A 1,022,438-nucleotide genomic window follows, 5' to 3' on the forward strand; every position below is an offset into this window, starting at 1 on the left:
ACTGAAAACATGATTCTTCGTGGAAGGATTGTAAGTGAAAATATGTGTTGTTCATTGGGAATTATTATATGACAAATGTAATTTTCGAAATACAAATGACAAATCGTATTGTATGTTCCTGTTTTCTTGTTAATTTTATAATCTCTCGCTACGAACAAGTAATGTTATTTAGAAAAATAATTTCAACGAAACTACTGATATAAACATTCCATGAAATAAAATAAAATAACACATTCTAAATTAAATACGAATTCATTTTAATAACTGGTAGTGGTTTACATTGTAGTATAATTAATACTGTTATATCGTAATATATAAGACAAGATAAAGAGGGATGATAGCTAATTCTTGACTCATTTACAATTTAAATGTCGTTCATTTTTATTGAAAAAGTTATAGCAGAATTATAGGAATATTTAGACAACACTTCGCATCTTGTAAAACACATCGTTCGATGTAATCAGAAGTAACATATACGTATCACTATCAATAATTCAGACAAGTAACTTTAACATTAAAGTATATTTGCTATATTTAGCCGATTACATAAAACTTCATATCCAAACATGTGTACTGTTTCGACACGCAGTGAAATCGCTTTAGTAAACAAGCCTCCAATTATCTGAAGAATGTATTCGAATCTCATTTCGCCAAAAGTCCGGTATTTTAGTGCCTGAAATCAACTGCTTTCTTTCGTGACACCCTGTGTGCACACATATCCGTGCATAAAGATTTTACGGGCGGCGTGGTCAGGACGAGGCTTACCGGAAAGAAAAGGGCCTTCTGCAGTATCCCAAGGAACGAAAATAACGAACGAGCGTAATCGTACACCGCGCGTGTTTCCTTAAATTGATTTTAAAAAACGAGCAAAGGAAGGACGGGGGAGCATACGGAGCTGAAGTAGCAGAATAAAAAAATCAGGACGAGAACGAAAATAAAGAGGAGGAAAGAATAAATACGAGAAAAAAGGACGGAAATCCCATATTCCCGGATTCGGAGACAAAAACGTGATCGTACGGGCCCGGGATAGAATTTATGGCGCGACATTAATCAGCCAAAGGTACGAACGATTCGCGCGAGCTGCGTTAATCGGAGAATAATTTCGCGTGCAATTTCGCCGAATTAGTAATTTATTTTACAGCCGTTCGGGGAGATACGCAGAGGCCTCGTAAAGCGGCTGCAATAAAAATCGAACGCGAGCCCGCACGAAAACAAGCGCAGCCTCGCGAAAGAAGCCCAACAGAGATGCCCACCTAATCGTTGTTTCCACGTAACGTTCGATCGTTTAAACGACCAATCGTTGCACCTTCAACGATCCACGTTCAACGTTCGTCAATGTTTCGACTAGACCATCTCAAATTTACAATAATTTCTTTTTAATACTGTTTTTAAGTGTCGTTGGAATTTTAAAAGATTCTTCTTTGTTATCTGTCGCCACTTTTATGTGCTGACGCGATTTAAGGAAATTAAAGTAAAGCTAAGGTACTTGGGTGAACATTGTTTTCTTTTTTAATTTTATCGTGTTCTTGGTTCTTATATTTTTATGCTTTTGATGTAAAATAGAAAACAACATAATAAAAAAATAATAAAGTAGAAATACAAGCTGATGAAGTGCTTATTGGCTGTGTACATCTTCGACAATAGTACGGATGGATTGCGAAAGATAGCCTTTGCCCAAAATGTTTTCTGAAGTAATTCGCCATTGTTCTTACCCTAAAACTCTCTGTACTTCAGAAGTCAAACTGACTCCTGAAGATTCCATTTTCTACAAATTTCCAAACTTTAGCATTATCATATTATTTAAAAAATCAAATATGATTTATTCCGATGTATGTAATCAGCCGTGCTTCCATATGATCCAATTAGCAACGGAATCAATATTTTACGCTATTATTTAACATCTCGATATGACTCGAAATATCCAAATCCGCCTCATAAAACCTGAAATAAATCCATTAGAAAGAAACAAAAAAAAAAAAAAGAAGAAAGATAAAATAGCGATAAAATACGGTATGGAAACAGACGAGAAAAATTTCTTCCGCGATCTAAAGCGAATTCAAACCGAAAGGGCAGTTTATCGGCGGTGAAGAATAGAAAAAGAAAGCGACGAATAACCGCGCGGCCATAAACGCGTCCGTGGTCTGGCAACGGGTGGCTCGTATTTAAGGAACTTTAAGGAAGCAGCTACGTTTCGACGATTTTTCGTTGCTGTCTCGGGGACTTGGTGCGTTTAATTAAGCCGTAAATCGATGCGGCCCAGGTCCCACGTTTATTGCGGCCCTAAACTATATCAGCTACGCTGAAAAAGATAAAAAGCACGGCCTGAAATTTCGAAGCCTCTCTCCACAGCTCGATTCCGTTCCCATTCGCGAACTCGTTCCTCGTTACGATTTTTGCTTCACTCCCCACTAGTCCATCTATCTCTCTCTATCGTCCTCCGTTTCGACCTTCTTTATCCCTTTCTTTTCCCTTCCTTTCCTTTCCAGTGAAACGACCCGTTTTTATCTCGACAGCCACCCTCGCGATCCTCCTTCAGCCCTCTTCTCCCTCCTCTGAAACGTCGCCACGCTTGTTAATGACCGAAGAAGCTCGTAAACAGGGTCGTGATCACGGTGGTCCTCAGAGATCACTCGTTCGTGGTCCTTCTTTCCGCTTGGCCCGGTGTCAGCCGTGTTTAAACTTTAACGTCCCCCGTTTCATTGGCCTTTATCCTCACGTGAGGCCGTCGTTAATGTGACGATCAAAAGCGCGCTTTGTATCGCGGACCTTCGCCTTGTTTTTCGGCTTATCGACGGAACACACGCGCAAATAGTAGCTTTTAGCTGGTAGAGTTTATTGGTTCGAAGCTCCGTGTTAATTACGTGTCGTACGTGCGCGGCGAGATTTAACGTTTCTCGACTTTTAGCATTTTTGAGATTAAAAGAATTCTTGGTAGGCAGATGGAGATGGTTCTTACGAATAATATAGAAAATAGGAAGAAAATAAGTGGTTAGGTGTTTTGTACGATTATTTAAAAGCTAACGTTGCTGTTCATCTATTGCTATGCATATCTGCCAGATAGTAAGAAACTGTAAATTAATGTAGGGAATATACGTGCAGGATTTTACAATTGGCGTATCTATATTCGAATTAATCTTTCATAATGAAGAGATTTAGTTCCTGCGTTAGTGTAAAGTGAATAAGGAAATAGGTGTATTTAGTAAAATTGGGACAAACTTGAAAAGAACGAGAAATGCGTCATGATTCTGTAGCAAAGAATGTTTCCAGCATTTCACTTTCCATGTATTAATAATTTAAATCTCTCGGTAACTATGCTTGCTCTATCCCAATAAATAACAATCATTAAACGAACATCTCCTATTCTGAACTAATTTGAAATCAATTACTCGGTTAATCGGAAGATTTGCAGCATTTTTGACAATTGGTAAGTTCTATCAAAACTTTTGGAAAGGATTAGCTTCTTAAGAATATGTATTAACGAATCCTCAACCTTTAAGTTAAGTTTGAATAAATTCTGCTTCCGCTGAAAAGAAACGATACGTAATTTACTTTAAAAAATATAAATTCTACAAAAATATGCTTTCTTCAAATCCTACTGAAATTTCTCTATAAACTTTCCAAACGTAATATTTCCATGCAACGCCTAATCAACGTCCGTAAAAAACTCCACATTCGATTTCTCTCCGCAAGCAGAAGCACTTCTTCCACTTTGAAAACGCTTTTCCCATCTCTCCGGCACGAGGAAGAGGAAGGCGAACAGAAGCGACTGAAAACAGAGAAAAGATAGTAGGTGGGGATAGAAGCAGAAAAAGCGAGTCGGAGATGCAGGTCGCATCCGGCGCAGCTCGTCGCCTTCCACTCCCATTTGAATAAAAGCAACGATAAGCACATCCTTAGAGTCACTCGCAGTTCTGAATTGTTTCCGCTTCTTAAATCCCCGACAAATTTATTATAATAACTACCCTTAGCCGGCGGATCCCGTTTTTCCGTCTCTGTCCTTTCCGCCGCCTTCGTCCCTCGTTCCGTTCCTCTTTGTTCCGTTTCCACGCCAGAGATACGCTTCCCTCCTCGTTCAACCAATAGCATCGCCTACATCACCGTAATCCTCTCTTGGCCGTTTTTCCTCGCGTCGCGTCTTCTTCTAGCTGGTTTTTCGCCGCGAGAGAACTCGGCCCTTTTCTTCGTGGCCGCGAGGCGAAAGGAAGGATCGTTTCCGCGAATAATGCGTTCGTTCTCCGCCACGCGGTAGAGAAACTTGGGATAAGGTATGGATACGGGGGTGGCCGGGGGCATCGGCTGCAATATTCCCGATGAAAACATTACGGCAACGAGTTTCAGACTTCCTACACGTGGCCATTTTTACGCACGCCTTGATCCTTCTTCTTTATGGATTACGTAAGATTACGTATGAAATTGCATTTTATCGTGGTTGTATGCACGTTGATGGTTGGACAGGTTTGTATAATAATAAAAACTGAGGTTTCACACTTAGGAAGAACGATAGAATTGTAATATCATTTTTGAAAGTATTTCGAGCTTTTCAATAACGCTATTCGTACTTGATATTATTCTTACATTTAGGAAATAAGGAACGAAGGAGAAATAAAGATATAATTCCAAAATTTGATTAACCTATCTATTCGCTTTAAATCGATGGCAGTTCTTGAAAATTACTTGTATTTCTGTATTATTTGATTTTTGTTAAAACTTGTTGTTCTTAATATTCCATTTTGTAATTCTCTTTTCGTCTGAAAATTTTGATTCTTTAAATCTTAAACAGAGGATGAAATTTGGATGTTAATCTCAATGATCACGCGAGGATATCGATGGCAGTTCTTGAAAATTACTTGTATTTCTGTACTATTTGATTTTTGTTAAAACTTGTTGTTCTTAATATTCCATATTGTAATTCTCTTTTCGTCTGAAAATTTTGATTCTTTAAATCTTAAACAGAGGATGAAATTTGGATGTTAATCTCAATGATCACGCGAGGATATCGATGGCAGTTCTTGAAAATTGTATTTCTGTACTATTTGATTTTTGTTAAAACTTGTTGTTCTTAATATTCCACTTTGTAATTCTCTTTTCGTTTGAAAATTTCGATCGGACAATTGACGGCTGGTGTATTACCTCCTACACATTTATCGTGGTCGTTTTATTTCGTGTAAATACTATACCGCGGAAATAATTCAGTTATATCTATGCGAAGAATCGAAGAATCGAATTTTTGTAAAGGTCCAAGAATAGATGAAAGTAATTGATCTGAGTAAGTATGCAGCTGCGTTTATGGACAGATAGAAAACAAAGCGTAAATCTCAAAGCAATCAAGGTCTTGGTGAATGAAATATGCTTCGTGGAAACGTTAACTGTTATTACGAATAGCTTATGCAGTTGTTTAGATTGCAATTGTTCACAGTTTACCGTAGAGTAATAGCTTCTCCTGGTACTACTTGCAGTGGCATGATGCAACACACATATGGTACGCATTTACAGAAATAAACGTTTCTCCTAGAAATTCTGACATCGTTGCACGATTTGAAAAAATAACCCTAATATTACTTTTATATACAATTGTAAAATCATAACTGTGTAAAAACTGATATATCTAATAAATTGTTTAAAATAACATTAAAATACCACTTGAAATTTCACACTATTTACATATAACCGAGGCTTAAGGAAGATACGACACTTAACACTGTCAAAGCTATTAAATAATTCAATCCTATCTATAAAATTAACTATTCCTGCGAAAAAATTTGTTCCAAGCTTTAGAAACTTTCTAACTTTGTTTTCTTATCCATAAATAAATATTAATAAATAGTCGCAAAAATTTATCTAAATAGTTCACAAATATATTTGACAGGATAGCAAAAATGTATATTCTAAGTCTGTATTTTATACTAGAAGTTATGTAAAATTTATGTTTTAACATTTTCGTTCAACGTACGATATAGTAGCTTTTTTCTCACTTCGACTACAGTGTATCATGTCATTAATTGCTTCGGTAACACACTTTCACAAAATCATTTTACGTCACGCGAGCGTTAAGAGTTTTTGTAAAAGCGACGCGAGAGACAGCAGGGAAATGATAAAAAGCGTTAAAACGGTCATAACGATGAGCAACTACGAGAAACTGGCGCAACGAAAGGGTTCTTTATTGTTTGTTTCTCCAGCCGGATCCTCGTTTTAAACGACACGGCGGCAAAACACGAGAACACAACATCTCAGCTGTTAAAATACCTTGCTTCTTCGGCCATGCAACACGCAGCATCGTTAAATGATATTGGACTTTTTTGTTGAAGAGCAGAATTTTCCAAGTTTTACGTCGGTTTTTAACCAGAGAGACTTTTACAGGATAATCAACCTTGGTAATATACAGATTACACAGTACTTTTAGCCGACGAGCGATATCTTTTTTCAATTATGTTTACGAATCGTTTTGCTTTAATGAAAGAGCAAAATTTTATAATCTTTAACTATGTATCTTTCTGAAGTAAAATATTTTTTTACGATTAGACGGTTACCTATTAAAGGAATATCGTTGATCTTTGAAATTTGCAGCCATAGAATTTTTAATTTACAAGAAATTATGAAAACTTTGTGCTGTTTGATTATAATTTGGAAAATCACACAATATATCAAAATGCTTCTATGTTAAAATTATATGTCGGAGATGAAAGAATACTGGAACCTTCCCTTCGGAACTTTGGGAAGACCCCTAGTGTTGTAATTTAGATTTCACCATAGCCGAATTAAGAAACTGTTGTCATTCGATTCGACTGTACTTATTTGAGATTTATGATAGTGAGCTCGGGCTCGAGGCGACAACCAGTCGCCGAACGTAGTCGCGGTCAAGGGATGAACGTTTTGTCTAACGAAGGCATGAAGTAACTCTATAGCTCTCCTTAAAAGAAATACTTAGGACGGGGCACGACGGTAAGCATTTCAACGATTTCTGTCCCGTGGCTCGCCACACGCAGACTCTATTCTTTGAGTAAGATGGTTACCAGATGTCGACGCGTCTCCACAGTACATGTTCAGCTAGCCCGAGGACCTGCTATAAATCTTAAGATCTGTTTAACTAAAGTCCTTCAAACCGACAAACAGTCCTCGTCCCAACTACAAGAAAATAGGAGAAATCTATTTTCCTCACCAACGACGCTTCCTCTTCTCGAACTTTCTCTTAAGGGCGGCTAGCACCCTTCCCTAACCACCAACATGGAAATTGACCAATTAACAGTAACGCCAATTTCCCTCACTTTCCGAATGAAGGCTTCTCTCCACGAATCCGATGATTTCGTGCCCTTGGGCACACCCGTCATAGTTTTCCTCGACAGCGTTACCGTGATGGAGAACCACTCTCCGGTACGATCTCAAAGATGATTCAAGTAACTCTCAGATACGTAGTGATTGCCTCGTGCATTAACATTGAGTACAACTTAGACGCTGAAGAAAAGTAGAGTTCGTCATCCCCTTGACCGCGGATTCGTTAGTGAGCCTAGAATCATTGTCATTAGCTTCTCGAGTATCTAATTATCGCGATTACTTGTCCAATTCCATCATAGTCATATTTGCACTAGTAAGTATCTCCTCTATTGCATAATGATCACGTCTAGCGCCAATAGGGATTCGTTTCACGCCCTCAACCCTAACTCAAATCTTAACGTCAACCCGACATCAGAAGTGGGATCAGTGCCGATTATAACAGTGCTAGAACTTACGATCATCGTGCGCAAGTCGCAAGTCGCGCGCAATTCAGTCGCTAGTGCGAATCGAGTGTGAAACCTAACAATTATCGCTACCACGTTTTAACTCTTAAAATCGCGTGCTCCGACTCCGCTGCATGGGGCGCAGCTGCCAACCTGATTATGGAAGGAAACTATAATTTCAATAACGGGTGGCGAGTCGACTTCTACGTACTGGAAGCACCAACGGATAGATCAAGTCATCTGGGTGAGTCGTTTCCATTTTACTCCGATTCGGGAGCCGAGCGTTCACTAATTAAAGAGTCCGCGGCCTCGAGATTTTCTGGCAAAGGAATGACTGACATATTAGTAATGCGAGGAGTAGGGAATACCTGTATTAAACATACGCCTCCCATTTGTTCATCGTGTGTATTAATGATTTTTACATCGAAGATAATTTCTCATGTCCTTGCTGATAGTTATTTGAAATATGATGTCGCGATTAGTTGCGGAACTCTAAGTCTGGTTTTCGACGTAACATTAAACAAAATAGCCTCGCTATGTGTAAAACAAAAATGATTGATGGCTGTAATGAAACCACTGCAAACGAGATCGTCGTTAATGAAGTTGACGCTGATGTACATGGTAATAATAAAAGTCGATCAATTTCTCTTCTCGACAAATTCAAAGATTCATTCGTTACGGGTTTCCTACGTATTCGCGTAAATGTAGGCCGGTTAGAAATACGATTAATTGATCCTAACACCACCGTAGGAGGAAGTCCTTATAGACTTAGCGAGGAGGAGCGGAGAGCGGTACGTGAGAAAACAAGCGTTCTAATTAAAGCAAAGATTATAAGGCCTAGTAATTCGCCATTAGCGAGCCGTAACTCGTGAAGAAAAAAAAACGGCTCAGATAGATTACGAGTGGATCCCCGAGATCTAAATCAAAGTATCGTCGCGGATCGGTACCCTTTACTCCTTATTGCGGATCAAGTCGCGAGATTGCAAGAGGCGAGATATTTTATTAGCCTGGATATGGCCAGCGGGTTTCACCAAATTTTTATTTATCCTAATCCAACGGAGTTTACAGCGTTCGTTATCCCGACAGACAATACGAGTAGATAACGATGCCGTTTGGACTGAAAAAATGCGCCGTCCGTCTTTTGGAGGGTCATTCGCAAGGCCTTAGGTGATCTCGCTCATTCGTACGTTGTTATTTATTTCAATGACGTCCTAATTATTGCCAACTCGATAGATCAAGCTTTAGAAAGATTGAACACCGTATTAGATACCCTCGTAAAAGCCGGATTCTCTTTTAATTTTGCGAAACGTTCTTTTTTTAAAGACATCGGTGCTCTATTTGCGATATGTAATTCATAACGGAGAAGTTCGTCCTAACCCGGGTAAAATACACACCTTAAGTTCTTCACCTGTGCCAATGACCGTTACACAGTTCAAGCAGTTCATAAGGTTAGCTCCGTACTTCCGAAAATTCATCCCTAAATTCTCACAGACGATGAAATCCCTGTATGCGCTCGTCTCAGATAACAGAAATATAACTTGGACAGATAGACACGAGAAAATAAGACAACAGGTAGTTTCCGCCCTGACCGACGCGCCGGTACTAACGATATTCAACCCCAATTACCCGATAGAACTACATACTGACGCTAGCTCGGAGAGTTACGGGGTGATTCTGACGCATCAAGCCGAAGGTAAGACCAAGGTAATAGAGTATTACAGTAAAAGAACCAGCTCCGCGGAATCCAGATATCACTCCTATGAACTCAATACATTAGCTATCGTAAACGCCGTAAAACATTTCTGTCACTATCTATAGGGACGGGAATTCCTTATCGTCACGGATTGCAACTCGTCGAACGCATCGAGTGATAAAGTACATTTAAATGACAGGGACTATAGGTGATGGGCTTACTTGCAGACTTTTATTTTTGACATTATGTATCGGGAAAGTAAACGGGCGGCTCACAAATTTCTTGTCGCGAAACCCCACAGGCGTTGACCCTATTAAATTCGACAAAATCAAAGAGAAAATAGCTGACTGGCCGAAGTTTCGGAAGATTGACTATTAGCGGGACAACGTCGTGATTCTCAAACCTTGGAAATCGTCAAGGGATTGCAAAACGATGGACTCGCGGAAGACATCGCGAATACATACGAATTACGGTTCGGTACTCTGCACCGTAGGATACAAAGAAAAGGCAGGATTCTCTGTGTACCTATAGACCCAAGATGTTTTAGATAGTCTGTTATTAACCATGTGCACCAGTCAATTATGCACTTAGGGTGGGAGAAAACGCTGGAGAAACTATACGAGTATTACTGGTTCGAAGGGATGGCGAAGTACGTTCGCCGATTCATTGAGAACTGTCATGCTTGTCAAGTTTCGAAAGCCAGTTTAGGTAAGATACAAGCCGAACTGCATCCTATACCTAAGACCAGCATACCCTGGCATACGGTCCACATGGACATAACAGGCAAGTTGAGTGGTAAAAGCAATTCAAAGGAGTACGTCATTGTTTTGATCGACGTCTTCACTAAATTCGTATACCTGCATCATACTCGTAAGATAGATTCCCTTAACACCATTAAAGCGCTTAAATCCGCTATATTTTTATTCGGAAGCCCCTGCCGGATAATAGCAGATCGGGGGAAAATGTTTTAAGGGTAAAAGAATTTCGAGAATTCTGCGAAAGCAAACGAATTAAAGTTCACTTGATAGCGATCGGTGCTAGTAGAGCCAATGGACAGGTAGAGCGTGTTATGGGTACATTGGAAAATATGTTCACGGTAGTAGAGACGACCGGGCGGCCGTGGCAAGACGCGATTGGGGAAATACAGTTGGCTTTGAATTGCACCACCAACCGCGTGACAAACTCGAGCTCATTAGAACTACTAATAGGTAGAACGGCAAGACTTCACGATCTGTTGTTACCCGATAACATCAAAAGTATCGGTATCTCCAATATAAGACGACAGGCAATAAAGTGGATGGAAACTAGTGCTAGGTATGATGAGGATGGATTTGACAAAGCTAAAGCTTAAGCGGTTAGGTTTAATCTCGGTGATTTCGTATTACGCAAGAATGAGGAAAGGAATCAAACCAAACTAGATCCAAAATTTAGAGGTCCACTTGTAATAGCAGAAGTCTTGGAAGGGGACAGGTATATCCTAAAGACATTAGACGGTAAGCGATCGTACAAATACAGTCACGACAGGTTGAGGAAAATGCCAGATGGTCGCATCCCTGCTGAGTTGGATGTCTGTAGTGAAGGCAATAACAGTGACCATGACGATATGTGCACTTCGATCTCGGAAGATCAGTAGCACTATGCCATTAACACCCGGCAGAGCGAGTTCGCACGTGTTTCGGGGTGACAGTGTGATGAGGCTCAGTGAGAACATGCGATGTGATTCGCATGCATTTCGGGGCGACAGTATGATAAGGCTCAGTGAGAACATGCGATGTGATTCGCATGCATTTCGGGGCGACAGTATGATAAGGCTCAGTGAGAACATGCGATGTGATTCGCATGCATTTCGGGGCGACAGTATGATAAGGCTCAGTGAGAACATGCGATGTGATTCGCATGCATTTCGGGGCGACAGTATGATAAGGCTCAGTGAGAACATGCGATGTGATTCGCATGCATTTCGGGGCGACAGTATGATAAGGCTCAGTGAGAACATGCGGTGTGGTTCGCATGCATTTCGGGGCAACAATATGGTAAAACTCGGTGAAACCGTGGAACAAGGCTCTATGTGCTCACACGATCTAGAAGACCGAGATCCTTTGGAGTGCGAAATCGAAAATGGTCCATCATGCCGTTACGATCCGACTAATAACCTGCAGGATGCAACTATCACCTTGAATACAAACTATAACGCTACTAATTTTCATTATCTTTTATTTCTTTGCTGCCAAACCCCCGAACAGGATTTGTTGCTACACTGGACCCTTGCCTTATTCGAACATCTAGTTAAATTGTGAATAATGTCAATTGTATCGAGTCTAATATTAGGAAACTCAATATTTTAGTTACACACGAGGACGTGTGATAGTCAGAATGGCCGTGTCGGAGATGAAAGAATACTGGAACCTTCCCTTCGGAACTTTGGGAAGACCCCTAGTGTTGTAATTTAGATTTCACCATAGCCGAATTAAGAAACTGTTGTCATTCGATTCGACTGTACTTATTTGAGATTTATGATAGTGAGCTCGGGCTCGAGGCGACAACCAGTCGCCGAACGTAGTCGCGGTCAAGGGATGAACGTTTTGTCTAACGAAGGCATGAAGTAACTCTATAGCTCTCCTTAAAAGAAATACTTAGGACGGGGCACGACGGTAAGCATTTCAACGATTTCTGTCCCGTGGCTCGCCACACGCAGACTCTATTCTTTGAGTAAGATGGTTACCAGATGTCGACGCGTCTCCACAGTACATGTTCAGCTAGCCCGAGGACCTGCTATAAATCTTAAGATCTGTTTAACTAAAGTCCTTCAAACCGACAAACAGTCCTCGTCCCAACTACAAGAAAATAGGAGAAATCTATTTTCCTCACCAACGACGCTTCCTCTTCTCGAACTTTCTCTTAAGGGCGGCTAGCACCCTTCCCTAACCACCAACATGGAAATTGACCAATTAACAGTAACGCCAATTTCCCTCACTTTCCGAATGAAGGCTTCTCTCCACGAATCCGATGATTTCGTGCCCTTGGGCACACCCGTCATAGTTTTCCTCGACAGCGTTACCGTGATGGAGAACCACTCTCCGGTACGATCTCAAAGATGATTCAAGTAACTCTCAGATACGTAGTGATTGCCTCGTGCATTAACATTGAGTACAACTTAGACGCTGAAGAAAAGTAGAGTTCGTCATCCCCTTGACCGCGGATTCGTTAGTGAGCCTAGAATCATTGTCATTAGCTTCTCGAGTATCTAATTATCGCGATTACTTGTCCAATTCCATCATAGTCATATTTGCACTAGTAAGTATCTCCTCTATTGCATAATGATCACGTCTAGCGCCAATAGGGATTCGTTTCACGCCCTCAACCCTAACTCAAATCTTAACGTCAACCCGACATATAAATAAGAAATTCTTCATACAATTCTTATATTCCTTCCTAAATAAATGCAGTTTTCCAATATCTTTCAATATCTAAACTTCGGTCTAACTTCCATACTCGTAATCTATTTTTTTTTTTTTTTTTTGTAAACGAATTTTAAAGTTCGATTCGGAGAAATTAAAAAATCCTACGCTATTAAAGTAAATCGAATTGAAATTACGTGAAATTACACTCTGAAGTATTGTTCTGCAAAACTGTTAATTTCATTAAAAAAATGTTATGCTCGAAGATTTCAAAATTGAATAGATGAAAGCCAAATTTTACGAATAATGAAATTAAATCTAAATTAAATTAAATTAGAATTACAAGGAATTATACTCTCAAAAATTAGTATTTGAGAACTTCTTTCACTAAAACGGCTTCCATGGACAAAACGCCGAGCGAAACCACATTCTTTTTATTTGTACACGATATCTCGAATATACACAAAACCTCGAGACCGCAAGTAAAATTATTCGGTGGTCGAGTTTCGAAACGTTTAATTCACTTTCCCCGGACTGTTAAAAAGATAACATCCTCTCACTTGGGCGCGGTTCGACGACGTTACGACAAACAAGGGGATCTCAATTTTTTCCACGGTATATGTCCGCGTGCATGCCGTTTCCGTAAACGAAACCGGAAACAGTCTGTATACTCATTTCAGCCAAATAATGGGCGTTTCAACTTGGCCGCCTTTGGTCTTTTGAAACGGCCCCTTTCACTCGGTTAAATGCATGCACGTAGGAATCTCTTTCGCTTCCTTTTTACAGGAATTTTTGGAGAACCTTGAGAAAAAACGGGGGTTGCGAAACATTGCCAAGAATACTCGAATAACGAGTACACATACAAAATTCTTAGAAACGATGCTTTCAACAACTGAGTGTTCTTCCTCTTATCTTTCCTCTAACGATGATTCTAACAAAAATGAAATTACTAATGAAAGTTGCAATATTTTTTCTAAGGATAATAAATTGTCACGATTTCTTAAAATTATGAAATTTCTCGATTATTATTATTGACGCTTTATCTTAATATTGCTGCAAATATCATTTATCTAATTTGGTCAATTCCCTGTAAAAGTAACAGTTTCAAGATTTGTATTCCTTCTATAGGAGTCATTAATTAATTATATATAGAGGAATAATTGTTAAACAATATAGTTAAATAATAAATTTATATAATATTCCTGTTCATATAAAAAAAAGAGAACAAAGTACAGAAACAAATCTAATAATTTGTAAAGTAAAGAGTTTTAAAATACAAAACTAAATCTAATAATTATAAGTTTCTGCAGATTCATAAAATCATACTTCAACCGCAATCGTTCCCTTATGTCAAATTTTTCCGTTGGAACCACCTGCAACACCTGTCACATACACTCCTATTTCTACCTCAATCATACTAGAGGAACCTGTCAATTTTACGCAACACTCGTAGCAATTATCCTGACATGAAATCATACTTCAGTACTTCGTGCATACTTCACGTACTATACAGTTCGCACGAGATGTTGTAATTCTACCCTGTTGGTTTCGTTCTACCCACTTCCATCAAAAACGCGTTTTATACGGCGAAAATGTTTTCTGAAACGCAGTTACGAAAGGCGTGCCTGTTTCAGTTGGATATGACGACGTTTTCGTGACAAATAGGGAAGCCAGCCCTTTCTCCTTTAGTCGCGCAGTTTGAAAAATCGGGCAAAACGGAAACAGAAAGCTAAATAGAAACGAGAAATAATCAAAGATGGAATAAGATAAAGAGACAGGAATTTATTTTTAATATTTATGTAATATTATTATATCTGTCGTCTTCTTCCTTCCCTTTCGTCTTTTCCAATGTATAACAACACGTCTAACAGGTTAATAGCCATCGCGCGGGTGAAGTGTTTCGTAGCACGTGAGAAGCTTTAGAAAAACCGATATTTGGAATTTCTAGTGAAAGCGGTAAAAAATCGATTGTCTGATCAGTGTACAAGATATTATTCCAAGACAAATCGAGCAATTCGATATCAGAAGCCTTTATATCATCGCACCAAGTCGAACTTACAAAAACCTCTTTATCGTTGAAACTCTCTTTTTCGTCTATTACTTCGAAACTCCTCGCGATAAACATCGAAATCACCAAGTCCGTAACTCCGGTAGCCGAAAAGATAAAGCGTCAAACAGGCGAAACGCGTTCAGTTGATTAGTCCGAGTAAAAAATATGCTTAGAAAGAAGTAACGTATCGAATCAATTGTAGAGCGGATCGCGTAGGGAGGAAGGAAGGTTAGATTGAGGCGCGAAGAAAACAAAAGGGGAACGGGATTACGCGAGAAGAAGCACAAGAAGGTGGCGCCTGGTAGAAGGGGCGGTCGGCGAGTAGAGGCCAGAGGGTTCGGGGACCTCCGACGTGGTATTTACGACGTCATTTCCTCGCTGACTGTCAATAATTTCCCTGGGGGATGTGGAAGATACCGTGGCGGCTCTCGTGTGCGGTTTGCCTTCTTTCTTGCCCGCCTTCTCTCTTGGCCCATCTCCTCTCCAACCGGAGGACGCTTCCTTGTTCGCGGCCTCCTTTTTTCTCCACAGGGGCAAATTGAAAAGCCAGCGACGCGACGCCGAGACGTCCTCGAGATACTGTTTCGCGGCGACCGAAAAGTAATATCGCGCAGATAGAATGAGATTGCATCGGACCCGGCCGCCGAGTATTTTTGATAATTTGCTCGTATCGTTTTGGCGGAGGAATGCAAATACCACGGAGAGGATTGAACAACTGTAATCTCGGTAATTAGCGACAAGTGTATGGAAATATGTGTGCGACGTATTCTTGGGAATGTTACTGCGTTATCTTCTGCAATACCAAGGTAAATGTAAAAATGCACCTGTCAACGTGTTAGTCTGAGAAGACGAATTAAATCGTTACTGGTTAACTTCCAGCGATGCTTATAATTAGACGAAAGTTAATCTACAGCTTCTTTCAATCTAACTTTCCCAACATTACCCATTTTTTAATCTCATTTAGAATCTTTATGATCTGTTAATCGGAGAAAATCAATTAACTGGTCATTGTCAAACTTAATTATTACTCTTGTCCGATACGTAAAGTAGTAAAAAAATGAGTGTAAAGTATTAAGAAGAATGATCGAGTAAATCTGAAAATGTCACAAACTTTTGTATATGAATCTTTTGGGCGTGTAATTTCCATTTAATAATCATCGGTCTAAAATACTGAGACTTTTATTTTTGCGCGTGGAGAAATCCTCATGGACACTCCGCTGCTGCTAATAATCGGTAGCAGCAGAGCAGTGTCGGACTCTTACCGACTAAAACTCCACGCTGACCATCCTACGCGTATGACAAGAGTGTTCCAGGAACCTCCTATGAATTATCTTCTGTTAAAATACTGAGACTGCATTTAAACTAACCTCTATTGCGAATACAACCTTGTTTCACCGAAAATCGAAACTATAATTTTTAACACAAGGGCGACTCGAAAAATCTCGTAAGAAAAGGAAAATGCATAAGAATTAAAAACAGCCTCAGTATATATACAGTATATATACAGCCTCGTTAATCTTCAGCAAAACCTCAGAAGAAAGTAAATCGTACGAAACCAAGTACGTAATTCTCGATCAATCCATCATCCCCTCGATACTTCCAGAATATTCCATTCTGTTGTCGGTTAAAATCTAAGAATCAGCTGATTCTAATGAAGCATCTCCTTTAACTAATTTACAATCAGCGCCCTCGTGGCGGTTCTCGCGAGGGGCGAAGCAATAGAGAAAGCCAGGACCAGAGTGGAGGAGGGGCGTGAGTACCTAAGTTTCCGCACTTTCTCTCTGTCCCGAGGGTTGTCGCCTTCATGACCCAGAACTCTTTAATTCCTCCAACCCCGATACCATGGTATCCCCTTTAACTCATTAGACTCAATCAATTATACGGGCGTACGGTTACAGTCTCTTTTCCCTTTCTCTTGGCTACTACCCTGCCTTTATCTCGCTTTCACTCTCAGTCTCTCGCGTTCTAGCTTGTTCGCGCCGATTCCACCGGCCCTCTGTCGTCTCACCGAACAACCCTGTCTTAATCCCTCGACCGAGACCCCGAGTGGTATGCCGAGATATCAGGGTTTACCAAGGTAAACCTCTTAGCTAGCAAGCCAAGGTCACAAGGCTGACAAGGATCAGACGAGCCAAGGGAACTTCGTGAGATCGGCGAACTCAATGGATGGCCTGGTTCTGGTCAATCGAAGAGTCTTACCTGGAACAGAAAAAATTCAAGCTTTCCTTTAGTAGGAGAATTTAATATATTTGATTTGAGTTCTAAGATTTGAAAGGTACGTGTCGAGTTGATAATAAAAAAAGAGTAACTATTTGACATGGTGCGATAGGCGAGGTAGAATGGATAGAATGACGATAGGGAAGATCTCTCGTGATATACGTGTTTGTTCGGTTATTTCATAGCTTGGAACGATATAGATAAGCTGATAGTGATTATTTGGGAATAAAGTATATGTATCTTTTGTATAATTTAAATATGTGATAAGACCAGTGAAATATAGAAAATATCTTCAAGATTCGTTCGATGAGTCTCTCTATTAATAAATTTTCCTATTATTTTGTGATTCTGTTAATCGCCGTCAAATTAAAATCTGATACGGTATCACGATAACTTCATTATACGATAAATCGAAATAAATCGATCTTACATGGACTGTCCAGAAGCCATATTAATCAGTTCCGTGAATTAACAAGTACGGAAAAGTGATTCGTGTGATCCGTTTGCCTTAAATAATTCTACAAAAATAAATCAATTATTTTTTAAAGAAATTGAGCTTGAAACTTTACCGAGTAACAACCGAATAAAAATCTGTTCCCCGATGTTAATTAATCGAATCACATCTATCAATCTAGACAGTAAAATTAAAGATTATGTAAAACTGAAACTGATCTATTTCCAAATCAAGTAACAAACTCGATCCAAAACGAAACTCTATCCTCTAATATCACCAGTCCATCCAACTAAATCACAAGGTAACTAAAACACACAAAGAACGAACTACGCTATTTGGGGGGGTTGAAGAACCTGTGACGACCTGCTGGAACCTCGCAACGTTGCCTTCGTTATCCTAATCTACAACAGGTACTCACACAGATACACACGTGTACGTATATCCACACAACCTGAAAGGAACGCATTATGGCAGGGTGGGCCATTCGTTTTCTCCACGTCCAGGTCCGTAATGTCGACCGATAAGGCCCCGATAATCCACGGTCGCGTAGTGTGTTAGTCGGCAGTTAAAACGTTATCGTCCTGAATCTCTTGTTATTCGTCAGGCCGTGACGAGTGGGTGGAATTTTACGCCCGGACGTCTCCTCGTCCGCTACGTCCCCCGTCTACCGCGTCCACGTTGGAAATAAGCTCGATAATACGAGCATAATGTTGGATATCCGTCTGTCGTCGATCACCATTACGATCGACTTAATGAATCGAACGCGAGTCCCGCTTTCCCGGCCATCTAATTATACGTCCGACGCGGACAAATTAATTTGCCCAGCTTGCTGATTATGATTCGCGATAGTGGAGAACGCGATACCACGGTATAAGAGTATCACTGTTATGTAGGCTTGTGTTTGCGATGAAAAATGTACGGATGCATAAACGGAATGTGTTTATTCAGTCTGAGCAGCGCAGTTCATCGAATTTGACCGTTTTACGGATGGTTGTAAAAAGATATCGTATGGTATGAAAGTTAAAGGTTATAAAGGCCTTTTTGTGTGAAATATCTCCTCTTTGAAATCTTGTTTAGTATTCGTGTCGTTCACCGTGTTTTATTAAGTCTTATGTTGCAAGATACGTACGCAAACTGGAGATCTGTTAATCGCGGTAGCAATAAAATGGTGGAGAAGCTTTTACTGCGGAAATATTGTAATTATCTTTAGCATTGATATATTTAATAAACAATAGGAGAAATATGAGAAACTATTTAAGAAATTGAAAATCGAAAAACTAGTTGAACTAGTTGAATAATTAGAGATAAGCGAGTTATCCAGGTCATTGCTTTCGATTGTTATTTTAGAACACTCCTCCGATACTACTTACTAACTTATATTATTTAACAAGTTTTATACGCGAAGTGCGTAACAGTTGTTCTGATACTATTTTTATCGGTTAATATATGAAGATAATGTATCTGTACCAGATATAGCACTCTCCATGATATATTGTACATATGATTCCAATGCTTCTTCAACGTCTTCTCAACACAAACATATATTCCCCTATAGGGGAAGAACACGATAAATCACATTTTCCATTTTTTATATTGCAGCAGATTTAAAGTTCTGTATCTTGTTGTTAATTAATTGCCAATTAATCTTACGTTACTAAAATTATCTTTCTATTTGATTAAAAAGACATTGCTCGCTATAACAATAAAGTAGGTAAGACATTAAAATATATTAATCGCATTAACGATTTATATCTGTAGTTAACTTTAACAAGATTTTTCCATTTTTAGATATTTTACACAAAAATATTCAGTTTCGGTTAGAAAGTATTGTTAAAAGCAACTAATCAATGAAAATGTAATTATACTCTTTCCAGTGACCGTATTATTTCGCCGTAAAATTTCTAGTATTTCTCTCAACATCATTTCACCGATATAAAGTAATTAGCTTGCCACCATCTTATCCAACATATAATGTTAACTTGTTATTAAGTTATATCCTTTAACCAGCTATTACTTTTCAAACAGAACGTACACACGAAATAGTAAGCTTCCTTCCGAAATAAGAACGACGGTATTCAAACGGCTAGAAACTATTCAATTTCACCGCGGAATATCTTAATCTCGGAACGCGGCGACTGCACGAAATCGTATTTCTTTCCCGTAGTAAAAAATTACGGGGCCGCGTTATCGGCTTGTTAATTCCGATAAGCGTTTCTCTTCTTTATCGTCCGCCATTATGGCGAACGATAGCGTAGCGGGGAGGGTTCGGTGGCGGGAAACGGAGCGCCGGGGGTGAGAGATTAACGAAATAAATATGACATCGTCTTGAGTCGGCCGTGCAGCACGCGGCAGTGCGCGCGTTGTTTCACGCTCGACGCGATAACAAAGCGTTTGCCATTAATTACCGCGCTCTGAAATTATTTAACGACCTTCCTTCAGCCAACGTCGGCACGCAAACCACCGACACCACCGCCAACTGATCGAGTTAATTCCCCGACGATGTATCAGTTTATGAAATTTCCGTGTGTTTTAACAGTCTCAAATAAATATTCCTCTGGATGTTTCCCTTTGCACGAAAATTCCAACAGTTTGAGGCGTGTTGAAATATTTTTGTTCAACTGTGATAGCTGGCAGGCGTATAACTCACTGAAATGTAATTGTAAACATGTTCCGATAATCTTGCGTCTTCAATTTTATTTAGAGAACGAAGTTGGTCGTCATTTTCAAGTGTAAGATAATTATTTCTTTAACCATACTGTCCGCTAACTCATTCTTTTCAATATCGATATGGGCGGAATATTTTCTTTATAAATTTTAGCCGAGAGTCGTGTGTCACAATTAGTTTTGGGTGATTGTTAATATTACGTTAACGTAGAAAACAATGTGTTTCAAAAGCTGTTACAGTATTATCTGTTAGTTTCATAAAAAAATATAGACACTTTTTTTAATATTTCCATTACTACGAGCGTATAATATGATTATTTTGTTATCGTACGATAGCTCAAAAATATAATATTTATCATCAGTGATTAAAACTCGTCTAACTACATCTATCGTATTATACACACAATAATAATATATTGCGATATACTAATCTTATGTAAGCTCTATAATGTCATAATCCATTAACAATCTCGTTAACATTCTAACGTAATTTTGGTACACAATTTCGTTATTTTGTTCAAAAGAATGTTCCTGTGTAGAAACTATCTTCCACAAAACAAGCCTAAAATAAGCTTCCATAAACTACAAAAAATGAAATATTTATATTTCCATTTCATACTGTTAAAAATAGAGAATACGTGCATTTACAAGAACCAGGATTCCGAAACAGTAATTTGTGTGGAAGAAAGCGTAAGAAGGAGGACTGGAGAAGAAGTCAGAGGGACTGTCAAGACTGCAGGGACGCAGCTGGTGATATTATGCAGGATACGAAGGCAGGAAACGGTGTAACGTTGCCTGTAGAGCCTGTATACGAGGGTGGAATATGCTTAACGTTAATTTGTACGATAAAGGAATTATTGATTTTTACTTAGGCGGCTCAGTGAAGGGTGAGAGAGGTCGGAGGGGTGATGAAACGTCGCTTTAAAGTGGAGGTACTAATGAGATGCCCTCAACACGACGTTCAGTTCCTTCATTTATCCACCTTGCTCCCAGTAATTCTTTAAAGCGTCAGGGTCATTTACGCTAAACGTTCGATTTCATGATTATCACGACGAGCAAACATTTTATTTCACCAAAGTAATAATTGACATTTTTTACACCGTTTTAGAATTATTACTTTTAGAGATGATATTTCTTATACGCGTAAGTTAAACTTATAAATTGTTGAATAAAGTCGTAGGATATCCAGCAATTAGTAAAGAATAATGAAAACTATATCGGTTTAATGGAATTTAGAAATTGATAAGAAATCGATTTTGGCCAGTAAATGTAATGAAGTATTTTAATTGATACTCTTGTTTATAGTTGTAAATTGATTTGCAAGTTCTTAAATAGAGGTGTAAGGCACTAAAATTTGTATAATATTATTTTAGAGAAATCTAAAAAAAAAAATCTTAATTTTAGCTGTTTTAAGTTTTGCATGAGTGAAACTCGTACAGGTTAAACAAGAGACTGACTGCGCACAAAGGTTTCTTCAACCTGGTAATATGTTTCAGGAAGTTTTTACCTAACTCTTTGGAAGTTTAAATTGATTCAAGTTTGATAAGCCTCGCTGGCATTTCTTTTAATAAAGAATTCCGCATGAAATGTACCAATGAATAGTTTCGATCCAAAGCTATATAACTTTCCTCGTGCTAGAAACAATAAGGTTCAACGTTTTCTCGAACAAAAATTTGTATCTGCCATTTCAGAATCAAATACAATTTCGTGAATATTTTGCACAATTTCCAAAGTGTGACTCGAAGAAAATGATAACTCCAGTCCTAAAACACACAACAGGAACAAAAATATTACCGCGCAACTATAATCAAATAAAATTGTAAATTAAGAACTTTGTAATAAGATAGTATATAATTTCCAACATAAATATGGACGTGAAAAAGGCAAATCTGAAAATGATCAAATCTTTCATTAATATCAACATACACAAAAATATTCAATTACATCCAATAAACAATTATAGTACAAAAATTCTCACACGAAAGCTAAAGAGACAAAATTGAAAACTACGAAATTCCCTTTCCTTTCAACATACGTAATGATTTCTAAACGAGCAATTACTTCCAACAAGCACCGAACCAACTATGCGATAAAAATTCTAAATAAAAGTTTCTAATACGCGTAAAAATCAAAGATACGGGATAAAAAAATCCCCAAACTTTTCATTCATTAAAAAAAGAAATTTTCGAGTATCCTATGCACCTACTTTTGTATACTTAAATATCCTCAAAAAACAAACCCCAACGTTCGGTTGCTGAAGCAACGAAAAACCAATCCCACGACGATACACCAATTAGGCATTTACAAAACAGATCGATCATTTCCCCGCGAAGAATTTTGCAGTCTGGCTGCGGTACATTCCCGCGGCCGCGTATTTCTAATAAATTCAATCTCTTCGCCATCGGCGTAGGCGTTCGTCGATGAAAAGAAATTTCCTTCGCGATACGACCGGCTGGCAGCTCGGTAAACCACTCTCGTAACACGGCCTGGCGAACTTTTAGCCACACGCACAGAGCCAACTCGCGTTTCACAACAGTCTACGTGTATATATGAGTGTACGTGTGTGTATGTGGTACGCGCGTTCGCCAAGCTTTGCCGCGGCTGGAAATTCGGAGTAATAGGAAAACTCCTGAGCGGAAAAGAAGTTCAATCTAGCCGGCCGAGGGAGAAGCCTGGAAAAGCTCTTTTGACTCCTTTGATTCCGACTCAGCCATCCCCAACCCACTCCTCCTCTACGGCACCTCACCACCACCTTCTAAATCTTTCCCAACCCTCTTCGTCGGCGTCGCCAGCGACATCGAGTCCCGTTTTACTCCGGAGAACGTTTCTCAACCCAACGATGCCAAGAGGATTCCAAAAGTTGCTTCGCCAATCTACCCCGCAGCCCTGTTTCAGACTACTTGGGCCAGTCCCGAAAAATTTTACCACCCTTGAAAGACCGACTCTGTTTTAACCACCGCAGAGGGTTCGTCAGCGGAGGCAACGTCTTCCGCTTGTGGTTTTAGACAGGGTCGAAAATCGTGGAGGATCTTTGCTGAGGTTTTAGGGGTGAAGTAATGGTAAAAGGGGAACGGAGTTTTGATTTGGTGGAGTGAATTTGCTTGAGAAAAAGGGTAGCGTTGCGATCTTGATGATAGTATCGTGATTATTTCTTAAAGCGAGTCTGCTATGTTGAAATAGCGTCGAAAGGGAAATATGAATTTATTTCTCCTGTATATTTCAATTTCGATGGGAAATTGTTTGCATTGTAAAGGGAGATTACGTTTTAAGTGACCATGGAACGACGATACTTGGAGCTATTCTAAAATTTCTAGATCTCTGAACTACATGACTATGCAATTTATTTCAGAACATTCAGATCCAAGATCGAAGATACAAAGTTGGTTATTTTCCATCGGTATCTCTCAACGATTATATATTCGAACATTAATTGCACCAAGTAATTGCGATTTATTTCACATCCACTTGTACAGATATAAATATCAAAGACGCAAATTTGCAAATCTTCCTTCTCTTCCCTTCCAACTTCGACTGCTAAACGACAAAGTTTCACAAATTTCCTTCACAAAGCTGTACTACATTCCCAACATCAGCGACCAACAAGCCAGCCTCAAGTCGAAATAAAAATACCCTCTTTCATAAAGAACAACCAATACACCGATCATCGAGCTCGATGCAAGAACAACAAAGCTTCAGCTCTCAAAACTGTACCCTTTATCGAGCCTGTTTCCTTTCAAGTGTCTCTCAATCTGCATCAAAGAGAAAACACAACATCCCTAGGTTTTCTTCGCCCAACCTCAATCCCAGCAATCATTTCATAAAAGCGCATCTATCCTCGTTCTCGAATACAGAGTAGCATTTGCCTCGTTATTCTCTTCCTGCTCGTCTGATACGGCCCGTTGCCAGTAGGTCAACGAAATACTAACCAACTTGCCCGTTGTTCTCGAAAGGTCAGAAAGGGATACGAAAAAGGGGATGGGCGCGATCGCCACGACGAAAGAGTGGAACGACGAATAGGAGGCGGAGATGGAAGTCGTGGCGCGAGCAAAGAAATAATGAAACTCCGTGCCAGGAAAGTGCTCGCTTTATTGACAAGAGGGCCCAGGAGAACGGCCAGGAGGTGCGACGAGGGAAAATATAGTGCTTCCATATCCGTGCGCGGCTGTCTATCGATTCTCGACGAGTATAAAGTACTGCGATTCCGCCCGACGCCGTCGCCTACTCGACGGAATAAATTTGCGATCGCCCGGGTAAAACGGGGTGAGAGTCGCGAGCGAGACCGCGGAAAGGGAAAAAGAAGAGGAACGAACCGGAGGAAATGGAAGAGGCGACGCGGAAGACGTCGACGATGGAATTTTTGAAATTCATTCGCCTTCTTCTTCGCTGTTTCCGCTCTTGTATAATTTTGTTGTTTAAGTACGTACTGTAAGCAGCTTTCAACGACGTAATAGGATTTTTCGTTAAGAATTATTGGTTTGTTAATTCGACGGAGTATAAGCGCAGCATATATTATTGTTAATTGAGCACCATTTGTCTAAGCGGCTTATATTCTACTGTCGTATAGTTTTGTATGAGAATCTTGGATTTGTTAGTTTCCATGGAGTGAAATTCGGAGAATGACACCTATCGGTTAGAAAATGTGAAACTTAAAATGCGTTTTACAGAAACGTAGGATGTCTCCAATCATCAGAATTTCGCCATTTAGTTAATGTATTTTATTGTTTGTTAAAGTATAAAATGTCTAATGATAAATTATGAACTGAATCCTGTTACGTTGTACGGGACACCTTCCGATTATATCGGTAAAAAAAATCCTCGAGTTTGAAGAAAATATCAAAGAATCCTTGGGCCATATTTCGAAACAACTTCTCGTGTCAAGTTTTTGTCAAAATATATTAAAAGTCTTTTTGTTTATTGAAACAAGGATCATATTAGGATATGAAAATAGCAGAATAACATTCTATGACAAGCATAATATTTTGAAGATTTTCCTATCCTAAAACAACGATTACATGTCACTAAAACGAAGTGGAAATTCTAGAAATCCCAGAATCAAGTATCCTTCGATAAAACCGATTTCTGGAGCTCGATCGAAATTAACGTAAGAAACGATCATCGAGAGCAAAAATTTCAGGAATACGTTCGACGTAAAATCTTTTCTTGATGAAAGAAAAAAGAGAGCGGTAAAACTCAAACGTCGGTAGCCGAGGAACGTGATTTTCTACGCGCGGAACGAAAAGACGGCGAAAAAACCCTTTCCCTCCGTTTTATTCCCTGCAGATCGTTCCGAGACGAGCAGGGAAAAGGATCTCTTCTTTGACGGTCGAGGATCATTACGGCGGCTGATTGGCGGGAATCTTGTTAGAGGTTTCGTTTGAATAATCGCCGCTCGAACCGGCGATTTTCATGACTCGATCATCGCGTAATGTCGCGTGGAAATTCGGCCCTCCGCCCTCCACTTTCTTTCCATTCCGCGAACAATAATTTCGAGGGTCGATTTCTCGTAAGCACCGCCGCCCTCGTGTTCTTCTTCTCCTCCTCGTTACAAACGAATTCAATTCCGCGTTAAATATCCCGAACGCGGATCGTCGTTGCCCTTCGACTCGATTAACGATCCCTTCTGGTTCATAAAATATTAGGTAACTCATTTTGACTTTACATATTCTGCGAATCAATGTGGTATAAATATTGCAATTTTATAGATGGAGAAAAATCATGTACACGAAATTTTACGTAATGTGGATCTACCTATTTTTAATGTTAGTTTAGTTGACATAATGCAGCGGTTTGTCTAAACAGTTCCCCAAATGAGACAAACGAAGATTGCAAGTTAAATAAGAATTTGAGGTATATTTTTGACAAAGTGTAGATTGTATATATTCATAGCATGATATAGTGGAAAACACATTAAAGATTTGAAAAACAAAATTATCTAAGAAGTACTTGTAGATTATTCATTATAAGAAATTGTAGTTTATTAAGAATGTCACTCCACCAAACAATAGCTTATTATCTATATGTTTCAGCATTTATATTTATCCATATTTCGCGTATCACTTTTACCCCATAGCTTGAATAAAATTACCACATATTATCCGTTAAATACTTTTCAGTGACAAATGACATTCAAACATTTCATGGAATACTCGTTCGAAAGCCATTGACATAACCAATATCCAACAATTATAGGTAAATAAAAACGCTTTCCAAAAATGGAAATAATATAATTAAGTTTCATTATCAAGTTCCCCCTACTTTATTATTCTTTCCAACCATCCATTACCAAAGAAAATACCAGCCACGCAAACCTCAAAAACCGTCGAAAAAGGAGACTGAAAAATACATGTTTCCATTTGAAACAACCCACAGGTGTAGCGCTTTACACGATTATCCAGCGCCCTTTTTCCAAGAAGCGTCTACCCTTCATCCGTTTTCCCCGCTCCGTGGAAAACGGAGCGTAGCTTCGCAGGGAAAGGTGTAGGTGGTGGAGGGGAAAATAGCAGGAGGAACGAATAAAACGCGTATCGGCGAGGTACGCGGCCAGGCAGATCAATCTTCGCTTCTTTCCCCGTTGCGTTCCTCCGTTGTGTGCGTGCGTTCGCGCGGCCAGCTCCACCCCCGCCTCCCCCTTCCAACCATCCAGCTTCTTCTTCTAGCCACGTAAACGCGTCCTGGCACACGTACGAAACACGCACGCGTGCACGTCGTCCGTAGGAAAATATATCCGGCCGAGGTCCCTCCTACGGGACGCTCGCGAGTAGCAGCCACGTTTCCGGATTTATCGAGCGTGGCCCGTGCCATTATTTCAGGGATTACCGGCGGTGGGGCAACGGCGAATTTTTCACCGGCTCGTACATCGTTCTTCGACGCTGCTGTTAGCAAGGAAAAATGCGCGAAGGAATGATAGAGGATTCCGGGAGAAAGGCCGAGGGCGAGGCGAAATTTCGAGTCCGCCATAGGATCATAATCGGCTTTACTTTTCCGAGTCAGTCCCTTTTTTGCTTCGTTCTAGATTCTTCCTCGTCTTCCTCGTCTTCTTCGTTTTTCATTAGGGTTCGGTTAAGAAGGGACTTTTTTACCGGATGGCCTCTCGAGCGTGAGCATACGAAATTCTGGAGAGACTTCTTAACGAGCCGCGTGGACCGTGTCGATAAGATTGTTTGCTGAACGGACGTTTATTCCGGCGCGCGAACACCGGATTTCCTAATTATTCGCTGCAGGCGAACTCTTATCGCCGCCCACGCGCCGCTACGTGCCCGATACGCAGGGTAAACGTAATAGTTCTCGCGCTGGGTCTGGGTCAGGACATTGGCTTCCAGAAGGATGGAAAGGGGTGAGGTCGATGGCTACTCTTCCTGTTACTCAGAGGAGCTTTTTCAATTACATTTTGTGGAATTCGTGTTAATTGGAGTCTCAAAATCGATGTTTTATACTAAAAACGATCGTTCGAATAGAACTACTCAATGTAATTTTTAGATGAATAGTAGAGAACTGTAAAACTAAGACGGATACAGAAACGTATTCGGTTATAACGCAGCACGTTATTTTCAAACGATATTCTGCACGAAACAGTGACAAATAAAATAAAATTTATTCGAATAATTATTTTTAGAAATTGATATATACTATAATAATATTATCGATTTGTAAATCTTGGTGACTTTAGACTAACTTCCATTTAACGAGCGTAACATTCCATACTTTTATTCCTACACCATCGCAAGCTTCGTACACAATATCTTCTCGATAAAAATTCTTGCCAACCCATCCAACCAACGACCCTCATCAACAAATTCTAAAACTCTTCTCTCAAATTTCATTGAAATCGCACCTCTGCTTATCTCACCTTTCTGCACGCAAAATCATCTCACGAAAAGGCAACGGCAGGCGTGGTCGCGAAATCTGGAATATTTCAGGGGCGCCGAATGGAGGCAGAGAAAAGAGCAGGAACAGGAAAAAAAGAGGCTGCCGTAGAAAACGGAGGAACCTGGGCAAAGCAAGCAAGCAAGCCGGCAGGCGAGGCAGGCGAACGAAGGAAGGAAGAAAGAAAGAAAGAAAGAAAACACGTGAAATCGAGGGACAGAGAGCGATAGACAGGAGCGTAGAAGGGGTGGTTCGGTGTTCCCGGGGGCGAAAGTGGCGCGGCGTCCTAATGCGATTCCGATATCGGCCCGGACATCTCGTGAGCCGACTACAGCTCCTGTTTCCCCGCCTCTCGCCCCGTTACCCCGTCGTCCCATGGAACGAGTGGAACTCACCCCATCGCGCGGCTCGATGGACGAGAGAGAGCGGATCGGTCCGTGGGTGGCGGAAAGGGGGTGGGCCGTGAAAGCGAACAGGGCTCCCCCGTAAGGGCGGGGTGGCTGCTAGAATGGGCCGATATGTATGCCGTGGGCGCACCGCTGCCACTCCGCCGCCATCTTGGAATCGATGTCGATCAAGCGGAAGGAAGGAACTTCTGCGCAGCTCGGGGGCGCCCGGGGTGCACCCGACCCACCCCCTTTCTACGTGTGTGCGCGTCTCCACGCATATATTCCACCTCCTCGTCGGCGTCCTACGAGCGAGACCTCCTCCTTCGTCTCGCCACCCTCGCAGCTACCACCCCATCGCCACGTAAGCAGCAGCCGCGTGCGTGAGAGCACGTACGCCGCTTCTGCGTACGGATTTCTTCTTCTTTCACCTCGAAAAAATGGCGTCTTCGCGGAGACGGTTCGATGTTCTATCAGATAGGCTTTCTGTTTCGGTCGGTGGATGATTGTAATGGGAAAGATGGGAACAAGGTAGATAGATTTGCAAGCTTGATGGAAGCTTCTAAAGAAACTTAGTTTGATGTGATTCGAGGAATTTGATATTTTGGATCTAGGTGTAATATTTTGTAGGAGATTTTGTCTGACGTGAGTGTAATCGTCTTAGAGGTATGTAGAAAAATATACAAGGTACTGATGTATGATTTTGTGTTGCTGATATTATTAATATTGATAGTCACAAGGTGCATATCAATTAAACTAGACAGAAGCTGCAACTTCTTTTTATCGGTTGAATAATTCGATTAAATATTTCCTAGCTCTGAGCATCTTTTAGCTCTATTTATTTAATCATAGAGAATGATCATTAATTGCTTCAATTGAATATTTTCCAAACTTTCCGCTTTTCGATTAATTGGTCCAGTGAAATATCTTGTGCGAATAAATTCTCCCTTACTAATCCGCATCCATATCAACGTTTAAAACCCAGAATCCTGTAATCTACACTAACCCTCCGCTAAGAATACCAAGTTGAAGAACCTGCAAAGAGAACGAAGAGGAAAGAGCCTTCTCCTTTAACAAGAATACCCAGCGAAATCGGATCGTCTTAAATAGATCCAGCGGCGAAAACAATACCGACGAATAAATTACCCTCTCGGGTGGCGTGTCCGTTTCGAGCTTTCCCTAAAAAGGTTTCCGGCGCTCTCGAACCTAAGAAATATCGCTGTCTACGGCGTTATTTCTGTAAAATGGCACGAGAACGAACACAAAAAGGGGCGGAGGGAGAAAGAGAGACAGGGAAAAGAAAAAGGAAAGGAGGAGGAACACCAGGATAACTGGCGCTAGATATAGACTGGCCGGATCGTACGCGAAGAATCGACAGGGTTACGAAGGCGGATGGGAGAAGGAGAAAGAGGGCGGCTGATTTATGGGATTGCAGGTTGCCGGTATAAGCGAAAATGGCGTCTCTGCAAATCGATCGTAAAAAGGATGTCGCGCGGCCGTACAATGGCTAGCATCTCGTTCGTTAGCTCGACTAGCGAATAAATAAAAACTTGGGGATCGCGAGAGACGTTCACGGGGTTGCGCTGGTTATCGGTTCGCCAGGCGAGGCAAGGGGAAAAGCGTTTCTCCTCTATAACCTATAAAGGATCGAGGCCTACGGTGATTTATAGATTATGACGGCTGTGCACGCGATCCTTCGTCACAATGGTGAAAAAGAGACGAATGATATACGAGAAACGTCTTTTCGTCGTCGCAGTCGTTTCCAATTTTATCAGAGGAGGAAGTTACGTATGAAACTCGTTCCAGGCTCTTCGATCGATCGGTAGATGTTGCTTTTTGTTTGGGTTAGCGTAGGATGAAGAAGGTGAAAGGCGGTCGGAAAGGGAAGACAATTTCATGAATGAGTGGAAAGTGAAACATATGAGATTTCAGCTGGAATTTATTGAATGATAATTGGAAAACGCGTGTGAATCGAAATTGGTTATGTTTCCGGAATCATGAGCTGTGAGAAAGACATTCTAGGAAGAGAGGAGCGTTGAATTTTTGGCACGATAATGTTTAGATAGTTTAAGTAGTTTAGATAGCTTCCATAAATGAAACGAAAGGGAGGTTATCAATTGAAAGGAATGAACATGGATTAGGTGTGTGTTTGTTGAACATGGTTTGTTCATTAATAGTTGAAAAATCTTGTACTTATGATAAATGTGATTGATTAGTATGTAGTTAAATTGAGAACTATACATATAATCAGATTAGGTTTAAGACATAATATACAAAACTAATATTAAACGAGGAAGAAAGATATAGTTTTCTAAATTGTAAATATATTATCAAAAGCGAAAAACTTGCGAAAAATAGATTCATCTCGGCGAAAGACTCTAACAAAACTGAAAAATAAAGAAATCATATAACAAAAGAATTAAACTTTTAAAATGAAAAGACTTAATAACTATTTGCACGATTTAACAAAAAATATCTTATAAGTAACAATTTAAAAAAAAAGCAAGCATAAAATTCCACGAAACGGTTAAATGATTTTTCATAAAAAATGTTACGTGATTAGAAAGGAAAAAAGAAAGCTAAAAATAACGCTGCTAAAAATGATATCACATTACTACTGTTCAGAAAGGCACGTTTTATAGAATGAAGCGGAGCGTTACAGAAACAGGGTCGTGTTACGAAGGAGCGCGATAATAAACCAGCGAGAAATAATCGAAACTCGGAAGCGGGGCTTAAGGGTAAATTCGGTCAGTGTGCCCCGTGGGCTGAGGAATACGGAGAGTTGAATGGCTCGTGACCTTGGCCCCGAGGCTGCTAGCCTGGGGTTGGCAAGGTAATTAAATGCCATGGATGGGGTTGGTCGCTATAACCGGCAGGATAGAACGAAGGGTATCCAGAGGGATGAGGCTAATTGCCGATGCAAGGAAAACCATCCCCCTCCGTGCCACGGCGGGATCTTTCAAGGTGCTCATCCTTCGGATTATACCGTCACCTTATTAACGATCCTCTTGCAACACTATTCCTGTCGACAAGAAACAGTTCTCTCCCTCGTCAAGAAGTAATTTCCGTCGCGTAAAATCGCGTTGACGACATTCTACTAAATCTATGGCTTGATATTAGTTTCCAAGTTCGAAAGATTGCATTGTTGGAAAAAAAAAAAAATAAAAAAAAATAAAAAAATAAAAAAATAAAAAATTGAACGTGTACATGTAAGGCGTGCCAAATATGTAATTGGACATTATAAAGGTGTTTGCTTCTTTCTTTAGGCGATGGTGTGTACTTTTTGTGGAATTTTTGTGAATAAAAAGTGGGAGACATAATGAAGAAATTATGATTAAAACGCTGGGAAAAAAGCTGATGGAATAACATGGCGATATCTTTAAACAAAGAAACATTCCATACTGTTCAATATTTAATGTATAATTTTATATTAATACTCAGTATATAAAATACTTTTTACTATTTGAAACAAATGTATGTAGTTATAACTCTTTTAATTTATAAGGGTTGAAAAGAGGCAAACTACGACTATTGTACGATTACAATATTACATTTTTACGACAACCTTTCAACTATCTTATGCAAACTGTTATTTTCTCTAAAGTCGATCGAGCTTCCTTAAACGTTCAATACAAAAGCTTTCAAAAGAGAACGATTACCGCCAAAACAAAAACTTTGCCAATTCTTCGTCGAAACAAGTATCATCGGTGGAAAGCCGAAGTTGAAATCCAAGTCCAAGTGTAAGTCCAAGTGGTTGGTAGTTTCCGAGCGACGGCCAGATAAAGTTTCGCGTGACGGGGAACCACTGTCCCGGAAGTAGCCCAGTTACAAATTAGCATCCAAGGATTGCCCTTGGCGTTGCTCTCTACCTTCTCCCTCTCTCTTCCTCTCAAACCATTCAACGCCCTTCCCCTCTCACTCTCTCGTACCGTCAGATCTTCTTGTTTCTATCCTTCCTCGTCGCTCGGAACGGACCCGGAGAGTTCGTTCTCTTTCCTTCTGGGTTATTAAAGAAAGCCGCCTTCGGGGTCAGGTCGGGTTAGGTCAGGGCGGTAGGGAATAATGAGCGGGGAAAAGTTAAACGAGAGTATTTTTTACCGAGAGGAAAATTACGTCCCTTCTGCCCCCTCGAACCGCTTGGGCGCGTAGTAAAAGCGGCAAGACGAAGGAGCCCGGATCGCGACCACGTGGTCACGACGAAGACGGAAACCGGGAAAGGGAAGCGGAAGAGCGACGAGGAACCTCCGATGGAGATACGTTGAGTTGAAACGAGAGAAGAAGAAAGAGAAACTGACGGAGAAATCCAGGGGTTGGTGGTCTCCGAGGTGGCACAAGGGGGAGGCGGTGTCCTCCATTCATTACCGCCGGTTACCCCTTAATGGAATCTTCGTGTCCTCATCTTTCCACTGTCCTTCCTTGCCGCCATTTCTGTTTTGCCGAACAACAAGAAGTCGTTTGTACCCCCGGTCGTCATTCAGCTACACCGCCGACGACTTGTACCCACCTTGTCCTTAATTTGCCCCATTTCCCTCCTTCTCGGTAATTTCTCTCTTTAACCTGATACTTGATAGTTCGAGTGAGAGTGGACTACGGAGAGGATTTTTTCTTTGTTGCATGGGTTGGAAGTTTTTCTAAAGTAGATAAGTTTATGGAACAGGTATTAGGATACTAAGGTTGTGTCGTATATGTAGGTCGTGAGTGTTGGTGGAATTTTATATTTCCGTGAATGTAAGTAAGGGGATGATAGCCAAATTGGAGATTTATATCATCTATTAAACGTTGCAGTGGAGCTTGAATATTTTAGATGTCTTTGCATATTTGTGCACCGTGTGGCTTTTCGCACATTCCAACATTTCCCGCAAATGCATAAATGTTAATGATTCAAATATAATACCGCGATTTATCAGTCGGATAAACAAGATCTTTATTAGTTTTTGCAGAAACTGGACGAAGAAGAATGATTCAAATATTAAAGTTAATATGAAAGTCTGTCGCGTTTGTTATGTCGCGAAATTTTTGCCAATAAATCGTATATGAATATAGTTAGCAAAACAAATGACAGTTGAAACGAGTAAAAAGCAGATTGTAAAAATCAATCCCCTGAGACATATTTAGTAAGAATGTCAAACCTAAGAATGAACGATCCTATACTTCTTAACCGACGCAAATAAAAATTACTATTCTCTTTAGAAGAAAAAAGTAAAATTCGACATATGACGGATATAGCCAGCCTATAACAAGTACATCCATCATTAAATTTATTCTCAACCTACTTATTATAATAAATCATCAAGACGATGCTATTCGAAACTATAAAAGCTAGTAATAATTACCAAAAAATTATAATGGTAACATAATCATACAGTAATCTACGAAGGAATAACTGTCATTTTGTCGCGCGGTCGATTTCAAAACGGAAGGAACAGGAAAGATATTCAACGGTGGTAGGACAAAAACGAAAGAACAAAACATGGGTGGAGAAGCGGCGTTATACCTACTCTTTGAAGCACAGGATATCAAATTATTCTGCATAAAGGATGACACAGGTCGATGGTAATAAACTGACTCGGGAAATAATGGCATAACGAGCATAAAGTGGGGTCCGCTCGTGCAGCCGGCAGAGCAAAGAGGCGGAAAAGGGGTTGAAGAGGACCAGGTAGGCCCATTATCCTCGATGTGTGTCCGTGTACACAACAGGGTGTCTATAAATGTTTCAGGGACTCTTGATTCTCGGCGGCGGTAATTTATTCGGAAAGTCACTCGCCACCTGAGTAACGTGAGAACGATCGAGATGCATCTGCATGCAGATGTCGCGCCCAGTTGGCACGCTACTGCCGTCGATTTCGTTCTAAATTTTTTATCGTATATTTCTCTGCTTTTCTTTTCTTTTTTTTTGTGTGTCTTTTTTCTTCCACCGATGAATGTACGTTGCATTGTATACTGTGACTGGGTTATACGGTCTTGGAGACGTTTGGTTTGTGACGGATGATTGCGTCGATGAAGGAAAAGAGTAGAGTTAGCACATTGTAGAAAGTTTTAAGTTAACTATGTATCGATCTTTTGATAAATGTTAAGATTAAAAGTTTATCTCTGATAAAAGAATTTTTTAAAAAGATATTTATTTACGATTTTATAAATGTTTTCATAGCTCATTTAAGTCGCTGATTATAAGTTTTATTAATGGATCGATATAAAATGTAAAACCATAAATACACGTCACAGTCAGTTCGCAATGAACAAATACGTTTGTTACATGTAAGAATTCTGTGAAAAGAAAGCATGACAAACTTCGCGTGAGATTAAGAATTCCCAAGGTATAATATTTAATTAGAAATCAACCCCTAAACAGCCCTACAACTTTCCTACGTATATTCATTCTAAAAATCGCGGTTTTACCTTGTCCTTCATTTTCCTTCCTTAATTCAACTATTTGAAATCAAGATTTAATAGCACGAAATAGCGACGAACGATATCGTAAGCTAAAATTCCGACAGAATGTCAACGTGTCGCGTGTAACTTTCGAATGTAAACCATGAAGGATTTGAATATCGCGTGACTAACGTTCTCCTCTGGAATTTCCCGTGTACAGGGTGAAGAGATTAGGTTTCTTCGGATGGATAGGCCGCCTGGTGTCCGCGAGATAGGGACATGGGAAAGCACTCCTCCTTTTCGTATGTAGATTTTATGGAATGCCCGAGGGACGCGAGGGATCTCGAAAGCAAAGGGAGCGAAAGGGTTGAGCCAGAGAGGTTCGATACGGATAAGGGTTAAGATATACGCGTGGGAAGACAGTCGTCTAGAATTTTCGAGTCATGCCACGTGTACCGTTCCTTCGATATACCGGATTAATCTGAAATGACTCTTCCTTTCTTTTCTCCGTCTCTCTATTTTCATTTATGTTCGTGTCTTTTATTATTCTAGCTTCGAAAATTAAATTTCTACTTTGAGAGATATATATATACAGGTATGTGTTAAATTTTTATATAAGAATAGATATTGCAATGGTCGATACCAAAACAGACTATGGCAGAACAATGAAAGCACAGAGGAATGATAAATTCTGTGATAAACTTGTAGAAAATATTGCTTTTATCTAAAATTAAATTTAGAATTCTAAATTATTAAATAACAGTTTACTGTTTTAGTATGACTGAAGTATTTAAATAACGTTTGCAAAATTTAAGAAATTATTCTTTTAACAATATATCAGTTTGTAGATATAATTTCAAGATTCTTGCTCCTGTAATTACGACAAACGTATACGATAATATATTAAATATTTTTAATGGAATATTTATAATTATTATCAGAAAGAAATTACTTGTACTTGACGTGCCTTCTGATGATCCGAAACTCCATAAAATTTATAATTCGATAGCAGCCGAAACGTAAAAGAACAAACACAGTGTTTGGCCATCGTACAACAGTTTCGTGCCTGGCTGCGACTGTTTGACGGTCGTGTTTGCTGAAGGTCCGTTTACACGCGAGCTAACGTCGTTAGAAAATGTGACAAGGTATATACACACGTGCCCGATGCGAGTCCTTCCTCTTCCAGGGCAAATTTACACGGGTACTTAAAACTTCGAGCCAAACACGAAATAAAATCGAGGAAAGCACCAGGCTATGATATAGCTGCGGCTCGTGTCTTTCCAGGTGTCAAGCATTCCGGTTCTCTAAATATTCTCGTATCTTTGCTCAAAATTCGATGGTTAAAGCGTCATTTAAAAGAAATTATTAATGTGTACTAATTACATAGATTTAAAGTATAATTTTTATTACTTCGTCGAATTTCCACCGTCTCCAATCTGTTGAATGTTTTATTCAACATTTGAATATTATTTTTTCTTATAATTTTCATTATCCCTGCATGTGAAATACATTTGCAAATAATGCCATTGAGATTCCATTTTTACTAGATTTATTTTAGATTCCTCAATTGTACATTTCGATTCTTTTTCATTTCTCAGAAACATCTGCTTCTAATCGATTTCACACTTAAATAAAATTTTAATTTCCATCATGAAATAATATCGCTAGCCTATGCGCACTCTACTTTAAATGAATTTTAACTTCTCTTAATCAAATTTCATGAAAGATATCGAAAACGCGATTGGTCCTTGACCTTGAAAAATGGTTGTCGAAACAGTTTGCCAGAGTAGAACACGATCTCGACCGGTATAGGCAGGATACGCGGGAATTAAACTTGATGACTCAATATAGTTCAAATGGGAATTAACCCACTCGTGTTCTCGGTCGGTGGAAATTAGGCTTAACCCTTCGCGGTCAAAGGTCGGGACATTCACAGCTGAGTACTTTTACCGTTTAGACCGTATGCCAGGAAATATTCAGCTCGGTCAATTTGTTTAATTCAGATACCGACATGCATGCTACCCTTTATTTACTCGTATCGTTCTCCATTATCTCGCGCCTTCATGAAATGAAATTTATTTTTTCCAGGCACAATTTCTAATTTAATAATCCATTGATCAACTTCTTTATTAGAAAATCAGGCTGTTCGATGTTTAATATTTTTCATTAGATGAGAACAATTAAAAAATAACTGTATGGATATGGAATTATTGTTAAGCTTAATACATAGAATTATTCGTAGTCCATTTCCAAATAAAACTGCATCGAGTTTTACGTTAAATATTTCTACAAAATATCAGTACAAGAATATACGTAGAAACTTTCTATCCAAATCGGATTTTTATCCAATTCCAAGTTCTCCAAGTCCTCGATTCACATGAACAAAATTTATAAGTATACAATTAGTTGCAATAATATCTGATATTTTCTACTTTGATTCCAAACTAATCTAAAATAATAAATATTTACCAAAAATAAATAAATAATCTTTTACACTCTCCTCTTTATTTTTCCATAATTTTACACAAATGATCAAATACTTTTATGGTCATCCGTAATTCTAGAAATACAGCTGAGGAACAAATACTATCCAAATCCTCGATTCTGAATCAGTAAAATCCGACAACTTTTTCTTCGTAAATCCAATATGCCCACCGTTTGGGAATTATTAAAATATTCATAACGCGCCCCCAAACGTTGTTTCTCCGACAAAACTCAAAAGAACGAAAACAGCGCGGTGTATCATAACGATCGACAAATCTTTCCTCCCTTTGCCATTTAATCTCGTACGAAAGAACGTTTGAAAATGATCGCGAATCGTAAAACGATCCTTCGAGGCGATGTTTCGCCGGCAGTTTGCAAATTGCGAGCAGCCACCGCGCGATCATTGGATTTCCTATGGGGAATAGTTTCCCATAAGCACGGCCGCTTGCAGGTCACAGTTTGCGGTGGCTTCAGCGCGCCCGTGCCAGAATTCAAGCACGAACAAATTGCCACGAGTAGAGGCCAGCCATTACGATCAAGTATTGTCGGCAATTATAGGATTTAGGATCGGATTCCAATAATACACGCACTCGAAGGCACTCGAGAACACTCGTCCACTCGGGGACAGACGATTTGATACGATTGTGTTTCGAGATACATATATACCATACACTCTATACCTAATTCTCTCGTTGTAGAATAGTTCGTTTAAGAAACTTTAATGGATATAGTGTAATTAGAAGACTGGATGTTTATAAATCATGATCAAAGAAGGCGAAAATTGTATAAAGATACATAATAGGATCGAATTGAACATTTACTTTGAAGATTTTATAGATTTTTATATATTATACTTGTATATAATTGTACATATATAATACATAGTATATAATATACAATATACGAGTATAATTTTTACATCCTCAAACTTGTCGAAAATATACATACGTATGGAGATTCGTAGTCTAATAATTAGTCTATACATTTCTCAAATCTTTTAATTATTAATATGACATTGCTTGATTTTGAAGATGCGACCCATGTTAAGGTATTTGGGGAAACATTACGCATCTCAAAAATTTGGTTTATTGATAGGAAAGAAATAATACGACAAACAGAAAACATGAGATTGTAATTAGCGTGGAATATTTCATTTATATTCGATAGCTGGTTCAAAGATAGCAGAAGTTATATTTTATATATTTAATGCGATCGTATAATATGATTGAGAGGACAGCTGGAAACAAAGATCATATAAAAATGATATTTACGTATCTGTATAAAAAAGAAATCTTCTTAGCAGCTTATATCGTATAATGTGATTGTATTGAATTTAATGGTATTCATACGAGGGACTAAAATACCCCTAAAAAAGAAGAGAGTAAGAATACCATCATTTTCGAATTACCAAACATAATAAAAAGCCTTTGGAATACTCGATATTCAGGAGTGTAGATCATGTTGACCAATTATTACAACAAAAATTATACATTTTAGCATACAATTCTTATTATTATACGATCGTAATATACATTTATTTATAGATCAATATAATCAGAGAACGTCGACTTATTTTCGAAACAACTATATCTAGTCTGAAAATAACTTGCAGTTTGATATATGTCATGCAATATTGTAGAAACGTTACACCGCTGTTGATGAGATTTACTATGATCATTTACATCGACATTCCATGTAATAGATAAACGGGAAGCAATTTCTTGTACAAGCTACCTAAAGAAACGTAAGATTCCTCACGAACGCCTATTTATTACTACAACCTTATAATCCTTATCCTCGAGAGGTATCTATGTATTACGTTAGACGAATACGATATTTAACGTCTCATTTTTTTTTAAATTCCACAGATTTTTCTCTAACATTCTCAATTTCCCAAGAGTTGGAGCATCGTTACTTCGGAATTTTCCAAACTTTTTCAATTTTTATCTCACGTACCATAACGTAGCAAGAAATAAAGAGAAGAAAATAGAACGAAAGATAGGTTCGCAAAATATAAAATAAAAGAAGAAGAGAAACAGATATCGACGATAGGGAAAAAAGCAATATATAAATATCTCCAATTTCCATTTCAACTACAATATGAAGAAAGAATAAAACAAAAAAGAAAGAAATATTTTCAATTGTCACCTGACGCACAATGCCACGTCGAAAGAAACTAAAATAGAAAATATCTCCGAAGCACATCCCATCCGTAACATCGAACAAAAGAACATGTTTATTTAAATGTACATTTTAAGTTTACATTTACGGGAACATTAACAACAAGGACACTTTTATTTTTTTCGCAATATTAAACCAAGAAAGGTAAAGAGGTAAACAGAAAACACGTCGAATACAATAAAAATTTTCTTTACAATATAGAAACAAGAAAAGTAAGAAAGGACAGAAAAAATACATTGTCGAGTACAATAAGAAATATCGACGTGATTCGCACGTGCGTGAAACGTCCAGACGACGTGGGTGGAAAGCTGAAAACTGGTTCTCCTATCGTCAACAGGAAACGAACATTAAAAAACCATCAGGCATTGTATCCTCAACGAACTGGACCGACCGCGAACGGAAAGATCAGACGGCAGATTTCGATCTGATAAATTTTCAGCTCCTTTCTTGTCTCGAGGCGGGATCGAGATAAGCCATTATCCCTTAAGGAGCTTGCTCCTGACCCTGTCTTCATTCAAGTTCGATAAATCCGTGATGTAAGGTAATAGCGAGAGATTACTGAACTGCTCCCCATCCCATTCTCAACCCCCTCTGGTTCGCGTCACGGAGGTCAGTCTTTAGCAATCGCTATTTCTCTCGGTCACTTGACCCCTGAATATTGAAGTTGTTGCAATCTTCCGTCTACAAAGCCTTATTGAGGCTCTGTGTGCAGCCCTTGGGAACGACTGAATGGAGGATGGCCGCGTAAACAGAGAACAGAGCGCAAAGCAGGGGAGAAGGAGAATCGTTGTTTGCGAAGATTAAAGTGGAATGGCGCGAACGAGAGAGGCAAGTTTCGTGGAAAATTAATGAGTTGGAGTTTCGGGTTTTCGAAGAAAATACGCGTTGACGGTAACTCGGAGCAAATGCTTTCGTTTATACGTGCACTGTATGTGTTTAAAGCGCAGTTTTGGCAGTAATATAGAAAGTTATTCTTTTTAGTACAATATAACAAATATTAATATACGATCTCATCTTTATTCTAGACTTTTAGCTATGTATGTGTGTTTTAAGATAAAGTTTCGAATAATGTAAAAATTGACATTTTTACAACATTGAAAATTAATACGACAATTTTTTTATCGCAAACGTGTCCTATTTCTTTTATATTCTCAACGAGTTTTGAAACACATCGATTTACATTCCAAGTGTATCATTTTGCATTCTCCATATATCTTTAATAGATTGACATTCTTTTTTAATTAGCTTTTTATTCTTTCTCGCTTCTCGGCGACTCGTTTCTTTAGATCACAAGCTCCAATATCCCTCTGACTCACAGAAAAGTACAACGTAACTTTCAATAAACTTCTCCATTTCATATACCAAAGTCGTCCAACACATCTCCACTAACCGTAATACATTACACTCAATCGATCTACCTCTTCATTGCGCTCTGTCTCCTGCGAATAACTGCAGGAACACGCAACGCTAAAGCTCAGATAGAAATCGGCGCAGATCAAAATCGACGCAAGAAAGAGAAATTCAGCAGGCAAGTCGGTTGAAACGTGCGAAAGAGATAGGTTTCATCGTTTGATCGGCGAATACGAATTATAGAGCCCCGCCGAAAACGGTGTATTTCAGCGTTATCACGATCTTGCGGACTTGACTTCTCGGCATCAACGATATCACGAAGATGTACGAAGACACCTGAAACTTACGACGAGAGACAACACACGTTAATGAGCACCGTCGAACGGTTTATCGTCAGTTTGATGCTCGTTAGCCTTATCGCCAAGGCCTAATCGTGGAACGAGGAGAAAAGTCCCCAAGGAATCCGCGCGGGCCTGTCTCGATCGTCCAACTTCGATACGGAAATGTTGCCGAACCATAGACGATTCTGACGTGACACCGTGTCGTAGGTTAAGCAACAATGTCAGTGGAAGCTGCGTTGGTTAAGTTTCACGACCAAATAAGTACTCTTTTGTATTGATTGCTAGTTAGAGGATAGCTTAGTTAGCTAGTTAGGGAACTTTCGTGTATGTTGGATATATTTATGTTGAAAAGTTAGGTCGAGGTGATTTATCGTACGTAATTGAGGTGAAACGAACGTTTGGTGTATTTTATGGAAATTGGAATTCTTCCATTCGTTAGAGGATATAACTAAGAATTTCTTTTCCGGGCACGTCACGAAGTAAGTTAATTAAGATTACGATGATTTTGAGGATTCTGTTGATCAAAAAGATAACGATGTTAAGTGGTAGTTTGATATACGTGAGAAGTTTAAAAGTATTTTACGTTTATAGTGAAAGTTTGATATCCAAAAGGGTTGTAAAGTCTAGTTACATTTCATTAGAAACAATATGTGTTTGTGGGTGTGAATGTTGAATTACATCGTATCCAAATTAATCTGCTCTTTAAACTTTTGCTCTGAAATATTGAAACTATTGCAATAATATATTTTCCTCGCATTTCATGATGTAACTAATCAGGTAGCTAGTAGTAATATTCCTTAATCACTTCCAAAGGGAAGGGAGTAAGCTTTTGTAAACTAAAGATAAATATAAATAAACCAAAGGGTAGTACTTATAAAAATTCGAAACATCTTCGACGATTATTTCGAACCGATAAAATAAATTAGTCGTAACGAACTAAGCTACTTATTATTTTCCCAAATTCTAAAATAGACACGTGAACAAAACGATTGCACGAAACATCTACGTTCAGGAACGAGCTGAAAAAGTTATAAAGGCGACGTGTATAAGCCTTCGACAATGCTCTTTCAGAAAGAGACGGAAGAAGAATTAGATAGAAAGAGAAGGGGCGATCCACCTACACCTGTAGCAACACTGGGTATTAAAGCGAAACTTCAGACACTGGTTTTCAAGTTCAGTGATCAATTTCAGACAGGCTAACGGAGCAGTCTGAGCGGGAGAAATTATGGCCACGGGCTGATAAAGGATCGTTAAGTTAATTCCGAAACGTTGTTCGAGCCTCGAGTTCCGCGAGGAAAAGCTAGAAAGAGAGATTCAAAGCATCCGAGGACTCGTTGCCTCTTCAACTTCTTCTTCCGAGATACTTCTATCTAACCCCTAGTACCCTTGCAATTAGCATGTCGAATATAAACCAAACTATCAAGTCCATTCGACCATCGCAAGAAAGATACTCTCTAATTATACGTCACTATGTTGAAAAGCAAATCGTGGCTCGTCAGTACCTTTCGCAATCAACTTCTCGATGAAAGAACAAAAACTAGGTTTTCTTGGAGGCAAGAACGAGACAGCTCTTCGTGATTCCTGTTCAAATGCAACCGAAGAGCGAGAACAGGATCAAGAAGAAGAAGACGAAGGATAAGACAGCAAGATAGCAAGATAGCAGGAAGAAACAAAGCAAAGCAGTGACAAGGACAAAAATAGCGTAGATTCATAAAGAAGAGACAAAGACGGATAGGGAGGCGCCCTTGAGAGGAGTCTCGGGGTCGGTTCTGTATGCGGGCCAAGCGTGAAAGAAGAAAGAAGCCAGTGTAGAGAAGAGGGCATGATGAAAAGAGCGATGGGAGATTGTAGTGGAGAGAAGCTGGTGGCTGGCTGGCTGGCTCCGGTTGGCTTGGCTGGTTCAGTTCTCTCTTTCTCTCTCTTTATCTATCTATCTCTATCTCTGGGTTGTACGTGGCGCTCCGAAGGTAGTAGTATAACGCGACACTGGTGGTAGTAGCTTACAGAGGGAAAAAGAAGAGGGAAAAGAAGTGGAGGTTATGGAAGCAAGGGTGGTGGTGAAGGAGAGAAGGGGGTGGCGGAGGAGAGACTGTACTAAGAAAAGCCGACACACGGGGCGGCTGGGAGCAGTGCAGATCAATGCCAGCCAGCCAGCCAGCCAGCCAACCAACCGACCCAACCCTTCCGAGTCTACTGCTCTTCAGTTCCCTAACCCTTTACCCCCTTTTTTCCACCCCGACTTCGGCGGACTCACCCGGAGATAAAACACGAACGGCTCCACGAGCCACCCCCGCCTATCCTTTCCTCTTGCAGGCCCCTCTCAGCCTCCCTACGCCTCGTTCGTCTTGCCTCTCTTTCTCTCGTTGTTCTTTCCTCTTCCCTATATCAGCCTCCTTCCCTTCGTTTCGTCCCCTTTGCTCGCCCGGTACTTTTTCTCGTTCGTCCTTCCTCTTCCTCTTTCGTTCGTTTCGTCGTATCTACGTTAATATACGTACAGAAGGGACCAGGTACCAACACCGATGAAAAATAATAGCTGCGGCTGTTGTAGCCAAGGCGAAGAGAAGGAGAGAAAAAACGAAACCGAGGGAGATAGGACGCATCGGCGTAAACGCACTCGAGACGGAATTGCTGTGCACCAGCCTCTGCCTTCCCTTTGACGCTTCGAATGCCGTGCATTTCAACGAGTTGCCTTCCTCCCGATTTGTTCCAACGAAACGATTTTTTTCGGGGCAACGACGCCCCGCTTGTATACACGCCGTCCTATCGGCACACGATCCTTTGACTTGGATGATACTCTTCGAAATCGAGGTAGAAGCCTTTCTACCTTGGGACGGTAGAAATGGAAAATGCAAAAGCTGATTTCTGCTTAAAGTTGGTGCTTTGCATTTGTGGGACGAGGTGTCTGAATGAATTAAGCTTGGTACTACTGATTTCAGTTATTATTATTTCCACGTAAGTACTGCGAAGGTAACGGTATCTTCTAGTAGTTGCAAGAATTCTATCAGAATTCTTCATGAAAAATAAATGCTAATGCTTCTTATGACTATTCTACTTGGACACTGAATATTTTCATTCGTTTAACGAAAATTTTCTCTCCCTCGACTCTTTGCCTTACAATACAAAGTCACGCTCACGAAGCAGATTATTTACAATGGCAGGCAGTATGTCGAACTCCATTTTTGACAAATTACGATACTCTAAATTCATGAATATAAATTATATATAATATTTCCGTGTTATTCGATATTATTATTCTTTGGAATAATATTTTATATATATTTTTACGCATTATACATATTCTGTATATTTCTGTAACTTGTAAATTATTAAAGAAAAATCCAAAAAATCTATCTGGTTCACTCAACTTCGTCTTAAAAAGCACCCAAAAGTTCAGCAACAATCGTAGTGGCGAAGCGGACAGTAGAGCGCGTGAATTTCAGAGTTCTACGTCCCGAGATGCGGTGATCTTTCCGTAGAAAGGATGAACACCGTGACGAAGAGGGGCGGCAAAAGCTGACGAGGGGTAAGGGATGGAACGGCGGGATGAAACGCCTCTCGCAATCTGCCAGGAGTTACTTTCATGTTTCTACAGAGTGGCGGTGGCGCGGTCGCATATAAAACAAATTAATCTTGTTAGGGGGAGCGTCTACCTTCGACCTCCTGCCTTTCAGAAGCTTCCCTATCCCGTTCCACCAGACGACGAACCCGTCGACTATTTGACGGCGAATCCTCCGACTTTGCTCCTCTTTTATCTTAATTCGTCGTCTAAATGAGAACGAAGTCGCGGTTATCGCGGTTCCAGAGGGAAACGGGCCAACTCCTTGAATCGGGACGACTCGAGAAATCCTGTTCACTGGCCAACTCGCCAGTCTCGTTTCACTTTTCTCCGTCACCCCTACCACCTTCCTTTCTTCTTCTTCAGGCTGCAAGATCTTTTCGTTTAAGTCGCGTGTCTTTTAGCTGAAGTGGGCGCACGTGAAATGTTTAAGATGAAATTGTATAGTGATAGATAAGCACGAGTTGAGAGGGAGAGATATTTTTCTGTTTTAAAAGCTAGAATAGATAGCAAGGATTTCGAAGGCTGTGATATAAATTAGAAGGGTGATTATGTTATTATTTTCGTGATTTATGTATAGTATCCTCGTTGGTTTAGCTTATTGTTAGTCGAAATCGATAATGTTAAGTACGTATGTGTTCCATGATATTTATACTGCCAGTATTTAACCGCTTGCTTTATAATTTCTTAATAGTTCCTTGAACAACGATTCACTATTGTAATTTATAACATCTTGCTTGATATAAAATATCTCAGTATTGTGTACTTACAATTTGTACTTATTATTATTTAATCTAAAAAATTGGAAGTAAAATTAGAATCTTGTAACTAAACTGTCAACTTGTACATTCACCTAGAAACTATCGTCTTCAAATTGAAATCATAATTTATACGTATCATAAGTGTCATCATACAAAGAAATAAAGCAATACAGAGACATGTAAAATTCACATCTGAAATTGTTTTAACTTAAGGTGAAAACCTAAGTAGTCCATACACAACGTCTCCAGATTTCAAAATGTATCGACTCTCGAGGATCAACTAATTAACAAATTTCGAATAAAAAGGAAATAAAATTCATCCCCCATTTCCATTTCATTAAATGTCAAAGGTGCCATACTATGCCGAAAAGAAGAGAACCCAACAGCTATTACGATAGCAAGACATTTGAAAAAATGTATGCAGAATCGCCATCGTGGCAACGTAAACCAAAGCGAAGAACGAAAATTTCCTTGCGCGAAACCTCGTTGTCAGCTTCAGCCAGGCTGACAGAACGGAAAGCGGCGGGCATGAAATGAAAAACTTGGAAAAGCATCGGTGGGCGGGGTGATGTCCGCGCCGCGGAAAGAAAACTGCGAGGAACAGAGAGCACACGCGACGAGGTAGCTCGCGTGTGCGAGCGGATCGTGTGTGTGGGTTCGCGAGGGTGCTCGTAAGGGTGGCTAAGGGGCGCATGCGCGTATGTGGGCGTCAATACGAGCCGCACACGCTACCCTTTCTCTGTCCTTTGTCACACGCACAGGCGCGATCACGAGCGTTTCCTATCTGCTACCAGGTCCACGTGCACGCATACACAGATAGAATTTTAAAAGGTGTGTGGGTGCGCGCACGTGTTCACCGACGAAAAGAAAATACGTGCCGGGCTTTTACGGGCGCAACGAGCAAGGCGAGCGGTTTTACTGCTCGAATAAATAGCGGTTCGATGCTTGCGCGAGGCAACAGCATGGAAATTCGTAAGCGGGCCGCGCCGAGCGTACCTCGAAGCCGGTTGATAATTAATTAAACGTTACTCAGCTAGCAGAGAGCACGGCGCGTGTTACAACTACGTGTCTCGCGGTGATTTTCTAATTAAATTGTTTGATCGCGACCGTTTGCTTGGGTCGGAGAGGAACACCACGGCCACGCAATTAAGATGAATATCGCGACGTGCACTCGTTAATGCGCGCCGCGATCGTTTCTCGTGATAATTAATGACACTCCGTTTTAATATTATGTTTCACGGAGGTATACCGCGGTAACACGGACCCGCGCAGGTGAGAATACTCGCGTTACGGTGACGCGTTAGAGTTCACCTTTGAGTAATGGCCGTATTGTAGAATGTCCCGACGCTGGGCAAAACGCAAGTATTTTGCTGCATCGATTGGTACGGTCGCGGAACGGTAAGAATCGATTAAGAAGAATTATTAAAAGCGCGATATGAGAAGAGTTTGAGATTGTTCGAAATTCAATAATTATTAGTATCTTTAAAATTTTCTTTTGTACATAGTGGTAATATGTTGAAGTACTAGTTAATTCATTTTAATGAATAGAGAATCGTTTTAATTAAGCTTTAAATGGCATACAAATGACTGTGAATAACATTTATATAACTTTAAAATAAGTAGAACATGAAAACGAATGATCTGTAAATGAATTTGGTTGTTTGGCTACCAATTTAAATTGATTTACGATCGATATTCCCCAACACATTATTTAGGCGAACAAAGTAATGCACCGTCATTTATAATTCATCTATATCCGTACGATTCGTACTTAGTAGTATGCTGATCGGATTTTCATCGTCCATGGTATATATTAAGAAATAATTTTTATACAAAATCTGTTTCTATGTGATAAAATTTTACGTATATATATATGCTCGACGTGAATTATCATCGAAGTCATTTGAAATTTCGGAATTTTCATTTTGCGTCCCACATACGAATTGGTAAGATTAGTTGCATGCAGGTATATGTTGCGACATGTCGATTCAAATCCGAGATGTACGCAGTGAACATGTTGAACTGTACGTTTTCAACCGAGTTGTAAATCAAGTTCTTCAATTGTCATTCTTTCACGAATACCAAAGCCAAAATTTGAAATTTTATAATTTTATACTTTGAAGGAGAATAATTCTTTAACATTGTCACTGTTGCTAAAACTTGATTTTCTCTCTCTGGAATTACGAAATTATGAAATGGATATCGCATGGACATAATAACGAGAATTATAAAATACATAGAATTCTTTCAGCAGAAATACATTTACACCAAGCTTCGTTATTAATCATTACTTAAATAAATAAATGTCAAAACTCGATGAATGACAATGTATAATTACAGCTGCGATACAATATCCTTTTTTTAAGCGCATATAAATCATACGATGAAACAACAGCAATTCGATGAAAACAAAGTCGCGACAGTCGCAGCAAAAATATCACTAAGTATAAAATATTCAATAAAATATTAACACAAAATTTAAGGGTCTCTTAAACGTTTCCTTAATCGAAACAATTCAACACCCAGATATATTTAAATCAATCCTAAACCCACTCTAATTCCTTAACTTAACCAATACCAAATAACTCGAAAATTCCCTATCGCATCGAATCACCTTAAACCACGATCGTTCCTTAATCAAACGTAACTGAGGCTTGTCCTGCGGGAACACGAGCCATAACCATGCAATCTAGCGGTCGTAGCCGCGCCTTAAATATAAATGGACGACGCACATCCACGAGTCGGCCCACTTTCGTATTCATGCGAAAGTTTGCCTCGTTAACTTTACACGAGGACCGCGGATTCGGCTCTGCTGTCACCAACGCTCTCTCGGGGGCTCGAGTTGTTCAACCAGCTAAGGTCATTTACCAGCGGTCCAACTTGCCAGGTAATTCGAGCCATTCCGTGGAACGGAGTAACGAGTCTTTGGCTCGGTGAATTGGTCGGTTCCCGGTTCATTTCTTCATGGCCAAGGTCGAGTGGATCGAAGAAATTTGGCTCCGAATAACGTACGAGGGACGCTGCGGCTCTTGCTTCGCACTTGTTTGCTTCGATAGCATATTTCATCTGGCATGAGACTCGTTGAACAGATTTTTAACCGCCTTGTAACCATTGCCGAGATGTACCCTCGGCACGATATCGTTACGATGGCACAGACGAGATACGTCGCGCGTTTGTTTATTAGAGTTGTAATTACGGAGAAACAGACTCGCAGCTACTCGCGGGATACGTTGTCTGTAGCTTCGTACGAACGCCGTATTGCGTGATTTCATCAAGTAAGAAAAGTTCGTGTACACAAAATTGTTAATAACTTCATCAGCTTTTCTTCGGAAATATTAATTCTTGAATTAAGTCTCTTAATTCGTAGTCTCTCGTTTCCTCAGCTGAAAGTATAAACTCAAAATATCGATATTAAAAAATAAATCCACAATGTGCCACCGTTGGAAGATGAAATAATATTGAAAAGTAACATAACGAAAAACTATAACGATAAGTAGTAATATCGTGTTAATTGAGTCATTCTTTAACCAAAAACTTCTATAAGGAATTAAAAGTCAAAGAAGAGAAATTAGATCCTATAAACTCGGTTTTAATCCTTGCAAATTTTACGCATAAAAACGCAGTAGATCCAAAGAAAGAGAAAGAGAGAAATTATTATGTGCAATAGATTACTAACGCAAATGATGGACAAAAAAGAGCAAGCTCCCATATAACACCCTTTAAACGACTACCATTTCAGCCATGCAGTTGACAGAAAATGAATTCATGAACTAAACCATAGAGAAGAAGCTCTGAAAGCGTAAAAGTAACGAATATTCCGAAGAATTAATTGGTAGGCCGTACTAATTGTTTTCTGGAGCAATTATCGCGCTCGACCGTTCGAAACGCGTCTTTTTCTTGTTGTCGCCTCGTTAAAGGGTCGCCGTGCGTCCGGTTCTGCTCGCATGCGCGCACGCGGACCTGTTTTCACGCTCGCCGAGCATATGTCACGCGGATCCAACGAGAAAGGTTCCGATTCATCGAGCACCAGAGAGCGGTTTCCTCATGCTGATCGCTTAACCGTTTAGGGTCGGACACAAATCGTCCGGAGGGGGTTGAGGTTAAGCGATGAAGCGTGCATTTAAAATGGCCACGAAATGAAAGGCTGCGCACCCGGACGAAGAACGTAACCGCTCGTCCTGATGCGACGCGACATCATTACTATTTAACGATACGTTAATTCGTGACTTATCGCGCGATGCCGTTTCGTACAATCGCGATGCCTCGCGTTTAATGACACTGAAAATGCGTATTAAATTATGGCCACGCCGGCGTTTCGCCGGAGAATAGTAGCCACATACCGCTGTAATTATGTTTCTGCTCTTTTAGTCTTCCGTCATTTCTTCTTTCTTCTTCGGCTTATGCACTTAATATAGACCGGGTTGAACGTGGAATTAACAGAGGATTCCAACAACGAATTCTCAGAGATTTCTTTTGTGAACTGTGAATGGTAACGTTTGAACTTCTTTTTGCTGGATATGAACTCCTGACGGGATTTCCCGAATTCTTTCATGCGGAGTATAACAATCGTATTTTGTGAAATACTTTGTTCTGTGGCGAATGTAGCGAATATGAAGTTGGTCGATCTGGCGATAAGAAACTGACAATGCTTACAGTGTTGAGTGAAAATGTTGTTATTTTAAGTATGGTGAAATATAAAAAGGTATACGTATGTTAATAACTAAACTTATATCAATATCATGTTTGATATTTATTTTCTTTGACCGAAGATCGAACAAATTGAATTCATGTTAATTGTAATTAGGTTAAATTTATTTATTCCTTTCGTTTCCCAATCATGATCGACCAAATTCTGGGACAAAACAAAGGGAATTAGCTGTTATTAAGATAGCAAAGAATTGTGAGATAAAATAATTTTTATTTCGTATAATAACAATGTACAATGCGATTTATATTTTTATTGTTTCGTTATAATAATAAAAATACACGCTTATGGACCGATTTAATACTTTTATATAATAACTTTGGGAAGTATCACAGCCCACTTTTAGTCACTAAAATTCACTATTTTTCTAAATTAAGAGAAATAAAACAGTTTATACAATAAAATCATATTACCTCGTGCATATTCTTATTATCTTCGCGCACTGAAATTAGAATTGAAAGAACAACATTGAGCGAGAGGAACTCGTTAAATGTTAATTTCTCTAAGAATTCATACACCTCTCTTCATTATCTTGATACATTAATCGAAAAAAGAATCAAGATAAATGAATTATATTAGAAACTTGAACGATACATTTGAATGGATTAAGAACGAATGACTTAATTAATTTAAAACGGCGTCGAACAATTTCACCGTAATAGAAACGAAAGGAACCGGCGGCAACTTTCACTCTCTTCCTTATTCTTTGGTTTACCTTTGTGCTTAGCACGCGCGAATAAATCCCAGCAAGCATGGAACAATAGCTGGGTAGGTGTATTTTTACTCGAGTATTACCATAAGTCGATCGCGTCCTTCCTTCTCAATGGAAAACACGTGGTACGATGAAAAAGGAGAAAGAGGAAGAAGGCGATGATCAGAAATTGCCCACTCATTATCACAAACCAGACATAAGACTTCTGTACCTCGTCTCTGCTATTATTCGAAATTAAAACGTGGTCTCAGAGAGAAAAATTTCTCTCTGTATACACTTCACCGTTATGAAACTTTAAATAACTTTATGAAAATTTACTATTAACTTACAAACTCTTTTTTAAGAGCTGAATTGTTTTAATGATTTTTAAGAAATTGAGAATTTTTTAAAAGATTCTTAAATCAATGCTCTTCGTATAGAATCAGATGTACTTACAAAACATTTTTAAGGAATAATTAACCGAGTAGTGAAAAATTTGAAGTTTATTCTAAATATTAGATACCAGTTGTTTCACGTTTTTGACAAAATTAGCAATTTGTAAAATATTTTTTTACGATTAGTAATTTTGAAATTAATACGAATTGTTTAAAAGTCTATCGAAGATGAACATCATGGTCACCAAGGCTGAAATTTCGTACGATTTAATTTCGACCAGATAAAATTTCACCTCTGGCGGATTAAAAATTTAATGGGAATTGTGATTAACCAAATTGCACAAATTTAACTGTACAAATTTAGAAGTGATCGGAAACTTTTCATTGTTTGATATATTTTACACTGATAACTATTATAATGCGAAGCATGAAATAATATTTTTCTCTTATCTCAAACTGCGATTTCATTTAAAAGAGAAAAAAATATGAAATCATGAAGAGAAAGTGAAAGGAGGGAACGATAGGATAGAAAAAAAAAGTAGGAGAAAGAGAGACAAGAGAACGAGTGATAGAGTAAGACGAAGAACGGCGGTAGGCCAGGAACTTTTTAAGCAAATTAATCAATATCAACGAGAACGAAAGTTTACGCAGGCTATGGCGGAAAAAAATTCCACCGAGGGAACATCCGAGCGGACCTCGCTAATTTCTTTAAAGTAGTTTGGCAATTTATTATTTTCCAATTTTCCGCGAACTTCCGACCCGTGCACGCTGTCTTCGTGCCCGGCGTCCTTATTCTATTTCGCTCTTCTATTTTCTTGTCCGACGACGATAGAAAATCTGTTCTGAATTTTCGAACAAACGAAATCCTCGAATCTATTTTCCAATCCTGTTAAGAAGGTAATAAATGTCGGTTTTCACATTATTTATGGCATAACTACCTTTATTTTTTTATTTTTATCTTTTTTTTTCACTACACTGAAACGAGTTTACATCTCTTGATAGCTTCACTTTAGAAGAACCGTTATGTTTTTAAAATAAGTTAGTTGTTTAAACCAATTACCTTTTTCTTATGATAGTTATTTAATCATTAGAATGTTTTTTTTTGCATAATATGTATCTAATATGCATTTTATAAATTTTAATTTTCTGCGTGATTATCGCGCATGAAACCTTTCATGCTTGCGTACATATCTCAAAAAAATTATTAATTCGTGAGTTTTATCCCTCGGTTTTATTATCTTTATATCCAACAACTTTTATTCAATAGAAATATGTGTAACAATGTGGATTATTCATATACAAGAATGTATAGCATTTTTCCTTTACACGCAAAGTGATATTCAACTAATTCGCCAAGTCACCCCTTCATTCCTATCGACACAAAATCTTCCGAAGCTTCCTCACACCCCTATCATATCTCAACCAATATTTATGAATATATTCATATAGCCTGTTGTGCCACTCCAATATTTTAACTAAGCTACTTAAAGAATTCTTAAATATATACTCAAAAGCTGAAACCCTTCAAGCCTTCAAAACACAGATTGCAACACCGCTGTATTATAAATTAATCTCTTAAGAACGAATCCCAAGATAACCCGATTTCGAATGTATATAAAAATCGGTTTTCGAAGAGCCAAGGAAAGTACATAAATCAATGAACGAAAAATGTGCAATCGCAGCTAAACTAATCTCGATCGAAGTTGCCGCGAGACAAAAGGAAGCATTCCATAACAAAATCCGCCAAAATTTAACCCGTCTCACTCGGACACGGACTGCTCGAGGAACTTCTATTCCCGGCGAGTTTTTCCCTGCTAACGACCGGCGATGTTTGAGCGCGGTAAAAGCCAGGAGCGCGGGATCGCGCAGACGAGGCAAGTTTCGGCTAACAAGGGGCTCCCTGAAAGAGTAGGCAGCACCACGCCTAGGTATGTAAATCTCGTTTCACCGAGGTCGCGCCGCCTCAACCTCTTCCGACTCTTTTCGTTTCTCTCTTTTCGTCCCTTTTCTCTCTCATTCTCCCTCTTTAAACTGCCTCCAGCCGAGCCAGTCCACCCCTGAGTCAGGTTCTTTCGCGGCAGGGGTGGATTTTAACCCTTTTTCCAGCTATCGATTTTCAGCTCGAGACGGATGAGAGGAGGGCCAGGGCCTGTGTGCCTTCGGCCACTCTGCTTCTACACTCGACGCCACTCGACCGCTTCAACGGCGAGACTCTACCTGGCCACTTGTACCCTCGCTTTCTTCTTTTCTTTTTTCTTTATTTTCTTTTTTTTCTTTGCCCTCCTTCTCGCCTCCATCTCGCTGGAGCCGTGGCTCGAGTGGTTCGCCCCCAGGTGAGACGGCGACTTTGTACCCCCTGCGAAAACGACCATCTTCGATTGGCCCACTCGAGGAAACGCTTGCTCAAGCGGATCTCGCGAGCCTAAATTCTGTTGCGTCCGAAGGATGCCTCGGATGAGATTTCATAAAGGATCGAGGATCTTGACACTCGGTTATAATTCTTCTCAGTTTCGACTGAATTATTCTTCTGAGACGGCGGTTCAATGGGGAAACGAAATCTGTTTAATTCCGGAATATTGATGTAGTTGGTTTAGTAGAAGAGTGATTCAACTGGGAAAAGTAAATCTTTTAAGAAATTCGACTTGAGATGGAGGATTATTAATAACTCGACCATTTAGCATCCAGCAATTTTTGTTTGTTTTAAAACTTAGACAATGGTCTCTGCGTTTTTACGGATTAAATATCGTTTATATCTATTACTTACTATGCAAGAAGATTTGCAACAGCTTTGAAATAGCGACATTACTCTATAATCTTATCAGTTAGAATAACGACACTCTCATAATGTATCTCTGGCCATTGGATATGCAATCTGAAAACATACTGTCATTATAATGACTGGGAAATCACATATTAGAAAGAAAGTCAATAAACTTCTGTTACATAAATTATTATTCATCGTCCAAGGGAACTTACATTATAATATTAATGTTTAACTATTCTCCAATCAACCAACCCCCAAACTACTACAAATCAAAATCCTAACAACTATTCTCAACCAATCTACCGTACATCTCGTACCTAAAAGTTCTCCGAAAGAAAAAGAAGAAAGAAATTCAGCAAGATCCGCAGAACTCGCAAGATCGGATAATCAATCAGATTCGAATTTCTTTCTTCCATCATAGTGCCACCCACCAGAGTTTCCTCCGTCGAGGGTTTATCTTTCGGCGATGGAACGTCGCCTCGGTTGGCTGTGCCGTAGACGGTGCGCGGGGCACAGGGTGTATTTGATTGATTGCCAGGGTGGAGTCTAACACACTAGGGTGGCTGACTTGCGCAGATTACACACGTACGACTTCCCTTGGCCACGTACGAAGATTCCGCGAAGAAAAGGAGGTCGTAGTTGGCCGGCTTCGCGGAATGGTTTTCCCCGCCATGAGAGAAGAAACAACCGCGAAGAAGAGGCAAAGACATCGTTTGCCGTACGTTATTTGGAAATGCATCTGCACATATATGTTCACGTGGCTATATGTATATACGTTGGTAGCTTAGCTACCGGGAATTCCGTGCAAAAGCAAGTCACGGAGAGAAATCGTACAAGTTTTATAGCACACACGTATCGCTTGACGGGGGTAAGATCGTGTGTGTGTATGTGTGTGCAGCCACACGCGTGCACACAGTGTATCGAGGGGTGTTTGAGGGGGTGGGTGGGCAGAGACCAATCGGAAGCAAGCATTCTTTATCCGAGCTAGTATCTTGAACGCATGCCTCACGTACGAGGCGTGGTTTGGGGGCTACCCTTACTCGAACGGTCGCAGTTTTCTTTTTTCACGGGCGTTGCATTTTGCGTCCCCACCGCCATACTAATCTGCCTCGAATTCGCGTTCCACGTCGCGACGTGCCTCCTCATCGACGTGGATACGTGTTGCCGAAAGGTGTCGAGCAAGTTCCCTTTTTACCTTTCTATCGCAACTTGAGATAGACATCTCAGAAGCAAGAATACTTTCTTGCATGCCTTTCTCGATGCCATTCTGCACTGGTTTTTGGGTAAATTGATTTTTTTAGATTTCTCCTTTTTACTTAACTTAAGTTCGTGCGTCTTTTTCTTCTAAGATATTTTTATGTTACTTCTTCGGTAGATCGATAGAGTTATTTGATTTGTTTTTTTTTTTTTTTAGTCGTAGTAAGAAAGTTGCAATAGTCGATGATTTTATAAGTACGAAATAGTACAGGAAGTAAGATTTTCACGTATCAGCCTGCTCGCGGTTATGACACTTTGCCGCGCACTTCACACTATTACGCGCTGTTTGCACAGGTGTTCGAGCGGTGCAACAAGCGCTCTTTCTAGCAGGCTCTTGCCTTCGGATGGTTTACGAGCCTTAGAATGTGCGCTATTAATTATACACTACGTTTCGAACGCTTTAAAATTGCTTCAAGTTTTTTAAACACCTTTATAGTTGCATATATGACAAGTAACAAAACTACATATTTTATTCGAATAGTATTAAGTTTCCCATAATACAAAAAACATACATTTCCTCTCGATTAATAATTATGTGTCAAATGCAGGCAATTATCTTCTTCGTTTTAATAATAAGTTCTTTAATCCTTTATGCCTTGTATTACTTCACCCCTTTTTCTCTACCAGCTTTATTTTAGATATTCCAAAATTCTTTATACAGCACAATATACTATTATATATATTCTATATAGTATAATATAGTACATTACAGTTTAGTATAATATATATACTACAAATAGATAAATATTTTGTACCGAAGGTGATATTTTAAAGTATTTCCAGGACGCTAAAATTTAAAAAGTGATTGAACAATTAATTTGAAATGAAGATATAGACTTTGAATCTGTATTTATCTAAAAACCATTATTTAAAAGAATTGTAATAGTATCCCTAAATTTGTAAAAGAATCTTACAAGTAGCAACCAACCAAACAGTCTTTAGTATCCTGCATCCTGTCTCACCCTTTACTCCTAATCTATTCATTCATCCAAACATAAAACATCCTAAATAACCTACACTCCCTATATCTTTCTCCTCTTTTCTCGTTTTACGAATCTTAAAACGTCTTATTTCACAGCAACGCAGCGAGTAGAATAATAAACTTGATCGCTTTATGAAAATCTCATGGCGGCAGCTCGAACGTCTTTCCATCTACCAAGCGAAGATCCAAGGATCCGTCGATGGTGTTGGTTCGTTAGCTCACGTGCAAAGGCTAACGACGATTTTCTCGGAGTTTTAATTGCGACCGGTAGGAAGGAAACGCGATCGTAACGCGAACGGTTGAATTACTGTTAGAGCCATATACGGTGATGCGTGTGCACATGCTGCGGCCAAATTGCCGGCCGTTCCTTTTTGCCCGGCTGGAAAAATTGGCAAAGGCAGTCGGTACGCCTCCTCCTGCAATATGTAAAATAATGACGGCCGCCTGAAAGGAATGCATAATGAGAGATATCTCTCGACTCGTGCACCGGCTCCGAGGCGCCTCCACCCATCGCCCCTCCAACCCACCCACGTGTCTATCAGCATACGAGCATGCATTATCGTTATGCCGCGCCGTGAACACGCGCCCGCGCGCGCGTCAGCTACCGTCGAGAAATTCCATGGAAATTTCGTAATCGGCCTCGCCTCGTCCATCTTACAACCACCTTCTTCTTTATTCACCCGAAATCATTTCTTTTCGTTGCCTTCACTTTTATGCCACGTATTCTTTATTGGCGTGGCAGTGAGCTAATACAGGTAATTTGCTTCATAGCGGTAAAATTCTTCTTTTCTTGCTTTCGTTTAGCGTACGTTGGTTCAATGCTTAATTACTTTAAGATGGTTATTAAGCAGAGGAATGATTTTATAAAATTTTGAAATGTTTTGTCTTATGTTTATGAGCCTCTCCGAGATTAAACTGATTCACTACACTCTTCGCGAATTGTTGTATTTCATTATACAAGTGTATAATTATTATCCAATATCTCAGAAAACAAAGAAAGTATTTTCATTTTCTTTCTGACAAGCAGATAGTGGGTATAAATAATCAGAAATTCCAAGACAGATTGAAGATAATAATAATAACGAATATAAGAACCACTTAGAAACGGAATCGTTCAACTCAATTTTCTTCTCTTGATCCTAATACGATTAATACTTAATCCTTCAACGATTAATCTTGTTGCAGTCGATCGGTTTAATTGGCTTCTGTAAGAAATGTATAGTTACGTTCTTGGCCATTGGCTCTTAAGGATATTTCCAGCAATTTTGTATTCATTTCAATGTTAACATACTCGCTGGACTCATCCATTTCATTTTGTTAAAATTCTTTCTTGTGATCAACGGTTTTAATGCATATTTACTGCTATCTTCGTTAAACATAATGCAGCAGTGCTAGACCATATTATACAACTGTTAATTTACATACGAAATATCCACTAAAGTGTAATTGCTTTTTAAGTGGGCATAGCAATCTACATATACATACCTAATTATTATTTTGTAATAATACCACTGTTCGTTTCGATGTTCTTTAAATTATCGAGCCTAACTGAAGCTTTGCTTTCCAAAGCATCCAACAAAGGGATCTACCCATAAATCATGAATGAACCCTCCAACTGAAGTAATTAACCTTTATCTTTAAAAGTTACCATTAATAATAAATAATATATATATGTCAACGAGTTTTCTAGAAAACCCTTCTACAGCTTCCCACAAAAGCAATTTAATTACACCAAAATCATAAATTAGCACAATATTTTCAAAGTTCCTGTCATTTATTTCACTTCCAGCATCCCTTTACACAACGATTTGCCAATTAGAAATATTAGTAACTCGATCAGTTGCAATTTACAGTATTTTATACTCCCTTTATGACGTTATAATTTCTCATCGAATAAAATAACCACACAACTTACAATTTGTAAAATTTAGTTACAAAATTCAATTCATTTTATTATATAAAAATGGTTATTGCTATGTAAAGATACTGTATTTAAAACATATCTATATTTATAATATTTACGTTAGTACGTATTAATATTTGTATAACTTGTAAAATATCATTAATAATATAAATTTAATTGTACAGGAGATTCCCAATTCCAATTTCATCGAATTCTTTCGACATTACTTTTTCTTCTTTAATTTAATTAATCATTCTATCTCTTACAACATATTTTATTTATGATTACATATACGATTAATGTAGGTCCTGATGAATTCGCAAACTTCTGATCTATCGTCACGAAAATAAAAGACTTAGCCTTGTTTCCACCATGACAGCGCGATTTCGTACAGGGCATGCGACAACGCTTCCGTGGAGAACGCTCCGTGTCGGACACCTTGATTGATAATTAACCGGCAGACGAGGCAAATGATAGGATGTCGAAGAAACGACAAGATCGTTAAGTTGTCCGAATATCGGACGGCAAACGACCCGAGAATTATGGTCGCGTCGTTATTGTAGTTTGTGCCACGCCACGTGTAATTATTTCCACCGTTTGCTTGGCTTATATTCATTGTTTTTAATTACCTCGAAACGAGAAGGTGATCCGGGCAGATAGGCGTGCACCTTGTTAGACGGTAGCCGTTCCATTTTCCTCTTTTCTTCGAGTTCTTCAAGCGTAGGCCTTCGTTCGCGTTCGTACATTGGCGATCGCGTATTTTTTCCTTGTCTTTTTGATATCACAGAGATTAAAAACTAATAGCTCTGTTAATATCGAATCTGTAATTTGATCTTTTTATTCCTTTAATATTTAAATTCACTTTTGTTCGTTGCTTCTTGTCGTATATTTTATCGACAATATACTCGAATATTGTTATTACTCCTGTACTTCATACTCATCGGTGCGGAGTATTTAAGAATTCCTAGACGTTTGAGTAAAATAAAAAATCTATTATTCGTAATATAGAACACTTTGAATATTTTACATCGTAAATAAATGAAGAATTTCTTTAAATATCTCAAGTAAAAATCTACATCCTCGAAACTTACGAAGACAAAAGAGATAACTGTTTCACAACCCCAAAGGAGGAAGCTTCCAACGAAACTTATTATCCGTGCTAATAATTTCAGTAAGCAGAGCCCACTCCCAAACTTTTCAACCCTTTCCCTGCCACGGAACAAGCACTCAACAAGCTCCAAACAAAACCTTTACTACCGAATAATCTCAAAAACTTGTGCTCGTAAAATCAGCTTAAAATTCCGTGCATATTCTACGTTAAGATTCCGCTTGCGGCAGAACAAGATGCGCCGCAAAAAGAGTTGAAAGAGGAAGAAGAGACAGAAGAAGAAGAAGAGGAGGAGGAAGAAGAAAAGTGTCGCGAATTGCTCGCGTTCGTAACGCAATCGCGGCCACGAAAGCTTTCCAGCATCGTCTGGTAACGATTTGCCGATAGCTGGTCCGCTGGAGGCTTCCTCGGAACGCGCATCGATTATTCCAAAAGGGCGAGCTTCTGTTCTTCCTTCCTTCTTTCAGCAATCGTTGGAAGAACGAAGCCACCTGTACGTGCACGTAAGCCAGATAAATCTCGGGGCGAATCTCGATGCAGGAAGAAGGGAGGGTTGTAACAGAGGCCGTCCTATATGTATGGTAATATCGACAGGGAGGTCCCGGCGATCCAATAGCTCGCTATCGCGCGCGTATTATGCGGTGGTGCCGAAAAAAACGATCGGCGGAACGGAAGCGGAGGAAGAAGGGTGGTTCTGGTTGCGTCGCAGACGGTGGAACTGGAAGACACGATAGGTAGGAAGAGAGAGGGGAGGAGGACGTAGAGGAACAGGGAGAAGGAGAAGAAGAGGACGAAGAAGAAGGAGAGGAAGAAGAATAAGAGGGAATGCAAAAGCAAAAGACACGAGTATAAAGTACGTAAAGGAAAGAAAGAGAACACAGTATCACGTAAGTCCTATGCTGCGATTCGTTTCTTTTCTAGCTTCGATCTTCTCCGACGTGGTCGAACTCGACGGCAGGTTATGGCACGACACAGAGAGGTCCTCGACGTAGAAGGAAGACGAACAATCGAGAGGAAGAACGGACTAGAAGAAGCGGGACCGGTGGTAGTAAGAGGAGCAGCGGCTGCAGTAGAAATGGAAACGAAGAGTATAAAGAGAGCGAAGGAGAAACAGATAGGAGAACGAGAAGAGAGGGAGAGAGAGAGAGAGAGAGAGAGTCGTGCGAACGGCGTGGTCGAACGAAAAAGAAAGAGGGTAAAGAGTAGAACGACGACTAAGGGGAATGGGGAGGGAAAGAACATCTCTCGGTTCTCTCTGGAAAGCATAGAGGAGAGTAGTGAGTCGGCGTCGCCCGGGCAACGGCTCTGCCACCTTATTGGATATGTTGAGCAATTTATTTTATTTTTCCCCACTACCCACCCCTCCCCCTTCGCGGTGGTAGCGGAGGGTGGAAAAGAGAGCGGGACGCCGAGTCGCGGATAGCAGAAAGAGAGAAAGAACGGGAAGAACGTCAGGGAGGAGGGGGTGAAACCACCCTCCACCTACTCTCTCTCTTTACCGCGTACCCTCCGCGCGCACACATCGACGCCATTTTCCAATATCGCGTCAAGCGTTCGCCTGCTCGCTCGACTCGACTCAACTCCACTCGCTTCTCCTTCTCTACGCGGCTTGTGCCTCCGCTTTTTCCTCTCGCTCCTTCGCTCTTTTCTCCCAGGGAGAAAGAGGGAATGTGCACGGCACAGAGGCACGAAACGAGAAAAAGGGGGTGCAAAAGGAGAGAAGAGGACTGGGGGGTGATGCTGGCCGGGATCTGCGATGGGACTAGAGGAGAAAACGAGAGAGAAAGAGAGAGAACATGGCAAGCATAGTAGCGGAGGAACGGAGGAACGGAGCGAGGTTAGGTGAGAACCGTACGTTCCTCCACCCGTAAATTGGCAATATTCATGCCGGGCCGCGTACACGGCTTCGGGGGGTGGGCTGACTCGGAGGAGGGGGTGGTTGGGCTGCACAACCGATTCCCATAGCCCCGGGCCGCACCCGCGAAAGCGCTCACCTAGACAGTTCGTTCGTTATTTTTACGCCCCTGCCGGAATGAGGATAAAGCCACGGTAACCGCGCTTCCTCCCTCCACCATGCCACCCACCCCGTTCACCATCTCGACGGTACCTTCTTCATCTAAACGCGGCTGTTGCTCGGGCACTGCCGATGGAAATTCTTTTCTTCTGTTTTTCTTTTCCCTCTGTCTTTTTCCCCGTTTCTTGTTTCTCTTTTTACTCGCGACGACGATTGGTTTTTTTTCGTTTTCTTTTTTTCTTCATTGGTCGCGGTGTCGGTCTGGCTTCTTTTAGACACTCTCGAGGCTGCTGGTGCGCCTTTGTTGTGCAGTTAGCTGAGCGTTTGTCTCACTGAGAGGTGATGATGGAGAACAGCGGTATTTGTTGGGCTGGTGCCTGAGTAGGGGTAGGGGGTGAAAACGAAGGCTGGATAATTTGAGTGTCTTTAGCGGTGGAGTTCGCTCGATGCGAAGTTCCTGGGAGATTTCGAGGTTATGGGGTAAGTTCTGTTATGGATGATTGTGCGAAGAATCTGGATTTTAATTCCAAACAATTTAACTATCGAACAAGTATTTAATATGTAATATAGATTATTCTTAATAAGTTCCATTTAATATCGTCATGTCTCATTTCATCGCAATGATATGCACGTGATAAATTGTAATATAATTGGTACCTATTGTTAAGAGCTTATTTCGTTATTGACAAATAATTAAATTCGTTAATCGTAAATTTCAACACAACGTTTAATTATTTCGCAAGAAACGTCAAAGAGTATGTTAATATTAATTGACTTAAAAAATTCATTTTATACGTCCTAACCACTCAGGTTATCAAAAAACGTCTTGCAACATTGGAAAACATCGTTTCCGATGTCTGAGTCGACCTTAACCGCAGTCTTTTTAAACCACTTACTTAAAACTGTGCCACATCTTCGAGACTCCGACATGGCCTTCCCAAAATCCCGATTTCTCGTATATAAAATTAATAGAACGATCATAACGAAGCTAATCGCAGCACGAGAATCGAGAAAGGGTCGTTCAGGTTTCGGTAAGCCTTCAATTAATCCGAACTTCTTTCGGTAAAAATCGTTTTAAAATTACTTGGCACCATCGTGCTGGAGCCGTGGCCACCCCTTGCCGCGACCTCGTCGCCATGTGCCACCCTTCGCTGAGCCCCGGGAAGCGAGGAAGCCGAGGGCGGCTTTAGAAGTTCGAGCGGTATTCCAACTTTTAAAATATGTCAAATTATTTTCCTTTCAGAGGAGCTGTCGTCTAAATACATTTCCATCTTTCCCGATGTATTTAAATACACGGGGCTCGAACCACGTCGCCGTGAATACGAGCCTGCACACCCTACCCGCGTAAACCTACCACACTGTCGAAGTGAAATTATTATATTTTGCGACTGACATACCATCGTGAATATCGGAAAAATACCTACGGATCATCGATTTCCCTTCCGTTTCCAGGAAAAACTTCTTTTAATAGATGAGAGTATCTATCGTAGTTCTCTTTTGTTAATGGAAAATAACCGACTTTTGATACTTGAAGCTTTGAGCTTCAAGTGAGTTTAAGCTTTATTAATGTGTTGTTGACTGTGGCTAAAAAGATATTTGCACATCGTTATATTTATTATACGCTATATATATTACATGCTGATTAATTAAAAAGAATTTTTTTAAAATATCATTTTGTATTATCTTATTATATTATTATTTGTGGTATCTTAGTATGACTACAGAAATTTGACGCTGTAAAGATGAAATAACGTATAAAGACTGATAAGAAGTACTTTGGAAAATAAAGTTCTATGTAGGTTCTTGCAATCATTATAGATTTTTGTCTTTTATATTGAGTTGTGAGTTGAGTTTTTCATAAAAGTGGTAGTATGTACAGAATAGTTTCGAATAGTTCCAGTATATGTACATTTTACCGTCAATTTGTCTTCAAATTAATCATAAATAGACAATTGCAAAATAATACGTTTTAGAAGAAGCAGCACCCCGTATAATCAGTAAACTTCCGATCGTGTTAAATCCATGACATTTTTCTTAATACAAGCTTTTCTAAAAATTTCGGTATAACCACGTTTTCTCTCTCGATTCGATCAAACATCAAATTACATTCCTTAACACTACGTTTAATTTTATTCCAATCTCGAAGCTGCGCTTTGCTTCTACTAAAATTTACCAACACGATACCAAAATGAATAAACAAACCTCAAAACCATCACTTCCCGAGTAAGTAGCTTCAAAAGCGATTTTCAACCGCGTCTAAACAGCAATTTTCGTTCGACCATCGTCGAAAAGTCGAAAAATCCAACGGCGCAGCTAGCGCAAATTAGACGCGCAAAGACAAAACGGCTCATAGGCTCGCGTGCAAGCGCCTCTGTGGAAGCGTCAATTTGAATGACGCGGTGCGACGCTGCAAAAGAGGAAGAACAGCAAGGTAAAGGGAAAAAGGGAGGGAAAGTCAACGACTTCCATCTCAATTACAGCAAAAATTCTGTCGAACAAAATTCCCTGAAGCGCCGGTACCGATTTCAAGCGACGCTCAAGAAACTCATTTCATAGCGTCGCGCTCTGCCCGGCAAAAGAGGAGGAGGAAGAAGAAGAAGAAGACTCTGGTCCGGAGCGACAATCACTTTAAACGGTCCCGCGTTTCCTCGAGCGGCGGCCGATTAAAACGTTTCCCGATGCTCGCGCGCGGAATTTTCAACCGAGCACTTTCATTTAAAAGCTCGACGACGATAACGACACCTCTCTACCCGGCCAGTCTTATTCGTTGTCCGGTCGACAAAGGGACACGTGGACCGGCGAAACGCCGTCTCGTTCCTCTCTGTGACTCCAATTCAATGGCACACTCTGTCTGGAATTTTCTTTCGTCCGAAACGTCGTAAGACACGCTGCTTTCCCTGCAATTCTGCGAAAAGTTGCGTGAAGATTCTCTCTCCTCTACGTGTACCTCCTCCGACGAGAAAAGCGGTTGATTATAAAAGGGTTGGAAGATAACAGGGGTTGTAAATGTTCTGCGTAGGTTTATAGGTACATTGGTTGGCTTATTTCTTTCACGATGATGGTATGGTATAGGGTAATGGTCATATTGCGTTGTATCTCTTTATTTATAATTTATTTGAACAGAAGCAGACAATAAAATGTATGTTCGAAACGATTTCTGTGTAACTATTTATTCGTACGTGGTAATATTGGTCGAAATAGATAGGAAGTGCTGTATTGCTGTATTCGTATGGTGATAATTGAAAATTCAGAATTTTGAATAAAATAACGGAAATCAGTCGTGCGATACCTTATGGGAATATTCATATTATTGGTAACAAATGTTGTTAATTCCAATAATACGTATATAAAAATTCGTTCATTAAAGTCCTCCAGTTTCTTAAAGACCAAAATACACTTGGAAGGTATTGATAGAAAATGAAGGATTTTTAGCGAAATGAATATAAATCAATACCTTGAAAATACCTATACATTATTTATAACAAATACTATGAGCTGTAAGAATACACAAACCAACATCTAAAACAAAACGGCTAAATCGTTCAATCGTTGCGCATTGTGAAATATTGCTTGTTAATTTGTTAATATAAATTGTTGATTCGTAAGGCATTGAAGAGAATTGCTTGTTTGTTTATTCAATTTAATTTATATCTGCGCAACAAAAAATAGCAATATTAAATAATATCTATAATTATACATATAATAAAACCACCCAATGCCTAATCGTTGCCAAACATATAAAACAATCAATTACACTAATGAGAAATTAATAGGGAGAAAAAAATGAAAGAGAAATGATCTAAAAAATGATTCGATACTTAGAAAACCAACTCTGTCAATTTCCCATTCTCCCCTATTTACAGCCACTCCATCCACCCTTTTCTTCCAGATACAAGAAAGCTAACCTATCCATGCAATTATATTACGCACGGAGCGACAATTCTTTGTGCCAAGCTGGATATCAAAGCACGACACGCACACTTCGTCGTCCTTGCTCCTCTTTTTCGTTCTTATATGACGAAGCAATAGAGTCCTTGCCTTTCCGCCACTCTATATCCGCCACTGTTCGCGACGCGGTTCTTCCGCTGCCTGAAAGTAGCCTCCTCCTCCTCTCCCGCATCCCTATCCTACCCTTCGTTCTCTGGTATCCTTTCTTCCTATCTCTTGCTTCGACCGGATGCTTCCGCCGTGCTCTCGCTTCGTAGAAAGAGGACGGCACAGGAGAAGAGACAATTTCTCGCGGCGCCGTTCCTCGCCCTCCTTCGATCCGTCGTTTTATGCGACAGACAACGTGTAGCCTGCGTACACGGCAATAAATTGCTCGCGAACTAACCGTCCTTTGTGACGCGAGTATAAGTTTTTACGCTGGAGAACGACGCCACGTTTCTTCAGAGGGGAATATGGAGCTGGAATTTGGATGGAAATGAGACACACGTAAATAGTAAGACTTGCCTTACTATCGTTTCGTTTGGTCAAGCTTCGACATAGTAAAATTCAATCTTGAACTTTGCACGGAATGATCGAACATGTTGTACAGTATTACGAGACACCATTAGCTTTTTTTCTTTTCATACAGTGACGAAAAAACGTGTATCTTAGGTCTGGAAAAATATCGCGAAGAAAATGTATTGAACGATTTTATCGGGTTATTTGAGTCAGCGAGGGGCTATTATTAAGTTGGCAACTAATAAAATACACATGGAATTAACATTCAGAAATACAGCAATATATACACACTATTGATCTCCCATTGTTGCGACTGAGAATATTAATATCGAACGAATTTATTTCCTATTAATAGATAAAAATTATATTCCCGTGAAAAACTACGAAGGAAACGTAGAACTCTCTATGATCATACGCACGATATATTTCTCCATTTACCACGCCATCAATAACCATTTAAATAGTCTGCTTTCAAACGTAGATCGTTTAAAAATTGTTCATAACCGGATTTGGCAGATTCCAAGGCAAATTACTCAGCTTGATTCAAATATCCTCCTAGCACAAATAATCCTACCTTAACTTAGGTACGAATTTGCAGTAATATAGAGGCAGCAGCTCCAATGTTTAAATTACAATTATTTGAAGAGAAAGAAAGTTGTAGGTTTCATAACGAGCACACGCGAAGAACACGAGAAGTCCATTTTTATTAATTTCTTAATTTCCACGTAACTCGAACAACGTATTAAATTCACGAATATTAGGTTTCTAGAGATAGCTAGTAATTTATAACAATTTTATAAACAATCGAGAGAAGAATCATTTTTGGAATGTTTAACAAATTCCACAATGAAATAAAAAGTTTTCAGTGACATGGGATTGATTATTGAATTTTAAGATTACTTATCATGTATTTTGCCCATGATCTTCATATTCAAAACTCCGAAAGCTTATCACTGCGAAAATTAGTTGACTGGGTGAGTTTTCAGCACGTTTGAAAATGTGATTTGATTTTCATGGGAACTGAGTTGGTTTGTTCAAATTACTGAAAAATGGAGCTGTCTCTTTATTACAGCAGCATCTATAATTGTTGATTTTTAACTTTTTGAGTAATCAATAGAATCTTTTCTAACGCCTCGAAAATGTGTCTTTTGTTTTTTCTTTGTTCGTATAAATTGATCCAGCTCAATCCTGTTGAAAATTTCCAATCGACGGAAGTAAAAGAATCCCTTCCCTCCTCTTCGTTCGTTCTTTTCTTCACTCTCTTCCTTCCTTGTTTTTCTCTTCGGAGACATCTTCTTCAGAAGATAATGAGAATACAGCACAAAAGATGAAATACAAATATTCTTGGATTATTTGAAATTGAAATAAGAAGAGGAACTGGAAGAAGATTTTCTTAATCCGTTCTCTGAGAGTAAAAAATAGTAGGCGAAAGATACGAAGGATCGTGAAACCGCTTTTCACGAAGTCCCAGAGCTACCTCAAGTGCAATATAACTTATGAAAAATAGACAAAAGACTGTTTTAACCTCTGTTTTGATTAATAAGAAGTTGAAATTGAAAGATAGAAGAATTGCCACATACAACGATACACGAATTCATCAAACCACACTGAAATCCAATAAATCCTCCGAAATAAAGTGTTAGGTTAGCGATTAAGGTTAGCGTTAGAGTTCCCAATAAATCCTCTCACGATTCTTCCGTTCGACTCCAGAAAATATTAATAACCACAATTAAATTTCTCAACTCGTCAGCTTCTCGAATCACCCATAGCCAACTTAACGACAAACTTTAAACAAATCTTCACGACCTACGCGTTCAAAAATTCTTCTAATACTAAAATAGATAATTAAGAGAAACCTTAAACCTATAAAACGCTAAAGTAAAAATCGAATCATATCGCAAGCTTCGTTAAAATAGACAAAAATCCCAAACTACTGGAGACGGTTGAAGAAGAAGGAGGAGATGATCAGCGTGCCGTAACATCGACGATTACCTACACGTATTCCTTGTTCGCGCGAGAAAAGCAGTTAGCTTTATTACAGTGAGCGAGCGAGCGAAGCTAGAACGCGCGCGCGGCAGTTTTTAATATCGCTTTGGCGCGGCCGCGTCTGCCAACTGACAAAAGGAGGAAAAAAGGAAGAAGAGGCGTTAATGGAGAACGTTTTCGCTCTAACGAGCATGGAGAAAGGGGGATAGAAGAGGGACGGGAGTGAAACGGGCCAAGACTGCACCGGTTGGGGCTGCGGAAAGGGGTGGACCCTGGCGCCTACTCGCTGCCCACCAGACATGCTCGCCAGACCGTATGGTTTTTGTGCGACGAGAAGCGGAAGAAGGAGGTACAATAAGAATGCACGGAGTTTCCTCGTCCGGAGAAGTTTGGTAGAGAGCTAGGACACGGCCGTTTATCGTTGTTTCGTGGCAGAAGAATGTCGTGAGTCACGATGCTACCGTTGGCCAGCCTGGCTTTTGCGAGATCTAACTTCCTACGGATCACTGAGCAATGCTCTTGTCCCGTATCTTCGTCGTTTCGATGCTTAGAAAATGATAATAATGGGCGGCAGTGAATTTAATTTTGGGATTTCACAATTAGCGAATTATCAGATTATTTTACTTTCTTATAGCTCATCAGTGTTTTAGTGCAGTTGCTGGTTACGTCGATAAGCAAGAACTTTATAAATCCAAATTGATAGGACCTATGCATTTTGATTTAAATTTACAACATCGTTTCACACTTCATTTTGATTTAGTCATATTGAATCAATAGAGTAGACGAGTGTTTTCTCTCTCCTTTTTTTGTGATTTTTGGAGTCAATAGAATAAATCAAAGTGTTTCGTTTTTTGATGATTTTAGTTAGAAGAGAGGAGGCGAGAGAAGAATTCATATCGTAAGACAACCAGTCAGTTCACATGGAAATCTTTGTTATCCCAAATTGGTGCTGCGATGTCTCATTAACACTTTTTATAGCTCGAATACGATAATTATACGTTGTCTTTATTTATAACAGAAGTGTTAGATATTTTCTGCATCTTGGCCGTAAGAAATCTCTTATCTGCCACCTGGCTGCACCTTCGTTCCTTCCTTAATCACTCCATTACTTGCCACATTTAAACTTGAGCTAATCAATCTTGAAACCTGTTTCCCATACTCGAGAACGAGTAACTATCAATCATCGCGAAGCCGGAGAGTTACGAAAAATATGAATTCCACGGATTTTGCGGAGCGAGGCCAAAAATAAGCAAGAAACGTAAAATGAATAGAGCATAAAGCGGCCAGATTAATTAAAACGACTCCTTACGAGAATTTCTAGTGAGTGACTTTATTTGAAACTTAATTTAATGAATGTAGCATTTTAAAATGTAGTATACATAATTAAAAATAAATTGGAGGCTGTAGAATAGTTGCAACAGCGTTTGTATAGTTGAACTAAAATACTTCGTCCAAGAAAGATATTATTTCTTTTCTTTTATATTTATAATTCTTGTCTTTTAAAGTAACTTAATTGAAAGTCAAAAGTTAATGAGACCAGCAAATATATTTTTTCCTAAGTAATCGTACGAATAATTGAACTTTTTAAAAATATTTTCTAGCAAAAGTTACATATATTTTCTAATTTAAAAATAAAAATATGAGATGTGAATTTTCATATCTGAAAAGTATGAATTTACAATTAGAAATATAAAGGAAATAAAATTTATATTTTATACTCTAATATATCATAAAAGTATGAATGTGACCACGCAAAATAAAGCTAGAGCCAATATAATAACAACATAGAAAATGTTTCATTTTCCATAGAAAACGCATAGTAGGTATTAAACAAAAGAACGAGCTTGAAAATTAAATTAAAAATCAGTATAATCCCTATATCCAACACTCGCAGCAATATTTATCGATACGTGACTGTTACATCTTATATTTTTCAGATGCAACAGTTAAAACCTTAAACCGTACGCGCAGATCTGTAATTAAAATTATGGACTCTATGATTGAATGGTTGAAGCAACCCGCAATTATGTTTGAAATAACCATTAAGCTGATAGATCTTAATAGCATCTTTTAAAAATGATATAATAACAGGGAAACATTAAAATATACTTGTCCTGTGGTTTTTGCGCCGTGAACTTATATCAGATTTCACCTGTGAGCCGCAATTATATTGGCATTGTGAATAAAGACTAGCTAACATCAGGATGCTTATCGCGGTAAAAATGAAGAGGAAAAATATTTAAGTATATGTATACATAAATTGTTGCGTAGCCTATCTATCTTCTCGATGAACTAAAAAGACGTTGAAACGCAGGTGAATCGTATCGGTATATCCGTTGATTATCGTCTTATGATATTTATTATTTTAAATGTGCAAAAAGACAGTCACAAAGAATGAGAAAGTCTTAGAAGCGAAGTAAAGCTTGGTAGGTTTAATGGAATTATTCAAGTTTCTATTGATGTAGAAGAAAGCGAAGTAAAATTTAATATTCATGTTCGTGTGCAGGGAAGGATATTGCGAATTATTGGAATATTCTAAACGTGGTTATGAACTTTTTACTACTCGCTTTGAGCATATACGTTATTGAAAAAATTAGGTCACTTCTTGTCGAATAGCAATCGCTGCAACAAATGTGTTTCTTTAACAAGTACGCGTAACTACAAATTATTTCCCTATGGAGTCGATGATTTTCAGATAATTTTGATAATCTTGAATAACAATAATACCATCTCTTTGTCTTGCAGTGACACGATCCTGATGACCCTTCGACAATCTCTCAACGATCCTTAATTCCTTAGATCCTTAATTAACGAGTATTTTTAAAAAAGTTAGGAACGTTGGGAGTAACTGAATAATGAGACTATCGATCATCGTACGTAATTCAGAGACGAGAAGAGATAAAAAATATTTTAATAAAATAGATCTAATAATAATAACCATCCATTAACCTTTCAATAGGTTCTCGATAAAAGTTATTGTTCTAGGGTAAAACCGTCCCTTGTCATCCGGGTTATTTCAAAATAAACGGGAAAAATGAAAACAAAAAGAACTGTGGAGTCTCGTAATTAAAAGTTGCCCAGGAATCTTTTACATTATCGAAAATACATTTAAATTCCTCGCGTATCATCCCCCTCTCCAATACCCGCGGCTAATATCGCTTTAATAATGTAACTTTCGGCTTTGTGCAGCGAAGGACAGGCACGAAGGTCTTGTAAACACGTCCTTAAATGTGGTACACAGCACCGTTACTAATATTGACGGATAAAGAGAGGCCGAGGGCTAAGACCTTCCCCTTTCCCTCTTTCTTTCTTTCTTTCTCGTTTCCTCTAAAGGCCGAAGAAAGTCGAAGTAATAAGAGCGACCTAAACTCCGTGAATCCTTTTATTAATCCGCGTGGCGGGATTGGATTTAAAGCTTCCACCGAACCCCCGTTTCAGCCCTCGTTCCCATTCCTCCGAGCTCAAAGAATCTAGGAGATTCGACGAGCTGGGACTCACCAACTCCTCGGTTCATATCACTTATTTCTCTTGGTTTCTCGTTCTCTTTTTCATTCTTCGTTGGTCTTGTTTGGTTTTAGTTGCTTTTAGGTAAGACAGCTTAAATATAGAAATATAATATCTAGCGTTTTGATTAATTTTTGTATAAATTACGAAGCTTGAAATATGATTTCGTATTTTATTAATAACAAGCAGAATGGGTAAGGGCAAAAATTTTACTTAATTCTTGAACTGATAAAATTGGTTTTAAAAATGAATTAAATAACTATTGTTAATAGACTGCGACTAAGCAAATTTAGGAAAGTAGAATTCCACAAAATACATAATTCGTTCGAAAATGTATATACCTGGTACTGATATCGAACACTGATTCCCATCGAAACATAAATTTTAATATTTTACAAATTACTTTCAATGTAAATTCAGTCCTATGCAATTCCAAAGACACGCTTCGCTGACGTGTAAAATTTCAACTTACACACGATATATGAATATCTGTAATTAATTTCGAGCATTACCTAAAACCAAAGTCATCGATCGATATATTTATATACGTTCGAATGAAACGTAAAAGCACGATATTAAATCGTATTATTTTATCGAAGATCAAAGGGTACGCGAACATCCCTCAGCACATATCTCGCTCGAACGCACGGTCTTTCCCGAGAAGATCCAGACGATAATACAAGAAATTTCTCGTTCAAAGGACCGAAGAGAACAGAACCTATTTATCATTTCTTTGATCTCGCGATGCAATGACTTACGATGATAAAGGTACACGACCTTCCTATGCCCCTCGCAGCTTCTGCTAGATGCGACGAAATTTGCTATTAAATAGTCCTTCGAGTATTATCGCCGAAAAAATATAATGTTCAGTATTGTTTATATATTTCTGTAATTCACTGTTGCCGGTTTCTTGAACTGTTACAGAAAGCAATATACTTTTAGCAAAAGAAAAAGGACAAATATATTTTTTATTAATATCCTAGATAGAAAAAGACCTCTTTCCTTTAATAGTGCAGTACGTATGTATATTTCTATTGATTTTTCTTTTTCCTTTTTCGACAGACATTTGTAAAGTAAACGTTAAATATATTTCTTTGTTAGAGAGTATTAAAATTTCATTTATCCATAATTTGCTGTACCTTAGAAACAATCACCGAGGAAAAATCTATTATTATTTTAAACATACAGAAAAACACCTATGTCCTTTTAAAAATTTGAAATTTGCAAATAATTGTACTCTACTATTAGTAATCCTGTTAATTATTACTCTACAATTATACAAATCTGCGATAATTTCGTAATAGATATAGAAATAATCCAATCGATATTTCTATATTAGTTTCTTTAAAATATACCTATTCGAGTTCCTATTTTCGATTTCTACAGTCAGAAAATTACGATACGACGAAAGTTCTTTCTTGGTAGAAACAATTAAATTCCACATTTCCGGCGAAAAGAATCAGATTGGATATAGGAGCGCGGTATTACAGCCGGCGAAATCAATTAAATCCAATTTAGCATCAGTTCGAAAATGGAGCGAAAAGACGCGCGGACAATGAACAACTCGCGATCGAGAGCGCGATTCCTTCGAATCGATTAAACGTTCGGTGCACCGTGAAGGGAATACTTGCTAGCAATTAGCCGGAGCGCTAAATGCCTTCTAGTTAATTCAGAGGCCGCAAGAAATCGACGTCTGGAACGGCGACGTTGTCGAGGAAGTAGGAAAAGAACGCGGAGCCTCTTGTTAATGGCTTTCGTCTTGTCACTACCTGTATCCAAGGGAATAAAATTCGTTCCTTGTACGCGTTGCATTCTCACGATCGCGTTTCAGAGGCACCCTCCCCCTCCCCCCCCCCTTATAAAAATTCCGCCACGATCGATCGATTCGGTGCAAAATTTAATTCGTTCGTGGGAATTGTTTTTAACTTCTTGCAAACCTTTTTATACCGTTAATACCGATATTTATACATTTTTGCAAAACTTGAAGGCACAAAAATGTACACAATAATTATAATACACAGGAATACATAAAATATATAAAATATCGAAAAAAATGGTATTTATTATAATGTTTGGTATATGAAACTATTTAAACTTCGTTTCTTTATATATGTTCATAAGAATATAGAAATGCATAAAAATTCGTGGTCTACAGATTATTTCGTAGCTTAATGGCCGTTTAGAAGAGCGAAGGAATATTTCTTTAAGGCAAGTTTATAATAAGTGAGTTGAATATTTTGCGAATGTAGAGATTTGTAATTCTTGTAAGAAGCGTTATGAAACTTCTGTGAAAATGAATCAACTTCGCTGTGCAACTTTAACGAGCAATTTTAGTTGCGTTGCTCTTAGTAACATTCTTGATGTTTGCATATAAAGTTTATCGGCTGTTACGTTGAGTTACGCGAGTGGTGTATTCTGTAGAATATTTTTAGAATATAGTTGTATTTCTTGAACATTTCTATGAGCAATGGAAAATTGAAAATCTGTTATTACCTGTTAGCTATTATATAAATAATTATTATTAAGAAAATTACTATCTGAACTATAAATACATAGAAGAAATAAAAATTGATAAAGAAATAATCCTCGTTATACGAACAGTTAACCATCAATCCTATAACATTATCATCCATAAACAAAACAATTTTGTCACATGAGAATAGCAAATTTGTGATTTTTCATAAAAATTTCATAAGACCTGCAACAGTACATTCTTGAAGATTCGAGTGATTTCTTGCATTTCTTTTTCTTCTCGCACTTATCGCACTTCCTGCACATGATTCTTCCCACATCTTTCATTCTACTCTTTTTTGCACAATCCAAAGATTGTTCCTTTTATTCTTTACAAGTCGACGATTCTAACGTTGAACTACAGCACTGATCTTACTGCAACTACTTACGCGCTATTAAACATACCTCTACAAAATCTTCCCAAAACACTTACCTATGCTAAACTCCTGATCGTGGATCAAACCTAGCAGTTATCGAACGTTATCGAGACAAGTCACCGGCGACCACGTTAACGAAATTTCATTAACGACACGCGATACGAGAACAGCGAGAAAGATAGATCTAGAACCAGAGGTAACCAGAAATTCGTTGCACTCAGAATCAGCTTATTCAGCGTGCAGAGTCTACCCGACGCTCTCTAAACACGTAGCCGAACCGTGATTTTCGCCTTAGTAATTCGCCCAGGCCAGATTTACCTCGTATCTTCCGCCTTACTCTTCGTTTACATCTCGTTATACGTGCCTGAGAATATTTATTTACCGACTGCTTCTCTGCCTCATCGTTGCCTGTCTCTCCGGTTCCGTTGTCCGCCATCGTTTCTCGGAAAGCCCGCTACAATCGACACGAAGAAGCCTCCAACTGCCTCCTTACCACCTTCATTACAGCGATCCACCGGTAAGACCGCAGAAAACACCGAACCAACTTTCCGCGGCCTTCTTTGCACGAAACACAGCTGAAACACAATACCATCCCTGACCTTTCCCACACCGACTCTGTGGGCTATCCCCCCAGACTTTTCGACGATTCTTCGGAGAACACCGTAATGCGTTGCTGGAAATGACGAGTTCTCGGAATTGGTGACGCGAAAGATCCACCTTGTAGCAATTGTAGACGATGGTTCTAATTGGATGATATTTGAAGTGGATATTTAGGGGATTTTGATGAATTGGAAGCTTTTCAGGATTTTACTCGATTTAGGAATTCAGAGGTATTACTCGATTTGAAGGTTCGATCAATTGGACACTGATGGTTAAGAACGAAGATTTCGATATTTAGGATGAACTGAATGAAATGAATAATCTGGAGATATTTGAGAATTTTGATCAATCTGGAGGTTTCGGAGGCTTCGGATATTGCGTTCTTGGATGGTTTTGATCAGTTTGGAGATTTTTGAGAATTTTAATGGACTTGGAGATTCCGACGATCGAATACCGGCGATAAGACTGCTAACTAGTCTTATGGATTGAAACGTTTCCCTTCGACACCGAAATCATCGACTTTCGGTTCATCGATTCGCGAACGATTCCCTGCGCGTTTACTGTGCGCGCGATAAACGAGATTACGCTACGAGACACGGCCCCGGTAATTGACAACTGGTAATTATTAAGACCTGAAGGACAGCGAGGGCGTGCAGAAACGAGCACGAGAAGGAAACATTAATCTGCATCGTTGGTTTCACAAGACTGCCAGGCATTAAACGACACAAAACCAGTTCGTCGATCATTAGAATTTCTACATCGTTACTGATGAAAATAATTGACAGTGAGATAATTACGGTCTCTGTCGCGGCGTAATGCGTACAAACAAAAGAGCGGGGACAATTTATTGCACACTTATCGCTCGTGTATCGACCGTCCACTGGTTTATATTATACATACATATGCATGTGAACACAAATATGCATACTTGCGACGAGAACGAAAGAAGAAAGGAAAAAAGATTAGAAAAAAGAAGGATAACGTTCGCTTGTTGTGCAAACTGTCCGCGAGTGAATATGATTTACGGTGTCGGTGCGTCGATATAAAACGGTTATCCCGCCTGAATGGCAACCTTACCAAGATCAATTTAGATCGAGAAACAGCGCGCGATTACACGGGAATTAATGGATCGTAGCGTCGACTCGACAAACCAATTCCGACTTAATATAGCAATTTCGATGGTGAATTATGAATGAAGGTAACACGTTGCGAGCGTCGAACGTTCAGACCTTCGTGTAATCGTTTCATTTATATTGCTGCGTTATGTCGCTTACAAATGTATCGATGTACATTCGAATTGATTAAAGACGCTTGGTTGTTTCGATTCGTGATAATTGCTATTCGAATCGAGATCCTTGCTCCTTTGAATTTACATCTTCTAAGTAACTCGTGTGGTTGTATGACCTTTTATGTGGTTGAGATTTTTATGAAATGGAATTGTAAGTTTGTTGCAATTATGATAGCATAAAGTCATGTGACGGATGCACTGATAAAGCCAGTCGTAGTAATAGTTGTCAACCAATTACGTAATAGGCAAATTCGCAAATGTACCTGTCCATGTATCGTTTTATGTTGTATGTCACGTCGTTCAGAATTTACGATCTTTAATAACTTTATATTACTACATTCAAGATGTACACGTTGATTCTGTAGATACTACAAAAGATTAAATAGAACACAGTATTTGAATATTATTCCCAATAAAGCTAAAAATGTTGAAAGTTTCGTTCAAAATTAAATCCGGGACTTGTGTCTGGCAACAATTTGATTTTCCAAGGAGCGTCCACTTGCAAGTTATACAACACGAAGTAAATAATTGGTCGAATATTGATCAACTCAACGATCACCGCAAACAATTCAGCAAACGTAACAATTTCCTTCCATTGCGAAAAAAGGAAAGGGGAAAGAAAAAAGAAACGAAAAGAAAACGAAGGAAGAAGAAGCGGCGAAATAATAGGAAAGAAAGTCACGAAAGAGCGTGTTTCAACGCGTTCAGAGCGTGCATTTCCGGAAGCAACGTCTCGCGGACCGAGATTTACGCCGGCGCGTTCGCCTAAACGCTGAAACGAAGGGAACATTATTCCCGCGGCAGAAACTTCCTTTTAGCGGGGGCCCTGGTAGAAAGTAAAACGATTCCGCAACTTCTTGGCGGAGGAAATAGTCGAGGCAGCCGTTACGACGAAAAGCATTCGCGACCCTGTGGATACGTTGCCATGGCGGGGAACAGGACAGTACCATAGGCGACCATAGGATAAAAAGAGACCAAGCGAGGGCCATTTGTATTCATATGAAAATATTATCTCGCCGCGCGTCCTGCCTCTTCAGGATCGCTATTGGGTTTGCATAGATACTTATGCATGAAGGTAACATTGCCCGGCATTGTTATGCAACCCGCTGTAGATCCTCAATATAGATCCTCGACGCGCGAGCCGCGCTTCCATTCGGATTTCAAGAGCTTCGTCCTCGCCTTCAGAGGATTCATCGTTCCGGGACCAACTTCTAAATCGAAACTCTTGCTCCGTACCACGCTGCAGATTTACATTTTTTTCTGTCCTCCTTTTCTTTCTTTTTTTTTCAGGACATCGTGGAAGGAGAAGGAGAAAGAGTTTGGTAAGAGCGTGGCAAGTGTGTAGTTTTGGAAATTTGTTTGACGAAGCATAGGATGAATTCTTCGAAAGAGAAGATTTGTGTCTTATGTACTTTTAATGAAATTGGAAAAATAGGTACCTGTGTGGTAATTATTGTTCACGAAATGTAAATAAACGAAACGTTTCTGTAGCATGATGTTTTGAAGATTTGAAGATAACACTTCCTCCTTTCCTTTCTTTTTTTCAGGACATCGTGGAAGGAGAAGGAGAAAGAGTTTGGTAAGAGCGTGGCAAGTGTGTAGTTTTGGAAATTTGTTTGACGAAGCATAGGACGAATTCTTCGAAAGAGAAGATTTGTGTCTTATGTACTTTTAATGAAATTGGAAAAATAGGTACCTGTGTGGTAATTGTTGTGCACGAAATATAAACAAACGAAATGTTTCTATAGCATGATATTTTGAAGATTTGAAGATAACATTTGTATTAAAATAATATTATAATACATACCGCATTGACCTAATCTTCGGTGCACTTTCGTAACTAGATTATAATACAAGATGTTTGCATGAAAAGCGCAGATCTTTAATTTCCATTTAATAGTCTTTAATTGCTTCTTGTAGAGGCGTTTATACTCTAAAAGAACAGGATGTATTGCATAATGTAAGAAAATATAATCATTAATGCACCAATTATGAAAATATCGCGATGTAAATGATCGTTACATTGAATGCATTACGTAAATAGAATTAACGTTAATAACGAATAATATCCTCATTTTATAATAATCGTGTGATTTTTTAAATTATTTATAGATATCTTACAACTGCAAAAAATTACGCCTGAAAACAATCGAAAAACCACTTCATCGCTACCTAGTAAATAATACTTGTCATAAATATACATTTTCATATTTTTATGAACATAACTAAACAAATGGAATGTAAATTTGTTTCACGCACCAAATACTGTAATAAGTACTCTATTTTCAATATTTTATACATATATCCTTACATACTATATGCATTGTATGCACTTTTGCACCTTCAAATTGCCCATAAATATCCGCAGTCCGGTCATTAAAAAAAAAAAAAAAAAAAAAAAAAAATGGCTATCCGATCTTTACATTTTTCATTCTCAAGAATAATACAACAGCGTGACCGCTAATCCGCCATTAGCCACGCACCGCCTGAAAATAAATATTCCAACCCCTGAGCTGGCGTTAATTAAATACCAAAGCACTGTTTCTGCTGGCCAGTGCATTGCTATAGACAGGTCAATAAATCTCACGGAAATTACAACGTACAACGAAATTTCAATTCAACTTTCACATATGAACCGGTATTAAGATTTCGATCTTGGAGGGAACGCGGGCACGCGGCTGTTCCTTTTGCGTTCGTTCTTGTTCCGCACGTTTCCGCGATAACGCGATCGCGTTATGCGAGTTTAATGATTTTAGATAAAACTTAATCGCTCGGGAAGATCCTATCGGCACACAGGTGTAGACCCAGGCTCGCGGTACTTGTCGCACGACAAAATTCTAACTTTGTGACGAAGATGAAGTGCACGTTTCATCTGCATAAAACAACGTCACTTCCACCTCTTCGTCGTATACAATTTGTACAAGTCTCGAAGATGATACAGTTACGCGCTAAAAATTGCCGTTTCATCGTGCTGTGTCTCTGTTTTTCTCTCTCTCCTTCTCGTCAACCATTCAACTTTTCTTCGTCTTCGAATATAATCGCAATTTCGCGTCGCTTATTGAATCGATTAATGCAAACGGCATTAAATTTGATGGAAACGTTAATCGTTTAGTTAAAATACCGACGCGCGGAAGTTGAGCTTTTTGCAATTATTACAGCTCATGCGGAGTACGTATTGTTACTCATCGAATAGGATTAATTGGTAACAACACCTTAAGGGTGATTCTTATCATTAATGTTTGATGAATGCTAATGCAAATTAATGTGTAAGCTTTTTATATGAAGAAACAACTACAAAACGTAAAGTAATAGCTTCTCCTTTGATGTTTTTAATCAAAAATTATCATTTACTGTATTTATTGTACTCGATAGCTGAATCAACAAAATTAAACAAAATTTCTAATTTTTAACACGTTCTTTAATCAAGTTACATATTGCGACTAATACTATGGATAATCTACAGCGAATATGGTTCAGTTAAAACATAGTCAAACATAGTCAACATTAAATAACTTACTTCTTTATTTTTCTTTTCCTTCAGTTAGATCTTCGGACGTAACCGGTTGTTTTCATTTTCAATCGTGTTATATTAGAATAAAATAATAACATATCATATTTTTCTTCCGTAAAACATTCTGATGCTGAGTTACGAGAGTTCAGATACAGCACACCCTAACGCAATATAAAATCCAAGCGAATCTTCATTTTATTTTTTCACCATTAATTACACCGATCTCGTGAAAGAACATTTTTCGCAAAAAGATGCGGTAAAAGTTGAGAAAGATAGGCAGGAACGAGAACCATTGAAACTTCCGATCGAGATCAGGACCGGTTTAGCAAACGCGGAAAACTTAGTCGTCGCGAATAAAACGATTCGCGAGCTACGCAAACATAAGGCAAGCATTAACCCGCGCACAACCGTTCATCGTATCTCATCGACTCGCATCATCGTGCAACCTTGCGTAAATTCTTAATATAGAGTGGGGTGCAACGGCCAAGTCCTTTGCCCCTCGCCAAGAGTGACTCGAGAGGAACACGTAGTCGTCTTTGAAGAATCCGTTCACCAGTAGCATGTCCAGCGAACCGTTCGTCTACCCTCTTCCCCTTCTCTTATTCGACTTCTTAACAACCAACGTTGCTTTCCTTCTTCTCGTACGCAACACGGTAAGGTGTGATCGGATTTCCAGTTGTCGGAACGCAGAATTCCACTCTGATACTTTAACGTGACGTCGCGTTGACTTAATCGCGTGCACGAATCCGGTTGGGTTCCTGATGGAAACGCGCCCTATTCATTTACATTCCAACGGTGAGCTGTGTGTTGTGTACATGATTTTCATTCAGTTTTGGGGTTTTGCTTCGTTTATTCGTTTCTTTCTTTTTTAAGCTTCTCCTTGGATAGTGGGATGATTCAGATGCTTCGCAAATGATAATTTAATTTTCTATCAAACCAAACACCGTGACATTTATATGAAAAATCTCCATTAAATTTGAAGTAACAGCCAAAGTTGAAAAATATGTACGAGTTATAAGGTCTCGTTATTTTATTGCTCCCTTTAATCCTTTCTTTTTTTATACTACGTCTATGTCAATGAATATATAGCATGTGTGCGTGTATGTTCATTTGATTCAATTACTGCGATTGGTGGAATATTAAGCTTTATTATATACTCTAAAATGATTTACACTTACTCGTGAAATTAACAGCTAGAAAAATAAAAACATATAATAATAGATATCAGCATGAACAATTTTCACTGTCATATTATGATTTTATATAGATAAAGGTCTCCTGGAAAATAAAAAAGCAAAATAATAATCTCAATGACTAATCTAAAATCTCTTTCTTTAATCCAATTAACGCAATAGGTCTCACAGTGATAATAAATAGAATTAAACACACTCAACCCGACAACTAATCTCATTCAAATATAATTAATTCGACCAAAAGAATGTTCCAAATTTGCCAACATTTATAAAAGATTACACCTGCAGAATTTTTCTTCTTTCGCGGCTTTTGCTCTTTACTTCCTCCATCCTCCCGTTTCATCGAACGTATATTCCATCGCAAGGGTTCACCGCGGCCAATCAACCCCGGATAACAGCCAGCTTCGTTTCTACGTCCGTTATACAATAGACGTGCACACGGTGTACATGTGCGCGCACGACTGCGTCGGGATGAGCTTCCATACCAATGTATTCCACGTATATACGTGCACGTGCACGTGCATGTGCCTACGAGAGACGGCAACATTTATTGAACCCCCGTATGCCACTATGCAATCAATAATTACGCGGAGCTGGATTAATGTACAGGCTCCGACGAAAGCACTTGTCGGTGTTTGCAATATGAATACGGTATGATTTAGTTTGCTCTTCTCGACGTTTCCATATCATTCGAATCGAGAAAAATGGACATTTCTATGCGCCGCACAGCCAATAATTAGAAATATATCCGAAGATTTTACGCTTTTGTCTTTTTTATAAACGATTTCATTTACACGGTATTATTTTCTGAGGGTTGTAATGGAATAAAAAGGGACCCATTTTTCTTTGGAGAACATTTTACACAGTTACTTGGATGGTTATTTTTAAAACGAAGAGGTGGATTAAGAATAGTTCGATTGAAAACGAGAATATTAAGTCGATGAGTTTGATTAAGAGTGGAGGTATAAAATTGAAAATTTTGTTTGAAAGCAAAAATATTATTTACTATATTTAATAATGTATAATACCACATTAATTATGATATAGGAATAATTTTTCGAAGATGATCGGAGCTACTGAAAATTTAGGTGAATAGCTCTTTTATTTGCGAATATTACTTTTTCTCTTCCAATATTAATCGCTACTACTAACGAAAGTTTTCCAAGGAATTTCTATGACTACCGCCTATTCAGCATTAGCACTACCAACAACAGCAGTAATAAAACTTAGTGTTAACAAAGATATTTAACAAAGATATTGGAATAAAAGATAAACAATGCAAAATAAATAAGTCAAGAACAAAAGCAAGTGTGTATCCATATACTTTATCTAAAACAATTATTCGAATTCCCAAAACTGCAACGTTGTAAATCTATAAAATTTCTCTGTAAAATGATGAATTAGTCATTTACTATAGTTAGTTCTGACGATAATAATTCCATACGTAGCTGTAAAGCAATACCAAATATACATAGGCTTACAACAAAATGTCAACCTTACAGAATTTAGACAAACCAATTTAAAAATTTTTCCATGTACCTGTACACATACAGAGCAAAATATGGTACAATAAAAAATTCGATTAGAAGCGTAATTCCTTGTGACCGTGTTCTTATTCTCTGCTGACAGAGAAAAGGAAGAACGTAATGAAAGGAGGCAAAGCATGAAGGCGAACGAATATAGAGCAAGGATGGTCCGAGGGAGGAAGAAGAAGCGAGAAGGATTCGACCGAAGTATGAGATTACATTACATCCGTGTGGTCTGCGAAAGAAATTCAAGACGGCAATTTCGATTAAATTTAATCTTACGCAGGTTTCGAATCAAACGCAGTGGCGCAATGAAACCGGAGGGGCGGCCGGTTGCCTCTCTCCCATGTAAGTCAGCCATCGGGCCTCGTGGGTCTGAGCTGAGGTTACCTACGATCGTCTTAAAAGGGCGGCCCTTCTCCGGAATCTACGGTTTCATGTGGAATTTCCGATTAAAATTCAGCGCGTCCTTTCGGCGATGTCATTCCGATTTCTCTTAAGAGCTGCCGTACCAGGCCGTTCCACTTCCGGCCACTGCATATAGTAGACTGATAATGTTGCTATAATTGAACTTGGAACGCTATCTTTTAGATAAATATTTTTATCGTTTATTGGGAAGTTGATGGTTTTGTTACTTAGATCATAGATCTCTGCACAGATTGGTAATATCGATATAATTGAACCTAAAACACTATCTTTTAGATGAGTTGTTTTATCTTTATGAAAGTGGGAAGTTGATGCCATCGATGATATTTTTAATTGGATTACAGGTTTTTATACAGTTTGTACTATTTCGTTTTGTATAGAATAATTCATTATTTTTATTTAGACCTTGCGAGGTAAACGAGGTTATTTATATTCGAACATAATATTTTTACTGTTCGAAGCATTAAGAAAGCTGAACAAACTTTCGAATACTGATTAATACTTGAGCCATACAACCACTCGTTGTATCAAATGTTTGAAATTTTTCTCTACAATATCTACAAATCTACAAAATTACATAGATGAGAAGAATATCATTTATCAGCGAACAAAAGAATTTATACACAAATAAGGAACAAATAGAAAACACTGAAACTTACAGAAGCTTTCGCAATCAACCCCGTCATTTTGACTTCACTAATAATAAAAAGTTTCCAAATCTTTACCACAGAACTTGCCAAATTCTCCAACAGCTACCAAACCTTTCGCAGCCTTGTCACAGGTTAACCACAAAATCTTAATTTTCTTTATAAGCATCATCTAGACGTAAAATCATCATATTAATCAAACAGCCTATCGAAACTACAACTCGCAAAGACACATTAATCATACGACAGACCATCCAAAAGGGACTTTATACTCAAAGGATAAAGAAGCCAGTCAAGGATACAGAAGCGGTAAAGAAGGTTCGACCATGCGATGCGCGATGGATGCGATCGATCGTAGCTCGCAACGCATCGATTCAAGACAATGCCAATAAATTTCCAGCTAAACAGCAGCAAGATACGTGATCACGGGTGCAAATGAATCGCCTGCGAGAAAAATAACCTGCCAGATCAAAATAAAAGATCGTAAATGGGGGAAAAAAAGAAGAGAGCGAACTATGGAAGGTAGAAAGGTGAGAGGAGGATGAATCCGCGGTGCAGGCTGCGCAGCGCTATTCATTAACCGTCTGCGCGCTGGTAAATCCATAATGACAGGATAAACTAGCTGTTTACAGGTGATTACGCCAATTATCGACGATACTGGGAGAGCGTACGAGACTTGTTTACATTTGACGCAATCCTATGCGGTTCGCGCGCGCACATGCACGCATAATGGCGACGTATGCTCGGCTGCATCCTGGTTGCAGGCCTGGCTTGACCAACCGACAGCTTGTTCGAGGCAATTTATTGCTCGCACGGCACGCTAATCGGCAGACAGAGGAGGGAAGATAGCTTTGACAGCGGAGAGACCAAAGACACGACCGGATGCGCCATAGGGGCCCGCTTCGGTCGTCCATCTGAAGTCGCGCTTCGAAGGTCACTGAACAGACGGTAATGAAATACTAACTGGCCACCAATCTCGTTGGAACGCGTGAAACGAAGCTATAGGGACAGCTTCATCGTAAATCGTCTATGGCAATACCCATGGTGTAACTTTGATTTGCATTTGCCGTTGCTAATATTACTTTCTACCGTGTTATTATCATATATTTGGTGCTTTCACTAGGAATGTTAGCGAAACGTTTGTGGATTTATTGGTATCGTATTATGTCTTTTCGTATTATCAGGTGTTAATTCTGGGATAAAAATTATTCATTGTAAATTTAGCATCCCGAGTTTCGAGAACTTCACGTTATAAGCATTTTACGAATTGCTCGTGTGTAGGATTTATAACAAGGAAAGAAGAAAATTACAAGGGAGATTAAAGAATTTGTACGCAGTTTTTCATCGGTTCATAATCTAACAAGTTATTCATAATTTGTGTTGTAACAAAGGATATATATAATGAACTGCAAGATAACATATCCAGGGAGATTAGAAAAAGAAATGAAATTACTAGTAAATTTGAGACTGTATAAAATCTACTATGTGGGTTTTAATTAAACGAGATTTTAGTTAATTTAACTATATACCACGTATTTTAATATATAAGTATATACCATTTGTTAAATGTTACATAAACGTGGTAAAGAAAGGAGCTGAAACACTATGGATGATAACGTTAAATCCTGCAAGAGCTTCGATCAGTACTTGTTTCTAGCAATTTATCTTTAGTTCGTAACATATAACAAGTAAAACTTTTCGAGCTACCCTGTGGGGCAGCTTAGTCACTAATCTCGCGAGATTAAGTTGCTGCGTGGCTATAAATTATTGCAAACCTGTGCAACAGATGAGACCATTGGGATGCAATAATTAACATTCTACTGCTAATTTAACTATGTTCTATCCGATGTCCAGCTAATTAATGGTCTAATATGATTCTCTGAGCAACATAACAACCGCAATTATAACGAGCAGTTGAATCCAGTAGATTGTGGTAAACAGCTCACTGTCATCTCTTGAAATAGCTTTGTGTCCCTAGTTGGTGCTTTCAGTGAATATTTTCGTCAACATATTAAATAACACTTGCTCCTTTACTTAACCATTTTATGATTAAATAGTTCATTACATATAACAAAATGTCAATTTAAACATAATAAATAATAAATAGTACAATAGTTTATTGCTATGAAATATGTAAACACATAAGTATTATGTTACAATTCATAGAATGTTAATGAGGTGTAATTGTCGGAACATAAAATAATAAATCTATATTGAATTATTTTTGTTTATGAATCTTTACACTATGACAGTGTTGTTATTATAATAAATGATACGAAAAGATATATACATACGGAATGATACAAATAGTAATGCAGACCTTGATAGAAAACCCAAACTCCAATCAATGTATATAATAAAGTCAATAAAAATTAAATCTTTTTTAATTAAATAAAATAATCTAAGAATTAAACGAATATTAGGTTTCGTTAATACGCACGGAATCTTAATTAACGAACCTTCAATAAATCAACAAAATATAAGTAGAAAATTCTGTTACGCAGACATACTTATTCTACTTATTCTACTATTACTACTCATTCAGAAGTCCAACTCTCGACAATTTAATGAGAATAGAAAATAGTCAACGATATTGAAGTAAACGATAAAAGCAAAATCCAAATTTAAACCAGCCGTGCTTTACTTTAATACGTGGAAACTATCTCCACTCGGTGTCAATTAAAATGCCATGGCGAGAAGATCCCGGAAGTAGAGATCGTGGAAGAAGAGCAAACGGTCCAGCAATGTTCACTCACGTCTCACAGGTGAATTATAATACACCAATTATTATATTTCACAACGTGACGTTATTAAAACTAGATACAGTAAAAGACGTGGCGTTGCTTCAAATTATACTCGATCTCCTTGCTACCAAGAAAAACGAACGAGGACGGGCCACCCTCGTGTTCTATGAACCTTGCGGATGCGGTCATTAAGAACCTTGCAGACGTGTACCATTAATTAAACAGATCTACAAATTCCTTCCATGTTTAATTACCGTAGACGATGTTACGTGCAGCGATGGACATCGATTAGCCCCGTGAGTATTTTTTAAATATTTCGTTCTACTTCGATCCTTTTTATTTACTCGTATAAACAGTTGATTCGATACGAGAAAATTATAGTACTCGAATGGTCTCGAGAAACAATGTCTTAGTTAACTGATACGCGAGTAAATTGCGCTCGTTTTATATCCGCGGGTGTTATAATCTGTTCTCGAAAGCGGAACAGATTCTAAGAACGAAATTGGATAATTGAAGCTGGAAGTCAGATTAAGAACATGATATAGTTATAAATTAGCTGTGATTTCGCTTTACAGCGAATTGAATTGGTAATCGAGGCTGCAAATTTCTTGTCAACGATCCCCGTGAAGCATTAATTGCTCGAGCCGATTACTGAAATGAAAGTCGTTGAACGTTGTCAAGACACGGGGTACAGGAACGCTATTACCGTTAAAACAAACTGATAATTATTATTGAAGATAATGAAGCGAGTGAAGTATGAGGAAATACGATAAACACAAATTGCTCCGCTTTATAGCCAAGTTTCTTGTTTCTTGCTCAAGGTTAGTAAAATTAAATATTAAATTAAGATAATAAATTGGAAGCTCATATCACAGATATCAGATAACGAGAAATTAAATTATATATTAATTACACAGACAGACGAGTTATGGTACCAAGCGATAAATGGAGAGATTTTGAAAATTATATGATAATTATACTCCATCAAATTCATGTGTCTTTAGAATATGATACTAAGAACATAAAAATTATAAATAGAGTTATAAAATAATCGAGAAATCGGTGAAATTAAGTTTACGATATTGGAACACATTTTTGTCCGAGCAGGGACGGACCGATATCACTTGAGATTTCACTGCTGAATCAAGAATATGTCATTCGATTTATACCACAAATTTGTACAATAAAAGAAAACTGTTTCTACCACGGTTTAGTATTCTAGTAAATCTCACACACAAATACGCTTTAAAAAAGTCGATGTTTCTAAACAATCTCTACGCAAATGAATCAGTAATCTTTAGCAATAAATCTTAAATATCGCTAAGCTATCGAAAATTCGTACAATATTATATTTTTCGCGAAAAATGCAAGCGTTCAACAAACAATCGTTTAATGCAAAGCACAAATTTTTCAAATAAAAATCTATTATTTTTTCCAAAATTGACCACCATGATTAATTCGAAATATTCTCAACTATTACGAATATAACTGTTACGCATATTATATTTTTCAAGTAGAAAAAAATCAATATGCCTAAGTAACGCACGCGTCTACCAAACAATCGTTACGAAACGCGTGTACAAAGGTCTTTGCTCCTCCGGTCAGTACACAGGCTCGCGAGCAGCGAGATAGGCCAGACAGTTTCATGGCAAAATAAGAGGACGCGCCTTCATTGGCTTTAATGGGATGGCAAATAGGCGGGCAGGAAATTTGCGCTTTTGAAGGCACCTTCGTGCGCACGAGATAGCACCGCGCAAGAGGGCACGCAGGAAATTCTAAGCAAGATGGCCGCGACGAGATTCCACTGATTCAATAGAAACTATTTGCACTGCCATTAGACGGTCCGTTGGTGTTGGTTGGGCGCCGTGGCCTGTAAACACGGCCACACAAGAATCGAAACGAACTTCGCGCCAGAGAGAGATAAGGAGACAGGCAAAATATTGTCGAACCTTGGTAAGTAGAATTTAAAAATCTTCGAGTTACGGAGGTTCTATCTTATCAAGCTTCTCTGATAATACAAAATTTCAACGTTTCGGAAGTCAAAATGATCAACTTCACTGTTTATTAGTTCCTTACTCTCCTCGTATGGACGTAAGTGTACCATATTCAATGTTAGAGAAATAAATGATTTGCTTCCATAAGGGTATTCATCGAAGATAGAGTTAGAGCGTTGTACAAACTTTAACATGCAGAGATAAATCGCGGCTCGCGGAGATTCGATTTTTCTTTTTAAGTTCGAATTAAACAGGTAAAATAACATATCTAATCACGTAGCAAATTATTCAATGTAAAGTAACTTTATATTTCGATTTATAGAAGTTTTCACAGCGGGATGAAAGAGAACGAAGAAACTTGCAGAGGTTTTCGAGTTACCGAGGTTCGACTATACAGCAAACAGGACAAGAGAGAGAGAAAGAGAGAGAGAGAGAGAGAGGAGTAAAAAAAAGAAGAAAAAGAAAAAAAGGAACGAGTGGCGTACTTAATGGCTTACACTGTTGCAAGAAGAACTCTAAATTATCGTTGCAACAGGCGTTTCATTACAATTGCTAATAAATGGCACGCGGCGATGGTCGTGCGGGTTTATGCGCTTATGTGCTCATAAGCGCATGCATGCCCCGCTGAAAAGACACCGGCGATGTCTTTATTTCATTTAAAGGCCACGCGAGCTTCCGAGTTTATGAGAATAAATTATGCACACCTTCGGAGGGCCGTTGCTTGCCACCGCCAGGCGAGGCCTTTTGTCTCTCTTTCGCGTCGCGAGAAAAAAAAAACCACATTCCGCGCGTGTCGCGACGCCACGCCGCGAGAATAAAGGCCCTCGCTGTTTAACAGTTCGTCACATTCGTAGCCGTGACTTAATGTCGGACGCGGAGATGCTTCGAACAGGATTCGCCCTTTCAGGCGAGAAACTTTCTTCGTGCTTCGTTAAGAACATCGCGATAATGATGAAACATCACTCGGTGTTTGGCTTGGATTGCTTCGTCGACGTATCCGGGTAAGTTTCGAGGCGCTGTTTAAACGTTCCGCTATTTAGTTTAGAATATCGACAGTGGTTACTATCTTTCAGTACCAAATCTAGAAGAAACTTCGAGAAAGTCAAGTATATAATTTGTATCGAATTTTGATACATTTGTTGTCCCCTTTTGTGGATGATAATATACTAAAATACAAGATAAGAGATACGCTTGAAAATTTTTATTGGCAATGACATTTTGATAACTCGATAATCTAATTTAAAATATTGTCAATAGCACTGTGTTGGATAGCTGTACGATCTAGGAAGTACATTAATGAATAGATTTTGAAAAAATTCATACTTTTCATTGGTAGTAACTATATGTATACTGAGATACCAGGTGAATTTTACAAACTTTAGTTGGAAATGAAATCTTGCCAATACTTATCGTGTTTTGGTATAAGATCAAGGAAGTAGAGGTTCCTTTGATAGAGAAATTTTAAGAAGTTTGAGTCATTTGAACTGGAATTTTTACATATTTTGTTGTTCCAGGGTAATAAATATTCGTTTAAGTATAAAATAAAATTTATTTTTAAAATCTTTCATTAGGAATAAAATTTTAATTTCTGGAAAATCTCGATTTGTATGATTCTCATGATTTGCATGATCATTAATAAGACCTTTCAACTGTATTGAATACTATACAAGTTTTTAATTATTCATATTTTTAAAATAATTTTTATGCGAAGTTCGAGAGAACAATAATTATAAGTGATTTTGATAAATGACTGTATCATTAGTTATTTGGACGTCTAGAATCTAGACACTAGTTAATCAAGTCCTAAGATCAATAGACGTTGACGTAATCAAAAATTTCTATCCTAATGATAGAAGTATGGTGGAACAGACATACTATTACTAATTTATCGAATGAAGTTATTTCCCTCAGTTATTCGCATAATCAGCACCTTGTGGCAAGAAAGCTAACGTTACGAGTAACTACCAGCTTCACTGACATTTACGTATTTAGTCTCTTTCCTTTCGATCCTTTTAAAAATTCGATTGGATTAACTTATCATATCGTAAAGGAAAAGTGATTCGACCTCAAATATTTGATCTATCGATAATCTAACAAATGATAAATAAATATTAATTATGTTTATAAGAAAGAAATTAACAGTACACTTACAAAATTTCTAACGCTTTAAAAAGATTTCATTTAAAGATTTTTAGGCTTCAAGATCCCAAATATCAATTATCGATAAGTTATTGGAGAATTAACTTAGATCAAATGGATATCTTCAACATATAATAATTTCTAAGATATTTTTCTCATCTTTTATAGAGAAACACAAGATGGAAGATCATCGAAATTCTTTTAAACCTACGTAGGTATACGTACTATTTCTATTTATTTTTTTTAAACAATCCTCATTCGTTCCTCTACACTACCTTTACCGTACACAATTCCTATTCATTTTTATTTAATTTCTTTTCTCAAATCCTAGCCCTAATTCTCTAATCCAAAAAGAACCACAATTGAACCAAGCTGCTACTTAAATTTCTAAAAGCACAACGGATCGCGTACCGATCATATACAATGGATCCGTTCAATTTCCGGCTTCCTCCTTGGTGGTGGCCGAAATTGCATTTCTCTCGAAGACGTCCCCGAACGTGTCTGCGTACGCCATCTCTGTCACGCTGGGAGGCACAATTTCCGCTCCACTTCCGGAAATGGACCTATTGTCCGATGTAATCGGAAGACAACAATATCGTGGACGAGCGTATCTCTCCCTTCTCTATCTACAGTCTACATGCAGCCGTGAATCCGCAGGCTTATTCGCACACACACGCACCAGACTAAGCCTCGTATGCATAGAAAATGACACTCGGTACCGCAATACAGAGGGTGGAAGCCATCGATGAATAATTTCCACGCGACTTGCACGCTCCGGGCAAATTGTTGATGAATTAAGAAAGGAATGTATGAATGCTCGATGCCTTAGGTTTTCTGCTCGAGAAACGTCAAAGAAGATTCCGAGAGAATGTTGCTTCAATGATTGCTATTGTTTGATTAATAGACTGTGGATTATTAGGAGTTTGTGATAAATTTAATGAAATTGCAAAAATCCAGAGTGCATATAACGTAGAAAAGTATATAAAGTATACGTGTTATACTGTGTGTATACGTGAATTCCGCTATCTAAATAATAATACTCTTAAAGAAAAACTTTTTGTAAAAAATTATATGGAAGTAAAGAATACTCTGTCATTGATATCTGCAACGCAGTTGTTGAGGACAGAATTCGACACATTTTCTCTTCTTTACTGATAACATAATTTTACATATGATGCACATGGAATAGCTACAATGGACTGATATCCTTACGATCAATTTTACGTTTGTACGAACTGAACACTTTATTCTTACAACAACGTTACTTTTGTAGCAAAGGGATGTTTCAACATTCTAAGTAAAATAAATTCGATCTTTATACCAATATGTAAATTATTCTAGAATGTTGTCGAGTAGCATTACTTCCTATCTACCAAGATGTTATCGATCTATAATCTGTATAATTACGATCTATTTTGGTATATCGATGTAACTAAAAGAAGCACGTCGGTTACAATGAAGAAAAAGAAGCTTCGCGATCACGATGTACGAAGAAAGAAAGAGAACCGGTTAAAATGCAAAAGGAACATTCATCGAAACCACTTTCATCCGACGACGATCATCGGTTGACGATCCCGATAATCTCAACGTGATGGTACTTCGATCATATGGACAAGGCGACGTTGTTAAAGCTCGTAAATTCTGAGACATCGATTATCATCCTCTACGAACTAGACACGCGATGTATCTTTTACGATCTACGATAACTATGTATACTCGCATGATGCAAATACAAGCGAGATATTAAAGTGACAGAAAGATGCTCGTGACGAAGATACCACCCAGTAGAGCAGACCAATAGAAACGCACACGATCGCGTTCAAGAGGATCGAAATTATCCTTCTGGCGATCCGCGTACTCTGAACATGCACGTATTATGCGAATATCCTGTATATAGGGTGGATCGATAAGAGATTACAACGATTCAAATAGCAATTTCTTTTATCAAAGAATAATGAAAATAGGATAGCATATGCATTTTTTAATCGCGTCTCGTCCTTTCGTTTATATTTTCGTCTCAATTATATTTTTCTAACATTAAGAAATACCTTTAATTCCAACAAAATGGATAAATTATTATTGCGCCATGCACATTTTCGTTTCAATTTTATGTCAAACGTCTTTCTAAAGCATCACAGATACTTTTTATTCGTTAACATGAAAATTGAAATATAAAAGTTCAAGGTTCGTAGCGAAAATTAAGATAGAGAATGGAAAAATTTACAACGATACGTTGTCCTCGTCTTAATACTCGTTTTCGTTATTTTTTAACTAATTTCGCGAATTAAGTCATTCACGCGGTTTTTACTCTCTATTACAGGAATCGTTTCAGTTACTCTCCTCACATTACCTACTCGTCTTATATCGTATTTCTTATTTAAATACTCTATCTTATACTAGTAGCGATAGTAGAATTAAAAACTTATGGCAGTGCCTTATAATAACCTACGAAAAGACAAGTTCTAATAATAAAAAATACAAATGAAATTACGACAACGTAAGTTTAAAGCGACGGTGAAACAGATTATTTTATATTCATAAAGTCCCTAAATGTTGAAAAAGAAAAGGGACAGAAAACGATTATTTGTATCGTTAGAAAGGACAAAGAATAAATTCTCCTCTCACATAATTGTTATTCAATATTATATTACCGCAAACTTTATCTTTAAATATTATCGAACGACGAAGTTTTGAAATCACAGAATCTCGATTTCAGATTAAAATCACCGTAGATCGAATAAACGTAACGAAGATATATAGGTGTTCTGTTCCTGTTGAATTACCCTGTACATGTATACGTGCATAATGCACACGTATTGCCGCGTATTGTATTCATACAGTGTACGAACGGGATACAAGGCCTCGTACGTGTTGGTACAAGCGCATGGTGTACGGTTTGATGCATGCGAATGCGTATCCGGATCATGGGTAAATTAGTGCGAGAATTAGTGTGAGAATTAGTGCGGTACGCGCACCGACGTATACGCGTAGAGAGATACGAACGGAGAGAGACAAGGAAAAAGAGAGAGAGAGAGAGAGAGAGATCGGCTGGGTCGTTGCATAACGTTAACCCCGCGTGTCGTGACTTGTAAATGCGGTGTAAAGACTGACGTGAATATACGCACTAATGGAGGCGTTGCGGGAGTTCGTAATGGCCGCGTGGTGCGGTGCGGCGAGCGGGTTAATGAATTAAAGAAGATAAGGGACGCGTGTTTCCGCGAGCAACGCCGCGCATAAATCCACCGGGAACGATTCAGTTCGAGATGTCCTCCAGGTGGAAGGTGGACGAACCCCTTTCGAATCGAATCGATCGCCTCTCTCGTCGGCGAAATTCATGGATATCGCTTTGGACACACCTTTAACTTCGAACTGTCTGGTTGGTATTTGCGGAAATATATACTAATTTCGTAACATTATAACGATCCGCCTATATTTTATATTTAAGTATGTTATACATAGAGTTTTATCTGCTTATGGTTTCTGTTCGTTTGTTGCATTTTTACGATTTTAGGAGACGTCAAGATTTCCCTTGCGGCTTAGAATTGACTGACTGGTGTGAGATCGGTACACCAGACAGTAAGTAGTATGACAAAAATTATGATAATGATAAAATATGTACTGGCTCAAGAAAGTATTCGTAGTTGGAAAATTTGTATGTTCGTATTGTATATGTTGTAGAAAGTATTTTGAAATTTCATTAGTAATGTAATGAGACACGACTGTTGTGATTATGTTGACAACATTTGAAACCAATTTGGAAATGTATATGAAGATTAAAAAATATTTATTGCAAATATACGCTTGGTACAAAGATAAATATACAATAGCTGTGTTAAGTATATATTAATAAGCGTTAAATATGGTCCCACTGAATATTGAGGATTATTAATTTAATGGATAGTTGACTGCTTAGATACTTTTCTATATTTTCAGATCGGTTTCAAATTTTACCAATATGGTTATGATAGTCGTATCGTATAATGAAATTTTAAAATGTTTCGTATAATACACATACGTATCCATAAAAGGTGTTCGAATACTTTCGTCGTATTTAGGGTTAAATTAACAAGCTAGTGTATATGTATAAAATTACTTTCGATTTTTGTTTTTTTTTTTTTTTTACTATATAATTTGACTTTTATCTGGAGGAAACCATTAAAGTTCTTGACCAGGCAGGAAGAGTTAACTCGTCATCTAGCTCAATATCAATGAATCCCATTAATGTTTTATTCACTGATACTCTGTACTCTATGCATCATTACTATCTATTAGACATACATTATATTGCATGTAAATTTGCAAGAATAATAATTGATTGGACTAAAATTAATTCACCGTGTACCGATTGTTAATCTAAATGATCTGATTAATTCGTAATAATGTAGTGCATCACGGGGCTCTACATTCAGAGGATAAATTAATGTTAGATAATCATATGGCTATCTAAATGAGTAAATAGCTGTTTCATTAGATTTCGGTAGAATTAACTAAGCCTAAACGATATAACAAGAAATAAAAGACTGAGAATAAAAAAGATATCGAAAATTTAAATTGAAAGTACAGATACCACTTTTATGGCACTTTCAACAACTTACAACCAATACGCATAAAAATCTAGGAGTACAATAGATACGGAAGTACAGTACTAGAAGTATAATGGATACAAAACTGAAGAAGTATAATAGATACGAAAAAAGACAAGGAAAACGATAAGACTATTATATAAAACAAGCGCGTAATTTCTGGACTTAAAACCCCAACTCAAAACTAATTAATTATAATAGCACTTGACTTTTCATCAACATATATAACAAGATTCAACCAGGTGTTAATAGCATCCAGTAATAGATGAGACCATAACGTGATACTATAATTAAGAGACATAAAATCCCACAAGTCCAAAAGAAACACCAAAGCGTCCATAAGCAACTAAGTAATTTAAATTTTAATTAATAAAAATATTTGATTTTTGCATATATTAATAATTCCATTTTCCACTTTTTTCCATATTTTTACATCATGCCCTATTAGGCAACCAACAAATCTTACCATTTAATAAGATCCTTAGCACACAAGAACAGGTTTCAATAGCTTGGCATATTGTCATATTTTCTCATACATTGATAAGTATGCATGAACGATATCTTAATATTCGACGTGCGCCATGATTTCGTTAAGCACAAATTTTTCTATAGCTTGCAATATCGTTCCTCTTATTCTGATAATTTAATCACATGATTTCTATTAGCCGCGGCATTAATTCTCGATAAAATCACTACGATTCTAATAAATCATCCGTACTCGATACTCGCAGCTCAGATTATGTAGCCGGCTGTCTTAACATATTTAATAGCCCACTTGTTTAATATGTAAAGCAACGCGAAAATATATGGAACGAGGCCAAAATGAAAGGAAAAACGTTGCACGCCGTGCGGGGGAGTGACCATAATACGATACTCGCTATGCTGGATATGCAGATGGATGCATCCACTATCACACGCGTATACGCGTACGCATACTAACCCGTACCTGCGCGTCATGCATAAATGATATATGCATACCATTGTGAATAAGTCTAGCCGCTGCAACCACCGAACGAAGATGTTCAATCCGTCTGACAACATCCCTCTTTATACGTTTCTGGCCCTCTGTTTCGCGTCATTCTTTACGCGTGCACGAGTTATACCGAGCTGTTTTTGCGCGTCTGTCTGTGTACATGTAATTAATAATTTATGTTGCGGAGTATCATTTGGGTCTCCGGGGGATGGGCGAGTATTAATTTCGCCGTGTAACCACGTGAATGTCTAAACTGCTTAAATGAAGTCCGTTATTAATCGGTCTCGTGAATTATTCCCAGGTTTATTAGGAAATGTTGGAGAAACGAATCGAATAGTTTCGGGTATTTATGACGAGAGAACGAATTCATGAATTTTATGCTAAAGAGTATCGTGTGCGAACTCTAAGCGTTTCGTGTATAAGTTTAATAATAAATAGTTATGAACCATTTTACATTCGTGATAGATTATGGAACATGAAGGAACGAATATCGTCTTTCGAACAAAGTTTGGAATCATTAAGCGCATGTTCTATAGAGTTAAAAAATTTCAGGGACATATCGAGTCACGATTAAAATTGATATAGGCGAAGGAGATTTCAAACTTTTAGTCGATAACGTAGGCTAACGTATTATCTGTAGAAGAGTTTTAGATAAAAAAATGAAAATGAACGTATATTCACCGTCGGTGAAAAATGTAGAATCGTTAGACACGTGTCTCATAGAATTTCAAGAATTTTGGAAAAAGGCAGCTTGAAATCCTAACATCTCTCGATAATTCCTTGATACATTAACAAAGAGATAAAATAAAAGAGAGACGAAATACTGGTACACTTATCTCTTAAAGTATAAACTATTTTAATGCTAGTTGGAAATATGCAAGATTACTGTATTTAGATGCCACTTATTTTCCGTGAGAATAAATAAAAGTCAAACGTTATACATGGTACCTCATGCGGAAATACTCTGTCTATTGATGGTACAGTTAGATTCGAACGTAAAATGATAACGTACGAACGCCTGAGCATTTAGGTCAATAAATAGTTTCGTATAACTGTTCGCTAATTGTTGAATTAAACGTGTATAACTGGTGATGAAAATATTTTCGGAACGAGCACCTATTACCTGATGCACGCAGTAAGGCGCCGTTCCACTAAATTCTGCCAACGAAACCGTGGAAAATCGTTCTGAATCAATGCGCGGCTCCTTTGCGCAAGATACTAATTGCTTCTCTGCATTTCAGTCACTTAACTGTGCCTTATGTAATTTCAAGCGAACCACTCCGGTTTACTGGGTGAACAGAAATTGAATAAACACTGTACAGTTAGAACTCGATTGAGCAAAAGAGTACCGGTTATGTAAATAAAAGATAATGGAAATAAGAATACTTCTGTACTAAATGATAGATCTAACATATAAAAGATTCATTTTGTAATTTACATTATGTATTATATTTCATTATGATGCGAGATAAATGACGTGTGACCAAATGAATAAACATCACGGCGTACCTTAATTAAACGATTAAACATTACGTATAATGATTATGTGTATAAATATTTCAAAAGAAACGTACACGAAGGCATTTACATTCTGTAGCATGGAACATAAAGTCCATTTCCATTACACGAGTCCCGTCGAATCGGAAGAATCCAGTTTAATTACATTCCGTAGTCTTACCTGAAACCAAATAAAAGAGATTGTCATTAGATCATTTGCAATTTGATTAAAAATACGATATACAATTAGATGTATAATTCGCAATAGAATATTAAAAAGTACGAGGTGGATTAATTAAACAGATTAATTCCTTAAATTTCCTGCAAATTAATCGTTGTATTATTCGCAATTGGTGAATTATCTAATTGAAAATATGATATACAATACACAATAAAGGATTTAATCGAAACAAATTTCCTCCTCGCATTTCCTACGCTAATATAAATGACGCTACTACTTAAGTTATTTTAAACACATATGCATACGCAACATCAAATCTACCAGACAGCTTCCCTACAATCTACATCCTGTCCCAGTTCTCGGTAAAGTTCCACAATCGCACGTTTAAACCCATACTTCGCAAAGCACCCCTTTCATAAACACAATTACACAGCCCACGTTTCTCTGAAACGAGACTTCCGAAAATACTCAATTATACATTCCAAACCATATTTCTCACGATCCGCCCTCTCAAAAATTCACAATTACGCAGGCAAAGCCGTATTACACAGAATTCAGCCAACCACGATACACGTAGGCTAAGCCACCCCGTACATTACATCGTACCGTTCGCATACATGGCCCCGGTATGTACACACGTATCGCAACGTTGTCTTGTCGTTACAAGCAGCGGATGGCGAGTTAGACGAGCTTAGAGCACGTGCGATGTTATAGTACAAGTGTACACCCCCGTTCATAAGTACATATTAACAGACATCCTGACTTGATACAAGATATTATAATTAGAGGGCTCATAACAATGATGGTCGTTTACCACGTTTTTTTTAGAATTTTCAATATCCGTTTAATACATTTCATTCTCCTTAAACAAGATATTTATCATATTTATACAATTGTTGTGAGTTTGCCAGTAATTATATCGCAAAGGAATTGTATCGAATTAAATTGTAAAGTTGCGTCATAATAAAGGAGAAACGATTAATTTTAAATAGAATATGTCTAGATATTTTTTATAATATCTATTTCAATACGTTTTTAATTTATTAGGTCATCCCATAAGCAACCTGGTACTTCTAACAGCTACGTTTAAAACAAAGAGAATTGTTACCATACGAGTTCCATAAAACTGGCATAGAAAACTTAATAAAAAGATACACAAAATTAGAAAAAAGAATATTACATTGTACGAGCCATTCAGAAATTACACTGATCAACTTCGTCAGTTGAAAAGCACAGAAAAGCGACGATGTTACGAGCACTGTTTTTTTCTTTTTCTTTCTTTAATTTTCCTTAGAATCTAATTATACCATCTTCCGATGGAGTACGATGTAACCTGATAGATATGCAATGAATTTAAGAACTGAACAAACAGTAGAATTGGCCAAGTTGATTTCTAAGAGTCGTGTTAGAACGATACCATAGTACATATGCACCCTGCGCGTTGCTGTATCTATACGTTTCCCATGAATACATAAAACTCCGCATAATATCGACTAATAATATTTAAAGCTGATGATATACGGCAAATATGATAATACTTATGAACGGGGGTGTACGCAGGGCCACATAGAGATACGCGCAAGCGTAATTACACGTACATGAACGTAGGGGAGAAGGCAAGTCACGGTCGCACCTGCTCCTTACGCTGACATCGGCCATCCCCATTCGAGGACGCAACCGGTCAACGAGGCGAACAGACGGACGGTACATCGGTTATTGTCCTGTCCCCGTTCAGGACAGGCATTGCCCTATTGACTTCGTTAACACTCGATATCTATCGAAAGGTGTTTCCTGCGCAGGCTCGATCACTGTCACGGGCCCCGTCCGTATCCTCATGCCCGGCTGTCATCGTTAAGTCGAACGAGCAAAGGTTAATAGCGTTTAAATTAGAGTTCCACGATAACGACGACATTGTCGGCGGGACGTCTAGCAATTTATCGGCCACGCTCGTTTACGATCGCGCCAACCATGGTAATATATCGATCGTGCGGATTCTTGCCTAGTTAAGGCGTGCGAGAATATGAGAGGAATAAAATTTTGGCGCGAAGAGGTTGGAGAAGAAGTTTTGATACAATGAAAGTGATTGCTAGGCGAGAAGTTGTTCCGGGGTGACGGGTTAATGGATACTTTAACGACTTTACATCCTTTTGTGGAGGTTTTCGAAAAGTTTACGACGAACAGATAGGATACTTCATTCGTGTAATGATTGTTTTATCTTCTTTATTATGTAAGAAGTATGTATGAAGCATGTTATTTTAACGCAAAGAATTATGAAACAAACGATTGGTACTTAATTAAGTAGCAAGAATATACAAGATATTTTTAATAAATATTTATGTTCACCTTTATCGAGATTGAAATATAATTATATATAGTTATCTGTTTTTATCATAACAGTTTAATTATAATTATGAATGCAGGATACGTAATATTCTCATTTTTCAATGAAGCGTTGTTTTATCAGATTCTAACATTTCATTTTCATAGTACCACATTTTTTTGTATGGAAGTAAATTTAATATACTTCCACCTAATTAACTGATACGTAAACACCAGCTATAGTAAATACGACGATATATTTTCACTATATATTTTCTATCTATAAAGACAGAAAACGTTGAAAGACGAGCGTTCAAGTGATAAACGATATAAACGTCCAAATTGAAAATCTTCGCCTCTGGCACCTACGTTATTTATTATTTCAACTTCTGAATAATTTCAAACGAATTACAGTACCACTAACAAAATATTAAAAGTTCCTTCGATTCCGACAAAACCACCGAAACTCACCGACGTATCAAAACTCAACCATTCAACTATGCCAAACAAATTGCAATACAACCTTACCACATTGAAAATACCTCGGACTGCAGCCAAGCCGAAATAATCGCGTACCGACCCGACGTATCAAAATTCAAAATTGAACATCCAAGTAACGCGTCCCTTTGACAACAATTTATAATTCCCGGCTGAACATCGGAATGGTATTACCGGTAATCCATTCGGTTCGTGAGTACCATTGTAAATCCCGACGCATGATTCGCGCGCGAGATGGCGGCGACATTAGTGGCGCGTAACCACCAGATGGAAATTTATAATAGGGAAACGAGACAGAATTAATTGAATGGAATCGTCATCAATATTATCGGCTCGTGTTTGGCGAAGGACGTACCAAACGACGTTAATGAATATCGTTGCCGGACAAACTGTTCCTTCTTTGTCGTTGAGACGCGGACGGGACGGAAAACAAATTGGTTCGGCAGTCGTAAAGTGTCGTTTCCACGATGCAGAAATAGAGGGGCGCGAACGAACGTAGAGGCGAAACTTCGTTGCAGATTTATGCGAGGTTGTAAATGCGAGCGCCAGAGAACGGGTTGCAAACGATCGACATAGGCGTACCTGTGCCGTCTTCGTCTTCTTATTGGAAATGCGACAGGATAGGAGGAACGATGCCGGTGCACCGTGTTATTTGAGCACACCGATCCTCGCCTTAATTCACCATTTAATCGATAGCATGGCCACTTGTACGCTGTACTTTTAATGACGCTATTAGAAAATTGTTCCGATATCTTCCGTCCTTTTTTCCTTCTCCTTTTTCCTTTTCTTCTTTTGGCGCTTCGATTTATCTTTTTGGTCCTTGAATTCATACGTAATTTTCGTATAACACGGCGGAGGTAGGTTGATTTCTTTGAAATATTGCGCAGCTTACAAACGAAAAAAAGAAATGCGTTACAAATTGGTACGATAATATACGGATTTACGTTTATTATCAGAAGAGGCATTGTATTCACCAAAAATAGCAATAGGTAGATATCGTGTCTTCTGCTCTCCTCTCCCTCTCTTTCTCTCTGGTCGATTTAAAATATTTATGGGTCACGTGTGGTGAATTTAAACTTCTGTCGATCGTGTATAACGCAACGTAATTATAAATGTCAGTGATTTTTGTACGCTCTGCTATGGCGTTGGGCAAATTTAATAGCGGGCAAAACGAGTACTGCATTTTATATCGTCTTTTGTATGTTTTTTACGGAGTAATAAAAACGTTTTATGTATTATTAGGCACCATAGACGTCACATAATGTGTAGGTCCTCGTTTAATATTCTTTGAGTTTCTCAACCGTATTATCACAGAATTATGCTGTGGAGAAAATTATGTTACACGAAGGTTGACGTTATTGTTATTGCATATATAAATCATGTCTTCGTAGAAAAAAAATAAACATTCCATTGAATGATTAATTATTTCACGTACGTTTATCGTAAGATAATTATCATAAACTAATTATCGTTATCATTTTTGTATAGTAGGTATATTAGATCTTTTGCAAATAATAAACAAAAGATTAGAAATTGTCAAATAGTACGATATAAATAATCTGTATCATTAAGATACACACGCGTCTCTCTTGTGCATACAAAAAATGCATAAAAGTTTCAATCAAAGTCCTCCTTACCGTATAATATATTTCAAATATTAATACATTGTACAAAGTAAAAATGATACTTAGGATGGCTTTTACGACAACAGCAGCAATTTTTGTTCATAACTTCCCGATTGCTGATAGCTATTGCTGCTCATTTTTACAGAGATTTGCATCTGGCTTAATCGTTTCTACGTGGGTCGAACCAGAACATATTTCATCGAACACCGAACTGTATAGCTATCGAAGGAAATATGTACAATCAAGTCGCAACCTTAATAAAGAACGCTCGAAAGGACATAAACTGAGCGTAATATTTTAGGTGTACTGCACTTCATACCCTTTAATTACGTGCAAACTAACAATTTTATGACTAACAATTTATTGTTATACATCGGCTGAACCGCGGTTGAAGTACAAAATGTAAAAGGGGGCGCGGTTCCACAGTAATCATGTTCCAGAAGATGTGACTTCGAATTAAACAAGTTCTGCAATGAGATCATACGTTACAAGCACTCTTTAATGCAACCAAAGTACCGGTGTCGATGAATAAGTTTTATAGAATCATGGAAATGGTTCGAGGAAACGATACTCGCCATTTTTATTTATATTTTTTAGCTTCAGCCTGTACACGAACGGAATAATTTAGTATATGTCATATTACCGAGAGTCGGTCTCATTTTTGTTGTTAATTGAGCAATTTATATTAAAGAACTTGTGATACTCATAAATTTCTGTAAGTGATATATTGATCAGATAAAACATACATAAATTACCGGTTCATTATAAAGAAATGTATTGATCAAGATCCTGAGTTTCGTAAAGGGAAAAATATCCATGTCTGTTGCCAATAAATTCTTTTGAAGTGCGAATAATATAAATATACCATAAATGAAAGGAATGCTCTATCTTCATCGACAACATCATTCTTTCATCTTCTTTATTTCTTCAAACTATCATCATCCTGTCAACGGTAGCCAAACAAATTAAGGAATAAATCAAATTCTTACATATCCTTTACGTTTCCCATGATCTTCTGCTTTCACATATCGCACAACCTTTTTGTAGATTACCTAACAATAGCGAAACCTATAAAACAAACTCAAATTCTTTTACATTCGCTGCTTGCACTTGCGTAAACTAGCAACACCTAATCTCCATAGTTTACACAAAATAAAAGTTATCCAAAAAACAAATTTGTACCTGTGAATCATTCGGTATTGCAAAGTTGCTTCAATCGAGCAATATTCCTTTCCAGAAAAGAGTACAGTAGATTTAAAAGGTGAAAATGAATATATGAAAATACGAAAAAGAAATTCAACTTGTATAGTTTTTCATTGAGGAAGCTCTTCAGTTCTTTGTTCACCAAAAATAGAACATGGCAGCTTGTAGCTGAATCGATATCGTAGCGTTACTCACTAAACGTATTCGAAAAAGTGAATAACGTTTCTGAGTATTTTTGCACCTTTAAGTTTCTTATAAATGCATAAGCATCCGCAATCAACTAATCATTACGACGTTTCGCGATTTCTCAAAGCCCATGACGCAGGGAACAGTTGCAGAGCATTCGTGTCTTTCCGACGTTAATTACGAAGGAAGTGAAAAAACGAGGGAAAACCGGTTAGTCATGGTACGTTATCGGTCAGTTCCATCACTTTGAAAAACCGGAGAGACACACGAAAATTGTTCGGTAACGCGAACACGAGCGCGTGCAGCCGTAAAGGCGGATCCATCGTGAGTGGGATAGTTCGTCAAGGAGACCGGAAGCGGCCTACTTCCGAAACGGCGTATAATTTTTTATGCAAAGCCGGGGCCCGATCGTTCCAGCTCGAAAACTGTAATTTGTGGCGGTCGTTGGTAGCCGCGCGTAAGGATACGTCCGCGCGGACCCGCTCGCGCGCGCGTGCAGCGATCGCAAGCTGCCCCCGGAGACGGCCCGATAATTACCTCGTCAGAAGCCTCCTTTTCTTCCACGCTCCACCGCTGCGATTCTGGACACCGAATCGTTAACGAGTCCGGCCCCTTATCTGGTTGGGGAAATCAGGGAAAGGTTCCGAGGTAGGAACTGGGACATGATTCTGGACGAGTTCGGTTTTTAAGCACTTTTTCCCTTATTTTTAATATATATGTTAGAGTAGTTCAAATTTTTGTGAAGAGATTTTTCGCAATTGAAAGTTAAGACTACGGTAGGCTGATTAAAATTCCTAATGAGGAATTATAATGGCAATTTGAATCATTCAAAAGGTAAGCTATATAATAAATCGAGATTAATTGTTTAAGAAAAATGGAAGGTTAATTTTGGTGTCAAAATTGCTAAATTCTTAGGAAATTTTCGTTTAATGTTACATATTTGTTAGTACGTAACAAGGAATTTTGACTACCAAGTATTAATTATTAATTAAATATTATATGGAGTATAAAAAAAATATATAAGAAATAACTTTCGCAGCTGTTTAGTCAACATACTATTTGTACTGATCTTGCTTTTATGTCAATAAGTAGGAAATAAGTGACACAGAAGACATACATAAAAAATATCTGTTTTTCACATAAAATTAAAGTAAGGAAAGATAAGTTCTTCTTATATCGTGATGCCAAAGATAAACATTCATCTTAGTTGAAATAAGAAACACGGAAAAATGATGTACTTTGTAACTTGACAACAAGTATCACATGTATTAAGTATCAGTTTATTTCTGCACATATGAAATATTTCTCAAAGGACTGTCTGCAGTGAAACTGACAATTCGAATTCGTAAAATCTACGAACATCTTCGATGTGACAAACGTTTCAGTTTCACAGTACTTCCGTCATTAAGCACAGGCGACAGCCAGTCTACCGCAATGTAATAAATATAGATGAATGAGGGCGAATATCGTGCGTGCATCTGCGACGTGAACTCGTTCAAGATGCTTTGATCTATTTCTGGTCCAAACGTGCCACTTTGTCCACCTGCGAGATTTACGAAACCACGTCCGGTTCTCCGTATGTTAGATTTTAGATGATCGTGAATCATCGTTTTCTATCCTGACGCGCCGGATGAAAGGAATCGTAAACGACTATATCCATCCACTTGAGCCAAGACGAACCGGGACGTTAAACACTAAGTTGAGGATACAAGTGTGATTTAGGATTGTCGAGCTCGAAATATAATTGCGTAAGTAAATCCTAGGTACATAAAAGTCCGACTAATCCATTTAGGAGCTATGCGACGGTTGCTTAACGTCATTTGGAACTTTATTTATTCATTTTTCGTTATTATTGCATCTTTTATCTAAATCCTACAATTTATTTGTTTATTTTTTATCTTCTATGATGTTTGTGGAAATTTAAGCATTTATGAGAAAATGATATTTTTTACATCACGAATATCTTTTTGTATATATCTGATTTATATAACGCGCTTCTGCAACGTATCTATTATATCAATACGTTTCTTGCATTGCACCTTGATAAAACAATATGTAAATTATTTTATTTATATTTCTTAATAACATCGTATTTATGCAATTTTTACACGTTATTTTATCGTGTGTTACTTAACGTATTAATTGCACTGTAATTAATTCAACGAAACGAAGCAAACTCGAATATCCTTTCAATTCGAATCACACGAGTATTTTAATTACTCGGGTATACCTAACAGCGAATGTAAAAAGAGTGTTAATTTTCAAAACGTTTCATATCATACTATCAATATTATTAATATAATAATATTTCATACTATCAATATTCTTTCATGTCGTGCTTCTACAATGATAATAAAGATACGAAAAATGGTTATTCACTACATAAATGAGTATTGATATCAAAGAATAATGATTAGACAACGGTCATTAATCATTATTACCACTTACAGCACATAAAAAAAACACGATGTAAACAAACTGAATTCGATCGATCGCGTGTAGAAAAATCGAGACGCAGTCGCTTGATATCGGTGCATACAAATTTTTCCGCGCGAGCAAAACAACTGATCCGGCGAAAAATTCAATTAATCACCATGCCGTCGATATTTCATCTCTGCGAGATGGACAGGTGCAATTTGTACGTATCACAAGCAATATATTATCAACCAATATCCGGAACCTATTCACGACTGCGTAGACTTTGTTCTTACAGTCGCGAATTCATAGGTGAACGAACGCTCGAAACGAGTTTCTGACCAGTGAGAATTCGTCGCGATCTCGCCTCGATAAAATCGCGTATGCGAGCCAGAAAACGGTGCTTTATCGCTAGCCGGAAGAATGTCCTGGTCGTTTAACCTGCAACGTTTCACCGTCTCAAAAGACGACAGGTGGAGAGTTGAAGGTGAAAAGCAGCATTTAAAAACGACTAAGAAAAAGAAACGATGAAAAGAGAGGAAAGAAATGAGAAAGAGCAGTTATCCGACGATACAAGTCACACGGAAGGGAATATACGAGGTTACGAAAATATTCGAACGCTCGTAGACGTCCTTTATTAATATATTATGTGTATTGCGTGAAAAGTTTTACAATTTTATTAGCCTTGTTGCAAGACTATCACGATCATGTTGATCAAGTTTGAAAGAAATCTGAAAATACGTATAGTAATTAAAAAATATTTAGTACAGATATACATTTTGCAGAGGTCATACAAGCATTTGAACAGTCAATAACAAATTTGAATATTCAATGGGTCATATTTAATATTTATTATATGCCAAATATATGCCTGCAACAAATATTCTGTAATTTCTATGTACATTTTCAGATTCGTTTCGAATTTTATCGATATAATCGCGTCCCGTTACAGCCCTAATGAAACTTCCAAATGTTTTGTATAATACGTTCAATACGAACATAAAAGTTGCCTATGGTAAGACACGTTGACGAACCAGTGTAAATGAGACGGTTCTCGTGGCCCGGAGAAAACTATTTTCGCCGAGTACAGGTCGACGATCTATTTTAAATTTCCAAGGATAATAAATTCAGGAATTTCCGCCCGCTTAATCCTTTCCTCGATTCGACCCCGATTATATTCACCCCGACCACCCACCATCAACCTTTTTCTTCGCAGCTTTTAGAAAGATGCGATCAAGACGCGGGCAAATTCATATTTTATTCCGCGTCGTGTTTCGGTCGGTTCGCGGTGTTTTACAAATGGCGCACGAAAAGCTTCGGGAATAAATTCAACGTGCTGGGTCACGATTATTTACGAGTCGAGGCCGCGTCGACTTAATTAATTTTATGTAAAAATATGTCACAGAGAAGCCGCGAGTCCGACAATGTGACGGCGCGGTTCGTTTCGTTGCTGTACGACGCGTGTATATGGCCGTACGGGCGGGCTAGAGAAAAACGTGTTTGATAAAGCGTTACCCGGTGATCACGCACCTGCCGCCGCGTGATACTTTGCACGCGTCTCGGAGCGCGCATACTTTTATGCCGCGTTTCGTATTTTTCAGCCGTGCACAAGCGTGAATTAATGGCGCGCCACTGTTCGCGTGGACGCACGGTGACGCGACTCGCACGCTCACACAATCTACGTTTCGGACGATATGTGTCGACGAAATTTGAATCGAGTGATTTATCGTGGCTACGGTATATTAGTGTTACCGAGTTGGTAAGAAGTCACGCGTGTGTATAATCAAGACATTATTTCGATCGAGGGTTGTTACAAAACTACAGAGACAACAAGATACGGGTATACTAATTGAAAAGAAATGTTCGCAGCTGAGAAGCTGACTACTAACGCGTGGAATATTCGCTTCGTGTGTATTAATTGAAACTTGCATGGAAATGGTATAATAAAATTAGTCCTAAGTGTATGTAAATCTGTGACGTAATCAGAAATCCAGACAAAGATACATGGAAGAACTGTATTCGCATGATCATCGCGATAAAAGCATCCCCGAGCGATAGAATTCCATTGGGTAGGCAGTAAACGCGAAACGTGATCGTCGCGTTGCAACATTCTGCTACAAGGCGAGCCCGTTTAGACGGCAGGTCACGCGATCCGTGGCATTCTTGAAGAAGGAAGAAGAAACGGCTGAACAAGAGCGGAAAGGCAAAGCAGTCGCGACCGGGGTGGATTTGGAAATCGAGATTCCGCCTTGATGGATGCGACTTCCAAGGGGGTGGGTCTGGGTGTGGCAAGAGGGTGCGCTGAAATCGCGTCTAACAGGCCGCCGTGCAGAGTGAATCTCTTCGCCGAATTGAAAGCCGTTCCACGTATCCACACGTACGGAAAAAGTTTTACGTGAGATCCCTTTTTCTTCTCGACCAACCCCTATTCGCTCTTGCACTGACATGCGTGCCACGCATATTATGCGCACGCATCCTTTATATCGGCTTTGGTTTGTCTTTTTTTTTTCGTTTCTTCATGGGTTCTAATTTGCTTTTCATTGTCTTATTAAGTTTACCTTGTCTTTAATTCTTCAATTTTAGGGAATTCGTAGAAAATAATTACATACCAAGTACGATGTTATATGTTCTTTAGAACATGACTAGAAATGCTCATTTGCACTTATTTTATAATTGTAGAGTAATTTTATTATTAAATAATCAGATGATATTTTTAATATTTAGAAAAGAATATTTTTAATACAGCGGTTACAGTTAATATCAGTAGTAAAGATGATAACATTTAATTTCGGTAAAATTAAATCATAAAACATTGATAATCTTTCTTTCACTTGTATATTCATATACTAATTATTTATATACTTCATATTAGTTTTGAAATACCCCATTATGTATAAATTCTCGTAAATATTGAAGAGAATTAAAAACAAAGATAAAGTGACAATTATAATTCTCTCAACTTTTGTGAATATCATAAAAAGGAAAATGAATTTTTTCCACTCGTATATTGTTGCATATTCTAGAAACTTCCTTGTCCATGAATTTCTTCTAAATGAACAAACATTCGCAGTCTATCCACAACATTTCAATCAATTATCTGATTGCATTGGAAATCGTCTAAATCCCATGGAATAGCAATTACATTAACCAACTTGGTAAAACAAGCATCACTAGCTACATTCTCTGTGAAATCTTCAATCTCTGAACGTCGTTGTAGAAGCATGACGTCGTTCTATGTTCTCGTAGAAAGTTCCGGAATAAGACGACGCTCGAGTTCACCCTGGGGCGAGTAAATCGAGGCGTACGCTAAAATGGAACTGTACAAAGTACCATTTCATAAATCTTGGCCGGAAAAGCGCGCGCCGCTGCGGAAGGGGCGGAGGGAAAAGAAAACTGTTGATAGATGAGGAAGACGAGGAGAGCAGGTCACAGCGCCGGGAGCACGAGCTGCTGGAAGCATTATTTCGGAGACGGTGTATGATATTATAAACCGAGAGAGGATACGTCTGAGGAGTCTCCCTCTTCGTCGTTGTGTAGGTAGACTCTCCGGGAAGAAACTGTGTCTTTGATGAAGATACTTGTGGTAAACTGTATATATACGTGGACGTGGAACTGACAAAACACGTGTTTGTTAGCTAAATATGAAGAGGCATGAACGTTCTTATATCTATTACATAATATTACATATATATAATACGTTATATATTATATTGCAGAGCATTTATATGAAAATTAGAGAAAAAAGGCAATATAACAGAGACGTTTTATAACAGAATTTCTAAGAAATATTTTAAAAATACTAGTGTTAAAATTAGCTTATAAGACATAGAGATTTGTTGGATTGTCGATAAATAATTGATTAGATTAATAGCTTTTTACGCGAAGATGATATATGTGACAATCTTGTTAGATACTAACGTATATTTTACACACACATTTTAGTTAACGAAGATTAAATAAAATATCTTTAAAGAACCAATGTTTTAACATCGCCTATGGTTATAAGATATGATTCTTAGAAATGTTTTCTTCAACGTCATTTTGTCACCATCAATTATGTTCATAGGTATGGGCTCGGTGATGTATAAGGAATTACAAAAGTAAGAAAAGTTCTTTAAACAAATAGGAACAGATAAATGGCTCTTAAAATGATACCATTGATAAAATATTATAATTATTCTTCGTTTCGTGTTACTATTAAATATCTCGCTAAATCACTGCAATTAATATTACCAATATATTGAAACAATTATATTGGCACATAGACATATGATTGGATTAGAACATCTTTACGTCCAGAGACGACCATATTTCAATTTCATCAAAGAGAAACTTTTTTCCACAGGTGTGAACAGAGTAGATAGCGCACAGAGTGGAGCGCGCGTGCTCCTCGAAGCTGTCGTTCTACACGCTGGACGTATAATGTAACGAATGGAGGATAGAAAAGAATAAAAGAAGGAAAAGAGAGTATGAGCGAGCAATATATCAAGCAGGGGTTGGCAGGAAGACGGAACCTCCTCCGAGGAACTACCGACTCGCCTCCTCCTCGTCTCTTTTTACCCTACAGTCAAGAAAAATCCCGAATAATCCGGTTGCAAGGATTATCCTGTCTCTCGCCGAACTTCCCTTGTTTTATATAACTCGTCGAATACCGTGGCTCTTGCACGACGGGATCGTCGTTCGATTTAATTTAACCCTCTTGGCGAGGAAATTTTAGGATTTTTAAGCAATATCATTCAGGCAAAATTGCACAATTTTATCATATCTATTTATCACAGTCATATTTCTTCAGATACGTCATCAGTTACAAATTATAGTATTATTAAATATATAGATAGTGCCATTTCTTTGATCAAAGTATATTCCCTAATATTTGAATTTTTATATACATTTGGAATATACTAGTGTCGGTAGATACTTCCATAAGAACATTGTATAAATAGATTACATACTTAATAATATTGAAATTATGACTTTTTACTGCTGTTAGTATCGTTTCATTCATTTTTATGTTATAAGAATTGATTAAATTTTACTACTGTGCTCTGATCGATGAAATATAGCAAAGCAACTTGTAATTTATAATAACTATAAGAGGAAATATGTTACCTCGTACATGTTTCAAAATAGGCAATTGAAATTAACAAATTCCCATATTGCGTCAGGTATCGAGCAATGTAAATTGGAGGGTTGAATCGTTACGATAATCAATATAAAACGTCTCCGACAATTTCCCACAATTGTACAGTAACGCTTCCTTATTTTCTAAACCTCTGCGAATTTCATAACTCGCAAGAAAAAAGCGCTTAACTGACTCGTACCACTGAAACATTGTCTATGGCCGAAACCATAAGCAACATTCACTTCTAAGAATGCGAAAGTGCAGAACGCATGGTAACATCGTGACGGCGTTACATAAAAGGTTTCGAGGCGGTATACTCTGGGAAACTGCGTCGGAACGAACAGATTTATGCGTGGAAAGCGGTTGACCGGTTTTATAGTACAATAAATTTATTTAAAAGACATTAATGAATAGCGGGACCGCTTAATGGTCGAAGGATCCTATGATGATGTAACCGTAATCATGGCGGTGATCGCGTCGGAACAGCTATGAAAATTACACGCGGTATTCGCCGAGATCGAGGGAAAGATTGCGTTAAAGACGAACTGAGTACCTAATCGTTGGTCTCGCAATAACGTCCTCGCAACAAAGTTTAGTTTGGCCATCGCGTCGTGCAATCATATTCACGGCGAATAAAAGCGACGAGAAAACGCAATAAACCGCGCGAGCCGCTGTAAAACGCGTGGAATGCTTCCCTCGTAGAAACGTTGCGAAAGCAAGGAATCCGGATTGTAAAACCTAAGTATGAAACGGAGACAAACAAAGGCTCGTGTGATTTTATACTCGAATATGTTTCAGCCGCGAGACAGACAGGGATAGTTGGTTTGATTAACTCGGGGGATAAGCTTTCTTATTCCTACCTTATTTACTTGAGATGTTGGACAATAACCTACTAAAGGATTAAGAAATAGTTTGTCGTAATGTTACAAATTCTTCAACTTCTCTAAATTTCATTAAAAAATTATGGGGTTTATATAAAAGAAATAGCGACGAAGGGAATATCGAGCGAATCGTTGGCATTCTCTTTTATAGCTACGGTGTTAAAATGCAGATTTCGATAATATAAATTGATCGAGAGAAATTGCATATGATACGCATTAATTAATGATAAACGCAACTGTGGTCCTTAATGGTTTGCGATATCGATCGTAAATGGATTTTTCTTTAATTAAAAGAAAGGAAGAAGTTTTTCTGGTAGAAGAATGACATATGTAATTAGTAACTTTAAATTGTATTATTCTAAGTAATTTCATGCTATCAAATTTGTAGTAAAATACGTCGGTATGTAATGAGAAGTTGCAATATTTTATTAGATCTTATCCAAGAAATGAATTTTATCGCAGCTTATTACGATATGAATTAAAAGTTCGCATTTATAATCCGACTTCTTGAGCGACAGAAATAAACAAATACTTATCCAACGATACTTAACTCTAAACTTAACTTTCTAACATCAAGATAGAAAATCCTGCGTAATTTTCACTTCCTAACATCGTTCCAACTATTCCGGCAAGTACAATGAAATTCCAATTTTAAAATAGATAATTTCCTAATAAAGAGTCTGAAACTTCTACCAAAAACTTCTTCATCCGCGAGGAAACAAAGTTGCCTAAACTCAAGCCGCCCCAATCTCGTACTTCTTCGCATGCCAATTACGAATAAACGCAGTATGCATCTCCACAAATCTCTCAACGAATCCTACATTCCCAATCCTACAACCTAATCACCTAAGCCAAAACAGGCCGTGGAATCGGAGAAATGCGACCAATTAAACGCAAACTTCGACAGATAAAGTTTCAGGTTGATCAATTGTTTGCTAGTCACCGGCAAATTTCTTACGTCACGTTTAGCCGCTTAAGGTGCTCGTTTAGGGTAAGGGCCACCCTTGTGTTCCTTCTGCCCCATTCTCATGCCGACACTCCCTTTATCGATCCCACTCTCAGCCCTCTTTCTCGCTCCATCCTCCCTCGCGCTCTCTTTCCTCCTTTTCTTTCTGCCTCTCCCTTTTTCGCCCTCTTTCGCCAGGTTCCCGTCGTCTCTGTCCATCTCGTTCCCTCCTCGTCACTATCTGCGTCCCTCTTCACCACCTAGTTACCCCGGGGAAAAGCTAGAACCGGTTCCATCCTCCGTCACCCTCCTCCTTCGCAGACGCCACCACCATCGCAGCAGCCACTGCTGCCACTCGCCTCTATAAACCCGACCAACCAGGAAGCACGTATCTGCCCTTTCGAATTATCCGGCTGGCTTGCCGCCCTTTGTTGCACGCGGAATTTCGTTTAATTAAAATGAGACTGTAGGGCCGACTGGCTTTCTCCTGAGAGGCCGCCTCGCTCCGCTCGCTTCTTCTTCGATTCTGTCAGCTCGAGAGGAACAAAGTGCTGGTCCGAGACGTTTGAACGTCTGAAAGAATACGCGTTTCTCCGGGCGTTTCGTGATTTCGTTCGCTGCCATGGAAAAATCGCCAGTTTCCTTCGCCACGATGGCTCAGGTCATATGCTTTCTAGTGAGTTCGCGATGGTTCAAGGTGGGTCGAGATGGTGTGGTAGGACGTGGATCGGTTTAATCGACGTGGTTTGATGAAGATCAATATTGGAAGATGATGCAGAGGAGTTTGGAGATACGAAGTGGCGAGAGGAGATCGAGAAGGGAAGATATTTGTTTGAGAAAGTGAAAGATTCTGAATGAAATGTGGGTTGAAAGGTGGAATAGGAAGCAAAGGGGCAGAGAGTTTTATACGTGATCGATTAAACAATTTCTTGATTAAGAGAAGATTGGAAAAAGTAGGTCTTCAGTGAACATTTTTATGAATTATAGAGCTATACTGCTAGGTCTCTAAATATCGAGTCGTGTCATTAATATTTCTGTAATACCGAATTAATATCTCATTTGGGCAAAGTTTCTCTAAAAATGCAGCTCTTTTATAGATATTGCATTAAGCAGATCACGAGTAAACTTAACCACGTCTATACCTATCAGACTATCGATGAATTATAATTACAGGAATGCGGAGTTTTATATTTTTACAGAGGGAAAAGATCGAATGGAAATAAAAAAAATACACAACAAGAGATTTGCTAATAGAGAAAGAAGAAAAAACCTTTCCCTCGAAAGAGAAAGACATAAGTTTACATAACTTGAAATAAATAAATGTAAACAGGGCCCTTATATTATTAGGGCTAGTTAGAATGCATCAGCAAGTATCAGATGGGAAAAGTAAGTCGCGCATGGATATGCAAATTAAAAAAGGATAACAATGTTGCGACGAGAGAATACCAATGATAGAATAACAATGTTGCGACGAACGGATAACATTGAAAGAATAATCGTACGATCATCGTTGTTCTTTATTCCTCTTCCTCTCTCTCCTTTGTTGGACGCAGTGAGAATTTTCGTGTGACCACGCGGAAATTAGCTTCGATTACGATCTTGGGAGGTGTAAACTGGCAAAATGGCGGTGCTCGAAGAAGGAAATACATTGTACGGGGCGGGGCTAAGCCACTGGAAAGGGCAGACGGGTGTTAATCACGCTATCGAAGCAAGGGATCGACTAATTAACAGCGAGTTAATCGGTCGCCTTGCTGGCCCGAACCAGCCGCACGCGTTCTTTGCCATTCTGCACGCGTTTCACGAATTTTTCAAGATGAAGAAAGGTCACTGGTTACGTCTCCGAATATTAAAGTAAATTAAAAAGCGCGTTGATAATTTATGACGATATCTTTTGCTTCGAAATATTTTTAAAATGTATGCCCTTCAAGAATATCTTTTAAATCCTAGAAATTCCACAAAGCTATTAATATTTCTTAAAATACTAGAACAGTCTAGTATTTTTCGTACTAAAAGGCGTAAGAATCTGTTGGTTTTCTTATTTTGACAGCACGTGCCAGTCACGTATGTTTGTTGAACGATAAAATACACACAACCAGCAACTGATAATCCTCGACCATACTTGAAACAGTATCGGACATAAACGATAATTCTTACGATTAAATAACGATTCGCAAAACTCGCTGACAAAAGACAACGATCCATTCGAAGAACGTGTCACGGCAACAAAGAAACGATCGTTTCCACCCAAACGCCGAAGATTCACAAAACGCCATCTCCACGAGCCAGAAGCTCGTTTGCAAAAAGCCGAGTCAGCCTCCTCTTGCACACCCAATCTAACTGGTAGCGAAACCAACGAAAAACCAAGAAACGCCAAAACCCATCGGCATCCGTCACTGTCACGGTATCACCGTTCCGTGTCAAGCTTAAAGCTACGTTCACACTTCACCGTGTCCCCGTGAAACTCTTCCCCCGCCTATGCGATTGATCTATTATGGCCCGTGCACACTGTACGCTCTCACTACGGTGTTCACGCGTCCCATCCTACTTCCATGTTCCAGCATTCCAGGGGCAAAACGATCGCATCGTGACGACATCACCGTGTGACGATGATCCGATGGTAATCAGCAGCGGCACGTTGCGAAACAACGAATCGAAGATTCCTGTTGTGCGCCACGAGACGACGATGACGACGACGACGGGGTGAGACACAGGGAGAGAGAGGATTGCAAGGCGTCGCGGCGCTGGTCGGTACTAGACTTGGCGTCGGTTCGTTCGTTAGCTGGACCCTCTTGCTCGCCCGTATTAATTTGCTTCCTCCTCCTCTACCCCGTCGACACCGCCCGCCCCCTCCCCCTGCGCCTACCCTCCCCCCTTTCGTCGCGGCCCGTTTCCTCGGTCATCCCCCCCAAAACGAAAAGGGGGCTTCGGGTCGCCCGTGGTCTTAGCTGCTGGCTGCTGCCGCCACCAGCGCGCATGCGGACCACGCTAATCACCCTTCGTCCTCTACCCCCTCGGACCACCCCCTCGTTGCCCCGCTCGCAGCCCACGATGTGCTTTCTACGCGCGACGCCGCCGGCTCCATGAAGGTGAGCCGGCAGAAAATTAACTGGAACTACCGACACTGTCTCTGTCTACCGTGTACTCGATGAACGGTGGATGGAGAGCGGAGCTGAATGGTCTCTGTCGCAACAACGAGCGTGCTCCAGACCTACTTCGAGCTAGTTACTCGCGACCGTGACCTTCCGGTTCGATGAAACCAGGAGACTCACGGGGAAATTAAAGCTGGGAGTTTGGTGAAGGTTGCTGGCACGAGTGTATTTGGTTTTGACGCTGTTTAGAGTCTACGGTTTTTGGCGAAAGGGTGGTTGGGAATTATTAGAGCGTCAACCATATTTTAAATTTTATTGTAGATATAGGAATGTCGAAGTCCTTATTTCTTTCTTTCGTTAATTTTTTATTCGTTTTCTTTGGTGACTATTTTTGTACAGAGGCTTCGAGAAAGAGTAATTAACTAGATAGGATTTGAGATATAAATATGTCCATCAAATATAATTGCTTCAATAAGTACAAGATAATAGATTTCTGTAATTTATAAAATCTTCTTCCTGCATTTCTAATTTTCGTAACAGACTCCCACGTAGTATCTATCATTCCGATACATTTTTTCATCTCGATAAGCTATTTTATTTGCATATTTTTATTTGCATTTTTCTATAGATTAAAAACATCTCATCTTCGTACGTAGCGCGTCACTTGCTTAAAATTACGTTTACAAAGACTACAACCAACCTAAGCGAAATTGATTCGTTTCTCTTAATTTTTCATTTCATAATTATAAAAATCTCTACTTGCGACGACCCCGTTAGGAATTCTTCGATTTCTTCAAATAATTTTCTAATTTTAAACCATCAGCCAAAAATACACGAAGAAAACATTTTGCTCGACCTGATGCTATATACATAGAGTCAGCATAGTGTGGTCGATCGAAGGGTCGATGACGTGATGAGACTTTCGAACAGACCCAGACCGAAACGCGCGCGCCAGGAGGGTGGCGGCCCGATAGTAAACGAGTTATTGGAAAATCGTGTGAGGGGTGCGCCGAGGGAGAGGAGGTCAGCAATTTTTCGCCTCATTGGCTGTAAAAAGGAGACGCTTTATCGTTCGCAACGGCGGCAGTGGCGACGTAACCGAACGACGAGGTTCGAACGGGAAGTTCGAAGGTGGGCCGGGGGCATTAACACCGGCTCGTTGTAGATGTTGATCAGGCGGCGCATTTTTACCGAGGCCAATTTGCCGGGGATGAAGCTCGCGTGACGTTCTCCCGCTGCTCCATCCACGTAACCGCAGATAAAATATCACCTGCCCCGCCGAAAGCTATGGAAATTACGCTGGAATTTCGTTGGCAGCGCGCTCGCGTTCCAGTACGGTGTGTGGATCGTGGAGAACGAGCGATATGTCCTCCGAGGCGAAACGTAATTTCGAGAGGCGAACGTCTCTCCAACTTCTTGACGCGAGCTTCATGACCCTGTTTTCCACGAATTTCAACCGTTTAACCCTTCAGCGGTGAACGATGTAGCCATGTAACAACAAGTATGATTTCTTCACGTATCGCTGTCTGATGTAAGCACATCCTTATCGAAAGTTTTAGCGGATGCTGACAAAGTTTTCAAGAAAGTTGTAGATGCTTCGGATAGAGCATGAATTTTGAACTGTATTTAGCTTTCAGGAAAATTGATAGTGTATTTCATAAACGCGTGTCTATTTCTTTCTCGTAGAAGATAACTCCATTCTCTATAGAATAGAAATAGAAAGTGCTTATCAAACGAAATAATATTTCGTCGTATCTTTTACACACTAGACTTTGAGCAATTTTCCTAACATTTGTATACACTATATAGAAAGAAAATAGCAAGTATTTAATGAAATAATATTTTTTGATGCTTTTCAAGAACCAGAGTTTGAACAGAGAACAGATAACGTTCATAGATGTGTACGTATAAGGTAGAGCATTTAATCGAGGCCGATTATAGCTTTTCTCTAGTTATAAGTAGGAGAAGTGTCGGAGGAAAAACGAATTTTACTAAAGCCAATAAAATGCAAGTACAACTTGGTATTGTCCATTTAAATATGTTTGCAACATTGAAAGTATGCACATAGGTAACACTTGAAAAGGACAAGGAAGCAAAAGTTTCATTTCAAAGAACATGAAATAAACATTACTTACAATTACCTACAAATAATTGAACATACGTTACAACGCGATGCTTCCATAAGATTTATCATTTAGAAATGGATAACACTTAACTACCCTATCGCCGATTGATTCCAACTTAATCAACCTAAAATTAAGACAACATACAAAAATTCTACGTTAATCGTACAAGTCTCTTTGACAATTTTCCTACTATTAAACGACTCGAGCAACAAGCAAACAATCAGCCACAGATCCATTAAAATTCCGCAACGCCGGAGAACCGCGATGCACAATAAGCTCTCCACTTCTCTCGATTAGAATCTTTCGGATCGTTGACTCTTCTCACGGGCCAATTCGTGCCATAAATAATGTAAACGGCGTGAAAAAAAATCAAACGCCTCTTCTTTACTCGCTTTACACATCCTACGGTGTCCCAAGTTTAATTAATCGGCCACGTTTCCATATACAAACTTCAAACAACGATTTAAACATCAAACTCGACGCTGGAATATCATGGAAAAGCGACGTTGAAAAGGGCGTATCGACGCCATTGACTTCGCTACGAAAAGAAGAAGCTGCAAAAGACTAGGAGATGACTCGATAAAGGCAGCGCACGATGAATCGAGTTCAAAGAGCTCGAAGATTCCGAGAGTGCGGCATATTCGCGGGTATAAAACAGCGAAACGCTTAGCATAGTAACATCGCGGGAACGGGGGCGTCATTACCGTATTGATCGCGGGGGTGGTTCCACTCACCCCTTCGCTCTACCGGTTCCCTCTTCCTCTTTTCCGCCCTCTATCTCTGTCCATTTCTCTCTCCCATCCCCTTATGATACTCTGTTGTCGAGGATCAGCAGGGTAAGGGCCAGACCAGAAGAGATTCACAGGCGAAGAGAGGGTTGAAAGTAGGACAACGAACTTGCCGGCATAACGAGTCTCGGATCAAAGGACCAGTCTGCACGTGGAACGATCCGATAATTTGGAATTGCGCGCCATCATGCCGCTATCGATCGCCTCCGTGATGATTGTGGACGAAACATGCGCCCTCCATGATGACGCGCCCACCCTGCTGTACGCATGGGATGATTTTCGAATTATCCTTGGAATTACTCGGTCTGCGTGGTAGCCGAGAATGGTTGGCTGGAAATTTTGATTTATGTAGGTTGAAATAGGATTTGTATTATGTTAGTGGATGCGGCGGTTCTTGTAATACGTTTGTGAGGATAAATAACGAGAAGTAAAATGGAAGTTGAAATGTTATTTGGGAATGCGTTATATGTGGGTCAATCTCAGCTTTTGAACGTTTAAATTAAATAAAGGATGAGAATTAACGTGGAATGACGTTTCCCTGGTACGTTTAGACAGACGACCACGGTGAAATAAGGTGGAATTTCGTGTACAATTTGAAAGTAAATCGTGCTCTGTCTTTGAAAGTCGAGAAACATTCGGATTATAAACTATTATGTTCATTATTCGAAGATCAGATATTCATCATCGAATGTAAGAATTATATTCCAAATATTTCGGACACATATTGTCTTACCTGCACTACCGATATTGTTGGAAAATACGACCTACGATTAATTGTAAAACAATCTGAAGCCACAATAAAAACATTATGATCACACGTAGAAATTTGAATTCATTAAATACTTTGTGATAAACTAACACGCACTAAGTACCTTAAAATGATCTAAAAAGGAAGTAATCTTAATTAATAAAATTTCCAATAATATTTTGATTATTGTAGTATACTACTGATCGAGTATTGTTACCTTCAAAGACTTCAAATGAAGAAACACCTCTACTACGTAGTATTAAAAAGAAAATGATATTTTATTTTAAAAGATTTGAATGGAAAAGTAATCTTTTTGTACGGGACGATGACGAAATGCACCCGGTTCTGATTCAGTCAGGTGATATTGACCTCCATGACGTCAAACGAAGTTCGAAGATACTTATTTTCTTTTCTTGCCGTAACCCACTCCTTTACATCCTCGCCGATGGATCCAGGACCCGTTGCAAGACCGGTTTGGTAAGAATCAACTGATCACGGAGGCAAGAAACAACTGAATCACTGTGGCTTCGACCCTTCAACTCAAGGATCAAGGTACGGATTGCTTCGTCAGAATGTCGAATATTTAAAGAATCGAGAACGAACAGTAAATTTCAAACAATGCCACAATATCCTGATTATTGTGTAATTAACAATGGTCAAGACAGTTGTATAGGAAAATGGAGCGTGCAGAAAGAAACTAACTTTTCACTTAGTAATATCGATTCAAACATATTATAATACATCAAACTTTTATAGCGAATGAAAATAACGAAGATTCTAGTTTCTGTGATTTTAATGCTAAATATGTAATATTATCTTATAAATTTCCAAATTTAAGATAGATTTGCTAATATTTATGACATCATATAAAAAATATTCTTTGTCAATTTGAATCTATTGCCTTCGTATGGAATAAGTAAATAAAAAAGAATTTCTGAATCGTATAATTCATGCGACGTCTTCATTAGGTGGGCTTTTTCATACTCTTCGATAAAATATTACAATAATTGTAGCATCTAACGACGATAACAACAAGCAAAGTGAAATAAAATCATCGCTAGAGTACCTCTCCTACCTTTTCATATCATTAAGTCACTGTAGCCTGCCTATATTCTCACCGATCATCACCAATATATACACAATCAGCCAAAAATGTGAAGATACTTTTCCAGTTGTCTCTATCTTGAATCACTTATGATGTAATACTACAAATACCAATACAAATATCTTTCACTTCGATCCAATTTCTCGTCAATGTGTTTCCTCAGATAAAATTCTAATTTAATTCCTTTTTTTTTTTTTTTAATTCTTTTCAATTTTAATCGAATGCAACACGTAACGATACCAAACTTCTGGTCGATAATGTATGACGAAAACGCATTCTTACAGTCACACACAACTTCCGTTTTCCCAGAACATTCTACAAAAGGAATACAGAAACCTGTCTGTCAGAAAGACAACCTCTCGTTATTCCACGTTTCCACCCTCCAACTTTTTCACCCAAAACACCTGCCACTAAAAAATTCCATGCCATGGTAAAAACTGAAGAGACGATAACGTCGAGAGGTAGAACGCACGAATGGAAGAAACCGAAAGAAGAGAAAGAAGAGATATTCGAAGCGAATCGATCGGTTGGTCGCTCGTGTGCCGGCCGACGAAAAAATAAAAATGAACTTGCTTCTCTCTTCGTGTGTGGCGTGGTTGTGTGGCGCGACGATAAGTTTACCGGGGCACAATGAGCACGAGAGGATGCGGGACCTGTACCAAACAGGTTACAAAATAGTGGGTTACGTGAATCACGCTCGTGTCGCGTGCAATGTAACCGGGTCGTCGATTGTTCGCGCGAGCACGCGCAGGATCTTTATCGAAGGAGCACGATCAAATCAACTATAAGGGATATTCGAAAAATATTCGATTGTAAGACGCACTGCAAGTTATCGAGTTGTCGTAGAATTATTTCAGACAGCTAAACCTTAACGTATTAAAATTCTGCCTTAGACTACGCACAGAATAATACAATTTGTTGCATTTACATTACGCGACACGGATTAGATTTTAATATAACGACGAAAAAATGAGAAAATATTGCATACTTTAGGCTTAGTAAGAAAAAATATCACCAATGTCAGAAAAATAAATGAATTTGTTGTAGCGTCTTAGTCTACGTGTTTGAAGTTATGGTTCTAGTGTTTGTTTGGATTTTATGTTGTTAAAAAACGTTATCTAAAAAATTAGTTATTAGTATTATGTTAAAAGATATAGAGAAGGAAATTTAAAGGGTTGTATTTAACAATTTGTAACAATTTCATATTCAATTATATTTACTTAAAACTCAAATGGTAAGTTTTTGAATTGAATTTATTGGAACCAATCGGAGTTAATCAATTGACATAAAGATAGAAACTGGATAGAATAACGTAATATAAGAGAAAGTGGTACAAGTGTATCTTTTTCAAAGAATAAGTTAATAATGGAACCATCGTATCTGTAAAGATGAGCTCTACGGTTTCGAAATCTGCTTCTTGCGGTTGAAGCGTATCTTGAAATTTCAAACGGAATACGTAAATACTTTGGTTTCTGTGTTACAACTTGAAAAAGCAATTGATTTATCATAAACAATAATATCTTCCTTCGAACGATAAGAGAGAATATCGTATAAATATTAATATGGTCTGTCGTATCTTTTTAACATATTCAAGACAAAGCTGTTATACGGAAGAGAATATTCCTTTTATTGGATATAATACATTTCAATAAAGCCTGCAAAAAATATCAAAAATAGACATTGTACGCGAGATACGAATACATCAAGAATAAAATAAAATAAAATAAAATTTAGCCGCACGAATTGCAGGAAAAACTGAGACTTTATGTCTTCATGTTTCTTACAACATAATCTCATAATAATGCTGCAAGAATGCAAAAGACAATATGAAACCAAATTTCAAAATTCGTTTTCCAAATCAAAGCCAAATTGCTTCTAATGCACAGAAATTGCATACAAATTGCTTCTAATCCATACAATGACGGCAATAAACGTCGCGAAATTGTCTTTCGATTACCACATCATAGTAACAGGAAGAGATAATGCATTCTCAAAGCCTACGCAATCATGATCGCTCGTCAGTCGAAATTTTAGGCTTGCTCGACATGGGAACGGGGGAAAGAATTGGCCGTGATCGTTAACATAATAGTGCAACAAGTAGGACTGGAATGATTTAATGTAGCACGTGATTACACAGGAAATTCGCAATTTCCATACGGTCTTGCCACCGCAACGTTCAACGACACACCGACTCACAAAAGAAAGCAAATTGCCATAAAACGTGCCTTCGTGTGCTTGCTTTTTCATTAAAATTACAAGAACCTACGTAGCACTGCGCGAAGAAAAAAAAATGGTTAGGTCGATCGAGACCTGTTAACCCTTCGAGTCCTAAATTTCTAGAATAAACGACAATATACAATTTTCGTAAGGAATGAGAAACGAATGAGAAAGAAGAAGCAACAACGATAACAGAAATGGCGAGGAAACGTCGCGTTGCGTTATGACGAATGCGAATGGAAGTGATCGTTTCCCGTTATTATACGAGAACTCTGTAATAATCGGTGTAATTCTCGTTTCTCGTTCAACTGTAAGAAATTATATAGACGTGTATAAATCAACAGGCATGCAGACCATACGGAGGGAAACAAATACGAATGCGCGTAATTATTGTCTTTGCAGATGGAAACAATAAGCTGAAACCGAGCGTACAGAATGTTGCTTCGTACGTCTGCAGACTGATCTTTCCTCAAACGAGAAATTGTATTATCTTTTTAAATTAATTCGTGTTTTACAATGTAAAGATTGCGTAGAATTAGTTTGTGAAGTCGGAAAAATTAATTTGCGAGGCTTCAGAATTAATCTCATTGAGACGTAAATTTAAATAAAATGAAATTAGTAAATTCGAAAGAGATGAATCTTGAATTAAAGAATTGTTAAATTGAGAACGTAAGAATTAAGTATTAAGAACTTACAAATTAAAAATCGAGGAAAGTATTGCAAGATTCAAATACGTGTTTAATAGAATGTGACAGCAGCGGAAATGAGTCTGTTTCCGCAATAAGAACGTATAATCGATAGAAATAGCTTATCTTATGGTATCTATTCATAACAAGTCACGATCTCAAACCTGATTGTAAACCGATTTAATGATTTACAATAACGCTATTAAAAAATGATTGACTCTGAAAATGAGTTTCTGTCGCTAAACGTATACTAAATACATTGTGAGTATACACTGTATATTTCACGAACGATAAATTAATTAATTTGTCAAATAATTTACAACATTGCAACGAAAGATATAAGGGAAAACATTGTTAAAAATTAATATATCAGAAAATTAACAAACTGAAAAGTAAATATTGCCAACAGCTACAATAAACTAATATCGATGTCGAATAAATAACAGTAAATACAATTAATTATCACATATACGTAATTTAAAATTAAACAACGACGATCTCTTGAAACTGATATATTGATACATGGAATTTTTGAAATAAATAAATTTAAGGAAATACACGTTGGCTTCTAAAAAAGTGATACTAAATGATCGTGGGCGAACCACTTTACAGTAGCTATTTTGTAAAATTGTGCCGATAACTCGTCTAGGAACTAGGTTCTCCGGTTCTCTACAAAGAATTTCAACCGGTTTCAAAACGGTAGCCAGTGAACTCGATTCCTATGATTTAACAAAATTACAATTTACCCACTACTTTTTCTTCCTCTTCACCCATCATCCGCATCTCCCTGTTTTTGTTCGATCTGAAACTCCATTTCATCGAGTCCGGTTTCAATAAACAGCGGTTAAACACCTTGGCATACGTATACTTGATGGTAATATTTTAAAGCTGAAGAATGTTATTTTGCGTTCACGATATTTTTATAACAGTTTAAAACACAATTGTAATTTTCGGACAGTAATTCAGAGTAATTTTATATTATTTTCTCTAATTTTCCTCGGTACTTTTACTCTTCTGTTGCTTTTGTACTACGGGGATCATCATATTACGATTTAACATAATACTTTCAAGGATATTTTTATTCAGAATTTCAACCATTTTCTGTTTCGTCTATTTGCATCGATAACCATACCAATAATTACAATTACATGCCCGAAGAATTATTAATATGCCAGAATGAAAATTTCAACGAATCGATATCTAAACAATTTGTAATTCGCCTAAAGCATATTCATGAATTACAATAACGACCATTGGTATCCATTTCATCATCAGCCATAATTGTTAACAAACAGCGACATCAAATTCCAAGCCCAACTCGACAATCCAACGTTATCAAATTCTCTGTAAAATTGGAAAAACAAAAAATTTCCGTACTTGGAGCGCACAGAATCAATAATCATAAACGCGACTGCACAATACAGCGACTATCCATGGAGGAGAGGGATCGACCGACAGACAAACGGGAGAAACGAGAATGGCCAACGCGTGCAACGATCCAAACAATGACGCGGTAGTCGACGAACCCGTTCCTCGAAATATCAGCGATATTTCCTGGAATGGCTGTCTTAAATGGACCAAACGCAGTCCCGATATCTTGCAACGGGAAAATAAAAACAAAAGAAAACAGAGGAGAGCGAAAGAAACGAGAGAAGGAAAAAGAAGAGAAAGAAGAAAGTTCAAATCCTTCGAGATGCTTTCTTTCTTCGCCATGCAACGATTTACGGTCAACGACTCGTCGATCCTCTCCCGTTTGAGCTTTTAAGATTACCCTCTGTCAATGCCACGAGAAATTACCATTCCCGCCACTGTCGGCCGTTATTATCGAGATTACGGATCATTATCGTTCTGTGCGGCGAGTCGAGCAAAAAAAGTTCATTTATCGTGGATCAAGACGTTGGACCGCGAGAGACGAGCATGAATTATTCAGCGAGATCGATTCGTTTGGTAAATCGTGGCCACGATTACGCGTCATACGCATCTTCGCCATTCGCTCTCCCTTTCTCTTTCTCTGTCTGTCCACGGATAAATTAGACCGAATAAGCGGGTTCCACGGATCGTCGCGTTGCGAACGTTCGAGGATCGTGGCAACAAGGTTGCGATTGATATGTTGTGCAACTGCAGAAAATTGGACGAGAACGGATCTGTTCGCAGAAACATTCGATAAACGCAAAGGACACATCAGATAGACGTTATGGCACGCTAAATAGATGCTGTCAACCGCTTTTTTGCCACATGGTTTTACGAAGAATTCCGTAGTTTGTCGGGAATATATGATAATCGGTTTTGCTTTGCTCCGATGAAATTGGTATCATCGGTGAATAATTACAAATTATTAGAGTGCGTTGAAATTAAAGTAGTCGTAAAAGTATACTTGAGCTACAGTGGAAGGAAGATCTCCTTTTCCAAGAGATAATTCGCATTCTTTAGTACGCGCATAGTTTTATTATTAGAAAATGTTTTATCCGTCAATTGCATTCTAATGGTGGTTGTAAGAAGTAACTTTTGCGTCTAGACGTAAATTATTCAGCGATGCTAATAACGTTTATGTATGTAACTATTAATGGAAAACTTCTAAGTATGCAAAGTCTATGCTTCACAACTAGGAAATTGTTATTAAAATATATCCATATCGCGTATTTTCATAGAAAAGATAATTACGAGGAATTGATCAGTAAAAAAAGAACTAACATATTAATTTATAGTTTCTAATAACACGCTAAATAGTACACACTATTACAACGAAAAATAAATTTGCTACCCTCCACTACACAGTTGACGATAAATAATTTTCAATTCTTGCGCTTCATCGTCAAGATCTTATTCCATAATACCGTTAGACACGGTGAGTTTTATCCTCAAGTTTCACGTTATTAATTTTCCTGCCTTTTTCGAATCGTTTTTTGAAATTTTCTTACACGTGCAAACTTATATTCGAAGAACTCGTAAGTACTTGGACGACTTTAATAGATTAACATATCGTAGTTCGCAGTGAGATCGTCTCGGAATAAGCTACTTACTTGAAAAGTTACTTGAAAATTTCACAGGCTCGTGAATAAATTAATATGAGATACCCTGTATTAACTCGTTTAACTTTCAGGGTATAATAGAATTATACATATCTGAACTCTTCCAATTGTAACAAAATTTCAGTTAACTTTTGATTACACGAACTCCTGCTCTTGGCATCTGCTCATTTGAACTTTAATTATATTTATCTCCTGATGAGCTTAAATGAATGAAATTCTGTTTTAAGATTGCAGCACAAAATTCTCTCAAATATCCAACCAAGCGCCCAACTGCAATTATAAAGTAAGCTACAAAAACTATCGGTACAGCCTTATATTTCTTCTAAGATTTACATATTAATTAATTAGCCTCGAGTACAAGCGTATTAAAGTGATCGGAAAAATTGAATCCCATGAAAATGAAACGTTTCGTAGCCACTGTACAACAACACACGTTTCTAAAACGTAACGAGATCTTCGAACCACCAACCTCGTCAACGCTAAAGCACCGATAACGCGAAGCCGCAAGAACGCGTCTCATTGTTCTCGAAAGACGAAAAGAAGCTGCTATCGAAGCAAAGAGTATCATTACGGAAGACGTTCGATAAACGAATCGCAAGAAACGTCCGTATCGTTGGACGTGCTTCTGCTCGGCGATCCGTACTCCTCCTCGTTCTCGTAGCTAGAATCAAATCGTTAGACATTCCTCCGCGTGGTCCTCGTGAACGAACGATTGAGACGTTCAGCACGGCGACTCGTGTGGCGCATACAAGGGGAGTCCTTGTTACCGAGTCGCCAGTCGCGAGTTGCATGCTTGGTAATCTTTCTCGAGCACGGCTGCAAAAAGCAGCGGCCATTTAACGAAGCTTAAAAACAAATCTCCGCGTTGTACCCGGTACACTTTGCTTCTCTCTCTGTTGGCCGACGTCTCTCTATCTGTATGTGTCTCACCGTTCCTCTCGACGAACCGGCGGACACGCGAGAGAACGTATCACAATGCCTAACGAGTACCCTCGTGCTTGATGCGTCTCGCGCCGGACTACGTACTGCCATGTTTCTAAAGACACACCGAGTGCTTGTTCTGCTAAGCGCTTCCCTATTTTACTGTTTCGCTTGTTACCTTCGTTCTTTTTTTTTCGGATTCTCGAGAACTTTTTCTCGTTATGTCCTTTTGGTCGTTTCTTCGAGGGATTACGCTTTAACGATCGTACGTGGGAACTGCGAGATGAAACGTTGCAATGGGCAGTGGAAGATTTCGGTGAAATAATATTTTGTTCGTTGTGTTAATTTGTTGGAGCGTCGAGAATTTGTTCAGTCACTTTGGAAAGAAAACACCGCTGCGTTGTTGATAGCTGCATTTTACTCGTTACGATATATTTTCGCAGAACGCGGACAATTTCTTCGGTCATTTTGTTCGTAATTACGACAGTTACGTCTGTAATGGAATGGTAACAATATACGAGAGTGGAGATTCGTGTGCAGCGATTGAAAATTTTAATATCGTATTTTATATTCGTTATGATTTTTTTCTAGACTTTTCATGCCGTATAACGAATGAGAAGTAATACGCGACGATCGAAGACTTTGAAAGGTTTTACAAAGCAATTGTGTAAACCTTTGTGTGGTTTCATAGAGGGAACATATGGCTCTGTAAAAATTGAAAAACTGTGAATCGATTGTTTAAACACGATCTAATCTTCGTTCCATAAATTCTAAATAAAACAAAATTGCTATACCGAAGGTGTTTTGTATTAATAGCGTTTCATAATCTGTGAACTACGAAAAGTAGTCCATAAAATGAAGATACTATCTAAATATATTTACAATGAAAATTAAAAGGAATTTTAATTAGGCAGACTTTTTAACATTTTGACACCATTTTACATCTATATAATTTGGACAATAAATTAAAGGAAATCTTTATGTCTATCCTCGTGCAGTTAATTACATTTATATCGTATTAATAACTATTAAAAATGTGATTTGTATCGTTTTTCTATTTCGCTAGTGTTATTGGATATATTTTCATTCGAAGCAAACGGCGGAATTAATGTTGAACGATAAAGCAGGTAACTAATTCAGGTGAATCTAAAGCGTACTCCCTACAATTGAATACTCTGTAATATTATTCAAGAGTGACCTTAAAGCTTGTTTATGCTGTAAGAGACAATAGTTCATTCGGACCGTATAATCAAGGTCTGAACTGTGGCTCATAAATCATTTAAACAATTCAGGTCGTTGACAAATTCTTTGCTCTTAAATATTATACGGTAAACTGGTTGTCGCCCACGCATTCACCAAGTAGCTATCGAGTTTTGTGTACAATGTAGCTGAAACGTGCACGAGACATTCATTCTTGATTCAAGCACGAGGTTGCCACTTTGTACCGTAGTAAAATAGGAACGTGTTAATTTCTCTAACCTTTCGTTTATTGCATTCTCAATTTCGTCGACTACCTTATAGTACTCTAAATGATTCTTTCTATGGCATTCGTTTCACAAATGACCGACAAATATGCATTCAGGCATCGTAAATTATTGGATAAGTAGTATAAAAAGCAAATCACGATTATAATAATTGGTAATAATTAAATTGGTTAAACTTCGTTCTAGAGCATTCAACATTTGTTACTTATTTTCATATTTTGTGGTATCGTTCGAGGAAAATATGAAAAAATACACCTTTGAGGTTAAAATTAGACGTTTCTTGGAAATCAAGAAATTCAGTGGTATTTTACTCTGCTTATAGAAATCGAATAGAATAGAATCGTGAAAGAAATATATGGCTTTCGTTTTCAAAGTAATTTCACCTCTGTCTACAGCTCAATACCAATAGTATGAATAATGTAACTTCACGAGTTCTCTCGTTGCATTTCTTCTCTGCACATTCATCCTTTCGATTATCTTAAATTCTAAATCTAAATTCCTGTGAATCAACGTTCTTACTAATAACTTTCTTGATGAACGTAATCTCGCAATAAGAATAAGACAAACTGCCATATCTAGAAAGCAATACTGTAACATAGAAAAAATTCATAAAGCAACTGTTTCTCGCTTCAAGTAAGAAGTTTTAATTCTCAAGTACAACGTATTTTCGCATTAACAAAGCAACTTTCTCGAAGCAGCGTGGCAATGCAAAATTCCCGGTATCTCTCGGAAAACTAACTCATCGGAGCGTACAGCGGCGAGGAAGCACGGTTGAAATGATATTTCTCGTTGCGCCTCTCCTACGGGATCCTCGTGGCGAAACATGGCGTCTTCGCGTACAGACGAACGGCCACCATAAAGGTACCTAAGATTTCCATGAAACGGAATTCTCCTCGTTATCTCGTCGACGATGCTGCCTCGGGCCATCTCTCGATCTCGCGTGATAAATTGCACGCGAACGCACGTGCGTGTACCAACGGGCACATTCCACGTGTGCCCATACGCTTAATTTTGAGAAAAAGGGAACAAATTCCGAATCGAAAGTACTGCACTGATTATAAGGATAAAGTGAATCAGATAATAATTAAGTAACGAAATCATTACGCGTTGCGTATTGGATGATGGTCGATGGGTTTATCAAAGTTTGTTCGAATTTCTTTTTCCTTTCCCTTGAATGGATAACAAGAGATGAAATAAATGTTTTATGGAATAAGTGAGAGGATTTTGAATTTGTAGAGTTGAGTACTTTTGTGTTGGATATAAGTTTTGGATATAAATTGGACGTAGATAATCGCTATTAAAAGTATAATACATATGACGTTATGTCGTATAATACGATTTAGTCAAACTTCGAAATTTACTTACGTTTAGATAGTTAAGATGGTTGTGTAGATTTGGGAGTTATTTGTTTACGAATTATAAAATTTGATAGCCAGTAATAATTTTAATACAAATAGTTTTCCTTTTTAGGTTCAAAACGAAGGACGAGCGTGGCATTTATGTGGTCTAAGGGTTTCGATTGACGTTTAAAATCTCGTTGATTCTATAAATTAATAACGCGTCGGCAATTATAAATATGCAACAAAATTTGATCAAAAGCAATCGAAATTGTAGTAAAAGAACAGACCACAGTACTATATAGATATATACGCAGAGTTTATGGTTATAAATTAGTATTGATGCGCCACCGATGGAAATGAAATTTCATGAAAGGCTAAAGAAAATGTAAAATATGCAACAGCGCTGTATTGTTTAATGAAATTAAACTGAGAAGATATATCTATCTACCATTACATTATAAAATACATATTCATCAAATTCTTCGCTAAAATGGACATGTGCATTTCTTTTTAATAAATTTACTGTCGAATAACTATGTAAAATGTGTTTATGCTACGTTAGCAACAACAATAATTTTGCAATATGGACGTGAGATATTTGTATTTTTTGGAAAATGCGTTGAATGTGTATTGAATGAATTAAAACATGCATTTTAACAATATCTGCAATTAAAATTTTTTTCAATACGAACACGAGGTACCATCGGGGAATAATTAATGCGGACGCTTTCAGGAAATAATTAATATTGACATTAATAAAAACCATATTTTAGAGGAAAAGTATCAGACGAAAACACGGAAGCTTTATTTTCTCCGTCAATTAAAATGTTACACAAAAGAGCTGTCGCATTCAAATAATAAAAAGCTATTCGTTCCAAATTGATTTCGTACACATATCTACATACTTTTCATTTGGATTTTCACGACGAATTCTAGAGAATACTTTAATTATTCGTTCAATTGGAAGAACATTTTCATATGTATCAAAATAAATTTGCTCGCTAAATGAATATATTTTCATCTTCTTGTCGCCAAAAATATATCAAACAGGCCACAAACGACCAATATTGAAATTATTACGTATCGTATCTCGGTGGCAAATAAGTATCGATTTCATACGTATGAACTTTGCTGCCTGTATCCAATCACATTAAAAACATTTTCCATTAAATAACAGCAGCAATAAATTTCGAAAATTGGTAGAACATTCGTTTAAAACGTTAAATTTCATTATTGGAATAAAAATATACGATTATATATGTGTGTGTGTATATATATATATATCTGGTATACTAAATATTAAATTTTTTAACATTAATTTCAAAAAGTACGTTCTGTATCAACCTAAATATCCCCAAATATCTTTTTACGATATTCACCAAATAATTTAACACTCTGTATCATATTTAAATTATACATATTAATTCAATCTTCGTATTACACGCCTCTATTCATTTATTATTTCGACTGTCTACTTAGGAAATAGTGTTAAAATATGAAAAACGTTGTTAAAAATTGCGAAAAAGATACAAAAATGCCCTTACAAACCCTATGATAACAAATGTGTCTGAATTAACCTTCAAACCTTCTTTATATTCAGCAGAGAGTACAAGACCTTTTGAAAAACAGGAATGCAGACGAAGAATATGTACATCCAAAGTCTCGTCCTTTCTTTTAAAAGATGTATACTAAATTAATGTCAAAAATCTCCATTGGATCGACTTTCATAAGAGATGGTTGTTGTGCAAGAACGAAGCAGTTTCGCGATTTACTTCTATGGAGAATGTAGCAACAAATCGCACGGCGGGATCAAATTGCAAACTTACGCCCACGCGCGCATTTTGCGGCACGCTTTGCCGTCACATGTGTAAAAGGTTGAAAGCTCGTTCGCTCGAGTTGACACGTACGAGCATACGTAGGCAGCGGTTCAAGATTGAAAACTATAGCTCGATATACAGGCCAAAAGGCACGGGGAATAAAGCGAAATTCGCACTTTTCGAGCGGCCTAGCTCCGTTACGACGTGCGTGGGTTGCGTCACGATGGATTACGAAGACCGCGAGATTGCATTCAATGATCCGTATTGTGCATTATAATGTAGAATCTTGATGCGAACAAATGGAGCGGTATAACTACATTTCTGAGAAAAATTCACACAAAATTAGGTTACGTTTCTTAGGTTCAATTGTGTATAAATTTAGAAGATTAAGAGAGGATTTATTTCTGATAAAATCCTGTAATGTAATAATTAATTTTCTACGATTAAGAGAATCCTGATTACGTGAGAAATTAATGGCTTTGTTTATTAGCTAATGCCAAGACAAAATAATCCTTATAGAAACTAAGTAATCATAAAAATATACCAAAACATTGTGAAAGTTGACAAATTATATTGTAAAAAATTCCAACGAATCAGTTTGCTCCTCGTTCATTGTTAAACATATTCTATGTACTGTTACGATGAAGTAACATTACTCTATTAAACTTGTGTTTTAAGGATCTTTGGATACTAATCGTTCGCCACTTATTTTCGAACATGTACACATGAAGCATTCAAAGAAAATTAAATCACGTGTTAATTCACCGAATCTACAACACGATAGAAGAAGAAAATCTAGCATTCTCAATGTAACATTTAAAAATATACACAAAATTAAATTGAAATTTTTTGCTTAAAATAATAACTCGATATATTCTTTCGTTTTTGCTCCAACTGATATTAATAATTCATTTCTTTGAACAACTTTAAATTCAACGTATCTTTTTTCTACTCGCAACCCACGTACAATCCCGCTCGCATCAACTGCAAAGCACGATTCTTTAACATTTGCCACTTTGTTTCTCCTATTCAGGAACTGACTGCACAAAGTAGCTAACACGTACTTGGTGTACGTGCCTTGCATTTAGCTACAGGTTACTGTCAATAACCTAACAAAGCATGCATAAACGCCTGTCGTCCATGATATCCAACCTCGTTCACAAACGAAACATTCCGCTCTTTTGCAAGCATCCTTGCGAGCCTAAAGTCTTGCCATCTCACAAGCAACTCATAGCTTTCATCTCATCAATCATTCGCTAATTATGCAACCAGTTGTACCACAGCTTCTATACACTCACCGCTTCGCGGACAGTTCAGAAGGTTCTTGCTGTATTTTTCGAAAACTTTGCTCTACCGGAGTCTGTGCGAGCTTTCACAGGATGAGAATACGTAAAGAAATCACGTGTATCATTATCTACCGCTTCTCCACCCCTGCTAAGGCGAAGTTTCTTCTTTCTTTCTGCTCGGCTCCACCTCGCGTCTTCATAATTCATACGTCCCGCCTAATGGAGATTTAATTTTGCCCAGTTACCACGGTCCCCACGGTCCGTTTTCATGGCTTTCTTCGAATCCCTCTTTTTCCACTTTTCTATCGTCGCCTTCCCTTTCTCCGGAGATTTTAATGTGTTTTCGTGCTCGTCGTTCGATTCGTTTAATCGTTTGATTCCTTGGATCGGATTTCGTGAGATAAGAAGTCGGGATTCTTTATGGGTTTATCTTGTCAGTGGTTAGCTTGTTTATGTACTTGATAAATTCGTCAGATTTGGTAAATTCGTGAATCTGTTAATTTTAATTTAGTGGAATTGTGGGTTACTTTGAGCTGAATCATTTTTGAACTAATATTCTGTGTATTTTATAGCATGACTTTAGTTTCTAAAGGCAAGTGACAAAAAATTCATCTAGATTTAATAAAAATTCGTTTTTATTTGGCTCTTAGTTTCATTTACAAAGGTTAATTTTGGATACTAAATACAGAAAGTTGTTTGTTTCGTTGATAGAGTGAAAGTGTTCTCAAATTTCCACTTTTCTGTATTTTATCTTGTACTCTATGCTCATAGACAGATAGTTTGCATAAGATGTGTAGTACAAATTAGAATTAAATACCCTGAAATTAACCCCAGCACACAAACATTCGTAACTTTAACTTTAATCTTTTTAAGGATTCTCATATAGGATTTATTTAGATAGAAAACAAAAATCTGGCAAACGATGTAAATATCACGAATATTTGTACTAGAAAAATATTATACAACGTTTCTGTTTTACAGTATGTATAATCTAACTGAAACCCAATCTAGTTTGCTCTAATCGCTTACGCTCTACGCTATCGATTAATAAATCATCATAAAATCACAAGATTAAAATCCTGGAAATATCGTTAAACTAGTGTCTTCTCAATTATAGTAATCGTATTTCACAATAAAAGAAATACAAAACAGACACGAATCCACGTTTCGTTTTCGTCTTATGCAAAACCAGTTCACGATTTACTATGAGATGACCGCTGCCTCTTCCGCGTTTCGAGAACGAAGGAAGGTCGTTCTTATTCCTTGTCTAAGGTTCGCCATGCCCGACCAGGTTGATCCTGGCGTTCAGTTAGTAACTCAATCCTCACCGAGTAAGGCTTTTCCCGGTGCTGACCGGCAGTGTCGGTTTATTTGCTTAGGAGCTCGTTAAGGCTAATCCACGTCTATTTACGCCGATCGATAAGCGATCGAACGGTAAGTACCGGTGTCGGCGATACCTCGAACACCTTCTACGAACGCGAACAGAAATCACGGAACGGATTGAATGGGAATTCAATTCTTTTTCTCCGATTCGACTGAATTCCATCGACGTCTCTGTAACTGGTAACGTTGAAACTTGAATCGAGTTTTAGTTTCTTCTATATTCTTCCTATTGTTTTTCTTTGTATTTTGCGACAATATTTTTTCCTTGCCATAAGATAAATCTTGTTTTGCTTTATGTTACAGCGTTGAAGAATTAGGTAGGAGTTTTTTTAAAATTCGTTTTTAAATTGTGTGTCATATCTTGCACATTTTGAAGCTTTCTAGTACGCATATTTTGATTTCCACGCACTTTACAAAGACACGCACTATCACTAATTAAAGAAGTGCAAAATGATAAAGTTGTTAAACGGATGAAGCTTATATCGGATTGTTCGAAGTTAAAATTATGAAGATTCACAGAAAAACGATTTATAAGAAAAAGAGTGGGAAAAAGAGTTTCGTAGTTGGAGAAACATTGGCTAAAATCCAAACACACACTGATGATTTATTAGTCTCGAACATTAAAAATCACCCGAACACTTTGATTTTATCAAATAATAATTCACGCAATATCTGTACCATTGACATTTCCACAGTATAATACGAAATTATAAATTGTATCTTATCCCTCGTATCCTATTATACGTAATATAATTATTAAAAATCTATTACTTATAACTTTAAGTTATCTTTTGTATTTAGTGTCACAATAAAACAAACGAGTATTTCTTAAACTGATCTTCTCATAGTTCGAGCTCTACCATTCTAAATATATTACACTGTGACGAGATTAGAAAATATAAAATAATCGTATAAAGTGAATAAAACTCGCGAAAGACGAAAGGCAAGGAGATTCGCGGCAGACCGGCAGAAAACTGATCGAGTGGCCGATCTTCGACTGTGCCTTCCACCTGGACAACCTGAGAAGGGGTTGCAAGGAACCCGCCTTTGGGGTTTAACGTGCCCCACAGCTCGTACACGCCAGTGTAGAACCTGCGTCGGTTCCCCTCTTTCTAAATCGAAACGACGTCGATATCCCATTCAGTATGTCCCAATGCTCTCGATCGTCGTGATCTATTGATCCCCACTCGACCTTTGCGTGGTAATCGTATATTTCATTGGGCGAATTGAAAGCACCAGGCTCGTTTCTATGTTTGCTCGAAGGGCCGATTGTTGTGTCGCGAGTCTCATTGTCGGACAACGACTTTACACTGAGAGGAACGGGGCAGATTTCTCAGAAGTTAACGTGTTCTCAAAAAGTCTGTGGCTGATAGTTGCGGAAACGAACAGGTACGTAATAGAAGATAATAAGATAATAGAAATGAAGTATCGTAAAATAGGTATCTTTTTCAAGTAATTGGTATTTCCTAGCAACAAAGTGTGGAAGATAGAGATGAGTTTATTAAAGTCGATCTTGCGATTTTTCTTTCTGTTTTTTCTTCTTTTTGTAATTTTAAATGATTGTGAAAATACAATTTGTAAGAATGGTTGTATATTAAAATATCCAGCTTAATGAACGTTACTTGGTAATTATAGCGTGGCAATTTTTAGAACATACCCACAGATACACATTTACTTAGATACGGAGCAATAACTTCGCAGACTTTTACGTATAAGATAGAAATTCAAAAAAATGTACACTTTGCATGTCATTAAGTAAATTAAAAGCTCCAGGAGCAAACGAATTAAACACTGTATCGTTTAATTCTTAAAATTCATTTCTTCAATATTCATTTCTCGTCATGGGGTTAAAGTATTCGCAAGAAAACGTATTAGAAAAGAAGATTTAAAGTATCTCGATCTGGCTAATCAGAATTTGAACGAGAAGATAAAATCGACATTCAGCAAACGTTGCTCGTACGTAATCTTCGAATAAGCGTACCTTGGACGAACAAAGGAAAAAATGCCAATTTATTTAAAGTACCAGATTCATCGAACAGAAGATTGATTATTTCTCGTTTTCTTACATAATTTTTCCCCCTTATCTTTTCGTCGTTTTTATAAAAACGCGCCTCCTGCATCGCACCTTCTCAAGTACCTAAGGTATATGCATTGAAGAACGGATTTGTAGGCTCGGTCGCGATCGACGGGGCGCGATCTAATGATCCATGATCGATTGCCAGGCATCGATCGCGGTAATAGGTATAATGAGAGAGCGATATTACGATGCAACGATAGTAATCGGCGATCACGAGGGATGTCTTTAAAATTCTCTTTGCAAACGGTGAATGCGCGGTTTCTGGTGACGTAATCGCTGCATGGGATCTGCTCTGACACAGGATAGAGGCCGGGATTCGACTCTTACATATCCATATATCGTGGCTCTCGTTTTGGTCGTTTGATTCTTTCACGTGGAAGACAGTATTATTTGATCGATAGATTGCGTGATTGAAATGATTGATCGGGCGAAGTAATTGGGAGATACATTACATTCGATGGAATGATGTTTTCTTTTTTTTTTTTTTTTTTCTTACCCAAACACGTCCAACACGTTTCTCTTTCTTCATACTCCGTATGAAGAATAGTTTCGCTTCTACTTCGATTCTAGTCGTAACATTTAGTCGTATACGCAGTAGCTGTAATAACAAAGCATATCTGCATGTATATTGCGTGTATTAATTTCTACATTTCATTTTCTCGATATAAATCTCTTGCTAACTCGTGGTAAAGTATGTACCTTCGGACGATGGAAGGTTTAACAAGTGCGGATTCGTATGATTGATACATGTGTATACATATTAGCGTTCAAAAATATGCAGGCATTTGTTCAATTTCAGACTCGATTTAATTTCATTGCAAGATCACAGATAAATCATAGAATGTCACGATACGATAAAATTAATTCCCGAAAGCTATTGTGTGCTAAGATATAAATGTCAAATTCAATGAACTGTTTTGATCTTTATACACTGCATTATATTCAGATTGTTTTATTCCTAAGTTATAGATCAGGTATATAAGATACGTTTCTAGAACCGATATCATACGGTATGATTAATTCCAGCTTACCTAATATCAGCAGACAGATAAATCAATGATCAGGCTGTTGATTTCAAGGTACGTCAATTCATACATAATATCAATCATAATTTGTAATTGTCCACGAAAATGACAAATACCGCGTTTGGTCGTTTATTTGCCATTAATTTACATATTTTAGTAACATCCATGTGTACTGTTACTGCAGATCATCTGCAATATCCTGCAAAACAACGGTATTTGTCTACCGTTTCAGAGTACCTATTTTATATCAGCGCTTGATACTTCCATTATAACATACTGTATAAAATACAATATACAGAATATGATGTATAACGCAAAAAAGTATAACACATCGCGCCGTGTCTTCAAAACTTGAACACAGTCAAGCAAAGAAACGGACCATTGCTGTAATCCCACCGTTACAAAAACATAATACACCAGGTTCCATTAGCCTTACGACCTCTGCAACCGTGCTTCCAACTGCTCGTCTCACAAATCACAATTATTCAGCATATTCGTAAATCTCGAAACAAGTCCTGCCTTCCTCTTTCCGTCTCACTCTCCGCCATAGAAAAATTAAAACCGACCTCGCGTATCTTTTACCCTGATCGTGTCTCCTAACCTAACCGCTTGGAAAAGAGCCCCGAGAAGAAGAGCCTGAGAAAGTTTCTAACCAAAAAATATGCCTCTACCACCGGGCATATTTTTTTCTCTCGACATGCAAATTAGGAAAGAAAGGGTGAGGGAAACACGGGGTTTCTCCTTTAGAACCAACGATTCGTCCCATCGAGAGGGAAAGAGAGAAACGATCAACCCCCGAGGTGGAACGCCATCGAGTTTCGTCGACCGTTTTCCAGCACGGTGCATAAAAAGCCGGCGCTAATTATGCGAGGACACATACCTGGCTCCGGTGAGACATTAATGCTAAAGTTGCGGTATTATACGCGTGACAAGCCGCGTATACGCTCATTGGGGACACAACGTGGTTCAGGGTGGTGCATGCGCGCCAGTGTTATAGAGTATATACCTGAAGCGCGGGAATGTCACAGACAATGCGGCACGTTAGGATACACGCAGAAAATTCTGTTTCCGCCTGTCAGCCATCAACGTCGTTACGGTTCGTTAGTTGCTACATTTATATTAATCACGAGCCGCCGTGGATGCTCGCTGTTCCTCGGTTTCTCGGTTGCGCTTCTCTTTCAACGGCTGACCCCAAACACTTCCGGACTGACTCGCCGATTTAAGAGAAGTTGAAACTAGCGACCAGAGTATATTACCAGCCAGTTGGAATCTAATTACAAGCTTCGAACGTTTTATACGGCACATTGACGAGAGAAAATTCTACTGCCAAATTGATTTGGACCTAAATGAGGTAGCATCGAACCGTTTATACGGTAGAAGGTCGTTTATCTGGAACAAAATTTTACTTAGCGCTGGATTAACTCAACTTCTGCCGATCGAATCCACTTGTCGGAACGAGATAATGTCTGGCTGTGCGAACGAAAAATAACGAGTAGAGGGGAAAATGAGCGAACTCCAATTGTGCAAACTGTTTGTCCCTCGACAAGTTAAGGTAAATGCAGTTCTACAGAGAAATACAAGTATGTGAGTGTGTGAGTGGTTACCCTTTCAGAAACCCAATTATCTGGCTAAACAATAATAACGCAACAATAGTTGAACTGAATCAAAATATGAATGAATGTTTGCTTAGTTGGTAAAAAGAATGGTACGACGTTCCAGCCAAGCTTTCTTTCTAGAAATTTAATTTCCTTAATCGTCGCAATGACGGCAGCTTATTAAAGCAGGAATTATACTCGCGAGTTTGCATTATACGTACAGTACATATTATGGCTACCTTCTTGGATTTAATGAGATGCTACATATAATTACGCTCTCCGCGCGTACGAGTACGTAACATTCGAATAATGAAGTCATGGCATCCACATGTCATTCACATTTCATACCAGTCGTTTCAGTCAGTTTCAACCTTTCACGGTGCTTTGCAAATCAACATGCGACACTCTCGATTATCACCCAGTTCGAGCTGCAAAGAGAGAAGAGGAAACCGGTTTCCAGATGCTCGTTTCGTTTTATTTCTACCTTCAAAGTTTTTCCTCCGTTTCCTCTTTAACCGTTTGCCAGGGTTAATATTCCTTGAAAGACATTGACGTTATACGTCTTTTTACGAACAAACCAATATAACGTTTAAAATAATTCGAATTTTAAGACCAAATGTTCGGTATACTGCTTCCGTAAGTTCCCTCGTCTAATTATTAATAGCGTGTCTGCTAAAGCAATAGATGTGACACGTTATTCTTTTACCATTCAAAAGGGAAATGTTAAGAAAATCAAATGGCAGGAAAGAGTCGAAACCCATTAGTATCTTTTCGTCGTAAATAAAATGAACGATTTGAAACGGATGACAATAAACAATGCGATGTTGCTGCAATTCTGTGCTGATAAAATATACGAATAATACAAAGGTGGGAAAATAAAATAAAATTAAAAGGGTGTATCGTACGAACGCCAACTCAAATAAATATTAGATAACAAATACGAAGTGAAAATCTAACTGATATAGATATCGAATGAATGTTATTCGCATGGATAACGTAAAAGAAACGTTTCTTATTTTGAAACGAAGAAAATTTTAATGACTAACGCCTCCAGTTAAACTTAAATTCCTCGCACAGTTCTCGAACCATTGACGATCCCAGCAGTGACCTAATAGAAGCGAAAGTTCCACGTAATTCTAACCAAAGAATTCTCGAGCACCTTTTGGCAAGAGGCTCTCTTTCTCTTTGGCCCTTTCCGAAACGAGCACGCCCCTTTTCTCATGCTAACTTCTCTTCGAGCGGAGGCACGAAAAGGAGAACTTTTCAGATTTAAATCGGGACGCGGATGCGTACGTAGGCCAGTCAGCATTTGCATGACACTGTGAGTTAAAAACTACGACGTTCACAGCGGCACGCACGAATACAACTTGCAGGAATAAATGTGAAGTACGCTGCTCATTGTCGGTTAAAAGGGGTTACTACCTGTGCGAGATTAGCGGTGGAAACTCAACGCAGAAAAAGCAAATACAAAAAATTGCAACGATAGTCGGAGAAATATTAAGTTACTAGGATTGACACGTGTGTAAATCTTGATTCAGAGAATTCAGTACTACGAGCCATCGATATTATATTTACTCGTTATACTATTTCTACTTTTTTTATTTTATTTTATTTCTTCCACTTTGTTCTGCCTGTAAAATAACTTCTTTCCTTCTGTTTTCCGTATACCGAGACAACAACATTGTTACGTTACTTGCTTATAACGTCGTTGTTTTATTTATTCAATATTATATCACGTACTTTATATTTATATATCACAAGATTTTATTTTGGAAAATTCAGTGCTTTATCTCGGACGAAGAAACATACGATACTTTTATAAATTTGACGAAAGGATTTTAAATTAACCACATACGCTGACAATGAATAGAACATTATAAATCCAACAGTGCTACAGCGGCTAATTAAATACTGTTAACAAACACGGTTTAGCGCGTGAAATCTCGAAAGCTACATTATCACAGAAAAATGTAGCTCCCCAAATCCCTTAATTTTAGTTCGAGGAAAAAGTGGAAATCAAGCACGCTGATAAAAATGATCAACGCAACGAACAGAAAGGTTTTTACGAAAACACCTCGCGGCCAGTTAATTATCGATCCGGACGATAAATGTTCGCTTACATCGCGATTGCGTTTAATGAATTTTCACTGTAAAACGCCTCTCTGTTGGCCGACTGCAAAGGTAAAAAAAAAAAAAAGAAAAAAAAAAGAAAGAAAAAATAGAAAAGAGAAGATAAAACGGTAATGAAGAGTAATTATAATGACGCTCCCTTATAATGCTCGACGATGGTAATACCACCACGTTACATATCCACACGCATACTCGCGAACACACGGTAATTACGTTTCTTTCCGTGCATTAATTCGCGATTCGCTCGCGCGTGTGACTGAAATTTCATTTAAAAAGCTCATTGTTTGCGGCGCGTACGGATTCACTAGCGCGCAGTAACGCTGGCAATAATGATCATGGACGGTTTCCAATTAACGGGCCAATACTTTGACGCGTGCGTTTCGCGTTTTCCTGCGTCCTGATCATTGACAATCTTTTATTATTCCACAGATTACTTTTTTTTTTATTTTACTTTCTTCGGTTTATTGTACGTAAGTATATTTAATGATTAATACCAAATTGACGAGGAGATTGTAGATGTTTATGCAAATTCATACTGAAACTACAGGGTAGAAACACGAGAAATTACACTTTCTCCTTTACAGGAGTGCAATTTTAATACATACTCACGTAATACATACTAAACTACGGTTATTTTTTTTTATTATTATTATTTAGGAATTAAGTATTTTACGTTCTTGCTGTCTATCTATCCATTTATTCAATATTTAAGAAATAATGTTATTTCTTTTGACGATTTTTTACAGAAAATCTTTGATTTACTGCCTAGTTTTAAAAGGCAACACATTTTCGCACATAGCAAATCGTTATTTTTTTCAACTAATTGCAAATCATATTAAAATACTTTCTTTTCTTCGCGTCTAAGTGATATAGAAACCAGAAAATCGACAAGTATAGACTTATCATGTTTTCCTGTGTGGTCTTCGTATTTTTATGACTAGAGAAATGAAATTTTCACAGATTTCTTTCGTTTGCTAAATATTATAACGACTAGATACTGTATTTTCGATATTTTACGTAACGTTTAGTATTACGTGGCTCCTGTGCATTTCTGCACCTTTGACTTTTCTAGAAATGCATAAACATTTGCAATTACCTGTTGATGAGACGCGTTGAACAAGTAAATAGATGGAACATTTTTTTAGATACGTGAAGCTATAAAAATAGTTAATTAAGCCTTTCATAGCGCAAGAGAAAATGACGAATATTACAAAATGATCGGTTTTCACCGTTAAAATGTCGATCGCCATAGCAGCTATAGCGTGACAAAAGATGCGTGACTTCAGCTGTTTATATCTGATAAATTTGAATAATTATATTGTATATCGAACAATTTGAGACCGAAACTTGCAATATCACGTTTCACAGTGTTTTTTTATACTACACGGTGAAGGAATTAAGGATTCGTTAAGAGGTTCGTGATGAACTTTATTCAGGTTCATAAAAGATGACTGTCATCATTATCGATTATTATTCAACATAATTTTCAGAAGGTTTAAATTATAACAGGTGCAGAGAGCGAAGATGAGCTTTAAGAGCGTATTCAGATTACCTTAAAAACGCCAAGAATGATCGAAAAAGTTGGTCTGTCGTTATTTTCACGAATGAAAGCTTGTATTATTATAGAAGGAGGAACTTTTGGACACCTGTTGCGACCTAAATATCACAAACTCATGCAAATTGGAAGTGACAATGATGATAGTCATTTACTCATCAATCATCGATAGGCACGATTTTGCTTCGACTCAGATGTTTGCAACGTGCCTATCATTCTTATTAACGATTGTTAAGATAATTTTATTTTGCCATTATTTTGACATTTCTCACTCTGATTCTCGCGACTACAAAAATTATATTTAGAAAAATTACACTATTCTTGGAAGATATACAAAATTTCAGGTGTATCGAGGTTCACCAGACAACGAATACTTAGTTTTTTAAAAATTGTTTACCAAAATACTTTTGTTCGCAAATTCGTAAAAATTGTCCTCATTCGTATGATTTTTCCTCCTTATACAAGGAATAATTTATTAAGTAATAACATCAGCGAATTGACTTTTGCGCAAATAGTTTCTGAAATTTTATAATTTCACGTCGAACAGGACGATCAGCTGGTTCGTACTTTCTAATTCCCTTGTTAAATTTTCCTTATTTTATTATCAAACTGTTACACTAGGGAGTTTATCGTATCGGTGCTGACCCCAGCATTAAATTGTAACTTGCAAAATTTTGCTAGTAATATCTATCAATTCAATTGCGCAACAAAGCATTGAACGCGTGTCGTACCAATTCCATACGAATTTTTCTGCACATCTTTTTTCCTCGCTGTTTGTTTTTCTTCTTTTCCTGTTTGGCTCTTATCCGTTCCTTTTCTTCTCTCGTTTCTTTTTCTTCTTTCTGTCCTGGTGGACTTAATTACATTGTTCGAACGAAGCGTTACTTACAATGCAATCAGTTTTGTTTGCGTGCGGCATACGTATTAATTTCCGTACACACCCAACGAAGTGGGGACACCTGCTCTCGAGATAATTTGTCTCTGTATAGGCATGGAAGTGCAGGTGACGTCGAATTATAGAAATTCGTTTCGAAGATTCCCAGACTAAACGCCGCGCAGATGCGACTGCCATTGAACGTATCTCCTCGTTCGACGAAATCATCTAGCCGAAAGGTTTCTTTTGCCCAACGATTCTAATCTTACGTTTCTAAATCCTCGTACGATTGCCGAATAGTTCGATTAAATCTGCATAAAATTAATCATGATAAGAGTAACCAATATCGTTGTTGATACATTTATGGCCCCTGATTTAGGTGATTTTATATTCGTTATAGGTCCGCTTTTTTTTCATAGTTAAAGCATGATTAATCGAAGAGTCAAAATAGCCAACGATCCAACTTCCAAGAAAGAAAAAAAAAAAATAAAGAAAAATCTCATAGGAAATGCGATGGAGGAAGGGTAGAATAATTTATTTTATTTTATATTAATTCATTTTATTTTGTACTAGATGGATCATAGGAAAGTAAAGATTCAGACAGACTGTTAGAAATCCTTGATGGTTCATTAGATACTCGCCATAATTATACTTATTATTACTGGTGCGATGGTTAATGCAGTTTGACGGTCAAAGTTAAAAGGATTTCTTTGATGGAATATGTCAGGATTTTTAAGGATTTTCTGATTTTTCTGATTAGCGGATATATCGAAATTCAGATGATACGTACGAAACGGTAAATCAGGATCGATGAGATGAAGAGTCGATCATGAAGATATTTAAAGAAACCTCCGAAAAATAATTTTTCACAATGTCCACGTTTTACTTCAATTTTCTTGCAACATTCGTGTTTGTCAGATATCTCGATTGAACATCGACGTAATTACAATATCGCCTGGTGAATTTCCTCTGCTAAATATGTACTTATTTTCCATTAAAGTTTCACGCTTCCATACATACGCTGTCGTTCAAAAATATTCAAGCACATGCTCATTATTGACAAGATGAATTTTAATTGCGAAATTATGCATACATCAAACCGCAGTAATTTTCTTCTCTTTCCGATATATTAAGGTGTAATAAAATATTACCTATGACAGGGTTAAATTAATTTTCTAAAGTCAATAATCAGTAATAAAACTGGTATTTGTAATTCTTAAAATTGTTTCTATGATCTTGTGTCATATACTCTACAACAGGTTTGATCAAAAGTATAGCAAAAGTATATCAAAGAATTCAAAGAAAATTTTCCTTTGCAATTCCGTTAGCTGAGAAAATTCTTCGACAGAAAATCTACCAAAGTAAAGACAAGTACCTATCTACCACTAATATTTGTTATACCAATATCAATAGCGAAATTAGCATTAATAAGAAGTGAACAAAATTAACAAGAAATTCAGTACAGATACGACTAAAGCGGTAATTCCAAACTTTCAGGCTGCTTCCATATAAATTGGTAATTTCAAAATATTTTATCAAATCCCAAAAATCATATTCAAGGCTTAATGCTTCTTATAAATTGCTTCGTACAAAATTAGCAACGTTCAGATACTATTAGTATAAGTTGACGAAAGTATTAACAGTTTGACGATAGCGTACGCATATTGAACGAACTGATCTAGATGCGTACACGATCTATCCCGGAACCCGGTTCTCGTGTTGCCGATCGTTACAGAGAGGTAACGCACAATCGACATCTTAATCAGGCATCGGCCTAATTACAATGCCATCTTGCACGGCAACGACGGGCGTAATTTTCCGTCCGTCGATTGATAAGCGTTACTCGCGTCCTCCCTGTGAAAATGCAAATGTTTAACATTACACCTAGCAGTTACAGAAGGGGCTCCTCTAAAGTTGGCTCGTCCGGTGGCTTCTCTAAAGATAGCGCGGCTCGATTAAATTGCCATTGTAACCGTAATCGATATCTCGATCGGAAATCGTAATTATAGTGCCACCCTGCTGGCTACTTGCGCCTCGTTAAACGACGCGTATACACGCGTTACACGATCCGTCGAACCTGCAAATCATCAACGTCGTCCGTTCGTGATCGTTCATCCAAACTTGTGTTTAGTAAAAATGCGAAAAAATTGAAACATACGGTGCTCTTTTATATCTTTTTGCTTTTTCTCCTTTCTGAGGAGTTCTGTTAACTCTTCGCGATTACTTATCGAAATTAATATGTGAGAAAATATGACGCGGTTGTGATATGTTCTTTTTTTCCTTGCTAAAATACTTTGTTAACAACAATGACTACGGATGTTTATGCAAGTTTATATTTTCGTGAACACCATTGAAGAAATAGCAATATTTGATATATTTTCGTGTAAATTTTTGTATTTTCACATTTCTTACAGATGCATAAACCGGTAATAACGAATTTGCAATTTAACAATCATTCATTTGATATGCACTCATCTTGATTCACCCAATAGCTTACTTAATATTAATTTTGCATACTAATTAGTCACGTACAATATTCAAACGAATGCTAAATTCTTCTTTGATGTGTATCATCAATTAAAACTGTTCTATGTGTCAACAAATTTACGTAATCAGCGAATACATCAAACATTCTCCGAATTAAAAAAATCATAAAAATCAATATATATACGACTATGATATATATGACCGGTCTCTGTCCATGTTCACAGATTTATACTCGAATCATTTATCTTTTTCGAAGTCGCCGATGAAATCGGTGGACAAAGGAATGGTGCAGTTGGAAACGGAGCTAATTACAATTCGGACTATCGAGAAGCGCGTAATTGGAACGCGCAACAGCAGCGTGACAATGCAACTGCAGCTTCATCCAAAAATCAATCGAATCGCGAAGCGTCTATCTTCTCTCTTGGTCCCTTTGTTACGCAACCGTGTACAATGCACGTTTCCAGCTGCTCCATGCAAGTCATTCGTATCGCGAGCCTCGATTATCCTTCTCCGAATCGGACAAAGATGGTTGGATCGCCGGCCATTGCTACATCGTCCTTCCGGCTACTTGTGTGGGAACGTGTGCAATCATAGAAACGCGTATTAATTTTTACTTCCTGACGCTTTTATGACCGATCGACGAATATAATTTAATTATTTGATGATGCGATGAAAAGACAACTGCGGTTTCCACTGATTTGTCCACAAACTTAATACAAACAAACTCGGAAATCGTCAAAATCGGATCAATTCTTCGAACGTGCTATGAATTTGTAGCTGATTGATACTTGTGGCATAAACTTTTGCAACGTTGAATATAGAACTTTTGAATATGATATCTTTCAATAAATAGAATTATGTATTATATGTTCAATTAAAAAAGAGGAGCTATCTTTTTATTGTTGCAAACTCTTCGATTTCTTTCCATCGACCAAATGTTTGTAAACAATAATAACGTTTTACGCAGTTCTTTAGATTACACGCGTTAAACTGTCGTGAATTCTTGGACCGGACTCTATGGCACACGCAATAATAGCGAGACTTAAATGGCCTTTGACAAAATAGCCTTTGTGCCACTATCCATACCGCGATTTGTGACTCGATATAATGAGCCACAGGATTCACACGTACGATGTTAAAAAGAAGACTACTCTACCTCTAAAATTCCATATTGTTCTCGTCAAAAATATCTTTATTCCAACCAACAATATTCGTTCTAACTATACTATTCATTGCCTTCCAATGTTGCCTACAGATTCCTACAGATTGCGGATTCTAAATTATACGCATCCTTCAATACATTTGTGTAGGAATGTTATATTATTAGTTTGTAGGTAACAGTATGATTCATACAATATCGTTTGCACTCACACGAAATCGAATATAATACCCCGTTTCACGTATTCGTTACTCACTACTTCTACGACACAACAACACAAGGATCTTCACTCGACAACGATAAATTCGACTTTGTCTCTCTCAACTCTCGTTACAACGTTTTCCACGCTCACTTTTTCTCTAACATCCCTTGGTAACGCTCGCAACATTCTTTGACAACGTTAACATATCTTGACAACGCTAATAAACAATCACCCCTCACGCCGCCACGTCCTTCCCTGATGTCACACTATCCCATTTGTTCATCTTGTACATTCGCTACATAATTGTTTCTCCAACGCTTCCAATCGAAAATGCTAAGATCCCTATTAAATGCACCCTGGTATGTTACCAACGAAACAATCCACCGTGACCTCATGATACTTACAGTCAAAGATGAAATACACAAGTCCAGAAGCAGATATAACACAAGAGTCAACAACCACCACAACCCACTAGTCACCCAACTACTGGACACGACGGACCAGATCCGCAGACTAAAAAGAAAATACCCTCTAGATTAAATCCTTAGTTTCTACTAGAACCAACAATATAAAACTATTATAATCCATGTCATTGTATCACGCCAAACTAAGTTACTGAAAATTCTCAACGAGAATTGATTGTAAATATTCTAATAAATAAAAAAAAAAAAAAAAATAATAATTGTTTCGCCGTATAGGACATCAAGTTGAATAATATTTCTTTCATCGCTTATGTGCTTGTTGTTGGCGTTTCTCGGCGTTGAAGAAAATACAGCACCTGTCCTAATACCACCCTCTTGTTAAAAAAAAAATATATATATATATATATATACATGTGCTTGCGCATTTTTATTTTATTCGTGTTTGACTTTCGCCATCGCTGGCAACCTCTGAGAAGCTTTGCACCGCGTACATCTCCAGTGAAGATCTTCGCCCAATTCGATCTCCCAAACATTTTTCTCCAAATAGGTCGAATAAAGCATCGAGAGATTGGAAACGGGAGATCGAGGGACGGACAAGCGGCTGCGACAACAACAACAGCAGCAGCAACGATCGAAGAAAAAGAAGAAGCATCGTCGTGAGGAGTGCCGAACTAAATTACCCGGACGTGGCCGCGCAGATAAGGCTCCCTGTGTACGCGCATAATGCGCTACGTAATGTGCAGTCCACAAGCAACCACCCTCGGCCCCTCCCAACCCCTTCCTCCTTCACCAGCATCGCTATCACGCCCGGAGGAAGAGGTAGGAACCTATGTACCTACGTATGCAGTCTGTGTACACAGAGGCTGGGCACATATTGACCGATACGTACAGCTGGTAGCAAGATAAACAGTCCTCTCTGCGTCTGTTATCCCCTTTCTTCCTATTCTCCTCTCTGTTTCTCTTTTCACTCTGTTTTTACTCCCCTCGCCCCTGCTCGTAGATTGTTACGGCCGCGCTCCTCAACTTCTTTTTAACGATGCCCTTTCGTATTTTCGGATTTTTGGTCGTACACGAGCTTCGTTTCTGGTTTTACTTTGATTTAGGAGGATTTTTGGATGCTAGAGTTGGGGTGGTTTTTTATTTTTATAGGAATTTATTTGCAGGACAGGGAATCGTAACGATGCAAGCGAAACCTATGGCTAATTTTAAAAGAGAGTTCTCTGTTTATTATAGTGATCGATTAGTTAACTAATTACATAATTGGTTAATTTGAAAGCCGAAGAGGAAACACCCGATTAAATTCGGCATCTTAACCCGCATCGTTGTGATTTTTAGTTCGACATACAGAGGCTTCGGCTGAGTTTTAAAGTCGAGTTTTGATGTAGAATCGTTTTGCACAGATTTTCGAAGGTACGATGGTAACTGACTGACGAGGCAAGCAGTTGTCTAAGGTTTTTTATGTAAATAGATCGTAGATTGTATTCTTCGTTGCTTTGATAAATAGTCGATTAGTATCTTGACGTTATAATGTATAATTCGTGATTTGAACGACCATGAATCTACATTTAGAATTACGCAACAGACGTCTACATCTTGGACAAAAGATCCAAGTTCGTGTTAATTTTATCTGACGAATATAAGAAAATGTATCATAAAAATATTAAATTTCTCTGCAAAATTAGAAACCAGATCACCGACAGAAACACCCAAAATTAAGAAAGATTCCTTAGATTAAGATCAATCGATCAAATTAGAAAGGATAAACATAGACGTATTACCTAAAAGAATATTCTCACAGAAGCTTCCCACTACCAAGTACAAACAGCTCGTTATACGCAACAGAAGACCAGTCTCGCTAATCACAAGCGAAGAATCAACAATTCCGATCTCCATAAGAAAGACTCTTTCAAAAGCGTGACCATTATATACGAACATTAACGCTCGCATTTCTCATGAAGAATATGCCTCTAGAACAAAAAGGAACGCGATCCCACAGGGTTAGGAGGCAACACAGGATACTAGTGTTTCATGCACGGTAATTCTAAACTAAACTAAAACATGGATTCCCTGTGCCGCGACTAGATCCCTCCAGCAAACGACAAAAAAGGAAAACGTAGCTTTGAAAGCAGGAGGAAGGAGGGAAAAAAGGAGAAGAAGAAGAAAAAGATACGAAACCACCGTGAAGGATCACATAAATTGACAATGGCGGGGTCTGTGTGAATCGGATTTTTTCGTCGAATCGACGGTGGCAATTGAACGTCGGAGGGCGATCGTTAGGCGGAAGCAGCCCTAGGGCCAGTGTTTCAGTATCCGCTTAAGTGGCGGCTCCGTGTTCGCTCGCCTTCGGTTACGAGCGGCGAGTTTATTCGCGTGTCGTGCCGAGTTTATGTCGAAGCTCGCACTTAAAGCCAAAAGGGATAAGTTTCTTCCATTGAAATTACCCGTTTTTTCGAGGGTAGCGGACCGTGATTCGGTGTCACTGAACCACCGGCGCTACCTATTGTCCCCCTTCGATGGATCGATCGCAACCGACAATTTCAGAAACGAAAGGTCGGCCGAAAATTGTGATTTCTCGAGAACACGATTCCTGGATATCGTTGAGAGTTGATTTCCGAGTGACGTGGATGCGTTCAGCTGAATTATAGTAGCGCTCCGTTTAGGGGAACAACATTTTATTCATTAAAGCGAACTCGCGAATTTACGAATCGAAAGATGATAGGTAAACGAGGACAATTGGTGAATTGTCGTTTGTCCGATAACAACGAACGTGTAATGATCTTTGTCCCCGAAGAAATGAAAATTCTGTCGCGTAATGATACGGTGTAAGAGAAAGTCAATGCGAGTTCGTAGAAGCTGCATTTTTATATTATACGCTGGCTAAATAGAAGAACGTTTATACGATACAGTTATAACATACAAGATTATAAGATACGATTTTGTGGCAAACTTTTATTCGATTTAAATAACGATGAATGAAAAATATTAACGAACACGATAGTTAATAATTACGCGACAACTTAGACAAAGAACATATCTTTTGATCTACGTCAAAAACTTAAACAGTTTTACAGTTTTCACGTAGATTAATTATTTATAAGTTTATTTATAAGTTGTAAAAATTTCCAATAATACAAGTAGGTATACTAAGTTATTCAACGGACTAAGATTGCAAAAGTTAACACGACCGAAAAACAAACGAAAAATATCTAGGCATTTTTATTACGTTATTACATTCGTTCTACTCTAGTTAATTAAGTAGTCGAATTAATTCTTGCACGTGTAAACTTGGACGTTTGATAATTACGAAAAATATACAAAGGCGAGGAAAAACGGAAAACGATGTAAATCTAAATGAAACTGAAAAATATACAAGGTTATTCCGTATTCCATGGACTGGCTCATACGTGTACGTGAACGTACGAACATACGAGCGCACGAGCGGAAACGCATGATAAGCATATGCGCGTTAATGGTTCCGCAGCCGCAGTTTGCGTTGCGAAGACAATGATAACGACACGCTTGGTCGCATGAAACGCGCACAGACGAAAGGCAGACGCGTGTATGCTAATCTCCAGCAGCGTAATTTAGTCGCTTTGGTATTTATGATTCTTAAAATATTCACCACGTAAGCAACGCTTTTGCATAAATAGATTATCACATTACAGAAACAAATGACATCTATTCTGCTTTGCTTTCGATAAAAAAACCACAAACTGTTCTTTTAATAATTATCATGATCCACGCGTTATTACGATCCATGTATTATTTACAGAATGATGCTTTGAACGTTATTTGAAAGATAGAAGTCCTTTTACGTATATAGAATATAAGTTTCGTATTACAATAAATTAAAATTGAGAAATTTGATTAAAAGACGAATACTTGGGTAACATAAAAATTAAAACTTCGTTAAACGTTTCTATTGGAATTTTGCAATGTTCGTACGAACTGTGTCTTTCGAATTGATCGATATATCGATACGAAAATTTTAGGATACATCCATGAAGCTCCGAACATTGTTTCTACGTTACTTTTTTAATATTCAATTATTATATAACTCGCTGTTATTCGTTAAACTCACAAAACCACATCACAAAAACAGATGTAAACCAATCGCGTATTTCAATAGAATACCGACTACGTTAGCGAATATTTCACATTTTTAACATTTCATTGCTCTTCCCCCGTCATCCCACGAACCACTCCATACATATGCAACTGGAACTAACAGATATCGACTGTAGGACGGTTAATCGAAGAACTCTTTTTCCCCTCCCCGGTCAGAAAATGACTGGATTGATGCTTGAAAATCAGACAGGAAAGGCGAAAGAGAAGCGAAGAGGGAGAAAGAGAGAGCAAGGTAGACTGGGAAAAGAGGAGGGAAAGAGCGGGAGAAGCAAAGAGGTCGGAGAGGAAAGGCGCGGGCCTGCAAATTACATTGTGAAGTGCCATTAATGGCGATGTAATAGCCACAATAGCTGGCACATAACGATACGTGAACCGTTGTCGCGTGTACGAGCGTGTGTGCACACGCGCAACCGACGTCCACCAAATGTTGCTGGCCGACTAGAACAAAAAGAAGAAGAAAAAAGAAAAGGAGAGAAAGCACAACGAGCAACCCTGGTCCCGTTCATTGTAACCAATAATTACCCTGTCTACGCGCTCCGTACGCTGGCGTATTGTAATTAAACAAAGGAAGCTTGTGCGTATGCGTATACCGAGTGCAACCGTTGCAGCTCTGCGGTTAGCCTCTTTCAAGTGCCTTTTCGCGTTAGAACCACTAGATGTATCCTGGCGGAATATACTGTCAGGATGTCGATTAACGAATCGTGAAGAAAGAGTATCGGAAAGGGTGGTATTTCGATTTTTGCGTTCGAACACCTGTCGTATTTGCCTAATGCGTTGCAGGATGCTATTTTTCAACCCTTCTTTAACGTAGGTCTTAGCAGCTCCGCTGGAAAATTCTGTTCGTCTTCTGATAAATGAATGGAAAACTATTCCACTTTTTTCTACGTGATATATAGAATGATAATTTTAGCAATTTCATAATTAGCAGTGAGAACAGTGGAAACGAGTCCGTGGAGAAAATACATCCACGGCTTTGTATGTTTTACAACAAATAAAAGAACAACGCGATTGTAGCCGCTTAGAAATTGCAGCGTGTGTTCCATGAGAATCTATTTAAATTCTATTAGGTTGTTCGTCTTTTACAACAACGCATCTTTATACAAACACGAAACCTAATCTGTCGAACGTTGTGATCTTCAGTTTGATAGAAGAAAATGGATCATACGTAATTCGATAAAAGAAGAAGAAGAAACTTTTCGGACGACCTAATACAAAACTTGAGCTGTAACTGGTATGATAATCATTTTATCATATAGGAGGAAGAATTTAGGTATTGCGGGTTGTACATACACTAATGGTCATTAAGTAACAGTGCAGCATCCCACAACACGTACTTCTCGAATTACCAGCGTTACATAGTTCATGGTTGAATTCCAGCTTGTCCTTTTTCTTTTCTATTTATTCATCCTTTGTTAGAAGCTAGTGAATTTAAAGGATGAAGACAAAGGAGAAAATCAGTGCTGTGGAGAATTCTTTCGATTCTGAAATGAATTAACAGCCAACAGGACAGGGATCCTGATGGAAAAGAAGATTTCTTTTTTGGATATCCTTCGAGCAAGGATCGTTAATTTTCAAAATAATTCTTTCTACTTCAATTTCTATTTTATGGTTGAACTGCCGGACATTTGTCTTAGTTTATCGTTCCATTGTTTCACGAGTATAGTATTATTTTAATTTAAACAAAAATCGATCGTACTTAAGGGAAGAAGGGATAAAAGGATATTCCAGGATACGCAGCCAGGACCAACGCAAGTACGATATTTTGCCGCAGAGGGAACCACCTGCTAAGCGATGTGCAACGAGCTCAGCGCCAAATAAGAAGGGAGGGAAACAGTGAAAGCTCGAATTCCTTCCCTTTTCGTCCTCTGACGATAAGGTAGTAGTTTCCGTGATAAGCCTGATACGCGATCATCGCGACCATCTTACACTTGCCATGTGTGGAAGGTTCCTGTCCTTCCTTGGGTTTCGAATCGACTGCCTTTTTTCAATGTCACTCGATCGTTGAACAAGGATTTTAAACTGCAAATTGTTGGCTATATTTCTATAAAAAAACTCGACGGCAAAAAATAGCGTCGTATTATTTTATAATAAAACGCCACTCCAGCTATGCGTGTCTCTGGTATATTAAATTGTGAAGATTCTAGATAAAACAAGATTCTTTAAATAAAAAAGGAATAATTTTGAAAAACTATTCAGATCAGTCAAGATATAAATTCCCTTATATAAGATATAAAAATATTGACGATTTATTTCTTCATTTTTCTATCGATCAGTTAAAAATCAAACTACTTAAACGAGTTATCATTCTTCATAAATGCAATATTATTTTTTCATATTCCAATAGCAACAGATCAAATGATATCTGATAGACTATGAAATAGAATTCTACAGATTGGTGCAACCAACCAATTACTAAGAATAATTCAACCAATAGCAATCGATGGTAAAGCAATAATTACAAAAAGATTAAAAGCTAAAGTTAACGGCACAGGCTTCCTATAATTTAGAGGAGTTCGCGTTACTTTCTGTAATTACGAGTGCAGCACAACGAGTCCCAATTTCGAGACACGCCGCATATTATTCTGCCTTCGAATATATTCAAATGTTTAAATCGACCGGGGCAAAAGGTACGAGTATAAATGCGCCCGTTTAAAAGTTTACGAGCGAGCATATTATACCAGGTGATTCGTCGGCTTGAAAACCATGCTGAGGACGAAAGAAGCGGCCCGCGAGAGTTAAAAATCACTACAATTTATACGTCCGTGCGTTCGACAAAGAGCCACGCTATATTTGAATATTTGATAATCATCCGTAACGCATGGAATTTGCTCGGACGTTAAATATTTTTACGTTTTCTTTTTATTCGGAAAGAAGAGGAAAAAGCAACTATCAAAGTCAAATTATAATAACAGCATAATTATGATAATAGCTAGACTGGTATTTATTAAAATAATATTAAATAATATTAATCAAAATAAGACTTTCTCAGGGTACTTTTGATAAGAAGATGAAATAAGAATATTGGGAAAATTTTAAGACAAAAGTACTCTTTCGTTCGTAACAATATAAAAATTGGTTAAAACACGTATTGATAAAATTGAAACAATGTCTAACGTTAGATTATTAGAAAGCACCTTGTTTTTAATGTAAATTGTTAAGGATCCGCGTTGAGGAATTTATTTTAGTCAACAGGTTATCAAAAATTCCTGCTTACACCAATTTGAGATTATTCTACTTAATGAACATCATTTCAATACGAGCTTCCAATAAAACTAACGTAAGTCATCATGCTACCGTTATACTAAATTATACGTTACGTTACTACGTTCTATCCTTTATTACAAATCCATATAAATCAATCACGCTATTTAATTTTCCCCTCAAAGTTATCTCTTTATCTTTACCGCTTTCCACTTTCCACTTACTAACAACAATTCATCCTCCTTCGCTTGAGAACCGTTCGAAACAACCTACCCTTCCGTGAAACGTTAAAAAAAACAATGATCCATTCTTCATAGTCCTCGCTGATAAACTAGACAATTTAATTTTCCTTGGAAGATTATCGCTGTATCTCTATCACTTTTCAGTTTACATTTACCAACAAAAATCCATCTCCTTCGCTTGAAAATTCGCCGGCGGTGAACTGTATGAAACAACGTAACCTGCCGTGAAACACCAAAAACAATGATCTATTTTTCATAGCCGTCTCCGTAACAACGTTACGGAAATCACGACAACCTCGAACAGCCTGAAAATTTCACGGGCAATTTAATCGCGCCGCTTGCAGAAGCCTGGAGGCGTAGCGAGTTTTCAGGCGACGAGACGCAGCGCGTAAGAATGATCCGTGATCAAAATTAGGATCGTAAAGGCGGCAAGAACACCGCGGCTCGTTCGGTTTTACGGCGCGTAAAGCGTTCAGCAAACGCAACGAAATGCAGCGGCCAAGCCTCGCGGGAGAAGCCAATGGGAAGAACGTAATTAGAAGCCGCCCTGGTGTAACTGACAAGAACGCGTCAATTAACCCGGGCGATACGCGAAGCTTCGTTGTTCATGGACAGTGAGAACGAAGCCGTAACAACGCCACGCCGCCCTGTTTCTTCCCTTTCTGCTTTTCATTTAATTCTTCGTTCTTTACCCGTTACGGTTCATTCATCGTGTACTTTAGATTTCTTTCGTAACGTTATTTTGATGGTACGGATAACAAATTATTAACCCTTTCGTCGTTTAATATGTATGTACACATGACATATAAATGGATAAAAAATTAAATATTCAAAGGGGAATTAAATGTCAGTTTCATGGATTCAGCGTTTAGGAGGAAAATTTCGTAGAAATTAATCGTATAATCGTATAAGCAAATCGTAAAAGGAACAAGATATTAATATTCAGACTATGTCGTACACTTAAGTATTTTTCATCTAGAAATGCGTCATATAAGAGTCAATTATAAATGTTCTTAGAAAAGATAAGAAAAGTCATGTGAGAAATGTATGCACGCGAACAGCTATGTATATTGTATATTGAAATTCATGTCATAAATACATCTCTCTTCTATCACGTTTTGTTATCTTAGCGATTATTCAAATGGTCGAAGGACAGATACGAAGATTACAAAGACAGAACATATTTACGATCTTTTTATTATTGGCCTTCGCGAATAATCAGAATGCCTTCGCATCATTTTCTTAGATGAGTTCATTATTATTAGACATGGACAAAATAATGGACGTATAAATTTAGTATCTCGCGGAGATTCTGAATATTTCCCCTTCCAGCCGAAGAATTTTTTTGATATACAAATCATCTGCGAAGAAACCCTGCGATAACTCCGTTCCAGAAATTTTTGTATTCTACAACATTTCGTTTTTAATTTATATTTTAATGTTAGAAGCGCGCTTTAGATGTAACATTAGAATAGCTAATATTGAAGTAAACGAAGATCAACGCTATAACGTTGGATTAATTCTATCTACGCTTCTAGCCTTAGTCTCAACACATAAAATCAAAGTTTCTTGAGCACAGGCTATATCTATGTACGTAACGTTTCAATATTCGTCTCTTGCTACAGTATGCAATAACTAAGTTTAACGTAAACGATCAAATAGCAAACAGATATCAGCACCATGGTTGCTTGCCGTTATTCATTCTAATTCTAATCCTGACCTGAATCTCAACGTATAAAACCAAAATTTATTGAGTACGGGTCATACGAGTATAAGGTTTCGATATGTTATGTACTTCGTTTGGGAAATGCAATTTACTAACAAGTAATAGCTATCTTCAATCTAAAGAATTAGATAACATAAATATCAATAAAGTCGTTCTACGCCGATATAAATTTTAATTTCCATCTTGACTTTAATCCTAATGCATGAAATCAAAGGCTCCTGAGTATAGATCGCGTGTAATACTCTGATACTAGTTACGATATTCCAACGAGCAGTAACTAAATTCAATGTAAGGAGTTAAATATTGAACAAATAGCAATACTGTCATTATGTGTCTTTATCGCTATAAATCCCAATCCTGACCTTAATCCTAACGCATAAAGTAAAGTACTTCGAGAAGAAATGGATAGTTTCAATATAAACAAAATTTACAATTAAATGCGTAATGTTACTATTTGGCAATATAACGATATTCCTTTTAACTAATAAGATATATGACGCGTATAACGTATTTAAATGTATTACTGCATAATGTATCTCAATATAACAGCACTATCAACATACCAACGATAAGTATCGATATAAACGAATAAGACAGAATGACGAATAGCTACCTATTATATAATAAATTATTTCTTATTTCATGACTTTTATATGCTATAATTCAAATGCTTCAATATTATTCCTCAGTTCTCTTTTGTACATTAAATTATTTTTCTGTGGTCACGTAGAAAGTAAAACTCGACAATTTCAAAATTTTTTGTTATATTAGACGTAGAAAGAAATTCCATAGATGTTTAACGCATTCTTCAGCGTCGAAATTTAATTTCTAAGGATGTTGCATCTATCGTTTCATTTTCAATATAATTCAGAGAACGATCGCGAATACAACAAACGAATACAAGTGGGTATCTGACGATTAAAAATTACATGTGTCTCTATTTTGTAGAAATAAAAATACGTTGTTTATATGAAAGTGTACAGTTTCTTTTCTTTATTTAATATTTGAAAAATATCATATACTTAATTGTCAAATAATAATAACGTAATTATCAAGATCTTCGTTACACGTGTACCTACCCTAACCCGGAAGCTTTAGATTCTAAACTTTGGAAACATCTCGAAAAGTTAGCTACACGCAGAGCAATCGACTTCGCCTTAAGTAGAACGTCCATCGCAACAATGAGGACTTGTTTACACACACGGGTGTAAAGTTCGCACCACAATGATTTATCCAACGATTGCAACGAATTTACAGCCGATACCATGTATAATCGATTCCTGGCACGCAATCGAGCTTTGCTATCCGTGGCTCCCAATTCAAGCCTCGTTTGTCACAGCCCACGCGCTCGCTTTTACAGGTACCGACGATTTCGCGCGTTGGTCGTGCACGTGCACGTGCACAGGAACTCTGCTCCTTTCAAAATGATCTTACGCTATGAATTGTCTCGAATCGAATGTATACGAAGTAGTATAAATTTGTTTTTTTATTAACTCCTCCTTTGTTACAGGTAAATTTATGTAGATTTTTAATATCTACTATGAAATTGTTCTAGTATTGTAAGTATAAAGTCGATGATTCTTGGGAATTTAAACGTCCCAGAAAATGTAATATTTCTCGTTTTGTATATATTTTAATAGCAATTGAACAAACTAAATTAAATAAAATCTTAATCAGCGGACTAAAATGAGTTAAACAGACCGGCTGTAGTGGAATTAAGCGTTGTATCCGAATAGATTGTTGTTTTGTAAATGCATGGGCAGATTAATTGTCGATTTGTCTAAAATATGAAAAATGTTCATTCCTGTAAGAGCACATAACGTTTCTCGTTTTCTTGGCATATGTTCATTAACTTGAAACGAATTTCTAGAAGAAAATGCAATGCAAGATAAGAAAAAAAAAAGATCGGAACAAAGTATAGTAATATAGGAAAGGAAATAAACGAGGAGTAATTTCGAACAATCACGCAACATCGATAAATAACAGAACAGATCTTTAACCGTTAATAACTTTCTCGTGAATCAAAGATAGAAATATCAAAAGGTAATACGAGCATGAAGCTGTATTACGCACGATTTCTTGATATTAACAGGGCGAGAGCGTGAACACGCGTACGCATATGCAATTTAGAAAATATTGCACCGACGATTATGATCCGGGGTAATAGCGCGTCAGTTTACCGTGGCGTAAATGTATTATGGTTTCGAAGCAGCAGCGTATTAGCAAGTCAAATCGCGAGACAGTCATTGTTAGCGAGTGGATTTCAGCCTTGCTATTCGTAAATGCACGTAAATATTTTCAAACAGTTTCTGAAACGGCTCGCCTTCGAATAAATATAAAGTGTAGCGTGTAACGCGGACGATTCGTAAACGTGAGTTATAAAACGTAACGCACCCTTAATAGACCGTGACGAGATGCGAGGTAAAAGACCTGCATTACTTCGCAACTTTGATTATCTTAAACTTCTTCAACTGGAACTAGTTTTCAATTTATTTAAAATTCGAGTCACAAACAATTTTAAACTTTATTTCGGCGGCTAAATAATCGATAAACAATGACCATTACGACCAATCAACGTTACAACATGCATTGCTATAAAGCAACATATACCCAACGTATACCTCTAACTTATCCGACCATAATTCTCCACGAATTACATTCAATGCAATCTCACTATGCACGAAGTCTCCATCAATTAATTCCTTCGAACAGTCTATAACTTTTTCTTGAAAATGAAGCAACGATAAACGGACTCCGTTTTATGACATTTTTCTCAAATGACAATTGACACCAATTTCCAGAGATATCCACCTTTTTCGATTACGCTATCCTAATCAAACTGTCACCGTTATTTCTCCCCCACGACGTAGGCTCGTGTTTAGCGTTGCACGATTGCAAAATGCCAATTAACTTCGTTCGCAATTTCTTTTTTCCCTAGGTAGGACAACAATGTGTTTTTTCGTATTATGCTAATACCGTGCCTCCAAGTTAATGTCGTCATGTTGTATCGAGCTATAAACTACACGCTGGAATCCTAGTTTACATCATTCCTGCGTGACGAACAAACACTGGAATCTATCGACTCTCGCGTGTTACGAGACGTTTATTATGCTCGAACCTTAAGCACCAGCCTAACACAGTGACATCTTCTTTCATCTCGATGCAAGAGAACCACCTGCGGCAAGATCCTGCAGATCGCTCCGCAAGGACGATGTCGTGTGTGTGGAAGATTGTGAAAGGTATGCTTAACCCTGATACGATCCTCGAATTTTTAAACCTCGACCATGATCTCATTTTGGCAAGCAAAAATTCCTGATGTCGTAAGAAAATATTTAAGGCCGTAGGTGTTAGAAACTAATTAAATCGAATCGACGAGCCGTGAATATCGATAAGATATTTTTCAGATTTCGTTCAAACTGTGCGTGAAGATGCTCTTTAACGTTAGAAAAATATAATTGGATCGAAAATGGCGGAAAGAATGTCATAAGGTTAACGATGATTTTCAAGGAAAATAGAATTGAATTTGGGAATGTAGAAATTGATTTGGATGCGTCTTCGTGATTTACTATTTTATAAAAAGGGTAATTTAGAGGTAGGTTATTACGATTTTATGCTATTGCTTTTAGACAAAATTTTGGACACTATATAAATTAGAAAATTTACATTTGGGACAAAATGTTCAATGTTAAGAACTCATTTGAAAATACTATTCTCTTAAAGATACTTTCAGCGATATTTTATACTAAATTAGCTGTCAATGATACGAATCGTACTTCATTATCACTTATCACATGTGAAATGTATAACTAGATGAAACTAGAATAAGAACAATAAATCATTAATATTATATATAGATATACTATTATTTACTTACTATTTTTCTTCCTATCAGAACACTTATATAATTTAATATTTAATTTAAGCACACGGTTTTAAAGATTCTCTTTAGAGATAAATTCTACCTTTACACATACCATCAAGATAAAAAATCCGATTAGCATTACACTACTCTTTTACTTCTATAAAACCTTCATAGCGATATATCCATGATTTTCATAATCTGCACAATTCCTCCTACTAATATTCTTACGTCACTGTATTGCAAAATTATTAATATACAGAATATGAATAGATTACATCCTCGATGGTGTCCGTATCTGTTCACGGTTCGCCTTCTTCCATCCACCACGATGTCCCTCGATTCCTCGTCGTGTCACTTCCGCTTGTCAGTTTCTACCCGCTACCGGGTGAGAATTAAGAATTTGTAATCACTGATCGTGATAGCGATTGATGAAACGTTCCCTTCTACTTCAGTTCGTTCCACGAACGTGAATAACATTGGATTTTAATGCATCGCGATATTTATTACATTGTTCCGTAGGTTATTCTACGATTTCGTATTATTACACGGCGTGTCGAGTCGTTAAACGCTTTAATCAGTGGCGTAACTGTACTAAATCGAGGCTTTATAAGACGATAACAGGATTTAAAATACTTCTCTTTATATCGAAGAGTAAGGTAAACGACATATTTGATATCATAGCATTCACCACATTTGGACAAATATTGAACGATAACGTGCTACTTAGTGTACCATTAATCTTCAATGACGAATTAATTGCTAAATGAATTTTTAAAATTAGAATGGGTTTATTAAAATTATCGACGTCCTGGTTTTATGTAGGTTACAAAATAATGCATAGATAAAATACATATTTTTAATTTAAATGCAGATTATTTACACACGAATATTCATTTAAACTTGCAATGGGAAGAATTGTTTTACATCTTTTTAAAGTGGAAGAGAATCTCGGTTGAAGTATCTATGAATCTCAGTGAAGCGTATAAAATGATCGATAAATGTACCGTAATATGTTATATATACCTTGCGTTTTATAGTCGGGAAAACCACTACCTATAACTAACAAAACACTAACTCTTCTTAAATTGCGTATAAAACAATAATATCTCTTAAATTCATATTTGTTATAAAGTAGATATATGTTATAGAATTTACAAATCAAATGACAATTTGATTTACAAACATTGAAAGCCTATCTGGAAAGCCTATCATTGATTTATACCGCAATGAAAATCTTCCAAGAGATAGAGATAATAATGTCATCATTATAAAAGTTAAATTAATTTATAGCGTGAAACAAGACACGAATTATTGGGAAATTACAGGGAAGAAAGAAAGTGTGTTTCAGATGGCCAGTAAAGAGAAGCTCTTATGTATAAAGCACGATAGAGAGAAGTAAAATGAGAATACAACTAGCGTGTGTTCGCCGAGTGGTCATGCGAAACAAGTGGCCGCGCTACGGAATGACCTTAATGGAGTTTGATAACGTAGAAACTTCGCGAGAAGGTGATAACCTTCTCTGTCCACTTTCGTCTACTCTTTTCTTTATTACAGAGCGTTTTATCCGTCGACTTTCAGCGACGATTCTACGCGGATCTTTCCTCGGAATGATCGACGATCGAAAGGTTACATTCACAAAGGAAGAATGTGTACGATGCTCGCAACCGTCGGGAAAGGTTAGATTTAATGAAGAGCAATAAAGACAAGAAGTATAGATCCGTCTCTTGAGTGAACGTGAACTCTATGTTTCATGAAATTTAATGACGTTTGTTTCTTTTGGATATTAATTATTGAAATTTATATCGTGCAATGGAATTTTATTAATTCGACCTTATTACGCTCTTAGATAGAAGAAGTGAGTGGAACAAAGCAACGATCATTGTAGGAGGGGAGAGATTTCGAAGATTTTCTGTTTCTATATCTAATTTGTATTTTAATATGATACTTTAATAATTGTAGTAAGCGTTTTGCATTATTTTTTACCTAATCTTCTTTTCGTAACGTTAAAAAATATTGTCAATTTGAGAGAAATATGAAAGAATCTTTCACGTATGTAATTTCTCGCTGTCACTTGGTCCAAAGACATACTCGAAGTATTAAAACTTTTCTTAATATTCGAACTTAATAATTTTTTTAATATTCGACAACGTGTATAAAAACATCTACTGAAAACTTTTATCTATGAAATTTCAGCTGCAAATTGTATGCATGAATATGCTTCTATACGCGTATATACACGTATGTATAAATATTATAAACCTCTAACGACATCAGATGTTTCGTAATAAATTATTTTCACTTGCCAATTATTCGACGAAGCAAATTCATATTTCGCAATTTGTACTTTCCAAATTTCCTACTATACGACAAATTACGCCAAGACCACTTACATCATCAAATTTACAGGAACACAAATAATGGACAAAAATAAGATGACACAGTGTTTCATTTTCTCCTCTTTCTGGGAATATCTGTTATCCAGAAACGGGCAATTCGTAGAATATCCTCGGCAGTTTCTCCGTAAGAATAGAGGAAAAAAACAACAATGTATGGCCGACGATTAAAGCATCTACACCGTTCGACCAAGGTACAGAGAGAAGAGAAGAATGATCGAAGGAGGTGTGTGCGCGTGATAATCCGCTATGTGGTTAAGGGTTTCTTGGCAAAGGTAAAGATTTCTGCATTCCGAGGATACGTTCCAGCGAACAATTTACTCCGACCTCCTTATATTTTATTTACAGTTTCCCTGATCCTCTGTTTCTTCTTCGTTAACGCAATTCCGCGCATTCTCTGGCCCCTCTCGATGCTCCCCCGTGTCTAATGAACGTTAATTGCGCGCACGCATAATACGCGCAACTATTCGTTTAATGAAAGACCTTAACACCGTATAAAACGCTCACGATCCTGTTTCTCTTCTTCTTAATCCCGCTCCTGATGGCTTTTTTTTCTCATTTCGTTCTCTTCGTTTCTTTTGGAGGGAGAGAGGAGGGTCGTTTAGCTGAGACTGGCTTAATGAGGCTCGTTACACGAGTCAACACGTTGTGGTCGAGGCGACGAAAAATGTGGTAAATTATTATGAATTATCTTATCGATTATGGAATCGCGCAACGAGTGTCCCGGATATTATTGGGAAACAAGGTGTTAAGTACCTGGAACAAGGATTACATAGTTTAAGGGGAGTTTTATGACTTTTATGGCTATATAGAATTTCATAGAAAGATAGGCGTACTAAAATAGTAGGTGATTAAATTACTATGCAATCGGTTTTATCGTTTTGTTTATCTACTCTGTTAATGATACATTGCTTTTTTGAAATTTCATACGTAAAATTGCCTACTTTCAAATGGTAGATAATTGCATATTACTCGTATGTAATACACATACACACAACTGGGAAACAACGAACCTGCAATATAGCGTAGAATATTTTGGAGAAAGCTACGATTGGAAGATTCATGCTGTAGAAAGATTCAGCAAATAATGATAAAGATAATGAAACATTCATGTTTTAATGTAATTTGTATTTTCATTTTTTGATTTCTTCTTCGTCAAAGGTCTCTGACAATGTGACTCTGATTCCTGAATTTATTAAAATTAAAACAACCTATCTGACCAATGTATTATTTCTTCAACGTCTTACAATCCATTGTTCCTTTAAAATGACAAAATATTCTAGTCGAGGTTTCTCGAATATCGAACGTGTAATCGATTAATTAACTGCTTAATTCTTCGATAAACTTACTAACAGGAGGTTTCTCATTTTCACAAATTTGTTCACCTTACACGAATAAGCAACAATCTTTATACACTTAACAGAAAGCTGAACAAATTGTTTGAACAATCTCCAACAACCTTACCGTTCTCGCATTTCTTCAACGTGTTACTATTCCATTAAAATCTGCCGCTATTGTAACGCAATATTTTTTTTACGTTTCTTTTTTAATTATTATTTATTTATTTTTAATTATTAACTATCGAATTCCATTTTTCAACATTGCGGCTATGAAACAAAATTCCAATACTTCTTCTTCCATTTAGATCGTACAATTTTACGAAGCTTAAAAATCTCGAAATATTCATAGCAATACAACGAATCATACAAAATATAATAACTCGAATATTACATACTTTTATGAAATCTTACAAATTTTGTACCTTACGTGATATATCGAACTTCTATAAAGTATTTTCTAACGCTCTTTCCGTATTTTAACGAGGCTACATAATATACAATAAGTTTCTTTATTCGCACTTTCCAACATTTTCTCATCCGCCACTGTGATCCTCAGTGGTTCAGTTCGAGCATCACGCGAAACCTCCTCAGAGTCCGCGTGTCTATCGAATCAAACGGACTCTCCAACCCCCCCGCCCCCCGCCCCAGGAGAAAAAGCAAAGGAGCGGTAGAGTGGTTTTTACGGGGGCGCGAACGCGCGACTAGCGGGACGTTAAGCTATCTGAAAGGTGATCTAAGAGCGGTTGAGCACGCGGTAGAAACCGTTCAACGGGCATCGAGCACGGACTAATTTATTCCGCGAGTCCCTGCGGCCATCGTGATAGCTCATTAAACGCGCAAACAAGAAACGATTCGCGAGCAGTTTCGTTGCGGCGTCTCTCGCCGCTCCCATGGATCGGCGGCGCGACGCCCTTTTCTTGGAACCGGAGGCACGCAATGGGAAAGAAAATATGGAAATGGACGTGGCAAGACAACGAGCTTAATTGCGCGAGATACGCATAGAGGCGACCGGGAAGAAGAACCACTAACAGACCGACCAACGACTTGCAAACGGTTACAAAGAGATACAGTACCGACTATTGTCCTGGTAATTGCGAGAATTTGCGCTCTATTCCGTGCAACAGAACTGATTAATGGACGCCTACGATTATAGCAAAAACATTAATTTTGCTAATGTTAACTGATTTTAGTCACTGATTTTTATGCCAAAACGATTAGGAATATTTCGTAGTTGTTGTCCTTTGAAAGGAAACAAGTCAATCGTTTTGATCTTCGATACGATATTTCTGTTACTTGTCACTTTTCTTACATTTACGTAGCAGTTGAGAGGCTATGTAGGAAACTTTTTAATAGATGAAATGTTCCATACTTGAAATCAGACTGTAGGCACTGGAATCTGTGACAGAATAAACGAATTGAGAGGTTTGTAATAAAAACGATCTTTATCCAAACGAAAAGAACACTATGCATTATACGTACTATATTTTATTTCAATCTTTTTTAACAGAATATTCATCGTATCATATAATCGCGCTAAGTTTGTCTGAGATTATATTACAGAAGATGTGTATCTGAAGATTTGAATCACGAAGTTATGGAACCATGACAAAAGTCATGTTTCTCGTGTAATTCTACTTGTCTCTACGGTCTGATTTAAGGAATTTAATACGTCTCTTGTTCAATTTTACACGTATCTACGGTTACTTAAAAAGAGATATAATTTGATATCTTCATGGAGGTCTTGCCATTTTATATACGTGTATCGTGATACTGGATTTGTAATTATAATGAATCGTACATCACACGAAGAAGTGGCTTATAGCTTCTATTCAATCTGCGCATAGTATATTGTCTAAATTTATCTAAATTTGTCTAGATTCAGGAATTAATTTCCTAATCTTGATCTGGTTCATACTTTATTAGACACTTGTTAGCATCAAACGAATCGGCTGACTGAATTTTAATTGCGATACAATTGACGTTGATAACATCTCCGAGACACGGCGTAGTTCGTATTTCCACCCTGGCGTGAGTAACTAATTCCACTTCATTTCGTAATTTATATAAATCCATTGTTATCCCAGATTTCCATTAATTATCACAATTTGAAAAGTATAATTCCGGGTAGAAAAGGAAAATGCAAAATAAAGAAATAATATATATAATTACATTCTTACAGAATAGAAATACATAATTAAAAGCGTAGTGCAAGGAGATTTTATCATAAATGCAAATGCAACGTGATAATAAGCATATCCATAATTAGGCGAGGATCTGAGAAACAATTTAAATCATTTAAATTTTAGATTAAACTGTTTTAAGTTGTAAATTATAATTAAAACAAAAGAAGATGCATCGAATAATGGTTAAAGAATCTCCACTTATAATAAGCATGAAATATTAGGCGAAAGAAATTGAACTCGAGTCGAGGCGAAGGCGTAGCAGCATATCGGTCACGAAAGAGTTAATGAGCGTTTAGGGACGCGTAGATACGCGAGGAATTACTTAAGAACGCGCCGCGCGTAGCCAAGCCGAAAGCCAGGATCGCGCTGAATTATAAAGCAGACCTTTATTCTACGGTCTTCTTGACCATTATCGGCAGACGTATCTTGAAATAGTAATAGAGGCGTGAAACAATTTGTAACGCGGGGGCAATCAACGCGGGAAAAAACGAACAACAATAGGAGAATGATCGCGAACCAAGAAACTATTTCCTTTTCTTTTTGGCCATCTGTCACTAAAAACTGACGATTTTGCCCAAATTCGACGAGACATTTCAAGTTTGTGTTCGAGGAGAAGTTTAACGAGAGTCTTTCTTTTAAATTTATGTACTTACTTTTATCTTTTACCTCCTATCTTCTTAAGAAGCTTCGTGAAGAAGGTGTCTCCAGGTGTCACAGAAGTATTTAACATATTTAACATAGAATACTTAACATAGAACACTATCACGTTCATATGATTGTGTTATATAAAACATTTTGAAATTTCACTAACGTCGCAACGAGACACGACTGGTTAAATTTGTAATATGCATGTTTCTGAATCTGCATGTACAAATGACGATGTATTTATTGCAAAGATGCCTATATTTAGTACAAAATTGGCGTAGCCATGTTCAATAAACGCAAGCTCATTGAATATTAAGGTTTATTAATATAATAAATAATGATTGTTCAACTGATCTATTAATGTTTTATAATCTACGCGAAATATATAGACTTGTATTAAATATTTTGTAATTTATTCGTATAACTTTTAATTAAAATAAAAATTGAGTACTTTATTATCTTCCCGGGAATAGAATAAATTCTATTCTTCCTCGTTAACATATTTAGGTATTTTATTCAATTACAGTACCTATAATATTATTTCCTAGCAACCTGTTCGTATAGCAACCACTCGAAGAATAATTACGTCGGTGTTAATAAGCGACCAAGCAAAAACGAAACAGTTACGTACAACTCTTTGAGCATAGTTTTGCATTCACCTGTTATTAGAAATCCTCCAGCGCAACTAAGAAATTATTTATAGAGATAGAAATCGGTAAATCTCTATTACTCCAACTATCTTCCCTCCTGCGCGGTACACGCAGTTAGGAATCCGAATAAACGACTATCTATCCGCTATAAATATGAAAGTATAAAAAAGAGCGAAACGTAAAGATGGTTGTATCGTACACACCAGGGTGCACCATAAGGGTTAATGGTCATTACCTTCCGCGGAGACCGAAATGCACGAGAGCAACGAATTTATCAGTGACGGTAATTAAACGCGCGGCGCCGCGTGCACCTAAATATACACTTGGTTGCAGCTATTTAACATGTCGCGTGGATCGCAACAGGTTTAACGAGACGAAAAATCGTCGCGTTTCGCGTTTGCGTAGCGAGCAATTAAAAGCCAGTAACAACGTTTTACGCCGATGCGTCTCCGTTAGAATGAAAGAAGAAAATAGCGACGCGGATTCAGGGTAATTAACTCGAACGTTCAGTCTCATTCTTTGACCGCTTCGCAATCGCGGACGAGATATCTCGCGAAACAATATTGTACGATGCCACGGACGAGCTATCCCGTTCTAACAAATAAATACACGGGATATCTTAATACGTTGCGAGATATCTCGTCTGTGATAGCAGGGCGGTTAAACGATAGATAAAATGAACGAAATATCTACGTTTTTCGTTTCTATTAAACATCTGCATTTTGGACATTTACGACGAATAGAAAGATAGGAAATTTGTAAGATAAGGCAAGACGAGTTTACGGATCAGAAGTGGAATACGCGCGTTGTCTCGATCGTGATTATCTTCGCGGTAGTCATCGATCTCGTAGCAAGAAGCAATTTTAGTTTACGTGTTTCAATGCTGCTGATTCTTTCAATCAATACACGTTGATATTTTACGTCTGTTCGAAATAAATCATTTAATGCTTCTGATTCAGATACCTAGTTCGAACGTACAATAAATTTGCAACTTGTAAGATGCTAAATACCAGTCAATAAATATTAGTCTACATTCTGTCCTTAACTAGCTACTGCTGTCCTAACACTTGCAAGCACACAGTGTACTTCCAAAATAAATCAGATCTTTTCACTGACTTGCTCAACATCGAATAAATGGAAATACGAACAATTGCGTCGAACGCACAAAGTCTGCAATTAACTCCAACATTAAGCTGCCCTTTCCACCACTTCGTTTCGTAGCATTCGACAAGATTCAACTAAACGATAAAACTACCTGCTATCTGCCCCTAGAAAATACCACCACCCTATCAATCTCGATCAGCAGCCTATCTAATTCGGCCATTTGCAGGTTCGCACGTTTGAGCCCAAAATGGCGGACACGCGGCAATCTGCGAGGCAACGAAGTCGGAACTCGCTTGTTTTCGGTAGATGCTTTGTCTGGTGTACGTCGACCATGAAGCTCGTGACGCGCGAACGAGCATCGATTGTCACGAGAATTACCAGCGGGTCGTCGCTCCTCTCTTATTCGCGTTTCGACAACCGTGTCACGCGTCACGGACGGGTTTTGTCGAAAAAAACAATAAACACTGCCGCTCGTTTCCTCGCCTTTCTAATTACCTTTTCTCTCATCGACACCTCTCCCTGTACATCAGGCTCACTTTGTCCCCATTCCCCATCCTCGTACCCTGTACTTCATACAAACTGCTTCCTCCGGATTGGCTCGTTCACCCCTTCGCTTTCTTCGTTTCTCCCTCTCTACGTTCCCCTTTTTCTATGCGTCTACCACTCTCTCTCTCTCTCTGTCTCTCTCTTTTTCTCTCTTTCATTTTCTTTCATTCTCATTTCTGTCCTTGTCTTTTTCGCAGATAGAAAAACAGAGATAGAAAAACGCAATACGTAATCCTTTCGATGGCACGAAGCGAGAATATGTACGTTCATTCGGTTCCACCCTTGGTGCCTAGCCTGGCCAACTACCAGCGACTCTTGTAACTCACTCAGCGAAATTGTAATCACGGTAATGCGTATCCAGACAACGATGGTCGTTCAACACAGTCGAACGCATCCGGCCGATTAAACATCGTCGACGAAGAAACGACACCTTCGATAGGATCGAGGCGGATGAATTTATGGAAATTATGGAAGGATTCGTGTAGAACACGGTAACTTGCGCGAGACAAATTACGTTAGCAGGGTTATTGTTTCCGTTCTACTGTGCACGTTGAATGGTTTATAATTATTGCACGAGGTTAACTTTTGTCACGATTTCACCACAACACGAACAATCATCTCCTTTCTCGTCCGAAACGCGCTGTATTCTCACTGACTGCCATTGTCCAGGTATAATTACGGCGCCGAAAGGTGTTCCGCGGGTAAATTTAAGTTGCAGAGGTTAAATTAACAGACGTTTCGCGATTACGAACGACGCAAAGGGTTTTCTCGGGACCGTGGCTACTTGAATATTTAATTAATTGTTTAATACGTTAAACAGACAAAAATGGTCGCTTGGCTTTTCAATCGATTCGATGTAATAATTTCTTTATTTATGCGTCCCTTATTTCTTAATACGTCGTTTCATTTTTAACGAAAACAAGTCAGATCACTATCTATAATTATATTCGGAAGAATTGAAATCGACTGAATGTGAAATGTATATGCCCTTAATAGCTTGTAGCTGTCATTTATTCAATAGGTTTCATGATTACAGAAACTTCGGATTAGGTAATGACAGGGGAAGATAATAACGTTATTCTTCATTCTTCTAAGGAAAATATCGTACTTGTATATAACCATTAACATTAAGAATAATTAATCATAATAAAATATCGTACCTGCATTGAAAAATATTTACTCGGGACAATTATTCAAATGATTTATAAATTAAAAGAAAGATCGAATGTACATCTACCAGGTAAGTGGTAGTATTTCTCAAGAAATTGAGAAATTGCGGTGAAATGGATGTTCATGTTGAAAGATGAATCAGTTATCTCACGTTGGCTGCCGCGTTTGAAATTATTTTTATGATACGTTTATGTCAGTATTATTGAGTAATTGTAAGGTAGATGCGCACATTTTCTATATGGTAATTGATTCGAATGGACAGAGGTATAATCGGTATACACTTCGTATATGGTAATTGATTCAAATAGGTAGAGGTTAACGGGTAAAAGAAAAAGTGGCGAGTAAAAAAGTTGAAAAGTCGTGTAACGATAGTGTATAGAAGGTAGTACGCAGTATTGTAAGCAATAGAGCAATTTATCAACAATAGAGTACTATTATCTAGATAACCTAAAACAATGGGCTATTGATACGGACTCTGAAAAGAATACAACTGTAATTTGCTAAGAGAGTACATACTGATATTCCTTTCGTCGTAGTTCGTGCACTAGCCTTCTGGCGGTGTAAAATATTCTATATACACGCAATAGCCCCAGTTGTTTCGAACTATTCAATAAATACAATCTCACTGTGATCTATCTCTAATTTAAGCTTTCATAAATTCTACATAAATTTCAACTTTTTCTCCGAAATTTTTATTCGATCTTATCGTATTCAATATATTTGAATGACGACTTCTAGCTAATAGAGCGATCAACGATATTTAGAATTAAAAATACACCGAATTTAAAGCAACGAGAATGAAGAATAACGAGAACGAAGTAACAAGTTATTGATACATACAATTAAAAAAGCTTCGAAGATGCTCAGAGCAATGTTTAGATATCAACAAATTACGATTACCAAAACCGAGATATCTGTAATTAACAATTTCCCGTATATACCTAAGTATACCAATCAAATTTCTAAAATTCGAGATACACAGAATTAGAATCACAAATTTTTCGTTTTAACCGAATCTGAGAATATCCAAAAACAGAAATATCTACCAAGGAAACGAAGACAATTCCCTAAACCTGGCAACAAAACCTGACTTAACAATCTCTCCTTTTGTCTTACGCTAGTACTGTTATTCTACTGATCCTATTCTGCTTGACCTATTCTACTTATCCTACTCTACTTATTTTATTCAACTTACTCTATTCTTCTTCACCCACGAACTGTCGTGTAATCAACGAACTGAAAAAAAAAAAACGTAACAAAGCAACGACGAGTATCGTCGTGGAAGCAGAATCAACGATCGGCATATCCACAGAACAACGAACGCGTGTTCTCAGTGCGTAACGAGACTCGCGGTAGGTTACACACGGAGAAATAATAGCGGCGAAGCCGTGGTCGACGTCGTCATCGTCGTCGTCGTTCTCATTATCGTTATCATTCTTGTGGCCACTTATCATGGGACGAACTCGAAGAAAGCCACAGCTACTATGAAGAGGCGAGCGCGAATGAAGTCATCTTCTCTGATGCATCGATGCTTATCCCAAGCGCAGTTTCTTAAGCTCGACTCAACCCATTTACGACATTACCTGCCGCACCCACATGGCGAGGATATGGAGACTAGAAGACGAACAGCAGCGAAAGAAAGAGAGGGGGAGAAGAGAGAGAAATACGCGAGCCAGCGTTGCATTGTGAGCTCACGCTCTTCAAGGCCCCTCTTTTACAAAATGGCGTAATATGTCGCGCCATTATTTGCACCCATCCAAGGACTTCTCCTTCTTCTGATTGCTTTCGCTACAAGAGACACTCTAAACGAACCGTAACTACCTTTTCGGCCGCAATCTTTTCCTAATTGCTATTTAGGGCTGCAGTGGTTATACAGGCGAATGAAACGAAATTGAAGTTACTTTGGTGAATATCGGATGAATGTAAGGGGAGAAGAAAGAAGATGCATTTGCTCGTTTATTTTCTTATTTGGCAATGTAAATATTTAATTTCTACGTAGAATTGTGTATCTTCGTTCTTTGTCCATCTAGTGATGTTTTCCTTCATTAAAGTTGTTCAATTGGTTGATTGAAATCAATAACTTTAATAAATCAGATCCTATGATCTGTGTCAAAGGATACGATAATGTGCTGGATATTCAGTGGAAGGTATTCCGTATTTGCATAAATAAACGTCTATGGAATGACGATTAATCAATTTTCTAGGAGCTATTTCATTAGTTATATCGCAAGGATATTCATGAAAAAGAGATTCAAGAAAGAGGGATTCTCTAATTAAACCAACAGACATACGATCATCAAAATACTGTAGGTGATTTCATAAAATAAATTCCAATCATATGTACCTGTATATGTAACTATCATCATCTATATTCCAACATGTCTATAAATCTACTAAAAATATTTCGCTACAAATAAAATACTTTGACGCTTCTAAAACCAAGTAGCCATTAACATCTACCGTGTCTTCAATTAAACCAACAAATTTACAACCGCTGAGATAATTTACAATTACTATCGTTACGATCCCTGCCCTACCCATACTCCACGCTAATATACCCATAAATTTACTAAAAATGTGTATAGGTGATTCTTCTTAAACCTCGTTTAACTGTGATTAATTCATCGTAAAACCAGACGCTATTGACAACGTGGTCACGAGTCCCGTGGCACAATGTCGGGGGAATCGAAAGGTGACGCGTCGAAACCGTCATTTTTACCGGGCTCGACGCTGATACACGATCATTTTTGTTTCTTCCGGCTAGTTATGGCATTGGCGTATAATAGTGGCTTTAACTGCGTTCGCAAAGTGGCGTAATTTATTGCGCCATTATGCTCGGCTAAGGAGCTGCTTGTTGCGAACGACGACGAGACCCGGTGAGTCGCGTGCATGCGGACGTGATTTAAGTTAAGGAGGATGACTACCGTGTCGCTATTACGAGGGCCGCGAGTTCGACCAAACCGGGACTTTCCGTCGACGTTACTCGGACTATAAATGCCTCGTTTACTCCTTTAACACCCTGTTCGAGGGAAACGCCAGATTCATCAAATATCGGTCGAACAGTCGCTGGTTTTTATAGACGTTTTCCGCGGATAAATTTTCCACGATTACTGTTAAATACGGTCATTCGAGGATTACGATAGAACACACTCGAAACTGGCGAGAAGTTTCATCTGTCTTTGGCAAACATAAAGCGTATTGCGTGATCAACGAGCTGAAGGTTTGACGATGAAGTATTTAAAGGCTGTTTAGACTCAAAACTTGTGAGAGAACGCGTGAGATCTTCGGTGGAAAAGTTTGTAACACGATCACGAAGGAAGGCTGTTTTCAAGTAGAGATTTGTCGAGTAGAGTATCGACGGCAGAAATAATCAGTTTTCTCAAAATGTATTCTTTCATGCTCGCGTTCTTTAAATAATTAAATAATGTCAAAACGATACGAACGATGGTCACGAATACTCGTGCTTAGAAAATAATATATTCGCCACTAATTCACATGCATCGTGAATAAACAAAGGGAAGCGCGAGCAATCTGAGCTCGACCGAAGATAGATTCGTTTCGACGCTCGAACACATCAGATTATTTCTTCACTCGCACAATCTAAAATTCAATCTAAAACGAAAGTAGGCACGCGAATCAACTCTCAACGTTCTCCGACTTATTATCCTGATTCCCATTGCTTCTAGCCTAAAACAGGAAACCACACCACTCCTTCGCTAATCCTAACTAACCTTTTAATATCTTCTAATCGAACGGGTCTATCACTGTCTCCAACCACTCGAATCTAATACATCAGACAGAAGGTAGGCGAATCGAACGTTCTCCAGCCCATCGTCCAAACCTGATTCCCGTTATCCCCAACCTAAAACAGAAAACCATATCTACCACTCCTTCGCTAATTCACAATTTCCACAAACAAGCTGACTAGTTTAATCATATTAACGATCTTCGAGTGAAATGTCCGCGAGATTTAGTACCAGCGTACGACCGCTCCCAACTCCCAACAGCTTCTAACAAACGAAAATGGTCCCGCGCGATACGATCGACCCGTAGACGGAAAAAGACGGCGAAATCCACGCGCGGTGTACGACAAGAGGAGGGCAAGGTTGAATCGTTTGTAAAAGCGAAGGAAAATCGTGGGAAGTGGTGAGAGACTAGCGAAGCGTGCCTCCTATTTGCTCGTCCGCGGATCATTAGAGGCACACGTTTGCCTATCGAGTTAATAAGCGTTTGGCTTTACGACGGGATACGCAAATGAAACACGCAGAGGAAACGCGTGTTCGCTCTACTCCCACGCTTCACCTGGACTCGAGAAACGACGAAACGAATAAGCCGTGTACCTATCGACTAGGACTATTGCAAACGTCTACGGGCGTTTGGAAATGAAATTATTTTTATTATCGTAAGTACCGTACATCGAGGCGCGTTTCAAATGTAATTATTTGTTCCGCAGTATGGAAGTATACATAATTTTCATTATGTACGTAACTACGTTTTGTTTCGTGAATATTAAGATATTTATAATAAGTGGGATAAGCCCGAAAAATCATTAGGAATTTACTAGAATCTTCGTTATTATTATCTTTTGTGGAACCATGGATTATGAATAGAATACGGATGTTTATGCAGTTTTATGAATTATGCGACTAAAGAAACGCGATCTACATGGTTCGTTTCATCTGCTAAACATTATGATACTCAACTTTGAATATCTACCATTTTTTTTCTTTTTTTCTTACTATTACATATATTCTGCAGACTTATACACCCTCAGACCTTTTTCAATTTTCTCGATATATTTTTCTCCATAAAAATTATTAGATTTTCCATTATGTTTGTTAGTCTCTCGTTTGATGTATTCTATGTGATATAAATGATTTCAGCAACCAGATTCAGAATTTTAGAAGCTTCGCTAATTTTCCAATTAATTTGTCAAAAAATTGTACGCGTCAATATATAATACTTAATTCGTTAATTCTTGCAAATTCCAATCCCACTACTAACTAATTTGTAACAGAAAAAGAAACTTTGTCTAAAATGATTAATAATGACAAATAATGATTTCCAGTTAGAACTTCCTATTTCAGACCAACTTCCTACAAAATTTAATCTTGTCAGTCGTATCATCTTTTTGGAAAACTAACGATGTATACCAATTGCATTCTGCCACTATGTTGAGTTATAGAGACAAATATATACATATTTATTTATTTATTTATTTATTTATTTAAAGCTATGAATCTTACAGTATCAATATTAGTCAGGAATATTCAGGTTTGTTTCCATTTGCATGACTAGAGAATACATGATTTATAGTCGGCTACACCTCGACAAGTACGAATTAAGTCTACACTTTCAACGAGATGATTCGTCGTGCGCTAACTGCACGTCCTCCAGTTATGATAATTTCACGATATCGTTCGCAAAGTCGATACAACTGAAAGATGATTACCGAGAACGAACTGTATGACGTATTATTCCGGATCGTTTTGCGTCTTCGCATATTTCCTTTCCCATGCATTTTGTTGATTAGTCCAGATGAAGTACGCGTATGTATATACAGTAATATAAATTAGTACGATCGATTAGATTTGTATTTCAGACATTTGGATATGAAGATACTTGGACGAAGAAAATCTTTGAAAAATGTTTGAAGAAAATTCAGTACGAGACACTGAAAATACTAAATAGAGGCTGGTGTTTGTAAAGAATATCATATTCCAAAAAATGCGAATGATAAATTCACGAAAAATAAGCTATGAAACAATCAACTTTCGTGTTTGAAAATTATTATCGAAGAGGCAAGTCCATTTCTTTCAACCAACCAATTTGTCGTTTATTAAAATTTATTATTTCAAACATCTAACATACACAAAGAAGATAAAAACCAAGGAAAAGTCTACTAGAGGAATTCTAAAGAATCAAATTATCATCTGTCATATTATAGAAACCTGTTAACGTCAAATCATAAAACCACGACGATCTACCCTTGTTAGACCACATAACTTGCCACCAAACTCTCAACAAACCTCGTTCAACTTAATCACCAAACGTCTAATGTTTCTAAAATGACTCGTTAATTAATAAAGCGAGGAACTGAGAGTAAAGTTTCACTCATCCTACTATGGACATCTATTAGATCATCAAGGATCCTCCGACGTTCTCCACGTTGAATGAAGATAGCAGATTACACGGCACTCTGGTCCGTATTTTTCGCGATACTCGAATGAAACTTATATGCATTGCCCGATGGTATCTCCAAGTTTCGCAGGATTGACTCGGGTTTCATCGCTCGTATGTGGCAACGAGACTCGAAGAAATGAAACTTCAGCACGGTACGTTATTTCCGCTAATTTATCAACAGCGACGATCTTGTGGTCAAACGTACGCAAACTAAGACAGTATTAATCATAAACCGCGATCAGATATATTCGCCTGCTGCTCCACGAAGTGTTGACGTGCGATCGTTGCATATCGTCTAACCGTTTCAACGTATGAACCTGTCACGAAAAGCGTAGATATTATCTGTGTAAATTTAATGGGACCTTTAAAAATCGACCAACCCGGGATATAAAAGTGATTAATCTTTTGACACGTCTCGCATTCGTGTTTAGACCGATTCGTTTCTTGTTTCGAGAAATCCGATTCGTTTCGTTGTACGGGATTTCTGTAAGGGAAAAAAGTTGACGTACGTAGACAGAATGATATAGTGGTTAAAAGCGTGAAATAATCTTTGATAAATTACATGGAAATTAGATCCGTTTTTATGACGCATGTAGTGTAATACGTGATGAAATTATTCTACACTCGGAAAGAGAAAATATACAATAGAAATGCGTATAATATTATTAATTATACAAATTGTAGCTTGTAATTTGTAAATAATATTTAATACAGCGTATTTGATCGTAATCGTTGATTATGAAAAAGAAGCCATTCAGAGTGAGATAAATACAAATTTTTCGATAATCGTATGTTCATAAATAGAAATAGTCCAAGAGCTTCGCTCTATATGAATAATATCGCGATATTATCGCACGTTCCGAATAAGAGAAAAATATGAGCTTGTTAAGATTCAAATAGCTGGAAATAACATGTCTACAACATCTGTCAATGCAAACTTCAAATACCCCAACTATGAATGTACGAATGAGAACGATACTCAGAAAACTATTCATCATCGTTCAGAACGTAATAGCTACATGTTTCGCTTTCTTAATTATAATGTCCTGTTCTATGAAGAATCGATATCGATATCGATACCATTTACCATATCGAAAAGCTCAAAGTAACAAATATCCCGATCCGCATTACGAATCGGAAAAAGAGAGATTAATTGCTGTTTTGACGAATCAGACGCAATAGTAGCTGGCTGCATCGAAGGGAGTAAAAAGTAGCGTACCTACATAACGTAATCTTGTCAGACGTAGCTCGGGATAATGAGAATCGCAATCAGGCCGGAGACTGGATATTTCAGGTGATGATCACGATCGCCCTGGGCCTTAGTTTCGATTGCAAACGATTTATCTTTCGTGCTGACCACGGCAGCGACCGACTATAATCAAGGAAACATCACTCTGGTGGACAGACTTTGGTGCCAGTTACACAAGAGAAAAATACGCCAGATAAAACGTAATGCTCGGTCACCGGAAATGACGGGTTCATCGTCACGCCCTTCTGCGAAGTCCTTCTAGAACGACGTTTAAGAAAAGGACATTGCACCATGGTCTATAAATGAAATTTAACAGTTCAATGGTCTGAAGATGGTAGAATCTAAATTTTAGAAAGAAAATGATTTGGAATTTTATATATAGGTTCCTTAACGTTATCTTTGAAGGAATTTCGTTGATTTAAGTGGCAACGTACCACTGTTCTGGAAATTAGATATTCCTGATTATTATTTTTTGTTATTACGTTACGTTATATTAGGTTTCTAAAGACAATCTTAAAATTCAATTCGATGTTAATCAATTTTATACACTTTTACCAGTGTTTATTTTCATACAATATTACCAGTTTCGTTCTTTTTACTTTAGTCTATAACGACTTAGTCTATAACGTTATGCTATTATTAATTTGTTACAAAATTTCGTAGATATATCAGCTATCTTGGAAAAGCTTGTATCTTTATATTTAATAAATCCCCTCATGTAGCATCAAAGTCATAAAATTAAAACAAATAAATGAACACATATCATACCTTCTTTCCTGTGCTCTTTACTTCATTTATTATATTTTGATTTATTTCTAACATATTAAAATTCGCTGCTGGTCTGGTACTGCTTGTACGCATCGTAGACAAATTGCGAGACTCAAATTCCATCAACATGCGAAGAGAAAAAGACACGTCCGATTAAGAATAATTACGCAATTAAGGTTTCGTGCGGGCCAACCTATGAAATATTAAAAGTATAACGTTCACGAGCCAAACGACCCATTCTTTGAATTATGATGTTAAGATTGTTAACCGTGGGTGGCGCAATTCCGTTGAATTATATATTCCGCGTGCAACGTTGAATACAGACCGTAATTTCGACGTTTAAACGGAGGATTAACAATTTAATAGTCGACCCCTAACCTCAACGAGGAAGGTTTCGGTCGACGAATTCTGGAAGCCCCGACCTGTTTCCTCCGGCACAAAAAAAACACGCGGATAGTAATTATCGCAACGACCGACTGTGAATTTTAAGCCTGCACCGTTTTTGGCCAGCCTCAAGTCTGATTGGCTAATGACTTCATTCGTGAAAGACGAATATGGCCTGCGAATATATTTTTGCTTTAAAAGGGGATACTCTTTTTACGAGTTCCTGGTTTAATTGCGGCCCAGATGGATGTTCGTTCAGAGCATGTTTGGTAAGAACTTTTCTACGTAATGAATTATGTTCTCTGACTGGAAATTTGTATAATTAGTAGCTATATAGTTTGGTATCCTTGTGTTTTTGTGGATAAGATTGAATATCCGTAACTATACATAGTAATAACAATAATAATAATAATTTACTTTGCTTCGACTTTGCTACCAGAAAATTATACTTGCGTACAATTTTGTTTAGTCATACATTTCCTTATCCGATCTTCTGATTTATCCTTTCACAATTTATTCTTACGCTACCATTAACATCGTTCGTACGTATTAATAGCCTACGTTAGAAGTTATTCCTATTTTAAAACTATCATTTCCGCCAGCCAACCGTTTGCTTATTGCACCTTTTAATCTTTGATATTTCTTCCAACATCTTTTTCTTCTTCTTTTTCTGTTTCTTCCTACCGCTCTTTCCTCTTTCCTTCTTCAACCATTCCTCCATCGTTTCGATCTTTTATCCCCTAAATTATTTTATTTTATCCTCTAATTATATATATAGCTCACGATGAATTTATATTTCACAAGGAGTGTTGGTGGAAAATATAAAGTTTCAGAAGAGAAGAACAAAAGCTTGAACTTGACGATAGCTTGAGAAAGAAAGATTCGTATATGAACTTATTCGCACAAAATATTACATCGTATATTAATTAGAAGATTAATCTAAAGTATCTCGTTAAACCGTGAAACTGTATAAAATAAGAATTCTTCAAACAAATTGAAACAAGAATCGTTTACTCTACGCTTCTCGTGCCGCGTCAAAATTTCGCATCGAAATGAAACACAGCAGAAAAATCATGAACGATTCGTAAAACGAACACGATAGAAAGATCGCGGTATAAAAATTCGATATAAAAGTTCATGAAAAGAGAATACCAATTCCTACCCTGCGTCTGACAAACAAGTCGAGAAAGAGCTTCGAATACCTGCTGCAAAGAAACTGTCGATCGATTCGTTTCGAATAATTCGACACACCCCTATAAACACACAACGATCAAAGAAGAATTCATAAAACAGTTTCATGATAATTCCTATGTATTTCGAGATCGCGACATGAATAAATACGACGTCTTGAATTTCCGTGCGAGAACCAATAATAATAAGGATTCACCAGACGAAATGAAAGAAACGTCGAAACGATCTCGTTAAGTTTGCCTCGGCTACCAGGTGCATCGTGTATTGACACTGAAAATTTACGGCGTGTCGCGAGGACCACTCATTATGGGGGCACCTGAGGCCGGTCGTGTATTCCCGCGCGATTATTTCTCCGCCAACGAAATGTTTTTTCTCGAAAACCGTGACTACCCGTGATCGAGCGAACGCGAACACTGTCATTATCCTCCTTCCTGTTCGCGAGCCGCTTCGTGTCAACGCGCACGCATATTTCAAACACGTTTGCATATGTATTATGCATACAGGGTGATTCCGAACCAATGTAGCCTGCATATTAAATCTACAAATGAGAAAAAAATGATAATAAATACGTATCGATTAACTTTTTGCCATGCAAGTAAAAGAATATTAATTTCTTTCTTTGGCTGGAAAGCGTGGAAGGTTCGGCGAGCAGTTTTTATAAGACGAGTGGCTGAACGGCAAAATATGATTTTTTTTAATTTCGTGATGCCATGTGACGATCAAATACGCGTTTTATCGATTAACAATGATCATGGAGCCGCGAGGATAACATTTCATTAAAACATCCCTATAAATTCTGATCCTACGATGTTCGAAGTAACGCTTTATACTACAGATTAGTGGAAGGAAGGGCAAAAAATAATATTTATACAGGTTTATATTTTTACGAACGTAGAAACGCAGCCTAAACGGAGAATCGTTTCAGCCTTTAAATATTACAATACGAATATTTTATTAATTTAGGGATTTTATTAATTGATTTAGGTATTAACCCAGCAGTCGTCTAATTAAAAATTTCTGTCGACTATTGCTCCGATATTATTACGTTTGCGAGTCTTTTAACTCGAAGAAAAAATATACAATTGAACACTAATTTACGCAATATTCGATCGTTAACTTGAACCTGCCCGATATCGTGAATTTCATAACATCCATTTAGCATTATGCTGTACATGTGTCAAGTTAATCTCGATGCGAGGATCTGACAGTGGACTAAACCGAACCATCTTGATTGCAATATTTAATCATTGTCGCTGTGTAAGTTACCGTGTACCCTGTCAACGCGGTTCCTTCCGTCCGATCGCAAACAGAAACATCTGCGAGAAACCGATGGGCGTGGAAACGACGTTTTTTTTTAAATAGAAATCATCCGTTTTTGATCGTAGATCGATGTCGCCGCTGTCGACACCAGTTTGCTAATGTGACCCGCTCGATCAGCTTTGCCTTTTGCCACGTCAAATTACCGGCCACGTTTCCACCCAACCTTCGCTTCCAAGATCTCGATCGTGGACATTCGATGTCCGATATCGAGGCGATTACTTTAATCGGCACGATCGATTAAAGTCGTCGCGCTAGCAATTTCCGTGCTGGTGTCGAGCGGAAATGATTCTTTAATTATAGTCTAAGAAAATCGATGCCGAAGATTCGAGGGCAATCCAGATGCACAGAGGTGCAATTGAAAGCTGACAACCGCGAAGAAAAACGGAATCGGTCGAGGGTTTCATGGATCATCTGCAACGATCGCTGCTCAATCGGCCGTAAAAAAGGTGAGCCTGGTTCATTTCCTAGACGGTACCTTCTTCAGGTGGACTATTTTTCGAATCTTCGATCAGTTTTTTCTTCTGAATCGTTCTGAATGATTGCTTGGAATATTCCCTGCTTCCGCCTTCTGTTTTTATCCTCTGTTTAGAGATTCCAACGTTTCTCGCGATTGGACTGCGGATTTTGACGTATCTATAGGAAACTTGAAGAGATATATAGGATTACGCGACTCGAAGAGATATATAGGATTTTCAAAGTATAGTGTTCTTTACTATATTTGGTAGGTAAAACAATTTGCTAATTATATTTCCAAAAATATGAATACTTTCGTAAAATTACTCGTAACAGATATTAAGCGACCGCAAAAGTACCTTATTCTTTCCCTAAGATTTTTTCAGTCGGATTCGTTTGATTTATTGTAACGTGTACGATGAAATAGAAATTTTAAGTAACTCGCTTTATACACGCGTTAAAAAGAAGTAAATTAAATTTAAAAAAAGTAAATTCGTTAAATCAATGAAACGGTCAATAAGATATAAATCTTAAGAAATAACAATTGTTATTTAATTCATATTACCTCTGTCTTTGTTAGACTTGAGTCATCGTCTTCTTTGCTCGTAGCAAAGACAAATGTATTACGAAATACTCCACTATTTTTGGATACAGTAAAATTTAAAACGTACTAAGGGATAAGCAATATCAGTGAATCTCGCCCATACGCTATCAATCAGCATAATTAAAGAAGCTATTTCACGAATCTTCCAATGAACCCAATTAAAATGTTCAAAATCCCTTTACCATGCCGCCGTACGCCATTACGAAACAAGTCGTTCGAAACGGATTCTTCCACTTGAGCCTTTTCCATCGACACAAGAGACAGAAACCAGCACTGCCAGCAGCGAGCACCACCATGAACAAGCAATTCGTTCTCCAAATAGGAATCGGTGGCGAGGCGCTCGTTAAGTCTCGGTCTTTCGGTACGCATCGACGAGCAAAAGGACCGAGAACCGAGCGTTAGTGTTAATTGGGTCGTCGCCGTTTATCCAATAATTACGAAACATTGCTTCAATACAGAATAAATAACTTTATAGAGGATCAGAGTTGATAGGCGAATTTTACGAGATTTGATTTCTATTTCCAGTAAGTTAATTAGCATATTATTTTGAACTGCTTCCATCTCGGTAAAAGTATTATTAAAGTCTCATTTAATATTTAAATTAATAATTTATTTTTCTTCTGTACAATCTATAAATTAATGATTTACTTCAATCGGATGAAACAACATTAACCGAGCTTTTTGTCAATTCGCCACACAGCCCCAAATTTAATTACGATTCCAGAATTGTCCAACCATAACGTCTAAGTACTCCTACCTGACTCAACCAGTGTTATGAACGAAATTTCACAAGTCGTAAGTTACAAACTGTCAGCACCTACTGACAAATTTCCATACAATGGATAACTTTCTAAAGGGAAAAATTATCGCGCAAGAGAGTCCCGGTAACCCTATCCATCACGGAACACTAAACGTATAATTCGATCTGTAGATGTGACATTTCCAGACAATAACCAAACTTCACGTACACTATCTTCTGACTCTATCTTATTCTATCTTAATATTTATTTTTACGATTGCCTAAAAAATAGTAGACCCATCGATTAGTAAACGTTCTTCTTCAGAAATACGACATAAATCAATTCTCATAGCCACAAGCTCTAAACCTCTCTCAATCTCTAAACAAAAATATCAGTACTTTGCTACAAACCTTCTAAGACGCAGTCAACCCAAAGCAAACCTGTCCTCAGGTAAGCGTTTTAAGCGTCGTACTGAATCCTATCATTCGGAATCCAGCACATAATACCGTAATTTTGTGACCAGCTTACACAACATTCAGTTTCATAATTATTCTTACACTCGCAGCTCCATATCGAGAAGGACACGCACCTGTGGCGATTCATCAGAAAGACCGATCACCGTACGATACGAAAAGCCCGAACGTTGGGCGCCAACGCGGCTGTGAGAATTTGTTGCTTTAATTACGTCGAAACCGACGATACCTATCGTATTCGATTCACGGAGGAGACTTTCGACCTTCCGTGTGTCTCTCCTCCATACGTGGCGCGAGATAAAAAAGACCCTGGCCCTCGTATAAGGGCCAGCCAACTATAAATATTTGATCGCCGGCTGTGTGAACGAAGATCTTGAGCCGAGATACGCCGATTGTTCGTATGGTTCGCTTGATACGCGGCCGTTATTAAGCGATTCTAGTCGCCGGATGAGTAGCCCGTGTCAACCAGTCGCCCGGAAGTTGGAATAGTTCGGTAGTATCGATGCCCGTGAATGGACAATGTAGGTAGAATTTTGGTCGTGCAGGTGTCGCGCAGCATCGATCGAGATTGGGATCTCCGGCGTAGCCGTGTTCGACTTCGGTGTCGTTTGATAGGGTGGGCAGAGATGATTATGATAGGCGAGTCTTGGACTTTTTCGTATATTCTTACGAGTCTGGTGTTATATTATAAGGTGTGACAGTTGTTCAGGTAGTTTTACGAGTGAAATTTTTTGCGTCGCAGTTCCGTAACATGCGCACGTTGTTCGACCACCATGTGCGCGTTGGAATTTTTATTTCAATTTTGCTCCACTTCTTTGATATTTTAATTTGTATTATCTTTCTTATATAATATTTACACGTATATCATATGTATATTTTATAATGACTATATTTCATGGACGAGAAAGTTTCGGACGACTGGCACATTTTATAAAAATTATATCTTGCTACCAGTGATATATTGATACGCATTACGTATGTAAAATAATGCAGTGTCCTTTTGAAGAAAATTAAAATTTCATATAAGGATCGCGAAAAATATTACATTTGCCATTAAAACGATCTTTGTTACTCATTTAACAAGTTTTAAGTATGTAAATTTACTATTTTGTATCTTTTAATAATCTGAAAATTTTATGGATTTAAAACCTTTAGATTCTTTTCTTTGGTGACATACAACGATCAAACTTTTTAATTTAAGGTGAAAACAATGGCTAAATTTATTCTTAAAAGACTTTATATTGCTTATTTTCTCAGATTAAGCCACGTAATCTGTTCATTTCGCAGAATGACCTCGCATACACGTACTTCCGATCATTCCGTTCCGTATCAATCCGTTCCTTCTCTTCCTAACGCGAGTCTATGGAATTGCAGATAACAATGCCGAAGCATCCTACAAATATCGAGCGATCGAAAGGCGCGTACACTCATTTGGCGCAAGTAAATTAATCAATAACTTTGTAACGCTTAAGCGGAGCAAGGAATTACACTGGTGCGATTCGTGCATGAAATACTAACTCGGGCCAGATAAAGTTGTTAACGAAATGAATAATTGAGGGGTAACGATAATAGTGGCCGTCTACCTGGACATTTCCAACTGCTCCATATTTGTCTTCCACTTTCCATCGACGCTTATTCGGCGGCGCATTAACGGAGAAACTGCACCTGGAGGATGCAGGAGTCACTCGTATATGTAACACGACGTGAATTAGCATTCGATATTACCGGGCGATAACGTTGAAAAACCGTTCCCGCAGTCGTTGTACGTAACCGAGTCTTCTGGTTGCTTGATTTCGCGTTAACGCGCGAAAAAGGGCTGGCTCTTATGGGAGAAAAAAAAAGGAGGAAGAAGAGAGAGAAAAAAGAGCGAAGGAGAGAAAAAGTGTCCCTTTATCGTCGTAAAATGCTGTCGCAGCTGCCGTGGACGACGATCCGCATTCCACGCTTCTACACGGTAGCACGTCGTAGGTTAACCCCTTAACGAGGCGCCACGTGCACCCCATACCGAACCTCTCGAATCGTGGAAAAAATGAGAGACACGTTCTCTCCAGGCATCGTCTCGTTACGCGGCCCCGAGTGTCTTGGGATTTTTATACGCTTTTAATAGGACCGATGTATACATCGTTCCTTTTTTTATATCAGCTCGCTTTTATCTAAGACGGGACATCGGACCTCGCTGTATAATATTTATGAAACTTTGGTCGCCTTTGAGCAACGTGCACCCGCTGAGTAACTTCGCTGTTATTCGGGAATTTCAACGTTTACTCCGTTTTTTCGTTTATTGCTGTGCAGAATTGTTTCCATGGAGATAAATACCGAGAAGATTTTTTTCAATCTTGTTACTGATAGATCTCGATATTTGCTATATTTCTTGTTTATCGTCTCGATTGTTTTTGATTGTTTTTGAACGTAACTATTGAGATTCTCTTATTGCTTATGAGAATTTTCTATGGATTTTTAAAGGTATGGATAATATATAACCTCGAAGTTAGGAATTCTTAATATTAGTTTATTTATAATGCATCGTCCTAATCGTTTTGACGAAAGCAACTGTTAGAAAGATCGTTTTATATTCGATAATTTAATGTGCGTTTTAAAGACGGTTTGTAAATAAATTGCGTAAATAGATAAATTATTAAACGACGTTAAGAAGGAACTGAGAAATAATCTAGGAAGGAAGAAATTATTAAATAATTATACGTTTTATCGATTGAAGCCAGTATTGCTTGTAGTATTAATTCCTGTTAGTCATGGAACAACTGTGTTGGTGTATAAATTATCGGCCAATGCTGCGATCATGTTCTTGTTTAATTTCAACTAATTACGTTGAATAATTTCTCTCATGAAATAAAATGAAGTACCTTGTAAGTATAAGAAGAAATACAAGGAGGAGTACAAGAAGGAGATGAAGAAGACGACGAAGAAGAAGTCAAAGAAGGAGAAGAAAAAATTTACACAAGCCATTAATAAATGTTTTCTTCCATGCTTCTTAAGCTTAATCAGCAGCCATTAAACCGCTATCCAACGTATAAAATTCCGCCTCTCTACAATGTTACAACACTTAAAATCTAATACGGCACTAAATTCACAAAAACATTACTGTCAAGCGAAACCGAACATAAACATTAAATAAACATCCTATAAACGTCCTGTAACACGTTCTAAACGTCTTTCACGCGAATTTCTTGAAACTTTAATTCTACGATCAGATTTAAAGAACATCTATGTTCTTAACGAACCGCAAAAAGTATCGACAAAACATAACGAAGAAAAAGGCAGAAGAAGAAGAAGAAGAAGAAGAAGACATACAGAAAGGAAGAAAAAAAACGTAGAAACAAAAATTCGTCGAACAAATCGTTCCAATACCAGTGCGTCGTTCGCCCAGGTATCCCAGGATTTCCAATCGCCGTGGACCATCGATTTACACGATCGATCTTCGGCCGAATTGGCAGAGGCGATCGATTAACAACTTTCGCACCGATCGATGCGCCCATCGATGCATCCATCCATTCATGTGCGACAAATTTAAAATTCCAGCATCGATGTTGCCGCAGGCGCATGCTTTGTCTTATCGTTTCTCACCGATGACCCTGCGGCCATGTCCATTCTTCCTCTTTCGTACACACACACACACACACACACACACACACACACACACACACTTTTTCTCTCTCTCTCTCTCTCTCTCCTTACTCTTCGTATTCCCTTGTACTTGCTCAGCCTCTAGTTCCACGTAACCACTGTCCCCGGCCAGTGTTAGAATAGAATGCATACGGAATGTTATCTGGCTTTATGGCGGTTTTCAATAATAAAACAGGCGAGTTCCGCCGGCGGGCCAACATGACGAAGCCCTCTATTACAGAAAATTTTATTAACGAGCCAATCCCGGAAGACAAAGCTGTTGTACCGTGTGCTGCAGTGCGTAAATCAACCGCGGTGCCTCGGATCATTAAGGTTGCTTCTCAAGTGAATCCAACGATATCGCGCTCTTTCTCTTTGCGTACACGGCATGTGAAGGTGACACGCGATCGCTTTTAGCGGTTGGCTACGTATAAAGTTTCGAAGAACGATGCCTCAAAGGGAAAGAGCTCAATAATTTCACCGCCGCTTCTAATTTCTCTGTTTCATTATTCTGTTTTCGTTTCTTTCTCGCTGGAAAATCGCCCTGTTGCGTGGCAGTGCAGCTGCCATCCTGGCACGATCCTCGCGTGAAACGTTCCCATTATGTACATGTGTATATCCTTCAAATTGACGTTTCTTGTTGACAGGTAGGATTATGGAAAATTGGTTGAAATGTCGAGAGCACATAGGGTGTCTCTAAGATACTGGTCGAAATTAACAGATATAACGCGAGGTAACATTTGATCGATCTTCAACTACGTTCAATCGTATAATTGTAATCTATGTAAGTTGAGATTGCCAAGAAATTAATGTATTTCCATTTCGCTGTTACGCTTAAGTCGCTGTGAACTAATCAATCTTAATATCGTGATCGAAAAATAGAGAAATTTAAAGTATTTTCTAAACGTGATTGTCTTTCCAACGTACTTCCCTCTTGTCATATAGATCCGATAGTAGTTGGAAATAGTCGATAAAGGTACAACCACGTCGCTTTAAAAACAAGTAGCCTTCAATGTCTAAGAAAGAGCCGAAGTGCCACAAATTTATAGCCGCTATTTCTCTCCACTTGAACACGATTCGCTGGAAACTAAAATTCCACTAAAACGTTTCCTCTTCCTTGAAACCAAAACACGTCTCGTACATCTACCATTATCCCTTTCTTTATATATAAACTCTTATTTTTGACGTACACACCATTCCTCTGGGTACTCTGTAAGCGCCTTAAGAGCTTCTCGTGAGAAACAGTCGATACTTTGGTCGAAGAAGAACCGCTTTCGAAGCGATCGCGTCGAAGTGCAATTGAAACACGTGGAATAGCACAAAATAAGGAAGACAAGCGAGACGCGATAATAGGCTGGAAATGAGGCAAGCCTCGTTCCTGTCGTTGTCCAGCAGCTACGAAGATGAACACTTTTAAAGCAAAGCAACGGTAGAGAGCAGAAGCCAAGAATGGCGACCGGCAAAGCGAACAAATACCGATCGCTCCTCGCAATTTGCAGCGATTTCTCATCGCCTGCTGTCCGCGGTATCTCTGCCAGTGCCAGCCGCTCGACACACACTAAACATCCATTTAAGATCCTTCCATTCGTCACCCTTAATTATCTCCTCGCTAGAATTCTCGCGTTTCTCTCGCTGCCTCCCATTGAATCCGCTCCTCGTGTCTCTCAAGCAAAAAGAGCATAATAATTCAATAGACTCTACGTCGGTAACAACAGTCTGACCGTCAGATCGAGATCATTTCGGTAGCCAGTTTCTTCTCCTTTCACCTGGACGTTGGCTTCTCTCTCTCTTTTTTTTAAGACTCATCTTTCTTCTTTATCTTTCGATGTTTTTTCGTCTTTGATAGCGATCCTTGCAACGATAATTACGTGCAATTAACCGAACGACGTATTCTACCTGCGGTGATACCTGGTTTCACGTGTAGTCATTATGCCTCGCATAATCCTATAGCTACGACTATATTTCTTGCGCACTGTCAGTACCAGGACTGCCCATCGCGTCGATTTGGATCGGATACAGGACCCGCGTATGTTAAACAGCTTAAAGATTTTTTGTTTCAGAGAAATAATACATTTTTTTGCTGATATTTGCATTGCCGATTCGAATTGGCGTGCAGAGCTTTGTGGATTTTTTGAGACGCTGCAGTGTCACTTTTTTTCGCCGATATGCAGATTTTAATCGTTTCAGATCGTGTTATTTAGTTTGTGTGTGTGTTTTTGATGATTATGGTTTGGCGAACGCATTATTCCCAGTGAACAACTTATATCGGTTGCATCGCTATGCATTTACGAGGAATCACGACTCGTATTTCTTCCGTGTCATTAAATGGCGAATCGTTTATTTTAAACGTATTAACAACTTCGAGAAAGATGATTCCAATAAAAAAAACTATTGCTCGGATCATACGGCAGATCACTGGAGACTATGATTATTTGGAACGTAACCAATGCTTCCGTTAAATTAGTAAGGAAATCAGAAAGTGCCTTTATCTTCGGAGACTTCTCCGTAAATTAGGAAATTTAAGAGTAACATTTTGCACATGTGTAATATAGTATTAAGTAAAGCAAGATACTTCTTTTAATTCCTGGGGATAGTAGTTTAAAAACACTAAGAATTCAACGATATCCACCAATTTTTCTTCAAACAATCCCTGCGTTCTAATATGATATTCAAAAGTTTTGCCAAAATACTGCCACAAATTTTAATTTCTTCGCAGCAAGGATCGTACTAATAGCTACTTAACCCATTTAAGCGATAGTTTGTCACAAAGTTAGAAATATTTCAATTTCTGTAAATTTCATAAAATTGTGAAATCCAGATGGAAGAAATAGTGACGAAACAAATATTGAACTAATCCTTAAGATTCCATTTTAAGAGCAGAATGCGAGGAAACGGTAATATAAATTGATGGAATGGAATTGCAAATAATAGGTCGCGGTGAGGCAACGTCGATCCTCGATCAATCGTTCGCTATTGAAATCGATACACCAGACACGTATTTCTAAGAAACTCGGAGACTACTCCATTAATTAAATAAATTTCTCCATTGGAGGCTCGCAATCCTATAACAAAGATCGTAAGCTATAAGTGTGTACACATCGTTCGATGCTGCTTTACACGCATTTCATAAGAGAATCTTGCATTCTTGTTAGATGTCGCCAGAGAATTGTAAAAGTTATCGCTGCTAATAAAACTGCGATCGAATGTGTGTACCGCGTGGTGTGACCAGCGGGGACAAGACATTCCAATCAAATATCCGGGGAAACTTTTGTTCTCTCGTCGGTCATAAATTTCTGTCCGCGTTTACAATTGCAAGCATGGTCGTGAAAATAACTTATTACTTGTCGCCTATTGGCTCACAATGGCCTACACGTATAACATCGATATGAAGATTTATGCCGCCGCTAGATCTTTCTTGCCTTCGAACGTGAAGTAACGTTTCCGATGAAATTACACGCAACAGATACCGCGAGAATTATTTCTCCCTGTCGTGGAAAAATATTTATCCACTACTGTTTCTTTGGCTAACTTTTCCCTGGTGTAACGTCAAAGTATAAATTATTAGATTCGAGTACGAGCCTTTCTAGCTATTCGTTTACAAGGCGCGTAAAATGATATAGCATAAGTACGTAATACGTACGTATACTTTTCAATTTTTAGCAATTAATTGAATCTTTGATTTTTTGGTCGTTTCGAAAGATAAACGAATAGATTTGTATTTGCAATGACTTCGACGCAATCTCGTTACTATCGTTTTCCATTGTTTGGAAGATACTTTAACGTTCAGCGTTTCGCCAGTGTCTAGAAACGATTAAATTTATTTAATTCGCGAAATTGTAGTAATCTAATAATTAGAAAAATAATATTTTGTCATATTAATGAGAGGACGAGTCGAACCGCATTTTCTCTCTTGTTTCTTCCTTCTCCTTTCTTCCTGTACTCAAGAAAAAATCTTCATATACAAACTTTATTACACAAAGTATAATAGCAACAGTGACTTTACGATTATATAAAGGTAAAAAATAATATTTGTATAGCTACCGGAACGTTCTACGAAAAGAAAGTAAATAACACACTAATTCCACATAAGAAACTAACAGAGGAATTAATCGAAATCGTCGATAAAGTACGAAGACATTCGCGCAAGAATTCCACTAAATTCAACCAAATGAATCCTCATACGCGTTATATTTATCAATTTGTACACAAAAAGAAAAAGCTGAACACGATAGCGCGGTTTCCCACGGGTGAAAGTTGACCCGATCGATACAAATGCCGAGATATAACGAAAATAAATTCATCGACCGACGTGTACGAATTGCGTCTCGATGGCCCGTTCCCCGTCGATATAATAATTTCATCGGGATCGCGACATCGCTTGAACTCCAATTACCCTCGATTCTCACCTCGCAGCCGTATTTCTCGAAACACGTACGCGTACATAATTAATTAAGGAGGCGAATCGACCCGGTGAAATCGCTGGCAAGTTCGACACCGATCCGCGTGTAGTACACATCCAGGTGAAAACGATTTTCGGTGCAGCAAAATAACATCGATGAACGATCGTTCGCGATTCGTCGTACGAGTATCGAAAAACGAGGATAACGAGTTTGTTTCATGCGATTCTGTCAATACGGAATTTATCCGCTTATTACGGATATAATCTCGAATCGATCACCAAATTCACCTGTAAGTTACACGGGGGGAATTAAAATGAAATGATTAAGATTTTCGAGGTAGCGAAGCTGAGGAGAAGGAAGTTAATTTTTTATTGGACGCGAGATCGTAAAAATTAACATACTTATTAATGACAAGCCTCGGATAACTGGATTCTGGCGTTGTTTTCCATTAATCAGAGTGTAAGTAGGTTGTGCAGAAAATAACGTAATTGACGGTATTACGAAGACGGGGACGGAGATGAGGAATTTCTTCTTCTTCTTCTGGGGGTTTGTAAGCGTTCGATTCAAAGAAAAACGATTTGCAAGTTCGTAATGCGTGGATGCAATTAATAAAGCATATTCAGTGGATCTCCATGGGAATCTTTATGATAATTTTCTGACGCAATTAATATTGTATTACTTCTTTTAGAAGTTGCAATATATTTCGTACAGTTGGATACCTTCATGGATTTAATATCTTATATTCGTTTCGCGTTACGTTTGCGTTATAAATGATTCGGTTAAACTCCCGAGTTTAAATCCACACGTTTCCTTTTATATTCATATTGCAATTATAGAGAAGACGAGGCGTTTTTTCTATATTTCGATTCAACGAAGACTAGTTTACATACAATAGAATCTATTATCGTGCTATGACAATGATCGCTTTCTTCTTTCAATTATTTTAAGATGATGATAAAATCTATTCTAAATATTTGCAGCATGGAATAATAAAATATTAATTAATTTAGAACCTGAAAGTCTGCCACAAGAAAGTACGCACTCGCAATCTCGCGTCTTACTAATAATAATATCGTCATATTTAAATATGATTTATGACATAAAATAAATGAACGCTGACCAACTATCATAAAATAAGATATCAATATCCGTCACTAACAGCCGCTCCAACGGAAAACGCGCATAACAAATCATCTACCATGATATACCGTCATCTGTGTGTATAAAACGTAGAGACACCATTTATGAAATAATGAAAAATCCTGTAAACACGATAAATAAATAAATCCAAGCAGCAAATAGCGGAACGCAAAACCAGCCAACTCCTAGAATCTGTAACTCATTCCATAAATAACACGTATTTCCGTACTCAACGTAATACGAAATCCATGAGCTATCATTGAGAATCCTCGATATCAGTCGCAGTCAAGCGAACGCTATATCTTTCATCGGACGCTCGTGGCTACGAGCATCTCTCATCCCGCTAGAGATATTATTTACCGTGCACCATACGCGTATTTATATTGACGAAAATATATATGAAGACCCGCGGACATCCCCACCCTAACGAGAAAGTCAATTTATACGGAGGAAGTGAGTTTATCCAAGCGAGAAGTTACTCGACACCATCCACGGATTTGCTATTTTTGCGTATCCTCGCAAATCTCAGACTGAAACTTCTTTCCAACAACTACGTGTACGAGTTACGTTCGATCGTTTTTCATACGATGGTCAAATATTTTTACGAAATCCTAACCGACTAGACGAGAACGCGTTTCGAAAACGCGAATATCATCTTTCCGACGTTTGGCCTTTCGCGGTTGTGACTTATTCGAGAGATATCGACGTTCAGGTAGGTTCCGCGAGCTGGAGAGAGCAAATAAGAATTTAATCCTCTCCTTCGAATGAGGTTAGCGTGGAAAATAAAATGTTTTTAATGTAGGAAGGTCAGAATGATTTTCCATAGAAATTTTATAGCCTAGTAATCTGGATTTTGTGGATTTGAGTGATATTCCGTGAAACGTGTCTCTTCGTACATCTTTCCTTTTGATTTGTTTGATACAAATTGTACTGCAGTCGTTGATGGTTCTGTACCGTAATAGTGCTTTGTACAAGCTAGTTTAATATTTAAAATATGCACAAACAAATGGTCATTCGTTGGAAAAAAAAATGAATATTAAAGAAGTGAAAGATCGTTGACGTGAAGATTAAGAAAGAATATCGAATGAATCTGTTTTGTACAACTGTCCCTTTTAGAAAATTTACGAAAGAGCACAGATGAAATGAAGTGCTGTTAATAAAATCTCATGTGTTCTACATATCATAGATATTCTATAGAAGATTCATTCTACATATATTTCAATCTATTTCACAATTAATTTGAAAAATTTGTCTTATATATTTTGTCCGTTATTAGCTATACAAAAGAACCACTCCCTTTTATTATGTACAATCCACATACTTATATTCGATTCCCTATACACTCTACCTATAAAAAGAAAGGATTCACTGTCATAAATATAGCGTTCCTACAAACTCGTCGCAAGATTCTGACTCACAATCGATATCTCAGCCAAATAACTACGTGAAATAAACCTTCAGCTACGTATCTACTCTTGCGACAAATAAATAAATCTTTAGCTACACATAAAGTACCACGCACAATCGTCATCTTGGAAACAATAGACCGTTCACATATCCGTCCGTAAAACCTCTCATCTTATTCCACTTACTCCTCCATGAATCCATCAAAGAGGCCATCCATTAACGTCGAAAACGTCATAAAACGGATAAAAAGTCAACGAGAATGGTTACTCGACCGTTACATTCTCCGAGTAGGTACGTTCTCTATGCGAGTTCTAGGGAATTCAGAAAGTGGGAGGACCGAGGGAGCGGTAAATCACGGTTACGTACAAGATACGCAAATTCGAGACCGAAAGAGCGCGAGAAACGGTCGGACATTTAGCGGATTTAAGGGCGAACGTATAAAGACTGTTCCTCCGCTTCTTCGACCGGTGAACCAGACTTCTAAATCTTCCAGCCAGCTGTCTAATACGTTTATTTTCCAGAGTACGGCAGACCGTCTGAAAATCTAACGGTAATTACGCATTTTATTATTTATATTGCACGTCTGTAATCCGGTCGCAGCGTGAGCTCGTTGAAAATGAAATCCGACGGTTGTTCCTTGCGAGTTATTTCAAAATATCTCTTCTATCTCAAATGAAAATTACGTATATGTCAGAGAGTTACGAGATTTGGCGCGTTCCTAACGTTTTCGTCCATACTTATCGAAGCATAGGCGCGTGAAAGTAAAGAACACTTGTAAATACCTTCTTTGAATGTGTTATTTGAATATTACGTGTGTTGTGTCAGACATTTAGAAATTTTCTTAGCACTTTTACGAAACTCGTCCATCACGATTGTATTGGTAATATTTGAAACAAATCTGGAGATCTATATATAGAAGTTACATGACATTTGATATAAGTATATTTAATGTAAGTATATTTTACACAGGCCATATTTTAACGCTTGTTATTGGTAGGTTTCAGATGGCTATTCATAGCGTATACTAATCTTCCACTGCTATTTTTGGGACTTCATGCTTTGCAACTTCTATGCTGTACATTTTCATAGGATGTGATGTGTTTCTTCGAACAAGTAATATTTTATATCCTATATAGCGTTTTTATGTGGAGTAATTTTTGTCAAAAATAAACATTTTATAAATACCAAATATTTTGATTAATATTTATGATATGGCTATGTGCAGTTATCTCATTCGTTATACTTTCCATAAAAGTGTTCTGAAAATTAATCTGCAGATACCAACTGCGAAATTAGCAGCGCTGATGTTTTACGATATTAAAATTGGATTGAATTCCGCGTAGAAAATCTCATATGGAATGCAACTCTTTAATTTACATATGGAAATTTCAATTTATATTTCAAACCCATATATGTAAATCTCGATTGAATGTTTTAAATTTATGTATTTAAATTAAAGAATCGCGAAGGATGGCAAAATTTGTGTTATTGGCACGAACGGAATCACACATCGTTTAAGTAGAATGGAAAAATCTCTTCTTACTGCTACCTCGGATAACTTGATTCTTATTACAATCTGTATTAAAATATCACTCGTTATTATTCGTTGTATTAAGATAATTTGAATTATACTCCGAGTTAAATCCTGTATTCCTTAAAGGAAAATCAATATTAAATTCCACACTATTTTTTCCTACCAGTTATTTTTATTACTTTATTCTATTTTATTCCGCAAGGTGTTAACAGGTTTCTGAAACAACATACGCAACGCACAATTAAGAACTAACAATTTACACCGATCTTTCGCTCCTACAATCCAAAGTAACATCAACGCAGCACCTACAGAGATCCAAGAAACGTGGCAAATAAAAGAACAAGACCGAAATCTCCTATCCTGCAACCAATCAATCTCACCAAACTACGTCTCACAATTTTCTCCGACAAAAACTGAAACGGAGAAGCAATTGGGATTCAACGCTGATACGTGCAGTTACGCGCGTAACACTGTACGCTCCGGAGACAGGTAGTAGTAAAGATAAATAACTGCGACGTAAATAGACGAACGAAAGTACCGGCATGTGTACAAAGAGACGAGGGCGCGCGGTTTTCAAGCAGTTCGATGATTTTTACGCTCGTTAACCAACCTTTCCGTTCCTAATTCGACTATTCGTATCTCGGTTCACGAATAAGTTTTTCTCCTGCGTACGCCGCTGTTAAAGAGCAGACACCATCACAATTTAATGGCGAAATATAATACGGAAACAACGGATTCCGTATTCGTAGCGCGACCCGGTTGTCTCGTCTCTATAGCTGGACGGATTCCAGCGAGCGCAGACTCGGGTTAAAGGCGGTGTTTCCGATGTCCCAATGCTTGTAACAGGCTGGCGGAATGCGCGGCAGCCTCTGATACCGATCTCGCGTTATCCCGTTTGCTGATCTTCCCTCGAGTTACGCGCGCGCGTAGGAGAGATGGAAATGTTGCAACGCGGTCCGTTTCGCGAGAATCTCTAACGATCGAATAAAGATAACGATCGCGTATAAAGGTAAGAAGAAAGAGAGTATGGAAGAGGCTCGATATTGAGAGACGAAATGGGGTAGGAAAAGTAAGTATCGAGGAAAATTGATTTAGGTTCGGGCGAGTGCGATTGAATGAGAATCTTTCCGCGATACGCAGATTTATGAATTTACGCGAATGTGTTTTACGAATGTGGCTAACGAAACGAAATCTAAACAGGAATTTGTTTGGCTTATTAAGTTTTCACATCCTTCGAATTTTCATAAATAGACAAAAATCCATCCAAATGCAAAAGGATTAGAAAAGTTAGGACAAAGTCGTTGGATTCTTGATCAGTCTTAGAATATTTCAGTAACTTTTGTTTATTTCGCGATGTGTTTTAGTTATTCCAGGAGGAAAAGCAAAGAAAATGAAACACGTTTTAGGATCGGAAAAATGAGAGCACCAGAAGAAAACTTAGGAGAAGGAGAACTTCACGGAATAACAATTTCGTAGATAGAAACTTACCGAATTAAACTACAACGTGGAACGTTGATTTATCCCGAGCTATCCTGTTAAATCGTGAATTTTTGGCACAGAAATTGTTGTATCGTTTAAAGAAACACGAATATCTGAAACCTCGTGAAAGTGGCTACGACGTGAATTTTTTTCGACCAACTGGAAACACAGAACGTGATTTATGAGTGTTTGTACGTTGCATCGTTTAAGAGTCATTTAAATCCAGGCCGTAGGGTTAATGAAACGCGAGACTTATGAAAATTTATAAAATATTGCCGCACCATGCAAATTGCCCCCAGAGTTGAGAAATGAAATTAACCGCAAAGGGTACGACTGCATCGATTTTTCATACCAGTGTTCGCTCGCAATGTACGACGCGACTTATAAAAACGTACATAATTATCTACCGGTGGAAGTTGGTTATTTATAAGTATGCGTTACAGCAATCTTCCTGTCCATTACGAATACCTGTATTATTCGTTGCGTATTTTCATTAATAAAATTGCCACGTTTTCTCCTTTAACTTATCCATCACCTATCAGTAACACCTTACCTTCAATTTTCATATTTAGACACTTTCAGAAAATCATAAAATACACTTCGCAAGGCCCCTAACTTTCGACTTCTTCTTCGACGATATTTTATAGAATTTATAATAGTCATCGTAATATAATAGGGAAATAAAAAATTCTGTAAACATCACACGGAAGATATTGTAGTTGAGTCATCGTCAAAAAGGAAGGGAGACCGCTACCAAGGACTTACAGCAGTAACCGGACAAAAAAAAGAACTGTCAAAAAAAAATTTGTTGAAAAATTAATCGGTATTGCGCGTCTCGTAATAATCTTGATATCGAAAAACGTGATTAAACAATCTTGAAAAAATGACGAAGAAATTTATTCCGATGGAGTAATAAAAAAAAAACGATCCTTCCATAATTAAATTATTAGCGAGGCCTTGCGCTAAATAATTAATACGGCTCATCTGTATTAATTGAGAATAAATGGTAGGACCACCATAAAAACATGGCCGATATTTATCGCCACGGTTCAATTACCAACATCGAACCAAAGACGTATCGATAAATCATACGCGTGAATAATAATCCTGTGGATAGGTCCTGTTAGAATTCCATAAGCTGCCGATGAATTGTGCAACGGACGTTACAAAGGAAACTAATTTAATATGGGACATTTGAACCGAGTTATTCAAAGCGCTTTCTATTCGCGACACGGCTATAGTTACGTTAATGGAACAATAAATGGTGCGTGGTGTCAAAGGTGGGCGCCATAACTTTGCGCTTAATTTATCACTCTTCCCGATCATCGAGGATTAACTTCACGGCTGACCCACATATTTCCAAACGCTTGATGGATAGTCATTGAGGTAGCCGCATGGCAGTCACCTGCTACCAGTAATGGACAATCCCATAAATGGCCTTCCACGGAATTGTCGTCCCCTCCGCTAAGAAGCGACTTTGTACTGTGCGTAGTTTCACCTTGCGCTTACCTGAAACAAAAAAGGAACAAAACAGTTGGATTGAGAAAGCACAGCGTGCACACATGTATCGTAAATCAATAGACCGTCGTACGACTTCTAACGTTTGATGTTATATACGACATCGTATCATCCGAAAATAATAAAGAAAATATATGAACAAATGAACAAGAGAGCCTTGTCCGACGATTGACGTCACTTTCTACTGGCGAACGATCCCCGGTAAAGTTTCAAGGAATCGAAGATGCAAAAATGATTTGGAATTTTTAGTCAGACGTACGCTTGTTTGGTCATTTGCTCGTTTTGGGCAAAATGATCGTTAGAACGTAGATACGATATTCTGGATTGATTGTATCGTTTACTGGTAAGTTACTCGGTCGAATTAAAATGTGCAGCACGATTTTATACTACGAAATAAACTATAATATATTACGAAATAATCTACATTATGAAATAAAGTCAGCATTTGCGTCGAATATTAAAATTACATAACGTCGAAACTACGTTAAAAGTATCACCGGAATGATGTTTATGACGCTCGAAAGCGATTTGTGCTGATGAAATAAGAAGATGAAAATTATCGTGCAAGGGATTAGACGATAGATCGTTTTAGAATTCCACGTAGCTCAGATAATGAATTTTTATCCGATGGAAATAAGAATGTAAATTATATTGACAAAGGATATCTTTTCTATAGAATTTCAAACTGTAAATTTCAAATAAAGAATGCTCAGTATTGGTTTGAAATTTCAAATGCGAAGATTTATGAAGTTCCACTAACGAAGAAGAGCTACCTACCATCTCAGTAACTTCGCATAGTCACTTCGATACTCAATTACCAATGAGTATTCAATTACAGCTCGAATAACTTGCTAGCAAACTTCAAAAATCTCCGGTCAAACTATAAACTTTCTCGAGTGTACACAGATCACAAACGCGGGATATATGTATTAATTAAAATATCATATCGTTTATCGCCGTCCACCCCGAGCAACATTCACAACGCTTATTACTTCAACTTAATTTGCAGATACCTGAACGTTATTAAGTAGAAGTAAAGAGATACGATCGTGAGCGATCGTTAAAATTCTGGCTTCTTATGTACAAGTGAAATAAGATATTTCCCGGATTTTATGCGAACTTTTCTGGCTGTCAACGGAAGAGGGACGATCGATTTCTCTCGCCTGGACGAAGGCTCGTTCACGCCATAATTCTTGGCGTGTTAAGGGAACCGAGCTGTTCACCGAAATGGATATCCCGCTGCGACACAAAATAACAACGTGTTCGCGCACAAATTAATCACCGGTAGATAATTAATTAATTTCCCTGGAGCCGACAAGCGTCATAAGCCGGCTAACGAGAAAAATCGATGACTCGATGCAACGCGAGTTAGCAAGAAGTAACCGCCGTGTATACCGTGTGTGGTTCACGGCCACGACTCGTCAGCTATTTAATACGGCAACGAGTTAGGTCGCGCGATTCGCGCGAGTAAATCATCCGCGTGGTTTTTTTTCTTTCGTGAACATCGATCGAGGGGATTAATAATAATCGTACGAAGTAATCGTACGAAATTGCGGTGATTAAATCCGAAGAAACAGATATCCGTGTCCAGAATAAAGGTCAGTAAACGAATTTCAATTCTCGCCAGAGGTCAAGTATGGACTATGCTAATTAATTCGAAGAACGTCTCTCTTTTTCGTGCTTCTTTCTTCCTATTTCCCTTTGGTTTTTCTTTTTCGTCGTTTCTAGAGGAAATCGGTTTCTGTGATGAATCGACTGTACGAAGTAGTCGCTAATGATCACGAAGTACATATGTTGTTTGCCATTATTGTGACACTTGTTTCCGGTGCTCGTTTATTAGCGGGCATGTGTTTTTTCCTATGTTTAATCGACACGAGCAACTTGCTTCTGGCGAACCAGAAATCCTTCTCGTTATCGGCATTGGTTCGTTCGATTATTTTTAAGATCTCGCCGCTCGTGATTAGTTATGTAAATCGGACCGGCGGGGAAAAAGCGAACGCGCGGCGTAAATTTGTTTTAACGATCGATCAAGTTTTCGCTCTTTCTTTTTCTTGCTTTTTAAGTTCCAAATATATACGAATAAATTACCGGTTATGGAAAAGAATTTTTTAGTAAAACGGATAACATGAATGATATCGCTACTCAATTAATTTTTCGTATCTCGCATCTAAAATACTGTGATGACTGTTTTCTATATTAACTGTGCATGTTAAATGTCAAGAAAATCTAGTAGAATTTTTTCCGATATAGTATTCGGTATTTCTTTTAATTGATTTTTGATAAGATATTTTATAGAACTAATGCTCGGTATAATTTTGAAATAAATAACATACGTTCTACAGTTACTTTTACAGTTACAATTTTAATTATCTTCGATTACAGTTATCAAATTTTGCAGTGTTTTTATAACGTTGAATATAAACGAAATTGTGTAATAGAATAATTAATAACTAGAAGGATTATCTTCTGGATTTTGGAAAATTACCAATATGCATCGAAAACTTGGATCATTTTGCTTGAAAAATCTATAAAATCCCACTAAAATAAATCTGTAATAAAATAATCAATAACTTAATAATTTATCTGAGAAAACTAATGACCCGTAGATACCTAGATCTGCTCTTGTCTTCGAACATACAAATAATACCTTTAAAATAACCCTAAAATGAGACTACCAACGATCGAGCAGTTTACTAGTTCAGTTTCAGAAACTTAACGAAGTGCTGAAAAAGATTCTGCCTTTTTCCTTGAAAATTCCAAATAATCTCTTTAGAACAGCTCTACGATGAGATTACCAACAATCAAGAAATTTATCAGTTAGATGGTACAAAATCATCGACACGTATCACGAACTTCTGATTTTTTTCCCTTCGCAAATCGCGGACGGTACACTAAAAATAACTCTGCAATGAAATTACCAACAGCTAGGAACTTTATAATTCAGATCTGGGAAAACTAGCGACGTGTATCGATAAGAATTCAGATTTTTCCCTTAAGAATCACAAATAATACGTTTAAAATAACTCCGCAATCTTTAATAGCTCGATCTTGGAAAATTAACGATCCGTATCAAAAGATTCTAATTTTTCCCTCGAAGATCCTAAATTATTCCTTTACAAGTAACTGCAATATCACGAATTCAACACATTACGGAACGTGTTTCCATTTCTTCGGATAAATTCCTTCTAAATATAATACCTGCCCGCCTGCCTGTATCCGTAATTGCGGACTTACGGAAATAAGAAAAGAAGAAAAGAGAGAAAAAAGAGAAGATAAAAGCGAGTTATCCTTGCGGGTTAGGTTCGAACGCGAGCGTGTAACAAGCGTGAAACGCAACGAGATTCCGGGTCTCGTAACTCATTAGCGGATCGACTATTTCGGTAGTATAATCCGCACGTCAGGGCGTCGAACCAGTTTAATATGCGCGATAACCGTATAGGCGGACTGGCGCAATTTCAACTCGTAAACGTAAAATATAAACGCCAGTTAAGTTTTTACGATCGGGGCCGGGGATTTTGCGCGAGGGTAAGGCGCGAGTAAATGGCCAGGCACCTGTGTGGACACTGTGTGCACGAATTACGTAATCGTTAGGTCTATTTCTATATGGGTGCGCATACGGGTTTATCTGTTTCACCCTGCGGCTATTCAACATCTTATTGTTCCATAGGAAAACCTGGTCGATCCCATCGACGTGTTCCGTTTAAACTAGTTAACTACTACTTGGATCGATAAACACGAAATGAGATTTCTCATCGTGGGATGTTTGAGTTCGTTGTACGTTCGGAGAATGCCGTTCGACTTGTTTTATTGGATAATAACTGGCGAATTTGCTGAACGCTCGAGTATATTAATTTTCGAATATTAAACTGGATTCCATGTGGAAGAATTAGCTGACTCGACTTAGTTGCTCGACTCGAATTAGCTGGTAATTTGTTAATTTCCTGCAGTAGTCGGTTATAATGAATTTTCAAAAAAACCTATGTGCTAATAGTTCGTACGATTGGTGATTTTAAATTATCGAATGAAATCATTAGGACGTGAAAGTTTCTTAAGGAGAACGACTAATTTGTTAGTAAAAAGATAGAGTAATTTAATTTTACTGTACTCTTTCTAAATGGAAGTCCATTTAGCGAATTGCAGGAATTAATAGCTTTTACTCTGTGTACGAAGACCTGGTTACGGAGCATTTATTTCTCATCAACTCCATTAAAGTGGAACAAATTAAATTCAATCTGCTTTCTATACTATTGTCTCGCAAATGTACTACTCAATATACGTATCTATGTAATTATACCTCTACAACATCCAGTTGATTTGAAGGAAGCACGCCTGTATATTCAGAATTTTTGTTTCTCTTTTGCTAGTTAATAATACTGTACCGCTAACAAGTATTTTACTTATAGTAACGATAGATCGGATCTGTTACTTTTCAAAATTAAGAATTATAATTGATGTATCTCGCACCGAAGAAAGAAATTTATCTACGAGCATCGATTATTAACATGTTATTTAAAATGTAGTATTAGTAAGTATTTAAAATGAAACTCAAAGCAGAGATCTACGTTCTTATATTCATTTCTTAAATATGTTAGATTGAGTCAAAAACTAAATACAACGTATAATTCCCTGTAATTAAATACCTTAACATAGATAATATATAGATGAAACTTCTGCCAAACTAAAGTGAATTAAATTCGCCTTTACGTTTAGAATTAAATATAAATATTACAAAATAACATAATTTCCACCAAATCAATTAATCGTAATATCTAGTCAATTTTCTAATCGAACCAATGAACCGAATCCAAGTTCACAGAATGCCACTTTTATCTCGTTTCACGTAATTCGATCTTCGATTAATTTCAACATTGTGACCACTTTATGTCCAATCTGGGATTTAAAATAGACAGAACGATAATCTCGCAATAGCAGCCGCGTTTCTCCATAAACGAGATCATGGGTTTGATATCTAAATCGAACAGGACGTCGTATCAGACCCAATAAAATGATTAATAAAATGACTAACCAAGATATTTATTCTACGCTAACGAACGATATTCCTAGCGTAAATACCAGAAATTTGCATTTCTCTCGTTTAGAAACATGTCAATTATTGTACGAACTTTTTCTAATAAGGACAAACCGGATCGGTATCCATTCGTTTAGCCGTGGAAAACGGCCGAGCGTAAGTACAGGTGCCGACCAGTGTCATAACACGACGATGACGAAAATCCGCGCACAGGGTGGCAAAATGATCGTGGCGAGTTTTTCGAGATATAATGGCACGCACGTTATATCACCTGGCCTGAAACGAATGGCCACTTATCGCAGATATATCTTCGGAACGACCGCCGTTTTCCAAACTATTTCGAGCCACCGTCAACTAGAACGAAATCGATATTTTATTATACAACGAAAAAGTATAAATGACATTATCTGCTGGTCAATCCGAGCGGACGAACGTTCGCGTCCACGTTCATGCAAAGATAAAAATGGAGCATTGGAAATTTATTGACAAGAATTATTGGATCGGTAGTTGGAGACTGTATTTATTGAAGTTATCGTTAACAGATCAGAGAGTTTGTTAGTATGTTTCCTTTTTATAAACGTGATTTATCGTTTTGATATCAAAGATATCGTTATAATTATACGTACATTACGTATGCGAGAAGTATATATACACGAATAAGGTGCAACATGTACGCCAAGCTATTATTACTATATAAAAATGAATGTTTTTTAAAGAATGGGAAGTTTCCGAGGATAATAATCGAACAATTTCTTTAATGAATCTTTTTATTCACAAAATTTGTATATCTCACGATCGTAAGTTTTTGTACTCAACATTTTATCGAAAAGCTTGTATTTTTAAAGTTCAGCTGTTGAAAGATAAATCGTGTTGAGGTTGACTAATGGAATAACGAGTGGATGAATTTGTAATAGAAAAATATATTGAAATAAATAAAGGTATAAGTATAAGTATAAGTATAGTGTATGCTGATTCAGACCTTCACTCTTATAGTGTTACGATACAATAGAAGAAGCTATGATGGGGAGCACGTTCATATATTTATAGCAAAGGACATTACCAAAACGTTAACCTTGTAGCTCTAGCTGAAGGCTAGAAGAAACAGCAATAGAAATTTATTTATAGCTCTTTTGCTTCTAGACCTTGTGGCCCAAAACATAATTTATATTCACGGGCACAATAATACGAACCTCTCCTTATTTCGCATTTTTTGTTTCTCTAAATTTCCAGATTTTCAGGATATACAAAAGTAAAGATGTAGAGTTTTTCTTGAAGTAATTATTTCAACAAATCGAAATCATATATTATATATTTACGAACTAGAAAACTTTTTCTACATCGTATCCTGCCATTTGATCAAAATTTCTTTTATCACGAACGATACCATACGAATTAAACTATTTCGCTTATAACATTAACATTCCCTTACATTTCGTTTCATAAGGTTTTGTTTTATATTATTTCTATTTCTATTATTATGTTCGTGCATAATTCAATAAACTAATGTAAAACAAAAAACATCGTGCGTCTATTATTTCTTTATAAAACGAAAGAAACTTTTCGGACAACCTAATACATTTACTTTCACAGGTTTTCGATCTTTCTTTAACAATGTATCGTATAATTTTTAAACCTACGATAGACGAAAAATTTGCCTCTAAATTAGAGCAAATCTAACACCAACAATAAAAAGATCTTTTATTTCCTCCGCAAGATCGTTACTGCACAACACGAATAAAATATTGTCAAATTTGTTTAGTTTGTTTTGTTATATGTTGCGTTTAGAATGCAAGTAAATCACTTTGCACCTGGTTAACTAATGGATTCTCCAGCTCCTTAAATTCCGTATATCACCGCTACTTCCCCTACAGTTTGCAGATTATCCATTTAACGTTCACAGTACGCACGTGAATTATCCCTCTGCATATACACACCTAATCAACCATTGCTTTTTATTACCGTGAACGATCGTAAGACAAGATCGCAAGCAATAGAAGCAATTCGAAAGATAAGCCTCGAAGCAACCTCTAACCTTTCGTCACGCAATAATGGATGCATATTTCCCTATAGGGGTCGTGGCTCTACGATCCACCATACGATCCACGAACCTAACTGCAATCTAGCTTCTCAATCTCTCGTCGAATTTAATAAGACCGAATCATCGTACCGTATTCGTGATTTTCATTCGCGCATCATTAGGCAGACGAGAAATGAAATTGCCCCTTGAAATTTTGCTTCGTAAAATTTCCTGCTACAAAACGGCAAATGAACGATAATATAAAACGAGTAAAATAACGGAGAGGGTAAAAAAAAAAAGAAATTTTGCTTTATGAATGTTCCCAATGCAGTACGCTAAACGAACGATAAAAAGAATGAAAAAAGAGAAGGGAAATTTCTCGCCGCAAGATCTTTCGGGTGAAGAACGTTACGCGGTTGATAAAAGAAGAAAACTAAGCAAAAAATTAGAATAAAGTAAACTTTGCTTCGTGAGATACCGCATTGCAGAACGTTAAATGGTCGAAGATGAAAAAGAAAGAGAAAAGAAGAGGAATATAACGAAGAATGGAAAAAGAACGTTTGCTTCGTGAGATCTCCGGTGCAGAACGCTAACTGGAGGATAAAAATGAAAAATAATATGAAATAAAATGAAGACTGCAGAAGAGTAGAATAAAATGTTGTATTCTGGAGAGGTAGGATCATGGGATCGTTGACTACATTTGCACACGCGAAATTCCATGGGCGGTTGCTCGTTTTACGCGGAACATTCACGCGGACGTCGACGATATTAAGATGGCCATTAACTGGTCCCGAGATATTGCTAAATAATGAAATCCCGAGGTTGTAAAATAATTTGTTTATTGTTCGATTGCGCCGCTAGTACGTTTTATCCAAGGTCCACGCCTTTTTCTCACCTTGTCTCGACGAAGGTAGCGAGCTTTCAACGGGAATCGTACGCTCCGAGATCTCGAGGAACACGCGAGGACGTCGTAAATTTTATTTCTCGTCTTAACGTTTCCGAAATCCGGACGTTTCTTATAGAGAAATATATTTTGCGAGGTAGCCCGGCGAGATTTATCGTGCCATTAAAGCAGGGAATTAAGTTTTGAGAATTTTTGTACGTATCGCTGCCGGTTAAGTATCGTTGCGTGTGTTTTACAGGTTTGAAATTACAGGGTATAAAGCGTTTGAAAACAGAAGCACGGGGGTCTGAAATTGAGCAAAAAATGTAACTTGTAAATAGGTTTTTGGTGATTGAGGATACCGGTGGAAAAATGCACCATGTTTGATTTTTATTAAGTATTAATTTTTTTTAGTCGCATTTATATCAACAAGTAAACGTCCTTCTGCTTGGAAACAATTTCAAGCTGCTTGAAATATTATTACGAATCGTGATGAACATCGCTAAAAAAGCCTTTCAAGATTTCTATACAATTTTTAATTCAAGAAATCAGGAATCGATCGATTCGAATTGATCCAGTAAGAAAATAATCCTCCCCGGGACGATAACTACAAGAATTCTTCTCGAAAACTAATCTCGACTTCTTGGAAAAATTTGTTAATTTTGTATTTGAAAAATTGTGGCACGAGGAGCAGTAAATAAAATCAACACTTTTAATATAATATATTATGTTATAATATATTATAACATATCTAAAATAAAATACTAATTCACATCAGCTGGTCTATTGTTCAATTCCTAATCCTGTATACAGAACTTAACATCCGATTGCGCTAATAAAAAAATAACCTTGTCCATTTACAAAAAAAATTCTCGATCTTCTCCTCTCCGACAGAAATTCGAAAAACTCTGCTCGAAAAAAAGAGAAAGAGTCACCTAGACTGCTGAACAGGCAATAAAACGAATCTAAGTAAATCCAGCGCTCGTCTCGCAAGAAGAATCGCGCTTGAAGAAAGAAGTTGCCAGGAATTTCAACATATCGCGTTCTCGTGTGCGCACGGCTGGGCCGGTTTGAATGGACGCAACCTGAAAAGCCAGTGTTTCTAATTCATGGCGGGTAAATGGCAAGCAGCCGGGGCTATTTACTGTTTGTACCACTGCCGGAGGAAATTGAAGTTAACGATTGTAACGCGGCTCCGCCGCTCGTCGAAAGTTCTGACGCGGATACGTATCGAGAGAGACCAAGGTAGAACGCGATTTCACGACCGCGTTCGTTTCGTATTATTCGGTTTCGTGTCCGCGTGTAATTTATCGATTCCACGTTGATACCGCGTTTTGCGTTTATGTCACTGTCGAACCGCCGCGCTGGTAATTGCCACGTTTAACTTAAAGCGCCTCGATCCAGTAATTTTTTTTTTTTTCTACCTCTTTTCTCTTTTCTTTTATTTTCTTTTTCCTTCTTCCCCTTCCTCTTATCACTTCGAACCAGATCATTTTTCCAAAGGAACGTTCCCGTAATTGTAGCGGAGAGAAACCCGCGTGGCGGATTTATGGCCGTCGTTTCGTGCACAAAGTACGATTACCGGCGGGCTTAGGAGGAGTTCGATTGCAAATCGTAATGAAATCGCGAGTAATTGAAAGCGGGCAGGTCTCATGCGTGGATGTTGTTGCGTGAGATATGTGCGCCGTTGATATGCTTGATTGTGAGAAATAGCGAGTGAGATATTGGCGAGAGGGTTTAAACGTGCCAATGAATATGTATTCGCAATGAATCACCCGGTACTGGAATTTTATTACACGCTTTCGACGCATTATTTCAACGTAACAGGAGTTTTTCTGCTCTATAGCACGTACACGGTATGTAGCGATTATTTTTCCCTATATTGATCTATTTGTTCGCATGAACGGAGTGATTAAGTTCCATGGGAAAATGTTAACGTAACGGATCTTGCGTGAACATTTTCGCAAACGGTGTACAAATTGAATACGATACAGGATTAAACGTGGCAGACACTTGTAATTATTGCATGCTCGTATCGTAAAATTGAAGCAAGTTTATGAGACAGATATATATGTATCGTAACAAATTGTTACAACGTAAGAAACTTTATCCTAAATTAAATTTCCTTCGCTCCTTTGCAACTAAGATACGTATGCTATACAATTTCCAGATGTCACCAACGAACAAATATATTCTTACATGATTTACTATGTATGAATGGGCAATACAAGTCGAATGTGAAATTGAAAAGTAAGCAAGTTCTTCTTCCGAGACGCGTGTGCATCATTTAAATAGTTCTAACGTTAATTACTCGAAACAGCGAGATTAGAACTGTAATTGATTGTCCGTCATACGTGTAATAAGAGAATGCACTGTAAATATTCATCTTGAAATACCTTGATCCTCCTTATGAAATTCGTAAAGCATAGTGTTACCGATGATCTTGATCCAATCTGCGAATCGCTATTTTCTTACCACTTCGTTCATCTCCATAAAGTTTATATCTATCAATTATTGAAACTTAATTAAGGAAATAAACTGAAACACGGCGTAGACGTGATTGAATGGGAAACAATGCTTCGTTGAAAAATATAGAACTTACGAAACGATCGATCGACATCTAATGATACCTACTCATCTTACTGGCAGCAATTTTCAACGATCGATCGAAATCGAGCAATCCGTTATCGACGCCGAGATATATGTATCACGTGCCGTCGAATACAACTTTCTCCCTTCGTATCCACGCATAAAATTATGATGAATCGTTCTCATTATCCCGTCCATTGAAATTCACCTCTCGACACGTAAGTAGACAAAAGAGGGATTCGCTTCTCCTTCTCGCGGATTTCCATATAGCGAGAGCACACGCGCTCGTTTATGATTTACCAGTGATTTATCGACCAGCCGTTGCCTACAATCCTTCAAAAGCGTATTTACATAATCCATTCTCCGCGAGGAGAAATGACACACAATGGCAAACGCGAACATTGTAAGTTGGATGCGCGGCCGGCGAAAGATTCGCAATAAAAGCGGCGAGATATCCCTACCTGCCGTAAATTATCTTTCATTCGGCGATATTACAGACGTGTATTTCACAAACATGCATTTACCGTTTTGTACCGTTACGCATGCTGCATTGTACGTGGTAGGGACGAGCCGATGATCGGCAAGTTTGAAACGTTGTATAGTGCGAGGAATCGCCAGCACGGTCGAAGGAAAATCATTTTGGTCACCGTCGGAATTTTCTTCATTTTTGTAGCAAATTATTGAGGAAGATTTAAGTTGGATTTTGAACGTATGAATGATCGAACTTGAAATAAAATATATAAGTTACATATACATATAATAAGAGTAAAATATATCAGTACCATGCCCAATAATAGTTCAACGATAATTAAGCGCAATAATAATTGTATCAAAATTCTAAAGCGTCCACATTTTTGAATTGCTTGGTTGAGGCGTCAAGCACAAGAATAAAATGTAAAAAAATAAAATTTAACAGGTCTCATTAGAAAAAAGAGTCGTTCGAGCAACGAAATCCCGCACAAAATATTATTAGCTTCAATGAAAATTTAGAGCTGAACAAAAAATTGTCGAATAATTAACATAATTCAATAATATTAAAAAGTTGATATTTACGCATTTTTATTTCACACGATTAACCCCTTAACCTACGATTTACGTTCGAGAATTTTGGGCCGAAAAGGATTATCTACTACGGGCTATGCCCGTAATATTTACGTTTGGCCTGATCATCTAGTTGTAGGTTAACTTTTTTTCAGTTTCCTTCGACTTTCTTTTCCTCCCTTTCAATTTAAAAGATTCTTATTAACATATCCAATTTCTCATATCACAATTGCCTTGAATTCTTAATATTGCAATACTCATAAAAAACTAAGCATCCAATAAACTGCTTTATTTAAAATTCATTATTATAAAATATTCCGTAAAATATCCAATAACTCGATAGCAGGGAATCGTACGGATCAGGCAAGTGTAATATCCCGAACGGCATTAATTTCAGACCACCTTGGTCGAAACGATGATTAATTACGGTGAACATAGGCGACGCGAACACGGCGTTTCGTAGTTTACGACTCTATCGCGATTTTTACCGCGTTTACCTTCGAATCGTTTCCCTGTCGCAATTTACCTCGTCCGCTCGCCGGGCACACCGGGACCGAGGCAATAGCGGAAACATGAATTACCTGAAATCCATTTTATTTGCTTGGCCGGAGTTTCCTCTGTGAAAGGCTCGTTTCCCGTTTTACGAACATTATCGATCGCCCTCCGGTGAACGGGACGAAAAAGATCTGCGCAAGTTTGCGAAAGAGAAAGAGCGCGCAAAGGGTCGAAAAACCGGAGCGACATTAAGAACAGACCGACTTTCAAGGATATACGTGGTTGTCCATGATCGTTCGAGTGTATTTACACTCGGTGCACAAGGTGCGGCGATGACGATGATCATGGAATAAGCATTTATACGGTGTGTGGGTAAAGATCAATGAAAAGTGACGGACGATACGAAATTTTTTAACGGACACATCGAACATAACGCAGATTTCGGATATTGTTTGTTGACTATTGATCTTAATTTGTAGTTTGATAACGATAGATAACGAAAAATTCTTCGTCATTGACGAATTAAAGTTAAATTTCCACCCTTTGAATTTTGACGTATAAATTAGGTTACGTCAAATCGTTTTTCCGTTGGATGAAGAAATAAATTTTGATTGGCTCGTTGATTCATTTATGCAGAGAAATAGTACGGTTTCTGGATATTAAAAATTTGTATCTTTTTCGTTTTAAGCTTTTCCTTGATAGAGAGAAGTGGAAAATAAGTCCAATTACAAGACATTCGTTTCAAGAAAAATTTCTTAAATGTTACCTTCATTTTTTCTTTTATCCATGGGTTATAGATTTTATTTGCGTAACAACACTCGCAGATACTCGTATATCCTTAGAATTTAAAAATAATATCGCTTATCACTTTTTTTTGCATGAATAAACGCTTAATCATGAATTATGGATCTTCTGGACGCATAAAAAATAATGTACTTTCACAATTTAAAAATAGCACTTTATACCATTTTTCGCTTAGGTGAATGAATCTTTGATCATAGATTACGAGCCTTATATATAGAAACAGCACCGACATTAAGAAGGAATAAATGAATAAAGTATTCAAGATTTATTATGCTTTGCAGAACTTTATTATCGACATTTACAAATTCGCAAACGAGTAGGCATATTAATCTACAAAAAAATCGAATCTTAATCAAATGCGCGCATATCAAACGGATGGAAATGTTCGACAAATTTATAACAGTGAATGGACGAAGAAAATTTCTCATCGTTAACGGTACTTCATTTCATAACAACGTGCAAAGAATAGCAACGGATATAAATCACTATCAACTCTCCAACTAATTGCGATATATTCAAACAAGTTTCCCATAAATTTCGTATTTTATCGATATTAATTATACGTTCGTAAACACGCTTTCTTTAAATTCTATATATTATGTGACTAAAAATATGCATCTACCGACTCCGAAATACTATTTTCTCGCTTATTTATGCTGTAAAATCGTCGTTGCTCTTAAAAGAAGCTGGAAAAGATACTCGTTAATACTGCGTTTTTATATACTTATCCTGTATATTTTTATTTATATCTTTTGATCTTCTAACCGAACCATCTGTTTTATACTATATCGATCCTCTAAAGTTAATAAGTTACGATTGAATTGTCAAAGAAAAATGTCCGATAACATATCTGTTCGAAACAAGTTCAATTACTCGAATAATTAAAACATGAAATTAATTTATCATTTGATTCCTGGAACAATCAAATACTACTTAAATAACAACATATTAACAAAATAATTTCACTATCACGAATATTCTCGATCCGAATTACCAGTTGTAATTCGCTCGTCACTCGGTTAATCATTTTAAAATTTATACCTAACACATACATATTAAATCTAAATTAAAAAATTAGACAAATAAAAAACGAAACATTTTTGACAAATAGCAAACGACGTTTCATTGGATATCGATAACGAGAGGACGATGTAACGGAATAAAATGAAAACTTAGCGATGATAATCGAACGCCTAACTCTATAAACGGTGTCCATAGAATCGAAATTCCACCAAATCGAAAATCATGGAGCCAAGCTTGCGGTACTGGTTTGTCTAACGCGCTGACAAGAGGCGTACACGTAGGCAGGTAATCATGCATTGCACGCGCTGTTTTATTCGCTACCTACGAACAACCGTGTATGTACCAGCTGCCTACTCAATAACCAGACAGCATCGATTAATAAAATAACAATAAAACACGGCCTGCCTACCTGAATCGCATATGGTTAAAGGATTGGCCACCGCGTGATTCCGGTTCTCTCGTCGTTTGGCCCCGGGCTTTATCGCTCTCTAAACACCTTTTACGACCGTTTAAGAACCGCAATTATGCTCTGGAATGCTTATGATTCGATATAGCAACGACTAGCAAAGGACATTCGCGCGACTTCACACGCTATAAATTGAGCCGTTTAATACAAAAGTGCTGTAAGTCAATTTTTTCTCTATTTATATTAACGCAACGTTTCGAAAACGTAACCATCGTCCTGTTTTCTATAGGAGTGCCGTCTTCTTTATTTTCTTGGTAGATAAGAGAGAATAAACGAGAATCGCCTAACCCGATCACTTACAGAGATGTTACCCGCTCAATTAATTCTCGCGTGCTGGCCGGGAAAATGCTCTGATCGGCAGAAGATAATCGTTGAACTCGAACTATTTCCCAATGGGCCGTATGCATAGAGGCAAGAAAATGCTTTTAAAACTTAAGTATTTACTTCACGAATCATTGGATGAAGCTGTCATTTGTCTTCATGCTTTCGGTCCAATGATAATTGTTATATGTAGCGAAGAGTTGGTGTTTTCTTGAACGAATCGCATTTTTATTTATACGACAAGTTTTCAAACTATCAGAAGGCATGGTCTTTGACACTGTTAGAAGAAAGTTCTTTCCTCTTCTTCTTAAAGTGGTTAATTTAGAAAGAGATTTATCGTTTTATTTATTGCTTGAAGAAATTTTAAGGTTTTATGGTATATTCATACATAGACGTAATATTATACTACCCAACATAAACTGCATATTCAACTTGTCACTCTTATCGCAATTATTAAGATATGTTAAACCGGATGGAAGTCTTCTTATATTTTCTACAGCCAATGGAAATGACTTTCTTCTTCCTGAATTTCCCTTCGTCGAAATTTACAAAGCATCGCAAAAGGGTTTAATCCAAATTACACCGTTGCACATTGGGAAAATAACGCTCTGCAATCGACTAACGACTTCTTTGTGCACAGCTATATTATGATTGAACTGGCCACAATGCAACGCATCGTAATTACAGGCGTTAAGGTGTACGACGTAAAAGTTAAACGAACACACGCGTTTCACCTACGATCCATTAGGATAAATGAAGTAAATCAACACTGCTCGCAAAGATCGGGTTTGATGATTCGAAGCGCGAGGCTTTTGCCTCATTAGAACGCAGCCAATTTTCTAGCTCGGCTTATACGATACGGCGAGATATATAATTTACTGGTAATTGGTAAATCGATGAAACGCGTCGATCTTCCCCCTACATGTGAGAAGCAGGGGCTGTGAGAAAGGGAAACAACGGAGAAAACGCGCATTAAATTCGCCACGGCGTTGCACCTAATAATTCTACGGTCATTAACGAGGCCGAGGAACATTTTAATAGCTAACTAATTCCATGATTAATCATCTTGCTACAAAGGGTAATGAAACGTTATTAACTCATGGCACACATAAACACGCTGGCGTTAGATGGCGAAGATAGCGTGTAACTTTTGCATTATTCTAACGAGAGACGATGATGAGTAGCAGAAATCCAGAGTCATCGACTCCGATGTTAAGGAACTGTTGATAGAATACAACATCCTGATGGTTTGTGTTTCGCTCGTAACTGTCGATACTTCGTTTACGCTCCATTGTGAATATTCAAAATTATTTTCTTTAATTATCGTTAAAGTGTCGTTGGTAGAACGTTTGTGGAACGAATGCTAACGCAAAGTTGAACTTAGAATTCCTGTTAATTAAATTCGTTGCATTAGATACTTAGGTAGTTGAGATAGGTACGTGGATGTAAGATTTCAAATATCTGCCTTTAAATTCTATTTCGTGAATATTAATCCAGAGAGTAGGAAATTTTCAAATAATCTTGTACCTTTAAGTATCGAATACAGTCGTATAATAACTGTATAAGGCCCATTGTCCACGATGCGTTGCTTCGTAGAAACGCAAGCACAGTCTATTAGATGCGACGATACGTTTACACCGGTGTACATAGTCTACGACGAAGCGTACGGTGAAGGATACATTTTCTCTCATTATTAAAACGCCGGGCGATGATGTTTCGCTACAGTCGTTTATGGCTGCAACGTACGCCTCGCTAATGGCAACGTTAGCGCCAGTCGTCATGACGAGAACGCATAGCGACGAAAACGACTCGTTGCTGTATCGTGGGCAGGTGCACATTATTTCACAATAACCGCTGCGTGGAAACGTAGTTACTGTTAGCACCAAAGCGTCTAATAAGCGTCTATGAAACGGCGCTTCGTGGACAGTGGGCCTAAATATAGCAAAAGAAGTACTTACTTTTGCGCAATATTCTACAATCGTATAAATATTTCATATTCTTCGATTCAATAAGCACCTGACACTCATAAACGCATGAGTCCTATGACATCATGAAAATATGAAAATAAAAGAACAATTTATTACACGCCATCCATATAATCAGAAACACGTCGAACGTATCGACGTATGTGAATAGCCCATAAACGATTTATCTGATGCTAAAATGCTGATCGTTTAGAACCCAGATTCTCAAGCTCTCAGTTGCGACCACAAGAAGGTCGTAAAATATTTTCGACGGGTTCGTCGCAATTATTTTTACTTATAATCATTTTTATATAAGATTTTTCTTGTAAAGAGAAAATTATGTCTAGTGGTTGTTTATTTCAAGATATGCTTCATAATATTCTACTGGGTGATAATTGAAAAGAGGTGACTCGAGATCTACCACGGCTGATGCTTGAAAAATACTAGAGGCCCGCCGTGTTCGTGCATACGCGGTTCTTTATTACTAAATTAATTAAATGTTAAATTAAATCTATTCTGAAAGTATCTATTTTTAATATTAAAAATACCAAGCTCGTCGAAACGACGAATTTTAGATGCTTCGTTCCTATAGTTATTGAAAACATGTAGATGCTCATGGTAAAATTAATCTTGACTTTTAGCAAGATAAAAATATATTACAATAACAATATATATTTATTTACCGCGCTGTTATAATCATATTATTTATGTACAGTGTACTTATAGTAGTAGATTGCAAATCTATAATTCTAACGAAAGTGTGTTTCCTTTGCGCCATTAGAGATACCTTTCATGTTAATACGAGAGGAAATCACAGATCGTTCGACCATTAGAAAAGAAGATAGCGCCTGCGGAAAGGTTGGAAAACGCTGGTTTACGACATACAGGACTACGGTTAGCAATCGTGTTATTAAGAGCTCACTATTCTTTATTACATCAACTCCTGGTGAGATTTGTATTTTTCTTCCGTGCCACTATCAGATACGTTGCGCCAAGTGAAAATTATTCCATTCTTCGCAGCTTTCAGTAGAGCAATTAACAGATAATGAAATTTCTGATACAGCCCTGAAACTCGATACCTCGCAGCGAAACGCAATCTTCGAAGTATCTCGTGATCCTGTTCTTATCCATTGCGATAAAACGGTGTCGAGTTGACATACCGAGTGTAAAAGTGGCAGTGTTAGCGAAGCGAGAGCGGGATAATTAGAAGCTATGCTGCACGTAGGTTACACCTTAATTGCTTGTCGTGACGCGAATTATCCGGAAGGCTGAAAGCCTTCCATTGTCAGCCGAAGGAAGTGGAAGTGTTTCTAACTATGTATCTGGCCAACGACTGAAAAAACCAACTGCTCACCATGGGAAACTTTTTGTCTTCGCGGCCACTTAACGCGCTACATTTTAGCGAGTACGTTCCATTATCGTTAATTATACCAGCATAATTGTAACTTCGAATCGTTAGATGTCTAGGTTTAGCCGATAGCAAGAAACGGATATCGGTGAATATATTGATATTTGACTTTTACGTAAATCGTACCTTTGCCTATCAATAAAGAGCATACGGTAATGGATAAAAGAAAGTTTAGAACGGCAAGACGCTATAATTTTATGAAATGGAATTATACCTGATAAGAGGAGCTTGATAAGTGAATATAATATATACCTCGGAGTAGATGATTGTTATCAACGTAAAGAATGAGCTAGTTACCGACATAAAGAGCGCTGGTACCGATTTAAAATTTTCTTCCGATTACCATTTTATGCGGATTTTCTAAATATATGATCGGTATTGTAAGGAAACGATACGATAGTGAAATATAGAGAATGAGGAGAATTCACCTAAGAATAGAACAGAGTACGAAGAAGCGCGTAACGATTATTAATATTATTTCTATAAATTGCTTATCACTTTTACTCGCGGTGGACTTACAAATAATCCAAAATGCAATTGTAATTGTAGTTCGACGATGTAAACTTTGCAACTGACAAAAATAAGAATATAGAGAATTATTTCCAAGAAAGAAAACTACAATTGTCCCTTACGATAACAATTTTCTCTTTTCAAATCCTTTGTAAGAGTGAGACTGAGAAAATGTCGATTGCCAAATTATCTCAAGAGACCCTGAAACATTCTACTCTAAAAATTCTGCGAAAGAAATCGTTGCAATTTTTATAAATTATAAATATATATCGACCGAAAAGATAATATACCGAGTTGCGACGAAGTTGCAGTAAAACGATCTGGCCAATCGTCTACTAAATCTAACTTTTCCTAGAAATAATAACATTATTCACTGTCTGTAGCATATACTAAAAAGTTAAACTTAGTACACGGTTGACCAGGTTGTTCCAGGGCAACTTCGTCGCATCTCGGTTGCTTACACGATAACCTAACCTGCGGACCTATTCAGCCGATACAAACGACGAAGTACAGCGGATAAGAAGGATTAAATTACAGAACTTGCTACAGCTTTCCTGAAACACTCCTTCGCAGTTGCAATTTTTATAACACGCGATCCACAGAAATTTGAGAGCATACGATGTAAGTAGAAGCACGTATTGCTCCGATGCACTGTAAATAGTTGTCGTGATAAGGGTACTTTATACTCGAACGATTTCAGAAAAATCGACGAAAGGAAAACGTGGGTGGCGTTAAATATATATATACATATATAGAGACGCATTCATTACGCATAATATCAGATGATTTTGCCCAATGATACTGTACTAAATGATAAATTGAAGTAGTTGGCCACTTCATTTATGGTAATTATGTTTGTTCGTGTTATTATTTTTCATTTTACGATCAGAGTTTCTTCGTTTGACATGATATAGGAGGTTGAAATTATTATATTAATTGCAATTAGGGTTATAAACTGCGTTTTTTATAAACTGCGTTTTCCACGATACAGCATAAATTTAACGAATACACACGATTGTAAATTTTATCGTATTTTATACTGTATGTACTAAGAAACGGTTGCTTAAATATGTTCATAACGATAAATATATGTAAAAAAAAATGATTACACGTATTTCAAATATATGGTTGTGATTAAAGAAAAATTTTCTATCGTGCTTCATATCGGTATATATGATATATGATATATAGATTAAATTAACTTATTAAGTATCGAGATAAAAAGCTTCAGATAAATCATAACACTTTAATTAAAGAACAGTCTCTGCGGTGATTATTAATAACAGAAATCAAACTTCACTGAACAATTTTCCGAAATATTCCAATTAAAAAGATGAAGATCGCTGATTAATTATTATTTACTAATCGTTAATCACTATCAGATTTTTTAATTATCATTAAAAAAGTTTCATAAATGAATCAAATAAACATCACATTGTTGCGCACTAGTCTATTTTCCTTTATAATTTATACAATCATTTATAAGTCGTGAGCAACAAAATAATTGAAGTTTAATACACGGTTACTTGTGAAAAATAATGCCTCAACCTGTCGACTACAAAACAAGTTAACAGAGAATTATCTATAATGTGTTAACGAGTTAATTATAATGTGTTAATGATTAAGTGTAATTTGTTAACGAGTTAGCTCCTTATCTACGATACCAATATCTTAGACACAATAATTACTCTAGGTTCTCTACTTTGTTCTTTTCCTGACGATTCATTATCTTGTAATTAAAAACACATTATAGCATTCACGTCGTTCTATGACAGTCAAAAGAAATTGATTTAGCTTCATTACGCTCTAATCCTATAATTAAAACAAGATTTTGATTAGGAAGCAATTCAGATAACAAATTAATTATTTGATATTTCCAATCATCGATACAATACGACCATAGATGACCAAAATTAAAATTCTATAATGAGAATAAATCGAAGTTGATAGATAACGCACATAATCCATTTTCTGTCTCAATGAAAATGAACGTTAGCATCTTTTTGCATATTTCTAGTAATTGCAACAGCAACAAAATTTGATATCCTTTCTGTCTTTTTTATATTAATCTTGAAAGATATCTTTGAAGTGTAATAACCAACAAAATAACAAATATCAGCATTATCACTTCGCGTAAGGCGTTAGAATTGAAGATTAAACGAAACCATATTCACGACATGGCTTCATGCTTCGTCACGCGTATCGGCTAAACAGGCTACGCTCGCGTTATTACATCGAAGGAACCGTAACTAACTTTAATCCGCAATACTTGATAATACCACGGATTGATCGATCAACCACCACGTTTAGATATCAAACGCACGGTCCCTTTCTTGAGCATAGTTTTGGAGGAAATTGATTTACAACGAAAATCCGCAATTAGAACCGAGTAATGTGATTCGGACGAGAAAGTCATTTTTGTAACTGCTAAGCATACTAGTAAAATAATTCCATAATATACTTTAGTATACTTTATCAAAGAAATTGAAAAGCTATCTGAAAGAAAAGTCAATGAAAATATGAGTCTCTCAGAATCCAAATTCATCAAACTGCACTTTTTGTTAATTTCTTAATTTCATTAAGCAATTTTATTAATTTCTATTTATAATTTTCAAGAAATAAATAACTTACTTCTGTAAGCCGTTTATTGGAAGACTATAAGCTTAAAAAATAATGTACTTCTTCATTTGTAAAGTCAATAACATGGCTTTCGGACTTTTCATTACTATTGGTCCCAAGTATACTTGCTATAGTCACATAGTTGACATTACTCGTATTTATTTTGTAAATACAAAAAGTGCAAAATTCTTTAATTATATCATTGTAATTGTCGATTGAAACGTAGCTACTCCCAGAAAAATTGGAATTAAAACATTCAACATTATCTTCTTTCAGAAAATTCTTTGATTATGAAACATAAAAATCAGGAAACATAGAACCCGTGTCCGAGTTCAAATTGCATCAACTCGGTAATAAGATTTAATAAAGAATTTAAAAGATAAAGAGAAAAGAATTTTCACGTACGTTGATTTATACGCATAACAAAGAAATGAAATCTCGAAATAGCCGAATAATTTAGAACAAAAAGAATATTCATAATTTGCTCGTATACAAAATAAAGAGATTAAGATTTATGTTTGCTGGTTGGCTCGATAGAGCCAGTTGTAAATGTAATACAGATGTTTAAAAAAAGAGAGAGAAGATTTATAATAGCTAAGCAATTTAGAAAAAGAAAAATTTCATAATTTATAATGAAGAAATATACTAAGAATAAATACATGTATTGAATTAATCATCACTCGTCTGCATCGTATGTTGAACAAAACTCATGAACATTTCCACGAAGTGAAAGAGGGATACCTACACTGAAACAGGTTGCAATCGACTATATTACATTCCTATCTGCGGCTCCTCCCTTACAAAGTAGTATCCATGTGATAAACGCTTCGTCGCCCATAATGGCAGGGCAGTTTATCTTCTCGAACGTGCCGCGAAAACCAGCAGCGTCAAGATCATCAGGATGACCGGTGCACCGGTGGTGATGCACGTGTGCTGGCCTGTGCCTCTTGGTCCGCTGATGGTCTCAGTTATTAATTTTTATGACGTCCATGAGCGCCAGGGGCGATGAAGAAACGCCGGATTTAATTGCACTGCTCTGAAATCTTCAACGTAACGTACGTGACAATGTTTGATCTTCTTTCTTGATTGTCGAACTTCTTGTACGAAGGTGATACAATGGAAAATTTGTTCGGCATATAGTTTGCTCCCTTCGTGGAAGCGCTATTTGTTGTTTGACGCGACCAGGTAATTGATAATGGTGTTGTTAAATTTTATGAGATCGTGCGGTTTTAAGGTTGTGTTTTTGCGATGAAGCGATCGTGTCGAGTAATTTCTGCACACGGCAACTGCTAAAGTTCCAAAAAGCTAAGACGGATTTTCTGACCTACCGTTTACTGTAATTGTCGTAATTAATAACTTGAATATCAACACGAAATACCGCTTTAAGAAAGGAAGATAAAATTTGTCAAATTAGATGTAACATTAATTATCGTTGAAACAAGAGTTTTCAGTGCTCTATGTTTGAAATTTAAAAAGTATACGTGTAACGTTTAACGATACTTTAAACAACGATATACTGTAATAAAATGGAAATTGCTAATTGATAAGAGAATGAAATATATAAATTGTTAAATCCGTTTAAATGTCACGTCTTAAAGCGACAAAACGAGTACCGCCGATTCTCTCCTACTTATTGAAACTTATAATATTCCATCTGACACAGTGCTCCCCTTGTGTGTAAGATCGAATTAATTGATCGTCCGTTTTCGATACGGTATAGGATTTCGTTAAATAGAAGCACGCGGTTTAAGTATTCCGCGAGCTGAGGTTAATTCACCATGATATTTCCATTACAAATCAACGAACGGATATTATTAACTCGATATCAATTAAGAATTATAAAATATAATCGAATTAACCGAGGAATGCGTGGCTATTTATAAACAAACGTATTTACATTTTATATTTCACTTGGCTTAAGACTGTTCGAAAAAATATAATTAACATCGCGTACATGTAGAAATATATATGTATATGTAGCTCTTCGCCTTAATTGATTCGAATTACGTTTCTCCTTTTTTAATTATAATCTCAGGATCTCGCACCGATCGTGCCCGTCTCCCTCGATATTATCTGATCGGGCAATTGAATTAAGGCCATTCAAAAACACGCAAAAGAATTTCACTTTTCTTTTACACCCAATTTTCGTTGCATCGTCGCCCACCATTTAATTTTCGGCGAATATATTAACAAACTCTGTTTATTCATCTTCGTTGTTCCAAGCAGTTTCCTCGCCGGTAGCTGATCGAATAATTAGATCAAGGCTAGCCAAAACGAGCAAACAAATTCCATTTCATCTTTATTCTACTTCTCAAATTAATGTTCGTTACATCACTAGTCAAAGTTTAATCGTCAACGAATCGTCGTCGACAAACTTCTTTCAAACTTTTTGCAAAGAAATCTTATGTAAAGTTTTCCATATGTCGAAGCAATTATTCAAACAATAATTAAACTTTCGATCTCTTTTTCACAACCTCCCAATATTTATTTCCAAACAAACGTCAACGTATTTTATATACAACGAAGACGAAAAATATTCGCGTATCATTTATTAAATTAATTTACATTTACTTATGTATTTATATTTATATATTATATTCAGTTACATTTATTCATTCAAGTGTACTCTCATGTGACTATAAATATTAAAAAATGAGAAATAAAAGAAGGAATTAAAAAAGGAAAATATGCAGAATACTTTTCGAGTGTATCGTAATAAGTTACTCGAAGAAATTAATTTGCGCTTAGAGGAAACTTGTCCCCAATTTTCTACGATTTAAAAATATACAATATTCGTTGAAACAAACAAATATTTATAATAAACGTTGATTTTTAATAACCATTTGTTTCTACATCGTTAAATTTCAAAAATTACGTTACAGTAGCGACCGTGTTTCTCTCTTGGAAAGAAAACTGTTTTGCAATCTCACTCACCCTAAGCTCTTTCTCAAGTAAAAACCAATAAGACAATAGGCGAGGTCAAGGAGAACGATAGCAGCGAGTTCACGCCGTTCTCGTACCGTCTATAACGCCGATGTTTCGGTTATTAATTTTTACGAGCACTCGTGAGCACTGTACCGACGAAACGCTATCTTACCCATCTACCGCTTATGCACACGATTTTGCAGAAAAGAAGAAGGAAAGAAGTTCACTTCCAAGAAAATTTACTTTTGTCCCTAAGGTTTTATACATTTCATGCGTAATACGTGCAATTATCTCAGGTATAACGTACGTTTCCGGAAACGCGCGCGTCCGCCTTTTTTTTAAATAAAAAACTAAATGCTATTTAGTTTGGAGCGAGTTGCGATCACCAAATAAATAAATATCATGTGTAACGAGACGCGTTCACCGTAACGGAATGAAGTTCACGTTTTATCGAAGGAACATCGTGAACAGAATCGTAGAACGAAGGCGGATAAAGGAAGATAGAAAGGTAAAGAGCGGAACTCTACGATGTAATCAGTGCAACGGGTTGCACAGTCAGACGATAAACCCGCTGATCCAATTACTATTACATATAGTCATCTCATTTTCAGTGGCGATGTTACAAATGCGTTTCAAATTGCACACAATTGTGCAACAACGCCTTTGGTCACTGTGTGCTTATATAAAAAGAAAGAAGAAAAAAGAGGAGGAAATAACAGCTTGTAGCATTTCCCTAATTAAGGGTTGTAAGAAATTTATCTGATGGTGCTACTTGGCGCAAAATCGCATCACGTTTTTCTTTGCTATACTAAACTGATTTATCTAACATATTTCAGCGATTGCCTGCAGCACCACATTCGACGAGATCGGCAAAACGATAGAAACAAAAAAATTTCTGTCTTATCGATGATTTAAATTGCGGACATTATTTCAGAGGAATTGTTGCGTCTGACTGTGTTACTGAATTAACAATCAGTCGTGATTATGCACAATGCTGAAAGAAGGCCATAAAAAAATTTTATAGAGATATTTATCGTAATGGAGATTTATTTATTGATCGTAAATCGTAGCAAGTGTATCGTAATAAGTTGTTCAAAGAAATTAATTTGCGCTTAGAGGAAACTTTTTCGCCAATTTTCTATGATTTGAAAATATACGATATTCGTTGAAACAAGCAAATATTTACGATAAATGTTGATTTTTAATAACCATTTGTTTGTACATTGCTAAATTTCAAAAATTTCTATATCTGCCACTTTGTTCCCTACAATCTACGTGATCTTCTCCCTACGATCTTATGATTGTATGTACTTCATTTTCTTTAATAGGTATCTACCTGTAGGATAAGAAAAGTTTCTTTCTTTCAACGAGCATTATCACCATTTTCAAACAGTTTACAGACTACGGTGAATATTGTTACACGGTTTCTGCACCGTTGAGCAATTAAAAAGACGAGAGATGCAAATATAGAATAAGATAATAACTATGAACATCGAGATGCACGTGTCCGCTTAAAAATACCGAGTGTAAATAAAACTAACACGCGATGAACGTTGATAATCATGATTCTTTTTACGTATTACCATTTTGTTCCTCCCTGTATGCAGATGCTCATTTATTACATTTAATTACCATAGTTACGAGTATTAAGTTGTCGTAGGGCATGTGGAAAATATTTTCAGAAACAACGCTCTTCTGTCACGCGGTAAGCCAATTTTAACAAGGTTATCGACGAATAAAACGTCGAAAAATCTTAATGCCAATCTTCTAAATGATTGCACGAAAACAGCAAAACACAGTTTCGAAACAAACAAAATTAATCATAAATAATAAAAAGACGAAGTTTCTAAGTTCCTTCGTATACTATCGCGTAGTCGTTCGAACAAATGCAACAATATATCGATATATTCGTGACGAACAGAGTTGTCGACAGTATACCGTAGCATAGTTGGAGACTCATTTGAGATCAACTTCGTTGGAAGTTTTACAGTCGCGCGTAAATGCACTGGTGGTAATAGAAAAAGTGATTGATTTATAGGAATACGGTACAACTGGAGAGCGACGATTTCATTGAATGGAAATCGCACGAAGGTCGTGAATTTATGTGCAGGAAATGTTTCGCAGCGTAGATTCGAGGCGAATCTATTGTTCGCCGTTTCGAAAAATCGGTTCGTATCAAGATTCACCAGGCGACGATTTTCGATATCGTCTGACGACAATGACAGAATCCATTCGACGACCATCCATCTTAAAGTCGAATAGCTACGTCCATATAATAGAACTGACTCGTAACTCTACGCGGGATTACCAGTGACACGATCTACATGTGACTTTGATGCTCGTGTTAGCATTCGTGACCTCTTATTGAACCACGTTCTCGTGAAACTTCTTTACTTGAATTCTGTCTCGTTATTCTCTTGCCACACGATCGCAGTTTTTTACAGAATCACGTACAGTTCTGTTCACAAGTTTAGCTCCCGGTTTTCTCAGATCAACGAAGATTTTCAACAGAATGAAAGTTTTACAGTATCGCGTGTTATTGCAATTAATTACAAGAGATGTCATTTAAAATTAGGTAGAATTTTGTGATTGGGGTCAACTCTTTGTACCCCGAAGACTTTTTTGTGTCAGGACCGGCCAACAGCTGCAATATAATTTTATAATGAACCTTGACTTGGCTATGGTAAATTATAAGCATTTTTGAACTGGTTGATAAAGAATCGTCACTATCTTGAAATAATTTGGAATTGACATGTTTCAAGAATTTAAGGTCGTAGGTTTCATTCGTTAAAAAGTTGAGAAGTCTGATATGTTAGTTTGGCATAATACAAATGTATGAAAGAAATAGTATTTTCAATAAGATAACTCGCAAATTTCTAACTATTTATCTATTCGCTATAATAAAAATAAGAGATAGACAAGAGTTAATATACGAGGAATGAAGAGAGTGCATGGAATTAAATGCTACCGTAATCCAGATCAATGATAGAGTCCAAATTTACATTACAATGTTCCCATAAATCATTAGATATACATAAACAATATATCATACGAACAAGAATATTTCATGTACTACAATGAATTCAAAATATCGTGGCATACAGTGAATTTATGCGTCTCTCATTTCTTACCTAATGAAATGAACACTACTAAAACTTAGCTACTCGCATATACCTCTTTACGCTACAACAATGAAATGACAGTACGAAAAGAAAATACATAAAAGCAGAGAAAGAAAATACGAAAAACTTTATGATCGCTTTATGCTACAGCATTACGCTTTTGAATGGTGCTGTATTAATAACGTTTTAACAAACATTCCTAACGTTCTGTGACACGAAGGAAGGAGAAAAATCGTTCGTTTTTATCAGAAACGGTCATTTCCGCGTGGAATTCCTTCTCTCTGAATAACGAATTCCACAGGAAACATTGGCGCCATTCCGCTCGCATTTCTTCGCTCGCTCGTAAATTATTTTTCCCCTCCTGACACGATTTGAATTCGTCAGTTTACTTTGTCATTGAAACGTATATATGAAATACTTGGCGTCCGGGGGCACTCGACAATTTATTATGCACCACGCACCTGCCTGATTTAAGTGGCCCTAGATGTACGCGGGCGCTTATGGCAATAAGTCGTGGCTCGAAAACGAAGACGAAGATGTACTGCGAACATGGTATCGCTGTACTGTTGGGAAAGTGCATGTATATGTCGCTTGTTGAAAGCAAACGGAGTTTCTTAACATTTACAGGTGCGTGAACGTTACGAAGAACGGACAGAAATTACGTGAATTGAATACGCTCGCGGGTAAACGCGGCTATAGTTTCACGGACAGTCGTTAAGTTTCAAAACGTGAACATACGCTCTGGCATTTCTACGATTTTCGTGTTTTAGTTCTACTATTGCGAAGGATAGAGAATTATGATTGGTAATAAGAGTCAAGTTGTTTGGATATTTTTATGAAATTAAGAATCAAATTTCACGTCCACGCTTATAGTCTTTCCTTTCGTTCAAGCACGAATACTGTAATTAGATAGTAGTTAGTGCTATGTTATTTGAACATTATCGTGACGAGAATTGAATACAAAATTCACATTTAATTACCTAGGTATATTACTGATGCGTTCGTATAGTAGAATAATGAGTACTTGCTTTCGAATCTGTGCATGTAAACCGAGTTTTATTTTCAATACTAACTGTTATTAGTAATTAAGCAACCAGTACTGTAGCTAGTAAGTATCTTTCAAATTATTATATAAATTTCACTCGTTAAAATTCCCAATGGAATATGAGCAACTCGGAAGCCGAACTGACCAAGTTCATTTTCTACAAATTGTATGTGTTTTGCGCTAATACAAATGATCGAAAATCAAACTACTAGAATCGTTTGAATTAGTCTTCTGTGTGCTCCTGTGTACTCAATTTCACTGGTTTCGTAAGTTAATATATATCTGGAGTTTTCTATTAAAAAATCGTGTGTGCCATGACTTGATCCTCGGAATGGTTTCGTTCCCGTTTGATTTGCGAGAGCGAACGAAATAGAATGAGTCACGTTGCTATGCAAAATATCGGAGAAACGATGCGTAACTGCGAAATAAGGATCAAAAGTCGTTCGTGGATGAAAGGATGGCGAAGTAACGATCGTAGGCTGACACGAGTAATCCGTCGACGAACATTCTATTCAGGCAACATCAAAAGCACATTGGAGCACGAAAACCCACGCGAGCAACGTATTCTTACGTCCACGCGGCTGTACTTTATACGTGTACATTCAAACACTTGTTTATTGTTCAACCATGCTAAGTAATTCCGACAACATTGTGCTACCGTGCAAAGATACCTTGTTAGCAATACAAATCAACAGAAATTTATGATTCGAAACAAAGAGTGAAAATTCGGTACGCTCGTGTTGGATTTTTACGTTTAAACGATTCCATTTAAATTGAATTTGTATACAAGTTACATTTAAACGATGGTTCGCATTCAATTTAACGTACAAAAATATTGTACGTTGAAAAATGTAAAGTTTCTATTTTAATTTCGAATTTGAATTAAATTTCATTGAAATTTCTCTTCTTTATTTTCTACACCATTCGTCTGTTCTTTAAATTTTCGTACCTTTAGCTATTCTTTAAGGCAACGGTTTTTCAATACTTCCAGGGATACGAAGAATTAAATTCGTTGCAAAATTTCATCACACACGACGATTACTCGTTATAGGTACACTTTTAATGACTTATACCGACATTAAGATAATTATGAACTGAAAAAGAACAAGAACACAAAAGAAAACACTATTCGATGGATAACAATTTTTGAAATTTCGTTAATATTGTAACGAGACACGATGTTGTGATTATAATGGCTTAATTTTAAAACGATGTGAAAATGTATATAAAAATTGCAAGATGTTTGTAACATTAAAAAATTAGTGTATGTACGGTATAAGTAACCATCTTAAGCATATGAGTGTTAAATATGACCCCACTGAATACTAACGTTTCTCAATATGGATAATTGCTAATTTTCGCTCTCTGAAAAACATGTATATATTCGTACATACTAAATATTAGGTCATCCCATAAGTTCATGCCAACTTTTGTGTATACATCTCATATTTTAAAGAAAAACAAGAGAACTTTTATCGAGACGGAATAATGGCCCAACCACAAAAAATGGGAAAAAGTTGTACAACGAGAGGGGGATTACATTTTTTCATGAAACTGAAAGGTGTGTAAACGATCTTAACATATATAACCGCTCGAAAAACGGCACGAACTTATGGGATGACCATGATATCTTGCAATTTCCAAACGTACCTTCGTATTGCTTTCAAGCTTTATCGATACAATCGCGATTGTCGAGCCTCGTTACGGTGCCAATGAAATTTGAAAATGTTTCGTACAACGTACACGATAGAACGATAAAGACAACAAGAAATTCGAAGAGATCGAAAAAGGTAGAAAAGTATTACAAGGATATTAACCGCGCAAACAATCGAAGAAAAGCTAAATCAAGAGATTTCATCTGGTCTGTTAACAAGGAACAAACAACCACCGACATTGTTCGAGCCGTGAGATCACGTCGATTCGAATCTGGTCGCAACCGTTCGCCGCTGATTGCCGCCGCTAGCATCGCCGGTGTCCATTGAACGTTCGCCAAAGAAAATATAAATTCCGTAGGTCACGGCGATCGCAGCGTGCACACGCTGCAGGCGTTTTGGCATACGGCCTGCATACCGGTGTATGCGTTATCGGAATTCCTAAGTTCCTTCGTAACATACAACACCAATTCGATCGCCGGTATCGAACGAACAGTCGGCCAATCGAAAACCCGTTAATTGTGAGTTCCTCCTCCATCCGCTGCAACCTACGTTTTCCTTATTTCTCTACGGCCTCTCCTTTCTTTCTGTCGGGCGATTTATTCCACCTTATCGTTATCGCGTGCCCGGTGTACAACATTCTGGCTTCCCTTGCGAACAAGGGCTGTACCATTTACTTCCTTTGATCGTTTCGCCTGCATTTACACACACACGAGCCAGACTTCCTCCTCTCTTACTGGTTTCTATGGATTCAGACACGTTTTCAGCCAGCGGTTTTTATACGTGAATCGAATGTTAGATGGAGATAATATAGGCTATCGTTTGTAAAATCGTTATATGGGCGTGTGACGGTTGGCGTATGTAGCTTTTAGTAAGAACGCGCGTCCTTACATACTCGTACATGCTCCTACATACCTTTGAGCAACGAATCGAACAATTTTTATTATGTTATTCGTAACGATATCTAGTTTTTGTATTTTGTTTGAAGAGATTTTGTTGAGTTTCACTTTTAAATTTCACGTTACCGATTTCTACTTGCGTAGCAATTTCTAATTGCTAAATGACCAGCTTATTTAGTGGAGAATATATTGAAAGGTATTTATCGTCTCGGTACTTTGAACTTAAGCGACGATATTTTTAATAACATCATTTTATCATATGACAGCGTTCGTAAATCGCGTGAATGAATTTCAGTGTTTGATACTTGTAAGTGCGTACTACCGACAAGGATATAAAGATCTCGATAAAAAAATATATTATTGGGCATTATGAAAATATATAACTTATAAAATATGTCAAAAAATTATACTAATTGAATAAACGAATATAGAAAATCTGCAAAGATATTCGAAGAGAAAAACACATATTGTATGCCATACTTTCCGCGCGACGATCTATCCGTGTACCAAAACTACTCGTTACAACACGTACCACGATAATAAATTATCTCGTATCAAATAAGATTCTTAAATTACTATCGTTTCTTTATCTCTGCGATAATATGTAGCAAAGTTATTGCCTGTGTCGTATCGGGGCAACATACTACATTAAAATACAATGATATTTTCGATTCGAAATAATATCTGCTCCAAAAAGACAATCATCTCGTAACGCGTATATAACATCAATGCACATAAACATCGATTACTATTGTTCTTTCTCCTCTACAATAGCATTCACTGAAATTGCCCAGCGTACCATACGTACCGGAATAAAAGGTTTCGAGCAAACTGATGTTCGAAATGAAATATATACGCGCGCGTTGGCTGTACAAAGAGCGTTCGACTTGTGACACAAATAATATCGATACGCGTGTAACATCGTCAATTATCGTCGTTTTTTTCTTTCTGATGTCGCGATCTATCGTCGATCGTATCTGACATGCCGCGAAATTGCTATCTGGAACCTGGTCGCAGTGAAAATTACACGCGAGGCCGCGCGAGTACCGGTGCGAAGTAATCGCGTGGCTCGATCGGGGCGCGTGCGTTTCGCGTGCGCACGAGGAACAGAAGCCCTTAACGATTCGGGTCATCTATCTCATAAACGATCGCCGATAGGGCCCCTTACGATTTCATCGATCCCATAGCGGTATTGTCCGACCGATCGATCGCCTTATCGAACTAACTATCTCCACTCGGTCACTCCCACACCTGGCTCCTCGTGAAAACGAGAACACGCCATCAGCCTGCAACCAACCAACGCAAGAGCATCTCGATCTTACACTTTGTTGCTGTCTTTTTGTTTTTAATCTCGGATTTTATTATTTTCCTTTCTCGTGCGTATCTTTCAGAAAAAAAAATTGGTGAAAAATTTGGGATTACTTTTCCGATAGTATAGACGCTGAATGATTTGTTAATTGTATTGTCAGTTCGAATGCTACGAGTATCGATAATAATATTCTTCGGTTCGATAGAATTTTTCGTGAAAGCGTCTTTTTGATATAGCAGAATTTTAAACCGACTTTTTTTTAGATTTTTGATAGAGGTTCGAAACCTTTGGCTGATAGCGCCTGTGCGTTCGCGCGGAATAGATCGAATGGGACAGGTTCAATCGAGGGTGAATTTATCAGGCGATCGTATTTCATGTATGAATATGAAAGCCGACTATACTCGATATGGTTACAAAGAGAAACTTGTAATTGCTTTAATAAAGGTTTGCAGTGAAAATAACGAATGCTCGTATAAAGTCGTCATATTGAAGACTGAAAAGCTTGTAAAAGATAAATCTAGCAAATAAGTACTTTCTCAAGATCGATCACTTCGACTAGACACGTTGAACGTCTAAAAGTATTAGATTGTCGGAAAAATGTCTTTCTTTCGCAAACGTGTTTTTTACAATAATGCACCTTCGTATAAACGTGAAACCATATCTGTGAGACGTCGCGGTGTTTATCTCAACAGAACAAAATGCATCGTACGTAATTCGACAAAATAATTATTTCTTCATAAAACGAAAGAAACTTTTCGGACAACCTAATAAATACACGAAAGTATGTATTCTTCTTATACCTTTAACATTTCTAATTCATCCAACGATTCATCTTCCCTCGACTCTTTTAATTTATTTAAAAGCAAACACTATCTAAGTTGAAAAAAAGATGGGAATTTATACGAAAAAAAACACTACGCTGAAACTACGTTGAAGCAACAAACAATAATAAAACGTAGGTAAGTAAAAGCTACGATAAAGTAAAATGTGTCCTATGTGACTAGTTTCTAATACAGAAACTCTACCGTTCAGACTACAACGTGCACTATCTGGATTTTATCATCGATTAATCCAGGAAGTTTCATTCGGACGTTTAGACAGAATTTATCAGAGAATTAATTGTAAAGTAGCCTTCGTCTCTCTATAGCCGGATGCGATTCGATAAGGACATCGTATCGACAAATCCTCGTCAGAGAGTCGAACAAATCCTCGAGATGCAGTGGCGATTTTCACGTCGACCGTGTCCGCCGTTCGCGAACCGCCACTATCGCGACAACAATCGAGATCGACGAAACCACTTACACGCTTGCACCTTACGAAACAGTAAATAATGGACGTTCCGTACGATGTTCGCCGTGTAGATCATCGAGCGGCCGTATCTCGGGATTATGCAAAGGTTGAGCAACAACGGGATAGGATACGAAACTGGAAAAATTCTGCATCCCGATGGTTGTGGTGAAACGCGAATGAAATGGGAAAAGCGTAAGAAACGAATAGAATTTGCATGGAAATGCTTGGTGATTTTTAGAAATCACAGCAAAAGTTGATATCGTTTTGCTTATGCATGTGGTGGAATTTATATATAAAGAATACTGGAAAATCGATCATAGATAAAGTATCGATATCTGACAAAATGTACTGCAACACGATTCAATGTTTTTTGTAAAATACAATTCTATTTCTAATATACATTCTAAAATACAATTTTTTATATTTTATTTTATACGATATTTTAACGATTTACCATAATATTTCGAAACATAACTTTTTAACGCGCTCTATCTTAAAGAATGTTCCACGAGGTAATTTATCATTTTCTATGATATTTTGAAATACAATCTTTTACTGGCGCTCTAAGGACTCTAAGGACGTCTTTAAAATAAATATTTTCCCATTGCTGAAGAATTCGAAAAAGTATTCCGTAAAACGTTGCAACACAGCTGTACGATAATAAAAGAATTATTCTCTGGAATTATCGTTTAAAAACACCGCTGATATAATATTTGTACTAGAAATCACTCAGAAACGATTCAAAAAGCTCAGAAAAATATTGCCTGTAAAATGTTTAGAACGTGATCGTAGAGCAAGACGTAGAGCAAAGTGAAAACGTTTAGTCATCGTTGGATACGAATGGACAGTTTCAACAACAACACGATGGTCTTGTTTTTTCTTTTAATTAGAAAGACGTCTTGGCACGGAGCGCTGTCAACCAGACGCATTATCCATCACTGTCCACGGAGAATTTTGTTATTCAAGCTGATGCATTCCTAGCCGTCATCTCTAACTCGATCTCGACAGTCTTCGATACTCAACGCGTTCCGATTAGCGCTACTATGTTTATTCAGTCGAAGCGTCACAAACCGTCAGATCGAATCTGACAGACTACTTTAACGAGCGACTGGCCACGATTGAATTCTTGCTGCGAGCTTACTACTAGCCGATTCCAAACGTGTCAATGTGACTTTTATCGGAGATCGATGAATTCGAAACGGCAAATACCGTTACTTGTTAAAACCGATCAAACGAATTCTATCGTTATTGTTCGTGGGCTTATTTTGAATCAATTGTGCGACAAGATAATCAGGTGTTGATGTATCAAGAAATAAATTCAAGCGGAAGAAGATAGATATTCTTTGCCCGGTTTGTCAGTATCTCGTCGTTTTGCTTAACGCTTTATCCACCGCAAGCTTATTAACAGACTTTTCTATGCCAACGCTTATCGACCGGAAAGCCTTCGTATTTTATTACTTACTTTTATTATTTACTTACAAAAGTCTCGCAATTTTCATCGTTTACGATGGATCAAGATAGCGGAGAAAGAGAGAGTTTTGTTCAGACAATTTGCCAGATTGCAGCAGTTATTCGAAAGTATTATACAAATATCGATTTATAAGCAGCTGTATTACGTAAAATAAATACAACAGTGGTATTCTGACAATCGTAAACGACAATAGAATTACACTGTTTTGCAAGGGAAAAAAATCTGGCCGATATAACGGGTAATCCCTCGCATCTTGGTTTTGAAGTTATAAAGATTAATTATAGTACAGATGGGTACATATTAGGTCGTCCGAAAAGTTTCTTTCGTTTTATAAGGAAATTAGCGGATGCACGTTTTCCGTTTTATATCATTTTATCCAATTACGTGCGATCCATTTTGTTCTATCAAAATAAAGATCACAACGTTCGATTGATTAGGTTTCACGTTTTTATAAAGATGCATCGTTGTAAAAGACGGATCTGTACAATAAAGACACTTTTCGGACAACTTAACACATTTCCTGGCGAAAGTGAAAACCGAGACGGTACTTCTTTAGTGGCTGGTAATCTTAGTCATGAGCGGTAGATAAAGCGTTAAGAAAATTATGTGACAAGATAGTTAGATATCGATTCATCGAACAAATAAAGTACAAATATTATATTGACATGCAAATCAAATGACTTCCTGTTAACAAGTGGTTCCGAAGTATAAAAGGATAAATATCGTTTATCTTGTTGGTGATCATTTTTATAACACTTGGTGACCATTTTCAAGTAAGTAGTCGTAGTGATAAAAAGGTTAAGTTAAATCTTAAATGGAAATCCCGTTTACCCTTATCTAATATATAAATTATACTTGAAACACGTTTCATTTTCTCAAGTAAATACGATCTTTCTGAATGAGAGCTTCCCTACCAAAGATATCAATCGATATTAATTACAAAAGCGATAAAATCTAATACACAAAGGAATAAAATAAAACATTTCGTCCCAGTTAATATTATGTTTAATCGAAGGAACTATAAGGTGCTCCCATTTAATTCTAACGACACATAAAATATACGATAGTTAGAAGGAACGTTGTCGTAGTTAAATAAAGCAACAAACTAAGCAAATTAATCCTCTTACGAAGCTACGTCCTTATTTTTCCTGCAGTGTTCCTATCACTCTATGCTAAAATCATCGATTTTACACGCAAGAATAGATGTTCGATACCGAATTCCTCGGTATCTCGAAAGAAACTACCGTTGATTGCTCTGGCGCAGATATACAGATGGCAATTCCGATTGCGGAAGCCATAAACCGGAATAAATCAATGTCGGCTACGGGAATCGAATTAATTAGCGCAGATCGTCGACATAATTGAGTATACGAGAACAGGGACAGAAATGGATATTTGTTAAAATTAAAAAATGAAATAAAATTGCAGGAGGTACGTAAAAAAATTTCTTTCCCGTGGGAAATTATAATCAACGAATGTCTTGTTAACAAATTGTAAGAAATTCGCAAATATAAATTTTACAACAGCATACGACGATTGAAATTTCTATGTAGCCGTTTCGTTACACAAGTTAATCATTATAATCGTTTTTCTACAAACATTTCTTGAACATAGTATTCCTATAAAAATTACTATCTCTTTAATCGTTCCGACTCTTTATAAATATCTTCGTATCCCAGCGTACCCGTGAAAATGTATTTTTGATCGTGATCTTACAACAGAGATCTCCATTTATTCCGTAAATTCTTGATTCTATAGGAAATTCCGCGTAACTATAAGTTTATATAAATATTCGTCAAAATTTCCATTCATCCTGTGTATATTCGTCGCCCTATGAGAGACTCTACGTAATTGGAATTTCTTGCACTGGTAGAAGTTTCCGGATAACCACGATTTCCTAAAATATTTCACAAAAATTCGCCCGTAACAGTATCGCCACTGAAATTCTCAAAATCCCGTTACTTTGTTATCCGGAGACCGTTTCGCCGAGCACCAAAGTCGTGCACCCGGGTTAAATCATAATCACGGAGCATCGGACCGTTGTTGAGAAATCTCGATGGATCGTAAAATGCTCGTGAAGAACGAGGAGGCAGGTAAGAAGCGAGAGAGTTAAAACGATATAACTCAGAAGAGCGTTTAGACGGCAAGTACTTAGATGAAGGAGCGAATATTGCCACAGAGCCACGCGGTGGCCCGTTGGATCGATAGAAATACCGAAAGATTCTAATCATCGGAGCCTTCTCCGGCAAACAGAAGTCGTGACTTGCACGTCGTCTGTCGCTACCCCTTTCCAGCTGTAAAACGATCTCGCTCTCTCTTTTCTTCTCGTTTGTGTGCGCATCACGTGTTGTTCGGCTTTCTATCGATGATCTTCGAAAGGAACACGCGAGAAAAGAAGAAGTAGAAAGGAAAAATCGAAGGAGAAAGAAGAAGAAGAAGGGGAAGAAGAAAAGACGGATACTCGGACTTTGCATTGACGCGGATCAAGCATCGGTCGCGGTTTCGCATCGTCACGATTTTCTACTTGCTATCGATCGCGGCGATCTATCGAAAAGCATGCGAACGGCATACCTCACGACTTTCCACGACTGCTAGATTCTTGTAGATCCCCCGCGAATTTGAAATACGAACCGACCGTGGAATCTCGTTGATCGAGGAAGCAACTTGTCCCGCTTTCTTCGGCGATTATGACAAATGCGTGTGCCACGGCGCCATGCTGCGTTTCTGAAAAATCACCGTCTTGCTCCTCTCTCTCTCTCTCTCTCTGTTTCTCGAATCGTTTTCAGAATCGACGTTTTTTCGTATCGACTTACACGGACGAAGATTAACAAGAACTACATTCTCCGTCACCGTGTGCGTTTCGTTTTTCCTTTCTTTCTTGATGTTTTTCGACAGAAGAATTTCATCGGTAGCTCGAGAGATCGGTTATCGCGAGTTGTCATGTTTCTTTGAAAAAGACTCGGTTTCTTGACGTGTAGTTTGCTTCGTTGCAAAAAGATCCAACCGTAAATGCTTAATGTCTAAAGAAAGAGATTAATCGAGTCAGAAGTGTACGAGGAGAACGTATCTTACGTGATTAATTGCGTGTACGCAAGTTTACGAACAGATCAAAACGAGATCTTTATTATGATTTACAAGACGTATTGGGGTAAGTATGTATGCTTTTCTTCGAGCTACTACTCTTACTTTATCCACGTACTCTGATCTTCCGCTATATTCTTCTGCTATCGTCGTTGTTTTATTTACACGTTAAATTTTCACGTCGTAATTTTTAACATTATACGCAATTCTATGCAATGTAGGAACGTTTGCGTCTTGAAATTTCCCATAAACGCAGAACAATTCACGATCTATTAGTTAAGCCATGAATGAATTGGTAAGCGTTCGAATACGAACGTATCGTTCGCTGTTTAGCCGAAAAAGAACGTAGATCTTCCTTCTGAAGAAAGAAAAAAAAAAAAATGGAGAAAAGGAAAAAAAACAAAAGAAGAAGAAATAATCAAAGACAAACGATATATAGCAATACCAATACAACAAGTTCGATAAATCAATATAGTTATTATACTTATTAGTAGCGTGTTAATCTCGTACAATACTTTTTCGTCATCAATCACGCTCGTGAGTAGTCGATAAGCCTTCAAAGAAAACAAAACCGTTTCAAATCGCAATTAGCCCCGTAGCCATAACACGATAGTCCAGTTTTTAAGCTAACATGACAATTTGCAGGCTACCAGCTCATTCGGTAAGAGAAGAAAACGAAACGAAAATGCATAGACTCTTCAGAAGTCTTCCACCAGTCATTCTCCAAGAGATGATTTACGTCGCAATTAGGAGAGGAGGAACGAGCATATCTCATCCAGTTATTGAACGCGTCAGCAAAGACCGATTGATGGAGTATCGATGCACCAAGAAAGAGGAGGAGAGATGAAAATCCTTGACGCGTTTAAAATGCGTAATCCAATTTAGGTGACGGCTGTAATCAAGAAAGAGATCAAACTAGCCTCGGGGAAAGGGGCAAAGAAATCGAATCTCTAGCAATCGAAGCGAGACTCTTGATTACCATTCCTAATTGCGTCCATTAAGTAATTACGTGCGTCGTTACAGTCATTCCTCGATCGAAGCGAATATACGTTAGACCATGAGGATGAAATCGATCGGGGAACCGATCATCCCGTCGCGTACAGACGTAACTTGATTGGTTGGAACCGATGCGACGGGCCGGCTGAACCCGTTCTATTATCCTGGCGAAAAAATTATCCGGAATGTCTGATGCGTGGTTCGTAGATTGCCGATAGTTTAATAAGAACGTTAGCGATAATTAATATCTCTGGGTGCATTCGATCAAGAGCAAAACGAATCGCCAGGATAACGTTGAACCAATAATTAGGATGCATTAAACAACGGAAATGGAGAATGTAATTATGTTATCAGTCGGAAAAATCCGATGAGATACATTTGGGTGGATGGAAAATTTCGTGCTGCATCTTAATTGGCTTTTGATTAGCGCAGGACCGTTTATTTTACTGAGATACAGCGATATGGATGGACATGTGCGAAATGTTTCGAGAGATCGTTTAGATAAATGCAGTTTGTAATGCAAGAACGTGTTAATATTTTACGACATTGTGATTAGAGAGTATATTGAATTCTCTTCTGGCTGCAGTGATAGAATCAAAATGATAGTAATTACGGGTATCGATAAAGATATCAAATTATGAATTTTGCGTAAAATGGCACATATCTTAGACGAAGAAAATAGTTCCTCGTTATAGAAATACCAAGTGCAGGAGAATATCTACGCTTTTTCAATCTCGGATAAAATTTTCCAGCAATCGCACCTTCTTTGTGACTGAATGATTTCATCTAAGGTATTTGTCTCTGTTCTGAAACACCGAGGACGTCCCTCGTCAGGACATCCCTCGTACGAGGACAAATATATCTACCACAGGCAAATTCTTGCAAGCATATTGCCAATAATTTGTAAATTAGTTGCAATAATTTGTTATCTTTTTAGTAGTACCGTATACTAGATATTATTTAATAAAACAAGATACATTACAGATCAGTTACAAAGTAATTTAATGAATTTAAAAACACGATATTTTTTACACCATAAAATTATAATCGTTTTTCTTCTTCGGACAAGATCGAGCTATATGTAAACGCTCTTCGTACAAAGAAAAAATTCACCGAACGTCTAAAATGTTCGCCTTAACGAGCGCACTATACCGCCATCAACTATCATTTTAACTCGAGAGACAGACATTCTCATTCCACTTACTTAGCTCGATTCTCAAGCTACTTCCTCCGCAAAAATCACCAACATCTGCATCCCTTTTACTGATAAACCGGTGAAACAATTTTCGCTTCCTTCTATTCCTCTCTTTTTTACATATGTATGTCCCTGCACGCGTGTGTGTGCGTTCTTCTTTTTGTTATTTCTTTCTTTTCGCAAGAAACTCGCCCACCGTGACAGGAACTTGAGTTAGAAAGGGAGAATGGCAGAGCCGTAAGAGCACAAATGCGAAACGAACGAGCGTTTGAGTCCAGGAAACCGTTTGCGAAGCACGAGTGGCAGCCGAGCAATACGTGCCCGTTCATTGTCCGTCCTTCCGTCCGTCCTCGCAGTCTTTCACGTGATTATTTTTGCCGGTTCGCGGGCACAATGAGCGATTTCTAGCCGGCCCTATTGTTCCCCCTTGAGACGCGCCGCGTTTTGTACCGATGCCCGGCCCTAGCGCCCACTTGCATGGACAAGTTAGCAGGAATTTATTTCCTGACAGTCTTCTCAGCTACGCGTTCACGGTGAATCGTTAAAGCTGTACTTTTTTTTCTTCTTCTTCTTCTTCGTCTTTCGTTCCACGCTTCTCGATCGAGGGATTCGACGATTTGCAACGGAGTTTCAAAAGAGCTATCGATAATATCTCGAGCACTTTATGGGAATTTCTAACGTTTTACGCGATGTATAACGAGACGAATGACAATTTGGAACGTCGGTGATTTGTGGGGTACACGTTTTAGTACATTTCTGTTGGGACGCGTATTCAAATTAGAACGTTATATATCGTCGAATATCGTGGAATATCTTGAAAGTGGAACGATTATTTATCATATTTATATGTATGTACGTATGTATACAACGTATTATTCAAATATGTACTAAACATCTGTCAATCTAAATAATTCGAAGAATATTCAGCTACCAAACAAATAAATTCACGCGAATGTATAACAGGCACTCGATATAAAAATTTTATTCGATGAAACTTGCCAGTTGTCGACCATCTCCGCTTAACTCGAACGTTGATACAAGTTTTACGAACAGGGCGGGCGACCTCTGGTCTTAAGAAAAATCAAAAGAAAATCGATAATGCCAGCCCGGAATGCTGAATTTACAGCGCATATAAAATCGTTATCGAGGAGTTTCATCACTGTGTGGCTTTCGACGGACAACCATAATTTCACCGAACTATTCCGCTACGTATAAACGTTATTATAGATGATAAAACGAGATGTTACGTCAGTAGAAACAGAGAATCGTGGCAGCAGTTAGACAGCCAACAAAGTAAGTAAAATGCACGCGTACGCGACGAACGAGCTTTTATTATACTATAAAATCACACAAAATATTTAACCGTATATACTCGACTATGAGAAAACGAAATATACGTGGAATAACCCTCATGGACGTGGATACACATATATATTTAAGGATAACGATCGTTATAAATAAAATTATACAGAGAATAAGATAATACAAAAAGTGTCTTGCAAATATGATAAAAAAATACCTTACGAAAACAGCGTCGAACACGTGTACGTTTAATTAAGCAAATTTTATACAAAATTTCTTAACCCTATATCATATCTGCCATCTTTAATTGCATGCAAAGTCCAAATCGATGCAAATATAATCGGCACACCGCATTTGTGTGTGCGTATATGTTACAATAAATGTATAATATTTATACTTACAGCTACGATAGAATTTCACGATTCTCCTTGATTCTGTAATTATCAATTTTCTAATTGCTAAGTTACTAATTGCTCGGTGACATCTGAAACGAGGCCCTCGATGCCAGTTTCTCGAATAATCAGTTTCTACGTACATACGTGTTTTCGATAGTACACCGACGGAACATTTTTCATTGGCATTATTTCTTTTAAAAGAAATATTACTTTGCTCGAGGACACCAAATGACCACATGTTCCGTTTTAATATCAACAGTTACTATTTTTACGAACCACATATCAGACGCATAAAATCTAACGAGGTAAAATATCCTGCAATAATATCGTTGGACCGTTGAATATTAATTACAGGATGTTATTTAATAATCGCACATAAGATACCGTCCATTAAAACGCTGCTGACTTTACGACACCTGTATGTCACTGAACGTGAATAAATAAAGTAAGATAAAATATGTCCGACTACCTATGTTGGCGTACTTTGAAATACTCGACATTCGATGTCACGAGTCAGCCTCGGGAATAACTCCTTCTTACGAACAAGAATGCTCGACGAATCACCACCACTTTGACCTTACTATTCTTCTTCGTCTTCGAGGTTTCCTTGAACCAATAGCACTTTTATTTGTAGTTTGCATTTTTATAAAAAAAGGATCGATCTTCTTCGCATCGATAGTAATTTCGACGTAAATATTTCTGTAAACAGGGCCGGTGCAAAACAGGTTCAACGCGTTCGCCGGAACCCGGACCCGCGTTTTGAGAAGCCCAGCGGTCTACGAAAATTGCTCAATTAAAAATACCAATTTCGATTAACTTTTTACAGAATGATGATACCATTAACAGACGCAAGACATGTTTTTAGTAGCGATGATTCAGTTTAAAGGGGTGACAAAAATAGTCAAAGTTCAGTGTAACTGCATAAAGTCCTTATATCCTGGAAACTACTTTAGATAAAAGGATCCAGGCGCTTTCAGAGAAATGTACTTTTTAGAGAAATTAAGCTACATCGATAGCTTTTTGCAAAAGTCACGCGTGATTATAGATTTTCTACTTTCATTGAATTTTTGGCCCCTTGAAAGCGAAATATGGATGCGAAAAAATATTACTTGGATTTGTAAATAAATAATTCCTCGTTGTACAATTTAAGTATAGGATTTCAATGTGTATTGAGGCCCCGCAAAATTTTTCAACCCAGCCCCTGTCTGTAAAAAGTGGGAAATTTGGAAAAAGAAAGAAAAGAAAATACATTAGGGTTGTAACAGGATTAAGCAGTGCAATAGTAGATACGATGATACGATTTGTCATTCGTGATTATATAGGGATTATCCTTTGCATTTCAGAGGAAATTAGAATTTTTGCAAAGTATATTTATAATAATAAAATGATTAGGATTTGTTTAACATCGAAATACCAATGAAATAAAAGCGATGGTCCAATGTAACCTGTGTTGCGTTAAAAGCACTAATTTCAAATGATTCTGAGAATACTCGCTTCGTTTGTACCAAAGAATTATTTCAACCGCGACATTTTCAGAGAAACTTACGTTTAGGACCGTAAATTAAGTTGAAAAGTTGTTACAGCGGAATCGCATATTCTCGGTTAACGGTCTTCGAGCGAACTTTGAAGAGATTTTACTCCATCCTGTATTTATACGACGCAGAAACGTCGAGGAAGTTGTTCATCTTTGGAGACAGGTTTGTTGAACAATTAGACGACACTTATTTCGAGTTAAAATTTATTAAAACGAATACAAATGAACGTTCGATCCTACGCAGACTCAAATAGTTGGTTCATTCTTTAAGAAATTCATAAACAGTACTTTTAATATAGAACACATTGACCATTTCTTCTGACGTTTAATTCCACAAAATTGCAATGAAAAAGATGATAAAAAGTTTTCTTATCAATTTTTATGTTCCAATAAAAAATCAAATAATATTCGATGCCAAGCAGAGAACTTAGTTAAATTGCTTGAATTAAAAATTATGTAAATGCGGTTTCTCCGTTTCGAAATACTTCACATTCGTTAATTTCTACCTGACTAAGGGAAACTACTGCTTGCAGTACGCGATACGAGATTACGACGTTAATCAGAAATTTTACGATGTTAAATTGATTGCGACATAAACACGATACCGTATTCATATCTTTAATTACCTACTGGTTTTTAATCGAATTTCCTATCTTTCAAGTATACGATATCTTCATTTAGGAGGCCTTGTTTCTTCGCGCATCGATGAATTTCTATTAAAAATGGATTACGTTGTGTTTACATCTGCGAGAATTAAAATCAAGCAAGTTGAAATTCATTCGTCCTTGTTAAACTTTCAACTCCGTGGCTACAGATGTTCCTGATTAAGAAACAACTCGGTTAACAGGTTAAAGAAGCGAGAGAACTCGAGTAAATAAATTATCACGTCGGCAAAAAATACCGGCGATCCGGGTGACGAGGCAATTCATCTTCTTCGGTTAATGGGTTGGTTAAACGAATTAAATGGACAAATTCGCGGCGAGATCAGACCGAGCACGAGACTCGATGAAAAACGTTCGATTTCCATTCCGCAAAGGAACGTCCAGCGTGACTTCGTTAAAGTAATTGACAGAAGCCGTTGACATTGTGGAAAGATGCGGCGAATGCAAATGGCCGCTTTGAAGCGCGGCGTTTTATAATGCATGCCGGCTCGGTGCGACTTTTTCCATAGGATCGTCCACTCAAAGATGAAAGTAAAAAGTGCACGGCAACGAGACGATTTCTCGCATCCGCGCGTCCACTTCACGGCTCGCAGTCGAGGACTGTTATCGGATCTCTTAGAGCTCGTTTATACCGGTTCAAAGACCTATTTAGCATTTTCTTGCGAGACTTTAACGACGCTCCGCCACTCGAACCACGCTCCAAGAATAATTTCCTCCTCTCTGAGCTGCGATTCAGAAAGCCAGTTAACATCGCGCCGAAAGAAAGCCGCTTCGACCGCCACCGTGAACGATGTATATACAACAACGAATCACGATCAACTAGACGATTATCGATCGCAATAATCGTGTCTATCAAGCAGCCTGGCTTGCCAATCTACTCGCGAAACGATCTCGTTCCAAAAGGCAAGGACACAAGGTTTACTCATCCTTTCACTTTGTTCTCGTCTCTGCCATCTACTAACAGATTCAACATGCTGCATCGTGGAAATAACGTAGGTTCGGCATTTGCAAATCAACCGTGTGATAAAAACAAGTTTTTCTTACCATTGAAACTACCACGTTCTAAGAACACGAGAAGTTTTGGGAAAATGTTGAAGTGGGATAGAAGATCGCAATGAAATGTTTCGCACTGTATCGAAACGATAAATAAAAGAATCGCCTAGCAATCTTTTATCGACTTATTCTTAGATTGTCATTTAACCGATCAGTCAACATCAAACATTTCCAATCAGCGTCATATTTCAGAGAAAGCAGTCATTTATGAACTCTAAAGTATCTTATAAAGTATTTCTATTCTTTGCAGTTTGCAAACTGCGTATCGTCTGATGAGATAAATGAATGCACGAAGCATCTATGAAAACATTCGACCTATGGATATTTAAAAATCGATAAACCATCGATGAACACGAACCATTCTTACAAACCTACATTTAAATAGATATTTTCCACTATATACGATATACTAAATGCAATCTCTAAATAAACAGTCGGATTAAAACACTAAAATCCGTTGTGACAGTAAACCGAAATCCTTTACAACGTACGGCTACCTATACAAACTTCTCTTATTATCGCTTGTCCTCGAAAATCTTATTTTATGAAGCAGTTTTAAAGCAGCAAACGAGCAAATAGAACACCATTAATATACGTCCTTAATCTTTTCTAAACTGGCTCAAATAAATGCCATTTCCATACGTCTGTTCGCGTCAATAAGGACCGACCGATACGAACGATACTGGAATCGAAATCGAAAGCTGCTGGCCTTTTCACGATTAGGCAACACGAATTCCATCCTAGTCGACCAGAAATTGACGAACGGTGCGCGCTTATTAATTCGTTTACATTGCCGACCGATCGCAAAGAATGCTTCCGCCTGTCGCGTCGGTTAAAAATAAAATCCCATAAAATGGAACAGCAACGACAAGTTATTAAGCCACGTTCACGCCAGAAAATAGCGGATGTTGATTCGTTACGCAAGAAATTTACAGAACGCTCCTATAAACATCGACTCAACTACACAACAACATTACGACGCGATAAAATTGCAGACACGCCAAACTGGTTAATTAAAAAACATGACAATTTATTACAATAATTAATCATAATAATTTATTGGGTTAACCCAAGGCATGAACATACTACACATGTATCGTATGCCTCGCGACTTTTTCAACGAGCCTTTCGCTTAACGAGTATCCGACACCTGCAAACCGATTTCTGTTATTTAGAGAAAAAGTTAGAAAATGAGCGCAGCCGAAGCCTAGCTGCAGCGTAGTTAATAGATGCATAATAAACAGCTGTTAACATTTGCTCATAAATAATTGGAAAAATGCCTAAAACCTACCAGTAACGATATTAATAAAATATACAGTGTAGACGTATTAAACATGACGAACGTAATGCGAGCAATTGAGAAGTCGCAACACGCAATAATTTTCTATATTTCAAAATGTGCGTAATTCTATTTTATCACAGCGTTGGTATAGCGAAAATTCAGATTAAGGTATTGCGGTGTTAGAAAAATTTAATTCTTACGAAAGTCGATCCTACTGCTACGTAAAAATACGAAAAAAATAACATGGAAAGATAATTAAGTCAGTAACATGGAAATATAATTGAAATAGTGTAACATGGAAAGCCGATCATTGCCTGGTATTTTAAAATAAATTCACAAAACAATATCTCGAGTAATATGTCTAATATATTAAAGATTAATCGAAGAAGTTAATTTACAAGACAATTACGCGATCGAAGCTAAAAAAGGCTAGAAAATGTTTCGATTTACAGCGACTATTTCAAAGTTGCACATTTTTAAGCTGAACGGTCCAACGTCTGAATCGTAAACGTTCTTACCAATAAAATAACCAAGAGCACGGTAATAAGACGACAATTAAACACTGGCATAGCGATAGCGTAGGTTTTTAAGAGACCGTTATGCGAACGTTTCAGTAGCGCCGTAATAACAGTGGAACAAGCGAGATCGGGTTTATCAATTCGTTTACAGGTTTGCTAAAGTATTTTCCGAGTTCAGTGCGTGGAACTGTCAACCACGTGGCACTCGTGAAATAAACGCTTTTTATTGCCACTGCTTTCACACTTGCACAGCTTATACGAGAAGTCAACAAATCGTAAACAGAGGCGTAAATTAAAAGGAAAATTAATTTGGTTTAGGTTGATCGAAAATGGCTAGTAAAAGGATTGGATTGTCCGTAACATTGCTGTGCTGGAATGTAAGATAAGTCGAAGACGATTCTTTCAGGAAACGTAAGTTGAGAAGATGAGATAAAATTTATTTGGAAAATCTCCTGAACGGGTTATAGAGAGATATGAATTTATCTATTAGTTGAATACGATGTCGTGGATTTCTTATTAGATATTGAATTTCAAAAATGAATACCCAAGTTTAATTTGTCATAAGAAGAAATAATATAGCTTAGTAATAAAAATTCGATAATAATACCACAATTATCGAAGTGGAACAAAAGCAAGTAGCGTATAATCTCACGACTCTCTAGGGCAAGGATTTGCTTACAAGAACGTTTTTTAACAATTCGCTCGACAATACGAATATAGTAAATTAAAACCACTAACAAGTAAATTATCAATACTTGTCGCGATATTAACACCAAGAAATGCTCACAATTTCGATGTACGTTCGAATTTGATTTTTTCACAAACGGAACCTTGCTTTATTGGAACAAATATTAGTCTACACTTTCTTGTCGTTCATTTTTACATGAGAAAATTTGGTCGCTTGGGACAAAATTCGCAGAGAGAAAACTTTGATATCAAATTTGAAAGTAACTGTAGGAAATAATTCGTGGAACAACTACGAACATCGTGAATAATATTCCAAAGAGAGCGAAACGTACCTTGCAGTTGGCCACAATTTTCGATATACTGTGAATTAAAAAAGGGAATAACAAAAAAGGAAATAGCCGGTGAACTCGAATTAGATCGAGTTCGAAGGTCGAGTTGGACGGTCATGACATATAAAGGCGACAGAGACGCGGAGAAGGGCGAATAGAGAAATGATACCCGAACTTTCGAAGCACAGTGGCAATTGTACCATCGGACGAGGCCGAGGACACAATGATCGGCAAACAATGGACGCTCGTTACGCGAATGAATCGGGCCGAACCGTTTGCATAATAGGTATTAATGAATAGACGACTGGCCTCGACGCTCTTTTCAATTCGTAGCCAGCTTCAAAATTAATTATGATAATGCGTCGCAACGTAGCCCCAGACTCGACGGATTTGGTCGCATCGATGTCGATTTTATTTTATCCAATTTCGTTTCATTCAGGCAACGGTCCGGTCGTGGTCAGTTTTGCCTCCGAATATTCTCGTCGATTTTATCCTCGATCTTCAAAGTCGTGTAATTAACGTCGACAAGCTGTTGGATTTGGCGGACTACGGACTAGCGCTATTCGTTTTCAATCACAGTGGTCACACCTGCTTGTTGTTAATATTCCTACGTTCGTACGTGAAGATAAAAATGACAGAAGCATGGAACGAAGCACGAATCAGATGCGCAGCTTTACGATAAACTCGACGGTTTCTTTATTTATTATTAATAAATTTAAATACCTACATTTCCTCTTCAAATTTAGTAATTTCTTATCTCGAAATGTCCAATGGTATAAAAGCGCGAATTTATCAATGTACGAACCAATTACTTTCCGCCATCCATTTAAAACGAAACGACTCGAATCATTAGGATTCGTTTAATCAACGTACAATTACACGCGACTGCAACTCCTACGAAACCGGCAAAATCGAAAATAGGAAATAGAGAATGAGAGAAAAATAAAGAAAAAGAGAATAGCGCGCGATTAAGAGAAAAACGAACGGCCACTGGCCGTCGCGTCGCCACGAAAGTAGGTAAATCAGCCGAAACGTTTACGAGCGGAAATTAGCAGCAACAAAGAAAATTCCTGGTTCGATCACCTGCGATCAAAAATATTATTAACACGATTATAATCGCCCCCTTAGGTTTCGTAAAAGATGAAACGAACGTAGCTGCGTCCACGAGGTACGTTTCCTACGTTACATCCAGGTCGTGTTAGGAACAACGGGGACGAGAAAACTGGAACCAAGGAAACGGAACGTCCGCGGTCTCGATATCTTTATTATCCGTGGAGAAAAGTAGAACGTTGCTCGGTGTAACACAGACCGCTGGCGAATATTTTACAATGCGGTTTCTGTCGCTGTACAATGCGGATATACAATGCAGATTGCGTCGTAGCCAGGGCCCCTGATATATGGGCGCATTGGTAATAGTGATAAGTTAGCCATGCCACGGTCCATAAATTGGAAATAGTAGATACTAATTTTGTGGTCGACCGTGCAGTGTGTTTTATTGGTACCTACGTTTACAGCCACCAAGGTGGCTATCCTGAATATCGTTAATATGATAAGATATCTATCTACTTTGCAGGCTTGTCGAACCAGTTGCTACTAAGTTCACGTTGCTTATTATTCTTGATAACTATCTGGATAATTTCAAAAATCCATGCATATTGTTCGGATAATTTTAATTTAACGCGAGAATGATTGAAGGAGGGCTGGAGGTAAAATGATAAACGTGTTTAAGCTGAAAAAATTGCGAACGAGAGATAAACCTTAATAGCAGTATCTACAGATAACTTTCTAAATATTAAAATATATTGCTATACATAGTCGCAAAGATTTGGGAATTCGTTAAAAAATAAAATCAAATAAAGAACATCACTGGATAAATACGATGTCGCGTGTCGTAACTTTTTCCATATTTTCTATATTTATTCTCATTTTTGGGGAAAAAAGTATATTTGCGTGTATTACCTTTCCACACTGAACTTCTCATTTCTAATTAAGTTGGAATTAAAACAACGTTAATCGTTGCAATAAAATTCTACATATCTTCTATGACAAATACCAGGCTAAAGCGAATCCCAGTAAATAATTATAATAAGTAAAAATGTTTAACCATATTTCGCTATATATACATCCAATTTTTAGATCAACAAAATTTCAATCTATTCTGTTTTGCTATGTATTGGAAATAAGTCTTTGTCAAATGTAAATGGAACGATCTAAATTTTCTGCGTATTCTAATGAGCCTTTTACAATCATCTGATATCAATCAAACACGTGGCAGTTATCATCGTAATGGTCGTATAGATATAAGTTGGTACGATGACAAGAAATTAATCGTAGACAGGAGAAATTTCGCCGGTTGTAATCGAGTTTTCTATACACCGACTGATTTATGAGAAACAATTATGGTAGCGGAGAAATGATTGATATTTGAGTAGCTTGATCCGATTTAAAATACGAACAACTGTTTAGTTGAACTAGAATCTAAGAACTTTTTTCTGATATACATAAGAGGAAAGTTGCTAATTGAGGAACGTTACAGCTTCACGGGGATTTTACATGCGTTCATTAAAGTGTTTTATCGATGATTTAAAACGTAAGTTCGATTAGAAATATCATTCTTTAAACGTCCAAACCTTTATTCAAGATTAAGACGCTAAAGTCAAACTGTGCGATTTATCCATTTTCGCGCAACGATATTACAAATAGATCGTCACAAAAAGCGTAAGTATACATTTTTACTTTTGATAACGTTTCTTACGAAATTAGATGACGTACATTGCGATGATTTGTTACGACCCGTTAATGAGCGGAATATTTTGCCGCAGCAAAAGAAAGATATCGTTGCAATTTTCAAGTATAATACTATTCTCTGCCAGCGATCAATGAAGATATAGATTCGCTTGTTAATGAACTTATGTTTCAGAATTCCACGGTTCTCTCCCATTTGCCAGATTCTGTTAAAGTTATCTTCTATCCGACAGCAAAATAAAATTTCTCTTCGTAAAATAACGCGTAATAAAGTGTGCAGTTCAGGTGAAATAATTAACCTAAATCATATCTAGACAGAATCTAAGAAACTCAATAAGCAACGTGGAATTTCCCGGTTTCCTTCCAATTTACAGATTGGCAAATTTCTCTATATCTTCCAACGACATTCCCACTTTTACCATGTGCGCGTGCATTTAAATTCCCCAACTTTTCTCTTACACGCCGAATGTATCGCGGTAAAGTGACATTCTAAGGATATCGTAGCTAGTCGATCTTCGACCAAACACTGAAAAATCTTCCCTTATCTGCCTTCGCAGCCGAGCTATCGTTAGTCGAAGAAACATTCGCGATGCTGGTCGTACGAAGCTTTGCTCGGCCGAAGCGTAAAGTCTCGTCGTAAAGGAACCGTAAGAACCGAGGCGGGTTTACAGCCAATAGTAATTTTCTCAGTCAATGTGGACTAATATCATAAACAGCCGCGGCGTTTTCGCGTTTTACGATAATTCGCGATCCGAGGCGGCCGCCATTACGGAACGTCGTTGGCATACGTTTCGCCACGCGAACCAACCTTCGAATACCTACGCTCAACTAACCGCGCTCGTGTGTCTTTTTGCGGAATTTCCGCGATTCCAGCGACGTGCATTCGTACGATTCGACGAAAGTTGCGACCGACCATGGAAATATCTTGCGAGACGTAACGCGTATCGCGTCTCTGTGCCAACAATAACACGGATATCGTTTTCGAGCATGGACAATCGAGTGCTTAGGCAAGTTATCTAATGGAGTCCGCTGTAACTGTTTCCCCCCGCGAAAAATGATCGTTAACGCATCGAAGAGATGGTGTACGTCGTTTGTGCACAAGTTATTTTTTATGATTTTCTACGTAACGTAAGTTTACCATAAAATGGTAACCAGTTTGTTCGTCCGTGTTGCTAGAGGATGCGGGATCTGACTGCTAGGAATAGCGGATGCGTGGCAGTAAATATAATATTTTGAAGAGAATTTTGCAAGCATGTTACGAGAATAACGGAAATTACAACGCTGCTGTAGGTTCGATGTTGTAATGTGGGCGATTTTATCTTCGAAGGATGAACACGTTGAATTATTCCACTAGGCAATTTCTATTTCATTCCTAAACGAATCGCAATACGCTATTTATTTATCGAGGCACGATCGAAATTTATACAAAAAGTAACAATATTATCTCTCTCGAAAGTTTTATTATCGATCTGCGATTTAGAATCAGGGATTTCACTGTAGCCATCGTTCTACTGTATATACTTGAATTTTCGAATGGAACTCGTAACAAAGATGGATTAACGACGACTAATGCTAATTTAAAGTATTAACACACTTTGAAATTTTAACCATATGTCAAGAGAAAATCTTGCAAACGCTTTTTCTTTCGAGTTATTTTCCTACATAACTTACTATTCATCTACGTCACGTCTAATGAAGTATAATATTTTCCCGAAGCGTAACTTTTATGGTATTTCTCTTGCAGAATCTTTACCTGTATACGATGCTTCTAAAGGTGAAGCTCCTCCATCATTAAGGGATTAAACTCGACCTTTAAATCTACCAGGCTTCGATTCGAATAAAAATCATCGACCAACACCGGATAGACCTTTAAATCTAGCAGACCTCGATTCAAATCAAACTCATTGAAGAACACAATGGCTCTATCAATGAGCACAAAGCTACCAAAAACCATCGCGTCTGTTCCCAACGTCGGCCAACTTTATCCTACAGTATATAAATTATTGTTGCGATCGTGCTTTCACGCGAGAAACGCACGGATATTCCACCGGTGTGTCGGTGGCCAATTCCAACTTACGATCTAAACAGCAAAGCAGCATTAATCTTGAGGCACGCGGTGCGTCGACGATAAAGCCAATGGCGTGTTTCGTCCGGTTGATAGGTCGTGCATCGCCGTCTTAAGCTTTTCATACTCTCAACTGATTAAGCTAACGAATCTTATTTCTCTCGCGACTCGTCTTCGTGTCTTCTGTTTTCTTTTCGCGCCAAGATCACGCTTCTTTCATAGAGCGGAGAAGTTTATGGGTTTTGGAACTTGCTCGAGGTACAAATGGGCTTTTTGAGGTGTATTATTATACGCGTTGGTTTATTAAAGAGACGAGTGATAAAATTTTAATAGTCAGTGTATACTAAAATCGCGTTAAATATAAGTACAGAGATAGCGTATGCCGGTCGTAATCGTCGCTCGCTCAATGTTACTGTTCAACTCTACGCTCGCTATTCGACTGTGTGACTCGCTATAATGATTCGTCCTAGAGAGTACGTTCGTTCATTTGCGTTGACCGATGGTATTGTAAAAAGTTCAAATGTAACTGCGGTTGACGATTACTTTGATGAGTTCGTTTGCCTTTGAATCTAGCAAACCAAAACAACGTTGGCACTCCAAGGCACAATAATATGATTAAATTATTGCTAAAATATTGAGAAATATAATAACGTAATAAAATAAAATTACGAGACGTTCGATCTAAGGTACGTCGAGTAAAGAAAATTTTTTTTTAAGATAAAAATTCGTTAGATGTGAAAATGTTAAAGACGAAGACCACTTGCGTTTCACGTGAAACAATCACTCACAGACTGTAAGTTTCATAGCGTGAGTTACAGTATTCCAAATTGTAAAAAGATATGCGAAATAGAACAACGTCTAAATTACCTGTAAAATCACCTTCGACGATTATCTCGAATATAATTATAGTTCTTTGAAAGACCATAAGTAGAAATGTGCATTTCTATCTCTATCGTAACTGCAGAAAGATAACTATTAAGATATATATGTAATTCGTAGATGTTTCCTATCGATATATTATTGCTACTATATGCTACAAGATGATGGTATACCTGTAGGAATCTATAGAATAGAGTACTATACACATTAAAAAGATAAAGATCGGCGGGGGATACCGCTATAAATTCTAAACGAAACCGATAACTTAATAACTTAATATCGAATGAAACTACAAAATAGCGACGATCAAAAAGATCCACCCCCGACATAAAAGTATGACAATTTATGGCTAATTATCCCTCCTCGTGGATGAAAATTCGCGGTAATGGCGCGATTTACGACGACGATCCGTCATCGCGACACCGATCGCCAGCCATAAATCGAAGAAACACCAGCAATGAAGCCATCGCGTCCTGGCAATTAATTAACAATAATAAAACAGCCAATAAGGGGCATGGGCTGTCCCTAACAAATTGATCGTGTACGACCTCGCGACCCTGATTCAGGAATCCAATTAATGAGAATGTACTTACACATCGTAGTAACGTGACTTGCCCATATTATTAGCTGGGCCGTCGGGAAAAGGTAAACGCCACCCTATGCTTGCGAACATATTGTGATATCGATGATTTACGAAACTTTAGTCGAACGATCGTTCGAACAATCGTAATTCCCAATTAACCGAGAGAATATCTTCACCGCTACCAAAATTTATCGTATCTCCGTTCGTTATTTACGACGTTATCTACGCGTCTTACGTCTATCCTATGCGAAGCAACGTCTTGAATTATAGAAGGGAAATGCATGATTCTAAATACGTTGTATCGTAAGTATTGCTAGCGTTTAATACTATTCAATAAGCGTCAAATAGTGAAGCCACGTGCTAATTAAGTTATCGGGGAATCGCTGTAAACGTGAATGTTTTTGCGTTTTCTCGATATACCTTATGGTCGATGTAACCATTAAGATAAAATACGATTGAAATAAAACGTTGCGAAACTTTGAGGAGCGAATAGGTACGCGGGTAGAAACCGACGACAGGAAAAAGATTTGGAATTACCGTTGGATGTTTTTTCTTTTTATTTTTATTTTTCTCGGTCGTTCTTTAGTATCGTTGGATATGGTTGATTAGATGTTCGACTGTTATCGGTCAGAAGAATCGCACTCGTCGGCGAATACTTGTTAGGCAGTAATTAATCGCGACAAACGCTTAAGCAAACAGCAAGAAGAAGGAAGAGTCGCGATCGCAATCTTTCGTTCGTGACCACGAAACGTTTGATTAAGCCGATTAAAGGGAGCTGATTTTTTAATGTTGACTGGCGCAGACAAATGTCGCAGTATGAGTGATAAAATTGAAATATCTTCTATGCTATGGTACTCTTTCCGTTTACGTGCTGATACAAAGGAATAACGTGTTACGAGCATATTACAAGCGACAACTGAATGAGAGATAAATGACGTTTTACTTTTTATACCGATAAAAGGATTAAAATATATCGTACGGTTAAATTCGAAATCTTCTGGGAAATATTATATATAAAAGTTTAGTGCATATATAAAATAATCTGTATTTTAAGCGAGAGTTAAGAATAATAAAGTAGTTGTAAGGAAATATAGAATAAAGATGTAACACGTTAGAAAATAGAAAATGAAACTAACATCCATAAAAGCAAGGAAAACAAGTGAGCATCGGTCAGACGTAAAATTGATTTAACCAAAAGAAAAATATAACAATCTCAGATCACTGCGAGGATTATCCTTGGGATGCGTATGTAAAGAAACTACACAGAGTGGAGGAAACTTATGTTATATTTACAATTGGAACTTTCATAAAACCCTTTTTTACCTCTGTATCGAGTCGATTACTGACTGAAGGAAAAATAAAACGTATAGAGTTGCAACAGAGTAAAATAAAACGATACGAGGTCGTTGTTAACTTTAATGGTCGCTGCCACGCGTGAATCTCGATTAAGCTCGCGAGTATAAATTGATCGGGCGTTTCGTACCGAACTCGATTTCGCATAAACGAGATACGAAACAGCGATCAACGTGGCGACTGCCTCGGAATATGATATAATAACGTGGCATGCCTAAAAGTCATTACAGAAACTTGCGATAATCTCGATCGATCACCCTCTTAGGACTGCAAAAAGATAGAAAAAGGACCTGAAAAGTCGGTCTCTTTACGAATATTAAAATTAAAAAGGCGATGTTTGCGAGTTACTCGTAATAATTAAAACTTTAACGCGGCATTCGATAAAGACGGTGTATAAAATGTAATAAAAGTATTCGAACGATCGTTGGAATTTTCCACGAATATGTTATGCGTGTTCTACGAAACATTTTGAAACTTCATTGACACAAGACTCGACCGTGGCGATTTTAGTGGTAAAGTTTGAAATAAATATGAAAATTTAGATATATTTAGATAGAAACGGCCAACTACTATAATTTTTTACTGAACATATATGGCGATAGATGTTTCGTAATTTCTGCGTAGACTCTCAGATTGGTTATAAATTTGACCAATGTAATCACAACAGTCGTGTCTCATTGCGATAGTAATAAGATTTCAAAATGTTTCGTATAACGCGTAAAATACGAATATGCAAATTTTCTATCGTATGTACACAAACTTTCGCGGGACAATGTCAGAATTACTTTTTCGCGAATGAGAAGATCACAGGCGTTTGATCGATTGTACGAGAGTACCGTAAAAGCCTAGCGTGTCTCGCAGCTGTTAGACCCGAGTATCTTCATAATTTTCCTTTAAAAGTAAACAGACTGAAGAATCGCTCGAAGCTATGAACAGCGTATTCCGCTGCTAATTAAATATTAATAACTAAGCGCGTCAATTAAACGTACGTATTTTTCTCGTAATTCCTATAACGATGCGGAGCACGGTTGTAAGAACACAACGATTTGCATAATATATTAGCCACGACATTTCCCCGTTCGAACAATCTCTCGTAAATCCAAACTGCCGCGTTCCACGCGAATCGATCCACCTTGAACCTCGACAAAACACTCGACAACGTAGAAATAGAGGATTCGCGGGATGGATCATCGGCAAATCGATTCGTATATGGAGCGGGACGCACATAGCAAATCCATTTCGTGCGTTAATTTCGCTCTAATTTCCCGAGAATCGATGATCGAGCCTCTGAAGTTCGCCGTTTCTCTCGTTCCTCTCTTCGCAACTCGTTAACAGGCCCATTTCGCCTGGAAAAAAAATCAATCTCTCTGAAGCCGGTCTCTCGGGAGCTGGTTGATGGCGATGGCCTCGGTAGAAGAAGGAAGAAGCAGCATGTGATCAATATCTGAACGATGATCTTCATGTTTCAGCGCTCGCTGTGGAATTCCAGCCTGGTCTGGCTATTTCATTATCTCGTTGCACTTGTAAACGAACAGTGAAGGATGCGACTAGGTGCGGATAACGCGGATACGAGGAAGGTCGTGGAACGCGTGCCCTCTGCGACACGAGGAGGCAAGTCCACGTGTTCGACGAGTCCGCCTTAATTAAAGGTTCTCTGTAGGGACTTCATTTATTGGTGAACACCGTCTCTTTCTATCTTTCGCTCGTCGAGCTGCCACGTTGCATACATACACACCAGCCGGCATTATGGTCGAGAGCAAGGGGAGGGAGAGACCCGAGGAATAGAGAAACCGCTCGGTGAACAGGGAGGAGAAGGGGATGGAGAGAACGAGAATCACGGTTCTCAATAGACGCAGAGAGCAGAGGGAAGAGGTTGCACAAGGTGGACGAGAGTTATAATCATTGGGGTCGAGGTCCGCCTGCCAGCCACCTTTGAACGAGCCCACGAAAGGTTGGTCACTTCAGGAAGTGAGGAATCATAAGGATCGCCGGCAGACGGTCTGATCCGTTCGTAGACCCTCTCGTTTATTTGAATTACTGCTAAGCCTTTAACTGTCCAGCCGGCCTAACTGTACAACTCGTCCACTTGTCCGTACGGGAACACCATAATTCCGTGCCTCTTGAACGGGCGAGGCTGTCTAATTCTTCGCCGATTGATATTTTCAGCGACGAGTCGCTTGAAGAGATCGAGGCTCTTCATATTTCGCCAAGGGATATAAGAGTGCGAAAGAGGGATCAAGGTGTTGCGACGAGGATGCATTTAATGGCTGGGCGAAACGATCTTTTGGTAGCAGTTGGCTTGGTTTTATTCAAGACGGAGGCAAGTTTCTGCTATTCTTAATCGAAGCGATAAATTATCACATAGAAAGTAAGAACTTCGAAGAAGACGCAACGAGAAGATGGATTTATGGCTTTGAGAAACGATGGAAGAAGAAACGCAATCGAAATATTCTTGGAATATTAATACTTTGTCCGATTTTTCCAATCGATCATTTAAGCGCTCGTTCAACAACAACAAATTTATTTCGATAATTCTCGAAAATAATACAATCGTCTCCATAAATATTATTCTTACCATCAACTTCGTCGACGTTGGAAAAATCTTCCTTTCGCGTTATATTAAAATAAATCAGCTCGAGAAACGCGTAGCTTTGATTTTATCCACGACTACGTAGAAACACCTACTACTTCAACGAATCTTTATCAGCGATCAAACAATATAGTAAATCGAATCTAAAGGAAACCAAAATATTCATAAATTCTACAAAGATTACAGGACCCAACCTGCCAGGGCGTTCCACGAGGCAAAGCGAGTCTTACTTCCCGTAAGATAATTCGCCATAAATCGAACCGCGAGCGCGGCGGCCTAAGCGAGAATAGTAAACGCTCAGCGAGCCGCGACTTTTCTCGCTCTTATCTTAATCGCCAACGAACCAAAAGCAGAATGGACGTTTCTCCACATTCTCGCGAAATTTACGATCGAAAAAGGAAAATTCTTCAAGGACGAACGATATCGAACGATACCACGCTATAGACAACAATTATTAGCCGTGCCAAATATTCAGGTCTGCTACAACGTATCCGCATACCTCTCGTGCCAATCGATACGAGACAGATACTGTGCCCGTATATTGGTAACGTAATATATAAGCCACGACAAAAGCGACGACGTGACGGCGCAACCGCAAAGGCGGTTGTCTTTTAGATCGCGTTCGGATAAAATAATAATCGATTGATTAGCATTTGTTTCGTTGCTTTGATATTAGTCGTCGTCAAGGTAACTGTCACGAGGGGTCTGTCGTACAACGGCTGTAAAGGAGATCGGGACACCATCGTCTTTATTATGCAATTAACTAGGTCCAGGTATAGTAAATTTCAAATTTGGTATTTTCATGGGATCAGCGAGATTGCCATTTATCAGCGAGATTTAACCCTTTGCACTCCTATGTCGAGTGTGACTCAACGTCAGTGTTTGTCTCAGGAGCTCCTTTGTCGAGACTCACCCGATATTCCTTTGTGTCCACCTATTTCTGTGAAACGTGCGAAAGAAAATCAGGATCGCATCCTGGAAATTGTTTCAAGATATATCATACACTTAAAAATTACAAAATAAAATAAATAAAGCTGGTATTTAAGTGAATTTGTTTCTTCCTTTATTTATTTAAATTGTCTTATTTTTTAGTTGAAGTAAATTTCGAATAAAACGCTTAAAAGCATTGGGAGCTGCTGGTAACGAAATTGAAATAAAATTCGGAGTGCAAAGGGTTAAGAAATAAATTTATACAGCGATACATTTTGCAACCATTGTGAATAAACTGCTAATATCGTCGTTTTCGCTAAATACGTTATACGAACCTCACAGAAGCTAAACCGGTTAATTCTGTTTTTCCGAATTTTTCGATTTCTCGTCCCAGAAATATAACTACTATTGAACTTTTAAAAAAATCTATACATCTGGCGTAAATAATCGCGAATTTCAACGTGAGAATGCTTGTATCGTCGTTACTTTCTTTTCTTCTTAATTTACGACTCATAACTGATCATTGTCGTCTCTGAGTCTATCGATTTGCTTTCACGAAAGTTGTTAAATTCTTTGATACTTCGATGTCGTTTATATTCGCGTTGTAAAACGCAGAATCATTTCCGTTCGTACAAGAAGTCGACAATTACATGAAATCTGTTAGATTTATCTATTTGATTAACGTAATAGGCAGCTAAAAAGTTATGGTATTCCGAATATTTAAATTTTAATCTTGTGTTCGACGATCCATTCCATATCTTCGATTTATTTAGAATTGAGAAACCGACTCATTAGCTTAATCGAAGGAACGAAATTTACCATACTCGGGCTATAAACTATATTCCAGAGAAAGTTTGTAATATCTTAACTTTATACATATAATTTAACGGATTAAAATAGAATAAAAGAAAAATGATACTTGTAATCATAAGTAGATATTTCTACACAATCTACGTTAACGGAAACGTACAAGCACGAAAATATGCACACAGCTATAGGCCACGTCCTAATAAGTAAGTAATTTTATTTTTTTCAATCATAAATATGCTTTGGCGATAACGATCTGCCTGTCATATATCTCGTCAAACATCCACCTTTGCATTCAGAACCATTCATAGCAGAAACCTTGTTATTTATCCAATTTAAACGTTCGGTTCAAAAAAGATAGTATCCAGTTGAATATGCGTCCTAAACACCTGCCATTTTTCTCTTAATTGTTTTCAATCAGCATACATTTATCTGCTGGCAGGCTTTGCCTGTAGTTTCAGCCGTTGTTTCAGTTATACGTCCACTTGTCTGGTCCATTAAACGTCGATACGATTGCAAAACGTGGCCGAACAGGAAACCAAGCAGCCAATAGGAACGATTAAATTTTAATGAGAAAATTACCGATATTAAAAGGAACGCTGGAGCTGTCGCAGGCATTCGACATCTAATAACAAGTTGCACCCGGGGAATGCGCGTAAAGATCGGCGTCAGTGCGGGCGCGATAAGATCGAACGGCAGAAAATCGATTTGTTGAAAAAGAAAGATCTCTCTCTCCGTTAGGGGAGCAACGCTATCATCGATCAAGCCGTGGCGACGTTTAACACGGCCAACGCCACGAGCGAGCAACGTATATGCCCGTGGAACACGCGCGTGCACCGAAGCAACTCTCGATTTACATTTTAATTGAACAAACGAACCCAAATGATTTATTCCGTGCAGAACGTACATTCTTGTACCGACCGTCCAGATGATGCGCAGTCCTTGGAAATTGAATCAAACGAAACGAATTGGCACTCGCGACCATCCAATGTACGTGATAAAGATTCCCGGTCGTATAAGCTCTAATTGCATTGTTAATTCGCGAATATGTATCTGCTACACAGATACGCGTTCCTCGTTTCTTATAATTGTATTATACGTACTATAATACTAAAGCTGGCGATGCAATGGAAATGGCGATTGCGTGTAGAAAGAGATCAAATAAATAGTCCGTATGATAAATATCCAGAACAATGGTTTTTAGTTGCAAAGATTTGTTTTTGAGAAATAAAATTTTACGATGAATTCTATTAATATAGACGTTTCTGGATTGGATCGAGAGAATTTTACTATTTCTATAGGCTATCGCTGTAGATTAGGTGTTACGATTTGTAAATTAATTAAATAAATTAATTCAAACGCCAAGATTTCGTGTTGCAGCGTACTTGATCTATAAGGTTGTCCGAAAGTTTCTTTCCTTTCATAAGGTGATGATAAATGAACAATTTCTGTTTTACATTGTTTTATTAAATTAAGCACGATCCATTTCGCTCTATTTCTATTATTATGTTCGTGCATAATTCGATAAAGTAATATAAAACAAAAAACATTGCGCGTGTATTATTTCCTTATAAAACGAAAGAAACTTTTCGGACAACCTGATGTATCTAAACGATAGAATATAATATACATGAACAGATAATTCAGACAAAAGTATAATTAAATACACGTATCTATAAACGTTAACACAACGTAACTAATTAATCTTGACTCCATTCTATTCCCTGTGAATTCGTATTTTTATTAATTAGTATTTAAAACTCTTGGTTGAATATACGAGTAGCCAATGTTCCAACGTTGAAAATATCAATATCTCAAAAATATTTGAAGACTGCACAATTTTGCCATAATAATGCCCATAAGAAATATTATCATTAGGAAGAATCTCATCCAAATCAGTTTTCCAAAGACGTATGAATCGCTCGTTAAGGGCCAAGGCTCGTTCTTTCTCGTTGGCCGGATAATTGGACAAGCGTGTATGCTGATCAAAGCAGAAAATAATCGAACGGAAGTTGCCTGTTGCGACTAATTGCAGAACAAGAATCAAACGAGACTTATTGCGATTCGCGGAATGAGAAAGGGATTTTTGCATAGCCGGCTACTACAGGTTTCTGATTAAGCTTCGTACCTTGTCTATTCCCTTCTCTTTCTTCCCGGTCTCTTCTCGCTTCGTGCCCCACGGAAATTCGTTATCCAAAGCGCGCGCTTTGCGAAAGAAATATTGTGTCACGCATGCTGATTAATTGGCCGCGTGACGGTAATTAATTTATTTGCTCTCGCGTCGGAAAGTGAACGGAAGCGAAGGTCTTCCAAATACAAAATCGTATCGAACGATCTGACGTGCCACGCAGCTTATTGGAAAGACAAATCGGACCGTGATATGCAATTGCGCGATTGCACAATTATAGATAATCGCGAAATATTTCACTTATCTGTATCTATTTTCCCTTTTTCTGTGCAAGGTTCTGCTGCACACACCAAATTGATCAAATTTGCCTACGTGAGTGACGGAGACGCCACGTTGCTCGATTAAAACTTTAACACTTCATTTGTTTCGAAGAAAATAAAGATATTCATCGATCGTATCCTCTCTCTGGTTTCACCGAGCCATCGTTGACTACGTTAATTAAGATCAAAACAAATCAGATAAATCAGGACTAAATTAGTATACATTTCATTACAAAATGACCACTCTATGTATGCCTACCACACTTGCATAGTAAGGTTTTATTACACCAAGCTTTTAACGCTTCTCGAGCCAGGAATAATCAGTTTGCATACGTAATCCTGACTACGATCGCGGTCTTACGCTGCATCGAACATTTCCTGTTCCCATAGTTATTTCCATTATTTCAAATTTTACTACCTGTGTCTATAACTTGCAATAAGAAATTCAACGCCGACCTTAAGTCTATTAAAAAAATTCTACTCCTAGAGATTTCGATAGCAAATTCTGCATTATCAAATTATGTATTGTCCGTAGTATCGTAAGTAACGTCGATTAACCGAGTTTACCATCGCGTAATTTAATATCCCGTAAGAATAGAAACGGCATTAGGATAGCTCGCGTAATTGGAGAAAAGGCATGCAAATATTCGAATATGATGAAAGTTTTAAAAGCGATGCCGGAATCCACGGGCTGCGATCGGCGGAAAATTCAGTAAGACGCAACGCGCTTCACGTTCCGCTGCGTTCCATTTACAGGCACGATGTTTCGCATTCCCGTTTCGATCTCGACGGCTCGATTACTCGCGACCAGCGTTAATTAAAATTTAATTTACGCCGGATCGTTGGATGGTCTCGGGCCCCTGAGTCGCGATACACAAGTCGATCCATTGCACGAACGAGAACACTCGTTCAACTCGACGACTGCGTGCTCGAATACACAGACAGCGATGCTTATATACTCAGCGTATGCATGTATGTGTATACGTATGTACGTACGTACGTATGTATGTATCCGTGGAACGCACCAAAGCACTGTGGTACGCGTAAAACTTTTTTTCCCCGTGTACGCATGAAAGGGAACTGCATGGACAGACAGCCATGGGGCAAGGGGAACATGGTAGAAAAGGGAGGAGGGATAGAGGGTGCATTAATTAATTACGAATTCGTTAATTGCTACGAAAATGGCCGACTGGGCGTGCCCGATCGATCGGGCACCACCTCGAAAAACCCTGCTGCCTCACCGCTTTTTCTGCGCCCTTCGTTTCGATTTTGTGCCAAGGGGTAGGTCTTTCTATTCGTGCGCCCAATGTTGGGGAGGCGGGATGTGCAAAAGGGAGAGGGTGCAAAAGAGGGAGAGAAAAATAGAAGCAACAGAGAGAGAGAGAAAAGAAAGGGGGAAAAAGTAGAAAGGGGAGAGGGTACGACTGTGTTACTTAATTTAATAATTATATGCTCTCGGTTTTTACGACTTAATTACCGGCCACGAGGAATTGCCGCGAAGTAGAGTTGAATGCAACTTTCATGCACAATGCCGTTCTAGAATTATGCGACGGGAAAGCAATATTTCTTGAAAGGCTGACCGCGTCGCGCAAGAAAGAAGGGAAGGAAAAAAGGGAAAGAGAGAAAAGGGAGAAACGCGAAGAATAACGTCGACGAGAATGTTGAAACGGAATAGGAGAGAGACGCGCGTGCTCGCCGCGAAAGCGTAAAGAAACGATTCCCCATCGTTTAAGAAAAGGACGGTTGCCCCCGTGAATTTTATAAGTTATACCAACAAGAAGAACTAGCCTTCGTTATTGCCAATAACAGCAGAACCTGGCAGAAATTACTGCTATTAAAGTTTCTCGCGGCCACGCCGGTGTTATACTTCGTGTAAACACGAGCCTTCGCTCTCTCGCGTGTTTCAACTTTGCCGCGCGCTTTTTCCACACACACGAATCGTACAGCATTTCGAATCGAGCTTCCATACCGTAGGATAAGATCGTCTAACTAGTAATACAGGGTGTCTCGCAAAATACGATACTAAACGGTAGGATGTAATTGTTGGTGAAAAAATTCAGCCGAAAATGGCAAGTAAAGTTATTTCATGCAATGGTATACTTGACTGATAAAGGATAAATTTGTAGACACACGTGGTGATAATTGGTCGTAGACAAAAAAAGATATCCACTTGTTAAAACTAAGCGAAGATGAGGTATAGATGAAACTAATTTCGTATCATTTTTCCATATTCTATAATATTCTTCGCGTAAACGCGATTGCAATGCAATGGCGATATGTAAAGCAGCCTCTAGATTATTTTCCTAATCGTATCGAATATTCTGAAATAATTTCTCCATCTTATACCTACAACGAGTAATTTAACGATACTTTGGATTATAAAAGGAAGTTCTAAGAATCCTAGAACGAGCTAAATATAATTATATATATTTAAATGTGTAACATTTCTAGTACCATACGTATATGGGTTTAGAAAAATATTCGGTGAAACGAAATTTATTGATATCAAATAAACCAGACGCTTAGGAACAAAGATTCGCATTGACAACTCAATTATATATTTTTAACTGTAGAAAAAAAAGCGGTCGAGAAGAAAGTATGTTAATAGCAGAATACCAACTGAAAATGAATGCGCAATATCACCGGCTTATTACGAGGAATTCTGTTCTTTGATCTTTCTTAAGCGTCCCGAAACAAATGCGAGCGAGAACGTTTCCTCCGAGATCGTGGAATTCATTTATGACTAAAAACATGCGCTTCAATGGAAGAAAAGGATCTTCCACTCGTGGCAAAATACAATATAGACGAGGAAATATGATAATAGTGACCTAGTGAGAAAATTAATACACTGGTTTAATGATTTTCTCAACGGAATATTGCCTCGCATTCAATACTTTAATCATATATTATGGTGAGAATAAAAATAGAACAGAGAGAGAGAGAGAGAGAGAGAGATTCTCATTCAATTAAAAGTAAAAAATCTAATATCGCCAATAAACGTTGATATACCGACAGAAATACCATAGTAACGCATTATCTTCAGTACGATATTAACATACGCCTACTACGATGTTTATTGTAATTCCAGCTCTCAACAGGCCATAGAACGAACTTGCTTTACAATATTCCTTAATGACGCGCATTCCTCCATACAATACCCGTATCGTCTTCTGATTAGTATTACACGCGGTATTCTCTTTGGTCCTCCTAATGTTAACATCCACGTAGAATTACAAAGTATAACGAGGAATGAAAAACGCGCCAGAAAACACAAGGTTCGTCAGGCACCCGCATGCATCCATATACACATACCGAAGTTTGAAAAACGTCTGCCAATAAATATACCGCTAACTACGATTAAATTAAAATTACAGTTAAGAGACTAAAGCTGAAGCTGCACTAACACGAATATAGATATAAATATAATAACGACGAGGCAGGAAGATACATAACATACGTAACGTATTATCTTTCGTCTTAACGAAACACTGAAAATGTCAAAAATACGATTGGCTCTCTTAATTGACTGGAATATTACAGTACATTCGCAACTTAACGATACCTATGTTCGTTCGACACGAAGATACTTCTTCGAAATACATTGGCTCACGAGAATATCTGAACACTTGGCATAGAAAATTTTTACGTTCATACGGTATATAAGACATTTTGAGGTTCTATTAGCATCGTAATGAGACTGTTACGATTATATCGGTAAAATTTGTGATCTGGAAACGTATATGGAAATTACAGGATATTTATCGCAAGCGTTGTATTTAGTAGAAAAAGACAGTAAGTATAGAGCATAAATAACCATCTTAAGCACGTAATAAGCGTTAAGTATCTCACTGAGTGTCGAGGTTTATTACCTAATATAATGGAGAATTAACAGTTTAAACGGTTCCGCGAAATATATACTTCTACTAAATATTTTATTTCTCGGATTGGTATCAAACTTCAGCAACACGATCGTGATAGCGGAGCGTCATAAAAAATTCCAAAATATTTCGTGCAACACGCGCGATAAGTATATTCATAAAAGGTTTTTACGAGTGTCGGAATACTTTCGCGAATCTGTGCGCTCTATAGCCATCGTCCGGCACAAAAATACGTAAAATTCATGCGCTACGTTATCATGCACGCGGTATCCAGGAAAATGCCCGACGATTCTTAGCAATTCTACGAAATTATCCCGCATGACCGATTCCAAAGAGAGGAAACACCTCGAACCGAGCTTTAATCTCCGTTGATCTTTGGTTCGGTGGACCGCCATTCCATCCGCAAGCGCTCAACCGCGTTACCGAGCGCGCACCGATCGTAATCGTTATTATCTTGATAGATGCGACTCTCTTGTTAGCGCTAGTCCGATGTATTCGCGGTTGGAACTTTACGAGCTGTAAAATAATTTAGCGGCGTATATACGTATGGCGGTCGGTGCACGTGCAGCGTGTTGCGTGCTGGCGCAACGTACCGTTAGAATTCGAGATACGGCGCGTATCCCTGGTGTCTCGGCATAGAGAAAGGATATTTACCGCGTGCCGCGGTAAGAAGACGAAGAAATTCCGTGAAATTTACCGCGCCGAGAGGAAACAACGAGGATCGAGCGAACGACGCTCCTTTGGCCCGACACTTATCGGTGGGAGACAGGAAGAGGCACCTTTTCCACAGCTCCAAGACGCGACCAGCATTGACACTTAAGCCGATCGTAAGTCATCGTTAAGTTCGACTTCGCTTGGATCGTGCGCGCCGCTGGAATATTCCGGTAATCTGACATCTCTCGCTCCGCGAGTGATACCGTTAGGGTGCGTTTACAATGTTCCATGGTTTTCGTCTAAATTCCTTTAGAATATTCGCTACGTGTTCTTTGTACGATCGAAATGTTTTTTCCAAGAAGAATTCAAATATTCGTTATTGATTTTGATAACGAGAGTTGGCTATGCTTGCTGATACGATATGTACGTACGTATTAGGTTGTCCGAAAAGTTTCTTTCGTTTTATGAGGAAATAATAGACGCTGTTTGTTTTATATTATTTTGTCGAATTACGTACGATTCATTTTATCGAGATAAACACCGCGACATTTTGCAGACTCGGTTTCGCGTTTGTACGAAGGTGCACTGTTGTAAAAAACACGTTTGCGAAAGAAAAATACTTTTCGGACAACCCAATACATATGCGTATTTATAGGGTGCGAGGTTTTTCGCGAAAAATTTGTTTAGAATACGCGATACGAATTATCGATCGTGATATTATCGTTAAGCCATGCATTTACATTTTTTGGAGATAAAATTCCATTGTAATCTTTTATGGTGACTTTACGTACCATTGTACTATTTTCAGGCCGATTAAATATTATTTTGCACACATCGATGTTAGATTAATATGGAAAGGTTGGTAAAATTCGTCGCTCCCTGTACGAGTAAAGTCAACTTGAAATCTTCCGCGCAAGATCGTTGTACTTTCTTCTTAAAATCTGAACGCAGCAGTGCAGACACACCATAACGTGCACGAGAGTCATGAATTATTTCACGGAATCTTTCCACGACAATTCGCATTCTAAGCTCGCAACGATCTTCGAATCTAACGCGCGGTTCACATATACCCGATAATAAGGAAAACAATACGACGAATAAAATGCGAGGTAACGTGTCTATAGAAATAAGATACGGGTAAACCATGGTTCAAGAATTTACAGCGCGTAGTCTTTGTTCGCTGAGAAAGGGGCGGATAACTGGCAAATACAGCTACGATTTACATCAAAAGGGTATTAACTAGCTCGTAGTTTTTACACTTTAAAAGAGCAATTAACCATTTAGCATATTTTAGACCAAACCGATTCAACGTGGAATACGTTAACGAAGATCGTGCAATTATAATAATCCAGCAAAGATAGATTATACTGAGAAATGTGTCGTTCGAATAAAATCGTATCCGGGCAACCGACTTAGAAACATTCTGTACGCAGCTTTTGGAACATACCGTGGCGTAATATACGAAACGATTACGTTACAGGTAAAGTAATCGAATTATAGCACCAGGCAGCATGACAACGCATAAATTTGAATCGAAAGTTGCTAACATTCAACGAACCGCGAGTTCCATGTACGGTAAACCGTTGCCGGGAACAGAAGAATGGTATCAATCGCGAGAAGAAGAACGGTACGAATCCCGACGCCGGAGGCCAGGCGCGTTCGAGCACACCCATACCTCGTCCCTATAAAAGACGCACATTTGCGTCGAGCAGTTACACGCTAATGCACTTATACGAAACCTATGATTAAACCTGCCGAATGAGCGCGGCCTGTAGGAAGGAAAACGCGATGCACCGCGTGCACGCACGGTGTATGCGCGGTATACACCCGGCAACAAAGGAGACAGCATCGCGACTCGGTGCGCTGCTGCGAGTATAACGCACATGGAAAAGTTGGGGTTCGTCGGTACGCGAAGAGTTTCAAATATAACCACATGGAAACAGTCGCGTCCTCGTCGGTGTGCATGCGTGGCCGACATCGTCATCGATCATCCGGCGTCACGGTAGGGTGCGTACGACCGTAGGTATATCAACAGGGGATCGCATCTTTCTTCCTCATTTTTTGCCAGTCGACCATGCTACCTCCCTTTTCTCTCCCTCTCCTCGCCTCCTCGCTCCTCTGCTCTCCTCTCGTCCCACAGCCTGGTCGTTTCTTCTTTCGGCTCCCGCTGCCACCGCGCACGGTTTCCGGTTAAAACGACTTCCGGTTGGCGGCTGAACAGCACCGCCTCGTACCTCTTCGCTTCCGGTCGGTCGGGGTAGAACGAGGTTGTCATGGTGACTGGCCTACTGGCTACACCCCCGGGCACACCCTTCGCAACATGGCCGTCATCTCCTCGTCTTACCCTTCTTCCGACGCTGTCACCACCACCTCTCCCCGCTATCCATCCTGACCCGTGTCATCCACTCCCCCGCTATACCAGCGTCGTTTCCTACAAGCCCGTGTCAAGGATCCTAGGGGCTGCTTTTGCCGAGGGCGGAGGCGAGAATATCCACAGTGGCCAGAAACCCCATGGGGCATGGCGTATACCGTGCAAGAACCCTCGACCCTACGAGCGCCACTCGTGTTCCACCGTGTTGGCCATCTATACGTATACGTCTATGCGTACTTCGTAAGGTTAGCAAGTGTGCGAGCGTATCGCGAGTGTGTTTTAGGTGCACGCGGGACTCTAGAGGATCCTTGGTGATCGGGATGACGGCTGGTGATCTCGTAACACCGGTGGGACGCGTCGATCTTTCGGCGAACGGTCTGAACGAACGTCCGAGGGACGAACGAGAGAAGGAGACCGGAATGCGTGTATTTAGCATGGTAACTCGACTTCGCCTACGTAATATCTACGTATACGTATAGCTACACGCGTCCGATTCGATGGAGCTCGTGCGCGCGGCGAACCAACGAATTCGTATCGTGCCCCACTGTTTCGTGCGATTTACGTTGTTCGACCTCGGCCGTAAACGGATCTATGGCTTCGAAACGCGCGCGAAGCCGAAAAGGTTCACGGCGCAACCGGCTACGATGAACGACTGAAGCGGAACGAATTAATTAAATTTATACGCCGGTAGATCGTAAGTTAGTTGGCGAACGAGGAGAGGAAACCGCTCGAGAAACTTTGTTGTATGCGGGGTAGAACCGAAACGTAACCCGCGAATTTTCGAAACGCGCCTCGCTGTAAATCATCTACACTACGTGGGCGTCGGTAGTTTCAATTACGAGTAGCCGGCATTCCGGCCAGATTCTCGCTACGATAACTCGCGATAAAGTGTATAATTATCCTTTGCGTCGTGTTAACGCAACTCCTGCTAGCCTCCTTTTTCTTTTTTTTTTTTTAATACCGTGCTTTCTCCATGTTCTTTTTGCACGTTTTGCTTTTACAAATCCCTCTTTTTGGGGAACGTTTCACGGACACTCGTTGCGTGGTTACGGGGGCAGACGGGTCCACCACTCGTCTGAATCGGTCTGCGCACGTACAAGCACAGGAAAGCTCATATCGATCCGTTCAAATCCCCATAGAAATTAACTCGAGAACACTCGGCTGCCCCTTTCGCCAAGCCACCCGTTCCAGACACGAGCACTCGTTAGAACATTCATTAATTAGCCGTAATCGAAGCCGGTTTTACTGACGCGGAATAGAAATTCGCCGGTACCGCCGGGATTTCCCTCCAGAAATTAAAAAAAAAAAAAAAAGAAAGAAGAGGTAGAAAGAGAGAAACTTAGTCATTCTTCTGTAAAACCATTCTTCCAACTGGCGCGTTTCGAGACCCTAACGCTCTTAATTATCTCTGTGGACTCAGCCGGAAAGTCTCGACTTCGATTCTCATTGCATTTTCGTGCGAGTAGAACAAACCAGACGAAAATTTGTATGTCCCTGATAATAATCCATCTGTCGCATTTTTTTTATAAATATACTAGCATCTCGTTCGATGAGTGATTTCGCGCGGTAATTGGAGAACCGTGTAAGTACCTTTTGTCGTTGTCGAACGGAGTGGATAGGTGATGAAATACCTCATAAAGATTTCTAGAGAAAATTGACCTTTCCATCGAGTGGTTTCGTAATCAAGAAGCCCTTCGTGGCTCGAAATTAAAAATTAACTCATTCTAGTCCTTGTAAATGAACGAATACGATAGGTACGCTTTGAACATGCAGCGGCTCGAGTGACAAATTAATTGTCCTTAATCTTTCCGAGATATACTTTTTCCAACAGCAACCACGATAATACAATAACGCCAAAGAATTAAGAAATAATTTTTAAAACGAAATACGTAGTTGCATTTATCGTGGGATGATACATTCCGATGGATCTCGCTGGTATTAAAAAAGTTATAACGATTTAGCGATCCTTCTAAAAGCTACCTTGTACGTGTGCTGCGTTAATCTCGATAAGATTAAATCATAGATACCGATTATTCAAATATATTGGAAAACTCTCGTTCGATGAAACCCACTACATCTTCCATTAGCATATTATTTACCACGCCCGATTCATCTTTCCAACAGCTCGGCAAGAAACGAGAAACAAGAGCAAGAAGAAAGAAGCGTCTCTAAATACATTCAGCGATCGCTGAGATCGCCGAGTCTCTCGCGCCGTCCCCATCGATAACAGAACGACAAGTTTTCCTCGACGGGGCTCGGTATTTCGTCGCGGCTGCTTAAGATTCATCTTGAATTACGATCTTGGCGCCGTCGGAAGATCAGCCGAGCAGCTGGAACCCTTGAAATCCCGGCCGCGGACACGGGGTTTCAGGCGTCGCGTCGCCAACGCCGACGCCGTCGACGACGAGTTGGCACGGCGTCGACAGTGACGTCGCCGTGCCAACCATCCGTAACGACAAAAGAGAGGCGAAAAACCGGCGACAAAAGGTCGTCGCTAGGCGCACTCGACGAAGGAACAGAGAATGGGGGTTCATGGGGTGAGCAGAGAGAGAGAAGGGGAGGGAAGGGGGGAAGGGGCCTTGAAAACAACGAAGGGGAAGAGGTAGAGATCCTCTCGTGCACGGGGGGAAAAAATTCGGGCGTCGCGCCGCTCTCAAGTGGACGGGCGACCGAGAAAAATCCATACCGGGACACGAGGGGCGGAGTCAGGTACGCGCTGGAGAGGGTGCGACTCCCTTTTTGGGGTGCATGGAGGCGAAAATGATAATTCGTCGGCATGGCAACGCCCGTCCTACCTCGTTTCGATTCTAAACGAGTATTCTTCCACCCTACCTTCGACCCCTGTAGCCACCGGCGACGACGACGACCCATCCCTGCCTGCTACCCCTCATCCCTGTAGCGGCAGACGAAGCTCCCACAGACTCTCTCTTTGTCTCTTTCTCACTGCCTCGTCTTTCTCCACCACCTAGCGTTTCGGAGCCGAACGAATGGCGCTCGTGAAATCGCGTTTTCTTCCTTTTGAAGATCTTCCGACGGGCGCACTTGCCACCCTCGATCCCTCCATTAGGAAGGAACGCAGGGGTGAAACACGAAAGAGAAGACGATGAGAGAACGAAAGGGCGGAAGAAGGACGGAGAACGTGGGGGAGCACGGTGAGTGGGAAAAGCTGGTCTGGTTGGCATGGCAACTACTGCCTGGAAACCCTCTGCCAGAGAGGAGGACACTCGGCTGCTTCTTCGACTGGGATGGGGAAGAAGGCAGCTGGATAACCTTGAAAAGCACCTCCTTTAAGGCCGCCGCATCGAGGGTGTAGAGGAGCAAGGGTGGATTATGCAGAGGGTACAGTATCGACGTGCGGGCACACTTGACTGAGCTCGTTGCCGCGCACGAATCCCTCTCTCTCTCTCTCTCTCTCTCTCTCTCTCTCGCTCTTTCTCTCTTGCAGGACTTCTCGTTGGAATTTTTATTCCTTTCTCGGAAGCTCGGCCGAACTGAGATGTTTCGAGCTTTTTTTCCAATTAAGATGCACGTCGTTGAAGTTCGCTGTCTTCGGAGGTTCTTTCTATAATATAAAAGGTAGGATGGCGAAAGATTTTCACGGAGAAAGGAATATCGTCCTTTTGGAGAACCCGGAACGGGCGAAATATGCAAATACCCGGCCGTTGAACGACCAAGTCGAGAACGCCGGTGGAAGATGTTTGACATCGGCACGCGACTTTTATGCCGCCTTGGCGCGCGTATAAAATTTAATGAACATTCTTTCTTGAATTGAATTTCTCGGTACACGCCCGAGGAATCTGGCAAAGAGAGAGAGAGAGAGAGAGAGAGGGAGGGAGGGATGGAGAGAGGAGAGTCAAAGAGAAAAAGAAGAGTAGAAGGAATTGTAAGGAGATCCTCAAGACAACTCTTCGCTTCCTTTTAAGCACGACACCTTTGAATCGCGGTAGGTAAAGAGGGAACGGAGAAAGAAGGACGAAGAGCACAAAGAAAGGAACGCCCGTCCAGGGAGAAAAAAGCAGAAGTTTCTTTGGTGACGCACGTTTTGAGCAGCATAACGAGCCGTCTACGTAATAATAATACTGGCCTGAATAATGGAAACCGTAGACAGCCCGTGAATGTCGCGATCTACGGACACTCGATTCGTCGGTAGATCGCGTAGCCCGGTTAAAATTCAAATTTCCGTAGCTGCCGGTGCCTTTTACGATCTTCCGGCTGATCGGAGCAATTTGTATGCGAGAAATATCACCGTTATACATCTACTTGCAAATATCCGAACAAAACACATTCCTTCCGCTGATGAAATATTTGACACGAATTTAATTAGCATGTGACATCTTGTCGAAACGAGTCGTTCGTACACATCCTCGACGACGTCCTGCGGAAACGGTCCTGTATCGAGATACTTCGAAACATAGCAGACATTTTACGCGCTCCCGTTCGAAAACGTTGGTCGAAGAATTTTCCGGTAATATCTGCTAGAAGAGTACGTCGAGCGAAAGAATGTACCGTGACAAATATACGCTGCTATTATTGCACAGGTAGTAGATCTACTCGCGTTAAAGGTCGCTATAGTAGTTTGTTCGACAGAACCGTAAAAGACGTTTACCGATTGCTAGATCGCGGATGTTTACGCGAATTCGTATTTTCATAGACAGTGAAAAAGCGAAAATTTCAATAACGATATCCCCTACATGTCATAACGTATATTTTTCAATTTCTACTCGTCCCTCTTTATTTTCGAGCGATTATACTTCACGTAAAGATAAAATGAACATGCACAAACTAAAAACCGTGCAGCATATTTGTACAAAGTTCTTGAAAACTTGTACCATTCCCACCATACCCTTCACATTTTAATTTTCCACGCCGCATTAACATAAATTAGCAATGTATTGTTGAAAATAGAGAGAAAAAAAGAACGGCAACTATGCTCTAGAGAACGTAAACCGTTCTCGGATCCAGCCGCAGATGTAATTAAAAAGTAACTCATTAGCATGCAAATAGTCTCTCATGCATATGCAGACGCGCATAAAAACTTCCATTTCACAATTGCTCATTTCTAACTTGTAAATACGAACGCGTGCAACGCGGCGTGTCGTGCGACATCGTTATGCGTCTCTTTGCTCCTGGCTTTTACAACGACAAAAATAACCAAGCACACGTGAACCACTTACGAAGCTAATTACAACAATGAAACAGCGAATAGAGATAAAAAGTTCATGGATATTCGCTGCAGACTCTCGTACAATCGAACTGATATTATCCGACAAATTTTACAAGTCTCAACATGCAATTTGTCAGTATTAATAAATATCTCTATTTTAGAACACGCTTTATATATTTAGTATAAACAAAATGTTCTTTGTTCGTTTCAATTCTTTGGTTTTTTTTTAAATTAAAAATCGTTATCTCATTCGATCGTTATAACATGCGATATTAAAGAAAATAGAATTTAGAAGATTCCAATAAAAGTAGCAATTAAGTATGTGTCTATTTATGGCCAACGACGTACATAGCGTTTCGATTAATCGTATACCAGACTAATTGATCCATCCAGAATATAGAAACGAAACAACATCGAAACTTTACTTTTAGTTGACAACGAGGAGGAAAACGACGACAACGATGACGACTCTTGAGTAGGCGTGTCATTAACCGATGCACGCGACTCAAAACTTAATTGTCAATTAAGATAAGCGAGAGGCACGGTCAGCTCCAGCACACCTGTCCATCTGTATTTCATTTCTTCCAATATGAATATCCATGTTTTATTCATGAGCCAAGCGATAAGCCAAGCGTCGACTGCCGGTTTATCGAACGAAAATCTTCGTGTATTAGAAACGAAATCAACAATTAGTAGCATTGTTCTCGAGAAACGTAAAAGATAGAATACCAAAATTATTTCAATACCACTTTTTTCCTGGTTAATGGAAAATCTTCGAATATTAATAATTAGCAAACTTTTCGTACGAAATATCAAACGTATGTTTTCGGAAGGCAGTTAATTTTTAACGATGTATACAGTGCACTCTGTTTCTTAATAATAAAATTAAATTGCCAGTTATTACGAGGCGAAGAACGACCATCGGTGAAAATCCACAAAAGGGGGCGATAAAAGCGGGGAAAATAAGCAAGAACGAGTAAACCTGCTCTACCTGCCGAAGTTATTAGTACCTGTCGCGAGCTTGATACTTTTTATCTGAAAACTCCGGCATTTATGCTCACGTGACTTCTATCGGTACAAAAACACAGGTAAGACGCAGGTTAATTAGCGTGTCGGTACTTCCAAAGGACGATAAATCATAAAAGAGCCCTGGCAAAAAGGACTTCGGGATCAGCATACTATGCGGTAGCAAAGATATATGACCTACTTTATGGCACCTACAAGTGCGGTGTGTGCGGGAAGGCGATAAATTCGCGTACGTACGACGTCGCAGTTACCTTTTGACACGCGAAAAGGTCTTTTTGTTCGAAAAGAAGCCGATTACGGCCGGCCAAGGATGCATATTGTTACACCGTAGTCACACAGTTAATTACTTTAGATATTTTCAAACAAATAACATACGTATCTGCAGAATCTTTTTACATCGAGGATAAAATAATCGAAACAAACGGAATTACTTTATAACTTTTTCTTCGCGCAATATTTGTTCGTGTTAACCCGAATAGTTTGCGAAACTAGATTCGACAAGACGCGAGATTTATATATTGTATCTGTACTCTTTGGATGTTACAAATGTGAGAAAAACGAGACCGAAGTTGGATTCAAATTTTCTGGAGATGTTGCTCTACGTTACAAAAGCATTTGTGCAGTTAATCGATCAAACTCTGAGCTCTGATCGAAACGAATGTAAAATTTCGACATAGTTCTTCGTTATAATCAATAATAAACTATATAATTGATTTAATAACGAAACACCTGTATGTATAGATAATTCTAGAATGTATTTAAGAAAAAAAAAGGGGGGGGGGGAAAAATATGAATTAATGGTTTCAAACGGCTGGAAAAAAATAATCTTCACACCTGACTTGCTTCGTGAAAGCAGTCAGCTTTTAAGATAATTAGATGTTCTGTTCTTCATTTATCAAGCAGCGCATAGAATCGTACCGTTAACTGGTCTCTATAAGTTCTCTCGGTATGATATATGAATGTAATTCCGCGAAATAACGCGGTAATGCGTAGCAAGGCTTATGCACAATTACGCTCATAATAGCGCCTTGTAAGCATTATCTTATGAACATTAAACAATCTTATTAAAAGTAATAACGCGATATTGCGGCTTAAATTACCTGTAACAGTGGTAATAAGGGATACAGGTTCTAAATGTAAATTCCTCAACAAACTCCACGTCTTCGATTTTTCTATCTCGGACGAATAAACTTTCAGCGTGACGCGAAATAAAAATCTTTTCACAGATATATGAAACTAAGAGATGTTGCATCTGTGTCTTATTCTAAAAATGTTATTCGTATAGCAACAACGATATAAAGACGGTATTCGTTAAATATTCGACGAGATCGATAATAAAGCGTCAACGGTGTGTCGTTATTTTAATTTTAAAATGGAAAGCTACATGCTGATTATCGTTGCAACGATATCACTGTGGCTTGTACGTATAAGAAAAACATACGAGTCGATAACGATCTTCCCGAGTTAACAAATTAACGAAGGTCATTACGTTTCTTATTCCTGCGAGGCTACTCTGAAAATATATTACAGGCATATTAGATAGTATCCACGTGTGAACACAACTCCTTTCCGATAAATTCATCGAATCGTAAACGCTTAAACAACTACGAAAGCAAAGTAACTATTCCGTTACTATCAATGACTTATTCGGTATCTACAATTACCTGTTCTAGACGGAAGTGAGGCGACGCTAGAAGACGGAAATGAGGCGAATATTCACGTATGCAAAGGTGTACAGACATGCTGTTTAAATTGACTTCCACAATGCCCTCTCAAAGCTCCCATAAAACGCACCAACTGTAACTACAATGCGTACCGATATATTAAATCGCGAATGATTTGTTTCAGGTGCAACCAACTACGTTTTTATAAATATTTACACGCACGATCGCACGTGCATATTAGATTGTTGCAAAAGTTTCTAGCGTAATTTCACGATCGATGTTAAATTTTATCACCTGTCTGGCTAAATTGTAAGAATAAATAACGAAACACTGAATTAAGTACTATTCCTAGTTAACCGTCAAACTCAACGAAACCAAAGAGAAAATCCAAGATTATTCACCAAACAAAACGTCATTTTTCAAGGAAATAGCGTTCGATTTCGTGTATAATAACATTCAACCCTGTTCGTTACATCGTTCCCGACGATCGTTTATCCCGAACTTTATAAAACTTTAATAGCAAGACGCTAAAGGTTTGCGATAATTACTTTGAAATAACTCACCATCGAAAATAAATGGAAAGTTTTTCGACAAACGATCGCGAAGCTGCTTCATCAATGGCAAATAATGGTGATTTGTCCGGTGCCGCGAAATCATAGATCCGACGGAAAAGAAATACTATAGCTAAATTGCTATGTTCGACCCTAAAACGCAGTCTATCATTATTACTGTAATGTAATATGTAATATCGAAATTCACAACTGTTACAATGCTACGTAATACGATGTTGATATCGATTTATGAATATATGAGACGCGCAATAATAACGAAATCACAAAGATACCGCACGATGAGAAACTATAGCGTTAGTAATTATCGATCGTACAATTTGCACGTTATTTAGTAAAACGATTTGCTTAAATTCGCTTAAAATTCCGCTTGAAACCGAGCAACCCAATATAACGTAATATTCGTCCCGGTGCAATCGTCGGGAGGCCACGTGTACCACGGACCGGTTTTAACGAACCGAACGGCAACGTACAAGTTTGTTACGGTAATGAAAAAGTATGCAACAGCAGGGATCTTTTCTGTGAAATAATATCGTCCACAAGCCGAGATCGAATAGGTGGTACACGCCACTCCCAACGGATTACGTAAGCGAAGCCCGAGCACATGTATTTCGACCGGTTGATGTATTACGTGTACCTGCACACGGTACACCTACATGGAAGGGAGCCAGGAGACCAGTCAAGCCGGTCTCCGTTGCCTGGTCGGTTCCTGGTTCCTGGTTCCCGGTTCCTGTACCCCCGCATGCAAAACTCTCAAGGCAATCCTCTTCCGAGGCAGCTCGCTACCTCGGCTACGATCCAGCTACGGCGAACGATTTCGCGTGACAACAACCTCCTTGTGTGTAGTAAGGAAGAGGAAATTCACGTGGAGCGAGCTAACGCGAGATAAACACGGCTCTCGCCTGAAATTTGCTCTCGGCCGCTACCGCTTTATTGCTTTATCTAGCCGTGGATACCCGGCATCTCTCACGATCGGCGTGCACCGGGAACCTTTAGCAACCGGCGCGGTGATGTGCCAACCGTGGAATTATCGAAGAGCCGAGAAAACCGAGGATAAACCGAGGAACCATTAAACGGGACACGTTCGTTTAAACGCCAGAGGTACACACGCAGGATTCAACGAAACGAACATAGAACATAGTACTCGTTTGGTCGTACCTGGCCAGACCTATGTAACTCGAAATTATACAGACACACCGCGAAGGTCGTAAAAATATACGAGTACGCTCGATAATTCTACGATGGAATCGCGTGTTCCGTTCGTTTCGTAATCGTGAAACCTTCCGGGTATAACAAGACAGCGCGCAACAGAAGAACCTGCTGCTCTCGTCTATACGTCGGCAACAACGAGAAACCGAGGCTCTTGATGTCGTTATGAAACGGAAATGAGACGATTTGAAAATGGTCGAAGCGGGATGCACGAAATGGGTACCATTCGATACCAGAGAGACGGCAACAAGAGGGAAGGAAATAAGAGAGAAGGACCCGCGCGTACGCCAGGGCAACCGATGATTGCATGCATCTGCATGAGATGATGGATTGCGCGAGGCTGCAAGACCGATCGCAAGAAAAGGAGGCGAAGAGAGTTCCCGTCGTTTGATTCCTAGATCTAGATGGTCGCATCGACCACCTACGGCTCTTGTAATGATATCGATAACGACGCCGGCTACGTACCTACTAAAAACCGCCAGACTGCCGCTATAGGTACGACTATACCGAGACCGAGAGATGGAACAGCTGCTGATTGCATTCATCGTGATGGATTGGCTCTCTCGTTGAGTTATACGCCAAATGGAAGTAGCCACGGCCGTGCTTTCCGTTGGCCCACCTACCGCTTCGAGTAATGATACCAATGGTGAGTCGGTAGGAACGTACCTGAACAAACATAAGCCACGGTGTGTACAAGCCACCTGAACGATCCCGACCGGGCTTCTTCAATGAGTCGCGTGCACGCATCGATCGCTCTGCTCGCGAGACCGAATCAATTGCGACAACATGGTGTTGTGTCTTGAATTTGATCTGGCAATTTGTCAGCTCCGTTCTCTCTTCCAGATAGGTACTAACAACTGAATCGGTTTATCCTGGTATTCGCTGTGACGCAGTGTTGCTTCTTTCAGACTTGTACAATTGGTAAACGTAATATGAACGATGTTATTAATTAATGTACGTACAAAAGTCGTAGAATCGAACGAATAGAAATCGGGACACTGTACATTCATTGTATCGAACTTTTGATCTTTGCGTATCTTGCAGTAGAAAGTTAATCGTATACGTCTGAGTTTTAGAATTTTAGGATAATAGCTATCGTTTCTTAGAAATGTAGGAAACATTCATCGATATAATCGTCGAGATACGCAGCAATGTTACTTTATTTTTAATGCGTACGTAGAAGTAGACGTTGTTGATGTATTAGCAATTTTATTTAGAAGTAAATATAGCATAGAGTTGGTGATCTAAATAATAGAATTTTATCAAAAAGCAATTGCTTGTTGACGAATTAGAATTTTCAACGGAGGTGTATATCAAATTTCATTTTCAAATTATATATAACATAAAATTGTTTAAATATGTACATTCTTTATTGCTGCGACATTTTTATCATAAAGCCGAGCCAGAGTTTAATTGGTATTATCTCTAATCTGTACGATAAAGTAAGTATACGTTGAAACAAAACGTGAAACGAAATAATCGAAAATGATTCACGAATGCTTAACTATACATATAACGCATAAGGATGAAAATAAAGGACGATATGGCGGAAATAAAAGAGAAGAACGTAGACCAGGGATAATATTATCGAATAAAAGATCGATATCGCGATAATGACACGAAATTGCACATCGTGACGCGTCATGCAGCTTTAAGTAACATCTCAACTCTTCGTAAGTCTATCAAATCTTTTGTTTCGCGAAATAATAATCGTGATATAAATCTTTGAATGAATTCCCGAACCCCTGTTGATTTTACAACCTCTGTATATTCCTTTCGCAAACTATAATGGAAATAATACGAGTTATAAAATACCCTACACTTGACATTCGCTATGCCAAATTCTCGGAGAATCCATGAAATTTAACTTAGACGACAGAACCATTTAACTGCGACGCTATCGTCAAGGTATTAATAGAGACGTAAAAACTTTCAAATCACGTGAAAACCGCTGTTAATTAATATCATGTTTATACGAGCGTATTTCATTGCGTGATTGTCATATTCGAATATCAACATCAAAGCATAAAGCAAGCAATTTTATTAGTTAGAAATTCGTATAAATAGCCTGAAAGGCGCAACTGTTGGTAAATTACGAATAATACCGGCTGATTTATTGCAGTTTGGTTTATTCACCGATAAATAAATAAAGTTTATCTACCAAAGAAATTGGTTATTTTTGTCTCCAATACCGTACCGCCTTAGTTTCGTCGTAAATGCATTATGAACACCATCTTGCGCGGGAAGAATCTCGTCGGTACGGTCATAAACGACATGTACATAATCTTTATTTATCGTTCATGCGTTTCATAAAACACGAAATATCGCCGAATCGTTGCCTCGTCGCTGGAAAACGCAACAACGTGGCGTAAAGTCTTGTTACTTCACTTCCGATTAACCGATCTAACATTTTTAGGAGGCACTTTGTGTTCGTTCGCTTTTTTACGATGCCCTTGCAAAAATTATTTTTGCAACATATTTTCTTTATTATACCTACGCAAATTGAACAACTATAGTATACGAAATATATAAATATATTATAACTATGGTGTACAGAAATATTTAAAGTTATATTATCGTAGTAATATTTCAAGATTAACGAATCGATGGAGGAATCTTAAAGTTCGTAGAAAAATGTTAGGCAATAAAAAAGATTGTGAAATTACTATACGGAATTTTTCTGAATATTATCGTTAAAAATAACGTTTTAAAGGCACATGATAGGCTCCCGAATGATTACCGACGGCCGTGAAATTTAGGCCTAAAGGACACGCACGCGATGACCATCGTTTACGCATTAAACACGATTGAATAACAGAATTTCGAAATAATTAAATTAGCGTTTAAATATCGCTAGAAACTCGAATTAATGATCATCAAATACGTTATCACCGACTCATCGAACGCTGTTTTATATTTTTACGACAGAAAATCAAATCACATCGTGCAATCAAATTACATTTTTAAATTTACATTCAAAAATTATACCTCACAATTTACGATAAATTCACTGACTTTCCTTCTACATAGCTCGCAACTTTCCTGACTGGACGTTATACGGCCAAGACACGAATTATCCATGATCGAGCGCCACGAGACACTTAATCGCTAGCCGAACACTTTCATTCAATCGTCGATTCTCAAACAGAATATTCATAGATAGCAATTTACCGCCATAAACGCCTAGAAAATATCGGAATTCCATTTGAACCGAGATTCGTATCGCGCGCATAACGCGAAGTATACACGTGGTCGATCAACATGCGATGAAAATATCGATTGATTAAAATACAAACAGCCCCTAAATACATTATCGCCTGGTACAGTGAACAAAAATTCGATTGACGCAAATACGAGTATCCTATTCGCTGCTGGCTGTCTGGAAATGCAACGATAATCGCAATCGCGCATAAATTCACACGGATAAAAGATTTTCCGATCGAGAAGGATTGATCCGGCATAACTGCTTCCACCATCGAGGAAAAAGTTCGTCTCGGTTGAAAGACTGATAGGATCTTTGCTATTGTAGTAGCCAGCGTTTTAGAAACGATAAGTCTACTAGGCTTCTCTTCTATCTTTCTTTTTCTCTCTCCCTCTCTCCTTCTTTCTATCTCTGTTTAGTTTGTTAAGATAAGCGAGACGATAGTAATAAACGGCACGCAGTTACGCTACTATAAGAGGAAGGCAAAATTATTGCAGCCTGCTCCGCGTTATCATTTTGTATCGCTTTACCTATTACGCTATTGTGGCGGCGTTGCTCGGATGGCAGGTCCTTTTGCTAAATCGACCTATTATCCAATACAGGAATTATTATCCCGGCCGTTGTGTGGTCCGCAACTAGAGAAACTCTACCGACGGAATGTAGGAAGTCCTCGCGAATGCGAGAAATTGTGAAAACGATAACGTTTCTCCGTTTCGATGAAAGCGGACGTGTGCCACCACGACACCGATTTGCATTTAAAGCAAGAGAAAAGGTGAATATATTATCGAATAGTGGGCGCGTTGGTCGGTAAATGACATAGACGCTAGACATAGCCGAAGAAAATTGCTTCAAGAATTCCAAGCTTCAGGGACGAGGAAAATTTCCCTCGTGATTGAAATGTTCAAGCGTTCGACAAATTGTCTCTCTCTAGACTTAATATAGACACCGAATTTTAAACTACGAATTTTAAAATATCTTGGGAACGAGAAGCAAATGATTGAAGAGTAACTTCCAAAGCACCGTCTATTTTCGGATGCTGTAACGCGATATTAAATCAACCAACCGGACAGAAGGACAAGTACGATTAATTAGAACGGGCTATCATTAAATTACACGTTGCGTTGGCTTATTGCTGGTCGCGACGTATCTCCATATCTGAAAATGGTCCGATAGGCTATCGAGAGGAACGGTACCACGACACCTATCGACGTCTAAAGTGCGCCCTCTCATTATAAGGTAGCCCCACTTATCTCGATGACGCAGCTCTCTTTTTTAATCGAGCACTAACCGATCGATCAGCCCGCGCAAATCATGCTCGAACACCTTGCGACTAGAAGGTAGCCGGTCATCGACGCCTCGCGCCTCGCAGCAATTTGTTTAATCAGCGCCCGTAGATTAATGACTTCGGCAGGTCAGTGCTTTCTTCCCGGACGAAATTACTGATTTACGATTACATTTATTACGGTAATTTTTTACGCGTAATGGTCGATTCGCCAAGATATAACGAGCTCGTGGAATTTTTATGACGCGAAATTCCGCGGTCAACAAAAATTGGATACTTGGCGGATATTCGTTAAACTGTAACCAAATGAAGTTTTTAAAACACCCTTTCACTCTCGACGAGCTTGCGTAAGCAAACGCTTGTAGATGTTGCGTCGTACCGATGTTTCGTTCGTCTAACCGAGTGCATCGATTCGACGAGATACGTAGGTAATTAGAATCCGTTTTCGAAAGCGATATCTCCTTGGCCTCGTGGCCGCAAACTTGGAAAAATTCAATTAGCTTCGTTCGGAGAAATATCTGCAACTACTTTCGAATGAAATATCGCCATTGCTAATAGCAATCTCAGGGCTTCTCGCGATATATCCATCATACGCTATAAAACTGTTAATTCGAGTAGAGATTAATTCATCAAGAAGAAAAACACTGGAATGAATGCAATTCCTCGAACGCAACCAATCGGTTAATTCGTTACCTCCGCGTTGCAACGAACGAGATAACATCTATGCAACAATAAAATTTCCCCTGTCCAAACATACACGGCTTCGTACGGTACACGCCTATAATAATTATGATTAAACGGCGAGTCGCGTTCTGCCAAGTGTATTCGATAGCGTGCTTATCGAGCATACGAATATTACGCGGATAATGTTTTCTGCGATCGATAACAAGATAATTTCGAATATTTCGCGGCGTTTAAGAGAAAGAAGAGGCGGCAAGCAGAGAAGAAGGATCAGAATCGCGAAGGATCGGTGGATTTCGCGGCGCGCCATCTAACCGGCGTATCTGCTCGTGCCACGGTCGAGAATTCTTCTACTCCGAACTTCTTTTTTCCTCCGGCTGACCCGATAAAATCACGAACACGTACCGATTTCTCTCCGCGGACGGATATATTCTTCGACGAAGAGTTCGAGGAGCCGCGGATTCGGCGAAAGACTCGACGAAAGAATGTAACAATGTTGGCCGGATGGTTTGCACGTGACAGCAGGCCAGCAATCCGGGAAAGGAAGTTTCTTAACGGCACGTACGTGCCAACATACGCTCACGTACGTGCCGATGAGTACCTGGGTACTTACGTGCTCGGTATCCGAGGTCCCCGATGCACTCTGCCTCCTTATCGATGCGGTAAGAAAGAAAGTTTCGAGCTTAATGGAACATGTCGCGGATAAAAAAGGAAATAATACCTTTATTGGATACGCTTAGGAGAAGGGAAGGAAACGGTTAGACCGAGTATTGTACACCGTCGACCACTCGATTCGCTGGATCGCCGTTCAATTTCGATATTTCTTTGTCACACCGGATGATTCCTCTTTGCGGTTTTCCTACAGGTTTTCTTATCCATCGTCTTTTCCTGCTCCTTCCAATGATCCACAGTCACGATTCTTCCTTGACGAACTAAGAAATCAATGGAAAAACATAGAAACTACGGGAGAAACGATTCGTCGATATATAACTATGTACGAAGACTGCCGGGGAGAGACAGGATAAGTCACGTTCCCTATCTTTCGCAAGCGAGTAGATTCAGAAGACTCGGTACATTGTCAATTATACGCCAAAATTATTTTTTCCCTTAATCTTGAAACTGTATACGTGTTTTCGTCAACGTGTTGAACATTTAAAGTATATCGACAACATCGGTCATACGATCTAATCGAATTGAATTAACGCAAGGGATAAAGAAATGTTACTAAGCTCGTATCTTTGAACTTACCAGATTGTTCTCTTCTTCGACTACGCCGTATCAAAATATCTTTCAGCCGCCAAATGACACAAAAATCGGATAATCGACAGAGACGAACTTGTGTTTTTCTCGTATCTATGGTATTCTTATCTCCATTTGTAACCATCGTACGTTTATTTTTCAATAATTTCGACGATTTTGAAGCAAGATGGGATATTACTGGATTAAATTGACTCGAAAGTTAAGAGTCTTTGGAATCGTTGTTAGGAAGAATAATAGCTGTTACGATCTTTGTATTAAAACGCGAAGATGGAAACGCGAGATACCATAATGTAGATTGACTGTGGATTGATTAGCTTAATAACGTCGAGGTAACCACGATGGACAATGAATTAACGCATACATCGACGAAGGGAGTACGGACGTCGATAGTCAGACGTTAACCGCGGGGAAACGTACGCGCGGAAAACGGCAAGCTACACGATGTGCTTATAACAAAAAAATTCTTGTTAACACAGAGAGTAACAAGCAAGAGTACAACAGCGGTTCGAGAAAATTAAGGACCCATTTACAATTACGATGAGAAGTTGATGGAGTAACAGTACGCAAAGCTCATTAAGGGGATACGGCAACTGTGCGCCCGTGATTATGAACGTTGATTGCGTATGTGTAACTCAGTCGCCGGCAACCGACCTTAAGAAGCACGGTTAATTGTAAATGAAGCACGCTGTAATTTACCATGTTTAATTGAAACCACGCGCAACAAGCGCCGTTGATTGGTTTCTTTGAGGGACGCGAATGATTAATGTGTCTATTCCGATCAATACACGGTGGCGTGGCGAGGCAAGAAACTGCATAGGGAAAAATGCCCCGGAATACATATCTCTGTGGTTCATCAAAATGCCAAGTGAGAATTACGGTACCCAGCGCCGGTAACCGTGTGTTGTGCGTGAATAAACGTATTAAGCTTTTTTCCCCTCCCCCCGTTCAATGCATAATACCACTATTCCGGCTAATTGGCCGTTAGGAAGGACGAAAGTGTTGATTGGTGCACACACGGAATGCTTATTCCTTTCGAATCGAATCAAAGGACTGCGGATTCTACACTTACAGTTTACAGATAACATTATCTTCTTTTACAAATTTTCTTATCGCGCACAGATTTTCATTCGGATACTCGGATACGTATCGAAGTTCCACCCGATAATCGAACTTTTCAGGAGACAAATTGAACGACACCATCGAGTTGTGTATTTCTCTACTATATATATATATAAATAATATTCATCAGCGTTGAAAAAAGTAAATTGGGTATTTTCATAAAACTGTCGGTCGCAGCGAGATAACAGAAATAATCGTGAATTCCGAAGGTAAATGTTAAAAAACAATATTTGGCATCGTCATTTTGGCTTCACAGAGCCTCGATTATCGAGCGTTACTCCGCGAAAACACACAGCCGTTACACCGTTTCTTTCGCCAATTCTTTCCTCGCGTGTCCATTATGCAGCGGAAAGAAAGAGATAAAGAGAGGACAGAAAGACTCACTTATAGAACCACTTCGAGCAACTTCATTTTTATTTCATTTATTTTATTCATCCGGAACTCGCACTTTAAACATCGGCTACCGTAAATTCCTCAATCGATTCAGCACGAGCAAACGAGACGTAAAACCGCATTTTTCCGCCGGAACAAGGACAACTGGAATCGATTCGTTGGACCATCGATTTCCCGACGATCGACGAAGGAACGAGAGAAATCGAATGGAATGACAGAGAAGTAAAGCTATTCGCCGTTTCTCAGAGGATGCTTTTGACGGATCGATAATTGGATGGGGGCAGACACGGCTGAATATTAGGAGACTCTAAGAAGATCGAGCGTCAGAGGCAGAGAAACTGGTTTCGCGAGCGGATCCGCGAACAGCGATCGCCGAATCGAGCGTTTCCTCGCGTTTCTTCGGACGCGAAAGGAGCAAACTGGTAGGAAACATGCGGATGGTACGCGTGTACATACACGCGAACAACACGACACGTCTGCAACTTGTATGCAACGTGGCCGAAATGAACGCCAGGATGTTCTTTCGTCGCGTCGCGGATAACGCGCACTCTCGACATACGGGCTGCATTGAGAATCAACAGAGACTTCGAGGAAATGACTATGGAGGTAATCGTTCAACGACTTTACGTCTCTTACGGTGTATGATGTACTGAGAATTTACAGGCCTCCTAAGTACATACGTATTCTTCTACAATTTAAAAGCAATTACGGAAGACTAATCCGCTATTGGCTTAAACGTGAAAACATTCGGAATTTATTAAAGCGGAGATATGGTGAAATATTAGCAGTGATATTCGCAGAAGTAACGACGTAGAAATGAATGAAATATGTAAACAATTGAAAGCAGAAACTCGAGACTCCGAGCTGACATGCGTTTAAGCGCTACTTCGGACTGTTCTTTCTGAAGTATACGTATGTGCATAAGCTTCTTTGTTCTGGACTATATTTCTCGCAAAAATGGAAACAACGTCGACAAGATCGCAACGAGATAATTGCATCGCTGCTTACTAAAAACAGGCAGATTAATTACCTCCGGTGAGTACAGGTGGTTCACTGTCGTCGTATTACTCGTCGTTGTTTTAGCGTCCGAACGGAGGCGGAATTCGCACGGAGGGGAAAAGATGCGAAAATTAAATACGAACATAATAAATTTTCCGCTGGAATTACAAAGACGAAAAACTGTTGAACGTAGCTAACTGGCTGCGGTGTGGTTCGTTAGGCCATACCTCTTCGCGAGATATAAGGTACGACGTCGGTGGCTGTTGACGGAAACATCATTTAATGCCAGAAACGCGTCTTTGTTGCCGCTTTGCACGGCAATTTCTCTTTTCTTCCGCGATAATATCCGGCGAAGAATTTCTGAAATAACAGTATCATCGTTCGCGATGCCAGATAAGAATGGAAAAGAAACGGCGAAACAGGAAGTAGCCTGTACCGGAGAGAACGTCGATGGAAAGGTACGCGGAGACGAAGAGAAGCGAGACGATAAAAGCGATTATCCTTTGAACAGAGGAAGGAAAGAAGGAAAGAAAACGCAAAGCGCGCGCTGAAGATTCCGCAAATGGTAAATGGGAAGCTTGTTAAATTTTATTGACATTGCTGAGCCAGCACATTCGGAACAAGAAGCATCCGATTCCATTAGGAGGAGGGCAGAAGTGTCCCTTTTCGCCGATGCTGACTGAACCAATGAGACAAAGAACCAGCAGGATCCAGAAAAAGCATAGAAAGAGGCTCGGGAAAGGGTGCATTCCCTAATTGTACCGATCCAATTATTCCCAACTTCCAACGGGATATTCTTCCAGTTACGCGAAGAATACTGCGGCAGAAACGCAGCGGAACTGCGATTTCGTAAAAAGATCAAAGGGAAGGACGAAACGAACGACTTACACGATTATGCGTCGTAAATCTTCTTTCTAAGAATTACACGGAATTATTTGATAAGCAATCGAACCTTGATAAAGCAGAAATTTCAACTTTCTGCTTTCTCAAACATCGCAATTCTGTGCTTTTTATCCGCCGTAAGAAGAGAAGTCGAACGTCCAAGCTTAAATTTATTCAAACCCTTGATACAGTGTAGCGATTCGTATACGAAAAAGTCGTCCGAGACTTTGATTACAAGGAGCGTAATTAAAAATCCCGATATCATCTGCATTTACGCCCACGAAAAAAGGAGGAAAGCAGACCGACGAAAGAAAACCGCGCGTCTAACACGCGAACCAACACACGCGCGAGACGTTTAGATCCGATTCGTGGGATCATGGTCGAGACGATCGTCTGTCGAGCAATCTCATCGTAGTTTGTTTCTCTTCTCGCGAAGCGAAAAATCGTGTAAGACGTTTTCAGGAAACTTTACGGCCGGATAAGAGGGATCGTTGCACGACAACTAGGACGATTCGTCGCCGTCACGTTGGTGTCGTGCTTCTCTGTATGATTCATGTATTAACAGTCAGCAGGAAGCAATATGTCGTAAACCGAAGGTTGGCGCCAACTCATGTTGATATCATCTCGACCCTCGGCACGTCTGGATTTCGCGTTCGTATGTACATCTTGAACATGTCTTGCGCGCCAACTCGCTTGCCAGGACCTTATATGCAACGAACGTGTAAAAATAGTCGCCATTGCTGCGAGACTATGTTTTGCAGTATGTAAAGCGGTGAACTACACTGCTCTTGATCCTTAATACTTCAACTTTGTTTCAGAGTGGAATCGTGGATGGAAAAGGGGCGAAGATTGGTCTGTTTTTATTTTCAAAATAGTATTTCCGATCGCGCGTATTGAGAAATAGCCGATAGATTCGTTATAACTCTTACGCGATTTCACGAATATTAATACGAATTTCAAGTTTTGGAAAGATCGAGGTTGAAAGATCTATAGGTAGATTAATTAAAATCGATTTATTTAGAAAAGAATAGCACGCAGAAAAATGTTCAGTTTGGTCGAGATTTAAATGCACGTCTATCGTGAAAATGTTCAAGTCCATCTTTTTTCCAAAGCGTAGTCACGTATGAACAAATTTTCTGTATCTCCGGTTAGTTAGAAAATGATTCCTATAGACTCCTTTTAAATCTTTGTACGCGTATCAATGCGAGTACGTAGGTGTATGAAGAAGCCGTTTGAAGATCAAAAGAAACCGAGTTTCTTCTGGTGTGAATAAACGAACATTTACAAGGCGTGCACGTCGGAAACAGTTCGCCACGCTAATTGTTGACCATTGAAAACTATGCAGTGATTTCTTTTTCACGGATATTTACCTTTGCCATGGAGCACTTTCGAATGGTACTTTTCTCTTTATTTCTTCCTTTGAACGCGCGTCGATATCTGGTCAAGCTCCTTTGAATATCCGCTACGTATAAAGGGATCGTTACCTCTGAAACCTCTTGTTTATAAAGAGCTTCGAATGCTCGAGATCTCTTGAAATCTTGAATAGTGCATCTGTCGTACGCCTTGGAGCTCGCATTTCATAGACTACCACTATTATTCGCGTGCTTGTAAATTCACAGTTAGCCATTAAACGAGTAACAGAAGTTCGATGCTTTGCGATACAAAGAGGCCTTTGTTCGGCCAGGATCCTTTGACTCGATTATGTATATCGAATTCTCGCGGAAAACTTGAAACTCGTGCCACAGAAGAAAATTTCTTTCTTCTTCTCCTTTTTCTAGACTCGAACGTGTCGTTTGTGATTCTGACATGGAAGCGATCGATGACGAACGACGGAAGAGAAACGATGCAAGTTCTGGTCGAATACCTCGCTCAACATTCTAGAGATCAGCCATCTATGCCTCTGCCTCTCGTCTTTTCACACGCAAATCACACGTATTCATCGACGCGTCCACGCGAGACCTCCGACGTAACACAAAGAACGTAACGAGTTTTCTGCTTCTCGCATTCACCGCGCGTTAATTAATTTTCGTGGTAGGCCGAAAGCTCTGGTAATTGGTGGCGTAATGACGTTTTCTCTAATTATGCAACACCGATGGAAACACACGAGGAGAGCCGTGCGTAGTCGGTCTCTCGTTCGGCATCTTACTCTTCCCTATTTTTCCTCCTCCTTTCTTTTCTCTTCTCTATTCCTCCTCCTTCTCTCTCCTTCTCCTCTTTTCTCCGCTCTTAATCTCGCGAGTCCATTATCGTTATTAACGTTAACGCGAGCGTTTAACAACCGCGGATACGTTTTTGTGAAACGCACGGAGAAGTCGCGCCGCGGTTTTAATGCCGGGAAAGCTCGACAAAAGCAGAAAGAGAAAAGGGAAAGGGGAGAAAAAGTGTATACACCGGTCCCCGAAACGCGCCACGTTGCGATTCCAAGAGTCGCGCGGTTAAAAAGAGAACGAACGGAAAAAAGGAACGAAAGGTGAAAGAAAAAAAAAAGCAGAAAGAAAGACGGGGATTGAAAAAGAGAAAAAAGGAAGAGAGGGGGCAGAGAGAGAAAGAGAAAGAGAAAGATGCAGGCTTTGAGCCGCTCGGAGAAAAGTGCTAAAAGCGTCGGCATTTATTCGACAAACGCCTCCGCGCAGCGCGAGCTTTCACCACTTTCTTCTTCCTTTACCTTTTACAGTCTCGTGCACGGTGTATAACCATCCTCGAAACCGCGCCACGCTCGGCAACTACCACGGAACCGTAGCCATTACCGGAACAGCAATTTTGTTTGTACACGCTCGTTAAGAACGAGTCGGACACAATCTGGACATCTTTCTCAGGGTGGGATGGGGCGAGCCGGTTGCAGAAAAAATGGATGAAACGTTTCTCCCTTAAAGGGGGCCACGGCGCGTTGCGTTCTGCTGAATTTTTTACGAAATCACCGAGATGAAAAGAACTACTTCGGGATGTCTTTCTTTCAATAGTCTACCATAGTATACATTTGTCCTTATTTCCATTCCAAGAATTAGTATTTTTGGAAAGCTTGTCTGATACGGAAGAAATGGAAAATATTTCACAGGTACACGGTGCTCGCAAAAAGTATTTGCACATTGTCGTACTTATTACAACTTATACTGATTAATTTTTCGTATCGTTTAATAATATTTTTATACGATCACAGGAATTTGATGACGACGAGAAGCTTGTTTGAAAACGAAACGCAGAGGTCGATGAAGAAATACTTTATTGAAAAATAAGGATACGTAGATATCCTCTATAGACACCCTAGTTGGAATTTTAGAGACGTTTGAACGATTCGAGTAAAGAAATGTTTTCACATTTTGAGATTAAGCGGAACTTGGAATATTTGAAAAGTAATTATTCGTCGAACAGAATTTGCATAACACATTACAGGCAGGGTAGAAGAGATACATCTTGAATATACGTAGATAATATATTGGAGGTTTTGTTTTCAAAGTATATTTTTCAAAGTATCTTCACCTAGTTGGAAAAAGAAATATTCCTGCAAAAATAGATTAGGAACGCCCAGGTGTGGAGGCGAGCGTTAGTGGCCTATAGCACCTTTTTTCTTCGACTTTGCGCTCTCACACGTTGACTGTTAAGGGAGGTTAGTTATACCGGTTGTCGGTGCGAGTTCACGAACAAACAGAGACCGGTTCCTTTCCATTGAATCGATCTGTTCAGCGACCGGACTCCGACCAAGTTACGTATCGTAAAAAAAAGAGGTAAAGATCGAGAAAAAAGATTCTCTCGAACCATGCTAACGGAGCAAGCACGTAAAGTCGAATTTCAAACCGAATTCTTCCTTTCCTGTTCTTCATAACGTTCGACTAAAACAAACCGCCACAAAAACGTCCTTAAATTTTTCAATGTATTGTTAAATAAAAAAAAAAAATAAGGATGAAAGTAAAATTATCTTCGAATTAACTTCACCACGACGAGAACACAAAATCGTAAAGAAGACCACTGAGAGAATACAACGAACATCCTATTTCACTTGCCAATCTCGTGGTCACCATCACGCGTAGCAAGCAATAAAATCATCCAAGAAACCTCTCACGAAAATGAGAACGGCATTAGATGCGACGATTCCTTCCTAACAAAATCTGCGACGTGTGTTATACGAGTGCCGTGGTCGGCCGCAAACGTGAACGCAGATCGGTATGGCGACTAGGTCGCCGGTAGAAGCACAGAGAAATACAACAACAGGAGCATAATGGCACCAATGGCGAACACCTGGTATCGTATCAAATATCACGGTCACGTATACGCGAAGAGACGAAGTTTTCGGCTGTTTGCCGTATGATCGCGGAACTTACGATTATCGTCGTGGAATACTGGAGGAATCAGGCGTAGCAGCCACTAATGGCGGTGTTTCGACACTGAATCTGGTCCAAAGACCGGCACGACCCACGCCGGTTGCTCGGCGAGCTCGTAAATTCAATTAGTCGGCGAATATCTCCCGGACCAAGGCAGGCACCAGCCTTCTTCTTCTTCTTTTTCTTCTTCTTCTTCTTCTTCTTCTTCTTCGTCTTCTGCTTCTCCTTATTCTCTCGTCCACCTACCAGATCCTCCTCTTTATCTCGAGCGAGCGGGAATTCGCCCACTTTTGTTCTTTGTTCCATACCACTTCCTTTTGCTCGCGCTACCCTCTACGCTTCCTCCTTTATTCCGTGACGCTGCCACGTCCACTTCTTATTCTTTGTGCTACCTATTCTTCGTCACCGCTACGAAAAGAGTTCCAGGGATAATGTTCCGCGCGAGTCGTGCGTAGGAGTCTTACGCATTGAGGATTTGCACCGGACCTCGCTCGACCAGCTTTCAGAGGCATCACCTGTTTCACCGAGCTGGAACGTTTTCCAAGACCGATACGGGCCATTAGGAAAACCGATAGCATTGATTCGTGAGACAACCGTACCGATTAAGATTATCTGGATCGAGCGAGTCAATATCGTTGTACGTTTGTTGGCGTTTTCGGTGGCTATGTAATGTTTGAACGAAAAATTGCTGATTTACTAATACAATTATAGATAGACAAAATATCTATTTCCTAGTTTAATACTATAACAGTGTGATAAAATGACGAGGAATTCAAAACGAACGATTTAGAAAGTAGGTAATTTTATCGTCGAGATTTCTTGTATTTCTGGTATCCGATAAGAAAAATACATAAATTTACCTTTTAATGGAAAACACATATCGATAATTGCGTTACATACGATACGTATAAAATTTATAGTGTTGTATGTAACCGTAGCCTTCTCTTTGACTGTGTTAATAAAAGGTTAATGAAAGCTTGCTGACCTAATTAAGATTAGTGGTAGATATATAAGAAAAGCAACAAGACAAACATACGTTGCAATAGCAATTTATGCTTAATGTAAATTAGTTTCTATGAAACCAATCGCGTTATATAAATATGCAAACGATATTTTGTTTGTCTTTGTCTGTCTTATGAAAACAAACATGTTCGAGTCAATAAGAGAAGAGAGTGCTATACACTTTAGAATAATTGTACTACAGTTCGTTTTATTCCGACTATAATCATCAACGTTCGCTTCATAGTATTGTGTCATACCAGGTTTCGCGAGGTATGAAATTGTCAGTATCTGATTGCAGTAAAACATTCACTAGCAATTTCGATAATATAAACCTGGCAGGACTAAAGTACTGTGATTTCTGGGGCAAGAACTTGTGTATGCCTGGCAGGTAAAAGAATGAGGAGGTTAAAGTGCCGAAGGAACACGATACCGTAGCAAATAGCTAATTCGTACTCTGTGTGCGCACGATCTCGTCTTGCCACACAAGTAGAATTCATAGAAGACTGTTTCGACATCGAGAAATTCGTATCGGTCTTACTCTGCATGAAAAAAATTCATCGAAGATTGTCATTTTGTCTGATACTTGATCACGCGTAATCGTATGATCGTCATATCGATCGGGGATCGTAGAATTTTCTACTCGACCGTTAAAACGAAAATAAACTCTTCTTTTGGAACAGATACACACGCATAATCGTAACCTAATCGAATAATTTCGTTCTTCGCTAAGAGAGACGGACTTTTCCTTTGCACAACAAATTTTTTCTTCCAAACTTCTCGACAATTATTTATAAAAAAAAAAAAACACATAATCATAATCGAACGATTTCGTTGTTGCATCGCGACTCAAAAAAAATTCTTCCTTAGGGTGGAAAAATTATTATCGAAGAACCGCTCGTGATCGTAATCTGATCGAAAAACTTCGTTCTCTAGTTAGCTCTTCAAAAATGGAAAAAAACCCTCTTATTTTACATGAAACTTGGAAATATCAAAAATCTTGTCAGACGAGAAACGTTCATGCTAAGAAGAGCCTAAGTATACACGTACGAAGATGCGAAAGACGAAGCTCGTAAAACTCGCTGGGAAGATCATCGGTAAGTGATATTTCACGAAAAATATTGACGAGCATGCGATGAAGCTCGTAAAAAAACTTGGACAAGCCATTACGTACGCGGCACGGCCGAGGTAACTTCAACGTGAAACATTCTTTATAGCATTTTACGTAAAAGTTACTGGTACTGATCAAGATAAATGAACTACCCTGTACTCTGTGTACCGGTGGCGTGGTGTATGTGGCAACTATAGGTGTGCCCATCTCGAGGCGAGTTTGCAAATCAATGTTCTACATTGGCTACCGGCAGGCTGCAATAAAACGTGACGAGCGACCGATAGCAACCCATCCTGATGGATACGGTGATGCATTCACGGATACCCGGCATCGGTGGTATACAATGAAAAACTTTCGCATGGAAAGCGCACGTCAGCGGAATCATGGAAGAGAGCACGAGGGCGTTCTTTCATTGCGTGGGCGGCTTTATCGATCATTGCGCTGCCCCAAGCTGGAAGGTTCGAATGATTTCGCCGCCTATAGTATCGATTATTGATTATGTATCCACGGGATGATTACACGATCGAGAAAGAACTGGCAGGCGAGCGGGAGTACCTACGCTTTCATAAAAAATTGATCGGCAAGCTCGGCATGTAATCCCCCAACTTATTTTGCCTCTGCCTTTTACTTAATGAAACCATAATCTATACACACTGTGGTTTTCGACCATATCGGCTAACTTGAAATTAGCTACTAAATTCAACGTAAGCATGCCTCCCAGTGCCGTGTAACGAACTACGGCTATATTACAGCGCGGACATGCAAGTAATTATTCTGGAAGTAAGTCTATCTACCCGTTTGACGCGGCACATCCTGAATTTGAATGACGAGAACCTGATCGACGGGAGACGATCTTCTTACCTGCGGGCGAAACTTTGGAATAATTTCCAGGAAAACTGTTTTACGATGTTGCTTCATTTCAGAAGGTATACCGCTTCGATGTTCCATCATGTACGACGAAAATCAACCCATAAAGATTCCATCTTTACATTTTCATATATCTGGCTAAACTCTCGGCTAAGTCTTCTTCTTGTATTATTTATAATAAATGATATTTCGTTCTTAGCGTGCAAATATACCTTGTAATATACGATAGCACCTGATCGAGATTTCGAAACGAATGAAAGGTAGATTTGCTCGTAGGGAATCACGTCGAATTTCGTACAACATAGACAACAGAAGCGATAATAGATGAAATTCCTTTGGAATTATTAGAAACTTGTAATAAATTGTTAGCACTTTAACACTAGAACTACCACACCAGTCAAATTGGCTAGTTTTACAATTTTATTTTAAAATTCCTACTTCGTGTTATATTTTTTCTCCGCAATGATGTAATGACTTTTGCAACTAAAGGATAATAACTAAACGGATAATATAATGAATTTTATTTTATTTTTTATGTATACAAACTCAAAATAATTTTAGATTATGCTACTTATACCAATAACAGTGAAAATGACTAATACTTGTCAAAGTGTAAAAGGATCCTGCAATCTGTTTATCGAACCCCAATTAACCAATTTCCTCGTTTTGTACAATTTCCCACACGTTCTTACAATTTTTACCGCGTATCATTCAATATGATGATATCAGTTATCAGGAAAATTCCGGACCGATCGCAAGATCGCTAGATGCCACAACTAAAAATACCACAGCAATCAAAATGACTGGTTCTACAATTTTATAAATGTGTCAACCCTCATTTAGGGATCCCAGATGGTTAATAATACCAAAGATCTACTACATAACATGGAATTCTTTCTGTAAGAAAGTAATAAATAAATAAATATAAAAATATTCTATTATTACGTATTCTTTAAAGACCAGTCATTTTGACTGGTTTTGGTAAAAATAGCTTCGTGTTAACTATTGGTAGTTCTAGTATTAATTGTTTCGACCACGTATGAACAACTATGTATCACCTATTTCAAAACGTACATCCTATTAAGAGTATATGTTAATCGATAGGTAAATAAATAGATATAAAATACACGTAAAACAATTTTGTTCAAATGTTTCGGGGCAATTATTCCAGCAGATGATTATTTTCAATTCAAAATTTCGGTTTATTCTGTTTAGAAAAATCTACATCACGAAAGTTACTCATCCGTATTCGATATCACGATATTACTTCTCCTAGAGATTTTTAATCAACGCATGGCTTCACACAGTCATTCGATTGCGGTCTATCGAAAGTCAACCTGCATCGTCGTATCGTCTATATATGGTCAGCTGTTTTGATAATGGAATGGCATTACCACTAACCGTGCAGGAAGGTGAAAAAATCGTCGCTTGTGCAACAAAGTTTCTTACATCAAGCCCACTTACAGCTCTCGTGAAGCGAGTTATCTCGATAATAAAACGAGCGCAACGTTTATCTGCCTACGCTATTAGTTTTCGCGAGCTTATGGCCACCATTTAGGAAAACGCTGTTTCATACGACTTCCTGTTATTTCCGCTGTCGTTACGTCTTTGTTACGCCCTTCCTTACCGCACGAGTATCGTCGAATCGTTCACCGTCAATGAAGATCTCCGTCTACCGACGAATGGAACTGGATCAAAGGCCGTTTATTGTGACATTTCCACTCAGCAGGTAGACTCGTCGTAACGTTCAATTGATTTTCACAGGTGAGGTACGCATCGAGTATTCGAAATACGAAACTCGGAATGTTTATTCATTCGAGAAGAGTAAAACTTCGTTTACATGAATTCTATTTGTTCGAAGCAAATTGTAATCAATGCTCGATTAAATAAACTTTCTCTCTGATTAAATTTACGTATTTGAGCGTGATTATACGAACGAAAATCGTAGACAATAGAAAGAATTAATGAACTTTTATTACGTACGTACCAATTACATAAACTATTTGTCCACCGACAAGTAAGTTTCTGTAAGACGAAGAATAATCGTGTTTCATGATGTGGACGTTGAAGAATAATAAGAACGCTATGGCGTCTCATATGGAGTTTGAATGGTTCTTCCGACGTTGTCATTAGAAGCATTAAATCACGGAAAAATGTCGTAATGTTAGGATCAACGACATCACGATTCTAAGAAACGTTTTGAAAAGATGAATGTACTGGAGAAAAACACGTGGAATGCGATATCGTAGGTGTAAAAGCTACGCAGGAAGGCATTAGACGAAAGTAGAATATAAAAATGTAATCTCGTTTGCTTTTATGATCTGCATACGCAAATCACGACCTCTCTGATGGATACCATTTCTTCCTTAATTTCGTTGCAGTTAAAACTAACAAACCATGAAGATAAGTTTCCCAATGGACTTTGGTATAGAGTTCGATACAAATTAATCGGAAGGAAAGAGAACACCTGTTACGACTTTCTAAATGCACTCCTAAACATTTCTGAATTTCTAAACTATAGTGATGATGCTATCGATACATTCAGCTAATATTAATACCAGAATCAGTCAGGATGGGTACAGTGACCAATTCTAAAGGTCTTTCAAAACCTCCATCTCCATTAGATGATCGTACAAGTTGTCCCTAATTGTCCAGAGCATAAACGCTAAAATCAACAGAGTCAACGACATTGCGGCGCTAATAGTACACGAATAATACAGAATGGCATCGCCCACGTAGCTGGCATTGCCAAGCGAATGGCAGATTGATGTTAACGCTGAAAAATAAGGACCGTGGGCGAGAGGAGAAGCGAGGGGCATATTATTTCGTACGAGGGCCGCGTTGCGACGTTTTGTACGATCTGGTAAAACCGTGTCTCGTAAGTAAGAAACGAAACTGCCCCGTTTCTGCTCGTTCCGCGATCACGATACGGATCTGCCATTTTCTCGTCAAGCGTAGAAAACATCTCGATGCAACTCCACCCACAAATCCCACAAATACGAGCGTAGTACGAATTGCGAAATTTGCCCGAGCATTTGCGTAACACGCGCGGCTCCGCGTTCCCGCTATTGTTCTAAGACCGATGGTCGGCCGGTATCTCGCCAGAAAGCATATTGCTCGGACAGGTAAATGAAGAGGCTTGATATTTATTAGACGTGGCCGTAATGTATTGCCCACGCGTATTCATAAATTCATTTCGCGCCGCTTGTGAAACCGGAAGAATATGGAATCCTAAAATTTACGATCAACGGAGACCGCGATAAAGCTGTATTTAAATAAGCTGTTACCATTTTCTTCTCGTTCTTCATAATTCTCGGGTGTTATGTTGTACGCATTCAATAGCCTGCTTCCCCGGCTAACTACGTTTTCGAACGTTCGCGTTGAACGATAATTGGCAACATAAGACTACATTGCCCTTTCTCTGGCAGAGACAGTTACGTGATTACACGTGCTCCTACACGAGCAAAAGGGACCTCGTTCTCTCGTGTTGGTTCGTTCGCTTTGGTTCAGCGTTGTACGAGTAGTGAGAGTTAACATTAGAATCTTGTATATCGGTGTTTCAAGATAAAAGGTACATAAATGTGTCTTGTATCAAGATGAAAATTTTTTATTATCATCCCTAGGATGTAACCTTTTATTCGGTACTTTTGTCGTGTCGCAGCAAAATTTATAGAAACACATATATTCTCGAAAGAAAATGTTTCGATAAGAAAATTATCGATCCAGTAAAGAATATAGTAACGAGTTAAAGTAAGTCGTTCGTACACGAACGAAAATAATTCTAAATGTTATCATTTAAAACGACTAAGACGAAATCTCGTTGAAAACCAATGTTTGTTACTCGACAATATCTATAAGACGTGGTTCTTCAAAAATAAAAAGACAAAACATAATTTAATTATCCTCGTCAGAAGTTACAGTACGCTTATCCGATTTGCAAGAATAATATTTTATACCTAGAACTTTCCTCGGAACACTTTACATGTATCTGAAGATTACATGATAGAACTACGAAACTAACGATCTGCTAAAAGTCTCTAAATCCTTTCGAAACGACCGACAACCAATAGCCGGCTGTTTGTTCAAATCACAAGCCACGGATTAACAAAACTCAGAGGTTCGAAGAATATACATCGAGTTACCCAGCTCCGAGGCATAATTGTAAGTAACGTTTCAGCAAGAAAATGGTTACAATCTGTCCATCATCGGAGTCCATTTGCGAGCCGAGCATTGGACATCCATCGCATGGTCCTCGCCACGCAAATCATCCCCCGAAGTATCTACAGAAGCCGATACTCTTCTCGTTTTCCACCAGCTGCCGCTACTACCATCTACGAGCAACTCTTCTGTTTCGGCCGCAAGCTAAACGGTGCAAGTTGCAAAGCGAGACAGAGAGAACCGGTCGAGTGCAATAAAGTTCGCGTTTTAATTCCGAGCCGCGGCGCGGTGTAAGTGAATTTAAAAGTCGCGCCTTATACCTGCATTTACTGCGCAGTAAAACGGTACGTCGGGCCTCTAATAGTACGCATCCGCCGACTTTCAGTTCCGAGGGCCGTGGCTGCGGCTACGGCATTTAGGGTTGTGCTAGCAACCGTGAAGTACCCTAATCAGCCGATAGGATATCTATTAAGGTATATTAGAGCCACCAGCTCTTCTCGATAAATTGCTGTTTCTTCCAACGTCCTCCCTACCCCTCTTCTTATCATCTACCTTGCCTCGATCTATGAAGATCGATACTTGCGCGGGGCCCTCGTAAATGCTTCGTCTTATTCCGCTCTCGTGTTTTCTTCGCAGATCCCTGATAACTTTAATCTATCTATCTAACGAGGTTTCGTGTATATGGTACGACGTTTTGCTTGTTGAAAATCTTTCTTGCCTCGGAAATATCGTAGAACTCCGTTTGCTTGAACTCGTTCAATGACACTTTACAAATGGATTATAACAGATCGCGTTATAAGAGCACAACAGTTTTCACTGTTACGTGCATGTTGTTATTTTTCGTTCGCGTAACAGGAGTTTGTATAGAATTGAATAAGCGGAATCAATCGAACGTTAAAATAAAATTTCGTTCGACAAATGAAGAGGAGGCAAAGTGGAATTTTGTTGGAAACTTCATTCCTATTTTCCTATATATCTTATTTTCATCGTCTATAAATATTGAAGTAATTATTTGAAGAAAAACTCTACATCTTTATTTATGTACATCCGTGACCTGCAGACGCTATTACGTAGAAATATTATAAACAAGGAGAGGTCCATATTATTGTGCCTTTGAATATAAATTGTTTTGGGTTACAAGGTTTAGGAATAAAGGAATTAATAAATGGATTTCTATTTATATTCCTTGTAACCTTTAGCTAGAGCTATAAGGTTAACTTTTTTGACAATCTCCTTTTATTAAATAATATGTGAACGTGCTCCCTATCGATTCTATTGTATCGTATACTTATACTTGTACCTTTATTTATTTCAATATATTTTTCCATTATAAATTCATTCACTCGTTCTTCTATCAGTCAACCTCAACATTAAATAATAATATACTATATTGTATATTATTAAATATACCAATAATGTAATATATATATATAATAATATACAACAGCAAAAAATAAATAATAACATACTTATACCTTTATTTATTTCAATATATTTTCCTATTACAAATTCATCCACTCGTTCGTCTATCAGTCAACCTCAACAATAAATAAATAAGAATTCTCAGTCCATAATCCTTTCAGGCAGGCAAATACGTTGAACTCCATTCGGTAATTTTACGTTAATGATTGCTCTAATCCAACAGCGTTTGAGGAAGATACGTGTCGTATGAAATTTTACAGGCTATCTCAGTGTCGTATCTAAGACCCGTGGAAAGATTGACTCTCGTAATATACCTACAATTTTCTAAAAATGTTATAAGAAATCTCTTTAGACACGCCTGATTAAGCATAACCGTTGAAAATCGATTGAAGCGCGAATTGTAAAATTCTTTTTTTTATCATTATGTAACGCGTATAGAATTAAATACAATACAAGCTTAATTGAAATCGCTAGTTTCTACAATTACCTGCGATGTATACCGTAGACAGGAGAGTGGCAAAAAAGGCAACAGAGCATGGATGTAAGAATATGAAAAGATCAAGGAACGATGGACGTATGAACAGACTGTTGGAAAGCTTAATCCGCGTAAAATGATGTCGAGAATGATACATAGAATGTAGGAACAAACGAGTAAATTGCAAGAATATACCATGTCAGTGGTAGAACTAACAAGTTGGTTTATATTGTTAATTCAGTCGTCGGACGAGTAAAGATGAGAAATAATAAAAATTACACTCGGTCTTAAGGCCAAAAAAGATATAAAACTCGTACCATTGAAATAATCTTTTTTAGATTCAGTGCGCAATAAATTCACAATGCTAGAAACTTCGAAAGTATGAACTGGCATTCGTAACTTTTATCTCTAGCTAACGCTAACCATAATTCTGTTTAAAATTCATAGTGGGGAACTAAAGCGATTCACAGCTAAGCTTCTTCTAATTCTAAATTCTAAGGAATTCGCGTAATTCCTACTAATGTTATTCAATCTCGTTTTCTCCTATTAAAAGTAAAATCTGACGCTTTTCAAGCTCGTTTAGCTCAATTAGCGCAAGAAGTTCACAACAAGATAGATTCGTCATGAAAATGGAAAAGATCGATCGGAAAGATCAAGTTCCGGAATTAATATCGGAAAATTCAATTAAATTTAGTAAATTCCACGTTTGACCCGTTTTCTTCGATTCTCCTTAGTCGTATCAATAATTGCAAACTCACAAAGAAATATACTCAATCGGAACAAAATATGCAAGCCCTATACAAGGAGCCTTATCTGAAACAGAAACTGTTGTCAAATATTAACGACTTTCATTTCTGCTTGAGATCGTATCAACAAAATATTATTCGACTATCTACAACTTCCATCTACCACACACGCCTTCGTTCGATATATTAACAATTAATTAGTGGTATTGTACCAAGTCAATCTGATATCGCGGAATAAGATCCTAAAAGGCAGGTGTACCAGCCGAAAGACATCTTCAACCTGGATCATAAATAGAATAGCGCCATCTCAAAATGAAAGGAAATACTCTAAATTTTATAATCTAACATAAATAGAATAACATAAATTACTAGAATCATTTGTAATTCGACGACGCCAGTCGAGGGTTAATTGCCATAACTTATCATAAATGTTATTCTTGCAAATAATTTTAACTAATTTTCGCCATGTACAACAATCGGTCGAAATTTAGAAACGGATCGAAAATGAAAAAAAATTTTGATCGAGTAATTGTTTCCTTGATACTTTAGATCAATTGATATATTTCATATAAAACCAGCAGGTGTTCTAGTACTTATGAACGGAAGTGTACGATCATATTCGTCCGATTCGATATCTCCGCGGTGGTTCGCACAAACGATAAATAGGACGCGACAAGGATGTCCAGCGTTTCGTGAACAAAAGGCAAAAAAACTATCGCTGCAATTAATCTCGTATTTTATAGGCCGTAATGAATTCAGATAGCTATCGTGTACAGAGGATTGTTCGGAGATTCTCTTATGAAAGTAAAAAAACAACAGAAGACGCAATTAAGATCGTGTATAACGAAACATGCATAAGTATTTGAATACTATCGTCTATAAATATTTGGACACTTAAATGACTGCAAATATAGAAAAGTACTTGGAACGAAACTCTTTAATTTAATTTTCGTCCCAGGCTTTATCTCGGGCAGCTATATATAATTAGTAGATATTGATAAAAACAAAATACTTGACGTTAAGTATTATAAATAAAAAGAGCAATATAACTGGAAATGGCTGAAAATTGGTTTTGCGGAGACACTTGATTTAAGTGATGTTAAATGTGTCTATTCTCTGTTGAGATCTTAGAACGATCTAACTATAATATATATGTCCGCTCACATTCTAAAAGTTTCTATGAATTTTGTGAAATATCAGCCAGTTTTTACAGATAACGATACAACTAGAACAATACATTAGGTCGTCCGAAAAGTTTCTTTCGTTTTATAAGGAAATATTGGATGTGCAATATTTTCTGTTTTATATTATTTTATGGAATTACGTACGATCCATCTTGTTCTATCAAAATAAAGATCACAACGCTCGACAGATTAGCTTTCAGATTAGGTTTGTATAAAGATGTGTCGTTGTAAAAAACGTGTCTGTAAAAGAAAGACACTTTTCGGACAAACTAATAGATATATTCCTGATTTAGGATTAAATTTAGCATTGATCACAGTTATGAGAAGAGCCAAGAATTTAACGTTAAAGATACGACAAAGTAGCGAGTTACTGTAAAAAGCTAGGAAGAAGCAAAATCAGAAAAATCTGTGTCGTAACCTTCAAAAGAAACCTCCGAATGGAAAAACTCGGCAGGACGAGAAAGGTTAGCAACATCATCCTCTCGGATTCTCGCAGTGTACATGAAAGTTTTCAAAGCCCGATAACCAACGTAACGACTAATTCCTATATTCTTGAAATCATAACTAGCTATTTAGAATTCTAAGTATTAGTTTCTGCTAGATCCCTTTCCGTTCCTTTGCCAAACTCGCGCGAAACGTTTAAGAAAACCGTGACTATAACAGTTCCAAGAGTACAGTTATCGAAGTAGATTTTAAAAAAGGGAAGAACTTCTTTCAAAATTTCTATAGTAATCAGTCAGAATCTTAGTTTTTAAATAAAAAGCTCCTTCGCGAATCGATCGTTACGATGATTCGCTGCAGAGCCGATCGTTACAGTCTTGCTGCGTCTCTCGCTCGAGTTCGCATAATTACCGGCCCGAAATGCTCATGTACACGTAGCTATCAAAACACCGACTTAAAGAAAGAGAGTAATTTTACAACTTCTGAAACTCAAGTTACAACTACCCCCGAGTATGACCGTTTTACTCGTCGAACGAAATGTACTTGCGTGCAATTGTGTCTCGTCGTTTCTCAAAGACTGTAACAGCAAAGCATAAGTTTAAATGTTTATCTATATTTATAACGTATAGCGAATAAAACCGTAAAAGATTTGAAAGCTTAAATAAAGAAAGAAAAAGAAAACAAAAGAGATTGGTCGACTATGTATTAAATTATAATATCATAAAAAGAACGATAAAAGCGATCGAGCACGCATTACCGAGGCAAATGAGATACAACTAGAACGATAAGATCATTCAGAAAAAAGAAACGAAGATATTTAGGAAGGAAGCCATAACTCTGACGTGTAACGAAGTCTGCTAGTCGATACGACGTTTATGCTTTGTCTGGCGTGTCCGGTGTAATAAAAGAATGCAAATCTCAATGTCGGCGCGGGGATTTATCTGGACGCTGCCTCCGACACCGGATCCACGGTATATCCGGTCGCCCAGTGCCATCGTTTATCGTTTAATTAGGGACCAGAACGTTTAGGCGTGCGAAATTCTCGTTTTTCGCTTTGCACGACTTGTCATGCGCTTTGTCTTTCCTCTCGGAGAGGTTGAACGACCTACGCGGTAATCGCGATGACGGGCTCTGCTTCACCAAAAATATCGTTTCCTCGCTACCTCCGCCCTCTTTTTGTTCGCCAGAAGAAACAGATGCAGGTGATAGAAGGCAGAAGAAGAAAAGGATCCTCCCAGGATGAGATTCGTTCGATGATAATGGTTATCCGGTTCATAAAAATTCGTAGATAGAGACGGTATTCGAGAAAGAATCAGTGACATTGAATTCAGACGTATAGGTAAACCAATGCAACTTAAATATCTAAATTATACAAAGATACAATTTTATGTCGCTTATAATTTTATTCGTTTCTAGCTTTTCATTTATTCAATCTCCTCGGCAGACTAAAAATTAACGAGGATAATCTTGTGTACATTAGAGGATCCTACGTATTTTAATTCAAAGCCTTTTGATAAATTCAACTTAAGAACGTGTATTTAAACTTTGTAATTAATAAAAAGTATTAGTCGAGGAAGACAAGTTACATAAGTCGATACTTCACTTTTCAAATATGGAGTTTCCTTATTTGTGAATCCTCTATACTTGAAGTTACGTTTCTGTTAAAAACAGAATTCTACTGTTATTAAAGATTCTATCGTTATTTGTATTTAAAAGGATCGATCGAATCAACCTATCCGAAGTTGATTCGTCTCTCTTAACTTTTAATTTTACGACCATGGAAAATTCTGGTTAAGGAATAACTCTAAACGAATCTATTAAACTTTTTCTAACGAATAACTCGAATCTTTCGCCTCGGCTTTTAAGAATAAATGTTGGAAAAAATATGTAATGGAAGTGGCGAATTTACAAAAGACAAGCAGCCACATAAAATATCTGAAATGCACAACCATCACGTAGGAAACACGAAAGCGTTTAGCGGCAGAATGCGAAAGACTCAGCTGCTTTCCCGCACCTAAAGCAAATTGACCACCAACCCTTGCAATTAAGGCGGAACTCGTCCCGAAAAGAGCGAATATAACGATTAGCAGGCGTGTTTTATGAACACGGGGTTGGTCGAATCGTGTACCTTCGGTGATGTAATTGCAGGTAGGATAAATTTATCTGATAGTTATAACGCGCCTGGTAAATATCGCCAGATATAACATTGACATTCTAGCTGTGTAAGTACATATCGTATAAATGTACCTAGAATAAAATATCACTAACACATTACTCGCCTTTCCCATTTATCTGAAACTCTTACTGAGACATCTTCACAGAATTTCAATCTACGTATTTTCAACGGTTAATTGCACGCAGAAATTTTCCCTAGCGTTTGTAATTTTATGATAATTCTCAGCAAAACTACATTTTTCAAATATCTATAACGGGAGAACCGTAATTGACAGCAATGATTAAAAAGTTGAATTCTTCGACTAACGAGATATAAATATTTCTACAGATTATTATCGCAAGTATAAAATTTACATTCCTTTATACACACTATCGCTCAAAAACATTTACTACTTAAGTATCGCTGTTTTCATTAACATTCGAAGTTTTTCTATCAGTTTCGAAGACCTTGCTTAATTTGATTTCAGAGAATAAAGAATCGAAGGATACGGAGTTTAGTAGGTAACGAGATATCGATTTTATTATCTCAAATTGACTCTAGCAAATCAATTATACATTCGTACAGAAATAAAAATCATACCGGTTGGTTTTATCGATAATTAAAATATATCTTGCGAAAAATAATCAACTTTATCACCTTCAACAGATAGCGTAATTTACCTGTAATTCCCAATTCGATGTAGTGAAGATATCAATGTCGCGGCGAACGAGAATTCAAACGAAAACGATGAAGATACCAAGTATCGAGCATCCTTCCCTCTGCACGATGCTTGAGCTATTCGTTACTTATTCGTTGAATCAGAAATGACCTAATTCCAATGATAGGGTTAACAGGCGCAATATTCCTCGAGTGAATCACAAAGATAATTGGCAGGCGAAAGCGTCCAATTAAGACACCTTAATTACAGGGTTCCTGCGGACGGTCGTCTTATTCACTTTTTCCCCCGCGTATTTTTTTTTGTCACGACCAAACCTTTTCTTCATTTCTACACTCGGTGGCGACGGTCCTCGATCTTAATTACTTTCGCAGTCGGTTAATTGCGATTAAGGAACGTGCCCGGCAGGAGCCGGATTCTTAAAAACGAGGTAGTTGAAACATTCGCTTTCATTACTGTTAATTGTGAGCACCTTAATTAATTTGCGGACCCAGCTCGGTTCCAGTTTTGCGACCATCGTTCCTTTGAAGGCAATTTTTTTCACCACCCTTCTGAAGTATTAAGCCGATAACCAGTCAATCTTCCGCATCCGATTTGACGATTCGTTAATTAATTTCACCCCTCCGACGTCGGTGAAAATTCTGCGAATACGCATTTACGACCTACTTCCATGCAGGAAGTAATAATTGCAGCGCAAACTTGTTACTTGGTTCGGCTGGTTAGATTAAAAACGATACATAGTCGAGTCTTTATTCACCGTCAGCGAGAAACATCGATAAGAACACCGGGCAAAGTTTAAATGCGAATTTTCTGAGAGTTGAATCTTTTCAATTTCACTGATGCTTTTTGGGAATATACAGCAACTTTTAGTAACAGTGCTATTGTTCGCTTTACCCTAACGATATTATCGTTATGTCTTTTTCATCGTCGTTTTATAAATAACGCATATAACATACTTTTATTTACATTTATTCAGTCGTAATCTTGTCACCTTCGTTCCTTCTTTAAAATCGGAAAGTACTGCAAAGGGTGCAAGAAGATAAACGCGTTTCAAGCTTCCGCGTTCAATTGGCAAAAAATTATAAAGAAAACGTTCGAACAACATCTTCTCATTCTTAACATCAGCAAATTCGTTAATATGCATTCTGATTTTATGACAGACTCGGTACACTGTACGTATTACCCGAAATCGATTATATATTTGCATGAATTAAAATAATCTGTGTAAAATGAGAGTACCTTAAACCAGGACATTAATTTTTATACCTCGAAACATAAAAGTTTACAATCTGGAACGCGTTGAAATTCATTACCAATTGATCATATCAAAGATACGGAATAATATGAATGTCAAGACGAAGCAATATTCATTTCTGGTAAGAAACTGTCTCGTTAAAGGGAGAAAGATAAGCAGCTGCGGATGACGCTGAAGCCGCGGCGCGAAACGAGGATCAACTTAATAAATTATGCATCGTTCGCCCTTCTGACATTAAACCGACTTCAGGCATTGTCTTCGACGGCCATTGGAAGCGCGCACTTACAACCATTGTCGGCCCGCGAGCGTAACCTTTGTCTCCCATAATAAATGGCCGTCTCGTGCTGGGAACTAGTACCGAGTCGGCCGGTATCCAGAGTTAAACCAAGAAAAAAAGAGGTCTGCTTGTGATTTTGAATAATGTAGATCGTGAAAATCCGTGTTAACACACGAGGAGCCGCAAATGAACACGTTCGCCTGAACTTTCGTTCTATCGACTCAATCACGATCACGCTGACGCGAACACTTTCGTAGATCAAAGATCGCAGCTCCGACATACATTTTTGCATGATCGTTCAATTACTCGATGGAAAGGAGAGTCAACCTATCAGATTGTTGTACAAATTGGAATTTTAGTTCGCGTCTTTTGTTCCACGGCTAATTATTCTACAAATTGAGTACTCGAGCTATCGAGGATCTTGAGATACCTGAAAATTACTATACTATACTACTTAGAGTATTATTGGATTAATAGGTTATTTGTCAAGCAATTGTGTGACCAATTAAGCTTCTCACGTATTAGATTCCTGCGTTTCTTGTTCGTAGTACTATAATAATTACCTCTATAGGGTAAAATAATCTTATTGGTAGAAATTTATAAATATGTAACTATTTATTTGTAAACGAACTTATGAATATTAAGTTTTCTTTGTTGTTCTTCTTACAGAACAAATTAACCAAATATCTACTATATGATAATGACCCAAACAAATTTTGAAGCTATGATTAATCAATTAATCGAACCAAAGATATTTATATAAAAATATTAATTTTCTCCAACCGTAAACGTTTGAAACTCAAAATTCATCTTCCGTAAAGAGGAAAATTTGCTTGCTCAACTTTTACGATAATATCCTACCATTTGATCAAACCTTTCGAAAAAGAAGTTACACCAAAGATAACCATCACAGAATCGAATCGACTTCTCATTCCACATAACATCAATACGATGTGATATCTTCATATATGCAAGATAATTTCTTCACCATAGGTCACAGGTGAGGAAGAAGAAGGAATGACTTTTTCCTTTAACGGCCACACGATTTGTAGATAATCGTAAACTGTGTATATATATATTCTTCCTATTTTTGCAAGTTACCGATTGTGAAAGGGACATACGAGCGACAACGAGCGGCAACCTTAGGCGGCAACGAGCCCAGGAACGAGTTTGCATTTGTTTTACAAATGGACTGAGTACAGCGAGGGCAAGACGCGCCGCAATAAATGCCAACGTGATTTTATGGCACGATCAACTGATTTTTCGTTGCTGCGAACAACACCGCGAAACAATGAGCTCCGTTCGGAAAACAACACGCGCGCATTGGTTCGTACCGCATTGGCAATTTCTCTTTGCGCCCTTTGACGAAGTCGTTGGAAAAAAACGACAGGTGACGAGTCCACTCTATCGATTTTTTATTCTCCTTTCGATAATAGTGTTACTTGCGTTATATCGGCGCTTTTAAACGTTTACCGATATTACACGGATAGTAAGAAGAAGTATGTTTAATAATTGTTATGGATATTTTCAGAATTTTTGTAACGAAAGAAAATTCAGGTTTGTCGTATCTAAGAAAAACGGTGTGATACCGATAGTATCTTGTGTAAAAGATTGTCTTGCGCTTTTTTATCATTTTAATATATTGCGACATTATCAAACATACGTGGAGGATATTCAAATTAACAGAGATTAGTTAATAATTAAAAGCGCTAATAATAAGGTTACTTAAATTATCATCGTGTGGATAATATAAGAATAATTATCATTCAACACTGGCGTAAGAAAATTTTCTTAACCCTAGAATACGAATGTTGGTAATTTGTATGAATAATAAGACCTTCGTTTGTCGAAAATAATATGTTTGATTAAAAGAGATTTAAAGCTTTCACGGGAAGATTAAATGTGCGATATTGTAGCTGTAAAATTAAAATTTTCAAGAAAATTCGCATAAAGTATTTGTATCCTAAGGTTAACAAGTAGATGGTAGGTCACAAATTCCCCTTCTTCGATAAAAAGAAAAGAAGTAAAGCATTTAAAAGATAACTTTGAACACGTTATTTATTTATTCGTTAAATCCATCCGGAGATTACAGTAAACGATAAAACATAAACTCGATGACCCAAAAATTTTTAATTGTCTCCACGTTGAAGTATGATAAGCATGACATCAAGATCGATCTTGGAAAGAATGTGATTTACATTAATTGTATGTTTACGTTACAAGCACGCTCGTATACGGTAAGAGGCAGTTGACAAAACTCGCTCGTTCGAACCGTTAACGATCTTGAGGACGATCGCCGATGCTATACACGTGTGACCTGTTTTACCCCAAAGATACCGCGATCGATAACAATCGTGACAACCGTTACTCACGCTCGAATTCGAACGGTTCGCCAGCCGATACCCTCTGCTATTTAATTATATCTAATTAACGTCATCTGCTATATAGATACGAAATGACAAACAGCCGACAGCCAAAGTTTCTATTCTATTCTATTTCTTTTTCCTTTACTAAAGCAAAATTGCAATTTGCGTGAAATAAAAACCGCAAGTTTCTATATTCTCCGATTATTTCAGGCGAAATCGAATCACATTTAAAGCGGAAAACGAGTCAGGTGTACTTAAAAAGGAAGAAGATACCTAAATACAGGAAATGCTACGTAACAACCGTATCTATTTGGAGAATTTATTTTTATAAAAATGAACGCGCGTCGAATGTCTTTTAATATTCAAAAACTTTACACGCGTGTAATATGTAAACGTAATATATAAAAATTTTCCACGGTTAGCGTAAACCATATTTTCGTAAAACAGCGTAGCCTTTGGGTGACATAAAAGATACTTGTTTTAAAAGCCAAGAAGTCAACGAAATCGGGCTTACCGTATTTCTCTTATATGAACTCTCCGATACGAATATCGTAACGCGTCTAATGAAAATTCGTAATTAATTTTCCGATATGTTGGATGAAATTGTAAGTCACTGTGGGCCGGATGTCGTATTTACGTCATGTCTGCGCCGGCAAGGGACACGTTTGTCCCTCGACAGCCGTGGAAGGTACCGATGCCATAAGGCTATATACGTGCCTGTTCCAACCGGACACGGTAGCGCAGGGAGCGTACCGCATTTTATTTCACCTCTAATGATTCCTCAAAACAAGCTTTATGTCCCGGACGACTCGACCGTATTTGGCGCGGCGCTTTTATCGCAATGTTTTCTGTCTGTTCGTGTCTCGGACAGAACGGCGAGAACCTCCGACAGGTGGCAACTATCGGTCTCGAGACGCGAAAAAGAAGAACCGATCGTCGTTATGATATTTTTTTCATCACACCTTTTGTTCGAAACCTGCAAAGACCCGGCACCGCGAAGGAATACCAATTATACCGGCTTCGTTATTTGCGAGCTGCATCGATAAAAAACCACCGACTCAACTCCTCCCCCTATCCTTCTTTTACTTTTCCTTGGTTGCAGCAACAAAGAGAACGAAACGCGAAAACATTCCACCGAATGATCACGCCACGCGATTTTGCGCTTAAATTCACCGTGTCGGAATTTTATCATCGATTATGGATAGTTTTAACTTCTTGTCTGTCCTGGGATATCGACTTATGGTGTGAACTGGTGTGACTTATCGGCTTGTGGTGTGAATTGGCAATTAACTATAACGAAGGCAGGCTCTACTTACAGCGATGTGAAAAAGTTTTTTATCGGATATATTTTTCACTTTGTATCTCAAACGAGAGATTTTGAAGAATTTAAGCAATATTGTATTACTATGTAACGGTGTTTATTGCTACTGCTTGCCATACTCTTACGTTCGATAGTAATTGATATTCGTTTAGATTCCAATCCCGCCTTTATTTTCAAATTATAAAATCGAATGCCAATTGAATATCGAGCTTACTATCGAGGCAATAAATTGTTGAAACCGAAGTTCGTATCTATGGAAAATCTCTAAAACAAACCACTACTTTCAACGAATCATGATTTGTGTAAAATTTAATCAACGTAATAACGGTAATCAGAAATGATAACTCTGCCAATGAAATTTCAAAGTGTTTCGTGTAACACACATACTATATCCATGAATGTATATAACGAATGTCTACAAGCGTTCGAATACTTTCGCGAACCTGTGTAGCGATTGCAACGAGTTTCGATCGATGAGATTTCTTGTATAAGGAAAGCAAGTCGACACCGTACATGCGTGTGTCGATCGATTAACGTGATTTTTCGTTAATTAATTACCAGGTGGAATGGTTGCGTGCACGATAACACGACGATGTTCTGGAAAAGGCAAAGGCCGATTCGTCAACTTCCGATCAATTCGAATGGCTGTACCACAGTGACAGCGATCTAGCTCGTTTATATAATCAGCAGCAAGTTCCGTGCGATTCCGTGGCGACGGAAAAACGAACTCGAGACCGCGGAAAAGGCTAATGTGCCGAAGAAACGAGACGAACTCGTTCGGAATCGAATATGGTTTGACAGCGTACAGTAGGACCCGACAGAGAAAAACCGCCAGTCTTCCACGTGGAAAAAGTCGATGACAGTCAAAGGAGCAACGGCTATCCTTTTTGTTCGCAGGCTGCGACAGATGGCAGAGTTTTTCTTGTCGCTTCATTTAAAGTAATGCCGACTCTGTCCCTTTAACGGAAGGTTCGAATACAGATTGAGTCGCGTCTAATTTTCATTGAAAACACACTAATGACAAGAGCGTACGTTGTAGAAGAACTACATCCGTTACTATGCTGCGGCATTAAAAGGAATTGCCTTAGTTTTTACACATCGAACGAGCCTGCCTTTGAGGAAACGATTATTAGGAGTATAGCTGTCAAATAGGATTAGAAACGTATAGAAACCTGCGAAGTCGAAAATGATAGTTAAATCACGTACTTTCAAACACTTACCTATTCGCAGAGAAGAACGTCAAGTGGATGGCCAACACGTTCTGTGTTTAGAAAGAAGCGGACGATAAATGGTGTTAAACGCGCGGCGATGATACTTTAAATCGAACTATAGTTTAAGTAAATATTGATTTAATTATATAAAGAAAGCCACATAAACAGCTGTAACAAAGATTACTTTTTTTTCAAGTAATGAAAGTTTCCCTATCATGAACAACTCCAAGTGGCAATGAACGTGTTAATTCTACCGTCTACTGATTTGATCGATGGATTTCCCTTTCACTGGTCGGACGATTATTTTAATAGTTAAGCTTGGCTGGATAATACTCAATTAATAAATTACAAACGAAGGACACAAAAAACTATTTCTTTCGTAAGGTTCGAGCGTAAAGTTTGTAGACGGTCGTAAACTGTACGTGATGCAACCAAGACCAACCGAATGGAATAATAAAACAGTAAACTAACCACGACGCTAATTATCACGAACGCACCAAAACATCGACGTTAGAAAGCGAAATTCAAATAAGAAGAAGATATTCCTCGTTTTTTCCGGGCGTTAGACAGAGTTCACGAGGTTAATCGAATACTCATGTCGCAGATAGTTTAGCACCCACTCGCTAACCACGCGGTCGTTTGCTTTCTCAAGTAACGTTCCTGTTTTTTCAAATAACCTGACTACCAGAGGCACAAGAAATGGCTGTTCAATGAACAACTCGTTCCCAGGGATCAAACGTTGATTCATAAGATAAGTTGAATTGTTTGCCTAGGCCCCGCCGATTCACTTCTTCAACCCATCTTCGGTATACATTCGCCCACGTATTCGCCTGGCTAGGGCAGCTCTTCTAGATCTTCTTTCTAAACTTCACATAACCATGCGGCTCTTCCAAGAAGGAAGAATAATAAGCTGAACGTCCATGCAACCGGATATGTTCGAACTTCGCTAAAAAACAGTGCGTGGTTGGCTAACAGAAAAGACGAATGTCGTTCGGTGAAGTTTATGCGAGATGATAGATTAAATATTACTCGTTTTACAAGGTGTTCTAGCTACATATAATTGCTCCTTCGATCAACCTTATAAATGTTTATTTTACAGTGTGAAATCCATTCGAAGCTTTCGCGATGCTATTCGTGTACTTTATTCGAGAATATAAAAGTAAAACTTGTAAACTACGCTTAGTATTTATGTTTCGAACATTATTTCTATCACCTATTCTTCGAAATATCTTTGTTTTCTTATGGCCAACGATCGTTAACCAAAAGAATCTTTCAAGAATACGTTCTTCTACTTCTTTCTAGGTTCAAATCTATTTTCTTCGCGAATATTCTTGGTTCGTTCTGTTTCCAAGCTATCGCTCTATCTTTTACATGATCTACTTAAACATCTTTTTTCAATTGACGATCTATAGCAATATCGTTATCATTGTTTCTTTTCTATTTGCTTAATATTCTATTCCTCTTTCATACCATTAACCTTCTCCGTATTGCGTTTCCCTTCTTTCATTTCACACGTCTTTCGTTATTCCAGTTATAAAGTTTTTCCTAAGATATTCCCTAAAATTTTTATTTCTGTAATTTCTAGAAACGTCTTATTTCTGGCGCACCCATAGAACCATAGATATCGGATATTCGTCATAAATCATCTTTACACATTCTTATTTCTTGCCTCTTATTCCCATCTAATGCCTTATGTGCTTGCACTCCCAAGTATTAGCTAATAACAACGATACAATCTATAAATTGCTTTCAATCAAAAATTGTCAAAACCATCCTCGAACGTGAAGAAAAAGACTAATTTTTGTCATAATTACTGCCTATTGCGCAAGTTCATCGCTACACACGGACGAGTGTGTAACGACAATAGCGCTATTCTCATCGACCGTCTCTCATGCATCGGCGAAATATCTTCAGAAGGGGAGAAGCTCGTTACAGCTCGGTCTGATCGATTCTCGCATTCAACGGCAGGGGCGATACGTCAATGTTTAATTGCCAGCGCTGACGATTAACGCCGGTGTTAAACTGGTGGCTGTGCCGCGAAAATAGAAACGGAGCAGCGTTACCGTGGGAGAAAAGAATTGAATCGGCACCGGCAGAAATAAATATGTCCCGGCGCACGTCCGCCACGATCTTGTCTTCTCTGGTTCTCTAGGATCCTTCCGAGAAGCAGGCAGGAAGGTTGAATAGATCCGGAAGATCGTTTGGACGATAATTAACAAGGTACACCGAAGGTCGAAACGAGCGCGACTAATTAACGCTAACCGGAGCGCTCGTGAAGTTGAACCAGTTGATCCAGCGCGAGGTGAATCCCGAGAAAAGGCTCCAACTCTATTAAATAACGAGTCGACGGTAATTAGTCGTTAATTACGATACGCTATCAGGGAAACGCGAGGTTTACCGGTCGACGAAGACCGATCCGGGGAAACGAACAAAGCGGAGAAGAAGCGCGATTCTCCCGGTTTCTGTTCTTTCCCTTCCTGACAAGCACACGATCTCCACCAACTACCTCGAAGTCGCTTCAAAAGCGGAAGCCGATAAAAGGTCGCGGATCGTTGGATCAACAGATCCGATAACCGACGTTATTCCAATCGCGTCCAGCATTGAAAATTAAAATTTAATAGAATCACGCTGTGTCGATGCCAAAGGATCAGATAATCGTTGTTTCGTGATTTCCAGAGGTGATTGAATACACGTTGAACGTGTCGATCTAATCATCGAACATGACACTTGGTTGCAAATGACAAGCATCGAACAACCGATCTCCTGTTGATCAGAAATTAATAGGAAGGCTGACTGATAGCTTCTTCTTGACGGAGTCTATTTATCATTCATTTATCTGCTCTGTACATTCGACTGTACGTTGGTGTAAGTTCGATAGGAAATGTTCCTTCTACGGTCAATGAAATAAAGAAAGGAAGAAATCATAATAAACTTAATCTAAACTTTCTACTGTGTGACGAAAAATACTAAAAAGAAATGTTTAAAGGACTCCGTTGAAAAAGAAAGCGAAGAGTCTATCGGAAACGTCAGTTCGCCCGCGAAGCGACTATACGTATTTGGCGTCGAAAGTAGCAGTCTGTTCAATGTAGCAAGAAAAGATCAAATCTGGAACAATGAGCAATTTTCTCTTCTTGCAACCTGCCTAGCGATTCCAAATACGTTCGTGGTCGAAGCTGGCGGGCTCGTCAGCATTTACGAGCGAGAGAGGTCTCGGGGTAGTTCACAGAAAACTTAGGTGTACCCGGGTAATAAATCGCGGTCGGTGCGTAAGTAAGACAAACGCATAATAAACAACCAGGACAGCGCTCGCGAGCAACGGAATGGCGAAGGTATCCGTCCCCGCTTAGCCGGTGAAGTTTCAAGTGAAAACTCGGATCGATGCGCCGGCAATAACTCAGAGAGCAACCTTTCGCTGCGAGAGCCAAGGAATGCCAACCAACGCTGCGCATCTCGTTTCTAGGAAACGATATATGAGCGTCGTGACATCTGGGAAATATTAGCATCCAAATTTGCGCGGTTGAAACGGGATCCAGATAATTTCGTTCGCGTTTGATGAAGAATTATTGTCCTTCGTTTGAAGTGTATATTTAACCAGGTATCAGCCGAAGAGAGCCGTGCAACCAAGCAAACATATAAATTACCGATAAATCGATCATCCTAACAATATTCCCGTAGTCGGTTACACGGATACTAATGTAATTTCAATCCCGAGTACGACAGATCGATGTTTCGGGGAATAATTCAAAATTCATATTATAAATAAACAAGTAATAAATATTGGGGATGAAATATAGCCGTTGACAGAGGTCTAAGTATATGAATGACACGCGACACCATAGATACATATATGCATATATAAATGACCAGCATGAAGAGTTAAAGCGTGTCGTCATTAATCAGTAAACACGATGTCACATGTTATTTCAGATGCTGAACAAAAAGTTCGATAAATGTCTTATAAGAGTGTTAAAAGGAGTGTATAAATGGTATGTTATAAAATAATTATATATTCCAATACAGCGCTTTGACATTTTTCACGCTTAAATATTCAACTTATTCTTAAGTAAACCAACTTTGGGCTAATTTATGCAACGATCCTAACGCGTACTATAATGTATGAAAATGTGCATATATTACATCAAATGTTCCTTGCTTTCAGTATGAGCACAACGTAGAAACCGGTCTACTTAAAACAAGTAAAAGGTTTGCGATAGAATGCCGTACGACTGATTCCTGTATGTCGAGACTAGATTACAAAGGGTCAAATCAAAGTGTCGTGTGCAACGCATATGCGACAGTGTTGGCGATAGTTCTAATAATATCAATTGATGAATAGCATGTAAGTTTAGACTTTAAAGACTTGTCCCCTCTAAACGTACAATATACCTAAGTCTTGCGCAGAAACAAATATTACACGCATCTTTCATAATTAATTACGAACTAAATAGGGAGCATATGCGCAGAAGACACAAGCTGGAATGAATCTTACGGTGAAAGATTAGAGAAAATACCTTGTGTCAACTTCGTCATTCTAAACGTAGCTCGCGTTACAGACATAAGGATGGGATTAGGTTCAACACGTATTCTAAAAGCAAAGTTAATTCCAAGACTCAAGTTTCTTCGTATACAAATTAATATAAGATTCGAACTTCATATAGTTCCAGCGCTAATTATAACAATCGTTACCCTGGTCGTTGCATTTATAAAATCTTTAATTCAAGCGAGTTGATTTAATGGATCTTAGATCAAGTGGTACCTTAAAAATTCAAAAATTTAAATATAATTGTCCGGATTATTAAAGGAATTCTGAAGGTAATCTGTCTACCGTTTAACAAATAGATAATTATTATACATATGGAAATGCAAAAATATATAAAACGTGCAATAATATATAAGAGTATATAAAATATGCAAAGTAGAGCGCTCATTGTAATATCTATATTTTATATAGGAAGGGTGGGACGAATCTCCATTAGTTATTATTTATAAAAATGTGAGTGCTCGCAAATAGTTGCAATCTATGAACGAGGAACAATAGTATTTTTAAAAATAGCACAAAGCTTTGCTATCCACGCGAAGATGAAGAAACGAAATGATACATAGACCAAGTCGTTCAAGCGATTTCACACTTTTCGATAAATCAAACGATCATTTTGCCTGATAGGAACGTGAAAACCAAGTCGACCACAAAAATATAAATCTTCTCGTATATCCTAATAGTGTTAACTCTCGGCACGTTTAATTTCGCGTGCTGTCACCCGCTAATGGATTCACTCTAAACTTCTACAGAGATTTCATGGAATCTCACCAGAGAACATTACGAAGCTTGTCCATTGGTAAAGGGAAAAACGGGAAGCCACTTCGCAGTGACAGCGTTATGAATCTCGTACTTTTGTGCACAGACTCGTTGCTTGTAAAATTACGTAGCCCCAAAATTACGAGATTGTTATAGAAAGTCACCGAATAAGCTGCCGATCTATCATCCTTTGCTCGAAGAGCTTTGCGCTAGACGAAACTCTCTCTCTCTCCTTTACATTTTCTCTTTTCATCTCTGTTCCCCCTTTCGTTAACTCATTTTTGTTTTCTTGCGTGCGTCTCATACCCGACGCTGTTCCTTTTGCTAACACGTTGCAGTTTTCCCCTTATTTCACGTGCAACGCCAGAAAGAACTCGAGATTTACAACATGGCCTAATACACTCGCAACGAGAGGACGGCTATACGTCATCCAAAGCCAGCCGGAATTTATCGTATAGCCGAGTTAGTGCGCACCAAGTACCACCACCGTCGACTACATGCCTTACGCCAAATCTAAACACCCGGATATAGTCTGATGAATTATGACACCTTCGCTCTATCAACGATGTGCTCTTGCTTCTTGTACATCTTTGTAGCAAACATTAATGAATAAATCTTGCGAATGGCTGGCCTCTTAACAGCGCGTTCGAAAAGGAGGATCGTACATACAGAGAAATCACATATCAATTTCATTACTGGCACAGTGAGATATTCTGAGAAGTATAATTTATTAATGGTATTGCCGAAGGAAAGCTCGTGGGCTGATAAATTATTTCCCAATACTGATCAGAAGAGAAATCGTAGAAACGTAGTGGTACTCACGTAGTAATAACGATCACATAAATTTCAGAATGACGATCAATGGCTACTGATTAACCATACAATATACGCCATCCAAGGAGTAATTGGAGTAGTATAAGGCAAAATTCCAACACTCGTAAAAATTGAAGACACAGGAATTAATAATAACCTCTGTTGAAAAGTACACAGTGCACAGTCACCCATTATCTAATAATGCTGCTTAATGTAGAATAGCTCTTGGTTACGGACAACTGTTGTACGGTATTTTCGAGCCCAAGTCGATTATTCTTTAATAAGATAGAGCGATCCTTATTGAATGCAATCTTGCAATCTTTATTGAGTACGATGTGCGCCAATCATTGATGACAATACATCACTTGATCTCTCTTGTACTTAGCGGCAATCCTTAGTAAGTATAGTCAATAGAAGAATCATAAAATTATATCATTTAAGTTTTACGTATTGAAACATTTCTACGAACGAATTGATAAAATCTGAAAACGTAGCTAGGAGCTACACGTAGCATACCTTGGTACAGACTTTATCGAATAAAGTAGAGGACTACACGCAAACTCAGACGCGAGGATACCAATACCGAAACGCATTTTTTAACAGGACGCACATAGCGTGTCACGATATTACAGATAAACATCGTAAGAAACGATATCATCGAAAACGATAAACCGATATCTACCAACGTACTTATCACGATGAATCTTATCTTCGCCCTTCATAAGAAATTCATTTATATTCACAGAAGCCACCCCGACACGAGGGAAAGAAAACGAAGAAACATCGAATACTATAACGCGACGCACGATGACACACGAGGTGGCTATAATTCGTGGCGACACGCTTACGAAATTCTCTTGAGTTTGGACTGATTACGGGAGGAGTTAAGAAGAAACGCGATACTCGAGGAAATTATGAATTTACAATTCGGCCGGTATCTTTCTTCCTGCGATCCGATCGGAGATCGAGAAAAGAAAGGAAAAGAGAAGAAGAGGAAAAAGAAGAAAGAAAAAACGGTAGGATCACCGGGCCTCGGGGCCGATCTTATCCCCGGCGTCGTGGCATCGGCTGCCTACGCACGAACGTCCCCGGTGTCTTGACAGACGTCTGAATGTGCATGCGCGCAGCTGCATTTCACGCGAGACACCCACCGGCAATTATGCGCATGGTGAAACGCACGAGGGTGAAAAAGAAATCGCGAAAGCCCATGGCGGGAGCCAGGCCGCGTATAACCGCGCACCAGAAGGCTGCGCGTACACTCTATACGTGGAAAAGACCACGACGACTATTTGTCAACTGTTGAGAGACGGCAGCGGATCTTACCCACGGACTCCTCTTCTCTTCTCTTCTCTTCTCTTCCCTCCGCTTCTCTTCTCTTCTTTTCTCTTCTCTTCTCGTGGAACGGAGAAAAAGCGGTGGAAAGAGAGATAGGAAGAGAGAGGACACTTCCCCTTCGCCAGGCCAAGAGAACGGGGCACGTACTTCTTACGTGGATCGCGGGTACAAATCGTCGCGGTAAGATCAAAAACCAAGCGTACGTTCGCTTTCAGTGCCGTGCCGACAACGAGGCGACCAGATAATCCGCCGTATAATTTCGTCACCGAGGAACGTGGCTCGCTATAGCTGAAAACCCCTTTTAGATCCGGTGGAAACATCGATTCCCTGTGTAAATATAACGCCAGAGAAAAATATGAAGTGGTCGATTCGAACAAGATGCTTTTTCAGGAATGACGTTGCTCCGATACAGGTAATACGTATTGTACGATATAAGAAAGTCGAGACGTACGATTGTGTGCCTACTGACAGAGAATTTGATAGTAACGAACGGTTTTGTTCGGTATCGCGTGTAAAATCGAAACGATTACTTCTGATAGACTACGAACAGCTGGGCTTTCAGATTTATGATGTACCAAGAGGAACAACGAGATTGCGCAACGGTGCATTTCAGTTCCAAGCTGTTACTACGCGACAGCCAGTTTTATTACGCATCTGGTTGATGAAATAATAGAGTCGAGGTCTAATACGGCCGTCTGGTATTTAAATATGGACCGATCGTGACTATTGGTAACCGCATGAGCGTGAACGAGAACCATCGATATACGTTGCTCCATACTACGCGAAGAAATATAAAAACGCAGGGTTGTCCGGCCTCCTTCGAACATTGTGCGTTCGCGAGCGCAGCCGCAATTCGAATGCCATACATTTTCTCTCTCTCCTGTTCGCGCTAGTCTCGCGTGCTGCTCTAGTGGGAAGCAATTTTTCTAAAGGCAGGCTAAAATAACCGTTCTCTCCGCGTAGGTACGAGGTTGACGCGGTATCAGCCTTGCAAGGCTGCTTCTGACAAGGCGACCTCGTTCGAAGTCAGATAGTAAACTCGTTGTAACGTGACATTCTCGAGCGTGCATTCAACGAATCGCCGGTGTCCAGACAAGCCACGTGAGATATTTTGCTCTTATTTTTTATCGGATATCGAGTATGAAATCGGTCGGGCATTACCCGTAATCATTCAGAGGTCTGCGAAACACACAGCCGGTCGAGCGATATACGTGAATACGGTTCTCTGTATGATTTTGATCTGCCATAATACTAGCGCGGCTCTATTGACGGTAAATGCAATACAGCTGTCTTCGTATTTCAATTGCGTATAGCTCGGCTTTGAATGCACCGGACTGATACGGATAATCGAGACTGCACGTATGCATCGATAAACGATGGAATTCCTTTCTTTTATTTCGCTCTTTTCTCGCAAAAGAAATATTAAACAGGAAACGATAGCACGGTTTGATCGATGTCTTAAAATATTCGATCTTATTACATCACGGACTACGAAACTGGTACGAGCAAGACGAATGTTTGTTCCTCGGATTGTTCGCTAGGAGACATTCACGTCTGCCGTTAACGTTTGAAACGAAAAATATAGAAATACGCAACGTAACGCGATACTTGAGCGTGTTTTACGATAAGTTTACGGATTTCGTGCGTTACGAGCGAGTGAAACTGTAACGAAGCAACAAAATAACGAAATTTCTTCTCTAGACATTATCGGTTTTTAGCTTTGAAACTTCGAGTTGAGAAATTGAAGGAGAAACACGCGTAAAGATGAAAAATTTCGCAAGCCGTATATATGGCCCGTAACGTAACACGCTGTATGGTATTTCCCATCGCAATTATATCCTTTCCGTAACTGCAATTACACCAGCTGCTTATTTCGCGTAGCACTTTTTTCGGGTATATGCCAGTATCCTTTATAGTTGCTAAGGTATCATTCACACCGTAAACACAACTTAATTCTACACACTACACTTCGGGATTCAGGGACAGATGTACGTATTTACCGTCCGTCACGATCGCAATTTCCATCACCATCTCCATCATCATCATCTTCATCATCATCATCATAATCATCATCATCCAGATCGGACCTCCCGGCAATACACGTATCTCTGTTGAGGAATCTAAAAACGAGTCATGCGAACGTATGTAATACCAAGAATCGAATGTAATTGGGGGAGGAAACGCGAGGCCCCGGTCGCGCAATGCTCATGGCAACGAGACCTTATGCATTATTGTTCGCGTTAAACGTATCTGTAGTTTCTTGGAATTACATTTACCAAAGTTACGTGTATCGTATACGGCACTCTACTTAACAAACATCTGCTCTGGACTCGAAGAAATCAGGCATCGGACTCCCCTTTCTCTCGTACGCACACATCCACCAACGTTGATTGTGCATAATTATTTGTTGCATTTTGAAATCAACTTCTCGCTCGTTTCCATACACGTATAATTCAATACGAAAGATTCTGACGTGTTCGCTCGTTTCGTTTTTTCGCGAAGGCTGATAGAAAAACACATTTTATTTAATCCTAATTAAAATTGAAAATAGGGAAATCAGGTTGGATTTTCTGCCTTTTTTATATTCAATTTCTTCTATCGTCTAAGCGCTACGTTGAAACACTAAGAAAAATATAAAACGCGTAAAATTGCGTTTACGATGTTTTAATTGTAGCAAAACACGGATGAATGGATAATCCAGATACGCGTCGGAAGGAAAGCCGATTGTTCGCCGTAACGAGCAAAAGTTGCATAACCCATCGAAACTATAGTCAACAGGCACTCCCCCATTATGAAATTCCAGCTTAATAGGCTTCCGGCTAAGCGTGCGTGCCTGATCGGACCAGGCGGCCTAAATTCCATCCGATCCTGCTCTAATTGTCATTCAAGTTACCGCGGCAAAGTTTTCTTTCCAGTCAAGTTTTTCAACCGTGATCTCGCAACGAGACAGACAGCCTAAGTACGGCCGCGTACCCGCTAAATTCCAACGAAACCGGACCATGAAGTGCAACGAACAAACTCGACCTTTGTCACAACTTTGCCATTCTGAATGTCCAACGATGCGTAGACATTCTACGACGCGCGTGTAACGCTCTACCCATTCGTATGCCAATCGTAGAATCAATTAGAAGCAACGCTCGAACATCTCGCCTTCCTAATATCGCCGACGCTATTCAAGTCTAGCAGAGTGTTTAGACAAAAGATTTATTTGTTCGCGCGCATACGCACGCGTGTCGCGATAGGATCTGTAACGGCACATGAGTAAAGGACAATTCAAATCATGTTGTTGTTTTGCCTCGGACTATCAAGATCGTTAGGATACACGTAATGTAATAATAAATAAACTCCGGGCAAAATAATGTCGCCGTTACGTGCAACCGTCGAACAAAGACAAATTTAAATTTTCCGGCTCTCCCCCAACTGGTATAAATAAACGGACGCGATCGCGAGCGAATCAGTGTATACCGAGCATCTACAAATTGTCGATCATTATGTGCGAGTTATCAGCGAACACTTATACAATGTCTTGGCGAATACGTTTGTGCAAGCGTATTTATATTTATTAATTTATTTAATTCTTTTAAATATATTTAACGGGTTGCAACAGCAAGTTATCGTTATTCTATATTACAGTCCTCTACAAGTGCTCTACATTGTGAACCGGAGTAAGAGAAAACGTTTACAACCGGCCGGAAGCTGTAAGATTAATACAAGAAACATTTTTGCCAAAAAAACCAGCCTATCAGATATACACCGAAGTATTCAACAAGACGCGTATATTCCAACTGATATATTTATCAGACAACAGAAAAAGCGCTTCTGGTCGAGCTTCTTCGACCTCATCCCAAGGATGTACAGGTGAACACGATTTACTCGTAATTGAAGTCGCAGATGAAGAAGAAAGTTCCCAGAGATTCGGTAACTTTCTTTGACCAGTTGATCGGCGGAGCTCATCACGCGGAGCGGGCGAAAAATGATAAGCGGGTAGGACAATTTAAAAATTATGACTTTAAAGCTATGAGGGTCTCTGCGAAGTCAAAGGAAAAATGTTCCCGCTGCAGAACCCGAAAATCTAAAAAAAGCGGAACAGCGGAAAATCGCGAGGTGCACTGTTAAAAGAGCAATTCGCAGGAACGTAAACGTAGCAAAAATCGAATACCCGCGACGAAAGCGGTGCAAATAACAATAACCGAACGACGGAAGAAAACACCAGGAATAGGTACGTTACGCGGCCTGAGCGAAGAGTCCGATTTCCCGACTGGTTTCAGGCAAGTTTCCGTTAAGAATCGTAAATTGTCGGACACAGGATGTATCGGCAACTTTTAAAATAGCGATGACCAAGGAGAAAATAGTGTAAATAATTTTATAAATATAACTTAATAAAAACGTTATCACTGGTAGGGGGGGGTGATGTAGCGGCACATTAGTAGAGGACAATTCAAATCACGTTGTTGTTTTGTCTCGGACTATCAAGATCTTTAGGATACACGTAATGTAATAATAAATGAACTCCGGGTAAAACAATGTCGCTGCTACGTGCAACCGTCGAATAAAGACAAATTTAAATTTTCCGCCCCCCCCCCCCCCCGCCAGTATAAATAAACGGACGCGATCGCGAGCGAATCATTGTATATGTGCGAGTTATCAGCGAGCAGTTATACAATGTCTTGGCAAATACGTTTGTGCAAGCATATTTATATTTATTAATTTATTTAATTCTTTTGAATATATTTAACAGGTTGCAACAGCAAATTCTCGTTATTCTATATTACAATCCTCTACAAATCCTCTACAGATCTCTCGTCCTCAATCATATCGTGCAATCGCAATTAACCGCGAGTTCGCACGTAACTACCACCGAGAAACGTTCCAAGATCCCACGTACGGATCGATCCCTGTGTGCGAGCTCTTGTTCGAGAACCGATCGGGAACATTTCCAGGCAACCACGTAGCCGCCTTGGTGTTACGCGGCTAACGATCAATTAGGAGGCAACCACGACGAATCAATCGACGGGGAAGAAGCAACGAGCGACCACGACGGAGAAGGGAGGAGTAGGAGGATCGAGATCCCTAGGAACCGATCCCCTTGCGAGGTCGATGCTACTAATTCCTCGGGGTCGAATCGTGCCGAGACCATGCTCGCGATTGGTCCACGTCGGTGGCGGCCCCTTTTGTTCTTTTCACCAAGAACCGGCGATATGTGTAGAGCAACCTGACGACGATCGTGATATGCCAACTGGCGCCCACGCTCCTGCGACTTGAGACACGTTCCTGTGCTACCTTCTCGGCCCTGACCTGCCATCACCTCGCGCACCACTCTTTAAACCAACACCCTTTTATTTCTTCGCGCCGATTACACCGGACCTGCTGCACCTGGGGTATAGGTGTTTCTATTGCCCCGACCTATTGCCCTTCCATTCCTCAAAATATACTTGTACGCTTTCATTCACCGGCATTAATGATGATGGATCGACCGCACCATGGAATCAGATAGTAACCGCTACGGGAAATAATTGGATCGCGATAAGCCATCAGATAGGGATACCACGATCGTAAGCTGATCGAATCCACGGTGAATTCATTTCTATTCGTAAATGAGCGATAACTTCCTCGAAACTCGACAACGCGTACTGCGTTACATCGTAGAAGACGACTGGATAGAAGGGATCTCTAGTGGCCGTGAAATTAGTAGCTCGGAATGATAAAAAGAAATTGAAATAGAATCTGTAGCTAATAGAAGCCAACTTTGAAAATTAAGATACCAGGAGAAGATATTAAGATAACGGAGTACTGAGATAATACCTCTCGTAAATCTACGACGAGAATTATTCAATAACACACGCTCATAACTACCCTTAGAATTATCCTTTACCCTGTTAACAGATGTACATTTTTAACGTACAATTCTAACATGCAAACCTACATTGAGGAGTCATAGAAAACAATGGATGAACGAAAAATTATACCTAATACCTATTCTACTTTGGCAGTGGTCAATGACGATATACAATGCGCGTAATGGCAATAGGAAAAAAGAGTCTCGATGGCTGACGATTGCGTTCACCATCCACTAGATTTCTCCCACCTCGGGCAACCTCTGTCCTCCTACTCTGGCGGCGCGGCGATAGTTGGGCCACCTCTTCCTGGAAAGTGTACCATCGTCGACCATTGGATGCCATAGAAATCAAGGCTACCAATTGGACGACACCAGTCTCTCTAGCGTTCACCTAGGAATCCCGCGACCTCACGGAACAAATTCACCGCGCGGTACACGCGATGCACGTGCAGATGTAGCCTGATGCAGTCACGATGCGTTATCGACTCGGATCTGCGACGTCACGCCTTCAGGTTGCACGAAGCGTTTATGTTAATTGCACGCGACCTTCGCTGAAACCGATAGCTTCTCGCGTCAGCTGTAAAAATGTTCGACGTTCGCTTTCGCAACAACCACGGACGTAAAAATTGGATAAGATCGACGAGCAAAGCGTACAAAAGAGAATCGACGAAAGGGATTTCAATTAGCAGCTGCGTTTATTGTTATTCGAAAAGCGCGATATAATGAAATTTAATTCACCGGGTTTATGTACAGGGGTACGTAAGCACGACGGATGGCAGACACGATGGAATTAATTCGATTTTTTCAATGCGTAAGCTTTGTATAGCTAGGAACTTTGTTATTTAAAATATTTCAATATACATGAAAGTATCTACTATTTTTAATCGAAGAGAATGAATTTTTTTAGAGCATCGTATTTTTTCGATTTCTGTATCGAACAAGACGATCACTGCGAAACTTTTCAATAATTTAGATAATAACGATGATACACTAATCATTAAAAATGATAAAAAGTAATCTACGCGTTAGCTTACGGTTAAATGAAAATTAACCGACTATATAAAAACTTTTATCGCGAGATTCACAACTTCGTGACCTACATACCTAGGTACGTGATCCTCCTGCGATATAATTACAGATACATTCACAGAAATTACGTAAAATGCAGCGATGAATATTTTGTTCAAAGTAATCGAAATGTATCGAATAGAAATTAGAGATGCTGGAGTATCTTTTCGCTATTATGATAAAAGATAGAAATTTTGAAAGATCGTTTTTTATATGAAATCCTCGATCGAGTTACCATAGTTCGACACATTAGAGATTTATACGAAAATGAAGTTACAGAATTTTACTAACTTAATAAAGTAAAGATCGAACTCTCTTTCTTCAAACATTTATGAAAAAGTTTATTAGCGCGCTAAAGTTTAAAAAGCACTATGAAAAACGCTAGAAAATGAAAGTTCCTAACTTCAACTTATCGTAATATCATGTAAGAATGTACGACCGATATTCACATTCTTCGAGGGAAGAAAAATTGAAATTCCACGCGAGTATTCTTAAACGCGTATCGTAAAGATACTGGCGCGATAAATATTCGAGCAACAATCAGAAGAAAAGGGTGGAAAATTTAATTAGAGGCAATTTCACGCGTGAATTTGAACGCTTCCGTAAATAATTATTCGCATAACAGACGTAATTTGTAAATAATGCAGCGGTCAATGTTTCGTTGAGGAGTTCGACAAAGACAGTCGTTCAAACTTCGAAGCGTAGAGCAATTTGTGCTCTACAACCCGTGAACTTTCCTCCAGCTCGCGTTTCTAATGTGTTGATAAACGTTGCCTGTGAAAAAAGGCAGGAAATATAAGCCTCGCTTGCATTACCGAGAACAAGTTATGCGATTAAGACACCGAGTGAAAATCTCGACGTGCTTCTACCATACCGGTATTCAAAGAACCGAGACGCGAGGTCTCTCAGTCACGGCAGGTATTTACTCCTATGTACTAGGTATGGGGACACATTAGGCCGATCGCGTATTCCGTGACATCGGTGCTGTTTTTCCAGAAATTCGAGGAATGCTTGAAATCTCTGTGGTCACGGTACCGGACGTAAAAGAACAGAAAGGTCCCAATTACGTAAGCGTTTTCGTGCGAATCACATTCCGCGAATTCCCAAGGAGTATCGTTATCTGAAGATAGCCTGGAATCTCTCTAAGAGAGGTTTGATAGCGTTTGTTCAGAGAAAATCTCGCGTGTTGTAACGCGCGCGATCGAAGAAAACGATTACGCGTAATAGCCCAAACAAGTTAAATTAAACTTTCCCCGGTAGAACGAAAAACGCTCGGTGTTCTTTAAATTAGCGTAATTTGTTAGCTAGATGCTACGCATGCTTTTCATTATCGACATCGAACAACGAAAGCAACTGGCTGGGTGATCGAACTACGGTAAGCAGACACGAAGTAGCGTAGGTCACGTTGCCCACGATGGAACACAGGGAGGGAACTTCCTTAGTTAGAACAACTTCGCATAAGTAGGTGATTCTTGCGTCCGCTGAACTACAAAACGTGAAATATGGAACGAAAGAACACACGCCGCGAAACGATAGAGGAGGGGCGTGCAAAGAAACCGAGTTTACGAGATGATTGTCCTAGGGACCCTATTCATTCGACACGGAATCTCCAAGCGGATCTCTATTGTAGATTATTGCGCCATTGTCCATTGTCGCGATCCCCCCACAACCAAGCTTCTTGAGCCTTTCCTTGACGACAACGAAAAAGAGAGTCACCGGCGAATCAAGGCGAATGGAAAACGGAAACACGTGGAGCTTGAGAAAAATTTCTTTCTACCATCGAAGATGTGTAAATCTCATTTTATCAAATAACAATATACGATATACAATTTAAATTCCACCCTTTAATCCGAATAATTAAAATTGCGTTTGATCGAAGAATAATTTAAATAATACTTACAAAGTCGAAATAGAAATAGATATCCAACGTGCAGCCAAATTCATCGAGTCTGCGGCGAGCTAGCGATTCCAGTAAATAGTAGAAAAAATGTTCCAGTAAAAAAAATGTTCATCCTAGTTTATCTTAATAATGGTATCAATCTTGATCGTATTGCGATAATGCCCTATCAAAGGAAAATCAGTTGTTACGCGTATCCAGTGATGTAAGTCATCGAAAAAAAAAGAAAATACATTCAGAGCATCGAAAAAGTTAGAAAATCGTGCATCCAGTGGATCGTCAATGCAAATCGATCCACTTTCGATCGACACCTGCGCGTGGGTACGCGCGATTACATATGTATAACTTCGACGAAAAGCGGTCGATGCCGTCGTATTTTAGATTTTATCAAGAAGATATTCTACCCACGGTATCCTGATCATACGAGAAGGCAATTATTAGTAACTGGCAAATTATTGTATCCGTCGTAATTCACTTTAATGGTTACACGTACAGTTAATGATCCAAGACGCTACTACACGTTTTACGCGTTTAAAGTCTAATCAAAGGTGAACTTTTCTTGTTTCATATAAAACTATCAGATATAAACTTTTCCTCTCTGCCAGCTTGTGCTCGACAGTTCTCCTCGCCAACTCGATCAAATGTATAAAATACGCAAATTGTCCCATAGAAGTATATATATGCATGTATATGTATGTAGGTTCGAACATAAAAATTAAGAAGATTGCCATTTCCACGTGGCAAGTCTAAAGTATATATATACGTTAAAATATGAAAATATTTCATTTTGTTTATACACCGGACTATAAATCGAGAATAGCTACGACCAAGATACTCATCGCTCGGAGATAACGAGAATGAGAAGACGAGAAATAATTTTGCGGTCGGTTTAATTGTATGTACCCGATTCCTCGAATCGTTAAGCGTCTGACAAGTATTTAAAACGTTAAAATTGCGAACGTCTGTTCCAATCTAGGTGGATAGCCAGCTAGAATTCCAGATAGTCACAGGAGGCAACGGAATCGACGTAATCAAAATATTCATCGGATAAGGAATGAATGGAAGCACACGGAGAGCACGGAGAAGTCTTGACAACGGCATAATTCGCGTGCTTCACTCACGGTACACGGACATATATCCACGGTAATTCGAGAAACATAACTCAAGTCCCAGCGGAGCGCTACATCACGGCCACCAGTTTCTTGGCAGATATCGCCACGGCGCACCGTGTCGGCTTCCCTTTGCTACTTTACCTGCCTTTTTCCTTTTACCACTCCTCGGTCAGCCCCGCGCTCACCCTCGTATCTTGTCAACCAAGTTTTACCCCTTCCATCGTAGATTAACCGACTGTGACGACTTTTCATCGCGACGCGTGTCTACCACCTTCAGCGAACCATGTAAACCGATATTCAAGACTTTCGCGGTGTTCACCAGAATCGATTCAAGTCGATACTTATTTTCGCGACGAGATCATAGGTGTATGGATAAAGAATCGATATATCAGATTTTGCGGGTTCGTTGCTTGAAAATTTGATTACATCAGGATATCGCGTGCGGAATATAAAAAACAAGGCCTTTTATAACATTTATAACAAGTTTAATGTATCCAGGAAGCGGATGGAAATATATTTTTGTTTATGTGAATCTGTGAAAGTAATATTTCGATTTCTCTTCCGGAGAAATGTATCGATCAATGTAAGTAATACAACAACATTATATTCGATCATTTACATACAATGAAATTAAAATTACAAAAAAAAAAAATGGACAGTAATTAAAAAGGAGAAATTAAAAAGGACGGGATTGAAAGTACCGACTAATTTACCAAATATATGTCAAATATTTCGAAATTTATTAAATGCTTATCAAAGTTGATGAGTAATACTATGTACAATACACTTTTGAGCGTCATATTCGTAAAAGGTCAGTGATCAGGATTTAAATCAAGATATATCACGTAGGAGCTGACAAGCCCGTTACCATTGATTTAGATGGTCGTGTTAGTCGTAGTAATTTAAAACGAAATTACCCAGCTAATTGAACGTATCGCGTTATGGTCAGAATATAATTACACCGTGATCAAGTTATAAAATACGATGTTACGTCTTTATAGATGTAACATACGAGTTTAAATATCTGCATTAGACCTCATGTTCATAACAGAGAAGCAATCATTCATATCGTTGAATAACGCGCGCACAAAGAACCACGACAGAACAATAAAACCACTATACACATACTTCATGAATCATTCTCAAACCTTATAGTATTTTATGTGCATTACCGTTCTGTTATGTCTTTCGTCGCTGCGTCACACCCTTGTTTCATTGAACGTGTTTCAGTTAATAATTATGTAACTTCTGTCATAAAAATAATCAAATCTAATACTTGTCCGATATTGCAACAATATTGCCGTAATGAATATCTACGATAATTAATCGAGCATGAAAAATGTTAAAACAACTTTCTCTAAAACGACAATATATATAATTTAAATGTAATACGAAATCGTTTAATATACATCTTAAATTTTATCGTTCTCATTCACAGCATTTTAACGCTAACTACTGACTATTACTAACCTAACCTAGATTTGTATAGAAACAGTTTCTGTATTTTAAAGAAATTTTAAAGAAATTAGTTCCTTGAAAACTCAACCAAAGAATACTAATATACAACACTAGTATGATTCGTTCAATAAATACGATATCTCAGTCAAAATGAAATTTTTTACATTCATTGTTTTCTATCACCGGTAACAGATTCATTTTACATACTTGTACAGCGTTGATTATAATGTTTTAATTAATTATACCGTTTCACTATTCGACAACAAGTTATCACGTAAACTGAGATCACGCAACGCGATAATAAGATGCAACGTTTGGTAACAAAACTGGTACCACCTGTCGACAATTTTCTGATGCTTGTCTCGGTACGAAAGGACACATGTAATATTATGCTACAGCTATCCTAAATGTATACGAAGTGGCATGTTCATATATGTTAATCGGCACAAGAGCAGGCACTTAACCCTCGCTCGCTTTTACGAAGTGAAAAATAATTCTCGGTCCAAACGATGAGCGCATCGTGAATGTCTGTTTTATCTGAAACTTAATCTCTACGCAATGTACGAATGGCTTCGCATGTTATCCTAAACGCATCAGACGACACATGCACAATGTAATTAAAAAATCAAACTGGCACGCCTTCAGAAAATATAATTTACGATTCGTCATGGATCTATAGTTATTCTTATTTTACACGTTGTAAAATAAAAATATCATGTTAAATTATCAAAACGTCTCACTTTCTCCTTTTCAGTTCCATTTTTCTTTATTAACCGTCCATAACTAGATAATTTATATTATTATCTAAACCTACTTTTTTCCATTATTCTAAGTTTTCGAAAAACCTGAAAAGATTCTGGAACAATTATCAATATCTTCGCTATCAAATGTTAAAAAGATATTTGCAAGTAAGAAAAGAGTTTTTATAAAGAACAGAAATCCAAGGATGAAATTTTACCTGGCTCGTCAACCATGCAATTTTCCTATGGACGGTTAATAATTTTATTAGAAATTTTCATATCTTTATCATTTATAATTATAAATACCATTAGTTTTAAAGGCAGTCCACAAGTTACATATTTCAATATCCGAAAATGCTTATTTTCTACTAGCATTTGATATAATGTACAGATATCGATAAAAATATGAATTACATGATCATTGCACATATATTGCTTGCACTCATGTATTTGCACAATGTAGAAATGCAACGTAACGATTAACATCCATTATAGCGTCAAAGTTTTTCATGGTGCATTTACAACCACGGTGCAGTTTGACATGCAATAAAAATAAAATAATGCGATGAGAACTTACCTTATTGATCCGCTGTCCTTATGCTTGCCGATGAAGAAGGTTGTCACGCCATCGACCATTTGATTCGCCCACGGTGGTTTGACCCAGATCAGGTGCTTAAAGTGACCGGCATATGCAGCAGGCAACATCCAATTTTCGATGCTAATTTCACTATTGATGAAAATATGTAATTTAATATCTCATAAATGATTAAAATTTAAAAATAAAAAGATAATTTTTTAAATGTAAAAATTAATTTCAAGAATGATTTTACGAACCCATTTTTTCAAAAATTATTGAAATTGAAAATGTCCTCGTCCCTCCTACGTGCAGATTTTTTTTAATATAGCGTCCTACTCGATCTTCTTTTTATATTTAAACTGTTTAACGCGATACGTCTTCCAAAATATTTTTGGATGTATTTGTTTATATTTTTTTATGATAAATATTTATAAAAAAAATACCTATCCCTAATTTCGACAATCTTTTAATATATATGTTGTCATCATCCCGAGTAGTGTTGTGAAGGTTTTAATTGGGGTCGCTTTATGAAAGAGTTATTATCAAAATAGAGTTTACTCAAAAGTATATAATTTTCCACACATTATTTGCATTTAATATAATGTAGTTAACCAGATTCCTTAATTCCTGTTTACATTTCTTACTGAGATCGAAAAAGAACTCAAGAGAAGATGACTCAAAATTAGTACAGAACATATCGTTGTATCCAAATATTCTACATTAATTTCGATTACTGATAACAACGAACGACAACAAAATACAATAAAATTAACAACAAAATCTAATCTAGCCGACATCTAATTTTAATTTAATCAGAAATGAGTTTGTTAGATTAAATTTTTTTCAGAACGAGGTTATTTCCACACATTCGATTTACCATTATCATTAAAATCTTCAAGATGGTGATCTTAAGAACGCATTAAAAAATTATCGAAATGAGGGTAGCTCCGCTTTTATGCATATTTACCTTATTTATATATTAAGATATAATACATTAAATGCGGAAAATATGCAAATATTAATAATAAAAAGAATAAAAAATAGGTTCGTTATAATGAATATATATAAGAGTATATTTAACAAATAATTAAATTTTCTTAACAGCTTCTGTTCAATAATAAAATAAAGCTTATTATCAGTAACAATAAAAAATCTAAAATACCTAAACAATTGATTTTTATCCCATACAGTGTTCGCCAACATCGTTTTCGGTATAAGCATGTCAGGATGCGAATCTAAATGCACGAACGCGTTTCCTTCGAACGGAAGGTGTTTCGATCCCAAACACCGATAAATGAATGGTAGCACCTAATAAAACAATGCAAAATTTTACAAAAAATTCGAATTTTGTACCATAGTTTAAATTTAACATCGCACGATTTTAATTTCCAACGCCTTTGATCACGTGACCAATTCGTCATTGGTAGTTGAAACGCTTGTAGCGCCTCTGGTGTGCTGACAAGGAAATTTGGACAGAATAAGTTGCGATGTAAACAAACTAGGAAGACGTTAGTCATTTATAAACTCACCTCATTGTGGCTCTCTACCGCATAAATCGGGATCCGTTTAAAGTATTTCCTAGAGAATGACATATTTCTTTTCAAGCACTAAACGTATACGAACGAACGCACGTAATCTACAAAAAAAGATAATTATGAAATATTTAATAATTAACACCATACGACATCCACGAACACGATTAAGAGACTCCTTCACGCGAAAGCACGTGGTAACCGACTGAAGTATATACTAGGCGGGCTGCTCAAACGATTATTTTGCGAATAAAGGACGGACACAACAAGCGCGTACCCCAAATTCTCACGAGACGAGTTTCGTAAGGTGGCTTTTTTCTTCTCGTTCCCCTTGAAGAAACGCCTTAGAAACCTGATCCCTCTAACTCACAATCACTATATGACATTCGAATAAATAAAATTACTTAATATTTTTTGTACTGTGAACATTACATATTACATATTATTTCTTTTGTATAATTTAAGATCAGTAATAATAAATTTCAAGTTTGCAAGAGAAACATAATTTTGTTGAATTATACAAATGTTATTTAAATTAATTTATCGCGAAGAATGATGAATTGTTTTTTATGTAGAGATTATAAATTTTAAAAACATTAATTTATATTAAATGAAAAAAAACGCACACGAATACTTTTATGTACAACATATCAAACAGTTAATTCAGTATGTATTTCAAATATTTATTGTAAAACAACATAATTATATACAAGTTATAAAACATTTTTCGAAAGTAATAATTATAAATATATTATTTTTATAATCAACAAGTTTTACATTTTATAAGATATTATCGTGATTTCTATTGAAATTAACGATATATCAATTGATAAACAAGGATTAGCAAATGTTAAATGAGTTGCACACGAATACCGTCCCACAATTATTAGGATAATATAAACATAGTTCATTCTGAGTGTTTTGTACAATATATTTCTAATTTAAGAATGATTTTCCATTAATTCATCACAGATTTATTATCAAAAAATTTAATTACGCAGTCCACAATTTGATTAACCACGCATACAATACGTACACATACAGACGTGTATTGCATGCGTGCCTCACATATACAACAGATGTTGATAATAAGTTGATAATATTGTTTTATCTTAATTCTAATTATAATTTTTCATTGCATTACGGAGCATTTCTGATTTATAAAGTTCTAAATGCAATCGATTTGTTTCCTCTCTTAATGATGATAAAAATTGGTCAATTTCAACTTCATTAAGGTTATCACTTGATGAATGAGGAAAATGATATATATTCTCTGAAAATATATTCCTGGACAAATGTCCTGGCATATACATATAATCTTCTACTTGATTATAAGGAACATTAGGCATATAATTATAAAAAGGAGCGTAATATTGTGAATTTACAGGATTCTTTGATTTTTGTTGATGTAAATTACAAATATTGGTTTTCTCAGTTGTAACTTCATTATCTAAATGTCTCTGTGAAACATTTTTTGTTAAAGGTGTAGGAGAAAAATTACATGAATTATTCTTTCGATGTTCACTAATTCTAGGAATAGAAACAGAACTTTGTGGTTCATTATCTACGTAAGACTCTTGACAATTAAATATATCTTGAATATTCTGACTATTTTTTCTGCTTAAATTTGTTTCTACAAAAGACGAATTTAACCGATCTGTCATTGATCTAGATGACAAATCTGATTGCGTTTGTGACGTATATTGTTTTTCATACGTATCAGTACTATCAGATGATCTGATAATAAATTGTTCTTTAGCAGTATTATCTCCTTGTTTCTGAATCTTTTTCCGTCTACGAAATTTATTTTTCGTATTTACTTTTCCATTCAATCTATGTTCCTTAACGGTATCACTTTCACTAGAAAATATACTTGATGTACTACTAGTCAAGTTACAATTTTCATGACGTGCAACTTTTTGTATTTTAAAAAGATCATCCAAACCTAAATCAGTTGATATAGAATTGTCAAAACTATAGTTATTACTCATTTTATCGCATTTATTATCACTTAGAGAGACGTTCTCTTCTTGACTAGTCATATTTCCAATATTATCTAGTGTCTTATGTAAAATATCAACCTTTGAATTAATAACGTTTTCACCTCGATTTGTACTATCAAAATGTTCTAATAATTTGTCTTCCTGTTCTTTACTTTCATTTTTATTTGATTCCTTCTTAGATAATTCACTTTGTATTACTGTTAACAATTCATTAACTGAAGAGTTGTTTAAACTTTTTAATTTTTGTATTAAATCATACTTTTTAGGCTCATCAATGAATGTCACAAAACTTGCTATTTGCAATAAATGTTCCCTAGGATAAGGATTTGAATATAAATATCGTAATGCATTGAGATAATCTTCTCTGTCTGTGTTGGAGATCATAAGATTTGGCATATATGAATCTAATTCAACAGGATATGGAAAATATGCATTAAAATTTTCTCCACATTTCCGATGGGAACTTTTGAAATTTTCTATTTCTTTATATAGTTCTAGTACATTTTCGTCTACAGAAGTTCTAAAATATAAATAAGTATCATTTACTTCATCGTCATTTCGTATTTCTGGATAAACACATAAGAGAGCTTTCTTTTGTACTCTATAAAATATTTTCAGCATTTCAACGTGTTTCTGATATATGAACTTTTGTATAGATTCTTTCATGACTTCCATTACATTATTTAATAATTTAATTTCAAAATCAAGTTTGTTTTTCCAAATAAATGCCTGTTTCAATAATATTTCCTCGTTGTTTGAACATAATTCATCACAAAATGTATTAGAACTTTTCATATATTCTGTGAGATGAGAATTCAATTCTTCTAAAATGGAAACATCTGTCTTATTTTGAATATTATTTGAGATAGTTATCAGAGTATCAGCAGTTACATCACTCTTTTTCTGAATTTTCTGTTCTAGGTCTTGTTTCTGCATTTCATTATGTACAGTACTTCTAGAAATGGTATCTTCAGAATGTACATCAATATTCACGTAATTATGATGAAAAGAAGATTTTTCTGCATTTTTACTTTGAAAATTATATTTTGTGAATTCAATAATCATATCAATATTAGAATTTGATAAATCATCTTCTTGTAAATCTGATAAATCAACTTCAAATACCACATTTTCATTGTATTTCTGCCAGCTGGAAGAATTATTATTGATTGCGGCATCCAATGTAAAACTATGTATAATTTTGGGCTTAGACACACTGTACGACATGATTGTAGTCTCTTTCTTCTTCTTTTTAATGCATTGAGATTCATCTATCAGATTAATACATGGTACAAACAAAGAATTAACTTTTATTTTATTTTGTAAATTAGGCATGTTTCTTAAACAGGAAAAATCCATTATATTATTTTTTACTTCTTCCACATTTTCTGTAACTTCTTTATTTATATTATCTGTTGTTTCATTAACTTTTGACTTTATATTATTCTGTACTTCTATATTAGCAGTATTCATAGATAAATCATTAATAGCTGTAGTGATAGGTTTAATGTCAAATTGATTTTCGTCTTTTTCAGATTTTGCGTAAAGTTTCTCAAATTTTGTATTAGAAGTATTCCAAATATCATCTGGATAATCAAAAGGAAGTTTCAATACATAAAAATTTGGACCTCCAATGGACATTAATAATTTTTGTAATGTTTCTAACTCATTTTCTGCAACTATTGTTATAGAGAGACCATAAGATCCATAACGTCCAGCTCTTCCTATTCTATGCAAATATGTTGGTGCATCTATGGGTAAATCAAGGTTTACAACTAAATTTACATTATCTGCATCTATACCTCTTGCAGTTAAATCAGTTGTTACCATTATTTTACATTTAAAAGTCTTTAATTTATTAATGGCCTCAAGTCTTTTATTCATATCTTGATTTCCAGCAAAAAAGGTTGCTTTAAAACCCATAGCACTAATTTTGTTACACACAGATTGGGCTCTGTAAAAGACAGTGTATTTTAAGTATATATATGCATGGTGCTTAATTATTTGAAAAAGTATAAATAAAAGAAATTATAAAAATATACTTACCTTGATTGATAATTCGAAAAAACTAAACTTTGTTTGAATGGAATTTTGTTAAATATCTTTATTAATTCGTCTACTTTTATTTGAACCTAAAATTTAGTATTAAAATAATTTTATAACATTTAATATAGTAAATCAAGTCCATAAGTTCGTGCATATTTTTAATTGTAATAAAACAATAAAAGGATATGAAAATGAATTTACAATATATTTACCATTATTTAGTGCGATTCCTTATCAATATTTTTATAATAATTTATGCACTATGTGTTTTTATAGTAAGTGCAATGAAAATGGACATGAACTTATGAACTAGTTTGATATTTGTATGATTATACAAAACAAGAAAATTAAATCAAACCTGTTTCATAACATTTGGATGAGAAGGAACAACTGTTATGAACTGCGTGAGTCCAACAAGTATTGGTTCATTGTTATCTGGAGATGCTAAAACAGGAGAGCACATATATGCCTGTAAAAATATTTCCAAATCTCCCGGATAAGTGGCACTTGATGCTATAACTTGTTTCCTTAGTGGTAATTTTGAAAAGATATAACTGAAAATTTTTATTGTGAATAATACTTTTACTTCTTTAATAATGTCAATAATATATTTCATTATTATACGAACTTAATGTCTTTCTGAAAACTGGTTTCCATTAATTTGTCTGCTTCATCAAGAATAAATAATCTAACATTTTCAACTTTTAAGAATTCTTTATCAATTAAATGTCTAATTCTACCTGGAGCACCAACAGCTATGTGACAATTATTCAATTTCTTTTTATCACTTTCTATAGCTGTTCCTCCTATAAATACTTCAACTTTTAAACCTGAAATTAAAAAAATAATTTTATTTCATAACTCCAATTAATCATCAAACAAATAAATTTAACTAAATTTAAAAAAATATTTACCTTCTATTTCACAAGCTACAGATGAAAAAACTTGTGCAATTTGTACAGCAATTTCTCTAGTAGGTGCTAATACTAATACTTGTACAGACGATATATCTATATCAATCATTTCAAGTGATATTATACAAAACACTAAAGTTTTACCAGTTCCTGATTTGGCACGTACTATTAAGTCTGTAGTTAACATATACATTAATAACTTATAGCTTAAAATATACAGATACAAAATAGAAAATATTATATACCAAAACCACATCTTCCTAAAGGAATTGCTTTTAATTGTATGGGTGAAGGTCTTTGGAAACCACAAAGAGATAATCCATCCAAAATTTTTTGGGAAAATCCCATTTGATAAAATGTAATATCTTCTTGTACTTTAATATCCTTTGTCCGTGGCTTTTTGTCAATATCATGTGCAATAATATGAGACATTTTCTCTATTTTCTCCTGTAACATAACTATAAAAATATTGTTTGAAATTTAGTTTTATTATTTAAACGAAATTACGTAGATATTAGTATAGTATTAACCTGCTTAAATCAGATTAGAATTATTTTTCTAATACTATATCATTTTGTTTAATCACATAGATATAATATATATATTAAATGAATATACTTCACTGTTAATATTTTATGTATTACTAGAGGCATATCTAAAGGATATAACTGAATAATCACATATAATTCTTAGCGCGTCGACTTTTACTTGTGATAAAAACAAGGTTACAAATTTTGTTGGGTCGTCATACAAAAATATACCTACATGACATTTTATAGAGACTGTTTTGATGTACCAATATTACTTTCCTATCTATTACTCAAGTTAATCCATTCTCCAATCACTTTATGTAAACTGGACAAACCGTGAAAACTTCAATATAGTCAGAGAGGAAATTTCCTCTCTGGTATAGTTTATCCATTGAAACAAGACAATAAATTTAAATAAAATTTTATTACTGCAGCTGTAATCAAATTTTCTTTGCTGCGTGAAGAATTTCAGATTGGGTTATTGCTAAAGTACTCTAGTCGTGCTTAGAAGTTTTGGATAAACAAACTTGATAATTAACAAATAGTATAAAAAATAACATACAGGAGACATGCAAAATTACAAAAAAATCCAAATTTAAATGAATTAAACTTAATACAAATAACTATATTTTAATAAACTAATTACAGATTGAGAAATCTTTAATCTAGTATGATTTCCATGCTTTTTGGATAACGCCCAGATGTCGGGATTAGCTTTACAATATTCCTCCCTTTCTCTCGTTATTTGGTCTATTTATATCTTCGTATTTTACATAACAAACGCAATTTGCTTATGGTTCGATAAGAAAAATTTTTATTAATTAATATCAATAATAATTGTTCCTATTGAAGTTTATCATATAGCAGAGCGAACGATTTATTTGATATTATGATATGTTATGATAATTTAGATAAATATGTAAATTAGAAAATGATTATAATTATCACTGATAGATAATTTGACAATTAATCAATATTTACATAGATAAATTTTCTCTGTTCATTACTTCGGCTACGCTAGTTTACAATTTGAATTTGGCACCAGCTAGTTCATGCAGTGTTCGATAGTGGACGTACACACATGTTTACATTTACTGCTCCATTTTGTTGGACAGACTACGGATATATTCAGTATACAGTCTACGTACAGCATGAATGGCGACCTTATAGTTACGATAAATATAAATATTAATTTATTTAATATAAAAATTGTGAAAATACAATATAAATTTACATCGTAAGCAGTTTTCTTAAGTGAAAAAACATGGGTCGCCGTTCAATAAATACCACAAAAAGTGGGAAATATATGAATCCTACTGATCAAGCACGTAAGTAGATAATATAACAAAGCAATTTACTTAAAAGTCATAAATTTACTAATTATTATAACTTATTACTTACAAATTTGTTACAGGTAAGGAGGCGCGTAAAAAAGAATTAAAGAAAAATAAAAAACAAAGACAGTTAGTACGTGCTGCTGTTTTAAAGGGCAAAGATCCTGCTCAGATTATTGAAGAAATGGAAAAAATAGATCAAATGGGTTAGTAAAATATTTGATAGTTTATGAATTGTTAACATTATTAATTTTATAATACTATAATAATAATATAATTGTTTTCAATTTTCAATTTTTAGAATATAATGTCATGCAGCCACCGCCACTTAATGAGAAAGTATTGAAAGACAAACGAAAGAAATTGAAGGAGACCTTAGATCGTGTCTTAAAAATGTATGTAAGTACTTTTTGTAAATTTTCTTTAAAAATTATTGGTATGATTAACACGTTCATCGCCATGTCGCACATATCTATGTGACGGGTATACTTCCGTGGGGCCCAGTCACCAAGGTATGGCGACTCCCTTCTTGTTCAAGTTAATTAAATATACGATATTATATATAGGATATACAACATAAAAATATTAAAATCACATTATACCATACTTTTTATTAATTTATATTCTGGATAATATATTATTCTATATCACATGGTATTTGTTAAAGCATTCCAAACACATTTGGGGTGATTTTGGGCACTTCGAACAATAATTGTAGACTCCGTCATCACTACTCTCCTTACTTTCAAATATATTTTCACACTGTTTACTGAACATTTTGAGGATGCAAAAATCACTGATGTACGTCTCACAAGTATGCTTCTCGACTAAATGAAAGATCTGAGATATCTGCCATGAGATCCCTTGGAATACTTTAGCTGGAAAGCTTATCGCTTTCTCCATTTCAGAATTAAATAATCTTTTCTTTACAGTGAATCGAAGGCGATAATCAATGAATTCCCGCTTGTCGCGCTATTTACGTTCTGCGTACCGGCAATCGGATTTGAACTCCGCAGGAAACTTAGCCGAATCACGCTGGGCGACGAACGTGTTAAATCAATGGTGATAGTTAACATATTGTAAAATATTACTTACATATTTATTTTTGTTTCTTTATAGGCAAAGGATGATCAGGAAAAGTGGGCAGAGTTAAAAGAACAATTGATACAATATGAACGTAGAAGAATAGATCTTGTTTCTTATTTTGAAGCTGTAAGACATGCACAACAAGTACAAGTTGATGAAATTCCATTACCATCAGCTGCTAATGACATATCTCGAATGTACTCAGGTATTTACTTATTCTGGTGTTTATTATTATGGTATTATTTACAATTTCATTCATTTCATGTACATATCTTATTTCTGTTTTAGGTTCTTTAACTTCACAAATACCTTTACCGGATATGCCACAACCACCAGCACATATGTATCCGCCTCATCCACATTACATACCACAGCATCATCCCCTTATGAACATACCAATACCACCAAGTATTTTAAAGAAAACAAGTGCATATGCAACATCCCCTTCTATACCTACACTAGCACCTAATAAAGAATCACCCGGTGTCCCACCTTTTCCACCTGCTGATCTATCAAGTGAGGATGAAGATACGTCTGAGAAGGTTAGTATTTAAATTTGTTCAAAATCAGTTAATACATTATTACTTTAGAAATATGAATATTATGTAATCATGAAATTATTTATAGACTAAAGAACCAGTACCAAAATCGAGAACAATTCGATTTGCGGATGACAAAGAAGATAATAAACAAGAATCAGATGGTAAAGATAAGGACGGCGACAAAGAGAAGGAAAAAGAAAGAGACATAGCTAAAGTAAAACCAACTACTCTACAACAGAAAATGTTAGCTATGGCAGGGCAAGATATTGATCAGTTTATGCGTGAAATGGAAGTTGTCCATAAAAAGCGGGAAACTGAACGAGCTCAAGATTTAAATGCTCGATTGTCACTATTGGAAGCAGAAAATGAATCTAATTCAAAGTCTAATAATAAATCTGGTAATAATAAAACAGAAGAAGAAGATCTAGAACCTCCAGGAGCATCAGACCATTCATCAAACCATAATCAACATACATCACATTCTCATTCTCAACATACACAACCACACACAATGCCCCCTATGGGATTACCGCCTCCTCCTTTAATGTATAGACCTCCACCACCACCTTTACATTTAAGGATGCCGCCACCCCCACCGCCCCGTATTGGACTTCGATTACCTCCTGGTAAGGATAATACGCATTATTTAATGATTTGTCAATATAAAGGTAATGAATAAATTGATAATCATTACTTTGTTTGTGATTATAGGCCCACCACCAGGAATGCCGAGGATGTTGAGACCTGGTCCACCAAGTATGCCAAGAATACCTCCTCCACAAATGCAAATGCCAAATCTATCAAATATGTCAAATATAGGAAATCCTCAAATGCAGACACAATCTGCAACAGGATCACAACCTAAAACACCTAATGTACTTTCTGCTGCACCACAATTAATTAATCGAAAAGATAAAGATGGTAAAAGCACTACAACTATCGAAGCAAAACCACAAATTAGGAATTTAGCAGCTGATGTTACAAGATTTTTACCTACCTCTCTTCGTGTGAAAAGGGATGATAAAAAGAAACCAAGTATTTTGTCAAGACTTTCAGAAAGAATACCAGAAACGCAACCAATACGAACTACTCAACCTAAAACAAAAGATGACGCATATATGCAGTTTATGCAAGAAATGGAAGGATTACTTTAAATTTGTAATACTGTGTATAATAGAACTTGACTTGAATAGCAAAAAATTAAATCTTGAAGAATACATTGCGATTATTATTACTATAATATATTATTATTATTATAATATAGGCATATTTTTTAATTTTTAGTTCTTAAAATTTATGAATTTCAAGTGTCTTTATTTATGCGTAAATTTATATAAACTGAATTTGTTCATAAGCGTAGCTAAAATATTTCGAGCAAAAAGATGTTTTATTGAATATTGTACTTTCTAGTAATTAATTTTAACAATTAGTAATTAAAAGCTGTTCAAATTTTGCATTTAATATTACAATATCAACAAGAACTTGTACTTTTTCTACTTAAATTTATAAAAAATTGTTTTTTGCGCAATACATAATGAAAATTTGTTCTATTATTTAATTTTAACGAATTAACATAGACAATGATGTTGTAAAAATTTGTTTTCATTAAAGTTATGATATCGCGTACTATTATTAAGGCATGCGCTTAATGATCAATATGACAGACTTTTCCTTGCTATTTCCGATAATAGTAAATGTCATTTCCTAACTTTTAGTTAAGCATGATCATATAAACAAGTCTCGACATTCGCTAGGGAAAACTGTCCGAAAATTGAGTCGTGTCTAATCATGAAAAACCAACATGGACAATTAACAAAGTCTGTGTTCTTTCGAGACAGAGATACGTAGAGCGTCTCTGTGTTTACTTAGCATTCATAGCGTATCACGCATGCGTAAATCAAGAACTTTCTTTCCATGTTGATTTTCTATAACTAATCGTGACTCAATTTTAAGGCGGTTTTCCCTAGACTTCAGTATGTGTGAATATCGAGACCTGTTTATATGATCGTGATCATCGTTACCAGGTCGAGGGAATAAAGGGAAAGTAGTATAATTACTGAACTAGCGATGTGATGAATCGTACTATTAACAAATGTAGGTGAAGAGACAAATAACGGCTGTTTTTTGTTTTACATTGTTATGATTAAGTTAGGCAACGTATTTTTTTAAAGAATTTCATTGAAAATATGTAACTTATATTAAGTAAATTATTATTTACTTTCTTAAAAAAAATCCCATACAAATCTTTTTGCTAAAAAAATATTTGACTGTAATTAATTTACATCACATAGAACATAATTCATGTCACATAATATAAATGACATAGTATAGAGTGGCAGTGGAGTTAATGTGACACCATGTATTATTCCCTCGTGAGAGAATTCGCTTGGCAACTGGCAACAGTGGTTACGGCAACCCTGTTTCCTACTTCTCTGTAACGAGATAGGAAGTCGTTCCTTAGTTTTGTGAACACGTTGTAAAAGTATTTAAATATTATTAGTGTTTCATAAAAATTAATTCTACCCTACGTTCCAGAGTTAAATGTATTGTAAAAAAGTATTTTTATGTCCTGAAACTAATTATATTTGAAGTGATTTAACTTGAACTCAAAACATGTATCCAAGAAATAGACAAAGCCAAGGCTATCCCAATAGTAAGTAGCTTTAAATAATTTTACAGTAAATTTGTAATTGTTTCCCTTGATATTTTAATGTAGTGGATATATTTTTTTGTTCATTATTTATAATAGTTGAAAGTATGTAAATGGCTGTAGTAGAAGAAAATCAATACCTATATACCGGTTTATAAAGAATGGCGTTCTACAATGAATATTTTGTCATAATTTTAGGTTATACTTCCTTAATGATGCTAACAATGATGTTCTAAAATAATTTTTATAATTTATTTTGATTTTTTTAAATATGCTTGTATATGGAAAATAACTTTTTCGTTTAACATGTTAATTTGAACTTGAATAATGTAAAAATTGTATACATAGTTAGTCACGAAATTATTGGCACATACAGGAACTTAACAGGAATACGAAAAATAAGAAGATGATAAAAATATTCTCAGCAATTTTTATTTAAAAAATATAGTTTTCTAGTCTTTTAACTAAGAAATCTATGGAAAAAAACAAAATTATTATTTGTGGTTATGAAAAAATAATGCAAAACAACTCCAAGAATTAATTAGGATCACAAAATTAGCAACACATGTTAAGCTTAATAATTTTTTATAATAATAATTAGAATTTTTATTTTGTGAGATATCCTTTTTGTTTTATCACCTTCCCAAGTTGGATATTAATTGATTGTTATAATATCTTATACTGAATTTATAAGGCAGTATTTGGGTACTTTAATTGTTTTTCATAGAATGTTACATGTGTGTCGTTAATTTTATAACCTGAATAAGTGCAAGGAATTGTTATATTTTGTCTTGTCAACAACTATATTAATAATTGCATTGCTCTTTATATAATATTCATAATTCAAAGACTAAATATCATATTTTTTAAATAAAGAGTGCTGAACGTCCTTTTATTATCATTTTATTTTTCATATTTCTATAACCTTCTGTATGTGTAAATAATTTTGAGACTTACTGTATTTATTATAAAGCCTTGAATGTGTTTTCCTTGATTTTATTATCATTGCTTTCAACAGAAGATACCAATAATTTCATTAATTATGTTTCCAGTGAGAAACCAAAATAATCCAAATGTACCATATCAAGGTCAAAGCACTGTAAGTTTGCTATTTTAAGAATAGTTTTATTGCATAACTTTAACTTAAAAAGTATAAGAGAAGCATATATATATATATATTTTTGAAAACAATAATTTGCCAAGTAAATGATTCATATAATTACATATAGTATAGAAACATACATAGTATGTAATATGTAAATAAATAAATAACACATTTCATTATATCAATCGATAAAATCTGTTTAAGTAATTTAGAAATTTATATATCAAAAGATGCAAAACACATATACACTCAATATTTGTTATCTAAGTATTCCAAATCTTAAAATTGTTTTATTTTTCTATAATTATATTTAATTTATTTATTGATTTAAATTACTTAAATGTACTAAAGATGTTAAAAATATGATATATTTAATTTTATACATAATACAATGAAAAAATATGATGTCAAGTACTAATATCCAATATCTTAAGTAATTTAAATTAATATTATTTAAAAATGCATTTTTTGTTTTTACAAAATATAAAATACACATTTGCATTTCTTAAACTTATACATATGTATATACACAAAAATATTTCCAATATAAAAATAATATGGAAGTATTTTTTATATTAATGTAGTACAAATACTAAACTACATTAGATATACAATACAATGATATTCACTAATATCATTTGATGTATATATACTAGAAATTTATGACAAAATGATTCATAAATATAAGAATAAATATCTGTATAACGTTATTGATCATTCTTTTGATACTTAAAATAAATACATTTAGTACTTTTTAATATACTCAATATCTGATAATTTTGTTCAATCATACTATGAATAGAGTTATGAAATCTAAATAATAATACAAGTAACAATAAAATAAAAACAAGAGTGAAATTGGTTAATTCAAATGAATCATCCCGTTTTTATCCAAAAAATATATATTAACTTGTAAAATTTAAATTCTTTTTTAAATTGAATATTTTTAAATTACTTTTTTTCTAATCTACTTTTTTAGAAATATTATTAAGATCATTATCTTTCATAACATATAACAGCATTTATACAGCATATTATTTTTTTATTTTATGTCATATTAATATAAAGGAAAAAAATTGTATGTGTGTGAGAGAGAGAGAGAATGGAATATTTTGAATTCATCATAATTAGAATGTGTAATTATTGTTTTCAATATTTCCATTTGTTGTTTTCAATATTTCATCCATTTGCATGTACTAATTAGTGGTCCCTACTTTCCCCTCCCCTGCAATGCAGGAACTAGTAGCTATACAACAATACCGAGGAGGTCTATTCAGCCAGGGGCTAGTTCGTCAGTTACCCCCATAGCGTAGCTTGCCATAGGCCATATTTTTAATAACATACTGAACTGATGTTTACGTAACATTTTAGGCTAAACTGTTTGTCACTATTAGTAATTATGCTTTAGGTACAAACTAAAAATAAACTTGTCTTGGTACTACATATGTAGGTTTCTCTGAAATATTATGATTTAATAGTTACAAAATATAAAAATGGCACATGTAAGTTTTCTGTTCTTTTAAATCTCCATTATTTATTAAATTTTATTTCACAATTAGCTTAAGTGTTTGTTTTCATAAACATGAGCAAATTTCATACACAACATATTACAAAATTATATTTATTATTGATATAAAGCATATAGTAATGAAACTTTTACTTAGGCTTGAAAATCTTTATTCTTCTTCTTACTCTCCTTTTACTCTCCTTTTTTCTATTTTCTATTTTATGTAAACTCAGTTCAGTTATACATAAGGAAATATAGGCCACAGAAATAATTTGGCTGGTATGAGTTATGGGAGTAGCATTAGACTGCTTTCAAATGCATATGCGATGCTAGACCTTGGTGGGATAGCACAACCGTACAGGTTCCTTGTGTAGCGGCGACCCACCCTATGTTTTGCAGTACAATCAGCAAGCCAGTTTTCAAGCAACACAACCTCCTCCAAATCAACAAAGTAATTACAAACAAGGAAGTTCACAAAATGCACAACCATTTAAACCACAGCAGCAGCAGCAGCAACAACAACCACAAATGCAACAGGTAGCAGCAAGGAATTTGCAACATAGCAAATCTCAGCAACCACAAATGCAACAAGTAGCAGCAAAGAATCTACAACAAGGGAAACCACAACAACAGCAACAACAATTGCCACAGCAAATTAAACAACCACAACAATCTATTGCCAATTCTCCTCAAAGCCAAGCTCAACCACAGCCTCAATCACAGTCCCAACAACAATCTCAGCCACAGCCTCAAACACAATCACAATCACAATTTCAATCTCAAATACACCGGTTGAAACCAATTTTAAAACTACCTCTCTATAATCAGCAACAAAGTGCAATTGCTATGCAAAATAATCCTATTTCATCTTCTCAACCATTAGTTCCTACTCCAACATCTCCCTTAACAACTAACTCTAATCCTATACCTCCAATAAGTAATAGCACATCTGAAGCAAAGAATGAAAATCAAGTGCCTGAAGATACAGATAATAAAATAGAAGAACAACTTCCAAGATGGAGGCGTAAAGCATCTGGATGTAAGTATTTAAAATAATCATTAAGAAGCAGTTTTTAGTCCTGTTTTTTTTCTTTTTATAAGTTTATTTAAAACGTACTTTTTAACTACATTTGAAATAATTTTGAAATTTATATTGTATAAATTATTTAAATATAGAAACATATACATAATGATGATAATTCACTGCGCAAATTTGAAGATTGAAACTATTGCTATGTGCTCTAATAGATTACTATTGAGCTATTGCATATTTATAATCATTGTGAATATTGATATACTGATATATATATATGGAAAAAATTAATAAAATATACTCTTGTTTAATAAATTACATAAAGTTTATACCTTCAGTTAGAGTAAATAAAAGAATGAAACGACTTCGTTTGAATCAACGTCTACGAAAGACATTGCAACCCAAGAATGCAATTATGGTACTAAATGAAATGAAACCTGGAGTCCAGTTCACATTTCCTGAAACTCAAGGACCTATGCCAAACTCCCTATATCTCGTTCATGCAGAGGTATTTAGAATAATTTAGTGTACGCACGCACGCACGCACACATTTATCTGTGTTTATACATTATAAATACTAAAATCCTAAAATAATTTTTTTTATTAAAAATAGCTTGATGGTAAAACTTATGTTGGACAAGGATTATCTAAACCACTTGCTCGTCAAAATGCTGCTGAAAATGCATTGAAAGCATTATTACTTGAAAAAATGACGGCAGCATCTATGAAAGCACGTATTGATGCTGAATCAGATGGACAATCAGTTCAATCTATGGATTCATCTATTATACCAAAAGAGGAAAATAATGAAGAAGGTGTAACATCAATGGATACTACTGTCGATGAAAGTGATGAAATTCCATGGAGCTCTTTGGCTAGTTTTGCATTGTATAAACTTTTCCTTGAATGGCATAATCAAGGAACATCAGTTCCAGTTCCAAGACCAGGATTACCGTCACCTGTTAAAGGAATTAAAAGAGAGATTTCTCATGTTCAAAAAACTCCAGTTCAGAAAGAACTTCCACTTAATGCAATAAACATACACCCTGTAATGTTATTAAATCAAATGAGACCAGGTTTAACATATGTAGAACTTAATCGAATTGGTAATCCACCAAATACAATGTTTACTCTTGCTGTTGATATTGATGGTATTGAGTATTCAGGAACAGGTAATGTGATTTCTATTTTAGTTTAAGCATTTATATCTTTATTTCATACATCAATATAAAAAATGTGTTACATATTATAGCAAATTGCAAACTAATGATTTTATTTTATATGTTTCTTTTATGTTGGATTAAAAATAAATGTATGTTACAGCAAAGAACAAAAAGGATGCCAAGAAAATAGCAGCAAAATCTGCACTCTTTGCTTTGTATGGTTTAAATTATCCAGATGAAGCTTCATCATTAATGGACCAATCAATAATTTAAAACATCATACAAACATCATTAATTTTTGTAATATATTATGATATAATACTATTACATTATAGTATTATTCATACTATTACTCATTTTACTTTGACTGCTTTAATTCATATATTGCGTGAATTGTAGCATATTACAAAAGACATTCGAAAAATTCGAGAATTACAATGAGGAAAAAAGTTTAAATATATAAACATGTAGAATTCATTTATACATTATTTTTAGTATATCTTATTTTTCGATCCAACGGCCTTAAAAACGGCCTTAGTTGTTTGACTTACAGAACTAAAATTCAACTAAACAAAAAGTTGAACTAAGTCTAAGACTATTTTCTATTATCTTGTTCCGTTGCACTTTCTTACTCTTGTCTTCATATATCTCTATTCTTTTCTTCCTTTCTCTATTCTCTATTCTCTATCCTGTTCTTTTGAACTTCTATTGGGTTAAGATCTCAAATCTTCCCTTCTTTCAACCCGCCGCCCATATATATTCTATGTTTCTCATCATATCAAAACCTACGTATTTTATTCTTCCAAATTTCCGCATCTCATTCTAAGTATCAATCTTATTGGGTTCCTTTAATCCCTTTATTAACCTAAGTGCTTTGGTATTCCATCTATTTTCAAATCTTTATATCTACAGTCAAACTTAGAATTTATTATCCTACTAAATTTAAGAACAATTCTTCTTGAAGTTATACATTCTCATACATTTTCTAAGAATGCATTTTTTCTTGTTTGTACTTAAATACTCCAATCTTTCCTGACTATATTCAAATCTTCTTAAGTATCTCTCTTTACTTATTTTGACATTTGGAAGTTTTTGTTTCCTTCTTTTTCTCTTTTAATACTTCCTTGGCTAAAGTTCTTCTTGTTACCTCTTCTGCCTTTATTTCATATTTGATGGTTTTAAAACCCAAACATACTTTCATCTTTTAATTTTTGATCCCTTCTAATGTTATGTAATCCGCTCGTCTAATCCCAAAGTTCACTTTAGGTATTAATTGTATTCTTCTTAATTCATCTCTTTCCTTCTATCCTCAATTTTTTGCTCCATATGGTATTACACTCTTTATTAAATTATCTAATAAACTTATTCTTTCCATATAATCATTCAAGAACAATTCAAGAACAGTTTTTCTCCAATTCCTTAGCCTTATCCTACTGTTAACACTTAGCCTCGCTCGGACAAGCCAACCTATACGCTGTCCACCGCACATTTTTCCAAGTATCGAGGACTAATATTTGTTATTTAAAAAGTAAAGAAGTCTAAAAATTATTTAAATGGTCAATTATATTTTGCGGTAATGATTTTATTTAACGATTTCACATATTGTTTATACGAAACATCAAATTATAAGTATATATTAAAAGCATAAGAAAATATAGATAAAATTAAAAACATTAAAGATAACTAAAGATAAATAACATGACGTGAACGTGAAGTTAAAAATTCATAATGTATTTTAATATTCTTTTACAATGTGGTATCGTTCGATTATAATTTTATTTAGTCATAACTGATAGCGTAATTTTTTAATTAATTTTAACACCACTAAGTTGATGTATTTTATTATATACTGTACTTTATAAAAGCAGAAAAAGTGGCGCAATTAATTGGGAACAATTCCAGGTAAACAATAACTGATAATAAAAAAAAAGAAAACGCGTTGCAAAAGTCAGAAAGGGAGATCCCGTTCCGTTACGCAGCAATGTACTTTACAGAGGGGAGATCTCCTTATTCGGTTGGCTAAGTGTTCAGTTACCCTTCTTTATCAATTCTGTCAGCTATTTTATATTTTCTCATTTTTACTAAAAATATCTGCAATATTTGAAAACTATTACTCCTTCAACTGTTTTTCATTCCATTGGCATAATCCAATGATCAAAATTGTTTTTTCTTATTACGAGTTACAAGTCTTCCTACTTGTCCCTTCTTCGATTCTTCTTTCATAAACGAGATTAAATCACAAACAACATCGTGCTCAAGAGACAGTACCCCTAACACTCTCCCTTTTGCGACCGCTTTTCACTTTGGCTGTATTTCTCGTTTTCGCATATATTTCTTTTATTCTTTTTACCAAATCTTTCTTAATTCTTTTCCTTTCATTATTATCTACAATTGTTCCCTAAACACGTTATTAAATGCAGATTTTAAATGGATAAAGATAGCAAAAGCTTCTTCTCTTTTTAGATAATTCCTTCTGTCACGTGATTCATGCTTTTTTCCTCCCGAAGTCGGCTTGCGCGTCGCCTCTGATAGAAGGCTCTGGAATACAATCCATTTCTTCAGTCTCTTTGTTTACAATAACGAAAATACGAGATTTGTAGAAATATTCTTTCTTATATACTTTGCATAGCAAGTAGAATTTATTAGAATTATCAATAAATTTCTTTTATCATGTAATTTGATCAAATTACATTATCATTTTATTTTGCTTTTACTTTCACATTTTTGTATTACATAACTATGTAATTTTTTATTAATAGTTCATGTGTAATCAAATTCTACTTAAGAATTTTACTGATAATAGTCATGATAATAATGTAAAGGTGTTTGTAAATATATGATTAACAAGAAAGTGTAATTCAAATTGCATTTTTCCAGAAAATCTGTTTTCTTTAAGAAAATTGTATTTTAACCGTTTTAGCGCTACGCGCTGTTCACGTACTGTGGTGAACTGTGTCGCGATGTTTAGTCACGATCGTCAATTCGAAGCGCTATCGCGCTGCATGGCACAATCTGATACAGATTCTTAAAAACCCTTGGCACTAAAACGGTTAATATGTAATATATCCTTATTTTGTATCTAATGTTTCTCATTGTATTGTATTCAAATGACATGTTTATGTATCATAATAAATTGACATGTATAAATAAATTTTATGTTTGTCAATATTTATTACGCATTAAAATACAAATTCTCTTCCATTTTCAACGAAATATAAATTTTTATATTTAAATATAAATGTTTTATTTGTTATTAGAAAGCTGATTAAATTATAGAGTTCATAAATATAAGTAGTTGTTATGGCGACAATTTTCCAAACACTTAAGTTCAAGTACAGTGTCTGCACAAAATTAAAGTACACATACAATATGCAACCACTAAAGATAATTGTTATAGGACCTATTAGGGTAATATTTCGGTTGTATAATCTTTATGTGATTACTGTTTTATTATACACGAATTTATTGCATTGGTTGTTTCACATACTATATGTAAAAGTAGTGTTAAATAGAATTTGTAATCAATATGTATATCTATAATGTATACAAAAATACAAATTGAGTTAATTCTAAAATTTCAATTATTTAAAAAATATTTTTTAGAGTGGTAAAACAACGATATCTAATTTTCTTGCCGATGCTACGGAAATACCCTATGATTATCATCCAACTAAAGGTGTTCGAATATTAGAATTCGAAGTACAAAACATAAATGTGAATAATAAGCACATCGCAAAAGATGTTGAATTATGGGACTGTAGTGGAGATTATAAGTATATATAAACAGTACTTTATTTATTTAAAAAATAATATAATATATATGATGTGCTGTAAAAATATTTCAGATTTGAAAGTTGTTGGCCAGCTATAAGAAAAGATGTGCATGGTGTTATACTTGTATATAATGAAAAATCAAATGAATGTTTGAAAGAAATTCAACAACTATATGATTATTTTATTGATCAAACAAAATTAGATCCAGATAGATGTGCAATTTTCTGTTATGACCCAGAAAAAAGAAATCCAGAAATATCAAAAATTATTTGTGAGTACCTATGACTTATAATATTAATAATCATAATATTCACAAAAAATTATATATTTTTATTTTATTATAATTTTTTATTTTATATAAACAGCTTCAACATTTATGAAAGTATCCCATGTTAAATGTAATATAGAAAGTGGTGGAAGTAAGTTAAAAGCAGATTTTGCATCATTCATAAGTACAATACTTAATAAAATGCATCATTATACAAATCAAGGAGATAAAAATATTTTAAATGAAAACATATTGTTTGCAAAATAATATTATTCAATATTATATGGCATAATAAATTTTTATCATCTGTTTTTAGGAATTATATTCAAAAATTTATTTTTAACATGAACATTTTATTGCAAGAAAATCAATTATTATCTTTTTACAAAATATTTATGTACCTTCACATTTCGTGCATTATAATTATAGTATACTTACACGTAAATATTATATATTGTTTATAAAAGTATAGATTTATTATATAACATTATTTTGTTTGCGCGATATGTACACATTGTAATAATATAATTAAATATACTTCCTCTCCCCAAATTTTTATTTCTTAAAACTAATCTTATTCTCTCATACAAATATTTTTTATGATTAAAGACATATTAATGATTTCAATTAATATGGGAAAAACTATGTTTCAAATTTACTCAAATATAATTTAGAATTAGCACAACTTATTAAGAATTATATTTTATACAAACAAATAATAAGGACTTTAATAGATATTTGTGATTTTATACTAACATAATTTCTGTTAACTTTTTGCTTGATTGGTTAAAAATGTCATTGATTCGTTCCATGCCCTCTGCACTTGTTCTTCGGTAATGTTATGACTCCATAAACTACATATTACAACATTTGCTTCTTTGATTTGTTCTACATTACTTGGTTGAGCTTGAATTCTTACTTTTGCATCAGCTTCGGTTAATCCATTTCTTTCTACTATTCGTCGTATAGCCTATGAATAGAAGAACAAAGAAGTTCTAAATTTGATTAACAAAAGGTACTCTAACATGAAATATTAATCTATAAAATTTAATCTATAAATTAAAAGTTCACCTCTTCTTGTGGAATAATGCATGTCCAGATTTCATGACATTCATGTTGCCATTTAGCTTGAATTAAAACAGCAGCTTCCATTACAATTACATCAAATCCTTTTGTGTTGAAATCATATATTTGTTTCTTTGCTTCTTCTAAAATTATGGGCCAAACAATCTTATTTAGCTTGCTTAATTGAGTCTATAAATAGATTTATATTTTTAAATATAAGCCCAAAAATATCGATATTAGGTACTAGTAATAATATGAAATAAATAAAAACTTACTTGATCATTAAATACTATATTTCCAAGTGCTCTTCTGTCAATAGATCCATCAGGTTTCAAAATAGTGGGACCAAAATTTTCAACTATCATATCAAAACACTTTTTACCAGGTAAATATAAATCATGTGCTATTTTATCACAATTGACAAGTGCGGCACCCAATTTTTGTAGTTTCTCAGCTACAGATGATTTTCCACTTGCTATACCACCAGTCAGGCCAATAATATAAGGTTTTAAAGGCTTATTCCCTATTTCCTAAAAAGTTAATACGATTAAAATCTTTGTATAATACAATTTAGTATAATACATACAGGAGCTTTAAGTTTCGTTCCCAATAATCGTATTCTTTGATTACTAGAACTGACTTTACTTTCTTCATGTTTTTTATGATTCTCATCATTTATTAATTTCACAACATGAATGTCTAATTTGTTTAAATTATTTTTCTCACGCATTTCATTCACTTTATCTCCACCACGTTTTGTTTCTTCGCTAACTACTAACATCTCAAATGTTGAATCATATTTAGTTGGTCCATACATATCATTTATGGCCATAACTTCATATGTTATAGTTGGATCTATGTCTTCTAGAAAGTCTTTGAGATTTAAAATTCTTATACAGCAAGGTTCTATCAGTTCCCACAATAATTTTGCTGAAAATTTAATTCAATACATTAGTTAAAATATTAAGGATTGTGCAAGATTTAATTTATAAAAAAACTTTTCATTTATGAGATTCTGTAATAATTTATTAATCAGTAATATATAAATTACATTTCTTACAATTTACATTTATCTGTATACTCTTACCAGACAACATATTTGTATCAGTTACACCAACTGTAAGTTTCTCTGTACAACGCAATGCAGCTTCACTTAACAATATTTTATGTCCATTATGTATTCGATCAAATGTACCACCAAGTATTACATTCTTGTAAGTTTTTTCTTCATTAACACAAGATGTTACACTATCTAACTTTCCTGATTTTAGATCATCGGTAAAATTAATAAAACTACAACCCATAGAAGTGTTTGCTAAATAATCTTGAATGAATGTGTCAGCTTCTCTTTTACTACAAGCTTTATCAAAAATAACTATTTCCACAGGTTTTTTAGTATTTATTACTGATATATTAGGATTTTTCATACTTGTAAGTAACACTCGAACATCAAGTGGAGAAAATATAGTAGATGTATTGATATAAATATCGGTAACGATTTGAGCGTAACGACTTATTCGCCACTGAGGATTTGTAATCATTTGATTACCAGAGAGAAATATATTCTTTTCTGGAAAATATTGGATATATAAAGTTTTTAATACGTGTTTTTTTATCATCGGTAATAATTTCATCACTTTTGTAGGATTTGTTAAAACTAATAAACCGGTATTTGCCATCATGTAACAGAATTTCTAAAACTTTAACCTTATCTTTTGATGATATCTTATTTAAAATGTAACGTATATTGTCTGAGCATGGGCTATGCTCATTGTCGGGCATGAGCTATGCTCATGCGTGTTTTATTATATTAAACTTTTGCATATCGACTACTTGTAACATATTAAAAAATTCTCTTATCATCAAGAATATAACTGCGTTATGGTATTCGTTGTCTTCACATAGTTGCCACGCATATACACGTAATAGTATATAAAGTATTAGTATATACACCTAATTACAAATGGTCAAACCTGTTACTATCAGTTTTTTTAATTTTGTCGTTCAATTTTTAGTTTATTATTGGGTTTGTTACAAATAATAATAGTACATATTTATAATTTTTGAAAGTAATAAGAATTTCTAGTGAAAAAACATTAAGTAATTAATTAACATTAACAAATATTAATCAAAATATTGCATTTTTTATTCATAACCTATATTTTAACTTATATTTGTAATTTATATCATATCATATCATAACTTACATTTTATATATCATATACATAAATGAATAAAAATAATGATTAATATATATATATATACATAATATTTAATTACATTTATAATTCCTTCATATTGGTGGTGTAGAAAAACAACGCAAGGACTTGTGTGAGGAGAGTTTGTGATGTAAAATTAACCATTGTACTAATTTTATGTGATTATTATTAAATGCCATTTCTAATAAGTTATTGTACCATTTGTCTTCAAAGCCAAATCCACATCCTATAAAAGTAGAAAATATTATGTTTAAAATACCAAATATGTTGCTAAAATAAATTAAGTTTTCATAATAACTAACCAGTTTTTGCAATCATTTCAAGACAAGAAAAGTCATCGTCCACTGGATGATTAAGAAAATAATAAATAGCTATACATAAAGCATTCTCTCCTGTTGTTGTGACAAGGAAAGGATCAGCACCTATATGCAAATTTAGAAATGAAAGAGACCTACATGTATTATAATATTTAATTATATCATGTATAATTTTGTGTAATAAATATATATAATTATGTGTAATTTTATTTTGTGTTATTGTTCTATTTTATACATACCCTTTGCTAACATAAAAGCAATTAAACATTTATGACCTTGGAAACAGACACGGTGGAAAGGTGTTAAACCATAAGGTAGAGATTTTACATTTACCAATTGTGGACAATTTACTATTATATCAATGCATTTTAAAGCATAAAATTTTTCATAACATTTCTAAGAAATAATACATATAATTGTATATATTTTATAAATATGACGCATCATAAAATAAAGTTAATAATAAGAACTGAATAAATAAGTTTAGAAATATTTTTAACACAGAATTTTATATCTAATATTTTATAGTATAATTCATATTATATAACGATATTTAATAGGTAAACAATTTACATCAGTCGCATATTCCAAAGCATTTAACATTTCTTTATGACTGATAATACTTTGATGTCTGGCAATTACTTGATTATACGTGTTAAACTTTTGTAATTCTAATAAGTTGTATTTCGATTCATTCGTGATTCTTTTAGAACGATAATCTGCAATTCAAACGCAAAATTTAATATATTAAAAACATTCTTTTTACCTATAATCTATATACAGAGCTGAATATAATATATAAAAAGGTCTGAATTATTAAGATTTTAATTTACATGCAATTATTAGCTATCAGAAGTTTGAAATTTCAAAATGTATGTACCGTGAATGTAATTGAGTATAAAAGAAACAACTACGATAAATCCAATAGTGGCAATAAATTTAAAAATGTTTGTAATTTCACTTAACGTTGTAAAATATTTAAGTAAGATATCGTAAAATGATTCGTTATATTTTAATATGAGGCTCATAGTTTCTGTTTCTTTTAAATTATTTCCAATTTCACTTGTGTTTCGTGTCAATATTCGAATCGAGAAACCCCTTTTAATCGTACGATCTAGGAACAAGAACAGCAGATAGGAATCTACATGTGGCAAACATTTCCCCATAACTGCTCTGAATAACCAATCAGAATAAGCGAGCAATGATGCAGGATGTCCTCTTTCAATAAGTAGTCGACACTCCGGAAGTGATTGTCTAAAGTCTAAGGGGTAGAGAGAGCCGTTACCCTGAGTAACGATTAGATATACCCCGAATCCTCAATTTGAAGTTGTGAAACGGGGTCGCCGTAGGGGGCACGGATATTCAGGTATTGCAACGAAAACAGAATCGACGCAGACGCGAGAGCTAGCCATACTTGCTCGTCAGAATGAGTGCGTTGTGTTGAGATACCCGTCCGCTAGTGTTTACAATTTTCCTTGGCAAAACTAATCGGTGTTATGATTGCACATCGTTGGAAAATATTTATGAAAATAACGCAGTGATTATTCGATTTCCAAATTGTTTTATTCGAAATCATTCGTGATACAGATATATAAGAGGTTCAGTGTAGGTAAATACACTCAGTTGTATTTCCCTGTGTTACTTCAAACTTGTGTCTTGTTACGAAAATGGCGAATCTTACAAATCGCCGATATTCTTGTGGAAATTTTGTATATATCTATATGGATAACAAAAAGTGAAACTATTCTACGATTCTAATGTGGAAGAACTTTATTGGGGCCAAGTAAGGAAAAAATTTCGGATAGTCAAAGATGGATGCAACAATTGAGAGAGAGTGCAGTGCTTTGGGTGGCCTCTTTCAACAGATTATAACTGACATGAAGGTAAGTAACGTTAATGGTGTGACAATATTCGATATTTATTTTGCTTGAGCGCGACCGCGTTTTTTCCTGTTCATTGTTTTTTGTACGCTTTTCTACCTTTGCACAAGTAACGATGCAGGCCAAGGCGCGTTGTCGATGCAACTGTTCTTAATACATATACATATTTCGTAAATATTATGAAATCATTATGACCGAAGAGGCAACATATTCCTTCAGTTATTTCTTCTTATGGTACTTTTTAAAAATATGGTTCCATTGTCCTAATTCTGGAAACTACTCTTCGAAACCATTGAGATACTTTAATGCGATAAAACGAGGACGATAGCTAATTTACACTTGTTCTAGTTCTATAATACTGCTCCGAAATATTTTTTCATATTTCCAAGATAATAAATGTATATATTCTTTTTACTTGATGGAACTAGTAAACAACGAATATAGCGTCGAATAATATTTATAACAAAGTAAATTATATAAAATAATCCTATTTAATAAATTTCATATATAAATTTTTTATAAAGTGTTATTTAATTTTATTAAACAGCCACAAAAAATGCATGTAATATTGCAGCTATGTAACAATTCAATTTTCTTCTTCAGGTAGCTTCCTAGTTCATAAAATTATCTAATCAGAAAAGATAGGTAGGCGTATGTGATTGCATTACCCTATTAAATGTGTTGTATTTTTATGATAACATAAAAGTATCTACATCAAATGTAATAATATGTATTTGTACAATGTATAAAAATCGTATATATATAAATTATTTATATATTTCTTATTTTGCAAATAAGAAAATGTTATAAAAATTTGTTTTTAGAATGGAGCACCATTATGGGAAGATTTAATTTCAAAAGCAACCAAATTACATTCTTGTCTAAGGTAATAATTATATTTTGATTACAGTTTAATATTTATTTTATTAGTAAACTTAAGATTTGACTTTTATATTCAATAGTAATACTAATTATATTGTGCATAAAACATAAAAATAAAATTTACTGCAAGCTTGTATTTTAATTACAGATGTATTGTAAAATTTACTTTACAATAATATAATATCTCTAATTACATTAAAAATTTTTTTAGGGCTGCTATTTTAGCTATTTCTGCATATCTTGAAACCTTTCAAAAAATTGCTGATGCTGCAACTAGTGCGAGAGGTGAATTATGTCTTATTTTCTATGTTTATTATAAACAATCATATATCAATATTTGTTTGTGTCATACTTTCTTTTTTAATTTTTTATGAAATACTTTTAAATTTTAACTCTTAGTCCAATAAAATATTTGTAATTAAGGTGCAACAAAAGAAATTGGAACTGCTTTAACCCGGATATGTCTTAGACATAAAGCAGTAGAAACACGTATGAAATCATTTACTAGGTAAGTTTTCATTAAACTTTAATAATTTTTAATATTTATTTGTTAAATAAGTATTTTTTATTTACATATTCTTTTATTAGTGCTATTATGGATTGCTTGGTGTTGCCCCTTCAAGAAAAATTAGAAGATTGGAAAAAATCTTTAATAAATTTAGATAAAGAACATGCTAAAGGTTAGTATATTTAATGGTAACATATTTGAAAATGTTGAAATATACTTCAAATTCTGTTAATTTTAGAATATAAAAAAGCAAAAGCAGAATTAAGAAAGCGATCTACTGATACATTACGTTTGCAAAAGAAAAAAGCACGAAAGGGTCATCATTTACAAGGACAGTCACAAGGGCATGGAACATTATCAGGTGATATTGAATTGAATCGAATGCTAGAATCTTCAGCTGCTGTTGTTCAAGAAAAACGGTTAAGTTTAGAAGAAACGGAAAGAAAAGCCGTTCGCGCGGCTTTACTCGAAGAAAGGGGCAGATATTGTCTTCTTGCCAGATTTTTGAAACCAGTACTTGTTAGTAACATCAGTTATAATAACCGGGTAATTAATAATTTAATTTCAAATAACGCTATTAACAACATGTAAAAAACAAACATAGGATGAAGAAATTGCAATGCTAATGGAACTGACACACTTACAAGAGGTTTCTGATCAATTACAACGACATGCAGCCTCTCCACATCATTTACCTCCTGCATCAGAGCAAGTGATAACAGATATAAAAGGTTGCGATGTAACACAATGGTCACTTGCTACGCCGCCCTCAAGTCCTTCTCTGTCACTTGGGTCAAGAAAAAGTTCAATGTGTTCAATTAGTTCTTTGACTAGTAGCAGCAGTGGTTCTTGTAAAAGTCATCCAAGTCCATCTGGACACCCTTGGCACAGATCACTTTCTCAGGTGAAAATTACGGTAGCATAAACAACCGATATTACATCCTTTTTGTTCTGCTTCGTTATTATACTAAGAATGTCAATCATTTGTGCATGGCATATTAGTTTCACTATTTATGCACTAGCCGTATTTTAAGCAAGTAGTTGCTTATGGATCATAGCATGAATGCCACTTGGCATCGGCTTAGTGTGTATGTGGTAGTCGATGTTGTACTCGTTGTAGTCTGTCGGTGTCAGGCCCTCCAGCATCAACGGTATGATGACACTACGCCACTTGGTAAATGGTAGTTCCCGTGACTCTGGCTTCACTTCTCAGGACACGTTATACACACAACCAATCTCTGAACATCAGGTAAGGTTGTTAGACACTAGTTGCTTGCCACTTCATATTTTTCCTTTTTATTTGCAATATTCAATAGAGCACTGCATTCTTTGAGGTGTATGTCTTTTTTACGTTTTTGAAGTTAAACTATGTTGTTGTAGGTATCAAATGTGTCTTCTCAAACTAATCAAAATACTGGTTGTACTACAAGACCTGTAACTACTGCTACTTGGCCTGACTTGCAGGAGACATCAGTTCAGTATGATAGGCAAAATCAAAACACAATCAACGAACGGCCGCACACGATCTCTTCTGGTAAGAAAATTATTAATTAAAATATATGGTAAAGAATAACGTATAATTTATTTATAATATTACACTTATTCTTGTAGCTTATGAAAAAGGCCATCAAAGACCAGCACTCAGTGTCTACACATTCCAAGCTCCAGATAATAGTGGCTGTTGTCATAGTCAACCCGCTTCTCCAGTTTCTTCTTCCTCTTCATGTTCTTCCTCTAATCAACAAGCATCCAGAGTACAATTGCGTAGAAATAATGGTAGTCATCGCCCTCCTATACCAAACAGATGTTCCAGTTTAGAGCGACCAACAGTTCCAATAAAAAGTGAACCTCCTGGAAGTCCTAGAGGGAAACCTAAGTTACCACTTCCAGCACATTTAGCAAAAGGTCTCTATTAATCTTTATGAATTATGTTAATGTTTAGAAAATAACATATAATATTACGATATAATACAGAATTAGCAACTCATCAACTCCAGCAACCAATGTATGTGAACATGCACGAATTAGCAAATTTAGCTGCAAGCCGCGCTCAAGAGATGCAGTTACCTTTACCACCACCTCCTGCTTCATTATCAGCACCAGGAACTGAAAAGGTAAGGCAACAACATTTGACATTTTATAACTATAAGTGCTTAGCTAAATATATTTTTAGACTGAAATTACGGAAAAAGATGGTGGAAGTCAAACATCAGAATCTAGTATTGAATCTAGCAGTGGATATGGAAGTCAAACTACTATACCGCATTCTCATTCACTCCATAATCCAAGTGAGAATGCATGGAATGTACCTGGTGCTGTATCTACTTTAACGGTCCGTAGAGGATCGATGCAGCAAGTGAATAAACCTCCACCACCAACAAGACGAACGTCTACTATTATAACTGCCACATTCAATAATCCTTCAGGAGGTTCTAACGATGAACGCACTGATAATACTTGCGACGAAACTGAAAATCTTCCTCCCCCGCCAGCGTTTTTGTTAGAAGGTTCTTCACCTACAGCTAGTCCGACTCCTCAACGGTAGAATATAATTCTTTTTCATCTGTATTATGAAAGATTTCAATGTCACGTAAAACGCTAATGTAATGTAATATATATTCTATATTGCAGATCTATCTCAGTGTCGGAAACAGTAAGGACTCTTACAGAGTTACGTCATACACCTGCTAGTCCATCTCTTTTACGGAAAGCTACAGGACAAGCACAGTCGCATAACAATGCATCTGCTACATTACCGCATAATGCTGTGTTGCAAGTAACTCGATCATCTGTTGAACGTTCATGTGCAGCCATTCGTTCAGCTTCTCAAGAACGTAATTCAAATACTACACAAATAACTACTGTCAATACAGGTGTAAATATTCAAGGGCAAGGTCCGGGAGGGGTTGGCCAAAGTTTTATGGCGGTTCTCAGTGCTAAGCTCATTAACAGTACAGGTAATAATGCCACAAGTGGTAACAATACGAATAGTAGTCCCAAATCTACCAGAAAGCACTCCATTGAACAGCAGATAAGCAAAAATTCTAAAACACCATCTGGTTTTCTCGAGACTTTGAATGCTAAATTAGCGCAACAACAACAAAACTTGCAAGGAAATAATACAACGAGTAGATCCGCAAGCGTAAGACGCATAATGGGTAATCGTGTACCCATTATGGATCCTTTACAAGTCAGGGATTCTCTCATGGATCAAATACGAAAAGGTACCTCTTTAAGGAAAACCAGTGGTCCCATTAACGATCGTTCAGCACCTAAAATTTATTGAGTATTATAATACGGATGTTCGTACAAGTTCCTTTGTTATTTCTGATGCATCTGATATTTGCGACTGTTGTAACAATCGCAACACGCATTATCAAGTCTAAACAATAACGTGTTTACATCGCCAAATAAAATTGCGCTTGTCACGCGTATATATGTACCTTTACGAACGTACATTTGGTAATTGATGATCAGTTAGACTGACTTCTTTGCATTTCGGTGCACTGACGTAAAATTCAAAGAGTAAAGCAAATTGTTTACCTGAATTCGTTAATATCGTGTTTAGTTTGATTAAAATTATGTAAGAAAGGCAAGCTCTATATTAAATCCATCTTTAATTTATATTTCGCAATGCGTGTCATAATATATATAATATATACATATATATTAATTCAGTGCAAAGATAAAACGACGTGTCTTGTTTAATTAGAGAGCCCAATTTTATTATATCGTACACGTACTTTATAATTTAAAATAATAAGATTTAAATAATATATTTATAAACTAAAGTAGTATATTTACATATTATTGCAACTTTAAGTTTTAACTTAAGTTGATGTTTGATACTAATGCCTGATGCTTGCCAGTACTATGGAAAACCTGACTGACTGAATCATATTTTAGTAGCAATTTAATACTTTATATTTTAATTTAAAGAAGAAATACAAAATCTGCATATATAATTTAATATAGAGCTCGTGTCTTAATGTATTATTATTTTACATGTAGTGATTAATTTTACCTGTATTGTCTGTCTTTCATTTTCCTGTATGAAGCGCACAAACACAATTGTCATTTTTATTTCAGACTATTTTTATTTCCTACTCAGTATCGTGTTCCATGCGAGCACAGGTTCTAATAGTAGCATTTGTCAACCAATATAATACTGTTTGGTATGACAAAATTGAACGTAAATGTATGTGAGTATTACTGCCCAGGTAGAACTTAATTTTAGAATTAGTTTTTATATTGGCCCGATTCCATCGAGATTTATATCTTTAATATTTATTCAATATCGATATACAATAATATTGTATTTTCCAGACTACAGTATTACTGCATTATTTTTTTTGTTTGAACAATTCGTAAGTTAATTTTACTACACTTGAAAGTTTTTGTATTAACTTAGTGTAGATTTCTTTAGATTATACCAATTGTCTTTTACACATACCGCCTTCTTGCTAGAGAAGTGACACTTTTAAAAAATCCTTAATTTCGATATGTTTGTAAAAATTCCCCAACTGTTTTTTTTTAATAGTAAACGATATATATGAGTAATATTTTATAAAAAATTTTAGAAATCTAAGGATTATTGCTTAAATTACAACAAAATTATTAAATTGGTAAATAATTACTAAATTGTTCAATAATTAGTAATCTTCTATTTCAAAGATTCTATTTTATTTTTATTAACTGTGGATCACTTTTCTAGCAAACTGATGATAACCACTTAGTCCTAGTTTTAAAACGTATCCATATTTCGGAATACCATGGATCTGTATTTAGAATACTTCGCGATTGCAATGTCTGTCTCTTGCATATTGATTCTACATATCCGAGTTTTTGTATCACTGTGTTTTTTGACATTAGGGTAAGTATTGTACAATACTGTTTTATAATATCGATATCTACGAAGTTAGGAGAGCTGTTGAGATATGTGCATTTACTATTTACTCGAGTATTTACTGCCAACGTGTTCGACCAATATTCTCGTAAATATTGAGTCAACATTTCGTCACAGTACTTGTGTTCTGCCTGGGCAATGCTGTTCCAATATCGGTAAATATTAAAAGTAAACGTATATATGTATCTCAGATCGGCGAGAAAATTACTAGTGCGTTAATACATCATTTTTGGTGAATGTATACCTCTGCGCATATTTAACTAACTGATGAAAATTATGATCCCAGTGTAACAAAGTATTATTAATCGTATTCGTCTCGTTTTTTCTTAAGTGACCATTTGCGAATAGGATTCTATAATATCTACTACATGTACCGTGTTGTTTATTCGTACGGATAAACGGTGATGTACTAACTACAAGCAAAAAATATCTATTGAATAGAGTATAATTGAAATGTTTGGGAACGACGCCGACTGAACTGAAAACGCTACTGCCAATTTATAGACATTCAAAAATCGTTCCTTTCATTCCTGATGCAGGTGTTAGGTTTTGCATTTTACTTTAGTGAAGCGTCGCTACGGGTAGTTTCTCTAGCGAACAGTGCAAATAGTCTTATTTATTTCGAGCAAGCATTTTATCGTTTACAAATGTGGATAAATAGCTAACACATTTCCAGTGATAATGCGATTTGGTATTTAATGCTGAAGTCGAACATAGGAAATTACATAAATAACAATAAAAAAAAAAGAAGTACGAAGAAAGAAAGAAAGAGAAGAAAGATCGATAGCTTTATAACAAATATGCTCTGTAGCTGTGCAAAAAGAAAGAAAGAGAAAATGTTTCAATTCCATCAGCATTAAATGACAAACACTTAGTATGATAAATAAAAAGAGCCGTAATAATAAAATAGATAACCGTAAAATCTGCTGTAATAAAATAATATTTAATGTAGTAAAATGTTCGAGAGGTGATTGTTAATTTGTAATAATTATTTCAGTAGCAGATCAGATACAAAGAATAAATAAATAAAAGTATAACAAACAACAAACCGATATTCGCTTTTTTGCGTGTTCACTTGTCAATATACATATATATATATATATATATATATATATAATTACGAAGGAATAAATTAATCAATTTACTATACTGAAAACTTTATTCACAATATATATAAAAAAAGAGGAACTTTCCATTCCCTGATACATATATAACTAATTGCGACGATGATGTTCGTTTATGTTTTCACGTGGACTATAGCTTATCCTATGATTACTTACATATTATGTAACTGATATATTTGTAGATAAAAAAAAAAACAGAAAATGAAAAGAGTAGATTCATGTATATACCCTGCGCGAAATTAGTTCAGTTAAAAAAGGAAACAGAACATACAGTGTTATATCCTTGTAATCGAAATTTACACAATCGGTTTCAAACATTTTGCGCATAAAACACATTAAGATAGATATACTAAATCTAACCGTAAACCGAGGGATCTTCGTACGTGCATTGAATGTTCTCTTCATTGAAACAAAAGGCTCGTGCCTCGGCCAATTTGCAAGGCATACCGCTTACCATTGGTAAACCATATATATGAAACGAATCGTTCAGTGTTTGCTTCTGATCCCCGGATGCAAGAAAGTCGTTATCCTTGTTTATGATTAATGCAAAACTTCCAGCTGCAAGAACATATTTTTTTATACTGAATATACATTGTAAAACGGTGTAGGTGTTATGTGTATCGAGGTATGGTGGTTTAACTTATAAATGTGTACCCCGTCTCTTAGTACGATGAAACGTTACGTACGGTTATCTAACTGTAAACAGGAGCAATTTGGGCTTAAAGTGAACTCGACCGTGGCACGAAGACGTTGAACTTCTCGGGATGGATGTAAGTCCAGCAGCAATCTCACTTTGCGAAGTCGTCTGATTGCTACCTTAACCGCGCTACTTGCCGAACAATAAACATCGCTAATGTTTGATGGTAACTCCATACATACGGGACAAGATTGGTTTACTCCCATTGGCACTAAAGTAACATGTAACTTGAGAAACAATAATTGTACGTGTAACTGTTGTAGATTATAAAATACATTTTACTTACACGGAATATTCGTCTCGGTGATTGACGTAGTGTTCTTTATTTCAATATCTGGCTCCACCTGAAAGAAATTGTCTCTATCTATAGTTCGACGAATCTTTTTATTTTCTTCATTCGATTTTTCGTTGTTTGACAAATTTTATTTGATTAATTATTGGCAAATCGTTTGGAACGATTATAAAAGTTTGAAATGTATATAAATACCTGTACAGGTTCTTCATTCTCTATTTGTATAGTTGATACAGTTTGGTCTTCCGTTGCAAATGTCGGTGTTAAATCAGGTGATCCATTGGTAGTGATAGCCATTTCTGTTTTATCATAGGCATCCGGTTTCATATAAACTGGAATTGGTCCTTCTATTCCATCTGGCACTGCTAGTTCATGATTGACGACGAAGAAAGAGGAATTCACCGGACTGGTATTAAATTCTTTGTATTGCTTCATAGTAGATAGTTGATTTGGCGTTGTTTGTTCATCGACTGGTTCCGCGCTGCTACAAATTGAAGCGATTGTGTAATTCTGAAAGCATTTATTCTATCAATCGTTACATTTTTTTTTTTTCTAATTAAAATTGAATAGAAATCGTCTGAACTTACAGTGGATACGGTAAGCTCTTGCTGATAGTAATCGTAAAGCTTCACGTTTGCTGGCTTAAGATGATCGACAAAATACTCCTGTATTATTCTAAACGAGACGCAAGTATTTTGTCCAGTTAATTTATCAAAATAAATCGTCATAGTATCTTGGTCTTCCTCGAATCGTTTAACTTCTGTAATTTATGAATAGATTTCAATTAATATCGTATTATTATCCGTTAATTCGATTTGTAAGAAGAAAGAGAGTGAATTTACTTGAAGATGGATCTAATAACAAGTGAAGACTCGCTCGATCAGGCACGTAACCACTTATCATTCCAATTTCTAGCAAAGCCATGTTACTTTCCTCATCTGCCAGCTTATATCGAGCACAGATTGTAATTTCTTGTAACGAGCATTCGTTTCCATGACTAACGGAACGAGCTCTTACCGAAAGATCAAAAGCATCCGAACCGGTACTATGCGGGACATTATATTTAAGATTGCTCTAAAATTGAAACGCAATGTCTATATAATTTGTAACGAAAAAGAAATTGTAAGTAAATAATTATTTACAGAATTCCTAGCAAAGTTCCTGTATTCCTGAATAAAGATAAAGACATTTACTTTACCTGTACTAAAACACACCCTTTGCCTTGAGCAAATATTTCTACGATAGTTGGTAAAACAGATAAACGAATTTGCTTAAGAATCATACGATTTTCGTTATGCAATTTGTAGACATAATCCACTTCCTTAGCAGTGACAAGAACAGACAAATCGATATTTCTATGTTGTACACTCATAGCATATTTCGTAAGAGCCTCCAGTCCAACGACCGTGTCTTGAGTGGACGTAAATCCACCTTCGGCGTTTCTTTGCTTTGATATCCAGCGAACGGCTTTCAAGGCTTCAATCAAATGTCCATCACCTAATTTCAGTAAGGTAAGAATGACATATGCAGTCATTTCGATGCTTAGACCGATCGAAGGCTTAGTTTTATCCTCCCACCAAACTAGATTCTATAACGTAAAAGGATCAAGTATTAAGAATAATAAAATCGTAATTATAGATATATTTTAACTAAGTATCAAATAAAAAAGAAAAAAAATTTAGAGATAAGATATATTTCCTGATCGATTATATATGTTCATTCTCACTTTGTAGCGTGTAGCGAGATTCATCAAAGACGTCATGCTGGAATTGGCCTTTGGATCCCCCAATAATGCTAACGCGTATGTAGTGAGAACCGTAGTGTGTAGATTATTGTGACCACTAGCTGTTCCCTTTTCCAAACAACTCTTGGCATTATTAACAACAGACGATGACAAAGGAACGCCAGATTCGAGCAAAGAAATTAGGATGTATGCTGTTATTCCCGATGACGAGCCATCGTATTCTTCAAGGCCGCCCTAAAGTAAAACTTGTTGCAATTTATTGAGATATTCGAACAGTTGAAAATTTGGCGAACCTTCATCTGTTTGTGAAACACAGTGCCTATTACGGGGAAACAACCATTTTCCAATTGTTGCGATGTGATCCAGCTAACAGATAGCTTAAGATCCTGTTCGTCGATATGAATCAAGGTTGCAGCCTGAGCATATGATTTTAATACGAATGCAGTCAGCCATATAGAGCTTTCACTACTTCCAAACGCAGAATAAGAACCATCCACATGTCTGTACGTTAGCTCTCTCTGGTATCCTAAGTTCAATATATAATAAAAACGGTTAATACTACTTTAACTGATCAATAAAAAATAGAAGGTTTTTCTTTCAATTTTATAAAACAAATTTCAATCAAGTACATTAATTGTTTCTGCTAAAAAATATTCCTCTTTCTGAAAAATATGTAACGATACCTTTTTCCATATTCCTAATCGCTTTCGCACGAAGTTCAGGGTTATCGATTCCGATCACATCCAGATATTTAATCACGTGAATATTTGGAACAAACAGTACCATATTTTGTTCACCGCAACCTTTTGGTAATTGTACGAGTTTATCTAAATTTTCGAGTGCCGGACCTAAGATGTCTCCTATCAAATTTAAATACGCTCTCCCGCTATCCGGTACCGCATCTTCAGGCAATGTCAATTCCCACATGAACGCGGAATCATCGCTGAAATCCATCGGGCAAATCAACGTAGATTTCGTTTCTTCCATGGGGAAACCTTCGGGTAGAATTAGAATCGGTTTCATGATTACGTCCCTTAAACATGAATAGATCAGACATTACGTTCCTTAAATATGAATAGATTAGTTATTTGTTTATTATTAATTTCTATTTCTTATTTTTTTGTATCGTTAAAATTTATTCTTACTTTCTATTAGGAAATTTCTTTTTTTTTGTTTTACTATTTTACTGTACGAGCTATTTATTTATTCTTAATTACCGCGTAAATACCACAGTTTCTGGTCCGCATGGTTCAGGAAAATCAGTGTCTATGAAAGCGGCAACTGTTACGTTAACTTCTCCGATTACTCGTGGTTTCAAAATGTACTGATAGACAATACTGTCTCGTGGTTTTACACAGAACGAGGCGATCGAATTCGACGAATGCAAATCAATTCCTTCTACCTCTTCCATTTTAATTTTTACCTGTATATTAATAAGCGAAACAAATTATTAAATACATGGATACGAATTTCGTGTTACATGGATTATGGAGTTGGGAAAATTATTTGAGATAAAATGTAATTTCGGTAGACGGTGTACGTCTAAAACCAGTCTATTAGAAAGTATATTTAAAAATACGAAATTTCATGCATAAGAGAATTCATATCTTTTAGTACTTAAAAATTTATTTGTTATAACAGTGGCAGATTCAAAAGGATTGAGGGCAGTAGCGCGGTCGCCTGTCCTCTCCCCAAGACTAATAAAATATAAAAATATTATGTCACAGTTTGAAAAACTAGTTAGATATGGTACAAGATAGAAATATTAAAATAAAAATTACAAGCAGATTTATATCTTGTAAAATAAGGTTCAAAAATGTACTTATATATGTACTTTTACACCTTTTGTTACTTCTTCCTCAGAAAGGCTTCTGGATCCGCCACTGTGTTATACAGGAATTTATAACGATGCACTTACAGGTAAACTGTGATGCATGTAATTGAAAAGGGACACTTTGAAACGCATTATTTCTCCACGTTTTATGCTGTACGGTAAACTATAATCCAGGAAGAACAATTGGAATGCTGTTATAGTGGTCGGAGGGGCTATTCCAAGACCGTGAACCGGCGAAATACATGTTGTATATCCAACCCAATCGGTGATGGTGTGTGGAAGTGTACGTTCTATCGTTACTTTGCCCTCTTTTCTATGAAAAATAATTAAATATATAGTTATAATAATAAATCTGATCGAATCTTGATTGTGATCAACAAGTAACGTATTTATCACAACACATATAAGAAAGATTGTTGGCACTCTTGAAATATTTAATACGCTTTTAAAATTTTATGTATTTCAATATATTTTCATATTGAAAATATATTTCAATCATACCCAGTAGGCACCAATTCCCACAACCATGTTTCAGGAAAATATGATCTAAGTGTAGCCGTCTGAGCCGGATTTTGGTCAACATATTCTACTCCTGGATCCATGGCCGCAGCAGCAACAGCATCTGTTATTGGACAAGTTAAAAATTTCATTGTTTTTATACTTAGTCACTTTCTTCCATAAAGAAGTTTTGCAAGCATGAAGCGTGAAACTTTGAATTTAAAATCCACTAGTTTTGCGAATGCATAGGTTTTCTTTGCAATCGTCAGCTTGAACGAACGATCGAAGAACGTCTTTTGTTTATTCTAGTTCTGTAAATATACATATATGTATATCTCATCGATTCGTACAAGCTTACATTCCATTTCTTTTCTTTTATTTGCACACACATTACACATGCCAAGTAAATGGAATTTTTTAAAAACTGGTTCTATCTTCTGAAACTGATATCTTTATGTTCGTAAAAAACTGAAGGGAAACGATGGCATTGCGTACCTTTCGTACTTTGTTACACGAGATTAAATTCGTTAGTAATAAGAAAGATTAACAAAGACTCGCCAGAATGGAAGGACTTGAGAGAAGACACATGGGAGGCAAGAAACATGTCTGTGTGTTCCATGTACATCCACGGGCATGGTCGTGTTTGTAATACGAGATCGCTCATTACAATCACTCCAAAGTCCTATGAAAATCAAGATCGAATCGTTTAGAGTGTCTGGAGGTTAAAGGGATGAACGCATACGCAAAAAATCTTACGACAAAAGCTTGTACAGCGTCCACATAGTTAACCCTTTTGTTGTATATTACGTTGTATTTCGTGTTTCTCCTTTTTCGCAATTCGGTAAATCCTGGAAAATGATTGATCTCTTCGTTCGTCCCTTCTGATGCCATTGCTGCACGATTCAAATTTAATATTACAAATTACGTCAATAATTATATCAAAGTTATAAATAATTCAAAGACGTACATTTGCAATGAATTGCCGATAGAAAATGTGGCTCTGGAGTTGGATGAAATTTTCTCAACTGGTCGAACGTTTGAGTGGCACTGATCAGATTGGATTTCGATTTACCCAAAAATAGGGTCGATTTATCTACTGCAGAGATTCCACAAAGCGATCCAGGAGCAGCTTCGACGTGATACTGAGTCGCCGATCCTGGTGTTTGAACATCAGTATGCCATGCGGTTTTTACTTTGTTCTCAAAACAGTGGCCAACTTCTATCGTGTAAGTTGTTGCGACAATTTCACCATCTGATCGTACGTAATAAAGTAGCAATTCCGAAACTGGAGCCATGCTTGGCGTTACTTTAACGCTTAATGGGAATCTAAAAAATATGTATATATTTTTTAGTTGAAAGCTAACGAATTATCGATGACACAATTTAGAAATAATAGTATAAAAATATTAGAAAAATTTACCTGTGTACTATAGCTGTCTGCTCCGTTTTGTTAGCAAAAGATTCAATAGAACCCAATAAATTGTGAAATTCAAAATAATTCAACACCGTATCCCGATTAGGTTTGTGCTTTACGTGTCCGTATATTAAAATACCTCCCTTGGAATTGATCGAATAATGGAAAGAAATGGATTCACTCATGTTAGGTGGTGTCGTATACATAACGTTAAAGGAATACTTTTCGCCACACGTGATCGGTTGATTTCCCCGAGCTACCGTTAAGTAACTATCGGACGGAGAATACCAAGGATTCACGGTGGTAGATGCTGATGGTTGATTCATGAAAACCTGAAATAAATCGTATATGAGACCAACATTTATGAGAAATTAAAGTCTGACTGTTTATAAACATAAGAAGTTATTAGGATTGATAAGTATTTAACGATAGTTAGTAGCAATATTAATAAGTTACTATTAATGTTACTTACTTTCCAACGTTGGTCTGGTGGATAATAAGTTGTCGGATAATCAACGGCGGTGGCGACAAAACTTAACAAAACGATATTTTTATGTTGCGGTGGTACGACAAAATCGACGAAACCATCAGGGGATGACATAAAATCACGACATTCTACAACATCTTTCTCCCATTCGATTTTTCCACGTACTTTTAGGCAAATTTGAATTTTTTCGTTCGGAGCAGGCGTGTCGTCGTGTCGCAAAACTCGTAACTATCATAAAAAGATACGATTTAAATAAGGTAATTATTACCACAGACAGATTAAAAATTATATTCGAGTAACATAAGCATGAGATAAAAATTCACTTTTCCATGATAAGGTAAACCGAACTTGAAGTATTTAGGTGTATAATTCTCGTATTCTAATTTCAGTGCTTCGTGCATCACCACGGTTCTGCTAATCGTAGTTTCTACTACACCAGTCCCGGCTTCTGTGAATTCAGCTATGAGAACGATATTGTTCGGATCCATTTTCCAATGCGCCAAACCAAGAACCGTCCCAGAAAGAACAAATTCGGTGCAACCATCCGGTTTATCGAGCTAAAATATTTATTTCGTCTTTGATATACCTTTCCACTTCGATAATCAAAATGAATACGATAGAAGAAATGTATGACCCGTTTGATGCAAAAGTGGTATACGTCGATCTTTTGCCTGTTTGCTTTAGCTGCAAATCTCGAGAACAGGTATATATTCGTTAGTTTCTTGGTGGATGGCGGAATAAGCCTTAAGACAATCGTCCTTATGGAACTCTTACTCTGTTCCTCGTTATTCGGTAACCAGCAATTTTTGACTCACACCACTTTCGCATTAAACGGTTCGTATATACGTACTTCCGTTTCGTAACGTATCGCCGGAAGATTGGGCAATCTTCTCCAACTTGGTGTTTGCGGAGTTAACTTCAGCAATAGATTACCTTTCACAGGTTTGCCGTAACTATATCTGTAATGTTATTTAATTTTAATATATAATACGATTTAGGTATTAATGTAATAGCTTAGCAACGTTGTTCATAATATTTGAAATTTTATAGTAAAGATACGATAACAATACTTGACACAGATGTTCCAAGTCACGTTCTCCACATCCGCAAGAATATATTTTGGTGAATTGATGGTTATTTGAAATTTTGGCAGAACGTATTTCTCTACTTCAAATTGAGTAGTGTGAATCAACTTAGAATACTCTCTTTCTTTCATTACTTGTATGTTCCACGTTCCCTGTTACATAAATTACACGTAGGGTTTATATAAAATTATTTAAGCATAGAGAAAACCATCATATTCTTATTTTTCTTATCTAACAAAATAGCAACTTTGTCTTTAGTCTTTGAAACAATTATTTTCTCGTTTAGTCGATCTGTTCTTTCTATCTTTTGATTCGAAGTATTCGGTTCTTTCTAACTTTCTCTTTAACTTGATTGCATTTAATTATTTTCTCCATAGACGTTTCGATTTTACCAAGGTTGGTTCCGGAGACAAAGGAAACGTCAACTGAGCCATCCCGTTCTCCGTGCTTACGTTCGTCCATTGCGCTACTCTCACTAACGATGGATTTTCGATCCATACTTCTGGAATCTGCGAGCAACGAAAATTTCGAAACATATCCAAAGTAACGATGAAACGATAACTTCGGGCAAGCAATAGAAATCTAACGAAAAATTTGAAACCAAGTAATTTCTCACCGATTTTTGCGACGGTTTTAAATCACGCATAAGCATAAGAATTCTGATTTTAACGTCTTGGCCGGGCTTGTAGGTCGGTTTATCGGTTTCTACGAAGGTGATCAAAGAATCATCCTCGATCTCTACGGTTGATTCCGATACCACGACGTAATCGGGATACTTGTCGAATTTGATTTTTAATCGGAGACTTGCGCTTCTGGAAACAGTCTGCGGTACTGCTAAGTGCAGGCATGTTTCTGTACCTAAAAAAGGGAAACAGTCATTGATATATATATAATTCGTAGATAACATCAAGAAAGAAAGTTTGGGATTGAACTGGTGCTTATCATTTTTAATATTAAGCTTGAAAATGTTATTTTCCATGTTAGCTTGCAACATCGAAGCGATCGTCTTCGTCCGACATAAATGCATTCGCGCGAAAGAATACCCTTAATCGTTAAATTGCTATACCAAGAAAGGCTACAAACAATTAGCTGCTTAATTACACGTGGATTTAGATAATCGTTGTTCCTACGGTTGCCCATACGAGCTTTAAAAAACATTTGATACTAAAGTTTTCTCGATAATAATAGGATTAAATTTGTTCATCCCGTATATAATAATATAAACGGGTTTCTCATGTATATATTCTAGCGATTGCTTATTTCCTCTCGAGAGAGGGAATCGGCCAATTCAGTCCCCCCGCAGGAAGCGACAATTTCAATTTACGATTTGTTTAAAGAGTCCGATACGAGATGAAAACATCTACAGAGATAAGGGAGAAAATGAAAAGCAAGAGGATAGGACAAGAATTTCTTAAAAGTCGAAACTTTGATTATTTTCTAGTTCCTACTTCATTTTTTCGCGTAGCTAGACAATTGTAAATTAACTACAAAATAACCAGTTGTTCAAAATATTCTTTTAACATTGAAACATTCTTTCGAATATCATCTTTCCCCTTAAGCAGTAAAAACGTAGAATTTGGAACGATCTTTATTAGTAACATCTTTATCTTCTATGTTACTGTACACCTAAGCACTCTTGCATCCTGATAGTTTTATGTTTACTCGTTATCGCAACAAAGATTACGCAAAATTGAGTAAAATTCATTAACAGTAATTTTAATTGAAGAATTGCGTGTTTAAAGTTTAAAATCAAAATCAGTAATCATTTAACGCAATGGTATTTCTATATTAACGATTCGTCAACTTTTTGTTAAATTAATAAATAATATAAATTCGTATAAATTAATATAAATTGATGAGATACGTCTTGCAAATTTCATATATAGTTTATGTATGCCATTGACGGAGGTCGCTTATCGAAATGATACCGATGATCTTGAGCGCATACATAATATGTATAATGTACATACACAATGTGATGTCAAAGGTCTAGATTGTATCTCAAAGAACTGTGAATTTATTCTCGCAGTACAATAAAGACGGGTATATATACAAATTACAAACATCTATCAAGACAACTAACGATGTAACGCGTGAATAATCTTTTAATAATTGTTAATTTAAAATTTTAAAAATTGAACTTCGTTCCTTCGTATGGCAAGAATCTTTTCAGTAACTAGTAATGGCGTGCACGTAATTCTTCGAAGGTTATCGTTACTCCTGCGATATTCTTTGGTTTGCAGTTCTTCTTTCAATTACAAGTGTATTTACCTGTTTTTACAACGGCGCTAGTACGAGCCAATACTTGATTTTCTATCGTGGGCACTAGCTCGAGAAGAACATGAGCCGGTAGTTCCAAATTATGTAAAGACAAACAGCCGCTTTCGGTTTCGCCGGCTAATAATCTTTTCGGTGCCATAAACACATATCCCCTAAAAACAAAATAGAGCTAGCACAAATGCAAAATAATATGCTTTATTTTTCTAACTTTATTTTTCGTCTCGTTCTGCAACCTCTGCAGCGCATACGTATGTTCAACGACGTAATATTACATCGATCGAATTTATATACGTTAAAGATTATCGGCATACCACTGTGTATTACCAAATATCGTAACTAAGTAAGAAAGTTGATATCTTTTTAGAAATCGAGCTTGGAGATCCTATCAAACAATACCACAATTTTTCTCCTAAATATTATGTATTAAATATGTTTTTCATTTATACTTTATTTATATTCTATCTATCTTCTTCCTATCTTTCCTCTATGTATTATCTAGTCTTTACGAAAATTATACGCGCAATTAGTTAGTACTTCAAGACGGCATATTCTTCTCGTAAAGTTATCGACGTCTAACACGTCCATCGAGACATTGTCGTGATCGATAATCTGATCTTTATCTCGAATTTGAATTCATAGAATTTAATCGGCTACAATTACCGATTTGGAGTCGACGTAGTTTCGCAGTAGCGTGAAATTCCCACGGAATAAACAAACAGCACCAAAAACACCAATTTACCCATCGTACGTATCTCGTATAGTCACACTGTTTCTAACATTTAGTTTCGACAAACTATATTCGCGAACATGCTTAACGCTTATTCAAGACCTAGCTTGTTCGTCCATTAAATGGCAAGTATCGTTTCCTGTACGATAAAGACGCAAAGAACGTTTAACAATGCGTTAATATATGTACGTAGCTCTGCGCCGTACGCAGACTGAAAGCACGATATTCGTTCGGTCCCTCTTATTAACCCCCTGAATCTGTAAGGAGAAGGGTTAAGCGTTTTGCTAATACCGAATAGAACACGTACGACGTACGTTCAATTTTCTCCCATGTCACTTATCAAGCTTTAACGTGCAATGAAACATGAAATTGTTGATAGAGCTAAGGAGTATTATAATAAAAGAATTTTCTGTGCATTTCAGAAACTGTATAATTTGGTGTTTAATCTAACAAAATTATAAGATATCTACGACAAAGGACAAAGTATAATAATTTTTTGTACTAATTTGAATAATTATAAAATTATTGAAATATACTTAATAAAGAACTGTAATAACTTTGTCACAAGTAATATTATATTTCGTAGGACATTCTTCTTGTTTAATTGCTGATAATTAAATTATATAGCTGAGAAATATATACGGACGAGTTCATCTAAACTCTGTTTCTTGCGATTCATATTTCTTAATCCAATATTCTTAATTCAACATTAATAATGTTGCAATGATTTAATGTTTACATCGTGCATTGCGTATCTTCTTCTCAATAACCCTATGTTGTCATAAAAGTTATCGGGGTTTATTATGGATTTTCATTCAACTTATTTAATCATACAAAATCAGAGAGGAAATTTCAGAGGGTGTATCTCTATACAGATTGTATATCGCAACTGATAAAAGTATAGGGTCTAGACGATTCGTCTAAAAGATACTTTAACTTTAATTTTATACAATCTATCGTATAAAAGACAAAGAAAAGCAGAACCAATTTATGTTTCCCTTGTCCTTCGTATGAAAAGTTTCGTTAACTTGTGGTTAAAATATCTTTTAAGTTAATCTCTTTTGTATACAAACACCACAGTATGTTTTCATAGAGGATAAAAAACGCATCGATTGATGTATAAAAAATATATAATTTAATAAAGAAACAGAAGTAACCTTGAAATCTTTAAAAACGCCTTTACTTTGATGACAGTCACATACGTAGCAGAAATGAAAAGAAGTTTTCTGGAAAGAATACTGATCTGATTGGCTGTTTTTGACAGACCGTAGAGTTAAACACGCGTATTGGCCGAAAATGCCACCCATACAAATAAAACAATATAACAACGCGTGACTCGCATGACAGCGGACGATAGACAGCAATAGCTCCTTTACCCGTGTAACGTTTTATGAGTCTTCTTTCCATCTTTGTATATATACATTATTTATGTCACGCGATATAATACACGAAACCATTTAATTTTTTGTGTTATTAATTTTTATGCACTTTTACTGTTATACGAATTTGATGGATAACATAATATAGATCTCGCTAAACATTATATACTTTTAATAAGAATCATTATTTATTACTATCTGTCACTGCATGAAAGGCCGAGGATCTCGAAGTACTGTTACGCTCCTGTACACACTGAATAACAAGTTGTACAATTGTACCGATACATATGTACTTTATTCGAAAGTTGGTGGTCACTGACAAGAGTGCATTATTAATCATTCGCATAAATTTTTATGTAACGTGTTATGAAACGATTAAGAGTAATTCTGAGAAGTAGAAAGCTTACAGATGTATAATAAATACGTATGGGAGAATTGTAGTTTTAAAATTTATCAATCATAAAATAGGTTAAACTGCTTGTCAAATTTCCAAACTCACAAATTTTGTATACGCTCCGAAAAGTTTAAAAATGTCTTTTTTACGTGGATCAACAAATTTTGTATGGTGTACAACTAGCGTTCTTGGGAAAGGTGCTACTGGTGCAGTTTTTCAAGGTGTGAATAAAAACAACGGGGAACCCGTCGCGGTTAAAACGTTCAATCAGCTCAGTCATATGCGGCCACATGATGTACAAATGCGAGAATTTGAAGTCCTTAAAAAAGTAAATCATGAAAATATCGTTCAACTGTTAGCAATCGAAGAAGAGCAAGATGGACGTGGTACAGTAATTGTTATGGAGCTTTGTACTGGAGGCAGTCTCTTCAACATCTTAGACGATCCAGAAAATACTTATGGGCTAGCAGAGAGCGAATTTTTATTAGTCTTGGAACATTTAACTGCTGGAATGAAACATTTACGCGATAATAATTTAGTACATAGAGATTTAAAACCAGGTAGGAAATTATATAATATAAAAATATAAACATATAAGTTTGAAAAATATGATATATCTATCTGTTTAAAAAAGTCATAAATCATTGCTGTTCTTATAGGTAATATAATGAAATTCATTGCTGATGATGGTAGTACGATTTATAAACTTACTGATTTTGGTGCTGCCAGAGAATTGCAAGAAGATCAGCAATTTGTATCTTTGTATGGTACAGAGGAATATTTACATCCAGATATATACGAACGTGCAGTCTTACGTAAACCTGTTGGCAAAACCTTTGGAGCAACTGTAGACTTATGGTCCATAGGTGTGACATTGTATCATGTAGCTACAGGAAATTTACCATTTAGACCGTTTGGTGGTCGTAGGAATAAAGAAACAATGTTTTATATTATTACAAAAAAAGCATCTGGTGTTATATCTGGTGTACAAACTTCTGAAAGTGGACCTATCGAATGGAGTAGAGAATTACCACAAAACTGTCAGCTGAGTATTGGTTTAAAAAAAATTGTAACTCCATTATTAGCTGGTTTACTAGAGGTTGATCCCCAAAAAATGTGGAGTTTTGAACGATTCTTTTCAGAAGTAACTGATACTCTTTGCAGAAAACGTATACACATATTTAACATGCATAAAGGAAGTCTCATAAAAGTCTTCCTGCATCTTGAAGAAAAGTTGACAGCGCTTCAAGTACATATACAAGATCAAACTGATATTGCACCTCATGCTCAGATAATTCTTTTTGGAGATACATTTTTAACAAATATTGTTGAAGAATGTACTCCTGGAAAAGGTTATCCAAATACATCTGAGAGCAAACCATTAATGTTATTTTCTAAAGAAAACAATAATGTTGATTTACCTGTGGATTCAGAATTACCTAAATTCCCAGTATTTGCAAATTTAGTGTCTGTTGAAAATGATGCTAGTCAAGCAAAAGTAGCTTGTTCTGTAGGCTATGTTTGCAAAAGAAGAATCGACAAACTAGTATTGTGTAGTAAACTGTCACAGGATGCGATCGAAGCTTTCAGTGGACTTGTCTCAACAGAACTCACAAGATTATTAGAAAAATGTCAACATTCCAAAGATTTTACAAAAGCTATAGAAGATACAGTTGTAGCAATAGAAAGAAGTGAAAATCTCGCTTGGCAAATTTCTAGAAAGCTTGGAAGTCAAAACACTTTAGAAATGAAGAATTGGAAAAAAGAATTGGATTTGAAAAGTAAAGAGCTTTTGACTGAATTAGCACCTGCAGTAGTCCAGCTTCATCAGAGGTGATTAATATTTGTTAGCATTCTCTCTTGGTTTGTCTAATAAGAATGATTTATTCCATTTGAATAAAATTGGTTTTATTATTTCAAATATAGGTACATGAAGGAAGGTAGTCTGCGTGGAGAATGGGACAATATTATTCGTGGATTGTGGTGTCCATGGGCCAACAAAGCAAGCCAAAAGGCATCAACTTTAGTTGACCGTTTACGAGATGGTTGGCAACATTTATTAAGAGACAGAGCTACTCGTGGTCTCACATACAATGATGAACAGTTTCATGTTCTAGAACGAATAAAGGTATTTTTTCAATATAGATATCTTCATATCATGTAGGCAAGAAAGTAGAGCATTATAAAAAGAAAACCAATATTTATTTTTAATCTTTCTTCACTTATTCTCAGGTTACATCAACGGGACAAAGAATAAAGAATCTTCTTGAAACATTTTGTGTACCATCTATGATAAGCCGATCTGAATGTGTTGCTGATTGGTATAAAATGGCACAAACGGTTTTCCTACAAATTCAAATCTTAGACAAAGATGTAGATAATTATGAACATATATTAGAAACGTATTCTTATCGCTTGTCCCATGAAAGCAAGGAACGTTATGAGAATTTCTTACATTTAATAGACACATTTCCGGAGAAATTAAGAACTATTGAAAAAACTAATTTACCCGCTCAAGAAAGTACAAAAAAATGGAAGAACATGTGTGTCATGCAGGAACGAATTGCAATGATTCTATATAAAAATGATTTACTTATAGATCAACTTGATCGTATATCAAAACTTGATAGTCTAGATGATACAGATGATTCAGAGTATACATCACTCTAGCAAAATGTTTCATAAATTTTATTATTTTTTTAATGAGGAAAAGACTGTAAATACCAATACATTTATTCTATTTATCGTTTTGATGTACCTATATGTACAACGCCAATAAATATTATTTGTAAAGTTAACTGTATATATTAAATATTATGAAAAAACAATTTATTTTGATAATATATCATAATTTTGTAATAAAAAGAAAATATCATAAAAGTGTGTAAATTTCTTTTGACAAGTTATTCATACAATAACAAAGTTTAAAAGTATGTATCCATCTGTGTATATATACATATACACAAGTTTACTTTCACATAAATTATTATTTATAATTATTTAAAATTTAATATTATAAAAATGTTATTTATATGTCTGCATGACTTGTATTTCTTTCTGTTAAATTTGTTAATCGCTGTTTACGTTTTTGTTCTTTATGTTGTTCTTGAGTAGTGTGAAAATGTTTCAATAATTCAGAGAAATTAAATGTATCTTTAAATGGTTTTGGCCTCGATACTGTTTTTGGTATAGATTTTGTTGTTGGTGGAATTGCTGCTAAACGTCTTTGTAAAGTTGCATATGCTTCACTTTGAGGAAGAATCATAAGCAGACCATAAAGTGCATATACTAAAGCATCATTTTCTTCCCTTTCTAAAAGTTGTAATCTCAAATCTAAAATGCATTATTTTTCTGTAAATATAATTTAAGTACCACAATAATTCAATATACTTACAAGTAAATATTGGAGACTCGATCAGTTGTACCAATTTATCTATTTCAGTAAGAAATTCGACAGTTACTTCTATATTTTCGCTAATTCATTTTTAATTAAGAAATATTAGATTAGAAAAAATTAATTTTAAAATTTGATATAATACGATAATAAAGGATACAATGATCGAATAATATTACATGCATGTTCATAATGTTGCGATAAAAGGCATAGTGCTACAGTTGCAACAGGATTGTGACACCAGGATACATATAAACATTTGAACAATTCGCAACTTTCCTATAAGAATACATATGGTTTAAAACATATAAATATATAAAACATTTAAATATATAAATAGTATTTGAAGTATACTCACTACAGAATCTAAATCTTTAAGTTTATTGCGCAAATCAAATAATTCTGAACTTGTTAATAGTATAACGTTTAAAGTTTGTATCATTGTACATGCAAAATTTAAATTTGGTTCCTCCAACAATATTTTTGCTAATGTTTTATAAATATCTTCAGCACTTAATAATACGCATAATTCTCTAATAATAAAAGCTCCTCTTTCTTCTAATAAATGTCTGTCTGTTGAAAATACCCTTAATAAATTTACAATAAATTTTGTAAAATATTTGTTTTGCATTTCTGCATTTGAATCTGGAATTGCTGCTTCAGGTGATTTTGAGCTAATTATTTCAGCCATTACAACTAATGTTTGTTGCACCACTTCATCTGAATTATCACTTAAAGACTTCATTAAAATTGGGAACAAATTTTCGATATGATCAAACATTTTATGTGGAATGTTTATGAACAAATGATGAATCCATCTTAAAACAGCAACTTTTGTTTGGACTGATATATACATTAAGTGTTTTGTTAACACTTCAACAACACTAGATAAATCTAAACTTTCAGCTAGGGAATACGTTTGACTAGAATCTGAAAAAATCAATTTTTTTTATTATGATCATTCTTTAAGTATTTTACAACTTTTTAGAAGATTTTAAGAAGATATAATTTTACCTTTTTGAGTTTGAGCACCAGTTTCACTAGCATTATGTACAAGTTCTTTATTTTCCATAGTTATTAATTTCATCAAGTTCATATTCACTTGTGTTGCAGTTTCTTTAATACTTTTTCTAGTATCTCCATCATATGCTAAACATGGTAATACTGCTACAAGAATACCAGACATATAAGGAAGCATAAGTGGACCTGATAATTGCACAAATTCCTTAATCCATGTAATTGCTGTTAATTGTAATAATTCATCTGTACTTTGGGCATGTGTAATTAAGATATTTATCATTCCTGGAAAATCTACCCTTCCAGGATTAGCCTTTATACTTCTTAAAAATTCACCCAGAACTGTGTCTGTAACTTTCTTAATTTCTGGCATTGGATCCTCTAATATTCTAAATAAACCATCAAGAATTTCAGGCAAAAATATGATAAAATCCATGTTGGGAACAGCATCTAAGACAGACACCCAAGCTATTACAAACTGCCTACCAAATGGATTTTTAGTATAAATGCGTTCTCGTAATAAAGGCATAAATCCAACTAGATCAAATAGACCACTCTCAGTTACAATATCCTGAAATAGTATTTAAGATAAATAATTTTATATTATATATGCTGTGTATTCTACAATTTTCAATTACCTTCATTAGTCTATCAAGTAACTCAGTAGCATTTTTTACACTTTGTTCTGAGTCACAAGCTAATTTACTAAGTGCTGCAAAAATATCTGTAAATTGTGGCAATACATCACCTCTTGCTACTTTCACAACATTGTATAAGCTTTCACAAGCATAATATCTTACACGTAAATCAGAATCACAGAAACAAGCTAGGATAGGGTGAATTAAATCTTCTATATATTGACCAGTGTCTTTTCCCAATCCTACTGCTATTGCTGCAAGACCTATTAAACCACCTTTTCGTGTATGCGGATTTTGTGATGTAGCAAGATCTTGGCCTAATACTTTTAATAATCGTTTTATTTGAATGGTATTATTGTGTGCAGCAAATTCTTTTACCATTCTAGAATAAAATATTATTAATAAATGTCAAGAATAAATAATATTATAAATAAATAAACAAGAAATATAACCTTACTTTTCTATTTCTAAAGCAGCTGCTTTTCGTTTTTCATAAAGTTTATCATTAAGAGAACGTACACAAGCAGCACTAAGTGGTGCATAATCTCTTTCGGACATCATCTTTTAATGTCACGTCTTAAATTACAAAATTATACATTAAAATTATTCAAGAAAGTGACAGCTGAGTCCGTATTATTCCGATGTCAAATTTTCACTTAACATCATTTCTATCAGCGCATGTGTGCGTATACAATACGTGTAAATGTATGTATATCATATACAAAGTGGACCGGATAAATGGGATCACCTAAACATTTGCTTTATTTATTGTTATATAAAAGATCTTTTCAAGGCAAAGTTACACCATTTCAAGGGCACACATAATGGTGAAAATAGATTTTTCTCATGGTTGTTTTTTTTTTTGCAAAATTTCAAGGTTATAGGTATTTTTTAAAACATGACACTATATTTATTTTGCAATATTCTTATAAAGTGCGAATAAACCATAAATTTAAAGACTTTAATACCGATCCCATCATTTAATCTTGAAATATTTACATTGCATCTGAAGATAATCAAAATTTTCTAAAGACTGATATGGCCACGGTCATATATATAGATCTGGAAACTTCTGTTGTGGGGATAAGACTCTTAATGACCGGACAGTTTTAGTCAATTTGTCCACAGTAAGGCGCTTTAATCGAAAAGTTAGAATTCTTTGTGTAATACCATCGTATAAAGATAGCTTGAGTCGTCTCTGCCTCCTTTTCTCTTTTTTTAGTGCAATTTTTTAGTGTACGATTCATGACGGACTGAGTAGTAGTGAGGATGGGAGGAAAAAACGGCGCCACGATAATGATAATAGAAACTTTTGTCTTGCATATATGATTATTATGCTTATATTATTATTATTTTGTATTTAACTAATGTTTAATAAATATTATATAATATATAATTTAATAAATATAATTTAATAAATATTATATAATATACATAAATATTTTTCTTTACCAAATGAAATATTGTATATGTACGTACTTCAAATAAATGGTGAAAAATTATGAAAAGTAGTTTAGTTTAGTCATTCAGCAAGCTCATTGGTTTAGTTCATATTCTTTATTTTCAATGCCTTTAATGTCTTCCAAAATACCATTAAATACAAAATCCTAACTTCTCGGTCGCGTTCTATAGTGGCCAATTTGTAAAGCATAACTTTCGACATTAAAAGCCTTATCCCTTTTACGGATTTTCCAAACTGTGTATATAAAAATAGACGCATGATTTCCATGACCATGATCATGACAAATAGTTGAGTGTTAGATCTATGAGGTATCTTGTTCGTGGCGTAATGTTCTGAGAAACCTAGTGTTTTACGAATCTAGTATTGTTATTAGTGGAAGATGATTTAATAACGGGAGAAGGCATTATGCTCTTTACATATCTTTTTTCAATTTTATATGTACATTGAAAGAAGAAACGTGAAAGACTGCTCTATTATAAATACTAGCATATGATGTATACTAACAGATATTAATAACGATAAAAATGGAACAGCTACAGACTGCACTGACAGCAATTAAGGTATTACGCTCAAGTGTTGGCCAAGTCTTTGATTCTTTAGGAAATGGACTACGTGCTGATCATGGAGAAGAAAATAAAGAAAATAAATATTTGCTTGAATTGCAAGAACTTTTAACAACAGTCAATGTCAATCTAAGGTATTAAATTTCTAACAATACACTTATCATAAAATCATATCGTACTAAACATTCTTTTTTTGTATTTAGAGATGTTGAACAAGCTGTAAGCAGTTTAAATCCACCACCAGGGCCATTTAATTTAGCAAGTACTACATATCTTAGTCAAGAAACAACACAAGAAAGACAAGCATTGTATAGTACATTAGTAAATAGTTACAAGTGGACGGACAAAGTTCATGAATATAGTAATGTTGCTCAAGTAATACTTAGCCAGAATTCTCTGAAAAGATCTTATAATACTGCTAGCAGAGCAAAAAGAGGTCGAACCCAAACGAGTAATCATAATGTTCCTCAACAGTAAGTTAAATTATTTCAATGACATAGTTATAAGTAGCATAGTTTAAATTATAACTTATGAGTTAATATTAATAAGATTATTGATATATATTTTATTTCCTTTATAGACAAGTTGATTCATTAATAGCCACATTTGATAGACTTTTTAATGATATGACAGTATCTGTATCTCGACCATTTGCATCAAATGTAGTATTACATGTTACCCTGGGACATGTTTTAAAAGGAGTCATAGCATTTAAAGGTTTAATGATTGAATGGGTAGTAGTTAAAGGTTATGGAGAACCTATGGATTTATGGACAGAGTCCAGACACAAAGTTTTTAGAAAAGTAACGGAAAATGCTCACGCTGCTATGTTACATTTTTATTCTCCTACATTACCTGAATTAGCTGTCCGATCATTTATGGTAAGGAAGTAATAAGGATAATAGGATTTGAATAATATAACAGATATAAAATTTAATTTATTTAATTCGTATTATTATTTTTACAGACTTGGTTCCATAGTTTAAATAATCTATTTAGTGATCCATGTAAACGTTGTGGTTTACATTTACACAGTGCTTTACCTCCAACATGGAGGGATTTTCGAACATTGGAATCCTATCATCAAGAATGTAAACCATAAATATTCAGAAAATGTATATAATATTTTTATTTTTTTTATGAAATATATTTAATTATATCGAAAAAAAGAATATTTGCTTTTTTTTATATACATCCCTCTAACTAAATAATTAAAAACACCGATATTACTTAGTAAATATTTTTATTTGTAGATTTTAAAAGATGTTGTATATGATCTTCCCACTTAAATTTATCTGTTCAGCTTAAATACATTAATCATAAGTATGTAATTAAAATATTATAGACAATTGCTACGCATATATACAATTGCAAATAAAACCATGTTTGCAATATTATATGTTTGTATCTTTTTTAGTAATACAAACTCAAAGCAACATTGCATGAATTGAAAATAATTAAAATGTCTTTCCAGAAAATATGAAATGGTTTCTCCTCAAAAAAGAGATATCTATATAATGCTTCATAAATATAAAATTAACATGTAGTATTTTAACAAATTTGAAGATAAGAAGTTATTTGCAGGCCATTGAAGAGAAATTTATCTTTTTTAAACGAAATATTAACTTTTTTTCCAAATATCTATGACCGAATATATATTTTAATTAAAATGAAATAAACTAAAAAGATATAACCTTTTTTATGAAATAAATATTTAGAAAGAAGAATCACGTCAATAAGTAGAATTTCTACCAGAGAAACTTTTCTGTGTTAAGATTTACGTATAATATACAAATGAGCAGGCATAATCTTTTTCTTGTCTGGAATATAATAGTTTTGCAATCGATGGTTTTTTCTTTTATCTGTACCCTACATATGTATATCGTTCTTAATATTATTACATGCTATTTAGTTTTACATAACTCTAATTAATATTATGTAAATATAATTAAGTTATAAGTACTTTTCACATAACTGTACACATTCACATTTGGAATATTGGCGCTCTCCGTGGAGCACAAGTCGTTAAAGTGGCAGTGAACTTATTTTACAAATCGTTATTCTGATCACTTTGTTGGACTGTTCCAATTTTTTTTATCTTTCTTTAAGGCTCTATAAACGTTGCAATACTCGGTGAATTTAGTATCATATCATTGACTCAAAACTATATATGCAATCATAACTGATTTTGTTATCAAAGTCATGTCGAGTACGGATAGGTCCTCGCATAAAGGTTGCCGTACATATATATGTATATATATATGTATATATATATATATTTATATGCATATTCATAATATTACAGTTTTAGAAACCATTTATTTATTATATCGTTACGTGTGGATGAATTATAGTGAAATTAATTTTCTGATACGAGGAAGTGTATTTTTTTGTTCTTTTTTTGAAAGCACTTTGAACACCTACAAATTACTTTAGACTTTAGACCTTTGAAAACAAGAGAAATGTCTCGTGTTTTGCAAAATTCATATGTATATATATGGCATAACTGCATCTCATCGTTATATTTATCTAATGACATTAATTATAATTTTCATTGTGGCGAAAGTAGAAAAATCGTTCATAGATTATCTTTGTTTCTTTTTAGATGTAGATAATTTTGTGTTTGCTTCGAAATGTTCAATGAATATATATCACAGCATGCCTTTTCTCAACAGGATAACAAAAAGAATCATGAGAGATAAAAATTTTATAAACGTAGTTAATCCACATCTAATAATCTCGGATAATTTCTCTTACTAATTTACATATAGTTTAACAAATTTTAAGACACGAAAAGTAAATCCTTTGTTTGTCTTAAAATAATTTTTCTAACACAATACAGAGTTTTTTCTGAATTCGACTCATCGATCTCATCGTTCAGATGCATAGTTAGTTTGAGTTGAAGTAATTGCAACTACAGTTATGTATAATTATCGTCTTTAAGCTTGTAATGATTTTAAAAAATGGATATGCTACCAGCACTCGGTCCACGATTATCGTACATCCATAACACGAGTGGGAAACGTATAGTTCATTTTTGTTCAACATACATGTATGATATTAACGAAGTTTGCGATCGTTATCATTAGCCCGTTACAATGTGCTACTATAAACTAGTAGCTATGTATATATGTTTGTATATCTCTAGCCTAAGTATCCATAATCAATAATGGAATTCTGATAATACTCTAATGCAAGGAAATCTACTTTAGCATATTTTCAGTTCAATAGCTTTATTGCCTTTCTCACTGATTCTGTATGATTTGGACAGCTTATAATTAAAATTTTTCACTTTATTTTGTTTTTTTTTTCATTAAATTATAGCATACGATTTACTGCACACGATGTTATTTATTTATTTATTCATTTTTCATTCTATTCTAGGTACTGTATCGCGATTATAACGCGATATTTAAATAGCAAACCGATTTGAGAGATTGTTTAATTTATTTATAAGCTAGCGCGAAAGAGAATTTACCGATGGTGTCAGTGTATTCTTTGGTGCTTATTACTCTATCTCTGAACCTAATTTGTGTGTAAGAACTGAAAGTAATCCGATCTGTTTACACTTTCCAATCGATGTTACGTATAATCATGAAAATAAATAAAAAGCTGTAACAGTTTAAAATAATGCTTTAATTTCTCTGTAAAAATCATATCATTTTATGTTATTGTATAAGATATATCTAATGTTCAATATAATCTTTGAGTGAATGAAATTTTAAGTGTTGTTTGTTCTTCAACAAAAAGATGGCGCTTGAAACAGTATACAGTGCATCCGGTCAATGTTCATCTCAGTTCGATTAAAGCGATCGGTTGAAACGTTTGTGTGTATCGGCATCGAATAGATATATCGCTCGAACGATGTAATTAATTTTCGTGTAACGCTATTTTGAATAGGGAATTAAATATACTATATCGGATAGTATAGGATTATCATACATCTTCTTATGCAACGACATGGTAAGTACCATAGAAGTATACAGTATATACATCTATATACATATAGGGGAAGTTTTTCCCAAAGAATTTGCATGACATCAAATGAAGTGCATTTTGGTGTAAAATATTAACGACAAAAGGTAGTAAGAAAAGGCATGCCTCTAAATGTACGTTTTATAGAATATTTTCTAGTCCAAACGAAAGGGTTTGACATTCCATAATGATTTGACATTTGTTAATCAAAGCTTAATTCGTAATTCATTTTTTGCTTCATATTAATACTAATCTTAACTCGTAAAAAGGTTTGTGTCGGTGTTATCTGTCTAGTTTTAAAACAACTGACTATCGAAATAAAACTGCGCATGCGCATAATTCAAAACTTACTATCGCAATAACCAACACCCGTTCGTTTGTACCACTATATCCTCGTACTTTTATAAGATAAAATGATTGATCGATTTATAAATGTTGTTTTTATGAGGCACCGTATAACGACATACAACGTTATCTTAGTTAACGTCTTTAAACACTGCGACTGTTAAAGTGATAGACAGAGTCCGTGTTTTGGTTTAATGCTGACTGAATAATAATTTGGTCGATTCCAGATCCGAAATTTGTTCCTAACTTCAGCCGTAAAATTTATCGAATTTAATTTATCAACAAACACGTAACACATAACCATATTACAGTGCAAAGACGACAGTGATACAAAATGACATATAATTCCAATAAAACCTATGAAATTAACGATATAAAAGTGAAGTATATATATAGATATACACCTTCTTTTTCTCTGGGGTTTCGTTAAACGATTCGTCGCATCTAGCAATTATATGTTCTATATTCTTCGATGTCGCACGAAGTTCAAATACTTTTTAGTGATCACGATCCAACTTACGCGTTTTCTATTTTCTTTTCTTTTCATTTTCTATCTTTCAAACGTATGTCTAGGCACAATCACTTTCGCAACATTTTGTTAGGTTCTTTTTCGAGGATTTTCATTACCTCGTCCTTTATCTAATTTTTCCCTACGTTTCACGTGGGAAAGATTGTTACGTCTCATATCGAACGCTGCGGTTGATTCGCCTACCAAAATCGTATCGAAAAATCCCCAAATCATCGTCGAGTCTTTTCGATGTCTCAACCACCTATTTGCACTTACTATTGTTCTATCCTGTTCGGTAAATTGCAATTGGCAAATTCCGCGAAACCAAAAACGTTTCGATCTTGTATCTAGATATATTCATTCTTAGAGGTTACCTCACGTGCGAGCATACTCGAGACCGAACTAAATCGGTCGTTTGAGCTCCTCGCTTAAACGTTTGCGATCGACTTCATTTTATTCGATATTCGAATACAATCAACAGGTGATCCACATTTTCAACCTCTTCGTCCATCGAATCAGGCATGATTGCACGATACGTTACTCTCGAAATTCTCCGCGACACTCCAACTGATAGTGGTCGCGTTCACTGCTCGACGTAAACTGTTCCGCAAGAAAGCCGCGCAGGCCTTGCTCCTCTCCGTGATGATTTCGTATAGTTGATTCTCCAATGTGAGACTGTTGGTGGTGAGCAGTAGCGGCAGTGGGATTGACGCGTTCATGATCACTAGATTACCAATATTAAGAGGAGCTGTTTCCCATTGTCAGACACCGCTGTTCGGAAAGCGTGGCGGGGGAAGCGGGGGCGGTGGTCTCTCCGGTTGAGCGGGTGCGCCGGAAGATCGCTCTGATCCAGCTGCAAACACAACTGTTCACCAACATTAATCAGATGCACATTTTTTCCATGCACGTTTGCAATACTTGTTACACTACTCTTGGCATTCATCTACCAGACCGTTTCAATTTAGATAGACGACAAATAGCAAGCCTCTACGATTCTTTGTAGAAAGAAACTGTTAAAGGATATCGAGCTGTTTCTTAGCAATGTACCTTCGGGCCGTTTGCATACTCAGGCATTAAATCGTTTGTTAAATGTTTCTGATTTATATTAAGATGAAGTAATCCTGTTACCGAGATTCAAATTTTATTACTATGTTCTTTTTTTATGATTGCAAATACTTGCTATCCTTTTTAGTATTTGTATAATATACACTTAGATTAAAGTGGCCTTGATATATTTATGTACATATTATATGTTTGAATATTTTTCTATAATGATTAGTAGAAAATTAGTTTGTCTATAAGAAGTAACGTCTTGCGTATTTAAAACATGGCAAACATGTTTCTGTATTTTATTTAAGAGAATATACTCAGATTTTTCAGAAAATTAAAACTTTTTTATACTTGAATTATGTATTATTATTTTTACAGATTTAAAAAAATTTCTTGTCGTCAGCATCCTGGAAATATGACATAAAGATATTTCTTTGCTAGAAAAATATTGAAAAATAATTTTATCTTCAATGATTAATATTTTTCACTCAATTATTTCTTAATCCTGAAGTATGTTAAAAAATACCTGGAAAACACAATATTATAGTTACAGATATTTATGTGATATGCTCATGAATATTAATTTGTATGTTACGAATATTCCATTCAAACGTTATCTGTATCCACCAGAGTGATGACGTTTGGAAGATTTAATAACTGTATTACGTTACTTGTTTTAGTTAAATTTTTGTCTACATGATCAATAGGCAAACTGCGACTTCTACGATATAATTATCTTTTAGCATCTTATCATGTAAATAAGCTCAAGGATGAGAAAATTTCGAAATAAAAATACGGAAGATTAATATTTACCATTCAGAGTTTTCTTTTTTCTTTTTTGTTTTTAATCTAAATGAAGTAAATTACATTCATGCGGACATGCCCATTACGCCACACATGCTCCAACTGCGGTAGTATTGAAAAAGTCGGTCTTACAGTTTCATATAAAAAATAATGATAATGTGATATATATAATTTGTTTTAAAATCTTGTAAGTTTAACATTCATATGACTCCTCGTTCATTTTATGCCTTTACATTTACAAATCGATAAATCGATCTGTGGAGACCATATGTGTTAATGTAAGAATCCTTAATGGCCTACCTCCATTTAAACTACTACAAAGGCCAGTGTCAATAGCGCATGTATACTCTTAGAATGGAAATGAAGCCAATATATCTACTAATGTTATTTATAAGAATCATAGGAATACTTAGAATTGACTAGAATCAGATATATAATAGGACAACAGATTATCATACTGCACACAGATGACAGAAGAGAGACATATATACACATATATATACATATATATGTATATAAATCATAGAGCTCATAATGCTGAGAGTTTTATCGAACTATGATAAAAAAAAAAGGATTACGATAAAGTAAGTACGTGTCTATTTCTATTCACAATATTTCTTAATATTTACAACACCTATCATTTATATTCACATATGTGTGGTGAGGTCAGGAATATAAGCTCTATATGCAAATGAAAGTATATTCAACTGTATTCAACTTTTAATCGAGTGTAATGGTGTGAGTGTTTGGCTGAAGCAGTGTGAGTAATGAAAAGCTAAAATAGAACTATGACCGATGAAATGCAAGTATTTAGTTACGTAAAGTGAAAATGAACTTGAGACAATTAAAATTTCGAGATAGTAACGATCTTTTTTTTCCCCCCCTAAGAAGAAAAGAACGTCGTGTAATAATAAATTGCATTTCAAGTAATTTACGAGACACAGTTGCTCTGATTTACGAGATCGTAAATTTCTAGTGAAAATTCCTTACCATAGAATAATAAAAGGTGAATAATTAGAAACGAACAGTTGAGGAATGAGCATTTACAAAAGATACCGATGTTGTTAAATTTTCGACGTCTAACGTCTTAAATATGTATAATACATCTGTGATCGGTGGTTGATTGTGATTAAAATAGCTTCTTGTCTCATTTACAACGGAATTATACTCGATTGTACTCCTCTAAATTGCTATTGTCAACACGAAAATATAGGTAGTGTGATATTGTTCTCTGCTAGGACCACTTGTATGTCTTGTAGTAGCGAAGCAGCAATGTAATTTTGATTTCATATAATCAGCACTTTGATTCCTCTGCACTTTTGAATCATACTGAAAGCAGAAAAATAATAGTCGCAAATAAATTTAAAACGAATGTATCACAATGAAACTACAAATAAACAAAATTTACCAACATACATAGATGGCATTATGACATGCACAATGACAGGTAGATGGAATAAGCGACAAGTAACAAACAATTCTTTGAAAAAAACATAAAATAACTTGGATTGGACATAGTTTTATCTTATAATGAATTTTATAATGAAACACGTAATATCATATTCGTATCGCGATTCGTATCTGTCGATTATAGGAAAGAAAATTGAAAGAATTGTTTGTCGTATAAAGACGGAAATGACTATATTGGTGACAGATGATTGTGGACGATCTTGGTCAGGTTTTTAAGCCTTACATGAATCAGGATGTGGCTTCTCCTCGGCCACCATCAGGGCTGCACTCTCTGCTGGCGGTATGTGTCCCTCTAATGCATTCACACAGTTTAGCATGCTCCTGCAAAACATCACGCGACTTGTCCAAGTTTCCGCTTCTTCATACATGTCTATTGAATCTTTCCTTCTCTTATTACATTCCAGATCTTCGTCAAGGGCATCGATTCAACATGCACCGACGTCGTAGAATTACGAGAAAACAGTACATCGCGTCTTATCAACAACTCGTCAACGTAAGTTACATATCCGGTTTTTTTTTTTTTTAGTTTATTTTATCCTAATTGACCTGGATTTGAATTTGAAAATTTCAAGGTTTATGACGCAATTCCGCTTATTATTTACTATTACGATAATTCATTATGTATTTCATTTTTGTTCTGTGGCACGCTACACAATAATACACTTGCAAAGCTACCATTAGTCGAACTTTAATTTTGCCTATTCTCGTTCGTTTATCTAGTTCCGATCTGCGCGTACGTTCGTGTTTTCTTTCTCGTCTCAAGAAATGATAATTCATTTCACAGTTTCTAGCCTTGTAGGATTACAGTGGTTCACTGGCCTGTGTAGTAGACTTCAAACACATGTACTTATCGTCTGCATAATTATTCAACTTCGATATTATTATTTACTCTCGAATCGAATGGAACGGGTGTCCGCGGGATCGTTTGCTAATCACCGAGAAACGAAAGACAAAAAAAAACGCACGCTGCATGAGACATTTCGATCTCCTCAGCATGACGAATATTCTTAATTGACTTCCCCTGCAAGGTAAACGAAAATTAGGTCAAAAAGTTTGACCAACGATAAAAAAAAATTCCACGTCGAGGTCGTATGTACGAGTGGAAGAGAACTGAAACCGGTAATTAAATAAACAAACAGATTTATTTTACAACATAGAATATATGTGTATATATATATATATATATGTATATGTATATGTATACGATTTTATCGGTGATGCCGAAATATTCGTTCATTAATATAATATATGCTAGTAACGAGTGTTCCAAAAAGTTTTCTTTTTAGTCTTAAATGTGTGTGTAAGTCAGTGATACAATGATATCTTATAGCAGTTTGTGTGCTACGAGTATGCTAAATCGTTGCCGATAACAATTATTCCATTAGATTGACCGGTTACGAGAATCTATAGTGACCTTCGATTATTCGATTAAAATCGTTCTCAATTATCAGTTTTTTTTTTTTATATTTTTATGGTTTGTCAGTAGCATGGGTATGGTTGGCAGTGGTGGCGTCAGATAGGACGGTCTCCTTGCTAGAGTTAGTGGCGAGCTCCTCTTCCCTGCAATATAATAATGTTACATGGCCAACGAGCCTCGAATCGTTTTTGTGTTCGATTTTGAGAGAGAAATCCTAGTTTCGCACCGTACGTACAAGGAAGCTATTTATTAAAAAAACAAAAAAAAAAAGAGACATACAAACGCATTACGCATCTTACGTTGGAAGAATGAAAAAAAGGGGGTTCGTTCAAGATTCCCAAATACCCAAGCACCCTCGCAATTTCGAAGTACACTCGTATCGAGTTATCACACGCAACAACAGCCTCATCGACTGTCGTCCGACCAGTTCGATACGAAGTAGCCCGTTCTACTTCGTGAGACTTAAGTCGTGCTATCTATTTTTGTCGTGCGAATGATTAATAGAATATAGAATTTCCCGGCAGAGATATTTCAAAGAAGCGAGAAGAAAAAAAAAGAAAGAGTCTGTTCTGCATATTTATTTTGAGTTTTGAGGACAAGTGATTCCTAGCGTCGTTAAAACCAGTCTCGCGTCAATCGTTAGAGACTGGTTTTTTCTTAACAAGAATCATCGATATCATTTTATTAACGAGCTAGATATACAGTTTGTTGTTCAAAACTTTCCAATGCATAATGTTCCAAACTGTATATTCGTTACGATTGAAAAAACATGGTGAACAATCGTATTGATAAATCGAAATTTCTTCGTGTTATACCTTTTGCCATTTACCATAATTTACCTAAGCAGTATATAAATATAGATACAAAATATCGATGACATAAATGCGTTTACTGGCACAGTAAAAGTCAAACATACACAATAATAAATTGATAAGTAGCACTCATTCGATCATAAAAGATAAGAAGAAAATGGCTTTTTATACTATTTCTATGTCGTTTATCAACTAGCGTACGGTTGTTATAAACGAACAAATTTAATAAAATTCCACTAAATCATAAGCAACCATAGACCGACTATCGATTAGAGTTCATTCATATGTATATGTATATATATATATAGAAGCTGTTAACGATTCATCGAATGTTTCGGCAAAACCTTGTGTTAGCGTAATTCATAATAAAGAAACAAATGGAATAAAAGTAAAAAAAAAAAACAAAAGAGGAGAAGAAAATAAATAATTGCGTAGCTTGCGAGTTTATCAAGAGCTGCACTGATCAGATAAGGGAACTTGAACGCAAAATTGCTTTCACGCTTCGCGTTAACATTTCCCTTTTCTTTCCTCTTATTCATTTTCATTGTTACTTATTACTTCAACAAAATTTTCTTTTTTTTTTCGTTTTGCGCGAACGATGATGGAATAATATGCAAAGCGGCTCTTGCTGCGTTTGCCTATCGAAGTAAAATATATCTATATCACTTTGTATATAACTCAGAAATGAATTTGTACGCCAAACAGTAATATAAGCACTAACATGCAATCGCACAGTACAGCGCCATAAACTCGTGCCAACTATCGACATGAAAATTATTCCAAGACTGATCTGTCGTCGAACATTTATCGGGTATTGGTAGACTAAAAAGGAGCATGCTGTAAAATACAAGGCTCCAGGAGGGAATCAAGTGGTCGGGGCTGTTATGTTATAGCAAACCTTACCAGCGAATCGTTAGGAATTGCACTTTCTTTTCTCTTTTTCTTTTTATATTCTCGCAAGATCGCTAAAAGCATTCTTCTATTTTTTTTTTCTTTTTTTTTTTTTGTATTAATCACATAATAGCCCTGAAGAACTATTAGAAACTGTGAAATGTATCTTCGCAAAAGAAAAACGAAAAATTACAATTTGTCGTAAACGAGTTATTCATGCAATCTATGTTCTCTCCTTTATTACGATTAATTAGCCTGACTTAGGTAGCGCATGAGATGGAAACTCACATGAGTTGATAGTAAGTAAAGATGTTTCAACATGCCAGGCTGTTAGACCGAAGTTAATGGTAGTCACTTAAAATAGGCAGGGACAGGATTATTTTTCGCTTGCAGAAGCAATGATCGAACGATAAATTCAGATCGAATTCGACACACATCAAAGTTTCACCTTCGTATAAATAGAAATGTTAGAGCAAATAATAATATATAGAGAAATATTTATGCGAATAGATTCGAATGGCTTGGCGGGAATGAAAAAGTAAAAAAAGAAAAAAAAAGAAAATGGATGAATGATCGCTAAAAAATAATCCTTTCTTTTAAAGACGACTAGTGGTGTCTTTGATAATTGTTTGTCATGCATTTAAATAATCTTTAGAAATTCATATGGTATATCGTAATAAAGCCACCACAGTAACAGGGAATGTTTTGCGTGACTCACCCATAAAGTCTGCTGTCCCGCAAGCTGCTCCTGCTCCAAATAACATAGAAAGCACAATTACGATATGTAAAACATAATTCGTCATCGTATAAAAGAAAACAGAGTACGGAAGTTTCAGAACTTAAAGAATTTATCAGAATCATTAAATAACGATTTATTGAAATAATACATGTACAATATGCTAAACAAATAAATATAATAATATCCATTTGGCCTTGGGGAATACGTAACGATAAGACTATAAAGCTTCAAGCTGAGCACGTCTTACAAATGAATACCTATAATAATTACGGAAACTTCAAATAAATCACAAGGTTGAAGGTAAAACAAACGATCGTAGCTTCGGCAATTAGTTCGGCTCGTTTATTTTAATCGCGTATGCGACAACAACGAAAAAGAGGTCATCAGATAGATGGTATTTATAGTCGAACGAAACTATTACCTATTAAACAGAGAACACGTGAATCTACGAAAACAATGTTGTACCTTCTGTATATTACAAGAAAGACTTTGTTCGATGTAACGTCAATGCCGAAAATTTTATTGGCAAATACTACTATGATACGGTATGAACAATAAATTGTTACTATACAACCATGCGACAATCACCATGAACGTTTTCATGATATTATACACATATTATAATCTCAATTATTTGCTGCTAATAATTTTCTACGTTACGATACGAAGTTAAAATCTCGTCTTGTATGTGATCGAATTTCAAATCTCTGTTCCCAATAACGAGCTTTTAGATATTTAATCTCGAAACCTATAAACGTTAACGCTGTTCACGATTCTAATCGCAATCTTCGCGAAAATATTATTTAGTTTTACTCTTATTCCGAAGATACAATTAACGAGCTTACTAGTACGTATACGAGTCAACTGATATACTGATCTCGAAATTTATTTCCCTCGAGAAAATCGAACGAACTTTTATCACAGTTGAATCCGTATTATAGCCTCGATTAGGCAGCGATACACGCATGTACGTGTAGTGTGACATTAGTATCCTACCAAATTGATAGTACGTCCCTGTTTTACTATAGGGTAACGCATTTGTAACGTCATGTCTCATCTACACAATGTATTGAAAGTAGTACTAGGGAAATTGTGTTGTTGTATGTTCGATATAATAATAACATAATAGTAATAATAACGACAACACAACAATAATAATAAAGTCGATAGTACTGCGTTATTGTTGATTAAAAGAAGCTCTTACAGATTATTAAGTGTTCGATATAGTGTATTACTGTGCAATATTATATGCGTGATTCGATTTATTCCAAGATAATTGCTGCACTCGTATTTTCCTTTTTTCCCCCCTCATCAAACGGATATTTCGTGATCGTTATACTCTCTATTCGATTAATCGTTTTTAATCGTTATTAATCTTCGCACGATGAACGTATAAATATCATATCGATTGCCGAATCGAGTCGAAGTCGTGCACTTTCTAGCCTTCCGGTTTTTATTCGCAAGAATAAATTCGAATTTTCCTTTCATTTTCTACACTTTCCATTTGATTCGAATAACAATTAAGAATTCACGTGTTACGTATACGCTTGATGATTCGCCGTAAATTACAGACGGGCGGACGTGTGGACGGATATGATAACAGTATATCATGCATCGACGGGATACGATCGTTCTTTTCCGAGAGGAAAGGTAATAATTCTTTTCGCGTTTTTCGTTAACGGATCGACACATGTTATAAAACGTGAATACAAAGTCTTCCGTTAGTTGGATATCTCTTCACGCCCCGTGACAACAAATGAAAAGCGAGGAGCGAACAAAAATGAATAAGCTGTCTTCTGATAGAACCATCGTACGTATAGAACGATACGTATACGTATAATAAGAAAGAGATCAATGGAAATCACCGAAATAAAAAGGGCTTGAAAACTGAAGATTATCTATCTAATGATTTGCTATACGTATTAGGAACGGTATTAAGTGGCTTATTTATTGCGTACCTGTCGTTACCATGCCTGAATAAAGCTAGAATTTCTTCGAACGTTTTATTCTTGGTCTCAGGTACCTTCTTGTATGTGAAGATCCAGAAGATGGCTAGGAATGCACTGAATGGTAGGAACGTGTAGTTTTCAAGGCTAGTCTGTAACACATTAAAACAAGGGGTTAACGTAAAACTAACAAATGTCAATCGTTTCTTTCCGCTTGAAACACTGTCTTTTGTCTATGTTTCCTTAATCCTCGAACGGCGTTTCTAACAAAGTAACATTTACGTGTTATTATCCTAATAAACTATAACTAAACATTTTATTTCTTACGTACAATAAATATAGTTATCGTACAGATGTAAAAATTTTTTTGATCTAGCCCTTCGCTCTATCCATATAAAAATAAAATACTTAACGTTTCAACCACTGTTGGATTAAAGTTAAAACACTCGAAAACACGAAATCCCGTAGAATTTATTTGTCTCGAATTGGACGTCGCTAAAATTTAAAGAATATCTTACCTTCATACTTGGAAAACCGATGCCAACCAAAAAATTAGCCATCCAATTGACAAGAACCGCGATAGACATGGCCGCAGGTCTAGGACCTTGCGAGAATAGTTCAGCTGTGATCATCCACGGGATGGAGCCAGGCCCAACAGCAAAGAATACCACGAAACTGAGCGTCGACACGACCGACAGATAAGACATCCAGTCAATCATTTCCTGCACATAACCGAAAAACTCCTATCAGGCAGTAGAATCGTGTTCTTCTTTCCTGAGCAGCCGGAGGAGTCTCTCTCAGAAGAACAAAAATCGTAAGACCTACGAAACTCAACGAATAGAACTGAAATGTAATAAACCTGCATGCAAATTGTGCAGCTCAACCCTGTGTTTAAGGCGATAATGCGATTGCGACAATGCGTATAACGTGCTCTGTTATTATGTACAGTAACATCTTTCTGTTTCAAGCGTTCAAGCGATATGACTGGCCATTTTTATATACCTAAGGAGTAACCAGGACACGTAGCTTATAGACCTCGGAGAACCTAAATGTATGAGAATAAATACGCGCCAGACATACAACGTTTACGCTCGAATAAATATACATACACGTATATATAGATATATCTACCGTTATCGTATTAGGTCGTTGATCGACGTTAAAGTCTGATGAACTCTTTGTAGCTTCTGCGTATGACTTACACTGTTTGCTTTACACGAATTGTAATACACATCGGAATAGCGTTGCGAAAGAAGCAAAAGTGCTACACACGTTTAGCATACAGAGAAATGAAATTTAATCTCATCATCGTAATTAATTGCGTAGTTGTGTTTGGTATATTAACGTTATTATAGTTGATTTAATTATGCGCAAGAGGGTGACAGGTTTGAGCCGAAATATAGAATAATAATAAAGGGAGTAAATGTCTCCTCCAGGCAGTCACGAAAGAGGCCGTTTGTGAAAAAGGGAGAGGATGGGGCAAGGAGCGGGACAGGATTTGTAAGAAGCACAGTTACTTAAGCCTAAGCAAATAAAATAAAACGCATGCATCCTAGGTATTCGACACATCGATATTTTTTTAAAGATTTTCGTTCTTTTTTTCAAATACATTTGTATTTATGTAATTAGAAATGAATAATAATCTTGTTATTTTATCAAGGATGAATTCGTTATGTGTCGATACACAGAATATTAGTAATTTCTATAACGCAAATTAAAAAATAACATGCAGGATTTAGGATAGACCTTACAAATTACATGAATGGTCGGGAGAAATAAAAATGAGTATCTCGAATGCATATTTATATACGTAAAGTGGTGATAATTCTCACTGTCGATGCAGTGCTGCACTCCAGCTGTGAACAAAGTGTTAGATACACCTTTCGCCAAGGTGCATGAAGTGACAAAGCACAAAGAGAGACAGCTATATACAATCCACGTTCTCTGTGGCGTAATTAACGTTCTAAGAGATCTCGATTTTCATCAACTTTCTACGTTCGACGAAATAACCTTTGTCAATGGCAATTTATTTCTCTTTAGCTTTTAGCGAAAGCCGATTAATATTTTCTACTCGACTCTTGTCGCTCGAATAATTTAATCGCAAAAGATACTATGTATTATCATTATCGATTTACACGACAATACGCGTGATCTATCAGGGAATAGATACTCTGTGGTGAAAGACGTAACATTTACTTAATTAACATCGATATTACAGTACGTAGCATAATTAAAGCGAAGACGTCCTAAAATTTGAACTTACCTTTATGAGAAAAGAAATTGTGATGAATATTGAAAAGATAAACATGCCACCAAGACCGTATAAGTGCAGTGTACGCCTTCCTGTCCTATCCATAAGCGGGATGGATCCTAACGTCATTAGAACCATAATGGCACCTATGCCAATGGTTGCAAACTTGGCACTCTCCTCTGTCAAACCAGAACTAGTGAACAAATTTGTCGAATAGTAAAACACCTGAAACACAGAGAGGGCAATTTCACGTGCCATTACATCCACTTTCGTGAATGGACCGTGTTGTGGAAGTGAAATACGGCGCAAGTTCATCGGTTGAATTCGAAACTTCGCTTATGGAGACAGTAACGTATATGAAATTTATAGACGACGATACTTACAGCGTTAATGCCTGAAAGCTGTTGGGAAAGTTGCATGACCACACCAATAACGAGAGGCGCTCTCAAAGTCGGGCTACATATGAGCTCTGTCATCGATATTCTAGACTCGGCTTGCTGAGCTCGTTCTTCGGCTCTCATTTCTTCGATATCCTCTTCTACTTGGTTACTGGCTCTCAACCTTCTCAAAGCTTTACGGGCTTCTTCCTCCCACTGTTTGGTAATGAGCAAATATCTAGAGCAGAGGATCAAAAGAGAGAAGCTGTAATCGTCGGCGAGGAAAGAAAAGCAGGGAACAGAGATCGTCTTGTACAAACCACTCAAGTAGGTACATATTACAAAAACTCTATCGTCTAGTATCTACTAAAAGCCATAGCGATAGTTTTGGGAAGATTTTTCTTTATCTACACGATCGATGGTCTCTACCTTGGAGATTCGGGACAAACTGGAAGCAGCAATAACTGTAGAATGGCAGGGCAGATAGCTAGTCCTAAGAGAACAGGCCAACCCTCGTTTGTTCCAAGGATTTGCTCGATGCCCAGCACCTGGGAGACCAGGAGGCCCACCGTAACAGCGAGCTGGTTCACCGTGCCTAGGCCGCCTCTCAGGTTCAGTGGTGCTATCTCCGATATGTACATGGGAACCAGCGAGGTGTTTAAGCCACAATTGACACCGATGATGAACCGTCCAAAGAATAACATTTCGTACGAGTGAGCAATCTTTGTACAACCCATCAGGCACGCCCCCACGATGCCCAGCACGTTGTTTAGCAGTAAGCCCCCCTTTCTGTCAGCGAATGGAAAGAAAGAAAATATATAGATGAGTGATACAATAAACGATCGGATCATCCGATTACCTGATCGCAAGATACACGTTTGCACGATGCGGATTTTTAATATCGATACGCCTGGCGCGTAGGAAGCCCTAGCGAAATTACACGTAAACGAAATTGCTACAGTAACAGTACAAACCTGCCAAATCTGTTGGCAATTATCCCTCCGCTAAAACCACCTAGCATACCACCAATCGCAAATATGCTTACGGCCACGGAATATAATTTCTTCACGGAATCGTCTGAAATATCCTCCCCATACCTATCCTTGTACACGTCTTTCATAAAATTTTCAATATTCTGAAACGAATAAATCACATTTTATAGGAACGTTAAGTTCTTTTTCTCAGTATTCGTTAACACGTTTTCTACCATATTGGATTGGAACAACAAGTCTATAATACATCGTACTTTGTCTCTTGTATTTTTGTACAATGTGTAATATAGTATAATGTACTTTTAACAATAAACAATAATTATTTGACATTTGTCTTTTGAACTGTCTATATGTGTGCGTGACGTTGATAGTGAACGTGTTAAGTATTTATGAATGAGGAATGAATATATTTAAATCGATCCTATTTATAACTGGAATATAATAATATAAACACAGTAAATGGAAACTAGAAAAAGGAAGAACATACCACTTCCGGCGCATTAATAACTCCAGTGTTGTATCCAAACTGCAACATTCCTAAAACTGCTGCCAGTATTGCATACGACAGGAAAAGTGTTAGCCCCTGAAAGCATCGAATAAAGTATTAAATTTCGGAGATTTCCATGGAAATTATTTTTTTTTTTTTTCGATTGAAAGTTCAATCCAACGGTACAAACACGCTTCAAATAAAATAATCGATGAACGCGCATTCTAGCGGAAACGAAAATCATATAACAAGCGAGTGGGGTAGAAATAATAATGAGAGGTGAAATAAAACTGCGCCGAACAACGTCATAATGGTTTATTAAATAATAATTTATCGCTCTGCTATATAAAATCATACGCTACAACAGATAGTTATCGTGCATAGGTACAAACAAACGCATAAAAGAAAAATCAAACAGAATAATCATAACACAATATGTACATTACGCAAGTAACCAAATATAATCGATATAACGATAATAACGATGCAAATCGATCGGTACAAATAAACAGTCATCAAAAGCGGTAGCAAGTTTCTTTTGGTACGAAACATAAAATTGCACAACCAAGAAATAAGAATCTTTTTTGATCGTCAGAGATCAAGCGTCACCTGCTCCAAAAGCCTAAGTTTCCGTCGATGAGAATGTTCTTCTAGTCGATCCACGTATTCTCGTAATTCCTCTATTTCTTCTTTCACCTGCTGTACCGTATCTAGTTCGTGCTGCGTAACATATTAGGAAATACGATTTAGAAATCTGCGTATCTTAATACGCCCGTACATTAGCAAGATTTAGGATAAAATATCCTTTTTTAAGAGAAGTCATTTTCTTTCTAAAGGAAGCATGACGTATACGTGTACGTAGAACGAAACAACTGACAAATTCTTTTTTCTCGCTATATCTTTTTCTCTGTTTTTCTTCAATAACTACTAGGATAGAAAAGTCGATCGACATTCGTCGTGTTTGATCACTAATTGGTAAATTTCGGAGCGCGGAAGCGATATCTCGTTGAACGTAGAGACCAACAATACCTTGATCGCGACCATGTCCCGTTTGACCTCGCTGACCTCGCTCTGGCAAGACTCTACGCTCTTGGTGAGTTCCTGCAGCTGCGTGCGGATCTCGCAGAGGGCGACGGTGGTCTCCAGCTGGCGGTCACCCCGCTGCAGCTCGTCCAGCTTGGCACTCAAGTTCATACTCATAACGCTGACCTGTTTCTGCAGACTGCCCACACACACATACCCTCACGTGAATCTCGCTGGCTCGCCCGGGAAAATAAATCGACATTGTCGAGCACATTGACACACTAGACACGATCAAGGCTAACTATGCCTAGTCCCCTAAACAAGAAGTCCAACTACCTCCGCGCGGAAACTGCCGAGCCTTCAATAGCGTACGCTTACTATACCGGGGTGTGTTCGCTCTTTCTCTCTTTTTTACTTCTATTTCTTTACTTTTTTTTTCTTTTTTACTTTTCTATTTCGTTCCTTTTAATCTACGTATACGCGAGGAGATAATGTGATTTTGATTATGATTGGGGAAAAAGACAAGATACTATTTCTATCGTGGTGTAATCAGGTACACCATGTTCTTCTCTCGTGCTTTAAATCTCAGCGAGCCAGCGGTAGCTCGGCAGCTAAGGAAACGTTGGGGGTATACGAGTAGCGTGTAAACAGAGATATACAGACACATATATATGTATTTAATATATCATATTCTGTTTATGTATATACGAACATAGAAATATATTAAATTGAAAAATAGCACAACGTACAAACGCCACTAAAAGCACGTCTAAACTGTGTGTAGGTGAGTGTCAAGGTGAGAAACACTACGGTGACATATATATATTTAAATATATATATATATTCTTTTTAATATATATATATATATGCATTATATATATTACATAGTTATTGGAGCTGTGCACATTAGATGGAAGTTTGTGAAAGTGAGAGATGGAAACTAGAGTCCCCGTTGAAGTGTAAAGTACGCTCCCGCATGTTTCAAATGATTCATCAAAATTTTGCAGTAAAAAACGATCATCCTTTGTTCCTTGTTATATTTTTCTTTTCTTCTCGATATCACGATCGTTTTCCCCATGAACGCGAGAGAGCTTCGGCACACGCGAAGCGTGATTACTCTACTGGCACGATGCGGGAATGTGCAAGTGGATAAGAAAAATATGATTCGATGCACGCTTTCAATTCGAACGTTGCATGTAGACAATGAATAAATAATATATACGCACGGATCATGATGAATGATCAGAAATCTCTCGATCGAAGGAGATTTTAGCAAACTTATCGATCGATGTGCACAGCCAAGCAGAAAGGTGATCTTTTAATCACGAGGGACGAAACCAAAGAAGAAAAAGAAAGAAAGAAAGAGAGAGAAGGAGAGAGAGAGAGAGAGAGAGAGAGAAAGAGAGAGACAGTATGTGTGTACGTGAGTATATGACAGAGTGAAAAAAGAGAGAAAATTTACGCAAGGCACGTCGAGTGACAAGTGAATAGTGAAAAATGAATGAACACATGAGCCTTAGTGGAAGTAGAGAGAAAATGTATGACCCGGATGATAAAGTGAAAACACAAAGAAAGAAAACGAAACATACTTGTACAGAAGGATCAAAAGGTACAGACAGGATAATAGAAAAGAGGGATTAAAGAAAATAATTAATTAGATAAGTAAATAGACAGGTAGAAAAAGAGAAATAGATAGAGATAGAGAGAAAGAAAGAGCAGTGATGATGTTGCCATGTACCTGGGAGGTAGGGAGACCATGGCTGTGTTCCGAAACTACAGTAGCCTCTATGCCTCCCCACTCACTCCTCTTGATTCAGTATTTCGTCTTATTCTCACAGATCTATTTGTTCTTTGCTTTGTTCACGACATATGTACGTACGTTGGATTATCCACCAAATCCAATCAATTGACTCTGAACGATTGCACAGCTTGTTGTCAAGTGGGTCCACAACCAAAGGTGGAGGGGTAACGTGTGGCGGGGGGTTTAAAGGCCGACGACGCCCGCCCCTGCCTCTTATCTCACTCTGTAAAACTTTACCTAGTTTGGAAACACAGTCGTGGTTCAGTCAAAATCATGTCATATAATGGTATATTCGCTCGAATTAGTCACGTGACGTCCAATTCTTCTAAAGGACAGGTTCGTCACGTGCGAAGACATTTCGTCTTTTTTTTTCGTAAATTTTTTAATTTCTATTTTTTTTTTTTTTTTTTTTTGGTATTCTTTTTCGTTCTTTTTCTCACGCATCGCCATGCGACGCGCCGCCAGCTTACTCACCCCTGCCTAGTCGCCCGCGTCCACAAGCGAGCTTGCAATTTGAATTGGGCCCATCACTTTTTATGCGAAACGATATCGATCGGCAAAATAATTGACAAAAATTAGCATGATCTCATGATAAAGTGATAAACAACAGGAGACACGCACACAAATAAGTCACAAAGGTGGCACATCGAAGTAACGATATATGAGAGTGTATCGATTAGAACGATGCCAAGGAAATGATTGTATCTGTCGCGTCTATATGGAAAACATATACATGTATATCTATGTTGTACACGTGTCGGTGGTAAAGCTGTTTTCTCCTTCCTCTGATCACCAACGAATTTCTCTTGTTCGTTTTCGAGCGTGAATTCCATTATAGTGCATTCACACAGAACAACGTGGTTTAAACAATGATCGGTGAGAAACGCTCATACACATACTATATACTGTGCGTGTGTTTCACACAAACTAGTCGCGTTTTGCCTTGTGCATTCGCTGGCCGCATCTATTTCCCTTTGTCCCGTTTTCGATATTCTCCGTTATCGTCTTGGGTGCTGTTTGCGCACTTATTTGTGTACCTGACTTCGAGAAAAGTGACATGACATCGAATGGAACATGAGCAATCAGTGGTAAGCCTGCGAGCGCCGCAGCCAAAAGAGTTTCATGTAGAACCGTATAACAACGTATTACCGGTGTCTCGATATTACTGTTTATGATCAAGGGTGTGTAGTATGTACAAGTACAGGACTAGAGCGAGTGTGATTTATGTATAAATGATAAATGGCACGGCACAAAGCCTTGCATTGCATTCTCTGATACATAAAGAGTCTATGTAAAACGATAAGCAGGGAAAACGTCTGTTTCTTTTATCTTAATTCATTCTATATTTCTTTTATTTCGTTTGCTTCTTTTCATTTTGGCATTTTGCTTTTTCTCTTTCTTTTCTTTTGCTAATTCTCTATCGTGTACTCTCCGTTCAATCGTTAATTCAGGTGAACGAGGCACCGCCACTTAGGCCGGGAATTACCTGGATGCGTTTAGAGAATATCGCAAGTATTGTTGGACATTGAAAAGAACAATGTCCATGGAAAAGGTTCGTTGGATAGTAATTCTTGTCTACGAGAGAGTTTATGATCGATAAGTAAGTGCTATCGATTCGGGTACTTCGGGGCGAATAATAGAGAGCGAGAAGTGTTCTCTTAATTGGTATGCAAGTCTTAAGAGCTTATATACGTTGTTCTACTGAACTGCCGTGGCACTAAGCTAAAGTTACTTCGAAAGACTCTTATTTAAAATAGAAGGAATAATATTTGAAAAAGTTGACGAAGTTCGATTAACCCCTTACCTTACGATTTAATTTCCAATAGCGCGTGCCATAAACAACAACAAGGTCGATCACACGTCGAGCCATTTCACGGTTTGGCTGAACGGTTTGGCAATTGTGCAAATCAAGGTACAATAGGTACAACTAATTTTATTTTGCTAGACGTTTGATAAATAATTACTATCGATTGATCATTGAACAAGAAAGATTTATTATCTTCGAGTAAATAATAAATCAATAACATCGACGTATCACGTCTCTCACATGTGTTGGTCATATTTGGCCCGATCGACGTACCACGTCTCTCACACGATACTGTAGATTAAGGGGTTAACCACGGTCGCAACGACTTACTTAAACGCAGGGTTGCTAAGATTAATTCAACTACGTTTTAATCGCTGAAGAAACAAAGAACATAATAATTCTATATAAGAGCCTAAAGAGAGATCACTACGGAATGTCAATACAGGATCCTAAGAAGAGAGGCGCTAAACTATGAAATCAGATGATAAAAATGTTTCGAGATATTCGTCGCCCGCGGGATTCGCCAAGATTAAAAGTTCACGATCGAATCTTAACAAATAACAGATTGTACTTTCCTTTAAATGTCGTTTCGCGAATCGAACGAATTTCTTCGTTTCGTTTGAAAACCGGAAAAGAAAGAGATCCCTTCACATTGTTCGAACATGTACAAGTTCGCGTCTCGTCAAGGAAAAAAAAAAAGAAACAAAAAGAAGGAGAAACAGATCGGTCAGACCGAATGATCGATGGACCGGAAGACGATCGCCGGTGTCAGATACGTAAATGATCTCGGCCGGTACATCCAAACAATCCAGATAATTCTCAGAGACGTCGGTGGCGACGCCCATGTGACAACGTCTTCGACAAATCATTTGTACATCGTGTATAATTTTATTTTGAAACGTAAACTCTCCCTTTTCCGTGATAACAGTGTCGCTCGAGGTCCGAACTCTGATCGCGAAGCTCGTACTATTCGACAATTGGTAGTAGTACGTGGTATAAAGAAGAGAGCCGCGTTATCATTGTACGATAATACTATATAAAATATATAAAATCGAAAAGACGCGTGGAGGTGTCTCACAGAAAACGTTAAGGTATATAAGTATAAGAGAGAGATATGTATGGTGGGTACGTCGGGGAAACGTACCTTACAAGCAACTCCCGTAGAGTGGCTTCATCGTCCTCCTGTACCTCTTCCTGCGTCTCATTACTGAACGTGCCGCGACTTGAGTGATGATGTTGATGTCGCCTAGTCGTCGGCCTACCGATATTGCCCGGTGGATACTGTCCGTGCGACCCGTGATGATGATGGTGATAGTGACCGGTGTTGGTGGAGGCCGAGTGCAAATATCGGGCGACGGTGCTGGTCGGACGCCCCCTGGTCAGCTTGAGACCGGTAACAGGAGGCGGCAGTACGGCGCCTGTACCGGGCTCCACGTAACTTCTTCGTGAGGCATACTGCTTCTCCTCCACCCTGATGATGTCCTGACGTCCGCTCGATGGCCGATCGGCCGATCTGCTGCGCGATCTCGCGCTAGTTCCAACACTTTTGCTACTTTTACGTCCGGCCGTGCCGGCGTTGCTGCTGGCGGCGATTCTTTCGCTTCCTTTGCTTTGCCTCCACCAGCTGCTACCGCCGACCTGTGCACCAAAATCGAGCCTCCCTCTTTCCTCCTCTTCCTCCTCCTCCTCTTCCCCCTCCTCCTCCTCCTCCTCCCCGACGGCGGCACCAGCCGGCCCTGGTTCCGTATCCTGGGACCCCGAAAGGCCCGAGATTTCTTCGTAGAGGCACTCCGAATCCGGGTCCGTCGACACTGCCGCGCTCTGCCACAACTGGTTTATTGGCTTGAAGCCGCGTGAATCGGCCATCGTTTGAGCTACACGCCAGGACACAGACACAGAGAGAAGAATTTATACAACATCGACATCATCCTCCCCTTCAACGTCTTCCTCGGCTGTGTTGACTAAAGACCACCCGATGCTGCATATCCGAGGAATACTAAGAGCAACGAGCGATAAATTTCTTTTTTGTTTTGTCGTTTTCTTGTTTCGTTGGTTTCGTTATTTCGTGTGTTTTTGCGTTACATTATGATGATTCTAAATCGATTGATAAGCTTCGTCTAGACTTTGCACAGCAGCGATTTTGCGGTGAGCTTAACGTGTTATAGTTCCGTCTTTTTTTTTCCTAAATAAATATCTCTGCGATCGCTTTTTATCGTAATTGTATCGTGATTGCGATATCGTGAAAGCAGCCTTTGATCTTTCTTTGCTTGGTTTTTTGCTACGTGGCACGCCACGTTAGAAGCGTGGATACAAATGCGCAAGTGGTAATGTCATTCAGCCACGCAGGAAATGGATTCGATAAAATTACACAACTGCAAAGAAGGAAGGGAGCTAAAAGAACGTCTGACCACGAATAAAAAAAAAAAAGACGACGATGAACGCTTGTACGCGTGATTCCATGTTACCGTGTTTCCTGATGATTCGGCTTGACGTGCAGTCAAACCGTACAAGTCCATAACTGTTTCATGGCAAATTAATCAGAACGATTCTCGCGTCAATTCGTTGAAAGTCTGACAGCAGCCAGAACGAGGAAGCACGATGATTAATTCACGCAAAGTTGCTCACGGTTTGTTAGAAATGTACATAATGCCAAGCCCGAGCAACTTTCCTGTTCACTGACAGCGAATATTACCGCGAAAGTGCAGCCGTTTAAAGAGAAACAGAGAAACGTTAATGGGGAATAGGGAAAATCGACCGCTACTTTCGCCATTCGATCAAAACGAAGTCCTGCTCTGGAGCGTTACATGGTCGAACGACGTGAAACGTGAAATTTCGAAGAAATTTCAACATAACTTTCGAACGATCGATTAGAGCGAAACGAAGCTTATGAATTTTCATTCCAGCCGGTGTGCACGTGAAATTGGAAACGATGAGCCAGTTACTGCAAGATCGTGCTGCAGTAATTAAGCCGAGCTTCCTGCATGCATCGCACTGGCTCGTCTTACGACGACAATTAAAGTAGCACAGTAACGAGCATTATTAATATCGTTTACCGTCGTTAAATATATTCCAGCTTTCGTCCGACGCGAAATACCACGACCGAAACAACACGAATTCCTTCCATTCTTTTGAATAATAGCGTTCGACCATGCTTCGCGAAAATCGCACGTTGGAAAGATATCACGGCCAAAATACGGATCGAACAACGTTCGAATCTTGGCAATAATAATTTTTTTCGTTAATCGTTCGAAAACCGTACTTATCGTTTCGAGTATCGAGAATCATTCTGTATAATTCGTTTCGCATAATTTATCAAACACGAAGGTAAAAATAAAAGATGTAAATAAATATGAGGGGGAGAGTCGAGTCGCCGATGAAGTCGTGCGCTGCACTTCGAAGCGTTTAGTGATACAGAAATTCTAGAAGCGAAGGAAATTGCACATAGCCGCATGACAAGTATGCAACATCCTTATTTTCTGGCTTGGTGCAACCGATTACGGAATCATTGAATCGCATCTCGCCTCGATCAATTAACACCGTAATCTCACAACGGGTAATCTCGTAATCTCGAGAAGTAGGAGTAATAGGTTATACTCGGTAATTACGAAACAATTAGCTGGCTATGAAATATTACTGCCGGTAAATTGGCAAGCGCTTACGTGCACGAACTATGAACAATGATGTGTATTTATTCTCTTTTATTCTTTTTTCTTTTTATTTTTCATTTTCCTGTTAACATTCTCGACTCACCTTAGACAATTCGCAAGCCATCGTGCTCGACGATGATATTATCACGCCACGACGTTTCTCGTGTCTCGATTTCGAGTCGCGAGACCACTCGCCACTCGGGATTCCTGCAATTTGGCAGAGACAATCGCCGTTTCTCTAACAGGTCGATTAACGTCTCGACCACGTGATCAAAGAAAGGTAGAAGAGGTAAAACGCGAACGATACGGACGTAAACGTAGGAATCAGTGGGATTTCCACCGCGATACGATCACTGACGTATCGCGAGTACCGAAGAGCCACGTCCTTCCTCTGATCGTGAATTGTTTTCGACTCACTATAAGACGGCGGTATACACTAAGTGAACCTGTGAAAACAAAGAAAACAGATGTAGTAGTATCGGCAATCATTTTTAGACGATAAAATGTAACCGTGTTTTGCTCCGGACAATAGAGGATCGTTACTATGAACGCTACTGTTACATCAGCTAAGCGGAAAGAATGAAAATTTTAATGGAACAGCACAATGAATGTAAATTCTATGTACTCGATCGGTTCGTGTATTATTCATGCGGTATTGTAATAAAGATAATTTTTCATACAATTAGAAAGGATTGTACAGGCACAAAGAGTGGCTGGAAAAATCAAAGTAAGATGGAAAACGATCCTTCAATTGTTCCGAGCAATATATAAAATATCTAAGATTCTACGAAGATAATATCTATAACAAAATCCGTCGTAAAAGGAGAACTATACGATAGATTGACGAGGACGAATTCAAATCGAATTCGAGCTTGGAATATTGCATTACAGCGAAACGTAAGCATCCTCGGCTGTACATTCTAAAGATATATCGTTATCTACCATGAGACGCGTAACAAATAGCGTTTAATCCACGGCTATGCATCAAACTATTTTCCGATGAAATTGCGTAATATTCTTCTCTACCTGACCGATCTCAAGGAAAATCATCTTGCAGTTTCGTCGGCTCTAAGGCGAAAAAAAAAACCAAGGAAACAAATAACAGAGAGAAAGAAATGAAAAACATGGTGAATCGAGGGAAAGAATAAGAAGAAGAAGCATTCAGTTGACGATAATTATTCCCCCTTTGATCGACCACGGTTTTTGTAGCGTCCATTCGTCGCTGGTATACGAATGAAAAGAATGCGAGTGGTGAAATTGCCTGAATACCAGGCAAAGGATAGCACGCTTGTTGTAGAAACCGTGAATGCGTCTCCGCACAAAGGCGGTCGTAAACACGGCCGAGTAATGTATAATTACAGACTGCAAGTGTAATTTCCAATATGACCTTGCTTGGCGACTCGGGGCACCGAGTCGGAATTCTCACGGCACGTCGTCCTAGAACTCGGACGTACCGAGACGATGTGTAAAATCGACTCGACATAAATTCGTGTAATGGACACGCGTGGAATGCGTTTGATAGTCGGTGAACGGAATAGCAGTGATTCTTCCTCGATGGCGTTCTGACTGGCAATCACGTCGAACGCGTGTTTAAATTGCCTCTATGCGATAACGACATAATTCCGCTTGCTAATTGGCAAAGTTCCTCTCTTCCGATAATGAAATTAAACGAGCAAGGTAAACGAATAAAGTAAAAATAATTGATTTCGTCGTTTCGTGTAAAGATATCAAAGCGTTATAATTATAGTTTGGCACGAGTTTGGTCCGATCCACTTATATTGATTTCTATGGAAACAACCAACACGGATCTATGTATATTTATTATGGGTCGATACATCAACGATATATAAATAACTCGATGAACGTAAACAAAGTAACGGAATAATTAAGAGATAAATCAGGGACACGTTTGACTTTTCATTCGTCCAGGATCGATGTCTATACGTACGTAGGTACAGTCATGCTCGTTAATATTCAGACGCTCTTTAAAAACAGGAAAACTTTTTTAAAATAGATGAGACGATTCGAGCTGTTTTCCAAATGTTAGAGGAATTGATTTGCTAGTTAACGCGCGAACAACAAATTTTCAACACATCGCGATTGGTCAGAATTGCGAAAAATATAGTAAAATTCACTTTTTACGAATTTCTTATGCAAGCCTGCAACGACGATTCAAATAATACGTTTTGTAGATTTATAACAGTTATATATATGCTCAGCATCGGTTAACGTTGCTACGACCTAGAAAACGTTAAAACTGACGAAATCACAGTTTCCCACAACTTTCCCCTAATTGTAATAAATCTTAAGATTCTTACATCTTTCGATGCCCGTCGCTTGTTTTTGTTTCGGTCGATTTCAATAAAACTTTCGACGTGTATATGATCGATGAGCCCGTAAATCTACGAAACGTATTGTTTAAATTTTCATTACAGATTGAGATAAATTGTAAAAAGTAACTTTTACTGTTCTTCTCGTGACTCCTACCAATCGTACTTTTTCCAACATTTTTTTTTAGGTAACTAATTTCGTAAACCAATTCTAACTTCTCGAACAAGCTCAACTCGTTTGATCAAGCCTTAAAAAAGTCACTGTGTTTTAAAGAGTGTCCGAATATTAACGACAATAATAGCTAATATACAGTAAAATTTAGATAAACGACCCTAAATGAAAGATCACTGAAATCCTTCAACTTTCTCTTTCTGTGTATATATACCGACCCAGACAATTTCTCTGTCAAAATCCATGGCCTTTCGAACGATGTGCAACGATCTCGATGCTATCGTACTTTCAGTGTGCAACATTCAATCGCTCACCTTGTATCGAAAATCTCGACTGTATCTAGTTCCTCGATGACGTTGAAATCGGTAACGTTCACCAGCATTCTCGTCACAAAACACGACGTTCTTGAAATATTTTCAAGTAACACAAGGGCAAACAGATACCGTTTTACGTAGCGACGAGAGAACGGAAAGGAACGACAGTACTAGCCGACGAGTCGCGTACTACTAACGCATACGTTCTGTGTATCGCGTCGAAGATTAAACGAAATCCAAAGACTTTCTCCCCTCCTCTGACGCTTGTTTCTCCGTCAGATCGCTTTCGTTCACCGTCCTTGTTCCATCTGTCGAGGGAATCTATCCGTCATTGTTCACAGTCTGTTACGTGTCTGTCGTGTTGTCCAGTTTTTCGACGAGTTTTATAACCAGTTCCTTGTGTACTTCTGTGCTCCACCGTACCTTAGGTGTCCGCATCTACCGTGAGAGATTAAACACCAGCGACACCGAGATACGGAACGCGCGTGAATCTTTCTTTCTCTCTTTTCTTTTCCCAACTTCTTTTTAACTGTAATGTTTGTCGCCGGAGATCGATAGATCTTCGTTCAACGAAGAAATATCGAGTTCGCGGAGTTTGTCGCGTTTCCTAGTTCCTTCGGGGTGGTTGTTTTTCTCGTGTTTGTATGTACGTGTTGCAAAAAGTTCGATGCGAAATGGAGAATGATGTCACTCGACATTTTTCACCGTCCAACGAAATGCGAAATTTATCGGTAGTAAAGGTAACGTATCGCGAGTCATACCGGACCGTCCATGAAATTACGTAAATTTATTGCTACCCAATAACAACGCGATCTTGTTCGCTGACGTATCATCGCGGGGATAGTACGGTAATTTCTTTATCTATTTTTTCAGGTGCGTTCTGAACTCGCTTTTACAATCCAAAAGTAAATAACGACAAAATGAATCGAACGGTAGGAATGTGGAAGATGTTATCATTATTATCGATAGGTGTTATTAGTACGTCTTTATTACATTGCAGTAGTTATATAAAGAACGTAATCTTCGTGCACCTTGGAACATGTACATATTTATATTATCTATATGCTTTAAATCTTATTTTATTATCGCTTTATTACTCTTACTTACTTTATGTATTCTATAATTATCATAATATTAATACTAAATTAGTATGTATAACAATCATTGGTCTATAATCATGAAATCAAAGCAGGAAACTGCGGTCGACTACATAATATTCCTGTTTCTCGTGACCAAAGAAAATTCCAGTCATATAGAAAATTAATAAAAGTATATCAACGTAGATGCATTATTAGTCACGTAAACATGAAAATACATACGAATAACGAACAAGTACTTGCGAAAGTAGCTTATAAAATTTAGGATAGTGTACAAACGACGAATAATTAAACTTGCTTAATCGAAATCTTTGATACAATCGTATCGGAAAATAAATACAAGATTCTACAACCACTCTGAACAAAAGTAACACAGTTCTAATAAATTTATCGCGTTCCGCGGTTCTACCAGAGAAAACTAGGAAAGCAGTACTGACGGTGGAACGTACCGAACGAAATTTCCACTCGCGACTGCTCGCAGTGTAATAACGCGACGTTCTATATCTAAAAAGCATATAACCGGCTGAAAGTTGCGTTAAAATTTCCAAATAAGGTTTGTTGTTAAACGGTTTCAACGAGTAACAGGTGCACAACCTACATTCGCGGTATTTACGCTGCGCTGGCCTCCAGAAATCTCTGTTGGAAAATGACACATAGCGGATTATGCGTGATGATATTTACGCTCTCGTAACTTTGTAACATCAATCTGGTCGAATAAAAAAGAATTTCACGCTTCTCGTTCAACGATTTTAAGGGCGAGATCGAGTCGAGATTGGTAGAAAATACTAAACCCGGTCCTACGAAAACTCTCGATTATCTGGTGATATCTGACGTTCGCGATGACACACATACTTACGTCTCCGGATGCTTGTGATTTAAATGGATCAATGAGATGCGCTTGGCGAAACGGCAGGAGCCAAGCTTTTCTCATTTCTGCACCATGGACGTTGGCATTGCGACCAAGACGACGCGAGGGTGCATTTAGGATTGGCACATCGCCAACAGGTCCTTCGGGAGATTTGCACTATACGCTATATCTATACGTATGTATCTGTACACGTAATATCGTCATCGCCATATACGTAAATCCGAAAACGTTAAGCCGTTTGTCGAGAGACCAGGTATGTACGTTTCGTTTGATTTCCATCGAACGTATGATAAAAAGGAAAAGGAACGAAATAGTCGGTAGAACATCCAGTCGCGCATTAAACCGCACAGCGTGTGGAAATAGCGATTAGCGATAAAAGTGGGAAATAACGAGGCAAGGAAAATCGTCATTAAGCTCGACGGAGATAAGATAGGAATGTTAATTTCGGCTATAGTGAAACAGGGGATTAGCTGAAAATATGAGAATGGACGATGGTAGTCGTGGAAATAAAAATGTTTACTTTCAGAAAAAAAAACATATACATATATATCTGTACAGGTGTAATCGATCAAGCAAACGTGAAAGAGAGAAGTAGGTCACGAACGTACGCTCGTCAAGTTACGCTTCTTCCGTGAATCTTCAACTTCTTTTTAGTAGCAACTTTTCGACTACGGTTGAGAGCGAGATTTATTAATGGACATATCCAACGATGATTAATGTCTGTTTGAAAGTTACGACATTAAGGTATCGTTGTACGTATGTACACGTATGTATCGATGAGTAAATAAAACAAACTAATTTACAAGGAAGGAATTTTAGAATTTTATCTTCTCTTCTTCTATCTCGATAACAAATCCCATGACTTGAATCGTCTTAATTCGATATATATTGCGCAACAACGCAAGTCTTAATCGTCTGTTGGTGTGTTCCGAAATTAATCGCCGATTGTTAGTTGCATTTTCTGTCTTCGCCACGGTGTTTTCTTCGGCTCGACACAGCTACAGGATGAATTACGCCTTACGTTCTCGAAAGATGGGAACGTTACCTTAAATTAATCAGAAAAGTACACACGCTTTATCGTATGCGCATCGTGCACTTAGCGCGCTAAAAGCAGTCCGTGTATACTACGCGCGCTCGGATATGCATATGCACGTAAGGAATATGCACTTTGCCTATGCATGTAGCATAACCATGTACACGTATGCACGCGTTATGTGTGCTTTTATCGATGAAGAAAGAGCAAGAGATAAATGGTATATTTTGCTATTCTGTCTCGGCCCGTTAGACATTGTGCGCTCAAAATTGAAAACATTCGTTATCGTTGAATTTAAAAAGCTTTTTTCTTTTCTTTTTGTAGGTAAGAATGATCGACGTGTCGCGTTAGAATATTTGACCGCATTACGTTAGCTTAGTTGTATAAAAAGTAACGACAGATCTAAAAACTTGACAGTATTTTTTTCTTTGCGTAATTACTTCTTTTACGTACTTTATTGAATTAAAGAACTTCTTAGAACGTAGATTGCTAAATGAAAGTTGTGCCTCTAATGTCTGTCGTGAATCATTACTAATTCACGTAGTACTTAACTTTTTCAGAACAATTTCCATTCAGCGATCCCATAGCGCAACTCCAAACCGATGACGCACGAATGCATAGTTTTGTCGCGGCGTAACACCATCGAATATATGTATATATATACGTAAAGGTTCGACGAAAGTAGATAGAGAAGGAAGAGTTTTTTATCGGGCGTACAGAGAGTTTAAAAACCTCAACAAGAACGGAAACGCGATATTGGAATTCACTGCGGTGACGCTCGAAAGACATCGATCCGTCGAATTCGATGAAAGATCCAAGTATCTATATAAACGAAAGCGAGGAACGACGATTGGAGAAACGGGTACACGGTCGGTTGAAACTAGCGGCGAAAGGAAGGCATGCCTTACAGTTCCGATCGTTATCTAATAATGAGAAAAGAAGTTAAAACCGATAGGCGAAGGCGTTCTTTTCTACCGATTTCGTGCCACCGCGTAAAACGCTTCCACGGAGGCCCGTATATTTCCAAGTAGCACAATTGCAAACATTGATTCGAACCAGAAACTAGATACGTATGATTATTTCCCCGGCCTGGCAGTATTATAGCTCGCGTGTAGATAACAATACGACAATGGGGCGCAGTTTGCGATCGTGTATACAGAAGAATCGGAGAAAATGTACCTTTACGTTCGCGTCCAAGTGGCCAACGTTCGACTCGTTTTAACAGCCCGACCTATGAGAGATTTCGTCTCGAAGATAACGTCTCGATGATAGGTCCAGTTTCAAAATCACGAGCCACGGTTTACGGTAACGATTCGAAGAAGAGCGCGGAAGGAACGCGAAGGAAAAAACGAGACGGAGAGATCGCGTTTTTCGGAACGGACGATCTCGTTCTCGTTAACCTACTTACTTTTATTCACAGCATTCATTCATCCGCTTCGCGCAACGCGTTATACGTATACCCAACTATATACGTGCATATACGTATATAGATATATGCAAGTATGCGCGTATATCGCCGGCGGCGCATTCGCGCATTCTGTACGGGGTAAAAAACGCGTTTTATTACATTTCGGCACGCAAATGGCGTTCGAAAGGTAACGACGCGGTCAGGTGTACGAACGAGATGTCGTCGTCACGCCAGATCTTCGTTAGCTTCGTTCCTAACCAACGATACTTCGTCTCTTACAGCTTTGCCTCAGCAACCAGTTAACCCCGTGTTTCCGAGGTATTCGCTTCGACTTTAACGGGAAACCTGGGCCCCGAACGTGCGATTGAACGACCGTGAGGCCGCGGCCGTGTAATCGTTTCTAGGAAAATCGATCCTCGCCAATTAACATGGGCGAGGTTGAGACCGTGCCACGAACCAACGAGGAACAGGATATATCCTGTGCCTGTGCGTGGACAGTCGGAGGGCACAGGGAGAACATCGTCGTTCACCGCCCAACAAAACGAACAAATGGATTGCATTCGTACCAACTTTCGACGCTTCTCATCGCGTGAACGTTTAAATCGAACGAGCAATCGGTGAAGGCCAGGTGCTACTAGAATGTCAGGTAGAGAAAGGGTAGAAATATCGACGACGCTCATCGATAGGGTAACTCGACTTAGGAACGCGGGTTGTGTTCGTTCCTAGGCCGATCTTGCCGAGCGCCGCGGGTGCCGTCGTCTTGTATTATCGATTGACGGAGGTTATGTGGAGTCGAGTCGCCGGGACACGACGATCGCGTAGAACACAGGACGAGAAATCCTATTCTAACGGCATACGCGAAACGTCGACAGACAAATAAAATCTTTTATATCGTTCGCGCTTCTTTCCTTTTATCCTTGATCGTCATCCCCTCCCTCCTTCCACCCTTTCGTGTGACGTTCTTCATCTCTCTCTCTCTCTCTCTTTTTCTCTCTCTTTCTCTCTCTCTCTCTCTCTCTTTCTCTCTCTCCCCCTCCCCGTGCTCCTCCTCCTCGCATATACAACACAGCATTCACACTCTCTCTTTCTCTCCCTGTGCCTCGATTTCTGTCTGCATACTTTATTTCCATTCTCCGTCTCATTCTCTCCCTCTTCTGTCTTCCTAGTTCTATCTCGCTCAAACGTGAATCTATCCGTACGTTCCTCCCCCGTAGGAAAGGACAAGCGCACCGAAGAAAGAAAGGGTGGTTTCGAAGGAGGAAAGGAAAGTCTCGAGCTGAGCTAGCTCGACTCGCGAAAGAAAGGAAAAAGTACCGTAGAAAATGGAAACATTTCGATGGACACTCACCATTTGGGATATGGGGGTGGTTAGACCGTCTGAAGAGTCGCGCTGGAAGCCTGGTTGGCAGCAAGAGCAATCGTGCTCGTGGCGTCGAAAACGACGGTATTGGCAGTGGCGAGACTGGCGATGGTGGATACGGCAGCGTTGACGGTGGCGGTAGCGGTAACGACGGCAGCGATAGTAACGGCAGCGGTGGCGGTGGCGAGGACAACGCTGGTGGTGGCGGCGGCGGTGGCGATGGCAGCGGCTACGACGACGTCGAGGACGTTGTACGCGGACGCGGCACTGACAGTAGTAGCGTTAGCAACCAAGTCACTTTCCTCCGAACGATCCGGGGACACCATCTCCTTGTTCGTCCGATCGCGTGCACAACCGACGACGATGCCGACGCCCGCACTGGCCACGACGCACTGTGGCCGCGCTACCACGAGTACCATCGTCGTAGTCTCATCGTCGTCGCCGTGTCTGCGCTGACACACCGATGGGGAATTAACGGGTGAACAGGCGGGACCGTTCCGTTCCAATCCAGTCCGATACGATCTGGAACTAACAGTGACTTCGAAGAAGGCGGTGGTCGTCCCCCGATCGACTGCACGACACCGATGCTCGATGGCAGGAGACGCCCCAACGCGGGGCACCTAGTTCGACGTATGCCGAGCGACGGCTCACCCCGCGATCCGTCTGCGCTCGGCCCGACTCGCACAGTACCGTAACCACCACGGGTGCTCGCCTACCCAGGATCCCCACGTTATCCCTACTCTTTTTCCCTCTCTTCTTCGTTTCTCCGTTCTCTTCCGACTCCGTGCACTGTCGCTTCCTGATACACCCCCGCACCTATCTCCGTCCCGTTTTACCACCGAACGGCCACTTAACCGCGAAATTTTGAAGAACGCCTTTAATTCGTGCGTGTTCTCCTATCGTATATCGTTTCGCTTTCTTCCTCCTTTCCTTCCTATTTTCGCTTGGTCCGACGGTTTACGATCGAAGGCAGATCGCCTCTATTAGTTTTTCGTTCAAATCGCGTCTCACGGATACGCGAAATATAATCGAGTAGCCTTTGAAAGAATTCTAATCTAATACAGGGTAATCGATCTTTCTATCTGTCTTTGTCTTTCCATCTGCACGCTTTATCTTCAAATTTGACGTTCGACCGAGTCTTGACGCGTTTCTTCTTCCTTTGAACGTTTGCCCATCGTTTTAGAAGAATCTAGTTGCTCGTTTAAACGATGTTTCCTTTATTCCAACTCCATAGAAGACAAGGAAATTGAAGACAGGAAGAGGAAGAAAGGCTTGCGCGAGTCGCATACGGGTTACCTGGCCGGACGAAAGGTATAGAATAGGTGGACCAGTAGTGGGAGTAAACGTATGGAATTGTTTTAGTCGCGGGCACCAAGAGCCCTTTGGGGTGACCTGAAGCTGTCGGGTACTCAGCGGCAAAGCGGGGGGTTAAGGAAGCCCTTGAAATCAATAGCCAGTCGCTACTGCCGCCGCCACCCTGATCAGGCTGCTCTGCGCTGTATCCGCCGCTCCACTCTCTGCCATCCACCTCCCTTTTCCCCGATCCTGATTTATCTGCACGTTCAGGCCGACCAAGTCCTCCTGTCCGACCTTAGTTCGCAGTCGAACGTCTCGCTATGGTGAGTGTCGTTTGACGAGCTCCATTAAAGAAAGTCACGTGTCCAGTGAACGAATTTTATTCTTCAAGTTCCGCTCGACCAATCTTTTTCATGTTCCGTTTTATCTTAGGCGACGATAGCGTACTAGGAATTTCGCTTTTAGCAACATTACGGTGAGAATTATTTCCGTCTTAGACTTAGGTGTTATCGCGGAAGAAAAAACGCGCGTATGTTCATACGATGCACACAGAGATAACGGAATGACGAGCGTCGAATATTCTTATGTATACAAAAATGATGTAGCGTTTACGCTGATCTTTGCAATTTCCTATCTTGACGTATAGAGATATGGCGTTATTACGTCTATATATTTATAGATATCGTCGTTCAGTCAAATAAGTATGGAGCTGCAATTTGCTTTCTCGTTATGCTAGGTAAAGATACCCGGATAATGACGAAGTAGAGTAAAATTTGCAAATTGGTCGATTAACGATCTTTACGTTTCTCGGCTGAGATATCTTTTTCCACCTTCTTCTCCCCACTACCCTCTTTCACCTCTCTTTTTCCGTTCGATGGTCGCGCAGGGAGAAAGTATGCGAGTGCATGTGCACCCGAGAAGGTAGTCTGATTATAAGTTGACCTACTCTACTTTGGTTCGCGTATCTATTTTTCGGGAATGAAGGGTTTAAAATTCATCTATAAAATTATCTCGCGTACCCGATCGATTCGAAACTATATTTATGTTGTTCTAACATTATGCGATATCGAGTAACCCTCGTCGTAATTGATCGACGATATTTAAAGTACAAGTACATCATTACTTGAACTTGTTTAACGCAATTTTATTGAACATGTATAGTAAGAAAATCGAATGTTACATTCGTTTGGAACAATTATTTTTGTCGGAAATTGTCGTTTAGGTATACGTATATATAATATTTATCCAATTGTGACTGTTTTCTAACTTTTACAAGTTCAGCCATATTTTATTTTGTTCTTATTTTTTTTTCTTTTTTTTTTTTTTTTATATACACAATGACGATCTGTTCGTTTCGTTCCCGAATCGTATTATTAATATCATAATTCTATGTATCGTTATATCTTCTCTACAACAGTGATAATAACGTAGTAACATTGATCGTGAGACACTCCATAATGGATTAAGAATTCAAGCGATAAATGGAATAATCGTGTGGAAAAAATTCCTCTCTTGGACGAAACTCCAGCTTATGCTGGTGTATAGTAGCGTGGTTTTATGTATTTATCATCTTAAATAACATATTTAACAGGAACTTAGGAAGTTGCTCGTTCGAGAAAGCTGCAACGCATCTGACCGGAGGAGAATTCTCAAACCATTTTCTTACGTACCTCGTATATTCGTACAGAAAAAGCAATTTATACCTGTACCTTAGACGATACACCGGACGATCGTTATTTAATTATATTATAAACACGAGAATATAACAGAGAGAATTTTATAATGATTACGCTTCGTAATCTGTAAGGATGTGTAAAAGGATGAAATGATGCGACAATTTTTATCTGAAAAAATCGTTGTATCCTGTTAAACTTAATTTGCGCTATATTAAACATACACCATCATTCTACCAGTTACTGATAATTCATTTATTTTTCTTTTTTTCTTTTTTAAATATCTGAAAAAAAACTTCTCAATCAGAAACTCGAAGAATGATGAAAGAACTATATATATATATATATATATATATAGTTTTTTATACACACACATATACTTCAAAATTATAAATAATACCGTCTATAAATAATAAAAGTTTAAATATTTACGCTTGACAATGTAATTATAGTTTATCCCTATTTTACAATTAAAAAAACAAATGTTCGCTATCGAAAAGAATTGGAAAGACCTTATAGAGTCAGGAAATATTAGAACAATGGAATTTTAATGAAACACAAATATGTTATATTACTGTCTCTATTTCTAAGGCACAGATATATGAGTATTATATATATGTATACGTATGTATATTTGTATGTGAGTGCATAGATATACACACACCCGTAATAATTAATTCTGATGTGTTCGATATTACTTGTGATGTGACGATCTAACAAACTGTTTGCCACTATATAAATGTGTGTGTACATATGTATATATACATTATACACACATCTATATAGCTAAATTTATATGATTCGTGATGACATTTTTAGGCGGTACCATATCAATGTATACCATGCACCACTTCAAATTACTCAAAAACACAATTACCAGCAGAAAGGTTTAAAATATAAAACTTTCATCATATGTGACATCCGAGATATCTTTATTTCGAATTTTTATAAGATAAACATAAAGAAATAAAAATACACTGAAGCGTCCAAAACTTTAATGCATCAACTCCTTAAATGATATTTCATTGCTGATGGATAGAGCCAGCATATCCAAATTCTGAATCATGAACCACTACTGATCAGCCAGCCCCCCTCCCCTTCCTGACTATATACGTTAGACATTAATATATTATCTTAAAATACATTATGTACAATCTTACATTGTGTGATTGTTAAGTACTGTTAGAATGTCAAAAAAAGAGTATTCGAATTCATCCTGTCTTTTTCCATTTTACGTTAACGATACACCACAATTCTTGAAACAATTGAATTCTTCTTTTTCTAATTGAATGTATTCGTTTAAAAGAATTATATTTCATAAATTTTCGTGTCCCATATATAATTTAGTTAGTGGCAACATGGTTTCAAAGACACAGCCGCAAGCGAATTTGTAAAGCGAGAATCCTTTTATAAGAAATGTGAGAACAGAAGTAATATATAAACATGAAGATATATAGTATTTAGTTTTTATTTATAATTTTCTACTTAAACTAATGGTACTTTCTGATACGTAACAATAACAAAATTTATCCACAGGATCTCCCGCATCTACACCATCCGAGTATAGTGTTTATTTCTTAAAAAAGGATTTCGAATTTGGTCGCTTTACCAAAATAGAAGCACACTCCTGCAGCGAATAATTCTATTATTGTAAACCACTATCCGTTCATGTTTATAGTATTTATTATGAACAATCGTGTAATACGATGACTGTTTTCAACCTCTGCGATCAGTACGTGGTATATGGTAGCAGGGGGGCAGGCTAAGAAACACAGGGGAAGAGGGGATGTGCCAAGTTATGCGGTAAAGTAATGGCTGCTCAGATCATTTTTCCCAGCACATATCCCAGTATGACCATGACAACAGCAATAAGGATGCTGGTAACCGGTGGTGACGATTCGCTACTGTTCTGCGAGTTAAAATTTTTGGTGGCTAATGTAGCCTCGTTAACCAACAGGGCATTTCGTAATTGCAACAAATCCTCCTACAAATAAAAATTAGTATGTTTTTTAATTAGTATGTTCTTACTAAATTATTGATCTGTTTACTTAATTTACGTCAAATATATTTTTCAATTGTTTACTTTCAATTGGAGGTTTTCCTGCCTAAGGGCACTCTCTTCTTCCCTAAGCTGATTAACTTCTTGTGCTGCTTTTATCAATTTTTCCTCTGTTTCTCCAGGGACCTGATAAAATAAACATATCACTTACTTATATAATAAGCGATAGTAAGGGAGCATTAAAAATAAAAGTGATATTAATTATTACCTTTGGCGATGACTTAACAAAATCACCAACTCCTTTATTTTTACCATTATCTGTAGTAGCTTCTGATTTAACTGCTTCAAATGCCAAAGTTTTAATTACTGGATTTTCAAATACACATTTTAGCTTGGATTCCATCAATTGTTCTGGATCTATGCCTTTCCACTTTGAAACAAAATTAGATGTTATAATTCACACAAGGCAGGAATAAGACTAACACAAATAACAACCAATAAAAATGAATATTTTCTAATATTAAACTATTAACTATAATAACATTAACTATATATTACATACCATGTCAGGATTTTCTTCATCATCATTATCTTGAGCTACTAAAGCTTGCACCATGAATTTGTGTTTATTTTTTTCTGCTGGATCAAAATCGAATGGTTGAAGAGTCACTGAAAAATATAATACATAATGAATTACATTTTCTTCATAAATAAAAATAATTTGAACTTTAGTAAAGATCCGTATTAACAATTGTTGTGTTTATATAATAAATCAATCGTAATATGTAAATTTGATTTGCAAATTAATACTAACCAGCTATTTGTGAAATTTCCTTTGGTTTAAGATACCCACAATTTGGCCGTACACAATACCTCTTTGGGGCAGTTGTTTTTATTTTAAAATAAACTTTCTGATTCGATGGATTAGTTAATTTTATATATGATGTGACTGTTCTTTCTAGGAAAGGACCTAAAATATAACATAAGAAATGTTTAACATTATTTTTATTACTTCTTTTATTCAAAGATTATATAAACAAAAAGTAATCATAACTGCTTTTGCAAAATATATGCATCAGTCATATTATTATCTATATCGCGTTCTTTTATGCACTCCAAAGTACTAAAATGATATAATTGTAATGATACATGTAATTATAAACAACATTTCCATATTTTGTTTATATATTCATATTCCACTTACAAAACTACACTATATAAATTACCAATCCTTTTATAAATATCATTCAACAAAAAATGTTTATTGTATTGTAAACAATGTTCTTCCGATATTTTTACAATATGTACGAATTCTTAAATTTGCGTTGAACGCAAACAAATTTGCCTGCCAAATAGACGTCCATATATGCCGTTTACATAAATATGAAAAATCTATATTTTATTGAATAAAAGCCTAGGAAAGCATAGAAACAAATTAAATGTAGTAGGAAAAATAAATGCATAGGATTATAACTCGTCGAATATGCTGACTGTATATCAGTTAGAGGAAAAGAGAAGTGAGAGGGGAGGCTGAGAATTGAATCGTGACTTCGTGACTGCACTTAGCTTTGACAGCGAATGACGTACGACGAATAGGGTTAGGTACAACTGAAAAGGCCAATGATTTTTGCTGGGTCGTCGTACGTAATCCTATTTGGTTATAAATGAAAATACAATAAAATTGGCTAGTGGAGTCAACCTTACGTCATCTTGACAACGTAGCGCACCGTGTGCAGCTCGTGTTAACTAACCAACAAAGCGCCTGCCAGTCATGGATTGAACAAAACTCGGGGAAGGAGTGAAAGTAAGGAGGAAATGTGCAAATAAAATCCGAATATAAGTGAATGAGTCGTCGTTTAAAGCGTACCCTTGAATCGCAGTTCACTTCGCGGTTCGATAATTAAAATTTGCTCAGGCTTCCCCATCCTGTCTGGAAGCCGACCGAATCCTACGAACGATTACCCGCAACACCTTTGACCGCGTAAATAACGATACGATACCACGTCTTGACAGGTTAATCAACGCTTCTTATAATTTTATACAACGGCACCGCCGTGTCTCGCACTCTCGCTACTTTCCGGGATTCCGTTGGACTAATTCTGATTTTTGCTCCGAATCGAATACGCATGCGTCACGACGGAAATTATCAAGAGTATAGCCGTTACGTCACGGACAGACGTTACCGCGGTAATCATATTCGCTACTTCTGCACATCCCGAAACTCGGAATGCCGAAAAGACGCGCTACATAAACAGAATTCCAGAGCATCGTCGGTAGGAACTATTTCCTAATCACCGGGATCAAACCGATTCTGTTTAATCGATGCCGATCTTTATTACATCAAACAAAATGATAAATCCTTATTATTATCAGTTATTGTATTTAAAGAATATTACTAGGTGATTTAATGTATAAGTAATTTATCCTCGTCTTTGAAACTAAGCTAATCTTAAGATAACACCCATATTTGTCTTTTTTATTTATATAGAAATGAATCTTTTATTTCTAGTAAGTAATAATTATTAGAATATGCAGATTTTTTATATTTATAAGTTTGCATATTATTAATTTGAAGTGTCGCTAGTACTTACTAATCGTATGTACCTTTGTATAACTCACTAAGAATTAATCATATTCGTATATATTTCCAAACATTTTCAAAATACATGCACAAAATACAGCTACATGTATCTCAAACGATATAAAGCATATTGTAATTTCATAGTCATACTTAGTTTTAATTTTGACCACTACTAGTGTCGTAATCTTGTTCTATGCTGAATCGGTAACATTGAAAATGATACGAAAGCGATAATGATTTTATGCATCCCGAAACAAGTGATATCGCAAATAGTCATATGACAGATCGTATACCGAAAGCATAGAGTAACATAGATCAAAGCGTGCGAGTGAAGTCAAAAATTCCATATGGCGTCAGCTTGAGGACACATTTCACATTTGCGCAAAAAAATTCTGATTTATTTTGAGTAATTAAAGTTAACTATAAAATTTACAGATACTTTTTTTTAATTAAGTTTTTATTATTAAAATAATTATAATAAATCCAAACAATAAAATCTGTAAAACAAAATGTCATCTTTTAAATTAAAAGTTTAAGTTAAAAAGATAAAAAATTACAAATTTAATAATGGTAAGAAAATATAAACAAGAAACTTTATGTTGCAAGAGATTATTGTCATAAGCAGACGAAATAACAGATAAATTAAAGGTGAAATTCTTAAATAATTAAATTTTTTCTATAACGAACATATAGACTTTTATTCGAAAAACTTATTATCTAGACCACACTTTGTTTCTACAAGAGATAAACATCGACGAACAGTTCTTGCACAGGGCAAAGGCAATATATTCAACTTTTGTAAATGTCCATACCCTTCAGGAGAACGAATGTACATTAAAGTGCATAGCATCATCCAATCTCCACTATATCGTTGACCTTTTACACTTTTCAACTTTGCAGATGCTATAATTTGTTCAATTAACGTCATCTGTATATCTGGAATTTGGTGATCTCTGCATTTTTTAAGTACAGTTTGCATATCTATGTTACTTAAATCTACCTTCATTTCGTTAATACGAGCTTGAAGTGTTCTAATTGTTTTTTTTGCACGGAAAAGTGCACTTCTTTGTGCGTCAAACTTCTTCTTCCAGATATGTAAAACATCTGTGTTTGTAAAATCAGTAATTTCCTCACCCATATTTCTTTTAGACATACGACGTCTTTTTTGTCTAACAGTTCTCCTCACTTTTTCACACATTTCACATTTTTCAAATAAAGTTAATATATGACACTTTTTATGCCTTAATTTATCATGACAATCAGTATATCCAATTGTATGTTTTACTAGGTTTACACCATCAATGTCAGCTATCCCAGAACAAAATAACATATTAGAAAAATGATTTAGTATTATCCTCAATTCTTCAAAATTGTGAAATTTATTTGGAAGATTAAGTTTTTCTGAAGATATAGTTTTTTCCAATGCTATATATACAATGTCCATATTATCTTTTATTATAATACTTCTTTTTACTAGACAAGCATTGTAATTATCATTGGTTAAATTGATTTCAATTTCTAAAAAAGTTACGCTATTTTTATTAGAAGGAATATGTACAGTCCAATCTTTTGGTAATTGAAAGAAATTAATATTTTCACATAACTGTGTAAACATATTTTCTTCTTCTTCTTCTTGATCTGCGCACTGAATATTTTCCTCTTCTTGATCTGTGCACTGAATATTTTCTTCTTCTTGATCTGCACATTGAATATTTTCTTCTTCTGATGAATCGATCATTACTTCTTCTTTTATATCCATTGCAACTATATTGTGTGTGTAACCATGGTCATGAATTGTACTATCAAAAATCTGATTTATAGTATCATTCAGAACATTCTCAGATGTGTTTTCATGAACAGGATTATCAAGTTCTTCAACATTTTCCTTTTCATCCATATTACCATTCGGAGAAAGAGATGGAATTGCATTTTCAGAAAGTCGAAAAGTTCGAAGTGGTACCTAGAACAAAAACAATTAAAAAATATTTTGAATATGAGTTTACTTTAAGAATGAGAATAAATTTAATTTATACATACCTTAGCAATTAAATTTCCAGACGCATCCCTGTGTTCTGTACATCGTATCACATTTTCTGGAGGAAAATGTTTTTCACATACACGATGCTTCGAGGACTCCAAATTTTTTATACCAAGTGCAGTTTCCCAACTTTGTCTACGTACGATATCTTTCGGTACCGAAAAAAGCGGCAACTTTAAACCACCAGGGCGGTTGGTTTTGCAACCAGAAATTACACAATAAAATACCATTTCTTCGTATTTTGCAATAAAAAATCACTTTCTAACGGGCGAGGTGTAAACACGATACAATCTGAGCATTGACAAAATGTAAGTAGTAAGTATACCTATGTACATGTACGTATCACGCATGCGCGAAACATATCCTCAAGCTATCCTCAAGCTACGTAAATATTTTTGACTTTATATTCGTCACGTTTCCCTCATTGCATGCCCATACCTTTTCACATGTATTACGACCGCAGTTGATCGCATACAACGACCTATAATATAAAAGTATACAGGTTAATAAATATTGTACGTCTTTTACGTGCTATTTAATTTGTATATGTGATCTACAATGATTTATAGCATAGCTTTAACAGTTGGATACAAATAACTATCTGCTATAATTTATGTTACAGTATATCAATTAAGTTCGGCATTGTTAGCATTATTAATTTTGAAAATTAATTTATTATGGATGTTTTAACATCGCCCAATTTAAATACCGATGTTTATAGAAACATGACAATAACAGATAGACCACCTCTTTCTTATAAACACTTGCAGTTTATCAATATATACAATGGTAATATAATTTAAATTTTTTATGTGGAAGTGTTTACAAAGATTGTATATTTATTTGTAAATAGATTTATGTTTGTTATACAAATATTATTTAATACATAAACGTTTCTTTATTTTGCAGAAAAAAGTGCTATTCTTGGAGCAAGTAACCTGACAGATCGCTATTGGAATGGTGCTGTCTGGTATTACAATGATATTAAAGACTTTGATAGGGATAAAGCCTTCCGCTATGCAAAAACAGAGAGTGGTGTTTGCGATGGTGTTTTCTTACAGCACGATAAATTTGTAATTGGCCAAGATAGTGGAACCTTGCAAGTTTTTGATCTATCTACAAAGTCTGATGATTCAAAAGAATTGAAATGTGCAGGTTATGCCACTTTACATGATAGTTGTCTGTTAACTTTGTCTGCATTTGCTGATAAGGGTCATGTAGTTTCAGGAGGGATGGATTGTTGGTAAAACTAATTTAAGTTTCTTATATTAAAAGGCATTTTAAATATTTGTAATAAAGAATTATAACTATTTTACAGTATAAAAATATGGGACATATCAGAGTTAATGGCAACATGTTCATTTAGTTTTGCTCATACAGATTTAATCACTTGTGTTGATGTTAAACCTGGAAGTAACACAGAATTTGCGTCAACATCGTATGATTGTGAAGCATTAATGTGGGATATAAGGCTAGCAAGACCAGCCCAAAGCATGTATTCATATACATATATAACACAGATACTTGTATATAACATTTAGTGTTGTTATAAATGTTATTTAAATCTAATCTTTTATTTGTTAGGTATTCTGAAGAAAAATATTGGTTTAACTGCAATATGTTGGAGCCCCAATAAACCAAATATTGTAGCCATTGGTACTGATGGTGCAGAGGTTATAATAGTTGATATCAGAAAGGGAGGTCTAAAACTATTATCAAAATCAATTGCATCTTCTAGACCAATACATAAACTCGTATTTAATCCAGATTCAGGAAGGTAATATAAGCTGACAAATTACAGATTTTATCAGTATAATAAATTACATAATATTATTACATAACAGGGTGAAAGAGTTAGCAGTATGCTGTGATGATGTTTCTGTAGAAATGCTTGATGCAAACAATCAACTTTCATTAATATACAGAGATGATCGTCACACTGATTTCGTACGTGGTCTTACATGGTTTGATCGCCATTTATATTCTTGCTCTTGGGATGATGTAGTGTTAAAACATGTTAAACCAACAAAGTTCCAAAACAATGTATAACTTATTAATATGACTATGATTTAAATTGTTTTACCTCATATACTACTTTTGCGTTTCTATACATAAAAATAGATTTTTAGATTATGGTATATAGGTATATTTAATTTATTTCACTTTCATTCCATATAGTTAATCCTCTATATTGTTCATATTTATATTCCTACAAATTATTTGTAGTTATATAACTGTTCTTTATAGCATTTGTATATCTCTTTATAATAAAACAGCAGAACATTTAAAAGTAATACAGTTTATATAAAGTATCAAATACAAAATTTTATTTAAACATAGAAATTATTTGTGTATCCGCATTAAATTAAAATAAAAAATGCATTTAAAGAATAAAGATACTGAAATCAGAAAATTATTATTAATGTAAAAAATAATAGCAATATAAATAAAAATGTTTCATAGTTTATTTGCAGTACACATATGTGTAACACGTGTTACTATAAAATAATTACAAATCAATCAAATCTTTAAATTATATAACTGATATTACATTCATATTTAAAAGGTTCTTAATTTTTCACTTTTAAATTTTATATGTAAATATACGTATCTAGTATATATTGCTCTCTTCCTTGCCTGACCATGTATTTCAATGATATATTTATATTAATTATTGCAATGTTCAGATATTAAATCAAGCTTGTTCGCACCAATAAATTTATAAATATTCGGTTATAAAATATGGGCATAACTCTATATCTGAAATTATTAAGGATACGATGATTACATAATCTTTTAAGCTGAATATTCATACAAAATTTATTGAAAAGTTTTTTCAATATTTCCCTCATTTTTCACAAACTTATACTCAAAGTAATTTAACTTTTTATTTACGAAATATTATTTCAAATTGTATATTTATATGTAAATTGCATCAATATTCATGAAAAGAAATAATTCTTTTAATTTTATATCCAAAATAATTCATTCCATTAATGAAAAAAATAATGAGAATAGCTTTTTATTATATCAGGCAAATAGAAGAGTGAACGAATTATTTAACAAATATTTTGTTTTTAATGTTTATAAAAAAGCAAATCTATGAAAAATTAAGGAAAGTAATTCTGATTTCAATCTCAAGAAAAGTAAAAATATAATTATGAAACAAAGTAGATATAAAATAATGGTCTATCTTTTCATATTACCAGGTGAAAATTTTTGTATATATATGTAATATATTACGTATAATAGTGAAATTATTTGACCAATGATCTATTTTTAATCAAAATATAATATACTTTCTTAATATAAATTCTTACATACTTAAATGAGTATGTTTGACAAAATATACAATTATGGATTTTATATTCATTCATACCATTTTCATATGACTTTAAATGTAATGTAAATTTGTAGAAAGAAAAAGAAATGATTTTTCACAATTATAATGCACATGATTAAAAATAAATTGCACATAAATTGTGAAAATTTTAAAACAGTTAACCATGAAATTCTTGAAGTTCAGAACAGAACTTTACATTGAAATACAAACAATGATTGATGACAATATATTATGCAGTATATTATGTCACTGTTTCGTTTAAAAATTACAAGAATTAATGAAATTGTTATGTACAATTCATATTTTTATGCAATGAAGTATAACTGCATCATAATCAATGCAACATATAACTCTCATATGAACATTTATTATTTTTCGTTAATCTATGTAATGGGTTCTTACATAATTATTATGCAGTTCGTAACATGTCTTTTTCCCTGTATTGATCACTTTTTAACCAGTCCTTCCTTGAGCATTTAGTTCTTTACAATCCAAATTCTTTTTCGTCGTCTGCTCGTATGTCACCGTATCTCCAAATATTACGTCGATTATGCTTTGCATCTTCTTCTGCTTTCTTATATTCCTCAATCTACAGCGAATTAATACATAAAATGCATCTTATTTCATGCATCTACTGCAAAGTACTGATATACATATGTAAATATAAAAGTACGTAAATATTAATTTACCAATTTAGTAAGTCTTCTATCGCGTTGGTTCTGAACGAGTAATAACCCATCAGAAATAAGTCCTTTCGCAATATCATCATTAGTAGAAGAATTAACTAAAGTTACAGCAGTAATATTATTTAGCTTAAATTCTGTATTCAATAATAAAATTTTATCCATGACGTCTTCTTTAAATATTTCAACTGCCGCTTTTTTGTCATCATTCTATGAATAGTTATAAACAGAAAATTACAACAAATCCATTTTTAATTTTAAAAATAAAACATTTATTAATTAAACCGTATTTCTTTATAAAAATACTTACGTCGTTTGGAAGTGCAACACACGCGAGAACATGTTCGTGAGCATAGGGTTTATCATTAGCAAATCTTGACGGTAAATCCGCAACTCTTGTGACATTAATTACTTCTCTGTTACCATAATCGACATAAAATACACTGACATTTGTACCAGAAACCTTCTCTATTTTAACGCGATACCACTCATCATCGCCAGTAAATTTGGCAACTGCTAATTCACCTCTAACAGGTTTATAAGCACCCGGAAGTGGTGGATTGGATGCTAATTCTTGACGCAATTGCAAAAGTAAATTTTCCAACATACTACGTTGATCAACACTTTGCGAATAAAAGTGAAGATCTTCGGTAACTTCAGAAAGTACTACTTCTTGATAGTCAATTTTTCTTTCAACAATTTCTTTATCGCCTTCGTTCTTTTCATTTTCAACTTGCACTTCTACATAGTTTTTCCACATCTGTAATACACAAAAGATTATTTTTTCAGATTATTACAATTATTACAGTTATTAATTAACGTTTAAGTAATATTTGAATCTACATACGTTTAATTTCTTTGTTTTGGCACGTTCTTCTGCAGCTTTAAGCGTTCTTGTTAATTCTCCGAAATCGGGGAACGTAACTACTTCTGCGAGACCTTCTTCAACAAGAGTAACAGACATATTGATATCATTTACAGTTAACCATCCAATAAATCCACTTCCTTTAGTTTCTGTACTTTCAATTTTTATTTCTACATCCCTTTGGAAACAATGTTCTCTAGTGAAGGCTAATGCTTTCTCACCATATTCATCTGCTTTAACAATACCACCACCTGGCAATGATCTTTGACATCGTGGAGTTCTTATACCAGCCAAAACAAACGTAATGAGTTGATCTTCTTTTGGCAAAAATAATTTTAGACGCGAACCACTCGTAACAAATTCAACCACAGCTTTAATGCCCTGCGCTCGTTTAAGCGATGTTAAAAATGCCTTTGCCTTTGATGGATCATTAGAAAGGTCTACTAATCTATGTACAGGAATATCCTTCTTTGCGTGTAAACCATGTTGAGATTTTTCTGCCTTGCTTTCTGCAACTTGTAACAAGTTGTAATGAGAAGAACGTTGATCGTCATTTTGCCTGTACTTGATAACTCTTGCCAGACCTCGTGCAACTAAAGCCTCAGCAATGTTCCTAAAGCAATATTTGTGTTATATAAAACATTTTAATGAAGATAAGTGAAAAACAATTAAGTTTTGTTATAACATACGTTTTACCGCAAGTAACAGTGCAACATAATTTTTCTGGGAAATTGTCTCTAGCAGGTTGAGTATAGTCAACCACGATTTTTACGTTTTTCCTAATAAATTTCTCACGTAAAAATTCACGTGCTTCTAACATCCATGGAATATCATAAAGAGGTTTGAAATCTTTTTTAGTCGCGTTATTTGGCTCCTCATTATATTTTTTTTCTCTGGACGGTGGTCGAATACTGCTTAAAAACACTTTTTTGTTTTCTCCATTTTGTGTCCTAATTATAAGTGCATCTGCATTGACAATTTCGACAATAGTACCGGTAAATTCTATTTGTGGACCTGATGGTTTGTAATCTTTCCATAAACGTAAACGTGCTTCTTTTGCAGCTTTTTCCGCAAGATAAAGTTTCTCTGCACCAGCTCTGCTATTATTAATTGACCAATCCTGGCATTTAGCAAAACCTTCACTCAATAAAATTTCGGCAATATTACCTGTTGAATATAAAAAAGTTTATGATTGCTTATTCAAATATGTAATCATAAAAGACTTGATTTACATAATTTGTTCTGAACTACCAACCCTTTGGATGAAGAATGCTGCCAATGAAATTGTTATTGTTAACAGATTCAAGTACTATTTCAACATCTCTATGTAGAAGGCGGGATTCTACAAAATATCTTGCTTCATCTGCATACGGATCACCTACTGAATATTCACGTCTTCCATTTGGCCATCCAGGGCAACGGACACCCGATATCATTAATACTATGTTGTAAAAATCAGGTAATAAAAGTGCTTTCACTGTAGATCCATCAAACACAAATTCAATAATAGCCTTTACTGGCTTCTTTCCAAATTTTTCAACCAATTTGCGAGGATCATCAGCAATCCATTTTACATCGCGTATATGTTCAGAACTTGGCGACTCCGACCATTTCCCTTTCTTTGCTGCTTTAGCTGCATTTTCTAGTTCAATTAATTGGGTTTGTTCAGGACTAGGATTTCTGGTATCTCTTTTTACAGTTACCAAACCCTCGGATACTAATGTTTCAATTACATTCTCTGCATTTCTATCTATTATTATTAGAAAGTTAAATAAACCATTCTTTAATCAATTTTATATAATACATAATTAATAAAAGAATTTGTGTAAAATGTACCTTTTCCTAACAACACAATACCATATGTTCTGTTTGTATTCATTGATTTTTCTGTAATAAAAGATACATCTTGACCAATGAGTTTCTTACGTAAAAATTCTCTAGCTTCCCAAGCATATGGTTCATCTTTACTTTCATCCATACTGAAAACAAAAAAGACTTTGTAATATATATATATCAGTAAATAACTTAACAAACTAATCAAAGTAGACAAAATAAAATGAAAGATTAAATATACCTATCATTTCCTTTCCACCGTTCTAATTTTGGAGCAGTAATATTACAAAGAGTAATAGTAACTTCTGGAGGAGGGCCACCCATAGGCTGACCACGAATAACAATGGTATCCCCCGAAATAACCTTCAAATATAAAATTTCACATTAAAAATATATAATTAGACCTATTTTTAATTTTCAGCGTACCAGTATGTATAATGGTAATACATTATAATATAATATTATATTTTTCATAGAAGTCTAGAAAATTAAAAGTAAGCTCTACTGTAGATTGTTCGGTTTACAGTGGTATAAAACAAAATACATAATAAATAAGTACAAGGTATTTCTTTAACAAGTATATAATGTTTTAACGGCATGTCAGACGTTCAAATAACAATTAATAATCCGCTATTAAAGGGAAATAGCAAATAAAACGAAATTCCTTCAATGTAACGACCATATGTTGTCGGTACTGATTATTTGCACCAACAATATCATAGACGACCACATACATGTCAAAATATGAGGTTATACATGACAGTAAGCACATAAATCGTATTTACATTTGAGTAAGAAATTCTTTAGCGAACAGATTGCCGTAGGATTTTTAATACTTTACCTGTTTTACTACTCCGTTTCTTGATTTCACTTGCCCCTGGGGTGCGCTCATCGTGTCGTTCGTTTACCACGTTATGCACCACGAAAAAATTTATAATTTCTCAGTCTACGCCAAGCTGGAAAAGCTATTCGGTAAACAAAAAGCTATCTACGCGTTAGTTTTTGCTTTTCTTGTGAATATTCGTTAGAAATTCAAGAAAAATTTGACATGTTGAATCGGAGTCGAGAAACTCACGCTTTCCACGTATTGTGATGGAGTCGGCACGAGCGCAATCTACACAGAAACATCGTCCAAGACGTTTGATTTGGTGGTGATGTGGCAACACGCAACACTTCGACAATCTCCAGTGTCGCGCTCTATCGGTCAACCTACACCGATAATTCAATCGGTAGAAAAAAGTATCAATATTATAAAAGTTATAATTAACCTGTGAACAAGTACATATATAATTATTTATTATTTATACGATTTTATTGTTCAAGATGGATTTGAATACAATTTTTTCTCTTTAATATTGTTTACATTAATCTATTGTATTCATTATAACCTATTGCATTAAAAAAGTTATGTATATTTATAGGCGGTCGATGAATCCATTCACCATGTGCGGTGAATGCACTTATAATCGATAAGCATGGTCGACGCATTGTGATGTCATATTTCAAAATATGTACTTATCCTTATAAATTTCAACATGAAAAGATTTTTATCGCATTATTCTCAATTTTACTGATAACTTAAAAGTTGATTTCTATTAGGAAGTAAAGGAATTTAATAAATATATATAATCATTTATTTAAAGTTTTTGAATTTTGCGAATTGTGCTCAAAATTTTTAATTAAAATAAAATTATGGGAATTTAGAAAATACACTGGTTACTTTAATGTGTAAGGTTGTTTTATTACACACACAATTGTTTATAACGGTTTTAACCTTTTATCAGACTACATGACGATTTCAATATGGAATGATGAAAGTGCGAAATGAAATCGTAACGATGTACAGTGCAAAAAAAAAAAAATAAAATGATAATGCTGACGCATGAAAATGATATCATAAAAAAGAATTTGGAGACAGAATCAAGTGCCAGGCTTGATTTGAAAAGCGCTATTAGCGGAATGCAGGGAACTTCTACTTTGTCATATTTTTCAAATAAATAGATATTAATTAGCATTATGCAATACTTAATTAGGCATGACACTTCATTCTGTTACATATAGAAAGACAAAAAAAAGTTTCAATACTTAAGTAAAATTAATTTGTAACAGTCTTTCTACATCCTAGAAGTCTTTGGATTTAGTTAAGTAATTTTAAACAGTAAAAGTCTTAATCTACTTCTTCCATTCTAGATGCTTCTTCTGTGTCATCTTCCAATGGAGGAACTTCTGTGTCCATCTTCTCATCCTCTACGTTTGGTGTATCATCATCATCAAAACCAAGACCAAGTTTGATCATCCTGTATATTCTGGATGCATGTACTTGTGGGTCTTCGAGAGCAAAACCAGAAGAGAGAAGTGCTGTTTCGAACAGAAGCATGACCAAATCCTTTACAGATTTGTCATGCTTGTCTGCTTCAGCCTTTTGCCTCAAATTCTCCATGATTGGATGATCTGGATTGATTTCTAAATGCTTCTTGGCTGCCATGTATCCCATAGTGGATGCATCTCGGAGGGCTTGAGCTTTCATGATTCTTTCCATATTTGCAGTCCATCCATACTGCGATGTAACGATACAGCATGGAGAATCGACTAATCTGTTGGATACTACAACTTTTTCTACTTTCTTGTCTAAGATGTCTTTCATAACTTTGCAGAGATTCTCGAATTTAGCTTTGTCTTCTTCACGCTTCTTCTTCTCTTCCTCATCCTCTGGAAGTTCCAAGCCTTCTTTTGTGACAGATACCAACTGTTTGCCATCAAACTCTTTCAGTTGTTGGACAACATATTCATCAATGGGTTCTGTCATGTACACTACTTCAAAACCACGCTTCTTAACTCTTTCTACAAACGAACTATTGGCTACTTGCTCCCTGCTTTCACCAGTGATATAATAGATGTGTTTCTGATTTTCCTTCATTCTTCCAACATAGTCCTTCAATGAGCACATTTCATCTCCAGATGCAGATGTGTGATATCTAAGCAATTCTGAGAGTTTCTTCCTATTCTGACTATCTTCGTGAATACCTAATTTTATATTCTTACTAAATTGTTCATAGCATTTTTTGTAGCTCTCTTTATCTTCAGACAATTCTTCGAAAAGTTCTAGACATTTTTTGACAAGATTCTTCCTGATGACTTTGAGGATTTTGTTTTGTTGTAACATCTCACGGGAAATATTCAATGGAAGATCTTCACTGTCCACAACACCTTTGATGAAGTTAAGGTATTCTGGGATAAGATCTTCGCAGTTATCCATAATAAAAACTCTGCGTACATACAATTTGATGTTATTCTTTCTCTTCTTATTCTCGAAAAGGTCAAACGGTGCACGTCGTGGAATAAAGAGCAACGCCCGGAATTCCAATTGACCTTCTACCGAGAAGTGTTTGACAGCCAAATGATCTTCCCAATCATTGGTTAAACTTTTATAAAATTCGCCATACTCTTCTTGTGAGATGTCGTCTGGGTTTCTGGTCCAGATTGGTTTTGTCTTGTTTAGTTCTTCATCTTCGGTGTACTTCTCTTTAATGGTCTTCTTTTTCTTCTTCTTCTCATCTTTAGGTTTATCTTCATCTTCATCTTCTCCAACCTCTTCAATTTTAGGCTTGCTGGTATCTTCAGCCTCTCCTTCTTTCTTCTCTTCTTCCTCCTCTTCTTCATCTTCGCTTAGTTCTTTGTCTCTTTCTTTCTCAACAACAAGTTTAATCGGGTAGCCAATAAATTGAGAATGTTTCTTGACAATTTCTTTGATTTTGGATTCCTCCAAGTATTCAGTTTGATCTTCTTTGATGTGCAAGATAATTTTGGTACCTCTTCCAATTGGCTCTCCACTGTCAGGACGGACCGTGAAGGAACCACCAGCGGAAGACTCCCAAACATATTGTTCATCATCATTATGTTTAGAGATGACAATAACTTTATCTGCTACAAGGTAAGCAGAGTAGAAACCCACACCAAATTGACCAATCATAGAAATATCTGCACCAGCCTGAAGAGCTTCCATAAATGCCTTTGTACCAGACCTAGCAATGGTACCCAAGTTGTTGACTAAATCAGCTTTTGTCATACCAATACCACTGTAAGAAAGAAAATTTCTTTATTCATTTTCTATTTTTAACATAAATTAGATTTGTGCAGGTTTATATCTCTTGTACTGATTTTACATCAAGTAGTTAAAATAATTCATATCTTCTTAATAAATTAAGAAAATACATGATTGATAGAATAAATGAAACGAATTAAAATTTCGATATATGAAAAAAATTTATACTTACTAATCACAAAAACTAATACTTACGAATCAAGGATAGTCAAGGTACGTTCATTTTTATTGGGAACGATTTTGATAAATAGCTCTTTGCATGTGTCCAATTTGGATGGATCTGTGAGAGATTCATAACGGATTTTGTCCAACGCCTGCATAAAAAAAATAAAAAATTACTTAGAAATTTTTACGGAACGACATAAAATTTGTAATTTTAACATTTTAAACTCTAAAATTTGGTTGAAATTATTTAATCCAAAGAATTCTAGCTATTTAACGTGAAGGATTTCAGTGATGTAATACAATATTAAAATAAATTTTACTTACATCAGATGCGTTCGAAATCAATTCTCGAATGAAAATTTCTTTGTTTGAATAGAAGGTGTTAATAATTAAGCTCATCAATTGTGCAATTTCAGCCTGAAAGGCGAAGGTTTCAACCTCGCCGGCACCGACCATGGTGACGTCTTCTGGCATCTTTTCTCACTGTATTTAGTTACGTATAATCAAATATCGACACACAGAAATTAATCAGGAACAGCTTGTTTCACACTAACGTTATGATTATATCGTACGAATATAATCGCAAAGGAAATATCGCTTTATATCGCTCTCGGAGATCCGCTACGTTCGCCGTCACTTTTCAGAGTATTCAATACTAGCGCGCAGCGGCCGCTTTTATTGAGCTTTGAAAATTCTAGAAGGCACCTGCCGGAAGCTCGCCCGTTTTCTAGAACATTCTATCATGTAAGCTGTTATAATCAATATTTGCAGACAATTTTTCGTAGAATATTTTTGAGAAAACGTTTTTAAAATCCATAATATTAATTTTAAATATATTTAGCATATAATATTAAGAATGGTTCTGGTGAAGATTATAACAAGAGTAATCCCTTTTGAACGCAGTTACGTAGTAGTGGAAATGACGACATGGATACATATGTCTAGAAACATCGCGATACCTCGGTGCTGGAAATTGAGGGAGGCTCATGCGACAAATATCAAAATTTTGCACAATAACGCTTGCATACATATATACATTAAACACGAGTATAATGCTGCTTGATGTTGTGTACGTAACATTTTTTCATGTTTATGATATTTTTTTATTATGTCTGATATCATTTTTTTTAAAACTCTGAATTGTATTTTTCATAAAGTACTCGTTGAAACATATAGATATTTATCTCGTGCAAAAATAGTTTTAATAATTGTCATAAAAAGCTAAAATTACGATACTGATATTCAATATTGCAATCATAGTAATTATTTTATATAACTGTGTTGAGTGGTTTCTGTACCATTTTGTATTGCATATACAGTATTATTTTTATAAAAGTCTGGTCATTTTACATAAGCAAGATTCGTCCAAAATTTTTATATGGATTGTAGTTTTGTCTTATTTGTTATTGTTTTGGCACAATTGTTAGTTAGTTATTAATTAGTTAATATTTCTTTCTCTTAAACTGCTAATTATTGTTGTTCTCAAAATATTGCAATATATTATAAACAAATTATTCTAGAATGTCTGAAATTATTTATCAATAATATTATTCGAAAACAAAGTGAGTGATTTTATTATGCTTTAAAGCGAGCATAAATCAATATTTTTATTATCCTAAGTAGAGTATTATGATATATCTTGTTGAAACAATGGTCTGTTTTTATAAGTTAAGAAGGTGAACATAAGGTTGTTAGACACAGCACGATCAATGATTTCTGTTCGCAGAACCGTATCAGAAGCGGTATTCGCGTGACAACAATGTATCTAACTTTTATTTTTGCACTAGTTTTGTAAAGACAATTCTAATAGAACTTATTCTGTGCGATCAATAAAATCTCATGTTTAAAATATTCCGTAGAAGAAGGAAAATATATTACAATGAAAGGTAAACATAGTACGAATACTAGAAAATGTTTATCAGATTTTACTAGAAATGACAATATAGCGAAAAATACAAAACCGCGGCAACGTAACGTATATCTTAGTGTCCTGAATATTATATTTTCATTGTCGACACCATATAAATAATAAAATTGTATATGCGTAGAGATAATGAATACAAAGTACAAGAACGTTCAAATGAATGTCCTTAACCTTAATTTTATTTTATGAAAGCAACATAAAATGAACAAAAGCAAGGCTGTAGTGTCTGTGTCTTTCATCTGTAAGATGATAGTAAATGATTATGTAGATGAAAAAATTGACGTAACTGCAGTTCACGTACTTTTGTTTAGAGAATGCTGCAGAAAAAGTTAAAGAAGGTTAGGTTTAGCTTATTGAAGGTAGGCTTTAATTCCTTATTTTCGAACTTAAAACAGTATTTACGTAGTTTCAATGCTAAAAGACACGCATTAACAGAATGGTTACTTAAACATTTTTCAAACAATCGTTTTGAAATTCACATTCGATTGGAGTTCCAGTTTGTTCAAGATGTGTAGGTGTATAACATACATATGTATTAAATATGAATATGTACATATATTTCTGTAGTTTGTGTATTATCTTTATGTTATAAAGACTTACATATACATACTTTACATACAACATTAATTCAATTTAAAAGTTTAATTTTATGTGATAGCATTTACACATTCCTAAAATATCGTTTGCGGAAGTATTGATTAGAAGGGACACAGCTTCTGGAAAAGTCTAAAGCATTAAAGATGTTTATCTATTTGAAATTTTTGAAAAGAAGTTCAATAAATAAAAGACATATGTATTTAGAGATAAAATATGCTTTATTGACGAAATAAAATGAAATCAACTCTTAATAACAGGCGTTTCCGATGTGACGATTTTATCGGCCTCAAATCAGTTTGCCATCTACCGGTAGGAATAAATACTTATTTGCTACGTAACGTAAATACCTTCGTTAGGTACAAGATTTTACGATCACGTGACTGCGAAGGATAAGCTTCATGATGTCAGTTGCAAATGACGTATAACGCGTTCAAATCATGCGTTTAATTTTTCTATCTTTTTCGTTAAATAATTAAATTCTTTTATACAAAGATGTGCTCTAACCAATCAGCGAGCAAATAGAATTGATAGTTAAAAGTTTTCTTATAGATATCGCGAGTGATCGTTGAGGATGTAAGAAAGGCGATCATTGTCGAATTCTGATCGAAACGTGCGTGAAAGGACATTGTTTGGTCGGTAGTGTGTTCGATGCACGAAGAAGAGGACGAGATTTATTATTTACAAGGTACACATTTTCATCCATAACATAATTTTACTCACGCAATAAAAACTTTTACATAATAACGTCGTATCGCGTAGTAATAGTTTCATTTAGGTATATCGGTCATGCAACGATACGATTTTTTTTCTTCCGTTATACTCGTTTACGTAACAATGTATGTTATGTTCGCCATCATTTAAAGATGGTTATGCTCCAAGTGATTTCGAGTGCATCTCTTTTCTTTTTTTGTTGGTATATATTTTTTTGTTTGTTTCTTTTTTCGCTACAAGCTTGTAATTGTTCACAGGCCGTACATGTTCACTGTAAATTGTACGGCTTACAGCGATCGATCTGAATATATAGAAATCGTGATCCTTCGTGAACGCACAGCGGCGAACAGGCACGCGCACGACACCACACTTTTTCCCGATATTCCCCTATATTTATACGAACGCAATTAAAAACTTTCTATGAACAATTTTGTGTATATTTTTAAAATGAAAACTATTTTTTCATCTTTAATGGATTTACAAACAATTATGCAATTTCATGAAATTAATTGCGTCATAAATACAGTTCTCAATTAAATCCTTCTGATTTATCGAGTACTCACTACACTGAATAAAAAATGTATACCGTGTTTAATCGTTGGAAATAGTATGGATTATGTTTCAGTGCGGAATCTAGAAACGTTTTATTTCTTTTCGTTATATATATATTTATATATATATATATTTCTTTTATATATATATATATAAAAAGCACCAATGTTGCAAAGTGATTCTACGGTCTACTTTCGATATTTATAATCTTTTAACAATTTCTACTACTCGATTAAGTCGAAGTTTCACCGTTACTATATCAATATTTTTTCGCTAGGAAGCATGAACTTATAAATATTAATAAAGGGAGGGAAGGATCGTATCTCTCTTTTTGTTTTCCTTTGTAACAGTAGCTATTACTCGAAAATATCGTTAAAATATTACAACCTTTCGATATATTCTACGGATTTCACGGAACAAGTCGCGAAGTTTCGAGATCGATATGGATCACTGGTAAGATAGGGTTCGAAAGACCCATAGTTTGAAAAGTAAAGAAATGGCGCGTGTATGCGCGCGCATGACTGTAGCCGCGCGCGCGTGAATCTTACTTATACGTACGTAAAATTATTTTTCATTATACTGATGCATATCTAGACTTTTGTTCCGTTACGAACGTTATTTAGAATATTATTTCAATGAGCAAGTAACTAGGAGAGCCTCTGTTTTATTTACTCCTTTTTTATCTTTTCTTTTGACCATCTCATTTTTTCTATCCTTCCTATATATATATATAATATATTTCTTAAATCCCTTTTTAGTTAAACGACACACGAACGCGAGGGCACGCTTGCGTCCCTTAATATGTCCTTTTCTCGGCAGTTAGCACGAGCGATTCTTCGATTCTAACGCATTTAATACGCAATTGCGTATTATAATTTATTAATACACACGCTCATATATATACATTCTCTCTTTTTCCCCTATCGCATCTGCATTTTCTCCCTCACATTTTCTCTCGCATTCGTATTCTCTCATTTATGAATCTCTCTCACTCTTTCCTCTCTCTCTCTTTCTCTTTTTCCCTTCTCTCTTTGAGTTTTTTAATATCATCTGATTTATTTACAATGTAATCGTTTCGCCTCGAATCGCGCTCGTTGGATGTCAGTTTCACGATCGTGAACTACGAATGATGAGAAGAAACGCGTAGCTATCGATGAGAACGCGAAAATATTGCTGCAGTGGACGAAGGTGAAGCACGGTGTACGACGAAACGCTGCGAACGGAAATTAATCTTCCACTGGCAGAATGAAATATCCGCTATTTAATTGAAAAATAACTTTAATTTGATATTTATCGAACAAAATCAATATTTCCAATAATTGATAATTTTACTTTGTAGCACGTTACAGTTCACGACGTATCGAAGTAAAAATTTATTTATTCAAATTTTTAGCCCTTTGACGTCGCAAGTGGAGAGAGGCTCGGAAAAGTGGTCAAACATCGTACTATAAATTTCATTCCATATATATATCTTATCTTAGATTTAACATTTTTATTTTTGTATCCGATACAAAAGATAGAAACTCAGGAAATTTCGTGGATAATTATCCTTTAGATTATTCACTTTAAATTTTTCGCAATTTCATTACATTACCCAAGGAGTCGGTATACCATCGTTATGGTGTAATAGTGGATCGTTTCAATTCTACCAGTCATGAATTCATTCGACTACGAATGTAAACTATTTTGCAAGAAGAGCGTCTTGAATTCTTGCAAAACGATGGAACGAAGATTGGCTATCTTTCCATTGAATATCGTCTCTCGGTAATTTATATTAAAAACCAGATAAAATTTTATTCGTAATTGATAGACATTGCTAAATGGGAGAGGGGATAGGTTTCGAGGTATTGGCCTGTTACAAAGAAAGCTAGCTTCGGTTGTTCCAGTTGTCAAGATGCTCGTTGAAAATATCGCGAGTGAGATCGGTCGAGAGACGCTGTAATTCGATTTACGCGATTCGCGTAACACGACGGGCGCGGTTTAGCGTTTGCTCACGTTGTTGCGCAACAAAGAGGATCAAGCGTAATATTACCAGAATAGCGTTAAAAACAAGGAACAAAAATAGAAGAAGAGAACGCGAGTAACGAAAAGATGTTAGGTTTGGAAAGTATCAAAGACTGAACGTTGCTTTCGTTGAGTTTCGCCTTTCGTGTATTCTTTGGTCTTTTGGTAGGTTATATAAATCGCTCTCGTTTCTCTCGTATAACGAACAATTTTCTATTTGGCATTCGGTGAGCGTTAAAGATAGCCTAGACTTTGCCTTTTCGTCGATAGAATTTTCGTTTGTACCGCGTAATCTATAGATTCGTGATTACGAGGATAAATTTTTGTCTATGCACGCGCGTTCTCCAATAGCCATTCGTTGACGGGGTGGGATTGGTTATTCTTCAGCGGACAGTCGCCTTTCTGTGGGACGATCATGGTAATTGAGCTGATATTTATATACGTTGTCGTCGACCATGCATTTTATTCGGATATTACAAAAAACGGTTTCTTTAATGGCGCACGGCTAATCATATATTAAGGGCGTACCGTAATCTGCCCGTTCTTTCTTTTTTTTCTTTTTTTTTTTTTTCTTTATATTCTCTATATTGTTTCTCGTCGTTTCTCTAATCTGAAAAGGAAATATAGGTATATCACATTCGCCAATCGATTCTATTTCGTTTCTCATGCGGACAAAAATGTTTTTCGTGGTCGTGGTTGCAAAACGAGATTCTCGACTCTTCTCGAACGAAACGCAGGAAAAAGATCGAACAATCGGGCAGATATCGAGGCACCCGCGCAATCGGTATATTTTTTTTCTTATTTTTTTTTCTTTTTGTTCTTTAATGATCTACAAAAACTCGGTGACTCTCACGGCTCGACTTTGTCATCCGCTCTCGGCTACTTGCATCGTCGTTATCATCGTCTTCGTCTAAATGTCTTCTCGTTAATTCTCGAGGAACAGGAACTTCCGCAATAAAATACAGACCACGGAGATACTCACGCACGTACCACGTATGCAATAGTGTACACGCGGACATTCTTTCACGGACGAATCACGCTCTCCCGATTAAATCAGCCACACTCTCACGGATTCTATTAAGTCTACGCTATTGTGTGTTATGTATGTATGTATGTTCGCACTGCTATATACGCCCCTGTCGTGCAAAATGCAACAGTGTCCATTCTCGCGCGTCCTTTTTCTTCTCTCTCCTCTCTTTCCCTAGCCCATCCTTCTCTTTTCGTCTCTCGTCGCGCTATCTCTTTATTTTTTTCGTAGAGTCGGCGCGTTACAGCCACGTAGATGTGTTTTTCCTTTTGTTTAATTTTATTTAATTTTCTTTCTTAAGGTAGTATAGGTAAACGTATGGGTGTACCTATATCTACCGAGTGCTGGTATATGTATATATTTATATTTATATATATATTTATAATTAATTATATATATGTATAATCGCATCGAGATGGTAATCACCCAACCTACGGGGTATGCTTCGTGTGTACCTGTATATTGTATCGTGTTATGTACTGCGTGTATGCATGTATATAAGTATTATTCTTTATGTGTGTATGTGTTCGTTTTTGCTTATATATCGTGTACGTATATGTATATGTGAATGTGTTGACTGCGTGTATCTACATTGTTCTTCTTATCGTTAACGACCGTAGAATACGTTTCTACAACATAATGCAATTAGTGTGTGTTATTAAATACATTTTAGAATTTGATACTCTCGTCGAGACAGTCCGTCGCGTGATACCTCGTCGTACTTTCGTTCTTCTTCCTTCGGTCGTCCATGAGCACGATCACTGTATCCGATCTTCGGCCGTTGAATTCCGCATCTTTTACATTCGCGGTCGTTCGCCATCCGATCGAAGACGTTCCGCACGGCTCCGGTTTAGTATACTCTTGGAACAACTCGTTTATTTTTCTTCGCTGTATGTAACGCGGGTTGGACAGCTCCGATTCGAAGGGGTTTCGAAGTTTTCAAACGGTTTACGAACGTAGAAACGTGCCAAATCCCGGACGATTCTGGCAGCTACGCGAACGAAATTGCAAACTTGCGTAATACGAAGCGGGACATGCTTTCTCGTTGATCAGACCCGAGAACAGAAATACACCGTTCTCGCCGAATACGCTCGCGTATATTTACGCCCGACGCCTGCTAATATTGTTCGAGGTTTCAAAGTGTGAATCGTTTCCACTTGGAAAATAGCGCGAGAAGTTTCGTGTAACTTGTACCGAAATACTGGAATCCAAAGTATATACAACTTTCTCAATATCATCCTCGACTTTTCCATTTATATCTTTCTCGATGAAAAATATAGTACACCATGTTAAGTGTATTAAATTGACTGGACCTTTCGTTTTATTATTTAATCAACGGACTAACAATTTTTCGTTTGAAAAACGTTTATCAACTCGACGTACGGTTTAACCGTCACGCCATACGTGACGCTGGATCGTAAAAAGTTAATTTGCTTAAAGAATGCAAGCTGTCCTGGAGAATAAACTCGGTCGTACTCGCGACGGCGTTAAAGCAGATCCATTAAGATCGTAAAAATGATTTACACCCGCTGGAGCCTCGAACAATATAAACTGCAAAAAAGCGAGGTCATGAAAGTCTGAAGAATCTCGTTCGCTAATAAACACACAGCATGGTATGAAAGCAACGGGAGGCTAAATTAAATTATAAATATTCGATAGTTGTTCGAGTCCAACGTAAACCATCTTATTCGTATCCATTGATCAAAGTTCACATGTTTGTTATTTTATTTTCCTTTTTTTTCATCTGTTTTAATATGCTACGAGCAACATCGAAACGAAATGTTCACATTAACATCGGTGTTTCGCTTAAAAACCGAGATTTGAGTAACGAGTTACTCCGAACGTATGTATCTCTTTCGATTCGATTCGATTCTTCTCCGTTACTTTCTTTCTTTTCCTCTACTTTGCAATTTCCCTAAATCAAAAAGGTTGGCAGCCAAATCAATTCATACGTTTGTATGTGTAGTCAGACACGCCCAATGGTATATATTCGTAACCCGGCGGTGTTAATTTTATTTTGAGCAGGATGATACAAATTGTTTTGTTCTTTTGTTCGGCTACGAAACCTAAGGGAACGGATACAGGTTACAAAACACGTTGAACACGGTTTATCCGTTCGAAGATACATCGCTATATTCGAGTTGATCGAAATGTTCGCCGTGTTTCGCGAGATCGTTGAGCTTGCGCGCGTTTCGTCCCGTGCGTCGACGCGAACAGCAAAGCGGCGGTGCAGCGAACCGCGGATCGTTCGTCGTGAAATCGAACTGGGTGCAACGAAAATACAACGGGAGAAACGTTGCTCCGAGTATTCTCCTGCTATCGATCGATCGTCGAACCGAAAATAGGTCTCGAGGAGTTTAACACCCGTTCAGGCAGATTTTCCAATTCCTTAGTCGCTTAGTGCTTGTTTTTCTCTAATTCCTTTGTTTCGTCGACTGGTTTATTATTTTTATTTTTCCCCCCCGTGCATCGCCACGATTGACTAAAACGTATATTGCAATATGAAGTTGGCAGTTTTCGTTACAACGCGATTTGAACTCACATGGTCTTGTCGTGTGCACGCCCGTGGCTTGATTTCTTGTTCATTTACGATATCGGTGCATCGACGAGGACGACCATCGACCACGATATCGAATCGTGCCGACGAAAAAAACCTTCATCCCACTTGGTCGATCTATCGTAGAAAATACTTTACGCTCTCGATAGGAACATTTTCTTCTCTCTGTGTGTATATTCCGTAGAGTATCCTCAAAAAATGAGAAACGAGATCAAGAGCAAGATTCTTTGCGTTCTGCTGTTACACGCGAATAAACAACGTTGACTCGAAATGAGAATCTGCGCACACCGAAGCGTACGCCGATCGAGGAGTTTCGTTTTGAGCAATTATGCGTTTCCCGAACTTCGTGATAGGGCTCAAGGATGCTCGAACGATCGTATAAAATCGAGTAGTAATTGATTTGGTTCTATTTTCGAATCGTTAGCGTTAGAATCGTTTCGATCCTGCACGTTCGTTCGATATCTCAACGAATTTCTCTAGGGTAGACGTGAAAAATCGTGAAAATCGTAAACTAATTCGAATATTGTGATCGTATGGTCGTCTACGTTGTTTGGTGCACGATTCTCGATCGATTCGTCGATTTTGGAAAATACTCTCGCCCGCCGCGCATCAATCATTCGCTACGTTTTCTTTTTTTTTCTTTTTTATTTGAAATACTTAAATACTCTCTCTTTCTCTCTCTCTCTCTCTCTTTCTCTTTGTCTTCCTCCCTCTCACACTAATTTAACAACATTTTTTCCAGTTAATCACTCATTACCGAACGAACGAACGAATGTACGTACTCACTTCGGTCCCCGACGTGCTTCCAGTCTACTTCTTCTGCTTTTTTTTTTCTCCCTATACTTTAAAAGTGATTTACCTAAATATGTGCGAACAGTCACATTCTCGTGTGCACTACATTTGCGTATATATATTTATATATATATAATATGTATATATATATGTATATATATATATATAATATGTATATATTACTTCGCAGTAGGTACTCTTTGTTTTTTTTTTTTCTTTAACGAATACAATCGCTCTGTATAAAACTCGTATTTACAAGATGATCGATTTGTATAGTATTAATAGGTTTCCTCTCTTTCTCCCTATTTTCATTATTTTTCTTTTTTTTTTAATGTTTTGGTTTCATCCTTTCTTTTTCATTTGTTTCGTCTCGTTTAAATGCCGAGATGCCTGCGCGCGCGTCGATGGTGCTCACCGGTAATTAAACGATATCGTTTCATTTCGGTAATATAATTACGTGGTAATATTTATATCTATATATATACGTAGGTGACCGTCGGTAACTCGAGTCTTCACCTTTTCTCTTATTCATTTTCTTTTCTTCATCTCGTCTTTTTTTTTTTTGTTCTTTTGCCTTTTATCCTGCCAGAGGACAGAGATCGTCGTAAATTTCTTATTTTTCATCCTTAAAATGTTTATGTATATAATATATATATATTAGTATAATAGTATCAATAATAATCATAATAATAATAATAATAATAATAATAATAATAATAATAATAATAATAATAGCAATAATAATCATAGTAATAATAATAATTGACCGTGGTCGGTTCGGAGGAACTGGCGCGCGATTTTCAAGGCACGTTTTAACACGTGCGTCAGCTTGTTCGTGATGACGTTATATCGCGGATTAAGAATTTCTTTCTCCCTTTTTTTTTTAACTTTATTCCCCTCTGTTTTCTCACGCGTGGCGCCGTCGGGGAAGAGAAACGTTAAGAAAGTTCCAAGCGTTATCGTTTCGACGCTTTGTCGCGAATCGACGTTTGTTCGCTTGCCAATCGTTATCCAATCGTGTTTTCGACGTAACCTGGTGTTTCGAGGGTGCTCGAGATCTAAACGGTGAGAGAAACATTCCTCGAATGAACTTTTGAAAATATAGATTATATATATTTATATATGTTTGTGTAGGTAGATGTGTGTGCGTGTGTCTAGGTGTGTGAATATATACGTACGAGGTATGAGTTACATCCTATATGAGATTTCTCTATCTTTTTCCGCTTGGAACGTATCTATTGCGTTTCCGCCTTCACGCGCGTTTACTTTCCGCCGAAACGTATCGAATAAGCTTATATATATATATATATGTATGTATATGTATATATATATATATATATATATATATATATATATATATATATATATATACACGCACACGTAATCATTTCGCGCAGAAATGGACAGGAAATGTTCGAGTGTACACGATTGCGATCCGTCGTGATTCACCGAATCGGTCTCCCGACTTTTCCGTATTATTAGAGTTTCGTTTCTTCGGTGTTCTGTTCGTGCACTTGGATTATTATCTAATTTGTAGTTGATGGCGGCAGAAATAAAATGGAGAAAAAGATGAGAAAAACGAAACGATTTATCGAGAAAGGTCTTTTCCTTCGTTCTATCGGTATAATTCGCTTGTAGCTTAGCCTAACTGCCTATTATAGTTCGCTCGCTACGGAAGAGCTCCTTACCCTCGTCACCTTCGTGGACGTGCCAGTTCCTCGTGTACACGCGCACACACGGCTTCATAGATTCAACGTAAACAATAGGCACACGTATATAACGTACATACGTACAAACACGTGGGTATGCATGAATGCATACGTGATATACGTATGAATAAATGCATATAGACACTGTAGAATATATCACAACGATGAAACGCTAGTTCCTTTTCTCTTTCTTTTTCGCTATAATAGAGACTCCAAGTAGATAACAGATGTACAATTATATATAAATTGCGTAATAATGCTTCCGTTGGGGCGGACGTGGAAGTATCGTCGATATTACTTACAATTATCATCATAATACGTGCAGAACGAAGAGACGAACGAGGGTTAAGAATGTTAATTTACGTCCCGTCCCACCTCGCTGCCAGAATCGATCGACCCTTTTGCCTTCATCTCCTTTAGGTGCGTATTACCGCTTCGACTATCGTTTTCTCGCCCGATCGACATAGATCGAAAGAGCGTCGCCCCTTCAACGGTGTATCGTTCGATCGTTCGACGTAATAACAAGCAAACGCGTGATGCAACGCGCCGATAACAACGACGGTGGTGGCGAGGTTAATCAAGGGGCATTCGTTCTCTCGTAAGTTGCACGGGTTTTTGGAGGGTGGTGGAACGGGACGGCCAAACACGAACTTCCCTCGGCCACTTCTTCCGTATATTCGAGGGGGATGGCGACCAAGGAGATCCTCGAGCAAGATTACCTACTTTTATAAAGAATTCTCGCAGAGTACCAAGGCAAGAAGCTCCTTATTAAATGCACAATGAGCAAGAGCGTCTGGCAAACGGACTGTTTGGCGATTGTAGAGAAGAGCGGCGGAGAGCGCTCGGGAAAAAGAAGGAAACGGAGAGATCGAGGGACAGACGCGAAAGACAGGGAAAGAATTTGAGCGAAAGAGAGGCAGGCATAGACAGTGAGAAGGAAAGAGAAGAATAGAGGGTGGTGGGCGGGTTGGGCGTGTCAGCTGGTCGATATCCTGAATGGCAAGCTTCCACGACCCAGTCTGCAGCCAGCAAACCACGTTGGAAGAGACAGAAGAGACAGAGAGAAAGAGGGACGAGGGATGAAATGAAAAGGAGAGACAGGAAAGCAGAAGTGTGTTACATGTACGTACGTACGTATGCGTATATGCACTTGGGGAATCAAGATGATTCTCGTTCGTGTGCGCGACTCTGGCATTCGCGGATGTGGTAAGGTCCGTGTCCGTGAACGCGCGCGGTCGCACACAGCGAGTAGGAGAGATGGTGGATGGAAAAATGCGAGCATACAGCATGGAGTATCCAAAAGACGGAAGTAGAACGGCATACAATTGGCGTTAATTAACTCAGCAAAAACGTACCGACGGAACAGCTACCGGGGAAGACCAAGGGCCTCTCCACGGAAGGACCGCGCCGCGGTGTACATGTGTTCGACGGTAAAACTAATCCACGCGCGAGGATAAATGCGATCGCTGCTCGTTTTCTCGGATGTGCTTTATGCACGGCGTCGCACGAACCATCGCGACACCGTTCTTCGCTTACAATTTCGTTTGTCGTTTTGCTCGATAGGACGTCACAAGTATTTCGAATGGGAAACAAGAGCATTTACGTTGCGTTTACGGTTACGGTTGGGAATAACTCGTTGCAAAGTGACGCGCGACTAAGAAGAACCATTAAAAGAAGGACGATTCAAGGGAGATGTTTTTTACTGTTTTCTCTTTTCTCTTTCCTCGAGATTCTCGCGTCGCTCTCCCGCTTCTCTTCTCTTCTGTCCTCTCTACCGCATTCTTCAGCGAGGACGTATTTTAAATCGTTTTCGCGAAAGCGTTTCTCTACGCCTGCGTGCCACTAAACGGAAAAAAGCTGTTTGATTTCGTTTGATCGCGGTGCGCTTCTCTTTTTCTTTTCGTGTTCTGTTTCAACGCTAAAACGACGGGAGGAAAAAAGCTTACTGCGCAGCCTGGAGCGGCTCGCGTTCAATTTGCGGACTCTTCCTTGGCTGGCCCCTCCCAACCTCGTGTTTTGCAATTTCACGAAAAATTGGAATAACTCTTACGTCCGACCTAATCGTACGTTCTGGGAGTAGATCTCTACGTATAACAGTTTTTTTCGCGGCTACGTAGTAGTACGAGCTAAAAAGTTACTCCCCGTTGAGCCACGTACACGAACACGTACAGGGTTGCGCGCCGCGACGATTCCACGGAAGTTACACGATTCCGAGGGAGGATCGCGATCATAGAAGTGACGGAAATATAAAAGTCGCTTCGTCCGACGAGTTCTATAAATGGTAAAAAAGTGGTATAAAATGAAACGGACACACATAACGTTCGTGGCAATAAAAAAGACATTCGAGAAAACAGCTCTACCTCGAAATGATGCGACTCGCGTTGAAATTGTTGCTCGCTCCGCTCGTCGATCCGGCCGCGTCCATCGGGATGCTTTGCGATTCGTCGCGATCCATCTTTCTTCTGGCTCGATACAGACGAAGGATCGATCGTATTTCATCGCGAGGACGCTTCTCGAGGATCCGTTACCTCGTGTGTTGTCGACGCGCGGATAGTCGTGTACGTGTGTCTGCACGTAATTACCTAATGTGCATGCGCGTACGTACGTAACGCAGGTACGTTTACGCGGCACATGCACACGTATGTCTCCTTACATACGTTGATACTTAAAACGTACTTACTTAACGGATTAAGTCGCACCAGTCTCCGGTAGTGAACCGTTTTTTGTCTTCGTTCGAAACAAAAACCTTTTCTCCTCGACTCTTTATTCTTTCGTGCACGTGCGCTGGCGCTCGTAGAGTAACACACACGCACGCATACACGTACGCACGCACGCTCGCACATACGCACGTACATATACACACATGTATAGGCACGCACGCAGACACACACGAAGGCACGCACTTGTACACGTAGGACAGTGGCGCGCGCGCACACACACAGTCACGCGGTCTCGCACACGCAGATTCACGCGATTCTTCGTCGTTCTGCTCAATCACATGTATACTCGAGCGCCATTCGAGCGACGATCGTTGAATTCTCGATCGACTCGTTCTTAGAATTTCTCGTTTTTCATCGGCTTCGTCTCGATTCGTCGGTCTCGAACTGACGGCCTTTTATTTTGTGTTCTCCCTTACGTTTAGTTAATTTTTTTTTACTATGTATATATATATATATTTATTTATATGTATGTATATATGTATGTATATAATGGTGGCTAAATTGACAAGTGTTTATATCGAAGGTATTCTCTTCATCTTTTTTAAAGATCTAGGTACCTAGACTGGCAATGTTTAAGGTATGCACGCTCGTGGATTCGCAGTTTTAGTTTTTGAATTTGTTTTTTCTTTACTGTTCTCTGTTTTTCTATTTCGTTCGAATTTCTTTTCCTTTTTTGGTTTTCGTTCTCTGCCGGCGATCGCAAGTTTTCCACTTTCAATCTTTCGCGTATCGTGGATAATATACGCTCGCGTCGTCGTCGCGATTAAACATGGGAACGAGAGTCAGCGTAAAATCGAAGATCACGTCGCAGGCGCAGGGAGATTTACGATCAGCGCGCTACGATTGGAATGTCACGAAGTAGTCACAGCGCGTTTTAGTCATCCGACCGGTCTGACCAGCGGCTGTCTCTATCTCTTACTCGATCGAAGCACAGAGGCACCCGGCTCGTTTGTTACCTCTTCGTCGACGTCTTTGGTCTGGACACTTTCCATTTCACATCGAAACAGTGTTCGCGGTCAAGTTAGCCATTAACAATCGCTAACCTCGATCTCTATATACGTTTCCTTAGTCGTTCTCGCTTCGAACTTCTTCGTTCTTCTTTTTCTAGTTCTATTCGTCGATCCAGGATGCCAATGTCGATCTAGCTTGTACAGTTTATCTATCTCCCTTCGTATCGAAGTAATCACAACGTTATTTTTAGTCCGTCGCACTCTTAGGACTTTTAGTCCTGGCGGGACATTGATTTTTTTTTTCAATATTTTTAGACCTATTTCGTAGTTTCTGCTGCGAATCGATTTTACCCCCTGTTCCCAATACTTTCGTATCTGTCTTTGACCGCACGTTTCGTCCATCGTACACGCGCGATCGTCGCGTTCTCTTCGTTTATTTCGCCTCCTCGAGAAGCACCAGATCGTCCGCCACGACGTCGCTGATGTGCAGGTAGATGATCCAGTACATCAGGTTGAAACAGACGAAACATACAGGAAACACGATGCGGGAATATTTATCGATATCCGATGGCGTCATACCTGACAAGAAAAATTCATCTATGCGTTAAATTGTTTTAACAGACAAATCATATACATGTATGTTCATATTATGTATTTTTTCTTAAAGAAAGCGATTATCGTGGTATACAGATGTAAATATATTTTTCTTTGAATACATTGGTGTCTTACTTCTTGCCGGAAAATAATTTTACCATTGACTGTGGGTGGGAAAAGGCTTGAATAGAGTTAGTTTACGACTATGAGACATTCTTCTATGTAATTCGCTATGCAATTATTCAAATCTGGTTTTAAGGATTTTCTATACTTATTACTGCCAATTCAGCTTAAAAATTTAAGAATAGATAACCTATCAGATATTTTAACTTCACTTCTTTTTAATGCCTTTTTAATGCCTCGTAAAAGGAGTACAAAAGGAAAATCTCGATATAAGCCGATAATTTGAGAGATAGAGAATATTTGATCGTACCGTAGAGCTTGCTGATATCCTTGCCAGGATGAATAAGATGTTGCGGCGCCGGCGCTACCTCCTCATCGGCTCGTCCGTTTATGGTATTTTCGAGCGTTCCACCTTTGCTGTGTGCCTTCGGGTCGTGCACCTTGAACCGCACCTCCTGGACAACACGGGACCACTTACAAGAGACACGGCAGTTCGGTGTGGGGTGTCCTTTTTCGAGGAGAACCCCTTACTTTGGTAGATTGGCATGCGACATTGAGGATGGACAAACGCGAGTTCTACGATATTTTATTCTTTTTCTCCCGTAATTTCACATTCTACAGCGACTCATTAAAGTATTTGTATACTTCTAGAAATCTTTTGTGAATACATTTAGTATATTCATAGTATGAAACATTCTTAGATTTCATTAGCATTGTAACAAGACCCGACTATCATGATTACGTTGGTAATGTTTGAAACAAATCTGAAAATATATATAGACATTGCAAAATATTCGGTACAACTATGGATTGAGTACATTTACGCATTTGCACGATTACAAATATATAGTATATGTATATTTCGCAGAGATTATACAAGTATTTAAACAGCCAATGGTCCGCTATATTAATAAATCGTAATATTCAATCGGATCATATTTAACACTTAATGTACGATTAAAATGGGTATTCACGTAGTGGATTAATTTTTGTTTAGATATATGTCTATGAGTAAATATCTTGTAATTCTTACGTATATTTTCGGTTTGGTTTTACATTTTGACAGTATAATCACGACAGTCGAGTCTTATTATACAGCTAAATTTTAAGATGTTTTATATACGATATATTATAGTGTTCACCTAACACATACAGTCTATATATACGCAAAAGTTTTCCATGGTAAGTATTAAAATACTTTCACGAGTCACTGTAGATCGCAAATCTATCAAGCGACTCACTTGACTTTAAGATCTACGCGACTTCTTTATTTCCCACCGTTCATTTACGTTCAATCTGTGACTCGAAGTGTAATGGAATTCTAGCGGACGTACGGAGCGGTTTCCGCGTTAATGCAAGCTTCGTGTCCGCGTTTAATCACGTTTGAAAGTAGAAAACAGAGAGAAAGACATCGGGGCAACGTCGTTGTGCTTTTATCTATGTGTCATTTTCATTAACGCCCCTCGCTCCTTTTCTCTTTGCCGCGTACTATTTTTTTTTCTTTTCCGAAGCTGCAAAACCGGCCGATGAAATGAGCCGTGCGACACGAAGCGTTCTTGTTTATATCGCGCGCGGTGCGGCCCGCACGGCGTGTCAAAGAGCGAGTAATTAATCCAGTTCAAAATTAATTAAACTGCCTTATCCTGGCGACGTTTTACGCGCGATACCGCAATGCAATCCATCCGACGGCACCGCCTTCTTTCCAGTCTTCTTTCTGTCTGTCGTTTCTCCCCTGGCCTTCCCCTCCTCCCGCGTTCCTTTTAATATTTTTCGTTCTCGTTTCACAATCCCCGAGATTAAAAGAAAATTTATAGTGCATCGCATGTCCGAACACGAACCGCCACCACCGACCGGCGTAACGCGACCGAATGGGAATTCTTTTCACAGAACCTTTTAGCTTTTGACCTTTCGCGGCTCACTCGTTTTTCGAACGACAAAAAAAAATATTTCGCTTTTTCGTCCCTCTGTTTTTCATGTTGGTGCACGGCGAGGATCGAACCTCTGGTTATCGTGAACAAACTATACGGTTGATCCTCGTGGTCGAAAGTGTCGTGTCATGACACGTTAAAACTTGAAACTTGCGAAAAAGTAGCGAAAATAATTGATGGTATACGACGATAAAAGGGCAATGCTGGACTAGCAAAAGTAACGTGGCAGCACTAACATGATTGCTAGTAATAATAACGCTATTCTACTGCGCAGCTAGAAATTGCTTCTTTTTTCAATTCGATCAATTCGATCGAACTATTTACATGGTTAAAGGCATAACGCGTATGGGATGTCGACGGCAACAGAAACGTTCTAATCGGAAAGAAAGATGAATGGGGCGCGACAGATTGGTCGATGTTACACTCACAGTTTGCTTAGGCGCGTGATCTCCGTGATCACCAGGTACTCCGGGTGGTCCTGGATTCTCCCTCGCTGTCTTCATACTTTCTGCGATTTTTTGGAACCGATTCTTTCTCATTTGAATCCTCTTTGCCATATAACCCACCGTCGCGTATTCTGCAAAGACAGAGATCCCACGCAAATAATAAAACAAGATACATATATATATATATATATACAACTACTGAGAGAACTTGTACGCTAGAGAATTTCCCTTTGTTACGGAGAAATCGTGACGCGGTATAAAATTTCCCAGATACGAAGATTAAGATAAACGATAAAGAACGAACAATATTTGTACATAGGTATTATAGAAGAGCACGTAAGAATACTCACCGAGCAACGAGGCAAACACCATGACGAAACACGTTCCTAGGTAAACGTCGATGGACTTGACATAGGAGATTTTCGGTAACGCCGCGTTAGTCGATGACATAAGGGTGGTCATGGTGAGCACAGTGGTTACTCCGAGGGCCACCCGAGCGGGGGTCGCATTACGGTTCAGCCAAAAGCTCACCCACGAGATAATGACGATCAAGCCCGAAGGAATGTAGATTTGAATCAGGTAGTAGCCCATCGACCGTACGAACTGGATCTCGCAGGCCAGCCGCGAATAATTTCCTACGATGAAAAGATCGACAGTTAGGATAGGGGGACGGAGAGGCGCCATGAAATGTCTCTTTCTATTCTTTAGTTGTCGTTACTTTTATCATGTCTCTCTTTCACTCTGGCCCCTTTTCATTTTTATACTTCCCTTCTCTATTTAGAATCGATATCTCTCTCTTTCTCTTTTCGTTTTCCCCTTTGCCTTCTTTACGATGCATATCGGCTACGAAAGGCAAGGAGAGACGTTCTTCCCTTTCCTCTTGTCTTTCTTTCACTTCTTTTTCTCTGCATCTCGTCGTTCCCCTTCGTTACGTCAGACAGATACGCGTCGCAAGATGTTAAGCAAAGTTTTCGCGGCGTTGATAGATCTGTTGCGTGTGCTCGAGAATACAAGAGGATGTCGCGTGTGCTCGAGGAAAAGAGGTTTATGCGGGGTCGGCAGCGAGGCGGAAAAGACGGAACGAGGAATCGGCGTAGATAGAAAATCGAGTTGTTGCCTCGCTGCTTCTTTTCGCCCAGCGAATTCTCGTCGGTTTATAGCCCTTCTCGCTTTACGTCTTCTCCGTTACGAATCGCAAGAAGAATCAACGACGTTCACGGGATGAAAATGGGATTTGCTCGAAAGGTCTGATTGCTGCTCGGATCCCACGGTTATGAGCTCAGTCGTTAGCTCCGAGTAGATGGAACTTCAAAGAAGGGATGCTGCGCGGAAGAGAGTAACGATGACGTATCTTGCGGCGAGATTACTCGCGTGATGCGTCGGTACCGACGCGAACGACGATTACACCGCTTGTCTTCCGACCAAAGGATATTAACTCGAGCCTTAATGAAGAAGCACACTTTCGACATGAGACTCGTCGGAAGATCGTTACTGACGTAAAAAACTTTATTAAGGTATCTTCTCGTTGATACTTTCAACATGTGATTGTTACATCACACCGTATCAAAAACATTCTATACTTTTGTACGTGATGCAAATGTAACGATACTGGCAATTATTAGGAAGAATTGAAATCACTGGAAATTTACCGGAAATAATCGAAATCGCTAGGCATTATGAGCAATAATAAAATTTACTAACATTCACTAGCAATGATTAGGAATAAATCATCGGGGTCGTTAGAAACAATCGAGACCGTTTGAACTCGCTAGGCATTATGAGCAATAATAAAATTTACTAACATTCACTAGCAATGGTTAGGAATAAATCATCGGGGTCGTTAGAAACAATCGAGACCGTTTGAACTCGTTAAGAATACGCGATCAAAATCTCTAGGAATTATTCGTAACAGTAGAAATCACTAGAAATCACTATACGTAAAATACGTAAAATCTCTAGGAATCGCGACGACGATGAAAAGCAACGACGAAACGAGCCTAAGGATTTCACATCCAGCAACGTGGTGTATCTGCATAGAGGGCCGCAGATCGCGAGAAAGAGAGAGATATCGATCGATCGACGATTGATCAACGTAGAGTAACGTTGCTGCGAGCGACATCGTGGTTGCGGACATCGGATAGCGCAAACGTGTCTCTCCACCTTACCCATACCGTTAAAAGCGAGGGTTGAATTATTAATTTTTTTTTTTTTTTTGGTTGTTGGTGGGGGTGGGGTTCTATTCATACGTTACCGGTAGTTAGACTAATCTCCATGGCTCGTTGACGATGACCAAGGACCTTGAACTGAGGCAGGGAGACCTCGTTGCTGACACCGACGCTGTTCGGGCCCTCGTTCCACTTGTACCGGATGTCCCTCATCGTGTATCCGACTGAAAAAATAGAGAGACCCCCCGCGGTTGGTACGTACCTTCGCGGAAGCCCTCAAACGCGTTTCAGCTCCGAGGGGGCCTCCACTTACCTCGCACCCCCGTCAAAACCCCAACAAGTCCGCTCTCTTTATTTCCCTCTCTTTCTTATTACACACACGTGTTTGATTAACGTTTAATTTTTCTCTATTTGTTTCTCTTTCAATCTGTGCGTGTTTCGCTTTATTCGTTCCATTCTTTTCTCTTTGTTCTATTCTCCGTTCTTTCCTCTATCTATCTGTCCCATCCATTCGTTCTTATTCTTTGCGCTTCTCACGAGAGAACCATTTAACGGGGGGACAATAAAGATCGAACACGAGCGCAGGAGGACGTGCAAGCGGAATTTATTAGCTGTTCGTTTGTTTGTTCATTTTCTTTGGTGTGGTGGTCTCGTAGTTGATTCGTGCGATCTTTTCGATCGACGGAGACGATCGAGAAAAAAAGATGACGGTAATGTCGTACGGTTCTTTTTTTCTTTGGATTTTGCTGAGAGCCCGTCGTGTCGGTTTGATTTGATGTTGTGGATGATTCGTCGGAAGTTGACTCGGTATTATTTTCTTCTTTCGAATCACGGTATCGAGATAGTTACCATACGGTATAGTTACCATAGAAAAACTGACGATAAGATTGTACGATCGATCGTAAGTGAAATAAGTACGTCGTCCACTTCCGACCCGTGATAGAGGATTAAGTCGGAAACGATGGATTCGTATGAACTGGGAGAGTTCGTCTTCGTCCTTTGTTCCGTGGATTTAAAGATCGATGAAGTCGATTGATTAGTCGATCGGTCGGTTGGTCGAATGAGTTAGCCCCGGGGACGGTTTCGTCCTAACGGGTAAGCTCTTCCTTGATCGGAACGATCGATTGTGTTCGCGATAGAAGGCGAAACGGTGATCGGTGCATATCGGTGCGAGTCAATAAACAGGAAAAGAAAAGAAAAGAAATATACATTAAAAACAAAGGAAAGAAAATGTCAAAATATATACATGTACAAGAAAAATAAGAATTATAAAAAGAAAAGAAAACAACGCTTCACACATATCGTACTGTATATAACGGCGTGTACACGCGTGTGACAATTATGTTACAATAAGTCAATAATTATTTAATCATCTGCGCGAGCCTTTTGGACGAAGTTCAGAAGGAAGAACTAATAAGAGGGGGATATCTACCTGTAGATAGGTGTATGGTTGAATGTCGTTGCCTGTGACCGAGCACGCGAAACTGCGGTAGTTCCACCTCGTTCGAGATGCCGACCGACTGTAGGCCGGCGTTCCATTTGTACCGAATATCGCGCATTGTGTATCCAACTGCCGGGAGAACAAGAACACAAATATCTTCGCTCTAACATACAATAATTAGACACTCAAGTTTTGTGTGGTAGGTATTAAGAGGACTTTTTAGGAGAACAGAGGTGTCACAAGGTTAAACTGGGCAGGTTGGGCGATAGAGGGTAAGGACGTAGATAGAAGCAAAACATTGTATCTAGCACCCTAAACCGCTTCTACACGGCGTCTATCGCTATATTTACATTATCCATTATCCAACGCTTTTGTACAATTTTATCTCTCTCGTTCTATTCTATTCTACGTAGGTATAGATCGGCTTAAGGTGCGTTTCTGCGCTGCAAAAATCGTTGGCATAATCGAGCTAGGCGTTGAAATAATCGTCGGCCGGAGTGACTGAGTCAATTCGGCCGATTATCAGACGCGATCGAAAACGACAATACTTTGAACCGTTGCGCGTGTGCAGCGTTTATAATCGTCTCTTATGGACGTAGAAAAAGTCCCCCGTATGCAGCATCATCCGCTTTTTAATCGTCGTCGAGTTCTCGTAAACTCTTGCGTTTATCCGTCGATGCTATCGTTTCGGCGATTTACTTTCCATACGTCCATAATCGTTCTCGCAAAAATCCTTTCGAGTATGGTACGAGCTATCGAGGCCACGAGGAACGAGTTGTATCTCTCGAAAATAATAACCGAACTATAGACGAATGTCTATGTTGGAATAATTGATGGAACGCGGGGACAGATCGTGCGTTTTAATTACGCTGACACAAAACGTATCCGTTCGCGATCGACGGCGAATTTTCCGCGATCGATCGGAATTCGCACCTATTTATGTTCCTCTAATTCCTCGGCGCGGCCTCGAGCGTGCACATACCGGCCCGAGAAACATTCCTCCGTAACTGAATCTTAGGTGATTACGATCGTTACACCGCATTCCAGGCACCAAAGTGGCATTCCATCGCGGCGTCGGCCACATTGCGCGAACATCGGCGAAACGTGGATTAAGCGATCTACGACCGAGTATTCGAGATTAACTGCTTTTGTTTTTGGAACACGGAAATACTATCGCCGTTCTCTGTTCCGTTTGCTCATTTTCGGCCGGTAAATGCCTCTCTGTAATTCCGCCTGGCGAATGCTTTGCCGCTCGGCAGATTTATCTGTACAATGTTCGCGACTCTGGCGTGTGTCGATTGCCAGCCTGATTCCGATGTTTCCCGATGCACGAGCTAGCCTCGTTAACATTCAACCGGCTGCCTTCAGCAAGAAACCGTGTAATTTAATTGTCGCAAGAGTTCCGCTAATTTTAAACTATCGATCTTTTCTTCGTGTCTTCCTTCTCCCCCCTTTTTCCTCTACCTGGTTAAAACGATTTACCGGTTTCTCCTATTTACGTCGTCTTTTCATCTCGTTCCCGCTTTTTCAAAACGAAATTCCCTTTCGTCGCTTTTATTTTTTCAAACATTTCTCCTCCGCACTTTTGCTTTAATTTTCTCATATTTCACGTACCCGTCAACGCGCCCGATAAAAAGCGTAAAATATACATCATATACTACAAAATATGTCGTATTTTACAAAACGCAAAACGTTTACATTATTTCTCTACATTTTAACGAAACATTAATCGGTATAAAATATAGTTACTACCCTCTATGTGCATCCATATCTGATGTTTGCAAAAAATGTTTTTCAGAAATGGTAAAAGAATACTCTGTTCGCCGATGTTCGCCGCATATAGCAATATAGCGTACATTATAAATGTAGCAATACGCGTAAACCGATTACAAATGGACAGGTTACGTCTTTTTTCTTTTTCTTCTCTAAAAAAAAAAAAAATTTCCTGGATTGGGGCAACGTTAAGCATTACTGGGTTGAAGGGGTGCGGAGGGGAAAAAGGAGAGGCCAGAGTGACTGGCGAAATACCGTAAGAAAAGGAGGGTTGCGGCAACATTAGCAAAGAGAACCGTATAGGATCGTAGTGGTGGTACCAAGTTTAGGTTATATAAGACGATAAGTGGAAAGTGTATAAAGTAGATATGGAGAAGCGAAGAAAAAAAGTTTCGTGCCTCGGCATGCGGTGGTTGTGCGGGATTTGGAAAATACGTGGTTGGACTTGGCGGATAGGCGCGCGCGCGCGCGCCTTCCCTTCGCACATATAAACACACAAAATATATATGTATACACATACACACACACACGCACACGCACACGCACACGTATACATGCATCAGCATATACAATCGCATGCTTCGTGCCACGTAATTTTGTACGTCATGCCCGATGCCGCATGCTTTGTGCTTTACCAGTGACACGAATTCTGAACACGGAATTTAACTTCTTTTTACTCCCGTTGGAATGGTCGTTTGCAATATTCGCGTTCGCAAAGTATGCTATTATCGGATCCCATTTAGCCTGGATCGAATTCAGTCGATCAATTTTTTTACTTTAACGATCGGCCGTACCCGCCGCGGCAACTATTTCTTTTGAAACGAGACGAGCGAATTATTCAAATCGCGATAGCATACTAGCGAAATGTATCGTTCAAAGTAAAAGATTTAAATCGAATTTTTATCTGTTTGAACTTCTTCAGGAACTTTGCCCAAGTTTTATATTCCATTGCGGATAATTCGTAGAATTAAAAAGAGATAGATCAAGATCCGTTATAACGATATTGAATTCAATTTCAGGGAGATAGTCGTTTTACTACGATCTGGTGGAAAAAAAATATTTAGATTCTAAATGCTTCGCTTAAGCAACGAGAACCGGTCGTTCTCCGGTGAATACATGGTAGATTACCGACGATACCCAAAGCGGCGCATTCAACGGATCGTTAAAGGCACGCACAAGTATAAATAACAGGAAGCAAAAACTCGATGCCGACTAAAGTTGCGCAGTCGAAAATTCGGTCCTGGGTTAAGAGAGCGGAACAAAATATTTTCGTGCCAAAGGCATGCCGACTTTCATCTAGGACGAAGTATCATCAAACTACGGTTCTATAAGTATGATTAATAGCATACGCAAAAGTGGCCGGGGGAATTGGGTACCAGTTTTTGGAATATTAACAAAATAAGAGAAAATCGGTTTTCCAAGGTCGATATATCGTAACTAGATATTCGAAAAAATGAATATGTATAGGCATACCGAGAACGGGGCCACGGCACGTCACGTCGTGGCTAAAATGCTGCAGTCGTTTCGTTCTTACATGCGCTGGGCTAGATGCACAATGCGTTTTAATTCGGTCGCACCGTAGTCGACACGTCGTTTTCTGTGTTTAGCCTCCTTCGGGGCTGGCCGTCGTCGGCCCTTTACTACGTCCCCGGACACGAGGCTCAGTGCTATATGTCGGAGGCTTTTTAGAGGGGGCCGGGGGCTTGGTTTTGTGATAGTGATGGTCAAGTGGTGGTGGTGGTTTTGTGACAGTGGCAAAGTGGTGACTTTTAGTGTATTCATGTAGCACACGTTCGTAAAGACATTTCGTCGTCGGAGCCAAAGTTATAATATGTTTTGATCGTTTTGTTCGAAAAATTGTCTGATATATACAGCTGTGCGTGTGCTCTATGGTTTCCTCAATTTTTGTGCGATTTCTCCGTCGTTTGATATCGTGTCGTAAATTTTTCCTCGTTTTTTTTTCCTATTTACTTTTTCGCATCTTTTTTTTTTGTTTTCGATTTTTTACATCGATATCTTTGAATACCTTCGTTCTAAGTCGATATTCTCTGCGCGTATTCCCGATCGAGCAGAAACTCGACACGGTAGCGAGACATTCGCTGTATGCGGTTGCGGAGAAATTACACTAAAGTTTGCTAAGACCGACGTGATAGTTCACAATTGTGGTAAATTGGTACAGTGGAGACCCTTCGGAGGATGCTCGTAAATACGTTTTACGGTTATGTACGGTTATGTCACGCAGATTGCGATCGAAGATGCGGAAACTCGTACTTGTCCTCGAATTATTCTCGACGAGGATAATCTCTTTACATTCTCAACTTTTTTTTTTCTTTTCGATATGTGCTTTTTACTCTTTAAATATTTACCCTTTTTTTTTTTTTTTAAGTCTACAAACCACCACGAAATGCGTCTGCCCTTGCTGCGTAAACGTCGGTCAGCTCGATATCCACCAACGGTGGATCAACGGTTGACCGTACTTCTGCGTGATCGAGCTCACTACCTGTCGTTTGGAGTTACTGCAAATTGCACGTCCGCTTTCGTCGACGATGGCAACATCGTGTAACGCCGAAACGCGATTATATTGGAAAACGCGGTAGTACAATAACGTTAATGCGCCACGTAGCAGGCCAAACATCACAAACTGGTTCGATAACAAAGGCCGTCGTTTATTTTTTCACTCGGGCTCGCAAATGAATTCTCGGGCTTGACCAAGTTTGTCGTTGATGACCTATGCCGGCTCGATAAATCGCGACAATAACGAGTGGGCGTGTTACATCGACCGATAACGGGATTAAAAATAACGATGCCAATGAATCGCGTTTGAAAAAATTTAATTAATATCCTTCCTCCGTGTCCATTCAGCGTAGGGCTACAATGGATTCATTATTTTCCACGAATCAAAATAGTTACGGCGAAAATATTACGTAACTCGTTAAATACGAATAACGACGATCCTGAATTTTCGGGGTAACGGAGAGTACATTTCGATCGATAATTAAGCGAGCATTGTTTTAATTAGACCGAATTAAAACGTGGATTTGGTCGGACGAATAAAGTTGTATTAATTAAAATAAATTACGCGAGAACATTAGCGACCGATGGAAATATTCTGGAAACGAGTAGCGTTGAAAGTCGTCGAACAATTTTCTGTAATTACTCGTCGTTTATAGTTAGATTGGAATCTATTCGCGTTGCGTTTGCACGCATTTCCTCCATTACGGTATTACTAAGAGCGCGCTTTTATATCGTTTTCTAGGAAGCGGAATGTTTGCCGAATGTTTCGAGCTGGCTGGAATCGACGATTGATGCTTCGTCCATTTACGTAAGTAGTATCAGCCTTGATATTAATCGTTATTAATTACCATTTCGCGAGGAAGCGGAATGGGCGGTAGGTGGGAATGGCGCATGGGCCGCGACAGATCGGAACAGAAATACTTCTAACGACAGTAATAATTTCGCCGGGGACGAAGCTGGAGCAATTAAGGACGACGGCACGATCCGGCTTTCTACTCCGCGAAACTAATCAACGAACTTGGTCAAGTTACTTTGATATCTCGAGCGTCCGACTTCCGGCGGCCTTTCGTCGTATCCTGCAAACGACTGAGTTTTAATATAGATCTCTTAGCCGGAACGAGTTAGGCCGAAACTTTTTCCATTGTCCCCGTATAGATTACCAATCTCCGCTAGACTTCTGGTATAATCAAAGGCACCGGATGCGTTTCACGACTCCTTTTTGTTTCTTTTTTTTCTTTGTTTCTCCTCGTTTCAATCCTTATACAATCGTCGGCTAGAATCGTTACGCGAAACGATCGTTGTAATTTAGCTGGTTGGTTACCAGGTGCGTTCGTTTTATCATTTATTTGCTTATCCGACCATCGATAATACATATTGTATCGTTATCGAGAACTGAGGCGAATAGCTGGCTACAGGATTATACGGTACAATTACCGAACTTATTGATACAGGGGCAATGATTTAATGGCTACTAAATGATCAGACTGCTGGGCCGATTATCGTTAACGAGTTAATAACTTGTTTACGATAAATATTTCTAACGAGGCGGCGGTTTGCCCGCTTTTCGACCATCACCGATTTTCGAAGGCTAATTAATTGTTTTTTACCGCGAGCTAGCCCTCTCTCGAACGAGATACGATGCTTCGATCGAAGTGGAACGAGAAAAATTCGTTCGTTCGAATTGATTCGCTATTAGAATGATTGAAAGAAACCCTTCGATCGAATAAAGGAGAGAAAGAGAGAGAGAGAGAGGGTGAGCATCCGGGCATCCTCTTTCGGTTTCACACACCCAATAATCGCGTGCAATTTGCAGCAGTGATAATCGGCGCGAGCTCGTGATAATACGCACACGCTCACAGGCCATTCGCGCGTTTATACATACACACAAAGAGGAATTCGCAGCCGCACATCTACACCCACGCAAGGTGGTTGGGTTAGCTTTCCCGTACGTGCCACCGTACACTGGTGTGTTACCAGGGGCGTTAGCTTGTTTCTCGATTTGCGAGACCTTTCGTTCTCTATGCGTTCTCGTAACACTATTAGCAGCCTAAACGCAGCGGCACGTCTAATCGAGCCGTATGTCGTCGACTCGTTTTCGTGCTGAAGTCAACGTCAGGGTTGATTGCGTATACAGCGAGCGACCCGATCGAGACGGCCGTCTCGGCTATTGCGAACACGCTTCTCGTCAAGGTGCTCTTGTTGTTCGCACACTGTGCCTCGTTGCCGAGCCACACGCGTGATTCGACTCGAAACGATCGAAATAGGCGAACCTTGCAACTATTCCACGATCCTGATCCGTTTAAAAGGCAGTTAATTACGTCCAATCCTATGTAACGCATTCAACGTGCAAGACGTGAACGTACGTACGATCATCGGAATTTTATACTTTCTTGCGAACGATGTTTGGATAAATGGATACGCGTTATAGAAAAATTGATCTTCACCAGGGGCTCCCTTCGATTTTGTGTGCCCCGTTGAACGCGTTAAGACAAATTTTCGGATAAAAGTTTTCTCGAGGATATCCATTCGATCGATTATTAAACTCTGAAACATCATCCCCTTCGGTGTAAAGTTTCTTTACGTTGTTTGTTTTCTTTTTCCTCTTCTTTCCTTTTTTCCTTTGTTCGATTCGCCCATCGGTGGAATTTTTAAACGAAAGCACGCGTCTGCCTCGGCAAGTTCACGATGTCACGTAGGTAAAACAGTCATCGTGAATGGTATAGAAAACCCAATAAGAGTGAGCGAGAGCGGGTGAGTGAGCGAGTGAGTGAGTGGACCGAGTGAATGAAAGTGATCCACGACGATGCCGCGGATCGTGTGACTGATTCGTGTTAGTGAGCGTGTAAAGTGGCGAGTGATGGACAGACAGACAGACAGATAGATAGATAGCTAGAGAGGAGAAGACAGAGTAGAAAAAGGAAGAGAAGAGATTATCATGGATTCGGGGAAAGGGTGGGAGGTGGAAAAAGAGAGAGAGAGAGAGAGAGAGCGGGGGAGGTCGCGTTGAAGGGGGTGGGCTGTAAGGTGTCGGGTAACGAGATTTCGTATGAGCGTGTAAAAGTAGAACATACGAGGTTCCCTTAGGTTTCGTTTTTTTCATAATCTGTTCTTTTTCCTGTTACGTTTGACGCAAATGTACACGACAGAAGCGTCTTTCTGAGCTTATCTGAAAAAGGGTTTGAAAGCGATGTACAGTTGAGTCGCGTTTAATCAACGGCAATCGACTCCCTTCATCCGATTCAAAACGTCTTTTAACTTCAACTTCATCGCGATAAAATGTTTTTAACTTTCATCGAGACCGAGTATATAACGAGTGGAAATTAGCAAACGAAATTTTCAGAACGATATTTGAAATATACAGGTAACGTCGATTGCCGTTCGCAAGATCGACACTGTTAATGCTCCGATGATAAATTCGAATCGTATGTTTCCATGTAACGTATGTAGCGTGTCTGTGTGACAGTGGACAGAGGCGAGGGTGTCGAACTTTTCTGAGATCGTCACTTCGGTTCAGTTATGTATGCATTTATACACGCGCACGTGCGTACTTACAGCTCTCGATCTCGATATGGCAGAGTTGCCGGTCCATCGGAAAGTATTGCAGATTCATTGGACACGATGCCGTGATCGTTAAACTGTAACAAACGCAAACATTACTTTCAATCTATGGAACGTGATAAACGAAAATTACGATCAAACGTTTGCTCGACATTAAAAATTCATACATCGATATCGTTGCTGGAGGACCAACTTCAGGTCCGCTAGAAGAAATTTGTACAAATCTCTCGTACTATTGCCAATTTCAAGCAACGGTTATCGTTATAATATTCGTTCAACCATAGACAATCTATGTCCAAATATACACATCGATACCCATTCCGATCAATTTCTCTTGGTGTTTTTCGCTTTTCCGCCTACGTTCGGTCGGCCTTGAGTTTCTAGATCCGGAAGGCAATGTAATATAAAGCAACGAAAGGGTGCGCACGGGAAAGTTAGGTATGCATGGATCGCGTGAATATAGCAGCGCCGTTAATACCAGAACACTTGACGTTGTTTTAGAGGGGAATGGATATGGGGGATAATACGACGTAGTGTCGAATGAAGAAGGGGATGGAAACGATGACGACCGATCCTCGGGAGAAAATTTGTCGTCGTTGGTACGACTGCTTTCTCCAATGTTTAGACGGTTCCTGAATGGTACGGGGTATCGAAACGGGGTTAAAATCGCGTCTGAACGTGGCAGTTTTATCGCGGGCTCCTCCTCACGCTAGAAAATATATTCCATTACTTGGAAAGTCTTCTTCGTTTAGGGGTTCGCCGACTTTTGCCGACGTCGTGCTACGAAATACTGCTGCGTCTTGTGTTCAGAGAAATTGGAGGATACTTTGTCGAGGATACTTTTCAACCATTTTAATTACAAATTAAATCTGGCATTAACATCGAAATCGTCTTTTTATCAGACTTGATCCTTTGCACACTGAGAATTTTACATGCGATATAGCAATTTCAACACGCTTTTGGAGTGAAGTTTTTGAGAACCAAAAATTTCGTTTCGAAAAAGATAAAGTTGCAAGCGAACTTTCTTCCAATTTTGTTTATATGTCAAAACAAATTTTCGCGTCGTTAATCCTTTTAGAACAGAATTCTTTTGGAGCCTGTGAAAAAAATTGCATTCTCTTAATTGATCCTTTTAGAAACCAAACCGATCCACTTCTTGTTAATCAATTAATTTCGTTACAAAGGCACGCGATTAATATTCAATTCTCAAGAAACAAATAATTTCCTACCTTCGTTACGAACAGGTGACACGAATAATTCTAAGATACATTTAAGGAACAGTATTTGTAGAATCATTGCATTCTTCTATTTCTCATTTTATGGAGTCGGTCGATGTGGCTTCAATTATTAATAATAGAATCAGGTCTTTCGAAAGAAATAATGAAGAAGACATAACAACCTAAAACTTGTGATTAGTTTTGCCGAAAATAAATACATCTATCGTTTATTTAACCGATAGCTTACTAAGATACAATGTACAATTAATCGTAAACGGATTAACGTTTCAGTACAGGCACCAAAGAATTGCAAAGGATAAAATATGTATCCTTGCATCTGTTCTATAATTAGTAACTTATAGATGAGAATCTCCTTATTTTATAATTAGAAATGAAATAATCGTTATCACTCACCGTATACTACGTGTAATGCTTCCCGAATGATGAATACGAATGAACTCGTTGCTGGTGGTAGCGATGTGAAAGTACGACTGCTTCTCGTTGACGAAGAACGTGTCGGGTACCCAAATGTTCTTGATGAACTCCGAGCCGACGCTGAGCGTCTCGACGCCCGCTCGTTTCTTGAACGCCAGCCGCGGGTCCGTCCAGAATTGCCGGAAGTAAAAATCCAGCGTGAAGTCCTGGCATGAGACACACATACACACGCGAGTGCTTTCATTAGAGTCGTAAATAATCGTGGTGCGATACGACACGCGAGAACGAGCGTGGAAGAACGTAAAAGTAAGTAATTCCGTGGTCGAATTTCGGATCGTAAAACGCCGCGAGAATCGTATTTTCGATCGACACGATCGTCTGGGAATTACAATGGACGCCAAAGCATCGGGTCCGAACAATGCAACGTGACACGTTCGTACAGACTAACAGCATTTACGCGACAATGCCTTCGTTAAAAATAACATAGTTTCGCCGGATACGTGAGGAAGAGAGCGAATGCAAACCGATATCGCGACGGGATAACGCGGAGTCTTCTATCTGACGCGCCTCTCATCCCACTTTATACGAATAAATAGATTTGCATCGATTAAATTCTCTGATTTATTTGATACGTTGCACGTTCGAAACATGCGGTTTATCTGTCGACGAATACGAGAAGCCTGTTCGTATTGTCATTAAAACGCGTCTACGCGAATATCTATGAACGTATCGCGAAAAGAAATATTCGTCATTCTATTTGACGAGAGAACGCGATTATCTTACACGTTATTCCTCGTTTTTCTCGCGTGTATCGTATTCTCTTTGTTTGTTTGCGAGGCGGGGTAGTTTGTGACGGAAGGAAGGTTCAGCGTCTTTCCACGGGAATGGAGACATCGCGAGAAAGACAAACGGAAAGTAAGAGAGATACGGTTGTACGCGAAATTGACGGAGGGTTCAAACGGTTAGGGGAAACAGCGAGACGTAACACGGAGAAACGAAAACGTGAAGCGGCGCGATTGTAGGAGACAGGGGCTCGAGCGATCGATCGATGGGAGAGGAAACGCAGAACTGAGATCGCAAACGTCGACAGGTAGCTGGAAACTCTGGTCGATTGTTGCTGACGACTTCTCCGTACTGGTTACCACGTGTCGTGGTTATCGTAACGCGCTAAATCGCCTACTTGAACACTCGCGTAACCTTATCGACACTCTCCTTCAGTGTTTTGTTCTGATCTCACGCTGGTAGCTAAGGCAAGCCAAGACACCAGTCTTTCGTGAAAGTTGTCGCAAGTTGTCCCGCGAAAATTTTTAACGTCGTACGTTTTAATTTTGGAATCGAGATGAAATTATTTTTATTTTCTCTGTATCACGAATCTGTAGTTTCGTATTCGATAGTTGATGTTATATTTGTCGATGGTATTAACCAACGCATATTTATATACAATTTCTGCACAAATGCATCGAATCCAGAGAGCGGTTAAAACATCGCATAAAATTGAACGATTTTCACTCGCAACAAATGATTTCACGGGTTGGTTATTCGAGTTCAAGTGAACGGAAGATCGTGAAACGCTCAATCAAAAATTTTACGCATGACGAAGAAATCGGGGCGCGATTGAATGGGCGCGATTTTATGTGAAGCGGTTCGCAGAGTGAATAGATTTAATATTTAAAAGTACCGCCGTTTTAATAGACGGCCGTCGAACGTAACTACTGTAATTTAAGAGGACTAGGAATAGATTCTCACGGAAAGGAGTTACGCGTCTTGAAATATTCAAGGTTCTTCCGTTAAACTTTGATTACTTGGTTCGATTCATCGGGCGAGGAGAAGGAGGAAAAAAAAAGAGAAGTGATTTCGCGCGAGTCCATCGTGAATTCATCAGACGTTGTAGCGTGCTATTCGTCGTATATTTCCACTTACGAGGCGAGTAATTTGTTCCAAGAAGAAAGTTTAAGTGGCCGTGCGAATAGTTGGAGCGTAATCAGCCGATTCCGATGGCTAGATTTATTATTCGAGATCAAAGTTTCTCGATTAGTCTATTATTATTGAGACGTAATTACAAGGGAACACATTTAAACACGGTTAAAGTTTCACCATTTAACGAAGACGCTATTAAAAGTTCACTTATTAAAGACAAGTAAGGCGTATATCGATCGTGCTATAAATCACATTTGCATCCCGTTTAGTAAGTTAAAAGTCTTCCAGTAATTTTAGAATTTTGAAAATCAAATATTCCGAGATTCTTAAAACGCAAGAAACGCGAAGCTGCAGAAACAAAAAGCTTCTGTTTTTAATTTTAACGATTTAAATACAGCGACGGACAAAGGAAAGTTTAAAATTAATGCACTATGAATTTTAATAAACCTTATACTAAACGTCTTTCACCACATATTATATTTATTCGTTGCTCTTGTTAAATAGCAATTCATTTTGTAAAATTACGGTGTCTTTTTATATTTTTTATTTCGTAAACTTTCTTTTGTCCGCCATTATATATCAGGTCCTTTTTAATAATTCGAGATCTTTGAGCGTGAACAGTCAATTACTGGTTACGTGTTGTACTCTATTGCTGAAATTTCGACACTTATTTCGAAGTTTCGACGATAAGATAATTCTATAGAAATGGAAATTATACAGGTTGAAGCCGAGCTGTATCGCTCGGTATACGGTTCACTCGCATCCGATCTCTGTCGACGTGGTCGATCTCAGTTGGGGAGTTCCACGACGCGAGGGTAATTCGTGTGTACACGCGAAAGCGGTAAGGTGCATGGACCGTGTATATGGTGATTATATGTATTCCATATATAGACTATTATTACTTGGGCAACACTACTAGTACGTGCAGCATGCTACCAAACGCTATCGAAGCAACATGCATTGCCTATACCGTACTTGCGAAGAGAGAATCTTAAGTCTAATTATAAATACTTATGTCTAATCGAACTTCGAACTTGATAACAGTAGCAACGATATGCAGCAGGATCTGAAAGTTGTTGGAACTTTAGTGTGAAATTTGATTAATTATATCATTTTGTTTCAACACTCGGTCCAATGTAACGATCATCTTCGAAATATGATATATCCTTGAGATCGATTAGATTCTTACTCGTAACGGATATAACGAAATTCTGATCAACTTCTGGATCAGTATATCAATACTTATGTTGAATTATTTTCGTGTCGAAAATTTTCCTTCGTTAAATCGTCAGTTGCCGAAGCGCACCAAAAATGCCGTACACAATTGAGCGTGGAATGAAATATCTTTCACGTGCGTTTGCGCCATACATCTTGCACGTGAGATCATAATCGCATGTTGCATAAACACGGTGTTCCGATTATGTAGTCCAGCTTGTTCGAGGTGATGTTTCCGTTATTTCGCTCGACGCGTTTATACGCGTGCGATGCACGCGTGTAGACACCCTTCTACTTTATTTCGTAATTGGTTCGCTTGTGAGGATGTGAAAATGACTTTTATGCGTGCAGGAAAAAATTGTCGGGAAAGTTTTGATTTAGGATACGAGTTCAGTGACAGAGGAAGAGGAAAAAAATTGCGGGATCGTGCAACCGATAAAATAACAATTGTCGCCATAAATTCGTAGGTTCGCGTTCTCTTGTCCCGTTGTACGCTTTATCGAAAAGTTTACGACTATTACAAACGTTGCACTGAAATTTTCGCAACCGTTATAGGTGTGAAATTTTGTTGGAAGAGAGGAGAGAGTGAGAGAGAGATAGAGGATAGATAGATAGGTAGATAGGCAGATAGGTAGATAGATAGAAAGATAGAGAGATAGATAGATAGATAGATAGATAGAGGGAGAGAGAGGGAATAAGAGAGAGAGAGAGAGAGAGAAATTCAGGAAACTTTAGGAACGAACTTGGACATTTTACAGCTCCAATAACGGCTGACACTCACTCTAGCTATGTTGGAAAGATTTCAACCCGAGGCGACGCTTACCGCCGTCATCGACGCTGTATACGTTGCCGCGATATTTTTGTGACGTTTTCAAGCGCGGAAAGTTTTATGCCGGATAAATGTGCGGATTTATGCTATTGCGATGCTTGGATACCGCTTCAAGGATGGAGTTGGGAGACGAAAATAATAAAAATGGAATAAATAGAGAAGTCCATTCCACCGTACTGTTTCGTTTGATATTAGTCGAACGACCCTGTTTATCGAGCATGAGAGCTTTACTTTTTGCTACTTATTTACTTACTTACCAAGTCAACGAACTAAATCACCTTTTTTACTTTCTAAACTAATACTATACACGCATACAATATAAAATTAAAACTTAGTACATAGTCATCGTCATCATTTATAACATATTAAATATAAATCGTAACTTTCCAAGCGATAGAACAACGTATCGATATTAGATTATCTTACGGAACAGCGAACCGTGATGTAAATATGTGAAAATTTTCAATGAACAATATGTGTGCAATGTTTAACATGTAAACAACTTTTTGCAATTGTATACACGAGGTTTTTTCATTTCCGTGGAAAGTGGATCCTTGAAGTGGTGCTCGATCGCAACAACGTATGCTACGTTTCGATATCTGGCATCGTCTACTTTTCAACGAGTCTTCAGTTTCAAATGATATTGCGTCTTTCGCGATTGAACGCGCGCAAAGTTGCTGGTTGTTAATATTAATTGGGTATTGTCTACCTAGTGGTCATAAGTAGTTTCTGATGCGAACGCGAATCCGTGAATGCAAGTTTAATTAAAGTGGGCTCGAAAGTAACTCCGTTGTAATGTGGTGTTGATGTCACTTCGGGCGGAAGTTGTCATGGCAGCGAGCTTTGCTTCGTTTGGCGTTCCTCCAGGCGCAGTGCAGTCGTGTCGTGATGCGCACTGGACGTCTAATTTGTCGTATTATGCATTTTGACGCTCGTTACCCATCGATTTTACGAATCTTCGAACCGTTTGACTGTTCCTCCTAATGTTATCGAACGATGTGTGCGGGAAATGTATGTTCCGCGTATTCTTCAAGACCTCGTTGATCCTGTCCGACCGTGTTACGTCTACAAGAAATATTTCCTTCTCGACTGGCACAGTGGTATATAATTCGGAATCACGTTCTTCGAGTAGCATCGTAACGATGCAAAGAACGTCGGTCGCGCTTTGTCGAGTGTTTCTAAGGACACTTCGCAACTTTTCCTTGGCAAGAGAAGAGAGTTCGCGGGCAGGCAAGTAGCGCAGGTAAGCGTTTGCCTACGAACATCGAGATAGAAAAGAAGGACAAGAACGAGGAGTACGAAACAACTAGCGGCTATGTAACGAAGCTGTTACATACATAGAAAGAAGCAGTTTCAAAAGCAGAAGCTTGCAAGCGAATCGAAACTGAAGAAAAAAGAAAAGAGACGAAGAAAAGAACGGAAAAAAGAAGAGAACGAAGGAAAAACGCAACAGCAGAGTGTGTGCGACGAATGATGGAAGGCAAGAGAGGCTCGTACGAGAACACTGGTTGGCTCAACGTGTACTTCACATTGTGCTTTCTGCGCCTCGACGAGTGGCCAGTCTGTGTGTACGCGTGCACATAATCTCGATGCGATACACCTGCGTGGATGTTAACATGTGCACGTGTATGATTGTACAAGCGCACGCACACACATACTTGAATATTAATAATAATTAGAATGTGTACGGCATCATAGTGATTCATAGCTACCAGAAGCGTACTGCACACACTGACAATGATACAGCTCAATATAGGTGTCGTATTATATCCATAATATAATATAAATATATATATGTGAAATATATATATATGTATAGATATCTATAGACACATTATTTCGTATAGTCTCGATTCGTAGTCGCAACGTTGCACAAGCTATATACTCTTTTCTCTCTTTTTTTTTTTTTTTTTTTTTTGATATTCTATGCGTTCGTCGGCTGGCCAGAAGGAAGCAGGAATTCAGGAACATGGTCTTTCTCGTTCGATTGTTTCACGGACTCTCTCTTTTGCCACTATTTCCGTTCCTCTTTGCGTGTCTCCGTCGTGGTACCCGAGACGTCCGTCTGACAAACGCGATGTCCAGAATCTACGAGAGTAAAGGGCGAGGAAAGAAGGAGCCTTCGTGCAGCATCGTTCGGCGCGAAATTTGTCACTGATGCGCCTACAACGGGTGAGAAATATAAAGGAGGGAAAATTGATAGGAAAATTGGCTACTTTGGTAGTTGTTCGACGAGTTTCCGAAGAGGGAACAAGTTTCCGATTAGACGATCACCGACGATGGACTGCACTCCTTGCTTAAATTGGTACGAAGGAAGATTTGAGAACGGAAGAACCGACGGTTAAGGGGAAAGAGGGTCGGGTAAAAAGGAATATACAGTGAAGGCTCGCCAACGGGTATAAAAATCGCGAGTCACGTCCCAGGTGACAGTGTCGACTTGATTTGGTTTCCGCACAGGGCTCAACACCTGGGGTCCAGTCTCGTACATTCAGCTCCAAACTCGCATTCTGGATCACGATCGAGCGTCGATGATCTCTTTTCGATTTATGAGTTCGTTCGACAAACCGGCAGATTGTATCGTCCGCAACTTGCAAAACTTTATTCTTCGCTTTTCTCGTAGTATTTGTCATTTGTCCATAAGTCACGACTAAACAAAACTGACAAAAAATATAATCCACAAAATTGAAGTTTCGATATCGATCGATAAAGATGGAAAAAAGTATGGAGCCTGAAACTGTGGCGGACGGAAATGGATCCAGTTTCGTGCCAGTTTGAAACTGATTGCAGACACCGGAACAGATACCTTTTGAATACTACAGGAGTATACGCAATACACAATACGTTATATGATTACGCTATGTACGTATCTTAAATATTGAGAAAGAAAATATATATATAGATATATATACCATACGTAACGCTGTATACACGCTTATATACGTATACATCTAGAAATTGCAAAAATACGTGTAAGTCTACGCGTATATATGCGTGCCTCAACGTATGTGCGGCCTGCAGCACTCGAATCGCGATTCGTTCGCTTTTCAACCTCGCTCAGAGCAATCGTACTTAAACTCTCGGCTTAGAGACGAGGAAAAATTCGCGAAAATTTTGATAACGTCGCGGATGTTTATTGGACGCGACGTTTTTTGCCACTCGAACGGATAACCTGCAGTATATCGTTCGTTTGCTTTTACCCTTCGATTCGTAAATCCTTTCTAAGCGATAAAACGAATTGGTAGAAAACGATATTGCGCGAGAGAACCGTAAAAAGCGTTAGAGCAGATTGGCGTGTATAGTGGAACGTATTTTTCTGACTTTTTTGTCCGAGGGTGCTATATGTTTCCCATTGTTCGCGGCTGGTTTTCGTTGCTGATCGAGCTCTCGTCGCTGATTCGAGCACTGCGGGTAGGGCCATGCAACAAGAACATCGCAAATCGAATTAAACGAGTCAACCATAAACCATAAACGAAGTAGACAAGAATATATCTTGCGAAGACTGTGGAACGTAGCAAGGTTCCCTTGTAACAGTTCAGCCAACCAAACAGCTGTGACGAGCTATAAAAACGTAGGTTAGTAGGCCATCCGTGTAGGGTGTGTGAGTGTGTGTACGTATGTTTTTATACGTATGTATGCATCGTATGTATCTCTCCTTTTCTCTATGTGTGTCTCTGTTTCGTGTGAGTGGTAGACAGTATATGCATCTGTATGCAAATGTGTACGTGTAAGTGCCAATATGCCCCTTGCTGCCAACATAAATATCGCGAGCCGCGATGCCTATGTGTCTCTTGGTGCACGTTTCTCCAGTCACCCGTCGAGAATTCCTCGAGATTTCGATGCGTGTATGAAATACTTCGGTTTAGGCTTCTGTGTACGCGAACAGAGACGTATAGATACACGCGTGTATGCGCCGCGACCGATCTCATTCTATACGACGAACTTTACGCGACATCGGTCCCAATCGGTGAACACTAAGATTTCGCGACCGGATTCGAACAATGCTAACGAACGATGAATATTCACGGACGAATATTTATTAATCCGTCTCGCGTTGTCCCGTGTTGTTCTTTCGTTGAATTTCACGTGGAACGCGAGCATATTGATATTTGCGCCAGAACGTTTGTACACACGTACACACATGCGGATCGGATAATCGTGAAACAAACAATCGGAAACAAGCGGCATAGTTGGATGAACGACGCGCTCGAAAAGCTGGTTCGTTCGGACGACGCGTTTGGTATCGCGTGGTATCGATACGATCGATCGACCCCGATTGATCGTTTGCGTGGAGGAACGATCGATGGATCGTATCGTATGTGCGACGATTCAATTCGCCGCGATCGCTCTCACGGTGAATAGTCGAGTTTTCCATGAACAGTGTGAAAGAAAAGGGGGTACACGCGTCGGTACACGCACGAACGAAGGGGAAGGGTCAGAAAGAAATGAACGAACGGCTGTCGATGTGAGTTCTGTATGAGTTTGAGAATGCAAACTGTACCATCAACACTTCGGACACGGAGCTGATGCTGAGGACATACATGGTGACGCCAACCTCCACTGGTGGACCTGCAATCAACAAAACCATCCGGCCTTGGTCGCTCTGATTATCCGCTAGTTTCTAAGTTACCGTACATGTGACAGGTACATTGTACGTAGATAACGGTTAAGTTCGTGTGTTACCCCTGATTCACGGAAGATGAAAAAAGCGAATAGAACGGATTCGTTTAATGCTCAAAGTAGAGACATTCTCTTTAGAATAGAATAGAATAGTCGTTGAATATTATTTACAAACATTCGAACGATATTTGACTATCGATATGATAATACTAACTGCTCTAGGACAAACGTTAGCGCGAAAAAATCGCGAATTAGGGGTACAATGCAAGCGTACAAGTCGAAGAGAGCTCGCACCCTGCACGGAACCAAATCAACAGCACTCGTCGGCCACGTTGTTTTCCAAGCTAGAAGAATTATTCACACACACTTGACTCGTTATATATATATAATCCTTATTATATATATATATATATACACACCCATCACAGTCACGTGTTTAAGCAAGGTGACTTTACCTTGCTCGACTATCGTCTTTTGTTTCATTTCCTTTTATACTCTTTTGTCACTTCTCTTTCTTTTTTTTTTTTTTTGGTTTATTCTCGTTACTCTTTCCTTTTATACATTTTCCGTTTCTTGTTTTGCGGTGCTGTTAACCGAGTCACTCTAATTATATCGCGCCAGCTATACGCGTGTCTCTACTTCGTATATCTTGAACGTATCCGGAACTGTTTTTATCTCCGGTTGTTGTCTTTCTTTCTCTTTTTGTCTCCATCGTTTTAATCCTGTCGTTTACCTGTCCATCCCCCCGAGCGATATGTCGATTCCTTCTCATTTCAGACCTTCAAAGTTCGTTATTTAACTATTTTCCAGTTACAACTCTATCGTTCGTCTCTTTTCTTTCGCTGTCTCTTTTACTCGTCTTTCACCCTCGAGTTAAGAAACGAACGATACTCGTAAACATTCGCTGTCATTGTCACTGCGATCGTCGATCCCGGACGAATCTTAGTCGCGTGTAATTGTAATAGCTATATATCATCTCTTTGCATCTCTTTCCTCTTATTCTTTTTGTCTTTTCTCTTAACTTATTTTTTGCTTTGACAAATCAGCTATCGGACGAACGTATGGACGTCGTTCGAGACGTGGAAAAATCGGGGTCTTTCGTGTTTGAGAACGAACGTGTGATACGTGCGGTGTCAGACACAGGGGGTGAAGGTAGAAAGTGTGATAGTGAACGGTGGTGATGGGCGGGGTTTTCGGGGGGTGGGCGGGCGGGCGGGCGGCGGCGGCGGCGGCTGGGGGCAAAAGGGGGCAACAGGGGTTTAATCGGGTGGAATAAAATATAGAATAATAATAATTGTAAGTGGTGGCAGGCGGGCAGCCCATCTTAGCAACCGCGGCATAGCAGCTAGCGTCTAAAAAATGGTCTAAACGGGACGGTTCGTGCGTATGTAATATATTTATATATATATATAATATATATATCCAAAATTGAACAAGATACTATTCTTCTACATAGAGAGGAAACAAAAGTGTTCGTTCGTATTTTTTTTTTTTTGTCATTTCCTTACAAGAGCAGACCACGCTTCAGACAGCTTAAAGGCTAGAAAAGTAACAAGCAGGAGACAGTGAGTAATAACTTGGTCTACACTCGGAAAAACGTAAGATCAGAACGATTCAGGCCGTTTAGAATGTGTATATATGTATGCAAAAAAACAGTATAGTACTGACAAATTGGTCACCAGAGATTCGACGAGAAGGAAGAGTGAAATAAAAAAAGATAGAACGTTCTGTGCCTTCTAGGAACTATGCGTGTAATACAGATACAAACCATCCAACCGGACTACGATTCACGGGCCCAGACTACTAAGGTATCACGAGCCGACTTCTATCTACGATTAGAATTCGATCCTTTTCTTTTTTCTGAGTGTAGCCTACTTGGTGATTGCGAGCACTTTCATCGTTTCACACACGCGAAATAGTACTTTGTCCATTTTTGGTTCGGTGTTTCTGTCGTGTTTCTATTCGTGACTTCTTGCCACGAGAGTGTTTCGTGTATTTCGTGTGTCGGCGTGTTCCATGCACGCGCACAATAATTCTAACATTAACACGAGTCGCTACTATGGTAACCAGGCTGATTTAATGCACAGTATCAAGCTGATCACACCTCTTGACCATAAAGAAAGGTTAGGCTCGCCTTTTCATTAACGAAGTTGCGGTGGTAAGCCATGGCCGTAGTTCGAATCGTTTACCTGTACTACTTGATTCTATTTATCGCGTACATTATTCCGCTTGGGTTGTATTCGTTTGCATTAATCGTAAAAATCAGAATATGGCTCGATTGTTCAAACATGAAAAGCTAGTTAAATTTGTATCGTACCTTGCTTACTTTGGTACTGCAATTCGAACCGGACGAACGAGAATGATACTCGATTGTTTGCAAACTGGGGAAAACGCAACAATTCTGCCGTTATGTATTTTAGTTCCTCAGTATGATAAAATCAACACGCGTCTCTGTGTATGGAACAAATGAATTAAAAAAGAAAGAAATAAAAAATTCGGGAAAGTAAATAACGGTTGAAAAAAAAAAAAAAAAGAACGAACGTAAGCTTAACAACTATCTGCCAGGTTCTGCTTGGCAAACCTAATAACAAAATATGCAAGAAAAAATCCTGTCCAGAAGCGGAAATATTTATTTCGATAAAAGAAGCGGAAAGTTAATTTTAATTTTTTCGTAGAAATCGATTCACCTATCGTTCTATATATCGTACAAACGAGAACCTTCGTGCCGATGCAAATTAAACAAAACGACCTCGAGGTTTGTAATTAGAATTTCTTAGCGTCGATTGGCGTTTCGGTGCATCGTGTCAAGGAATTGGACATCGAGCTGGTTGGAAGACGCGCTTGAACAGCGATCGTCTGATCGTAATCGTGTTACACGATTGTCGCGGCGGTTCCAGGCGTTCTCACGAAACGTAGAGTAGATCAAAGGAGCACACAGCTCGAGGCGATGCGGTTCTGTGCACGGCAACCGAACTAATTTCATCGACAGAGCGCCAATCGGCCTTCGACACGTACGAACGAGCGAGCGGTTGAGCGAACGAATGGGCGACGGATGGTTCGCCCTATCCGAGACCTCGGGGATTCGACTCCTCCTTTTCCCTCTGCGATAGAACCAGATTAAACCTACGAATTTCCTCTGGTCGGACTGCAATTAATCGATTATCTCTTGCACGTCTTGCAGCTTGATCGATCACGGCTACGACGTTATTGCACGATAGGGCGATTTCCAATCGGAGAAGCAATCCGGAAAATTGTATTTAAAACTTCGAAGCGCGGCTCGATCTTCGTCTTTCGATATTCGCTGGAATATCCCGGGCCGTTTCGAATCATCGAAGTATTTCCAGGTTCCACGAACACGTAAAAGAAAGATGCGAGCAGAGAGTATGGTCGAACCTTTTGGTGAACGTTATGCCAGCGACAAGGAAACGAAAGACGGAGAATTTCAGGGAGAATCTATGCATTCCTGTGCGCGTGCATGCATCCAATGTAAGTGTTTGCCAGTGTGCATTCGTATGTCCGTTGTTTCGTGTTACGTTTCAAAGAGCAATTCCTTTTATTGTGTGGCTGTGTGTTCGTATTCATATACGTGACTGTTTATTCGTTTCGTGTATCTGTGCATCGTGTGTCGGTATATGTACATGAAAGATCGTGGCTGTAACGATTGACGGCAATCGTCGTTTCAAATATACGGGCACTAAAAAGAGAAGTGGTTGCTCGGGCAAATGGGGTGGGGGATGTTTTAATCGAACGATCGAAATGATTAGTAATCGATTTTCAGCGTTAATGACTGAGTAAGACCTAGAGGTATAGTACCATTTTCACTTCGGATAGCGAGCTGATACTCAAGACGTACATGGTGACGCCCACCTCGACAGGAGGACCTGAAATCGAAGGTTAGTCAGACTGAGTCGGCCGTTTCCGGCCGCGGACAAGTTACACGATGGGGTGACTATGGCTTTTTTTTTGTTCACTGATTGTTAAGTTATTATTCTTATCATTCTCGTTACAGTATCTAAATACGTATGTATGTATGGTATACTTTTTTTTTGGCTTTTTTCTTTTTTTTTTTTTCGTTTCATTTCGTGAATAATTTTTTTTACTGTGAGTGTGGAATGTCATGGGTATTGAGTGGTATCGCTACGTCGGATGGATCGCTGAAAGTGGTAATTACTCTCGATTAGAGGACCACTAGGATCATCGTTTCTCGATACGTGTGCTTGGTTATCTCTTTAGAGCTTCGTTGATACTCTGGACACGATGCTGAAACGTTGATCGAATTTCCATGTCTTTTATGGCCGGAATAATAGCTTTCAAAGAGAAAGAACCTATTGATTGAACGGTTCGATTGTTAGCCCTGTCCTCTTATAAATATAAGATCTTCTTTTTTTTAACAATCTAACCGATTCTTTCTCTCTTTACGCCTAAAAATCGCCCCAGCTAAAACTTTCCGAAAACATCAAATATTCTTTCTACGCGTTTGTCGATATCATTCTCGTTCCACGTTACAGTTTACGGGGTAAACTTTGTGGAGAAATTCGCGAGATTCGATTCAAACTTTGACAGTTTAACGCGCAGGTAATAATTTAATATATACGTACATTTAGTATCCAAATATCGAAATGAACGAAATTGTTCGAGTATTATCGCAGATGTGTAAGTCGGAGTCTGAGCATCGAGTGATTTTACGAAGAGGACGTAAGAATTTCATTAGAACTGTGGAAGACGGTGGTTGTTGGAAAAGTTTGAGGGAACGAAGTGAAAAATAAGAGTCGGGAAGGTTGGCCAAGGGAGAGAAACACGAGGGCAGGCATTTTCGCGATAAAGTTGACTCGTAAACAACGGCTCTGCCAGCGGCATCGTGCGCTGCTTCGATATATCTTCATTTCCATTTCTGGGATGTTTTTAAAACCCTATAGCCAGTGAACGTCCCATATGGGACACATATTTCACAATGACGGGTCGGCGTACACGTTGCAAAACGCAACGAACGTACGTGGTATCAGGTTAATTGAAATGCGTTGGTATGGCTTACCCTTCCAAGCCAATCGCCCATGAGAACGTGTTTAAAAAAAAGAAAAAAAAAAACAAGAGACAGATGGAAAAAATGCAAACACGACAGACATCGGTGGAAACGAATTTCCAACGAAAAATATCAACCTCATCGTTCTACACGCTTTGCTTTATTTTATTGTCTGGAACCCTTTTACAATTATATTTGAATACGCCACGTTTTCTTCACAGGAAGGATAATTTCTTTGCATTTCTTCGAATAATTTTACTCCAACAACAAACGATACGTACCGGAATAGCGTAAAAATTAATTCTTCCATTCTCTGGATAAATTTTTTACTTTAATTTTATTTTAACGACAAACAAATTTATCTAGCAAATATTAGTAAAAGATCTCGTTTTAGCGTAAAAATGTATTTCTTCCTTTCCTACGCCAGTCTCAAGGTTTATTTTCGAAATTGTTTCCACTTGACAATGAGATCTAGTTTTCCCTACGTCTTTAAGAGTTTCTCCACTGTCGGTCCTTTTTCAAACAATAGAGAATTTACTTTAGAGTATGATATTGACAGCATATATCCTATCGTAGCCTATCTTATTACCTATCTATATTCGTTATCGCCCCTAAATCGTCAGTATTCGGTATCAGCCTCTCAACGTCTCAATATCCTACCCTTATTAAGTCTCTTTGAAACCGAGTATTCCCGTAGCCGATACACCGTTTCGTGGAAGATACTCGTGTCGCAACATTGTTACAGCTAACAACGAATCTTTACGCCCTCCATCGATCAGCGGTTTAACGAACACCCAAGGGCGCATCGTTGCACCAGAGTCCTTGAACTATATTGAATTACGTAGCCAACCATCGATCGAATTGTTTGCTCGCTAATATACGCGAGCCTCGTAGCGACGTTCGAGAAAGCCAAGCAAGAAGAACGAAAAAAGAAAAAGACGCAAACATATATCCGCACATCGTGTTTCCTCGTCACGTGCTTTGTCATTTTTACGTAAACTTTGGGCGGAATGAAAGAGAATCGTATGCTGGAAATTTAACCGTGCTACGGAGAATATCGAATGAAGGCCGGTTACTCGAATACAGCCACGGGGATGTCTATTTATTCCATGCTGGATGCAAGATATCCCGTTTGCCCGTCCGTAATGTCCGAGAAAAAGCTGTGGCCATTTAAATTTTAAATGTTAAAACCTCGTATTCCACGGACCCAGTAAATCCAGACCGTCTGGAAGGCTCGAGCCGCTTGCATCCAGCCGCGCAGAGATCGACGACTGGGCTCGGCTCGGCCGCGGGAAACCGATACGATTCGAGACATCCACGGGAAGCCGATACGGTTCGAGACGACCACGGACTTTGGCGAACGCGCTAAAAATAAGGGGGCTATTGAAAATTCTCTTCGGGATTTATAGGCATTTTTGCCAGAACAGCGATAAATTCGAAACGCGCGAATGTAATGCATTCTATCGGACGCGAAATATCGAAGCGACCCACGACGAGAAAAAGCGAACGAGACGAGCCTCGAATGAAATTCCGCGATCGGTCTCTTATTTACGACGCGTGTTTGCCATTTGGCTCCGCGCACAGATCAATCTGCGACGTTTGTCGCATTTTTATATTTCTTTCTCTTCTTCCTGTTCCCTTGGGTAATTTACTGGGAATACATTCGTCGAATATTCAACGGGTGAATCGGGGATCTCGAAGGGGGCCTGTGCGCGGTTCTAAAAGTAGCCCAAGAAAATCGATCGTCTCGAGGCAAAACAAGAGAACCGATAGGGAGCTGTTTCACGGAGTAATTCGCGCGGTCGGCACACTTTTCGGAGTCTGCAATTCTCCGGCATTGTCTCTCGCGGGAAAAGAGCAAGAAACCGCAATTGTGGCATGCCTCCGTGGGTCACCGTGGCTCGCGGCCAGCGTCAGGAGTCGCTCCTGGAACTGTCCCAGCACAGGATCAGCCCAGGAATGAAAATGAATGCACACGTTCCGAAGCAGTGGCGAATAAATAAAGCGTGTTGCTGTTTACTGTTTTCTCCTGCTCTGGACACGTTCGCGGGTTAAACCGTACCGAAATTTTCCGCCAGAATTCCCTCCCACTATCTCGTTAGTCGCGATTTCGCCGCCAAGATCTTTTTTCTTCGTCTCTTTCTCGTACGACGACGCGGACCCTAAATTCAATTCTCAGCTTCCAAATACTTTGCGATATTCTTTGCGAAACATCGTGAACGTGATTTGCGTGACTCGCCTCTGTTTTATTAGTCTGTTTGACGAGCATCGTGCAAAACAAACGAGGTATCTGTGAAGTTTTTAAATTCGATTCTCAAGTTTGAAATACCTCAAGTTATTACCGAAATATGACAAAAGTAACTCGGTTGGACACAGCTACATTTTATCGGTTTGTTTAGCAAACAACGTCTAAACCAACCGAGATAACCGTGAATAATTGCTAGAGGCCTTAATTCTACGTGGGAACTAATTGCTTCTCGGTTGAAGCGATTTCGGTTGACCAGCGATTGCCTAACTAACTCGAGTGTTAATTGTTCGGCTGATCCGAATACCGATCGAATCACGATTCTCTTCAATATCTAACAAGGAGTTCTCTTATTTTCGATCTAATCGCGATCGGCTAAGATCGATCAGCTACTTTTGAGTGACTGTCTCGGACGCTGATTAATATCTCGTTCCGAATTCTAATACAATCTCAACTTGTCTAATCTAAGATTCGGATTTAACGAATTATCTATAGAATCGCGTAATAAATCATCTTCGTTTATATATCTATGGAAACTTTTCACATATTTCTCGAGTATGACACGTGGTGACTGGATTACCACGAGGAGGATCGCGAGACCGAAGCGGAAATTCGAGAACGGACCGCAGCGGTATATAGTGACAGAGAGATGACGGCCGACTGACGGAATGAATGTTGAAATTGTAATCGAAGGTGAAGAACTGTGTGGCGGAACGTGGCTGGAGTAGAGAGATGCCGTTAACGGTAACCCGTGGCAACCCGTGCCGCGTCCCAGCATCGATCCAAGTTTTATCGAAGCGCTCCAGCCCCGCCCTGCCTCTATGGAGCTGGCCGAAAATTCGACTTTATCGCGGGAATTGAAAACGGCGGATTCGGTTTATGGGGCTCGAACGCCACCGGTTCCATTCACTTCCAACGTAAACAAATTTCACCTATCGGTTTCTTGGACGCCAGCTGGCATCCCCTGTCCCGGCGATGGGTTTACCAAACCGAGTAACTTTCTTTTAGAACGATTTACGTTCACGGCAAGTCGATAGAGACGTATTTTTCTTCGCTTGTTACTTAATTAATTTGATCCTGTTCTTTTCGAGTTTCCTATCGCAATTTCGCAATTTTTTTTTTAACAAACGGAAAGACATTTAATGTTTGCGAAGAAGCTTTAGCATAAAATTGAAATAACAAAGTTCGCAGGTTAGTAGCAGTTTGTTCACATTTTTTCACCTCTTAAAAGATATTTAAACGATAAGAACGATAAGAATATCAGTGTGTAATTTTTAAAGTGAGATTTTGGGACGATAGACTTCATACGATCATTTCGATATTTAGAAAGGCGGAAGCATCGTTCACGGATGGGATGAAACTAATCTATAACCGTATGATTAGTTTCTGATACTGTTCATGATAATATTCCATTTTATAATTCTAAATACGTAGCCATAAAAATTCCGTGGAAACGAGATGATTCGATCGAATTCTAATTCACCGATATATAAAATACACGTACGATTCTTTTTGAATAAAACGTATCATTAATCTCTCTGAGAAATATCACGCTTATCAAAAGTAGCTTGCTCGAAATTGTTTATCAGTGGGTCAATAAATGACTGACGTAAAGAAAGCGAACCACGAATGGGGAATTTTTCATCCTTCCGTATTCGTATCTAGCTGAGATTTTTCACCACACGGCCAAAGTACACGCCCACGAGAGGTTTCTCCCCATTGTCCGGAATATTCTTTTCTGTATCATCCGTGACGAAAGAGTAAACGGTGTCAAAAATATTTCCCCAAGCTTTTCTCTATCCCTTCCGTGTTGTCGTCGTGCTTTTATCCCTTTGTCACGTACCGATCAACGTCTCCGGACGGTGCTCGTTCGTTATCACAGCGTTTTCACGGAGTTGGTTGGTTCGCGCGCGCTCACGTTCCAATCGTTAAAATCGTGCTTCTCTTATTTTGCGGGCCGATTCTCGATCTTGATCGATTTTAACTTTATTCTTTCGCCGCTCGTTTTTCCCCTCTCCCTTCGCGACATCTGCGTGTTCGGGTGGTTCGTTATGAAAGCCACGTTTCAGCATCGCTATCTAGCCACTTTCATCGCGAACTTCATTCCATTTGGATCCAAGCACACGTTGCAATCTTCGTTCGATGTTCGCAGCGAACCAAGCTCAAGTTTCGTAATTCATCGCGTCTTGAAAGCATCGAGCTTTTCGTTCGAACTTTCGAACATTCTTTTTATATAGTAAGAGAGACGCGTGATATATTAATTTTCAATGCCGATACTTTGTTCGCTGCGGAACAAACTCTCGGTACGCCCAGTCCGTGCAACGACTATCAGAAATGCGACGATTAAGCAGGTATATGCGAAAGTAATCGAACATCGTAGGCAAAACCTGATTTATCTATGGATGGTTGTTAGGTTCGTTAGTCGGGGCAACGATAATTAGTCTGGCGGCAGCGTTAGTCGCGTCGGTTGTCGTTCCAGTGATTGCGGTTTTGCGCACGATATATCGACGCTACCACAGAGAGTGGTCGAATGATCAGACTATCGATAGGCAGGAGAGAAAAAAAAGACGTCGTATCCTCTACTCACCTCCGTAGTTCGGCCTTACTCTTTTATCGTAACTGACGGAGAACGAGTCCAATATCGCGGAGATGTTGACGTCATTCAGCATACTGCCACCGCCGGTTCTGCAATATAAAGAGGATAACGATTTTGAGAAAACTTGCGCCACCGGCACACCAGTAAAGTAGTTCTGGAGCGGTATGAAACTGGTGGCACGAGACCAGCGTATACAACACAGGCCGGCGAATACTTTTAATATGACTGACGTGCCGCGAGTTACGATACAGAAGGGGAATGGGTACAAAGTCTGATGTTTAAGCCACGTTGAGGATATTAAAGTTTCATCCGCTATGGTGAAGTTTAAAAAAGAATTTTAGAACCCTCTGTACGCGTACTTTCCGCGCGTACTGCGTTTTAATTATGAAAGAGCGATGCGACTATAAATTTAGGACAGCAACTTCTTTTTTTCTTTCGTATTTCTTTCTTCCTCGTACACGGTGAAACGAGCGTCCCGAGTAGCTCGAGTTGTTTATTTTTTGTTACCTTCCCCCCTTGTTCCTACTTTTTTTTTTTTGCTCCTTTTCTCTTATAAACGCTCGAATTTTTATGCATCAACAAGCAACTGTTTAGTCCGCCAACCGCATCTGTATATAACGTTAAACAGAATTGTGTGTCAAAGAAACGAGCGTGTGGTGGCTGATTCTCGTGGATCAACCGCGCTTGCCCGGTTAAACGAAAAATATGCTTTTGACGCTTACAAGCGGCTAACGCGTTTAAATGGCCAATGACGCGAAACGGCAAGAGATAATTATATTTCAGAGTCGATGCGCAAAACGGAGTTTGTCAATGAAATATTCTCTCTGCTCTATATTTTGTTCGATGACATGATCCATACGCGTACTTGTCGTACATCGTCCTATTTTTCTTTACTACTTTTATAATATTGAAAGAAGAAGGTTAAAGGACATTGGTATTCTTAATCCTTTTAAAATTCACGATATCCATTAAATGTTACATTACGCTCTTACATACTAACCTAATTAATACGAGAAAGAAATTCAATTCAATTTTAATTCCGGCGATTAAATTTCTGCCGTACGGTACTTCCATTTTCTTCCAATAATTATTTTCAAAGGCATACAAAAAAGAAAGACAGAAAACAGATACCTCTTTAATATCCAACGCTTAATAGCTTTTTAATATCCGAGGTTTCTCCAATAGCGGGTAATTTATCGTTCCCCTCTTATCTTACGTTTCCCAGAGATTTCCTCCGAGTGGAGAGACATTGTAACGGTTTGTGTAACGTAGTCGTGCACGATGGAACTTATACGTTAGCTTAGACACGTAAAATGCAGAACGTCTGCGTTTGACTTAACGGGTCAGCAGATATGGGCTCGATGAGCCAATCAATCGGTTTCGAGTCAATGAATTCCATCGAAGATACTCCATTTTAACGAAAAAAGAGAAAAAACAAAAAAATGGAAAAGAAAGGGAAACTTACTCTATTCATACAAAAAATGTTTTAGTATCGCTGCGGATCGAAATCCGTAATTAGACGTTTGGTTTGATCATTTGATAGAGACCGTTCAACGGCGGCTGAAACGATATCGTTTTAGCCGCTTTGCTATGTGGTTGTGATCTTTGCCAAGGTGTGAAAGGTAGCTCGATCGAGATACGCGGTGGAATAAATGACCGTACGCGTGATAAAGTTAACTTACTGATGCGACAATAGTGGGCGGTACCGAGGCTTTGCGCGGGCTTCAATTATCACAGATCAGTTCGGTGGTATCGTGGAAATTCGAGCGACCTTCCTTTCACTGTTAATCGATGCCTTGCTCCCGATTGCAGTTTGCGTAGTTACCGTATTTGTAGATAGAATGCCTCTAGAATTCGACGTTCTACGTCCATGTCTATCTTACTAGGTTGTCCGAAAAGTGTCTTTCTTTTACAGACACGTGTTTTACAACGACGCATCTTTATACAAACATGAAATCTAATCTATCGAACGTCGTGATCTTTATTTTGATAGAACAAAATGGATCAAATGGATAAATCGGAAAATATTGTGCATCCATTATTTCTTTATAAAACGACGACGGACGACCTAAGATATCGTCTTATAGTCTTTCATCTGTTAATCTATTAAGGACCAACGTTGCGCCAACGCGACATTTCAGTTTCAATTCTTGTTCCATTGAAACCATTGTTCTTGACTTTATCCTTATGGAAACGTAGATTATGGATTCTGAATGATAAACTGTTCTTTTTTCGATCATGCAAACTTCTTCTTGTATTATTTATTTCCTTTTGGATCTGTAACTTATCTGTCAGGATTCTGTAAGGTATTTATTATTTTATATATATCTACGTTTTTTAATAATATTTTACCAATGCAATTTTTACATATTACTCCACCGTTTGATTTTTAACGTTAAAACTATCAAAGTCAAAATCACTGATTGGTAATTTTTCATAGAAATTTTATAGACGTGTCACGGTAGTAACAAGCATTGATTATTATCGAATGAACTTTTGTAAAGTACGTACATGGACAAAGATTTGTTCTTTGATTTGTATTATGTATCCTTTCATGTACTTTTCATATTGTTTTCTTTAATATCAAAGTTACAGTTTAATCACGTATAGTTCTAATGTTAACAGCGAATTTTATGTAGTTAGTTTTGATTCGTTTCATCGCATAAGCGATTTTACATATTGATAAGTATCGGTAACATATCGACTGTAAGTGGAGAAAGTTTAAAGGAGCAGCTGAGAATGAGAGTCGAAGGACTCTGATTGATTCGACGATTGCGGGAATTTTGGAAGTTTCGAGAGTTCTGGCGATTCCGGAAGTTTCACGAGGTATTCTAGCGTTTTAGAGATCCTCGATGTCTCTAAGGAATACAGGAGTTCCAACGGTTCTAAACGTATCACTGAGTTCCACTGCTTTTAACAGTTTAGGAAATAGTACTTCAATTACACTTGCGGTTTTCCAGATAGCCAAGTCCTAGGGATTCGAGAAGATTTAGAAGATTTTACATATCTCTGGAATTTCTCGTTCGGAGGTTTCTCGAATTTTACAATTTTTCAACGCTTGACACACGACGAATCTTCGAAACCCCTGGACTTTAGCATATTCGTAAGATCCTTCTATCTTTTAGAAACTACAGAACACCGAAAGTTCATGAACTAGAATTATCTAAATTGTGTGAAATTCTCCGAACTTAATGTTTTCAGTATTTCCAAAATCTCTCGATAGTTCTGAATTCGTCAATGCTCGTAATATCCTCTGAAACCTTCGGGATCAACTTGTCAGGATGGCCAGAGTTATGGTAATCTCTCGAAACCTTTAAAACCCACGAATTTTCTCAGACTTTCGAATCTGCTAAAACTTCAAAAAAGCCCCGTAGGTTCCTTCTAAATTTCTGAATTCCCCTTCTCACATTTCTATCTACATTTTCCATTTTTACACACTGTTCACGCTACGTTCTCTAAAATTATATTTCGACGTTTTTAAATATTTCCATCGTCATGCAAACTCGTCAACTCCAATAACGTTTACTTGATCGTACGCGTTGAGTAAATTTCATGAAAATCGTTCCACGGTATTAGGATGTTCTTTTCATGTTCTGGCTTAGCCCGCGCGTGACAACGCTGACGATCCATCGACGGAATATCCGACTATCGTATAAAAGTGTCCTCGATGCATCATTTCCCCTGACATTCTATATGCGAGATTTTTCGATCAAACAACAGAACGGTAACCATTTTCTACATCATGGCGCGAGAGAGAAAAAGGGGGGAGAGAGAGAGAGAGAGAGAGAAATCTGGGTGGAACGCCGCGTGCCGGTTGGCGTTCTACTATTTTTAAAAGAGCTGGCTGACGAGTGCACCGAGCGGAAGTGCCTTTGACCGTACGTATGTACCTAGAGGAAGGGGAGCTGGACGATTTATCGAACAACTCCCAGAAGCCGCTGTGAACTAAATCTTGCGCAACGATATCTACGAAGAACTTACTAGCGGTCTGCGATAATAGGTCAGAGGTTAGGCGTATCGATTAGACGCAGATACCCGCTCTTAGAACAAGGGTGCGAATATCGCCGACGCTGTTACGAACGTGTAGATACACATTCTGCGTCAGAGTGCTGGTAGCCTCTTGTTTCGTTGGATAACACACGGCGAAAGCCTCGATTCATTTATATTAAATTACCGGGAGATGGTATAATTTCGGTACTCTCATCAGAGCGTTGTTGCGTCCCTACTAATGAACACCTCGCGCGCGGAGAATACAAATACGTCATAATCGTTTGGGGATCGTATCTGGCGAAAGGATTGTAGATTCTCATAATGCACGTATATAATCGTTGTTCATCGCCGCCAGACGTTTAAAAGGATCGAAATTACGCGTAATTTCCTCTCGTTAGTATCGGAATTATAGAGAAAGGAAGGAGAAGAAAAGGAAAAAAAAAAGGAAGAAATATCGCCGGTGGAGAAACAGTACGCTGGAGGCGACGTTAATTGCACAGAAAGTGCCAAAGTGCCGTAAACTTCGAAGCACGGTAAATTCCGGCGGATTAAATGCGCTACGGAGTTCGCGGCGCGGAGTCACGTGTGATTAATTCGCCTGCGCGCCGCCGGCAAGTTTCTCTTTATATAAAACGTGGTCGTGGCACAGGTATTTCACTGATGCGCATGGCGAAGGAGCGGTACGAATTTATTTAAATTTTAGCCGGCGATTCTTTGACGGATGGTTTTCATCCTAGGCAGCCTCTTTTTTCCTACGGCGTTCTCGCTTCAGAGGAGACACCGCCTACAGGTCCCTTTAATCAACATCGACTCGAGCGATCCGTAGTCTCTCGTTGTTAGCGGAGACAGGAAAAGGGCAGAGTGTCCTCGGCGGATGACATTTTCGATCGCTTGAAATATTCGGGAAGACCTCCGTCGGGATGAGCGACTGGTCTCATCCGGGGAGACCAAAGCGTGTTCCCTGCCGCGCGTGAAACGCGTACAGGCCTGGCAAGCAGCCTTTTGCGAACTCCCTTCAGAAATGTCACTCGGTCGCCCATCTTTCTCTTGCCGCCAACGTCCCTCGCTTTTTTGAATAATTACTCGCGCTCGTTTATCGCCAGCGTCTTACCGTCTACTTCAGCTGTTTCGCGCGTTCGTGCTATCGATGCATCCTGAATCGTTTGAAGATATTTTTGTCGTATAGTTGAGACGAAGAGTTTCTAGGACCAAAGGTTTGTTATACAAATGACGTTATATATAAATAACGCAATAAGTGACGCAAATTTTAAAAGATACAAGTTAATGGTAATTTCTTAAACGGCGTATGTACCTTCATTTGTAACGAAACCACTTCAGTTGTGGTAGATCTCAATGATGTCGGAAATGATATAAAGATCCTGTTATTTTTTAGATGTATTGCACTAAGGCAGTGTTATAATTAAACTTTCGCAAGAAGAATTTCGGTGATTTATACAATTTGAATAGACACTGTAGGTTTAGAAAGCTATCGCGCTTTAAAATATATTCTAAATTACAAGTTTGGAAATTTTCTTTACTGTACGATACTAATTTATTAATTTACAATTTAAAAAACGACGTGTCTGTATGCGTTTTAATATACTAGATACGGCACTTATTCGAGTATTTCGTTCACAGCGTTAATAATTTTTCTTGTAAAAAGAGGAGAAAGAAGTTCAAATAAGAAAGTTACCCGTGTCAATGTCAATCTAGAAGGCGTCGGACCGTGAACGGCGAGGTTAGTCGATGATCTGACATTTTGCAAGGTATGATACTGTCGGCGGGTGTCAGAGCATCTGCGCGTGGATAGCGCCTGTGTACACGTCGTAGGTTCCAAATGCGTCGTAGCCACATAACAGAAATGCCACGGGAAACAGATAGAGAAGTTCTAAGAACGAAATCGCTATATGTCTTAGATGAAAGCAGGGGAAGTTATGATTGAATATCATTCGTTTCCGTTTTCGATGAAATGGAGTGACAAAGCTACCAACGAATGTCTTTATATCGCCCATTTTTATCATCTTGGCTCACCTCAAAGCGAGGTCTGAAATCCTATAGAAATAGGAATCAAAATTCATGCGACTTTTGGACATTAGTCGTTGGTCGTATCGTTGTTAGTATCAATAAAGTAGTTTTGTTTCGTAATTATTATTAGTAACAAGTTCGGTAAAAAAACGAGTAAATCGACGAATTAGAAATCGACGCAAGATTGTTAGACTAACTATGAAATGTATTCGTCCACGGTGCCTGTTAATACATTGTAATAATATCGTTACTTGATAAGAACTTAAATTTGTTGAGCTCGTGATTGCATAATTCGATTAAACGTAATTAGAATCTGAGAATCACGACGATTCAAATTCAACAAACTCGCACGCGTAGAATCCATCCAAACTCACCAGGATCCAAGGATCGTGATTTAATGAACTTAACACTATGTTAGCCCGATCCGCGATGAATCTAACCACGTAACGACAGGTAACGAATCCAGAATCATCTCAATCTGCACTAGCATGGTATCAATTGTATATGGTGTATTTAGGATGATCCCAGCTAGATCCGCCATCTCGAGAGTGATTTGAACTCTATCTGTTTGATTTGATTCAATACCAATTCAATCGAACGCGATCCGATGCGAGGTTTTCAAGGGTCGTGGTAATACTAATCAGGTTCTATGAATTCAGTATGATCCTAGCCGGGTCTGGCAAGTTGAAGCTAACGCAGATCCTATCCCGATCTATTAGGTTCGAAATAACTTCAGCTGCAATAATTCCAGTAATTCCGGAGGAATTCTCGAGTTCCGGGTAGCGTTATTCGAGTTTCATGATTTCGTGGTTGTACCAGTCATGCTCTATCAGCTTAAAATGGTATCTACCGGATATCGCGGTTTCGCAATTACGTTCCTTCGAAGTGCGTAGGTCGTTTCAGTTGGAAGTAAAGGCACGCATCGAATTGTGGTTTTTTAAGTATCGAAAAAAATATCAGGCTTCCAGTTTCAACGTTTTTCCCTTCTCAAACGCAGTGCCTTTTTTTTTTCCGTGTACCTTCGACTAGTCGCGCTATTTCTTATTTCGTTTTCCGTCTGGTTGCAGTCGTTCTTGTTTTGCTTTCTTTTCCTTCGGTTTCGAATCTCTTGCGTTAACTTACGTTTTTCTTTTATTCGTGGAATACTTTTCCAGAACTTGCACGTTGCGACAGCTTTATCTTCCATTCGTTGTTCCTTCCGGGTTTCCCTTTGCTTGCCAAGAAACAGGATGAAAAAGGAGGCAGATCAAGAGTGGCCGCAAAACATATAGCATACGTGGCTAGCAGTGTATCCAACAGTTTCTTTCTACTCGATCGTTCTACGAAATCCCCTCATACCTCTTCTCGATTTGATTTGTGCTCGGCCTGGTACAACCAGCTTTATTGTCCAAGACAGTAAAATGCACAGCCTCTCGTGGCCGATTTCTTTCGTACGTTCGCCCCGCGATACCCTCCTTTAACTTCTGTTTAATACCATAATTTTTGAGAGGGGAATTTCTGCGCAATCCATTTTCTCGACCACGCCGCGCGTATCTCGATAAAACGACCCCGCTTTAACGATCCATGCGTCTTACAGGACATATACCATGCTTTTTTATTTTCTTATTACTTAAATACAACTACCTTTTTTATTCTCTTGAAGTACTCTGATTGCCGATGGAAGACAAGTGTTTCCCATTTTCACTTTGTCGATGTACAATAAGATAGGGTTATTTGAGTCGGAAGGACGTTTGAACGAAGCCAAGTCTCTTACCTTGTAATTTATTAAATTCGATTGCGAACAAGTTTTAGGCGACTTATATTTGAAAACAATGGCGCGATAAACAGTGAGATATATCGTGTACTTACATTGAACAGTTCTTCTACGAGAATATGACTTTTACTCGTCGAAAGGAAATTGTTTGTTGAATGTTAATATTCTCATTGTCAGTTAATATTGTCATCGTGTAATTGTCGTACTTCGGTACCGCGTATATATTACTTTATTTCCGGATCTTCTTTTGTTATTTGTTTCATTAGATTTTGTGTAAATAATCTTATCATATAATTATCAGGAATCATTTTCTCGTTTTTCGTATTGTCTTTCGTTGGACCTACAGCACACGATATTTTCTCGTTCTTTCTTTATTACGTTACCTTTCGGAAACTTCTCTTACTGTTAATTCCCTAATTTCATTAGAAAAGTACACTTTCATTTCTCAAGAAAAAAAAATGACTCGCTACTATAAGTTGATTTATTGCAAGAAGTACACGTAAATACACAGCGAATGCCAAGATAAATGTAAAAAGCAGTGTTCGTAACATCATCGCGTTCCTGTATTTTTCGATTGTGGCTTCTGAACTTTCCTCATATACAACAAATTTGATTACTCCGTGGAAAGTTCAAGATTGAATTTTAAGTTGTTGAAGTTCCTGCGACTCGAATAATCCTCGCTGTATTTTAATCAATGGTCTTTGTTTATCCGCCTGTTCAATTACATCACCGTCGTAGAACGCCGAACAATCGTCGTTGCAAGTTTCGGCAACACCTACAAGTTGCGCAAGTGTTGCTGCACGGGCGAAGCCCCGCGGCCTTTGTCAAGATCTCTTCTCGCAATTAAGAAGTTATCGGCTACAAGACGTCGTCTGTTGGTCCTTCTAGCTATCGATCATCGTCTCGCCTAGGATTCTCCGGTTCTCCGTTGTTCTCGTCTTCACCGATTCTTTCCACTCTCCCCTTTACCCATCCTCTCCGACCATCGTGGTCCCTTCTCTTTATTCCTTTGCCAAACAGCCAACGTCACTGGGTATCGGTTATGAATTATTCATGATAAGCGAGCCGACGTGGGCACGAACGAAAAACCGGGTTATATTCTGGTCACCGGACGCTGTACATAACCGAGAGAAGAGGCGTGTGTGCGCGAACGAAAACGCTTTGCAGTGTGATTTACGCTAATTTCGGCACCGATTTACACGCTCGACCACAGCCAGGAAGCCGGTAAGTGCGCGGACGCATCCTTCCGGCCAGTGTCGCGTGTGCGCTTTTTATCGCCGCTCCGCCAACAAATTTCCCACCGTCGCCCTTCTCTCTCAGTTTGCCCCCCATATTTCTCTGTCCGGTTGTACGAGTCAGAATTAGTTCGCCGTTACCTCATGCTAATGAACGCGAGTGCTGATTAAATTTCTATCTTTTGCCCGTCGGTTAATATTCCTGGCAGCGAGCATAGCGCAAAAAGGGACGAGGGTGTAGCGCGCGGTAGAAGCATTGGCTGAGCGCGTGTTTTATTTACAAGCTCTTAGCGAATTCATTGCTGCGGCTGTTTGCTAGGTTTTACGAGAACCGACGGAAATGTTCTGTATTTTTAGCGGGACTCGAGAAATTGTTGAAACGACGTATCTCGAATGTCGGTCCTTTCTCTAGTGTCTTGCGTCATGTTTATTTTACCATTGCAAGTAGCAACGATTATAGTTTGGCTCTTTTTATGGATAATTTCTTATACAAAGTTGATAGGATTTTTGCATATGAAAATGTTTTAAAAGCAAAGTACGTTCGAAAGTATCTGCCTTCCGTGAAGAATTTCCTAAATGACACTGCACATTTTTCTGTCTACACGTTCGAATTGTACGACGAAACCGATTCGGTTGCAGTTTAAGTGTTGAGGTTATTATATGTATAAAGAGAGAAAACGCGTGGATAAAGTGTAAGGTACAATATACATATATATGTTTAATAGAGAAGTGTAATAATAAGTAGGAATACAATTTGAGCTGGTCCAGATCCGCACGCTAGCAGTGTTACCTTGTAACTGAAAAACCCCGAAGCCAACGTCGCCGGGTCTATTGTTTATGGTCTGCCTTCATGCTAGTCTTTTGTCTATATGCTGTCGATGGCTTCAGCGCTTGAGAAAACTAAAAAGACCAGATGTAGAGTTTTCGTAGAAGCGGTGACCACGTCAACATTAAGAATACAAAAAGATATACAATGTTGTTTAAAAATTGAGAGATGGGTGTTATTTAGGAGGAAAGCTATTTGCAAAGATTCCCTTTGCTTTGCCCACTGCGCGATGAATATTCGTCTGAAACACTTCTTTGTTCAATTGCTGGAACCAAATCGGATATCGTGGCAACAAATTCATACCGCGTCCTCTGTATAAATTCAGTATGTTTTTACCTAGAAATGTTATCTAATCCACTGTTTTATCAACGACATCGAGAACTCTGTTTACCACAGCTGCACAGATAATAATTTTTAAATCTAGACTGTTTCTGGCAAACTGTTTTTTACGCAACATGCTCATAGATATTCATGATTTTCCAGCGATCGAATAAATCGAAATATTCCCCCGCTGTTATGCGTATACACACGTTGGTCGTTTCTCAACGTCCGCGGCTGGTCTCCCCATCAACCCCCTGTTCTGTCCCTCTGCCTCTGCCTCTGCCTCTCCCCGTTGCCACATAATTATCAGACGACGCTTTCATTGACGTCGTGCGGTGCTATTTTCACGCGGCGACCGGTAATAAATAACGCGCGTAATGGGATCGGAAAAACGTGTTCACGGATGGTCGTGCAGATAGCGAAGAGAGAGAGAAAAAAAACAGCCTGCGAAAAAATTCGAAATGGAGCCGGTTGCCGATACAAGCAGTTGGATTTGAACACGACCGGATACATTTAACGTTGGAACGCGTCATCCATCGTTAAATCCATTTGTCACTGTCCAAATGAGCATGGTGTCCTCCTACCTCTTTTCGTGCTCGCGAATCCTTTCATCCTTCGTCGCTTTCGACGGCATTGGTGCGCGAAAATCTCACATAACGTTCACGAGGGATCGATCATGTACGAGGGATTAACCGCGTGCGCCAAAGGAAAACGTTTTTTGTGCGTTAAAAAATGTGTAAATGATGGTTTCAGAGTTTTAAGAATCCCTCTTTTTCCCTTATCTTTTCGCTTATCCGCAATTTGTTTGCAAAAAGCCTTTTTTTAAATTAGTTACAGACGACGAGTGTAATTTTTGGTAAATCTAGAGGCTTCCAAAATTCGTAATTCTAATTTGTAAGTAATTTTTTTATCACGACACGGACAGTGGAAAGTTTTGTATTTAACAAACGGAGGAAGATAGTTTGGAAGTTTCAAGAATGTTCTCCTTATTTTTTACTTGTTATTAATCTACTATTCGTAAAGCGAGTAGATATTTCCCTGTTCAGTTATGGCTGGCGAGTTTAACGTTCGGCGAATTTCAGAGTTTCTAAAATTCATCGTATCGAAGGATATTTCATATTAACGCTGTCTTTATGGATTTAAGCGCTCGCGATAGCAAGTTTTGTTTTTCCATAGAAACGTAGGATGTCGGTATTAAGACACTAAAGTGGCTTAAAAAAGTGACCGAAGCGAGCGGTGATTAAAACAAAGATATATTTTTCACCGGTTACCTGGTAATGAAACTATATTTAATACGCTGTTACCTCGTTTACCACGTATTTATGGGCCCCGGTATAAAAAAAGGTAATCCTCCAATGGTTTTGAAGTAGCGTAAAAAGCATCGTGACTAATTTGGAGCAGCAAAAGTATATACGACAGCTTCATAGACAAATGATCGCGATGTATCAAACCTCGTATAGAACGAATATTTGAATTTTCGAAATTTTTGCTAAAAGCATCGAGTTTGTTTTAACAAGAGTTCGCTAATCGTAAGATTTCAACAGCCACATCTTCGTCTACGTTTCGTTGTACGTAAAATCTTCGCGTTCGATGACGTGGCCATTTTTAACGTTTCCAAAGATTCCATAAGAGAGTGGAGCATTGTTTCCTGTTAAACGATGCGTTCAACAATACTCTCGGCTATTTCCGTTGATTTTTAATCGAACGGAAGACAATTGGCCGAAAGTCGGAGATGTAGAAAGCTGTTTGGAATATCGCCAAAGCGGTTCCGTGGCCGTTTTAAAATTCAATTAAAACGGTTACTGTTCCCCTGGAACGCATCACTTCCTGTACACATTCGGCGTTATTCGTTTTAATAAAGGCGCCCGGTGAATTACTCGCGTTGTCGGCCAACCAAGATTGGATCCCGCGGTAATTAAACGCCGAATGTGAACCGGTTCCGCGTAAGGTGTATAATACACCTCTCTCGTTCAACATCGCACGGAAGTATAATTAATGCACGTAGTAATACGTTTATTCCGACCATTTTCAACTGCCTTTCCGTCGGTACCCGTCATTTGTGCTTCCCGTTTGAATACATTAGGATAATCCTGAATTGCAGATGAACGGTTGAGAGGGTTAATCCAGAGTTATACGAATATGATACGCTCTGTGCTCCCTAAATCATAACCAACTAAAATCGAGTTAGGGATAGACGTGTTCTAGGAACGATTTATCTTCGCATCGGTGAGCCACGTGTATATATTTCAATTTGTTACAACAAATTTTCACGGTACGTCACGTTTTCAACGAATAAATCTCTCTATCCCTACCTATTCAACTACGAAACAACGATGTGCGATTACGAATTCAAGCCCCGTATCTCGGCTTCGTCGAATTAACGGTACAACGAAACAGATGCTCGAACCTGGTTCGAAAATCCGGCCGCGTTTTCAGCGCGAATCCAACGTCGAGTTGACACTTTGACGCAGAAATGTATTACGCTCAAGGGGTGGGGGGAGGAGGAGGAGGAAGAGCAGGGGATGTTACGGTGCGGGGGGTTGCAGCCCGAGTTCGGGGCCGAGCGCGGCTTTCGATTTTTCCGGAGGAAATTAAGAGAGCGAAGATAAATGGAAAACCGTTCGCAAAACGGTTTACGTCATAGTTCGGTAGTTAGGATAGAAAAAGGGGGGAGAGGGTGAGAAGAGGCAAGGGGAATGCAGCATCCAGCAAAGCTTATCGACGCATCTGTGTGAGACTGTGTGCGCGAATTTGACGTCACCGGCCGCCCCTCTCGCCCTCGCTCCCTTTTCTCTACCCCGTCGGTGTGACGCCCTCTATGTGGGTTATGACGATAGCAGGGGATACGCGCTCGGTTAACCCCTTGGCTGTGTACGTATTTGGTTCAAGCTTGCGAAAACAGCCGCGTGCACGATGCGAAGGCATCCCCTGGCCAACTTTGCACGCACATAAATACAGGCACACCGTTACAAGGATAGACACACGCGCTGCCTTCAACCACCGTGTGCGTTAATTTCCCGTGCTCCTCCCTCGGCTATTTCTTTTTTTTTTTCGTGTCCGTTCTCATTCCCTTCGTCCCTCTTGCAGCCTATTCTCTTTTCGCCTAGTCAGAGATCACTGATTCTCAACGAATCGTGATTTCACCGCGAAACAACGTAAAAGTTTGGAAAAGCGGGCGTGAACGTCGGTGGAAAGTTGCCCAACCCATAGGCTGTGTTTGCGCGTTTCGACAAAAGCCAGACGGCTGCCTCGCGACATAACGAATTAGAGAAATTTTAACATGGCCCGACGAGCAAGCCTGTTTTTTTAAACGGGTTCACGCGGATCGTGAAATTTTTCGCCTATTCTTCTTATCCCGTTTCGAAGCGATGTTGTCAAGGTGGTCTGTAATTAAAGAACGCGGATTCGAGTAATTTAAATGCAACCGGAGGTGTGTGCTTCCGTTACTTCGAAAGACATAGCGAAACGCGACGAAGAAAACGGATCAAGGAAAATTCCTTGATCCACTCGACGTTTATCGTTTGTGAGCGAAGAAATCGTGGCATTGGCGAGTGGGCGTTCACGACAGAAGAGAAATCGGACGACAGCGACAGAGGCTTTCAGTTCTGGATCAATGAAAAACTTAATCTATTTGTTTCACATGCGTCTAAATTTGTCTGTGTTCCTTTGTGTGATTGTTTGTGGGCTGAAGCGAACGGTAGGTAGCGCTCGGTTAATCTTCCTTTCATCCGTGTTTCTTGTTTCAGGCCGGCTTAAGGAGAGGACCATCGCGGTGTGAGAGCGTCGTCGCTTTCGAGGCAACCACGTCCGGTATTTAGGTAAGCGACACTGTTGCGGGCGTCGACGGACGATAAGAAAGACGAAGAAGCCCTATTAGACGAGCGACCCTGGCGGCGCTTAAGTCGCTATCAGTCTTGTCTGTGTTCTCGTTTCATCCCCTCTTTTTGTCTTCGGCCATTATCGTTTGACTTCAAATTAACCCGAAAAAATAACATTTTCCAGTGGCGTCCCGTTGTGCGCCATCGTTTTCACCGAAAGACGGAACGTTTCAACGGAGGAAAACATTTGAAACGTGCTTTCCGCGCGAAAGTTCGTGTGTTTGGTTTGTAAATATGGGCGGAACGTCGACAGAGAAAAGGCGAGAAAGAGCTTTCGAAACGGATTTTGCCGTCGTGGCGTTTCTTTAATTCGTTCGATGATACTTTCAGAATGTTCAGCTGGTGCCGTGCTTCATGTTATAGTTCATGGAATCGAACATCTGCCTCCAGTTACGTGTTGCAGCGTTAACGAACGCTTGAATCGACATTTCGAGCGCTTTAAACGAGTTTCTACCGACTCTCTTATTTGAAATTTTGATATTCTATAGATATAGATTTAAGACAAATGTTCTAAAGAGATTTGTAAAAATGTAGCGGTATTGGATATATTTTCCGAATTTTTAGTTTCGCGTATATTACGATGAATATTACGTTTAGTTGAATCGCTTGTTCAATTAACATTTCAAGCATTTTCGGAATATAAAAGAAGTAAAAATATTTATATATTTGTAAATAATTGAAGAAATCCAAAGAAGCATTCTACGAGGATTTCTAAAAAATTCACGAGTGAATACTGCAGAGTTGGTACTGCAGATGTTTTCTGTATTCTTAATTTCCGTAACAAGATCATCGAATCCAACGTCCGAGTTTAAACGTCAATAACCGCTTGAGCTCGAATTTCCAGCACTTTAAGAACTAATTCCTTAAAATTCTTTCACTTAAAAATTTATAATTTTATAAATACGATAATCGGAGAGAAAAGATTGTAAGAAGAATTTGGGAAAAATTTGCAAACGAAATTACCACAGGTTTCTAAGTTGTTTCTTCTCAGAATATCCGCGAATCTTAAGATCTCTGATAAAGCCAGCCGCAACGGAGCCTCGGGATTATTTCCCTAAAGGGCACGGTTTAGATCCGGAAGCTTCTAATAGATTCAATTGCAAACACCTGGCGCGTGAAAGTCTCAAGAATCTCATTTAGGTATTGGGTTTGCCGCAGGGATATTCTTGGGTTTCTTGTTAGGAAAGTGGAAGCATCGCTCTAACAACACCAAACAAGTTTTTTAATTATTGAAATACATATAGCGAGTCGTACTTCAGCAATTTTTTTCATCGTGAAACGCTGTTTTTAACGAAGAATCCGCAAGAATTATCTAACAACCCTACTATCATTTCCAAAGAATCTTCGCTCATTAAGCCATTGAAATCTCTGCCGTGCCACTCCTTTCTCCAAATCTTCTTCTACATTTAAACGAGAAACCACTTTTACGAAACTAACTCGTATGTCAGCGAAATTAGGAACGTTCTTTGCTACGAGAATCCCGTTTTATACTGCGTAAAACCACGAGGATAGCATCCGTTAGAAAAAGCCAGGGCGAAAAAATCCCGGAGCATCCTCTTCAACAAATCTCTCGACGTTGGACGATCGCTTGATCTCAATTTTGTTTCGCGTGAATTCGTCGGTTGTGTCCAGCCATACTAACGGTCCTGCTCGTCCGCATAGAAGGACGAACGACGGGGTTGTATACGTCAAACGATTGCCGCGATGTAACGAAGACGAGGACCAGAATGAGAACGAGGGCGAGGGTGAGGGCGAGGGTGAGACACGGCTCATTAAACGTCGACCTCCTCCCTCGGCAAACGGACCGACGGTACAAGAGCTACACGCTGGAAATTGTTGTGCAAATACGACTACATTTATCCTGCAGCCTCTTGGCAAGCGCATATATTATTCAACGAGGAATACTGCGCCTTTCTCTTTCTCTCCGTTCAATCTGACCCCCTCGCGCGCTTCGTTTATTTTATTCTCCTTGTTTGGCATGCGCGTTTTAGACGACGAGTACGAGTCGAAAATCTCGACTCGAAGTCTCGAGAGTCTCTGGCCTGCTTACACCGTACCAGTGACGTTGGCAACGTCTTTCACGTTGGATCGTTTTAGGATCATGGTTCCAGATACGATCACGCGCATACGGGTCGACCGACTTATGTGTTTTACGATGGAATCCACGGGACGCTGGTTTGGCGCGTGATAAACGCGCGCGCATGCTATCAAACATAAAATTAAGATCGCGGAAAACGGGACGCGTTTGAGTCGTGTCGGTCCGTGTACTTGCCTTTTCCCCCTCTTGCACGATACGTCGTTCTTTTCCTACGGGATTTGCGTTAATCCTGCACTCTCAGACTTGGTTGCGCCATTCTATCTTACACACGTTAGATCTTCTTTTAATTTGCTATTTTCTCGAAACTCTTCTTCGTTTCTTTCTATTCGAGATACGATTGTAAATTGCGAATTATTTATTTCTCGACTTATTATCGATTCTCTTTGTTGTCGACGAAACGAACGAAACGGATCGCAATTTTTATACCTGAACGAACGAGTTGGCTCGAAATCGAAATCGTATGCGATTACAAGCTCGTCAATGGGGATGACAGCCGGCTCTTTATCGCCATTCGTCGCACTCTTGACCGTGGCCGTGTTCGCAGTGATGGACGTAAATAACGAGACTGCGCCAGTCCACATGAATAAGAGAGATCGCAGATACGCAACGAGACAACAAAGACACTGTTCTTGTTGTCCTTATTGCTACTCGTTGGCCTTTTTAGCCGTGACGCGTTTCACGATCACGAACGCGAACGATTAACCAAGATCGAAGATACAACGGTCGTCGACAATGACTACAACAACAAGAACGACGGCCACGACGACAACGACACGCGGGGCCGGGCCGGTTAGTTGGGAACTAACTTCTCATTGTCTTTATTGCAACTCCATGGTCGGCTTATCTGCGGGACACGCGATGTTCCCAAGAACTCTCGTAGATAAGAAGTTTTTCGTTCAAAACAGCAAAGAACATCTTCGTCGTGTTATTGCTATGATCATTGTTACGGCTGCTGCTTAAAAAATCTCGCATTGTCCGCGGAATACGGCAGAGAAAAAGAGTCCCCCTTATGGTTGAACCATTTTCGGTAGACACGTAATTGTCATAGTTTCCCCGCAGCGCGTTCCTTCGTCCTTTTCTTCGTTCTATGCGCAAAGTTTTCTTTTATTAATCTCTCTTGTTGCTTTATGCCCTCTGAATCCTGTATTCACGTCGATTTTCGATTCAATGGTGTGTTGATACTTTTATCATCGTACAAAAGCTTTCTCCGTTTCGATATTTATCGGAATATCCCTTGAAATTAAATTTCTCTTGGAACATCGTGAAAGGGGTGGAAATTCCGTTACGTCGAGGCTAGAGGCCAACGAGAAAGGATCTGCGGGGATCGAGAACGCGCGAAGAAAGTCGCCGGACGAATTTCAAGGAATAACTCTTCTATATCGCGGTGGTGGCGGTGGCGGAGGCGTAGGGGCCATCGGGGGTAGGTTTTCTCATAAAAGTTTCTCGGCCGAGTCGACGGCGCCGTCTCGTATTTCGCTGCAAGTAAATTCTCGTTGTCCTTATTACGATTCGTGGTCGGCTTATCCGGGGAGCACGCGATGTGCCTGGGAATTTAGATAAGCATCCCTTGGCCTAGACCGTACGAACGTCGGAATCGGAACTTGTACACGACTTCCACCTCTCTTCTGAAACCTTCCCTGCATCGTTTCTCAGCCAGGTCGACTCGTTTAAAGACGGCTATTAGACGGTGGGCCAAGGAACGGCTACTATGTATTTCTCGGGGTAGCTTTAAAAATGCATAGCTACCCCCTGTGGGCACGGCGTACGTGTCGTTCGACGATGAACTTAGTCGTTTTTCCGCGTTAAACGCGAATTACTATGTTGAGGAGTTACGTTGGTCATAGGATGTATCCCGCCGTGCGAATCGGTTTATAAACACGTCTGTTACTGATCCAATTTTCGTTATCCAAGTAGCGTTATATAAATAGTAATGCAATTCAATATTTACTTATAAATTAGAATGAAAATTAAGTATCCAAAATTCACTTCATAGAAAGATTCATTTCGTAGAATAGTACTCGTAAGATGTAAATGATCCATTCTTATTATACTTATGCATTCGAGCAGTTTATCAGCTGGCTTTGAAGCTCAATATCAAAACTTTGATATTTCAATAGATCGAACTGCTTCCAATTGGTAATCGAATGGCGATAGTCGGAAACTTTTATCGAATTCTTGCAAGAAATTTGAGAAAATAAAACGAGTTATGAATAACGAACAGAATCCCCATAAATGTTAATATCAATTTAAAAATAATACAGAGAAGCGATTCTAAATAAATGGTATATTTCTGGTAAGTGCTTCTAAACCGGTGTTCGATTTTGCCTGAAGGTATTTATAGGCGGTTTGAATTTGTTGCGCTTCGATTCCGATGTTTCTAAAACTACTGCTCCGCTTTTGGGAACGTTTGAAATATCTTGCGCCTTGTTACCTTTTAAGCAAATTTATACAACTGAACAAGTTGTTAGAAAGCGTCGAGAATTGTGAATCTTAATCCCCGAAATAAATGTATAGGAACACTTAGATTACACTTAGAATTGATATCAAAATAGTTTCAGATTTATTTGATATGTGATTTACAAGATATTCGTCGATACACATTTGCACGCGTCTCAGCACTCTCTTTGTCTCAGCGTCTTCTTTACCACACTACCAACGGAACAGTTGCATTCTTCTGTTTTACGAGACGCACATACTCCCGCACATTCATACTCTATATGTGTGTCACTACTACGCGGCTAATCTAGTGTAGTCATATCTCAATAGAAAGCAATGACTATATATCGCTATTGAGATGTGTATAATTTTGTGTGCTAGACTAGATTGGCCGCGTAGTAGTGACACGTATGTGAATATGAGTGTGTGGAAGTATGTGTGTGCGCGGCGTCTCGAAAAACAGATGAATGTAACCGTTCCATTGGCAGTGTGGTATGGAACATGGTGAGACAAAGAGAGTGTCGAGACACGTGCAAATGTATATCGACGAAGATCCTGGGAATCGTTTATTAAATAAATCTAAAACTATTTTAATGTGAATTCTAAGCGTAACCTTAGCGTTCCTTTACTATTATTTCGGCAATTAAGATTCACAATTCACAACAATCGCGAACAAAAAAAAAAAAAAAAAAAAAATTAAAAGATGGCACATAGAAAATAATAAAACTTCTGTTTCGTTCAATTTCGAAATGGTAGATTTGGATATTTTAATTATAAGAGAAGAGTACAAATAACAGAAAAGTACTCGGATCTGTGTCATATGCAGTGTACGTGTTGAAGCTACTAAAGGTCGCTTCTATGGCTCGTATAATTAACCAAGATCGATGATACTGAAGACGCGGGGCGACCAGCAATGTCGGTTCGATGAAACAATCTTTGATGATCGACGCTTCGATGTGGCGGGAACAGTGGGCCAGTTTGCCTTTCCGTCTTTGCTCGCTGCAAAGTTTGTTTGCTTTACGTAGGGTGGAAAGAGTAATTATCGTTCTCGCGAAGATTCAACAATCCGTTCCGTTTCTTTTCTCTGGAGCTGTTTGGAAATGACACCTGACGAACGTTTCTGTTACCAATCATGCAAATATCTTGAACTCAATGATCCTCCCTTAGATTCCCTTAATTCAATATTTTCACGCGTATAGCGGGCAAAATCTTTCTATATAATTCAGTTTACGTTTCTGATCAATTTACGGTGATTTAAATATAAAAACGCGATACTGTCTTGCAATTTCATATTTTTATAAACGTAACTAATGGAATAGAATCTAAATAGAGATATGTTTCGTCTAGCAAATAATAGGTACTTTATTTCCAAAACATTTTCCTGTTCGCGAAACAGCAACGAATCGTTTTCGTCGCGACAATTGGCGTTAACATCGCCAGTAGCAAGACATACGTTGCAGCCATAAAGAAATGTAGCGACACAGAACGAAAGCGTCTTCCTTATCGCTCGACATTTTAACGATAACACAAAATGCATCTTGCTTTACTGTACGTTCCGTAGACTGAACACCGGCATAGACGTATCGCCCCGTCTTACAGACTACGCTTACGTTTCTATGAAGCGACGACTCGTAAATAGCGGGCCATAATTTCGTTGATTCTTATAAAACTACTTGTCTAAATCGAAGTCAATTTCACCTGTGCGAAACGAACGCGAAAGAGGTACATTCCGGACGTTCACAGCGATAACGACGCGAACAAGAAAGATCGTTCGAGTGTCGCCTGACCAACATCGGCTCACAACTCGACGCAACAACGATGGTGGGTGCAACGAGCACGCTGCAGGGCGTTTACCATTATCTAATGGACATGCCAGTCGAATGCAACGAGTCGTTATTCTTACGTCTTACACTGGTCCCTCGTAGCCAGCAGGGCGTAGCTCCGTTATTAAAGTCCAGCCTCGTTCACAGCTTGGAGACTATAACCGGCTAGATTAGCCAGCCGCCCGGTTCTTACGTTAGAAATGCCGGTCGACCGAGTTTATACAGTCGTTTACGCGTTTCACGCTGCTCCAAGGAAGCTAGATGAAACGCCATAAATCCAGGTTGTATCGTTTCACGCTTGGAAACCTTAAAATGCTTTTTCCTTTTTACGATGACAGGCATCGTTGCATGCCTCGATGCTTCTTGATCATTTTCACCGTTGAAGTTACGTTTCCAGTCTGTAATTTACAGACATAACGGGCTTGATGTAGTCAACAAGGGTGGAGAACGTTAGGTTCGTTTTGTAATTGTGTTGCGACGTAGATTTATGAGTAGTTCAGACGATATATGGTTGAGTGAAATATCGCGGAACTTGTGTCACGTTTCTGATGGCTTCGTTTGTAGCATTGGTCTTTGAGTTCTTTGAGTTATCGTCCGACGTCTGGATCAGTCCCCTCTGATTTCTTTATTCTACGAACGATAGGAAAGAGACGAAGAAAAATTGCATTTTATTTAGATATGCTAGTCGGTACTCGTCGGTATTTCTATTTATCACATCTGTGTCTTAAAAATAACGATCGGCGAATTGTGTGTTTGGAAACACAAAGGAAGCAATGATCTTATTAACAGCGACTGACTGTTTGTAAATCTTTCGCGATAATAATTCGTAACGCTCAATATACCCAGGAATTTTCTCGAGGGAAATACTCGACTTTGAAAGAACTGGTCGTATTTTTGAAATATCCTCGCCTTGAAATATCACGAATCGCAGTTGTTTAAAAGTTTGTTCGACAGGCATTAATCAGTTATCTGGCGGAGCATCTGCAAGCAAAGCTGTAAATTCTAAACACACGGCGAGCGGAATTTTATCAACGGCCGTGAGAACCAGGGTGCCGACTAACGATAAGTCTGGTCGATCGGTCCGTAGTTGTAATTATAGCGTGATTTAATGGTGTTGGAGATGCGCGGCCGGGCTTAGAAGAAGCAGGATAAAGGCGGACAACTGTTATCGACGATAATGACGTATGGGTCTTCGTAAAATAGAGCGTGCACGCGAAATCACGATGATTTTGACGGGAATTGGTAAAGCGTGAGCTCGCGATCGATAAGCAATAAGCAGTAAATCGGGACTGCGCCTCTCTTGCAGCATGCAAATCATCCGAGGGCCTCTAATAAGTGGCTACATAGCTAGAAAGGAGAAATTGCGCGATTTCGACCCGACGCGGGATTATGCATCGTATATACGTGCTACTGTAATCTTGGCAAATAACATTTTTCATTTCGGCTTCGGTTTTTGCCCGAAGAAATGCAGCTGTGGCACGCTATCATTTTTTCCCCTTCGCTCCGTTTTCTCTGATTCTCTATGTCGATAATATCGTTTCCAAGTTTTTCATTTCCTACGATCGTTCTTTAATGGCAACTTTAGCAGTTTTTGTTGCTACGTTGTTACGGTGGTAATTGGACTGTGAATTTTTATGCAAATTCGTATTTTTCTGTGTACGATCGAACAAACTAAAGCCGAAGATTTGTACTGCTAAGTACCATAAACACCCTCTGCGTATTACAGCCAAGGTTTTCTCGCATAGCAATTCACCAGCTAAAAATATCATTAAATTAGAAAGAATTAACAAGTTCTTTTCTAAAAGAGAATGATCAATTGATTTACGTATGCCATTAATGATATTAAATTGCATAAGAGACCTCAGCGTTTTATTTTAAATATTTCATACATTTTTGTATGTCACGTGTATATTTTTAAAATCTGCGATCTAACGATAAATCATACGTCGATTACGAAGTTAATGAAATAATTACGAACGATATCGTATTGTCAGGAAACGATTCGATTTTTCAGCGTAGTTTTAAAAATATTTCATACAACATATAGTATATAATCCTAAAAGATTGCGTATAATGACTTGTTAGAGAATTTCCAAGTTTCCGTTATATCGCAGCTAGCCGCGTGTTTCCACGAACAGAACACGGTCGTTCCGTGTAATACTTAATTAACTAATACACACGTTGTTTCTTCGCCCGCGTGAATGAATATTAATTAACGAGCGTTCCTCGGTTATTTGTGGAACACGGCCACACAACCATAGCCCCCGATGCATCGATGCACAGTGTTCGTTCGCAGCGTCGCGTCGTCGAAACCCGTCTTACAAAGTTCGAACGATTTGCGAACTGCAGTTCCACGCGAATGGCGTACCAAGACCTTGTCATAAAGTTACGCTTTATCGTGTTTCCCCTGACATGAACGCGGCTTACTTCGATCTGCCAATCACGAGTTCGGCTCCTGGAAACGCGAAGCTACCCGCGTTCGTGCCAGGATGTACAAAATGAAATCGACTCGAACGATCGTTCAGCCTTGCCTTCGTTTTCACGCGCTGGACGAACAGCCAAACTTCCGTCGTTTCTTCTCAAATTGGTTCCATTCTTCTTGATACGATATCAGACTAGAAAGAATGCCGTCGTTCTTATTACGTTTGGTTAAAATATTCAAATGTCGTTAATTTGTTCGTAGTCGATATTCTGCGCTATTTAATTCAGACAAATTATCAATTAAATACAGTTTAATAATACACGAGATAGGTAAGCGATCGTCAATTAAATCGATTGCATAAATGATGAATATGTTACAACTTTGATTATCCGAATCAATCGTGGCACAATTGCGTTTTCATACGAGGACAGACCATTTGTTTCAAACTATTTTATAAATATCGTTTTGCGAAGAGAAACGAAAGCTGTTGGATAAAAATTGTGCTAATTTATTTCGCTTTCTATTCTCCTTTTCTAATTTTTCTTGTAGAGGACCATTTGCAAATTTTTCGCTAATCGATGTTCCGATAATCGATCGTTCCGTTAATCTGATAATCGAGGTGTTACTGTATATTTGCTTTCTTTAAAACTATTTCTAGTTTTAATGCGTTATGATTTTCGTGTAAAAGAAATCGTCGAGAATTGACAAAAAAAGGATATTTTCCTATGGTCTAAAAATAATCTCAATTTTGAAGGAAATTAACGCAAGAAAATACTCGAAGAAGTAACAAAAGAGAATTATAAAACGACTTGATCGCGAAGTAGCGCGAAAGCTTCGTTCTATAGTGACATGGAAACGTTTGTAATTTATTTCTGTCGTTCCCGATAGGGCAGGTCAAGTGTAGAGAAGAAAAGGCAAAGCGGTGTGTATCAGGCCACTTCCGATAAGCATAGCCCCGCAATTGCCAGCAGCTTACCTATATGGTTGTTCTAACACGCAATGAAGATCTGCGTTCACGATAACGGCCACTTTAGATTCGCTTTTGCCTATTCCTTCTCTATTCAGCTATCCTCCATTCGTTATATTACACATCGACAGGGCTATCGTGCGGTCTTAATTTCGCCATAGGAACATTGTCAGTATGTCCATTCGGTCTTTAACGTTGATCTCTTTAGGTTATAGCGTATAACACTAACGGCCGTGTATAATTCGTGTGTATCACGTTACATTTCCATAGTGGCACATAAATTTTTTTTATTTCTGGAATATGTGCCACTAGGATTCCAAGACGTTCTAGAAACTTGTAGAAGGTTATTTTACAGCCTGAAATACTTTTTCCACACCTTTTTCTGTAAAACCTTTACTTCCCCACGTGTTCTGATTTTTCCTACTTTTTTCTTTTTTACAGCGTCGCTTATTATTTTCATTGCCAGTATTTCTTCCCTTTTATTTTCCTTTTCTAATGTTTCTTCGTCGCTATAAAAACAGCATAATGAAACATAATTTCAGCAGTAAAAATTGTTGAAATTTTTTCCCCGATGCCCTTGTCATGTCCGCTTTATCGCCGGAATTATTTTTTCTTCAGGGGGTTGATGTTCCATCTTGCTAGAACTCCCACTATCCCCTCTGCGGTAAGATTGCTTGCCTGTTTTTATACAAGTCTCAATTTCATCACGGTAGAGTGTGCCATAAGAAGCTATCGCCGACGTGAAACCCCCAGAGTGATAGATTATTTCCTACCACTAATTCGGGATGGCTGTTGTTCGCGGAAGTAGTTAGAGCTGGTAGGGAATCCCCAAAAACATCGGCAGTAGTTAGGTAGTCGTATAGGCTGACTTGAAGCAGAATTCGAGAGAACGACTACTGATGACAGCGTGGGTGAACACTGTCTGTCGTAGGTATTCAATCAAGAGGCATTCTTCTAGAGTCGTTTCAAATATTCTAGTATTTGTAAGGGTTGAAAGAAGATTTATTAGATTTATTAAGGTTAATTAGAATCGTGAAAAATATGTAGTTTTATCCATTATTTCGTAAAGTTTGACGATCGATGCTTGTCTTCTCATCTCTCCTGACAAGTCGATTAATTTTCAATAACGCACACATGAAAGAACGCTTTTTATGAACACTTTAATGAACGCGTACATCGATTGACGTTCTATGCGAACCAATTGCATTGGAATGTGTAAATACGATACAAAGGTATCTCAAATGTCCGATATGTAAATCGGATAATATTAAATAAACGATGTAAAAATAACATCTTGATTAATTTTCATCAAACATCGTTGTAATGTAACGGTAAAGCATTAATTGCAAATCCTAGTTCACGATCGATCATCGTACGTATGTAGATGATGTTTATGTAAATTGTTTCATATTTTTTAACGACATAACAAACGCTGGTAAGTAGAAAAAATATAGCGAAATCATAAAATTATGTAGCAGTATGTACGTTGTACATATGTTTAATCGTTTCAGTGAGTAAATTGACAGATGATTGATTGATTGCGAAGATTATAGCCGAAAATTTCAGCGAGGGATGCACGAAGTACATTTAGCCTTAGTTCGTTTATATCGAAAGGGACGGAATACTGTAATCGGCTCTATGTTACTGCATTAATCAGTATCACTAGTTGATACTTTAATTTACAATTCCATTATGTCAAGGTGATTCAATTTTGGACGATTCCTGTCCATTGTGGAATGGCGATTCTTGTCTGAATATTGTCTTGCGCGGATGTATCTAGAATGAAATTAATTCTTTTTCATCAGATACGCGGACATGCTCATTCTTCTTCCTTGCATATTAAAGTACCGTGTTTCATTCTGTCGCTATGAATATTACAATACCATAACTCTTTCCCACCATCTGTTCGCTATTATCCTTTTATTATTTCATACATCAACTAAATTCACGCACGCACGCATAACCATGATTCTAAAATAGAATTCTAAATTATTTCCCGTGATATATACTTGTTCCTTATCTTTCGTTCGCATTTATAACAATCTTCTAGCTCGTAAGGTACGTATGCTCAAGTTATCAAGTTATCTTTCAATTTATCTTGTTCCAAAGTCATAATTTAAAACGGAGAAGAATCTTTTTCTTATTCATTGTACCGGATAATTTCGCTTTAATCAGGATCTTCCTTCTCTCGAAATTAAGGTCCACATTAATAAACAATGCGTTCGCTACCTTCTATCCTCGAAGATTACCTTCTCCTGCACAGTGACGTATTTTTCGTGTCATATACCTTAAAATGGACATACTGTACGAATCTCTTCCGGTCTATTCACTCGCTTTGATAATTACATCTTGATTAAACTTTCCCTCCTCTTCCAACAAATATATCGCGTATCTACTATATTACGAGTACAGTATGTATTCGTGTAAATATGAGAAATTTCTATCTCTAAGATACTAATATTATTCGTGACAAAAGTTAATAGATTCCGTACCGTGGCTACAAAAGCTATGCGCACATGCCCTTATTTCTCTATTCCCTATTTTAATGAAGCGCTTCTTTATCAGATTCTACGTTTCAATTCCACAGCGTCGAATCTGTATATTCGTATGAAAGCACTGTCAAATGATACGAAGTTTAATTTACTATAATATAAGATTTGATTAATTACCACGTAAATATTATAACAAACGCAGTGCTGTGTAAACGCTTTCCGTAGCCGCTCTATGTAACCGTGATATTTTCCCGATAAAAGTAAACGTTAATATTATATAAAAAAAAAAAAAAAAATACCTGCGTATTTTCACCAATTGCCAAAATTATATTATTTTTAGTAAGATGATCCCATTCGTTCTTTTGACTGATTCCACGGTATTAGTGTTAAATGGTTAATACCGAAATTCTGGAACACCAGAAAATTAACTCTATCGTCGTCACCGATGGAAAACGTTGCTCAAAATTCGGTCTTGTTTTACCGTTAGGCAAAATCGACTGGGTACGAGTAATTACAGGCGAAATCCTGAGTTCTGCCTTTATAATCGGCAGCTTGGTAATCCTCGTCCAATCGTTGAGCATCGATCAAGGAGCGTCGGCCGAACTGGCGGCCGCTGGAAATCGCGCATAGGAATTGCGATCGACGCGGCTGGTAATGCACTTTCCGATAATGCTGCCGCCGATGTAATCGCGCACCTCGTGCTTCCGTCTACTACGGCTAACCAACACGGACCACTGTATGCACCGGTTGTTGTTCGTCGATGTGTCGGGATAGAGTAAGAGAGAAAGAGAAAGAGAGAGAGAGAGGGAGTGAGAAAGGGGAAAGAGACAGAATGGATCCTCTCCAACGTGCAGAAGCGACCGGCTGCCGGATTACTTTGATTTCACTGTTCCTAGCTGCCGTCCGCGCGAACTCGTTCTCCGGTTAGCTGACGTGGATGAGGAATTAACCGCGTTACACAAGCCTCGGACAGTCGATGAAAATGGCTTTTAGTTACCGGGCCGGATTTTACTTCTCTCTTACCCTGGCCGTTGCTCGTTAGTGTTTAGCAATTTTCCAACGATATTTGATGGATTTTTTTTTTATGGACGACATTTATTTTCTGATGGCTGTATGACCGAGAACGATTTGGATTTGTTCCTGTACCCTGGAGAATTTGGATTCGTTTTTTGTTAGGATTTTTGTTTATTTTCAGCGGAGTTTTTGATGCAGGTTTAAATGAAACAGATACGAATTTTTGTTTCGACTGATTAGCAAAAGGACATCGTTATTTTTATATGTTGGAAAGGTTTAGTTTTGTTTTGTTTTGTTTTTTTTTTTTTTTTTTTGGAAGCGTTCGTTTAGTTGTCGGGGATTTTTTCATCGTTTGGTTTAGAATTTTAGATTTTTACTGAAAGGATGTTTCCTCAATTTTAGGGGATGTTTTGGTAGACATTTGACAGTCTCGATTCGAGTAGACTCGATATTTTGTTTTAACGATTTTATTTAACGATAGTTTGTTTTGTATTAACCAATTAGATAACTTGTCTTACCAAAATTTTCAAGTACTTAAATTCTATTTAGTAATTGTATTAATGAATCGAAAGGTCGTGAAAAAGATTTTGCGATACTAAGATCAATTTCGCAATCTTTTGCTCTTTCGATTTCTGCAGTATAACGATTTATGATTTCTCCGATCATTGGTGACGTATCTTTTATTGATTATTCTTAAATTTCGCTTAAGATTCAACAAAAGTAAATTAGATTTTGTATAATACAATAATTTCATACTTCATACGTTTGTAAATTATAACAAATTAATTCCATGGAATTTTAGTCAAGAATTAACACATAAACGTACAACTATTCTCTACTTTTAACTTCATATTTCTTCAAATTGTTTGAACCTTTTAATCCATGAGTTTGAATAACTTACACGTTAGAGTTAGTTATATAAATAGGTGTCTTTCATTGGTCGTAATTGATTACTCGGGAAGATTATGCATAGGAGGGAACGTTAGGGACATTAAATATTTAGATCGATCAACAGTAACACAGAAGTGCAAAGTATGTTGACACAGCATGATCGCATCGACTTGCTGTTTGTAGTTATTCGCGTAATGTACGAAGCGTTATCGTGCAAATTTAAGTGCAGATATAGTATGGCAGCTCCGCAGGATCATAAGTTCCGTCTCACATACAGAAACGAATTTCAACATTGTTCGTGCGGATTTTCGTTCGAATTATCGTCGCTGTCAATTAGTACGGATTAACGACAATTTTCTCCGTTATTACTTCCATATACTTTCATGTTATTTTCAACGGTCGCATCGTTCTATCCCAAGTCGAAACGTCAAGGATTGTCGCTTCTCTTAATTAACTCGAACGAATTTCATCGTGAAAATGATCATATATAATTTAATGCGGAACTGGAAACATGCAAAAACCTGCTTAAATGTTATTTATTATTTTTGCCATACAAGGCATACACTGTTTAAATAACTGCGAAAGTATACAAAACCAGCTAAATTGTTATGAAAACTTTGTATTTTGATCGATTGCAAGAAGTAAGCTAAAACAACTAGTATTATATTTACTATCTTTAGACGAAATGCGGAGAGCGTAGCTGTAAAATTTTATGGCAAATTTCTAGAAATTAATTGACTAACAACGATTATCTTCCTTGGCTAGCCGTAATTGGTTAGGATAGTACTTTGCATACGCGTTAAAATCTATTTCCTTAATTCGTGAATGGAAATTTCAACAAAGTACTCTCGAAAAATTGGATGTTTTTTACCATTTTAACGAACGACCTATATCGTAATGAGCGTCTGAGCTGTTTGTGATTACATCCCTTAATTCTTGCGTTATTCGTTCACAATTCTTAGAAAGAGATTAAAAACGTATTCGGATCACCAACATGTCTTTCAAACAGCCCATTAGGCTAGACGTATGTGGCAAAGGAAAGCAATTCGTACGAAGATAAATACGCTAAACGAAAGATAAAAATGCGATACCAAATCGTGGAGAAAACCAGAAAATTAAATTACATATATATTTATTATTATTCTAATTTGCTCCACGATTTGATCGTATTTTTATCTTTTGTTTAGCGTATTTATCCTCGTACGAATCGTTTTCCTTTGCCACATACGTTGATCCTAATGGGGTGTTTAAAAGACATAATAATAATAATAATAATAATAATACATATATATCTTCAAGAAGAAAACCTACTGCGAATGGTTAATTCGCGACGCACACGAATACAGAATTTCGCGAATACTCTCGGGGCCATCTCAGCAGCAACGTGCAAAAACTACCGATTCCCGGATTAATCCAGGACGTGTCCGACACGAAGCTCGGCTATCCAACGAGACTAGACGAGGAATTAACAACGTTACGCAAAACTCGAGGAGAACGAGCTTCGGCCGGACACAGATTTCATCCGAGTTTCATGAAGTTGGTAATTTAATGGCCGAAACTTTCGAATTATCCGACGCATCTAAATCTCCGCGTTTCGTCATATACACATCTGCTTCCCTACCTCCTTCAACGAGAATCGTCGGAAACGTTTATCCGATTTTTATAACGCTTTTTTTTATGGTATTTTAAATGCTTTCGTTTATCGCTGGAATCTGAAGATATTTCGAGTACTTGGTTATCCACTCGATTGAGACCCAAGTACTCGATAAGTTCTTACTATTTGGATACAGTAGAACTCCGTCTATCTAAACTCCATTTATTGGAGCGAAATTTTCGTCAATGCTCGATTAGCAGAACTTTTGCTGTTTGGATTCACTTATCTGCGCGCGACCTCTTATTACATGTACGGAAGAAAAATAATAGGTAATGAGGAAAATTGGTGAGCTATTATGTACGTATTATATTATGAACTTTAATTATACATATAAGCTGCTTATCCTTCGACAAGTTTCGGTAAGTAGAGTTTTACTATATTCCAGATTTTATACAGCGGCCCCAAAAGTATTTGTACATAGCCTTGTTTTCCAACGAAGCGTTTTCACGAGCTTCTACTTTGATTTTGCTTCCACGTCAAATTTTTCTAAGATTTAGTGCAATTGGATGCAAGTAATTAATACATAGATGCCATAATAAATACAATGGTGCGTAAATATTTTCTATAGCGACTGTATATGTGACATAGCGTACTGAAGAAACATCAATCTTCAATTTGAAGCTGATTTAACAGGACCAGAAAACAAACGAGTTAGAGTACAAGTGAGTCCCGTACAACACTAAATTCGTAAAAGATGAAACGTATAGTGTCTGCAAAAAGTATTGCCACCAACGTTGATTTACAGACTAATTAATCAAGTTCAAGTATATGAAGCTTCGTATCATTTGGTAGTACTTTCACGTAGTTAAAGAATTAATATTATGAAAATGAAATGCGAAGTCCGATGAAAGATCGTTTCAATGGAAAATGAGGATATTTACAAATACTTTCAGCAATCACTGTATCTCCCGCTTTATAGCCGATTCTACTCATTGAGGTTATTAGACGTATGAATAGAGGAACGCGTGGATAAATTGTAAAGTAGAAAATATATTTTAATACAGAAGTGTAAGTACAAGTAGGAATATAATTTTTTTATAATCAGTTACCCTGTAACTGAAAACCCGAAGCCATCGTCACCTGTCTACTGTCTTTTTTTCCTTTTTTTTATAGCGTTTATTGACCAGTATTTGTGTATCACATGCGTGTGTTTTCCATAATAAACAACGAATTCGGTTGTGGGGTGGTTCAGGCAAAAGTATCGATACTTGCCGGAATTACATTTTTTAGGTTTACAACTGTAACTTAAATTTGAGTCGCTGTAGAGCGGTGCTTATATACGATATTGTTTTTTCCTTTCTATCTCTGTCCTGAAAATCTGGTCGCAAAAACAGGACAGTTCGTTAGTCTATTTGGTTTCGGAGAGGCTGATCCTGTCTACTGTCTATGGTCTGCCCGTGTCCCAGTCTATTGTCTATACGCTGTCGATGGCTTCAGTGCTTGAGAAAACTAAAAAGACCAGACATAGAGTTTTCTTAGAAGTGCAGACCACTTTGACACTATTGTATTTGGATATCCAGGAAGTAAGAGGCGTATTTGGAATCGCTATGTCGTTAGAATGGACTGCGCACGACCGATGTTGCGTGTTAATTAAAGCACAGTTCGTGGGTCGAAAGGAAAATTTACAATGAAAGGTTCACGTGCGCCCGATAACGCGGCCACAATAGGAGATAAGAAGAGTAAGGTCTGCGTGCCGGTGCCTTGCCGTTTCTATTCAAGGTGCACCAGTCGATTCGATGGTATACGCAATCTCGTGGCGAAATGTAACGCGGTCAATCGAAGGAAAGCACCGGGTCGAAGGGCAACCGATCAGGCGAACGCTGTGTAAGCAAGCACGTTACAATGCACGCGGATTCGCTTAATTTCAATGGAGTCGATGAGATGAGATATATCCGATTCGTACGATGATTGAACAGGTGGGTTAAATACGCGTTTATTTTATTTGAGATCTATTGAAAGTATTTTTTTTTTTTGTTGCTTCAAAAGGGGACAGGGTTTTTATATAATTATAAAATTATTATTAAATTAAATTAAATATTCAAAGATTATTTAGTTATAACAAGATAGAGACGAAAGAATGTAATATTATCTCAGATGTATTAAAAATATAGCGATTGTCCGTGCAGACGATGGTGGAATTCTTTTTTTTAGAGTAAATGTACAATCTCGATTTGTCTTTTCTTCAATTCAGTGGAAACTGTTTGCAGTCATCCACATATTCAATTTTGCTTTTTGTAGTAAAGTTTTAAAAATTCGTATTGAAAGGTTAACGACAAATAGTATGCAATTTCTTATCCAAAACTATAAAATCTATATTTTTAGAGCTTCGTTACCGAAAATAACCTGAGATTAGAAAAATTTCTCTTTTCATAATTTCCTATCATTTCTTGCCCGATCGATTTGCAGTCCTGGAACCCTGTACATACTGCAAATTCGTAACAAGAAGCGGTCAACGAACCATTTCCAACTTTTTAGTAAATTTCACCATTGGCGCAACTCGGACGAGTTTGTATGAAAATTATAGAAGGCTCGCGCTACGTATTATCGTACGATATTTCGATGCGATAATGCGGTTAGTTTTGATTATATCGCGCCAATCATGGGTTAATTTGTGCGTGAAAACGCGCGAAAATACTCGCATAGAGCCGCAGCAAAAGTATATGTAGACTTCGAAACGCGTACTCGGCAACACGGTATTTTAATTAACGGTTAATTCGCCAAGTTTAGCGATTGCCCGATCGTTAAACGCAATTGATGTCTTCGGTCACATTGCTCATTATAATGAACATCAATTTTGACGGCTGTTTATTCGTGTAATTTGCAAGACACGATATACCACCCTCCTCTTTTCACCCTCAACCCCACTGGTTGTTAACGGGTCGTTCTCGTGTTCGTTTATAATGAACATTGCTTCCCAGTCGGCCGAAAACAGTGCGCTCCAATTAAACGGGGACATTTTCGAAGTAGCTGCCAGTGTACAGCTGAAAATTAGCCGCAACCAAACGGCCCACGCGACAGTCAATGGATTAAATAACGTGACATTAAATTTCATTTGCGATTGAATTTTATGGACGGTCTATTTCGGGACGTCGATCTTCCTTTTTGGCTAAAATTCGTCGTTTCGATCGCGTAAACACGATCATCCGGTATTTCATAATTTTTCATACGTTTCAGTCGCACAATAGATCGGAAAGCTTCTAAAACGAGCACGACGGTATTCTTAAATGAGGTTCCGCGGACAAGTGGGTCATCGAGTCTAAAATCCATTTTGCGTTTCATAATGAGGTCTCAAAGGTCTGGGCCAAAGGCTCGGTTTATCTTTAAGGTTACAGGTTTCTCTCTCGAGGGCTGTACGGATTTAAGTTCCACCGTTAAGCCCGTAATCACTGCGACGACGCCCTGAATTCTTTCAATTCGCTGTCGTCGAGCATCACGCCTTTGGGACTCTCGTCGTTTCTGGTCTTATTCGAAATTCTATCTTTCGAATGTTCGCAAATGTACCTGTAAAATTTTGTATTCGCGTTCGATCTACGCGTATCCATACGTATCTACACGTATATATAAAAATCAATCCCTTTAACGTGTTGCAATGTCGTTTCAGTCGCGTTCGCGTGCTTTCATCGGACCGTTCCATTCCGTGTGTTTCAAGGTTTCGCTCGTGCGTCCTCTGGTCGTCCGATTGGCGGAACGCGACGCCAAAACAAACCGTTTCCCTCGTTTTTCCCTTTCGCCATGACCGTTCGATCCCGACGCGGGAAACGTTGCTCGAACGAGAAGGAAGGCGAAACGGAAAAGCACAGGTTGCGCATTGACGCAAGACGTTGGAGAAGGGAAGTCGAAGAAAATGACGTTGTCGCGTGTGTGTAAGTTGCACGGTCTTAAAGGTAGGGAGAAGGGGGAAGAGGGGGTGCACCGATATCAAAGCGTTACCCGTTATATATCGGATTAGTGCTATTTTTATTCAAGGTATGCAGCGGCGGTGGCGACGGCAGCAACGTTGCTAGGGCTCGATAAGAGCGTAGGTATAGCAGTTAATTATATCAGTGCCCCATTAGCGTGCCACTATACCACGAGATTGCGATGGCTTTTTATACACTCTGTGCAAGGGTTTGCCGTTGCCGCGCGCGCGTCCTCCCTCTTTCTCTTTCTCTCTTTCTTCCTCTCCCTCTTTCTCTTTCCGTATGTGTTCTTGCCTTTTTTTTCCACCTGGCTATACAGCAGAGGAGCGGTGAGCGCGAGCGCAGCCGCCGCCACCGCCGCGCCGCCTTGGTCCGCGCGCAGCCCTCTGCGTAAATACGGGCCAGTAATTACGTTGCTGCAGGGAAATTACCAGTTACCGGGTTGCCGTTGAGTTTTATCCAATTAGGGGATTGCTTCGACCACCGTCAGACCAACCGTCTCGGTAATGCTCGGCCGAAAAGGAGGGCCTCTCGTGCTCTCCCCTTTCCCTTTCTTCTTCTGTCTCCAATTTATTCGACAGGATGTTCTTTAGCTTACAGCAGGCTGGCGCTTTTTTCGGTCAGACGGCGACAAAAAATTACTCGAAACGCGGACGGTTTTTTCACCGGCGCTTAATTATCGCGCTGGAACCGGCAGTTTTTCGGGAAAATTTCTACCTTTTTTTCTTTTTACGAGAGAAGATCATCACGGTAAAGATCGAGCTCGTTCTTTGTAAAACGAAAGGCGTAGTTGGCGTAGTTAGAATCAAGATACGAACGGCGTGAATGAAATTTCATAGGACGGCGAGGTCTCGTTGAATGGAAACTCGTGGAACACGAGTGCGTCTTGTCGATCGAGCCACGAGGGACGAAGAACGAGAAACGTCAGGTGTAGAATACATTGTTATTTCGTTAACAGCGACGGTTTCGTAGCTGGGAAAAAGTCGTAGAGCGCGTTCCATAGGCAAGGGAACGAGTGACCCTGACATAGACGTAATCGATTTCGCGAAGTTAGCCGTGTCGCTGCCGAGTATCGTGTGTCTAGTCAATGACGCTTCCAGTTGCACCGTTCGATTCATTATTATATTTATAGCGTGTTCCAGTGATCAGTGTCTCAGGGTTGAATGCAGTCCGTCCAGGAAACGGTAAAGAAAAACCAAGTGGAAGAAAGCAAGAGACAATACCGGCTGCGCTGGAGGACGATCGATCGATAAGCAGATCATAATTTATCAGCCGCGTCATTGGCTTCCGATTAATTAACGGGTCAGCTTGAGAAATTCTTTTTCGCTGAACGTATCCATCTTTTCAGACAGATTCCATCTATTTTCAAATACAAACGATTGCACGAAGAGAACCATCAACCTCGATCTTTCAAACAGTCATCAAGAGACAAACATTATCGGCAACGAATTTATGGGACTATTCCTGCATTTCTTTATTTCGTACAGTCTGTACATAGAATTTGTATATACGTGAGCTCGCGAAAGCGCCTATTTTACGAATATATATTATCTGTGACGTATGAAACATTTTGAAATTTTATTAACGCTGTCGCGAAACTCGAATGTCAGGATCGTGTCGGTAAAATTTGCGATAAATCCGGAAATTTATATAGAAATTACAATATTTAATACAAGTATATACGTCGCAACGATCGCAAAAGTATTTAAACAATTGATCATTCGTTACATTAATGAACCTTAATATTCAGTGGACCGTATTTAACATTTACAATGCGCTTAAAATGGCTATTCACGCTGCTTGCTAATTCTTTTTTTACTAAATATACGTTTACGATTAACATCTTGCAATCTCTATATACATTTCTAAAATGAATTTCTAATTTTATCGATATAACGACAGTTCTGTCGCATTACGGTGCCGATGAAATTTTAGTTTGAAAATTTAGTTTGAAATTTAGTTTTATATAATATGTACGATATGAACGTACAAGTATTTTATGATAAGTATTCAAATACTCGTGCACATACGGACAGCTCGTAGTCTTGTTTCTTCGTTGCTTGGAGTATTTTCAGGCGAAGTAAATGGAAAGGTGGCGCCAAGGAGACACAAATCGCGCGACTTGCCCTTTTGATACCGCCAAAAAGTACGACGGCTCTCGTTGTTCCACCATTTCGCCTAACTTTCAAGCTGGGCCTCGCTCGCACCTAGCCGCGCCATGGAAGCATTACCTTAATGCGACCCAGAAAGCTCTTTTATTACACTCGTACTCAGGCGCACACATTACGCTGGCCGAATGCTCCGGTACACGCACACGCTCAATCGCCTACATATGCCCTGCTGCTTCTGATCCTATTGCTATGCTGAATTGAAAAAGAAAGAAAAAGAAGAAGCATAGTTCTGCCACTTTTTAGTCGCCAAACGTCTTTTTTTTGGAATTCTAATGTTTTTCATCGTGATTAATCCTTTTCTGTCCCCGATCCCTTAGTACGTTTCACGAAAATAATTAGTTTTTTATCTTTTTGGAAAGATTATCGCGACCGGGACGACTAGACGATGGTTGATAATCATTAACGATGTTTTTAGGAGTCTTTAATATTTTTCAAAATTTAGTCACGGACCATTTTATGGCCGGGAAGCGCGGTAGCGGCTCGCTCAAATTCCAACAGAGTGGTTTCATATAAATTCAAATGGCTCGACACGAAATATCTCGCTCTCGGTGTAACTTTAATCTATTGACAAAAACGGCGAATGACTGTAGCCAGAGCCAGCGAGAGGCACTGGCTTTCTCATTCGTTCTTGTTGCATCTATTCTTTTTTCTTATCAAGGATCTCGAGTATATTTTTAGAACAAAATAGCTACGTTATGGATAAAAATCGTTCCACGATTTACACGATGCTAAGAATTACAGTATGGTACCCTGATTTAGTGAACTCAATTAAGGCCAATTAAATGAACATTGTAGTAACATTAGCTGTGTGAAAATGCAAGTACAGTTTTACTTATGAATAATAAATTTCGATATAAAAAACAATTTTGATGTAAGGTTGACAAAGTTAAGCGATATTTCATTAAACGTGGAAATGTATAAAATGCAATGGAACGCCAAGTGTACGATAAATAAGGTTTAAAAGTTGCTTGTCCTCGGTGTTGCAATTGTTTAGAAGAATAGCCATTTTAGCAGTGGCGACGAACGGACGATCAAGGACGTAGATGTTAGTCGCCGAGGGTGATGTCCTCGCCATTGATTGGCAGCCCTGGCCGCGCTCTCGTCAAGGTTCTTTTACTCGGATATATGTATAGCTTTGGTTGCGGATTACGTTGGAAACTGACTTCGATTACCTTTTATTTTCTGTGAAATGGTTCTCGATGCGGTTTAGGCAGTTCTTTATCAAATCTATGATTAATAAAATATCCTATCGATATAGTAAATTAGCATACTAATCGAATAATACACGTAAGCCATGATCGACTCGAGTAAGCCTTGGTTGACTACACGGAACGATTGTAACGTAGAGTACCAAGAAGAGTAAGCCATTCTACGCAATAATTTTATTCTTTATATCCCCCGTGAAAATAATTATTCTATGCGCATGAAAATATTCGGATAACGTTAGAAGAAATTAAAAAAATGATCGGTAGATAAGGAGTTTATGTATTTAATTTAAGAATAAACTCACAATCAGATACGCGTAGAAGCACAAAAATAGTTTCGTAAGAGAATAACGAATAAAAATTGTCGAAGCTCGTATACGTCTATTACACCGCGTTTCTGAAATAATATCGTTGATGAATGAAAATATAGAGATTACGCGAAGTCAGAAGGTCGATAATAGATTTCGAAAGTCTGAAGAAAGTTGCCGCTGTTTCCATTTCTGATCGGTGTGTCCTTATTCAACCGTTTGACGTTTCCTTCGAAACGTCGCGTCGTTTCATTTCCCAGCTATCGGTATCGCTGTCGTCATCGGGACAGACGTTGCAATGGACATTGTATCGAGATCTCGACCGCGAGGTGTGCTCGCGAATCGATCTATTACAGCTTACCTTTCTACGATAACTGCGTTAACCAGTTTTTTCTCCCTCCTGCCCTTTCACAACAAGAAATTCAATCTTCAGGCTGGTCGATAGAATCAAATTACAAACACTACATCTAGCGTCGTTCTTCAAACTGTATCCACCTTATACGTCCACTCTGAACGTTCCAAACGATGGTCAAGTTTCATTCAATTCAATTTGTAATATCATTTTTCAAACACCTATCGTTCATACACCCTACTACCTCCTTTTTTAACTATTCGTTCCTAACGTTCGATATTTTCCCTCCGTCGATATTTCTTCGTTCCATCATCATCGCTTTTTCATTTTTCCCCCAACCAACCTAATCATATTCATCATCAACGCTGATCACCGCGATCGAAAAACCCGCGTCCTCACTCGACATCGAGTGAGACAACGACTCGCCCTATTCCTCGCTAGGTCCGCCCAGCAAAGAAACGGCGCGCATCCGGCGTTCTCGATAATCGACTGGCGTGTACCGAATAATGAACGTTTCATCGAGGTCACGATCTTCGGGAGCGACGTTAGAAGCAGTGTCGGCACTTCGCATCGCCTTCCATCCTCTCTCTCTTTCTCTTCCTGTTCTCCTCTTTCCCTTCCTATGCTTTTTACCCCTCTACCGAGGTTTCTAATCGGGAAATAAAAGCGGGGAAAACGGACCGTACGAAAAGAGGCGTTTCTCGATTGGATCCGACGATCGATCGTTCGTCGACGATACCGAACATTCCCGCGTGCGACTGCGAATTATAGGCATGGGCCGTGTGCACGGCTCGACTGACCGAGTTTGCGTTGGTGTTGGAGGTCCCATTGATTTCCTGGCCCATGTCAAGGCTGCACGCGAGGAACCCCCGTTCGCCTCCGACCACCCACAACCTCCGTCAACCCCCTTCGACCTCCTGCGACCGCCAACCCCACCCTCGTCGCGGCCAGCAGCCCGCGACCAACGTTTCACTTCATGCCGACTCTCTGTTCCTTTCTTCCCCTCTTCTTTCCTCTTCCTCGACCCCGTGTCGTCTCTCTGCGTCCGCCAGGAACGAATGCACCGTATGCACTCGTTCCGTCTGCGACGAACGTACTTATCTGCAGCCAGACGTCGTTGTTTCCGAGCGATTTTCGCTGCCGTGAACATCGCGTCATAAGAAGTTCGTTTTCAGGGGTTGATAATACTACTGGCTTTGATTTAGAGTATAGTTAGTTGACGATGAAGTTTTAAATAGCCGAGGTGATTATCGTAGAGTGGCTTTGACTTAACGCGTTTACTACGTACGTTAGGGATACTGGTTGACGCATAATTTCGCGTTTCATACCGATTCGTATGCGGAATGCAAATGAAAAATTATGAAAGTTGGAGAAAAAAGTTTGTAGAATAATTCGCGCGAAGGACGTATGTTAAGTTTTTCGATGGAGAAACAGATTTTGTATGAAAATTATTATTTAATATACGAGGCGTGCGGAGAGAGGTGGCACGAGTTATTTTAATTTGAGAAAAGATCGTGGCTGAAGTTTTGTATGCTTCGAAATATTAAAACGCTTTATTACACGTGTTAAAACCTTGAAAATTCATAGCAAAATTCTGTAGACAAACTTTGCATGCGATTACTTTATCCCCTGCTTATCTCGTTTTTTGCGAAAAAAAAAGAGAAATCCATTTCCAGTGAGTTTCTCATATAAAATAGATAATGAAAATGTGACCGACAATGGGCGCGTTAAAAGGGCATAAATAGTTTGGGATAAACGAAGAGAAAAATTTTGTTATTAAGAGTTAAACTTAAAAGTTTACTTTAACTTTATATCCTTACACTTTGCTCTCTAACGACGGCTGAGATTAAACGTATTAAAATATATGCATTATTCTCTCGACTCAAGGAAACGATTCCAATTAACATAAAAGGGAAACGTAGAATTCTGCGTTATAATATTTCCATCGAGCGTAGCTATAACACCGTGTCTCGACATTGCGTTGCAATTACTTAGAAACTGTAAGAAACTGCGTGTCGTTTCCAGTTCGCGACTGAATCGCGAGTAAGCAAAGATCGAGACTTGCAGGGTGACTGTTAAATAGTTCGGCTAATTTCTCGACCTGTATATGCCGCAGAACCACCGCATTAACTTGAAAATAATACGAAAAGTATGGACATTGTCACGACATGGTTGCTGGTTTGCTTGCGGGAGAGAACGACCGCATATTAATCGTGACACCCGGCGTTGTGCACGAATTTACGAGCTCGAGGGTCGCGAAACGAAAATTCAGAAGCGGTCGGGAAAGTCTTTGAATCGCGTGACCACTCGACCCTCCATTGTACCTTGTACTTAACTCGGCTGTTAACAACTCTGACCGATACGTTTCGCGGTTTTTATATAATTCGCGCTGCGGTAAAGTCGATCGTGTCGACTTTTCGTGGCGAGAGAGAGTTTTTCAAGAACGAGGGGCGGTCTCGTGTTTCGAAAGTTAAGGTTTCGAGAGCGTGTTCTCGTGTATTAGAGACACAACATGCAGCCGGTACACCGAGTGTATACGCTTTGCTGCAGACGCCAGTGAGTTCCTAAGGGAGATCAGTGTACGATGGCCGGAAGTTTTAGAAAGAACAGAGTGCGAGGCGAAAGTTTTAGAAGCGAAGTGGGAGTACTTGCGAAGATTAGGGCGGCAGATTTTGTTATTGGTACGTCATGAGGATAGTTTTCGTTTGAGATTTCGTTTGCCGGTAATTAGACCACGGATGTTCGTACGTTTATAAAACTTACGGAATATGAAGATCACAGAGGAATGTCAAACTATGTCAAAATGTTTTCCGATAGTAATTTTTAATCCACTCACGTATTACCAGATAATACCGATTCTGTTCGATTTGTTTCTGCAGTTCCTTTGGAAAATCATACGCAAGAAATATCGATTTTTAAAGTATTGATTATTTCATCTTGGATATTATTAGGTTTCTTTCGTTTTATAAGGAAATAATAGACGCACAATGTTTTTTGTTTTATATTAGTTTATTGAATTATGCACGGACATAATAAGGAAATATAACGAAATAGATCATACCTAATTCAATAAAATAAAATAAAATAGAAATTGTTCATCTATTATCACCTTATGAAACGAAAGCAACTTTTCGGACAACCTAATAGGTATTTTGTTAGATTTTTTGCAAAACTTTATGAATTTATCTATCGCCAAAACGATATCTTTGGGTCCAATAGATTGTTCTCATTTTCTATTGTATTATATTAAAATATATCCTTTTAACTACTAGATTACGCGAAGCTCAGGAAGTCAACAGAATTACACTTATCAAATATTTTCCCTGTAACCATCGTATGTAAAGATATACAAAATATCTAAAATAATTTGTAACAGGTCTTCGCGTATATGAACTACATTTATGTGAACGAAATTTTAGTAAATGCCTGATTAAACAAACTCCTGCTGGTCGAAGCTACCTATCTGAACGTGAACTTTTACTGCAATACCTACATGAACAAGAAATCGTAGATAGAATTTAGAATAAGCGAGCTGCCATTACACGAACGATACAAATTATTTATATACAAATTACTTATTCCTCAACAATTTTATATAAACGGAGCTCTGTTGTATTTTATAATATTTAGTGAAACAAATGTCCATTTAAATTGCAAATTTGCAAAAAATCTGTAGTCCATTCACGTTAAAAGTTACTGAAAAATTCCATATAATTTTGCTAATTGATCACTCGAGGAGACAACTTGGTAATTGACAATGAGAAAGTTTTGTTTTTATCTAGGTACTTCGTATATTGATACTTCGTCGATGGTAGTTCAGAAAGATGAAGTGGAAAGACAAACTTTGTTCAAAGGTTCGCGGTAATAACATATAACGTATCAATAATAATATATTGAACGAAAAGGTGATTGCAAATTGGATAAATGTACGCAGGAATGAAATTCGCTTGATTATCCTTAATTTCCACGATTGCCACAAGTACCAACGATCCTGTTGAGAGCTGGTAGAATGATAGGCTCGCTGGAAATGAATACGAAACCTCATTAGGTTAGAAGGATGAGGACTAGGAACTATTGAATAATTAAGTAAAGCTGGAAAGACGTTATGTTCGAATCGGATGGCGGATGGAATGATTAGCATCGATCTCTAGCGATGATTTCCTGGAAATCCTCGTCTCGTGGAATATGTAATTTGCGGCGGCAGTGGTATAGGCCAACGCGTAGTCAGACCTAGGTCGGATTCGATTGAACCGCAGTACGCCGGATATTGCAGTGACTGAAGAATATTTGATTTCCACGTAACTAGGAAGGTTCGTTCATTGATCTGGATCCTGAATTCTCATGTTTTTTCCACGTCGGTTAAATCTCGAACGATGTTACCTTTCTCCCTGGTGTTCTAACCGTGAATTTTGATCTCCGTCGTATTTGCATTATAATATTACAGATATCTTTCGGTTCGTATACGAATAAAGGGAATATCCAGGTTAAGAATCGTCTACCTCGACAAGCCTTATGTATTAATTCCAAGCCGAGAAACGTTAGTTAGCGATAAAAAGTAGCAGCTATTCAGTCAGCAAAATGTAACGGATACCTGTGAGCGTAATCCGTAAGCGGGGTAATAATAAGCGAGTTGCGCGTTACCCTCGCGTTCACCGCTATTGTTTTATAACCATAATTAACAGCGTCTAAATAAATGAAGTCGGAGGGTTAATAACGCGCATTGTAAACGGCGCATTCAGCAACTCGGCTTTTCACCGACGTACACGAGTGTCGTTTGGTCGCTTCTAATTAATTCTTCAAACGGTTCTTGCACAATACGAAGGTCGGTCGCAATATTTGCAAGTGTTTCCATTGTTTTCACCCCGCCCCATTCCATCTCTATCGTTCTCGTTTGCATGTTTTGTCCATTTTTTTTTGTAACGATTCTTTCGAGTTCCTTTCCCCCGCCCCTTCCATGAAAAGCATTATCGCATCAAGCCGAACGGAAATTTCACGATAATCGCGGCTCGTGTATGACGGCCGGAAATCATTAAAAGCCCAACCCCAGCTGGCTCTGTGTATAGTTTCATCAATCATCTCTCGTAAGCGCGCATTAATAATCGTTTACTATTAAATATGCATTCGTTTGTCGTCCAGTCAGTTCTTCTCACCCTTCCACAAACAATGTTCTCTGTTCGCGCCAACTTTCTCTCCCGTGTGTTTCCATTCTCATTCGATATTAATCGTCGCGTTACTAGAAACTTTGTTTCTTCGGTGCTTTGATTTGTTTCTCTTTTCAAGTTCGGCTCTTATCGAGATGGTCGATATTTTGCGTTCGATAGAATATCGTGAAGTTATTACGGTTCATTAATTTTCTCCTAGGTCTGACGCTCGATATATATACACTGGGCCGCGTTTCAGTTATTTCAAACAGAACGATTAACAGGTAATCGTCTAGTCAATTAGTCGGCGAGATTTAAACGCGTTTGCACACCGCGTTTTAAATGTTTTAAAAGCGACAGCTATTGGTCGATCTACATGACGCGGCCATGTTATCCCACGTGAATTATCAAATTTGCGCGGATTTCCCGCGAGCTGCAATATCGCAATCGAATCGTATCCATTAGTGTCGTTGATAATTAACAGCAGCCCACTGATTTTCAGTTGTTGGCTAGAGACTGCATACGCTCGAAAATACCCCGCGTACTGCTTCGATTTCTGTTTGCCATTGTTTTATTGCCACGCGTAATTATGCGAATTTTTAATCAACGGTTTGACAATGCCTGCTCTCTTTATTTTTCATCTTTATTTTTACTGCAACGTGAACGTTTCGAGAGCTTTAAAAACACAACTCGCTACTTTTCCTCATCTTTGTTTAAGCGAAGATGCCTTACGCTCGCTAAACATTTTCTTTGTGAATGTCGACTAGTAAATTTGCTCCTCGTAAATTACTACGTATAATTGTTTGAACTCGCGAATAATTATCCGTACTTCTAATTACATCTTGATGTGCATAGCTAAGCAGCTGCTCAAAAGCCATGACAGAGAACTCGAACCGTTAAACTTACCTGTACTGTTTGTTAACATTCTTAATACCGTGCTAATTGTCGTTATTTTATGATGAAAAGGTACCATTAATTCAAAGAATATCGTAGAATATAATTGACGATACGAACAATAATGGAATACCGTAGATATCAAATATCTGATATTCTTAAACAAATTTTGTGAAGCTTCTCTGTTTTCAATAAATATTTTTGTATACGTCTTGTACATTATTTTGGAGTTCGGCATTGTCTTTTCTTTTCTACGATTCTTATAAACGTTACGTATATCGTCTAGAATTTAGTGAAAAATAAATTCGCACATTTCATATGCTGCTACTTGATACATTTATCTCACAGCTGAATAAATGATAAACTCCGCAATTATTATATTCGAGCATAAAAATACTCGACACAACAAAATACCATAGATAATCCAAAATTTCAAGGAAAATCTGAATAAATAATATTTCTAACGCTATTACTTTTTTACCACTTGAATTTGCAGGGCTGATCAGTGGTGTGGCTTCTGAACAGTTTAAAGTTAGAAAAGAAATAAGAGAAATGTCTATATCTACCACCTAACGAAACTGTAGAAGAGTATTTCAAAGAATGTCTGTAGCAAATAGCTTAAGCAATTTACAAGTACGTGGTTCGCCGAGTCCAGGAAGTATCGCAGAATTACAAAGTCGAGGCTTGCGAGGCTTCGGGCAGAGGCCGGGCTTGGGAACCCGCGCCACGAAATTGGGATTTCTTTTCAGGAGTTATGCTCTTCAACCGTCATTCATTGTGTCTATCAAAAAAAAAAGGGAAGAAAAAAGAGGGGAACAGAGATAAAAAAAGGAGGGAAAAAGGGAGGAAAAGTGGAAGGAGAGAAAAAAAAAACGCGAGGCAGCTGTGTAACTATATAGAAGCACAGGGGGAGAAAGGAGAATCAGTTTCGTCGGATCGTCGTCGCAAAGTGCGCGCGTTTTACGCTTCCGCGAAAAGTGGGTCAGACCAAGCCGAATGACTTGGCACGTTTTCTCTCGTTTCCGTGGTAGACGATTCTGCCGGCTTTCACGGCAAAAACACGACCATTCGCGACCGCACGAGTATCCGTAGCGTTTTCAATTCCTGTTAGTCCTGCAGCACGCGCCCTTCCGCCCACGAGATTCGCTTTCACGGAACCGTCCAGGGGAAAGATGACGCGCCGCGGTTAACGACATCGTCATTATACGTCGCGAGCGGTGCTCCAAGATCACAGACCTTCTGATCTTTCTTCGACACTTCTCCGCTCTGGAGTCCCGCTTTGTCGCGACCATTCGGAGCAACCGTGGTCTTTACGGATGCTAGCTCGTTTCACGAGAATCTTTCGTCATTTCGAGCGTTCAATTTAACCATCGTTTATATTCTTCCTCTCACTGTTGCATCGATTTTTACACAATTTTTTAAATTGAAGCAACGTTACAGGATTTATATGCGTCTCGACGTATGTATATTTCATGATCATAAATTTCTCGCACGAATATAGTAGATTTCGTTCAGATGAAAAGAAGACGCGAAGAAAAACACTCAAAACAGCGACCTCAAATGTCAAAGAGATAGAGGAGTGAAAGATAGAGATAGATAGATAGATAGATAGATAGATAGAGGAAGAGAGAGAAAGAGAGAGGCAGAGGGAGAAAACGAACGTCCGCTTAGCCCGAAGCCCCGTACCGCTCGAAGAAACGTTGTTTCATATTCCTTGTGTACGTGGAACCCATTTCAGACCCGTTTCAATCATGAAATCGGGGACGTACTACTCGACTATGGAAGAACGGTGGCTGTCCGCCCTTATGGATCTACGACCGGCATATTCACGAAGCTGGGCTTGGACCATGAAAGAGAAGAAGAAAACGTCAATGAAGATGGTGGCAAGAGTACGATTCCGGGTCGAGCTTGGTCCGGGTGACCGAAAAAAGGGAGAATAAGATACGGGGGTGTGAGCTGTAGCCGGATAAAAATAGAATCATCGATGTGGAGGAAACGAAGTAAGGAAGATAGAAAGAAAAGGAACGTTCTCTTCGATAAGAAAAAGAGGGTTGATATGTGTCGGTGGACCAGGAATCGGTTGGCGGTGGGTCGAAGAGAGTGGTGGTAACGACAGCGGTGCGAGAGGGTGGCAACGTAGGAGGATTTGGAGCTCTGCCACGTCGGGAGCACCCTCTTGCTCGAGAGCTCTACTGCGATCACCGATACCACACTACAGAACGTCCGCGGTTGGTACTCTTAGGGGTTTGGAGGAGGCTACAGAGAGGCACGGCCCTCGAGGAGAAAACAGGTGGAACGACCCGAGCTGTGAGCTTGCTGGAAGAGCGTAAATATTGATAATCCCTTCGACTATACCTAACTACCCTCTTGCCATCCTCTTCCTGGATTAGATCGTAGTCTCGGCCAAAATTGTTGCGAGCGGCCCACGGACCGCCTTCCTCGCTAAGGTTAATATCGTTGCGGATTGAACGAGGATTTTGTTGATACGATTTTCTGTAAACAGTTCGATGCGCTACGTATACACGATGGAAATAGGATTGCAACGTAATTAGATGAGCGCCGTTTCGTTGGATAAAGCCATGTCTTTCCCTTCGAGGCTTTAGTTTTCTTCCTGAGAAATTTCGACGTTTCTTTAAAGGGTATCGTTTCCTATCTGTCTGACCTTTTTCCGTTCTTTAATTTTTCTCTCTGACGCAATGTTTGTATTACGGATCCTTTGGATCCAATTCCGGGATCGGATAAAGCCTCGTAAATCAAAAATTATACAATGTATTAGATAACGTTTCCGCTTGAATGTTAACTCGCTCCTTTGTAACGCGTATTATATAACTAGAATCCTTGATTCAGTGTTACTGTTCGTAGCAGCGTTCGTTCTTTATCGATAGTGTTACTGTTATTTTACGATAAAATTAATTTGCCTCTTCTATCAAACGACATCGAGTCGATTAATCACATCTTTTTTATTCTCTTTTATCTCTTGAGATTTCAGACTTATAACCTACATTCTCTATTCGTAACAACAATTTATGAACAATACCTTTCACCGAGGAAAATTGAGAAAAAAGTGACCTCGCTGTAAAACACCGCGTCACTATCGATGATGGTGCATTTTGAAAACTATCTCTATTATTGTAATCGATTAAGCTGTCACTGAAGCGGCGGTTGATAAGTAAACGTGTTAAACATTGTCGGAAAATAGCGCTCGATATCAGGCGCTCGGGTTACAGAAACGTTTGCGGATTACACATATACGAGGCAACTGGATCGCGCGTTAATGCGAGAAGGGATGAGCCGGTACAACTAATTTCAGCTTCGCCATTGTTCTCACGGTACTGCTGTCACTCTCGAGACACTGGCTGTGTACCGACTAAACCTTCCTGCGTCGCACACACACGATCGTGTATTTATTAACCAAATGTATATTCCATTCGGTTATTAAACGTTATAAAGCCAGCATGTTTGCCTTTACGAGACCTTTGATCCTATACAATCCCCTCTCTCGTTCCCTTTCTAGCGTTATACCGTACAAATTCAGTAATTTTGTTTCTGATATTATCAGTTTCTGATAATTATCAAGTAACAAGTTCTCTAGTCAGTTCTCTAGTGTTTTTGTCATTCGTTAAATTACTTTGTTGGCATTTTATGAATTACGAGTCGTGATAGAATCGTTGAAGTAGTATAGGTAAATAAATGTCGAGTCAGAGAGAGGCACGGAAAGTCGAAAGATGAACTTTAGGAAAGATACATAGGAGATAAACGATCGGGGGAGAAATTTTTCGCGTTGAAACAGAAGAGGCACGTTTAAGACGAAAACTAAACGTAGCCTAATTAGAGAGCAGCTGCTACGATCGGACGACGTAATAATTGCTCGACAAATGAATTTTTTAATGTAACAGCGAACGCGTCGCGACTATTAAAGCGCGAGACGACGACAAGGCGTCTTGAAGTCACGAGGGGTGGCGTCATTGTGATCATTGAAAGAGCGTGTGCGCCCGGCTGGTGTGTCGTATGTCTGGGCATGCAACGTAGCCTGCATGTTTCCGCTCATTTACATGCAATCACGAACGTACATGCAGACACCGGAGAAGGTTGTACACTGTACAACCTCGCAGCTTCGTATTGTCGACGGTACCGTGTCAAAGATAGATGTTTCGCGTATACACGCTTGCACGTGGACTTGAAATCGTATGTAGAATCAGATGGTCGAAAATGCGATCGCAACGTAACGCGCGCGTAACTCAAACGAGGTGATTGTTTTTCTCGCCCTTCTATCGCGCCCATTATAGCCGTTTATCGACCAATTTCGCGTGCCTCGATGAGTGTGCATGCACGGCTCACCGCAGGCGAAACACGTAATCGAGATATAGGATTATGGATCATTAATTAAATCCTTGCACCTAGCTCGCGCCGTAGAATCAGCTGCAAGTCTATCGATTGCCAGCGTGTGGTATTCTAGGCACATTAGGCTTCGTCGATTAACTTCGACTCGGCGTCCGTTCGAGGTCACGACAAGAGAGAGAATTATTCTCGGAGAGTTTGTCGGAGACTCGAGTTCGTGAGTTCGCCTAATGTGAGCGCGTGACTGTCTCACCGCGGAGGTGGGTGTACATCAACTTCGAACGGAACACAGCGTAAAGTTCAAAGAGACCTTCGCATACACGCGGCAAGTCCGCCAACAGTTTCAGCGTCTATCGATTTAGACGTGCTCGGCTACGTTTCTACCCTCGCAAATTACGCGTCTCTACTTTTGGTGGTCTGACATCACGTCCGGGTTTTCAGATTACGCACGGATACCGGTGCATTTACCGATCTTACGCGATTACACGTTCTATTTGGCTGCCTCGTTCGAGCAGCGAGACGCTGTTAGAAATAGAATCACGTTGGATGGTAAAACCATCGGATCGACTAGAATCTTTCTTTTTTAGGCGATTCGACGATTACTTGCTTCGCGAACGTGTCGTTTGCGATAAAATCGGATTAACCTCGAAGGAAACGGAAACGCGATACATCGAGCGAGGAATAAAAAGACAGGGAAGAAATTGTACTTACGCGGCTTGCGCGAACGGAGCACGATGCGTGGCGGGCAGCAACGCGACCGTGGCCGCGAGGAGGGCGAAGCTCCAGGAGGCGGCGCGGAAGGACATCGTATTATCCGTGGAACAAGACGGGATGTCCACGTTCGAGGAGAAGCACGGCGCGTTGCCGTTCACGATGACGACGAGGACAACGACAAGGACGTCGACGAGGACGTCAGCGGATGTCCTGAGGCGTTGTTACCTGGCGCGTTGACCCGGCGCCTCTCTGCGTGCCGTCCGCGTCTCACCCTCCCTCCTTCCTCCTCCTCCCACCCTACCTCCCACCCACCCGCCCCGCCCTCCTACCTCCGTCTTGCTCTCTCCGTCCGCTTTTCGCTCTCTCCGTTTTCCTTGTACTTTTTCCTCTTTATTCACGGTTCAGCCTGGTCTGCTTAGTAAAGTCAGCTACTACTTGAATTTCACCCAGATGTCTTGGCTTCACTGACACTCGCGTTCGACGTTTCCTCGGAAACACTGTGTATCGCAGCTCGAAATCCAATCACCTCACACGATCTCTTGCTCGCGGCCGAGCCTCGAGAGACCGGTGCTCCTCGAGCTCTCGCGCGGAGAGTAGTAGTCTCTCTCCTCTTTGTCACTCGCCACTAGATCACAACGAGATCTTTCCTTTCCTACTTTCTCCAACGTATATAACAACTTTCCTCTCTCTTTTTCTTTCCCTCGATCTGTATCGTTCTCTTTTCGTTTCGAAGCTTCGCAGAGTACGTGCGATTATCGTGTACCCGTGTCACACCAGCGTTCGTTATCTTTGTGGCTCACTGATTTAACGCATACATCATAGTCCCCGGGTCGATTTTCACGATATTATTAACGCGCCTTCTATTTCCAACCCTGCGACGCAGGTTTCACGAGTACGATGCTTTCCTCTGTTCACTAAATCGCGCGATGCTCCGGCGCGAGCTTTCCTTCCAAACGCACTGCTTTTTACTTCCGCGAGCGTTCTCTCCTCTGACGGCTTACACCTTCTGGTTCAATTTTGTCGGCGAGACGAGACGAGCCTGTCGTTCCTCCGTTTTCGTTCACCTGGGAAAGAAGGACGAGGACCAACGTTATCTGGGGAACAGGGAACGATCAAGGGGCTTGTGTGGTGGAGGAGGGAGATAGCGGCGAGATCCTCTTCGAAGAGAACCCTCTCTTCCGTTCTTTTCGTCCTACAAGCACGGAGCCGCCTGATCGTAGAAGATGTCCTGCCGCAGGCTCCGCTTCCTAGGGATCCTTCCTTCCACGATGGACATTCTTCTCTCTTCTCCACTCTCCTCGCTCTCGTTCGCTCTCGCACTCTCGCTCGCTCGCTCGCTCTCGCACTCTCTCTCGCTCTTCTCACGGGGACACTCGGTCAGCACCCGCGCTACACCGCTACGCGCTCGGGAGTGGCGGCTCTCGCGTCTAGCCCGGCCGTACCAGCGCGCAAGCGCTCTTCCTTCCTCTCTTCCTGCCTGCTTCCCTGCCTATCTCTGCCTGACTGCCTGTTTCGCCTGCCTGCTTGCTTCGCCTACCTGCTTTGCCTGTCTACCTGCCTTACCTGCCTGCCTGCTTGTTCCCCTGCTTACCTTGCCTTGCTCTTTCGTCCCTGATTAGTCCTCCCGTATCTGGCTGCTTCGAAACCACCCAGGATGCTTTTCACCTCCGTCGACTACTTTCCTGACTGCCTATTTCACTCCAAGCTTCTTTCCTGCGAGCGTATTTTCCTCTCGTTGGAATTTACCCGTGGTTTTCTTTGATTCGCTGTTTCAAGGCTTCGTAATGGATGACAACGAGAATAATTCTTTATTTCCTTTCGTTTCCTTCCGTCCCCCTCGATTCGTGTTCTTTCTTTCCTCGGTTGTCGAGAATCGGACGTTTAGCCCGCGGTCTTGAACTACTGACTCGATTCTATACAGTTTCGCTCGCTTTCGAGATTCGTGGAATGTTTTAGTTATACCGGTTCCTACGCGATAAATGTTTACTTTGTCGTTCTTTTTCTAGGGCATGGAAAATTTTAATTCTTTTAGTACAAACCGAAATTAACGACTCTTATAAATTAGTCGTCCCTTTCGCGCCTGACCAGATCAAGACACTTACCGATTATTCTTTCTTGTAATTTCCTATTTCACTCGAATTTATGGATTCTTAACCACTTGTGTCAACGACATGGAAAGATAAGAAACATTCTTCTTCCAACTGTATCTAAAATTTACGTCTATTATATACCAGCATCTGAGAATCTTTCGTTCCAACAAAGGAAGTTGTTCCGTGTTTAATTTTGAACTTTGCATATCTGCCGGTTGCCTGTACAGAGGACGGGGTTGGCCGAGGTTCATTCAGCGCGTGTATCGTTAAACACCGGTTTACGTCACAAAGACGAAATACACAGGCCGACAAAAGGGAAAGAACGTATGTACATATGCACGTGCACACGTTCGCGTAAGAAAATCCGCGCCTCTCTTGCGTGCTGGCTAGTGAAGCAGAGTAATTGGAATCGTCGCAGGCCGACCAGATGCACATTCTTTCCGACCGCGTGATTCTGAATCGAAAGCACTCTTTTTCCTTCTTTCTGTGCTTGCGGGACAAACATTGAATACGCAGTGCAAACGCGCGTCTGCGCGTGCACACCTGCGTACTCAAACCGACCACGCAAACCGTCAGGTATCCCGTTCGAAACCTTTCGATGCAATTGCTCGTGAAAGCCTGTCTTTGTGGGTGCCCGATTCGTCGAAAGCTTTTTCCGCTTTTCCAATTTTTCTTCCTCTATTTTTTTTTCCCATTTTTTATTTTATTTCCGATATCGAGATATACGCACAATATGCGTTCTTCGTGGCATTTCTTTATCGATGGTTTCTGACCCTGTCTCGATTATCGAGTTGCTAATTTTTGTTTGTTCCTCCGATCGAAGGTTTAAAAGCGCACCGTGCTATTCAGCCTTTTTTTTCGAATATATTTTTCGATTTCAAAAGGATATCGTTGATGTAGCTCTGGTTTTGTTCCTTGCGTACAATAGAATGGCGAGGATAAAACGAGGGAGTATACGGGGCAAGTTTTATTGGCCTCTTTCTACCGCAGAGCGTGCTACTGCTGAAAACGGGATGCGACACACGATGCTGCCTTAAGATTTCGTATAGGAATGTCTGAATACACCGCGAACGCGTGGCCTGTAACGTAGTCTGAATTTTAGGGTGATGTTAGTACGACATTGGTTTTCGATGTCTCGTGCCCGGTATACACAGTTCATAAAAATGTAGAAATAAGGGCGCGGAAATCTTGTCGCGACGAAACACGTGACTTTCGAAGTCTAAAGAGTTACGATCGATTTCTTCCTAGAAGATTAACTCATCGTTTTCGTCGCTTTCCATTTACTTTTTTATCCTCAAGTTATATCAATTTTGCGACCACAATAAACAAAAATTTGAATTAAACGAGAGATTCGTTTTCGACGTTGCATACTCCAAAAAAAAAAAAGGAAAAAGAAAAGTGAAAAAACAAAGATTCTGCGCATATTAAATTATTCGATCCATCAAAATTGTATTTTATTTTCCATTACATCGTGTCACGAAGCGTAAGGTAGCATCAAATGAGTCGTCTACCATGGCCATGAAAGTAAACGAACCACCACCAAGCGTAGTTAGCAATCTATCAGGTTAAGCACATCTATATGTATGTAGGAGCCTCGTCAGAGAGCGTTCGAGCTTTGAGGGACACTTTTCCGTGCTTGCCATTGATTACAAAGGAGGATGCCGGCATACACGATAACGACATACACGATGTGGACACCGAAACAAGAATTTCAGTTGCGATTTTAACAGGAAGGGTGCTTGGTATCGGTAGTGTTCGCGAATTAACCGAGCGCAAGGTTTCGCCCGGTGCATTCGCACGGCTGAATGTGCAGGAAGTGAGCCGCGAATGAGAGAGAGGTCAGAGGGCGAGCGTTGGTTGTCCGAACGAGGACAGAGACAGAGGGGAACAGAGTCGATATTACGGTTCTCGAACTATTGCTCGCGCAAAAGTTCGTTCGACGGTTTAACGGTGGCATTTCGCGGTAACTCGAGAACCCATTGTCGAATCTTCGTTGCATATCGACGGGATCGATCCCTGCCGCGATCCTCGAAACTGGAATACCTTTTCAAGGGCTCTTCCTCTATCCTTCTTTGTATTCGTCTCTCTGTTTCCATCGGTCTGGTTACCTCTTTCCGTTACTTTCGCGCGTTTAATGAATTCGGTCAGTGAAACTTCGGCAAACCGTTGGTCAATTTTTACTCGAAAGCCGGTATTGTTACGAACACACATATTGTTACGAACACACAGACAGAATTGACGAAATATCATGCGAAGCATCACACGTGTTGCGTTACAAATATTGCGTTTGACACGCGTGTAATCGAGTTTTCCATTCGATCGAATCACGCCGGGAGCAAGTGGTCATTTCGAAACCGATACCGTGGGATGTTCCGGTGAAACGAATCGGTCAAGAGGTTGGATCAACGGGTTGAATAGAGAACGAGAGAATATTCGAAAGTATCTTTGGGTGGTCTCGAACGATCGTCGACCTTCTCCGATGTATATTGGCCACGGCGAGTTATTACGAGTCGGCGGCGATTTTATTTCGCATGGATGCGAGTTCGCGGATCTGAAAAGCTTCTATCACGAGTCGCTTGAACCGCTTAATACGTACAAAGAATATTTTTCCCCTGCATCAGCCGGCTCTCTTGCTCACATTTCTGTACGTCATCGATATGGTCGGTCGTTGTCTACTCCGAGTCACTCGGTTAGCCACGCTATTTTGATATTTTCTAAGAAGCGCTCGCTCTAATTTCAGCCACCTGATTGAACGTTCTTTCCCACCCCTTTCGCTAGCCGCCGTCTCACTGCCACCGTTACTGAAGTCTACTTTAATTTCCTTCAGCGTTTTGTTTCTCTTTCATAAACGCGGATTATAGCAGGGGAAACGCTTTTGTATCTCGTCGCGCTCGCGTCTCGGTACATATTTACCCGTGGCGGGTCGACTCGGAATATAATTGTGATCGTCGTGAAGGAGAAGCTTTGGCAGAAACTAGGAGCGTGTAAGGGTAGAGAAAAAAAGAAGACGAAGGAGGTGGAGGGTATGGATGTTGGGAGGCTAGAGGCAAACGACGAGGAAAAGAAGAAGGAAGAAAAGGAGCTTGCAGAGCGGCAGTCGAATTTCCGGGGATGAAAATAATCCTCGAGTGTCCCGGCGGGGTCTCGGTAAATTCCTCGATTCATCGAATTCGTAGGACTCGCCTTCCTCGCCCCCGTCCGATCGGATCTTTCTTTCGTGGCAGCTTCGTTTCCGGGTGTACATTTAAAACTCGATAGAAGAGAGGAAAAAAGCAAAAGGAGGAGGAGGAGGAGGAAAAAGAAGTAGAAGAAAGGGAAGAAGAGAGAGATTTCGTTCGACGTTGGTTAAGATTCTTCCTCTATTTGATCTCACGAGTAGAGAGAAGAGGATGGAAGGAAGCGGAAAAAGGACGAAACGGCGCGGTTCTCTGTACGGAAGGATTCCGACCAGCGTCTGTCGTCGAACGATAGAAAAATATTTGAGGACGGCGTCGAGAGGACGCGGCTCGATAAATTTCTTTATTCCAGCAGTTTGGAAAATTGGATTTTATTCGAAATAAAGATCCGCTCCGGTGCTTATCGGGGCCGGACGGATAGAAACGGTATCGAAATGTAAAGCTCCAGAGACACACGATCGATCACCCCTCTTCCCCGCGTTCTACATTCTCATTCGGACACGTTTGACAGGAGCGTCTGCTCCTGTCGGCCGACAGGCCACGTCCAGCACGTTATTTCCTTCTTAACGCGTCCACGGGGATGCCAGCTAATTAAAAGGTAGAACAGCAGCCTCTATCCGCGTTAATAACCGCATCCAGCGTGTACGTCGCCGTACCTCCAGCGCGTTCCATTTAAAATTAGTCGAGGCTTAACGCGACGCGTGTTCCTCGCGAACACGTGTATACGAAGAAGTATCTCTTCTTTTCTTTTTTTCTTTTCTTTGCAATCTTCACGCGCGGCGTCTATACACGCGCGTCTATATATACGTGTCTCTGTTTAAAGGTATAGAAAGCGTGGCCGAGAAGATGCTCGTTAACTGCGGAAAATTGATTCGATGGGAGAAAATTGCCGAAAGAAAGGCAGAATCGAGCGTGGACGCGCGGTTGTTTTAATTAAGGACGCGGCGTTTCGTGGCGAGACGCCTCATTGTGGTGTCATTCGACGCGATCGTACTGCTGTATGGCGGGTTGAGCTGATACTGTCTTCGTCGTTGACCTCGTTGTCCCGGCCGATTACCTTAATCGCAGACAAAAATTATGGACAAAGATTTCTAATTAGCGGTGCGCGACGTCGTCTCTTTTGTCGACCAGTGCTCGTAACAAGCGGGACGGAATGAAACACGGAGTATCAAATATAAAATACCGCCTCTAATTAAGAGACTAACGTTTAATTAAAAGAAGAGGGGCTGCTGCGTCTTAGACGATCGTGCATCTCGAGTAAATTGGAGGTAGTCACGACGAGTCGTGAAACTCGTACACGTTCTTTGTTAGGGTACAACATTGACGTTACCATCGCGATTCTAAAGTTAATCGGTCGTATGAAAAGCGTAAGGATCAGGGCAAAATTATTTTCGATCTAGAAACGATCGTCGAGTTGACGTGTTCGTCAATACGGACTTGTATATTGTACGTGTCATTGTACTTGAGGTGGCGGGTGCGCGAAAGCGCCGAGCATGTTCTTCCCTCGAACCTTCGTCTTACACCGGCACTCGTGAATTCCGCTTCGGCATTCATCACAAAGCGACACGTGCAAGTACTACTTTCACGCCCTTTCTGTCTTTTCCTTTACCGGTTTGTTTGTTTCTCTATTTGCCTGTCTGCTTCTCCGATTTCCACCCCTGTCTTTCGTATCTACGTTGTCGAGCTGAGATTTCCACGCGTCACGAACAAACGCGTGTAATTTTGCGAGTTATAAACGCGTCGAGTTTGTCTTTCGGCGTTTTACCGTGGATCTTCCCGCTTTGCTTCCCTTCGTTTTACCTACTTGTGTTTCCTACGGTTTCGTTTTGATCGATTATTTAGTTGTAATCGACGATGATTTATGTCGGTACAGTATGGCTAAGGTTAATGCTTCGCGCAATGTATTTCTTGAATATTTTCATAGTAGAGGATAAGGGAACTTACGCAAGCGGCGGTTTACGTTGTCTGTGCATACTCGAAAACAGAATAATTTTGCTTACTCTCGATACGTATCTCCTGGCCGGCGCATTTGTCTTCTAACAATGTTATTTATACATACGGAGTGTGATTTCATTCGCGATCTGGAACAACTCGCGACATTACGACTGGATCTATCTTTTCGTACATGTACACGTGTAAAAAGTACGTGTTTCGATGTAATCATATCGTGGGTTGTTATACCGAGAAACGTTTCAAGGCACATTAAGCAGTATTCGATATTTATCTCCGTTTCGTGTTAATATCAACGAAACGTCACGTTCGCCCATTTTGGTTACGATAATATTCATATGTCCGTGCAGTTGCCGGTGGCATAAATTAAACTTTCGTCACACGTCCAAAATTGTCACGAGGTTAACGACAGAACCGAAATAAATTGGCACATATTAAGAGCATTTGCCTCTAGCCCTGGCCTTAGGGTATCGAGGATAGAGAGAAAAAGGGAGAGAGAGAGAGAGAGAGAGAGAGAGAATCCCTCGTAAGTAGCATAGGTCAGTGGTCAGACTCACGCGTTATTTTCATCCCCTCTAATGGCCCAGCTGGGGTACAGTTGTTTCGATTATAACCACGTCGTTCCAACCGTCACTCTAAAACACACACACAACCTCGGAATTCCCACGAAATAATTAATTCGTGGCCAGAATGTTTCGTTTACTTTTATCTTTTATATCGTCCGCCAGTTTCTCAGAACTCGAAATGTTGGTTTATTCGGGGCATAATCTATACTTTTGTTTGAAAAATACGATGACGAAATAAATAGCATGCTGAGGATATCTTTGGTCTCTTAGACCACGTATTTTGTTCAAAGAGAATTAACACGCTCTACGATCGTTTTTAAATTTTACAATACTATTGATTTTATAATTATATCCATTTCTGTTGCTTTGAAATATTCATGGAAAAATTTGTTACCAACGTAGAGACCAGCGAGTTTGAAAAATTCAGTAACGTAAATAACTCGATCAAAATAGAAAGTGAAATTGGAGTTACAGGAACAATAAAACGTGTTAGCAGAACGTTGCGCCTATAATAGCATTTACATACGAATTAATTAAGTTCGAGTATATTAAATTTCCTATGGTTTAATAGTACGTTCACGTAACTACAAAAATGTCACATTATACAAAATGAAATGCATAGAATTTAATTGGAAAATAAAACTACCTGGTATATTTGTAGCTGCTGTAAATGTTTCTTAATAATTATCCCCTTCATCCTCGCCCTAGAAAGTGAAATACCCCGAAGCAAAAAACAACGCCTCTCGTATTTCTTGCCACGATTGCTCCTCCTCCAACCTGAGCCCCTTAAATCACCGAACATCATCCGGCACACCGCGTACACACGCTCGTCCCAAATCATCCGTGCGCCTCCCAAACAAACCGAATTACTAAATCAAATTAACGCGACCGATCGAACGTATCAGTAAACCGTCTGGATTTGGCCAACCGTCCTTCTCTCCCTGCAAACCTCAGCCTCGAGATCTACGATCCAGCTTCTCGTCCAAGCAAACCGCCCCTTTCGTATTGGCGACGTTTTGGCGAATGTGCGTGACCGAGCGTGAATAGTACGTACATATGCACGCAGAATTCCTGGCCCTGGTCGAATTTCTCTGATGACGTTATCATTATAGCCGGTAGCGTGGCCGTTATTAACGGAGCGGCAGCCGACGCGGAGGAACGACGCGGACGGGGGGCGCTTGCGCGAGAGATCAAAACCAGCGGGTTCTCTGTCGCCTGGGATGATGGCTCGTGGCCCGTCTATTGATCTTGGCCAACGTTGCGCGCCGGAACGAGGCGCGCTCTCTCCTCGTCGCCGTACACGCCAACGTTGCTCGCCTCGTCCCGCCTCGACTCGATTCCGCTCGTTGCTCTCTACGGACCGCACCGGCTCGAAATGATACACCGACCACGGAGACCAAGTTGAATTGCCCGTACGCGGAAGTCTTCTCGCTATCCGATCCGTTCTTCGCTAATATACTCCTCTTAGAGCTTGATTATAGCACGTTCCGAAGGATAGGAATCGGAGCAAACAAATACGTACACCGTCGACCATAAGTACACATTGAGATATCTATCGATATTTAGCATAAATTCACCGCTATACATTGCTTTCCTCAATTTCGATTCTCTCGTTATTTTATTAGAAATCGGTTGCTTCACTCGAAACACGTGTGTCCTATAACGTATAATATCAGGCAAAGTGAAACTTTGTTAGAGTTTTCCAGTAAATCTAACCGGTAGATGTCGTGATACTTAAAGCCGGCAGTGTATATAGATCCTCACGAGTATACGTATTTCGGTCTGCAGATATTTCATTCTTCGCAACACACATCCATCGTAATGGTGGCCTTATGCTTCATCATCCCCTTGGGTTTGCTTCCTTTCTTTCCTCTTCGTTTTGTTCTGAGTGCTTTGAGACAGATGCGAGCTTAAGAGAAGCAAAGAAGGACTTAGTTGTTTTATTGTTAGTACGATAGATTGAAGTGTATTTTCCAACTAGATTACGTCTTTGAGTTTTTCATGCGATTGATACCATCCCTGTATCATTCTGCTATATTTTTTTTTTTTTTTTTTTTTTTTTTAGAGGGAGGGTTAGGTCGATTACACAGAGGCGAGGATTGTTGGTATTTGCATGGGATTTTTTCGGCTCGAGCGGTGGTTTGGTTTGGGGTTTATTGTAGGCTAGCGTTTGACACCGAGTATTTTTGGTTCGTTAAGCAGTTTTTCTACACTCGTAACTGCGGTTGGGTAAGGCGTCGAGTTTGGAAGGATGATTACCGTGATTTGCGGCGCCGTCTGTTTCTTGTATAACACCCTCTCTGTTTTTTTCTTTGACATTGTCGTAATTGAACCTAAATTTATTTTTGCTCATTTGTATAATCTTTAAGATGGTGGCCCTCGCTCGTCGCTAAAAACATATGTAGTAAAACATCTTGTCCAATTATCTTTTTTCATACATCTGGTAGCACTCATAATTCTTCGATACACTTTGTATTATTTATTTCGTTTCTGCCACAAAAGCCAAGTAAAGATTCCTTACTTTTGTTAACACATACAGTTTCTTATTGGAGTAGTAAAAATTGTTTTGATTGTAGAAATTGTACGTGTATTGAATTTAAATTATTCAAGAAATGTGCATCGACTATCGATGTTGTTTGAATAATTATGAGCGGTAGTGGTATACATATTCTCTAACTTGGTCTCTGGTATTCTGGACTCTAAGCGTCTTATTGGCAAGACCTTTGGTAGACTCACGATGAAATGCATTTCTTTTCCTTTCCTTTTCTTTCATCTATCTTACTTTTCTTACCTTCTTTCAATTAACAGTACCACAAGGATTTTACAGTTAAGAAAATCTTCGTAATAAATTTTCGTTGAAACGAATATCGTCGAATTTCAATTCGCATCGGAACAATCAGAGTTCCTTATCGATTTCCTCAATTTTCGACTATCGTGCCTTGCTTATCGATACCGATAGTTCAAATCGAGACGCGATCGCTCCGATGTTTTGTCCCTTCTCGTTTCGTCCGAATCCACGGCAAACTTTGAAACGTATCTGTCATTTTGACTCGGATCTGGGTTCGGTATCGTCCCACCGATAGCTAGATCGTTCATGTACAATTGCTATCCTTCGTTTCATGGTCCCTAACTTGACTTCGTAATATCACGCGACACGGTTCACCGGCGTTTCGAGGCGTCTCTGGTTCTCCAGGAATCCGTGTTCCTCATAAATAAGATTGTCCAATTTAACTCCGCGAAGGCACCGGAATAATCGTGAATCACTAATTAAAGCGCTTTATTGAAACCGTAGAAATAATTCAACGTCGAGTGTCTAACATCAAGAACGGGTTCAATTAAATTTATTCTCCATCCGTTCTATTTAACAAAAATTCAACAAAAACCGTATTTTTACATTTTACACTGCGTTTCCCGCATTTGTCTTTTATTTTACATCTTCGCACCGTGTTATTTCATCTGTGTTTCTTTTCGCTTCTGTGCTCCTTTGTCTCGATTTATTTACGTTCCACTTTATTCTCCGATATTTATTATCCTCTATATTTATTCTATATTCCTTTCTTTCTATTTACCAAACGTTCGGCCGCCAGAAATTTTTCAAGTTTTTCAATCGATACTCGCCAGTTTATGACTCCCTGACGCTTATGAGCCGTGAAATGAGTAATACGTTGGAGAAACGCGAACATATAATAAATTTTCAGGGCCGTGTAGAAAAGGAGCGCGATATTTCGCGGGACGCGCGACGTAGCGTTTCCTTTTTGCGATTTCCTAATCCACGCGGTTTCATTTGTTTCAGCCGACGCGGTTCGTGATTATTTCCCGCGATAAATTGTTATTACAGCCACCATGCACGAGGGTTGCTCGCTCGAAAGACGGTGGTTGCTGTCTACTCGAGGAAGAGAAGTTCGGCTGTGTTCGCGTTTTCCTGGATAGCAAAATCCTTGTAATGACCGGAAGTCTTATCGTTTACCGCGAACACGAGGTTGGATAAAATCGGTGGCAGTCAGACGTAGTCGAGATCCTATCTAGATCCTACCTGTGTAGGTGCAGACCTTGTCGTCGTTCTATTATCCATTATGCAAACAACCGATAAATGAGTAGATAACACATTCGTATTCGTTCTACAACATATTTGGAACGATCAATTTTTCAGAATAAATGCGTTTGCTAAGCATGTTGACCTATCGAGGATCAAACGGCGAATTAATGCGCAAAAGTTGCGAGAAATCAATATTGTTGAGAAATATAAATAATTATCAGAAGATAGGCGCGGAAACCGTAGTAGGATAATAATCTATAAAATTCAGAAAAATAAAAAAGATTTCTTTGGTTTAAAAAAACATAGTCTCTCTGTTTCTCTCTATTTTCAAGCGAGCTGCTGGAATTTTCTTTCACAACTATGACGTTAAATAACAGTATTTAATGATAAAAGCCGACCGAAAGAAATTGCAAACGACAATATGTTAATCGAGTCATTCATTACCGCTGTATTTATCTTTCACTCCCTTCGTTAAAATTGAAAATAATTTACTCTGTGTCAATTTCGAACGACTTTTTCTGGTTAATCCTCGGCATACGCTCCTCTGGGATGATTTTTTAAGTATTAAACAGTTACAGAGAGATTAAATGAATCCTCCTAGTGGGAAGCTTACGGACTTGTGTTTTATGCAGTATTTATTGCTAGAAACTACCATCAGTATTTACTACAGTCATGGGACCACTTAAGAATTAATGCCACCTTAAGAAGGATAGAGAAATTAGAATGCACCATCGAGTCGCTAATTCACCTTGATGTCTAAAATTTGCAACTCGGTTACTTTGCGTACAATCGTTGGCAACTTCTTCATTTTTAAAGGGACAGCGAGCGAATAAGGCGGCAACGCGATTCTTCTTTCTTTCTTGGTCCCTTCCTGTTCGTATACCTTTGAAAGAAAAACGAATAAACGCGGAATAGAAAGAGGGGACGTTGTATAGGATGAAAAATTCAGCCGCGACAAACTCTGCATTAAACTAACGCCACCGTTGCTAGTATTCTTCTCCGTAAACCAACAGCATCTCGAAGCTTCTTTCCAAATTATCTCACTTAAAAAAGACACTTTACGATAATAACGCTCGTGTTACGTTCCACGCTTTAAACAACGAATAAAGTCCGCCGCCTCCTTCCCTTCTCTCGTTGAAACTCGTACATTACGACGATAATGCAACGTAACGCGTGTATGTCCAAAAAAAAAGAAAAAAATAGTAAAAAAGAAGAAAAAGAAAAATAGAAAAAGTAGGAAGAAAAACAAACGAGAAAAAAAGGAGAAGAAAACAGTGTTTACACCGCTTTATTCTTTCCTGACTGGCATTTAATGGCCGCACAGGCGCCAGGTTACATCCTAATTTGCCGGGCGCGCTAAACTCGCGGCAGAGAAAACGCGGAAAACTGGCTGGCGTTTTATCGGGGGAAAGACGAGTATCCGGCTACATCTACATGCTAAGGAAAGCCTCTGGACGCGCCTAGAGCGGAAGTATTCAGCACAGAGAATGCAACAGGCAACGACAAGGCCTGGTCGACCGAGTATATATCTATATAGCGGTCGGTCGGACGGTCGGCCGATCGGCACCTGGCTCGAATCGCAGCGATGATTTTCCAGCCTCCGAGCCCATCCCCTTTTCGTTTGCTTTTCTTTCCCCAGGGCGTGGCGCTCAACAGGCTTGGCATCCAGCCAACTTTCTGCTTTTCTCTCCTTCCCCTCTCCTTCCTTTTCTCTATGTTCTTTCTTCCACTCTGTCCGTCTTCCACTCCTTCCGTTCTCCTTCTTCCGAGTCGGTACAACAACGAGGCGGAAAAAAGGATGAAAGAGCTAAGGGTGCATCAACACTATCATCGACCATCTTCTACGTAGATGTATGTACGTACACATACACGTGCCCATACAGGGTGACCCAACAGTCGAAAACGTAGGATAAAGGTTTTGCGTATGAGGTTTCTCGTTGAAGAAAGACGATTTAAAGAATCTACTCGGTACATGTGTACTCTGTTTCCACGCGACGAGCTTCCGTTAACGACGTTTTATTAAATCGGAGGTATATTTTACGGATAACTGGTGTGTCGAAGAATTAAAAGTAAACACTGTTTTTATTTTACAAGAATTAAGAGATACAAATAGTATGCTACAGGGGTTGTATAACTTAAGAGACACAATTGTGCGCAATATGGTGTTTGATATCTCCAATAGTTTTTATTAAAAAAATTTTTTAAGTTCGTTTTAAGCGATACATATTTATTTACGAAATCATCCAAATCAAATATTACAGAAAAGCTATATTGGTAGAAAGTATAATAAATAATAAGCAATAATAAGGAACAAATAAAAAAAAAAAAAAAAAAATACAGAAATAGAAATGTACACGCGCGTTGAATAGATTTCCGAAACGCTTTTTCTCGACAACCAAGTCTCATATGCAAAAATAATTATTCCACGTTTTCCATCCACCTTTTCACGAGGAATCACCCCTACCTTAGCTGTATCACCAGTTACCAGGCACCCTGTATATAGCAAGCACTATATCACGTTACATACGCGTTAGGTATACGTTACATGGACACGAACAGAGCCGGATTGTTGTTGCTGTTGCATCTCGTGGATCTATTGCCGGACTCTAACTCGCATCGGATACATCCGGACGTATTTATGCTCGCGTTTATAGTGCGGCTGCTCGAAGGCCGCTCGAAAGCCGCACGGCCACTAACTAACTTCCTGTTATTTGCACGGTTTACCCTCGACCGGAATTGACCTCGAGTCGCGGCGTCGAATGCGATTAAAGTTAGCGCGGCGCGCACCCTAAATACCAGAGGGTGGTCGGGAAAATTTCGTTCGACAGGCCAGGGAAATGTGTTACTCGTGCTCTCAACGAGGATCGAGGAACGGCGATTGTTTCTTTTCGCTGATGGTAACAAGATACGTTTACCGAGGTTATCTTACAAATTGCAAGTAGCCGGTATTAACGACTACAATAGAAGTTATCGGGAAATCGGTCTCGCGACTCCGAGGTCTCGCCTCTCGAGTTTCACAACTCGAAGCTTGCTGGTATTGCGTTTCAGTACTCGTTGATATTGGATACCTGATTTAAGCATCTTTAATGGTGGTTTTCATGATTTTGAAACATCAAATATCAGCCACATTGACTTGCTTCGATTTAGTTCGCAATATGGGGTCGTACAATAATTGGCTGTGTACATATGACCGATGGAGAATCATCGATCATAGATTAAGTCAGTTTATTGTTATCTTGCGTAAAGTACGTTTATTATTGTATAAAATTTGTTATATCTTCCGAAGCCCGAGGAAAATCATGTTATTAGAAGTGAATAAAATTAGAGGAGTTAATTTATAAGTTCATTAATTATACAACTACAAGGACGATAGTTGTAAGAATTGAGAAACGCGCGATTAAATTCAAATTCTCAAAATCTTGACTTATACTGCCGCAATTTTTAGCTCGTCATATGTATGTATAACAGTACTCGTTTAAATTCCAATGAATTGGGGGCTTGCATTGTAATTTTTGTACAGGCAGCGATTTTGTTCCAGGAATACTCTTAAGTTCTTGGACAAGAAAAATGAATAAATCTACATAATCGGAACAGACTGGAAATATACGATTATTTCTCGCCTATTCTCCTTATAACTATTGTCTTTGTCAATCGCCTTGGTAGTGCGCTACACTAAGCTCGTTATGCTGACATTTGTAAAGCAATTTTTATCTATATAATATAGCGATTTAGGAAGGATTTAGAAATATTCCTAGCGTTCTAGGAATATCTCTAAGCCGTGGGCAAGAACACACGATAAATCTAACGAGAACGAACAAAAAAGTCACGATATTTCTCGTCCAATCTCGCTATATCTATTCGTTGTTTTCACCAATAGCTTTATGTTATACTAAGCTCGAGGCGCTGACAATGAGTTAGCGAGGCGCGGCGAAGCTGGGTCGTTTGAATTTAGGTGAAATTCTATTGGAATTTAAGCGAATACCAGTGAACCAAGTTTCATTAGCAGTGAACTTTCATTTAAACTACTATTTGAGTACATGTATCGTTTAAGTATATGATTAGTATTTACATTAATACAAGAGTCGACTGTTGTAATCCTAATATCGTCGGTTTCGATTATCTCTGGCTATAACTCGTTTAATAGAGTTAGTGTTATCACGGAACCAACAGTTTTGGCTAAAACCATTCGAGACTCAAGGGATCGAGCAGGATCACCACAAACTCAATCCACTCTGTTGGTATAATTTTAAACTGGAGAAGTTAGATTCGAACGATTTTAGTCCGAAAGGATCCCTAAAGCGACGTCACAAATATTCAATGAGAACGAAAATCTTGAACAGTCTCGAAGGACTCGAGTCTTGAAAATTTCACTCACGATAGAGTTGCAACGGTCTCTAACTTGTGGCTCGTTCGATGTCTAGAGCAATTCTAGCGGAGTAAGGTTCGGTTAACGTCATCTTGGGATCAATGGGATTCCCTGAAGTCATCTTAAGGTTATAGAACTTGATTAGAGACCACTAAGATTTGCAGGATCTCGGTTATCGTATGTTCGATCTTACAGACTTAATCAGTACAGTCTCGTGCAATTTACTCTTTGCCTCTTCTTCTCGTGTGAATTTGGTTTAGATTAGTTTCTCCAATTATTTATCGATTAGGTTTGGCTTTGTTTCTTTTGCATTTAGAATCACGTTGCACGTTGCAATTGAATCGCGGTGTAACTTTATCTGTACTTTGAGGGAGACAGTAAGGCACTATCGTGCCTTATCCTATTGAGATTTCCTAACGCTAAGCCTCAAGTTAGGGTGCACGATCTAACGATTACCTCAGCAAGACTTCGTCGCCTAAATCAATGTTAGGTAATTCCAATCTTAATATTAGAATAAAACGATGTTCCTTTGTTGTTAATCTTATATTCTAATAATATTACAATAATAATTCTTTCGGATATAATATTTAACTCTATGGATATCTAAATATCGGTATTTCTAAAAGAGTAGTAAACCTGTCCTCTAACCCTATCGGAGCCGAGTATCTGTTGTGCTAAAAAGTGTTCTTTTTATCATTTACTAACGATAAATGTACATATTTTCTTTTGGTTTTTGTTTTTTGGTAAACTTAAAAATTTCCAAGTCCATATGGCCCGTACTCGTATTTATTTATTTCTTTACTCTGTCTTTCTACTCGAATGATATTTACTTTATCGCAAGTGCTTGTCATAAACGCCCTTTTGAACAAGCGTAACCATTGATACTTGCAGCAGGAATTTTCTTCGAGAAAAGCTAACGCTTTCCTCGTTACCGTTGGGAATCTGGTTTCTATTCGGAGTTGTAATGCGTGCTTCTGCAAGGGGTTGTGGGATTCACGAAACGTCCAGTCGCAATTGGCGCCAGCTTATCGGTCGTCTTATCGCGATTCCTTATCGACAAGTGCTCGCTCGACAGGTAGCGTGCTTCTTGCCGCGCCACTTCAAAGTCCTCCTCGATGTAACTATCGGAAATGGATACTTGCAATTCTCTAGACAATCGAGATTTTGCTCGATTATCGCGTATAATTCATTCCCCCGTCTCTTGGTTAAGCGAGAGGGGACGGAGTTCGACAGGAGAAGGAAGTTGATAACAGGAAATTGAAAACCAGATAGCAATTTCCGACCTTTTTCTCAAAGCTCAATTAAGAAATCTTGAAGCTTGCAGCAGGGAAAAACGCTTGCTAACGAGCTCTACGATGCTGAACTCATGGAAAATAATTGCAAGGTGGAAAGTATAACTCGTGGACGTTCAGATGGTTTACTCTTCTATTTTTATTCGGCAAACCAAACTGTGCAGATTATTGGGTAGATGTTTGCGCAAACGATTAGATATCCGATAAAGTATTTCGAATATTTGGAAGTAATTTTCGCGCTACCGTACGGGTTTCCGAATATTTAACGAATGAAGTTGAAGTAGAGTTTCGATATATTTAACAGTACGAAAATACACTTAGAAGCAGCGGACGTAAAGCTTAATTGACACATCGCTTCTATCAGTTATAATAAATACTAGTTATCTGTTTAGCTATTAATCATGATGGAATTAATTTTTTAGAGTAAATTAGTCTTATCCCTATTTATGAGATTATTTCAGTCAAATACAAAAGCATGGGATGGTTTGTACGAATCGATAGTGTAATAATGATCATGACGTTATCCATGTTTATAAATACGTCGAGTAGCTTTGTAAACTGAAAACTTGTAGCCAGTACACGTGTACCGGATAGGCCTTCAAAATTGTTTTTCTCGCAAATGCAGTTCGATATCATATCCAAAAACGTTATTCTACGCTTTCAATTCAAATTTATACGAGGAATCATCGCTTGTTAAGACATTCTGTATAGCAATGTATACCTATGCAGAGCTTTCAGTAGTATAACTGTGCAATAAGTAAGACGTAGTATCCCCAGTCGTTGATTTCTCTATCGTAACGTTTGAAATATTGATATCCTTGCGTTTTACCTTGGAAGTTCTTTAACCGTATTGAATTCACGAATAGGAAAATATAAAAATTTATTTTCTTTCAATAACGCAACAACAATAAAAACGCATCTCCTGTGCGATAAATATTTAATCCTAAGAATTAACTCTTACCTCGAAAAACCATCGTACAATTGCAACTTCTCCTTGAGATTTACTACCCCGCTACGAATCACATACGTTGTTCAACACGGAAGTAGCGCAAAGCGCGAGAAGTACGGCGCGGATGGTGCAAGGACTCACCCGAGAAGCTGCGAAAAGGAACGTAGTGCCGTTCAGAGAAGTCGGAGAAATGGATTGCTCGAAAAAGTATCGAAGGTGGTTAGTGATAGATCGCGGAGGACCGGCGAGAAGGGTAGGGCATGAGTGCTGGGGTGGCTTCAGAAAACGCGGAAACTCGTTAGAAGGATTTCACGCCGGAACGAGGCCGCGCGCGACGGCGCAAAGTATCGAGCTATCGATTTCACGGCTCGGCGGCTCGTCCGATAAGGTAACCCACCCCCTTGTCCCGCATCTACCTTTCGTTTCGCCTCCCTCTCACCCCCTTTCCTCCTTCTCTTCTGTCCCCCCTCTCCAGCATTTCGTCTTCAACCATTCGACCTTCGTTTGCTCGAACGATCTTAACCGTTTCAGCGATCGCTAAGCGAACTGAACTGGTCGATCAGCAACCGGCGGCGTTCGAGAGTCTCTGATACAGACTAAAAGAAGTTTGGCAAGAGGGTTGCTAAAATTTATTGTCGAAATCTGACCTTAATAGGCCAGTGTAGTAACATGCATAATTAATGTATCGAAAATTCATGAAATGCGCTCTGTATGTGCTACGTAATCGTTCGAAGTGATAGAAGGAGGAAAGGATGAGAGAGAGAGAGAGAGAGAGGAATAGCATGGAAGCTCGGTAATTGCGGGCATTAAATGGAAAGTATTGGTAAGTGATCATTATTAGAGGTAAGTTGTGCGAGAGTGGAGAGAAGGAAGCCGTTGGTCGAACGATAATTAAATAGAGAGAAATGCGATAACGAATGCTCGATCGATCGATCGATCGAAGGAAGACGATTACTCAGACCGATCGAGCCCGGTCTTCCACTTTAAGGATCTTCTTTTTGCTCCTTTTTCTTCTATCGTTCGATACTGTAGACGACCGGGTAGATCTACTTTTAGCTGCAGCCGACAGTGATTCGACGATGCTTATCGCGTGATATCCGTGCACGAAACTCGTCAAAACGTATTCGTGTTGCTCGTGTCGCGACGCTTTGCACAGAGGGCTAGAGAGAGCGTTTTAAGCTTCTTACCTGTCGCGAAGTTAGCTTCCACGAAAATGCCATCGGATTACCTTGCGGCCGTGTACGTACACGAACAACCGCCCCGCGTATTGTAACCAGCAGGCAACTAAATTCTGCACGGTGAAATTCCGCCTCCGCGGGACACGTTACATTCTATACCTTCAATGGGATTTAATCAAGGTATTAGCGCGTTACGTCGTCTTGCGTATTTCGCTTGGGACAGAGCTGACAGGGATGGAATCGTTCGAGTATATCTTTCGATACACGTATAAATTGTCACATATATATGTTATAGATTGTTACTGTTCGATAGGGAGGGTCAAATTTAGCTGTCCCGTTATTCGTTGTTACGTTAATCGTACGATCGTGACGTTGCGTACGATATTTCAGAGACGTTTCGGTTTATATAAATTCGGTATGTAAATCGAGCGCTGTGTTTGATCGTTCATCGAAATCGCGATATTTCGTGATCGTTTTGTTCGTCCATCGCGTTCTCTTTCTCTTTCTTTCCTCCTTTAATTTAATACTCAGGCAATTGTACGATTTAACCTGATACCGCGATAAAATGCGCGCTACTCATGGCAGCCGGGGAAAAAGGGGGTTTAGCAATTTCTCATCGCGACGGGAAAAAAGGCCGACTTGCTCGAATAATAATCGCACGCTTGAATTTATTTTATTTATCTTTATTGCTACGGTCGGAACGAGGCGGCAATAAAAACTATCCGGTTCGCGCGAGTTCATCGTTCACCTCGGTCTATGTGATATCAAAACATCCATGTAACTACCTTTTGTTATTGTGAAGACTTGCCTCGTTCCAAATAAAAGCTACCGTATATTTGCTTTTTTTTTCGTTTTTTCGAGCTCGCGAACTGTCAAAAACCTGAATTACGCACGGTGTTTCCCAGCGAGTGTATAAAACTTCGAGAGGTTGTTTAGGAGGTAATCTGGCGTAAAAAAATATTATACGAATGTAGACCTTATTCTTGATTGGTGCTTGGCTGTTGTAGACGAAAATTCTACCGCTGCCACGATAAAATTGCAAACCTTGCAGAATTTTAAGAGACTGAGGCAAGACACGAGAACGTGAAGTGATATTTCAACTTCAATTAATTCATCTGCTTTCTGTTCGATTATTTTCCAAGTATTATTTCGTAGCGAAATTGTAACTCGATAGGATCAAGTGAGAGTAAGAAAACATTAAACTATTGAAATTCATAAGAACTTAGGACATTATTTAGAACGATTCGAAGATATCTCGTAAATTATTTTAAATTTCTTTAAAGATTGTAGAAATAGCGTTCTAATGATGTTTCAATTTCGTGACATAGGTACACAGGTGTTAAGTTAGTTGCTATATCTTTTTGTAAGTCTAATTGTTGAAAAAATTAAAAAAATCGTTTTTTATACGATATTGATACGTTAAGAATTTTGCTAAGAAGTTGATATAGTTTAAACTCAACGTATACAACAGCTACAAGAGTTTTATTAAAGTTAATGAACGTTTTTTCAAACGGAAGAGCACATTGTACACGTAGTTGGGGATTCGAAGAGACATATTTAAATTCGATTCAAAAGTGAAAAACAAAATTCAATCTTCTTTACCTATCAGAGATAGGTTGCCCATTTAGAATTAATATTTTAGTTCCGTGAAATATTGCAAGTTTAAAATAGTGAATACACCTTGTGTTATTGTGAACTGAATCATTACCCTAATTATTATCTTTTATACACAGTCACATATGTATAATTCCCCGCACTATTATGGACTGTATCATTACCCTAATTATTTTTTATACATAAAATATCCTCCCGAACTAAAACTTAAGAAGAAATTCCCTTCTGTAAGACCTCGAAAAGTTAAATTCCCCTTCTTCCTATACATTTTTTCCTATATTTTAAATCTGTTACATTATAAGATTCAAGAAGTTGTTGAAATTTATCGTTGAAAACCGTAGAAATTTATCAGTACCACGGATACCAAAACCTTTTTGAATAATTGAGATAACAGTATTGCACAAGTTACAAGTTCTCGGTACTAAGAAATTCACTTACTGGCAAGTTTGTTAATGAAATAAATAAAGTTTTAGGAGCAAATTTTAGAAATTATAAGGGCTGTTGAATATTCTATTTGACTTTGAAATTGATCTGCAATTTAATTTCGAATCGTAAAATTGTACCACAGAAGTATATAACTTGCGATATATAATTCGCCAATGATATCAGTCATAAATAATTGCCCAGAGATACCTAAAAATTTGTTTGTCGAATTTCCATAAATTCCGAGTAGTTTCGACGTGAATATAATCGCGGAGCGTCGAGTCCTATTACCCCTGGCGGTGATATGCGAAGAAGTAGCAACGGATTGACGAGCACGTGCACAGTGTACACACACGTAAGAAACGTACGCGCCTAACCGCTGCGTGGTGCAGTGCGACGTGGCATCGCGTGACTCTCATTTTCCATTTGACTTCTATCCGTCGCACGTACGTACTCAGTTACGTTATTTCATTGGCGTTCCTCGTCCCAAGCCGTTGGAGTTCTCTTGAACCCCGCGCGCCACCCTTTCCGCTTTGGCACACCTCCCTCATGGTGTTGTGCATGCCACTTTCTTCTCTTTTTTTCTTCTGCCGTCGCGTTTGCTCGTACTCAACTTTTGGTTGTTGCTTGGAAAGAAAATGCCGCCACGCCAGAGTGTGCTACGAGAGAGTCGTGGGGATTTGCTTAATTGTTGGTTAAAATCCTCCACCGACGACTAACACGTTTCGTACTACCGTAAGCTGCCGATGGCCTACAGCGGTTAAGTTAAGAAGCGAAGCTTTTATTACACCGAAAAAGATATTTGTAGACTGTAGGGTGGATTTCAAAGAAATAGACATTTTTTAATATTAAATAGGATTTTTTGCCAATTAAATATTTACAGTACCGTTCAGAAATATGCGGATATTTAATCATTTTGGACAGAATGTAATTTATTATTATTGGTTAATGATGTGTAAGTAAGGTAGACGTATAAGGAAGGCCAAAGTATTAAGAATTTTTTAATATTAATACCGTTTTTTGCTAATGAAATATTCACAGTACCTTTCAGAAATATTTGGATATTTCAGTATTTTTTTACACGGCGTAGTTTATCGTTATTGATGATAAAATTATGTATAAGGTAGACGCAAAGGGAGATCAAGATACTAGGAATTTTTTAAATATTGCTATCATCCCTCGTTAATGAAATATTTACATTACCGTTCAGAAATATGTCGATGGTTAATTATTTTTCACAGAGTCGAACTTATTACTATCGATTATGAAATTACGGGTAAAACAATTGTTACAGCGTACTATAGTAGAGTAGTAGAATAAAAGGTATATTAGGTATAGTAGGATATTATGACGTGGTAAAATTAATATTTAAGCGTTGATGTATAATGGTAAAATTGGTGTCCATAATTTCTGACACAAAATTGTTTCATCGTTGGAATTATTTTATTACTTGAGTAGCTTTTTATCTTCAGATTATTTCATTTCTAAATTATAAATCAAATAAAGAAGATTTGTTTTATCTCAGAAAGATACGTAGAAAATTTTAATTTAGAAAGATATGTAGTTGTCTTAAATTAAAATAACCATATTTAAAACCATACATTTTTTAATGGACGACTTGTATTTATAATCTGTTCATTCAATAAAAACCTAATCGTTAATTTTGTACATTTTGTCGAATTCGTACATTGTTACGAAGAAATCGATCAGAGTATCCGGACACGTATACGTGGAAATATAATTGTTTCACTTGGAGCTGAATCGCTGGGGAAATATTTATTTTCCTTGAAACGGAAATTATTAATCGCATGTTAATTAACACGTTACGCCATTCTCGTTTGGAAAATCGCTGTTTTATTAGAAATGGGAGCGGTGTGGCATGGGTGTGTCACTAGGAACGTGTCGTAACCAAGCTATTACACTTTATGGCTTTTCTTCGGATTGTTTGCTCTCTTTTCTGCTGTGCGAGTAGAATCACGGGAAATCTGTGTTCAATATGACTGCTGGGGGATTATGATTGGTTTAATCGATTTGCCAGAGGTAAACTATACGAAGAAGAAGATCGGCATTTCTTTATGAAGTAGCTGACAAAGAAATTAGTTATCCATGTAGGGCTAATTGTTTCGAAAAATGACAACTAACATTTGACGATTGTAATAACTGCATGCAACGCGAATGAAATTCCCAAGTTTGCGTCTAATCAGCAGGTAATCAGTAGAACTTTCCCTGTGTCGACTCGGATAAGTTTTCCAGTTTAAGAGACTCCGAATCCAAGAAACTTTTCAGATTATCCAAGATACCATACCGGAATCGATCTAACTCTGTCTATGTAGTAGAACTCATTCTAAATTTACCGCCGGCGCAATTCTTCGATATTTTTACCTCTGAACTTTTAACAACAAACTATTTTTCTTGGACTGTACTCCGTAGGAAATTAAACTCCGACTGTTCGTTACCGCAATTTTTTAATCGGAAAGCTATTAGTCTGATTCCACTTCGATATTCATAATTAAGTTCTGTTCTTCTTCCCTCAGGCAAATATTTCTCACGTATCCTGCCGGTTATCTAGCTTTTGATATAACAATCTCGGAGAATTTCAATCTTTGGACCAACGGAAAACTTTCGACCTCAATTCTATTCCAAAGCAATCCCCACGACATAGAAATATACAGTTTCACTCATTCTCAATTTAAATATCTTGTGCTTTCTATGAACATTTTCAGATTGGTTTCAAATTCGACCCATATAACAGTCGTGGCCCGTTACAGTGTCAATGAAACTTCCAAATATTTTATACAACGTGCATAATATGGACAATCTTTTATGAAGAATGTTCAGATACTTTCGTCAGCCATTGTATTTATTTAACACATTTTACATAAACGATTTCCCAATTTCAGATACGCGCATCGTACGTTTCCTTAACTTAACCAACTCCTACTACGATTATTAAGTAGAACTACCTCCTGATTTCATGCGCTATGAAAAAATTCTGATACGCTAAGGGCACGAAAAAAGTTTCGGTACCACTGCACAAACTATTTACTACAGGGCGAGTTCGAGCGTTGGCAATCTACAGAGCAAGCACTATCGTCATTCACAAGCAAAATTGACGCATTTGCGGTAAAGGTGAGATTACGAACCTCAGACAGAACCGCGAAAATACTGGGAAAGATGTACGACACGAGTGGAATCGAAACGGCCTCGTCACGAGGAAAAGGTAGCGCCGCGGAGGATACTTAGGAGCAGGTTTACGGCACATACGTTGCATTATATAGGAGGACGCGGCGTACATGGCCGTGGAACGCGGCGACACTGCACTGCAGTAAAGTGCATCCTAAGCCTAGCGCATCTGTGACCACTCTCGGGGTCGCAGTGCCCGCTCCTGGTATTTATTATTCAACCGGTGCAACGTGGCGCCGACCTGCGACTACTTTCCGCTGCTCTCGTCAACGAGCCACTCCGGGATTTTTCGATGGGACCGTCTGTTTTCCTACGTCTCTGCTGCGTTTCCCCTTCGTCGCGTCGCGATTCTGTATCACAACCGTGATACTCGTCGTTCACTTTTATGGCGATCGTGGCTCGCGTCCCCTCGTCACGATTCTGAATCGGTTATCGAATCTCCTGCGACGTCGTTGAAATCGCAACGCTCGACACACACGTGAGGATTTTTCAACCAGATGAGATTTTCCTCACCTCGTGCGCTTGGATTTCCCTCGTTTTCCAAGCTACGTTTCAAAGTTTATTTTCCGTCCGATATTTTCTTGGGTTCTTGTGTCGCATAAGGTTATTTCATATGTATGACGGTTTTTTCTATATATATTTATATTCATATACGTTAAATGCAAATGTTAGCCTGAAAGCGTGAAATCCGTTAAAATTTGATACGAGTAGAGAAAAATAGTTTTATTAAGGATCCTTACCGGCAATGTTAGCTTTAACCAGTTATAATTTATTATTAATTTCATGTTATTCGTGATTTTAGAAACAATCAAATAGAAGATTTAATAGACAATCTTTTTATTTGTAATGACTTTAATTCTTCGTTAAACTTATATAAATTATTTTTAGATTTTAGGAACTACCAAGAATAAATTAATTGATATAAAATTCAATGATACGTCAGAGTGTGAGTTTTAACTGTAAGAGAAATAAATATCTATATAAATATTGGTAATTAATCATTAATCATTAACTAAATTCTTTTTTCTCTATTCTGCTGTTTAAAATTGGATTCTTAGAAAATCCACATTAATTATACGACGATCTAATATTCGACTTCACAATTCGGACCCGATGCTATTTTGGTTTGTAATTGCTGAAATGTTTCCTGTTTCAAAATATGTTTCAAAATATATAACAACATTCCAACAACGGGATTCCAAATATTCAACTATAATTGAAACGTCTGTGCTCTTTTACTTCAACAAAAGTTTGGATACTTTTATTGTAACTGGATCAAAGATCCAATCAAATATCTGGCGAACGAAAGTAAACTGAGAATTCAGCTCACAATATCCTCCGGTTGATCAGGTTTACAAACGCAAGCTGAGACATAGAAGGGACGCAGTTAACTAACTGGTACTCGATTGGGGAAATCGAGCTTCCTGCACCATACGCGAAGCCCACGATATTCGGTGGATTGGCTTTCCCGATAATAGGTACATAATATACCTGCTGGGTATTCCAGCGCGAATGCACCGAATTGATTTAAGCTTCCTCCGCGTTTTCCTTCCTTCTCATTTATCCCCCTCGGCCACCCTTTCGAATCTAGGCAACAGCGGTTTAGTTCGATCCCATAGCTGCAGGCGACTTTCTAGAGTCAATCGAAACTTTGGGGTTTTGTTCGACGTATACGCAGGTTTGCGTATTATCACGGTATCCAAAGATTCAAGATCCCATTCCTAATATTATACAAAATTTCAGCTACTACGACGATAGGGGTAGATAGGAGTAACAAATATAATCTTTTCGTGAGATCGAAACATCAATGTAAAATTATAGCAGACATTTTATGGATATAATAATAACATATCTGTAATATAGTATATAATATTAATAAAATGTAATGTAATATAATATAATGTATGTAGATATACTACTTTGTTATGTAAAACATTTTGAGACTTTAATAGTCGTTTAATGGGATTATCAGGATTATGTTGTTAAAGTCTGAGACACATCTGAAGATATACGTAAAGGTTAGAAGATATAATATATCTGCAATGTAATATGTAATATTAATAAAATGCAATGTAATATAACATAATGTTTGTTTAGTTATGTAAAACATTTTGAAACTTTATTAGCTTTCTAATGGGATTATCAGGATTATGTTATTAAAGTCAGAGACACATCTGAAGATATACGTAAAGGTTAGAAGACATAATATATCCGTAATGTAATATATAATATTAATATAATATAATATAATGTAATGTATGTAGATATACTACTTTGTTATGTAAAAGATTTGGAAACTTTATTAGCTTTCTAATGGGATTATTGGGATTATGTTGTTAAAGTCAGAGACAAATCTGAAGATATACGTAAAAGTTAGAAGATATTTATAGAGTACGTACATTTCGTAAAAGTCACAAAAGTATCCTCTACAACATGAATAATGTCTCTGTAGAGATATAATAATGACAATAGATCTTTGTAAAGTGATAATAAATATTCTGTAACTTCTGTGTACATTTTCAAATTTATTGGTACACCAACGTGTCTGCATACTATTTGCCTAATGTCAAGATAATAAAAATGTTGTATAGTCGTGATACTGTGTAGAATTGAAAGATCTTATTAAGAATTATGTTTTGTGAAGATTAAATGTTCAACAAAACATGTCGTCTATTTTATAAAATTGATATGGTAAGCTGTCTTTTGAATAATAAAACAGGCAAATTAAAATAGAAAGCGTTCCTGCCTTGTGCTTCAAAAAGAATGTAATTTTCATAATATTTCATAATTTTCATAATAGTAACAAGTACATAAAAGTATTTCTAAGAGAACGCGGAACTTGCTAGTCAATCCTAAATCCAGAATGTCATCAAAGTTCCATAACTCCTGTATTTTATTATATAGGTCCCTTGCCTCTATTGTGTCACCATCTTGCTCTAACGACTCTAGCATAGCATCTTAGAGTCCCATGACTCCATTATCTCGTTATTTGAGTCCCATGACATTAATGTATCATGGCACGAACCGCCAATTTTAGAATACCAATATTCGACTTTTAAGATTTTAATATGTCGTTACTTGGGTTTCATGATTCTGGTGTCTTATTAATTCGGCATGATAATTTCAAAATAGTTCCATTCAGATTGCGAAATTTCATCCAAGTCATAAATGTTCACGTTGACACTAACGAAGTGGATAACAGCACGGTTCCAATAAAATTCAACGAATCTGAGTTTTACCTAGCGAGGTCTGACTCGGACGTTGTCACAACAATTTTAGAAGTTCGCGTTAACGTAATCGTGCTAATGTAGATTTTCGTATTATTCGTATGAGTCATTTGCCTACATTCTGTACGTGCTATGTGCATTTATGTATCCGTCTGTTTCATGGCTAATTATTTTAATTTATACTCGCGTGCACTCAAATATGCATGCATGTTTAAAGAACGCGTATTCCGTAATACGAGTAGTATACATCGCGTCGCCTATTATTATGCAGATTATGGTTTATTCTTGCGCGTTATATTTTACTTACTAAGAAATTTTATCAGTTCCTGTCATCTTCTGCTCATTTATGTTTACACCTATCTAGCGGCGTTTCAAAGTTTTCGATTATCCGAAAGTTGAAACAATTGACGGAGGAATGTTTGAAGTATTCTTAGCTTGGCGTCTCTAGGAAGTTTGATCTTTTCTCTCGCCAGGAAAAATAAAGAAAGTTTCTTAAGCCTTGACCCGTCATTGCACATACACCTTTCTTCTGTTTTGAAGAGCTATAGCAGAAAAAGTCTTCTGACGTAAAATTAATTAAAACTTCGTTAACGGTTGACGCATATCCTTCTGGGGGGTTTGCGTGGAAAATCATCGTCGTCTACACGCGAATCCGGTTTGTCGAATGAAAAGGAACATTACTGATTTATGCCTTTTGATTCGTTACGGTTATGTTTTTCCGTGTTCCAGCAAAGAACGCTGATGATAATCTCGTAAGTCCTTGAAACGGTGACAGAAGCGAAACCTTTTCGCCATTCCGGCTTAACAACTCTAACTATCCGTTGGAACTGCGGTCGTTGTTAAATTAAACTCTTTGGTGCAACTTACGGAAATTCTTGGCAAACCATTCAATTATTTCTCGTTTGTTCGCTTCCTCTGTATCAAGTTGCTATAAATTTGCGTTTATAGTATTTTTAAGACGTTCGATGATATCGTATCACGTTTTGTTGTTTGTTATATTTATAGAAAACGTTAAAATTCCATGATCTCTTTACGGAACGTTCGTCACATATCAGCTCCGTATGATTATTTAATTTTGTAACACTTCCTAAGGACTCGTATCTTCGATCCAACGACGTATAACTCAACGCAATGAGCTGGAACGATGCCATTTTACCGCACAATTTCGCGTAGCACGAGAGAAATGGAAACGCGAGAGTTCGCACGATTATTTACTCGCCTAATAGCCGTCACCAAATAGGAATATTAAGAAGCGTGTGGTCGTGTACGTAATATCAAGACATTTCTCTTGCGCTGACCTGTACTTTGCCTTGATCGTCGTTGAATATTACATTATAATATTATTTGACGTTCGTTGAACATTATATTGCCATATTGTTTTATCTTTTATGAATTTCTGATTAATTTCCTGATTAATTTCATTTCCATCGATAATCGTTTTTCATACTTAGTTGGCAGTTAAATCCTCGATTGTAAATTTAATAAACGATTTCAAGAGCAACAAACTTTCAGCTAAAACAGCTACTATGCAAGTTTGCGTACCAACATCAACTCTTCATCTAATGCAATAATAACTCGCTGATCTAGTAGCTTCACTTCGGTTGCGCTGCACCCCCAAAATCTCGTTACACATCATACAGAGCTCCCTTAAATTTCATTACAGTTTATGTACACAGTGCGTGTTTACATCGCGTATCTATCTTTCCGACAACTTCACGCGCGCAACTAGAAATCATTTCAGCGTATATTCTCACCGAGGTTGATCTTTTACCCTTGTCGTAGGATGCATTGCATTATTTGAGTTGAACGAATCTTAAACACTAAATAGAGCATGTTGGCAATGCTTTTACAAAATTATTTAACATAATTCTTTATAAAAGAAGCGATCGAATTTTACAAAATGGATACATATATATATAATTTGAGAGAATATTTTTGAATAAATGGAAATTATTTTGGCGAATAATATCATGTATTGTAAGTTGAAAAGAAACGAAAGAAAACATTGTTTTGCTATATAAACCGAAAAATACAAGAGCTGTCCACAAGATCTATTTATCTTATTCCTGTCTCCTGTAGGATATAAAACATATTGGAGAAAGAAATGTACGAGCATAGAGAAATCATTGGATACAAAATAATGACAATACGGGTTATTTTGAACTTTTCTGGCCAAACTACACAAGCATCGTCTATAAATAAAAATAAGAAAAAGGTAAATATTTACTTATAACTTTATAGTAAGATTTTATGCATGTATAATATCGTTTTTATTTTCACTTGTAAATCGTGCTCCTATAGTTCGCGTAGGAAAACTGAAATCGCTGTAATCAAATTATGCACAGCTGTAGATTGTAGCTAGTTGAATATGAATTAGATAGGGTAAAATATCAAGTATCAGCCAGTTTAAAGTATTAACGTCTGACAGATATCGGCTTAGCAAGCCAATGCTTTTAATCAAAACGCATAAGAAATGCTCATCGGTTCGAATAAATCTGGTCGCCCACGGTTTCGTCAGAATCATCTCCGAAATTCCTTTTACGGTATACGTTCTTCACCGTGAAATCTATTTATTTCGGATATCTAACGACTATTCGGGATGTATTCCCGAGAATTTAGGCGAATATACAATCGAAATATCGATGTAATGAAAATGGGGACCAGGCGTGCGTATAATTAATTAATACTCGATAGCTGGTACCTCGAAACCTCACGGTTAATTATCACCGCCACCATAATTCCGGTGCTTAACCCTTGTGAGCTCCTAACATGGGATAAGATGGCCTTGGAGCGGGCCACTTCACCGCCATTACGATTGATCGATTCTGTTAATGGAGTATCAGACACCGGCAAGCATAATTCCGTTAATTGCGAGCACATCGGTTACGTGTGTTCATTTCGACGCGTCGACTTTACCGGCTACATTAATTAAACACGTTACAACCGCCTGGATAGCTTAGCCACCAACGGACTTTATCGTATTTAATATGCGATGGAGGGCTCGCGAAATTTATGGGGTTTGATGTTTGATTAATTTCTCGGGCGACGTTCGTTCCTTCGTTCGGTTCGTTCATTGGCAAGCAGCTCGTAAGATCGCCGCCGAATTTCACAAGCCTATTAATTAACGATCACCCTCGATTCCCAAAGCCTCTCTCACTCTCGGTTTTGCGTTAATCACGTTGATAAGCTGCTTTAGATCGTGTTGACTCTAATCCTGACGGTCGGATACGTTGTTACACATGGAAAGGATATAGTGCGGAACGAGAAAGTGGTAGCGATGTATAGTTTCTGGAAATGTATAGAAAATGGTTAAGAGATGATAATATCGTGTTACGTTAATTATGGGCAGTATCGTTTCGTAGAAGATAATCAGAAAATTGGAAATTGCGTTTAATCCTACAAAGAGAATAGGACAAGCTTGTTATGTAATTGCACGTTGCATTGGTAAATTTATGCTACCTATTTAAAATTGAAATTGATCTCAATAACTTTTCAATCGTTTGATCTATGCTACTTAAAGCATTTATAAACCATTAGGAGTTGTAAATCTTACACATCGTCTGATACTGATAGATTCGAACTACTTAAAGCAGTATCGTCCGACGTCGCTATACTTGTACTACTTAGAACTTACGTCTTACTGCTTGATCATACAATTACTTAAACTAGACGACTTAAAATTAACTCAAACATACGATTTTATATTTTTTGATACATATATTTTCTAGCGAATCGACTTCAAGTATTTGCCTAGTATACACTTGTCTATGTCTACTTATCTCGTGTCTAAGTTTGTACTTATCACACCGAGCAATGGGAAATATTCAATAGAATAGCACTAATACTCGCGTAAGATAAAATTCATTACTTTAGAACGATTAAAAATGTTTTCCATTTTGTTCAACTCGTAATTATGCTCTTCGTATCGACTAACATTTTTACGAACACAATTTTGCAATAACAATTTCTTTAAAATGCACGATCGATTTTATGTAATCTCAGTCCATATGCAAAATCCGAGCGCACTGAAATCAGATATTTAAATTCGATTTTTTCATAAACACTGCCTCGTATCAAAAAATGTTATTCTATATTTTCAATCTCAGTTTTCACGTAAATCCATCCGTTTCTGATTGCATCATCGGTTACAGGATAATCTCTACATTTTCTATTTTCTTTCTTCCAGCCCTTGTTTCCAATGGATTTCATGAAACGTAAAAATTCTTCGACTACAAAGAGAAAGCGACAAACGACCGGTAAAGCTTCATCGCCGAATAAACGGAAACGGAAATGGACGTGGTTACAGCGAGTAGGTGCACACGCGGGTATCACGAGCGTTCGTTACATCGTCAGGGGGCTCGTGACGACTTTTCCGTCGAGGCGTTAACGCACAGCGAACGTGTTACCTTCGTAAGTATAATACCGCTTATTCATGCCTCCTTGGCGTCGCTGAATCGGCGAGGTTACGTGGCGTTGCGCGCGCGACCTCCGCACACGTACACGTGGCCGTGTGACGGTGAATGCGAAAACGCGCGAGCTGGTCCTTCTCTTCATTCATGTGTCCTCGAGTGTCGGGATCCTTATGTATACAGGCATGCTTTTCAGCCACGGATTTAATTTAGATTCGCGTCCAGGCCGGCACGACGCCGACGAGGAAAGGCAAGTGAAACGAAACGCGGGAAAAAGTAAATTAGGCTGCGGCCTAATGACGTGACAAACCATCGCCCTTTGAATATGTCCCGTCGCAGGTATTTCTTAATGAGTATCTCGTCTACTCACCTTTCGAATCCTCTCTTTTACTCCTATCCCTTTCTCTCTCTCCTCGCGGTTACCTTTTTACATCTTCTTTCCAACTTTTCATAACCCCGTGAAATCGTTTTATCGTCGACTCGGGCTCGTTCCGATCTCGACACCGAGAGCTTTTCGTTTTTGAGACATTTGGAATTGTTTTGAGATGACTTTCCTTCGTCGAGTATTTTTGAAAGAGAACGACTAGCTTTATTGGGTGTTATTTCTTGGGTTTAATTATTTATTAACGAACAAATCTATTTTGTGGTAATAAAAAGAAAATGTTACGTAGATTGCGGAATGCTAAATTATCGGTTGTAAAACGATTAAAGTTTAACTGACTTTATGCAGAAGCGAGTCGTAATAAGTAGAACGTTTGGAAAGAAATGCACAAGAAGAATACAAAATAAAGTAAAACACGCGTCATTAATATTTAGTACGCGAAACAAATCTTTATTCAGGTTGCATTTTTTAAATTGTGTTAATAAAGATACGATTAATGTAATATAATATAAGAAAAAATACAGTATAATTCCGTTTATATGAACTGCGTTTATTTCAGTCGAATTTTCGTCTTTAGTATTTATTTGAACGTAAATTCATTTTATATGAACTGGAATTGTGTAAATTATCTCTCATCAAATTCATATAAACGGAGTTTTACCGTAATTGTAATGGGTGACATGGGTAACATGATTGATATACAGTGAGTGACTGTTCCTTTTTTTACTACATCATCCCTGTTGGATCGGTAGATTAAAAAATATCTTTGGTCTTAATGAGTCGCAATTTCAATATCCTTTCTCAACGATAATTTGTCCAAAGTATTTTTTAAATAATTCGTTTAATATATCTCGTTGGATAATAAAATAAGTGTATATTTCTTAGGTTTCCTGTAATTTTCATTTTGTCTTATTTTTTTCCTCCTTTTTCTTTTTTTAGCACATGATAATTTGTACTGAGAGTTGTTTTCAACCTGGTACGAAATTTATTTTCCTTTCCCATTTAAATGTTGTGTTTAATGGTCCGTGTTTGATATAACCAGACGTCACGAGAATGAGGAAAGCCATACTAAACGAAAGTTAATTGGTTTCACTTAATTAAGAAAATATTATCAAATGAATATTTTCGAGTTCCTATTTTTTTTTTTCAACTGACGGGTCACCTCGAGTGCTAGCGGTTAAATTGAAAATTGTGTCGTGGAAATTGCATAGATCTCGAAAGATATCGCTCTAATTAAAAAATCAGTTCAATTGGCCTTTATGGAGCCGCTTGCGTCCGGTATCGAGCGATAGAGAACAACATCGAAGAAAGAAAATTAAAAAGTGGAAAAGTGGAAAAGTAGTATCACTTCGCTGCTAACAAAGAGAACTATGGTAAATTACGCCATTCACCCCGTACACACAAGATTTTCATTTCCTCTCGGGTAACTAGTCTCTCATCGTCATCTCCATCGATGAAACTTTATATTAAGCGATCATATCGATAAAAGTAATTATAAATAAAGCTTGTTACAGAAATAACTTCAGCACGGTTTACTCGTTGTCGAATTAATAACTTGTCAATCCAATAAATTGAGGGAGAAAAAGAGAGCGGCAGGGCGATAGAAGAGCGAGGGGAGGATGATGTTAAGCGTTTATTAAATCAATTCGGGGCCAGAAAACGCGGAACACCGGGGCGCAGGATCGCATTACGAAGAAAATATATTTTCCTCCGCAGCGTCACTGCGCCAACCTATCAGGGTCGCGAGGCGGTGCAAGGTGGTAATTGCCAATTAACTGTAATTAATTCATTGAGCCAAGTGGCAGTGATCAAGCCAACCATATCTCCGTCCCCGGGAACTGGTCCTAACGATCCAGGATCGGTTTCCGGCCAATCGAATGCCGAGGAAACACGATTTGACAAATTTAAAGCGGCCCGTTTATCAATTTACATATTTCAGCGACCATTTAAGACGGCGTTCTCATCGATCCAATTTCGGACGCTTGCACGAAACGTTGTAAACTTTATTTTTCACCTTAATCGCTTTGATGCGATTCAGGTCGTGGTTCGTTTATTATTTCTATTACAATAGACGATCACCCTGGTAAAATTTGGCGATAGAATCGACAAGCTTTCTAAAAAAAATGATCTGCAAATTTATGGTAAATAGAAAGTATTGGAAAATTCGTAGACATCTTTTATAGAATTGCGTTATGTGCGTTATACTGAAAATTTTGGACTTTTATTGGTACTGTAATGGAACCCGACTGTTACGATTAATTGTTCGATCGTGTAAAATTGTTTCGTTATTGACTATTTTTATTAGTTATTTTATGTATGCTTTGGTCCGGTTCCAAATAAAATACAGCAGGTTATGTCTCGAAGATTGTCTCTGTTTTATATTCGCTCGAATTTTCAGCTTATATATCGAATACAGCTTATAATGCAGCAGCAACTTTTGTTTCCCGTAGAGGTGAATGTTCCGCGAAAGCGTGGGTGCGAATAACAAGTGTCTGGAATAAAAGATCGCGTAGGTTCGGGTTTTCTATTCCAGATGAATTGTGTAGGCGAAGTCAGTGAATTCGAGGAATAAACGTGATTTTATACACAGTGAACGAGGAATGGGAATAATTTTTGGAATGCCCCGTAATTAAAGCAGCTGACTGCACTTTGATTTTCCGTGCAATAATTTCTTGCTTTTTTTTTCTTCTACGTTCTCAATGAAACTATTTAAATTCACCAAGCTCGTATAACATGTGCAACGTATAAGCGAACGAATCTTTCACGTCGATATTCAATTTCCTGTGTTAACTCGAAGAAGAATAACCAAAAATTTCAAATTCTCTCTCTACTTGTTCCGCGTTCAAATTTTCTCGAAATTTTCTTTTGTCGATCGATCAATCATGTCGCGGCCATTGTTCACCCGCAGAGAAATAGTCGCTCCGTTTCGGCGATCGTGGACTACATTTAACGAGCCGGAGATCGGAAGCACGCGAATAAGAAGACGCTGGGCGCGAACGATTCAAAGTATCGTTAGAGAAGTGGAAGATCGAAGTGGCAGCATTTTCTTGCCAGTTTTTGCTCCTCACAATGGGACACGCCAGGAAATAGGATCTACGTGTCTCGTAACCCAGTTTCGTGGATCATTTTGCTTTTGCACGAAAAGTCGATTGTCTCTCTTTCACGGCGTTCGTCTCTCGATACTTCTGTTGTTTTTTCCCTCTTTTGAACCCCAGAACGGAAGAATCGTCGCAGTCGTTCAATCGAGACGATTAACGATTACAATGCGATCAGTCGACCGACGTATTTATCGCAACACAGTTTCGTTTTCGATACGAGGCGAGAATATAATTCTTCCTCATCCCCGAGGAAAGTGGTTATTCATTCGAAGTTTCCATTTGACACCCCGTTTCTAATTGGTCCGGAGAATACCTGGCTGGGAGTTCCGGAAGGACCTTTGTCTGGCTGGCGCAGAGGCAGAAAAGAAAGACACGGAAAATGGAATGCGCGGATACATCCCGCCTCCGTCTATTTTTCTCGCTTTTCTTTCGCGTTTCCTCGCTCCCTTTTTTCTCTCTTTTCATTCCCACCGTCCTTTCTCTCTTCGCCGTTTCCTCTGTCCTTCTTCGTCGTTTCTTTCATCGTCCACGCCCTTTCTTTTCTCGTTTGAAACTAAAGCTCGCGGGACGGGCGCTTGAAAATCGCAAATTGCACTCGGTGCGCCGATCCTTCAGAATTGAAAGCAAATATTTTGAAAAAAATCGTCGCGCCTCAGGGCTGTTAAACGCCATCGGAACGTTCTCCCCTGTTTTCACCAATTTTTTACTCTATCCTTACCTGTTTTTCTTTCATTCCTCTTCCCTTTCCCGGCCATGGCCCTTTCCTTAACGAGATAACTGCGCCGGCAAGTGACGTTCGCCGTTCAGCGAAGTCGTCCCTTTTTGAGCGTCGCTCGCTTTTCCAGTGTTCACCTGGTAATATTTTAATACCAGAGCTGACGAAAGAGGAAGTTTCATGGAAATGAGCGTGAGTAATTCTGACTAAGAAATAAGAGACGACGATGGTGGATCTCTCGCCTTTTAAAGTTAATTTGTCGACCTTTTCTAAAATGTATCTCACGTAAGCTATTGAGTTTTTATGAAACGGATTTTCGTTAAAGTAGCGTGATAACGATGACGTGTTTGTAAAGATAATTTCTTTAATTAAATACGATTGACGACATAATTATAGTAACTTTATAAATATAATAGAAATCAATAGAATAGCTCTCAAATGTTGATAAAATGTTGATAAAACGAAAGTAACGATAAGATTTGTTTTACTCTACTTTTCTGTGATTTGTTTCGGTTGCACGTGTTGTAATCTGTTCGTGTCTTCTTGAGTTCAACGAGAATCGATTTTTATTTTCGGAGCTACTTTGTTTTCGCGCGTTTCTTACTGTTTACCGACGCTCAAAAGCTCGGAGCACATATCACTGTCACTTATTGTTAAAAATTCATAAGATCTTTTTGCTCACCCTCTGAGACCAGAGAATTTATGATCTACACACTTTTCTTGCATATATGTTGATATGGGACAAGGGAAAAAGCTCGTTTGCATATAATCTATTATATGAGTACGAGTACGTGAAATTTTATTTTGACATCTCGCTAATGTTTACACGATGTTCATACGATTTGTATGATTCTGAGAAAACCATATTATTTTTTTATTTTAGGCAAACGTATATCACACGAGAAATATCTGATCAATGGCAAACAAAATAATACTATTTTTATAAAAATTTTCTATACACTACAGTTAATCGTTTCGCGTTCAAACATCTTCATAAATGATCCTATAGAATGTGATATACAAGTTCAAGAAATATTACGTTCAAATCATGATCATTTATCAAATCAAACATCACGTTCCATTAAAATAATCTTGTACTGTTTTAAACAGAATTTATCATATTTTAAAAAGATATTATGTTCGGCTGGAAGCTTGCATTCTATCACAAGCTTCGTTAATTCAAATTGGTTAATTCAAATCTTCAATCTTTCGCGATCTACTTACTAGACAGGACGATATTTAAAACGTAAACATGATTATGCATTATAGTAATCTATATCACACACATACGGTTCTATACTCTGTATGAATATTTATATCTCTCTATCATACTTACAATATCTCAAGAATTAAGAAAGAATACTTTTTTAATGGAATTCAAATACTAAGAATTACCAGATGAATTACTATACCGTTCCTAGAATTACTATGCAAATTTTGTCAGTCGTCATCCCTTTTCGAATTCTTAAATTACTCTGTTTTTATTACTTCTGCTACTTTATATTCCACCACTTTTTAATCTTCCTATTGCTATTATTCGCGAATCATAAGAAAATACAGAAAACTACGAACTAGCAGAATTCGTCTGAAGGGAATTTTTGATCGTCTTCGACCACGACCATCGCACCTCGTATCTTAGCCGAAATAAAGTTTCACGTTGCACAGGTGGAAGCACGGTTGTCAGGCAACCGCGTCATGACCACGTTCTTCGCATTTAGTAGGACGTCCGTCCTGTCGCGCGGTTTCCAGAATTTTTCTGGTTGGCCGTGAATCGGTTTTAGCCCCCTCCCCCCTCCCTTCTTCACTCACGACGATCGAGCGAGCCGAATGCAGAGGACCACACACGTACGTATGTACGTAAGTAGGTATCTCTGCTATGAAGAGCGACCGGGTCGAGTTGGCCAGGATGGCAGCCATGTAAATAGGCCAGCGGCATAATTTATACCCGTCATGCCTAGGAACGGGAGAGCTGGCGCGGGTCTGCTGGGATCCAAACTGTCGGCCGAAAAGCTGCAGAACACGCACGGCTTGTCGGATCACGACTAACACGCTCTCCGTACTTTTTATTCGGTCCCCACGCTATCCACTCTTGCCCTGCCCCTCTCTGTTCTCTCCTCTCTCCTGACAAGAATTCATCCGCGCCTCTTCTCCGTGTCTCTGCGTTTTACCGCCAGCTACTCGAGCATGGTTTTTTTATCGCAACGTTTCCCCATTCACCATGCCACCGCCGCTGTCGATGATACCGAAGAGAATATTTTTTCTCCCGGAGAAACATATCGGGCTCTGCTCGAGAGCACTCGTCCTTGTACTATGGTTTTTGCTTCGCTCCCTTTTTCTTTGTGTCACTGTATGAACGGTTCCCAACGGTTGAAGAGTCCCTTCTTGTTCCTGTTGGATCTACGAGCCAGAGTTTCTGAATCGTCCAACCCAAGCATCGTCTCTATTCACTTACGGTATCAACTGAATCATCGATTCTCCCCGATGTTTTTTCCTGTCGCGAAAAGAACCCAGCTGAAGGAGGGAGGGGGTGCGCCCGCTAACGAGGGGTAATTAGAATCGACGACAAAACCATGGCACGCAGTTAGAACAGTTTGTAATGGAGATTAATCGATCTTGGGGGCGACCGCCGTGGTATGATTCCCGCGAAGGCACCCTCTGCTCGTTCGAGGTGCTCCATATTCGGCCGAAATTATCCTCGCCCTACGGTGCCGTTGCGAGGTGGTGGCAGAAGACCGAGGACATCGCGAAGGGGAAGCTGGAAATTCAGTAAGGGCGTCGGGAAAAAAAGAGAGCAACGCGTCGAACAACGACGTAGCGCGCTAAGTAAAGCGTACCAAAAAAAGCGCGAGTCAAAGCGAAGCAAAGCGAAGATGATGCGGCGGGAGAGGGTGGCCGGATGGGATGGGTGGGTATAGGCCACCGATAGAGTTCGGTGGAGAGAGGACACGAGGGGCTGAAAGGAGGATTGGGGGAAGAGGGTAGGAGAATAAGGTGTATCAGGGCGAGGCAACAAACGGGCCTGGCGCGGAGAGCTGGTGAAAGAGAGGGCGCCTGCGGGTAGTTCGAGGGGGTTGTAGAGAGCTATGACGTCACTAGGAGCGTCATACCGCCACCCCTTCCACCCTCGATCAATGACGCGACCTTGCCGCCCTTCTGCTCCCTCCTCCGCCCTCCGCGACCCACGATTCTCCACGTTACCCCTTCGGGCTGAACTAACCCGTCCCAGTACTCAAAGGGGCGGCGGCTGTTTCTGCAACCTGGCAACCCTGTCTATATTTAGCATCCATTCCATTCCCCACCAGGGATCTCCTCTTCGCGTTTCTCTTTCCCTCTTTCTCCCTCCTGCCTGCGAATCTACTATTCCCCGCGTAGAATTCTCGACTCTTCGTTTCTTCCCTTTCTCCGTTGCACTCGATCAACCCGCTTCTGCGTCCTTGTCACCCTCGTACCGTATTCTCTTCGTTATTCCCGCGGCTTCTGCTGCGTCACAGTCTCTCTTCCACTCCGTCGCTCTTCGTTATTCTCTAGTTTCGCGCTCTCTTACTCTCGTACCATCTCCGTTCGTTTCACGTAGCCTGAGCAGCGTGTTTCCCTCTGACGAGGCAACGATATAAACAAGCGGCCTGCGCCGGCGTCGACCGCGGGAGGCGGCGGCTCGAACGACGCCCGATCAACAGACACAACTAAAGAGAGGCCCGGGTTACTCGTCTCCCGCATCCTCTTCCTCGTTCTAGGCCTCCACGGGATCGCTGCTTGCCGATAGAAACTCGTTGCATGAGATCGTTTCACGAGGTCACGCGTGACTCTTCGTTCAGACGCTGACAACCAAATCTTTTGTAGAATTACTTTTCCTTTCTAGCGAGGTACGTACTTGTTGCGAAGTTATATCTGAGAACGAAGAAGAAGAAGAAGAAGAAGAAGGAGAAGAAGAAGAAGAAGATCCGTTTGTAACTGGACAGTTGGGCGCAGAGAAAGAATTTTGTTTATGGTGCTATTGCGGGACATGCCGTAGATTTTACGAGGTGGCTATATTGAGATGTAGATAAGAGGAAGAACGATTCATCTTGAACGGCCAGACTATCGATAAACCGGCGCGATAATTCTAGATGATCGTGTCAGCTCGATAGGCGGATCTTCTAAATTTGCTGCGTAACGTTCTTGCCCTTTCCATTCAATTCCGTATACGTCCATCGAGTTCGATCTTTGTCTTTTCGCGATCGTTTAGATTTATCTGGAGTTACTCTCTTGGTCCGCGATTTGATAAATATTTTATTATATATATGTATTGGATGATAAATATTTTGTAACTTCAGTGTTCTTGTCATTCGATAGAATTGGAAAGAAACGTTATATATTTCAAAGCAACAAGATTGAAAGATAAAATAGAAATAGACGAGAACAAGAATATAAATTCCTAAAATAGAGTGCGAGGGAGAATCCTTCATATGGAACAGAATAGAAATAATAATATTTGACCCAATAAAATAGCTGGAAACGGAAGACCATATTTTGAAAGGAAATAGGATTATTGTTATTTAGTATAACTAAAGGACTATGGCACAAAAGAACTCTCTTATTATGTCTTATTCACAGAAGTAAGCATCGTTATCATCCATAGCATCCTACAATTCCTTTCCTCCGGACTTCTCATTACCTTCATACGATACCAACGATTCTAAATCCAACATAATTTGAACATCAACCACTGTAATTGTTTATGCATTCATGGGAAATTTATAAGTGCAGAAACGCGCAGAATGCACAAACACCGAAAAACACTTAAATATCCGAATTTCTCATAATATCTAACGGATGAAACAATTCGCTGCTTGAATTCTATTTATTTAATTATATTCGCGAAAGTATGAAGTTGCATAAAGATATTAGGTCAAACGATTATCTGAATATTCTGACTAAACTACGGCGTTTATGAACTTCTAGCAAACTGAGATAGACGCAAGGATGCACAGAATCCACCGAACATACAAAACTATACGAAACATCCAAGGTACAGTACTCGTTCGAAAATTTGACCCACGAAAAACCTTTTTGCTTATCTAATTTCATTTCTTTTATTGTACCGAGTTAAATTCGCTCGTCTTTCGAAATTCTTCGAAGATTGCAAAAAGTACATTTGTTTGTATTGTTTGATGACAGATATATATTAAGGAAAAAAAGTAAGATAGACAAGTTACCCCTTGATTGCGTAAATCTTATGCAACAGTAATAAAACTCGACGTTCCAAGCAAACACCCATAAACTTGTTTTCAAACTTAATATTTATAAAAATATGAATTCCCATAAGCATACGCGATCTAACCGCAACACAATCGTTTCTGCAAATCGTGAAATATAAGGTGAGAATGATCGGGTCATTCCAACCGGCGCCTACCTCAAACCACTCTTGCTACATTCCAGCGCGATAAACTCGTTCCTCCGCAGCCCCACTTCCGAATTCCAACGCGCTAGGTGCCCGTAAAAATTCGACCGATTTAAATTCAAGCCCCGGCAGCTCGGCTGGCTTGGCCGTCGCGTTTTCACCAGGTAGACGAGTCGGGATCGATACGCGTTCTGCCGCTTCCGTAGGAAGTTCGTTTAAATTATCATGATTAATGTTTATCGACAAGCTCATCATAGTTGGTGTATATAATACATCTGGAGCGGCGCGTCTCGTCCTGTGATTGGCTCGCATCGATCGCGGTGCCGCTTCGTCGTTAGCATGTGAATGAGGCAGAAGCGAGTCGTTCGAATTCAGCTACGCTCGCCATGGATAGCGGCGGAGAGTACGAGCGGGAGGGAAAGGAAAGGACAGCGGGATCCATCGATCACCTGCCATTTGGCTGAAATAATTCGAATGCAAATGAGCCGCGGAACAGACGACACAGCGGGGAAGAACCTTTACGAGCACGAGTCTCGCGATGGTCATCCCTCGTTCCAGGTAAATCCAGGTCCGATAGGTGAAATTAGTACGCCGCACGTGGCCGCGGTCTCGCGTGATCTCCATTTCGAACGTTCTTTCGAGAAATTTTCCTTGTACCTTCGTCTCATCGTTATTTCGTATCTGATCTACGTGTCACGTGTTCTACTATCTGATGTTTCGGTTTCGGTGGTAAAAGGAAAGCGAGAGAGAAAGTGAGAGAGAGAGAGAGAGAGAGAGAGAGAGAGAGAGAGGGAGAGAGAGAAAGAGCAGCGGCATCTTGTGTTTGTGTTCTAACGCTCCTTCTGCCAGACTTTGACGCAAATAGCTCTTCAGCGACGCTCGGTACACAGCAGGTTGGTTGCCTTTGACTGTATCGGTCGTATTAGTCTGCATTAGCTAAATTAACGTGGTACGTTCGTGGAATTGAGTATGATGGGAGATGATCGAGAGATGTGGCTGCTGTTTACATTGCCTTGATCACGGTGCTTGTGTACAGATTTTAGGTAATTAATGATTTACAGACGGACTGTAGATGCTCCTTCGTTGATTGTCACTGCGATTACAGATTCTTTTCTTATCTTTATTGATATATCTATAATTTTATGTGCTAGACTAGATTAGCTGCGTAGTAGTGATACATGTATGTGAATATCAGTGTCTGGAAGTATGTGTGCGCGCGGCGTCTCGAAAACAAAGGAATGTAAACGGTTCAGTCGGTTACCAGTCGGATATGGAAGAAAATGCTGAGACGCGTGCAAGTGTGTATCGATGAATATCTTTTAAATCGTTTAACAAACAAATATATAATTATTCTAATATAAATTCCAAGTGTAAATTTAGCGTTTCTATACCATTATTTCGGCTATTAAGATCCAAAATTCTCAACAATCTTTGTTCTTTTAGACGTGATCTAGTTTCAGCAAATTCATCCTCGATGCTCTGTATATGATGGATATTAAAAACAAATAGAACCGTCTGACGATAAAATAGCAGATGTGTGTTATTCTTTAGACATTATTCAAGACAGACGTCGAGTATTTAATGAGTAGAGATGAAAGCAAAACGTCTCGAACGTTTTACGGAGAATGTTTCTTTGCGAAGGAATGAGAGGCTGGAAACGATAGGAGCTTGCGGAATTTGATTATTTTTAGAAGAAAGCCTGGTAACGACACCGCGTATCGACGTTTCCCCTTTAAAAATAATTACCGAGTCGAGTTAAAGGGTGAAGCGTAACACTTACACCGCGTCGTAGAAATATTTATATACTTGTCCTTGTTTCTTCGCGTCTACCATTCTGTTTACGTATTCCGCCTCAAGATACAATTTTTAAAGTCTCGTTCTACTCTTTTTCGCTGAATACCGCTTTGTACGTTGCCTGAATCGCAACAGATCCAACTTTAAAGGAACATCCTGTTATTTAATACAAGAGAGACCTTTCTAGCCTCGAGATAGTAAAAAAAAAGGAGGGGGAGAAAGAAAGAAGCTCTGAAAGCTGAAAACTACATCGAACAAACGTCGTTCGTTAAAAAAGTAACGCCTACTATTCCGAAAAGAGCATTGGACGTAAATATTTCCCCTTGGAAGGTCTTTCCTTTTTTTTTTATCGCGTAACTAAACAGCAATTTACCTCAATTTTCGTACTTAGTCTAATGGAGAATATTTCTTTATCGTCCGGTAAAACGGTTTTTACTTTGTACTTACCGTAAAAGCAGATTTTCTACCACTTTATTATTCATTATATGTTAATTTGTCCGGTATAGCCCGTTGTTCCGCTTGGTCGTTACTTTTTATAACGTTATATACCTTCAACGCCACGTTCGTAGGCAAATTTCTATTCACGTTTTGCTCATCGAAATTTCGCATGGCGCGCGGTTTATACGATGTCCAATGGTGGTGGAGTGTATCTACCTTTAGATACAAAAGTGCAGAAGTACGCGAGGATTTCTGACGACTCCCTTCATAAATCATTGTGCGCGCTTCCGCACTGCGGTCGGACAATTTGCAATAACCGAATATCTAGCTGCTACGCAAACCGTGGCCAATCGCGTAAAAAATAAATTCCTATCCCGGGAAAATCTTTATTTTCCAAACTGTCCAATTTTTCAGATTATATTCACAACTTTCAATCAATTTTTTCTTTCCTACGTTTTGTCCCGTTTTCAATTATTTTTATATTCTCGTGTTTGTAATTTTGTTCGTAATAAAGGAGACAATTTCGCGTACAGATTGAAATATAAATTACCAATTAATGATTCACTTACCTGTGACGCAATTGGGTAGGGGTCGGATCGAATCACATAGCAGGTTACATTTAAATAAACGATCCTGTATTGTGACAAATTTGATTGGTATACAACGGTTTACAAGGGAATCGATCGTATCATGCCACGGAATGGTACGGGAGATGACGAAGGATACTCGAATCGAAGGTACAAGCGTAATTCTTATGCAGCGATCGGTGAAAGCGCAAACTGGAAGACGCTATTTTATTTCTTATTTCTCTTTATTTTTCCCTCATAATTTTGCTTGCTCGTTCTCATGTTTCGTTTTGAAATTCGTTCGACTTTCGTCGCGTGATCTGCTTCCACATTATTTTCTACGTAATTGCTCTTTTTTCGAACGAGTTTCGAGTTTCGCTTTTATTCTTTCCGGCCTCTTTGCGCGCTTCCTTCTTTTACAGCTGGTAACGCATCGTCTGATCGAACATTGGGATATTCTACTGGATTTTTATAAATACTATTCACCAAATATTCATTTTCATCGCTTTTCAACGATATCGAATTTTTCTATGTATCTAATTAATTAAAAAAAAATTTTCATATTTATTATACGCGAATAAGGAAGCATTTACAGTCATTCAGCGTAAGATGCTATAAGAATTATTTCAAATATAAAAAGATAAACAGAGAAGGAAGGATGAATAAAGAAATAGAAATCTTGTCTGATCATGCGTTGACCTATTCTACTGAATCTCCGCAAATACTTCCAAAGTATTTGACTGTTCTCGTCAAACATAACATTGAAAAAACGTCAGTCACTATGACATTTCTTTTGGTAATGCTCTTCCATTTTATTGTTTACAAAATTAGAAATTCCTTCATACGATGGAAAAATCAGGTTGCTGATGTTTTCGGAGGAGAACAATATTTACAACCATCCGTCGTAGAATATCCTGAAAGTTTTTCAAGCTTTATCTTCTTCTTCTTCTTCTTCATTTCGATAATTCCACGCACAAAAAAAGAAAAGCGTAGAAGGTGAACAGGAAGAACAGGTGAAAACAGGTGAGTTGTCTCGAAACGACGCCGGGACGGTATACGGGGACTGTTACATTGTTCATTTTTATTTTCGTTCCGCTTCGTATCGGTGAGTTTGTCGAGGGATAGAAAAAGTGCCGACGAACATCAACATGAAAACGTTAACGACCACAACGACGGAGGAAACAAAAATACCGTCGCGTTTATATTTGAATTTGGCGCCATGCTACTATCAAGAATAAGTTACTCCGACGATTCGCATTCATTCCATTTCCAACGCCCATTTAAATATCTGACTTCGCTCGAATCGTTCGTAACTTTATCCTCTTTGTAAAGACGTATATAACGCCTGCCCTGTAAATTGTACATTGATCAAATGGATCACGCTGGGTAAAGTCGTGAGAACGTGCGGCCTTCGATCAAGATGACTCGAGTTTCTCTTCCGCACCGTTCTGATGCTCCGATAAATGCATCACCGTGTTCATCGTGTGTTACCATCGTTACGTAAACGGCTTAATACCCGATATACGCATTATCTATCGTTATTTAAACCGCTGATAGATAACAATTAGTCGTAATAAGAAAATCTGGCGATATGATAGGTAGATCGATCTCGTCGCTGCCACGTATAAAACTTGCTCGACTGTCGGCTCGATTCTCGTTTCTCTTTCCTTTTCTTTTTTTTTTTTTTTTTATGGATCTATGGGGAATCGTGAAATAGAAAAAATTCGTGGTGGAAGAAACGAAGAGTCACCAAGGTTCACGAACAATTGACGAGTATTCTTTTTTTCTTTCGTTCTTCGATAATCGTCGGTTTATGGCAGTTTGTTTCGGTAAATAAATGTGAACCGAAGTTTCTCGGCGGGATAGTTAGAGTGCGTTCCAGAAAAATAGTTTTATACGTCGCAACATGCAATTTTGCTCCGCGACCTCTCTCCCTTTGTTCAGTTCAGTGCTACGATGACACTCGAGTAACAATCGACGCTTGTCTGACACAGTTTGATTCTGATTTTTAATTTTGATTTCGATCGATCAGAACGGTTTAAAAACGCTGCAGGCGGCCTGCACTTTACGTTTCAACGTGGACATCCTCGAGCTTTTGATTTTTACTTTATACTACTGACGTATTATTCTCTCGCTAGTCGCAATATTTTTCGAGGAAGCAGTGTTTTTTGATTTTGTTAATCTTCGCTTCGAAAAAAGGAATATCCATAATTTTAAAAGGGTATCTATATCACCTTTAAAAAAATATGTACATGCGCGTTTTTGCTTTGTCGCTCTTGATACACCTTTAGAATCGTGGAATTTATCGTATTAATATAAAAGAGTATCAACGAAAGAAAACTCTCGAACACAGTGTTTTACATAGTAAATTGCTTGAAAATTGCTTCCAATTACAAAAACTGTTTATTCGATTTAAAAGAAGCACGCGTGTTTGTAGAAATAGAAAATTCGTTTTCGATGAATATTTCTAAGAAATAATATCCAAACGATTCAAACATTTTCACTAATAGAGCATCGTTCTTTTTATGTATTCTATTCTCCTCTCGTGTTCTCCTCTTGACCAACGATATATGTGTATATTTCAAGTTTGTTTTATACCTTGCGTCAGAGGTCTTCTTCTACCCCAGCCTCTTCTTTCGTAACAGCGTAGCACTGGACGTTATCGTTATCGGGAGAGATATCGTCTTTTGGCACGAAAAACCTTGGCCGTAAACGTCGTTCTTCGAGCCAGATCACGGCGATCCGACAACGCAAGGAAACCTGTTCGTTTTGCGGCGTGAAAACGGGGCCTGAAAACGGCAGCGTGTAAAAAGTCTGTGTCCATCGACAAAAGAAAAATTGTCCTTCGTCCTCTCTCGGCTCGGATCGGCGCGAACTGGCAGTGATAGGTACTTAATAATGCGTTTACACGATTATCGTTTAATCCTATGTTCTTCACATACGCTTTCATCACGCATTCTCTGACACATTTTCTCCTACGCTTTCATCTCACATCTCTCGATAAACGTCTATACGTATGTATATTTATATTTATATTTGTATATATATATATATATATTTATATTTATATATATATTATTTATCACACACGCAGTACCCACGCATCGATGTGATTATACACCGTTCTCGTCAGTTAAAAAACGCATCGCGGCTCCAGTGTTGTTTCTTTTTCTCTTCTTCCTCTCTTCTCTTTTTTTTTTATTTCTTTTCTTTCTTTATTTCTTTACGCAACGAATTATCCATTCTCGCGAGATCCACAAAATAGTTTGCACCGATGTACAACGATCTGTAACGAACCGTAATCCGTAATAAAAACTTAGCTGTCGCGATAATAGTAATCAGAATAATGATAATAATAATAGTAGTGTTACGTCGCGGTCGACCTGTATTCTCTTTTTCCACACAGTTCTCTAAAACTTCTTCAGTTTCTTTCTTCCTTTTTATTCTGCCAGAATCTCATCCGCAGTCACCTCTTTCAGAATTCTCCTCTCACGCGTTTCATCGTTTCTCCAGCTTAAGTTCTTTCGTTCTCTCGGTCGACCCGCGTATCTTCCCTCGCGAAATATAATGTATACATATACGTACGTGCACGCGTTCGTGTCTCGCGTGTATACAGGGCTCTCTCACGGAAATGGCAGTTGAATGTGTTAGTTCGAGTTGCTGGTTGCACATGCACCCATCCCAGGACCATCGAATTCTACTATCGAATTTCGCGACCTGTTCTCGTCGCCGGTAGCCGGTCGTACGCGTTGTCCTTCTCTTGTTTTCTCTACACCATTTGATTCGTCTCGTTCGATTCGATTACAACGTAATATATACAATGTACAAACACGGCTGTCCACGAAGATTCCTGTCGCAAAACCATCATTCGTCTCGTCTAACAGAAACAAATATGGATACCAAGAATCTTCGTCGATCAGTCGTGACACACGGCTCCTCTGCGTTCCTCTCGAGCGATTCCTCGGACTCGTTTAGTTCCTGTTCGCAAGAACGAATCATTCCGAAAGGACTCGGTACACGTCATCGACGATCTCAAATCATGTGTGTGTATATGTGTGTGTGTGTGTGTGTGTGTGTGTGTGTGTGTGGCAGTACGATTCGAGGAACTTGAACAAACAGACGAATCGTTCTCGTGATCGACGCTCGAAATTCCAACTCCTTCGAGCTTCTTTGGAACACGGAACTAACAACGATCGAGGGAAGCGCTCGAGAAATCGAGCGTCGCGGATATTCGATTTGCGGCAAACGCGTTGCTCGGGATTATTGGATCTTTGGATCTTTGTGCCAGGCTGTCGGACGATCGAAATTTTAACGATCTATGACCAGCCCACAGGACAGGAGAGCTTCTATGCTCGTGCTGTGATTTATTTCCTTGTTTTCGTTTTTACGTGATGTATTCGGGTTTGTAGTCGCCGAGACGACCAGCCCAGACGCGCGGCGAAGCCGGTGTCCAGGGCACCGCGACGTCTAGCATCGTGATGCTCGGCCTACGCAGGAAAGGCGAGAACCTCGACTTTTTCGGGCTCTTCGGCGGCGATTCCGCGAAGGTGACGCTTCTTCGAGGCGGTCTTCTGGGCGGCGGCGGCGGCGGTGGAGGCAGGGCCGCCATCAACGGCGGCGGTGGAGGCGTGGGCAGGGAGATGGCGGGCGACTCGCCTGGGCTCTCCTCCGGGTAATTTACACCTGGGTATGCGTATTGCTGTGTACCTGGTCGCCCTCGGTATTGCCAATCGCGTTTGCCGGAGCGTAGTACTGGAAATCCAATGGTTCGCGCGTTAGGCCTACGGTGGTTTCTACATGGGGCTGGATAGGGGCGATTTTTCGTGTGAACGGTGCTCTTCGTGGCGAGTGAACTGCGGATGTTTATGCTGCTGGGACTGTGAATTGACTTGAGTTAGGCGAGGGTTTAAGCTGTCAGAGAGTTTTACTTGAACAGGAAATTGGGTGTGATAATGAATATAAGTCTAAGAAGAATGATTTTATGATTTAAGATATTATTTTGACCGGTTTTTATATATTGAAAAATATACATAAGCAACATTTTGTCGAACATCTTTAAAATTCTAATCTTTTATTTCAATATATTTATCTTTCATACATTGATAAAATAATTTTTAACAGATTCTTCCAATAATTTTCCATTTAGGCAACTTTTACGCATTGTGTTACTACATATTTAGTCCTCAATATGTCTCGGTTAAAGTCATGCTCTAATGTTTCATGCTACGAAATAATTTCATTAAATAGTAGAAAGATCGAACAGATATCACGTAGCTTTATAATGGAAATCTTAAATTTCTTTCTGCAAGGATTAATATTATACATTAAAACATGGCTTCGATTTAAAAGTACAAATAACAGTATGTACCGTTTGCACGAGGGAGATTGAAATTTCTCATTCACTTTGCTTTGTGAAAATAACGTTATTTACAATGGGAGGATAATGATAGGATAATAGATTCAAAGTTGACATCTGAAATTCTGTTTGTAATGAAAATTACAAGTTTATCTCAGACTTCGCTGTACGTCCTTTTTCCTCAGACGAACATCTCAAAAGCAGATTGCATTTCCTTTTCAAATAAATGTTATAGGATCTTTAATCTTATTTCAATCTTATCTTTAAACCTGTTTTGAGATATCTATTTTTCAACTGGAATGAAAAATGGAAAAATTATCTATGCCACTGTTAGCATGTTATACACGAACCATTCTTTAATTCTGCAACACTTCAATGAATTATAATATTTTTCATGTACGCTGTTTATAAACCTAGAATTGTCACTATCGTATAGATAAAGAATACAATTGTACGATGCAATTTTTCAATTCTCAGATACAGTATTTTTTACAAGCGTCAAACGGTTTGTAATCTAAAAATAACGAATTGTATTTTTCATCCGAAACAAGTTTCCAGAATAAGACCAACGAATTTACTGCAATGATATTTAACGCTATCGAAATACTCATCTTTGTCGAATTATTCGAATTTTACCTATTGAGATTCTCTTCGGAATTTCGTAATTATACATTTACACACATTTTACACAGTTTCTTGTACAGTTGTACACGTTTCATCCGCATAAACATCCACAGTCTGCAGATAATTACCATCCAGGCTTGTGTGGGAATTACGTGGTCGCGTGTATTGCGCGAGAATGGTAAAAAGTAATCGTGCCGTGAATCGCGATGTTAGAAACGACTTCCCGTTCGTTAAAAAAAAGCGTGTTTCGGTGCATAAAATTCTTCTCGGTCGTCGTTCTACCGTCCTGCCTTTTGTGAAACGTACTTGCTCCGGAAGAGTAGAGAAGTGAAAGAGAAAGAATTCATTCTATCGCCCGTTTGGCGCGAGAGTAACGTCTCTATGAAGGTGAGTTGTCATTCGATGCATAGTTCCGTTCAAAGGTTTGTTTACACTGCTACTGAAAATTCCATTTGCAGCGTTTAAAGCGTTTGAAACGGAATAAAAAAAAAAAAAAAAGGAAACCGCGCTCGACACATATTGTTTGAGAAAAATGTTACAAAAGGGCAAAAATTTGTCGATATAGGTTTGTGGAACGATATAGCATTCTTCGTTTTGTCAAACTGAACGCAGATATTCGTAAATTCGTGAAATTCAATGCAACATAAAGCGTTTCTTTTGAAACGCATAGAATCGAATATCGATCGTTCCAAAAATATGATTCGACATTGGCAATCTGTGAACGTTGCTATCGACGGTTCACGATATTTGTAACTTAATGTACAGCTTTACGATCCGTTTTTAATATATCGTGCGCGCAATAGTAGCAGTGTAAACGCAGTCCAACGTACAAGCATTTTCAAAGCTGCATGCCATTCGATCAAGTCACGTTTCATTCGCACGATCCTCTAAGAACGTCGCTACAAGCCATGCTCAGTTCGCGATTATAAGCCAGCGTTTTCATGATAACCAAAGCTGTAGAAAGTGAAGGAGGAGCCGTGGAACGAAAGCAGGAGGTAGAAGGACGCCTGTGTGTACTTATATCGCAGAGAAATGCAAATATCTGGTCGATTTACGCTATCCAAACTATTTGACGATTTAAGCTTCAAATTACACAATTCGGAATTTTAGTAATCCTCTTATTCGAATTTACTTTGCTCGGTTTCCGTGATGATATCGTGCATCCATATAGAGAAGTGTAGAAATTTATTTAATTAATTAATCTACTTAGAAATTGCTTCGAGATAGACGATCGAGAACAGTGGCGTAAGAAAGTGTGAGAAAGTGAGCCGTGTTTGTGAAAAGTTTTGAATAAAAATCGAATATCTACGACTTTGATCAAGTTTAATAAAGTTTACAGACACAGTATACCGCTGATGATTCACCGATTTAATATCGAAATCTCTATTATAAAGATGAAAGAGAACGAAATGAACGAGAATGAAGAAAGCTACGTAAGATGATGTACACGAGAAGCAGAAAGGAAACTTGGAAGAGAGAATATAGATAGGTACAGCAAACGAGAGACGTAAACCTTACGATGGGGATTTAAAATTAAGGGCTAGAGAGTACTCACATATGGTCCCGGGAAAGGCGCATGCATCCTCCGTCTAACTCTGCAGTCCGTACCACTAGAGACAAAAACAAAAGTAGAACGAAACGCGCAAAACGAGCAAAAATTACGTCTCCTGCATCCATCGAGTACAAAGAGAGAGAGAGAGAGAGAGACAGAAGAAGAAGAAGAAGAAGAAGAAGAGTGAGAGAGAAAGAGTAGAAAAGAGCGCAACACATCCAGCCAGCCGCACATCGCACGCATGTACGTATGTATATATATAATATATATAATATATATATATATATATTATATATATATCTACCTATATAAATGTATATATAATATTTATTTATATATATGTATATAATCTCGTATCTATTTATATACGACATACATATCGACAACGATCGATTATCGCCCTTGGGTCGATCGTGCCTTCGAAACAGCCTTCGAGAACCACACCCCTGTTTGAAATTCTCGATACTCGACCGTCTTTCGATCACAATATACACGTCGAACGTATACACGCTGCTAACTGCATGCCAAACGTACTCTATTATATGATTCTATGTATACATATGTATTATAGGTTCTTGTATTACACGGATATGCATAATGCAGCCCGATGCCGCCATGTTACCGACGTATGTTACACGATACATCGAGATCGTTGGTTCGAAACAGAGGAAACAGGATGAAAACGTTCCTGAATATAAAATATATAGCTTCTTCTACGATGGTAAAGTACGCCGAGTTGCAAATATGTTTCTCAAGCTTTATTTCATCGAGTAACGAAGAAACATAGGTGGAACGTTTCAGTCCGTTTCCTTGCTTGTCCGTTGCCAACACGATTCTACGAGCTCGTTACTCTAACCGCGTTGTACGCGTGCGATCGATAACAAGGATCTAGAAGTGTAGATTCGTCAGGCTACTTACCCGGCCATTGTCGAAATCTCGACCACCACCGATCGTCAATCGAGCTTTCGCCTTCATCGCGTCCGACAATGGGATCTGGAAAATTGTGAGTTTCGATAAATAGAATTTTTCTTTCTTCGTTTCCTGATGATGCGCGATCGAATAAAATCGGTCGCTGATTGATACTCGTTTGTTTGCAAGGAGAAACATTAGATACTATTTTTACGCTATCGTTCGCAAGTGATAGAAGATATTGTAATTATTAGGCTGCGGATTTTTATACGTTTATGCGTTAAAATATTCATGGTAAAATATCCAAAGTAAAGCTGATTATAATATTTGGTGGACGAAACAAATTTCTATTTAGGAAAGTTTAAGTATCCGCCGTCTGGTAACTAGAAAATAAAATTCATACTTATTAATTGCGTGTATCGTAAGAAGAACCAAATTATATTGCGTTTCGAAGATTTTATTAAAGCGTATGTTTGAAACGACCAAGTGCTCCGTAACTTACGAACGAAAGTGTAAGTTGCACAGTTTGAGATTAGTATTGAAGAAAGTTTTATTCCGCAGTGGTGCCAGCTCGTTACCTTTGCTCTGGTAGCTTCCGTATGTGATTTGTAACAGAATTCTAGCAGCGCGACTGCCAGGGCTAAAAGCAGACCACCGATGAGGATGTAGAATATTCCCGCCACGTTGCTGAGAGATAATTCGTTTCTAGAAGCATCTTGCTTGTCCCCGTGTCTGCATTCTGTTCTGTCGTACCACCATCGATTCACCAGTTTCGTCAATTCTCCGTTTTCTTTCAACGATAGCACCGCCAAATTTATGGGATCTCTGTAACGTGTCGAATATTAGAAAAGAATAATATTACAGAAAATACAATAAATACGATATTGCAGGAATACTGAACTGTAGCCAGGTTTCTACTTATTAAATATAAAATAATAATAATACAATAGCGATGATGACTTTCACTCAGTACGATTCGATTTTTTAAAACACAGTTCCTCTGACTTCCCGGATGATTCTCTCGATTATTCTTAAAGACATCGCACATACGACACATTCTTATCACATACAATCAAATCTGCGCACATGCAAGCTGATTCAACAATATGTTCTTAAGAATAACCCTTCATTCTATCGTTATACTCATCGACACCCTAAACTAATTCTATTATCCGTCATCCATATTCGCGGGAACAATATTATGCGAGAAAATACTGGAAAAAATTGCTCACTGAGATTTGTGAACTGTACTTATATTAACGAATTCGCTGTTAAAAAAATACGGCTGTATAAAATCCGATATCGTTTTATGAGAATAACGTTGCTTATTATAAATAATCGAAGCGTATGTCAGTAAGCGAAAATGTTACATTAATTTATAAAATATACAACGTGAAAGAAGAAAAGAAGGTTTTATAGCCAGTTTGTAAAACGACATTCAACAACTTTTTAGATGAAGTCCACGGAAAGTAGATTAATGACTGAAGAAGGAGAAAGCGTATAGGGAAAAAATACATAGAAGATATCAGAGGGAGAAAGCCGATTGTACCGCAAACAAATGTAATAAAATCGATGTTCGTATATTCGTTGAATTACAAATTGAATGTTCCCCGGACGAGGGGGTGAAGCCTCGACGAGATTGAATTGGTTAGTCGAGACGAGAGAGCAGAGTGGGTCGACTCGTCCCTTAAGCGGTAATGATACGGAAAAATGGGTGTACGAGTTTTTCTATGCTAATTGTGTGGAACGACGTGGCGTGTTTCGAAAGGGAGGCACAGACCCGGGGCGACGGAATTTCAAAGAACCACGAAAGGGGCGGGTTAGAGGAGCAGATGCTTCGCCTCTTCCTGATCGCTAAAAAACCTCGTTAATTATGCTTTCGTATGGAAGAAATAGGTCGAACCTGTCCTTCCATTCAATTCGTGCGTTACACTTGCTCGAATGCATCGTGAGTGGCTTTGTCGAGAATTATCGAAGGCTCGAAACTTTTCGTATTTACCGTGTCGAGCACGTTGCTCTTTAAATCTCGTCTGTTTGTGTTACTGAGCGACGAGATGATGCTTTAGTCGATTCCTCATTATCGTGTGAAATTTCTGGTTTAACCCTTTTGAATGAAATCTTTCTTTTAATAACGAATAATAATTGTAACGTATTCAATTTTAAAAATATAGCTTAATATAATATAGATACTATAGGTTAAATATAATTTTTCAAAGAAAATATGCAGGTCCAAATTTACAATGAGATTAGATCATAGGATCAGTGATGTCAAAAGGATTATAATAATGCAGTTATCGTTGCAGTAATTGTAAAAGTTATCATGATACGTTCTACCGTCCCATATTTTGCCATTAACAACTGGTTGACAACAACAACTTATAATTGGGAATATTTCTCAGCATACTGTATTTCCTATACTTATTAGGTCGTCCGAAAAGTTTCTTTCGTTTTATAAGGAAATAATGGATGCACATTTTCCGTTTTATATTATTTTATCGAATTACGTATGATCCATTTTGTTCCATCAAAATAAAGATCACAACGTTCTACAGACTAGGTTTCATGTTTGTATAAAGATGCATCGTTGTAAAGGAGGTGTCTGTAAGAGAAAGACACTTTTCGGACAACCTAATATTTTCATTTTCGACTTTTTCCATAAAGATTATTATTAATCCTCCAATCCTCCAATAATTACCTTATTTTCGCGTAATTTATATCGAAGCTACGTGTACCACTAGTGTTGCATGCTATTACCTACTCGTCTTTATACACTGAAAACTTCAGTGCTTCGAATGAAAAGTTTAACGTGCAGCACACGATAGCTACGCAGTTCTGAACATAGATATTCCTATGGTACGTATAGAGACATACTTGAATCTTTTTTACCTCCATGAATATTATCATCAAACATGTTTCAATTTTATGATATTTTGAGTCAAGCCTGCACTTGCAATGTACACGAGTACATGAGAAAACAAGATCTGACAGTCGACAAATTATTGATCAAAGGATATAGAGCGAGTTTGCAAACGTAATTACATAGAATGAGGTAAATTAAAAGCAAACAGTACAATAAAGCGGTAAAGTTTACTTGAGGGGAGATCCCAACGGCGTTGCTACTCCAAAGCCTTTGGCATCCAGATTTCTGCCGACCTTCATTGTATCGCAGGGTTCCCTCTCGTTTATGTACTCGTTCTTCGGACTTTCGATCAGGAGAGCGTATTTTCCTTTGCTGGTCCTCACTCTTCGTATACCCTCGTCGTACGTTTTTACAAACACGTGTTTCCGTGAGTTCATGAACTCCCACATTTTGCTGTAGAGATTAATCTGCGATTTCTATGAAAAAAGAAAATAGTCTTTCATAGAAGTTTTAATTACGTTTATGTATTTTTTAATTGCGCATTTAAAATAATATATTATTTTAATGTAGCTTTAACATATTAGGTCGTAACATATGAAATTTTGTAACAGTGTCCTAAACCTTGTGTTTTTAACGAATAATTTTGTCATTTTAAAACTAGATATTATTCTAATCTCCAGTGTACTAAAGATCGAAGATATTCCCATCTTGGCATGTTAAAGGTTAAAATAAAAATCTTTTTCCTCGGTGCTTTTCCGAGTAAAATATTTTAACTCTTACATACTTTGTATAAACGAATGTTTTTTTAGATTTACGATCGATGAAGCAAAAATGATTAAAGATGGTTAAAAATCATATATATCCTATGTTACAACCTAATATTTTACTGTATTTACTTCGTTAAATCTGAGACGAACTTACTCGAAAAAAGTCCCAAGTAGATCCGTGAGATAGTGTGCCGTATTGCACTTCCGTTTGCGAGGCCAGGTCTTCCGGCGAGTTAATCGGCGCGACCATCCTCTCGACGGTTAGAAACGCGGCTAAGTTGGCAGTGTAGGAGGAGATTAGGATCAGGGTAAAGAACCACCAGACGCTGCCGACGATTCGTCCTGATATCGACCTGTTAAATGTGATTTTACGAGTGCTGAATATTAATTGGTAATTACTTGCAAATAAGAGAATTAACATACTAAGAAATTATAGAGCAGTCTATTTAAAGTTGATGGATATATAAAATATGTTTTTTCCTTGAAAAATTCACTATATCATTCTAGTAAAAATTCTAAAATTGTTTGTTTCATTTTAAACCACGAAGCTTCTACTAAATTAGCCATCGAGTAGTCGAACTGATCACCTTCGCTAATTATAAAGTACAAAGTTTTAGTGCCAGTCGTCTTGTTCATTTAAACTTTAATATATTACAAGTTGCAAGTTACCAATACTAATGACTATCTTTGTATAACCTCAACAACAAAACTTGGTAATAAAACAAATGGAATTTTAATTTGACAAATTATCTGACTATCACATTTGATGAAAAGTTATGAAATTGTAAGAAAGAAATTTATAATCTACAGACCAGAGCATATGATTATTGTTTATCTACCGAGAAACCAAGTGATCTACGCCGGTAAAAATTATCATATTGTAAAGCGAGCATTAAGCATTAAGCTGCAATCTTATCAAACATCTCAATAATCACCCCTCTCGGACATCATTTCTAAAGAACGTAGCAAACACCACTATATATTATAGCGCATTTATAATGTGCATATATTATATATAATAACATAGTAATATCATACATAATAATGTAACATTAATAATTATTATCCTCTCTCTCTCAAATTGCACATTCCCACCTTCGAACGATGCAAACCTAAACTTACAATTGCTCAGCAGTAAACGTTTTGCACCCCTTTTCTTATTAGTTTTCTCAACTTCTTACCAAGTGTAAGAACAAAATCCCCACAAAGTTGTAACTTTTATTCTCTTTCTTCTTCTTCCTCGAGGGCAGCTTTTCAATGTGATTACACTTTTCGTCCAGTAGATGTGACGATATTTAATAACGAAGCTTTACATGGTGTCCACGGCGGAATCACAAGTCGTATCGCGGAAGAAGCGGAACGAGAGGCGGCGGAGGCGGGGGACAGAAGGTTCCGCGAAATTTACAATTCATATGGGCGCTGCGCGAATATTTAAACCATTAATCAAGGAGGCTACCTCGCGATGGGTTGGCATGGTGGAATGGAAATTAATCGAGACCCAGTTCCGAAGCGACTGAAACGGCCCGCGAAAACGTCGCGATCGCTCCTCCAAAGATTTACGAGACTTTCAGTCGCGAACGGTTTCATCCTTCGCAATTTCGAGCTCCTGTTTGTTTTAAAACGAACGATATATCCCGTTCGAGGAATTTAGAAAGGATTAGCGCATGTCGAAAATGTATTATGTTTTGTTACGTTTCAGTGTTCCGTAAAATACATTACACGTTTGATAATTTTACGTAGGTTGAGACGAATAAATGAAAATTCATGTAGTCGTCAATTAAAGAAAATTAGTGAGAAAGATACGATTGATTTTTGTGATATTTGATATTTGATAATATTACATCGTTTGGGAAATTCTTTTAAGTTATGCTATATTTTCTAAGGCATTTTAATGTAAAGGCACTTTAAAATTATTGCCTGATTATGCCAATTCGAAGAGTTTCGTTATATTCGTGTCTATGTTAAAATATACTAAAATTATATAACATAAATGTTTGGCAAGTGACATGTTCTTTATCGTGAACTTCTCACGTTAGATGTTGTATATATATGTATACTAATCGTACAGAAGCAACGTTGTAAAGTAAAATGCAAAGAAGAACGATGAATATTATTTCATTAAATTTTCCTTGGAACCTACAACTATTTATGCCACCTCTTTAAATAATATATAAATAATATATAAAATAAATAAATTTATGAAAATAAGATTTCTCCTTTAGGATGCCAAATACTAATTACGTGTCTGAATAATAATAACTTTATAAAAAGTGGTCTTGATAAATTTTACCTTTGAGAGGTTCATATGTAACAGCGTATTTTAACAAGCGTTTAAGTAAAATTAATCTTAAATTGCATTATTTATTTCTTTAAAAAATATTTAAAAATCTATACATATTTCTATAGTTAATAAGCGATAAAAGATATCTGATCGTAATCCAAGAATGACCGTATAACTCTGCATAATCTCGACACGTTCTACGAGCAGAAGAAACACGTCAATTATTCGTCGTACACGAAAACCGGGTAAAAATGCGGTAAAATCACATGGACATTTATGCAAAAAGAAGGCGAGAACTTGGCTCGGCATGAAATGTATTATCCGCGATCGTAGGTCAGTTGATCAATGTTCCATGCGTGGGAAGAAGGATATAAAGGCGGGGAAAAAGGGGCTCGAATTGGATCGGACACGTACATACATACATACATATATACATATGTACAATGGCTATGAAAGGTATTTGCATATCATTGTTGTTATTATCACATCTACATACTAATTAATTAAATCCAACCCTATTAAATTTTCTATGATTTAGTAGTACTTTCATTTACATTTGAACTTGATAAAAAAGGCGCCTTATTGGAAAATAAGGGTATGTAAATACTTTTTGTAGCCAGTGTACAGTGACTCACGAAAGTATTCGAAAAATCATAGAAACTTCTTCTGTATATATTGCAGAAAATATTTTGAAATCTCATTATCATCGTAATACGATACGGTTATCACGATTATATTGGTAAATTTTTAAACAAATCTGAAAATATATTTAAAAGTTACAAGATATTTATTGAAAGCGCATATTTCGCTAAAATCAGCAAAATATTTGAACGTTTGATTACTTACAATATTGGTAAGCCACGATATTTAATGAGATCATCTTTAACACTAATTATGTGTACAAGTTTTCACTACAAATATATTTGCAATAAATGTCTGGTAATTTAACTTCTACATCGACTTTAAGTTTTACTATTACAATCATGATAGTCGTGTTTCGTTATAGTGCTAATGAAATTTCAAAAAGTTTCGTACAACGCATATAAAAGAATTTTATGATAAACGTTCGAATACTTTTTATAGGCACTGTAGCACATACGGCCTCGGTTGGCGGCAAAGCGTGTCGCTAATGGAATTTTCGAGCCGCGGCTACGAAACGGCACGCTCATTCAAATGAGCCACCCTCGAATAGCCTAGGAGGCCTAATCACGGCGCTGATTGCGAGAGAGCCGTTCTAAATTACGCCCGGCACGAGACTACGAAATGTAATCCGATTATATTCTGATAATTCTGGCCACGCGGTTTATAATCGCCGTTTACCTGGCACGCAGTTGTAATTTAAACGAAGGAATTTGCAACAGTAATTACCCTGCACCTTAACCCCCGGGAGGCGAACCCAGTAAATCACCCTCCTAAAGGTTATCATCGCTCAGCTATCTGCTACCGGTTGGCGATGGAGATCATGCGTTGAAGGACATCTTAAACCTGTATTAGGTCGTTACATACGAAATATCTGTTTTCCTCTTTAACGTAATCGCTGCTATTGACGCACACGTTGCCTCCATGCAATTTTTTAACGATAAATAATACTTTTTATATCGTAGCTATCGCATTTTTATTCTTATGCACTTCGATGAAATGGTTTTGAAAAGTAAACAAAATAACGTATAGAATATAATAATTATTGTTTATTATGAACACGTCTCCGATGAAATAGAAAGGTTCTTTTTAGTAGGACATACTTTTATAAAAATTCCTTTGGTATATTAATCGATGTCTAAATGAGAACTATGTATTGGGTTCGTATTAGGAGAATAAGTATGTATTAGGTTCGATACATTATTCAACACAGTTAATCACAATCATACAGTAAAACAATACATCATCGTGAGGCGTTTATAAGAGCGCCTATTAGATCCTTCGCAATTTATCGTATCTTCGATCGAAACTTGTTAATTATGCAGAAATAATCTCTTTTAAAGGAATCGCTGTTCTTATGAAAACAAAAAAAGAACCGCGAAGTGTTTAACCAGTTGACTTTAAGCGAGTTCAGGGGGACGAACCTTTAGAATCTTATCCAATTCATCTCATTAGCAGAGAACGCGGTTGACCTGTTCCAACTAAAAGACAACCATTCTTCTGTGTGCGCCGTGTACTTTATGCACTTCACCCCATTTGCTTGTACCGCGGAAATGGAAACAGGACGCAGGGTGAAAGTAGCTATAATTAGTGGAGAAAGAAACTAGCTATCTTTTCCCTCGTAACACGCAACGCTTCCTATCGTTGCGTTGTTCCGCTAAACGACCAGGCAAACATTTTTCAAACCTTTCTCCACGTGCGCTTCGATCGCTATCCGGATACTGATAAAAGATGTTCAGCTTGCTTTTACTCAACGTTTCGAGATAAGAGTAGTTCTAGAAGCTCCCAGGATAGCACCATCTGACTGATAAGAGGACTCGAGCGCGACGTAAAAAGAAAGCTTGATAATTGACCGAGATTAAGGTAATTCATTTTTACAAAGCACCTGCATTTGATAGCAATTCACGTTACCACGAGGCTCAGAGGATGATCGTTGCAAAGGAGGAAATGAACGAATACCTGGGTGATATGTCACAGCCTTGCTGCATGAAGGCGGCTAATGCGAACCAAAGGCTGTTGATGATACTGAAATCGTTCGCCATGCTCGAGGTTGGAATGTGGGGAGATCCTTGCGATCCGTGTGGATGTTGTAGCGTGGGATCGTTCCTTGTACCCATTGTGGGATCCCCACTGGTGCTTAGAGTCAGTACTCTCCATTCGTATGGGGAGAATCTGTGGAGAACGTGTGAAATTAATAACGAGTCCTTTATGTATTACGTTTATGTTTTTTAAGACAGACGATTAGGATTTAATATTTTGCATGTAGAATAATTAGATTGAATAATAGATTTGATATTCCGTGAGCTGTTTGAATTTGAAGATTTCTTAATTTTGAATCTTTTTGACTCTTAGCTCTTTTAAAAGCTTTGTTTGATTTAAATTGTAAATTTCTTTTAAGGATTAATAAATTAATTTTACAACTAAAGATTTGGGTTAATCGTGAATTGAAATTATCGTGTCATAGGTATTGCCTCTATCACTGGATCACCCCAATAACGTATGTTAGGTCAGCTAATATTAGGATTCTTATTTTATACAATAAATGATCTCACTACTGATACCAGTGATCTTTATCATATAAAATATAGAACACATAAAACACAAAATATAAAATACCTTAAAATTATCTGACCTAAGCTAATCTACAGTAGTCACGTATGACCCAACAATACGAGTTGAGGTTTAAGAAAAACGTTTATTAAAGAAGATAAAATTTAATCATCAAAAGAAAATCTGAAGTCCCTCTGGCCATATTTTTCTTGGCTAATTAATCAGGAACTCAAGAGAAAAACAATGATCGATCAAGGTATCCGCTATTCGGTAATTAAACGTTCAATTGTTTAGGTTTTATCGGTCTTTCATCTAGATTACGATCGTATTCTCGTGACCGTTTAAAATCGTATTTGGGAAAGTCGCGTGAGATAAGGAACGATAAATAACAAGAAAAGAATTGAAATAAAAGCAGGGGCGAATCGTGATAAATGCACGTATAATTGTCGAGAGTCCATAACTGTGGCGAAGAGGTAAACAAGGTGTTGTGTAATTAGCCATCGACAGGGAAAGGCTAAAGGGAAGCTAATGTCGTGTGGTTTGTGTGTGGCATTGAATGTGTCGATCAATCAGGAATACGGGAATTTCTGTGACAATAAATTACTGCTTTCTCTAGCTCTAAGGCCTAGCTTCCCTTTTCCTTGATTTACAATGCAGGGATACGTGTTATATATATTGGAGGATAGAATATATAAACATATGTATAAACGAAAATAAAAATGTATAATCCTTGCTACTATATATACTTGTAGTTTTCCCTAAATTTCGTTTATTTACTTAATTAAGAAAAATTGTCTTTTGGAAGTAGTTATAGCAATAGCAAATATTTTTATATAAAATATTACACGCGTTATCATTGCTTTATTATACAAGCGCAATACACGATGCAATATATAACGAAAGAAAGTTAGAAATTTTCAATATTTCACAAAAATTCACTTGTAAAATATTCAGTTATCGTATTGAAAATATTGAGGAACTTCTCTATTGTTAATCAAAATACTATGTTTAAATCGAATTTGAAAAGTATTAAGTGTGCTTCATAATAAAAGAAACATTAAACGCATGGAACATACGTATTGCTGTATGTCTGACCATATACCGACCGTATCTACTTAACCGTGTATCCGTCGAAAGAAGCGAACAGTTCTGGAAAAATCGCATTTACCTGGACACGGTAAAAAGAACGATGGATACACCGATGTAGGAGAAGATAACGCAGACCCAGATCTCTTTGCTCAGCGGATTCAAGAAGCTGAACACACCAGGTTTCTGTTTGATGGGCTTCTTGATCATGATACTAATACCCAGTGACATGAAAGGTTTACTAAAATCGATCACTCGTTCACGTTCAGAAGTGATTGTCATTGGAGCAATGGCAATGTCTGCTTCCTAAAAATATAGTACAACTGTTAATAAAACAATTTACATTATAAAACAGGAAGATAACAATAAACAATATTACAAAAGGTAAAATTTACAACACTTTTCAGTTTTACAATAAAATACGTCGTCCAAGCAATATGCTTGTTATTTGAAGAATTATTCAATAATTTAGTATAAATTATATTGATATAACTCTTTAATAATAATAATAATAATAATACACGAAATGTTTCATTATGGAATCATTTTCGTCAAATGCGAATAAACAGCTCTCGCGTTCCCATTTCATTCTTTCGAAGTTCGTCCACCAGATGTAGCTGAAAATACAGCAGACAAGATCAAAGAGCTTGCAAGCTCGTGGCATCTGGTGGAAAAGCCTCGTACTTTCTGCCCAAAGATAAAACAGTTCGTTGAACGTTCGTTTCGTTGGACCTCGATCAATAGTACAATCTTTCGCGTAGTTACACGAAATCGTTTAGTCCGCCCCAATACACCGACATCCAAAGTGTATTATTGTGAAAAACGCATTTAGATCGCGATGAAATGTATTCATTGACTTCTTTGGAACTTACTTTCCGAATCAGCTCGCCGACCATGCCGTCCCAACCACCGGGAACGTCTGGATTTTCCATTCCGTATTTACCGTCTTTAACTATTCGTAACTCATCTAGAAAAGGGAAATTTAATGTATATATGTATATTAAATTTATTATCGATATTTTACAAGTTGTGAAATTATTGTTAAAGTAATGGTAATTTTTTGAGTGTTCGATTTCAATTTGGATAGATAGTGGGCCAGAAGAAGGTTCTTGAACCTCTAAGGGCGGGGTAACTAGGGGCTTCTTGTGTAACATCCTCTTTTTTTAATTTTATTTCTTTTTTTCATAAAATTGATATATCAATGATAGTCATATGTACGAGCATTTATAGTTTGATTGGATGAGCTTCAGTTATCGTGTAACAATTGCCAATGACTCGAGAGAATAAATAGGAGGACAAGACATTCTTGCAATTTAATTTAGTTCAATTTAATTTCACTTTTTATCTTGTACAAAATACATAAAGATATAAACTTTGAAAATCGTGTAATAGCATGTACATTGAAAATAAAATACTTACACGATATTCCCAATTTCTTAGCTATAAGGTCAGCTAGATCCTTGCAGTAGCCCTCGTAACTATCATTGCCAGTCAATATCTCCCCAGTGTCTGATTTCTTCTTCATTATGTACGGTTCCTCCTGTGGCATTAAAAAGTAATATAAATAAATAAGACAATTTAGTTGATACAAATTTATTGAACCAATATTCAATTCAAATATTCAATTTATATCCATTTCATTTACACATACATATGTAAATTTACACTCATCCTAAAAAATCTTAGGATAAAACTTCAATATTTGGTATAGATTGTCAATTTTAAATTACAAATTGCCAATACATCAGCATTTTATGCATTGGCTGCATTTTGTATCTTATGCAGTATTAAATTAAATGGTATTTCTTACATTTCTTTTTTACAGATCCTTTAACTTTTCCCCTTTTTGTAGTAAAAGCATAACAATGACATATTTGTAAGTTACTGGGCTTCAGTCGTGTTATTAGCATGTTACGCCCTATTCCGATATTTCGTAGACGCTTCGAGTCTGGCTTGAACAAGTGCAATTTTAAACAAAACACAACGTACTAACAATACGATTGAACCCCAAAGAATCATTAATACGTCATCTGGTCACTGTGAAAATTTAAAATTTAAAAATTAAAAAAATTGTTTTACCGCTTTTAAGCGAAATTATTACGTGTCCATCGGTTGTTGAGTGTTTAGAAACACCGTAACATAATGTCTTACCACAATAGTAGTGACAATGTAGGTCTTATTCTTCTCAATTTCGGTATGCGGTCGAAGTCGAATGTATTTCGCCGCGATGGCCTGGAATCCAGCCTCGTCTGTCCATTCAGCTACCTTGAAAGGTAAATCGTGAACGGTTAATAGCTTTTCAGCCACGTCGCTATCTCTATGAAGTTCGTACAGCGATGTTCGCGTCCATGTCGGTCGATAGTCACCGATAGTCAACATTGCTGCGTAAAGTCATCGGACCGTAGACTTCGTCAAACAGCAAACAACATAAAACGAGGAATTAAAAGGGATTGGTATTGTCGAGTTTTTCCACGCGACAATTTCGATGTTTTTTTCTCTTTTTTTTTTTTACGTTGTAAAATTTCGAAACTGTCCGATTACATTTTGGCCTCGGTCCCTGGGGGCGGAGGCATGCGGCTCGTGTTCGTTGGGTGAAAAAAATATTTACTTTGACCATGGCGCTGTTGACCGTCATCTCGACGACGTGGAGGGTGTAATTGTGCCTGCGACCGTCATCGTTGAAGCGGATCTCCCCAGTTAGTCCCTCGATTTCCACCTGAAAGTTAAACACGCGTGAGTTTTACATTTTGCAGCTCTGTTTTTATGGTTTTTAAATACACAGTGGCACGTGTTTGCGGAGATTACGTTGTCTAAAACCAAATGTAGCACTTTTTCGATAAGATATATCTTATTTATATTTTATTGATATTTTTAAAAATAATATATCAGCTTTTTGTCAATTATATATGAAGCGATTAAAATGGAGATATATCGTATTTAGTAACTTGACTATTTTTCAGTCAAGGTGTAGTTTCCTATAAGCAAGATTTTAGTATGTCATGACCCACTTCTCTTTTATACTTCCGTGCTGCGAATATCACGATAGCGTATGCTTGTTTTATAATCATCTAGTAAAATTCGAAAATATTTGTTTATCGTTCGTTGTCATTGTTGAGAAAATATCAGAATTTTACAGAGGATTGTAGTGGAAGGGCGAAGAAGTTAATAAGCGATTAACAAACACTAAAACACAACAGAAAGTATCTTCATCTCTGGTAGCATAAACATTTACAAAATGAGATGGAAGCAAAATAAATTCAAATTTCTCTATTATTTTTCCCAATACAGCACTTGTGAACTTTCTTTGAGCTTTCTAAGCTTCGTTCAAATTAGTCAATTTACGTGCCTCAAACGACTTAAAACCAAGCTACTCAATCGCACTTTATCAGTGTGTATCGGTTACTTACTAAACTTAAAATATCCTTTCACACTTCACGTGAAGCTGAAATTCTTCGAAATATCTCCATTTCTTAAATTAAATTAACTTTAAAATATATGCTATATTAAATATTCTTCATCAGATATTTACTTAAATTCATGTTATTTGAATTGAAGTGATTTCGAGTCAAATACAACTTGACTTGTATAAATACAAACACGACTAGCAGGTACGACACTTTACGAAAATTACATTTATTTTTCTGAAATCGTTGATTATACGCTACTGTCATACGCAAATTTTTATCGATAATTGTCAATTTGGAAAAATTTCTTTCGCCTAAGAGGAATTTCTTGATCTTGTCAGACGATAAATTGATGAAGAGGAGCAGAGGTGCAGATATAGGGACGCCATTTCCGGTGTAACTGTATACGTACGTATATAGAACGAAGGGGGACGATCTGACGTGGACGTAGGAATGCCGTTAGAGTCAGAATAACCGCCAATTACTGTCAATGGCAGAAAAACGTCGGCAAGGGTCCTTGGTAATTTCGGTTGCCACCGGTATTTCAAATATATTGACTATTTCTGCGTTTCTGTCCGCGCTTCAAGAATTTCCGAATGAATCATTTCGACAGAGCTGCGTAGTCTTGTCATGTTTTTAATATGAATACCGCGTTCGTTGGAAATATGTGCCAATATTAGATGTACGCGTAGCGAATAAACGATCATGTCGTAAAAGCTGTTCATGAAGAATTCATGAAACATAAATAGATTCCCAGTTTGTGCATTTGGTACCAAAATTGAACGATTACGAAATTCTTATAGAAGGAGTGATCGGTTTATAAATTTTTCCAACTGCACCTCGGTAAATCATATAATAATTAATCACAACCTGGAGAAAGTTTTGTGTGTGCTTCCTATATTATATCTGACTTCGTATATGTGAGAAAAGTAGTTGGTTGTGAATGATGAATTATTTCTTTTTTTTTTTTTTTTTTGTAAAACAGATTTCACGGTAACTTGCACTTGTGGCAATAATTTTGCCCAATACGACGATGTGTAAATTTCTAACTGAGTAGTTTACGTTTCAGACTATTGTATTTTTGTAAACGTTGCATAACATGTTTGGTACGATGCATGTACTTGTGGACAACAAAGTTAGTTTTTAAATAAAATGTGCGTTTCGTTATTACAAACTGAATTTTCTAGTATTAAGATGTCTGAACGATAGTTTAAAATAAATTCTGTCTGTGTGAATGCCATGGCGTATAATGTACAACTTAAATACTCATTTTACACACAGCAAATAGAAGGTGAGTCTTGAAAATCAAAATGGATGTTTGAACAGCGAATGAAACATATAATTAGTAATGGAATTTTTATGTTGCAGCTGGCAATGAGTTGTGATTTTATAGTAACTATCTAGTTACTATACTCAGCTGTAAAAGCAAAGACAAAGGTTAGATTCACTATACTACATGATATCTATTTTTAAAACAATTTTTGGGCTTTGTGGAAAAAGAAGTCAGCGTCTACTTACTTTTCTCAGATTCTTGGAAATTTTATCGCCATATTCAAATGGCGTCACCCAGCCCCGACTGTTATTGCAATCCAGTGCCCTGGTGCCATTGGTAATTTGACTGCCGCCAGGAATCCCTGTTCGCCTTACGTTGCTTCTATCCGGCTTTTTTCTCAGAAACTTGTTGAACGCCTCGACGAGGACGAATACGGCGTCGTACATCAGCGCAGCTTGCGCCTAACGCGAAGAAAATCGTAGAATGAGTGTTGGAGTCGTCAGCGATCATTTTTGTTTTAAGGCCAGAAAAAGGTAACTTGGGGTAACATAGGATGTGTCTAACATTTCACAAATGAAATTCATTTTTCTAACGTTGTTTCGTCATATGGTATTTTAAGATATTTTATAAAATTTAATATATTTATTGATATATGTATAATTTTGCGTGCTAGACTAGATTAGCCGCGTAGTAGTGACACACGTATATGAATATGAGTGATGGAAGTATGTGTGTGCACAGCGTCGCGAAAAACAGACGAATGTAACTGTTGCGTTGACAGTGTGGTGTAGAAGATTTTTTTTTATTTGGGAGAATTTTACAATCAATTCACATTGAGAATTATAAGTAAACTATTCTGGCGTGGTAGTTTACCTCGAATAATATGTGTTTATCGTATGTTTGATTCTAGTTGAATCTGATGCTTAAATCTAAAGGATATTGTCCTTTTAGTCTGCGGATTTGATCCGCCGTGTCAAGTAATTGTGTAACTAATGGGTTTTGATGGTCGTCAATTCTTGTATTATATCTGTTGCTGAATTTTGATACTTCTTCTTTAACTGTGGGTATCTTAAGGTTGTGGTGTATCGTTTCGTTGGTAACATACCAAGGTGCATCTATTAAGGATCTTAGAGTTTTTGATTGGAATCGTTGAAGAATTTCTATGTTGCAATTACTCGCTGTTCCCCATAGTTGGTTCCCATAGGTCCAAACATGGCTTTTATATAGCATTATTTTACTCTGCACGATTAAGTTGAAGCGTCTGCCAATGAGCAAGTAGAAGTTTTTTAATTTTGATTCAAGTTGTTTAGGTTTGTCTACGATGTGTCGTTTCCATGTCATTCTTTTGTCCAGAATTATGCCTAGATATCTGACTGACTTTTTGTTTGGAATTGGAATGTCATTTATGGTCACCTGTGGGCAGGTTTGTTTTCCCAGCGTGAAGATTATATGGCAGGATTTATTTTCATTAATTTTCAAGGGTATAGAAGATGGTGAGACAAAGAGGTAAATAAATCTAAAACTATTTTTATATGAATTCTAAGTGTAACCTTAGTGTTCCTTTACTTTTATTTCGGCGATTAAAATCCACAATTCTCAATAATATCTAATGTTGGATTACACGGTGCGTTATTTGTGTATGTGTATATAATAAAATTGAGAAGGGCATTTTGCGGTTTTAAAGTGATTAAAGTAAGAAAGAAATCATGGTAATTGCAATGACCTTTATAGGGCTGTTTTCTTTTCCAGTTAGAGATACAGTCGCTATAAATAGCGGTATGAATTATACATGAAGCTTGCTTTTAAACGCGGCTCGAGAAGTAAGTATCGTGAATCTAAAGAGAGTTTTCTCACAGAGTGTAACCTGATATACATGCAACATCGATATACTAAAAGTTTATCATGTATGCATTAAAAGCGATATAAAATTCCTTCTCCGTGACTTAGGATTTTCTTAACTGTAATGCTCGCAGTATATCATGAAAAAGTCACTTGTTTCTTAAAACACTGCTTCTATTTTTCTGCTCTTTATCTCATCTAACTATACAACATTAAAAAGTATTAATATAATGGTTTGAATCGTGCAAATCGTTTAGACTCTCTAAAGGACTGTGTTATTATTTCCTGGTGATATTACATACATACATAATTATATTAATATAATCATATAATTCATATAGATTTATATTTAGTCAAGGAAAGAACGGCAACACATCCAAACCAGCTGGCTGCTCAAGCGAGCAAAACTCTCATAGAAAGAAGACTAAGAAGGAAACACCCCACTAATCTCACTAAAGAAATAAAATAGTCAAACTCGAAGATGGTATCCCGCTGGGGATATCTGTTATTTGTTTAACCATCCACATGTTATTTAGCAATTAAGTTAGAAAAATTTGCCAAATGTCCAGCTGGACAAATCGTAAAATATAAATTAAATAATAAAGAGAAAAAAATGTATATTTAGTCACAGTTCTTTCGAATGGATACACAATAGATAATTTATAATTTCCTTAGGATGTACGTGGAAAAATGACTCTTAATCAAATCATATTACTTCCTAGGATTTTTTTCCAATCTGCAAAACGTATTAAAAGTTGCTCGAATTCTATAATTATTCCCGCCATTCTATACGCAATCAAACAAATTACCAATTTATAATTCCACCTGTCACATCGAGTTCCCCTATCAAAATCCATTTTATCAAGCGCAAAACCTGGCCAGTTTCAAAACATCCAATCGATCCTCGTCAACTGGCCATTCGTCATTGTTACAGGAGACAAGCAAACGTACCAGACTCGATTTGGCAATCCAAGTCCTCTGTTAATCGTCGTAATAATTGAAATGATCGCGTGGACACGATTACCGGAGGGCGAAGGGAAGTTTCTTCGTGGTCGTTTCCGGACGGCGCGGTTAAGCTGACTCTGGGAACCGAGAAAATCGTTTATAGTTCTCGCGGGACGTACGCAGATTCACGAGTACGGGGACACATCGGGCACGTGGCCAAAGTTGGGAAACCGTGGACAGAAATTGCACGAGGATCGATCAGGATAATCGGCGCGTTGGGTCGCACACAGTCTTTCAAGTTACAGTGGCTCACGAAAATGTTTGAACATCTACTATAGGAAATTTTCATTTGTATAATATGTACGTAATATCAGCGGTTAAAGATGAAGTCAGCAGGTACGCAAAAATACAAGGAAAGAACGGCAACACATCGAAACCAGCTGGCTGCTGAGGCGAGCAAAGAAGACCAAAAAGAAAACACCCCATTGACCTCGCTAAAGAAATAAAATAGTCAAACTGGAAGATGGTATCCACTAGTGGTAGCCACCCACATGTTATTTAGCAATTAAGTTAGAATTAAAGAACAAATTAAATAATAATAATTAAAAAGAAAATATGTACGTCGTACGAAACTTTATGCGTTCTGTAATGACTTATTGCTAGATTGCGGATTTTTATGCGATTCATTTTCATATGCGCACGATTAAAGAAATTGAACATAAATATAAATATTGTAGGTTACTAATATTGTACTATTATTTGTTTATTATTGTACTGTTCTAGATATATTTTCACATCTCTTCCAACTTTTACCAATATGCTCACGATTGCTTCGTCTAATTAAATTTCGCGTTAATTAAATTTTGAAGTGTTTTGTACAACACACATAGAATATTGATGAAAAGTTTCTCGAAGTGTTTGAGCGCTCTCACGTACCATTATATTCGGATCTTATGGATCGAATCTATCCCAAAACTACGGAAGTGCAACGTTACTCAAGATCGTGATAACCATCGATCGTTTCGGTGAGATTATGACTCATTGATAGATCGCAGTAAAATTCTACGATGGACGTGCGAGGGTTGATACCGGTTTGAGGTAACGGTTATGGTCGAATGAAATTCATCGTTACGTTGTGTAACACTATCCCAACATCTTGGAATAATTTATATAGAAAAGTAATAAGATATTTAAGTCACCCAAGATTAGACGTCTTAAACTTCAGTCTTGAACTTTGTCTCGAATAATCAAATTCATTATATATATATGTATATTATGAGGTATCATTAGTCTTCAATATAATAACGAAAACATGAGAAAATATCGTGTACTTTAGGTCCAACAAGGAAAGATACCACAAACGGGAACAACTCTATAGTTGAGTCAAGGTATAATATAGAAACTAATAAATTAAGTAACAAAATAACTTGCAGAAAGAAAGTAACCTACACACGTTGTTGAATTATGACAATTATAAGTGAAGATAGTAACATTGGACAAACATTTCTCCTTTCAACAAGTAGAAATTGAGAATTCTCCTAGAGAACTATAGTTGTCGAGCTGTCGGTGTAAGTATACGATATACGAATATGTATTTTACTGTTTGTCACTTCGCTAACGACGAGTCTAGTCTGTTTTTAAATGTAGGTTACTTAAAAATGTATTCTTTTCTTTATTGTTATTTCAATTAGTATGGCTTGCAACCTGCGAGCTTTTTATCGCTAATTAAATAACACATTCTCTGTTTTCGACACTAAGACCGTGGTACTCTAATGTCTCAGTGGGTATACACAGAGCGAGTAACAATGATTTTTATACCGCCAGAGACACGTGGGATCTACAGTTGTTAGATGGATCCCGAATCATCGTTAAAGTAAACGCAATATGACAACATATAAGTCGAGTTGCAGAAACGTCGGATGAAAATCGACCGGAACTGCAAACTTAAAAATTGTTCATAACCGAATTTGACGAATTACAAGACAAATTACTTGCAAATTACTTCGGTCAAATATCTTTCTGGCTCAATCGTATCCTACCCTAACATTCTTATGCTATGTTATTGCGAATCGACGGAGCACTTAGCAATATTGTTGCGAAGGAAAAAACATATAAGGGCGTGTCTATCGATTTTCGATATTGTATAACATTGCTGAAAGTGCTGAAAATGTTTGATAGCCTTGTGTAAATATTGTTGCATGATTTCAATGGACTTGGTAACATACTTCGATAGCGCTAGAAAGGTAAAAATGATTCATAGCTACCATTCGCTGTTATTGTGAATTTTAGATCGTCTACGAAGTTACGTGATATTCGATGTTGTACAATATTCGTACGATATTTCAAAGCGTTCTCTAACGCTTTCGTGTAATTTAATGTAATTTTCTGTTCAACACTTCAACTTTTCCCTATTTTTATTTGTAGTTTTGTGTAATACTATCCGACGAAATTTTTTTCAAATTACATTAGTTTACATCTTTTTTCGACGGAAGATCGCGAAGGAGCCATGCAACTCACGTTTTTTCATTTTTTTTTTTTTTTTTTTTTTTTTTTATAGAGGAGAAATCTTTAAATTCAATATGCTGTCAATCAATCCTATATTTATTAAATTTATTTATATTAAATGTGTATTTTTTCACCCTCTTGAATATTTTAAAAATATTAGTTTTCATAATATTAAAAATTCTGTATATTTATTAAGTTTTTAATAAAAAAGCTTATGTAACTATTACAACCATTTCTTTTTACATTTGAAGTAATTAACAGATGATTTTGTGATTTGATTGTGATGAAACATTTGTGTCAACCACCGAATAATGTAACACTAAATAATAAAATTCACAGAATCAACAAAATTCAATCAAATTGCTAAAAGACAACATTTTAAACACGCTTTATACTCTTTCTTTCTGCATCTTAATCTTCCTGCATCTTTTATTAAGTTTTATTCGGTAATTCTTCAAAATTTATTGCTCGATGAAAGCAGTATAAATTACCATGTATAGTATTTTAGACTTATCCAACATTAATTTGATTCAGACCTGGTTTCTTTTGTCTGACAAAGAGTCAGGTTACTCGGGTTACGGATCTTCAGTTTGATTTTCTTTTCAGGCGACTCGAAATGTCCCTTTTACGTGCAATCGCGTCCACTTGACCGTGCTAAGTATCCGAAAACAAGTCGGAAACCAGAGTAGACTGGTTCGCTTAGGGTAGAAAATTGGAGTACTTGATGGTACTCGACAGCCCATATGGAACTCGAATAGGCGACTCCCTCTTGGAAAGACGACTACAGCTTGACAGGTACTGCCGAGAGCGTTCAAGACTATTGGGGGTACTAGAAACTAGGGATAATATTTGATTTTCAAAGAAAAGGAAAGATCGTTTTACCACAAGAAACAACTTTTTAAAAATATGTGCAATAGAAAAATATACAATTTCGGTACAGAGTGGTCTTTCAAATCTCCAGCCTTTGGTCTTACGAATAAGATTACGATACATCTATCGTGTTGAATAAGAAACGTCCACCACTTAAACGTCAATTACATAGATGTTCGATATTTTCTAGATGGTGAATTCCATTTGTTTAATTGGGTTTACGAATGTACGAGTTTACTTACAAATTTCTAATTTGTAAATATTAGGTTGTCCGGAAAGTGTCTTTCTTTTACAGACACGTCTTTTACAGCAACGCATCTTTATACAAACCTAATCTGTCGAAACCTAATCTGTCGAACGTTGTGGTCTTTAGTTTGATAGAACAAAATGGTGATTTTATAAAATAATATAAAACGGAAAATGTTGCGCATCCATTATTTCCCTATAAAACGAAAGAAACTTTTCGGACGACCTAATAACACAGTGCAAAGGAAATATGATAATCCTTAGAAATAAGGATGTTCTGGTTTGTATCGTTAACTTCCAGATTGTATGGGTGATACGAAATAATCGTAAGGAAATAACGAGTACTATACGTACAGAAATGGATTCGCGGCCAGCTCCTTGAGACGTAGCTGGGTCGAGACGATGCCAACCAGCTAGGAAATCTTTGACATAGGGTCGCGTAGCATCCACGATTCGAAACCCGGTAATGTTGATGGCGCCGTACTCGATCACTTCGCTCTCCCATCGGTCGTCCATTATCTGATTTTACGAAAACAACGTGTTTGCAACATCGTATAAAAGACACAAAGCTCGCAATCAGTCGAGTGTTCCCGCATTTCTACTTGCGCGTCCATAGAAATAAAAGGGTTGGTTTTGTATTCGTGTGCTAGAAGCGTGTTCGTCTATTTGAAATTACTCGAGCTATCGTGTCGATACAGAATCTATCTGATTGGTGAGATAAAACCACGAATAAAAGTGCGGACGTCATAGTAGTTTTGATTGAACTGTAAAGTCTTCTACGTTTCAGTTACGATTTCTCTATCTTTTTAAATTAAAAATTATAACTTATATATAAATTATAACTCAGAAACGAAATATGTATTTTTATTATTATACGATGGCTCAAAATGATCATCGCTTTTATTGCATTATTTAATCATAAGGCGAATACTCACCAATCCACTTAATAAATAATGGTACGTTCTTTTCCCAAGTGCAACATCCCTCACGTGGCTCACCACAATATCTTTCGCCATGTCCGTAGGACAATCGAGTATCACGTACTTGTTACTCCATCTGTAAAGAGTTTACATCGTTTATTATTTAATCTTGCTGTAACAGCTAAATTGAGTTTCCTATTGACTTTGAGTGGTCCTGATGTAACGTTGATGGCACTTTGAGTAATCTTTAAAAGTTTCAAGGGGAACGATATTAAAGTCGCGAGAATTGTCAATAAAATAATTCAAATAATATCTTGGATAAATATTAAAATACTTTAATCTACTTTGATAGAGTGCTACAAATCCGTTAAAATATATGGAAATGTCTTAATGCGATTTAATGAAACGTTATTAATATGTTAACAAAATAAATTACCATTTAAACGAAATACATATTTTGATACCATATCCAAATAATTTTATCGTATCTCGAAAGATTTATTAATATAATCTTCTTACACAATTGTTTAAACATATAAATACCGCATCCAAACGATTTTATTATGTTCCAAAGGATTTACTATGCAAATTTTTCAATTTTTAAACGATATATATATATTTATTCATAGAATATCCTTCGCGTTTTCATTTCGCTTATAGTATCACATTTAAGTGAGTATCACAATTAAACAAGGAGCATTCGTTGTCGTCCCCATTTCCTGAAATATTTCACGACTTCTCTGGTACGGAACAGGTTCTAACAACCCTGTGGACCCGTAATGAATTTACATAATTCCAGCCGCGTCGTTCCTCCAACGATAAAGTCGCTGTACAACGAGCCGTTTGCCTGCAACGATCCGAAATTGTTACGTTTTGTTTTTGGTAACGGGAACGTTCATTCGATTCGGGCTCATTGTCAGGCTGGTTGTTGATTACCTGGCCCGTGCAAATGCGTGGCCAGTGGTAAATTGCGGCCGAGATACGCGGTGACCGCTCCTACTCGCACAAAAGCGTGATCCGTCAGCCTGTCCAAATGCGGCCAGATTTTACTGCTCGAAAAATAAAGCTATACTAATGCGCCAACGATTGCAGAGAGCCTATATTTTTTCCCTCTATATCGCAAAAAATCACAAGCATCATAGATTTACAGAATGTCCACGTGTTATACCTTTTGTGACGTATCAAATTTTTATTATTGATCAAACTTGGTAGATAAAATGATTTTGTCTATTCTTTCATACAGCACTCTGTTTCGTAAGAAAACGACCGAAATATCCTACATTCATAGAATATTCTTGCAAATTCTGTATGTTTCACGATTTACTAAATTTTTATTCTCGGCAAATTTGCCAAATAAAATAATTATTTCCGAAGGAATAAAATTCGTGATTTTTATTATGCATAGTTATATGCATAGTTATATTTTTATATGCAATCGTTACCTTCGTTTTTAACTGCAATTGAATCTTTCATTGGCCGTAATGACATAAATAGCGCTTTTAGAGTAAAATTGTAAAATAATTTGTTATTCAACGAATGAATCAGCCTCGCGAGCAAAGCTACGTTTATTATTCCCAACAATTTTTATTATTACATTTTGCGTTCTATTTCAACGTAAATATTAATTTTCGAGCTTCATGTACGCAACCATTCATTCGTTAAATCCCTTAACGAAGCCGAAAAATCGTTTAAAATATCATTCGTTATATTCGATGCTCTATATTTTAACGTGGAACTTATCCAATCTCCAAACATATCTAATTTTCAACAAAATTTTATCGAAAATGAAATTCCAAAACTCACCTATTCAATTCTTCCAAACTGCGCAGAAAATCGATCGCCTCGGACATATTTTGTATTCTTTTCACTGTTTCTACTTGAAACGATTCGTTGCCTGGTTTCAGGCCCTGGTAGATCTGCTGCAGCCTGAGCAGTCCTGGAACAAGCAAGAGATTTACCGTCAGCAGTGCAAATGTGAAAATTCTCTATGGCCGGTCGTTCGCGCGGTTCGCCACTCGTCATTATGCATTATACTATTCGCGTTTTCCGAAAATTATGCGTGCACGATTGCGCATCACATCGGCCGTAATTCATTGGCAGACACTGTGTTTGGTCTGCGGTGCCCGTCGAGGCCGAAATGTTCCGCGGTGATTGTAGCGGAACCACCTCTAATCTCGTAATCAGATGACGCGATTCGTCTGATGCGTTCATCCGAAAATTTCATCACCTGCTTTTTCTAATCATCTATGAGTTGACACGTGCTGAAACGTTTATCGATACTTTGGATAATTTCTAGTAAGTAGATTACGGGATTTCTGCAAAACTTATGAGAAATATTTAAGTTTGAACATTAAGTTTAACATTAAGAAAGCTTTATCTGTTCAAGAACCAATTCGTGTATCTACATGTCTACCAGTAATGCTTTAAACGATAATATTTTAAAATACGATTATAGGTTTTTTTTATCTGTGTTTCTTACGTTTAATTTAAAGATGATAAATAAATAAAGATGATACATTTTTTGTTTGCCACCTCTCAATATAACAGAGGGCTAAAAAAGAAGCACCCAGCAGACCTCACAAAGGATATAACCTAGCAAACGCGAGGATGGTACCTCGCTGGGGGTACCCACCAACATGTTAATATAACTGCTAAAAAATTCGACCTAATGTCCAAAATGGACAAATTGTGAATAATAAGAAATAAATATAAAAAAAAAACCTCTCAATATCCCCACTACCCTGTAGGTGTACGTGACCGTTGCCACGCTTCTAGAATGTGGAAGGTGGAAGGACCGTTGGGATATCGATGACTCATTAGACACTTCGGCGATATGCATTGTCGCCAAGGCCGCCACATCTTTGTCTCCATCATCGGTCCATCGGATTTGAAGGGTGCCTATCGTGACAACCTCACATATATTGTATGTTTGAGATGGCTGTTCATACTATTTTCTTACTAAATATATGTATGCAGTAAATATTCTCTTACTTCAATATACATTTGCACATTGTTTTACAATTCTACCAATATAAATTTCAATACGTTTTATACATATAATGCGCACAATATACGCATAAAAGATTTCTATAATAATTGTCGAAATATCCTCAACGCTGAAAACTCAACCGCCCGCACGAAATCGCCCTAAATTCCCATTCTTGCAGTATCATAGCATACTATTTCATACTTATCGAACAAATTCCTATTGCAATTCATGGCGGATTCCAGCAGACTCGCCAGAATCCCAGGATCTTTCGAAAATCTTTCGCAGCTGCAATCAAAAGTCCACTCGCATTCATCCGTTCTGTTTCGCGGAAGCAGATATTAAACGGTCTTTCTGTTTGCTGAGGGAATCGCTTTCGGGAAGTGGAACAATCGTTCGCCATGAAAGGATCGAGTGGTTCGTAACCGCGGATACGGGTGAGAGCGTAATGCGAAAGGGATAGAAATTGAAAAATCAGAAATAAAAGAACGGACAACTGGCTAGGGTGGATCGGTGGTGGGAGCGAAAAAGAGGGACCCGGAAAAGTCAACAGCCGAGAGTCGGCCACGTTTTGCGTTGTCGTCCTGCTTTTTTGCAGTACGCTGCGTGAAACTGATGGTCGCGTTAACGAGCGCCGTGCACGTGTATGCCCGGTGGCGCGTTATAAAAGAACGGCGCGTTTCAACGAGTAACGTGAACATCGCCGTCCTATGGTGGCTTCTTCCTGTCCCGTTTCTTGCGCCGATAATGTCCGCGTTGAAAATCACGCGGCTCGTTTCTACGAATCATGCGATCTCGATGCTCACTTCCGCTTCGTTTGCGAGTACTATCGTTCGACGATAAGCATAGAAATTATGGTTTTATTATTTATTTATTTATAATTATTAACTCCGTCATAAGTCGTAGCGCAACAAATTTGGTACTTTGGCTACTGGAGTTTCATCGCTGCATATTTTATGTCCTACAAACACGTTAAACATTCTGCTTTCTTTTTTAATAACAGTGTATCGCCCGGAGGGATATTAAACTGATCTTAATGTCAAGAAATGTTGTACACAGGATTATAGACTTTTAGCTGTCATACTTCTCTCTTCAAGCAGTGAGAAACTTTAATATTTGCACATTATACGATCTTTAACCTGTTGAACCTGCCAATACTCATTCTCTTGGATATAACAATTTCTTTTTTTTTTTTCTACCTACTATTTAATATTTCGCTTCAATTCTAGCAATAGTAAGTTATATTATATCTATATCTGCAAATATTAAAATTGATCTAAGATTGATTCGTTTCCGCCAATTTTTAATTTCGCGATTATGAGTTTCTGGCTATAACCTGGTTAACGAGTTAGCATTAGAATTTTATTCGCCCAAAAAATGTCTAGTTGTATGCTACATCGTTTGCATTTACATTGTTACAGAATGTTGTCAACAAAAGTACAAGAATGGTACATATAATTGTACAAACAATTCGTAATATTTACTATATTGTTTACTTTAAGTAAATCAATGTCTGGTCGTAACATTACATTAATATTCGCATATTTTGGGGGAATACAGTCGAGGACAAAAATAAGTGGATAGGTAGTATCATACTTAAGTCTTATTTACTATATAGCCTTATAATACGTAAATTATTCAGCAAATAATTGAAATTAATATTTAAATTCTCGCATAAATAAGCTGTCCATTGATTTTTGTTCCCAACTGTAAATTACTTCTACTAATTATACGATCGTTTTTCCTAGCGTCAGGGTCTCGCATACGTTCTTACCCTTTTGTAGTGCGAGTTAACCAGTCAACTCAACCAGCCAACTCAACGAGCCAGGCTGATCGCAGGAGCGTGTTTGAAGCGTCGACGTTCATTTGCAGTACGACACGAGCGTGCTTGCTCTTCGAGGCTAATCAGTTTACCATTTCCGGTAAACTTTTATTTTTTATTCGGTGCACGAGACGTGACTCAGTTTTCCGCGGTTGCTGTCATTTCACGAGCAATTAAGCAGCCGCGACTCTATAGTTAATCCTTTATGATCGCGTTTCGAACCGTCTAGCCGTGAGTGTCGCGTTTTATTTCCGCGTGGAACGCGGACAGCGCGGAATCTCGTCGTACGCTCGTTGGAGAACGTGATGGACCGTTTCATAGATCGGTGATTAAAGCAAAAGAGATGGTGTTAGGTTTGTATGGTCAGAGAAAACCGATCTAACAGATTTCCCGGGGATTGGTTTATACTTTTAAAAGCAGCATTTTTATGGACATTTTTTTACACACCGAGATGGTAATCCAAATAATACTTTGGCCAGAATTTGCGCAGACTACGATGGTTTTGACATTTAATTTTTGTAATTTGTTGCGAAGAGATGTACGGATTAGCATTAAGCGATGACTTTATATAATTTGTCACACGAGAATTCTCACATGAATTTTTATTTAATTTGTCGCACGAGAGTATTAAATAAATCTGACAAAATTTACTATCATGGAATAACTTGGTATATTCGTGATACGTGATTTTAATTGTATACACAAGTAATTTAGAGTTACGTGGAGTAATATGCTTGCCAACGACTCAAATGAGTTGATGTAACTAAAAAGATCTAAATAAATAAATAAGTAAGTAATTTAAGTTTAGAAATTTGAATCTTTTAATTAACAAGGAAATCCGACAAACATCGCCATTAATTAAACGGTAATTTTGTAAATATCTACGATAGGAGATTCTAATCTCTTAATTTCCAAAACCTCGAATATGCTGCAGTACCAGCAACAGGGCAATTGGAAAAATTGTTGCCATTTAACTAATGATGATATCGTTGCGCGAAATTCGTTGAAATTAATTACACGAAGGTTGCGGTGGGGGATTCACGATCACCTTTTGCGGTTCAATACGCTCTGAAACGCGAATCGATCGGTGTAATGATTATAAGGGTGGCTAATTAACGACGCGTTGTCAACATGGATGTCGACCACGGTTCACAGAAAGCCGTATGACGTCAATTGTGAATGTTCGCAGGCTTTAGTGACACGCGCAACTAAGCCGATGATGTCTATGCGGCGACACGTGACCGATTCAATGGCTTTCGTCTGATTTCGGCCAACTAATTGCTTTTCAGCAACAAATTAGTAGAATTGGAAATTTCATGTTAGTGTGCTTGCGCGAATTTCCAAGGCATTTCACGAATGTGTTTGAAGTCGGGACTCGAGATATGATTCTGGGAATGTCTACAAAATTTATTTAAATTAGTAGAAAGAGAAAAAGGGAGAGAGAAAGAGAGAGAGAGAGAGAGAGAAAGTTTATGGCATGGAACATATACAGCGGAGCACAACAGAAAGTTTAAAATTGTTACATTATAAATTTTAGCAACTTCCGTGCTAAAAAAAATTGTTACCACATTAATAATAGTCATCTATTCTGTAGTACATATTTTTTCTCCATTGCTTTATCAAATATAAATTCATTTCGTTAATTAAAATTATAGTGTCTTTTCATATTTCTTGTCTTATAAACTTTCTTTTGTCCGCCACTGTATACGTAATATAAGTACGTGAGGCAGATTTTAATTAACCTTGAGCAAGTTCTGAGAAAATTAAATAATTAGAATTGTAAAAGAAAAAGGAGGAGAAGATTAAGTCTTTGTGTTGTGCAATATGATAAATATGTATATACTTATACGCATATTAAGATATACATATAAACTTTCCTATATCAACATATTTTAGATATGTATATGACCATTGAGAAATTATTCCTTTTTCATAAAATCTTTCAAACCTACGTTATCGAATTCAGAAGAAGAAATCAAAGTTCTATTGATAGGATGTTTCAGAAAATAATGCGAATCTTTGGTCAGTTTTATTTCTAGTTATTATCGAACTATCTAACAATGCTAATGGTACGGGGTGGCAAAAGGCTCTAATTAGATGTTGTTATTATTATATTTTTTTGTTGACCTGAGTACTCATCTATTATGCATTAATGCGTTAATGGCTTAGAAGATTTTTCCGTATTAATTATGCTGTTGTATATTCTCCGTTTACTTATCAAATTCGTCTAAAACGTACAATATTTTTTAGAATATATTATCATCTAGTAAAATATTTTCTCTTCTGTCGGTGTTCTTTGCCGTTTTACTTGTTCAGTTAGATGCTTCGCAGAAACCCCAGCAGTTCCATAGCTTGTTCCATTATCAGCAGTCTGTTGCCGAGGAAATTACGCTAAAAGCAAGCGTTTGTCAAGCGATCGGGTCTGACCAAAGCAACAACGACGCAGCAATAGATAAATTAGTGGAAGAAACAAAGCATCTGTGGAATCTCATTTCGAAATAGGCTATAGAATGTGCTGCCGTGTTTTCAGTTCGAAAATACTCGCTGGATTTCTTCGAATTGCTTCCTCTCTATCGTATCTTTTTCTTCTTTTCTTCTAAAGTTTTCTACTTTATACTTCTTTCACATTCGCATTCCTTCTTTTTCATCTTTTTCCTTCTCCAATTTTCTCCTTATTTTCTATTTGACACTTTCCACTTTTTCCAACTTTCCTTGTTTCCTTTTTTCATATTTCATTTTTCCTTCCTTTCCTCGCTACTCTTTTAAAATGCATATTATTGGCTATTTTTAAAGATTCGAAAGCTAACTTCCGAGAGATTTCGAACTCTCATTTTACTTTTCTTACTTAAATTCTCCTTGTTCGGTTTATGATCAGACGATTTATTATTCTCAAAGATCTATTCGATAATGTACAAATAGCTGTTAATTAGAGCTCATCGTTGCTTACTTATTGCCAAGAAATTATCCTAGCGTTTATGAAAGCGTAGAAGGGAATTCAACGAAGAACGAAATGGAGTGGGCGGTATGCAAATATTCAATTAATAAGAAAATAAAAGGAACGAAGGGACAACGATCAAAACAGTGGAATTAATGAAGCACGAAATGGCACAACCGGTTTTATTGTTTCCCCAGTTGCGAATTGACTCACGAAGTGTCTCCAAGGATTTGTACGATGCTTCGAGATCGCTGTTGGTCGGTAATTGAATAATCACAGGTACTCGAATGTGATAATTCGATTCCAGTGCTTTGTTTTCGTTATTACGCCCTCGAATGTACACGAGTATCGCGATAAAGAAGTATCTTTCATCATATCATTATTAATGTCACGATATCCTATACATTTTTTTTTAATTACGTGTAATTACTTTATTTTTTTGAGAATTTTTTGATCGTAAACACTGCCTTAGGTAATTCAATTAATTTCGAAACTAACGTACTTGAGACTAGTGAAGCGCCCTAATAATTTGAATTAGCTTATTCCAAGTATTAGATATTAAGGCAAATTCATATTAAATTTTGTAGAAAATTCTCGATTAATTAGTAACAGATAATTAAAACATAAATATTTTGGAATTCTGTAGCTTCTGCCTGAAGTATGATGTAATAACGTTTTAATTGGGCAATTAAAATTAAATTGGGTAATTGAGTAATTAAAATTGCCTCGGACATCCGCATTACATTAACGACACAAATTACCGCAGTTACGATTTGTAAATATATCATGAATTTGATTTAGAAAAAACTGATCATTGATGCGATCTATAGATAATATTTATTACGTTAGAAGTTCGCCAATAGCTGCATAGATCAGTGAATTAGCTGGCGAAACTATTTTCCTACTCATATCCCGTATTTCTCAAATTATTGTCAAATATTGTCGTAATTCTATTATTACTTGTTTCTTAAAAATGAGAAATATGAAATGTAAATGGAATAGTTCCAATACTGCCCGAACATTGGCATGAACTGATACGATCGACAGAAATATTCTCCACTTACCATCATTTCTTTTTGCTCCATTTAATCGGCGCGCAAGATGATCATCGGTTAAGGATAATACAGTCGAGGATAAAATTAAGTGGATAGGTAGTGGAAATAGTACAACTTGTACTAGTTTTATATTCTTAAGTTTTATTAGTTAATAAATAGTTGAAATTAATATTTATATTTTTATGTAAACAAGGCGTACAGTAATAAACGAAAGAAAGTTTAAGGTTGCTAAGTAATCTATCTGCGTATATGCACATACGTGTGGTATTTGTGTAAATATTATCATATTGCCAACAGTCAGCCATTCTGTAGCGTATATCTTATGTCTTCATTGCTCCTATCGGATATAATTCTATTTTATAAAATTACCAATATTTCTTGTACCATTTACATTCAAGCTTCCTCTTGTCCGCCGCTGTATAGAACGAAACTCCATTCATATTACCTGGCCACTTATTTTTATCTGCAAACCAATATACGCAGAGCGTTTACGAGCGTGGGAATCCAACGATCAACGATCCACGTGGATGCAGTACGGATGAACGCATACGGCATGTCAGCTTCGGTATGCGAACAATCCTGTCTGCCGCCTCATACGAGAGGTCTGTGGTTTCTCGTGGCGTGTACTTGGAGACGGAAATGCCATCGTGACTGCCGGAAACTAACGTCGAAATAGACGACGAAGCCAGAGAGACGCGCGATGGTCCATGGCATCGACTGCCGCCCGATTCTATCTGCGGTAAGCCTCGTTGCCTCGGCTTTAAAGGAGAGAGGACGTCTTGTTAAGGAAGACAACGACCCCGGGCCCGAAAATCCTCTATGGCTGCCGCCAAGTGAATCTTCTCTCCGAGTGTTTCCAAGCAGAAAAGGAGAGAGAAAGGGAAAGAGAGGAATTGTTTACCCGCGAAGAATCGCGAACTAAGAAATTTCTCTCGCGACAGCGTGGTTCCAGCTAAGTAAATTTTCGAGCGAAATATGGACGTCGAGTGGAATTTCTAGCGAAGAATGGAGTTAAGTGGAATTTCTGATGAACAGTGAGAGAAACGGAGAATTTGTTGCCAGGGATAGTGTTAAAATAGGATTTTTCGTGGTAAGCACGAAGTTTGTTTATCTTTCTCGTAGGATGCTTCTACGAAGGTGGGCAATCTTTTTGCATACAACACTATGCCGGTGTAATTTTCTTGGGTGAAATTGGTAAGTTGCGTGAGCTGAGCAGGATTTTTCCACCAAAAATAATGTTACGTGTGTACTTATTTGTTTTAGTTGATCGCAAAAAAATTGGATATTTGTTTGTTTGTGGTATAGTACAAATTTATTTTGGGGAATTTTTTTGCGTACAACATTGTGCCGGTGTAATTTTCTTGGGTGAGATTGTCAAGTTGCGCGAGTTGAGCAGGATTTTTCCACCAAAAATAATGTTACGTGTGTACTTATTTGTTTTAGTTGATCGCAAAAAAATTGGATATTTGTTTGTTTATGGTATAGTACAAATTTATTTTGCTAGAAGATAATTAAAACAGTAGTTTCTGTAATAATATATCACAACTATGTACTATATTGTGTAGTAAAATATAGTACTAATTCATATAATAATATAGAAACGAAAATCAATTTATTAGTAGAATTTTTGAAGGCGGATCGTAAAATTTTCTTATTATAAATTCGCATTAGATTGGATTTTTGTGACATAAAATAATTTCAAACAAATTTTTTAACAGAACGCGTAAACGATATAAATGTCGTAGAATCTTTCTACAAAAACTAAAATTTTTCCACGTGAAACTTCCTTTTAAACAACAACGTTGAATGACATTTTCTATCAGGGAACACTACTAAGTAGAATGTTCTCCGTGATGGATGGTCCGTAGCGGAATCTTTAAAAAAGGATTTTGTAAAAATCAATTTAATAAAATTGTTTGAACGAAGGTAGCGATAAATAAAATTACTTTGCAGAGATTGTCGTCAAACAGAATTTTCGTCGTGTAAAATAATTTCGAATAGAAGTGTCTGACGAAAAGTAACGGCAAATAGGATTTTTCCATGAAAGCTGAAGTTACGTAAAATTTCCTTTTAAACAACAACGCTAAACGACATTTTCTATCAAGGAACACCGTTAAGTAGAATTTTCTTCGCGATGGATCACCAGCAACGAAATTTTCTTGCGACGATTTACGGACAGCGAAATTTGCCCGCGAAGATTCGCGTCGAGTGAAATTTCTTGCGAGCGAACCTTCCGCGAGAGGTTTACGTTCAAGAGAAATTCCCCTCTAAAAGTTTGCGTCAAGCAGAATTTCCTTGCGAGACGTCCTCGTGAAACAACATTTTCTGCGCGAACGTTCTCGCGGAACGATCTTATATCGACGTTGACTTTTCTCTCGTTTTTTACTCGTTTGGCCGTTCACCTTGTTGCTCGCAGTCACAATGAATCGGATTGCTTGGTCTGTAGTTTGATTTCGAGAATATTCCAAGTTTTATACCAGCATCCTATCTTTTTTATTTATTTCATACCAAACACATAGGATTTATTTTGTTCTAAAAAAATATTTAATTTATATTCCTTTAGATCCACTGTCAGATACTATATTTACTATATAATTTTTTACTCGTACAATATACTGATATAGGATTTCTCATAATCTAAATAATCTTCTTTAAAAGGGAATTAAATAAAAATTATCTATTCAGTAATAAATATTTTGATCTGATAATCGTTTAAAGTATAATGATATATAGGGAAAACATTGCCTATATCTACAGTTATATGTATATACAAAATACACGATACAAATGTTCGGTTGAAGCGTCAAGTAAGCTGTGACTCGATTAATGCGAAGAGAGAAATGGAACGCATATTATAATCTTAATATCATCGACTTCTATATACACTATGAAATGAATTACACGCTAATTATTGACTTATTCAGGCACGAGCGTGAACATGCGGATTAGAGTATGTGGATGGCTAACTAGATTTAATATTTTATCAGACTCGTGTCACACGAACTGAAATAGCAACCTTCAAACAAATCGGATATTCTGTTATGTGCTTTACCATTGAAAACGATAATATTACATTGTCCCATTTTATGTATCGTATCAGTCACGATACTAATCACATTCATTGAACTACAAAATAGGAAAATAAGAAAAAAAAGCAGAAGGAACAATGAAATTAAAATAAAATTCCCTGGAATATTTGAACTTTTTCACAGGTTTTTACACATGGCATTCGAATGCTATAGATAAACCATAGATCTGCGGTTTTCTAAAGCAAAATAAAAAGCATCCGTAACAGGGGAAATTGAATTATCGATTGAATAATAGGTTAGAGTCGCGGAAACCACGCGTAGGTTGTAACAATAAAAGCGAACAGATACAGAAACTGCAGTGTGCGCGTGGAATAACGCGTGTCGAGTGGAACGATGATCATAACGTTCGTGGCGTGAACTGTTTTATTGGCGCGAGTTCGTGATCGACGAATTCGCCGGTTCGGTAGCCGGCTATCGTAAACTTCCCACCCTATATTGGTTTCCGCCGCTATTTCTGCCCGCTCGTTAATAGTCGCCGTTGGGAAACTTCGACACCGCGTTTGCACGCGTTGCCGAAGATCGATATTCTATTTACTTCGCGTGCCGAATTTATTAAACGATAGGAAAGTCCCAATGAGTTTTAATCTTTCTCGAGTGTCTTCTGAAACTATTGTACACCAACTTGCGCGAAAATAATCGATGCGAGACTGTGTGTCGGAATGTTAACTCGATTTAAGAAACTTTCGTGTTGATATAAATAGTTTTGTAAGATCTTCATTGTTTCGTGTTGAGTAATTGACCCATTAAGGACTAAGCGATAGTTTATTACGATATTATTATAAATACTTTGATTTGTTTCAATTTTATAAAATTGCGGAGTCAGCTAGGGTCAACCGACTGATCGATTGGAATAATATCGAGACTTGTTAGAGTCGAGTGTGAATCGAACAATTGTTGTAAGAGTCGCTTGAATCTTTGATTATATTTATTTACGCGTTAATTTGTTTTAATGGTATTGTTGAAATATGTGTAATTTTGTGTGCCACGCTAGAATAGTCACGTAGTAGTGACACATATATATGAGTGTGAGTGTGTGGGAGTATGTGCGTGCACAGCAGAATGCAGCTGTTCCGTTGGTAGTGTGGTAAGAAGACGCTGAGACAAAGAGAGTGCTGAGACGCGTGCAAATGTGTATCGACGAATATCTTGTAAATCACATATCAAGTAAATCTGAGACTATTTTGATATCGATTCTAAGTATAATCTAAGTGTTTCTATATATTTATTTTGGCAATTAAGATCCATAATTCTCAACAGGTATATTTGTCATCGTTTGTCGTTTCATTCGTCGCGACAAAATTTCATAAAAATTTTAAAACCGCGGTGGATGTCGTGGAAGTTTCACGGATCTAAGGATATTAAAACATCTTAAAGAGTGCGAAGGTTCCGTTGGTATCGTAAGTCGGAGATTATAGAGAAGTGGGAGATTTCGGGAACATTTGGAGGTATCCTATTTGCGAGTGTCCTACGGCTGAAGAATCTTAGAGGTTCAGTGACTTTTCGAGTTCTAAGAATTCCACTGGTCGATAAAGCTGACGATACTCTTTGAGGTGCGTGAATGTTCGAAACTCCTGAGGATCCTTAGAATCGGTAGAGTTTTCCAATCCATATAACATCGTCTTTCTGCTCTTCAGGTTGTTGTAGACTATTTATAACATGTTACAACATAACACAGCATTATAATAAAAGACGATCAAATTACAGATACACCTAACATTCTGTATAAATTCTATTTGACGTACCTTTAACAACATTAAAATCCTTAACACTATAAAACAATTTTAAATAATCTAAACGTAAACGTTAAAAGTATCAAACAATTCTCAATATAAATCATCAAATTTTTAAAAAACCTAAACTTAAATCTTTAGAATCTTAAAAAACATTTTGTACGCGCTGGTGATTATTCAATAGTTACGCGAATGTCTCGAAGGTACAGAGAGCGAGTCATCGTCGAAATATTGGCCCAATTTTGTTCACTCCCCCTCATCTCTCACTAGCCGGCTAACAACAGCTATTTGCGACCGCCTACGCTTCCTTCTTCCTGGTCAAAGACGTCGAGACGACCACGCGTATAGAGAGTGCGACTCAGAGCCATATTTTTAACGTGCTCGTTGAAACGAATCGTAAATCTCAATAAATCCTAAATACAAATCCTTCTGGAAATGCCTCAACTTCGCTAACGTCTGTGCCTGGTATATAAGCTACCAAGCTGCAATGATTATTATTGATTGCACTGTCATCGTGTTTGACGAGACGGCCGCGAATTCAATTGAAACATGGCGCGACGCCTCGGCGCGGCGAGGACTCGCCCCCCAGAGGATGCTCGGCGAGGTAAGAGGCCAATAATAGCATTAGTAACGGTGTCGATAATCGACATACCAGGCTAACGACCACGCTATTCAATGGACTAATACCGCGTGGCTCCGATTAACTGCTAAGCTAGTACGATAATTCCCCGGTTCGAATTAAGCGGCTGTGTCACTGAAGGAAACCCGCGTCCCGAAAACGACTCGACGATCCCGGATGAGCCGTAATAACACAAGGGTGGAGGACTGATTAGCAGCGCTCCGTGTCTTGGTAATCGTCCCTGGGGCAATCGCGAAATGCCTCTTTCTCTTCGTAATCTCGCCAGAAGCTGGCGCAACCAGCCGTCTTAAGGATGGAATATTAGGCGAGCGAGAGGTCTTGAGAATTTTTGTCCCGAGACTTTTGTCTCATTGCCTCTCGTTGTCGCGTCGTCTGCGAAGAACAAACGCGATAGACGGTGGGACCGCTCCGCTGGCAAATTTTCCCGTCAGATTGAACGAACGCCTTTTCGTTTTCATCTTGACCAATGTTGAATCCTGCTCGAGCATGGCCTTAAAGCGGATTGCGGTTTGTTCTGTACCGAGGGACCAAATTTTCGTTCTGGCTGAGAATGCAAATTGATTTGAGTTCGTTGTTTTTGGTAGGAAGCATTTTTTCAGAGGAAAAGGTGGACAGATTTGAATTGTTGATTAGAGGTGGGATGATATTAAGTCTGGATTTTTTAGAAGAGATTTGTATATATTGGTGTGGGATACATGTGAAATAATGGCAATAATGGTAAATAATGGCAAACATACTGTGATTACGCTTAACAGAAAAATAACATAAATATCGAAACGATTAAAGAGGAGTCTGTCGATTCAGAACATGTTCTACTGGCTCGTCACACTGATAATACCAAAGTTTCTTTCTTTCAATATTTTTCTTAAATACATCTTTGTCATGTATGAAAAATAATCGCTGCAGAATAATTTATTATGTCAAGTAAAACACAGAAAGCTACATATCTTCTTTTGAGATTTAAAAACTTGTGGATAATTATAAATGTACAGTGGCCACAGTAATTGTGTGAAATTGAGAATGAAAGTTATCTCGTATTCTCGTAATTATTACATTATGAAATATTTACGTTCTATTTATTTATAACTTTATTTGCTCGTTAACAATTTTAGAACCTCGTTTTTCCACGATATCGGAGATGACAAGTCTGTCTGACCAACAGCCATCGTTTCCACTGCCACTCTATAAGAACGTCTTACTTGATACTGTTCACGCCAAGTTTCCCGGTAGTTAAGTTTCTCTTCTGTCTATCCAATTACTGTCTCAATACAAAGATCCAGCAAGCAATTATTCACATCAACTTGTCGAAGTGAATAATGCGATCATGCATGGAATTGCGAGTGAAGTTATTCTTTTATTGAGTATGATATTTATATCGAACTAGCTGTACCTTCTTTTTTTAAAAATTAAATTAATATATTTTTTTCTGTTTTATTTTGCGACCTCATCGTCCTATTATATTGGCAATAGTCAATAACAGAAAAGAGATTCTGTCTGATCTACATTTACCATCGCTACTGTCACTTCAAGATTATTTTAACGCTGTTCATATTTAGTTTCTTGATAATCAAACTTTCTCTTCATCTATTTAATTATAATTTAAATGCATATATTCAACAAACGATTATTTATTTCGATTTGTCAAAATATATCCAATTTGTGCGATTTATTTGGTATCTATAATTTGCGAAAGGAAAACGCAACGAAGTTTCTTTGGCAAATTAACGATGTGCTCTATGAAACGTATTAAAGCGAAAGTTTCCTTTTCATTTAACGTTTAAATGGTGACCAAAAACTGGTCGGAGGAATAATTATTACTCGCGTCCCAACAAGAACCAACGGTGGCATAAAACGAAAAAGCTTCCGCGTGTTTTTCCCACCGGTGAAGCGCGGGATTAGAAAGGTCATCCTTGAGAACCGGCGCTGTTTTTTAACGAGAAAGCGGATACGCGAGTTACGTAATGAAAATACGTTTCATAACGAAGCCAACCACGGGGACATATAAATCTAATCCTTCGTGTCACGCCGGCTCGCTTAAGACAATGTTCTCGCTTTTTCCTACGTTCATTTTTCGTGTCCTATTTACCAAGACAAACAGAGTCGCATCGTCGTCCCAGTGATTTCACGAAAATCGTAAAAACGCCATTGCTAAGTGGAAAAGAGGTTCGTGACGAAAAGAAGTTGCCGAAGAAAGTTTTACTTTTGCGCGGATTGTTGAGACTTTATTGGTGGTTAAACTTTGTGCTTCGGAAGAGTCAGAGATACTTTGTCTTTCAAGGTATGAGAAGAAACAACTTTGTTAATTAATTCGTAGGACTGACTTAATACCGAAAGTACAAAATTTTCTTCTATAGGATGTTTCTTTTTTTTTCAATCTCAGATTTTCCTTTTGTTTATTTCTCTTTCGTTTGCTATTGAATCACACATTTTTATTACAAGAATGTTTACTTATAAAAAAAAAAAAAAAATATCCGCGTACTTACGAAGAAACTGGAAGTGTTAACGTCCTTCAAGAATTTGTTCATTTTTGCAAGTTGGGAATTTATTTTGTAGATTTTGTAGAAAAGTTTTTAAAATAATCCATTTCTAGATAATCTGACGATGGTGTACTTCAAGCTTCTTGTAAACAATTCCCTAATGACATTTTATTGCGTAGATATTTTCTTAATGATTTTTATGACTTTTAGCTATATCTATTTTCTTCCGAAAGTTTATTATTAACAGCACTCGATGAACGCAATAAATGCCAATATTGAACTTAATCGAACTTCTATTACTCATCATTATTTCAATTATATACCATAGAGGAATTATAAAAGGAAATTATTATTATTATATTATTATCAAAGAAGTATTGCTTATTTTCGTCTTAGATTATCCTTGGAAAATTATACTATTTTTAATGTCGATAGTATATAACCACCACCGATAACGTGTATAACTACTAAAAATCTGTATAAAGAATTTTCTAACACATTATAGTCACTAAAGAATTATACTTGCTATAATGTATTTATTTACTTAACTGCAATTTCCACCTAAATGCTCTTTGTACATCAAAAAGTCTATTTAGTCGAGAGAGAGAGAGAGAGAGAGGGAGCTCAATTTATCCTCAAAGTATGAAGTGTTTTCGCGCAAATATCTCGCACGGAGGACATAATCGATCTTGGCAAGCCGTTGCCGTGCGATAAAGACGAGCAGAGGCAGCAGGTGTCACATGGCGTTCATCTGAACACCATGAAACAACAGGCGCGCGGACAACCGAGCTTATTACTGTTCCGCTTCTGTTATTACGCGCTTTAAAGCCTGCAACTTCCTCGCGTAAAAACACGTTCCGCTTTTGTCGCCTGCCTTATATCAGCGAGACTGTTTAATCAACGCTCGGTTGAAGTCAGAGAAACACAGAGGATGGAATAACTGAGCTTTTGGTTAATGATTAACTTTTTTTGCGTCAGGTGTTTTGTCTCTTGAGTAATTATCACTTTCCGCGATGGTTAATGCTGAAATCACCAAATTTATAAAAATCACAACTCTCAGATTTTAGAAGAATCATTGCTTTATCCGAGTGATCATCGGTATTGTATTTCGTGATAATTAATATTGTAAAATTATAAATTTCCTTCTTTTTTCTTTCGTGAATATATTCGACGAATGCAAAAGTAGTAAAATTAAATTTATCGCGTTAGTTTTTATTCCTTTAATCGCATATCGTGCAAAATGACTAAAAATTGCTTACTGATAACATGCAGATATTTTTGTGAAAATTGATATTAACTTTTATTAACACTTGATCGACGAAGCATTTTTCACTAAATATTACACAGACTGGTTCATAGATAACAATTATTAAATACGATATAACGTATTTATTAAAAGATTTTACGTATGAACTTTTTACGAACGCCAAAGCGTGTTTAACGTTTATATTATACATTACAATATGATTATTTGACGTAAGATGTTAAATACTGTTCTCAACGGACAATGTAAATTTTGGTTAGGATGTTCATTATGCTTCATTATTAAAGTTTTAAGATAAGATGATGTTCGTATACAGTTACTTGTTTTCGTTATACCTCTTTAATTATGGTCATTTATGTATAATACAGAGCCGAGCATTTAAATAGGAATACCTTAATATCTCTATTATTTATGGTTATGTGGAACAATTCCTCAGGACCAAGTTACGCCATTTTACAAAAGTAAAGTTAAAGCATCGTCTAAATCAATCAATTTTGGACCATGTTGCCTTAACGCTTAAATTACATTTTTATTCTACGTTCGAACATTTTTACTTTACTTACATTTTTACATTAAAAAGAATAATGCAAGTTATCGCACTTGCGAAATAAACGTGGTCGTAAAAATATAGTTCTCTTATCTTTTCCTCTCATACTTTCCCCTAACATCAATTAAAAAAGTGACACGAATCGTTTCAGTCGTGTGACTCGCGATGTATAAACCGGTTAATACACAAATCATTACGAAAAATAGGCAATAAACAGGTCCTATAACGCACTTATTTTTTTACCCAACTTAGTACTATTATACAGTTAGATAAAATTAGTAAAACTTCAGTATAAGGGGAAATTATTCAACGAAATAATCACCATTTTTACGAACACATTCGACACCATTCAAGCCAGACATTCGCCTGAAACTCTATCTGCCAATTTTCACTGTACTCTAAATCCAGATATTCGATCGCCACCACACGGTGAATAACCGTGCATGACGATCATAATCGGGACAGCGTTTATCCCAACCCAGTCACCCAGCTATTTCCGGTTTGGCCGGTCGTTTTCACCGTTGGAAACGATACGATCTACTATTGCGAATCGGGGCCTAAAATCTATCGATCGATCGCGCAAGAATTTCTCAGCAGGCTGGTATATCTGTAATCAGTTTTCGTATCCGCTTTAACGCGCGTACAATGGGCGTTTAGGTGAATGGAAGGTTCGAATTACTGACCGGATAGTAATTAGGGCTGGCCTGGAACACGACGAGCTGTAATCAGAACGCGCGGTTGTCGGCTTGCGAACGATCTCTTGCGGGAAAAAATATCGATGTCCGCGGTTCGTGCTCTGCGGTGAATAATCCGGCGCGCGACCGCGTTAATCTCTGAATCGGGATCCAAGATCGGCAGGAAATGCCGCAACACCGAAATCGGGTGGCAAGCGTCACCGAATATTGTCTATGAACGGTGAGTAAGATCGTACAAGTAGAATAGTTTCAGAGAAAGAGGAAGATATTTTGCACCTTTTATATGCGTAATTTTACACATATAGCAATGTAGGATTTTTTTTATTTATTTAGAATGACAGAAAACGATGGTTATTTGACGTGAACTAAATACAATAATGTGCTATAACTAAGACAACTATATAGTTAATTTACAACTTTCGTCACCAACGCTCTCTTTTACGCGGACCACCCTCCTCAACAACGCTGACAACATTCTCTCACAACTCTCTGACTTCTCAACTTACGACTGACTGTTAATTCGTCTTTCTCCCTTAAACATCACTTTGTCTTTTCTCATAGCCCCACCACGTACGTGTTCCGCGGCCATGGTCACATAGACCTTTTTTCCGCGCAACTATTCGACTGAAGGGCCGATCGGTTCATTGAAGTTTCCAGATCCTCTTGGCCTGTCAGCACTTAGGCTTTCTCGCAACATTGTTTATAGTTCACCCGATATTTCTTATTATTTCAATCTGTCCATGATACTACAGTAGCTTTAGATATTAGTATTATTAGTTAAATATGGTATTAGGTTGTCTTTCTTCCGCAAACGTGTATTTTACAACAATGCACCTTCATACAAACGTGAAACCAAGTCTGTGAAATGTCGCGGTGTTTTCCTCAACAGAACAAGGTACATCGTACGTAATTCGACAAAATAATAGGAAATAAAAAACGTTGTGCGTCTATTACTTCCTCATAAAACGAAAGAAACATTTCGGACAACCTAATAGTTTTAAAATTCAGTAAGTCGTTCGTTAATTCTGCTTTAGGGTGGCTACAAAAAGTATTGGCACACCTTTGTATTTACAACGGTATACTTTATAGCATACTCTTTTTTATCGTTTACGGTATCAAGGTAATGAAGACGTTAATAATAATAGTGCTACGTTAATGTATATGTATAAACTTTAAAGTTCGAAGTTAGGGTAGTTCCATATGCAATTGTTATAAATTAAAATATTAAAAATGTATGACCGTTGCATGCTAATAAGTATTATAACAAAAGTGTTAGAACTTCGTTATTTCGCGTTATGAATCATTGAAATATTCCTCGTAACTTTTTTACGAGTTTAAACTTGGATAATATTCCGTAAAAGCTGCAGGCATTTTAGCATTCGGAGAGCCTTACGAAAATGTAGGAAAGTTCAACGTTAATTTGTAGGATTCAAAATGGATGATATTTCGATGGAAAGTAAACCAGAAGGGGAGCAAGAAATAAGAATAAATAAATAAAACGAAGGGAAGAGGATAAAAATATAATGTAGAAAAGTCTTTTAAATAATCATTCACTCAAAAAGTCAATAAAATATTTATTAACACGACGTTTAAATATTTAAAAGATAAATGCAAACGGAATAACCAAATATCTTCTACGTTACTTATTATAAAAGTTTAAATATGTCAATTTATTTGCAAACTGAAATAAAGCAAAAATTATTGTTTTATTATTACATACCTTTTATATTCTCTGAGGCAAATATTTAACTCTGACAATGAGGAAAGTAGCGGCGCGAAAAATGTTTGACGTATACGATATGTTTCTATTGTGACTTCGTTATATAAATTTTCCGAACCTTTTCTTCCACCAAATATTTTTATCATCTTAAAACTGATGACCTCCGAATTTTAATTTAATTAAAAACCTTAAAAAAGGTATATTTATATTATATGTGTAAACGTTAAGACATTAAAATCATGCATGGAAGAGAAATTTAAGGTTTATTGAAATATGAATCGTTCAAATTCATCGTACATATCATATGCCACAGCATAATATCTATCTTAAACCCCAATACTCATAAGAATCCTAGGGATATTTGCTCGAATTCGTATTTTTATGAAAACAAATAGAGGAATGAAATCGAAGAAAAGATTTGTTTCGTCTATTAATTACGACATATGCTATACTTTGGATGTTCTATATAATTTTGTACATCATGCACACTGTCCATTTTCACGCTGACTGCCACATGAATTTTACACTTATATTCAACCATAGAAACTACGATAGATCGAAATATACTGTACGATAACATTCAAGTTCTACAAAATGTTATATTCCATTTGCGCGCTTTTTATCTGACAATGATATTCAAGTTATTCTGATATTGTTAAACAAATTTTAGTCCATTAGTCCACTCTGAAATATTCGGTAACGTCGGTCATCGATGATCACGTTAGAAGTCAACGTGTTAAATTTTCCACAAATCTATAAACATTCGCAGCTTGCTTGTAATACGAAGTACTGAACTATATATAGACTACAAACTATAATTCATTCATACCTCCCTGTATCTTGCTCGCAACTCTAAAACACCCTCCCTAATAACGTCGAGATCGTGATATTTTGAGATCGAACGAGGCAGGTTGGTAACGTTTACGAACTACGTCATTTTACGCAGCGTTCGCGCTCAAAATTCAGCATAGGAAGTTATAACCGGATGTCGCGTTCGCGGATCGGCGACAAGGGTGAATTTTACGTGGAAACGTGGCAGCCGTGTCGCATTGTTAGGGCAACGAGAAGGAGGCAAAGCAGGGCAAACAGAAGAGGGTTGAAACGACGTAATGGTCACGTGCGAATGAATTGAAACAGTGGATCGACTTGGATATCTGCGCCAACCATTTTCAGGGCTCACGGGTAAAGGGAGGTGCAAAGGTTAAAGCCCTGTTAAGCCTGAGTTAAACGCCGTCATGGCGCGACTAGTATTGTCTGCCGCTTAGTGTCGCTCATGAAAGTAAATAGAATATTCCCATACGTCGTCCGGGATCATTTGCCCCGCGAAATTAATTTTACTTCCGACCGCCGTTTGGCCGACCATCGTGTCGCGATTTATATGAATTTGACAGAGTATTATTTAAAAGAATTGTTGAAGGGGTATTATGATCCGTTTCTCGTATGAATTTTCTCTTATTACAGTGTTTTTTATTCTACACAAACGTCTTCTCATTCTGCTGCAGCCTGTGTCTCGTAACTATAACGCTTCTTTGAAATTTCCAATTCTTCTGGAGGTATAAGATACGAAAGTGACAAAATGCGGCAAAATCTAATTAAAGATATGCAAAATAAAATAGTTAAAGTTATTAAAAATAAAGGAGAACCCGTGAAACGTGAAGTCGTTATAATTTTATCGTACTCTATAGTAGTTTGAAATTTTATCAATATGATAATGATAGTTGAGTATCGTAACATTGTTAATATAATTTGAAAATGATATGCGTATAAAAGGTACCTATTCTATTTTAAGCGTTCATTACTCAGATCCCTCGAAATATTCCATAAAATGCATCACCATCGCAAATATTAGTTGTCGATCGCGGCACTTATCGACAAAATTCTCATTAATGATTCTTTAATAAGATCGATTACAGGGTATCTGGCTGACTGCCCGAAAAACAAACGAAACCGCTGAATCGTTGATTTTGGTCACGCCCACGCTGCTACTGGCACCATTATGTAAAATGCAAGCCAAATGACGTGTGGAAAACATCCGATAAAAACACTCGTAGCAATCAAAAGCAAACCAATCGTTGCAAAAAGAAAAAAGAAATCAACGTAGCAGGAGCTCTACATGCATCCCACCTGCATTTATAATTATGCGGATCATACAAAATGTAAAATTTATCTTTCAATCTCTAAGCATACAGAACCAAATACTATTCTAATATTCAACTTATTTATTCGATGGCCACATCGCCTTTTACTCGTAATTGATATGTTGGTTATTTTATCCAATTAACCAAATTATTAACCAGTCTTTGCAAAAAGAAAAGAAATCAACGTAGCAGGAGCTCTACATGCATTCCACCTGCATTTATAATTATGCAGATCATACAAAATGCAAAATTTATCTTGCAATCTCTAACCATACAGAACCAAATACTATTCTAATATTCAACTTATTTATTCAATGGCCACATCGCCTTTGATTCGTAATTGATGCGTTGGTTATTTTATCCAATTAACCAAATTATTAACCAGTCTTTGCAAAAAGAAAAAAAAATCAACGTAGCAGGAGCTCCACCTGCATTTATAATTATACAGATCATAAAAAATGCAAACTTTATCTTTAAATCCCTAAGCATACAGAACCAAGTACTATTCTAATATTTAACTTATTTATTCGATGGCCACATCACCTTTGACTCGTAATTGATGTGTTGGTTACTTTATCACGTATGTAGATATCAAAATATATTGAGTTGTAACTCGAGTTGTGCAGAATTGCAAATGACTTACTCCTCGAATTATAATCACGAAGTAATTCAGTTACGTCGTATCGCATTAGATTGTAATTCGTAATTCATATCTCTCATGCAATGCGTAATTGAAGTTACCGCGTACCTGACTCGGAGTTACGAATTAAGTTATAATAAGAGGAGCAAAAAACCACTTAAAGGTGTTAAACAGAAGAAAATCCTATCGGTGACGAACGTGATATTATTCATAAATTTAGACATTTATGTCACTTCTTCAAAATTCTGAGCTGTAATTCAGTGAGATTATATTTTGACTATACTCGTGATTATAGTAATTAGTAATTACAATGTAACTGTATCACCATGTAATTATAGTACAGTGTAATTAAATTACAGTGTAACCCAATTAGCACAACTGTGGTTGAAACATAAATTCGGCCAGTGTTTATATTTATTGTATAATATATTGTATAATATTCTAACAATATACGTAATATATATATACGTATAAGAACAGAACGAATTTATCTTACGTTCCAATCGATCGCAGAAATGTTCAGAAAACAAAAGCTCGTATTGTCGGTTATACAAATATTGGTAATTAGTAAATTATACATTGGCTGACCGTGCAATGTTTCAGAGAGGATATATCTCTTGCAAATTATTACAGAAATAAAAATTCCTATAGTTTCATCGACCTTACCTTACCAGCTTTTTCCTTACTTACTTATTTTACGTCGCATCAACCACAAAGTTGGTTTATCAGCGACTCAGACTATAGAACTATATTCGAAGTACTCAGTTTTATCAATATAATCTCATTAACATCAAAACCACTCTTACAATGATAATTTATCGTTAGAGCATACAAAATTCGTCAGATCGAAATTCATTTCATTTTTATCGTGTATTAGCTTAAAATACTACCTGCGTAATATTAAAGCAGTTTGTAGATTTTATACGTCCAATTTTTTGTCATAAGTGGAAAAATAAAAATCCTTCCTGTTTTAATCGTCGTCGGAAAATGAACGCAACGACAATTATAATTCGCTTCACAAGGAAGGATCATCGAACGAAGCATCGATTCCTGCGAATATGAGTGCAAATGCAAATCTAAATGCGAGTGCATGCCAGAGGGGAACGCCTCGCGATAGAAACGCTATGATAAAATTTCTCCGAACAAAATGCTCGTGGAAAATCGACCGGACGACAATTTTTCTCTACGGCTCTTCCGCTCGATTACCGTAGTGACCACGATCGAAAGAGTTGGTGGTCGCCAGTGCCACTCGGCGAGGAAGAGTGCTTCAGCACGGTTTGTTCGCTCGTCGACGCCGCGTTTCGTTGAATTTCCGAGGAGAAAACGCGCAGAGAGTCGCGGCTAATTTCTTCTATATACGCGCGAACACTTTGTCTCCTTTCAACATTTCCCTGTTCAGCTTGGTGTGCACGTGCTTCACGATCACAGGAAAACGCGTCGCGACGATTCTCGGCGTTAGGAACCGCCGTGGCGCGAATCGACGCCGGAAAAAAGCTGAATTAATTAGCAGACATTAATATCCTTTTAATATCGCCCGCCTTAAATTGTCCGCCACGAAGCGAGACTGATGCGAACACGCGCTCCACCGGCGCCCAACGACGAGAATCCACGCCGGAAATTTTTCATCCTGGCACACTTTTACCCGTCCTCGTATACTCCGCGCTACGTTTTTGTCCCCGGATATTTTACGAATGGTAAAAGTAGCGTGAATTTTGATCCGCTCTTTTTATCGTTTCTTTTTTCCTTTTTTCGAACGCTGATAGGTAACGTGGAATTTTTGTCGATGGAGTTGAAATATCTTCAAATTGAATGAAAATCTCGAACAAGAGTCTATAGCACATTTTTGATTTAAAGTTAAGCATGGTTCTACGATTTCTGTCGATGGTTTTAGTATACACAGATATTCTATCGAAAGTGGATGTAATCAAATTACTGTATTGAAAACAAGAGTAGATGTTTGAGTCTTGTGGAACAGTGTAACTTAAAATTCGCTTTCTCCCCCCAAAATGTGCTAAACGTACTTCGAAACTTCATTCTAGGTTCTCGATAAATTAATTGGATTTCGGTAATTAGTCCTTCGTCGGCAGAATGGTTTATTAAACGTGTGTATTTTGGCTAATGTGTAAATGTAAGATTCGTTCGTACGTGCGTGATCGTAGGTTTGACATTATGACAAACAATATTTTTAAATTTATAACGTGGAAAAATACATCCTTTGCTTTGTAACCATAATAAAAAGGACAATTTGAGTAACATGGAATGGATCAAAAACATATCCAATTTTCAAAGTGCTTCTGCGTAAAAAAACGAAAAACGTAACTTATTGTTTTCATCCCCTGTAACCTTTGTATAACTAATACCACATGAGCTTTTGACCAACCATCGTTCGACTGAAATAGTCGAACTCGGATTTATTAGAGTTCAACCAGTCTTCGAAATCTGGTCACTATTCAGTCACTATTCAGTTTCAAATTCACAGTCATACAATAGTTTTCGATTATCATCGATACCGTAGGTGAGCAATACGATCTCGAATCCAGGACAAGTAACAAATACCGTAATTAAAAAAGTTGCCAGTTAGTTGTTAGCCGGAGGGTCGGAATATCGGACGTGTTGCGGCATACGATGGCCCAGGTATCCATAAAATATTGCATCTCGCCGCTTTGATGAAAGAGCCTCGTGCTTTCACGGGAACGCGAAATAATGGGGAAAGAAAAAAAAAAAAAAAAGAATCACTGTGACCTCATGAAAAGGGAATCCCACGTTTCTCCAACGTTTCCCATTCCTTTTCGATCTTTTTTCTCTCTATCTCTTTATCGATCGATCCCACAGGAACCTCTCGAACGGTCAGAGTCGAAGCAGCATTTCTGTTCGGCGACGCCGGCGACGGAACAATGCGCCGCGATATGTCACGCGTTCCAAAGTGTCCTCGACGTGCCATTAATTGGAATTCAAATGGACATAAACATCTCCCGTGTGCGGCCAGTGCCAGCAAGATGTGGCTCGATCGAGGGGTCGAACACCTCTAGATGCGAACCGCGGTCTGCTCGTAAATTATACTCGCCTCGTCGATCCAGTAGAACGTTTTCCAAATTTCAGATTGGTTTTTGTTTATGAGGCTGCGTGTGTTCGTCGTTGAATTTTATTTCGTTGATTTTGAAAGTTGTTCTGGCGTAAAATTGGACAGATTGTGGGTAACGTGTGCGGCTTGCAGGAATATCTACGCTTTGGTGGAAGCACTAGATCCAGATTCTGTATAAATACACAGGCTCCTACAAGCGTTAGAATATATATTTTACGAATATATTACACGTAATATGTATTTTGAAATTTCAAACTTTCATCTTGATGTTTGTTACGAGTAGACCACGGATTTTTATGAAATTTCATATTTTTCTCGACACAACTAAAGAACTGAACCCTACGTAAATATTTATTCCATCCATTTGGTTTTATCGTAAGTAGTTCACTTTGAATATTTTTTTTTTTTTATATTTTTGCACACTATGCATTTTGTGTGTTTTTTTTTCGTGCGTTTAAATTTTCCATAAATGCATACAAATGCAGTCTAGTTATGACACTCGACTATCGCGATTATATCGATAAAATTTGAAACAAGTCTGAAAAAAAAGCACACATACAGAAACTGTAAAATACATATTTACTGCAAATGTATATTTCATAGAGATCACCGTAGTATGCGTTTCAAATATTATGAAACATAATAGTATGTGTTTGATAATTATGAAACACATACTATCGTGTTTCATAATATTTTAAGAGGAAATTCGAGAGTTATTGTTATTGCAAAATAAAGCTCACGTTACAAATGTCAAAGATATCTATTTCACAAAGAAATCGCATCGAATCTAATTAAATCTAACAAATCCCATATACTTTGAGTTCGAAAATTGCAAATCTTAAGAATCTCTTTTTAAGATGAAATATCATCAACAGTTATTCTGTTTGTCGTCATTAGTTTTCGTGGATAATTAATGTAAAAAAAAAAAATACGTTGGCTTTCAAGAAAATAAATGCTTTAAACTGGACGAAACAAGCGTGGTTGTCCAAACATGCGCATCTGTGTTATTCTACTTCATAAATAAAATGAATAATAAATTCTGCTTTCAAATTAAAAAGTCGCCTTTATTAGGTCGTATTTTTTGTCTTTCTCATTAGTGGAAAGCTTGAAATAACAACAGCGACCAAGCAGCCAGCTCTGATTCTAAAATGTAAAAATATTTCAAATTACATTTTATCCAGCAGGATCAAGGCGAGAACGTAACAGAACTGTGGCTCTGCTATCTGTATTACTTTTAATTTAATAAGGTAAATGAAATTGTTGATACAATAAGAATTGTCACCGAAATCGTAGATTTAAATTTCGCTCAGATGTCTTCTTCCGCGCAAGTTGCTTAAACCAAATGCATTCTCCGATATAACGTTGCTTTAGATGAAATATTTTCTTTGGCATAATTCCTTAGATCAAATATTTTCTTTGATATAAGTTTGCTTAGACTAAACGTCCTCAACGTTGTATGTGTACGATACGTCTGAGTATACTTCGTCTATTTCTACTGAACGATTGCAATCTCCTCTTCTAAACGTAATTCCAACGTAACAAATCATTCGATTCATTCAATTCGATTCTTTCTTAAAATAACGTTCCTTTACATTGCATCAAATTTCATTATCAATCAGATTTAATTTATACAGACCAAACGTCCTTTATACGCGTACGCGTACAACGTATATGAGTATATTTTGTATTAGGTTGTCCGAAAAGTTTCTTTCGTTTCATAAGATGATAATAGATAAACAACAATTTCTGTTTTACATTATTTTATTGAATTACATGATCCATTTCGTTCTATTTCTATTATTACGTTCGTGCATAATTCAATAAACTAATATAAAACAAAAGACATCGTGCGTCTATTATTTCCATACGAAACGAAAGAAACATTTCGGACAATCTAATACATTTCTAGCCAAAAGTTGCAATCTCCTCAAAAGTAATTCCAACAAAACTAACCATCCAAACCGAGCCTTTCCTACAACAACGTATTAAATTTCCATTACATCAGACTTCATTATCAATAAAATTGAATTTGTATTCGTCATTAGGACGATGTCTGAAGTAATCAGGATCCAAAATTAGGCTAAGACAAAGTGCGGCTTAAAGCCAAGATTATCCATCAGGCCGGATTATCCATTAGCTCTGCGTTAAACATTTAACAAGCCTAGGACCAGACTCCAGCCATACGAACCCTTGTGCGTGGCAGAAATCCTTAGAACCGTGGCGGACTTGGCCTAACTCAGCCATGACGTAAACGTTCCAGATATCAATCCACGACGTTGTCATGTTCCAAAGTAATGTTCGCTTGTGCCGCTCGCGTTGCACGTTCAATTTGCGCGCGAGTAGCGTCGCGATTTAGACGTGACCGAGCGTAATCGAGCATATTGACCGAATGGAATCGCGAACGGGAAGCAGAGGAACGAGACGACTCGTTCGTAGCTCGAATTCGTGAAATTCGTCGGCGAAGCAACACCCTCGATCATCGCGCAACTTACGAGAACAGTTGGCTGCAAGACGTCTTACGGTGGAAATGGAACGCGATGGAATAGCCGGCGTATTTTCGACGATAAGACGCGCGAGTCCACACCGGAAGTAGGTGTTCCAAGCCGGTCAGGTACCAGTTCCAGAGGATTTGTCCGAGGCCAGGAATTTTTCGTCGCTCGGAATGCTCACCACGTACATGACGCAAATTGAAATTCTTGTTTCGCTTACCGGTATTTGTCGTCTCTGCCGATTTGCGGACTCTGTTCCTGATATCGATCGAACCCGGAAGGTACACGGAACCCGATTCCTGTTCCGGGCCATGCTCCCGTTCACTTTATTGCCGGATGATCGAATTTTCATTAGCTTCTTGCTGCGTCGGCATACGAATCCGCCGACTATTTTCCTTTTGTGCTTGGCTGTTTCCATTTTGCACTAATCAATAGCCAAGTGTCCTCTTTTATATGCTATGGCAAAAATTGGTGAACACGTGCCTTTTCCTATTAGTATGTAGCGTAATGTTAAAGGACATCTTGTAGTTTATGATTTTGCCCATTTGGAATAGTAAACTAATTTGATTTAATCTTAGAATCTTTTAAATACCATAACAGTTATTTCGCAAAGCATGAATTGAAGATTCTTTCAACTTGTTTTCACTACTGTTTTCTTTCTCTATAGTTTTTGTCATATCTTTCACAAACTTGTTTCGACATTACTACCTTCCTTTAGAAAATCTTTGGTACAAAAGATTCTTCTCTTTTTTCCCAATTAAATCAATCATTGCACAGAAATTACATTAACGTAACACAGAAATTAAATGTGACTTAAAATTCATCTTGAAAGTTATATACTTTCAAACGTATATAATTACCGCTACATTCTGTACTTATTACGTTTGTTTCATACTATAACACAAAATTTTACTTTCGTAATATTAATTTAAGATTCAATATATTCAATTCTTTAATACGAGTTAAAGATCGAACTCCTATTTAAAGAATTATCTTTAATATTACCTTATAAACATTTATGCGATAAAATGATATCTAGAAAAGAATTTTTACAAAAGATTTTTGGAACAGCACGAGGAAAATGTTATGTTAACCAGAAACCTACGACATCTAGTTCGTGATCGCGTTAGGTACATTTCCGAAACTCGAAATTAAATGGATTTCATTCCAAATTGGCAGAGTAGAAGATACGTTGGCTTGATTGGATACGCGGAGCTGATTTTTATATCTCTTTGTTAAAAACTGTAACAGAATTCGGAGAAATTTTTAGCAGACAGACACGAAATAGTATGTGTGCCAGTATGTGGGTATTCAAAACGTGGTCCTGCAGATACATGGCTCGACAGATACGAATCGATCGTATCTCGCGGGAATCGAGTTTGTTCCGGGGAACTACACCAGCGATTATTAAATTGCTTGGATTATTAATTTTGTGTTCCAGCGTTCACATAGAATAATCGCACTTCTATAGAGAACACGTGACTGCTAAATGATGACAGTGAGGCATTTTAACAAAATATGTTCTAATATCGCTAATGCTGAATCTAATTATCTTTTTTCACTAGAAAATAAATAAATAATACTCAAATAGTATAGGTAGAATTTTTTTTAGAACGGTTTGATCAACTCTACTAGGTTGCCACGTAATAAATATTTTTGTTTCGGTCATTTTAACACACGTTTTGATGGAAGAAATGAACGATAAATCTTGAAAACATGTGCAGGAACTGAAGTTAAATTTACAATACACTGCTAAGAATTAAAGTAAAAAAATATTCAACAATTGTTTCTGTTTGCGCACTATTTCGTTCAAAAGGGTTCAAAGCGTTCTTTTTGCTACTAGTTTTTTCTGAAACCAATAACATTTTAGTTCTTTCATATCGCACCATTTTTCTCTATGAATATTACAGAAAACTTGGCGAATTTATTTGAAAATGGCAAAAATATCAGATGTTTATAAAACTGAAATCAATAAATCTATATAATTACAAAAAAATGTATCGATGCATATTTCGGTTACAAATATTTATTTGAAAGCGTGTATTTTATTAAAATATATTTCCAGAAATCGCTTGATAATTCGTTTCATTCGGTGAACTTCGCAAGTATTTTGTAATAAAATGCTCTCCTTTCAACGGACGTCGTTCTCGTTATTTATCGTGAACAATAACAGCAATTTAATGCTAAAAATGTTTTCCTCTTTTGAAATGAATTATCGAATGACGTAAACACCTTTCATTGAGACAGATTAAACGAAATCATTTTTTGAAAAAAAATCTTTTTGCGAAACATGTCAAATAACGTGACGGAAAAAATTGCATGTACAATATGTAGAATTTTTCAATAAAATTAGCTACAGTGTTCGCTTGATCGAGTAGCAGAATAAATTTCAACTGGCATTCTTGTTGCTGCGTATATTAAACGGCAAAAACATGAAATAGTTAAAAACGTAATTTACAATTTTTAGCTGTGCATCGGCGCTCTGTTCGCGAGTAATCTCTCGTCGAAACGATACGCATTGAAAATATCATTTTTCCTTTCTCTCTCCTCTCTTCATTCTATTTTCATTTATTTATCTTTCTTCGTTTCCTCTTTTTGTTTTTTTGGCTTTTCATATTTATTCACGCGTTCGCCTCCGTTCTGTCAATTTTTATGCACTCAATGTATTTTCGTCCCGAAAACAATTTGTCTCGTGTCAGAGTGAAATACGTTGTATTATTTATTTGTGATCGTGCGTGCACGCAACGTATGCCAGCTAGTCGACACGACAGCGACGATACATACTTCAATTTTCCAGTAATATTTTGCAACAATTTTAAGCGCTTCAACGCCCGAAACGATAACGATTACCAGCCGATAAAAGATTCACTGGAAAACGGGGATAAACTTTTCTAATTGCAAGCACCAGGCGAAATTTGTCGCTAAGCACCGCGCTGTTTTTGAATTATTGGGCCAGACATTGGCAATTTTATTCTCTATCCTGCACAGTAACGTTAATATATAGCGACGCGGAACGTGCCACGTGTTTTCGTCCGTGTGTTTATCTTCGAAATTGAAAAATATTGTTATTTCCGTGAATTATACAAATTCCTTACATCCTGTTGTTTAATTTTAGTTCTCCGTTCATATTTCTATATTCGAATGAAACGAGAAAGTATCTGGTAATGTACAGATACATTGACGAAGATCAATCGGAGCGTTTCAACACCCAAAGATTACTTTAATGCCGACTTCGATTTTGCTCTTCCTTCATTCCCTAGGTTTTTCGTTCGCTCCTTTTCTCGTTCCCCAATGGCTTTCCGGGGACTTTTACCGGCTTCGTATTCTCTGACAGACGATTACCTTTGCTCAAGAAGATAAGTAAATCTGATCTCGATAGATTCAACATTGTTTTATCGAGGATATCTAAGCCTGAAAGGACTTTGATTTGTACCACCTAATCGATAAGATTCTTAAGAGAAAGAATATCGAAGCGAAGCGTTGAAATGGGTTTTTAAAACGAAGGAAATATTTCTGTTATTTTGAAGTGATTTTTTTTTTAAATAATTCTGATTTCTTGCTGGCACTTTCAATCGATAAGTTTCCAGAAAAATGCACAAAATTTACAACGGTTCGTTTTTAAAAATACGACTGATATTTCGTGAAATAAATGGGCAAAAACACGTGTTTCTTCTTATGAAATGTATCATTTCATATAAATTTTGTTTCTTTTCTTTAGTTCTTTATATCTTAAATGGTTACAAATGTACAGTATATCGATTATGTCTTTTTTAAAAAAAGAATTTTAGTTAGAACAGCAACGATGCGGCTGGCTGCAGGATAAAAACTATTCATTAAAGATCACAGCGAGTCCACGTAAATAATTGAATACCGAAACTCGATACCAATTAAAGCAGTGCAATTCGTTACGAGCCGCTTCTCATTTGCAAAGCCTGCTACCAATGACTCTGTCGGTTCTGAAACTCCGTGTGACTGCCCCTTAATTAGCGAGTCTCATTCCACATGACACTCGAGTCTTGGAATTCGACATGAAATATTCTTACGATAACAAATCTGACACGAGTGATTTCAGAATCTCGTCATTTACCTTCAAGTTCGGGAATATATTAATTATTAACTCGTTGGAAAAGTTCATAATCAAGTTTATACAAAATTAAAAGGTAATACATTTTTATAGAATCAGAATTATATTAAATGATCTGCACCGTTTGTTTTACGTTTTACATTTATTGGATAGCTTCAAGATTATTTTTCTCAAGACTTTGTCAATTTTTTTTTTTTTTTTTTTTATTAATTAATCATATTTCAGGTAAAATTTAGCAGGTTTTCGAGAATTATTCATAGACTAGATATATTCATACAATTTCATAATTTTACGAAAATAATTAAAAACATATAGTATAGAAGGAAAATTGTTTTCTCTACTAAATATTATATATTTGCTTGTTACGTGCGTTCTGTCTTCGCGTAAATTCATAAAAATCTACAGTCCATCATAAATCCAAGATCGATCAAACAGTGCTTGATTAACTGCTTGATTGTTTAACTGCTTGATGAAATCAATGTTACTGATCTGAGAGGGACTGTCTTATTCTACTTTGAGATCTATTCGGCATCCGTAACAAACATAACATATGCGTAAATTACCATTGATTTTCCAGTTGTAAAATCGATAGAAGCTTTACACTTCGATAGATCATAAATATTGAATCCTACGATTTCGCGTTATGTCGTGACCTCGATAATGGTATCTGGTTCTCCCGAGTCATCGCCATTGAGTTTCACCGATGTTAATACTTACGTCCCCAGAGTCATTGATGTCTGACCTCATGACACGGGGATAGTCAGTATTACTTACGTCTCCAGGGTCGTTCAGATCAAGTCTTACGACTTGAAACTTGGCCGAGAGTTTGACGTCCCGTCAATATCGATTTACATGACCCTGTGCTTTTCACATTGGCCTATAACCTCGGCTATTATCGATAAGATTCTATGATTTCTACCTTATGATTAACCCTTTTGATGCTGACTGTTCTCTATGATTTATGTGGATATCGATGGAATATTTAAAGCAGTAAGGTATATTCAGCTGACCTGTAGAAAGTTTGTCAACGAATAATGCGAAAGTATCTTTCATACCCGAAGTTTCGATTGTCCGGCTATTACTGTCACTTTTCACTTGCATCGGTTTTCACGGTTTTGCATACATAAGAATAAGAATCAATATTCATTATTGGATTTATTTTCTATAAAGATGTATTGTACGAACCACGCAGAGGCTAAGTATAATATAAATGTAGCGAATTGTATAAACGTATCAAATTTTCAATTTGTAAAAAGGATTCAGGTACAGCGGACATTTCCGTGCGCTGAAGATGATTACAAACTTCAACAAACAGAATGATGAGAAACTTTAAATGAAAATTTCGATGATCGTAGAGTAATGTTAAAAATATCTCCTCCTACCAAGTATTCCACGTACCATAACAAAATCTAATTTCCGAAAGCAAACTCATTTTATCATTATCATGGCTGCCAACCACATTTGTGCAATGCGATCGTAAAATTCCTTGAGAGAAACAGAACGATGTTTGTGCTTCTTTGGAGTAATGTTTATCTTATCGCAAAGTTTCTACCAAGCTCTTATTACAAAAGAAAGTGTTAACCATACTCTGCTTCACGATCGTCCAATCACAGTACCTTATACTCGACACAGACAAGATTACTAGAAACTGCAATTTCCTGAAAGAACCCTTCCTTTCTATCTTCTATACAGATTCAATCCTATTACCGTCGACATCTGATATATTTTCTTTTTTTTTTTTTTTTTTTAAATTATCTCCAACATCTTTCCCTTATTCGAAAGTCACGTTCCGCGAAGAAGCCGCGACCTGGAACCCACGTAATCAACGAACAGGGTCCTCGAAGGAGGCGAGGAAATATTCAATTTTTTTCCATTTCCAGGCAAGAATCGCTTGGTAATTTCATTGGACGTAGACATGCACGGCCGCACACTGCTATCTCACGGTCCGACAAGTGAAATTCGATACCACGCCGTAATTGCTGCAATCCATTTTCCACGATAGAACTTTTCCTTATTCGCGTCTATCCCGTATTTTTCCGTTTCCATTTTCTTTTCCCGCTTTTCCGTACGCGTCTACGCGTTCCAACGTCACACAGTTTTCCTTCTCTCTTTTCTTCTTTCTTTTATCCAGTCGTCGTTTCCTCTTATGAGCGCTACGGATCGCCAGCTTTTTGCCAACGTAGCCAGCAATAAACGATTACAGACACACCGAAACGAGTAAAGTTTGTTCCATCAACGATCTTCAATGTTATTTTTTTATTGATTCAACCGGTCACCGACGACGATTGGATTATACTTATTTTACGAGTTCTATATAAGTCGTATCAATTTCATTTCATAGCTGGCTGAAAGCTACGCTACCCTAAAATCAATTCAATGTTCTTTTGATACGATTTTCTTCCCATTATTGTGGGTTTTAAGAATTTATAGGGAAACTTGAATTTTATGTCTTTCTTTCTTTAGATAAATTACAGTTTGTTTGCTTGTTTATATATATATATATATATATATATATATATATATATTAGTATTGTTTATTTAATTTTCATTCAAGTCTGTTGACATTCTCCAGTTACTTTTCTACATTTTTGAATTGGTTGTTTATATCGCTAGTTTACACTTCGTTCGTATGTTGCACACGACACAATATTTGATTATTGCGTTACGTCCCGAGAATTGAACGACCTGGGTGAAAAATTAAATTCGCGTCGTCAATAATGTACGTGTACCATAAGTTTGAATCTAAAAGAAGATTGCATGGTATTTCTGATATTATTTGTTGTTGTATTGTTTAGTGATCCTATTTCGTGTTTCCTCGCAATGAACTTTTTATATTTATAAATTATCTCTAATGTACTTAATTCTAATTTTATTTAATATCGAATTTGTCATCTTTTCAAAGCTGCTCTCATAAAAGTTTGTATATATAAATATACAACTAGACTGCTAGAATGTTTATGCGTCACGTTTATTATGTTTATATTTCGTAAGAAAATCCATGCATCATAATGTCTGTCAAAGATATACGAGATAAGAAACTACTGATTATAACATCTACCTATAAAGGAAACTTATTTTCCATTTAAATTCCTTTTTTTAATTATGTTTATAAAAATATAAATTTACATATTTTAATATCCCCAGTCTACGTGTGACACGTCAAATTTGATTTCTCTAGATTTTCTATTTAAATTCCTTTTTTTAAATTATGTTTATAAAAATATAAATTTACATATTTGAATATCCCCAGTCTACGTGTGACATGTCAAATTTGATTTCTCTAGATTTTCTATTTAAATTCCTTTTTTTAAATTATGTTTATAAAAATATAAATTTATATATTTTAATATCCCCAGTTTAAGCGTGACATATCAAATTTGATTTCTCTAGACAATTTCACAATCTCTTTCATTTCTTTCTTCGATGCATTCACTGCTTTAGAAACATATCCGTGATGACGCTTTCTTCCTGTCGCGTCGATAACGACGGTTACCCTTGAGCTATAAAGCATGAACCCGACCGATTTTACATCCGAACCTTGTGAACCTTGTTCGCGATGCTGAAAGGGACAGGCACGACCTTCTGTCCTGACAGACACGAGGCAGAAGAGCGTGAGACGCTCTTGCAAGATTTTGTTTGATCTTCCGCAGTGAATAATTCGCCATCAACGTGTTTCCCTTGTCGTGAGCAACGCTTTGTCGCTCGGGTTTTCTCTGCTTTTTATTTCCGCGGGATTTATCGAGCCGCGTGTGAAACGATCGCGTCCACTGAAACCGCGACCGACGCGACAGCTTGGTATAAAGGATGAAAAAGCGATCGTGTTGAGCATTTTGCTGGTTAACAGCATTCGATACTTGCGAATAAATCACACTCGTATGTTTCCGAATAATTTATTCAATTTATTATTACAATTTACTATTAGAAATAATACCCTTTAGTTCAGGAGAAAAAGGGAGGATATCGAGGTTTAGCATTCTTCAAAAAATGAAAGTTTAATTTTCAACTAATGTCACGATTTCGCATTTTCTCGTTGATATTTTATGAAAGTAAAACTTTTTGCTCGTCGTCTTATTCTGTATGATTTTCTACTTTTACCTGTAATTTTAAATGATATGTAACATACTAAACTGTGAAAAATGAAAAGTACGTTGTACAGCTCAATTTTTATAACTGCTGTAAAACTTTGAGAATTTTAATTCACGTTACTGGTTCAACGACATGGTTGTAATGATAAAGAGCACATACAGGAGCATACGAGAAAATGTTAAACTCAAAATTCATTAAAATCTACATTCCTCATTTTCCCCGTGAGCTCTTTTATATAATATTAATTAAAATTCTTTGGATCGACATTTTTGAAATATACAGGGTGTCTCATTTTTATCCCGGTATTAGAATGTTTTATGATTAAAATTATGACAATGTTATGACAAAAATATCAATATAATAAATGATTGGATCTTCGTTCGAATTATTTCGAATTCGTAAATAAACGTATTTTAATACACAATCTGAATATATTTTTGGAAGGGTAATTGTTACAAATATTAATCATAATGTGTTGAAAAATGTAACTTAAAACAACGAGACGCAAAATACCGCTTTATTGGTTATTTACCGAATCAATAAAAATATTGTTTCGATAAATTAGATAAAAATAGTATATATCATTTCAAGTACTCAGTTGTCAGAACAGTGTATAGTATAAATATTATACATCAAACAACATTGATACTTGCGAAATATGGTACTCTTGAATATTAATTTCAATCTGTGATAATGGTATTCTTATTTACATTGCATTTTCCTTAGCATGTACAAAATTCTTTTTTACATTTTCACATTTATTAGATTACTCAATAAATAATAAAATTTAAAACCTTTAGAAGCTTAAAATGGATAAAATATCTTAAAAGTAAGAAGAAAATAATAACTACTAAACTGCGAATGTTTATACATTTGGGAGTGTAAAAACGCGCATAATATACATATAATACGCGAAAATATACGAAACATTCAGAGTTAAATACCTGCTATGATATTTAATGATTAAACAAATTTTCGTTTAAGATCCACTTTTTTTTTATATTTATAGAAATACAAATTCTGTATAATCATGAGCAGTTTAACAGTTACAAGCATAAACCTGTAGCGGTAATGAATTAAGCGTGCAAAATCATTTAACAGCCAATACGTAGCATTCGCTTGAATATGATATATTTTACTGCAAATACGATTCCCATCGTTTCGAATGAATGCAATTTTCTTTCGACACACGTGACAAATTCGCGAAGCCAGTGTGCCACTATGGCAGCCGAAGTTCAGCGGTGTGGATCATTTAAACTTCTCTAGGACAATTTCGGCGATAATGAAGAACGATCGTAGTGATGAATCAACCGCAATTACCGGCTTACGCTCGACACGCTGAAATGGATGGGATCGCGCGATCTGTTTACACGTCGAGACGACTAAAGAAGAGGAATTCGTCGATGAATTATTTTCTACCTTGCTGGATTATAATATTCGATCATCACTTTGACGATATTAAGGAAAAAATGTATACAATTAATTACGTAAAACGATGCATTAGAATATTGCGTTTAAGGTCTTAGAATTCTCGTTTTATCGTTTAATCTCATTTAACTATGTAGGAACAAAAATATGATATATGATATATGGGACATTACTGAATATTTTTAATTTTCCAATTTTTTAATTTCCTTTTTCCTTTTTTTTTTTTAGAGAATAATTTTTTGTATCGTCAAGGCTTCTTGCATTTCTTGTATCGAGTATACTATGTTACTTTAATATATTACGTTAATATATTACGTTAATAGTAATAATTATATATGACACTTAAGATGTGAAATTTATGCTACTACAATATATTTAATGATTCAGTTTTTCTCAGGCTACGCTGTTTGAAAAGATTGGATATTTTTACACGATCTCGGAAAAGTAAAGAGGTATTGTGATTTTTCGTAATAGGATCATTGTTCATGTATTTTTCACAATGTAGCTGATTGATTAACAAGAACTTTTAGGAGGAATTATTTAATCACAACTTTTATTATTTTAACATCGGGTTAAAAGCATCTGCGATATTCGCAGGTTCGCCAACTTTTACAATATAATGGCTTTGTAAACTGGATCCCTTTTATCAGACGAAATAAATTTCCGAACGCTTTTGTTCTCGACCGACCAGTTTTTATTATCTCTTTTTAATAAACACGAAATGCGTTTTTCATTGAACACGAAATCGTGTGCAGATACCAACAATCGATTTCAAACTGTATACCACAGATTTCCAGCGCTAACATGCCTCTTTAGGTCTCTCGAATTGCATTATTTTTCCTCTTTCCATTCGTTTTCTCTTCCCTTGTCCGTTTCACTCTGGATATTTACAAAAGCTGTAGAAAACAAAAATATACGGGTTTCCCTGGTATATTTATCTTCATTTGTAGTACGATTAACCTACAACTTGTTTCCACCAATTTACGCGAAATTTTGTACAGAATTGTTCGTCTGGAGTTGAAGCTAGCAGAATATGAATCTCGCGAGAGCTAAATTGATCAACTTTGCGTTTAAAGATTTCTTAATTTCACTGTACGGATACACGATTAGTATTCAGTTTCATTAAAAAACAAATTATTTTCTCTCATAAGCTTATTTATCATAAGGAAATTGCTTAGATAAATATATATTCCATGGACGAGTAAATCAAAAAAAGAATCTTTGTAACATAGTTGCATTTTTTTATTTTATAATTTAAATACCTTAAAAAGCAAATAATTAACTATAAAATGTCAAACTTCTGAGTTTTAGGGATTAGAAAATTATTTAATACTCAAAAATAAAGGATAAATTGTACGTAATGGTTAATCTATATAGAACAACTTTGTAGACTTTTCCTCTGTTTTCTACATAATATATCGAGCATGTACGATTCACCAATTCTACGAAATTGCGTTTGGTTATGAGTATATTTGATCCAGGCTGGGTCATTTGTGTTTCATGTACTGGGCAAAATCGTCGACAAGGTCTTATTCCTCCTGTGTAAATTCCGTCAAGGTTACTTCTACTTCGTCTGACATGACACGGTCACTCTCCATGCGGCTGAGACATTGTCTGACATAACGCGGGCATTTTCTACTGATCTCGCGGAGTGCCACCGATCATTGACATATTCTACTTTTTGTTCCGTTTTATATTATATCGTTGACATCTTCTACTTATTATTCCACTTTATATCATAAAATTAATCATACGCTGCAAGAAATATTAATCTTTATTTCCTTCCGTCGAACTAATTCATGTTTTACAGTATTCGCGTTTCATATTGATAGCGCAATATCAATTATGCCGGTGTTTCGTTCGCTTTGAAGACAGAATCGTCGCCAGATTTACTTATTATTCCACTTTATATTACATCGTGACGATTTTCTACTTATTATTCCATGTTAGAACTATATCATTGACATCACCTGTTTATTACTCCACTTTATATCATAAAAACAATCATGTACTAAATACAAAAAATATTCACAGAACATCTTCATTCTGCCATGAGGAATCAATTGGTATCTTATGTTCGTATTGATAGCATACTCTCAATTATATCAGTGTTGCTTAATGGTTCTTTTTTTTCTTTTTTGAAGCCAGAATTGTTCGTCGTGGAATGGTCGGAATTGCCGATTAGTCGATTCAAGTCTGTTCCTCCTGTGGACAAGTGGTTGCTATTATCAGGATTGCAACCGTTGCATTAGGTAAGAGATCCAACCTGTACACATTCTCATCGGGATAATGCACTGCTAAGTGGATGCTCCGTACGTGTTGCGATTTGTACCCTATCAATCTTGATCCCGTGAGCTCGCGCGCACCTACGTTAACCGACACACGTATTCGAAACACGTGTGAGGCCGATTCACGAGCACAGAAACGCATTAGCACTTGCATACGTAACACATGCCACGACAAACGCATAACGGCTATATAGGTACATATAAGTGTTCAGGAATACGTAAGACGTACACGCATGATATGTACGTATACGTATCTGTATACATATAAACACAGAAGGATGAGTTTCATATACAGCTCGGTGTAGAGTAACGTTTTGGCATTGGTGTACATGGTAAATCGCACAGAGTGAACCAGCATTGCTAGTCTAGCACCATAAGTGCTTGTGTTTCTCCGTTTGAAATGATTTGGTACTCTGTTGCAGTGACTTCTGCATAAGTGGACTTGCCAGAAATTGACAGTTTCAGGAAATGGTCAACCATATGTTTATCGAACGTTATGTTGTAAAATTCGTTGTTACGATTCTGATTATCCGGAAGAAGTACACCTGTTAGACTGTCGCGTGTAAATTTAGGTTAAACAGCACAACTATGAAAACTAAAAAATCGGCGCTGTCTTTAATCTTCCGTGAATATTCCTGTCGTTGAAAAAAGAATGGTAAACTGGGTGAAATATTCACTCGGTTTTCACGTATTTTACGCTTGAACGTTTCTCGTAGTTGTTGATGTAGAAATACATTGTTTCTTTCGTATCAATTTATTCGTACACGATTTAGTAACTCACGTCATAATTTACGTGTCAATATTTCACGAACTATCGAATTTATGCGTGACAAATTAATGACCATAAGAGCGATTTGTCAATAAACACGATGAGACAACGAATGATTGATACATACTATTCTTGTATTTATTTGAAATAATATATTTTCGCGTTCTACTGTTTGTATTTGTCTTTTTCCTTTTTATAAAAGTCTATAGAATGCATGTCCCCTGTTACTTCTTATTATTGATAATAATAATAGTAATAATAATAATAATAATTTTTATATACATAACATCTTCCATTAACGTTATAACGCATGATGCGATGTTTCATTAAATAATTTGAATATGACTCTGATTCTTTCTCAAGTTTCTGTTACTTTTGTAGTCTGACGTGAAATATATCATGTGCGTTATCTGTAATGTTTGTTACATGATGATTTGTGCGAGGTAAATTTTTCAGCAAGTAATTTAATAAACACCAAAGGATAAATGATAGATGATAGAAGATGAAGAATAATAATAATTCCAGATACAAGAAATTCACTTGAATGTAATAATCCTTGATATTTTCTCTGTAAAATACTTACCAGAAGACATTATCGATCTATTAAAACTTAAATTAAGTTATTTCAGAGTTTAGACTGCATATTGTGAAGCGAAGTGTATTGTTTGAACTGTTATTTATACCTATATTTTGAATTTCCTTTCACTGACGGTTATTTGTGTTTCATCGCACGGTGTATTTGAATATTTTCGAGGCTCGGATTGCCTGCACCGAAGCTGCGGCTCATCGTCTGCACTGAAGTTTATAAAAACCAGGATACCGTAGCGATCCTTTGTTATCACGTTAGATAAAGGACGTGGAAAAGCGATGATCGAGGAAGTGTGGACTTTGATTGCGAGAAATATTGTGTGGTGTGATGGAATTTTGGAGAACTAGCTGGCCAATGCCAGGAACGCTGCGAGTAACACGAAAGCGGAATTTTTGTGGTGAAAGGAGTGGAATTTCACGCGAAATTTTAATAAACTTGCTTTGTATCGTTTTTTTCACACTTTTCTAGATCAAAGTTCCTTTGTTACATTATTGAAATGAAAAAGAATAATTACAGAACAAAGTTACCATATTATGAGATTAACGTTTTTGCATATTTGTATTTTTAGATATTTGAAAACTTTGGAATTATTGAATTAATGGAAAATAAACGAATAAGCAATGTTTAACAGTTAGATGTGCATTATTTCATTATAAAAGTATTGTATTATAGAAGAATACCTAAGATTAGGTAAAAGAACAACTGTTGCGAAAGAGAATTATCGTGTTAGAAAATTTAAATTGTTATGTATCTGTATTTTTCTCGATTTTTGAAGAGATTGTATTGGTATAGAATACAGGAAAGAATAGTTTTTGGTTTTTAAACATTTACTACTGCACTATGATATTATAAAACTGACAACAAATTTGACTTTTCAGATATTTGAGAAAATAATAAAGAAAATGGTACTACGATTGTTATATGTCTACTATGACGTTATGAAACTACTATATCATATTATAGAATTAGTATCGTTCCATATTTTTATTTGTAGATATTTAAAAATGAATATTTTTCATCGAAATATTTAAACAGCACGGAATAGTGTTTTGGTTATCACGAATTTACATATAATTACTTATAATTACGCATAATTTCTTTGATCCCGGTTTCACATTTCCGTGAAAATATTTGCCCTATTACGATGTGCAGTAACTTTCGAGATAAAATAAACAGGAAACCGGTAATTTTCACCGGAGGAGTAATGCGTAGATTTTAATATCCGCTACAGTAATTTCAGTTTTGTACGAATCGCTGCATAGTTTCGACCAAGTGAGAACCGAAACGATTTTATTTACACCTGCAAACTGTATTTGTTTGCACTCTGCTTAAGCGTCGTGCACCGGGTCTCGCGTAAGCGCGACGAAATAAAAAAATTTTGGTTGAACAGAATATCGCCTTGTACACTCGTTCACTTGTTCTTTCTTTTGCTCGTTCCGATGTCTGTTTCGATTTCACGCTGCTTCGAATAATTATCCTTTCAACGACTGTAACAATAACTCAACTTTTATTTTAAAGGACGTAACTTTTTTCTTCAAATAAATTGTATAAAAAAATACCATAGAGAAACCATAAGACGTAATGAAATATTAGTAAATACTGATACAAATGTGCAACTAGAAATCTTCGCGTTTCGTAGTACTCGACCAAGCATCTCGAGCGAATTTTCTACAAAAAAAGAAAAAAGGATATCTGCATTCCATGCAAACACATTTCGCGTACCGATATAATCCGCAAACCCTTTCAGGCTCAACTAAATTCACAACTGCGGCAACTTGAAGAACGTTTCTAAACTACGGCCAATTGCGTGGTCGTTCGCCATTCAACGAAACGTTCTACGATACTTTGACAACACGCTGGAATTGTCCGAGCTAGTCTAATTGTAAGCCAACAGGCGAAGCCCGGAACGAAAACAAAAGGGGGACAGAAAAGGAAGAAAGAAAAACTACAAAATGGAAAAAACAAAAAACAAAGGGAAAAAAAGGCAAAAAGATTGTCAAAGTTCGCTAAACCGGTGGTAAAGTGTGTACACTGACCCGGGAAAATTTCGTATGACGCGGCGAACGCAAACAAATCCTCTGCGGCCCACTCTAAATAAACACGGAACGAGAAAGCTTGCTGCACCGCGTTTCGAGCACAGTTCGGTTACGCGGCACGCGCGTTTTTTAAACGGAAACTCAAATAGTTTAGCCAGCAGAGGAAAGAGAAAGAGGGAAACGTGCGAGAACGCCTCGGCGTCCGTGATATCGCTGCTTAACGATTCTCTTTGCAGATAGCGAACTTCGCGATCAAACAAGTCCCACGGTCCTCTTCTAAGCTTTCCCGCCCCACCCGCCGCCCCCAACCTCTGACGCAGTTTCCAGTGTAATTTGTCGAAATTACAGTTTGCCCTCTCCGTCGTGCCTGATTCCGGGGGAATCAAGAGCACGTCGGTATTGATCACCGGCCACCCCTTCATCGTTTTTTTTCCTCCCTTCGTCTTCGTTTTTCACCTTCCGCCTCTCGCGAATTTCCATGATCACGTTCACCACGCTGTTTACGTAATCGGTTTGCATTCTATGCGTTCTTCGTCATACTTTTGGACCACGCTAGGTATTTAATCTATAGCGGGCTGTTTGAATTTTTTGGATTTTGTGGCCGGTCGAATTTTTGGCTTGCGTGGGTTTTATGGGATTATACAGCTGTCGCGATTAGAAATTTTTAAATGTAGATTTCAATAGGAATAACGCGTTGTTTCAGTGCTGTAGTTAGCTTTCTCCAAAGATTAAATGGCATTTAATTGACTTTTAAAGGCATTCCTTCTATTCCTATAAATTAAGAGAAAGACTAAGAATGTTGGAAATAGTGAAACGAAGTTTAAGAGTATTAATTTGTACGATGACGTTACGTGTAATAAATACTTGAAAATCTATGTAGTTTCGATGTAACGTATAGAACAGTTGATAGTGTGTTACTGTACTTGAAGAAGTTAGTTGCAATGTATATACATACATACACACATGCATATACACAATTCTTATTGGACTAATTGGCAGTGAGAAGCTACAAATTATATATAACAATTATGGAATAATACTGTTTTCAAATATTTAAAAGCAAAGATTTCATGTTGAGAAAATAAATTAATAGAAATGTAGAATTTTCATGAATAAAGATTCGAATGATGCTTATTAAAACAATTATTAATTGTATTGAAGAGTATCGGAAAGTACTTTCAATATAATCAATATATCCAATATATAATTTATCCATAATATATCCAATATATAAAATATACAATATACAATGTCAATATATGCAATGTAATAAATGCGAGGATCTAATGGAATAAATTTCGTTATTTATAGGGAAACTTGCTTCTGTAGTGAATTAGACGTATAGTTGGATATCATGCGGGAAGAGTTTAATTAGCAGAAAACTAGCTCTCTAATCCAACAATACGTTGCCATTGCATGTTAATTCACAAGTTTCAAAGACGAGATTATTATACATTGAACATTGTTGAAACTCTGATTAAAGTTAGAACATCTCCAGATGAACTAATAATGTCCTTTAAATATTCAAATCTCGACTCGATTTAATATTAGACTTTTCATGTTACAGGGAAACTCTAACATCTATTCTACCTTATATCGTACATACGTATATCAAACTCACAGTTCAACAAAGTAAGGCTACAAAGTAAGGAAAACGAAGTATCCACTACTTTTATTTAAGAGTGTTATATATCCTTTATTAAATAATTTACAACGCTGAATCGAGTCAATAAAAATTGTCAATATTTTCTTCGTAATTCTATTTGTATTTCCTCCAAGGTCTTCCCTTCGGTCTCTGGCACGTATCGATAAATTAGTAACCATATAAGTAAAGTAATCACAGCGAACACCAATATTGGCATGTACGTTCCGTACGATTCTTGCAGCACCTACGAATAAGGCGAAATAATTATTCGAGTTTGCACGAGTCTATTACATGCACGTAAGTTATGCGGATACACGACGATGATCTTCTCTGGTATGCAATAACGAAGGAAGGAAAAATCGTTAGAAAAATATTTTATAAATTCTTCGTCGTTTTTGCGTTCCATCGATGCGTTACGAAACGCATGTTTTTAGATTATGGAATTACAGTTCGTTACAGAAATATCATTCACGTGTTTCATATTTGTACTAGGTACGTATAAGCATTCACGTACTTAACACATATTTTCTTTTGAAAAAAATTATATCATTACTGCAATATAAAGTAATAAATATTTATTAATGATAGATTTATAATTAATAAAATAATTTTTACGTATAATATATTCAATATATAACGTAGTCGAGTATTTCTACGACCAACGGTATCTCTCGCTCGATAAAAGTTTCAATTTTGCTATTGTGTCTGAAACATCGAAAGTGTAAAAACCGATTACTATTCGGAACAAATAGCTACTGATATGGGATTTTCCCCAATTACATATCTCGGGAACCTCGGGAAAATAAAACTAAACGAGGATAATATTTAGTTTACGTTCAAGTTTCTGCCATACGCTAATAAAAAGAACCGATAAAATAAAAACAAAGAAGCTGGCTAATGTTTCGTTTGCATATAAATTTACATTCCATGGTGATAAAAAGACGCTTCTACCGCGAAAATAGAGATAAAAATAAAAATAGAAGGATAATATTTAATCTACGCCAATATATTCTTCCATTCGTAACTAACAAAGATATTCTCGTCCTATTTGCAAAAAGAAAAAAAGAAAAATGAGAATTGCAAAACAATCGCAAAATAAAAATGTTTCTATTCTATTGTAAAAAAAAGAGAGAAAAGAATGATATTTGATATGTGCAATTATACAGTGTATCTCGTCGAAATTGAATATCTACGTTACTTCTTCCATTATCGAAGATAGGAAAAAATAATTAAAAGTTTATATGGTTTCAAAAACTGAATCTGATACTGTACAATACAAAAAATAGATGTTGATATGTAAAAAATGTTAATAATCTCAAAATAGCTATTTTTTATCGTTAACAAGTATATTTTAAAATCGCGTAAACATTCTAATCATTTTTTCCCGCTTCTTTTTTCCTTAATTTAAACATTTCGTTTATACGTGAAACCCTATACTCCGTTAATGAATAAGAAAACGCATTCCGGCTCTATTTCCAAGAAAACATTCAATTGAAGTGAAACACCATCATGTTGGATTAATACCGAATAATTTTATTCTTAAGGCAATCCAAAGTCTTTACTCAAATCGAATCAAAAGTCCATCACCTGATCGCCGTTTCAATAATTAAGCAACGATGATTACCGTATCTCTCAAATACCTACCTGATAGAATTTTACCATGGTGGTGGTAGCGATGGCGTAATAGACTGAGCAGAATATGGCGGCGGGTACCTTCACGTCTATGTGAAAGATCTCGCCTACGTAGGCCAACGGGATCGGGTTCAGCGCGAGTCCGTACCCAAGCACATAAATCACAAGGAACACGCTGGGTATCCATCGTAGCTTGGAGACGTCGTGGTCGCTCGTCAGGAGCCCGAAGAAGATTCCCATCATCGTCAAGGACACCACACAGATGGGCGTCGAGATCAGCAACAGCAATCTCTTGCCGGCCATCCTCACCAGCAACACGCACACGCTTCCAGCTAATACAATTGCACATCCAGTGATCACGATGCTAATGTTCGTTGCGACCTCGAAGCCAGCTTCCTCGAATATGAACGATTGATAAGCGAGCAAAGGAGCTGCCCCCGTTAACGTCAACGCGCTCATGACAATCACAGCGATACGAAAAGCACGACGATTCTCACGCCTAGTGAACATCTCCTGCAATGATCTTCCCAACGTTCTATCGGGGCTGTGATCTTCGGTCGCCACGATCCGTTTGATTTCTTCCAGTTCCTCCATCACGTCGTCCTTTCCTAACGCCCATTTCAACGTCCTCTCCGCGGATATTAGTTTGTTCTTCTTCGTGAGGAACACGGAGCTTTCCGGTAACCAGACAAACGTCAAGAGGAATATTAAGGGTATCGAGACCGAGATCATGGACATCGTGAAACGAGACACCCATAAGCCGATCGCGTACGCTAGCATCATCCCCGTGTTTAGAAGCACAGCCATCAGAGTACCTGGACGACAAGTTTGCTTATCTTTTGGATCATCTAAGAGATCGGTTTATTTTATGGGATTCGGACAGTGTTAAGGGATTTGGGAGATTAATCGTGGTTACATTGTTGGCTTTAGGTTTAGATTTTAGGAACAGGAGTGATAGATCTTTGGGAGGGGAAATTTTTGATTAATGGTATAAAAGATTGCTCCCTTTTTGATTAACCGTACAATCAATGGTATAAGAATTCTGTACAAGCGATCATCGCGTAACGCGATGTTTGTTACGCGTTTGAAATTCTCCTTTTTCGCTATTCTTAGGAATATTTAGCGTTATTGACGGATAATACAGTATTGTTAATAACAAATAAATAATCATCACGTAATACATGTATATTATTACTATAGTAATGCTTGTGTAATAATATTTGTATAACACGACCCTTAATAACGTGAGACCAATTAACCTTTTTATTCGAAGTTTGCCTATGCTAATATATTAAAGTTCTATGTAAACTTGAATACATTATGCATTGAAAAGGGGTTTTGAAATTTCATAACGATGTACCTAAACATCAAACCAAAGGGATAAGGAGTGAATTGAATGTGATAAAAATAAAAGTATATATCATAGAATATAGTCTATAATTTCATTGGAAATAATGTTAAGGAAGACGTAATTCACCGTGAAATATTTATGACGTACAGTTCAGATCTTTCCTTGAATATTACTGATAATGTTATTTGTTATATACTATTTTCTGATGTAACTTTTTCATACCAATGGTAGATTGTTTTAACGTAACATCTTTCAAAGTCACATTTTTACTTATAACTTAATATCGAAATAACTTCATGAAAGAGTAATCGTAGATAAGCAACAAAAGATAGAAAACAAAATAGGTTGCAAGATACATATGAGATGATCGATTTCAGAAATTTCTAAAGCTTTTCACAAGTTAATAATTGAATATGTCATAACGTTTCGTTTCAACGCTTGAAACTAGACGATTGCGATATAACAGGTGTTTACAGGTTTATCATCAACCGTTTTATTATAACAGAAGTTATAAAATAGAAGATTGTCCAAGTAATGAATCAACATTTTCTGTCATAAATATAGCAACGGCTAGCTTGAATTAAGATTATACCATGATTCGTGCGATTTTCAATGAAATTATAGACGTCGAATATTTCAATAAAAATTCGACTATTACCTCTGTAACGATCTCATACTGTATAAATAAAAAATAAGAAAATAAAAATTAGTACTACCTAACGGTCCACGAGTCCTTTTGCTGCTAACTTCGCCCAGGTACATAGGCATCACAGCGTACGTTATCCCACATCCAATGCCAGCAAGTATTCTACCACAGTAAAGCTGTGGAACAGTAGCTGCCAAACCGATTAAAATCCAGCTGGCAATCTTTGGTATCGTGGCGAACAGTAGCGTTCCTTTGCGACCGATTCTGTCCATCAAAAGAAACGGCACGACTGAGCCAAGACCAACACCGACGTACATCAAATTCACTATCCAAACCACTTTGTCGCTGGATACTTTCAAAGGATCGTCCTGGTCGAATTTTGGTATAATAGGAGTGCTCCATCCTTCGTTCAATCCACTATCGATGATCAGAAGGTTGCCTATGCGACGATGAATAATTTGAAAATATTCAGCCGCTTCTTTTTTCAATCGATTCTCCTATTCAGGTCAATGATTTACGATGCTGGTTTGATTTTTGATCAAGTACTACTTACAAACGATTCCAATAAACATCTGTCGTAATATCCCACGCTCCATGGTTGTCATTGAGCCTTCAGATTTTATAGTCGGACGGTTTGAAAGTTGAAGAACGAGAGAATTATTGGAGTAGATACTGGTGTGTGAGTTGTGCAGTCTGTTTCATTGGTTTGTGAGGTAAATATGCTGTGGAACTTTTCGAATTAATTTTGTTAGGATAGAGATTAGTTAAAATCTTTGATTAAATAAATTTCTTTAAATCCGCGCTTACAAGTCGATATCGTAATAGTGAGTTATCAGTAAAAATTTAAAGCTTCTGAAAAAATATATTCGTTTCTATAGACACCTGAATTATTATAATATTATTGTTACTATAAGAACTCTAGTAAAGAATTCAATATCTCTCTTATCGGGCAAATATTTAAATATTTTAGATAAGAAAATGGGTTTCATTATGATTCAAACAATGAGTGTAATTGAGGGCGGAAAATGATCTCAAGCATTTCTAAGGGATTGATGATAGTTTCAGGAGCAGAAGTTTTGTAGAAAAATATGTAGAGAATCCCACTATGCCAGCAATTCTATGTCGAAAAGCAAGAACAAATGAGCATACTCAGTTAATCCATAGATAGAGAAAGATAGAATCATTCGATTGTTATATTAGCTTTTCCAATATTATATTAGTTTTCAATTTTTTCAGACAGGACACAAAAAGATTTTAAATAATTAAGGTTACTGTAGCGGTCGAACTTTAACAAGATTAGTTTCAAAAAGATTACAAAAGCAATTACACTTCAGATTCAAAGTTAAATTGGTTCTCAAAAATTATTTTCATGTCGAGTTCTTCGAATTTATGCTTGTAGAATACTGAATGGCTTAGAAATTTGAGAATATTCGGCCCTAAAATCAAAACGATCGACAGTATCTACCATTTTCATATCTTAACACTTTCACGCGGGTTGATCTCTGTCATTAGCAATTATAATAGCTTAGGAATTATAAAATACAATTTGCAAAAAAAATTATCGCAGGATATCACAAAATAGACGCGTGTCGAGCTGTTAAAAAAAATATAACAATACTTAAAGAAAAAGGAAATAGAATTCCGCAGAAAGATTAAGCTTTCACACAACAAATCATGTAGCGATCCAAATCGCATTAACGTGACAATGTTAAAATTTGTTGGCAAAACTTTTCTTTCCTTTCTATATCTCCTACGACAACTTTGACCAATACTATTCAATTCGAAACCGTTTTCAAACGGTTGATCCGCCCAAGTTCTGTCATACGAGGAAATCTTGGTCCTCCGTGGAACGCGGCGAACAGTCGTAAACAGGTAGTACGTGTCGGAACAGCGCGGCGATTCCGGTTTAGCTTGGCGCAGAGATAACGGAAATAAAGCCAACTAAGATACTAACAGGATCCCGTGATACGTATCCCGTAGCCAGGGCTGCAATAAGGCCGCGCTTGCGAGCATGGAAACGGCTTTGCACGCTTGTCCTCCCCCGTTTCGAGCCAGTTGTTTTCGCTTTGTAACCTTCGATCCTGTGTTACGAGTCGACGCTTTATGGCCGACGTGCCATTAGGACACGGGAAACGCGGTTCTCACCCTAAATCCTTCACGACTCGAATTTATCACCGCTGCTGCTTATTTTCTCGGTTTACTTTTCATTTACCTACTTTTACCCTGTTAATTCAATTAATCATTGGTGTCTCGATTCAATTAAAAGGGGACGTAATTCGGACAAGAAGGGAACGAGAAAGATTGCGTTCTTTTAGAGATATATTTTGGTAGAATAACGAGCTTAGAGCTTTGCCGTGATTAACGCAAAATAAGAATTTCTAAGTTTCAATATAATCGATTGCCTAGTATAGTAACGATAAAATCTACTGTAAAAATGAATGGATACTTTTGTACAATGGTTGTGAACGATGAGTAGTCGAAATAATACGGGAATTAATTTGTGAGGAAATGAGTCTCGGTGTAATAGACGCGATACGTACGATAAGGTGTTGCATTATTTAAAGATAAATTAAAGTCTGTAAATAATATTTTCGAGCGATGAATATTCCAAATAGTGCGAGAAGTAATTTGTAAAACTTGTAAGGACGAAAGAAGTCACATTTGTACATTTTTTAAAAGGGTAAAAATTCTATCAATATAATATTGTCAAAACGAATGAAACTGTGAACAATAACTATTCGATACGGTTTAGAAGAATTTTGAGACATCAAACATTTGACGCGTAGTTGCCAATATAGAAAGATTTATACATACTCTTGTTAACTTTAATCAAATATTATCTGTGTTCAAATCTAATAACGATCCATATTTAAAACACTTAATCCACAGGATGTTGGATGATACGTAATAGTAGCAGCATTATCACAAACTCGGGTAGTACTCCACAGTGTTTAACGCGTTGACATTCGTCAGGATTTATGCTCATCTCGTCAATGTAACTTCGAGATAACTGTATTATGCGTTTACGACTTCAAATAACTTGATATAACTGCGTTATTTAATCTCATCTTGGAAGCCGTTATGCGACAAAAGCATGCAATAAAGACGAGCTTCTCTCTCAAGCTGATGTTCTTGCATACAACACGATCATTACGTGCCACGTGACTTTATACGACATTATCTTTACACACTGTGTCAGCGATGATTATCGTCAAACCGATTATCGTTGTACGCACAAGTACGTACGTCGATAATTTATCACTTTCGTAGATGCGGCAAGATAACGAAAAAGAAAATCGTGCTGTCATATCGCAAACAGTTTTTATCCTGTAATTCTTTAATTTACCTCGACAGTTCGACCACAGTTGCACACAAAATTCGCATAAAATTCACTTACGCCCGCACGCTAGGCGCGTTTTGAAACTCCGTTACGTCGTAGACTGGGGCTTTATGACCGACGTTATGGTACATCTGTTATCAAGGGATGAAAACTAAATGAGTTGAGTCGTTTAATACGTTCAGCGCCTACGGCGTAAATCCCAGTTGGCACGTACTTTTAGATTATGTGATTACGCGTATTACGTGTAACACCGATTTAAACGTAAGATGTAAATCAAAAAGTTATAATAATTCATATTAGATATATATGTACAATTTTCGGATATAGAAGCAGTTGTTTATTAAATTTATTTCTTTCGTCTATTGATTTATTCCTGATGTTAATTCTTAATATTCAAACACTATAGCGCGTGGAATATTATTATTGTATGGTTGCATACATTTATTTCCAATAATTAATTAGTTGATCATTTTTTAAATATATTAAACAACATCGCTAACATTCGCCCCTGTCGATGATCATTCCTGTTGGTCAATAATACGATCATTTTATTATATTACATATTATCGATATTATCGTCGATTCCTCGTGTTTCAGGCGCTTTCAATATTCTGAATAATATTCTGAATTCATTTCGATATTGTACTTCAATTACTGGGCCGAAAAGGGGACTTTATTACACTTTTGCTCGTACGTTCACAAACATTTTCTCCGATATAAATCTTTCATCTGTCCATTTGTCATTTCTTTTGCTTGATAACGCAGTCTCGTCGTTGTTTATTCTATTATTCCGCCTGTTATTATTATCACGTGAATTCTGTCCATTATCATTGTCGCACAATTAAATCATAATTGCGATAATTATGGCGCGCCGACGCGTCCGAGCGTCGTTCACTTATCAGTGAATTTCCATGGTGAAGGGATTACTGTACTTTCATCGTGTATGGAAGAACAATAATTTATTTATTTTTCAAAACATATTCTGGTTTTCAATAAACTTTCCCTCTCTTCTTCTTATTTATTTATTTGTATCTTTATTTTTAATTACTAGACTGTGAATACTTACGCATTTATGCGAAATTTGAAGATACAAAAATGCGCATAATATGGCAGAATGCGTAAAATATTGAAATGAAAATCCCTATTATAATATTTATCAGGTGAAACAAATTACTGGCGAGATACCATATTTGTTCTTAATACGAATGAAAATATAAAGCTGCATAATAACGCACAGTTTATTAATTACTATGAATCGAAGAATTTTACAAAATCATATCAACTTTGAACTGATAACTTAGACTTTTTATTTCGTTTCATTTTTAACGATTTCCGAGGGTATGTGAAAATTCAGAGGATTATGATAAAAGATCGATATTTAATTGGACCTACGACGCGTTTCTTACTTACAGCTGAACGAAGGGCGCACGAAAAAAATATCTAGTTATGATAATAAGCGCATTGACGCGCCACCGTTACGCAATTTTTATAGAAAACGGATATAATTATACCGATTCTTAACACGGATAATGTATCTTCCTGTTGTTGCATAATGGCAAACTGTTAGCAATGTGAGTTTAAGCAGATGATCTAGACGGTGTTTTCCAAGAATCTTGTTATAGTATCTATCCTTCGTTGTTACATAAACTGTAATAGAGTTTTCAAAATATGAAAATTTATTATTCGTAAACATCGTGTGTTTAATTTATTTCACTATGATTTACTATTAACTCTTTCTGAGAGTTCTAAAAGAATTAAACAATTCTATGTGAATTCTTTCCACCTCGCGAATGTTTATATTCAGTAAATACAATCTATTCCTTTAGATTATTTACACATAGGTATATTTGTGGGAAAAATTCCATCTTTACAATTTATGAACCTGTAATTAAAGTCTGCAATCATTTGTTTTAATCGAGATGCGTTTAAATTTGAATTCTTCTTCAAATAGGATAATCGAGTGTCTTTTATCATTGTAATTGCTATCGACATTGTTAATAGCGTATATTCATTTATATGCATGTGTAAAAAAGTTCCACGAAAATTGGTTTCTACTTTTGTTCGTATAATATAGGAATAATTAAGTGCTCTGTCCGTCCTCTTTCTTTTTTCCAACTATTTACATACAACAGATTTCTTCCATTTACTTATAACTTCAGAAGGTCAGACGCTCCAGAAGAACCGGAATCAAACTAAGCAGACATACAATTATACATACAGAGATACAGCGAGAGTCAAAAATGTGAATGACAAAACTATTTTTTAACAAGATTTTATATACACACACAAAAGAAATTTATACATATGTTACGTAAATTAAAAATTCATTAGGAAAGCATAAAGTATGCAGTAATAGAAATTAATAGGAAAGAACATAGGTAAGAGTCTGTAAGTAAATGAATATCATAGGAACTTCATTTTTATAAGGTGTATACTCGCTTTTTCTCATTGTATACGTATAGTACAATAGTCGTATGCACAGAGTGTACAATTTATTATGTTTATATAACAATTTCTTTGACACCTTTGCTCACACAGTAGCATTGGAAAGATATGAAGATATAAAAGGATCGATTGAACAGATATAACGTACGTAGGAATACAAATTAATAGTAAAAAAGACATAAGTAAGAACAGGTAAATCAATATTATACAAATCACATTTTTGTACTTTGACTCTCACTCTATGTAAATAATAATAAATGTGCAGAATATATATTTATATTATATTTATATAGCTATCTTTTTTCGAAACATTTGTTCAAACATCTATACGATACAATACTTGATACTAAAATAAGAGGAAGCGAATATACTCAGTTAACAGTTACAACACAGTTGCAGTGATGCAGATTAATCTCGGTATTTTAGGAACGATTCGCATAAGCGCAAATAATCCGCGTTTTATCCTCCGCATTTCACAAAATAACCTATACCTTTTTTTCCCGCCAGCAGAAATCTCCGTCCCCCTTTCCCGCTGGAAAAATGCAATCCTGAAAGATTGTATTTTTCCGAGGAAGTTTCTACCGTCGTCGTAGCTCCTATATAATTTACGACGCTGTTTTTCCAACGGTGAATACTTAGCGTACGAAAGAAAATTCAGCACAGACGAATGCACGAATTATTATCCAGAGTTCTTCGCGCGTAGAAAAGTGTACGGCTGTCGATTAATAAATCGGGCAATCGAAAACGAAGTTACATCCGAGCCTCGGATGTGTCTTGTGTTTTCGTCCCGAGTAATTTTCATTCGCACGTTTCACCAACAATGAACTCTCTCGAGTCTGGCTTCCCTTTCGCTTTTCATCGCCGTTGAAAACCATAAACCATAAACGTTGGAATTTCGATACTGTAAGTCAGTCGAGTCTTAACTATTCCGATCAGGCGCTTCGTGAATGAAGCATATGCTTGTCTACATGACGAATGAAGTGTTTGAGAGTTCTTTTCGTATTTTGCAATCTATAGCACACTACTATGTATTGCATACCACAACGTGCATGTTGGAATCGAAGAAAAAAATCGAAAATGGATACAACATACGAAATCTGTATTCATATTTGTCTACCTTTAATTTAAGTTCTCTTATTGAACATCATTTTTGATGAATTTAAAATATTATCGCTGAATCCATTTCCAAAATTGCACCCTACATATGTGTACGTTAAAATTGTTTTGTTCGTGTAAGTACTAGATTGCAAAAATATATGTAGATGTATGAATTTCAATCATAATTTTTCAAAATATAACCAACAATTGTATCGATGACTGTAATACGCACTAAAATATTTATTATTTGTTATTTTTAATTAATTAATACCATATATATCGGGTATCTTGGTTAGCTTTATGATTAGAAGAAGAAAATTTTCTGTAAAAGCTTGAAAAAACGAAAATTTGTAACCTTTCTTGTGTTTCTTTCTTAGCTTTATTATTAACAAATTTTATTATTAGAATTGTGCATCAAGTGGACTAGAATTACGCACACACCCATAAAGAATAAGTCAATGGTATATTTACGAAACGAAAATGAAGCTTATTAAATTTTTGCATTATAAGGGAAACCAAATTATACCGTTCTAAAAATTCAATTATATTATACTTTTCTAGAATTCTAAATTATACTATTTTTAAAATCATATTAGGAATTTATCTTAATGAACATTTTCCTTTAAAGTTAACAAGCATTAGATGAGTTATGGACGAAGCTATAAATGGAAAGAAATATTATTATTACAAGAGGAAAAATCTGATGTATCTACTAGTTTGTGATATATACCTATTATGGTTATGAAATATGGTAAGAAACTTCGTCGACGATTTATTTAAAATATCATGTTCCATTTTCCGAACGTTCCAAGTAAATTGTTTCCACGTACATGAAACCTACGTGTATCTTGTTATGGAAGCAAACTTTCCGTTGAGTATGGTATGGATACATAGGGAAATTTGATACGGTATGCAAACCTTAAATTACCTTCGTTATTCGTTCATTCGTTACATGGATTTTCGCGGAGTTCGTCGCGTGTAAAAGCGCGGTTCAATTCTGGAAAACATGATCACCGTGATATTTACGGCCATTCCTTTATTACCTGTATGGTGGATTATATTACGAGAGATTCTCTTCTATGATATATTCAACGATCTTCAACTTTTGTAATTTAATATCACTGATTTTACATAAATTTAATTATAATAGATACAGAATTTTACAAAGTATTGAATTTCGTAACAATTTGAAAATAAGATTGAAAGCATTTTAAACAAGATATGTATTCATAAAGGTAGTTCTAATAAAAAAAAAAAAAAAGATAATTGAAGATTCTTAAAGTGAAAATTACTAAAGGAATAAAGAAGACGAGGTTTCTTTCGAACAGTTGAATTTATTCAACAAGATAAATTCTAAGACAAGTTTAAAGGCATCTTAATTAAAAAATATACTCCTTCGAAAGCTATTTTTAACACAAAGAACAACAAAACGATAAGAAAGATACTGCCGCCAATAATAATAATAACTTAAAGATCTCACTAGGTCTTTATCGCAAGGTTTAATAATCGAATTAAATTACCAGAAAGAAACACGTTGTTTAACCTACATTACGCGAAAAAATGTGCAATGATTGATTGGAAAACCACAGAGAATTAACGACAAAGATGAAAGCAACGCGGTTACCGTTTCGCGGTGTTGTGACGAGTAATCACGAAATCGCAATTAGTTAAATGTAACCGGGATTTGCGGTTCCAATTACGTCACTGTGATCAGTGTAACGATAACTCGTCGATCGAGAGTGATCGCGACAAGTTGGATTTCGTCGATAACAAAAACGCTGATTCGCAACGGTATAAATAACGAAGTCCGATTACCGATGATACGATTGCTGACAACAATAGTCACTGTCTTTTATTCGACGTCGAAGTATCTATCATTCTATCTTGGTATTTCATTAGCTCCTTTTTACGGTTGTCGATTTTGTAAAATCACTCCACTTAAAACAATAGATGAAACTCAATGATTTCGATAATGAAATCGTTCACAATTTCTGCATTGTCACGTAACACATTTGTATCCTCCTCGGTTGTTGAAATCTAATTTCATCGATAGGATAAATTACCTTTGTCGATGGTACGACGAGCAATAACGCTACACTGGTGTGCCATGTAAGTTAGTGCACAATTTTTCGAGTGTCTATTGTCCTCGACTTTTTACTTTTCAAACATTTAATCATCAAATTTCTCTGCACGCAGAATATATTTTGCTGATTCTTTACGTAAAGGTCTTTGTGGCTCATTGTATTTATTTCTTTGAATTTTATTATTCTTGAAAAATTAATTTCGAACAAAATCTTGCGTTGCACTATTATTTGTGCAATGTTTCGGACATTTCCTAGATCTATTTTCCTAGATTTATTTTATGGAAATAAACAAATGTTTTCTCTTTTGATTTTTCAAAAAATATACACAGGCAAGTGGAACATAATGGAACGCTTAGGTAACTTTGGATTGTGATAATAAAAAATCGAAAGGCGATAAAGCATAGGGTTTCAATAGAAGCTTTAAGTAGGCCTTAGATTATTAAAGAAAGAAAATAAGATTTAGTAAAGTCTAGAAATATTCGCTTCGTTCAAGTTGTAGATTTAAAACTGCAAAATCTTTATTCGTATGAATTCAAAATTATTTATTTTTGTAATATATGTCAATATATATATATATATATATATAAACATATGTTTCAGTTTTGTTATTTCATGAACAAAGTTCAGAAATAAATACGTCATCTTCTTACCGAGCGCCGGTGCAAGCCTCATGGGCCCACCCTTGACATTTCACGAATCGTGTCAATTTCCCGGGAAACTAGGACAGCAATTACAATTTTATTTCACGATCTACTAATTGCAAAAAAGAATAATAAGTACCAGGAAACATTTCTAATCTCTCCTATAAATATATGTACAGACGTTATACCTCACTTATCTCATTTACTACCAAAATGTTCCCTTTTGTCTCATAACATTTAATATTTACACTTCAACGTGGTATAAAGAACCAGATAAAACGTCAAAATACAACGTAAGGGCTACGGAATTCAATGTTGTGTTTATTGTTCTAAATTTTCAAAATACAGGTTTTAAAAGATGGCAGAGAAATCAACACAGAATCAAAATATCCACATCAAAAATTTCTTCGAGTCTGTCAGTCAAGAAATAACGTGTGTACTGGTCGATGGTCGATCACGAACTATTGTAAGGACGTTCAGTCTCATATCATACGACAACAATTCGTTCGTATCTCTTATCTAAGAGAAACATTGACGTTCAATTTTATTCATCTGCTCCGTTATACCTTATTTTCCCCTATAACGTATTTTATATTTAGCATATTGTATATTTAACTGCATTAGTTAGTCGATGTTTGTTACTCGAATCCTTTATATATCATTGCAATGAAAACACGCATAGCCTAACTATTTCACTCGAAGCTTACGTTAAAGGTTAACTATTTTCTTGTGAAATGTTAGACAATAATAAACAGCCATTAAATTAGCGCAAGAGGCAACTGCGACATATGAATTCTTACGGTATTACCTATTTCGTCATTGTGCATATGTACAGGCAGTGACACATGCTGATAATTGCATGAAGTGTTAGTAAACCCGCATAGAGAAAAATTGTAACTAATTTTTATCACAGTTCCATTATGTATTTAAAAGCGAGTAATATCGACTTTGTTAAGTTTTCTGGCACAGAATAAGACTGAGAAAATCGAAGGTCTTTGTTTATTAAGACCGTAACCCAAGTGTTTATGGCTGAATGAATTACTTGATAACATTATCTGTCATTTATGCAATGGGTAAGCACGCGTACCGCTAATTAAGCTTTTACGATTGTAACAACACTGCCGACCTTTGTGAACAGACTACTAGATCGATTTTATCCTTTTGAAGCTTCCGAATTCTTTTTGCTAGAAATGTTATTTGCTAGAAGCCCGATGCTTAAAAATTCGAGTTTTATTTAATCGTACAAATTATCTATGATGGGATCAAATAATATCATTAAAATTAACAAGCATTTGGTTAATAAAAGATAGACATTTTCACACATTTACTGTTTATAATAAAAATGTATTGCGCGAAATTGGAAAGAAAACATGATCCGTAGACATTCTTTTACTATCAAGAGAAACAAAGGATTCTGGTTAATCGGATAATTGTTATCTTTAGAACACAGGAATTGAAAATAACAATACGTCGAATAGTTCTACTATTGTAAAGACTATGATTCATTTAAGATTATGAAAGTGGATAGTGAGATCAAGTTACAAGATATACAATCTCGATAGTAACTGAGGGAAACCAGTGAAACAGGTTAAAGTCGTAATGAGAATTATCAAGATTCAAGGTCAAGTGGGATAAATGTTCCTTTGGATACTTTCCAATTACGTCTGCACGCAGGACACTTTTTCTGTACCCGTATTTTATAATACATTCAATATATGTACACTATAACGTTATCGTCGTAATAAATAATCTAATAAAATAGATATTTAATTACGGATCACCCTGTGGCGCGATTGTGTAAACAGAGATTCTACATATATACTTACAATATTATACATATATCGTCAAAGTAATAGCACACGCTTTTATTGAATCGAATCGTCAATTTTGATAATATAGTCGAAAGTTTGTTCATGCGGAACATTTTTTGCTTATAAACTGTCTGACAACTTCCAATGGAACCATTTAACCCTGAACTTGGTCCATTAGATTATCAATGATCACAACAATTTTGATTACATTGGAATTAGATCGATCAATATTAATTTGTAGTTATATTAAATACAGCTTGTACGAATTAATTTGAATTTGTAGTTCATACTATTATATTTATTTGTTATTATAATCGTAGTATATATCTTTATATATATATCGTAGGCCATATCACGCGAAACGCAGAATACAAATTACAGGATACAATAGAAATTAAAATTAAAATGAAGTATTCTAATATTAATGAATATAACACAAACTGTTGTGATACACCTGTAATCCAACGATCTCAATTATGTGAAGTCATTATATTGTACATATACTCTGTCTATTTGATACAACACTACGTAAACAAGACATCTCGCGGTTAATTACCAACGTTCTATTTATACGATATTTGTAAACCGCATCGAAACGTTATAGAAATTAAATTACCCTGTTAAAACGTGGTTAAATCCAAGGTCGCTCAGGATACTTTTTCTTAGAAAGTCTGATGATTCCAAGCAAAGTATCTTCTCCTTTTTCATAAACTTCCTTTCACTTGAGATTCTGAAGTTTCGATCGACGCGCACAATTTTTCTCGAAAAACTCTGCCGTTTCTAATAAATACAAATGGAAAGAAAATTGAATGAAAAAAGAATTTTCTTCTTCACTTGTTGCCAGTCTTGCACCTTCTTGTTCCCAATGGCTCAATGATTTCTTCCGTCAAAAAAGTGGAAGCACGCGATCGACACGCGCGCGGATCTCGGGAAGCGATCGAACGCCGTCGACGCGAGTCAGCGTCGATCTCATTCTCGAAGACGACGAAGGAGGAAACTGAACTCGACAACGATACGTAGACGCCTAGACACGTAAAACTCACGGCTCGATTTTGTTCCAATCCCACTCTCGTCCGCTTTTATAAACTGTGACGACACGCTCCAACGCGGCTAATTATTTTCCTGTTCTTTCCCACAACATAAACGTAAAAGGGATACTTAGACTTGACATTTTCGATATGCGTCGCGGCTAATTAATAGAGAAGATTGAAATGTGAGGATTGTTTTCGTCTGTCTTGTTTCTTCCAACGTATCGCTTTTTATAATACGTTTTTCATTAACTTGACGAAACAATAACATACTCTATTTACGTTCATGCGTTTGTCGTTTCTCATGTTTCGATTATGTTTTTAACGTTACGCTTTGTTTCGCTGTTTCGTAGCTGAAATTTCCCGCCCTGAAGAAACGAACTGGAATATTTACGAAACGTCGGAATAAAAAGTGATCGAAATCCGAATACATCATCTGACAGACATCGAGGAAGTATAAAATATAAAATTTGTTTAATTGTAATGTTCGCTTTACACGATAATAATTAAAATTTATTTAATTATAACGTTGCGTTTACGCGTGTTATTGTATTACTTGGTCCTTAATGGGTTAAAGAATCGTCTTTTCCGATTGCGAGTCGATCACGACGAAAGTTGAAATCGATCAGGATTGACGAGCGCAACGAGGAAGAAGGAACCGAGGTAAACCATCAAGTTCGCGGTTTCACGAGGATTTTCCTCGTTGGTTGATTTAAAAGAAAAGTCGTTTTCCACTCGAGAGCCACGCGGTCAGTTCCATGGACTTGGCCTGCATCGTTCTTCCTCCCGTGAGTTTAATTGCGAGTAATGCGGGTGCCGATCGCGTAGAAATAAAGATAAAAACCGATTATTCGAAATCGGGAATTCCCTGGGAATTCTTGCATTCGTTTGTTTATTCTGAACAGAAACACTGTTGTAATTATAATTAGCCTATTGAATACTGAAAGTTGAGATCTCGGAATTAATAATTGGAATTCAACACACGTATATCCGGTAATCCGATATGAAGAAGTTTGTAATTATAGAAGCTGCGTGGAATGATCTGCGGATGCAGTGAATCGTCGAGCGACGAGTGCTTGAACATCGACAGTGAATGAAAGAAAACGAAATAGCGATTTCCATGAATACGGGCGAATAGCGTGAAGATTTAGGCTTATGACGACAGGTGTAAAATATTTGAGATTGCAGTAGAAAAAATTGTATAATATGTGACATCGATATGATGCGTATCGTCAAACAGTTATCGTAGAATCATCGTGGAATGCCGTGAGACAGATACCAGAGAAACGTAGTAACAAGTGGTAGAATCGTCAATGAGTCGTTGCAGAGTGATTGCAGAGTGATTGCAGGATCGTCAAAAAATTGTTGAATGAATTTATAGAAAAATATAATATATACGTAAATATATATGAATGAATATTTAACAAGTATAGCCAACGATGTACTATAATACGTAATATACGTTTATTTCACTTGATCTACATATATTTACAATAAATATAACTCGTATTAACGAAGAAACTGGCTAATAACAAGCAAAAAGGAACGATATAAAATTATTGAACCAGCTTTTACGCTATTGATTCAATGCTGCAGCCAATTAACCAAATACCCGGAGCTTTTGAAGCTTACTGTCCCTGTATAGGATTATTCCAAACATAAACCTCATACGACAATTCATTTCGCCAAATTTATTGAACCGCAATAAAACGCTCTAAAGGAAGAAATTCGATAATATCCGATCCATTCGAATCTCGCACGACGTTACGCATAACGATGTTTCTAATTGATCCAATTGAACGCACGCTCTCGCACGTTTTCATTAAAAACATCGAGGCATTGTTAAACAAACGATTCCGTTCGAGCAAAAGTTATTAAAGGCGGAACACCCGTGCAATTTCACTATTGATATAAAATGGGAAATACGAACATCGAATATGGGAATCGTTGTTACATGTTTTCCCCGTGTTGATTGATTTCCTCTCGTTTCCGTTGCACTTCTACTACGTATTTCCAACGATTTGATAGTCAAACAACTGGCCAGACTCGCTGTTATTTTAATTGAATTAATATTCCCATTATGATCGAATCACAACGCGCATCATTCATTTCCGGCTATTATTTAACGCGCTTCTGCATCAAGGAAAAAAAATATTTACACAAATTTCGCATGTAATTACACCGGAATGGTACAATGAGGCAGTGGGAAAAATAAACTTTTATTCGAATCGCGTATTTGATGTGGCAAATACGAAACACGTGTTTCTCCGTGTCTCTCCGTTTCGTTCGATGGAAATGCACATTTCTCTTCTGTTCACGGATGATGAAAAACCGTATTGATATCGATCTGAACGACTCTGTCGAAATAATCAGTCCAACAGATATTTAAACTCACTGTTTAATCCCGACAGGTCAACGCCATTTGCCAGGCGAAATAAAAATGTCAGGGTATTAGTTTGCGAAATTTGTACAGCACACGGAGCACGAAGTATTTTTACATGGATCGCGAACGCTGTTTGTACTCTTTCTGATCCTTTCCAAACACGTTCCTTCGTCTTGAACAAAGCGAAGAGAAAAAGCGGACCGAGCGTAACCAAGGGTTCTCTAACTCGATGGCCTTGAACGCACCAATTCCTGACGGTTAGACCACGACAGAAACGAGTTTCGTAAATTAGCGAACGTTCGAAACTTGCCGAAACCAAAAGAAATGAGAAATTTCTTACGACGTTTTTGCAGCAACTGAGTTACAACGAAATGTTTGGGACTTTTTGAATCGACAACTACGATAAGATCTTTAGGTTGAAGAGACGAAGACATGCAACGGTATCGTAACCTTTAAGAAATTTGGCGATATAAGGACGATAGCTGTCAACGCGAAAAGAAATGGGAAGCCTCGCCGAGTCAGAAGGCGGTTCCAATAAGAAAAAGCGAAACTCGCGACGCCAAACTGACCAAGCAGAAATGCATTTCCAAACACTCTGAGACAGCCTTTGAGATGTGGTTCTATTGCTTTGACAGGGTGAATGGCCGTCCAAGTGGTATGTTTGACAATTGCGATGGCTGTAAAGAAATTTGTATAAATCGAGTCGTGGTTGTAGTGGAGACGAATGTTGATAGATATGTCCGGGGGATTCCTCTGTGTTAATAAATTAATAAACGTATTTTCGGCGAATTGAGAATTCTGCGAAAAAGATTTGTTTGGACCAGGTGGAAATGTCGAAGGAAAGATTTTGTTTATGAAAATTTGTTTAGTTAGCAGTTATAAGGAACAGACTTTATCCTTCAAAGAATTTCCGAAGGACCTGGAAATTATAAGGAAAAGAAATTGCAAGAAATTCTACGAGCTAATTAGGAATTTTGCGATAAGGAGTTTATTTTTAAACATTTTTTTGTCTGCGTTAAATGTAAATGATTCATTGAAATGTTTTATCCAATTTTATATTATTATCTAATAAACGTGGAATATTTTAAACAATTGTTCAATATTAGCGTATACGACGTGCTAGAGTCACGTGTCCGTGATAGCAATAAGTCACAAGTTTGCATGGAATAAGAGAAACGTGTAAATTAGTTTGATTGTGCAAGCTTGTCGTAAGTGAGATCGTGAATATTATTAAACACTCGATTAGATCGATTTATCGATTGTTGCACTACATGTACTTAGATATATGCATATTAGTATCTCATTTGAATGGAAAAAATACGAAATGGGAACATTTCTGAAAGCTGTTAACTGCGCGCGAGAACGTAACGATTCGCGATAATCTATGCTAATAAAATCGTTAAACATCTGAAAGTGAAATTTCAACGATATTGCATAAACAATTGGTAATCCCAGTTAAATTTGATATTTTATTCCAAATAGGTCGCACTCATTAACCTGTTTCTGAAAATTGTTCATAATTAAGCTGTATTTTCGTATGTTATGGAGTAACATAAACAATTAGATACTTCTATTAAAAAGGTAATCTGGGAATACACGTGTGTTCATTTTTAATTATTATACTGCACACTGTATAACGTGTTTTGTTGGTAGCAATTGCGATTGCAAAACTCGTAATTTTCTTTATCAATGTTTAATTAAAACGTAAAATACACATTACAAGGAATACAGTTAAATCGAATATTATTTCTTTAATAGTAGATTAAAATACTAAACGTTGTCTCGAGTAACAAACTTACTTTTTTACATTTTACAGTTTCCTCTTATACTCAAAATTAAGTTAGAACTCAAACAAATACACATACATATTTTATATATACAGATTGAAAAAATACCATATCCATAAGTCATATATCCACTAACTATAAATAATATATATATTTTAAGAAGAAAATTATATTGTCATCATACACCTAATTTAATAAACACAGTAATATTCTCTTCCCAATGTACACTGTTAATAAGCATTATCATTATTTTGTAATTACTATTTATTCGTCCCTATGCTAACTACATTATATTAACAAATTGACAGAATTATACCACAATTAGACGTAGAGTCGCAAACAGTTAACCCGCCTCTAATTTACAACATTTACATATCCCAAATCGTTAATCCAGACCTATCACTCGGTAAACAGATAGTTGGGAAAAAAACGTTGCACTAGACGCATAAAGGAGCAATAAATCTAGGCTAAAGCTTCCCAATTCACGTACACAATTTCCTGCTGTTACCTCTTTCTGTTAACATTGTAGCACTAATCGGGTAAGATCGCATCGTACAACGTTATGCAACCTGAAATCGAGGGTAAAGGGCGAACTGTAAAGGATGTCCGCCATACAAACAGACAGACAGACAGAGAGGGAGAGAGAGAGGGAGAGAGAGAGAGAGAGAGAGAAACCATTGCGTACAAAGGCCACGCGATGGTCCCTAAAGTATATTTACATTTGCATTCGGTAATTAAACCCCAGTGGGGTTTGCGCGATGGTCGTTCTTATCGTTCGATGGTGGAAGAAGAGCAATTGCTGGGAATCCTAAATAATTTAGCACAACGGGCGCGTGACCGAGTTATAACGAAACGGAAACCGGTAAGGCACGGAACGGTCACGAGGCAGGCAGTTGGTGATTAATAGTTTCGGTTGAACGACCGTTCCGCTAGCTTCATTAAGTAATTAAATTCTCGCCCCCTTCACAAGAGTTAACGTTTCGATCGCCTGCAAGGATTAGAGCGCTTTCGTGGTGATTCCTTTCTCGAGATCGTCCGTTTCATTCTAAGCCATTTAATCATACACACGTGAATTTGTTCATATACAGACGGCCACGTTAATATTCCAATATCCTTTAAAACAAAGTAACTTTCTTAAAATTGAATTCTTCTGAGCAGTTAAAAGGATTAGTTTATTAGATGGTGCGTGAAAAAGATTTGGAAGAATTGAGACTGGTCGCAAGAAGAAAATAGTAAAGATCGTTTTTGGAAATAATTGAAATCTAAGCTTGTAACGAAAATTTAAACAATACAGATCGTAGATTCGTGTCAGTTATACACGCGTTGAAAATTTCATCGCGCAGCAATGTAAGTTTCATTTCGTTCGTAAATAATTCTGACAAGATTCTATTATACGTAATTAGCAAATTACCTACATATCATGCTCGTGTAATTTATTTGAAATTATTTTTCATGTAATAGGTAGAAAAAAGCAGACAACTGACGATTAAATAATTTATACACCAAGGGTTAATAACATTTACGTGAAACATTCTCTTTTTTACTCTTTGCAATTACGGTGTTATAACTAAACCTGTCTTTTTCAAGAAAATCATGGGAAAGACATCATTGTAACAGTGTTTTAGGTTGAAAATTATTTATTCACTGTTAAAGATATTCAAAACTATTTCCCCCGCTCCATTCGTTAATTTGAGAGAAAATTGGAATAGATGTCTTCAAGAACTCTATAGAAAACAATTAATTTATCCTTTCTTGATCCATCTTGTATGTGTGATAATTCATGTAAATATGGTATAATTTGATAAATTTAAGAACATACAAATGGCATTAAGGATAATTACTCGTTGACCGAACGAATGTTGACAATTTAAATCAAGATGATGATAGGACGCACTCATCATTCGTATTATCTGGAATCAAGCACGAATAGAAGTGATAAAGAGTATTGGACGAAGCGTCGCGCCGGTTGTATAAGATTTAAAGGCAAATCTAGTGATTACACGCGATTGCCATCATTTGAAGGTAATCGGGTTAGGAACTCGTCGAGGAGATGTAATAATCATTGAGAAAACATGGAAGACAATTTGCCTGTTGATTTATTAGTGGTAATCGAGCGGTATAATTGGTGTTTAAATAATTTATTTCCCCATTATTGGTGAAAAGTAGAAATAATTTTCACATCGTAAATCATAAAGAATCAAAATGTATTATAAAAGTACTCCTTCCTGATCGATGTAACTGATTTAATTTCTTATTAATATTATTAATAAAGCGAATGCGTAATTTGGAATATACACGATATGTAAAACATAAAATGCAGATAAATTTCCAATAGTATGTTAATGTTATAAATTACAATAAGTATTTTTATTAATTATAATGATTACAGTAATATTAATATCTGACACAGTGACTTAAATACATCCGAATACTTTATCAAGTATTTTATTATAATTTCAATAGCAATGCTTTAGCATTCGTTGCAATCCCTCGGCATTAATAAATGTCAATTTATTAAACAATTATCCTACTTATTTACTGTCACGCGCCGAGAGAAATTCTCGAACCTTTGGACGTCGTAACTCCGTGCATTGACGCAAGTATCGTGTACATGGCGAATTCGCGAAACTTTTAACTACGTCGTTGAAAATACGCGTAATCGTTAACATAAAGGTTGATGTATATGTTAATAGAGAGATATGATCATTATAGAGGAATTACGCCGTAACAAAATCGCGATATCAACGGCTTACGCAAATGGCGAAAGTAAGAGGAAAAACGTCACCTTGAGTGCGCGTAAGTATTCACCTGATTCGACCTTCGAGGCCAAATTATTTCCTCGAACCTACAGACAGTAATCTCGTGCAACACAATTGCATTTCAAGCATAGCGTGGCAACCGGTGTTGGCAAAACTGCGATTGTTTTTACATTTCACGATTTTACATTTTCCTTGTCGAATAATTGCACGTCTTGCGTTCTGTCTAAAGTGATTGTTTTATGGATCGTCCAGGAAGAATATTAAAGTGACTTTGAAATAAATTAAACTGCAGTAAACTATTAATAATTCCATAAGCAACGTTGTCTCTTAGATCGTAGTTCGAATCTCTCAGGTAAAATCAAATCGACGAATATCGGAATTTATAATTAGTAATTTGAAAGATTAGAAATGCTGGTCCAATGACACAGAAATGATCGATAATAATAAATAGGAAAAGGTTTTTCGCTTCATTGTAACAATGCTCAATGTAATACAATAGTTGGAGATTATTAAATCTACTCCATTTTCTATGTTTCATACGAATAATAATTTTCATTTATTTCAGGAAATACAACACAATAGAGCACATTAAAATCGAGATAGAATATTCTGCGCCAAGTTCTTCATTTTTGACTAGACTAGAAAACGATAAATAATTCGATATCAGAGGCTGATCTCGTACATATCGTTTCTTGAACATTGATAGCATTATGAAAACTAATCACTTATTTAATTTATCTTCCAAGATTTTATTTTAACGATTAATAAAATAGTACGCGAACGTTGTAAGTAGCAATTATTATCAGTTACGCGCGTGATCATTGGGGGGGGGGGATTGGTATCCTTGATGAAAATAGCATCGCAAGGTTTCCATTAAACGTTTTCACGTTGAATATTGAAATAATTAGAGCTCAATGTCATTGGAGAATTTTTATATCGACTCGATATTTATACAGGCGTACTCCTTGCGAGAATATTAGGTCGCATAAACGGTGAAAAATACCACAGATTATACTGTGTCATGGTTTCTAGCACGCTCGTCGAGACTCAATGTCGCCCACATTTTCGTTTGCATACGGAATCACGATGGAGATGAAAAATTTTATTTTTACCAACTACTAGACCGTGTCGGTATGAAATTAAAATTAACACAGTGTCGTAGTTAAGCATGCAAATGCATTTCCTTTCCGTGCAAGCGTTGAAGATCGGCCCTGGCCATCTGATATTCACGGCGGTAATAAACATTTCAGTTTTTGTTAAATTTATTCGTGACTTATTCGTTTGACATTAGAGATATAAGGATAAGAAACGTACTAAACGAGGAAAAGATTAACCTTCCGTTACTTTTATCACATACAGTGTAGTGATTATACATGCAAATTGTAACTCTCTTTCTATGAATAAATCGCAATTTTAAATTCTGTGAAGGAACCTTCGATTTACATGAAATAGAAAATGTCGAATTATTTTGTTTGGAATGATAACGTTCTTGAAGTTTCTTCTGATTTCCTATGTTTTAGAATTTATGTGTAGCAAAACTTATAGCAAGATAATGACCAACGAGAGTAACAACAATTAATTTTCATTTAAACTGCATAAAAACGAATTTAACTAACTTATTTGTTCATCCTGACATAACTTTAAATTATGCGCATATACATGTACATATATGTGCAACTATATGTTTCCAGAAACTTCAAAGAAACTTATCCAAACCTGTTTAATTTATTATGATTTTTTCGCTGCGCTAAAAAAAATTTTTAAAACATCATTCAAATATTTTAATTCAAGCCCCGTGGGGATATCCTTCAGAATATTTAAATTCACAAGTGCTCGAACTTCCATATCTCTGCTTTCCTTTACGCTTCCTTTGAAGACTCGGAAGTTTAGAGTGTCCAGTGGTTGAAATCAGAAAAATACTGCGGATATTTATATAAATTTATACTTGTAGAAAAAACCCTAAAGAACGAAACTTAATTGAATATTTGTTTCATCTCTTGTAATTGCATACTGCAGCACGTACTTCTGTACTTCTGAATATTCTGTATACTTTTGCAATATCACATGCCCTATGCACATCGACGTAAATGAATGAAGTAAACATTCGTAATTTATTTATTATTTACTTCGTCGATACCGCTTAAATTGTGAATACGAATTATATGTCAAATATCGTCAACACCCAATTGATAACAGAAATTAAAAGAGTACTGCGTAACAAGAAACACAGTCAGCTTAATCAAACTTACAATATACTATTCTACTTAGTACAAGTCTAAGACCTCAAACTCGAACCAAACACGCACAACTAACGCGCAACATAATCCACCCCACGATTCAACCCATCTGATTCTCGAATTTTTGTGTTCTAATCTCACTCTTACTTTTAATAAATAAAAATATTTCCAGCGCTTCAAGAAAAACTTCAGCACGTGCTCAAGAGGCGAAATCACGTAGATCGGCAACGATCCTTTCATCTTTTTCTCGGTCTTAAGAAATTTGTTAACGATAATCCAAAAAAACGTAGCAGACACGTCTTTAAACACGTCTCACGATAGAGCCAGAAGAATGAAGAAATTCTCGTTTCCTAACGTGTCCATTACCATTCTGCGATTACGATGCAGACGTTAGGCCAACGAACGTTGTCGATTTTTCGCTATATCGACCGAACCACGGTCACCGGGGACCGGATCCTTAGCGAGTGAAATAAAAATAGAAACATCCGTATACAATGCAAGGAGCAAGATCTCTGTGTGGCCTATAGGGGCACGTTGTAAAATGAGAAATGCATGAGAAAGGTCGGCGACTTACCATCGTGGGAGTCGTAGAGGTAGATGATTTTCTTCCAGCCGTAATATCGCACCGTGTCGATGATAGCGCGATGATAATCCGGACGCATGCTTATGGCGAAATCCAAGAGACCTGAGGACGGTGTCAGAACCTGAAACACGTAGGGCGGACACTCACGTATACGCTTTCGACTTTCAGATTTTATTCGGTCGTAGGGACGAACAAAACCGAAAACTGCGGGGACGCGTGGTGAACTGTTGAACGGCGCAGTTTTTCCGAGCGAGCACGACGAGGACGGAAACGCCGCCAGTGCAAATGTAGCCGTAAATATTTACGATGCTGTAGCGTGGCGCAAATGTTGGTCAGTTTCAAAGCTCCTAGCTACGTAATATTGGACCGTTTCGCCAGCTTTCTTTCTCCCTTGCGAAGTAACCAGCTGATTTAAGCGAATTACGCTTTCGTTTGGGATCGTTGGTGCTTCTTTTTGCATTCAGGAAGAAGGAACTTTTTCACATACGAATGTTCGTAAGTATTTGGACACTTTATGACAAGTCGATTTGTAGTAATATTAATTTGTAGAACAGTATTTGAAATATTTGAAAAGGAACGAAGATTATAGCTGATGGGGAATTAATGAACAGAATTGGAACTTACTATCTCTTTATGGACTCGGGGTACGCTATAAGTTAAAATTATATTACATTTCAATAAATAGAAATATATTCTACTGCTTACTATATATATTTAGCATTTAAATATTACTGCTTCCATCAATAACGAAAGTCTTACTGTCAAGTTAGAAGAACCTTTTTTTATCTGGTTTTTAATTTAAAAATGTGTACAAAATTGACAATTAAAAAACATTGTAATCGTAGTAGGTTTGACAGTTGCAAATGTTAGTTTTATTATTAAATATTAGTTTTGAGAAATTGCACGTTGCTATGATAATTATGAAGATAAAAGTCGTGACAGTACGTTTCATTTGTAATTTTGTAAATTAAAATACATTTTGTCAAAAAACACGTGTGTATCCAGATATCTCTGAATAATCGTGTAAATCTTTGTCGAAACTTTAAATTGTACGTACATCTTATAAAAAATACTTCTTGGAAAGATATATTTTAAACAACACAATGACTTTTAATCATTAAAAATCATAAGTAACTTAAAACGTAACAAATGGTGTAGGTTTTTATAAGATTTAGTAACTTCTTCTTCTGCTTTTCGTAAGCCGTCCCACAATTGACAAAGAGAAGTTGCAAGATGACTTTTTAATGAAACTTCATCCGATGGAACAGTTACAAAACCGTCATCTACTCGTACGTATCTTATAAACTATTAAAAAATCCACTGTCAAAAACCGTGTGCCATTAGTTTCAGTTTTTCAAGCTCTACCACGTCACGAAGTCTCATAAAAAAATCAGGCTAACACTTTCGGATTTCTCTCGGTAAAAATGACCATAGCTAGCCATTAAAGTTTCCTGAGCTAACTACAGAAGCAACTTTCCGTCATCCAATATCTGCGGTAACAGAATAATCCCTCACGAAGAGACAGAAAAAGAAGGAAGCAATATAATAACAAGGAACATGTCGCATTCTGTAAGATACCAGGAGAAACTAGCATTGTACAAATGTTCACGGAAGTATTCGAACATTTTGTATTTTGTAAGTATTAAAACATTTTGAATTTTCATTGGCATCATTATGAGACTCGATTGTCGTTTTCGTGTTGATAAAGTTTGAAATAAATCTGAAAATCTATATATAAGGTGATCTATATACGAACCTGTTAAAAGGTGTAAATTAATCGACTCTACTTTTCATTAATTTTCTAATTTCATTACATAAGTACATGATTAATATTTGACTGGCAAGAAACAAATTATTTACCTGCGTAAGTTCATCAATTACGAGAGAATGACATAATTACAATAATAGTAAATTTTAAGACAGATTTAAAAAATAGTGGTTTGTAACATCATTATTACTCTGTATCTTTTAATTCCCGGAGTTGAATCGTGGCTTCTGGACGATTTATATTTCAATTCAGAAATTACAAGTGTATTTAAATACCTGACTGACCATTATATATTAATCAACTTCGACATTCAGTAAGATCGTATCTAACACTTATCATAATTAGCTATTCATGCTATACACTAATTTTTCACTAAATATACGTTTACATCTTCACATTTTGTAGCTTCTATATGGACATTCAGATTTCATTTCATTATTACATTCCATTCCATTCCGCAGATTACATTCCATTATTTCAGATTGCTTTCAAAATTTACCAATTTAATCGTGACAGTCGTGTCTCATTACATTGCCAATAAAGTTTCGAAATATTTTATATGGCGTTCACAATGTACACGTAGAAGTTTTCCATGACGAATGTCCAAATACTTTTATAAGCCACTGTACCGCACGGATCGGTAGAAATTGTAAAAGATCTGCTCTTATATAAATGGTCGTTTCCTCCTCGCGAACCGTAATTGACCAGTCGCAGTAGGGAAAGGGAAATGTGGCGTGGGAAGGATAGATAGGAAGAAGAAAAAAGAAGAGAGGGCTTCGAATTAGCATTACCACGCGATTAGCATTTAAACGACATGGACATTCGTTGCGCGGTTCGTGTTGCGTGCTCATGCGAACTTACCGTGCACGTAAATACGTATCGAAACACGGCTGGATAAAAACGCACACTTATATCCTGGTTGGAATATACGGGGTCGCCATTCATCCAATATGGACGTACGATATCAGTTTTGCAAGTGGCGTTACCACACCGCTACCCGATAAATGCGCCCACCGTTTGCAATTCGACGTGGCGAATAAATTTTCGACCGAACCAATTCATTTCGAAATTCAAATTGTAATATGTTTGTATACACTCCATACATATTTATGTATTTATGGATGAAGCTATGGTATGTATAGGAAAGTGTATGTAGAGCGGTTGTACGTCGATCGAGCAAGCTCTGTCCGCGAACTGATAATTATCGACCACCGCGATCAATCTCTATCGATTTTGATTCGAATTTCCTCGTACACGGTAATATTTATACGTTTGTTTGCGCCAGGTACCAGAGGAAAGAGAAACGAAAGCAAAATTAATTTGACTGATTGCTGGGTAACCGCTTCGAGGATAAACCCGCAGCAATTTCTGAGAATATGGCGCAGCTCAACTGACGACGAATATACGTATGTACGTATGGTAGTTACGGAAAAGTTTAACAAGGTTGCCTGGGAAGGTGGACAGTTTCTACTGGCCGATTAAATTACGGATCGAGTTGAATTAAGTTGTTGAGATTGTTGGTGATTTGAAATGGGAGGTATCCTTCGTTTTCCTTTGACACAGTAGTGAATCACATGTTTGTCCTTTGATAATCAGTGAATTATATTTTCTGCCTTTTGCGATGGAATGTTTTATTGATTTTTAATTTTTTTTTTCTAGTTCAGTTCACTAAAAATAAACTGATCAATTGGACGATTGTTTGTTTAATTGAGTCTGGAAGTCATAAATGACAAAATTCAAAAAATAACTTTCCTCTGTGGTTTTTTGATACGTAGGTATTTCTATATGATCGAGGAAAAAGAATTTTGATTCCCAAATGAGTTAGAAATACTTTGCATTATAGGAATAGAATACTCCGGATCGGAGATATATTTTGAATCCTCTTTCGTATTAAAGAGTCGATAACGAAGGGAGTTTAACAGATTAAAAAGTAATCGTTCAACAAACAATTAATCCGGATTGTAATTTAAATCTGAGAATTTAATCTATCAATTTCCCCTGTCTCCGCTGTTTACTTGTAAAAAGAACGCTTCCATTTTCATCGGAAATCCTGATCAAATTATACGTTGCAAGAAAGACGTTTTCGCTAATAAAACTTGCTGAACGTAAGCTCGCGTTAGTTTTTTATCGATGCAGCTGAGCTTCGAGAAAAGCGATAAAAATAAGCGTCGAAGGCCGATAAGTGAAAATAAGCAGAGACATAGGGGTGGGTAAGATAAGAATAAATATCGGTGCGTTTTTCCCTTCGGCGATATTATAAGTTTTTATTTAGCCAAGCTGGGAAAGCTATTTACCTTCTCGGGAAACCAGGGCGTCACGAAAGGCATCTGAAACGTGTTGCTATAAGAATGGAGGGTGTCGAATGAATCCGGACTCACGGCACCCAGCATGGAGAACACCCCTCTGCTAAACTGACTGCAGACTGCAACAAACACGCATATGCGATTCGTTAAAATTTCTACATCCATCGATTATTAATTTACAACGATCAAAAGAAATGTAATTAATATTTTTTATTTTAATTCTATTTCATGTATTTAACATTTCACGCGCAGAACTTGAAATTTCATTTACTATACCAGTATCGACTTAGAAATGATCGAAGAGGGATGCAATTTGAAGATTAATATAAATTACAGACGATAACTATAAATAGCCAACTATAAATCTCTATTTCTTCATTTCTATTATACACATGGGTATTATGAATGTTTAAGAGCTCGGACGAACGCAATGGAATTTTCTTTGTCACTGCGGTAACGATTTTGAAATTATTAAAAAATGACGCAACACAAAATTAATGTAAATTAAGATCAATAGCTACAAAATTCCATTCCTCGATTTCTTACATACATATATAGGTATCGAAGACTTCGTACAGATAGAATGGTATTTTCTTGATTATCGCAGTAACGATTTGTAAATTATAGCAAAGTGATGCAATTGAAAATTATCATATATTAGAGATATAACTATAAACTTCAATCCTTTTTGTAATTGTGAGAAGCATCGTTAGCTGTTATTATTTCTTGAAATTATTTGTAATTGTCTTTAAACGATTTCTCAGAATTAAAATGATATATTGTTACGCATAATTTCTCATGATGTTATATGACGTAAAATTTTAATAACTACTTATGCGATTGTTCCAGGATAATGTATAGGACATGTTGAAACGTAAATCTAGACAAACAATATCATAAAAGTATTAATTTCATCGGTAATAAAAGGAAAGTACTACGCTATAATTTGTCAATTATCATAAAAGAATGATCACCGCCATTTAGGTATGCTCTCTCTCAGGCCGAATAACGAACGAGTAAACGAAGCGAATTGCACGAAAATCATGCGACAAAGTTCAACGAGCCGCGTCGGCATTTCACGCGTAATTTCATTCGCAAGCTGCGTTTCTCGTTGCCTCGCCCAGTGGCAAACGTGTAATATCCATTCAAAGGTGTCAAAGCATAGCCAGAAGTCCAATAACTCTGTTTTTCATTATCGGGTCGCGAACAAAGCGAAGAGAATTCCATCGAACGCTTCGCTGTCTGCGCGAGTTTTCCTGCAGCCGCGCGTAATGCACGCGCTCACGAGCGCTCGCGTTGAATTACGCGAGTAACAGCTCATTAACATGAAAATTTTGCTCATCTATCACGCTAGTTACAGTAAAAAAGTATTTTGGAGGTAGAACGTTATTTCGATGTACAATTTTTAATTTTTTACCACTACTCAATTGTTAATTTTCAATTATTAATTCTCTATCTGTAATTTATAATTTTTTATTTTCAATTCTTTATTTATTTCCCTACCTTTAATTTATGATTTTCTATCTTCAGTTCTTTATTTTTAATTTTTAATTTTCAATTTCCAGCCGCTAATTTCTCATGTTTAATCTTTAATTTCATATTTTTCATTTTATCTCTTAGCTCGCAATTTTTAATTTTGTCCCTTCATTTTTTTATTTTTAATTTCCATTAATTCGGGAATCTGAATTCTTTTTGAATATTTTTGCCGATATTAAATGTAGAAACATATTCACAGAAAATTGTTCGTCGAATAAATTAATCTGCGAATATGCGTAACAACAGCAATTAATAGCTGATCGACTTATAATGTATACATATTTAAGAACCACGAGACATTCGTATAACGTAAATGGAGAATTTTCCTAAATAGTGAGCTAGTTTTAAACCGTATAACCAATTAATACTGTAATGTACTCTGTAATACACAGATACAAACATGTAAACTCGTCAAACTTTGTGAATAACCTCCCGTACCTAACTTCTGTACCTTAAAACAACACATTTTTTATCCACTATAAGCTTTAATAATTTCCATTCTTTAATCCTAGCTCAACCTCCATATCGCGGACTAAAAGTCATAGTGATATAAAGTCAGGCCACTGCTACTTTGCGTAAAACGATGTTTTACTTTTACCATCGTAAAAAAACCTACGCATAATCTTTAAAGTTAACAAACCATGCCAGGGTATTAAACTTCTAACTTACTTCATTACCGAATTAAGCGGATAATTCTTCTAAAGACTGTAAAACATATGAATAACTATGTATTTAAATATTTTACTTACACCATTATGATTCTTAGCTCGTCATATTACTTTGATATCATCGGTTACGATCGATCCTCTCACGCTATCTATTTAAAAATTACATTATCTTCTCATCGACTATTTAGCAAGTTCCCTTTCGTGTCTCAGCTGTACTCTCTTTCAAAGAGGAAGTAATATCTGTACTAAAGAGAAGAACCGCTGTTTGTAAACATTTTACATACACCACTGTGATTCTCAACTCGTCATGTTACGTCTTTAACTTCGTCAATTATCTTCCTTTTCACACTACCCACGTTAAAATTCAACTTCCACCTCGTCAAACCTACACGAGTCACTACACGTCTGTTCTCGTATCTTTGCGAGGAGGGGTAGCTGTACAACGCCCCTATCAAAAGCAAAACGTGCTCAGAATCAAGCAGTCTCCTTCTCGGGGCAGTGTTTTTGAAAAAAGCAGTCGGTACGTATGCAAAGCCGATAATAGGTCGGCCATTTGCTAGGCAGGCTTGGTCGTGCATCCTTCTCGCTTACTTGACGCAACGACTTGCATGCAACACGCGGCATCGCATATCGATTAGAAGGTTCTCGTGGCGAAGGATTCTCCGCGTCGTTATACGGCAGAAGTAGGGGGTTGAAAAGCTAATGAACGCAAAGTCCGCCAGCTGACGACGAATCAAGCATGGGATAGATCGGAGAGCGAAGCTAGAGGGGCGGTAAAGTGGCGCGACGAGGTGCAAATAGATCAGGAAGAAACCGCAGGGTGGAGAGTCGTTCGCCGTGAAATCGTAAATAGAGAGGCGCAAAAATGCGGAGTCGCTACAGGAATCTTAATGCCGCGCAGTGCTTTAGAACGGTTGCCTGAGTAGGAAAAATCCAGCGGACGTTGCGCAGACTAACGTTATTTAATGCTTAACTACGTATATCAACTGATATATTAATTTATTTTTTCATATAGAATTGTCCTTATACAGAGCACTCCACTTTGAGTTTGACACGTAATCGTCTAACTAAACTATTAATTATGTAGAAAAATAGCGAAAGTAAAATGTTTCAATAACTTCGTTGTGTTTTGTACCAAGGGTATCTTCATTTTACGATACTCACAAATCTTATCTATAATAAATGTACGTACTTTTACGATTCGACAGTGGCCTTCGTTTTGGCTACACCGTTTCCATCTGACGCCTGTTACTGTACTTAAAAAATCTACACAACTGAGTAATATTTTAATTAAAAATTCGTAAAAATATAGAAACTTAAAGAGGCGAAGAATCGAATAATACAAAAATGATGAAAAATCGTGACTTTCTAGCAATCGTTATCAAAAGTCGTGTGCTGTCGGTCGAGTTAGAGATCAATAGGATGTGGTTGGAAGGTCGAAGGTGGCGAAGGCGAAAGCAGAGACGAATTCGTGGGACGCAACGGGGCCCCGTGGAATTAATAATGATGAAAGAGCGAAGGGACAGAGTCGAGCGTGCCGCGACCGTATACGTCACGATGCCCCATTATGCTTATGAATATAAATGCACCCTTGGGGGTGGCTGCAATAAATGCCGGTCACAGCGCCGCGCGGATCTCTGAATTCTGCTGGAAACGGCAGCGTACACGCGGCGCTGCCCGTGGAGTAACAAAAATAAAAGGCGTCGCTGCGCCGCCGGCCAGTTTTTCTTCCTTTCTCTCGTACTCCTATCCTTCCGTCCGCCCCTTCTGACCACCTCGCCACCCTCTTCACCCATACCTCTCACCCATGCACTCCCCTCTTTCGCCTACATCTCCTCATCCACGGTCGTTTGCGTCCCTTTGCTTTTTCTACTGGCGCGACCGCGAAAGGTACCGCGTAGCAGTCCGCATAAAAGAATAATTAAAATAAAGTAGGCTGCGCGTAATTCTGCCGAAATTGTGGCGCGGCCACAATAACGATAACAACGAAATAGTTAATGAGGGCCGCCCCCCAGACGGGCATGAACCTCGTCGGCCTAATTGCGGGGTTAGAAAAAATATTACAGGAAAGATGTTTCAGGATCGTGTTCGATCCGAGAATTAATTTTTTAGCAAGTTTATTGGCTCCCCCGTTGCGTACCATTTTCATATCGTTCTTTGAAAAACTCTATTATTTCTAACAGATTGCGATGGTTTTCATCTTGGTTCTCGATGGTTACGTTCTTTAGTTGTGCGATGCGCCTTAAGTGTCATTTTGTATCAATAGAATGAAGGAAAATATTTTGTCCCTGTTTTATGTTAAAATTCTTTTTGTGTTTGCGGTTCGTTATAGTTAAAGTTCAACATTCTGCAGTTCTTTTCATACTTGTTTTAATCTGATATGCTGTGGTTACAGCGGGTGCATGTTGTGACGAATGAAACACGTGAAGATGGAAATGCACGTAGTTATTCATAAGAATTTATGTAGAACGTCACAGAACACGTGGGAAATATTTATAGCGTTAATGCTAGGCATCAGAATGATGAAGAAAGTTTCATCCCAGATTCACGAACTTAGCAAATGACAGAATAGCATTTTGTCCATTCTACCAGAGTGAGAAATATGATGCGTGAGTGGGATAAAAAGAATGATTCGTCGGCTAATTCATTGATACCAGTATACTCCTAGCGTAAAATAAAATTGTTTATAACTTCAAAGTAAGTCTCAAACGATATTTCTGTACCTGAACTGTTTTCATCGACTATAATTAATCTCCATATATTTTATGATACTCTGTATGCTTAATTAATCTGTCGTATTCGACAAAATGACAGTTCGTCAGAACACCGGATCGTACTTTAATCAGCATCAATGTCATTTAGATCGATTTTAATTTCTGTAATGCAAATATGACGTGCCTTATCTTTGAGATAACCGAAACATGTAAAGAAGATAAGAAATTTATACGTAACGAAATTTATTATAAATATATTGTACGTATGTAACAGATTGTCTTAGTCGGTTGTCAATTTCACAACAAAGGTTCAATTTCCATTCTTATAGGAGATTCCCAACAAAGGAAATTGTCTAGCAAATTGACTTGCTCATTGACATTCTTATCCTTCGATCTTTTTCTTTTCTCATTTTCATTAAACAAGATGGAATTTCTTCCGTTAAGTTCTTCGATGGAATTCGAATAACGTTGTGGGAGGCAAACTATCGGAATTTTGGGATTTATACGGTGGCCCGCTTTCGAAGCTCATGAATTATGCAGACACGAAAACGGGTTCCCGAGCGCGGTAATTGGAGGGAAGTGGGTTTCTTCTTTTAAAAACACTGGTCACCGAACTTTCGCGCCTGTTCCAATCGATCTGTGTTTCTTTTTGATTCCTAACACTCAGAAATATTCTTCAAAAATATATAACGTGAATTTTCTATTTACGACGGTATCTTCACTATCCTTGATAAATATTCCAAAATCTAAATTACACGTAGAACCTCGCGTATTTTCTATTTATATTTAACATGGTCGATAAAATCCATTTAGAGCGTCAAGCTCTTATAAATACAAAAACAGGTTTTATATCTAAAGCATCTATTTTTACATCTATACCGATTAACATAAACTTTCAACTTTGAACTTTGACAAGAAAGAAATGCGTGCTGATCACAAAACACAAGAAAGGCTCACTCGTATGTTAATACAACGTTTATACAACGTGTTAAACGTGTTAACCATCAATGAATAGTCTGCACCGTGTCGTTATCTCTTTTCACCTACAAATTTCATCCTTGATTTACTCTCTCTGAAGTTCTTTTTCCACTAAAAAAATGTTTACCGATGTAAATAATCGTATAACGTAAAAGAGATATTAATTAGTAATAATGGATTCATTAAATTTTCTGCAACCGTACAATAACTGAAAATTACAACTTGAACGTACACGATTCAGTTTACCTACAAACAGCTAAATTCACGAATGACAGAATTTTTCATAATTTTTCCATAGCTACGTACCATACCAAACATCTGCCAATATAAATATAAAAATTCACCAACAAAGGAATGACAAGTATTCTTTTTCCCTTCACATCTTATACAAAGCATATCTTTTTCCGCTCTTTCTCTCTCGTGTAGACGATTCTTTTGCTCGGTGTGTTCGCGTACTCGGATTGGCGAAGCTCCAAACGTTTGAATCGTTGCTTTACTCGATATCATATCGCCACCGCGGCCTCTCCTTTTCGCGTTTTGCAGTTCGAAAACCATTCTGTCCGTTTTATCGAGTGTCGGCTCGTTCGCCGCAGGTGTATCGATTGTGTTGCACGATTTCGCACCGTTCCACCAACTGTGCCGAATTATCGGAACATTTACGAGCCGTATTTAGCCGACTCAAATTCGCTCGGTGTTTTCGCTAGTTCCGCTTCCGGATCGTTTGGTCCTGTGTACGTTAAGTAGCCTACGAAACTTCAACGTACACAGTTTCTGAAACTCGGAGATGTTAGGAAATATCCTATTTGATCCGCGCGATCGAACTACCGATGTATTGGTTTAAAGTACCATCAAACAGAATTTAAAATTATATTTCTCCGATACTTTGTATCTTCTTAGATCGATCTAACTGACATTGATTTGATTATTAACTTTCAATTCGATCCTGATCCTGTTAATATAAGAGGATTAAAAATCTTGATAAAACTTGATAAAATCGAATTAAAAGGAGAAACGAACGAATAGAGATGCTATTGAATATTTAATGTCGTTACTCTTAATTCTTGTACAACAAGGTGAAGTATATTTCTCTATATCTGAAGAAACTTTAGTGTTTCATCATTTTATCGAGAAGCTGAAATGAGAATTACAAAATTTGTAGAAGCCAGAACTAAATGTTTTCGATATGAAAAAAAAGGGCATGTTCGTTTCGTAAAATCGTAAAATCTGAAACAACGTCCAGTATTAGCTCATTGCCGTATACGACACGAAATGTACTTTTCTTCACAAGGAAATGGACAATTCCTAATCAACGCCGATCGACTTCGTTTTATCCAAATTTCTGCATTTCGTCATAACCAGAGTACACGATTGATCTATATAATTTTCTAAAAATTAATAATGTCCAGCTTCGATGGAGTTGTTTAGTATAGCTTCACGTGGCCGTGAAACATAACTTTCTGTATCCTTCCCTCACCGGTAATAAACAACATCGATTATACGAGCAACCATATAACCGAAGAACACCTGTTTCTCCCTTCCAACCTACGAAATACATATTCCAAAGTTGCGACAAGTATGCAGAAGGGTTTCGCGATAAAGTAGGCAGCAGATGGTCATGGTATTATCGACTCCTCGTATTGGTTCGAACAAGTTAACGTCTATTATTATATAGATTACGCTTGCTTGCCGACCTCGGACAGACTAATGATGCCAGCGAAGTTTCCATCCTATGCACACACGGAGGTGTTGCCATCCGTGCAGATGACACCCTCACCCACCAGCCAACCGCACGATGTACACCCTTCGCTTCGGGCTGTAACGCGTCTTTCGTCTAACAAATTGACGTCGATAAACGAGAATATTCGTTATGTCCTTGGAAGGAATAGATTTTCGAAATGATTCGCGTTTCTTTAACGATATCGCGAAATACGGATGACAGATAACAGTGGGTTCATTGCGTGTTAATAGATTGTGGATTTTTCATGCATTCATGAAAAATTCAAAACTAAGGAAAATGCATGTAAAATTCTATAGAATATTTAAAATAAAGTACGTACATGTTATATTATCTAGCGGATGAAATAAATCTCTCCCTAAATTCCACTTCTGTAATTACTACAATAAAAGTACGAATTTGCATAAATATCCGCAGGCTGGTTACTAGTGCTAGTGATAAATGAGAGGGCTCAGAGGAAAAACGTCACGAGTAATAGTTTTATACGTTTGTGGGAAATTTGGAGGTTCAGAAATGCACGGAATACGCGTAATGGGCAAAAAATATATGAAATATTCGAAGTGTGGTATTTATTATGGATATTTAGTAGCTGAAACAAGTTCCTCTCTAGGTTCCATTTCCCAAATTATATTCATAAAGATACAAATTTCCATGAATATCCGCACTTTAGTTCTGAGTAAGGAGATCTGTGTTTCTCGATTAAAGAAACAGATTTTAGAAGTTGTTTATTTGTTTGTTAATAGGAAAAATAGTTAGTGGTTAAATGGAAAGCGATGAAGTGAAACGAGGGAAACAGGAAGAAGTCCAGTGGGAGAAAGGGAAGAAAAATTGAAACGTGTACGATATTATGATACAGTGATTACTAAAATTAAATCAGTAACTTGATTGTAATAAATATTAGCGGATTATCGTCGGAAGTACAATTTCGTACTGTAATTAAAACGGACGTTTGGAAGGATGTTGTAGATTCAATCTTTAGTAGACTTTTTTTTTACTGAATGCGAATTCTTCAAAAAACATCGAAATAATCGTGATTATATCGCAATTAACACAAAACGATATATATATATATATATATCATTTGATATATTTACTGAATAAATTATACGAAATATTTAAAAAATAGAAAATTGATATATGACGACAAATATTACGTCCCGAAGTACGTACGACAGCTCTGACGACTTACAACTCTCTTTTATATTGAAGAAAAATCCCCTTTCACCTTCTCTACCTATAACCGTTCATTCGCGCTATTTTATATACCAACGCAGCCCATCATTCACCCAGGCCCAAATATGGTAAATGCGATGGCGGCTTTCCTACGTTACTGAGGGTTTTACCGATAGACCTCGTTCCTTCTCCCTGTCCCGTACTTTCACTTTTACGATTCTGCTTTGAAACTACGATACTACAGTGTTTTAGTACGTAGCTTTGATAGTTTACATTCTAACGAACAGGAAGATTTCTACTGGGAGATCTTGTCATTGAATGCCCCATGGACTATATAAAAAGTAAATTTAAAAAAGTAGTATTCCGTCCTTTTTTCTTGTACATCTCCTTTTTTCCTACAAGGTCCTTCTGATAACTGTTACAAGCTGCTTTCTGTAAAATTATAAATCTGAAATGCGTGTCATTTTTTAATAAAATAGAACAGGAGAGTAATCGTTTCGAATAGAATGAATTTTGAATGTACTGCTGGAGGAACAAAAATTTGTTGCCTCATTTTTTGTAAATAAAACGACATATTAATATTTTATTTCTGTGTAAATATCTCCTGCCGAACCTTGTAGCATTTACCAAACATATATATTTTTAACTGGTATAATTAAAAGATTATAACAAACCGTCGAGAAATAATACGAATATGTTCTATGTTAAGAATTTTATTAAATATTCCTCTCTTCCAGATAGAATAATTCCAGATTTGTTTCTCGAAATCAGAACAGAAAATTCAAGAAACCGTCATTTTTTATTATAAATATTCTATAGCCACAGCTAAAGGTGGAAATTTACCTAGAGTTTTCTTTCGAGAATACATTCGTAAGCGTTCGGTTCAGCCGTTAACAAAGAAGTTGCACGTGTCATAGAAGCGTCGAGTGTACTTATTAATTATTTCAAGAAGCTTTTCTTCCCCGTCTGACCCCTATTCCCGCGTGGTATTCCCGCGCGAAAAAGTTTCCAGAAGTCGGGACGTAACTCGCAGGGGCCGTCAACGGGAACGGTTCGCTACTCGTCGTCGAGGAAATTCTTCTGGAAGACTCGAATATTGCAGGAATTATTTTTCACTCGAAAAGTTTCAAACATCCCGGTCCGTAATGTAACCAAACTCCCTCCGCGAGATCTCGAGTGGCCCGGAACGAAGAAAGTCGGACGATTCTCGCGGAACTACTTGATGACAAAAAAAAAAGAAAAAAAGAAAAAAAGGAAAAGAAATGAGAGGAAAAAAACATGATTCCCACTTGACGGGACTATACTAACGAGCTTGATCACGCACGAGACATGCATGTGGAAATGGGTTAATGAAACGTTAGAAGTTAGTAAAAGTCTTTTTCGATGTGCGACGAAGTCGTACGAATTTGACCGCGTTCTTCCGTTTCTCTTTCGTCGAATGAGAGATTTTATAATTAATAAGTTGAAAGAGGTACCACTAATTATGTATCGAAATTAAAGCGTGCTTTGTGAATAGAAAACGTTTTCAGAGGAGATTGAGTGAATTAAAATTCGAACGAAACGTAAGTTCTTCCAAGTTTACTTTAATAGAAGGCAAATAAAAGTTGATGAAGGTTTGATGTTTGAAATGGTTATTGACTATACTTTGATATTAGGTGCGTTAATGGCATGAGATTGGTATTTAATTTGTTAAATGAGAAACCTTCGCGAAATAATTTCGTAATTATATTATAGAGATAATTATATATAAAACATTTTTCATTTATATTTATAAAAGTATGAATTTTCGTAAATCTCATCAGTCTAGTAATCGCCATTGTAAGTTCCACACACAGAATTCAACAAAAGCAAGGTATTTTCACATTCAATAAAATACAAGATCTCGGCTAAAACTCACCAACTTTCCTCGCCCAGAGGCTTCTGTAAACGCAACTAGATCTTCAATTCAACGAATATTATTCGCGACAATGCGATGGCAGCAGCGACACGATGCTGGTTGCGCGTTCTACTCCCGTCTTCTAAGACACTCGAAACCGTAATTTAGCGTCAAGTATAGACGCGTATCTGGAATTGTCCCCTCGTATTATATTTAGCAACTAGACAACAAGTAATTCCAACTACGGTTCACGGGCCATTTAAGTTGCTAACTCGTCCTATCACGCGTGTTCCTACTTGTCCTTTAACAGCCGTCTCTACGGTCTACGTGCGCATACATACGTACGTGCATACACGTACACATACATACAAACACCTGTACACGGCGTTCTTATCAGAATTATCAGGGCCTCTGTTTCCTGGGATCCCTTCCTCGCCGCGAACTTACCGCCGCACAATAGAGAAAGTTTCCTCGATTTACCGATTATCTCGGCCTCGAGCAAAGTTACTGCAGTGGCTCGGCCGCCAGATTTCTAGAATTCACCGATGAACGGTTATATACGAGAGCCAAAGTGAATATCAGCTCGACGTGATCGTGTAGGTGTATTATGTTTTCAGAATTCCGCAGCCACTCCTATGGCGGAAGGCGAACACGCGCTTCCGGGCTAGGAGAAGCACAGACATCGAAGGGAAATGCAGTTTAGAGAGGAATCTCCGCAGAGGAGTTAACAATTTGCAGTTGAAATATTATTTTTTATGACTATTGGATGCAAAGGAGATTGGATTAACGTTATTAGCGTAGATATTGGATTGCGCGTAAAATTTCTAGTGTTCTAGTGTTCTTACCTAATGACAAAATCCGCAATCACTTAGTTGCCAATCTAATATATACTCATTAAGTAACGAAATAGTTCGAAGATAATAACTGCTCTTAATTTGATGTGGACTTTGAATTTCTTTCTCTCGGTAAGACAATTTTGAACCTTATCTATGCAAGAAATGTTGAATTCCGGCTGGAATGTTCATCTGTATTTGTCTCATTCGCTGAATATTGCACTCTTGTTGTTATTTACTGCGATCTTTATGGAATTTGTTCGAAAGACACAGATAAGAATCGAAATACTTTGGAAAGTATTTGAGAGAATTTATCGCCGAAAAAGATGACAAATTTGTCAGAGAAAAGTAAAATTATAAATAGGGAAGAGTCTACTTATAGTTAAATCATACGTTGTAGGATTTGTTTAAATCGCGTGAAAAGTTGTTTCCGAACAATTTTTCTTATTAACTAAATGTTAGAATAAAAAATACATATTTTCATTCGTATAAAGACACGTCTATTTCTAAGAATCGTTGTACATCGATATCAATTAATACGGTAGGGAAGATATTTCATATTCCCTCTCAATCCTTATAGAACAATGAAAATAGAATTTATATTAGTAGTTATAAATAAACCAAAAATGGAGTTATTAGAGGCACTGGAAAATTAATATGAGTAGACAATTGACGAAATTGAAGGTAGATGATAATTATGGTCGATCAGCATTAATCGTCACAACTAAAAATACATCCTTATTCGCTCAGCTAACCAAACTTACGCTCCTAGCAACGTCGTAAATCAAAATAAATAAATCCGCACTTTCTATCTACTCATACACGTGCAAAAAGAAATGTTTCCAGGAAACTTTGAAATCCGCAAATCATCCAACATCTCTTAAATCAAAAACGGTAATCTCAAGGCGAACTCCTGCCGCAAGCCTAAGAGATCGTTTCTGCGAGAATTCCCTTTCATGATTTTAACTTCATCGGGTCGCGGGTTTGGCTAAATAAAAAAAAAGAAAAACGTGCAAAGACCAACTTCTCTCACAAACACGGATTAAGGCTCCCAGTCGTGATATTTATCTTGAGTTGGATATTATTGCGAAAAAAATCGGGAGATCAAGCTCGCTGCTTCATTTCCTGCGCATGTCCGGAACTACCGGCGTGTCCCTGGATTTTTCATTTCGAGCAAGGGCTGGAAGTCGGCGCAGGAAACAGCCATTATTCTTTCTCCGCTATATGTGGCGCACAAGACGCGTAATAACGCAATGGAATTTCCCGAGAACCGTCCAGTTTCCCTGGCGGACCCTATATCTCTTTTTCTCTCTCTCTCTCTCTCTTGTCTTCGTTTTTCTTTTTGCTCCTTTTCCTTCTTTTTTTTTTGGTCGATCTTCTTTTGAGATTTTCCACAAAGTGAGACTTCCACTTCCAACCCTTTCATCTTCGTCGCTTGATCGAGCATGCTGAGACGCGAGCGGAATCGTATTAGCGTCAAGATTCAGGAGAATTCATCGTCATGGACGCCTAGACTTTCGGTCGATAGCAAGAAAAGAAAGAAGTGACAAAGGTGAGAGAAAAAGGGAAAGAGAGAGTCTGTGGTGTTGCGTCTGTTTCTACTTGGCGACGCGCTGGTGATTAATGATGGTCATTCTATCAACAAGAATACATATACCTATCATCTCGAACAACCTTGCGTCACAGAAATGTGACGAGAAATGGGTACTGACTTTGACAAAATTGCAGGTTTTATCGCGGCCTGCATACTTGGTTTGAAGCGATGAGTTTAAGAATTAGATTAAGCTAGGGTTATTAGAATAAGGAGGACATTCTAGTCAAGCAGTTTGTCTTACAATTTGTCAAATTCCGTGTTCGTTCACTCGATGCACCGCACCTGTCGCTCGTTAAATTAATATTAGGTGGCTGAGTCAAACAAGTGGAACAGACCCGAAACGATCAACTATCCGCAAAAGATGCGCCACCGAAACTATCTTGCGAAGCTTCGAGAAACTCGTGGATCGATGGTTGGAGTAAAGAGACGGAAGCGCCAAAGAATTGCTTCTCGAGACGATTCTCAAATAAAATACAAATAACCCGTCATATAGCGTTGGCGGTCAGCAAATTTGGTACGAAAGCTAAATCGATTTTGATTTTTCTCTGTCTTGCTCGACTCGATCGAGAGTTCGTCAAGACCCAGACGGAAGTCCAAAAATGTGCATGAGAGACTCAATCAGTATGCTCGTTAGATGTTACTAGCGCATTTCCGTGCACTCAAGTTGCGAGCAACCCTTGACGGGAAGCGAACAAACAACACGTGGACGAACGCGAGACTTCGTAGGCTTAGGTAATGGTCGTGGAAATTCCTCCTGGTGATATCGACAGATCGGTTCGTTATAATTAGTTAAATTATGCTTCGCGTTTATGACAGGTTCGGCTATCGAGACACGATGGACATAGAAAATTACAAGCACTGTTATCATGGCTAAGAGAAACCTTGTTAATATCTCGATTTAAAAAATTGTCTCTTGTCTTCGAAACTTGGTGTCATAAAATTATCGACGATCCTTGTGTTGTTGTTCCTTCGGACAGAACATTGGTTATGAAGAATTTTTAATCATTATTAATCAATAGCATGTGTATATTATCTTATTTTTTAAAGTTGTTGTGTCGCCTATTTACATTTACTAACTTCTCGCTGATCCAAATAACTTTGTTATACTTTTACTAAATAATAAACAATAATAAAATTTCAGTTATTTTCTCGTTTTTCATTTTTCTTGCTATAAGTAAAGTACAGGATATTTTCTAATTCTTTCATTATTGTAGCCAAGACTAATGGTATCCCACAATTATTGAGATATGTATAATTTTGTGTGCTGGACTAGGTTAAATGCGTAGTAGAGATATTTGTATGTGGGTATCAGTGTATGGAGGTATGTGAAAAACAGACGAATGTAAACAGTTCAGTCGATTAACAGTCGATTAAAAGTCGGGTATGGAAGAAAGTGCTGAGACGCGTGCAAGTGTGTATCGATGAATATTCTAGAAATCGTTTATAAAATAAATATATGTCTACGTTAATATTAATCCCAAGTGTAAATTTAATGTTTCCATAACAATATTTCAGCCATCAATCAAGATCCACAATTCTCAACAATAATATATAACAAGTTTGATTATTTTGTACGAAGTTCAAAGTAGAATTTTAAGATGTTGAAGATTAAATGATTCAAATGATCCTACTTTACTATGTGTACCTATGTATATTCAATATATTTAATTTAGCTTCTAGTAAACGACACATGATATATAAATAAATATATATTTCTTTCGTTAAATTTTATAGAAGAAACGTGTTTTAGTCTGTGGGGTGAGACACTCACTCGTTCGATTCCTAAGAAAATGATTTTATATGTTCGATTTAACTTTCAATGAAAGTATCGAAGTGAAATAATATTTCTAATTAAATTGAATTTACCGATACTCTAGACAATCATCAGAAACAAACGTAATTATAATTTAATTCTATTATATTGTAATGTAATTACACTAACTAACGTATGCTATATTTTATAAAGAAGGAACAAGTATTTTAATTACTGGTAATGGTACAACGATCTCTATTATGTACCCCATAAATAATGCAATAAAAATAATGGAATATTCGAAGCAGTTTCAGTAGCGCTTTTGACGTCGATCGAATTGAAATCGTTGAATTTCCAACTCGAACAGTCGAATCGAAAGTTCGATTTAAATATTTAACATTCTACCAATGGAAATCGACTACGCATAATTAAAACGTTACGATAACTCGTCAAATAGAACGTTACTTATTATTCCTGAAACAGCGCAATGAACGTATCAGTGTATTTATGAAACGTGTTTTCGTACAGTAATAAAAATTGCACAAGCCCGGCGTGCAATACGCGTAACAAGTTGCACAATTAAACTTCAGCGAAGAACAATACCGAGTGTTGTACAATTTCGAGAGCGCCAGATTGCTCGCCTTAACGTTCTCTCGCAACCCTTTTTGATTTTCAGCCTGTTTTCCCCGGAGATAACAGCGCCGTGAGATTTTCTTTTTCCTCGACACGCTTTATCTGCACTTTGATCGGAAAAGTTAGCACGACGCGAAAAAAAAAAAGAAGAAAGGCCGGGATGAAATCTCTCGCGGATGACGCGAAAAGTTTTCACCCTCGTATTTGTCTCGTATCGCGATCATTTTTAACAAACCGCGAAACCATCGGGAAAAGGAAAGAGAACAGGCGAGGAAAAAAGGAGCTCTTCGATTGCCAACGGAAGCTGGCAATAGGGGAGAAAACGGGCGGTGAACATCCGCCCTTTTCCGACTTGTTTTATGGAAGATCACCGACACGATAAGAAACTGCCTGTGTCTGACAGCTTTCCGATGGCAAAACGACGAAACGGAGATGTTGAGCACCTGGCTCGCGAGAAGATGTGTTCTCGAACGAACCACCTTAGATCGAGAACCGAGACTTAGAGCGAGAATCTTCGTCTCCTCAAGATGTCTGCTACATAGAATTCCTTTCTTCTCTTTCTCTTTGTGGAATAAAATCGGCGAACTACTAAAATGTTCGTAAACTTTTCTACAGATTTTTACGATTACGATACAATATCACAGATCTTGTCTTTGATTAATAGTTAAACGTATTATTTGCTTAATAAAGGATAAGCGAACATACCACTTGTAATAAATGAGTTTTATCAATTTTGGAAATTACGAACCTGATTTAAAAGTGGTTAAAGGTCAATCGATTAAATTATGTAGGTTGTCACGAAACTTTTTCTTTTCAATATTCCACATCATAGCAAGCTAAAAAAACAAGCTGAAAGTTCTGTTAGAAGGTTCGAAGCAAGTTCGAGCGAGTTTCGTTCGAAGGAATAGAAGTCTAAATGCAGTTTATCGACATTTATTTCGCGTGCACGGGGTCTGATTAAAATTTGAAATAGCCCGCTATGTTTCTTTCAACTCGGTTACATTTCATGAATATTCTCCGTGTAGTTAAGTTTACAAACGTTTCCTCTTCCCTTTTTTTTTCGTTTCTCATTTTTTACTTCCCGCTCTTTTTTTTCCTCCGTACTTGTTAAAATACTTTTTCATAGAGACTATGATGACGATGGCTGCGCGACCTTTTATAACGTTCATGAGCGAACGTTAACTTGCAAGTAAACGACAAAAGCTTTCGTTGCGTTATCGTGTAATTGAAATGTCGGCGACGCCATTAACAAACACCAAACGTTGTCCGGTTGTGGCTTCGTAATTCTCCATAACTATGTTGCACGTTGCATCGAGTTACTTTATTAAAATGTGCATTGTCCATAGAGATCTAATTCTATTATCGTCATCTTTTTATTGTTATCTTCCATTAAATTTCATCTTACCCAGAAATGTCTGCTTTTACCTTGCTTTTACCTTTTCTAAATTCTTCCCTTTAAAATGTGCTTTGGAATGTTTGCTTTTTCCTCTCGTATTGTTAATCGTAAATTAATTATTATAATTTCCTACGTTTTTAAATGTTAATGTTTAATTCTAGATGTTATATTGAATTTGCCTTTTTTGTATAATTTTGATAGTAGCAGACTGTACGAAATACAGGGAAATAATTGAACAAAAATCGAGATTTTACAAAATTCCAACTGAAAGCTTCGAGAATAAGAGGTAAACAATTTGGAGAGAGGAACATTCTTAAAAATTGTTGAAATTCACGAAAAAGGTCATATTTATTCATACATTAATACTTGAGAATTTTTAGGTAATTAATATTTATAGGTAATTAACAGCAGCTTCACAGTTATAGGAAATAATTTTAAACGTTATACACGTTTCGACTGTTTGGTGGTTCAGTCGTAAACGTTATTTCCGTTTTGTAAAAAAAGACCATGTTTTTCACGATTTAATCAGCCATCAAGTAGTTTGATTTATTGACTCGAATTTCGCGTTGCAAACACTAAAAAAGAGACGAATGGAGAGAAGAGAAAGCCTCGAGTATATACTCGAGCAGGGAAGTTTCAGGAAAATCCGGCGTCAACGCTGGTAAACAGGTGCTCCAACTTCAAATGTTTGTTACTCGAGCACCGGGGACGTTGTTTCGGAGTTTGAAAAAGTTAGATTAATTACCGGAGCGTGTAGCAATACCACGATATCGTAGATCATGTTTACGTTCAAATTAACGGATCAGAAGCTTGCTGTATTAAAAAACACACACACACACATATACACGAGGACAAAGAAATAATTTTTTATTGATCAATGTAAATACGTAATGTTCTATTATTTTATGAATATTCGTTCAGTGATGTAAGATGGCTATAATGAATTTAATCGGATTGGTTTTATGCAATAAAATTTCATACAATAATCACGCATATTTCTACATAAAATACCTCAAAATATATAATTAAAAAAAAAAAAAAAAAAAAAAACGAAAGTGTGAAACTTTGAAAAAGACGATATCTCCACACAGCATCAGAATAGTCATCGGATCGAGAAACTAATAACTTTAAAAAATATATGCAATTTAGCAACTCAAGAAGATTGGCAGGACAAAGATAATTAAAATATATGTATGTAATATATGTAATATTAGGTCATCCCATAAGTTCGTGCCGACTTTGGTGTATACATTTCATGTGTCGATTTATAAACATACGGCGATAAGGGACCAATGCACTTGGAAAATGGGAAGAAGTTGTACAACGAGAGGGGGATTACATTTTTTCATGAAACTGAAAGGTATGTAAACAATCTTAACATATATAACCGCTCGAAAAACGGAACGAACTTATGGGATGACCTAATACGTAAAAGATTATAATTTTACCTGTGGAATGTAGGTAAATGGAAGTCGTTCAATGAACTGAAAAATTCAATTATTCAAAACACAGCTAGTTCCCATAATCATAGTCATATTGAATCGAAGAAAATTCTCAATACGTAACATAAATCATAAAAAGAAAAAATCCTAACGAAGTTACGCTTTAATTCTGACGCGAGTAATTTGTTCCTTCTAAATATTGGAAACAACCCCTGCGTCAAAGTCTCCAGAGGGACTTATCGTTCCGCGCAAACGGTCAACACACACGATCGAAGACTCGGTTGTGAGAATCACGAAAGAAGATTAATTACAAGAGGAATAGGAAAATCAGGATCTCATAGGTGTCGTCGTTTGCTCGAGACAAACGATTCTGTCGGAGATGTATTTGAAGATCCTATCGGTTACGATAAGAACGGCCATTTCTTCGCTTTTCTATTTGTTAGGCCGAACCATGTTCGCGTCCCTTTTTTTCCACAGGCCTTTACTACCCTTCTGCCATTAGTCGTTTCTCGTCACCGATGTTGTCTCACGAGTTTTCCTCACTTTTTTACCTTATTTTCTTTCTTACTTGCTTTCTTTCTTGAGCTCGTGAAGGGTGCCAGGATTCGGTTTCTTTCAATACCCGACGAAACGATTGGATTTGTAAGTTCGTTCGTGCGAGGGCTGCTGCATTTGATCGCAAGGAAAATTGATTGTATGCAGAAACGATTGTACGTAGACGGATTGATCGAACCTTTTTTTAGGTTTGCGGTGATGGTGTTGGTTTATCGAACGTTTATTTTCGCAACAATTTGGAATTTTTTGTACGAAAATTTTCGTATAGATGCATTTGAGTTTAAATCTGTGAATTTCACGTCGACGTTTCGATAATAAACTTTTAATCCGATTTTTGGGCTTTGAATTGGTTTTGAAATATGAATTTTTTAAATAATCGTTATCCCTTCTACTTTCATTTTTGTTTCTTTTCTCTTGTTTAATATATTTTGTGGATTGTTGATAACCTGCTCTTAATCTTGATAATACTTTCGCTCGATTTTAACACTGTGTATCGTTTCAGGTATACCAGGTAAAACGATTGTCGCATCATTGATAATTTAGAGAAACGACTTTACGTAAATACTCTTCTCAAGGTTCGTTCATCGAACGGAAGTTTATTTTGAGATGTCTCGTTCGTGCTTGAACAGTCTGCCAGCAAATAAAAGGAATAGCCAAGAATCGAATAAATTATGCAGAATAACTGTTGCGATCACTGTGCTTGTTGAATTACGCGATAGCGATAGAATTAACCGCAACAAATAGTACACTTGACATTGCCTTTAACAGGATAAAACAGGAGTTTCACTTCTTTGGATCTAATGCAATTTTGTACATCTTTTCTCGTTCAACGATCTCAGACCAAAATTAATTTACGCATTCTTTTATACAAATCATATCGATGCTAACATATTACGATAACAATTTCTTTTTTTCTAATTAAATATGATTCTAAAATTTTTATCAATATTTTCTAATGTAAAGAATATAGAACAAATTCATCGAAACTATCAACACGATCAATACGATACTCGATAAATTAAACTTTCTTAAATACAAAATATAGAAACTTAAAGATCAAATTTTCAAATAAATTGATACCTACAATAAATTAAAAAGATCTTTAAATTTCCATCTCAAATATTAAAGATATAATAAGCATCAGAAGATGAAATTCTCTAAAAGATTTGCTAACATAATAAATTAAAAAAGTCTTCAAACGATCCTGAATCAATAAATCTTGTTTCCAAATGCAAAGCATGAAACTGTTGCTAGAAAATCTGATTTTCGAAGAAATTGGCTAATACGATACATTAAAGGAATCTTCAGAACAGCCTCGACAAATAAACCCTTTTCTCAAACACAAAACGTAGAACCCTTCTCATCCCTTATCTTTCTCCCTTCAATCATTTCCTACCATCATTTTTTCTTCCCTATCTCCTTCGTCGCTTTTTCACACTCCCTTTCGTCTCGTTCGCTGTCTCGACAATTTGGCCACGTCTCGAAGAATCTGACCGTGCAAGGGTCCAACTTAATCAGCCGCGCAGCCAGACATCAAAGGCCGCCTAAAATTTGTCGTTTGATCGGTAGGCGGCACGTCCTGACTTGAAGCATGGGTTCGCATTTAAATGGAGATCGATGCCCTTCCTTTTGATCGCGTTCCAACGAGCTTATCCTTCGTCTTCGTGCATACGCCAGTACGAGTGGTATACAACTACTTAAGTCGACCATTGACCCAAGTTGATGTATTCTATCCATCCCTATTTATCGCGTTTTAGGCCTCCGTCGTTCCCGTTTCCGTTTCCGATACTCGCTAATGCATGTTCGTCGTTTCGTTCTGGCTACCTGCGTATAGATGCAAGTACGTGCAGTTTATTGTACTGTTATAGTATACACTGGATCACGAAAGTATTTCAACACGTAAAAGAGTTATAAAATATTTTTATTATATACACTATACATATACATATATACATTTTATGTACTTTATACGAAACTTTTTTGAAATTTCGTTGACTTTGTGACGAGACTGTCATGCTTATATTGGTAGAGTTTGAAAAAAGCATGAAAATGTACTGACGAGTTAGAAGATATTTAGTGGAAATATTATATATTTGACAAAGTACACGAAAGTATATAAATAGTCAATTATCCGGTATATTAATATGCTTTGATAGTCAGTGGGACTAATACTTTTTAATACTTATTATCTAATATGTGTCTAGTGGGTGATTATTCATCACGTATTATTCCTGAAAGTATTTTCAGATTGGTTTGAAATTTTACTGGTATAACTGTGACAGTCGTGTCTGAATGCAGTGTTAATAAGATTTCAGAACTGTACAAATTTTCTGTGTTAAACATTCAAATACCTTAGCGAGATACTATTTATCAGTGCAGATTATGAAAAAGATTTTCATAAGACCAGTTCATTCTCATTCGACGATAAATCAAAATATAGATCATTTTTTAAAACATCAACTTTATGCTGTAAATTCATTCAAGGTGAATCATGAAGGTTCCTTCATTCATTGAGATTTGATTCATCTGACGAGTAGAATTCGTTATTATATTAAAAGGAATTTATCGGGAGGAATTTATATTAAAGGAAATAGGAATTAAAATTATAATCGATTATATTTAAAAATAAAGATTATAATCACAATATATGCTTATTTTTGAGAAAAATGTAGGAAAAGGTCTCTTTCGTCTAAAAAGCAATGGATGCTCCGAACTTTTGACCAAGAATGTACATGCAATCTATACATATATGTATATTCATGTCCAAGCTGGCAACGATGCAGTTAGTCGGAGGTGAAAAAGCTTGGCGCGAATTTAAACGGAATTGCTTTATTCTTCGATCCGTACGGCAGAATTTTCAAACGGTCACTGGGCTTGATAAGGAAAGCCTTTTACCGGCTGCGGGTCCTGTGACATTTCTTTCGTGACAATGCATACGATGCAATCGATATTTCCTGGTATTTTAGTGGCCTGAAATGGTGGTCCATTCTATGCTACATTACCCTCTTATTTTGATAGTTATGCATGACAGCATTTGACTTGCAAATGTGAGCCACACGAAAGCCAGATTGATCGACTACATCGGGCTTAATCGTTTGATTTTGGAAGAATTATTTCGTTGTCATTATTAGAAACTTCTGAGAAAATGTCTTGATAATACTTCTTCAAAATATACAGACATGATTTTCTTTCGTCTTTCCTTATCTACTGTACGATTTTTATTGTTTGCGCTATATAAGAGCTTTAAGACAATTATCACTTACAACGTCGATATACTTTTTCCTATCAAAGAGCATTTGATAGTTTGCAATGAAATTTGCAATAATTAATATAGTTTGTGATATATTAGATTGTCCGAAAAGTGTCTTTCTTTTACAGACACGTCTTTTACAACGATGCACCTTTATACAAACATGAAACCTAATCTGTCGAACGTTGTGATCTTTATTTCGATAAAACAAAATGGATCATACGTAATTCGATAAAATAATATAAAACGGAAAATGTTGTGCATCCATTATTTCCTTATAAAACCAAAGAATTTCTTATAGAATTTGTGTATCATCTTTGCATAGATAATATTATTCCTAAAATATGTGCGTTACTTGCTTCCAGCTAGAAATAATAAGAAACGTATCTGTTCGCGCCTTAGGAAATTCAGATCACGCGCTATTCTATTCTTTGAAACGAGAGCTCAATAAAACTCCTACGTCCCATACTATTCCCTTTTCTATTTTAACGTAATCGTTACCAACCTATTCCTTATTGGCTTCTCCGTTAAACACCATCCAAGACAAAATAGAATCGAACGAATCCAGGCAATTACTCGAATTATCACCAAACGATCCGGCTAAATAGTCTTATACGACTAGATCCGAAATTTTCGCCACCCTTTCGACATACGTAGATCCTTTATTAGACCGTTATCGGAATCGTTAGACCATCGAGCCTGATAACGATTTCGATATACTTCGGTTCGTGTCCCGGTCTCTATCGTGCTGGATATCCAGCCGCGAATCCGGGTCTAGCAGACACCCTCTTTCGTGACCTGTCGCAGGATTTGCCGCCCCAATAAAAGGATTAACGGGACGAGGGTTAATCCTATTGGGAGGACCATCCTCACACCCCTCTATCTCTACGTTTCTATCTCTTTCTCTCTGTCTTTTCCTTTTCCCCTATCTTTGTTCCTCTATTTCACGCGTGGTCAATTCTGTCTTCCTCCTTCTCACCCCCTTAAACCCAACGTTCCTCGCTCTATTTCTTTCACTACCCACGTTTCTTCTCGCTGGTTCGTCGTCCTCTCTATAGCATAGCCTGATTAGCGGCCACCCACCCACGTACCACTGACCTTAACGCTGATAACAAACGATTATTTTCAACCTGGATTAGTCGAGACTCTTATTCAATATATTCGCGTTGGCCTCGATTCCGAGACGAGACTATCGTTTGTCGATCGCTAGTTTTTAATCGGTTGATTCTTTCTCTGCGAATGGGATATAATATAATCTATGTATAATGATATCTATGATACGATATGATATAATATATTGACGTATATCGCTATAATTGTCGCATAATTATCATTAATTAAATTTTATTTATTTTTATTGTTTGGTACAATGGCTTTTGAATTCTAAGAAATATACTCATCTCTTGAGTTATCTGCCTGAGTATCGTTAATTTATTATCGTCGTGTTATTCGAAATGTGCGTTGGAATATAAGTTAGAACAATTTACCAAATTTCCAGCTGGAGAAATTGTAAAATATAAATTAAATAATGAAGAAGAAAAATGTTGGAATAAAGTACGGTGTTCAATTTCCCGAACCTGATTCAGAGAAGAGAAGCGAAATTCCATTTTTGGATTTCTTTGGGGGAAACGGGGGAGGAGAGACTGGTGTTTGGAACCAATGTGAATTTGGTGCAAATCGAAATTTTTCCAGAACGTAAACGACCCAGGTTGCCCACACGACGTTAGTATTTTCAGAAGTAAGTAAATTTATATTTTTTCTTTTTTATTCTCCTAATATATGGGAAGCTTTTTCAGATTCGCCTTGATCGATCGCTGTAATACAAATGGAATCTTATTAATCGTCCACATAAACAACTCAGATTGTCCATTGAAGATACGAAAAGTATGCTTGCTGACGAATTGTTTGTTAATTAAATAATAAACATAAAATAATTACGTAAATAATAAAAAGATTATCACAACTTTCAATTGTTTCATCTCTCTCGTGGAATGCCAATATCATATTTTCCGTGTAGGAAGTAAATTAACGATATAAACAGCAATTTATTTCATACAATTCTACTATACAAATTATATGTAGCGTAAACTAATGTAAAATGTAAAAATGTAAAAATGTAATGTAAATGAATACTAAATTAAATAAACACTTGCTCACCTGCATATCTGACTCATTTTCTTCAATTGTCTCTACACCTCACCTGTGCTTTATACAAATTACCAAAACAAAACTTTAATCAACTTCATTAATACCTTTCGATATTTCAATAATATATGCCTTAGACTTTGGTAAACCATTTTCTGTATAAAAATTACTTACTCGAGTTATTATACCCTAGAAATTATTCCAATCAATTAATCGCGTTCGTAAAGCAATCGTTGCTTGGAGAGATGTCGAACGCTCGAGCTATTACGTGTAAAAAGAGCGTTACAACACAAAAAAAGGATCATAAAACAAGGAATGAAATGAAATAAAGAATTAGCGCGGATTGTATGAAATATCGAGGATGGTTGCCGTGCCAATTTTACCACGTCGAATGAACCACAGTGAATTACAAAACGTAAATATAACGGCCATTTTGCGCGATGGTAAACGAAATCGATAAAAACCGGTCGTCCAGCAACGATTACGGATAAACGAAATATTGAGCCATCGTTGCCAGGACCGTAAATTTCCCCCTTCCATCCCCCTATTTCCAATGGCGGGATTTGTTTTGTTAAATTTCAGGATTATTATTATCGGAGAATATTTCGGATTATGGTCGTTTCATCGATCGTGGCGCATTATGTTTACAAGCGCGTTGATCCAGTAATTTGTCATTACAGGGAAAAGACAACGAGTATTTTCGATTAATTCCTTTGTAATCGATGTGATACGACTGGAATCTGATAAATAGATAAGGTGATAGTAATATCGGATAGGGTAGCAATATGAAACGCCACGATTTTGAATTACGTAGCTACAGCAACGATATTTATTATTTTGTAAATTATTTGTAAGTTTCGCAGGATCTCGCAATAATAGCTGTTTATTTTCATAACAATCCTGTTATTTGTCCAATACCGTATTTCCCTCCGATATTGATTTACGATGGTTTATCTTCTGATTTTCAAAAATCTAGAAACCACGAAACGTTCTCTTGTAACTACAATTTCAGAATATCGACGACAATATACAGTAGCGAAACCTGTGTTTTACAAAACGTACGATAAATTCTGTTTTTCGAATATGATAAAATATTGGAAAGTAAAATGCTGCGTTGGTAGTAATAGATTTAAGTCACGAGACGTGACTGTAATGTGGACTATTTTCTACAATTATGTGGATCATAAAAATGTATTAAAAAATAACAAGAGGCAATTCAATCGCCTTTGACATGCCAAGAATGAAATTTATGTCAACGTAAAGGCTATTTAAAATTGTCAAAGTGAAAGAATATCAGTTTTTGAAAATGTCGAAGAAATATACGTACCGTAATTCAGATATTTATTTCCTTTTATTAAACATGTGATTACCGTAGAGTAAGTTAGTAATAAACCGTTCTTTCTATTTTATTATCTTGCTTTGAAATACAACTGAAGAGATTCATAACTTGCACAAAGTCCGCAACATTTTATACAGCACGCTTCACGCATAAAACTCCCTAAATCGTTTCTCTCTTGTTTTCTAAATCCACGAGATTTCCATTATAAATCTATAATCTGAAATTTGTTGGATCACAATTCAAAATGGATATCCCATATTATTATCTTGCTGACAGATTTTTCCCACCACGAACCATGGGAATATTTTCAACCATATTAAATCGTAACGATCTCAAGTATCGCAATTACGGAGATATTTAACAAAATCCAATTACTCTTTTATATTAGCCTTTTGGCATTTTCGTCCTCGAAAAATACCACTGCTCGTTTCTATTTCATATTTACCTCCCTTCCACGCGGATACATATGTACGTGATTCCTTTTTTTCTTTGTTGTGTCCACGAAACAGAATTTCATCTCGTACCAGTGGTAGCTTTAATGTGTTTGCCGCAGCAGGTACGGGACGGGGGAGAAAAGAGAGGGACGAGGAGAAAAACGAGGGGAATTTGTCTGAATCGTTGCTCGCAGCTCTGAGAACTGGATTCGCTTCTATTTCTACTGAAATCTGACAAGAAACGGCTCTTAAGGTAATTTTATGAGTGGGCGGTGTTTGTTGATGATTTGAATGTACTCCGTGTAATTTCCAAGTGATTGTCGTGGTTATTGCGATACATTTTACGGACAAAGCTGATTCTGTTCCCTTTATTCCTTAAAGATTGGGTTTTTAAGTCGCCAGTTGCTTTCAAACGGTTTAAGAAACAATTACGAAAAAAGACGCAAACGAGTATATTTTGTCTTCGACCTGTTTTAAGAAAGGCAGCGAAAATAAAATGAGAAGTGGCAAATAGCGAACGGTTTTCAATTCTATGTACTCAACGTCGTGCAAAAGTCTTCGCTCGTTTCTGATAGTGACTTCATAATGGCATTTAATGAGAAATATTTTCGTATGATGTGACATAGAAACGAATCTTTGAATATTCTTTTCATGGTATTACTGGATTACAGCTTCGTTTGCTTCAGTTTCTCGAAACACTTTGATAAATAGAGCCTTCGATTAAATTAAGATCTTCTTGATTTCCTACTGATTCATTAATGCTGATAAATTACACGTAAAATGAGTCGTGCGACAAAGCGGAATCAAAAATGAAAATAAATGGTTCAAAACGTTAAAAAGACAAATCACAGTAAGAGAACAGCTTATTGAGAAATTATTTAACAAGATCTCTAAAATCAATCTCGAAAGAGTTCACATATAATAATAATAATTTCTATTAATCAATATATTTTAAATTACTTACGAATCAAATACTCTTTGTGAAGTAAAGATAAATTCAAAGTAGCGTCAAGTAAGTACGTTCGTGTTCGTTTATAAAAGCAAACCATTTCTGCTTGACAGAGAACTTTTGCACAGTACTGCAGAATCTGGAGAAAATGGTCGTTAGAAATCAAACAAGATAGAAACTACAGAAACTCGAATGGAGCACAGATTTCTAAGCCATTTTTAACTCCATGAGACGTCGTAAAACAGCCATGAAACAGCAAGAAAGGGGAGGGCGATGGCGGAATAGCGAATTCGGGGTCGGTAGGTGGTTCGTGAATTACGAGACGTCGCGTCGTCGTAGGGAGAACGCGAATAGGGTTGAAATTGTAGTGTAGCAATAACCTAATGGTCGGGATGTACATAAGCCTTGCTTGCATGTAATGTACACGCGTGTTCGTTTGGCAAGTGTAAGAATATCATAACTCACGAGCAACTGAAATGAACGACTCGAAACCTGGTGCATATGTTACGCAATACATTGTAAATTCGGTGGCCGATTCGTGTTTCTATATTCTGTTCGAGAGAACATCTTTACAAATGATATCTAGATAAATTAAACAATTAATAGTTTCAATTTTAATTCGTATCTTTGATTAATTCTAATATACATATATTATTTGTACAAAATAAATAGTACATTCTGAGCTATAAATTAATTAAATTGAAAGTTGGAATTTTTATTGAATTATCTATTTGTAGATTCATAAGTCTATTTATTTATTGCCTTGGAAATTGTTAGAAAGAGAGAGAGAGAGGCTGACAAAGAGAAATACAAAGAGCAAATAGTAAACAGGAGAAAGAGAGAGAGGTTTTTCTTTGCTTGGGTTAGCTGTTGGAGCTCAGGGATTCGTGCTATTTGAATTTAATAATCCAGAGTGGTTGCCATCTACAATCTACAGAGCCAGATTAGATTGCCAAATATTGTACAAGAAAATTTCAAATTCGTTTCTGATAGCCTCCGGCAAAATGTTAGAATTTCATTAAAAAATTTTAGCCGTTTAATGAAAACCTATTGAAACTGACTTTCACGCTAATTTAACTTCTATATTAAATTATCTTTAACATAGATTTTAATAGCTTTTACTAAATATCATGGCAATCGAAGAAAATAATGATTCCGTGCGATACATTAAAATCTACAAATATCAATTTTATTAATATTTTTTAATAAGTGAAAGGTTTTTGCAATTTACAAGAACGTTACACGCAGTTCAATACTGCATATGCATTCGAAACGAAACTAAATTTACAACTCTGATAGTTTCGCTAAACTAAAAACATTTTAGTAAATTTGCCGTGCAAAAATCCACTTCCTATTCGCATTCTAATTCGTTTTACGATTATTTAAGTCAAATAAAATGTAAAGCAAACAACTACTTGGCGTTTACTCGGCAAAAGTTCGACGCGTAACATGCACGCAAATACTCAACAGGTCGACAGAAGAGAAATCGACAACGAGGAACGACGGAATTAATAAAACACGGTGTAAAACCAACAATCGAACGAGCAACTGGAAATGGACATAGAAAAAGTAAGGCCACAAAGCGGTCGACATACGTGAATGCCTGAAAAGGGGCGTAAACGGACAAGCAAAAGGTTAGCGGGGGAGAAGAAACTTGCTTGTTCGGCACAAAGCACAATGGAAACGGAAACAAAACGCGCGAAAGAAACGTTGCGGTGGAAGCAAGGAAGCTGCAACTTTTCATGCATTTGACAGAGTTCTTCGAACTTTCAGCTTTTTCAATATCTTTTATCCGGTAAAAGGGTTGGAAAATTTTCGGCGCATCAGGATCCCGAATATTCCTCCGTCTTGCGAGCAACTTTACGACTGAACAAACGAGAGGTGGGTGTGTCGCCAGTAGGTTTATCTTGGAAACGCATTTCTAAGCGCGTCAACGACGACCCTTCGACCGTACGGTTGGAAACTTGGACGTAGCCGCTTTTCCATCGCGGAAAGACCAAATTTCAACGAAAACTTTTCGTCGACAGGATAGACGCGCAACTTCGACGGTTATTCCTATTCACAGGGAATCGCGTCACTTAATTTCTACACAGAGTTATATGTACAGATCTGACAACACTTTGGAATAAACGAAGATGACCTTGAGGGTAAGTATCTCATGGCTGGTTTATTACGAAACGTATAATATATATTACGTGAAAATAAATATATAGCGATGTATTTTCTCTCGATGTCGTTTCTACGATTATTCGTTGTTTCTGTATTTTTTATATCTGGTTTATTAGGTTATTTCGTAAATATTGGGCTTTATACAATTATTAATATTTATTATAATTATTAATTATTTGTTAGAAAATATTTTCTGTACAAATTTGATCATTATCCTTTCAGTAAGAATCCTACGACGAATTTAAATACAACTCTCGAATAAACTGTATTATTTATTATGATTCGATAATATTAACAGTGTGTAGAATTCTTTTTTGGGCGAAGGAAATTTTTATATTCCCCTTGTTTCTGTTGGTGGTTTCAATTTGGTGATTTTAGTATTGTGGATAGCGTTAATATGTGACTTTCGCTACGTTCAACCAAACATTCGTCTTCATTGGAAAAGACGAAAGTGACAAGGGAAAAGTGATCGATTGACAATTACAGGTAAGAGAAATAAACGAGCTCTTTGTGTGCTTCATTCACTTTGCTTACTTTTATCTGGTAATCTCAAAATCGTAATTTTGTACGGTAGTTCATACGGATATAGAAAAGAGTAAATAATTAGAAAATAATTTTCTTGCAGCCTAAAGAATGTGTATTTCGTATCGTAGCAGAATGATCTGATTAAAAGATAACAGCGCAATTTGTTCCGCTTGTCGTGCTATTTCCTCGCAGTTACTAGAGATAAATGCACCGATTACATGGTATAAATCAAAATCCTGATTTATGAAAAACAAAACATACGAGAACTTCAGTTCGAATGCTACACCGTTAAATAATTCTAATTGTTCGTACTAATTTCGAACAATGTCAATCGAAGAAAATGGTATATTTTATGCTCAGAGATTCAAATGTCGATTAACGTGGTAACATTTATATATGCATATATTTTAATAATATCTAATAACAATCAGACCAACCTGATCTTCTAGCATTTATGAGAATATTAAAGACAGATACGTAATATGTAAAAATATATAAAATATTCAAACTATGATACTTGTTACAATATTTAGTACGAAGCAAGTCTCGATGCACTTTTTTAATGTCCATAAAAATATGAATACAACAAAAATACAATGTTCCTATTTCTTTTTCTCGCGGAGGACAGTAGCAATTAAATTTGCATGATTTAATGATTTTGCATTTCTACTTTCACGCAAAATGCTACATACTCGACCACCCTTTTTCTAAAGTAACTAAAATTATTTTCATATTAAAACATCCAAAATCTTGTTCTGTCTCGAATATTCTCTAAAACTTGGACAAATTCATCTATCCTCGATTCTTCGATTCTAAAATTCCTTTTTCCCCTATAAAGTATGCTCTTCTCGTTATCAATCTCAAATGATGCTGCTAAGTAATTCATCGATGGATCGCGAAACATGGGAGTGCAATTGTATGAAAACCGATACGCCAGATATCATGACGTATGGGCCGCTTAGCTTCTCATCGAAGAGCGGACAGAAATAATTTTTTCCAATTTTTCACGACGCAAAATGCGCGATCCGCGCGGCCCGATAACGAGTCCGACATAAATCGCGCAACAGGAACGGAGCCGCGTTATCGAGCCAGCGACAGTATGGCCGCGCGGTGTTCTGATAAAGTTCTGTCATTTTTATCGACGAGTCGTTCGCAGGTTCGTTAAAAAACGAGTCGCCTGGCTCGTCAAACGGAATTATCGAACAGACTCGACGACGAACGGCTGTTTATCCTGCGCGTAAATAGCGCCATACCGTCCTTTTCCTCTATTTTCCTCCTCCCCCCCTTTTTTTTGTAACATTTATTTTTTCATTTTTTTGTACAAATGTACTATCCGTCATTCCATTTCGCGAACGTTCCGGCTGAATTCTTTGGAATAGAATATTTCATTCGCAGTCGGTAAACTCTCGTTTCTCGACTGCGTTACGTTGATTAAATTTTGAATTATGACGTTTACACGAGCAAAAGGAAATAAGAAACGAGAAGATGAGCATCGGGTACGAAGATTATCTTAAAGAAAGACTGCAGAAGCTCTTGCTTCGGTTTACACTTGGTTTTCAAGACCATTTCCAGACATTTTCAGCCACACGCGTTATTTCGACGTGATTTTGTAACTTTCACGTTATAATCGTTCGAAAAGGTGACTTGCAATGTTACTAAAATTTTGCAATTTACGTTCTTATATAATACCAAAATTATAAACACCGTGGAATATTTGTCAAATTTCAGGGTTTTCAGGTATCGACAGCAGGTCAAATATGGAACTTGTATCGTTAGTTTTCGTGGCAATATCGTTGTTTTTTTTTACGTATGCAACAACATTGGTCGAACGGAAATTGTACTCCTGTGTCCGAATGTTTGCTAATGTTTTTATAATAATTAAAAGGACCACAAACGTAGACGTCAGAAGCAGCTACTTCTATAATCTATAGATATCGAAATTTCCAACTACAGCAATATTTGTCAACAATTGAACTTTTAGCTTATTACATGTACATTTCTTCCCCAAAATTCATCATCTACCATTTTCACAATCTGCTCCTTTTCAAAATTCACCTTGGTATTTACGATACTATGTGTTATCTACTTGAGATAAATAAATTTATAGAACTATGCAATTTGTTTTTTTTTTTTTATATAGAACTTCAACACCAATCTCGTATACCTTGGGAAAATCACAAGATGCAATTAATTGATTTAATTTCCGAGAGTTTATATTTCGTTTATATCTCGTTCAAACCATTAAAACTTATACATCGCAATTTCTAAAATAAACAAAAAACATTCAACTATATATATATATATCTATTTAACAACGTCTTTTTGCAATGTACCCTATTTAAGTGCATAATCTAATTTCCAACTATACCTATATTTTCGACTATACACGCGGCGATATTACAATATTCCAATGCAATCTTCCCACCAAAGAAAAGGTCTTAAAAGCGAAATGTAAAATGGTCTCGTCGAGAGGTTCTGGCGCAAAAGAAACACAGTCGAACGCCCACGCATCGGTGCATCGAACAGCTCGCTAATTGCCGGCGTCTCGTTAGTGTATAGCAGCGAGAACGTAGATTAGAAGGACAATTAGCCTTAACAGCCGGTCGACGGCGTCTTATGAAAATGCAGGGCAAAACGCTTTTCTGGTCTCACACGACTTCCGTGGAATTCGCGCTTCGTGGTCCTGCGTAAATTCCATGGACGACGTGAACGACGACGACTCGAGGGTTGGAGGAAGGCAGGCAATGGTTGGTTTGAACCCTTTGCCCCCTCGCCAAGGAAAACTGGCCGGGATTACCGTGGCTGGAACACTGGTAGCGGGGGCAATGAAGTAAGGGTCGGACATTAGAATTCATGCGGAGACATTTGCGGTCCAGTTCCTAACGACTAGCTGTAAAAAGGCTGGCCAGAGCTGCGAAGTGGAAAGTGAAGGAAGAGAGCGGCAGATGAAGAAGAAGCGCGTGAAACATTGGGGTAAAAGAACGCACACTGTTTCAGGATGGTTGTCCGAGCGGGAAAAGGTATAATTTTGATGACTTTCTATTACTCAATTCTGGGCTTCCTTAATCTTCCAGTCACGGACGATTTTCATATTTTTCTGTGTAAAATTATGGACGAAATTTATACAGGTTTACCATTAGAAAGCTTTTAACGAAATATGAAAAAAAAGAAGAAAATAAATGGAGAGAAGGGAAATATTTTTATTTATCAACCTACAAGTTACAAGCAGCTTGGCTAGTCGAAATCAACAGAATAAATAGAACGCCATTTCGACGTCGCTCGCGGCTGGAGTTTCTGTATTTGTTTGTATAATACGTACCGATAAACGTTATTTAAATACACCAGTGGATATATAGAAGTCAGTAATCTCTAATGTGCTGAAGAACACCGTTTAAACGTTGATAATTCTTCTTCTATAAGAATTCGAACGAAGATGTTTCATCCGAAGGAAAGAACAAATGATAATTTTCGCGAGTAATTTTACAACGCACTCTTTCACAGTTAAGAAGCTAGTTTTGAGTTGAAGCTTTAGCACTTAGAACTTTACTAGTACTCTGATTCTCCCTGGCCGTTGTTTTTCTAATAATCGAACGTGTCGTAAACGCCGTTAATACCGAAGAGTAATTTAGCTATCTGTAACGGTCCGATCGATCGAGTGCCATCCGAAAGAATTTCCGTGATCCTCGCCTAATTAAATTCAGAGCCTCGCGCTCGTCCGGATCTCCCGCGTTCCGAGCGCACGAAAGTGCAGCGAGCGAATCATCGGTCATTTTCTTGCGCACGGTGAAAACCAATCAGCGTGCATATCATTCGTAAATTTTGCCATAACAGTTGAAGACACTTCGAAATCTTCTTATCGTTTGGAGAAGAACTGTTCTTAGTGTCATTGGTATGTATCATTCATCAACCAACACCTCCCTCGTGAACAAGTTACCTAAAGTTGATTAGGCGGAAAGCAAACTCAGTGTTGTGTCATGGTCATCGGATATGCACACACATACCTACAGAAAAATATACATTTTGAAAAGATTAGAAAAATCTGACCACGTTTTCGAGAAGGTACAGCTAAAAATTACAAAAAAAGGACAAAGTATGTACATTGAGAATTAACCATTTTTTATCCTTCTGTAATCGAGCAAGATGAATAAATTCACCAAAATGAATAAAAAATCGTCTCCTCAGTAGGCTGTATAATACATTTAATATAATAGTACCTGCAATATACCTTTGAAATATGGTACAGCTTAGGTTGTAGATCGACGAGTGTCGATTCGAAGACCGTGCGTAGGTACGCGTGTCACGTTTTACTTGAGATCGATGTCGGAAACACGAGTTCGTAGGCAGAAGGGCGAGCGACTCTTTGGGTTTGATTAGTTGGGTGGTTACGATTGGGTGATTGGCTCGAAGGTCGAAGGGTAAAATGAAAGGGATTTGTGTCGGTGGTTGGGTCGTGGCTGTTGGAAGGAGACTGGTAAATCGAGCGACGTTTCTCTGGGATTTGAAACGGACTGGAGGATTATTGTTTGGAAAGATGTATTAATCGGTAAATTTTTTGCTGAGCAGTGAACGGTACCGTGTTTTGCAGACAGTTTTTTTTGGTTTTGCTAGCTTCGTGTTAGTTGGACGTTTGGATTACCGATTATTGATGGCAGCAAAATGAATATTTTTTACATTTCCAATGCTAAGAATGTCTGCTATGTTCTGAAGTAACGCAAAGATGACCAAAGAACTGGTGATTTATAAATGATTGTAAAATAATCCTTTAAATAATCACATTGTATGTTTACGTTTATTAATCGTTATCCAACTCTTTTTTCCCCCAATTTCATTTTTCCCTTAATGTTAAATTGGTATAATGGTAAAGAAATTAATAACTACATTCGCAGACTTTTTATTCGTGACTGTATTACTCGTAAAGGATGAGCTGACTTGTAGAGAATAATGATGCTTCGAGTTTATCATAATGTGTTATATTAAAATAATGGACGGATAAAAAAATTAGCGAATATTAGTGACTAGAATACAAGCGACTATTCTTTATAAAAGTTACGGATCGACAAAGGAAAAGCAGAATTTCAAAATGGCACGTAAATGTCCCCTGAAACTCATCCATCTATGATGCGTACAATTATCCACAAAATTCATTATACAAATTACAAAAGGGGCATTTTTATTTAAACAAAACATAACATATTATGTGATAATATATAATGCAATATAATAAAACAGCAAAAGAGTACAGAACGCACTAAATTTTGTTCTAATAAAAATAGCCCTTTTATAGCAAGACTTTCGCACGCCTGTGTATATAGCAGGAGCGCCATAAAGTCAGAAAGAAGTAATCGAATAACGTTATGTGCTTCGCGATACAATATTCCAGAACGTATTCTATCAAACACGTGTAGGAACTTTAAAATAAATGAGTTTAACGGGGAAAAAAGCTGTACTGTAACATATAAAGTGAAAATATCTTCGTCAGGGAAGTGGAGGACTGGGCATAACATTCGAATGGTTCGTAAATCGAATACGAACCCATCCATATATGTACGTATACCGTATGCACCTGTGAAGGTACTTGAACACTTTCTATAAAAACTCTTTTATGTCCATATTGTATGTGTTATATAAAACATTTTGGAATCTCATTGATACTGTAGGAGGCACGACTGTCACGATTATATTTAAAATTTGAAACCAATCTGAAAACCTATGTAGAAATTACAAGATATATATAACTAGTAAAGAATTATTTATATTTATTGATATATGTATAATTTTGTATGCTAGACCAGATTCGCCGCGTAGTAGTGACACATGTATGTGAATATGAGAAGTATGTGCGTGCATAGCGTCTGGAAAAGCAGATGAATGTATCTGTTCCATTGGCAGTGTGGTATGGAAGATGGTGAGATAAAGAGAGTGCTGAAACGTTTATTAAATAAATCTAAAACTATTTTAATATGAATTATATGTGTAACCTTCGTGTTCCTTTACTTTTATTTCGCCAATTAGGATCCACAATTCTCAACAATATTTGATAAAAAAATCCACCACGATAATTACAACATGAATAGCTATATTAAACACATAATAAGTATTAAATATAGCCCCATTAAATATTCAGGTTAATTGATATAACGAGTAACTTACATAAATACCTTTGTGGCTTCTATGAAATGTAATGTATTAAATACTTCGTAATTTCTACGTAGTATATTTTCAGATTTGTTTCAAGCCCTCGCTTAATATATAATAACGACAGTCGACTGTCATAATAACTGTAATGAAATTTCAAAATGTTTCGCATAATACACGTAATATATTCATAAAAGGTATCTACAAATGTTCGAATACTTTCGCCATATATGCTGTGTATATATATTTATTATATGTATATGTATATATCTGAACGCAGATAAGTTTGAATAATGTAACGAATATCTAGGGGCTGATAGACGAAAGTTAGGGGATGCTCGGCAATGTTAAGGCAATGATTCCACCTCTCTCTGTTTACGGATTGCGTTTCGATGGAATTTCGCGACTACGTTGCGGTTACAACGCAGCCTATAGTTCCTTTGAAACAAAAGTTAGCCATATGAAAGTTGGCGATGTTTCGGGGGAAACTCGGGGAAATGCTTAAATTTGCAGAAATGGTTAAATTGTTATATTGAAATAACGCGTAAGAACGAATTTAATGCGATATACATGTATATGCTTATCTAGCGTTGAACAGAGGGAACTTTAATTAAATCGTTGCGGAAAGAAAAGTTCTTGCTCGAATTATGCCGGTCAGCCGTCAGTTTAATCTTCATGCACGCGTGTTTTTGAGAGTAGAATTACCGCGTGCTAGAAAAGATTAATTAAAACATAAGAAACGTGATCGTTTTTCTTACGTTTGTTTTGTGAATTCTTTCTCCCACTCTTTTTGTGCTTTTTGTTTTGCGATAAGCGGTTAAAAGTGTGCTACTTTAATTTTCTCCGCGTATACGTTTTTAAAACATAATTATACAACGTTATGAGCGGCGAGAAATTAATTAAAAGACGGAACACACAAAACTATAACATAAACAAAAGGTATGAGATTATTATCTCGAGCTTTTGAAACATAAACTTTCATTTCGAAGGAGAGGCAAGTTAATCATTAAATATAAAATTTCAACTCGTATACGCATAAATATGAAAATGAGATGTACGAAATAAAGAAACTTCAATAACAATTTGTGTCACATTATTTCGTCGCGTAATTATAATCAACGTAAACGAACATCAAGCAATAGTCTAATATACGTGATTTAAGAAACATTTTTAATTTCCATAACAAGAGTTCTACTTTTATTTCCTGCAATCATATCGTCATAAAATATTATTTAAAAATATTAGACCATCTGAGAAAGCGAAATGTTTCTTTTACGTGAATATAATTATAAATATATTTACTAGTATTTTATATTGTTCTATACATTTGTTTCATTTGTTTCATATTTGTACATTTGTTTCAAAAAACATTAAAAATTACAAATTACAAGCATCGTAAAAGGAATATCTTAAGGGCAGATTAGTTTCTTACATATGTAACTATATAAAAATATTTTCTAAGGATGTGAATAATTATTGTTATGAGATCGTTATAGTAAATGACCTGACAATAGGTTTTTTCTATAGTACTGTAGTTACTGCCCCATTTTGTTGTAACCTTAAACAAATAAAAAGCTACACTGATTGTCAACTGCTTTGTTCTCTTCGAATGTGTCGTATTAATTAACAGCCAACAAAGAATCGTAATCGAAACAATTTTCTCGCTGTGGTTCTGACAGAAAGGAAACGCAGCTTGTGTAACCACAATTTGAAACAGTGGTCGATCACGAGCTGTTCACACTTACTACCATAAGCTACATGAAACAAAAAGTTCGTAAATATCGGCGATAATCGGGACGAATTGAATGGAAATCGCGCGATCAGCAAGCACAATGGTATCGTGGTATCGACGAATCGTATAAAAGGTTTGATCGAATTTCGAAGAATTTCAGACTAAATATATTCTGGCAGTTTCAAATGTCGAATACTCCACCAAAATATGTTTTATTCAGGATAATATGGTAAACAGTAGTTGACGTTAAAATAAACGAAAAAAGATATCTCATTAATATAGCCGTGTAAATTAATCGTGAAAAAGATACTTTTCGTATCTCCTCAATTATATTTGCTTGTTTACACAAAATACAGAATGCATTGGAATAATTCCATGTAAACAAGAAATATTTTAAGTCAACATCTCGTGAAATTATTAAATTTAAATTGAAAATAAATACATAGGATAACTGTTATAAGAAAAGAAAAGCTCAAATAAATGTTCATTTCTGTCGCATGGTATTCCACGCTGATCACGTAAACAAATATTTTCTACAATTCATTCTTAAAACCGAGTTATTGCCGAAACACCATCTAATGATTCATTTTCACATAAAATTGTTATATTTCCATTAAAAATTACACTTTAGAAATATTGCTCTAGTCGAAAGAGAGCTAAGTAGAAATCAATATAAAGAGAACTTCAGAACTTTAACGCTTTGATCTACACATTTACCTAAATATCTTTACACGATTGGAGGTCAAGTGACACTACAGGAAAGATTCATGTAATTTCAAATATATTAACTCAATTATTAACTCCCCTTTAGATTCAACTAGAATCAAACATACTATAAACTCTTATAATCCAAGTTACAAAACCATGCCAAAATAATTTACTTATAATTCTCAATGAGAATTGATTGTAAAAAGTCTACCAAATAAAAAGAAATTATTAACTCGATTAAATTTTGCAATGTTTACGATATGGTCAAGCAATTTCCGTACAATTTTACAGTGAATCATTTCGAATCCAAGCATTCAGATAGTGTTCTTCCACTTCTCATCTTTTATCCGTGAAAACAATACAAGAAACACTACGAATGTCTGTATAGCAGCGTCATTGGAAAACAGCGTCGTTATATCTTTTGAAACATTAATTCCTGAGTCTACGATAGTTTGCTCCTCTCAACTCACATTACATGTATACACATACCTAAACTATTCAATTCGTTTTCTTTTCTCGTTTCATCCTGTACATACATATACGTATATGTAACTAACACCAAGCAGCGATGTTGATGCCGTATTCCCCTTTTGTATCGTCGGGACGTAAACGGGAATTAACGAATTAACAGCTGCTTGCTCTTTGACTCACGGTTGATCTTTCAAGCAACGGTCCGGCTGACGTTCTGCCCCGCTTTCAAAGGCGAAGACGTCGGCAGAAATTTAAAGTTTCGTGCAAAGGCGCCGCGTTTCCAGGCAAAGTGCCCTTTAATTCTAGCGTCGAGAAACCCGCTCTGAAAATCCTCTTCCGGCTGTCGCAGGGATCGCGTTGTAATTAATGTAACGCTCCCCCCTCTCTCTCTCTCTCCCTTCTTCTTCTCTCAGTCGCCCCCTCGGCCCACCTCTCGCTAGTCGAACGACCAAGGGATCAATTTTAAGTTTAACAAACGAGTTTGCAACGTAGCGACCAACGGGTGGTCCGCTTTTCTCGTTAACTTTCTCGCCGCGTTATAATCATAAATCGGTTATCCGACGCTAGGCCCTTGTCGACTTGCGTTATTATTAGCGATTAGCTATAAATTGCAAATTCTTCCGATCGCGCGATTAACTGGGAATCGGTTATAAACCGACAACATCGTGATTCGTTCTGTGATAGTGACAGAATTTTAATGGACCAGCGAAAAGTATATATTTGGGCCAGTGTGATATGTATGTGTGTAACGGCACATGATTAGAGGACAATTCAAATCATGTTGTTATTTTGCCTCGGAGTATCAAGATCGTTAGGATACACGCAATGTAAGAATAAATAAACTCCGAGCAAAACAATATCACCGCCACGTGCAACCGTCGAACAAGGCCAAACTTAAATTTTCCGACTTTCCCCGACCAGTATAAATAAACGGACGCGACCGAAAGAGTTCAGTATATACCCAATGCTATATAAAGCCATATTAAAACCTGTTTGGACCTATGGGATTCAACTATGTGGAACAGCGAGTAATTCCAACATAGAAATTCTCCAACGATTCCAATCAAAAACTCTAAGATCCTTAATAGATGTACCTTGCTATGTTACCAACGAAACGATACACCGCGACCTTAAGATACCCACAGTTAAAGAAGAAATACCAAAATTCAGCAACAGATATAATACAAGAGTTAACAACCACCAAAACCCATTAGTTACCCAATTACTTGACACGGCGGATCAGATCCGCAGACTAAAAAGACAATATCATTTAAATTTAAGCATTAGATTCAACTAGAATCAAACATACTATAAACTCTTATAATCCAAGTTACACAACCACGCCAAAATAATTTATTTATAATTCTCAATGAGAATTGATTGTAAAAGTCTACCAAATAAAAAAAAAAGAAGAAATATATACCCAGTATCTATCAGCATCTACGAGTTATCTGCGAGCGATTATACACTGTCTAGCGAATACGTTTGTACGAGCGTCTCACGACATTACTTATTTATTTAATTATTTCAAATATATTTGAAGAGTAACAGCAAGTTCTCGTTACCTATTTACCAATCCTCTACGAATCCACTACATACGTATAGAATGATGAGTGCCTAAGTGTCACGGATCTGAGAAAATATGTCGCGGGCAACAGAGAGGCGAAGTGGTATTGCTATCTATCGTTTATCGTCACACGTCGTTATGGCTACTGTTTTATTTGCGTGTTTGACACTTTTGGCCACTACATATTTTTATGACTACGTTAGGTCTATATGAAATAACCGATCGAGCTCGCGTTCCTTTCAGGGCACTTCATTTCAGGTACCTATTATGTTTGTTCTAGACTGTAGCGTGTTAGAAGAACAAAAGGGTATTTGAGATGGATACAAAGTGCTTGAGATTATTATATGAGCGAAAACTTTTGAATAACGGCCGCAGTGAATGAAAAAACTTATGACGTTTCGTAACACGAACGTCTTGGTAACTCTCAATTCTTAGATCAACACTTTTAAAGACTCGCAGTACGAAGTTTCATACTGTTGCACAAATGTACAAATAATTCCTGTGTATGTACTTGGTTTAGATTCTAAATTTTACAATGTTGGGAAAGCGAATGAAAGGATGCTTGTACCGAGTGTTTGGATTATTGTACGAACGAAAGGTACAGAGCTATGTCACGTTTCAGATGCACGAGCCCGAGAATCTTTTGATAACAGATAGGCACATTGAGCGGAAAAACTTGTGACGTTTGTGATGTGCGATGCGAAATCTCTCTTAGATCCGATACTTTCGACGATTTACTATGCAAGTTTTCGTATCGTTGTGCAAATATACCGATGGAACAAGACTTTCTATTACCATTTATCAATACCATCTAATGACAAAAACAGCAATCACTTAGTTGCCAACCCAATAGATGTCAAAATGCACAATTTGAGGAATAAAATATTTAACAGTAAAGCAATATTTAATAATAAAATTACTATAGAAACTAGTCGCTATATGAAGATATAATATACATATAATATATCATATACATAATTTCATAATTTCATATTTGTAATAATTCGACTAGTTTGATGATTTGTTAGTAAAAGTATGTCGAGTTTATGGGATGGATTTTGACGTCTAATCAGAGGATAAGAGAATCAACAAAAGAGAGAATGGGCGCGTGTACACTTAAATGGTCCTCAAAAATGCGTGTGCTAGTTAGTCAAGAGTTGAAACAAGAACTAGTTTCGAGTCGAGTGTCAGAGTTAAGTGTCAGAGTTAAGTGTCGGTGTTAAAAGTCAGAGCCGGTGTTGCCAGTAAAGAATTGGAGCAAAGGCCTTCAGTGAAACTCGTTGCGTTAGTTAAATTGCTATTGTCACCGACGTTTTACGCTAAAATATTTTTATCACTGTTTTATCTATGGTACATCGCTCAGATATTGTGTCAGAAACGGTGTATGGTTTACTAAAAGCGGTAGTTCATTTCTAACTATTTTTTTCAAACGTATGTATTCCGTTAAAGTTATCGATGTTTTATGATATTTTTACATAGTTTCGTGTACGCTAATAAAAATCGCGTATTTTCTACCAAATAGTGAACCGTGCTATACTTATACTTCACTAACTCTTTGATCGCGCTAAATTTAGAAATAATTAATCTAACATCCGTACATAATAAAATTTCTAGATTTGCAATTATTAATATTCATGAAATGTTTCCTTGTTGTAAAATATATACGTTAGAGATTATAAATTAGTGTCATTGAAATATACAGATTAGTCATTGTTTTTCAAACAGTCAGTTGTGATCAATTGCTTTTTCATCGTAAATCTATTTTTGTATTGAACTTTCTATGCATTAATATTCGGTGTATTAATACATCGGAATATTAAACGAAACTTTTTAGCGTGGAGAGCCGTGATTTTCAAGGATTCGCTTCGGGCGTTGTTAGTTGCTGCGCGATATCGCCGCGTGATTTAACGCAGAACCGTTCGGCCAAAGCAAAAAATATGCAAACGAGATAAATCGGGCCGAATAAATCAAACGGAGTGAATTACGCCGGTTACTTTACTGGTTTCCCCTGCTTCGACTAACTGAACGTCGAGTGCAACAAAGAAGCAAGACTTAATAACCTCGGTTAATGCTGGAAATCCTCCTTTCGTTGAAGAGTATCGCGTCTTGTTTGTCACGCTATTCACGCGGTCTCTCTCCTCGTAGAAATTCGTTCATCGATTCCTTTTTCTTCGGGGGAATGACAAATTATTCGCCAGTGGAATGATATATTAAACGATATTAATACATCGGTCGCATAAAACTCAAGCAAAAGCAAACAGAAGAATATTAATGGTTTACTAGAGTGTCACGTTTTATTTCTTCCTCTTCTTTATCGAATTTATAATGTATAACTTAATGACTGTTATTACATCTTCATTTTCTTTTAGTCAACTTTCGATATCAGAAAATGTATCGGTAAATTATCGATACCCCGTGAATAATCTTTACTAATACCTCGGCTATACGTCCCGCTAATATTTAACGAATTCCAATGGAGTAAAATGTTAAAACGTAACACGAACGCCCGGTAAGAAACACGCACGGCTATACGTCATCGTAATCGCATCCCTTCCCTTTCAAAGTCTAATCAAAATTCACGTTCCATTTTAATTAAGCGACATTCGAGGACGCGCTTAAAGCCAAAGAGCGAAGAAAGCGAAGCCCGGGGGCTTTGGTTCCGTTCGAAACGACGAATATTAATACCGATGAAAATTGATCACCCGCGAGGGCACTTTTTAATCATCAATATTAATTAGTCCATTGAACCGAGCCCGAATTAAGAAAGTTCATCGAGAAAGAAGAAAAAAAGAATACGGTACACCCTAAAAGCGAGAACTTCCTCCCTCTTTTTCCATTCCTCTTTTGCCCTTTTTTCTTTTGTCCCTTTTCGATTCGATTTACAAAGCACCCGATCGAAAATTGAACTTCGACTTTGGTTGCCTGTACAAAGTCGCTCGACGAAGTCAGATTTAAACAGTTCGATTTCGAAATTAATCATTTCGTACTTTGCTGCGAGTGCAGACCAAGATGGATTGTCCCGAGGGACGCATTTGGAAACTTAAGATTTACCAGTAGCCAGTGGCCTGCGTCTTCGTAGGCCATAATTATGACGAATCATCGAAAACTTCGTTATTTGTCGAATCATCGACTCGTAATCTCTGCTCAGAGATGAATTTCTCAGGCTCAAAAAATAGAATTATTTGTTATTTCCTTGAGGAAAGTATATTATACAGGGTACGCGTATATTAAATATTAGAACATCCGATGTGTCTGAACAAAATTGGTATTTGATAGAAATCGAACGGTTTTCAATCCTTTTAACCTTTCATCTTGTTATTACAAATCCATTATTTCGCCTGCATTATATAACTCTGTATTGCAAAATGCTAAATAAAGTAAAACTTGTGTGAGTTTTCCAATAAACGCGTAACAAGCTATGGTTATTCGTGAGAGAAATTGGTACATTGGGTCAACATTTATTCACGGTAATGTTGATTGTACCTTTTGAAAACACGCTTAATTTAATGAAAAAACTAAACGTACTTCGCACAAAGTTTCTAAGGGAAAAATGTCTACATTTATTCACGGTAATGTTGATTGTATCTTTTGAAAACGTGTTTAATTTAATGAAAAAGCTACACTTATCTCCTAGGAAGTTTCCAAGGAAAAGATGTTTGTTGAAAACCTAACTGTAACCGTATCTCGCTCGAAACGGTAAATATCTGTAAAATTTCCCTAATTCAATATTAATTAGTATCATGGTTATCAAGTTCTTATACTTACCGATCATCAAAATAATATTAAGAAGACCAATAGTTTGAACGTTCTCCGGGAAGAAACTTTCTTAAATAGTTTATTACTGCGTCTGGCAAACTTGGCTGATTTGCATTCAGAAAACGTCTGCGGAAATACGTAAAACTTGCTTTCAAGTGGACCCATTGTCGAGCGTTTCTACAAGATAGCCGTCTCGAGGACCTCTAGACGCTATCTTTAAACCATATGCACGCTTCTCTTGCTCTTCGAACTTCTTTATTGAACAATTCCCGTGCAAAATCATCGATCGGATTTATCAAAATAATTCATCGTTAATATCGACCTGTCTATGCTCTCAACCTCGAAGCTGTATCCTGTTAAAGAATTTTGTTATCGAGGCTGGTTATGCTCCGCTAACACATCCACGAAATAATGACCGTTCATCCGTCAAGTTGCGATAAGATACTTGGGACCGATTTTCCCTTCCTTCTGCATCCAATCCATGGCTCTTATCGATTTCTTATTACTTAGAGGCGTGCCCCTCCAACGACGACGAGATCGTTCCACGGATGCCTGGTGTCGTCTCGTGGGTGTCGTTACTCGCACGTTTCGCCCTCTTGCTAATCTCCGACCAAGACGATGTTTCCCGGTGTCAGCAAGTCCCGTCTGATCGTCTCTCGACTCTTTTTGACGAGAAAATCCGCGAAGAACGACGACCTACCCACCCTACGCGTCATCGAACATATCGGATTTCCGTCGACGCGACTCCTCTCTCTCTCTCTCTCTCTCTCTCTCTCTTAGTCGCTCGCTCTCTATTTTTTCACGATAAAGTCATCGATATTTTCCAGAGGAACGTATCGATCGGATATACGAACGTGAATACCCAACGCGATTCAGCTATTCAACGTGCATACGACGATCAAAGAGCGTGCTTTCAAACGATCCAATTATTCGCAGATTTTCTCCTTTGATCTAGTTGCTATCTTTTTTCCTATTTTTTTCTCGGCTCCACTTTTTTCAGGTCTCATTTACGATTTTGCCAGAGTGATTGGCTTTTGATTATTGCCCTTGTTGGACTGTGTTCCTGAAAGCTTGGGGGAGGGAGGGGGCTTCCAGAGACACGGGGTGGATTTCTCGGTTAAGTGGAGAAACTTCGATTTGCATATACTGAGAAGTATTTCGATAATAGAGCGAGGAAGTAGCGAAGTAATTAAGTATATAGCGTATGCTGAAGATCGTGGAAGAAATAAGACGATGGAGATTCTATGGTTAAGATAAGATGCATATCGAGATTAATTTGGATTGACTCGATCGATTTTCCTCGAAAATAAAATTTCTAATGTAGTTTTGCGGTTCTTGATTTTTATCTTTGCGTCACGAAATCTTCCTTATTTTTCAAATGTACCTAGATTAAATATATCCTCATGAGTGATCAGTTTATAGTAAACGTTAGATGCAAAGAATACGACGAATTTTAAATAAGTAAAATATCTTAAAAAATTACAACACAAATAATAATCCCACGAACAGTTAAAGAAGACAAACGATGGGAAACGATAATAATAAATTTCGTTGTCTAAAAGTTTACTTTCTCTTTCTTGATTGATATCGTTGTACGATATGCGTTAAAGCCATCGAAAGCTTCGCTAGTTCTGAATAAATGATCGCGCTAAAAACATTTTGCCTATAAATAACAAATTGTTGCGAGGAAAGGAGCGCGAGAAAGGCGATGATTCCAGTGGGAGAGTTGAAACCTTTATAGACTCGAAGTAAAGTTCGTTGTAGTCAAGTGTAAGTAACCGAGGAAGACGACGCCTCTCGGTGGAAAACCATCAGGTGACCGATAAAAGATACCTTCGTGAACTTTCATCGAGGTCGAACTAAGTTTGAAACAAAGATATCGGTCAAATAAAAAGTACTTCCTCGTATATTTCTATTCGTTTAACTTATAAATTATATTTTCTCCTGCGCTGTTCTTAAAATACCATAAACAAAGAACTTCTTGCACTGCTATAGATTGTTGGCCAAGTACACAATTTCGATACATCGCAATTACAAAGTAACAAGTGACCAACGGCTTTACCAAAGCAATTTAATAATTGTGGCGCGTGTGGTTCATATTTTTCATAAGCTGAAGATGCATTCCTTACGATAGAAAAACACGATTAGATCGTTAATGACTCGAAGAATTTAATTGGGTTTAGTTTATTTACTTCAACGAATTTTCAAATTAATCAGTAAAACGCGTAAAATTGACAGGTTAGAAATTTTTTATTTCACTACAAACATTCAAGTGCTTTCGATATTATTAATTTTATCTTTTGTTGAAATACAGAAATATATTATCACGTGTATACTTATTCATTTCCATTACATTCCTTCAATCTTAATTACCTGAAATAACACATATAACTCGAGAGAGTATACCTAGGACAAATATAGGTAGATGTTATAATTGAAAAATGAAATTTATTCTTATTAACCGCGTCTGTTTTAAAGGAAATTAATTATACGAAATTCTAAACATTTTATCGCAGATCTTATTGAAGATTTTATTAAGGCTCATTCCTAAGGGCACCTTTCACTTTTAACCTTTTCGTTTCGGCGGTCCAGTCCGCCGAAGTACTGTCACTGATGAACGGAAACGCGCGCCAGAAATACGCACAGAGTGCATGGTTGCTGTTTATACGTTTCCCTAAGTCTTAAATAACAATAATTCTTGTAAGAACCGTATATGAAATATCGTTTCACACTGTCAATCGATTTAATAGATTTTTTAGCACGAAACAGTATACGATCGTTTGGATGTCTTGATGTTGTTTTAACAATGAGTAACTTTAAGAAGTGATTAATCCAATATGTCAATAAAATCAACAGAAAATGTTCCGACTATAGATAGCATTTGGATTGGTCACTGCCTATATACGGCGCTCGAAGCAAAAGGGTTAATACAACTCTAATATTTGATGTAGATAATAAACTTTAAATTACGTGAACTTTGTCAGAAAATTGTTAATACATCAGCTTAGTTGCCTTGTCATATAAATTCTCAAATTAAATGATATTACATGCACATACATTCTCTGTTTTTACGATTACTTAAGTCCGTTCAATTTTGATCTAAATATAGCAACTCTGGAATCAAACATACGATAAACATTTATTATCCAAGTTATCGTATAATTTACTTATAATTCTCAACGAGAATTGATTGTAAAATTCTGCCAAATAAAAAAAAAAATATTCTAGCAACTATCCTAAGACCGTTGAATGGCGCGTAACATGCACAAATAGACCTAGCCTTAACATAGAAATTTTGCTTGTTTCGCGCAAGATCGCGGAATGAATTCTGAAGTGCACCGTGACGTGATCGTCGGATGAGAAATTCTCGGCCCGTATTCCGATAGTAGCTGGATGCTCTCGGAAAATACGAGCCGCTAAACGTAACGAGTGATCGTAACTGAGAGCAGAGTAACTAACCGAGGTGGCTGGAACGCGTCCGGAATTTATCGAGTCCACTCGATGGAGAATTAATCGACGACGCTGGCTGGTCGGTCGCCGGGCAATCTCGAAGAAACGCGAACGAACCAGAGGTACAAACGATCGGAAGTAATCCTCCTGAGGGAAGAGGGTAGGTGAGATTTCACGTCGAGAGGAACGATAGTCTTTTTCTAGTCGGCGAACGAACTTTTCGAACGGCCTCGCTGTTTCGCGACTTAATTGGAAAGTTTTAAATCGAGGCTGGGCTAATCAGCTGACGAGACTATACGCGCGGTTTTACGCCTGACACGCAATCAGCGCGGATTCCGCGGTCGAGGGTTCGTTCGTTGCCCGATTCCTGCCAGAGATTTGCGTAATCTCGACCTCTTCCGCTCTTTTCCCCTCTACTCCCATTTATTTTCTGTATTTTTTTCTTTTCCAGTTTATGCGCAGTCTTCATAATGAGTTTCGAAGGAAGGATCGTTAGTTTGTGCGAAACGAGAATACTCAGTGAACTAGAGAGAAATAATAATTGACGTTTTATTTCATTAAAAGCCTGTAGATAATTTAGTCTTCCTGTATGTTTTAAAGTTTCTGGAAAAATTTATTAAAAATGTATACTATTTTATCTGAAATATTTGAAACTTATATGAAAAAGATTCCTCCGTATAATATTACGTATAGGAGATCACAATTGGTATTAAAGTAACGTAAATTCGTTGTACAAGCTAGATACGTCCTATCGGCGTGTCATTTAATCCCTGTTGGTGTTACAATGTTCCTGAAATATTGGCGTATTTCTTTTAAAAGAATACGATTTACCCGAAAGCCTCGTACTTCGCCCTTCGTAATTCCTTATAATTTTCACGACTATTATTCTGTTTAATCTTGAACACCGTTTTATGCGCAATAAAGCCAGCGTATTACCGTAAAATGTAGCAGTAACGTTATAGGGATTTCATCTATCTATCCATGTAATTATAACTGTCTACTATATTTCAATAATTAGATAATCTCATCGGGCGATCGTAAAACGATTTTATTTATTCGATCGACCGCTAATTAGCAAGAAATTGAACAAAATATACCTATCTGCCGCTCAATTTCTATTTAATGAGGAACAAATTGCTGAATAATGTTGTCTTATGCTGGCTAATTTCCAATCATCGAACAATTCAAAAGCATTCGTACGTATATAACGAGGAATGCAGTGTCTCCGATGATTGTTCCAGTTTTATATTGTTACAAACGGTAACGTCACTCTGTACAAAATAGTTACACACCAAATTCCCATTTCCATATTATTATTCAACTACAATACTCCGTCCGAACAAAATAATTAATTCACCTCCTGCGTTTTATCCTAACGCGATTTAGTTCGTGTTTAACCCTCTGTCTCATCTTTACACCATTTCTTTTAAACATCTAACCAGGTCCTTAATTATGTTTCCAATGTATTTATATTAAAAGTTGCGCTTACGTCGACGGTATAACGCAACAACTTTAATTTTTCGAGGTGAAAAGGAACGAAACTGTGAGTCAATTAGGAGCAAAAATTGGACTGCCATCGGCGGTACTTCCGTATAATCCACGTTGCATAACTTCGGCTGTTTTAACCAGTTAACGGTCCTTTTCGTGAGAAACGACAATCGGAAATGACACGATCCCGGCTAACCAGAAGCTTCGCTACCACGCTCCGAACAAATAACGTTTCTCCGGCCCGGCGTGACAACGACCGAATTCCAACCCTCGCAACCCTTTCAACTCGCTCGGAACAAATATTAAATGATAGTTGCCCCTCGGTGCCGCGGGGCTCAACACTAATGGAAAATGTCTCGCTGAGAAAAGAATTTAATACCGTATCGGAATTGGCCAACTTTCCGACTTTCGAAAACTGGCTGTCAACTATCGGCGACGTACATTTGTTATGAGTTATGACAGACTGAGGGCAGCGACAGCACACACTGTCAACGAGGACGGTTTGCTTTTTGCGTTTTTCGTGTCTGATTTACATATCTATACACACGCGTGAAAATCGAAAGACACACTCATTAGAAGAGTTAGAATAACCGCTAGATTTAGAATAATATAAATAGAATAGAATAGAGCAGCGTTGTTTCAGGATGAGAAAAATATAAAATTATTTATATACTACGTTTTTGTTCTTAATGATGTGTGTGTATGTCATTTTGTTTCGTGTAAGGACTATTAGATTGTAGTGTTTTTTATAAGCTTCATACAAACGTGAAACCAAGTCTGTGAAATGTCGCGGTGTCTATGTCAACAGAACAAAATGGATCGTACGTAGTTCGACAAAATAATAGAAAATAAAAAACGTTATGCGTCTATTATTTCCTCATAAAACGAAAGAAACTTTTCGGACAACCTAATGCATCGATGTAAATTTCGATTTTCTCCAAATGTGGTCGATCAATTTTGTTCTAGCCATCAATCGGTATTAGAACTGGAGCTAGGATTAAATTTGAAGTTGGAGTATTTAAGTGATATTTGTATCTTATGTCTTACATGACAAATGTCACCGATGGTTTCTGTGATAAACGATAAAATATAAATTAAATTAAATAACATTTGAATTCTGATTGATTGACAATTACTAAGAAACTTCATGCAGATTCGATCTTAGGTACGTACTACATCTACCAAGCTTCGTACAATATTCTGAAAATGTGCATAGACAATGAGATCGCGCGTAAAGTACAGGCAAAGTCATTTACAAGAGCACAGTTTGTGGGGAAAATTATTAAAATACAAATCTGTTTCTCAATTTGGAAACGAAGACAAACAGAACTAATATTTAAAGCAACGTTTCTCGTTCCTCTTATAACCCCAGTTTGTACTCATCATTTATACCCACGTATTTTCGTATCCCTTGTGTATTCAGAATAACATATGTTATATAGCTCACTTAATGATGAATCTACAGTCCCTAATTATTTAAGTAGGACCACATGCAAAAATTCACTTCACTAGCTCTGATATGCCACGCATATATTATGTCAAATAAGTGGAAAATTATCTTTTATTGTTCAAGGAAGAGAAATGCTATTATAAAAATACATATTGTAAATATATTTTACAATGTGTACATAAAAATGTAAGGTAAAAAAAATATATATTATATATATATATATATTTAAAGTAAAATATATATATATGTCAGGTTATCATTAGAGTTAGGGGCGTATAATGAATCTTCACGTTAATTGGCCATCGTTGTGACGTACTATAGATGATATTTACTGATACAAATGTGATTATTACAGAGTGTAACAAGTAATAACGGCGATTGGATGATCGAGATGTCGATGACAATGAATTTACTTTCGATAACGAATCCACGGTCAACGCGATGACGAATGCGATTTGATCCACGATTCTGGTGTGACTCAACGTACAGTACAAGTAGAACTTGTCCGACTGAATCTCAGTCCAAGTGGAACTGCCTTTATATACTCCGCTCCGTACCTCTCTGTATCCCTCGGGTCGATCTTTGTTTTTAAGGAGAGCTATATAATTACTCTATACCTCTGTTAAGTACACGTCCCTCCCGTGAACATGGCCACGTTCAGCGACCCTTTGAACCCAGGCCCATTGTCAGAAATCTCGAGCACCCATACTCGGATTAGATCATAAACAACTATTTCTCAGTTTTATTATTTAAGTACAGCTATAATAAAAAGTCTGGACTAAAGTATTGGGGACCTTCCCAAACATTCCAAAAGAAAGGTGCCGATGTCCTTTCATCTTCGACATATATATAAAATGTAAAGTAAAAAATGTAAAGTACGCCGAGCAACAGATGATTTATAAAATATCTCAAGAAAATTTCAAGCGATCTAACTAAATTAGGAAACAAAGTTAGCGAAATCCAAGAAGTAACCGAAAGTCCTGAATCCAGAATCAACAATTCCGCTGTGGGCGTCACTCATCGCGCTATCTTCTGCCAAGTAAATCTGCCCAAACCACGTAGAAATGTCAGCAGCTGTTCCCAAACCTAAAAGTCATAATCCTACGGTCGCGTGTTCTGGGAAAGATGCTTGGCAAAGAGGTGTATTGTCTGCGTGGTTGCTTGCTGTTGTACCGAACGTCTCGGTTGCGGTGACAGTAGACCAATGTCTGCTCCGAGATAAATCGCGCGGGAATTGAAGCTCGAGATTCGTCTCGCGTCTGGCGGATAGTACGCGACCAGAAGCGCGACAACGAGAAAGAATGAAAGGAAGAAAGAGAGAAAGAAGGTAAGAAATAGAGAGAAAGTGTAAAAGTGCGGTGAAGAGGACGAAGTGCGCGCAAGAATAGAAGGGAATGGCTAGAGAGAAACGGATGAGAAACGATGGAAATGTACATAGGGTGTCTCGACAAAAGTCAAACGTTCGAATATTTCGTTAGTCTTTAATAGTGTTGAAAAATTTATACGATATGATTTTAATAAAAAAATGAATCTCGCGATACCACCAAATTTCTCGAAATGAATTTTCTAACACAACTAAGCTTCCTAGAAATAGATTCTTTTCGTCAGGAATGAAATTTCACTAACAAATTTTTTAAGGAAATCATAGAACTAACAAACTTAATAAAATAACGGGAATTAGAAAATTTGTTTTAGCCTCTGTAGATATTTTGGGCAAAATCAATATTGTTTTTCTCATTAAGTTTGATACATAATTACATACGCCTATTTATATTTACTACATCATTTTAATATGATTATCTATGTATGGCATATATTTTTAGGCGCACAATACAGGCCAATGATTCAAGTGCAAAGTTCATTGGCGTTTCACGTATCGGTTTTTCTACTGCATGTGACGCGTATTAAAATGTATTCAAGCGTGGCCTTGAATATCGAAAGGCTACTGATCAAATTCCAATACAGTGCCAGGATACTGTATGAACTTTCTATTGCCTATGTCCATAAATGCTGAAAATAGCGTTCATCGAGGATACATTATCTAAAACGAGTACTTACGAACTGCGTTGTTTCTGAAATTATTACTGGCATAACAGTGAAAGCTCTAATTGGTCGATTCATCATGTCTTTCGGAACGTTATGTTGCCGCCGTTAAATGTGTGTACCCAGTTACGTTTATGAACATATTACACGTGTTTGCAAAGACTAATTAAAGCTTAAGTTGCTTAATTTAAAATCTATAATATAATATAGTGGAATAAAAAGAAAATTTAATTTTCAAAAGAATAAACTGCTACTTGAAATTTAATCACCTTCGTAACATTCATAACCATCTCATAGATGTATTATAACTCTTCGCCTAAAAGCATTTTAAATTTGTATTTTAATCGGTATAAAATACAACAAGAAAACAAATTTATGACTTGCTGCATAAAATGTATCCGTGATATTGAAAAACCGAGAAATAAAGATACTCGTAGAGTATAATAATTCTAGGAACTAACCAGTTTGAATCGCATATAACGGTATAATAATCTCGAATAAATTGAAAGATAAAGATCGTCGTATTTAAGATTCTTGGGGAAATGTCAATCTAGAAAAAAAAGTAATTTTAATGAATAAACCATAAACGGTGGGGGTTCCTTCGAAATTTAACTTAAAAGCGGTTTACGCCTTAAGTATTTTCCAATAGAGTTAAAAATAAAAGAGATATCGAAGAACTCGAGTTATGGTGCAAGACACCCTATATAGGAAAAAAGGCGGGAAATACTCGTGGGAGCCCCACGGCAGATTTATACCGCTCCTGGTTGGTTGGCTGGCTGGCTGGCAAGTCTGTGCACCCTATATACATACTTCTACTCTACATCCACCCCTAGCCGCGGGGTAACCCCCTAACCAAAGGATCCTGCAGGATATTATACGATATGCACCGAAAGTTGATAGATGGCTATTACGTTCCGCTAAGACGAGCATGCTACGTTCTGCTGCTCTTTCTTCGTCTATCACCTCTTTTTTCCTTTCTTTCTCTCTTCCTTACCCTCGTGCCGATCCTTCGGCTGTATTCGAGCTCACGAATGTGATTTTTCGGTGGAAAGATTCCCTTGGCCCTCGTTCATCGTCTGACTCGTGCAAACGACTGAACCGTGTCTGTGACTTTTTACTCTTTACCGCCATATACCTCGCGAGATTTTTGAGTAGCAAAAACGATTCGAGAGAAATATTAACAGAGGGAGGATTTCTGACCGATCGACCGCTTTATTGTACGTACTCGATGGTAGAATTTTATTAAGTTTACCGAATGGTTTCGTATTCGATTCTAAGTTAAAGATTTATCTCAATTTTAGAGCGATTATAGTTTTCAATATATTGTATGTAAGAATAAATAATAATTGTTTTTTAGTTATATGTGGATATGTGTAGAATTTGATAATTAAGAATATGCAGAATAATCAATAGCCAGTTTAGTGAAATTGTTGGTGAAAGTTGATTTTGCACGTGGAACATTTTTCTCATGAGATCTTGTCTGATCGTGCATTTATATGTGCAATTTAATAATCCTACGTTGATAAAGTTACCAGTAAAAATAGAAAGAAACCATTGTGTTCTATTGTTCCGTAATATGATTCTTCTGATTGTCTATGATTCCTTGATATCTTTCTAGTGTTTCTGTACCGATTTATCAATAACGTTTATTATTATATTTTGTTGTATATAATCTTCTAATGTTTGAACGAGACTCTAAAAGGTGAAATAGTTTCTTAACTAATATTTGTTACCTGCTTATAATGACTTTATTATGAGGAACTTCCTCAGAAAACTAGAAAGGCAAAAAGGAAAAATAGAAAGATTCTAATAGATCTAATAGTTTTTAAAACTCTATTGATGAAATAATTTTAACCTTCCTGAATTTATTCACGACTCCTGCAGATAAATCAAAGGTGATTAACCCTTCAAGCCGGGTTGACGGACACGCGTACGTCAGAGTAATCATGTTGGTTGTAGCGCGGTGATCCGACGTGCAAGCGTATGTTTTCTAAGTTACATTGCCCCTTTTTCGTTTTATTTTTTTCGCAGTACATTACATGAATGGCATGTATCCTTATGTAAGTTCAGTAAATCATATTTATCAGACAATGTAACGTGTTACTGATAATTTTGTTATAGAAGATAGAACATAAATGGTAGTTTATTATTTCTACTTAAATGGCGTTACGAAAACGGCCAAGATTTTTATCACGCAGCGAGTTGCTATGCGATGTAAAAGATACTGATAGCAATATAATATAACAAACTTTTGTGGAAAATAATGCAAAAGAATATTGATTACGCATAGAATGAAACTTCCACATTTGTATTACATTGAATTTGAGCAGAATGACAAACCATTGTCACCTGCCAGAAAAATGGGAATGCGTTTCAATTGATTTCTCGCACAAAGGGACGAAAATGCTATTTTCTGGAAATTCAGGCGTACAAAGAGAATTTTGCACGGTTATCGATACACTTTTTTTGTTTTTTTATTTTGAAATAATAACATACAGCGATAGTTGAGGAGACTAGTAGATACGCACAACAGTTCTATAGAAAGTCATGTACTGAAAGCACAATCGCGTCTACGAAATAAGGAACCAATGACCATCTATCAAATGTATTTATATCTGGCATTACTTTCATTTACTGGAATTCTACGGAAATCTACGATCAAAAATTATTTTAACAGAGACAGCTTCATAGAAACGACAATATTTCCTCAAATCATGTCGCAAAATCGATTGCAATTGATTTCATATGTTTCTCGTTTAGGTGACGATAGAAGCCTTGAGATAGTAACCTTCGTAAGCTATCTTTCGTTGAATGTGCCTTTGCAATTTGAAAATTACCGCAGCAATTTCGTCATATACAATTTTAAACAGGTTCCAATAAAAGTAAGGGAATTCCTGCAAATTAATTACCGCTTAACAAGTACATGCGAAATTACAGGCTTGAGGAATAAAGAATCACGTTCGTCGAGAAAACTTTAATTTATCATGCGATATTAGGTTGCGGATGAAGATACAATGGATTAGTTTATGCTTCGAATGAAATTTTTTTTTATAATTAAGCGGATTAAACAATATTTATCCATATTATATATTCAATACTAACGCGTTCAACCTTTCACAAAAATCGGTATTCTTCAGACGAATTTGTATAATGCGAAATGCTGTTCGTGGGATCACGCAATAACGGAAAACGCATTATCGTAATACGTTTTGTTGGACGAGACGCGAGCAACGGAAATGAGGACTTATGTCCAGCCGCTGTCTTCCGTTCAGCATAATTTTTTCCCATGCCGCCGTGCCGCGGGGAAATTTGCTTTATAACGTACGTGCGCCACCGAAAGAGATAAAGTAGTATTCACCGGGTGGAAAAGTACGAGTCGAACTGGCTTTAGAATTAATTACAACTACACTCCGGAAGTTTATGCATTTACAAGAAATTTAGAGACACGAAAATGTATATAGTGGATAGAGCGCGCAGAAATATACGAAATATCCAAAATAAGGTTTTCGTTATAATATTTACAGGATAAGTTTTGATTTTGATTCCATTTCTCTAGATATATTTGTAAAGCTGTAAATTTTCGTAAATATTCGCAGTCTGCTTATAAGCAATAAAACGCACCGAATATTTTCTCCGTGTGGTTTCTTCTTTAAAATTGTTTACAGGATTAGATGAGAATTTCTGGTGAAAATGTAAAAAGTAATGCATAGACAGTAGGTAATTTAAGATGGTAATTTATAATCATTCAAAACTACACGATATAATAATTTGTATATGCAATTTTAACTTGCAGAATTGTTTCGTGCAGTCGTTCATTTATCATTTATACTTCTCGAAATTGCGATGGAATTGTATTTCGAAAGCTATTTAGAACAACACACAAGTTTGTTGTTTTCTTAGTACATTACATGCAAATCTCCAGGAAACGTGACGACAAATTGTATGTCACCCTGGTATTACATGAAAACGATGAGAAACAGATATTTGTTTTATCCTGTTGGTATACTGGTCATTCAGAAAGAATTGGTGTTTCTAAAAATGTAAAGTTTTCAATTAAAAAATACGACGTTTGAATTATAAAAATAGGACAATTCGTTTCTATCTTCGTGCAATGTTGAAACGTTCGAAAGAAAAATATCGAACGCTATTAGCTCGTGTTACGTTAACTAAACGAAATCTTCGTTTAAGTTCGTCCCTTTTAATCTAAAATTTTTCGTGGCGAAATCTTTAGTAATCAAACTTTGAACATGTCTGACGCATAAGATTTAGCATCGCGCAAAATTGAACTAACTCCCAACGATTACCTGAGAGATTTAATAAAAGTAATTAAAATTACGAAAATTGCTTCATTTACAAACTACTACCTTACGTGTAACACACAGGATTAAAGCAAATTAGTCTCTGCGTTTACCTTGAATGAAAGGTATTACCTCAAATACCATTACCGATTATTAATTAATATTTGCCTATTGCAGTTCTTTACAATTAAAAATATTCAAATTAACGAATATTCAGATAAACTCTAAAGTACAGCCCAGATTTTAACGATGAAATGAAAAATAAGAAGATAAGGAAATTGGAATTAAAGATTAATTATACCAAAAGCAATCGAATGATTCAAGTATCTGTAAAATAAAAACACATGAAATCTGTCATACCTCGATAATTTTAATATTTTAATATTTCGTATAAATTACAAACTTTGAACTGCATGTGTTTATTAATAAAATTATCCATACTTGTCCTATTCAAATACTCTACGCGATGTAACAAAATATTTTTCACTGGCTTGTAAATGTAATATAAATATAACAGAATATGCTTCGGTAATTATCTCATTTTTTCTCGACTTTCAATAAATATAACAATTCTTTCAAGACTTTCGAACGAAGAAATGCATTTCGCATTGGTGGACCCCAAGGAAATCGTTCGGGCGATGATTCAGCGAATGCAAACATTTAAATGGATCGCATCTCGACGATAGATATGGCAGGAGAGCAACATGGCTTACCGTGGGATTATAACAACGGGGTCTTGATCCGGGCGAACCAACTAGCATTAATACAATTAGCAGAGCTTTCCTAAGTACCGTAACGCGGTGCACGGTCGGCCTGACCCTTGGACTTGGCCCAAATATTCGCTACTTCGGGGCCAAACCACCGCTAACTGTCCACGAATTCTATTACCGAATCTCTGTTCCGATATGCCGCCCCTATGCCTCGAATATTTCATCAAATTTGACATGCTAGTGGGTGACGAAAAGTAGGATGATCGTGAAACTGAGATAGGAGAGATGGAATTTGCATATGTAGGATAAAACAGGAACGACATATTTGAGAAAAATAAAAGTAAGGTGAGGTAGAAGAAGAGTGTAAATTATTATTCGATGAATCGATCAAATAAAATTCGTTGTATGAAATATTTTCTTCTTTTGTTCAAATGGTATGAATTTAAATCTTATTGCGGTCCATGTCGTGTATGTGCAACATTATAGCGTAACAGATTGTCACCTGACTAAACAGTATACGTTTGTTTTTGGTAAAATTGATGTGAAGTTTGGTAAATTGTCTTCGTTGTACAAAACGATCAGAAAATATACGTTTTTATTATCGGTAATTAGCAACAAATTTTTATCCAATAGATCGAACGATATTTGCTTCTAGAATAATTAATAGTTTCACATACGATGACAATTTATGAGATACGTGGGTTTCCAGTATTTTAATACTCGCATATATAATATCTCATAATGCAAAGCAATCTTGTCTGTATGCTTTTGATATACGAGTTACACGATTCATATATGCATAATATTAGAGTACCAACAGTTTCTATGATGCTAGAAATAAAATGAAAGCAATTTAACTCGTGAGAGTAGTAGCAACTGAAGTACATAAAACTATTTCGTTTTAATATCCACCTACCCTCAGAGAACCATACGACTACGTACTTATCTTTCGCTACACTGTATTATGCGATTAAAACAATAAATTACTAAAACACTTTCGAGAAAGGTAGTAAAACTATCCACCGCGCAGTACAAGCATATCTGTTATTATACACATGTATATATATATATAGAAAGTGAGAGATAACAAGTAAGTATATGATATTAAGTATGGAATATTTTCTTCAATTAAAACAAGGATATGTTTTTGCTTTTTATTAAAATATATAACATACTACGTATAAATATAAAATTTATCGATCAAAGCACTAGATGAACACTGACAAAATTGTTTTTCAGTTTTAAATTTACTATCTTCCAAATAAATTTTTACAAATTTACTTACAAACTAAATTGACTGACAATGAGTTTAATTAAAGTCCTAAGAAAACGCAGGGGAGAAAAATAGGAAATGCAAATTCATTGCAAAAGGTATACCGAAGAACTCTCAACTCTATTTTAAACAAACAATTCATAAAACATAAAGCACAAATCGACATTGCACGTTTATGTAAACCATAGCGCAGATAAACAATGTACCACTAATTATAATCTGGATGGAAAGCTGAACCATTCAAACGGACATTTCATATCCTACAACTTACCATACACGCATACTATAATGGTTACACCGGTACGTTGCAAACAGATCTATTAGCGACGTAATTGAAATTTGGTGAAAGCGAATTATGAAAAGCCGTTAACGTTACAATTGGAACGCTACTGTTCCTTTGCCGTTATAGGGACACACTTATAAGGGTTTCATCGATGACAAGACACCGATATCTTTGGTACCCAGGTGGCCATTCGTTTACGGTTTAGAACGAAGCCGATCAGCTTCAAAGGCAATTCCAACGCGGCTCGATTGGCCGACACCCCCGGGTTAGAGAGCATCAAACGATCCTGCGGATGGCCGGCCAGCTCGTTCGCGTTTCAAATCTACACGTTCCAGGACAAAGTGGACAATGAGTCTGTGTAGAATCGGCGGGGACGACGGCGTCGCCACGCTCCAAATCAATTTCGCACTAGGACGCTCAGCTTGGATATCGGCTGCCCCTACCATTTTATCATAGCCGAAAGATGATTGCTAGTTTAGTTTCAATCTCTTCTATCGATTTTAGAGTGTCTATTGTTTTTAATGGCTGAATTTGTCGCTAATTACTGATCTTATTAATCAAATTACTAATTGACTCAATCAACAGAAAATATAAATAACTCAATTAAAATTATGAAGATAGTTATGTGATAGGATAATAATAATTAGAATTAATTAATCGGTTAATTAATGAAGCCAAGGGTGAGATTGACATTGATTAATCAAAATCTGCGATTTGGTTTTTCGATATAGAAAATCTCTGTGACAGATTCTTATCTGATTGCGAATTCGTGTCTGCAATATTGTATACATATAGCAACTACGCGTTAATAGTGTAGTTAATAGTTACCTATCAAGTGATCAATGGACTATTTAAACCGTTTAACAAATTTTTGATTGGGAATCATGCGTGAGAATAAACTAGGAAAAAAGGAATTAATTTTTTACACTGAAAAATATAATTACTATATCCCTGAAAATTCATTTTCCTTAAAAGCAATCAATTTGTTAATTTCGCAAAAGTCATATCCCACAAGTAATTGCAAAGCGATTTGCTCTACCGTTTAATCAAATTATTTACGGTTTCCTCTTAACATTCGATCGACCAATGAAACTCCATCCATCTAATTAAAAGTAATTACTTTATATAAAAGTCGTAGAATATTCGAAAACTGTAATTAAATATTTAAAAAAATGATACAACGCTATACGGAATATCTCTCGCCTCACGCGCCAATCTGTTGTGTGGCGTATCAATGCGTGTTATCAAAAGCATCAGCGATGTAATATCCACGTGGAAGCTTCCTGTTCACGATCGACGCGATAAGAAAGGACATGTAACCCCGTGTCGTACGTGCATGACTTCCAAAGACGAGAAATAGGGATGTCTCGATGAAGGAACGAGATTAGTATCTCCGCCGTGACATCGAAACGTTACTTCGTGGACCACACACTACCAACGATTTCCACCAGCGCCGAATTCAATAGCAAGCGTGATGCCGCGTTTCCGGCACGTACGAGTCTGAGTATTGTGTTGATCATTCGACATTTCTGATACGCCAGAGATATCGCGAACAAAATGACATCGATTCCTGATATTCCACAACGTGCTCTACTTTTCGATACTCGGCCTGTTATAGCCAAATAAATGTTTGCCAGTAAAACGTGCGAGTTTTTGGTGTTTTACTACGATTTTCTTGGAAATTGTGTTATTAAGATCTATCGAACGGTCTTTCTGCGAACTCAAAGGCAGTTTCTAAAGAAGTTGGATAATAATTCTTGTTTGAAAAGGAAAGAGAAGTTACGCGATTCGCAGCAACATAATTCTAGTTTGGTCATCGTATATAAGTTTCTGTTACATTCCCGTTCTTTAGCTATCAATCGAATTGTAAAGTTTAGAAACCAAGTTTCCTATTAGAGATATATGTCGACGATGGTAGAATTTTTCTAGCAAGGAACGAAGTGTCATATATTTAATGTTCGGACAAATATGCATAATTCTCTACTTCAAAGCCACTACTAACTTATTTGTGGTTAAAAGTCTCGTTTTCTTCTCTGTGATGTAGATTCTTTATAGCAAAAAGGTAGAGTAGTTTTCGATCTTTGCGTACAAATAAATGCAACATCGTTCATAAACGTATTTCAACAGACTATAATTTTCTGATTGTTTCTTTTTGTCAAAAGTAATTGATTTTTATACGATGAATGTACGAATATGGTTGTTTCTCAATTTTGTTGATGGGTAAAAAAGAAAGCCTTGGATCAGTGTGACTTTTAAATACGAAATTATCGACAAACATTATCCATCAATTTGACCGATATATGAAGTTCATACTTACTAAGACGAGACAGTTTGTAAGCATCTGCGGTATTAATTACGTCTACGAAAGCTTGCAACTCAAACTTCCGAGTCGTGGTATTCTGGTTATGGTTGAACATCGCAAATTTGAAGGCTGACTGAACTTCGTCGGTGCCTTGCTCGAAGATTGCACCTGCAATCAGAAAACATATATATCGATTACTTTAGTTACTTTATCAACTAACCACACAATTAATGTAAATATATAATATTTATAAAAGAATGCATGCACGCACCTGATGTTACTCTGTAACCATTTAAAAAAATACAAAATAATTTTCTTAAGAATATAACACACATATCATATACACTCATCGCAACACAAAATGTGGCGTATTTTAATGTAATTGTAATAAAATTTGTAAATAAAATTTCTCTACATGTTGTCTCTTAATGATTTGTCTTATAGGATTATATCGTATTCTAAGTATTATTAGGTTGTCCGAAAAGTTTCACAATAACAGATGAACAACAATATCTGTCTTACATTATTTTATTGAATTAGGTATGATCCACTTCGTTATATTTCTATTATTATGTTCGTGCATAATTCAATAAACTAATATAAAACAAAGAACATTGTGCGTCTATTATTTCCTTATAAAACGAAAGAAACTTTTCGGACAACGTAATATTTCAACAGGTCGAGAATTTCTATAGATTAACCAATACATTCGTGTTTGATAAGCTGAACTGAGAATTTATAGGAGAAAAGAACGATATAACGAAGAATTGTAGGATTTCCAATGCGTATTTTTTATTCGTTTATCGAAGAAAAATTTCTACTAAATCCTGCTAACAAAACCGAAATCTATACGATAAATTATCGTTGTCAAGAATTTTCTTACAAGAATCGTTATTAATATTCAAATATAAATATTCAACAATGTCGTTATAAATAAATTTACATCTAGTAAAAAGTAACGTAACAAAATATTCCACTAAAAAACTACCCTTAATTTCGCGCCTACGAATAAAATGAAAATGTTTAGAAAAGGTGCGGTATCATCCTTTAGGTTCACAGAAAATTTGATTATCCAGTTTATTGATGAAATACGGCATAATAATCCGACAGTGGTAACCTGTATCGGATATTTTCTTACAAGAATCGTTATTAATATTCAAATATAAATATCCAACAATGTCGTTATAAATAAATTTACATCTAGTAAAAAGTAACGTAACAAAATATTCCACTAAAAAACTACCCCTAATTTCGCGCCTACGAATAAAGTGAAAATGTTTAGAAAAGGTGCGGTATCATCTTTTAGGTTCACAGAAAATTTGATTATCCAGTTTATTGATGAAATACGGTATAATAATCCGACAGTGGTAACCTGTATCGGATATATGATAGCATAGAATTTCGTTTGCTAGTGGCTAACATATGGTACAGTGGTAGGAGCCAACGTCTGTTCAGCCACTGCTGGTCCACGACCCTCGTGTAATTACGTCGATCCATTCGCCGTTAATAGTCGGTAATACGTACCGATATTAATGCTACCGCCTGTCCAACGGTTTACCCTAAACTATCTATACAATCGATATTCCCTTCAATCACTGACTACAATATCTCTTAATAAGATAATAGATAAGTTTAATGATTTCACTTATGTAGGTATGGTGAAGCAAATTTATTCGAGTGATCTAAGTTTCGATATTTTAAAATTCAGTCTTGAACTTTCCACGGAATAATCAAACTTGTTGTATGTTATGAGACGCCATTCATCTTAAGTTTAGAAAGAATAATATCAAAAACGTGAGAATGATATGAATAAGCCTGGATGTGTAGCGTTATTTGAGTGAACGAGAAAGTATGCCAGAATTAATAAAATAAAAAAAAAAGGTAAAGTAATATACACACGCTACTGAATCATGATAATTGTAACTGAGAATACTAACATTAATCGCATCAACTTGTTACTTTTCGATGAGTAGAAGTTATACGCTCGTAAAAAAATTATGGCTGTCACGTTGTCGACGTATATACTCGATATATTTCACTCTTTATATCACGCCACTAATAACAAGCCGAATAGTTTATTTTCAAATGTAAATCGCACAAAAATTGTTCACAACCGAACTACTTTTAACTTGGCTCAAATATCCTGCTGACTGAAGGAACTCTATCTTATCCAACTCTCTCGTCTATCTTTATTTTCGAATTTCTTCGATCAATTTAAAACGCTACAGTTTGCTTAAAAGATAAAAAATGCAGATTTCTCAACGAGCATCGCGTCCCGATTATCATGGGTCGATGATATCCGGTCGTTTCAGTTGGCAAACATCGAGCTTCCAAGCGATTTGTCACGACAGGCATTGATTTTTCGGTAAACAAAAGTTAAACAAGTTCGGCGCACGTTCCCCTAGTATTTTTTCTGCTCTCTTATTTTTTCGATACCGTATACGGTTAAACGAACGTTATGTTCATCAAAGGCGGCTCCATATAGCCCGGCAGAATATTCTTTCCAACTTTTAGACAGAGAAAAAGAGTTTGGACAAATTTTGCCAAACCAAAGAAACGCAGCGTGTGTGTTTTTCCCAGCTTGGTGAACAAACATAAGCAACGAGACGTTACATTGGAATGATTTTCTTTACGACTTTCAAAGTCGCCACGCTGAATTTGACTTTCTTCCGAGTGCTTCTCCTCTCCATCGCGAAATGAGAGAACTTCTCGCATGCTCTCTCTCCCTATGCCATCGTGCACGCCGTAACCTTACGTAATATCGTTTCACGGATTTTTCTTATTTCGCCTCTCTCGCGTTTCTTTCGCGCCGCGGCGCGCCTCCGCTACCAACGCTATTTCTACTTTACGCAATTTCTTCTTGTCGTTGCAAATCCGGCGAATCCTTAAAGAATCGCGTATCACCGTGAAACGAATCTCACGAGCTCCATTAAATCAGCCAACAAATGTTGTTCTATGCCGAGGGAATACTCGAAGCACCGAATATTCGAAAATTCTATTCCTTTCTCGTATACCTGACAAATATCTTTATTTATTTCGTTCGAAGTTTCTATTTACTATAGCAGCGTAAAAATTAAGGAGCTACGTTGCGTACGTAGTAGAACACTTACTGACGTTTAATCGAATGCTTTTATCTTTCACTATTTATTTCATTTTATCATGATAAATAATTTTCTAATTATTATTTAATTATTCAAATTTCTTATAATTCTGTTGTTTCGTTTTTGCATTATACGTGTACAAGATACCAATTAAGATAAAATTTACTTGATTCTTCCAATGAATGCAGAAAATAGGTATCTTGATGCTTGTGTCAGTGTACGTGGTCCATTGTAAACTAAGAACTTGAATTACTCGAATCTCATTTCTATTACGATATAAGACATTGTGTATTATCAGAGTTTTCAAATTTTCAAAATACTTAAATATATTTAATAAAAATGCTGTTTTACACATGCGTTACATTATACCTTTTCATATATCGTGACGAAATTTTTATAAATGTTAGACGATGCTTCGATACTTCTTTACAACACGGTATTTAGTATAGCGGATGCTTCTTGACGAGACGAGAGTCCGCGTGATGTATCTGATCGATAGATTTCAGGAGAGAAGCCGGACGTCGAGATGTTTGAACCTAGATATACATATGCCTGAAGTTTGAGAAGGTCAGGGTAGCTATGATTTCGGTAATTTATGGCTTTATGATAAATTGGCATATTGGAACATTCAGTGAGTTATCTCTACTTCCTATCTTATGCTATCTGATTTTCCCTCCTGAAAACTAAACTTATAAATGACTGATGCATTTCATCCTACATGGCTTGGTCTTTCTATGGGAATAAAGCATTTCTTTCTTTTCCTTTCTTTTTAATATTTCACATTCCATATATTTTAAATACGACATTGACATTAAATAGAGATAAAAATCTTCAAATAGAAATGTGATAATTTCTTCCAGAATTCTGCTCCTATTTTTCGATATTTCCTAAAAAAAATCATCGTCCAATTTTCTGAACTAATTATCGCAGCAATCAGGGTCAAGCTTTTCAACTCTTGCAGAGACGTTATTTTCAGTCCGGTACATCGAAGGTTACTGGAACTCCTGTTCTCAAACTAAACAAGCATTATGTGGTGTTCTAATTGAGCAGTCAAGCGAGATGACACGAAAAAACCAACAACATATCGATTTTTCTAAAATCTAGCGTAGCAAATTGTTTCAAATCAACATAGAAACAAGGTCGATTATACTTTCAACAGGTGTTCGCAACAATCTCCGCGTTGTTTTTGTTCTTAGCGGCGAAAGAACTTGAATATTTCGTGGCAATGTGTAAATCGTAAGAACAAGGTTGCGAAGAAAGCGTTCCTTACTTTCTTTGTGCGAAGGTACGCAGGCGAACAGAATGAAAGAACTTCTTGCTTGCTCGTCCGTCTTTTCTACTTGCGATATCAACGCGACACGCTTCTCTCTGTTCTCTTATCGGAGCACCGCTGTTTCTGCCTTTTCAGATACGCCGCTTCGGGGAACTTCGTAAAACCATATCAGAAGAAACGAGATTATTATTCAGCCGGAGGTTACCAAACGTAGCCGATCGAAAGATAACGCGAATGCATCTCTATCATTTATATGTATTGTACAACAATCTTGCAATTTTGTTAAAATTAGGTTTTCTAGAAAATTAGAGACTTAATCTTATATTAACAGAGAGAAAACTAGAGACGTGATTTTAAGAAATATTTATTACAGCATCTATCTTCTTAATTTTTATAATAACTAAAGAAAAAATATTATGCTTATTACTGTTCCTAAATAATATCTTAAATTGCTTGTTTTCCAATGACTAACATTTTTACACGTTATCATGTTTAATTAATTAAATTATTTTTCTGTATCCAGTGTCAGTGACAATTTAATTTTTTTATTAAGTTTCCCATATTTTATCAATCGGTACGTTGCCTGCAATTTTCTTTTGAGTTTGATTCTCTACAAAATTGTAAAACATAATTCGAGAAATATTTATCACAGCATTTCAATCTTTCAAGTGTTTTAATAATCAAAGAAAGAATTTTCTTCCGTTATTGTTCCTCAATTATACTTTAACTAGAGTATCTCTCAATAACAAATTTTCTTATCAACATTTCACTTTTTTAATCAGATTATTTTTAAATAATAATTTGTATTTTCACACAGTCATTTTATTTTTAATTAATTTGATCGTAATTCAATGTTTAGAGTTTTCGTATGGCAATTTTATCTGTATATTATGACTCCCATACTCCATCAACGGATTCATTGTTTGTAATACGATATCAAATAGTTAATAATTATTTATTTATGGTTAAAGATTACTGAAAGATTAATGAAAAAAGAGTGATAGATTACAAAGAAAGTTTTGCAAGTAGATAGTAACACACGTGTATGCGAACGATGAAATTTATACAAGCAGAGGCGTAAACATTGTTCAATATCTAAGACGTTGGTGTTTGTTCGTGAAACAAGATTCTAATAGTGTAATTGCCAAAAGTTTGATGAACTGCGACCATAAAGTTGCTCACAGGCAATCAACCATTCATGATCTAATGTGTTTCAGATTTTGTCAATGTGAGAAGCTGTGGCAACTCTTGTTCGATCACTGTTGTCAAATAATAGTAAACAGAGCTCATCAAATATTTTTCATCGTTTGTTTTTTAAACTATTACGAATGTCAAAAATTATGTTACATGTATCCACCGGTTACAGGAGACTTCGAATGGATTACACTCTAATATTGAAAATGAAATCAAAACCTTTATTGGTTTTCATTCTAGATCCGTTCATGTATGATTGATACGCGATAACATATCGGATTTGCCAATTTATTTTATGAAATCCAAGAACAATAGAAGAAGTTATGATAAATATTAGTATCTCGAATAACCGTAAAAATTGATTTCTCTTTCCATACACACAGCCACTGAAAAATTTTAAGCTCATTATTATTATATATAAGCTTCAAAAATGGAGAATGTTAAGTAATCGTTAAAATGTATAAAGAAATATGTTTGAACGTGAAACTTTGCACGACGAAGAATCTAGTTAACGTATTAACAAGTTTATTGAAAAATCCATGTAATTCAAAGTTCACGGTCTACGTAAAAAATTAATGTTCTATTAAAAGTAAGAGATATCGTGAGATATTTTAGAAGCAGTGTACGTTGCCGTAAAAACCAAATCAGAATTTCAAGCTGCAAGCATAAAAATACAAAGAATTAAAAATTCGAATCACAGAGGTTAAGACCGAAGGTTTCCAGTGCGCTTAACTTAAGCCCGAGTTCACCCTCTCCAACTTTACCCTTTCAATCCTCCTTAAAGTAACCATACCCTAAAGTAACCCCTTCAACTCCTCTTCTATTCATCCCTCGTATAATAACATTTCCCACATCATATTCACCTTCGACTTATCCTAAATCAAACACAGGCGAATCCAAGATAAAGCAATCGAGCCAACGATCAACCCCCTTAATAACGACCAACCCTGTAAATTCGAAACGTTCGAAATGGACGAATATCCATCTTGACAGATTCGCGAGTTTATAGATGGCCGTTCGCTGAAAATTTCTAGAAACTAATAGCTGGAAAGTATGTATCGAGTACAATAGCACCTTTAAATACCAATCTGGGTGGCCGTGTTTATCTCAGGGAGCGTTGACAGGTGGGGCGCCGCCGCGCGTCTATTGATTGGTGCCCAGCCTCCCCACCATGCACTCACACTCACATCGATTCCCCTTTTCTCCCCTGTCGAGCCACCCTGTTCTTTCAACCTTCTTCAACCTTCTTCCTTCCACGCTTCCCAATTTTCCAGCCGCGTGTCATTCCTTTTCTCCTTTTCCTCTTCGCGCGTCCTTCATATTTTTCTTTCGGCCGCGAACCTCGTTTTTCGGCGTTGCACCTCTCGCCGACATCGGTATTCGCCTGGAACCGCCGCTTTTACGCTTCTTGCACCCCCCGTCTCTGTCTGTCTTTCTCTTCCTCGTACTCGCTTCGTTTCCAAACGTCGTTCCTCTCCTATCCACCGACGTCGAACGACCAATTTTTTCGCTCATTTGTTACAAGTTCCAAGTATTCCGGTATATTCAGAATTTCTCCTTCAGACAGTCAGACACATTGTCAGTTTCGAGCTTTTCCTTCCATGAACATTTGCAAGTTTGATCTTGTCTCTGTTCTCTCTTTGCTCTCCACCTCTTTTTCCCTTCGTACACGCGCTTAATCGTTTGTTCGCCCTGTAATTTATTTTAGCTCCCCTTTTTGTCCGCGTTCTTCCGTCGCGTTCTTACAAATCGTCCTTGGTCGTTGCTTTGTCCTAGACCATTCCGACCGAATCAACCGACCTTCCCTATCCACCTGGAATTCGTAAAATTCGACGAACCTCTCGCGTGTCCCTTTCTTTCTCGCTCGTCTCTTGATTTCGTTAGCGTCGACGTTCGTTCGCTCCTCTCTTTGTATTAGCTTTTTGCGCCTTGAAACCTTTCTAGCACGCCGCAATGTCGACGATCAATGTCGATTTTCGACGTTGAGGAGTGTTTAACGATGTTGGACAATCAATGATCGTCGCAAGAAGCATAATGTCGATGGAGCAATAACAGTAACGGTATCGTGTACTTGATATCATACAAATTTTAAGTCAGTTACGTTTATGTTATGAGATTTCTGTTTATATTGTATATTTTTCATTGATTTTTATTTATACTGCAAATAGAAGTAACGTTTGTTCCATGTAAATACGTCTGTCAATGACGAGCAAATAATTTCGTTACATGACTTTATTTAATACTATTTATATTGCTGAATATTCTTTGGGATGGTAATTGCTGGCGGATGATGATGACCACTGTTTGGTCATAAATGATGGAATCAATATATTTAATTGAAATCAGAAATGAAGGGAAAATGATATTATTTTGAAAAACACCCCATGAAAATTCGGGTCTGTCTGAGTTCATTCGAATATATGTTTCACGTTCACGTCATGAAAGTATTACCAGTAGAAACTTCGCAATCATTCTTCTAATTGTATCTATGTACAAATTCCTGTCAATGTTATTATTAGAAGATTTTATATTTGAAGCTAATGCTACGAATAAAATTGCTAATTTTCTTTACTTTGATAGACGGACCTTTGATCGAAGAATTTACTCAAGTTTTACTAAATTCTCCGAATTTATATTCATTTAATGATTCCAAACTTTTCATTTATATAGTATTTACATATTTAATAGCCTCTGTCGATGAAACATTCAGAGAAACACAATAGCGAAGCACTGTATTTCCCACTGTTCTCTCTGTTCTTAATCAGAGTCACCTGCGCGAGTCTATTTCAAAGAAATATACCTAACTCCAAATTAAATTCGATCTAATCGCATAACTAAATTAAATCGAACCATCTGAAAGAAAAATGGCGAAACGACGATCAATCGACGATGTGCTTAACAACGAGAATTTCGAATACGAACGTCTGCACCGATGTGGTATTCATGCCACAAGCTAGCGAACGTTTCAGCTAGCGATTACAAAGGGACAGCGTGACTTTCGATACAAAACACGTAACGTTTAAGTAATCTAGGAACCGATGGGGATTCAGCTGAATCGACGTCGTTGAAGGAAAAGGGAGGCCACGGCTGAAGGTTTGATCGGCGAAGCTTGAAATTATCGGTGCTGGAGAGAGCGAAATGGAGGAAATTTCGAATAATAGCCGTTACAAGCTGAACGACGCCGAACCGATCGACAATGTCGTTATGTTTCGGTTACTGCGATTCGCTTCGGCGTTTCCCATTAACTTTATTCGTTATCTTTTATTATGGTGTCCGCACAGGCGTCGATCGCGTCGATATGGAGTTTATGGCGGTGTGTTCGCGAGCACGCGAAGCGTGTTCGCAAACGAGTATACACAGGATTTCTCGTTAAACATGAAAGTACGAGCACGAGCGGCGAATATAGTGTCCAAATAGTGTTCACCCCGGTGGAAAATTTCCCTGGGATTTCAACGGTACGTAGAAATTACGCGGAATGTTTAAATAAAACGCAATACGTTGCGTCGAATAGAAACAGTTTCAGGGAAGTGGTTTAATATTCGACGCGATAGTGGAAATTAGTGGTCGTTTCATGCAGCGAAATTCGTTCGTCTCGCCGGGCAATACGTCAGGCTTTTGATTCGCTGTGTTTCGTGCGCCGAATTCCGTATCTCGGACCTTGCTAAATGTTACAAAGCTACCGCATTCCGAAAAAAAAAAAAGCGGATAGAACTTTGGTCAATTTTACGTAACAGATATTTATCGATTAGAGAAATTTTTCGCCGTATATTTTACGATGAAACTCGCGTAACTGTTATACAACGTTTTCATAATTTTTTTTAGAATATAGTACCGGCATTTAGAAAAGCAGATGTTTGTGTTTAATTTAGTAGAGTAGATTTTTGACAAAGTGGAGCGCGACAGGATACGGAGTTGCAGCTGATCGATAGCTTTTGCGAGAGGATCGGAAGTCAGGATGTTGGGCGCATCTGGATATAGGTACACGTACATGACTAGAGCTACGGAAATTTGAACGAAGAGATTACAGATATGTTTTCTCAGGTATTATGTTTTGTAAGGTATTACAGAATTCCACAATCCCTTGATTTATGGAATATTTACAAATTTCGGTATAAGTACTACTCTGAAATATTTAGAATGCCCCATCAGATACCGCGCTATTATTCTCCATTTTCGTTTTATTCTCTTTTATAGAAAACCATGTTTTGCTATATATAGTCGATAGAAAGCAGAATTAAACATCCTGTATACAGCCAAAAAATATATAACTCTAAAATATATAAACTACGGCGATAAGTAAATGTTTCGATAATAATTACAAAAATATCCGATATAAAATATAGATTTCTATTTTAAAATATGATTATGACTTTCCTATAGATTCGAGAAACTTGTGACATTTTCGAGCTCGTACGAAGATAAAGAATATAATAATACATCTTTGTTTATGTACATCGGATACTGTAACAAATATTTCCATACATTTCTGTATCAATAAATTTCCCACAAATATATACAACATTCCTCTGAAACATTTTCCTTCTCCCGTGTGTCCAAACACAACTATGCATATTTTTCAAGGTAGTTAAACGCACACACCATGTATAATTTCATCGTAAATATCCTAAACGACTTAAAAATTCTCCGAACATTTCTCCACTTCGTTTAACGAGTGTCAAGGGAATAAACTACCGCGCGTTCAGCACGTCACACAATTCTATGTCTATCGCGTTTGCGATAATCGATTCGTCAGGGGAATCGAAGGACACCAGAGAGAGCCAGAGATTCATAAGGTTAACGGCGCAATCTCTTTTGCCCGACACCCTGGCTAATCAGCGAGTCGGTTCCATGACAAATCCAATCCGAGGACAATGACCTAACGAGCAAACTCGATTTAAATCCGTGCTCAATATCGTTCGAGAAGTCTACTGACTGGCGGCCGCACCAAGACTATCCGCGAGACGTCTTGTCGCCCGTTGGATCCGATATTGTATCCCTTAAGACGTTCCAAGGATTTAAATTAAGTTCTTGCCCGCAGATATTGAATCTACTTTATGTTAATACCGGGTGATCCTCGTCACCCTCGAAAGCCACCAGGAGAAACTCGAAGACGAACGGCTGAATAATTTTCGAAAGCTTTTTCCTTGGAAGAAAACTGGCGAAGAAGAGGAAGAAGAAGAAGAGGAAGATCCGAGCCGCTGATCCGTTTCTTCGAAAATCAACTGACACTGGCTTGTCCTTTCGTTTGCCACGAGCTTTTTCCTTGGTTATAATTCAATTAAACGATTTAATGAACGGTTTCGTCGCAGTCTCTCGACTGTTTCGATTTATTTGATAGGATCGGGGAAATGTTTAGAAAGAGGATGAACGAGATTTTGTTTGCGAAAGGCAGATTCTTATTAGATTGAATTCAAAAGCGAGTGGAACGCAAGAATTTTATTTACATTTACGATATGTGAAACTCTTCGATTTACAAGACTTGATATAACCAAATTGTTCATTTATACGGGCAACTCTGTCTGACTATTTATAAAATTGAGTATTATAGAGTACGTTATTGCACATTCTAGATGAACGACGTGGACACATAATCATACTTTCTTTCTTCAAAAGTTTGATTACTTGTCAGTGTAAACAGGTCTTAATTAATGTTCAGATTAAAATTCATATATAGAAGATTCTCCAATATTGTTCATTCTGTAATTATCGGTAAGAATTCCATATCTTTGTACTCTTTCATAAATAACGCAGCACTCTATGAAACGTATATTAGAGAAACGTAAATATTTCTCAACGATATATTTTCTCTTATTTTCTAGAATTTTTATCGTATCTTTTTTAAATTATTGATTCTCTTCATACAAATATTCTATCGTAACATTCATTGGTCCTGAAACGAAGAAACTATCACTTTTATATTTAATTTCGTCTCAATAACGAATATTTAATTTCGAAACTAATACGCAACCTATCCCCGCCGCATCGCCATTCTCCGAGAGAATCAGCGTTTCGTACGCAAATTGATCCATCTCGAACTTTCGAGTTTCACATTCTCTAACATACAGGCGACTTCAATCACGCACAATATATTGCTTAATCTCGACTTCGTCGCGTTTACGAGCGGGCATTTATACTTCCCTGCAATTTAGGGTAATACCAAGCAATTCCTCGTCCGTCTGCCAGCAACCAGTCGTTCAACTTCTCTTGTTGCTCGACAAATTATCGCGCGAAGGCGCCGTTCAATCACTATATCGTATCAAGATAAGTCTACCTACCCTTTATCGAATAATTAGATAACAGGCTTCACGCACGCAAAGTTGCAGCTCAACTTTTCCTTTACTTTCCTTGAAATCACTGCCAATTCGCCCCTAATTACCATATGGACGGGTCGCTGGTAATTTTGTCGAGACATAACTTTCGTAAACTATCAGGCTAGCACAGTCATGTTGGCATATTATGGAATAACAAGTTGCGGTGTATTACGGTACGTGAAATGCTTGCGCATAGAGCTACTGTTACTGTTAACTTTAAACAACAAAACTTCATCTACTTGCAAAACTTTCGTTTCGTTTTTCAGCGAATAGTTCACGAAGTTATTAAGAAACTTTTTAGGTACGAGAGGTAAATTGATGTTTTACAAATTGATGACTCAACACGGTGTCTTCCGATTGGATTTCTATTATGTATAATGTGTACAAGGTGAATTACCGAAGAGTAGACTATACAAATTTTAGCCGAATTTTTCGTGACTTTCAATCCAGACGTGACGTACGTTCCAATAGAATCACGTGCTCGATAAAACTTAAGAAACGTTTAAGTAAGATAGCAAAGGAAAGACTTTACGATGTAAAATTGTTCATTTATAAATCTACTGAATTCATAGTGGTATAATGGTATTCGTATCCTGGTAAATCGTAACTAACTTCTGCTATTCTTATTTCAATTTCAACAATTTGTGCCACGTTAAATAGAAACTTTACACATAATTTGGTAATCGACTAATGTCAAGATATAATCGCTAGATCATAGATATTTATATATTCGTGAAGAACTTAAAGATGTAAGAATTCGCTGAATGTACATAAAATGTTAAAAAATATGTAAATTGTTGTATACTATACTGTATACTATATTCATATATTCTACAATACACAAATATGTAGAATGGATTTAAATCTTCTCTCTCCCCTCTCTCTCTCTCTCTCTCTCTCTTTCTGTCTCCCTCGTTATAATATTTAGCAGATTAAAGAAATCTCTACTTAGGTTCCATTTCTTTGGTTGAATTTATGAAAACACGAATTTCTTCCTGCACCATGATTTCGTTACTCTAAAATACTGAATTTAACTGTAATTAAATTAAAAATAAACGGATTTTTCGTATTAAGCGTGACTTTAACTTCCATCTTCTTAAAAACGAAGAAAGATCGGGCGAAAAGATTTCTCGGTCAAGAAGCGTGGTTTTCTCTTGACTAAAGCAAAGCGGGTCATCATGGAGCGTTAAGCGCACGCAAGTCAAAGTGGCGAACGTAACACGCGAGGAATTATCTTTCGGCAAAGGAGATTAAACATCGTAATCTGGGGAAGAAAGTCCTCGCTAAGTAAGAGGCGACCAAGCAGGAACATTCTTAATCATGTAAACGGCAGGTTGCCTTAAAAGCTCTTTCGAATAATGGCAATGGTTCCAGTGGACGGAAGATCCTGTCTTTTCTCTCTTTTGTTCAAAGATTTACGAGTGGACAGGGGAACTCGAACGAGTAGAGACTCCGTTAAAAGTGCTCGATTCGATTCTTGCTATAACGTCCCTTCTGTTTCTTTCTATATTGTCCCTAAATCTTCTGGCTGGACGTTTCTCGCTTCAACGACGTTCCGCCACCAGGAATTAGTCCAACTTCCATGTTAACGCATTTCACGTCGCATTTACCACCTATGAAACTCGCTTTTAACAAAATATCCTGGTAGCTAAAATTCTTATGGCTCAGCTGAAAATTAGGCTTCCGAAGAATTGCTATTATAGAATCAATCAAAAGAGAACCGAAAATTATGGCACGAAACTTGGACGTGTAATGCGCAAGGGTAATATTTTTATTTGTAAAATTAAGTGAAGTGTATTATTTACAAATGTCGCATATATTTCATTATTTAGATATTTGGGATTTGTAAAATTTTTGTATTAGGTGACTGGTTATAGCGAGTATTTGTATTTGTATCTAGTACAAAAAATATTCGCAAGAATATTATCACGGTAATATTACAGTGTCTGATAATGATATGAAAAAAGACGAATTAGAAATGTAAATTGAGTTTTATGAGCATATTTGCTATTCACTGGGTCTCTTTTTCTAATTATCGTCTAGTTGTTATTTATATATCCTTTCCTTTTTGCTTTCCTTTTGTTTATTCCCATCGATATCTTCTCTGAGAGGAAATAAATATTGTAATTATATGGCGTTGGAAAACTTGTCAGTTCTCAGACAAATTTCACATTTTGCCACTTAATCTCGATTTAAAAAGGGTCATGGATTTTGAATAAAATATTCCGCGAAAGGCGTTGACTCTAAAGTATTCTCGACGCTCTGATTTTTACACATATCGAAGTAGAGAAATTGCACAGTGTATACTTCGCAATTATTCGAACAACTTCTTCGGTCGATTAAATAATTTTTACATGAAATACGCACTTACAACTCTAACCAATGTATTAGGTCGTCCGAAAAGTTTCTTTCGTTTTATAAGGAAAATAAACATTTTCCGTTTTATAATATTTTATCGAATTACGTATGATCCATTTTGTTCTATCGAAATAAAGATCACAACGTTCGACAGATTAGGTTTCACGTTTGTATAAATATGCATCGTTGTAAAAGACGTATCTGTAAAAGAAAGACACTTTTCGGACAACCTAATACGATATAAACGATATTAATCGTTTTAATTTATCACATGATTCCATATGAAAGCCAATTACCATACAATTTTATAATAAAAACGAAGTAAATCTATATTCTTTTTCATATTAAGAACTGTGGTGTAAAACGTATCACGAGACGTAACGTAAATTCACGTGGAGAACAGAGACGAAATCAAGCAACGATATATCGAAAGATAAATCCGAGAAACGAATCGTAACGTCAAATCGTAATATCACGTCGATTTTTCTCTCACCCTAAGTCCCCGTAAACATCGTTTGAAGAACGAACGAGCCACGAAAAGAAAATAAAAAAAAAAAAAAAAATACGGATAACTTCGATCGAATTGTATTAGGTCGAAGCGTGTCTACGGTAAGGCAACGATCAGAATTTATATTCCAGAGTGGTAGGTGGTTTGACGACGATCCATCTATTCCCGGTAGACAGTTGACCGGAAAGCTATGAGTTCGGAACAGGTCGTCTACAAGTTCGATCAAGAATCAGTGGTGGTGGCTCTCATGAGCGTGCTCGTCGAGACTGATGTACCCTATCAAACTGTTTGATATACTGCCTCGTTGTAGAACTCTATTGGCGTGCTCGAACAAGTCATAAATTTTCTTGAACTGGCTGAACGCACGATTGAAGTGCACGTTGCTTGTATTTTTCACGGCGCTACTATCGTCTTCCTCCAAGGAATATTTCCCAATAGTTACGTCCGGAAGCTTGTTTTCGGCATCGGTCCGCGGGATAGACGCCATTGAAAACGCTCGAACCGAACGTTCAGTTCTACGGCTTATAGTTGTGTCCGAATTTCTCCGCGAATTTCCTGTCTATTCGGCCGCGTTATCGCTCTCGTTGGAAATTAGTTATAAAGATTAAGCATCTGTTAGTATACACGCGAGGTTTATGAATAAATTTTCAACCGGTTATTAATGGCTCTCCGTCTTTCAACGATTATGACAAATCGCCAAAGTGTCTTTTTAAGTAATGACCTGACATCTTTTTACTAGTCACTACATTTACGGCTATGATTTATGATTGTTTATGTAGGAGCATAGAGGCTCCGGAGAAAAAAGGAAATACTCTACTTTAACAATGATTTATCACGCAAGCGCGCGTGTAACTTTCCTACATTTGCATGTACTTCCGAGTTTGGATTTACAGCACTAACGGCACCAGGAATGTAACTTCTACGTAAAAAAAGAAGAAAAAAGAAAAAAAGAAAGAAAAGATAAAAGGAAACATCTCCACATGAAATTTAAACAAGGGGACTTTTTATTTGCATAATGAATTTCATCGCCTTGGCTATTTAAATTCTGAACGCATCTCTCGCCAGACTTTGAAACTTTCGAGATAAGTAATGTGTATTATTTCCTCATTTTCCACGAAGGTTCTCTTTTACCCGCGGTACACTGCTGCTCGTAAATGACCACTTGGGTCAATTTGTAGTGGCGATACATGAATATTACCGGAATATATGAATTTGTAAACAAATTGCATATCACAAACGGTACTCGCTATCCTTTCCTAGAATCAACAGATATCTCCATACAATATGAAGTATGAATTGTTTACTTAACATTTGCCAATGATATATTACAATTAAATATATGTACAATTGGTAGAATTAATTATAATCTATTAATTTGAAATAATTCCCTTTACCTTGTCTATACCTTGACAACCAATCTTGCCGGGAATGATCTCTGAAACAGCTCTAGCTTCCAAAGATAAATCTCATCGTGACACAACATTTTCTAATAAAGAACAAAATCTTGTTGGATCTCTTCATTTATAATTTCGTAACTAGATTATGTTTTGTAAGAAATAACCGAGTGCCGGCATACTGCCGACTAAAATACCAAAAATCGCTGCTTCATTTTCCCTAATCCCTCGCAAGGGAACGCCGCCAGCCGAAAACCATTACCAAAAGAAAGCTCATTGAACAAAAGTTTCCCTTTCGCCCTGTTACGCCATTATCGCGTTCCGGATAGAACGTCGGCTGGAACGGAAAGAAGAAAGGATGATGTTGCGAAAAAATTCGCCAGTCGGGCCCGATTATTCCCGCGGTGGCGTAGCCGGGGCCATTTCGGCCGATTTTTCAGTAGGTAAGTACAGGTGGTGATTTATAAAGTGGGAATGCAGCTCGGTGGGCCGAGTGCCGCTCATGGCTATCCATTACAGCCTCCTGCTGCTTCGAGTCATAATATTTCCCTTCCCACAGCCAGCATCAACCCGTCCTACCGCTTGGTCTGCTCGTATACCGCCCCATCACCGCACTTTATGCATACTAGGACTTTCTATACCGCCCACTATCCTGGCAAACATTATAACGCCGTGAGATTATGAATTTTGTATACGCCTCGACGAGCCTGGTCGACGTCTTCCTCCTGCAACCCTTGCCAACGTTCTCTCCCGCACCCCTCATCCTCCTTTCGCGCAACACTTGCCCAGTTGTTTTATGTGTTAAACCGAAGAGCGCACTCGGATTATCTGTTCGAAATTATGGGTCCATCGTGAAGATGAGATATTTGTTAGATATTCAACTTTGAGTTGTAATTAGGTTACTATTTGTGGAACTTGTGCGTACGATAATCGCGGAAAATATCGTTAAAATATAAATAATATTTTTTTCATCTGGTTTTAGAGATCGCTTTTGAAGTATATCTTTTTTTTTAGTCACATGAGAGTACTATTAAATTATACAAGATTTAATATACTCGTGACCTTACTAAGTACATAGCATGTAAGTGCTATAATAAACACGATGTTTTAATAAATGTTGTAATAAACAGAACATTTTACGTAGTCGCTATACGTATTTATCACAATGTATGCGTGTCAGAGTCATGTTTACAACGAGCGAATGATGCGATCTCTGTTGATTAAAACTTAGTGAAAATGTATGAAAAACAATATAATATACCAGATGTATACCGAGCCTACTCTATAGGATTATGGAATAAAGTAGACATTTCAATCTACTGAATAGCATTGTATACTACACAATTAAAAGCTCTGTCTGGCTCAACATTGTATTTTCAACATTCCACTCTAGTTCTGACTTTTCAGTAATTAACCAAGGCATGCATTCTTCTCAGTCATTTACCCTTGTATGCGCACTACCTACTCTCTTTTTTTCTATTCTTTTTTGTTCTTTTTTTCTACCGAAAGATAGTCATATGCGTCATTTTTGTTATTCTTTTTCCGCGCGATAATTTCAAACACGCAGTCACGAACGTTCTTTCGGCTCTTTAGACATTTCCTTCTGCCTCTGTTTTATTTTTCTTCTTTTTACAAAATTGATAATGATTTTGATACAATCATTTCGATGAAATGATTTTGACACGATCGATTCTCGATAAAATCCCATCAATGCCACGACTGTTACCGATGAAAACTAGCGAACATGATAGATACAAATTTAATTATCATCATTTCCGCGTAATTATCGATGTACTATTGTTATATCACAATTTTATATTCGCAGAATGATTTTGTAAACGAAGAAGTGGAATATTTCGACAAATTTATTACAGGTAGGACTGTCGTATCGAATTAAGCTATTTAATTACTCGAACGAAGACTTCCAAAGCTGGTAACAGCGCGGAACACGCAACAGAACGACGTAGAGGAATTTCCATGATGAAATTCCGAATTCCAGCTAGTTTCACGCCTAATTAGCATATTCCTTCGCTGCTAGCAAATATCTATGTATGCGGATCAACAGATTCGTTTGCCACAATACAATCTGTCTATTTGTCCTTGGTAATATTTAAAATAGCCGATGGCCATTTGCACGACAGGTTACTATTGTTTTCGCTGATTAAAAGCCACGAATATACGTTGAGGGATCGCGTGAAACACGATAAACAGTCTCGTGAAACGTTAAATAGAGAACTTGAGTGTCGAGAGTGTATTATGCGAAAGTTTCACGCAATTAGGCGTTTATTGGGGTGCATTCTCTGCAGTGGGATTCCTTTCCAACCAATGGAGTTTCGTTTGTCGGTTTTCTCCGGTTGAATTAATTATACGGGTTATGGGGGTTGCTTTAAACTTTCACTTCGAAAGTAGAATTCCTTATCCCGTTGATTTTTAGCTTCAGACGTATCCCGAACAAGATAAATAACCTCCAGTGAATACACCGTTCTCGGTAAACTCGTAAACTCTGAAATACTTGCTTCTTTCGAGACACGACAAAAGGAATAAACGAAACATTCCAACTTTGCATTCAACCTTGCAATCGATACGGAAAGAGGGGAACCAGAGTACGACGTATAATGGGCAATTAATGTGTAGTTGTTCTCGTAATTTATTTAATTTCGTGGAGAATACGCTATTTATATATATACTATATACACTACTATACTATATTATACACTATACTATACACTATTATACTATAATATATATATTCTCCACGAAATTAAATAAATTACGAGAATACCTATACTTTAATTCCCCATTAATATATATATATATATTAATATCAGTATACATATATATGTATCTATTGAGATATGTATAATTTTGTGTGCTAGACTAGATTGGCCGCGTAGTAGTGACACACATATGTGAATATGAGTGTGTGGAAGTATGTGTGTGCGCGGTGCCTTAAAAAACAGACGAACGTAACTGTTCCGTTGGCAGTGTGGTATAGAAGATGGTGAGGTAAAGAGAGTACCGAGACGCGTGCAAATGTATATCGACGAGAATCCTGTAAATCATTTATTAAATAAATCTAAAACTATTTTAATATGAATTTTAAGTGTAATCTTAGTGTCCCTTTACTTTTATTTCAGCAATTAAGATCCATAGTTCTCAACAGTATCATTAATTCTTTTTTTAACATAAATATGTCTATCATCTTTCTGAAAAGATGATTGATTCTTTTTCTTTTCATTGTTTTTTTTGGGGGGGAAATAAAAAAATATTATTTTTTATTATATCATTTCGATTTCAGCATATTCATCCCCGAAGAAATTAACATTTTAAATTATGCTTTTCTGTAGCGATTTAAATGCAGAGGTTTCGTAATGCGTTCTTATCCGCAGAGCACCTCAATATCACGATATAGAAGCTATACAGCAGCAAGTAATTTTACAACAAACAGAACGAATGCACATCCACACATTATTAGTATAAATAAAATAATATCCGAAATGTTCCAATGTGTATAATAAATCTTATTGTTAGATTATTAAGTGCATAAGAAATGAATTATACAAGCTTGTGTATTATAGTAACAGTATAACAATTTGTTAGGAACATGATACATTTACACTGTGAATATGTGAATATGTGTGTAAGCGTCAAAGGGCGTCCAGGCCTTAGTTGGGACAAAAGACAATAGTCAGTCGTTAAAAGTATCTGGAAGAGTCGGTTGACAACAAGCGTGCCTGCGAGTAGGATTTCGAGGTTTTTTGTGTTGCACACAGTTGTGTGCTAAATAAAGGAAAATATTTATATTTCCGAATCCCTCCTATATCTTTACACAATTATTCATAAATGCATGATCCACGTGTATATTAGGAGACATTTATCAAAATCTTGAATAATAATACGACAGAAGATCAAGAATCCCAATTGTTCGACAAATTTGAATTTTCTCCAAATTTCATTACGTTGCACGCTTCCGAAGAATCCTCTATAGCTGTACGAAGGAATATAACGAAACAAATCGCGCGACATTCAGACATCGTATCAAACGGTCGTTAAAAGGAAACTACACCGATCACACGGCAGCGAACTAGGAGAATATATCGATCCATTAACTCGACAAATCGCCAGCAATAGAGATTCATGGGAACACACACGTGCTTGCGTAATTGATACGAACGAAACCACGTGGACGCGGCATTTCAACGTTTCTCGCCCTCGAACTCTGTGAAATCCGCAGATGAGAATGTCTCGAGGGTTCGTAAAGCATTCTGTAATAACGGAAGATAGCCTGTGAGGCAAAGAAGGCTTTATTGCTTGCCGGTCTTTGCCGTTTCGATACTTGAGCACGGCCTTCGACTTGCAAGAGCGCATGTACTCGCGAATGCTTACGGTTCTTAGCCGGAAGAAGATGCCCTTGAAGGAAGATCGATGCAACAAGAAAAGAATCTTTGATGGTGGACAACGGGGAGTAAAATCAGCGTAAAAAATCGACCATCTTTTTGAGCTTTTATATTTTACAATGGAATTAATTCGCGAAGCATTCTTGCGCACTGAGCTGTAAAATTCTGATGGAATTTCTGCAGCACATCGAGCTTCGGTGCTCGATGCTCCTGACGATTGTACCGGAATGTGCAGTGAATTTATTAGGAAAGTTGCATCGACGCGATTCTTGCTTCGTGCGTTTCTATTTATCGATTGTTACGAAAGCAAAACGTTAATAATACTGTTAGTTCATGGAAACGTTTAAGCGGCAAATTCGACCTCTACGTACAGGAAGAAGAAATTGCAATTTCTTTTCACGGCTTTATTGGCTATAGTAAAACCAACGCACTCTTTTCGTATTAATCATTTAGTTTCTAAGCTCTAGTCGTATTTCCTGCGAACTTCTTAGCGCGGTTTATCGGATTGCCTTCTGTGTGTCTCATATGGAAGCTTCGCGTTCTCTTAAAAATATTTCAACGTTTGGTTTCGATACAATGGCATAATGCTGATACCAAAATATATACGCACGGAAGAATATCATAAAGTGGTAGAATAAAAATACATCTAATTACAGAACGCACTTAACTGATCAACCTTCTTCCAGTACTTGTCAATTATCGACGAACTTTAAGAGAAAAGTGTCTCGTCCTCGTTGCAGCAGTAAAGCAAAAGAAAAAGGAGGGGCGGTAAGTGCGGACATTCGCAAAGAAACACACGAAGTGTTGGTGTTGGGATGCGGGTACACGGTGGATTACGCTATGGAGGTCCGCGGCCACGTGAACGAGTTCGGTTCTTTTCACGGAAGAATGGCTTTTCCATGTCGGTGAATTCAGTGGCTGGGCAGCACAATCGCGTCTCATTCAGCGCCACGGTCTACGGCTGATCGACGCTGCTCGACGCTCGAAAATACGAGCGGAAACCAGAGGGATGGGATAGAAGCAACGAAGACGGAGGAGTTGGAGGCGACGTCGAAGACTCAAGGACGAGCACCGGCTTCTTCGAGAAGGGGAACTGTCCCGATGGGTGACGCCGATCGGTTTCCTCGCTCTAAAAGGTTCTCCGCGTAGTCCCAAACCGATCAAGTATTTTTCAAACATCTCCCCTCTACCAGTTTTTTCTTCTTCTGCTTCTTCCACTTTCTTTATACTCTTCCTTCTTCTTTTCTCTCGTTCGTCCGAAGTAACATCGCGCTTCGTCGGTTCCGCGTATTTCTACTCTCTTTAAGCTACTTTCAGCCGACCCTATCCCTCCGCCCTCGCCGCGGCTTACTTTTTTCCATCCTCAAAACGCGCTGCCTGCGGCTCAAGCGATATCACTTTCCGATAAAAGTCAGCTCGCCCGGTTCTTACCAAGAGTTAAGGTCCGAGGAAGGATGGGAAAGAAAAGGTGGAACGCGGAAGACGAAAGTAGAAGGAGAAGTCGCGGATTTACAGCGGTGGAATTGAATATTACACTTTAAAATCTAACTGCTCTGACGCTGCGAATTTGCGCGGCGTGCCTGCGGCGTTTCCACCGTCGAAGTGGAAACATACAAAGGTTGTAAAAGCTATTGGAATGTTATTATATATGGCGGGTTTTCGTTAGAATTTTGGCCGCGTAATAATTAACAAGTTTAACGAAAGCTACTGACAATGTTCTTGGGTTCAATAGCGAAACGTATTTGTACAATAGAATATCATATAATTTGTAACACACAGAGACGTTAGCTCAGACACTCGGTTACTTTCTGACTGACTGCCAAGACGATATCAGTAAGCTCTCCAAAGTGATCACAAGAATAAAATACTGATACGGTCACATTTGTCAATTACATATTGATCGAGGATATCAACAAAATTCCAAGCGCCGTTACTAGGCAGACCCGCGTAAAGCCGACATTGCTCCTAGCCGGGGCTTGTTTGTTAATACAGCGTGTCCCTCAATATCGGTACTTCCTCTGTTAGATAAAACGTTCATCCCGTGACCGTGGCTACGTTCGGCGACCAGTTATGTCACCTCGAGCCCAAGTATCGGGGATCTTCCCAACGAAAGGCCCGATGTCTCTACGTCTCTGACATATATATTGTATCCTTTAGGTATTAGTTAATTAGGATCAAGTATTAGGTCATCCCGTAAGTTCGTCCCGACATTTGTGTATACATTTCATGTGTCGATTTATAAACATACGGTGATAAGAGACCAATGTACTTGAAAAATGGGAAGAAGTTGTAGAACGAGAGGGGGATTACATTTTTTCATGAAACTGAAAGGCATGTAAACAATCTTGACATATATAACCGCTCAAAAAACGGAACGAACTTATGGGATGACCTAATATATTAAACTTCGTAGCGTTTGTTAGTATCTTCATTTCAGTACAACAATTTGATACTTCAAAAATGAATCGTATAATCTGACAAAAAAACGCTTCGTTGGAAAATAAGGATATGTGGCAACATCTTTTTTAACTGTTGTATACCGAGTATCTAGCAGATTACTACGAATAAAAATTGTCATATACATTAGGAGGCAATCTCTTTCTATTAAGAAGATAAATATTTATGATGATTTCGAGGTTTCTAATAATAAGCTTTCGTGTATAGCATTTTACCGAGTTTCGGACTTCGTTCATTCGGTACAGTATTCTCAATATTTCATATTTTTTCCTACGTAATATTTCTCATGTTCGATATACGTACTACCTTCGACCAATCGACTGAAACATATTTTATTTAGGATCATACGTAAACAAAGTTCATTGAATATTTCTGTAGAAGCGCATACAGAAAATTTGTAAGAGAAACACAGAAGAAACTAGAAGAAATCGAACAAGGAAACAGAGATTCTCGATGACGAGGAACTGCTGTACGAAACGTCTACAAGAACCGTCTAGACACAACGTACGTGCATTTCCAAAAGATTATGTCTTAACCAGTAGACATCTAACAAACCATGTCACAACCAACCTCTATCCGACAGATGCAGAAAAACGAAGAAAGGAAGAAGAAACACCGGAGTTTCCTCTGGCGTAGTTCGATCGAGAACATATGCACAGCCGAGGAAGTTTCTCCATGGAATTTTACTATCGATTGTCACCGTTGGCAACCAGGAAAGGTGACTTAACGTCGAGAACGTGCCTGTTCGTCTGTTGCAGGCATCGTCGATCTGCGATTCTAGCGACAAAGCCGGTTCTCGCGTGTGTTTCACAAGGAGAAAGAAACGTTTCATTATTCAATAGGTTCTTGAACGACAGGAAGTTAGTTCGGAACGTAAATTTAGCGAAGTTACGTTGCGGTATACAAGCTCGCTTTCATTCCATGGAAACGCTTGACCAAGTTCCTGGCGATCGCCTGTTTCGATGTAATTCGCGCTACGGAAACAGCTTTTATCGAGATAATTAAACGATTGCGTAACGAATCAGGTAATTTCGCCATGTAGCTGTTTGTGCATCGATTATTTAAATCGCCGGGGTAATTAATCGCTGTTTGGTTGCTTCTTCCGTGGGTAATTAGTATCCTGTTTTCCCGATTGATTACCAAAACAGGTTTCTTTAATTTAATGAACGTTAGCTGCAGCCACGATATACAGAAAACACGATCAGGTGCTGATTTTACGATAGTACGTACTAGAGTGTTAACACGTTAGTTGCTATTGCGAATTGTATGTTTATATATATTTTTATTTATTTATTTCTTTTGTACGAGTATATATTTTGAAATGGATTGAAACGTATCATAACGTGGAACTTCTGTAAAATATTATATCACAGTTGTATACCTTTTTACTGACAATGTCACTCAAATTATTCACTTTGTCGAAAGTTCTTCGCTCCGTGAAATTTATCTTATTTCAGATCATAATAAATGATTTAACAACGTGGGCCACCGATGACCACCAACGTGGTCACTGTCACTACGATAGCAGACAACATGTTAATTTTGAATATTGATGGCGATGAAGCAAATTCATGGCTTTGTCAATAAGTGCTGGATTATTCGAAAAGTTCGTAGCGTTTTCAGATTTTATGTTACACATTATATGTTTGAAATTTGAAGAGAATCATTTATCACGTACTGCTGTAAAATACAGCTTTTAATTGGAAATCAAACGTAGCTAAATAGAAAACTGGTATTAGTCGATAAAAAATACCGACAAAAAAGTCCTACATGTTTTAAAAATATAAATAAAAATAATTAAAAATATAAGTTAAAATATAAGTCAAGTACATATTTGAAAAATATAATTTTTCGCTTCAATGTTCATCGAGGATTTACCCAATTTCAATAAATGCTTCGAGGAAATCCTTTCTAAAAGAAACATTCTGCAAGCTTTTCAAGAAAATCTACCTTGTAATCAGCAGAAAGTTATTAAGAGAAGCGCTGCATATATTATATTATATATATAAAAATATAATGCCTTCAAATTTTTCGTAATATTATATCATTTTGTAGAACGAACTATATTTTCGAAATACAAAATATAAAATAGATTTTTCAAATAGTTTTTCTCTTCTGATGTTACAACATATAAATTAAGAATTTCAAAATGTTTTATCACAAATTATACATAAACTGAGCCGATCGATTCTATCGAGATTAATTCTTTGATTTTTCAAACAGTAAACACTAATTATTACGCTAATGGAGAATTTTAGAAAATAGGATTGGTGAATCTGGCTTCCAAGTGACCCACATATAGAAAAATCACATCGAGGGGTTAACATTTAACATTAAAACAAGGCGCATCGAATTAAATCGTCGCAAGAACCCTTCGCAGTAAATAGGGTCGGCTTTGATCAGACATCTGATAAACACGATCAATATCAACAGCCCGATCAACAAGTCAATACGAGGGTCCATTAACAACCGCAGATCCACGTCGTTAAAGGCGAAAGAACGCGGGTGATTATCATATCATGGCGCAGCCATGAAACCACCGCAGCAGCTCGATAAACGCGTTCTTAATAATCGTTGCGCGCGGGCCATGACAAAGTGCGCCACGATGAAGGAATAATGAGGCCTGTTTCACCGACGACGACAACGACGACGACGACGACGATTATCAAATACGATATAATGAACTCGCAAAGGCGTACATCATCTGACCCGTGCCATCGTGATGGCAACCGAACAGAAAGAAAAGGTGAAAAGGAAGGAAGGATGGAAAGGAGGAAAAGGAAGAAGAGAACGGAGGTAGAGATAAAAAAAATGTGGAAGAAGAACGAACGAACAAAAAGAAGAGAAGGAGATAAAAGATGGAAAGAAAGAACGTTGATCCTCGAATCGAGTGACTTACGCGACCCTTTTGCTTTCACCAGGCGAAAGAGGGTGGCGGACGGATGGTCGGGGGAAGAGGGCGGAAAGAAAAAAGAGGTTGGAACGGTCCGTGAGGTTGAGAATGGTAGAGAAAGAAGGGCAGATTCTGGAGAGGAAGACAGGGGACGATGGAAGCGGGACTTCGGGCCAGGAGAAGGTCCTATCTCGGAAAATTATGTCAGTCCTATCTGAGGTTGAAAAGAGAAACGTGGATGGGCGCGAGTGATATGAAATAACAGGAATAAAAGGGAGAGTGAAAATCTCGAGCTTCTAACAGGACACCGATGGAATAGAAATATTGCCGTTGGGATAAACCTTGCCCTCTTTTCTTCGCGTTTCTCTTTCTCTGTAACATGTTTCTTTCCACAAAGGCCAGGGTTATCTGCCTCGTTTCTCCGTCTCGTCTTCCCACGATTCTTTCGTCGTTTATACGTCTACTTCGCTTTAGTAGATTAATCGTCGATAGACGATAAGATAGCTGACATTGAATTTTTGAATTTTCGCGAAACCGTCACGTAAGAATCGACGATTCGAACGAATGGAGAATTTGTAACCGAGGTTGGAAACGATTCGCGGGGAATTCGCTCGTCGATGCTCGTAAATACAGAAGCGTCTACGATGGTGGCAGCAACCGCCGTCTCGTTTTTGTTCTCTTTTTCTTCTCTCGTTTGCTCTCGATGCGATTTCCATAAATTCAAATCTTTTTGTACGGCGTCTGCTAGCGCGGATCTGGCCGCGAGTCCGTGAAAACCGTATTCCCGGAATATTGAAATCGTAACTCTTATTATGAAATCTGAAAAAAGAGCGCGGTTGAGAAATTAGACGGTTATATCGGTCCTAGATAAATTTTATTCTTTACGGCGCGTTTGTTATCTCGTTTCTTATTTTTCTTCTTTCTGCCGGATGAGCTTGCGTGTTTTCCGCGATGCGACTGAAACCTGTGGAAATTCGCGATGAAAGAGGGATAGGTATACTACGAGGATATATCGCGAAGGAAACGTACAGCCTGTCGATATTTAAAATTCTGTTACGAAAACGAACGATTTGCACGATTATTTATTGCTAGCGACTGAGTTTCAAATATTAGAAACGCGTGTTGGTGACCGAGTGTTCGACGTCAGTGTGTGAACGAAGAGCGCACGACCGTTTAAAGTTTTAAACCATCTTGATATAAAATAAATTGAAGTCCCTTGCGTTATTTCTAAAATAAAATTAATAAATTAGTTGAAATGATTAACTATTTTACATCGTTATTCGTTATCTTTTTCTCAAATCAAATTTTCTCAAGAAAAAATTTCTCTCAGGTAATCGTTAAATTATCTCGCGTTATGTTAAATTACGATGAGCTATATCGAGTTGTGTTTCCTTGTTTTTCACCTTGTGGCGTAAAATGTCTGATCATTATCGTAGTATCGACAGGTACGCAGAAAAATACAAGGAAAGAACAGCAACACGTCCAAACCAGCTGGCTGCTGAAGCGAGCAAAACTCACATAAAAGAAGACTAAAAAGAAAACACCCCATTGATCTCACTAAAGAAATAAAATAGTCTAACTCGAAGATGGTCTCTGGGGGTAGCCATCCACGTGTTATTTAGCAATTAAGTTAGAAAAATTTACCAAATTGCCCAACTGGACAAATTGTAAAGTACAAATTAAATAATAATAAAAAGAAATATTATTGTAGTATCGTGAACAGATTGCCTAAGAAATATCGGATGAACCATAATCAAAGTTGCGATAAAGCCTAAATGCCGACAGGTCAAAAGAGTCTGGTCTGGAAACTTCAATCAATGTGTCGTCGATGTTTCATTCGAATAGTTGCGCCGAGAAAAGGTCTATTTGATTGTTGATAATTCTAGATCTTAATTGCCGAAATAATGGTAAAGGAAAACTAAGTTTACATTTAGAATTTATATTAAAATAGTTATAGATTTATTTGATAATCGATTTCAAGGATATTCGTCGATACAGATTTACACGCGTCTCAGCACTTTTCTTGTCTCACCTTTTTCCATACCAGACTGTTAATTGAACAGTTTACATTTCTTTGTTTTCGAGACGCCACGCACACACATACTTCGACACACTCATATTCACATACATGCATCACTACTACGCGATCAATCTAGTCTAGCACACAAAATCATACCCATCTCAATAATGACCATGGCCGCGGATGGTTGCGGAACACGTACTATGAGAGAAGACAAAGGGATGCGTAAGGGAGAAAGACGAATTAACAGGCAGTCGTTAGCTGAGAAGTTAATGTCGTCAGCGTCGTCGAGGAGGGTGGTCAGCGTGAAAAAGGAGCGTTGGAACCGTCGTAACGAGGGTAGTGAGTGACGAATGGTGACTGCGTGCATATAGACTGACATACTTAATTTCGTGTTGACGTCAACGATATTGAAACAAATTATACCGTTAGCAAACCTACTAGCACTATACTTTCCCACATTTTTAATTATGATCAATTAATATACTTACACTTGAATATGTCTAATTATATTTTTACTCCGACGTTGAAACTTTATACCCCTATCTGTCTACCCTTCGGAAAGTATGAAAATAAACACCCTATAATAATAACAGCATCACATTGAGTAAATCAAAATCAGATCGCACAGCAAATAAAGCTCAAGATTAACCAGAGTCCACTCTATCTTTGGCAAGATATGTTTGGCCAGAGACGATCAGGGTATTACCAAAGTTATGTTCGTCTTGCTCCTATTCAGCCCCCTTTTGAAAACACGGTTAAAAGGCTCTTTGGATATCCTGTTTATACGATATGCTCGTGAATAGAAAGGGGACGTGGATTATGAGTAGATAAGGTTGCAAATTCGAGCTGGTTTCTTTCTCCGACTTTAATCTGAGTTCTCTATTATAGGTTATTGTAACAAGGGGTTTTAAATGCTCCTACGATAGGAGAAAAGTGATTTGTTTATGGAAGAGAGGATTGCACTGAAATATATTTTATGAAATATATAATATAACTTATTATCGATAGGTAGATGAATTTTGAATTTAGAATAGTGCATGACTTTTTTATGAAACCAATAAATCTTGAAAAAATGTTTGTTGAATTGTTACGATTATGGAAAACATATGTAATTAGATATCAGTTTTCATTGTGCTTTACTTATATTGCTATACCTAATATACTACATTATTGAACAATATTTTACGAACAAGACTTTATTCGTGTTATACGAGGCGATTCTCGATAATATAAATTCTGCAAGCTATCGTTTTGGGATAAAACTAATTTTTCAAAATACGTGCTGTTTTTCGTTTCATTTAAAAAATACACTTTTTACGCGATATTATTATCATTATTATTATTATTACTATTATTATTATTATTACTATTATTATTATCATTACTATTATTATTATTATTATTATTACTATTAAAGGCAGACAGATCATTATAGCTGTATACGTACATTATTAGTAGATTATTTAGATTTACCTACAAAATTGTATGGAGAAACTTTTAAAAAACACAATGCGCGAATGCTTGCAGAAAATCAATATGTACAAACCGTTAAAGAAGCCGTGTATCCTTACACGAGCAAATATTATTTCACCAAACTACTTTATCATTTCCACCGGACCGCCCATTTCCCCTGGTGCGTTAACGTCAAAATTTTCCCCGAGCACCGTCAGCCAAACAAACAACCACCATCGCCCTCAACCACGCTCCAACTCGATAACCATCGATGCAACGTGCAACGCTCGTGTTTCCACGTCGAAAGAAAATTTGGCACTCGAGTGATCCCCGGAGGTTTCGCCTTGCTCACTGGCGAAATAGTCGATAGGAAAACCGAGGTAAGCTAGGAAAGACGGTTAACGTTACCGAACAAGATGGGTTCGCGTGGCGTTTGAGACCCCGTCGCTTTATTAACACGTCTTACACCGTAACGGGATCTCGTGGCCGTTAAGAGCCAGGTATATACGGCGAGCCAGCTGTTGCTAACGCAATTTTCCCCTGATATAAATCCTCCTAGCCACCGCGATATTGAATCGCACGATATACATCTCTGTTCAGAACTATTACGACGTTTACTGGTTTGGTTCGAATAATCAATTCAGATTAATTGGTCAAAAAGATTGTTATTAATTAAATGGAAGCTTTTGTATTCGTACGATGCGTTCGTGATGATACGAACCACGCGGAGAAAATTTATGGAAATTATTTATGAGAATATCTTGCCCTCAGTTGCCTTGGCCTTTCTCTGAATTTATCGAAGATTACCTAATTTTTGGACAAAGTAGAGGAAAGCAGGGACGAGGTTTAAATAGATGGAAGGTTAATACATGGGGTTGGATTAAAGTACAGCACGCAGAATATTGGATTTATTAACGTAGTGGACAATTGATTATGTAAATACTTTTGTGGTCTCTGCGATTACGTGTCAATGAGATGAAAAATTTTCATATAAATTCACCTTCGAGAATGTCTCATCGAGCAGTTACAAGCGTTCAAACATTTGCATTAGTAGTTTTGGCAGTTTGAAAAAATGTTCGAGATTTCAAGATTTCAGGCTTTTGTCGTAGAAATACTATTGTAGTAAATGCGTCTGTTTCTGTCTGCAATTCCGTGTAACGAGTTCGAAGAACTTTCCCGGAAATCTTTGTACCCTTATAACTCTTCGATAAAGCATTTTTTTTATTACTTAACTGATCTCATTAATACGTTTTCAAACTTCACCAAATTAATTACGATAGTAGAATCTCGTCGCAACGCTAGCGAAAATTTCAAAAGTTTTGTACAACACACACGATATATTCGTAAAGTGCCGAGCCACATAATAATAGATAAAAGTTCCAAGTTTCTAATGATTTGTCAAGTTTATCTCGTTTTGAGATAAGTGTGCCATCTCTTATGAACAAGGCTGTAGCTAACGACTTCATCCAATCTTGGTTGACGTGTTCCTCCGGTCCGGTAAACGAGATCCTTGATGGACGGTCGAGCAACGATGGAACGACACGCGGTTATATAGAACGGATCGAGCGGAATAAGTCGGCCCGATTCCACGACATTGTCCAATGGTAAAGGAATAATGGCCAAGAAGAGGGAACAGTGGAAGAAGTTATTCTCCCTTTCCTTCGTTCCGACTGTCGTGGAAAAGATGAAACGTCCATTAGGTAGGGTAGCCGAAAGATTTTAAGATCGGCAGCGGATCGTAAAAGGAAGGTTGGAATAGGTACGTACCAAGATCACGATTGAACCGAATCACCCGACCAATTAGGTCCTTCATGGACGATTCGACCTGGTTCGATTTTCTACAGCGATATAAATAAGAAAAGATAAATCGTATATTCAACGAATTTTACTATCGAAAGTTCTATTTCTGTCTTTTTTTCTGTCGCAACGTACGATTTACAAACACGAGTCACATTCGCGAACGATATGGCTGTACTAGTCAGGCACGCTAATCTAGAAAAAGCAGTCACATTACTGCGAGAGCACAGCACAAAAATAGAAAAATGGTTACAAGATAAAGAAATAAAAGCAAAGTCTAGTAAATGCAACCATATTACATTTACACCAAGAAAACGGAAACCATCAAATATCCAATTGAATGGCACGCACATAACACAAATAAGGCAATTAAAATACCTAGGATTCCACTTAGATACACAACTTACGTGGAAACAAAATACTAAATCAATTATAGACAAAATACGGATAAAAAGAAGACAGATGTACTGGCTAACTAGTCGAAACTCTCAACTCAGCATAGAAAATAAACTAAAAATCTACGAAACGATAATAAAACCAATTTGGACGTACGGAGTACCGCTATGGGGGACAGCAGCAATGAGCCGCATAAATAAATTAGAGTCGCTACGATCAAAGATACTGAGAACAATAGTCAACGCTCCATGGTATGTCAGAAACGAGGATATACGCAAAGACTTAAAAATACCAATGGTCAAAGAAGAAATCGGCAGGTAGGCAGAAAAATACAAGGAAAGAACGGCAATACATCCAAATCAGCTGGCTGCTGAAGCGAGCAAAACTCTTATAGAAAGAAGACTAAAAAGAGAGCACCCCACTGATCTCGCTAAAACAATAAAATAGTCAAACTCGAAGATGGTATCCTTCTGGGGATAGTCATCCACATATTATTAAGCAATTAAGTTAGAAAAATTTACCAAATGTCCAGCTGGATTAATTGTAAAGTACAGATTAAATAATAAAAAAAGAACTGAGCCAAGCTGTGATGATCTTACGATAATATAATAATAATATAAATATAGCAAACAGTGTAATAAATAGTGAGAAGACACATAAATTACGATGCACGAAAGAACGACAATTACAAACACCTCTTCTTTGATTTCCTTGGAACTTTCCACTTATCTCTGTCATTTTCTTGCGATAAATGAATTTTTGGAAGTAAGACACTGTTTCTTGAGAATGGAACATTAATCGCCTAACAACGAAAAACGAAGTTGATCAGTTCGGTTTCCGAAGCTTTCTCTACTAAATCAAACAGAATTATGTCAAGCGCTATTTGCTTGAATATCGTTGATGTAGGTTAGTTTGGGCTCATTATATCGACTCGTAAATTCAATTGGACGATTCGATAGAAGAATCGTCAGGATGGAAAAGTAGAATTCCAGAGGTAGTTAAAATAGACCACGAAAGAACCCTACGAAACTTTTGTTCCATATTACGAACTTCGCGCTGGCTTCGATCTTTTACTTAAGAAGGGCGAAATTTCCCGTTGGAAAAAAATTCCAAAGACTTAATTACCGGCTTGGATTCATCGAGGCAGAGATCGATCGATTAAACCGAAAAGGAAACGGCTGGCTAGAAATCGCATTCCGTCCAGCATCCGACCGAGAGATCCAACGTCGAGCGTCCATGACAAAGGATTCTCAACGGCACGGTTACACGGGGGAAAGTAGAATAGAACAGATTGGATCGACTGGAATAAGTCGTTTCGTCCGAAAACTTGGACCAATTGAAAGGAGGAAAAAAGAAAAGACAGGTTGGAAGAAAGAAGAGAAGGGAAAACCGACGAACCTGTGCAACTTTTCTCTCTTTTCTGACTTACTCTCGACCAGGAAGCGAAGGTACGCCCATTACGGCCTGGACGACCGAGCTACCATGATCAGAGATGAGCCAGGAAAAAGAAGGAGGGAAAAGGAAGAGCCGGTGAAAGAAGAAAGTCGAAGGATAGCAGCGTAGGGGAGAAGAGAGACGAGAGGATGAACGAAAATCGAAAAATCAAATCTTGGCCAGAGAGAAGATTGGGCAACGGTGAAGCTCGATCGACGATGACGTCGGAACACGATTTTCTGGCGTATCGAATTACTGATTGCGAAGATACTACGGCGCAACTCTGGCAGCCTACTCGATACCCATATCGGATGGGTACGCTGAACCCCACGCCACGACACTGCCTCGATGTTTCATGGAGTCGCGTCGAGGGGAAGAAGCCGGGCGCCACGTTACGTAGAGCACACTCTCTTGAAAAATTGTCGTCGATTTTGTCGATCCGAAACATTCGTCAGCTATATGTTCCTCTGACTTCACTCGATTTAGCGAAACGTTCTCAGATAAATAATAATTTCGTTGGAGCATTTCGTCTTTGTAGGATGTAGGCGATGCCTCGCAGACTTTGCTATAGAGAAGCAGTCTATTAGCGTTCGAAATGCTATCTACGATGCTTTGTCGTGGGCGAATACAATGTCGCAGCGTTAATAGTTCCTTCGTTGTTCTCGCGGAGTATGGGATGGGATAACGTGCCTTTCAATGGTATTTCAAAAACGTTCGCGCTACATACGAGTCGTTCAGATGATACGTTGATCGACTTTGTTAATTGGAAAGTAGAGAAAAATAATGGTACTGCGAATATTAGTTCTTTGAAATTGATCTTGCAAGTTAACGTCACTTGCGTCAACTTGTTCGGATACACGAACTTGTTGAAGCAAGTTATCTGCTTCTCGAGAATGAAATATTAATTGCGTACTTGATGGAACGATGGAATTTGTAAATTTACAAAATTTATTTCGTATAGTACTGTAAGAGGCTGCGTACGAGAGATCTCGTATGCTGTGTGCATCAGTCAAGAGAAATTGTAACTTAGTTACAAGTACCGAACGAACAGTGAAAAAGAGTTTCAGACAAACTGGATGATTTTTCAAACTGTATCGACGATAATTGTAGTTGTAGCGGTAACTAAAAATTAAAACTGTAAAAATTGCTCTAACGATTACAACGATGCAAGGTATTAATTTCAAGTTAATCTTAAAGAGAAAAAATTAACCGTTTTAAAAATTCCTTGATCGTTTGATGTTTTATTACGATAGAAGACAGTCGATCGAATTATAAAAATTTGAAAATAAATAGTAAATAAATAGTTTAAACTTATATTTAATACAAAATACTTGACTACTGTAAATGATCGACGATAGAATGTCCGATCCACGATGGATTTTACTACTAGATATTCGAACTAGATTTTATTTAAAGAACAGAATCCAATGGAAATAAAAACGGAATTTGATCTACGTTCAATAATAATTCCTTAATGGATAGCTTTTAACGAAGTACGATAACAACTGGGAAATTGTTAGACACACGTTCGCGTATCGAGCAAAATATTGTCGTTGGCTGTGTAGCAGGCGACTACAGAACACGACCAACGTGTTACACGATGTACGTACACAGGGATTATTCCCTGTCGTGCGATCGTTCTCGCGAAAGAAGAAGCTCCAACGTAGTGCACGATCGACACGACGTATAAATACATCGCCGATACGCGCAGCTCGTTTCATGGCCGATGAGCTATACGTAGCATCCAGCCGCACAAGGACGACAAGAACGCCGAGCCAAAGATAAAGTCACCGTTGTTCACAGCTATAGGTTATCGATTATCGACGATCGTTATCGTGAAAACATCGAGCCATTCGTAGTTACAAACGAAATTCGATGAAACTTCTCGATATCTGGATTATTGTTCAGATTAAATGGGTTGTTAATTACTTTCGTTAATTTTTACGATAACAGAGGGGAACTCGTTATACCGTTGTTAAGAATAATTAAAGTTACGCCACGTTTATGACTCGAATCAGATTTCTCTGCTGTTTTCGAGAGTCGGATTTTAATATTCCACGTATTTTCTCTTGATTTTATGTTACTATCAAATATATACGATATTACTCTTTTGCATTATACTCGTTCAAATACAGCCAAACAGCTAACGATATTTGGCACATAGTCGAAGACTGCGACATAGCTATATAGAAATCAAGCGTGAAAACTATAGGAGAACGAAAGGAAGGAGGAATGTTCACGGTTTTAAGAAAATTTCTGTATACTTCGGTTGAACTTCTCCTTTGTGCAACGATTCAGCGGTGGTTACGACCAGTACACACGGCAAATCTCTCGACTACTACGAGGTTACGCCTGAGAAACTTGGTTCTCTGCTCCTTTGCAGCTTCCACGAGCCGTAGCCTCGAACCAGTTAGCTACTATGTTTGCTGTTCCAGCAAGCGATCCAAGGATATTGGCAACATCTGGCGGTTACGTATCGTTCGATGAGTATGTAGCAAGCTGAAGGGAACGAACCTGATCTTCAGTTTGGCCGTTCAATGCTATCGAAGGGATAACATCACGACTCTCGCTAAACAACAGCCGAACCAAGCCTGTATCGAGACCGCGTGCACCTAATTACTAGCACGAGATCATGTACGGACAATATTATCGCTTCCCACTGTGCGTATACCCGTGATCACCCTAACCTACGACCTGTTTAACAATCAAGGACTTGGGACGTCGACATGTGTGAAATCGGATAACACGAAGATTTATTTGCAACATAAATAGGGATATTTATGGTGCTGTACGATTTCGCGTTAAATTCTTTTATTATCGAACTGAAAGCGAGTTTTTAAACGATTAAAAGGGATATATAAACATTGCAATGAAGATAATTAATTTACAATCTATATAATAGGAGTTTACTGATTTTTCGTTGAAATAATTGGAATTCTCGTACATATAAATAAATGGAATCGACAGAAGCTCGGTTAATTTGTGTACTAATGTACTAATAACCTACTGATTAAAACCTCATTGATTTCATACCAATGGTATGCCGATAAATATAGCTTTACTGTACTCGAAAGGGAAAGAAATTAATTCTCTGCTTTTGTTAAAAATAAATCATATCGTATATCGATTTGGAAGAACCGAAACTGAAATTCATTTTCTAGAACTATTTTCGTTTATTTTTTTAATTTCAAATTCCGCAAAGAAATTATCGATGGAAATTTCTGACGAGGACATGACCCGGCGAAAAGGTAAAATCTTGAATATTTTTGATATTTACTGCAAACACAGTAACATGCAATCTACGTAGATTTCGAAGATCAAAGCTTCTCCCGTCGAATAATCGTATCATTAATCTTCATACTTGCCACGTACGAGGCATCCGGCAAATTGCAGACAAATTCGCGGCATATCGCGATACCGCAGATCCCAGAGTTAATTAGCCACTACCATATCGACTGCTTAAGCGAATGAGCCGAGGATATTGGCAAGATTTGTACCTACCTATCGTTTGACAGGAACATCAAGCAGAAACGGAATTGCGAAGGCACGTCTAGAAACAGGGCGTTGCTAGAAGCATTTAGAAGCTCGTGCAATAAGAGCTACGCCCTATAATAGCACGAAAGGAGAGGATGAAGTATAAGACAGGTTGGAAGACGGATACAGTTAATCGCGTGCTCACAGCTAAACAGATTCTTGTTAACTACAGTTACTTCGGAGCAATTGCTCGTAATTATCGGATTTTCATTCAATGTGTCTATAGCGACTTTATATGTGTCAGCGTAGTATGCATTACTAAACAGCGATATTGATTAGTTTTATAAATCAGTGAACAACAGGCCAAACTGTCGTACGATCTTTTATCTTGTAATTTACAATGATTACTTGAATTAATGAACAAACTCGAATGGGATGAAATTTGATCTTTGAGAACTCGAATGTTAATTACGTGTCTGTGTACCTGAGAATAAAAGACATTGAGAAGTTCAAATAAGCCATTGAAAAACTAAACTAATCATCTGTACAACACTAATTCGTTTATTCTGATGTACGTATATTGAATTGATTTGTTTGATAACAAAATATCTTTTTTGCATTTGCCATAGTAACAGTTGACGATATAGAAATTTGTTTGAAAATTATTCGATACCTTTCTGACTTTTCTTCTATTTTATAATTAAACGTTCAAAACAGAATTTCTTAGAAACTCGTATCGAGCTTAAGTTCATTCTGGCGAAATGAACAACCACGCCTTAATGAGAAGTCATATAGTATACCAGTTTGATGGTTGGCTCACACAGTGTACGAAGAACAATGTCAAGCAGAGCGTATAATGTCAAAGACCTTACGGTAATTAACATTGTTACTATCTCCCATTTTGTAGCTGACATTTATTGATATAATATGATAATATATTACACGGTGAAAGTACTTTAGAACATAATAATAATAAATAATAATAATAAATAATATTTCATAATAAATAATTCAGCAACAGCCTGATAAACATTAAAAGCTACAAGAGGATATTAAAGCGTGAAGCCTGCATTCTTAGAAAGTTGGAAGTATTTCAAGAAATAATTCTTTTTAGCGCCAGTTTCACGTGAAAAGGGGTACCCATCCATAAAGAGACGGATTTCAGACGAGACTGATGCGGTCCTTGGAATAAAGTTTCATGGTATATCCACTGGCAGGAAGCAATAATAAAAAGTTTTATTACCGCGATAAAAGCTGATGTTTCGATCTACATTGATACCATTACTTTTACCTACTTCATAAGGATGAGTACCTTGGTAAATGCTTAACAGCTAACGTTCGATTGTATATTTACATTCCATATGCCATAGCGTTATACGATAAATGTTTTAATATAAATGTAATAGAAATATTTCTAAGAAATATTTCAAGTGCGGAATAGGCGAATTTAAAAAGAATATCGAAATGAAAGCGGAAAGTTTACGAAGGCAAAGGTCTAAGCGCGACAAATATCACGTTACGCCCGTTAAAAATACCACGGTCACGCGTCGCGGGAAGAGTAGAAAAGCTCTCTCGTTTTTCACGTCAAAACCATTCGTCCTCCACTCGACGTGAATAACCAACAAATAATTCCATTCTAGACCTGTGCACAGGCCGCGTACGTGCACACAGAGAGGCGGATGCCACGCAAGATACTTTTTTTTTTCTCCTTCAAGCCGGCTGAATTCTCTGCATTCGCGATACGCACGCTCGCAAAATCATAATCAAAGAACTGTTCCCGCTCTGTTGTGTGATATTTCACCAACTACGTACGCTCTATGTTTCGCCGATCTTAGAAATGTTAATTAGATAGCAAACAGATTGAGAAAAAATGGAATATGTGCTACTTTTACAAGAATTCTAAAAATCTCGTTGATAATACAAGTTTTAAGTAGAATAGCTAATGACAGTATTTGATTAAAAATAGTAAATTGTATATGTCGACTGTTTCACTGATCTTATAAATATTGTGAAATAACGAAAATATCAAAAGGCAAGATATATGTATATGATTCTTTTAAAAGAGAAGATCCTCGAAATATTCTTAATTAATTAATTAATCTAATGTTAATTAATCTTCGATTAACGTACATATAGAACACATAATATTGCAAGGAAATAAAGTACGCGTTATATCGAGAAGAAATGTGTCTGACTATACGCGAACCGCTTCTACTTACACAACGCTCTTACGTTTAATACGATTCAAAACTGATTCGTATGGATTTCACGAGTCGATACAAGCTTAGTATCTGTAATATCTATTTCTCTTAGACACAAAAAAACAGAGAAGCGTGACAAGAAATTACATCTCGCACAAACTCGATCATATAAATATACACTTTACTAAAGCAAAATATTGTACTAACGTGACTGCAAAGTAAAGCGTATCGTTCGTGTACACCGACACCGTTATTCGGCATCGATTCCTTAATTACTCTCCATCAGGCCACTTTGCAGTATCTTTCCAATCGACATCCAGCTATTAGTCTACTAATCACCCAACAAACTCAATACTCGTCTCACGTCTCGATCCGACACAAAGGCCATCGATCGTCTCTCGTCCTCCTTTTCCAGCTTCACTTCCTCTTTCTCTTGGCAACGCATTTTTTCTTACAGCCGTGAACGTATTGGCGCAGCTCGACCGTTTAATTCCGGCACAGCCGGGCATTATATGAACCGTATATATCTACGTTTATACGTTCAATGAGTAATGGCAGGCGTCCATCATCGGGAAGGGGCATGCGTCTGACACGAGCCGTGTGTGGCGTGCCCAATTCCGTTGCCTGTACGGAAAACAATTTTCTTCGAGTTGTGAGCTAGCAAGCCAGGACCTAGGGAAAAACAGAAACCGAACGTCGGGACGCTGGACGTCTATAGGCGTACAGGGGCGCATGGAGGAGGGGAAGGGAGCGTGAGGTTCGACGAAATGCGGCGTAAGTTGAAACAAATATCGAATTTATCGGTTTGCTGTGGGATCGAGTCGGGGGACGAGGAAAGAGTTGGGGGAACAGGTCTGTAGGAAGACCGGACGCCAAAGAGGGAGCAAGTCGGCGTGAGTTACGAGCCAAAGGGGATGAGAATGTGGGAGAGGAAGTCGACGACGACGACGACGACGACGACGACGACGACGGCATTCGTTCCTGGGTCGTGTTTGAATTACGAGCTCTAGTAGCCCAGGCTGGAAATGGAAGCCGCCGAATGGCGGGAATGACATAAAACCAGTGACGACGTTGAAATTTCCACCCCTCGGACCAACCGTCTGTCTCTCTCCCCCTTTCTCTTTCTCTCCCTCTCTCTCTCTCTCTCTCTCTCTCTCTCGTGAGCTCTTTCAACCTCTTCCGTGCTCTCACTTATCCACGTTTCCCACGTTTCTCTGTTTTCTGGTCGATTGGTTTGATTCGAATTACCGGCAAACTCGAACGAACTGTACGTCACGATTTTCATCCCTTTCAAAACTATGGAAGGAAGTCCGGACGATTCTTGCGGTGATCGCGTTACACCATATGTACGTACGTGTCCTAGAGGGGCACATCTTGATATTTTTTTATCGTTAGCCGGCAGAGAAGAAAGCAGGAGAGGATTTCCATAGAACGACCTCGATACCTTCCTAGAGAAGCTCCTCTTTCTTTTACGATTATGTCCCTCACGAGTTTTCTTAGTTTCGCGCTCGATAAAGCGTTCTCGTAGCATTTGATATTAAAAATCCCGTCGTTCCCCGGCCTCCCTGCTGTAATACTGCTGTAATATAGAACCACGTTGCGTTTGCTTAATTAAATTTCATACAGAGCCCCGTGGCAACGTACCCATTCGCTTATTAAACCCCTATTCTTATGGTACTTTCTAACAGCGACGAGTAACCGTACGGTGATTCACCTCAAAATATTCCGCAATTTTGCCGCGTAAACGAGCTCGAATTCACGTACACCGGCCCGCAAAATGTGCACGAAAAGGCGCAACATGCGCTGTTTGACGAATATCCTCGTACGCATCGAAAGTATTTGCTCTCGAGTCATAGTAGATGCTGTGTAGTCGCGCGAACCTTAATCTTTGCAACGTATGCCAGCTTTCAAAGTCAATTTGCATGCGATTACTCTCTGGGAACTCGGTTTTTGCAAACTCACCATAAAACGGGATTTCGTATCGCGTCGATGAGAACGAAGATGCTATCTAAATGGCCGCGTGATCTGCGAGAGAAGCTGCAGAATGGGAAACGGGGTTTGACAGAGTCATCTGCGGCAATAGAATATCTGGACGAAGCCAAGAAACTTGGCCATGAACAATTTTTTCACGATCGTCGCTTGAAAACAGACTATTTGTCCGGTTCACAGTGACACGATAAACAGTGAAACAAAGCACGTTCAGTTGCTCGTGCCCGATACTCGTAGAAGCATTTTACCAACATATTATGTACGTTGTACGAAACATTGTGAGATTTCATTAACATTTCTATCAGACTCCACTGTCGCGATATGCATTGGCAATGTTTAAAACAAAACCCTGAAGATATAGATACGTATATATATATATATATATAAAAATGACAAAATATTTAACCAATTGTATCTGATAATATACATACGTGCGTACAAGAAATTTGATTATTCCGTGAGAAGCTCAAGATTGAATTTCGAGATAATACAGCCTAGCTGGCCGAAATAACCATACCTTGCCATACACGAAATTGTTTCACGAGTAACCAAAGAGAAAAGTTGGAAAAGGAAAGAATAAGCAACCTGATTGAAGCAGGGCAATTCTATACCTCGACAAATACGTTTCGCCAAGCTGCGAACATTTTTGAGTTTTTACGCATTTGCCGCGGTCGAACAGCACCAACTCTCGGCGAATTAATTGGGTCAGTTGGGGTAAAAAAAAAAACTCGTTCGACCAGTACCCTCGTTTCCTATTCTCTTTCTTTCTCTTTGTCCACGCGCGTTCCACAAACATTGTTACCCATTAACAGAGTTAGCATCACCGGTGCACGTTCCAGCCGCGCGCCGTAATAAATTAATTCCGGGGAGGAGCAAGCACGGCCGTACCCTCTGAAAGGAATAGAGAAAGGACAGAGGAGTAAGAAGAGGCTAAAGAGGCAGACAGAGAGGAAGAGAAAGAGAAAAGAGCGTAATCTCGGAAACTGTCGAGGATGAGACGCGTCAGATATAATTGAGAACGAAGGCGTTAAAAAATGCGAGAACCGGCACGAATGAACGTTACTGATCCCCCTTTCCCCTTCAATTATACTGAATCCCCGTTCTCGTTCGTTTACGACGCGAACATTCATTTCCTCGCGGGTTACTTTGTCTTGTAACTCAAAGATTCATTGTTCTATTTTGTAATTAATTTAGCTTTAAAGTTATGGCCATAATAGCGAAACTTTTTTGCGCTCTCCTTTTAGTTTAATTCGAGGAAAAATGTTAAAAGCTCCTTTGTGCGTGTAATACTTGTAGAGGTATATTATAATTCCTGTAAATTAAATAATATATGATCCTTATGTAAATGTTATGGATTAATTACAGTTTGATGATTTTATGTATGTAAATATATCTCTTTTCACTGCCGGTTATTAAATATTTTAATAAATTGCACAAATCAATATGAATTTTGAAGTAATATAATTCAACAAATTTCCAGTTAAAATTAAACACGGTTTCCATGATCACTTTATAATGTTCAGCGTTCCAATATGAATTTTATGCTGTCACCAACAGCATAAACATATATTCGTAACATTCTAATATAAAAAGCTCCAATTTCTAAAATTACACGATTCTACATATATAAGAATATATATCATAACGGTCACAGAAGAAAACTCGATTATATATTCATATTAATTCGTTTCTTCATCTCTATGTTATTTACTGACTAAAAGGGAGTATCCTGATGTAGCATACAGTTGAAACGACCTGCTTATAAGCAAATAAAGATCTAATTCTATAAAGAATTAAGATTACAACTAACGTTTAGATAAATCGGAGAACAACTGATATTCGTGGATATGAAAAATGCTCGTGAAAGCAGACATTTAATTGCAAAACGAAATAGGAAGACAGCTTCGACGATGTAACTGACGCATATTGAATTCTAAATTTGTTTATTAAAACACCAAACTCTTATGGCCACAAAAATTTATATGTACTATATTTCAAAGCACTATATTTACTTCAAAAAAAGAAAAAAAAATGCATAAAGTACTTTGCCTAACAATTCTTGCAACATTGAAAACAAATTGCTACGCGGCCGTCAAACGGAAACGGAGGGGTATTCACGATAGGCCAAACAAATGAAAAAGCGTTTCCCTTCCGCTAGCGTTTCGTCCTGTCGTTCCAACGGGCCATCTTGTCTCGTTCTTGTTATTAATGGCGGGGTGGGGATTAGCAATGAACGAGACAGCGGCGGCAAGCGGAATCGGCGTCGCTGATGGAGCCGGAAATGGAGCGATCACGGCTAAGACACTCATAGTACGGATGTCGGGCGTGCGCCAGCGAATACGCAGCTCCTCGAAAGGGTAATCCACTGTCGAAAATACGATCTCCCTCGCCAACACGTTATTCCACGTCCACGGAAATCGTGTTCTCGTTGGTCGAGACCGACCGTGCCAGTTCGCAGGGGAAACGGCCGATTTTGTTAATGGATCGCATTTCTGAATATACATATTCTGAAAAATTAATTACATCTTCCACTATACAGTTTCATTAAAGCTAGATATAAATAAACTTCATCTAGTCAACGAGAGCTTGTCCATCCGTGTTATTAAAAGCGATTGGTACGTGGATTCCATTGTTACGTATAGATGACGTATAGTTGCGATGCAGCTAAGAGGCAACGAGGCAGATTATCTTAAATTTGATAGACAGCGTGGATGAAAGAAAATGATCGATATTTAGGAAAGTCGAGTGAGAGTGAAAGATAGCGGAGTGTTTAGTAGTTGGACCTCAAATAATTCTAAGAAGAACGATGAAAATGAGTGGATAATTCTGAAGCTTCCGATTATCACATACGATATAACTAACATCAATAGCCAAATGACAAATTTCAAGTTATCAAATACTAATAAATTCTCTCGAATGATAGTAGCTTTGCCGATAGAACAAATAGGATACAACTTGAAAATTTCACAAATCATAAACCAGCTCTGATCGTCATTCCTTATAAAAATCAATAAAATTGTAGAAACTACAGAAGTCTCTAGCCAGTGAATTATTATGCACGAACCTCAAGATCGTAGGAGCCATGAAACAGCAAGATCAGAGTCTTCGACATCTTGTTGCACAAACCCAATGTCAATTTTCATTATGCCGTCGAGTTCGAGCAAAGATAACAAAATCGAATCAGCCAGCGTTCACCAATGAACGCTGTCTACGATTGAACAGCATTTTTAACGTTTAATTTTCACCCAGTCGTAATGTACCCCCGACGTGTACAATCAGAGGTCGGCAATCAGGGCAATAATGCGATCGCGTGGCAAAAAAGAGCGGGCCAAGTGGAAAGACGAAACAAGGTGAACCGGGAGGAACGCCATTACGTTGATTGTAATTGCGCAACGAGTGAGGCGAATTGAATCGGGCTTCTGGGCCAGGAAATGGGTTACCAACGAACGAAAAAAAAAAAAAAAAAGGGAAGAAAAACGAACGAGCATGACTAGCTCGTTTTCATGATTTCGCTAGCAGTAAAATCGCGACGAAGACGCGTTCACGTGACGATAATGGGCCGCTGGTCGCAGCGCTGGTTAGCTCTGTGAGGTTGTTTCGCGTCGCAAGTCTCGGATACGATTAAGGACAATAACGCGAAGCCGCCGTGGAAAGAGCCGGAAGAAGGAGCGCCTCGACGACGATGCGCTTCTATCGCGTAACGAGGCGAATCGGAGCACAAGGAAAACGAGGGATCCTCTTCTGAAGTGCAGGTGAATGGAAAGCCAATAAAACCCGTAAAACGGAAACGGGTGTACGATGTAAAGATGAAAGGACAACGATTCAGAGGATAGAGGTCTGCAACAAGGGAATACATTGACGGAGTTATGGTCACGGCGATACGAGCGTGTCACGCGTAAAAATACAATGGCGTTTATTTATTTTTACAACGCTCTTGAAATCCATCCCCTAACTTCTACGACTCGGGTCAGGTTGCCTTCCCTTTCGCGAATCTCTCTGCGACGATTTTTTTTTCGTCCCTTTTTCCCCACCCCTGTTCTTTTCCCCTACTCTTCGACGTAACCCCACAGCCTCGACGAATGAAGAATTTATCGCGAGATCTCAAAGCGAGAAACAAGACGAACGTTTTCATAATGCATACACGCAGACGGAAAATAGTGGATAATTCAAAAGCTTCCGACTGCTGGCTGGCTGCGTAAGCCAGCTACATTTTTCTACATTTCGGTGGCTCTTCCACCGGCGCGTTCGTGTCGCCGAGCCATGTCATAAAGCTACATTGTCGTCGCCGTGTCATCGTCGTCGTCGTCACGGACAATCCGGTGATCTGTAGCTGACATAAAATTCCCTCGCGCGAATTCTACGGCCCGCGATTTGCTGGACTCGCTACCTGTCTCGGTGATATTCATATTTCACGCTCGCGCGACCGTACGAACGTTTTACTCGACCGTGTAACGTTGTAACGATCGACCAATTGCACGGTAAAACCAAGGATTTCTTGTACGAACGCAAATGGAATGCGACCCTAATTTCCCCGGTTATTTTCCCCCGTCGTCCCTGACAACGTCCCTGAAGCCACGTTGGATCTGGTCGATCCAAAAGTAGATATCCTTCGACCTGATCAACCTATCGACGATCTAACACGTAGCAAATCAAGCGGTAAATAAAATGAAAACACGCTTACCCCATCGAACAACACGCAACTAAATCGAACGATGAAAACGGAACAAGAGAGACGAGTTATGTCGTTCGAAGAGACGATCGTTCGAACGAGCGTGAAGCATAGAAGAAGTTTCACCTTGCGGACAAAAAGGTAGCTAAAAGCATATTCCTGTCGTCCTTGGCTTTAGGTGGCCGTGCTTATATTTTTATAGCCGTCGGCTATACGAGCGACCCTGCCGTGTGTAGCTCAGTCGTTTATTCTTTCCCCCGCGACGACCTTTGCCACCCTTAAACGCGTAACGCACGACTCCGCTCTTTATGTTCGCTGGCTCAAGGACGGCCGACTAGAACGAGGGAGCGATAAAGTTGTCGGCTTACGAGGGAACTGTTTCGAAAGTTACAAAGAAAAGCGGGACTACCGATGGAGACTGGTCCGCTTCACGGCTGACCGAACTTGTCTGAGAGTTCACGACGAAAACGTTTACACGAGCGAGCGCAAATTTCCCGTTCGCGGACCGCGATTTTCTTTTTTCGACGTCTTTAATTATTTACGTCTTATTTTCCGTGCCGAGAGACCGATCGTCGTTGCGAAAATGTCCCTGTTCTTTTCTAAACGCCCCCTGGCTATCGCTCTTTCCAGTGTTGCATGTCGGTTGGTTAAATAATAAATAAATTTCCCTTCCTCGTTAGATGATTTAATTCTTTAGTTTATAGCCTGTACGTAATGATTCCTGTAATTGTTCCTTCGCTTTTAGGCTTTGGTGGAATTTTAGGGTGGAGAATTTTGGACGAAATTTTCGACGAGACTAAGATTTGTTCAACCGACTAAACATTTTTTCCTTGGTCGTTCGCGGCCTTTTTGTAGCTTTTATTTTTTAATGTTCAAAACGTTTTGGTATATTTCTGTCGCTACTCTGATCGATGGTTTTCGGACGAGGTTTCGGATAAAAGTAGGAATTTCTGAGCAATCTGTGGGAAAACGCTGATCCTTTTTCCGAGTATAGCTCCGATTCGATAAAAATTAAATTAGGTTTATTAAGTAATACTCCTTAACGAAGTTTGGTTTGAATTCTGATTTTAGGTATAATTCTTCGAACTGAATATCGCTAAATACAAATGATGCATAGTACTGCGATATCAAGTCAGCCGACATGATATTACGATATTGAACAATTATTATCATTACCGTTACCATTCTATGGCTGGTAAAAGGTACAACGCTTTGTTGGAAGCTTAATACGCGTTTGAGTATTTTCTCCATTTACGGTGATACAATTTATGACGTAATTGTGTATAACTTTGAAAAAGAAGCTTCAATTACCTTTTAGTATTTATTTTAAGATATTAGGTTGTCCGGAAAATTTCTTTCGTTTCATAAGATGATAATAGATGAACAACAATTTCTATTTTATATTATTTTATTGAATTAGGTATTCTATTATTATATTCGTGCATAATCCAATAAATTAATATAAAACAAAGACATTGTCCGTCAATTATTTCCTTGTAAAACGAAAGGAACTTTTCGGAAAAGCCAATATTTTCCCGAATTATCGGTATCTTTTTTATTGGAAACTATATATTTATCTTGCTATTGCTCTTCGCAGCGGTGTTAAAATGCATTCAATCATGCTTGACTTATGAGCTTGATATCACGTTAGATACCAAAAAAGTGGCCAAACTCTGGACATGATTGAATGCGTTTTAACGCTCGCTACAAGGTACAGTAGCTAAACGTGTATGCTTTCAAGCAGGAAAATATAGGCGATATTTGAAGATTCCGAAAAAGTGTTTATAAAAAAAGATTTGTTTTTCGTATATTGCTCGCTTTCAAATCACTCAAACCAAACCATAGAAGAAATATCTGTTGAAATTGAATATATATGAAAAATACTTCTCACAGCTATTGCTATAAATAGTTTAAAAAGATTGCAATTAGGCACGGATTAAGTGGATATATTTTAGAAATTTCCTACTATAACTACAATTTATTCGTTCATTTTCTTCTTCTTTATTCTTCCGTTAAGAGAAAATTACGGTAAAAGTAATATATTTGTAAAGGGAACCGCGTTTCTAAAATCTAATTAAATGGAAAGAGAAAACGATACCATTTCGTAATAATAATTGTATTCCACCATTCATATTCATTCTTCACGCAAAATAGAAACGTCATTAATATTAACATTACTATTTTTTAAACAGAAAATCAACGTTTTCGTCGGCTGCATTTTCCAAAAGCTCGAAGGTAAACGCTTTCATGACTCTTTTTTCGCGAAATAACCGTCGCAGTAGTTGCCATAAACACTATTCTCTCGCTTACGACGGCTACCGTGAAGAAACGCCAAAACAGCCGCCGGAAGCCCGCAGGATAAACCCTCCAAGATTTCCCGCAACGTCGCCATTCTCCACGGTTCCTTTCGTTTGTGTTTCTTTCTGTTTACTGGCTGCGCATGGTTTTACGCCGCGTCGCTGCTTTATTGCTCCATGGTACGAAAAAACGGCTAGCGCAAGCACCGTTCCAAAAGTAAAGTGTATTTGACGACAAAGAAAACATTTTTTTACACTCTTACCAGCGTTTCCGTTAAACATGATATTCACGTTTCTCGCGCCAACAACGAAACTCAACGCGACATCGAGCCCGCGGAAACAAGTAGCACGTACAAAATTAAAGCCACTTGGAAACGATTCCCTGGACCGAATACCTGCACCTAAAGGGAACGGAGGCTGCAACTTTCGAAAATAACTTCCCATTCTCGCGTGGAATACACCGAAGCTTCGTAATGGCGTTGCTCGGCCACGCGGCGCTCGTAATCCTTGGAAGGATCGTTTGAAAATCTAGCAAGAGGATAGGTTTTGTTAAATGCGTGAAAAAATACCTTTGGATAAATCGAAGAACAACTGATATTTCTAAATACGAAAAATACTCGTAAAAGCAGACATTTAATTGCAAAACGAAATAGGAAGACAGCTTCGACTAATGTAACTGACACATATCGAATTCTAAATTTATTTATTAAAACACCGAACTCTTAAATGCGTGAAAAAATTAGTAACACCTTGAAAGTATTGGATATTAGTAAAGTATTGGATAAGATTAAATTCCTTAGGATATTTTAACGTGTGATAAGTGTAAGTTAAATATGACCGGTATGTGAAGTTCCAAAAGAAAGAATTTTCTATTTGTTATTAATTATAACACGAGCATAAATAATTTTATATGAGGTTTAAAATTCGCTTGTTCTTTCAGCAAGTATAGTGTCGTATACGTTTTACTGGAAAGAATGACTTGTAGACACAGTGGATGACGAGTGTTACATGTACCCACGAGATGAGTGCTTAAGATTATCGTTTGTTAGTGTGAGTACGTGATTTTAAGAATACACCTGGATATTAGAATTGATCGTGCTAACTGGAGATTTAGTGACACATGGCAGAATTGTACGTCATGTAAATAAAATGTTTAAAGAGTATGAAACCAAAGAAAAATAATTATGAAACATCAGAGCAACCATAAACATTCCGCGTCTCAGTAGAATAGTCGTAAAAGTGTAGCAGTAATAAAACAAATAAAATACATAACGGCAAATTTATTCGTTGATCCTACGATACAAATACGAGACAATTCACACCTAAAAATTCTCTAGAAACTCCTTTACCACTGCAGACACCTTTCCTTTCATCTTCTTTTCCTATTCCTTCGCTCAAGAATCTCGCTTCTCTCGAAGCTACTCACAATTTCGACGCTTCCTGCCAGAAATAATGGCAAAGGAACGCTGGAGTTTGCAGTGGCAAGCGAACGGATGTCTATCCTGCCCAGGCCTATTCTACTACCAACTACAAAGCTAAAGAAAACAACAATTCTCATAGCGATTCGTCGCAAAGGGCTGCAATCCTCAGCAACAAGAAAAGAAAGAAAAAGCAAAGGAAAAAGAGGGGAAGAAGATTAAACGACGAGTATTTGGCGACGTTGTGTTTTTCCCAGTTGCACTTGATAAGCCCCATATTGCACCTGTGTAAATTTTAATAATGTGTCCTGCCGTGCAACCGTGGCGACTGACTCTAGTTACAATCTGAAAATATTTGTTAGAGCGCGAACAGTTCCCCGAGGGCGTCTCTCTCTCTTTATGAAGTTTTATGTCGGTCGGTGGCCGGATACCATGGAGACAAAAAAGAACTGAAACCGGAAGAAAGAAAGAAATAAAAGAAGACCTAGAGGGGGTAAGAACTTGGGACGACAGCGAGTGCAGACGGAAGAAAGGATGAAAGAGAGGAAGCAAGGGGTTGGTGGTTGGAGGCATAAGAGGTGGGCAAAGTCGAGAAAGAAAAGATGCCGGTGCGGAAAAAGAACAGAAGGTAGGGAAACGCGTAAGGTGGCTTTCATGTTGTTGTGGGAAAAACAGCGGCCGCCATGGAACGACGTATCGGACCGGATGATGTGTTTCCCCGAGAGAATTCGATTGAGCCGACATTCGTCCCAACCTTGTTACTTCTGACGTGTACATTTTTTTTCATACACCGGGAGTCAAACAACTTGAATTTTGCAGAAAAATTTTTACGCTGTTGCGTTTGGGAACGTATTGTGGAAAACTGAAGAGCTGACTAGTGGAAGGAGTATGAATGTGATAGATTATATAGTATAATAATTGGTCATAGTGTAATAGTCCATTTTTTTTATGCTGCCATAAAGATAACGTACACGAGATTTTCCGTTAATGTCGAAACTGTTATACCTCGAATCGTACGAAAACTACAGGAAAAAAACGCTATAAATTACATTTTCTATATTCGATTTTATAGCTACTGTATCATTTCGTGCTTTTCAAGATTTTCAAAATATCGTTTACCGTAATATTAGAATACCGAAGATATTGAAATATCGCTATAAATAATATTGCTTGTATTAACAATTATATCATTTTATTTTTCATAAACTTTCATCAACTTATCAGGTACTTTTAAAAGAGTATGTCTTTAGACTTGACAGACACTTTCTATTATGCCATAACAAAACTCTTCTCTCTTTGATCGTAGAGCGACGTTAAAATCGGAAAATTAAGAAGAATGAGCTTATCGTGTTTCTCTCTTGTAATTTTCATCTCGTATTACGCGTTAAAGAAAATAAATGAGATACGAAGACAAGATCGAGAGGCATATTCTTTATTGACGCAACCATGAATTAACTATGAATTTATTCACTGTCCAGACCTTAACGTTGTTTAGATATTTCATTCGTGCTACGTATCATCATTTGTTCAATTATTTTCACGCTATATCTGTACATATATGTCGAGTATAAACAGTACAGAGAATAAATATCATTCATCCAGATAATTTACAGGAATTTCCAGCACAAAGTTGTATATACATATAACTGTATAATATTACAAAGTACAAATATAACGAATAACGAGCATCACTTACGATCATAATATATTATAACCCACGCGTACCTACTATATTACGTTATATAACTGTATAACAACAGCAACATTATTATAACGTATTTGTAGGAAATTCGAAAGTGTAAAATTGCACAAAATACGCGTAATGTAGAAAAACATAAAATACTAAAGCTATAGCGCTTTCTATAGTACTTGAAAAGTAAAATAATTTCCACTTCTTTAATTATATCCTCAAAAATATGAACCTGCATAGACGTCCGTCTCATATACCATCGACGACCTAACGCTGTATCCTTCAACGATGCCAAAGACATCATCCAGCCAATTCCTTGCTCTGCTCGCGATACAAACGTAATCTCTAACGAGTGAAGAATGTTTCGTAGAACCGAAATCTCGTTCGAGTCGATAACATTTGAAATTCGATGAAGTAATTGCAATTCGATGGTTAGCCTGGCTCGAGACACCATCGAAGTGCGGATAATTGATAAATATTGATGGGCAAGAAGAGGCGATCTCGAGAGATGAAAGGTCGAAAGAATAAAAGCTGGCTGGCGGATCTTCAGCGTTGAGCACAAAGAATACAGAGAGAGAGAAAGAGAGAGAGAGTTGCGGTATTGGGGGCTATCGATGCAGGCATTCCTCTCAACGATTCAATCGAACCGACTTTCATCTCGCCTGCCACGGATCGTTTTTCTTCTCGCACGGTTTCGAGACACGCTGTCGAGAACGACGCTTATTGAGACCAGGGTATACGGGGGATTTCGGGACCAAAAAGTCTCCTGGCATTTAGCCTCTTATCCTGGTGGGATCTACACCGTCAGACATCCCCGTCGTGGGTCTCCTTTCGACGCTATATGCACCGATATCAATGGTAATCCCGTTCGTTCGTTCAGCTGTGCAATTTCCAGGCAAAGTGCACGGACATGGAGAAGGAAAGAGGGGGCCAGGAAAAATCTCCGGGGGATTTGTCCGGCAATGTCGGAAACGAACAAAAGGCATTCTTTGAGCGCGACTTGGCCGCGTCTGCTTCCAATCAAAACTCTTTTCTTTCTGACGGTCGACGCGCGAGGAATCCATCATCGCGGCAAAATTGAAACGTAACGCCGTTTCACGCATGCACACGTACGCGACCGTGTGTCATTTACACCGTCGCAGCTCTGACGAATTGAGAATCTTGCCGCGTCGCACGCGTCGGCCACATTGTCGCGCCTGATTGGAACCCGTCCGTGTTTCTCCTCCTTTTCATCGCCCTTCTTTGTCACTCGTAACCGCTTGCATATTTCCAAATCGCTGCAGTATGGCTTCTCCATTCATCGCGAATAATACGAGCATCTCACGGTATTGGCCGTTTTGTTTCACTCTCCTCTGTTAATTATTTCCCGGTTCCCACGTTTCGTTCTTTCCTTTTGCTGTGATTATCGTCCATTTGGCGAAGCTTCCTAGCCATTAGCTGTACGCGCACACGTGTGCGAAGAGCAGGTTTGTAAACACGAGTGAAATCAGCGTGCTAATAATTGACGGGATCGCTGCAACAGGGAAACATTTTCCAGTGGTACGAGTAAATCAACGAAAACCAGCTGAGGATCGATCAAAATCATATCACTTTTTGCGGCTTGCTATAAATTCACAGCCAATTAATATTCGTAGAATAAACTCGTGTGCATTTGAATATGCAACCCATACCTTTTCTAAACCTATATCGTTTTTTCCCTACTGAATACAATTTCGATTTTGAAGTTCCATATTTTTATAAACTCCGTTTCTTCCAAACATCGTAAACCAGTGATAGCCTATTAGGTCTGGAATGTCAAAAAGAAAGAAAAAAAAGGGAAAAAGAGGAAAATACCAAACTCAGAGAACAGGAGTGAAAACCGATGTACAAACGAGAGGAAAGAACGATAGCCTCAAGACGACACAGAAAGGTTCGGGTTAAAGGAAGACCGGTGGAATTCCTAGCGGGTTTTGTTACTTCGCTAACAACCAACCGACCCGGCCGAAAACTTCCACTTCGACAGAGAGAAACGCCGGCAAACCGGTGGAAGGGAGGCGGGGTACACGTCGCATTGCGGCTACCGGCCGGACAATGCCATACTGACCAGGGTAACTGCCCTATGGAATTGCCACTGTGTGTTTCTCCTCGAGGTCTCTCCGCTGCTTTCACCAACTTCGCCGCACGGACGCGTATACATCGAATAGTTCTTGTTTCGACGATTATTCTGGAACTATGAGGCGCTAGAAAAACCTTTTGCCTGCTACCGATAGTCTTACTCTTCTTGCACAGAACCCGAAATGCTGCTAAAATACCAACGTCAACGACCTTGTGTTCCGACGCTGTTATGCCGTTGTCGAGTCTTCCCTCCTTCAATATGTATATTACGAGTTATACAAGCTGTTCTAGGATGTACAGGGTGTCAAACTTGAAGAGTACGTAGTGTACTCGTAAAAAGAATGAAAGAGGTCTTAACAAATGCAAATATGAATGCAAATATCATTAATTACGATATTGTAAGACGTGTTCGTCAAAGTATTTAAAGTAAGTAAAGGTATTTAGTCGTTTAGAAAATAGAATTATATGAATTCCTCATTTGCCAAATTGGTTAACTTCACGCAACAAAGAGTGGAGAACATTATATGAGATAAGCATCAACCACGAGTGTTTTGACACTAAAATCTTAGGGAATCATGTTAGCCATTTTGGCCTTTAACGGTTCATACGATGAAGAGACAACGATCGATCATTCTCAATTGTACAATTCTCGATACAGTGACATGGATAACAGTGTCCTCTTGAACTGTCATTCTTCGACAGTACGTGTCAGGTGTTTCAATTCTTTGCAAAATAGTTTCTTTCGCATTTGAAATACAAACTGATTTTATCATTTCACAGTCTTAAAAATTCCCTTTGATATACCCTTTGATATACCAGTCTGTCTTAGTCGTTGATATATAGCATTGGACGCATTGTTAGTTTGATATCTGCGATTCATGAAAGCAAAATCTCTTACGTTATAGTCAAAGCTGTTCGTGTTATTCGTAAATGAAAACTAACGATATTTAGACTCACGTTTACTCAGAATTTTTCGCTTATTTCGATAAATATTACATGTTCTTGAAGATTGGTTCCAACTTTCTGGAACATGCTGTATGCATAGGTTGAAAGAGGGAACGTGCTTGAATATTTACGACCAAATAAACGCGGTGAAAAACAGGCGAACATTTTCCGTGACCGCGTGGAAATTACGCGTGCCGGATTGCACGAGGTGGAATTCCGTGGAAATCGTCGAATAGACGCTGGAAGGTCGCGCGCTTTATCATTCTGATGCTCTTCCACGACCTTAACGAGACCGGCGAGAGTCACGACGTCGACCAACCGAAGCGAAGCTCGTTTTTTAAGCGCGTAACATCATCTCGTATTCTGCATACATGACGCCTTCGAGTTCTTCTTTATTCTTCTAGTTCTTACGCGCTGGTTAAATCTTACGATATTAAGGTTAGACGCGTGACCACGAGACGGATGGGATGTGACGACTTTTCTCGAAGAATCGAGTGATCCTAACTGGCGTCGTCCTAGTATCAACTGTACAATTTACGATATAGTCGGACAGAAATGCTACTTTTTAAGAATAGCTTCTACAGTTGCTGATGAAAGTATTCGAATGCTTTAACATTTTTATCAAATCATTTTACAAGTATATTTTGCGTGTTGTCAGGTATACGAATATTTACAGAAATCTTTTATGAATACATTATGTGTATCGCGAGGTATTCAAAGACTCGTAGAAATCTTTACTGTAATATGTGCCACACGTTATGTGTACCGTACGAAACATTTAGAAATTTCATTGACGCTGCAGAGAGATTCAACTGTCGTGATTATATTGGCAAAATTTGAAACAAATGTGAAAGGATACGTAGAAACTACAACATATTCAGTACACATATGTATTTCGCAGAGATTACAAAAGTATTTAAACAACCAATTATTCGGTATGTTAATGAGCCTCTATATTCAATAAGATCATATTTAACAGTTATTATATGCTTTAGATAATCATTTATGCTACGTATTAATTTTTTACTAAATATACGATTGCAATAAATATTTTGTAGCTTTTACATATATTTCCATTTGTATACACTGTTTTCAAATTTTTACCAATATAGTCAGGACAAATCTGTTTTATTACGGTACTAATGAAATTTCAAACTATTTTATATAACACGAATATATAAAAGTTTTCTACGCTAACTGTTCAAATATTTTCGCGAACCGCTGTATTTATCCATATCGGAGTTATCAAGTATTCTGCAAATATCGAAAACATTTTCAAAAGAGAAATTAAATGTTTTACATAGATTTCGCCGTTTCCTATCCTCAACAACAAGAGTGCTGTAAACCAAGAGTTTCCCACGAGTGTATTTACTTGTAACGTTAGAGTGGTCAAAGTTGAGCTGGAGGGAAATTCCGACCCGTTGCTACATCTTACTCAATTTACGCAAACATGAGTACTCCTTCGTTCCACGTAACTCAAGACGTGCCAAGGATACGACGAAAGGACATTGTCAATCAGCGTGTCGTTTAATCAAAAACGTTTAACTTTGACGTTAAATTTCTAGTAGGGAAAACAATCAATTATAATCCCCAATCGAGTTAGCGCACATACGCTTGTAATAGTCTTTGTAAGTCGCGAAGCATATACAGCCCTCGTACACTTTGTAGAAAGGCAATTTGTATTTAAATAAGATATATACATATAACACGGCATATAACAATATAATAGTTTCTTAACACATAAATCAATGACAAAGTAGTTTTCAATATTCTTCACGCGAAATGCATTTTCGCAATGAAATTTTTTCACATTTTATGTTAACAAAAATGACCTCCTTGTAGGTCTACGAAAACTCGTGGACGATCGTAGGCAGTCTCAAAATAAAATAACGCTGTAGTAGCTCGACTGTGGGTATTTATGCAAATTCATATTTTTACGAACACCGCTAAAAGAGTCGGACCCAGTCAGGAATTTATTTCACTCGGAAAATATTATAATAAGTACTATACCTTAGATATTTTATGTATTTTCCCATATAAAAACCCAGTCTAACGATAACTAACGATTCAATTTACTTGCCTTCGCTCGAATCCACGAATGCTCTAAATTTTAAGGTCTGAACGATCTACGGATCGGCCACAGATATTACCAAATATACCCTGTGTTTCTAAGATAATTCCACCTTTTTGCGGCTACACATTCAGTAGACATCTAATAACTCTAAATGAAATTGAAATTTATGACGTCGAGAGCGATGATTCAGTTGCGACGAAGAACAATATTTTTTTTATTTACAAGTATTTTACGATCAATTCTCGCATCGAGAATTTTGAGTAAGTTTCTCTGGCGTAGCGCAGTAACATGGCTAATTATTTCTAATAAGTTAATAAACTTATTATCTTATTATAGATAAGTACAGTTTATAAATAATAATATTATAAATAAGTAAATATTACTTATTAGAAATATCTAGTTGAATCTAGTGCTTAGATCTAACGGATAGTGTGTTTTTAGCCTGCGGATCTGGTCTGACGTATTGAGTAATTTATAGCAATTAGAAGAACAATATAAAGACAAAAAAGTCGGTATTACCTTGCCATCGTCATCTGTTCAACGCATTCGTTCATGAGAAACAGGTTTCCTCGTTTTGCTCGCGATATTTCGAGGAACGCGATCTTTAAATGCGATGCGAGGCTCTCAATTCGATCGTTCTTCATTCACGTACGAGCTCGTTTTTCTTCTCCTCTTGTTCGACGAACATATGTGCGTGGTATAATGCGCAAATTACCAGGTTATTACGAAAGAAACGGATTTTGTCCTGCTGCAACGCTGTTTAGAGATAGAGGCTGAATCAAAACCCTCAGGATTTGCTGCAGAAAAAGCGATAACCCATTTCGTTCGAGAGATTCGAATTGGATCGTTGAAAGAAGATCACAAAGTCGTTGGCAGATCATTTAGAGATTTTCAATTGCTACACTTAGTATGATACCTTTTACAATGATTGCGTTTAGAATAATGATGTTAGAAAATTAGAACACAGCAAGGATTGACTCTATTGCAGTTTTCGAAGCTTTATGTATCGATCATTTTATTGTTTCAACAAGCAGAGACCTTTGTTGCTCTAAGAACGACTTCGATATAAGATTCGAAGAAAAATTTATGCATATCGATGACTATTCTTTTATATTTTCTTCGATATTTTGTTTAAGTCATCGAGAAGTAGGCAATATTTTCATCCATTACGATCTTATAAATACATCGATTTTTTTGAGTTTTATAAAATTGAAGAAATAGCAACGAAGAAAATATTAATCAAAGCCACAGAATTTACTTTCACGGACATAATATTAAAAAAATAAAATCTGCCAATGAAAACCAATTGAGAAGGATATGATATAAGAATACGTTAACGCTATTTTCCTTATTACTAACTGTACAATATTACATAGTATACTCGATAGAAGATTATATGAAATCGATAAATACTTGATTCGTTGCAGTTGCACAGTAACGTAACACGATGGCCATAGACGAAGCTCTGCCACCCACCGAGTGCCGATCTCAAGAGGCACCACCTTGCAGAGCAAACATCGATGAATAAACATCCTTCCATTTGCACATTCCTCGCCAATTCCCTTTCGTTTCCTTTGGATTCCTCTCCCATCTCATTATTCCCATCTGTTCCTCCAACTTCAATAATCAAGTGACTTCTCCGTTGTACGTAGAATTACCGTGTACACGTCGACGCGTGAAGGAAAAACAATGCATCGAGAGTGAGCACGACGTTTCACTCGTATACGTAGACACAAACGACGGAGTGTAGCTTACTTGGTTATTTAGTTGCCGGATGAAGTATGGTTTCAGCGTTCTCGCAATCGCGAACATTCAGCTGCTGCCGCTTTTAAGATTTACCAGCCACCTCGGTCAGCCGAAGAAACTGCACGCCCGGTGTAATATTGTAGCTGTGGCTGGTTCGCATTCTTAGCTCGGCCAGCTACGTTCAACGACTCTTACACAGATGACGACGCGGCCAATAAACTGACACTGTGTACCTTTCGACTGACTTTTAGAAAATTGTATTTCTTCGTAATATTATGTTTTTAAGAAAGTGAAATATCGAAGTAGCTTAATTTATGGGAATGTAAATGGAAAAGCGAGTTAATTCATTATTTCTATGATATTCGTATTTATTTTGTCTTCTAGCGAATTGTATCGTTTCTGTTGGGGTCAGGTAATATTATTTTTACATTGAAATCGAATAAAATCGATCTACTAATTAGTTTGTCCTCGTTGATTGTCAATCCCACGATTATGGAAGCATTCGACTAAAAAGCAATTAGTATCATAATTGAAATTATTATATTCTCAAATTTTAGACATGTTTCGTTCATTAAATTTGCATTAAACGGAACATTTCCATTCAATGTCTACTCTTAGACGGATATTATGACAATGACTAACGTCTTCATCGAGTTAGTTGATGAAATGATATGAAGGATGATCTGGAGAGAATTCCAACGTCATAGAAAAGCAATTAACCGACAAAACAAGCTTTCCACTGCTCGATACAAAATCCTCCTGCCGTGAAAGTTTGATTCTCTCCCTAGACGCATGTCAGAGGAATACGTATTTTCTTTCCGATGCTAAAAATACGCCGTCGCTATTCATCGTCCAGCCAGCAGAGGTAAAATTATTCTCGGTCGAAAGTCAACAAATCCAGCATGCAAGGAATCACACGGAACGCTGCTTTGTATCAACAGACTGTATTCTCTGGCGAAGTTCATTTCCTGGCGTCACGAGAGTACCAGATATATGCGTACTTCCAAAAGTAGGATAGCACTCTCAATCTAAACGCTGACCAATTCTTCGAATGTACGTGCTATACTAGGAATAAATTGTGTTCAATGGAAACACATCGAAAGTAAAGGGAAAATGTCTGAATGTTTATCTTTGATAAATTTTTTTAACGAAAATTAAATAATGGGTCATATCAAATATCTGGAAAACTCATATAGCACCAGTAGCTTCTAATTTTAAATAAAACGTTTGTCGAGACACGTTTGCTTCAGCCAATTTCCTTTATTAGCTGTAACCGTAATTCGTTCTGTAATTACATTAATTTATTCGTATTATAAATATACAAAAGTATATTATGTAAGTGTTTAACAATTTTATTACACAAAGGAATTAAGAAAATACCGACCAATGAACGATCATTTCTTTTCTTCTATGTCACGCTCTGCCACGGTTTTATTTCATTTATTCTGCCAGAATTTTATCCAAATTTCAAATTGCAAATTAAGCGACATGATACAAAGAGAAAGGAACAAGTACGCTTTATGCGTCAGAACAAGTTTCTACCTTGCATATAAAATTTCCAACTTTATCGCACCAAAGAAACAAGTAACTGATTTCTTGAAAGACAATCAACATTTTATACGAACAACATCGAACGATAACCAGTCGCTTGATCGAAAATACGAATGATTCAACGAGGAAATATATCACCGTTGTTTAATTCACCCTTTTAGGAGAATAGAGTTCAGAAGTGGTTGGTATATTTTAGTCCCCGCCAAAAGAACGCCGTTCTTTATTTTACCCTCGAAACGCCTTTTCTTTCGCATGGCCGCGTGAGGAATCGACATCGCTTCGACATTCCCAGTCGTCTCACGTTTCGAATTAGCTGTTCGACTCGACTGCACATCGGATCCATAGACTATAAGAACGAAGCTAAACGACGTGCCGACTGGTTTTATTCCCTATCCGCTGCCACTTCAGTTCTTTCAGTTTGTGAGCTTTCGCTGCGACATTATTGTTTTAAGGCAGTCTTTAAGAAAGATACACGCCACGTTGATGACGTTTGCGTGAGGAAGTCCCTTATTCGATACTTTTCGAGCGTTTCTTCGAAGAATACGTAGCCGCATAAAACGCTACGATAACCACACTCTGCAACGTTGACAAATTCCAGGATGAGTAACATCAGAATGTCATCAATTTTATTCTAATTTATCCAAGATACAATTGCAATGTTGATAACTGCAGAAATTTTTGCTCGTTGAAGCTGGAAAGAAACGAAATTGAATTTTTAATAGGAAAATTTGCTGAATTAAATCTGAAGAAGTTTCAATTAATAATTATTGGACTGTGGATATTTTTATGGGAAATTTGAAGATGCAAAGATACACGGAATTTACGTAATATGCTAAAGTATATAAAATATTCAAAGTAGAATATTCGTTATAGCGATATTTGGTAGGGGAAATAAATCTCTGCTGAGATTCTGTTTGTCTACTTGTGATTCTAAAAATTTGAATTCCTGGAAATATCCAATAAATGCTAATAAATATCAATTCTATCTATTCCAAGCGCTGATACCTTAATACATTTTTTAATGCATAAATGGTTACTCGCACAGTGGAGACAAAATTCTCAAGCACGCCAGGATCTATGACATGGTTTTCTGGATTAAACCACGAATCGAGGAGCTATCTTTGTTCGTACAGATTATAACAGATTATGTGAAACAAAGCTTCGCGTAATAGAATGGGCAGGAACTTTAATTAATGGAATAGCGGACGAATGAGTTGCGAGAAAGTCGAATCGAGGTAATTAAGAAGCTTCTTTCGCAAAGGGAGGAAGCATTGACAACGATAGTCGACGTGTTCGTGTAAAATATCTGAAAAAAGAGAACGAGGAGCAGAGTCGAGGCGACAATGCTTCGAGCTTCTCGATGAGCTGCATGAAGGCCGACGGCCAACATCGAGAAAAGTTTTGCAACCGGACACTCTGCACGCGAATTGTCACGACACCTTTGCCAACTTTTCTCCACCACTGGCATTCCTTTCCTTTCCTTTTTTTTTTCACTGAACTAAATGAAAGTGAAAGAAAAGAAGCGGCGCATCTACCGATCGCGAATTCAAAGATCAACTACTTAATTTGCAGGTTAAACAGATTGAGTTTTCAGTTTACTTTGAAAGCGCTAAGTATCGTCCCATTTCTTACCTGGAATCCTTAGCGGATCGAAATTCTTTTCATGATTCTTAGTTTGCGTTTAAACGACATTTCTTTTTGTAAGATTCTTTCATCGAAGTATCCGTGAAAAGTGCAAAATATGAGGATAAATTACACGGACCAGTTATAAATAACTATAGGTTAGCAACAAAGTGTTGTTTTGCCATTTTTAAATTGGGATAAAAACGAAACTAAATAATTAATCGATACAATTGTTTTACTAAATTAAAGGTGGAAGTCGAAACAACAAGAAAACAATATAGGTTAGGTGCTTTGAACACGTTGACAAAACAAAAGAATATGCTATTGACAAAATTCGCAATCGCTTAATTGCCAACCATCAAAAAATTATTTTTAACGCGTCATAAGCAGAAATTTCACGCTTGGCTTTCAGCCTTTGCCTTTGGACTTTTTCTTCTGTCGGAAAATTTTCAATCTATTGATTTAACGATCTTTCGTTTTTGTAACGTGGCAAGGACATTGATATATATTATAGAAAGTTCGCAGATTCTTTAAAACTCTATTTATAAACTTTAAAAAAGGCACATGTACAGCGTGAACAGTAATATGTTTGCCTATGGGGAGTTAAGAATACCATACACGTAACTAACTAAAAATAGAAATAATTAAAATTATTAAAATAATAGAAACAAATAAAATAAATTACGTTCGTACGAACGAAGTTGCACTCTATTAAAATTACTCACTATACGTGTAACACAATTGGCTTTACAATTTGTGAATCCGAGCGTTTGAGTTTAATGTTTCGTAAAGGAAGCGCGTCTCTAAATAGCGCGCACCCTCTTACGAGCACGTGACTTGCAAAGGATCGTTCGATCCATCGCGAAACTTTCAACGCCGTGTAATAAATCAAAGGGCAAATTATGTCCCCTACACGGTAAATATTTCACGGGTCTCATAATGAAATACCGTTTGCTCGAAAACGTAAATATGTATTTAAGTTGTTAATGGAATCAAAGAGCAGCGAGTAATTCGCGTCACGAAATTGTATACGTATATCATTGAATATTAGTGTCGGTAATTAATCGACGTAATAGTGAAATATAATCTTGATCAACCATTAAGCGAGGCTGTCCGTAACATTGTTCGCTTTGTGACTTCGTTAAACGACGGTTCGTCGCGCGCGCGCGCGCCGCTCGCAGAATGAAACAAAAATTCAGTTAGCAGGCTAATGGACGGTGCGAGCTATTAATGCAAATTCACTTTGACCGGTTTTCAGGCTTCCACCTCACCGTTCGTCGCGCGATTAAAAACGTCGTCCCGTATGGACAAGCTCACGACACAAAGGTACAAACGCGTTTATGTTCATCTATCTCTATGTAGGCTATTTCGTTTAAGAGCAATCATCGACTAGACGATGAGCCGAGTAACTGATAACGTCGGCATTTGAACAATTACGAGAGAAATTTGGAAAGTACGATTGAGATAAAGTCGAAGAAAGGGATGTAACAGGCGATTAATTTGCACCTTGAGAATCAAGTATCACGCAAGGATGATACAGCGTGAAAATTATTTTCGATTAGCGGCGGGGAACCTTGGAAAAATTATACAGGAAATTGCAGGGTAATAGAGAAAGTTCGCTGTCTTATTAAATCCGCAGGTGAAGAGAATGGAAATATTCGCGACGATAAGACTGCGCCGGGCAAATCCACTTGCTACTGTCTATTTGAACATATTGGGTTGCCAACTAAGTGATCGCGGATTTTGTCAATACCACCTAATGACAAAATCCAATATATCAGATCTAGTGGTTGAATGTAGACAGTTTTGTTTAGTTATATTCTCAATTAATCTTATGCATATCTTTTTCAATGATTCTCATAAAGTCAATCTTTATTATGATATCCTGCGAGTATCTATAGAGTCTACAATATTTGTTTACTTGACTGCAATGAATCTATTCTTAATAGCAATTTTCTAATTGTTTCGAGTAGTACATCTAACAAGAGAAGATAAAAGGATGTATAAAATAGGAATCTTGTAAAAAAGTATCGCAGTCTACGTAAGACGTTAAGATTAACAGCAACTTCCAGCTTTCCATTTATCATTGAAATTATCAGCATGGAAAATAGCAGAGGATAAATATTCAAGCGAGACAAAGATAGAAATAATCGATGCAACACACGTATCCCGTCATCACGATCGAAACGATGATCGAATTTGAAGAGGAAGACAAATTTGACGAACGATTATCGCGATAATTTTTCCATTTTAATAGCACAGCAGGTTCTGTAACCGTAACCGTCTGTCGTTTGCGTTCCCAAGAGTACAGTGGCTCGCGTACTAGAACTATATCGCCGCCATTCGTCGCTTTCCCTCCTCCACGTAGCAATTAACCGCGTCGCAGTAGTGCTCGTCTTCATGCTGCAGACAACCACGAGAAGCACTAAGCAACGTGCGTGTCCACCACTTTGTACGACAACCAGAACCATCTCGCCTCTAAGTAGATGCGTTTCGGGGCGACGTTAGAGCGTTTCAACTAGATCAAATTACCCCTAGACATTCACGAAACTCGACGGCCAACGTAGCTTACGAGCAGTTTCCTCTCTCCTCGCTTGCACGGACGTTTATGTTTTTCTCACACTTGCCCTGAATAATTCGAATTTTATCTCGAAAAAGATTCCCAGCTGAGTGAAAAATAAAAGCCAATGCTTTGTTACAGCTTCGGATTGAGGAAAGATTTACGATACGCTTATAAGCGATTTTTCTCTTTTAGAATTGGAATCTACATTTTTTACTATTCGGACGTTAACTCTTAAATGTTATCCAATTTCAGAATGAATTAATTACTGGATTTTATGCTGCGTACATATTGTCTTTTGGATTAGATTGTCCGAAAAGTGTCTTTCTCTCGCAAACGTGTTTTTTACAACAGTGCACCTTCGTACAAACGCGAAACCAAGTCTGTGAAATGTCGCGGTGTTTATATAAAACAGAAAATGTTGCGAGTCTATTATTTCTTCATAAAACGAAAGAAACTTTTCGGACAACCTAATATTTTCGCCTGTATCGTACTTCAGTAATGTGAGTAGTTTATAAAAAGATACTACAAAATAGAAAGACCAGGGTCTTCTAATATTATACCATGTTATACCTAAACGAATTATGCAAACATTTTTTCTTCGTCCAAGGGATTAAGATTGATCGTAATTTCTTGAGAATCGTGTACACAACGAACAATTGCCTAATGAACTCTGTGATCAGATCTGAATCTTATGGAATCTTGTAGAGGATTGATTAGACTGTTCATCCCTGTAGCAGAAGGTTTTTGTTTCCTCTGCAGAACTATAACACGCTGAAAGCGTGATGGAAGATGGTACACGAGGTTTTAGAAACCCTCAGCACGTAGAATCCGACGGAGTTTTCAAACAGAGTTTAACAGAATAGCAAATAGAACACAGTAAAGTCATTTTAATAGAAGCACAACGGATAACAGAGTTGTAGGTAGAATTTTATAGAACACACAAAAACAGAGAACGTGTCAATGAATAGCTCGATAGTCATCGCTATCCTTATTTTATCCGATTTGAAATTCGTTTACACACGCGTGGACGATTCTTTAAATTAATAAGAGAAATTTGCCACTATCTAATTTGCAATATACAAAGTCGATAGGCGACCCTAAGGTTTCGTTTAGGTTAATCATAACTAAACCGCGGATGTTTATTCGTAGATGCAAAATTCGAAGATATCAAAGTGCACAAAACGCATATAATACACGAAAATATATAAAGTACAGTACAGGCGTTTGTATTTACAATTAATAAAACGAATCACTCTGTAAATTCTACTTTTTTGAGTTATATTCTTAAAAGTATAAATTTGCATAAAAATCCGCGACTCTGTCGTATAATTTGAATTTAGTCGACTAGAAGTCGAGTAATTTACCTAATGGAAGCGAGCGTAGAAACTTCGATAAATATTTGAAGCCAATTAAATAACAGGTTCGCGTTAGGCACGACGTTACAAGTTGATCGAATTCGAGTCACTTGAATTCCGGCAACTTGGTTAATCTGAACGAGGCTTAACATCCTCCTCGAACGAAAATTAATCGCATTTCCGTTTACCAACTAGTCACTGGTTTTCATCTTGCGGTTTGAGATTCGATTTGCACGTTCCAGACGCGTGTGATCTTTCGGATTGATTTCGACTGTAGCTCGAGTCGGGCAAACAAAAATTAAATGAAAGAGCATAAAAGGCAATAGTTTCTCCCTGTCTCCTGGGAGGCGTGAAAAGTCAGTCGACATTTCCAATCTTCTCGATACACGATATTTATAGGCAATACACGGAATATCGACGATATTGTGAATTTTGATCAGTGATGTGCCATTTCGTTATCGTGTTTTACGATCGAACATGGAACTATGTCAAACGGTCGAGGAATTATCACGATTTTGATAAATTTTTTCTACGACGTTTGAATAACAAGTTTACAATCATTGATTACGAAAATATCGATGTCTTTACGAGAGAACTAGATAATTTTGCAATCTTTAAATAAAAATTCCCTTCATTTTTCTTAGTTACAGTAACGTTTTTAATATCACACCCATGTGGAATATATGAAGCGAAATATAATAATCTAACCACGTTATAGGTACATACACATAAGCGAGTTTCAAAAAGATGTTAACAAGTGAACTTTTTAGGAACAGTTTCGTGTAAAAATATACAAATATTTCATATTCCATTAATTCTATGAATAATGTTACAGCAATAGAAGCTTTTCACTATCTTACTTTATTTAAAAGACATTCGTGTTGTAACACGTGCAATTAGATATACTTCGCGTTATCACAGCCGGATGAAATTCTACGAAAAAATAGAGAACAATTTCCCGCTTCGTTATCACTTTCGTATCACGTAAGAGACAAAATCCGACGAGATAGAAATTTTGCCATCAACTGTACGCGTTTACAAAGAAGGCGACTTACAAATCAACATCTTTAGTTCCTCTTATACAGAAACAAAATACTCCAGCCGAAAGACAATTTCATCCGACCATCGCCACGGACGTTTCACGCCACTCTATCATTTCGCTAGTGGCAAAGGGTCGACCCAAACGGAGTCGTTCAATTTCGCGCGATAACTGAATCAACCCGCAAATCTTTACCCGTAGGGTGATGTTCCGCAAGGGCAAACAGTTCCAGCTTGTTTCGAGATTTCGAGGCCAGATGTTGAAACGTGCGGACAATTTTCAAGACTAAAACGAACGAGCGAACACGCTGCGTGATCTTACGACTTATAGAAGAAGGCTACGATGATCGACGGCAATGTTTCCTTTATTCGCGATAAAGATAATGATATTACCGAATCACGCGGGCCGCAGACGCGCGTAGCCCGCTTTTCGTGAAAGTTCCCTTCGAGGGAAACTCATTTCCTTCGAACGCGACCGCGACAAGGGACGGTATAACGTAGTTTCGTCACGTAGCGATTCCACCCCTTGGCACACAGAAAAGACAACAAACTTTAAGACGAACGGAACTGTCATCTCCACACCGGACATGACAAACCTGCAGCCATTTCTATCTCGTATCCTTTTCACCCTCGTCTCTCATTTGACCCTCTCGCACGCTTCTTCTATATTGTCCCTTTTGCGACGCGAACAGGCCAAGGGAACCGTGCAAAATATTTTATCATATTTCCCATCTGAATTCTCTTTTACAGCTTGGGCCCATGTGGAACCATCGGGCGATGTAAACGCGATATAAAAGACGATTACGAAACTCTTGGAAATAAATGTCGTATAGATTGTAAAATTTCATCCCTGTTGAAAAATTAATAGTTTCTGAAATGTCCAAGTTTCGAACGTTCTCGCTAACCGTCCTCCGTCGTTTAAAGCGAAAAGAATAACGTCTTTCGCTGATCCACACGGTATAGGACGAAAGTTAAAATTGGAAATAACGCGAGAACGAGATAGAAATGGAGAGATACGACGGGGATAAGTTGCAGTGGTTGGAAGAATCAAAATTGACGCGAGAAATTGTATTCTCAACTAGGACCTTACATTCTTTCATTTAATAACGAAACTTTCAAACTTTAACATTAAATCACAATTTACATAATTATAATTTATACATATCGCGTAAACAAGATCAGTTTGTAACGACAAAATCACGCGAAACTCTATGAAATACGGGGAAAGCTGTATGAAAGCCACGAAATTTTCACCGAGAAATTTCGCCATTCCGAATAATCGTCTACAACGAGATCCACCGGAAATACATTATCCGAAAACGCATGGAACTGTCATCTCCGTTTCGTACACACTACGATCACCTCCACCCGCGGCTGTTCCTTTCATTTTCCATTCGTCTTCTCGTCGCCCCTTTCGTTCCTGTCATCTCTGCCTCGTCCTTATTCGTCTCGCAGAAACGATCCCCAGCGGAACTCGCGACCATTCCATCGCTACGTCGAAAGCACGCCGTTTCTCTCTCATATTGTCTACGGTTCGCATCTTGCATATTAAAGACGCACGATGTGGCGGAGGCGCGCAATCCGGCGTGCAAAGAACCAGACCGATGGATGAGAAGAGCTGAAACGCAATTGCGTTGGAAGAGAGAAAGAGGCCGAGGTTCGAAGCGCAACATGGACGGGAGCGCGAGTGCAAAAGGACTCGTGGCGCGAGAAAGGGATAGATAGGTTGAAAGAGGAGAAAAGAAACTCGAAGAGTTGCGAGTCCCTAACTTTTGTAATTGAGTTTAGTCGTCTTGCCATTGTCGTGCTTTCTCCTCTCTATATCCTCTTTCGTCAACCGACAGCCTCTTCTCTTTCTCATCTTGACCTCGACCTCTTTCTTTCTTCTTTCTTGTCTTCCGCGTCTACTTCGTGTCACTTGCTTCGTTTCTCTGACGAATCGCGTCCTTGCACAGTGTCTCGCAGAGCCAACTCCAATGCCGCGTTGGATAAACTTCTTATCTCGGGAATGTTGGCTCGTAGGTAATATCGTCGAAACGAAAACTATTAGAGGACCGTGCCAGTTTAGCTCGGAACAGATGTCCGAAAGCTAAAAATCCAGCCTTGGTCTACGTGTGCCGGGTATACACGTGACGGAAGTAACGCGATGCTTCCGCTATTTACGACCTATGTACGTACACGATGGTTGCAATTTTTTTCTTGGCAATTGGCGGACAATTCCCGCGCGATGGATATCTAGATGCGTAGCTGCAATCGTCTTGTGACGTTTTCTCGGTAAGAGAAACGAGAGCTACGAGACACATTTTTTACATCTTTGCACGTTTAGGGTAGACGTAAATGGATGTTACAGATACGCCCGATGTAGATAAGTTTAAAAAGAAGTTAATATTTATTAGGAAATTTATAAGGAAAGTTAAACGACCGATCAACTGTTTTATCGAAACTCACGTTTAAGATAGACTGATGGTTTTTGGGTATTTCTGCGAAATTTGGAGGTGGAAATGTACATAGAATGCACGTAATACGCATAAACGTAGTCCATTGCTGAAGATGTATGACGTCTACGAAAATGTTTCTGGGGAAAAGTAGAAAGAGAGAGAGAAGGCTAGTGAGTTGAAGAATTCGAGAAGATATTAAAGTTCCATGGAGCGGGGTAAAGCGTGCGTCGATCGAAGGGAAAGTTAAAAGATCTTTGAACTCGGCAGGATCGACGCAAGAAAATAGAGTCCGCGAGACGGGGCGCGGGTGTTCGTCGATAAAGTTGGGTTCCGCGGACGGCGGGATTAACGCGCAGAGACAGAAAGCTGCTTGGTTTATATCGATGGAAGCTAGGGCCTTCGGAACTTGGGACGGGACAATGAATTAGATGAAATCGGGCACCGTTTGAAATAAATGCGATCGACGGATGTCGAGGCTTCTTTGTTCGGCCGTATTAAATGGCGTCGAATGAGAATGGAAATCAATAGTGGAGGAGTGAGGCGCGGGCGTTCGGCAGGGCTGAAACGTCAGTGGGGGCGGGCGGTAAAGGGACGTTGGAACGAGAAGAGGATGGTTGGAAGCGAAAGCGTTACGCCCGACGTCGTAATCCATGATTTCGTAGCGTGTTCCGGCGAGAATCTGCGTGAAAGAATTTATGGGGATCCGCCGTACCGAAAGATTGGTTCGTTCGTACCTCTTGGGTCAGTAGACCTCCGAGAAACTGCGAGTAGAGGTACATAGAACGACGGAAGAAGCATGGAAAATATACCGGGATCCGGGATCTGGTATCTGGTATCTGGTATTCGCACCAAGAAAAAGGTATTACTTCCTGGAAAGATAGTCGGTACCCCAGAGACCTCGTAAATCGTTGCCGCTGCCATGCCGGTCCGAGAAACTTCAAACCTACCTAGTGCCGCCGCAGATGCCTTCGACTTCCAGAGAGGCAATATTGACTGCCGTCGGGCATTCTCCGAAGAATTTCATACTTGGTGCGTCAAGTATTCCTATTGATTCATAAATAACCTATGGAAATTACATGCTCGTTTATCGTCCATATCGAGGGCTGCTAAGGTTATGCATACAGCGGACGCGTGTTCCGATCAACTATCGTTCTAACGAATACGTCAAACTATACACGTATAGATTCTTACGAGCGTGTATGTAGGTACATATTTCGATCTTGAGATATTTCATTCGTCAGATCACGTAACTGCTGTAAATATAGTGGAAGAAGGATGTCGCGATAAATGTCCCGAGCGTCAACTATTCATCGAGAGTTTCATCGGGTAATAATGTTGCACGTTTATAGATAGTTTACACCTATGAGTTTCGGAATAGCTTAGCAGCAATTAAATCTACCATAAACCTAGATGTAGTCAAGGTTTACGGTAGAATAGTTGAGCTACCCGTGATCGGCGAGTACAGTTTCGACGTTTATTGTATCGTGGTCGCTGTCAAGTGTCAAAGGAGGAAGGATACGTTTCTTTTGCTCGTACGGGATTGCCAAAACGATAGCGTCGTGAAACGCACGGATCAGAAGTGGCATCGCTTTCGCGAGAACGTGGATTCGCCAATGGCAACGTTCTAACGTTTTCAAACCATTTTATCCGATTTATCGTGCGACAACAGAAACTTATCACCCAAACGACCACGAACACCGTAGACGTTCTAACAAGTGCTGGCCCAAGAATACGCGAAATCCGTCGCATTAGTATCGATAGGGCTGCTCGTAAACGTCGGCCAGGAGTATATCTTACGACCATAAGCCGTAAAAATTTTAGGCATTCAACGGTAGCTAGGACTCGCGTCGTTAAAAGGTGAAACTGCTCGCGCTTTACTTTATTTTCTTCCGCTAACTGCACACCTCCTGCCACCAGTACAGGTAATAAACGTGATACTTAAGGGACCAAATAAATCCAACCTCACGTCGAAAAACCATATATCAGAGAGTTGCGTGAGCCGGTGCGATTCTTCCAGCTCCGAGAAACGCTTCGATCGCGATAGTTTGCTCAATAACAGCCGTGTTATTGTCACGCCGTCATCGCGCACCACCATTATCACCACGCTCGAGTCTTTTTCCACGGAAATTTATGCTGCAACTTTAAGACACCGGCTAGAACGATCCGAGGGTATGCTGTGTCAACAAAGGAGTATAAGTGCGTCGACCGGTAATACCAGATTTTCTCTCGGTAGCGACACGCCCCATTAAAAGGGTAGCACCGACATTTTATCGCGATAGACATCGTGCATGCAAGGCACGACATCCCCAAACGATACTTTATTGTCGGGCGTCGTTACGCCTTTCTTTTACTTCGAATTTTACGATATGATTTTATGATCGCGTCACCCTCCTAGTTCCACGACTTCCGGCATGGGCGTCGTGTCAAGACGACGTTTCATATCTCTTCCTGACACGCTCCTTTTCTTTTTTTTCTTTTCCCTGGGTCATACTTGGCTTTTACGGGAATTTATCTCCAAGAACATTGCTATGTGGACGCACGTTTCATGTAATATACCGAAGAAGAACGATTATGCTATTGGAGAAGCTTGAACATTGAGAAGGAATCTTGCATTTGTAAACGATTATCGTAATAATTAATGTTTATGCGTTTATGGAAGCTAAGTACGCGAAAATGTAGAGAATGTTCGTGACACGAGGATCGCAGCAACGTTCATACGTAGATTTTCGTTGTTAATAAATTAATCGCTTTATGATCAAAAAGGAACATAATACGATATAGTTGAAGATGGAAAGAATCTTAGATCCAAAGATGTAAATTTATTGAACGTAGTTAATAGATTAACGAAATCTCCTAGAAAAATTGAAAGCAACGTGTTAATATTTTCGATAATATTTAATATTACGATAGGAAACATTTTTTAAATTATAAAAGGTTTGGACAGACGCATGTTTAGCTTTCAAAATCGAATAGAAAGACAATTGCGATGACATGGAGTTTTGATCGACAACCTATTGAATTTGAAAGGTCCACTCCTGTAAAAAATTCGAACGATTCAAATCTTATTTCTTTACTTGCGTTTATAAAAATAAGATATTGTATAAACATTGGCAGAAAGCATCGAAATCTTTCTATTTACAAAGTTTGATAAAGTTGTCTAACTTATAAAGTTAATTTATAAAGTCCAATTTATAAAGTTAATTTATAAGGTGCAATTTATGAAGTTTCCAACAGATATTCTTTTCCAATTCTTTTGTTCCTTGGATTTCGTTCGACGCTCTTTCAACGTCCGATTTACGTTCCATTCGTATGGTCATCGATTCTCACAGAAGGTGATAGACACACGCGATTACGTGGTATTCTAATGATCCCCCAGAGAGTTTTCAGACTCCGACACGAGCCCTCGGGTTACTGTCGTTAAAGAGTCGTATCGCTCGTGTCGACGTTCACCCCTAACATCCGTTTCGATCGATAGTCACCGTTGGAATGCATTAGACCGATCTACTATTTGTACCAAAATTTCCGATATTTCCACGTGTCTTCTACCATCGAGTCGACCAGCTTTGACAAGTAAAAAAGATGTATAAATTTTGGTCAAAATAATAAATAACAAAATGTAATTTATTTTTCTCGGTATTTTTTATTCTTCCAACCGCGAATTCCAAAGAGACAATTTTACGAGTAGACGAAAATAGTAGTAGTTTTGGAAGGAAAATATTTCTTTCAAAATTAGATAAGATTTCGAAAGTGGGTAAAAAATTTGTGGAAAAAATTCAAGTGTAACTTGCGAGAAAATCGTGGATCAAAAGAGTTGTAGAATAACGCGTTCTTTAAAACGACACGAGGATAAAGCGATTCGGTGGAATCGGTCGTTGAAGAAACGGCAAAAACGATCACAAGCGGCTAGTCGTCAAACGTATTCGCCATGGTGGCAACTCCCAAGAAGTGGGGTCGTGGCTTTTATCTGATTCGCCATAAAACTGCCATTGAAATCGACCGAGCAAGGACCACCATCGAAGATTCGTCGTTTACACTATCTTGCACTCCCTAGTCTTCTTCCGCATTGCAGTCGATATCATTAAATACTCGTACATCAACCATAGTTCATCCCCTTATGAAAGTATCCACCGCGAAGATGAAGTCCACGTTATTCACTTACTTTCTTTAGTTCTTACTGGTTCGTGAAACGTTTAAAGGTTGCTATTGAAATAACGTTCAGGTTGACTGATAGAAGAACGAGTGGACGAATTTGTAATAGAAAAATATATTGAAATAAGTATAATTTATGCTGGTCCAGATCCTCTCTCTTATAGTGTTAGAATACGATAGGAGAAACTATGATAACGAGCACGATCATATATTTATAGCAAAGCACATTACTAAAAAGTTAACATTGTAGCTCTAGCTGAAGGCTACGAGAAACAGCAATAAAATTTTTACTTATAGCTCTCTTGTTTCTAGATCTTGTAATCTAAAACATAATTTATATTCAAGGGCACGATAATATGCACCTCTCCTTATTTCAAATTTTTTCTTTTGCTAAATTCTATTCGATTCGTAACAGTGGTCTTCAAGTCACGGATATACAAAAGTAAAGATGAAGTAATTACTTCAATAAAACAGAATAGAAAAAAGTATTAAAAATGACAACGTGAGTTTGTGCTCGCCATTCATAGGCAGGTGCGCTAGTTACAGTAAATAGTCGATAGTTCTACAGTAACTAGAAGATAGTTCTAGATACAATCGATAGATTTAATCGATAGGTTTAAGATATTCTTTTCTTTTTTATTCCTAGTCCATGTAAGAAAGTGCAATAAAGGTTTTTCGGTTCAGAACGATGTGGTAGACTTATCCAAAGAATAAAATAATAGTTATTGTAATCCTACCTCTGAATATAGAAATAACAACAAAAATAAAATTATCTAAGCACCCATCTACCATCTAATTTTATAAAATAATTATTTTTCTTCTTTAAAAAATGGCCATTAAGTTTACACGAAGATATAGCTATTAATAGCACGTATTTTCATTTCAGCTTGTTGGTAATATTTTAGGGTTTGGAAAATGTGATTTCCTTTTCTTTCAAGAGAGAAATAAATGTTGAGAGTTATGAGTTATATGTATGTCGCAGACGTAAGAAACGGGCAAATATCAGAGGGAAATAAATTTACCACTCGATTTTAGTGGGTATGTGTACAACAAAACGTTTCCTTTCTTTTCCTGTTTTATGACTTCGCTTTTAACGGGAATAATTTATACGCGTTTTATCGAATCCGATAATTTTTCCTGAATTCCCACTGCTTCGCGAAAGTACGAACTTTTTAACGTTTCCATTATGCATTTAACAGCCGATTCGACGGAATGCACGGTAAAGATATCTCCTTCTTTCTCTATAATATAATTGTAGCTCTACTAATTCTTCTCGACTAGTTTTAAGAAAAAAGGAAGAAAAAAAGAACAATTCCAAAAAATCGAAATGACATTGCGTATCAGGAATTAACCACAAATACCCGCCACGATTATCTTCCAAGCGAGAGTACAAAGTCAGGAACCTCGCAGGAACGCAAGCGAGCAACAATTGCAATTAAAAATCGATACTCCGTGTCGCATAATTCGTCAAGTGCGACATCGTGACAGTTCTAAAGGCTATCCGGTAATCATCAACCATAATATCAAGATTACAAGTGTACAATGCCTTAGCTTAGCCGGCTACTGTGTGCGATAGGACTAAAGTCTTGTCCGTGTACTCGACGTATACCTAGTGGCGCTGTAAACTGACAGAACGTCGGCCACGAAAGAGAAGGGATAGAAATGGAATCGGAGAGGGTAGCGCGAAGGGAAGAGACGGAGAGCTGAAGGGTTGAAGGAAAGAGAGGGGACGTTTGGTCGGTCCATTTCGAACGTACGTTGCGTTCCGTAGCTGTAATTTGCAAGTCCCGGCCAGGGTCCTAACTGGGCCAAAACTCCGTAGCGCCAAGTTTAAGCGAGCTCACGCTTAAAAGCTTATGTTTGTTTAAGGAGTTGGCGTGCTGCCGCCCTCGACGGCTTCGTATCTACGTACTTTGCAATTCGCTAAGCGTCGCCGTTTTATCAAAGACAGACATAAAGGCCCGTTTACATCGTACGTTAGCCGGGAATTTTTATGCGCGATACGCGACGCGCTACATCGGCGTGGAAATAAAGCTTACGATGGTACTTTGTCGATTCCGATTTTAAAATCAAGTCTCTCGGGAATAAAATTTCTTTGGTCGCGATAATTCGCTTCTTCTTTCTCAAATTCCTTCGACTATATTGCGGATTTTTATGCACTTATGGAGAATTTGAAAGTATAAAGATGCGTAGGACGGATGTAAAATGGAAAAATATATGATATATGTAAAACAGAGTACTCGTTACACGTGATAGATAAAGCAAGTTTCCGCTTACGTTGCGTTTAATGTTTATAAAAATATTAATTCGCGTAAGTATTCGCATCATCTACTTACGATGGATCTCTGCGATTAATTTAAAAGTCGAAAAATTCGCGAGAAGATGCAAAGTTTGGGAAACAAATTGTTTGCGAGGAAGCTTCTTATCTACAACGAGCAGTAACAGATTAATAAAATTAGCGTTTTCCAGATTCTTTTACCAACTTCTTAAGAAAAAAAAAAGCATGCAATTTCGTTCTTTAATTAGTTTCTTAGAGTTAGAGCGACGAGTTGAAGAGGAGAAACCGGTTCCGTGGATCGATTACCCGAGACTTGTTATTCCGTTCCGCATCCTTTGCCTCTAGCAATGTAAACGCAGGCACAAGTTAAACTAAAGTTACGCGTGAAGTGTCGCGCGATGAAAAGCAACTGCTTAATGGCGAACCACTGACCGAGCGAAAAATCAAGAATCCGGAAAAGCGTTGGCGAGCGAGTACAACGGGTGAAAATGCTTTCAGTTGAGAAACGTTCTCGTGGCTTAAATTCATTCGCAGCCAGACACACCTCCAACGGAACAGAAGAAGTAAATTTTCTTGGTTAACATTGCTCGACCGACCTACCGCTGCAAATTTTCGTAAATTTCAATACTTATTTTAAAGCTTTACCGCAATTATGAATGCATTGCTTTAAAACCTCACCGCAATTACTTACACGCACGTTTTCACACGTATAACAAAGTATAAGCTAAATTCTTGTAGTGATATTATTTGAAGTAAAATTTAATTTATGTAACGCAAATTCGTTCAAAGTTTCGTACATTCTATCTTTGACGATATATTTTCCACTTAATTTCAGTTTCAAATATGTCCAACGTATTCGAACGAATATACTATCGTACAATATGCTAATTGAATTAACAAATTGTAACGTGTTTAATACCGCAAATTTATACGTGCAACTATTTGTGAATCGCATTTAACACTCTATTAGTGTACCTTCAAATCATATAGGATTTACAGTGGCTGGAATTATGTCATTTAACTCCATAGCATCTCGTTTTAGTTTATATTCTGTGCTTTACGCGATAGATGTCATCAGCGACATTTTCCATCTTCGTGTAACATATAAATTGAAATTAAAACGAAACATCCTACCCTGCCTTAACGTGACGCGAATCCAATATAAGCCAAATTATTGTGCTTGTCTATGACATAATATCGACCGAAATAGGAGCAGCAGAAGCGATATACAATAAATTTATGGAACTTTTTAGGAAAGTTTTTTTTACTCGCTTAGAACCCAACAATATCGATGGAAAGTGGAACAATTGGAACAACGTCCATAAATCTATGACTTAGAAAAATGTTCGATTTTTCAAATTCTATAGTCTTCGAATAATTGACAACACAGGAAACGTGAAAAGGGTGCCAGCCATTTGTCAGAAACGTCTACAATATGTCATGAAAGAGAACGATCATCGCTAAAGTGGCCTTTCAGTTCGACTATCCAAAAGCGCATCGCGTGAAACCATAAAACCGAAGATAGTTACACAGCGTGGCATAGAGAAGCAGTCGCGCGGAAGCAGATCGTAATCGGGAGTTTTCGCGGATCTTATGAACGGGCAAAGATGAAGACGAACGTGGCCGCGAGACCGGAAACTCTGGCACGTCCCGACGCGTAAAAACAACCATTCCTCGTCAACTTTTATGAAAATGGACGGCCTGTGTTCACAGGCGAATCGTGACGTATCCATGAAACGACGTGTACGTTGAGACCGATCCATGTATCTCCAGCTGACACTTCCATGAATGCCGTTGTTGCCGAAAGTCACCGCAAAACTAGTCGCGTCGAGCGAAGAAAAAGAAACGCGACGACGGCTTCTTCTCTCGCTTTTCGTTTGCCCTTGCTTCGGAAAAGGCGTGTTTCACCGCATCACCTTTGAGTTTCCGGTTGACGAGCTCTTTCAAACGGATGAAAGAAACCTACACGGGTAATCAACCTTTGCGAACTTTCAACCCTGTTACTAATAACAGCGTATTTTTAGAGCTATCAACTACCTATCGAAGAAGGTCCACGATCACTTCGAAAGAATTATCATTAAGCTATGCAGGGTGTACGACTCGAGTATATTTCTGGCAAATGGAGAAAAAGGCAAAGCTCGCGCTTTTTCTACGCAATACGAACGCTTGTATACATTCTTCTAATTTATCATGGTTTTTACACATGCAGAAACCATGCATTTTCTCAAATTGATAACCACAGTGTTCTTTTTATGCGGTATAAGAGCGAATATTAAAGAGGACTGAACGAGATACTACGTTAACGAGATATTACAATAAATGAAATATTTTGTAGATCTTATTGAAATTCTGTTGTTTTGGTGTCTGGTTGTATTATTATTTTCTACGCAATACGAACGCTTGTATACACTCTTCTAATTTATCATGGTTTTTACACATGCAAAAACCATGCATTTTCTCAAATTGATAACCACAATGTTCTTTTTATGCCGTATAAGAGCAAATATTAAAGAGGACTGAACGAGATACTACGTTAACGAGATATTACAATAAATGAAATATTTTGTGGATTTTATTGAAATTCTGTTGTTTTGGTGTCTGGTTGTATTATTATTTTCTACGCAATACGAACGCTCGTATACACTCTTCTAATTTATCATGGTTTTTACACATGCAGAAACCATGCATTTTCTCAAATTGATAACCACAGTGTTCTTTTTATGCCGTATAAGAGCGAATATTAAAGAGGACTGAACGAGATACTACGTTAACGAGATATTACAATAAATGAAATATTTTGTAGATCTTATTGAAATCCTGTCGTTTTGGTGTCTGGTTGTATTATTATAAATTTGTTAAAAAACCGCAGGAAATTCCTTCATTTTTACTATCCGCGCTTAATACTGTTGTGTTACGCAACACCGTTCGAGGCATTCGGGTAAACTCTGTGTCGAAAGGGAATTTCTTTCCGACGTTTCGCCAGCATTCCGGCTATATCCTTCGAGATCTAAAAACATACCCAGTGCAATGCCACAATGCTAGCGAAACGTCGGAAAGAAATGCTTTTTGGACACGGCTTCTAACCGAAAGCCTCGACCAGTGTTGTGTGCGACAACGTTGAGCGTTGATGATCCAGACTGTGAAAGCCTCGAATCTTTTATCTTCGTTGTTGTTCTATTTGTCTGACAAATCTATCGATTGCGAAATAAAGAACATTGGGGATTAATGGCATAAATATTTTCCAATGTATAAATATAATTCGATTTGGATTCTGCAATATTTTTCCAGTTTAAATCAATCATTGCCACCTGTCGATAATCAATGCATCAATGAAAGTTTTTTGATCAATTTATGAATTTCCATTGCTGCGTGATATATGTCCAGTACGCGTGATACTTTTATTGTTCATACGAGAGCAATGCTCGATCGGAGGTTGCTGAACTACAGTCAGTGACAAAAGTTTACAATTTAAATTTGAAACGCGTTAATTCCAGAAACTTTATGACACCGAATCTCGCATTAATTGTATCTTAAACTCGTATTTTTAAACAAAGAAAGGAATTTGTCGCACGTTTGTTAAGAAGAAAAAACATGCCACGAAAATGTATACACAAGTTGATTTATTATTTTATTATGTACATACAATATCATCATAGGTTTCTCACATACATCAATGACGAACTGTTTTTTTCTTGATATCGATAAAATTGATAAAAGGTTTCATCATTCCTGATACAATAGAATTATACAATAGAATTTCATTTATCTGCATTCGTCGAGGATAAATAGTTCGTACAATGAAATCAATCCCCTCCTATTATTTTTCATTCGCATAATGGATATCCATGTCCAGATATGTGAATTCAATGAACAGGAGTACGATTAATCATTAAATAAATTTCGCTGCGATAATTAAAGTTATAATTCTATCTCGAAGCTTTTGTACAACCTAAATATTTATTAAATTCATATTTCTTAAATTCCCTTTGAAAATATATCGAATATCGAGAAAATACAAAATCACATTATCGACGTATAATCAGGTACAATATACATATAAATGATATCATACCAATGCATAAATATACATAACTTAGTAACAAACTACGTTTTCAATTTCTCTCGATAAGTCGAACAGACTAAATTCGATGGATATGTGTAAAGTTTTATGGCCAGTTGTATATCGAAGTTGTATATGGAAGACGAATGTACAAAAGGTGACGTTAAAGTCGATCGAAGGTATACGGTTTCTACGGTATCGTATGGTATTCTATCTGCAGATTTAATTCGCCAATCGTTTTTTTGGAGAACGAATCGTCGATCCACCGAATAAAAGAGAACGATAGTCCCTCGCCATAGGTATACGATCCACCCTCTCTAGGACACGATCGAACAATAGTTCGCGGTCGAATAAGCATGAAATGCAACGGGTACGAAATAGGGAAGCGAATCTTTTGTGTATCGAAGATCCTTAGTTGGTTTGACCGAGTGAATAGATCCACGGGTAACCCGAATAAATCGCGGTTCTCCAGGCCAATAAAGTTGATCCTTCGGCCTGAACCATCCACGTGGCTGATCCTTTCCGGTGACTCGTCAAAAGTCGTCCTTTATGACAGAGAGCATCACCGTGTGTTATCACACAAAGAACAAACGACACCACCTCGTCGACGTTTCTCCTATACACGTGGTTTGGTTGGAAAAACGAGGCGCTGTATACGATTCGAGTATGACACTCGAGAATAATACATCGTGTTCGGTGCTCTCGCGGGAACTGTAGCACGGTCGTTGAACTTCTCTGGAATCATCAACTGCGTCAGAGAACGTCACGATGTAGGTATTCGAAAGCGTAGGAAAAATTGCAAACGCATCAGACCGAAATTTCGCTACGTTCAAATACATCGAAATTTTCAATTTTCTATCCCCCTTCTTCTCTTTTTTCAATTTATCAACTTTCAAGACGAGTGAGTCTTTTGACAAAAATTTCACGATACTCGAATAGGTCGGGATTTTCAATCTTCCTGTTGCTTGCTTTTTACCTCGTTAACTTTCCATCGAGTTTATGACGCAGTTCAAAGATATCAGGGATTATGAAAAATGACGACAGGGTAATTTCTCGCGATTTCGCTTAAAATGGTTCGTTATCGAGACACGTTAAGGTAGCGAAGATGTCGCAAGAGAGAAGGAGCGTTGGTTCGATACTTTAGCCGGAGCTTCACGTGCGATCGCTTTTTCATTTCCGCAATTTACATCCATTTGTGGCGAGAAATCCCGCTCGCTACACCTGGCTTGTTCCAGCCCAACCCGAAAGCGTTCCGTTAAACCTACTCAGACCTTTGCGCGAATATAGGTCATCCCAGAATACGACAAAAAAAGGGAAGAAAAGGGACGGAGGGAGGCAAAAGAGAAGAAAGAAAAGAGAAAACGTCAACGAACGAAAAAGAAAGAGTTTTTCCATCACGCTGGAAACGACGCGAACGACAGCGTTGCGCTGAAGAGAAACAAGGGGGATCCACTATTATCGCGTAACAGTGGCAAGACTTGATGCTGTTTTTCGCGATTCAATTTCTGCTTGCGAAAGAAAGTCGGAAAAATAAAGCTGCCTCTCTGTTCCGAGTAAATAAATATGATTTTTCTGTCCGTGTCAACATGGCAATATTCTACTTGAAATAGTTTACCAATGTTCGAGCACAAAACGTCAGCCACTTCATTTCGCTGTGAGACGAGTAATAAATCAATTCGCAAATTGGCAATAGAAAACAAACAGTACGTCGTAATTTTTTAGAGTTCCGAACGATATGTGTAAAATATGAGTATAATGTACGTTTATAGCAAATATACAATACATGGCTGATCGCTAGAACGTGGACAATTTTTCGTGGAAAGCCTGATGCGGCTAAGAAACTTAACTAAAGAAAAAGGAACTTAACTTACCAAATATAATGGAAAATTTTTATGCAAAATTTTGAGTTGGTCATTTTGACTGCTTCGATAATTCTAACGTTGCAGACGTTGCGCGAAATATAGACAAATTTTAACACTCTACGCTGCGTTCGGGAAATCTATCAAATTTTCTTCCGCTTCGACGATAAATAACAAAAATGGCTCTTGTTAATTAGCAATGAGTTTATTACCGTCTACGTTTGTAAAGTGAATAAGACCCGACAAATCAATTGTTATTAAATAAGTTTGGGGTTTGATATTTAATTGATTCACACAGATTAGTTTTGTATGCTCTGTATCTCACCACCTTGTACAGCCATTTCACACATACTCGGATAAAAGAAACGCGGCGAACGGGGAAAACAGAAAAGAATGGCAAGTAGTCGTACCAACTCTGCGTGTAGGAACTAGTGATCATACCAACCTGACATTTATCTCAACATCGATAGACATCTCAACATCGTTAGAAACATTCGCTACAAAGATGTCGCACTTCTCTGCGGCCAAAAACGCATGAATCTTACCATCATGTTCCTATAAATATTTCATTGCTTCTATCCCTACAAATATTTCGTGTCCCTCAAGGACAAGGAGATGTGTAAAACGAAATTATCAAGTAGAAACAATTTGGAGCACGATGAGTTAAGGTGGATAACGAGGGCGAGAAACACAGGGAGACAAATAAAAAGTTTCTCTATCGCGAGATAACGTTATCAAGCGTCGACCTCATCTTTTACGTCCCAATTTACGCCTGGCGGTAGAAGAAGAGGAGCAAGCGGACACGCGCCACTCTCGTCCACGTTGCGAGTAGGGATGAGCGAGTAAAGTAGAAGATGAAAGAGTGTTCGCGTAGAAAGAAATCGCTGGAGGGCAAAAATAAAGAACGCTGGTCCCAAGCCGCGATCCCTTATCCATGAAGTTTGATTATGTTTTCAGGATGACGAGCGCTGGATCAAATTTTGCAACCGCCGTGCCGAAGCTCGCTCTGTTCTCGCGTCTACACGAGCTTTCGTCGCGTTCCCCAACCATCGTCGAGCTAACTTTTCGTCCCCTTTTTCTTCCTTGCTTCGCTTGCTTCTATGCCCTTGCCTTGTTCTAAATCAGTCTTATCGATCCTGATAAAGTAAGCAGCAAAGTGAACGATCTCTTTCACGGGATTTAATTAAAAGCCGCATCGAACCGAGTTTTGCCGCTCATTAATCAAACTGTCGTTCGGACGGCCGATGCATGATGATACTGTATAGCTGTTCTTATATACGGCGACCAATCAAAATGGGGTCTTTATTAAACACGATGAAAGGAAATTTCGTACGTTCACCGATCGGATGGAAAGAGCTCGTCGAATCGATAAACTTGCGAAGACTTTTTGTCGTTTCTCTACCTCTGTAACGGAAGTCGCTTCTTCGTTGCCAGCTTCAATTTTACAGACTATTTCCAAGAGAAACTGGAATTTTTCTTGGCAAAAGATGCATTTAAAGGGTGCCTCTACGGACGAGATATTTCGTTAAGCAACGTCGTTCAGGCAACGCTACGAAGAAGGTACCTCGCGCGCGCTGCTTTTCATTCAGACGCCAAGTATTTTGTAAAAATCACTTTCGTCCTGCAAGTACGTAAATGAAGAGAAATTACCTAATGGATGCTAACTGTAGCGCATCCTATAAATTTCAAACTAAAATCGTTTGCATTCTTCTTTTTCACGAAAGAATGTAATATCGAAATTTATATATTAAAAATTAAACACGTCAAGTATCTCGTCCAAAGCGGTGCGTGAACAACATCGCACCGCTCCTGCCAAAGAAGTGAATTAATCTCGCGTCAAATTTCTGGTATTTCTAACGTGCATCATCCATAATTATTTGTCACCAAGTCTCAGATGGTTTATTACACGTGTTGATTTATTAAAATGACTAGTGATAAAATTGCAATGGTCAGTGTATATTAAAATCACTTTAAGTACAAGCACAGAGATAGTGTATGTCGGTCGTAATCGTCGCTCGCTCGATGCTACTGTTCAACTCTACGCTCGCTATTCCACTGTATGACTCGCTATAATCATTGTTTTAGAGAGCACTTTCGTCTATTTGTATCGACCGATATTATTACAAGAAGTATTGAGATGTGTATAATTTTGTGTGCTAGACTAGATTGGCCGTGTAGTAGTGATACACGTATGTAAATACGAGTGTGTGGAATTATGTGTGTGCGCGGTGTCTCGAAAAACAGACGAATGTAACTGTTCCGTTGGCAGCGTGGTATCGAAGATGCTGAGATAAACAGAGTGCTGAGAATGCGTGCAAACGTATATCGACGAAAATCCTGGACATCGTTTATTAAATAAATCTAAAACTATTGTAATATGAATTCTAAGCGTAACCTTAGTGTTTCTTTACTTTTATTTCGGCAATTAAGATCCACAATTCTCAACAGGAAGTTCAAATGTAACTCCTGTTGACGATTACAAATAATGTCGACAATATTTTGTCCGTAGTTCTTTTACCTTTGAACCTAGCAAATGAAAACAACGTTGATATTCCAAGGCACAATAATACGAGTCTCTCCCGATTCAAATCTTCCATTGACTCATGTGCCGCTACGAGTCTACAATTATTAAAAAATCGTGAAACGACCACGCGTAACAATCCCACGACTTATCACGAATTATCGTGCGCTCTACTACGTGTGTGCGACTTACAGGATCATCGTTTCCTCAGCTTAATCGGTTCGTTGCACATTCGCGTTGAACACGCTCGCGGTCTCATTCACGTTCTACATTTCCGATGTCGATCAAAGCACTTCCGCAAGTGGATCGCGCGAAACCTTTGTCTCCGTATTTATCGCGCTTTGATGGCCAGGTGGCCAGAATTCAGCGACTTCCAACAGGAACGTAATCGTTAAAACGATAGGCGGCGTTCCCTGGCAAGGGAAAAGGAAGAAAGCGGATCTGGGTCTATTTTCGAGGTGCAGAAAGAAAATAATCAGACGTATATCAGAGGGGATCGAATAATTCACCGTCTGAAGGAACATCTGTGCGATGAAAGACCTAAATTGTGACGAATATAACGCAACCCTCTTTGTGGACTTGGCTCGCGGGAGGCAACGTTAATGATACCCCAGGGGATGTCGACTTGGAGAATCTTCACAGCGCCAGAAAAAGCGTTTCCATTAGAAAAGCGAGTCAGGCGAAAAGGAACGCGATCCGATTTCCAAAATTACAATGCAAAATGATAATGCACGAATATACGAGCTACGCCGATATTGTAAGCACGGTGGACGCCGCTTCATTAATACGATGCACCTCTTTGTTCGTTGCGAAGCGATACGATCGAATGAATTAGCGGTCGATGAATACTCGTAGCGGAGGAACAGAGCATTTGTTAACGAAAATCCTCCGGAAAATCCTGTAACGATGAAACAGCGATGGGATTATACGTTGTTTATGCAGTGATCAAAAATTCGCCGGCTCAGCCAATTTCCTGCATCGGTTTAATGAAGTTACAAGATCTGCAAACGTTGAAATACAGCAAAAACCTGAATTAGGAATAATTCAAGGAATTTAGTTTCTACCCCGGCGTATACGAGTTTCCATACAACTGTCCGTTTCGTTGTAACGTTGCTCTTTCAATAGGTATTCAGATTTCGCTTCATTGTCTTTGACATCGCGGAAGAGAGAATTCGCGCGAATGACACGTGGCTAAGAGTAGAGCGAATATTTACGCTAGTGGTACAAACGTAATAGCATGCTGTGCTTATACCAATATCAAGTCAGAGACGATTTGAAGAAGGCACGCGTAAACCAGATTAGGAATGTGTGTTGTGTGGAGGTATTTGCCTACCTTTTGTTCTACGTTTCATTTGCATAGTTTCAAATTTTTGTAATCGTATGAAAAATGCTGCTAAATGACTCGAAACACAACGTACTATTGAATTTAATTAATCGGTATATAAACGTTATAATAAACACAATGGTATGCAAATACTTTCTGCAACCAGTGCAAGTGAAATCTTGTAAGACAATATTATTCAGAGAGTTGAAGAGACTTTTGTGCAAATTATTAAAGAATTGAGAATCGTTCGAAAGAATTGACACGCTCCGAATTAAGAATTATCGTAAACTCGTATCATCATCATACGTATAATATGTAAAACTCCTATGAGCAAACCTAAATTCTCACCATATCACTGTCCAAATGTTACAAAAATAACGTTACGATGATCGAATCGATGTATCGTGCAAATGGCAGCGCGTAGATGCTTGCGCGTTCGATTAATCACAAGACGGCCATTCCAACGGAACAATCATCGGAATTAGGGAGACGATGGTGTGGGGGCAGGAAGACCGAAAGGATTTTAGGCGATTTACGCTGCGGCCAGGTTGTACTCCGCATTGTTGGCCCTGTCAACTATACGCGGCCAAACTGAGAGACGCGACCTACGTAGAAACGACGAACGCATACACATATATACCAGACGAGGGTGTATCGGCAAACTATCCTGCCGACCCCAACTGGATTACGGTTCGCTGTGTACACACACTCCCACACATCACCGCGCAGGATAATCCCATATAGCCGATTGACCGCCGATAAAATTTTCTCCCTCGTCCGTCCATGACTCTGCGTCATAACCTCTCAGCCACGAACCTCAAGTAATTTCATCGTCGCTTCTTTCTTTCCTTTCTTTTTTTTTCTCTCTCTCTCTCCTTTTTTTATCGTTCTTCTCTATGGTGCTGACCTGCCCTTCGCAAGCTTCCAACGAGATATCAGCGATACCGGATTAATCCCTAAGTAGCCGTGACGTGCCGAGCCGAGAAGTCCTCTGCTTCTCCATCCACCTACAGCTTCCACGGCTTTTTCTTCCTCGACTCGCGATACGGTCGCGGCAGAATGCGATTTCGCTGGATTCTGCCGCAATCTCGCGTCTCCGCTTCCATACTCTGCCTTTTCCAACCGATATGAAATATAATGGGATATCTGTCGTCTTCTTTGCTGGTCTCTTTTACGTTCGCTGTATCTTCTTACAGCGCAGGAACGCGATCTTTTCTCGTGTGGATATATTTGCGTAGAGGTGATGTTGAGTATAAGTGCCCAAGAAATACCCTCGATGTTCAACGATAAAGTTTATTGAACGATTAACAGTCAACGATCAACAGTCAACGATCAGCAATTAACGATCACGCTTCTCGAATGTGTTCGCTTCGCTGTTACGCTAAACTCTTCGCACTTCGCTGTTCGAAACGGAATGAATCTTTTGTTCGAAACCAAACGGATTCTTTTCTTTATTGTCCCTTGATATCCTCACTACGCACGCGTTTGTTAGATGTCCGCGACGGTTGCCGCGTATGCATTCTTCCGAATATTCGGCGAAAGAACCGTAGGATATCGATGGTACATTAGGCATGTCGGTCTTACGCATTGAAGGTATAGCGCTTTTTGTCGCGAAGCTGTCGGAAAGTTCCGTCGTCAAGTGCCGCCACATAAGCTTCGCGTTATTTAGTTTATGTTCATTCAGTATCGGAAGAACTTCCGAGATTTCAAAGAGAATTCGGAGATTTTTCTGCCTCCCTTGTAGCAAATCAGGTATCGTAGCGTGAGTTTTCCTTGAGACGACGCATATATCGTTTCGATGGCAGTCCTTCCCGAAAGCAGTCAATCGTTCGCGAGAGTCGTATGGAAATGAACTAATTTCATATTAATCAGCGTTGTATCGGAAATACAACCTCGTACGTCTCACGTTCTCGTGGAACAAGCATATGGACTCGTAGCATATGGAAATTTTAGATCGAGTGTTTCACGATGCAGCACACATACATCCTGCAATATCGAGTATTTATTTGTCAAAACACTGCACATACGAGTTACCTGTAGAATCGTTGCTATATTCAATTATCTCCTACATGCTACATCGCAATTCATTTTAATCTATAAAATACTTAGATATTTACGGAAGTGTCTTCAATTTCAAAGATTAAGAACAGCATTTGAAACAACAATAAATAACGAGTCGAGCCATATCCAAGCAACGTACAAGATTTGCTCTTCATTTAGAGTCAAGCAAATTGACGTTAATTTATAGTTTATGAATCCACTGTATTTAAATACGTCCTTCTGATTAGCTGTAACGACATAGAAATCGAACAGATTTTATACAATAGTATCGATGTTTAATTTTAGCTTCGTCGCGTCGTGTTGCAGTTCTGTTCAACGTAGCCGAAGCATCGAGGTGCAAGCACGAAAGCGGGTTCCGTCGTTCTCCAGCATAGTACTTCGTATGGCGATCGTATTAACTTCGCTGTATCCCTTCCCCGAGGGCACGTTTTCCGCATAGGCAATATCAACCGCACTCAGCGTGGCAGAGTATGCACCCCCTGGCAAATAATCGGACGATACGCCGGGCTATACCACCGTATCATCGGCTAAAACGGCCACCGCGCATGCTAATGTCCCGATCAGGGCTAACTATATGTATATTCACGGAATCTCTACCTTTTCTACCGTTTTCCGTTCTTTCCCCGTGATAACCTACTTTCTTCTATTCCTTTTACACGTTCACGTTCGCTACGCAAAGAAAATGAATTTTCATTTGATTTATGAAAGCTCTATTACGAGTGTTGGACTCTTGCGGGATTTTTATTGCTTAATTTTGGAACGACGTACATCACGTAGTATCGTAGTATCGTAGTATACTAGGTATTATTTATGCGAACATAGGATCGTGGAAGATTACAACTAAATATGTTAAGATAAGATTGGTATACGTAGAGTTTGATATAAATATTATAACTCGATAATATGGAAGATAAAGCGATTCAATGGTGGAAAATTCTCGTTCTTGGTATTACTCGAAAATGAATATTTAACAACTACTGATTATATCTGTGTGATTATTCAAACGATTCAACACATTCGCTACTTGTACGTGTACCTTCTATGAGAGTATTTTTCATTCAATTCAGAGTACATCCATCTGAATTATATCCAAACGAGAATATATCTCAAACTCTGTTGACTCGCTCATTTAGAGTATATATATATCCAATCTGCACCGAATTTATTCGAATTACACAATTCTGAAGAAACATTCACACTCGCGTTAAATAAAAACTTCATTTTTATTTTATTTTTATTTTATTCTCAACTTATATTCGCAGACGAATTTCTAGATTCCGTGTGTAGAGAAAGTTTTTGTGAGTTTGTCTGCCACGATACAGGTAAATCAAGAAATGTGTCTATCTTCTTGGTTCTTTGATTAAGGTAAAATCCAACCTTACGTAGACACAGTATTTCAGCCTGTCAAATGAAGGTTGAATAATTAAGTTAGTTTAAAGTGTCTCCTAACTCGGTGTCCATATCCTCGGCTTTCAATTACCTTAGAGAATCTATTTAGTCACAGAGAAAATTACTTACGTTTATATAACGCGAATGAAAAGCTTTCGAGAAAATTGCACGTGCAAGGTGTAACTGTGTAAATGATTTTGAATAAACTGTGTAAATACATCGCACTTTAAATAATGCCTTGCAGCTACTATTCCACTTGTCGTTTTATTTATTACATATTTGCAAACACATATTAATTAACACCGCGTACATTGTAAAGCGTACATTGTTCATCCAATGTAATTTTTCGCACTAAGAAATCGCGTTACTTAAGACAAACCTTAACTACGATCCAACGCATAAATCGCAATAAATTCAAACGAATCCATAGGTTTACGATAATTCGAAATTGCCATTTACTGATATCGATTTACCGCTTTTACTCTTATAATAAAACTCAAGAAATCAATCGACCCGTCTTACGATCACCTAACAACAATTTTCGATATATCAACTACGATAAAATCCACAAACTACATCAAATCCAAACAATTTTCAAAGTCTCGCAGGAACTTGAAACGAATCGATCGATTCGTCTTACGATCGACTAATAATAATTTCCACGATAAATCCAAGCTGGGATAAAATTTGTAAAACTCAATAACTCCAGGAGAATCGATCTATAACAATTTGCAAGATGAACCTACCGACAACGTTAAAATCTACGAAACTATTGGTTTGGCAACTAAGCGATTGCGGATATTATCAATACCATCTAATGACAAAATCCGCAATCGCTTAGTTGCCAATCCAATATACAGTTTCCAACAAATCGATCGACTTACGACAATTTTCGGTGTCTCGTATCGATTTGCTAATTTCACCCATATCGTTTCTTTTCTTCCTTTCGTTTCATCGCATCTTCGAGCCATCCCGAGGGATCTCTGACAATCATGATTTTCAGCATCCAACGACTAGCTGGTAGAACAGCAGCGAGACTCGAGGGAAGTCAGGCTAATTTTGAATAATGAGCGAATATTAAATTCGACCCGAATAACGCCGGGAGCGGGTCGTGGTGTTTGCGAAGAGTTTGCTAACCACTCTTTGCCGAGATATAACCGGGGTCGGTGCAACTTCCAACGGCCTTTTAAAACCGGGTCCGGGACTTTAACTGGCTTTAATCAACTGAAAACTTTTCGGAATGCTGAATATTACGTTTTGCACCTCGCAGCTCTTTGATCCGTTCGCCGAATATCTTTCGTTCTCGTTTTCTTCGAATGCCAAAATCGACCAACAACGCTTCCTAATCGAACCATTTCATTATATTTTTCCGCTATCTCGTTGCAATTTTGCCATTACATGGACGACGTGCAATGGCAATTTTCGAATTATCGAAACAGAGCAGAAGGAAATTGTACAGTTACGTCGTTCCGCCAATTACGAATCTAATTAAACGGGAAAGAATTATAATTAATTTCATTTCGTGCGTCCTCTGAATGATCCACTACGCTGCTGCTGGCTTCTTCGTTAACGTAGACTCCACGTTATTAACATTCCTCGAGGTATTCTCTCCTTGCTTTACGAGGAAACCTTTGAATGCTTCTATACAACGATATATGAGTCCTTCAGAAGCCAAGCGAAATTGATCAATTCCACTTTCTGCCTGTTTCGTAAATTCGTTACATCAGTGCTACACAATCAGTAAATTAATAATATTCAATGTTTGAACAAGTTACTTATATTCACAAGTTCGTTCGCGTATTCTACTTGAAGGTCTTCTCGTACAATAATTTGCCAATTGATATTAGCAAATTAAAAATTACAGATTGTAAGTTATCTATAAACTTCATTTTTACAATCTCGTAATTTTTCGTCTTGTGTTATATAAAATTCCATTGTTTTCTTACCAACCATTACTCTTATACCATGAAACTTATCGATATCGATAATTTGTAATCCGTTAGTTGTAAGAATTCTACTAATAATATTAGTTTAATTAGTAACATAATTAGTATACAGTTCCAAAGGTATCAGATAACTCGTAAACTCATAACTCGTGAAATTCTACTAATAATATTAGGTTGTCCGTAAAGTGCCTTTCTTTTACAGACACGTCTTTTACAGCGACGCATCTTTATACAAACATTCAACCTAATTCGTCAAACCTAATTTGTAATATTTATCTTAATAGAACAAAATGGATCATACGTATTTCGATAAAATAATATAAAACTATTGAGAATTGTGGATCTTAATCGTCGAAATAAAAGTAGAGGAACACTAAGATTACTTATACTAATAATGTGTGGATGTGCATTCGTTCTGTTTGTTGTAAAATTACTTGCTGCTGCATAGCTTCTATATCGTAGTGAAAAGATTAATACAATCCATGATATTGAGGTGCTCTGCAGATAAGAACGCACTACGAAACCTCTGCATTTAAATCGCTACAGAAAAGCATAATTTAAAATGTTTTCCCAAGAAAAACAATGAAAAGAAAAAGAATCAATCATCTTTTCAGAAAGATGATAGACATATTTATGTTAAAAAAGGAATTAATGATATTGTTGGGAATTGTAGATCTTAATTGCCAAAATAAAAGTAAAGGAACACTGAAATTACACTTAAAATTCATATTAAAATAGTTTTAGATTTATTTAATAAACGATTTCCAGGATCTTCGTCGATATACATTTGCACGCGTCTCAGCACTGTCTTTGTCTCATCATCTTTCATACCACATTGCCAACGGAAGAGTTACATTCATCTGTTTTTCGAGACATATCTACAATCTAATCTAGACAATCTAATCTAGCACACAAAATAATACATATCTCAATGAAAACGAAAAATGTTGCGCATCAATTGTTTCCTTATAAAACGAAAGATACTTTTCGGACGACCTAATACTAGCTGGCTTGAGCACGAACATCTTGGTGTAGAACAGTATCGATTTGCGTCACGCGCGAGGCTGATATTTGGACAGTTTTCACCAAGATTATTGCCAAAAAGAATTCCTCCTACGATCTCATATTTCTTCCGTATACCCACATCAACGCTACCGCGTTATAGCAACGACGTTCGACGAGAAACGAAAACTCGCGAGAAAATGATGAGCGTGTTGCCTCGTTTTCCGTATCGGTGCGATAGCTGAGAAGGATGAGCGTATGTACGGTTCGCGTAGAAGTAGCCGGTAAACAGCGATTTGTCATCGAGACTAATAACGGCGAGGTTCGTTCAAAGTAATATACAGTTTCCAGCACCACCGCCGCCGCCGCTGTATTCTGTCCGATTGCTGGCTGACAAAAATTTTCTCGTCGCTGCGTATCACGGCAGGAAGGCGGCCGTATAAATTGATCGACGGTAATAAATATCTGGAGAAAAGTTTTCAAATGAGCGGCGCGCGTTTTGAACTGCGCGCTTGTGCCTATGCGATAGCATATAATCGCGTATTCGCTATTTTTCGTCCAATTGTACCAGAATTATAGAAAATGAAAATGCAGTAGCCAAATACGTATATAGAAATGGAACAGAATAGGAAAAAATAGATGGGAAATTTGGCCAAAAATCGTTTTATAAAAATTCATAATCATAATAATTGATATTCTAATTAATGTAAACGATATTTAAGATCAATTCTCATTGGGAATTATAAGTAAATTATTCTGGCGTGGTACCATAACGTGAATAAGAAGTGATTATCGTATGTTTGATTCTAGCTGAATCTAATATTTAAATCTTAAGAGTAATGTCTCTTTAGCCTGCGGATCTGATCCATCGTGTGAAGTAATTGTGTAACTAGTGAGTTTTGGTGGTTGTTAATTCTTATGTTATATCCATCTTTCTAAATGCCACCACATTTTTGCAACCTCGTAACTTCTTTTTCCCCATCTTATCTCTTCCTTTCTGTTTCTTTTTCTCTCGTTTACTTCTGCTTTCTACTTTTCTTCCCATCTTTTCCTTTTCGTTTCATTTTCTTCTCTATTCAATCGACATAGGAAATTCCGTCGTCAGGATTAACCTTCTATGCAGCGCGCCAGCGTTACGCTTTGAAATTTTTGGAGCAAGTAGTTAGTCACAATAATTCTAGTCGATGTTCAAGTACGTCTGTCCATTCGAAATGCAACTCCATTACCCGAGAAACGCAAAATCCATCGAAGTAACGATCGATCAAAGTTTCGACAGCCAATACAACCAAGGGCCATTGTAATCGAGCGTAGTCCCAGACGGTTCACCGAACAATGTGCAAGAGTACAATATCGTGCACCACACACACGGCATCAAATATTTACTCAGTGATAACTTGATTGGAAATGAACGTTTCGTCCCGATGGAGATCGAGTAACGTGAGAACGTCGCGGAAATAATCCATCGTCCAGCAAGAAAATATCAACCACTTTCGCAAACAACGTTGTTCCCACATTTCGACTTGCAGTGACCATAATTTAGGATAACAAACTGTCGAACGCGTGAAAATTTTCAAATGAATTATCGCTTTCCCGACCACTCGTATATTTTCACCATTATACTTCGTGTTAATATACGTTTAACATTTTTCAGTATGATATACCTGTTCCAAGCATTAAAGAGAGACCAACATGTAACAAAAATGTTTGATATAACTAGACTGTGAAGTTTAATGCGATTTCAGATTTTTATGAATAGAACTGGGTTGAAAGAAATGGCTTGTACCTAGTAATTTATTTTGTCTGCAAGAAATTATGACGAATATTCTACCTCGAATATTTTATATATTTTTATACATTACACCAATTCTCTGGATTTTTAAATATATTCGTTAGAATGAATATGAAAATTGATTTCCAGTTGATGGATTGGGCAAGGATTTTCACGATTATCGGAATGTCTGTAGTTTGTCTGTAATTTTCTAACGATATTAACGTGTACCTATTGGTTAATCTACGTTGGCAGAAAAATATGTGGGAAATTCGCGGCCACCAGAATGATCACTGCGTGCGTTAAATACTGTAATTAATATTTTCATGAATAGCGGCGTAAATATCCGACGCGAAATTACTGAGATTCTGCTACTCGACTAGTTCGTATCGTAATGAAACGAAGAGCTTAAGAATTAATTAGGAAGAAAGGTGCATGGTTTATGGATTACGTGATTTTCCCAACGAAACGAGTTCGACGCGACGTGTGTGTAATCCGAAAACCTTGTTACACCACAATCGAACAACTACTTCTCCGTGAAAACGGCCAAGAAACAGCGGGGATTGTAGAAAAGGAAGAGGAAAGAGAAAAAGAGTTTAATTTACGACATCGTGGTACAAGCGGAGCGATACGGTCGAACCGGTGGAACGTCCACGACGCGACGTCGCGAACACCATAGCGTGACGAAGACTGAAAGAGGCTCAAAGTAAGGTAAGAAGAGGAGAAGACGCAGAAAGAAAGGTGAAAAGAGCGAAAGGCAAAAGTCATTCCGTGTATCGTACACATACGCCGTGTTACGTTCTGAATCGTATCGTACGAAGAACTGCAAGTACTTGCTGGAATATTATCATTTCATACGACAGTGCACTGATAAATTTCAGAAATAAATTTCGAATAATTTTTGACTCATTCGCGCGTAACTAGGATTGAACGTATAAGGATCGAATGAGATTGAAAATTGAAAGAGTTGTTGATGTTTCGCGAAAGAAAAATTGATATAGAAATACGTTCGAGCTTTTGAAGTTATTTGTATATTTTTTAATAATTTGTCGAAGGGAAGAATACAAGCGCGTTCAGTTGTGAAGTATGATATATATGTAAGTTACTTGAAAAATTTCTATCAACTAGAAAATGTAATATTCTGTGTGGTGCGTCAGAATATGAAACGAATCCAGAATGTAACGTATTTCGAAATTCTCAATAAAATATGTAAAGCACGGTTAGACTCGTTTCGTCTCTACCTCCCCTCACATTAAAAAGGAAAATATAGATTCTATTTAAAATAATAAGACCATCTTAAAGTAAGCTTAACATCTCCGCCAACCAACTTTCCATGCATCCACATGAAATTCTAATAACGTTTCCAACTTCTCTTCTATCGAACTTTCTTAATTCAGTATGCTTCCCATAAGAAATTCAAGAAATTCAATTCAGTATGCTTGCCAAAAAATCTAAGAATATCAGTCCTGTATGTTTTACAAAAAAATTACGTGTGTACAGATTAACGTATCAACCCCAGCGATTCTTATTTTCGAGATAGACAGATATTGCATAGAATACAATTTTTATAAATTTCATACGACGATCTCAAAATAAAAATCTATATTTGAACACTACTATACTACTACTACTATTATTACTACAACATTTAAATTTATTTTTAGAAATCTACAGCATTATATAATAAATTCGTGAAGATAGAAACTAGTAGTTAATAAGTGAATTAATATTATATACGCAAGTATATACACAGAGTCAAATCTAACGTGAACCACGAATTTTTATTAAATTCATCGAACATCATAGAAAATCTAAAGAAAATCTACAGAAAAATAACGATTTAAAAATTGAAGAAGTGGTAGGTGATGGATTAAAATTGGTCGCTCTATATATAGACGAATCTCAATTTAATCTAAGGCACGCGTACCTAGTACACAGACGATAACAACAAAAAGGGAAAAATATAGAAAAGATCGAAGCGTGCAGATTCGAACGCCTCCGTGTATCTGGTACACCCGCACAATTTGAAATCACACGTGTGTGGAAGTACTACATACGCGTATCTACATATGTACGGTACATACACCATGGCAATTGGGTAATGGGCGATTTAGCACGGGCCATCAGATAGCGATGGGACAAGGAGGTGCGGGACTGTACGATTGCGTGGTTGCAGCTGCTGCAAGAAAAGAAAGGAAATAGCTAATGCAGGAAGAAGTAGGAGGGAAGAAAAGGAGAATCAACGAGATCGTAGAAAAACCTTCCTGATTGCCACAACCCCCAGGTTGCTCTCGTTTGTTCGCTACGATTTTCGAGCAGAAGATGGGAAAACGAAAAAGTATGGACAGTCGTAGAGACGGTAGACGCCATCGAACGTCTACCACCGAGACACCTACTTTGCCATTAACAGTTATTTCGTGCGTCGAATATGATGCAGCTTTTATCTTTTGTATTTCAATTTCTTCGTCGCTCGGTCACGCTTAACTGTTTCTTATTTAGAAAATTTCAAAACGAAGATATTAGCTTGTCCGGAAAGTTTCTTTCGTTTTATAAGGAAATAATAGACGCGCAATGTTTTTTGTTTTATATTAGTTTATTGAATTATGCACGAACGTAATAATAGAAATATAGCGAAATGGGTGATACCTAATTCAATAAAATAATATAAAACAGAAATTGTTGCTCATCTATTATCATTTTATAAAACGAAAGAAACTTTTCGGACAACCCAATATTTAATATAAATGACGACAAGGAGATAGCCTCGATATGATATTTCAAATACGATAGGACATACGACCAAAGTTGCAATAAATTTATTATTTATAGATATCCATACTTTGTATCACGGTCTATATCACTGCATTAAATGAGAAGTGTATTAAATGAAAGACTCGAGGATTGTTAATTAATGTTTCAAATGTAATGGGAATTATTATAGTCGTGGTCAATCGAATCATATTACGATTAAATCCGTATTGTCGTATTAAATCAGTAGAGATATTCGAGAGTTTCGAGTAATATCCTAATATAATATTGTAAATGTAATGGAAAATATCACTGGTCATGATCGACCCATCGTTACGTCTATTGAAATTATGTACATATTACTATCTATTATATTATCATATTAAATGAAGATATGTATAGATTTGGGGATTTCAAATAATACTCTAATGTGATGTTCCAGATCTATTGCTGTATGGTCATTACATCCAAACTCTACATAACGCTACACGTTATATTATACAATTAACACTATACAATTTTAATATATACCTAAATATATTGTACACGTTTCTTTAGAATTAAAGCGATACGACGAAAATAACAAAGTATATGCAACCATGTTTATGTCTCAATAAAAGTATAATCGAAAGCAGTTACATGTTTCTAGTAATTGTAGAAACAAAAATAGTTTGATACCAGTCATTTTCACAGAACGAAGTGATCCACGTTTTGAAATGTTACCTGGCGAAGCACCTAATTGACGCTTATTTATATTATACGACTTTGTCAAGTCTCTTTCGTTTTGTAGAGTTAACCGATCTGTTAAACAAACAACTGAAACAAAAACAGACTTGACAATTCATCGAGGACCATGACACCTGTAGCTATATTCATCGCGAAACACTTGCGAACGACAAACGAAACGAGAGCTATTTTTAAAGATCTACTTTTGCTGCACGACCAGAACCGCGAATAAATCAACCCTCTATTATGCGATACATTAAAACGTTCGAGCACAATGCCGACAAGCGAACGTAGACCGTTATTTGTTCAAATTACCAGGCTAAATATCGAGAAGCTGGATCGGTCGAATGGCGTTTGTTAAATTCTAAATACTGTCGAGTGTTGCATTATCCGCCATCGATACGTTTTGCTATAAAGGCAGCCATTGTTTCCTCCTCGATGTTATTACGTATTGTCAAAGTAGTTCCGCATTTTCTCTTTAACGGGATACCGTAATATCGGTAAATACGATATTCCCAACGAGCTGGTCGTCGTTCGTAAAATCGCGTCTGTATCGGGTGAAGTAGGAAGGAAAACAAGTTCAGGTACAATTCCAAGTTAGGTACGACCGCTTGGATGAAAACGAGCATATTTGACAATCTTCGTAACGAACTAACAGTGCAGCGTGCTGTGGAAATCGGAATAAATAAAAATCGAAACAATTATTCTTCGAATCTGATCATCAGTCTGTAAGTAAGCGATATAAATGTGTTCTTACAGAAATCGTTTGTACGTCAAAACCTAATCGTTTGAAAATTAATTCAGTTATTCGTTGTACATTTCTGTTCGTTAATTCTGTTAAACAGTGTTTTCTATAGGTTAAACATGGAACATTTTGGCAACGATATGTGTAAGTTTAATGTCCAATTTAAAAATTCCTTTCTGTCTTTAGGAAGAAATTTCAAAAAAGCTGTTCAAACCATACTGTAATTTTGATCGCTCTGTGTCAACAAGGTGTTGTATTACGTTGCTATGTAATCTTCCTCTGCTACAAACTGTTACACTCGTTGCTCTTTTTAGTGAAATCCATTTGTGACCGCGACTTGGTTCATGAGCGGATTTCCGACCACGCTTCTTCCAAGAAAATATTTAGAGTTACACTCAGTTCTTTAGTAAATGTCAGCGCACTATCTAACGAAACGGAAGGAAGGATAAATCATTTTTGCATTACACTTACAAAAAAATGTAAACATTGTTCTCGGTATCGGCGTTATTTACTCGAACGTCATCGTGTGTGGTTAAACAAAGAAATAGATATTCAAGGTATTTCAACTGTGCTGAGAAGTAGGGAAAATAGTAGCACAGACTTGATAAACAGACTTTTCTTCGCCTCGAATCTCCTGATATCAAGTTTCAGGAAAACCTATACAGGCATTCATATTATACGCATTTTTTAATCTTTGTCCCGAATCCTGATTCAAATGCTGCACTGTGGAACGTGTTAAATCTTAAATTCTACAACCAAATTATTCATTAAAGCGCGAGGAAATAAATCTTCTTAATTCTTCTCTTCCGTAAATTGTCTTTAAGGATAATCTATTTGCTCGAATGATTCTTACGAACGTTCTATGTTTGTCAATGTAATTATTCATTATATACAACCGATACAAATAAAATTCTACTCTATACAGATGATACAGATATATTCTATATTTTTATTAATCTTCTCATTGTCATATTACTTCTGTGTATTACTTTTAAAAACATGAAACAGAATATTGCAGCTACGTTTCTAAATGTCAAAATGTTTCTACGAATCACTTAGTGATCATATAAAAGAAAAGTGAAAAAGGAAGAAAATCATAGACAAATGTTTATGGTTGTAATTATGAGCGCTACGTAATATAGAATTACGTTAGCTTTTACATAATATAATGTTATATGGGTGCGTAATTTTCCTTTTCTTTTGAATCCCATAGAAATACCCTTCGATTGTGTTAAACTTTATATTAGGTTGTCCGAAAAGCGTCTTTCTTTCGCAAACGTGTTTTTTACAACAGTGCACTTTCGTATAAACGTGCAACCAAGTCTGTGAAATGTCGCGGTGTTTATTTCGACAGAACAAAATGGATCGTACTTAATTCGACAATATAAAAGAAAAAACATTGTACGTCTATTATTTCCTCATAAAACGAAAGAAACTTTTCGGACAACCTAATACTTGGACTCGTATAATGAGAGCATCGATATCAGAACAAAACCATCAACGCACAAACGCTCTTTGATACTGTTCGCAAGAACGCAAGGACATTTGATACTTCTAGAAATATCGAAATCATAAAATCGACACGATAGTTCGTTACAGTTACGGAACGACTACAAGCAAACCGATCTGTTAAACCAAAAATGATGTACGTATCTTAACTCGAAAGGCTGCGAGATGTCGAGCATAATGGCGTACGACTGGCTGGTCCGCGTACACATCTGCGTCAGACCACGGCACACCGCCACTATTTTGCATCGATTTACATAACAGATAAAACGGCCGGGTACCAGCACCCTTCCCATTGTTGAAATGGTTTCTGAATTATATTTTCGGAATCGCGATATGCATCCACGCTATATTCACATTCAAATATTTTCGGTAACGCCGATTCGGCTGGATGCGCACCGCCGACCGGACAATGGCTTCGTCTCGACTTCGTTCACGTTGAAAAACGGCCGACGAATCCACCGTTTCTCGCGAATTTTCCGTATCCGCCAGCAAGATGACTCGGAAATCTGGTAAACGTTTCGATTTCCATCGGAATAAATTGAGAAAGTGATTAAAGGATCTCGGTCGTTTATAACACGCGAATAATATATCTACTTTGTTGCTTATAGTTATTTGGACACTTGGTTATTTGAAGATTACATGTGAAGGCTACGATACGTGAGATTTCTTATCTTTCAGAGAGCAGTAATTTTAAAATTCAGTCCACCTACATCAGTTAATTCTATATTAATAAAATTATTCTTTCCTTTGATTTTGTAACATTTATCTGTAATGATTGTAAAAGCTTGATACGCAGTTAAACGTGTCTTTCTTCATTCTCTTCATAACTTTGGAAATATTGCTCGTCATAATACGTATCAAAATATCGTTTATCTTAATAGCTGTATCCGTGGCTTCTTCGACGCTTCATATCTCTAGGCTTGATAGGATCTTTTAGCTATTTTATATTAAAACATTCTCTTTCAGTACTAAAGTGGTATTAAAGTGATGAAGAAAAATGTACCTTTAGTGTTCTTCTCCCGTGATCATCAATAGGATGCGATTTAATCAGAGAATCAGAAGTAAGAACTTACGTGTTGATAAATAGCGATCGTATTGGGTTGGCAACTAAGTGATTGCGGATTTTGTCATTAGGTGATATTGACAAAATCCGCAATCACTTAGTTGCCAACATAGTATTTTCTGTTTTAATAGATACGCGATGAGATGTTAGCATCTACAAAAGTAAGCCGAGTTATGACGATATCTTTAAATAAACGCACGGTCTCTAATGAGAAAATTTCATTTCCATAATCAACGATGTTTATTGTATATAAAATTGATTAAAATAAAGATGCACGTGATCGTTTATTTTTAGTAAAGACACAACGAAGTATTGAAAGTTTGCACTTGCATTAATTTAATTTAATATACATTACAGAGTACTGTCATGAAAATCGGAGAAATTTTACAATGTCTTCCGTGATTTTATGTTATCGAAAAGGACGACGTAAAACTCGGTAAATAGTATCGATTCTCTTAGAGAAATTAAGCAAACTTCGATGGGTATTCTCGATATTCAAATGAGCGGTACTGGAAATGGACATTCAACGAAATTTCCATTATCGATCACCGCGCGTTCAATGTATGATTTATTAATTAATTCGATCCTTTGGCTTCAATACGAAAGAAATACACTTTTCGATTTTCGTTGCTGAAACAGCATTCATCGATCGCTAAATCTAAGGAGAGGATTTTCATTCCATTTGAAATTCATCAATTCGCTTTCAACCTATGGGCTATCGCTCTTAGCGAATGATAGAATTTAATGGACTTTCATAATTAATCGCAGCTTTCTATGAATAAACTTGTTACACATTGAATAACTTAGCGCGATGTAATTACCAACCACCGTGCACGTCATCTTTTGATCGAACGTAACAAGCACAATATAGCAGTCGACGGATCATCACGAGATATTTCTCGTCGAGGATGGCGATAGAACAATATGACGGATGCATCTTTGTTAATGTTCCGATTTTGATGTCATCTCGTGACTAGAAGATAGCATTTCAATGTGACATATTCGAGAGTGCAAATAATCTGTTAAGTCGAAAGATATAAACATCTTAAAAATAGCTTATAAGTTGATAAAGTTTTGTAAAAATTACGGAAAGCGCGGCACGATACACGTTAAGCTTCGAAACCAAATAAAAGGACAGTCTTAGTAACATGGGATTGATTGATAACCTACTGAGCCCTGCAAAACGCTCGACTTATCGTATTCTTCCTCTGTAATCTTCAAATATTTTCAAGCAAAAAAAATTGCGTCTAGCAGCGCGGTTTCGGTGGAAGTTGTTGAAGTCGAAACAAAAAGTCAAAGAGGAAAAATAAAAGGGCTAGAGAATGAAATCTGCAGTAATAAGCCGTGCTTTCAATGTAGTGGATGAACGAATGCGGATGGAGCAAAGCAAGCGGCCATAAGCTCGGATTAATTGTGTTCAAATATTAGCAAGACAGACAAGGAACGCGGCCAAAGAGAGGAAGAACCGAGAGAGAGAGAGAGAGAGAGAGAGAGAGAGAGAAAGAGCAAAAGACCGATAGTACGGCTGGGCTGTGGCTGACCCGAATCCCTGTATGGAGCTCGCTCCGCGGACTGAAAACCTGCTGGCGCAGGAAAAGCTTCGCTGACGCTTCAAGGAAATGCGAGAAAATGCCGCGGAAATTCAGAAAATCCTGCAACCTTCCCCTCCTTGCTACTTTTCGTTATCCCAACTCAGCTTGGGTCCGAGGGATCGATCGTAACGCGCCTGCATAGTTGTACGCGTCGTCATTGTTTCGCGCGTCACCGTTTCGACGATAAGCGTTTCCTTGACTCCTTGTTGCGTGGTCATCGGCCACGCCATCGTTACCACCTCCGCGAAAGAGCAAACTAATTTTCTGTCGATAACACACCACCGAATAATCCCACGGTAATTGGTAATTTTATCCTCGTAATGTCGCGGTAAATATGGAAAGCTATTTAATCCGGGCTATCTGAAACGAACATGGAAATTCGTGAATACGTAAGTACAGCCGTGTTCAGTGGAATCGTTGCGAAAAATTAGATAAACCCGTGTAGTCGCTGAGAAATTATTGGAACTGTTAAAATCATGCATATTATACGAATAGGAAATTGTTTTCCTCATAATCTACTATATTTTACTATTTTATACGAGGTCAGTGTGTATCCTAGTATCTATTAACATTATTATCTATTACATTATATTCCTTACAAATACATAAATTACACGTTGTTACGAAGTCTGCGTTTGTTATTGGCATAGAAGTAAACTATAAAGGAGCAAACATTCGAACGAATTTCCAACGACATCGACTACCAGAGGAAACCCGTTTCCGCAACAGCGGCTTATCGATTTCTCCAACACGCGTCTCCTTTTTTATGACATACATACGCGTCTATGACGAACATTTTATTGCTTTATATTAGATGCAACGCAATGGTCGCGCGAGCTTACGTCGATCGGCATCGCCAGATGAAAGAAGCCTAATCGAAGTGCATGGTACAATACAAATTCTGAGGTTACAGGCACAGAAACGACAAAAGCGCGATGTATAACCGCAGTTTTATGCACTGTCGTTCGATAACATAGCTAAAGAATTATTTCGTAATTGAAATTGGAGAAACTTGGGAATCCGGTTGCTAGAAATTCTAAGCCCGTACAATTTTAAACACGGCACGACATTGTAGGCGGGGAATGAGCAAATAGTTTCGATTAGAGCTTGCCTGGAGCGGCGCACGAGACAAAAAGGACGTAAATAAATGAAAAGAGCGCTCGAGTTCCTCGAACGTGTGCGCCATCGTTTCGATTTTACAACGACTAAAAGGAATTCTTGTCGTTCGATACGCGATATTGGAAAACGTAGCGGAAAGAAAAATGTAGGAAAATAGAGAAAGGGAGAGAGAAAGAGAGAGAGAAAGAGAGAGAGAGAGAGAGAGAGAGATGGAGATGGAAGTAAAGACGATACCGTGAGAGATATCGTACGTAAATTTGAAGTGAAACTTCCCTCTGTTATTACCGTGGTATCAACGATAAAGATGTTGTGAAACATTTATGATATTTGTAGCTTGGAAACTCGTACGCTGCTATAATCAAAGCGCACTAAGAAATCACGTAATTGCGAGTGGGAATTCGTTTTTGCAAATAAACCGCGTAGACGGTCTCGTTAACAGGCGTAGCGTGGATAATGCAACGCGGATTGTTATTAATTCAATCGTTGCGAATTCAGTGTCGCGTGATTTATAAACCTCCCCTTCTGCCCCCGCTCTCAGCCGATCGATTATTTAATCAATGCTGCTTTATAATTTCACCGAATAATATTGGCTTTCCGCAGCAACGATTTATACCGCGAAAAATTCACGGGAATGGCTGTTGATTTCTACCACGAACAATACCGGTAAATGGAAAAGAGAATTTCCGCAATGGCCTTGACTGGAAATTAGGAAAGCTATTGGTTAGCGGATTTAGGTAATCGCCATAGGAATCGCCCAAAGGTCGACGTATCTTGACCTAAAAATGAGGTTCTGTGCCGATTCCTTTCCCTTTAATCGTGTTTATTTTAAATGTGCATCTCTTTCACACGTATTAGGAACCTTTTGGAAAAAGGAGGTGGACAGTTTTCATAATTCTTGGTAATTCGAGATATTTAAAATATCTTTTACCGCGTGTTCTAGATTCTTAGTCTTTTCAAGTATAAAATTGTAGCCAATTAATTATTTAACAATTTCGATTAATTATATTATATTTATTTTAAATGTGAATTGAATTTACGAGTATACTTGTACGTATTTAGGTATTAGGCTGTCCGAAAAGTGTCTTTCTTTCTTTTCCAGACACGTCTTTTACAACGATGCTTCTTTATACAAACATGAAATCTAATCTGTCGAACATTATGATCTTTATTTTGATAGAACAAAATGGATGGTAAAACGGAAAATGTTGTGTATCCATTATTTCCTTCCAAAACGAAAGAAACTTTTCGGACGACCTAGTACGTTTCTGCGACCAAAATAGTCAGACCAAGGTAAACGAACGAGCCACACCGTGACGTTTACACCACCGATCCGGATCGAAGAAACTATCAGCGTTTTCATAACAAGAAGAGACGTGACATGTTCAGCATCGAGTACAGCAAATTCCCGATATCCCGGAAATAATACACGGATTGCGTAACGATCACATCGCGTGAAACCGCTGATCGTTTCCAACGGTGCTCGTTGGTCAGACATTAATTTGCTTAGTACAGACACTTGAAAGCCACGATCGTACGAAAGACCAACGTGAATTTGCAGTAAGTTCGTTTTATGGCTGATTCGGTTTAGAATAGGATGTAACAAAGGTCGTGTGTTTTGATTTGAGCTTTATAGCAATTTAATTTTAATTAATCGATGATATACTGGGATTATCACGCTCTATCGAGTTTAAGAAGGACATGATTTATGCACAGGAAGAATGTAATGTTTATAAAAATAAGAATTAAATAACCGGTAGTTCTAAAAGCTATAGAATACGTAGCTAAATTCGTGAAAACGCAAACGCAAGAAAATTCTGTGGTGTAAAATAAAATTTCCAGAATAGCAAAATTACATCGGAGGTTGTCTTTTAGAAAATGAAGTTCGATAGTCATGTAGGCGCGAATTTGCCTAATTTCAACTAGACAAGAATAGTCAATCGACAAAAGATTACTCCATCTGTAGAATCAAGTTGAAAATGTACAATAAAGCGTTTTGGTTTAAGATTTCGTTTTTGAGAAAATTGAGTTGGAAAATTCACGAAATACACGTGTGTAACGAGCTGATATTTCCCATAATTAAGCATCTGGAAGCTTTATTTTCTTTCCTGCACGTTTTTTAGCGATCGAATCTTGCGAAAGACGTAACAACTACTTGATTAATCGATATTTTCGATCAGTACCAGCAACCTATAGACTTTTATTCATTTACGAATAGAATGAATTTACAAAGCTATGTATAATTCGTATTTACACAAAACAACATGTTTAACTTGAAATCGTGTGAATTTGTAACTCGTAACTTGACTACGTTAAACGAGGCTTAAGCAAAACCTGCTTCACAACGATATATTATTAGACAAATTTCTAAAAAAAGAAAAAAAAATATCGCAATCACGATTGTCATATAAATACAATCTAATATTTCATTCAATTAACACACAATTTTCGTTCAATTTACGAAGCTACTTAGGATGGTTCAAATCCTAATATACATAAAAATGATCTTTCCCTTTTACTATAAATTCTTTCATTCGTTGGAAGCATTAACACCCAAAACATGCTGTAAAGAATGGCCAGGGCCAACGAATTCGCGGTAACTATTTTCCGTGTCTGCATACCGTCCAGGTGCCAAGCGGTCCACCGAGAACACGATACAACCACAATACGACGCAGGGTAGGAGGCGCACGCGCGCTTAAATCCTCTAAGCACACGTGGGCATAACGTGTACATACGTAGGTATGTACGATTATGCGGCAAACGTTGGAGGAACAGAATCTTCCCGGCACAGCCCGTGGAACAATGCAGGTTACATTAAGCGCATTGACGTCAAAACTTGTAACGACTATAAAACGCAAACGCGCAAGAAAACGTTACGTCTCCCCCTGCCCATCCTTTGGCATACAAAGGATCGAAAAGAGAAGAAACAGACGATGGAACAAAAATTTGAAATTCCACGTTTTTGCGAAGCGGTAGAGGCTGTGACTAAGGGGTGGAAGAGAAGAAGAAGGAGAGAGAGAGAGAGAGAGAGGGAGAGAGAGGGAGAGAGAGGAGCTTTCACGATTTTCATAATTAACCTATTTCAACGAGCCGCGCGCCTCGTCGACCGGAAATAGAGGTATGGAAGCGGCGGAAAAAGAAAAAATTAGACGAATTTGTGCGCAGACGTATTATAGAATACAGGGAATTCTGGATATAAGAGAGTACATGGCCAGGACAACGGGTGCACTGGATTCCTGGCAACTATTTTCCACGTTTGCGTGGTTGTCGGGCGGTGAGCGGTACACCGAGAACGCGTTGCGACCAAAGTCGATCTACGCACAGGCTGTGCGTGTATCGTGCGATTGTAGTGTGCATACACCGTACACGTACGCGCTACACGTTGGTAACCGGACGTACACTGGAAAGGCATGGAACGAAATTTCTACACGAGAACCACAAGTACAACGAAAGAGTCTCTCTCTTTTTCTGTTCCTGCTGTTCCTTGTGTCTCTCTCAAATATTCTATACGCGCGTTCCATGAAAAAGAGCATCAGCAGAGATAGGATTTGTATGCTGAACTCCAAAACAACAATTCCAGATTTTTTTACGGTTCGGCTGGGAACGCTTGTACGTCCGTGGATGGAAGAAAGAAAGAGAAAAGTACACGGATAGGCGAAGGAAGAAGAAGAATTGAAATGCAGGTTCAGCGTGGATTATTTGGAAGGTAACGAGGTTCGAAATTACGTTCGGATCAAGTAGCACAATGCGCGACATAGTAAGAGGAGTATGTGACAGACGCCTTGCAAAAATCATAGTTCTACAACGTTTGTGGAAGATTTAGAGAAACGTATTGTTGCCATATCGTATTAATGCTTGTTTGATACATCTTTCTTCTTTGATATACAACGATATTGGAGATCGAAGCATTTATTTTCATTTCGTATTTATATTATAATTTTTTAACGAGACTCGAAGATTATATGTTTATACAATATTTACTGCTTAATAATACTCGTAAGATACATCGAGAAAATTAAGTTATTAAGCCTTGAATAATACTGTATAATAAATATTCTGTGTATTCGCACGATTTCCATCTTCTATCATCATCTGCGATAGAAACAATTTCATTCGCGGGAAATAAAACGTTAAAATAAAGATAACTTAGTCCATCCAATTATAATTAAACTTTGAACTGTAAAGATGGGTATTTCATGCCCGGGATATTTCGACCGGGTTGGGTTTCTCTCAAGGTAATAGGTGGAAAACCATTTTTCCCCCGGCTAAAAAGAGTTATTTGACAAAGGTTTCATGATAACGTTAATTTAAAATGTTTGAAGATTTTATACGAATCTTTTTGGATTTTTTTAACAAATATTATCTACCGAAAGATACATCGAACATGAAAGACCCACGTTTAAAAAGGTTTACGGTCTAACGATTAATATTAGAAATATTACATAGAATATTAATTACAGACGAAGAACAAGAATGAAACGAGATAAAGATATATTTAGAACAAACTGATAGTATCGATTTTTGATGTTGGTCCAGGAAAATTTACACAGACGTGGAAAAACCGAAAAGAAAGGGAACGCGTTAACCAAAATCGTAAGCACCTTGAATAATGTTACGGACAAACGCAGTTGATACCCGACACCAAGCCTCTGCAACGTCTTCCTTGCATTTCAAGCATCAACAGCACAATATCGAGCACACGATCTGACCATATACCATGTTATACGTAGCGCGCGGAATATCCGGTAAATAGAATGCATTCACAGATGCATTCCACTCATACGTTAATATACGCGTAAGATAGTAAAGCAGAAACGTTGAATATCATAGTGAAACTAAGCGTTGCCATCGTAAAAGCTGGAATTTCACTTACCTTACGACAAATTCTGCCGTGTCACGGTGACATTAACGCTAGAATAATTAGTTTCTAATATCGGTCTAAGTATACCGCGTAGAAGCGACCATTATGATTAAAATTATAGGCTGAGAACGAGGTGGGTATGATATGTATAATCATATTTCAAACTCGATAAGAGTTAACGGTAATTGCGTGAATAGCGCTAATTTTTCAAGACTTTAGACGATCGATATTTTTGTACGATATAAATCTGAAGATTCTTATCGATGATAATGTATGTTGAATTAATCTTTGTTATTCCATACAGTATATGCGATACGGTATAAATAAAATGTCCGTTCTATATCGAATAAGCTTAGTTAATGCAATGTATATTTTAGATAGAAATAAGAATATCGAAGACGAGTAAAAATATCAATCGTTCAAGGTTCCTGGGAATTTAAAAAATAAATTTAAAGACTACTTCTGTGAACCGCTGTGTAGATGTTCTTAATAATTGCAAGCAGAAAAAAGCTTTCGATACATTTTGAGAAAATCTCAAAATTTGTATCGATGATAATGTACGTTGAATTAATCCTTGTTATTCCATACAGTATATGCGATACAGTATAAATGAAATGTACCTTCTATGTGGAATAAGCTTAGTTAATGCAATGTATATTTTAGATAGAAATAAGAATATCGAAGACGAGTAAAAATATCAATCGTTCTAGGTTCTTGGGAATTTAAAAAATAAATTTAGAGACTGTGTACCGCTGTGTAGATATTCTTAATAATTGCAATAAAGCTTTTGATAAATTTAATAATTCTAGCGTTAAAAGATAGTATAATTTTACTGGACGGTATAAGTTACAATTAAGTTTGTACGTAACAAGAGATAGCACTCGAGCTAATTTAAAAAATTGTAGGAAAATAACCTTCGTCCTCGTCCTTTCGTGTTAATAATATTTACCTAGCATTCAATGACCACCGATACCATAGACCAATAGCACGCACATTAGTATTCGCTCCTTACACATCTGTGAGACCAAATACCTCGTATCGGTTCATTTGCATGCAGACCATCGACGTGCTATTAAAATCAATACCAATTCGAACGCGGTCAAGTACCGTGCGCGTATCCGTCAACGTTATGATACGTATTCATCGTGTATGATCAAAAATCGGTTTCATGTATATATTATGATACGTACATACGTGTACGCTCATTAATCAGGATCATTTCCTCTTACTATTACTTTTCGTAAAGCTTTGAGAGATGTTCCCGTATTTTCTGCGTATCCTATTTCCCTCGACATTCACAGAAATCGATGAAACTTGTTTATCGACATATTGTTCACTGGTCGTATCATGCAGAAGCTAATTATGCGTTACAGGTTGATTCTATCGAATAGAACGATTGAATTTCAATAAGTTTACGTGTATAATGTTACGTGTATAATATAATGTGGCTAACATTATTCGATAACGCTATAATGACAATTTGCACAATTTGAACGATTCGGTAAATCGATGCACCTATATACAAGTATAAGCACTTGCGGCGGTATAAACACGGTAAGTGCTATTGACGCATACGTTGCGTCTATTCAAATATCGCTGTTGACAGAGTCGTTGCATTTTTTAATTTTATGTGTTTCGATAGAATTTTGGAAGACAAACGAAATGGCTAATGGTCTGTTCAAATGAATTTCATTCGCAGCAAGTATGCAGCTTCCGAAGAGCGGTAGGCATATTTCAGCAATGGAAAATATCTTAATAGATTCGCGATTATTTTCGTCTAACGAAGATTTCAACTAGATCCACCTATCTTCCGCAACACTGGATACCACAAGCTCCCCCGACAACTAGATTAAACGTTATAAGATAAACATAGAAGAAATTGCATTTTTCCTATTAGCGGAGTTAACGAGCCATATGGATGCGCGTGGAAAGCCAAACAGTCGAACGAAACTAAAACGCGTTCTGTGTAATTGTTTCGCTATCAAGAACGCCAGTACGCGTCCAAACCTTTCTGCTCGTCATCAACAACGGTCCGCCATTGGTGCGCGATCGTTGATTCCGGAACGTTTTTTTTTTTTTCCATCGAAAAGCCAGGATCGAGTCGATTCGATGGCCACGCGAGAACGCATCTACGCGAGCATCAAACTGCATCAAGCAGATTGCTCTATCGATCCCTCTATGCATCGAAACAAGTTAGCTACGTCGCTCGCAACATGGAAACGTTTACTTTACTACAGTTATTTTTCGCTGCTGGTCGTTGACGCAGATTCGAATCATACTCGCTCGAATCTCGATTTCGTCCGATCGAGATCGAAGTTGGCGCGCCAACAGTATTGCAAGCGCATATACGCGATAATTGGCACCGATCATCGAAACTACCGGTGACAATTATCGAATACACGGGACCAGTAGGTGCGAGCAACTGTCTGCCGGTAGTAGCTATCAGCCGACAGGATACTCCCGTAATCACACGTACCATTAAGTCGGACTGTAGATGGATCAGTTCTAATCCCACGTGCAGGCTGGAATTTGTATCGTGTGCGGAAACACGTTTGGCCACGCGGCTAACCGATCTTATTAAACTGTTCGTAAATGCCATGGGACGCGCGCACGTAGTGCTATGGTATTAGTTTCGTTGAAGGAATAGAACGACGGATTTGGCTAAATACCGTGATGATTTAACGCTGAAGGACAATACGCTGCAACGATTCTCGATGGCCACAGTTATAGGATTAAAATTAGATTCTGTTGGATTACGAACAGAGGTCTTAATCGTTTGATTTCATCGAAACCTAAAGTACTTGCGTGCAGATTCTAGCAATGCTGCATTTCTACGAGTTAAATGTTCAAGGTTTACGACGATAGGTCAGTGACGATAGTTACTTTTTAGAGTTTACATTCGTTGCTTTTGTCACCTGTATTTAGATGATATGTAGCTTGATGAGTATTTCTGCGATTTTACTATAGTATATGTATCTTTGTACTTTTAATTTTATACGTATCAATAGCAAATTGCAATGTCGTAAGTAAACCTCTTAGCTTTAAGTGACAATATTACGACGATGAACGTCCAATAATTCCCGTGATCAGACAAATCCTGGAAAACTTTTCATAGAATTATTCAAACTCTGGTACACCCCTACAGCGAAATCACACTATTTCCCTTCTGGGAAATAGCGCGTTGAGGACGTAATGGAAGAAAGGGCGCGAACCGTTAAAAAGCTCTCGAAACTGCGAGGAAAGGAAAGATTTTAAAGTTTCAGACAATGTATCTAGAGTCAAAACCAGAGTGGAAGATTATACGAGTACGCTTGGTAAAAGATTAATATATAGATAGATCATCGGTAGATGTCTTAAACATATTAGGTTGTCTGAAAAGTTTCTTTCGTTTTATGAGGAAATAGTTGACGCACGTTTTTTCTTTTATATTATTTTATCGAATTACGTACTATCCATTTTGTTCTGCTGAGATAAACGCCATGACGTTTCACAGACTTGGTTTCACGTTTGTATGAAGATGCACTGTTTGCGAAACAAAGACACTTTTCCGACAATCTAATACAATGAGTACCAAAGACAGTCTCGTTAAATGTTGTGATTCGTTAATATAGTGGACACTTGATTGTTCAGACATCTCGTAACTTCTATATACATTTTCAGATTGGTTTCAAATTTGACCGATATAACCATAATTGCCGTGTCTCGTTACGGTGCTGACGAAATCCCAAAATCTTTTGTATTATATATATGTCGGAGATGAGGGGACATCGGAGCCTTTCTTTTGGAATTTTCGGGAAGATCCCTAATACTTTAGTCTAGGCTATTTATCATAGCTGTACTTAAATGATAGGACGTAGAAATAGTTGTTATGATTCAATCCTATTATGTTTGCCCGAGATTTGTGACGGTGGGCTTGGGCTCGAGGTGACACAATTGGTCGCCGAATGTAGCCACGGTCACGAGATGAACGTTTTTACCTAACAGAGAAGTGCCAGTATTGTGGTGCACACGTTGTATTAACAATCAAACCCCGGGCAGGAGCAGGATCCCCTACGCGGGTCTGCCTAGCAACAGCGGCTGGAATTTTGTTGATATCCCCGGGCAATATGCAACGAACAAACGCGATCGTAAGGAGAGGAAAATTCCCATCAGTCTTTTATTCTTGCGATCACCTTGGAGAGTTTTCACATCGTCTTTACGTACATTATTATACCGAGCGTCACAGCAAACGTTATTTTGTGCTTCAAAATATATTCTACGTTTAACAAAGAGATACCCCGTTGACCGTGGATTCGTTATTGAACCTAAGGACATAATCACTAACATCTCGAGTGTTTAATCACCACGGTTATTTGTCAAACTTTGTAAAAATCAATATTTACACCAGAAAATATAATCTCTATTGTACAACAACGATGACTAGTCCGAATGAAGATTCGTTACACGTCCATAAACCTAACGCTTAACCCGATATATAACTGTTGAGAATTCTAGATCTTAATAGCCGAAATAATGGTATAGGAATACTAAATTTACACTTACAGTTCATATTAGAATAGTTATATAAGCGATTTCAAAGATATTCATCGATACACACTTGCACGCGTCTCAGCAATTTCTTCCATATTCGACTGTTAACCAGGCTGAAGTTTACGTTCATTTGTTTTCAAGACGCCGCGCGCACACATAATTCCACACAGTGATATTCACATACAAGTATTACTACTTCGCAGCTAACCTAGTCTAGCACATAAAATTATACGTATCTCAATAATAATATATAATAAATTCATAAAAAGTTTCACAATATTCTTCGCTAGAACATAGATAGACCCTACAGAATTTTATGCCCGTGTAACGAAAGAACTAATATCGACGAGGTTCGCGAAGGAAACGAAAGAGATCCATCAAACGTGTAATTCGAACAGGCGAGTCATAGCTCACGTTGGAAATCTTGCGTGCAAGCTCTGCATACCGACTTCGGTTAATTCGTTCGCTGACACGGGCTACTGTCTTCGTGCAGAGACGAGCATCTATCATCGACCGGTATTCGACTGTAGAGATGTAATGACGGATCGTCTACGTCGAGTTCCGTGTATAATTCTCTCTGGTTCGTCGTACGTATGATATACTCTCTACCCTTTCCGAGAAATCCGGATGCTGGATTACGAGCGGACGCTTTGTGAAAGCCACCGAACCACGCCGCAGATCCATGACCATTCCAATGTGTCCTGGTGCCAATCTTCGTGCATTAATATCATTCATTGGCCATCATTCAATTACGCCAAAGGGATTCACTGTTCACTGTCACGCGCCAGAACTGTATTCGCCACGTACCGACGAGCCTATTCAATTCAATATGGATATTATCGGACACGGTACACTCGTCCGACTTATCAGGTCGCCACCGATCAACTGTATTTTCCGCGACATCTATTTTGTTCCTGTACCCGTGTTGGAAGAACTCGCGTTCGAACATCGGTCAAACTTGCAACGTGTAACGTTGAAGAACGTACTGTCAAGTATAATGCACATAAGGTAACTGACATTAGACCAAATAGTTTATATACATATTACAGAGCTGTAAATAATTTAATCTTTTCAAATTCCATGGGATTGTAAGAAATAGATGGAAGAAGGAATAGCGTTGGCGATGAATAAAATTCAGAGGAAAATCTCTGAATTCTCTTTCGTAATGGTGATGTTTGAAGTATAATTCGGTAATACAAATTAAATGAAAGAAATTGCGAATAAAATGTGTTGATATTGCTAATTTTGTGTCTGTGCGTGAATTATGAAATTCTGTGATAGATAACACGTTGCTGATAAGTCGTCAATAAAAAACAATGATCGAAAATAACAGGAGAATTCACCTAACCACGTTAAGAATCGAGAGGACATCGTCCCTAAAATATATTCTATGCCTTTGCAATGTTTTCGCTCCAATTCTACAATGAATTCTTTGCCAGTTGCCAGCGTCGTTATTTAAAGAAAGGAGAAAAAAGAGACAAACGGAGAAGGTAGAAGAGAAAAGATGGAATTGTTTCTACTTCCTTAAAGAAAGCATTCCAATTGTCGTTCCTTTCCGTTCCGTTCGAGCGAACAAAACAAAGCGACGAGCTCCGAGGTTCTCGGTGTCTCGAAATTAATTGTCCCCATAGCGAGGAATTATTTAACGAATCGATGCAGTTTCCCTCCGGTTCGCAATGGAGCGAGGAAATAATCCAATGACCAGCTGAATCTGGAAATTTCTCCGATTCAAATTACCATGGCTGACAATGTGACTCTGCGCGTACATGATATAAGAAGCAGCGAATGGAATGAACAAACAAACTGAACGAAAGCACGGAGAAGGTTTCGCGAAAACATCGTTTTCTCTGGCAGTAATTCTCGTTTTTCCATTTTTCTTTCTTCTTTTCCCATAATCGATAATAGCGTAATAATGCACGGCTGAACCATAAATGCGTAGAAAAGACGGCGAGCATACGCACGAGGGTAACGACGAAGATATACTAGCGACGAAGCTGCAAGAGAAGATAGTTTCTTGTTTGCTTTTTCGTTACTTTTTTGTTGCTTTTTTGAATTCGATATACAAATTAGCACTTCTTGGCAAATAGGGGAAATGTAAGTACCTCGCGTTACCACGCCAGGAAACTCTCTATTTTTTCAATCTTCCAATCTTTGCGTGTTTCGTTCGATAGAATTCTTCCTTGCTTGTTCTTTAAACCTTATGTACTATCCTAATAAACGTAATGTCAGAATTAAAATTATGTAAATAAAACAGTATAACAATACATGATATTAATGTAATAAATCTATGCTATTACAACGTGTATAGAGTATATAAATAAATTAAAAGCTAATTATTGTATAAATACGATAAATCAATTGCATGGACAGTTTTATACAGTTTTGTAATAAAAGAAAATGCTCACAGCTACGAATAATTCTGATTCTGAGAATTATAACACGTAAGGATTATAAAACGAAAAATTGCTTATGCGTAGACAGTTCATTATTTTACTTATGTCTTCGACATTAACATTAACATTATGCATTTGAGCATTAAAGACAGTACTGCAATAACAAGCAATTATCGTCGTGCCTTAAACCCTTAACCTACAACTACGGGCATAACCCGCAGTGCGATGATCGGACCAAACGTAAATATTATGGGCATAGTACGTACTACACATCGTACTACACAAGTCGTGCGAATGGCTCGAAGGCTGCGCAAGTTTGTTTACGTTTTCGGCCCAAAATTCTCATACGTAAATCGTAGGTTAAGGGTCAAATAAGATTACACGTATTTTTACATCTACCATCTATCTCGCGCATAATACTGGATTGGTAACCAAGTGATTGCAGATTTTGTCAATACTACCTAATGACAAAATCCGCAATCACTTAATTGCCCACCCAATAGTAATAAAAATCAATACAAAGATATTTAGCGTTGTAACTAAAACGCTCGTAGCGTTAAAAAATTCAAACCTATCCACATAATAAAATGTAGATTGTCTTAATCTTCGCAGTTACTTGGAATATACTTCACCCTTATTAAGACAAAACATAGTCACGTGTATCTATTTATTTTCACTGTAGCAATTTAATCAGAAACATTTACAAAATACAATATATCTAGCCGTTCGTTCCTGGTCGGTAGTTCTGGCGTTAAATAGGTATCCAATTTTCGTTTCGAATCAAATCGACTGTAGAAATAGCTGCAGGGTTGAACGATACAGTGGCATTGCTTTTATCTTGTTCGCGTTTAAGAAAACGAATCACGCTCGCGCTCAGAAGAGTAGAATTGCTGTTTTATACTTAAGCATAAACGTTCCGTTTTATTTCATTCTCATCGAACCGTACGTCGTGCATAAAGCTTCCTGATACGTTCTACGTGAGTCGGGTACCTGCCGTCCGCCATGAAATTCGGCCAAAGCGATATAAAACGCGGCTATCCTCGTTTCCGTTTATTTTCCTACCGCAATGACCGGTTCGTTTCGCGAGAGCCACTAAATGCTCTAATGATCCAATTAGAAATAGTAACATCTACCGAGAATAGATCGCTCGAGTGGCGCGTTATTTACGAAATAGCAAGTTTCCAGAATAACGCGAATGTATCGCGTTCGCGAGATCGTTGCTCGATTATGAATTTTCATCGGCGATACTATTGGAGAAGTAGCCACTCGTAGAAACGCGCAAAACCCGTAGGCAAACATCTGAAAATTCATTATTCCGCGCTCGCGAACGAGCTTTTTTTACCTGTTCGATCGTACTTGTCCAAGTCGGCCATGCAATAAATTCAGCGTAAAAATTCACCGACTGAGCAATCGTGCGATTACAAGAAAACGAAAAAGAAATTTATCGCTTCCTTTGAAACGAGCCAACAGCGGCGAGCCCTGTTGGTCGTTTGGCTGGCTGTCGAAACAACTACGCAAAAGAAAAAAAAGAAAGACGCTCGGAATACACAAAGCCGCTGTTGTGCGTTATGTCAATTGTAAATAAACCATTTACCAGTTCGAGTGGCGTTTCATGAGGTCGATTTAAATTCCTCTTTGATCGCCACTCGAAAACTTTGCACGATTATGGAAGCAAACAGAAAATACACGGAGTGACGAGTAGCTGTAGCACATGAAATCGTCCGATTGTTTCCGATATTTTAACAATGCACGATATCAACGAACCGAAATCGAACAGATTAACGATGTCCGCGCGTCTCCTTCCAAACCTTCCTCCGTACAAAAGCTGGCGCGTAGGATCAATAGCACTTCATTCTATCAGAGAATCCTTGGAAAAAAAAGAGAGAGAGAGTTTTACAAAACACCTGTTATTATTCGCTTCCTGAATAGAATGCAACGTACTTATCGAGGTAAACCGTCCTATGCGATATCCAATTTTTCCGGAAGCTTTAAACGAAGCGAACAGTAACGACGGCCTAAACGTAGGAGTAGCAAGACAACAGACTCCCAGTCCATCTGGAAAGAAGGAAAGCATTCCGCGAAGAACATCGAACTTAAATTCGTGGCCGAGCACTCTACTTTACTCGACGAGGCTACCGGTTCGTCGAACACAAGTTCTCCGGTAGCTGCCTTTTCGTGCCGGTTGCGCTCGATAGATGAACGCTAGATACGTGTATAAGAGCGGAATCCAGCGAGAAAGAAAAAGAAACAAAGAAGGAAGAAAAAGATCAACGAAGCTATCTACGATGCACGAACGAAAATGGAGGAGAAAAGAAGGAGAAAAGTAAAAGAGAGAAAGGATTTGGAATTAAGAAGTACCGCGTTACAGCCTAGTCCGGGTCAGTTTTCCGATCGACCGATTATACTTTCGTGTCGATAACGTATTGGTCGATAATGGCTTTCAACCTCTCGAATGGTAAAGCTTTTAAAAGTTCCATGCAGACAAATATATGGAGCCTTCGTTGAAAGTTTTTGTTTCCCGTTCGCTACATATCCTTTTTACCCTTTTTCGTTTCGACTTTACCTCGTGGTTTATGTCATGGTACGATATGTACATGCAATATAGCTCAGCAAAGTATTCGTACAAACTTTTAATTCTGCGCCAACTTTTTACGAATATAGTATGTACGTTGTACGAAACATTCTGAAATGTCATTGGCACTGTAACGAGACACGACTATCGTGATTATGTTCCTAAAGTTTGAAACAAATCTGCAAATGTACGTAAAAGTTACAAAGTGTTAAGTTCCAGTACGTATCTCGACCAAATTATTTATTAAACACTTATCGTGTGTTTAAGCTGACTATTTGTGCTGTATACTGATTTTTTATCAAATATATGTCCACAGTACATAGCTTCATATATTGAACACAACGATATCGTTACATAAACTCTATATGCATCTTGAGATTGATTCGAAACAAGCACCAGGCAGAGAAAAAGCACATTATATCCACAGTTCATTTTGTCGATTTTCTAATTTGGACGCTACTTCAAGAAGCTAGAAGAAAATATTTTAAAAGCAAAAGTGCAGTAACTCGAAAGATACGAGCCTTTCAAGAGCGACTGAAATCTACCAAATTTAACAAATCAATGGGCATATCGCTATGGCAACTGATATTTTTGAAATATTCGAGAAAATAACATATATGTACGTACATTTAATATCAAACTGAAATGAGAACAAGAAAAATTGGTAATATAAAATTCGACAAGATATTAAATTTTATAATTGTTCCTCTATAAAATATGGAGAATATGATTTATTACGTTCTTGTCCTGTGATTTTCAAATGTTAACTATATTAATCGTGACGGTCGTGTCTGAGTATCAACGATATTTCCAAATATTTTATATAATACGTGCAATCATTTATATACAATGTATGTATAAAATATATATACATAAAAGTTTTGTATGCTAAGTTTCTAAATACCTTCGCGAGTCGTTATAGGTTTGCAACATGACGCGTTGTTGCGAGTTTAATGGACGTCGATACAATCGCACAGAAATTGGTGATTTTGGTTTCGAATTGCGTCCTTTGATACGACTGACAATTCGTTGTGTATGCAATACATCAAACGTGACTCCGTTCTGGCACGCTTAAAATCACCTAATTTTCGTCCAGGTTACTACATTTCATCGGCCTCACCTCTGTACGGCCGCAAATAACGGTAATTTGACCGGGTAAACGTCAGTCAGCTCCGTGCAGAAAATAATTATTCGACCAGGCATCCATTCGACACCGGCATATTAAATATGCATTTACCTGGTCGCCCCTTGATCAAGCCGCGGAATCCATCATCGACGATATACTACATTTTCAAATGTATATCGCACCCGAATAATGCGCAACCCATCAGAAACTCGAGCTGATATCGCGTTATGGAAAATTAACCGGGTCGTCCGATTCTGTGGTTCGTTTCCATCACATCGCGATTTTCTTGCTTAAAGATATTTTCATTTCTATAACGCAAGATGGTAGAGAACGATCAAATTTTGGCTAGCATCAAAGGTATTTACGAGACACTATTTTTACACATCTCAAAAAATTATAAAAGTACATATTATTTATCGCAGATGTAATGAAAAAATGCTTTACGAATAGATACAGCAGGACTATAAAAGTATATATATTCCAGGATCCTAAAGTAATATTCTCGTAAGCTATCTTTTACGTGTAATTTAAATAACCACTTTTATTTACAAACTAACGCTTGAATTTTTGCGTCCTACGCATCTGTTACAAACTTACGATCATTTGAAGTTATCGATTTCCAATTTTTTGCTCTGTGCACTCACTTTCATTGCTTTTTTTTTATAAAATTTCCTATAATTACGCTTTTACAATTCCTTAAAGCCTGCAGAATGATGGTTTATTTAAAAATTTCTACGTAATATATATTAAGTATATTATGTGTATATATGTATAATGTATATTACGCGAGTATTTTTGTCGAAAAAGTTACCCGAGATTTGACCATTTCCTACTCCCTTTATTCGTTTTTTTTTTTTTGTTTTTACATCGTTAAATCGTATATCGATTATATGGTATTCGATGTGTCGCGCGTGATAATTTGAGTAATCGCGGTCGTCGAGTAAAATTGGCAAGTCGATATATAATCGGCCGTAACAAAGCCATTAAACTTGGTCGAATATCATTATTATTCGACAACAGGTTACAAACGTATACACTCGAAAGCCTTTTGCAAAGTACTTGGGTTACATTGGTATAATTTCAAGTGTCGCACGTATTGACAATTTCACAAATTCGCTGATTATTCTTGCTGGAGAATAACGGTCGTTGTAAACCGTAATTTTGCTTATTTTCAAAGCGTTTCTACCATTTTCGTTCAACAAGAAACTGGGAAAAATCAGCATTACCGTAGCAACGACGCAATACATAAAATCAATGTTGTCAGATATATTTACAACCAATTGGAAACAATTGCATGGTAGAAACGAGCAACGTTGAAAGCTTTCATCTATAAATCGCCATCCCCTGAAATACATTCTCAGGGGATATTAATTGTACCACATCTATGACGAACGCTAACAGGTTAAATTGGTTTGTAATGCAAAAGAGCCATCGAATGAAATATTTGAAAAATATCATTTAATAGACTGTACTATCAGGAATGATTTTGCAATTGTTAATACAGTTTCTGTGCATTCGATTTTCATTTTCAACGATGCTAACAGATAATTTAATATTCTAAAACTTTACACTTGAATTATTATTGTATCGTATTGTTATTTTGTAAATGTATTCTGTACATATTTTATCAAAATTTCGTGTTTTTTTGGTTCGCGTTTCACGCTCAAACAACAATTCGGTACAATAACCTAAAAGATACGTATCGACTGAATTATTTATAACAAAGGTGTTAATTGTGGATTGTGAAATTTTTAGGCAAAGTAGTTTTATATAAAAAATATATGACCTTTTTCTCTCGGCAATTATTTTCATGTACAGAATGAAAACAGTCCTCGAAGTTGGGGAACGTGCACATATATTCTGAAATAGCTGAGAAACTATTAGAGACAGAGTTCAGAGAATTGTGTTAATGAACAAATTTCGTAAGACGTAAAATCGATTAAACTGACGAACCGAAGCGAGGAGATTACCACACGTTTTCGTGCTAACGACATTATGAAATAGTAGTTTGTCTGACTCATCTATACCATGTTCACTGTATAGGTGAATACTGCAGGAATGAGGATTTTGTTGAGTCTCGAATAATGAGAGAAACTTTCTCCTACGTCTTGAACCGACTTTCTTACTTCTTCTTCTGATTTTCCACGAACGAACGCAACCAAGATGTTTGCAAACAGTTGCAAACTCAGTGTCCTGTAACGCTTCTCTATGGTATACAACTCGAGTGTTGGACAAGGCTCTCTGTTTCTTATCACGAACCGGCAAAGGAATGGAAAGTTTCAGCAGAGACACGAGTAGTAAGAGTACATACTAGTCAGACATTTTTCGAATTCAGGCAACGATGGATATTTGAGGTAACTTTTAGACTAACTCGCTGAGAAACCCTTCAGTGGGTTAACACTTTGACTGCCACGTTGATCATATACGACCGACCACGGTTTCTCCTGTGACACCACGGTGGTCATTGATGACCGGAGCGCTTGAACTTCTTACAATTGTAAAAATTGAATGAAAATTGACAGTTAGGGTATTTTGAATATAACCGATAAGTAGAAGATACTTTGAAATAAAAAGTGCCCCATTGAACGATTAAACATTTTTATTAGAACATCGATAAAAAAAAGAGAAAACAAATCTTGTGTTTGCATCCACATCTTTGAAAGGTAATCTACGAATATTATTATAAACACACCTTAGAAAATAATCACAAATGCTGCTTTATAATCATATAATTGAAGTTAAAAGTGTGCAGGTGTGCCATATATAATAGAATACCTTGCTATTATATATAGAATGAGCAAATACTGTTTACCAATACCTTCTACACGTCTCAACAATGTATTCTGGACGTTTTTCTCACCACGAAATAACAAATGCGAATGGTTTGTTGAAATAAACGAAGCCTTGTTATAATTGTTAAATATGTGGTACGTTTATACTGTACGTGTGAAAGTGTATGTGAGTGTTGAAGAACGTCCAGGTCTCAGTTGAGACGAAAGCGATTAAAAGCGGTTAGAAGTTATTAAAAGTCGTTGGAAGTGATTAAAATCATCAGAAGAGAACAAACAAGCAAGCGAGTAGGTTGTCGACTGCTTCAGAGAGTGACGTATATGTAGAGCTGAATAATTTGTAAATAAAATTTAAACTATTTGTTTTCCCAAATCCTCTCTATACCATAACAATAATATGTCGCTATCAATTATTAACAAGGTGCCACGGTGGTCACCCGTGACCACCAATAAAATAAACGGTCCATTGGGGAAGAGTTATATGCTTTGAATAATAAAAATACCCCCGTGACGTCCTGAGCGAAGCATGTGATTTCGGCGTGGCAGTCAAAGTGTTGCGTATAGAAATATCGCATCTCAATGACATGGTACGACGTTTAATAAACCTATTTCGATCAAAGGCAAAATCATACTCACCCTAACCGAAAAAAATTAACATATTTTACACGCTACTGCATGTACATTGTAGGTACGTACACCTTGAATAAAATTCTACGTACAAGAATAAAATTCTTTGGGTATTTTATCTTGCATTTATCTTGTATCGTTGCTGCATTGCTAAAACTATTCGAAATATTAAAAATATGAAGTTTCTTTACTTTAGATATATGATTCAATTCCAGCATTGCTGATCCATATGGCGTCACTGACGCCAATCTGATGCCTGTGACCAATGTCTTTCAACGCGTTTAACAAAACATATCGTTTGATGTGTACAGTATATCAACTCCAGTTAGCTGTGTCTACTCGATCAGTCATCTGTCAGGATTTAGTGTTTTCAACGACTGGATTTCGATCTCCACATCACTCTTATAGTTAGAGTTTCACTGTAGCTTATTAATGATCGAATCGTTATAATCACATACACACAATATTTTGACGTATAGGGTAGAAATGATTAGAAATTGATGTAACTTGCACGTATCGTATCGTCTTCGGGTACACAGATATGGTAATGGAACGTGGGTTATTCGGACATCGATCATCCTGACATCGATTCCCTAATTCCTAATCGTCCACATACCGTAACATGAAATTCTAATACTCGAGATATAAGAACAATTACTGCCGGAATTATGGAACAGATACGATTATTATCAATGTTACTAGGTCAAGTTATCGGTCAACTTGTCCGGATAATCGACGTTCCATTTGCCTGGCGAGCAACATCGACCTGACAATACCACCGAGTGATTAATGAATAAAGAATGATAAATTTGCAACGCGATATCCAAATAACCGAACTTCGAAAACAGCGAAGAAACTTATCGCCATGTACCAATCGATCACAAATAGCTCAATAAACTGAGTGTCAGAGAGAAATAGGGACAGAAAGATAATTAATCTTCTGGTTAGAGATCCTAAAGCACCTCGTCGTACAGATTAGTCAAATTGCTTAATTTTAAGTTTGTGCTTGGATTAGTTAAGTTCGTTAACTTGAAGTCGTTTAGGTTTAAACAACCTAACTTCGATCAGACAAATAGCTAATAAGTAAGCCAAGCTGTAGACCTTCATGAAAACTCATACTTTTACGCGCAATTGAAAAAAATAGAACCCACATAAATAAATAAATAAAGATACGTTTCATTCTCGTAGACTTATTATAATGGATATTTTGCATTGATTTTTTATATACGTATCATATTAATATTTAACAAGAACTATGCTTTCTACGTTTAATATTTTACCTTCTACGTTCCACTTTTCTCTCTACTATCAGCAGAAACAATTTCACTGACGAAAAGAATTTATCAGTTTCCCATGATTAGTTGAACAAAAATGCGAGTGTCAACCCCTTTGAAACTAATGATTCTTTTAACCTGGTAGGCTAACTAAATCTACTGAGATACTATGACATTACCACGATCTCTTTTAAAAAAAACATCCACCTCGTAAGAATCAACGCTCGCGTTTCTCTCGATCCAACGATAAAGAAATGATGGATTTTCCTCTTCCGGGTGAAATTCTTCCTTCATTATATTAAATTTAATCGTACTTATTACACCATACATTCGACCAACGAACCGAAAGCTCTGAAAGAATAATTAAACGAAAGAATACATATCGATGATGTCTTGGTCTTGGTGGGACTGATTCATTGTTTCTCGATTCTTTCTATACGTGGCTACCGAAGAAGAATACGTAGATCCCGAAGAAACAGCCTGAAATACGGTATGCCTTCGAGATACATGCATTTATTCAACGCGGTTCAGGCAATCCCGCTTGGCAGGAAAAGTGTTACGAGAAATGGATGGGCCAATTTTCTATTTCGCAGCGCCGCGGGCCTGGCGCCCCTACTATATTCCTATACTATACATCCACATGCATATCTTTCGAATATAGAGGTGCGTGTATTCATTGAAAAGTGCACGGCAGGAAATTCCGCGTACCGGTGCACGCGAACCAAGAATCGCAAACGAACGATGGAATGGAGAAGGACGTAGAGCCGGGATGTTGGCTTTATCAGAAAGCTGTTGATGAGGTGAAATAGAAATTATCGTTACTCTTCTGCGCGCATCAGTTATCATCAACGTCGCAGCCGTCTATTTTTTCGTCCTTCTTTCGCAAATTCTTTCTCGAATTTTTATATACATAGCACAGCTTGCTACGAGAATGACAATGACTGGGAAAAGTACAATTTTGAGGAAGTAGGTTCTTAAGAGTTTAAGAAATACTTCAGAAGTAAGTTTGAAACAAAAGGACATTATTCGTTCGATCAATCGGTGACGAGCTAATGTTTTATCTTTCAGAATTTAGGAAACAATCTGTGCTGGACAACGATCTCTGTTAGAAAAAGAAAAGTATTGCTTGTATACATTGTATGTTATTAAAGCAAGAACAACTGTATGTTATTAAAGCTGGAACAATTTTCCAATTGTGCTTATTATTAGTATAATTTTATTCGATGAAATAACGATATTCCTATCTATCATATTTTACAGTATCTATTCTATAATGATATTCTACAAAATGATTCCTCCTTAGAGTCACATTTTACATTTTAAAATACGTACGTATGTCTCTTTTCTAGCGAATCGACTGGATGTTAATATTCTAGAAAAAATTTGGAAATTGAAAAAATACACAACTATAAAATGTTGTGTAAAATACCATACATATGTATACATATATATGGCGACACTTATATAAATAATTCTATATAAAAATATGGCAGGAATCTCTTTAATCAGATCTTATTCAATTTTTCATTTCGAATGCAAGATATTTATTCGAGACATATATTTTTCCTATATTCTTTGTTACCAAAATATGGTTATAATCAATATTGACGTTGATCAGTTATATCTCAGAATTCGAATACCGTGGAAAGCAAATTTCCAAGGGACTGGTCGTTTAACTTATGACACGTAAACCCGGGTTGATAACGGAAGCGTTTACTAGCTGACCTGGTCATCGGAAGTCTACCACGGTACCAGGAACATTGCCAGCAGGAGTAAATTGTTACTTTGTCGTCGATAAAATTGGTTCCGCAGCGTGAACCTGATAAGGCGACAATGGCACACTTACTAAATTGAGATGAGCTTAGATCGACGTTGATTTAGAAGAAACTGAATCTCTCGTCTGTCGTTCTTTTTCTTTCGACGCGGAAAATTCAAGGAACGAACAAGATACTGTAGCCAGCCACAATTTCAAATGACCAATCTCTATACATAGACTTTTTCCGTAAATACTATCACATTCCAGAACTATTGGCTTGGCAACTAAGTGATTGCGGATTTTGCTATTACCATCTAATGACAAAACCCGAAATCACTTAGTTGCCAACTGAATACGAAGAAAATTATTTCATATAAACATAGATTCGTAAGTGCTTGTTCAAAGAGTTATAAGAAAACGATCTACGTTATAAAATAAAGCATGGAAATAGATTGGCGATGTTTAAATTAGTTGCATTCTAAATTACTGAAATACAAAACTTCAACTTATTATGTTTTACATTTCTTCTAATTTTAGCATATCTTACGTGTACTAATTCCTGTTGCCTAAATCTTTCCTTTTGAGGTGTTCACAAGTTAAACTCTAGTTGTTATATTTGACAATTTCAATGGTCCTTTGAAAGAAATTGTAGGTCCTGCTTGATCTGCGACTAATGATATATATATATACAACAACGTATGGATCAGTAAATGAATATTCGATAAATGTGTTACGCGTTTAATAATGCCTACTTCTAACTGATGTCTATTTATAGTACTTTCAATTAGCATTCTCGGAAATTAATTAACAATTTTCGGATGTGATGCTGCAATATTTGCAGCAATTTCCGAGCACATATTATAATACCGCCATCTGTCCAATAACCAGCTGCGCAAACCAGTTGGTTTGAACTTCGGCTTTAATAGTTTCGGAATAAACGTCGTACCAGCGTCAAACCGGCTAGCTGCTAAACTTTATTTACCACCCCCGTACCTCCGGTGCCCGCCAGAGAGATTCATTTTACGAGTAATTCAGCCGCGACGTCGCTTAATCTGTTCACGTCACAGTGAAACAACTTATCTCTCTCTTTTTGTGTTAAATATTTCCTGTATTAAATACTATCCAGTTAAAACGCCGGGCGAATCTTCTCGTAAATTCTATTTCGGAATTCACAGAATACAATCGTTTGTAAATCCGGCAATCTGATTACTTTGTGGAAAACTGATATTTTTTCACGGTATATTTGAGGCTCAGGAACGTATCAAACGAAAAAGAAGACAAGTCTGGTATGCGATGTATAACAGTCTTGCCGCACACTGAGTTTCTCTTTCGCCGACGCTTTCTGTTTGTATTTACTCGGTTACGTTTTGGTGGCGAACCTTTCGTTTTCCAAATTGAATATTTGATCGAAACTGGATTTCCAACTAAATAAACTTTGATCGCCAGGGGCTGAGGATTCACGTTACTTCAGTTTCGAAAGATCCTGGTTTTGAGTCGAAAGATCCGAACAATTTGAATTCTGATCGGATGTACATATGGATGGGATATAGTAGCACGATAGATTGATTTTCATTTCCAAAGAATGCATTCATAGGATCTTTCTTACATAATCGCGAGGATACATTACACAAATCTTTGTTATTACTTAGGAATGTTTGCAAATCGAATCATATGGAATTCTATAACGAGGAGAGCGATCGATCCTGACTGTGGCCACCCTGAAATCGTGCAACACGGATCGATATGAAATAAAATATGAAATCATATAATGAAAATTTAAAGATTGTGAACCATTTGAACCATGAAAGATCATACCATAGATGATTCTTGGGACTGAGCCCAAAAATGGTGCCTCAGACCTGATTCCACGCTATAATACTTTATACATGATTTATCTAACTCTAAATACAAGAGTCTGGAAGTTGGGATAACAAAATTTCTGAACTCTAGATACCTCGGAGTTTTCTAACATTTTAGATCCTTCGAATGCAAATATTAACTATGTGAAGACGTTTTACTTCAGAAACAAACTTCGATCTATCTAAATCCAAGTTTGAGCGTTGGTCTCTCGTATCTGGGAGAGATCTGACGACTTACTTTGCCGTATTTATGTTAACTGCGACCAGATCCCTCGGCTGTATAACTTGGATCCTACGAACGATCCTGACTTGTGTATTGCCATCCTCGGTTGACACAATATCAGCTGTTACTACCTCTATGTACCGTAGTAAGATCCACAATGCTGAACGAGCTTTGACGCCGTGACTGTATGATCTGAACACATGTTCAATGATCGCAACTTCTTGTTTGCCTCTCGGGACACTATTAATTCAAGATTTTATTAGAGCCAAGTATTAGAGCGACGTCGCCCTATTGCTGTTGTTTCAAATTTTACATTTTATCTTGGGTGTACATTCTTTTTTCTTTTAATAAGACATAACTGGTTCTTTCATGTTCGTTTACAGGTTCGTTCGCACGTTGTTAGATGAGTGTAATAAAATTTATCTAATCGGAGAGTAACTTGTTTCGTTTCTCCATAAATACATACTTATCTATCTTGTATCAAAAATTCAGACAACCACATTTTCACATTTTTTTCGGAACGTACACACTGGTAGATGACGAACGAATGTATTACTCGATGCAATATTTGTATTTGAAGAATCTAAAATCTCAGGAAAGTCTCTCAGAATCCAAGAATTCTTTTATCCCAAGGCCCAGATCTTTGCTTGGATCATCCAGAGTCACAGGAACCACGTGTAAAGTATTATAGCGTGGATTGAAGTCAAGAATTATGAAATTATAATATATAATATATAAAAGTATATATATACGAAGAGAGAGAATGAAGTCTCGCGAGTGAGTGACTAGCAAGCAGATGGATGAACGTATCACACGAAAGAATAATTAATTACATAATTCAATTATAACGCAATATGACGTGCAAATAAATAATAAACAGAAGCGTTAGTAAGTTGGTGCTCGACAGCGGCGAAAGAAAGCTAAGAGTGGCTGGAGCCGGAGGTAGATGGTGCTAAATGAGAGTAATTATGAGACAAGTTTTAACTACCCCGTCGGTGGACAATGCGTTATCCTTCATTGTGTTTCGCTATCTTTCTCTTTTAAATAAGCTCTTCGCAAGTGGCTGTACGCTAGAAGGAAGTACCAAGAATGCAAAAGAGAACAAAGGCAACGCATTTCCACTGCTCGTTTCTTTTCTTTTAACTTTCCACCAAGAAAACTGTTAAACATTTCGCCGTCCGTATCTAAGATACACGTTTGAAGGGCTCTGAATAATATTATCGCCAACCGACTCTCGTCAAAAACTTTCAGTCGTAAACGTTCCCTTTTTTTATTCTCTAAGCAATAACAATCACATGGAAATGTCCACAGATAACGATTACAGGGGAAAGACACGAGAAGTCTTTTTACAATTTTGTCGACTTTTTTATTTTAATATCATCTAATGGTTGAACCGACGTGGGTCGATATAACATACCTAAGAAGAGAAACAACCTACACGGTACAAAAATAAGTATTTCAGCGATGGATCCATGAATTTAAAAAAAAACTAACGGCATAGTTAATACCTAGAATACGATAAACTTTCGAGATAGTTTTCGAGAAAACAGAGAGTCAATATTTTTCAACAAATTTTGAGTTTTTGAGATAATTTTTGATAACGATGAGTTACGTTTCCTGTCTTTTATAAAACAAGAATTCAATTCGTTCGTCAAACGTGTCTCTCCATTTGCAGACTAATATCAATCAAGTTAAAATAACACGACAAAACTCTAACAATCCGACGATTTAACAAGAACTAACCATTCAACAAACAAGCAACGTTCGAAAAACGTATTAAAATATTTCTTCTACCCTATAGAATTATGTAAAAATCAGAAAGTGAATAGAACAATTAAATTATCCTATCTTCTGTCGCGTGGCCTTTGTGTGAAAAACAAAAAGTACGACTCTTATCACTTCGCTGTGATCTTCAAGGTAGAAACAGATGACAGATAATTCGAACGTAAAACGAACGTTCTACATTCCTAGTTATTACAATTAACGGAATACTCGATCCTCGCACAATAAACTGATTCCCATTGTCTCTGGTGACAGGTCGAATCGCATAATGGATAACCGAGTTTAACTGGCCAGTCGATAACGTGGCCAAAGTCCAGAGTCGAGTTTGATGTTCGAACATTAGACTTGGCCGGATTATTCGACGTATCCCCTCCGCGAAAGCTACCACAACGGTAAGAGGGCTTTCTAGACTGTCGAACCAACTCGAAATAAAGTGGTAAGAGAAAACCGACGAATAGGGTGGTAAATAGGACGGGATGGAGAGATGTCAATTTATCCTGGCTTTGTTTACGAGCGATGCCCCGAGACACCGTGCGGGCAGTCGTCGACTGTGAAAGTCTAACAGGGAGAAAAAGAGAAAGGAAGAAAAGGAAAGGAGTCCCTTAATCCGGGCAAAAGACCAGTCGACAGCTTGGCATTCGTCTTTTCGAAGGGGGTGTCTGGCTTTAAGTTATATCGGTGTCCCGTTATCCAGGAGCACGACATATCCGATGAGAGTATACATAGGAGAGGGGAGAGCGGTGAGCACTCTTCTTCCAGAAAAGTCAGTGATAAGGTGATGGCAAACAGAGGCAATGGCCTGCACAGCGGAAAGAGGTCGTCGTCGTTGTCGTCGTCGTCATTCTTTTATCCCAAACTTCGCCACTGTATCAACTATGCCAGTATTAACGACGACTCGGTTACTCTAATGAAAATATTTTAACGATCTTTCTATTCGCATAGACCTCTTATGGCTGATCCATATTCGAGTTAAAGACGTTCGCGACTAATATCGTTGGTTTACTAGAACAGTTATATGGAAAATATTTCCAGTTGTCGGCTATCTACGAAAATGAATTTTGAATATGAAGACGATTTTATTCAATACGGTTCAATGTCATAATTCGAAGAAAGTGTGTCAACCCTATCCTCTGACGTCGTATCACGAGCCTGTTGCAAATCGGTTACAGTTCGATACAATAATATTTGTATCAATGTTCAGTTTCAACTTTAATTTTGTACATTTCTAGGTACAAATCACATGTAACGTTTCGAAATTCGCAAGTAACGACTACTTAAAGTGGCCTACTAGAAAAATCAACAGGCCAGAAGATGCACGATAGCAAATAATACACATAGTTTGTGAAAATCTCTCAAAAGCAGAAGTCTATTAGCTAAGCTGTAGAAAAAAAATTGTACGTATCGTTAAATGGTTGAATAATTAATATTCTCTAGCTCAACGTATTTCCTACTTCAAATCAATTTTCTGACAAAATTTACTTCTACTTTCCTGGTCGTATCGTTCCGCAAGTATGTTAAGAGATTATATCGAAATGTTTTATTTCGAAAAAAGAATTAGTTGATAAATCTGTTAGGAAATGAATATTTGAACAAACTAAAATTGTATTAACACTCACCAGGTTCAAATGAAATTTACCTAAAGCGATCTCCGTCGACAGAAATAAATAACATATTTGCTGTTCTTTAACAACGAAGTAACGATAACCGGAGTATCGTTTAAAATTGATAATTAACGACACTGCGTTCAACATAATTACCGTATAAATTTCGAATATCACATACTATAACATGTTCGTGTTGACAAATACGAAAATCTATTCAGAAAATGATGAAATTAAATATAAAGAGAATGTAGCTAAAGGCGGGAAGCGGATGTTAAAAAAAGTTTAATGAGAACAAATTAGTTAATTAACAACTGTTTAGATGAAAAAGTAACCGTTGCGTTTGAGAAATCGAGTTAAACCATGCCGAACTTTAAGGTACTTTAAAGCGATTGCCACTAGCTGTTGATTTTACGCGGTTCTCTATGCAAACCGTATATTTAATGCCCCGTGTCGAACGTGCAACGTCCTCGTGCACATCTGCCAGCAGCTGACACCGCGGCAACATTATCATTGTTCACGATGAGTTTCAATATTCTAAACAGTAATTATGTTTTCTGTTTCATAAATTCAAATCTTTTCTAGCTTCAATTATAATTTCAGAAAATGTTTCGGTAGTACGTTGTTGAATCAGGCGAAGTATTTTTAAAATTAGCGTAACTTTCGTATCGAACGTGATATTTCTAATTTTCAATGTCTTCTTTCTATACTGTACAAAAAATATTTTAGCAAACGATCACCGTTTGAAGGTTACAGAAACAATTTATGTTTAACTTTCGGATAAAACTTGCTTCAAAAAGAAGAACGAATGATTATAATACTATGAAATTTACACCTTCTACAGGTATTTGTTATTTATCCACCTTCACGATTTATTAGTATGTTTGCGATTAATAAATATACATCTGGTGTTCTTTTCGGTATATTCAAGAATAAAGGCAAAGTCTTAGTTATTTTATACCTAGAGAAATTCCCATTTTCGTTTCATACCACGAGTTACGTTACTTTTAATCGGCAAAGAGTCATTGGCTTAAAACCGATATGAAACTTCTTATACAATTATACGATAAGAGAGAAACTAAATAAGAACATTTTTAACTTAGCAACTATTTAATAGCAAAAAAACCATAGTGAGTGTCGTCGCTTGGAAAGGGAAAAGTTGAAGCAGAGCAGCGTAGTGCATAGTTGGCGAGACACGTAAAAACAGATTAAAGTTCAAGAAGTTTGGACGACTAACTGCAACATGAAATTTGCTAAAACATTCTTCGTACTTTTCGATCCGTATTAACTTGACAGCGAGCCAGGATAAAAACACAGGACGGAAAGCGTTGACGGCCGATCAGAAACAACCTTTCCTTTCGAAAGCTAAAGAGCATTAAACCAGACAACGTTACACAACTTTTCGACTCCGACACGAAAGTAAACGAAACGACGCGTGACTCTTATACATACGTATAGCGAAAGAAAAGAAAAGTTCTGAAAACTATTCGAAAAGGTTTCGCGGTTTCGAAACGTCCAAAGAAAGTATACAATGTAAGATTTTTCTCTACTTTCGCTCGAACCGTCCAAAGATTTCATCATTTTTTGATATTTCGTCGCTCGTCTCGTACGACGACGTGAACGATTTTTCCTATTACGGTGTATTCGAGAGTAGGTCGCGAGAAAAATCTGAAATACAAGCTCCGTTTAGTTTTTTGATTTATATTACGCTCGCATCGATCGTGGATGTATGACCGACGCTGCCGCCAGAATTTCGTTCTTCTCGGACCCTCGCTTCCTGAATAAGTGAAAAACTCATGAATAAGTAGAGAAAGAGAGGAGAAGGCACACACTCCAGCATCGGCTTTAAAAATGTTATTTACCATCGGATTCTGGAAATCACATTTTATGATCGAAGAAGATGTGGATCACGTATACACGTCCACTTTTTTGCCATAAAAACAGAAACTGCTTCTAGGTGGTCAGATGCGATCATTGAATTTTTTAAATATTTCTACGTTCCACGAAGAATGTTCCTCTTATATCTTGATCGTGACGAAATTTCCATCGTGGAAGATTGAGAAAGCATCTTTGAGAAGGGAGAGCACGAGTATACATAGAGAGAACGTTGAAAACTGAATAATACTTATATGATGTAATTTTATATATATAAAATCGGAAATATCATTTTTAACCAGCTAGTTTTATGTTAGAAGTACACAGATAACTCAGTGAATCAACTGACAAATTTTTCCTCTTATTGCAATTACACGTTTTATTACGCTTACAATTGATGTTTCTCACTTTGAGACAAATAAACGAGATTAAACGTAACTGTGGAAATTCTATCGTCGTTTGTTTGGCCAGAGTGAGAAACACGAAGCGTAAGAGAAACAGAGAAGAAGATTCGTCTGCTGATTCATTGACCTATGACAAGCAATTCGTATCTCTAATATTCCAAGCCATAAATTGTTTAGAACTTAAGAAATAAGACTGAAACGACATTTTTGTACATGAACTTTCTTCGTTGCCTTGATGTCTAGAATCACACCATGTGAATATCGTCAATGTTTTTAACATGCTGTATAATATAACGGTTGAAAGTTTGTCGAGCGAGAAATCAAAATTTAATTTCCAAGCGGAGACCTAGAGGAGGAATGCACTGTCTTCATAGTTGGTGGCTCCGACTCGTTCGCCGAGTCATTCGTAAGACAATCATTTGAATTACGTCCGTTTACTATGTCGTAAGTCCATGCAGCAAGGTTTGCAAAGGAAGACGCGAGCAGACACGGCGTTAATTAACGTTGTATTTACTCGAGCGGAAGTAGGCTGATGCATCGTCGCTGGCCTGACTTTGCATACCGACTTGTTCCATGACCTAAAATTATCTACAAAAGAAACGAAACCGCGAAATTTCTCGGTTGAAAAAAATATGAAGCCATCCCCATTCCTCGTTTTCTTTTTACTTTTAATTATATATTTTTCCCTCTTCCCCGTTTTATTTGCAGCCCTGCGCTCCAAGCTTAACAAGGAATAAACAACAAAATGAGGAAGTTCCTTAAGAAAACCTTGTTTCATCGATATCCAATTTCAAAGTTACATCTGAGGCTCGTGCTTTGAGGGATTGTTCGAGATGCATATTCTTTCTTCGTTGATGAAACACGAACATACTACGATCATTTATGGTGAAATTAGTATTTTAATTATATTATAGAAACTAACGGACTTTAAGCATAGAGCGTTAAATGACTCAGTACGCAGCAACTTTCTGTATTAAATAATCTTATATATCATAAATGTGCAGGTTTAAAAATTCGTAAGCCGTTTACGTTCAATAAAAATCTATCATCGATGGGATAAAATATAATAACGTGGAATTATCTTCCACGTGTGACGATTGCAAGTTATAGAAAGGAGAGATTGACGTTTTCGAACGAACGTTAACCATCGCCAGAACTTCCAGAGAAGCAGTAAATCCTGGTCGAGTAAGGGTTACTACGATTTTCGTCTCCTTTGCCCGACTCGACTTTGGATTTCTTTGCAGTGATTCTACCGCGGATTTAGCATGGAATATTCATCTTGCCCCGTTTTCGCCCTTCGCGCATCGCCATCTCGATTCCACAGGCGGCTTATCCTCGACTTTCCGTAGGATCAAACGTAAATTTAATACGAATCATCCTCGACAAAATATAAAGAAAAAAGGAAATATCGCAGTGGGTATTTTTCTCTTTTTTCAGTAAACGCGAACCAGTTCATTTCGACGAAACAAACGTTGGCCCATTGCAGCTACTAATTAATCATAGCGAACAAAACGAGCATCTAGTACGAAGATAGGACGATAAAAATAACGCAAGAACGTTTCCATTTATAATCCCCAACTGTCTAAAAATTTTCACCCACGGAATGTGTCGCTGTAAACGACAGGTTCAAAACGCATCAACAAACATTTTTACACGGCGCTAAACGCCACGAAGCACGCCAAAATGGCACTCATTGTTACAGCTTTTTTTCTGGCATGCTCGTCTGCATCTGTTGGCCGCGAACGCGCATGCCTTCGTGGCCACGAGAATTTTGTACGGTATAATCTATTATTCCCGACAGCGGCATTCTTCGGGTCGAAAAATAAATTCGCGGCAAAAAAAGAAAAGAGAGAGAGACAGATATATATACGTGTTTTTTCATCTTGTGATGCGAGAAACGATAGGAAACCAGCTGAAATTTTCTCGTTTCGTAGAGTAGTTCGACAGACATTCGACGATGGTTCAAACATTGCGTATTATGTAACATTCGATTTTCTAAAAATTTTTCTTCGTTCGATTGCATAGGGTTGCAGGCTGTCGATTTTAGTAACGACGATCGGTTTCTAATTAAATATCAGTTACAGGGATATATATATACCTCCACAGCCACATGTAATCGGCTCATTTGCTGTTGACAAATAGCGTCATCCAAAACGGATTCCGCTTGTGCGATTCGCTAAATCGATAAGCATTGAGAGAGATAACGGGAGTCGTTTACGTCCGCACCGATTAGCCGGATCGCCTCTGCTTTCGTCGAAAGCCCGATCGTTTACCTATATCCGCGATTCGAGGAACCGGTCCCTTGGTTTCGACCTATCCTTTGTCTTTATCACGAGGCACTTAAGTAGATTTTCAACAAGCTTGACAATTTGCAGAATCTATAGAGTAATCGTGAAATCCCTGTTTAAGCGATTTATCGGGTAACAACCCTTGGACGTTCGAAGAAAATGGAACACGTTATCATTTTAAATTAAATTACCTTAAAGTTACCTTAAATTTCTATAGAAATTTTCTACGACGAGATGTTTCGATCCATCTTCGACAAGTTGAACAATTTGCAAAATTTATGAACGTCGTGCTTCTTCATCTACATTGCACCATTGTGTTGCAGTGTATCATTTAAACAAATTTAGTCATCGACTTTGAAATTTTCGGATAAAGAAGAACACATACGTATCGTTATCATGTTGCTTAAGATTTCTACATAAATTTTCTGGCATCTACATAAATTTAACAATTTTAGAATCTCGTTTGAATGATATATTAACTAACAGTTCTTGCACAATTTGTTCAGTTCAGTTCTTGTCAATTTTGAATATTGTGTAGGATCGACGAATCTTTTGAAATTTACATTTAAACAATCCGTTAATCAATAGCTCTCGAACATTTAAATAACGAAAGACAGATTATCATGCCTTTATCTTAAACCTTTAACCACATTTCCTAACATCGAATATATTTAAATTGATCATCTTTGTTTACAAGTATTACTACGTGGTCGCATGATCGAGTGACTCGATTAATCATGAAAATGGCGAAACGACGATATTAGTGTATTCCATTTAAGAATCAAATAAAGTAAACCACACTGCCATCGACAATCCTCCTGACGCGTCAACCCGAGAATGCCAACCTAAGCTCTGCTGCCTCGATATACCTAAACAACGCTTCTTACATACATTCGTACATACACATTCGTACACACGTGTTACACGTGATATCACGATATCGGACCTCGTAAATAAGCTACTCGCGATAATAAGAATTCTTCGCCCACAATGTGGCAAATTTTTCAATTCATTTGCAACGACAGTGTTCACGTATAGCTGCAACTGAAACAAGCAAAGGATTAATCCTTATGCAAACGAGCAAAATTCTGCGTTTACCTAACTACCGTAAATGTAAGCTTTGGGACTTTAAACTTAAAACTTTTATAAAAGTTTTCATAGAATAAAAATATCCAAAGAATAGGAATTCAGAATGATTTTCTAACATCTTCACTAGGAAGTGCAAAAATTGTTAAAAGAAACATAGAAATAAGTAACTAGGTGTTACGGAATTATATAAGAAGATCGCATCCCTGGCATATCGTTATACTTATATCATTCGTGATATAATATCACAAATGTCTAATAAGGTTTCGAGATACCAGAACGTCGTCAGCGTAGTAAATGGCCATTAAACCTTCTGTAGGTAAATATACTTACGTCATTACCCATAGATAGATTAACACGCATAAATACAACTTCTGTTCATAGCATCTTATTATTAGGTTGTCCGAAAAGTTTCTTTCGTTTTATGAGGAAATAATAAACGCACGACGTTTTTTCTTTTATATTATTTTGTCGAATTACGTACGATCCATTTTGTTCTGTTGAGATAAACACCGCGATATTTCACAGACTTGGTTTGTATGAGGTGCATTGTTGTAAAAAAACACGTTTGCGAAAGAAAGACATTTTTCCGACAACCTAATACATCGATTTAAAATGCACAAGTAGAGCGTTGGACCAACCACGTAGAAGCAATCTTATATCACGTTCAGAAGGTATTATTGCTCCGGTATGAACGGTTTAATGATGTTCTTCGGCTGTGCATTCGTGTTTCAGATACGCACGTATATACATATATATAGATATATATCCGTGTAGGAATTGCGAGTACGTGAATTCATAGATGGAACTACAGAAGCTACGTGGCGCAACGGTAAACGGCACCTGTATGTACTTAAGAGGTGGTCACACACGGACACGGCAGGCCCGTGCACAACCACGCTCCGATAACTTAACTCCCGATATACACGACGTCCGCCTGGAAACTCGTTAGTATATAGGTAGATTGTTCCACAGACTTGCCGGCGTTACCATTTTGCGGGGGAAGAGAAAGCCCGGGAGCCCTGGTTACACGTAGAGGCGGCATAAGATAGGGTAATTGATTGCCGCGCGGTCCTACGTAGATTAATAATAGTCAGCGTTATCATCCTGCGCGTAGAGGTTTCACCCTATGCGGCATGCCGTGATACACGATACTTGGCTGCCAGTGACTCGAGACACGTTTACCCGTGACACGCTCGTTCTACAAGCCGCGATACGTTTCACGCGACAAGATTTCAGACGCGTTTCTGTCAACGGGAAGTTTAACGCTATCCGCCTGCGTATTAGCTCTGCCGAATGCAACTGGTGTCGAGCAGCCGATTATCTGCGCTGTCTGTCACGTATGCGAAAAATCGAGAAATCTATAACCCTTAGAGCGCTGAATACTCGCGGCCTATGCGGTCCGTACGAACGGCGCGCGGCTAGCGCTGTGGACGGAATACTTTTTCGTTAGACTGAACTCTGTTGATTGAATATTCAAAGCGCAACTCGTAATAAGTTATAGTAATTCTTTTGCACGAGATTAAACGATTAAAGAGCGTTATTTTTTGGTATTAATTATTTATTATAAATATTGAAATTTGCAATAAACTAGGATTTGGGTAATAAACTAGAAAACAATAAACTAGGAAACTAAATTTAGTAAATATAACACAAGTTAATAATTCAGTTGTGTGTGCAAAATTTCAAAACAATTATCGATATATAATCCGACATCGCATTTTCTGCGTTCTTTTATTTTTCACACAAACAACACATTTTCTTCTTGATAATTAGATGCGACTGTCCGCGAAACAGGTAGACAACTGTTATAACGAGACATTATTGGCATTTGTTCACTGCCGTTACTAAGGAATGCATTCATATTTATCTCACACAAACGTAATAGTATTACTTCTGCGTGGATGTTCGGAAAAATTGACAAACGCATACATGCGTCCTTAGTCCATGCCGGGCACTCACAGAAAACGCATATATGTGTCCTTAGTCCTCACCGATAGCTTTCGCCAGACGCGTATACGCGCCCATAGCACTCTAAGGGATAAGGAACAACGTTCCAAGGTTCTTCGTACTTCCCTTTAATATTAGGTCGTCCGAAAAGTATCTTTCGTTTTATAAGGAAATAGTGAATGCACAATATTTTCCGTTTTAAATTATTTTATCGAATTACGTAGGATCCATTTTGTTCTATCAACATAAAGATTACAACGTTCGACAGATTAGGTATAAAGATGCGTCGTTGTAAAAGACGTATCTGTAAAAGAAAGACACTTTTCGAACAGCCTAATACTTGCTAGCTAGAGCATATACTGTTGCAACCGAATATACGTACATATGTAGATAATTTATGTGAAGGATATTTATGCGCCAAGGATGCAATTTTCTCTCTCTTAGAATGCTTCATGCGTTTTCGGCAAATACGGAATACTTATGTATCATTTTCCGTGTGTTTGCACAACGAATGATTCGTCTAGGTATTAAGCTTTTATTACGATAACACGTTGTTGAGAGGTCGAGCTTTCAATGATAAAATTCAATTCTGTAGAATAACTGGCATCGAACTGGCATCAAGATTGTCTTGAAAACTACTAATCAACTTTAAATTAAAATACAGAGAAGCACGAGGACTATAAACGTTATATGATAAAGTTTATCTTAAAATTCTCAGTTATTCATACCATCGCTCCGTGTAATAAATGAATTCATTAAAATAGGTCGTTTATTTTCGAAACGTTGAATATTAATCGTATAGCCATCCATGAGTAAACGTGAAATTGATATTTTCATATCTGAGTGCGATTAATGTTCAGAAAAATAAATAAATAATCCTCCTTGATTTGACGGTAAGCTGAAGAAAATATCTCTGATAGAAGAAAGATAGATTTTGGTAATCGAAGTTGTTAACTATATCTGATTCGTTTCATACCGTTTTATCCGATAAAGAATTGACAAATGGTATACTACGAGAGTATTATAGTCGATGAAGAAATAGCGAGGTTACAGTCGATATAGTTGAAGATAGACCTCAAGATTGTATTATATAGATACGTCGCGAAGTTTAACACGATACGGAGACTTCGACTGATGAAGAATTTGCTGTATATAGATATATTAGGTAGTGTTGTTAACCTTATCAGTAACAGCATAACGTTGCATTAGCGATGACTTAAGACACATGTTCCGTCAAGATCATCCACCTCCAAGCAAAATTAGTAGTTGCAATTGCAGTTGGAACTACACTGGCAATTATGTGTATCTAGCATCACGTTAATAATAATCTAGTAGCTACCTTGGGACCAAACACTAATCTGTGATCGTTAACTACAATTAAGTTTGACCTCGACTATTCTCGTTGCGCATTGCGATGACCAAGCCCTTCTCTCCGATGAATTTCATCCTCTAACGCGTTGGTAGTTTTCAGAGTTTCGTGCCATATATATATAATTAAATTCGTGCAAGAGGCAAGGATCATTTTATCATTTGACAATTGAGATAACGTAGGGTGATTCCAAGCACGGTGGTTCTCATTTTTAAAAACGTTTCAAACCTGAATATTTTGAGGGAACTGGATATGATTCTTGATGATTGCAGCGAAATATTATTTCCAAAATGTGCAACTGTTTAACCATACGTTCGTGATATTTCTAGAATTAACCTGCGAATTTAAGTATACAAAATTTTGCACGACAATTTACCAATTACCTAGGCAACTACCTAACTAATTTGTTAAATATTTGTCAGTGTACGATCTATACGTGACTAACGTGAGTTACAAAAAGTTTATAGTTTTACGATTTTACAAATTTGTACAAATACGCTTGTAAATTTTTGTTTACAATCGAACTCGTTATTGTTATACAAAAAAACCAATTAATACCGATAACTTGCAATTTGTGGCTCGTAAAATCTCATCAATAACGTTAACTCGATCACGCGAAAAAAGGACCAGCAGTGAAAATCCTGATTTTTGTTAAAATTATATATAGATACAATGCGAAGCTCGTACACACGTCCGATCAGAACATTCTATAAAATAATACCGACATACTGCACGTTTAGTTTACGAAATATCGAGTTAAGGATCCATCTCCGTTTAAATTATTCTAACTACGTGGATCAGATCATGTTGTAGCTCATTTTATAAAGATTGTAAAAAGCGAGAAATATAGCGGAAATTTACTGGCGGCGAAACATCGATCAATCCCAGAGATTGTGAAATTCCACCGGGCAAGTTTGGTCAAAGCATATACAAACGGTTTCGTTGGAATCTCCGCAACTAATTCTCCGGTTGCTCTCGCCAACGCGAGATATCGAAATCGTGCAATTTACTGTGCAAACTGCGGCATTTCCGCCGTCGTGCACACTTGCGCGCTAAGTTATTCTCGCGTTTAATCATGTCCGCAATAATTATCCACATCAACAATGCGAACGTTTTTCCTAGCTGTGTCGTTTATCGCGAGGACTGCCATGCATTGAATAACCGCCCCCTTTCGCTACAGAATTCACCGTTTCCCTGGCAGACAATACTGTTCAAGCTTGGAAAACATAGATTTTAACAGAACACTTAGCTAAAGTGTTTCTTTTTTTTAATATTCTGGTTAGTAAAGCAGTTTCAATTAATTCTATCAACTTTTTGTTTTATTATATTTAGTCGTACTTGCGAAGCAGATTATCCTTTTCATAGTGTGTCGAATATAGTAGTATATACGCGTATATATCGTACAAACTACATACTATTAAGTCGTCCGAAAAGTTTCTTTCGTTTTATGAGGAAATAATGGGTGCACAATATTTTCTGTTTTACATTATTTTGTCGAATTGTCTATCGAATTTGTCTGTCAAAATAAAGACCAGAACGTTCGACAGATTAAGCTTCATGTTTGTACAAAGATGCGTCGTTGTAAAAAACGTGTCTGTAAAAGAAAGACACTTTTCGGACAACCTAATACAAACGTCAGACCGTGACAATTGTTATACACAACGTGGTCATTGAAATTTATTGCTTACGATCAACTGAAAATACGTATTTCTTGTATCTGGCAGCGGAAATTTAAGGAATCTTGGCGATCAGAAAATAATCCATACGTTCCTCGTTCTTTCGTTTTATTGTATCGCGTACAAATTGAAGATAAGATACAACGAGGAGAATTTTGTATTTTTATCAAGATTCAATGTTCAAGCTTCAAGCAAGTCTTTAATTGCAAATTAAACTCCAAACAGTTGAACGCGTTTAAATTCCAGACTAAATTACTCGACATAAATCGCGATATTTCCACGCTGTGGTTTAAACGTACTATTCTAAAATAACAGGTAGTCGACGCTGACGTTTCTACTCAGGAAAAAGGTCAGCCAAAGACTAAGGATTAAGAATCTTTCGATAAAACGTTCTTCCTTCCCTGATTATCCTTTTCCTTCCTGCCTGATCAACTATTCACCACGTAAGAATAGCAGAGTGCACTAAACGAACGATTCCAAGATAAATTCGAACGACTCGAAGGAAGCGAAGGAGAATTGCACGGCGTAAGATCGCGTAACGCGTTGAATGAGTACGCGAAGTTGCCTCGTTCAAGAGCATCCTACGGAGGAGGATTGTTGTTACATCCTTTAGCAACACGCTTTATTATTGATCCTGCGATACTCGTCCTCTACGCGTATCCAGTAGCAATGGTAGTTATGAGGTCAGTCACGTAGCTACGATCGTATGCCCACATAAGTACGTACGTATCCACTTCAACGATGCTACACCTTCGAGCGCACGCCTCCTTCCGCTTTTCCTCTTTTCCTCTTGCGATCGTGTGTACAAGGAGAAGATGACGTTGATCACAGAGAAAGCGGAGAGAGAGAGAGAGAGAGAGAGAGAGAGAGGAAAGACCAGGTGCAGCTGCATGCCGTGACACGTATACCGTCGGCACACTCAGGAATGATTACATTAACCCGTTGTCGGTAGTGTCATCAACGTGGACGAGCTTCCAGTTCGGACGAATGCATATGAAGAGTGTGCGTGTACCTGCATATCTATGTCAAATACACGCACACGTGAACGCACAATTTCCAAGGTGGTCTGTAATAAAGCGTCGCGGTGGCGACGCGAATGTTCTTTGAGAAATTCAACAGCGGGACGCGACTGTATCAAAGCGACCCGTTCTTCAAACATGTAATTACCACCGGCTTCTTCATTTACACAGTCGTAATTAACACGAATTTTTTAATACTCGTACCCCTGGTATTCCCTCCGGTTGCCTCTTACGCTTATTAGACCATTGTATTTCCATTCTGGACCATAGAGATATATTTTTTATTCGTAGTTTTACTTTCTTTTTTTTTTTTTTCTTGTGTTTCTTTTAGCGAGAAGTAATATCACATTTGGCGTTTTAGAGTCGGACGATAAAAAAATCAGGCGAGGCGTCGATCGATACTGTGTGTTCGCGATCGGACCTGGCCAGAATTCAAAATTAATTTTCATCGTGAAATTTTCCGGTCGGAACGTCATGAAGTGTTTTATCGTACCGTGACGATGCTGCACGGTCTGAATATCCGCTGTACATACTGGTCTGTACATAACGGGACACGTCAACGGTCCTCCAATTTACCCTGGCCATCTACAATTCGCGCATCCACCGGCAGCTACTTAATTAATCGTTCGCACGGCAGGTAATTACTTTCATCCTCTCTAGTCAGGGACTGAAATAACCTGAGATTCGAATGACAGCCATCCTCGTAATTAGACGTCGTGGTACATACGCTCGTTTAAAAGGATGTCCGGTTCTCTGACCCACTAACTAAATATTAACTATAATTTTATTATAAAATTGTCAAATACATAGGTACGTTCGTATCTTTGCACTGTATCCACTTGCTCTATATAAACTTAATCTTGTTATAATCTTCGAACATTTAAAGCGATATAAGGACATAGAGACTATGATAAAGAGATTCTTAGCCTGTTAATTCGTCACTTGGATCTTCCATGTGCTGGATATCTTAATTTCTCTGTCTATGGATCTTTCGTCTTTCATTGTATCCTTCTATTTTTATCTCAAGTGAATTACATCGTATTTACATTTGCAAGAAACGAAATAAATCCGTGATTGTGGAAATCTATGATTAAGAGATGTTTCTCTTCGTAAATTAATATCTTAAGAGAATCTTTAACATGAAATTTACACTAGAAAGAAATCTTTAAATTTAAAAAGTTGTTTAACGATAGAAAGACTGGTAGTTATGTACTATGATTTGGGTAGAAAAATATCTGGAAGAACGTAACAGAATTGAGTTATAAAACTAATATTGGTCGATACGTGGCTATCCGAGAATTTGGTTGTTTCAAATTTATCTTTTGTCTCGCGTGATAAACGATCACAGGACGTAACGACAAGACATTAAAGGATTAATTCGAAAGTCGATGCCAGGCATACCTGTCACATGTTTATAGGAGGGAACATAAGAAGCAAGACTCGTCGTCCTTATTAATGATCAGTAACGACAACGAGTTGGTGGCTGTATGTTACCATAACGCGGGATGCCGTTGTTCCAAAGTACTCGAAAGTTTACCATTCTCTCGCATTCCACGCTACATTAATTTTCTATGGCCGCTAATTATTACGACCAAGCCTTGTAGCTTTTGCTTCTCTTTGTATTGTATTATGCCGTAAAAGAGATACGCCATACCTCGCTCCTCTTTCAAACAACGCGACACGGTTACGAAGACGCGAACGAATCAAACGACATGAAACTTTTGTCTGGCGAAGCAATAAAACAGAAAAATTAAAAAGTAGGACCGGTTTATCTTTAATTTGTAGGCAGTCGACGTTAGAATCGCTGGAGATAAGACGGAGCGACGAGAGTTTTCACAGGAACATCGAGTAATTTCTGCTTTAAAATCTCACGTGCATTTCTAGGTAACTACCGGAGCTACGTAATTAAGTTTAATTATAATTCGCAGAGCTACGGCCTCACGTCATCTGCATCCTTCCGCCCTCCCTTCGCCCTCATTCCATTCTTCTCATCTCCATATTCTCTCTTAACGATCTTTTGGTATTCACGAAATTTTTTCCTATTTGTCAACTCGACGTTGCATGGAAACCAATCTAAGCGTTCTACGAGAAACAGAATAAATCCTTCTAAATTTCAAACTGGAGCTACTAAAGTAGCCAAAATAATTTTTTATTGAAATTTCACAGATTTATAATGACGCGTTTTTTTTACGAATTTGGATTCTTGGTGAAATTAAAGACTTGTGCTATTTCTTTCTTATATTATGTATTTTGTTACATACCTCTCATTTTAGTTTTTAATTTAATACAAGTTTTACATTTTAGCCTACGGCAGTTCTAACGTTAATCAATTAAGGCTACATGAGTGGAAGTTCGATGCAGAGAACAGTTTTGTTTTCATTAAAAAATCAATAAAGTCAAAGAAGCGAAATTAAATGTTTTGCTATTCGATATTATTCAGTATCGTATGTAGAATAGAAAAGTTACCGTTTGCAGTGATCAGGAATAATAACACAGCGATGATATCGTTACGAAACATTAATATTAAAACGAAATTCGCATGGAGTAAAACCATCAGCCTTTAAAAGTTAAGGAAAGAAGAAAGATCGGGCGCACAGTAATAGCGATAGCAATATTTTAGAAATCGTAATGCAAACAAGTATCTTTCTTCTTCAGATATTTAAAGGATTTCTGAAAATATACTCGTAGCGACCGTGGATTTTAAACAAAGAAACTAAAGAGAGTTAAAAATCTTCATGGAAATGAAAACGTACTTCAAAGTGTAGAACCGTGTCTCTTGGAAGAGTCGTGAAAGCATAAACAACTTGGCGAACTTTAATTCTACTTTCTTGTTTTGAATGCCCGGAGTCTTTTGCTCCTGATCAACACCAGGATAAATATTTTCCGAGATTCGATCCAGTTGAGCAATTAATTAAGTAGGTCAGTAGCAGATTCAACTTCCATTCGTAGGATGTTTATCTTTGACTACTTGGCGCATTAAGTTTGATCGTAAAACAACATGTATGAAACAATCGAAGCTTTACTTGGCCGATTTTTATTTATTATTTCAATCTACGGCCGTGATTCTCTTATCGAGTGGTATTGAATCAACACTCAAACAATAACTTCAGAAAGAAGGAAAATAATGACAAAGACAAAGAGAATTCTATTTGACGTTCGAACGTATTGTACCGTTTCCTTGCTTCTTTTTCTCTTACAAACAAATTCCATCGGTAAATAAAAGCGACGGGTTATTAACATTTAATCCGATTTATTGTAGCAAAGGTTGCAAAAAACTGCGACTCTGTATAAAGAGGTATAACACGATAGAAAATAATGAAAATATTGTAAATATTAACGAGATAATGAAAATATTCTTACTGTACGGTCGAAATCAGAATTTTTCACTATTTATGAAAATAGTAAGTTTCTTAAATATGAAAATTTAAATATAGATTTGAACTAAAATCAAGAAAATATAAAAGATCGTAACGTACGAAAAGATGACCGTAAAATAAACTTCGAGAAATTATTCTTCCAATTAAATTATTTCATTATTACGTAATGTACGAAACTTGAAATATGCAATTAACTTTGTTATTTAACTCTTGCCTTCATTATGGTTTTGTATGTAATTCTTTTCTAACAATCTCGTTTCTATCTCAAAAATATTCCTAGAGTACATCTCTAAATGTTTTTAATAAAACTTAAATTACTACCAAGCATCTTTGTCCAAGAAACAATGTATTAAACTACAAACGAGACATCTGCATAGTCATTAGGTTATCGTTTAAAATCTCGAAAGATTCTCTTGATCTTCGAAAATTCAGAATTTATTCGAAACACTAATATTATGACACAGATTTAAGATAGATAAAAGTTGCAAATTTTAAATCATGCATTTTAAACGAAAGCCTAAAATAATATATGTATACACAGTAGCTTACAATTTGTTAAACATTCATCTTTAGGTCTTAAAATATCGAAACGAGATTATTGATACGTAGTTTCGTGTTACTTCATTAGCGTTCGTTGATCGAATGATATGATCAAGAGATGCATACGTGTTCTTAGCTTTTGTAAGCGGAGGAGTTTCTCTCGAGGTATCAGGAAGAGTTTCAAGAAGATTGCTTAGTCGGTCGACTAAGGTGGAGTGGTCGTGAAAGTTCGAACCAGACTTCGTACTCCGATACCGATTGCTCGGAATGTATTTTCTTAAGAACTTTCCTCGAACACACATTCCAAAATCTGTATTCTCAGAAGGGAACGTGGAAGCTCGATAAAGCGCAAGTTCGATATATTCGATCGAGAGCTGGTTGATACACAGCTTGTCGAAGGTAAAGTATTCTATAGGACTGGAAAATTTTATCGACACCCTGTTCTTCGTCAAAAGCATCATCCTCCGAAGCACCGACTTTCGTCAGTGGGACAAAAAAGAAAATTGGATATTTCGGTAGACGCGTTAAAAGTTTGCTATCTACCTATTTTTAGTTACCACATAACGATACGGTTTATATATTCGTTCCGAATGTTTATTCTAATATCGCGCACATAGAAACGAAGAAAGATTACCGTTGTGCAAATTGTGCGTAACCTCGTGTATTCGTTATATCTAATTTTGAGATTTATACAAATTCAAATGTGTAATTTTAATGTAATTACAATGTGAACGCTAGAAAAAGCTAATACCGATGTTATACTCGTACAATGGCTGAATTTAACAGAAAGACGTACAAATCCCTTTTCATCGCGTACCTGAAATCTTTCTGTCATAAAATACATACATCTACCTTACTGGTAATTCTGCCGGTTTTAACGTCAAAGAATTAACACGAAACAAGGAGTAGCTGGAATTTATCGAAAAGTAATTAATAAATACGATGCACCCTTCGTTTCGTGACCGATCGGCACGCTTTATTGGTTATTTTAAGGGAATCGATGTCCCGCGATTAATTTGATATTAGATAAACGTAGCATAGAACAGCGCAGCTAGTTTTAATCAGATGATAAAGACTCAGAACGATAATTGCGTTATGTCGGTCGGTTGATTACATTCACTTTCCAGTAACGAGCGCACGCTAGTGAATTCACCAGGATATTAATTTTTGAACGCGCTAACACCGGCTATTATCACCGATAATATCACGTTCGAGTCATTTCCGTGCCAGGGGTGCCATTACAGATAGATTTCGGAGTAACGACGTACATGCACCATCTACGTATACCCGTTCAATGTTTAACCCCCTGCACGGCTCTATACTTTTCGTTTATATGCTAATAAGAGCCGAGCTCTTTCAGCAATTGTACGGGAAAATACATTTTCGAAGAGCAAGCATAAAGAACGATAGCGAATACGGAGAATGCAAATCGATGCTGTTTAACTGTTTTTAGCCGAGCTATGTCTTTTCTTCTAGTCGAGTAGCGTTTCCTAATCGTTAAAAGATTTCCTAAATTTAAAGAAATTACGAAACGATCCTTATTGATCCTTATTGATCCTCCTTCCTTGAAACATTAAAAACTCTTTCGGGATATAACAATTTGAAGGTAGCAAGATTAAACACACGGTTTTAATACTAAATCGAATCTATTTTTAAATCAGAACGTAAAAATTCGAGAAATGTAGCAACGTTAGACGAACCACGACTTAACTCTACAATATCACGTCTACTCTTTATCGTCAGAATATCGTTAGCATTATACCAATCGTAAGAAAACTGAATCTATCCCTGCCATGCAAATGAATATAAGTTTGAAATAATAATTACTCGAACCTGTTATTAAATAATCTCGATGTTCCCGTAGGAAAAAATCACCAGGAAATATACATAAATAACGAAAAGATACTAAGAGAAGTACTATAAAAAAATAGGTGAAAGAAAAAGGTAATGGAGCGTACAATATCCCACTGTAGCATATCGATATTAACATTGATAGAATGGATAGAAAGAGAGAGAAATGCAAATCGATTGTTCGTGATATACCGTAGCAAAAATGAAATTACAATTATCGTTGGAAGGGATATGGAATAGAGAACGTATATATTCGATTTCGCGTGCAAAACCATAACTATGCGCCAAAGATTTAAGTGTGTTCAGCGTGCACAGTAGAACGCGTACGAAACCGAGAGAATACATGGCATAATGGATGCTGACGTTGTTTCGAGGTCGGGCTGTATGGTTACCAAGGATGCCAAGAGACATTTCTCCCAAGGGAGTGATCAGAAATTATCATTCAATAATGTCGCAGACTAGCTACCTTGTCGCATCTTGATGAAGGTCTGCACGGCACGATATATCTAATCACAAAGTTCTCGTAACAAGCAACTTGTTGTAAACAAAAAGATCTGTCTTAAATTTGCCGTGGGTCGCGATCGATCACACACCGCCGCGAGTCTTATTAGAAAGTTGATTACAAGGAATCGAAGTGAACAGAAGCAAGGTAATGGTGTACGTATAACAAGCTCGTTGCGTAACTGATGAAATATGCACGAAAGGAATTTAATATCTGCAAAGCCACGATATCGAGTTGTGCTATCGGGTTTTCTACGATAATTAACCAACACGGTACGGAAAATATGTCCTAAACCTAGAGCATAGACGGTCTTGTGTAATTGAATTTTTCGGAATAAACTGGAGGCACGAAAAATTATTTCTTTCCTTTTTCTTTGCCGCTGATATATTTAATTTTTTTATCGATTCTTCTTGTTTCCAATATTAACTTTGCAATTTTATTAAAATTCTTAGTCTTTCTTAATTTATACCTTGATTTTTCTCTTTAACTGATTAGCAGATTATTCCTTTACGGATATTACTAGAGAAATAAAATGTAACTAGAGATTTGTTACATCCAAAGAAATCCGCAACGAATACTTTAATTCGGTTATTTTATGTACTTTTGCTTTCCATTCCTCTATGGATAATTAAATATGCTGCTGTATAAATTTAATGACGCACATCCTTGCTCTACCGTTCAACGATAAACCTGCATTCTGACAAGCATTTATCGACGACACGGAATTCTTTTAATCTCCCATTTTAATTAATCATTCTATATATATCCGTTTGCCACGGATAAGAAAGGTAGACGATGAAATTTCCATTTCACGAGCGTCATTCATAAAACGAAATAGATCGAAATTTCCGGTCCCGGCTTAACATCGCGACGATGCAGCATCGTCGAAGTACTCGATTAAGGATTTGCCGTGTGGGTAGCACGGGGGATGGAATATTACTACACCCATAAGCCGACCGCTTAATATATATCTTACAGTGGAACTGGGCCTGGCCGTGTAAATGCATACTTCATACGTGGAATATAACGTATGTAGCCAGCGTATCGTAAAATGAGATGTCGCACTAGCTTTTATGGTAGCTGAATCGAGATTAGATTTACTTTACTTCAGACGACAGACGTTTTCAATATAACTGGAAAGCCCTGAACGAGGCGTCGCGACGCTAGGGTAACAGATCATCTATCTGGAGAATTCTGCTACGATCCTTAAACGATACCGTGCGGAGCATACTACCAGAGGTATACAAAGGGAGGGTGTTTCAAAAGAAGCTGAAAAATATTTCATTTTCAGGTTAATTAAAACGTAACGTGGATTTTCATGCTAATTTCGATAAAGCTTCGTTCTGTCAGAGGAAATCAGATTTAAATTCCCTACGTGAAAATAGGATATGAAGGGGAATCTACGTTCAACGTATTAAAAAATTGAAAGAAAAGAGAGAAACAAAAATACCGTGGAGATTGATTTTATAATTTTATAATAACACTGATTTCAAATCTGAAGCCAATGGTATGTATGATTTATTAAAGATTCTCGGCAAAATACGAATCGTTGCATTTACTTATCTTTACTCATAGCTTCCGGCATCGTTGATCTACGCTATATAATATGAGCTATTGATCGAAAGAGTTTGAAATTGCGGGAGTCACGCATTTATACATCGTCGGATAGAAATATGCGAGAGCGAGTACGAACTTCTATGTTCTCACGTAAAAGCTACTCTTTCACGCTTGAAAAGTAATTTATAACGCACTTTACTGTTTTTCGCTTTAAAAGCATTTTTAATACACTGAGAGGGAGGGGGGAGTGTACGACAACCGTTCGGAACGTGCGTCTTTCATTTCACAGAAATAAATTTCTACTCGTCTCTCGAAATCGTTTCCTTTAGAAAACGAGAGATGCATGTCTCCTTCGTTAATAAAAAGTCAAAGCGAAACGTCGAATAAGAAACGACATTTATCCTTCGTTCAATAACGAAGTAGTAAGTAGCTGGTTCATTGGCATAGATATCCATCCAGGCGCAAGATAACTGGGATAAAAAGTGGGAAGACATTGATCTACCGATATAACTATATTCTATATTCATATAGTTGCGCAATGTTCACGTTTCTTTAAAAGAATATCAGAAGCCGTTAATTACTTTCACGAAAGAAAAGGAACGCACAGAACGTTAATTTTCCCGCTGCTGATTTATTTTAAAAAGTAGACGTAAAATTACCCTCAACTCTGAAATTCGTTTTAGCGATACAGCGTAAAATTTGAATACGATAGTTGCAATATACAATTTTTATACATCTTGTACGTACGCTTGATCATCCTGTTCTCGTAGCCCGTTTTACCAATCTTCAACTATCGAACAAATACCAACACGACGTATCGCGCGAATCATCATCCCTTTCAGTCGAAACAAATCAAAGGATGGAACAAAATGTGAAGAGATGAAAACGATTCGGCGATCCCTTTGAAAAAGAGAACCATCCGCAACTTCCATCGAAGAAGGCAACTAAAGTTTGACGATTCCACGGAGTTACAAAGGCTTGTAACTCGCGTGTCGTTCCGTAAACACAATTACCGTAAAATGAAATCAACGTTCTGTAAAGCAAAGAGGTGAGAGTAAGAGAAGGCTAAGGGTAGATGAGACGGGAGGAAAAGAGAAACGTAGCAACGGACGAGCCGTGCCACGGTAAGTGGCGCGATTATAATTTCCAAGGAAAGGAGAGACCGAGGACTTCCCTTCTGCTGCAGTCTGTTCTTCTCAGCTCCTTTCCAACCCTCTCTGGCTCATCCTCCATACAGTCGCAATGCCACTCCACGGATGCCGACTTTGCAACTAGCTGCAAGGCGCGAGCATCCACAGGAAGTCATTAAAATATTCATTGTGACTCGTGACTGAAAATTTCTGGACCAAATAAACATTCGGATTTGTCGTCGCTCCGTTTTCCTCTTTCTCTTTCCCTCGTTTTACCCACGAAATCGCTCTAACCTGCCTTTTGCGTCGGCAATGTTCTTCAATTCGTAAACACCGTTTATCATATTCCGTAATCCTACTGTTTCGACGTTTGAAAACTGATTCGTTTCATTTAAATTAATTATAACGGAGTTTCTTCGGGTAAAACAAGTAATTAGTAAATAATCTTCTGTTGAAATAATCTATTGAAATGTATAGTAACAATGGCTGTTGTATAATAAGAATATTTAGCGAATCTAACATGTAATTGCTAGTTAGACTTTTTAAGAAATATGCATGACTAGCGTTGATAGGACTTGTTGCAAATTGTCAACGGTAATCATATCCCAAGGTAACTTGTTTGCCTATTCGTAACCTAACACCCCAACCCTGGCCCTCGCTTAGTAGTTAGCGACCCTGAAACTATGTCTAAGGATTTGAAGGTCCTACGGTGTTTCTCAGAAAACGATTCGAATTTAAAACCACACGAGTGATTGCCTAATCTTCCCAACAGAAAAATGTAAAAACATTTAATTGCAGTTGTCTAACTTCGATTTTTAAAATGAAAGAAAGAAGAAGAAGACTGTGTATGTAGCAACATGAATTTCACCTGTGGAGGATGTTTGGTCGTGTGGTAGTTTAAAAGACGAGATTACTCGATGTTGAAACCGCCAAATATATTTTAAAATAATTATAAATACAGAGTCAACCGTAGATTGCTCGATACTGGTCGTTGAAAGACTTGGTACTCCGAGGCAAAACAACAGCGTGGCTCGAATTATCCTCTAACTCATATGCCGCTACACACTTATCATAGCTCTAATTCTCCTCGCTAGCTTCCAAAGATTAACGTCGTTGAATCCTTTTTCTCGTCTGCTTGCCACTATTATTCGGCCGATTCGAGAAGTTTTATACCGCGACACATTTTTACGGTAAAACGTTGTCGAACACGTTCCTTCGAACATTTGAAAAGCAAAAACAAGCTTGGCAATATAATTTGTCGAGAACTGGCGCCCACGTTCCTTCCCGTTCTCAATACTTTCCACATCCTTCCATCGTTTCGTCCTTTTTCTTTTTACGATTTTTCCGCCTTCCACCCTTTTCAACGGGAGCATACATGCATGCCAACGGGAAACTTTCCCAGGTTTTAGTACGATACAAAACAATTCCCGGATCCACGGTACCCCTTTCCATGGCACGATCAGTTGGCCACCTTCTCGCGTTCGAACCTACTTCCACGTTACTTCGACTCTTTCCACTTCGCCTCGATTTTCCACGCGCCCTGCTTCGATACAGATTCCAAAACAGTTCTTGGCTCGGCTGCAGCGCCGTTATTCCCATCCCGTTTTGAATATAACACGGCCTACTTCGCGATTCATAAGGCAAACTACGCGTATGAATTCGCATTACTCGAACAGCGACTTGGATAATCGTCGAAATTTCTTCGCATTACCGTATCTGATAAACGCTCACGATTGTGCACTCGACCGTATACCGGTGATCCACTTTCCAAGAATAATTGTCTCTGGTTTCGAATTGTGGAATAGACGACGCCTCCCAAAAGAGAACGTAAATGAGTTGAAAGAAGAAAAGTAAAATAACCGGAGATCGCAAGAGAAAGCTATGAGAGGTGTATCTCTGTTATTTTTTAATGTCACTTTGCGTTTTATACCTGAAGAGACAGATTTTAATACGGTGAAATGAAAACGTGGTCCACAGATGTAATTCTTAAAAGTAACCGATTAATTGACGATCAAAGGTATAATTTTACGAGGACCACGTGGCACAGAATATAAACAGTTGACCCTTGCCAATTCTTTGATTTTTGTATATAAGTGTTTTGATACGAAAATAGTTGAAGAAAGGAATAACGTAATATGTTCGAAGATATAAATCGTTTGTGAGTAAGCATCAGATCCGTGATGTTTTGTAAGAAGCGAATATTGTAATAATTCTAATCCTCGTGATATTTGTTAAACATTCAGGATGATTAAAAACGTATCGAATTTGAAAATTCTTCTTTGCTCCAAAATACGAGCAAATACGATTTCTCGCGTTTTTCATCCGCAACCTTCGATTATTAAGACGAATAGTACTTTGATATTACGACGATAAATATTTCGAAAATTTTGAAGACTGGAAAAACACAAATTTAATTCTAAAAGTAAGAAAAGAGGTCGATTTTAATAACATAGAATCGATTGGCACGGTACTGAATTTAAAAATTGCCTCCCTGTGATGCAAAATAGAAAATGAAACAGATGCTTCTCTTCTGTATTCCTCGAATCTCAGTGACAAACGAAACGAGCAGGGTTTTCTAATTAAAATTCTCAAGAATCTACGAAGAAACTATTTCACCTGTGAAGCTAACTAAATGCACGCACGTAGAAAATACTTTTCAGTGGATCGTTAAAATTCGGTTTAGCGCTTTCTCGTTTCTCTCGCATGCAACTTACCAGCGTCAAGCCTAAAAGTAAATTCTGCCTCGACCTCTTTTGCCTCTTATCGTGGCTCCGTTTCGTTCTTTGAATAGCAGCGGCAGCAATGAAAATGATTAAACGCCAAGTCGCAAAGCCACCCTAATCCAGCGTCAAACGTGAAATCGGAGTTCGGTTAGCGGGTTCTTGCCTTTGTACGAGTTAAACGCCAAATCTTGCATGTGTATAAATAGAAATGGCTATCCCAGCTCGAGATTCATTAATCTTTTCTATTTGCCTTACACTTTTTTTTTGTATCTTTTTTTCAAAGTAACGCAAATCTATGCTATCGTTCAGAAGTACATTTCCACTCAAAAGCCTTGGAACACCTACTTTTAAGAAAACTTCAATGTATAATACACATATAAACTTTGTATACGCCATTCACATTGACATTGACATATATAACTTCTTTTATGTTCAACTTAAATGGACTGCTGACAATTATTTTCTTTTCGTAATATTTTTCGTAATATTTTTAATTGCGGGTATACTTGTTTTTCTCTTAAATTTACAAAAAATGAGTCTTATTACTCAAGGAATTTATTAGGTTGTCCGAAATGTTTCTTTCGTTTTATAAGGAAATAATAGACGCACAATGTTTTCTGTTTTATATTAGTTTATTGAATTATGCACGAACATAATAATAGAAATAGAACGATATTGATCATACCTCATTCAATAAAATAATATAAAGCAGAAATTGTTGTTCGTCTATTATACTTCTCGTTTAGTTATTAAACCATTGATAAGATAGGAAAGATCTTCCGAATTGATGGAAAGACTATCGTGTCTAGTTCTAATAATATTTAAAATTCGTTAACATACTTTAACGAATTTGTTATTTTATTTCAATATACTAGTGACGCGATTGTAATTAAACAATTTAAATTTCAGGCGATGTACATTAATAATATTTGTTGATTCCATGAAATATGTTATATGGCATTGTATGAATACATATTACATATCAATATCGTATTGCATAAGTACAGACAATAGCAGATATTTGTTAATTCATCAATTCCTACATTTTAGTAACATTCTTATATTGTTTCTACGAATCGACCAAAGTGTTCAGACGTTTAAGAACGACAGTGCACGTTAACGTTTTCGAAATGGGGACAGTTCGACGTGACGAAAGCAAAAAAAATGAAAGAACGAAGAAAGAGAAAAGAGGTAGATTGTACGATGTTAAAATTCGGCTGCAGACACAACGAATGCATGAAATTTTCATGTGGTACAAAAGAAAAGCCGGATAAAGCTTCGGCGCCCTTTTGCATTCTCATACTGAATCGCTTTCTCGTCACCAGCTACCCTACATCCCCAACATTTCCACGATTCGCAACATTCCGTGTGCAGTGAAAATGATTAAACGCCACCATGAGTCTCAGCGATGCCGCACTAATCCGGCGTTAAAGGCAAAACCAGAGTCAACTTTGGGGCTGTAACTTGCGAGTTACCCTCCCATTACATACGTAAAACATGAAGCGTACAACATGAAACACGAAACAGCCCGCATGCATTCGTGTAAGCGCATACGCAAAATCGTTCTCCCGGACCCACGTCTCCCTATAATTATCGCTTTATTTTCTCTACATCTCCTACCCGAACCTTTCTTGCCATCCTTGTGCCTCGTCCTCATCCTAGCGTTCCTTTTAACCTATGTACCTTACATTGAATCATCTACATTATCAGAAAAGTGACTAGAATTACAATTTAATGGAAATACTGAAATGTTGTCTTGCTAGAAAATTTGCGCTAAATGTCTCCGCCATTAAATGCATCTATATTAGAGGAATTTTCATTTTCATGTTAAGTAAACCTGTACGTTACCGTATTAAAGATATAAACTTCAAAGGCAGTGTAAAATGAAACTATTTATGAAAGAGATAGAAAATTCTAGATCTCATACCATTCGATGTGCAATATCGAAGGATTTAATAGATTCTAATATTCGTATACTTATTCTTTCCCTTGTTGCATATTCTCTTTCATTTTCTCCAAATAAACTACGTAAACATTTGCAGACACATTGTCGTTCAAGACAACCAATCCATTAACTCGAGCGTAATGTAAGCGACATAATTAAAATCTTCAGTGGTGATGCACTCTTCCTTCTTCCTAACCTCTGACTCTGTTTTTCTACAAATTTATCCTTACCATTTGAAAGTTGGTCACATCAAATTTGTATTCCCACGATCATATAACGAAATAGCTATTCGATTTAATCGAAATGCCAAATTTACTTCGTAAACTTGGAATAGAAGTTGTACGAAAGGTCGGAGGTAAAGGTGGCGAATAAATAAGAAATGGAAACATTTCAGAGGCAGAAAGACGCCTATAAAGCAATCGTAAAAACACGTAAATAATTCTACAATTTTGCATCAATAGCGAACGAAATTGTTCAAAATCATACACAATGAATTTTATCGTCGTAAGAGGTGCATTAAGACTACGGAATGTTAAACGTTCTGCGATCTACGAGCTTCTATGTTTCTCTATTCTATTCCATTTTCTCTTAGTACAGCCACCTACACGTCGCTTTGTAACAGTGCGACGTAACAAACTATTTCTACGATCCTGTTATCATCTTTCCGGCTCTGAGGACATTCGTACAGGGACCGTCGGAGATAAAATGACGAACAAGAACAGGATTAATGGGCCATCGTATCACGCACAGTGGGCGATAAAATACCGTAGGAAATATCTCTTGGTGGCGAGTTCGAGCCATCCATGGAATTTACTCTCCACGACATCCATTATCTTAGATAATCTTCGCTAGAGTAAAGGTCGCCGAATGGACACTATTCCAGTTTCACCTCGTTCACGATTTCCCAACAAAAGTTACGATGCCAACTGAATTCCCTAAACCTAACCTAAACCGTTGCTCGTTGAATCTAAGACTGGTGAATATAAGAACAGAGATGTTTCAAGTTTTGCATAATCTCTGCGTTTAATATTTAAAAGCTACACCTTTTGAGGGTTTCGCGACAAAAAGTCGGATCGAACGGTCGGCTATGGATAAAGAAAGAGTGGAAAAAGCTGCAAAGTCAACTTGTATTCTTTGACGGCTCCAATACTTCGACTTCCCCTCGAGGGAAGGGAACGCGTATAAGAAGGTTCCTTGCGTGTCCCAACATATAAATAGGAATATCGCGAGCCGAAGAAGAGGGTGAACCACGCAAGGCTACTATATAGAAATAGGCTAGACGGCACACCCCTGTCAAGTTCTTAAACCGCAGCGGTCTGCCAAGTGGGATTCTGGTCGTTCTGTGAATCCACGAGGTAACTCGTAACAGAGTCACCAAAGCGAAGAATTACAACTGGGACGTTGGATTTTCTTAAGTTTCGAGAAGTGGTTCGATGCGAGACGCGGTGAATACCGACGATATTCTTATCTGCCTGTGGTCACTGTTATCATACGTACGTCAAATGCCATTGGAATGAATAATAAATTTGCTAGCGTCGCTCTAGGAGAACGCAATTATTGTATTAATTTTGTACGTGTAAAATATATCCAACGTTGTAACGTATTATGTTTATCGTATAATATTGCTATTTATAATTGCGTTGGATAGCTTACGTAACTTATTACTGTAAAATTTCCGGCGAAATAGATTTACAGTGAGATGGTAGAAATAATCTTATGTTAAAGAAGATATTAAGTCTTATTTCCAGAACTCTGGAATCAATAGGAGCAAAAGTGGATCATTTCCTTCCTTCTCTTTTTACCCTCTTTCCATTCTTCTCGTCTTCTTTTTAATTCCTTCGAGATATAAAGATCCCTCATTTTCACAAAAAAGAGTAGAGGCGGAACATCATATATCATTAAAAAGTCAGAAGAACCTAAAATAACTTAAGATTAACCTGGTCTATAATAATGAAACTTTTAATCCGCGTCAAACAAAACCTTATTATATATTATTTAGGATTCATCGCGCGCCCAACGCGGATACATCTTTTAATGGATGTTGGTATAAAAATCGGAGGATCTTTCGGACGGAAGCGGACCGGTTGCGTTTCTTATCCCGACTTTAATTAAATTCCAAAGAATCGAAAGTAAGGAAAAGTTCTCAGCGGCAGTTACCGAACGGCTCAGCCACGCAGGTTTTAATAACCGTCCCGGATCTCCAGGCCAAGAAGAAGCTGGCAAATGGCTGTACGGCGTAGCTGCTGGCTGTGGAAGTCGAATAGAGAGAAGAGTATCCGAGCTCGACGAAGTCAAGCATCGATCTCTCTGCTTGTATCCTACTCTAACTTCGTCTCTTCTATCTCCCTATATCTATCCCTGTTCAGCCCTTCTCCAATTTCTTTTCGTTACTCTTTCGTTCTTAGAATCACCGTTTCTGCCTCGGAAGACTCGAACGTGTCTTATATCTATCTCTATCCCTTTCCATCTCTTCTTCATATAGTTACACCTATACCATCCTCCTTCATTTCGCTATCTTCTCCGTCTTTCCTCGCTGCGACACGTCTATCTACTTATCTATCTCCCCATGTCTCGTTATGTCCGTCTATTCGCCGTTTCTCTACTTCAGTATTCACCCCTTCGTCACGTTTTTTTCATTGCCTCGTAGCAGCCAGCCTGTCTCTGCTCCGCAGACAGTCGATACACGATGTTATCGCACGATCTTAAAGCATCATTTTCTAAGAACACCCTCTTACTTCGACTCGTGAATTTCATATACATACATGTAAAGTGTTAAAAAGAAGGGAGACTACGTGAAGATTGGAGAAGGAATCGCTATATAATTCAACTAGTGTCTCGCGAGTAGCGCTGAATTATTCAACTTCGTGAACCCTGCGGATTTTCGTTCAACGCTCCCTCAGATTCGTCTGTATCGTTAAATACAGCGCGAGTTGCTTGCGCTCATCAAGTAGATCGACTTGAGCGCGAGATGACGCTTGCACCGTATACGAAAGTATCATATGGATATTATTTTATTGATCCATTAATAATTAAGAATTTAAAAAAAAGATGTCTAACGAGCTTATAGTACTTAGCTAGAAGAATAAAAGTAAAACTCATTTACAACGTCGAATACTCTTAAATAAGAATGATTTTATATACAAGGTATCATTCTTGTGATTTACATTGACTACAAGCTTTTTATTTTTTTCGATGGATATTATAAGACCTTAAGGTCGCAGACCTTTCTTTTTTTAACACTCTGCAAGTCTGTTTCTCTCTCTCTCTCTCTCTCTCTCTATCTATCTATCTATCTTGTGTCGCCTTATTCTTCCTTTTTAGCTGTTTCGTCCAGTTTGCCTTTTTCTCGTACGATGTCACGCTTATCTCGAGTAAAAATTTTTCGCGGGCGTACACGCCGCAGCCGCAAAGGCGACTAAAAACAGTTTCTTTTTGGGAGAGTCGCGTAACTGCGTGCTTGAGTTTCGTAACGACCCGCGCTGTTCTCGGTGAAAACATCAAAGCGAAGTATCTCTTTCGCGAGATAAATATCCAAGATAGAAAAATTCTAGACTCGTTTCATCTTTCTTCGCGTTGCTCTTACGTTGTAAGGAAACGGGGCAACGTTAATTCGACGTTACACGGGCATTTTATGCAGAATTGCGAGTCACACGGTTTCAATGCAACGCGTCAGAAATACAACAGGAGCAACGACGCGTTAAACAAACACATATCGGCGGATGGTGTGCGAGTCAGTGTCGAAGATAACGTTATTCCCTGGTCGAATTAATGTGGAAACAGTGGCGACGTACATGCCACTTTGCCTACTGAGAATCCTATTTGATTAGTACCAGGTGTAATCATCGGCCGTGTAACATTAGGATTGCTTTGATGTTCGCACTGCATAATGTAAAAGTCATCTCGTAAACCAAACGTCGAAGGATAAACATGCTTTCATTTGGACATTCCAGTTACCCTTCGATTTCACCCCTTTCGTTAGAATTCTATTTCAATATCATCGTTCTCATTTGTATTTTTAATTCTAATTGTTCTTCTTTCTTGCAATCTATTTATACGCAGTGTATATTGAACATATCGTAAGACTATACGTTTACATAAAAACTACGAAGCAGCTCGAGCTTCGTCTAAAGATTTACTACCTAGTTACCTCAATAAATCAAGAAATTACCCTCCATTTGTTTCCATCATCTTTCTGCCTCTTGCCCCTTTCCTTAAATTTTTTAAACCGCTTCCACCTTCGCAAACGTTCGTCTTGAGTTTTAACAGGGCACGTAGAAATATAAAATAGTCAATCGTCGAATTGTTCGCCGTCTCAATTAACAAAACGATCTCGCGTCGTTAATCGCTCAAGGCCATTAAAGAACACTCGTGTGACATAACAAGGAACAACGAATACGAACGGTAACTTGAATTACCAAGTCGTACAATGGACGTTTTCCAAAAAATTCGTCGCAACTACGTCACTCGATCAAATTGAAGAAGAAGAATTTTTCGTCTCTCTCGAAAGGTATGCTATGCCGGGAAATGGATAGAAAAAATGTAATACCACTTTGCGAGACAACAGTGACCGTGAGACAAGACGTATGTATGACCTATCGTACAGCTACATCACTGAACGTATCTTTCGTAACAGCAAGACGACATCGGCTGAAAACCCTCAGGATGCTTTCCACCGAAGACATACCCATCTCTATGTGGAAAAGCGGCTCGGTAATATCGGATTACTCTTGGTCGTGTCTGATGCTTCTACGTACTATTGCTACGTTGCTCGTAATGGCAGGTGTATTCCGCCTCCGCGATACGGCAAAGCTCGTGTGCAATGGTAGGGTAACATTATTTTCCGATACAGATATACGTTCCATTGACACTGACGATCACACAGCAGAAACGACACTGCGGAACGTCGAAACACGTTTAAAATGCTCTCACATAAATATTTCGCTCTTCTGCATACAGATACGTTAACGTTCGCTCTTCTTCGAGTTGTTACTCAACGAAACGGGGGAGAAGTTACATTTTATAACACGAAATTTATCAATGATGTCTACTTGATGTACGTATATCGTAGAGTGTGTTTGATCAAAGATACGAGATAGAAGATTATATGGCACAGGCGAAAAAGCTGCTATACTCTTGCACGGGGGCAAGAGCAAGTTTCATAGATGGCGGGAATAAGTTGGTCGTATCTGAAATAAGCTTTGTAGCGTAGCGACGCTCGGAATTCCTGTTGATACGTTGTAAATGGTCGTTGAGGTGTTACAAGAGATAGTACATATGCTGAATGCTCTCATTAACATTTCCCCCTGTTTTCGTAAAAGATATTACGCGTAATTCGAACGCGTAACGTGAATTTCAAATAAAATATAAATATAAGAGGAAGATTCAAAGAAACGTACGATTGAAATATTAAGCTTTGTATTGATAAATGTTTTTAATTAATAGCTTGTTATTCAAAGTTGACAAATATTATTTGAATTCGTTGTTGTTTCAATTCTTTCGATATTATATGTGATTTGAATTGTCGTAGCACTTCGTCCTTGTCTGTTGATATGTTGCAAATTTAAGTGTAAAATTACAAGAATAAAATTATGTCTCTTTTTATTTCTGTGTACCGAGTTCACCTTTGAACCTACACCCACGTATTCCGAAGCAATCTAATCTGCCATCTAATTTTGTTTTATCTTCGAAAAAATGATAATTGCCTGAGCTTCTTTCAATTTCGTAAAATACAGACTTGCTCCAGTCTAGTCACACACATCCAATTAATTTTATATCTCCAAATGTCGTAGCAGTGTAATTGACTGAACGAAATTGTAAACAATTTCAATGACCGCGATGAACTTAACTCCAACGAGGCAATTAATGAATCTTATTAAAAAGACGTGTCTCGTGAATTGTAGGTAATTCCGTGAACTTGGATGGCGGATTTCTCCAGATCGGTGGCTTTAATGGCGAGTAACTTCGCAGGAATACAGACGATATTGCAAAGCACGCTTTAGGGAGATATCTCGCGTGGTTGGCCGTCGTGTTCAAGCATGGCAGAATATGCGCCGATGGCCATACACGAGCCGGCGGTTTTGTCATTCTAATAGAGGAGCCAATGCATCAATTATAGAAACACAGCCGAGCCAGTCTCGCATTACACGGCCGCCGAATAACGCGGTCCGATTGCGCCCGATTATGTGAATAATAAATTGGCATTCGGACGCTATCGGTACCCGAGACATTCGCCGTTCAGAATGCCAACCTTTTGTACGGATTAGTCTGTGCGCGAATTAGTATAATTCGCGAGGAAAGGTCAGGCACAACGCCGTGCCGATTCATAAACAGTATGGAATCGAATCGCGTTCATGGTATTTGTACCGCTAGAACTCGTCTGATGAATCGAAACAACAGAAATCGTCCCGCGAATATAAGTTTCTTTCGCAACTTTTTGAGAAAAGCTTCGATAGTAATATACAAAAAGATCTTAACTTTAGCTTAAAGAATTCGTGACACATCATGGATATATTTCTACCAGTGATTTATTTATTTTAAGAGTTGGAGAGTTAGCAAGGTATATTGAAATAGTAGATACGTACATATAAATATACATATACCTTACACAATTCCTACTTTTTCGTTATAGAAATTAATACGTAAGGAATAATAATTTGGAAGAGTAATTTTCTAGAGTAAGTTAGTGTTTCTAAGTAGCAATATTGAAATATTTTGTTCAATGGTTTAAAATTCATCATACACAGCCTATGTTGTAATACTTTTACATCGATTAAAAATGATACTTTTCACCTTTATAAAAAGTAGCATTTCCTTTCGTTGAAACGTAAATCAAAGCATTATAAACACAGACGATATAGTCGAAAACCAATTCTAAAATCGATCATTTTTTTTTTTTCGATACGTAGTTATCTCGGAAGAGACGCGTGTATCAAGGATTCATTAAGGATTACGTTAAAATATCTTCCATTTCATAGGTAAATCTCGCAACTCGAAAATAATCCATAACGGTATATACATATGCATAGAGTTACCGTGACGAAGTAGCAGGAAAATACTTTTTTCCACAGACACCTCGATCGAGCACTCATTTCGCCAGCCAATGCCCGGGAAACGCGGTAAAATTCGATTTCGTCGCAACGTGCGCGTTCTAGCAGCGAGTAGGAAATTCTTCAATGATGAACACGACGATACAGAAGCTACGAGCACATCGCCCTGTCTCTCTTGTCTGATAGCGGGCGTGCTATTAATCGCATTAGTCGGACGGTAGGTCGCTTGAGTGGTAGGTACCGCTACCTTCCTCTACAAAGGCATCGTACCTTTGCTCGCGTCGTTCGAGATGCTACTTGCCAGATGTTGCCAGCATGAACACAGCTGGAAGACAGAAATTTTCTGTTCTCATCGAATCAAAAGACTTCGCCCGACCACCCCATAGCCATTCTAATTCCATTTTGTCGACACGGAGATTCGAGAAGGAACCGCTATATAATTCACGCCAGTGTCTCGCAACTACTTCGGTGCTGAATTTTTGGAATTTTCGTTTAATGCCGGCTGAAATTCGCATTTATTGTGAAGTACAGCGCGAGTTCCTTGCATTCATCAGGCAGATCGATTCGAATAGAAGACAACGTGCACTTGTACCGTGCACAAAACTATCGTACTGTATGAAGATTCATCTTTGTTCATTCTGCGTATATTATTACGACACTTTTATGTCGCTCGATGGCTAAGAAGAACTATTTGAATATTAATCAGCGGAAGAAAGGAACAACCTGATAGATTTGAAGATATAAACTTGTTGAAAATGGGTGATTTGTGATGGATGGGTGTACGATGTTTTTATAAGAAACGAATAATATTAGTTTAGTTACCACGTGAACTTAATTTAACCGGTATTAGTTATTAATATCGTTAAAGCATTCAGAAATGTGACGAAAACATATATTTAATGCTAAAGTTAAATGCGAAGATAGTTCTGACGTGGAATTGGTTAACAACGTACAGAGTTTTAAAGTATATAGTAGCATACAGGAGAGAAAATGTAATTTATGTGTTACATCCGTAACCTTTGTGCCATATGCATGTATAATATGAAAATTAAATGTTAAAGATCAAAGTAAATGAAATGTCAAAAAGAATTCGTTGATTTTTAATGCTTTATGGATGATGTTTGCCAGGATTATTGTCGTGTTTGTATTCATAGTACGTACTTTGTGCGAACAAATTGATGTAGTATGGATCTTTGCGTACAATGGGGAAATACGGCTATATGATTCCTTTGTCCGCCGTATAAGCGTCTTTAGTGAATAGACAAGACAAGTACGAAGAAGGTGCATTATATTTTCAAATAAAATACAAATCTCACAAAGCGTGCGTTTTACGAAGGATTTGATGTTAAAATTTCGACTAATTTCATTGGAAAGCTCTGTCGAAAAAAGCTGGCGCTAATTGAACGAGCTCGGAACGTTAAGATAACGAAATAGGTTTGTAACTGAAAATTTTTAAGTTGTATGGAAGATAAAAAGCTGAGGTGGTTGCCACGAAAAGTGAGTGTAATGGAATTTTTTCGCGTCTTCTTTGTTCATCAGCGTAAAAGCATCGTACACGATGTAAGTAAAATTCGCAATTAAGTTCTACTGCTTAAAAAGTTCTATACGTTGAACCTTGACCGCGATTCCGCCACAGTGCACTCTACACGAGGTGAAAACGAACCCCCGACGCGTCAAGCTTTCCCTTCACGACCGAACTCGTTCCCCTGAATTTTAAAGTATATCAGAGAACGCTAATGATCCCCAGCAAACAATTTTGTTTATAAAGACACTGTGTATAACGCGATGACAACGTGTACGCAACGTGTGCTACTTAATAATTAGAACGCCGTGCTATTAATGAAATTGTAATTATTACACGAAAGAAGGAGGTAATGTTGATGGAACAAATACAACGAGTCAAATTTAGAAAAGTTTGAACGTACGTGTTTCGAGAATTAAAATAACAAGTTGGAACATATAACGGGAGATACGTAAAGAACACGAAACCAGGACCTATTACATAATTTTCATATTATCGTTAGATCATACACATCGTAAATATAATTATTTACATTTACAGAAATTTTCTACAGCATAAAACTTGAAAATCATGTTTATCATAAAGAAATCTAATTATTTCCATTGACGACTTATCTTACATTGTACATTTCAATCATCAACTTTTGCATCTTAAGATTCAACAAACTCGATTGAATTTCTTCAGAACTTATATGTCTCTTTCAGCAAATATACCAAGTATTTCGATAGACTGGAAGAAACAACGTTCCGTGGAAGTACGCGTGGCGCGACCGCGTGGACAACAATCCACCGCAAGTGTATTTTAATCCGGCGATTTATATCGGAATACGTAATGTACGTGCGACGTGACGTCGACCAGGAATCGGCTGAAAACTCTCTTAAAACTCCCTGCAACGAGCGACTCGGGTGAATCGGGGTGGACGAGGGACGAGGATGGGTATCATAAGCGAGGTCAAGTACCGATGACGCGTTCCGTTGATATATTTTCGCCGCGGTCTTTCGCATAATTCCGTAAAAATATACAGAGCGAGTGGTGGTGAAGTGGTAGAGAGCGCCCTTCGAGTAGCAAAGAAAGCCGCCGTGCGCTGTATAACTTGGCAAGGCAACGAACCTTCCAACTATCCTCATCCTCCTCCAACGTCACCACCACCTCTCGTGCCACGACCTCCTCCTCGTCTTTTCGTCGACTTAGCCGGTAGTTCTCTACCTACATACCTACACGAGTGGAAGAAAGACACCGCCATTTCTATAGGCATTCATCATTCACTCTTCGCTCAACGTTCCTCTCTTCCTCCGCCTAGTTCTCTGTCTCTCGCGCATTCTTTCCTCCCCTTGCTCGGCGCCCTCTTACATCAACCACTGTTTCTGTATTTGTTCGTCTCACTCTCGCGTCCACTTTCTCCGTTCCCTTTCCACCCTCGCGCGAGACATCTCGCTCGCTTCTTCTCCGTCTTACCCTTGTCCACGGAGTTTTCACCCGTGGCCGCGACGCTTTCCTTCTCTCCATAGTCATTTCCCACAACTTCTAGCGTTACGCAGCTGAGATGCGCATTGACGGTAATCTAGCAGGCTTTTAACCGAATATCACGCTTCTCCCTCGAGCGAGACATTGATGACCGATTTTTGAATCCCACCGGGAAATTATTGGCATTAAGAAGGAATAGAGAAAAGAGAGTACGTAGAGTAAGTAGAGTAGGTAGAGTAAGGGACAGACGAAGGAACGTTTCCGGGAAATTCTGTGGGGAATGAAACTTTTTGAAAGGATACTCTCTAGATAAGAGTTGAAGACCATAGGTGAGAAATAGTTCGTATAGTTTGAGTCTGGTTGACGTGTATTTTGATCTTTTTGATATCCTGATTTCGATATTGGTACCTGGCTAATTTTAACGCTTTAATAATGGAATATTGCGAAGACTGAAGGATTTCGCGTAATATGTAATTTGAATAATGTTAAATCAATAATGTAGGAATAATAACCAAAGTCTCTTTAACGCGTACGCTTGACCAGCGCCATATATGTGTGACGCTTTAAGATTAATCTCGATTTAATTTTTAACTGCAAAATAAATGAACGCATAACCGATGTGCTTGGTCAACAGAAAAAATACATATTGTATTATTAAGGATGCATAAAAGTAACGGAAACAAAATATGACGTGTGATAGACGTTAATGTTTTATTAAATTTTCATTGTTCGCGATAAATGTTTGATCGATAAAGCGTTAATACGGTGGATACTTAAAACTGTCACTGTGTGGCAATATAAAAATTAAAAACAGGCGTAACCTGATAAATCCACAAACGCACGTCTCTTAAAACTAAATATTAAATCTACGAAGTCTTCATTTATATTATTACGAAATGAACAATATAATTTTGTAATAATAATAAATAATAAATATTCTTCAAGCGTTCAAGTAAATGGCAAATAAATATATTTAATCTGGAAACCAAATAAAAACACAGTATTGATAATATCGAATTAATTAACACGTTAAGCATCATACTACTGCTCTACGGTTCTACTGCAAAAACGAAAAATGTGATTTATCATGTTTCCCCCTATTTCCAATTGCGAATATTTTTTAACGTATTCCCCGTTTCCTTGTTTAATTACGCGCACTTTGTGTGCTCACAAACGTGTCGTTCAAACTTACGCTCCCAAGCGTCTATATGTACGATGGCGTCATTCGGTGGCAGAGTTAATATTAGGGTTGCTGTAGCGTTATATGAAATAACTTTAAACTCAGCTTAATTAAGTTGAAACTTTGACGTAAAGATTTCGATTTCGAGAAAATTATTTTAATTGATGGTACCGAAACGATTTATGTAGATACTTGTGCATGTATACTATTTGATAATTGAATTATTATCGATATATACCGATTCATGATGATTTTCGTTCGTAGGAAATTAAAGAAACAAATTGTATGTCTGTTATGACATCGGATAAACGCCGCAGGTTTCGAGAAACGTGCTCAGTATTTCGAAACTTTTCAGTATTTTGTTCAACCAATAATTTTGAGATAAATAACGTATATTTTTTTAATCGTGGTTATTTCAACCAGAAACGTAACCAATGATGGATTGATCAGTCGGTACAATTCTATCACGGGTTTGCATTTCATGATTTCGCTATCAGATGGTTTACTCGAATCTATTCCCTCGTAAACACAGAGGCAAATACCAATTTAGCGTAATGGAAAAAACAAATAGTAATAACGTAGATCGTAACATTTATATTAGTAATAATTTTGCTTTGTATTACTGAAATCGATGTTTAATCGAAAGCATGCGATGAAATAATACTTCGTATGTATGAAGCTACTTAACAAAGAAACACGTAATGCGAATTTAATACGTTTCATAATTTATTATACGTTCTTTTCATTATTGTTTTCTGAACAATCGTACGTGTAGATATAACAATATAATTCTACGTGATGAAGCATAACAAGCACGTCGTCACGACTAGAACGTTCGTACATGCGATTTATAAACATTTCAAATGGAACGTATTTCCCTTCGTTACGAATTCAACCGAAAAGACTCGACGGTGAATGTTTTCATAATCACGACAAACCGCCATAACGCTACTGATTTTTATTTACTGTTTCTAGAAATAGTATGTAAGCCGGGGGACAATAACAGAACTACGAGCTTCCGTCTCGAACTCTACCTGCATTGTTTACTTCGCTGCGATTACGCGTATTTTCATAAAAACAGAAAAGCAAACATACCAGTTGATCAAACGAACGAACGTATCAAACTCGAAGCACTGGGGATTCTGGGAACGACGACGATCGTTCGTTCGTTTTCATCGCATGAAAAACACGTTATTTACACGGCCATCGCTTGCTTCCCCCTTTCACCTCCTCTCACGTTGTCAAAGAGAATCATGTGCAAAAGCTTTCACGCGGACCATAGCAACTGCACATCAAGAACGCGGAGTATTTACTTCCAGCCAACGTTGAATAGACACGTACGGGTCGACTCGAGTGCAACAACCCTCCATAACCGTTGGAGCAGTTGCACAACGTTCGACCAGCGATGTCGCGCAACGTGCCTCTGTCGTTGGCCGTACGACGCCCGTACGCGTGTTTCATGCCCACGGAATACTCGGACAATTCGATAGAGAACACTCGATAGCTACACTCACCGATGGAGATCTTGTCCGGATACGCTGCTGGCAGCAGGATCATTAAAAGGCCCAAAGCTGTGGTCATGATGGTGGCAGTGGAAGCCGGCCTGATGATCGAAGAAGAACTCGCGACGTTCCTGGTGTTTCCAAGCGCGGAAGACACGACACCGAGAAAAATCGTGGCGCGACGTCGTCGCCGCGACGAGGGTGGTCCACCCGTTCCGTAAACAACCGGGAGCATCTTCCGTGCTCCGTGGTCTGACACAAACTGCCGTACTCCAGTTGGCGTGAACTCGATCTCGCTTGAACCGCCCCAGCATCCCTCTCTTCCACGCTCTCGTGCCCCCCCGCGACACCCCGCGCCAACGACCAGTCGTCATTTAACCAGCCCTACCGCCCTTCTCTTCCCTACCCTTCGCTCCACGTCTTCTCTCTCTTTCTTCCCTCCTCTGGCCTCTGCTGCTCTCCTCCTGCTACAGATCCCGGTCTCAGTGCCATCTCCACCAACCAACCCCGTTATACACCCTCTCTACCTCGCGCCCTCTTTTCACCCTCTCACTCCCGTAACTACTTTTTCCCTCCTTCTCTATCATTCGTCTGCGAGAACCGGGAGCGCACGCTTAACGCGCATGTTACGACCCTAGCGCACCGCGCGCGTTCCCTACGTACGGCATTTCCTGTTACTTTCTATCGCGAATACCGATGCGCAGGAACCAACGTTGCTCTGTCGGTACATACGAACCGAATAAAAAAGATGGAACGTGCGGACACACACGGAATACGGCAAACGTTCCTGCGAAAGTGATAACAAGTTATGGAGCGGGTTATCGAATGTAAACATCGTGACACGCTACGAATCTGCTCGGAATGATGTTTATGTTACCGAACGAATTGTTTTGCTACCACTACTACCAGCCACCCCCCTCCACTCGACCGCTGTTCACGATCACGATGTTTGCGCGCAATTGCTACGATCCAGCCACGCCACAGACTAACTGTGATTTCTTGCACCACGCCCGCGAAATGTTTACGCTGCACTAGATTGCGATAGCCTTTGGAATAGTTACTGTCTTTGTACGAATGCAAATTACGCTTTTACAACAAAGAAAAATAAGGGTTGGCTATTCGATGTTGCCGATAATTCTACGCCCGTTTATATAAACATGGCGGTTATAAAATTGGCGGGAAATTTTTTACGCATCTAACGGAATGAAATCTGAATAAATATATATATATATTATAGCTACTCTACAAGAATCGGGTATTTTATATAGAACATATTGTGAAAGATTTTATACAGGATATATTTTATAAGATTCAAATATCAAACGTAAAAATAACACGCTGTTACGTGACAAAGGAAAATGTCGATTTTTGCTTCATATAAAAGTTAGTACCTTTCGCAATGAGAACAATATGTTCTTTCTGTCGGATCTTTTTAAGCTCGTGGAAGGAACTGCTCTTAAAGCGGCGGTTACTTTGCCCTTTTGACGCAACGTTCGTAAAGTACGAAATGAAGGAAGCCGGCTGTGTCGCTCGCAAAACGTCGCAGGCGTCAAAGAGCGTGGAAATACTTTGGCGAATTATGTCCACTTTATAGCACGTAAAACGTTCATACTTGCAAAAAATCGTAAAATCATAATTCACTGTGACGATCGATGTCGAATTTGATATACGAATTGTAGACGGTTCAGTTAGGTCTCGATAAAGACGAAAATAGTAGAAGAACGAGAATACATATCATATTCATCGAAATTACTATCGAAACTGAATAATTCGGAACTCCGCGAGCTGATAGGTTTAGTTAAATTCACTGTGTTCACATAATTTATATATATATATATATATATTGGGTTGCCTGGAAAATTCGTTCCGATTTTTAAGGAATTTCGACACGAAAGATCATACTGAAAAGTTTTTTACCGAAAAACCTGAAAGGTTCTGGAAGGATTGAATATTCGAGAAGCGTGAAAGATGGAGAAAAGTTGTGGGACAATATAGCACCTAATATATAGTTCAGTAAATGTATATCGAATCGAAATGTAAATTGGAACAAATTTTCCGGATGACCCCCCCAATATATTCGTTTATTTTGTTCACTTTTCAGATCACACGCACATTTCACCGCGACATTTTATTTTATTCGTGCGGCCATATTTCGATATTTGAACTATTGAAACGAAATTATCGAATAATCGAAATTATGGAGCGATTTATCGAAAGCAAATACGCGCATGTGCAGTATAGTTTCACTTCATGCTATGGACATGAAACGGATGAGAGGGTTAGATGACTCATTATGCGTCTAGAATGTGACAAAAGTGACAGTTCATAAAGTAAGCGGAGATTTCAGATTTTAACATTTGTGCAATTGAAATTTTGTAATACAATGGATCCAGCATTGCTTAGAGAGCGAGAGCTCTTTAAGAAAAAAGCTCTTACAACACCATCGTGAGTATTATCTGTGAATTTTCTTTTCTAACCTCAACTTTTGTAGAAAGTATATGTTATGTTTAAAGCAAATATTGAATTTAAAATGTTCTGTACGTAAATTTTGTCGTAAAACTCACGCAATAATTTAAATGTACGAATTATTCGAACCAGATCACAAGATATTACAAATTACGATAAAAGATATTAAAAAGATAGATACAAATTTCAAACATAACTTATATACAATTTGATAGAATATTGTAGTTTGTTTGGTTCAATATTGTAGGCAATAAATTTTGTTCTTATAGGGTGGAGAAAAGGAAGAAGGAACAGGAGAAAGATACCACACGAGATGAGCCATTCAAAAAAAAGCCAAAACTATCCTCCGTGTCTAGTGGACCCAAACTAGACATGGTTAACTACAAAACCATGTCTGGCAGTACGCAATATAAATTTGGTGTGTTAGCCAAAATAGTAAAGCATATGAAAGCTAGGCATCAAGAAGGAGATGATCACCCTTTAACGTTAGAAGAAATCTTGGATGAAACAAATCAATTAGATGTTGGATCCAAGGTAAGTTTAATAATGCATTAACATATTGACTGCTACTCGTGTTTTCAATGAAATTTCCATCAGGCCATGTGTGCCATAGTACCAAGTGTTCTCTGTTAGGTACTCTCATCAATATTTTAGTAATGTGAGTCGCTTAAATGGTGGTTTCAAGAATGATCTCTTGTTTCATTTGTTTGCAATGTTAAAACCACTAGATGTTGTTGAATATAATGAAGAAAAATGTGGTATAGATTATTCCAACCAAATGGTTTCTTATGCCACCACAATTAGAAAAGGAATCAAATGGTACAGAAAATTTGGGGAATTTCCTCCTTCTGGGAATTTCTGTTGTAAACACTTTGACGGTTTACAAAATTGCAACAAGGAAGGATATAAATATTAGAATATTTAGAGAGTTACTAGCTACAAAATTATTAGGGTTGTCTAAAAATACAAAAAATCCTTCTCTTTGACAGAGTTAGCATAATAAAAGATGTTGAATGGACCGAACAAAGACACAAAAGAATTTTAAGAAAACAACAACTTATTGTCCAAATTGTCCCGATCAACCTCAGCTATGTATAGAATGCTTTAAAATTTTACATTATAAATAATTTTTTTAATAAGCCATTTTTGTATTACTTCTATAACAATTCAATAGTTTTATTATTTCCTCTGGAATATCTTTTCAAATACCTACGACAATCCTTCGCAAGTAGTCAAATAAACGACACCCGAATATGGGTTAGGCGGCCCTACCGGAAACTTCGCTGAGACCTGAATACGGGTGTCGTGGCAGTCAACGTGTTAAACAATTTGTGAAAATTTAAAGACACAATGCTATTCTCGCATTAGGTAAAACAATGGCTTCAAACAGAAGCTCTCATTAAAAACCCAAAGATAGAAGTAACTTCGGATGGTAGATTTGTATTCAAAGCTATGTATAAAATTAAAGATAAAAAATCTTTACTGAGGTTATTAAAACAACAAGATTTAAAAGGTCTTGGCGGAATACTATTAGAAGATATACAAGAAAGTCTACCACACTGTGATAAACATTTAAAGGTATGTAAAACCGTGATGATACCGATATAATTGATTACAGTATACCAGTTTTGTCAGCAATTTTAATAGGAACTTAATAATTTTAGAGTTTACAAAATGAGATATTATTTATAACAAGACCCTTGGACAAGAAAAAAATTGTATTTTATAATGATAAAACAGCACAGTTCCCAATAGACGATGAATTTCAAAAGTTGTGGAGGGCCGTTGCAGTCGATGCAATGGATGATCAGAAAATCGATGAATACTTAGAAAAACAAGGAATACGATCTATGCAAGATCATGGTCCCAAAAAACCAGCCCCGATTAAACGAAAGAAACCTGTTAGTAAGAGAAAACAATTCAAAAAACCAAGAGATAACGAACATTTAGCAGATGTTTTAGAAACGTACGATGATACGAAATAAATACAAAATGATCCTCAAATTTTGTAAAGAAACTGAATCTATGACCTAAGTGTTAAAAGAGAGATAAGAATGTTTTATTATCATAACTTTTTACGATCATTATGTAAGAGAGATTGTCTATTTTGGAGTTAACATGTTAGTGTTACATATCACAGTGATATAATAAATAAGAAATATTTATTGTCATAATTTCATTGTAAGTACAAAATAAATATAGATCAATTATATATATTACATGTTTCCGTATCTATCTAATCTATTCTCATGTAGGTTACATTTGTAATCAGCCTCGCAAAGTGAACAGATACAATTTTCATATGTATGTTATAGCAAGATAGGACGTGAAATTTTGACTCAAATATTTATATCTTGCGTCAAATTTTTACATACATTAATTGATATTAAAACTATAAATTCTTCCATTAAAAAAACACGAGAGTATATTAAAAAACTGTGCTTACATTACATGTTGACAAAATTATAATATGAAACTTCTAAACTTTACATATTGTATATGATTTACATAATATATATATATAAGTCAAAAAACATTACACGATGTTACATAAATCTTTGGTAATTAAACTTTCAATAACAAGTACACATATATAGATAAGCTATGTATCATTCAGTTTTGATTCGTAAGATTGTATTATAAATTTTTTAAAACATTTCTTTTATAAAATTTACATATATATAAATTTTATAAAACAATATATATATAAATATATTATATATATATATATAAGTAGATATGAACTGGTTTTACACGTGTATTAATCTTTTGGAAGCGCCGAGTCACTTTTACCTCGTGAATAAGCACGCGTCGCTTTGCTACCAAGCATTCTGTCCAGTAAAGATTGCTTATTCCTTCTCCTAGCTGCCAGAACTTCTCGACACAGTTCATGGAAAGATTCAGCAACTTGTGTGACCTAAGAAACCATATTACACTTCCGTAATAAAATTTACGTACGAAACTTTGTTTCTAACTAATAATAAGATTAGAAGCATACCTGTTCCGCGGCAGACACTTCACTGAACCAACATTCAAAATCTTTCGCAAGTATTTCTCCCTCTTCGGTGCTAACTTGCCGCAAATGAACCATGTCGGCTTTGTTTCCGACCAGAGCGAGGGGCATCGTGGCTTCGGGATCAACCACCGCCAGCGTTTCCTTCGCCTTTCTCACGAAATTGAAAGAACCCCTGTCGGTTATCGAATAGACTAAAAGTAATCCATCCGCCCACTGAACAGTTTCCGTGGAAGGTAATTCATCTTCGCTCTGTAACGCCGGGATAGAACGCAGGGAAAGCATGAAAGAATTTGATTTGCTTTCGATCATGAATGAAATCGTCTCGGCAAATGTACATAGATCATTACGATCATCGATAAATACGTTACCTTCGGGCAGGTGTCCAAAATTTCGAAAAGGATCGGTTCACCGTCGACCAACACTTCGTGTTTATATCTGTTTTCTGAAAAAAAAGAAGAGAAGACAAGAATGAAAAGAACGATCGGAAGATTCTTTTAACGCGAACCATAACTTGTGTCGATTAATGTTAGACGATTCGAAACGATTAGCATCCTCGATGCGGCAACAGAAAAATTGTGTAATAAATTTTCATCACGAGAACGCGTTGCAACAGAGAGATCAGGTAGCTATCGCGACCGTTAAGTAGATCTTTTCAGCCCAGTCTAGTTTTAGATCTCGGAGGGAACACGTGCTCGCAGAGAAGCTGCTTGCTCATCCTGTCCGCGTCTCTGTATTTGTACAAAAAAACAAGTTTTGTTCGAGTATCAACCTCGCATTAGTACCAGTCCTGTCTAGTGTCAAATTCGTTTTCGATAAATTTAGATCAGACGAGGACCGAGATACGCGCAGGGAGAGTACAGGCGGGTCCCTGAGGTGCCACGCCGGTTGTTGGCAATTTTTCAAAAAAATTCATCGGTCTATTGTCCACTCTATTCACATTTCATCGTAATTTATACCGCATCGAGTAACCGCATCTTATTGGCCACGAGTTCGTAAAGCGAGATGTTCCTTACCCGACTGGTGATCATATTCCCCGATGTATCTCCTTGTTAGAAACCGCACTGTCAATGCTGGAATTTAAGAACAATACACGTTGTTGAAACGTTGTTGAAACGTTATTGTTCTATGTAATCTAGAAATGATCGTGGATCACTCTGTGTAATTATTTGTTAGAACACACAGTAGTAGCCGCGTTCGTTTCTGTTTCTATTAGTATCTGCATAACTTTTCTTTATTATCGTGCTTATCCACGAGCGTGACACTTATTAGATCGCCATCAATACAAATCAATACAAATGTCATCAATACAAATTCCATGCACACGCTTGTTAGAAAGTTGTCAACCTATGCTTTCTTTAATCGTACGTCCTATTTACATCGATTCCTTTGCTATCTGATGTATAAAAATTGTTCTAAATGTAAAGTAATTGTAAGAAACAATTAATTCGTTTACAAAAGAAGAATGTAGTAAGCCATATTCGGTTATTGATTTTATATTTGATTTATAGGAAATGTAGGCAACCGAAAATTCGGACCTCCAGTTCCCTCGACCTTTCCTCCATTTTGGATCAATCGAAATTATTTTCCACCTGATATTGTAAGAACGTACGCGATCTTGCTCGATACGATGCACGCGTTCCGACATATCGTGATTCAATCGAGAGAAACGAGAGCTACAGCCTAGTGACCCGCTTCGAGGCACACCACACTATTTTTACCTCGAACTCGAACCTGCCACGGCGCCACAAAACCTTGTACACGCGTTAAACGTCACCATGGTGTGTTTCGTCTTAAGTTCAATGAAAAGTGACCTGCTTTATAAGCGCCGCGAACAAGTTTCCTTCGAGCAAATTTGAGACAATGCGGTCGAATTGGAGTCGGCTAGCCAGCAATCGAATGGATCTATCAATTTTTGAAAGCGTTGCGACGAATTTTTATTCACAGGGATGAAACATTGATTCGTGAAAAGTGTGAAAACCGAAAGGTTGATTTTTTCATACAGAATACTCGAGTTTTAAAGGTAGCTAAAATAGCAAAACTGACCACAGACTGACGTTCCTGAACGTTCACCCAAGACTCTGCGGTGTGCTTTATTTCATGATTGATAGGACCACCTGAACATTTCGTGGAAAACAAATTTATTGCTAATCCGCGTATTTATGTTCGAGTCCTTAGACCAACATCGTTTCGACGCTTTCCCTCGTGTGGATCATTAAAAGTTCGCCGGTTATTCGTGCCAATTTTCTGCACGGATCAACTCCGTTATACGAATCGCCTTTGTTCCCTGTCTTTCAACGAACCGAGCAATTATTTGCCGAGTTAAAAATACGTATATACGATGGAAAGTATACATCGTATGGGAAAACAGTATCATCGTTGTTCCGAGATATACAAACCATTGGTCTCTCGTTTATTCGCGAGGAATTGACAGGGCGGTTTAATCGTTTATAAAACGCGATTCAAGGAAATTTTGAAATAAAACTTTATAAATAGGACGCGAGCGTGGTTTGCGGTCAGTTTGAAATGTACAGTTGCTGGGGCCCAACCAATTATGTACTCACCTATGCTTTACACGTGCCATTACCAAAAATACACGCGGTTGGCTCCTTTCAGGGTCCCAACCACGTTTATCATACGCACACAAACACACCTATCGCGTGGATATATGCGACGCATGCACTTGTACTTGAATCAATCGTACTTGAGATACTTTTCAGCGATCGTTTTTATACGAATATTAATCGAAATAATTTAATTCCTAGCGGATAATTACTTTATCTCGCGAAGAAAGATCTATTTTTATTAACAAGTATACTAATACGTTTCCACATTAGTTGATTATTTTCTGTTTTAATCCACTCGTACTTAACGTTACGAATTTATTAATTAATTAAGAAATAAATTGGCTTCGTGTTTTAGTGCGTTGCGTAACATTTACAAAAATATCAGAAAATATATGTCTCTATTGTTATATTATTCTCTACGTTAATCTACATTAATAATTGATAAAAATAAATTTTTCTCAAAGTCTAAAAGACATTCAGTCCTGAACGTCCGTATCTAGTAATTTACAGTCTTGTAATTCGAAGTAGGATCAGAGTTAAGATTGATCTTCGATACGATAGTAAATCTCGCTTTCATTGAATTTAATCGATAATTCATGCCATAAGTGTGATTCGGGATTGTAAGGCAAAAGGTCAAAGGAAGACAATCAACGTGACAATAGTATAAATCACAGAAAATAGCATCGCAGGAAAACGTGGAGAAACAGCTCTTTCCTTGGGATATCCTTACGATCTATTTAATATAACACTTTCTAATAGCGCGCCTGCATGGTGCTGTATGCAAAGGATTACGGTTAATGTCACGCCCGTTACCATTATAGCAAAATTAAGCGCTACCGCGTGTGTTAGCGTGCCCGCGTTGAAAGCGAGTCGAGTGAAAATGCGAGGAAAGCGGTCGAATTCTAACACGCCAGCCGATGAAAACGAAGTAACAGTGCTAAAAGTAAAAGCGGATTTTACATAACTATCCCAGCGAAACTTGGCATCTGGTATAGCAAAACGTATTCGAATGTATCAAAACATCTATTAGTATAAATAACGTCGATTGTTGTAGCCCATTTCTCGATCTCAAGCAGAAGACAATGCCGGATCTCGGCGCGAATATTTCTGAATGTAGTACGAATGTAAAAGAATAAGTAAACTATGCATTTTTATGCATTCGTGAGAAATTTGAGATTGCTAGAATGCGCGTAATACGCAAAAATATGTGAGATATTCAAAGTATCGCTTTTATTATAATTTCCAGTAGTCGAAACAAATGTCTGCTTAAATTTCGTTCCTTTGATCGCGTTTGTAAAAATATGAATCTTTAGGAATATCCGCAGTTTAGTGATAAGGCGTTGTACCCACCGCTTTTTCCAACTCCAGGCGCTCCAATCACGGCCACCTTTACCTCGCATAGCGAACTCTTCTTCCTCCGAATACCTCTAATCGCATTTGACGTCATACTCCGCGCATTTGTCACTGCACAAAGTGTAACAAAACCATGTAGCGCGTAAATTGCAAGACAGAAGAAGCGTCGCGGACGAGCGAAACAGACGGGGCGCGTTTCCGTGACGCGAGATCGCGTGTGCGTGGCCAGCGACCAAGCAAAAATTTGTCACGATTACATCTTTCCTTGGCTGGTTTCCATGTCGATGACACCTTTGAATTTCGTATAAGACATTGGAATACCGGCACAGGTGAGTCCGTATACGAGGATTCCGTCTGCCAAGGAAAACACGCAGTCCAAGTTTGTAAATTCGCGTACGAACGGTTAATAATACCAGTTCGGTATCAACGAATAAACAAATCTAATCGCGAAGATAGATAAGGAGAAGAAATTCGAGGATAGTTTTGATGTTTCTGGGACGAAATTACTGTTTACTCTCGTTTACCCATCACTAATTTGTACATTCCGATCTTAAGACTCCGGTGGACGTTCTCGGATATAGTACACGCGGTTCCATTTACCGGGTGTCCCGTGTCTCTTTCATCGAAATCAAAACGGCACCATCTGCGACGATCGGCCGAGGCATTCGCCTCGTGTTCCCCTTCGAACGAAAGTTTAAATACGCCGTGCTCTCCTGTTCCGTCGGCTACGGGTGAAAGAAGAGGAAGAGGGGTGCGATGGAAGAAAGGAGAAACGAACGCGATGGAAAGAGCAGGAATCGAGGTGCGTGTACGGCCGTCGTCGTCTGGAAAGAGAAGGGAAGAGACGATGGGTACATTAATAGAACAGTTCGCACATGTCCCGTGGAATTCAAGGAATTTACTCCGGCGTCTAACAATGTACCACCGCGGCACGTAAGTCTCGTTACGGATCAACCAGTTCGCTGGCTTAGACGTGACCGTGTTTTGGTCACGTATCATGCGCCTGAACGCCTGATAAACGATTTATCATACATTAAGATTAAGACAATTTATATTTAAATTTCTTACTCGTGTATATATTTATAAGTTATCGTATGTATCCTTTTATAATTGACGAGCTCAGTGGAAAAGTAATCGAGATACGTCTTTCCAAAGATGAAACGGATACGAGAAACTACGATATAAATAAGATGCGTACTCGTTGGAGAGAAAAGTGGTAATAACGTTCTTCCATGATAGCAGTGAGATTTTTCAATATTTGGAAATATACGGAGCTTCTCCTATTAAAGTTTGATATTGTACACGGTTTCTTCGAGTTAGAAATTTCATCAAATTTTACCAATTTTATCTCCGAGCTACTCGATCGTTCTTTTCTTCTTTCTTTTTCTTTTTTGAATTACACAGAGGGAAATAATTTTCATATGAAGAATGAAGATATCGGCCGATCGTATTGCACGCGTCTTCCAATAACTCGTACTATTAAAAACTCCGCGTTATTTTTATTTCATCGCATACTTACTTACCAGTCGCCTAGAACACACCGATGTACCGTTCCTTCAGCATTCCTCGCCGCACTTTCTATCAACTCGTACGACAGGCAGACATCGCGGACCCTCTTGGAGCTCTTGTATTAAACGGAAGGGAAAAAGGAGCCGAGCGTGCACGTGAACTCACGACGATACTTTCGTCCCTACTATCCGAGTCGTTGGAAGTTTCCTTTTCGTAGACGATGTTGCGAAGGGAGCAGAGGTACGGTTAATCGCGCGAAACAGGGCGGAAGGGATCGATATTGGAAAATCCACGCGTTCTCGAAACGACAAGAAAAACGGAACGTTCGATCGAATGTATCGTTGTACGTACATATATCGAGCGAGTCACGTGCTTCCTGACAATTTCGCGGTTCCGTTGCGTGATCCGACGCGCCTCTTGGTCTCCGCGCGACTGTCTCTCCCCATTCTCTTTTAGCGACTCGTGAGTCCGGGCCTCCTTTATTGCTCTTAAGCCACGTATATACGCGCCGATATCCACTTCCGGCAGCAGCCAGAGCGCGCACCAACGGCAAGTTTTGCGTTTCAAAAACTCGCCCGCTTTCTGTACGTTCGACGATTCGCTTACCAATTGGCGCTGCATCGTGATAAATATTGACTTAACGAACGTGCCACGGTCAGTCTCGTAAAACGAGTCGACGAGATATTTTCACGACCGACTACTTCCGGATGCGTCGTGGGAATCGAACGAAAATCTGTTTGTAAATCGACGAGTTCGTGGAACAGAACGATCGTTCGATTATTATTTCGAGCATACGCTATGCACTTCGCGTCTGTTCGAGATAAGACAAATAAACGAAGAAACGATATTTCGAATTTATTACAGTTTCACGACGAAGAAACGATATTTCTACGATCGTTCGTAAATCGAACGATCGCGATCTGCTTATTAACGAGATTGCGAATATTTGATGCGGCAGAGTATCGGTTTTGCCGACGGTCTGAGTTTCACACGACGACAGGTTTAACGTCCTTGGCTAGAGGAGCCACTCGTCGGTTAACCCTTGGCTCTCTTCCTTTCCGACCTTGTCACGCTCCAAAGCCGCTCTTCTCTTAGCTTCCGGACAACCGCCGAAGATCCAGTTTACTGCTCGTAGCAGAGCTGGCTTAAATTGATCTGTATCATTAAAATAATTTGGTTCATCGAATATATTCATCGGGGAATACCTTTATATCGTCTATTCTTACTATTTCTTTTTCCATTTGTAGCTTTTATGCCGCGATGTTCGATCATATTCAGACGCCGATATAAATGTGATTTATCGTAGAATTCGATTTTAATTCACGTTCTCACACAATTTATTCTCTTTTACTAGGAAAATTGACGATATACCCTAGTCATATAAAAAATGCGAAAGAGCAATGCGATAAAAAGAAATTGGAAAATTCTTTTCTGTTCTGAAATTGATATATGTATCTCGAAAGTAGAAATAGAAATTTATACGGCAATTTCGCAGCGTAAAGGTCAAGTAACTTATATTTCTGAGTGGTAATAACTCGAGAGAAGAGTACTTGAACCTACTATTTAAGTTTGGTTCCATGTAAATGTCATTGTAGTAATCGAAGACTTCGGAGTCGTCCGAACATTTCTCGCACAAAGGATTTTCTCTTTGAGGTTTCTCATCGAGATCGTGTTTCCTAGTCACTTGTTCTCCGTGTTGAGAATTTTCGTCGTCCGCTTCCCCTTCTCGATCGGTGAGGTAAAAGCCGTCGTTAGAACAGAAATGCGTTGATTCGTTTCTAGGCTTCTTTCTTCGAGTGTTTGGTATATTTTCATGCGAGCGTCCATTTTCTTCGTGTTTCTGACAAACGCAAACAAAATGCAAAGTTACTAATAGTAAAATAGAAAATGTTCTCAAAATACTGCAAATATATAATTATAGATAGGATCCGAATTGATCGATTACTCGTGTACCTACTTCGTAGCCATTTATGTGCTCTTTGCGAAAATCTACTTTGCGATTATTATTCGAATTGATTTGCTTCATAGGACGATCATCTACGTAATTATAGTTCGTATAATCGATCGTATACAAATGTTCCGTGCTGTCTTTAACCTTTTTCTGCGGTTTCGGAGTCACCATGCTTCGAGACGATCTTAAACGATACTTTATGGAATCACGATATTCTCATTAACATTTGTCACGTTGTACGGTGTGTCATTTACTTTAAAGCATTCTTTGCATCAACCGACGAGTTGGATGTAACGTTTGCGCTGTTACTCAAGTTTGCCGATGATATGGAGCACCCATTGCTCCCGCAACACTCACCGCCGCACTGATATTGGCTTGTTCGATACAACGATTTATCAACGGAGTACCGTGAACCATTGCCTTCCGACGTCGAATTAAATTCAACTTCCTTCGCGTACGTTTCTACTTCCTATATTTATGAAAATTTATCAATCGATCTGTTGCGTCTTCCGTAGAAACGCGAAATTTCTAAGTGTTTTATATTGCCAAGTCTATTACCTGCTCGTTATGATCTCTGGTAGGTCCCTCTTGTTCTGAACTCGAAGCTTCCGCTTTCGACGATAGTTTATCGGTGGATGTACCACATTCCCTGTAATCCACTCTCACGTAAGGATCTTCAACGATCACCATGTCATCCTTTTCGTATTTTTCTTCGAACATTGCCAGTTGCTGTGGACTGCCGCTGCAACCAATAAATTTATTATTAAATAATAGAATTTGAGAAACGTTATATTGTTAAGCTAGAGCTGGTTTATCGTATCTCTTGCCTGATTAAAAGCGCGTAGTTCTCCACTGCTGACCCGTTAGAGTGTTTCGAACCAGACACGTTTGTTTTCAGGTATTTTTGGCCATCGTTCACCTTGTCGGAGTAAAAATAAACAGGTTTTGCGATGTCCATAGATGGCTCGTGTTTAATCACGTTACGAAGACGTTGGCGCGATGTTCGATTGTCCTTATACTGTTTGCTGCCTTTTTTCTTATCTTTGCTTCTATAACGTATTTAGTAACATATTTAGAATAAACATATCGTTAGGAATTTATTTTCTGCTGAAAGATATCTTTGCAATTACTTTCTTATCTTTTTCTTTACTTACTTTATCTTAGCAATTACTTTATTTTTCTTACCTTTTTTCTTATCTTTGCTTCTATAACGTATTTAGTAACATATTTAGAATAAACATATCGTTAGGAATTTATTTTCTGCTGAAAGATATCTTTGCAATTACTTTCCTTCGTTTTGTAAAACGATGGAAAATAATTCTATATATATACTAACCCTAATACATCGTTCCCGTCGATGGAGATTTTCGACTTCTTAGCGTAATTTCTTTGGAGTCGTTCGAAAGTCTCGTCGTCATCTTGAATTTCTTGCGAAAGATACTTTTCTATGACCGACGATGGCTCGTATCGGCCGCGAGAGCACTTGGATTTCATTTTCTCGTACAAGAACTCACTCTCCCGGGCACTCAGAGCGGATTTCAAACCATTCGCTGTCAGATCGATCAACGCGTAGCAGATTCGGCGCGCGTCTGAAATATAAATATTTTGATAATTTTTAAATCTACTAAGAAGTCGTAAAACTTCAGAGTAAATGTTTACGTATATGTAGGCTTTAAATACTAAAACACTTCTGGCATTACTATATCTACACACATACGTATCGTTGGATTTGCTATTAAATCCGGTATAACGCATACGACTAAAAATATGTACACGATCGTATCAATCGAAAGATGTGAGTGATATTTCTATTGCTAAAGAATGTAGTCTTGACGCGAGCAATTCGTTAACTGTGATATTTTGTATAATTTCATGCGTAGCGTATTTTTTTTTTTTTTTTTTTTGCCGTATTCGCTAAATACGATTCTGATCTATCTCGAGTGTAATTCGTTAAACGAAAATCACCGCTCATTATAAATAAACATCTGATTTCACGTTAGAATTCTGCGTGACAGTGATTTATCGGAATAGATAAAATTATCGTCGAGCTTCTGGAAATAAATCTTTCATCTAGCTTCCTTTTCACTTTAAACTTGTTTTCTTACTTACGTGGTCGCGATTCCGGGATATAGTAGAGAACTACACCAGACAGCATCAGCACAATCAGAGAGAAACGTTTCAGGTAACCGATCCAGGCAAACACGAAGAACGTCTCCTCTGAATAATCTGACGGGCAAAGAAGAAAGTGACTTCGATCATCGAACCAAACGCTTTCACTTACTGTCGCTGTTCCATGATTTTGTCGCGGCGCACTGTATCACGAGCGCGCCAAGCACTGCCAACAGTTTCATCTCTAAAAACCGGACTGCCGGTTCGCCGTTCGTTGGCCGATACCCGATCTTTACGTGGGAATCGCCATGATTTTTCAGAAAGAACAAAGTCACGACGGAAGATGGCAACGAGCCTCTTTGACGCGACGTTCGCCTCCAGGCGAATTATCAGGAAGCGAATTTCACTTCGATCATGTGAATAACGACAAAAAAAAAGAGAGAAAAATACTGTATTTAAATACGACGCGATATCTTCGAGACGAAGAGCGTTGTAAGTAGAATCGGCACGGCTATAATAGACACGTACGAAACGTAAGTAGCTTTTGCATCGAATTAAAGCGTATAATATTAACACGTTGGTTATTCAGCGCAATTTTCTCCTTCCTTTGCTCGTGTAACGCCATGTAAAACTTATGATCTAAGAAACCTATATGAGAGACTTATCTTCCAATGACTTGAATCGAACGAAAAGAAAACTGAAGTAAAGTTACATTAGCGAGAAGCAAATACACTTGATGCGTCGTATTATCGGTAAAACGAACTCGTACTATGTTGTTGATCTGAAAATTATATTAAGGGCTGAGATATGCTACGGTATGGTACAACGTCGATGCGTCGTGCGACGTAGTGAGGCAAACCAAAAGCGACATGCCAGCACGTAATAAGACAAGCGATGATTTAACTCTTCACGAGATAACGTTCGTCGAACGAGTACTAATTTTGTCTTAAATAAACGGAAATGCACATGGAATTCCCAAAGTTTCTCGCGTTTTATCTTTTCCGTTATCTGTTAAAAATGATAAGCAAGAAAGGATCAGAATAAAAGGAATGAGATTGTCGAAGAAGAAAATAATAGTAAATCGATAATATGTAACGATCATCCGGAATCCGTGAACGAAAATAATTTCTTAGATTCGTATTTTATACTTTTATTATGCTCTGAATACTTTACAATATAATACAAAGGAAATCTAGCGGACACGCCAATAGTTTTCTACAGCTTAGCAAGCGCGAGAGTGACGTGCGCATCGATACGAACGCGGAAAAGTATTTGGTACGAGTTAGCGACGGGAAACTGTGCAAGGTGCGCAAGCAAGTGCTCGCACTACACGCTACATAGTGCGTCTCTAATGCAACACTGATCCGTGACTTCGTTATTGAAGTTGTGTTCGTGAATAGTAACTAGTTTCTCGAGAAACGATGCTATTCTCTCATTTTTCTGTTCTCGAAACCTATAATCCGACTGGAAAAATAAAAGAAATCCTTGAACGTATTGTATCAACTAAGGTTTCGCGTTAAATCAATACGATCTGATACGAACGATCGTTAACCGTTTACCGGTAGAGAACAAGCATGTTTCCCAAGATGTGGTACATGTTCGTTAATAACTCTATCTAAAATAAAGAATCTACGTTGCTTTATAATACTGGTCGTCTCGAAATAAAGTTGATCCAAGTGACGACGACACGTTAATCGCGTACTGTCGCGGTGCACGAAGCAAATTCAAACGCGACAACGCAATACTCTACGACTAATATAATAATTAATAATAATAATAATAATTTGTAATACAGTAGAGTAAAATACAATACAATACAATACAATACAATACAATACAATAGGTGTATCGGAACGAAATAAGGAATATCGTATAACGAAATATGTACGCGTGGAACGTTCAAAGCGTATCAAATTCGGTCCGTTTTTGACAAACACAGAGATCCGCTAATAATACTTTTTCGTAAGAACGTCAGGCCCGTGAACGACGTAGAACGTGAATTCGATAAATAAAACGAGAAGCGCGACAAGATCATCGAACTACTCGCGTTACGTAAGACACGAGTGATCCGTTTGATCGACGAGTGCATAAATACCGAGTCCACGCTTCGAACGACCTGGATACGCGCACGTGTATTCAACTACGCGGATGGACGACTTTATACATAGAGTGAGAACGATTTAATGCAAACGACGAACAATGATGCGAATGACGTGACGTAGACCACCAGGTCAATGAGATCTCGACGTCCTTCCAATAGAAACGAAAAGAAAAAAGACAAAGAGAAATTACGACACTTTTATGTACATCCCGTTTGAAACGATTCTCAACAACGAGAATAGGATTCGCAACTTAAACGAGCAAATTTCGAACTGGCTGAAAGACTGCGACTTTTTCTAAAAAAGAAAAAAAAAATAGAAGAAAAGAGGAAAACAGACAGTGAAATATTGAGAGAAGCTCGATGATTCGCGAAATAATCGTATCCTGTTACACGGGCATAGACCCCTTCGTCTTTACGCGAAGGATTTCTTCAGCTTGTTGATAGCGTTCGTAAGATGGGTCATTTCCGTGTTCAGCTGAGATATCATATTTTCCAACCTATCCACGCTGTCCAACACTTCGACGCGTTGCGTGTGCGGATCGTACCTCACTTCGAAGGGTCGGCTCATGGTGGACACCTAAAACGAAAATATCAAAGCTTATAGTTCGCGAATCACCGTGATAAAAAATTGTTTCTTTAATTCATAACGTGAAATCCAAGTTTCAATCGAGGCTCAACGAAAGTCGCCTGCGAAAGAATTTAATTTAGTAAAAATAGTAACACCATTTACGACATTGCGCATGAAACCAACACTCTAATACATATATATGTACAATATATAGCTGGGACACGCGCTACTACCACGCGTTCAAGTCTCTAGCATCGATCGACACTTACCCAACGACGGAATTTCTCTTTGGCGTCCTCGAAGCTTTCCGCCACGTAATAGATCGGTTGATATTCTTGATCTTGATACTTCTGAACGGCGGTGGTCTTTGGATCGAAGGATCTGTGCTCGCATTTGTCGCTCAATGCGTGAAGAAGTTCTCCGTAAGCAGACAGAAGACCAGCGCCGTAAGCTTTCACCTCGGAACCTTCCTTGCAAAGACCGAATTCAACGGTGAACCAGTAAATCGTGGATAATTTTTCGATTTCTTCGTCAGAAGCTCCAAGCGAGGCAAGTCCGATTTCCTGAGAGAATTGAGCGAAGCTTGGATCGGCTAGCAGTGGCATATGACCCAAAAGCTCGTGGATGCAATCTCTGCAAATTAAAAGAGATTTAACAAAATTGTTCCAATTAGACGTCTTGACGATATCGGCGACGTTATTGCTTTCATTTCGCTTATTCATGTCGAAGGTAATTAACCGAGTACCGATGAGCGAGTAAGAGAACGAGGACAAAGTGCGGCGGTGAAAGTTCTCGCGCAACTAAATGGAGGATAGGCTTTCATCTCTCGACTAATTACGATGCATAATCTCATTAATTAAAATTTCACGTTCAAGTAGAGTCGATGTATCTATGAGAGGTGTCTATGAACGTAACACGAACTCTACGATATTACAATTATGGAAAATGCGCTACGAGGATGAAATGAGGACACGGGCGAGAGAAGAGAATATTTTTGAAATTTGTGCAAAGATTTAGAGAAGAACGGTCGAACGGACGGTATGAAATGTGGTCGATTGAAATTTCTCTTACGACAATGCACGCGATATACTTGCACGGAAATCGAAAATTATAACGAACGCGGGAACCGTTTCAGTGGAGAAACAAGTTCGCAACTGTGAAACTAAGTTATCAACGCCATCGTGTCGTTAAAAGCCAATTAGAGCTCCATTACGAGCTTAGAGAGGTACGGTAATTCTATTATCATCGTTCCCTGTGTAACAGGATGTCGCTCTCGTCATAACGCAGTATCGATTGCTCTCGCGTCCTTTCGTATGAAAAAATCTTCCTAATATGAACTTAAAAATACGAACAGCAAAATTGAGAATAAGACAAGGAGAAAAAGTACAACGAGACAAACAAACTGGTCCCTTAAAATGCTTCAAAAAATTGACGATACAAATTCGGGGAGATATAATACGTGTAAAAATCCTGAAGAAAGATACTTACGGTTCCGGGGTGTGGTAAGGAGTCTTGATATGACGAATGTATTGAGTGCTCTGGAAAACCCTGAATGCAAGGCTGGACAAAAAGTCCCTGGCCGTGAGCAATCCAGCCGCAGGTCTCAAAGTAAATCCAGTGTTCTTCTTCAAGAATTCGCTGACTTCCTGCAGCTGAGGTATACGATGCGATTCGAAGATCTTTTCTTCTTGCAGCTTCCTGAAGGTTCTTCGATATTCCACGCAAGCGTGTTTCGGTACCAGATCGACGATCGTGTTGAACACACGCGACCAGGTCTCGTTCTCCGTTTCGGTGTAAGGAATGTTAGGTATAGGGTCACCATACTTGTACGCGAAAGCGATCTCCGCAATGACCTTCCTGCGAGCACGATACTCCTTGTCAGCGAATCCAGGATGGTTCATGTCAAGATCAGGTTCGTATTTGGTCATCAAATGATTGCAGTTGTCGAGCTCGGACGCGTGTCTTGGGAACCAGGGATCTTTGATGCTGACGGAATTATCCCCGAGCAGAGTAACGCCGTCTAACGCGGAACTCTGACGAAGGTTCCTGATTAGTTGCAACAAACACTGCCTGGTCATGTCGATCTTCACGAGAACATCGAATTGGAGTCCTTCCTTCTTCGATGGCCGTGTCTCAACGTGGGTGACGGTTCCCTTGAAATTCTCGATCGTCTTGAGGATTCTAGCCAAGGAGCCTATGCCTTCTCTCAAACGCAAAACAAGCGCTGCCTTTTGCACGGTGTGCTCGCTTTCGGGACATTCCGCTATCGTCTTCGCGAGTACCACTTCCTCTTCTGTTAATCCAACGTCTAAGGAAAACCACAAATCGCTCGTATCAAACAGAATTCCTAAGATCGTAGAAGCACTTAACCGAGTAGGACAGCTGAACCTTTTTATCAAATTCGACGGCAAAAACCGTAAGAGAGGCAGACGTTTCTTTCTTGGAAATAAAATTCTTGAAACTACAGGCATACGTCGAAGTAAGAGAGATTTCGCGTTATCAAATTTCAGACTGAATGTGCTTCCTCCGAGGTTCTTACGCGATATTTCGAGGCGCTAAGTGATTTCCTCCGGACTGAGTAATAATCGGGCAATTCAAAGTCCATTTCCGCGAAATGTCTCCTACTTTTATATGGGTTACGGTGCAGCTGGCGAGGTGGGGAATAGGGACAGAATAAAATAGCTCTTATTGTCGCCCACGAACGTGCCGGGACTCGGCCGAGCAAAGATGGAGACGGTAAAAAAGAAATAACTCTGTTATACATTTATCGTGGACGCACGGAGGCGTTTCAGAAACGGGAGAAAGGGGTCCCCGGCTAATACGATTCTAAATGCACAAAGCGGATTCGAAAAAGTGATGAGAGAGTGAGGAAAAGCGGAGACGCCGGAGAAATGGTCGGGAAAAGGCGGAAAAAGGTCGCCTCCGTAATTCAGCCAAGTGTCGGAAAGCGCTTGGTTCAACTCTCTTTGGTCAGGAACATGCCATTTACAATAGAAGCTGCTTCACTCCCCATTTAGCCTATTCGCTTCGTGCACCCTAATAACGATCGCATCTTCTAGAATTTTACCGGTCGTTCTTTACCGATTCTTTATGAAGCGGACGATATGCTTCGATCTTTGAATGACGTATCTTTTCTTATTACATTTATTTATATTAAATACCAGATTATTTGGAATTATTATATTTCAATTACTCGTAGTATGGATCGAACGATTCATCCGATTACTCGTACTCTACGAGAGAAATTTACGAAGTAATTGAAACGAATCGTTATTTTAGATTCTTATCTTTTATCTTTATCTGGAATGAAATTTTTCCAAGCTCAGAGTTAATTTCGTAAGAAGTATCCTTGACGCGTTAAAAATCCTTTATCTGCGATCTGACGAAAAACATGTCGCATAAACTTACCATTGTCGTAATCCTCTGGTTTGCCAATATCGCTGTCCGACGAAACCTCAGCTTTGGCCTCTGCAAGTCAGAAATAATTGCGTGCTCATGCAACATGCTACATCTATCGACGCTTCGTATTTGTGTTTCCCTTCGATGATAAAAAGGAAACTCGAAGCATCGAAATTTTTACTCGTAAAAAGGCTCGTAAATACAAACCTCCGTCCTTAGCAGCACAAGCCAATGTTTCCACCTGTTCATCGTCGCTGGACGAAGCGTAACGTTCCGTATCTGGGCAGATAGTCTCTTCGCCTATCGATTTCAACAGCAAATAAAATTATCGTGCTACACCGATGCTATTACGAAACAAGTTGAAACCAAGTAACATCAAAAATATTCGCCACAATACGAAGTAAAGGAAGCTATTCGGAAAATAGTCTTAACATCGATTACGCAATGCAACATCGAACAACACGAAACGTTGAATAGAAAAATTTAGAAAAAGATCATGCTCGTTTGCCTAAGCTGCACAAAAATTATGTTAAAAGTAACAGACTGTTACTTACCATTTGCTCGCTGACGCGCTTCTTCGAGAACGCTCTGCTTCGTTTGCTTGACAACCAAAGTTTCAAAGCGAGCATCGTCCACGAGAGATCGTCGTCTCGCTGGATAACCGTTCTAAATAAACAAAAGGATATTTCAATATTTAATCAAGAGTATTTTACAACTTGTCATAGCATAGAACGTATATTATTTATGTGCATTTATAGAAAATTTAACTAGTTGCATACTGTACATATATACGAGAGCGAGCCGTGTGTCACATCGTAGAGAATCGATAATTCGATAATTAACTACTGTATATTTTAATAATTTAAGAGTTCACAAAGGATGAATAATTATCATTAAGTAATATAAGTAAAGACCGTCGACGATGAGATCTAAAAATTTGAAATAAAAATAATAAATAATAATTATTTTATGATATCTACCATAATAATCTCTTGCTTCTTAAATAAGCTTCTTAAATAATTCTAAACCAACGAGTGCTAAATTAATTTAACGTACAATATGTTAAAGATAGAAAAATGCGCAAAGTGGATAAACGTAGCAAGTATCCGAAGTACGATATTCGTCGTAATATTTCATTAGTGAAATCTCTCTTTAGATTCCAGTTCTTCAATTCTATTCAAAAGAGTATGAATTTACGTGGATATCCGCAGCCTACGCATCGCGATTAAATTACATTTTTAAACGGCGGATATCCTATCGGTAAGTGAAATCTCGATGCTCCAAGTGCCTGTTCGCGACGAATCAAAGTTTTCCTGACGTTCAAAGAGCGGATAGCACGGTTGGTAATTCTGATAAAGATTCGAGGACGCGGAAATTAGCGCCCACAGCGGTCATCCGGCTGCCGGTGAAGGATCGGAAATTAGGATCGAATCCTGGCACAGAGGACGCAAAGCGTTTCGCGCCCTCAAAGAGGATCGCGCGTCGACTAATCCTTGCGGTTCGATTTTCTCATTGTTACAGGCGAAAGGAAGTTGAAAAAGGGAATTCTTTGACAGTACTACAAAGAATTGGTAAAACTTCGCTAGAGAAAAAGAAGGATAAAAAGACAATTTAACGAGATTTAATGGAATATTGAGAATTGACCGATCGAGAAGCTCGTTAGAAATTCCTAGACGTTGCAAAGCCAGATGCAACAACGTCATTCAAATTCAGAACGACCGTTTTTCACGAATGGCACACGCAAGGTGGCACCCAGTTTTATTTTTCAAGCGTACAAAGCGGTTGGCACGGTTTACAGAAAACATGTAGTAATCCCTTACCAACACATCGCGCGAACTGGGCCAAGTACTTGGACGATGGATCGGATAAATGACCGATGACTCTATCGGACGAATGCGTCACGCGATGATTAACCGATTTAAAAATATTGTCTCGTTTGGTCTAATGAAAAAAATGCGACCGACTTTGACCAATACGATCGTTTACCGGTCAGGTAAAATCTGCACTTGCGTTCAGTCAGTGCCACGTGGTTAATTATCCCGATCGTGACTCATATTCGTTCGTACAGTTCTATTCGAGCCATTTTATAATATAGATTATTTTTTGTTTCACGCGTACAGTACATCTCTGGTAAATGGATTTGACAAGAGAAGAAAAGAACGAAGTAAACGAACGAGGTAAAATCGTACGATTGAGCCAAGCAGCGATATCTTAATTTATTCGTATCGTTATTTGTATTATTATTCGCTCGCCTGATATTCTCTAATTTAAATCAATTGTAAATCTCGTAGGAAGTTTATGGCACGTCGATCGAATCAAGAAACTCAGTCGGCGTTTCAAGCGAAACCAACGACGAGTTTCGCGGTTGATTGAGATATTCGCATAGTACTGGCGTTTTTTCTCGATACAGCCGCGTAATGATGCATAACAAATGCATCCAAGGTCGATCATTATTTCACCATTTCATACCAGCTTAGCGCTATTAGTTACTTTACACGGACTCGTCCACGTAACACCTATTATGCATTATAGAAATGTAGTTACCGGCTAAACAACGAAACGAGTTCTTCGACGTTGGCCGACCGTGCAAATTCGAAATTATATTCATTTCGATAAAGTCATGGTTATTTCCAGTGATAATCAAGAGGATGAATGATCGAGGGTTTGGCAAAGAATCTCCCTGAACGGATAATTGCAACCTTTTAGAAAGGGAGGCACTCGTTTTCGCATCGAGTCGATCGCATAAACAAGAGGCAGAGATTCGTGTAAATATCATTGGCGTTCGGACAAACAGATTTTCGATTGCGTAAAAAATAAATCGAAAAGGGGAAAAAAGAAAAAAAGAACGTGGAAAAACGTTGCAGGACGACAACCACCGCGGATTGTTACGCGATCAATATGCATAATTCATTTGACGCATTAGCATGATTTTTTCAAACAGGAATCGGACTCGATGATTGAAATGGGCAAAACAAGACATTTAAATAGAACGATTAGCATAATAGATGAACGAGCGGGCATTAATACACGCTGTCTGTTACGCGTGTGTGCACGTGTATGTATGCATATGCACGTAAACGTATCTCGATTGATCGTCGATGTCGTCGATGAGCGATTAGAGGCGTTGTCGCACGCGTGACGAGCCTCCAAAGGCGAATAACGGAGTTTAAAACAGCGTTCAGGGCCTCTCCGCGGCTCTCGGTAACCATTGGACTTACAATCACTTCGTTCTCATATTTATATGACATATTCGTAATTATCATGCGGGAGCCGAGGTCGATCGATTTTGCAACGCGATACAATTATACGATGTTGCCGCGCGGTCGGCTAACTTTTCTGTCACTCATCGAGGGTGTACATGACTAATTACGAGATTTTGTAATAAATCGATCGGTATGCGCGTCGATCAACAGCTAGCTTGTTAGCTAATGCACGTAATTGACCGATTTAATTAATCCACCGAGATTAATCGGATCGAAGGATCGAGAAAGGATGCGAGAAATTCGACCATCGTCGAGAAATCCATGCGAACGAAGGACGCGTTAAATTCATTTACAAAAATAATGAAATTTTTATGTACGAGTCTGTACGTACCAGCAGAATATTATTCTCACTGTTGGAAGATGAAGAAATGATTTTTATGTTACATACGTCGCAACGTATCAAATGGACGTAAGGAACAGGAGTTCAATTTAAACAATTCGAAGGATAATGCCAAACTGATCCACTCTATTTTTTGAACATTTCCATTTTCTTCTTCTTTCGTTGCTTCTTTTTTTATTAGAATACGCGATTAGCACTTAGTAGCCGATCGATTAATTTCTGAATATTCGTTACGGTCTATAAGAAGATGAATAATAGCGAAAAATGAATAAGCTATAGCTCGGAGAGACCACGTAATAGGCGATGAAATAGCCATTGGAAATGTTTTAATAGGAAACGCAACGAAGGCCGTGTCATTTTTCACCCCTCCGTTAGAATGACGCGAACACGATCGATAACGATCGAACGAGCGCGCGAATAGCGGATTCTGGATCCAATCTGGTAACTAGATCCGGCGTGTGCGAGAGTTCCGTTTGAGTGAGTCAGAGTCGTCGTGGCTGTTTCCCATTGTCGTCAACGGTGCATACGTAAATACGCTTACGTATGCAACGTTTCATTGTATACCAACAGATGCAATTCGCCAGTAAAACGTAAGTTTCTTATGCCGTTAGGATTTCGAAACCTTTATGAAATTCTTGTATAACGAAAATCCATGATACCATGATTTCCAAAATTTCGTCAGATAGTGGGCCCAACTGTTTGCCTAACTGCTTGTTCGTATATCGACACGGGTTCGCGCAGAAGCGTTCAAGCTCGTAAAGTTACACGGAGAAAGTAAGGGATTAATGCTCACGAGTCAAACACGGGACCAACTGTATGTGTTTGCTGGTGAAATTCGGAACCGAGGAATTTCACGTCATCGATTAAAAAGTTCAGTTTTTCATTCCCGATAGTTGGACGATCGCTAAACCAGCTTCTCGGAAGTTAAACCGATCGACTGCATTTTTTCGTAATTTATTCGCGCCAGCGTCTCACCTTTTTCCTCGCTTTCCTTGTCTTCCTCCACGTTTGACATATTCAGATGCATCATTTTATTAGTTTACTCGACGCGTTACTCGTTAGCGATTGTTAAGCTCCTTGGAAAAAGGAAAACTCGGAACACGTAACGATAACGTTACTTTAGTACGAGATTGCTACTTTTAATTTGCTATTTTAATTTTAAATCGCTTAAAGAGATGAAATATCCCGAATAGCAAAGTAAAGGGAAAAAGAATGTTCGATTCATGGTTGATCGATATAGCTCGAACGCGACTCGAATTTTTCTATTTACGATGAACAAAGAATCGCTGATCGATGAAGCGTCGAATTAAACGATGAAACGATGGACTTGGAGAATTGGAGCCTTCAAAAAGGAAGAAAAATATGCGAAAGCCGAAGGATTGCGCAAACGGAACGCTACGTTAGAACAAGACAGTGCGTGCAACTAATAAATCACAATTGACGGCAGACGTCTTGATGATGAAGCACACGTATGAATGAAAAAGTTTGCCGCAGACCTTGCCGGGATGCCAATTAAGCCTTGTTACCGTGCGATTCGAAAAAAGAAAAAAGCGCGCGAAGAAAACGCACAGGGACGCGTCCTTGTGATTCTAATTCTCGGATGACCTGTTCCGAGGCGGAGCTCCTGTAACTGTTATGAATGGAAAAAAGAACCACGGCCTCGAGAAGAGGCTCCGATCGAAAGTCGTTATTGCGCGACTGTTCTAATGTAACGCGCCATTACCGAACGCCAGGATACGTAGGATCGAACTTTGCGAACACGCGATTTCCTGACGACGTTCCGAAGCGGAATCGACGGAATTACGCGTTCGCTAAAGAACCGCGAGAGACGAAGTCGTAATTATAGAACCGGTGCGACACGATTTATAGTCTCGTTCAAACGATTTAACATGCAACACAATCGAGCAACGATTGCTTATACGATATACGGCGGTTACAAAAAGTGTTTGTACATATCCTTCTTTTCCAACGATGCGTTATCTTGCAAATAAATTTTTACGCTATGAAATTTTTATAGTCATATCGAAGTACCGTCGAATGATGCACGAAGCTTCATAGGCTTCAACTTAGTCGATCAACGTGTAAATGGTGTAACAAATAGAATAATTTCTGTCGCCACTGTAACTTCTACCGATAAATGTAAATGATGCCACACGTATAAGATTCTTCCATGGAAATTGAATGATCGAGGGGAAAAGCGTATGCACGCGTGTACGTATTTGTTTCATCGGCGGGTCTATGGAAAAGTGAAAGATCGAAGCACACTGGCTGCTCGTGACTCTCGTCGATTTCTGATCTTACGTCGTTTTCACCTGTTTCAACGTCTTCCCCTCTTTCCTCTCTCAACGTGATTCTTAATTTGAAACTTCCGCGATTGATCTGCAACGACGATGAGTCAGTGTATCGTAACAGTTTCGTCTCGCGTCGGAACGTTCGGCTAGTAGGAAAAGACGATAGCAACGATAACGATCTTCCGGCTCTCCGAATAGAATAGAATGCAACAGATTTTGAATAACCAGATCATCGATTACCGCACGATCATCGCAATAATCGATCACGTGTACTTTCTCTAGACTTTTGGGCCTCCTTTTCGTTTCCAGTTTGAGAATTTCACTCGCGCTGTTTGGTCGGACGAAGAGCGTCGCGTTCGTATACGTGTATATGCACGACTCACACGAACATAAGTTTTCGTTTATTTTTTTTATCTGTTACGAAATATACCGGACGTTTATCATGAAAGTCACGTAGGCAAAGATGAAAGAGGATTCTTCTGTAAGAAAGTTACGAACATCTCGAACGTTCAATCACTAAACGCGTTTCTTGCGCGTCAGAAGACGTTTCGTTTCAATTTTTACGAGTTTCGTCGAAATAAAACGAAAGAACGACGAAATTTACAAAAAGTCAAGTTCGCGAAAATAACGAGGAATCGTCGATGGAAACTCGTCGTGCGTTGCATTAACTGTAAGAAACAGGAGAAGCGAAACGATTGAACGCAGAGCGGAGTACTCGCAATTACGGTACAACGCGCGAGAATCGTGGCAGTTTAAACGTGCGGCAAAGTTCCCGCGCTTTCCCGCGATCCTATTCGACTCCGTTTAACACTCGACTCCGCGTTTACCCTGACATAATCATTCGTCTTATCAACTCTTTAACCGTATCGTGAAGAACATTTACGCGTGATCAGGGCTGGTTTAAAATTCGTGTGCCAATTTTGCTTCTACAATGAAAATCACCGCGATCGGTTTCCATTGTCTAACACAATCTCAAACTCTAAATACCAAACTACTCACCTCGATACTGTAAGACTTCTTGATAGCAAACATTTCGCGGTTCTTCTGCGCTGCTGCGACAGCCATCATATTCGCCGTGTTGTTCTTCGTAATGAAAACTCTTCAAGCCCAAAGATCGGCTACTCGACACCTGGAGCTTTTCACTGCCGTCTGATCGAACGAAGTCGATGGATCACCGGGATAACAATGATTTATTTTTCGTACAGGCAGTCACGGACCACCGAAGAAATCTTCTTCTCGACGGCTTATTCTTTTCCAAAAAGAGCCGAATAACTCGGCTAACCGGCTACCGTTTCGCACTGCAACTTCTCTGGATGCAAGAGACTTCTCTCTAACTTTTCTATTTTCTTTTTTGCCTCTTGCGACTTCTTCTCCCTTTTGGCTTTGGTTCGATTCGATTCGTCTGATTTGACTCGACGGCAACGACGACAACAACAACGGCGACGACGCTGTGACGTTAAAACAACGGGTTTCTCTCGTCTTAGTCCGCTTTCGATGAAGCGTACGAGCGAATGCGCCTACGGGGCGGATTGCTGCCGCATATAAACGTTGCCTCCCTTCACCGCCGGCTAATGCCGGGGTCAGGGGTGCCCCCACCCCACCCCTCGTTTCGGGTGGTCTAGCACCGCCGCCACCACCACCACCGCGTCCTCGCATTGCCAGCATCGCCGCTTCCACCGATCGCGCAGACCAGCTTTTCGAACACCACGAAGTGGTTCGACCGTCATTCCCCTTCCTCTTCGTTCTTTCCTATCAAAGCTAACCCCTAAGACAAGTTCTGTTGTCAATCCGTCGGATTTAGTCCCGCGACAATTGTGTAATTTTTTCTACACAACGTTTTCTCTCCTATCGTTAATCATCGATCGCCAAATCATCGGAGGTTTTTTTATACAATTCTCTCTGCTCGTGTGTTCGACAGAACGACCCATGATTTTTTGGTCGCTAAATTACCTCGTACGTCGCGTAGAAAGAACTCGAGACAAGTTTCTTGTCGAGTCTTGAGTCGTGTGAGTCACGAGAAACAAGATTGCGATGTTTCTCGCGGATTTTTCAAACACCTGATATAGGATAAAGATTTTGTTGTAAACGATGTGTAATTGCTGAATAATTGCTGATAGATAATTAGTTTGTATGGGTGCTATTAACGGTGCTATTAACGTGGCTATTAACAGGAAAGTAATCTCTGCAAAGCGACTTTATAAATAGCGCGCGCTGGGATATTCTCTGCGAAATGTCATTTCTTCGAAACAAGCAGGAAATTTTCCACGGTCGTTTCCGCGTGGCCAGCGCGATCAACGTACGTCATTGTCACGTCACGAGTCATGAGAGATTCAAGCATTTGGGAACTCCCAGTCGCGAATTCTCTACGGTGGTTCGTTCCATTCACGTCATGAATTCCCCTCGTAAACGAAGAGATCTTGTCAGCTGGTAGAAAGAGTGGAATAGAAAGAGAAAGATAAGGAGGACCAGTTGCCTGGATTTCCTGTGTGGTGGACGGTCGTGCGCGAGTCACACGGTCGCGTCGTTCGATCAAAACACACGATCGATTTACTATGCCGACACGTTAATCACGCTCGATCCGGATCGTCGATCGAACAGTATCGTATCGTTGCATTACGTTAAACACCTGTTCCACGGTGACGTGATTCTGGGAATTCCGATTCCCGGTGAAACCAGCAAGGAAATGCCGTGATCGAAACTTGACAGTTGTCGCACATTCTCTTCCATATCGCTAACCGCGAACCAAAACATTATAATATCTAAAAGTTGCTTATCTGAATTACAAACTTGAGAGTATTAATGTAAATCGTGCGACAACGAAGTTACTAGGATATTGTTCCCTCTGTTCTCGTTTTGAATCGATTTTAGATTTTAGAAGAACGACAAGCCGGAAGTTTCGGAGTGACCTTCTTCTTATCTAACGTTAAAGATCCATACATTATATAGCAATAGGATCATTAAGAATATAAAATTGCATAGATCTCAACGATACCGTGCATACATATACGGCGATCATACGCGCCTTGATTCTATCGTCTTGGTGTTCTAAATGAGACGAGATCTTACTTTCATGCATCAAGGCCGCTCTAAGAGCACGGAAACGGAGTGGCACTTGCTCTGCGTCAGGGCAACAAGACGCGTAATCCAGCGGTTCTCGAATTACCGAGTCCCATAAACCGGTCTGCATGTTCGATTCGTACGTACGCGCATACCTATTTTTTCATTTTTCTATCGCTGTCTTTTTTTCTCTCTTTTTTCTTTTTCATTAGATAAATCTTGCGTCAATGGGAGGAGAACGCGTAAACGAGGTATTCCACGATCCTGGTAGACGGAACGATATTCAAGGAACAATGCTCCTCTACGTTCGAGATTTGAAAGTCTCGCACAATTCAATCTCTCGGACAACGAATCGATCGACTTCATTTTACGTTTTCTCTGTTTAAGAAACAACTTCTTTCTATTTATAAATTTATTTACAGCAGCGAGATGATACGACGGATCGTAAATTATTTTCCCTTTGAAAATTTTGCTAAGTACCTAACGTAACAAAGCAACCTGCTGCTTGCGACATCTTATCGCTTTCCTGCAATTTCTCGAGTTCGTTAAAGTATGGGGTCTAAAATCTGAAAGATCCTGTTAGGAAAGTTCTGGCTTAGGTATACCGCTCAAAGCAATTGCAGAATCGTTTACGTTATATTCTGATTTTGATAGCCACTTCTCGTGTTCTTATGTCTTATCGCAGTGTCATACGAACGTCAATTTGTTAAGTTTATAAATACAACGTGTCGAGTTATGAAGCATACGTTGTTACGATCTTTTCGCTTCCTATTTGTGGGCCAATACAATAGAACGTTTACAGCAGCGGTCCTCCCATTGTTTCACGCGTACTTCAATTCTGATAAAACACTGTTAAGAAATTATGGTAAGAATTAACATTGAACTTGGTAACGTTACTCTTTGAAATCTTAATATTCATTTTTTTTTTTTTTTTCGTTACACGAATCTTGCCTGCATCATTGGAATATAACAATCTGCGTAAAAATACGACTTCCTAAGAAAATCGACGTTCCCCGTGAATGAAGAGATTCGTTAACAAGAACGTGTCACGTATGTCAAAATGTACAGAGTATCGATATGTTTAAACGAATAATAACGAAACAACGAGAGAATCGTGGCAAACGATTCTCAACGAGAAATGTTAATTACTTAGGTGTTTTCACTTATTACGCGCACCTTGTGACTTTACGAAATACAACGCTCATACTACCGAGATATTTATTATTCGAGACGTTTCAATATTAGGAATCTGGGATAGATGGTAGAAAATTCTTAGATAAAAATATTTACGGCGCGCCTAACACCAATATGTCACATGTGCGTTTATGTGACGTTTCAACGCAAGAATTGTGCCATTCACAGTCGTACGATGATTATTAACATAAGATAATACATATACGTATTTTATTATATGTCAGTATCCTCGAGCTGTCCACACGTAACGAGTGAAATACGCGCGATGGTAATTTTTAAAATATCTTTTCAAATAAAATTCAACTCGTAATGTCTTACTTAACGTGCATATTAATGATTTACAAAGTAAATGAAGCTTGAAAAGTACCATTAGTGAATACGGTGCATGTAAGACCTTCTACTACTCCGTTTCCATACGGACGATTGTAAAAATTTCCATGTGGCCAGTCGCCAACTTGTATGGAAACGTCCCGAAGCTGATAATTCTGGTTATAGTTCTTAACGACTATTCCTCCCGTGTTCTAAACATTTCCAGGTAATCCCGACAATTTTCAATTAGTCTCGGGCATTTGTGAACACGGTTAAATAAATAACACGTCGAAAAGTTCAGGCGTATCTGGCGACTGCAATTTCCCACCTCAAACATATTCTCATATACACATATACACGTGTATTCAAATATATAATCTGCCTCGTTTGCGCAGTAATAGTCATCGTATCACTGTCGCAATGATCCTGTTTCCTATTAAAGCGAAGTAACAAGGCCCGGTTCTCCGTTATTTTCCTTATCTTCGATATGTATCGTCGTGTCAGTGACGTGCATCATTGCTCGAATCTTTTTATCACAGACTTTCCTTATAGGCGGGAAAACAAAAAATAAGGGGACTCTAACAGAAGGGCATCCTGAGAGGAATCACGCTGCAATTAAATGGCATAGTTTCGCGAAGATAAAATTCTTCCCCGTGATACATGACTAACATTTTTTCCTTTTTTTTTTTTTTTTTTTTTTTGTTACAATGTGATTCATTACGACGTTCGGGATTACCACCGGTTGATGTGTATGTAAAATGTAAATGCAACGAGACACTGATTGCTTCCAATGAAAGTACAAAAGTTTCCTCTGTCTTTTTTTCGCGTTTAAACAATCGAGAGACTTCGATCGATATATAGCGTCACAGGTATGTAAAGAGTTTGATACGTTTCGTTGCGCTTTTCCCGAAAAGTATGGCTCGAACGTGCGGTGGTTGAGCGATGTTTGAAATTCGCCATTGCGCTACGAAACTCGCGGCAAACGTTAATTGCCACGCAGGATCGCGGAAATGCGTTTAAGGTCGCCCTACTTGTCGCATAGGTAGGAAAAACGAAAGGGAAATCGTCGGATAAATCGCAACGCGTGTCGCGTATTTCCGATTTTAGAAAGAAATTAGCAAGAAATAGACGAGACAAAGTCGATAATTTAGGGGTTTGCGTTTCTATCTATCGATCCAATACGATCCTTCTTTCCTAGTAACTTTCTCTCACGAAATCTTTGGTATGCACGTGTGTTAGAAATGTTATCAAGATGTAATCAATTACAGGATAATTAACGATAGAGGATCTCCAGATTCTCGAAATATTTCATTCCTCCAGATTCGATCGATTTCTTTCAAATTCCAAACGAGTCTCTGTACATTTCAGCAATATTATCTAGTCTTATAATTCGGAGATCTTTAACGAATATCTCAATTTCTCTTTCCTTTTAAATAAATTGATTTCTCAAAAGCGGGCCACACATCGTGTTTCATTTCTTCTACTTTTGTCACGTAATATATTTTTATCTATCTAAGATGCGTTATCTCTATTTTAATGAAGCACCTCTGTTAGACGTATTCGTTTATTATGCAATCTAAAATTAAATCTAAACTAATCTCAGACCATCGCACATGTGGAAGCGAATGTGTTAACTTAGTCTTTTTATTACTTCAATGGTATCGTAAAATAGAACGTTTGACAGTATTTTTGCTCAAAACTAATAAGATGAAAAAGATATTTAAATATAAAACATCAAGTAGCGCAGTTGTACCGAGCGATCGAAGCGAAATAAAAATTTATACGAATGTACGCGTATCCCGCGGAGTTTCTAAGATACTCCGTAAACAACCTTTTTTTCGTCGATACAAGAAAAGCTCAAGGATACGTAAGATTTAACACAAGATACAATTTATTTGCTTGCCGGCAACTAGTTCCGCTCTGCGTTCCTTCTGATATTTTTCAACCGCTAATTGTAGTTGACTAATACACTTAAACTGTATACACTTTACACGATACGAGATTACAATCGTATTATTAGTAGTATAATCATCCAACGCAAGCAATAACTTATACAATATCCGGATAATTAGTTTACTAATGCAAATCGATCGTCTAGAGGCGAGCCTTGAACGCGTCGGAACTGTAAACGCAACTCGGGGGCACGGTTATGGTAATTAAGCCGGCAATAAACTCGTCCATTTGGTATCCAACTCTTAATTTCCACGCCTCGTTATGTAATCAATCGAAGTACCGTTCGTTGAGCCTGTCTCGTTTATAAGATCCATCGATAATTTACTCAGGAACGACGAAATCCGTCGTTGCGATCTTTAAGTTTAAGTGTTCGACCACACCAGATAGGCAAATAATAGAACCCAACTATTTGCACGTTCAGTGACATTTTAACGACGCTTTCTTTTCACGTGTAAGTGGCAGAATTCTTTCGCTCGATTCTAGGAGACATAGAAAAATCGAGTTTCAGGGAAAACTTTTCTAGTAGGTATGACACGTAAACGCGTGACGCAATCGAATCAAAGATTAAAATGCTCGGAACAACACGGACCGGTGATTCCCGTTTGGTAAATGGCCGATTATTCTTACGACGAACAACAACCTACGACTTTGACGTAGACGCGTAATTATTCACTCGCATCGAGCCGTGATATACGCACGATGTCTGATTTAAATCGCACGTGCGAAAAGCGTGCTAATGCGATAAGTCGACACGTTCGCCACTTTACTTCGAAGGGTATACGTGCGCTATCCTATACCCTGTAAATTACTTTCGATAAGAGGCTCGCGCGCATACAGTTCTGTGCAGAAAGTTTCAGGTCTTTAATAGCGATCTTATAATATAATAGCAATTCATTATATATTAAGAATCATATATTTCGTAAATATCGTCACTATGGTGCTACATAGAAATCTTTATGTCTGCCTACTTCTTTGTAATTCTTCTAATTTTAGTTTGCATCGAGTATTTTTATTAATTTTCGTGTTACGCACAGATATCCTACAGGTTTTATTATATACAAAATTTTATACACCAAGACAGAATTTCTTCTTATGTTGATCCCATGTTCGCGATTTATGTTTTTATTCATTTACAGTTTTAAACGTTTATTGAGGCTAAAGTAATAGTAATTCAACATATATTAGGAATCATAAATTTCGTAGATATCGTCACTATGGTGCTACATAGAAATCTTTATGTCTGCCTACTTCTTTGTAATTCTTCTAATTTTAGTTTGCATCGAGTATTTTTATTAATTTTCATGTTACGCACAGATATCCTGCAGGTTTTATTATATACACAATTTTATACACCAAGTCAGAATTTCTTCTTATGTTGATCCCATGTTCGCGATTTATCCTTTTATTCATTTACATTTTTAAACGTTTATTGAGGCTAAAGTAATAGTAATTCATCATATATTAGGAATCATAAATTTCGTAAATATCGTCACTATAGTGCTACATAGAAATCTTTATGCCTGTCTACTTCTTTGTAATTCTTCTAATTTTAGTTTGCATCGAGTATTTTTATTAATTTTCATGTTACGCACAGATATCCTGCAGGTTTTATTATATACACAATTTTATACACCAAGTCAGAATTTCTTCTTATGTTGATCCCATGTTCGCGATTTATCCTTTTATTCATTTACATTTTTAAACGTTTATTGAGGCTAAAGTAATAGTAATTCATCATATATTAGGAATCATAAATTTCGTAAATATCGTCACTATAGTGCTACATAGAAATCTTTATGCCTGTCTACTTCTTTGTAATTCTTCTAATTTTAGTTTGCATCGAGTATTTTTATTAATTTTCATGTTACGCACAGATATCCTGCAGGTTTTATTATATACACAATTTTATACACCAAGTCAGAATTTCTTCTTATGTTGATCCCATGTTCGCGATTTATCCTTTTATTCATTTACATTTTTAAACGTTTATTGAGGCTAAAGTAATAGTAATTCATCATATATTAGGAATCATAAATTTCGTAAATATCGTCACTATAGTGCTACATAGAAATCTTTATGCCTGTCTACTTCTTTGTAATTCTTCTAATTTTAGTTTGCATCGAGTATTTTTATTAATTTTCATGTTACGCACAGATATCCTGCAGGTTTTATTATATACACAATTTTATACACCAAGTCAGAATTTCTTCTTATGTTGATCCCATGTTCGCGATTTATCCTTTTATTCATTTACATTTTTAAACGTTTATTGAGGCTAAAGTAATAGTAATTCATCATATATTAGGAATCATAAATTTCGTAAATATCGTCACTATAGTGCTACATAGAAATCTTTATGCCTGTCTACTTCTTTGTAATTCTTCTAATTTTAGTTTGCATCGAGTATTTTTATTAATTTTCATGTTACGCACAGATATCCTGCAGGTTTTATTATATACACAATTTTATACACCAAGTCAGAATTTCTTCTTATGTTGATCCCATGTTCGCGATTTATCCTTTTATTCATTTACATTTTTAAACGTTTATTGAGGCTAAAGTAATAGTAATTCATCATATATTAGGAATCATAAATTTCGTAAATATCGTCACTATAGTGCTACATAGAAATCTTTATGCCTGTCTACTTCTTTGTAATTCTTCTAATTTTAGTTTGCATCGAGTATTTTTATTAATTTTCGTATTACGCACAGATATCCTGCAGGTTTTATTATATACAAAATTTTATACATCAAGTCAGAATTTCTTCTTATGTTGATCCCATGTTCGCGATTTGTTTTTATCCGTTTATTCATTTACAATTTTAAACCTTTATATCTGTATAAATTTATATACTGGTAAGGGTAATTATAATATAGGGTTATGTTTATTAGTATATATATAGTATATTATAATTAGTATATTTATAAGGCTAAGAAATTTTGACTTTCCTAATACCAATACGCTTATGAAACCATAAAAAACTTATTCCGTCAGTGACAGCTATCTGGGGCTTTCCTTCTCTTTAATTTCTACACGGGGAATTCCCGTGCAGGCCTCCACGGCTCGCTTCGTACCCTCGGGAACCGGTGACGCGGAGGTGATCACTTACCAAGAAAGTTTTACCAATTAAACCGAGCATTATCATTGCAAGATCAAAATATATAAAAAAATCAATCCACGTGTTACTCTCCTATCAACGACTCTCATCTCGCATAGTTTAGAGCTAGCGTGTATCGATAGTTCTTCGCTAGTTGCTTGATACTTAGCCCGTTTTCAATTCAGAAACGTTCACACCACCCACACCCAGTTTGTATATAGTCCACTTCGTAATAAATGTCACATATATCAGCAAGTGATTCTTGCCACGCTTTATCTTACGGGAAAATTATCTTTATCGGCCCTTTTATTTGGTGGCAAATGTTCTTTGTCAACTTATCATTCCACTGACAAATAATCTTTGCCGCTACGTCTTTCGAGCCCAGTGTCTCGAACGGAGCAGTTACCGAGGTAGTTGAAAGGCGACGCGAAGAACAAGCACAGAAATTTATTAACAAGGTACAGATATGGGAAAGTATGAAAGGTAATGAACGCAGCAAAGGAATGGAGGAAAAGACATGTACGTAGGATATGTGAAGATGGAAAGGGGGAATCTAAAATATGTCATAGCGGAATGCGAACAAAAATAAGGATACAGAAGCAATTGCGAAAACTGTAGGAGAAGACGAGAAAGGAATGGAAGCTTCGAAGAAAATAGAAGAGGCGAGGAAGAGGTAAATGTGCATACCGAAAGACAAAAAAATCCTATCGCCAAGTTTTCAATGAAATTGCATATAACAGAGTTAGGAAGAATAATACGAATAACGATACAACGATAAGAAAGATAATAACGAGTAACGTAATCGTGTTTCTTAAGAAGTAACAGCGTATTCGAAACAACTTATGTTCGTTCATGAAAAAATTCATCGGGACATTTGCACGAACCTATACGTCACAAAGTACGAAACAATGTGAAACATATCGGCGAACGCCTGCGTTTGCAGCCACCAAACGATTTCAAGACTCGTGATAGGTAACGGCTTGTTTCTTAATCGACCGCTTTTAATCGGATAAAATCTTTTATTACGCATCTGTTGGTATTCGTCCGCAAGTAATATCCGTTAGGCATACTTAACGTTGCCTGTTAATGCCTGGCATATTAATATTCATTATCGAGGGTGTGTAAGCCGGCGGGATTCATAAGTGGCTGGTATTAAACATGCATTCGCGAATCTCGGCCGCGTACGAGTAAAGCTAACCGCTGCATAACGATAACGTCGTTTGATATTTAAACGATCGATATTGGACGTTTTATAAATCGTTATCAGCGGTTCGCGATTATCGAGCAAAGTACGACACATCGATGCTAATATCGGCGCGTCGACACAGTGGCGGATAAACTGTTTCAATTGCAATTTATGTTCATAATATAATATATAACATATTTATGCGTAATAACGACCAGATGATCGATCGATAACTATGCCAATGAAAAGAGAGAGGAGTTGTTTTTACGATCGCACAAAGAAACCCGGCGTCGACGGCAATCGAATCGAAGCGGAACCGCAGAAAAATCGCAACGAGTGTCCCGCCCCCCGCGTACGCGAACCAGAAATGTTATCACTGCTACTGCATTCCGCGTGGAATTCTACTAGGTTTCAGTCGCAAGGTCGGGAATACGTGACATCGCGCGCGTGCCCCATCGGTCACGCACGTTGTTCCATTTCGTTCGGATCTTAGAAGGGAGGATGAAAATAAAAGATCAAACTCGGTCGTGGAACAAATCGTCGATGATATTTAAGAAACAGGTTACTTAACTAGTAGCGCGATGTCATCGGTAGACTGTGAATTTTTGTCCATTTACGGGAAATACTGAAACTGCGAGAATCTATAAAATACACGTAATATGAAAAAATGTGCAATATATGAAAAACATCCAAACTATATCTACTACGATATTTACTTCGTGAAACAATTTCTTTAATTGACAAGAAGAGCGACTACCGTCGGTAGATTGCGACGTTTTATACTTTGGCGGAAAATTTGGTGGCGCATAGAATTCATATAATACGCGAAATTGTATAATTATATTCAAAGCATAGTTACCACTATAACGTTTAGTCTAAAACACAATTCTTTACGCTTAGATTCTATTTTCTTCTTTTTAACTAATCGCTAGAAATTAAACCAAAGAACCGATGGAACAAAAAGGTAAGGTGGTGCAAAGACGCATAGGATGCATATAATACGCGAAATTGTAAAATTATATTCAAAGCATAGTTATCACTATAACGTTTAGTCTAAAACACAATTCTTTACGCCTAGATTCTATTTTCTTCTTTTTAACTAATCGCTAGAAATTAAGCGAAAGAATCGATCGAGCAAAAAGGTAAGACGCGGAAGAGAAGGAAAAAGGAAAGGAAGGGAGGAAGAGACTGAAAACTACGGGACGAAATGATCGCGTGAAACGAAGCACCGCAACGGGTTACCCGTGGGCTTTTCCACAAAAGAAACGAAACTTTTTCAGCGAATGAGGTCTGGGTGAGTTCAATGCCTCTACCTCTCTCTTTTCATCCGTGGAATAGACATCGATGGTTGTATGGTGGCCAGTCGACTACCGTGTAACACATGCACCGATTGCTGAACGATTACTCACGTCCGGGCGGGGCGATTAACGCCGCGAAACAGAAAGCAATTCGACCTCGGCCGGAACCAAACTCAAGGACCAATTATCCAGCGACTGGTAGATCGTTTTGCGATCCTGCGTCACCGCAGGAGGGGTGTCTATAACGAAGAATTCGTTTCGCTGCTACGACAGGGTTCCGCTTAGGTTTCGTTTCCATCGATTCTCTTCTAATCCGTGCGATTTGTTCCTTTTTGCTGTTCTTTGTACGCGATCGGCTATAAATCGATGTAATTTAACAACAGATCTATCTGTATCCTGTTTGGTGTACCTCGAATCCGCCGAGACGGAAGAATACGAGTAAATAAGAAAATCGTTCGAAGAAGATGAAGAATTTTTACGTTTCGTTGTGACTTGTTAAGCCTACCACGGCCTCGAATGTTTTTTCATCTGATTTTTTATCGCTAAATTCCGTGCTTCTCCGAGAAAAATAAACTTTCAATGCGAAATCGTAGCGGAAAATTACGTAGGTTAATGACTGTTTTTCTTTTACGTTTGCAGGTAAAACGAGAGAAACGCGTCTGCTTTTTTATTTTTCAATTTTTATATTCAACGCGCTGTTAATTAATCTCATATTCGTACATTCTGAAATTTAAAATATCGACCGTCGTACGATTAACTATGCGGTTGGATTCTTCTTTTAATTTCATGAATTTAGGAAAAAGCGTACGAATCTGGAAGCGAGGACACCTGGACGATAGGATCAAATAGAAGAGAGAATTTGGTCGAAAACTATGCTTAGTTATCGAAAAAAGTTAGAAACAAACAATTTATCGTGCATTTTGTTAAATATTTGTATCGTCGAAAGGTTCGATTACGATCGAATTTAAACGCAATCTCGAGAGCAGCTGCGTGACAACACGAAGTTGCGCTACATTCCTAATTTTTGTTTTATGAAAATAATTTTGTTTAGTTTTATAATATTTTTAAAGAAATTACATTTTCTCTTATGTTTTACCGCCGCTTTGTTTCTCGGAAACGATCAACGAATCGCGTTTCAAAATTACGTATCACGCGTTTTACATAAACACGATCCTCAGAATTTTGATAGCGAAATGGTAAGATTCTAATTAATTCGTTTCACCGGGAAAACCACATCCAAGACGGGAGAATGTGTTTGTGTAACACGGTGATTTCGCTTTGCGGAAGGTCGTCGTATTGGTTTCTTTGTAATTCTTGCGTAAAGGAAAATGTTGTCGCGAGTCAACAACCGAGTAAATGTAGTAAAGTAAATCTCGCTGCTGTACGCGGACGACATTTGCATCGCTTTTTTCATCGCGCTATATTTAGATATCTGTGATCTCACGAATCTCAGTTGATTCATTCCGGGTGTTTTTCACGCCGATGTCGTTCTAGCACTTTGCACCTTGTACAATTGTTGTTTCACCGTTTCAATTCGCTCGAGAATCTATTCATCTGCTTCTTTCGAAAACGACGACACAATTTTCTATTTAATTTTTTATTCGAATTTTATACATTTAGATTTTGGAATAAAGGAAATTTCTAAAACGAGGAGAACGATGAAACTAGCAAATTGAGATGGAATTTTTCGTTTTCTTAATATTAATCATATTAATTATTCGTAGCTTCCAAAAGAGTTTGTTTACGAATTAGGTAAAAGTCTCATTAAAAAAATAATTCAACTATTTGACTAGAAAAAAAATAAATAATGTCTACTTGTCACAGGTATAAATAGATTTTCTTTCAGAAAACTCCTTAGTTACAAATATGCTGGTACAGTGTAAATATTATAATAAATATAAGCATTGTTCTAGAGGAAGGTAGAAAAGATTAAAACGTTCCTCGACCTCTGATCCCGGTTGAGTTAATCATCAACGTGTTTATAAACATCAAATCCTCCACTTTTGTTTCTTTCTTCCATTTTTTCCCCATTGTTTTTTTACTTTTCTCCTCTTGGTACTTTTTTAGAAGGGTTGGTTTAGAAACATCTTCACGGTCGATACTGCGTGTACAATCGAAGTCGAGCTCGGTTCCAGAACGCGGGAAATTGCTGTGAGATTGACGGGCCAACAATGAGCGTGCCAGTGGCACGAAGGCCACTCTATCAGGCCACCGAGAGGTTTTTAATAATTACGAGAGCTCGCCATCGCGACGATCCTGCACATCGACGCGTGGGACGTTCGAAAACAGCTCTAGCTACGAGACCTACGCGTTTCTATGGTGCGCGTAATGTCAATGCTTTTACGCTTTTGCACCGTGAAACTGGGCGTAATTAAAACGCCAATTATCTGTTATGTTTTATATCGCACGTAGTTTTTTTTTGTTTTTGTCAAACCTGTTATCAAGTTTGTGTAACAGCTGTCGATGAACCGTAAGTGAAATTATACTACATACAAGCGTTTACAATATGTTGACTCGATACGCGTTCCAGTTATTTTTAGAAACTTAACCAACTAGTTTCGACCAAGCTCGAAATATCCGGCAACATTTTTTGCAGATTTCTCGATATCTGAATTAAATCAGTACGAGGAAGGACATTTACCTGAAACGTGACACACATTCTACGGCTATAAGGGTTAGTGTCAAAAATATATATATGTAAATGTGTTCTAGACAGATCGAAGATAATAGACAGCATCGAATGCACGATTCCAAAAGATATGAAAATAAAATGCAACGCCAGTATTATGGAAAGCAGTCCATTCTCTAGAATTTTTCAATTTATTAACGAAGTGACGCGTTACGATGTTCGAAGATAGTTCTTCGCACTTTGTTCATTGTTCGTAAGTTGCGTTACGTACGCGTTCCTTTTCTAAGAATCTCCGAAGTATTATTATCCCGTTTCCATATAAATTTCATATTTTAAAAATATCGTATAATTTAAAATTCGTATAATATCAGATGAAAACAGTTACCTTCTTTTCGATCGTATCGAATTTGTCCCTAAAAAGGTCAAAGAACGTATTAACAAAATCTGACTCGTGCAAAATGATCAATGATCATTCGTAGATATTTCATCGACGACCAATGGCCACGATCACACATCCGTCAATTTACCTCCGCCACTTGACCTTGAGTCCCGCCTTTACCCTGTCGATTCGCGACTTCCTGAAAACAGCGCTCTCTCTCTCTCTCTCTCTCTCTTTCTCGAGCAAGTTCTTTCTCTTCTTCCAATGTCATTGAAACAGGGAGTTTCGATAGTCGTTCTTTAAGTTATACCAGGCCCCGGAAATCCATCGTTTCACCTTCGATTCTCGCCATAGATTATCATCGCACCAGATCGAACGCATGTATCTGTAAATTTTAGCAAGGCGAATAAACAAGAAACGGTAAAAGAAGAAAAAAAAGGATCTTCTGCAGGTTACGCCGACACGTCATTTTCTTACGTAAGTTCGATCGGTTTTTCGTAATATCGGTCGAACTGCTGATCGGCTTTTTACCACGTGTTCAGTCTGCCGGAGGTTGTGACAGGCGATTCAACGAGTTCAAGGAACGCTCATCCTAGTTTTAACCTGTCATTGTCTCGCGTCCGATTAATCAACGCGCAAAGAAGCGTGATCGTTTTCTCGAGTCGTGATCGATAGTGAATCGTGAAATGCTCGCGAGATCGGCGTGACTTTGGATTTTCTACAGTGATTTTAACCCTTTGCACACCGAACAGCCATTTATATTCGACAAGAGATTCCTTCAAAACTGATAATTTGGATGAATTTTCATATTTCTGGAAGTGATAATCGTATCTGTGTTACCATATTCTATATATTATATACCACAGGTGCTATAATTATTTAAATTTAATTCTTGCCTCCTTCGATATCTATTATTATATCGTGGTATTATGATATTTATTATAATATATACATATATCGTGAATATTATTATATTCAAATTTGTTACAGAGGAATATATTAGCTCGTCCGAAAAGTTTCTTTCCTTTTATAAGGAAATAATGGATACACGACATTTTTCGTTTTATGTTATTTTATCGAATTACGTATGTTGCACTTTGTTCGACAGATTAGGTTTCATGTTTGTATAAAGATGCACCGTTGTAAAAGACGGATGTGTAAAAGAAAGACACTTTTCGGACAACCTAATATTTCGTATGGAAATGAATGAAACGAATTAGAGTGTCCATTTCGTTTTAACATTGGATCATAAAAGGTGAAGAATTTTGAAGGAAAAAAAGATCTTGTTTCTTCGTTCAACGAAACAATGTATCTTTCGTCCGAGTTTCGTTCCATGTGTGCAAATGGAATGGTCAGAGCGAGACGTCGATTAAATAAGTAGATGTGAACAGGAAAATGAAAATTAAAAATGAAGATAAAGGTCGTACGAGGAATTTTTCTTCGTATCTACTTGGAGGAAAATCTTCTCGAAACGTTTCCATGATTCGACGATAATTCTACCCTCGGCGAGTTAAGCTCTTGGAATGCCTTGGAATTTTATGGCCGACGTACCTCGGTTAAGACTCGACATATTTCATAGGGATCTTCTAGCGATTCACGAACCACTTATTCTGGATAAGCAACCATAATCGAGATTTCTGACTCGCGGTGACATCCCGACGGAAACCGACTGTCTTCGTTCATGTCACGATGTTACGAAATCAACAGTCGCTTGCTCGATTCTATCGTATTATAACGTAACATATACTACGACGTTTGAAAAATATATTACTCGATCGGACAACAATTCTTCGATTTTTCCCGTATTGGCAATTTCCAAATAACGAACAATATTTTATCGATAAAACTTCCGAATAAGAATCTTGCGATTCTGTCGAATTTCACAGATTTACGTATATCTTCGATTCGGCGTATAGGACGTCATGTGAACGATGTCCATTTAAATTGAACAGGAACCTTCCCCTTTTTTCTATATTTTTATTTTCCAGACGGAAAGCTTATCGATGGAACGTTCAAAATTCACGATTCTCGTTAGGAAAGTTGTATTATAATTCTGCTTAATTATTCGCCAAGTAATACGAGTGGACGCAATGTTAAATGGAAGGTAAAGTGCGAGAAGAAAACTACAACAACGGGACGAAGAAAGATACGAAGGAAGAAAAGAAAGACGCCGCATGGTTAGAACTGTCATGCTGGTATCTCGAATCGTCTTTTCCGCTTTATTTCACGATCGACGAGATATATGTTGTTGCAATCAGACGCGATACAGAAATCTAGATTTTATATAGAACGTAAGAAAAACAGTGGGCACATTGTACCGTGAAATTGTTGCGAAACGGGGAATACATTAGTAGGAGCGATGTTAAAATCGGTGACTAATATGTTGATCGGTATTGCGATAACTTTTTGTTAGCAGTGAAAACCCGATGGTAAAAGGCGTACAAATATCGCATGTAGACATTTTAATCCTTGATTCGAAGACAAAGAGATCGAACAACTGCGCCACGTTTTCTATTACTGTCGTTAGCGAGTCGAAGTAAGCTTTTAAACGTCTAGTTGTCTGTTACGATTTCAGCGATAATTGTACGATCGTTTCTCGAAGAAATTTATCCGATAAAAATAAGAGTTTCGAAAGAACTTGAGTAGAAGCAATCGATGACAGAGGAAAAGAATTTTAATGCTTTAAGAAACTCTTTAGCGCGTAACTGAGACGAGAGATCACTCGTTTTCTTATTTCACGTTCGATTCTTTCGTAATTGTGCGAGAGATTTCAGAAATTCTTTAATAACGAAAAAATACGATTCCATAGAAAATGAGCCAAACGATGTAGCGGAGTTTACTCTTAAAAGCTATCAGAGAAATATGTCGGCTTTGTTTCCTGGATAGAGTGGATAGACTTTCGGTGCATGTTCTTATTTCAAGAACGAACAGAGTCGAACAAATGCAAGTAGGTTTTTCTAATTATCATTCGATATTATGCAAAAGATAGAAAAGATACTACTCGTAATAACTATAAATAGCATGGCTACGATCACAGGACAATGATACTGAAGCAAAATTTACATGGATCGACAATTGAACCATAATGTTTGGCTGTAAGGGTTGAAGGAAAAGAAAACTATTTTGGTGGACGAGTTGGTGTAGAACAAACAGGGAATAAGCGTGTTTACTCGCGTATCAGGATTGTGATATAACGAGACACGCGTTCTACGTGTGCTTGGCGACCTTGCGTGGATCTCGAGTGAAACCTAAGACAGCGAGGGATGCAAATTAATCTTTAATTATTGTAATTATTTAGAATGTATGTGATCGTTAAGCGTTGCAGTACGGTTGATTTAACTCGATCGAGTAGCAGTTTGAAATGTTTTGTCAGTGTCTAAGCTGTCAATGAATAGGATCTGATAAGCGGGTCGATCGCTATTCGAACGTTTAGAATTTTATTAGTTGCCAGCGTAACTATCTAGTGACACCGGAAATTACATATCAAATACGGAAATGTTCGGTAATGTAATAACGCGCGACAGCATGTTGAAAGTCAAAACGCAAATTAGAGATCGAAATTGCACACATCTACGTACACTATGTAATTTCGTCAATAATATTATTAATAGACGATGACCTACTTTGCATAAACAACAAGTGGGACAGAAGCAATTCGGTATTTCAGCTCGTCGTTGGTATTCCAGCAACTGATTAAACCAATCAAAATAATTCGTCAGTGGGATATTTCCACGTTGGTAAACAGGTTACTGGGTGGTGTGTGATTTCACGAAAACAAATTTCTAAATAAACTTCGTTTCTTCGGTTCTGTTTGGAATAGCATGAAATTGCATAACAATCAGCAAGTTATTTTATTAATTATTGCATTATTTAGACCAAAGGGAAGGGACGTATTCACGAAACGAATTCGTTGTTTCATAGAAAAATTCATAGATTGATTTTAGATACAAAAAATGTAACCACGTTATTATGATTCAAGGACAAGCGTGATCAACTCTATCTGGGTATATTTTTAACCGTAATCGGGAATAAAAAATATACCGTAATTAAATACCATTACGACGTAATATCAACAATCGATTAAAATGTAAAATTTAATTAGAGATAACTACGGAATGAAAAATAGCTGAAAGGAAAAAATCAGATCGCTAATCAATAACAGCGTTCCCAACGAGAATTACAAGGAAAAAGATATGTAACATGATTCTTCGATAAAACCTGTCGTTTCGAATTACTACGCTTTCTTAAGGACGACTCCTTTTCGACTATTCTTTATGCGTATCTGTCAATAACCTCTCACGGGGAATCCTACGGCAGTAGGTCGACCGGTTGTCGAGTCGCGGTTTTTCCCCGTTCCCGACATCACACCGTATAATTCGAGTTAGTGGAGGCGATATTCCTCGGCGATTAAAACCTTTTCCTCGTACATTTAAGAAGCTAAGTACATTGGAGTGTCTTCTTATTTGAGTATGTTAGAAGAAAAGGTGATAGAAACGAGAAATTCTTTAATTTGAGAAGATTATGCGTAATATTACATTTCAATATAGAAATTTCCAAACGTCAAAATACATTTTAGCACTCTGTATATTGGGTTGATGATCGCGGATTTTGTAATTATCACCTAATAACCTAATACTTTAGTAGAGTGTATACTTTATATTACTAGAATTTTGACAAAAGAAATGAACACGGGAAGAAAAGATTAATATTTGTGAAAAATTCATTGAAACCCCGTAAGATTGCACAGCTGTGAATGTATGAAGTTTTGATGAAAAAGTTCCAGATTAATTATTTCGATATGCTGTTTGGTTCGACCAGTATTTTTATAATTATAGCGTCGATTATCATCAAAAGCAATCATGTTATTATCGATATTGTGTAACGCCCTATTAAAGATGTTGTCGCAAATAAAATATTCATATAACACGCTCAACGCAAATAGATGATTATGAAACGAGTAAAACAGCTGAATCGCAAGAAATTGTAACCAATTCCAAGAAGCTCGATTAGTCGTCGTACGTACCGCAGACGGTTTACAACGTTCACCACACGAAACAGGTGAATCCAATTTCTGTAATTGTTCTTTCCGCGTATCCCTCGGATTTTGATATAATTGTCGCGCACTTATACAGAACATGTATTCGACGAATCGTACGTATGGAATGTTTAACGGAGGGAATGATACTCGCTTTTCTACCGAGAAGTGGTACAAGAAAAAGAACTGCCTTTACGAACCTGTCAAGGTTAACCGTTCCAACGTAGCAACCCCCGAAGATCTTCGTTGCTTCTTCTACGTACGTGTCTTGTCGAGGCAATGGACTCTTCAAGGATGAGAAATTAAAAATGATCTACGACGTGACGAGTTTGGGAAATTTTCTGATAAAATGGGAACACTTTAATCCTTGATCACATAATACTAACCTTTGAGCAGGCTCTGAATTTTTATCTTATTATCATAATCTTTATAGTAAGGAATTTTAGAAACTCGAAAAATCTTGAATATCTTCAGCAGCATTAGACGATACGATTAAAGAGTATCGACTTTTTACTTGCTACGCCTGATTTATTGAACTTCTATTCGACTACCTTATTAAAGCAGTGGAAAATTTTATAATCTCGAAGATTTGAGAGTAAATGCTTCGATCGTGAAACACCTAAGCAGACGAAATGTATTCAATGTGATTACATAAAATAGTTAGAATAGATTAATATCTGTGGCGCAATGATTTAATAAATATAATAAAATATCGAGACTAATTCGAGGGATTAGAAGTCTGTGACAATGAAAAAAATAAATGAAAATTCCATTGAAGCGTAAGATATCATATGTAGAAATAGCGTAATTATCTGAAAATGAATTATTTATCATTTTCGACTGAAGCTTACTTACGAAATAAACTTACGAGTGACCTAACGAATAGACAGCCTGAGATAAAAATCCGTGGCACTGTAGCGCAATATTGCAGAACCAGGTGCAATATTTTTTAATACGAAGAAATGCCTCGAAGGAACGTTTAAATTAGTCGACGATTAATACGTAGAGGAAGTGGTTAAGTCGTAAAGTATAAGAACATTTTTCCTACATATGAAATCCTTCTAGGTAACATGACAAGCTGATAACAACGAGACGAATCATTTAGTTTCTTTAAACGTAAACCTGAATAACAGTTGATCCCTATAAATATAAATTATATATGCAGCTGATCGTATAAACTCTGTTATCATTGTTGGATCGAGATACTTTATTACAATTATAATTACAATATTTTATTGCTTACGATTACTGAGAATCTACCAACGAGACACTGACAAAAGTGGAACCAATAGATTATATGCTATGTATTAATAATAATTAATCGAGCTTACGTTACTGATTCTCGTTGTATTTAGATTAAATTGAATTCATGTTGATAATTGATATTGCAAAATCTTAATTTGAAACACAGAAAAAATGTATAAATATATCCCATATTTTGTAACGAGTAGCTAGCATAACGATCTCTTATAAATCCATAGATCTATATCATACCAGTTTTATTTATCACTAATGAAGTTACGTAAAAAATATTTGTAAGAAAATAACAGGGATAAAAAGTATTTATGCCCATTTGTTAGACCATACGTTTTCAAATAATTAAATTGTCAATTGTGTATTATAATTTTACATTGATATCTCTATTTACCTGTCCCCTGAGACTTGATTTGCTATAATAACGTAAATATATATTTTATTACACGTTAAATGATATACGTGCATATTTCATCGTCGGTGTCATAATTTCATAACTCGAGGAACACGTTTTTCAAGCTGTCGCCATAAGAAATCTCATAGGTTTCAGTGAGATCATAAATATGACAGGACGATCGATCCTGTTTTATAAAAGATAATTTCGTTAATAAATTCAATTAGAAAAATAATTTGTCATTACGTTGAAAGATGCTTTCTCGTATCCTGTTGGGAAACTAAATATATTTATGTCAGTTTTGAAGCAAGGCTGGGTATCACACATGTACCTACTTATATTATTTTTCTCAATCGTTTCAAAATACGTTTACATATTGAAAATATGTGTTACACAGATGCAATTGGAGGATCAAAGATAATTATCTTTCGAAGAAGCTAAATAAATTGTCAAAGAAACCTTCGATTTATTCAAACGATGAATAATCGTGTCTTCGATAGATAATCCGTGGTTTCTAAATGTCACTTGTGAAATAAAGATTCTCGTGATACGTAAATAATTTGCATGGAAGTTTAGCGTTAAATATACTATAAAAAATATATTACAGAAAAAGAATTTTTGATACAAATTATATTGATCATCGAATATTACATCGATAATTATACCTTGTTATCTTCACGATTGTAACTCGGTACACGATTGAAACTTTCCTCGAACAGAAAGATTTTTCATCAAATGGATGATCCGTGGCAGTAATTTACACGTGCATCGATTAAATGATGAAAGAACGATTCTTCCTGATACATAGACAAAGTACGTATAATCCTCCGTATATGGAAGATCAAACGTCTAATCAGGATAAGGAAATCCAAGGTCTGCAAGGGGATCGCGCAGCTGCAGGACAAGTCTGTTTAGATCCATGACCAGATTGTCTTGAGATCACGTGCGTCGACCGAGGAAAGGAAAGAAAGAGAAAATATCGCGATAATGAGCAGTCATTGTGTCTTATCGATTGTTAAAGGAAAATAAATCAGTTACGCAACGCTTCACTTCTTACTAATCGGCAGGTTCAATGAGAATTATCAGACGAATTATCATCAGGGTTCTATTTCAAACCGATCTATCTTCTTATACTTTTATGATCCAGATACATATATACATGTTTCCTGCGAAGGAATGAAAAATTCATGATACTTTATTTTACCAAACAAAAAGGATTTGTAACCTTTTAAGATGTATAACGCGAGATTGCAAGGTGAAAGAATTCGTTCGAATAAAAATTTATTTATATTTTCTTCGAGCTCCAAGTATTTTTTTGCGTTAGAAACAATTTTAGCGAACAAAAAGGATTTTTAACGTTTTAAGATGTATAACGCGAGATTGCAAGGTGGAAGAATTCGTTCGAATAAAAATTTATTTATATTTTCTTCGAGCTCCAAGTATTTTTTTGCGTTAGAAACAATTTTAGCGAACAAAAAGGATTTTTAACGTTTTAAGATGTATAACGCGAGATTGCAAGGTGGAAGAATTCGTTCGAATAAAAATTTATTTATATTTTCTTCGAGCTCCAAGTATTTTTTGCATTAGAAACAATTTTAGCGAACGAAAAGGATTTGTAACCTTTTAAGATGTATAACGCGAGATTGCAAGGTGGAAGAATTCGTTCGAATAAAAATTTATTTATATTTTCTTCGAGCTCCAAGTATTTTTTTGCGTTAGAAACAATTTTAGCGAACAAAAAGGATTTTTAACGTTTTAAGATGTATAACGCGAGATTGCAAGGTGGAAGAATTCGTTCGAATAAAAATTTATTTATATTTTCTTCGAGCTCCAAGTATTTTTTGCATTAGAAACAATTTTAGCGAACGAAAAGGATTTGTAACCTTTTAAGATGTATAACGCGAGATTGCAAGGTGGAAGAATTCGTTCGAATAAAAATTTATTTATATTTTCTTCGAGCTCCAAGTATTTTTTTGCGTTAGAAACAATTTTAGCGAACAAAAAGGATTTTTAACGTTTTAAGATGTATAACGCGAGATTGCAAGGTGGAAGAATTCGTTCGAATAAAAATTTATTTATATTTTCTTCGAGCTCCAAGTATTTTTTGCGTTAGAAACAATTTTAGCGAACAAAAGGGATTTTTAACGTTTTAAGATGTATAACGCGAGATTGCAAGGTGAAAGAATTCGTTCGAATAAAAATTTATTTATATTTTCTTCGAGCTCCAAGTATTTTTTGCGTTAGAAACAATTTTAGCGAACAAAAAGGATTTTTAACGTTTTAAGATGTATAAGGCGAGATTGCAAGGTGGAAGAATTCGTTCGAATAAAAATTTATTTTTATTTATATTTAATTTATATTTTCTTCGAGCTCCAAGTATTTTTTGCGTTAGAAACAATTTTAGCGAACAAAAGGGATTTTTAACGTTTTAAGATGTATAACGCGAGATTGCAAGGTGGAAGAATTCGTTCGAATAAAAATTTATTTATATTTTCTTCGAGCTCCAAGTATTTCTTTTTTGCGTTAGAAAAATACAATTGGGTCGAGAATGGTCGAAAGAAGGCAAAAGCGTTAAATCAGGTTTGTGAAACGATTCGTTTTCAATTAATCGACAATGATGAATCAAACTCCCGCATAAGGAAACGTTCTACAAGACAGTTTCGTATGTGGACGTGGTTTTTGGTAGGACTACCTGTAACTGGTTCCCACGAAACTGGCCTTGATCGTTTCGCAAAAAGATTCCAATCGTCTATCATGGTTATTTATATCACGGTAAGTTTGCTATAGGATCTTTATAGTTATAGTATGATCTAGCATAGCAGATAGATAGATATGCCATTTTATCGTGAACGGCAACAGGAAACACTATCGAAGCGTACAGTTATAAAATCAGAAAGAAAAAAAGGCTTCAAATAACGAGGTTCATTAACTGTGTCCTTGGGAACACTCCTCGGAAGTAGCAGAAATATAATGGTTGTGTTATTTATTATAATATATTCGATAATCGATAAATCTGTCGATAAAATTGTCGAAATTTGTCGGAGGAAACGATCGATAGGCTTCTAACAAGAACAATCTTTCTCAAATGTTCCACCTTATTAGATAATAACCTGTTTTAGCAATTAGAATTCATAACACGATGGAATAAATCGAATTGCTAAAAACGATATACACACATATATCTATGATAAATAAAAAGTAATAAGAAAAATTCCACAACTTGGTGACTTGATTAAATACAGTTTTATGATATACCTAATTACACATATATTCACGAAATATTTCGTTAAAGAAATCTCAGTTGTATAGTTGCTTGAATTTCTTGTAGAAAGATAAACACAAACAAGAGCTATTTTTACTACGATTACTTCAGTTTAATCGTTCCTAATAACTTGAGTAAACCACTGCCACACGTATTCGAACTTTGTTGCAATTACGCTTACACAATTAGAGCTTTAGAGATATTAAAATGAACAATATATGCAAAAATATGTAACATATCCGAAATATACGCTATTGGTTGTTAAAATATTTCGAATATTTAGTAAGCGCGTATTTACTTAGATTCCATTCCTCAGATTTGCGTAAACATTCGCAATGTATTCACAGCATTCTAGCTCATTCCACCGTAATAATTACCGCGTGGTATTCGAAAAGGATCGAAGATTTATATCGAACGAACAATAGACATCGACGACCTACCGAATTCGCAATTCTATTTCTGGAAATAATGAATTACTCGAGTTGATTGCAAGTTAGTTATAACACTATAATACTATAGCACTCAGTTGGTCGGCCGAGGTTTGATACAACCAATGAAGATCATTATTCGTGAAAAGACGTGATCGAAACGCGCAATTGTTCGTCGATCTGAACAGATACCTTATCTTTTGACGAGTATACGCGTCAAACACAAACTTCATTTCGGTGCTTCTGACGTGTATACTCGTGGTCGCTTGTATTTATTTACGCACTCCATCACCTAATCCCATGACAGATTTCTAAAACTAAATCCCGCATTAATTGGCCAAGGTCGTATCGATCTCTCAACGACGCGTCTCCTTATAACAAACTGATATCCAACCTCCCTTCCCGACGTTCTGTGACACACACGTTCACTCGTCAATGGCAATTAATTAACGAAGGATACAGAGTTTGTTAAGGACGATTTATTATTTGAGATATAGATCATCCATCATCAAGTACACGCGCGAACGCGATACAAAAGTCACGCCGCGTAAAAAGCAGATACAATAGCTTCCGCATGATCGCGTAATTTAAATGAATTATCAGTTAGATGTTCAATTATGCAACGCGATTTAATACAAAGATATGTTTAACGTAGAAGTTTCATTGGCTCTGGTTTATTTGCATGCGATATTACAATAGTTGTTTTATTTGCAACTTTATCGCAGGTGGAGTTATTGGTTGTATAACCAGGAGGTGTGTCAGACGATTTATTCTTGAATATTGATAAGATTGATTCGAGTAAACGATTATAACGAAGGCTGGTAGCAACCGCTAGAGAACAGAAACAGAGGAAAACCACTGGAAATATCCGATCGGGTGATTAAGAACGAAACAAACAAGAGAAGAAAAGAGGAAGAAGAAATCGCGCATCAGAAAAATCAAAACGATTTGTTTCATTTTTCTTCGATTCCTATCGGGCGGGTTTAATTAGTTGAATTGAGCATTGTTAACGTTCGGCGGCTGAACAATTTTACCGTGCGAAAAGGAATTCGTTTTTCGATCGTCCGTTGTCTCTCATTATCTGATCGTGTCAATGCACGCCGTGAATAGAAATACGAGTTGGCTGCCGGTTGATCAAGATAGCGAATGGATTTATAAAAGCATTAAATTTCTAGTCCCTAAGCCAGTGGCAATGTAAGAAAACGAGGATGCCACAAATTGAAAAGGAGAATGCTATTATCGCGAAGAAAAACGCTCGCAGTTACCCAACGGTGGGAATACCTGCAATATGTTCTCGTCTCGATTAATTAAGCTGCGTGTCTCTGGATGATTCAATGAGGAAACGACGACAAAGGATACGCGGTGTGTTTCATTGCGTAATCGTCGACTGTTCTGATCGTATACTTTTGACGTGAACTGACCACCGTGATGGACATACACATACTTATATCGAAATTCTGGTCAAAAGTCGATCTTAAGAATTCAGCGTTGACGGAAAAGATTTCCAAAATAAATGCCAAAAATTGCCTTTAAAGAATTGCGATAATAATGTTCCAATGACAATTAACGGTATTCGTTGAAGACTATTCTTAAAATAGGCATGTTTTGCTATAATAAAATTGCTCCATCTATTTTGCAAGATCAAACGAAACAAGTTACTTCTTATACTACTATCGTCTGCTTTTAGTAAATATTTTTTGATCATCAAATTTTCAAGCATTCATTTATTCCCGCTTAAATGATTCACGTAGGAAGAATAGAATCCTGTACTGTGCAGGAATCGTGACTTTCATTGAAACGAGTGTCTCCTTCCGAACATGATTAATCGAAGATTATCGCAAATTGCTTTACATAACGCTTCGCTTGGGTTCACGATAAAGCAAATCGAAACAAAAAGGGCGATTCTCGTTTGAATTGCGAAGAAGCAACATGTAGCTGGTAATCAGTGTCAGCACATAGGAGAGAAGAATGACGAACGTTTATAGAATTGATCGAAACGAATGATATGCTAATCAATTCTTGATACTACGAAGTATATTGGTAATTTCAAGTAATGCATTTTATTATTATCTAGTTGTAAATGTTACAAGATCATGTATAATTAGAACGTTATATTTCGGAGGAGATGTAAAAGGTTTTTTAACCAAGAAACTTAATTAATTTACAATCGCTAATTTACCATGAAAAACAATTGTAATAACGATCGCATCGATATGTACAATATATATAACGCATACGACTTAGACATATATATATAATTAATTTATATCAATAATTAACGACGACAAACGATCGCCAAGAATTAAATAACATAAATATAATATAATATGTATAAATAACATAAATATAAATATAAGAGATAGAAGATAACGATTCATTACCATTATTATTTATATAACGAATTATTATTTGCATTAAGAATCCTAGCTGAGATTCTTGTTTCCAAAACGAGGAAAGAAATTATTTTGTTAAATAATTTATGTTATTTATATTATTCCGTTATCACAGAATATTATACTCGACGTTCTTCTCGATACGCGTTGTCTTCCATCGTATACCGATTCATTACCTGTAAGTTTCTTTCCAACATTAGGAAGCTCCACGTACATGGTTTCGTTCCTAGAATTAGTCCCTGTTTTCCAGTAATCAGAGACTCGTATAGAAGGTATAGAATTTTTCTGCGCTTGCTGCGATGAGAATAATTTAGCAGACAAATTTTCGAACATTCCTGGCAAACTGGCAAATATTCTCAGAAGTGGGAATTCGCAAAACGAAGTGTCTTTTTTACGAGGCATTCCGTTATTCTTTTCTTCCCGATAGAATTTAAGAGTAATAATCAAAGCCTCTGTGGTTGTTCGAACAGACGTTGACATACTTCTACTTTCGAATATATCTGACAATTGGGTTTGATTCATCGTTATATCATTGATGGCCAGATTGCAAATTGATTTTTCGTTCAATGGATGGTCGTTCTGGAATTTCTTCGAAATCCCATCGTACTCTTCCATTTTATTACCATTTTTCGCCATGGCTTCGTCATCCGTCGGTCTCAAGTTCGAACCGCTGACACTGATCCTCGTTGAGGTGAATACGCTGGCAGGTCGATTCTTGCGCAGCGTCATCGAGTGTTGAATTGGCGATAAATTATTGGAAGTTCGTGTAGGGATATCTAGCTTTTGATTTCTAAACTTCTGGCGATTCCTATTGGTTTTTAAATCCTTGCCTCTTAATTGTTCCAATCTGGAAATTGTTTGCACGAAATTTCTACGATAATTGAATGATAAAAATATCGACATATCGGATTCGTCGAAAAATTCCTAGCGAAATTTCCGAAAAATCTGAAAATACTCTATCATAGTAATCAATATTTTTTACAATGCCTTTCTTATAATACTGTTTACTGTTTATCGTATAACTTTATAATCGCTGCTTGAAAAAAAAAAACGCATTTTTTAGCAATGGATTTCTTGAAATAGTTTCGCAGGTTTCTGGAATATTCAATTCGTAAAGATATTTTGTAAAGATTATTTATTTTTCATGTAAATGCAAAATCTTTAAAAGTAATACTGCTTTTATCGACAAATGCCAGATCGTTCTCTTTAATCAATGCGTTTGGTCTGAAAGTAATATTATCGAGCGGTATTTTACAAAAGAATGTAATAAATAATTCTCTTCAAATCTTACTAAATTCATAACGCTGAAAGCTATGTACATGTACACAATGTTCTTTTAACATGTAACATCTACGCGATAATTAAATACACGATATAGATATAGTAGAATAAATCTACCAGAATTATTTATAAAACTATTAGAAACACTACGAACTTTCCGACAACCCGATAGATTCTTTGATTTATAAGTAGAATATCTGATGACATTCGGTTGGAAAGAAAATAAGAATTACGACAAATACTGAAATGTGCGCGTGCCAACCTCGAGCAAATTTCCGCCTTCCATTTTAACTTCTTGGTTCTTTTATCGGTTAAATAACTGCATCTGGATGAATGTTGCGAAGAATTAGCGTAATCGTCTCGGAGAGATTCGACAGTGTCGTCCGCAATATTCATAGGACGTGCTTCTATCTGAGCTTGGATTATTGTATTTCTACAGGCCTCCGAGGAAGAATTTGCGATATTATCTAGTTGATTTTTCAGCGCAGGTGCCCAAATCGCTGTTCTGGAACATTTTGTCACACTCGATAATTCTCAATTTGCGTTCCACCTAATGGAATTTCATTTAGTATCGGAACTAGTGACATTTCTTATCTTTGTGATCGTTAACGATTCGTTTTTCTGCAAAGAACAAACAGTTCCAGACTCTTCCTTTGCCAAATGCCTTTTTTTTATTTTTTATAAAATTAATATCGTCCTTTAATCAGATAAAAAAAATAATTACGTATAAAGTATTGATATTCGCTGTATCATTTCAGTTATAATAATTTCCCTATAGTATAATGTATTTAGATATATATATTCGATAGTTCATAGTTGGTAATGGCATTATAGAGGATTAAGGAAGAAGTTTAATTACAATACAGTGTTGTTATTTCTGTATTCAGAGGTAGGATTATAATAGCTATTATTTTATTGTTTGGACAGATCTATCGAACCTTTATTGCACTTTAGGGATAAAACAAAGACTAGGGATAAAAAACAAAAGAACATCTTAAATCTATCGATTATATCTAGAACTATTTTCTAGTTACCATTTATTGTAATTAGCGCATCTGCGGATATGGATGGCGAGCACGTGCTCACATTGTCATTTTCAACATACAGTTAATCGTAAAATTTAAAACGAGTAAAGATCAATTTTAGTTATTCCTTGGAAATACGAATACGACGTAATTTTGAACGGAAAGAAAACAACGTGTAAAAAGATAAATAGTTTTTTTTTTAAATAAAGTGATTATTACGTCTAACAGATTGCCAATTCATCTGACAAGTTAATTCGTCTTTCTCGGTTAACAGGTTAATTCATTGCTAAAGATGTTTAGCTCGTCAATTAAAAATCACCGATACTATCATTATCCGGATGTAAGTGTTTCTAAATTAATAAATAAACACGTTTATTACCTGAGTCCATTGTGAGGTAACTTTGCAGAAACAGTCCGCGTTTCTTCCGAGAAAACCGGTTTTGCCTTCTGCACAAGTTTTATTTTTTTAGTTTTGTCCAAACTTGTAGAACTCTCTTTTCTATCTGGCACATTGGAAGGGATTTTATCCGAGCAACAGTTTCGTTCTGGATATGGTACCTTAATGCGAACTATGGTCGATTCATTGTCTTCGGTAAGTCCGCTCCCATCTAAAAAAAATTTTGCCACGGTTTTATATCCTTCGAATTAATGAAATTTTTAATTGTAAAAATACACGTAAAACAGAAAACAGAGAATAACACAGAAAAACAGAATACACGTAATATGCGTAAAATATTCAAACTCTCGTTTCTTTCAATCGTTTCATCTTTTTCATTTGCCACCTTCGTCGCATCTCTTCAATTTGCATAAATATCCACATTCTGATGATCAATTATGCGTGATTAATCGTTTCAACGACGTGCTTTATTTTTCAATAATATAAACAAAAGATCGTATCACGACCAAGTTCACTGCCAAAAATATCTTTTTCGAGCAATCGATCAATTTCATTTTTCGAACAATAAATAGATTATGCTAATAGATGGTATCAGTAACTTTAACGAAGCTCGATATCGTGTTCCATTTAATCTGCTTGTCTTGTTGCTGTTGTTAATCTCGTAATTAAATGTTCACAGATATAACTTTTTGTGTTGCGATTAAAACTTACGATTAATTAACGATGTCGTTTGCCAATAATTGATATGACGAGTATGAAAAATTTGAATTCAATTATCGATAATGAATATTGAAGGGATTAGTAACACACACTCACCGTCGTGTTGACACAACTTTTTACAGTAACAATACTGTCCGATATAATAATTTACAATCTTAAGTATAGAAGATAGCAACACACCCAGATACAGCAACATTTTATTCTTGCGTTTAACGTCTATATCACCGACAAGCTAGTGTACGTTAAGTTATGGATTATTCGATATCGTCCAACAAATAACCATATAACGAAGAAATAAGAAAAGTCAATGTCAAATCGATAAATATTATGGAATACCTGTATTCGTCGATTGATCGTATGATTACCTTCATCGTTAACGGCGTTCGTTATACATCGACTAAAACTTCGTTCAATTTCAATTAAAAAGTGGAAAATCGCGATCGATGATTGATATTTTTATCTAATGATAATATCAACTATTTATCATTTATTATTTCTCAATGTTTTTTTTTATTATTAACAACTGACGATTAATAATCGATATTTGTAATGGAAAATCTTTTAATTGGAAAACTTTCGAGAATTAATCGACTGATGCTCAACTACGCGTACTTAATTACGTACGCCTGCAACTATATTGTCAATCATAACTGATTCCATAATGTAGATTCATTAATCGAAGAAAACATAAACATAGACAAGTTTGCATACTATTTAACGAAGTACAGACATTCTGATTGCGTAAAAATCGGTATGCGTTATTCTTAATCTCGTGCAATGTAGCAGCATGAGAAATTCTCGGTGCATCGTAATGAACGTTCGAATGATCGTTAACGACAAGAAATCAGTTACTAATTACAATAATCGACGTTGTTACGCAATCGACAATCACTGATACTTCAACTGGGAAACATTTCTGGAATTTAAAGTTGCAAGAAGTCACGCGATTTTTTCTCACAACTTCGTCCCGATCAACGTTACACAAGGATGCTGAATCGTGCAAATGATGTCTGATACACGATTCCAACTAACATAAAACGGAACGTAATTTAAGGTTTATTCGATTCGTTAAAGTTTCGCATAACCAGGGTGATAAAAGTGATAGATGAACCGCGTAGCTCGTTTATTTTATGATTATTTATATACGTATCTTAAGATGGAAATAACTTAAACGCTACTTGTGTACCATAAACTTCGTCACGAAGATTGCTATATATAGCATACTGATATATAGAGTTGGATTTACAACTTATGTTCAAGGAGCAAAGAAACAGAATTATGACATCAAATAATAAGAAACGAGGAAAGCTAAATTTAGAAAAAGTGGATACTAAGAAACTGGGGAGGACTGTGTCGTTAGAATTTGGCTCGGGAAAATTTTATTTGGAGTAGAGTAAGAACTAAGAATTTGAAATAACGAGCCAATTTAACTATTATAATTATCCTTATTTCATAATTCTTATTTTGACGAAAGGTAATTTTATTTAACAGCGAGTCCAAGTAAGTCGTATTTTTAAAGAATTTGTCCGTATCGAGTAACGAACGAACAAAATCTCAAACAAAATAATGGACGATTTAGGGTATTAAATCCTATCTTTTTCTTGCGTACGTTTCGCTAATATATCAATAAATCCAGTTTATTGTACAAGACAACAGTATTTGCTTCTAAAAAAAAAAAAGTGAAACGATAAAGGAAATCGTGAAATTCGCCTTTGCCTGGTCGAGGCAAATTACGTGAACATACCTATTGTTCTTCTAGTTGAACCTGAGGTCGAGGTTGAAGTCAAACAACGAGTTTCTCCGTCTAAAAATTATTGTTGTTGGCCAATTTCGCTTGGATCGTGTTCACGATTCAGTATCGGATAACGCGCCATAAATTTTCATCATGGTGCGTATCGAAAAATGCCGGATTTCCCTTTTATACGTCGAAAAATGAACAAACTTTTATCGAAACAGAATTAATACGATAATACATATACGCGATGAAGGAAATTAGAGACAAGAATGGTACGGCTGATATCACCGCGTTATTCAAAAGCCAGCAGTGAATGTCATAAAATGATTTCACATTCGATCGGTTTCGTTTAGCGCAGAATGAATGAGAAATTTTTATTACGTTTAAATCTACTCAATTTTTCCGTTTATCCATGTTACGCAATTGTATGAATTTGTTATACAAGATGTTCATCTCGGTGTGGTGATCAATGATCATGATCGTGTTCAGGATTTTCGTGATTGTCCTAGTCCTTGATAGAAAGATGTTCTAAATAAAAATCATTGATCAACGTTGAATCGATAACACGATGCAATCTAAAATAATTTCCAGAAAATATCTTTCAAAAGTGTCGCGATGAAATTTTTGTTGAGCGAAATATCTTAAAGGTGTGCGTTGCTATATTGAAATTGAAAGGACTATACGTATATCTACGTACGTATTATATATAATATTGGCATTTTGTAGCCATTAAACAGCTGCGTATATGCATTAAGCGAGGTATGAAATCTTGGTTCATTTAATTCGCATAATTGCTATAAGAATCTGAACAGCCTGCTACAAGTTACATTTAATTAATTCCTTCAACTATTTTTCCATCGTTATCGTCGCGATTCATATACATATGTACATAGTATATGCATTTTAATTACCGCTGAAAAATTAATATAACACGATAGGAATACCAAAATTGTTAAAGTAGAAATTAGTATGCAAATTCGTTGTTTGTACATTACAAAAATGAAGAAAGTGGATATAGGAAACTTACGTTAACTAATGAAGTATGATAATTGTAATAACGAAATACTAATATGTAATAACTTCTTTCGGCCTGTCCTTGTCTCAATAAAGTTGTTCAAAGAGTTATTATGCATAACAAAAAAATGTTAAGATGGCTGTTATTGTGCATTACAAAGAACAAAAATGCAGGCTTTCTAGGAACAAAGAGTCCTTGACTTGCGCTCCGTATATCTACGTTCACGTCAGGACTATCTCTCAATAACGTAAACGTATCCTCGAAATATATATTTATTTAAATTAATATTTCTGAATTTTAAAACATTCAGATCCTCGGTTGCCAGATTTTTTACTTTTCGTGTTTTCAAACCTCCCACCTTCTCGAATATCCGAATTTTCGACCGTGAAAATTCATTACTTTTCAATTAAAAATTTCATTTTCAAATTTCCAACATTTTTTTATCCATATCGTAGAGTTTCAACTTACGTTCCTATTTTTTGTTCCTTACGCGAGTATTACTGCATTCTATTTCCGATTTCGTTCGGGGTAAATCGGCTTCCTTCCTCTAATTATTATCGTGGTGATCGGCCGGGTTTCTCTCTGAAACGCACTAATACAACTCGTTACGAAGAGAAAGCAAAATGTTCGAGTTGATCCATCAACGTCGATGAATCATTGAACGTCTTAATTATTCCTCGGGCTTTCGAGTTGCATGGAACAAAGCCACGCTCGGATCCTTGCATAATCGTTCGATATGCGCGCGTAAATGGGAAAGGTAAAACAATAAGAGAAATGACGATGATTAGTGTGGGATATCATTGGTAAACGATTCATCTTTGATTTTATCCCATAATAGACTCGTTTAACAATTTGTAGATTTATCTTGCATGCGGTGACTTCGATGAATGGAACAAAATGACATCATAAACGGTATTAGAAAAATTACGAAATTTGTTTATAAGAATGAAGGTTATTATAAGAATGTGGAAACGATACGATTAATTATTCCAACTTTAAACAGTTGTTTAGCTATTCATATACCACGAAGGAATGGTGTATAGACAGGCGAATTAAGATCGTATCTCAGCAGTTAATTTGCGTACCTCTTGTCACGCGTTTCAAGGTACAGGAGCACTTTCCGTCGTACACGTCGAACGAATTAAATCATTAGATCTTCCAGTTAATTATAATCTCCACGCAATAGTATTAAACGGGTGTGAACTCTAATTTTCTTTTCTGTGCACGATATTATTAATATTAATAATATTATTGTCATAAACAAGAGTTTACACCCGTTTAATACTATTGCGCGGAGATTGTAATCAACTGGAAGATCTAATGATTTAATTCGTTCGACGTGTACGACGGAAAGTGTTCCTTATCTTGTTTTGTTTATGACGATAATACTATTAATAATAATAATATCGCGCACAAGAAAAGAAAAATTAAAGAGACAATCTCTCTCTCTCTCTCTCTCTCTCTCTCTCTCAGACGTTAGCAAAGGGTTATACATAATACGATTGAAATATTTAAAAGAACAAATAGTTCTGTCACATATATTTTACAGAATAACTTTCGTAAGAGAAGAAATTAAATGTTGATCTGGACGTCGTAATTGATCCAATGTTCGTAAGTAACGTGATTCGAATGAGTTGGTAAACCCTGTTAAGTAATAAATTATACGATTTTATTGACAATTTATTATCATGCGTCTGGCTGATTAATCCACTTCTAAATACACGTTTCTCTATGCTGCATGATCGTTCCTATTTTACATAATTATCGGCCTCGACGTTTTCAACGTATATTAAAACTATCCCTGTACGCTCCCCTGTGGGAGGATCTGTATACCTAAATTCCTATGATAAATAAGACAACTTAATCAATTATTAATTATCATATCAAGGCTCGCAATGCGCACGGGATAACGTTCATGTTCGAATTGGCCACTTCACCGACAACCATAACGCCTGTCCTTGTATTCAATTAGCGTTTAAAGAATCCATGTAACATTCGTATTTATCGTTGAAACATTTTGACGTTTCATCTCTACATCTCAATTACAGCTATACGAATAATTGCTCCGAGTTTCAACATTGTAGACAATACTTTTCCCCCTCTATCTATGTATGGCCTCCACTTTTGCCCGAGGTTGAGTGCAGACTGTTCAAAGAAACGATCTAGAACAAGGGCAGTATCATTGCGCCATACAGCGTCCTTCTTTTCACCAAATCTTTACGATATTGTTTGAAAGTTATTTAGATAAGATTGATTCTTCCTTCTCGTTCTTTTATCATTTTAGTCATCGTATATAGCTTACACAAAGAGGGAAGGAAGAGAAAGGAAGAAAAGATAAAAAACATTTTGCATATAATACGCTCGAGTTGAACGGCACCGCGCGTTATTTTCGGGTTATTATTCGTAATGCACGTGGATCAGCCGATAATATTCATATCGCAACGACGTGTAACCATCGTAAATATTACGCTGCACAAGACCACACCTACGATGCAAGGCTAGGACTTCTATCTAGCTTCCACAATGCCGATACGTAAGATTTATTTCGTCACATTCTACTAATTCTTATGCGTTTTCTTATCGACCATTTCGGCGATCCTCCGCAATTGCTTGGCTCGTTCCTGCGAAATCGTTTTATCTATAGATGATCAAGATTGAGATAACAATTGAAATAATTCAACTCTTATTCCGTATACCGGCGATAATAATAAGACTGGTAATTTCGAACATTTATTCGCTGAATCATCAGTGAAATAGTTACAATTTATATCGATCGTTAATCGCTAAGCACTTTTACGTTACGCGCTACTGTTTCTCCTCCTAAATCACCGGTCCACATAAAACAGGGATATGGTTTTAACGATATCCATCATAAACCCGTCGTTCTTGCCAGTGAAGTTCTCTCACGTGCTAGTAATTTATTATCCTCGATTTCATCCTATGTTTAGAGGCGTGACGAACCAACACACTCGCATTACATATTCCTACGATACACCAGAGAACAACGAAAGTGCACCGTTCAATGACAATATCGCTTTAATAGAGAGACAAGGTTGAATTTGATTAGTCAAACGGAATCGACAACAGGTGCCATTTAATATCGATAAAAGGGAAACTGGAAAAGGAAAAGATACGAATAACAACGTACCATGTCAATCTTAATTGCTTTCACGTGTTTCCTTCTCTCATTCTTAAACGGCGTAACGCAGCTCCGTGTCTTGGGAATTTTTCGGAAAAAATTTCCTTCATTCTTTGTCAACTTTTTCCTAAGATCTGGAATTATTTTCTGGTCACGTGGCCAACCTACTTTCCAAGCTCTTACGAGCTACGCCAGTTAAGTTATTCTAAAGTATACGATGTATTCATGAAGATTATTTGCCGGTTCAGTTTGACGAATGAAATTAATCGAACTGTTTAACATATTTTATACACGTGTGAATTTTCCGAATGCACGCTTGTCTCGGATCGCAAACACGACAAGATCGAATAGCAATGTGCTGCAGTTATCGTACTTTTTTTCCTAATGAAAAAAAAAAAAAAAAATAAGTGCTTCAAGTATGTACGTATCAAGGGCGAACAACAACATTATGCATATTTGAACATATCTGCATTTAACTTAAACGTATCGGTATATTATAATGTTACGCGAGTATTTATTTAATACGATATGAAAATTAAAGCGTCTCGTTATTATTGAAAGATTCACTGATGAACCACTGCTGTGGTTTCAATTACTTTTGATTATTATAAAAATTGTAATACCAGTGGTATAGAAAAGAATAATTAAATGCAAGAAAACAGGTGGAGATCACACCTTCGGTAATTATCGACTCGTGGTTACGTGAATTGTGCACACCCATTGGCGTGTCGCGATTTTTTCTCCGCGTATTAACAACGTATTAACAATTCAAATAAGATTGCCACAATATCACGTACCGGAGGCCTGCCTGGCTGGTGACCAATAAGATCATCGACTGTTGGAGAGAAAAATCATCGACTGAATGCGTGTTAACTATCCACCTTCGAGGAGTTATGGTTTCGGATGACGTTCGTTAGAAAATACATATCACTTTAAATTCCACCTGAACAGCAGAGAATCGATTCGCGTGGAGATCGTATAATTACCGTTGTACAGGAAGGGAAAGGTAATCCAAAGGTAAGTACAAGAGCCATCCTTGGAAAAGTATCGGGGATGATATAGAAACAGAAGAGAAATGAAAGAGAGATAAGAGGATTTCTTTATGGATTTCTTTTATTCCTGACTTTGTGTAATTAAGTTCTTCCGGTTGGGTTGAGACTCATCGTGTTATATCGAGAATGGACGAAAAAAAAAAAAAAAAAGAAGAAGAAAGCATCGTGCGATATTATCGTGCATTATTATTAAATTAGTTATTTAATAAGCTTCGTCTGAATGATACAAAATATGTATTGCTTATTATTTCTTAAGAGAAAAATATGTTAATTACGTTTGAAAAACTCTATAAAATATTCATTATAAATCTTTCTCGTATCTGAACGTTCCTTTGCGACGAAGTAAAATAAACGACGCTCGAAGCAAAAATATGCAGAAGAGATATTGAAACGTATACAGTAGCTTAATCAAGTACGAAGAAACGTTGGAAGAGCAATATAAATTATTTAGCGTTATATGGTTAAAATATTAGAATAGTATATTATATAACAAAATAACGTAATTTATGGTTTATTAATATTTTCAATGAAATATAATTTAATATGTAACCTAAAAAAAATTTATTTCTCCTTTATAGCGCTTTAGTCTTGTATCTGGATATATAAAATACAGAAAATAACAGAAAATTACAATCTTATTGCCAATTCATAAGAACGAAATATTCAAATAATTGCAACGCGCCATCTGACGTATTACTAGGCAACTCTTTTGATCGTAGATACCAACTGAGGTTACAACATAGCAAATCTTTTTGATTTTCGATTTTATTGGTACATATAGATAGAGTTACTATCTTATATAGTTTTTAGCCTCTAACTCTCTTAGAAAGAGTGTCTTCTCTAATAATATGAACTAGTATGAAGTAATCATCTCACGGTTGGGGGAGTGCACTGTACACAACACCACGCGTCATATATGGTCAGATGTTCGATTATACTTATTGCAATGCAATAAAATTATTATATTGAACATTGTGTGTTATTTTGTAAACTGATGTACGCCGCAGATCTCGAATCTCGTTACTAGTCCGTCTAATAAGTGCAACGAAGTAATGTGTAGTTTTTATGTCAGCGTTGCTTGTGTGTGGAATTATGGTTATATTTAGTATATGACGACTACGGTGTTTTGGAACACGGAGCACTGCCACTCCTTTCGTTATAATATTTTTACAATTTTTTTATTTCATTTGTAAGTGAAAAAAATGGAAGATATATTTCAATGGTGTCGTGAAGGAAATGCCATGCAAGTACGTGTTTGGCTGGATGACACCGAACATGACATGAATCAAGGGTAAATATAGGAAAATTCCATTTTCCCAGAAACACCGTTTCCTGTTCTCGTTTTTTTATTATTCTTTTTTATAACCGTTATTGGTCTCTGTTTTCTTTAATTCCGGTCTTTCGAATGTATTTTTGTTGTTGTTTAAAGTTTTTTATCTGGATCGGTTTTTTCAATTATAATAATAATAATTTAAAAAATATATATTGTTTTTTCTAATCCTTGTTATCATCTCATTGTATCCGTTTTTATACTTCTTATTTATTTAATTATATTAAACTGTAACATTAGTCTGATTTCATTTATGATTTCATGTTCTATGTATAGCGATGATCATGGGTTCAGTCCACTCCATTGGTGTTGCAAAGAGGGACACTTGAAATTGGCTGAGTTGTTAGTTAGCAGAGGAGCACGTATTAATGCAACTAACAGAGGTGATGATACTCCTCTTCATCTTGCTTCTGCCCATGGGCACAAAGAAATAGTTCAATTGGTAAGCCAAATATAATTGATTGTATGTTAAAATGATGAGATAGGAATATACTTGCATATTGGAAAATTTTATAACATAAAGGAGCAATCGATGTTGGAGAGTCAAGTACAGAAATAAAAGTAATCATGTTTCTTTATTTTTAAGAATTTAATGGAATTTATTTTTATAGTTACTTAGGAATCGAGCAGATGTCAATGTCACAAATGAGCATGGTAACACTGCCCTTCATTATGCATGCTTTTGGGGCGATCAAGCAGTTGCCGAAGAATTGGTAACTGCTGGTGCTTTGGTATCAATCGCAAACAAGGATGGTGATACTCCATTAGATAAAGCACGTGGCCATTTGGCCAAAAGATTACATGGTATTTAATAATTGATAAGGAGTTATTAACATATGATATATTGTTTATGGATTTGTAATATATGAACTATTGTATTGCCAAATTGATTTTTTAGATTTAGCTGTAGAATATGGACAGGACTTAAAAAAGATTCAGTTTAAAGATCAAAGCTGGCTAGGTTTGAAAACTAGAAGTCGTGAGTAACATTGTATTATACGTATTTTGTTATACTTAAGAATTCTAATTGGTAACTGTTAATTACTAATGACTAGTTATATCATTTAGGTGATGCAACGCTATCAAGGCACAAAGGAATAAACATGGCAGATCTTTCTCTGCATACTCATTTAGCTAGTACGCCAAGTGGTGAAACATGGCGTGGGCGTTGGCAAAACAATGACATTGTGGCAAAAATATTGAATATACGTGAATGTACGGCTCGAATTTCAAGAGACTTCAACGAAGAATTTCCAAAATTAAGAATTTTTTCACATCCCAATGTACTACCTGTACTTGGTTGTGTCAATCAACCACCGCAATTGGCAACTGTTTCGCAATATATGGCACGTGGGAGTTTGCATAGGCTTTTACATGGAGGTACAGGCGTTGTTGTCGACACTGCTCGTGCACTTAGACTTGCCCTCGATGTCGCGAGAGCTATGGCATTTCTTCATGGGCTCGAAAGGCAAAATAGATGTAGATTTCACCTTAATAGTAAACATATTATGGTATTTTCATTCCTCTTTATAATGATATAATATTACTATGTAAGAATTTCGGTAATGTATATATTCGATATTCGTATAGATTGATGAAGATTTAACAGCTCGCGTGAACATGGCGGATTCGAAATTTTCATTTCAAGAGGTGGGTCGAATCTACGAACCAGCGTGGATGTCTCCGGAAGCATTAAGTAAACGTCCGGCGGATATAAATCTCGAGGCCAGTGATATGTGGAGTTTTGCCGTCCTGTTATGGGAACTTGCGACAAGAGAAGTTCCGTTTGCAGATCTTTCGCCGATGGAATGTGGCATGAAAGTTCGTTAAGATTTGTACATCGTTCATTTAACATAAGTCGGTAATTTAGTGATTATATTCATTTTTTGTGTGTTTGTTGTAGATTGCACTAGAGGATTTACGTGTTAGTATACCTCCAGGAATATCACCTCATCTTGCTAAACTTATTAGAATTTGTATGAACGAAGATCCAGGGAAACGTCCGTCTTTTGATATGGTCGTTCCTATACTCGATAAAATGAAACGCTAATTTTTGATATGATTTTTCTGTGCATTGTAAGAATCGTGGCTTTCGTCCAAACATGTGTTTCATTGCGAATGCGATTAATCAAAGATTGTTGCAAATTAGTTTGGATTCGTGATAAAGTAAATCGAAGCAAAAAGAGCGATTCTCATTTGAATTGCGAAGAAGCACATAATTATACTTGACGAAATGTTTCGAAAAACTGTACCTGCTAATCGGTATCAGCATATGGAACAAAAGTTATAAGGGCCATTTATAAAATTGATCGAAATAAGTAATGTGCTAATTGATTTTTGGCATTTTATTATTATTATTCAGCTGTAAAACTGACGTTCTTGTAAGAATGTCACTACTACTAAATCTTTTCGATACAAATTGTTTTTTATCGAATACATTCTTTACCAGTAAATCTATTATTATTTTTATTATTATTTTTCGACGCTTTTCGCAATGAACACAATTTAGCAGAAAAATGTTCGAATATTTTTGATAAACTGGTAAATAGTTTCAGAAATAGACACTCGCTAAACGAAGTGTCATTTGTATGAGTTATTCGTTATTGTTTTCTTGTCGATAGATTTTAATAGAGATAATCGAAGTTGGTTGATAAAAGATAATCTTTATTAAATAATTTAAGCTAGAAATTTTTTGGGTAAAATTAGTACTATAATTAAATGATAAAAAATGCACATTAATTTATATTTGATGAAACATACTGAATTCTTCGAAAGGTAAAGTTCCCGAATAGTTGTATCCTCGCCGGTATCTATGCTCTTGAAGTATATTGTCAGATCACCATTCTAAACAATCTTTTCTCATATATGCATATATAGGGTGGTCGGTTTCACTTTACGAGTTACACACAAAAGTATGTTTGGCATCATATATGTACTTTGCTTCTATATTTTATACAAAATTGAAGATTAGATATTATAATTATTGTTTGTACATGCGCGTGTGTGTCCAAATTACAATTATGCTGATCTAGTCGCGCCATTATTGATATTATCCATCCGGAATGCCAGTAGTTAAATACTCCTTCACATATGGAATTCAGTGATTGGAATTTTTATTAGTTTTATCGTTGTTTGTGTCACCATGAAGATAGTAAAACAGTGCAATTAATGTTCATAAGGAGGTTGCACATCGACAGAGTAACCTTCATGCGGTTTATATAATATACTTTAGCATATAATTAGAAAATTAAAACCGACCACCCGTTGTATGCATACGAAAAATTTATTTAAAATGGTGACCTTGACAATAGGATTAAGGGCATCAGAATCTGTGAAGTGGCAACATGGCCCTTCGAAAAATTCGTAGCAATTTACAAAAGATCTGAAAATGTCAGAATAAGGAATATATGCACCGATTTTTTAAATAACTTTTTACTATTTACTAGATAACTTTTGATATAATTTTTCTTATATCGTTAATTAAAAACCATGTTCATTCCCAAAGAAACATAATTAAACGTAACAAATTGCACTTACTAATTACATTAGAAAATGCAGCCTTAACTGATCTGCCTTTATTAAAATAACTAAACTATATTTTTTATACAATCGTATTTAAAGAAATAATGTGCCTACAAAAATCTTCCACAATATTTGTTCATATATAGTGAGCAAGTTTATTGTTGTCTGTTATTTATACAATTTTCATGTATTCCTATTGTCTATAATTATATTCACATTTTCTAAATAGATATCAACTCGTCTTTTCATACATGTATAATATGATCGATTTTATATTATCGTTAATTCTGTTCATACATTCTGCTGCACGGAATGTTAATTATAATTAATACTTGATGTGGCTATTACTTTTTCTGTCACCTCACTCTGAATATGGCCAGCATATGTTGCATCAATATCACAAGTTACATCTTATAATCTCTGACATATTGTATCTTAAAATGAAGATAAATAAAACTCTGCAATACATAAATAGTGACTAAAGTTATTTACAATATATTTTCTTATATTTCAAATATGATTTATTTGTTGAAGAAAATAACTAAACTCAGTAATAAGTTTTTTTCGTCGGTATGATGGAGAGAGAAAGTTATATTCGCATATATATCATGTTTTATGCCCGCGGACAAAACCAATTTAGTTGGTACGCTAAGTGCTGAAACATTGGCAAAAAATTTGAATATACAATAATTTTGATAAGTATCGCTGTTTGTGGATAATATTTTAGTCAATTTGTAATCAATATCATAATAAGCACCGTTCAGATATATTTTAAGCTGCAACTTTTGATAACAGAAGTTTCATAACAATTTGTTGTTGAAGTTTGATAACAATTCATTAAGTCTTTAATGAATTGTCTGACAATACTTAAAAGACTTAAGATTAAAGACTTAATGAATTGTCTGATAATACTATTTGATATGATAAGAGTACAAACACGAGTCGCTCTAAATACTCGGATTCTGAATGTAGAAAGGATTGTCAGTTTCAAGTTGGCAAGACTTTGGTTAACAATGAGTAAACCGATAGTGCTGGTAAAACAAGGTAAATTGGAAGGCGCGGTACTGAAAAGTGCCCTAGGATTATCATATATCGGCTTCAAAGGAATACCATTTGCTGCTCCTCCTATTGGAAGTCTCAGATTTAAGGTACATTTCCGACAATTGTCTTTATCATGCCTTTACTTTATCACGACACGTTAAATATCATACCAACCGTGAGATTGTAAAATTGTAGAGTTCCAATTATCTTAATTTATACAATTCGAAATAACTTCCTATTACCCATTAATGAAAGACGATTAATAGGAGTAATGCACTCAATGCGATGCGTTACATAGGTTATATACACCTATTATAAAGAAATCTTAATTTTTTTGTGAAAATAGGATCCTCAACCACCTGCACCATGGACTGGTATCAAGGATACATCCAAAGCCAAAAAATACATTTGTCCACAATTGCAAGAAGTCCCGCCTTTCGATGTTATTGGCAACGAGGATTGTCTTTACTTGAATGTTTATACGAATTCCCTCAATCAATCGAAACCAGTTATGTTCTGGATACATGGAGGTGCATTCATACTAGGAAATTCGAGTTTCTATGAATCGAGGCCTGATTATTTACTCGCCAAAGATGTCGTAGTTGTCTCAGCTAACTACAGGCTTGGCGCATTCGGTTAGTTTTGGTCCAGTTTTACGGTAAAACCATGATGTCTACTTCTGTCGACATCATATATGCATATATTCGCAAAATATCAAAAGAGAGATTGTGCATACAATTTAGAAAGAAAATTTTTACTTTATGAATAAACAGAAAAGCTGTAGAATTATCCAGTTTTTTTAAATTTCAAGGATTTTTAAATTTGGGTCACCGAGTCGCCCCAGGAAATCTAGGCTTAAAAGATTTAATCGCAGCTCTAGAGTGGGTCAAAGAAAATATTGCCAACTTTGGCGGAGATTCCAATAATGTTACGATTTTTGGAGCTAGTGCTGGAGGTGCTCTAGTACATTCCTTACTCGTATCGCCTCGCGCGAAAGGTATTTTGATTACGTCCTTGATAAAATCTAATCATATCTTTGTGATTTGCCGAGATATATTGGAGTTTCCAAAAGACTTGTGTTAATCCCGTTATTACGATACTGATTTCAGGACTGTTCCACAAGGCGATTTTGCACAGTGGAACGTTGACATGCCCTTGGGCAAGCCGAGGTGCTGAAAATCGGCCTAAACGCGGTTTTAAACTCGCTTCACTTCTTGGAAAAGATTCTAATGATCCTGTCGAAGTTGTCGAATTTTTACGAACGGTGCCCGCTGAGGACATCGTGAAGGCTCAAGCCTCTCTGTTATCTCCGGAGGCAACAAGTTTTCTTTTAACATACTTTATAATTATAATGAAATATCGGAGATTGAAATAAACAGGATTCCTTATTTCGTCTTGTAGAAAGAGGAGACTAGTACCCTTGCTTTTGGACTCGATTATGACGAAGTGGCGGAGAATCCTGTTTTACCAAAACCGATCAAACAATTAATTGCAAACGAAGCAGATGTGCCTGTGATAATTAGTTACACCGCTCAGGAATATATTATGTTCTTGAAAGGTGGGTTCAGTTAAAACTCGGAGAAAGAAAAGTATCGTTTCCTGTTCATGCATCGATACTATACGATTTTTGTATTTTTCAGATAAAAGCGAAAAATCAATAAATTCTTTTAATCGGAATCTGTATAACCATCTGAAAACTTTGAGATCATTGAAGACGATAGAGGATGCAGAAATGGAAAAATTGTTCGAGCTGGTGAAAAATCAGTATTTCGGTGGGAAACCGATTAGCGAAGAAAGCATAAGCGAATATTCAGAATTGCTTACTCTTATTAATTTCGGCATTCCCGCGATGATGCTATTAGAGGATCGAGTAAAAAGAACAACCGCTCCTAGTTATTTCTGTGTATTTTCGTACATTGGCAATGAGAAAGCACCGACGGATCTCCTAGTAACACGACTGTGTTCTGGTAACTGCAGTTTTTAAATTTATTACCGCATAATTATCAGATTATATACACAACTATCAAACACACTATTTACTTTTATACTCTAGGAGCGTCTCATGTAGACGACATCGCGTATTTATTATATTTACCCAGATGTAAAACTGACAATCCTGATCCACCAAGGGTTGGTACGAAAGATAGGATTACGTTAGAACGAATGACTAGGATGTGGACTAATTTTGCCAAAACTGGGTAAATTTTCAACATAATTTTAAAAAGCATGAATTTGAATTTTAGAATTTATATATCGTATATGTTTAATATAGGGATCCTACCTCAATTAAAGATGAGTTCGTTAACGTTGATTGGAAGCCTGCAACGACGAAGGAGCTTTGTCATTTGAAAATTGACGATGAATTACAGTTGCTGTCTCTTCCACCACACCTTTTATCCTCTAAATAAGTCTCATCAATTGTTTTTTGCTTTAATGAAGATCAATTTGCAATTTTTTTTAGGACGACAAATTATCAAAAAATATTTTCATTCTCAGAGGAACGTATTAAAACGTAATAAAAAATGCAGTCTCAATTAATCTTTCTGGGTGTTAGATTATCTCGATGTCTTCATTAAAGTGAATGAATTATATTTTTTATATGAATGTACTTATAAAAACAATTTCCGTCTGAAAATTGTTTTCATATTTATATAATATATCATATTCATATAATGTGAGCAAATTTACTATTTTATTTCCTATTTTTATTACCCATAAATAAATATATTCATATTTCTTAAATGACTATTAACTCATCTTTTTACATATATTACAATGTAATTATTGATTTTATTCATAATATTCTCGTTTATTAAATATTGATTATAATTAATATTTAATGTCGTGGTCACTTTTTCTGTGAAATCAAAATTACATATAGGAACCTACAAAAAACGAATCACTGCTCTTCACGACAGGTGGAAGAATCATTGTTTATCACATTGTAAACACAACTGAACTTACGTAATACGTCCGAAAGATAGCGCGATCTCGTACGAAAAACGAAGGTCCACTTTTCCAATGATAATATCCCAATACGTATCGTAAATAAAATATGGTAAATTTTTCTTTCTGAATGAATTCTTCATTATTACATTATATTATATGTTAGCCATTTTGAGGGAAGAAATTAGAACAGTTTTGGAAGAACAGACTTATGTACGCATTGACGGTGTCTATAGCAATATAATTGCACCACTGCATTTTCCATATGTATAATTCACTATAGTGGAAGTCGCATAAAACACTTCATTATTAATCTAAAACAATTACTATATTAATTTTTATCAATTATACTTTTAACTTATAATAATATGCTTGCCTGAATTAAAAACAATTATGCTCTTAATTTGTAATAGTCATATCGTTCGACTATAATAATGCAGATATTTTCATCATAAACTGGCATTCAATATAAATTAACACAGTTCTAAATCAAAAACTAGTATCACAGAAATGAGAATTTAATTTTAACTTGTAAAAATTATTATAATTACAAAAATGGTTATTGTAATAAATTGTTAAAGGCATCAACCTACAATAGAAATTAAAAAATTAATCGAAGAACAGCTTTTACAAATTACATTAACAATTTATTACATTTAAACTATTACCTTATAACACAAACTATTAAACAACAACATTTAAACTATTGCTTTATAATATTTAAGCCATTAATTTATAACAATTAAACCATTAACATATAACATTTAAATCATTAATTTATTAAATAGTTAAAGGCGTCAATTTACAATAAAAATTAAAAAATGATTAAATTTGATCCTGTTATAATGGAAAAACCGCCTTTCACAACAACAGCAAACCGTTACCGTTTGATGCACCTTCAGAGACCTTCGCAAGTACATGCCAACAAGTATATATGCGACGCGAAACTGGCGCGCGAGCTCATTTGCGTGTGGTCTCCCGTACCGTAAAGATCGTAGAGTAGCTTTTACAAATTGCAGTAACAATTTATAAAATTTAAACTATTACCGAATAACACTTAAACTAGTAAACAACAACATTTAAACTGTTACTTTATAATATTTAAGCCATTAATTTATTACGTTTAAACTATCACTTTGTAATATTTAAGCTATTAATTTATAACATTTAAATTATTAATTAACAATATTTAAACAATTACTTTATTACATTTCAACTATTAATTTATAACATTTAAGCTATTAATTTATAACATTTAAGCTATTAATTTATAACATTTAAGTTATTAATTTATAGCATTTAAGCTATTAATGAACAGCATTTAAACTCTTAGTTAACAACATTTAATCTATCAATTAACAACATTCAAACTATTAATTAACAACATTTAAACTATTAATTAACAACATTTAAGCTATTAATTAACAACATTAAAACTCTTAGTTAACAACATTTTAGCTATTAATTAACGACGTTTAAACAATTAATAAACAATATTTAACCAGTTAATTAACACCATCTAAACTATTAATTAACAACATTTCAAATAATAATTAACAATATTTCAACAACTAATTAAAAACATTCAAACTATTAATTAAGAACATTCAAACTATTAATAAACAACATTTGAACTAATAATTAACAACATTTAAACTAATAATTAACAACATTTAAACTATTATTTTGTAACAATTATACTATTAAATTATAACATTACGTGGAATATTTGTGACCGCGCGCAATGCGGTTTGTAGAGTCAGTGTTTGCTACGCAATAGTTTCTTTTCAAAATTTTAAAATCATTATAGTTTTTATTAAAATGGCGGAAACGTAGCCTTACTTTATATATTATCCAACATTCGTTTTCGGTATTAGAGTCAGTGCATCTCTCAAGAGCATAAAGCCTATTTACACCATTGGACTTTCAACGGTCCCTTCCTGATGTGAGTATTCCTGATGATATTCGCTGGGGTGGCGCAGCATCCATAATACGTCCTTTGTTTCTTCGCTTCGAACGGTGAGTCGCATGCATTTTTGTTCCTCCGGTCACTCAATCATGTCGTAGGATGAAAGGTCCGAATCGACACGGGTGATCGGTTGTATTACGTAGAATTTTTTGCGAGCATAGTGACCGCGGGTATTTTTTATACCCGTGAGTAGTAACATTCTTTTCTCAAATTTATTAGTATAGGATAGGTCTTCTTGTACATCGCGATTATAATAATTAGTTTTTTAATAATTAGTTTAAACATATACACTTGAGAATATATTCGTGTTATTTATAAATATGCATGTTAATATTCCGTATAAATATTTGCAAACGGCAAATATGTACACGAATATATCTGTATGACATAAATATACTTGATCTTAAGCAATGAATTAATCGTGACAATATTAAGTCACGTTCGTTTATTTCACTTATTAGAATTTAAAATATGAGTTAAAATTCATTTTTTTTCCGTACAAGGATGTGTGAAATTTTACGTGCAAGAAGACACTTCGCGACAGGCAGATTTTTTAATCAAAGCAATAATTTTGAACATTGCTTTTACATTTTCGAGTATTTGCTTTGATAAAGAGATCGCCTGAGATTATTTCTTTCTTAGTAATATATTTAGAGTCAATTATTCCATTTGATCGAGTCTCAGTCTTTTTCAATTAACGCTACCTTTTTTGTAATATTAAAATTTTGTTCTAATTTATTAAATTAATAAAGTAGAGTTATTTAGTTACTATTAAATTAATAAAGTAGACTTACTTAATTACTATTAAATTAATAGAGATAATCAGAAACGAAGTAGTAGAATATAAAATCAAAGAACTTTAGTCCGTTAAATAAAAATTACACAAACTAATCATCTTTTTAGATCAGGATTTTCAGGTTTAACCCTTTCCGTGCCCATTGTCAGGATCTCATTCACGTGCCCAGGTGCTACTTGAATGGGAGAAAGACATTGGGCACGATGATCTAGAATTAAGTAATATAATAATTTCTCAGCGACTGACGATGTGTTAGTGTATCGTGCACGACGTATTTTCCACATTGTGTGTGTGTGTGTGTGTGTTGTTAGGCAGTGGAATTGCGTCGCTTTTTCTCATTCGTTAAAACTTCAAATATTAAAAATGTCGAGACATATATCGATTGAATTTACGTTTCGATGCAGTCACAGTTGTGATAATATCATTTACACGATTAAGTGTAATCACACTCTTAATATTGGTATCAATTGCAATTATAATTTCAAGTTTACTTATATCTATTTTAAAAATATAATTTCCTCAGACGTGTTTTATCACGTTTTACGCAATGGTCACTAGCCTTCGTCAGTCGATTTCAGGAAAACGGTAAGTACCTTAGAGTGTGCATGTTGTATTAAGCTCGGGTGTCGGAGGCGTCCCGGGACGTCCTCTCTAGTGTAGGACCTTTGCGCCCGGGTGGTATGTGTGAGAACCGTGGAGTGAGTGTGTTGGTGTGCATGTTTTGCCATTTTTTAAATATAGCGTTAGGTAGGATAGGTAGTATACTTTCTGGTATGTCTGTTAATTATAAGTAGGTAGGGCCGGGCAGGTTGGCACAGTCTCTAATCGGGTAGGCGCGTTTTCGTGTGACCAACCTGTTTCTGGAAATCTAATTTGAAAAATCGACGGTGAAACTGGCACGAGTAGAGCATGCACTCGTCTCTGGTTTTGCCTTTCGATTTTTCGAATTTCGCGGTCGCGGTCGCGAATGGTCTCGAAACGAACGTTTATTGCTCGAGCACGCACATGCGAGTGAGCAACGATCACTGTTGTGATCGTTGGTCAGTCCATATGCACTTCCATCAGCTTCCGCGGTTTATATTTTTATTTTATAAGTTTTTTTTTTTTGTTTGCGATTTAGAAGTCTCGAGCTTAGATTTAAGTTTCAGCGGGCATTGCGCCCGAAGAAAGAAGAGGCTATATGCTGAAGAGGCCCGGCAAACTGCCACTCAAGAGGGCAACTACTAATGGCTCCCCATCCTCTGGGTCATCCAGAGCATGGGAAGTCATTATTGTTACTACTTTGTCACTATGCTCGATTTTAGTATTAGTAGTAGTAGTAGTAGTAGTAGTAGTAGTAGTAGTAGTAGTAGTAGTAGTAGTAGTAGTCTTTGTTTTTTTGGCCGATGTATATATCGGTCCATCGTCCCATTGGGCAAATCGCGATTTTTCTTATTAGTGTTGCGACAAATTAATTACGGGTTGTATTAGAGTTGCGAAATAATATCACGGCTTTTCATTAGTGTGACGAGAGAATGATTACGGTTTGAATTAGAGTTGCGATAAAATGATAATCGCGTTTGCTTTAGAGTTGCGAATTACGATATCGCGATTGTCTTTTGCAATTTTTAGAATTTTTTCTGTTTAAGTAGCAATACTAGGATATTTAAAGTAGCTTTTTCAAATAGTAAATAGCAATTTTCATTAAATTCACTTTAAGAATTAGCGTTGCGACATTGTTCCATCGCGAGTTCTACTTATTTTTCCTGTTAGCGTTGCGATAATGAATGATCGCGTTTTGTTAAGTAGAGTTGCGTTCACAAACTGCCCAAACCCTCCGACTGTCGGACACTGCTCCTGGATCACACGTACAGCCTAAAGAGCTGTACAAGTGTGATCGTTCATCGGCAACCTCCTAAATGGTTGCACTGCAATCTCTCGCTATTAGTGTTGCGTATTGCTTAAATACGAGTGCGTAGATTTATACTTATTAGCGTTGCGTATCAGATATCGGGAATTTTCAGATTTTTCTTTTTTTTTTTTTTTTTTTTTTAATAGTAGATTAATTGATATTGCAGATATAACGAAGCACTCGTCGCGTTTGATTTTGAGAATTTTCTGCTTCATAAATATTAGTAGTAAATTAGCGTTGCGAAACAAGAATATTCAGTTCCACTCTCGACGTGTTGATCGGGTTTATATAGAGTGGAAGACGATTGAATTTTAGTAGCCCTTCTGGCTACTGCTTTGTTTCTTTTTCAGCGCCCCTTATTAGTGCGCCCCTTATTACTACGTTTATTACTGAAAATACTGCTATAAGACATATTCCTTTGTCAGCGTTAACGTTACCATGACTGCTAAAATACAGAACTTTATTACGAATGTATAATATATATGTCGGGTTGGCGTTAAGATTTGAGTTAGGGTTGAGGGCGTGAAACGAATCCCTATTGGCGCTAGACGTGATCATTATGCAATAGAGGAGATATTTACTAGTGCAAATATGACTATGATGGAATTGGACAAGTAATCGCGATAATTAGATACTCGAGAAGCTAATGACAATGATCCTAGGCTCACTAACGAATCCGCGGTCAAGGGGATGACGAACTCTACTTTTCTTCAGCGTCTAAGTTGTACTCAATGTTAATGCACGAGGCAATCACTACGTATCTGAGAGTTACTTGAATCGTCTTTGAGATCGTGCCGGAGAGTGGTTCTCCATCGCGGTAACGCTGTCGAGGAAAACTATGATGGGTGTGCCTAAGGGCACGAAATCATCGGATTCGTGGAGAATTTTTTTCTTTGATCTCTTTGGTATCTTTGTTTACTCTTCATTAGAGTTTCCCTGGCTTTAAGTAGCTTGGCATCCCATTCTCGTTTCCTGAAGCTGACCTCATCAGCGTATGTTCTTTGCGGATTTTGGGATATGGTAGATGGGAGATTGGCCTTGTGTCCAAATGTTAGTTCGAAAGGGGTATATCCAGTGGCATCATAAACCATAGTGTTGTATGCTAGACACACAAAATTTAGGTTTTGATCCCATTCTGTTTCATTATCGTTTTGTATAGCTTTTAACATGTCGGATATTACAGTATGTGTTCGTTCTAGGCTTCCGTTGGATTGTGGATGGAATGAGGTGGTTTTTATGTGTTTGATCCTAAATGCTTCTTTGTATCGTTGCATTAGCTCGCTAATGAAACTTTGTCCTCTGTCAGTTAATATACGTTTCGGTGCGGAGAATATATAAATGTAATGATTCAGTAAAGCATTCCAGATTGATTGGGTCTGTTGTGTTTTTAGGGGCACAAGTATTAAATATTTGGTTAGTTCATCGTGTATAGAGAGAATGTATTGGTTTCCTATCTTGGTCTTTTTCAACGGGCCTATCACATCCATAGCGATTTTGTCGTTAGATTCTAACGGGGTGTCGGTTATCTGTGGTTCCTCCTTTCCTCTTATCCGAGTAGTCTTTGATGTTTGACATGTCGCGCAAGTTCCTATTCTGCCTTTTATTCTGTCTATTAGGTGTGGGATATCATATTTGCCTCGGATTCTGTCGTACGTCTTTTGTATTCCGGGATGTCCTACCAAGTCATGATTTTCTTTTAGTACTTGTTCTATTTCCTCTTCGCTTAAACTCTGTATTGGTTCGTAAGCAAATTCTATGTCGTCGCGTTGGTCATTGAAAAATAAAAGAAATCTTTTTATGTGTGCTTTGTCTTGTGCGTTTAAGTTATTGTCTCCTATTCCTATCTTTCTATTTGTTTTAAGTATGTCTGATATTTTCTGTAACCATACGGTTTCGTCATATGGGCCCAGATATGGTTTTGTTAATTGGAAAAAGTTGTCTTTGTTAGATGTTAGTTTCAATAATTTTGGTATTTCTTTTGATTTTTCCCAGTCTCTGAATTGTCTTAATAAAACGTCAGTTTGTGTTGTCGCGTGTACTCTGGATAGGGTGTCAGCGGCTACGTTTTCCTTTCCTTTTACGTACTCTATATCGTATTCGTATTCCTCTAATCTCAATCTCCATCGAATCAATCGACTAGAGGGGTCCTTGCAGTTGTGCAGCCATTTAAGGGCTTGGTGGTCTGTTTGAATTTTGAATTTGCGGCCTAATAAATATTGCCTAAATCTTCTAACTGCCCAAACGATGGCCAATAATTCTTTTTCCGTCGTAGTATAATTTCGTTCAGGGGGGTTTAATGTCCTTGAAATGAAGCAACAAGGGTGTCCGTCTTGTGAAAGGATGGCTCCTAGACCTTCATTACTGGCGTCCGTTGTTAACGTAAATGTTTTCGTATAGTCGGGGTATTTTAGTACTGGTGCTTGGCATAGTCTTTCTTTTAATGTATCGAAGCTAAGTTGTGTTTTGTCAGTCCAGTGGAATTGTATGTCTTTCTTAGTTAGTTCCGTTAACGGTTTGGCAATTTTCGAGAAATTCCTAATAAATTTTCTATAGTATCCGGCTAACCCAAGGAACGATTTTACATCCGTAGGATTTTTGGGTAGTTTGAAGTTCTTTACTGCTTCTATCTTTTCAGGGTTAGGTTTTACTCCGTTTGCTGTCACTAAGTGTCCTAAATATTCCAATTCGGGTTTTAGGAATTCACATTTATCCGGTTGTACTTTTAGACCTACTTCCCTGAGTCTTTGGAGTATAATGGCTAGGTTTTTATTATGTTCCTCTATCGATTGCCCGAATATAATGATATCATCGAGATAGACGAAACAATGATTATTAATTAAACGCGGTGTCCATCATTCTTTGAAAGGTAGCGGGTGCGTTCTTGAACCCGAATGGCATTCTGTTATAGTGGAAGTGCCCTTGTGGTGTGCTAAATGCGGTGTACTTCCTCGAATTCTCATCCATGGGTATTTGGTGGAATCCCGAGGATAAGTCTAAAGGGGAGAAATATTTTGCGTTCCCTAGTTGCGATAGTATATCGTCAATGTCGGGTAATGGATATGCGTCTTGGTCCGTTAATTCGTTTAACTTCCGAAAGTCAATCACTATTCGCCACTTTTGTTTCCCCGACGCGTCGATTTTCTTTGGGACGACCCAGACGGGAGAGTTATAGGGAGAGTCGGAGGGTTCTATAATCATTTTGTCTAACATTTCCGTCATTTGTTTGTTTATTTCGATTTTATGGTGTTCGGGAGGACGGTAGGATTTTACGTTGATGATTTTATCTTCTTTCAATGTAATGGAATGTTTAGCAAGAGATGTACACGGTAATGTTTCGCTGTCTAAATTAAATACATCCATGTAATAGAGAAGAATCTTTTCTATAGGTTCTCTGAAAGGTTTTTCTATGTGCGATAGTCGAATCGAAGATTTGAATTTTTGGATTTGATCTATGGTATTTGTATTTTCGATAATGTTAGAAACTTGAATTGCGGACTTACCACCATTGATAAAGCACACTGGCGTTGGCTTCCCTTCGAGGTATACAATTTTTTGAATGGTTTCTCCTGGTGCAAGGGTTGGTTCTTGTTGCAGCAGAAGGGTGTTGTTATCTAATTTCAATGTTTCGTTGGAGAGTTCGAATCGATATTGATTCAAACCGGGTAAGCCTAATACGCCATCTTCTATAATTGGGAAATCGTCATCTATTGAAGAGAAGTCTATCTTTTTGTCGAACAAATTCAATTTGACTTTGGAATTAGATTCGTATTCGGAATGTCCCATGGAGAATTTCTTTGTGTCTGGTATTGTTGTCTTTCCTGGGTAGCACCTTTGTTTAAGCAAGTTGATTCCTGCTCCGGAGTCAACGAGAAATCGCAATCCTGGTCGTCCTGGTAATTGTAATAGTATTGTGGATAATCTTCCTGAGGTAGCATTGTTAATTCTGATTGTTCTTGAACGTGGTTTATTCCTGGAGGGGCTTTTCTTTGAGGCGGTATCCGAAAATTTTGGCATTGATTGGGAAGGTGTCCCAATCGATTGCATTTGGGACATTTCGCTTAATGGTCTGTTCCCAAACTTCGTAAAATTGTTCGTTCTTGGTAGAATAATTTGTGTGAGTGGAGTTTTATTATTTGTGTTACTTGTAATAGCGAGGCGATTGTCTACTGGATGAAAAGCCTGGTTATGATAAAATGGCGGGGCGGTTGTCTGTCGCGTCATTTGTCTGCGAGAGCTGTGCTCGCGAAAGTATCTTTCCATATTCATTGCTTTCCTTTCTGCTTCGATGAGATTTGGGGGGAGATTAACCATTAGCGTCTGCCCTATTTCTGGACGAAGGCCTCTTACATAGTCGGTCACAGAGTCCATGTATAGTTGCTCGTTCATCACCCGTCGAGTTAGTTCGTCTCTATACTCGTTGGTAATGCTGTGTTGGAGTTTGTTAAAAACACTTCGAAATCTGATGTTATAGTTTTGCACGCTTTCGGTTAATCCTTGCCTCATTCCTCTTAATTCGTCCTGTTGTTCTCTCACTGATACTTGCGCAGCTACATTACGTCTCAATGCTTCGTACAGAGATTCGAATTCGGTAATACGAATATTGCGGATTGCCATTGCGGCTTTTCCTACAATCTTCTCTATTTTAATCATTTTTAGTAATAGTGTTGGTTCGCTACACATTATTCTTACTTCTTGTATTTCATGAATAAAATCCTCCACGTCTATATCATCCTCTCCGTTTAATATCGGAATGCATTTTAATGCACTCTCAGCTTTTAGCTCTGGTTGCGTATATTGTTCAGGAAAAGTCCTTTCCCAGGATGGTTGAGGTGGTGTTTGAAGTAATGGGCGAGGTTTTCGAAGGACCGATTGATCTTTAGCGGTGTGGGTTACTTCGTCTACGGTTATTAGGGAACTGGCCTCCGATACATTTCCCGTTTTTGTGTTTGCTACAACTTCATCCATACGCAGTGTAAGCATACTCATTTGTTGGATCAGTCTCTCATTTTGCTTCTGCATTGCATCAAGCAAAGCTTTAACTGTTGGGTCTATTCCGCTGTTAGTTAAAGCGGCGCTAACAGTTTCGGTTTTGTCTTCTCGTGGCGTTGCCATTGTTATACTAATTGTGCTGTCTGTTCTCGATCTGTATTTGACAAAAGAATCCAGGGCTTGCTCACCTTGATCGTTTAACCCGTAGGAAAGGTTCCGTTGCGGTGTTCCTTTGTCGAAACGTCGAAAGTGTCTGCTCTGTTACAGTGGTCCACTGATCCTCAATCTTCAAAGTTGACCGTAGCCCGAAATGCGTAATTTCGTTTTCTTGAAGTTGATGGATCCTGGCAGGATCGCCAAAATGTCACGTAAAAATAAACAGAAATTTTATAAGGAAGAAGAAAACTTTATTTTTACTTCGTTTATACACTTATAAGACACTTGGACTTTTTCATCTTGGTCTTTTTCAACGGGCCTATCACATCCATAGCGATTTTGTCGTTAGATTCTAACGGGGTGTCGGTTATCTGTGGTTCCCCCTTTCCTCTTATCCGAGTAGTCTTTGATGTTTGACATGTCGCGCAAGTTCCTATTCTGCCTTTTATTCTGTCTATTAGGTGTGGGATATCATATTTGCCTCGGATTCTGTCGTACGTCTTTTGTACTCCGGGATGTCCTACCAAGTCATGATTTTCTTTTAGTACTTGTTCTATTTCCTCTTCGCTTAAACTCTGTATTGGTTCGTAAGCAAATTCTAGGAAAACAGGCGAAACAGGAATCGAGTTATGGTCAATACTTGGGCTTTCCGCTAATCCTTCGGGTTATCCGGTGCACGGGGGTACGTCGCGTAAGTTTGTTAGTTCGTTCGTTAGCTTCATTTCCTTTCATTCGTTCCAAGTTAGACAAATGTGTCTTTGATACCGAATGATGCCAGTAGGGATACCAATTATTGTACAATATTTGTTCTGATCGATGTAATCTTTGTGTGGGAGATAGATGTTGTGCTATGTATGTTGTTTTAAGTTTGTAAAGATTTATGTAAGCGCTGCGTTGGAGATATGTGTTTCGCAGGCCACGAAACAACTATTTCTTTACGCAGGCCCATGGTAAAGTAGAGTCGGAACTCGACATTCTGCCACTAGGTTGAATGTCGAGATGGATGTATAAAGATAAATAACCCATGGGCGGGTCTCTTGCGTAGTCACCTCCTCGTGGTGAGACCTGGTAATTGGCATCTTTTTCCAAAAATTAATCAGTTGATTAATATTTGGAAAACGATGCCAAGCTAAGAACTACGCACCAGTCCAGTTTGGATCTCCAAATGCCGCCAAAAGAATTTTGGATGATCTGGACTGGACTGCAACGTGGGACATCGCGGGACACCGTTGGACATCGTTGGACACCGTTGGACATCGTTGGACACCGTTGGACATCGTTGGACACCGTTGGACACCGTTGGACACCGTTGGACACCGTTGGACACCGTTGGACACCGTTGGACACCGTTGGACACCGTTGGACATCGTTGGACACCGTTGGACACCGTTGGACATCGTCGGACATCGTCGGACATCGTTGGACACCGTTGGACACCGTTGGACACCGTTGGACACCGTTGGACATCGTTGGACACCGTTGGACATCGTTGGACACCGGGGGACACCGTTGGACATCGTGGGACACCGTTGGACATCGTTGTACACCGGGGGACACCGTTGGACACCGTTGGACACCGTTGGACACCGTTGGACATCGTTGGACATCGTTGGACACCGTTGGACATCGTTGGACATCGTTGGACACCGTTGGACGACGTTGGACATCGTTGGACACCGTTGGACATCGTTGGACACCGTTGGACAACGTGGGACACCGTTGGACACCGTTGGACATCGTTGGACACCGTTGGACATCGTCGGACATCGTCGGACATCGTTGGACACCGTTGGACACCGTTGGACACCGTTGGACACCGTTGGACACCGTTGGACATCGTTGGACATCGTCGGACATCGTTGGACACCGTTGGACACCGTTGGACACCGTTGGACACCGTTGGACATCGTTGGACACCGTTGGACATCGTTGGACACCGGGGGACACCGTTGGACATCGTGGGACACCGTTGGACATCGTTGTACACCGGGGGACACCGTTGGACACCGTTGGACACCGTTGGACACCGTTGGACACCGTTGGACATCGTTGGACACCGTTGGACATCGTTGGACACCGTTGGACACCGTTGGACACCGTTGGACATCGTTGGACACCGGGGGACACCGTTGGACACCGTTGGACACCGTTGGACACCGTTGGACATCGTTGGACATCGTTGGACACCGTTGGACATCGTTGGACATCGTTGGACACCGTTGGACGACGTTGGACATCGTTGGACACCGTTGGACATCGTTGGACACCGTTGGACAACGTGGGACAACGTGGGACAACGTGGGACAACGTGGGACAACGTGGGACAACGTGGGACACCGTTGGACACCGTGGGATATGTCTTGTCTCTCAAATCCATTCTGAGCCCATTCTGTATAATGGTACTTATCTGACTTGGAATCTAGTATAAAAATTGATTCTTCTTTTGCATTGAATCTTGTGGTTATTTTGTGCACGGGAGTGCGTTGCGTAAGTCCATTGATTCTTTGGAAAGATCGAGAACGAACGCGTTCGCGCCGCGATTTTTCTTTCATTGTCTGTTTGTTCGGGCTTCTTCTTAGTTTCCCATTTTTAAGAGAAAATTATTGCGGTCCTGTTAGAGTTTATAACTTTTCGATATATTCAAAAGTTTTGAGCCGCGAAAATAGAACGTTAAACAGTTTAGAACAATGACTCGAATGTCCCTTTTTCAGAACACGAAATTGTGTATGCAGTGTCAATAGGTTGGGTTAAATAAATTATTGTTTTATTTCCGATATATGAGATCATTCTCTTATTTCAAACGAATTTTTAATAAGTTATTTTATTGTTTCAAATTGAGTTATATCTCAATAATTCACTCATGGAATACAATTTTTTTTTTTGTTGTATTATGTGTATTTGCTTCAGTTAACGTCATAAGCTTGCAACATAGTAACAGTTAGATTCAAATACCTCGAAACAAGTATTCTTTAAACATATTTAGTGGCGAACTTTTGAATTCTTGCAAATATTTTCCAATATTTATAACAGGCGACTATAGTGTATTAGTGCAATGTATATTTCGTATTCTAATAACGAAAATTTACTGTATATATTCTAATTGCGAACAGTATAATTCTTGAAATCGATTGCATTGCATTCACGGTATTCGTAAGCATGTGTTTGCTATCGAGAAATATCTCACAATTTTCAACTTATAGTTTCATACTTGTTCCAGTTTCTTAATAATAATTTTTAAGTGTAAAGAAATAGCAGTATTTTCTAAATAAACGTTCAATAGGAAAAAGAGGAAAAATTGTCGAAACAACGTTTCGCTTCTTTTCCACCCCCCCCCCCCACCTCCGGCCCTAAACTGCTTTATTTTCAGGAAATATTTGTGACCGCGCGCAATGCGGTTGTAGAGTCAGTGTTTGCTACGCAATAGTTTCTTTTCAATTTTTTAAAATCACGATATTTTTGATTAAATTCGATCAAATAATCACACGCGAAAGTAATAAAATTTTATCAATTAAATTTGTACGCGATATTAGAGTCCTTGTTCATCGATCATAATTTAAGCGGTCGTGGTAACGTAGTCTTTTATTTTTTTTTTTTTTTTTTTTTTATATTTATTGTTTCGAATATTCGTTTTCGGTATTAGAGTCAGTGCCTTCCTCAAGAGGATAAAGCCTCTCCTGGAACTCAAGAATGTAAGTAGTTTTATATATTGTATTTCAACTTGTCCTATTTATTATATTTTGTTTGAAATATTGTTAATTATAAAATAAGAATGGTTGATAACTTAAAAAGCTGTAAATGTTCTCTTTAATTGAAATAAAGTCTTAAAGTCTTAACGTTAAAATGCAATAAAACTGTCCGATACGTATCAAAAATCACTGAATTGCTAAAGTTCCATGTTTTTTATTGTGCATTAACGATATTAATGATATTTTATGTTTTGTTATAGACATATCACAGCTTCAACTTCCTTGTCTTCTTTGGGAATGCACCAATGGTGGCTCAAAAGCCAGAAATGTAAGTAACTTTGCATATCGTACTTCAATTATGTCTATTCTGTATATTTTTCTTTAACGACTAACAATTAATAGACACAATCCAATTGAAAATTTGTGAGTTTAGCATTTTCTGAGGTTATTCTTTCATTGAAATAAAATAAGAGTTAAAGTCTTAATACCGAATTATGGAACAAATGACTAACATATTTAAAAAATCATTAGATTCTTGATTTTTATATTTTAGACTTTCATATTAGAGTTTTAGTTTTTATACTTATCAAAGTTTATTAGAATTTCAATCTTTATTACTACTAATATTACTAAAGTTAATAAACCTTCATTTTTCATTATCTTCAACTTTTTAAATAATCAGCAATCACTCATCGTGTTTTGCTCTGTAACAGATTGTTCGCAACCTCAATTTCCAACACTTACACGGTTTCCTTACACGGTTCCTGCCTGATGTTAGTCTCCCTGATTATCCGCTGCATCCATGGTACGTCTTCTGTTTCTCCGCTTCGAACGGTGAGTCGCATGCATTTTTGTTCCTCCGGTCACTCAATCATGTCGTAGGATGAAAGGTCCAAATCGGCACGGGTGACCGGTTGTACTACGTAGAAATTTTTGCGAGCATAGTGACCGCGGGTATTTTTTATACCCGTGAGTAGTAACACTCTTTTTTCAAATTTATTAGTTTAGGATAGGTCTTCTTGCACAGCGCGATTATAATAATTAGTTTTTTAATAATTAGGTTAAACATATACACTCGAGAATATATTCGTGTTATTTATAAATGTGCATGTTAATATTTTGTATGAATATTTGCAAATGGCAAATATCTACACGAATATACCTGTATGACATACATATACTTGATCTTAAGTAATGAATTAATCGTGACAATATTAAGTCACGATCGTTTATTTCATTTCGGTTAGAATTTAAAATATGAGTCAAAATTCATTTTTTTCCGTACAAAAATGTGCAAAATTTTACGTGCATGAAGACACTTCGCGACAGGCAGATTTTTTAATCAAAGCAATAATTTTGAACACTGCTTCTGCACTTTCGAGTATATGCTTTGATAAAGAGATCGCCTGAGATTATTTCTTTCTTAGTAATATATTTAGAGTCAATAATTCTATTTGCATGAGTCTCAGTCTTTTTCTACTAACGCTACTTTTTTCGAAACATTAAAATTTTGTTCTAATTTATTAAATTAATAAAGTAGAGTTACTTAGTTACTATTAAATTAATAAAGTAAATTTAATCAGATGCAAAGTAGTAAAATATAAACTCAAAGAACGTTAGTCCGTTAAATAAAAATTACACAAACTAATCATCTTTTTAGATCAGGATTTTCAGGTTTAACCCTTTCCGTGCCCATTGTCAGGATCTCATTCACGTGCCCAGGTGCTACTTGAATGGGAGAAAGACATTGGGCACGATGGTCTAGAATTAAGTAATGTAATAATTTCTCAGCGACTGACGATGTGTTAGTGTATCGTGCACGACGTATTTTCCACATTATGTGTGTGTGTGTTGTTAGGCCGTGGAATTGCGTCGCTTTTTCTCATTCGTTAAAACTTCAAATATTAAAAATGTCGAGACATATATCGATTGAATTTACGTCTCGATGCAGTCACAGTTGTGATAATATCATTTACACGATTAAGTGTAATCACACTCTTAATATTGGTATCAATTGCAATTATAATTTCAAGTTTACTTATATCTATTTTAAAAATATAATTTCCTCAGACGTGTTTTATCACGTTTTACGCAATGGTCACTAGCCTTCGTCAGTCGATTTCAGGAAAACGGTAAGTACCTTAGAGTGTGCATGTTGTATTAAGCTCGGGTGTCGGAGGCGTCCCGGGACGTCCTCTCTAGTGTAGGACCTTTGCGCCCGGGTGGTATGTGTGAGAACCGTGGAGTGAGTGTGTTGGTGTGCATGTTTTGCCATTTTTTAAATATAGCGTTAGGTAGGATAGGTAGTATACTTTCTGGTATGTCTGTTAATTATAAGTAGGTAGGGCCGGGCAGGTTGGCACAGTCTCTAATCGGGTAGGCGCGTTTTCGTGTGACCAACCTGTTTCTGGAAATCTAATTTGAAAAATCGACGGTGAAACTGGCACGAGTAGAGCATGCACTCGTCTCTGGTTTTGCCTTTCGATTTTTCGAATTTCGCGGTCGCGGTCGCGAATGGTCTCGAAACGAACGTTTATTGCTCGAGCACGCACATGCGAGTGAGCAACGATCACTGTTGTGATCGTTGGTCAGTCCATATGCACTTCCATCAGCTTCCGCGGTTTATATTTTTATTTTATAAGTTTTTTTTTTTTGTTTGCGATTTAGAAGTCTCGAGCTTAGATTTAAGTTTCAGCGGGCATTGCGCCCGAAGAAAGAAGAGGCTATATGCTGAAGAGGCCCGGCAAACTGCCACTCAAGAGGGCAACTACTAATGGCTCCCCATCCTCTGGGTCATCCAGAGCATGGGAAGTCATTATTGTTACTACTTTGTCACTATGCTCGATTTTAGTATTAGTAGTAGTAGTAGTAGTAGTAGTAGTAGTAGTAGTAGTAGTAGTAGTAGTAGTAGTCTTTGTTTTTTTGGCCGATGTATATATCGGTCCATCGTCCCATTGGGCAAATCGCGATTTTTCTTATTAGTGTTGCGACAAATTAATTACGGGTTGTATTAGAGTTGCGAAATAATATCACGGCTTTTCATTAGTGTGACGAGAGAATGATTACGGTTTGAATTAGAGTTGCGATAAAATGATAATCGCGTTTGCTTTAGAGTTGCGAATTACGATATCGCGATTGTCTTTTGCAATTTTTAGAATTTTTTCTGTTTAAGTAGCAATACTAGGATATTTAAAGTAGCTTTTTCAAATAGTAAATAGCAATTTTCATTAAATTCACTTTAAGAATTAGCGTTGCGACATTGTTCCATCGCGAGTTCTACTTATTTTTCCTGTTAGCGTTGCGATAATGAATGATCGCGTTTTGTTAAGTAGAGTTGCGTTCACAAACTGCCCAAACCCTCCGACTGTCGGACACTGCTCCTGGATCACACGTACAGCCTAAAGAGCTGTACAAGTGTGATCGTTCATCGGCAACCTCCTAAATGGTTGCACTGCAATCTCTCGCTATTAGTGTTGCGTATTGCTTAAATACGAGTGCGTAGATTTATACTTATTAGCGTTGCGTATCAGATATCGGGAATTTTCAGATTTTTCTTTTTTTTTTTTTTTTTTTTTTAATAGTAGATTAATTGATATTGCAGATATAACGAAGCACTCGTCGCGTTTGATTTTGAGAATTTTCTGCTTCATAAATATTAGTAGTAAATTAGCGTTGCGAAACAAGAATATTCAGTTCCACTCTCGACGTGTTGATCGGGTTTATATAGAGTGGAAGACGATTGAATTTTAGTAGCCCTTCTGGCTACTGCTTTGTTTCTTTTTCAGCGCCCCTTATTAGTGCGCCCCTTATTACTACGTTTATTACTGAAAATACTGCTATAAGACATATTCCTTTGTCAGCGTTAACGTTACCATGACTGCTAAAATACAGAACTTTATTACGAATGTATAATATATATATATATATATATATATATATATATATATATATATATTTACATGTATGAAATTGTGAGCGATTTCATGCGCAACAAAGTATTATAATGAAATATCTTAATGTTGCTATGAATGCTTGAAATATTTTTTAAAATTTAATTCATTGCAATTGGAATTAGTGCCGGTGATTGTTCGTTCTTAGAACCATAACTTTTAGAATTTTTTCGACCGCGATATTTTCACTTCAATCTTTTAACAGTAATGTAGAATTTTATAAATATTCGAATTTCATTTGCACGAAACAAAAGTTTCGTCACAAAACAAAGACATCGTCACGTTTGTAGCAAAAATTCTGCAAAAAATGACTTATGCACATACCTTTCGGTTTATTATGTTGCAAATCACTATGTGGTTGTAGAAAATAACAGATACTGTTAAAAGTTAAAAGATAAAGCAAGTGATTGTATAATAACCGGGGTTTCTCTCATCTTAGTTATTCCAAATGAACTTTTCAATTTTTAATTCAGTTTAAATTCAATTACTTAAAATTCTTGTTTCCAACGTAACCCTAGTTTCGATTAAAAGATACACATGATTCTCTATATTTGCTAAAATTCAATCAATAGTAATTTGATCTATAATTTACCATTATTAATAGTTTATTTTTCATAAAATGTTTCATAAAATGTTCTCGTTTTAAAGATGTCTGTTTCTTCCCTATACCAAATCCAGTAAATGAGTTTGTTTCAGATTTATCAATTTACAGAAAATACGTTTCAGTTACATATATGAACATTTCATAGCATATTAAATATGTATGCTAGATGCCCAAATGATTTTTCTTCCATCGTCTGATTGTTCAGGCTTCTTCCCGTTTTCCCATTTTTAAAAGAAGCATATCGCGGTCACGTTGGAGTATATAACTTTTCGATATCTTCATAAGTTTAGTACAACGAGTCGTATGTCTCTTTTGCAAAACTCTAAATTGTATATACAGTGTCAGTACTTTCATTTCCTTTCGGTGGTTCCAAGTTAGACATAAGTATCATTGATACCGAATGTTGCCAGTACGGTTGCGAATTATTGTACAATGTTTGTACCGATCGATGTAATTGTTTTCGCAGATTAATCAGTTGATTAATTTTCAGAAAACGACTACATTGATAAGTACATACATTGCACAATAATTCGATACCAAGCTCAGAATCACGCTAATACAGTCCATTTTGGATTACGAAAAGCCACGAAGAGAATTTTGGATAATCTAAACTGGACTGCAACGTGGGACGACATTGGACACCGTGGGACGACATTAGACACCGTGGGATGCCGTTGGACACCGTGGGACGCCGCTGGATACCGTGGGACGCCGCTGGATACCGTGGGACGCCGCTGGATACCGTGGGACGCCGCTGGATACCGTGGGACGCCGCTGGAAACCGTAGAACACCGTTGGTCTAGTGTAGATCACCAAAAAACGCGAAAAGAATTTTGGATGATCTACACTGGACTGCAACGTGGGACACCATTGGTTCAGTGTGGATCTCCAAATTCCGCGAAAAGAATTTTGGATGATCTACACTGGACTGCAACGTGGGACACCGTTGGACACCGTTGGACATCGTTGGACCCCGTTGGACACCGTTGGACACCGTTGGACACCGTTGGACATCGTTGGACACCGTTGGACGACGTTGGACATCGTTGGACACCGTTGGACATCGTTGGACCCCGTTGGACATCGTTGGACACCGGGGGACACCGTTGGACACCGTTGGACACCGTTGGACGACGTTGGACATCGTTGGACACCGTTGGACATCGTTGGACACCGTTGGACAACGTGGGACACCGTTGGACACCGTTGGACACCGTTGGACACCGTTGGACACCGTTGGACACCGTTGGACACCGTTGGACACCGTTGGACACCGTTGGACATCGTTGGACACCGTTGGACATCGTCGGACATCGTCGGACATCGTTGGACACCGTTGGACACCGTTGGACACCGTTGGACACCGTTGGACATCGTTGGACACCGTTGGACATCGTTGGACACCGGGGGACACCGTTGGACATCGTGGGACACCGTTGGACATCGTTGTACACCGGGGGACACCGTTGGACACCGTTGGACACCGTTGGACACCGTTGGACACCGTTGGACATCGTTGGACACCGTTGGACATCGTTGGACACCGTTGGACACCGTTGGACACCGTTGGACATCGTTGGACACCGGGGGACACCGTTGGACACCGTTGGACACCGTTGGACACCGTTGGACATCGTTGGACATCGTTGGACACCGTTGGACATCGTTGGACACCGTTGGACACCGTTGGACACCGTTGGACACCGTTGGACATCGTTGGACACCGTTGGACATCGTTGGACACCGGGGGACACCGTTGGACATCGTGGGACACCGTTGGACATCGTTGTACACCGGGGGACACCGTTGGACACCGTTGGACACCGTTGGACACCGTTGGACACCGTTGGACATCGTTGGACACCGTTGGACATCGTTGGACACCGTTGGACACCGTTGGACACCGTTGGACATCGTTGGACACCGGGGGACACCGTTGGACACCGTTGGACATCGTTGGACACCGTTGGACATCGTTGGACATCGTTGGACACCGTTGGACATCGTTGGACATCGTTGGACACCGTTGGACGACGTTGGACATCGTTGGACACCGTTGGACATCGTTGGACACCGTTGGACACCGTTGGACATCGTTGGACACCGTTGGACACCGGGGGACACCGTAGAATGCGAGCGTTTTAGGCTTAATTAATCGTAAGATAGATACCTATGTTAAGTTCATTGTGAGCTCATTCTGTACAACGATACTTATCCATCTTGGCACGAAAAAAGAAAAATCTCGTCTCTCTCCCGTCGCTTATCACACTGGAGAAATAGTACTCGCGATTTGTCGGTTCGCGATCACTCAGTTCTTTCAAACTGTCGCGTGGCGTACTCGCTCGCGCGTATCCCGGGTGCGTGCGGGTCAACGTGCACTAGATAACTCTTTGGATTCGTAAGACGGCACAAGGACATCTCACTCTTGGTGACTGCTCGACGTTTGCATCGCGTCACGGGTGTCACGTAAAAATAAAGAGAAATTTTATAAGGAAGAAGAAAACTTTATTTTTACTTCGTTTCTACACTTATAAGACACTTCCGAGCTCTAGCTCTCATCGAGATAGACGAAACAATGATTATTAATTAAACCTCTTAACGCGGTGTCCATCATTCTTTGAAAGGTAGCGGGTGCGTTCTTGAACCCGAATGGCATTCTGTTATAGTGGAAGTGCCCTTGTGGTGTGCTAAATGCGGTGTACTTCCTCGAATTCTCATCCATGGGTATTTGGTGGAATCCCGAGGATAAGTCTAAAGGGGAGAAATATTTTGCGTTCCCTAGTTGTGATAGTATATCGTCAATGTCGGGTAATGGATATGCGTCTTGGTCCGTTAATTCGTTTAACTTCCGAAAGTCAATCACTATTCGCCACTTTTGTTTCCCCGACGCGTCGATTTTCTTTGGGACGACCCAGACGGGAGAGTTATAGGGAGAGTCGGAGGGTTCTATAATCATTTTGTCTAACATTTCCGTCATTTGTTTGTTTATTTCGATTTTATGGTGTTCGGGAGGACGGTAGGATTTTACGTTGATGATTTTATCTTCTTTCAATGTAATGGAATGTTTAGCAAGAGATGTACACGGTAATGTTTCGCTGTCTAAATTAAATACATCCATGTAATAGAGAAGAATCTTTTCTATAGGTTCTCTGAAAGGTTTTTCTATGTGCGATAGTCGAATCGAAGATTTGAATTTTTGGATTTGATCTATGGTATTTGTATTTTCGATAATGTTAGAAACTTGAATTGAGGACTTACCACCATTGATAAAGCACACTGGCGTTGGCTTCCCTTCGAGGTATACAATTTTTTGAATAGTTTCTCCTGGTGCAAGGGTTGGTTCTTGTTGCAGCAGAAGGGTGTTGTTATCTAATTTCAATGTTTCGTTGGAGAGTTCGAATCGATATTGATTCAAACCGGGTAAGCCTAATACGCCATCTTCTATAATTGGGAAATCGTCATCTATTGAAGAGAAGTCTATCTTTTTGTCGAACAAATTCAATTTGACTTTGGAATTAGATTCGTATTCGGAATGTCCCATGGAGAATTTCTTTGTGTCTGGTATTGTTGTCTTTCCTGGGTAGCACCTTTGTTTAAGCAAGTTGATTCCTGCTCCGGAGTCAACGAGAAATCGCAATCCTGGTCGTCCTGGTAATTGTAATAGTATTGTGGGTAATCTTCCTGAGGTAGCATTGTTAATTCTGATTGTTCTTGAACGTGGTTTATTCCTGGAGGGGCTTTTCTTTGAGGCGGTATCCGAAAATTTTGGCATTGATTGGGAAGGTGTCCCAATCGATTGCATTTGGGACATTTCGCTTAATGGTCTGTTCCCAAACTTCGTAAAATTGTTCGTTCTTGGTAGAATAATTTGTGTGAGTGGAGTTTTATTATTTGTGTTACTTGTAATAGCGAGGCGATTGTCTACTGGATGAAAAGCCTGGTTATGATAAAATGGCGGGGCGGTTGTCTGTCGCGTCATTTGTCTGCGAGAGCTGTGCTCGCGAAAGTATCTTTCCATATTCATTGCTTTCCTTTCTGCTTCGATGAGATTTGGGGGGAGATTAACCATTAGCGTCTGCCCTATTTCTGGACGAAGGCCTCTTACATAGTCGGTCACAGAGTCCATGTATAGTTGCTCGTTCATCACCCGTCGAGTTAGTTCGTCTCTATACTCGTTGGTAATGCTGTGTTGGAGTTTGTTAAAAACACTTCGAAATCTGATGTTATAGTTTTGCACGCTTTCGGTTAATCCTTGCCTCATTCCTCTTAATTCGTCCTGTTGTTCTCTCACTGATACTTGCGCAGCTACATTACGTCTCAATGCTTCGTACAGAGATTCGAATTCGGTAATACGAATATTGCGGATTGCCATTGCGGCTTTTCCTACAATCTTCTCTATTTTAATCATTTTTAGTAATAGTGTTGGTTCGCTACACATTATTCTTACTTCTTGTATTTCATGAATAAAATCCTCCACGTCTATATCATCCTCTCCGTTTAATATCGGAATGCATTTTAATGCACTCTCAGCTTTTAGCTCTGGTTGCGTATATTGTTCAGGAAAAGTCCTTTCCCAGGATGGTTGAGGTGGTGTTTGAAGTAATGGGCGAGGTTTTCGAAGGACCGATTGATCTTTAGCGGTGTGGGTTACTTCGTCTACGGTTATTAGGGAACTGGCCTCCGATACATTTCCCGTTTTTGTGTTTGCTACAACTTCATCCATACGCAGTGTAAGCATACTCATTTGTTGGATCAGTCTCTCATTTTGCTTCTGCATTGCATCAAGCAAAGCTTTAACTGTTGGGTCTATTCCGCTGTTAGTTAAAGCGGCGCTAACAGTTTCGGTTTTGTCTTCTCGTGGCGTTGCCATTGTTATACTAATTGTGCTGTCTGTTCTCGATCTGTATTTGACAAAAGAATCCAGGGCTTGCTCACCTTGATCGTTTAACCCGTAGGAAAGGTTCCGTTGCGGTGTTCCTTTGTCGAAACGTCGAAAGTGTCTGCTCTGTTACAGTGGTCCACTGATCCTCAATCTTCAAAGTTGACCGTAGCCCGAAATGCGTAATTTCGTTTTCTTGAAGTTGATGGATCCTGGCAGGATCGCCAAAATGTCACGTAAAAATAAACAGAAATTTTATAAGGAAGAAGAAAACTTTATTTTTACTTCGTTTATACACTTATAAGACACTTGGACTTTTTCATCTTGGTCTTTTTCAACGGGCCTATCACATCCATAGCGATTTTGTCGTTAGATTCTAACGGGGTGTCGGTTATCTGTGGTTCCCCCTTTCCTCTTATCCGAGTAGTCTTTGATGTTTGACATGTCGCGCAAGTTCCTATTCTGCCTTTTATTCTGTCTATTAGGTGTGGGATATCATATTTGCCTCGGATTCTGTCGTACGTCTTTTGTACTCCGGGATGTCCTACCAAGTCATGATTTTCTTTTAGTACTTGTTCTATTTCCTCTTCGCTTAAACTCTGTATTGGTTCGTAAGCAAATTCTAGGAAAACAGGCGAAACAGGAATCGAGTTATGGTCAATACTTGGGCTTTCCGCTAATCCTTCGGGTTATCCGGTGCACGGGGGTACGTCGCGTAAGTTTGTTAGTTCGTTCGTTAGCTTCATTTCCTTTCATTCGTTCCAAGTTAGACAAATGTGTCTTTGATACCGAATGATGCCAGTAGGGATACCAATTATTGTACAATATTTGTTCTGATCGATGTAATCTTTGTGTGGGAGATAGATGTTGTGCTATGTATGTTGTTTTAAGTTTGTAAAGATTTATGTAAGCGCTGCGTTGGAGATATGTGTTTCGCAGGCCACGAAACAACTATTTCTTTACGCAGGCCCATGGTAAAGTAGAGTCGGAACTCGACATTCTGCCACTAGGTTGAATGTCGAGATGGATGTATAAAGATAAATAACCCATGGGCGGGTCTCTTGCGTAGTCACCTCCTCGTGGTGAGACCTGGTAATTGGCATCTTTTTCCAAAAATTAATCAGTTGATTAATATTTGGAAAACGATGCCAAGCTAAGAACTACGCACCAGTCCAGTTTGGATCTCCAAAGGACACCGAAGTGAATTTTGGATGATCTAGACTGGGCTGACTTCCACCTGCTGGGTCAACATGGGACAGCGTGGGACACCGTGGGATGTGTACGTTTTAGGTTTAATTAATCGTAAGATAAATAGATATGTTATGTCCATTGAGAGCACATTCTGTACAATGATGCGTATCTATCTTGGAGCAAAATATAAAGAATTGTTGTCCTTTTACATTGGAACTTGCAAATAAATATTACATATTTGAATATTTTATAGCATCTTATATATGTAATATGCGTAAGGCTCAAAAGAATGAGAGGAATAAAGGAAGTGAACAAAAGAGAGAAGCGAGTAATAGGAAATAATGTTTGAACCTTACCAATCAGGGAATAATTATACATATTTTATTGCATTTCACTAAGTTTTCTTCGATTGAATTTATTTCTTCCATTAAATTTGTTTCTTCCACTGAATTTGTTTCTTGTATAGAATTTATTTCTTCTATTGAACTTGTTTCTTTGATTGAATTCTTCTTCCCTTTCCATTCATTATGTTTCTACAATTCTGTCTTAGACTATAGCGATAAAACAGAAATACAGTTAAGAGTTATAAAATGGCACCCATTGCACAATTTCACCATACAACATTCTTTTACACTCTCTTCGTCAATCAGCAAACCCCACATTTTATAGCAGCAATTTTTCACCAGAGAAAGAATATCTTCTCAAAAAAAAAAAAGAAAGATAGAAGAAGTGAAAATTCAGGTTCACACGAAACAGACTAACGGGCTATCGATGTTATCTAATGACTCGACCGGAATCCACCATCAAAAATTGGCATCAGGACCACCAAATTTTTTTGCCCACACCGTCTTAGATCAGCAACTAGAAGTGTACGGCCATATCGAACGACAATATCTTTTATTTCCTATTTATTTGCTACATCCATATCTATAATACAAAGAAATATTTCATGTAAATAATAATAATAATGTGTTTATATACATATGTGTATCTACTATTAAATTTTTCATCAATACTTACATTTCTGATAATATGCCACAAAAGTCTTAGAAATAGCTTGGCACATAAATTGTGCTACATGACCATCACAGTTTATTTTTACTTTAGTGTCAACTCCAGGAAACTCTCCCTAGACAAGAAGAATGCATAACAATAATTAACATAATATTATTGAAATGAAGACATTCTTATTTTAGTCAATACGAGGTATCAGTATTACTATTTTGATATTCACAAATAATCTTTTTCGGAATAGGAGAGTATTGCGAGAAAACATAGAGAAAAATTGGCAAACTGCATTCCCGTTATGAAACACAACGTTGTTAGATAGACATTCTTGAAATTCGATGGAATCGACGTATTACCAAATACATACTTACTTTGGCGAGTAACAAAATGGGTTGTTGTAATTTGTATTGCGATACTCGAGGTTGAAGCAATTCTAGGGAACGTCAATTCCTATTTCAATCGAATTCAAACTACAAGTGTCTTTTGCTTTTAAGCGCACTATACAAACGGCTCGAGATCGATTGATTATTATTAGATG

General features: G+C 37.6%; 28 protein-coding genes and 7 long non-coding RNA genes across 92 annotated transcripts; 16 read left to right on the forward strand and 19 right to left on the reverse strand.

The window, feature by feature from the left end:
- Window positions 1-13,604: 13,604 nt before the first annotated feature.
- Window positions 13,605-335,449, reverse strand: LOC105665946 (UPF0489 protein C5orf22 homolog). The gene is made up of 5 exons (XM_012310638.3): window positions 335,129-335,449; window positions 334,762-334,907; window positions 333,600-333,749; window positions 97,321-97,424; window positions 13,605-17,052 (listed from the first exon to the last, which is right to left on the reverse strand). The coding sequence occupies exons 1-4, from the start codon at window positions 335,189-335,191 to the stop codon at window positions 97,421-97,423; spliced, it is 363 nt and encodes a 120-aa protein (XP_012166028.1). The 5' UTR covers window positions 335,192-335,449; the 3' UTR covers window positions 13,605-17,052; window positions 97,321-97,420.
- On the forward strand, window positions 86,862-110,148 carry LOC125385421. Of its 2 annotated transcripts, XR_007224677.1 has the most exons (3): window positions 86,862-89,052; window positions 90,359-93,566; window positions 110,016-110,148. It is a non-coding gene; the product is annotated as an uncharacterized LOC125385421 (long non-coding RNA). The 2 variants fall into 2 exon arrangements; XR_007224676.1 differs by having other exon boundaries at window positions 86,862-93,566.
- LOC125385422 lies at window positions 127,248-131,411 on the forward strand. Its single transcript, XR_007224678.1, has 3 exons — window positions 127,248-128,455; window positions 129,511-129,673; window positions 130,283-131,411. It is a non-coding gene; the product is annotated as an uncharacterized LOC125385422 (long non-coding RNA).
- On the forward strand, window positions 160,038-161,316 carry LOC125385423. Its single transcript, XR_007224679.1, has 2 exons — window positions 160,038-160,700; window positions 160,866-161,316. It is a non-coding gene; the product is annotated as an uncharacterized LOC125385423 (long non-coding RNA).
- LOC100643531 (WW domain-binding protein 11) lies at window positions 330,751-344,803 on the forward strand. 3 transcript variants are annotated; one of them, XM_048407383.1, is made up of 9 exons: window positions 330,751-331,407; window positions 341,646-341,952; window positions 342,039-342,164; window positions 342,260-342,353; window positions 342,891-343,020; window positions 343,078-343,249; window positions 343,333-343,586; window positions 343,672-344,212; window positions 344,298-344,803. In XM_048407383.1, exons 2-9 carry the CDS (start codon window positions 341,889-341,891, stop codon window positions 344,738-344,740), a joined length of 1,824 nt encoding a protein of 607 aa, XP_048263340.1. In that variant the 5' UTR covers window positions 330,751-331,407; window positions 341,646-341,888; the 3' UTR covers window positions 344,741-344,803. The 3 variants fall into 3 exon arrangements, with proteins under 3 accessions (XP_048263340.1, XP_020719202.2, XP_003396880.2); XM_020863543.2 differs by lacking the exon at window positions 330,751-331,407 and having other exon boundaries at window positions 341,621-341,952; XM_003396832.4 differs by lacking the exons at window positions 330,751-331,407; window positions 342,891-343,020 and having other exon boundaries at window positions 341,627-341,952; window positions 342,260-342,357.
- LOC100643408 lies at window positions 336,042-341,445 on the reverse strand. 5 transcript variants are annotated; one of them, XM_012310640.3, is made up of 7 exons: window positions 340,860-341,445; window positions 340,340-340,552; window positions 340,095-340,268; window positions 339,809-340,010; window positions 339,539-339,734; window positions 339,181-339,266; window positions 336,042-339,088 (listed from the first exon to the last, which is right to left on the reverse strand). In XM_012310640.3, the coding sequence occupies exons 1-7, from the start codon at window positions 340,864-340,866 to the stop codon at window positions 336,250-336,252; spliced, it is 3,717 nt and encodes a 1,238-aa protein (XP_012166030.2). In that variant the 5' UTR covers window positions 340,867-341,445; the 3' UTR covers window positions 336,042-336,249. The 5 variants fall into 5 exon arrangements, with proteins under 5 accessions (XP_012166030.2, XP_048263335.1, XP_048263338.1 ...); XM_048407378.1 differs by having other exon boundaries at window positions 340,340-340,541; window positions 340,718-341,445; XM_048407381.1 differs by having other exon boundaries at window positions 340,340-340,541; window positions 340,860-341,444.
- Window positions 344,804-345,538: 735 nt separating the features above from the next.
- Window positions 345,539-352,592, forward strand: LOC100643653 (putative mediator of RNA polymerase II transcription subunit 26). 5 transcript variants are annotated; one of them, XM_048407384.1, is made up of 6 exons: window positions 345,539-346,239; window positions 347,289-347,335; window positions 349,350-349,887; window positions 350,220-350,389; window positions 350,495-351,053; window positions 351,205-352,592. In XM_048407384.1, exons 1-6 carry the CDS (start codon window positions 346,200-346,202, stop codon window positions 351,315-351,317), a joined length of 1,467 nt encoding a protein of 488 aa, XP_048263341.1. In that variant the 5' UTR covers window positions 345,539-346,199; the 3' UTR covers window positions 351,318-352,592. The 5 variants fall into 5 exon arrangements, with proteins under 5 accessions (XP_048263341.1, XP_003396881.1, XP_048263342.1 ...); XM_003396833.4 differs by having other exon boundaries at window positions 345,540-346,239; window positions 349,248-349,887; XM_048407385.1 differs by having other exon boundaries at window positions 345,543-346,239; window positions 348,578-349,887.
- Window positions 352,593-352,860: 268 nt separating this feature from the next.
- On the forward strand, window positions 352,861-355,364 carry LOC100643768 (intraflagellar transport protein 22 homolog). Of its 2 annotated transcripts, none has more exons than XM_003396834.3 (4): window positions 352,861-354,452; window positions 354,648-354,817; window positions 354,890-355,089; window positions 355,184-355,364. In XM_003396834.3, exons 1-4 carry the CDS (start codon window positions 354,345-354,347, stop codon window positions 355,351-355,353), a joined length of 648 nt encoding a protein of 215 aa, XP_003396882.2. In that variant the 5' UTR covers window positions 352,861-354,344; the 3' UTR covers window positions 355,354-355,364. The 2 variants fall into 2 exon arrangements, with proteins under 2 accessions (XP_003396882.2, XP_048263348.1); XM_048407391.1 differs by having other exon boundaries at window positions 354,899-355,089.
- A 54-nt stretch (window positions 355,365-355,418) lies between these two features.
- LOC100643894 (bifunctional coenzyme A synthase) lies at window positions 355,419-358,215 on the reverse strand. The gene is made up of 5 exons (XM_003396835.4): window positions 357,239-358,215; window positions 356,738-357,081; window positions 356,427-356,681; window positions 356,158-356,340; window positions 355,419-356,056 (listed from the first exon to the last, which is right to left on the reverse strand). The coding sequence occupies exons 1-5, from the start codon at window positions 357,831-357,833 to the stop codon at window positions 355,853-355,855; spliced, it is 1,581 nt and encodes a 526-aa protein (XP_003396883.1). The 5' UTR covers window positions 357,834-358,215; the 3' UTR covers window positions 355,419-355,852.
- Window positions 358,216-358,375: 160 nt separating this feature from the next.
- On the reverse strand, window positions 358,376-359,900 carry LOC100644021. Its single transcript, XM_003396836.4, has 5 exons — window positions 359,568-359,900; window positions 359,261-359,406; window positions 358,927-359,083; window positions 358,673-358,792; window positions 358,376-358,596 (listed from the first exon to the last, which is right to left on the reverse strand). The coding sequence occupies exons 1-5, from the start codon at window positions 359,851-359,853 to the stop codon at window positions 358,445-358,447; spliced, it is 861 nt and encodes a 286-aa protein (XP_003396884.3). The 5' UTR covers window positions 359,854-359,900; the 3' UTR covers window positions 358,376-358,444.
- A 37-nt stretch (window positions 359,901-359,937) lies between these two features.
- Window positions 359,938-371,203, forward strand: LOC100644258 (protein MTSS 2). Of its 3 annotated transcripts, none has more exons than XM_048407388.1 (14): window positions 359,938-360,570; window positions 361,392-361,453; window positions 361,661-361,734; window positions 361,873-361,957; window positions 362,038-362,129; window positions 362,196-362,476; window positions 362,562-362,861; window positions 363,078-363,206; window positions 363,338-363,491; window positions 363,569-363,862; window positions 363,932-364,071; window positions 364,131-364,498; window positions 364,589-367,018; window positions 370,351-371,203. In XM_048407388.1, exons 1-13 carry the CDS (start codon window positions 360,499-360,501, stop codon window positions 365,241-365,243), a joined length of 2,706 nt encoding a protein of 901 aa, XP_048263345.1. In that variant the 5' UTR covers window positions 359,938-360,498; the 3' UTR covers window positions 365,244-367,018; window positions 370,351-371,203. The 3 variants fall into 3 exon arrangements, with proteins under 3 accessions (XP_048263345.1, XP_048263346.1, XP_048263347.1); XM_048407389.1 differs by having other exon boundaries at window positions 363,422-363,491; XM_048407390.1 differs by lacking the exon at window positions 363,078-363,206.
- On the reverse strand, window positions 368,004-379,275 carry LOC100644444 (pregnancy zone protein). The gene is made up of 25 exons (XM_003396840.4): window positions 378,979-379,275; window positions 378,310-378,470; window positions 376,655-376,896; window positions 376,431-376,547; window positions 376,024-376,190; window positions 375,804-375,912; window positions 375,277-375,510; window positions 374,939-375,181; window positions 374,473-374,798; window positions 374,020-374,378; window positions 373,809-373,945; window positions 373,611-373,734; window positions 373,056-373,176; window positions 372,639-372,867; window positions 371,938-372,143; window positions 371,404-371,753; window positions 371,014-371,246; window positions 370,703-370,954; window positions 370,175-370,564; window positions 369,819-370,050; window positions 369,564-369,736; window positions 369,172-369,486; window positions 368,971-369,028; window positions 368,674-368,895; window positions 368,004-368,545 (listed from the first exon to the last, which is right to left on the reverse strand). Exons 1-25 carry the CDS (start codon window positions 379,059-379,061, stop codon window positions 368,343-368,345), a joined length of 5,286 nt encoding a protein of 1,761 aa, XP_003396888.2. The 5' UTR covers window positions 379,062-379,275; the 3' UTR covers window positions 368,004-368,342.
- Window positions 379,276-380,411: 1,136 nt separating this feature from the next.
- On the forward strand, window positions 380,412-383,616 carry LOC100644806 (inhibitor of nuclear factor kappa-B kinase subunit epsilon). Of its 2 annotated transcripts, none has more exons than XM_012310648.3 (4): window positions 380,412-381,378; window positions 381,478-382,651; window positions 382,745-382,946; window positions 383,051-383,616. In XM_012310648.3, the coding sequence occupies exons 1-4, from the start codon at window positions 380,955-380,957 to the stop codon at window positions 383,486-383,488; spliced, it is 2,238 nt and encodes a 745-aa protein (XP_012166038.1). In that variant the 5' UTR covers window positions 380,412-380,954; the 3' UTR covers window positions 383,489-383,616. The 2 variants fall into 2 exon arrangements, with proteins under 2 accessions (XP_012166038.1, XP_020719361.1); XM_020863702.2 differs by having other exon boundaries at window positions 381,243-381,378; window positions 381,453-382,651.
- LOC100644682 (protein VAC14 homolog) lies at window positions 383,002-386,942 on the reverse strand. The gene is made up of 7 exons (XM_003396842.4): window positions 386,325-386,942; window positions 385,868-386,249; window positions 385,227-385,800; window positions 384,571-385,142; window positions 384,373-384,491; window positions 384,213-384,292; window positions 383,002-384,151 (listed from the first exon to the last, which is right to left on the reverse strand). Exons 1-7 carry the CDS (start codon window positions 386,426-386,428, stop codon window positions 383,847-383,849), a joined length of 2,136 nt encoding a protein of 711 aa, XP_003396890.1. The 5' UTR covers window positions 386,429-386,942; the 3' UTR covers window positions 383,002-383,846.
- Window positions 386,943-387,678: 736 nt separating this feature from the next.
- Window positions 387,679-388,995, forward strand: LOC100645165 (mediator of RNA polymerase II transcription subunit 27). Its single transcript, XM_003396846.4, has 4 exons — window positions 387,679-388,026; window positions 388,096-388,365; window positions 388,473-388,773; window positions 388,860-388,995. Exons 1-4 carry the CDS (start codon window positions 387,854-387,856, stop codon window positions 388,992-388,994), a joined length of 879 nt encoding a protein of 292 aa, XP_003396894.1. The 5' UTR covers window positions 387,679-387,853; the 3' UTR covers window position 388,995.
- Window positions 388,996-389,118: 123 nt separating this feature from the next.
- Window positions 389,119-423,504, reverse strand: LOC100643162 (glucose transporter type 1). 18 transcript variants are annotated; one of them, XM_048407045.1, is made up of 15 exons: window positions 422,805-423,504; window positions 414,338-414,680; window positions 411,732-412,461; window positions 406,986-407,178; window positions 406,566-406,676; window positions 405,957-406,052; window positions 405,452-405,612; window positions 404,907-405,266; window positions 404,484-404,715; window positions 404,113-404,325; window positions 402,368-402,592; window positions 401,862-402,001; window positions 399,883-399,912; window positions 396,268-396,365; window positions 389,119-393,585 (listed from the first exon to the last, which is right to left on the reverse strand). In XM_048407045.1, the coding sequence occupies exons 3-15, from the start codon at window positions 412,451-412,453 to the stop codon at window positions 393,482-393,484; spliced, it is 2,685 nt and encodes an 894-aa protein (XP_048263002.1). In that variant the 5' UTR covers window positions 412,454-412,461; window positions 414,338-414,680; window positions 422,805-423,504; the 3' UTR covers window positions 389,119-393,481. The 18 variants fall into 18 exon arrangements, with proteins under 18 accessions (XP_048263002.1, XP_048263003.1, XP_048263004.1 ...); XM_048407046.1 differs by having other exon boundaries at window positions 411,732-412,583; XM_048407047.1 differs by having other exon boundaries at window positions 402,368-402,571; window positions 422,805-423,501.
- On the forward strand, window positions 417,466-419,828 carry LOC125385376. Its single transcript, XR_007224545.1, has 2 exons — window positions 417,466-417,790; window positions 417,924-419,828. It is a non-coding gene; the product is annotated as an uncharacterized LOC125385376 (long non-coding RNA).
- Window positions 423,505-426,696: 3,192 nt separating the features above from the next.
- LOC100644928 (vesicle-associated membrane protein/synaptobrevin-binding protein) lies at window positions 426,697-429,916 on the reverse strand. Its single transcript, XM_003396844.4, has 6 exons — window positions 429,652-429,916; window positions 428,599-428,754; window positions 428,347-428,453; window positions 428,053-428,214; window positions 427,869-427,970; window positions 426,697-427,769 (listed from the first exon to the last, which is right to left on the reverse strand). Exons 1-6 carry the CDS (start codon window positions 429,707-429,709, stop codon window positions 427,605-427,607), a joined length of 750 nt encoding a protein of 249 aa, XP_003396892.1. The 5' UTR covers window positions 429,710-429,916; the 3' UTR covers window positions 426,697-427,604.
- Window positions 429,917-431,035: 1,119 nt separating this feature from the next.
- Window positions 431,036-432,633, reverse strand: LOC100645288. The gene is made up of 2 exons (XM_003396847.4): window positions 432,403-432,633; window positions 431,036-432,325 (listed from the first exon to the last, which is right to left on the reverse strand). Exons 1-2 carry the CDS (start codon window positions 432,631-432,633, stop codon window positions 431,063-431,065), a joined length of 1,494 nt encoding a protein of 497 aa, XP_003396895.2. The 3' UTR covers window positions 431,036-431,062.
- On the forward strand, window positions 432,571-434,541 carry LOC100645049 (methylosome protein 50). 3 transcript variants are annotated; one of them, XM_012310651.3, is made up of 6 exons: window positions 432,571-432,711; window positions 433,026-433,192; window positions 433,313-433,646; window positions 433,722-433,894; window positions 433,988-434,180; window positions 434,248-434,541. In XM_012310651.3, exons 2-6 carry the CDS (start codon window positions 433,081-433,083, stop codon window positions 434,450-434,452), a joined length of 1,017 nt encoding a protein of 338 aa, XP_012166041.1. In that variant the 5' UTR covers window positions 432,571-432,711; window positions 433,026-433,080; the 3' UTR covers window positions 434,453-434,541. The 3 variants fall into 3 exon arrangements, with proteins under 3 accessions (XP_012166041.1, XP_012166040.1, XP_003396893.1); XM_012310650.3 differs by lacking the exon at window positions 432,571-432,711 and adding an exon at window positions 432,766-432,905; XM_003396845.4 differs by lacking the exon at window positions 432,571-432,711 and adding an exon at window positions 432,776-432,918.
- Window positions 434,542-436,093: 1,552 nt separating this feature from the next.
- On the reverse strand, window positions 436,094-440,279 carry LOC100644562 (staphylococcal nuclease domain-containing protein 1). The gene is made up of 9 exons (XM_003396841.4): window positions 439,969-440,279; window positions 439,369-439,490; window positions 439,131-439,273; window positions 438,550-439,044; window positions 437,984-438,461; window positions 437,277-437,907; window positions 436,740-437,189; window positions 436,436-436,639; window positions 436,094-436,335 (listed from the first exon to the last, which is right to left on the reverse strand). The coding sequence occupies exons 1-9, from the start codon at window positions 440,017-440,019 to the stop codon at window positions 436,231-436,233; spliced, it is 2,679 nt and encodes an 892-aa protein (XP_003396889.3). The 5' UTR covers window positions 440,020-440,279; the 3' UTR covers window positions 436,094-436,230.
- A 568-nt stretch (window positions 440,280-440,847) lies between these two features.
- On the reverse strand, window positions 440,848-444,063 carry LOC100645524 (heat shock protein 83). Its single transcript, XM_003396849.3, has 3 exons — window positions 443,719-444,063; window positions 443,425-443,543; window positions 440,848-443,203 (listed from the first exon to the last, which is right to left on the reverse strand). The coding sequence occupies exons 1-3, from the start codon at window positions 443,866-443,868 to the stop codon at window positions 441,295-441,297; spliced, it is 2,178 nt and encodes a 725-aa protein (XP_003396897.1). The 5' UTR covers window positions 443,869-444,063; the 3' UTR covers window positions 440,848-441,294.
- Window positions 444,064-446,478: 2,415 nt separating this feature from the next.
- On the forward strand, window positions 446,479-664,159 carry LOC105665948. 4 transcript variants are annotated; one of them, XR_007224543.1, is made up of 6 exons: window positions 446,479-446,600; window positions 470,664-470,729; window positions 507,467-507,538; window positions 574,654-574,877; window positions 658,927-659,034; window positions 659,493-660,115. It is a non-coding gene; the product is annotated as an uncharacterized LOC105665948 (long non-coding RNA). The 4 variants fall into 4 exon arrangements; XR_007224542.1 differs by lacking the exons at window positions 658,927-659,034; window positions 659,493-660,115 and adding an exon at window positions 664,032-664,159; XR_001098885.3 differs by lacking the exons at window positions 658,927-659,034; window positions 659,493-660,115 and adding an exon at window positions 582,931-584,155.
- LOC100645717 (gamma-aminobutyric acid receptor subunit beta) lies at window positions 446,560-542,719 on the reverse strand. 12 transcript variants are annotated; one of them, XM_020863570.2, is made up of 11 exons: window positions 542,415-542,719; window positions 493,562-493,659; window positions 483,591-483,658; window positions 475,111-475,337; window positions 473,474-473,556; window positions 465,626-465,763; window positions 464,280-464,417; window positions 462,379-462,663; window positions 462,011-462,159; window positions 459,965-460,127; window positions 446,560-459,516 (listed from the first exon to the last, which is right to left on the reverse strand). In XM_020863570.2, exons 1-11 carry the CDS (start codon window positions 542,507-542,509, stop codon window positions 459,371-459,373), a joined length of 1,590 nt encoding a protein of 529 aa, XP_020719229.2. In that variant the 5' UTR covers window positions 542,510-542,719; the 3' UTR covers window positions 446,560-459,370. The 12 variants fall into 12 exon arrangements, with proteins under 12 accessions (XP_020719229.2, XP_048263020.1, XP_020719230.2 ...); XM_048407063.1 differs by lacking the exon at window positions 483,591-483,658 and adding an exon at window positions 487,523-487,590 and having other exon boundaries at window positions 459,965-460,106; window positions 542,415-542,718; XM_020863571.2 differs by lacking the exon at window positions 483,591-483,658 and adding an exon at window positions 487,523-487,590 and having other exon boundaries at window positions 459,965-460,109; window positions 542,415-542,718.
- Window positions 587,297-923,079, reverse strand: LOC100645913 (glutamate receptor 1). 2 transcript variants are annotated; one of them, XM_048407044.1, is made up of 20 exons: window positions 922,790-923,078; window positions 755,384-755,536; window positions 693,997-694,124; window positions 689,926-690,055; window positions 619,679-619,811; window positions 617,891-618,011; window positions 617,310-617,474; window positions 610,796-611,011; window positions 608,482-608,589; window positions 608,025-608,138; window positions 607,293-607,413; window positions 606,746-606,840; window positions 605,956-606,179; window positions 604,197-604,409; window positions 599,472-599,670; window positions 598,782-599,026; window positions 596,269-596,515; window positions 595,700-595,774; window positions 594,785-594,839; window positions 587,297-592,001 (listed from the first exon to the last, which is right to left on the reverse strand). In XM_048407044.1, exons 1-19 carry the CDS (start codon window positions 923,010-923,012, stop codon window positions 594,819-594,821), a joined length of 2,931 nt encoding a protein of 976 aa, XP_048263001.1. In that variant the 5' UTR covers window positions 923,013-923,078; the 3' UTR covers window positions 587,297-592,001; window positions 594,785-594,818. The 2 variants fall into 2 exon arrangements, with proteins under 2 accessions (XP_048263001.1, XP_048263000.1); XM_048407043.1 differs by lacking the exon at window positions 594,785-594,839 and having other exon boundaries at window positions 922,790-923,079.
- LOC125385377 lies at window positions 609,786-610,761 on the forward strand. Its single transcript, XR_007224546.1, has 2 exons — window positions 609,786-610,568; window positions 610,646-610,761. It is a non-coding gene; the product is annotated as an uncharacterized LOC125385377 (long non-coding RNA).
- On the reverse strand, window positions 664,140-680,197 carry LOC100646027 (facilitated trehalose transporter Tret1). 2 transcript variants are annotated; one of them, XM_020863572.2, is made up of 6 exons: window positions 680,010-680,197; window positions 679,774-679,937; window positions 668,292-668,468; window positions 667,809-668,177; window positions 665,754-666,556; window positions 664,140-664,353 (listed from the first exon to the last, which is right to left on the reverse strand). In XM_020863572.2, exons 3-6 carry the CDS (start codon window positions 668,341-668,343, stop codon window positions 664,204-664,206), a joined length of 1,374 nt encoding a protein of 457 aa, XP_020719231.2. In that variant the 5' UTR covers window positions 668,344-668,468; window positions 679,774-679,937; window positions 680,010-680,197; the 3' UTR covers window positions 664,140-664,203. The 2 variants fall into 2 exon arrangements, with proteins under 2 accessions (XP_020719231.2, XP_048263027.1); XM_048407070.1 differs by having other exon boundaries at window positions 679,774-680,197.
- A 1,950-nt stretch (window positions 923,080-925,029) lies between the features above and the next one.
- LOC100646261 (general transcription factor IIE subunit 2) lies at window positions 925,030-927,644 on the forward strand. Of its 2 annotated transcripts, XR_007224549.1 has the most exons (5): window positions 925,030-925,222; window positions 925,513-925,777; window positions 926,612-926,821; window positions 926,908-927,424; window positions 927,499-927,644. XR_007224549.1 is itself a non-coding variant. In XM_012310671.3 (4 exons), exons 1-4 carry the CDS (start codon window positions 925,161-925,163, stop codon window positions 927,226-927,228), a joined length of 858 nt encoding a protein of 285 aa, XP_012166061.3. In that variant the 5' UTR covers window positions 925,030-925,160; the 3' UTR covers window positions 927,229-927,455. The 2 variants fall into 2 exon arrangements, 1 of the variants encoding a protein (XP_012166061.3); XM_012310671.3 differs by lacking the exon at window positions 927,499-927,644 and having other exon boundaries at window positions 926,908-927,455.
- Window positions 927,389-934,221, reverse strand: LOC100646382 (ras-related and estrogen-regulated growth inhibitor). 4 transcript variants are annotated; one of them, XM_012310670.3, is made up of 6 exons: window positions 933,696-934,204; window positions 932,174-932,287; window positions 929,273-929,329; window positions 928,628-928,701; window positions 928,242-928,508; window positions 927,389-928,160 (listed from the first exon to the last, which is right to left on the reverse strand). In XM_012310670.3, coding segments are annotated over exons 1-6 (669 nt in total). In that variant the 5' UTR covers window positions 933,697-934,204; the 3' UTR covers window positions 927,389-928,004. The 4 variants fall into 4 exon arrangements, with proteins under 4 accessions (XP_012166060.1, XP_003396904.1, XP_048263030.1 ...); XM_003396856.4 differs by having other exon boundaries at window positions 933,700-934,200; XM_048407073.1 differs by lacking the exon at window positions 929,273-929,329 and having other exon boundaries at window positions 933,696-934,221.
- A 640-nt stretch (window positions 934,222-934,861) lies between these two features.
- Window positions 934,862-938,762, reverse strand: LOC100646506. 2 transcript variants are annotated; one of them, XM_048407071.1, is made up of 8 exons: window positions 937,918-938,762; window positions 937,746-937,862; window positions 936,973-937,225; window positions 936,464-936,685; window positions 936,195-936,378; window positions 935,891-936,105; window positions 935,643-935,820; window positions 934,862-935,525 (listed from the first exon to the last, which is right to left on the reverse strand). In XM_048407071.1, exons 1-8 carry the CDS (start codon window positions 937,985-937,987, stop codon window positions 935,058-935,060), a joined length of 1,707 nt encoding a protein of 568 aa, XP_048263028.1. In that variant the 5' UTR covers window positions 937,988-938,762; the 3' UTR covers window positions 934,862-935,057. The 2 variants fall into 2 exon arrangements, with proteins under 2 accessions (XP_048263028.1, XP_048263029.1); XM_048407072.1 differs by lacking the exon at window positions 935,643-935,820 and having other exon boundaries at window positions 935,354-935,525; window positions 935,994-936,105.
- Window positions 938,763-938,879: 117 nt separating this feature from the next.
- LOC100646624 (tyrosine 3-monooxygenase) lies at window positions 938,880-951,230 on the reverse strand. Of its 2 annotated transcripts, XM_003396858.4 has the most exons (7): window positions 950,707-951,230; window positions 944,368-944,479; window positions 944,021-944,113; window positions 943,823-943,882; window positions 941,903-942,722; window positions 940,684-941,047; window positions 938,880-940,423 (listed from the first exon to the last, which is right to left on the reverse strand). In XM_003396858.4, the coding sequence occupies exons 1-7, from the start codon at window positions 950,773-950,775 to the stop codon at window positions 940,259-940,261; spliced, it is 1,683 nt and encodes a 560-aa protein (XP_003396906.2). In that variant the 5' UTR covers window positions 950,776-951,230; the 3' UTR covers window positions 938,880-940,258. The 2 variants fall into 2 exon arrangements, with proteins under 2 accessions (XP_003396906.2, XP_012166062.2); XM_012310672.3 differs by lacking the exons at window positions 943,823-943,882; window positions 944,021-944,113.
- A 25,982-nt stretch (window positions 951,231-977,212) lies between these two features.
- Window positions 977,213-981,271, reverse strand: LOC100646863. Of its 2 annotated transcripts, none has more exons than XM_012310673.3 (4): window positions 981,182-981,271; window positions 980,264-980,492; window positions 979,122-979,364; window positions 977,213-978,425 (listed from the first exon to the last, which is right to left on the reverse strand). In XM_012310673.3, the coding sequence occupies exons 1-4, from the start codon at window positions 981,195-981,197 to the stop codon at window positions 977,672-977,674; spliced, it is 1,242 nt and encodes a 413-aa protein (XP_012166063.2). In that variant the 5' UTR covers window positions 981,198-981,271; the 3' UTR covers window positions 977,213-977,671. The 2 variants fall into 2 exon arrangements, with proteins under 2 accessions (XP_012166063.2, XP_003396908.2); XM_003396860.4 differs by having other exon boundaries at window positions 977,214-978,425; window positions 981,098-981,270.
- A 7,474-nt stretch (window positions 981,272-988,745) lies between these two features.
- On the forward strand, window positions 988,746-993,266 carry LOC100646980 (integrin-linked protein kinase homolog pat-4). The gene is made up of 7 exons (XM_003396861.4): window positions 988,746-989,233; window positions 989,549-989,714; window positions 989,884-990,076; window positions 990,171-990,251; window positions 990,341-990,783; window positions 990,863-991,093; window positions 991,176-993,266. Exons 1-7 carry the CDS (start codon window positions 989,145-989,147, stop codon window positions 991,320-991,322), a joined length of 1,350 nt encoding a protein of 449 aa, XP_003396909.1. The 5' UTR covers window positions 988,746-989,144; the 3' UTR covers window positions 991,323-993,266.
- Window positions 992,975-993,609, reverse strand: LOC125385369. Its single transcript, XR_007224526.1, has 2 exons — window positions 993,342-993,609; window positions 992,975-993,252 (listed from the first exon to the last, which is right to left on the reverse strand). It is a non-coding gene; the product is annotated as an uncharacterized LOC125385369 (long non-coding RNA).
- Window positions 993,610-993,648: 39 nt separating this feature from the next.
- LOC100647100 (esterase FE4) lies at window positions 993,649-996,518 on the forward strand. The gene is made up of 8 exons (XM_003396862.4): window positions 993,649-993,942; window positions 994,182-994,470; window positions 994,647-994,832; window positions 994,945-995,150; window positions 995,237-995,393; window positions 995,476-995,802; window positions 995,889-996,033; window positions 996,108-996,518. Exons 1-8 carry the CDS (start codon window positions 993,688-993,690, stop codon window positions 996,241-996,243), a joined length of 1,701 nt encoding a protein of 566 aa, XP_003396910.3. The 5' UTR covers window positions 993,649-993,687; the 3' UTR covers window positions 996,244-996,518.
- The last annotated feature ends 25,920 nt before the right edge of the window (window positions 996,519-1,022,438 follow it).

This window comes from Bombus terrestris, chromosome 7 (genome assembly GCF_910591885.1).
Source record: "Bombus terrestris chromosome 7, iyBomTerr1.2, whole genome shotgun sequence".
NCBI lineage: Eukaryota > Metazoa > Arthropoda > Insecta > Hymenoptera > Apidae > Bombus > Bombus terrestris.

Bases quoted from the DNA above. Each gene is read 5' to 3' on its own strand.
- LOC105665946 (XM_012310638.3), bottom strand. From the start codon at position 335,191: ATGTCATTCTCTAGGAAATACTTTAAACGGATCCCGATTTATGCGGTA. The intron at 334,908-335,128 runs GTGAGTTTATAA...TTGTTTTATTAG, and splicing joins CGGTAGAGAGCCACAATGAG to GTGCTACCATTCATTTATCG. The intron at 333,750-334,761 runs GTATTTTAGATT...TTTCATCAATAG, and splicing joins GATAAAAATCAATTGTTTAG to TGAAATTAGCATCGAAAATT.
- LOC100643408 (XM_048407378.1), bottom strand. From the start codon at position 340,747: ATGCCTCTAGTAATACATAAAATATTAACA. The intron at 339,735-339,808 runs GTTCGTATAATA...AAAAATTTTCAG, and splicing joins AGTTTTCAGAAAGACATTAA to TTATATCTTTTCAAAATTAC. The intron at 339,089-339,180 runs GTAAGTATATTT...TGTCTTTTACAG, and splicing joins TTTTCGAATTATCAATCAAG to AGCCCAATCTGTGTGTAACA.
- LOC100643531 (XM_048407383.1), top strand. From the start codon at position 341,889: ATGGGTCGCCGTTCAATAAATACCACAAAAAGTGGGAAATATATGAAT. The intron at 341,953-342,038 runs GTAAGTAGATAA...AATTTGTTACAG, and splicing joins GAATCCTACTGATCAAGCAC to GTAAGGAGGCGCGTAAAAAA. The intron at 343,250-343,332 runs GTATTTACTTAT...TTTCTGTTTTAG, and splicing joins CATATCTCGAATGTACTCAG to GTTCTTTAACTTCACAAATA.
- LOC100643653 (XM_003396833.4), top strand. From the start codon at position 346,200: ATGTATCCAAGAAATAGACAAAGCCAAGGCTATCCCAATA. The intron at 349,888-350,219 runs GTAAGTATTTAA...TTATACCTTCAG, and splicing joins GAGGCGTAAAGCATCTGGAT to TTAGAGTAAATAAAAGAATG. The intron at 350,390-350,494 runs GTATTTAGAATA...TATTAAAAATAG, and splicing joins TATATCTCGTTCATGCAGAG to CTTGATGGTAAAACTTATGT.
- LOC100643768 (XM_003396834.3), top strand. From the start codon at position 354,345: ATGGCGACAATTTTCCAAACACTTAAGTTCAAGTACAGTGTCTGCACA. The intron at 354,453-354,647 runs GTAATATTTCGG...AATATTTTTTAG, and splicing joins TTGTTATAGGACCTATTAGG to AGTGGTAAAACAACGATATC. The intron at 354,818-354,889 runs GTATATATAAAC...AAAATATTTCAG, and splicing joins GACTGTAGTGGAGATTATAA to ATTTGAAAGTTGTTGGCCAG.
- LOC100643894 (XM_003396835.4), bottom strand. From the start codon at position 357,833: ATGATGGCAAATACCGGTTTATTAGTTTTAACAAATCCTACAAAAGTG. The intron at 356,682-356,737 runs GTATGTATTATA...TTAACTTTTTAG, and splicing joins GAACGAAACTTAAAGCTCCT to GAAATAGGGAATAAGCCTTT. The intron at 356,341-356,426 runs GTAAGTTTTTAT...ATCTATTTATAG, and splicing joins ATATAGTATTTAATGATCAA to ACTCAATTAAGCAAGCTAAA.
- LOC100644021 (XM_003396836.4), bottom strand. From the start codon at position 359,853: ATGGGGAAATGTTTGCCACATGTAGATTCCTATCTGCTGTTCTTGTTC. The intron at 359,084-359,260 runs GTAAATTGTTTA...ATTATTTCTTAG, and splicing joins CTTTGGAATATGCGACTGAT to AAATGTTATGAAAAATTTTA. The intron at 358,597-358,672 runs GTTAGTTATTAT...CTACTTTTATAG, and splicing joins TGAAATGATTGCAAAAACTG to GATGTGGATTTGGCTTTGAA.
- LOC100644258 (XM_048407388.1), top strand. From the start codon at position 360,499: ATGGATGCAACAATTGAGAGAGAGTGCAGTGCTTTGGGTGGCCTCTTT. The intron at 363,207-363,337 runs GTAAGGTTGTTA...ATGTTGTTGTAG, and splicing joins AACCAATCTCTGAACATCAG to GTATCAAATGTGTCTTCTCA. The intron at 363,492-363,568 runs GTAAGAAAATTA...TTATTCTTGTAG, and splicing joins GCCGCACACGATCTCTTCTG to CTTATGAAAAAGGCCATCAA.
- LOC100644444 (XM_003396840.4), bottom strand. From the start codon at position 379,061: ATGGGTAAATTGGTGTTTTTGGTGCTGTTTGTTTATTCCGTGGGAATT. The intron at 376,897-378,309 runs GTAAATACACTT...TCCCTTTTTTAG, and splicing joins TAGCGCCGTTGTAAAAACAG to GTACAGAAACATGCCTGCAC. The intron at 369,029-369,171 runs GTATTTATATAC...AATTTCTTTCAG, and splicing joins AGAATGAAGAACCTGTACAG to GTGGAGCCAGATATTGAAAT.
- LOC100644806 (XM_012310648.3), top strand. From the start codon at position 380,955: ATGTCTTTTTTACGTGGATCAACAAATTTTGTATGGTGTACAACTAGC. The intron at 381,379-381,477 runs GTAGGAAATTAT...CTGTTCTTATAG, and splicing joins ACATAGAGATTTAAAACCAG to GTAATATAATGAAATTCATT. The intron at 382,652-382,744 runs GTGATTAATATT...TTTCAAATATAG, and splicing joins GTAGTCCAGCTTCATCAGAG to GTACATGAAGGAAGGTAGTC.
- LOC100644682 (XM_003396842.4), bottom strand. From the start codon at position 386,428: ATGATGTCCGAAAGAGATTATGCACCACTTAGTGCTGCTTGTGTACGT. The intron at 385,143-385,226 runs GTAAAATTATAT...TGATTTTTTCAG, and splicing joins TGGTGCTCAAACTCAAAAAG to ATTCTAGTCAAACGTATTCC. The intron at 384,492-384,570 runs GTGAGTATACTT...GTATTCTTATAG, and splicing joins TTAAAGATTTAGATTCTGTA to GAAAGTTGCGAATTGTTCAA.
- LOC100645165 (XM_003396846.4), top strand. From the start codon at position 387,854: ATGGAACAGCTACAGACTGCACTGACAGCAATTAAGGTATTACGCTCA. The intron at 388,027-388,095 runs GTATTAAATTTC...TTTTGTATTTAG, and splicing joins ACAGTCAATGTCAATCTAAG to AGATGTTGAACAAGCTGTAA. The intron at 388,366-388,472 runs GTAAGTTAAATT...TTTCCTTTATAG, and splicing joins AATCATAATGTTCCTCAACA to ACAAGTTGATTCATTAATAG.
- LOC100643162 (XM_048407045.1), bottom strand. From the start codon at position 412,453: ATGGCCGATTCACGCGGCTTCAAGCCAATAAACCAGTTGTGGCAGAGC. The intron at 406,677-406,985 runs GTATTGTTGGTC...TATGTTACGCAG, and splicing joins GGGACATGGTCGCGATCAAG to CACGAACTAGATACGGTACA. The intron at 405,267-405,451 runs GTTTGTACTGTT...ATTCGCTGACAG, and splicing joins ATTGCCAACAGATTTGGCAG to AAAGGGGGGCTTACTGCTAA.
- LOC100644928 (XM_003396844.4), bottom strand. From the start codon at position 429,709: ATGGGGAAGCCTGAGCAAATTTTAATTATCGAACCGCGAAGTGAACTG. The intron at 427,971-428,052 runs GTAATAATTAAT...TTATTTTATCAG, and splicing joins TTGTTAAGTCATCGCCAAAG to GTCCCTGGAGAAACAGAGGA. The intron at 427,770-427,868 runs GTAAACAATTGA...TTTTATTTGTAG, and splicing joins AGGAAAACCTCCAATTGAAA to GAGGATTTGTTGCAATTACG.
- LOC100645288 (XM_003396847.4), bottom strand. From the start codon at position 432,633: ATGGTATTTTATTGTGTAATTTCTGGTTGCAAAACCAACCGCCCTGGT. The intron at 432,326-432,402 runs GTATGTATAAAT...TTTTTGTTCTAG, and splicing joins CTGGAAATTTAATTGCTAAG to GTACCACTTCGAACTTTTCG.
- LOC100645049 (XM_012310651.3), top strand. From the start codon at position 433,081: ATGGATGTTTTAACATCGCCCAATTTAAATACCGATGTTTATAGAAAC. The intron at 433,193-433,312 runs GTAATATAATTT...TTTATTTTGCAG, and splicing joins GTTTATCAATATATACAATG to AAAAAAGTGCTATTCTTGGA. The intron at 434,181-434,247 runs GTAATATAAGCT...ATTACATAACAG, and splicing joins TTTAATCCAGATTCAGGAAG to GGTGAAAGAGTTAGCAGTAT.
- LOC100644562 (XM_003396841.4), bottom strand. From the start codon at position 440,019: ATGAGCGCACCCCAGGGGCAAGTGAAATCAAGAAACGGAGTAGTAAAA. The intron at 439,274-439,368 runs GTATATTTAATC...TTTTGTTTTCAG, and splicing joins CGGTGGAAAGGAAATGATAG to TATGGATGAAAGTAAAGATG. The intron at 436,336-436,435 runs GTAAATTAATAT...AATTCGCTGTAG, and splicing joins ATAGAAGACTTACTAAATTG to ATTGAGGAATATAAGAAAGC.
- LOC100645524 (XM_003396849.3), bottom strand. From the start codon at position 443,868: ATGCCAGAAGACGTCACCATGGTCGGTGCCGGCGAGGTTGAAACCTTC. The intron at 443,544-443,718 runs GTAAGTAAAATT...TTTTTTATGCAG, and splicing joins TGATTTCGAACGCATCTGAT to GCGTTGGACAAAATCCGTTA. The intron at 443,204-443,424 runs GTAAGTATTAGT...TCTTTCTTACAG, and splicing joins ACCTTGACTATCCTTGATTC to TGGTATTGGTATGACAAAAG.
- LOC100645717 (XM_020863570.2), bottom strand. From the start codon at position 542,509: ATGTCCTTCCGCGCCGCCTCCTGGAGCTTCGCCCTCCTCGCGGCCACG. The intron at 475,338-483,590 runs GTACAGTTTGCA...GTCTCATGCCAG, and splicing joins CCGTGTCCGAAGTGTTGATG to GACTTCACGCTGGATTTTTA. The intron at 460,128-462,010 runs GTGAGTGTAACA...GTCTCTTGTAAG, and splicing joins ATCACGCGCCTAAGCAAACT to TGGTCCCGTGTTGTCCAGGA.
- LOC100646027 (XM_020863572.2), bottom strand. From the start codon at position 668,343: ATGACAACCATGGAGCGTGGGATATTACGACAGATGTTTATTGGAATC. The intron at 668,178-668,291 runs GTAAGTAGTACT...ATCGTCGCATAG, and splicing joins GATGTTTATTGGAATCGTTT to GCAACCTTCTGATCATCGAT. The intron at 664,354-665,753 runs GTAGGTATTTGA...CCTTATTCGTAG, and splicing joins CCATGGTAAAATTCTATCAG to GTGCTGCAAGAATCGTACGG.
- LOC100645913 (XM_048407043.1), bottom strand. From the start codon at position 923,012: ATGCTCCCGGTTGTTTACGGAACGGGTGGACCACCCTCGTCGCGGCGA. The intron at 619,812-689,925 runs GTAAGTCGCCGA...TGCTTGTTCCAG, and splicing joins CCTCTACGACTCCCACGATG to GACTGCTCAGGCTGCAGCAG. The intron at 596,516-598,781 runs GTAAACTTTACC...GACACGTTACAG, and splicing joins CCGTTGGGATCTCCCCTCAA to AGATCCCATAAATTTGGCGG.
- LOC100646261 (XM_012310671.3), top strand. From the start codon at position 925,161: ATGGATCCAGCATTGCTTAGAGAGCGAGAGCTCTTTAAGAAAAAAGCT. The intron at 925,223-925,512 runs GTGAGTATTATC...TTGTTCTTATAG, and splicing joins AAAGCTCTTACAACACCATC to GGTGGAGAAAAGGAAGAAGG. The intron at 925,778-926,611 runs GTAAGTTTAATA...TTCTCGCATTAG, and splicing joins AATTAGATGTTGGATCCAAG to GTAAAACAATGGCTTCAAAC.
- LOC100646382 (XM_012310670.3), bottom strand. The intron at 929,330-932,173 runs GTGGGTACAACG...CTTAAATTCCAG, and splicing joins GCCTGGAGTTGGAAAAAGCG to CATTGACAGTGCGGTTTCTA. The intron at 928,509-928,627 runs GTAACGTATTTA...CCGGCGTTACAG, and splicing joins TTTTGGACACCTGCCCGAAG to AGCGAAGATGAATTACCTTC.
- LOC100646506 (XM_048407071.1), bottom strand. From the start codon at position 937,987: ATGAAACTGTTGGCAGTGCTTGGCGCGCTCGTGATACAGTGCGCCGCG. The intron at 937,226-937,745 runs GTAAGTAAGAAA...TTTATATTTCAG, and splicing joins TATCCCGGAATCGCGACCAC to ACGCGCGCCGAATCTGCTAC. The intron at 936,379-936,463 runs GCAAGAGATACG...TATTGGTTGCAG, and splicing joins AACTACGCGCTTTTAATCAG to CGGCAGTCCACAGCAACTGG.
- LOC100646624 (XM_003396858.4), bottom strand. From the start codon at position 950,775: ATGATGGCTGTCGCAGCAGCGCAGAAGAACCGCGAAATGTTTGCTATC. The intron at 944,114-944,367 runs GTAAGTAACAGT...TGAAATCGATAG, and splicing joins AGCGCGTCAGCGAGCAAATG to GCGAAGAGACTATCTGCCCA. The intron at 943,883-944,020 runs GTTTGTATTTAC...TCTGACTTGCAG, and splicing joins TTGTGCTGCTAAGGACGGAG to AGGCCAAAGCTGAGGTTTCG.
- LOC100646863 (XM_003396860.4), bottom strand. From the start codon at position 981,197: ATGTTGCTGTATCTGGGTGTGTTGCTATCTTCTATACTTAAGATTGTA. The intron at 980,493-981,097 runs GTGAGTGTGTGT...AATTTTTTTTAG, and splicing joins AAAGTTGTGTCAACACGACG to ATGGGAGCGGACTTACCGAA. The intron at 978,426-979,121 runs GTTGGCACGCGC...AACAATTTCCAG, and splicing joins AAGGCGGAAATTTGCTCGAG to ATTGGAACAATTAAGAGGCA.
- LOC100646980 (XM_003396861.4), top strand. From the start codon at position 989,145: ATGGAAGATATATTTCAATGGTGTCGTGAAGGAAATGCCATGCAAGTA. The intron at 990,077-990,170 runs GTATTTAATAAT...TTGATTTTTTAG, and splicing joins TTTGGCCAAAAGATTACATG to ATTTAGCTGTAGAATATGGA. The intron at 990,252-990,340 runs GTGAGTAACATT...TATATCATTTAG, and splicing joins AGGTTTGAAAACTAGAAGTC to GTGATGCAACGCTATCAAGG.
- LOC100647100 (XM_003396862.4), top strand. From the start codon at position 993,688: ATGAATTGTCTGATAATACTATTTGATATGATAAGAGTACAAACACGA. The intron at 994,833-994,944 runs GTATTTTGATTA...TACTGATTTCAG, and splicing joins CGTATCGCCTCGCGCGAAAG to GACTGTTCCACAAGGCGATT. The intron at 995,803-995,888 runs GTAACTGCAGTT...TTTATACTCTAG, and splicing joins AGTAACACGACTGTGTTCTG to GAGCGTCTCATGTAGACGAC.